We start from the raw sequence: 1,028,823 nt of genomic DNA on the forward strand, positions 1-1,028,823 counted from the left end.
GCCTTTGGGTAGGATAAATGTGTCGGGGTGGGGTGGGGGGATTTTACAGAACACGCATGGGTAGGGGAGTCAGGGTAGGGACAGGGCAAAATTTTACAGAACATGCGTATTGGGGGGGGTGATTGTGTGCAAAATGAAGGGGGACTCTGAATGTGAGGGGACTCTGAAAGGAGACTCTGAAGGTCCATTTAACATAAAAAGGTCCATTTAACACAAAAAGCCACAGCAACGCGTGGCATGGCCAGATAGTGAGACCTAAAAATAAAGGCACACAGAACAACCACGACCACCACCCAAGGAAACACAGAGCAAGGTGCTCAGGCGGGGAGGCCGTTCTGCAGCTTTTGCTGCTGGAGTCCGTCTGTCCGTCCACCCACCACACCAGGCCTCGCCATCCCCACTCTGGGTGGCTTCCAACAGGATATTAAAAACAAAATAAAACATCAAACATTAAAAACTTCCCTAAACAGGGCTGCCTTCAGATGTCTTCTAAAAGTCAGATAGTTGTTGTGGGAGGGCGTTCCACAGGGTGGGTACCACTACCAAGAAGGCCCTGCTTTACTGGTTTTCAAATATAAAAAACATCACAGAACAAAAAAAGACCAAATCAAACAATATATAGTAATCAACACAAGGCATTCCAAAAGAGAGCTAAAGATGACTTACACTTCTTGCATACCAAAATTGAGTTCATCCTTCGCTTGATTTCCAATCCCCCCCCCCACTGTGGTTCCTAGGTTTCCTTTCGCTGCGCACTAGGCTTTATCTCCATTTCCCCCAAAAAATTATTTCTGTCTGGAGTCCAATTATGGCCTTGTAAGTGCTGTTTACTAAGCACCCCATCTCCTTAGACAAATCCAGGATCATTTGAATAGAATAGATCAGGCTACTCCTAGGTTAGGGAACATTATTACAGGAAACCAATCCCCTTCTGTGATGTCACTGCACTTTTTTTCACATTGTGTTGAGGTGGGGTTAACCCTGCTGGAAAATCATAGGCCAGTGTACAGGTTCCATCCCATCATGGAGGAAGCAATATACCTGCCCATGTTCCACTTACCCAGTAGGTTCCTGCTGACAAGTCACAAAGTACCTGAGGTTGGTACGGTACACAGACTTCTGCAGGACAGCTACAGTTTGGGTAACACCAAGAAACCTTGAAATTGTCAAAAGGGACAAGTTCACATTCTGTCCTTTCACACTACAGTGGTACCTCAAGTTACAGACGCTTCAGGTTAAAGACTCTGCTAACCCATAAATAGTACCTCGGGTTAAGAACTTTGCTTCAGGATGAGAACAGAAATAGTGCGGCGGTGGCAGCGGGAGGCCCCATTAGCTAAAGTGCTACCTCAGGTTAAGAACAGTTTCAGGTTAAGAATTAAGTTCTTAACCCGAGGTACCACTGTATTTCCCAACAGAATGTTGTTATTATTCCTGTCAGGGGGACTCCTGACCAGCACTTCGCCCAGCAATAGCACGAGCAGCAAGTCAGGAGGAGGGAATAAGGAATGGAGTGGGATGGAGGGAGGGCTCAGTGAGGCGTCCGAGCCCTGGCTACGCTCTGGGGAACAGAGGGACAGTGGATGAGGGGCTCAGCAAGACGCCGAAGCCCAGGCACCGCCCCAGCCAGCAAGAGGGGAGACCTCTCCTTCCGGTGCCCGAATTGAGGCGTGCGCCCAAACGTAGGGCTAAGGGGCGGCGTTTTGGGGTGCCCAGGCTTTTATGCTGGCCCCAAAGCAGACGGAAGCCATTGCCGAGTTCTGAAAGTGACTAAGTGGTCATGTTTTCTGATATCTCTGCACTGTAAATAGTATGCACAATAAAACTCTTAAAGACAGTGCGGACTGTAGCGTCTTTACTCGAGAGTAGCCGCAACAACCCCCTGACAATTCCCATAGACCCAGGGGTCACTAAGATTTGTGATTCTTGACACATTAGCTAATGGTACAATAAATGAGCAATTTGGGTACTGGCCAACATTCTGCTTTCTCCTTCCCACTGGAAACAAACTTCTGCAGCATCTTGACTGGGAGCCATTCAGTGTTTGGGGCTAACTGTCCAAACGTTTGCACCACACGATGGGAAATGTGAGTAACATTTACCTGCAGTATCACTGGGAACACTCAGGTGGTGGTTTGTTCTGAAATACTCAGGGGTTTGCCAAACCAACATTCTACCCGGTTTGTTAGCAAATTTGAAACTCTTTTGCTTTAACCATTTTATTTTGTGTTCAATTTCATTATTTAAAAATATGGAGAGTTGGGTTTGCAACATTTTGATGTTTCGTTTTGCAATCTCGTTTTTTGGGTTTTTCGACAATTCTTTCTCATTTGTACTTATCTCTTTCCTAATTTGCTCCATTTTGTTTTCTCTAATTTTCTTCTGGGTGGCACTTTGTTGGATACAGAAACCTCTCATAACAGCCTTGCTAGCATCCCATACCACTTTGATGTCAGTTTCCTGATTTATATTTATTTCAAAAAAATATTTTAAGGTCTCTTGTGCTTTTTAAAATATTTTTTCATCTTTAAAAATGTTGTTAATACAGAGATAATATCCTTTGACTCAATACACAACAAAAATGTTTTCATTCCTTCTTCTCCATCTCCATCTTGTTTTTCTAGTGTTTCTCAGCTCTAAGGTGACTTGATTGTAGTCTGAGATCAGTCTTGGTTAGATTTCTGATTCCCCCCCCCCTTCAATATTAAGTTACTTGACATCCATATTGCATCTAACCTCCCTGCTGAATGTTTTGCATCCAAGAAGTGAGTAGTTTTCCACCAGTTGGAAGAAGGTCATTGGCAATCTTCCTTCTTTAGATTATTTTTCTCTGACTGTTCTATCCAATTCTAATGAGGTTAGAAAAGCGTATGACAGGAAAAGGGGAGGGGAGGAGGCGGAGGGTACCTTGCTTCCAGGGTTGGAGGGGGGGGGAGAGGCTACATCCAGCAACTGACTCTGAAAGTGACAAATAAGTTAATGAAGCTCAGACTGCTGAGCCGTTAATTGCTGAATAAATCCAAAGTAATAAAACTGTCAGAGACTGCTTTGTGTGGGAGAGCCTACCAACCTGACACCCAGCATGGTTACCCTTTATACACAGCCCAACAAGACAACACCAAAAACTCGCCAACAGCAGGCAAATCAATCTGGCTAACCTGATCCAAAAACACCCACCCACCCCATTCACACACAAAAACAACTTTCACTACAGCCCATCAAAGACAACCAACCACACCCTAGGCCACCCCAACCTCTCTCACCACCAAAGAAATACGACAAGTAAAGAGAACACACACAAGTGACGCTGACACAAAACCCCACACATACACTATGTAGAATAGAAGCATTGGTACCCGACCCCTCCCCCCCCACCATTCCCCTCCCCCTCTTATCCCATTTCTTCCTAACCTAAAAAAAACACTTTGTACTATGGAGAATTATATTTGAATTTCATTTATTACTAAGGCTTCCAGTGTTTAATCAGTTTTACTTGTGTAAATGAATAAAGTATGTCAAAGTAAAAAACAAAACAAAACAAAACAAAAGAAGCAACTCTATCCAGAAGGTTAAAAGCTTTGAAAAGGTTCTCGCCTGCAAAATAGACATCAGGGTAAAGTTGTCCCTCTTGGCTGTTGACTGGCAGGTTGGTGGCTTGAGCCCACCCAAGGACAGCTGTGGGCAGGATTCCTGCATGGCAGGGGATTGGAGTAGATGACCCTTGGGGGTCATATACCTTTAGGCACCAGGTGAAAACATTCCCCTTCAACCCGGGCTGATTAATCTTCTACAACCTTTGAAATGTGTTTTTTTTTGGGGGGGATATTGTTTAGTTTTCTTTTTCTTTTAACTATTTGTGTTTTTTATGCTATATTTTTATCCTGCGAATTGCCCTGAGCTCTTCAGATGAAGGGTAGTATGTAAAATTTTGTGTGTATGTGTGTGTGTACACACACACACACACACACACACATTTCCTGTGGCGGACCTGCAGTTGGTTCATTGGAGTGAGGGATTTGGCAACCATAAAAGGGATCCTGAACTATACCTTTTCTGAACTGCCTTGTGTTTTCACTTGTTTGATGTGACAGAGAGTTAGGCATTTTGACTAAACAATCCCCAAATTCACATATTTGGCCACTCTTAAGTATGGGAAGTACAGGATAAAAGATGTTTTTTCACCACATTGACATTCTTCCCTTATGATTGGCAGAAAAACCCATTGCCTCAGATAGCAGAACCAGTCATTTTCATAAATTGACAGCAGGTATAGTCTACCAGCATGGAAACACCTTGTTGTTTTGCTATTTCTCCCATTAAAAACAAAACACAAAACAGAATTCCCCTCCCTTTGACTCTAATGAGAATCAAAAAATTACAATAGCTCTCTCTGCCCCTCAGATAGAGAGATCTAAATAATCCCAATGTCCCTGGGTCAGTCTCCTATGCTTAAAGTGGGGGGGGAAGCAGCCTAATGAGAACAGTGTGAGCAATGGTCACAGATTGCTTGATGGCTCACTGTTGAGCGGGTGGGAAGGGGAAAGGCAGGGGCAAGCACTCCAGAAGGCTCAATTCTGTTGCAGGTTGCCTTTCTTAGAATCATAGAATCATAGAGTTGGAAGAGACCACAAGGGCCATCCAGGCCAACCCCCTGCCAAGCAGACCCAGTTACAAATCCACTGAATGGTAGCATTGTCTAGCCTGCATTTTACCAGCTTCTTTACAAGAATATCATGGGGCACCTTGTCAAAGGCCTTGCTGAAATCAAGATAGGCTACATCCACAGCATTCCCTTCATCTACCAGGCTTGTAATCCTGTCAAAAAATGAGATCAGATTAGTCTGACATGACTTATTTTTCAGAAACCCATGCTGACTTTTAGTGATCACAGCATTCCTTTCTAGGTTCTCACAGACCGTTTGCTTAATGATCTGCTCTAGAATCTTTCCTGGTATTGATGTCAGGCTGACTGGGCGGTAATTGTTTGGGTCCTCTCTTTCCCCCCTTTTGAAAATAGGGACAACATTTGCCCTCCTCCAGTCTGCTGGGACTTTGCCTGTTCTCCAGGAATTCTCAAAGATTGATCACTGCATGGGTTGCCACCTGTCAAAAGTGCCAATAGTCGAGACCTGCACTCCCGGCAGCTAAAGGACACACCTGGGAGACGCCCAATGCACCCTGGTCAAGGGTACACATCGATCCCGCTGGCCCTTTACACGGACAGACCTTTATAGTGGTGGTCGATGCCTACTCGCCTATAGTGGCTGGGGGTGGCCCTGATGACATCCACCACTTCCAAGGCCATCATCTGGGTGCTGCGGGGCCTGTTTGCAACCCATGGGTGTCCTGATGTTCTCGTCTCCGACAATGGACCACAGTTCACCTCAGATATGTTTGAACAGTACCTCCTGGGACTGGGCCTCCAACACGCGTTGACAGCACCATTTCACCCCGCCAGCAATGGGCAGGCAGAAAGAATCGGCAAAAGAGGTGCTTGCGCGCCTGAACCAGGGGGACTGGCACAAGTGGGTCACTGAGTACTTGCTCGTGCAGCACATCACCCCTCATGCGGCCACAGGACGGAGTCCGGCCGAACTGCTGATGGGCCGCTGCCTTCGATCTCCACTTGATCGACTACACCCAGACTTTGGTGTGGCCGAACCCCCGGGCTGTGTCAACGCACCACGATCTTTCATTCTGGGGGATCAGGTTTTTGCCCGGAACTTTGTGGGAGACATTCCTTGGGTGCCAGCCACGGTAGTGGGAATCACTGGACCTCGCTCATACCAGGTGGCACTCAAAGACGGACGCTTATGGCGCCGACACATTGACCAGCTGAGGCGCAGGGTTGGGTATTTGGACACTGCCACAGTGCCTCCAACTGCACCCCCAGCTTCGGAGCAAACTCTAACAGAAGGCGAGGCTCAATCTACACCTCCCTCACAAGCTGCGGATGTGGATCCTAGCCAAGCCACGTCAGAGGTTCAGCATGGCCCTCCAGAGTCTAGGGCCACTGCTGTGCCTGACCATCTGCTGAGTCCGCACATGGCGGTTCCTTTGGCAGTCACGGAGACAGGAAACTTGGACTCACCGCCACCATCGGTGGCGCCACAGTCTCAGCGGGAATCGGCCAACCCCCTGGACACTGGTACTGGCCCTCGGTGTTCCACCAGGGTCACCAAGCGGCCATCCTACTTACGGGACTATGTTAGTAATTGCATTTGAAACGTTGCATTGTAAATAGAAGCTATGTACCTTGAAACTGTTATGCTCTTGTACCTAATTGAAACCATTACGAATGTAACTAATGCCTTTTCACGGTGTTATGTATTGGTGTATATGGTTTTCCCTCAGGTCCTTGACAGTTGTTTTAGGAGGGAACTGTCATTGTTTTAGGAGGGAACCGATACATTGTTTGAGGCAGCCTCTATAAAAGCAGGCCAGCTCGGCAATGCAGTTCAGTTCTGTTCTGGCTTCCGAATAAAGAGCTTCTTGAAGAATCGCTGTGTCGTCTACCCACTATTTAATAGAAAATGTGTTGAGAGGCAATGTTAAGAGCTACCCTGCCATAGCAAGAAGGATACCCTTTGGTCGAGTAACCACACTGGGGCAAGGCCCCATAGAATCATAGAGTTGGAAGGGACCCCTGAGAGTCATCGAGTCCAACCCTTCGCAATGCAGGAAACTCAGCTAAAGCATCCATGGCAGATGGCCATCCAACCTCTGCTTTAAAACCTCCAAGGCAGGAGAGCCTCAAATTTCCCATGGGAGACTGTTCCGCTGTCTAACAACCCTTGCTGCCCCAGAAGGGAACTGGGCTTGCAGCCACCCAGGGGTGACCCTCCCATTAGGCAGGAGCTGGGAGTCCCTTGGTCCGCCTGCTGTTGCTGTATCTGCACTCAGGACCTCCCTCTCAGCCCCCACTTACTTCATGGCTATTTTCCCATCACTGATGCAGCCTCTGGCTGCTGCCCCTTTCCACCCCACAGGCCCACAAGTGCTGCCAGAGAAAGGAGTGAGCCATCTTGTCAGGCTGGGCAGAGCCAGCCGTGTCCAGTGGGGTGGGGGGGTGGCGGTCTCTCTTCGGATTCTTCTTCCTCGTCTGGCTGGCACCACAGCAAACAGCGCAGCATCACTCAGTCCACCAGCAGAAGCGCAGCAATAAGCAGATTCCATACCCTCCAACATTTCTCAGACGAAAATAGGGACAGCCCATTCCCTAATGATAATTTTACTATTTATACCCCACACATCTTACTGGGTTGTGTCAGGCACTCTGGGCAGCTTCCAAACATATATAATAACACAATAAAATATTAAACATTAAAAAAACCTTTCCAATACAGGATTGCCTTCAGATGGCTCAGGGGTTGGATAACTCCATACCCTCCAAGATTTCTCCAATGAAAATAAGGACACCCCAAGGAAAAGTGGGACATTCTGGGATCAAATCAGAAATCAGGACGGCTTCTCTAAATTAGGGATGTCCCTGGAAAATAGGGACACTTGGAGGGTCTTAGAGTCTCTCCTCTCTCCACCCACAAGCAAATGCTGCATGAGTGGAGCGGCTGAAGGAGAGCTTGCTTGCAGAGCAGTCCAACCCAAGTGTGGCTCTGCTTGCCCTGTGCTACCCACGAGACAGAGGTCATCCAGGTGGCTAGGAGAAGAAGAAGAAGAAGAAGAAGAGGAGGAGGAGGAGGAGGAGGAGGAGGAGGAGGAGGAGGAGGAGGAGGAGGAGGAGGAGGAGGAGTTTGGATTTGATATCCCGCTTTATCACTACCCTAAGGAGTATCAAATCTTCTTTCCCTTCCTCCCCCACAACAAACACTCTGTGAGGTGGGTGGGGCCGAGAGACTTCAGAGAAGTGTGACTAGCCCAAGGTCACCCAGCAGCTGCATGTGGAGGAGCGGAGACTCGAACCCGGTCCCCCAGATTACGAGTCCACCGCTCTTAACCACTATACCATGCTGGCTAGGAACATGCAGCACAGCATGTGTGGGCTCTGGGCAGCACCGGAAGGCAAGCCTGCTGCGCACTGAATGTCTTGGCACCACTGCTGCCATCTCATCTCATATTATTATTATTATTATTATTATTATTATTATTATTATTATTATTTCCCCAGCCACTCTGGGTGGCTCCCAACAGAATTGATGATGATGATGATGATGATAAAACATCAGGCATTAAAAACTTCCCTAAACAGGGCTGCCTTCAGATGTCTCCTAAACATCAGATAGTTGCTGTTTGTTTCCTTGGCATCTGGTGGGAGGGCATTCCACAGTGCAGGCGCCACTACCCACATCAGCTGACTTACTTCCAGCCTGAGTTCAACCTGACATGGTTAGCACTGTGTAGTTGGCGCTTTGCAGTGGGGCAGCTGGCGGTGCCTGATGAAACAATGCCTTGCTGGAAAGAGCTTGTGCCACAATAAACTGGGTAGTTTTCACTGCACCAGAGCAGATGAGCCTCTGTCTATTCAGAACATCACATCAGCCCCTCTGAGGTCCAGGGAGCTGAGTTTCCTTCACGTGGCGCTTCAATATGCCTCCCCTCACCCCTGCTTTATGTTTAAAGGCACCATCGGGACATCTGCTCCATGCCTGGGCCAGAAACTTGGATCTGCTGCCCAGTCATCATGTGAGGCTCCCATCAATCAACTCCTATATTAGGCATTGATTTTCAGGCTAGAAAATGTTACCTTCACACCACTTTCACCAAGCCAACACTGCAATCCTATAGATACTTATCTGGGAGTAAGCACCACTGAACTCAATGGGACTTACTTGTGAGTAGACTTGCAATAGCTCTGTTAGAATGTATGGATGACTTTGCCTGTGAACATTAATTGCAAAGGGATTTAACTGTTAATACTCCACTCCCCAGAGTCGCTGGGGAGGCCCAGCCAGATGGGCAGGGTATAAGTAATAAAATAATAATAATAATTAATAATAATAATAATACTTATTTCTGAAGCATATGGAAAAAGTAACATTTAATATTGGAAGTGAAGTGAAAAGATCTGGCTGACAGACCAATTCTGGGTGATACTTAACTCAGAAAAGGGTCCCTGATTTTTTTACCTCCATTTAAATGAGCATAGAATTCTGGCATACAAATCTAATCATTTCTAATTCTTCTTGCCCAGAAACAGCCATGTCCACCTTTAACATGCCTGATTAAATCTTCATTAAATCTTTAGAGTCTATTAAATGAGTCTTTTATTGAGATTAATAATGACATGCCCTACACTATGTTATATCACTAATCGATATTTTCCTGAGGTTTCAAGTGACCCAATTTAGTGAATGCCACTGTTGCATGCTAGGCAATAGTGCTAAATGTCAGTGTTAAATGTGGTTATACTGATAAATTATAGAAACTGTATATAATTATGAGTGACCAAGATATATATGCTGTTTTTCTTTTTTCCCCTTTTTTGCAGTTCATGAATGTTAATTTGTCATTCCTCCTCAGTTTAAGATCAAAAACAATGCAGAACAGTGTGTGCAATTTAACATTCAAAATAAAGGTTGATTCAAATTATGGCAGAGGAAATAATTAAAATAAAGAACAAAAAAATCTGTTGCATGCAAGCAAAGATTCCCCTTCTTCCCAGACTTCAGGTGCACAACAGGGACAGAGACAAATCTCTTCCCACCAACCACTGTCTTCCTTCCTTACTGCAACTATTTTTACACACACCTAAAAATCCAAGAACTGTGGCATCACAATTGTACTGTAGCCCTATCAGCGGTTACTAGGTTTCAGAGATCTATAAATGGGTAACCACCCCTCCACCATTCCTCCTAGCTAGCTGTTGAGGATGTTTATAAGAGGACTAGCTGGCCTTACCCGCGTTGCTGTGCGTTAGTCTGTCAAATGGAGGGTAATAGGCCCCCTTCAGATCCCCCTGAGCCTCAGAGTCCCCCTGTTTTACAGGATCTCGTGGCGGAGGTGGGGTTTGTGGGTGTGGCGCGTTGTTGTGGGTGTGGCGCGTCCCTGTGACTGCCCCACGTGTCCCGATCCATGATCTATTCTGTTTGCCCCCCCCCCCCCGTGATCGGCGTATCTCATGACGTTTTGAAGGATGGTATTTATGTCTTGTGGTTATTTGGTGGGGGATTTGGCGGGGGTTAGTGGTGCTAAATTTTAAAGTAAAAACCCCTTGCCGTGCCCCCAAGTGCGTTGCTGTGGGTTATCTCCCCCCCCCGGGGCCTAGTGGGGGCCTGGCAGGGCCTACATAAAACAAAGGCCATGCTGTGACCTGCGATCCGGGTGCTCGCCCTCTCTCCCCCCCCCCTGGGGGAGAGAGCCTGGCAGGGGCCTAGGGGTCTGATAATGGCCGCCTTGGTAGTTTCAGTTGCTTGGTTGATGATGTCATTATTTGGTTTGTGGGTGTGGTGTAGATTTCACAGGAAGGAGGAGGAGTGGAGGGAATAACGCCACTTGAGGGTGCTGTTTGACTTGGTGGAAAACCAGGTATATATCTGCCCAGGTGTGAGATTTGAGGGATTTTCTTTTCCAACAATGCTCAGGGAGTGGCCTGGATCGTTGTGTCAAAATTTCAGGACGATCGGTCAAGCAGTTACGGAGAAAAGTGGAACACGCACTTTCACGATTTTTACATTTATATATATATAGATTGTCCCATTTTATCTCACAGAAAACCTGTGATGTAGACTAGGCTGAGACACGGAAAGTAGCCCAAGTTTGCCTATTGAGCCCCACAGCCCAGAAGATATTTGGCTGTCGGTTTTCCTGGTCCCAAGTGTGATGCTGTATTCACCAGACCACATGGAAGCCCCAAAGCCTCGGAACAAGTTAATGCAAGGACCGGCTGGTAACACCAAAGCTGCCATGGAAACTCTGTGCAGGGGTTCTTTTTGTGTTGGCGTGGGGGAGGCAGGGTGGAGGGAATGGCAACGTAAGCAGCAAGCTTCTATGCACCTAGCTGATGCAGAGGGGTTGTGTGTGGGCACAGGGTCCATCTGAACATTCCCCATTGAAACCTGCAGCTCTGTAATTGGATATGTGGAGGGGGAACGGTCTGCCACCAGTCATACCCAAGTGCAAAATGAAGTAGAAAAAATGGTCGCCCGCACAGGCATCAGTTTGTAGCAATCTTTGGTTCTCAAATGCTGCCTCTAAACATGCTGATGCCTATAAGGCATGTCCGCCGTGCTACTGTCTTTAACTGTTGCCTAAAAGACTCAAGACGAATAAAAAAAGAAACTGATATGGGCATGAATATGAATCTGCCTTATCTAATTCACTCTACCTCCCTTTGCATTCTGTCTGCCTTACAAAAAAGAAAAATTAAAATGTGGTTTTCACAAGGATCACGACTTCAAAAATTAAGTAAAAGAACAGCTTTTTGGATTCAAAAGGTATCTTTGTTGATTCAGAAAGCTGCCATAAAACAAGTTTACATCACTTACTTTCCTTCTTGCTGAAGAACTCTTTATAAAAATCCAAAGCCACAAAAAGAAGAAAGTAATAAATTGGTTATGATAAGGAAAAACTCCCATCAGGATATGAAAATGGGAAAAGGAAACCAGGTGTATCTTTTCAGGTGAGTCATTAACCCACCAAATGTTGTGGATTTGTTGTTGCTCATTTCTCTGTTTACAACCATTGATAACTCCTGGTTCCCAACTGGTTAAACACGGCAGACTGTGCCACTTTCCTTAGTGGGAGGCATCCTGGTGGCAGTAGAAGCAAATAGGCACAAAAGGACAGAAAGGGCTCAGCGTTCGTTACTGCTGTCACAAATGTACTAGTGGCTTCATAAAACGGGGGGGGGGGGAGTGATGTTCCTTAGTGGGATCTCTGGGCCGTGTTCCTGGAAGAAATGTTGCAGAGCCTTGAAGCATCTTCTGGCTGCCCTCAGCTTTCCCATCCAGACCAGCAAAGTGATTCAGAAGGCAGACAGATAAATGCAAAGACATGTATGGTACGATAAAAGATTTCTAAATGAAATTCTCTCCCGTTTGCAAAGCTTTTGTAATAAATATAAACAATTTCACTCCCTTCTGTACACAAGAAAAATAAAGTGAGGATTCAGCTAAAAGAGAATAGTAGTCTTTAGTATGTTGAGCTACAGTTATTTTTGATTTCCCCATCATTCTTTCTCAGGTGTAGTTGATATAGAAATGTTTCAAAGCTGTGCATACCAAAATTGTGAGCAGATGAATCATGGATCCACAGCCATCATAAGCAAAAAAAACTTTCACAAGAAATAATTCATTTTTTTAAAATACATAATAAGCAAGAGGCCATACAATCATATATCTTCATTAGGTTGTACTATACAACTTTCTGTAAGGCTTTGTCAGTGTAGAATCTCCTCAATCAGCATTGGGAATTCTTTTTTAAAAAAAACCACCTGTCATTCAAGAGAATCATTGACTAATCCTGCCTACTGCAAAGGAGGGGCCCTTTCCCAAAGGTGGTTGTTATCGAAGGATGTGGTGATTGCATATTAAAGAAACTTAAGCCAGATTCTTGCCTGTTTAACTGCCAAAGGAATCCAAGGATGCTGCTGTTGAATGAAAGAGCTATGGTCCCACTACAAAGGACTCCTCCACATAGAACTGCCATTTCCAATTTTCTTGGGAAAAGTTCCGTTGGTTAAACCATTTTATAATTCACTAAGCAGAACTCTACTGGTGGAAACTGCATTGTAAGAAACCTCAAGCCACATGCCGGAGCTGAGACAGCACTTTCACTCAACCATAGCTTTCCATCACTTGGCCCCAGCTTTCTCCATTTTAGAGAGGTGTAAATTTCAGCTGCTCTATATGACCCATGTCCCAGAAGCCTTAGCTGACTTTTGCCTTAGCTGCCTTCCAATTGCCTGAACAGAGATAATGAGAAAGACCAGGGAAATCTGTGCTTTAAAGAAAAGCCATGCTCTAGGACTGTGCAATCCTGCAGCTCTCTCTGCACACAGGACTACTTGATCTCTTAATTTCTGCCTCTCATCTTGGGAGAAAACTGCTTCACAGATATTCTTCACAACAGTGTTCCATTGGGAAATTGTAAAAGAGAAGAGAAGAATTCAGCAGTATGTTGTGTTTCACATGAAATCTTCAAGATCAGTATTTCTGCAGCAGTCTATATATAAGAAACAGAAGCAAAGAAGTCTAAAATCTGGTTCTAATTCCCTACTGCAATGCTTATGTCTACATACGTATAGCATATGCCAATATGATGTCACAGGTGGAACAGGTGTGCAATGAGGACTTCAGGTCAGCAGAGTCATTACAGAGTCAAATGGGACAGTCTTTCTTCAGATCTCAGCAAGAAATTCACTAAGGATTCCTGTGCCTTATGATACTCCTCTCTGACAACTACAAGGATGATAATATGAGGCGTTTCTAAACATTATTGTTAAGTACTTCTACACAAACATCATTATGTGCCCTTAGCAGACAGATGGCAGGCAACGGAAACAGGCAAATGTGGTTTTCTCTCAAGTGCTTCCTATGCTCCAGGCTTCTTGCTCTCTACAGGCAGATCTACACTACAAACATGTACCAGCTTTAATCTTTTGAAACAATCATGGTCTCTCTACCCTCCCCCCCAAGAATCCAGAAAACTGTCCTTTAGCGAGAAAGCTAAAATGATCTGCTAGGGCTAAACTTTAAATTGTGGGAGCCATTGCAGCACAGTTCTGTCCTGCATCAGGCAGTAATACTGGAAGTTCAAAGTTCACATGGGAGCAACCCACCCCTTAAGATGCCAGAATCAGGCCTCCCAGGAACTGGAGCCATTGGGGGAGGGAAGGAACTGTGATATAGATTCCTCAAGCATCTGATATGACTGAGCCATGAGGCAGCAGCTCCCATACAAGGTAACATCAAATGGGACACTGAGAAATTCCTAGCCTTCCCCACAGTTCCCTGAATTCTCTGGGAGAGGAGGTGACTGTTAAACCATTTTAAATCTATAGTGTAGATCAGGCATCCCCAAAGTGCGGCCCTCCAGATGTTTTGGCCTACAACTCCCATGATCCCTAGCTAACAGGGCCAGTGGTCAGGGATGATGGGAATTGTAGTCCAAAACATCTGGAGGGCCGAAGTTTGGGGATGCCTGGTGTAGATTCACCAAATTGGAAACATTTAACCATGCATTAAAATAACAATCATTGACACTGTATGTGAGTACAACATCCTTTCTAGGAAATTATCTATGCAAGAATGCTAGAGAAGAACGGTCTCAGGCTTTAGGATTGCTTTGCTGTTCTCAGGAGAGAAGTATTTACATTCTAAAGGGCTTCTAAAAAAATATAGAAAAGTGGTCCCTGTTTCCACAGGTATTTCTGAACACCTCCAGCCACTGACAAAGAAGACAGGTGGTGATTGACAAGTGTGAACCTCTTAAATTATGCTCTTAGTTTAGATGGATACAAGAAGGGCAAATTCACAGTAAACCAATATTAAAAAGTCCTTTTCTGAAATGCTGTGGCACCTCCAGTCCTAATGGTTGTTTGTCACTTGCTCCTCCGCTTGTGCTGATCTTTTTTAAAAACTAGATTTGTTGAAGAGTCTGCAAGAGAGCTCTCTTCTTCTCACTGCAAAAGTCTTCCCTGCCCCCTCCCCACCCCCTTCCCCCAAGCCAGCCGTCGGCTTTTCTTTCTGCTTCCAGTTTCAGATCAGCCACTCCTTTTTGCTTTCGTCAATGGTCTCAGTAAAATTGGGGTCGTTGCCCATAATGGCTGCGTCAGCGCTCTCTGCCGATTCTGCCCCCTTGGCTTCATTGGTGTGGTAAGTTCCCTTGTGGCGGAACATGTAGCGAATGAGGAAGACAAGGGTGCAGAGGATGGTGAAGATCACAACAGCAATGACACCTAACACAGAGAGAAAGGCGGAAGGTTTCAGATTCAAAAACAAATGAGCAAACAGTTTAGTTTTCATATACTGTCTGATATGACATGGCTACAATATTGTCTCTCTCATGGTAACAGAGAAAGCCTCCCGTCTTATTGCTCCGTTCTTAACACATGTCCATTAACTGGCAAATAGTACAGTGGGGCTTGTGCGGCTGACACTGCAGAGCCAAATTGGGAGAGCCACTTCATGACACTCTTAATTCTAACTATAGTGTGGCATAGGCATTGGGGATGTATCCTGAATCAACCAGCTCAATTGCTGGCTGATTACTCCACAGTTGATCCTGGGTTAAGGATCCCCCCAAGATGCAAATCAAATAGGGCAAACCTGCCAGGTTGTCATTTGGGGGGATCTATGGCCCATTAGCCACCATCTGGGCCTTTGGACAGAAACCTTCCCCCTCAATGCCTTCACTGGGGTACCCTGAAATTTGAACCTGGATAGCTCACTTTTGCCATCTAGTGTCACATTTGTATGTTGCGCTTTACAACACATTTAAAACATGTTATTTGCAGCTGTATAGCTGAGTCCCCAATGCCTGTTTCTGCCAAAAGTTGTGACAGTTGCTATGAGCATAGCTGCCAAGTCTCCCGTTTTCCCTGGGAAAACCCCTTTTTTTACTTACCTTTTCCCGGTGGTCCCCCGTATCACTTCGTCTCCCGTTTTTCTCCGTTATTTTCTCCTGCCGGCGGCCATTTTTTTCTTTCCGATTTGCCCTTCTATGGGCACCAAAAATGGCCACTGCCAGCTTCAAAAGTCGCATCTACGCATGTCCGGAAGTGCATAGACGTGACTTCCGGTGTTGGCAGCGGCCATTTTTGGTGCCCATAGATGGGCGGAGTGACACCGGAAGTTGCGTCAGCAGACTTCCTGACATGCGTACAAGCGACTTTCGAAGCCGGCGGCAGCCATTTTGGGTGCCCATAGAAGGGCAAAGCGACACCGGAAGTTACATCGACACAACTTCCGGTGTCAAATGGCTGCCGGTCCCGGATTCTGCAGTCCGGAACTTGGAAGGTAAGGCTATGAGGAAGGCAAAACCCCCAGACAGGCCCAATTTGTCTGTGGGCAAATTCCTCCCTGGCCCCAAATGCAGTGGCAGATGCAAGGCCATAGCGGTGCCCTGCCCACTTCCCTTCAAAGAGAGCAGCAATATGCAGGGCTGGAGGGGGGGGGATGCCCAATGCAGACTGTGCTGTTTGCTCCCAGCACAGCCAGTTTACATGCTGAATGTAGCAGGATATGCCATCAGAATTCAAACTACCTGTCATTTACTGCTTCATAATTAAATGTATTTATTTCCATTTCTTATTACAGTATCTACTCTGTCCTAACAGTTCTGGGAAACTAAGCATTTTAAAACAAAAGACAAGTATAGTTGAAAATCCTTTTCTCTTTGTTAGCTTAGCCTTGGAAATTATATGTGTGTTTTAAATTAGGTATTTTAAAATATACTTGCAAACATCATATCTTATCAGCATAGAAATCAACATTCCCTTCTGAAAGGCGGGACGTGTACTTACTTACCTCCAATAATGGCTGAATTCCTGTTAACACCACCTCCAATCACTTGACCATTGTAAGGAAGATCGGCACCTGGGACACAAGAAAAAGCACAAGTTATTATTTACACCAGGCCCTTCAGACATTTAGCCCCTCACTTAAAATTCCCCGTGCTTTCCCTCTGTCCCACTCAGACGTCCTTCCAGGCTAAATCAAGCATTTGATGCTGGAGGCAGTTTTATGCTCCACTGCCTTACGGGGCACAGAGGTTTAAGTAAAATAAATTTTGCACCAGGAGTAAAACCCAAAATAGGACAGGCTCTTCTGTCTTTAATGCTCATGTTTTTTCAACCCCCTGGAAGACTCAGGTAGCCCTCGCACACAGGAGGGATACACTTGCAATGGTTTGTTGCAAGGTCCCACTTCTTAATAATATTTAATTAAAATAACACAAACAGAAGTGGTAATAAAGTATACAGCTGGATGCTGCCATTAACATTCGTATTCCAATGAGGAATCCACTTTCCCACAAGAACTGGTTCTGTTTCGTGTTTCTTTTGAGCAAGTGATGCCCACAGTATGTGGCCAAAGACTTGAACTGTAACAAAGCCATTTGGGGGGACAAATAAAATCCCTGCCAGCAGACCCTCCAAGTGTCCCTATTTTCCAGGGATGTCCCCGATTTAGATAAGCCATCCTGGTTTCTGATTTGATCTCGGAATGTCCTGCTTTTTCTTAGGATGTCCCTATTTTCATTGGAGAAATGTTGGAGGGGATGGAGTTACCTGACCCCCTAGGCACCTCTGTATAGGGATTTTTTTTTTTAATGTTTCATGTTTTTATATATGTTGGAAGCTGCCCAGAGTGGCTGGCACAACCCAGTAAGATGTGTGGGGTATAAGTAGTAAAATTATCATTATGGAATGGGATGTCCCTATATTCATCTGAGAAATGTTGGAGGGTATGTGCCAGTGAATTTAGTGGCAGAATACTAACTGTTTTAAATACAGTACTAACACCAATCTCTCTTCAGGTACATATATTTATATATTGCTTGTATTTATTTTAAATATACCCAGCTTTCTAGAGGACCAAATTAGCTTCAATTTCAGAAGGCTTGAAACAGCAGTTAGAGAAAGTGGCTCCCCCCCCATTATAGCGTGTGTGTGTGAGAGGGTAAGGGAGATCCAGAGACGCACCAAGGAAATAGCTATTACCATGCCTTCTCCCTCCCTTCTGAAATTGTTCCCGATAACTCCACATAGGCAGAATTTCTAGGAATGATCTTTTCCATGGGAGAGCAGCGCCTGCCTTTGCTTATCCTCATCTTCCTGCTGCTCTGTGGCATTAAAATTCTGCTCAGAGCTGCACAGAGCAGCTTGAAATGCCCAGGTCTCTCAGGGAGGGCTGCTAGAATTTATGGCTTTGGCAGGCAGCTGAGCCTCAACTGTCTGTAGCTCCTGATGAAGTGTCTGGGGTGGAGTATATATTGCCATTAAGTTGGGCAGGAGGAGAAAGGTTGTGTGTGTGTGTGGGGGGGGGGGTGTTATTGCATCCAAGAACCAGGCAAGATTGAAGCTCTCTTTCCTACTCCTTTCCATTAGGGAAGATTTATGGGAAATTCAAGTGCCATCATTAAGTCATTTGGGATCCAAAGAACAGAGCTGCTAAAGCTGAGCCAGAGATCAAGCTTGCTCTCATGTATTCCCATGAGAAGAAATTGGGGCCATCCACTCATTAAATAATTTTAAGTTGATTCAACTCTTGCTTTTAAACCAATTAATTGAATGGAGCTATTGCAAACATTTCAGCACATGTGTGCTTTTGCTATCCTGGATGGCGCATGGAGGAGGAATGTAGAAAACTGCCTTATCCCAAAGGAGACCACTGGGTCCATCTATATGCTCTGCTGACTGGCAGCAAAACCCAGGAACGAATGTTTCTGAGCCAACCTAGAGATTTCAGGAACTGATCTAAAGGTTTTCTGTGCAAAAAGCAGCACGGACAGGGCAGCCTTACGTGTGCTGTTTGCACGCGGCAGCCCCACGAGTCGTCGCTTGCTCGGCAGATTGCAAGGTCGCCACGGGAGCAGCAGCGCCATTTGTGCATGCACCGTTCGTCATGATGTCAGGATGTATGCATGCTGCGGAGCAATGCCTCGCCCCCAGGGGGTGCCTCCACATTTGCCACCCCGAGCAGCCAAAAGGCAATGTTCGCCACTGGAGACAGCCGAATAATAAAATAAGTCTTCCCTCTAAGCCACTTCACCTGAACATGGTTCGATTTTTTGCACTTGAGAAAACAACAAATGCAGCTACTCCTTTGGAAACTGAAATCTCTAATAGTCCGTATGTGCTGGTTGTTTAAAGCATGGCTGCAGTGAGGCTGCTATCTATGTGGAAAGCAGAATCAGTTATTTTTGCTCTCTACAAATTTAGCAGTCTTTCTTTTTTTATTTCCTGGTGCAGCGTGTCTTTCACTCAAGTTTGTATATTACTACACGAAAAAAGGCAGACAAAGAAGTTAAGGATAGGATTAATTTGTTTTTTTTTAAAAAAGTATAGTTATTTTAAGAACGGGAAATTTTGCATTGGTGTATCTTTGAAATCTTTGTGTTTTTCTACTCCATAAACAAAAACAATTGTGTGTTTGTATGCAATTCCCTGATGGTTTTGAATTTGATGACAATTAAAATCTACATGTAAAACCAATTATTATTTTAACTCATGATTCCTTTGCCTCATCTACTTAAACACAGGACGCAGTTCTGAAGGGAAGCCAGGGGCTGCTTGGCCCTGCGTCCATCTTCAGAAAGGAAGAGACGCTGGCTGAGTCCTGCAGCTCCTCCATCGCCAGCACAGAAAGTCACCAGGGCCACAGGGAAAGGGGGGCAATTACAAAACAATTTCATGCTTTGAGATAACCATTTGGCACCGCAGCAGAATATGAACATGGTCACAGAAGCTGTATTTATAAAGTCAAAATAGACGTTATCTCTGGAAATGTGAGGCTTCAGCCCTGAGATAACAGGGAATTTGGGGTGGGGATCTGAGCTTGCCTGGGGGCAACAACCTCCTCAAAGGGCTTCCTTAGGTGACCTGAAGAAGCCTCCAGGTTTCTTCTGTGCCAATGGTGCCTCCCTGCCCTTGCAGCAGCTAAGGGAAAGCGGGGGAGGGGAGAGTCCCTCGCAATATTCAGATTGGCTCTAACTCTAGCAGTGGACCTGGCTGAAAACTGATCTGCCACTTTTCATCATTTCCAAGGATTATTCTGGTAAAAAGTGCTATGATTATCAGCACCAAGAAAGACAAATCTATGCCAATTTTCTGAACTTGCATTCATTGCATTTATCAAAATTAGAAGCACCAGTAAAACAACAATTACGTGCCCACAAGACAACCCACAGGTCAATCTGCCACTGCTTCACACTGGAGGTTAGTGTCTTTAAGATAAATGCAGTAGTCATAAACCTATAGCAGCAATGAAAGAATAAACTATAATGGATACTTAAGCCATTATAGTTTAGAAGTTAAATTGTCAGTGTGTGTGTGTGTGTGCGTGTGTGTGCGTGTGAGAGAGAGAGAGAGAGAAAATGTTCACTATTATTCTAATCTCACCATCATAACAGATGGTGAGTTATAGTCTAACCCTACATTCTGGAAGCAGCTTCAGGGATTGATTTCAGGATTTTCTCATCCGGTCTCAACTTACCTGAATCGGAATGCCACGGATCCGTTGCGGAAGACATTGGTTGGATGGTTTGTGGGTTTGCACCACAGTTGGATTCCACAAGTTCTCCTTCTGTGTGGATGTGAGAGGAGATGTTTGTGGCTCTCAAAGCTGCCTTGAGCGGGGAAATCTGGTTGAATTGGACTCTGGACAGGCAGCCAGAGAATCCCGGGGTATTGTATTTATGGATCTCTTGGTCAATTTTTCCAAGTTCTGGAGGACAGAGGAAAGGAAAGGCTTTTCAACAGAATTCACTGAAGAAGGAACAAGCACCGTGATCCTTCTCCATGCTTTTAATCCTCACTTTCAGAAAGTTAGGCACACGGCAGACTTTGTAAGTAGTATATCATACCCTCCAAATTCCCACGGACAGTCCCACAATAACAAAAGCCACCGGGCTTCTGATTTGATCCCGGAATGTCCCTATTTCCCCCACCACCGCTGCCACCACTGAGCTCAGAGAGAAGGATGAGCCGGTGTTTGTCCTGAGCAGCAGCGGCAGCGAGGGATCATCCATTGCCTCTCCATGGCTGCTGCCGACCTCCTCCCTTGGGCAGCTCCTAGCAGCTGCTGGACATCAGGTGAGAGGGATAGGCTGCTGCTGCCAAGGGGCAGGAGGAGGGCAGGGCTGCCCTGGGTGGGGAGAAAGGCAGAGCAGAGCACAAGGAATCTTGACTTTTATATATAACTAGCTGGCCTGGCCATGTGCTGCTGTGGGTTTTTGTGTTAAATGGACCTTTTTCTGTTAAATGGACCTTCAGAGTCTCCCTTCAGAGACCCCTCACCTGCCCTGTCCCAACCCTGACTCCTCTACTGTAAGTTTCAAAAATAAGACTCCCCACCCACACGTGTTCCTGAAAATGACCTCCAAAGAAGGAGACTCCACCACACTCATTGGCAGCAAATTCCACTGTTGAACAGCTCTTACTGTCAGGAAGTTCTTCCTAATGTTTAGGTGGAATCTTCTTTCTTGTAGTTTGAATCCATTGCTCCGTGTCCGCTTCTCTGGAGTAGCAGAAAACAACCTTTCTCCCTCCTCTATATGACATCCTTTTATATATTTGAACATGGCTATCATATCACCCCTTAACCTTCTCTTCTCCAGGGTAAACATACCCAGCTCCCTAAGCAGTTCCTCATAAGGCATTGTTTCCGGGCCATTGACCATTTTGGTTGCCCTCCTCTGGACACGTTCCAGCTTGTCAGTATCCTTCTTGAACTGTGGTGCCCAGAACTGGACACAGTACTCCAGGTGAGGTCTGACCAGAGCAGAATACAGTGGTACTATTACTTCCCTTGATCTAGATGCTATACTCCTATTGATGCAGCCCATAATTGCATTGGCTTTTTTAGCTGCTGCATCACACTGCTGACTCATGTCAAGTTGGTGGTCTACCAAGACTCCTAGATCCTTTTCACATGTACTACTCTCTCAAGCCAGGTGTCTCCCATCCTGTATTTGTGCCTTTTATTTTATTTTTTGCCCAAGTGCAGTACTTTACATTTCTCTTTGTTAAAATTCATCTTGTTTGCTTTGGCCCATTTGTCTAATCTGTTAAGGTCATTTTGAAGTGTGATCCTGTCCTCTGGGACAAATGTTTAAAGCATGTCAAGGCAAAAGGTTACCAGTTCAAACTGGCACTAATAATTAATGGCAAGAATTCCTTCTGATAGACTAGAAGAAAAATGTTTTATTGGGCTCAAAGTGGGATATAGAAAACCTATACAGAAAAGTGCAGGCTTTTAAAAGGAGAATTGCATGAATTAAGGCTGCTGGCAGCATGGGAAGATTACTGAAATAATGCACAGAATGTGCTTCAGACACCCTAAATATAAATGCCAACTATTACTAGTAATACAACGTAATGACAAGAGAGCTGGCAAAACCCAGCTGAAAGTGTCAATGAATGGCCGATTCACACAGCACTGAAATTGGGATGGCCAAGGCCAGGAAAAAAGTAAAGGAAAAGAACTCTCGGCACACACATTCAGCTTACTAAAGAATTATATACAAATATATTGTTCCTGAAAATTAACAGCCCATATTTCTGCATATAGCTCTTGAGCAGGGGTAGGCAACCCAAGACCCAGGGGCCAGATGCAGCCCAATCGCCTTCTCAATCCGGTCCATGGACGGTCTGGGAATCAGCATGTTTTTACACGAGTAGAATGTGCCTTTTTATTTAAAATGCATATCTGGGTTATTTGTGGGGCATAGGAATTCATTCATATATTTTTTTCCAAAATATAGTCCGGCGCATCACATGGTCTGAGGGACGGTGGACCGGCCCATGGCTGGAAAAGGTTGCTGACCCCTCCTCTTGAGCATCATGCATTTCAAATGCGTTTCTGTTCTTTTCCAGCACCATGTTGTCTCTGTTAACACAACTGGTAGTCTGGACCTGCACTAGCAGAACACAGATTAACATTTCAAGCATTTCATTACTGCAACATAAAATGTGACATTTTGGCTGCAACAGGGAATCCAGCTTCACATTCTCCTGGACTGTGCAAAAGAAATAAAAAGGAACCTCACCATGGTCATTTTTGGACAAGTTTAAATTGGAGGCACTGAAAAGTAACAATGCAGCATCCATGATTGAGCTCCTCAGAACAAAAGTGGTTCATTCACTGGGACAGCAGAAATACCGGGTGCATCTAAACCATAAAGTAGCTTCTACCACCTGAAACCCCTTGCTTAAGAAGCGCTCATTTGTGTCCAGGAAATAACTGCCCTGTATCTCTGGGTCCAGTGTTGTTGTTCCATAAGGAACAGTTGTGCTACCACCTGTTCATGCAATTATGTGCTCACCAAACCCTGCTGGTCAGCCCCATCCCTAGCTAGCTCAAATTTGTCACAGCATGCAAGGATTAAGAGGGCATGTGACCTCCTAAACTGCTGCAAGCACCTTATCCACATCCTGAGGACTGAGAACCTGAAACTGCTCTTACGAAACCAGACTAGACGGCACACTAGGGTTGCCATGTTTTTTAAATAAACCCTGACACCTGCAAAATTCCCCCAATGCCATTTTTGCACCCCAAAACAAGGACATGTCAGGAATTTTCCTGAGGTATGGCAAGCCTATGGCACACTGTGCACTTCCTCAGGACCTGTCACAACAAGAGCATCAAAGTTGTTGCGGACGTGCATGATTTTATCCGTTGTCACAGTAGACTTCTGGAAGCTGCAAGATCCCATTCAGCAGGTAACATGTTAGGAAGCACCATACCACTTAGAATAGGTCTGCTGCCCAACTACTTGATGATGGAATGAAGGCAGCAAAGTAGACCTTCTTGTCTCCAGTCCATGATTATGTGCTCTAACACGTCATCTTTGCCACAAAAGCAATGCAATTTGTTTTGCAGATATTAATATTGTACAGCTTGAAGCAATAGGATGAATAAGCAACTGGAATAAAATATGATTCAAAAGCTTTACTAACAGAACTTGCTCCAAAAACAAATACGAAAACAAATGATACATCCAAATAGTTGTACAGTCATACCTTGGTTATCTAATGCCTTGCGTCTCAAACATTTTGGCTCCCGAACGCCGCAAACCTGGAAGTGAGTGTTCCAGTTTGCAAAAGTTTTTTGGAAGCCGAGCGTCCGACGTGGCTTATGCAGCTTCCGATTGAGTGCAGGAAGCTCATGCAGCCAACTGGAAGCTGTACCTTGGTTTTCGAAAGTTGAATGGACTTCCAGAACAGATTCCATTCAAGAACCAAGGTACAGTGTCATGTGCATGCTCAGCAAGGCTTATCTTCTTGGATATTTGAAATTACTCTCTCTCCACACAAACTCCGTTTTCCTGGAGCTGGTCTCCTGTGTCTTTATGAGACACCCTGTACAATTACACTATTCGTGGTTTGTTGGTTGGTCTTTAGAAAAGTGGAAGATACTTGGTTAAATGCCTGAAAACATGTTTTGCAGCTGATCTTACTTGACATTTGGCGTCAGCTTATGATGAGAGAAATGATATAGCAGGGAATGCAATGCAGGTGCAATGCACCCTGTTTGATACTTAGAAGATTTTTGACATTTCAAATCAGTTTGAGCACTCCAACTGGAATTGCATTATGTGCGTTACAACATAACAATTACAAGAGCAGGAATCCTAAATATACAGACTGCTTCATGGGTAAATAAAGCTCTGTAAATAATGATGGTGCAGGTTGGGGGTGGGAATTGTGGGGCTAAAATTTTGGGGTGCAAAAATAGTGCAGAATGACTTCAAAGCATTACATTACAATGGCACATGGGGTTTACAGTGGTTTATTCAATGAAAAAAATGACAACTGTAAGAAAATATTGCATCTACCATGTACAGTTTGCTTTCCACCAGGACCCTCTGTGTCTGACCCAACTCAGCCCTTTTCCCTCAAACTCCTTCTCCCGGCCAAACCCCACCCTCTGCGCATAACAACTGTCACTCTGACTCCTGGCTCTCCTCTGCATGGACCCAGCCTCTGCAAGCACAACCTCCTGCTCTCCTCGTCCAACCAGACCCACCTTCTGCCCATGCAGTTTGGATGACGACGAGGAGCACAAATAGGTGAAGTCAAAACAGGACAGGATACACTTTTCTTAAAAAAAAAAAGGGTGATCACATTTTTCTAGGGATGGGGGGGGGCAACCCTTCATCCAGCACATATCATTGCAGTGCTGAGGGATCTGCACTGGGTGCCTGTTAAGCACAGAGCCAGTTATAAGGTTCTGCTGTTGACAGACAAAGCTCGAAATGACTCTGGGCATTAGGATCAGCAAAGGAACCTGGTTTGTTTTGCGATGGCCTGATGTTTACCAACATGTGGCAACACAGAGGCCGGATTTCAAACTGAAGCCCCCCCCTTTATAATATGTGATGCCTCGTCTGTATTGGGCTTCTGTTCTGCCAGCAATGCAAACATTCCCCTGAACGTGACCTCTTGGCCTCATTGTTTAAATCACTTTAAAAAGTGCTGCTATTTTTCTATATATACAGATAATAGCCCTATAACACATTCGCTTGTTAAAGCAAAACCACACACACATTGCCTGTGTTGGCTACTTAAGGGGGACAACCTACCCATGCAGCATCAGAACATGGCTCCAACGAGTCCAGTCTTCTGTCTTCAAAGATGGTCGGCCAGCTGTTGCTAGAAAGCTTGCAAGCACACCACATTCCCATGCCTTGCTTGCTTCAGGACCCAGCAATCACAGGTAAACTGCCTCTGATGAGGGAGGCTCAATTTTGGCCTGTCATTGCTCACATCTATTGCTAGAGTTCTCTTCCATGGATTTGCCTAATCATTTTTATACCATCCAAGCTACACTACATCTTGCAGCAATCATTCCATTAAAAAAAAATAAACATTTTGCTTTCCATTTATAATACCAACCAATTCAAACGTCAAATAAAAATGTCCTCAACTACTCAAAACAGACTTTGAGTCAATTTCAAAAGGCTTGTGACTTAGAATACTGTTCTCATCCCTTTGTACCTGGGTCTTGTACAGAACTGATTGTGGAAACTATCGAGGCATCTCTCTATTAGCTGTAGCCGGCAAAAAAAAATTCTTGCAAGGGTCTTTGCAAACCGTCTGGTAACAATATCCAAGGTGACCCTTCCTGAATCCCAAAACGGTTTCTGGCCTTCTAGGGGGACAGTGGACATGATTTTCACCACTCAACAGCTTCAAGAAAAATGCATAGAGCAGAACTAACCCCTGTATATGGCGTTTATTGACCTGACTAAGGCTTTCGACACTGTAAATTGTAATGCCCTGTGGACTGTCCTTCTGAAAGTTGGCTGCCCAGATAAATTTGTAAACATCATTCAGCTCCTCCATGATAATATGACAGCAACAATCGCAGATAACAATGGCTCTCAAAGTGAACTATTCACAGTGGGATCAGGTGTTAAACAGGGTTCTGTTATTTCCCCAACTCTATTCATTATTTTCATTGCCATGATCCTACACTTTGTCGACGGGAAACTCCCCACCGGAGTAGAAATCATATATCAAACAGATGGAAAGGACTTCAATCTGAACAGGCTGAAAGCAAAAAGTAAGGTTACTGTAACTTCCGTCATAGAGCTTCAGTATGCTGATGACAACGTAGTGTGTGCACACTCAGAGAATGACCTCCAAACCAAACCATCCTAAATATCTTTTCAGAAGTTTACAAAAAGCTTGGCCTATCACTCAACATCCAAAAAACCAAAGTGCTGCACCAACAAGTACAAAATAACCCCCCTGCAGTGCCACAAATCCAACTCAGTGGTGTAACGTTGGAAAATTTTGATCACTTCTCCTACCTAGGCAGTTACCTTTCCACAAGGGCCAACATTGATGCCGAAATCCAGCATTGACTGAGCTCTGAGTGCGGCTTTCTCCCAATTGAAGTGCAGAGTGTTTGAGGACCGGGACATTCGCAGCTTGTTTACAAAGCTATTGTACTACCAACATTACTATATGCTTGTGAAACATGGACCACTTATAAACGCCATCTCCAACTCCTCGCAAGATTCCATCAACGGTGTCTCCAAAAAATTTTACACATCACTTGGGAAGACAGGCGAACTAATATCAGTGTACTGGAAGAAGCAAAGATCACCAGTGTTGAAGCAATGATTCTTCAACATCAATTTCGTTGGACTGGTCATGTTGTGCAGATGCCTGATGATCGTCTTCCAAAGCAACTACTCTATACCGAACTTTAAAATGGAAAGCGTAATGCTGGTGGTCCACAAAAGAGGTTTAAAGACTGTCTCAAGGCAAATCTTAAAAAATGTAGTATAGACACCGACAACTGGGAAACACTGGCCTGCGAGTGCTCCAGTTGGAGAACAGCCTTTACCAAAGGTGTCATGGGCTTTGAAGAAACTCGATCTCAGGGCGCAAGGGAGAAACGTGCCAAGAGGAAGGGACGCTTGGCAAATCCACACCGTGATCAACTCCTGCCTGGAAACCAATGTCCCCACTGTGGAAGGACGAGTGGATCCAGAATGGGCTTCCACAGTCATTTACAGACCCATTGTTAAAAACGTGTTTATGGAAGACAATCTTACTTGGCTATGAGTGATCGCCAAAGAAGACGACGACCTGGGTCTATTTTTGTTCTGGGTTTTTCCATAAACTGAGTTTGCAACGTTTTCTAAGCAAATGAATAACAACAAAAGCTAGGATGTAATTTGTTAAACCTGGATCTAAAAATGCTCAGACTTTTACTTTCTGTTGTCTCAGCTAGATATTCTCCTAGCTTTGACAGCTCTGACGCCTTTCTTTCACATTTCTTAGTTGAGGAGCTTTTCCTATTTTCTCTTTCTCTTTCATTGTATGTGCCATTCAATCCTCTTTAAGTCCAAACGGAATATCCAACAGAAATGGGATAACCTATCATTTTGCAATCACAAAACTAGCTAGTGTTTGTCAAGTTCTTATAGAACCTCCACTGCCCCATTTATCACACACACAAACAAATAAGGGAACGTGACAGGCTCGCTAGTGAAGAGTACTGTAGCACCCACATGCTCCTTTTGTTTCTTGCCAACATGCTGGATCACTGACTGTGCTCAGAAAAAATGAAAAACTCAACGGAAGGCAACGCACCTTAAGAAAAGATCAGATACACTGCCGACATAGCTGTTACTTGTATGAATCAGCGTCATTTATTGACATAAAACAGAACTGCAGCTTATTCATTTATTTGGCAGCTTGCTCGTCCAGTAACAAATTTATCAGTCTAATGTCCCAGTCCGCCTTTTTTTTTTTTGCTGCAAGAGGCAGCCTTTGGGAATCTAGATTCACTGGGAGTTAAGCTGTGAAAAAGGCAACTCCAGCCACAGCCCAAGGACTGACCTTTTCGCCCGGGGAAACGAACACCTGAGAAACTGGAGGCTGGCAAGGCAGCCGGTCAGACAGCAATGGCCCCTCCCTCGGCAGTTACCTGGTCCGCCCTTGCCTCGTCTCTCTTCTTCCAGGGGAAATGCCTGCCTGCCTCTCCTCCGCCGGACTCGGGGCTCCTCCGCGTCTCCTTTTGTTGGCAGCAGGGATGCCTGCCGTCTGGCTGCAGCCAATCGCGAGCCCCCCCCCTGCCGCCGCCCCAATCCCGGGCACCGAGCGGAGAAATGCAGGTGAGGAGGGAGCACATGCAAAACCCGGAGTGTAGTCGGCAACCAATGGGGATACGATTTCTAACAGCAAAATGTGACGGGAGAGGCAAACAGAAAGACGTGGACCGGATCTCTCTCTCTCTCTCTCCAGCTGTTTTGGGACTACAACTCCCATCATCCCTGGCTAACAGGACCAGTGGTCATGGGTGATGGGAATTGCAGTCCCAAAACATCTGGAGGGCCGAGTATGGGGGCGCCTCCTTTTGGGTCTTGGATCCGGACCAGGAAGCCGCCGGAGAAGATTTCGGGAGCGAGGTGGGTTGCCTTCGCAGGAGGCGGCTGTGCAGCATCTCCAAGAGACACACCTGAGTCTCCACATCAGGGATGCGAACACTCGGAGTCCCATGGCCCCAGCAGAACACCTGTGAGTCCAGCACTTGATATTGCTAAAAGCTCTTCTGTTTGCAGTAGTCATTTCTTCTGGAACAGTGTCCAAAGAACATGGACTGAAAAACACAAAAAGGCCTGTGCCTTCTGTTGGCTAAGGATATACCAGCACAACATTGTTCTCTGATGTCTTTTCCAAAGAAGTCTTGGCGCGGCTGTGTGCATCCTGCGCTTCCTTAGGTGTTTGCAGGTTCATACTTGCGCCCGAGGGACAGGATTCACCCCCCCTCTCCGAGCCATAACATAGGGCCGGAGGAGAGAGCACAAATCCAAAGAATGGCAGCTGTAGCCACGCTCATGACTTCAAGGGCATAGTGCTAAAATCTGAACAAGGCTAAATTTGGCCTCGGATCCAAAAGATAATTTTCTGCAGCCCATAGCCTGCAAATTATCCTTGTATACCAGAGTGCTGAGTTAACAGTGGCCAAAGAGCACTCTCTTCTTTTAATATAAAATTCTCCCTGACACCTTGTTAGCAGTTTGCAGATGCTTTAAAAACAAACACCATGAATTGAACATTTTTGTTTACTAAGTATTTCATCTAGTAAAAATTAATTGAGAATGTTTGTGCATACTGAACCTTGGAAGATAATCCAGCATACAATTGAGTTTGAACCAGAAACTAAATGTACCAACATCCCTCTCAACTGGAAACATTTAGTATAACAGAGATCTTCTGCTTTTTTTTAATGAAAAACCCCCAACACTTTGTGGTCCCATAAAACTTTGTATTTTAGCACTGCACACAATTGGAGCACAAACTTAGTCTCTACAATTTTTTAACAGAAATGATTTGTCACTATTTTAAAAAACCACCTTCCAAATCTCCTCAAAAGCTTGTATAGGGGTTTATGAAGGAGATGTTGCAAAAAATAGGGATGGAACTTTGAAGATAGGGACAATTGGATCATATTTAATTGCAGTATGCAATGGAAACATATTTTCAACAGCTTGCTGAAAATAATACAGACCTTTCAATATCACTAACTAATGTAAACCAGCAGGCACATTTAGTGAAAATATAACCTTAGGCTGTAAACTGGAGACTCTTTAAATTATGGTAATGGATTCTGCTCCATTAGTTTCTTATATTCCTATTTAAGACCACACTCTTAGCAACTTTACTCATAATAAAGTCCTATTGAATGGGACCTGCTTTTAAACAATATTTATTTATTTCATAAAAAATTATATCCTGTTTGATTGTAAAAAAAAACCAAAATTCTCAAATACAAGAAAACAAGAAAATCAAGAAAAAACTGCAACTGTACTTTAAAATATCAGAAGTTAAAATACTAAATCAGATTCAGAATATGCTAATGAGGCATGAAGAACAGTTAAGAGATTTAGTTACAGGTAGGTAGCCATGTTGGTCTGCCATAGTCAAAACAAAATTTAAAAAATCATTCCATAATAATAATAATAATAATAATAATAATAATAATAATAATATATTTGTACTTCGCCCATTCAGATGGGTTTCACCAGTCACTCTGGGCGGCTTCCAACAAAGATTAAAATACATTAAAATGTCACACATTAAAAACTTCCCTCAACAGGGCTGCCTTCAGATGTTTTCTAAATGTCAGGTAGTTGTTTATCTCTTTGACATCTTATGTGGGAGGGCATTCCACAGGGTGGGTGCCACTACCGAGAAGGCCCTCTGTCTGCTTCCCTGTAGCTTTGCTTCTCGCAATGAGGGAACCGCCAGAAGGCCCTCAGAGCTGGACCTCATTGTCTGGGAAGAACGATGGGGGTGGAGATGCTCCATCAGGTACACTGGGCAGAGGCCGTTTAGGGCTTTAAAGGTCAGCACCAACACTTTGAATTGTGCTCGGAAACATACTGGGAGCCAATGTAGGTCTTTCAGGACTGGTGTTACATGGTCTCAGCGGCTGCCCCCCAGTCACCAGTCTAGCTGCCACATTCTGGATTAGTTGTAGTTTCTGGGTCACCTTCAAAGGTAGCCCCACATAGAGCGCATTGCAGTAGTCCAAGCGAGAGATAACTAGAGCATGCACCACTCTGGCAAGACAGTCCGCGGGCAGGTAGGGTCTCAGCCTGCGTACCAGATGTTTCAGTGTATCTGAAGAAGTGTGCATGCACATGAAAGCCCATACCAATGACAAACTTGGAATCATAGAGTTGGAAGAGACCACAAGGGCCATCCAGTCCAACCCCCTGCCAAGCACGAAACACCACCAAAGCATTCTTGACATATGCCTGTCAAGCCTCTGCTTAAAGACCTCCAAAGAAGAAGACTCCACCACACTCCTTGGTAGCAAATTCCACTGCCGAACAGCTCTTACTGTCAGGAAGTTCTTCCTAATGTTTAGGTGGAATCTTCTTTCTTGTAGTTTGAATCCATTGCTCCGTGTCCGCTTCTCTGGCGCAGCAGAAAACAACCTTTCTCCCTCCTCTATATGACATCCTTTTATAGATTTGAACATGGCTATCATATCACCCCTTAACCTTTTCTTCTCCAGGCTAAACATACCCAGCTCCCTAAGCCGTTCCTCATAAGGCATCATTTCCAGGCCTTTGACCATTTTGGTTTCCCTCCTCTGGACACGTTCCAGCTTGTCAGTATCCTTCTTGAACTGTGGTGCCCAGAACTGGACACAGTATTCCAGGTGAGGTCTGACCAGAGCGGAATACCGTGGTACTATTACTTCCCTTGATCTAGATGCTATACTCCTATTGATGCAGCCCAGAATTGCATTGGCTTTTTTAGCTGCTGCATCACACTGTTAACTCATGTCAAGTTCGTGGTCTACCAAGACTCCTAGATCCTTTTCACATGTACTGCTCTCAAGCCGGGTGTCACCCATCCTGTATTTGTGCCTTTCATTATTTTTGCCCAAGTGTAGTACTTAACATTTCTCCTTGTTAAATTCATCTTGTTTGCTTTGGCCCAGTTGTCTAATCTGTTAAGGTCAATTTGAAGTGTGATCCTGTCCTCTGGGGTATTAGCCACCCCTCCCAATTTGGTGTCATCTGCAAACAAGCTGGTCATCACAAACACTCTCTTCCAACAACACAAGAGACGACTCTACACATGGATATCACCAAATGGGCAGCATCGAAATCAGATTGATTATATTCTCTGCAGCCAAAGATGGAGAAGCTCTATACAGTCAGCAAAAACAAGACCTGGAGCTGACTGTAACTCAGATCATCAGCTTCTTATAGCAAAATTCCAGCTTAAACTGAAGAAAGTAGGAAAAACCACTGGGCCAGTAAGATACAATCTGAATCAAATCCCTTATGAATACACAGTGGAAGTGAGGAACAGGTTTAAGGATTTAGATTTGGTGGACAGAGTGCCTGAAGAACTATGGATGGAGGCTCGTAACATTATACAGGAGGCAGCAACGAAAACCATCCCAAGGAAAAGGAAATGCAAGAAAGCAAAATGGCTGTCCAACGAGGCCTTACAAATAGCGGAGGAGAGGAGGCAAGCAAAATGCAAGGGAGATAGGGAAAGATACAGGAAACTGAATGCAGATTTCCAAAAAACAGCAAGGAGAGACAAGAGGGTCTTCTTAAATGAGCAATGCAAAGAAATAGAGGAAAACAATAGAATGGGGAAAACCAGAGATCTGTTCAAGAAAATTGGAGATATGAAAGGAACATTTCGTACAAAGATTACCATAATCAAGGACAAAAGTGGTAAGGACCTAACAGAAGCAGAAGACATCAAGAAGAGGTGGCAAGAATACACAGAGGAATTATACCAGAAAGATATGGAGGTCTCGTACACCCCAGGTAGTGTGGTTGCTGACCTTGAGCCAGACATCTTGGAGAGTGAAGTCAAATGGGCCTTAGAAAGCACTGCTAATAACAAGGCCAGTGGAAGTGATGATATTCCAGCTGAACTATTTAAAATTTTAAAAGATGATGTTGTTAAGGTGCTACACCCAATATGCCAGCAAGTTTGGAAAACTCAGCAATGGCCAGAGGATTGGAGAAGATCAGTCTACATCCCAATTCCAAAGAAGGGCAGTGCCAAAGAATGCTCCAATTACCGCACAATTGCGCTCATTTCACACGCTAGCAAGGTTATGCTTAAAATTCTACAAGGCAGGCTTAGGCAGTATGTGGACCGAGAACTCCCAGAAGTGCAAGCTGGATTTCGAAAGGGCAGAGGAACCAGAGACCAAATAGCAAACATGTGCTGGATTATGGAGAAAGCTAGAGAGTTCCAGAAAAACGTCTACTTCTGCTTCATTGACTATGCAAAAGCCTTTGACTGTGTCGACCACAGCAAACTATGGCAAGTTCTTAAAGAAATGGGAGTGCCTGATCACCTCATCTGTCTCCTGAGAAATCTCTATGTGGGACAAGAAGCTACAGTTAGAACTGGATATGGAACAACTGAGTGGTTCAAAATTGGGAAAGGAGTACGACAAGGTTGTATATTGTCTCCCTGCTTATTTAACTTATATGCAGAATTCATCATGCGAAAGGCTGGACTAGATGAATCCCAAGCCGGAATTAAGATTGCCGGAAGAAATATCAACAACCTCAGATATGCAGATGACACAACCTTGATGGCAGAAAGCGAGGAGGAATTAAAGAACCTTTTAATGAGGGTGAAAGAGGAGAGCGCAAAATATGGTCTGAAGCTCAACATCAAAAAAACCAAGATCGTGGCCACTGGTCCCATCACCTCCTGGCAAATAGAAGGGGAAGAAATGGAGGCAGTGAGAGATTTTACTTTCTTGGGCTCCTTGATCACTGCAGATGGTGACAGCAGTCACGAAATTAAAAGACGCCTGCTTCTTGGGAGAAAAGCAATGACAAACCTAGACAGCATCTTAAAAAGCAGAGACATCACCTTGCCGACAAAGGTCCGTATAGTTAAAGCTATGGTTTTCCCAGTAGTGATGTATGGAAGTGAGAGCTGGACCATAAAGAAGGCTGATCGCCGAAGAATTGATGCTTTTGAATTATGGTGCTGGAGGAGACTCTTGAGAGTCCCATGGACTGCAAGAAGATCAAACCTATCCATTCTTAAGGAAATCAGCCCTGAGTGCTCCCTGGAAGGACAGATCGTGAAGCTCAGGCTCCAATACTTTGGCCACCTCATGAGAAGAGAAGAATCCTTGGAAAAGACCCTGATGTTGGGAAAGATTGAGGGCACTAGGAGAAGGGGACGACAGAGGACAAGATGGTTGGACAGTGTTCTCGAAGCTACGAACATGAGTTTGACCAAATTGCGGGAGGCAGTGGAAGACAGGAGTGCCTGGCGTGCTATGGTCCATGGGGTCACGAAGAGTCGGACACGACTAAACGACTAAACAACAACAACAAACAACAACAACAAGCAAACTTGCTCAGGATGCCCTCAAGCCCATCATCCAAGTCATTGATAAAGATGTTGAATAAGACTGGGCCCAAGACAGAACCCTGTGGCACCCCACTAGTCACTTCTCTCCAGGATGAGGAGGAGCCATTGATGAACACCCTTTGGCTTCGGTCAGTCAGCCAGTTACAAATCCACTGAATGGTATCATTGTCTAGCCTGCATTTTACCAGCTTCTTTACAAGAATATCATGGGGCACCTTGTCAAAGGCCTTGCTGAAATCAAGATAGGCTACATCCACAGCATTCCCTTCATCTACCAGGCTTGTAATTCTGTCAAAAAATGAGATCAGATTAGTCTGACATGACTTATTTTTCAGAAACCCATGCTGACTTTTAGTGATCACAGCGTCTCTAAGGTGCTACTGGACTGATTTTTTAAATTTAGTTAAGATATTATATTAGAATTATGTTATTTTGTTTGGATTTAATTCGTTCCACGGGTCTTTTCTTATAACGAAAAATTCATCTAGCGAATCCCATAGGAATGCATTGAATTTTTTTTTGAAAAAATTTTTTTGCCCATAGGAACACATTAATTGAATTTCAATGCATTCCTATGGGAAACCGCGATTCGCTAGACGAATTTTTCGTAAAATGAATTCGTCTAGCGAGGCAACCTCCGCTTGAAAAATCCTTTCGTTAAGCGGAAATTTCATTAAGCAGGGCATTCGTTAAGCGAGGCACCACTGTATTTAAATACTTTTAAATAGATATTTTTAAAACAATTGGCTCAGAAGTCAAAGGCGTGGCTTAAGATTTTTAAAAAACCTATTTGAAAGAATAAACCATAAACGTTATTGTCATCAATTTATTAAATTATTTTGTATAAGAGAAATAAGCCAAGTGACTATGCTCAAATATGGAAAAAAGTTGTGATAAAAATTCAAGAGACTACCGGTAAATAGAAATATTTTGTGGCAAATAAGAATAAATATTCAGCATCATTCTCCCTGAGGGAGAACTCTCTAAAGGTGTTTACAACCTTTATATTTACCCTGATGTTGGGAAAGATGGAGGGCACAGGGAGAAGGGGATGACAGAAGACGAGGTGGTTGGACAGTGTTCTCAAAGCCACAAACATGAGTCTGACCAAACTGCGGGAGGCAATGGAAGACAGGAGTGCCTGGCGTGCTCTGGTCCATGGGGTCACGAAGAGTCGGACATGACTAAATGACTAAACAACTTTGATTAGTGCATTATTTTAATTATTTATCTGTTTCTTTCTGATTTGTTAAAGGAGGTTATTTACCTTCAGTCACACTGTGGCCTTGCATATAAAGGTTTGCACAAAAATTCAAGTCACTAATTCATAATGCGAACAATCATGATATAATCTTGAGATTTAGAAGCAAAACAATGTCCCTGAATGAGCCCTGAAGGCCTAGGATGCCACAGTCACCTGGCCCCAGAGCAAAGCAGCGTTGCTCAGGTCTGTCTCTTACTGGGAGATCCCCCTTGAATGAAAGTCTATATAGATAGATATTATATATATATAGATAGATAGATAGATAGATAGATAGATAGATGATAGATAGATAGATAGATAGATATAATATATACTATCCATTTACAGACTCATGCAAACTAAATGAAATCTCAACAGCCAAAAGGTTGACAATACCTGCTGCTCTCTCCCACACGCTGTGCCACCTGCTGAACCTGCTGCTCTGCAAATTACTAGATGTCAGTCACATATAATCAATCAATATCCTTATTTACCACCCCTAATGATCTATTAACTGGTCCCCACTTCTATTTCCCCAGCAAACCAATTACAATGCATTCCTATGGGATTCGCTAGATGAATTTTTCGTTATAAGAAAAGACCCGTGGAACGAATTAAATCCAAACAAAATAACATAATGTACGTAATGACATTACGTAATGTCATAAGATTTAGAATATGAGCAAAAACAACTGCCCTTTTATCTAATATAAACTGCCAATTTTTAATATTTAGTTAAGGCTGCTATTAACATCAAATCAACCAGCAACTATTTGACTTTTAGAAGACACCTGAAGGCAGCCCTGTTCAGGGAGGTTTTTAATCACTGATGTTTTACTGTGTTTTTAATATTTTGTCGGGAGCCGTCCAGCATGCCTGGGGCAACCCAGTCAGATGGGCTGCATACAAATAATAAAATCATCATTATCATCATCATCATCATCATCATCATCATCATCATCATCATCATCATCTCCTAATAGATACATGGGAATACCTTATTGCAGAGTATAAATGTATCTTTGAGAATAAGCATTTTGCTTTGTTGTCTTTGTCCATGGAGTTTTCTTGGCAGGGATACTGGAGTGGCTTGCCAGTTCCTTCTCCAGGTGGATCACGTTTAGTCAAAACTCTCCACTATGACCTGTCCGTCTTGGGTGGCCCTGCACAGCATAGCGCATAAGTTTCTCTGAGTTATTCAAGCCCCTTCACCACGACAAGGCAGTGATCCATGAAGGAAAGTCCCATGGACTGCAAGAAGATCAAACCTATCCATTCTGAAGGAAATCAGCCCTGAGTGCTCACTGGAAGGACAGATCCTGAAGCTGAGGCTCCAATACTTTGGCCACCTCATGAGAAGAGAAGACTCCCTGGAAAAGACCCTGATGTTGGGAAAGATTGAGGGCACTAGGACAGCGTTTCTCAACCGCTGTTCCGCGGCACACTAGTGTGCCGCGAGACGCTGGCTGGTGTGCCGCGACGTGCGGCGATGAGAAGCCCCTGATGTTGGGAAAGATTGAGGGCACAGAGGACGAGATGGTTGGACAGTGTTCTCGAAGCTACCAACATGAGTCTGACCAAACTGTGGGAAGCAGTGGAAGACAGGAGTGCCTGGCGTGCTCTGGTCCATGGAGTCATGAAGAGTTGGACATGACTAAACAACAACAATACCACACTGACATACTCAAAGCAGTTCACATATATTATTTCAGTAATCCTTACAGCATCTCAAAGATGGCTAATATTAGTAAGAAGATTTTACTTTCTTGGGCTCCATGATCACTGCAGATGGTGATAGCAGTCACGAAATTAAAGGACGCCTGCTTCTTGGGAGAAAAGCAATGACAAACCTAGACAGCATCTTAAAAAGCAGAGACATCACCTTGCCGACAAAGGTCCGTATAGTTAAAGCTATGGTTTTCCCAGTAGTGATGTATGGAAGTGAGAACTGGACCATAAAGAAGGCTGATCGCCGAAGAATTGATGCTTTTGAATTCTGGTGCTGGAGGAGGCTCTTAAGTATTCTTAGGGAAATCAGTCCTGAGTGCTCACTGGAAGGACAGATCCTGAAGCTGAGGCTCCAATACTTTGGCCACCTCATGAGAAGAGAAGACTCCCTGGAAAAGACCCTGATGTTGGGAAGGAGAATCATAGAATCATAGAATCATAGAGTTGGAAGAGACCACAAGGGCCATCCAGTCCAACCCCCTGCCAAGCAGGAAACCTATCCATTCTGAAGGAAATCAGCCCTGAGTGCTCACTGGAAGGACAGATCCTGAAGCTGAGGCTCCAATACTCAGGGAACGACAGAGAACGAGATGGTTGGACAGTGTTCTTGAAGCTACCAACATGAGTCTGACCAAACTGTGGGAAGCAGTGGAAGACAGGAATGCCTGGCGTGTTCTGGTCCATGGGGTCATGACTCATGTAGAGTCGGATATGACTAAACGACTCAACAACAACAACAATTTTGCTTTGTTGTACTGTTAGTTTTATTTTGAAATGCCAACAGGGTTCCAAGAACCACTCGAGGACCAAACTTCCAAAAATAATCATGGTCTACATACAAACTAATTGAAAATACTAAGCTGGTTGCTTGCAATTGCCCTGAGAAACTCCACAATTTTCCTTCAGGAAATCAAAGTTTCACACATTGCTAAAAGTCAATTACACAGAGTAGATTCAGACAGGGTCGGCCTGCTGTTTTTAATGAGGGTTGCAGACGCAGCGGCATCACAGGATGCAACAAGTGTGGGGTTGTGTTCTGACTGACCTAGATACACACAAGCCACACACAAGGAGAATGACACGCAGCTTCCTCTGAGCTCTAGCAGCTTGTGTAAGAACATATGGAGAGTCCTGCTGGGTCAGGTCAAAGGCGCAGCTGAGGCAGCCTCCTCTTTTCACATTGGCCAACCAGATGCCTCTGGCAAGTCAGACAGCAGGACCTGAGGACAAGAGCCTTCTCCTCCCTTGGGGTTCCCAGGAGAAAGCAACTGGAATACAGAGGCAGTAGATGTGGAACACAGCTATCATAGCATCCTGCACAGAGGTGCATTCGCTGGAACAAGGATCGTGGCAGTAAAATAGAAATAGGGACAAGCCTTTTTCGGAGATGTTTGCAAAAGTCTTTAAATGTAGATCTCCAAGTATCTGTGTGCATGGAAGAAAAGGCTGGAAAATAGCCCCCTCCTGATTTCTATACCACTTGGAGGGCTGCCTCAATGCTTTTATCAATGTTTTACTAGTAGCATAATTGGCATGCAGTGAACATAAAATGTGAATTTAATTTAGCAATAATTGGCTACTTCTGTTGATTTGGAGTTTCTGAGTGTCTCTTGGTAAGAAGAGAAATGCTACGTCTTGGCGTGATAGATTTGTTTCCTGCCGCTCTAAGCCCTTTATTTCACATTGGTTGGATGCTTTCCTGCTTCCTGAAGAAATGCATTAAGTGCAGAAGAGAACCAAGGAGTAATCAGAATGAAAATCCAGAGACGAAGCAGCAGCAACAACAGAATAGTTAAGATTTCTCAGGACACAGATTTATTATAGCATGAACTTTCATGAGCCAGAGTCCACTTCAAGGTAGTTGAAGCTGAAATGTTCACCACCCCAGTCCTTAAAAAAATACCACCCTCAACAACAAATACTTCCATGTTTATGAATATTTATTATCAAGTTTTTAATTACTAAGGTATGTAAACATGTAATGTATTGATTCCCAAATTGTGAAGAGGTGCTGGTGGAGAGGGAAATATTGGGTACCATCTGAGCTTTGTGTTTGTCGGAGCCATACTCTCATGGGTAGCCAGGGCCGTCTTTAGCATATGTGCTGCCAGGGTGCAAAGATCCACTCAGCACCCCCAAATTTAATTTAAATGTCCAGTTGCATGCTCATCTCACTCTATGGGTCCGCAGACAGCTTCCAGGTTATGTGGCCAGCATGACTAAGCCGCTACTGGCGAACCAGAGCAGCGCACGGAAATGCTGCTTACCTTCCCGCCAGAGCTGTACCTATTTATCTACTTGCACTTGATGTGCTTTTGAACTGCTAGGTGGGCAGGAGCTGGGACTGAACAACGGGAGCTCATCCTGTTGTGGGGATTCGAACTGCTGACCTTCTGATCGGCAAGCCCTAGGCTCTGTGGTTTACACCACAGCGCCACCCATGCCCCCATTTTTAAAGGGGGGACCGACTCAAAGTTTTTGAGCTTTTCTCACCTATAACAACGATGCAGCGGAAATAGCTGCTTTTGCTGCCTGACTCGTCAGGAATATTTGACACTATGGAGTAACAGAGCGACAGAGGAGGGAGCGGGGACTTTTGCTCCATTGCTTTTCACGGCTGCCGATACATTTGGTGCCCACCAGAATTCGGTGCTCAGGTGCACTGCACCCCTTGCACCCCCGGGTAAAGATGACCCTGTGGGTAGCATTGCTAGGTGTATGCAAGGTGTGCCCAGGCATACTACCGGTACCATGTTTCAAAAACAACAATTTGTCCCAACATGCCCCCCCCCCCGGGACTGGGTATATCCTACTCTAAGGGAAAGCCAGGTGACTCATGTCATGTGTAGTTTAGTCTGATTCCAAGAGAGGCACTGCCTCAAAGAAAGTGAGCGCCTCTTAAAATCTTGGGTGCTGAGTCTGGGACCAATTACAGCTTCCAGGCCATATAGGAGAGTGACCAGGTTGTTTCTAAATGTGAACTGGGCAAAACGGTGGTTTACGATGCTAATCTTTCTGTTCCTTGCCATTAACAAACACCGGGCTTAATAAGCCCTCCAGAACTTTTGTGATGTGTTTCTACACGCAAATGGCAAATGGCACCCTATGCCATGAGATGTTTCAAAGGAGTGGTGCCAAAGAGAAGCTTGAAGGGGGAAATGTTGATGCTTATGATTTTTATTACCCTCCTGGCATATTAATGTCTTTCTCCTCTTCTCCCCAGGCATAATAAAAAGCTCCTTGCTGGCAACTGTTCTGATTGATATGGGTGGCTCTGTCTGAGCAACAAACGTTGTGGCTTTAGGGACCTCCATTTCCCAGCACCTGAAGGGAGCTGGGCTTGATTCTCAAAGCAAGATTTCATGCTGCATCACCAAACTCTTTCAGACCTTCCTGAGGTTCTGCCTTTATTGGTTGATACAGAAAATATAGAGTTCTTTAACAATATTTACCGGTAGCTGCCATTTCTAGCTCACCTCATCTGGAAGACATGTGGCATGTATAGGTGTTTAAATCAATATGTTGCAAATAGGTAAAAATATGAATAAACAGTGACCCGAGACCCTCGCCTTCAAGTCTGAATTAACTCTGGCTACCATCCCATGGAGTTGTGGAACTCCTGTTCCACTGGGACTACTGGGTCACAGTCCTCCAAATGTGGGCTATTTTTAACACCCTACGCTGCCAGTCGTCATCGTCATCGTCGCCATCGTCATCATCATTGTCGTCATCATCATCATCATCATTATCTCAGAGTAACACACTCTTTTCTGTCCCACACATTTTTTATACTTTCGTTTAAACTGAGATATGCTGCTGGAGACCTTTCAGTAAATCTCTTCTCGGCCAATCCATTTCCTGCAACATGCCACCAATCCTAATCCAAAAGTAGGGCTACAGCAAAGAGCTCCTTCCCATGTTTCTCTAGGTAGAAAAACATGTGGCAGACATTTGGATATTAGGACAGTCAGCTTTCCAGACCCTGCTGGGCAGATTCCCACTCCCTCTGTTGTTATGAGGGCAATTCAGCCGCTTGAGGAGCAGCACTGCACCTATCTGAATAATACGGTACATCAGTTCTGAGCATGCCCTGAGTTGTTTCCTTGAAGGCCAGATCTTCTAAAAGCTTGTAGCATGTCCTGGTAGCCAGAGAAGCAACAGGATGTGTCTTCTACTTTGAGGATCTTTTGTTCTTTGGGCGAGTACTGTATTAGTTTTGTGACCTTGCTAGAGAGAAAGAGCATGGATGCAGTGTGAGTTTCTTTCTATAATAAATATCTAGTTTTTACTTAATTTTTCTGCATTTGTGACTTGGGTTGGGAAGGGAAACGATGGCTGGCTTGTGTAGGTGTTGCAACAAAGTCTGTATTAACCATTTCCCTGCATTCATTCATTAAAAGCCAGTAGGGTTGCCAGACTCAAGAGAGGACACGACTTCTGTGTCTTTTATTGCCCTGCTCTCTTTTGAGTCCGGAAACCTTAAAGAGAAACCAGCAGACCCTCTGCTTGGAAATTAAACAAAGGGTCTGCTGGCTTCTCTTTAAGGTTTCCAGACTCAAAAGAGAGCAGGGCAATTAAAGGTCCTCTGTTGAGTCTGGCAACCCTAAAAGCCAGATGACCTTGGGGTCCCTTCCAACTCTGCAATTCTATGAAAAGCTGCAGCTGCTGCTGGATGGAGCAGAGCAGGCTGATCTGAGCCACATGCAACTCCAAAGTATTTTGCAGGGCATTTCCAGAAAAGGCATGTGGGTCTGCTTCCAACAAGCTCCCCTCCTAGCTTAAAGTTCAGAATATCTTGCAGGATTTCTTCCTTGCAAGCACAGAACAGTCATTGTGTGGCACCTGTCAAAGTGCCAGTTCTGCAGACTGAAGCTGACCAGGCATATGTGGGGCAAGACTCTTCCCAAGGGAGACTGGTCCCAATCTGTTAAGGGCTTTATACACTAACGAGAGCACTCTGAATCTGGCCAGATGACAACTTGGCAGCCAGTGCAAATCTCTGAGCAGAGGTGTAATATGCCGACAGGGTCTCACTTCTGCCAGCAACCATGCTACAGGAATCTTGGATACTTTTTGCTTTCGGATACTCCCTTGCCACCTTCATATATACGTCTCGTCTTCACCTGGATGCTCCGTTGCCACCTATACTTGTCACGGCGCTTGGACAATCCATTCTGTGGAATAACCGCTAAGTGACCTCATCAGACACACTATATATTCCTGGTAGCGGTGAACAAAAAATCTCAAGTATTACACATCCATTTGGAAGTACATTTGAACCAATTTATATGTCATATGGATACCCAAAGTATACTTCTATACTGTCTGTATTGTTGTGATGACCAACGGTTTCTAACAAATAAATTTGACTGACTGACCTAACCAAAGGGTCCAGGGCCAGTTTCTTTAGGAGTGTCTGTCCCACTGTCTCTTTCAAGGTGAGAGGGGCCAGTCTCTCGTGCAATGAATCATTAACAGTGCTGTGGACCCAACCAACAACCCCCTCTGCTAGATTTCGTGAACCAAGTGATGTGGCTCAAGAGGACATGCAGTTGGGCAAATAGCCACAAGTACCTTGTCCACATCAGGCTGCGTAAACTGAAAATGAGCCCACGACACATCCCAGATTTTGGCACTGGGTACTTCAATTAAAACTGCAAAAACAGCGGAATCAAAGTCACTCTGAAGTACGAGACTTTATCCTGGTCAAAGGCCTGGAAACAATGCCTTATGAGGAACGGCTTAGGGAGCTGGGTATGTTTAGCCTGGAGAAGAGAAGGTTAAGGGGTGATATGATAGTCATGTTCAAATATATAAAAGGTTGTCATATAGAAGAGGGTGAAAGGTTGTTTTCTGCTGCTCCAGAGAAGCAGACACAGAGCAATGGATTCAAGCTACAAGAAAGAAGATTGCACCTAAACATTAGGAAGAACTTCCTGACAGTAAGAGCTGTTCGGCAGTGGAATTTGCTGCCAAGGAGTGTGGTGGAGTCTCCTTCTTTGGAGGTCTTTAAGCAGAGGCTTGACAGCCATATGTCAGGAATGCTTTGTGTTAGGTTTTTCCTTTAAGACTGATGTGGTCAATGGTGCTACACAGAGATGTGTGTTTTGGAATGCAAGGGCAAAGGTGATCTGGTAATTAAGGTTCCTTGTTTAGGCAAATGTAAAGATATATGACTACTTGTCTGCCATTTATGATAGAAGGAAATATAGCTCTTTGTCTCCCATAAAAGGTAATAGGAAATGGGTGTATCTTTTATCATTGGCTCTAGCACACAGCCAATAGGAATTTCAACCAAGCTGATTGGACAGAGGCAGCCAAAAGGAGGAGCAAGGGAGCTGGGCTGAGGGAATATAAGTGCTGACCAGCAGGGCTAGAGCAGGCAGAGCTTTTTGGTAACTATACCACTGTGCCTCTCATTTATTTGTCTGACAAATAAATTATTTTAATTTTTCTATTGCTGCGTTGAATATTTCATTCCAGCTAAGTGTCAACCACAAGCAGGGTGCTACATTTCCTGCTTGGCAGGGGGTTGGACTGGATGGCCCTTGTGGTCTCTTCCAACTCTATGATTCTATGATCCTCAAAATGTGCAGATGGTTGATCACAGCGGGTCCTTGAAAGCTCCAGAGATCGCTCTCCCCGATGGGAATCACTGTCTCTTTGATTGAGCATCAGAGGACACACAGGTAAGTGGCTTGCACTTAGGGGCCATGTTGTGAGAAGCAACACATATTGCACCCAGCAAGGGATTCACACTCACTCCTAGGCCTCTGGTTGAATGGAATAGTAAGTGGAATCATCTGTGTTGGGGTTGTTGTTGTTTTTTGCTGGTCACCCACACTTTTTTAAAAAAACTGAGTGCATATAGTTGAATCCGTATAAGTTAATGTGCATATTCTATGGCTCCACCATACAAAAAAGCTTGAACTTGGTGCGGTAATCAATTGTTGGCAAGTTCAGAACCCACAGACGGTAGTATCCTGGTAGCAGTTTCCCCTACAAGCAGCCTAACTACTCCATTCTGCATTAGCTGTAGCCTCTCCCCCAAGCCCAAGGGTAGCCCTGCATACAGTGCATTGCAGTAGTACAGCCCTGAGGTTGCCCCTGCATAGACAACTGTGGTCAAGCTACCCTGATCCAGGAATGACTAGAGTTGCCTTACCAGCCAAAGTGGGTAAATGGCACTCCTAGCGACAGAGCTAGATCCAGGAGTACTCCCTGACTACACCTCTGCTCCTTCAGTGCAACTCCCTGCAGAGAACTGGCTGGTCTTCCAGTCCAGAATCTGCTCACACCCAGAGCGTTTGTCTTTCCATGATTCACTCGGTTTATCAGACTGGTCCAGGACCTGTACAGCCCCTTTGAATAAAATGTTACAGAGATCAGCATATTGATGGCACCTCACTCCAAATATCCTAATGATCACTCTCCGTGGCTTCATATAGATGCTCAGTAACACTGGAGACAATCTAGTGCCCTGTATTAGGGGGCTGAGAAACATTTGCCAAATGATATCTTCTGGAACTGCCCAGGGAGATACTATTGGAACTCCTGCAGAACAGTCTCCATCATCCCCACCCCCCACAGATGGTCCAGGGGATTGATGATCTCCAAAGATGGTGAGAGATCGAGTAGAAGCATCATGGTCACACTCCAGTGTTACTCTCCCATTGAAGGTCCTCCATCAGGGTGACCAAGGCTGTTTCAGTCCTGAATGCACATGGAGAGACAGTTAAGTTAAACTGCTCACCTGCATAAGTGCAATGTTCCTTTAAAAATCAGGGTATTCTTGCTGCATCCTCTATATAAATGAACACTTTTTCAAGTTTTGATCTTTACCCTTTAATTAGTTTGCACTGAATATGCATGTAAATTGTGGGAAGGTAAAATCTCTTCATTCCATATTGATGGTTCTGCTGCTGTGCTCAGTGCCCTTGAATTTATTTTCAGGGAATTATCGGGTGAGTCCTTTAAAAGAGGCCCCATGGATACAGAGCACACATGTTCCACAGGGCCTCTTTTCAAAGACTCACCCTGTACAAGAGGAGGCCTTTCAGTGGGGAAGCAGAATGGAGCTAAAGACAACCTTGAGCTTCTATTTGTAATGTATCATGTAAACATTGAAAAGCAGGTCTGATCATGACTGGCACCATACATGGAAAATCACAAACTGAACAACTCTGTGTGTAAATTTACAAAAGCTCATTTACAACAACAAACAGCATTTCAACAATTTCTATTTCATGAAATCTTAAATGATGTATACAATGCCAAAATAATGACGACTGGAGCAACTCAGTATCTCAAAGCCAAGCAATCCAAATATTTCTGAAATAAGTCCATGAGGGAAACTCTCTCTGTGTAGACTTGCGCTGCTGCAGTCTCAACAGAACTCTGACCATGAGATACCTGGATTTCAGTCTCTGTTACATGAATCGTAAACCTACACACAGAGTTGTTTTGTTTGTGATTTATCTCTCTGAATTCCTTGGGTGTGTTGTGGTTCAAGGGGAAAGGCAGTATACTGGAGGCATGCAAGGAAGATGCAGGTTTGCAGAGCCCAAGCAATTTATGTCTCAGGCCCTTATCAGCCACAGACTCTTTTGTCTTGCATCCTCCCACCATGATCTATTCAGCTCAGAAGCAAAAACGGTGATGCCTACAAAGGCTTTTTCAAAAGAAGTAAGAGCAATTTGACAGTGAGCAGGAACTGAATGGGGAGGGAAGGCTCTTAGCAGAACCATGTCAGTAGTGAAGTGATTTAGATAATGGTTTGAAAAATACTAAAAGTCTACCTTCAAAAAACTGACTGATGAGTTCAAATCAATATGCTCCTCCTAGTCTTCAGTCTCCACTACGTACAGTTTTCTGCCTACTTGGGTTCCACTTTCGTTAGCTACCTTGTTGTTGTTGTTGTTGTTGTTGGTTTACAAAGATATGTGCAATGTCTCTCACAACATTTTTACAAATCAGTTTCATTTGTTGAGACATTGGGAAGAAAAGGGGGAAAGAGGTAGATGGGGGAGAGATGGGTAGGGTGGGGTTGGGTGAAGATGTTTCTATTTTGCTTAATATGTGTGGGGTTTTTTGTCAGCGTTACTTGTGTAGCTACCCTGTTTTGGGGGCAGAATCTTTAGATGCTCTCTTCCTCTCTATGCCCTCCCCACAATCACAACATGCAGGGCCCTCCTTGCTTCGAGTATAGCAATGTTTTTTTTGAGCCCCCTCTTTCATTTCCATGGAGACGCAGGTTAATTCTGTGTCCAGGGCGGCTCCATCTGGTACGCAGGCTGAGACCCTACCTGCCCGCGGACTGTCTCCCCAGAGTGGTGCACGCTCTAGTTATCTCTTGCTTGGACTACTGTAATGCGCTTTATGTGGGGCTACCTTTGAAGGTGACCCGGAAACTACAACTAATTCAGAATGCGGCAGCTAGACTGGTGACTGGGAGCGGCCGCCGAGACCACATAACACCAGTCCTGAAAGACCTACATTGGCTCCCGGTACGTTCCGAGCACAGTCCAAAGTGTTGGTGCTGACCTTTAAAGCCCTAAACGGCCTCGGTCCAGTATAGCTGAAGGAGCGTCTCCACCCGCATCGTTCTGCCCGGACACTGAGGTCCAGCGCCGAGGGCCTTCTGGCGGTTCCCTCACTGCAAGAAGCCAAGTTGCAGGGAACCAGGCAGAGGGCCTTCTTGGTAGTGGCGCCCGTCCTGTGGAACGCCCTCCCATCAGATGTCAAAGAGAAAAACAACTACCAGACTTTTAGAAGACACCTGAAGGCAGCCCTGTTTCGGGAAGCTTTAAATGTTTAATAGATTATTGTATTTTAATATTCTGTTTGGAAGCTGCCCAGAGTGGCTGGTGAAACCCAGCCAGATGGGCAGAGTATAAATACTCTATCTATATAAATGTAGGCATTGCGTGCGCAGAGGTCACAGCCTTTCTCCATAACCGCTGAACTGTAATGTAACAAATTTGGCCACAACGTTCCATGCTCATCAGTGAGGGATCTGGCATAATTTTTTTCCCCCAAAAGCAAACCTTTCATACCTAAAATAATGATTAAACACAAAAAGTGGCGCCCAAATTAGATGTCACCAGCAGCTCTGAAGACTCCAGCAGCATCCAATAGAAAGGCAGATCGCCCACTGCTGCCCCAAAAGCCGCGCCACCAGATGACATCACAAAATTCCACAGCAAACAACTGAAAACAGGCCTTTTGCAGTAACAAGGCCCAACATTGCCAAGTGGAAGTAGGGGCCTGTCTGGGGGGTGGGTGGGGGGCAAATAGGTGGCAGAGATAGGTAATGGGTCAGAACAGGGTGGGGGGAGACACAGGGATGAAACCTGCCCTCTCCACAGTATCTTACCTCGGCGTTGCAGACTAGGCTGAGTGGATTTAGGGGCCTGCCGGGGTGGGGGATGGGGACGCGCGAATAGGCCGCAGCATACAATCAACTGAATATGGGCCTTTTACAGGGCTGTGCCTTTGGGTAGAATAAATGTTATTTCACATAACACAGGTGGGTAGGGGAGTCAGGGTTGGGACAGGGCAAAATTTCACAGAACACGCGCATTGGGGGAGTGATTGTGTGCAAAATGAACGGGTCACAGGGATAACCCGGGGGGGGGGGGTTGGACGGAGGAGAGGAAGGAAATCACAGGGGTAAGTCGGGGTGGGGGGAAGATGGGGCATAATAGGTCATGGATCAGGACAGAGTTGGGAGATTCACAGGGATGAGGGGGGAATCACAGGGATACGTCATGGATCGGCACAAGGTAGGGGAAATCACACAAATAACCCACAGCAACGCGTGGCAGAGCCAGCTAGTAAATAATGATGATGATGATGATGATTAATAATAATTTGTGCCTCCTTACCACAGCCCCATGTTTCTGTGGCTCTTTGCAACAGAAAAAGTGTTTACAAACTAATGAAGAAGAAAAAGCAAATCATCGGGCTAACACATAAAGACAGCTGGGGAAGGCAGTGATTCTGAGAGTTTCTTAATGGACAAAAAGGAGAAAGAGTTGGTTCAACCAGACAAACATTCCCAGGAGAATTGCAGACGCAGGCGAAAGAAAGGACATTTGTTGCACTTTGGCAAAGCAGCACAGGTAGAAAGGCACCACAAATTACGAGCTGTAGTTGAAGGGTCTGATTGTGTCCTGTCCACCTGCCTGTTTTTCACTGCATGGTTCAGCTTCCTTCTCAAGGAAGGGCTTTGTTAAAGCATCCTGCAACAATGCCTGCCTCTGCCACTTCAAATAGTCCTCTTTTCTCTGCCGCTGGAAAGGAAAATGAGACCTCTTTAACATGCTACATGGTGTCCCACAAGCAACTCTTCAGAAATTACAACAAAACGATCGTTTGGCCAACAAAACTGTCTGTCTTTAGTGCAGAGAGGGGGAATTCTAATATACCAACAGACACTGGGAGTACAGAAGATGTCCTGCACAGCTTTCTATGCCTCTCAACAAAAGGCCAGCCCTGCATGTCCCTTGGCAAAAAATGGCTGCATCATCAGAATTCATCAGAATTTACAAGCAGAAAATCAGATCTGGCTTACAACATAATCAACCTGTATATTATTAACCAGCCTGTATATTATTATAACCAGCCTGTATATTATTACAAAGTGATCAGTTCCGTTGTAGTCGGTTATTACATTAATATTCCACCTTTCCTCCAAGAAACACAGATCCTGCCTTTCAACTTTTATTCTCACAATAACCCTGTGGGGTAGGGGAGCTCAAAGGATGGTGACCAGTCCAAGATCACTGAGGGCGGGGGGCCTTCATGGCTGAGTGGGGATTTGAAGCTTGGTCTCCCCAGACCTAGGCTGATATTCTCACCACTACACTGCACTGTGCACTGCCCCTCAGAGGAGGCAGACTGTGACCAATCTCATCCTTTGCTGGGGGCCAATAATTCTGCTGCTATCTTGCATGTAGCCATGGTTTATGGCTTCCTGCTCATGGGATGTCAGGGTACGCCATGAGTGTGATGCTATGCCAAACCATAGCTTAGCTCACAGCAGTGTAGATGCAGCAGGATCAGAAGATTGTCTCTCCTGGAACAAGCACATTTGCTCATTTGTGCCAAGCTGTGATTTGGCTTAGAATTGCATGCAAAGTAGGCCATTGTGTTGACAACAGTCCATTTCCAATGAAATGATTTAAAAGGGATATGTGTGTGTAGGAGAGAGTGAGTGAGAGAGCAAAATTAAATTTGCACATCCGAAGGTCTTTATAAGTGTCAATCACACAGATGTATTAAAGAATGTGGTAGTTTGATCTCTTGATCACAAAATCCTTAAACAATCCTTCTAGTTTCATGGAACTTGATGAAACAGCTTGCTAATATAATCCTGGGACTGTGGAACTGGGGGAAAGGTCAACATAATGATTTGGGGGGAAGCAGAGCCTTCTTTCTCATAGAGCTTAGTGGCGCATTGCACCACAGCACTGCCCTCTCAGGGGTGCCCCAACGAGTGGGGGAGCTGTGTGGCTTTGCCGGCAGCCTCCCCTTTCCCTGCATGCCCGGGCGTGCAGCTTGCCTTCCAAGCCTCCTCTGCATGGCAGGAGTGCGGGAGGGGAGCCCCAAAGAGGTGGGTGGGAACGGTTTTGACGGGGAAGCTGGAGCCTCTCCCAGCAGCTCCCTGTCAAAGCTCCCCAACAGCAAGCGAGAACCCCGCCTCTCCCTTTTCAGTGTGCCAGCTTCCCGGTGGGCGGAAGGGAACTCCAAAGCATTTGCAAAGACTCTTATCCTCCTCACCTTATGGAGACAGCTCAGTATCTTTGCAGCCACATAATCTTTCATGCACAATATAAAGCTATGTCATAAATAAACTGAGTTGCTTTCTTTTTGTGTGCGTGGTTGGGTAGAGTGATTCACACAAACCTACTTAGAATACTGGGTGAATGTAGCAAAAATGAGGAATACTCTTGTCACAGCAGAGGGAGAAAGGAAACAGGAGACAGGAGGTGGAAAGAAAGGGTGCGTGCTAGAATGGCATTTTCCCCAGACTCACACAGGCATGAACACTGAGCACTGCTAAGCAACCAGAGATGCCCTTCAAGCCCAAAGAAAGGAAAGCCTGTCTTGTGGGTGCTATAAGGGATGACGGATTGGACTTGGGGAAATGCCATTCTCTCTCTCTCTCTCTCTCTCTCTCTCTCTCTCTCTCTCTCTCTCTCTCTCTCTCTCTCTCTCCCCCCCTCTCTCTCCAGGGGCATATGACACCCCCCCGGTCCCCCCATGCTACACCACTGTATATTACTGCTGGGTTCACACACAGTAGGGATTGACACAATGGGGCATGGGAGTGCATCCTTGGTTCTTGCACAGCTCCCACAAGGTGTAGGAAAGGGTGGGGGGAACTGGATCTTATCTCTCCCACTCTACACAGGCAAACTTTGGCAAGTGGGCAGGACAACCCAGTCTTGGCACGTAGTGATGACTTCATTGCACTGGGGACTAGAAGCCGCTAAGTGACCCAACCACAATACATTTCCTATCTGATTCAGAAGCTTGATGGTGCCATGTCTAGTTAGATACAGAACTACAAAGCACTCTTCCCTGCCAGCGTCCGAACCCTGATATTTACTGTGGATACAAGTCTGCTGTTACAGCTCGTAAAGGTAAAGGTACCTGACAGTTAGGTCCAGTTGCGGACAACTCTGGGGTTGCGGCACTCATCTCACTTTACTGGCCAAGGGAGCCGGCGTACAGCTTCCGGGTCATGTGACCAGCATGACTAAGCTGCTTCTGGCGAACCAGAGCACACACGGAAACGCTGTTTATCTTCTGGCCAGAGCGGTACCTATTTACTTGCACTTTGAGGTGCTTTCAAACTGCTAGGTGGGCAGGAGCAGGAACCGAGCAACAGGAGCTCACCCCATCACAGGGATTCGAACCACCGACCTAGACTCTGTGGTTTAACCCACAGCTTGCACCTCTTTGATTGTCCCACTCCTGATCTCCGCCCATTAACTTTGTGCTGTAAACTGCCCTGTGATCTTTAGATGAAGGGCGGTATTGTTGTTGTTGTTTAGTCATTTAGTCGTGTCCGACTCTTCGTGACCCCATGGACCATAGCACACCAGGCACTCCTGTCTTGCACCGCCTCCCGCAGTTTGGTCAAACTCATGTTGGTAGCTTCGAGAACACTGTCCAACCATCTCGTCCTCTGTCGTCCCCTTCTCCTAGTGCCCTCAATCTTTCCCAACATCAGGGTCTTTTCCAGGGAGTCTTCTCTTCTCATGAGGTGGCCAAAGTATTGGAGCCTCAGCTTCACGATCTGTCCTTCCAGTGAAGCACTCAGGGCTGATTTCCTTCAGAATTGATAGGTTTGATCTTCTTGCAGTCCATGGGACTCTCAAGAGTCTCCTCCAGCACTACAATTCAAAAGCATCAATTCTTCGGCGATCAGCCTTCTTTATGGTCCAGCTCTCACTTCCATACATCACTACTGGGAAAACCATAGCTTTAACTATACGGACCTTTGTAGGCAAGGTGATGTCTCTGCTTTTTAAGATGCTGTCTAGGTTTGTCATTGCTTTTCTCCCAAGAAGCAGGCGTCTTTTAATTTCGTGACTGCTGTCACCATCTGCAGTGATCAAGGAGCCCAAGAAAGTAAAATCTCTCACTGCCTCCATTTCTTCCCCTTCTATTTGCCAGGAGGTGATGGGACCAGTGGCCATGATCTTGGTTTTTTTGATGTTGAGCTTCAGACCATATTTTGCGCTCTCCTCTTTCACCCTCATTAAAAGGTTCTTTAATTCCTCCTCACTTTCTGCCATCAAGGTTGTGTCATCTGCATACCTGAGGTTGTTGATATTTCTTCCGGCAATCTTAATTCCGGCTTGGGATTCATCTAGTCCGGCCTTTCGCATTATGAATTCTGCATATAAGTTGAATAAGCAGGGAGACAATATACAACCTTGTCGTACTCCTTTCCCAATTTTGAACCCATATCCAGTTCTAACTGTAGCTTCTTGTCCCACATAGAGATTTCTCAGGAGACAGATGAGGTGATCAGGCACTCCCATTCTTTTAAGAACTTGCCATAGTTTGCTGTGGTCGACACAGTCAAAGGCTTTTGCATAATCAATGAAGCAGAAGTAGACATTTTTCTGGAACTCTCTAGCTTTCTCCATAATCCAGCACATGTTTACTATTTGGTCTCTGGTTCCTCTGCCCCTTCGAAATCCAGCTTGCACTTCTGGGAGTTCTCAGTCCACATACTGCCTAAGCCTGCCTTGTAGAATTTTAAGCATAACCTTGCTAGCGTGTGAAATGAGCGCAATTGTGCGGTAGTTGGAGCATTCTTTGGCACTGCCCTTCTTTGGAATTGGGATGTAGACTGATCTTCTCCAATCCTCTGGCCATTGCTGAGTTTTCCAAACTTGCTGGCATATTGGGTGTAGCACCTTAACAACAGCATCTTTTAAAATTTTAAATAGTTCAGCTGGAATATCATCACTTCCACTGGCCTTGTTATTAGCAGTGCTTTCTAAGGCCCATTTGACTTCACTCTCCAAGATGTCTGGCTCAAGGTCAGCAACCACACCTGGGGTGTACGAGACCTCCATATCTTTCTGTTATAATTCCTCTGTGTATTCTTGCCACCTCTTCTTGATGTTTTCTGCTTCTTTTAGGTCCTTACCCCTTTTGTTTCTTTATTATGGTAATCTTTGTATGAAATGTTCCTTTCATATCTCCAATTTTCTTGAACAGATCTCTGGTTTTCCCCATTCTATTGTTTTCCTCTATTTCTTTGAATTCGAAGGGACCCAGGTGGCGCTGTGGTTAAACCACTGAGCCTAGGGCTTGCTGATCAGAAGGTCGGCGGTTCGAATCCCTGTGACGGGGTGAGCTCCCGTTGCTTGGTCCCAGCTCCTGCCAACCTAGCAGTTCGAAAGCACATCAAAATGCAAGTAGATAAATAGGAACCGTTACAGCGGGAAGGTAAACGGTGTTTCCATGTGCTGCTCTGGTTTGCCAGAAGTGGGTTTGTCATGCTGGCCACATGACCTGGAAGCTACACGCCGGCTCCCTCGGCCAATAATGCGAGATGAGCGCGCAACCCCAGAGTCGGTCACGACTGGACCTAATGGTCAGGGGCCCCTTTACCTTTTTATTTCTTTGAATTGCTCATTTAAGAAGGCCCTCTTGTCTCTCCTTGCTATTTTTTGGAAATCTGCATTCAGTTTCCTGTATCTTTCCCTATCTCCCTTACATTTTGCATGCCTCCTCTCCTCCGCTATTTGTAAGGCCTCGTTGGACAGCCATTTTGCTTTCTTGCATTTCCTTTTCCTTGGGATGGTTTTCGTTGCTGCCTCCTGTAGAATGTTACGAGCCTCCATCCATAGTTCTTCAGGCACTCTGTCCACCAAATCTAAATCCTTAAACCTGTCCCTCACTTCCACTGTGTATTCATAAGGGATTTGATTTAGATTGTATCTTACTGGCCCAGTGGTTTTTTCTACTTTCTTCAGTTTAAGCTGGAATTTTGCTATAAGAAGCTGATGATCTGAGTTACAGTCAGCTCCAGGTCTTGTTTTTGCTGACTGTACAGAGCTTCTCCATCTTTGGCTGCAGAGAATATAATCAATCTGATTTCGATGGTGCCCATTTGGTGATATCCATGTGTAGAGTCGTCTCTTGTGTTGTTGGAAAAGAGTGTTTGTGATGACCAGCTTGTTCTCTTGACAGAACTCTATTAGCCTTTGCCCTGCTTCATTTTGAACTCCAAGGCCAAACTTGCCAGTTGTTCCTTTTATCTCTTGATTCCCTACTTTAGCATTCCAATCCCCTGTAATGAGAAGAACATCCTTCTTTGGTGTCATTTCTAGAAGGTGTTGTAAGTCTTCACAGAATTGGTCAATTTCACTTTCTTCAGCATCGGTAGTTGGTGCATAAACTTGGATTACTGTGATGTTAAAAGGTCTGCCTTGGATTCGTATCGAGATCATTCTGTCATTTTTGAGATTGCATCCCATTACAGCTTTTGCCACTCTTTTGTTGACTATGAGGGCCACTCCATTTCTACTATGGGATTCTTGCCCACAGTAGTAGATATGATAGTCACCCGAACTGAATTCGCCCATTCCCTTCCATTTTAGTTCACTGATGCCCAGGATGTCGATATTTATTCTTGTCATCTCATTTTTGACCACATCCAGCTTACCTCCATTCATGGTTCTTACATTCCAGGTTCCTATGCAATATTTTTCTTTGCAGCATCGGACTTTCCTTTCGCTTCCAGGCATATCCGCAACTGAGCGTCCTTTCGGCTTTGGCCCAGCCGCTTCATCAGCTCTGAATCTACTTGTACTTGTCCTCCGCTCTTCCTCAGTAGCATGTTGGACGCCTTCCGACCTGAGGGGCTCATCTTCCAGCGTCATAACTTTTATATGCCTGTTGTCTTTGTCCATGGAGTTTTCTTGGCAGGGATACTGGAGTGGCTTGCCAGTTCCTTCTCCAGGTGGATCACGTTTGGTCAAAACATAACTTCTCCAAGTTATTTAAGCCCCTTCGCCACGACAAGACAGTATACAAATTTATTAAATTATAGTAATTAATAAATAAGCACATGAACAGCAGAATCCCTCAGAATCAGATGCTGCAATGCCAGCCTTCAGCCCTTAGGCACCTGGATGTTTCACTCACCTGCCATTGAGTTGTTTGACTGCATAACACTATAATTCCAACAGACCAGTCATTTCAAGTTAATGAAAGGTCTGCAATAAATTGATAGAACAAAGCAGCCCCTATTTTTTTTAAAATGCCATTTAATCATATTCTGGGCCTTATAGCTTTATAGGCTTAACCCTCTGATTAAACCTTACAACCATAAGCAAACCAAGAAACAAAAGCTCTTAAAAACGTGTCCTTACCTATTACTTTTCCTAGGAAGAGTGACTTCAATGAGTGGAACTGAAGGCTTGATGCTGCTGGCAGGGTGTAGGTGACGGCCGGGTAGAGGTCCAGCTGGAGAAAGACAAAAGCAAAGAAGCCAGGCTTTGAGAAGGCTGCCACCCAGCTGGGTTTTTGTAGAGGAGGTTACCCTCACTAAGCAGACACTTCTGCTTGGGGCTGCTTGCTTCACCCTGATAAGCAGGACATTCTAACAGCAGCAGCAGCAGCAGCAGCCAAGGCCATGAGAGCCAGGGTCAAGCCTCGGTGGGGAAGAGAAATAGCCAAAACACGGTGCTGCTATCAGTCTCCCATCCACTCCCGTTCACAGGCTCACGTAAGAATCTCTCGATTTGGTTTGCTGAATTGTCTGCTTTAGAAATGAAGGGCGTTCATCCTTTGATGTATATCTTTCAGATTTCTGTGCAGGGTTGAACCCATTGTAAAGTGAGACCATTCATATTTCATGTAATAAAATCAAATAGCAAAGCACCAAACTTGGTTATTGTTGAAAAACCAGATTTCAGATTTTGAGTTTCAATTCAAATTACACACCCAATTCTGACTTTTGTTTACAAACAAAACCAGAACTCCAAACACATTGTGAGATCATTTGCTCATGTCTGAATCTGACATACTTGAATACATGAAATCTGCTGAATTCTGAATTCTGGTTGCTTTCATTATTAATTTCTTAATTAATTAACAGTACAACAATTGAAACTAATAGAACAGAAAGAATACATCTATTAATAGCCAAGGTCTGGCACAGTGTTGTAACTCAAACCTAGTGCTTTGAGTTTGGGGGCAGGAATGCCGGACCCCTCTAATCCCTGAGATCCAGCAAGGATTAAAAGATCGAATGGGGTATAAATAATAAAATTATTATTATTATTACTACTACTACTACTACTACAGCTTCCAGGGGAGGTGATGGGGGATTATAGGGCTCAGTGACATTCGTCAAATGGGTGGTGCCCCCTCCCTCCACAGATAAAGCCAGTTGGGAGCAGCGATGGGGCAGTGAGGTGACCTAGAAGCAAAGCAGCAAGTTGGAGAGAGAGCCAGAGCAACGTTTGAGAGCAACATTTGATTTCTGCTTGAATCCAAGGCTGCGGCTATGGAAGGAAATAGACCCCTTGGGGTGTTAATGCTGTGAACCCCTCCATCACAGTTTCAGGTGTAAATAAGCTTTTATTACAAAGACCCCACCACAGTCTCTGCTGGGCCTCATTTCCAAAAGGACACAAACTCTGGGCAAGCCTGGGACCTCTGGAATCTCATCTTGGGGTGGCAACAATCTCTTTCTTTTGGGAGAAAGCTACATTTGGGTGTTCAGAGAAAGAGAGTAAGTTTCAAAGCCATCCTGCATTTAGGTGTGAGAGAAGGCTCCCACAATTCCTTACTAATTTTCCTGAGTGACGCTGACAGAAAAGGAGCTGCATTTTCACCCTCCCTTTCAAAGCTGACACAGAAAGCTATACCATCTTTTCTGCTCAGCATTGCAATGTTCAGGACATCCCTGGGCTAGACACTTGCCAGGGGAGGAGAAAAGATTGGTGCCCCAGTCTAAACAGAAAAGCTAAATGAATACAAACAGGGAACCGGACAGGGAGTAATCAAGCAGGCAAAGCGAAACAGAGAGCGAGCAAGCAAGGGAGAAAGGAGTGGAAGAGAACTGAGCCCAGATTTCCTGAGAGGAACCAGAATATTAATACCGGTAGTTACAGGTAGGTAGCTGTGTTGGTCTGACGTAGTTGAAACAAAATAATAATAATAAAAATTCCTTCCACTAGCACCTTAGAGACCAACTAAGTTTGTCATTGTGGCTAACCATCCGAGGTCATAACCAAAAGAAAAGGGTTGTGCTTCCTTTTCCTTTCTTTAGAAAATATGAGGCTTAGAGAGCAAATGTGGCCAACAGCCTGGTCACATGAAAGCAGCTACCCGTAGCGACCCCCATTCTCCCAGTTCAAGGGTGAAAACCCGACAGCTGTGCCCCCCCACAAATGCCAGAGTGAAACACGCAGTGTCCGATACCAAAACAAAAGAGGGAAACTGATGAGCACTGGGCATCTTGTGCGTCAGCCTTGTCAGAATTCCTGCAGCTGAGCAATATTATTGGGGGGAAAATAGCAATAGGTATGAATAAAAAGCAGGAGGAACTCAGAAAAAGTTAGATTATTACTATTCGTATACCATGGTGTAGGGCAGCCAATAGTAAGAGATAATGCTGGTCAGGGATATGCTCTTATACATGAGAAAATATCTACTAGATTTAAAAGAATTCATATTTCCTAGCACCAGCCAGTGGGAGATGTAGTTACAGGAAGAAGAAAGGGCAGCCTCTTTGAGTTATGTGGTTTTACATATGAAGACATAAGAACAATCCTCTCTTCCTTTGCAGGTCTTAAAATTAGTTAACACAACCTCACATGTCATATTACACTGTCTCATGATTTATTTAGCAGAAATAAAGCCAAAATAGGGACGCGGGTGGTGTCCTGTCATGCTGGCCACATGACCCGGAAGCTGTACGCCAGCTCCCTCGGCCAATAAAGCGAGATGAGCGCTGCAACCCCAGAGTCGGTCACGACTGGACCTAATGGTCAGGGGTCCCTTGACCTTTATCTTTAAAGCCAAAATGGAGAAATAGTGTGTGAAAAACTAAATACACTCTTACTGCTTCCATAGGAATTAAGAGGCTAAGTAGCAGGCAGGGGTTGTGTGTTCAGGCCCAGATACCTCCCCCCTAAATTCACACATGCTCAAATTTTGGTTTGGTTTTTGGCAGAATTTAGGCCACAACTTTATTGATTACAGAAAGTGAGTGGTTGCATAGGCTCTGGTTCGACTAGCTCCCTGCACCCTTGCAGGTAGCGGTGCCAAGGGTGAACACCTGGATAGGCGGAAAGCTGGGAACAAACTATGTCCACCACCCAGATATCCCCCTGGACTCAGGCATGCATGGGCACAACCCCCTCTCAAGGGTTGACCAAACCATTTGAGTCCCTGGATTCCTTTAATGGAATACCCTTCACATAGGGATGGCGAGAGTGTTCTCCCATCCCTATCACCTGAACCAATGCCTATCCACCACACGAGCCCCCCGCTTGCTGCCAACCACTCACACCTGTAACCAATCCCTTAACCCCGCTGACATGGAGGTCAGCCATAAATCATTCCCAGTCACAGACAGATGAACCCCATCAAGCCTATAAAGGGACGCATCACGGAAGGTAATGCCCGGGTGACGGATCACAGTCCTGCCCAAGGCCAGAACCTTCTTGGCCACTGCGCTCTGGACGCGCCTCTTGGCCCACTCGGTGGCAGCTGGGCATCGTCTTCCTCGCCACACATGTCGCTGCAACAGCTGCGACCAGAAAATTTTGAGTCCGGGAAGAGCTGCCTCCAACTCTTCCTAGTCCTCCTGCATGCGGGTCCACAGGCTCAAGCCGGGAGCTTCCAGCAAATCGTTCTCACGCAGCTGCACCACCATCGCCCCAGGCGTGCCTTCCGCAGACACCTTCGCCCACACCATTGGGAGAAGCTCCTCCCAACGCATTCCTCATCTGCATATCCAGGATACGCAGACGTGGTCAGGGAGTCTGAGCCTGCGTCCAAATCCAGACTCTGCTGCCTTTCGGCTGGCTCAGTGGACAATGCTATCCAGACATGCAGGGTAGGCGACCTAGGAATGAACAAAACAACATTAGCAACTGCACCTCAGTGCCGCATCCAGACATAACCCTTGTATGCTTCAGATTTCCAGCGGCCCAGATCCTTAATCCTGTCGATGGAAAGGCCCCAATGCGCAGTGGTAGTAGCTGCCCCAATACAGAAGGAATGAGGTGCAAACTCATTGGCCAGCAGGCTGCAGGCCTTAACATTACTGCAGCAAATTGATGCCTCTTTAACAGGGACCCATCCTCATCGACCAGGAAGGGTCCATCCCCAGGCGGGCGAAGTGACGAATATCTCTTGGCATCTTTCACTGGACAAGGGCCAGGCTTACCAGTGGCAGGCAGCCTCAACAAGCCGCCTCTGCCCAACTGGTCCGTTTTTGAATTACGAATCATGAGCACCAGCTCAGCACCAGATAGCTGAACATCCTGCAAAAACAAGCCCCTGGGAGCCCTTCCTCGTGCTAATTCCAGCACCACTTCACCCACACGCAGTGCACCAAAATTGCAATTGAAAAGGCTGCCTCATAAACAGACCAGCAAATAAGCCTCAGTTCGCTGCGCATAGCACAGAAAATACTTATCAAACATTTATTAGGCATTTTACAAGTAAAACCATAAAAGAGAAAATCACATATAAGAGCCTTGAAATATATATTAAAAAGGCAGCAGTTGGCTACATAGACTGATTGTATGTATGTATATGACAGCTGTCAGCGCCTCTCAGCTGATCTTCCTTTGCCTTCTTCTCACACTGCAGCTGGTTCCCCTTTGTGTTCCGCTGGTCTCTGCCGGTTGCCGCGAGCAGTGAGGGGCAACCGGCAAAGACCAGCGGAACACTAGGGCGGGAAGAAGGCAAAGGTTTCCCCCCCGCCGCCTGTCCGATCCAGGCGGGAGGCGGTGACGAGGAGAAGAGCTTCTCCCCGCCGCCTCGCTGCGCACAGCCGGCATGGTCTCCGAAGCTGCGTCCCCATGCCGGGGAAGGGAGACGAGGCGGCGGCCGGGAGAAGAGCGCTTCTCCCGGCCGCCACCTCGCTGCGCACAGCCGGCATGAGACGCAGCTTTGGAGGTGTCCGAAGCTGCGCCCCATGCCAGGGAAGGCAGGCGAGGCGGCGGCTGGAAGAAGTGCTCTGGGATAACGTCCCTAACAACATTGCTCAAAACTTTAACGTCTTTGAACGGTTCGCCATCAATGCATTCCAAAGGTAGGCCATACTGTGGGTGTTGGCTCTATGCTGCCATGCCCACCTAGGAAGGTCTGAAGCCCCCTCACCATGACCCCAATACAGGCCCAATGCCACATCTGAATCATCACCAGAGGTCTGAGAAGATGTACCAGTAGAAGAGGAGGAATCGCCATCTCTGCACCTCTTAGCCCTGCGTTTGGAGCGATGACTCTTCTGCCACTTTCCACCCGAAGAAGGGACTCTAGGCACAGAAAGATCCTCCTCAGAAGACTGGATGCTGAGAGCCTCCCTTGAAGGAGCAGACTGGACCTGCACAGAACCAAAAGCATGCGAGGAGCTTGGCTGGGAAGAAGACCCCCCCCCCACACACACTGTACAAATTGAGGCCCTGAACTCCCAGGCCCCAGGGGTGCTGACTGTGAACGAGGCAGTCCAGACTGGAAGGCCCACTGCATCATAGCACCCATACTCCTAGGACAACCCCTAGGACTACCTGGGACTGGAATCCTGGAAGTTTGGAATTGGGAGAACAAGGCACCAGAAGAATAAAAAACCTCACTTCCTTCACTCACATCTGAAGGATCATGGGCCTCAAAAACAGTAGAAGACGTGGAGGGGCTGGGCTGAGACACAGGCTGCCTCCCAAACTGCTGAGCCAAAGACTCCAGCTCAGTATTAAACCTTGATGTGGCCACAGGATCTGATCCAATATCTGCCATAATTGCACCCAAACGATCCAGAGTATACTGGGGGATCGCTGGGGAAGGCACTGAACGCAGGGACTGAGATGGGCCTCTAATCACATTTTTGGAAGAGAGAGCAGGACTGGGATTCCTCTGAATAGGCATCCCAAAACCTTCTCAATAAAACAAGGGGAATTACAGAAATACAAATGGGATTAAAAAGGGGGGAACCCCGCAATCAAAATGACGCTTCCACCAAATTAGCTGGGTGAAGGCCTCCGCCTTGAAAGAAGGTAAAATGGCAATCGCATTTAAACTGGGGGGGGGGGAGGAGGGGGTTACCGACCCCGGGAAATTCCCCACCAGCCCCTTAAGCAGAAGAAAAAAAAGCAACTCGCTCGGAGAGGGAACTCTCGGCGAAGCCTCAAGCAATCGGTTTCCCAACAAATTTTTCAAGCCCCAAAGGCTGCAGCCGCAGCCGGGATTGTAAGGTAAAGCCGCTGTGCGAAAGCTGACAATTAACAGGCAGTGGCAAGCTCCACGGACTGGGAGCGCTCAAGGTGCCGAAGCCCCATGGGGTGAAAGCCCCTCTGGGGGGAAGGGAAAGGCAAGGAAAGGAAGGGAATTAACCAGGAGGGAATAACAACTATTGGAAAAATCAAGGGGAATCAAGGGGAATAAAGGAAAAAAGATCACCAGGACGATCTGTCGAAGGTAAATCTCTCTCTCTCTCTCTCTCGGTTGCACAGAGGACACGCTGTTGCTGTTCCGAATGCACATACTGAAAGAGGAAGCTCTGAGACACGTGCATGGGCATATATAGGTCCCTCGATCCGTTTGGACTGTGCCCCATTGGCCAGATTGAACCCAACATTGAGGGACCTACCAATCGGATGTTGTGTCTGATCAATCTTACCCACCCACAACACAGGAGGTCGGTCTCCAAGTCTCACCACAACACGTGCCCTCTTTGAGGGAGGACCCGATCTGCTAATCAAATGCCCTTGCTTAATTGATCACCAGCAAGTGTGCCCACCTCTATAAGAGCCAAAGTTTTGTCAGTTTGCTGGTCTTGAGCATTCAGATGTGTTTTAACACAATGCCAAGGAGGAAAGACAACACAATGCTCTCAGAGAAGCAAGTGCTGCTGCCCATGAAACTGGGAAGGGTTCTAAGGCCATCTCCAACCAACTTTATGTTCATCATTCTACAGTGAGAAAGATTATTTAAAAGTGGAAAACATTTAAGACAGTTGTCAATCTTCTCAGGAGTGGATGTCTCAGCAAATTCACCCCAAGGTCAGACTGTGCAACACTCAGATAAATTGCAGGAAACCCAAGAGTTACATCTCAGGCTCTTCAGGCCTCAGTTTAAATGTTAAGTTTCATGACAGTACAATTATAGAAAAAGACAAAACAAGTATGGTTTGTTTGGAAGGGTTTCCAAGAGAAAGCCTCATCTCTCTGAAAAAGAACATGGCAGCACGAATTTGGTTTGCAAAGTTGCATCTGAACAAAACACAAGACTTTTGGAGCAATGTTCTTTGGACAGATGAGATCAAAGTGGAGATGTTTGGCCATAATGCACAGCACCACATTTGGCAAAAACCAAACATATGCCAACTGTTGAGAATGGTGGTGATGATTTGGGCTTGTTTTGCAGTCACAGGGCACCTGGGAGCCTTGCAGTCATTGAGTTGACCTGAAACTCCTCTGCACACCAAAGTATTCTAATGTGAGGCCATCTTCCCAAAAGCTGAGGCGTGGCCGAAACTGGGTCATGCCACAGGCCAAGGATCCCAAGCACACCAGCAAATCTACAACAGAATATCTGAAAAAGAAAAGAAGCAAGGGGTTGCAATGGCCCACTCAAAGTCCAGACCTCAACCCAGTTGAAATGCTGTATGGGACCTTAAGAGAGCTGTGCATAAACAAATGCCAGCAAACCTCCATGAACTGAAGCAATGCTGTAAAGAAGAACAGGCCAAAATTCCTCCACAATGATGAGAAAGATGCATAAAGTCCTACAGAAAACAATGACTTCATGTTATTACTGCTAAAGGTGTAAAGCTATTGAATCATAAGGTGTACTTAGTTTTTCACACATGGCCTTTTCATTTTGGCTTTATTTCTGCTAAATAAATCACGACACAGTGCAATATATCATGTGCTGTTGTTCATCTGAGGTTGTATTTACCTAATTCTAAGGCCTGTGTTTCCATGCGCTGCTCTGGTTCGCCAGAAGTGGCTTAGTCATGCTGGCCATGTGACATATGGGCCACTAGCGAGTTAATGTAGAAATTAAACAGTGCAGAGGCTAACAGACAGCCCTGTCTTACCCCCCTAGTGGTGGTGACCGGATTGGAAACTAGACCATTATTATCTAGCCTGATTCTCAGAGTGGTATTTGTATGCAGATTAATGATCAGGAGGAGAAGACGGCGATCAATTGTTGTAGCTGCCAGTTTTGTCCATAGCTGCTTCCTAGAAATTTGATCAAAGGCCTGCTTGAAGTCAATAAAGGCCACATGGAGAACTTTTGGGGCTTTGCCAGCGTATTTTTCAGCCAAATGATTCAAGATTAGAATTTGGTCTATTGTAGATCTTCCAGGGTGGAAACCAGCCTGTTCTCTGCAATGATATTATTGTTCTCCATCCAATTTGACAGTTTGTTTAGCAAATACCTTGAGTAGATCATCCCAATGACAGGCTGATCGGCCTAAAATTGCTTGGCTCAGTTCACAGGCCTTACCAATAATAATATAATATGTGGGAATAAGGGAAACAGAAGAGCCTTTCAAAAAGTTATGATGTGCTGCCATCTAGTGGTTATCAGGAAATGAGGCATTAAGGGTTGAAATATCTTGTTGCGGTAAAAAGACCCTCCACCATTTCTGCAATGAAAATAGGGACATCCTATTATTATTATTATTATTATTATTATTATTATTATTATTATTATTATTATTATTATTATTACCCCACCCACCTGACTGGCTTGCCCAGTCAGCTTCCAACATATATAAAAACATAATAAAATATCCAAGGCTGCCTTCAGATGTCTTCTAAAGGTTGTAGAGTCACTTATCTCTTTGGCTCGGGGGTTGCATAACTCCAGACCGTCCAAAATCTCACTGATGAAAATAGGGACATCCTAAGGAAAAGCAGGATATACTGGGATCAAATCAGAAACCGGGACAGCTTCTGTAAATCCTGGACTGTCCCTGGAAAACACTTGGAGTGTCTGCATTAATAGCAATACTTATATTGTACTTAACACTTGCTAAGTGCTATACAGATATTAAAAGATAAGGCAAACCTTGGTCCACAGGCTCACAATGTACCACCCTTCATCAAAAGGTGAAGGGAAAAAAGGAATATATTTTGAAGATGTGTAAGTTGCCAAAGAATATTTTGTTTTAGCAAAAATCACAATTATTAGTAAGAAGAACAATTATCCAATGAATATATATTCAAGTACATATTCAAGTACGGGACCCAGGTGGCGCTGTGGTTAAACCACTGAGCCTAGGGCTTGCTGATCAGAAGGTCGGCGGTTCGAATCCCTGTGACGGGGTGAGCTCCCGTTGCTTGGTCCCAGCTCCTGCTAACCTAGCAGTTTGAAAGCATGTCAAAATGCAAGTAGATAAATAGGAACCGCTACAGCAGGAAGGTAAATGGCGTTTCCGTGTGCTGCTCTGGTTCACCAGAAGCAGCTTTGTCATGCTGGCCACATGACCCGGAAGCTATACGCCGGCTCCCTCGGCCAATAATGCGAGATGAGCACGCAACCCCAGTCGGTCACGACTGGACCTAATGGTCAGGGGTCCCTTTACCTTTACCTTTATATATTCAAGTACAGTATTTTTTATTTTTTAAGGAAGCAGGATTGCTCCTCCTTCACATCAGCCCCTATGAGTGATCTTGCTGGGTTTGGGTGCCAGCTCAGTACTAAGCAGAATAGTTCCCTCTGATCAGGAAAGGGGTGAGACTTTTTTTGCACCGGGTTCAGGAGAGCAATTGGATGCACCAGGGATGAGAGCCAGTGTGGTGTAGTGGTTAAGAGTGGTGGACTCATAATCTGGGGAACCAGGTTCGCTTTCCCGCTCCTCCACATGCAGCTGCTGGGTGACCTTGAGCTAGTCACACTTCTCTGAAGTCTCTCAGCCCCACTCGCCTCACAGAGTGTTTGTTGTGGGGGAGGAGGGGAAAGGAGAATGTTAGCCGCTTTGAGACTCCTTAGGGTTGTGATAAAGCGGGATATCAAATCCAAACTCCTCCTCCTCCTCCTCCTCCACTTCTTCTTCTTCTTCTTCTTCTTCTTCTTCTTCTTCTTCTTCTTCTTCTTCTTCTTCTTCTTCTTCTTCTTCTTCTTCTTCTTCTTCTTCTTCTTCTTCCTCGTCGCATGCCTGGAATTCAGCGCTGAAAAGGGAGGAGGGAGAAATCCCTCCCCTCAAAGTGCAATCTTGCTAGGAGGGGAGAGAAAAGCAGGGCCCACAGTTGTTCAGCACTCAGAGGGGACCTCAGCTGTGGCAAGAAACAGCAGCCCAGGGAGGCCAGACAAGCACAACCAACGCCCAGGTCTCTCTCCCTGTGCAGATCTTCTGCAACCTCACCGTCTTGCAGCTCCTTCCTTCATGCCAGATACTGAAGACTAATATTCATGAGACTGAGCTTGCTCGACAAGAGAAAAGGTCAGGGACAATTAAAAATTAAATTAAACCAAGCAAATAAAACAGAACACCATGCAGGAAGTGCAAAACTACAACTAAAGTCTTTTTTTAAAAAGGTTACAGTTATAGTCCCATGTCCTAAACAAAAGTTCTGTTTCTAAGCAAAGTGTGCGCATGTGCACTCCTAGGTTTTTGCAAGGCTGTGAAAAAAAGAGAATCTTCATTTCTGTCTTTAATATTCATTCATCATGATGTAATTATAAATGTAGGTCAACTCCTACAAAAACCTTTGCCAACTATTTGTTAGGAGTCGAATACTGCTACTGCCCCCTTTCCAGAAAAAAACACCAAAAACTACTCAGTGCCCCCCTTGATATCTCTCTTCTTTAAGCAAACAAACAGTCTGATCGGCCCCAAGGGAAGGGCCGGTGCCACAGCCCGCCTGCCATTGGCCAAAGAGGCAGGCAAGCCGGAAAAAAAGGTTTCCTCAAGCCTGGGAAAACCCCTCACCTCCAGGGCAGGCGCTGTCACCGGATGGTAAGCATCACTACACAACATATGAAACATGTACAAACGGTTTTCAATGTCCCCCACTCCTTTATTTTTATTCAGTGCCCCCCCCAATTGCATCCTAGACTGCTACCGCCCCAGGATCATTCCAATGCCCACTTTGGGAAACACTGTTCAAGCCCCGTTCTCTCTCTGACCAAAGGAGGAATGAGCGCCCCGTCTGTTTTGATGCCTGGCTGGCTTAGATTCCCCCACCTTCTGCCTGTATTCCATTTGCAAATTCCACATTCTTAGTATTAATGTTATCGATGACCCCATAGCAGCACATTTACCTGGAGACTGATAAACCTTCCTTGGCGTGTTATGTTAACGCTGTGTGGTTGTCCATTTGAGACGTTCCTGTGATCTACATTAATAATACACGGCTCTTTGGTGCTTCCAAGGTTGTATCGAATCTGTAAGTTTCCTACAGAAAAGAAGATTCAACTATTCAGTTATTGTTATCTGTTTTCTAGAACTTTTTCTATAAAAAGTGCAACGTTTTAGTTTTTACATCCTGTCATTGTGATACAGGGGTTGTGTTCCGAGGCACCACACATGTCGGTGAAATCATGTATAATTGAAACCCACTGAAAAACCCTGCAAATACCCCATTCCACCCTGCCCTGCCCCATCCTGCCCTTTGAGTGACATTTCAGCAACCTCTTTATGACGTTTCTGGGTCCAGGGCAATGTGCGATTGTAACTTATTTGAGGTCCGAAAGGCCATTTCACACATTCCACAGAAGGAAGCCCAGGTTTGCCACAGCCCTGTCCTCAACCATAGTTTCCTGAGGGTTTGTTCCCGTGTGACATGATTCAAAGCAGAATGTGCAAGGGGAGTTGTAGGTAAGATGATGAGACCAACATCTCATCAAACAAACAAAGCAGCTGCAACTCTCTGTATCCCCAAACTGGAAAGGATTATGACTGCAATAGTACTGAACTCACAATCTGAGTCTTTGGAGAAAAGCGTGTTCTGGGAAGAAGAAAGACTGGGATCCATCTTGGGCAGGCTGGCTGAAGGCTGGCTGGGAGAGATGCCTTGGACTCCATGGTTGCACTGCTGTGGGGGTCAAGCCACTCTTGAGATGAACATGCTGCAAGGTCTGGACTCCCCCCATGCAGACTGACACACCCTGTTTCTTAAAGCTATGACAGTCTCCATTTTGTCTCAATTCTCCAAAGGAACATTGTCACCCTAGGTGAGTGCCTGGAAATCCATGGGCTTTTGCTGCCCCTCGGCAGAGAGAGGGGCAGGCACCCAACTTTTGTAACAGTATAAGAAACAAATAAGGAGAGGAATTCTCACATAAGGAGAACAAAGACAAAGCACTTACCGGAGGGATTCACCAGCACAGCCATGTAGTCCTGGGAGTAAGAGCTGACATACAGGAGGATGCAGGGGGCTTTGTTAGTGCTGAAGCTGAAGCTCAGCTCCTCTTTCTTCAGGCTCTGGTCTGACACAGCGTTCTCTGTTTCCTTTGAGCTCAAGAGAGTTCTGCTACCTAAGTCTTTCACATTATTCCCCACAGATGAAAAATTGTACCGGAGCCACATTCCCTCTTCAAAAAAAGCACCCACGTCTGCAGAAGGGGAAAGAGAAAAAGGACGTTACAGTACTATGACATATTTGGATGGACACATGCTATAATTATCGCAATCTTATCATCAGCTCATCTCTCAATTTACTAAAACAATGGGCCAGTCTGGACAGATGTGATGGATGTGCTAGCAAATGCTGAGTAAAGAAACTGTTGAGAATGTGGCAACGCCTGTAAACGATTTTAATGAAGCAATTTCACAAGGCTTTGTTAAATCTAACACTAGCAAGTATTGCACTTTGTTGTTTTCCCAAAAAATGAATTAATGTGTTTGGAAGTGTCCCTGGTGCAATCACATAAAACAACAGTCCATCCTTTCTTTTCAGAGCTCTCTGTGATAGATTTATAGCTGGCATTCCACCATAAATCTCCTCCAAAATACTAACATGAAAAGCAATTCCATTTTACACCTTCCCTTTTTGTTAGATCCAATTTCACCCCTTTTGCTTGGTAATGAAAATCTCAAACTTACATGCGGACACTACCAACCATGAGCCCCACTGCTGTGGGTTTGACCCACTTTATGGTTCAACAGCATTTTGCCCATAAAATGGTGCTTCTAAGGGCATGACTGGCATGCAGCTGACTGCTTCCATCCACAGACTTTTCAAGTGCTTTTTCAGAGGCCATGATAGAAGACTCCAGGGTTGTGTGAAGAGGTCTTAGGCAACTGCTTGAAATGAGTAAGGGCATCACTAAAAAAGTTTGTGTTCGTGTGTTGGAGTGCCTTGAGATGAAATCACCAAACTTCCCACTTTCATGGTTGTTGACTGCAAAACCAACATGTGACTTCAAAGGACTGGCTGACAGCCAAGGTAGATGGCGGCTCCTCTCTCTCTCTCTCTCTCTCTCTCTCTCTCTCTCTCTCTCTCTCTCTCTCTCTCTCCAACATCCTGTGCCTCAGGGGCCTGCCAGCTGTCCACTGCCCTGTCTTCATGGCCTTGAAGGGAAGCCCACCACCCTACCTCCTGTACTCTCTCACACTGTGGTCTCAGCAAAAGCCCACAACGCTTTCTCGTGACAATATATTCCTATACACAACTGATTCCTTAGGTCTCACTAGAACAGGTGTAGGCAACCTAAGGCCCAGTGCTGGATCCAGCCCAATCGCCTTCTCAATCCAGCCCACGGACGGTCCGGGAATCAGTGTGTTTTTACATGAGTGGAATGTGCCCTTTTATTTAAAATGCATCTCTGGGTTATTTATGGGGCATAGGAATTCGTTCATATTCCCCCCCCCCCAAATATACTCTGGCCCACCACATGGTCTGAGGGATGGTGGACCGGCCCATGGCTGAAAAAGGTTGCTGACCCCTGCACTAGAAAGAAGGACTCTAATAGGAGCTATTAAGCACTTTCAGGCCCCACATGAGAGATAACCTGTTGGATGCTTTGTGGTAGTGATAGCCTTTGTTTTATTTTCAACCTGGGGGACTTGTGGGTTTCACAAATCTCGGCCTGCAACTATCGCCCATGTGCAACCTAAAGCTGCACAGCCCCCCAGGGTCATTCCAAATGTGTAGATTGGCTCTGAGTGTCACGATGACCCCAAAGTCCAGCCGTGATCCACGCACACATGCAGCTCACCCTCCTGAATTACTTGCGGGCTCTGCTTTACCAAGGCAGACCAGGTGGGCTGCCCTCAAGAGAAGTCATTCCTATCACTTGATGCACTTCCAAGTCTTTTCCTGGCTAATTTTATAACTCTCTTTCTCTGCTATTCAATTTAGTTCTTTTATCCCATCTCATTATACAAAAACCACAAGTTCTTGTTGTTGATGCTGCTAGTGGACTTCTTCCTGTTATATCCATGTGACTTAAGACACTTCTTGCAATGCTTTTGAGAGTTTTATAAATAGTGATGATGGTTCTGGATAGTGATGCTGGACATTAATTAAGCAGCCTGTATCTTACCACAAGGTGCAAATACTCTTTCTTTCAGGACCCTTACAAAATGGAGGCTTTTCCAGCATTTGTAAGCAACTCTTATGTTTCCAAATATTTTCATTGCAATTTCAGGACATACAAAAATGGCAAAATTATACTCCTCTCCACCTAGAAGTGAGGCAAAGGAGTCTTGCAACAGGGTCCTATTTGGATTAGGATGAATTTTGATGATAGCCACCTGCTCTTTTCTTTTATCTGCTCCTAAGAGCCCCACTGGATGCGACCAAAGGCCTATCTAGTCACAGTGGCCAAGCTGGACCAGGAGCAGCAGCAGCAGCAACAACAGCAACACTTTTCTGCTCAGGAGTTGCTAAGGAAGGCTGCAATCCTAACCCCACAAGACTTACTTCTGAGTAAGACACAGCTAGGATTTTGCTGAGACACAATTTATAGCTCTCCTTTCTATCAATTCTTCAAGGCCATCATGACTGAGATGCCCAGAGTCCAGTGGAGCCCAAAGCAGCCAAACTCTTTCCCCTGCTCTTTTGCCCAGTGGCTGAATCCTCTCTTGTCTCTTACGTGGAGACATTAAGATGGAGAGGGATATCTTCCTAACCTCAGAGAGTCCGTTCCTATATAAAAACAAGCTCATTAATTTCAGGATATGTCCCCCAGCCCCTCTGCTTAGGCAGCAAGCTAATAAGAATGCCAAAATGAATACAAACTGGTTCAGCCCCCAGAAATGCCATTAAGTGCTGCTGGGCGGCTTCCACAAAGAAGGGGAAACATACATAAACTAAGGGCAAAATGAGGTCAGCAAAGCAATCTCTGGGACTGCAGACTCATTTCAGCCGCTCCTCATAACAATTTCTCAGATCAGTGAAAGAACAATTGCAGCTGATTACAACCCCCCCCCCCGAAAGGCTCCTAATAGAAAGAAATGTCAAACTCCCTTTTGACAGCTATGTCCTTGGCCAGCTGCTGCAAATCTCCAGCACCTGAAGTGTCACTCATACGTGAGATTGGGCCCTCCACAGACTGGAAGGGGTGCAATTTCACAGCAGCCATCAATCAGGAATTCCAAGCATGAATTTCATCAATAAAAATATTCCCATAGTGTGTGGCCCACGCTCACCCTGAGAAGGGCTTGCTAGTTATAAACCAATCTAGGCTGCTCCTCAGGGCCAGCAGCATTTATTTGCTTAGATTCTTTTGTATCATTCCTATTTACCGGTCCTGTAAATGCATTGAAATCGAAAGTCACTGTTGTGTAAGATAAAGAAGGATCTATTTTCACTACTGGAATATGTGCAGTTTCTTGTCGGCCTGTCTGAATGAGGCTCTGTGCATGTAAAGCAATGTTCTTGCCTATGGCACGCACAAGGCACACGTCTTCCTCCTTGGAGCCTGCCAGAGGCCCGCATTTCAGACGTGGGAGTTAGCGAACTCCTGTGACATCCATAGGCCCAAACCATGGCGTAACCTCCTGGGTTTTCAGTGACTTGATGAATGTGCCATTGGGCCTAAGCATTTTTGTCTAGCAAACTACAGTGGAACCTCGGTTTACGAACACCTCGCTTCACGAATTTTCGGGTTAACGAACGCCGCGGACCCATCTGGGACGGATTAATTCACTTTCCATTACTTTCAATGGGAAAGTTCGCTTCAGTTTATGAACGCTTCAGTTTATGAACAGACATCCGGAACCAATTGTGTTCATAAACCGAGGTACCACTATATGATCCACAATGTCCATGTGCTACATTAGGAAATGGTGCCACGATCCTATGTAAAATGTTACCTTTTTTGCAGTATGGACCGTCGTATGCTGTCCCAGAGCAATCACAGGAGTAGCCATGGTATTTTTCAACGCATTTGCCACCATTCTTGCAGTACATCCCAAAGCTGGTGCAATGGCCGGAGCACCCAGGTTTCACACCAGGGGTGACTTTGGCTCTCTCTTCTAAATCCAGAGTCAAACCGTTCATTCTCAAAGAGCGAATGCAGCCCAGAAACCCCTTCTGTCCTCCTGCGGCACCTGGGCAAGAATGGAAAATGCTCAATCGAAAGATGCTCCTTCTAGACGGTTTCACATATTGCACAGGAGGGTCAAAAAGAGAAGGGCCAGGGATTGTTTCGACAGGTTCCCCCCTCCATGGGCTCTCTCCTCTGAGGAGAGAGGGGTGTGGAGGGACGGCGACTCTTCCAGAAGGCCGTGCCTGGACCCTGGGTTGTGGGAGTGGGGTTGGGGTTGGGGGCAAGAGGAATGAGGTCTGGCCCCCTTACATTCATCTCAGAAGAAGCCCTTCTGTGAAACTGGTTGTAAGCATGAGAAGCCACATCATCCTGACTCGCGAGCACTGACAGCTTCCTAAGCAAGCGGATGCCCAGAGTGAGTTACAACTACGGTATCTCCTGAACCAGTCAACATTGGGACCAATTGCTCTTTACTGCTAATCATTCTGAAGGTAGGAGACATGCAATTAAGATAAGCTCCATTCTTGTGCAAATGAATTTAGAGTCCAGCCCTAACAGAGACTTAGCCAAACCAATTTCAAGCTTCCTCTGATAGGAGTGGCACTGGTGTTTTTTTACCTCCAGTTATATAGCTACTAGTAATCCAAATAGTCCTGAGCTCAGGCTGCTACTGTCAACCACACCTGCCCGCCTCCTGTCCCCCACAAACAGTACTTCTGTCTTGTCAGGATTCATCCTCAATCTGTTAGCCTCCAACCATCCTCCAACCGCCTCCAGACACTCACACAGGACCTTCACTGCCTTCACTGGTTCCGATTTAAAAGAGAGGTAGACCTGGGTATCATCCGCATACTGATGAACACCCAGCCCAAACCCCCTGATGATCTCTCCCAGCGGCTGCATATAGATGTTTAAAAACATGGGGGAGAGGATGGAACCATGAGGCACCCCACAAGTGAGAGCCCAGGGGTCTGAACACTCCTCCCCCCCCACCACTTTCTGGACACAGCCCAGGAGGAAGGAGCGGAATTATTGAACAAAATGGATAAAATGTAAACAAGAAACAATTTTCAGACAATAAAAGAAAATACAAATAAAAGATACAACTCTAATATGAGGAAACAGGGAGTTCGGTTTCCCCATTGACTTTCAAAATGTTCCAGCTTCACAGTTTTGCAGGCCAAGATAGAGTTGTGTCCTCCTAGAGGCCCTAAGAGCCTTTATTTTGTTAAGTGGGAACAAAGCATGCATCATCTTTGAACATCTGGAAATTAGGCCAAGTAAATCAATTTGGCTCAATAAATCAATTAAAGATAATTTAAAACTCTCATTTACCATCTTTACCAACTAATTACACAAATTCCAGTCTAATACCTTAACTAGGTAAAGGTAAAGGGACCTCTGACCATTAGGTCCAGTCGTGACCGACTCTGGGGTTGTGGCGCTCATCTCGCTCTATAGGCCGAGGGAGCCGGCGTATAGCTTCCAGGTCATGTGGCCAGCATGACAAAGCCACTTCTGGCGAACCAGAGCAGCACACAGAAATGCCGTTTACCTTCCCGCTGTAGCGGTACCTATTTATCTACTTGCACTTTGACATGCTTTCGAACTGCTAGGTTGGCAGGAGCTGGGACCGAGCAATGGGAGCTCACCCCGTCACAGGGATTTGAACCGCCGACCTTCTGATCAGCAAGCCCTAGGCTCAGTGGTTTAACCCACAGTGCCACATGCGTCCCTGTCAATACCTTAACTAGCCCTTCCTTATTTTCCTGCTTCCTATAAGCAACTACTGGGACGCGGGTGGCGCTGTGGGTTAAACCACAGAGCCTAGGGCTTGTCGATCAGAAGGTCAGCGGTTCGAATCCCCACGATGGGGTGAGCTCCCATTTTTCAGTCCCTGCTCCTGCCAACCTAGCAGTTCGAAAGCACGTCAAAGTGCAAGTAGATAAATAGGTACTGCTCCGGCAGTAAGGTAAATGGCGTTTCCGTGCGCTGCTCTGGTTTGCCAGAATCTGGCCACGTTTGTCATGCTGGCCACGTGACCTGGAAGCTGTACGCCGGCTCCCTTGGCCAATGGCGCCTGCCCTGTGGAACGCCCTCCCAACAGATGCCAAAGAGGAAAACAACTACCAGACTTTTAGAAGACATCTGAAGGCAGCCCTGTTCAGGGAGAATTTTAATGTTTAATAGATTATTGTGTTTTATTTTTCTGTTGGAAGCCGCCCAGAGTGGCTGGGGAAGCCTGGCCAGATGGGCGGGGTAATAATAATAATAATAATAATAATAATAATAATAATAATAATAATAATATAATAATAATAATAACGCAAGATGAGCGCCCAGATTCGGTCACGACTTGACCTAATGGTCAGGGGGTCCCTTTACCTTATAAGCAACTACCAGTGCCCCCCTCCAGCCTCCTCATTCATTCAGTGCACCCATTTACCAGACGACCCCCTTCATTCTCAGCACGCCAGAGTTCTGGATGTAGCACCAGCGCAGACTGGTGTGTGTGTGTATGTTGCCATTGCCCATAAAAATTCAATCTCTCTCATCAGGACTACAGTCCAATCTGGGACTGGATTTGAGGGTTTATTTCGGGAGTTGAAGCTGAGTGACAGAACTAAATGCTGCTGATGTTCAGCCCATCCCACCACTCAGTGAGCCGATGGAGGTAATCTTGGAGATGAGGCTGGAGAGCCCCTTCCCAGCATTCAGGGCAAGGCAATGCCCAGTGTGTCAGCTGGGGATTGTGTGACCTCTGTGGCAACCATTGGGCTGTCTCACAACATCAAGGCATTCTCACAACACACTGTCATTCTGCTCTTTGGCTTTTTTTTTTTTAAAAAAAACACCATAAGATGTTATTAAGACTTTTCATAGTAGATTACAAAGAAAGCAAACTAATCTCAACAGTCCTTTGGTAGCTTAGCCCCTCAGAGCACCCTCTTACCAACGTAGAGCTGGCTGTAGAGCTCCAGGCGGGTGTGTCCTTCCGTGGGAGCCTTCCGGGTCTCTTTGGGCAGCTGGTCCACCTGCAGGCTGGCCTCCTGGACATTCCGCTCCGCAGTGACCCAATGCCACTGGTCATCATTGAGTGGACTAGGCGACCTCACATTGATCTCCACAGGGCCATTTCCAACATCAAACGAAAAAGAGACATCTGTTGCAGCTGAGGAGAAAACGATAAAGGTGTTTGGTTTGGTTTGGGTTTCTTTTTTTTGGGGGGGGGATTCTGCTTTACATAAATGCTACTGAAACCAACATGGAAACTATAGTTTACAATTAACTGTTACATTTAAGTTGCAACAGAGATTTAATTCTCAATTAGAATAAAGAAAACACCTTTTAAAGACCATGGAGTGGTCTTATAAATCAGAGGTGGCTGAACTGCCTCAAGAATCCGCCCTAGCAAGCATGGCCAATGGCTAGAGATGGTGGGAGCTGTACTTCAGCAACACTGGGAGAGCCAAAGGGCCCCCACTTAAACAATAAATAACTTGAAGTGCTGGTGCTCCTAGATGCAGAGAGAACAAAGGAAAGAAGGAGGAAGATGTAACCTTGTGCTAGGAAGCAATGTGCAATGAAGATCTGTAAAACCAATAGGGGTGGAAAAAATGCTATAAATAAGTCAGAGATTTAATAAACGCTATAAATAAATCAGAGATTAAACAAAAGAAAAAAAGCTATGGAAAATCACTTAGAACTTATTTGCTCTCTGGTGCCATCTGGTGTTACAGGTTTATAACGCACTCAAAACACTGTTTCTTGACTAATGTAGCAGAGTCCTAGGTGTTTGCTTAAATTAGCATCCAGCTAGGTCCAGTCGTGACCGATTCTGGGGTTGCGGCGCTCATATTGCTTTATTGGCCAAGGGAGCCGGCGTACAGCTTCCAGGTCATGTGGCCAGCATGACAAAGCCACTTCTGGCGAACCAGAGCAGCACACGGAAACACCGTTTACCTTCCCGCTGTAGTGGTACCTATCTACTTGCACTTTGACGTGCTTTCGAACTGCTAGGTTGGCAGGAGCTGGGACCAAGCAGAGGGAGCTCACCCCGTTGCAGGGATTCGAACTGCCGACCTTCTGATCAGCAAGCCCTAGACTCTGTGGTTTAACCCACAGCGCCACCTGCATACCTTTACCTTTAGCTATAGTTATTACTGTATTACATACTTATTTTTTACCCTGGCTTTCCGTTTACAGATAAAATTGGAACAGCTAAGAACACAGAGGTAGAATCATTAAAAACAATTAAACATTTATAGAATTAAAATCATATATAAATACAAAAGCTTTAACAGTCATGCCAGATAAACCTCATTTTTTTTTATGGACTTACAAGTTTGGTGGATGGGGGGGGATGCTGTTATCTTGATTACAGTAAGGCTTTTGACAAAGACTCCCATGATGTCCTGGCAAAGAAGCTGGTAAAATGTGGGTTGAACGAGGTAACTGTAAGGCAGATTTGTAGCTGATTGACTCATTGAACCCAAAGTGTACTTCTTAATGGTTCTTCATGAAAAACGTGACAAGTGAGGTGCCACAGAGTTCTGTCCTAGACTGTTGCTGTTCAACATCTTTATAAACAACTTGCATGAAGGAATTGAGGGGGTGCTCATCCAATTTGCAGAAGACACCAAACTGGGAGGGTAGCTAATGCTGCAGAATATGGATTCAGGATTGAAGATGACCTAACGGATTGGAGAACTGGGCCCAAACTAACAAAATGAATTTCAGCAGGGAAAAATGTCACGTTCTGCACTTAGGCAGGGAAACCAGATGCACAAATATAAGATGGGGGACACCTGGCTTGCTGGTAGTACATGTGAAAAGGATCTAGGAGGTCTTGGTGGACCACAAGCTTAAGATGAGTCAACAGTGTGATGCAGCAGCTAAAAACCTAATGCTCCTCTAGGTTGCATCAACAGAAGTATTGTTTAGTGTCCAGATCCAGATCAAGGGAAGTCATAATCCCACTCTATTCTGTCTTAGTCAGACCACACTTGGAATACTGTTCTGGGCACCACAGTTTAAGAAGGATGTTGACAAGCTGGAATGTGTGCTGAGAAGGGCAACCAAGATGATTGAAGGTCACCGTTAAGAGCGGTGGCCTCTTAAGCTGGTGAACCGGGTTCGCGTCTCCGCTCCTCCACATGCAGCTGCTGGGTGACCTTGGCCTAGTCACACTTCTTTGAAGTCTCTCAGCCCCACCCACCTCACAGGGTGTCTGTTGTGGGGGAGGAAGGGAAAGGAGAATTTTAGCCGCTTTGAGACTCCTTCGGGTAGTGATAAAGTGGGATATCAAATCCAAACTCCTCCTCCTCCTCCTCCTCCTCCTCCTCCTCTTCTTCTTTGTCCTCTGTGGGGAGGCAGGAATTGTTCTGTGCATTGTACCTTCCACAGCCACCTTAGTGTATTCTGAAGTCTGCAACTGCTGTCCTGGCTCCTTGGTGTCCAAAGTGAGGGCATGGAATTGATTTTGCAGCTGCAGTGACACAGCATGTCTCCTGACCATAGCTGCCAAGTACCCCGTTTTCCCTGGGAAACCCCCGTTTTTACTTACCTTTTCCGTATCATATCGTCTCCCGTTTTTCTCCGTTATTTTCTCCTGCCGGCAGCCATTTCCCCCCCTGATTTGCCCTTCTATGGGCACCAAAATGGCCACTGCTGGCTTCAAAAGTTGCATTTACGCATGTCCGGAAGTGCATAGACGCGACTTCCGGTGTCGGCAGCGGCCATTTTTTGTGCCCATAGATGGGCAGAGCGACACCGGAAGTTGCGTCGATGCAACTTCCGGTGTCACACGGCTGCCGGTCCCGGATTCTGCAGTAAGCTCCTGACAGTCCTGCTTCTGTGTGTCACATTCCTCCAGGGGTTTGTCTCCTGCAATGGGTGATATTCCTTCTCTCTGCCCCACTCTGCTCTAGCAAATACCCCTCATTTCCCCCAGTAGCTTGAAACATGGATAGGCGGGCCTCATGTTGCTGTGCCTTCTCCTCCAGCAAAGCAAGCAGCCCTGTTTACAAGCTCCCAGAGGCTGCAATCAGCCAAATAAAGCTTCTTCTTTTTTTTATAATAGTTTTTATTAGTTTTTATACAAACAAGACACACAAAACATACAATATAACACTGTCCCTTCAATTTCCCTCCACCCACCCGTCCACTTCTGCCACCAGTAGGACCCGTGGGCCTTCAGAATCAAAGGGGGTCCATTATAAGTTGGGTTTGACCTCCCCCCTCCCTCCTCCCCCCTTATCCCCTCCCTGCCACTGAAGGGACAGGGATGGAGGAGCTCTGAGAGTTGGTTTCCCCCCCAGCTCTTTCAAAAAAAAAACACACTTAAACAAACACACACAACAGTAGGGAAAAAATGAATTCCCAAGTTCTTATTGTCTTAACATTATAATTGTGACTTCCTCGATACTCTTCCTCCTGGTTTTCCTAACTTCTCTAACTAATTGTGGCGGGTTTTCTATTCCAATTCAAAATCTTATTCTTATAATATTGACTCAATCCTCCTCCTTTTCCATGCTGCCCTCCCACAGGTCCCCTTCTGCCACAAGAGGGACCTGCAGGGCACAGCACTTCCAAGGTTCCATTTCTTGTGTCTGGGTTTCCTTCCACCCCCTCCTCTCCCCTCCGAGCACCCCCTGCCACTGGGTGTCTCCAAGTAAAGAGAGGAGGGTAGGCAGCTCTCTGCCCAGACACCTATCTGGACTCACAGAAATTAATATTAAACTACCAAAAAAAATTTCTTTCCTCAGCCATTCTTCTAACTCCCTCCAGAAAACTCAGTTCCCCCCCCTTAACATCAAATCTCTACACTAAATCTTAACCATATACTTTATTACACTCTCCTTCCCCTCTCCCTATGTCTTTTCCCCCAATTGGCTCAGCATTTCCGTTAACAAGCCAAGATTTCGAAGACCGTCGTTCAAAGCCAAAAAAAACACCTTTTAACTAAAATTTTCACCCCACACCAGTTCTTTCCCAATTCCATCTCCAGGCCTTTAATCCCCCCTGCCCCTGTCCTTCCCATCCCTGAGTAACACCACTCCACATATTAACTCCTCCAGGATCTTCAATTCCATTAATCTTCACGTCCCTTTGCTTCTCGTTTTCTTGCTTTTCTTGTTTTTCTTCCTTTTGAAATCCATGCTTTGCTTCATCCAAAATATATTTTTTGTAGTCCAAGTCGCCTTCAAAATTCTCCTCAGGTTGTTTCTCCTCACACACAGTCTCAGAGTCAAAAATCTCAAAATCCAAATTGTCCTCTAAATCCTGAACTTGGACTTCAGCCTCTACTGATGATAAATTAGGATGTTGCCGTTCCTTGTAAATGTCCTCCCATATTTGTAGATAGTTCAGCACAGCCTCCTGGAAGGCTCGAGAATACTTTGTTTTCATAGTTCTCTTAACCACAGACGAACAGGAGATAGGGGGCAAAGGGTGCTGGAAAATTCCTTCCTATTTAGACGATCGACTCCATCTTGGTTGATCTTTCCCTTTGTCTTTAACTCCATCACAAATCCATTCTTAATTTCAATTTAAATAATTCTACCTCATTTTCAATCGATTTTTACTGTTCACAGCAATGCAATAAAGCTTGTTCTAACTTCTAACAAAAGAGTCACCTGCTCCCTGTAACTAGCCCCGGTCAGCAATCTGGCTGAAGCTTTTTGAGCCCAGGGTTGCCATAGGTAAAGGTAAAGGGCCCCTGACCATCAGGTCCAGTCGTGTCCGACTCTGGGGTTGCGGCGCTCATAGGCCAAGGGAGCCGGCATTTGTCCGCAGACAGCTTCTGGGTCATGTGGCCAGCATGACAAAGCTGCTTCTGGCGAACCAGAGCAGCGCACGGAAACGTCGTTCACCTTCCCCCCAGAGCGGTCCCTATTTATCTACTTGCACTTTGATGTGCTTTCGAACTGCTAGGTGGGCAGGAGCGGGGACCAAGCAGAGGGGGCTCACCCGTTGCAGGGATTCGAACCGCCAACCTTCTGATCAGCAAGCCCTAGGCTCAGTGGTTTAGCCCACAGCGCCACCTGGGTTGCCATACATCCGGAATAAAAACCACCTGGGTTGCCATACATCCGGAATAAAAACCAAACTTTTAAAAAAGCTCAAGTTGACGTTTTTGAGCACTTTTGAAAGGCAGCCCCAAGTAGAGTGCATCACAGTAATCCAAACAATGTCTCTTTAATGAGTTATTCTGCAAGTAAAGGTGTGGGCTTACTGGCAGGGTAGGCAGCACACAGGAAGGGGGCTTATTTATTTACTCCCTCACCACAACTGCTAGGCTAGGAGCCTCAGAGAAGAGGTCCCCATTGGCATGGGTGAGAACTTTTTTCTAAGGCTCCTCTAGCTATGCAATCACGCCCCCCCCCCCGCCGCTTCCCAAGCACTGCCTTCTCACTGAGTGAGCTGTGGAGGGGGGTGGTTGGTGAATGAGTGAGCAGGGGGAGATGCCACCTTTGTCCTCCCCCCACGTGAAATACTGTAAAAAGAAAAGAAAAGAAAAGAAAGGTTGGGAGCTTCCGATTTCTCCTTTTAAACTAGGCTTATATAGGCATGTTGTGGGAGAAAAGGCGCCCCGATCGGCTGCTGCAGATGCCAAAAATGAGCGGTAGAGAAAATAACTGAAAACAGGAGAGCAGTGGGGAATTGGAAATCAAAAGAGGCAAAAATTCAACAAGAAATTGTTGAACTAAAAATTAATGTCTTATTCTAAGTACTGATTTCAAGTTCATGTCCGATGCCCTTTCCTTCCCATGCATCATTCCCTGTGAAGGGGTCCATAGCAGAGTAGCTGCTGCGGCCACATTGTGCACACTGCAAAAAGCCAGCTTGTTGAAATATGGCCTAAGAAGCCATGACTACTGAGCATTAAACACTTTCGCAATGCAATCCTGTCCATGTCTATTCAGAATAGAGCTTTCTCCCATTTATAGGTCTGCAGCTTCAGCAACCAGGCTGTATTGGATTCCCACTGTTCAGTGGCTGCAAAGATTAAATAAAACCTGCTTTTCTGTTTCACATAAAATATCTTGTCCAGTTCCACAGGTGGGGCTCACATTTAGCCAGGCCCTATTCTACTCTCCTGTTGGCTCCAGAGAGTGAGCAATCATATTTTCTTCATATCTTTAATATCTAATGTATATGTTGGATTCTTACAAAAAGTATATGAATATGCAGTAAGGGACTCAAGAATGATGCTCAAGAGAAGAGAAAAGGATGGCCACTATTACAATATTCTAGAGGCTTTATCAAATGCTTTCCAGAGACCTATCAAATCTGATCATATAAAATGTGAATCTCCATTGTGTGGGATATATTGCTTCCCATGTTATTATTCTCCAAGGCAGAGAATTGTAAATTTACATTTATAAATACCAGTGGTGTTATCAACCGTTTACTATTGATTTTCTCTTAGACCAAACTCCTTATTGCCTCTGGAAAGTTTTATGAATGTTATTTGCTCTGAACTACCAGCTAAATGATCACCTGCTGGACTAGGCAATAAAAAAATGGGAAAGTCAGTTGGGAAATCTACGCAACTTGGATCTTACCTCAAAAGAACCATTCCATTCACATTCATCTCTATAGGGAATGTTAGCCAGGGATGTATTCTCTGAACTCTCATGAACCACAGTATTCTCCAAGCAGGGAGTGAGGGTGGTGGGCGGTGGGGGGAACTGGGGAGCACGCAGCCCTTGAGAACTCCAACTCCCATCAGCCCCAGCAAACATGGTCACTGGTCAGGGATGAGAAGAGTTGCAGTCCAACCACACCTAGAGGGCCACAGGTTTAGGTTCTCAAAATTGTACTTTGCCACACAAGTAGATGCCTGAATGGAAGGGCTACAAAATAAAACCAACACCATCTTAGCTAAAGGGGCTTCCCAGTTAAGGAGCATTGTTGGGGCATTATATAGATCTCTATTAAGATTTCCTGCCAGGGATCAGATAAATTGTTCGGCAGGCAGGCCCACAACGTGGTTCCTACTACCCAAACAACTTATTTTCATAGGTATCTTTTCACAGAGGGCATCATCTGTAAAATAAATCCCCCCAAACTGAAATTTCACCAAATTTTGCTCTACCGTATTACTGTATTCTGCCTGTCTACATACATGAACCTTAGAATATATACACAAAATGAAAGAGCCTCATCAGGAAGGAAACGCTTTGTCTGCAACTGCAAGTTTATCCCTTTGACTTCTGCCAAGAAAACTTTTCTTAATCTGGGAGATGCCGCTCTACAGCTCAGAGGGCACAACAACTTCATCTTCAAAGAGCAATCACACTTTCAAGCAGAAGTAATCAACTCACCATGTGAAGCAACATACTCATGACTCCTGGAGCTGGTTTGTATATGCATGCAGGCCCCTTGATCTCTCTGTCAACAGAAGTCTTGGGCACCTTCCACTATGATGGCTCATTCTTAGACGCCTTCCTTATCAAAAGCGGTGTGAAACAGGGCCGTGTTCTCGCCTCAACCCTCTTTGGCATACTCTTCTCCCTGTTGCTCTCATATGCCTCCAGCTCGACTGAAGATGGTATGTACATCCATACAAGGAGCAACAGGGGTCTGTTCAACCTGGCACGTCTCTACGCCAAGACTTATCTGACAGATGTCATTTGCAGGAGACACAACCGTGACTGCACACTCCAAGGAAGCTCTACAGAGCCTCACCAACCCTTTTGCCCAAGCCTGCAGGAAGTTTGGCCTTGCCACCAGCCTGATGATGACCAAAGTCAGAATGTTGCCAGCCCTCCATGCATCAGCAACGGTGCCCACACACTTGTGGTGGTTTGTCTCCCGGGGTTCCACCATAACCAGCAACCTCTCCATCAATGCTGAGCTGGACAAGCGTTTTGACCAGGCAGTTACGGCAATGGTTTGCTTCTCCAAAAGGGTCTGGAGAATGTGATGTCCAATACTAAGATGAAGGTCTACCAGCCTTGCATGTTGATCATGCCGTTAATGGAAGTGAGTCGTGGGCAACTTACAACAGTCAGGAGCGACGCCTCAATGCCTTCCACACCGCAATCTACTGGTAGATCCCTGGTAGGTTTTGGTAGAGTGCGGTTTACCAAATCACTGAGTCCCTTTCCTTAGCGTGGTAAAATAGAACACACACCCCGCCCCCTTGCCCCACCCTCCATTGTTGCACAATCTGCAGAGCAGAAGACGGAGTTTACTCAGTAAGGCCGTTTGTTTCCCCAGCGATCTGTAGGGGGTAGGTCACTGCCAGTTTTTAATTTTGTGAGTAGATCGCAGTCTCTTGGGAGTTGGCCACCCCTGCCCTAAACCTGCTCTCCTAGAAATGTGGGCAAAAGCAATGCAGGGGAAAGGTGTATTGAAGATTTGGTGCAATTGGGTTGTGTTGTTATGTGACTATGTTCCCAGTTACTACTAGACCCTGAGATGAGTTGCTTGGACTAGCAGGGATTAATATAAGGATTATCATAGTCTCCAGACAGTTTACAGATATAAAACACACAGACACAGACACAGACACAGACACAGACACACACACACACACACACACACAGCAAATAGGAAACTGACTAAAATTGGGGGGGACCCCCTAACTTAGGCTGCAACCCACCCAAACAAAGGAGGCCTCCCCAACCCAGATGATGAATTCTGATGTTGAGCTTCAGACCATATTTTGCGCTCTCCTCTTTCACCCTCATTAAAAGGTTCTTTAATTACTCCTCACTTTCTGCCATCAAGGTTGTGTCATCGGCATATCTTGTTGATATTTCTTCCGGCAATCTTAATTCCAGTTAAATAAGCAGGGAGACAATATACAGCCTTGTCGTACTCCTTTCCCAATTTTGAAACAATCAGTTATTCCATATCCAGTTCTAACTGTAGCTTCTTGTCCCACATAGAGATTTCTCAGGAGACAGATGAGGTGATCAGGCACTCCCATTTCTTTAAGAACTTGCCATAGTTTGCTGTGGTCGACACAGACAAATGATTTGCGTAGTCAATAAAGCAGAAGTAGATGTTTTTCTGGAACTCTCTAGCTTTCTCCATAATCCAGCACATGTTTGCAATTTGGTCTCTGGTTCCTCTGCCCCTTCGAAATCCAACTTGCACTTCTGGGAGTTCTCGGTCCACATACTGCCTAAGCCTGCCTTGTAGAATTTTAAGCATAACCTTGCTAGCGTGTGAAATGAGCGTAATTGTGCGGTAGTTGGAGCATTCTTTGGCACTGCCCTTCTTTGGGATTGGGATGTAGACTGATCTTCTCCAATCCTCTGGCCACTGCTGAGTTTTCCAAACTTGCTGGCATATTGAGTGTAGTAGCTTGACAGCATCATCTTTTAAAATTTTAAATAGTTCAGCTGGAATATCATCACTTCCAGTGGCCTTGTTATTAGCAGTGCTTTCGAAGGCCCATTTGACTTCATTCTCAAGGATGTCTGGCTCAAGGTCAGCAACCACACTACCTGGGGTGTACCAGACCTCCATATCTGTCTGGTATAATTCCTCTGTGTATTCTAAAATTTAGTTTGCCCTAAAACACTGGGGTGTCAAGCAGGAACTGAGATAGCATGCTGGACCCAGGTTCAACCTTCAACTGAGTTATGAAGTGTACAGTTATTGGCCCAAAGGCATCTCTCATGGGTTGAACCTACCTCATAGGTTGTTGTGTGGATTAAAGAAGGAAAGGGAAACATATATCTCAAGCCCCTTAAATTACATATAAATGTAATTTAAAAAGTGAAGGAATCTGTCAAGATTCATTAGCTGCACTCAAGTTTAAGCACATAAAATTCCATATTGGACTGTAGCCATTAACTTTAAGACAAAACTCATTTTGGAGCAGATGAGGGACACGCCGTCACTTTCTCTTCTGCAACATTGGGTTGAGTCCAATGCTAGCCCTGTTCAGAGGACCTTCACTGAAGTTTATGGAAGTGACTAACATAGGACCATTAATTTCAACGCATCTACTCTGAAAAGAAGTAGGATTGACAAGCTAGTTTTACAGAAGATGCTAGATGCCCAATGCCTTACCTTTGCCTAACATGCCATTAATGCTGTGAAAATACTCACATTTCAACTCAAGTTTGATGAAGTCTGTATTCCCCAGATTTTCAAGAAACACTCCATCAGCTGCTGATGTTTTGAAGTAGAAAGAAATGTCAGCACTAGTTTCGCCTTGAAAGGTGGAGAAGTGGAGATATGAAGATGGAGTAATAAATGAGGCTGCGTTCCAATAATTCTCTGTAGAGACATAAGAAACAAGGAAGATGCATTGGTGTCCCAGTGCTCTTTTTGAGCTATGAGTTACTTCTAGTCAGAAGAAATAAAAAATGGAGCTGAGAAGGGCCAGGTTTTAAATTCCAAATAGACTACAGCACTCTTCATGTGTCTATGTTTCTTTAGAAGTCTACATTTTTTAATATATATATATATATATATATATATATATATATATATATGGTTCTATTCATTTTCAAGATATAATATAACAATTACAAAAAAGATAAAAATATACAAAAACAAAATCCCAGCCTACTCCCTTCTCCCATCCAGGATTGATCAATCTAGTTGTTTGTCAAAATCCAATCTGTGGTTTCAGTAGTTACCAGTCTTCAGGGTTATCAGTAAAGTATTTTATAAAAGGATGCCATATTTCAACAAAATCATCTACATCATTTGTACCAGTCAATGTATGTAATCTCTTTGTTACGGTAATTTTGCTGATACGGCAACGGACCTACATTCTGCTTCCAACGAGAGACACACAGATGTTCCAATCCCTTGCAATTCTGTGCCCCTAGTAGGCATGCTGCTACTAAAAGAAAAGCAATTATTTCTTTATAACAAAGATCAGATTGCCCTTCCTTAAAAATAGTTAACAATCCCAGGGGCTTTATGCAGTTTAGGATTTTAAGTTTAAGCTACAAATCCACCAGGTGGGTAGTGTTTTAACATATTGCTGAGAATGGGACAAAACACAACTGAGGCCAAGGTCTTAATACAATTCAGAAAAAGTGATCAGTTCTATCACACAGGACAGATGAACAATTCAAGAAGTGCCAGAAACTGCCATTAGATCTCAGAACGTGAGCCAAATGAGCTATCACAGAACGTGGCACACTTCCCCCAAACTGGCTCTGATTTGAGTTATGGTACGCAGAACAATCTAGGATAGATTTTCATATGGAAGATAAGGGGCTATTTTATCTTTCTCCCAAGCAACAAATGTCTACTGATTGCAAGGCCAGTTATAAACTTCCGCCATTATGTATTTAGAGTAACTGAAACCCAAAAGTCAGGGAGTTTGTTGGCTGTGTGAACAATGCAAGCAATTGAGATTCTGAGACAGATAAGAATACACATAATCTCATTTATGAAATGAGCTTTGCAAAATCTGACACCTGCGAGTTGCTGTTGGAAATCAATTCAGTTTTATTCCTGTAAGGGAAGGGGATCTGATGGAATCACTCAGACTTGATTCCTACATTCCTATATTCTTAGCTCTTCCCAATGCTTATTAGGCATATCTAAGGTGGTATTCTAAGTTTCACTCAGAGGAGACCTGATGAAATTAATGACCAGATCCATTCATAGCAACAGGTCTACTCTGAGTAAAACTATCACCAAAAAGTAACAGTGAAGGAAAGAAGACAATGGATTGCCTTGTTGAAGAAAATGCTTGAGGGGCAGAAGACAATGGCTCACATACACACCTGTTTTTGTGTATGAAAGCACATACCACTTCAAATTGTTCGAAGCACCAACACTTCGAATTGTGATCAGAAACGTACTGGGAGCCAATGTAGGTCTTTTAGGACCGGTGTTATATGATCTTAGTGGCCACTCACAGTCACCAGTCTAGCTGCCACATTCTGGATTAGTTGTAGTTCCTGGGTCACCTTCAAGGTAGCCCCACATAGAGCACACTGCAGTAGTCCAAGCAGGGGATAACTAGAGCATGTACCACTCTGGCGAGACAGTCTGTGGGCAGGTAGGTAAACAGTTGCCCTGGACACAGAATTGACCTGCGCTTCCATGGACAGCTGTGAGTCCAAAATGACTCCCAAGTTGCACACCTAGTCCTTCAGGGGCACAGTTACCCCATTCAGGACCAAGGAGTCCTCCACACCTGCCCGCCCCCTGTCCCCCAAAGCCAATACTTTTGTCTTGTCAGGATTCAACCTCAATCTGTTAAAAAGCATGGGGGAGAGGATGGAACCTTGAGGCACCCCACAAGTGAGTGTCCAGGGGTCTGAACACTCATCCCCCCACCACTTTCTGGACATGGCCCAGGAGGAAGGAGCGGAACCACTGTATGACAGTGCCCCCAGCTCCCAGCCCCTCTAGACGGTCCAGAAGGCTGTTGTGGTTGATGGCAGGGTCTTTTAATGGTGGGTTTTGTATATTTTCCCTTCCTTTTCTTGTTCTTTTATACGACTTTACGTTGTTTTGATTAAGTGCTGTTTTTGAAAACAGTATCTCATTAAATTGCTCTTTAATATTTAGCTCTGTGTTTAATTTGGGAAGCAAGCGGCCTCAGGTCCTGCCCTGGAAGAAAGGGGTATATAAATGAAATAAAGAGCTTGCATTCAAATTTCATTCTTTTTTTTTTTAGTGGAAGAGAACTTAATCAACCTTTCCCCTGCCTCCTATCAGTCTGGAAGAAGCCAGATGTCTAGAGGTGACATGACACAATCAGAGCAGGCAACAGAAAGCAACATTTACTGGTATGCCAACCAACACACTGGGTGCTTCAAAGGAAAGGAATAGCACAATTGTTAATGAAATAGTGGAGTGGCAGCTGGATTCAGTAATGCAGAAAGATATCCACTGTTTGCAGTGCTCCTCACATACATCATCAGAAGATCATTTCTCATAAGCCTTGCCTTCTTTTCAAAGTATCTCATCATGAGGTACACCTTGCTACTACTGACAGCATTACTTTCATCAATCACAACGGTGAAAGATATCAACATTGTTTGCTTTTAGAACAGGCTGAGTGTAAGATGTTTTAATGAAGCATGTGAGCTGGGATGCTCTCACATGAATACTGTTTTGCAGAACAGTTAATAGGGAGGCACCCTTCTGACTACCTAAGAACCCCTTCATTATTATAGGGTACATTTGGCCTCATGATCAGTATAACCTGTAGGCATTTATAAGGATATTGCTTGCTTCAGTTACACTTTACATTTTAAGGGGTACATACAAAACACCCTCTGTATATACTTTATATAGTTATATTTTGGGTATACATAAAACTACATATTTTATGATTCATAACATGTTCCCTGGGAACATACTGTAAGACCCCTAGATATTTTTTACATGTACAGTGGTACCTCGGTTTAAGTGCACAATTGGTTCCAGAAGTCTGTACTTAACCTGAAGCGAACTTTCCCATTGAAAGTAATGGGAAGTGGCTTAATCCATTCCAGATGGGTCTGCGGAGTACTTAAACGGAAAGTACTCAAACCGAAGCATACTTAAACCGAGGTATGACTGTACTGCTGGTAAGCCAGGTATCCCATGATCTTATATTTGTGCATCTGGTTCTTCTTACCTAAGTGCAGAACCTGACATTTGTCCCTATCGAAATTCATTTTGTTAGTTTGGGTCCAGTTCTCCAATCCGTTAAAGTAATCTTCAATCCTGATTCTGTCTTCTGCAGCATTACCGCGTTTCTCCAAAAATCAGACACCATCTTATATTTATTTTTCCTCAAAAAAACACACTATGGCTTATTTTCAGGGGATGTCTTATTTTTTTAAAAAATTAAGTATGGTACAGTTTAACCCAGGCACCCCCAAACTTCAGCCCTCCAGATGTTTTGGACTACAATTCCCATCTTCCCTGACCTTTGGTCCTGTTAGCTAGGGATCATGGGAGTTGTAGGCCAAAACATCTGGAGGGCCAGAGTTTGGAGATGCCTAGTTTAACCTAAAAGGTTAAACTGCCTATCACTATGGCTTATTTTCAGGGTATGGCTTATATTCCTTGAATGCGTAAAAATCCTGCTATGGCTTATTTTATGGCTACGTCTTATTTTCGGAGAAACAAGGTAGCTACCACTCTCAGTTTGGTGTCATCTGCAAATTGGATGAGCATCCCCTCAATTCCTTCATCCAAGTCATTTAGAAAGATCTTGAACTACAATGGCCCCAGGACAGAAGCCTTGCCACTTTCTCTCAGCATGACGAGGAACCATGAATGAATACTCTTTGGGTTTGGTCAGTCAACCAGCTACAAATCCATCTAACAGTTACCTCATCCAGCCCATGTTTTGCCAGCTTCCTCACAAGAATACCATGGGGGACTTTGTAAAAAGCCTTACTGAAATCAAGGTATCTACAGCATTCCCCTGGCCCACCAAGCTTTTAACTGTGAGCTTTATGTGACATGACTTGATTTGAGAAACCCCTGCTGGGTCTTAGTAATCACAGCACCCTTTTCTAAGTGCTCACCATTTAATTATAATCTGTTCTAGGGTCTTCCCTGGTATCGATGTCAACCTCACTGGTTGGTAGTTACCTGGGCTTTCTCTTTTCTTCTTTTTGAAGATGGGGACAACATTTGCCCACCTCCAGTCTGCAGGGACCTCACCTGTTCGCCAAGAATTCTCAACGATAATGGACAAAGATAATAGACAAATTACACCCACAAGCCCCTGTAATACCCTTGAATGCAGCTCATCAGGCCCTGGAGATTTGAATTCATTTAAAAGTAGCCAGGTGTTCCTTTACCACCTCTTTTCCTATCTTGGGCTGCAGCCCCCTCCTTACAACACCCCCACTGCTGCTGCGCCGCCGCGCCAGGATCGCCCGGCCACCCGGAGATCCGGGGCCGGAGGGTCCCAGTGGCAAAAGCAGGGTAAGGAGGGGTAAGGAGGAGGCCCTGGCCCAGCTGCCCCGTCGCCGAACTCCCACTGCTGCCGCTGCCACAGAAGCGAAGAAGAGGACCCTGAGCCCCCATCCAAACAATGACTATCATCAGTCCAGATAAGAAAACAAATTAATTTTATTTTTTTTCATCTACAATACTGTCTTAATTCTTTTGTATTACAGTACATTGATTATTACCTTCATTTTATGTATCAATGGTCTTGGTAGACAGTAAAATTTGTGTTAAATTGTTGCTTTAGGGGGTGTTTTTCATTGTCTGGAACGGATGAATCCACTTTCCATTACTTTCAATGGGAAAGTTCGCTTTGGTTTATGAACGCTTCAGTTTATGAACAGACTTCTGGAACCAATTGTGTTCATAAACCGAGGTACCACTGTATAGGATGAATTATTTCTAGGCTTCCCCCAGGTTTGTACTTGCAGGGAGAGATTTAATGTGTGAAACAATGCATGTTAAACATAATCTGCAGTAACAACAGCTAAAAATTGCCACCACATTAATAGGAATTATTGCTAAATCCAATTGTGATATTTATTCATCCAACGGGGAGGGAGCTGGGGTAGAAGGCCAGGACTGTGAGACAAGAATTCCCTGCTTCAAATCCCACCTAAGCCACAAACTGACCAAGCAGCTAAGGGACTGTCCCCAAGCTGCACAACGAGGATGATAAATACTGACAGGGTCACTGAGATTATAAGTGGAAACTTCTGAACATATTGGACTATGTATTTACCACGTCCAATTATATAACATTATCGCAATGTAATACAAATTCAGAAAATTACTATCATTGCAGAGACTGAAAGAGCAGATGCCTTTACCAGTACTACTTACTGGATGCAGCTGTTTCCATGTTTTTTTTTAACCTGCTGCCCTTTTCAAGTCACACAGTTAAAGCAGCAATAAGCTGGTTGCGTCATGCATGAAAAGCTTGTCAAGCAATTTGTATGGCTTGTGAACTGCATGTTGTTTGATAAGTTTTACAGAAGCTAGGGAAGAAAAGAAAAGAAAGGCCAGTTGGAGACTTTAAAGCCTCATATTTGTTTGTTTCGAAAGAGTATTATACCAGCGTTATCCTTTAACATCTTTGGGGGCCTCTGGTCAAGAAGCAGCATTTAAATGAATGAATAGTGAGGGAACATAACAAGCAGCGTAGCTCTAAAACATCTTGGTTCTGGGCGGATGCGACAATAAGCACCTCTCATCTCTCCGTGCTTCTTGATCTGTCACCAGGAGATGGAAAATGCGTGTGAGGCATCGCTCAGAGCCCCATCTGTGGAAGCCCTGCAGCCATTTCCAAGCAAAGGTTATTTCCTACTCTGGCGGAGTGGCAGCTCAGATGTCTTGGAACAAAGGGCAAGCTTTAATAGCCACCTTTGTTCTCCTTCCTGGCCTCTTGCATTTGCCAGCAGCAGCCAGAAGCTGTGAGAGACATCAGCAGTAGCTCAGTGAAGAAGCTCCTCTGAGGGAAGAACATCTGTCAGGAAACAGATCTGTTTGCTCTGATATCAACTGTGACCCAAAGAGTCAGCAGCAAAGCAGCAGGTGGAACATCTGAAGATTTAGGGAGAGATTGTACATGCATTTGATCCTCTTTGGCAGGGCTTTTTTTCAGCCAGAACTCACGGGAACTCAGTTCCGGCACCTCTCAGGTGGGTGCCATTATAAGACAACAAAGGAGGCCTTCTTGGTGAGTTCCGGCACCTCTTTTTCTAGAAAAGAGCACTGCTCTTGCCTATTTATTTTCAGCGTAGTGTAAACCCCCTCAAAAACTTCCGTTACAGGAGGGTATAAGCACTGCAGATAAGAATAATGCAACATAGCTGCTACCACCCTGAGGACAGATGGAGAGAAGATGTAGAAAAAGACCCCAGAGCAATCATTTAAATATTTGAAACAGGCAGCATCTCTCCTCCTGACCCCTAAACTTTTCCAGACTTAAATGCGCCCAGTCCTTTCAAAATTACAGCTTTCCTTGGACCCCTTTCATGGGTGGCTCTTCCTCTCTTGCTTTAAATGCTATCATTTTTTTAAATGTACAAGTTGAAAGTGTAAGTGACAAATTAAAAAGAAAACATAGCTAGAATGGTTATGAATGAAAAGGACACCCCCCCCCCCTTGAGGAATAGTGTGCTAGACTGTTATAGAGCAACAGGATATTGTTTTGTGAGTGAACTGGGCTTCTCATTTTTCATCCTGAGACACTGAAGTCTTTTTCAAGGAGGGGCATCATTTCCAAAACTACTAACACAACTTCACACACTGATAACAAAAGGAGAGGAAGCAGGTAGGAAGTAAAAGGATTGAGGAAATCAGATCCCCTTTTCAACGGTACTTTTTTATTTTACTAGAAGACACTGATTTTCTAAAGCAAAACACGTGTTTGCATCCTAAGCAAGCAAGCAAGCAAGCAAGCAAGCAAGCAAGCAAACAAACAAACAAACAAACAAATTAAAAGAAAACACCAGAGAAAGGGGAGGGCACAGCTCACAAGAACTGCAAAAGGACACAAAAGTAAAAGTAATTACACCAATGATTCTCCCCATCCCCAGTGAGTAATACTTACAAAGGCATGATTTATTTGTATTTATTAATTAAATTTATATACCGCCATTAATCCATGGGCGTAGCTAGTATTTCGGTTGGGGGGGTGTTAGGGGAGGCAGAACCTCAGTTATTTTTATTGATTTACTTGATGGGGGGGGCAACTCCCCCCCACTCCTCCTTGGCTTTGCCCATGCCTTTATCATAAGATCTCAGGGCGGTTCACAGAATAAAATACAAGATAAAAACACCAGTAAATTATGGACCCCTGTTTTTCTTCACTCTCCAGCTGGCGCTTGCACAGGACAATGTCCCTGGGGACTGTAAAAGGGGGGTCCTCTGTCCACTCTGTCCACAAACAAGGCTAGCTGGGGACCTGAGAGGACTCTTCATTTCAGGGTTTTGGGTTTCTCAGGGATTCCTGCATTGCTTGGACCAGGAGTCAGCAAACTTTTTCAGCAGGGGGCCGGTCCACTGTCCCTCAGACCTTTTGGGGGGCCGGACTATATTTTGAAAAAAAATATGAATGAATTCCTATGCCCCAAAAATAACACAGAGATGCATTTTAAATAAAAGGACACCTTCTACTCATGTAAAAACATGCTGACTGTCCACAGGCCGGATTTAGAAGGCAATTGGGCCGCATCCGGCCCCCGGGCCTTAGTTTGGGGACCCATGGCTTGGACCATGTGGCCCTCGGGGTCCCTTCCAACTCTACGATTCTTTGATTCCAAGATGCTGAACTCTTCCCTTAGCACCACCATCCACAGTATTTATTTGCCTGCGTGGAACTGAAGAATACACAAAGCACTACCATTCACTTCTCTGATTTTCTAGGAAGATTCGTGCTTCTTCTTCTATCCTTTTCCTTTCCCGAAAGCCATTGCAGTCTTTTTACCCCAAGTATTTTCATACTATGTATTCTCCATTTTCTCCACAAGATGGGAACACATTCAACTGGAAGAAATATATTGAGTGGATGATTCTGCTTTTTGTAATTACTGAAGGCAATGGGCTTAAAAATTGCATCCTCACCGTTTTTCAAAAGAAACTAGAATCTCTCAGCTGCCACATGCAACTGTTTCTGACGCCCCCCCTCCCCCCGCTGCATTCCCTGCTTGGCTCTCCATGAGTGTTGGTTATAAATAATCCATTCTTATTTAGCATAGGAATATATTAACTCTTATTAAATTTAAACTGAATGCATCTTTGGGAACCTTAATTTACAGTATTGCCGAGTATAAATAGCGAGGGTTGCCACCAGTTCCACACCCATTACTCAGAGTTTTATAGCGGCACTGAAATTGACCAACTAAATGACTGTCCTGGGTAGCACATGATGCCATAAAGCTTAATGCTGATTTATTATTTAATAAAAGGTGTTGAAGATAATCAGGTTGTTTAATGCCAGGACTGGCTCAGTTTGCAAGATGGGATGCTCTGACTGGAACCCAGCCAAACAAGAAACATGGTCTTCTAAACATTTTGTTTATTTCCCATTTCTGCCTTCAGTAGGAAGTGTTGGGAAAGCCTATTTCGGAACAGGAAGGATTTTAAGGTGAGAGTATATGAGATTTATGGTGGAAGTATTTGTTACGAGTGGCACTGGAATACCTCAGAAAAGAGCATCCATTGCCAATTTCTCCTCGTTTCCCTCCAGCATTTAAAAGCACTTGCACACGCATGATGCCACCACACTGCGCATTCCCCCACCCCATGCCACATTGTTGGCTACTGCTGGTGGATGAAGACATCATGAGGCAGGCAGGTGCCCTGGTCACCATGCAAATGGGAACAAAGAGGTTTCTAGGCTGCACCGTGCCCCAAATGGCATAATTGTGGTGGGGCACAAATTTTGGAATTGGTTTAAGTTTAAAATGTTTTTTTAAAAAACAACAACAGCAACAACATTTGAAAATAAATTGTTGCCGAAGCCCATTCTGAATCAGGCTGGGGGGAACTTACCCAACACTAGTTATAAAGAACCGGGAGATGCAATTTTGGGTGGCATTCCTATACCATCCATATCATGTGGTCTCACAATAAGGGTGAGAGTAGGAAATCATTTCCCCTTTCGTCTGGTCTGATAACATTCTCACTGGTGAACCAAGACAATCCTCATTTCCTTTTAAACTGTCTACCTTGCATTCCGTATTAATACGGTATATTGCATGAATGGGATTAATGACTTTAGAAGCTGCAACAAGGCAGTGGTGTAGTGGGGGGTGCCCCGGGTGCACACATTTTCAACACCTGGTTCTGTTTCAATACAGCTGAGCGTTTCTGTCACTGGGCTCCATTGAAAAGAAGCTTCTCCATGTGAACCAGGAAGTGAACCAGGAAGTGACCCCTCTAGACAACAGAACGACTCTTCTTTTCTTATCTCTGTGACTGCGATCTCCTGCGTGATGCAGACACCGTTAGGCAGTTGAATGCGCATGACTCTGTGCGTTTCCCACCCTCCCCTACGCACGGCCCCAGGCACTGGCAACCCATGCTACGCCACTGCAACCAGGTTATGCACTGGATATGATTTCATGTTCTACTTTCAAAAAGCACAAGGTGGCCTTTAAATTCTGCCAGACATTTTCAGAGCTTGGGGTGACACTTGGTGTGTTGCTGCTTTAGGATTACAATGCTTTGATGCATCATTTTGGACTCCTAAAAATATACAGTGACTAATCTCCAGGATTTATCATTTCTCTTCCCATGTTTAGATGAATGTGGGGGGTCTCCAGGAACAATTTCACTCCACCCCCATGTGCTCATTTCCATGCACCGCATGAAACAAGCTACTACCAGCTGCCCTAGAAGTGCTTTGAGGACTTCCCATGCTTTTTAAACAGCAATTGCCAACAGGGGAAGCAGAGCGCATCGCTCAACAATGGTGAGATTATTAAGAGGGGAAACAAGAATAGAAAGAAGGGAGAAGAAAAATAGACAAACATTCAAGAGATTTAAGTGAATTGCTTTCTAAAAATTATGTCTGCTGAGGGGAAGTGATTTCAAATTGTTTTAATTAACATCTTCAAAAGTCTACCTATTTTCAGTTTCAAAATACTTCCAACAGAGGGCAGCAAGATGTAAGATTTACACCAAACATGCCTAGCCCTTTAACAGATATTTTTTTAAATTTTGATCATGTTTTCTAATAAATGCATTTAGACAACTAGTTACATTTGACTGCCCACCAACACACACACACACAGAGATAGGAGTTTTGTTTTTGTTTAAATTAGATTTCTGATGTGAAGGGACATACCCCTCCACAATTTCTCCCCACCCCCTTTTGTTAAAGCCAATAATTTTCTCCAAGGTTTGTATTCCGAGATAGCAAAAAAGAATGCCTTAATTTTGGTGGGATTCATGAAAAACTACTTAGGAATTAAGGGGAAAGAGAATCTAAATTTCCTAGGTTTTCCTCATTACTATTTGTGGATAAATCCCAGGGGACCCAGAGATCCTCCCCGTCTATATTTGATTTGCAAGCCTGCAGGCATTTTCCCCTTTATGCCACAGCTAGATCATGGACGCACTTAGTAAATATTACAAGTGTAGAAGCCCAGTGAAATTCATGGTAGATTGTGAGCTGTGGGCCAAATCCCTGCCCCCACCCCACCCTACTTTGGATTCCCCTCCAAAGTAACAGGGAAGAGGAAGAATTGGTCCCTGAGTCAACAACTTCTCCTCCATCGTCATTTGGGATGGCTCAATCTCTCTTCTCCCACCTACCTGGTGATGCTGAGGGGAATTTGCAGTTACCAGGGCCTGCCCTTGGCTAAGGTCAGTAATTGCACACCAGCCTGGGCTGCCAGGGACTGATGAGAGACTCCTTCCCATTTTGTCCCTCAATCCCAGTTTCTGCCACGGGTGGAAATGCACAGAGAATTAGAAGAAACCCTTTAGTGCCTTGCTCTCCCCCAGCACATCCACATATTGGGGACACTATTTATTACGGCTGTACATCATTTTTGTTGTTTTCCTCTGGAGAACAATTAATATGCAGGCATTTCCACCTTAGGGAGATGCACAATAAAATACTCTCACTTTTTTTGCAGACAAAAACTGACCATTTGTTTCTAAAAAGAAGAACACATAACTAGGAGATGGATGTTTGTGTGTGTGTGTGTGTGTGTACAGAAGAGCTATGTTCAAACAAATGCTACTAAGCTTTTATCTGAATGAAGATTTCCTCTGACAATATAAGCAGCATGATCAGAGCTCAAGGGCTTTGTGCAGGTTATCAGAAGAAGCCAAAGATAAAAGAGTGGCCTCTTATCATTTGAACTCAGCGGGAGCTCTAACATTAGACACCAAGAGAAAACATAAAACAGCCAGTGCTTAATAACTAGCAATCGAAATGACATGTCTATATTGTATTTTCTAGCTGTTTTTCCAAACGTCTCTTTTTGCCTTTGAAACGTGAGTGTGTACATGCAATCAAGATTCACAGTGCTGCTCTCCAAATACTCAGGAACAGACACCTTGATCCTAAACACATTTATTTGGAGGCAAGGGTTAGTTCCAACATGAAGGTCCTCCTGTCTGCAACATCAATGTGTGAAACAGCCATGAGAGATCCTACACCACTGACACACCTTGCAGAGGACTTGATGTTACATGAATCACAATGCTTTTCAGTGCAGGAAGTTCACACCTTGTGCGGCACTGTGGTAGGTGTATGCAGGTAGGAAGCAGTTTGCGCAGAAAAGGCTCCGAATGCCATTTCTCAATAAACACACATCCATTCCCATATTAGAAGGTGTTAAAACAGGGGGCAGCAAACTTTTTCAGTAGGGGGCTGCTCCACTGTGCCTCAGACATTGTGGGGGGCTGGAATATATTTTTTGGGGGGGAAATGAATGAATTCCTATGCCCCACAAATAACCAGAGATGCATTTTCAATAAAAGGACACATTCTACTCATGTAAAAACACACAGATTCCTGGACCATCCACGGGCCAGATTTAGAAGGTGATTGGGTCGGATCCGGCCCCCAGGCCTTAGTTTGCCTGCCCATGTGTTTGAGGCTTCCTTATCACCAGTGCAATTTTTCTACAAAAAGAGAACTCACCATGAACGCCTCCCTCGTTCTCTTAGAATGGCAATGGCACCCACCTGAGAGATGCTGGAATTGACTTCCGGTGAGTTCCGGCTGAAAAAAAGCCCTGCTTATCACACCTACATGTGACAAAACTAGACATGGGTGCATTTGGACCCTGTGCCAGGTTTTCTATAAAGACACGATTATCTTCTGTGAAACAGTCCTAAAAGGTCTGGCATATTTCAACAGAACCTCTTTCCAAGTATGGGTCACGTATGTCTTCATATTTGCGTGCACAGAGTAAAAATACAAGAGCCTCATGAGTCAACAGGCACAAAATTGCACTGTGAGAGCCCTGCACTTTTTGTAAAGAGACCCTCTTCCCACCCCTCACCTGCACAGAAACCAAGCCTGGCAATGGAAGAGCGAAGGAGCTGCCCTTTGCCAAGTATGGCACAAAGGGCTCCAAGTGCAGTGCAATACCATCCTATTTCTTTTAAAGCTTTCCTTAAAAATGGATAGAATTGAGGCTGGTCTGATTTGACATGAAATCACCCCACTTCCTCCCCCACCCAGTCCCACTTCTGGCAGTTTTCTAGGTGAAATGGGGGTTCAGAGGGCATGGTGCTCGAGGAGGAAGCTGCAGTGACGTCATAGAATTGTTAAGAATTATGGGGCAACCAGGTCATAAAAAGAGTAGAGGCTGGCTGCAAACACAATGCATTAATCACATTATTCACAATAAACTAAAGAAGTATGGGCAAACCTTGAAAATATGTGGGTTATTTAGGGGCAGTCCCTCCCTCCCTTCTTAAAAGCATCTATAATATCTGACCCAATATTATATCAAAACTCTTCCTGCTTCAAGATTTTACAATTAGAAAGCAGTGATTTTTTAAATTTTGTTTTGCTCTATTGCTAGCTGTACTTAAAAACCAAGTACTAAATAAGGTTGCTAATAAATAACTCCCAGAATTTGAGTGTGTTTTATTTCCAAGCAAGTTATCTTTAAGACTGTAGTCCCAGAATGTCAGCTCTGTGAATGTTAACAAAATCGCCATTTAAGCCCAAATGTGCTCAGGAGATGAGGTGAGCAGCAGCGGATGTGGGAAATTGTTTTAAAGAGCAGGAAGCAAGGCAGTTAATGGCCTTTAAATACTGTACTGTTAGAATATAGTGTATGATGGTTACTGCCTTTTGGGGGAGAGCTGATGGTTTGTTGTGAGGTTTATCTCAGGGTATATCTGCCAACTAAAAATTTAATGATTTGCAGTAGAGAAATCTCTGGTTAAGAATGGTTTCAGGTTAAGAATGGAAGGAATTAAGTTCCGGAAGGAATTAAGTTAGTAACCAGAGGTACCATTGTACTTCAATTTCTGTTATAGATGGCAAAGTTTGGCTACAATCCATGAGGCTTTTGTCTAGTGTTTTCCCACAGAAATTCATGGTGTTTGTGCATGCACACGAAAGCTCATACCAAGAACAAACTTGGTTGGTCTCTAAGGTAAAGGGACCCCTGACCGTTAGGTCCAGTTGTGGACAACTCTGGGGTTGCGGCGCTCATCTCGCTTTACTGGCCGAGGGAGCCGGCGTACAGCTTCCGGGTCATGTGGCCAGCATGACAAAGCCACTTCTGCCAAACCAGAGCAGCGCACGAAAACACCGTTTACCTTCCCGCAGTAGCGGTACCTATTTATCTACTTGTACTTTTATGTGCTTTTGAACTGCTAGGTTGGCAGGAGCTGGGACCAAGCAACGGGAGCTCACCCCGTCACGGGGATTCAAACCGCCGACCTTCTGATCGGCAAGCCCTAGGCTCTGCGGTTTAACTCACAGCACCACCCGCACCCCTAAGGTGCTACTGGACAATTTTTATTATTATTTTAATATATATTTCTACTACATCAGACCAGTAGCTGAATCTAGCTGAATCTGGATGTGTGGAATAAATTCCTGCAGAAGATGCCCTTGATTTTGCCCTTGACTTGAATTGTATCCAAATAAATGTAAGATGGGGGCATATCACTTGCTATATCTTGCATCAATAATATAGTGGTGTTATCACAGTATTGCAGGCAAACTTTTAGATAAAAATAAAGCTTAATTTCAGGAGGTGCTCACAAAAAGGATTGGGAATCTTACATCATCAGACAAGCTGGGCTCAAATTAAGCCTCTCCGCTTTCCTCCTCTTCCTCCTCCTCCTCCTCCTCCTCCTCCTCCTCCTCCTCCTCCTCCTCCTCCTCCTCCTCCCAGTTGGGCTGCTCTCATGTTTTGGCCATCTCACCCTTTTTATACAAATCAATACCAATAGAGGAGGAAGAATAAGATAGACTGTTCCAGATGTTACATATTGATTATTGAGGTGGAGAAATATTATTTAGGAAAAAAGAAACATAGATGGGATAAGGTTAAGCTCGAGGAAAAAGAGAGGATGCAGCTAGGCATACTGTTCCGATGGACTGAAGAACATTTGCAGCCCTCCTGTGGAGCTTTTGCCTTTTGCTCTCTGGTCAGACTGGCTCCCTTTTCAGGTGCTGAGGGGCGTCATTGAACAGAGGGCTACATCAGCCACGCAGAGCCCTTTGGGGGCGCAGGGCCACATTACCCCAGGGGAAAGGCAGACTGACAGACAACCATGCGGCCATGGAGAGGCCGCCATGGAGAGGCCATGCGATTCCCCCTTGCAGTTGCCTTTGCTGCTGTTTTTTTCTCAGGACTTGCTCCTCCTCCTCCTCCTCCCTGAGCGCAGCAGCAGTGGCACTGGTTGGGGATATAGGGTCATTGTGGGGTCAAATCAGAAGCTGGGAAGGCTTTCGTAATTCCGGGACTGTCCCTGGAAAATTGAAAAACTTGGAGGGTATGCAAATAAGGTGTTGTTATAAAGAAAATTAATATATAAGCTTCTGTTGTATTTTACAACATGATAACTAACTTGAGGCCCTTTTGTTTCTCATAACAAATTACAGGTGTTCCAGTTGCCTTCATGTTTGTGGTAATTAGCAAACTTGGCTTTTGGAAGAGAGAGAAATAGTACGACGAAAAAGATCTCAGCATCTGATCCTCGACTTTGCGCTGTTATGCTGAGCTATGTTCCAGTATCTCTGAGTGACAGAATACACTGCCAAGCAAGCTTCCAGAAAGTAAAGCAAAACACACACAGAGATCCACATTGTTTGCTCTCTCATATTGGAACAGCAAACTAGACAAGACACAATTCACAAAATTAGCATTGCACTGATTGTTTTAGGGGGAAAGCAGGTGTCAGGTCCCCATTGGGATGAGGGCCTGGTGGAGGGATGCATGCAGACTTTAACCCTTTGCTCTCTACTGAGACCCAGTGTGGAATAGTGGATCGAGTGCTGGATGAGGACCTGGGAGACCAGGGTTCAAATTCCAACTCAGCCATGAAGTCCGTTGGGTGGACACCTGGAATACTGTGTCTAATTCTGCGTGCCACAATTTAAGAAGGATGTTGACAAGCTGGAAGGTATATAGAGGAAGGTAACTAAGGACTCAGCTATATAGGTTTTAAGTGTGTTTTAAGTGCATTATACAATTGTGACACTAGATGGCGATGGTGCGCTTATGGCAAATTCAATATATTTTTATAAATGCTTAAAAAAATTCACAGCGTTTATTATATGTGTTTAGATTCCACCTATGATGATCAAGGGTCTAGAAACCAAGCCTTATGGGGAACTGTTGAGGGAGTTGGGGATGTTTTGCCTGGAAAAGAGGAGACTGAGAGGAGATATGAGAGCCATCTTCAAATATCTGAAGGGCTGTCCCATGGAAGGTGGAGCAAGCTTATTTTCTGCTGATCTGAAAGGTAGGACTTGAACCAGGACTTGAGACAGGAGAGTCCAGCTAAACATACGGAAAAGCTTTCTGACAGTAAGAGCTGTTTGACAGTGGAATGGCCTCCCTTGAGAGCTTATGGACTCTCCTTCCTTGGAGGCTTTTAAGCAGAGGTTGGATGGCCAACAGTCATATATGATCTAGTTGAGATCTGTGCATTGCAGGGGGTAGCACTAGATGACCCTAGAGGTCTCTTCTAACCCCACAATTCTATGATTCTAAGTTGGACTTTTTATGCCCTTTAAGAACAAATGCGTTGAGGTGTGATGTGTATGTAAACGCATGTGTGGTGCGCTGCCAAACTGGGTCTCTGACCTGGGTGAAAGAAAACCTAGTTTTGTCCCTGAAGGTGAGAGAAGGATTCCATAAAGTTATATATTTGCAGCTGTATAAAATTGTAGGGTGGTGTTGTTGTTTTTTGCCAAATTGCAGATTTAAGGGACATATCTCCAGTGTTATTCCATAGGAAGTGTGATGTTCCCACCATACATTTACAAGGAGCAAAAATGCAGATGAACCATTTGCCCTTCCACAAAGTACTGGAAACCTTGAATCCCACTGAAATCTGCTTGCATATATCTGATGGCAAGACCAAGGCTTAGGATAGAGTTTAAAATTATGGTATAGTCTTGAGCATTGTTTGTGGATCACACCTGTCTAAGTGAAGAAAATAACATGTTTTATTACACCAGCATTTCTGCAGCTGAAAAACTCTGCTGGATGCAGTTAATACACCACATCTATTGAGTTATACAGAATATCCATTAACACCTTAACATTCCCCCTCAAATCCAATACAGAGGAGTAATGGTGGATTTAATGCTCAAAATCCCTGCTTAAAGTAATAACTTCTAGGCCCTTTCCCGCTTAGGTTCCAATGTTCACCTTGCAAAAGATTATAACATTATTATAAAAACAGTGTTTGGGAGGGAAAATGCAACTCCTTACGGCTGTTCACATCTACCAAACTCTTTCAAAATTGAGATACTAGTAAATGTTAGACCTATACCATATTCTCATAGACAATTATTTGTCCACTCTGGCCTTCTGTTCACAATGCAAATTACAACGGTAAGAAAACTGTTTAAGCTTTCCTTTTCAGCACTCTCAATACATTTGTTTTGAAATGAACATTTATTTTAAATTGTGAAAAGAGATAGTACTGCTTCATGGCAATTTCTCAGCAACCTTCCAGCTGTTGTAGTTGGTAGAGTGCTGGTCTTGAACTGTGGTGACCAGTACAGTCTCCTTGGATGAGGAGAAAACATGGCTGGCGGGCTGTCCCCATAGGTCTGTGGTCTTCTCTGTGCAATTACCCAGGAAGGAGCACCATGTACTAATATTTCCAGGCACCTTTTACTTAAAAGTGGACACGGAGCAATGGATTCAAACTACAAGAAAGAAGATTCCACCTAAACATTAGGAAGAACTTCCTGACAGTAAGAACTGTTCGGCAGTGGAATTTGCTACCAAGGAGTGTGGTGGAGTCTCCTTCTTTGGAGGTCTTTAAGCAGAGGCTTGACAGCCATATGTCAAGAATGCTTTGATGGTGTTTCCTGCTTGGCAGGGGGTTGGACTGGATGGCCCTTGTGGTCTCTTCCAACTCTATGATTCTATGCTTCTATGAAAAGTGGAAACTGCTAAGGATTGGAAGGACCAGGAACCACCTTTGACAACCTTATAAAGTAGTAGCTCTAAAATATTACTACAGTAGTTCCAAAATATTCCAATGTATATCTGGAGAAAACATGTGGCTTTTAAATAGATTTTTTTCTTTTAAAAATCTGCACAGACTTTTCATATAACGGACTTGCCGGTCTTTTTCCTGCAAGGGTCACAGACCAGATCAAAACTCTCGTGTCTTTTCCTGCCAGAAATGCCAGGGATACATACAAGTTCTGAAGGTACAAGCAGAATCACCCCCTCCCCAAGGGAACAAAAGAGGTGTTTTTTATTTAAAACAAAACAAAAAATCCAGTAGCTTTTCTATTCTAGAAGGAAGCTTCCAATCTTTAAGTGAAAGCTGTGAAAACATAAATTTAAGTGACTGGTGCAGCTTTATTGCTTATACAAATATTTCACATGACAGGGAAGTCCCTAGGGTATGCCCTAATATATGGATTTGTTTAAGGTTTGTTTTCTCTTTTTATTGAATTACATAGTGCATCTCTGCATTTATTAGGACATTTTCTGTGCCATCTGCACAAAGATACCATCTTGGTGTTTTTGTTTCTGATTCTGTTCATTTGGTTATGGCTTAGATTTTGTAGTATTCTTTTCTCTTTTGTTAAAGTTTTGATTGATTATGCTTGCTATGCAATTTAAAAAAATCTAAGTTGTTTATTGGAGCCAGCCAATTGCCCTCATTGGTCAGAGGTGTACTTCCCATGGGGCTAGTGGCTCATTCTGCCAGAGTGCCGGCCTCTCAGGGGCGCCCCAGCATTGGTGGGGCACAAGGAGCCACTAAGCCCTACGGCTCCTCCTCCTCCGCTGCCGCCTCTCCCTCGGCCATGGGAATCCCCTCAGCCACTTGGCCACCAGCCCGAGATCCAGTTTCCCTCGCTGCCTGGGTGCTCCGCGCACACAGGTGGAAGCAGGGGCGGAGAGGGGTCAGCGGCGTGACCTGGCAGCGGGACACTGCAGGCAACTGGATCCGGCACCTGGCTGAAAGCAAGAGGTGACGGGCGGCAGGAAGCCTGGTCTGGTGGTGCCGGGGACCCTGAGCCAGGGCGAGAGAGAGCAGCTCTGGCGGCTCGGCTTCGGATGAAAGCGTGGGACTTTCCTTTCCCTTTCACCTGCCCGCGCCCACCTCACAACCGGCGGAGGTTGAGCTGCTCCCTTCCAACTGCACAGCCAGCAGGAAGGAAATGGTGCAGGCAGCGGCAGCGGCAGCGGCATCAGCATCAGGGAGCTCCCCTAGTCGTGCCAAATCTGCAGCAGAAGCAGCTGCTGGCCCCTCCTGCCGCGGCCCCTGCCCAGGGTCAGAGTGCCTAACTGAAGAAAGCGTGGGTGAGGTGGCAAGTGTGTGTGTGTGGGAAGGTGGGGAGACCCCCAAGGGATCCCTGCACCATGGCACCAGATAAGCTTATGACGGCCCTGTCATTGGTTCATCCCTAGCCCCAGCCTTGAATAGAATAGACCAGGGGTAGTCAACCGAAGGATGCGGATGCGGCCCAATAGCTTTTTCAATCTAGCCCACGGACGTTCCGGGAATCCGTGTTTTTACATGAGTAGAATGTGTCCTTTCATTTAAAATGAATCTCTGGGTTATTTGTGGGGCATAGGAATTCGTTCATTTCCCCCCAAAAAAATATTCCAGCCCACCACATGGTCTGAGGGACGGTGGACCGGCCCACGACTGATAAAGGTTTTTGACCCTTGGAACAGACCCAAGCACATGCTACAAAGCTTCTGCTAAATATATTTAGACTGATTGTTTTGCCTGTTTGCTCTTATGCATCTGCTTAGTTACTGACCTGCATATTAAATTGTTATAGTAAACCATTCAAATGCCTGAAGCCCAAAGTGTGACTACCCTGACTAGTTACAGGTAGTAGGTAGCCGTGCTGGTCTGTCATAGTCGAAATAAAAAAAAAATTCCTTCCAGTAGCACCTTAGAGACCAACTAAGTTTGTCATTGGTATGAGCTTTCGTGTGCATGCACACTTCCTCAGATACTACTGGAAGGAATTTTTTTTACCCTGACTAGCTTCAGTTCTATCCTGAGATAACCACATTCAATAATAGTAGAGAGTCAGGATAATCTATTGCTGTATGACAAAGCAGCTTCACAAAAGTTTATCTTCCTAGTGCCTTCTGTTGAGTCTGTGAAACGTGGAAAGAACAGCAAAGAAGCATTAATAGTTTAATCACAGGACTCTGTGGGCATTTCTACTTGATTAAGTAAATGTGGGAATATTGGTCTCCCCCAACCCCAAGCCTGTCCAGTATCATTGACTCCTGACAATCCACTTCTTTTAAAAAAGAAGCCCAAAGTGTGACTACCCTGACTAGTTACAGGTAGTAGGTAGCCGTGCTGGTCTGTCATAGTCGAAATAAAAAAAAAATTCCTTCCAGTAGCACCTTAGAGACCAACTAAGTTTGTCATTGGTATGAGCTTTCGTGTGCATGCACACTTCCTCAGATACTACTGGAAGGAATTTTTTTTTACCCTGACTAGCTTCAGTTCTATCCTGAGATAACCACATTCAATAATGAGAGGAAACAGAAGCATCCATTTTATCAAGGAATTATGGATTATAAACATGTTCAGAAACTGTGGCAAGATGCTTGAGTGGTTTTATGAAAATCAAATATAGTAGAGAGTCAGGATAATCTATTGCTGTATGACAAAGCAGCTTCACAAAAGTTTATCTGTTGTGGTGCTTCCTAGTGCCTTCTGTTGAGTCTGTGAAACGTGGAAAGAACAGCAAAGAAGCATTAATAGTTTAATCACAGGACTCTGTGGGCATTTCTACTTGATTAAGTAAATGTGGGAATATTGGTCTCCCCCAACCCCAAGCCTGTCCAGTATCATTGACTCCTGACAATCCACTTCTTTTAAAAAAGAAGACAAAAAGGTTCCTAGTCTTTGGGAGTACAGCTTAGAATTCATTCAAACCAAGTTCTACTAAACTTATTGGGATTTACTTCCCAATAATTGTGCACAGGATCACAGCCAAGAGTGAAAAAACAGAGTCAGTGTGAATTGGTGTGTGAAGCCGGGAGAGAGAGCCTTTGGATCCCCAGATGTTGCCGGACTTCAACTCCTCTCAGCTTCACGCACCATGGTCAGTCGTCACGAATGCTGAGAGTTATAGTGCCCAGACATTTTGAGGGCTGCATACTCCTGAGTTTAGGACTTGAGCTGCAATTCTATAGCCATATACTTGTGAGTAGGCCTCATCTGAGCTCAACAGGGCTTCCTTCTGAGTAAACATGTATAGGAGTGTACATATTGTATAGGATTGCACCTGGGGGTACCCAACTTCTAATTCCTCCTTGGCCATGAAGCTCAGCAAGTGTTCTTGAGTCAGACACCATCTCTCAGGGCAGCTATATGCAGCTTGAAAGAAAAGGGAAACTGGTTTGTAGCATGTAGATTCTTCCATGCTGTAAGTCACCAACTGTGACAGGGGTTGCCAAAATGGAGTCTGTGGACATCAGTCTGTCCATGAGTACAGAGACCCTGAAAGGTCTCAGTAAATATCCCACAGGCCCCCCTTCCTTGTCCTAGAGGTAATGCATGTGTTCACAAGAAACCACCTGATTACACAGAGTTGTTTGTTACAGGTAGGTAGCCGTGTTGGTCTGAGTCGAAGCAAAATAAAAAAATTCCTTCAGTAGCACCTTAAAGACCAACTAAGTTTATATTTTGGTATGAGCTTTCGTGTGCATGCACACTTCTTCAGATACACTAGAAACAGAAGTGTCAGACCCTATATATATACACTCCCATCAGCCCACCACCCATTCCCACCCACCCCCAGCACCCTCTGTATATATATAGGGTCTGACACTTCTGTTTCTAGTGTATCTGAAGAAGTGTGCATGCACACGAAAGCTCATACCAAAATATAAACTTAGTTGGTCTTTAAGGTGCTACTGAAGGAATTTTTTTATAGAGTTGTTTGTGTTCCTCTTAATAAAGTGGCACTACCTCAATGGAAAGTCGTCCTCGAAAGTCACTCAGAGCTGTTTCCCCCTTAGTTACTTTTCCTGACTCATTCATCGTGCTGTATATTCTAGCATACCAAGAAAGACACAACTAACTTTGCCATCCTTTTCACTTTTACCATCTTTGGTACATAATTAATATGACAACATGTGAATCCTGCTGTGCTCACGGCTGTACTGTGCATATGTAAGGAAATGGGACACTCCAGTATCATTTTATTAGAATTATGATTTAACAACCACAGTGGAGAACCTTATGCTTCATATGAAGGACAGCATCTTAATTTGCTAAAGAGGACTTTGCCTCCTCTGTAAATTTTCATATGTGCATTGCAGAAAGAATTAAACATTCTTTCAGGCAGCAGATTTATTCCTTTAGGAAGAGTTCATTTGGTGAATTTCTACAGCCTTTGTAAATTTACCTCCTCAATGACTCTTTAAATGGTTGTGGTGAGCTCAGCAATGTAATTGTGTGGGCCCTTTCCAAATTCTATTGGTGTTCATTAATGGCAGTTATAAATTTACCTTAAGGAGACAGAGGAGATGCTTTAATAAAGAATTTCTAATTAGTCTTGAAGACATATACTCTGTGAAATGTGGCAGGCTTAGAGTTCTTTTTCCTTTTGCGTTGTTTTTGCACTGTTGGCTAAGTGCGCCAGTTCTAGTACCAATCTGTCTTGTTACAGACACAAACGGATTTAGAATCCTACTGGGATGTAGGCAAGCTTTAAAGCAAGTTACATTAAAAACCTAAATGCCTAATCTAGTGTGGTTTGATGCTTAAGTCTGCTGAGGTTAGTGCTGGCACATTTAATAGTTATGCTGTATTCAAGGCTGTATGCCTGTTGCAGTTCTGCAAGAGTGCAAAATATTATATTGGGCACAGAATTTGGCTCTAAGTAGGGATGACATGCCTGAAAATCTCATTGTCAAGCTTATCTGTGTAGATTTTCTAATTCCCATCTAATTCCATTTTTAACCAGCTCTGCTAAAACTACAGACAATTCTCACATGTGTGCATTATTATATAGAAATAAGTAGCCGCCCTGCCACGCATTGCTGTGGCTTAGTCTGTGAAATGGGCCCTCCCTTCAGGCCCCCCTGTAGGCCCCACTATGGTTTAGTCTGTGAAATGGGCCCTCAGAGTCCCTGTAGGTCCTAAATGGTCCCCCAGAGTCCCCCTTCAGACTCCCCTATAGGCCCTACTTTGGCTTAGTCTCTTACATGGGCCCTCAAAGTCCCCCTTCAGACTCCCCTGTAGCCCCCACTGTGGCTTAGTCTGTGAAATGGGCCCTCAAAGTCCCCCTTCAGACTCCCCTGTAGGCCCACTGGACTGGTGGGGAGATCTCCACTGAGGGCGGGATCGTGGATCGGGCGAGATATGAGCGGAGGGCATGGATTGTGGATCGGGTAGGATGGTGAAGGCTGAGACCTATGGGGGGATCTCTGGGGAGTGGGGGATCTTTGGGGTAGGTACCTCCGTGGAGGGAGAGGGTCCTTGGGGAGCGGGCTACTGTTGGGGTGGCTTGGTCCCTGGCAGAGGTCTGTTCTCCGGGGTGGGCTGTGTCCCAGGGTGGTGGGGTGGATGGAGAGTGGCCGCTATTTTGCCAGTGGGCAGGATGTGGGATGTATGTTTGATTTTGTTTGGTGGGGTGGGTGGGGAGTGGGCGGGATTTGGTGTATGTTGGATTTTGATTGGTGGGGCGGATGGGGAGTGAGCGGGATTTTGGCAGTATGTTGGATGTTGTTTGTTGGATGTCCACTGGAGGGGGCAGTTTTTTTGTATACAAATCCAGGTTTCTACCTGTCCTAGGTATGTGTATGGACAATGTAAGTGGATAGAGACACTCTCACATGCGCTCCCGATGTTCTGGACAAATTTGAGGACGATTGGGTAAGCGGTCGTGGAGAAAGGTTCATTGGAACAAACATGCACCCTCTACATTTTTATATATATATAGATATTGTCTGCATATACAATCCAGGTTTCTTTCATGTAACCAGAACATAAACATACACATATAACAATGGATAAAATGGTAAAAAAATACTTATGGATTTACCATTATTTCTCAAACTTCGGTCCCCAGCTGTTGTTGGACTGCAACTCCCATCATTCCTAGCTAGCAGGACTAGTCATCAAGAGTGATGGGCATTGCAGTCCAACAGCAGCCATTTTTAGTGGGAAAATGGCAGGAAGGGAAAAGATTGAGCAGCTCTTCCTCCCACACTAAATCTCCATGCCTGACTTCAAGCTCCTGTGCGCTCGCTTTTTGTTGATAAAAACAAGAGCTAGGTGGAATAATTCCAGAGCTGCCCATCACATTTTGTGGGGCCAAGGTCATCATGGGCTTGCATCTCCTTTTGTAATTCTATTTCCCCCTGCTGATCACACCTGTGGACTGAGACACCAGCCAAAAAGGAGGTCCTCTGTGGAATGCATTTTTTCACCTGGCAACATCTGTTCAGAAAGGATAAATGTTGTTAGCACTGCATTGTGATGTGACATATTTTAGCTTGCATTGCTTGACACTTTGACCTCACTTTGTAAAAACACTTCCCCTCCCTCTTCTCTGCATGACCCACTGAGGTTATCACTTCTTGCATCTGTCAAAAGCTTAAAGCTTTCATACACAATCAGGGACAACTTGACATTTATTTTAGGATCAACATACATTATAGTCTCCAATCCAGAATTTACATCTTGAATGCCATGGCCCACTCATATTTCTCACTTTCTGCCTACTGAAAGGTTATTGTAGCCTTCGGTGGAAGCATGTTGAGACCCATCTATGCTTCCCTTGGAGCCACGCTGTTCTACTCAATTCAGAATCAATTGAATTCTAAGCTCTTGTCATTTTGTGTCTCCAGCAGAAAAAAAACCCTTCACTACATTCCAGCCTCTTGTACAATAAGAAGGTTCAGATGCAAGTTTGCCCTCAAAACTGCTTAGCTAAAGTGGCATATTAGGCAGGCATTTGCTTCCTAATAATTCCACTTTTGTCATGCCAATTCAGGACCCGATTGAGGTGGTTGAGAGGGGGCAGGTTCTCAGGAGGCAGGTTGAGGGGTGGCAAACAGCATCCTGCCCTGATGATGACACAGTGTGGGAGAGAGGCATGCCCTGGCCCAAGGGAAGGCTGGATCCAGCAAAAGCCTTGACTCTTGAATTCCACTTGCTTCCTTCTCCTCCTTTCAGCTCTGCCTACTGTTGAGGACTGGATGTCACCAGCTTAACACTGCTGCTCCCTTCCATGGCAACTGGAACTTCAGTGAACTTCATGGCTGAGCAACTATTTGAACCGAGATCTCCTGAGTCCAAGTCTAATATTCTATCTGCTATCCACCACCCTTGCTCTGAAGATTTAATCAACATTCATTGTAAACACATTTGTTTCCATAAATGTTACAAATTTCTATTATGAGAGCAATTAAATGCTGTTATGAATTACTGTATTATCTTTATAATTGTGGGATGGCTTCTTGTAGGTGTTTAGTATGATAAAGTGCTTTAAAATAATCTAGTTACTTATGAAGAATGTGGCTTTCTGTCATTCACTCCAAATTAACAAAGAAAAAAATAGCTTTCACAGCAGGAAAATCAAACCAGAAAGATTTTGTTGTTTTGTTTGGACCACACATTCCATGTTGGCTCATTAATTTAATTGATCAATCCCAAGGAGAATAACAGATTAAACATTCTATTTTATTCATATTAGTATTTGCTGTATTAAATATAGTATGTTGGCACACACACACACACACACACACACACACACACACACACACACACACCTCTCTCTCTCTCTCTCTCTCTCTCTCTCTCTCTCTCTCTCTCTCTCTCTCTCTCTCTCTCTCTCTCTCTCTCTCTCATATATCACAGAATCATAGAGTTGGAAGGGGCCAAGAGTCACCTAGTCCAACCCTCTGCAATGCAGCAATCTCAAGGCATAGTCCCCCATCCCACTTGAAACCACAGCAAACCCTCCTTAGCTTTGCAAATGTGCTAGCAGTTTTATCACTGGAAAAAGTGCTGGGGAGCCGCTCTAGGCATGCCACCCTGTTTTCTGCCCCCACCCCACTTGTCCATCTCCCTCACAGCTGGCACAGCCACTCACCACAGCAGCCCAAGTGTGCCCCTCAGATGCCTGCCCACTTGCCCAGCCGGCCCCTGCCTGGCCGTCACACCTCTTACTCGCCGCTGGCCCTTTCCCTGAAGCCAGATGGTGCACAGAGAAGTTTGGCAGGTCATTCCCATTTGCCCCTTGGGGCCAAAGGTGGTTTATTATGGTTTCAATTCATGGCAAAGGGCTGAGGAGGTAACTCACTGTGCTGCTGCTGCTGCTGCTGCTGCTGCTGCTACCGCCTGGTGCCTTCCTCCTCCTGCACCCGATTGAATGGAGCAGGGCACTGGAGTGTCACAGGGGCAGCAGCAGCAGGATTGCAAAAGCCCCGTTGCTGCTTCACTTTGCTACCTGCCCCTGCCTCTTTCCTCCTCTCCCACCCCCTGGATCAGTCCCTAACTATGATACAAAAAACTAAACAAACCTGGACATTTTGCCAAATTTTAAAAATCCGCCCAGACAGAAATTCAAACCCTGAAAAGAGAACATGTCTGGGGAAAACCAGACATATGGCAACCCTCCTTACATTTAAAAACAAGAACAACTCAAAACATAGGAAAAATCATTTAAAAAAACCCATGAAACAATGATATAATTAAGACTACACACACACATCTATTAAATCTATACAAATAATGCAATAAAAACAGTATGGTATCAGCCCTTCCATTGAAAACCATTAGTTCCCCAAAGTCCAATGGAACATTAAGATCTTCACCTCCTGGAGGAAGGACAACAAGAAGGGAGCAGCCTCCAACGCCCTGCAACCCCTCTTTAGGCAGGGAGTCCCCCCTGTTCCTCACACGGGGGGTTGAAGCCTCAAAACCGCCCGTTTTCACCCCGTAAAGAGTAGCGCTCCCCGGAGCTTCGTCAGGGAGCGTCTGGAGCGGTCCGCGGCAACCCGGAAGTCCCCCGGCCGGCTTCCTTTACGGCGGGTCAGCGCCCAGCGCCCCCTAATGGCGGCCGCCTTCTCGTCGCGGCACGTGACTAGGCACGTGACAAGGCAGCAAATCGCCCTTCTCGCCGCGGCACGTCGCGGCACACCAGCCAGCATCTCGCGGCACACTAGTGTGCCGCGGAACAGCGGTTGAGAAACGCTGACATAGCATCTCATGGTTGTACACTTGTACTTAGAAACAGAAATGGTCTTGCTGGCATTCATTGTGCTTCAGTAATTAGATTTAAAAACGAGGGAATTTTGTTTACTTCTGACACCAGTTGCAGGAGATTACAGTTGCCAGTTCATAGCCCTACATTCACTTATTACTCCTCTAAAATCCTTTAATAGCCTCAAACAATGAAATAGAAAAGTACAGAGAAGGAAAATTCAGAAAGACAAGGAATAAAATCTGAAATGACACAAGAGTCAAGCATAAAATACAATAAAAATCAATGGTATATTTCTCTAGAGAACATAAGATCAATGCAAGGACAGGGTTTTTTATTAATTCCTGAATTCCCAACATTTCAAGACCATTTCCCCTCCTTTGATGGTTCTATATTTAATCCAGAGTAGTGCTGGACTTTGTGAACCCGAGTGGTCACACTATTACAGTAAGCGCAACAGCTTTTTCCTATCTCAGCAATGAAACTTAATGGAAGTTTAAAAAACAGCAACACAGTGCAGTGAGCCAAGGCTGGAAGAGGAAAGAGATTCACTGGGTGACTAAAACCCACAGAAATTAGGTGAAATGAAGAACATAAATTTGAGATGTAAAAAACCACCTGCTTCTTCAGTTCTTACTCTTCCAACAGAAACAGGACTCAGGAAGGACAAATCAAGTCTTAAAATAATGTTCCTTTTCTATGCTCAAATGTTCAGGCACCATCCTGTCCATCATCAAAACCAGTGCCTTTTTTAGCTGGAGCATGCGGGAACGCACTTCCATTCCCTCTCAGGTGAGCGCCATTGCAGGCCAGCAGTCTCCCACCTGCGTCTTCCCCAGTGCTTTTTTTCCTTTAAAAATGTTTAGGGGTACTCTCATTTTCCTACTCATATTGAAATACTGCCCCTCAATGAGGCCAAACTTAGATTCACAAAATGTTTAGGGGCATGCGTACCCCTGTGATTCCCCCCTGAAAAAAAGCACTGGTCTTGCCTTTACATACTTCTGAGGTACCCCAAACAAACATTTCAAGCAAAAATGGAAACTGGCCAGTGTGTGCAATTCTACACTTGTTATAAGATCGATCGATGACTTCACTTGGCTCCTAGCTGCTCCACGACTGGTTAATCTTCAGGGTGGGGCCAATTCATATTTCCTTTATTCAATCCCTCTCCAGTGTAGCAGTGGTAGGCTTTAAGCTTTCCAGCCAGGCCTTTGCCGTTTGCGCAAGGCCCCTTTCGAAGTGCCCTAGTCATCCACCAGAATCAGAGAGAACGAGGGAGATGGGGCGTATTTACCTGACCTGGGGCGCATTTACACCAGAATCAGGGGTGACCCCCAAACCAGCTAGGGAGACAGCTTGCCCATAGTTTTTAGCAGCTCTGAAACTGTCCAGGGCTGCTCTGAGTCGCCCAGCGGTAACAACTGTAATGGCACCTATTCTTCTTTTTTCTTTAAAAAAAAGCACTAATCAAAACCTTCCCCATCTGTCTTATTGCATGTGACTACAGGGAAAAGAAAAGGTTCACCAAAGAATTGCAGTGGGAACTGCAACAGGGATGTTGTTCTGACTGACATGAAATTTGCAATAGTTATATTCATGGCTTCCAGCATCTCCACAGACCACCATCCTAACACAGTAGTTTTCATGGTTTTGTTAACAAAGTAAATTCAAGAGAATGGTCACATTTTTACGTTGCAGCCTGGGTACAGGGATTTGCAAGGAGAAAGGCATGTTCTAAACCCTCAGGGACGTGAGCTGGGGAGTCAGGTTCGATGATTATGCCTTCAAAAATAGAAGCAAGATCTTTGAAGGAAAAGGAAATAATCTAAAAAGAAAATCGAAAGGAGTTGTATTGGTAATATTGATACAGGCCTTCCAAACCACTCTAGCAGCAAGTTTGGGATAGTAAATCATGGCAGCCCATTTCATTAGGGAGGGCACCCAGGGTGGGTTTTTTAAGGTGAACATTCATTGAATACGTACACATACTCAGTCACAAATAAAATTCTTATTTTTTTATTTTAAAAGGTATTTTATTAATAAACAAAATAAACCAAAACTAAAGAGCATAAAATAAATACTATTAAATCAGGTTGAAAGCAGCATAAGGTTGAACATTTTCATTGAATTTAATGTTCCAAAACATTACAAAAAATACCAATTTTTCCACAAACCTGTTAGGTTGGATTATATGTATTCTTTTCTAATAAATTAGCTTAATCATAGCTAATATGAACCAAATTTTCTCAATCCATTCAGCTATAGTAGGAGTTATGCTGCTCCCCAATTTTTAGCTATTATAATCTGAGCAGCAGTTATAAGGTTAAACACTATTTCTTTATTATTTTCCAGAATAACTTTTTAGATAACCAAGTAGAAATATCTAGGGTTCCAAGGGTATGTAAAACCTAACATATTTGAAATTTGATTGTATTGGAAGAGGAGGTTCTTCCATGGCACTTATGAAGTCCTCAGTTGTCAGAATGACTTGACTCTGCAACATCATATTTATGTTTTCTATTTTCCCCCAAATAATATTTATTCATTTTATAAGAATGAAAAAGATATACAAAGTACAAATATACACAAAAAAGAAGATAAAATCCAGACAAAAGGAAGAAAAAAAGGAAACAATAAGAATAACAATTCATCTTACTTTCATCTTATAACTTTCTAAACATAATTAACTGGGCTTCCTCGAATCCCCCATCTGATTTTCATTTAAATTCATCTTTGGCAATTTTCATACATCATACCTTTAACTCATTATTTAAACCTTTTTACATATTATTCTCAAACTTTACCCTATTTTAATCTTTTCCTAATTTCCTTACTTCTATCATTAACTTTTAAAATCATAATTAAATTACATCACTTAATAGGTATTTATCCATTTATATATCATTACTTCATTATACATTCAAATCCTTTAATAATCACATTAAATTAATTTCAGCAAAACTAACCTTATATTCCATTCCCTACCACCTCCTGTCTCCTCTAAAGAGAACCATATTTAAAAATATTAATACTGTATTACATTTCTAATAATTATTAATTATCTTCAATCTTCCCCCACCAACTTTTCCCTCTGGTCACTGACTTTCCCAGTTAGTTTGGCAAGTTCCATAAATCAGTCAAATTCCTATCTGGATTAACCTATATCTCTGACACCAAAATTCCTTCCTCACCCCACTCCTTTTCTAACATATTTCAAAACCTCAAAACCTTTACCCCCCACTGCTGCCCCCCCCATCACCATCCACCCTTCTATTTGGCATCCACTTCTCCTGACTTTTCCAATTTCTTTCATTAGCTTCTGTCGCAGAAACAAATCCTGCTCTCTCTCCTGCACAAAAATGAAGTTCTTCAGTACAGTCATACCTCGGTTTAAGTACGCCTCGGTTTGAGTATTTTCAGTTTAACTACTCCGCAGACTGTCTGGAATGGATTAATCCACTTTCCATTACTTTCAATGGGAAAGTTCGCTTCAGGTTAAGTACGGACTTCCAGAACCAATTACACTCATACTTCAGGTTAAGTACGCTTCAGTTTAAGTACTCCACGGACCATCTGGAACGGATTAATCCACTTTCCATTACTTTCAATGAGAACGTTCGCTTCAGGTTAAGTACACTTCAGGTTAAGTACAGACTTCTGGAACCAATTGTGTTTGTAAACCGAGGTACCACTGTAGTTCTCCTCCTTTATGGGCTTTCAATCTCTCATCCAGAAAGTCCCTCACTATCTCGTCTTTCTGGGCTTTCCGGCTCTTACCCGGAAAATCCTCCTTTCTTGTCTCATGTTTTATTTCTGTGGTGTCCTCTTCAGTCCTAACAGTTTGAATGAACCTTTCAATCTGAAGTCGATTTGTTTTTACTTCCATTCTGATTTCCGAAAGCAGCCTCAAGACTGTCTGTTCAAAACAAAATGCTGTTTCATCTACAGCCATTCCTCCTCTTTCAAGGACATAGCAGGGTTGAAAAACAGGAAATGGTGAATCCTTTGTCTCCGGAGTTGGAAGTTATTTCTAAATAGCAACATATCGTTGTAGATTGCTCTTTTATTTTTTAAAGTCGTTAAAACACTTCATCAAAAAAGTTACAAGTTCTTTTAGTAACGTCTATCCCCTTGCCAGGACTTCAAAGCCTTCATGAACAAAGCAAATTCCTTAACGATGAGATCATAATGGTGTCTCGCCTTCCAACTGAGAGTCGTTTCCAAAGCGAAAAGCAGCTTTTCTCATGCAATTTCTCTAAAGTTTGCAGAGCTTTTGTCAGGTAACTCTCCTCCTCCCCTTACCCTGCTTCTGGGGAGGGATTTTAGCTCAATCTTTAGAGGTTTTAAAGCCTCAAAGAGAAGTTCTCGGATTCGGGCAAACGTTACTGCTTTCCAACTCAATCAGTGGCCAGAGACCAGCTTCCTTTTTAGATCCTTTCCCCGTGACCCGATTTTAAATTCATTTAATTTTATAGCCCCTTTTCTTTTACTCACGGTATCCAATATCTTCAAATCTTTTTAATTTGGAAGAATCCACCGCTCAACAGGCTGTCGGCTCAGAGCATCACGCAGCAAAGGTAGCAAATGACTCAAGGCACCCACGTCTCCACTCCGCTCGCTCTCAGGGCTCTTACTAGAGCTTACCAGGGAGCAGAGGAAACATGTCTGGGCGCAGCTGAGTCCCCATGACCCCAGAATGCTCAATCTGGGGTTCTTTTGGGGGTCCGCGACGCTCTCACAGCTCCCCCCTCCTTCACAGCACCAGGGAATCTCAGAGCTCGAGATTTCCTTGCTGCTTAGCAATGGCGGTAGACCGGAAGCCCCCATATTTATGTTTTCTAGATCAGTATCTTGCTATTGTTTGAAATCTTTAACTACACTGCATATTGAATACATATTGCCTGCAGCAATAAATGGTCAACAACATTTCCTGAAAAGCTTGAGAAGTTTTACTACAAGTTTTACTATACAAATTTTGTTAAATAAAAAGATAAACTGAATGCCCTATTGCAATAAGTGGTAAATATTCCTGCACAGCTAGTTGAGAAACTAGCTGTGGAATGCTTGATAACCTTTCTAAAAAATGAAACAAACCTCAGGCAAAAAGACAGAGGATCTTTGCCATATAAAATGAATAAACATCAAACAAATGAACATTTTCCCATTTTAAGAAACTAACAGTACAAACCTGTAAATGTCTACTCAGAAACAAACCTCACTTAAATCAAGGGGACTTACTCCCAGGTAGATGGGTTTAGGAATGCAGTCTTTAAAAATCCTCAGAAAAAATGGGTTTCTGTTAACTGAAAGCATACTGCAGATGATTTCAAAGTCAAAGTGGAAGATAATTATTTGTAAATCCAAAGCTGAAGAACCAAACCATCTGAATTCTATTTTAGAATAAACATTGTTAATTGTCAATTCTAGATAGCATTTCTTCTCTGCAAAATCCCTTTTGACAAATAATATTTGCGTACCAAACGCTCTATGAAGAAGAGTAATAACAGAAAGCAAAGCTGCCGCTTTTATAGGAAAGGAACAGATGGATAAGGTGGAACTATAATTCTCCAAGGCACACATTTCAGGTTTGGCTCTGGACACTGACTGGAGGGGGAAATATACGGAACAGTTACATTCAACAGCAGGCTGCAGCCCTCAATAATGAATGTCATGGCATTCCCAAGCAAAACTACTTTAGCCTTGTTCTACCATGTCCAGAAGTTAGTGGGACTGACACGTAACTATTACTACTACCAGAATTATAAAGGTTATTATAACAAACACAAGCTTCAAAGACATTCGCACAGCATGGACAAGCTCTGCAGCTTAGCAAGCACACACTTTTTGGGATCAGCATTGCACTGCGCGGGTCTCAGCTGGAGGGCCCAAACAACAGCCCAGGGATTGTACTCCTTCCTCTGCACAGCTACAAGGTAACCTCAGTTCTGAATCTTTTTATGGGATACCACCAAGCACTTAATGCAAAGATGAGGAACCCCAGACCTGGAAGCCAAATGCAGCCCTCCAGACCTCTCAGTCTGGCACTCAGAATTCCCCCCAGGTCACACCCCTCTTCCCAGCCGCATCTCTAACTGTCCCTGCTCCACACTCCACCCCAAGTTCTTCTGTATGGATGCAACACATCCTTGAAGAACTGCAATAATGTCTCTTGCTTGCAAGACAAATGTTGATAAAGCATGCATGGTGTTTTAATGCTGTACCACATCCAGGGACCTTAGGGTGAAGGGTGAGCAAACAACAACAACAACAACAACAACAACAACAACAACAACAACGTTCAGAAATATCTGGCTTTTGTGTGAATAGACTGTAATGGATTGTCCTACATCTAGGGTACCAGATACTGTTGGTGAATATTATAAACTAATAAATGGTAGTAGTTAGATAATATTTGGGATATAATGGAAAATACAAGCTGCAGAACTATGCCAGGCAAGGAATTCATGGGTTAGCTTATGTAAACCAGCCCAGCCAGGCTAGCTAAGTGCAGCCAAGTTAAGGAGCAATGGGGATGAATAAAAATGGGGCAAATAAAAATAACTGCCCTTGCCCCACCTGCCTCCCCACCCAGCTCTGAGGAGTGGACAGAGACAGGAGAACTGGCAGGTTGCCAAGGTGATGGGGGGGGAGCAAGATGTCATAGGAACAATTATCTGAAATGTAAAAGTTTGCTGGGAAGGAGTAGGGCAGAATTCCATGGGCTGCTGCAGAGGTGAGAAGCAGGAACGAAGAGGAGGCAGGCAGGATGGCTCTGAATGCAGTGCTTGGGGGGGGGGCAGGGTCAGCAGCTCCTGAGATGAGAAAGCTGTAAGCTCTGAACTCAGGTTGTACGTACGTGTTAATAAACCACATTTAAAGATGCTGCAGACTCTGTCATTTCTCCCCGAAGAGACACAGACTATGGTTGAGGGCCATGACCCCGGGAATCTTGTGCAGCACTCAGCAGACATTGGGGTGGCTTCTAACAGCGCTGTGCAGAGATTGCTATACACACCTTGGCATATGGACCTCATAAGGTTGTCCATTTCAGCCCTTGGGCTGAAATCAGGTTATCCACCCCTGGATAATGGCTTCGCAGGGTAGGGATTTCATTTTTCATGAATTAAGAGATAATGGATTGAGGTGCATCTTTAACGGCGAATGCTCAGAATCTGAACTGAAGAAGCTGGTGCTGAAATGTCTGCAGCTCCTTCTTCAACCATCAAGCTCATACAGCAAAAAAGCAGTTTTGGTTTGCAACCCAGCATCCACCTTTGTTAACATGGATGCTCCTCATCAGCAATAATGTCAAACTTTATACATCCATAAGCCAAGCTCCCAATGATGCATTTAGCCATAATGCTGCTATTTATACCTCTATAAAGTTAGTTTATTGCAATATAAATAGTAATGCTAATGGCATTAATGGCAGAGTTCTGTGGCATCACAGATGTTGAGCGCTGCTTTTCTGCTGTTTGTATTACAGTTTATATCGTCATAAACGTAGCAGGGTAGCCCAAGTTGCCTCATTTTCCCTGCAAGGAAGATGAACGTCTGCACTTAGGATGCAAAACCAAGCCTGGTTATAGAGTCATTTTTATGTATAGGTTTTTGCAGTATTCCATAGATAGCTTTGAATGAGCACCATGCAAAAGCATGATCTAAGGAGCCCTGAGGCCAGGCAGTGTGTGTGGGGGAGGCCTTATATAGGCTCCAAGGCTCATTGGCCCAAATCTTGCAATAGCTAGGAAACTCTGGCCATTACAGAATTCTCTTCCCAAAGGGCTTGCAATGTCTTTGAACTTCCAGACACCAAAATACATGAAGCTCTTCTTTGCAACCCACTCTTGCCTCTAAGGGAGGCAGGTGGGTGGGGCTACCTCTCTACTGCACTGCCCTCATTCCCTGTATGGCAGACTTTGTCAGAGGCAAATAGAGGAATTACTTCTGAAAATATATTTATGGATGTTCTGAGACACAAGTTTAAACAGAGAGAGATTTGCCCAAACTGTCTTGGTAGCGCAATTTACCTTTGCATAATTGTACTAAAGCAAGTAAACCTTTTAGATAATGCATGTAATAGAAAACTTACGGTCTCCGTGACATCTCAGGGGCCCCACAGTCAACTTGGCTTCTGAGCCAGGCCGGTCGATATCTCCAACCATTACTTGACTGACAGGCAGATGGTCCTTGTAAGATAGGAGGCCAGCATCTTTTCTCCTGAGTGGCCACAAAAGAAGATAACATCACAAGCTATCCATTGAAGAGTGATTTTTTGTCCCAGAGAGCACTGAATGGTGAAATTATGATTCTAAGAAAATAGTTGTTCCAAAATAATTATTAGCCTTTTCATAAGCAGAGGCTTGACAGCCATCTGTCAGGAATGCTTTGATGGTGTTTCCTGCTTGGCAGGGCGTTGGACTGGATGGCCCTTGTGGTCTCTTCCAACTCTATGATTCTATGATATGTTGCTACACGACACAAGGGGGAGAGTGGGGAGGGGTGCCCCAACTCCATCATGTCACTATGCACATCCCTTCTGCCCTCCACATGCTAGAGGGCTCCTGTCTGCGGCAGGGACCCTTCTCAATGCATGTCAGCTGCCCGTACAGTGCAGGGTCCTACCGGTAATTATACAGGGTTCTCTATCAGTGTTTCGCAACATGTGGGTTGTTAACTGCAAGTGGGTCTGAAGGAAACCCAAAATAATTGTGGTTTTTAATCATTAACTGGTATGATGAATGCCTCTTACAACCTTTGGCCTAGCATAATGCTGTGGGGACACTTATAACCAAATGCCAAAAGGCTCAATTCTGCCATCCCTCTGAGACTTGCCAAAATGCACTTTATTGTGAATCAAACTATTAAAAATAGCCAAAGTTTGTTATAGCCGCTTGTGTAACTGTGTTATTAGAATAATATCTTTATATCCTATGAAGCAGAGCCCTGCAATCAGATGGTTAATGTTCTTTCATTCCCATTAAAAATATGAGAAACTTTATAAGTACTATAAATGTTTCATCAAATTCCTCACTAATTACTTAACCCCTGTGTTAAGTAAATTTTTGCTTGGCTACATCAAGTCATGGTTATAAGATACCTGAACAAAAGCAGCAGTCCGAAATTCATGCGACAATGAAACAATGAGTCACCATACCAAGTAAATTTGGATTGGTGGACCAGCATACCAAACCGGTTGGGAAGAACTGTTCTGAATCATGTGGGGAGCCTACCGGGGTAACAAGTCTTTGAGCCAGAATCATGCCACCCTCAGGCACATGGAAGGCAGGGGGACAAGTGACAGAGGATTCTTGTCCCTGCTCTCCATCTTCACATGGAGCATTTCAACACCCAAACAGGGCTTGCCTTAACCCACTATATGAGCTGCTAAGCTATATTTGCAATCAGATAGCAGTCTATGTGTTCTCATTTTCTGCTTTTTGTCTTGTGATTCCTTTAACAAACAGCAAAACTACATTTTCAGGGATTCATCATCTTCTATGCCTTGAGCCAATGAGGGGGCCAGGGAACCAGAATGACAGCAGATTGACCAAATGCAAAAGCAGAGTTGAAGCTAAACTTACACTGTACTTCAAACTAATATAGGAATTAGTGCTTCCTTTGGAGGAGTTATCCATTTGATTCTCGATTTTTGTTCATACAAAGACTGCCAAATTAAATTAAATTCCTACCTATCTCATAAATGCTATTTATAAATGTCGGTACCACAATTCCACCACAAAACAGGTTTCATGGAAATGCATGAACAACAATGATAGTAAAACATTGTATTAAATCTCAAATCTCAGGAAACTAATTAAAAGCATGATTAGACCCAAGACATCCCTTGTGGCTGATTGATGCCCCTTTCCAGTGCCGGGGAATCTCTCTCCTTGGTGGCTGGGGCAGGTCAGTGGCAAGCAGGTCTGCCTCCTTCCCCCTGTCCCCTAAACATCCTGCAAAAAAGGTTGAGTCTGGTGTGCATAAAATTGTGTGCCTTGTGTATGAGACTTAGTGGAAGTTTGCTTTTGCAGAATGTATTTTTTGCAAAAAATGCAGCAAGTGCAAGAATGTGCTTTTGCCACTAAAGCTGCAACTAGAGAGTAGGGTCTTTCCCCCCATGTCTCTCCCCCCCCCCATTCCTGGGATGTGGGTCTCTCTCAGAAGCTGCTGAAGCAATGAGGAAGCAACTTGCTTCTCGAAATCTCTCTCTGAGACTAGAGAGAGACAATACCAACAAGAGCATAAAGAAAGCTAAACTACATTGCTAGTTGTTTATGAGCAATGTGTTGATCTGTATTTACAACATTTTAAAAACAAGTTTAAAGACCGTTTGCAGTAAAACTTTGTAACTCCTTTCTTGGTGCAGAAAGCTTGTCCAGATCAGGGAATTCTGCTCACATAACTCTTTAACATGTCCTCCCTCTTGGGCAGCACCCCACTGGCAGGCAGCTCTGTGCCCTCTCCTCCCCACCCTTCATCTGACAAGATGAATTTTAACAAGGAGAAATGTAAAGTACTACACTTGGGCAAAAAAAAAAAAAGAAAGGCACAAATACAGGATGGGTGACACCTGGCTTGAGAGCAGTACATGTGAAAAGTATCTAGGAGTCTTGGTAGACCACAAACTTGACATGAGTCAACAGTGTGATGCAGCAGCTAAAAAAGCCAATGCAATTCTGGGCTGCATCAATAGGAGTATAGCATCTAAATCAAGGGAAGTAATAGTACCACTGTATTCTGCTCTGCTCAGACGTCACCTGGAGTACTGTGTCCAGTTCTGGGCACCACAGTTCAAGAAGGATACTGACAAGCTGGAACGTGTCCAGAAGAGGGCAACCAAAATGGTCAAAGGCCTGGAAATGATGCCTTATGAGGAACGGCTTAGGGAGCTGGGTATGTTTAGCCTGGAGAAGAGAAGGTGAAGGGGTGATATGATAGCCATGTTCAACTATATGAAAGGATGTCATATGGAGGAGGGAGAAAGATTGTTTTCTGCTGCTCCAGAGAAGAGGACACGGAGCAATGGATTCAAACTTCAAGAAAGAAGATTCCACCTAAACATTAGGAAGAACTTCCTGACAGTAAGAGCTGTTCGGCAGTGGAATTTGCTTCCAAGGAGTGTGGTGTAGTCTCCTTCTTTGGAGGTCTTTAAGCAGAGGCTTGACAGGCATATGTCAAGAATGCTTTGATGGTGTTTCCTGCTTGGCAGGGGGTTGGACTGGATGGCCCTTGTGGTCTCTTCTAACTCTATGATTCTATGACAGTAACTGCCCACCCAGCCCCCACCCAGCCAGGATCGCAGGGCTCATGAGAGAAATCTTGCACAGCAGAGATGGGGAACCTCCTCTTACGGCTGCAAGGCTGTCTCAGCCAAGCCATGCCCACCTGCCCTGTCTGATGTCCAATGTGCAGCAGCGGATAAAGCTAGGCATGGATGAAAGGGGCTTTGCAGGGACTGCCAATCACCTGATCAGTTGCAACAGCTCTGCCCCTGTCAACTCTACCATGGGGACCTTACCTAAGGGCTAGAATAGTTTCTTTCAAGAGATGGCGCACCCTCACCCTTTGGCACAGGTATGGTTGCAACTTGCTAGCCAGCAAATTGGTCCAGTTGTGTTGTTTCAGGTAACCAGCCCTGGGTTGAAAAGCTATTGAAATGCTGGCTCTGTCAGCAACCTGTCAGATTTGGCCTTGGCTCCATCCATGACTTACCAATGTCCATCCTGTCTCTGGCTCTGCCTGTTCCAGCCTCAACAGGGGCCTTGGCAATGTTAAAACAATGGATAGCAGTGCTATAATGGAATAGGTTTGTTCGGAGGGGAACTTTCTACAGTTCTGCTGGGCCCATTCCACTAAGAAACTAATGGAGAAAGAAAAGGGAAAGAGCATCAACACAAACTCTCTGTCTCTTTTCCAAAGGGCAGGAAAAGCTCTTCTGCTCAAACGCAGCACAGATTCACAACCCCCTGGACATATCCAGAAGGATGCATTTCTGGCCGAGTGTCACTGGAAGGCAGCAAGGAAGGCTCCACACCAGGAGTTGGTGTTTCATGGTGGCAGGGAATTTCATGACCTTAAACGTTCACTTGGTCACCACTGTTTACTTGGTCCTTTTCAAGTGATGAAGAGAACAAGCATTTCTTTTAAAAAGGAAATGCAATTAAAGCAATTAAGAAAATAAGTATAACGTTTTAGGATGGTATCTTTTTAGAATGGCTGTCTAACACTTGTGATTAAGAGGGTAATTAGAAACTTAATTACTGTGCTTTTAAAACAGTTAAAGTGTTGTTTGAAAACAGTGGATATCAATAGCGGACTGTTGTTTTCATTTTTGGTTGCTGGAAAATTGCTGTTCTCTCTCTCACTCACTCACAAACGAATGAGCACTATAAATCTACTTTAAAATACAAAAATTATTACTATCCACTTACTACCGGTATATTTTCTGCTGTGCATAAATAGTGGCATAAATTTAGGAGGGGTCACTGCACTGAAAGGGTCTCTCTGCATGCCACATCTTTTTCACAGGGTAAATTCATTAAATCCCCACTGCTTTTTAAGTTGTTATATCTAGGATTTAAGTTTTATCAATTCCACCAGTTGCTTTTTAACACATGAGATCCTCCATCGACTTACAGAAGAGTCAATTTCCATTTTTTAAGCAAAGGGATTTTTCACTTAGACACGGATCATGTTGAAACCTAGTTTGTTGTTTACTGTATAACAATGGTCACTGCTTGTGAGTTGTGGAAATATTTATGCTGCTGAGGAATAACTTGTGACCTGAAGCACAAGGCAGGAAGGGGGACCCATTTGCCAGCCTTTAAATGGCATCCTTCTCAGAAAACCACCATTTACAGTAATTTTAGATGATGCATTTAGACGATCGCATACCCTCCAAGTGTCCCTATTTTCCAGGAACAATCCCAGAATGACAAAAGCCACCCCGGAATGTCCCTATTTCTCCCTTTGGTGTCGCCACTGCCAATCTCAGGGAGGAGGATGAGCTGGGCATGTTCTGAGCAACGGCAGTGGTAGCTGCAAGGGAGCACCAGGGCCACTCACTGCTGCAGCTCATAGAGGTTGCTGGAGAGCAAGGGGGGGGGAGGCTACCAGCGCAGAAGCCCACTCCCTGAGTGGGAGGAAAGGGGTTTGCTTTTGGTTTTACAAAATGCTTTGTGCATCCACACCTAATCTTGCCCCTTTCTAAAATTTATTTATTAAGGTGTGCTTTTCTTTTTGTAAATCTACCAAAGAATAAAATAAAATAAAACCAGGATTAAGGGGTTTTCTCAGGGCATGTGTGCTCTGTCCCAGTGGTGCCCTCCTTCTGACAGGAAAGGCTCTGCAGGGGGATAGTTAAAGGGGGGGGGGTCAAGGAGGGTCAGTTGGGGGGGAGTGAGAAATATCCCTATTTTCATCTGAGGAACGTTGTAGGGTATGGGATTTTGTGTTATAATGCTGATACTTCTGCTGCTCTTTCTAATGTTCCCTTTACACTACATTCCCTGTTGCATTATGGAACTGTGGCTTTTTGATTGATGTTCACACCAGTGTGGGTGATGCAACACAAAAGCACTCCCATCCTTTGTGCACATGTGCACTTCTGTTCCCCCAAGATTAACCCATGAATTCGGCAGGAAATATCAGTGTGCTGGGATACCAAGGTTTTCTGAAAACAGTTAACACAGAAATGAGTGCTGGATTTCCACTAGATTCTGCTAGATTTCCAGGTGGCTTTTATGTCATACGAAAGGCCACATAAAATGCAGAAGGTATCAGGTAAGAGAATGTTGGGGAAATGGAATAGTGTGCTGTCTGAATATAGCCTTGGTAAGAGGGCCCCACAGTCTGCTTCTGGAGTATAAATTAGCTGTCCTCCTCCCCACCAAGCATATGAAGCTGGAGGGGGAGACTCTGAGAATAATAATAATAATAATAATAATAATAATAAGAATAAAATTTTATTTATACCCCACCCTCCCCAGTGAAAGCCAGGCTCAGGGTGGCTGACATCAATAAAATTACAATAAAACATAAGAGAAAGAAAAACAATTGATTAAAATGCGGATTAAAATACAATTAAAATACAATTTAGATTTATTTTATTTTTTTAAAAAAATGCAGCCTCATTTTAAAATGGCCCAAATCAAAACCATAAGGGAGGAAAAACATAGGTGCCAGACTGAGTCCAGCCCAAAGGCCAGGCGGAACAGCTCCATCTTGCAGGCCCTGCGGAAAGATGTCAAATCCCGCAGGGCCCTGGTCTCCTGTGAGAGAGCGTTCCACCAAGTCAGGGCCAGTACTGAAAAGGCCCTGGCCCTAGTTGAGACCAATCTAACCACCTTATGGCTCGGGATCTCCAAAATGTTGTTATTTGTGGACCTTAATGTCTTTCGCGGGGCATACCAGGAGAGGTGGTCCCGTAGCCTGCTTGCTGATGGAGGCCTTGCGGCACCTGGAGAACAATGGGTGATGGCCAAGCTATTTTGGTGGAGAAACCTCTGGTCGCCCAAGAGATGAAGGGAGCTTTCAGTCACCACAGAGCTCATCAGAATTCTGTGTTGCTTACAAGCATTAAAGCCCCACAAAGGAAAGCGAGTTAATTACAAAACAAGTCCAGCATGCTGACTTCATTGTGGATATTTAGAAAAAAATCACTGCTGGAATATTCAGTACTTAGATAATAATGCACCCGCTATTTAAAGATTTTGTAAATTTTGATTGCAAAAATGGCCTCTATCATCCTTCTCTCCCAAAGGAAATCACCCCAAAAGAACAGGGATTAAATTCTCAGTGTGCTGTATTCCACTTAATAACCAAATGGGAGATGAATAATCCTGTAATTGTAATGAGATAGATAACATCTTGGAATAATTTTCAGATTTCTGCTTTCTTTGCACTACATAAGATTTGCAAAGAGCTATAAGGTCTCCCAGAAATAAAGTGTCAAGATAGTATTTTTAAAGTGTTTGTTAGCTTTCTATGCAGAATGCATGCATAGGCCCCAGACAAACTAAAACATACCTTAACCCAGGCATGCCACATTGGGGGGGGGGAGCTGGTGTGGGCATGCGACATCACATGGTGGGAGGAGGCCTGGTGGGGCCCAACGCAGCTGCAGGAGGGCCTGACAGGACCCACCCAGCTACAGAATATTGAGAGGGCCCAGACCCCGCAATGAAAATGCCCCTCCCCCCAGCTCCATGGCCCCACATAGATGGTGACCTGCTCTAATCAGTGCTTTTTTTCTGCCGGAGTATGCAGGAACCCAGTTCCATCACCTCTCAGGTGGGCACCATTGCAGGCCAGCACTCTCCCACCTGCGTGGGCTTTAAGCTTTCCAGGCAGGCCTCTACCATTGCACACATCCGCGTTCGCACAAGAGCCCTTCCAAGCTGTCATAGCCATTCGCCAGAATCAGAGAGAACGAGGGAGGTGGGGGCGCATTTACCTGACCTGCACCAGAACCGGGGTTGACCCCCAAACCAGCTAGGGAGACAGCTTGATGTAGCTTTTAGCACCTCCTGGGGCGGTGAATGTGGCCGTTGTCAAACCAGCATCTGCCCTGAGTCGTCCAGCTGTAACAACTTCATGGTGGGTTCTGGCACCTTTTTTATAATAAGTGCACTGCCTCTAATTATTTTGTTTTATTGCTATAGCTAACTATTTCAAGTAACCATACTGGCAACACAAAACATGTTTTCTCATTTGCCTTCTCTTTTGTTAAAAAGTAAAGGATATGGCTGGCACTGTGCTGTTTGGGCTTGCCGATTGGAAGGTCGGCGGTTCGAATCCCCGCGGCGGGGTGAGCTCCCGTTGCTCGGTCCCAGCTCCTGCCAACCTAGCAGTTCGAAAGCATGTCAAAGTGTAAGTAGATAAATAGGTACCGCTACAGCGGGAAGGTAAATAGTGTTTCCGTGTACTGCTCCGTGTACTGCTCTGGCCACATGACCCAGAAAAACTGTCTGCGGAAGAGGACAAAAACTGGCTCCTTCGGCCTGTAAAGTGAGATGAGCGCCACAACCCCAGAGTCGTTTGCAACTGGAGAGCCAGTGTGGTGTAGTGGTTAAGAGTGGGAGACTCGTAATCTGGGGGAACCGGGTTCGCGTCTCCGCTCCTCCACATGCAGCTGCTGGATGACCTTGGGCTAGTCACACTTCTTTGAAGTCTCTCAGCCCCACTCACCTCACAGAGTGTTTGTTGTGGGGGAGGAAAGGAAAGGAGTATGTTAGCCGCTTTGAGACTCCTTCGGGTAGTGATAAAGCGGGATATCAAATCCAAACTCTTCTTCTTCTTCTTCTTCTTCTTCTTCTTCTTCTTCTTCTTCTTCTTCTTCTTCTTCTTCTTCTTCTTCTTCTTCTTAATTCTCAGGGGTCCCTTTACATTTACCTTTAAAGGACCCCTGACAGTTGTGTCCAGTCATGAATGACTTTATAGGCTGAGGGAGCCGAAGTTCATCTGCAGACAGTTTTACCTTGTCCGCCGTTCATAGCTGCCAAGTTATCCCTTTTTTAAAGGGATTTTCCCTTATGCTGAATAGGCTTCCTCGTGAGAAAAGGGAAAACTTGGCAGCTATGCCGCCGTTTACCTTCCCTAGGCTCTGTGGTTTAGACCACAGTGCTACCCGCGCCCCTCTCTTTTAATAATATTAATAATGTATTATTTATAGCCCACCCATCTGGCTGGGTTTCCCCAGCCACTCTGGACGGCTTCCAACAGAAGAATAAAATACAATAATTTATTAAACATTAAAAGCCTCCCTAAACAGGGCTGCTTTCTGATGTCTTCTAAAAATCTGGTAGCTGTTTTTCTCTTTGACATCTGATGGGAGGGTGTTCCACAGGGCAGGCGCTACTCCCGAGAAGGCCCTCTGCCTGGTTCCCTGCAACTTGGCTTCTCGCAATGAGGGAACCGCCAGAAGGCCCTCGGTACTGGACCTCAGTGTCTGGGCAGAACGATGGGGTTGGAGACGCTCCTTCAGGTATACTGGACCGAGGCCATTTAGGGCTTTAAAGGTCAGCACCAACACTTTGAATTGTGCTTGGAAACGTACTGGGAGCCAATGTAGATCTTTCAAGACCGGTGTTATGTGGTCTCGGCGGCCGCTCCCGGTCACCAGTCTAGCTGCTGCATTCTGGATTAGTTGTAGTTTCTGGGTCACCGTCAAAGGTAGCCCCATGTAGAGCGCATTGCAGTAGTCCAAGCGGGAGATAGCTAGAGCATGTACTTCTGTCTTGTCAGGATTCAACCTCAATCTGTTAGCCGCCATCCATCCTCCAACCGCCTCCAGGCACTCACACAGGACCTTCACTGGTTCTGATTTGAAAGAGAGGTAGAGCTGGGTATCATCCGCATACTGATGAACACCCAGCCCAAACCCCCTGATGATCTCTCCCAGCGGTTGCATGTAGATGTTAAAAAGCATGGGGGAGAGGACAGAACCCCGAGGCACCCCACAAGTGAGAGCCCAGGGGTCTGAACACTCATCCCCCCCACCACTTTCTGAACACGGCCCAGGAGGAAGGAGTGGAACCACTGTATGACAGTGCCCCCAGCTCCCAACCCCTCTAGACGGTCCAGAAGGATGTTATGGTCGATGGTGTCAAAGGCCGCTGAGAGATCCAGCAGAACTAGGTAACAGCTCTCACTCTTGTCCCTAGCCCGCCGGAGATCATCAACCAGTGCGACCAAGGCAGTTTCAGTCCCATGATGAGGCCTGAATCCCAACTGGAAGGGATCCAAATGGTCTGCTTCTTCCAGGCGTGCCTGGAGTTGTTCAGCAACCACTCGCTCAGTCACCTTGCCCAAGAATGGAAGATTTGAGACTGGGCGATAGTTGGCCATATTGGCTGCATCTAAAGATGGTTTTTTAATAACCGCCTCTTTTGATAGTTGTACACAATTTCTTCACTTTATCCTCTTCTAGAATGCCTAGATGAGTGGTTTTCCTCTCATGCCAAGTCTACTCCAGGGGATGTGGGAATACTGGTAGTGTCTAGATAGCTTGGTAGACAGGACCAGGGAGGAGTCAGTGGCTGCCATGCATGATGCATCCAGTGACATGGAGAAATGCAGTTGTGTTGTCATTGAAACAAAACTGAGCTTGCCAGGTAGGGGGTTGAAAGGCAGAGCTTTCCAGGTAGCCTTCTTTGAAATGCTGACCGTTCCATTTAAAGGGCAAAGCTAAAGCTAGAGTAATTGTTTGTTTGTTTTTCAACTGTGTGTGTGTGTGTTAGCTGTTTTTATATATGCAGTTGTTCTATATATGTTTTTACTGTATTTCACATTGCTCCAGGATGCCTCATGGGAAGTGATTAATAAGTTAATTACATACTACTACTTCTAATAATGTTAATTTACTACTGGGGATCTACTATTGGCCCCTTGACCAAAATGCTGAAGATGAGATGGAGATAGATAATGAAATTATGGAAATTAAAGAGGCTCCCAAAGTAGGAAATATTGCAGTAATGAGAAACTTCAAGTACACTCATGTAGACAGGGCAAACACACTTCCAGTCACAGCAAAGAGGCAAAATTTCTAGATACCATAAATTATAGTGTCCTAGAACAGGGACTGATGGAACTGACCAGATGGGAGGTGATATTGGTCTTAAACATAAGAGGTACATGTGGATTTCAAAATAGAAGACCTCTAAAAAATGAGGGGATGGTTAAAAACAACAACCTGAAACGGCAAATCAAGTGAGTCAACTCTTGATTGCTTGGGAATTATTTGAACCCATAATAACAAAAGCTAAGCTAGAAGGTAAACCACAGATCAGAAAGGCCAAGAGGATGCCAGCATGGTTAACTAGCAGAGGCAAAGAAGTGGTTAGAAGCGAGAAGGCTTTCTTCAGAAAACGAAAGTCTTGCCCAAATGTGGAGACTAAAAGAGGACACAAGCTTTGGCAAAACAAATGCAAGCAATTGGATGCGAAAAAGAACTCGCGAAGCACATTGCCATAAGACTTAAGACCAACAATTTTAAATTCTTTAAATAAGTTAGAAGCAGGAAACTGGCAAGGTCCCTTCTATGACAAGGGAGTCAAAAGTGTGTGAAAGGAGGATAAGGAGATGGCAGAGAAGCGGGATGAATTCTTAGTATCTGTCATCACAGCAGAAGAGGTGGGACAGATCCCTGTGCCTGAACTCTCTTAGGAAAGGACCCTGAGGAACGGAGGCGACAAGTTACAGGACACAACGTCAGCAACCTTTTCCAGCCATGGGCCTGTCCACTGTCCCTCAGACCATGTGGTGGGCCAGACTATATATTTTTTTTGGGGGGGATGAACGAATTCCTATGCCCCACAAATAACCCAGAGGCGCATTTTTAATAAAAAGCACCCATTCTACTCATGTAAAAACACGCTGATTCCCGGACCGTCTGCGGGCCAGATTGAGAAGGTGATTGGGCCTCATCCAGCCCCCGAGCCTTAGGTTGCCTACCCCTGTTCTAGACCTTAGTGACAAATAGAAAACAAATCAATCCAGATGTCATCCAACCAAGAGCTGAAGAATTTTAATAGTTCATTCTAATGACTTGCAAAAAGCTAGAATTTAACTGTTTTATAATCGTCATGGCTTCTCAATTCATCCCAATAATGTAAGTCCGTCCTTGATATATTCAAGACCCCAATTCAAAGGGCAATTGTGAATAATGATTCAGACCTCGCTGCTACCTGAATATATTCAAGCTGCACAAAAGGTACTTGTTAGTTTTCTTGTTAGATCTTCATCCAGACTACTGTACATCCTTTCCAACATCATGTATGTAACCCAGGGCTACACTTTTACCAACATAGGTAACCTTTTAGTGGTGACTAATTCCGTCATTTAATTCCGTCATCACCTTTAGTGGTGACTAATTCCACATGGAGCCATGCTAATGAACCTTCTCTGAAATTATGCATTCCCCTCTTGCTTCAAACAAACTCCTAGAGCCCATTTTATTTCTGAGCGCTAACTGCAACAGCTTTTTCTTTTTCTTTGTGGGGGTGGGTGGGGAATTCATCCAAGAATCTGTGAAGCACCCCCCTCCAATGTACATTCAAGCTGATGTATCCCATTCCCTGACTGGCTGCAGCAGCTATAGGTTTAGCCAGTCAATACAGCTGCCTGGAGAGTCCCTGCCCTTCGTCTTCCTCAGCAGTAGCTGGCTTCTTTAGGCAACAGGGAAAAGGAACAAAGGAAGTTGCACTATAGCCAGGGCAGTCTTGAGCAGGTTGCGCGCCCTGGTGCTGAGGGGCGGAGATCGCTCCGGCGCCCCCGCCCTCGCAGGGCGCAGCATGGCTTTGCCGCGCAGCGCCCTGCCTACCGGCCCGGCACCCTGCTGCCCTGCGCCACCGGGACTCTATCTAGAGCCGGCCCTGACTATAGCTGGTTTGAGCATCCATAGTTGCTGCAACCAGAGAGTGACTTCGATATACACAGGATCTTGTTCACAGATTCCTTTACAAACTACCACAAGAAGACATTTAGGTTTTTTAACCCTTAAATATATTCTTTGACATCACCACTGTCAAAATCTGAGAAATGGTATTGTGTCAAACTGGTCCTTATTTACAGTGTACTGGAAGGTTGATGATACAGTTCCTTGAAAGAAAACATATTTATGTTTAGTTGAATCTTAAGGGGAAATCTTCCATCGGAGTTGTGGAGAATGTTCTTTTAAGAGCATCATTATCTACACAGGGGCAGATGGGTAATTGTTCTGAAGCAGAAGGCCCAGCTCCAGCTGAGTTGGATCCAACTCCTTAGGAAATGGAGGTGCACCCAGGATTTCTTCTGGCCCCAGTGACATCTGGGGTAACTAACCCCATGTTGTGATGTCATCTTTCCGTACTCATAAGGAATGGCGTTTAGAAAGCCCCCAACTTGATTTGAAATGAGGGAAGCGGGGGGGGGGGTGTCACAGGTTTTTTGGCAGCAACAGGGCTTCCCACCTAGGAAAGGGCACTCAGTCCAGACAGGCTGAAGGTCCTCATTATTTTGTAATTGGCAAGAAGAAAGGACCATTTCAGGCTCCAAGCTATGTAAAGGTTTCAAAAGATGCTATTTATAATAGTGGCTTTTAAAAAGAGTGATTTGAAGAGGAGGCTACAAATTGAGCTATAAACATGATGTTGATGCATCCGCTGGGGGTGGAAGGAGGCCTCTGTGATTGGCGTTAACTGAAATGTTCCAGCAAGACAAAGATGATGCCATTATGAGAAAAAGGAGAACTAAATAACTATCTTTAAAACATTTTTATCCTTCATTCATGACAAATAATTATTGGCAATTGGATGTGCCAAGATTCGTAAACACATTAAACGCAACAGCACACAAGAAAGGTAATTAACAGATTGGGGCTGGTGAGCCCCCCCCCTTCATTATGTAGATCACTCTGCTATAAAGTAGAGGGAGAAACAGATACTTCACTTTTGGACTGCTTCTAAACACTAGCATATGTCTCATAGAATTATTTTCATTTCAATTAGGCTGCTGTTTTAGTATCTTTTCCAGGAGGCAAGATGACCTTGTTAGAAAATGAAATGCTGCCTCGTTCATTTGTCGAAGACTTTATGGTCTGTTTCTGAGGGTTTATGATTTAAGAACTGTTTTGTGTTAGCAGTGTTAATATCCTTGGAAATCAGAAAATTGCCACAGGATTTTCTCACTGGGGTTTTGAAATCTTGCATGCTTACTTAATGTTGGAGAGTGGTGAATGAAAGCAGATGGGTTTTGCCTTGACATGATGGAAGATTTCTTCTTAAATATCCCAAAAACAGGATGTTAAATGAGCCACTAAACAGGTGACAGATTGAATTAGCATTTCAAAGGCAGCTGCATCCAACAGGATATTTGTGATTTTATATGCCATTCCTACTATATCGGTAATAGCATTTGGTCACTTAATACACATGACATAGCCCTTAAAACAGCGTAAAATGTCAGGCTAATTTAAATCCATATTGCAGAAATCTAACAGTGCAATTCTAGATTTGTCTACTTAGAAGCAACCCTTATTGATGTCAACTGGGCATGTACAGGATTGTACTGTTAAAGTTGTTAAGAATATTTCTAAGTAAAGTTAGAATTTTGGAAGGTGTTTGTCTAGGCAAGTTAGACTGCAAGAGTCTAGAGTGGGAAATGAATGGTTGTGAAGGGCAATGCTGTGAGAAAGCAGCTGAAGAGCATGATGTGTCAGAAAGATGAGCTGTGCAAACAAAGCCACAATTGGTGCTTGTATTTGTCCATAGTTTTGAAGTTTTAAAACATCTGTTAAGGTCTTTAAAAACTTATTTATTTGCTATTCAGCCTTTGGTGAAAAGAAAAGAAAAGAAAAGAAAAGAAAAGAAAGAAGTAACTTTATGGAAACATCAAATTGTTGGGGTAAATGAGCAATTTCCATTTAAATTTATGGTGCTGGAGGAGACTCTTGAGAGTCCCATGGACTGCAAGAAGATCAAACCTATCCATTCTGAAGGAAATAAGCCCTGAGTGCTCCCTGGAAGGACAGATCATGAAGCTGAGGCTCCAATACTTTGGCCACCTCATGAGAAGAGAAGAATCCTTGGAAAAGACCCTGATGTTGGGAAAGATTGAGGGCACTAGGAGAAGGGGACGTCAGAGGACAAGATGGTTGGACAGTGTTCTCGAAGCTACGAACATGAGTTTGACGAAACTGCGGGAGGCAGTGCAAGACAGGAGTGCCTGGCGTGCTCTGGTACCTGGGGTCACAAAGAGTCGGACACGACTAAACAACAACAACAACAAGTCCATGTGTGACCTGGTGGTTTTTTATTCATTATTTATCTCTCCCCCTGCTCTTTCCACCCCCACCCCACCCCCCGCAAGAAAACTCTTTGAGATGTTATAAATCATCTAGCTTGTCCAAAAAGCCTGAGTGACAGTAGAGCAGACTTCAAATGCAATGCATTCAAGAAACCTCACAAATATGCAATAAATATAGAATAAGTTATGGTTTCTGGCTGAATGGATATGGAAGGATAATCCCTAGTTAAACACTGTATTTCATTTCAGACCTTCAGATATTATTTCATGGTTTATGAAGGTTGCAGCACCTTAATATCAAATTATAGCTTTGAAGTTGTATTGAGAGTAAAAAAGGAGGGGAGAAACTCCTATGCATAAATGACAAAGGGAGAGAGAGAGAGAGAGAGAGAGAGAGAGAGAGAGAGAGAGAGAGAGAGCTCAGACAAATCTAATCACGCTGTGTGACTGTAAAACTATATGCAACACATATTACAATTGAGCGCGCGCGCGCACACACACACACACACACACACGCACACACATTTCTGATATATACCAAATGTATAATCACACTTTTACTGCAATTCTAAACATGCTTATTAGGAAGCAAGTTCTATGAGCCCTGTAGGACTTTCTTCAAAGTAAAGATTCAACCCAGATCCCAGAAATGGACCCATAACACACTGGATGAAGTGGAAAGGAAGGCAACTGTTGTCCCATCCTCTTCCTAGCATGGCCACCCACCCTCCCTCTACACACAATGACAGACAGGTCTCAATTTGTGTAGCCGAGCAGATGATGGGAGGGGTGGCAAATGAGATGAACCAAGAGGGAGGAACTGCAGAAGAACCACACCTTCTGTCTCTCGGACTTTCGCTTGTGGTTTAAAGACCATGTTGATTGTCCTGAATGCTTGGTCACATTATATTCCCCCCCCCTTACAATAAGTCATATAAACCACAGATAACACAACAAGCTGCAGTTAATAAAAAACAAAGGCACGTGAGCTCATTTCTATCAAGATTAGCTCTGGTTTATCATGTCTGAATTCAGGGTCTGTTATCACTATATAGTACATTAAGTCTGATCTAGAAACTAAAGAACTAGTTTTATCTCAGCTCAGACATTGCTGTAATAAACTGCATTGTCATAATGCAAGCGTTTGCTGCTGGGTCAAACAAAAGATAAATGAATCAAACTCTTCATTTACTTTACTGAAATTAAGTGGAAGGAGCCTGGGATTTTTAATAAGCATTTTTCATGATAAGCATGATTAAGCATGCTGTTGCTGAATGCCAAATTGGCTAGGATTAAGACCTCCCTCATCCATGGAACTAGAGTGTGTATTCTGGCAGAGCTGGTCTTGGAGGCAGTGCTCAAGACTCCCAGACCCCTGGTTCTGGAGGACTTCAAAATCCATGCCAAGGTGACTGGCTCTGGGGTGTCTCAGAACTTCATGGGCGCCATGATGACCATGGGGCTGTCCCAACATGTCACCAGCCCAATGTACATGGCAGGCCACACTCTGCCTTGGTGATCTGTAAGTGGGGGACGTTGGCATCACTCCCTTCTCATGGTCAGATCACTTCCTGTTGAGATTTAGGCTTTCAGCACCTTTTCTCCTCTTCAGAGGTGGGGGACCTATAAGGATGGTTTGCCCTTGGAGGCTGATGGATCCAATCGGTTCCCAAATGGTTCTGCAGGATTTTCTGGCTGATAGGACTGGTGCTGCTCTTGATGCCCTGGCTGACCTCTGGAACATTTGAATGGCTCAGGCCATTGACATGATTGTCCCTGAGTGCCCTCTCCCACTTTGTGGAGCCCATTTGGCTCCCTAGTATACTCCCTAGTTTAAAGACTGTCTCAAGGCAAATCTTAAAAAAATGTAGTATAAACACTGACAACTGAGAAACACTGGCCTGTGAGCGCTCCAGTTGGAGAACAGCCTTTACCAGAGGTGTCATGGGCTTTGAAGACACTCAAACTCAGAATGCAAGGGAGAAACGTGCTAAGAGGAAGGCACACTTTGCAAATCCACACTGTGATCAACTCCTGCCCAGAAATCTATGTCCCCACTGTGGAAGGACGTGTGGATCCAGAATTGGTCTCCTCAGTAACTTACGGACTCATTGTTGAAACTGTGTTTATGGAAGACAATCTTACTTGGCTACAAGTGATCGCAGAAGAAGAAGAAGAAGAAGAAGAAGAAGAAGAAGAAGAAGAAGAAGAAGAAGAAGAAGAAGAAGAAGAAGAAGAAGAAGAAGAAGAAGAAGAAGAAGATACTACCTAGTATTCCAGAGCTTAGGGCAAGGAAACAAGCTGGGCTGTCTTGTGGGGTTGTTTCAGGGGAGGCGAGGTGGTTTTCTGTCGCGGCGTTGGTGGAGATGGGCTGTGGGGGTTTGGTGTTTCTTTGGCAGTGTACGGGCTGCGTTGGGGTCAGCAGAGGAGGCTGTGAGGTGTGGCCTGCCTTGTGGGGTTGTTTGGGGGAATGGGAGTTTCAGTTTGAGGTGGTGGCGGTTGGGGGGGTGGGTTGTATCATGGGGTGGGTGCGTTGGTGGGTAGGGCTGTCTTCTGCCATTGCTGTTTGTAGAGTAATGGCAGTTGGGGGGGGTATGATTTGGTATTGTATTAATGAGGCCTCTCTTGGATAGTTACTAATGAAAAAATTATTTTAAAAATATATTTTAAAAAAGAAAATCCAAATAAGACTGAGGCACTGTTAGTGGGTGGTTCCCTAGACCGGATGGCTGGGAGGTTCCCTGCTCTGATAGGGTTACACACCCTCTGAAGGAGTGGGTACACAGCTTGGGGGTCCTCCTGGACCCTTTGCTGTCACTCGAGGCTAAGGTGGCCTCAGGGCCTGGAGTGTCTTCCATCAGCTTCGGCTGGTGGCCCAGTTCCGACCTTATCTGGACAGTGAGAGCCTAACTTCTGTTGTCTATGCTCTGGTAACCTCTAGGTTTGGTTACTACAATATGTTATGCGTACGGCTGTCTCTGAAGATGGTTCTGAAACTTCAGCTGATGCAGAATTCAGTGGCCAGTTTGTTCACCAGGGCAAAATGGTTTGAGCATCTTACACTGATCCTGGTCCGACTGCACTGGCTACCAATTAGTTTCTGGGCCCGGTTCAAAGTGTTGGTTTTGACCCACAGGCAGCTCCCCATTTGCACAGGGGTTGTGCTTTGACAGGGCATGCAAAGGCCCACTCTGCCCCATTCCTGCCCCATCCCTTTCCATGCTGTCACATGCGCCTTGAATGCGTGCAGGATGGGAGTTGCCTGTAGGAAGCCTTAAGCAGCTCAGGACCACAATACCTCAAGGACCACCTCTCCCCATATAAACCAACCCACACTATTGTGTTCATAGTCTGGGGCCCTTCCAAGAGAGGTCTGGAGGGAGGGCAACAAGGGAACAGGCTTTTTCTGCAGTGGCTCCCTGTTTATGGAATGCTCTCCCCAGGGAGGCTTGTTTGGCACCTTCGTTACATATCTATAGGTGCCAGGCAAAAAACATTCCTCTTTAACCAGGCCTTTGGCTGATTAATATTTTGTGGCCTTTAAAATACTTTTGTGGGAGGTGGGATTATTGTTTTGTTCTGTTTTTCTTTTGACTATTTCTTTTGTGTTTCTTTCCTGTATTTTTATCTAGTGAACTGCTCCAAGATCTTTGGATAAAGGTTGGTATATAAATTTAATAAATAATAACAATAATAAACAATAATTCACTTATTTGCAGGAAGAAAACAGCACTCCAAATACAATGACTAGCATAGCAGCAATGTAACAGTGACAAGGTGTTATTTTTACAGTAACAATTCCAAAATAAATGGGAGCGGCAACATTTGTTTAAGCATTTGCTTGCCCCATTCACATAAAGCAGAGTGAGCGAATCTGGCAGAAGAGTGGAGACAATTACGCCTGTTGGCATATGACCACATGCAAAAGGGTCTCCATGGAGCACTTGCTCTCATCGCAGGTTAAGGGCCAAAAAGATAAAAAACCATGCAAAGGTTTGACAATATCCTTCTGAGAAGCAAAATTGAGGAACGATGAAGTTCCAGCAATGCAAGCCTACAAGGTCCTACAGTGACTGGTTGGGACAAGGTAGAAGTGAACTCTGCTCGCCATAGTGTGGTCTATGCCCACTGAACTGAACTGAAAGTGGCCAAAAAGCAATAGCACCTATCTGGAAAGCCTTGCTCCTTTTTCCTTTGGAAACTGTGGGAGTAGATGAACTGCAGGCCCATTCCACAATCATTCACAACTGCTGCAGCTACCACCACCACCAATTGGTTTTACAAAACATTTTTCTCATGAGCGTTAAGACGAGAAATGCAAGCAAGGAAGAATGAAAGGGAAGAGGTAAAGGTGTCTTACACCAGGCATGAGAGAAATCCAAACCAAGGAAAGAATGGGAAGAGAAAGTCAAAGGGGGGCAGAGAGAGAGAGAGAGAGAGAGAGAGAGAGAGAGAGAGAGAGAGAGAGAGAGAGAGAAGCTTTCTAAAGGAAGAAAAAGAGGAAGACAGATAAACGTCCAGAGGAACAGACGTTCATCTTTGGGTGCGACAGCAACCAAAGGACAAAAGTGAGAAATGGCACTAGAAACAGGTTTAGCAAGTCACTAACAGTTGTTCTTTGGGCTGTTCACCTCGGCAGTTTGCTGAATAACTGGCTCACAACACCAAGAGCTCCTTGCCAGGCTTGCTGCCTTGCTGTCCATTGAATATAATGTCAGCTAAGCAGTGCAATATTGAAATAGAATAGAACCAAGTGTCTGTGACTAAAAAGGGATTCCTGAAATTAACAGGATGGGAAGAATAGTTCTTACCAAATGATACATTTCAAACTAAATATGAAAGAGCATAATTTTATGTTCATTTCAAAGGTTTGTGCTGTGTAATGATGCATTGAATTGTTTCATAACAAAAATAACTTTTAAAGTTTAATGTTCAATATGCCATACAGCCATCTTTGCAACGAAATGTTCAAGAAGGTAGAACTATGTGCGCTAGGCAGCAAATGAAGTAGGGCTTCATTTCCAAAGCCTGTAAAAACACTACTGTGGATTCAGCAGAGCATTGAGGGTCACTTTACATCTGAATGCAAACTGCTCTAGTGTCATATATGCTGAGTGAAAAAGACTCAAAGGGGAAATAAGTGAGAGAGACAAAATGAAAATACAGTGGTACCTCCACTTATGAATAACTCTACTTATGAATGTTTCTACTTACGAATGGAGCTCCATCCGCCATCTTGGATGCAGTTTAGATAGGATTTTTTCTACTTACGAATTTTTAGATAGGGTTGCTTTGACTTACAAATTTTTTTCTCCCAATGCATTCCTATGGGATTCGACTTACTTTTTTTTTTTACTTACAAATGTGTGTTCGGAACGCATTACATTCGTAAGTAGAGGTACCACTGTACTAGGGACAAAATCTGTCCCATGTTCACAAGTGAAGGCAAAAACCGGGCAGCCAGATCGATGACTGCTGCCCTGCCACGCATATAACCTGGAATGAGAACCAGTGCTCATGTAAGTCTGTAAGTCTTCCATGTAAGTCTTCATTAACCATGTAAGTCTTCATTACATTTTTCAATATAGACCCTGGTTCTCGTTATATAAATGGCTTGATGAGGTGAGGGATGTATGATTGAAATTAGAACCAGTACTTTCCTACATGCATAATCTAGTGCAGTTGTGTAAATGAGCCCAGAAAAGTTCCTAGTCTGTCACCTCCTCTGCAGCCCGCAAGGAAACTCGAGAGATTGGCCTCTTAGCAGGCCAGTAAAAAAAGTTTGCCTTTTTCCAAGTGGGTTGGTAGGGGATGACTGGGTATTTGCCATCCCATGTCCCTGCTAGTTGGGAAAGGATTTCTCTCTCTCCTACAACTAACATGGAAACCAAGAGGATGAAGGATGGAGTGACTGACCCCTCTTCTCCCACTGCACTCCCTCCCTCACATTGAAGTCCAGGTTGCCTATGGCTACTAGATCAAAGCTGGTCTAGGCATTTGAGGCCTGTAAACTAATCCTCCACCTCCAGCCTTCATGCCAATGGAGAAAACCTTGAAAGTATGGGTACCTTGTGTGCAGCAAGAGTCCTCACACACATGATACACGTGACAGACCCAACCCCCCTTGTAAAAATCACTCCCACTCCCAACGAAACCATTCTGAATGTCTCCTAGGTAAAGAGAAACAATCACTTATTTGCATATTGATTACACAGTCATGGAAATGAAAGGAGCTCTCATGCTCAAGATAAAACATTTCCTTCAATATTATCTCAAAGGAAAAATGCACACTAGTTTCAATGATTTTAAGCACATACAAAGAGGACTTGCTTACATGGGCAGCTACTTTATCTCAAACAGGTTGAAATAATTAGGAACACTTAAATGCCTGGTTGTACTAGTATTTCTTGATTAGAGAAATACACTTGATTAAATCACTGCAAGCCATCCATTTAAGCAAATAAACTGAAGCTCAGTCCAGATGTGCTGTTCAAAATGCAGTTGAAAATGAGGTATAAACTGCAGATGGCAGGCAATGAGGTAGCTTTAAGATACGATGGTCAGCCTCCTCTGGATGGTGGGGGGCTCACAGGTTCACAGCCTGGGGGTACTTTCTGACCACTTTTCTTACTTCGTAGGCAGATACCAATTATGGCAATGACTGCCTTCTCTCCTGCTATGCTGGATGTATGGCTTAACACAGTGATTGAAAATGTGTGAGCAATGTAAGTGCCGGGACTCAGTTTGTACTTGGGATCAAAGCAGAAAATTCCCAGATAGTTTAGAGGGCTCAATACATTAACAAAAAATGAGAAGAACGCACTGCAAGACGGCTGCCATTTTTCCTTTTGCTGGTGACAGATGCATCTCCACCTCCATCGTTCTGCCTGGACACTGAGGTCCAGTGCTGAGGGCCTTCTGGCGGTTCCCTCACTGCGAGAAGAGAGGACTCAAACAATTACTGCCCAGTCAGCCTGACATCAACAAACGGTCTGTGAGCACCTAGAAAGGAACGCTGTGATCACTAAAAGTCAGCATGGGTTTCTGAAAAAATAGGTCATGTCAAACTAATCTGATCTCATTTTTTGACAGAATTACAAGCCTGGTAGATGAAGGGAATGCTGTGGATATAGCCTATCTTGATTTAAGCAAGGCCTTTGACAAGGTGCCCCATGATATTCTTGAAAAGAAGCTGGTAAAATGCGGGCCAGACATTCAGTGGATTTGTAACTGGCTGGCTGACCAAACCCAAAGGGTGCTCATCAATGGCTCCTCTTCATCCTGGAGAGTAGTGACTAGTGGGGTGCCACAGGGTTCTGTCTTGGGCCCAGTCTTATTCAACATCTTTATCAATGACTTGGATGATGGGCTTGAGGGCATCCTGAGCAAGTTTGCAGATGACACCAAATTGGGAGGGGTGGCTAATACCCAAGAGGACAGGATCACACTTCAAAATGACCTTAACAGGATTAGACAACTGGGCCAAAGCAAATAAGATGAATTTTAACAGGGAGAAATGTAAAGTACTACACTTGGGCAAAAAAAATTGAAAGGCACAAATACAGGATGGGTGACACCTGGCTTGAGAGCAGTACATGTGAAAAGGACCTAGGAGTCTTGGTAGACCACAAACTTGACATGAATCAACAGTGTGATTCAGCAGCTTAAAAAGCCAATGCAATTCTGGGCTGCATCAATAGCAGGATAGCATCTAGAGATCAAGGGAAGTAATAGTACAACTGTATTCTGCTCTGGTCAGACCTCACCTGGAGTACTGTGTCCAGTTCTGGGCACCACAGTTCAAGAAGGATACTGACAAGCTGGAACGTGTCCAGAGGAGGGCAACCAAAATGGTCAAAGACCTGGAAACAATGCCTTATGAGGAACGACTTAGGGAGCTGGGTATGTTTAGCCTGGAGAAGAGAAGGTTAAGCGGTGATATGATAGCCATGTTCAAATATATAAAAGAATGTCATATAGCAGAGGGTGAAAGGTGGTTTTCTGCTGCTCCAGAGAAGTGGACACGGAGCAATGGATTCAAGCTACAAGAAAGAAGATTCCACCTAAACATTAGGAAGAACTTCCTGACAGTAAGAGCTGTTCAACAGTGGAATTTGCTGCCAAGAAGTGTGGTGGAGTCTCCTTCTTTGGAGGTCTTTAAGCGGAGGCTTGACAGCCATCTGTCAGGAATGCTTTGATGGTGTTTCCTGCTTGGCAGGGGGTTGGACTGGATGGCCCTTGTGGTCTCTTCCAACTCTAGGATTCTATGACCTTCCAAGCATTGACTTTTTTGGTATCTCTCCTAAGTTCTGTTAGCCAGGATTGCATCTTTCAACCTCATAAACCAAGCACTTTCTAAGCTTGCTACACCTTAGTATCCTTTTGATTCTTCTCCTATAATCCAAAAGCCATTTGAAAGAAAGCTTCTCTTGCTTAGCCTCTCTGTTAATCCATATAATTAATTACCTATTTTATCCTACCCTAGATGAATCAAGCACTTTTCTGCAGTTCAGCAACCATTAATAATATAAAGATTTAATGTTTACCGCTATTGATCTAAATAGCAACAGGTTGATTACAAGAAAGAAAAATGCTAAAAAAAAAAAGAAATATATCCTATTATATTTTCTGAGCTATAATCACACATTTATTTAATCACTGAGATCAAAGCAGTAAATGCAAAGCTAATAATGGTTCCAATTCTGTCATGTACCAGAAATGCGTTCCTTTGAGAGCAATATTCAGTCTATAAAAAGAACCTGTTACATAAAAAAGTGGAGTCAGGAAGAGTGTTTAAAGGTATACACATGGATGACTGTAATAAATGTACTCTGTCACCCAGGCCCATAAATATATAGAAAGACTAAAAGACTAAATATATAGAAAGACTGGATGCTTGTTCCGAGCATCCAGTACTCTCAGGTAGAATGCCTTTGAGCAAAGATGTTCCATGGTTAATAATAGCTGCTAAATGTTTAGATGCAGAACGGTGCTTAACAGCTATCAAAGCTAATGATCATAATCACATTCTCTGGAACTGAATTCCTCCATTTAATTATGTGCCACGTCTGACTGGAACCTTCGGCCTGTCCTGACCAATTCATGTAATTGTGTGACCTTGAGATTTAGTATTGTGAGAGATTTAGGTTGCAATCCTACATCCATTTCCCTGGAAGTGAATTACTGTAAATGGAACTTACTTCTGAGTGAATGCGCAAGATTGTGCTGCAAATTGTTAACATATTGTTACTGTGCACTTAACAACATACTTACTCTTTTTTCGAATCGGCATCACAGTTGCAGTGGTATTTGGAATCAGTGCAGTTGCGTTCAATGCCACACGCACACTTCTGAATGCCTGGTCCAGAGCCTCCCCAATAGTAGTGTTTTTCATTGGCACGCCCAAACCACCAGGTATATGGACTGCCCTCTGTAAGGATAAAGAAGGAAGAATTGGTCATGCTAAATAGAGCATAGCTCCATGATGCTACAGCTTCTATGCCAACCACATTGTATCTCAGAGCCCCTGGGCACATCTGGAAAAGAAATACATTGCTCAAACAAGATTAGAAATCTTGCTGCACCCCAAACTCCACATGCATGCTCATTTATCTTTAGAAATGATTTGATCCTTTATTTATCAGTGGTGGCAGCGGGGGGGGGGGAGTTAAAATTCTTAAGCAATGGATGTTTTAGGAGGCTGCCCTGGACTCAGATCGGAACAGACAAACAACAACCCAACATTCTTGTTACAGGTAGGTAGCCGTGTTGGTCTGAGTCGAAACAAAATAAAAAAATTCCTTCAGTAGCACCTTAAAGACCAACTAAGTTTTTATTTTGGTATGAGCTTTCGTGTGCATGCACACTTGCACACGAAAGCTCATACCAAAATAAAAACTTAGTTGGTCTTTAAGGTGCTACTGAAGGAATTTTCCAACATTCTTGGACAGCACTAAACACAGATGGACCTGATTCCATCACATTGAAGTCCAATCCCTCCTCTTGAGTGCATGAGGTTGCGATCTGATGTCAGAAGGGAATTGCAGATGCACCTAGCCACAGACACAGATCCACAAGACACGCAGGCGGTGGCCCAAGGATGTTGCATTACTATCCTCTGAGTCAGAGGACTTCCACAGATGGACAGCCAAAGTCTTCCCAGCTCCATCAGAATAAAAGACTGCCAGAGTGGACTGGGTCCCTTTAACACCAGGGCTGGATCTAGACACATCAAAAAAGCATTTCAGGAAAACACATTCTAAACTTTATTATGAGAAATCACATTGGCGAAAGACAGGACTCCGCGACTCCATCTGGTGTCACAGCGTTACAATGCATCTAAAACGGTTTTTCTTTCCTAATGTAGCCGAGTCCCTGGTGCACCAATTATGTGTTCTCTTCATATGTATTAGGATCGTTATAGTGCTTATGAAGTCAGCCTGTCCACGTGGCCTGTGAAAGACTAATATTTAAGCAGGTGGTTTTAACTGATGTGTACATATACTAGGGGAGTGTGCAGCAGCCACAAGACTTGACTTGTAGCTGTAACTGTAGCTGTAGAAATACTTCCAGAGTGCCTCACAATATTGTTTCCTATTAAAACCCTGAATAATTTTATGCCATCTATGAATGTGGTAGCTGTACTTTGATAAATGACCATAGAATCATAGAATCATAGAGTTGGAAGAGACCACAAGGGCCATCAAGTCCAACCCCCTGCTGAATCATCTGCTCTATATTCTTCAGGTCGGGCATTGTTTTCTCTTTTGGAGAAGACTGAAGCAAAGAAGGTATTGAGGAGTTCTGCCCTTTCTCTGTCCCCTGTTCGCATTTCACCATCTTCTCCCCTAAGTGACCCCACTGTTTCCAGGCGCTGGTGATCTTTATTAGGAACACAAAGTGATATGGTGAGGGGGAAGGAGATTAAAATTCCTTCTATCTCCACACCTGTAATCTGCTGTGAAAGAAAGGGAGTCATTCGGAACACAATTGCTGAATAAGCTGTTTTAATGTTGTGTTTTAATGTTGGAACCCACCTTAGGGTGGAGGGTGAGCAATACTAATAGAAAAACCCATGTGGTGGGCATTACGACACCTTGTGGCGGTGAGTTCCATAAAATAATAGGCTGGCCCTATGGATGTCAAAGTAGGTGAGTTTGGTGGGCTTACTTCTGGTGACTGTGCACAGGAATGCAAACTGAATGAAGCACTCTGGGAAGAAATAGTACTCTGTTCTAGCACCCAATCTGGCCTTTCACCTTTTGTTTAGAACAGAGAAGGCACTGGCACTCGACTCATGCCTCTGGGAGTCCCTGGCCACTAAGACCAGGCTGGAGAGCACACCTTATCCCTGGGTACCAAAATAATTTAGGAAGGGGCTGGGAGGGATCAGCTGAAGAGATGGTTGCAAGAAAAGCTTCACAGCATTTGGTGCTTCCAACAGAAACACAGTTGGGCCTGGAAGGGAGTGGCTCCCTCCGGCTGAACACTGCAGATGACCCAGACACAGGCAGGCTGAACCGGAAGAGGGTAAGACCCAGTTCTCAGGGAATTAAGGGGAGAGTTGCTGGGATTAGGAAAGAAGCAGGAGTCCTGGCTGTGTTGTTTGTGCACAGGATCCAGCCTAAGAAAAGAGAGGCGGAAGGAATCTGGTCAGAAGGCGGCAGGAGGAGCTGATAGGAGGGGGGACCTTCAAGGGGACCTTAGAGGGGAGAGGCCCCCGCTATGAAGCGTCACATTCCCAAGGACTTACTGTATTGGCCTAAAGACTGACACGAAGGGGAGAACAGAAGGGAAGGCGGGGCAAGGATAAGAGAGCACAAAAACAGGCAGAGTTTCTTATTTCGCGTTTCTGGCATTTGGGGATGAAAATTGACCCTGGGTTCTGAGGAGGGATTTGAATGAAGAGAGAAGTAGCGCCATTTAAGTGTGTTTTTAATGCTGCATCATTATTTCTGCCCCAATTGCTGAAAGAAGTAGAACTGGAATGATGATCATACTTTTGTCATCTAATTTGAGTACAGCCTGCCATATACCATATTGTACAGGTTTTATTTCTAGCTGTTCTGTGAATGCACCAAGGCTCAACCTCCTCTGACTGCAGAGTCTAATTCTCCTCATTGTCAATGCCTCCCTTGCAAACCCAGCTAATTACAGCGCCAGAAGGGAAGAAAATTGCTTACATTTATCAAAAGAGGGATTATAAGTAGAAATGATTAATGAAAGTAAATGATTAAGTATATGAAAGTAAAATTAGCAGTTGGATATAATGATGATGGGCTGTATGAGAATCTGTAACTACAAACATTCTGAATGACAAGCTCTCTTAACAATGGAACCAAAGGATTTAAATACAGGAGATAATGCTGTGCTTTTTAAAGCTGCCTGCTTTGGTGGAACAAAGTTTGCTTCCCTCAAGAATCATGATCTCTGTCATTCCTTGACCTGTTTTAAGCCACCTTCCTTCCTAAGTAGCCCTTGAATAGAAAGCATTTTGTTTCATCTGCTACTGCAAAAACAACTCTGCACCCAAATTAGGGTATATTTTGATTCTGAAGTATTACAGGGCACGATTTAGCCTAGGACCCCCCCCCCCCCAACAATGTGGTCCTAGGGAATTTTCTGAATACAGCCCCGTTGCTGAAACTAAGCAGGTCTGGGTCTAATCAGTGCCTGGAAAGGAGAGCACTGGGGAATCCCATTCCCACCTCGAGTTCCATGAGAGATGAGAAATTGGAAATGAAATGTACTAAATAAAATAAAACTTGTCAGCCAAAGGAAGCAAAAATAGGTTTACCAAGTTTGTTTTGTGTTGCAAAGATGCCTGGTGAACTGCATTCAAATTTCTGGTGTTACCAACTGCATAGACATGATCTATCTGAACTCATAGCCAAGGCACACAGAAGGACAGATTGTGAAGGTCTCTGTGTATTTAAGTGACCCTGGAGAGTTGGGTATATGGTGCTGTGGACACTGAAATCCACATTTCCCCAATATCTCACTTATATTCCACAATAAGATCTGCATGTATCTGGGCTCCATCCCTTCAAAACAACAGCAGCAACAAAATTCTACAAATTTGGAAGAGTTGCCAACAAATGCACATATGTGGTGTTTGCACTGAAATCTTCAGGATGGTATATATTTATGACATTCCTGTCCTTCACTAACTATAGATTTAAAGCAATTTTTTGTATGATTTTTGTATTAAGGGCATTGTTTTTGCTATGCCAAAAACAACACACAAAGAAAATGGACAAAGGCTGTTAGTATTCCCATAAATCACCAGTGTCATAAAAACAAAATCTTGCTTGTTTGATAAAATATGTCTCCTTGAGAACCATTTCATTTAATATGAAAACATTCCCATCAGAGTTAATGTAGTATGAACTAAACCCAGAACAGTCAATAACATATTTATTTCTGACATAATAGAAGAATGTATGGCTTTCAGGGGAGCATTTTGCATTCTAGTGAGCATTTAATAAAACCTATTATTTCAAAATACTATTGCTTGAGAAGAAAGAAGATTAATTTTATCACTTTATGGAGATGTTTTGGAAAGATTTTCAATGTGCCTGACTGGGATTCCATTGACGAAATGAAAAGCTCATTTAGACACTTGAAATGGCAGTATTTTCAAAAGACTGCAGTGACCTTTAGGACTTCTGAGGACTTAACTCGTGTTGAGTTCTAAATGGCTTCAGTCCTGTTCAGAGTTAGTTTGTCTAAATTCACTGAAGTCAAATGGATTTTAAGTAGTCTAACTCTTTTTTTTTAAATGATATTTATTCATTTTACACATTAAAAAAATAACACAAAATACAAATTCAGCATACAAAAAAAGAAAAAGAAAAAGATCCCCCTACCCCCCCGCAAAAAGAAAAAAAGAAAAAATATAACAACAATAAAAAAAAATCAATCTAAAAATCTTATATCATTCTCATAACATTGAGACTTCCCCGGTTCCCCCCTCTTTGATTCCCTAATTTACTTCCTCGTAGAGCAGTTTTCACCTTATACCAGATAATTTTTAATTAATTAACATTTCCTCATTCATTATCACCATTTAATTATATCTATAAACTCAATTTTTAAATACTCATATTCTAATATATCTCCCCAACTTAGAATTTTTACCAACAATGAAACTGCATTTTAATACTTCATTCTCCCCCCCCCTTCCCCTGGACCCAGATTCCCTAGATACCTCAGCAAATTCCATATTTCATACCAGTGTCGGACATTTCCAATCAGACCAGCCTAAATTTACATGATTAAACATTTTATCCCACTCCCACCCTTTCCAAAAACTTCCAGCAATATTTTTTAAAGCCACTCTGCTGTCTCCACACTTTCCTTGCTGTTTCCCAACACCCCCCTTCTTCCTTCCCCTCAACCCAGAGCCTTCCCTGCACACACCCCCTGGTTCTCCGTTGGAGAGTTCTTTTTTTAAGTCCAAAACTTGTCCCACACCTCCCACTTGTGGGGCTTTTTGACAGTCTTCTTCCCTCTCTTCTTTGCAATTTTGAAGTTCTTCTAGATTATCATTAATGTCTATCATTTTTATTTCTTCCTCCGTGTTGTCTGCGCAGGTCAGTTCTCTTCCAGAATCCTTGTCCATATCTCCCTTCGTGTCCTCAAGTCTGTTGTTAATTTGTCGCACTTGTTCATTGTTCTTGACCAGCTGTCCCTTGATGTATAAAAGTTCCAAATAAATCTTTTGGTACTGTAAGTCCTGTACTGATGTTGAGACTGCCATCGTCCTTGCTCTCAAATCCCGTGGGAAAGCAGCAGATAATAAAACCGGATGTGACAGGTGTCAAATTCCCAGATGGAGTCCATTTTAAGTCCAGTCCTGGCTATTTCGTAAATCCAAATATCAATAACATAGTCTCTTCTTAATAATAACAGAATATCGGTCCATTCACTGATCTCTCCAGGGACCTAGTTCCAGTCTCCTGGAGGGTTTTAAGAGTCTGATTCTTGGTAAATTAATTACTTCCTCTCTCTTCCCCTGCTGGGGATCAGGTTACTGCTTCACATAACAATCAAAGTGGGAGACCGACTTCCATTTTTATAGTCGCCCACCGTGTCCAAATTTTTTTTTTTTAAAAAATATTGCCAATCAAGCTTTTTTACTCACGCTGAGTTTTGTTTTTTCCTGATCGTTGCTTTTTACGGAAGGAATCCACCGCTCTCTGTGTGAAGACTCGGGACGTCGCTTCTGGAGGTAATGCTGGTGCCCAAAATGGCTCCCGCGACTGCGACTCCGCTGACTCTCCGGGACTCTGCTGGGCTCCCCGGGCAGCGGAGGAGTCGCATCAGGAGCTCTGCAGGGCAAATTTGGCCCCCGGGAAGCTCAACCCGGGGTTCTATGGGGATCCGCGTGCCCCCGCGGTATTCCCCCCCTCCGCGAATGCCAGAAGCCCCGCAGCTCGGGGCTTCTGCGTCCTCACAACAGCGCGATAGACCGGAAGTCCTATCCAGTTAAACATTAGGAAGAACTTCCTGACAGTAAGAGCTGTTCGACGGTGGAATTTGCTGCCAAGAAGTGTGGTGGAGTCTCCTTTGGAGGTCTTTAAGCAGAGGTTTGACAGCCATATGTCAAGAATGCTTTGATGGTGTTTCCTGCTTGGCAGGGGGTTGGACTGGACGACCCTTGTGGTCTCTTCCAACTCTATGATTCTATGATTCTCTGTTTCTTGACCCTGGCATAGTTCTCTTTTTACCAATAAACAGTAACAGTAAGTAATGTGGAGACCAGGCTTCTGAACCTCGCTGAGTGGCGTGTGTGGGGCAGCCCATTGCTTGGGCTCGGCTGGCTCATCTGCAGCACAACTGACAGTCTGACATTAGCAAGATGGGCCTGAAAGTGATGTTGGGGTGGTCAGTCCTGGGGGTATGTCAGCTCAAGAACACATCCCTGAGCCAGGATTAAAGCAAGGAAGGGAGCAGGGAAGAGTGGGGGTCCGTCTTTGTTATCTTTTTGCCTTTCACTAGCTATGGCTTGTGTGCCAACTATGGCCATTCTCACCATGCTCTGGTAGGGATACCTGGGCCAGAGTTCCCCCTGCATTTGAAACCTCAAGACTTGATCATTGCAGTGTGTTATATGTTCCCCTCCCCAATCATGATCACATGGAAAATCTCCCCCTGGAGCAGCTATTAGCCTTAGAAAAAAAACCTCCCATTTTTACTGGGACTGGCAAGGATTAAAACCTCCCCTTTGTAATTAAAGGGGTTGTTTCATTTCCTCTTCAGAGTTTTTAATTGGAGTTCTTTCTCCACTCTTTGGCCTGCTGCTAGTTTCTTTACTGTTTTTTATTTATTGATAATGACATTACAGTCATACCTCAGGTTACGAATGCTGCGGGTTGTGCGTTTTCGGGTTGCGGACCACGCCGAACCCGAAAGTACCGGAATGGGTTACTTCCGGGTTTCAGCGCTCATGCATGCGCAGAAACGCAAAATGATGTCATGCGCAGAAGTGCTGAATCGTGTCACATGTGTGCGCAGACGCAGTGCTTCAGGCTGTGAACGCTGCGGGTTGCGAACGTGCCTCCTGCACGGATCACATTTGCAACCCGAGGTATGACTGTACAGTACTACTGTTATATTGTAATTTTATTTTGGTTTTGTAAATTGCCCCAATTTCTTTTGAGGAAGGGTAGGGTGTATAAAATGTGGATTTTGTTCCGTTTGGGTTGTTTTTTTTAAAAAAACAATACAATATTTTCTCACTTACAGAGGATCCTATAGCATGTAAGAATGTACATACAGCAGTTACCACTTTCTGAAAAACTACATGAGAAGTCAAGCAACATAATAGGTAGCTTGGATTAATCATTCTGGTCACCTACTGTTTTCTTCCTGTTATCACTCTGAAACCTTTCCCCTCTGATATTACAGATAACCTATAGTTTATTTCAGCTGTCAAAGTGACCAAGTCTTGCTGGCAGTTAATTTGGTAATGATGTGATTTATGGAGCCTGGCTAAATGTTGTGACTAAGAGATGTTCTTTAAAAAAGCAAAGCCAGGGCAATCCTAAGTACGAATTTTTAAAGCAGCAGTAGCAACTAGAGCAGGGGTCAGACCTTGGGGGGGGGGGCGGTCTATTTTTTTGGGGGGGGGGAATGAATGAATTCCTATGCCCCACAAATAACCCAGAGATGCATTTTAAACAAAAGCACACATTCAGCTCATGTAAAAGCATGCTGATCGGCCACGGGCTGGATTTAGAAGGTGATTGGTATGGATTCAGCCCCTGGGCCTTAGTTTGCCTGCCCATGAGCTAGAGTTTTCATCCAAACACTGCAGCCTTTTTAGTGTCATGAGTCTACCACTCTTAACCACTACACCACACTGGCTCCCTAAAAGTGTTTGGGAATTATGCAAACTGGGAAACAAACCAGAGACAGGCATGGTTCGCATAGGTTATCTGGATCCAGGGGGCAATCTGGAAGCAAACAGATATTGATTGCAGCTCAGACAAAGTGTTATGTATTAGTGTATATAGTTTTCCCTCAGGTCTTGACTTTAGGAGGGAACTTTGAATTATGTTTGATACATTGTTTGAGCCAGCCTCTATAAAAGCAGGCCAGCTCGGCAATGCAGTTCAGTTCTGTTCTGGCTTCCGAATAAAAAGCTTCTTGAAGAATCGCTGTGTCGTCTACCCACTATTTAATACAGAGAGTGCCCGGCAGAGTTGGGAACTTTAAAGCACCCTTCTCCAATCTGCTACCTTTTTCAGATGTTTGGACTCCAACTTCCATCCGCCTCGGCCAGCATGGCCAATGGTCAGGGATAATCAGAGCTGAAGTAAAAAACACCTGGAGATCTGCTCTGCGCTGTAAAGGTTCAGGTGAGAGCCTCTTCACCACTTGTGCCACCTGATCCCTGCAGAACTGGCAAGAAGCTGCTCAGTCCCAAAACAGCAGGGGACCCAGGGCACAGGATCCACACCATACCTTTAAAGCACATGACTCACCCCAAAGAACCCTGGGAACTGAAGTCCCCACCCCAGCTGTACTTTGGATGCATGGTGCGGATCTGCTCCCAGTTCCAGACCTATGCTTAGATTTGCCTGTGGGTAGATTGTAGTTAGCTGTTGTAATTTGAATTAATGATGCATTGCACTTATGTCCATGCACCAGAGCACAATTTGCCTCTGAAGCTTATTTTTGATGTGCCGAGGTGCACAGAGAAGTGTGAAGCTGATATCAATTTACATTTGCTAGTTTTCACTTTCAAAGAGTGTGTTTAAGGTAAAAAATGATCATATCTGCAATGTATGGCTTCAAAAAAGAAAATTCAGACAGATCTATAGGAAATAAAACAGGAGATGCAAAATATCATCCTGGCTATCAGACACTTGATTAAAATGTCCTTTTCATGGAAGTAAACACCATTTCTCTGAGCTCGCAGAACAAGCTTGTTCCATGGATGGATTGCTTCAATTTCATCACAGGGACCTTGTCTACCTCTGCTCAGTATTCCACAGCTATTCTCAGACAAGTAGTGCCTTGAAAGAGCCCCATATTCTTCCAGGATTAGCAAGCTGTAAGAAAGCAGCAGGAATGGCATCTGTCACCTCAGGGAAAGAAAGGATTCTTGACAGCTTCATTAGACTGTTGGGAAGATTCACTTTTGGACCCTGAATCTGAAAATCTTCCGCCGTGTGGATGATTCCTTCCTCAGCGAGACACATATTCCCTTTGCAACACCACTAACTGAGGCTGGCTTGTTGTATTTTTCTTGGCTATCATAGCCCCAGTAGTGAGATTAGATGCCCTTGCATACTGTGGTCTAGTCAGTGACTGCGACATTGGAGAAGGACAATCAAGCTCAAGGATGCCATCGTCTCTTTGTGCCACAGCTAGGAGTAAATAGGTGAAAGTGCTTTGCTTTAGGAACTCTGGAAGTGGCCTTCTGTGGATTCAAGGCTATTGAACCCCCTTGCTCACTCATTCCCAACCAGCCAGGGATGATGGGAGTTGCAGCCCAAGGACTCTGGGTGGCACTGGGTCACAAAAGGCAGATTTATTCCTTGCAGAATAAATGCAGAATTGGCTAAGCTAACAGATAAACTACGAGAGAAGGACAGAAAGGACTTCAAAAGACAGTTTATTTGCAGAAACAACAGAATGGACTGGATTCACTGGCAGGATTTGAATAAATGTTCACAATTTCATTTGAGTAACAGATATTTCAGAGAAATGATAAGGGATTTTATTTTTGTGTAGGAAAAGCAGGATACAATAAATAAAACTAAATAACTCAGCAGGGTGCGTGTGTGAGGGAAGTCCAGAGGAGGGACGGGAGAATAATTGTAAATAACATGATGAATGAGATTTGTATCATTATTTGTTATAAAATTCAATAAATATTCATGTACAAAAAAGTAAAAACAAAACAAAACAAAAGGCACATTTACCCCGATATTGTTTACGCTTGCTGACACTTGGTCTCCAGGCTTTCAGCCTCTACGGATGGGGATGGAACATGGGATATTTTACATCAACAGCATGTGCTGTATCCACTGAATTATGCCCTTTTCCTCTCGGTTGCATATATCAGTCAGAAATAAGTTAATTCAGTGGAATTTGCTTCCCCATGTTGGGTGCGATTCAAGGAAGGTTGCAGGGGGAGATGATGGACCTGGTGTAGCTTGAGCACAATAGTATCACACACTAAATACAGTGGCTCACAGAAGCTTGTTCTCAATTAGGTCAGAATGCTCTCTTGCTTTGGTATCTGTTGAGGCAACATGACTGCAAGAGCAGCTGGAGGTACATTTGGGGGAGGGGAGAATGAGCAGAGCCTGCTTCTTCTCTTAGAGCCTGGCCTGGGGGAGGAAGAGTAGAATACAATTGGGTGGGACATTTGCAAGGGAGAATCAGCACCTAGCTCCTCCTCACCATTTCTGGGCAGCAGGCAAATTTCTGCCATTGGTCCCTTCCAACTCCGCAATTCTATGGTTCTATAATTCAATGGTGATCTTTGTGGGCTTATTTTGGGGTGCTGTTTTAGCTTACTTGGAACTCCAGGCCAGGCATGTTCAGCCTAGTTGTTGATCTTCTTAGGGGAGATCCCTTGGAGGACTCTGGGAATCTTTTGCAATGCACAAGCGTTATTCGGTTGTGGCTTGATATATAAAGATTCAGGACAAATGAAAGTCCTTTTTCACACAGTGCCTAATTAAACTATGGAAATTGCTCCCCAAAGAGGTTGTGGTGGCCACCAACTTGGCCTTGTATTTAAAGGAGTATTAGACAAATCCACAGAGGAGAAGGCTATATTCTACCTCCCCCATTGGATACCTCTGAATGCCAGAGTCTGGGAATCACAGGTGGAGAGGGTGGTGCTGCCCTCGCTTGGTCCTTGCAGGCTTCCCAAGGGCATCTGGTTGGCCACTGTGAGAACAGAGGGAAGGGCTAGATGGGCATTTGGCCTGATCCATATTCATCTTATATTCTTATGAAGTGTTTCTCAAAGATAAGAAATCAGGGCGCATGACACCTTGGAGCTTATCTTGGGTTTCTTCTATAGCACCAGAATGTATGGGAAATGTGTTGGCAGTGACAAAGTTTTTCTTTCTATTTCTGCATAGCTATATAGCTGAGGGCATTGCTTATCCCTTTGTTCCATTTCCCATATGTGCAGATCAAAGCTGCAGGTTAGAATCACCGTCTCACCCATAAGGCGTACATTTGGTTCCCCTCCCTTGTATTTCATGTTCTCATGTTCTTCAGTGTTTATGATGGAGATGGGGGGGGGCAGAAACTGCGTAGTCTGCCTTAGGCGACAAAATGTCTTGGGCAAAGCCTTTGAATTGCAACCCTGCAGGGCATTGCCTGGTGTGTTGCTTAGTGAGCATTTCCAAGAACAAGAAATGTAAAAACCAGCCCTGAGGCAAGATTCCCAGCTAGACTGATAAGGCCTATTGAAACTGTAAAAATCACACACATGTGTATAGGGCCTTCGAAGGCCTAGGGGGTGGGCGGGCTGTGTCCTTTGCAGCACAGATCAAGTCCTCCCATTGCTTTTTCTATCGCTGGAATGTTATCATGTGATAGAAGCAACAGGCAGGCCTTGATCCACACTGAAGAGCCTCCATAGACCCTGCAGAAATGAAGCACTTATCGTATATACTCGAGTATAATTTTATTTGGGATTTGGACAAATCAGTCCCACAGCCCTGTCAGCCACCACTGAATCCTGGTACAGTGGAACCTCGGTTTACGAACACCAAGGTTTACAATTTTTCGGTATATGAACAATCGTAAACTGGAAGTGTAAACCGAGGTGTTCGAGGCCTGGACCGCAGCCGTGGAGGCGATCCGATGCCTCTGTGGAGGCTGGGCCTTTGCTCCGGGCCTTCGCAAAGGCACCGGAGCGCTTCCACTTCCGTGGCTGCGTCCCCCGGGCTCCTTGGGGGCGCCTCTCTCCCTATTGGTTCTTTGGGCTGGCCTTGGAGCCCCCTCCACGCCCTCCTTGGGGCAGATGCCCCAAATGAGAAACTCTCCCGTGGTCCCCGGACCTCTTCCCTGGTGCCCTCCCGGAGCGAAGGCCCGGCCTCCGGGAGGCATCGGAGCGAAGAGGACCCTGAGCCCCCATCCAAACAATGAGGTAAGAAAAAAAAATAACATTTTCATTTTGTCTTAATTATTTTATAGTACAGTACATTGATTATTGCCTTCATTTTATGTATCAATGGTCTTGGTAGACAGTAAAAATTGTGTTAAATTGCTGCTTTAGGGGGTGTTTTTCATCGTCTGGAATGGATTAATCCACTTTCCATTACTTTCAATGGGAAAGTTTGCTTCAGTTTATGAACGCTTCAGTTTATGAACAGACTTCCGGAACCAATTGTGGTTGTAAACTGAGGTACCACTGTAATCACAGTTTCTTGTTTGAGTTGAATATAAAGGAAGCTGTTTCATTAATCCACATTGCATTTAATTGCAGTGTGTTGAGACAGGAGCAGAGTAGGGCAGCATTAAGCCACGATATGTACAAACTGGGCTGCCTGTCTGAGCAGGCAGTTCACATGGAGCTCTTACATGGCTTGCTGGGTACAGACCCCCTCATAAAATTCCTCCAGAGTGTTTTAGCTCATCTTGGTAGATTGCTGGGTGATATGAAGGAACAAAGAAGCTTCAGCAACTTCCGTGGTACTCACACAAAGAGATCAGTTCCCCCCCAAAGTATTTCCGAAGCTATGAGAAAGGAATACAGGCCTAAGAGACCTAGCATACGGTAGCATTGTGGATGATTGATAAAATAAACACAACAACACAGCCATGCGCAAAGTTAGCCTTGCAAACTGGAGCAGGGAAAGGAAACGGTTGCAGAACCCTTTCTCTGCCATCTGTTTCCCCATGAAACTTCCATTGAAAAGCTGCTTCACCCTGTCCCCAGGGAGGCCTCAAAACTCTGCTGTTTGTGTTAGTAATCACATCTAAATCATACCTCATCAGTATAATTAATCTTTGCATATGGTGACGGTGCAGCACTCCTACAGAGAAGCCAGGAAATATTACCTTCAGGAACAGAGTTGTTTTACCACATCGGACTCATCTCTATGTGGGAGGAAGTCCAGTATATAGTAATTCCTATACTGTAAAACTTTTGCAACTTTCTCCTTTTGTGTTCATGCTTTCACATCTCATTTTTTCCTGCAAAGATTGCCACACTGGGAACATCTTGGTAGACAAACCTAAACAGGGAGGCAAAGCAAGCGCCCGGCTGCCCTGCTCCATATTTCTCCCTCACAAAGGAAAAGCAGCCTTTGTCACTTGCGAGTTCTGCCCTGGGCATCCTATACTGAACCCTGACAGTAGGGGAGAATGCTGGCGATGAGGGTGGGGGAAGAGAAATGGACTTCATCCATTTGCTTTAACAATGGAGTCTCAAAGATTTTATATTTGACAAAGGAAAATAGATGTTGGCCGAAGTTATTGCAAGCAGGAGAAAGAGGGAAGGATAAACATTGTTCTGTGCAACGTACAGGACTTCACATTGAAATGAAGGGAATAAACTAAATAGATTTCAAAAGGGGAAAGCTGAAATCAGCCTGAGCTGAAATTGAGCTGAAATCGGCCTGAACACGGAGCCAATTCAGGAGGAAGAAGTAATGGAATCCATTGCACATACAAAAGGCAACATCGGGAAGGCTTCCGGTTTAGCGCCAGCGCCGTCCGGTGGGGTTTGTCTCGATCTCCGAGGCAGCCCGACTTTGCGAGGGGGGGGGAAAGCAGCGGGGGCGACGCTGCACCCCATAGAGCCCTATATCGAGCGTTATAGGGACGAAAAGTCTCAGCGGAGCCCCAATTTGGACTCCCCAACTCTCTGGTAGGCTCTAATAAGAGCTCCAGAGCGAGGAGGGTTGTAGTCGCGGGGCCATTTTGAGCACCATTGTTGCATTCGCAAAGAGAAGCTCCGTTCCGGAGGCGGAGAGCGCTGAATACTTCCAAAGAAAAAGGATTCAAAAAATAGATTTCCGTGAGTAAGAAGATTAAAAATTTCTTTTGGGACTTAAATTTGGAGCGGGAGGAGATTTAAAAAACGGAAGCCGATCTCCCCCATATTGATCAAAAGTGGAAACAGTTAAGAAAATACCCATTGCCAAGTCATTTGTGATTTTGTTATATCAATGCATCTGCAAGAACTGCGCTGAAATCCCCCTTGGTGACAAGGTAGAGGGGAGAGTGCGAGATTTAAGAAGAGAGAAAAGTCTCTTACTACCGCTGGAATCGGCGGTCCTGATGGATTCAGCAAGATTTGTGTAATAGGGAGTTTTGAAACAATGTGGATAAACTGAGTTGTAAAAGTTGCTTACGATAACTCCCTTGGATTACAATTTAGAAACAAGTAATGGATTTTAATTTCTGAATACATTGTAACCAGTTTGGAAAAATGGCGATCGAATGAAAAATGCTAACACTTCCTGTGCTCTGGGATTGTACTGTGTCCTTGAGAGGAGTACAAAAATGTCAACATACGATTACACAGTTGGATTTAAAGAAAAAACTCTGAAATTCTTATGGGAACTTACTATTGGAACACATAAACAGATTGCTCAATTAGAGGAAACAAATCGACTTCTTCAAGGGGACAAGGGACAAAAAACGTTGGAGCAAGAGAATAAACAAGAAACAGAAGGAAAGCAAGAAACATGTCAGCTTTTGGACCAAGAGGAAGTCTGCAATGAGAAGAAGGAGGAAAAAGTTTTTGAGCATGTGAATCAGGGGAATGACGCTCCCATGGAAGGGGGAGCAGAAATTATGTCTGGACTTCAGAATACCCATAGGGAACAAAGACTGTGGGAGAGAATTACCTACATTGAGTGGATGATACAAACAATAAAGGGGCAACAGCGAGGGAATGGAAAATTTGGACATGTAAAGTTTTGCAGAAAGGGAGTGGGGTAAATGGAAAAAGGCTTCTTGTTTAAAGGCTGGCTAAAACGGTTTGAAACTGGTTTATGGACCATGGAATTTGCTGATCCGAGAAGGGAGGTGCCGTGAACAGGGGGGGAAGAGGCTAAAATTAGAAGATAAGATTTAAAATGGAATAAGAAAATGATATATAGATTTTAAAAGTAGGAAAGTATGAAAGTTCTTGCAGAAAAATTTAGGCAAGGGAGGGAAAGTAGAATAGAGATGTGTGTATTTTTCTTTTTAGATTTGAAAGGAGATTATTAGTATAGCTGGGAAGAAGGAATAATGGGATAGCGGGGTTCTCTAATCCTCCTCCCGTGGTCGTCTCCGTTCTGGGGTTCCCTGGTGGCAGAGGGGGACTCCCGGAGTGGGGGGGAGGGGGGGAGGGGGAGAACCAGCTGGAAAAAGAGCCATCTCTTCCTATCTTCCGTACCCTGGAGGCTCTCAGTGGCAGGGAGAGTTTTGGGGTGTGGGGAGGAGGAAGGGAATGGAAGGAGATATATAAGTAAATAAATAAAAAATTATTGATAATTTGATTAATTGGCTAAAGGGATAATTTTAAATTAAATGAGATTAGAATGGATGGTAAATAGTGAAAACTGTAAAGATGGAGTTAGCAAATGAAAATCAATAAAGGGGGGGGGGGTCTGGGGAAGCCCAATAGACAATGTTTAGGAAATTAGATTAGATTTGAATTTTTGATGTTATGTGTTTTGTTTTTATTTTTATTATATGCTGTGGTTTTTTTCCCCTCTTTTTTTGCTATTATTTTTATTTTATTTTTTATTTTATTTTTTCTTATCGTTTTTGGAATGTTAAAGTTAGACAATAGCTGGGTGGATATTCGCCTGTTCCTATCCTTGCCATCCTGGGACCTCTTGGTGGCAGAGGGAGGTTCGGGGGGGGGGAGGGGGGGTGGATAGAGACCCAACTATAAAATGAACCACATTTTATTGTCTTCCTCTCGGGAGGTTCTCTTGTGGGAGGAGAGAGCTCTGGGAGGGGGGGTAGGAGAATGTGAAAAGTATGTTATGTATGTGTATGGTCTTTGTTATTATGTGAAATTTTATTATGTAAAATTAATAAAAATTAATTAAAAATAAAAAACAAAAGGCAACATCGGGACCAATAAAGCTTAAAGTCAGAGAGCCAAGACCAAGCCATCTGTCAAGCAGCATCTCTTTGATTTACTAATACAACATTTGGAAGAATTACAGCCACAAGCATATTCTCTTACCAGAATGTACTTTAACCCTTAAGTTTCTGTAATTTAATTATTGTATTGGCCCGAATATAAGCCACACTTCCCCCAAAAAAATCAGGCCATGAAAAGTTAAAGTGGGCACGCAGTGGACAATTCGGCTCCAGGGACCACACATTTGCTCCATAAGACGCACAGACATCTCCTCCTCTTTCTTTTTAGGAGGAAAAAAGTGTGTCTTATGGAACAAAAAATAGGGTAATGTGCAATGCAGGTAACTAATAAATAGCATTGCATGTGGAGACCTTTTAACCACCCCCAAAAGAAAATTCAGACAAGACTCAAATTTTAGGTTTGGTTTTTGACAGAATTTAGGCCACAACTTTATTGATTACAATCAAGTGAGTGGTTGCATAGGCTCTTGTTCGACTAGCTCCCTGTACCTTTGCAGGCAGCGCTGACCCTGGGCACCAAGCATAGGTCAGCCTCGGGTGAACACCTGGGACAGTGGCAAGCAGGAGCCCTGCTAGGCCTTCACCCAGATGTCCCTGGACTCAGGCTCTGGACACAACCCCTCACAGGGACGACCAACCATGAGTCCGTGGATTCCTTCTTAAAGGAATACCCAACACATAGGGATGGCTAGGCATTTTGCCACCCCGATCCACCTGCCTATCTGCAACCTTAAAAGTTGTGACGATTTGCTACGCGGCAGGCAGAACCCAAATGGCACCAGCCAATCAGCCAAGTGGGGGAAATTCCTGCCGTGCCCCTGTCCCAACAACAGATGACACACGATGGCATAACAAGGTCAAGCACAAGCCCTAAATATAGGGAGAGGTGGGCAGGTGTTCTGATGCACTAAGCCCAAAGGAGGAAGCTCAGCGACATGTGCATGGGCTTAAATAGAGGTCCCTTGATGTACTTTTGCCGGCATCCCATTGGCCTGATTTCTCCCAACATTGAGGGACCTCCAATAGGGTGTTGTGGCTATCCAAACGTGCCCAGCCACAACACAGGGTCTGGTTGCCAGGTCGCACCGCAACACGTGCCCTCTTGTTAGGGAGGACCCAATAAAACACACAGAGTAGAGCTCACACAGAAATGGCAAGATTCCTTTAAGGCACACACTCAACTGGATCACACCAGAATGTAGAGAAAATATCTCTGGCTCAACTGGGCCTCTCAGCTCAGCAGACAAGATCAAAGCATGTTAAAAAGATTTATAACCTTTTCTACCTAATATAGTTTCATTGTTCACAATTAAATGAATAGAAGGCACAAACACTTTTCACATCAACATGTGTTAAACCATTACCCTAGCCTAGACAAAGATAAATGAAAGACAGAAAGGGCCAAATTTGAGCAGCAATGTACAGCAGATCTTAGCTTCAATCCTTAGCAACTCTGGCTTAGAGAAAAAGTTCCTGGGCTTCAGGGTACGGAAAGAGCTCTGCGAAGGCAGAAATGACCAACATGTGGTCCTCCAGATGTTCTGGCTTACAACCCCCTCCCCCTCCCCAGACAGTATGGCCAATGCCATCCCCACATCGGCTCCCTCTGGCTATGATGCTAAATGTTTAGGTTTAGTAAATATTAGGATTTCATTAGAACTTGTATAAGACACTCTGTATATATATTAGAAGGGGGTAATGTAACAGGTTTGAGGTGTTTAATTAGTGTTATGTGTAAAGACTGTGTATCAGACCTTGTACCTGTAATCTAGATCCCTGTGTATTGGAATATGCATGTGGTCCTAGAGCAGGCATCCCCAAACTTCAGCCCTCCAGATGTTTTGGACTACAATTCCCATCATCCCTGACCACTGGTCCTCTTAGCTGGGGAACATGGGAGTTGTAGGCCAAAAACATCTGGAGGGCTGCAGTTCGGGGATACCTGACCAAGAGCATCAGCAATTAGCACGTGAAGAGTTAATTAGCCTACGTAAACGTCCTAAGTGTGTACCAGCTTTTAATCCTAGTCAGGAGGTGAAGAAGGAATCATTCCTGTGTGTGTCCTGGAGATGAAGAAGATCGGTTGCAGAGCAAAAAGGATGCCGTAAGGATCAGCTGGCACATTTTGGGTGGCTGCTGCTGCTGCTGTGCTCCCTTTATTGAAGGCTTAAGGTTGTTTACATGTGTAAAATAAACCAAATTTCATTAAGACACTAGCCTCCATTGTGCCTAATTTCCCCAAAGGAACACAGACCCCCCCCTGAAACCCCCCTGGAATCTTGACAGACACTTGGCAGACAGTTGGGGTGGCGTCCAACTTTTGTAACAATATAAACGCCACTTTTATTCACAGGGACCAAGATGGGTAACACTATAAAATAATAACTTAATTTTAAAAACAGTTTGACAACAATAAATACAACAAAGAAGATGTCAGGGACTGGCTGGATCCCAGAGGAGGGAGCCTCAGAGCCCAGGGATTGGTGGTGGGACACTGAGGAGGTCAAAGTTTGGGAGGAGGGGCTGGGTGCCGAAGGAGCAATAGGGTTTTGTGAGCAGGGAGAGCCTGTGATGGAGAGCAGTTCAGACTCTGAAATTGAAGCAGAGGAGGGGTCAAGAGGCTTCTGAATAAGCCAGGGAGACTCCCCCTCCTGCTGCGACAAGGTCCCCCCCCCCATTCTCTGAGAACGCACAGAGTAAAGAGAAGAGAAGGCCAGAGGTACACAGATGCAGTTTGAGACTGTGTGGGAAACTTCCAGGAGAGGAGGAGCCCAGGAAACTACTCCATAGGGGCAAGACCTGCTGGGAAGTGCTGCTGGGTTACATGCAGTTTCCTTGAATAAAGAGTTAACTTCTTTCGTGCTGACCTGCATCTGACTCCAGCCCTGACAGAAGACATAAACACCAAGGGTTGTATTCAAAGTAGCACTGAGTCAGTGCAAAATTTCCGCTTACACATCAGACTCCTCCCTTCTTCAGGTTTGCCCCCCTAAATCTGTACTTTGGATTCCCTCAAACCTTTGGAACAGATGTGGGGAAGGCATGGGGGGGTGCAGGGGGAGGAAACCGGGGGAAGTCCTTTTGCACAAGTGGAAATCCTTGCACTGGGTACCACCCTAAAAGAGCGGTGAAAACAAATAAACATACTTTAATCGCAGCATTGAAAATGGCTTTTTAAAATGAGCAACCACCTCCGGCCCCACGCTCTTCTAAAAGGGAAGTTTTTGATGTCTAAAGAAGCCAAAAGAGAGAGAGGGCTGAGCCTCACTTCGTGTGTGTGTGTGAGAGGGGAGCATTTTGGAGTCTGTGAATAGTCACTCCAAACATGGTCTTCCTAGTCCCAACTATTGGCATACAGGATGGCCTCTGACAATATCAACAGGCAGACAGGTTCCTGCAGAAGATGCTGGTCCTTCAGATATCCTGGATCCATTGAACAACTTTAAAGATCATCACCAGCACTTTGCATTCTGCCCAGAAACAAATGGAAGGCAAGTGTACCTGTTTCAGTTAGGAAACATTCTTATGTGCAAACCCTCTTGACAACTAGCTTGCAGCATTCTGGACCAATTTTAGTTTCTGAGTACCTGTACTCTTCAAAGGCAACTTTATCCAGAGCAGTAATCCAGAGATGATGTAATGAATCGAGTCTACAACCTCCAATAATCGTTGGCACAGCAGCCTAAGCTAAAGAAGGGGAGAGGGGGGATTCCAGCTTGAGCTCTTTGGAGAAAAGATGGGATATAAATGTAACAATATTTTATTATTATTTATTATTGTGTTTTAGAAGACTTGGAGGGGGGGTCCATGTGTGGTTAAAAAGTACCAAACAAGTACTCTTTCCCCCACCTGGTACCCCTCTCACTATGGTATGGCAGAAAACCATGGCTTGAGAACACATCATCGCTCCTCCATCCCGTCTTCACTGTTGCCTGTAAGAAGAGGAGACGGAAAGCTTCCAATTTTGCCTTTTTAATAAACTGCAGTTTCTTGTTACATCCAAATTCAGGAAATCGTGGTTCATTTTGCTGTGGTTAGTTAGCAAATTAGAATTTGAAGCCATCGTTTCTTTGAACTAACCACAGTTACAAACCAACCACAATTAGACTAAACTAGGTAACAGACAGGACTTTTTTCTGATTGTTGCTCTGCCAACTACCCAATTATTTATTTTTTGAAAAGTGAAAGGCTTCTGATCTTGGGAAGTTTTCACCAAGCTTACTGTTTTCTGTTTATGTGTTTGATGTGCCTCCTAATGACCTTCATGGTGAAAAGTGTGTGTGTGTGTGTGTGTGTGTGTGTGTGTTAATTGCACAATTCTTCATGAACACGAACCTAAAATGATTTTATTGAATACTTATTTCCTCTCTCAAAGGATCAGCTGAAGCACATGGATGACAAAAGAGAAAGACAACTACATTGCAAGACTGTATTTATCTACTGTTTCAAAAACCTTTCCCAAAGTCTCAGGAAATCAATTCTTCATATCACTACAAGACTATTATACCCCGAAATTTAAACAATAAAGACTCCTAAAAAGGATGAAAGTGCATTCATTTTCAATTGTATCTAGGCTTTTCTACTTGAATGATTTTCCAAAGGGGAGAACACATCCTTACCTCCCCAAAACAAAAAATTCTGATTCACAGGTTTTCTAAGCTCTAATGGTTTTTGAGTGTCTTTTTAAAATATGCACTGGATGGATTAGTCACAGGCATTCTGCTAAAAGCCCATCCAAATATATCCTATTTAAGCCTGATCTTGGGTGAGACCTTTGTGTTGGACCAGGACCTGGGAGAGCAGAGTTCGAATCCCCACTCAGCCATGACGCGCCCTGGGTGACCTTGAACCAGTCACCATCTCTTAGCTCATCCTACCTCACAGGGTTGTTGTCAGGATGAAATGGGGAGGAGGAGAACCATGGACACCACCTTGAGATCCTTGGAAGAAAACACGGTATGGAAATGTACCATGTGCGCCCAGATGCACACAGAGACACTCAGAAACACTGGAAATCAAATGCAGGTCCAACTCGAGCCCAAATGGGGTTGGGATAAGTGAAAGGAAGTGACTTGCTTAATAACAGCTAACGAACAATACAGAACAGACACAAATAGAAAGATTAGAGGATTTTAAAGGGTGTGAGGGATTTGCTTATTAAAAGGAATCGTTTTTAGAAAAATGGATGGTCTCTTCTACATGATTAATGGATTTGGACTTGGAGGAATGTCGCATCTAGACTAACCTTCACAGAATTAAGCTTTTATAAAAGATGGTGTTAGTAAAAGGCAAAAGATTCATTCTCAGCAATGATGACACTCATAGGTGGAGAAAGCTTTCATTTCTACCTCTGTTTGTTATTGCAAAGGGCATCTTTGTACGAGTCTGGACTTCATTGTCACTCGGGGGCTGCTCTCTCCCTTGGTCCCTTTGTTCTTCACGGTTTACACAGTTGGTTCTTTCTTTTCTTTCTTTTTTGTTACATTTGCGCTTTTCAACAAAATCAATAAAATATTTAAAATGGTAAAACACAATGTTATAAGATCTTTCAGATTTGTCTTCTAGGTCATGATGCCTGCTGCTGATGTCCTACATCACAGGCTGATTTTTTTTACGTATATATTCAGCAGAAAATTATTCTTTGAAAAGCGGATAAAACAATGGAACGTCTATTAGCAGCTGATCCTAAGGCAACTCTATTATGCCATTGAAAAGACAAACTAGTAGAAACTGATTTTGAAGTACTAACTGCAGCCAGGATCTGCATTGTGATTGGGAAATATGGCTATTATGTCCAAGTTTACTTACTATACTGAGGGGATTTGTTTGCTGAATTTTTGAATGATAAATTTCAAGATGCATATAATCATTCATGCATCTTGAAATTGACACAACCTTGATGGCAGAAAGTGAGGAGGAATTAAAGAACCTTTTAATGAGGGTGAAAGAGGAGAGCGCAAAATATGGTCTGAAGCTCAACATCAAAAAAACCAAGATCATGGCCACTGGTCCCATCACCTCCTGGCAAATAGAAGGGGAAGAAATGGAGGCAGTGAGAGATTTTATTTTCTTGGGCTCCTTGATCACTGCAGATGGTGACAGCAGTCACGAAATTAAAAGACGCCTGCTTCTTGGGAGAAAAGCAATGACAAACCTAGACAGCATCTTAAAAAGCAGAGACATCACCTTGCCGACAAAGGTCCGTATAGTTAAAGCTATGGTTTTCCCAGTAGTGATGTATGGAAGTGAGAGCTGGACCATAAAGAAGGCTGATCGCCGAAGAATTGATGCTTTTGAATTATGGTGCTGGAGGAGACTCTTGAGAGTCCCATGGACTGCTAGAAGATCAAACCTATCAATTCTGAAGGAAATCAGCCCTGAGTGCTCCCTGGAAGGACAGATCGTGAAGCTGAGGCTCCAATACTTTGGCCACCTCATGAGAAGAGAAGAATCCTTGGAAAAGACCCTGATGTTGGGAAAGATGGAGGGCACAAGGAGAAGGGGACGACAGAGGACAAGATGGTTGGACAGTGTTCTCGAAGCTACGAACATGAGTTTGACCAAACTACGGGAGGCAGTGCAAGACAGGAGTGCCTGGCGTGCTATGGTCCATGGGGTCACGAAGAGTCGGACACGACTAAACGACTAAACAACAACATAATCATTCATATTTTTTTTCTTTATTGTGATCTGTTGTATTTGCTAAGAAGCTTAAAGATTTGGGTTTAAATTGTGTTATATATACATATACATACTGTATACATATACATATGCCTATTTTATTTTAAATGCTAACAACTTGGAACCAGTTCACCTATGAGATTGTGTTACCCAACATGTGCCTGCTTGACAATGGTCATTTAGTATACTGTAACAGGGATGCGGGTGGCGCTGTGGGTTAAACCACAGAGCCTAGGGCTTGCTGATCAAAAGATCGGTGGTTCGAATCCCTGCGAAGGGGTGAGCTTCCGTCGTTCGATCCCTGCTCCTGCCAACCTAGCAGTTCGAAAGCACGTCAAGTGCAAGTAGATAAATAGGTACCGCTCTGGCGGGAAGGTAAACGGGGTTTCCATGCGCTGCTCTGGTTCGCCAGAAGCGGCTTTGTCATGCTGGCCACATGACCTGGAAGCTGTATGCCAGCTCCCTCGGCCAATAACGCGAGATGAGCGCGCAACCCCAGAGTCGTCTGTGACTGGACTTAATTGTCAGGGGTCCCTTTACTTTACTTAACTTTAAAGTCCCAAATCTAGTTATGCAGAGTCGTACAAAACTCCTGAGCTCATAATTATCTTGTTCAGAATATTGCATTTTTACCCCATCTTTCCTCTTATGAGCTCAAGGTGGGATTTTAAACTAGGTCTCCCCAGAGTCAATCTACCATTCCATCTGTTACACTCCCCTGGAATTAGGAACGGATGGATCAGCTTACTTCATTGTCATACAGGTAAAAAGCATTTAAAAATGTTCCCAGGAAGCAGCTGCACAACATAATATGCAGACAGTTCCTGGGGCATTGCTCAGAAAAAAGATGGCTGATGATAAAGTTACCAGCTGCTCTAAGCAACTTTAAAATGTTTTCAAAAAAAGAAAGAAAAGTCAGCCTTCCAACCACCTTGTAAGTAAAGGCAGATGTTCCTCTGGTGCCGCGCCGGCACCAGAAGTCGCTTCTACGCACTTCCGGACATGCATAGAAGTGACTTTCCAAAATGTCCACAGCACCAGAAGTCACTTCTACGCACTTCCAGACATGCATAGAAACGACTTTTGATGCCGCTCTGCCCATTTCCAAAATGTCCGCAGCACCAGAAGTTGCTTCTACACATGTCCAGAAGTGCGTAGAAGCAACTTCCGGTGCCGCGGCACTGCTGATCCCGGATTTTTAATGTGGAACTTGGCACCTATGGGAAGGAGGGAAGGAAGGAGTTAGAGAGAGAAAGAAAGGGAGGGAGGGAGGGAGGGAGGGAAGAGAGAGAGAAGGAAGGGAAGGAAGGAAGGAAGAAGAGAGAGAGAGAAAGAGAGAGGGGGAAGGATGGAAGGAAGGAAGGGAGGGAGGAAGGAAGGAAGGAAGGAAGGAAGCTGGGAGGACGGGCGGAAGGGGCTCACCTCGCTTGCTGTCACAGAAGCAGCCCGAGAGTCTGTTTCCTGCTGCGCGCAGCTCTGGCTCTTGAACGGGCTCTGGATCTTGACAGTTTGTCAAGGGAGCCATGGACCCCAAAAGGTTGAAAACCTCTGACTTAGAGGGTCAGCTGATTGTCTACAGATAGCAGGGCCAGCCCACCATGAGGATTCATGGCGATCCTTGGGTGGCAGGATTCATGGGGCAGAAGATCTGGTCTCCTAGAAATGCATCGCTCACTGATGTGGCATCAATAGTTATGGTGTGCTCCTTGGAGGCTGGATCTGCCTCCTTCTCTGCAGCCCCACCCCACCCCCGGTCGCCTCTATTGCGGCGGCCTCTTGGTGAATGGGAAGCACTGGTGGCCTTCTCCCAGTGCTAAGAAGGAAATGGTGGGGGCTGCCCGGTGGGGTTTCCTGGGCCCTGCATCCGCCTAGCATGATTAAGATGGACCCCCCCCCCCGAGTGATGGCCTTTGATTCCCACCTCAACCATCAGGGAAAGTTGATTGGATTTCCCACCTTGTTCCTAATGCAGGTATTTCTCCCCCCTTGTTCTTGATAGAGATCTTCACTCACCCCCTTTTCCCTGTTGGGAAGGTGCCATTTTGTGGTTGCCTCAGGTCAGTGGCAGAGGAACCCTCTTTGGCACCCGGGGCGGTGCAGCCTGTATGGACTGTGCATGTGTGGCACCCCACACGTGCGCACTCTGTACGGAATGCTGCACATGCGCAGCAGCCCGTACAGTTGCCGTGCAAGAGGCAGCCTGTACGGACGCTGCGCGAGTGGCGCCCATATGGACTGTGCATGCCCTCGACCACTCTACAGCTGGGGGGGAGGCAGGGGCCATCTTGTCACTCCTCCCAGAATGGAACCTGGGGTGGCCCAGCCCCCCTTCCTACGCCTCTGGGGCCAAAATGTTGTGACCTGGCCCTGGCAGGAAAGGAGCTGCGGTTTAGAGGATTCCCTTTTCTCCCTTGCCTCCTGAGGATCCAGAGTGCTGGTCACACTGAACATGCTGGAGGCTGACCCCTAGAGACCCTAGATCAAGACTCGTACCCCCTCTGTGTCTTATACACCATCACAACAGTGCAAAAACAGGACAGGATTATTGGCAAACACACAAACTTTTTCTGAACACTTGCAAAGAAACCTTGCAAACACCAAGTCAGTTCTAGATTAAACTGAGGGGAGTTTGTCCTTCTCAAGTCTAGGGGAGGTTGTATACGTTTGTTGGAAAACATCTCTGACTTGGTGCAAAGCATATATTTGGTCTGTGATTGACAATGTGACAGCTTCAGAATTGTGACAAGAGCTTAATTATAAGGTAATAGAGAATATGTGACAAGAAAATTGTGGCATTTAAAAATAGAAATGCTCTTAAACATGTAAATTCTTATAGACTCAAGGGAACTTTCATAGCTTCCCTAAGAGATATATCTCGGTATATGGACGCTTCGGTTTGAGTACTTTCAGTTTAAGTACTCTGCGGACCCGTCTGGAACGGATTAATCCACTTTCCATTACTTTCAATGGGAAAGTTCACTTCAGGTTAAGTACAGACTTCTGGAACCAATTGTGTACTTAAACCCAGGTACCGCTGTAATTTATTTGATGCCACACCTGTTCTCTTAAGAGAATATGACTGCGTACCATCAGGGGCGTAGCCAGGATCAAAATTAGGGGAGGGCAAGCCATGGTCGTTCAGGGGCGGGGCCAAGGCATGGGAGGGGAGGGGCCACGAAGTGGGAATGTGGGCGGGGCAACAGGGCCAGCGGGCCCGAGGAAATCGTGGCGGCGGCGGCGGCCACCTTGTGCTTCTGGGGCTGGCAGCGTTGGCGGCTACCCTGCTTGGCTGGAGAGGACGGGAGGGTCGGGCAGGCGAGAGGGGGTGGCAGGGCGGGCGAGGGCGAGGCAAGGCACGGCCGCAGCCATGACAGTTCTGAGGCACTGCTGCATATCAGCATAATATTTCAACCATGTCGTGGGTTCAAGCCCCACCTTAGGAAAAAATTCCTGCATTGCAGGGGGTTGGACTAGATGACCCTTGTGGTCCCTTCCGACTACAATTCTATAATTCTATTGATATATTACCATAGCATATGCATCATTCTGCTTTCTTGAATTGTCCTACTCCTAGGCGTAGCAGCCAACTCCTAGAGGCCTAGGTGCCTCCCCCCCCCCCCAATTACTGGTAAATACCGTATTTAAAAGAGTCATCCCCCCCCATGTTGATGGGCTTTCTATGTGAGGCTTACCTGCCCCCCCAGTATTTTATTAAGGATGGAAGAGGGAGGGAAGGAAGGAAGAAATAGAGAGAGGGATAACTCATATTTGTGGGTGCCTCTGGGTGACGCTGTGATGCTGGAGCTCTGTAGCAAGAGGAAGATACCGGTACGCCTGTACAGGAGCCTTGTAAGCAGCTTTCTCTCTGCTTGATTTACAGCAGGCATGTCCAACAGGTAGATTGTGATCTACCAGTAGATCCCTGGATGTCTGTGGTAGATCACTGGTAGGTCACTGGCAACAACTCCCACTGAAGAACAATAGGGTGAAGTGGTCAGCTATCGAATATTGCCTGGGGATATCTGCTCCATTGTCTGCTAGCCACTTTGCTTTATTTATTTGATGTGTTTTTGTTACAGCTGTGTCCCCCCCCCCACCAGCAAGCAGAGACTTAGCTGCTCTTGCTAAAGCAAAGCCCTTTTTGGAGGGGAAAAGTGCTGGTTATGGTCTTGTAAAATACATTAATTTTTTGCTTCTGGGGGGGCAGCTGACCCCCCCTGCCTACGCCCATGACCAGTAGTGGTCTTAATTCTTGTAGTGAGATGGCCGGCAAGATCCACCTTTACTTGTATCGATGTATCAGTATACAATGTTCTGATAAGAAATAATAGACGGCGATCTATATTTGTCTTCCCCGATTTCTGCCACAATGCGTGTCTCGGAATCGTATCAAAAGCTGATTTTAGATCAATAAAAGCAACATACAGTTTTTGCTTCAAATTATGGATGTATTTACATAGCAGAAAGTTCATCACAAAGCACTGGTCCAATGTGGATTTCCCTTTTTGGAAACCTGCCTGGGCTTCAGATATCACCTTATTTGTATCTGCCCATTCTTCCAGTCTCCCAAGGAGGAGTCTGGCATATAATTTAGAGGCTACATCTAGCAAACTAATAGGTCTATAATTAGTGGGAATTTTCTTATCACCTTTTTTATATATTGGGGCAATTATGCTCAGCTTCCACCCTTCTGGTATGCGACCTGAGCTGTTAATATATGAGAACAGTTTTGCAAAAATGGGTGGCCAGAAATCGAGTCTTATCTTATAAATCTCCGCTGGGATCATGTCTTCTCCTGGGGCTTTATTGGGTAGTTGGCTTATGATTAGCCTCTTAATCTGGTTGGCGTGACGTCTGGCCATTCTGGCAGTTCTGATAACTGAATGTGGTCAACTTGTGAGGGTGAGTAGGTTCGGGAACCATATATTCCTGTAAAATATGTAACCCAATCCTTTCCTTGGACTGATGCTTCTAGCGAGTAGCCCAGCCCATTTGTACCTCGGGTGACCAGATGTCCAAATTTCCGTGAATACTTTTGAAGTGCTGCATCTCCCAATGCTTTCCACTGTTGCTCATAATATATTTGTTTCCTGCTTGTAAGTAGTAATTTATAATCATAACGTAATTGGGCTACCTCAGCTTGTATAACAAGATTGTGCTTATCATGTTTTAACTTCAATTTTCTGAGTTCCCTAGATAAGCTTTTTTTTTTACTATTCTGACACTCCTTATCAAACCAGGTATGTCTTTTAAACTTTTTATTTTTTGTCATACTAGTTGTGGTCATCAATGGGCGCATTCTGTTAATTATGTTCTCATACAGACCAATTACGTTTCCTGTTTCTAAGAACAATTCCCCCTTTAATGAAACAAATTCATGGGAATCCAGGATCTGAATCGTTTTTTCTTGGACCCGTGCATTCCATTTTCACCTCTTATTTCCAAGTATCGGATATTCCATTTCATCCATTAATTTAGGAAAAGCAGGAGAAACGAATGATATCAGAGATAACTCAAGTGGGAAGTGGTCACTTTCAGCTCTGGGAATTACCCTAAAGGTGTCTCGGTTGCTGTAGGGGAAATGGTTGGCCGTGCCTGACCCTACAATGCTGCTGCTGCTGCGCGGGGAATTCCGTTAAAGGAATTCTAGGGCTGGCCATGCTTTCGTCCGTACCCCCTACAAGGGGCTAGGGCCACGGAAGAGCCCCTGGGAGCAGTTGAGGAGAGGAGAGTCTCTGACCCCCGTCTCCATTCTCTCCTCAATTTCTATTCCTCGCCCTGACTTCCGCAGGCGGGTGGATGTCAGATAGTCGTAACCAATGCCTAAGCAGCCACTCACATTTTGTATTTGAAATAAAGTTGTGGCCAGAATTATGCCAAAACCCTCAAACTTAAATTTCTGTGTGAAGTGTGATTTATTGGGGGGTGTTTTGGAGACCTCTACACGCAAAATCGATTTTAAATCACGGACACCTTGGTTCTGAAAATGGTGTTGCCTGTATTGGTGTGACTGATGGGGTCCCATGGCACAAATTTCATGTGGTCCCAGTGCAAAGGAAAAGAGCTAAGATCTTGTCCCTTACTATAATGTCCAAACAAGTTGTGACAGCCAAGAAGAATGAAAGGTTTGTAAGGAGTCTTCAATAATTTTGCCAAGGAAATTCTGATTGTTCAGGGCCTAATGCTATTAGCCTCTCTTGTAAATGGAGATCCTTTATGAAATGCATGCAGGACCATCAAGCAAATCTGTTATGAGATACACCAATCACCATTTTTACTCCTGGAACTGCTCTGAATCTGACTTCAGGAAGAACGTGTTTGAACTGCACAGTGTCCTGGAATAGACACTCTGCATTTGGAAAGAAGGGAACTGAGTTCCCTCCCATTTCCCCCATTCCTGCTGTTCCAAATGACCAGTACCCTGGAGTTATGATTTGTCTTGCTGTCAGGATTCTAACTGGACTGTAACTGACCTAAGAATTCTGCAGAGCAGTTGCTGCTGTGGCCGGCTGCTCAGGTGAACGTCAGCCCAGTGGCCAGCAGCTGAGTCTTTTTGAGGCTCAGGAGCACCTAGCAAATACCTGCTCTATTCCTGGCCCGCTAGACTCTAGCTGAGGAACGCATTTCACGTAAGTGTAGGGATTAAACATTCCTCACTATGCCATCAGGTGTGTTTCTGCTCTGTGGGAAAGGATAGCTGCAGTAGCAGATAGCAAAACAGCGAAATCATGAGCAGATTCCCATCCACAACAGGTTGCTGTGGTTAGGGCCATTTTCACAGGAACAATGCAACAGTATATTCAATCAGGAGCAGTGTGCTGGAAGGAAGTATGTGTGTCGGCTTCTCTGGATCAGATGTCTATACCTAACCAGGGGGTGGGAGAGAGCAGGGGAACTCTTTCTTTTGCTGCTTCTTTCTGGCCAGGAGGGAGGATGTCCTTCAATGACTAGACATGCTTGTTATTCCCTCCCTCACTGTATGTTGTCTTCTCTTTTGTTTCCAGGATGTCTGCCAAAGTCTCCCTGGGTCCTCTATTCTCCAATCCCCCCCTGCGGGTGAGAGAAGGCTCCTTGGTGGGGAGATTGCTGAGCGTAGTTTCTTGCCTCCAGTTCTGTGGGTTCTTGATGAGTATTTTGGCCTGCATTCTGTGCATTGCAACCACAGCCAGTGTCAACTGGAGAGTGTGGCGTGGAGAGAACGGCTCTGGAAACGTCTGGATTGGAATCTGGAATGTCTGTTTTTGGAGAAACCCTTCTGACGACGGCAACTCTTTTTGGCATTGTGAAGGTCTCACTGAACGATATCCAACCCTCCCAAGGGAAATTTTTATTGCTCAGGACTTAATGGCCTTAGCTTCCACTATGAGTTCAGCCGCCCTAGTATTAATATCATTTGCCTTGTGCAATGTGTTCGAGCCCGGAAAACACGAGGATTTCCTTTTAACCTTTTTTAGGCTTGGAGCGTTCCTGAACATACCTGCAGGGATCCTTGTCCTGATTTCTGTGATATGGAACATGTCTTCTGTCTTGCAGAATAGGAAAATTGACTTCCCAGAAAATTTTGAATTGCCTCCAATTCCCAGCGAGCAGCATATTGGGCCTTCTATTTATCTTGGCTATATCGCTGCGGGTCTCCAGCTGCTGAGTGCAGCATTGGTTGGGATGGAGAGATTTTGCATCAGGACCACCACAACAGATCCATATCGAATAGACATTGCAGTGGTGATTACCCCAAGAAATTCGGTAAATAGCAAGAGTCTAACTACTTGTTCAAAGTGTGGTTCTCTGCTGGATCTGGTAATTAAAGAGAAATCCTCCACAGTTGAGATACCGGAAAGCCAGGCAGAAGATCTTGACACTCGAAACCAATCCTGCATCGTAGAGATACCGGAAAGCCAGGCAGAAGATCTTGACACTCGAAACCAATCCTGCATTGTGGATATCCAGGAAAGCCAGGCAGAAGATCTTGACACTCGAAACGAATCCTGCATAGTGGATATACAGGAAAGCCAGGCAGAAGATCTTGACACTCGAAACCAATCTTGCATAGTGGATATACAGGAAAGCCAGGCAGAAGATCTTGACACTCGAAACGAATCCTGCATCGTAGAGATACCGGAAAGCCAGGCAGAAGATCTCGACACTCGAAACCAATCCTGCATAGTGGATATCCAGGAAAGCCAGGCAGAAGATCTTGACACTCGAACCAAATCCTGCATCGTGGATATACCGGAAAGCCAGTCAGAAGATCTTGACATTCAAAACGAATCCTGCATCGTGGATATACCGGAAAGCCAGGCAGAAGATCTTGACACTTGAAACGAATCCTGCATCGTGGATATACCAGAAAGCCATCTACAAGATCTTGACATTCGAAACGTATCCTGCATCGTGGATATAGAGGAAAGCTGTGCATCTCCAAGCCCACCTGAAGTTCCAAAAGATACTATTATACATGTGACTCCCTGCAACATGGAATAGCATCAGATCCAGATCCATGCAGATTGCTCCCCCCCCAACACCATTGGGGTGTGGGTGGGTGGGTGTAGAGATCTGCGTGGACCTGGATCTGATAGTTTACTATTCCCTGTTGCAGGGAGTCACATGGAGGCCTCTTTTATGTGTTTTCTAGCATTTGTGTCCTTGTTCCCATTAGCTTCCTCCTCTTCTGGATATCTTTCCTGTGTCTACTCATAGATTTACATTTTTTTATCAGCTCTTTCATTTCCTAAGCAACCACTCACATTTTGTATTTTAAATAAATACACTTTTAAAATAAAATAAAAATAGTAGTCATCAATGTGCAGCACACAGTGCGTGCAAAAAAAAAATAGGGAGAAGAAATGGAAGAGAAAATATTGATGTGTATAAACAAGAACAAATTGCTAAAGAAGCTGAGTAGCTTCTTCATCCTGGCAGTCCGTCCTCCATTCAATGAACAGATACAGAACAACTAAGGACATAACATTCTAATAAACAAAACCATCTAATATTTCAAAAATAATATTTCTTTACATTTCGCAGGAGCCCTATTAACTCAAAAGGTTGCATATTTTATTAAGCTTTGGTATTCCAGTACGTAACAAAACTACCCTACTTCTCTGTGAATAAACTGTTCTGCCTTCTGCTTTCTCATATATACTTCCTCCTCCTCCTTCTTGTGAAATCACTCATAGCAGAGGAAGATTGTCTTCCATGAATAATGGTGAATCTGTAAGTGACTGTGGAGGCCAATTCTGGATCCACACGTCCTTCCACAGTGGGGAAATAGGTTTCTGGGCGGGAGTTCACCATGGTGAGGATTTGCTAAACTGTCTCTTAGCTCATTTCTCCCTTTCTTCCTGAGTTTGAGTGTCTTCAAAGTGCATGACACCTTTGGTAAAGGCTGTTCTCCAATTGGAGCGCTCGCAGGCCAGTGTTTCCCAGTTATCACTGATTATTACTACATTTGAGAGAGTCTTTAAACCTCTTTTCTCGTCCACCGGTATTTCGCTTTCCATTCTTTAGTTGAGGATAGAATAGTTGCTTTGGAAGACGATAATCACGCATCCGAACAACATGACCAGTCCAATGAAGTTGAAGTTGAAGAATCATTGCTTCGACACTGCTGATATTTGCTTCTTCCAGTACACTGGCATTACTGTATTTTTCCACGTATAAGACACTCCCATGCATAAGACGCCCCCTACTTTTGGGGGACCCCAAATTTAGAAAATGGGCATAGGCACTATCCATGTATAAGACGCCCCCAGATTTTAAACCTTATTTTAAAGTAAAAAAAAAACCTTAGTCTTATACACGGAAAAGTACGGTAGTTCGCCTGTCTTCCCAAGTGATGTGTATTATTATTTTTGGGAGACACCGTTAATGGAATCTTTCAAGGAGTTGGAGATGGTGTTTATAAGTGGTCCATGTTTCACAAGCGTACAGTAAGGTTGGTAGTGCAATAGCTTTGTAAACAAGCATTTTGGTTTTACCTTCATTTATACCACACTTGAAAGCGTCACATTCCATTCCTCAATAGTCAGAGTTCTTGAAATTCTAGCAGCTGTCAAAAGATGCACAACCATTTCTATACCAACTGCTAACCCTAAATCTTCTACAAAGCCAAAAAGCAACTCCATCCTTGTATTTACATTTATTTGGGAAGCCAATTGCCTTTATTGATTCACAACTCCTATTTTATAGTTCCCTTTTACCATGCTAACATGTTCATGTAAATTAGTACCACACATGCCTACAGATAAAAAAAATGACACACATATTTTGCTCAATCGAAGTAGACTTCCGCATATAATGATACCATTATTATAGCTGGAGATGAATGATATTTTAAAGAAAGTTGACAGTGGCTTGCAAGATGCTTCACTTTCCAGAGTGTACACACAGAGTTCTTTTGTCCCATTGCAGCCTGGGGTTCTTGAAACAGTAAAAAAAAACCTTTATAACACCCTGCAACATTTCTCCAATGAAAATAGGGATGTCCCATTCCATAATAATAATTTTACTGTTTATACCTCACTGATCAGATGGTTGCCCCAGCCACTCTGGGCAGCTTCCAACATATGTAAAAACATAATAAAACATTCTGGGACATTCTGGAATCAAATCAGAAACTAGGATGGCTTCTCTAAATCAGGACGCCCCTGGAAAATAGCAGCACTTGGAGGGTCTGTTTTATATACCTTCTCACATGAGGCGAAAGTAAGATTATTGTGCACACGATGAGTGAAAAGATTCCTCTTTCAAACCTCCTTCGGCAATCTGAGAGGGAACGTTCTGTCATCTGTCTTGAATTCAATTGTCACTCATGGAGATGGTGAATTTCTACAAATGGTCTTGAGGTACTAAATACAAACATTGCCAAGAAGAATAAGTAGGCAATGAGCAGAGGGATTTAGTGTTTCATGTAGATAAGGATACCTGCAATGCAACAGCATTTCTGTCTGTTTGGGGTGCTCTTTTGTTACTGAAGGGAGAAAAACTCACAAGAAGAAACAGTCTCACAAGGGAGAGAGCATTGCAAGACTTATCTATTCAACCATTTTATTCTGGTTTTTGTCTATTATATCTGTTGTGGCCTCACGCTTTCATATTTGAGCAGTAAAATGTTTGAGCAGTAAAATGTTTAAGAACTGCAGCTTGAAGGACAGTACATTCTCTGAAAAAGCTAGAGAACGTCTTCTCCAATCATATTTGCCAATCTTTATGGCAAATTAGAGCCAACATTAAAAAACTCTGAAGTCCACTGATTTAAGAGGGAGAGCATTAAGCACCTGCCCCACCTGTGGGATGAGCAGAGCATCCTGGGAGTTGCCTTGAGGTATTCTGACACAACCATCCAAGCCCAGCATCCCATTTCCAACCAAGACCCCAGCCAGGTGGTTCTGGAAACACACAAGCGTGGCATGAGGATGAAGGCCATTTCATGTTGCTTGTTCCCAGCACCAGATGCTCAGAGAGAGGCTGCTTTTAGCTATATAGCTCTCCCCCCCCCCCAGCATATCCTTGTGTATAAGCGGAAAAGGAAAAGAAGAGGCAGTAGTTTTAAGAAATGGTCCTCAGGAGAAACTGAGAACAACCCTAAATCTACTAAATCAGCACATTCAACCAGATCTGTAATTAACAATATTGACTCTAATAACCCTTGGCAGGAAGGCAGTTTGCTGGATGCCCCTGGGGCTGATCAGTCACACAGAAGGCAAGGCTGAGGTTTGTGCAGATGGGCAAAGCAAGAGAGGTTTGTGGGAGAAGAAAGTTTATGGACTAAAATGGGACAACTTCAAATCTATTGGCTCTCAAGCATGCAGTTGTTTAAAAGGGGGGTGGCAGAATGCAGGACTTTTGAAATTAGTAACTATTTTAGACTTAAAGGAAACGGCTGCTTGAAAAGAGCACCCTTAAATCTAAAAAAAGGAATGAGAGCATCTCCAACCACTTCTGGAGTGTTCAAGCACAATTAACCCAAATGACTCTGTTGTGTAGCAAGAGCAATAATCCTTCTGGCAGCTGATAAGGGGGGAAATGCATATGGATGAGCTTGTGGGTGGAGAGCATTGTGCAAGACAAAGTCCTCATTCCTCCCCTAAGGGAAAAACTCTGCAAATTTGATGGCTGGTGACACAAGATCCTGGAAATGAATTTTAAAAAGGGAGAGTTCTGTATTTTTAGTAGTCAGGGTCTTTATCAAGCTTCTTTGCATAATTGTCTGGCAAATAAAGAGCTGATTTCATATGGTAGAGATTCCATTCATTCCCAAGAATGCACTCAAAAAATACATGCAAAATATTTGCACTTATTTTTGGAAAACAATAAAAACACCCAAACTCAAAAGAAAAGAATGGCTTTTATCACTATTAGGAACTTTGGGCATGATCCAGAACATATCCAGTGTGACAAAAACTGCAATCCAAGGCACACTTACCTGGGTGAAAACCGTGGGATTTACATCTGTTTAACTGTGCATTGGATTGCAATGTGTTCCATTCAAATCAATGATACGAGTTACTTGCAAATATGATGATGATGATGATGCCCATCTGGGCCTCTCCCAACAAAATATTAAAAACACAATAAAACATCAACCATTAAAAATTATGAAGTACCATTCTGTTGATTTCAGTGGGCCAGTAGCAACAAATTTTGGCTGCCTTGTGTCTGTCATAGCTGTTATATTCAAGATGGAGTTTCTGGTGGTTGATAGCTTTGCCATTGTCTATGGCTAACAGACTCCTTTCCACTTCAGCATGACATCTATGCCACAAAGGCACTTATGTTTTCCACAGGGCTCCTGGTAAGAACATGGAAGCCGCAAGTGAGCCCACTCCTGTGTTTCCGTGTAAGCCACTGTTTGGGGTGAACCTCTTCTGATGGCAGATCTTTTCGTTGCATCTCTGTGTCAATCCCGTGCAGTAGAAATAATGGGTTGACTGGACTGCAAGAGTTGGTTGGAAAGTTGATTGGACTGCAAGAAGTCATAGCAGAGCAGGGGCTCATCAGAGGTGTGTTGCACAGTTCCTCCATGGGGGGGGGGGTTAATTTAGCCTCACAAGAGCCTTGAATTAAAACAATACGTTGACTTCACTTCAGCAACTCTTGAATGTCATGTTAATTACCTGAACACACAGTTTGGAAAAGATTGCTTTCATACATTTGTTGTGTGCAAAAAGCTGAACTGGATATTAAGTTGGCTGTGAACTGAACTGGTCTGCAGAAAGTGACGTGTCCCGGCATCAAATCTGAGTCAATGTTCTCATCCATTATGAAAATGGATGCGGACTGGCATCCCGGCTGACACATTGCAAACCAAAGCAAGACAAATGATGCTTTTCAGAACAAATTCTCCGCCCCTGTTCCCCCTGCCCCAAGATATGGAAAATGTGATTATGATGAGGTGGATCCTTGGAGAATAATGAGTCTTGCTTCCATTTAGACTTTAAGTCATTTTGTTAATTGCCCTTCCTCCTACAGTGCCTTTGCAAAATGAAACGTAATAAAGAGAAAGCATTATAATTAAGCATTCAAAAAAAATGAGCCCACGTTTTGAATTAGCATTTCTGTGTTGCTGAGAGCACAGATATTTAGAGGTGGCATTAACATTAATCCAAACTTGTGAAATAGAAGAAGCATCTGACAAAGACAAGTAATTGCCAATTAGCAAAACCTCTCCCCTGCCTTCCTTCTTCTCCATCACAACACTATACTTCATATGGCAGGTTTCCAAATAGGTTAAAATTACTCTTTGGGGACAAAAGAAACCAAATTTCAGGATGTTTCAAGATGTGTAGCATACCTGCCTGTGCCCCCACCCCGCTCTGCTTAGATTCCGCAACAAAACAAAACAAAACAGGTCATCTTCACACATTGTATAAGACACACCCACCCTTGGAAATACTGTGGGAGAGGAGGGAGAGGTAAATGGCTCCTCTAGTATCTGGGACAATGAGAGGTTTTGCCCCTCTTCACTGGTGTACCAGAGCACCACTTGCTTATTTTGTCTCATGTAACCAACTGGGAATAATTGAAACTGAGCAAAAAAACAGTAAGTTTGAGTTAGCTGCCCCTGTGTGAAAGCAGGGGCATACCCAGGATCAAAACTGGGGGGGGGGGGAAGCCATGGTCATTCAGGTTGTGACATTTCAGCACGGAAAAGGCGAATGAAACCAAAATTGTATTATTATATAAGGAAAAACGGGAGGGGAAACAAAAATTAAAACACAACCACCAACGCAGCAGAAAAGAAAGATAGGAAGAAGAGGGGTGGGGATGTAGATATTTGCTTAGATGTAAAAAATGAATTAAAATGAAGCGTCGGGGGAACAGGCGATTGGGCCTGAGGTTGCCTACCCCTGCTTTAAGGTGTCCAAAGGCTCATTTTCAGTAACACAAATTTATCCTCCTCTAAAATAACCACCTTACACCAAAAAGAATGCAAAATAGCAAGGGATGTGTATCCACAAAGCCATGGCTCTGGCAAGATGCCTCTTTGCTGCAAATCACCTGACCTGGATCTCCTGTCTTGTACAGGACATACAGTTCAACCCCTTAAGGAATATTTTCCTTCTCCTTCCTTGTGAGGCGGAGCAGCCTTTCGAAGGTATATTCCAATCTCACACCTTCCCCAGGTGGTGTAAATACAGGAAAAAACAAACAAACCTGAAGCAGGCACCCAGTGCCTTAGCACTTGCGCCAATGTCAACATGTAAATAAATGGCACAATTCCCACCCCACCCACCCAGTCAACGGATGTCTCCAGAAAGCAACAGCCTGGTCCGTAAAACCTACACATGAGATGGGAGAGGATGCCATACTTCTGAAGAAAAGGGGAGGCTCCCTTCAGCATTTAGAACTCCATTTATGCAGGGTTTATTTATTTATTAAAATTGTAATTTATTTATTAAATTTGTATACCACCTTATACCCATAGATCTCAGGGCAGTTCATAACATAAAATAACAATAAAAAACCCACAAATTACATAATAAAAACAAAAAAACAAAGACACCCAATAACCCCCACTTCCACAACACATTTTAAATGGGCATTGGATGTAAATCAACCAAAGGCCTGGTTGAAGACGAACATTTTCAACTGGCACCTAAAAGTGCATAATGAAGGCGCCAGCTGAACCTCCCTGGGGAGAGAATCCCACAAATGGGGAGCTACTTCAGAAAAGGCCTGCTCTCGGGTTGCTGCTCTCCGGACCTCTTGTGGACAAGGCACACGAAGAAGGACCTCAGATGGGGATCTCGGGGTCTGGGTAGGTTCATATGGAGAGTGGTGGTCCTTTAGGTATTCCTGAGCCATTCTAAAAAAGTGTTCTGAATTGTCCAGGGCAATCTGGGAGTAGTGGAAGTGCCCATCTCCATCCACAAATTGGTGGGGGTGGAGATTTGTGGGGGCATAAACTAGCACACCGGCCTTCATTTTTCCAACTCAGGTCCACACACAAGCAGAACCTTTCCAACACCCCCAATAATTTGCTTTAATGCTAAATATTACAATCAAATCCAGGTCCTGTCTTGGTGGCTAAGGTATTTCAAATGTATTAGTATCAACTGAAAGTCTTCAAGGAGTGTTATTTTAAAGTCATCCAGAAATGCACTTCATTTTAGCTAACACAGTAACTAGAACTATATTACTGGTTACAGGTAGGTAGCCGTGTTGGTCTGGATCGAAGTAAAATAAAAAAAATTCCTTCAGTAGCACCTTAAAGACCAACTAAGTTTTTATTTTGGTATGAGCTTTCGTGTGCATGCACACTTCTTCAGATACCTCCTAGTGAAACAAACTGCTGCATCTAGGTATCTGAAGAAGTGTGCATGCACACGAAAGCTCATACCAAAATAAAAACTTAGTTGGTCTTTAAGGTGCTACTGAAGGAATTTTTTTATAGAACTATATTAGTGAATGTAATTACTGTGTTAAAAGTACAGTGGTACCTTGGTTTAAGTACACAATTGGTTCTGGAAGTCCGTACTTAACCTGAAGCGTACTTAACCTGAAGCGAACTTTCCCACTGAAAGTAATGGAAAGTGGATTAATCCGTTCCAGACGGGTCCGCGGAGTACTTAAACTGAAAGTACTCAAACCGAGGCGTACTTAAACCAAGGTATGACTGTAAACAGAAATGAAAGGTAGATTATATTGTACTGTTGCCTGCCAACAGGTTGGAATGCAAAACCGTGTAGTCACTAAGGAAAAGGGGAGAGGGAGAGAAAGACTCATGGCTCCTGACATCCCTCCTGGCCAACTGGCACTGCAAACACACGAACGCATGCCATGAAACCATGACATAAGATTTTGTTCAGTGGTGCCACAACTTGGCTCTACCAAGCCAGGAACACAGAATCGATTACTGCCAGGGGCTCTTGCTTTGAGCTCCCATCCTCTGCTCATTCCCCCTATGGAGTACCTAGGAAACTACTGCTTAGTTTCTCTGTATCTCCCCCTCTCCTAATTGGCCTCATTTGGCCACATCCTCCTAGTGAAACAAACTGCTGCATCTAGGATGTTATGTCAGGGGCCCAGGGGCCACTATTCTTCCACCAATCTACAAGCTGCCAGTTTTTCTCTTGCAATCTACCCAGCTGCTACCATTTCTGCATGATTATATCCACTGTTGGGTCGGTCATGGTGCCCCCCCCCCCGGTTCCGATCTTTGAGTCCATATCCCACCTCCAGCTATTGAAATTCCTGCTTCTACCCAGAGGCCTCCTGGTCACTTACCACCATGACAACTCCACTTCTGCTTCGGAAGGAGGCTGAGAGGACTGAGGTTGGGCACCCCTGGAACCCATGCTTGCTCTAGGGCAACATTCCTCACCTTGGGTCCCCGGGATATTTGTTGGCCTACAACTTCCATCCTCCCAAGCCAGCAGGGCCAGCAGTCAGGGATGATGGGAGTTGTAATCCAGCAACATCTGGGGACCCAAGATGGAGGAAGGTTTTTCTAGGGTGTTAAGCACCTGCTGCATCTCAGACAGAAATGATTATTGGCAGGGAAATGCAGTGGTGGCAGCCTGCTTCATAGCTGTCAAGTTCTCCCTTTTCTAAAGGGAAATTCCCTTATGCTGAATAGGCTTCCTTGCGAGAAAAGGGAAAACTTGACAGCTACGGCCTGCTTTGCCAACTGCTTACTGCAGTTATGCAGCTGTTTAAAGCACAGAACCTCTTCCCATGTGAAATAAGCAGTTTACAGTTTGATGCAATACATGCTGTGTATGATGCCTAGAGAGGTTTTTTTTAAATTAGGCAACTCATAAATTGCATAAAACAACAACAACAGGTTTTAGCCATGGGTTAAGTGTAATTTACTAAGTGTGCATAAATAATGCAGCTTTAGATTCCTAAAATGAGCCTACTTTTGAAATGGAGTTAATACCACTGTTTCCTAAAAGTCCTTTTAAAAGCATCCACAAACACTGAAAGTAAACATATGACTTCTGAAGATATTCAGTTCTAATTTACATTTAGTAGTAACTGTGTGTTGTGGACCAGCTGGTGTCAATTTCCTTAGCACAATTAGTTGCTGATCCCTCTCATCAGTTTTGGATAGCGATTGTGGACATCAAGCAGACATGAGCAATTTCCCAGAAATGACATTTTGCTACTTGGCAAACTTGACGTTGCTGGAGGGTCTCTCATGTTGTCCTCTTCTTAATGGGCTGTCCATGTCGCTTTACCTTTTGGAACCTTGACTGAAAAATCTTTGATTATAAATAATTATTCATTTCCAACCATCTGTGAATAAAGTTTTTTGCAACTGTATGTTTTGGAAAAGTGAGATTTTACTTAATCCAATTCACTCTGTGAAGCGATGTCTTGAGTGATGTCCCCTCATCAAAATGGGATTCAAGCACCAAGAGCCTTCTTTTCTTCATCAAATCCAATTGGTTTCTTTACTGAAAACTGACAGTAAATTTGAAGCTGCAACATCCAAGGACTCCAGGTTAACGCAGCTTAAAGGCCATGCGATTCACAGGGGTGGTGTCACTTGCCACCTGAAATGCATCAAAATTGTGTCACACACCTGTGGATTATAAGCACCTGCTAATTAGCACAATGCTTATTTGATAGACAGCTGTCACCCACTGCTACATTTCTTGCTCTGCTGTTGAGGACTTACAATGTGCTGATACAATTTTCAGTGTAGCAGGCAACAATATATGGATTACTAACGATAAAATTTGTAAATTGGCATCCACCACACACATGGACTTATGGCAAAAGCTTATACATTAACCTTCTGTTTTGGGGGAGGGAGGAGGTTGGGAATGGGGGGGAATCTCTTGCTTTGTTTATACACCTAATATATATATATATATATATATATATATATATATATATATATATATATATAGAGAGAGAGAGAGAGAGAGAGAGAGAGAGAGAGAGAGTTGTTGTTTAGTTGTGTCTGACTCTTCGTCACCCCATGGACCAGAGCATGCCAGGCCCTCCTGTCTTGCACTGCCTCCCACAGTTTGGTCAAACTCATGTTCATAGCTTCGAGACCCAACATCAGGGTCATTTCCAGGGAGTCTTCTCTTCTCATGAGGTGGCCAAAGTATTGGAGCCTGAGCTTCAGGATCTGTCCTTCCAGTGAGCACTCAGGCCTGATTTCCTTAAGAATGGATAGGTTTGATCTTCTTGCAGTCCATGGGACTCTCAAGAGTCTCCTCCAGCACCATAATTCAAAAGCTTCAATTCTTCGACAATCAGCCTTCTTTATGGTCCAGCTCTCACTTCCATACATCACTACTGGGAAAACCATAGCTTTAACTATATGGATCTTTGTCGGCAAGGTGATGTCTCTGCTTTTTAAGATGCTGTCTAGGTTTGTCATTGCTTTTTTCCCCAAGAAGCAGCCATCTTTTAATTTCATGACTGCTGTCACCATCTGCAGTGATCATGGAACCCAAGAAAGTAAAATCTCTCACTGCCTCCATTTCTTCCCCTTCTATTTGCCAGGAGGTGGGCATGATCTTAGTTTTTTTTGATGTTGAGCTTCAGACCATTTACACACACACACACACACACACACACACACACACACACACACACACACACACAGTCTACCTATACACGGACAAACATGGTCATGGGGCCTATTTTCTTACAGTACAACCCCATGCTGTTAGGGAACACATGCACAAGAGCAGGGCTCATCACATGAGTCGTTCCCCCCCCCCCCCGGCCAACTTCCCAGTAGGATAGTCTTGTCCCTACCCCCCACCCCCAAGGTTCCTCTGAATACCAGGCGACTCTTGCTTCCAAGGAGACCTGGGTAGCCTTTTATTCTGAGAAGTCAGGAGCTCAGTTCATCCCATGGCCCCCCCTTTCCTAGGCTAGCCCCTGTGCACAAGAAACACAGAAAGTGTTAGCGCTTCTTCCCTCAATGAAACCTTCCTGTATTACCCCTGCAATTCCTCCACTCACCCTTCCAGCATTTCCATTTTGTCTCTGTATGCTGAGAGCCTGGTCCTGGCTATCACTGGAGAGGCTTCCTGCAAATACAGGAATGTGAGCTGAGCACCTGCTCACCCCCATCTAACTGGCACCTGATGCTACACCAGGGGGTTGATGGGGTGGGAAAGATGGGTGTGGCCTTCCTTGTGCTCAGAGGTCTGCACTGGCTGCTGATTTCCTACCAGGCCAACTTCAAGGTGTTACTATGAATATACAAAGCCCTTAACAACTTGGGACCAGTTTGCCTGTGAGATCCCCTTACGCCACATATGTCCACTCAAGTGCTTTGATCCGCAGAGCTGGCACAGTTCACGGGGGTCACATAAGACTCATTCCGCATCTGTAAGAACTCGATTTTTTTAGTGTGGCAGCACCTACACCCTGGAACTCCCTGCCTCTTGACATCATTGTACTCTTTTCAGCCTCTGCTAAATACAGTTTTGCTTAATGAGCCTATACCCAGATATTTAGAAGGTTGCTGCAAGTTCTAATCTGTTTTCAGTTAATTGTTATTTTAATTGTTCAAAAGTCTTAAATTTTTGTTATAAATTCTTCTCATTTAAATTTTTATGGTGTTATCCTTTTTGTAAACCATTTTGAGGTTTGTTCGTTTGTTTACAATTAAGTGGTGTATAAATCTGTTCTGTTCGCCAGTTTTTAGGATTGTAAGACATCAACAATGGTTACTTGACTAAAATCCTAAATGCAAAAACAAAAACAAAAATAGGGCACCATAAAAAAACACAAGCAAGCATAGAAATAAGAACAACTCAGCTGACATCCAATAAAGCTGGACTGGAATCAAGCGTTCCTGTGAGGATCTAGCCTCTGTTTGCTGTTCCGGCATTCCCACAGAGCACTCATGCCAGGCATCCCCAAACTTTGGCCCTCCAGATGTTTTGGACTACAATTCCCATCTTCCCCGACCACTGGTCCTGTTAGCTAGGGGCCATGGGAGTTGTAGGCCAAAACATCTGGAGGGCTGCACTTTGGGGATGCCTGACTCATGCCCTTTGCTTTGCTAGCAATCTCCTGATGGTGCTAGGACAGACTTATTTTGGAGACATCTCTACAAACATGGTTAGTTCATCCCCCTGTGAACTAGCTTCTCCCTCAATGAAATGAGTATTTGAAACACAAATGTTTTCTATTTGCCAACTTTCTCACATCCTTACTTAGAAAAATGGTAGTTTATAAACAAGCATGTGACAAGTGAACTAGCAGAACTTGAGTAGCACACTGATGGAAAACATTCAGAAAGCGAGATTTTGATTTTCTAAATTTGGAGGATCAGGAGCTATGAGCTGCTGACACTTCCTGTGCCTCCCCTCACTGGTTTGCAATGTCCCAAATTGTTTGTATTTGGAAGGTGTCCCCTCTCCCCTTTGTTATTTATATCGGTTCTGGAAGTTTTACTCTCTATGATTAGGAAAGATGAGGAAATCAAAGGAGTAAGAGTAGGGAGAAAACAATTTAAACTTAAAGCCTTTGCAGATGATTTAGTATTGACTTTACAAGACCCAGAATCCAGTGCCATTAAGGCACTGGATTTAATACATGACTTCGGAAGTGTGGCAGGTTTTAAATTGAATAAGAGTAAAACCAAAGTCTTAAACAAAAACTTAAATAGTAATGAAAGAAAAAAGTTACAAGAAGCAACTGGTTTGTCACTCGTTAAGAAGGTGAAATACCTTGGTGTGAACATGACTGCAAAGAACTTGAATTTATTTAAAGACAATTATGTTAAGTTATGGAATGAAGTTAAGAGTGATCTAGAAATATGGTCGAATTTGAAATTGTCTTTGTTGGGCCGTATTGCAACAGTTAATATGAATGTATTGCCAAAGATGTTATTTATGTTCCAATCATTGCCAATAATTGATAAGATGGAATGTTTCAAGGAATGGCAAAAGGCGCTCTCGAAATTTTGGCATTGTGCAAGGTGCCACTGACGTTTGAAAGCCCAAAGTCTGCCACTGCTACATGGGCAGAGGCATGAACTTTCCTCACATCAGAATCACATTTCAGACATTATATAAGGAAGCATGGAAACAAGTGTGCATGCACACGAAAGCTCATACCAATGACAAACTTAGTTGGTCTCTAAGGTGCTACTGGAAGGAATTTTTTATACACACCACCTGTTATTCTTAAACTGCCATTTAGGGAAAACGAGCAAGATGATAACTATGGATGTGGACCTCAAGCAGTAGGATACAGGGTTCGGCTTCTTTTGAGCAAAGATGCAAAAGATTAGATTGCAAGTTTAAACCAATCTGCAAATTCAACTGATTAAATTTTACGGTTATGTTATGGTGGCCATCATGTCAGATACCGTAACTATATACATATAATATGTCGATATGGTATAGGTTAACACGTTCAAAACTAAAACACCATATAAATTAGGGCACTGGCCATTTCAGATAATATATACAATCACACGCTCAAACAGGCATTTGATTTCATTAATAGCTGTGGAATTGATGATTAACTCATGCTGCAGTTTTCAAATCACATACTTATGCTACTGAAATAATTGGTTCTAAACTTCTGGATTACTACAGTCCAGTTCCTCTAAATTTACAACATTAGCAGATACAGTACCTCCCAACCAAAATAAGGCTGGTCCTGGTGTCTCATCCAGCCATTTCCTGCTTCAATAAACATGGAGGTTTGGGTACATGTGACTCACCCAAGTTAGAGATGGTAAAGGCATATTAAGATAATTTACTTGACTGCAGGAGAGCATGAGCTCCGGGTGCCCAACACATTACATTCTAAACTGATTTGTCCAGTCTAATTTTAAATGTATTAAGTGATTCCTTGAAAGGATATTCTAGTCTTATAAATCTAATTTATTTCAGATTCATTAGATTTACAGGAGAACAGCTAGCTGTCTGAAGCTCAAACCAAATAAGACTGATGGTAAGTTAGATGACGTGCCTGGAAGATGCTGTGAGAATGAGCGCTTTCCCTTTACTCAAGTCTGTGAGCCTTCCGTTAGTTTGCCGTCTGGAATATTGCTGGGCCTTCACTGCTCGGATCTGCATTTCAAACTTTTTTTTTTTAAAGAAAGCACCCTACATTTTCATATCAAGAATTTGGTTATCATTGGTTAATTTCCCTTTTTAAATGGGCTATATGGGTGAGTGCATACGTAGTCCTGCTAGCATCCCTGTTAAGAACAGTTACAACCCCCTGCCTGGAACTGCTGAGTGCAGGTCACTTCTCATGGGCTCTAGACCTAGAATTTCACTAATCAAAGGACAGTCTGTTTATATGCATCCTTTTCGATATAGATATTATTTTGAGGAACTTCTCTGTTGTATCTCCTTGGAGGAGGTTTTGCAAAAATATCTAGCAATAAGTAAACAATTGAGAGCCTGTTTCATCACTGAAATACCGTATCTGCAGTACAAAGAAGACATGAACCCTGTTTAAGTGGCCACACAGCCAGTTTCATACAGTAATGGTGGATGATGAGTCAGAGACACAGCACCAGTGCTTTTTTTCCCCTTAAAAAAATGTTTAGGGGTACTCTCATTTTGACTCATGAAAACCACCATTTTATAGTTCAAATTGGAAAATTTAATAGAGTAAATGGACAAAAGTATAAAGATTCACAAAATGCCCGAGCAGGAAGAAGCAAAGTGTGCACGAAGCAGGTGAGCGAGCAAGCTAAGGAGCGAGGCTTTTTACCGGGCAGCAGGGTAACGGCGCCTCCCAAGCCGTAAAAAACCTCACTCCGCAGCTTGCTCGTGGTTTGCCAGCGGTTTGCCGCCGCCGGCCATACGGAGGTGCTGGGACCCTCTGCTCGCAGCCGCGAGCAGAGGATCACAGTGCTGGAGCGCCGCTGGCAACCCGTTAGGTAGTGCACATGCGCAGCAATGCCCCACTCCGGGTGCGCGTCAGGGTTGCCGCTCTGGGTGCCCAACACCCGTGATTAGGCCAGGACCCGGGAGACCAGAGTTTGAATCTTCATTCAGCCATGAAGCTCACAGGGTGATGCTAGGCCTGTAAATGGCGTTTCTGTGCGCTCTGGCACTCATCATGGTCCTCCATGCGCCTGTAGTGGTCATCATGGTCCTCCGTGCGCCTGTAGTCCTGCTGGCCACATGACCCAGAAAGCTGTCTGTGAACAAACGGTGACTCCCTCGGCCCGAAAAGCGAGATGAGCACCGCAACCCCATAGTTGCCTTTGACTGGACTTAATCGTCCAGGGGTGCTTACCCTACCTTTTTCTAGGCTAGTTGGGGTGGGAGAGGCCATGTAAGGATTGTGAAGGAGGACATCTCCCATGAATTTTCATAGATCACCACTCATTTCTCTCTCTTTCCCTCTCTTGTATAATTCATTCTGCATTATTATTATTTTTACTATTTTGCAAAATTTCTTCAGTTTTTGCTAGAAATGGAGGAGGGTAAGGAGCACTGCAAGACACAAAAGCTCCCACCCCAGAAAATGGGTACCTCTGCCTTTTCCATTCCTTGGCTACTGAAATTTCAGAAAACATTGTCAACAAACCTTGAAGCATATTTACACAGCCCTAAGGCCTAGAAATGCTCTCTCTTTCTCGCTGTGTCTTTTAAACATCCAGGGGTTCTCTGAAGGTGATTTTTGATCTCGGCTACCATATTCTGTGCTTTTTATGTGCTCCTAAAGAATCCTGCTGCGTACGTGGCCACAGAAGCCTCTCATTATCACCAGAGTGATCCATGCGCTCCACACAGGCAACAATCTAATAGTCTTATCCAAAGCATTTTGGCTATGTGATGGTTTTACTGACATTAATCAGATAGCTGCAGCTTTTCATAGGGGCAGAAATAATTCAACCTTAAACATCCACATGCATTTACTCGTTCTACACTGTGCTGTTGTTGTTTTTCATGTTCCGAGTAAGCTACATTTTTGTAGCTTTTGGCTAAACAGTTAACATTTGGATTTATAAGCATTTACAAAGTAAATATTCACTATTTATGTACAGTTTAAAAATAATCCTGATAATTGTAATGGGCTTAAAAACAGATTAAGAAAGAAAGAGTCAGATGTATTCTAGTCAATAGAAAGTGCAGAGCAATTTTCACAAGGATTGTGTTAATAAGAAAGATGCATCTACTGTAACAGAGCATGCCTGGTCTAGTGGCTAGAGGGAAATTGCTTATTAATCACATACAAATTACTGAGTTTCTGAGTCAGCTGTACCATGTATTACTCTATGGAGAAAAGGAAAGAAATCAGCTACAAATGACTGAATATGGTTTATGCCAGTAATAACCCCTTTAGACCTCTCATGTGGAGCAGTTAATGCCTGCGTTGCTGAAGTATTAGAGGCTTTCAACATTATAATGCTCCATTAGTTGTCAAATCAGCCATCAGCCATGGGCAATGGTCATGGGTATCATAATTATTGGTTAACACTTAAATGCTTTTCCTAGAGGGATCATTGTTACCAGGAAGCATGACATCAAAAGCAAGGGAATTATTTGGCTGAGTAACTGTTTGGGGGAGGGTGGAGAAATCACCATGTGCGTGTGCTCCATTGCATTCTTCCCTATGATCTTGCAGATCAAGTCAAAACCTAACATGCTCCTTCTTTCTATTATTTACCTGCATGGTAGGGCAAATGAATTTATTTAGGGGGGAGGTCTCTGGGTCTGAACACGCAACTTCCCCCTGAGAGGTACACCAGCAGTATCCCCCTTAGCAGTTCTGCTGAAGATAAAGCTTGACAAGGAAAAGCCCTTTTCTCTAGTCGCTTTAAGCACCCTCGGTACTTTCTCTACTCTCCTTCTAGTGGGTCATAGAAATAAAGTTCTGGAGGTTTGTGGTTGCCATGATGTGAGGGACAGGGGATATCGCGAAGTCCCTCCCCTCCTGAGTTCAAGCCCGTCCCCGAGCAAAGGGGAAAGCAGGGAGAGTTCCGATTCCAGTGGGGAAGCAGGAAGTCGTGTCCGAGGCTCAGGCAAGGTAGAGGAGCCAGGGTCCCAGGTGGGACAGGAAGGGGCAAGCAAGGGGGGAAGACCCATCCCCCCAACTCCAGAATTACGCAGGAAGAGGAGGGGCAAGAGGATGGGTCTGCCAAAGCTTTTGTGTTGGAGAAAGACGCGCCAAAAGCCATTAGGAGGTTCTGAAACCGACTGACCACATCACTCCGTGTAAATAGCAATGACTTGAGCACTGTAAATACGCAGCACCAATAAAAGAATAAAATGCAGAGCTGCGTAGCGTCGTTACTCTGAAGTAGTCCACTCCGGCCACCGTGACAGCAACCTCCTAATCATTTTTGGGCTACTTTGGAGTTGCCGGGATGAGCGTGTCAGAGGCGGAGAAGTGGCGGCAGATCGCTGAGCAAGCCCAGCTAGAACTGCAGCAGCTGTCGCTGCAGGCGCAGGGAGAATTGAAGGCAGCTAAAGAGGAGACTAAGAAGGTCCAGGACGACCGGCTACAACTTGCGGAACAGGTGAGAGAGCTTCAGGAAAAAGAGCAGCAATTAAGGGCGGTGGCGGTAGACCTCCAAAACAAGCTGGATGCAGAGAAAAACAAGGCGGGAGGGGCACCCCAAGTCCAAGTGCTGCCAGGAAGGAGAGCTGGGACCCTAGTTAGCAAGTTCAATGGAGACCCGAAGGAATTTCAGGGCTTTGAGACTGAGATTGTGTATGCTCTTGAGCTGCACCACGATGAGTTCCCTGATGATGAGCACAGAGTAGCGTTTATTGTGGAGCACCTTACCGGGGCAGCCAGGGAGTGGCTAAGACCGTTAATTGCAACAAGGAATCCTTGCATGAAGAATGTCAAACTATTTCTAGAAGGTTTGAAAACGATGTATTCGTCCGATAGTCATATGGACCAGACTAAGGAGGAACTTCATAATTTACGCCAAGGAAATATGACAGTTCGCGCGTATTGGGCGAAATTCACCATGCTGGTGCACAGATTGGGGTGGGAACTGGGGTCCCCCCCTATGCAAGCGGCGTTCTACTTGGGGTTGCATGAGGAGGTGAAGGATGAGCTCTCGAGAGGTCCAAAGCCCAGTAATATGGATCAGCTGAGCAAAGCGGCTCTGGCGGTGGGGGTGAGACAGGAATCCCGGTGGAGCGACAAGCAAGCAACGCGCGCAAAGCGGGCTTGGTTCCCACGGTCGCAGGAGAAGCCACTCCCCCAACAACCCTTTCAAGCCACGCCTGGGGCCAGTCAGGACCAGGAACCCATGCAGATTGATAGCGCGCGCGCGCGGGCTTTTCAAACCCCAGCGGCGCCAAGACGCAAGGAGGGAAGGGGTGGGAATTGCTTTCTCTGCAACTCCCCCCAGCATCTCGTCAGAGACTGCCCACATCGCAGGGAGTGGCAAGGAAAGGCGGGAACGGTTGTGCCCTCCCCCACTGACGCAGCACCACAGCAGGGAAACGGGAAAGCCTGGCTGCAGGAGACAAGGGGCAGCAGCCAGGCACAGTCAGCAGACAACAGCCCCAGCCCACCCACCCGCACAGAGAGGAGCAGAGCCAGCCCACCCCTCCCAGAGCAGGAGTGGTTCTAGAAGTGACGCTCACGCTTCCAAATGGCTATCCCCTTACAGTCCTCGCCCTAATTGACAGTGGGGCGTCAGCGAACTTCTTCTCGAGAAACTTTGCAGAAGAGCACCAGATCCAGCTTCTGCAGCTGGATTTTCCTCTGCACGTGGCAACCATTGACGGCAGAGAGCTGCTGGGAGGGGCCATCACTCATCAAACCCCCCCCATGAGAATGACGGTTGGAAGGCACTCGGAGACACTGGCATTCAACGTCACCACCATCTCAGACCCCCCCATAGTTTTGGGCATGAGCTGGCTGGCGCGCCACGACCCCTCCATAAGTTGGCATCAGAGATGCATCACATTTGGATCGGACTTTTGCCTAGAACATTGCATGCAGCACCAACCAGGGGAGGGGCCTCCGATAGCCACGGTGGCCACCATGCACGTCAAAGGGGGTGAAGCGATACCCAAACCGTACTGGGACCTGCAGGAGGTCTTCAGCGAAGCGGAGTCCGACCACCTGCCCCCACACAGGCCTTTTGACTGCCAGATCAACCTGGTGCCAGGGGCAACTATACCCCCAGCCAAGCTGTACGCCATGTCAGACCAGGAACTGGAGGATCTGCGCGCTTTCATCGACAAGAACCTCAAGCGGGGGTTCATCAGAGAAAGCAAGGCAGCAGGGGGCAGCCCGGTCTTCTGGGTGGACAAGAAAGACACGCAACAGCGCCGCCTGGTGGTGGATTTTAGACGGCTGAATTCGGTGACAGAACCAGTGGCTTTCCCCATGCCCAGAGTGGAGGATCTCCTGACAGCGGCACGCAGGGGCAAGATTTTCACCAAGCTAGACCTGAGGGGGGCGTACAACTTGATCAGAATCCGGGAGGGCGATGAGTGGAAGACCACGATGTTCACGCCGCTGGGCTCTTTTGAATATCTGGTGATGCCCTTCGGGTTGCAAGGGGGCTCAGCATGCTTCCAGGCCTTCATGCACCACGTCCTGGGGTCCCTCCTCTTCAGGAAATGCTTGGTCTTTCTGGATGACATCCTTATTTACTCCAACGACCCAGTGCAGCACGTGAAGGACGTCAGGGAGGTGTTACAGCGCCTGAAGGAGAACCACCTGTATGTGAAGCTGGAGAAGTGCAAGTTTCACACCAAGGAGGTGGACTTCCTGGGCTACAAGCTGTCAGACAAGGGGCTAGCGATGGACAAGGACAAGGTGCAGGCCATCCTGGACTGGCACAGCCCCAGGACGCGCAAAGATGCCCAACGCCTACTAGGCTTCGCCAACTTCTACAGGAAGTTCATCAAGAACTTCTCTCGAGTTACGGCTCCCATCACTGACTGCCTGAGAGGCAAGCAGAAGTTCCGGTGGACACCAGAGGCGCAAGCAGCGTTCGAAAGCCTCAAGAGGGTGTTCGCCTCAGACCAGAACCTGTTCCACGTGGTTCAGGACGCGCCCCTACGCATTGAGACAGATGCCTCTGACAAAGCTGTGGGCGCCATTTTGTTGCAACTGGACACCAACAGAGAGTGGAGACCCTGTGCCTTCTTCTCCAGGAAGTTGACCCAGCCAGAGCGGAACTACACAGTTTTTGATCGGGAACTTCTGGCGATCCACGCGGCGTTCCAGCACTGGAGACACTTCCTGGTGGGCGCCAAGCACCCCATCCAGGTGTGCACAGACCACAAGAACCTGGAGTTCTGGAGAACTGCCAGGGTGCTCAACCAGCGGCAGATACGGTGGGCAGAGTTCTTCTCGAACTTCAACTTCTCCATACACTACATCCCGGGAGAGCAGAACGTCAGGGCGGATGCCCTCTCCCGCAAGCCAGAGTACATGGAGGAGGAGGCGCCACCAGCCCCAAGGCACATTTCCCCCCCGTCGGCATGGTCCTGCGGAGCAGCAGTGGTGAGCGAGGCAGAACTCACAGCACTGACGGCAGCGGATGAATTTGCCAACCGCATCTTCAGAGAACTGAGAGGGGGGAGGGAGCAGGCAAAAGACTTTGCAGACCGCAGAGGGCTGCTTTTCTACAAGGGTGCACTGTACCTGCCCACCACCCAGCTCAGACGTACGGTCCTCAAACAGATGCACGACAACCCAACGGCGGGGCATTTTGGAAGGGACAAGACCACTCACCTAGTCATGAGACACTTCTGGTGGCCAGGGGTGAGGGAAGATGTTCGAGACTATGTACGGGGCTGTGACACCTGCCAGCGGGCAAAGGTGGTCAGAGCAGCGCCACCAGGGTTGCTGGAGCCCTTAGCCACGCCACACAGGCCGTGGGAAGTAGTGTCCATGGACTTCATCACAGACCTGCCGTCGTCCAGGGGCAAGACCGCAGTGTTGGTGGTGGTGGACCTCATGTCCAAAATGTGCCACTTTATACCGTGTGCCAGGGCAGTCTCTGCAGAAGAGACAGCCAAACTGTTTGTTGATCACGTTTTCAGACTGCATGGATTACCTTTAAGGGTTATTTCGGATCGTGGCCGCCAATTTGTTTCCAGGTTCTGGCGGCGGCTCATGAACCTCCTGCAGGTGGAGGTCAGCTTGTCGACGGCTAGACACCCGCAGACCAACGGACAAGCGGAGAGGGTCAACGCCATTCTGCAGCAGTACCTGAGATGCTACGTCAGCCAGAGGCAAACGGACTGGGTGGATCGCCTGCCACTAGCAGAATTTGCCTACAACAATGCAGTGCACGTCTCCACAGGGGTGTCGCCCTTTAAGGCCAATTACGGGCGCGACCTCAGATCTTTCCCAGAGAGGGAGGGGGAGGAGGAGGAGGAGGGCCCACAGGCTGAGGATTGGGCAGAGGAACTGGAGACGGTGCACCAGCAGCTCAGAGAACACTTGGAGAGGGCCAAGGAAGCGTACAAAAAGGGGGCAGATCGCCACAGGCGACAAGGGGAGGTCATCAGGGTGGGGGACAAGGTGTGGTTGTCCTCGGAGGGCCTTCCCACCAGAGGGAGGTGCAAAAAGCTGGCACCCAAAAGGCTGGGCCCCTTCACGGTCACGCAACAGGTCAACCCGGTGGCATACAGGCTGGCACTGCCAGAGGACATGAGGGTGCATCCAGTGTTTCATAGATCGCTGCTGTCGCCATACAGGGAAAGCAGCAGGCTCCGAGACAGCGAACAAACCCCCGAGGGAGGGGGGGAGAGGGAAGGCAGGGAGCAACTCAATGAGGCCACGGCCATCCTGGATTCAAGGTGGGGGGTGGGGGGACTGGAGTACCTCATGGCATGGGAGGATGCTCCACCGTCCCAAAATGAATGGGTCCCAGCCACTCAGATACAGGAGGAATTCTTGGTGGAAGAATTTCACGCCCTCTTTCCCCACAGACCCAAGCCCTGGCACATGGAAAGGGAGGGGGAGGAGGAGGAGGCACGGGAGAGCAGCTCACCATGGCGCTGGGAAGCGGAGTTTGAGGAACCAGAGGATGAGGTATGGGTGTCACCGAGATCCACCCAGTCAGAGGAAGGAGCAGATTGGCAGAACATTTTTACCCCCACCAGCTCTGAAGCCACGGACTTTTTGGGATTCCCGTCCTCCCAGGCGGAAGGGGGGGGCTCGCAGGACTGGGGGGAGGTGTTCACACCAACGGGCTCGGAGAGCACTGAGTTCTTAGGCTTCCAGTCGTCACCGACACATGGGGGGGGCCTGGGGAGGGGTGAAGGAGAGCTTGGGAGGGGGGTGGATGTGAGGGACAGGGGATATCGCGAAGTCCCTCCCCTCCTGAGTTCAAGCCCGTCCCCGAGCAAAGGGGAAAGCAGGGAGAGTTCCGATTCCAGTGGGGAAGCAGGAAGTCGTGTCCGAGGCTCAGGCAAGGTAGAGGAGCCAGGGTCCCAGGTGGGACAGGAAGGGGCAAGCAAGGGGGGAAGACCCATCCCCCCAACTCCAGAATTACGCAGGAAGAGGAGGGGCAAGAGGATGGGTCTGCCAAAGCTTTTGTGTTGGAGAAAGACGCGCCAAAAGCCATTAGGAGGTTCTGAAACCGACTGACCACATCACTCCGTGTAAATAGCAATGACTTGAGCACTGTAAATACGCAGCACCAATAAAAGAATAAAATGCAGAGCTGCGTAGCGTCGTTACTCTGAAGTAGTCCACTCCGGCCACCGTGACACATGAGATAGTAACACCCCACATGAGTTGGGGCAAGAGGTGAAAAATGTGTTCTTAAAATAAAAAATAAGGCAGAGAGAGGTGATCTTATTATGTCAACAACCTCAATTATTTAATTATTCTTATCACTTCACAAGCAGGACCTCAAGAAATCATTGCACACAATGCTAATTCCATAGTAATTATCTCAAAGTTGCCTCATTACTGTCAGAGGCACTGGATAATGTTGTTATGAACCACCAAGTCAGGATTGTATTATCACAAAGGAAGGGCAGTCACAATAACAATTTATTTTAGACATGGTGCCATTGAGTTTGGGACAAACATAACAAGAAAATAGTGAGTAATGGAAAATGTGTTATTCCTGTCTATATTATCAGCTCTGTTGTGATGCCTTGCACCTCAGGCTCACAAATATCTTTTGCAGTCAATCATCAGTGAACTTTGCATTCTTTATAAAACAACTATATTGCTCCAGTTTACAAATGGCAAATGAGCAGATTTACCACCTACCCACCTGTCTCTCCCAAAGATCATTGAATAGTCTAATTATAAGACATGCTGTTCTAAGAAAGGCACACATGGGTTCAGGCACGTCAGCTGTTGCATTGACAAAATTTTACACAATGTTGTACTGAAGAAGAAAAATCCAAAGGCCACGCTTGGAGCAAGTCAAAAAGCTATAAAAATGTGGCCAGCCTTTGAGTTCTCTCGAACTCTTCATTAGGCATGATGTTACAGTAGGCAGGGGTAGGGCTAGGATGAGAAAAAACAAAAACCACAAAGTAGAAAAAATATACTAAACATTGCAGCCATTAGGTTAGATCTGTTGCTGTGGCTCATTTCCCTAATGAAGACAGCAGGTTGAGCAAGTGCCTCCCGGGTTCAGTGCGCTGGCGTTTATCATAGGGAAACAAACCAGATAATGCATTGAGTGACAACATCCCTGCTCTCTCTGGTGTATACAGCAATGCATGAAAGTGACTCGAAATGCAGAGAGGTGGAATAACCACACCGTGCTTGAAGCAGCTAATGTGTGCGCAACCCTCATCAGGACTCTTAAGAAGGATTTCACACTTGAAGTACTCTGGGCTTCTGTCTTTCAACAAGCCTTTGCCTGCCCTTGGTGCTCCCTTGGAAGTCTTCTTCTCCTCTTGTTCCATCTTGCTGGGCTGCTGTTCTCTCTTTTTCCTTAACTCCATGGGCTTGAAGGCCTCGCAAACCAGCCAAATTTCCCATTCACAGAGGGCATAAGTAGAGTTATCACTTGGAAGTTGACTAAAGAGAAAGTCATAGCAAGTCTGAGGGTTCCTCTTCAGGCATAGCATCTAAAGAATTTTAAGTGAAGCAAAAAAAGTTTTGATCAGGCTAGCAAAATATCTGCGGGAACTGGAAGGTGTTTTGCACCTTTGTAATGAAAAGCACATTGACAAGCAACCGTGGAGAGCAATGTGAAGTACACATTTGAAAAGCATGGCCCTTTAAGTTTGCTGCTTAAATATGGATTTCAGAGCCGACCATTTGGCATCCGAGATGGAAGAATTTATCCAAGGCCTCCCGAGTGAACTTGTAGACAATGAAAGTTCCTGCCACTTCAGCTGTCTCTGAGATATCCTTTTGACACCTTTCACTCTCTGCATTCGCTCACTTGATTATCAAAGCATGGGCTGCACACTATCTTTCATCCACAGCAGTGCGTTCCTTGAGATCAACAGAAGAGCCACTCTGGCCTAAAGGGAGGTTACGTGTGTTTTCTATCACTGCCTGGCCAGGGTATATTCTCTAACTGCCTGACATTTGCTTAGTGTTGAGCTGGCTGGTGAAGATTTATCACAACAGAGGCATGCTGTACAGACTTTTCCCAAGAGGTGGAAACAAATTCCCAAGGACTTTTTTTTTAGTTTAGCAAATGTCAGAAAACAATGAGCGGTCTACAGCAAGCAGATGAAGAAGTGGCCAGAAAGGTCAGCTTGGAACATTGCTGGACATATTGCTGACAACATCGACAAAAATAAAGTTCACCTTCTCTGTCATGTATGAATGAGACTATGGGGTGTTTTTGTTTTTTTACTTTAGCACCTGTTGTGGCTTTTAATCCCCCCCCCCTTTGCAAGGTGTTTGCCACATATATTCTAATATCATTGGTGAAACTGGGCACAATCCAGCCAAATTCAGTTCCCAGAAAGACACACTCAACGCAAGGGAATGTGCAAGGGAAGGCCTAATGTACAGCTAATTTAAATCCATTGATTTGCTAACCCTGTAATCCAATGTTTCTCAACCTTTTTTGGGCCACGGCACACTTGTTCCATGAAAAAAATCACGCGGCACACCACCATTAAAAAAGTTACAAAATTTAACTCTGTGCCGCCCTATATTGACTATATAATTATGACTGTAAGAAACACTTGCCAATTGCTGTGTTGGTTGCAATCTCCTGTAATAAGGCTTCACAAGCCGTCCAGCGGGTTAGTACTGCGTATTGGTGGCCGCCAGGCTCGTTTGCATTGAGCTTTGGGAAAGAGGAGGAGAAATATTGCTTTCCGGCGGGTCAGCGTTGTATATTGGCGGCCGCCAGGCACGTGACAATGCAAATCGCCCTTCTCGTCGCCGCACGTCGCGGCACACCAGCCAGCATCTCGCAGCACACTAGTGTGCCGCGGAACAGTGGTTGAGAAATGCTGCTGTAATCCCTAGTCTTCATGGAAATTAACTGACCTTTGCTCTATCCATTTATTGCACTCCAGTCTCTAGTGACACACCAGCTCTCCTCTCACCTCGCGACCATTGCACACAGCCGCAATGCCAACTCATTCTGCCCATATTTTGCCCTTCATCTGAAGGGCTCCCCGAATCTTTGCACATCAGCAAATAAAATAGACACCTCTACTATAATTGTCAGTGGACATTAAGTGGGATATAGTATTGTTATACAGTTCCTTCCCCTTCAGGATACTATGAGGAAAGAAGTAATTATCCAGTTAATTTTACAAGTTCAATTAATGAAATGGCCACGGCAATGATTATATTAATTCATTAATAAAATTGCATACACTGATTTTATATAATAAATATAGCTGTGAAACTTTCATATTATTATTTAATGGGTACTCAATTACTTAGTTTCTGTTTTTAATGTACAATGGCATGCAACTAATTAGAGGTAACAAAATTATATTCATTACAAATTATAGATCTTTTTGTCCAGCAAGTCGAATACCATGAGATTAAATCATTTAACAATATTATATACAGGTGTCAACCACTGACTTTGCAGAGTTTTTAATGGTCTATTGAATTTAGAATAGAATAGAATAGAATACTTTATTGTCATTGTACATAGTACAATGAAATTGAAGGCCATCCCATAAAAAACAATATAAAAACACAATTACAGTCACACACACACACACGCATACATTTAATAACTATTTTAGAAAACTAAACAAAAAATTAAGTTCACTAGAAACAGATTATATACCTAACTGATGGGAATGGAATATCTAAAAGAAACAACAGCTTTGAACCAAATAGAAAATTGCTGAAGGGAATTGAGGTTGCTTTGCACTAAAGGAATCCATTACATAAATTTCATACCACATTCAACAAGGTAATTTAATATTTCTATTTACATGTGTAGCCTGACTTGCTACAATAATAGTTTTATAATAATGCTGCATACAAATATGTTATGCAACTGTGGGATATGTGCTCCTTGGGGTTATGAGGCTTGCAGTCTGGTAAATAAATCTCTTTACAGGGATTCACATGAGCAGGTGGATCTTACAGGACAGGAGATCCCTTTGTAGAGGATTTGATCACTTATTTTCAAAGAATGAAACTTAAAGCAACTTACAAAAAAGAACACTGTCTTCAAAAGTCTTAAGAATAAAAATTCCGAACAACGTTTTAAAACATAACCAAGGATAGAAATGATCTTAACAAAAAGTGACACAAAACAAATCCTTGATTCTTTCTACATCTATAGTGAAGGTCATTTCAGAGGTAGATCTCCTGCCCCTTATTCTCTTTTTAACCATTAAAAAAGAATTACTTTGCTTATAGGCAGTGGTGGAGCTACATGCTCTGGCACTGGGAGCGGAGAACAGGTGTGGCGTGGCTGGCACATCTCCGGGGGTGACGCCGTGCGTCCTGGGGGGGTGGCTGCGATGGCACCCCGCCAGCGATGGCACCCGGAGCGGCCTGCTCCCCGCTCCCCTTCGTCCGCCAGTGCTTATATGGTGACTGGACATGGGACCACAAACACCCGCCCTCTTGATCTGCCCAGAGCCAAACTTGGCCCTGGCTCTATGCCCTTTTCAGTCGCTAGCACTGCTCCTCTGCAGCACACTTTCTCCAGAACTGGGAGTTACTAGTGACTAATTTAATTGCATAGTAGATTGTCACAGCATGACATTTCCACTCATATGAACACTGGAAGCCTTACCTGCCCCCTGCCCCCCCCAATGTAACCACTACAATTTACAGGTGATTTGGCTGCCCGGTGCAATTATCTGAATGACTTTCTTGTACGTCTCACACATAAGAAAGGATCCTGATTGAATTTGGTTTCTAGTTGACTGACCATTTCATTTCTGCTGGGGAAATGGGACTGGGACTGAACAAGTACCCTCACAATTAAACGACTTCCTTGCCATAATAACTTCTACTGGGAATGTTTGATATTCAGTCATTCTAGATCATCAGTATCCTGCAGAAAGCTAAGAATCCCTCCCTCCCTCCATACCCCTTTCTTTTAAAACAGGGTGTTGAAACTGTGCATGTGTTTCTACATGCATTGACACTGACTGTTTACAATTACACTTCTTTGCTTTTTATATTATATTATTTTGTAGCCTCTTGCTTCTTTGCATTGCTTCAATTCTGACTCGGATTTCAACAAATTATCCTGAAATATATTTACTTCTCGTTATCATGCACCGATCCAAATCATAATCTAAGATCAGTTAGACCCTTAGAGATCAAGAAAGGATGTGAGGAATCAAAAGGCCACCAGTAAGACTGCAACCCTGCATACTCTTAGTAATGAGTAAACCCGGGCACCAAATTAATTTTGCTGCCCACAATGATACTGTGGAGGATTCCGCCCACTTTGGGATGCCTAGCTGGCTAGAGTCCACGTTCTCATTGCCACACAGACCAAGACCCTTATTTGCAGATTTGTGATGGTCTATGGCTACAAGTATTAAAGTTTGCAAGCATTAATGTGTAGGTCAAAATGATTTTTGCCTCATCTTTTCCCACTAACTGTGATGACAACTGAGGCAAAAATCATTCTTTGTTCGGAACCACCTTATCTCACCAGTAAAAGGTGCCTTATATCTGCAGCTGGGGGGGGGGGCAACGACGACTGCAAAAGATACTTTTTTCTAGTACCCCAAAATAGGGCATTGCATTTGGCTGATACTAATCAGCACATGTTTTATGTGTATCATTTTGGAACAGTGCATTACACACTGATAAGGCAATCCATCACCTTGATATGTTATCTGTTTGTAATGTGCTTCCTTTAGAAAACTTCTCAGAGTTAAACTGGGTGGACTTCTTTGACAGCAAGTGTGCAGATCTGTGCTAATGTGCATGTACGAAGGAGCACTAGATTGTTGGCAACTGTCCTCCTGAGACTAAAGTAAGACAAATAAGCTCATTTGCTCAGTGACAGCGGCTCTGGACTTATGAACTAGTACTTCAATGAGGCAAAGTCAGCATATGTTAATAGCACAAAACATCTAGCTTTCCTTTTCTTTCCCAAGCAATTAATAAGTTTCGCTAGTGCTGCTTTCAGAGAGAGAAATAAAAGGCTATTGTTTGTAATGAGACACTGACAATTTAAGCAACACGTCCCTGATCGTTTCTTCTATCATCAACTATGGAGGGGAAAGGTGATCCTGGTTTTCCTGGTTTATTCATGAAACCTTATGGTGAAACATGGTGACAAGTAGTAGTTGTCACTCTTGACGCAACTGCAGAAACAACTGCTACATGAAGCTCAATGAGAAACCACAGAAAGGTTCTGAACCATCTACATTAAGGGTAGACAATGTAGGGTAGACAATCCCCAAGATGTTGCTAGACTACGGTTCAACTGGCCATGCAAGTTGGGGCTGATTAGAGTTCATAGAATAACAGAACCACAGAACCATAGAGTTGGAAGAGACCCCAGGGGCATCTAATCCAACCCCCTGCAATGCAGCTAAAGCATCCATGACAGATGGCCATCCAACCTCTGTTTAAAAGCCTCCAAGGAAGGAGAGTCCTTGAAGACATTGGTTTGAGTCTTACCCCCCAGAGCAGGAGAAAACAAGCTCGTTCCCTCTTCCATGTGACAGCCGTTAAGATATTGGAAGATGGCTATCATATCTCCTCTCAGTCTCCTCTTTTATAGGCTAAACATACCCAGCTCCTGCAACCATCAAGGCTTGGTTTCCAGACCCTTGATCATTCTGGTTGCCCTCCTCTGCACACGTTCCAGTTTGCCAATATCCTTCTTAAGTTTTTAAGTTGTAGTCCACCAATATCTGAAGTGGACCATGTTAGCTTCCCTGATAAATAAGCACTTGCACAAATTCATGCAGAAGATATTGTTCATGCAGAATTTGAAATTGTAAAGACATCCTCACAATTAGAATGGGAAAAGGACGCAGTAATCAAGATTGCATTTCTTTGTAAAAATGCATCTAAGTTCTTAGAAACTGTTGTAGTAAATGTAGTGCTGTAAAGTTCATTAGTGGGTAGTAAATCCTTAGGCCCACGCAGCCAATCTTCAATGGCTGCCCAGCACGCTCCCCAGCTCGCTCTGCAAAACTTCTTCTTGTTTGGACCCAGCAGAGTTATAGCACAGCTGGAACGATGGCAGTCTGTGTCTTCAATAAAACAGACTCAACTCCGTTGCTTCTAATCTAACTCAACTTTATTACAGAAGCATAAAAGAAACAGCAAAACCAACAGAAGCTAGCTGCATGTTTGCAGCTCTTATCTCTAGCACTCTCTCCTACACACTCGTTTCCGGCAGAAACTCAGACTCAGACTCTGAGACTCAAAACCAAAACTGAACTCAGAACAAAGGAAATTGCACGTATCACTTGTGGGCAGACACCCAGAGAATCAGAACGCCTTTAGAGGGTTTTTAACTCTGTGTTCACCAGAATCCCAACAGAAACTGAACAAATATATAAGGCATTGGCTAGAATTAAGAGTCCTTATTATGAATTTAGTAACAAAGGGTCTTGTCTACTAGTAAAAGCTTTCAAAAATGTAGAAATAAAAATCTAATTACTGGGATTTGCAACCCTGAAGGGACAGGTGGGGAGGATTGACCATGGTGCCCCCAAGCTTGGGTTTGGGTGTTTGCCTGGTTGGAATCCATACCCTGGTCACCCAGTGAAACCTTGCTTGCTTGACTTGCACCATGGCCAGGTACCACAGTGGCCAGCTCCCATAGAATGGGCTTGAGATTCTCCAAACCCAGTGGACCCATTCCATCAATGTGGGGTTTGTGGAATGATGAACTGATCCTGGGACCCAATGCCATGCCAGTCCTTACCCTGCCTGCTGCTGTCAATAAAGGTTTGGCCTGATTTTATCTCATCACAATTGTACAGTCCAGCTATTTTGCTGCTCTCATGGGCCACATAATGTTCCTGCCTGGGCAAAGCAGAATCATTATGTTTCCAGGACCCATTCAGTCACACTGGGAATGGACCAATTGCACTCAAAGAGCAGATGCTGAAGAATAGTTATGGACACACACGGTAACAGACACAACATTTGGGCAGCATCTCCTCAGCCACTACCTTCATACAAAAGAAAAGGCTGAGGTAATTTTGTCTGTCCATTACCCTTCCTTTCTGTTCTGAAATTGACATAAATAGGGGGTGGCTGGCAAGACATTCATAACATTTCTCAATGCATTAATAGAATTTCCAACCTTTCTCCCCCCACCCCCATTTGTCTCCAAGCACTTTTCTTCTCAATCACACACATTTTATCTGAGCAAAGAACTGCCCCATAAAGGACAGGCTCAGTGTATCCCAGGATGTTTAATATGCATATATTTCACACTCCTTATTTGTTTTGCAAGCCAATTTGCATGTGGCATCTCTCCAAGAGAAGGAGTTGGAAAAGAGATAAAATGCAACTGGGGGGAAAAGGGAGTTATTTTAGATGCCATTCTAAAGGACAAGCAAATTTCTAGCTCCAAAACAGGCAATAAGAGCTGCCATCAGGCTGGAATCTGTGGGAAAGATGTGAAGCTGGAGAGAGTCAAGAAAACTCATTTCCCTGTCCAAGATTCCATCTTAATATCCTCTTGTAAAACACTTAATGGATAATGGGTTCACAATTTCTCTCTCTCTCTTTCTCAACCATTGAGGAGATATATAAATATATTGAAACAGAAAACTAAGAGCTAATCTATACATGATGATAAATCCCAGAGGCCTTGGATCTCCTGGGCTGTACTAGGGTAGAAGGGAAGAAGGTCTTCCACAGCATACACTCAAACACTTCACTGCACATAAAACACCCCAGAGAGAAAGATCAGAAAAGGTTTCCAAGCTAGTTTCCTGTGAACTTTTGATGGGAGACATATCCAAAATGCAATCTGAAATGGTAGGGACCAAGAACTCCTAAGAGCCACAGAATTCTTTAAGGTGAATGAGATTCCAGGTTGGAAGATATGCTGAACGTAGAGCAGATTTCTAGTTCTGTTGACAGTATGAATCAATTCCTGTGATCCTAAGCACATTTGTGAGTACCTATTGTTTTATGCTGAAAAGTTTAAAGAAACCAAAGAATGGGGTTTTCATGGCAATGGAAAGTTGGCTGTAGACACACAACAAACTTAAAATGCAGCAAAGTCCCCCCCCCCCCCGGATGCATTTCAAATCATGCTTGCTCAATGTTGTGCACCTCCCTGCAGTGTTCCCTGGCTGGGTGCCGTCTGTCCACACCAGTGGCTGCAGTGGCGGCCTTCCTATGGCTTAGGTTTCTAAACTAGACCCAAGCTGATTTGGATATTGTGTTCTTTCTTTCTTTCTTTCTTTCTTTCTTTCTTTCTTTCTTTCTTTCTTTCTTTCTTTCTTCTTCTTTCTTTCTTTCTTGTAGTATTCATTAAGAAAGAACAGGACAGATGTGGATTGTGGCTAAAATGAGTGGTGGGAGTATATTGGATGCAGAGTAAACAGGAGTTTGTACACAGCCTGATATCAGCAACCTAGCATTAATCATATGGTCTACTATAACAACTTTATTCATTTTTTTCAGATAGTTAAAATTATTAGCTCTTAGGATTTTGACAACCATACCAGATATTTTTGCATAAAGGTATTCTCTGTGGTTGCTTATGGTGGCTGCTATTTTATTTATCTGTGATAGCCTATGTGTTCTGTCACTCTGGGGCCGCTCTGTAGTCTATTCATAATATACTTTTAGCAACTTTTTAAATTCTAGGCTATTTTTTGTGTTCCTGCTTCTTGTTCAGCCATGTAGCAGTCATTTTATAAAGATAATTTTCTTTCAAAGTAAGGCAAGTACATGTTATCATTAGTTTCCTCTTACTTGAATATTAGATTCATAACACTTTATTAATAAATTTCATACACATGTAAATTAGACCTAATTGGACTGGCTCATCAATCTGTTATTCCCCAATTACATAACAAAGTACATTAACAGAGTGTGATTTATGGATAAGGTACCAAGTGAATGTTTGTGATGGAATTCAGAAAGTCCTCATTTGCATAGCCTAATTAGTAGTTTATTAATCTTAAGTGCATATGGAAATTAACAGCATTTTAATCTCCTAAAATTCAGCTTCTTATCCCTTCATTAACTTCTTCCACTCTGGGTAGTGAGAGAATTTTTAATAATGTAGGTTAGTAGATTAGGAGTGTACTGTATGTGCATTCGCATGGATGTACAGTGCGCCTCTAATTACCAGATGGTAGAAACTACAAATAGGTGGTGGAAATTGCCAACATATTCCACAAATAAATTCTCTCTTGCACCTGGATAGCCATTAGAATCCTAAATAAAGATTTTTTTAAAAAAATGTTCCTGGTCAGGGCAATGATGTAATGCACTCCCTTGCCCTCCAACCCAGGAGAGAGCAGGATGCAAAAATAGGACTTTAAAGAGAAGAGAGAGTGCATTTGAGTGGATCAATGGAAAATTGGGAATAAACAATTAGGACCTGCTGCAAAGGAGCAGAACAGGGTGAAAAACAACAGCTGCAGTTTGTTCCTGGATGGAGGAGATTTTCTACTAGAGCTGGAGGATCTCACTAGGAAAAGGCATGGTACCTGCATCATCACATGCCTTATGGAGCAGAGAAATTTTGTAAATAGTGTTTATGTTGTATTATATATATAACTATCATAATAAGGGACCCAGGTGGCGCTGTGGGTTAAACCACTGAGCCTAGGGCTTGGTGATCAGAAGGTCGGCGGTTCGAATCCCTGTGACGGGGTGAGCTCCCGTTGCTTGGTCCCAGCTCCTGCCAACCTAGCAGTTCGAAAGCATGTCAAAATGCAAGTAGATAAATAGGAACCGCTACAGCGGGAAGGTAAACGATGTTTCCATGTGCTGCTCTGGTTTGCCAGAAGCGGCTTTGTCATGCTGGACACATGACCTGGAAGCTATACGCCGGCTCCCTCGGCCAATAATGCGAGATGAGCGCGCAACCCCAGAGTCGGTCACAACTGGACCTAATGGTCAGGGGTCCCTTTACCTTTATCATAATAAGGTAATAGTATAAACTGGATCAGCTAAGCTTAGTGTTTTGATATAAATTTTCAGGGCTTTTTTCAGCCAGAACTCAGCTCCAGCACTTTTCAGGTGGGTGTCATTGCCATTCTAAGAGAACGAGGGGTGTGTGCATGGTGAGTTCCAGCACTACTTTTTCTAGAAAAATAGCACTGGTGTACCGACGCTAATTATTAATGTCTCTGTTTTCATCCTTAGTACTGGTGTGTGTGCAACACACACAAATGTTTTCATTGCCAGGATGTAAGTTACAAATGGCCATTACAATGTATAGCAATGGCATTGTACTACAATTACTACTAGAATTCTGAAGAAGTGTGCATGCACACGAAAGCTCATACCAAAATAAAAACTTCGTTGGTCTTTAAGGTGCTACTGAAGGTATTTTTTTATTTTGCTTCGACTCAGACCAACACGGCTACCTACCTGTAACTAGAACTACTAGAATTGTTAGCTGATGTAGTGGGACACAACTTTACAGAGCATTTGTGCTACATGACTTCTCTTTGACCCTGGAAGTTTTATTGTTCCAAAGATGCACTTTTACGTTTCTTGCTGTTTGCCTTTATCATCTGTAACACCCATTTACAAGCCAAATATCCTGCACCAAGTGAGAAGTATTAAAAATTAAAGTAAATTTCATAAAAGATGCTATACACAGATACCAATAATCCAAAATTACTCATTTTCTCTCTGCACTTGGCCTTTCCTTAGCCAGCCAATAACAGTTCACTTCTCACCATTTTCTGAATGAGAACCATTAACGGAGACTTCATGAAATAGCTATAATGTAATCAGGTCCAGGTTTATATAATCCATTAGCCCTGAAGAACCATCAAACATTTATTAAATTGTGTTTGAAACTTCATGGTAATATAAAGTCAAGATAATATCCATAAAACTGAAAATATACAGACATTTTCCTGTTTAGCAACTCTGGTTAATTAATGGCAGGAGTATCAAATATTTCCTGCTGGGCTCAGACAATTTTTATAAGGTTTGTTACTCTTGGGGTTTCCATTTGCAAACCTTTTCTTTTTATCATGTTTATAGGCTTACTATTTGACGGCTGAGAAGGAGTCTGGACAGAAGAGGGGTAAGGGAGCTTGGAAGACCCCTCAACTCCCCTGAGGGTCAGCATGCTCATATCCACAACATATGAATGCTTTAGAGTGGCTAGGAAATAGCGGAGGCACCTTCTAGAGAAGGCAAAAGATGGCAGAGCTAGGGTTGCCAATGCTGGTTAGAATTCACAGACCCGATGCCGCACCTTAATTCCCCTTTAAACAGTAAACCCCAGAAATAATGGTGGGTCTCACCAGACAACTACTCTCACTCTGAGGTCATTGCATCCTTCCTCCCTGCTGCTTGGCAGATAGCATGGCACCTTCATACTGAAAGACTTGCTATTAAATGTGATGGCTTTACCTTAAAGCTGCATTGGCTTGCCCCCAACTTCCTTCCTTTTAAATTTGTATTTAAGCTTGTCTCTTGCTGTTTTAGCAGATCTGTGTTCTTCTTTAAGAAGTTGAGGAACTCTGCAGAGGTCATGTCAATGTTCCGTTGCACCTGCAGCTTGGCCTTCACAACACCATCGCTCAGTCCAAAATTGGCCTCAGGCAGGGTGCCAACTTGAATAAAATATGGGGGGACAGGTAAGCCCTGCCCCACCCCGCCCCACCCCGCATAATAAGTCACAAGATATGGGGCACACACACCATTTGAATAACAATGCCTCTATCAACTTGGTGGGTGGCTCAAATATATTATTGTGGGGCGAAGGAATCGGTAGAATCCTGGAGACTCCAAGCCAAACCTGAAGAGTTGAAAAATCAAGACAGGGCCCAAAGATGAAGAAGACCAATTCCTCCTGACAGAAAAAAAACTGAATTAGCTCAGGGTGTGTATAAAGGAGGGGTGGCTAACCTCTAGCCCTCAAATATTGTTGAACTCCAACTCTCATCAGGCCCAGCCAGCCAAACCAATGAAGAGGGATGAACAAAACTGGAGCCCAACATCATTTTTGAAGGCTACAGATTAGCTACCCCTGAGGGAATCGACGGATTGCAAGCAAAAACATTTAGGGAATGAAAGGGTGCCTCCCTCTGAAGATATGGAAATAAGTGTGCTCTGCTGTTTACTTCCATTAGTGCTCTGCTTTTATATTCGTATAGAAATTAAATATTGCAAGAGTGGGGAAACCCCTTAAGGATTACCTTTTTCGTTGGATTCCATCTGTGTTTAATTTTCACTGCTATGTCAGCTTTTGAGTTGGAATTAAAACAGTATGGTTGGATAGAAATGTTTTAGTACACAAAACAAAATTTAAGAATGCCTGCCTGAATTTTTTTTTAAAAGAATGATTGTATTCAGTAGACTTCTAAACTGAAACTGTCTGGAATAAATGAGGAAAATGAGAGTACCGTAATAGCATGATTAACCAGAGAATTGCTCACATAAAACTTTCTATTTGGGGTGGTCAACTGGGGGAAATGAGGGCAATGAAATTATTGATATTATTAAACTGAATTAGAGAAAACCGTATTTGGAGAAGGCAGATGGAGATTCTGCCATGTTTGGTAATTCTTTTCATCTACTGAGATGTTTTGGGCTTCCTATGAGGTCTATATATTGTATCTTTGCAAAGACACCCACTTAAAGGAGCACCAGAGCACAGTTGTGATATTTCTGACTTGCTGTGTGCACAGGATAAGAAAATTTCATTTTATGCATCATTCAGTGCTTGCCAAAGCGATTCTCTGAAGCTTATGCTCTTTTACGATAAAAGCAGAACAAAATAAAGATAAAGAAATCTTTGTTCTCTTGAATGAGTTCATTTATAACTGAATTACAAATGGTGCTGAAAAATCAAAATTGCTTGGCTCTGAGTGCCTTTTTCTTTCTTTAAGATGCTCTTTACAACATCCAAAAACCTGGTTACTTAGCTCAGCTGTAGCCTTATTAACTAAAGCATACAGGATTACTATAGACAAGAAAGCCAACACACTCTGTGTCTATGAGAAAAATACATTTTTAAAAAATTAACAGAAAAGCTACATGGAACACTCAGGAACACACAAATTCAACATATTCAACATTGGCTACTATTTAGGACACTTCTCATGTTTAAACTTGGATAAAAAAAATTGGTAGAACATGTTTTAATAGAGCAACAAGACTGCGAATTCAATTTTAAATAGTGAACCAATTTTTTTAGAATGCAGTGTTACTATAATATGTTGTATGAGAAAAAAATCTTCAAATTGATTATACTGCTTCTGCAGTCATACATTAGACTAGCACTGGCCCTGAGTAATAAGACATAAAAGCAGGATAGAGAGTTGACATGGAAATGAATAAAGAATAGTAGGGGTTCTGCTTCTGGAGCAATCTGGAAAGCATGGCAAAACATTTCCAAAGCTCATATTTTTTGGAACAGTGACTCCCCCCCCCCCCCCCGGGAAATAAATGGTCCTGAAAATAACCACATGGTCCAGCTGTGCCCTACAAAACCAATGTTTAACTTAAAATCTTATAATAGCAGCAAGTGACACTACAGATGCTATAAATAGGTTTGCAGAAAGAAAGAAAGAAAGAAAGAAAGAAAGAAAGAAAGAAAGAAAGAAAGAAAGAAAGAAAAGAAAAGAAAAGAAAGACCAATAAAATATAGATTTTGTTCTGTGTGTTTCTGATCTTTTATTGGAGTAATAGCTTGTGGGTGAACCATTCAACTGACAGTTAAGTCATTATCATTTGTTAATTGTATTTTAAAAGCTTCCTTATGAACATTAGTTAGCAATGAGGATTCTGCTTCACTGATTAAAATAACTAGGGAATGTCAATGTTTTTGTCAGACACTAGTGGTAGTTGTTTTCTTGAACCTCTGCAGTAAAGGTTAGAATATGTTATAAATTCATAATCTTTCCCATGTAGCCAGCACTGCTGTCTTTATTAAGGTTAAGCTGGCCATTTCTAATAAAGCTGTGCAAGCATTACCTAAAAGCCTGTGGCATATTCTGTGTTCGTGATGATCCACAATGGGGACCCATTTTTCTTTCTATCAGGGAATGTCATGCAATCTTTGATTCAGTAGCAGAGTGCATGTTCTGTTTGCCATACACTAGAACCAACCTTCCCCATATAGTGATTTGCACCCATCTTGGCTATAACATGGAGTCTGCCATTCTTGCCTTGGTCAGGCTACACCTGGGACACTGTGTTCAATTTTGGGCACCACAATTTCAGAAGGATATTGACCTTGACCTCCAGCCGATCGTGCAGCAATGGCGGGCGCTGTTCTCCTCAGCTGAGGGGAACGTGTGCCTTCGAGGCAAGGGGGGACTGCCAGTAGTATAGCAACCCTGGGAACTGGTAAAATATTATTATTATTATTATTATTATTATTATTATTATTATTATTATTATTATCCCCGTTATCACCCCTAGACTGAGAGAGAGCAGCTGGCCAAAAGCCATGGAGTTCCTTGCTAGGCTCAGATTTGTGCTAGGGACTTGCAGCTCACTGTATTAACCATAGTGACTATCAGGTTTCTGCTAAAGGTGTGGAGACCATAAATACCATAACTTAGTGGTTTACATCTCTCTGTCCATACCTTCTTGCCCTGCTTCTCTGCCTGCACAAGTCTATAAAGAGACAATAGAAAAGGGTGGGCTTAAACTACCCTTTCTAAAATCATATCTGAAAACCTCCACATGCTAAGGCAAGGGTGGGGGACCTGGGGTTCATTAGGTGATGTTCAACTCTAATCAGCTTGGCTAATGATCAGGGATGGTGAGAGTTGTCATCCAGCAACATCTGGAAGGCCCAAGGTTAGGCAAAGCTTGGCTACAGCTCATGGTTAGCAAGGAGAGAACATAGCCACAGCTCCCCATTTTTATGACATGCTAAGGCGAACCAACATGAGCTCTGACCAAACTGCGGGAAGCTACCAACATGAGTCTGACCAAACTGCGGGAGGCGGTGCAAGACAGGAGTGCCTGGCGTGCTATGGTCCATGGGGTCACAAAGAGTCGGACACGACTAAACGACTAAAGAACAACAAAGGCGAACCAGGAGTTAGCGCAGCAAGAAAGACCAGGGAAGAGCAACGAGGCCACACAATTGTATGGTCCCAGTAAGCCATAGTTTGGCTTGCTGTGTCCACTCTAAAACTGCAGTCATGTTTTGTTTTTTAAATAGTTTTTATTGAAAGACTTTCATGGATAACAAAGGTACATATAACACCTCTGCTTTCAATTCACTGAGTCCTTTCAACAGGTCCGTTACATTCGGTGTAAGGCTGTTATAGGCGTGGGCGAAGAGAGAAGGGTGGGGATAATCTTTCAACCACCAACCTCTCCAACTTTTCACACCACCAACATAAACAAATCAACAAATAACCTATTCCCATGATGCTGACACAGAAACTCTGCATATACACTATGCAAAAGAATGAAACTTCAGTCATGTTCATGACAGAAGCAAGTCTCAAGCAAGCCATGTGCATCATCAACGCCCATGACTGAGTTCCAGGATTGGCCTTGGATAAAGATGCAAATGATATTCAGAATGCCGCAGATCATTACTTCCAGCATAATGTTGTACTTTGAAGAGGTTAAAATTTATGATACTAATAAACAAATAAACTGTTACTGGCAACTGTGTAGAAGATTTTTTTAATGACCAATTAAAATAATGAGCCCTGGTGTACTTCAGCCTAAGGCCAAACTAGGAAGGCAATTAGACAGCAGGCCCACAGGTGGAACAAAGATGGAGCAAGTTTGGAGCACAGTTATTTATGCCAATTCCACAGCTTAACATCTTTAAAGGGTTATTTGTTTCCTAGCTGCTAAAATCAAAAGGGTTGTTATATAACTTGTTTCAAAAGCATTTTGACATGCTTTATACTGTGGGGAAGGCCCTTACAGCTTGGCAATATATTAGGTAGAAAAACCAAACCGTTGCTCAACTGTCATGTTCTGGTCCAATGCTGGATTCCACAGAGAAAGAGGGAAGACTGCATTGGTTACAAGTTGCACACCCATGGACAGCTCCAAGTGAGCAACTTAACTCCGCTGAAGGTTTGGAGCCGACAGAGGCCTTGTAAGCCTCTGTCTCCAGACTACCTCTTCTACTCCTTTATGGAGAACTTCAGGGCTTTAAAGGACCAACCTTCTCCCCATGCTGCTGACACAACGTGTCGTGGGTTCTTGAGGGGAAGGTGCCCATGAGGGTAAAGCTTGCGGTAGTCCAGGAGGTTCTTCTGGGGGTTCCTGTCCAAAAGTGTCAGACACAGTGGTCTCCTGATCTCCAACAGCCAGCTCAGAATTCTGTACATGATCTGACTCCTTAGCTGGTGCCTTTGAAGCCCAACTCTGTATCTGGATTCAGCATCTTTACTTCAACATAAATTACTTTAAAATGCTAAGTAATATCATGTGAGAAGAATGGGTTTGCCTCTGGTTCTTGCCAACCCTTCTCATCAATGTCACACACTGCTTCGGATGTACTAAGGGACAAGCAGAATGAGCAAGCAGCAGATGAAGCAAACTCATCTAGTGCTTCAAGAGGTATCAGGTGATAACTGCTTAGGATACTCGTCCAATTTGCAAATGACACCAAACTAGGAAGAATAGCCAATGCTACTGAAGATAGAACTTTAACAGACTGGAGAACTGTGTCCAAAATAATAAAATGAATTTCAGTAGGGACAAATGTCAGGTTCTACACTTGGGAAGGAACACTTGTGCTACCTGCACAAATATATGGTGGGGGATACCTGGCTTACTAGTAGTACATGTGAAAAGGATGTAGGGGTCTTAGTAGACCAAGCTTAACATGAGTCAACAGAGTGATGCAGCAGCAAAGAAACCATTCTAGGCTGCATCAACAGAAGTATATTGTCCTGATCAAGGGGAGTTATAGTAAGACTCTATTCTGCCTTGGTCAGAGGGAGTTGGGTATGTTTATCCTGGAAAAAAGGTGACTGAGAGGAGATATGAGAGCCATCTTCAAATATCTCAAGGGCTGTCACATGGAAGAGAGAACAAGCTTCTTTTCTTCTGCTCTGCAGGGTAGGACCGGAACCAATGACTTCAAGTTAAGAAAGGAGATTCCAACTAAACACCAGGAAGAGCTTTTTGATGGTAAGATCTTTTCAACAGTGAAATAGACTCCTGTGGGAGATGTTGGACTTTCCTTCCTTGGAGGTTTTTAAGCAGAGGTTGGATGGCCATCTTTCATGGATGCTCTAGCTGAAATACCTGCATTGCAGGGGGTTGGACTAGATGACCTTCCTTTTCCTTACAACTGTAAAGTTCTATGATACTGGTGGAGGCCCTGTTGAAGGGACAGTGGCAGAGAACACAGTTCTGGTCACCTCACCTCAAAAAGGATGTTGTAGATGTGGAAAAGGTTCAGAAAAAGGAAACGGAAATGGTTGAGGGGATGGAGTAGCTCCTCTATGAAGACAGGTTGCAGCATTTTGAGCAAGTTAGAGAAAATGGAAGTAGGAGGCAACAGGAAGGAAGTTTATACAATTATGTGTGGCATGCAGAAGGTTTTCCCGTGTCTCTTCTGAAAACCACAGGAGAGTTCTCTTGTGCTTCTGTTCTGCTTGCTGGTTTCCCCCAGGCATCTGGCTGGCCATGATGGGAACAGGAAGTTAGATGAGATGGGCCACTGGCCTGATCCAGCAGGCCATTATTGGGTCCTTAGGATGGGCCTCTGGATCCTGTGAGTGGCCTGAGGAACAAGACTGGTGCTGGGACTTGATGAGATGCTGTGCGTGGTTTGGCTTTATCTTATCCCACGTCACCCATAGGCATGCCTGCCTATGTCACTTCTGCATATGCTGTACAACTGCTACTTAAGCCCAATGGATCATCCGTTGTCCAGCATTGATGGGAACCTGGCAAATCACCGAGTGCTGGGTGGTGATAGAAGAGAAACTTTGCAGTCTGTGTGGCAGAGATTTCTCTGCAGACTCATAAGCAGATGCTCTTCACCGATTAAAATGTCACAATTATCTCATGCTTTGATGATGAAATATGTACGCAGGAGTGGAATATGCCTCATCTGTAAACAGGGAGCTTGTTTGACAGTAATGTCATCTTTATTCAATATGTTTTTCAGCCAAGCCAAAGGGGGAGGGTAAAAGATAGTTGGAAGGAGGTTACAAGTGCCTCCAGGCAGTTAAGTGGAAATTATTTCCTCTTAATTTGCATGCAAGCATTACAATTTGCATTTTAATTTTAATATTTTAAAGCATGAGAGCCTGTTTAGGTAAATGTGCTAATTAGATCTTTGTAAACAACCATATACTGTCATTTTTAAAATTAAATTTAAAGGGTGATTAGAATAATATGGGCACTAGCTTGCTTGGAAGAAAGGGAACAAACATCCATCTGCAAAAATAATGTGCTATTTTTTGGCACTAGGTTAGGATTCTTTTGGGTTTTCTGTCCAATTCGGTGTCTGGAGTACGATGACTAACAGAAGTGTATACCTCTGAACATTGTATAGGCATTTCCCATCCTTCATGCTGGAGAGATCCCCTCCCAAATACTGGCCGCAGGGGGTGTAGCCCCATCCATTGCTGCTACACAGTCCAGTTCCTGAACCTGTGAAGCCCCCATCTCTAAGCTTTGCATCTTGTCAGAATTCAATCACAGTTTATTAGCCCTCACCAAGTTCATGACTGCATCTAGGCCTCTCGTGATTCAGAAGTTATAGAGAAACAGAGTGAGATATCGTTGACATACTGATCACACCCTGCCCCAAATCTCCTGGCTGCCTCCAGTGGCTTCATGTAGCTATTAAATAGCATTTAGAAAACTAAATCGTGTCCTCTAGCAACACAGATCAACTGCTAGAGGACAGAGTGCTACTCTCTGGAATTGACCCTATAGGTGGGAGTGAAACCTCCCTAAAACAAGGCCCCCGACTCCCAAATCATGCAGAAGGGCCAAGAGATTACTGTGGTCAATGCTATTTCTTTATTTCTAGAGGTACTGTATTTATACACCAGCTCCTAAAAGAACAGGGTGGTATACCGCAATGAAAAAGCATATTAAAACCATGTAATAGATGTGGAGGAGAGGAACTTGGCGGGAAAGATGCAGATGCCTAGAGTCCTCCTGCTACACAACTGTTCTTACAAGAGGAGTTTTGTCCTTCACATCTGCTGATTCTAATACCAATCCATGCAAGTGACCCTGTGACCTCCCTAAAACAGATCTGGCAAACTACACTCACTACAAGGAAAGCCCCCATTTCCTTCAGGGAGGCTTGTGGAAGAGAATTCCCCACTGGACTATGGTATGAGGTCAATGACAACATTGTTGATACAGCATGCCGCACTGCCGTAGGCCCTACCAATGTCCTCAGACCATTCTGGGCCCTGAAGTTTAGATCTCTCCCAGAAATCAATGTGCCCCAAAAGGTACTTGGGAAACGGACCCATAGTGTGTGTGGAAGCAATGTCCTCCCGGGCAACATTATATTGAGAATTGAAATTCCTGACACGGAACACACCTTGGGTCTTTCTGTTAAGCCTGTTTCTGAGATTAAGATTAATCCATGGGCCACCTTGATCAGATGATGATGATGATGTCTTTGCATGGGATAAGGCAATTATCAAAAAGGTTCTTTGCACACTTGCAAATAGGCATGTGATGGGGCATGCCAACAGCCATGACAACACCACCAAAATAAAAGCCCAAAACGTATATATATTATATTGCTGTTTCAGCTAGGACACGGCTGCACAGAAGAGGTGTGTGCCAAATGTTTAGGACTGATATGTCAATCTCACATCCTCATATATCTCAATTTTGTGTGCTATGCAGCCCAATCCAACTTTTGAAGTGCTTACTTAGAAGGAGGTCCCACTGAGTTCAATAGGACTTGCTCTCCAGTGAGCACAAATAGCATCACAAACTAATGGTGCAATGCTATGAATGTTTACTCAAAAGTAAGGCTCACAATGTTCAATGGGTCTTACTCCCAACGTAAGCAAATATGACCGTGATTGTTGGTTCATTTCACTACAATGGCCAGATCCGGATGACATCCCTCCAAAACCCCTGAGAGAAGAAAACAGCTTCGGTACTGGCGATCACCTCTTGAAATCACTCACCCAGCCACCAGTTAGGCATATTTGTCTTGATATTTCTCTTTATAGCAACAAACATAAGAAACCCATCTGCTTTGGGCCCACAACTTTCAACTTCCGTTTCAAGATCCAGATTCATTTTATGAAGTAATGTGCTGAAAGGGATATGTATTAGCAGTTGCATTCAACTGCCAATCCATTACACTTCAGTTGCCCAGCTCTGTCCCTTAGAGAACAGAAGAGACACTGACCTAGAAGCAGGCTAGTAGGATTGATGGTTTCCTGGAAAATTCCATATTTTGCCACCTTGTCATAAACAACTTTAGAATAGATACTAATTACTAATATTTAAGGGGGGTATAATTTTATTTGGTATTTGCACAATAATGCCTCTTACTTATGTTTTCTGGAATAAGAACTATCATAAATTTAAATCTGTTAAATTGATTCTGAAATGACATGCTAAAGAAAATTAGTCATGTGTAATCATTCCCAACACGAATCTCCATAATTAAAATTGTCTAAACATATTTCTTCTTGCCAAGCCATGCTGACCTGTGGCATAATCCCAACATCAAACTCAAAGCGCAAACAAGAGCATTACTACAAAGAAGCATTCAGTAGCTCAAACACTGGAGCTCCTCAATCACATGCAGAATGTGGCTTAACTGCCATTCAGTCAACAGAACACTGATCAAATCGAAGGAGATTGATTAAATATACAAATGGCAATGAGAGGATTAGGGAATGCAATGTAACTAAAAAGTTACAATCTCACAGTACCAATGGCGCCTGCTTGTCAGATCAGAAAGGATCTAGTTATGTTTAAAACACAGTAGGCCAGTCATTATCTGTCAGCCGAACCCGCCTCAGACTTGGGCTGTTATGGGTGTGAAAATGAGATCAATCCAATGAAACCTTCTTGGAGCATGGTACATATGTTTTAATGCAGTTTATGTGGTGCATAAAATACACAAACTCTTCACTTTACTCAAATTTTGTCCAGTCGTTTTCCAGGAGCCTCTACATTTGCCGTGAATTTTGCTTTAGGCAAATTTTGGTGGTAACTTAGGGATGCTGTGTGGAACATTGATCTCAGACACTCAAACACCACTCCTACTATTGTTCTGCAAACCCTCCTGACCTGTAAGGATTGTGCCTCCCCAGATGTCAATTGCCATATTGTCTTGCTGATGCCTTTGGCTGCTCCAAGAAGGCAGCTGTGGCTCCTTGCTGCCTCCCAGATGCCTGAGCCCCCTTTTAAGGGGACCTGCAGGGACAGCCCTAGGCATTTTGGCACAGGAGATGAAATGTCCCACTGCCACTCCTGTGATTGGGAGGTGGGTGGGCATGAACTGCAAGAAAAAACCCTTGCAAAGCCTTGGGGTAGGGTGCAAATTGCACAAGGGTTTCTCTTCAAGGAGTATCCTGTGAGGAGTATCTCCCTCCTGCCCAGTGATGAGGCTTTGCAAGGGCTTCTTCTTAAAGAAAAGAAGCCCTTGCAAAGCATTGGCAACTTGCTTGGCAGCAGAGGGGCACTGCATCATAATGTTGCAGTCAGCGTTTGAAATTCCCAAATCTCCCTTCCTTTCTGATGGCAAAGCTGGTCAGTGGAATGCCCTCTCCTTGCTGCCACCTCTGCCTCTCTTACCTGAGTTGCTTCTCTGGTAGCAGTAGAGCAGGGCACCCACCGGTGTGCCACCTCTTGTGTTTCCACCATCTGAGGCAGCTGATCACTCTGTCTCATGGGTGAGCTTGCCCTGGGGACCTGCTTGGGCAATGACACAGCAACACCAACCCCTCCATATTTATTTGCAGAAATTTCAAGCTGATAGAAAAAGTCCCATGTGCCCCTGGCAGGAGCAATCTCTCAAAGGCCAATTGACTTTCCGAAGAGGAGTTTTTGACACTACCGTATATGATACTATATGATCTCTCAAGGCAAATCTAAAAAAACGCAGTATAAACACTGACAATTGGGAAACATTGGCCTATGAGCGCTCCAGTTGGAGAACAGCCTTTCTGGTTTCGCCAGAACCGGCTTAGTCATGCTGGCTACATGACCTGGAAGCTGTACGCCAGCTCCCTGGGCCAGTAAAGCGAGATGAGCGCGCAACCCCAGAGTCGGTCACGACTGGACCTAATGGTCAGGGGTCTCTTTACCTTTATCTTTATAAACCTATACTGTATAACTGAATCTCATCCTTTGTAGCTGCCTTCAGATGATCCCAGGTCCCCCCCCCAATGCCGCCCTTGGAATAACACTATGTAATGATATAGCATTGTTCCAGGGGTATTACAAGAAAAAGGAGAAAAAGCCCACCAAGGAGCTCTAACACTTTAAAACTCAAAATTGTTGTTGTTGCAGCCACTGCCAATCAAGAAGCCATCATTAATGGAACATGGGACTAATTTCAACCCTTGGAATTTGCAAGTTGGTTCCTCCCCCACACTAAAAATGGAGAGAAAAGTCCTCATATGGAAACTTTCTGCTTGGCACTAAAAATGGTACACTAGTGATAAGCTTCTAAATTGGCAAACCTCAAAATTGACCCTTACGGCTGAAATGAGGAGAAAGATGCCACAAAGGTGGACTCATACAGACCTATTTCTCTTGCTAATGTTGCAAAGCTTTTCACAGCAGTAATGATCAAAAGGATTAATATTTTCATTGGTCAATATATTTCAACAGACCAAACCAGTTTCATTCTATCTAGGAATATTGTGGATTCCGTGAGAAGACCGTTTCATGTGATTCATGATTTCTAAACTCCTACGCAAACAAAACTCCCCTTGATGCCTTCAAGGTCTTGACAGAATTCAATGGCCCTTTAAATTTTTTTATTATCTTAATTACAATTTGGTAAGCAATTCCTGCATATGATTAATCAAATGTACTTACAGTCTAACACTATTTTTACAATAAATGGGCCAAGTCATCTGCCTCAATAGGGCACTTGCCCAGGCTGGCCCTGGGGCTGCTACTTTCTGTGGTCGAGATAGAGGTGCTTGCCATTCAGTCCTGGGTGGATGCGGATATTGGTGTGAAAATCAGGAATACTGAGCACAAAACTGATATGTCCACAGACGGTATACACCTTTGGGGAAAGGTGTTTCATTTTATTACCAGAATCATGTAGCAATTGTGCTCTTGACTTGTTGTCATTAGATCCAAACAATAACCTCAAATGCAGAAATTTTGTATTTTTTCTGTTATCAGCAGCCCAATTAACAATAGCCCAATATTAGATACAGTGGCACTGTGGTTAAACCACTGAGCCTAGGGCTTGCTGATCAGAAGGTCGGCGGTTCGAATCCCTGTGACGGGGTGAGCTCCCGTTGCTTGGTCCCAGCTCCTGCCAACCTAGCAGTTCGAAAGCACGTCAAAGTGAAAGTAGATAAATAGGAACCGCTACAGCGGGAAGGTAAACGGCGTTTCCATGTGCTGCTCTGGTTTGCCAGAAGCGGCTTTGTCATGCTGGCCACATGACCTGGAAGCTATACGCCGGCTCCCTCGGCCAATAATGCGAGATGAGCGCGCAACCCCAGAGTCGGTCACGACTGGACCTAATGGTCAGGGGTCCCCTTTACCCTTTACCTTTTTATATAAATCCCCATTGAAGTCTGGTTAAATAGTATTTGGAATGTGGCTCTATTGGAACAGGGTAATTAAAGGCACTTCAAGGACAGACACTTTGAATAGAGTCTTGGCTCCCTTTCTTTTCCTTTATACATGAGATGGAAGATACTTTTATTCCACCCTCAACACAAGAATCTTTGTGGAGGGGCTACTTGAAAGAATAATAGTAAGGATAATAAGTGTACTACGCACTGCATATGAAACCTAATAAGAATGTAAAGGTAAAGGGACCCCTTACCATTAGGTCCAGTCATGACAACTCTGGGGTTGCGGCTCTCATCTCGCGTTATTGGCTGAGGGAGCCTGTGTACAGCTTCCAGGTCATGTGGCCAGCATGACAAAACCGCTTATGGCGAACCAGAGCAGCAGATGGAAACGCTGTTTACCTTCCCACTGTAGCGATACCTATTTATCTACTTGCACTTTGACATGCTTTCGAACTGCTAGGTTGGTAGGAGCTGGGACCAAGCAATGGGAGCTCACCCCATCGCAGGGATTCGAACAGCTGACCTTCTGATTGGCAAGCCCTAGGCGCCACCCGCATGGTGAATAAGTGGGCAAATTCCTGTAGTTATATGTTGCTCTTGTATTTGAATGAAAAACAATTAAAATTATAGGAAGGAAGGAAGGAAGGAAGGAAGGAAGGAAGGAAGGAAGGAAGGAAGATATGTTTCCTGGCCTGATGTAGAAAGTGAATAGTGAGCATCAAGGTCTGAAGCATAAGAAATAAAATCCCACCAGGTGACAGAGAAATGTTCTGGATCCTCCATTGTGCTGGAAACTCACAATTAATGTGTGATTTTTCACCTCACATTCCACAGATTCTTAGAGCAGATGATCTCATTTCCAGGTAGAGTATTGTTGAGAGGTAGCAAAGGACAATATGTCTTGGGTGCTGTGAACTCTTGAGCCATGTAAGAGTACGGGAGCATCAAGGCATGACTGAGGGAGGGGCCTGGGCTCAGCTTTATGGTCAGCCATGTGGATGACTTTGGGACATCACACTGTTGTGAGGATAAAAATGATGCAAAGAAAACCATGTAGCTACCTTGAGCGCTTCAGAGCAGTAGTTCTCAAAATCCCCATTCCACCATGGACCCCTTGAAGACTGCTGAGCTGAGCATTTTGGCAGACCACTTCATAATTTTTCTTCCTGCTGTAACAATTCTAATGTACTGTGCTAGCGGTTGTATGATTTTTACTTGACATGTCACAGACAACCTTAATGAAGCTTGCAGACAATGAAGCTTGCAGATAATGAAGCTCGTAGTCCACAGACCACAGTTTGCGAACCCTTGTCTTAGAGGAAAGGTGAGATATAAAAGTAACATACAAACCAACCCACCTGTCCCTCCCCCTTTAGATATGATTGTCCTATCTCCCCACTGAGAATCAATGGTTGCCATTTTAACATTTGGGATTTAGTAGCTTCAGTTACCCCAATTAATGGACTAAATATAATGAAATGATCTCCTGTATGTAATGAACCCCCCTGGCATTCCGCCTATAGTTCTCCAAAACCAAGAACCAATTCAGCAATATATAATGCCTTGTTTCAGAGGGATTGTATGCATAAGAGCAAAGAGATTTTAAAGCCATTAAAGTAAGAATCTAATATAGCTATTATACACATAAGGATATGAAAAATATTCCCATGGAAGCTTAAAAACGAGCCATTAGCCCAAATCAATTCCCTTATTGATAGAACTTTTAAATGTGAAATAGCTGGTCATAGATGACTCTCCACACTAATGGTAACAACAATACAATTCAATAATGGAAAAGATTCTAATAGCAGATATTGAGGAAAATAAATGAAGCTGGTTGGTTTGTAATGCTTGGAGTCTAAGAAGAATCCATTTTAGATACATTTATAACTGAAACCCGGGCAACACTCAGAATCTAAAGAAGTTCTTAACAGTATAAGATTGAATAAATAGCACCACTGCTAATTACAGCACAGATTGTTCACTTGTTCCTGCTGATATAAAATACCTATGGCTACAGGCCTATGAGTCCCTTTACTTTATGAGACAGTCCACTCCTACATTTATCACCATTGCTCATAACAACCATTTCCCCTCATTGCTACCAAGTTGTTCTCCAAGCAACGGGAATGTCTATGGAAGCATGTCACTGCCGTGTGGAGAAGCCATTGCAGAAGAGCAAAGTTCAGCCATCTCTTTTCATGGTTGCGTCAAAACCTCTCAGGACTAACCGTCACATCCTTACACTGACACCGAATGTTCTCAAAGTTTTTTCTCTGGGTCACACTTTTTTAAAATTGGTAAGAAATACAATGAAAAACCAAAAGAAACAACTCTTGGCAATGTTTTTATAATATGATAATGGAGCATCCAGAAAGTATAAAACAATACAGTTACATAAGAACATGAATTATTCCCAAAATAGAATTATAATTTGTACCTTAACGAGGCAGGTATATACAACCTCAATGAGGTGTGAACTGGCTTTTCCCGGGTAATCTCATATTTTTCATATTTGTCAGAGTTGAAAAACAACATATTGTTCACAACTATACAGTATGTTGTGGAGAAATGTAGAAGAATAGCTAATAGCCTTGAAGAGAGGTGTAGATACTGTTTCTGGTTGTATATCTAGATCTATAGTTACTACCGTGTTTCTCCCAAAATAAGACACGTCTTATATTTATTTTTTCCTCAAAAAAACACACCATGGCTTATTTTCAAGGGATGTCTTATTCGGGGGCTGGATCATAACAGTGAAATGATTTTTTATATGAATTTTACAGATGCTGTACAACAGAAATCACGTTTCTCTCTTTCAGGACTGATTAGCCAGATGCTGCCTGAGATCACAATTGGCTTTACCAAATAGCTGTTAAGTACTTTCCTTTGATGCCCAGATCTCGTGGCTACCATAAGGTTTCTACCTTTCAGGACAAAGGCAAGGTGATAATAAGAAGTTGTCTTTATCTATCTCCTTAATCTCCTCTTTCATATGCATAACCTTTGAAGCCTAGGAATGCAAGTTGTCTGGGTCTCTCGGCAAAATGAGAAGGGAGGGGATGTCAGTTTTAAAAAAACCACCCGCGTGTCTGCGAGAGCTCGCTACTTTCCTACCGTAGCTGCAGTTTGCCTGCCTCGCTCTCTGTCTCGGCCATCAAGAGGAAATCAACAAGCAACTCATGGCTGGGCACATACCGGTAGAATGGAAGGGGGGAAAGGTGGGGGGAAGTGAGAGGTGGGCTGTGTGTGTGTGTGTGAGAGAGAGAGAGAGAGAGAGAGGAGCCGCCATCTACCTTGGCTGTCAGCCAGTCCTTTGAAGTCACATGTTGGTTTTGCAGTCAACAACCATGGAAGTGGGAAGTTTGGTGATTTCATCTCAAGGCACTCCAACACACGAACACAAACTTTTTTAGTGATGCCCTTACTCATTTCAAGAGACAGGGGGAGAGAAAGAGACGCGCACAGGGGGAGAGAAAGAGACGCGCACAGGGGGAGAGAAAGAGACGCACACGGAGGTCATTCATGAGGCGTCTTTAATCGCTCCTCTTTTCTTCTTCGTGCCTTCCTCTCCTCTCCACCGCAAATGCCACTTTTGTCCTCTTCACCAAGTAGAGCTCACATACGGTAGCACTACGGCTTATTTTCGGGGTATGTCTTATATTTTTTCAACGCATGGAAATCATGCCATGGCTTATTTTATAGGCATGTCTTATTTTAGGAGAAACATGGTATACTATACTATACCACACGGAAATGTTTAAATGCTTCTTTGATTGTCCTTGAAACTTCCTGCCTTCCCTGCCATGCTCTCCTGCCACACCTTTGGAGAACCACTGACCCACACTGAGCGATTGCAATCTCCCCAAAGCTATCCAGGGAGTCCATTGATATGTTGGGATGTGGACTTCATCATCTCTATTCACTGTGCCCATTGTGTGCCTTTCCATCACAACTGGCTAAAAGGTTAGTTACTTCCTCAGAGTTTTCTGGCACCAGCTGTAGTGCTTTCTTAGCACTTTAACTTTAAATAGAAATAAATCACTGCTTGGGTTAAATTCTGTTCTTGGATGTGTGTGTGCAACTCTCGCTCGAGGCAGTGAGAAAATGCACAAACACATCTAAGGACAGAGTTTAGTGTTCTGCAATTTATTATTGAAATGATTTCAGAGATTCCATATTTGTGGCAGGAGCTGTTCCAAAGTTCTGTCTTCCTTGCTGAGAAGCACCCAGTTCATTCATTCTGCTGCCTTTACTGCATGATTGCCCTTAATTTATTCTTTGGCTCAGCTGGCATGAATTGTGTGCGCTTGTTCTCATGAGGAATAATTTCAACTGTTGTTTCAGTTGTGTTGACCCCACAGTCTTCTTAGTTACCTGCCCAAATAGAGTTACTTACTGGTAGATGCATTTTTGCAGAATGTCCTTCACATAGAGGTGAGTGCTGGGACTGCCCTTTGCATCTCACATTATCCAAAGATATCCTGAGATTAAAGAAAGGCCAGATTGTTACTGCCGGGTCCAGATCTGCGCGGGAGATCATGCAAACCCATGACATCACTATACAGGAAAATTCATAAGGCACTGAGCTCACCATCTGCCTGTTTGCGTTCCTTCTCAAATGACCTTTATTGTTATAATACTCTTGCCAAAACCAAAAGACTTCTCAGCTGCGCTTTTTGATAATAATCCCCTTTAGACATGTTACTACATTCAGAATTTCTCACAAGGCCCTACAAAGTTGGATCATTGAGAGAGTGATGGGCTGGCTTGCATCGCTTGTGTGCACAGCAGACTTCCACCTGACACCCTCACTCCACATGGCTTGCGTGGAGTTCCAGGAGCTTTTTCCAGCACCACTTATGGGAAAGATTTACAAAGAAGGGATCATAGAATCATAGAGTCAGTAGGGGCCCCAAGGGTCTTCTAGTCCAACCCCCTGCAATGCAGGAATCTCAACTAAAGCATCTATGCAACTTAGGCCACTGTTGCTAATCATTTGCTCTGAAGACAGTTGTGCTGAAATAAGAGAAGTTTCATTATATGGTGCCCCAGAAGGATCAAGATGTATCCTGCACCACACCCCCGGTAAACAAATGTACAAAGCATTTCAGTAACGTATAACATCATGTGTGTTCTGGGTGGTGCTGGAGGAGGAGGGAGTTGAGGCAGTGAACCTGCATTTTGGCACTGGAGTATTACAATCACTTTCCCGTATTCATCTGTGACATTTTGGAAGGTATGGTTTAGCAAGTCATACAAATGCAGTAGCTGGTTGCTAACGGGGTTGCCATTTGAGCTTGGATCTAAGAGTCTGCAGTGCACCAGTATAAGTCAGCTACAACACTATTTGTTTTTGTTTGGAAAATGGCCTGGCAAGGCCGTCTTAAGCATATCTGGCGCCCTGGCACCATGGTGCGAAGATCCCTCCGGCACCCCCCCTGCCCCGTTTCCCAGCGTGGCTGTCTGGCGGGCGCTGCAGCGCGGCACCCCCCCTCTGGCGGCCCAGCGCCCTGCACTACCCAGCCTTGCTGTAGGGCTGGTCCTGTGGTCTGGTCAGGTCTCAGGAAACAACCATACCTTGATTTGCGAAGGGAGGCCTCAGGCAGTGGTGGTGCTGGAGTTAGAGTAAAATGTTTGGGGCAGACCTGGGATTAAAGCCTTTCCGTTTCCAAATAAGACAAGCTGAGGAAGACTCTGGCTGGAAGAAAGGCCTGCAGATTGTGGTTGGGATCCAAAGAGTGACCTTTAGGAATCCCCAAGGGCTCCGTCATGTCCCGTGGGATTGGGAACTTTCCTTTGAAGAACAGCCCACATGTAGTATTCTAAATTGCTTTTGAAAGTCATCTCAGTTTCAAAAGTAGGTTGTCAAGTACCACTGGGAATGTGTGTGGGGAGGGTGGCTCTTCAAGAGGAGCCAACGACCATTTGGAGTTTCATTTGGAGATTCATGCTGCTTTGGACTCAAGCCTACGTGCATATTCTTCAGCTCAACCGATTTAAAAGAACTAAGGAATGTTGGGGGGAAAAAGGAATATTGAGGCGCCATGCATATTTCAGGAGGCTTTCAGGTGAATCACAGAAGATGATTTTCATTTCTGCATTGCAAGTAGGATTTTATTAAAGCAGAAGTTACAGGGCAACCCCACACTGACATTGAGGTGACACCGTTTTGCAGTGGGTCCCTGGGAGCAAAGACTGCTGCATTTCAGGACACAGTTTTTTGAAAAGCACAACCCCACTATGGGCAACTCATGTTGAAATAATGTCAAGAAAGCAAATCTAATGATCAGCACTCCATCAACAGGCATTAGACCCTTGGCTTTTTGTGAAAGTGGTTTCCTCACATCATATCCTGCAACATGCTCCTTTTAAGAACAAGTAACAGATGACATGGTCCTTTCTGTTTTAAAAGCTCTCATCCTGTACTGGAAAAGACAATGACAGAATTGAAAAAAAACATACAAAAGTAATAAGAATACTAGCTGGAAGAACATACACAATGACCCACTGGAGGTGGAAGAAAAAGATATTGCCTCTGCAGTGTCGTCATCGTCAGCAGCAGCAGCAGCAAGCTTAGCTACAGTATATTGTTCTGAATTATTCCCCACTCATGAAAGACCACAGACCACTACCTGGCTTCAGGTAGTTGTAAAAATTTCTTGTTATGACACAAGCCATAACCTTTGGAAGTCAGATTGCTTTATTTTGTAGTTTATTAAAACACACCATTCAGCAGCTCCACAAAGCAAAGCCATGCTGTTCTGGCTTAGGTCTTGGTCATACATGTTGCATTTGATCCAGGGGATTTAGATGTTCAAAGGCACTACTTCATCACTCTGACTTTTGAATGGTGCAGCCTTGAATAAAAAGTGTGCTAGCAACAGCAACCATAACAAGAAAGAGGAGACTCCTGGAATCATTCACTTTGATGCACACCTGAAAACAACAGCTCTCACCCCAATAATCAATCATTTAGGTCGAGGGATGGTTATTTTCTGTCACTGTGAATTATTTTGTCTGCAAGATTGCCAGCTCCTGCTCTGGAGTGGACTCCCATGCCCATATTAATGGTTGCTTTATGCTATTTTATTGTTTTTCTCAACAATACAATTAAAGTAGCATACAAGCTAAAAATCAGAAAGGGAAAGTCAAAATGGGAAGGAGGACAAGGATTCAGATGTTTTGATGATATAAAAATGTATATATAAAGCAACCCAAAAGTTGCTATGTTTCTCTTCTTTGTGCTCTTGTCGATAAATTGCCAGCTCAAATAAGGACACCGAGTGAAAATCGTTGATCCATTGTTATAGGAAATTCTGTGAATTCTCTTTCCACTGCTGAAGCACCATGCATTTCACTGACCCACAGGCACATGCGAACCACAGTTCAGGGCCCAGAGATGAATTCCAAAAGGCAAGGATGTAATTCAGCAGAATATTTACATCTTCAAAATATAGTCAGGTTTCCAGGACTAAAATAATAATTACCGAAACATCATCCGGAAAGGGGATTAAACTGTGTAGCTCTATATCATGTGGATAAAGGATGTGATTTCTACCTTACATCACCAGCTCTTGGGGGTTGGAGATGACAGTTTTCTGTGGAGCCTATGTGACAGTCAATAAGCTCACAGCTCAGGTTGAGTGGGACGTTCCAACTCTCTCTTCCTCTCACCCCTCATAGAGATAGGATGAATCTTTCTGATAACTCCTTTTTGTGCAAGCCACCGGCCTTGTCAGACTAGGTAATCCAAGTAGCATAAACAGCAGAAAGTAGGGAGGCCTAGAAAGGTGGACACAAGTGACGACTAGCCCTCTAATGGGGTAATGTAAAAGGTTTCTAGTTCAGCCCAGGCAGGATACAGAGGTGTTGAGTAGGTAGAGTTGCCACTGAAGAGAAGCAACCAAAAGGAAAGCTCATTAATAAAATGAAACCTCCTTCCATAATTAGTAGTTGCAGTTTCCTTAAAGAAAAGCCACATTGAATTTCTCATGAGGTAAACAGTTCCAAGTGAAATAGCATCCAGCCATATGTTTGATGGAAATGAATCATGGCCTAACGTTGGCTCACAATTTAGCTGGAGATGGTCATGATGTGGAAATCCTCAGCTGAGGCAGCATCATGGAAGGTCCTTATATGCCCCACCAGTTGAAGACAAAAGGTGACTGGGTTTGAATATCCAATTCTATGTTTCTGTCTCTTGCCACCTGGCATGCTCCTGAAAAGGCTTGCTGACTCTTAACAACCTCTTTTCATAATCAGGGACTATCATAATTTGTGAATTACTATCTTGTGCCCACTCAAATACTTCCTTCTCTCTTGCATGTTTGAAATGTCCTCCTTTGTCAGGATTCAGGAACTGGAGAACTTTAAAACCAAATGTATGAGGGCAATAGGAGTGACCTTCCCATTAGGCAGTGTGAGGTAACCACTTCAGGTAGCAGATTTCAGGGACAGCAACAGCAGCTGCCCCTAGTCCTGTTACTCAAAAACTCCCTGAGATTCCCCTCTGTTGCCACAGTCTCTCCTGGCCTCCTGAACTAGCCTGCTGTCTCAGGTACAATGAAGGATGCTCTCCCTTTAGCAATGTTGATGTAATATTCAATGGCCAATTCCTCTGGCTTCTGGCAGTGGTGTGTGTGTGTGTGTGTGTGTGTGTGTGTGTGTGTGTGTGTGTAACTTGTCCTTTGCCTCAAGGCTGCAAAATATCTTCTGCCTGGTCCAGAAGGGTGGCCTCCTTCCTGTGGTGATGGGACAGTAAATCTATAAGCCCTTCTGACATCTAATTCATAATCAGGAGATAAATCCAAAATAATATGCAATAAAGAGAGCCCATGAGAGCTGTGGGGCTCCCATGTTCTCACCTCTTTGGCACCTCAGTAATTTTGATGTTGTTTCATGAGAACGCCCATCCAGATACGAGAGTTTTCACTCAGAGCCTTATTAACAGCCTGTAGGACACCCTTGCGTTGGAACCACCTCCTTCTTCCTCCTGTGCCAGCTTCAACTTCTCTTGTTTCAACTTCTCCCAAATGGTTGTTTATCTTACCCACTGAACTCTGTAGCATGCCAACCAGGTTTTTAATTGTTACATGGGAACTCCTGCACATTGCAGCTAGCTGTAAATAGAGCCATTGGTTTCACATCCAAAAGTTTTGGAAGCTCTGGACGCAAGCTGATTTCAATCCACCCAAAATCCAGAACGGACTGGCAGGTGTGGAATGGATTCTGCCATCCAGTTCCAGCTTGAAGGCAGAGATACTGGAGTCAAGAATGGGCTCCGGGCATGGGCCATGAACAAAGCATGCTATAGGCCTTGGTCTAATCCAGAATTACTCTTCTTCAACCAGAGCTCAGGATCTTATTTCACCTTGGTTTCTTTGGTTGAGATTGATTTTGACACTCTCTCTAATTAAAAATTATCCAAACTGAGTCATGAAGTTTTTCCCTTTGTATTTTATGTCTGATCTGTTTTGCATATAATTTTATTAAATTTCCATACTGCCCTTCATCAGAGGATCACAGGGCAGTTTACAACACAATGTTAACTTAGTGCGATTGAAAAAAACCCATATCAATATGGGAGGATTGTATTTAATTAATGAAACAGAATGTAATTTAAAAGGATGATGAGGATGAAAAGACCTGGAGTTAGGAGTAGTTGTGTGGGGGAGGGGAAAGAAAGAAAAACTTTGCAGAGTTAGGAAACGACAACTTAAATTTGCCATTATTTCCTTCACCAAGAGAAAAAGCATTAGAGAATGAAAATAAAAAGCATCAATGAAGTGCCATTGGCAATCAGACTGATTACATGAGATGCAAGTCTCAACCTGCAGTGCCCTGAGCAAGCCCCAGGTTACCACCACCTGTGCTGAGCTGACAGCAATCTAAGAGAAAGATTAGTTCCCTCAATAGAACAGAGAAGTTATTTTAAGCTGGGTTTCCCCCTTGATTGCATTCTGCACAATCAGATATCTGAAAGCACAAGCATTTGAGCCTCTGTAGGGCTTGCCGATTGGAAGGTCGGCAGTTTGAATCCCTGCAATGGGGTGAGCTCCCGTTGCTCGGTCCCAGCTCCTGCCCACCTAGCAGTTCGAAAGCACGTCAAAGTGCAAGTAGATAAATAGGGACCGCTCCAGCAGGAAGGTAAATGGCGTTTCCATGCACTGCTCTAGTTCGCCAGAAGCGGCTTAGTCATGCTGGCCACATGACCGGGAAGCTGTCTGTGGACGAACGCTGGCTCCCTCGGCCTATAGAGCGAGATGAGCACGGAACCACAGAGTTGTCCGTGACTGGACCTAACGGTCAGGGGTACCTTTACCTCTATCTTTATGTGACAAAACTGGCACCTCATCATGATCACAAGAGGAGACCAGGATACGTATCTGCAAATTCTCGTGAATAACTCCATACTAGGAACCATGGAAAGTTGTCATCTTTTTTACCTGCCACCTAGTTACCATCTTCCCTCAGGTAAGTGAGGATGAGACATGCCTGTTACCTAATTTTAAATATAACAGAAGCATTGGAATAAAATAAGTTCCACTTCTTACAGATGTTTTTCATATATAAGTTTGGGCCATGATAAAGTAGGGATTAACTCCAGAAGCCATTTCAATAACCCCTGGCCAACATGTGGTTGTTACAGTATATGACCAGAGCGAGGGCTTGAAACATGGGCAGAATGTTTTTCTGTCATCAATGAGCATTTATACCCCATCAATGTTTGTATTTGATGATGAGGGAATACAATAGTCCAGAGAATGCAAGTTGGAGTTCAGTCACACCTGAAGGGCCACATGTTCCCCAGTCCTATTGTGAAATATGTTTGGTGTTGGGGTTTGGTTTTTTTTAAAAAGATCATACCAGTAGTCATGAAACTGGTTTTGAAAACCTCCACTCACCCAGCCCTAAAAAAGTTCATGGACTTAAATTGGACTGACTTTCCAAAAAAGTGCTGAGAAATGAAGCGACAACGTATCAGATCATTTGTTACTTGACTTCAAAAATACAAACAAATAGCTTTATAGCAAATATCTATCCTTTGTTGTTGTCTTTTTGGCGGGGCTGGTGGCTGGTGGGGGGAATAGGCTGTATGCCTGAGATGCTTCTAATTCCCTGAGGCCGCAAGTGTTAACATGAAAGCAAAGATTGAAATAGCCAGACATGTTTCTTGGTAATGGCCCTCAAAGTATGGGCCATTAAGGTAACTGTGCCTGACAGCAAATGGGTGGGTCTTCTTCCCTCAACTTACTGGTAGCTAGAAAGATAGTGATGTATGGAAGTGAGAGCTGGACCATGAAGAAGGTTGATCGCCGAAGAATTGATGCTTTTGAATTATGGTGCTGGAGGAGACTCTTGAGAGTCCCACGGACTGCAAGAAGATCAAACCTATTCATTCTTAAGGAAATCAGCCCCGAGTGCTCACTGGAAGGACAGATCCTGAAGCTGAGGCTCCAATACTTTGGCCACCTCATGAGAAGAGAAGACTCCCTGGAAAAGACCCTGATGTTGGGAAAGATGGATAGCACAAGGAGAAGGGGACGACAGAGGACGAGATGGTTGGACAGTGTTCTCGAAGCTACCAACATGAGTCTGATCAAACTGCGGGAGGCAGTGGAAGACAGGAGTGCCTGGCATGCTCTGGTCCAGGGGGTCACGAAGAGTCGGACACAACTAAACAACTAAACAACAACAACAACAACAAAACAACAACAACAACAACAACAGAAAGACAGAGTTGGGAGTTGAGTTATGTGAGCTAGAACTAGAAACAGGAAGCAGGCTGGGCAGCTGAGAAACAGAACAATGTCTGATTTCTGCTGGGATCCAAAGCTGTGGCTACGGAAGAAACTAGACCTCTTGGGGTGTCCATGCTGTGGACCCCTCCATCCTAGGCTCAGGTTCTATATCTGTGCAAAGACACCAGACAAGCTTCCACTGTCCCTCATTCCAAGGGAACCGAGCCTTGGCCAAGTCATGAAACCTTGCACTGCTCTGAGACTGGGATGGAACAATACATTTAAAACTACTAGAGCCCATTGTGAAAACAATTGTGCTGGCCAATAATACCATATATTTTAGCTATAGAGATCCGGTGAACAGGTGTGCAATTATGTGATGCATGTTTCTTACTTATTCTTTAAAAGTGACATTTAGGAATAACTGTAGTCTGTGGTGCAGTTGAGCAGAAAAGTTGGGGTGGGTGGGGGCAGGGCCGGAATTAGGTTTGATGAGGCCCTAAGCTACTGAAGGTAACAGGGCCCTTTATATGTCCATCCGTCCTTTGTCAACAACAAATTGTCACTGGTTTTTGTGTTGAATATATGGCATATGGTAATTTATGGACCTAATAGGTATCTAAAGCCATTTGCACATAACAAAATATGTATTTTATCAAAGTAATTGGAAATGTACATCCAGTTGTTTTTTCCCTTTAACTTTTTTTTGGGGGGGGGGCTTGTTTATAGCTTAGACGTGCTGGTTTATAGCTTAGACGTAATCCGGCACTGGGTGGGGGTGTCACAGCTCTAGTACCTTTTTCATAGCAGGAGTGATGATGTACTTTGCTCAAGTGATATTTTACAAGCCTGGCCCAGGATCCCTTGGGGCTGAGTATGCTAGGCTCAGGCAGTGACTGGCTCAAGGCACCCAGGGAACTTCAAGACTGCTCAGGGATATGACCCCACCTATCCCCAGCCTAAGCCAAAGCACCGCACCACCCTTTGCCAGCTGAAAGAAGCACATGGACACATTATACACCAACCATTGGCAGCTCAGGTGGCTGGACTGCCGGCATGGTGACACAACACATGCATTTGAAAATGGCAGGCAGCGTGCCTGGGGAATTCTTATAGGGGCAAGTGCTTTTCTCATGTAACTCACCTAGGAATAAGTCTGGGATTCTGTTCAAAATAGGAAATGCCAGATGGTTCTCCAATGAGCCTGCGTGTTTATCATGGTGGCAGAACAAGTGTAGCAGGGGCACTCCTGAGCAATATTTGTCCTGCCTCCTAAGTAATGATTTCTCACATTTGGAATTTCATTATATATATTTTTTTAGAAGAAGGGAGCCACTTCACACAATGCCTTAAGCATTCGGTTTCTAGCTAGAGCTTTCTCTCGTTAATTGCAGGTGAGGCCTCTCTCATCTGCTACTTTACTGCAATTCTGCCTTTCTGGTGCCTGTAATGCTTTTCTGCCTCCACCATCCCAGAAGTGACACTGCTCATCAAAGGGCAAGAGATTTCTAAGCAGCAGATGCAGCTAAAATGTTGTTTGTTCATGTCCACATCAATTTTTGCAGCAAGCCTGTTTTATTGATTTTTCTGTCCCCCATGCCTATCGAGACTGTTTCTATTTTTTTTAATAAAAAAATATATAGCACAGGCAATCTTTATCTTTCACTTTGATTCAAATATTCTTTTAAAAATCTCTTGATGTCCTCCATTTATGCTCTTTTTAAAGCGATATGTGGGTTAAGAAAATAAGCAACAAAGCCAAGCCTATTTCTCGTGCTTGGGAGGATGGGACCTGAACCAATGGACCCAAGTTATACGAAAGGAGATTCCGACTAAACATCAGAAAGAACTTTTTGATAGTAAGAGCTGTTGGACAGTGGAACGGATTCCCTCTGGGGGTGGGGGTGGACTCTCCTTCCTTGGAGAGGCTGGGTGGCCAGTTGCATACCAAGACACCTGAGACACAAAGTTCCCAGGAGAACAATAAAACACATGGGTTCAAATAGGCCACAACTTTATTGGTTACAGATGTGAGCAGTTTGCCTGTCTGCAGGGAGTCCACTTAAGGGTAAACCTCTGATAGAGGGTGCCCTATGACTTACATCAAATAAGGGCACCCCAAGGGGTCCCTGTAGGGGCTGTGACATGGCCCCAGCCCACGCCTAGGCTTCGGACAGTATTCACACCCCAGATCCCTTTAACAGGGTACCCTTACTGAAGAGGGGCAGGTGAAGGCAACTTCCCCTCCATACAAACAAAGGCTTACCCAATGCTTAACCTCACCAAAGTTGTGATGGCTGCTACCAGATAGCGAAAACCAAATGGCCAGTGCCAGCTTGCCAAATGGAAGAATCCCTACCTAGCCTGAAGAATATGGCGACCGACAAGCAAGGTCATATCTGAGCAAACTATGAAAAGAGGGTGGGTGGGTTGGGCGATCTGGTGATGGGGCAAGAGAGGGGGGGCGGCCGGCAACACCACACTTAAATTGCCCACGACCACACCCACCCTGAAAGCTTATTGGCTGTGGCTGTCCGACAGGGGGAAGAACCCCAGCAACGATGACGTGGACAGCAAGAGGCAGGGGAAAGGCGGTGTCCCTATTATACATGATCTAGTTGAGATTTGTGCATTGCAAGGGGTTGAACTAGATGACCCTCAGGGTCCCTTCCAACTCTATGATTCTCTGAAATATAATTCAGATGAAAACTAGCCAGTGATAAATTGACATATTGAGGGCAGAAATTAAGTCTTTGCCTTCATCAGTATGACTTTGCTTGCTTCTGAGCTAGCCAATGTTGGAAGCAGCAGGAATGGTGGTGCAGCTGGGCTTTCACTTTGAACCAGCGAGACACTGGTTCCATTATTATGCGAAAATTTGGCACATTTAAGATATCCTATTGAACAACCGTCAGGCTAGGTTAATCATAAGGGTTAGCCATAAAACACTAACCAAATCCATACGTGGACTTAAAGGAGCCCTCAAAAGGTTCTTTAAATATAGATAGATAGATAGTATATATTTTTTAAAAGTTATGCAGCAATTTTGTTTACCAATTCCTTTCACCCCACATGTTCATCTCTAGACTCAAATATTCCGCTTACTTCTGTTGTGAAGTAAAAAACCTCTCTGTGATCCAGATGTAATTCAAAGAGCATGAGCCTGGAGGAATCAGGAGGAGCGAGAAGGTTTAAAACTTATTTTGTCTCATTTCTTCCAGTAGGTGGTATCATAACACTGTCAGCTTACCAAGAGTATAGCTGAAACCCACTGATCTTTTAGTCAAGTCCAATCAAGCATTTTGATAATCAGTTCTAGACTCCTCGCCTAGAATGTGTCTAGATGTTCTCGTAATGGGCCTAATGACCAGCTCTCCTTTGGTTTCAGCCTCCAAACACATTTTGTAGGGCAACTGATGCTTCAGACACTATCCTCAGAGGATATGTGGGGTAGCAAATATGGATGAAAGCAACACCAACCTAGAACAAGAATAATAATAATAATAAAAATCCCAGGCAACAAAACTGTTAAAGGCCTTCTGGTCCCATTTAGAGTAGCAATGTGTCCTGCTTTATGAGTACGGTCCCTTGTTTGAAGAAGTCCTCTATTTGAAGGGTTGCCTGGTCCAAGTCCACTTTAAAGAACCGTAAGAAGGGAGAATTGCCTGTCAACTTAATGGCAGAGTAGAGGTGAAAACTCTGCATTATATGACTAAGGATCTAGTTACAGGTAGGTAGCCGTGTTGGTCTGACGTAGTCGAAACAAAATAAAAAAATTCCTTCCAGCAGCACCTTAGAGACCAACTAATTTTGTCATTGGTATGAGCTTTCGTGTGCATGCACACTTCTTCAGATACACTGAATCAGATATAAGCGTCTGGTGACTTCTGTTTCAGTGTATCTATTTTGTGCATGCACACGAAAGTTCATACCAATGACAAACTTAGTTGGTCTCTAAGGTGCTGCTGGAAGGAATTTTTTTATTTTGTCATGGCTAAGGAATTAAGCATCTAGGAAACCCTCACTCCCATTATTCATGGACAATATGCCAGTCTATATCATTTTATTCAGACACAAACATTCTCTCTTTCATACACCCACCCACCCATGAATCACACACCCACACTGTTCCTTTGTCCTGACTCTGACTGACCTGGGCTTGCTTCTCCTTGGAAGTCTGGCCTACAGGCTTATTTTCAACCAGCTGACCCTGGATCTTCTTCCGCAGAACACTCTCCTACTCTGAGCATCTGAGGCAGCCACAAATCTGCCTCCACCCTGGCCTGCCATGGCTGCCTTGCCCTTGACCTATGATGGTTGTCTGTGACCAGCATTAGACACTATTGTATCACCACCTGAGGGAGGCTGATCAAAAACTTCCCCTTCCCAACTAGAGAATTTTCAGTGTATAAAATGAAAGTTGCCATAGCTTACTGGACTGGCCAGTGCCTCCTGCTCTGGCACCTTAGAGGGCACTGCCCTGTCTCAGAGACACCAGCCTCCTCCTCCTCATTGCAACAGAAAGGAATGCTTCTAGGGTACAGAATGACATCTGACATGAGTGTTTTTAAACCAGTTTCCCCTCCATACAAAAGTACAAGCACACAAGCAGTTGAATTGACTTAGCTGGATGCTCTGAGCATCTGAGCAGGAACTTCTCTTGTGATTAGGGCTGGGCAATATATCAATATATCGTCAAAAACCATTTTTGAAGCCCATAGTGTGATATCGGTTTCATAATTTTTGACCTGGTAATATATTGCAAATCGTAATGTGTGTTTGGGCTGAGCAATATATTGTCCAAAACCAGTTTGAAGTCACCCTACAAAAGCAAAACCCATATTTATGTTTTTTATCTAGTCCCCCTGCTCCGCCTGCATGCACACCAGCCCAGTGTGATCTATTTGTAAAATTCTCCGGGAGGAGAAGCCACAGAATTTTATATTCAAAGATAAGAAGCGTATCATTATGTATTATAAGACAACACTCCCAAAGAGTAAACAGAAGAGGAGGGTAGGGACAAAAAGGAGCTGTCCACTTGCTGAACAGAGCTGAGGAACAGGCTATTTACAGAAGAAATGTATCAGCTTCTGCTTTTCCACTGTGTAAATCACCAATGTAGGATGTGCGCAGACTAGCCACTGGCGGGATGTAAACAATACTACAATGATCTGCATTGATTTGTTTTTCCCTGTCTCGCTCTTTGGAAGCAAAATGTGTTTGTGCTTGTGTGTGGTATAATGCATCTAATTCTCTGAGAACATCCTGTGTGCCAGATCTAAAATATGTGTAGTTCAAATAAGACATAATAAAGTATAATAGGGATTCTCTCTGTAAACACCACCCATTTCTTTGGAAACTGCCACCCCTCTAGAATTAGCAAGTCGGGAGAAGCATGGCTATTGAAGACTGTCAGACATACAATAATAGAAACATAGAATTATAGAGTTGGAAGGTACCCCAAGGGTCCTCTAGTCCAACCCCCTGCAACACAGGAATCTCAGCTAAAGCCTCCACGACAGATGCCCATCCAACTTCTGCTTATAAACCTCCAGTTCTTTTATCTTTAAGGTGCTTTTGATAATCTGTAAACTGACTACCTGAGCAAAGCAAGGCCTTTGGTTTAACTCACCCATTTATCATTCCATGTTTGCAAGTTTATTAGCAACATGCTTTTATGTCTCCTTGAGGTACCAGGCTGAAATTGGTACATTTGTTCCAAGTGCTTCAGATTCAAGCAACAGCTAGATACTACGCCCATTTTCCAGGGAGGAAGGCAAGATGCAAAGCACAAAATATATTGTAATGCAATTGCTTCCTTGAAGATCATAATAAAAGTGGAGGTGCATGTTCAGGACACAACAATACACACCAAGCTTGTATTAAGAACCATTCAAGCTCCCACAAGTGCTCACATGGAGGGGGTCAAAAGTCTGAACTGGAAGATGAAGCGGGACAGGAAGTTTGAGACACTTACTCCTGCTTCTGTTTTGCACCCAAAGAGTCTCTAAATCAGACCAGGATCTTGTTTTCAGTAGAAGGACTCAACTCTGTAACATCTAAAATGCTAAGAACAAGGCACTGCTGAGGACGGCCTTAGTGCCTTTCCTCTCCCCACCTAGGACTTCCAGGTCAGAGGGTGTGGCTTCTAAGCAGATGCTTGGAAACATCTTTCCTTTTAGAAACCACCTTTCTGCACAGAAATAAATAAATAAATAATGATAATAATAATAATAATAATAATAATAATAATAATAATAATAATAAATTTTATTTGTATCCCGCCCTCCCCTGCCGGAGCTGGGCCCAGAATGACTAACATCATAATGTATAACACAATATACATAGAAACAAAGATGGCAACAGCAAAAATAAAAATTCTTACAAGAGTTGAATGTGGGGATGGAATTGGCTACTTTTAGAATTCACTTTTTTGTATTCATGGTAAATGGCGTTTCCATGTGTTGCTCTGGTTCGCCAGAAGCGGCTTAGTCATGCTGGCCACATGACCTGGAAGCTGTACGCCGGCTCCCATGGCCAATAAAGCGAGATGAGCTCCGCAACCCCTGAGTCGTCCGCGACTGGACCTAATGCTCAGGGGTTCCTTTACCTTTTTACATTAAAACTAGCTTATGGAAATGGCAGCACGACTCATCCCAAACTGAAAAAATATTTCGTCAGCAGCACAATTTAGAAACACACCAAAATGGCAATACAGTGGTACCTCGGGTTACAAACGCTTCAGGTTACAGACTCCATTAACCCAGAAATAGTTAAGAACTTTGCTTCAGGATGAGAACAGAAATTGTGCTCCGGTGGTGCGGCGGCAGCAGGAGGCCCCATTAGCTAAAGTGGTGCTTCAGGTTAAGAACAGTTTCAGGTTAAGAACGGACCTCCGGAATGAATAAAGTTCTTAACCAGAGGCACCACAGTATCATTAATGACATAGTACAAATAAAGGACACCCTCCCATCCCAAGTGGGCTGGATTACTAGAGCCACACCAAGAAGCGCTTTGGATTAGATTTAGGCCAGATGCAAAACTAGGACACTTGTTTAGAAAATGGCCTGCCTACCTGGGGTGTTCAGCAGCCTTGACATTTTGCAGGTGTAGGAAATGAACTGCTCACAATACTCGGCGCTGCTTGTGATGGCCGAGATCTGATCCATGGTGGCGCTGTAATTCAGCTGCAGCAAAGCGTGCTTCTCTGGCTTCTTGCTCGCCACTGGGGATTGTTCCTGCAAATCATGATTCACAGTTGTCCACACTTTGTCCTCTGAAAGAAAAATAAAGAAAAACAATTCAGTGTGCCAGAACCATCACTTATCATAGAAAGGCCACCGGGGTGTGTGTGTGTGTGTGTGTGTGTGTGTGTGTGAGGCCACGTGTCCTTTCAAAACAGGGCCACCTGGGTCTCCTTGAGTCATAAACACTGACTCAGCACCTTAAGTGCTGTGGAGAAGAGCATGGGACTAGCTCAGTCAATGCCCCTTTGTGGTTATAACCACTCCCCTGACCTTGCCAGACAGAAACATGGACAGTGTCACAGGAATGACACCCCCAACGCTGGTGATCAAATGTCACCAGCACTCCCAGTAAGCCCACCCACAGCCTGTGGGAAGCCCAGGGGAGATCTTGCAGCTGACCAAGGCTGCCCCATGGCCTGTAAGGAGATCAATTCATTGCCCGCCCAGGAAGGGAAGGGATTCCCCATGTCTGTTTCCTCTTGCTTTGTTGTATGTTTTTCTCACCCTGTCAATGAAACCCATCAAAGAGCAACTTTTGTGATCTTCCTTGCCAATCTGAATCCAAAACAGCTACAGTACTGCCTTTGGCAACCAAAACCTTTGGCAGATCACACTCTAGGTTTGCTTATACGAAGTGCTATTTTTTCTTTTCCAGTTCGTTTCTTTTCATTTCAGGACTGAGACTACCACACATATCTTAATAAAGCACGCCATGGTAAAGTGAGATTAATCTTGATTAAAGTTATATAAGGGCTGACGACCTAGTGTTTATATAGCCCGCTTCTTTGCTCTGCTGCCTTCATGCAGCGAGATGCTTTGTGGCCTGTCAACATTTATTATATCATAAAGCACTTATCCAAGTTCAAGTTCTGATGGGGTAATAATGCTGCTTATTAGATCCCTGAGGGAGATGATATGTTTTTGCTCATTGGCTGTGGGTTATGGGTAAAATGAGCCAAAAGTGAACTTGCCAATGGATATGGGGGATGTTTCATATTTACCAGCACTCCAATCCTTTTACTAGGAGGCTGGCAGCTAATGCATAAGTATTAAGGGTAGCACAGAAGACAGGGAAATGTACAGTGTGGCAGCAATGGTAGAAACTCGGAATTGATAGATGCCCTCAATTCCCCCCCACTCTTGCATGTGGCAAATGGGGGCAGCCTCTTTGGGGCCATTGGGAAGGAGGGGATGAGCAGAGGAGGATGGGGGGGAGAGGTAGACCCTTCGCTTCTTTAAATGATTTATTAAAGCCTGGTTTTTTGGCAGGCAGCTTAGCAGTGGAGTTCTGCCTGCCATTCATATTTAGTATGGCCTTAGAGGGTCCACACATACTAGCATCCTTCCCAGAGGTGGGGACCAGGGAGGCGGAATGGCAACAGTGAGAACCAGAGCTCTGCTGCTGCCACCATGCCCCCTGCCATAGCCACAGGCAAAGCCATTGGGTGATATCCTCTTTCCTTCCATTTTTGTTGGACTCTTGCCCCAAAGGCACCTCAAAATTTGGGTGACACCCCACTGTGCACACAGAAATGAAATGAGTACAGTTCTCCTAGAAACCACAACTGGCAGACTTTTATGCAATCATTACACATCTATGCTCCTTGGCCAACAGTCCCAATTTGTCCAAAGCTCCCTTGAACATCCAGACATCCTCTTCCTTCTGCCCAATACCACATAGCCCTATTCCTTCCTTCCTACCTACCTTCCTAAATTTTCAGAGCTTTTCAGAGTTTTACTCTACCTTTCAATCAAATGATTCTTAAGGCAGATTGCAACAGAATCTAATAAGATAAGCCAAACAATGAAAAGTACACACCGAAACAGCCCTTGGTCCTCCTGCTCATGAACAAGGGCAGAATGTGCTTCTCTTCAGTTCTCCTGTCTCAGACAGTCTTATTTTTATTTTTTTATAAATAATTTTTATTCAATTTTTCCAATTAGCAAACAAAACAAAACAATATTTTTTATACAATTCCTCTTAAATTCCCCCATCTCGCCTTGCTCTGCCGAGCTGTGACTTCCCTCCCTAACTTCATGCGGTTTTCTTATTAACTCCTATCTTGCAGTTCCTTATTGTCTTTATTTCAATCAATTCGTAGGATTTATTTCAATCCTGCGAGTGCTTTTAAACTTCTACAGTTTTTCTCCATATAGTCCACAAATTTACTCCAGTCTTTTTGGAACCTTGTCTCTCCTTGGTCTCGGATCTTGCAAGTCAGTCTAGCTAAGTCTGCATAGTCTATCATTTTCATCTGCCACTTTTCGATTGTTGGTAATTCCTGAAGTTTCCATTTTTGGGCCAACAATGTCCTAGCTGCGGTTGTCGCATACATAAACAATACTTGATCTTCTTTCATAATCTCTCCTCCCATAATCCCTAACAAAAATGCCTCCGGTTTTTTGGGGAAAGTATATTTAAAAATCTTTTTCAATTCGTTATATATCATCTCCCAAAATCTTTTGACCTTATCGCATGTCCACCACATATGATAAAATTCCCCATCCTTCTCTTTACATTTCCAGCATGATTCTATACATTCTATACATTTTAGCCAATTTTACTGGTGTTAAATACCATCTAGACATCATCTTAAAAAACGTTTTCTTTCAGGGCTGTACATGTTGTAAACCTCAAAGTTTGATTCCTCAATTTCAACCACGCAACGTATTCAATATTATGCCCAAAATCTTTTGCCCATTTTATCATCACATCTTTTGTCAATTCGTCTTTCGTATACCATTCCAACAACAAATCATACATTTTTGACAACAGTTTAGTTCTGCCTTCCAACACTTCTATTTGAAATTTGGACCTTTTGTCCTCAAAACCTATTTTTCTATCATCTTTAAGTACATCATTTATTTGGTGATATTGTATCCATCCTGTCAACATATCTTTAATTTCTTCATAGGGTTTCAACCTCCAACCCTTCTCTGTTTTTATCAAAATTTCCTCGTATGTGGCCCTCCTCCCTTCCATATTTACTTTTTTAACCATCAATACCTCTGCTGGTGAAATCCACCATGGGGTTTTGGTTTCTAACAGCATCTTATTTCTTTCCCACACTTCATAAAGAGATCTTCTTATCACATGGTTTGTAAATCCTTTATGGGCCCTTTTTTGTCATACCATAAATATGCATGCCATCCAAATCTATTATTAAATCCTTCTAGATCTAACAAATCGGTGTTTCTCAATGTTATCCATTCTTTTACCCAACACATACAGGACACTTCGTAGTATAGCCTCAGGTCTGGCATGGAGAATCCACCTCTCTCTTTTTTGTCCACCAAAATTTTATATTTTATTCTTGGTTTTTCCCCCTGCCAGACAAATCTTGTCAGAGTTTTTTTGCCATTCTTTGAATTGTCCTGTTCCTTTTACAATAGGTATAGTTTCGAATAGGAATAACATCTTAGGTAACATGTCTCAGACAGTCTTATAAGGTTGCCATACACCCGGACATATCTGGAATATGTGTGTGTGTGTGTGTGTGTGTGTGTGTGTAGCCACTTCCGGGTAGAAATTGGTCAAATGTCCAGGAAAATCTGGACGTATGGTAGTCCATGTCGGCAGTGTTGTTTTTGCCAATTTTCCATAAAAATAGCTCAAAAATGGCTATTCTTTTTGCAATAAAAAGCTCAACAACTTTGCACATATTTCACTCTTTGAAATATGGCAGTTCTATCCATTCTTCTCTTCCTCAGTGTACCTCCAACAGTTAATAATAGAGGAAAGGCCAAGGTCTGCCTCATCCTGTGCTGCTGAGTCCCTAGTGAGGCCATATGGCATTTTGCATGAGCGCTAAATTCACTTAGCCAAGCAGATGTGCCATACAGTAGCTGAGCTTAATAAAAACACCGGAGCCTGTGTAAATACACTTTGGTCTATTCTCTGTTAATTGTCATCTCAATTAATGAGAAGCATATAGCTTTATCTAATATATGAAGCTAAAGATTTATGCGAAATTATTAAGAGATTATTTTGACATTGTGATTTCCACAATGCTAACTAATGTGCATATGAAGAATGCTAAGGTCAAAGGTGAGAGACATTTCAGTACCATTGTTGGCTGTCTTTGAAGCTACAGATAACTGCATCAACAAACATCAAAGGCAAAGGGAGCCTTGTATTCTGCTTAAACTTAAGGCACTTGTTTAGTGGTTAGAGATGCCTCAGATTTTTCTTTTTCTTTTTACAGCACAAGCAACTAAACACATAGGTTAAGGTTAATCAATTGCTGGGCCAGGATACTGTTGAAATATGCCACATACCCACATATGTCACTTGGCCCTTGTGGTCTCTTCCAACTCTATGATTCTATGCTTCTATGCAGACACACACGTTAGCATGCAGTGTGTGATTGTGGACATTTCAGGCTTGGCAACAGCAGGGACAGGCTCCCATCAGAGAGAGGAGGATACAAGATGGTGGCAACAAGAGAAAGGTTTACAGATGGAAGAGGCTGGCTTTGGAGATGGCATTGGGGCAATGCCCAATTACTCAAGCCCAATATTTTAATTGAGCCAGAATTGTATTAATTCATCAACTAACATTGTGGCCCTAGAGATACCGTAATCATCCCCTTCTGTTCAGCCAAACATTTTCTGGCAACAAAAGTGAGAAAACAATCATAGCCTTTGGGTAAATACACACATGTGGTTTGTGAAAAAAGCACTGCTTTTTTCCTGGGGGTACGCAGGAGTATGCATACACCTACACATTTTGTGAATCTTTGTACTTTTGTCCATTTACTGTATGTATTTTGCCTGATTTGAACTATAAAATGGTGATTTTCTTAAGTCAAAATAAGAATACCCCTAAACATTTTTTTAAAAGCACTGGAAAAAAAGAAAGGGAAAGCAAAGCTTCAAAATTATTCACAGACACCAAAAAACAAAGGGGTTTGAATCTCAGATTTTTTTAAAAAAAGAATCTCAGATGGACAGGCTCATGCAAAAATTGAAAAAGTTGTGCAAAAGGTTTTTTAAAAAACATCCCACATCTTCTCATTTTTCAGCTTCATTCCCCACTCCCCAATAATTGTTTGTTCAGTCATAATATATTTACTCCCTGCAATATGTTAGATGCTCACCGAAGTCATATATGGAAAAGAACCAATATAGTATAATTGGCTCCAGTCGTACGTTTAAAAATAAGCAAAGGCAAGCAGATGGATCCTCCACAGGAGGCCCCAGGTATCTCCTCTAATGAGATGGAGTTCTGCAGGTATCTAGAGGCTGCTGATTGGCTTAATGCTCATAAGACCTATTTTAAGCACAAAGCAAATTTCACAGAATAAAAAAGATCACATATTTAGCAATTTATCACTTGTTTTCAGGAAGGAGTGGGTCTCTCACAAGACATGTGGGGAGAAGCATTTTGCTCCCCTCTTTTGTGGCCCTTAAAAGACACTGCAGGGGCATACAGTTTGCTTTAGCAACATGAAAATTATGAACCTCAACTGATTAAGGATGATCCATGCACAGAGGTTGGAAGTGGCGGAGGGAACATTCCTGGGTGCTGAAAGGCACTCTCTCTCACACCCACAAGCAGGACAGGGGTCGAGTATGCACTAAAAATCCCAGCATGTGCATGATGTGGTTCAGGTATACTGCTGCCGCATGAACACAGCCAGACCCTTTCCAGTTAGAGCCACATGGGGCCTCATTGCAATTGGCTGGACACATCCATCACGAGTAAGGGCTAGTTCACACAATCTAAAAAAACCAAGTAGTAAAGTTGTTTATGGGCTGCACAATTGCTGCTATGAGGTTTCATAATCATCATCATAATAGGAACAATAATAGTAATAATAAAAACAACAGTAATTCACTTTTTATCCTGCCCTTTCTTCCAAGGAGCCTGGGGCAGCAACCACATCTATAATAAAGCATTTTTAAAGCATTCTAAAAACAATTGCAACATTCTAAATACTGTTTAAAACATTCTCTCATTTGAACCCCCCTGCCCACAGCACCCACAACAGAACCCCAAAATTTCATAGGATCATAGAATCATAAACTTGTAGAGTTGGAAGGGACCCTGAGGATCATATACCCTGTCCAGGCTTGCACCCCAGGGAGGTCACTTCGCCCTCGGAGCATGCCAACAGTAACAGGCAACCATCACAGATAGGTTGAAGGAGTCTGCTGGACTGTTGATTATATATTGCCCCTGAAGTATGTCTGTTCAGGACATGTGCATTATCATATTATATCATAAGGAAAGATATGCTTTCAGCAAAGGATACTGAATGGCCACAAAACAAAAGGTGGTCTCCAAAGCAGCACTTTTCCTTGTGTTATTTGGATAAATCTAGAGCTCTAAATAACCACCCACTCTATCCCATATCACATGGAAGTGAGCATGGCATCACAGTTTTATGCATGCTTTTCAGAAGCAAGCCTGAAGGAGCAGCCCAATCAGGTGCCAGGAGGAAGTTAATCAGCCTATTAAGTTGGTAGGATGCTAGGATGCAACAAATGATTGGCCTGCAGCAGCAGCCCAATCAGGCGCCAGGAGGGAAACATAATCAACCAATCAGGCGGTACTCATTGTGTATACAAAGCCTGAGGTTTGGGGGAAAATTCAATCATTGTTCCTATGAGCTGAAATAAAGAGCATGAAATTACTACTTGACTCTGAGTATATTTCAGGAGGGGAAGGAGCATCTCTCTGGAAAGCAAAGACGAGACAAGGAGAGCCCAGTGCCGGAGGTGGAAACAGTAGGCGGCTGAAGCTCCCTTGGTTTTACGTGGCTCTTGAGATGTTGATCATCTTCCTGTTTGTTTGCTAGAGCTGGCCATTGGGGGAGGGGTGCATTATTCAAGGTGAAGCATCCCGAAGGTGGCCAAGAGTGACTCCCTGTGACCCTGAGGGGAAAAGACTGTGGCAAAGAGGGCAGGTGCCTCTTGTCCCTCCCCCCAAACAAACAAAGCTCTGAAGATAGGTCTTGTGGCTCCTCTGCCGTCCCCGCACGGCCCTCGGCAGCTCTCTCCTCCCGCCTGCTTGGCTCAGGCTAGCAAAGCAGCACCAGCAACTGCTTTGCCTCCATTGCTCAGATCGGGGTGAGGGGCGGGGTAGACTTCTTCTGCTGTGAAACTTGTTCACAGCTCTGATGCACTGTGCCCAACCTCAACTTGCCCTCCTCGTCAGGCTGCCAAGAGAGCGGGGAGGGTTGGCTTCTGCTTGGCCAGAGCCGCTTCTCTTCAGGGCGACATGGCCCCACTCTCTCTCCCTGGGCCGCATGCTCCTCCTGCAGCCACCTCCCACTCCCTTTCCTTTCTGGCAGGCTGTGAGCGGCTCTGTTGCTGCTGCTGCTGCGCCCACCTCGAAGTTTGGCCAGCAGCTCTGGCAATAATCAATATTTTTATCTATAGACACACTTATGAACTTATTTTAGCCGATTTTGCGCTCCCCCTCACCTGCGCCTCTGGCAGGGTCCCACCTTGCCACCCCCTAGTTACGGCCCTGCTTATAACCACATTCACAAACTTGGGCTGCAGGAAGTGGATGAAGTTCAAGTATTAAGATACCCCCTGCCACAAAAGCTGTTCTGTATACTATTATCAATCACAGCAGCTATCAATCTATGTATCTCTAAATATTTCATTTGTAAAATTGGTTAGGGAACAAAAATCTCTGTGAATCCTACAAATTATTGTGAGAAAATTAATATTGATATCCCTCCATACTGTATTTGCAAAGGACAACAGTGTCCGATGTAGACAAATTTATTGTGCAATCATCAAACTACACCGCTGGTGGCAAGACTGATTCGTTTAAGCTTTGACTGGTGGATGGATAAGCTTGAGTCAGGCTCAAATACCCATTTACCCCTGAGCAGCTACATGGTATGTGATCACACGAGGCCTGGAACCTTCAGGATTGTAAACTGATGGGCGGTCACACTCTCACTAATTTGTGCTAGTAGAAACTTCAGATATAAATCCCAAGATTGAGACTGCTCAACAAGGCACAAGGAAAATGAAATCATATAAAATCAACTTATATTTATCTGTTAACATGCAGAATCCCACAATTTACTTAATACCTCTGTCAGATTTTCAACCCCTGTTGGATTACTTAATTAACAATCTCTATCAACCACCCAGTAGTTAAAGGGAAAATAGCAGAAAGTTATTCACTGCTCTGGTTCAACACTTTTTCTTCTTAATGTGGGTTGTGCCAGAGAATTCCCCAGTGGACTGTGGCTTTAGATTCTGATCTGTAGCCAGTCTGTCAGGGCAGCAGTCAGACTCTGGCCAGCAAGCAAGAAGCAGAGTTTGTTAGAGAAGTTAACTCTTTATTCCTCATCTCCCTCTGATCTTGCCTCAGTGTCCCACCACCGATCCCTGGGCTTTGAGATGTCCTCCTCTGGGGTTTCCCTTGGGGATTCCCTGGCTGGTGCCTCCCAGCACTCCTCCTTCATCTAGCCCAGGCATCCCCAAACTTCGGCCCTCCAGATGTTTTGGACTACAATTCCCATCTTCCCCGACCACTGGTCCTGTTAGCTAGGGATCATGGGAGTTGTAGGCCAAAACATCTTGAGGGCCGCAGTTTGGGGATGCCTGATCTAGCCAGTCCCTGATAGTTTGGCAGGATTAATCCCATTGTAATAAAATAATAGAAATTACAAGTAAAACCAATTTGGGATGAGTTTTGTAATTGCAAAGTGAGAACAATACATGAAAATAAAATTTCACACATATTGATTACTGAATATTGTATCAGAAACAAAAGCACTCTGATGAAAGAAAGAACAAGCAAGCAAGCAAGCAAACAAACAAACAGCCTTTCAAATATATTCAGAATGTTATCAAAAACGGAAGCACCAGTATCTTCCAGGACCTGGCTAATAAATTTCCAGAGATGGATGAGGGGAAAATTTACAGTTGCACTCTATGTGCTGTAGCAACAATTCCCCTTTTCTCACAAGTTCTGTGGTAATACAATTTTCATTATTATTTTTAGTTTTGCTAAAGGTCAAGGTCATTTTGTAACCCTTTGTAATACAACACATTACACTTTGCCCATTTCTGCAAGAAGAGAAAAATGTAATAACATTTTGTTTAAAAACGAGAATCATATTTAAGCCTTAACCCTTATTTCAAAAACTAAATTTCAATGCTGAGTTTTGAGAGATAGTGAAAAAAGGCACAGACATCTATGATTTCTGTCTATATGCTTTAAGTGTACATAGTTTATTGGCCCTCACATGCCTACAACGCAGAGCAGGGTGGAAGCCTCAATGTCTCAGACAAATCAGGAAATCTGGAGAGCTTATCATCTTCCCACTCACCAAGGAAGCAGCATGTGGGCTTCAAAACATGAACAGGCTTCTAGTACAGCCTCTGGTCAGCACACAGTTCAACAGTACCTTCTGGTTATGCCAGTCCTAGACATTTGGTATGTACAGCTAACTATTTACAAGGGAAAGCTGCTGGCCATCCTGTGTATGTGAATACTTGGTGTGCTGGATTTTGTGGGTTCTTCCCAAGCAGTGAAGAGAATTTTACTACAGCACTCCTTCCTGGGATTTCAGATTGAGTGTGGCCACATTCCTTCCCACTTGGTGGCATGTGACAGGTTAAGGGGCCACCTGAATTCATTCCTTGTGGTTGCCCGCCTGTGGGCCACCAGCTCCTTGCTCGCCCTATTTCCAGATCTTTTCTGTCCTCCATAGGAAATGCTTCCAAATGCCCATGCCCCTCACCCCCAAACTCCATCTCAGCCAAGCCTTTAGGGAATACAGTACCTGGTTCTGCTGGGAAAGCTGCTTTGATGTCTAGGTTTTATGCATTTCTCCTCAGATAGGTGGATTTCAAGCATTACAGAAATCCTATCAGCAATGGAGCCACACACAGGCCTTTTAAATATTCCAAGCTGACAGAACAATCCTGACTTATAAGTGTAACTTCGGTCGCCATACGTTACTCTGCTCTAAAATCTGTTCAAGAGCCTCTAGGAGGCGCTTTTCTCAGCCACGTCAGCAGGAAAGTTTCGGACTGAGTTTTGAGGTCCCATGACTGAGTTGAACAGAGTTTGGAAAAGGTCTTTCCATGACCCTGCCAATCCCCAGAGATTACTGGCTCTTACTGCTCCAGTGTAATCTTTAACCAAGGATAAAGAAAGCTATGTAGGTTTTAAGTATATGGTTAACCATAGAATCGTAGAATCATAGAGTTGGAAGGGACCCAAGAGTCATCTAGTCCAACCCCCTGCAATGAGGGAATCTCAACTAAAGCATCCACAACTGATGGTCATCCAACCTCCGGTGAATAAGTCTAATCCTATGACCAGTTCAGAGTAAATTTTGATACTCCTAAGGAAACATCTACGCAGAGACTGGCGTCCTTCAAACATAAGGCTCATCCGCACTTCCATTTGTCCTGTGATTTCTAGGCATGGGTTCAAGAGGGGTGTTTCTTTTGTCCCACCACTTTCCTTAGGAAAACCTGCAATTGGAATTGGAATGAACATCGATTAGGCTTTCTGCTGAATGGTGCTTGCTCCAATTCAGCACTAAACTGCAGGTTTCCCCACGGAAAGCAGCGGGATAAAAGAAAAGCCTCTCGGACCCTGCCTACGAGTCATGGGGCAAATGGAAGAAATCAAAGGGCCGTGTGGATGAGCATGAGTTTGGGCAGGTTGTTCCTGCTGACAAATTCATGCCACGTCTCCAGACAGGGAGAACACTATGCTGAGGAAGGTCTCCTCCACTCTGGCCACATTTGGCCTTGTCAAAGCAAGTTCTCAACAAAGCTGTGGTATAACAAAAAAGCCAATATTGTATTTCATGTCTCAAGCCTTTTTTCCACATTCTATACAATGGACTGAGTGCTTCTGTGCCCCTTTGGGGAAAATGGGACCCAGGGGCTTCTAGGAATACAGAACGCATCTCTTGGTCACAGGTAGCAAAAAACAATGATCATTGACATCAATGTCAAAGGCACACAAAAGCTTCCCCATACTCTGCCATGAGCTGTGTCTGTCTGTGAAACAGAAAACAGGCTTGGCAAGAAAGATACTTTAAACTGTGCCTTAAGATCCACATTAGCAGTGCGTGCGTGTGTGTGTGTGAGAGAGAGAAAGCGAGAAAGAGGATAAATTGCTCCTCCAGCATGCTGACTCATTCCTTTGCAAAACCGCACCTGGCAGAGCAAACAGGCAAGAAGTCCTGAATTTTTAATGTGAACAGTAGCAGCACTGCGAACTTGCCGTTTGTGATGGCCTGGGACTCGGGCCCGGACTCGGAGCTGGAGGAATCACAGCCTGTACTGGACCCTCTGCCTGGGACATCGGCTGAACCTTGTCTGGGCCTGTTCATGAAGAGCCTCAGTCTGCTCAGGTTCCATGCAACAAGCACCAGCTGGGCCGACTCAGGGGCCTGAGCCTGGCCTGGCTCCAGGTGCTGAGAAATACCTCATTGCCAACAGCTGGTCCACTACCGGCTGGGTCAGGAGAAGCTGAGGTGGCTCCTGGGTCCAGTAACCCTCCAGCGTCTCCCGAGCTGCAGAGACTCAGGGCTGAGAAGAGGAGAGACCTGAGTACTCACAGGAGGAGTGCTCGTCTTCAGGCGAGGCAGGGTGGTGAGTCATCGGGGGATCGGGACTGGCCATTGCCTCGTCAGACCCTGCCCCAGGTTGCAGGAGCAACATTGCTGATTGCCAAATCCTGCCTGTGCTCCAGAACCTGGCCTGCCTGTGTTCCTGCTCCTGACCTCGCCTAGTCTCCTGCCCTGCACTCTGCCTCAGCTTCATTGGACTGACCTCTCATGGATTCCCTGGACTTCTGACCTTGCCTCTCGGTTTACCCTTGGACCAGCACACCCTTTTCTCTTTAGGTAAATTAATTTAGAGAATTAAACATCAGAGCAGAACCATCCCCCGAAAACTGACTGGGAATTCAAGGAAGAATGCATCGCTCCCTCTTTTGTCTCTTTTTAAACACACTTGCCTCTTTTTATGGCTCTCATTATAGATCTTGCTAATCAATGAGCATAATGTGCCATTTCAACATGATTTTAAATGTTTCATTTCTTTTAACATTAATCTACTTTGAACTTTTATAGCTATACAGATAGTAGGAAGGGAAAACACAAACCAGCAAAAACAACCACCACCCCCCATTGGAGAGCAGGGCTTTTTGCAAAATGTCTCTCCTCCTCACGTGGAATGGTTTGCTTCTCAGCTCTGCTGTCTGTCAACTTGACAAACAGCATCACTAGCAAAAGCAACTGGGTCTTGATGTGACATGCCCAGGAGTCATTGCGTGAAATTTTTGTTTCCTAAAGGCAACAGGGCCTTGAGGAAGGAGAGAGAATAAAGAGGCTGCTTGTACTACAAGGGGACAATGCAGAGGTAATAGCCCAACATAACCACATGGAGATAGGCACATCTTTTCACGCAAAGATGATTTGCACCATTAACATCCACAAACCCCTAAAGTACAGAGGTGTGTGGGTGGGGGGGGGGATCTTTAGAACCTTGACAACAAAATGGAAAAGTAAACCACTAACAACCTCCACATGTATTCATTAAACACTCCCAGGGACTAAATAATTGTAAAGTCTATAAAAGCGCACATTTCACTTTAGCAAAGTGACTATAAAATGGAAGGGAGAGCATTATGGTGCGCAATCTTAATGAAAGCTCTCCATTTGACCCCTGACTAATGGATACCAGTTCAGATGAAGGTAGAAAGGACAAATTGTGTCCTCCCTCAAAGAGACCTGGAGACTGACCTCCTGTGTTACGGTACCTTTGACAGATCGTCCCAGTGATTTCTTTCCGTTATTCCTTCTTTCCCCTAAATTTGTTCCATTGTTTCCTTCCCCCAATTTTTAACCCCCCCCATTTCCCTGTTTGTGGAGCTTGCTGCTGCCCGCTTAATATTGCCCTCGGGGCGCCTTTGTACGGTGGCTTCTAATCCTTAGTTTCAGCTGTGGCTGCAGCTTTGGGGCTGTATATTTAACGCAGCATTGGGGCGATTCACGAGTTTCACTTTTGGGGCTGCTCTGTCCAGCCGATTGCTTTGTTTTCTGTATTGAGAGTTCCCTCTCCGTTAGATCAGCGATAATTTTTATTTGCCCGTTCTGCATAAAGGCCGGTGGGGAATTCCCTAAGGGCAGGAAACCCCCCCCTTAGCCCGGCCACCATTTTGTGCTCCCTTCTGAGTTGGGGCAGGTTTAGCCCCATCTAGTTTGGCGGGAGCGCCATTCTGATTGCGACCGTTCAACTTCCAAAATGTTTGAGTTCCGAGGCGCAGCTCCCAATTGGTTGCATTCAAGTAGAAGGCGCCTCGGATGTCCGCGTTTTTGAGGAACGTTCAAAAACTGGAACACTTACTTCCAGGGTTTTGGTGTTCAGCAACTGAAACGTTTGGCAATGGAGCTGTCCAAGGACATAATACCATCTAGAATGGAAAATAAATTACATACGACTTCTGTTTTTCTATATACCCTGTTTCTCCGAAAATAAGACGTAGCCATAAAATAAGCCATAGCAGGATTTTTAAGCATTCAAGGAATATAAGCCATACCCCGAAAATAAGACATAGTGATAGGCGCAGCAGCAATGCCGGCCGTGGCAGGAGGAGGAAAAAAATAAGACATCCCCTGAAAATAAGCCATAGTGTGGTTTTTTTTGAGGAAAAATAAATATAAGACGGTGTCTTATTTTTGGGAGAAACAAGGTATGTGTGAAACCTCCCATGAGTCTTTGGGTTGAGCAAGGAGTTGAGATGAAGAAAGGAAGACCTTTAGACTTGTCCCTATTCTGACTGCTCAGTTTCTGTGTGGCCGTAGATATGCCACCATCAGTAAATAGATCCTCAGAAAAATGGGTATATTTAACAGTGAGTTCTTGAGGTGCAATATGAGAGAGAGGGAGACTGAGACCAGGGTGTTGAGGTACTAGAAAGCTTTGCTCTGAATTTTCTTTTGCCAGCTACCAACTTGTGGGCCACAGATGAGATTCTGCTATGGGAGAAGTGGAAGGAAGCAGCAGTTGGTTCTAGCAGGCCAACATGGAAGGCTTGCTGTTTCCCTCTCAGCAGGTACTTCTGTTGGCTTATTTCAAATTTATTTAAAATTGTCTTCTTCTAGGAATTCTCTGGCAACGTAAGTGGGGTCATTCCATTTTACGCTTCATAACAGCCTTAAGCAGTTAGGCTGAGAGAGGCAGGGAATGACTGCTATGTTGTGATTCAAATCTAGTACTCCAATACAACATGGTTTCTCTAGTCTATGAATAAAGGGAAGGATCAAGGCTATGCGCACAAAGAACACAGTGTTACCTGTCATATTGCAGTGCACTTTCAACGGTCCCAATGCGCCGCTGCCATCTGGATCTATCCAGTAGAAGCCTGTTGGTTTGCCCAAGTGTTTATATGCTTCACAAGAGAGTTCATAATTAGCTGAAACAAATAAAAAAATAATGCTGAGTAAATCAATTGCCCTGAGATCCAGAAACATGGCATTCTTGGGAAAAGTCATAATATTGTAGTAATTGCAAAAGAATTGTAAAACCTTTTATATACTGTAAAGAATTTAGTAAGTTAGTGGAAGTGTTTGTGATATGCTATTTATCATATGCCAGAGGAAACAAAATTTCTAAAAGATTTAACTCTTTAAAAATTGGCAAAATTTCAAGATTGCAATATGTAGGTAATTGCTATTTAAGAAAAATAAAAACTGATCAAAGGGAAACTTAAAACAGTAAGTTTCCCATTGATCAGTTTTTATTTTTCTTAAATAGCAATTATCTACATAGTGCAATCTTGAAATTTTGCCAATTTTTAAAGAGTTAAAGATAAACCGCCAAACTGTGATTTGACATTTTTATTGTTGTTTTTGTTTTGACCATCAGGGTCATATCAACCACAGAAGGTAATGTTGTTGTTTAGTTGTGTCCGACTCTTCTTGACCCCATGGACCATAGCACACCAGGCACTCCTGTCTTGCACTGCCTCCCGCAGTTTGGTCAGACTCATGTTGGTGGCTTCAAGAACACAGTCCAACCATCTCATTCTCTGTCGTCTCCTTCTCCTTGTGCCCTCCATCTTTCCCAACATCAGGGTCTTTTCCAGGTAGTCTTCTCTTCTTATGAGGTGGCCAAAGTATTGCAGCCTCAGCTTCACGATCTGCCCTTCCAGTGAGCACTCAGGGCTGATTTCCTTAAGAATGGATAGATTTGATCTTCTTGCAGTCCATGAGACCCTCAAGAGTCTCCTCCAGCACCATAATTCAAAAGCATCAATTTTTCGGCGATCAGCCTTCTTTAAGGTCCAGCTCTTACTTCCATACATCACTACTGGGAAAACCATAGGTTTAACCATACGGACCTTTGTCGGCAAGGTGATGTCTCTGCTTTTTAAGATGCTGTCTAGGTTTGTCATTGCTTTTCTCCCAAGAAGCAGGCGTCTTTTAATTTTGTGACTGCTGTCACCATCTGTAGTGATCATGGAACCCAAGAAAGTACAATCTCTCACTGCCTCCATTTCTTCCCCTTCTATTTGCCAGGAGGTGATGGGACCAGTGGCCATGATCTTGGTTTTTTTGATGTTGAGCTTCAGGCCATATTTTGCGCTCTCCTCTTTCACCCTCACTAAAAGGTTCTTTAATTCCTCCTCGCTTTCCAGTCCCACAACCCAGTGTACGCAAATAACTTTGGGACAGGCCCAGCCTGGGTACCTGCCACAGTCACCAGGGGGGCCGGCCCTGTGTCGTTCGAGGTGCTAACAGGGGGGGGCAAGCCTGGTGCTGCCACTGCGATCAACTACGGTGACACTTCCCGGGGGGAAACTGCGAGGAGAGCTGGACAGAGGAATCCCAAGGGGATAGCAGAAAGGTGAGGCCCATAGAGCAGGAGGAGCGGGTAAGGGAGGCAGAACTAGAAAGTCCAGAGGTGACCTCCAAGGTCGAACAACCACAGGAACCAGAAACACGACTGAGTGGACCAGCAGTACCCACCCAATGGCCCTGTCATAGCCGGCAGCCCTGGAACAAGAGCCAGAACCAGGAACCCCTACCGATACCACAACGCATACATAAGCGCCTGGCATACCTCAACGACTACGAATGCTAACCTTCCGGGCACAACAGGAACATAGAGGGGAGGGGTGTTATGTACTAAGCTTGGATGCTAGAACAATATGCAGGTAGGATCCTAGAAGGCAATAACTGATTGGCTTGCAGGAGGAGACCAATCAGGCTCCAGGAGGAAGTTAATCAGCCTATTAGGCTGGTAGGATCGTAGAATGCAACAGCTGATTGGCCTGCAGGAAAAGACCAATCAGGCTCCAGGAGGGAAGCAGAATCAGCCAATCAGACGGGACTCATTGTGTAAATAATGTATATAAATGCCTGAGGTTTGGGGGGCATTTCATTCACTGTTTTACAAGCTGCAATAAAGAGCATGAAGTCACCACAGGTCTCAGAGTATATTTCAATTCTAAAAATGAAGTGCCAATATAATTTACAGCTGGCAATTGCCAGCATTCTAAAACAAGATACCCAGAGATTTACCAACTGCCTGCTGCAAAATTATTTTAAACCAGAATAACACAAGTCTTAAAAAATCCCTGCATTTTTATTAGCACCTGAATATTAACCTCATTTGTTCTTTGTCACATAATTACTTAAAAGCTGTGAATTTGGACCTCATTAAATTGCATTAGTCCCTTGGATCACCTACTTCTTTTCTAACAAAAGTACAAACCTTTTTCCAACATAGTATCATGTGCTCAGGAATTATGATGTATCATGAACGCTCTCTGATTAAAAAAGCGTACCAACAGCCAGTGTACAATGCAGCTAATTGCAAGCCTTTGTTTTGTTAATGGCATCTAATATTACAGGAGGAGTTGCTCCTCTGCAAACAACCTTGACAGCTGCCTCCTATGAGCTCCTATGGCTCAGTTCCATGCCCCATTTACCTTGGGCCAGAATGCTGTTTAAAGTGATGAAACCCACTTTCTGATGCCCAGGTTATCCCAACCACACCATATTTCAACCAAACCTTGCCCTTGACTTCCTCACGTCCATAACCCATGGTTCCTTCTAATGGCATTAACTCCCCAATAAACTTTCCAATGGATGAACTTTTGCCATAGGTCCTCATCCCCACTTGTCAGTATCTGCAATGCAGGAGGTTGCTCTAGAACAGGGGTCAACAACCTTTTTCAGTGATGGGCTGGTCCACCGTCTCTCAGACCATGTGGTGGGCCAGACTATATTTTGGGGAAAGAAATTTATGAATTCCTATGCCCCACAAATAACCCAGAGATGCATTTTAAGTAAAAGGACACATTCTACTCATGTAAAAAAACGCTGATTCCCAGACCATCTGTGGGCCGCATTGAGAAGGCGATTGGGCCGCATCCAGCCCACGGGCCTTAGGTTGCCTTCCCCTGCTCTTGAAGACCCCGGGGTCCCTTCCAACTCTACAGTTGTATGATTCTATCTTTGTATGTTGGCCTCTTTTATCCTTGAATTTTGGGAGGTTGGGTTGGAAGTCACTACCCCTAAGAAAGCTAGTCCCACCCTTTCCTGAAGAGCCTTCCTAATCTGGCTGAACCAGAGCGGAGTCAGCCTCCTTTAAATACCTCAACCAACCCCAACCTGGTGCATTTCAGAGGTTTGGTACTCCAACTCCTATCAGCCCCAACCAGCATAGTCAATTGTCAGGGATGATGGGAGCTTGAGTCCAAAACTCTTGGAGGATACCAAGTTGAAGAAGGTTTATATACCTTCACCATAGGCTCCTCTGGGAGAAAGGGTTGCATATAAATTAACAACTACCCTGTCTAGTAAGAGACGTGGGTGGCACTGTGGGTTAAACCACTGAGGCTAGGGCTTGCCGATCAGAAGGTCGGCGGTTTGAATCCCCGCGACAGGGTGCACTCCCATTGTTCGGTCCCTGCTCCTGCCAACCTAGCAGTTTGAAAACACGTCAAAATGCAAGTAGATAAATAGGTACTGCTCTGGCGGGAAGGTAAATGGCATTTCCATGCGCTGCTCTGGTTTGCCACATGACCCGGAAGCTGTACGCCAGCTCCCTCAGCCAATAAAGCAAGATGAGCGCCACAACCCCAGAGTCGTCCGCGACTGGCCCTAACGGTCAGGGGTCCCTTTACCTTTACCTTTACTCTGTCTAGTCCAGGCATCCCCAAACTTCATTCCTCCAGATGTTTTGGACTACAATCAGAGCCGTCTTAAGCTTATCTGTCACCCTGGTGCAAATATCCCTCCAGCGCCACCCCCCCCATTTCCCTCTCAGTGGGCTAGAGGCAGAGCAGGGCGAGGTGGATCAGGGCGTGTGCGCAGTGGGAGCACTTGTGCGCCTAAGCACGGGGCGATGGCGGAGGGCTCCCCAAGAGCGCCCTTGCGTGGCAGCCGGCTGGCCAAGCCAAGAGCCCTTCGGGGAAAAGCCAGCAGTGGGATGGGCAGGATTGCGTAGGGAGAGCTTCTGCTCGCCGGAGCTAGCCAGCACTCGGCCGGATGGTGCCCATGCTGGCCTGGCGACTGAGAGGTGGCCCACAAGCCTTGACTTCGCCTCCAGCCATCTTGATCCGCCAACGCCGCCAACGTGTCCTCACCAGCCGCGCTATGAAGCACCTCCCGGTCGAAGCACGCCGTGAGGCTCCCGGCTTCTTTCCCTGGCAGGTTGCAGGCCCGATCCCGGAGGAGCAGCACTCTGCAGCGCCGACGGGAGGCTCACGACTGGCTTCCCTGCAATGGCACCCGCAGCCCAAAAAGAGGCGGGCGAGGGCGGCGCTGCCGGCGGGGCTTGAGTGCTGCTTCTCTGGCAGGGAGGAAGCTCTGGGCACAGCTAGGCATGGTGGAGGCACCCCCCAAAGCGCCTCCAGAACTTGGCGCCCTGGCGCCTTGCACCAGTAGCCTCTATGGCTTGGTGCCCTTGCGCCTTGCACCAGTAGCCTCTATGGCTAAGACGCCCCTGACTACAATTCCCATCTTCCCCAACCACTGGTCCTGTTAGCTATTGATCATGGGAGTTGTAGGCCAAAACATCTGGAGGGCCGCAGTTTGGGGATGCCTGGTCTAGTTACTGCAGCTATGGGATTGTGATTAGGAACAGTGCTTAAACAGGGGTGGAGCTGCTGACTCCATACTATTATGTACCTCAAAAAAGGAATAGGAATACATTGGAGGTCAAAACACATCAACAAAAAGGAGGACATCTATTTTCTAGCCTGTGTTTGTCTTGCTTCTAAGCTAGTTTCTAGTTTTGAAATTTTTGAATCGTGTCAAAAGGCTCCAGCATTCTCTCCTTTCTACTTTGCACTATGAAGAACTCATAAAACATCCCCATTACCAGTGCAATATTCAGCATGTCCTGTGATAAAACACATCAAATTAAAAGGCAAGCATGAAAGAAAGAAAGAAAGAAAGAAAGAAAGAAAGAAAGAAAGAAAGAAAGAAAGAAAGAAAGAAAGAAGATGGGCATATGCCAAAGTGCCATTGAAATGACTCTGGGCTAAATCACATTGTTGAGAAACAAGACAAGGGGAGCCTGTCATTAGAATGATAAAGATGAATGTGTCTTTGACATGGCAGATGGTAAAGAGGATGATTGACACGTGGAGGTGAAATTATAATTGAGTTACTACAAACTATTTCAACTGGCAGCTCAGCTCAGCCTGAATACAAAAGCAAAGGAGTCTGCCAACACAGAGAGCGATATGCTTTGATTTCAAGTCAATTTCAGGAGTGGAGTTGCTTTTTAACTTATGCTACAAGAAAAATATGGTGGTGGTGGTGGTGGTGATGATGATGATGATGATGATGATGATGATGAAGAATAGGTTCTAAAATGTCCCCCCAATCATTAGAGTCCTAAGTTAGAAAACACATTGTAAGAATGGACATTTATACTATATGTCTAGGGGTACATAGTGCAAACAACTTGTTCAAGCATTTATCTGCAGTGGAACTAAGACCTAAGTAGGAAGATTCTAGGATGAAATCATTTGTTCACATCTGCTGCTCTTTGGAGTCAGAAAGACGGAAATATAAGCATCGCCATGCATTACACTTGTGGAATGGTTTTCTTGCAGTTATCGGAGAGATAACTGCACCCCGACCACATGGCTTCTTCACCCCAGCCTCTGCACACTGAGCAAAGATGCCTGCAGAGGGGAAGCCTATGTGTCCAGGCATCCCTGGGAGCTAAAACTCAGGCATGGGGAAGTAGATGCGCAGAGGCTTTTCTCCATAAGGTGTTAACACCCCGTGCATCATGAACATCAGGTGGAAGTGCATTACAAGGAAGTAGCCCTGTTCCACGGTAGATGTCTGAAGGGGATGTGACACCAGACTGGTCTTAAATGAGTCTGGCTTCAGAGTTTGCTGATGGCAGTGAAACACTGCTGGAGTTCACTGCGGAAGAGCCTGAGACTTAGAAGTCAGCATAGCCAAAGTAAGTCGAGAAGACTTGCCTCTCCTAAGCAACACACAAATAGCCTTTTCTGAAGCAAGCCTAGTCAGGGTTGCCCATGGCAAATCTCACTGTCTGGGGCTTCTCTCCTGCCTCTGCCACCCCCCCTCCACTTCATGACGATGATGGCAGCAGCAGCCCCTCTCCCTCGGCTTCTTGGGGACTGTGTGTGTGCTGTGCTTTTTGCTGCTACTGCTTTAGTGATGGCTTTACATTTTTCTTTTGCTACCAGGCCCTCCAGCTCCCTCATCCCTGCCTTGCTCTAGGAAAGAAGGTGGGCGGGGGGGGGCAGCCCTGTTGGGAGGGCAGGAAGTGGCAAGGTTGCCTAGGAAGCTGTGCTGCTTGCTGTGGCTCCTCAGGCACTTTGCCTGGGCATGAGAATAGAGGGGCTTTGCAAGCAGCATCCTATTTCCACATGTGAAATGTTGGATGCTGTGGGAATCGAAATAAACAGCTTCATTTTTAGGTGTATTTTAGAAGTGCTGGAGGTTTCCACTGAGTTCATAAGAAGTAAGAAGCAGCTCCAGTGGTTGATTCGTTTTCCCCCTGGAGGGGGGTGCAGACAGTGTTTCAAGTGTATTTTGCTATGAAGCATAAAGCCAGCACTCTGGGGGCTCTTTAATAGCCCTCATGCACGGTTTCCATTGCATTTTCTCACTTTACAAATAAAAGAAGAATTTTTGTTTTCAAAATAACAGCCCTGCAAGCTCTGTGCATGTCCTAAAGGCAAAAATAAACCGTTAAGCATCATACTAACGTCAATAATGACTCCTCTGTTGTCACTTAAGCAAACCTAACAGAGGGTGAAAGAAACACAAAGAAACAGCTGGATTTTGTTGCAACAAAAGAAAAGTGGTTTTTTTTATTAAAAAAGAAATCCAATGTTCAGGCAGTATAGAATGAGAATTAAAAATGTTTTTGTTGGTAAACTGAAGAGAGAGAATTCTAAGAATAAACTGGAAAGCTGCATTCAGTCCTTTACGGCCTTGTCCTTTACAGAGAGCTGGAGAAAGGGAGTGTTGAGTCGTGGGGTTTTTGTAATAGCAATAATTTCAGTGACCCATCTTCATGAAAACAGCTCTTTATTTGAGGCAACAAGGCAAGACTAAGACTAAGGTACTGGGGCAGGAAAAGCTATACAGTATTTATAGAACAAGGGTTGGGTGAGGAAAGATACATTTAAGCGGGAACCAATGGTTTTCTAGCTTTCCGGTGGGACCCTCTCAGGCTGTACCCCTTAAACTGACAAATGAACATTAATCTTGCCAGGCTGACAAACTATTTGAATTGATACACAACAGGGAGCATGATCTTTGGCCTGCTTTTCAATCTCTTTGATACTTTTGACCCAATCAACTCTGGTCTTCCTCCTAGGCAGGGTCTGTGTACTGTAATGGAAAATAGGGGTGTTTGTGTTACCATGGGACCAAGTCCAGAAATGTATTGGGAGAGTGCTTTTTGGCCTCCTGGTAGAGTATTGCAGAGCCCTATTTCATCCTCAATGCTATTTATTTGTATGAAGCCCAGGGCCGGCTAAACCCTTATGGAAAGGGAAGGTGACCACCTCAGGTGCCAGGATGCAGATCTCCATTGCTCCTGATGTCACTCCCCCCTTCTTCGCTGGCAGGGAGGTGGGGGCACCATTCTGTGGTTCACCTCAGACGCCAAAATGTCTTGGGCCAGCCCAAATGAAGCCACTGGCAGCAGTCATTAGGAATTTTACAGCAAGGTGCCGATAGCTCAGTCGGTAGAGCATGAGACTCTTGTTCTCAGGGTTGTGGGTTTGAGCTCCATGTTGGGCAAAAGGGTCAATGGAGAAGCCATTGAGAAACAAGGAGAAGGTCTGAGTCTCAGCCTTGCAGAAGTAAGAAACAGTCCAGAGACACAGTTAGAAAAGAAAAATGGAAAATCAAGGAGGATTGGTGAATTGACTTTGTTGAGCCCTTAACTTCTTGTAGAATCCTGGAGGACAGTATAGTAGGCTGGCAGAAACCCTAAACAGGAATATTCCTGTGAAAGGGTAAGAATAGGATTTTGCTGCAGGGACCAGTTGTGGAGATGGTGATGCTTTGGGAGGACTTTTTAGGCTTTCTATTTTATTTTATTGCAATAAATTACAGCTAAAGACTGGCTTGAAGACCCAGCAATCACAGAACCATAGAGAACTGCCTCATTTTAGCTGGGATGCTATAGCAAGCAGTAGGATCATAGAATCATAGAATGGTAGAGTTGGAAAGGACCCCGAGGATCATCTAGTCCAACCCCCAGGAATGGAGGAATAGTCAGGAGGCCTGTATGGGGATCAAACCCATCTTGGCATGATCAGCACCACACTGTAACCAACTGAGAACTGGAAAGAGAACTGGTGGGGAAGCTATTCGTATTTGTTTTGCAGTATGTTAAAAAATTCAAATATAGCCACAGTGGAACCGACTCCCTCGGAAAGTGGTGGGCTCTCCTTGCTTGGAGGTTTTTAAGCAGAGGCCAAATGGCAGCTGCCATGGATGCTTTAGTTGAGATTCATGCATTGCAGGGGGATGGACTAGATGACCCACGGGTCCCTTTCATCCCTGCAATAATATGATTCTATGTTCCTGAAAGGGAGGGATTTTAACAAACACTTATCTAGTTACCCATGACATATTAGAATTACTCCAAGGGAGAAAAACTTTACCAAAGTGTGTGTGTGTGTGTGTGTGTGTGTGTGTGTGTGTGTGTGTGTTTTGGGGGGATAGGCCACAGATCAATTGATTTATATACAAAATAGCATTTAAAAAATACAAAATAATCATACAAATGAGTGCTTCATCTTGAAAAAACTTAACCAACTGAGTAGGTCTAGCTCACAATAAAAAGTTCTTCAAGGGACTGAAAATAAGAAGTGAGGAGAAGAAACTTATTGGTGGCAGGCAGTGTAGTTCGAAAAGATTCCAGACTTATTTTCCAAGGTAATAAAGAGGCACCACCTTTCCATGGCATCACCAAACCTGGTGTTTCCCTCCCTAAATTTAGGGATTAAAAGACTGGTTAACAGGCCAACAATGCTATCATTCAATTAACTTGCAAATGAGAGTAACAGGGTTTTGCAAAACACTGGATAATCTATTTTCCTACAGAATGTTGAAATGGGATTAATCTATGTACCATGGGAGATCCTCCATCATAGGTTTAAGGCAGAAATGCTCATTATGTAGCCCCTTATTTGTGCCTACCTATTTGCATTACCTCTCATGCTGAACACACAGAATTACAAATCTTCTTGAAAATATGCTATTTCTTAGAGTTGCAACTGAATTTTAATATGTGTCCAAATACTATTTTTTGCAGCTAAGCAGTTATTTTAAAGCAGTGAAGTAAGCAATAAACTTAGACTGAGTGTTTTTAATGGAAAAGATTAAAAGAAAGCTAATTAATTTTCAGATTTTACATGCAAAGTCAGTCTCAGGCAGTGATTAATCCCCAATAAGGATTTTGCTCCCTATATAAAGAATCTCAAAAGTCTCTCCTACTAATTATATGTTCTTTTAAATGTTGTGCCCTGGAAATACTTGTAGGTTTTAAAAATATATAAAGAAGTACTACATTGGCAATATTAAAGTTCCACCAATAATTTCATATATATATATTTTAACAGACCCTGTGGTATGCATTTATCAGAATAAAAGTTACAGATAGGTAGCCGTGTTGGTCTGAGTCGAAACAAAATAAAAGAATTCCTTCAGTAGCACCTTAAAGACCAACTAAGTTTTTATTTTGGTATGAGCTTTTGTGTGCATGCACACTTCGTCAGATACACTGAAACTGACGAAGTGTGCATGCACATGAAAGCTCATACCAAAATAAAAACTTAGTTGGTCTTTAAGGTGCTACTGAAGGAATTTTTTTATTTTGTTCAGAATAAAAGGTAAAGGGACCCCTGACCATTAGGTCCAGTCGTGACTGACTCCGGGGTTGCAGCGCTTATCTCACATTATTGGCCGAGGGAGCCGGTGTACAGCTTCCAGGTCATGTGGCCAGCATGGTGAACCAGAGCAGCGCACGGAAATGCCGTTTTCCTTCCTTCTACTTGCACTTTGACGTGCTTTCGAACTGCTAGGTTGGCAGGAGCTGGGACCGAGCAACAGGAGCTCACCCTGTTGCAGGGATTTGAACCGCCGACCTTCTGATCGGCAAGCTCTAGGCTCTGTGGTTTAACCCACAGCACCACCTGTGTATTAAACCACCTCTGTGGTTTAACCCACAGTGCCACCTAGTATTAGAATACTAGTTTTAAAAGCCTGTGAAATATCATATGCTGCGAGGAAGGAATTCAACACTTCCTTCTCCAATTCCTCTTTTTTTGCCCCCAGCACAAGCTGAGGCCTCACCTGAGTGGCCACTCCTAGCTTCTCCAGCACAGGCTGAGGCAGGCCCCAGTCCTGCAAAGCACTACAGGCCCCAGAGCCTGACTCCTGCCCATACTCCTGACAGTATCAGACAGAATTACATACAAAAATGTGTAACTTAGAATAAATCTGTGCTAAAATGCTTATGAATTTTCATTAAGGCTTGCCAAAAGATAATTTGCAAATTGATGTGGAAATGTGGAGAACTGAACATTGGAAAAATAAAAATCCTTCCAGTAGCACTTTAGAGACCAACTAAGTTTGTCATTGGTATGAGCTTGAAAGCTCACCTAGCAGTTCGAAAGCACATCAAAGTGCAAGTAGATAAATAGGTACTGCTCGGGCGGGAAGGTAAACAGCATTTCCGTGCACGGCTCTGGTTCACCAGAAGTGGCTTAGTCATGCTAGCCACATGACCCAGAAGTTGTACGCCGGCTCCCTCGGCTAGTAAAGTGAGATGAGCGCCGCAACCCCAGAGTCGTCTGTGACTGGATCTAATGGTCAGGGGTCCCTTTACCTTTACCTTTAAGGTGCTACTGGAAGGAATTTTTTAAATAAAGTGTAACAGAGCAGGTAAAATTCCAAAATAAAAGATAATACAAATTAGAACTCAGAGAGCTCACTGTTGTGGCCCTTTGTTTAATGCCAGATGCTAGACATTATGCAGACTTTACTGTCTCCAGATTGTCTTTGCCCACAAAGTCTTTCATGTATTATCCTTATATATTATGCCTTTTAGTTTTTTCTTGCATTTGGAGCACAGCAGCCTCGTTGTTATTAAAGCAATCGCAGCCTTTTCTGTTTCAAAAGTATCAACTTGGACTGTAGTGCATGTGTGTTTTGAGTGTTGCGACAGATCTTTGCATATGATAAAATGCTAATATGTGTAGTTTTATTAATAAAAAGTTTAATTGATAAACTTTATTTAATTGATAAAAAGTTTAATTGATAAAATTGATAAAGGCATTTTTGTAGTTTCCTACATAATTGTTTCACTGTTCACGGAGTGGGATCACAAATGGTGCAAACTAATCGATAGGAAACCTTTAGGAGTCTAAATAGCTCCAGCATGCAAATCATAGTCTATGTTGTTTATACATTGTTGTTTTCCTGATGATCAAATCTGGCTATGATTTTAAAGTAGTATAACAATTAGCCCATTGTCTATTCTAATTATAATGTGCAGTGAATAGAGGATGTGATCCTTTCTTCTTCTTCTTAAAATCACTCTAGAGGCAATTAACTCATTATCCACAATATTCAGAGCATTCTTTCCTAATAGGGTAAAGATTTACATTTTAGGAGAAAAATAATCAAAGCTCATTAGGCACCTAGGGCACTAAATGGAGCTAACATTTGGAGACTGGATCAGTGTATTTTCTCCATTAACATTTTAATCACATTGAAACAGGGGCAGAATGTGTGTGCAAGCCATATCTTAAATGAGCAAAATCAAGCAACACATCACCTGTTTGCATTTCATCCTGTTAACTGACTCCCGGTGGTGCAGGATTCTCTGAAGTTCATAGTTGCCAAATTTTCGCTTTTCTCGCGAGGAAGCCTATTCAGCATAAGGGAAAATCCCTGTAAAAAAGGGATAACTTGGCAGCTATGTCTGAAGTTGCAAAAAACTAACTACAGTCATACCTCGGGTTGCGAACATGATCCGTGCGGGAGGCACATTTGCAACCCGCAGCGTTCGCAACCCTCAGCTTATGCTTCTGCGCATGATGTTGTTTTGTGCTTCTGCGCATGCACAAGCGCTGAAACCTGGAAGTAACCCGTTCCAGTACTTCCGGCTTTGGCGCTGTCCGTAACCCGAAAACACACAACCCGCACCGTTCGCAACCCAAGGTATTACTGTAGTTAACTTCAAGGCTTGCAATGCAAATCTACTTTCAGAAATACAGTGGTACCTCTACTTACAAATTTAATGTGTTCCGAACGCACATTTGTGAGTAGAAAAAAATTGTAAGTCGAATCCCATAGGAATGCATTGGGAGAAAAAATTCGTAAGTCGAAGCAACCCTATCTAAAGCGCATCCAAGATGGCGGACGGAGCTCCATTCGTAAGTAGAAACATTCATAAGTAGAGTTATTCGTAAGTAGAGGTATGACTGTATCTCTTTATATATATACAGTACACATGTTCCCACTCACAGCCATTTTCAGAGCAGATACTAGCCTCTTATGATCAATGACTTACTGCTTTTAATCCTTGAGGAGTTTTGCAGAGCTATGATTGTGGGGCACCACTGGGATACAAGGATCTCCCCCTCCTGCTGAGACCAGCTCCCCTCCCCTCTGGTCTCCTCCTAGAGAGGAATGAAAGGGGCAGAGCAGAAGGGGGGGTTGTGTGCAGACACAGCCTATGACTGCATGGGAAACAGCCTGGAGAGGAGAAGTCCTGGTGGGCACTGGGAAGACAGGCACCCTCAGTCCTCGCAACTGCTTCATCAGCGCGAGACCTCCTAGAAAGAGTTGCTGAGACCACAAGGCCTGAGCTGTGTTTTGTTTCCTTGACTAAAGAGTTAACTTCATTAGCCTCAGGTGATTCATTGTTTTGTTGCTGACCTGTGGGACGCGGGTGGCGCTGTGGATTAAACCACAGAGCCTAGGGCTTGCCGATCAGAAGGTCGGCGGTTTGAATCCCCGCGACGGGGTGAGCTCCCGTTGCTTGGTCCCAGCTCCTGCCAACCTAGCAGTTCAAAAGCACGTCAAAGTGAAAGTAGATAAATAGGTACCGCTACAGCGGGAAGGTAAATGGCGTTTCCGTGTGCTGCTCTGGTTCGCCAGAAGCAGCTTTGTCATGCTGGCCACATGACCTGGAAGCTGTACGCCAGCTCCCTCGGCCAATAACACGAGATGAGCGCCGCAACCCCAGAGTCGGTCACGACTAGACCTAATGGTCAGGGGTCCCTTTACCTTTACCTTTATGCCTGACTCCAGCCCTGACAATAGATTTCCTCCAGTTTGGTTTGATGATTTTATCTCCAATAAATTCCAACATCCATTATTAGAATAACAACCCATAGTTATTTACTTGTTGTACCGTTATATTCATTAATTTGTTCCCAGCTCCATATCTTCCAAACCCATTTCCTGTTGGCCAAGATATCCCGTCCTAATTTTAAAAAAATAGTTCCTTCCATTTTGGCTTCTTCCATTCTTTTTCCAGGCTTGGTGGTTCCCCCCCTCTAAATTAGCTGGGGATCCTTTCTCTCTCAGCTCAAGAGGTTTCTTAATGTCTCTATCAGTGGTTTCATTCCACTCCTCCAGCATCACAACTCCATCATTTGTCTGTTTCCCTCTTCCAGGCACCTGTGTGAAGATCCTCTCCATTTCATCCTCTGCCGCCTCCTGATTTTCCTTTCCACTCTCTTGCTCAGGCAGATCTTGATCAGTATCCTCTCCCCCCAGGTCCTGCTTATTCGTTGCTCTGATCTTTCTCTGATCCGTTTTTGTTCACCATGTTATGCATCTCCGCTCTGAGCTCTTTCAATTGCTCATCCAATAATTGTCTGGTGTGTGTTGAATGGAATATTTGCCATTTTTCCCCCCAAATAATTTTTATTCATTTTTTCAGATACAGAATTACAAAAAACCAAACAAAAACTCAGAATAAAATATAAAACAAAGAGAAAAAAAAGAAACACAAAAAATGAAAAATACAACATAAAAAAAAGAAAAATTCTCAAATCTTATATTGTTTACTTAACATTGTTGACTTCCTCGATTTCCCCTCACTGGGTCCATTATATAATCCAATTAAGCAGTTTTCATCTTATCTCTTAAATTAATCTAACACATTTCATCATTAATACTCAAATATCCTATTCTAAAAATATCATCTATTCTCCACCAATAATTAATCAACTTATCCAAATCAAATATTATTTTCCCTACCTTTATCTTCTATTTCTCCCCTTAGCCTAAAATTTTTTACCAAGAACTTTCCATAAATTAAACTATTTATTCTTATATCATATAAACATTTAAACCCATTATATCCAATTTTAACCCCCCTTCCCCTGAACTCCAGGTCTCCCAGGTTCATCAACGAGTTCCGTAAATCATAAATCATTCCAGTTTCAGACCATTAAAATCAATCAAAAAAGTTACACCCATTACTACCCCTCACCCAACTCCCACCCTGTCCCAGCCTACCCGCCCATTCTTCCTCTATCATCCCCTGATGCCTCCCCATTTCTTCAAATGCTGTACTACAAAACCAAGCAACAAAAATTCTCTTCCCCAGCCCTTTCTCAATTTTTATTCCCTTTGTATTCTGACTCCAGTATGGATCCTGCCCTCCCTCTCTCACTGGGAGGACATTACTCCATGCTGGCTCTTCTTGGGTGACTCCTTGAATCCCCCCCCCTCACTGGGGGAACCAATTCCATTACACTTTCCAAGACTGGTAGTTGTTTCTCTTGCGTGACTTCACTCTCTGTCCTGACAATTCTGGTTCCTTTCACGCCATTCTGTATTACTTTTACGCAACAATCTGTTATTTCTTATGTCCATCTATAAAAGCAGCAATGTCAAACTCCCTTCATAATTGACAGTTCTCAGTATCAAAAGGGTAAACAAATTCCTTTCTATTGTGACGTCATAATGGCGGCTTGCTGCTTCCTCCCGGGACCCGACTTGGTCAAAGGCCTGGAAACTATGCCTTATGAGGAACGGCTTAGGGAGCTGGGTATGTTTAGCCTGGAGAAGAGAAGGTTAAGGGGTGATATGATAGCCATGTTCAAATATATGAAAGGATGTCATATGGAGGAGGGAGAAAGATTGTTTCCTGCTGCTCCAGAGAAGCGGACACGGAGCAATGGATTCAAACTTCAAGAAAGAAGATTCCACCTAAACATTAGGAAGAACTTCCTGACAGTAAGAGCTGTTTGGCAGTGGAATTTGCTACCAAGGAGTGTGGTGGAGTCTCCTTCTTTGGAGGTCTTTAAGCAGAGGCTCTTTAAGCAGTCTCTTCCAACTCTATGATTCTATGATTCTATGACTTCAGTTTCCAGGGGGATTTTTCGTGAATTTAATTTGAAGGGATTTTCGTGAATTTAATCCTTCTCCCCTTTACCCTGCCTCCGGGGGAAGGAATTAGGTCCAGTCCTTGATGTCCAGCTATAGGCAAATTAACTGCATTTACAGTCCTCTCAATGGGGGAGATCGACTTCCTGTTTAGATCTCCTCCCGTGACCAATTCAATCCAATTAGTAAACAAATTTCTTAAATTTCTCCTTTTACTCATGCTATCCAATGTCCTCATATTTTAATTTTTAGAAAGAACCGATCGCTGTTGCCTGGCAGGGTCGCAGCTTTGTGCTTCCGAGGTAGCTTTGTTCCGATGCGCCGCGATTTGCTCCGACCCCCTGCTCTCTCGTCGCCCAAAAATAGGCAAACCGAGGGAGGGGGGAGCTCGCTTCTGGCATCTGCCAGATCCATGTCCCCAAAAAACTCGATTTGGGTTTCTTCTGGGGGCCCCGCTGGTATATTTGCCATTTGGGGTTCTGTTAGGCTCCACCTTGACAGTCTCTGCCTTGAAAACTGGCATTTGTCTTTTGATAAACAACCAGAGCATCCTTATCCATTTATAATATTTCTTAATCACAAATATTTAAGAGAGACTTTTGTATTGTTTTTCAGCCTGTTCATTAATGCCTCTTCTTATGCCAACAGTCAATTCATGTTCTAGGTGAAATTTTATTGGCAGATAGATTCACCTCAGTTGCAATACATCCTAATCTCGGAATTAATTAAAATTAGGGAGGTTCAGTTGACCTGATGTCTTGAGGGCTAACCTTTAAGGTTCTTATGTGGTGTCTGGGCATAGTAGCTGTTCCTTGCTCTAAGATGTTCCCCACCTCTGAAAACTTTTCATCTCTGGTGAGAAGAAAGGAGGCTCTCAAATTCACATCCCAAGACTGTTGAGGAACAGTTTGTATGAGATTCATCCCTGAATGCAGGGGGATAGATTTAGTGCCCCCACTCTCTTCTCCTCCAGACAGCTGGATCAGAGATCTTGCTGATAATATTAGTGGGGCTCACATGTGCCAACTCAACTGCTGTGCACACAACCTACCAGTTCAGGGCTTTGGACTGGATCATGCCTTTTGAAACTTCCCTTTTTAAAGTACCATGCACACTTCTGGTCATGCAGTTGACCAGAAGGTTGGTGGTTTGAGCCCCCATGGAGGGTTGGACTAGATGACCCTTAGGACCCTTCCAACTCTACAATTCTACAAAAACCGAGTTACCTAGCTTAGAGGTTAAAAATTGCAGAACACTGCCACATTCAGGCCCAGACACCAATTTCTCTGGAGGGAGCATGATCTGTTTTACAAAACTGCTCCTGGATCTTAAGCTTGTAAGATAACATGGCCTGGAAATCTTCTTCTGGCTTAAAGGCTCAGAGAGAAAAGAAAAGTGTCATAGGATTTCATTTTCCAAAGTGCTGTTATGAAGTTGAAACATTTCTAAGTCTGACTTTGGAAAGGGATTTTGTTTCCCAAACAGCAGGAAACTATTTTTACACTCATTGTAAAAATGAAATAAAATCCTCTATATGACTGACTGACTGACTGACATTAGTCTGAAATTCTGGAAGTATTAGGAGAGTAAACATTGCAGTGGCTCCTTGTCCCCTGATGAGCCAGACTTTTGCCATTCCAGAGGCTTTATTGCAGCAGCAGGAGGCGAGAAAACAGGACACTGGCCTCTAAATTCCTGTTCTAACACTGCAAGCAGAACAGATGATGTATAGATGGTATTTAAGACCAGTAAAATTAGCTAAGATGTATAGGATGAGTAGTAAAACTTGCTGGAAATATAAAGAGAAGGATGGTGAATTTTACCATATGTGGTGGACATGCGATAAAATTAAAAGATTTTGGGAAATGTTATATAACGAAATGAAACAGATCTTTAAATATATTTTCCCAAAAAAATCTGAAGCCTTTCTATTAGGACTTATAGGACACAAGATTGTGAAAGAGGACCAAGTATTATTTATGTATGCGACAACCGCGGCTAGAACATTATTAGCCCAAAAATGGAAAACTCAGGAGTTACCGACGATTGAAGAGTGGCAGACAAAAATGATGGACTATGTGGAATTAGCAAGACTGACTAGCGGGATCTGAAACCAGGGAGAGTCAAAGTTCCAAAAGGAGTGGAGTAAATTTGTGGACTATATGGAAAAGAACTGTAGAAGTTTAAAGACACTCGCAGAACTGAAATAAATCCTACGAATTGATTTTAGATAGAAGGAATAAAGAAACTGTAAGACAGGAATGGACAAAAAAACCGACTGGGGGGAGGGAGGGAAGTCAAGGCTCGGCAGAGCAAAGTAAACTAAAATAGAGAATATGTTAATAGCCCTTTATTGTATAGATAGTTTTGCATTCTCATTTGGTGAAGGTTACAAATACACATAATCCCCCCATGAATGAAAGAAAAATATGCATGTTTTAACTTTACTCTCTTCTCAGAGATTCTTAGCATTAAGAATATGAGGTAAGATATTAACTGAAACATTATGCACATTTTACCAATTGAAGTCAGCTGAGACTCCAGGCATCACTTACAGTTATGGCATGTGGCTCCACTGTATCGGGTCGCATCACAGTTGCAAGAGAAGCTGTCCCACGTCTGGGCGCACTTGCCTCCGTGCTCACAGTGATTGGGCACACACCTGTTGGGGTGAGAGAGAGGGAGAGGCAAACAAGCACATCAGGATGAATGAGTGGCTCCATTTTGGGACAGCCCAAACAGCACAGCATGGCAGTTAATCGTCATTATATTTAGGTGGATTAATGTAATACATGATGGAAGGCTGCAGGTCCATTCGGAAACAGGGAAGGGAAAGTGACGGCAATAGGCTATACTTTCTTATGTCCATTACATTTTTACAGGTCACATCCATAACTACTAGTATATATCACACACACAGAGAGAGAGAGAGAGAGAGAGAGAGAGAGAGAGAGAGAGAGAGAGAGAGAGAGAAAGGGAACGCGGGATGGCTAACCCTTTTCAGTCAGTCTGGGCCCCACCCTCTCAGGCCTGGTAGAATAAGGCCTGCAAGGCAGGGAGCAGGTCTTCCAGGACTCACAGCCAAGATGGCCATAAATTTACACCTTGCCCTTCATCACATGGTCAACAGTACTGAAAGCTGCTGAGAGGAGGAGGAGATTTAACAGCTTTGCACCAACCCAATCTTTCTCCTTGCAGGCCTCATCTATAGGCCTAGCTCCAAGTTTTGAGTAGCCCTGGGCAACCTGCCTTCAGTAGTCTCCTTCCATTTTGCATGCCAACCCCCCACCAGTCACCAGCATGCCAGGCCATGCAGAACAATGCTCTGGGTCTGTGTAATGAAGAATACAAGAAGAGTCCTGTTGGATCAGACCAAAGGCCTACCAGATCTGGCATTCCATTCTCACGGTGGACAAATGGATGCCTCTGGGCATGATAGGAGCTCAATAGCATGTCCCACTTGTGATACCCGGGTTTTCAGAGCACCTTGTTTTCAGGGCCATACTGATACTGGAGGTCAAAAAGTGGGGACCTGTGGTCCTCCAGATGCTGCTGGACTTCCCTGGGAGTGGATCCTCTCCTCTACTTTTCCTTCTCAAGTTGGTGGCAGTAAAGGGAGGTTTGGGACGTTGTTTCATTCCACTTCCCCACAGCTTCTGTCCGCACTCCCACGGGTGATGGTGTTGAGGGCCAAAGTCTCTGGACTGGACATCATAGCTGCCAAGTTTTCCCTTTTCTCGTGAGGAAGCCTATTCAGCATAAGGGAATTTCCCTTAAAAAGGGAGAACTTGGCAGCTATGCTGGACATCTACATCTAGTACTGGGAACTAAGTGCCTTGGGACTTCAGGAAGAAGAAAGCACACTCCCCAGGGATATCATTAAAGTTATCTATCCAATAACTTTTGTGCATGAGCCCACAAAGCAGCCTGCTGGACCTGCCCATTCAATGTGGATGTGAAGAAGCTGTGATTTGACCAAGTGTTATAAACTGGGAAAATGTGTATTCTTTAATGTTAGCCCCTTACTTTGCTTGATGACACTTTCTATGATTACTGTGATATTATTCAAACCAAAAGCCGTCTGCTTGGTCGTTGCATGCACCAGTATTCATGAATATTCACCCCTTACTCCTAATGAAACTCTTATTGGCTATTCTGAAGCCCATAAGCAGCTCAGCTCACCAGACAGCCATTTACTGGGTGAATATCTGCATTTTCCTGGAACAACTTTCTCATTGTTTCTTGCAACTGTTGCTGCTGGTCCATCATAAAGCTCTCTTGCTTCCAGTTGCTTTTGTTTTTGGTGTGGAAGGGCTTTTCCACACTTCTGCTTGCTGGTGCCTAGACAGCAGGAGTCCAAGTGGTTTTCCGCTTGACCTGCACTTTCTAGGTACAGGTTCTGAACCTTTTGCCCCTTGCTCCACTCCTTTCCCAGGTAAAACCCACTCTTTAGTGCTAAATCGGAGCAAACATCAATCTGGAGAAACCCTGAATTCCTGTTTGCTCTGACTGAACACTAGAGAGCAGTTTTCTCCAGGAGAAAGCAATGGGATAAGAGAAGGGTGGATAAACCCTAAGGTAGCTCTAGCCATGTCTGGTTCTGGGAACTACAATTCCCAGGAGGCAATACAGTAAGGTGCATATACATTGCAATATTGCTCATGCCCCAGCATTAGGAGTTGGGGTTGAACCCTCAGAAATAGTTAAGTTTTTTCCCCTGAATGCTCACTGAGAAAGCTAAAAAAAATTACAGAACTTTGCCTGAATTGAGTTTGCTCATCACTAAAAACAGGGCTTTTTCAACTGGAACTCAGTTCCAGCATGTCTCAGATGGGCTCCACTGCCATTAGAAGAGAGGTGTTCATGGCGAGTTCTGGCACCTCATTTTCTAGAGAAATAGCACTGACTAAAAATATCATTAAAAACTTACAGCAACTTCTAACCATTATAACTGTGTATACCCCCTCCTGTACATTCTAGCAAATACCTCTTGTCAGCATGTTGAGGTAATGCACAAGAAAAGGAAGAACAGACATGAATACAAAATGGAAAAATTACAGGAGGACATATATTTATTTCTTGAGATCAACAAAATGAGATTTCAAACATTCAAGTTTGACTGGTCCCCATTCTATCAAATATTCTTTTTAAAACAGGAATTACCATAATACTTTTTTGCTTTGGAAACTATTACTTTTCTCTTGTTGCAGTGCGCTTTGAAACCTCATTTCAAAGAACCAATTTGTTGCCCCTTTATTAAATTTCACTGTATCCTGGCTCCGTACAGTTGCTATATTTCCTGATCCATTTTCCTTTCATGTTGAGTTTCTTTTTCACCCAACACAATTTGGGAACCACACTCATGAGGAATTATATTGAGAAAAGATTAGGAGACCTCCCACCAATCAAGGAAGGCAATAAAAATTAAACCTATACTTATCCAGATGCTTCTGGTGTCCCCACAATAGCCTACAAGAGATTGCTGAATCAGAGACAAATGAATTCTAGCTTTTCCCTTCAACATATGGCTTGTATATATTTGACCAACAGCTAATGAAATGCCTTGGCGGAAGGAGAGGACTCTCTAGAAGGCTGCCATTTTGCACTCATTTCTCAGTAACTATTTGCCATGGAAGAGTTGCTTGAATATCCTCCAATAAAACCATTGATTAAAATATTATTCCAGAAATTAGTTGGCAACTCCCATTTTTCTTTGAGATGCATAATACTATGGAGTAGAAAATGGATGCATTGCCAGATAACAAATAAAGCTATTTGCCCCTATTGTCAGAAAATATATTTCCACAAAGTAGATATTGCCACTAAAAGCTCTTTTATCTGTGACCCACCAGGCCACCTGACGGGTGTATGGCAGCCAACAAAGGAGGTTGTCAAGCACCCATCAGGACGCAATCATCTTGTTGCACACAACAACACTAAGCCAAACCAGAGACGAGTGTGAAGAAGCAAATGGGCAGGCTCCCAGACAGGTGACAGGAGATCCTCCCCGGTTGTTTTGCTGCTCCACTGTGCGGCTTATCATATTGCCAAACCAGGCATGGGGGTAAGATCTTTCCAGGCAGATCATGGGCTGTAGCCAAGATTTGTCTTGTGCCACAATCTCGGCAGGAACCTGCTCCTTTGTGCTAAGCTATAACTTGGTATAGCGTCATGTGCGAATGATGGCAGTCGGGCGAGTGGGCTTGTTCAGCTTTTGGGTGTCAGGAGCCTCCAGGGTTCTAGAAGCAGGAACCTCCTGCTCCTTCAGTCCTCTCTGACAGTTGCCTACATCTCAGGCCTGATTGTGGCTCTCAAGTTGCTCAGGCCCACTGTAAGTACTGCAGTAGCTCAGTGACGCAAACCGAGTGCTGCGTTAGCTTTGCTATTTATTCTTCTATAAAGGCCAAATGCATTTCCCTGTGGTTTTCCATTACTGAGACTTGACCCAAATCTGTTTCCAAATTAGATTCACATACAAACACTGTGTGTTTGTGTTTCAACAAAGCTCAGGAGTTCATTGGCACACATGTCCTTCTCCTAGTTGAGCTTGGCAGGAGGAGGGGAAAAGGAGCAGAAGATGAGAAGCCCACTCTTCCCTACCTACATGATATTAGAGCAGGCTGTATCTTCAAGTGTCCTCAAAGCAATGCCACCAGGTGGGTCTCCAGACCCCACTGCCTCTCTCCTTGACCTCACTGGGGGTGGCAGAAGCAGCAGTGTTATCTGGGGGGGGGGCACAATCTGCAAAATCTGCAAGAGGCAACTGTCAGGCAGTGTTTTCTTCAAGGCTTCCACAGAGTTTTTCTGCATTGGGCACATGCTGGGAATTACTGGACATTTTAAAAGGCAGGTAGGTGGCTGGCAGTCATCCATCGCAAGGTGAAGTTGGGACAAGGAGACATGGGTTGGTGGTGGGTCCATCACCATCAGGTGTCAGTATTAGGGTTGACGATATTCCCTTTTTTCAAACTTTATACTGAAATATTGCACAGTAAGGTCCCTGTCACACCTTACTGGAGCAGTCATTGCTTTAGTGAAGAATCTGATCTTTTTTCCTTCCCCGCTTTTCTCTCCCCCCCTCCCCAAATTCTGTTAGCAATTGATGACTGCATGCTTTGCCTTGAAATGTAGTATTTTTTGTGTTACATCTGATCTGAAGAGCTGCTGAAATCTCTCCACCTTTCCTTTGAACTTCTCCATGGGGTGCTGATTAGCCAATCCATTTTGTCTTCCTTGTCTGCCTTTGCCTTGTGTGTCTCCTATTTTATTGCTATAGTGGAGGGGGGGAAGGTTGCTTTAGAGTTGCTCAAAGCTCTTCATCAGGCTGGGTGCTAAAGATGCAAAGGTGGGTTGGGGGAAAGGGAAACTGCTGATGCTAACCAAACCATCTTTGTCTTTGCTGATGCATCCATTCAACAACCTCTCTCTCTGGGACTGCCTGGGGCAGACAGAAAGAGCAGAGGTGGAGCTTCCATATTCCTAGTGCAGTGTTTCCCAACCAGTGTGCCTCCAGATGTTTTGGGACTACAGCTCCCATCATTACTGACCACTGGTCTTGCTAGCTAGGGATGATGGGAGTTGTAGTCCCAAAACATCTGGAGGCACACTGGTTGGGAAACACTGTCCTAGTGTTCCCCCACCTTCCCTTCACTAGTTTTCTGGTTCTCCGTCTCCTTCTGCCTTCCTTTGACTGACACCCACAAGCCTCCCCCTTCCTCTCTTCAATGCCTTCACCTCTCCCTACCTTTCTCTCAAAGGGAGGCTGCACTCCTGTCCTTACCCTGCCCACCTGAACTGAGTACGACTTCGCAGCTGACCTGGTTAGGATTGAACAGTGAGCTGGCACACACAAACTCTTTCTCTCCCTTCAGTTCCTGGGCTTCCCCCTAAGACTGACAGAGCTGTTCCCCCAAGGGGGCTGGAAGTAAGTCCCATTGAACTGAATGGGATTTACTTCAGAACACACTGTCATGTGACAAAGACACATGAGGGCAGAAGCAGCAAAGCAGGCTGGGAAGTGCTGGCACCTCAAACCAAGCTGGGACTCTGCCAACTTTCTTCCTCTGCCATCCTCTCCCATGCATGTTTAGCCCCTCCTCAGGTAGACCAGCTCCACCATCTATCACTGCTTTTCAGGAAATGGGATGGGAACCTTCTAACTCCTGCTGGCTGCTTTTGTATCTCTGTGTATAGCCACCTCCTGCCTCCACTGAATGGGAGCCACCGAAGAATTAGCAGACACTGCTGGAGGATGAAAAAGCAACAAAGACAGTCAACCCGAGAAAGGTTGTCGTTAGCCTCATCAGGTGATGTTCAACTGAGATTTCCGCAGAGGAGACCCACTGAAATTAATAAACATGACTAACATTTCAGTGGGTCTATTCTGTGTAGAACCTAGTTGAATAGCAATGGAAAACTGAAACTTAATTAAGAAGGAAAACTAATTCTCAAGGAGCACAAAACATCCACAGAACTAAAAATCAAGTTCTGTCCTCCTGTAAAGCCAACATTTTTTTGTATTGCAGAGATTCACAAAAGGTTGCCTGGGACTGTCAGCATTTATTTGTGTCTCACATGCAACACCTTCTTTGTGACTATGGCTGGAACAAGGTCAGTGGCTTTATATCATCAATATTATGGTTGCCAAGACCCAGATAAGGGCTAAGAAATGTAACTGCAGAAGCATCGCTTCCTGTATTCAACCTTAATAGTATTGATCACAAGCCCTAATATTTTTCACATTTTATTGTCTTTCCACCTTTTAACAGAACCCCATATAAATTGCAGCACAATGAGGACCCAGCTCCACCAATAAGGTTTAAAATCAACAATTCTCCAACAAACTGGTTGCGGGGCTGCATTTCAGTTACAGTTCTCCATTTATACCTGAAATGCTTTTCTCACCACCAGTTATTTTCAGTTGCTGAAACTAGATATGTAGAGTAAGCTATAAACAACTCATTTTCTGCCGAACATTTTCTAACTAATTGCCTTGAAGCACCACACCGCTGAAGTGTGTGTGTGTGTGTGTGTGTGTGTGAGAGAGAGAGAAATCTATGTACAGACACACACACAAACACACACACACACACACACCCCACCCCACTTCTGAGTCTTAAGACTGGAGTAATTAATCCCCAAACACTAAAAATGAAGAACTTATCAATAAATTAATACAGTGCTAATTAAATCAGAGAAACCAGACACTTGATAAGACCAGGTGACATTGTAAGACCCATTCAGGAGTGAACAGGCGACTACATGATATTGCATATATTTCAAGTGTGGAAATAAAATGTGAAATTTGGTAAACCCATGACCACCTGTTAATTATGTGCCTCCACAGTTGTAGACAGCAAGGCTTCTGAATACCAGCTGCTGAAAACCAGAAGACTGCAGTAGTTTTTAGTGTTTCTAAGCAGATAACAATGAATACAGCTTGCTATTTTATTTTATGTTTGGTAAGCAAGGGGCATTCTTTCACTTTACATTTATTCCATCCACAATTTCAGCATCACAGTAAAATCTATAAGAAAGTGTACCATTAAAAATGCAACTATATCTATATTTAAACCTACATACAGACACATACTAATAGCTTTATCAGCACGATTTTGCTTTCCCCGTCACTGAGTTTCTACAGCACAATAGTGCAATCATAGAAAATTAATTTGTTTTCTTTATTTATGTACACAAGCATATGTTAAAAGTATGCTATGCATAATAAAGAACACCTGTAAGAATTTCTTTTTTGAACCGCAGGTGCTTTCTAAACAAAACACAAAGAAACTTTGAGATATATTTTATCTATTGCATCTTCCAAAGGAGGTGAATCTAATTTAGAATAATTTATTTCTTATACCTTGTCCATCTGACTGGGTTCTCGGGTTATGGGCTATTTCTCATTTATTTTATTAGATTTATACACTGCCCTTCATCAAAAGATCTCAGGGCAGTTCACAAGATAAAAATACAGGATAAAAGGACAGATAAATAGCTAAGACAAAAACATCAAAACAATACCCTCTCCCACAAATACATTTAAAAGGCTCCAGAATATTATACTTGCCAATGAGGTTAATCCAAGGCACTATTATTGCTAATTGAAAACTTTCCCCATCAGTACCAAATAACAAGTCCTAAAATTCTTTCCTAAAATTTAGAAGATAACAAAATTCTATTTGTTAAAAGCAGCTTTACATTTAATAAACTTCTAAAAAATAAACATTGAGCCTCCAGTCTCATAAAGATGGGTCACATTTAAATGTGATGCTAATCCATTATTTGTAGTCTCAAGGATGTGACTTAGAAATTCTAGCTCCAAACCAAAAGGATGTCTAAGCAAGAGCTGTGAAATTATATTGCAATTTTTCCAGTTACAGAGGCAAATTATTCTCAGATTATATATATATATATATATATATATATATATATATATATATATATGTATGTAATGATGCTAAATAGGTTTTCCCTAAATGATGGGGGACTGGGACAAAAATGCTACAAATTTCAATGAAAAAGCAAGGGTGGGTTACAAAATAATGACAGTTCTTGCAAACATGAGAATTTATCGTTCTCAGATGAATGCAAACTACACTTTAAGTCAGGACAGTCTGCTGATAAAATGGATTACTGAAATTCCAAGGTAAAGAAGAGGAGAAAGGCAATAAAATCATGAAGGAAAAAACTGAGCTATTGCTAGTTTTGAATTGATAGTCTGTGGTATATGAAAAAATGGGGTTTAAGCATGCACGAGATGCGCAGAAAATGTTACAGCATGTATGACGACATAAAACAAAAGGTAAGTTAAAAGGTAAAGGAACCCCTGACCATTAGGTCCAGTCGTGACCGACTCTGGGGTTGCAGCGCTCATATCGCGTTATTGACCGAGGGAGCCGGCGTACAGCTTCCAGGTCATGTGGCCAACATGACTAAGCCCCTTCTGGAGAACCAGAGCAGCACCCGGAAACACCGTTTACCTTCCCGCCGGAGCGGTACCTATTTATCTACTTGCATTTTGACGTGCTTTTGAACTGCTAGGTGGGCAGGAGAAAAGGTAAGTTACTGTAATGTAAAACCGAGAACTTATGGGAAGCAAAATGCTCTTATTTAGGACTGGGATTGTATTAAGGACTTGATTCAGCCGTAGTTTGTGCAACAGTGACTGTTAGCGGGTTTGCAAATCCATCATTATGGTCATCAGAGAAATCAACCAATACTCTGTTTCTCGTTGATGATCCCTGTTGTGGAAGGCCACATCGGGGCTGCCTGACCTTTCAGGAGAGCAGCAGTAAATACGGAATTTGCTCCCCTAAGAAGAAAATGTATTGATTTATTCATTTCTGATTTGATAAGCCTAGCCATAACAAACCAGCAGCTAGATATAATTGCGTGCTATTTTTACCCTCTCCTCCTCTATACCAAGACTCTTCTTTATTTTTGTATGGTAACACATCTTTTTTTACCGAGACACTGCCACTTACAGGGACCTCTGACACATGAAAACAACATTCACTTCTGTTAATGGAGGTTAAGTAGTCGTTCACTAGAACAAAATACAGTGGTACCTCGTTTTATGAACACAATTGGTTCCGGAAGTCTGTTCATAAACTGAAGCATTCATAAACTGAAGCGAACTTTCCCATTGAAAATAATGGAAAGTGGATTAATCCATTCCAGACGGGTCCACAGAGTACTCAATCTGAAGCGTACTTAACCCAAAGTATGGGTGTAATTGGTTCCGGAAGTCTGTTCATAAACTGAAGCGTTCATAAACTGAAGTGAACTTTCCCATTGAAAGTAATGGAAAGTGAATTGCAGTGGTACCTCTACATACGAATTTAATGTGTTCCGAACACACATTTGTAAGTCGAAAAAAATTGTAAGTCGAATCCCATAGGAATGCATTGGGAGAAAAAAATCGTAAGTAGAAGCAACCCTATCTAAAAATTCGTAAGTAGAAAAAATCCTATCTAAACCACATCCAAGATGGCAGACGGAGCTCCATTCGTAAGTAGAAACATTCGTAAGTAGAGTTATTTGTAAGTAGAGGTACCACTGTAATCCGTTCCAGATGGGTCTGCGGCGTTCGTAAACCAAAAATTCGTAAACCGAGGTGTTAATAAACCGAGGTTCCACTGTACCAAGATGTCATAACTTTTTGATCTTACAGTGTCTTTTTGTACTGACAGACTATGGCCTAGTATGCATACACCGTAAATGAGGCGCATACCCTCCAACATTTTGCGATTGAAAATTGGGACATGTGTCTTTTGGTGCTGCACTGCCACGCAAGTCAGCTGACCCCCAAAGCTGAGCAAGTCAGCTGATCGCCTCTCCTGCTGGGCTCCGGCTGCACTGTGTCTTCCTTCCTTCTCGCCCTCTTCCGCCTCTTCCCCTCCCGTGCTCAGTTTAGCCAGGCACCCAACAGCTGAAAGGGAGCTCATGGCACCAACACCCACCGAGAAACCGCCAAGCAGCACCTGGGCCAGTTCTTATGGTGGAACGACCAACTGCAACCTGCCAGGTAGTTTCTTGTGCTGTGTGTGCGGGTGCACTGTGCCTGCCTGTTGCTTGCCCCCCTCCATCCCCACCCCCATGAGGAGGTGGGAGAGAACTGGCGTGAAAAGCCATGGCCAGTCCTAAGGGAGTTGGTGGTTGTGGCGTTCACACAGAGCCCCCGGTCGTTCCACGGACTATTCCCCCCCCCAAATAATATTTATTTGTTTTCAAATGCTACAAAATAGGGGGGGAAATCACAAAAAGAACAAAAACAAAAGGACCAAAAACAAAAATAAAACATAAAAAAGAAAAACATATCAATTCTGACATTTTTACTTAACATTGTGAACTTCCTCGATTCCCCCCACAATGGGTCCATTTTTAAATCCAAATTATGCAGTTTTTCATATTGTAATCTCTCAACATTTTCTATTCTAAAAAACATCAACTGTCCTTAACCTATAATTCATCCATTAATCCAGATCTAAATCTATTTTCCCATCCATCTATCATATATTTCATTCCTTAGCCTGAAGTTTAATCCCAAAAACTTTTCAATAAATTCAATATTACTTCTTATATCCTACTAACGTTTAAACAGTTAAATCTAATTCAGCCCCCTCTCCCAGATGAGCCAGCCAGTTCCATAAGTCGTTCTGGTTTCAGACCATCTTAATCAGTCAAAAAATACTGTCCGTTATTAAAACAAGGGAATCTCGGAGCTCGAGATTCCCTTGTCGATCAGCAATGGCGGTAGATCGAAAGTCCCGTTCCACGGACTATTGACTCTGTGCCCCCATATCTATTCTCTTCCATTGCCACCAGCCAGGTTTCCCTAGTAATATATTCAGACGCAGCCAAGTTGTAACGTATTAACAAAGATTCCAGTTTATTGTGAATGCAAACAAAATTTTAAATATTTTGCAACACTGTAATCCGATTCACTCTCTCTGTCTCCCCTCTGTCTCTAACCCACTCTGAATTTCTATGCCTACCACTCACAAGAAACCAACCAAACTAACTAACTAACTGTCTCTCTATTTCCAACTGTCTTCCCCAATGGTCTAAACCTCTGGCTAAGCCTTTTAACAGCAGGTAGGCTCTGCCTCTGGGCTTTTCTATTGGTCTACCTATTAACCCTTTCTCTCCCCCTGTACAGACATTTCCAAAAGAACGGACAAATGCCACATTGGTTGAGGCAGTGGAGGCATTGTGCTGCGTTTTGAGCCAGAGGGGGCAGCGTGGTCACTGTTCTTGGGCAGGGATGGGAGCCAAGCAGTCAAGGAGGGAAAAACCAGGCTCAGGGACAACTGTGCTTTAGTGCAATACTGGGATCATCTGCAGCCCAGCCCAGCAGCTCAACCGCCTCCTGTCTGATGGGCAAGGGACCAGGGTTGCATCGCATTATGACCCATCCAGTCAGTAGGGCAAAATAAAAGGACAATCAGAAACTGGCCGTGTAATATTTATGGCTGACAATTAAAATAGCATGACTAGACATGCATAAATGAGTATCTAACCACATGTCTTTAATTATTTTAATAATTAGGCACTAAAATGGAAACATCTGCAATGCAGCACTCGTATAGGCAGACATCATTCAGTAAACATGTCAAATAATGTTAGCTGTGGTTAATCATTCATGTGAATTTTTCACTTTTCTATTAGAACTGCATTTCTAAAACAACCATGTGTGGTTGATTTTGCTTAGCAAATCAACCACTGCTGAGTAGTCCCATTAGTATTTATGGTGCAACTCTGGTGCAAGTGATTGAGCATTGTGGCTATATATAATTGTATCCCTTTACTCAGGGCCGGATTAACCATTAAGCAAAATAAGCATGTGCTTAGGGCATCAAGGGAAGGGGGCCCCAAAGTAATTTTTCATTGTTGGATTTACCATGGACCATAAGCTACAGCTGAACCAGATTCCACACAAAAAAGGCTCCCACAACACACACACACACACACACACACACACACACACACACACACACAGAGTGAGTGCTATTTTTCTGGAGGTAGGTGGGGGTACGCATACCCCTATACATTTTGTGAATCTGTGTACTTTTGTCCATTTACTGTATTTATTTTCCCCGTTTTGAACTATAAAATGGTGATTTTCTTGAGTCAAATAGGAGTACCCCTAAATATTTTTTTTAGAAAAAAGCACAGTGTGTACACACGTACACACACACAGTAATAATAGAAACGAATGAACACCACAAAATTAGAATCTGGTAACTGGTGAACAGCTACTGGGACCACCAAGGCTCAGTGATCGTTCATATCTTGATCATGTCGGTTGTCCCGTTTGGTTGTTCACTGAGAGTGAGTGCAGCAGCAGCAGCACTCAGTACAGTGTTGCCAGATGTGTGTGGGGGGGGGTTCCCCTCCAAATCTGGAGGTTTTTAAATGCCTTGATAAGAATTTTGGAGAAAACTTTTCTTTGGTTTTTTTTTGGGGAGCATAGATTTTGGAGGCAAATCCAAGAGAACAACTATGCAACAATGCAGGCTGGATGCCTGATCTCTACTATGTATAAAAGCCAATGTGTTACATAAGATCTGATCAAAGGTTCTGATCAAAGACTTTGCAAATAGAAAAGGTAGGTGAAAACTTTTCAAATATAAACTGGAAGTATGCAAGAATAAACATTATTTCCCATATTACTGTAGATTTTGTTTCATTTTGAAAGACAATGTTTATGTTATTGTTTATTATTGTTTATATTTTGAATTAGATATAGGGACACCAAAATATTCCAAGTGCTTCGTAAAGAGGAGGCTACATGCACAATGTGTGAGATTGCAGAGGTTGCTAGAGCACATCTGAATTTTAACTAGCAGTGGACAAAGCCCTTTTTTCAGGAGGGAAATGATTAAATTCAGATACTTCATCAGCTACATTACAAATGTCATCCACAGGTTATCAACATACATTTAAACACAAGGCAAAGGATATTGCTGGCGCCTAACAGCATTAAACAGCACTGAGTTCATTACAAAGACAGATGTTGGGCTAAGGACACATTTAATTAGGTTAGCAAGCTGCATTACTGAGCAAGTTATTATTTCTCTTCCTTTTAACAAATGGCCCCAGAGGGTTGTTAACCATCCATTCTTTTATGTTCTGTTATCAACAGGGGCTACATTCATTTGCAATGCCTTGATTCAAAAAAACTGCCATCTAAGGTGATAGAATTGGGGCTTCTGAAATAAGAACTGTGATGTCCGTTATCAAAAATCTGCCTTGTTACACACACCCATTTCAGACATTTAGAGCCATTCGAAGCAGGGTGGCTGGTGGGTGGGAAGATGCACACTCTCATGTGATATGTTTTCAAAGAAACATGCAAATGGGGAGTTATCACAAGTTGTCTAAAGGGGCTTGCAAGTGGGACACTTCATTATGAGTGCCAGTATTCTGTTCACATGCTTTGAGTAAAGCTGATCTCAATATTAGTCAAAAACATAGGAGACCCATTGGATCAGACAAAAGGCCTATCTAGTCCAACAGTGGCTAACCAGGGAGGGCCCCACAAGCTGGAAGTAAGCCCAATTGTGTTCCCTACTTATTCTCTTTGGGAACATTGCTGTGAAAGGCAGGTCAAGGAAGGAAATTATTTCATCAAGTTGTGCAGTTCCTTTTAGTATTCACAGTGGGATCTGAGGATAGGGGTCTGCAAAATTGGTACACTGGTACACTCCAGTGTAGCTTTGGTTTGTTCATGATGGTGATGATGAGAATCATGACTACTACCCACTGCATTTGTTCCTTCAATTCTAAGTCACACTGTTTCTGTGTCTACCACACTTCAGGTTCTGCAGTCCCTCTCTGAGTCTGGCAGTGACAACTCGCAAGGTGTTCAATGCACCAGCAAGTCTAAGAGAGGGCCATCCAGTGTGGTTGGGAAAAATGGGGAAAATGGTGCCAACTTCACTGCATGCCTCTGAATCCTAGGAGGGAAGAAGCAACACCAAATCTACCACTAACACTCTCCTACCCCCCAATTCCACTGTTATTGGGCCTGTTCCTGTTGGATAATAAGCATGATTAAGTCTAGTTAATGCATGGAGGGGTTAATGCCATAGACGAAGCTGTCCTGAGAAGCTCCCTGTCTGAAGAGGTTTTGAGTTTTACTGCCTGTGCAACCTATTCTGAAGCACATGAATCTGACCTTTGGAAACTTTACAAGAAAACAATTTTTTAACTTGCTGAACAAGTGTGCTTTTTCTGTGCTAGAGGAAGAAGAGAACTTTGTAAGAAATTTAGAAGTGCATATTTTAAAGGTCTAAGTGCCTAAATTTCCACACTTTACTTTGCCGTAGCTGCCAAGTCTCCCGTTTTTCGCGGGAAACCCCCAGATTTTAATCCGTTTCCCGCTGTTATCCCAAATAGGAAAAATTCCCGGAAATCCCCCGGATTTCCTACCTGCCACAGAGGCTACATTTGGGGTGCCACTCTGCCCATGCCTGGGCACCGGAAATCAGGGCAGAGCGGCACCAGACGTTGCTTCTATGCACATGCGTAGAAGCGACTTCCGGTGCCGTGCTGCCGCTGATCCTGCATTTTTCAGCGGGAGACTTGGCAGCTATGTACTTTGCTGCATAATTTGTGATTTTAAACCTCTACTGGGGTTCTCTCACCAAAGAGTACTTGGTCCAAACCTGGATCTTGGTTTCCAGGGGATTCTCCCTTTTTAACCTATTTATTCCTTGCCACCTACAGTACAATTCTGACAAAGAATGCGCTACACACAGTGAGCTCTTAAAATTCCCCTGAGGGAGCCATAAATAGTGAGCTAAGGAGTCTCAGTCTTAGGTTGTGCATGTGTGGCCTATGCAATGCATCCCCACACAGGTGTGGCAACAGGGAGATGGGGCTTCTGATTCAGATTGGACACAAGGAGCATGGCAGGCATGAAAACTGCTGCTCTAGGTTTTGGGGCTCCATTTATCACATTTGTAGACAGTGAAACAAAATTTTAAAAAATTATTATTTTTTCTTCCAGTAGCACTTTAGAGACCAACAAAGTTTGTCATTGGTATGAGCTTTCGTGTGTATGCACACTTCTTCAGATACACTGAAACAGAAGTCACCAGATCCCCACATATAGTGAGAGTGTGGGGAGGGGCACCACTCAGAAGGGTGGTGGGAACCGGACTGTTTATGACTGCATTTGGTCTTACAGGAAGCATTTACGACTGTTTACGACTGCAAATTGGTCCCGCAGGAAAAGCAATGGGTGAGATGGCTAAAGATAGCTTTACCATGTACAATGAGATAAGAATCCAATGTCTTTATTTAGACCAGGTTTCTCCATGGCTCCAAGTTTAGTGATAAACTGCAGTTCAGCAACCTCTCTTTCCAGTCTATTTCTGAAATTCTTCTGTAATAAGACAGCTACTTTGAGATCTTGTATAGAATGTCCTGGAAGATTGAAGTGTTCTCCTACTGGTTTCTCTGTCTTGTGATTCCTGACGTCAGATTTATGTCCATTTATCCTTCGGCGTAGGGTTTGGCCTGTTTGTCCAATATAGAGAGCTGAAGGGCACTGTTGGCATTTGATGGCATACACAATGTTAGAAGATGAGCAATTAAATAGTCCTGAGATGCTATGTTGGATGTTGTTGGGGCCAGTAATGGTGTTGTCCGAGTGTATGTGGCAGCAAAGTTGGCATCTGGGTTTATTGCAGGCTCTGGTACCAGTGTCCATGTTAAGTCTGGTGGTTGTATTATTGTGGATGAGGAGTTGTTTAAGATTGGGTGGCTGTCTGTAGGCAATGAAAGGTCTTCCTCCCAGAGTTTGAGAAAGAGAACTGTCATTGTCTAGGAGAGCTGTATGTGATTACTAGTGGTGTTCTGTTATTTTCTTTTTTGGGTCTGTCTTGCAGCAAGTTCTCTCTGGGTATGAGTCTGGCTCTGTTGATCTGTTGTTTAACTTCATTGGGCAGATATTTTAGTTCTTAAAAGGTTTGCTGTAGATTTCTTAGTTGTAACGTAGGGCCTGGCTGTATAGTTGCGGTTGTAACGTAGGGCCTGGCTGTATAAGATGGATTGTTTGGTATGTTTGGGATGGTAGCTAGAAGCATGTAGATATGTTTGTCGCTCAGTTGGTTTATGGTATAAGGTGGTGTCTATACAACCATCCTGTATTTTTATAGTGGTGTCCAAAAATGTATTTCTTGCATAGATTGGTTCATTGTTAGGTTGATGGTGGGGTGAAAGTCATTGAATATCTGGTGGAAGGTTTCCAGGGTCTGTGGACCATGTGTCCAGATAATAAAAATATTGTCAATGTATCGCAGATACAAGAGAGGTTTGAGTGGATAGGAGTTTAGGAAACGTTGTTCTAAATCTGCCATGAAGATGTTGGCACACTGTGGGGCCATGTGGGTGCCCATAGCTGTGCCGCTGATCTGGAGGAACAGGTCATCACCAAATTTGAAGTGGTTGTGGGTAAGGACAAAATGGCAGAGTTTGGTAGCAAAGTCTGCTGTGATTTTATCTGAAATGGTGTTCCTTATGGCTTGTAAACCATCGTTGTGTGGGATGTTGGTATACAGAGATTCCACATCCATAGTGGCTAGTATAGTATTGTTAGGAAGATTATTCAAATATTGTATTTTCCTCAGAAAATCTGTGGTGTCACATACGTAGCTGGGAGCACTGATGGCATATGGTTTCAGAACAGAGTCCTTATAGCTGAAAACACCCACTGTAATAGTGCCAATACCTGAGATTTCCTGGATTTCCTGGTTTCTGTATTTTAGGTAGAAGATAGAAAGTTCCTGGTTAAGGTTCTGCTGGTGTGTTTGTGAGGATCTGTTCTTGGATGTTTGTATGGATGTAGACAGTGAAGTATGTGATTCACAACTACTTCATGGGGTATGTTGTGCCTTCCAAAATGCAAATGTGACAATTGTCCCATGTGAGTGTTGGTTTGGGCAGCTACCGTGCCAGTAATGTCATATTTAGAGCACCCCTAGATGTATATATGCTGTCATTTAAGCAACAGTAATAATGATGATGGAAAGCACAGAGCCAGAAATTGCATTTCACTGCCTTTTGTGTCCCAGAAATGTGCTTTTGTGCTGTCACCGCATTGCTGGTGCTGTTTCTCCCCCTCTTCACTTTCGTTGGGAAGGCAGATAAGGTTAATGCTTGATGTATTTTCCTAAAGCGTGTCTCTCAATCTGGCAATACTGCCCTTTAAAATATGGAACAACTTCACAATAGTCACATAAATAATAGTTTACCAGAGACCTTCACAAAGGTTGCAGTTGCCCTTGCCTCTGGGCAGGTTTTCTTCAAAGTGTTGGATGAGAGTGAACAAACAAAAACCTCAATTTTTACAATCCCTTATATCTCTTCCTGTGGGTGTGATTTGGACAGGTGGGTGAGGTAATAAAGGACCTAAAAATGGTGACGCACACAGTAATGGAAAACAATATAAATTAATAATACAGCCCAGCATTGTTTGTGATGGCATTTTCCACTCTAAAATATGTCTTTTAATAGCTAATTTAATACCTGAGTAAGTGAGAGGGAATAATAATACTTTTGCAGATGACCAAGGAAAGATGAATTAGGGCAGGAAAGGTCTCTCTACTTGCTAGCATAAATAACAGTCATTCTTATGAATCATATTATTGCACAATCTGGACTGTGGAAAGTCTGGCATTTCCACAGCTTGCATTTGGTCCTTGCAGGCCCTGTGTGGTCGCAGTGGGGGGGGGCAAATCTCTCTCACTCTGCTGCCAATGAATTATTTCCACTGCCAAATATTGCACATGGAGAGAATCATGGTCTTTCTGACTCACCAAACAACGGTTTAGAGGGCTGGGGTGATTCTGCGAGATTGTGATGTGGAGGAAGGCGCATGGCGAGAATCCCCTTCCCCCTGTAGACAGTGTTGGAAGTGCTGGGATTCAGCTCAGTTTGAACTGGCAGTGGGTGTGTCTGCAGGGGAAAGAGCAGATAGAGGGACCTCCAAATTTCCTAGACAGTCATTTCTTGCCAAACCTGTGGTCACTTCCCCCTTGGTGCTAGACTGATACACTTAGGGTTGCTGGCCTCTTCTTCTTCTTCTTCCTTCTTGGGAAAGGATACATCTTTTGGGTCTCCCCTGCTGACATGCAAGAGCAAGCATGGCTCAAGGCCATACCTGCCAAGTTGCTGTCAGAGAAATAAGGGACCGGGCTGGAAATAGCAGACCGGAAGTAGCGCTGCCGCCATTTTGGAACTGGGCGGAGCAGCATCAAAAGCATAGCTGCCAAGTTATCCCTTTTTTTAAGGGATTTTCCCTTATGCTGAATAGGCTTCCTCGCGAGAAAAGGGAAAACTTGGCAGCTATGATCAAAAGTTGCTTCTGAGCATGCTCCGCCCAGTTCCAAAATGGCCACTGCGCCAGAATAAACTGGGGGGAAACAAAAAATTCTGTTTTTTTCAGCTAGGAACAGATGGAAAAACGGGGATTTCCCGGGGAAAACGGGAGACTTGGCAGCTATGCTCAAGGCACCTTCATCTTAGTTAGACAGAACTACAAGCTTTTCTATCAAGCATACATATCCTCAAAAAAGAAAAAAAAGCTTTCTGACTTTCCTAAACTCAGAATCTCAGTGTGATGATATCTAGCATTGAGGGTGCTCCTTCAGTAGGGATCCAGTAAGTTCACCTCGGGAAGAGTGTTTCCAGTGACCCCCCCCCACCTTGCCCTTGCAAGCCTTATAAGAAGCTGCTGCAGGAGAGGGACCCTGAGCGGCATAGCTGCCAAGTTTTCCCTTTTCTCGCGAGGAAGCCTATTCAGCATAATGGAATTTCCCTTAAATAAAGGGATAACTTGGCAGCTATGCTGAGCGGTTGCATGGGAGAGGGGGAACTGCTCATCGGAGGGGGAACTGCTATTAGATGCTGCATGTTGTCTACATAATCTTGTATTTATAGTATTGGAAGGTTGGGTTTTTTGGCATATTATTATATTTGCTATTGTTTTGCTCTGTTATTGTAAAATTGCTTTTGTAGTGTTTGTTTGAAATGTGCCCTTGTTTGTTTGCTGTCAGCTGCTTTGAGCTTGACTTAGGTGTGCGTGTGTGAAAAAGCAGCATACAAATAAATGAAGAATGGGTGAATGAATGAACTTTCGCGGAGCATTTTTACTACAAATGCCACCAGACAGTCCCCCTCCCACCCTCCCCAAGTCGCCTGCTGTGTCAGGAATGATGCCTCCTTTGCCTCTTTCCTCTCTGCCACCACACACAACGCTGCATTCGAATATCTTGAGAATGTTGGTTAGGGAGGAAGAGTGTTATCCTTAGAAGACTTTATGAACATCAAGAGTATGGAAATGATCTATTGTAGGAATATGTTGATACCATTGTGCCAACACCTGGGAGTCAAGCAGAGAGCTAACTTCCCCCCAAAAATAGTTCTAATTAAAAAACTTGCAAAACTTGGGAACTTATTGCTTGCAGCCACCTTACTTTTTCTAGATAGTGATTCTTTTAATAAATTCCCCATATACAGTATGTTTCTATCTGCAGTATATGCCTGGTATTATATAATCATCATCATCATCATCATCATCTGATTGAAGTTATGTCAACGAAAGAAGGATTGCATTAAACAAAGATTAGTTGTTTGTATGTCCCTTTTTTCCTTCGTGAGAAACACGGTTCAGGTGAATTTCATGTGCCCACGAAAAATACCAATCCCCCTTTTTTTTATTTAAAAGTTAACACCGCAGCTTGGACCAGATTAAAACACCAGCACCCAAATCATAACCTTGTGCTCAAGCTGTCTTTATTTCTGTTAACATGTTTCTTTTCTCCATATTTGTTAAATGTCATGGCAAAAAGGCTGACAAATGTGTATCAAATAAAGGCCCTGAAATATCACCAATCAGTTATTTTCATTGCTGCCAATCATCTGGTGGCAAGAACATGATAACCTTTTAAAAAGTTTGTTCATGCACATTGATTCTGGCTGTTCTAGCTGAAATCTTTTGAAATAGTTTTTCCTTTTAGAATCATAGAATCATAGAGTTGGAAGAGACCACAAGGGCCATCCAGTCCAACCCCCTGCCAAGCAGGAAACACCATCAAAGCATTCTTGACATATGGCTGTCAAGCCTCTGCTTAAAGACCTCCAAAGAAGGAGACTCCACCACACTCCTTGGTAGCAAATTCCACTGCCGAACAGCTCTTACTGTCAGGAAGTTCTTCCTAATGTTTAGGTGGAATCTTCTTTCTTGAAGTTTGAATCCATTGCTCCATGTCCGCTTCTCTGGAGCAGCAGAAAACAACCTTTCTCCCTCCTCTATATGACATCCTTTTATATATTTGAACATGGCTATCATATCACCCCTTAACCTTCTCTTCTCCAGGCTAAACATACCCAGCTCCCTAAGCCGTTCCTCATAAGGCATCGTTTCCAGGCCTTTGACCATTTGGGTTGCCCTCTTCTGGACACGTTCCAGCTTGTCAGTATCCTTCTTGAACTGTGGTGCCCAGAACTGGACACAGTACTCCAGGTGAGGACTGACCAGAGCAGAATACAGTGGTACTATTACTTCCCTAGATCTAGATGCTATACTCCTATTGATGCAGCCCAGAAATAATACTTTTTAACATCTGACCTATTAATTGCCAGCTCTCTAAATCCACTCTGTACCATAAGGCAGAATACAAAATCCACAGATTTAAGTCCTATCATAAGTATCATAGAATCATAGAGTTGGAAGAGACCACAAGGGCCATCCAGTCCAACCCCCTGCCAAGCAGGAAACACCATCAAAGCATTCTATCCTTTAAGTATGTCAGAACACAAACATCATGGGCAATGTGTACCTTATGTAATGGAAATGGATAGGCTGCCACAGATCATTTACTGATCATTTCTGCATTCCCAGATCACCCCCCTGCATTGCCACTCAGAGGGTGGGAGTGCAGCTGCTGTTTTGACTTGGTTTACAAGCAGAAGATGCTGAAGTGTTTCTGGACCTGTGGCTGTAGATCAGTGCCAGGATGGGAGCGTGCTAGAAGGCGCATACCAGGAGGAGACAGGGGACGTCCCTGAGGAGGAGGTCAGTTCCCCAACACAGGAGCCAGATGTATGGAGGAACATGACTCATAGAAGTAGAAGGCCCAGGGATCGCTCTGAGTGTTTAGAACTACACAATCGATTTGAAGTGCTCTTCCTTAACATGGAAGACGAAGAACAGACTCCATTTGAAGATCTCTCCCTCATCACAGTTGATCAGGAATATGAAGACGAGCAGCAAAATCAGTCCTCCGGGAATATGCAGGTGACCTTGGAAGGGACACCCCATTAAAGTCTCCCATCAGAATGGTTTTTTGATCACTATAATCTAATAGGGTATTTTCTAATTTCTGATAATTTTCTAATTTTCTGATAATTGGGATTAATATAAAATACTAGCCCCTTCTTTTTAGTTACATCTGAAGAGATAAATTCCTCCCCTATTTTTTTTGTTCACCAGCAGCCTACGATGATTTTTGTGATATGTGTCTTTTGTAAGCAAATTATATCTGATTTCCTCTTCATCAATAAATGCTCCACTCTGTTTCTTTTTACTTCACTATTTAACCCATTCACATTCCAAATCATGATTTTTAAATCCATTTTTATTTAATTCTTTTTCTACACTTGTTTTATTTAGTTTCCTTTATGTTTATTCCTTCTTTAAACCAAAAAAGGGGGAGGAATTACAACAGCACAACCAACCAAAAAGAAGAAAAGAAGGGGGGGGGACTACAATATCAGCTAATATCAAATCAAAACATTATTTAAAACCACTTACATCCAGGGCAGATTTTCCCCTTTACTTTGATTTATGTCAGCTTAGTCCTCGTCACTTTCTGACTTGTCTTTATCCCCTTTCTTCCCTTTCACTCCTCCCCAAAAAACTTTTCATATTTCCTCCAGAACTTTTCTACCTCAAACTCTGAGGTTAACCTCCTTCTATTCTGTTTCTAAGTGAAGGTTATCCGCTCCGGAAATTCCCATTTATAAAATATATTGTTCCTCTGTAGCGCATCAGCCAGCAGTTTATATTTCGATCTTTTTCTCAGAAGTCTTGGCGGAATCTCTCTCATTATGACGATTTCTTTATCCTCTATTTTCAGCTTCTGAGTCTTTTTATGCTGCATTATTCTGTCCCTTAGTATTCTAGAGTTTAAAAAGACTAAGCAGTCACTGGGCCAATTGCCGGCTCTTGCCTGTTTTGATTTCAGTCTAAATGCTTTATCTATACATATAGACACATCTTCCTCTTGCAAATCCATCCATTCCGCCAGTCCTTTGATGATGGTAGTTTCCACATTCTCTTCTGAATTCTCCTTCAGGCCTCTAAATCTCAATGTCAAATCATTTTGCCTTAGTTCCTGCATCGCGAGTGCATCCCAGATAGATTCTTGTGTGTCTTTTAATCTTTGTATTTCCTCCTTCATTTTTTCTTGATTTTTCTTGAACTCTCTATAATCCTCTGTATGCTTCTTCACGACTTCCTCTTGTTTGTTTATTTTCGATGTCAAGTCCTGGGTAGCTTTTTCCATCTCTTTACTTCTTTCTTGTAGCTCCTCACGTTGCTTGTTTAAATCCACTATTGCTTTAGATTTCTGTTCAATCATTTTAAAATTTTGTTCAATCTTATTTCCCATTTTGTCTAATTTTTCATTCATAGAGTCCATTATCTCATTAATCTCTGTTTTCATTCCTAATATCAATTCTCTTAAGTCCATCGGTTCTGTCTCCACATTGGACTGCCGTCTCATTGGACTGCCTCCACATTGGAATGCCTGCTGCCATAAGGGTAGTTTGGGTATTAAGTCTTTTATTTTCCATGTTTACCTCTCCTGAGTTTATTTTGCAATAGTAGCAATTTTACGTGTATTTTAGAATTGCCTTTGGGATGGATAACTCCCTGAGGGGGGGAAAGGATTTAGTCTTCTAAGTTGACATTTTCAAATGGTTGTTGGGAGGAGGGGTTTTCAGAGGTAGTTGCTTTACATATTGGGTTGCTTCCTTTACTTGCTCAATCAATTGATTGGGAGTCCACTAGGTGTCGCTGAATCTTCCTTTCTTTTTCCAGTTTTATCCCTTCTCCTTCCTGCTTCTTGTACTGTTCACCTTCCGGTTTATAGTGAATCAGCACCTCTTTGACGCCATTATCTAATACTTTCTATTGAGTTCCAGTTAGACTTCCCCTCTTATCTTCTCTACTGCTCCCGTTTACTTTAATTCCAATCGGGCTTCCAGCGGGTTATTTCTTGGCTGCCCCTTCTTCCCCTCTTGTGTTTCCCAGTGGTCTCTCTGTCTGCTCCTCTGGTCAAATCTTTTTATCTCTATGTCTCTTTGTTTTCCGTGTGCCTTTAAACGTTAAAGGATTTCAGACTCCTTTCCTCATCATCCCAGTTTGCCTCTTTCTGTCTGTATTTACCCCGTCTAAATCGGTAAGGGATGCCCATGCTCCTCTCTCCTTCTTATTCCGCTGCATTTCTCCACCTCGTCCTTTCCCCAGAAAAAATATGGGTACCTCCAGACCAGGCGCTTTGGGGAGGGGGTTCCCTTCCCTTCCCTTCTTGGATTTCTGGGATCTTACCTTGCTTTTCTGTATTTTCCCGTGTTGTTTTTTGTCCGCAGTTTGTGTGTCCTCCGGAATTACAGACAAGCTCCTTTCTTTGTTCTGGTTTTTATCTCCACTCCAGCAGCTTCCCAAAGCAAGGCTATGGTAAGTCCCAGTTTTTTAAAAAAAGATTCCATTCTGAGCCTTGCTCTTGTTGCAATAGTCGCCGTCAAATTGTGCCCCATCTTGAGGCATCTCATAGGGGGTGGGTGTTTCAAAAGCGCAAGGGCTCCGTTTCTTTCTTCTTGTTTTCCCAGCCTGTTTTAAGGCTATTTTAAGCCCTGTCACCGTGCCGCTTTGCCCTTGTACCCCAAAATTTTCCTTTGTGGGTTCAGGGTTCCCGTTGCCCTCGGAAACCCGTTTCTCCCTCTATGAAATGAATCAAATTGGTGGGTTGAATCTCCACCTCAGCGATTCACGATTAATATTATTAATATTATAACCAAAATGGTCAAAGGCCTGGAAATGATGCCTTATGAGGAACGGCTTAGGGAACTGGGTATCTTTAGCCTGAAGAAGAGAAGGTTAGCCATGTTCAAATATATGAAAGGATGTCATATAGAGGAGGGAGAAAGATTGTTTTCTGCTGCTCCAGAGAAGTGGACACGGAGCAATGGATTCAAACTACAAGAAAGAAGATTCCACCTAAACATTAAGAAGAACTTCCTGACAGTAAGAGCTGTTCGGCAGTGGAATTAGCTGCCAAGGAGTGTGGTGGAGTCTCCTTCTTTGGAGGTCTTTAAGCGGAGGCTTGACAGCCATATGTCAAGAATGCTTTGATTGTGTTTCCTGCTTGGCAGGGGGTTGGACTGGATGGCCCTTGTGGTCTCTTCCAACTCTATGATTCTTCTATGATTCTATGTTCTGGGTTTTGCAAGAAACAAAAAGATGTAACACACAAACACATTATATGAGAGAGAGCATTCCTGGAAAGATCTTCTGCCTCATTATCAGAGTAGTCTAGAACTCATTTAATATTTCTGTGGGAGCTGAGTTTGCAAAGTTGGTGAGGCTTGTAGGGTGTAAATAGTGGAGGTTTCTCTATCACTCTGCAAGTGATCCTGGATGTAGCTGCCCATGCTTCCTGATCTGAAAAAGCCCCATTGAAGGAGTCGACTCATTTTTTAACCCCCCTGGACTTTAACTGAAACATGGACACCCGGAAAAGCTGCAGAGATGATTTGGGGCGTGAAAGGAAGAATCCTCAAAACACCACCACAAAAGTAAGATAACCATGAAGAAATATAACCCCACACCCACTCATGAGGATTTCAGCAAAGTTTTGAATCCAGTTTCTATTGTCAATAGTCAATGGGGAATGCAGAATACATTTTTGGCACAGCCCTTGTGGCAAGAGATTAGCTTGCAAACCATGCGAACTAGGGCTAACCAGGTTTTTTTAAAAAAAAAAAAAATCAAGCTGGTGTGGGAACAGTTATTTGCAGATGGAGGAGAGTAGTGCCCCTTTAACACAGAGGCATTGGAAATCTATTCATCATTGAGGCTTAAGTAAAAAAAAAACAAGAAGAAGAAGCTACAGCTTTGAAAAAAGGCTCCTTGTAACTATTCTCTGAGGTCTTGACCAAACAATGAAAGGGTAATGAAAGATCAGAATGAGCAATTGGTATTTTCCTTCAGCTTCACACAACCAAATGCAATATATAAGGCACAGCACAGAATCAAGAATTGTTATAGTCAAATTCGTACAAATACATAGAGCACACACAATAGATGGGGGCAGGGGATGCTGGTGAGTGGACTCTCTAGCCCAGGCATCCCCAAACTTCGGCCCTCCAGATGTTTTGGACTACAGTTCCCATCTTCCCCGACCACTGGCCCTGCTAGCTAGGGATCATGGGAGTTGTAGGCCAAAACATCTGGAGGGCCGCAGTTTGGGGATGCCTGCTCTAGCCCAACAGAGTCCACAAAGCACGCCAATAAATTCAAGAGCGAATTTGTTCTGGTGCAGAGTCTAAAGTAAGTAGGAATCTTATTTACTGATGTAATGATTTTCAGAAGGTCAGCTGGTGTAATGACACAGAATTGATCAACTGTTGGCATTTTAGCGGAACAACTAAAGACATCATCAAACTGGGCTAATGCTTGCTTACACAGACTTTAACTTAAATCACTGGCCAGTGGCTTTAGGCCCAGAAGTAGAAAATCAAGTGCCCTTCCTCTGGAAGATAGATGGAAGGAGTTAATGGGGTTTCTTGTTTGCTAGAAACCTCCTGAAGAATAATATGGATGCTTCTTTTCTGATATAAAATAACAAAGGCAATGGGGGGGGGGGGAGAGAGAGAGAGAGACCTCAGTGCCTTTACAAAAACTGACAGACAATTTCCGAGTTGGATTTCCAAAATGGGTACCAGAGATGGAGCCTGTCAGAAGCTGTCATGAAGCATGCAGCCTGGCTGCACAGTTGCCAAGAAAATGCCTGGAGAATCCTTGCAAGCGTATTTTAAACTTGTGAGTGCTGCCACATTGATATATGAAATATACTCAGCAGTTTACAATGAAGCCTGGGCAGTGAGATAGGTGTGTATCTGTGTATTGAGGCAAAGGATTTAAAATAGATTATAGAGAGTGCTCATAGAAGAAAAAAAAGAAACTAGCAGCTGCTGCTGAGCAAGAGGGCCACAGTAAGGAGGAGAAGCCAGTTTTGCTTCTAATTTTATAATCAACAGGGAGCTGTAGCTGGCCATGGTTCCTGAGGTGTGTGGCTACATGACATGTGTGCTGGCAGATATATATATATATATATATAGAATCATAGAATCATAGAGTTGGAAGAGACCACAAGGGTCATCCAGTCCAACCCCCTGCCAAGCAGGAAACACCATCAAATATTTACCCCACTCACAATTTAATTATTTAGGTGTGGATGTGAGCAGACCTAAGCTGCCCTTGGATCTGCTGTACTTGCAGCCAATGTGGAAGCAGATGCAGTTCTGGACATGCATCTCCACCCAACTGAACAGGTTGAATATCTAGTCTGGTGCACTTGGGGATGTGGATCCTCACCAGTTGTTCACTTCAAGGGAAACTCCTCTGGGTGCCAAGAGTATGGATTCAGGAGGATATGGCCCTCAAGACAGTGACTTCAGAATTAACTCATTGCGCCACATTCAGCTAAGTTGTTATGCCGGCAGAAGCCACTGCAAGGATTCCTGCTGGTGCAACAGGACTCTGCCGCCCCCCCCCCCCCACTTGCTGCTTCCCTGCATTGTCCCCAAATTTACCCTGGAGGGTTGGGAAAGATAAAATCCTTGTACTGAAAGAACATTAGCAGCAGCACTAGGTTGAATAAGATGGTAAGAATCAGGAGGGAAACCCTGTATTCTCTAACAATCTATTTCCAGTCCTTCAGAACTGAAATTTGTTGTGAGAACATCATGAAGGCTTCCTTTCCCCAAAAAAACTTCCTATTTAAACAATGTAGAATATATATAGAATTTCCAAAACAAGCAAACTAAAGAAAAAGAAAAACCAAACACCAGAAAGAAGGCATAGGGATATGTTTTCTGTTCATTATACATTCCTCTTCTTTTAGAATTTCTCTTGCTTTTGTCTTCCTGTGTAAGAGTGCCCTCAACACTAGTTTCCTTTTCAGGCCCCTGTGTTAACAATATAAAAAGATACTTTCCAACCGATTTGAAATACGGTATAGAAAAATCTATGAAGAGCTGTTCATTTTAACCTCCAGCACTATATCAACTAATTCATTTAAGCTGCCCTTCAAGGAAGACATCAAGGATTAAACTGGAAACATCTGACATTCATTTCTCTGAGGGATTCTCTATTATTTCCCAGAATAAACCTGTTTAAGGCTTAATGCAATTTCTTACCTGAGAATTACCTTCATTTTCTATTCCAGACAGACATCTGCATGTACACACAGACTTCCAAAGTACACTCTTTCTCGTGTTTATTTATAAAATGAACATAAATCTAAAATGGTGAATTTAAAGAACAACGTGATACCATATTTACTCAAGTCTAATCTGCCATCAAATCTAATGCACACCTCAATTTTCAGAACCTTGAAACAAAAAAAGTATTTGCTGGTAAATATAAGTGTGCCATCGAATCTAATGCACACCTTCATTTTCGCAACATAATTTGGCCAAAAAAGGTGAGCAGCCGCGGCAGGAGGAGGAGGAGGAGGGAAAAAATAAGACATCCCCTGAAAATAAGCCATAGTGTTTTTGCTTTGTTTTTTGAGGGAAAATTAATTTAAGACGGTGTCTTATTTTTGGAGAAACATGGTATATGGTCAAGCTCAAAAACTTTATAAAAAATAAAGAAGGAGTTCAACAATATGATTTGTTCACGCAGAAAAGGGGCTTATTCATGATTAGAATGATAAAACAGGATATGTAGTCCTGCTGTGTGTTGTTTCAGATGCAAGTGTGGGTGGGGGACTTATCAACCTCTTACTTCTTTCTTTGCTTTTTTATTATTCAGTTCATTTATGGGTGAATTTAGTCAGATGAACAGAACACTGTTGTGTTTTTAAAATTGCTTTCCTTATGTATATCATCTTGGTTTACCTTGTTACTGAACTGGTTGGGTTAAGAAACCTTGTAAGGTGTACTATATATTTTTGCTAACTGTACTTTTTACATAAAAAGGTAAAGGACCCCTGACTGTTAAGTCCATTCACAGACGACGCTGGGGTTGCGGCGCTCATCTCGCTTTGCTGGCTGAGGGAGCCGGTGTACAGCTTCCGGGTCACGTGGCCAGCATGACAAACCAGAGCAGCACACGGAAACACTGTTTACCTTCCCGCTGTAGCGGTCCCTATTTATCTACTTGCACTTTTGGCGTGCTTTCAAACTGCTAGGTTGGCAGGAGCTGGGGCAGAGCAATGGGAGCTCACCCCGTCGCAGGGTTTTGAACCGCCGACCTTCCGATCAGCAAGCCCAAGAGGCTCAGTGGTTTAGACCACAGGACCACCCATGTCCCCACACGTTTTACATACAGCTACAATAAAAGTGACAGGGAGAAATTCTGGATATGCACACTGGGCACCTTAACAACCCATGGCGGCATTTCAGGGGATGCCAACCAACATCACTGAGCGTCAGCAAATGAATCCCTTCTGAACACCCCCAAACACCCTCGGGGATCCCAGCGCCTCAGCATGCTAAGCAGCATGTAGCTTGTTGAGCAGCATGGTTTTCTTATAACTCATAGCTTAAAAATAACATTTTATAATTTCCAAATCAATGCACATTTATTACCTCAAATATAATGAACAACTATTGTGTATGGAAGGTCAGTGTTATTCTATTATATGTGCATCACTTTAGAGACGCCGGCTGAGAAAGGCCAGCTTGCCAAAGGCAAATGATTTTATAGACGATACTTCCTGGTCCAGAGCTCAGTCTCCTGGGCACTATATTTCCATAGCTTCTTTTTCTGGATTCCTTTTCTGACTAGCAATGAGGCAGCCCGGGAAATGCAACGCTTGCATAGTTGTGTCAGTCAAATGCTTGACTCCTGTGCCCAACGGTATACAGTGCAGTCATACCTCGGTTTAAGTACACCTCGGTTTGAGTATTTTCAGTTTAAGTACTCCACGGACTGTCTGGAACGGATTAATCCACTTTCCATTACTTTCAATGGGAAAGTTCACTTCAGGTTAAGTACGCTTCAGGTTAAGTACAGACTTCCAGAACCAATTACACTCATACTTCGGGTTAAGTACGCTTTAGGTTGAGTACTCCGCGGACCCGTCTGGAATGGATTAATCCACTTTCCATTACTTTCAATGGGAAAGTTTGCTTCAGGTTAAGTATGCTTCAGTTTAAGTATTCCACGGACCATCTGGAACGGATTAATCCACTTTCCATTACTTTCAATGGGAAAGTTCGCTTCAGGTTAAGTACGCTTCAGGTTAAGTACAGACTTCCAGAACTAATCGTGTTTGTAAACCGAGGTACCACTGTACAGTATCTACAGGTAATATCCCAGAAAAAAACCAGAGTCTGGCTTACCTTGCCTGCTGCATTCATGAAACAGAGAAATTGCAGGACACGCCAATATCTCTTTGTCATAAGGACAAAATCAAAAGCTTCTGCCCAACATTGGCAAACAGTTTCAGGAAAAGTTATGACTCAATGCAGCTTCATTCTATTTGTACATCCCTTGAACTTAGCATGTCTTTAAACACACTGTCAGATTTTCATTAAAATTGACATATGTTAAACATAATCTATAATAACATATTGGATGGGAGGTTTCAAAATCCTTTCTAGCATCATGTCATGCTATCCCAGTGATGAAAATCCATGCACACGCTGCTTTGAGGAAACCAAGTGCAGCCAACCAGTTTCTGCAGGCTTCTGGGATAAATTAGTTGTGAATAATAATTCCTGTGCAATGTGCTGTGTGACAATCCTAATGTACAACCGTGCCATCTGGACTACAACAACAAACCCAGTTTGTCAACGATAAGAAAAGATGTACAGGAATCTGTTCTGTCACTTGCCAGGCAGCACACCAATTGCTTTGGCAACTCTGAGGCTTCCGGGTGAGTCGACTTATAGATGTTGCAGACGTGAAAGAAAAAACAGGATTTCTCTCCGCATAATCAGAAACACCTGTGACTTTGGAAGTTATTTTTCCTCCCAGAGCATATCTGTCTCTCAATTCTTCACGGTGACCTGGGTCCCCTCTAATTGCAGCCATGAATTGGGAAGCTTGCTTACAATGCCTTCCCACCCCCCACAAGATAACCCAGGAGGGCATGTGAAGACCCCTACTGGAAAAAAATGCATTCATCAAAGCACCTTTTGCTTCCCTCAGAATTTCTCAGATGTTTTGCCTAAGCAAAAACTTCAACATTTCACCAGGGAATGTTGCTTAACATAAAACACGGAGATAGCTTTCTAGCCTAGAGCAGCTTGGCTGTGGTTTTTTTTGTTCCCAGGCTTCCCTAAGTACCGGTAGTTTGAAGTCTGTGGCTCCCTTCATAGGACTTCCACCCCACCCACTCTCCAAACTCCTGGTGTCTTTCTAATAATCTTTTTAAAAGTGCAGATTGTACTGCAATTATTAATGTGAAAACAAAAATGCATGCCAATTCTAGCCAGTTCATCTGTTCATTTGGAGAAAAAGTCTAAGCCTTTAAGAATTGCTCATCTCTGTTGTTTGAGAGACTTGAGTTCAGCTGCAAAGGTGGAATTATTTATTCAATAAATCCACATGTGCAAATATAGAACAGCCAATGAAGGTTCAAATGAGTGGCTGATGGAGTGAAAGGGACAGCTCTTGTCACAACAATGTCAGGCCTCACAATGAAGTCTTGGTCTGTGCTGGGTGAAGTAGGAGGAAGTTTCAGATCCCACACCCCACAGCCTCCCAAGTCCCCCCTGGAGAGAGGGCGCTTGAGCCGCAGCCAGAAAAAAGGTGGGAGTGCATGACTTACTGAGCCCGAGAGAAAGCTCCTGTCATAACAATGTCAGGTCCCATTAACGAACAGAGAGAGAGAGAGAGAGAGAGAGAGAGAGAGAGAGAGAGAGAGAGAGAGAGAGAGAGAGAGAGAGAGAGAGAGAGAGAGAGAGAGAGCTTTTTCCCTGAAGGGATGGGTGCAGACTTGATGGCCCTTGGGGTCTCTTCCAACTGTCGGATTCACAGGAATCCCATCTCACAATCACACCCACCCTTTAGGAGTTACTGCTAAAGAGGGAGAGGTCTTATGATGGTTGTTGAAACACAGCAAAAGTTGAATGCAGAAAACAGCCTGGGAGTTTTCAAAGCAATTTACTCCTGTCTCCTGCCACATCCATTTCACGCTGCATCGTCCACCATGTCACTCCATGCTCTAAACTTACCGATCAATAATAGCGCACATATCAATGCTGACGTTGGCGAAACTTCCCAGCTTTCCTTGTTCTACTGCATGCAAATCCACCAGCTGATCATCGACATGGATAAGCTGCATGCAGCCTTGGAATGAGAGCTGAAGAAAACCTGTATATAAGTAAACAGACAAAATAAGGGTTGCTGTTATATTCAACAGAAAATTCAGGGAAAGCATTTGCATGCTTTTGCATTTGCATTTGCATCATACATTGTCATTCCTTTGCCAAAGCACATCTCAGTAAAAATCAAGTGCTGGGGGCGGGGGGGGGAGGTAATAAGGGGCTTTTCAAAAAAAGAAATATGATAAAATGTGGGCATTGTCTTTATGGTGTAATTGCCTGTAACTGCAAGCATGGCTTTTAACTTGAGTTGCAAACAAGCCAGAAACTCAGTGATCTCTATTAAAAATCTATTCTGGCAAATCACAACTTATTGTGTGAAACTCCACAGTGTTGCACCTTGCTGTAAACGCAGGACAATGATGATGCCCACAGATGATGAGACGTTTATTTATGTCATGGAACCCCTTGTGGTTTTTTGAAATAAAGCAGAAAGTACTGCAAAAGAACAGCATGTTCCATGGCCTCATTTTTTTATTAGCCTCTTGTCCACTAATCAATAGTTTACAAACAACTAAAACACTTTGGTTCAGTGCACTCCAGGAAAAAGACGTGAAGAACTAGCTTCACACGCTCTAAGGAGGCCTGCTCTTATTGAATTGGACTGGAGAGAGTGCTGGCTGATCTATCCCAAATGAAGATGGGGCTCTGGCTCAATCCACCAGCCAGCTTCCTTGCAGGTGCCCCACTGAAATGGGCAGTAGCATAGCCCCCATCCAGAGGGCCTGCAAAGGAGCACCCCCCAGCAGGAGGTTGTCACCCAACCCTAGAAAAATGGGATTGCTCCATTTTTGGACAAAAGTGTTCCCTGTCCCTTTTGGACTTCAAACAGGATACCTTGTCCCCCGTATTTGAGCTCAACTGGCCCCCAAGGGTGGCTGCATCATTGTTGGTGTGGCTGAGGAGAAGTCCAGCCCAGCAGCCCAGTCTCTCAATAGAGAGAAAGGGGAAGGAGGAACCACCTCTCCCTCGCCCCCTCCTTCCTTCCCTCTCACTGGTGCTCCTTCTCAGCCGCCGCCTGCCAGTCAAGCATGGCACACAGTTGACGCAACTTGGCCCTCTCAGCCACCCTGACCTGACCTCTCCTCCTCTCTGCTCGTCTCTTCTGACACCAGCAGGGGGAGCCAGCCGTCTACCCCTGGCCCTGCCCTTCTAAGAGGGGGGGAGGATTTGGTGTCACGAGAGTGCGTGTGCCCCCCAGTCCCAACCCCCAACCTGTCCTTGCCCGACCTATCCTGTATTTTGTCATGCTTGACCAAAGGTGGCAACCCTACCTAGTAGAGAATCCCCCGTCACTCTTTGTCCGTTGGGCATTAGAGCGTTGGGTCTGGCCGGCTGAAGGCCGCCCCTTGTACAGTCTGACTTCCCCAAGAGAAATGGTTCCCCATTCCAGAGCCCCTCCTTGCACATGCCAGGCTCCTAGGAAAGGATTCCAAATTAACCTTTGCTCTTCAATAGACATTTCCAACTCCAAATAATAAAAAACTATACTAGATTTCCTCTGTATCAAAACAAATGAAATACTGGTAAAACCCTCAAAGATATATAATTTTCCCTGGATTTGCTAGCCTTAAAAAAGCATTTGGGGAAAGACAAATGACTTGCATGCAAAAAATAAAATACAGCCTAATAAATATATCATAATAGGAACAACTTTCATTGTAATCTAAAATGGCACTATAACTTGAGCGCTCTGTGGTCCACATAACAGCTTTTATGAAGAGACTGGAAGCACTTGGTAATTGTTCATTTACATCTCAAACGCTCTTTGGGTTGAAGGTACTTCCTGTGGTTTGAGACTGCTCCTACTTGCCATTTTTATGTAATATCTCATTTGAAAATGGCTTTCTAATTTTATTTCATTGGTTCTCTCAGTAAGTTGGATGCACACTTTACCATTCTCAGAGTAGGCCTATTGAAATCAACGGCAAAAATTAGGCAGGACTGTAACTGTTTTTCTAGTGTGATGTGCATTTCCACATGATTGAACCAGGGCAAGCAATTTGTCAGAGGGGGGGGCACACAGTTTTTCCCCACCCTCCCCACATCATCCATTGGGAGGTCCTTTAATGCCACATGAAACTCAACACAGAAGGCAGAGGAGGAAGGATAACTTTATGGGAGCAACAGGGATGGCAGCTGGGAAAATGCAGGGAAGAAAAAATGATTAAAATATAATAAGTTTTTTATTTTCTTTTTTTAAGACTACATTTCTGGTGTTTTTTCTCCAGGGAGAATTTATTTGCTTTGGAGTATATTGCACTTGGAGAATAGTTGAGAGAGGAGGGAAGCAAAGGGACTCCAACCCTCTCCCCAAAAGTAACTGCGGAAATCGCCTTTACAGTTAGCTCAGAACTGGGCCTGCGTCTCCCTTTCCTCTCCTAGGCAACCGGCAGCTGCCATTCGGGACCTTTGTGTTGGCCTGACAGTTCTGGAAGCATGGTCTGCTCCCATGGCAACCACAGATGCAAACAGCATCAGACTAGGAGAGAGCGAGAGCGCATGAGCATAGAGCTCCCCACTTGCCCTGCTCCCACAGCAGCATGGCGTCCGCCAAGGAGAAGACAGGCACAGACAGCAACATCATCACACGCGAGCAGCTACTGAAAGAGGAAGAGGTAGGACCTTGGGCCATGGCCAGAAATACAGGGCGAGGCAGCCTAGGTGGCTTCTAGAATATGGACAGGAGAGCACTCCTCAACTTTCAGGCTGATATTGCAAATATAGAGGAGCCCAGAACATTGCTGCCTGTTAATGCGAGTGTGACACACGGACCTGTGGCAGTGAGTTCCACAGATTAATAAGTTCCAAGGCTGAATGCTTCATGGGAAAACTGTAAAAAACTTTCCTCTTTGGCTTTTTAATTTAGCTGTCAGGATTAAGCAGATTTTAATATAATTGTATATTTTATCTTTATTGCACATATTTTTAAAATAGTTACTAACTGCCCTGAGTTATTGGGAAATGCCAGGTTAGAAACTGAGCTAAGTTTGATGGTTTGTGGATATTAGACGTGTCTAAAACACAACTGGAATTTTAAAAATTACAAATAAAATGCCCCCCCTAACAAACAATGTCGAAACAACTTCAGTCTAAATCCCCACAAATATATGCAATCCTACGCATGTCAACTCAAAAGTAACTTGTCCCAGTGAATTAAATGAAATTGACACCCATGCCAGTGTGTATTGGAATGTGGCCTTTCACTCTCAAAATGGATCCTGGATTTTGCTTCACCTAGAACTCAATAGCAACTCTGGGATGTCTGAAAGTTTCTCCTGAGATCATTCCTTTAACATTCTTCAAAATAGTTATAGAATCTTTGCCTGATCAGAACCTGATTTTCCTCACATTTGCCTTTGTCAACTGTTTTGTCAGCTGGGGTGGCTACAGACCATGTGTGGCCCACACTTTTTTTTTTTACATTTATATTTCACCTCCCCCTCCCCCATCATTATTCCCAAGCTGGCATAAATGTCTTTGCAGGATATCTCCCATCCAGGCACTGATAAGAGCTGTTTATCTGATTAGCACCATTATGGCGATGGTCTCCTGTGCCAAATCCTGTCAACGTCTAATGGTATGATAAGAGTAGCTAGTTAGTCAGTTGACTGACCCTGTGGTGAGACATATTGGACCACATTCCCACAAGCAATAGCAAATACAGGGTAGTGGAGATCTAGGAAAATATTTCTCATCATGGGAGGAGATTCTCCAGAGCACTGGCTCCCCATGTGGTTTGCATATCTCCTGCATTACATTTGCAAATGCCGAGAAACAGCCGGCTGCCAACGTCCCTTGGATGGCATGAGAAAGTGCTTCTGTTTCTCCCATTAGGAACAGGGTACAAGCTTGAACTTCTATCGGGAGGCTAGCTGGGGTCTCAGCCCCAGGTGAAGTCTCTAGAGGGGAGGCACTGAAGCTCCCAGCTTGCGGGGGGCTTCCTCCAACCACAGCCCCTCCTTGCGGCTCTGGAGTCCAAAAGTGTCCTTCGGTGTCATAGTCCTGTGCTGCTCTGCCTCAGCAGAGCTCAGTGGCGGGAGAGGCCAGCCAACCAGCCAAGTCTCAGGGGGGGTCATAGCTGCCAAGTTTTCCCTTTTCTCGCGAGGAAGCCTATTCAGCATAAGGGAAAATCCCTTAAAATAAGGGATAACTTGGCAGCTTTGGGGGGGGGGGGTACTTGCCTGGAGGCAGGGTCCATATACAAATCCTAAGTTCAGTCTAGTCCTAAGATCAGGGGCATCTCAGTTCACATAGTCAGACTATCCGGGGGTCAGGAAAGCCGTGTCCAAGGTAACGAGAACCAAGAAGCAGCAAGGTCTGGCCAGGTGAACATTGTTTGCAGCAACTGACTGAGGCTGGAAACTCTGCTTAAGAAAGCTGGAGCCAGCTGGTTCACATCAGGAGCAAGAAGGCTGATCAGAATGGAGTCACTCTGCCTTCTGCTCCTTCAGGCTGCTGCTCAGCAGGTGAAGCCGACTCAGGACATGCCCATGACATTTTGCACCACAGAGTCTTTAGTAGTGTGGATCTTGAGCTGCTGAGCATCTGAGGGATGCTAATTTGCATGGGGAAGCAGGAAAACCTGGAAACGATCCTCCTTCCCCTTTCCTCCTGTCTGGTTTTGGAACTGTGTACAAAAGAGAAATCCTGGAGAAGGTTGATCACTAAGCAAAGTTGAAAAATGGAAGTTTTGTTGCTTTCTTCTTTTGTTTCCCTCAATGACTCAGAGATCAATTAAAAGTGGTGAAGAGATCAGAACACCACCTCCTGTCCTTTTTTGGGAAACACAAGCTTTTCTCATGCTTAAACAATTCAAATGTCAAGTTCACAAGATAAGCACTTTGGAGTATTGCTTGCTTATGTCTTATCTCTCTCTCTCTGTATGTGTATGTGTGTTTGCCTCTAGAGGACAACATACATGTTTACAGCATGTGAATACATAAAGTGGGCACTGCTTCATACAATCAGCTACAAAAATGGAGTTCTCTTTATATTGAAAATAAAATTACCTGCAATGAAAGAAATGTGATGCTGACATACAAAACACTTTGTATTTATCCCTTCCTGTAGTTTGGGAGGAAAATGTAGCTAATCCACTTTAAATTCTTTAATTGCAATGGTTCAGCAGCCAACAATTTTTTAACGAAACTTGTGGAGTGTTTTTCTTTTATTCTTTAGAGCCTTAAACTGGAAGCCTTACTACTCAGAAGTAAGTCTTTATGCCTTCTATGAACAAATGTGATGAGTTGTGTGTGTGTACGCAAATGACATCTCTCTCTCTCTCTCTGTCTGTGTGTGTGTGTGTGTGTGTGTGTGTGTGTGAGAGAGAGAGAGAGAGAGAGAGAGAGAGAGAGAGAGAGAAACTAGGTCTTTGCCCCAGGTGACAGAAAGCCTAGTTTCAGCCCTTCTTTTGCTTTGCACTAACTATCTTTCATTGCATTTCAGATGTTAGCAAAAGCTCAAGCATATGCTAAATTGCTCCGAAGGTAAATGGATTTTGAAATCCTGTTTTCTAACTGTGGACTTTAGTGGCTAAAAGCCTTTTTTCAGTAAAGAAACAATGACACAGGCTGCCTCCAGGGTGGCAAAGCTTTTGACACCCAGCTGAAAATGCAGCTGGGCAAAAACTCACAAATTGATGATAAACACCAAAACCTTCCAGACCCAACCGCCTGATTAAAGCCAGTCTCTGTGCTGGGTCTGAAAGCCACATCAGATGTTGGCTGTGGCTGGCAGATAAGAGCCATTGCTTTGCTCTGGATGCATAGCTGCCAAGTTTTCCCTTTTCTCGCGAGGAAGCCTATTCAGCATAAGGGAAAATCCCTTAAAATAAGGGATAACTTGGCAGCTATGTCTGGATGGCAAAGCATAACCAGTATCTATGTGATTCCTGTGGGTGCTCACGACATTGCATTTAGCTATGAACTAAAGGACCCCAAAAATAATCACATAATTGTGTGTTTATGTGAAACATTTCTATACCACCCTTCATGTGTAATAATACTACAGAAGCTCACAATAGTTTTCAATAATACCAATACATTTCTCCCCAAAACAACACGTTAAAATAAAACAAAACATAAAAATCACGTTGAAGCCAAACCTTTCTACTAAAATCTTTGTCCATTTCATGCTCCACTTTCTGCATTTTGTTATATGGTTCATTTCTACAGTGGTTCCTGGTTTGAGGATTGCAGGAATAGGGCTCACACATCTACGCATTCCTTCCAGCAGCACCTTAGAGACCAACTAAGTTTGTCATTGGTATAAGCTTTCATGTGCATGCACACTTCTTCAGGCACACTGAAACAGAAGTCACCAGACGCTTAGATATAGTGAGAGGGTGGGGAGGGGTATTACTCCCTCCTCATGGTGGGAGTAGGTGATTGACAGACTGATAGCTGTTGACGACTGTTAACGACTTTAATTGGTCTTACAGGAAAAAGCAAGGGGTGAGATGGCTAAAGATAGCTTTTTCGTGGGTACTTCTGGGTCTACTGCCAGCACTGTTCGGCAAGGAATCCTTGAGCTCCGAGGTTCCTGGTTCTATGAAGGAGGGTGGGAGCCACGAGAGCAACGTGGCCCCCCAGAAGAACCCCAGATTGAGCTTTCTGGGGGTGTGAGAGCTCAGCTGCGTCCCCAAAGTGACTCCTCTGCCCTGTAAACTCTTTTTAAGAGCCCCGAGAGTGAGCAGAATGAGAGTCGTGGGCGCCATTTTTGAGTATACTGCTACCCTCACAGAGCGAAGCTCCATGCCGGCAGCGGAGGAGCGGTGGATTTTTTTTTAAAAAAGGGATTTGAAGATATTGGATACCGTGAGTAAAGGAAAGATCTTCTAAAAATTTCTTTAATTGGGGAAAATTGGCCACGGGAGGAGGTTAAAAAGAGGAAGTCGATCTCCCCCATTGAGAGGACTCTGAGGCAGTTAATTTGCCTGAAGCCGGAAAGATTCAAAGACTGACTTGATTACAAAAAAAAAAAAAAAAATGGACCTAAAACCTTCCCCCTAAGGCAGGGTAAAGGGTTCAATTCAGTAAAGTCCCTGCAAAAATCTTCATTTTGGACTGGGGAAAATCCCCCTAGAAGCTGGAGCAGGGTCCCTGGAGGGATCATTGAGCTGCCATTATGACATCACAATAAGAAGGAACTTATTTATCTCTTTAAAGCTGAGAACTGTCAACTGTCAAAATATAAGGCTGTGAACAAGAAGTTGGACAATGCTTTTTACATGAATGAACATAATATTTTAAAGAATGATCAAGAATCAAAATGAGAATCTGTAACCAGATCGGACATAAAGTATGTTTTTGAAGTTTGGAAATACGAACTGCGCAATTTCCTGCCTGTAATCTGTGCCGTTCCCATGAAATTGGAGATGAGCAGGATGACAGTAGACAAAACATTATTGCCTGACTCTGCTGACTTTCTGAAGGAAGTTTTGGAATTGCTTTTGGATTTTAGAGATGAACTGCGTGAGAATAATAGACAGATGGGCATAATAAGTCAGAGCTGCATTGAGAGTGAGGAGGGACCAGTCTCCGCGGAGAGTGAGGAGAAGCAAGAGGAACAACCATCAGTCCTGGACAATATAGTTGAATTTAAAAAAAGATGAGGAACACACATGGAATATTGTTTCCCCAGTGGGAGGGGGGAAACAAGACTTATGTGTGATTCAAGGAGTCTCCAAAGAAAAAACCATATGGAATAATGTCCTCCTAGTGAGAGAGGGAGGGCAGGATCCATACCGGGGCCAGAATTTAAAGGGAATAAGAATTGAGACAGGGCTGAAAGGTGGAAACATAGCTGACTGGTATTGTGCTACGGTTAGTAAACTGGAGGGGGTAGCAGGTAAAGATGGGAGAGTGGTGGATAGGCGGCAAAAGAGTGGGAGTGGGATGAGGAATAAAAATGGGTTAATTTCTGACTGATTAAGGTGGTCCGAACTGGAATGACTTATGGAGCTGGCTGATGCATCTGGGAGATGGGGGGCAGAATTAGATATAAGTGGTTAAAGGTTATTAGGATAGAAGAAATAATATTTGAATGTATTTTTTAAAATTTGGGGTAGAAACTTTGAGGCTAAGGGAAGAAACAGAGATGGATGGAAAAATAAATTTAGATTGGGAGTAATTAATGGATGTATAGGTTGAGGAAAGTTGATGTTCTGTTTTAGATTAGAATCGGTTGTGAGATAATGGGGGGAAATGTGATAAAATGATTTAAGATGATAAAGGAAAATTGCTTAATTTAGATTTAAAATTGGACCCAGTGTGTGTGTGTGGGGGGGGGGGGAATCGAGGAAGTCCACAATGTTAATTCAATGTAAGAATTGATTTCTTTTTCTTTTTTATGTTTTATGTTTGTTTGTTTTTGGCTTTTGTTGTTGCCAAATTTTGTATTTTGAATTGTTTGAAAACTAATAAATATTATTTGGGGGAAAAGATAGCTTTATTGTGTACCGTATAATGAGGTAAGAATCCAATGTCTTTATTCAGACCTGGTCTCTCCATGTCTGGAGGAGGGAGTAATACCCCTCCCCACCCTCTCACTATAGTGTGCATGCACACGAAAGCTCATACCAATGACAAACTTAGTTGATCTCTAAGGTGCTGCTGGAATTTTTTTATTTCGTTTCGACTACATCAGACCAACAACATCTATGCATGTTTATTTGCCTGTATGCTGGAGGGTTGTATGTGGGGTTTGCCCTGCCCCCTTTAAAAATCTCTGGCTGCATTAACACACAACACTAAGCCATGCACAAGGAGGCTGCCACAGGCTTGCAAACTTCTCCCTCTTGTACCCCATCCTCCCTTGCAGCCAAGAGGAAGACTTCACCAAAGGTTCATTTTCCATGATTCTTGCCATGTTGTTACATTAGAACCAGGAATCACAGTTTCAAAGAAAAAAAATCTGGTCAGCTCCAAAACATGCTTGCATGTTTCACTAACCACAGTTTGTTTTATACCACAAACCATGATTTGCACTTCGGGACAAGTCAGGAGTCAGGTGAAGAGGCCTTGCCCACCCAATTTTGGAAAGGAAGCAGCAGGGCTCCAGGATCTTGTCAGAGCATCGCACCTCCTTCCCTAAGATGGGCAAATGCTTCTCGGGCTGTGGGAAGATGGCATGATGCTCTGATGGGGTCCAAGAGTCTTCTTGCCCCCCCCTCTGGGTGGTGGTACATACTGTTGCATACCACCAGAAAAAAGCCCTGCTTAAAATGCAGTACTGCATTTAATGTAACATGTAGCTCGGCCCTTAAAAAGAAGTTTGGAGATGTCCTCATTCTGCAATTAATGCAACAGCAATGGCTGATTTCTGCTGCTTACACAACTTGTCCTGCCTCTGCTTCTGCAGCTGGGAGCGCGGCAAGGCGATGGCCCTGGAGCTGGCGAAACAAGAAGACAGGTGTCTGGAAAGGGCCAGAAAGAGGGAGCAGGCAGAAATGAAAGAGGAGGTGTACCATGATAATAAACAACTGAGGATGGTAAAGTTTGAAGGCAACCACCCCCCTTTCAGTTTTTAGGCAGGCGCAGCAAGGAGGAAATCCTCTCAGTCCAAACAAGAGGACCGCTTGTTTTCTGAGGCTTGATTCCTACTTTTCATGGGGAGAAAACAACCTTCAGACTTGTACAATTGCAAGTGATAAATAATGTTAGCAATATAGTGAGGGCCTTGCTCATACCATAAGGGCATTAGGGTGAAAGCTTGGAAGAGAGGAATGCTTTGCCTTTCACTGGTAACTTGCTTCCAGAACAGGGACACGATGCAGTAATTAAATCTCTAGTCCCTGCAGAATCCAAGTTACAAGGCAAAATGTGCAGGCGCTATCCTGCTCATTAGTTTCGTGAACACTCCTTTCAGTGTTTGTTTCTTTATAACAATGCCAGCACAAGCTCCTCACTTGCATGCTCGATCCAACCTTATACTGTACACAACACTATTGTCTCATATAAAATGGAACCGATTTGTAGAAAAGACTTTATGGCCTGAAAAAAGAGACAATGCACGTACTTTTGTAAACTAAGAAAATCTTTAATAAAAATTATTTATTAAAACCCCCCACAAATAAATAAAGGTGACTGAGAGGCATTCAGAGAGGCAAGGAAGATCTCCCTCCTCTGAAGGGAAATGGAATATTAGAAAGTAAGGTAAAAGGTCAATATTTATTATTATTTCAATGAATGAATAAATAAACTGGGAATGGAAAGGAAGGAGTTAAGGGAAGAAAGCTCTTGCAAGAGGAAGAATGAATGAATGTAAAAGGGCTGTTGAAATCTCATCCACACTTGGTCAGTCACACAGATTGTACCTGATGCAAATGGAGCCAAGGTCAGCTCCTTGGATGGAGCTCATTATTGGCATCCATAGCAGCAAGCAGTAATATTGAGTGCAGCCCTTGTTGAAATAGAAAAGAAAGAGCAAAGGAGGAATTGTTAACGGTTCTTCCATGTCCTGCAGGTTCGGCGAGCAGCTTTACGTCATCGCCTAAGTTTTGAGCATCTGCAGTACCAACTGGAATTGAACCACTTGGGCAAGTCATTCTTCACAGAGCGGCTGTGAGCACTTATCTCAGACAAGCCCAGACCATTATATGCTGGTGCTTTTTCATACTGTAGAGAGATTCTTCTTTCATTGTTTAAGAATCAAATGCAAGCAGTGAAAGGAAAGATTAAACAGTTTTTGTTTGAATGGTTTGGTATACACTGGAAGTTGTACATTTTGTTTCTGATAGAGGGCAACTCAACTATACATCAGATTGGACTCATTTTCTAAGCACAAGCAATGCAATATGTGAATTTGCTTGTCTGTTCTGAGTGTCTGAAAATGAGCAGCACTTTTAGGTTGACTTTTAAATCCTCACCACAACTTCTAATTGACAATAAAGAATAGAATCTATGTTACAATCTAACCCCCCCCCCCTTTGTCTGACACAGGAAAAGGAAAAGGCAAGATGCAAAATAATTTAAAAATTTGCAGCAATTTATTAAAAACAAATGCTATTTGTTGTTTCATTGAAAATTGGTAATGATTAATTGCAGGATGCTTTTAAACTATCCAGAAAATGCAAATTCTACGTATTGCAGATATTACGGTGCCAATAATTTAGAATTAGTGCTTTGCAGGCAGTCTTGAAGGAACAGATTCTGTTCCTCCATCCAGTACCAAACTGTATGGGAAAATATTAGAAACATCATAGCATGTTTTATGCTGTTCTATATGATGTGGTTGGAAAGCTCAGATAAGACTTCTTTTCACCCTGCAGCAAGGTGAATTCTTTATACCGTGGAAATTTCTACTTCAACCATAAATGTATTTACATAGCTTCACTCCATTTCTGGGCAGTGTCTACTTGTAAAGATACCCCACCTTTCCTCCAAGGAACTTGGTAGCTCCTTTTTATGTTCACAACAACCCTGTGAAGTAGGTTAGGCTGAGAGATAGTGACTGGCCCAAGATCACCCAGTTGGCCTCAGGGCTGAGTGGGGATCTCTCCCAGGGCCTACTAACACTCTAACCACAAGAGGGACCTGTGGTTTGAAGCTATACCAGGCCAACCCATAATTGTCCTGCATAACCCGACCATGACAAAGTTTGCCAGGCTTGTGTATGTGCTCCTGGCTCTGTTCCTTCAACCCCTTCCTTCTAATGTTTTCCACGCAGAGAAAGAGGACAGATTATTCTCTCTCATACACATGATCTGCCCTGTTTAGCAGAGTTCTTTCCCTGGGTGGAAAAAGCAAAAAGGAATGAAAATTATTTAATTGGCTCCAATAATTGCTTGCAATTCCTTTGCCATTTTCAGCAGATGTAATAGAAGATAACACAGCAGAAAGCCAGATAATGATTAAATTGCAGCATATGTTTACAGTCCGCATTCTGCGTAATAGATTCTATGGAAGGCTTTCTCTTTCATAACAAAGGATCCAAAATAATGCTTGCCATAGTTTCAAAATAGCAGGGCCTCCCTCCACAGCCTCACGTGTACCATATGGGACTATGAAAGGCAATTTTGCTCAGAAGAGCTATGAAAGTGGAGCATGAACTAGCACAAGTCAGAGGTGCCATAGGCAGGGAACATTATTGTCCACTGTGGACAATGATTACTCTTGCCCAACAGCTGAGCTTCGCATAGCGAATCTAAACTTTGTCATCCATCCAAACCAGCCTTGTGGGCCAGCCAGAACCTGTGACCAACACCACACACTTAGATTTCAGACAGAGATGACAAGGCGTTTTGGAAAGGAAGGGGACAAACATCCCTGAGCCACTATGAGCTGAACCATTTCATCACAATTCATAATGGCTCCCCAACATTCTGCTCATCTACCCACTTTGCCTTCCTTTCCCAAACTTACAAATAGTTAAGAGCCAGGGATTGACAAATGGAGCTGGTGGATATAAGAGGTAGACCCTAGTAAAATGGTCAAGCATGCTGACCACCAGTAATGTGTGGCTTTCACCCAAGAAACCCCATTTAGGGTGAGGAAATGACAAGAGGAAATGACAAGAGGGTGAGAAAATCACAAGAGAATACATAAAATGTGGCTTATGGCAAGCAGAAAAAGGCACCCCCACTGCTCCACAATCCCAAGGCTGCTGCTTACAGCACCAAATATGTGCATGTTAATTGAATTCACACAATTTCAAAGAGTGCTTATGGCACTCTGAATATCTGCATGTATCAAGAAATACTTAGAACGTTTTGAATGATTGCTATGCCCAGATAATTATAGCATTTCAAGTTTTTCTTCTTCTTTGAAGCCTGTCTGGAGAACCAGGAGCCAAGAAAGGTTAGCATTTGGTTGGATGATGACAAATTAAGAAGGAAATTTAAAAACAGCACAAACCCCTTAGAGATTGTGATGTACTTCCCTCACCTTATTCTTATTTGGCACTGCACAAATGTTATAATCCAGAGGAAGAAGGAAGCATATTTTACAACGGTCTGAACTGACACTCGCCCCTGAGAGGGTGGAGCCTCAGAGCTGCAGAATACAGTAGATGAGTCATCACAACACATACCCTCCAAAATAGGGACATTTCTCACTCCCCACCCTGACTTTCCTTGACCCTGCACTTCCTGTTCTCCAGCAGCCACTACCAGCTGCCCAAGGGAAGAAGCCTGGAGAGGCCCTGGAGAGGCAACAAGACGCTCCCTCGCAGCCATAGATGCAACCCTCCACCAGCTCACACCCCCCTCCCTGAGTTTGGGATTGGCGGCACTGGAGGAAGAAAAAGGGACATTTCAGGATCAAATCAGAAGCCAGGATGGCTTTCGTAATTTCAGGACTGTCCCTGAAAAATTGGGGCACTTGGAGGGTTTGCATGCTCTGTGTCCTGGTTTGCCACTTCCACTGTCTCTGCCAGAGCACTGCTAAAATGCAAATGCAACATGCTGGCTAATAACTGTTAGTGAATATATAATCAGATATGATGTCATTCAAAATATACAAATAAGACACTTCAAAATGATGTATATATCATACAATACATCTCACAAAATATACAAGTAACTACAAGTTGTTATATGTATCAGAGTCATGGGCGTACCCAGGATCAAAGCACACGGGGGGGCACACCAGCCACGCCCCCCAGCCACCCGATTGGCTAGCTGGCAATGACATGGCCAGGATCCCCCCCAGGAGGCATGGTCAATGTCCACGCCCCCCCAGAGGAAAGGGGGCCGTTTGCAAGGCAGCACACGGAGCCACCTGCGCTTGCACTCCTGCCTCTCCCGCTCCTTTAATGGCAGCGGTGGCTAAAACGAGGCAGCAGCAGCGAAGCTGCCTCAGTTGAAGGAAACCTGGACCTGGACCTGGGCTAACTTCAGCCCACACTCCTTCAAGTCACAGCGAGCACAGCACAGAAAATGCTGCCCCACAATGCTCCACGGCACTTCATTTGCTGCTGCTGTTTTGCTTCAGCCAAGCAGGCTGAGGCAGAGCACAGCAGGCAGCGTCCTTGCCTGTCCTCTCCAGCTGCCCTGCTTCTAGGGGGGGACAGCTCCCCCCCTGCCCCATGCTGGGTACGCCCATGATCAGAGTCAAACAAAGAATCAAACAAATCCATTTTTCTGGCTGACATCCTCTCTAAGAGGCCTTGAGGAATGTGTGTCTCTCAAGAGGATTTTGTACATTCTGTGAGCAGTATGCATAATCTCAGACAGGCTTTGGGGAATGTACATATCTCAGTTGCACTTCATACATTCTCAGCCAATATGCATACTATCCGACTGCCTCCATAGGACTGAAGCCTCTGGATTGCAGGACTGAAACACAGGATTGCAAGCAACTACTCTCTGAAGGGCCGAACTGCATCTCAAAATCTGCATTAAGCCATAGCTTTTCTCGCGAGGAAGCCTATTCAGCATAAGGGAAAATCCCTGTAAAAAAGGGATAACTTGGCAGCTATGCATTAAGACCACAACTTCTGCCAGAATGCAAAACATCCTTTAGCTTTAATTAAAACCTTTCTTTATAATGAGCTAAGCTCAGCCAAATGGCTAGGTAAATTCCTTATTAAATTTAAGCAACAATTAAGCATATCTGCCATACTTTCTATTCTATAATTATATGAAATACAAGTGCATATTTCTTTCATTTTCATTGTTTTATTTTCCTTGAATAAGCATGCTGTTGGGATGGGCTGCAGGCTAGGTTCTTTGTTTTAATTGTACCTCGTTACACTTGAATACAATCATTTTTATTGCTTGCTGCAGATGTTTCTCAAATTGGCACAGGACATTGAACCCACTATCTTTCGCAGAAGGAAATTGTTCACTTCTGATTAACCCAAATTAGTCTTGAATGTCACTATATGAATCAGTCTGATAGTCACATGCACATATATAAGTTGTCCTCTGCTTAATTCACCCAGGAAGATTCTGCTCATGTGGGGGAGATAATGCTAATTCCCTCTCCCCACACCTTCCAAATCATGACTCCCCTGGACATCAGTCTCAGCTGTTTGGGTTTACATTTAAGCTGGTTCTTCCTCCTAGTCCTTTCAACTCCTGGGGTTGAAGAAAAGAGTCGAACAGATCTAAATGAACGGGGGGGGGGGGATGTCCAACATTTCTGGCTTCCATGTATGCTTGCCTTAGGATCCCCTCCAGCTTTCTCATACCCTCCAACATTTCTCAGATGAAAATAGGTACATTTTAATCTGAGGAATGTTGGAGGTTATGTGTATCCAGTGTCAATTCTACATGGAGTAATCCCATTAAAATGAATGGACATGACTAATTTATGCCCATTAATTTCAATGGAACTACTGTGAGTATAATTACCGGGTAGTTGGATACAATCATTTGTCTTTATTTGTTCTCTTTTCCTCCAGACTAGTTATGGTGCTCTGAGATTTCTCCCCACAATGATTAGTAGATGGTTCTGAAACAGAGAAATGTAGGCTGCTTCCAGACTTCCTATTTTGCTGGTGGGATTCAATCACATACTGACAAATTCAAGTTGCACAGTTAAAGTTTGCATAACACAAAAAGTGGGAGGGCGGCATCCCTTCTATTCTTTTACCCGTCATTTATAAAGATGTTATAGAACGTAGGGTCTTTAGCATTCCCCTGATCTATTGAGCTTGTAACACTTAAAAAAAAGGAAAGAAATTAGGTTTCTCTGGCATGACTATTTTCTTGTTGTTGTTGAGAAATAAGAGTCTTGCTGGCTCTTATTAATCACAGCATCCTTTTCTAAGTGCTCACAGACCAACCTGTAGCGTTCATAAAAAATTATGATGAGAAATCATAACTGGATTGGACAACTGTACAGCATCCCTGTGGAATTATTATAGGGCTCAGGAAGCTATTCTGACCAGATGTGTCAATGAGCAGGTGATGCCGAACTCTGATTCTGAGCCGTAGCTTGATCTTGGCTGGGTCAGTCTAAGTGGACTGGGTTCTAATAATGTTCTGTATGGGACACACGTATTCATATCATTGCATTACAATCCACCATTCATTGAAGATGGAAAGGTCAAGTAGCTTCTGCTAATCATTATCTGACCATTTGGCCTTCTCTCTTTCCTTTGCCAGACATCCTTAGGATTAAGGAACTGGCTCTTTGCTGTAGATCTTTTCTCTAAGGAGGTGATAAAAGCTTGCCTTCCTGCCTGCCTTCCTGCCTGCCTTTATGGCCCCCAGGCTCTGCTAGAGACCCTCCTTTCTCTATTTTCCTGTTGCTCTAACCTCAGTATATATTGCAAGCCTTTTGAACCATGGGAATGCAAATAGATCTGTAAGTGAGGAGATTAGTTTACTGCTCTGTCTCATAGGTTCTTTGTTGCTTGACTCTGCTTGACTGTCCATGTGGAAGTTGAGTGGGAAACCTTGTGGGCTTGTCCTGGGATGTGTTGTATTATTTTCATTGGTGCATTTAAATTTGGGGAGGCAGCCTTTGAATGTAATAAAATAATCTGGAGGGAGAGTGGGGGATCTCACTCCTCTCTCAGAGCTCTTGCTGGCAAAAGCTCTTGTGTCTGTCTTTCCTTTGCACTCTGCACATGCTCAAACGCCACACAACCTTTTAATTATCTGTTCTAGGACCTTTCCTAATATCGATGTCAAGCTGACCCACTGGCAGTTATCTGGGTCTTCTCTCTCTCTCTCTATCTCTCTCTCTCTCTCTCTGCTGTCAAGTGTTCTCGCGAGGAAGCCTATTCAGCATAAGGGAATCTCCCTTTAAAAAAAGGGAGAACTTGACAGCTATGCTCTCTCTCCTTTTCAAAGATGGGGACATTTGCCTGCCTCCAGTCTGTAGGGACCTTGCCTGTTTTCCAAGAATTCGAGGTTATAGACAGAGGCTCTGAGATCACATCTGTGAGCTCTGTTAGGAGTCTGGGATGCAGCTCATCAGGGCCTGGAGTGTCTCTAGGGTGGTCATTCCCCAGAGTGTTGCAGAATATTCCTATATTTGGCAACACAGATTCAATGTGTTACTTGTTGTCTTTAAAACAAAACTCAAAGTTACAAGGAATATGCACAAAAGTTCAGCCAGGTATTCCTTTCAAAGTTTCAAGTTTGATGGAAAAGTTTTCCTAGTTTAGTGGTTAATAAGCCTATTTCTGGGGAAGCTGGTGACTTTGAAGGTCATTTCATTAACTGAAATGTCTGTAGGTACAAGCCTATGAATGGACATATCTTTCGGAGGGAAAGAGGCATGGCTTGGTGGCCTCACAGCACTGCAAATTCCAAAGAGAAAAGCTCAGAACTGCTCTTCTTGACCTTGAAACATAGGCATATTCTTTTAATGAATTTAGATGGAATTTCAGCAAAAAGACAAAGCATATGAATCAGCCTAACTGCCATGGCTGACCTCAGAAGCAGCTGAAGTAGGTGGAAGAGAAAGGGAGCCTCTCCAATCTGTCCTATAGACACTGTCCTTAATGAGACGTAGAGGGCATCACTCTGACTAATTCCTCATACAGCAGTCCTTGAACCAGCACCTTATCTTCCACAAACATATGCTTCCCAGCCATTATTTCTGAGTATAATAAAAGACTGGGAGTTGGAAGGTTTTTGAATACCATTTAATTGGATCTCTAATGTTTTCTTCACAAGTTTCATGCCTTTGAAAAAATCTACAGGGCAAAAAAAGAAAGAAAGAAAAGAAATTCAGCAACAGGGAGAAAATTGCAGTTGCAATAACTGTTCCTGGCCATACAGTCAAGAGGAGTCTTTCATTCTTACCTCAATTCACACTATAAATCTAGTGGTGCAGCTCTAATATACAGGTGGGGACCATTCTAGGTGCATCCAACTGACATGTGATTGTCAATGTGCCACGTGACTTGGACCCCAAAGAAGGCAGAACGCGGCAGAATGGGGCAGGGGGCACTGACACATAGAGGCTGGAAACAGGGCCCTGTGAGAAACGGTTGCTGCCTCTATGCAGTTTTAAAGCAGGGTCCCACAAAGTTTCATTAGTAAAGCATTTATTTCTAAAAGGTGGCATTCTACCAACTAACCCAACTAACCTACAGAGGCTTAAAAGGACAATAAAAGTAAAAAAGCATGAATAAAAGGTTAATATCCACCAATAATTAATATATGACAAACACCACAGTTTTCTATTCATAGCACCAAAATGCAACACCAGCAGCCAAAAACCCTTCAGAGGGGGACAAATTTCCTGAAAGACGGGATGGTCTTGACTGCACAGTCTCCACCAGGCAGGATGCTACTGCTGTGAAGGCCCAGACTGATCAGTTCCCTGGCTTAGCAGGGTCAAAACCAGGCATCCCCAAACTTCAGCCCTCCAGATATTTTGGACTACAATTCCCATCTTCCCTGACCACTGGTCCTGTTAGCTAGGGATCATGTGAGTTGTAGGCCAAAACATCTGGAGGGCCGCAGTTTGGGGATGCCTGTTCAAAACCATCCTAAGGCAACTGGGACACAAATGTATTGCATTTCACACTGTATCTGATGCTGAAATCCACCTGTGGCACTCTTGTGGGAAAGTTGGTGATCTTTGGCTTATGCCAATATCTGTGACCCACAGGATGCCTTAGTAGAGTAGGCTGTTGGATGTAGGTCTCCTGTCATGTGCCTCTCCCTCCCCCCTGCCATGCCATGGGAGATAAGTGGCACCAGATCCGCTTCCTCCTCTGCCTAATAAAAGGGTACCACAGGGGTATACATAGGTGGTTGTGGCTCCTTTGGTATGGCCAGGGCAATGACAGAAGCAGCAGCCACAGCACCACGGACAGAGGCAAGAGGCAGCGATGGCTGGCTAGCAGCCAGGCCTGGGTGTGTGACAAAGCATTAGAATAAGATACAGTGGAGGTTTACTTGCTTACTCTCTGCAATCCCCCTATTGCCAGTTTGCCTCGTTTGTTAATGACTTCTACTTGTCTATCAATATAATACAATGTTCAAATCTTGCAAAAACAAAGTACTGTATGTGATAATACTCTCACTTCCACAGTAAAGGCACTAATTTCCCCAAAATGCAAGCACTGTTATCTTTTTAAATGAACTTGTACATGGATTATAACCTGGAAAACAAACATTAAATCAGGCTGTTAAATGTCTCCTTCTCTGGCACACCAGTCTCCTTTTTGTCTCCTCTTCCCTTTACAGCATTAGAGGCATCCCTCACATGGGGGATTATATTCCAGGCCCCCACATTCCTAAGTGAAATTGTGTAAAGCGGGGAGCATCCCACTTTAATGGGGGGGGGGGCAAGGCACCGCTGGGGGCCACTGCCTGCCCTGTCCTGAGTGCCTGCCTGCCTAAGGAGAGTCAATGTGTATGCTAGGATCTTTAAGGCAAAGACATGCGGCGGAGCAGCAGGGGTGAGCAAAAGGTGCCTTCTGCCTTGCCCTGCTGGTTGATTGAAGGCCAATCGCTTGGGCAGCCGTCCAGAGTGAAGGGAGGCCAGTCTTTTCTTTCCCAGTTCACAGGGACCTGTGTAAACATGGTCGCACACAAGTGGCATGCGTGTAAGTCTGGGAGCAAAATATTAAGAGGAGGGGTTGGGTTGCAATGACAATTCTAGGTTTCTAGGAATAGGTAGAGTGCTTGCAGTCACCTGTCGGGTTACCACTCAGTCAAAAATGTACATTTGATAGCCCTGCTGACACCGCATTGCTATTGCAAACTTCTTTCATTATAGATGCAGGTATAGATAGATATCACAGAACTCTTAGTATGCTTTGTTCACAAAACTAATTGGAAGAGTAATAACTTCAATTAGACTGCCTTGCTCCAAATAATAAATCTTAGGCGCAGTTGGCATTTGGCACTGTGAACTGAAAGGCGGTTTGAGCTGGTTTGGATTAAAGGACTATCTCTCCTCTCCCATTTTGTAGAAAGGAAAGGAATAAAAACCAGCTGCAGTAAACACAAGAAAAAATTGTAAGCAATCTTTAAACGTTAGCTAGAACAAGTCTAACTTCACCCAGCATAAGAGCCAATACAAATTTGTCTACCAATCCTACTTTAACAGTTAAAGGATTTGTAGGATATGTGTTTTCATTATAAGGATCCATTAAGTATTTTGTGAAGGAGTTGAGTAAATAAACCCTTGGTTTTAATAGGAAAATTTAGAACTGAAATTCTTATGGCAAACAAGGCAGGGAGAGCAACTCAGTGTGCATAATAGACAGGTACCCCCAGTTCACCTATAAAGTGGTGGTGGGTGACACGTATAGAGATGAACATACACTTTTCACGGAAGGAAGCATGTGGCAAATGCAAGCGAAACCAACCCATCTCCTGCCTCACCTTCTCAGGCTTTGCAGCTTTAAAGCAGTTTCTCCCCAGCTCAGCTGGGAAAGTCAGAAAATGGCACATAGCCATGAGTAATACTAAGCAAAGGAAGGCAGGGAAGAGGCTGGGGGGAGGGGTGGTCCCTGTTTCCTGCACACTCCATTGTGAAAGTTAGTTTTCCTCCTCTCTTGTCCATGAGCTGGGGAGACCCAGCTGGCGATGGAGCATCAAGGCGAGTTATGCAGGCAGGTGAGGAGAGGGGAAGGGAAGGGAAGGGAAGGGAGCACCATTTATTACATTGTTAATTAAACAGCTCAGAATGATATGGGCACAGTAAGGTCACTGCCTGCTGCTACGCCCCAAATACTGTAAGAACGAATAACTCAGGAGCTGAATTTGAGGGCAGCAAGTCTATAGAGAAGCTTGTGTTCAATGCTACCTTAGCAGGGGAGCTTGAAGGGCTTTAGTAAACTACAAAACTTAAATAAACTAAAAAAGTCAGTGCTGGAGAAGGGGTAAAAAGGAAATTCCACTGTATCTACAGTTCCACAGATCTAGTTAGTGGGAGAGGCAGGTCAGCTTTAAAAAGGGCATCTTTAAAAGCATCCTCTCCCCCCAAGCTCTGATTTCCTAAGTTAAAGGCTGTGGTGGTGGGAAAAAATCAGCTGAAAGTTATTTTTAGAATAAAGACATGTAACAAAAGCACCAGGGAAGCCACCCTGGGGAGAACGCTCCAGAAGCAGGGAGCTACCACAGAAAAGGAAGGCTCCCAGGAAAAAAGGAAGCCCAGGCTCCAGAGCCCACTCCACAAGTCAGAGGGAGGCTCAGCTGGACAGAGCATCAAGGCGAGTTGAGCAGACATGCGAGTTTGACAGCTGGGTGGGGCGGCCAGGGCAGCCCACTCTGCCCCTTCTTTCTTTGTCGTAGAGAAAAACCAAGCTTTTGATAAAGTAAGTTAAACCACGGAAAACAGTTATGCAGCCAGAAAGACTGCAGGAGTCCAGGGGTGGGGTGGGCGGCTTTCCACTGTTGACACTCCTATAACATGCACGGCTATCTCTGTCTTGGGCAGAAGTCGTGGATGTCCCTGAGGTGTACTGAGCTCCTGGCTCTCCAGGATCAAGGTGAGAGAAGCAGAGAGATTTGTGGATGAATCTTCAGGGACAGTGTAGCTGTGTCCTGCTCCCAGGGCAATAGTTCCCTCCTGTCAGGGTGACTGAAGGCCTCAGAGATGGAAGGGACCTTTCATTGGGAAATGACCAGCCATCCCCTTGTGCTGAGGATACTCCTCCAGAGAGTGAAGGTATCATGGCAGTGGGGGGATTCAATCATTAGGAACATTGATAGTTGGTGGAGCAATGGGCATACAGGCCACAGGGTGAATTGCCTGCCTGCCTGGCGTGAAGGTTGCCTGTTGTCTAGACAGCCTGGTAGATGGTGCTAGGGAGGAGTCAGTGGTCGTGATGCACATTGGCACCAAGGAGACAGGGAAATGTAGTCATGAGATCCTGGAAGCCCAAGTTTAGGTTGCTATGTAGGATGCTGAAAACCAGGACCTCCAGTGCTAGTGGATCCATCCACAGGGCCAGACAGGCAGGTGCAGCATAGCAATCTCAATGGAAGGATGAGAAGATGGTGTCACAGGGAGGAGTTTGGATTTGTTAGGCACCGGGGAACATTCTGGGACAAGGCAGGTCTTGTCTGCTTGAGTCCAATTTGTCTTTAAAGACTTTTATTGTGCAAGATATTTACATTGCAGAGACAGCTTAAAACATGACCTCTCATTCCGAATCAGAATCCTGTGTTGCGCTGGAAGGAGCGATGACCTCTCAGTTTCCTCCCTGAGTGGTCAGTGACAGGGCTCTCCAACATCCCTGAGCTCCTGCCTGCATCTCTCCACCCCTGAGCTTTCCCATTGTTGATTTCTCTCTCCCTCTGAGTCTTTCCCCTCCCCCCTGGCTGCTTCAGACCCACTGCTGCTCTCTGTGCTTGGTGAGGCGGACGTCAGGATGATGGGGGCTGGCTCCCTGTAGGGAGTCACCCTTACAAAACTGTTGGAACTTAAAATAAAAAAGAGCAGCTTTAAAACTACAGTACTAAGGAAGGAAAGACAACAGGAGCTGAGAAAGGTCCAGTTCAGAGCAAATCTCCTCTCAGGGATGAAAATGTATTTATTTACCTTATTTCATGCAATTTTATACCACCTGATTGTAAAAACAATGGTTTACAAAAACAAAACAAAACAAAACAAATAATTATCAGTAAAAAACAATGAAAATCAACCATTTAAATCACTAAAATAATAATCAAAATAAGTGAAAAGTGAAAACCAGATTGAAAGGCATGTAAACATTCTATAGCAGGCATCCCCAAACTGCGGCCCTCCAGATGTTTTGGCCTACAACTCCCATGATCCCTAGCTAACAGGACCAGTAGTCAGGGATGATGGGAATTGTAGTCCAAAACATCTAGAGGGCTGAAGTTTGGGGATGCCTGTTCTATAGCTCTGTGTAAAGGTAAAGGTAAAGGGGCCCCTGACCATTAGGTCCAGTCGTGACCGACTCTGGGGTTGCGCGCTCATCTCGCATTATTGGCCGAGGGAGCCGGTGTATAGCTTCCAGGTCATGTGGCCAGCATGACAAAGCCGCTTCTGGCAAACCAGAGCAGCACATGGAAACACCGTTTACCTTCCCGCTGTAGTGGTTCCTATTTATCTACTTGCATTTTGACATGCTTTCGAACTGCTAGGTTGGCAGGAGCTGGGACCAAGCAACGGGAGCTCACCCCGTCACAGGGATTCGAACCGCTGACCTTCTGATCAGCAAGCCCTAGGCTCAGTGGTTTAACCACAGCGCCAGCTCTGTGTAGGCTTGTCTAAACAAAAATGTTTTTAGCAGGCACCCAAAAGGTATAGTGAAGGTGCCTACCTGATATCATGAGGCAGTGGGTGCTGCCACACTAAAAGATTGATTTTTTTGCAAATGAGGAACAAGCATCATGTGGCACTCGTAACAAGTGCCAGTTCCATATATTTATGAGGTGAGGCAATCTTGGAGGTAAACTGGTCCCAAGATATTAAGGGCTTTGTATACCAATAGTAACACCTTGAACTTGGCCTGGTAGAAAATCAGAAACTAGTGCAGCTCTCTGAGCACAGGGCCTATGGGTTAGCAGAGTCTCACTCTCGGGTTGCTCGGGTCAGCAATCGCGCTGCAGCATTCTGCACTAACTTCAGCTTCCAGATCAAATGCAAGTGTCCTTTAAAATTGAACTTCCATTGACTGAAGTCACTGCAGAACTGGGTGATTTAATAAAAGCCAAACAACTGATACAAAACTGTAAGGACCTCAAGAAGCAGGAGGTCTACAGCTTTACCAGATATCTGGCTGTATTGTGCATGTAAGAAACAGATAAAAGAAAGCAGCTTGTAATCATTTTGCTCTATTAAGGCAGATCTGGAATCTGTACTTTCCATGCAGTTACTTCCAATTCTAGTAATTTGGACCTGAGTCACTGTATAACGATCCTTAAGCAGCCACCTACAGAATCCAATTGATTGAAAAGAGAGAGGACAAAGTAAATTAGTTCCTTCACCAAAGCCAAATTAACCTCTAAATCGAAGCATTTTATCCCCCCCCCCCCGATCTCATGCACTGAAGCAATGAGAAGTTCAGCTGGTTTTGTGCCACTTCATCAGACTCTGTTGGAGGTTAGCCTGCTACCACTGAAAGGCAAATGCATCACACTTTTGGTTATTTCTACAACAGATCAAGCAGAAAGAGCACACACAAAACCTGCAGTTGTCTCGATACACTGCCCTCACGACTAGTAGGAAGAGCCATGGCTCTCCGGGTCTTCAGGCAGGGCATTTCTCCCACTGCTACCTGGAGATGCGGCTGGAGGTGGAACCCAGGACCTTCTGCATGCAAGGCCAATGCTCTACCACTGAGTGATGGCCCTTCCCCAAGTAGTTGAGGTCCCTTACACCATACCCTCCAACATTCCTCAAATGAAAATAGGGACATTTCTCACTTACCCCCAACTGATCCCCCAGCCCCCTATTTTGTCCCCCTGCTGCAGAGCATTTCCTTTCACAAGAAGGGTGAGTGTAGCCTCTCCTCCTCCTTGTCCGCTTTCTGGCAGCCGCTACCAGCTGCCCAAGGGAGGAGACTGGCTGGGGTGGCCGTGGGGAGGCCATGGAGAGGCAGTGGGGTGATCCCTCATAGCCACAGCTGCCACTCCTCCTCCTCCCCAAGTTCACCAGCCGTGGCGCTGGTGGGGGAAATAGGGAAATTCCAGGATCAAATCAGGGCGGGGGGGGGGGCTAGTGGTGGTGGCTTCTGTAATTCTGGGACTGTCCCTGGGAAATCAGGACCCTTCTGACACATATCCATGACACCATGTGCACCGCTCACAGGTCAACACAATCTTATGCATGTTTTAAGCTCAATGATTTGAATACAGCTTACTCTCTAATAAGCATAGGATTGCAATCTTAATACAGCAACACAGGTGTTTCCACAAAAAGATGTCTGTCATCCCAAACACACTAACTCAAGAATAAGGGCCAGGCCACTGAACTCACTAGGACTTGTTTTCCAGTAAACAGACCCAAAACTAAGATTTCTGTATGTTTTAGTAGTTTCAGGTAAACTGATTAACTTAATGTGCTTAACCCTAAGCAGCTTGTCTTCTCAAAGCATATTTTGTATTTGTATAGTATTTCATAATCTAAAGCAGGGGTCGGCAAACTATGGCCCGTGGGCCAGATGCGGCCTGCCAGGCTCGTAAATCCAGCACACCAGGGAAGCCTCCGAGCAGCAAGATCCAAGCCTCCGCTCTCCCTCCTTGCTTCCCGGCAAAGCGTGCTTCTCTTCCTCAGAGCACTCAATGGGCAGGGCTCCGCTCTGCCCCCTCCCACCTCTCACCTGTCCCGCCTGCCCATAAGTAGCTGGCCGTGGGTGGTGCCGCGGATTGACAGCCACCCCTGTGGATTGGCAGGCGGCAAGGGGAGTGTGACATGACCAGAACTGTGCAGTAGACAGTATTGCAGATGCAGTCATACTATAGAGGGCATTGATCTGCACAGTTTTATTTGCAATATTTTCCTAATGATCCCTAGCTTGGAATTTGCCTTTTTCACAGCTGCCATACACTGGGCTGATATCTCCATCCAGCTTGCCATTTGCCTTCAGAACTTCAGCTGGGGCTGGTCCTCTATGTGGATGGAGGGTCCATTCTGGGGGTGCCTGAGTAGGGCTATTTTGAAGCAACAGAAACAGCAGAAACTTCAGCTGTTCCATTATTAATATTAAGAAATCTTGCCCATATACCAGGGTAGAAAAACTGTGACCAAAAAGAGGCAGAAATTGCCTGAAAAACTGCAGACATGCTGAATCTTATCCGCTTCGATCAACTGTTGCATATGCCTAAGCAAGTCAGCTATGGAAGGAAAGCAAAATGAGGCTTGGCTGGACTTGCTCTGTGTTAGAAGACAGGACAAAGCAGAACCACCAAATAGAGGTGAGTGAAAACTTGCTTCTTCTTTTTTTTTTTTTAAAAAAAGAAAAACAGTTTTTAGAAGTGCTGAGAAACACCTCCCCTGTCCAAGGACTTTTGGCATTCTCTTCAAACATTTCATTATCCTACATAATGCCATTGCCTGCTCAAAGCTCCCAGGCTCCATAGCACTGTGGCTGTGAGGTCGCTGTAACTAATGTGAATAATCCAAGAAACAGGAAAAAAGGAGCAGCAAAAGAAAAAGGGAAGTTCTGTAACAGCAGTAGCCAGAAGAAACAGTGGAGCTAAAGCAATTTAGGAAAAACAGCCATATGGTATTGGGAAAAATTCATACATTCAAAGTATTTGTTCAGGATTTGTCTTTCAGAAAATCAAAACTGCAAAACATCCAGCACAACTTAGCTGCCAAATTACTTCTGTTTCAAGATTTAGCTGATTAAATTCAGCCTATAATTGTTATATATTAATTCATATCCTGGGTGTTCAAAATTCTCACAGGTTTTTTTTTTTTAAAAAAAGCCAAGCTGAACAGAGGCTGAGTGACTCTAATATCATTGAAGCCCTACAGTGTTCTGTTAAATTGCTGTCTGGAAACAGATGTGATGATCCCCAAAGCACTTAGAAAGGCCCATTGAGTTCAGTGTGGCTCTGGCATGGCAACTGCATTTGCAATCACAGTCAGAATCCCAATTTTATGTCCTGACTTTGCCAACCCAAGATGAAAACTTGGCTGGGGTTCTTTTATTTGTGGTGTGTGTGTTTGATGATGCATATCACATTTTACACATGCTAATAGGCACTATTTGCCAAGGTCATTATTTTGCATTCCAGGAGATAGCAAGACCACACAGGGTAAACTCTCAGACAGCATGATCAGTGACCCCAGTTATTTAGTGAGAGCTGAACATACTTTTGTCCTGAAAAGCTTTTCTGCAATGTCTATCAAGAGAGAAACTCACACGAATTAACACTTGTTTTCCATTTGATGCTCTAAATATGTTTAAAAACAATATTCTATCATGTACAGTCCCATGGGGGAAGACCCCTATACAATCATCTGTTGCATACGGTATATAAGACTGAACCAAGTGCCAGCTTGTGGATTTGAGCCTCATTTGCTGTTAACCCAGATGATTCTTTTTGGTTCACCTTGCCAGAAATTGAGATCTGATTCATTAATTAGGGGAAGGCAAAATTGATAATCTGTGGACTCATCATATTAGAACTCAGGATCAGCCACTGAAACCGGTTGGCAGTAGACTCAGGATTGACAAATGACATATTCCACATAATGCATAATCTTGACTATGAGGTATTTTGACTCAAAACACAGCAGGTGCTGTGTAGAGCTGTCCAGGTTTTGCTTACAATTCTGCTAGGTATACTCCCTCTTTTGCCAGGTATATTATTGCTGTATGACATTTGTTGCTTTTTACTTATGGAATATGTTTACAAAAGAAGAAACATAAAAACTTGTGTTAGTGTTCAAGTCAACAAAAGACTTGTTCAAAAAGGAACAGTGTATCAACAGGATAGGAATTATGTGAATATTCATGGTTTTCCATTCTCATTGTGACTACAGCACAATTGTTGAAGAGGCAGCAGTTCTTAGAACATCACACCAGGTCTACATAAAAACACCTGACGGCTAACTTTTCAGGATGATACTGTGAGCAACAATTCAAATGCACATTTTCCTGCTTAGAAAGATATCAGTGTGGAAATACCAAAGGAGCAGAAAATGCTGTATTTATGTTCGCGACGGTAGCAGCGCAGATACTACTGGCCCAGAGATGGAAAGAAGACAAAGTCCCGACCAGAGACAAATGGCTGATAAAGATGATGGACTATGCAGAAATGGTGAAAATGATCGGGAAGATCAGAAACCAAGAAGATAGAAATTTTAACAAGGAATGGGGGAAATTAGAAGTTATTTAAGAGAACACTGTAAACAACTAAAAACTTTGGCAGGATTATAACAACACTTGTAACAACGTGTATAACAACACAGGACCTCAGATAAAATGGATTTTTAAGAAAAAATGAGAAATTATATGATGCAGTAGAACCCATGGAGGGGTGGAGGGAAGTCTAAGGATTCAGGGAATCCTATATGTTTACCGTATGATTATGATTATTGTTTGAATTAAAATGTAAACTGTAACACTAAATAAAAAACAATTTAAAAATAGAAAGTCATCAGTGTGTGAGTTTTTGAAAGAGGGCCATGCTACACAATGAAACCAATAGTGATGGCAATGTTCATGCGATATGCAGACGTGATTGGGATCAGCACTGCAGAAGCTAAAACACAAAAGCGTTCTCTAAGTGTGCCTAAATGTCTACAGCAGCTGGTGGCACACAGGAGCAGCCGACCGCACTTCCTTTACAGAGTGTCCGTTGGCATGGATAACTTGGAGTCAGTTGCAATGCCAGACAGAAAACCATTTGGCAGCACCGGGCAGGGCAGCTGAGCTCTACAAGAGGAGGCAGATTGGTAAATTAGATCTGTGGCAAAGACAAGGTAGCTTTTAAACAGATGTTATGATTGTAGCCCATGGGCCCAGTCATATATTACCTAGAAACTTTACATATTTTATATTAATCACTGTTAAGGCCTCTAAGTGCTTATCAACCAATCATTGGGGAACATTTTATTATAAATAGACCCAGAGTCTGTATGATTTAAATACATATTATATTGGCACTGATGTACTTGTTGTTGTTGTTGTTTAGTCGTTTAGTCGTGTCCGACTCTTCATGACCCCATGGACCATAGCACACCATAACTGATGTACTAGTTATAGCTTTAAAAACAAAAACAAAACTTCAACATTTACAAAAACATTTATAAAATCAAGGGGGGAATGCAACCCTACTCTAGAACATGCACAAGTCAAAATACTAAGACAAGGTTAAAATTATGCCAACTTTCTAAGCACCTGGGTTGGCTTGTCTAAACAAGAAGGTGCCAAAAAGAGTACAGTGAAGGCACCTGCCTCAGATTATTATAACTTTTTTTATATAGACTATGTATAACCAGGCCAGGCCCGTCCTAGCCATAGAGGCTAGTGCCGCGGAGAACCACGGCGCCGGGCATTGGAGGGCGCTGGAAGGGCGCCAAGTGAGCGCAGGGTTCCGGCGATCTGGCCAGGACTGCGCTCCTTCTCCGAGGACTCGGCGCTGCACCTCCTTCTCGTTTCCCCAGCGCTGGGTTCCGCTCAGTCGAGCTCCGCCAACAGCGCGTGCACAGCGCCCAAGCAGCTCTTGCTGGTCCCGCGGTGCGCGCGCTGGTGGCGAAGCTTGACTGAGCGGAACCCAGCGCTGGGGAAACAAGAAGGAAGTGCAGCGTGGAGTCCTCGGAGGTGGCCTCCCACTGCTGCCGCGGTCCGCTTGGCACTCCCAGGCCCTTGGAGAGGCTCTGGAGGGGGGCACTGGAGGGACCTAGCGCCAGGGCGCTGGATGGGCTTAAGATGGCCCTGTGTCTAACCAGCTTCATAGAACCTCAAGGCTCTCAAAGCAGTTTACAATTTATACTGACAATAAAAACCACCAGTTCAGCTAGCGTCATGATTTAAAAGGATTAAGAATGTTTTTGATAGAAATACCCAAATTCTGTTTGTATTGTAATATCAGCTTGCCAATAGTGCTTATGTGCATACAATCGTCAATCTTGGATTCACATTGATGTGGTCACAGTTGTCCATGGAAGGCCAAGACATTTCTTATCAATAAATCATTTTCCTGCAATTTCTATGGTTCACATTTCTCTTGTTTTCTTGGTTTGCAGTTTACTATGTCCATTATGTCACTGCTTGTCATACCTAGTTCATTGTTACAGCACATCGTTTTGATGAGATAACTTTCAAAAGATATTTGAAGTCGACATATTCCATCATGCAGAGCTTTCCAGATGAATAAAATAATAAGAGAAAAAATGGAGGGGGACTTATGTCTGAAGTATGCTGAAAAATCACAAATGAGTTGCACTATTGAATAAATATTTCCTATCCTGCCCCACCCTGCACTCTGATTGTTACTTTCAATAAGAAACCTTATTAAATAAGCTAGCTATACTAATTCTTTGCATGACCAAAATGTTTAAAAATACACTGAAAAGCAGGGTTAATCAATCCCTTCTCCATTTAGCTGCTAATTCTTTTGGAGCCACAGCTAAAGCATTTAGGGCAGTTCTGCCTGTATTTTCAGCCATAAGAGGTAACCTGAAGAGAGATTGCAGAGTGCTGGTGTCCTGTATGTCTGAGCACTTGGCTCTGTGATGCTGCTCAGAGTGTTCCCTTTAGGATGTGTGCCATGCAACAGATGGAAATAGAGGGTCTTTGAATTCCTATGTTTTGTTGCATCTACCCTGTGCAATACAAAATCACCAGATCTTGTTGATTTAAGCCTTTCCAAGTCTAATGTTGACCTTAATTATACATATGCTCACTAAAGTGTACAAAATTATTTATTCTTCACTTAAAAGGCATCTTTAGACAGTTTTAGGAAACTTCAAAAAAAATCTAGTTTTCTCTGAATGATTAATTTGGATAGAACACTGTTTCACTAAGTCACTCCAGCCCCAACCCCTCAGGAAACAGGAACTGATCTGTGGAATTGCAAAATACTGTACAGACGTATTATGTCTGTTCTCTCAGCCTTGTCAATTTCCCTATTATTTATTAATTCTTCAAATCACATCAAAAAGGAGCTGAGGAGATACAACAGCTGCATGCACATGGATGAAATACATTCCTCTTTAATCCAATCTGACATTGACTTGATCCATAGCTTTAACAAACAAGATCTGTAACTGGAGATTGGAATGAATGCTCAAAACCTGTAGGGCGTGAAATGTATACCTTTGGAATCAGCAAGAATCTCAAGGCTAGGCAGGCAGACAATGCAAACAACACAATTCCCTGCAGTGGGAGTAGAAGGAAATTTGTTTAAGTTGCCCAGTTTTTCCTGCTATGAACTGAAATGAATTAATTTCATAAATGGGGTGCAAATTCACTGAAAAATATGGTGTACTGCTCTGTTCTGCTCTGTTCCAGTGAAAGACTGAAAGAGTAGCAATACTGCCCTAACTTCCAGGATTGTTGTAAAGATAACACATGCATTACAAAAATGTAGTATTATTTCTTCTTATTAAGCCTGCATCATTTTCATAATGCAGATGGCAAACCTTTAGAAAAGAGAAGGAACGTTTCATATCATCACGTAGCACAGACTTGATCCTGACAGATAAATTTTAATAATCTGCTGTAAAAATTTCATTGGAAGAGGCTAAACTCATTTGATTATGTGACAGTTCATCTTCAAATCTTTGCCACAGAAAGACTCCAATTCTTAAAAAAAAAGGGGGGGAGGAATAAAGACAGGTCTGTGAAGACCTAAATTTTATATAGACATCAGAAACATACTATCAAAATGTACCCATCCAGCACCCAGGAACTTTCTTTTCATTTAGCTCTCCAAAAGATGAGAATGCATGATAAAGCTATTAGTGCTTCCATCCTTCAACTTTTCCTGGCAGTCTGGAAGATAAGAGTCTGCTCCACAATCAGAAAGAAAACAAAGTGAGTCCTGTTCTGCTGGGGCTTCTGGCTCTTTCCTTGCAATAACAGCTCTCTACCTCCAACTTTTGATTGTGAGTTTCCATACAGCAACAAATGAAAGGTAAGCAGGGAAGGGACATGACCCAAGGCCATAGAAAAGAGAGGTAAATGTGGCATTCAGAAGACTGGAAGAAGAGGGTTTATAGCAGCACCAACATTCTAGTACTGTGCTATAGTATTATTATGGGTGCATTGCTACTGAAGATGATATCCTGTTGCAAATAATGCATGCCTACCGGCACAATCCGATGCATGTTCACTTGGAAGTCAGTCTTACCATTCCTTAGCGTTTTTCAGCCCAAGGCCTGGCTCAACACCTAGTAATTGTTGCCCCCCGGATGCCACCCCAAATGGTCTCTTTGTAGTCACCCCCCCCCCTGGTTCTAAGCCATAAACATGAGTACAGGGGCTCACCATATGGAACGTACCAGGCTGGCCCCACCAGTAGACCAGGGCCACCTCTGGCAACTGATGTTGGGATGCCGTTAAAAGAAAGCACTTTGCTATTCTGCCTGGGGCCAGTTCCGGGGGGGGGGGGGGCGCACGCTGTGAGTCCCCATGGCTCCCCGTTCATTCAGTGCCTCCCTTTCTATCTTGGGGGAGACAGAAAGACTCATACAGTCTATAAGTGAGCACTGCTAATTTTGTGGCATCCAAATAGCAACCATAATACGTGCTCTCAGTCCAGTCGCTTCCAACAATACGTTATGCCTGCACACAGTGGTGGCTTTAACCTACACTTTTCTGACCTAATAAATCACATGGCAGTGATAAAACAGTAAAATATAAAATCACACTGTGGGATGCAACATTTTATGGGAAATGTAGCTATTGCTATGAAGAACATGCAACATTTTGTAGAAGATAATGATTTATACTGCAAAATAGAAAGTTGCCACAATTCTCCTATGATCCCATGGCCATTCTGATCCACAGTTTCACTAAACCAAAGCAGTTATTAAAGAAAAATTCAAATCAGTAATGATTAGGGGCCCTTTCTCACATTATGCTCATTGTGTGCAAGTCCCTAGTGTTTCTTAAAACACAGTGCTGGCATAGGGAAGAGAGGCAGAGTGGTCTCATTCCACCCCGGCAAGCCATCTTGTGTGAGAAGCCGCTGGATTCCAATGCTTCCAGAACCTTACATACAATGTGAGAAGATGGAAATGGGGACTTGCATTTTTCTGCATGGTAAATTGCAGCAATCCCATGGGTTGCTCATGTGAAATGGTTACAAAGAGAAAGAACAAGTTCATGCAGCTGGAGAACTCCCTCCCTCATAGGATTATCACTGAGATCATGTATGAGGAGGAGGATGGTGAGCTGGCAGCTCTATCAGAAGCTGTTGTATGAACAGATATATCCAGGTAGGGCTTGTATATGCAATTGAAAATAGGCTAGTTGTTGTTAATGTTCAGAAAGGTTTTTTATTTCACTTTTCTTTTAGTTTATTTAAAACATTCTTACAATTTTGCATTGCCCAGTGAATCATATCTACCGTATATGTAGTTTAATTATGAAAATACTGGAAATTATGTTTCTTGTGATCTGCAAACCACATAAACTTTGATATGTTTTGAATTCAAAGATGGAACACTATGGAGAAATGTTTGCAGGCACTGAAGCCTGATTGCTACCTGATGCACACAAAACAACATATTTGTAAATCCTTTATGCCAGGCAGAACCATCTGTCAGTAAGCCAGCAAATCAGCCTGAATTATGCAAATATATCACTCCAAACCTGCCTAGAATAGAAGAGGAAAACACCTCACATAAAAGGAATAATATGGGGGGGGTGTCTCTTGGAGGGGTCCAAGAAATTCTTCTGGATGGCATAACTATTAGGGATATATGAACATGCCTTAATCCATTTTGATATTCATCCACACTCTCGTCATGTATTTTTCATTCTGCTGTGTACTGTTTCATTTTACTCCCAGGTAAATGGGATTAGTTAGGATCACAGCCACTCTTGCTATCTTAGCTGCACAATTCAGTATAAACTCATCATCCATTTTGGCACTACAGATAATTAAGTATTTTTTTTTCTCTGAACCCAAGTTGGAATTAAATGGCTCTTGCTAATCCCCCCCATTAATTAAAATAAAATAAAATATTGTGCAATTACTCCCATGGTGTGCAATGACTCTGGATTAAAGATCTCAACATATTGTCCTTCTTGGTGGTTCCACTTGTAGCCAGGTGAGTTAGTGCAATGTGTGAACAGAGACATGTGCTGGTTTGGCAACAATAAAGGTACAGTAAAGGTAAAGGAACCCCTGACCATTAGGTCCAGTCTTGACCGACTCTGGGGTTGCGCGCTCATCTCACATTATTGGCCGAGGGAGCCGGCGTATAGCTTCCAGGTCATGTGGCCAGCATGACAAAGCCGCTTCTGGCAAACCAGAGCAGTGCACGGAAACGCCGTTTACCTTCCCACTGTAGCAGTACCTATTTAACTACTTGCGCTTTGATGTGTTTTCAAACTGCTGGGACCGAGCAACGGGAGCTCACCCCATTGCGGGGATTTGAACCGCCGACCGTCTGATCATCAAGCTCTAGGCTCAGTGGTTTAACCCACAGCGCCACCCACGTCTCAACTATACCCAGCCCTTAAATCAATATAAATGTACTTAACATAAATCTTTAGATTAAAAGATTGTTTGCCACTATGTACCCGCCAAACCCTTCAACTTTAAAAAAACTGTGTTTTTATCTATATTTATTTATACCTTTCTCAATAACCTCAGATATGATAAGCCCCACTGAAATAACAGATGGTTTTGATTATCTTAGTCTTATTGTCAATTAACACAACAAAGATCAGTGCACTATGCAGAGCCCATTTTACCCATTAATATCCTCTTTATTAATACAAATCTTCCAAGAATCCCTTCAAAATTAACTTCTGGTACATGATATATTAACATGTAGAGATATTACTTCATAGTCATTTTTTCACACACTTTCATTATCACTGCATCTGAAAAGGCACTCGTGTAAATACATCACCTTTTCCTTGGTGGCAGAAGATGATCAAATAATAATGAAACTCTGAACTTATTTAATGCCGCCTTTTTCATGAATCCTAAATGTATTGCAGTCTTAAAACAGGTCTTTGAGGCTCGTATATATTATTAAAGTGGGGGGAATAAATTTTTTGAAACTTTTTCTTCAACATGTTCAGATATTTCCCTTTAGATTATTGACAAAACATAATGTGTCCACTTCTGTCTTGGCTTTCTCCTCCAGATACCCATCCCTGTAACAAAGTCCTCAAAATGTTAAAGCTTCTGTAAAATTCTTCCAATTAAAAAGTATGGATTTTTATGAGCCTCTTACACATTCAACAACAAATTTCATTGGTTAACAAGTATGTACTAAAATTAACAAAATGTACATTTAAAAACCCCTCCTGGTTTAATATTAGCCTGAAAGTTCGGCATCACATATATTAAAATACAGTAATAGTGATTACTACTTGCAATCTAAGAAATCAAATTTCCAAGACTGCCATCATATACAGTGGTACCTCGGGTTAAGAACTTAATTCGTTCCGGGGGTCCATTCTTAACCTGAAACTGTTCTTAACCTGAGCTAATGGGGCCTCCCGCTGCTGCTGCGCTGCTGCCATGCGATTTCTGTTCTCATCCTGAAGCAAAGTTCTTAACCCGGGGTACTATTTATGGGTTAGCAGATTTTGTAACCTGAAGCATCTGTAACCCGAGGTACCACTGTACTCTCTTTCCTGGGAGTCCCATGGAACAGCTTCTGAGCACAACTGCCTGCGCATTGCATCTAATTGCAATTCCCCATCCTTGCCATGCATCTTGCATTTCTCTTTCTCTTCACCATGCGGCTCTCTCAATAACTGCCCGTTCCCAGAGTTCTCCTCCTTTGGTCATACTTTGCCATCCTGCATAGTAGAGGACCGGTGGGCACAATCAGAAGCAAAGTATTATCTAGCCCACCCTGCTTCCCAATGTGGGTAGAGATTGTGTGCTTGAATGCTCCCACATGGGAGCCCCCCCCCTCAGCACATGCAGGGAGAGCATTAAAAAAAAAGCTGGAGCCAGACATTTCTCCAGTATATAGCAGGGGCTGTATGTTTTAGCTTGCCTTTTTGTTGTTGCTGTTCTGGTCAGCCTGGGTTCAACTGTTCCAGGACTCGGGAGTAATGAGAAGGGAGGGTCTATCAATCAGTGCTTTGCTGCCCCTTGTGGCAAACTTTGAGCCTGGTCCTCCCAGGTTCCAGCATAGCTCCCTCCCCCACTAGCAGCCTACTGGTTCGCCCTGGTCTGGCAATAAATGCTTCCAGATGAGGCATGGGACTTTGAGCAAATTCCAATCCTGCCTGCAAGTTCTCCAGGTACCCCCCAAGCCACCACACCTCCGTTTTAGTGCCTACGTGTTTACCTGCCTTCTTAGCCCTAGATTAGGGATGTGCAAAACATGTCTACTTCATGCCTGTGTTACTTTCCTCTCTTTTACCCATCATTCAATTCCATTTTGGTTCCACATTATTCTGTTAAAAAAACCCTCTTATACAATAACGATTAAACTAGTATTTTAATACATATTTAAATGGAAATTTTCTCTCATTTTGATAAGTTTAAAGTGCTGAGAACTACGCAGGAACATTTGGGAACAGATAAAGGAGTTTTGATTCACACGTTAGTCCAAGAGCTTTAAGATCAGGTCATTTCATGCAGGAATTTGCAAAAATCATCCCTATGCTTGACCTGCACATCAGCTTTCTCTAAGCTCCGGTCCTTTTCTGGTGTGATTTTTAGTTTCTGAAGCCTGAACTGCTGGCACAATTTATCCTTGGCTTTAAGAAAAAAAACAAAGGCTTGGTTCATTTCTCTGTTCTAGTTCAGGCAGGTTTTCTTCAATTCCCTGGTCAAAACCTGAGTTTCAGTACACACACACACACACACACACACACACACACACACACAAACAAGAGGGAACACTGGGAAGCAGGAGAAAATACAACAATAGATTGAGACTGACAGAATGGCAATCAGTGGGAAAAATGGATGTAAGCAAACTGGCAGCTGCACTATGGAGCCCAGGCATTTGTAATATTAATGTTTGCTTCAGTTTTAGGAAGCAGCTGGAATTATTCATGAAGGGACTGGTGCTAACAAATGAATAAATTTATCTTCCTTTAAATACAAGTCTAGATTTGAGAGCTCAAGTTGTACTACTGTGCATTGCTTACCTCTGCTGGGTCATTGGGGGGCGGCGGCGAATGGGCAGAGCCAGTGGAACGGCCCCACTGGAAGGGGGTGCACTCTCCTTCCTTGGAGGTTTTCAAGCAGAGGTTGGACCTGGCAGGGCTTCTTTAGCTGTGATTCCTGCATTGCAGGGGGTTGGATTGGATGACCCTCAGGGTCCCTTCTACAATCCTATGATTCTATGCAAAGTAGGAGCAAGGGGCATTGCAAAGGAAAAGGAGAAAGTGGGAAAGAGAGCTGGATCATCCCATATGCGCATCTGCTGCCTTTCTTCTCCAAGCCCTGCTTTCCAGTCCAGGTCTGGAAATGAGTGTCCCAGTCAAGTAGAGGAAAGCAGGAAGAGGAAGGTTTGCCATGGGAAACTGGGAAGTTGGGAAAGGGCTGAGCATGGTTCTCCCACATGACCCTTCTCTCCTCCAATGTGCTTCCCACCTACGTTTTTGCATGTTGAAGTCAAGCACAGGATTGTGAATTTCATGTTTGCCACAAAGATCTCCTTCCGATATAACTGCCTCTTTTAGCAGAGAGAGAGCTGAACATTCCCAATATTCCTAGCTTAGAACCACCCAAACCAGATAATTGGCTTTAAATATTTAGCAGCACATTCACAAAGTATTTTCCATCTCAAGTGAAACCCTCCCACTGACATGGTCATTTGAGGGGTGTTTTATGCCTCATAATTGACAGTATATGTTCTAACAATGGTCATAAACCAATTTACTATTAGCAACCCATTTGAGGAAAAATATTTAATGATAATTTGCATTTCCAAACACACAGCAGAAGCCAGGAAAGCTAAATACTTCACAGATAATAATAGAAATACAGGATTTTAAATATTCAATTTTTTGCCATGTAGTTCAATTCCAGCTGGCAGATCAGCTTTAATCCGCTGACTAGAAAACTAGATAATGTCCTTTTTAAAGGGAAAATGCACTAAAAGTGACATCATGATTTATTGAAGAAATTTTAATCAATGTTTCTGTAGCAGTCCTAGATTACTGCTTACACATAATGGGATTTACTGTGTGCATTGCCAGGGGCTAGGAGCGAACTGGGACTTTAAGCACACTAGGATTTAATTGGCTTTCACTCCCAGATACAAACAAGTACCTATAGGTTGTTTATAGGGTAGCTGCAGGAAACACGAATTACAAATTTAATTGGGGCACTACTCTAGTTTCTTAAAAAAAAATCAGTGATGAAAACTGCTCCTTAAGCAACAATTAGGCAGGACAGACAAAATGACTCCTTGTTAACAACAAAAAAACAGGGTGACAAATTGCTATCAAAATAACATAATTAATCTCTTTTGGTAGCACTGGAAGACATTTTTTTGAAGCTTTCTTTTAAAAGTATTGATCTTCCCCCTGCAGTTTAATGGACCTCAATAAGAGCAAGGGGTACACCTTGCTTCCATGGAGGCATTATCATCCCTAAAGTTTCTACAAGATTTCTCCAAACTCAGGCAGTCTTTATTTGTTTAAATAAGTGTCTTACCCAGTGTCTTGGGGAGGAAGGAAAATATTTTCAATGATAAGTCAATGGTTAGTGGAATGTAAATTCTACTGGTTTCAGCAGAGAAGCTGAGCGTGTACCTCTCTCATTCAGAGTGTGTACCTCTCTTATTCCCTGGAAAAGACCCTGGTGTTGGGAAAGATGGAGGGGACGACGGACAGAGGATGAGATGGTTGGACAGTGTTCTTGAAGCTACAAATATGACTCTGACCAAACTGCGGGAGGCAGTGGAAGAGAGGAGTGCCTGGCGTGCTCTGGTCCATGGGGTCACGAAGAGTTGGGCATGACTAAATGACTAAACAACAACAACCTCTCTTATTCCCCTTAAAGCACCATGTCTGTGGGCCACTTCACACATCATGGTGGCTCCCAAGCAACCACCAAGAGAACCTGGACAACTAAACAGTTGTGTGCTGTGTTCCATCCTTGTGCCAGAGGTTGGCAGGGCTGTATGGGTTTTATTTTGCCATTCAGACTCAGCGTTACCTACCTTTTGAGGGTACCTTCCTTCAACATATAAAGTGTAAATTGATCTTCAGAAGCTTTGAGAAAACCCTTCAGCATCTCCTGTGCTAAGAGCTGGTTGGATTATGGAATGGAGGTGGCAAGGGACAAGAGCTATGAGACCAACTCTAGGCTGTGCTCCCTATAACCTGCTCAACCTGTACAGCTATAAGAGAGAGTTACAAATATGCCACAAGTCTTCATATTTGCAAACAAAGCCCATTGTTGCCTCTTTGAAGAAAGCAGAGTCTGCAAAGCTGACCTATGCTTCCCACTGCTCAGAGGACAAGGACATGAAACAAGGCTATTCCCAGCAGCCTTTTTGCCAACCTTTGTTAGTTCCAGCTTCAATTTAGTTTACATTATCGCAAAAGAAGTCATAGACAATCCCATGACAGCTTAAATTTCACTCACTATCCATTTGCTGGAGCAGAATTGTTAACTGAAAGAAGTTTGTTCAAATTATTGTTGAAATGAGATAAGAATTGATTGCAGGAATACTTATGAAGCGGAAAAGCAACATTAAATAAATACATGTTCTGTTTTGCAGCTGCCTGTGTTTCAAGGAGCCAGCATATGCCTTACATTGGTCCTTCCCCAGGGAACAGGTAGCTAGCATGTGTCTCTGGCTGCACGGGGTGGGGGTGGGGGTGCAGAGCTCACTCTCAGCTGGTGCAAATAGATGCTGTGCCGCCTCAGACTCCTTTCCATGGAATCACCAGCCCCACAGGGCCAGGGGGCTCTATTAAGCCCTGTGGATATAAGCAGCACAGATAGATTGTGTCCACATCTATTTGGGTGGTCTGTGCAGAATGCTTCAATGACTACAGTGGTACCTCGGGTTACAGACGCTTCAGGTTACAGACTACTCAGGTTAAGAACTTTGCTTCAGGATGAGAGCAGAAATTATGTGGCGGCAGCGGCGGCAGCAGCGGGAGGCCCCATTAGCTAAAGTTAAGAGCAGTTTCAGGTTAAGAACGGACCTCCAGAATGAATTAAGTTCTTAACCAGAGATACCACTGTACTTTGTTAATCTCTTGTTGAATATAGAATGTTTTTAGCATTTAACTTCTTATTGAATCCTTTCTCCCCTCTATGTGATATACTGGTAGTTTGTGTGCTTAATTGTTTCCTTATTTGTTTGTGTGCTTGTGCTTGTTTTCTAGGGCTTCTGCCTCTTGGATTTGTGTGACTGTCCAGGCTTGTGTGTCTGTTTGTTTCTGGCTGTGTTCTCTCCCTGAGCACATGGTCTGAGGGGGCGGGGCTTCTGTGGAGTCAGGTGAGTCAGGTGACTAGCTGTGGGTGGAGCTAGTCAGTGCCTGGAGTCCAGCGAATGATGAGGGAGCACAAGGTGAGCTGAGCTTGGGGGACACTCTGTAGGTTTTGTGGGTTTGTCTTTTTTGGGCTGTGTGATATAGTTTGTGTGCTTATTTGTTTCCTTATTTGTTTGTGTGCTTGTGCTTGTTTTCTAGGGCTTCTGCCTCTTGGATTTGTGTGACTGTCCAGGCTTGTGTGTCTGTTTGTTTCTGGCTGTGTTCTCTCCCTGAGCACATGGTCTGAGGGGGCGGGGCTTCTGTGGAGTCAGGTGAGTCAGGTGACTAGCTGTGGGTGGAGCTAGTCAGTGCCTGGAGTCCAGCGAATGATGAGGGAGCACAAGGTGAGCTGAGCTTGGGGGACACTCTGTAGGTTTTGTGGGTTTGTCTTTTTTGGGCTGTGTGATATAGTTTGTGTGCTTATTTGTTTCCTTATTTGTTTGTGTGCTTGTGCTGGTTTTCTAGGGCTTCTGCCTCTTGGATTTGTGTGATTGTCCAGGCTTGTGTGTGTGTGTGTGTGTTTCTGGCCGTGTGCTCTTCCTCTTCCATCTTTTAGATTTAGGGGAGCTAGTCTCAAACGTTTATTGGGGGAGACCTATGCTGCTGCTGCTTCTTCTTCTTCTTCTTCTTCTTCTTCTTCTTCTTCTTCTTCTTCTTCTTCTTCTTCTTCTTCTTCTTCGCTACAAAGAACAATAGTCTGACCCACAAGACGGGCAGCTTCCTATATTCCTTTGGGGAAAGAGGCAGGAGTGCCTTCCTTCAATGACAAACATAAACCTCAACTCTTAAAGGAAATGCCACTTTGCAGAACACACATGCACTTTCTTTCTTTCTTTTTCTTTCTTTCTTTGTCCCCTGCATGTTCTGAAGATTTTCTCCTCACTCCTTTATTCACTCCTGCAGGGATTCCCTGCAGAGGGTTGGACTGGATGACCCTTAGGGTCCCTTCTACAATTCTATAATTCTATGAATCTCTTGTGAATGACTACTGCCCTTTAGAGCATCCACAATCTCCTTTGCAGTTACATATCCTAGGCAATAGGTCATTCCAGAGTTATCTTGGGGCCTCCCCAGTCGAGTCGTAACTGCCTTCAAACTTTTTAGTCCCTTCCAACTATAATTCTGTGACTATGACTCTCAGCAAAGGCCTGTAGCTTTTACGGAGAGAAACTGCCATACTATTAAACATTTTTTTCTGACCATCTGGAAATCCATTGTGAGATTGCTCTACTACAAGGTTTTTCATGAGACAGCTGCACTTCATACATCCCAGAGCATAATGATATTATAAGAGCCATTCTGGATCAGATCAAAAGCCCATCTAGTCCAGCTTTTGTTTGCAGAGTAGCCAAGCACCACTCATGCCAAGCGGGACATGAGAGAGCAACTGCGCTTACAGCAGGGAACAGGGAAATCCTAGACTTAGGTTCCCCACTCTACCACTGGCAGCTATCCTGCTCCAAGGTACGGTAGTTGTGAAGCCGCAACTGACCAAGCAACGCCATAGAAGCACTACCTAAATAATGCATCTGTTGAAGTTGATTCCGCTATCTTAAATTCCATTCTCCAGACTTCTGCAGGAATTTGCTTTTTTTAAATGTTCAAATGAAAATTAGCATTTTTGTGCAAATTTCTCCTAATAAACACATTTAGTATTCACTTTTGCCTAATTTGTACATTTTGAAAAAGTATTTCCCCCTAAAATAATGCATTTTTGCATGTTGATTTCACTAATGCATACATTTTAGCTGTGCAAATTCCAAAGGATACCTGTGTTTCAGTCTGAGTTTTGTTTTTTAAAAGTTCAGATTCGGTAGTTTTTCCTCTCGGCTGCTTCCGGTTGTCCTCAGGGAAGTCCTAGATCTGAATGGCTCTGCAAGAACAGGCTGGCAGCCTCTGCTTCACTAGATGATCCCCACTTGGCTGCTTGGGCTACTTAATAAACGGCAGTAGTGAAAGTGCAGGAGATACTGCCAGAGAAGGAACATGCTGACAGTGAACAAGAAAGATTCTTGCAATTTAGTTCTTTCACTGTTTTTTGATTTGAAAATCAAAATGGGAGAAGGATGAAAAGCAGGCCTTGATGGAACCATTTCACAGACTGTTCTCTCTCCATTTTATTCCCCTGAGCACTGGGCAGGGTGGGTGTGTGAAGGCATAAGGAGGCACATAAAAGCTCTCACATCTAAATGTTTAAACATTTTCTGTTGTGCTTAATGGTCTCATTTTTCCCCCAAAGCTCTTTTGTTTTATGCACATAATTGCCAAAGCAACAAAAGGCAACACAGTTCTCAAGAGGGTGAGAGGCTTGTTTCTTTAAAATGCTCAATTCCTGGAAAAAGGAAAGGGAATTAAAAGTTTCTATGTATTCGGGGGGGGGGGAGATGTCCAAGGTAATGGACACTTAAACCAAGTTATATTGCACATGTCCTGCCAACATATCACAGATACATAATCTGTGCAGATGCACACATCTTTTCACAACTCAAAGAACTGAAAGCACATTGTATTTCCCCCCCCCTTTCCTTTTTTAAAGTCCCTTAAGGCTATCTCTGAATCTTCTTAGCATCCTAAGCACAACAAAAGACAAAGACAGTGAAAGCACTCGACATGATATACTCACAGGCATAGGAATAAAGCATTGCACACCACAACTGGAAAGGACATGGCAATGCCTTCTGATACAGTATATAATTTCCCTGTTTCCATCCCCCTGGACATTTCACAGGCATCAGTTCTAGCATATGCAGTTTAAAAGATTGGAAATGCGATCTCAACCCTGAAGAGGCACCTCAAGAGATAATGAGCACAGCATTCCCAGGGTTTAATTCAAACAAAGGCTGGGGCTAAAGACTGCTGTCCTTGAATGATGGTGGCATGGGAAGCAGGTCCAGGGGCTGCTGCTGCTTCATTCGCTCCTTCTTTCTAATTGCCTAGTCAACAAAACACTTGGGGATTTTCTAGTCTAGGAAGCAAAAGAAAAGCACTCTGCATGATTGCAGCCACCATGTGCAAAACACAGAGCTGACACAGAGCAATGGATTCAAACTACAAGAAAGAAGATTCCACCAAAACATTAGGAAGAACTTCCTGACAGTAAGAGCTGTTCGGCAGTGGAATTTGCTACCTAGGAGTGTGGTGGAGTCTCCTTCTTTGGAGGTCTTTAAGCAGAGGCTTGACAGCCATCTTGTCAGGAATGCTTTGATGGTGTTTCCTGCTTGGCAGGGGGTTGGACTGGATGGCCCTTGTGGTCTCTTCCAACTCTATGATTCTATGAAAAGAATTTTTTTAAAGGTCCAGCTAATGTATTACAAAACTGAAGATTGAAGACCAGTGGTGTAGCATAGGTTGCTGCTGCCTGGGGTGGGGCAAGTGTTACACCCCCCTGTGGAATGGGCAGCCCAGTGGTACTGGGCCGTAACATGAGGAAGCTGTCTCCACAGCTCCCGCGCACCCCGGAGCCCAGCGGAGGAGAGGCATGGTGATGCTGCGGCCACCTCTCCTTCTCTCCCACCGCTGGGTCAGGCCTGATCCGGGAGTGGATCTGTGGTCTGGTGGTGCTAAGATGCACACCAGAGCCCAGCGGAGGTAGAGGCGCAATGGGATGGCACCACCATCCTCCCCATCCCTCTCGGCCAGCCAAGGGGTGGGACACGCACGGACATCCTTCACCAGCCACAAGTTGAAGGAGGTGCTGGGCCATAAAGCTACAAAGACCTGGCCCAGGCACAGCTTCTCTCTCTGTGGCTCCAGCCTCAATGAGGGGAGTCTTTTGTTGGGGTGCCTCATTGTGCCGCCTGAAAAAAATATGCCCAGGATGACGCCCCCCCCCCCATCCCATGCCTGCACTATGTCGCTGTCTAAGACTAACTTGCTACTTCATATTCTACCATCTTTGCTGTCTCTCCCACTATTAAAATTCACCTATATACCACGTGGGGGTTGCTTTCCTTGCTTGCCTGATTCCATCAAGTGCCATGCACACTATAGGGCCACATCTGGCCTGCCCATCTCATGACCCAGCAAGTTGAAAACAGCCTGCATTCAAGCTGTGAACTGTGGCCTGCCAGATATTTCACAACTGCTCTCTCAGGCAAGCAGCAATAAAGTTTATTGAGCTTCCGGTGAACCACCAGTCATAATTGTACTGCGTGTATCAAGATGCCCAGGCTTGTGTTATACAGAGAGGCAGACAGTGATACACACAGTCCCTGGCCCTGAAATCCAGCTGAACTTAAGCAGTTTGGTCAGACTCATGTTCCCTCCTATTTATAGCTCTGGATGCACATCTTGATGGCCCTGAAGGTCTGAAGAAAAAGCATCCAGGACATGTACAAGCAGAGGCTGAGAAAGAGCTGCTTGAAGAGAACAAAGCGTCATATCCCAATAAGCCTCTGTATCAAACTTTTCATGTTCCATGGCTGAGTTCTAAAGCGGAAAACAGATTTCAGGGCTCAAGCCTTGGCTCGGAAAAAGGCCCACAAAAAAGAGTTACGGTAAGTATTTTTCGTTGGTTTCAAACAGAATTCCATATGATCACTGTTAGACTCAATCAGCTCCCAAGCATTTAATGCAGGCAGAGAAACACACAATTCACCCCACACAAAAATCTACAAGGAATATTCACATAGTGGTGTGAGAGCGTTGCATTTTTGAAAAGGTAACTTTCCAAAAAGATGTTGCTTTATGTATGCTACATAGACGCCGCAATTTGTTGTTGTTGTTGTTGTTTAGTCGTTTAGTCGTGTCCGACTCTTCGTGACCCCATGGACCAGAGCACGCCAGGCACTCCTGTCTTGCACTGCCACCCGCAGTTTGGTCAGACTCATGTTGGCTGCTTCGAGGACACTGTCCAACCATCTCGTCCTCTGTTGTCCCCTTCTCCTTGTGCCCTCCATCTTTCCCAACATCAGGGTCTTTTCCAGGGAGTCTTCTCTTCTCATGAGGTGGCCAAAGTCTTGGAGCCTCAGCTTCAGGATCTGTCCATCCATTGAGCAATTCCATTGAGACACCGCAATACTGCACCCCAAACACAGAGGCTTGTTTCTGAAATCCTGCTGGGAGGGAAGCTTGTAGTATTTTAGATGTGACATTTATGCACCTTTCTTGGGAATAGGTTTCAAAGAGGGAAAAATCATGGCATGTGTGACCAGACTTCTAAAAATACGCACTGCAAAATCCAAATGAGTTTATTCTTGATGAGTCAAATTACCTATGGGAGACTAAATTAAAAGAAATGTAAACAATTTCCCCAGTTTTGCCCTGACTCTTCATCCAATGGGCCTTTGGAACAGTTTCTCAATACAAAATTACTGGATTTACCTGTTTTCATTCATGTGCAAATATCTACGCCCCAATCCAAGGGAAGCCAATATGATGCCTCCAGGTGAGACTGAAGAATAACTCCCCAAACCGCAGGCCAGGCTACGACCTGGGGACCTTCCCATTAAGAGGGACAGACTATTCTCCAGTTAGTCTGGCATATTCTCTAAGTGCTTGACTTCCGATGGGACTTGATGTGAAGATTTGATTTCAATGATTTATAGCTGACTGTCATTTGACAGTATTTGTTAGAAAACATGAAACATTTCATAGCTGATAAAACAATGCTATTTAATATTTGGTGGGATCTGATATATGACATGCAGTTATATTTGTATTTCACAGTATGCATCTCATGAAATGCCAAGGTCTAAAGCACTCAGTTTTGAAGTAAATCATTCAAGTCTTGGGTAGCAAATTTCAAATATCTGCAAATATTAATTTCAACTCAATAGAGAACATTTTATACCCCACATGTATGCCCTGTGAAATGGGAAAGGCTATACATTAATAAATATTCCTTTTTCAAGTTTGTTTTCTTTTTGTCATGGGTTGTTCTTACTGAGCAGATGGGCACTTTGTCAATAGCAATATGCTTTTCCTTTAGAAACCTCCACTGACTTCCAGAGAGAGGGACAGACGGAAAATGACAGATACTCAGAACTCTTTATTGAAGTCCACAGTACTTAGGAAACGGCTGCCTTCAGGAGGGACACAGGGAACCTGGATGGCCAGGCAGCTGCAAATGGAGAACAGAGGCTCTGCTTGTCCATGGATCATTCTTAATATACCCATATTTATGTATGACAAGCGCCGGCCGTGGAGGAGCCTCTTCATTATCCTCATTGCCAGAAGAGGACGTGTTTTTCAGAGCAGTGAGCCATGCCTATTGAGAGTATTTGAGCCTATCCTTAATGAAGTGTATATTAGCTTTTTGTAAGACTATTTAAACACTAATTTCCATATGTGTTTTTAATACTTCTATGGATGAGAGATAATGAAATGAAATGAAGCAAAATGTAATGAAATGAGAGTAACCTTGAAATGTGGTTTTTTTTAAATTTTGTGATACAGGCAGAGGCATCTTTATATCAATGTCATCTGTCAGTCTACTGGGATGGAAACATTCCCCCCCCCTCTTTTAAATCCAAACAGAAATATAGGCATTTAAAACAATCAATATAAACTTCGCAGAGCATACAACTCTAGAGGAACAAAGGACCTATAGCTAATCTCCCTCATCTACAGGACCTACCAGATACCTCCCTCCGTGAGGCTATCCATGGGCTGGAGGTTCTAGCTTTCAGGAATGTTTCCTATATCATCTTTGTGGCACAGCCGTAGATCCTTCCACTCATGTGCTTATGGAGCACACACACACACACACACACAACCTTTCAAGAGGCCATGGATTACCCAGAAAGTTCCTGCCAGGACCTGCCTGGGGGTTTTGCACTCTTCGCTGGTTGCATAGATCTTTCGGGTAAGTATGGAAAGATAAATAAATATATTTCTGGTCCATGTCACTTTTTCATCCCCTTTTCACATTAATCAGTTTTTAAAGATCTGTTTAGATCTGCATAACAATACATATTTAAAAATGCGTTTTCTCGCAAAACACACATTTCTAAACATATTTTGACACATTCTTTGAGCAGAGAACTTTAACGGAGGAAGTATGAAATTGGATAGATGACTAAATTCTGATCTGCACATTAGTCTGGAAGATGCAAATAGCTCAGTTCCTATTGGTCAATGTTGAATTCCTCAAGCCTTTCCACAGCCAATGCTGCAACACTTCTCTGAGAGGGCTCCTTTAGGAGTTGCCTGGGCACTTCATCGTGCCAAGGCTGGGAAGCTGTTCACTTTTGGAAGTGCCTCAAAGACAGTAGATTTTCAAACAAGTTCAGTTTACATACAAAAGAGCTCAACCTTGTTCAATGTGAATTTCAAAACTGATGAATATTCAGCTCAGATGAGTCTACTCTGAAAATGCAACTTAAGGTCATGTGTCTCTACTGTACAAAAGGATCTGCAAGCATTGCTAACTCACACCTTAAGCAGGGCACTGTTTGAAAAGAGTTTCCTAACAATAAAGTCAAAACCATTTTAAGAATGGAAACATTTATGGTGATGTGATTTGCATTGTTCACAAGGAAAGACCTTATTGAAAGCAAAATATCCCCCTTTCATAAACACTCTTCTCAGAACATATAGTGAAAATCTTTACCTCCAAACAGATATTTCTCTCCTGTCAAAACTTTCAGAGGGCTGTTACTTCGAACGGAAGAGGCTTCATCACCGTCAATGGTGAGCACTGCAAAATTTTCCTTTGCTAAGAACCGAACCTCATGCCACTGCCCGTCATTGAGTCCAGCCCCTGCAAGTGGGAGAAAGAGACAGCCTGGTTATCTTTCCATTTCCTAATCTGTCTTGAATCTCCTAGGACAGTGGGGTAGGGTTAGCTGTAGAATATTGTCAGACTACGGTAGTTGTATAAGAAGTCATTTATCAGTCAACATTTGAAAGCATTCAACATGTGCAAAATTAGGTGACAGCTGCATGTCATGGTGACAGCTGTTACCCAATAAAATTTCCCACATCCCCTTGCGTATGTCTGGAGAAGTGATGTATCTCTATTGGAGAATAATGGATGCTCACCCTTTCCAGGTGGGCGGGGGTTGCAGCCCCTCACCCTCAGCCACCACCCCAGCAGACAGCTCTTACATGCTCGCCAGCCGTTGGGGTATAACCCTGCTTCTAATGCGCCAATCAGAGGCCCCACCAAATGGGCAGTGCCTTGCTGGCTGGCCAGGCAATGGCTGCTGCTGTGCCCAGTCAAGGTTAGGGCAAAACATCACAGCACAAAACATTAAGACGCTGGGTGGAATCCAAGTCTTTAAGCATGGGGTGAAGTGGTGCATCACCCTGTCATAAACCAGTGGTGTATTCAGGGTACCCCATTAGAGGATCTCAGTGGGTCTCTGTTCGGAAGCCAAGGGTGGGGGCAGACGAGACTTGGAGCTTCCAGTGGTGACCTTAGGACAGCCACCTCAGTAGATTGACATCTTGGGGAGGCCATAATCCCTGGCACATTTTTAATCCAGATCGTTGTCTGTTTAAGTCTGTTCTGCTACACCTCACTTGGGTCTCATGGCGGAAAGTGGGGAGATGGGACTGGGACTACAATATATGAATGCTGACTTTCACCAAAGTTTGGGTAGTCCCTGTAACATAAACCTTATTCACTCCATTCAAAATGAAAACTGATCATAGAAACATGACTGGTTCACACATTATTTATTGAAGAATATTAAGGCAAGGACATACAAAAAATTTTTTTGACCCAAGTAGTGTGATTTATTTCAGGTGGATCATTTATTTTTTAAAAACCATCACATTCCCAAAGATAATCACAAGCAAATCATTAGGCTGCTGCTGACAAAGCACCTGGCTTCTCGAGAGATAATTGTTGTAACCAGAATAAAGAGAAAATGTGGACCAAAGTTTGCTGCTGAATCCTATTTACTCAAAAGTAACTGTGCAGAGAACTGCAGCCCTAGTGCGCATTGTTACAAGGCATGTGACTGAACCCACATGCATGTCCAGTGCACATTTGAACCCAACACACACGCCTGAAAGGACTGGGACATTTTGCATGGAGTCGGGCAAGCATCCATTTAAAATGTGCATAAACCTTGAGCTCTTATACACAATAAAGCACTTGTCACACCAGGAAGTAGAAAAAGATTGGTTTATGACACATAAAAGAAAGACAAGGAGTTAATGCATAGTGCTTTAGACTGAATGTTACAGAGTATGCGGGCAGCAACTAATTAATTAGTACACTCATGCCCCTGAATCCTAAAGAGTAAGAGAGTCCCTAATTACCCACCCGGGACATGGGTGGCGCTGTGGGTTAAACCACAGAGCCTAGGGCTTGCCGATCAGAAAGTCGGCAGTTCGAATCCCCGCGACGGGGTGAGCTCCCGTTGCTCGGTCCCAGCTCCTGCCAACCTAGCAGTTCGAAAGCAATATCAAAGTGCAAGTAGATAAATAGGTACTGCTCCAAGTGGGAAGGTAAACAGCATTTCTGTGCGCTGCTCTAGTTCGCCAGAAGCAGCTTAGTCATTCTGGCCACATGACCTGGAAGCTGTACGCCGGCTCCCTTGGCCAATAGAGCGAGATGAGTGCCGCAACCCCAGAGTCGGTCACGACTGGACCTAATGGTCAGGGGTCCCTTTACCTTTACCTAATTACCCAAAAGCCTAGAGAGTAAGTGACCGCAGCAAATTGCTACAGACTCACACTGAAGAAAAAGGAGGCTGGTATACCTGGTCTTGAAGCAAGCGGAGTGCAAACTCAGCGAACAGAAATCTGTGCCCTCTGCAAGGATAGAGGTATTATCTAAGTCCCTCCCTCCCTCCCTTTCTTTCTTTCGCAGCCAGTGCCTAGATGGTCGCCTTGTGTGTTCTGAAGCTATTATTGTCACCCAAAAGAAACTGGCCCATTTCTACCAGGCTGTACCTGCTTGCTTGTGTGAACAAAGGTTTCAGAAAGTGATCTTGTGGGTTTCTTGATAAGGGGCAGGCGAACAAATAATGAATGATGTCTTCCACCTGAGACTGACCACAAAGACAAAGTCTGTCTGCGTACAGGACCTTCTTGTAGCAGCCACCCAAGACTGCAGTGGACATCACTTGGAAACGCAGCTCAATAAAGGCATTTCTTAAAGAAAATGGTGACAGTTTGATCAGATAATTAGCTCTAAAATGCTCTGTTCACAAGAGTAGATACCAAGAGGAAAATTTGGTGTTCTAAATTAGTTGCAAGTCCTAGACTCCATCAGAAGAGCCAATCCCTAGTTCCAGAACAGAATAACAGTTTAATAGTCTAAAATATATTGAGCAGCTGCTTCTCAGAATTGCTTATCACCCAAATTCATGTAGCACAAAGCAGGAAAACGCCCAATTGGCATGGTAGCAATTTTTAAACGTATACTTTAACTGAGTGTAGTCTGCTATTGCCTTGTTGGCCACCTGGATTCTGTATGAAGAATAGCTGCTGATCTTCCTGATGGCATAGCTTCTGAATAAAGTTATTCTCCACAGATTCCAAAACTTCAAATGGATTTGAATGGAGTGTGAATCAGAGCCCAGATTTCACCCCCATAGAGCATTTGAGCAAGCACTTAGGGTAGGTTCAACCAGCTGCTCTCCCTTATTGGAACAGAACTTCATCAGTGCCTTCACTGGGTTTTCTGTGCTTTGACTTTCATCAACTCCATATTACACTTCCAAGAGAGTGTTTCACTAAAAAGTACACCCAGGTATCTAAATGAGTGAGTTTGTTCTAGAGTCTGCTGTTCCAAGCACTATCTACAGCTAGGACTGTGTCCACCAAATATCACAATCTTGGTCTTGGTTCTTGAAGAGAAGCTGGTAATACGTCATACTGTAACTATTAGGTGGATTTGTAGCTGGTTAATTGACTGGACCCAAAGATTAATGGTGCCTCACCACCCTGGACAAAATTGGTGGCCCAGAATACTCTGTGACAGCCCCCAAGTTGTGGCACTCCCTCCCCACAGAGGTCCATCCGGCACCTTCACTATACAGTCTTCAACGAATGCTAAAGGTGCAGCCTTTGACACCTGAGATGCATATTTCAGTTAAAAAGGGCAGGAAAGGGGGCAGTCCCACCTGCCAGTGAACCCATTGTGTTTTGACTATTTGTGATTTTGGCATCAGGAGTGATCCCCGGAACATAACCCCCAAGTAAGTTGCAGGCTTACTGTATATCATATGACTTGGCTTATTTGCTAAAAGTCATAAGAATTGTGCTGCTAAACTGCTCCTGACAGCCATGCTTTTGTCTAGAACATGTGGCATGCACACTTACTTTGACTAAAGGGCTCAAGGAAGCTAATGACAAGAAGAAAACAGAACCAATCATGAGGCGCTTCTGCAAGATTCCACCAAATCTCCACATAAGAGTCCTTCTGTTTCAACAATTCCTTATTTTATTGTTTACAGTACTTTTTTAATAAACTGCGCTAGAAATAAAACTTTGAAATGTGGGGTATAAATATATCCAGCAAACTGATTCAGTTCCCTGGGCTGCTCTCTATTTTTAACCATGCTGGAAGGTCCTTCTCTTTGTCACACTCTGGAATTGGCATTGTGAAATTCAGTTTCAGATCCTTCTTTCCTCCTTATTCATCAAGGAACCCTGAAGCAACAAAATTGAAAATCTGACAGTTTCAAATTTACAGAAACTTCTGATTATCTCTATGTAAGTCCATTGATTGGTGTTATGTGTGCAGAAAGAATTTTAAATTAAAATTGGTACAGCTCAAGAAGTAGAACATGCATCAGGTATAAATATATACTTAGAAGTCTCTACTTAATATTTTGTATCAATTTATAACTGCATTTTGCTGCCTTTATTCTTCCATGCATTATTTTAGAAAATTCTTAACTTGCTTATTTAAAGCATGCAACCACAACCCTCTTGCGAGTCACAGAAACTTCTTTTTCATGTGCAAATTAGATATGTTAATGAAGCATATTCTGTCTTGCTAGAATTTCTTTTAAATGGCATTACTTTTAAAATTGGGACTCTTGAGATTGTCACTTTGATTGAACAAGAAGGAACAGATGTTTCTGTTATAAGATACATGGAGAAAGAAATGGTTTAATGAGTACCATTTTATTTTTATTTTTTTGCAAATTCAAAAAATCTTGTAAGAAATAGCAAAAGACACCATATGCTAATTATTCTTCAAACAACATTACAGCAGTTAATTCTCAAATGTCTTTATAGTTGATCTTGAGAGATCAAATCAATATGGAATGATCTGTGCAACTGAAGTAAATGAGTGTTAGGCTATTTTTCATTAAATGGATTTTAGAGCCATTTATTGACTCTAAAGTATGAGCAAAGAATACTCATTATCAGAATTATTAATCTGGAGGTAAGTCAGGAAGTCAAGCAGGTAAACCAGCAGCCCAAAAGATTGCTCAGAGAATTCTAGGCACAGGCAACTGACTCTCTCCCCTCTGATTATTTGTCACTTAGAATATCCATATTAAAACCTCTACATACAACTTACTTCCAGATGGAGAGTAAAATTAAGAGCAAACAATTAAAGCAGGAGCAAAAATACCCCCCCCAAAAAACCTGTAAATATAAATTACCCTCCAGGTCACATGATCCCAACTGAATGGGTTATCTGCAGGACACCCTCCAACATTCCTCAGATGAAAATTAGGACATTTCTCACTCATTATTTTATATTATTCTTTTGTAAATTTACAAAAAAGAAAAAAGTAAACACCCAAATAAATAAATTTTAGAAAGCTTTCAGGGTGGATCCAAAAATCATAGCAAAAATATTAAGATGAACTGAAACCATAAAACTCTAAAACCAGCAGAAACACTGAAATCAGCAAATCACTAAAAGACTAGCAGGTGCAAACAACCTATATGTGAAATGCTACACTTACAAATGGATCTCCAGGAAAGGTCTTGCGGTGGAAGGGGGTCCTGAGCCAAAGCGCTAAGCATCTCCCCCCCCTTTTAAAGCCCTGGCTCAAAAAAACACCCTCCTCATTTTCAGCTATGGGGGGAGAGCACTTTAAATTAACACAGTCATGGGGACATTTATGAGATCTTTTAAAACATCTGAAAGTTAGGGTGGGTGGTATTTTGTTTTATTTTTTGTTACATTTTAAACCTTCTTTTGTAATGACAATCCCTTGGCACCACGTTCCAACCTCATATTTCCATTCAAATTTGTTCATTAATTCTAGACTTGATTCTCAGCTCATAATTAATTGAAAAATAAGGATGCAATCTCATAGTGGATGGCTGCTGTTTGGTGGGGAGAACAGAGGCTAAAACCTCCCTTCAAATTCTCTATAGTACTACCGTAGTAGTGATTAAACACCGGGAATGCCTCTTCATTAGTTTTTCTTTCAAAAATTTACAGCATTGATGCAAGTGTTTCTGTACAACACACACCTTTGTACAACCTCTTGGTTTAAGCCAACATATTCTTCTGATGATATATCAATGAAAATTTAGGAAGGTGAACCAACAGTGAATTTTCAGGATAGCTAAGCAGGAAGATTTAGCAGTGTTTGCCAGATGCTTAGGCACTCCCAATGGCATTGACACTTTAAATACAACTTTTGTCTGGAAGCATATTTTAGCAGCACTTTTTAGCAACCCTCTGGAGGGTGGGATGAACAAGCCTGCATACACAATTAATGCTGTCTAATTAGAAACTTGGTAGATCTGAAGAAAAGTAGCAGCAGTAAGTGTCTCCACCTCTGCTCTGATTCAGTGAATAAAACTAAAGATTTGCCTCACTCTTTATTCATATGTAATTTCTTTAGAAAGGATTCCATTTTAGCCATCAATCCACAGCAGGAGAGTTACTGGCCTGAAAGGCAAATAAAATTATACTTGTCTAGCTAATATTATCCATCAGCAAAAATGAAGCTTCTGTGGCATGCGAAGGAACGCATGAGGTATTTAAATAGCAGGGATGGCCAAGTATTGTACCCTTTTTGTGGGAACCACGGGCTTAATTCACACCTTACGTGGGTTAAGAAAACCTACCCTTAGACATGTTCACTTAGATATGAATAGGAGTAACTTCTATAAAGACTCTTTATAGAAGCACAGCAAACCAGATTCACTTCTGTTCTTTGCTTGTGGCACACTAAAGGGAGATTCACGTAAAATTGGCTTGTGCCGCCCACCTGCTGCATGCATTGGCCAGTTGGGCACTGCCATGAACTGGCAGGACAACCGAGGAAAGGGAAGAGGATCTTGACAAGAAGGGTAGCCTTGATTGGAACAGACTGGGACAAGCTGGAGATGGGGAAGGGGGTTGGGGGGACTTAGGAGGTACTCATGGGACATCAGAGGATGTTGCAGGGGCAGCTGACAGTTCAGGGGAGCCAGGGAAGGGGGGGACATCACCAGAACCAGAGGTGCCCCCTTCTCTGTGGACACGGTGGGCTCTGTGGTGCTGGGAACAGTGGGTAGTGCATTCCAGGAGGCTGAGGCAGGCAAGGGAACACAGCCCAGATTGCTAGTGGGGATCATGGGGCTCTTCAGGTCTGGGAGGAGGTTGTGGTCACTCAGATGGATTTGGCTCAGGGCAAGTGGAGAGACACAGCTGCTCAGCTAGAGCAAACTGAGATGCATCCATCAAGATTGGACCTGTTTTGACTTCTGACTACTTTCTAGCGTTGCCCCCTTGGGACTGTGTGTCTGACTGGGCACACAGGATTCAGGACAGAAACAAAGTAGTGCAGCTTGGCTGGCTGGTCCCACCATTTCACCCTTCCCATAGGCTTTGTGTGTGTTTGTGTGAGAAAGGGAGAGAGAGAGAAAACTCACACCCTGTCCTTTCATCTCACATGTTGCTATCCTTGGAGATTCAGCGCTGAACTTCATATACATTAAGTGCCCTGTCACATACACAGTGACTAATTATGAGAGCATCGTCAGTAAATCATGAAAACAAATTATCCTTGCCTCATCCTTTACTCTGGGTAACATCATCCTGATGCTTAATAGAGGCTGTCATGAGCTGTTTATGAAGATAAATCATTGAGCCACACAAATCATGAGATGAATTGTAATAAATCAGTCAGCTGATTGTCCCAAAGGGATTGTCCCAAAGGGATTGTCTCGTGACACTGTCAGTTAGACGTGGGTGAGCACAACTTAGTTTTCATTCCAACACAGACACTGTTGCCACTGACAACTGGACCCACATAGGTGGCCTGGAAATTGGCAGGGGACTCCCACAGGGAACAGGAGCATTAGAAATTCTCTTCTCATGTAGAACTTTAGCACTTCATTTAGCTCTTTGTCATGTGTCCAGCGCTTGCTCTCAGAAAAAAAAGGATAAAGTGGAAACCTGTTTCTTTTAAGCTCGAGTGCTCACATAAAAATGCTTCAACTTACAGAAAAGTTAATATAGCTATTAGCTTTGCTGTCACTCCCAAGAGACCAGCAGAGCAAGAAAATGCCTGTGTTTGATGTAACAGCATAACTTTTGATCAAATGGCCTGCTGTTGCATTGTGAAGCACTGGTTGCACACTGGAAAAGCAAGCTGCTAAATTAGAGAACAGAATGAGGTTGCACGTACTACTTTTAACAGTCATACCACATACACTGATGCAGTGCAGTCTTGTAGCAGAATATTTTACATTGAGTTTATTCATACTGGCAACAAATTGAAAAATCACCAAGCAATTGTTTTGGCAATCCCCAGGGAAAACATCATTTCCTCAAATCCTACATGAAATATATCCATAGGGTCCACATTGACTGTTTCCACCCGAGTATAAAATCAGGAATTTCTCTGAAACACATTTTTTTGGGGGCAAATTTGGAGGTTCTTTCTTGGGAGAGACAATTGGGGGAATCAAAGGAAGCAAAACAAGTTTCAGTAAGACCAATGAAGATGTTCAATGCCCTCAGCAAAACTGGTATTTCCTAAGAATAGAGTTGGCAGTTTGGTAAATTTGCAGCCTCCTGCTTTCGTGAAACATCTGAGAAATTTTGAGCAAAGCCAAAAGTTTCATAAGGCTTGCTTTTTTTGAGGGATGTGACTTAAAAAAACTGGTGCCTGAATTTACTTGTTTCCCTCTTTCTTCCTCATTTCTTTTTTCCATTTGTGTGGTGTCTGTTAGATTTGGTGTCTGTTTGTTGTGGGGGAGGAAGGGAAAGGAAAGCTATTAGTGCGAAAAACACCCACCCACACCCACAAGTGGTCAGTCAAAAGTCTGCTTCCTTTCATCATAGGATGGAGGATAGTTGGCACACATGCTGAATTCCTGTTAAATAAGTTGGCTATGTAAGGTCCATTGTGGATTCAAATCCTCACAGACAATAATTTTGTGATGTGATTGAGACTTTAGATAAAGGTGCATAGTCACTAACCCATTTGTAGCAGAAAACCATAGTTTTCCCCAATCTGGAATTGCTCATGCTCATCCTCAACACACTGCTTTCAATCTAGATTGATTCTAGATCCTGTCATGCACAAGTGTGGGTCTGGTTTCCTGATACACACTTGAAACTCTGGGTTAGGTGATCCATGCCTTCTCCTCTCTGCACATGCCCTGAGTGAAGAAGGAAGCGCTGATTGCGATTTTATGTTGTGAACCGCCCTGGGATCTTCAGATGAAGGGCAGTATACAAATTTAAAGGATCACCATCACCATCATGGTATATATCCATCCACAATGTCACTGGGCAGGTGCAGATCCATACCCCCCATTGCTAGGACCCCCTCCATCAGTTTTCATATGGACACATTGCAAAATCAATCTACAATGAGCTATTTTCAGAATGAAACTATTTTTTCAAGCACTTTTTAGGTGCAAAAAATATGCAGTAGATCTAAATTGTGTGTGTACTACATAGGAAAAACAAGCACAGTCTCCAGTGATTCCAGAATAAAATGGGTGCACATAGCCAAAGTTCCTATTCATTCTCTCTCCCACAAACACAGCTTGCTTTTACCAAAACATAATGCAGCTTGTGTTTCTTTACGCTGTTCAGAATGAATACCTGCCACTGCAATGAATATTGCTCCAATCTACCATAAAACTAGGTGGCCAAGATATGGCCTATGTCATTTCATGCTGGACCTGCCATTTTATCGGGGATAATATTTTCCCCTGCCAGACCCTGGGATGAATTTTAACAGAGCCCAAATGAAAATTCAGTGATCAAGGACAGCTTCTCCTGTAGCTGCAGAAACTTAACAAAGAGTTCTGAGCCCGCCACCATCTCATGTTGAGGTCTATATTTCTGTAAATCACTGAGAGGTTTTCTTACAATCAAGCAGTATATACAGTACACTTTGTTTACACACACACACACACACACACACACACACACACACACACACGCGTAGGTACAATGCAAGGTGTATCTCAACAGAAACCAGTATTTTGTCCTACTATCCCCTTGGAGCATTTGGAAGATTTGGGCAGCCTTTTAGTGGCATCTTCTGGAAGGAAGAGAACTGGGAATTGATGGTGTGTGTAAAACAAAATAAAGTGCATGGGCTGTGTAGGAACCCTAGGAGCACACAATGTCGGGAAATGTTGTCCTCCTAAAGCAATACCAAAATGCAGTCTATTTCTCTGATATAACTTCTGATATTCACCTCTCCTTACATACAGACAATCTAGCAAGACCAACTGTAGGTGCTGGACCATCAAGGAGGCTGAAGGAGAGGACTTGGCGTCACGGCCATTCCCTGGTATTTCCCCTTTGCTGCTGCTGCTGCTGCTACCAGTGGAGAGAACCATCCAGCCTGGTGAGAAGACACATCCCCCCCAAAAACAAAAACAAAATGAGATCAATATTCATGGGCAGAGAGAAAATAAAGGTAGCAAGATTTAGGCCCTGTTGAAATACTCTCTGCCCATGTATATTGATCTCATGTTGTGGTTTTTTTTTTTACTGCTATGTATTAGTTAAATGTGGGTTGTAGTTGTTGTGTATTAAAGTAATAGCACAGCCAAGTATGTATTGTAATATAGAGTTTATTGTATTGTATTACAGAGTTTATTTGAATGTATAAGTTCTAGCGGGAACGTATATCATTTGCTGGTTCAGCTATATCAAAAGGGTAAAGAGGCGGAGGAGGATATGGAAAAATACCTAAAATCTCATATGCTGGAAAAAATATCAGAAGGTCAGAGATTATACTTAAATGGACCTATTGAAATGGAAGAGTTACAGGAAGCAATTGTAAGACTAAAGGCAGGGAAGGCTCCTGGGACTTTCAGCAAATTTTTATAAAGAATTGTCAGAACAATTATCACCAACTCTGCTGAAAGTAATGAACAATATTCTAATAAGGGGGGGAGATTCCGAATTCTTGGAAAAATGCCTTTATCACACTGATCCCAAAAGGACATACTGATTTGATGAATGTTAAAAATTATCGTCCAATATCGTTGCTTAACACAGATTACAAGATTTATGCAGATATTCTGGCAAACAGGTGGAAAAAGATACTGAATGAGATTATACACAAGGATCAATCTGGATTTCTGCCTGGGCGCCAAATGAGAAATAACGTAAGAACTGTGATAGATATAATTGAATACCTAGATACAAGAATTGACATAAAAGCTGCCTTAATCTTTGTCGACGCCGAGAAGGCGGACAATATATCATGGAAATTTATGGAAAAAAATCTGGAGTTCAGAGTGCAGGATTTGGATCCGCTGCTGGATTGGTTTACGCTGGAGGGAATCCTTGCCATTGGTTCCCGCCAAAATGTATCTTTTCCCTGCTAGTTCTCTGTTACTATATAAGCCCCAGTTTTCCCCATTCCCGGTGTTCTGGCTCTTACTTGTTCTTTGAAGTAAAGAGATGTTGTACCAGATCCTCGCCTCCTGTTTCTTATTTGCACTGAGCTGAAATCACTGAGGACCCACTACACAACAATAGTATTTAACTGTAACCTGTTAAGTATGCTGTTGTGAGCTTAGTGTACCTATATTTCCAAAGCCCTGTATTTTGATGTTTTGAAAGTTTGCTGTAAGCACTTTGGGCACAGCTCACTGTGGGAAAGTGGCATATAAGTAAATCAATCAACCAACATCCAGCACATTCACTGCTGGGCAAAGGGGTGTTCCTCTCATCCACCCTGCACATGAATAGGATTTACTTTCTCAGTGCTTGAGGTTGCCAATGGCAATGCCCCTCCCTCCCCCCTCAGCGCCCCTTGGCTTCCCACCCGGGCACCTGCCATTCCAGCCACTTCTCACACCAAGAGAGCCGGACTCTGGTTTCTCAACACAGTTTATACAAGAAACACAGCACAGTTGCTTTATATTTCCCCCTATATTTTTCTGGTTTTCTAAAAGCTTTACAAGAATCAAATGACCTTTAAATATTGACAGAGTTTGTCATGCTGGTAATTAAATGTTGATGTATTCTAAAATATTAGTAATTAGGGTAATTTGTTTGTTGAGGGTCCTCAGTTTGTTCAGCGCTACACAAAAAGGGGAAGCATTCATTACATATTTCAATGTTAATGATGTTTATAAAAAGCAAACATAGGAGGAAGCATCTCTTCACAGACTTGTTTCTATTACAGCTTGGACCAAGTTCAGTCACCATTAAATGGAGCTTGGGCTTTTATAGCTCAAATTTGTTCTGGCTGCTGTGCCCCAGGAATCGTCAGAGTTCATCCAAATAATAAAAAATCGTGCAAATCAAAATGAGGATGTTTCACAGGGTTTCCATAGAAATGTCATGCTTTGGGGAAGCAGATAGTCCTGCTGCATTAATAGGGTTGGTTATAATAAAGCTGTTTGAATTGCACATTAAGAAATCTCAATGAAGCCTGCATTTTGATAGAAAAATCTTCAAGTTGAATCAGAAGCATTAAAAAAAAGCCCACTGAATTTAGCCTGTGTTCCAGTTTCAGTGTTGAGGCTTTTCCAGCAGTCCAGTGAAGTTTTTGCAACCAGTTAACTCTGCGGCTACCAAATAAAGCATCTGACATTCTTGTGGTTCCTGGGACTGGGATGTTTGCTGTCCATTGCTCCAAGTGACGAGGTTTACCAGTTATTTCTAGTAGCCTCAATTCTGTGCCAATAACAGCAGTCTGGTTTGCAAAAATAATAATAAAATAAAATAAAATAAGCAGGTGACGCGAGGAATCATTAACGAGTCCCCTTTGGGTACATATTGCTGCTCACTTCCATGGTACATGTATAAGAGCACAAAGGCAAAATAATATACCTGCATCTTTATATCAGAGGTTGTGAAATAACATGGAATTGCATAGGTATTGTGTCATATTTCTCAGGTGATACTGAAAGCCTCCTGCCACCTGATCTCTGGTGTTCATAACCAGGAAACAGAAGCAGGGAGTGGGGGCAAGAAGGTTGAAATGATGCCAATCAGGGCCGTCTTAAGCGCCCCTGGTGCCATGGAGCGACGGATCCCTCCGGCGCCCCCCCTCCCCGTTTCCCAGCGCGGTGGGCGGGCGGGCACAGTGCGGCTGCCACAGGCACTGCTGCGCGGCGGGCAGGCACAGCGCGGTTGCCGTGGGCGCAGCTGCATGGCGGACCGGGCAGCAGGCGGGCGCAGCTCGCGGCGCCCTCCTGGCGGGCCGGCGCCGTGGTGCCCTGCGCCACCCAGCCTGGACGTAGGGCCGGTCCTGATGCCAATGCACCAGCAGCAGCAGGGCTGGATGGGTTCAACCAGTGACCAGGCTGGCATTCCTTCTGCCCCCCCCCCACGGCTTCCCACCTCCCAGTAGAATTTAACATAGGACTATGCATGGGATGAAAAGAGATGAACAGAGAGGTATTATTACTACCCTTGATTTGGATACTATACTTCTGTTGATGCAGCATTAGCCATTTTTTTTGCTGATGTTTGTAGTCTAGTGTAGTTGAAAAGATTTATGTATGCATGGCTGCTTTATATCCTGCTTATAATCCAACTGGATTCTCAAAAATGCATCATCATAACGCCACAAGAAAAAGAACTTGGGTTCAAACTGTTGGTGGGTGGGATCTTGGGGTCATAATGGATTGCTTGATGAAGATGTCACCAGATGTGATAAAGGCAAATTCAATGCTAGCGATCATTAGGAAAGGAACGGAAAATAAAATTGCCAATATCATAATGTTGTTAAACAGATGAAAGAGGATGGAGCGGCTCCCCTATGAAGAGAGGTGAACTGAGTAGAGCACTAAATAAATGCCGGTCATAAATATAAACCTCTATTTCTATCTTTCTATCTATCATCTATTGTGATGTCACAATGTTGTTGTTATTGCAGTTGGTATCAACAACATAACAGCAACATCAATTTAGTGCTTAACATTATAAAGGTAAAGGAACCCCTGACCGTTAAGTCCAGTTGTGAACGACTCTGGGGTTGCGGCGCTCATCTCGCTTTACTGGCCAAGGGAGCCAGCATTTGTCCGCAGAAAGCTTCTGGGTCATGTGGCCAGCATGACTAAGCCGCTTCTGGCGAACCAGAGCAGCACACGGAAACACCGTTTACCTTCCCACCGGAGCGGTACCTATTTATCTACTTGAACTGGTGTGCTTTCGAACTGCTAGGTTGGCAGGAGCTGGGACCGAGCAACAAGAGCTCACCCCATCGCAGGGATTTGAACTGCCGACCTTCTGATCGGCAAGCCCTAGGCTCAGTGGTTTAGACCACAGCGCCACCCGCGTCGCTTAACATTATACTAATCACTAAAGTAAAGCAGGCTGATCCTGTAGGGTCGGGAACCTGGGGAAATAGTAAATATCGCTCGGGAACCTGGGGAAATAGTAAATTTTGTTTCCTAGCATTTGATCATACACTCAAATAGATAGATATCAAAAGCAAGCTGCCTATACTATGCCTGTAGCTCTGCAAGAACTGCACTGCTGTGAGAAGGTGAAGCCTGCATTTGTCCGTGGCTGCTTTGTTTTGTTTTTAACAACCAACAGGCAGATGTTAACACTATAAACTGAGTGTCAAGAAAACCTGCTGGCCAAGCGCATGGCACTGGGGGACAATGCAAGGCCTGGGGCTAAATTATTTAACTTGCGCGGAGCTGAGCAATGTCTTCACAAAGGATATAAAGGCAGCCTCATGAAGGAGCTCAAGCACTGTGCAGGGAATCCAAGGCTTTCCCTCTCTTTGCACAATCCATCACACAAACAACGGGGCAAACAAAGCAGGAAGACAAGCCCTGTACCAAATTAGGTAGAAGAAAACCTTCAGAACATTTCACTAACCGAGTTCTATTAAAGCTTCTGGTGCTCAACAGTTAATTATTTATTAATAAAACCAAGCAAAGTAAATATGAAATATGTATATTCCATGACAATAAAACCTGTCTGTTGCAAAGTGCTATGAACCTGCCATGCAACTGAGAGAAAAAAGTGTGAAATAAAGAATTTTCGGGACATCGCCAATGACAGTATTGTTACTAGGGGGGCTTATATATTGGTAACACCTAAGGAGGGATCAGTCTCTTTCAGGCCCATGTCCATTGGGTCACATTGCCACATCAAGTACTTATCTTTTATATTTAAAACCCTACACAAGAATTTGTATACTGTATGCATTTTCTCACAAAATATGCATGTCTAAGCTTATTTTCTCTCACATATCATTTGTAAACATATTTTCTCATTAAGTACAGGTATATAATTTATTTATTTATTTTGAGTGGAGAACTGACTCATAAAATTTTGAACAGTACAAGATCCAAAGGGCAGCTCTCTTAGCCCAGGAGGTACAGATTAGATGGCTGCAGAGTGGGATTTGCACAGAACAAATTCCTCAGGCGTCCCGAATAATACCTGCCAGGAGGTGACAATTCATGGTTGCACCTGACTGTGCAGGCAAAGGTTGTGATCCAGCAAGTTTATTAAAATTCATTTAGACTCCAGATTGTTTCTTTCTGCAGAATGCCAACACCAGTCCCTTGTAAAGACTAAAAGAGGTGTATGTCTTCCCATCTCTGCCAGTCTCTGGCATTTGGGCCCCCCGGAACAAAGCCTTCCAGGACCATGTTGGGGGCAGACCAAGTGCCCGCCACACACATCCAAAAATGGGAAGGAAGTCTGCCCACCTTGGGGCTTGCATGTTTATTTTATCTCTGATTCGGACAAAAACAAGTGGATTTTTTTAACAATGCAGTTCTATATAATAATGTCAAAATATGGGGGAAGGGTTATGAGCCCAGCAGGTCTTTGAAGCCGGTGGTTTGGAGGACTGTTGTGTGAGACTCTCTACATTCTGCCCTTCATTGAGAGGGAGAGCTTAGACAGGTAGCTATTTTTTATATTGGGTCACTTGCACAAGCAAATGTAAAAAAGCTTATATCTTGCAAAATACTGTTTTAAATCTATATTGACTTGCTTGTGAACTATATCTGGAAAAGAGCTGATGGGAACATTTATATTTTGCATGCAGGAGTTTATATTTGATTAATCCATTTTCCTCCTGGACATTCTGTGGTAGACTCCAAAGTAGCCTTAGAACACATCAGCAACTTCAGACAATCTTTGCTTTGGGAGGTCGTTCGATTAAGGTTGCCAAGGTCGTTTTGGCCTTTCCTGAAGATGCAGTGTTGTGTTGTTTTTGAGTACCTGTGATCAATATATTTGACACGTTTAACATTTCAAAAGTGCACATAAAATTTTGTGTATTTTGAGTTCATTTGGTTTATAAGCATTTTTCTTTTTACTTGCCCTTCTGGATAGCTACCATATCCAATATCCTTAAAAATGCATCATTCTCCCCAAATGTTAAGAAATTTATGTTGTAAACCATCCTGGGATCTTTGGACAAAGGGTGGTATATAAATTTAATACATAAATAAATAAGAATGGTTTTTCTTAGGTCCCATTATACACACCCTTTGTAATAGTTGCTTGCATCCATCTCATAAGGATTGATACTTTTAATTTCAGTTTCAGTACTTGACTTTGCTATAATTCTGGCCCAACTGCACTGGCTGCCAATTAGTAGCCCAATTTGGAGTGCTGGTTTTGACCTACTAAGCCTTACACAGTTCATGACCACAATACACCAAGGACCGCCTCAGACCCTGCGCTCATCATCTGAGGCCCTTCGTCATGTGCCTCCTCCACAAGAGGTCCGGAGGGTGGCAAGGCGAGAATGGGCCTTTTCTGTGGTGGCTCCCCATTTGCTTTCCTCGGGGAGGTTTGGCTGGTGCCTTCGTTACATGTCTTTAGGCACCAGGCAAAAACATTCTCCTTTACCCAGACCTTTGGCCATTAAATAATCCATGGCCTGTTAGAGCTGGCGGGGGGCAATCATAGAATCATAGCGTTGGAGGAGACCACAAGAGCCATCCAGTCCAACCCCCTGCCAAGCAGGAAACACCATCATAGAATCAGATGGTGACTGTTATGATTATTTTTTATTATGCTGTCTATTATTATGTTTTTATTGCTGTGCTCTGTGAAATGTGTTCTGATTGTTATACACCACCCTGAGATATTTTGATAAAGGGGAGCATATAATTCAAATAAATAAGAATAAAGAAAGAAGTCTTCTGTGACTGCATTGCGTGCTACAATTCTTATCTCATAGAATCACAGAACTGCAGTTGGAAGGCACCCTGAGAGTCATCAGACAACCCATTTCCCAGGCCACCCACCGAGCTACATTCTAATCTAGATCAGGAGTTTCTGAAAGTGGGAGAGGGACCTCCTGTTCTCTCTGCTCACTCTTCCTCTCTCGCTCCCACAAAACCACCCACCGGTTCTCATTGCAGAGGTAGGAAGCCAGCTGTCAATGAGAATAGAAGAAGCATTTGTGATTAGAACTCAGATACAGGGGTACCTTGGTTTACAACCATAATCCATTCTGGAGGTCCGTTTGTAAACCAAAACAGGTTGTAACCGAAGGCATGCTTTTGCCAATGGGGCCTCACAAAAACTTTCTTTGTAATCCCATAAAAGGGTTGTAATCCCAAAAAAAAGTTTTTACAAACATGTCAAACCTGGAAGTGCATGTCTCCTTCAAAAGACCCATTCTCTGCCAAAACCATAACTAGAATGTTTCCAGAGAATACATTTCCTCCAGAATTGCTTGGAGTGTCAGCACACTCTGAAGCTACAAAAGGGGATACTAGCAACCAGGCAGTAGTTTCCAAATTTCTCAGGATCCAAAGATAGCTTTTCAAGAGCAGGTATGCCAACACCAAGGTGGTAGGGATGGACCCACATATGCCGACCCATGATGTGAACTCATACATGGACCCATTTGTGAATGTATCCCTGAGAGATCATGTGTTCAGCGGACAGAGGCTGAGTGGGCAGCTGGTGAATGAGTGATATTCCCCTTTGCCTTCCAAATACTAAATTTATCCAGTTTCTTGGCTTGACAGAGACTTACGGTTTTAAAAACTGTGGCATGAGCTAAAGTGGCATCCTATCCATTCTTGCAAGCAAGTGCCATTCTCCCACACCATTCTAGGATACCACTAAAGTCACCAAATTGTAGAAGTATTTATGACAACATTTTTCTACTGGACAACATCTGCCTCTAGTACAAATGTCTGATGGTGATTCGTCCCCTAAGGTCACCCAGCACCCATCTAGCCTCATCCTGTGGCAAGCAGTGAGTGGTCTGGCCCCACCTCATCTATTCATTGCCATCTATTTGTCAAATGGTTGAAGAAATAACACTAAGGTGAAACGCCACACACTTTTTCAAATCCTATGTCTACCGGAAGGTAAAGCATTCAACATTCAGGAGGAGGAGAGGGTGGCGAAACTCCTGTAAGATCAGATACTCATTACTCCACATAAATGTCATACCAATGACATTGATTCCATATCTAGCCATAGGAGAGAACAAGGCCTAGCATCTGGGTCACAAGGACAAATTGTAGCTCTGGGCACCAGCTATTATACAGCTGCTATTCTCTTCTCCTGCTTACATGTTGTTTGCTGATTCTTAGTCTATATTCCTTAGAGGTGGAAGGGATGCTTAATCACATCTATTTTGTACTATGCTCCTCTCTTGCCCTGCCTCAGTAAACAAGGAGACATGAGAGCAACAGATGGAAATACTAATGCAGAACTCTTCAGCTGCTTCTGTGTGCAGGGAGACACATGTGGGGGTAATTGTATTTAGAACTCATCCATCAAGTTAAAGTGATATATACAATTTATTGAATACTGAAATAAGGTCACTTGCCTTGCCTTTCTGTACAAGCAGTGCACTAAATATGCTTGCATTCAGATCCAAAGAATCTATGCGGCTTTAATCATAATATGAATGACTGGAAATGCATATTTGTGGAATAGTCTCAAACCCTTAAAGTTGTGTGCTGGGCCTTTTGCCCAGTTGCCCAGGAAGCCTTATAAGGAGCTGCTTCAAGAGAGGGACTGTGAGCAACATCATTGGGGGGGGGTGTTTCTAGGATCAAGGTGCAGCAGTGAAGCTCCCTTGTTATTCTTGCTGTTGCATGTTGCTAATGTAATCTTGTTCATATATCTAGATATCTTACTAAAATCATAGAGAATCATAGAATTATAGAGTTGGAAGGTACCCCCAGGGTCATCTAGTCCAACCCTCTGCAATGCAGGAATCTCAACTAAAGCATCCGTGAAAGACGGCCAAAAATGTTGCTGCTGCTTTATTATGTTATCATGAAATTGTTTTACAGTGCATGAATTTGAAAAAGCATTTCTGTTTCCTTTGTTGTAAGCTGCTTTGAGCATTTTTTTGGGGGGGTGGAAAAATGTCATACCAAGAAAATGATGGATGAGAGATGGATGCAGAAGGTCGCAGGTTTGAGTTCCCAGGATCTCCAGGTAGGGTTGAGAAAGACATACCTAGAAGCATGGAATGCTGAGCAGGGTGGGCTACTCAGTGTAAAAAAAAAGAAACCCCATCTGTTCCCTCCAAGTTCACTGATATGCCTTCTTTGTTGGGAATGTGCCAGTTGGAAAATATTTCCAGCCTCTACGGTTTCAAAACATGTCCCCTACTGTGGACAGAGGGGCTGGCCGGTGGGTTGCTAAGCAACTTGAGCAGTATGGAATGCACAACGCCTGCTTGTCCAGGAAAGCCAGAGTCTTGGTCTGTTGATATCAGAAAAGTCACAGAGCCTGTGCAATCTGGCAGCCTGACTTGGGTTCTTCCACTTTACTTCTATTGGAGGAGGAAGATGGAAGGTTAAATATTCTCCAGCCATAGCCTGCCTTCCTCAGGTTCCTGATGGCAGTTCTGCTGCCATGGCTGGTTGACCAGGCAGAAAGAGCAAGCAGACAGATGCACATGTATGCAGGAAAAAATGCAACTGATGGCACTACATGGGGAAATGAATCAAACGTATCCCTTTTGTTTCTGAAGAAATATGTTTAAACAACTAAAATTAAAATAGGAGCATATCAAACCCTCCTGAACCCTGGAAGTTTTTTGAAGCACAGACAATATGATGTATTGCTAACTCATCAGAAGAATATAATGGAATTGTTTTTGTCATGGAACTCATCATTGTAAATATGATTATTAAGAAGAAGCTTACTGAACAGGCAGCTCCCTTGATAAGATAATTGTGAGCCTTTAAGGATAATATCTAATTAAGGCACTGATTTGGAAGGCAGCATTTGAGTTATTACAATGCACCCATCCCACCAAGACTCTTGCCCCGGTCTAATACTGCTCTTGGCTGATGGCTGCAGGCTATCCCATTAAAGAGATCCACGGGGAGGTGCTTTTGTCCATATACCCCCCCCGGGGGGGGGGGGCTGAGGGCCACATCACTCCTCAACCCAGCAAGCCTGTGAGGGTTGCACTCATTTGTAAGTCAAATGAGGTTTGACCCTGTTATTCTTCCAGCAGGTGGGCTGGAGGAGATAGTGACTACCCAGTGCCAAGGCAAAAGTCCTTTACTTCTGTAATCAATAAAGCTGTGGCCTAATTTGAACCAACAAATATTGTCTGTAGTGTTTTCAGCTTTTACCAGTATGGCTTGATGGGGGCAGGTGCAGGTTCACTGTGCAAAGGCAGATGTTATCTCAAATGTCAACAGCACACCCAGTATAGCCAAGTCACAAGCATTATTATGAAAATACTTTAACCTTCCAATGTAGCTGATATGGAGGCTCTGGCAACTTCCAGGTCTGTGGTGAAACCTCTTGTATGTAGCAGAAGCCAGGCACCCAGGCCCCTGCCTGCATGGCAAACTGAGGTGAGCCTTCATGGTGCTCACAGTTTTCTGGCGATCATGTACTGCTGGGTCATTATGTTGCAGGTGGCCATAGTTCACTAGCTTCCCATTAACGCACTGATAGGAAACTTGGCTGCCAATAAGCCAATATGCTTATTAACCATTGTCAAAATCCATCTGTGGCACAGTTTGCTTTTCCTGGCAGGTGCAGGGGTAAGTTGTTAAGGTAAATTGTGGGGAAGAACTGCCTTACCCATACACACAATTAAAAATTCATCTGTTCAAAAGTATTCCAGGAAATGCTTAAATGGAGAATGGTTACATGCCAGGAAAGGGGGGGGGAATGGAAGATAAACAGTATATATATCTAGGGTATGCTGTAGGTAGATGGAGATTAAAGCTCCAAGAAAACTCTCAGTGAAGTTTTCAAAACTCTGGGAATTTGCTTATATGTTTTATTTCAATATTTATGGCAGCTGCTGATTTATTTATTTTTATAGGAACAGAAATGATGGGACACCAAAAGTTAGGTTCTATTTTTGGCTGAGGCTTTAGGGCAGGCATCTCCAAACTTCGGCCCTCCAGATGTTTTGGACTACAATTCCCATCTTCCCCGCCACTGGTCCTGTCAGCTAGGGATCATGGGAGTTGTAGGCCAAAACATCTGGAGGGCCGCAGTTTGGGGATGCCTGCTTTAGGGGAAGGCAAGCAAAGAGGGTGGCCAAGTCAGTTGCCTGCATCACACTGGAAAGCGCTCTCTGACCATCTTGTATTCTTCAAGAATCTGCCTGGTGCCCTAGGAAGGCAGGAATTCTAGGTCGGCAAATAGCGGGGTGAAAGCCTCCACCCTCACAGGACTACCAGAGAAGCAGCTGCTACCAGTCACAGAAAAGGAGGCTCCTCGCCTCTTAGCAGGCGCATAAAAAAAGAGAGGTCAGGCTAATAACTTTTGTAAACTTGTTTACAAGGCTGCTCTATTATTTCTACGCCTCTTGGAAACGGAGCCTGGATTCTAGGCTTTTCAGGCCTGGAAGCGTTACTAACATGGGCTGCTGCTGACACCCAGATCTGAAAACTGATTATTGGCATTTGAGATCTTCCACTAGATCTCATGCTTGACAGCAGATAATAGATGCGAGGTTTTCTGTTGAAAAATTAATTACTGTGTTAAAGAAATGCCACTTTAGTTTGAAACAGCTATTGGGACAACCTGTTGTTGCGGAGATATACACAACTGCCTTGCACAGAGTTCTGCGCGATTCAGTTGTTGAAGTGCTCCTGTGTCAAGAGATGTGCACCAACAAAAGATGCATCTGAATTCCAAACTCTGGTCTTAGCCAATCAGAGAGCTAAACTCTGATATTATAATGCTAATCTGAGCATAGAAAGCTACTTCACGCTAAGCCATGTGATTCATCCAGCCTAGCAGCCTTTACTCTGACTGGCAGCTGTTCTTCAGAATCTCAGCCGAGGTCTTGAGCTCCTCCACTGGCTGAGATTATTGAAGGGGCAATGCGAGTGACCGTGTGGGGCACTTGCTGACCACGCCCACTTCCACTGATCTATGGACCCAGCAGACCCCACACCTTTGCCTCTGGGAACATGCAGGGCTAGGTTCAAACTCAGGAGACACAGTCAAAAGCAGGCATCCCATAAACTGCGGCCCTCCAGGTGTTTTGGCCTAAAAACTCCCATAATCCCTAGCTAACAGGACCAGTGGTCGGGGAAGATGGGAATTGTAGTCCAAAACATCTGAAGGGCCAAAGTTTGGGGGATGCCTGGTCAAGAGGATGCTTTCCAAAACAGTTTATCTGCTTGGTGGTGGTCCATGATTTGAGCCATGGTCTATATATTTCAAACCTGTCAGGAATGTATAGAAATGCAGAGCTCCTTGGACTAGCTACGCTCACTGAGGCCATTGTGCAATTGCAGAGGTGATGTGAAGAAAGAGAAAACAACCTATCGGTTTCCAGTCTTTATTGACAGCACAACACTTTTTTCTTTTCTTTTTGCTGTGAAACACCTTCCTTTTGATATGTGTAATCTGAATGGATAATTTGACAATGAAGTGTTCCACTGGCAATACACGAGGAGACTTTTGTTCAAAGCGGTGATCAATACGGTGAAGAGAGCAAAGCAGAGCATGCATCATTACAAACCTAATGATGTCTTTACTGCTCTACAATCATTAGAAGTCTGAGCACTTCAGAAATAATGCATCCATTACAGAAAATTCTGTATTTGCTCTACATGCCTCTGATGACAATTTGTATTATGATTAACCTAAGAACAGGTAATGGGGACATGGTTGCTGCAGCCCCCACAAGCCTGTTCCTCAGGTAAGTCCAATGGGGGAGAGGAGAGGATCAATAAGCAGACTGGTAGGTTATTAAACTAGTGGGCGCACTTGGTGGCAAAAGGAGAAATGCATTTACAGTGGTACCTCGACTTACGATCCGTTCCGCAGCCATCTTCGTAAGTCTTCGGTTGTCAAAGCGCCTGTCTTCGGTTGTCAAAGCGCCTGTTCTGCACATGTGTGAAGTGCAATTTCACACTTCTGCGCATGCACCGACCGTGCACGGCGAAAATACTTCCAGGGTTGTTGATTTCGAAAGTCGAAACCTTTGGAAGTCGAGTCATACGGATGTCGAGGTATGACTGTATCACAAAAGAGACTCGCTATGGACCTGGTGCTTAGAAACTAAATAGCAGCAAGAGCAAGGAAGAAGTCACAACCTTTACCTCAATGGGCAAAGGGGGACTGGCTAGCCCTGACTGTGGAGGATACCATGGAGCAAGGTCTCAAAAGCTGCAGAGAGATCAAGCAGGAGCAGGAGGCATTTGCACTCGCTTAAGGCTAAACATCCCGGAGAGTGAAGTCAAATGGGCCTTAGAAAGCACTGCAAATAACAAGGCCAGTGGAAGTGATGATATTCCAGCTGAACTATTTAAAATTTTAAAAGATGATGCTGTTAAGGTGCTACACTCAATATGCCAGCAAGTTTGGAAAACTCAGCAGTGGCCAGAGGATTGGAGAAGATCAGTCTACATCCCAATCCCAAAGAAGGGCAGTGCCAAAGAATGCTCCAACTACCGCACAATTGTGCTCATTTCACACGCTAAGCAAGGTTATGCTTAAAATTCTACAAGGCAGGCTTAAGCAGTATGTGGACCGAGAACTCCCAGAAGTGCAAGGTGGATTTTGAAGGGGCAGAGGAACCAGAGTCCAAATTGCAAACATGAATCGGATTATGGAGAAAAATATCTACTTCTGCTTCATTGACTACACAAAATCCTTTGACTGTGTCGACCACAGAAGCTATGGCAAGTTCTTAAAGAAATGGGAGTGCCTGATCACCTCATCTGTCTCCTGAGAAATCTCTATGTGGGACAAGAAGCTACAGTTAGAACTGGATGGTCTGAAGTTGTTGTTGTTGTTTAGTCGTTTAGTCGTGTCTGACTCTTCGTGACCCCATGGACCATGGCACGCCAGGCACTCCTGTCTTCCACTGCCTCCCGCAGTTTGGTCAAACTCATGTTCCTAGCTTCGAGAACACTGTCCAACCATCTCATACTCTGTTGTCCCCTTCACATCTTTTAATTTCGTGGCTGCTGTCACCATCTGCAGCGATCAAGGAGCCCAAGAAAGTAAAATCTCTCACTGCCTCCATTTCTTCCCCTTTTTTTGCCAGGAGGTGATGGGACCAGTGGCCATGATCTTGGTTTTTTTGATCACTGCAGATTGTGACAGCAGTCACAAAACTAAAAGACGCCTGCTTCTTGGGAGAAAAGCAATGACAAACCTAGACAGCATCTTAAAAATCAGAGACATCACCTTGCCAATAATGGTCCGTATAGTTCATGCTATGGTTTTCCCAGTATGTATGGAAGTGAAAGCTGGACCATAAAGAAGGCTGATCGCCAAAGAATTGATGCTTTTGAATTATGGTGCTGGAGGAGACTCTTGAGAGACCCATGGACTGCTAGAAGATCAAACCTATCCATTCTGAAGGAGATCAGCCCTGAGTGCTCACTAGAAGGACAGATCGTGAAGCTGAGGCTCCAATACTTTGGCCACCTCATGAGAAGAGAAGACTCCCTGGAAAAAGCCCTGATGTTGGGAAAGATTAAGGGCACAAGGAGAAGGGAACGACAGAGGACGAGATGGTTGGACAGTGTTCTCGAAGCTACGAACATGAGTCTCAGCAAACTGCGGGAGGCAGTGGAAGACAGTGCCTGGCGTGCTCTGGTCCATGGGGTCACAAAGAGCCGGACACGACTAAACAACAACAAAGGCTAAACAAGTGGGACTTCAACAAAACAGCTTTATAGTGGGCGGCGCTGTGGTCTAAACCACTGAGCCTAGGGCTTGCCAGTCAAAATGTAGGTGATTCGAATCCCCACAATGGGGTGAGCTCCCGTTGCTCGGTCCCTGCTCCTGCCAACCTAGCAGTTCGAAAGCACGTCAAAGTGCAAGTAGATAAATAGGTACCACTACAGCGGGAAGGTAAATGGCATTTCCATGCTGTTATGTATAAAGTCAAAAGCCTTTGACTGTGTCGACCACAGCAAACTATGGCAAGTTCTTAAAGAAATGGGAGTGCCTGATCACCTCATCTGTCTCCTGAGAAATCTCTATGTGGGACAAGAAGCTACAGTTAGAACTGGATATGGAACAACTGATTGGTTCAAAATTGGGAAAGGAGTACGACAAGGTTGTATATTGTCTCCCTGCTTATTTAACTTATATGCAGAATTCATCATGCGAAAGGCTGGACTAGATGAATCCCAAGCCGGAATTAAGATTGCCGGAAGAAATATCAACAACCTCAGATATGCAGATGACACAACCTTGATGGCAGAAAGTGAGGAGGAATTAAAGAACCTTTTAATGAGGGTGAAAGAGGAGAGCGCAAAATATGGTCTGGAGCTCAACATCAAAAAAACCTCCTGGCAAATAGAAGGGGAAGAAATGGAGGCAGTGAGAGATTTTACTTTCTTGGGCTCCTTGATCACTGCAGATGGTGACAGCAGTCATGAAATTAAAAGACGCCTGCTTCTTGGGAGAAAAGCAATGACAAACCTAGACAGCATCTTAAAAAGCAGAGACATCACCTTGCCAACAAAGGTCCGTATAGTTAAAGCTATGGTTTTCCCAGTAGTGATGTATGGAAGTGAGAGCTGGATTATAAAGAAGGCTGATCGCCGAAGAATTGATGCTTTTGAATTTTGGTGCTGGAGGAGACTCTTGAGAGTCCTATGGACTGCAAGAAGATCAAACCTATCCATTCTGAAGGAAATTAGCCCTGAGTGCTCACTGGAAGGACAGATCGTGAAGCTGAGGCTCCAATACTTTGGCCACCTCATGAGAAGAGAAGACTCCCTGGAAAAGACCCTGATGTTGGGAAAGATTGAGGGCACTAGGAGAAGGGGACGACAGAGGACGAGATGGTTGGACAGTGTTCTCGAAGCTACGAACATGAGTTTGACCAAACTGCGGGAGACAGTGGAAGACAGGAGTGACTGGCATGCTATGGTCCATGGGGTCATGAAGAGTCGGACACGACTAAACGACTAAACAACAACAGCAACAACATGTATAAAGTTAACTGCAGTACTCCTTCTGGCCACCTTGGCTGCAGTTCTTACCCCGCCCAGTGTGGCTGCAGTTCTCACTCAGGTCCACAACATGTAAATGAAGGATTGAGAGTGCTGTTCACGGATTGGGTAGCTAGGGGAAGTTTGTTACTGTTGCAAGTTACTGGGCACTATATAAGCCAGTCGGCTAAGCTACTGTTCAGTCCAGGACTCAGAGATGAAATAAAGAGCTGGTTGTTTTAAGAGCCGTGTCTTCATCCATCTTTCCCACGATTCAACACGTGCGATGCTCTGGTTCACCAGAAGCGGCTTAGTCATGCTGGCCACATGACCTGGAAAAACTGTCTGTGCAGCGGACAAACGCTTGCCCTGTAAAGCAAGATGAGCGCCACAACCCCAGAGTCGTTCGCAACTGGACTTAACTCTCATGGGTCCCTTTACCTTTTTAATAAAAGTTAGTACACAAAAGAGAGTGCAGCATCAAGGCTGTCTAAGGAGAGGAATGCTAAAGGGTTAACTGTGGAAGTTTAATGATCTCTTTCCAACAACTGGAGCTTAAAATATTTGTTTGTTGGGATCACTCCCCCAACTTGTTTTCTTCCTTCAGCACCAGGGTGTGTGTAGTATTGTTGTCCTGCACAATCGGAGGACATATGAGGCGTGAATGGAGCCTGCAGATGATATGGATTCTCTTTCCCTACCAAATGAGCTGGAGCCAAACTAATAGGAGAAATCTCCATTCTCTCTTTGAATCTGAACTCTCAAAGTAGCATGCTGCTGCTCCAAGTTGGAAACTTACTGGGACTCCCAAGTTTTTGCTCAAAGAAGCAGGTTTTTTTTTGGGGGGGGAGAGAGCCCCTTACACACCAAAACAGGATCTGTGCAACCTGAATTTGCAGGTGTTTGTTTGTCTCTCACCCCCAAATAGTGACCATTCAGAAGTACCCCGAGATGCAGTTTCACTGCAGAGGTTTTGTTTTGTTTTTGTTTTCTGCAACAGTATTCTCGGCTCCCTTTGATGATTTGAATTCAGTCTTTTCATTAGGCTTGGAATGGTGGAATATTTACCATAGTTAGGGTAACTGTATCCCATTTGTTCTGCTGGCACACTCTTATTTTTTTCTTCATAGCTCATTCACTAAGCTAACTCTGCTGAGTGAGTGTGACATCTTGTTAAATCAGAGTTGCTACTATATTGCCACCTAACCTCACCAAACACAAAATACAAGGCCATTTTGTGTGGGGAGCTCATTTCATGCAAAGTTTAAAATCATGGAATCCTAGAGTTGGAAGGGGACCCCAAGGCTTTTCTCCTCCTCCTCCTCCTCCTCCTCCTCCTCCTCCTCCTCCTCCTCCTCCTCCTCCTCCTCCTCCTCCTCCTCCATACCCCACCCTCCCCGCCCAAAACCGTGCTCAGAGCAGCGAACATCAAATGTATGACACAGTTGTAATGCAGAAATCTTGGCTGCCATTTTAAATTTCTCACGGTGCCTCAATTTATCAATTGAAGAAACACTGCTGTAGGAAAAGCTGCAAGAAAGGGCTGACATCTGAGTGGATATGGTTAGGATGACACCGTCAGCTCTTATATAAGACAGGACAGCAGAAAGCAGGGGCTGGCCCAAGATGGTTTGGCACCTGAGGCACCCACAAAATGGTGGGAAGAAGAGGGAATGAAGACCTACATCAGGAACAGGGGGGGGGGATAACCATGAACACAGGGAACTAGGGGTGGGAGGAGCGCAATGGCAAGGAAACAGCAGTCCCAGCCTCCAAGGCAGGCATCCCCAAACTGCGACCCTCCAGATGTTTTGGACTACAATTCTCATCATCCCTGACCACTGGTCCTGTTAGCTAGGGATGGTGGGAGTTGTAGTCCCAAAACATCTGGAGGACCGCAGTTTGGGGATGCCTGCTCCAAGGCATGTGCTGCCCCTGGGGATCCTGCAGCCTGAGACAATTGCCTCACCTTGCTTCACAGACAGGCCAGGCCTGGCAGAAAGGGGAAATCTGAATTAACCTTTTCAAAACACTGCATTACTTCTGACCCTTCAATCTGACTGCTGTCCACCCACCAGATATTGTGGTCTGCCATGCACTTGACCACCCAACTCTCCCTGCTCCCCACTCCAGCATCTCAGGCTGATGGCAAAACTAGGAGATTTATCACGCACATGGCAGGCACCAAATCTTGTAGCTGGGCTGTGTTTGGTTTGGTGAGTCTAACATTCTGCACGGAAGAGGATATACAATTTGAAGAACTGGGTTCTCTGGTGGGGCTAGAGATGGGAATGTTTTTATGACTAGGACTGAACAGTATGCTTCAAGTATTGAACAAAGTAGTCTTGGAAAGGAGGAACTGAGTAACTTGCAGAGTTAAAGCAGCAGCATGAAGGAAATAAATTATTAGAAATAACAGGACAAGAGAAGCACTCAGCAGAAGGGAACCAAGTTGCATGTACAGACCCAGAGACCTTGCTCCTAAATAAAGACACATTTGACTCAAGTTTTAGTTTTTGGCAGAATTTAGGTCACAACTTTATTGAGCATAGACTCTGGTTTGACTAGCTCCCTGCACCATTGCAAGTAGCAATGACTCAGAGCTCTATCATAGGTCAGCCAAGGGTGAACACCTGAGGAAGGTGAAAAGCCTGGGAGCAGACTCCATTCACTGCCCAGATGCTCCCCTGGACCCAGGCACGGGCACAACCCCTTTTCAAGGGTTGGCCAAACCAAGTTGAGTCCCTGGATTCCTTTAACGGAATACCCTTCACATGAACCAGTGATCCACAATCTTACAAGTTGTGACGAATTGCTACGCGGCAGGTGAAACAGCCAATCAATCAGCCAAGTGGGAGAATTCCTGCAGTGCCCCTGTCCCAATGACAGATGACACACGACGGCATAGCAAGGTCAATTGCAAAAGGCCCTAAAATTAGGGGAGGTGGTTGGGTGTTCCGATGCACAAGCCGAAAGAGGAAGCTCTGGGTCACGTGCTTGGGTTTATATAGGTCCCTCGGTCCGTTTAGACTGCAACCCCATTGGCCAGATTGAAACCCATCATCGAGGGACCTACCAATCAGATGTTGTGGCTATCCAATGGACCCACCCACAACCAAGAGGTCAGTCTCCAGATCTCACCACAACACATGCCCTCTTTTAGGGAGGACATGATTTACAGAGGCTACTGAAGTCAAGTATTAAAGAAAAGGGGATAACAAAGAGTGATCTTTTTCAAAAAGTCAATAAATACTAGAGTTTCAGGAGTCCAGTGAAAGAGTTCAGTAAGTCATTTCTGAGAATGCAAAAGAAGTGGGATGAAAACTACAGAAACTATAAAATATTTAAGTACAATATGTAGGATTTGGCTGATATGAATGGTACTTCATTCCAATAGTTCAGTGCTGAAGCCCAAGTCTTGTTAGTACAGTCTTCGTTGCAAGGGCAGTGTCCCTAGTGACTCACTGAGCCAAACACAGGTCACCTATTATGCATGGTGGTGAAGTTCAGTAAGCCCTGTGCACTGGCAACCTCAAAAATAAAGGGGGGAAGGACAGCTGTGTTGTTGTTGTTTCAAATTTGTGTCCCTGTCCTCCCTCCCAAACTAACCTAGGGTGACACATTATGTGTACAAAGTAATCTAAACAAAGCCTGGAAATAAAAAGCAGAAGAATGGAGGATTGCTAAGACAGCAGTGCAAAACTTACAGCAATCTGGAACTCTTGGATCTGGACATAAATTGAGAGAGCTGGGGTGAACCATTGCCCAGGAGTGATGCTGAGAAGAGGTTAGTGGTGCCTTTTGTTGTTGTTTAGTCGTGTCCGACTCTTCGTGACCCCATGGACCATAGCACGCCAGGCACTCCTGTCTTGCACTGCCTCCCGCAGTTTGGTCAGACTCGTGTTCGTAGCTTCGAGAACACTGTCCAACCATCTCGTCCTCTGTCGTCCCCTTCTCCTAGTGCCCTCAATCTTTCCCAACATCAGGGTCTTTTCCAGGGAGTCTTCTCTTCTCATGAGGTGGCCAAAGTATTGGAGCCTCAGCTTCACGATCTGTCCTTCCAGTGAGCACTCAGGGCTAATTTCCTTCAGAATGGATAGGTTTGATCTTCTTGCAGTCCATAGGACTCTCAAGAGTCTCCTCCAGCACCAAAATTCAAAAGCATCAATTCTTCGGCGATCAGCCTTCTTTATAATCCAGCTCTCACTTCCATACATCACTACTGGGAAAACCATAGCTTTAACTATACGGACCTTTGTTGGCAAGGTGATGTCTCTGCTTTTTAAGATGCTGTCTAGGTTTGTCATTGCTTTTCTCCCAAGAAGCAGGCGTCTTTTAATTTCATGACTGCTGTCACCATCTGCAGTGATCAAGGAGCCCAAGAAAGTAAAATCTCTCACTGCCTCCATTTCTTCCCCTTCTATTTGCCAGGAGGTTTTTTTGATGTTGAGCTCCAGACCATATTTTGCGCTCTCCTCTTTCACCCTCATTAAAAGGTTCTTTAATTCCTCCTCACTTTCTGCCATCAAGGTTGTGTCATCTGCATATCTGAGGTTGTTGATATTTCTTCCGGCAATCTTAATTCCGGCTTGGGATTCATCTAGTCCAGCCTTTCCCAACATCAGGGTCTTTTCCAGGGAGTCTTCTCTTCTCAGGAGGTGGCCAAAGTCTTGGAGCCTCAGGTTCACGATCTGTCCTTCCAGGGAGCACTCAGGGCTGATTTCCTTCAGAATGGATTGGTTTGATCTTCTTGCAGTCCATGGGACTCTCAAGAGTCTCCTCCAGCACCATAATTCAAAAGCATCAATTCTTCGGCGATCAGCCTTCTTTATGGTCCAGCTCTCACTTCCATACATCACTACTTACCAAGTAGTATAGTCCTGGTGGATCATGTTGAGGCGGAGGTAAAGGACATTGGGGCAGGGATGGAGGAGGCTCAGGGGGGAGACAAGGAGGGAGGAGGAGGAGGTGCACATGGCCCATACCCAGTGCAATTGGTGCCGGAGACTGTGGCAGCTTTGTGGGGCCAGATGGAGCATGGCAGGACACAGCATCTTCTCATATAGGCATCACCATGCTACATGGTCTAAACAGTGCCATCAATAGGGATTTCTCCGCCACCTTGGACCATAGTGAGCAGATCCTGCATGCAGTAGGCAATGTGCCCCATGAGCTGGCTTTTCTGAGGGAGATTTCTGAGTTCACACACTCCCTCCATGCGCTGGCAAGGATGCTGGGTGTGGTGACCCACTGGCATTGCTGCCTCTTTGCTGCCCATAATGGCGGTACTGCTTGTGCCACCACAGCTGTGGCCACCCCTGCACATCGCAATGGAACGGAGTGCTGCTGAAGCACCTGAGCGAACCCTGCTGGCACCAGTGTCCAATCAGGTCTGGCCTGGCCTGCCGTTTCCCTACTGGCCGTGCTCTTGCTTGTTGGTGGCTCATGCCATGTGGTCCCAACTCCCTCCCACTTGTCCAGCCTTTGGTATGTCCTGGCGTGAGCTGCTGTGACCTTTTTCTCTGCCTGTTTCAGCTCTGGAGGACTACCACTGCAACCCCCCACCCCCCTTGGCAGATTTACTTACTTTGTATTGCTCTGCCCTAACATCTTTCCCCCTTCTATAGCTCAAAATAATGTAACAAAAATATTTAAAAGACAAATAGAACGAGAGGATAAGGTGACATTTTGCAAACGTGTTTTGCAGTAAGAGAGACTAGCCCAACACTCCTGCTAATCAAGCAGTTATTTGTAAAGGCTGTATTCACTAACAAAGACTATATGAGCCAGACCATTAAAATGTTGACTATAAAAATATTCAGTAGTTTCATATATGTTAACAAAATTATTATACTACTGTATTCATGTACGATACCAGTTTGTTCCAAAGATTTCTTAAATACTTTGTACTTCAAAGACAGCAATTTCAAATATTCATTTCCATTTTCTTGATTAGCAAGTCAGCAAAATCAATCAAGTTTTTTTCAAAGCAAGGCAAAATCACATTGGATCTGCTTTCCTATTACTGCTTCACCCTTTAAAGTCATTTCAATGTTACAAATCTTTCCTGCTGTGTAAGTAAGTGATAAAATGTAGATAATTATGATTTACAAGAATGGCATTAAAAGGTTGATTTAAATAGTCATGTGACTGACTATCAAAAGTTCCACCCAGGAAAAAGATGCTGTCAAAACATTTTTAATGACAGTTGGAAGAACTAAAAAGTGAGGGCTCTTGATATCCTGATAACACAAAAGTTTTAAAGTTGATTAAAGGTAAAGAAGAAGAAGAAGAAGAAGAAGAAGAAGAAGAAGAAGAAGAAGAAGAAGAAGAAGAAGAAGAAGAAGAGGAGGAGGAGGAGGAGGAGGAGGAGGAGGAGGAGGAGGAGGAGGAGGAGGAGGAGGAGGGGGAGGAGGAGGAGGAGGAGGAGGAGGAGTAGTTTGGATTTGATATCCCGCTCTATCACTACCTGAAGGAGTCTCAAAGTGGCTAACATTCTCCTTTCCCTTCCTCCCCCACAACAAACACTCTGTGAGGTGAGTGAGGCTGAGAGTCTTCAGAGGTGTGACTAACCCAAGGTCACCCAGCAGCTGCATGTGGAGGAGCGGAGACCCGAACCTGGTTCACCAGATTAGGAGTCTACCGCTCTTAACCACTACACCACACTGGCTGACCATCAGGTCCAGTCGCGGACGACTCTGGGGTTGCAGCGTTCATCTCGCTTTACTGGCCGAGGGAGCAGCTTCCGGGTCATGTGGCAAGCATGACAAAGCCGCTTCTGGCGAACCAGAGCAGTGCACAGAAACGCCGTTTACCTTCCCTCTGGAGTGGTACCTATTTATCTACTTGCACTGTTTGCTTTCTAACTGCTAGTTTGGCAGGAGCAGGGACCGAACAACAGGAGCTCACCCTGTTGCGGGGATTCGAACCACCCACCTTCTGATCGGCAAGCCCTAGGCTCTGTGGTTTAGACCACAGCACCACCCGTTGATTAGCTGCCTTTAAAAAAGTACAAACCCCTCCCTAGGAAAAGGCAAGTATAACTTTGTAAAATTACCAAGAGGTCCTGATGGCTTCAATTTCTTGGAAATTCATTCAGTCACGAACCACATGTCACGAACCACAAAGTCACGCAGCACATTATTATTTGTATTATTTGTATTGGAAGGGGAAATGGGCAGGATTCCTCTGTATCCAAAGTCTAAATGCATGACACAAGCGATCCCCATAGGTTTCTACTGAGATTTCTTGTGTCTTTGCCCATGCTCAGCTGGTCCTACTGTCACACTGCTAGATGCACAGTAAGGCATTCCTGAGAGCATAGGAGCCCCCATGATGTATGGATCATGCGAAGGGGAAATCAAGTGATTCCACCTGCACCAAGGAAGCCTGTGCATAAGCACCTGCCCATGCATAGGCTTCCAAACAACAGGGATTCCTGATGATGCAGGGATCCCAGCTGGGATCATCTGTATGGATGGTTATACGTCACCTGGGCTTCTTTGGTGCGGACACCATGTCCACATGCCGCTGTCACGAAGCAGAGCCGGCAGTGCATGAAGAGAGCTCATATACTATCAGAAATGGACGGATGCCTTGCACTGCACCTGGCACTGGAATCACAAAGGGACAAGGTCCTTCCAAGTTAACCATCTAGCAGTTCTCATTCCTCTCCAGCCCCTGGCGCACAGCATGAGTCTGACATGGACCAACATGGAGAAAGTATGACAAAGTGCAGGCATCCCCGAAAGGGGGCCTCCAGATGTTTTAGGACTACAACTCCCATGATCCCTAGGTAACAGGACCCGTGGTCAGGGAAGATGGGAATTGTAATCCAAAACATCTGGAGGGCCAAAGTTTGGGGATGCCTGACAAAGTGTGAGGGGGTTGAAGAAATGAAGACTTGCCTGCCTTTGTGATACCCAAAGGAACCCACCCACCTTCTCAGGCAATATGGGATTAACATACCAAACCTACAAGTGTCAGAGGCTGCTCTGATCTCTGGACAGCCGCAGCGTGTCGTGAGCCTCTAACTTGCAGGCAGCAACTTCTCAGGCTCTGAATTGACTCTGCCCACCTAGGCTGGTCTTTGGATCCTCCTGGCTTCCGGCTTGCTTCTTGACCTTGCACTTTTGTTTGTTCTTCAGCCCTGACTTAATATTTGGTCCTGACTACTGGATTCACCCCATGGTTCCTGCCTCAACTCAGACCACTGCTAATGGCCCAGCGCTCACATCAAGGGACTCGGTCCTACTGGGGAAGTACTAGGAAGATCCCTCCTCAGTTCCCACCACATTGTTAATCTCAGTCTTCTGCTGACTGGGAAATGACCCAAAGGAAGGAGGAAAATAACTCTTGAGTTCTTAAGCTCCTTGGGGGAATCAATGAGCTCCACTGTTGATTGGGAAAGAACCTTGTAAACAGATTCTGGTTGTCCAGGCAGCCATGGAATTCACTGTGGTGTATCTGAATGGAGAAAAAGTCCAGATTTCTCACATTAAAGGGAGGTATTTTTCAGACTCCTTTCTCTGTTTCTAGGGCATTGGTGAGTCCCAGCTGCTACAAGCTACTTCTGTTGCTAGCACTGTATGAAAATGGCCCTAGCCTTATCTGCACTAAATGTTAAAGGAAACTGAAATATTTGTTAATCCCTCATTATGATGTTATAGGAGCTCCTAAAATACCACTGGTGTACAAGATCAGCAACCAGACCTTCCATCATGACACAAAACAGAATGGATCAGATGAGGAACAAGAATGTGATTTAGATAGTTCAGTAAGTTTTGTTTCACAAAACAAATAAATAATCTATAGCAACATCTCACTATGATGGAAACACCAGTGGAAGGACCGGTTAAAGGACCCCAAAAATAATAGCCAGGAAAATCATCAGCAGATATCACTGGGGAAGGAGCACAGCAAGAGCAAGCAAGCTGCTCATTCATATCAGGGAATCCTTTTCAAAACTAGTTTAATGCAGTAGTTGCCAACCTTTTGGGGTCTGTGAGAATGTGCTGTGGGTACTAGTCACGAAATGGCTGCCATGAGGGGATGATATTGTGTTGCCTCAGCAAAAGAAAGTTCACTTTTTAAGTCAAAATCCCTCAGAAGCTTACCTGGGAGTAAGTGACCCTGAGCATCCAGGCAAACATGGACAGAACTGAGATGTGAAATTTGAAGATGGCTGCCTGATATGACTAGCTATGCTGGCAGAAGAGGCATTTTCACTGCAACACTGTGAGATTAAACCTCCTTTTCCACAGGCTGCAATCAGCTCTTCTTCCATCATATCTGGTCACCCTATCATGGCCACACAAACTATACATTCATTGGGTTGCCAGGAAAGACTATCATGCTTGCTGTAAGATTTTAAATTGGGTCTTGCTGTTTGGGGGCATAATGAGTGCATAACCTTTTTCATTTTAATATTGAAACATTCCTCTCTATTTAACTCCCCAGTCCCCCAGGAAATAAACAATTCAGGAACACATGCTCGTTTGCAGGAAAAGAAATTATTGAGTTTGCTGCTTAAAACACAGTAGCTATTACCTTGGCTTCTGTTCTAGTACAGAATAAGCCAGCAGGATGACAGGCACAGGTGCCCCCAGCCCAGTTTTTTAAAAACAAACAGAGAAGCCCGCCCTTTCCCAGGTGCGGGCAGAATCCATGATGCAGTGAGCAGGGATGCTGGGCCAGCTCTTGCTTATTACCTGCTATAATGAGCCCCAGCTGCAGGGACCCACTCCAGGGCCGCCAGTGTTGGCACTTTTCTCAGCAAGAGAATGAGTTGCCTTTCCTTCCTTGTTGAAAGGTCTTAACTCCTCCACTGCCAGAGTTCTGACCATGGTATTTAATATCTGACCATGATATTTAATATAAAAACCACAGATAGTCATGGCAAAGTACTACACTTGGGCAAAAAAAATGAAAGGCACAAATACAGGATGGGAGACACCTGGCTTGAGAGCAGTACATGTGAAAAGGATCTAGGAGTTTTGGTTGACCACAAACTTGACATGAGTCAGCAGTGTGATGCAGCAGCTAAAAAAGCCAATGCAATTCTGGGCTGCATCAATAGGAGTATAGCATCTAGATCAAGGGAAGTAATAGTACCACTGTATTCTGCTCTGGTCAGACCTCACCTGGAGTATTGTGTCCAGTTCTGGGCACCACAGTTCAAGAAGGATACTGATAAGCTGGAACGTGTCCAGAAGAGGGCAACCAAAATGGTCAAAGGCCTGGAAACGATGCCTTATGAGGAACGGCTTAGGGAGCTGGGTATGTTTAGCCTGGAGAAGAGAAGGTTAAGGGGTGATATGATAACCATGTTCAAATATATAAAAGGATGTCATATAAAGGAGGGAGAAAGGTTGTTTTCTGCTGCTCCAGAGAAGTGGACACGGAGCAACGGATTCAAACTACAAGAAAGAAAATTCCACCTAAACATTAGGAAGAACTTCCTGACAGTAAGAGCTGTTCGGCAGTGGAATTTGCTGCCAAGGAGTGTGGTGGAGTCTCCTTCTTTGGAGGTCTTTAAGCAGAGGCTTGACAGCCATCTGTCAGGAATGCTTTGATGGTGTTTCCTGCTTGGCAGGGGGTTGGACTGGATGGCCCTTGTGGTCTCTTCCAACTCTATGATTCTATGATTCTATGAACTTACAGGTTAACAGATTTCTTTATGACACCACGATATTGTTTCTTATTCTCACTGCAACAGAACAAGAAGTTTTGATTGCTCCTTTTACAAGGAAATAAACATTCTTCCTTTTAAATTAGCCACTACGGTAGTTCACTCCTAAGACTTAGTGTTGCCACTTGTCTATTTGAATAATGGTTAGATTAAAAATACCCTGATAAACTTTCAAATTCACACATACTGCCATGGAATTCTGAGGGTCCTGCACAGTCAAAACAGCTGTAGAAAGGTCAAAGGAAGCTTTAAACACAAATGGTGCTGCCCTTTGCATTTGTGACATCACTTTTGTTTTTGTCACCTTACAGCAGAATGTTCCAAACTGTGTGTCATGACATGTTAATGTGTCAGCTGTAGTGTGTAGGTGTGTTGCACAAACACTCCCTGGGCTTCTCCTGGGGCTGGAAAGGGGTTAGTTCAACCTCCGGTTTGCTAGTAAAACTGAGTTACTGTGTCATGAAATGATGCATGTCTAAAAAATTTGTCACCAACATGAAAAGTTTGGAAAGCTCTGCCTTACAGACTGAAATGTTAAAAGCACACAAAGCTCTACCACCTGATTTGCAGAACAAGCTAAGCCAAAGCTTGGCTCCTAGAGTGTTTGCAGCTGCTTTGCTCCTTTCTGGTCCTTTTTGTTGGTGTGCTATGCCAAGAAAAGGTTCCATTGGGGGCTCCTGGTTAGGGAAAGAAAGAGCTTAACCCTGAGCCTCAGGTCTGATGACACACTCAGTGCAGTGCAGCAGCAAAACAAGACAGCAGAGGCCCAAACCTGCTGGAAGTTCCTCTCTAGTCTCGCTAAAGCAAGCTTTGGCTTAGCGTGCCATGCAAACCAAGTCCCTGGGTGAACGCCACTTCCACAAATACAACTTAAAAAAAAACAACGAACAGGGAAATTAAATATTTTAATTTGAACATTTCAGTTTGAACATAGGATAGACTAAAAAATACCCTTGTGACGTTTCATATTCACTTATACTGTAGTTCTAAGCAATCTCATATCATGACATTAATACAGAACCTCAAACAAAGATGCCACTACTTCTTAGCATACACATCACTGACATCCAGCAGAGTTGGATGCATTTACAGTATCTCTATAAATCATCAACTCAGTGCTTAAATGTGATACAGTGCCAACTCTGAACTACCCAAATCGGGGAAGGACTTCTGCTCCTGTGGCTTTCCATGTATCATCCAAAACTGCCAAATAATGGCTCCCAGATATCTGACAGGAGCCTGGTGCTCTGTTTGATCCCATCATATCAGTGCTAAAGTGTCAGTCAACTTCTGTTGAAGGCTGCTTGGTGGTAATATCCAGAGACTGAGTTTTGTCTGAATTATTAGATCCATGTATTCTACTCTTTGGCTGACCAAATTGAAGAGCACTTGCAGCATCAGGAGCCCGGCCAGGAGGATAATACTACTGGCATATGAAAAGGGTTCAGAACATGTCAATCCAGTTGACTGCAACCTTCCTTGTTTATTCATCAGCAAATCAACAGAGCTATTGACAATGACAGAAGAACATAGCAAGGCTGAACATTGTCCCATCTGATGGCTCCCTATTTTGGCAGCAGGAGAGCGAGTTGTGCTCACTTCCTTTCAGCCAACAGAATTTACCCACTTCCCCTTGGAACAGTGCCTGTGGCAAGTAGGAAGCACTGATGTGCAACCCACATTAGGGCTGGTTTGGGAAGGAAAGGAGATTGCTCTGATGCTCCTGTATTTATGTATTTTTCAAAGATAGGGGACATAAACCTGCAGAGCCTCCTGCTTTTCACCCAGACTGAGAGGGTGAGAATATCAGAGAACAAATGTGGTCTCTTCTGTTCTGTTACATTTCTCAATATATATATTGCATCAAATACACATAGATTTCTTATAACTGAGGAAAAGCAATGTGCAACATTTTAAGTCATGGAATTCTGGATATATTATCTATCTTCTTAAGAGAGATATTTGTTTTTGCTGCCCAAATTGCTTATGTGCAAGATCACTGCAGAGTGCCCTGCCTTACAGATGAATTATTATTGTACCTTGTAGACAGTGGGCATTCTGAAAATTTGAGGGCAGACATTACTGAGTCTTCTTATACAGAGAGAGTTTGTTTTAGAATGATATCTTTCAAAATTGTGGTTTTTTCTCATTTTTTAGAAATCTTTTGGAAACCATAATCCTCAGGGTTAGTCATAGTCCAGGGGCCATAATGAGACATTCAGAAAAAAACATTATTTGTGATTCAGAACACACCATAAAAGCATTAAAGGTAAAGGTAAAGGGACCCCTGACCATTAGGTCCAGTCGTGACCGACTCTGGGGTTGCGCGCTCATCTCGCATTATTGGCCAAGGGAGCCAACGTATAGCTTCCAGGTCATGTGGCCAGCATGACAAAGCCACTTCTGGCAAACCAGAGTGGCACACGGAAGCACCATTTACCTTCCCACTGTAGCAGTTCCTATTTATCTACTTGCATTTTGACATGCTTTCGAACTGCTAGGTTGGCAGGAGCTGGGACCGAGCAATGGGAGCTCACCCCATCACAGGTATTTGAACCGCTGACCTTCTGATCAGCAAGCCCTAGGCTCAGTGGTTTAACCCACAGCGCCACCTGCGTCCCCAACATTATGGGAGCATTATGGAAGAAATATTTCAGATGGGAGAGTTTCCTCTCCTCCTACCAAACACCAAGTTCCATGAATTTGCTTTTGTGTCACTTGAAGACCTCATGGCTATGGTATCAGCCATGAAGGGAAAAAACTTGCTCTCCTTTTCCTTCAGATTCATCTCACTATACTAAATGCCTGCTTAGGCTATAAGAGTTGTCCTCCTCAGTTGTCTTTCCCCTCTGTTCTCACAACTTAATACAGTTTCCTTCTTCCCTGGTCTTTCACTCCAACCTTTTTACAGTGCTAGTAGCACCACACCAGCAAGGCACATCCAGAGTTGTGTGGGTGAATCTTCCAATAATGCTCAGAATGCTCAGCCTTAAAAATAGATGGATGGTGATGAGAAAAAGTCCCTGCAATTGTGTCATCTCCCTCTATACGTATACACAGATGCTACATTACTGAAGGGCTTGTCTTAAGTAAGAGACAATGGCTGTGTTTGGACATCACAGTAAACCAAGCTTCATTATGATGAGAACCACCATAGCAAGCCTAAGGCTTCCCGTTCCCTCTCCTTGCTGAGCACCTCCTTGCAGACTTTGGAAACTTTCATGTCCATTTTTTATTAACTGCAGCTCATTGTGTCATCCCAACCTGACATCTGTGGTTAATCTTAACTATGGCTCATTTGAAATAAGTCAACCTGCATCAACAAATTATAGTTAAGATAAACTATAGTTTGGGATCTGGATATAATACTAAACTGATGTTACTAAAAAAAAGAAAAAGAAATGAAAGCTCGTGAGCCCCTCCTCCGAGCTCTGCCAGGAGAAGAGAGGAAGAGCACGCATGCCCAGGGCTTGCTGTAGCTCATTTCCAGAATGATAAGCTGTGGCTTTTCATTACATCATAATCATCTTCCCTGTTGTTGTTATGCTTGTTATTTTGATTTCTTACCTGCCCTTCACTATATGGTCTCAGTTACAGCAATTCAAAAATACATTAACAACAGTTTAAAACAGATTTCAGTCTCAAGAATAGGATAAGTCCTAAAACTGTCTGTCTCAGGTATGAAAGGTTAGGGTAAAAAGGCACATCTTCAGCATATGACAGAAACTAAGGAAGGTGCCAGACACACTTCTGTGGGAAAGGAATTCCCGCTACCCCTCAAAGGGATGACAGCCCCACTCCCCCTCTAATCATAGTAAAAGAATGCAGGGGTGGGGCTCTTGTGCAACCCAAAAGGGACCATTCCTCTTGTAGTTGGACCACTGCTTGACAACAACACAGGCTTATCTCGCTTCCAGGAACCAGGTGTTCCAAGTTCGTGTCTGGTGCTGCTTCTGACCTGTGGACCAGAATTTGTTACAGATGGAAGATCAATTTCTCAGCCAGTGGGGGCTGCCAATGAAAATCCCCCTACTTCTTTCTCAGTCACCGGCTGAGAGCAACCTGATTGATCAGTGTTTCTCCTCTGAACACTGTCAGATCTTATTCTTGAAATTGATCTCACTGTATTCAGTGGAAGTTAATCCACAAAGCAAGCATGCATGTGACTTGAAGGTCCAGCGTGTTTGTCACAGTGTACTAACGGCATAAAACTGAATAAGACACGGAAATCTAGGGAATCACCAAGATGTTGGCAAATATTGGGACACTGATCCCAGAGCTTTCTCAGTCCACTTTGTGTAGGTTTGACTTGATATCTCCTTGGTGTGAGTAGCTGTCGACAGTGTTTTCTCCACTCCTTTTCTTGCCTGCATCTCTAGAAATCCTGAGAGCTCTTTCAGCTTCACTCAACATTTCCATAGCTGTTTTGTCCAAATATGGATCTCAGACTTTAGATGAAATTTAGTGGGAATTGTGATTTGTTGCTTAATAAGCCATAATATTAAAATCACACAAACAGTAATAGGCAAATGGCATTTGATTGTTTTAATCAAAACTGAGGAAATGAATCTTAAGGGCAAAATCCTGCCATTAATTATGAGCAGGGCTGTTTTGGGATAATATTATCCAGATGTTCCTTTTCTTCTTGTTGTTTATACTTCTTCTTGTTTTCTGAAAATCATTAAATATATTGCATTTAAAAATTATGAACAGGGACATCCCATTATGAAAAGGGTCCCATTTATTTCAAATGCAAGAGTTACTAAAGGCTGGAATGCAACCTAAATGGTTTGATCTTTCTGACTAAATGGGGACAACAGGTTTATGTGTGATATATATATTTAAAATAAGGAAAGAAACTCATTTAAGATGTGCTACACAAAACAAACAAGTTAACTGATCTCCCTGGGAAACAAACTCCTCATTGGCAGTCAAAACCTCATCTCAGGCAAACTAGTACCAGGTTTGTTTGTTTTTTTAAAAATAGAAACAATTTGAAAGTCTCTTTTGTGAATGCTTTTAAATGAGAGCTGAACTGTAGGAGGCCAAACATAAATTGTGCTATGTGCAATATAATGCAATTCCATGGCTGCATTGATAAAACAAAAAGGAAGACAACAACTGTTTTTAACATTATCTTGCTAGGCATTCAGACAAAAACCCTAACGAACAGCAACTCCTGTATTTCTCAAGTGAATGCTATGGCTCTTGAAAGACACACCACCTGCCATGTGACAGAGAAGAATTCATCTATCTAGGGGCTTCCTGTCGTGCCGCGCAGCCATTCAGTCGGGTTTCAGTTCAGCTGAGCTGAAACCGACGCGTCAAGGACTGGGCGCCCTGCTCCGGCGAAGCGGGCGCCCTCAGAAATCTCAAGAGGGGCTTCTTGAGAACATGGACGGTCCGGCAGCGCAGTTTTGCGGGCTCCCCCTTCCCCGGAAAGGCTTAATTTTGAGCCCCCGAGAGCGAGGGGGTCGGAGCTGCAGCGCTATGGTGGACACAGCACTCTCCTTGACAGCGTGAAGCCGCAGGACTGAATGGCAACAGCGGGCGATTCTTCCTAACAAAAGGCTAAAGAATGGACCGTGAGTACTTAGGATATTAATCTGACTTAATTTGGAATAAATTGGCCACGGATAAGGGGTTTAAAAGAAGGAAGCCAGCCCCTTTCTACTGATTGAAACGGCAGCAGCAAAAGTTACTGAAGCCGCAAAGACTTTTTTCTTTCTAAGACTCTTTCTGGAGAGCTGTCAAACCTCCCCCATAGAGAGGGGGGGGGGAGACGATTTAGGTGTACTTAGAGAGCAATTAAGCAATTAAGCAATAAAGATCTAAAGGGAGTCATTTGCTGGAAACGGAGGACCTGTCAGCTCAGCCAGAGAATAGAGGCTTTGTTAGTGTAACAATGCCTCAAAAGAATTGAAAAAGAGCTGTTGAAGTCTGCCTCTTTTTAACTATTTGTAAAATTGGAGACAGTGTTATTTGAGAGTTAAGGACTTGCCACATTGTTGGAACTAAGTTATATTAAGAAGACTGCAATAGACTTTGTTGGATTTTGATTATACCCCTATGGACAGAAAGAAAGTACTTGCCGCCTGTGAGAAAGGAGCCTGATTTCCAGCACCTACCCAGTTGTTTGGGTTACAAGAAGGTTTGATGACCTTGGGAGCCAGCTGGGGGAAAGTGAGTGTTTTCCAGCATTGCAGCCTCTGTTGGTAATACAGGGGTGTTTTGAACTAAGAGGAAACGAAAGTAAATTCCAGCACGTTGGCTGCTGTGTGGATTACAAAATATTTTGGGTTTTGGAGAAAGAGAAAGTGTGTTCCAGCACATCAGCTGCTGTGTGGATTACAAATGATTTTTGGTTTGGTTGTGGAAGAACTTATGTGATTTCCAGCACGTTGGCTGCTGTGTGGATTACAAAATAATTTTAAGGGCAGGAATCCCACTGGTCTAGCACGCTAGCTGCTAAGTGGATTATAAAATTGGGGACTCTGCAAAGAAGGCATCTCTTTGGAATTAGAGACATAATAATTGCATTGTGGATTACAGTTTTCTGGCTTGGAAAGGCACATTAGCTGCCTGGTGGATTACAAATTATTTGGCAATCATAAAGGTGGAATATATAAATAAAAAATGTCGGGCACCGACAAAAAAATGCAATTGAGAAGGGATTCTAAAGATCAAGCTTTTCAAGAGCAAATTTTGGAATTTATGAAAGAAAATAAGCAGAGTCTACAAAGTTTAACTAAAGAGGTAAAAGCCACCACAAAGTGTCTCCAGGAATTTAAAGAAGAATTTGGTGTGATGAAAAAAGATCTTCAGGAAGTTAAAACACAGGTCTCTGGTTTAAATGTGAGAGTAACAGACATTGAAACAACTAAGCTAACAGACTTAGAAAAGTTGCAGGAAGAAACACAAATTAGGCTTGCTTTTATTGAACTACGGGATAAGGAGAATCAATTAAGACTCAGGAATTTGCCGGAGCTGGAGAAGGGAAAAGGAGATTTGGGAGATTTAATCGCACAAGAATTTTCTGATTGGTGGGGCCTGGACAAAGAAGAGATAAAAGCCACTATTTTGAGGGCTTACAGAGTAGGCCCAAAAAAGAAAAAGGATTCCAATTTCTTGAATGACTGTATAGTGGTTTTTCAAACAAAGGAGCAAAGAGATAAGATACTAGGTCACCACTACCAGAAAAAATTGGAAGTTCTCCAGCATACGGTAATTTTGTTTAAAGAAACTCCTAAATTCTTTTTGGCTAAAAGAAATAAATATTTAGACCTGACAACGATTCTGACGAGGAAAAATATTTTCTTTAAATGGAAATTTCCAGAAGGCCTGGCATTTAAATACAAACAAAAAGAATACAAGATCCGATCGGTTGAGGATAAAAGAAGATTTTTGGAAAGCCACGCAGAGGATTTTAAATCACCAACTGGAGGAGGCCAAGGTTTGGGAGCAGGAGCTGGACCAGGAGCATTCGATTTAGAATTGCTGGCAGGAGCAGGAGCAGGGATTGGCGCTGGACCAGGAGACGAAGATTAAACTTTAAAGTAAAACAAGATGGCGTTAAGAGTACTTTCGTGGAACGTGAATGGACTAAATTCATGCGTTAAAAGAAGGAAGATTTATCATGTAGTTAAAAAACAGAATTTGGACATTATCTGTTTACAAGAGACCCATGTAATTAGGACTCATAGAAGAATTTTACAAAATAAGTTATTGGGCCAAGAATTTATATCTTCTGATAAAGTTAAGAAAAGAGGGGTAGTCATCTATGTAAAGGAAAAATATAACCCTAGACTATTGTTTAAGGATGAAACAGGGAGATATATCGCAGTGGAAATATCTCTGCAAGGCGAAAAATGTTTGATACTTGGAATTTATGCACCAAATGAAGCTAAATCAGACTTTTTCAAGAACATTCATACTGCGCTGTTGGAATATTTGGATTATAAGATCATAATGATGGGAGATTTTAATGGGGCTGTATCGACTATGATGGATAGAACTCAAAGACAAAAAATATCTAATGATGGCAAGCTTCCAAAAACATTCTTTGATTTGGTGGAGAATTTTGATTTAGTAGATGTTTGGAGGCTAAAAAATCCATTAGAAAAAGAGTTCACCTTTTTTTCGGACTCGCAAAAGTCAGGAAGTAGATTGGACTATATTTGGATTACAAAGGACTTATGTCCAAAAGTGACAAAAAGCGAGATATGCCCCAGAACTTATTCAGACCACAACGCAGTTTTAATGGAGTTAAAACAGTACCTGCAGGGTTCTTTTAGATGGAGGATGAATGACTCTCTACTGAGAAATGAGCAGATAAATAATAAGGCCCAGAAGATGTTGAAAGATTATTTTGAATTAAATCTGAACAAAGGACAAAATATTACAATGGTTTGGGATGCCGGCAAAGCAGTAATGAGAGGATTCTTGATTCAACAGAATACAATTTGGAAGAAGAGGAGGAATGAAAAGAAGGAAAAGATTTTAGACAAATTGAAAGAAAAAGAAAAAAAATTGAGAGATAATCCAAAAAGTCAGGAAGTTCAAAAAGAGATAAAAGCTTTGCAGGTGCAGTACTCCCAAATAATAAATGAAGAAATTGAATGGAAAATTAGAAGAATGAAGCAAAGATCTTTCGAATCGGCCAATAAATGTGGAAAATTGTTGGCTTGGCAATTGAAGAAAAGACAAAAAGAGAATACAATTATAAAGATTATGGATGAAGGAAAATCTATTGAGAACCCTGCAGAGATACGGAAATGCTTTACAAAATATTACAAACAGTTATATAAAAGGGAAAAAGAAGATTTAGATGGAATTGAGAAGTTTATAAAAGAAAATGGACTGCAAAAAATTCCAACACAACAAAGGGCCTACTGAATGGATTGATTACAAGACAGGAGGTTGAAACAGCAATACAAGAATTGAAAAACGACAAAGCCCCAGGACCTGATGGACTTACCTCCAAGTACTACAAAACATTAAAAAACTGGTTGATACAACCATTAATGGAGGTAGCAAATGAGATTTTAGGGGGGGGCAAAGCACCAGAGACTTGGAAAGAAGCTTTTATCTCTCTGATACCAAAACCGGATGTGGATAAGACTCAGGTTAAAAATTACAGACCAATCTCCTTATTAAATGTGGACTATAAGATATTTGCTAGTATTTTGGCATCAAGATTGAAAAGGGTGTTGAAAGACTTAATTCATAAAGACCAGGCAGGATTCCTGCCTGGTAGACATATGAAAGACAATGTGAGAATTATAATAGATATTCTTGAGAGATTGGAAGTGAAAATAAACACCAAAGCAATGTTAATTTTTGTAGATGCCGAAAAAGCTTTTGATAATATCTCTTGGAATTTTATGAAAAGAAATTTTGTAAAAATGGAGGTTGGCCAAAACTTTGTTAATGGGATTAATGGTATTTACTCTGAGCAAAGAGCTAAGATTATTGTAAATAATGTGGTCTCAGAAGAGATAAGAATTGAGAAAGGAACAAGACAAGGGTGCCCACTCTCCCCCCTGCTATTCATTTCCGTTCTGGAGGTTTTGTTGAATATGATAAGGAACGATGATGGTGTTAAAGGAATTACAGTGGGTACAAAACAATATAAGTTAAAAGCCTTTGCAGACGATTTAGTACTGACTTTGCAGAACCCTGAACAGAGTGCAGTGAGAGTACTGCAGATAATTCAAGAGTTTGGCAGTGTGGCAGGCTTTAAGTTAAATAAAGGGAAAACTAAAGTACTAGAAAAGAACTTGACATTGCAAGAGAGACAGAATATAGAGGATTGCACAGGACTGAAGTGTGTAAAAAAGGTGAAATACCTAGGAGTTAATATGACGTCAAAAAATTTGAACTTGTATAAAGACAATTATGAGAAACTTTGGAAAGAAATCCAAAGAGATTTGGAAGTATGGTCAAGGTTGAAATTGTCTTTAATGGGAAGAATTGCAACCGTTAAAATGAATGTATTGCCGAGAATGTTGTTTTTATTTCAGGCCCTACCGATAGTTGACAAAATGAAATGTTTTCAAGAGTGGCAGAAGACACTGTCTAAATTTGTCTGGCAGGGGAAGAAACCCAGGATTAAATACAAACTTTTGACTGATGTAAAAGAAAGAGGAGGATTCTCCTTGCCAGACTTAAAGATTTATTTTGAAGCCGCAGCTTTTTGTTGGTTGAAGGAATGGTTTTTGTTAGACAATGATGACTTGTTGGATTTAGAGGGCCATGATAATGCGTTTGGTTGGCATGCATATTTATGGTATGATAAAGTAAAATTACACAAAGGTTTTAAAAGCCATATAATTAGGAAATCATTGTTTAATGTTTGGATTAGATACAAAGATCTATTGGAAAGAAAAACTCCTAGGTGGATCTCACCACTTGAGGCAAAGAAACCTAAAAGGACAAATATGGATGAGAATAGGTTGAAATACAAAGATATCCTGATGGAGGTGGGAAACCACTTTAAGTTAAGGCCATATGAACAACTGAAAGATAGGTTGAGTGACTGGTTTCAGTATGTGCAGATAAATGAAGCATTCAAGCTAGATAAAAAAATAGGATTCCAGATAGAAAAGTCGAAATTAGAAACGGAGTTATTAGAGACAGACTACAAGAATTTGTCTAGAATGTATAATTTGTTGCTAGAATGGCATTTGAAAGATGAGCAAACAAAATCAGTGATGATTGAATGGGCCAAGGACTTGGGTCATAATGTGATGATGTCGGAGTGGGAAAAATTGTGGAAGAAGGGTATGAAATTTACGGCTTGTACTGTGTTGAAGGAAAATTTGATGAAAATGATGTATAGATGGTATTTGACGCCGGTCAAGCTGGCTAAAATGTATCACAAAAGCGACAATAAATGTTGGAAATGTAAGCAGGATGTTGGCTCATTCTACCATATGTGGTGGACATGCCCTAAGATAAAAGGCTTCTGGGAAATGATTTATAATGAGTTGAAAAAGATGTTTAAAAACACATTTTTGAAAAAACCGGAAGCCTTTTTGCTTGGAATAATTGGGGAAGAAATCCCCAAGGACGATGTTAATTTGTTTATGTATGCCACCACAGCCGCTAGGATCTTAATAGCACAATATTGGAAAAAAGAGGAACTGCCTTCGAGGCAGGAATGGCAAATGAAAATGATGGATTATATGGAATTGGCAGAATTGACAGGAAGACTCCGGGACCAAACAAATGACAAAGTTTTAAAAGATTGGAAGAAATTTAAAATATACATAGGGTATGAATTTGAAAACTAGATTTTGAACATCCAGGAAAATAAAGAAGTTAAGGCAATAGGGAAATAATAGAAGATTGAAAGGGAGAAAATATGATAGATGATATAAAGATGAAATTTTTGAAGTGTTAAAGAGACTATATGATGGGTAAGAAGGATGATTTAGAAACTGCTACAGAAGTTTATAAAAAAGAAAATCAGATAGTAGGGAATTGGGGAAGCCAGAGGACAATGAATATTAAAATGGATTAGAGATGATATATATTTTTTTTTTTTGTTGTATTTTTGTATTTTTGTATTTCTGTATTTTGATGTTTACTTTTTGTATTTGTGTTCTGTATGTGTGTTGATAAAATGTTTAATAAAAAATATAATTAAAAAAAAAAAAAAGAATTCATCTATCTAGCTGACATTCATGCTAAGGGAACCCAACATCAAAATGTTAAGGGAATCCAAAGAGAGAGCTGTGAAACAGCTGTGCTCCCCCCGTTCCCAGCAGGGGAACACATACATGCAGTCACACTGAGCAGGATTGAACCCTTTGCTCCTCAACACCAATCCTGCTGGCTGCAGAGATCTGTTTCACCAGCGTGTTACCTGCAGGAAACAGGAGGCAGGAGCAGACCCCAGCAGTCCTGCAAAGGGATAGCCAAGAATGCAGATGCCCCAAGAGGCGGAGACCTAACCCTAAGACTGGAGGGTGGTGAGGAGAGAAGAAAAGGCTGCGGCCCCCATGTTTAGCCAGCATTGGGAGTTGGTCAGTCTCTCACCATTGGCTATGGCTCCCATGGTGATGGTGACAGCAGATACAGGAGTCAGTTTATGGTGGTAATGGGAGAGTGAGTGAAGCAAGTCTGGTGGAGGTAGTTGGCTTCCATTTTGCTACAGTGGTGGCTGGAGTGGAAACAGGTAGCATGGAGGCAGGGGCCACTGTGGCCTGAACTGCACCGAACTGGGACAAGTTGGGGCAACGACATGGCGGCTTATGGGAAGGAGGGGGTAAGCAGCCTGGCTTGACTGCTGTGCCCATGCAACACAGGACAGATCCTGGCCACCAAGGGTGCCATCTGCTGAGATCTGCTTTGCCACTGGGCTTATGCATAAGCACACCTTGGCAAAGCAGCACCCAGAGGGAGCCAACCTTCCTGCAGGCAACAGTGTGGTCGGGACGGAGTAAGGGATGCAGCAATTGCTTCCCCTGCCCCTCTACCAACTGTATGAGGTTTTAGAACCCCAAATTATGCACAAGCCCCACCCCCTGACTTGATCCTGGTTGGGTGTCCCCTGGGAGACTTGTGCAGAGCTCTGCATTATCAATTTAGAAATCTTAGTATTTTATTTTTTTAAAGTTTCTAAGGTGCTTTCATATAGTCTTTGGAAAGATGTTTGTTTGCGATGCATTTGGACACCTCTTAAGATATCATAACCAGATTTTCCATGATGGTTCCTGAGACCAAAGAGGTCATTTATGCTTGGATACAACTGGACACCATTCTGCATCAGCACAGTGGGCTGAACCTTTGAAAAACTGCACTGATTTTAACCACTGATTCCCAAACTACAGTGATATTTTGATTTCTTAGAATTCCTGAGCAACGCTGGGTACATGCCCAGTGGACAGTGTTCCAGACTCACTAACAATAATGTACAGTTTTCTAGAGATAAAAGCAACTATTGCTGTGGTACTCTGGCAAATCCCATTTCCCTGGATGTATAGAAGATAAGGCATTTACTGATAGGGCACAGAGAATTTGAACAATTAGGTTTGATCCACATGGGCGGGATATAAATATTATTTATTACTACTACTACTACTACTACTACTACAGTAAACTAACCTACATTAAGATGTCAACAAATGGGCAAAAATTGCCTATGAAGTTATGAATAAGAGTCCTGAATAAAGCTACAAGTTTTCATAGAATTAATGCATATCCTTGAAAGAATGGGTAGGGACGTGGGTGGCGCTGTGGGTTAAACCACAGAGCCTAGTGCTTGCCAATCAGAAGGTCAGTGGTTCAAATCCCCACGACGTGGTGAGCTCCCATTGCTCAGTCCCTGCTCCTGCCAACCTAGCAGTTCGAAAGAACGTCAAAGTGAAGTAGATAAATAGGTACCACTCCGGCGGGAAGGTAAAACGGCATTTCTGTGTGCTGCTCTGGTTCGCCAGAAGCGGCTTAGTCATGCTGGCCACATGACCCGGAAGCTGTACGCCGGCTCCCTCAGCCAATAAAGTGATATGAGCGCCACAACCCTAGAGTCGTCCGCAACTGGACCTAACGGTCAGGGGTCCCTATACCTTTACCTTTGAAATAATAATAATAATAATAATAATAATAATAATAATAATAATAATTTATTATTTATACCCCACCCATCTGGCCGGGTTCCCCCAGCCACTCTGGGCGGCTTCCAACAAAATATTAAAATACAGAAATCAATCAAACATTAAAAGCTTCCCTAAACAGGGCTGCCTTAAGATGCCTTCTAAAGGTCTGGTAATTGTTATTCTCTTTGACCTCTGGTGGGAGGGCATTCCACAGGGTGGGCACCACTACCGAGAAGGCCCTCTGCCTGGTTCCCTGTAACTTGGCTTCTCATAGTGAGGGAACCGCCAGAAGGCCCTTGGCGCTGGATCTCAGTGTCCGGGCAGAACGATGGGGGAGGAGACGCTCCTTCAGGTATACAGGACCGAGGCCGTTTAGGGCTTTAAAGGTCAGCACCAACACTTTGAATTGTGCTCGGAAACGTACTGGGAGCCAATGTAGGTCTTTCAGAAAGAATGGGGAATGTTGGTGACATGGTGCAGAATTAAGCTACCTGAATAGAACAGCAAAATAAATGGAACAAAAATAGTAGAAAGCACTTTGATGTGCAATAAGGACAAGTATGTGGGAAGCAATTAGATGGAGAACAATGATAAGCACTAGGAATTTAGATGAGAATAACTGTGAGTGACGGCAAGACAGGCAGCACTTTCCATAGAGAAACAGGCTCACATGCGAGGGGGGTCCACAAACAGCCTCTTCAGTCAAAGAATCTAACTCCATGAACATTGCATACCTACTTTTGTAGCTAAATGTCAGGTTTCTTCAAGTCGAACAAAATCATAGAAATAATAGGAAATATTTCACACATTCCTAATCTACACAACAGAAATGTTTAAACTTCTTTCTCAGTTACGTTGATAAGAATAAGAATAATTTATTTATACTCCGCCCATCTGGTTGGGAAATCCACTATGTGTAAAACTCTCTAACAATAAAAGCAGACAGATGTTGTGGAAGCTGCCGGGTTTATCTTGCATTCTGTGCAGATGGTTAGAAACAAGGAGAGATGGAGGAGGAGAGGCTGACACTCAAGATCCAAGCAGAAACTGCCACAGATACATTTTCCAAGTGCTGGACCAGAACGTTAAAGGAGCCTCGGAGGTCCAGGGCTATCAATGCCCAACTTCTCCATTCCTCTTCCTTTATGCTCAGCACAAGCCACTCTTGCCAGAGTAACCAAGGGCAAGATGACTGTGGTTACAGGCCATATATTTACAAAAGTGAGTTAAAACAGACAGTTCAGGCTTCTGGTTATAGAAACTATATGAACTAGTTTAGTGTCACACAGAGTGAGGAATGATTTTTTTTTTTTTAAAAAAAACTCAAGGAAGTTGCACCCCAAAGAGCAAAAGTCAGGAAAGTAAGTGATTCTGTGCAAACAGCCAGAGGTTATGGGAATTCATTTTGCCCCATTGTGAGTTTTTACAAGTCAGATTTCTCTGGTGAGCAGGTGGAAATTTAAGATAATCTTCTGTCAGTGGATGGTAAATAGCAATATGGCCACCTGCTTCCCTTTAGGGTGAATGAGTCCGTGCTGGGTATCAAGGAAATAAATTGATGCAGGGAGATGAGCAGATAATTATACTGCAAGATAGTAAAAGATGGGCTCATTTACTGGAAAAAAATGTGCAGAATATGTCTACAGCAAACCACCTCTCAATGCTTATAAATTTTTACCATTTCTAGAAGTTTGGGGGACTTTCAGAACTTAATCTGAGGTAGTATTAGGTTGCCAAATTTCCTGCTTCCTGGGTGGCAGCTTTGAATTTCAAATTTAATGGTACAACTTGAAATAAGTCAGACTGAGTGGAGTTCCTTTGCTTAGGTTGAACAAAACATTTACTGGCTCCTAGGCAAAGACTTTCCCTGCCAGGTTTTAACCTGGAGGGGATTGCTACTGCCAACTTATTAGTTTCTAAAGCTCAGCATTCATAATGGAATGCTGACATTCTTAACTTTCCTGGCACTGAAAAAAATCTAGGATAAAGTGGCAGTAAGAACGCTCACTAATTTAACGATGGCACGGGGATTTCCCCCCAACATGAGGCTCATTGAGAGACTGGCATGTTGACTTCTTTGCTTACTGGTGATATACAGCAGAAGCCAACTGCGCACATTTCAGCAAATGCTGACGAGTCAGCTTAGTGTGCACTCAGAGGCAAAACACAAAAAAGAACCCACACCAAACCTGTGCACCAACAAAATGGCTTCACAGATGCACAGAGCCCCCAGTCATTGTTCCCTTTTAGACTTGTCATTATCATTTCGTGGCTACAATCCTTTTCTGTCTAAAGATAAAAGAACCTGCCTTATACCACTGGTCTACCGTGACCAGCATTGTCTACTGCAGCTTTCCAGGGTCTTCCCCATCTACGACCTATTTCTGACCTGTGAGCCGTAAACAGCTGCTGCAAATGTTTCAAACACACATTTAAGACATTTTCATAAGCCACATAATCAAAAATAAAAATCTAAGCAGTATATTCAACACAGTAAATATTTGTCCATAATGCACAGAAAAAATCATCAGGATTTTAAACCAAGTATGTATAAATGAATTGTGTGCTCACAATCAGGGTTTCTTCTTCTTCTTTTGATATGCTACTTTTCTGCAGTTGCACAAGGTACATCATGACATACAATTGAAGGTACCTGATCAATAGGCAGGGAGTTCCAGTGTTGATATGCTGAAAAATCAACTCCTCCCAGATGTGCACTGAGCATTACGTGGCACTTGCAGAACTGTAACTTCCACAGGCCAAAGCTGTTCACTGGCAAATTTTATGTAAGCCAAGGTGAAACTGGCCTTGATCTGGATTGTTGTTTTATGATGGTCCCTGGTTTTATGGTTTCATTAATTGTATTGTATTTTAATGAAAGAATAAGAATCACTGATAGTATGTATACAAAGCCTAAGTGCTGGTGCCTCACAAGCACAACTGATGGTGAATGTGCAATAAAAACGACATCCGCTTGTCCCCCTGGGAAAACCCAAGGCTTAGCACTGAATTGGAACAAATGGCAACCGGGTTTTCCACTACAGTGGTACCTCGGGTTACGAACGCGATCCGTTCCGGATCACAGTTCGTAACCCGAATAGTTCGTAACCTGAAAACGCCATTTTGCGCATGCGCAAAGCGCTATTTTCGCTATTTTCACGCTTTGCGCATGCACAAAAATACCCGAGGTGTTCGCAACTCGAGGTACGACTGTATTGCCATTGGTTCCAATTTATCACTAAAGATCAGGTTTTCCAGGGGGGGGGACTCCTTGGTCCCTTTCTTTCAGGGCATGGGACAAGCACCTGAGGATGCGGATGAGACCACAGTCTTTGGCTTTATTGGAGTATCTCAGATAAGTGGCCAAGGAAAACTGATGTTAAATGCTGGGTTTATTTAGAATAAACATGAGAGGATTTGGACCAACATGCAAGGCTTTCATGGTCACAAAATGCAGTCATGGTCCCTACTTTGAAAAATATATATATAAAATACTTGGCTATTAGCTAGGAGAACTAAATGGAATTTCCAAGTTGAGAAGCAAACTGCTACTGATTATTTCTTATTGTGTGTAATATTATTTGATTTAAAATATCTGTACACTGTCTTTTGGCCTAGACCCCAGAAGGCAGCTACCGAGATCAACATTAAAAGCAATATATAAAATGGATGCAACATTTAATAAAGAAAATAGAAGCAATCCAGGGGGGGGGGAAATCAGCAAAAAGCCCACAAGTGAACAGCAGGTTGCTTCCACAAAGTAGCTCTGTGATGCTCAGCAGAATAGTCTGTCCACTGCTCAGACTCGGAGAGTGAAGACCAGATGGTAGGGACAAACCACAGGGCAGGTCACCTCCATCACTTTTGCTTGTGAGCTCCCGAGGGGCTGCCTGGCTGGACCTTCTGGTCTGATCCACCAGGATTTGTTTTTCATACCAAAACAAATTGGCCATCCCTTTTTTTCCCCGTGTGAAAGAAAGTGGGTAAGGAGCAAAGCTAGGCAGGTGTTTCAGAGAGAGAGAGAGAGAGAGAGAGAGAGAGAGAGAGAGAGAGAGAGAGAGAGAGAGAGAGAGAGAGAGAGAGAGAGAGAATATTTCTAACTGGGCACTGAGTCAGAAAGAATAAAAACCAATATCTAGGCAAGATATAAATATATATTCTATGGCCAACCAACCACAGAGCCCAGGAAATACACAATATATGACAGGAGATCAATGGCTGCTCATATTTCAGGAGACTACTAACTGCATCAGGTCGAGCTGATAACAAAATGAATATAAGGTTTGGAATATCTGGCCCAAAAGATAGCCAGCCCAGCCTGGCACCACTCAATGCTAGTAAAAATGTGTGTGATAAATTCACACACATTCACACTGCTGTATTGCTTGTAGATCTGGCAGCAGCTTCATCATGGGGAAAGAGGTTTATATAATAAAACCTGAACTCTCTTTTACCACTACTCTACTAGGCACATATGAATAAAGGGCCCAGACTTGGAGCTGAAATTAAGTATCCAATACAAGGAAACAATCCATGAATAGGGATGGAAGGATTTCTCAGTTTTGGTTCTCTCAGTGTTTTGTTTTTCCAGTCTTAAAGTCAGTTGTCTACATTTTTTCAGCAATTTGCTATATATAGAGGAGAGAGAGAGAGAGAGAGAGAGAGAGAGAGAGAGAGAGAGAGAGAGAAACCCTCCCCCTAAATCCAGTCTACAACTCTAGCACTCTCTTCCCCAGTCTGTGGTTGTACCCCAATTCTCACCGGACCAAGCCATCATGGACGATCGTCAGAGATGATGAGAGTCATAGTCCAACAAGAAGTGGAGGGCACCATACTGGGGAGCCCTGCCCTAGAGTGCTGCTGTTGCCAGTCAGGGAAGACAGTACTCAAGGAGATGAGCCAGTGGTCTGAATTGCTACAAGATAACTTCCCTTGTTCTTCTTTTTGTTTGTTTTTTTTGGGGGGGGGGGAGCTCACTTCTGCAGCTATGGAAACCACTGTGGCAGAAACAGTAAGAAGAGATCTGGTGGATTTTCCAGCACTTTCCTTTTTGTGTATCCTTACCTTTGCTTGAATTTTGGCTAGAATAAATATATTTTATACTCAAGTATTTTTCTACTTCTAAAGGGAAAACAGAAGAATTGGTAGAATAGAGTGGGTCAGAGTGTCATCAATAACTATGTAAGTAGGAAAGCTTCTCCACCCCTTGGGTATCAGGACAATATTGACCTATTTTAGGGTGAAGATCACCATAGTGTCTCTGTGTTGTAGAAGTGGCTTAAACATGTCACTTTGACCCCAAAACAAATGCACACATGCCAGAAGCAGTTCCGACATGCTTTATGATAGGTAGGTTTGTCTTCACCTTTACAGAGCAGTTGTAAAGGTTACTAACATCAAATAAAGTATTTGAAAGAACAAACAATGCTAAAAAAAACCTTTAATAATAAAATCAAGAGAGGCTTGCCTGAATCTACTTTGATTTTTACTAGTTCCCTGAGATCCTTGTGAAATTTGTTCTGTAGAGGGTCACCAATGTTTTTTGAATTTGTAAGCACATTTGGAAACTGAAGAAACTGTTCTGGCATACACGCACTGCAATCTAACACACCCCACAGCCTATTCTACTGTCTACAACAGAATACTCCTTCCTCTGATCTTTTTTCCTTTCGACAGCCTAATTTAGAAGGGAAAGCCCTTTTATTCACCCAGAGATCTACCAGCAGATCCTGACCTTCTGTCCACCTGAAATAAAATCTTCCAGCATTTGCCCTTTAATTGCATTTAGGAAGCAAGCTTGACAGCAAGGTGGGATATTTGCAGAGGTGACATGAAATCACAAATATAGCTACATTTGAAAACAGGCAGTAAAGATAAAATAAAATAATGTCATTATATTACACCAGTTTCTGATACTGATTTTGCAAGTGCTCATCTTATAGCAAATGAATGATTACTCCCCTTCCCCCCAAAAAGCAGATTAATTTTAATAAGTAACAATCCTGCATAACAAGGCTTGGAATTAAAATAACTGCATGGAAAACAGCACTTTACACAGCAACACAAACAAAATGCTATTTGCTGCTGCTCATACAAAGTATGGCACACAGCTATAGCTAACTAAAGGGTGATTAACATAAAAAGCAACATTACCACTGAACTTCACTAAATGCAGTTCTGTTTATCATTTAAAACAGATTTCCAAAACTATTAAAGAGCCTTTCAAGCTTGTTGGAATCTTCTTCCAGTAAAAGTTGATGTGCTTATTGAATGTTTCCATGCAGCTGTTTTTAAAAAGGTCTGTAAAATCGGGATTTAGCATTCAAAAACCACAAACAGAAGTGGGTGATTACATTTTAAAAACCATTAGCTTAATTTGAACGAGGGCAGGCATGCTTGAGAAAATTCCCATAATCCTGAGATGCTTACATAGAAACTGCTGGGCTTGGGCCAGGTGGTCTGCATACTGCCATTTACCACAAGTACAGAGTATTTTGGGTGGTGCCATATTTAGCATCCTGAGAATCCCTGCCTTCATTTTTTAAAAAAGTTGGGGGTATGGGTGAAATGCAGGTTTCTAGCATGTATACTTGAATGAATTATTAGCTGGTGAGATCTTTGAAGCAAGAGAGGATGTTCTGGGGGATTCCACACCCTTAGGATCACGGGACCATCATGTCTAGGTGGTGCAGTGGAAACAAGAAGAACGAGGATACAGCTGTAACACTGGAATTTGGACAAAGGCTGCAAACTTGGCAGTGCAACTTTTGTTAAGGAAAGAGCTCTTGATAGCTAGATCTTTTCAAAGTCTCCTGAAGCAGGGTCAGAAGCAGACCTTTCCCTTCAACTTCAGAGTTAGCCAAGCCTGCCACATGGCCAATATTTGACTGGCTAGACTGGCTTTTAAATTCTTTCTAAAGCAGGGAAGGAGGGAGAGAAAGAAAGAAAGAGCGAGCACCCCAGGACAACTGGAGCCACAGGCCTCAGCTTCTTCCTTCTTCAGAGCCTAGCTTCTTCAGGAAGCTTCCTTTGATAACACAAATGACAGAAGAAGCTCACTGACTGACTTGGAATCAAATATGGGAAACTGTCAGAGAAGTTATTGTTTGGACACTCTGCTGTAAATACCATTCGGTTGCAAATGCAATGGATTTGGAAGAAAATAATGCCCATAGCATGATGAATTCCAGCATTCAAGAAAATGAATGTGGGAAAATCAGAGCAAAGGGTTTGTCCTTGGCTTCTCTCTCTCTTAGAGCCTAAATAACTGGCTTTTGTGAAGAGGAGCTGTGGCAAAGAATTGGGGTGGTGGCGGCGGCATAACAGCCTATATAATTTCAGGCAGCAGGTGGCGACACCATTTGTGGATGTCCATGGTGGGGGGGCACCTCCCTTCAATCATGTAACTATGGTATAATCTCAGGAGAAATGTTTCTAGCCTAGCCTACTAGGCTTATTTTCTACTTACAGAGTTTTCATCATAGGGAAATATTCTGAAATTCAAGCCATCATCTGTATTCTCTAATCTACCTTATATCATTTCAGAAATCCTCTCCCACTTCTTTGCCACTTTGCTCTTAGGGCTTATAGTTGGCTGGAACCAGCTTTGAAGCTTCTTTCCCCAAAGCATCTCTTCTTGCCATTCAAAAACACCTTTATATATTCATACACTGACAGGCTCTGTGTCCATTTATGCTGGCACAGTAAAATTCAGGACTAACCTCATAATGAGGTGATCCTCCATCTAGCTTGCATATACTATTTAAATTAGAAAAGGAAAGTTAACAGAAATTTCCTTTTATGGAGCAAAGTGTACAAATTCTGTGCATTTAAGGGGGCCATGGATTGGCTCTTGATGTAGAACAGATTAAAGGCTTAAACTGGAAGTCTGTTTTAATGCATAGGTTGATTACATTATGGGCAGCAAATCAGAGGTTAAGGTAGTATTAAGAGGTTAATGTAAAAAAACAAGCTTGGAGCTGTTGTAAGTCATACCACATCACAGTAAGAATTTGATGAGCATTTTCAGTATTCTGAGCGGAAGGCAGGGCACACCTTCTGCAACATTTAAAAGAATGGGAAGTTGCACATCTGCAGAAGTTGCACATCTAAAACCAGCACAGAAGCTTTGGCTGGCTTTCTTTTGTCTTGGGCAAGTCAATCTTCTCACTGCAGAATATGCCAGATCCACACCTACTGCAGTTCTTGTTTGTCCACACTTTTCTGATATTAAAAGAAAGTGCATTTTTATAGAGGCCGTTTCCAGAGTGAGGCAATTTAGCAGCTTACCAAATCATAGAGTTAATGAGCAAACTTCCTCAAGACACAATCAATTGTGCAGATCTGCTTTGGAAACCCAGTGAAAGCTCCGGCTCTCTGTTTCACCTCAGTGAATCTACCGGTATGCTGTTTTGGCAGCATCTCGAAATGAAATGGTGAGATGTGCAAGGAGGTCTGGAAGAAGGAGAAAGAATCTCTATCGTTTTTGAAGACCAACATAACAGGCTAGAGTCTTTGTTTTCTCTGCAGGTCTATTTTGGCTCCTCGTTCTGTGAACTGCACAGAAAGCAAACACAATGCAGCAGAAAGGTGATGCTCTTTCAAGGAGGAATCAGGATAAAAGTTTACTTTTAACTCTATTAATGTCATTCGAAAATGCCAAGCTGCCAAAGGCCACACTGTAATTCTGAGTAGCTACACAGAGTGACAGGAGGGGGGGGGAAATAGCCATGCCCAAATTGTTCCACCTGCACAACAGCTGCATTGCATTCATACAGCAATGGATTCTATTTTCAGCCCACCAACTCCAAATGGTTTACTAGGGGGTAACTAACCATGGGCTGCTTCAGATGCTCCCCCAAAGATGACCAGTGCTTCCTTTCTACACACTTCCTAGGATTGCTAGAGGGGGGTACAGGGAGATGAGGCAGGATGAGACCCAGAAGGATGGGGAGAGGAAGCTCATGTGGCTTTCTGTGGCAGTGCTTGTAAAGTTGGAGTAGGCAAAACGAGAGTCATATATCAAATATATGACAATTGTCTTCTATAGTAGGGGCACGAAAGCATAGGGAAGAACCACAGCTTAATGGCAAAGAACATTGTGTGCATGCAAAAGGTCCCTGCTTAAATCCTCAACGTCTCCAGTTTTCAAAATAGGATCTGGCAACAGAGATCTGTGCCTAAGATTCTGGAGAGCTACAGCAACCCTGGGCTAGATGAACAAATAGCCTGATCTGGAGAAGCCATGTTTTTATGCACACCATTTCACACCAAACATGAACAAGTTGTGATCCCCAGGTTGAACGCAGACCACCAGTGTGGAGAAGACAGAGAAGTGCTATTGGGTGACAGGGAGAAAGTAGAACTGCTCAACACCTACTTTGCCTCTGTCTTCACCCCAAAGCGATGCCCAGCCTGGTGATAAGAGAATAAATGTTGTAAGGAGGGAGCTGCCGCCCAAGATAGGAAATTAGGTGGTAAGGGAACACCTAGCTACTTTAAATGAAAGGGCCAGATGAACTGCATCCAAAGGGTACTAAAGGAACTTGAGGATGTAATCTCAGAGCCTCTGTCTATAATCTTTGTGAATTCGAGGGCTGGGTTTGCCTATGCCTGGTATAAAGCATATCAAAAGATCTGATGCTCTGCCTGCCCATCATCAAACTTAAACTGATCTTGCACTGATCTACAGGTGAAACTGCTATCCCATTCTGCTGAACTAACAGAGGAAAGGGATGCTATGTTTTCTTTTTAAGCAGTTTCATAGTCCTTGGGGCACTGGTGAGCGATCTCTACTCTTCCTCTGCTCCATTATATTGTTGCTTATTGTATTTAGAAAATGTTAAATAAAATGTCTCCTGTCCTTCCTTCTCTCACACTGTAGTCTTCCCCAATGTCAAAATTTACAATGTAAGCTCCGTGGAGCAGCTGTCTGCTTAGCATTTGGTTCTGTTAAGGCACTATGTACATCAATACTGCATTATAAATACATTAAAAATGGCAACAATTGCTGTTGCCCTGAAGCTTCTCACTTCAGACTAACATATAAAGCACACAAACTCACACACCCCTCTAGGGGCATGGAGGAATCAATTTCTAGCTCTCCTCTTTTGTGCTGCACTGCAGTGTTTCTGATACAGGGTACTAAATTCAGGTAACATATCAATTCCAATATTAGTAAATAATAGCATCCACTTCAGAATTCTCCTGGCAGTTTCCTTCCAACTGTGGTAGCACTGAGGCCTTTGGGACCAGCTACTGTATTTTTCCATGTATAGGATGAGGTTTTTTTTCCTTTAAAAAAAGTCAAAAATTAGGGGCCCTCTCCCCCCATTTCCTTAAATCTGTCCCCCAAAATAGGGGGTGTCTTATACCTGGGGGCGTCTTATAGACGAAAAAAATAAGGTGCTTCAAATGCAAGATTTCAGTTTGTCCACCACGACCAAAGCGGTATCTCCTTACAGCACAAATCTACAGCTCCAAATTGCCAAAGCACAATGACTGAACTTTAAGAAAACCAGAATCTTGAGTTTATGGTGCTCACCTGAAGATATGTCTACTTGACTTTTCTTCACTCCAGTGACATTGATATGGACACTGACTTTGCCTTCTATCAGGTCAATCTCTATGGCGCCCAGTCCTTCAGCAAAATTGCTGAACAGCAGAAGTCCATTGGGATTCCAAGTCCGAAATTGAAAGCTGACTGAAAACATATCCTGATTTGGACGGCCAGGCACTTCCAGGAAACTGGTAGCATTGAAAAAGACGGGCACTGTATGGGGCTCCACACAGGAGAAGCTTAAATTCCCCTATTAAAAACAAAAGCAAAAACAGTAACACACACAAACACACAAATGAGAAAATTGACATATTTCTTAAAAAAAACCCCAGTTATTAGAGACCTTAAAGTTTCCTCCTGAATCCTGTAAAACAATGTTCAAAAGAGAGCATGTTGATCTACTGAGGGATGTATGAAAGTTACTGAACATCCTTGAGAAATGTACAACTCTGCTCACTTCCCACAGGATTCCTTGTGCACTTTCACTTGAGAAATCTAAATTTGCTCCTCATTTCAAAATTTAGTAATAACCTTGGAATGCAAAGTAAAATAACATATACTGCATGTATGTGTGTGTGCTTGGCAATTTCAAGGGTTCAGAGGACACATGCAGTATCTAGTTGCAATCTTTGCAACAGCCCTGTACGTAAGGATGGGGAACTTCTGACCTGTGGCTAATTTGGCCCACAAGGACATTCTCCCCAAACCACACCCACTGGCCCAATCCCTGATGCCATATGTGATGTCAGGTGTGGAACAAGTAGCGGTGCGCATATATCCTGCAACTGGAAAACAAGATTGAACTCCCCACGCATCAAATGGTGCACACGGGTGTGTGTGTGTGTGTGTGTGTGTCAATCTTGCTTGAATCTGAGGTGCAAGCTAGTTCCCTAAGGGCAGCTGGCAGGCACGCGCAACCGCTGCACAATGCAAGAGTGAACTCTGCGCATCAGCTGTTGTGTGGGGAGTCCAATCCTGCTTGGTCACTCCCACCCCCATGGGCCAACTTTGAGGGGCAGGTGGGACCAACTGTCAGTCACCTGACACAGTGGCGGAGAAAGCGGCATGGGTGCTCAGAGCGGCGGCCACGCTGTGCACCCAGGGGGAGCTGTGTGGGAACAGGGCAAGCCCCCCATGATGTGCCTTTATGTCACCCCCCTCAGGGATGACACCTGGGGTGGGAATGACACCTGACCTGAAACCATTATGATGTCAGAAGATTGGCAGGTAGGTGGTCCCACCAGGCCAATGACGTTCCCTACCCCTGTCCCCCCCCCCAGCTACCTGCAATGTGCATGGACGAAGACCAATGTAGGCTGAAAGCAATAGGAGTCAGATGCCCACATACCTTCCTCTTACAGAAAAATGGAAAAATTAATATATGAGCAGAAAATCTGTCTTCACTATTGGATCTACACATGCCTTTTTCAAAGTTATAAGCCAGGTACCCATGATAAGGTACATAGAAATGCGGAAAGGAAAGGAAATTTATTCCCATTTTACAGACAATGAAATAATAGAAGGATTTATTTATTTTAAAGAGGATCCCTCAGGGCTGAGCTGCCTGCTTCATTCTTTATGCAAGAAGCTTACAGGACATTTTTGAACGAGTTAAAAAAGAAACCTGTGGTGAATGTGGAGAGGAATAGCCATGCATGGAGTACAGGCCTGCATTAGGAAGTTCTAGGAAAACTGTTCACACGTATTCATCCCTGAGTTTAGTGTTGCAGCGAATGCTGTGGTTGTTGTGGCCAAAGATGCAACGCCATGATGAGGTCACTGAGCAGGTCATGCCATTCCTTTTAATACATGGTGATGGGTTAGAAGAAGCATCTCCATTGCGCTCTCTTCTGGACATAGCATGCATTTGGACAAGGTGCCCATGGGTCTTCGTTCATAGGAGACGGTCCTCTATTTGAAGGCATCCTATATCTGGAGGGCTGTCTTGTCCAAATCCAGTTCATTTGAGTGGCGGGGAGGAACCTTGATGTTGCCCATCTGAACATCAAGACTGAATGGGAGCACAGGTTGCACGGTCACGGTCTTCCAGACTATGGTGAGCCTTATGACAGCTATTTCTAAATTTGTATCTCTACATATTTATCACCATATGCAAATTTTATGTGGAGCTGTGGTGAGGCCTCCATGGCCATCCTATATTTGGAGCCACAAAAATTGCAGCATTTCTTTTTAGATTCTTCAAAGAATGCATATCATCGTCATCTTTTTTTAATGCTAAACTAATCCCATGGGGCAATAACAGCAACAAAGAGAGCGAGAGGGGAGAAATGAAAATCTATGCTGATTTAATTAGAAGAAAATTGATCTTGTTTTCCTAGAGGTAAGGCAATGGAAGTAACTCAGCTTGAAACAAAGGAGATGGCAATTTTTATAGCCTCTCTTTGCACTGGATATCAAGTGAGCCCTCAAATTATACCAGCTCACAACAGTTTCTTGCTGAAGCACTCATGCATTACTAACACTGCTTATACAGGTCTTGCTGTGGAGTTAAATAAGAAGAAAATGAAATACCATCAGTAACAGGGAGAAATTGTATTCTACATCCATTTCCATGGTCTTAGCACCTAATGGAGAATGGAGTCACTTGCTCTAGGTTATTAACCTTTTAAGAGAGGATCTGCAGTGAATGGCATTATGCCATAACGCCTATACACAAGTTGCCTAGCAACCCAGGACATAGTGGTCAACCACCTCCAGGGGAGTTTAGAGGAAGATACGCACATTGCCAGAGGCGGATTTAGGGCAGTGTGACTGGTTCTGCCATACTGGGCACCAAGCCTAGGGGGCGCTGTGGGGCGACACAACTATGACATAGTGAATTGAGCAGAACGGAGGGTGAAAGGCATTGGGAACAAATTTTGGGCTTCCACAAGGTGCCACTGAAATTTGAAAGACCAAAATCAGCCCCTGACATTGCCCAAGGTGGCATGGGAGCAACCATACAGCTGCTAAAAGGTAGCAGGTAAAATTGGTGCCCATAATAGACAACTATGAGAAGAATTCTGGTTCAGGGTCATTACGTGAATAGCTTAAAAGTGCCCCTCAAAAAAGATGTTAGTTCCTAAACTCAGATATCAGACTGAAATTTGGAATAACATCTCAAAAATTGGTCAATTGGGGGGGGGGGAGAATTATGTGTTGCTTGTTTCCTTTTGCCTAAGCTTCTTAAAAGCACAAAAATGCTATTAGAAATTGCTTTTTCCACTGTGAGGCTTAACAGCATTCGTTCAGGCCACTAGGAAATTCCCTGCATGATAGGAAGACATTTCAAGGGTCGAGTTTGTATTATAAAAAATGAATGAAATTTGCTTTTAAAGCAGCTCATAATCTTTCACACATACGCTGAGTTATTTCAAGAAATCTAGCAGTAATACAAAGGGAGCTGTAAATTTGTACAAAAATATAAATAAACTGTTGTGTTTCAATTTAGATGACCACAAAATGATGTACTCACCACATTAGAAGGCTCCAATTTCTTCCTCCTGGCCATATCTGTGATATTATTGGTATTATATATTATGCTCTCCATGCAACCTTTGAAATTCTTTCTACTGTTTGAACTTGGCTTCCCAGAAAATGGCATGCCACCAAACGTGATCTTTGAAAAGAAGCATGAAACATTTCAAAACAGAGTGACAATTCATTCACTCCTGGATTTTATTAACAAGTTTAGTTCAAAACACAGAACCACAGGTAATGTTAAGTGACACAAACCTGTGCATAATTTATTTTATTATCTGCTGCCCATATTAGTGAAGACTTAACTAGATGAATCAATAACAAGCCTATGAACATATTTAATCTAGTGATGGTCCATGAGCTCCAATGTGGAGTTCTCTTGCCTACAGGAAGCAATTGCAGCAGCTCCACCAATTTCTTGATCAGCAGGGTGATACGACTGCGAGCCACCAGGGTGGCGTTCTTGTGCCAAAGCTTTACATATCCTACTGATTCCTATAATTTCCATTGGAAATAGACTGGAGCCAAGCTCAGGTATTATCTAAATATTCCAGGTAAAGTTGACTAGAAAATCTAAGCGTCTAAAAGGTTGTGCACATTCAACACACTATTTAGAATGTGGGGGCACCTTTTTTTTCTTTTTCTTTTTGCTTGAGGGTCACATTCGTTCTGGGAAGCAACCCAACAATGGGTGTAGCCAAACTCCTGCGCATACATGCACATGCACACACACACACACACACACACACACACACACACACACTCATCACCCTTCCCTACACATCCAAAGATCAACTTGATGACTGGGGAGGGTGAATTTCATTCACCTCAGTCCTATATCTTGTGCAGCAAAAAAATCTTGGGGGCCTTGGGTGGTAAATTGGGTGGTATATTTACTGCCCCAGTAAAGGATGAACAAACTCAATACAATGTGTGACATTCTAATTACGGTATATTCTAATTCCAAAATAAAGAATATAAGTGAATTGTCAAACATAAGGCCTGAAGCCTTATTGGGCTTTCTGGGGCCAGAAGCTATTCCTTTACAACAGTGTGGTATGCATGCATACAGGGTTTCAAGGGGTACCCAAATAATCTTTGCCCAAGACGGGGTATGCCAGTTAGACTGAACTCTCAAAAGTGGTATGTGGATTTTCTAAACACTGCGTTACTAGAACAAATGCTTGCTATTCCACTTCTAAGCTACCTTCCTTTCCCTTTCCATTAGGAGCACAACCATCAAGGACTTCTAGGGCAGGGGGAGCAAAGTGCCCTAAAGCAGGAGATAGCACCAGGGGGGAATGGCAGGCAGCATCAAAGGTTCAGTTATGGAACCAGGATGCCAGCCTGCAGAATCCCCTGACAGGAATATGTTGGCCCTAGGATGGAGGCAGGCAGCATGTGAGGAGGTTTGGAGAACTAGTGACATGTGGAGGGGAAGCTAAGATGACGGAAACTTCCAGGGACTGTTCAATCTAGAGTGGTGGTTCCAACTGGTAGAAGGGCTCAGTCAGGAGAGCAAGTGACTCTGAATCTGAGGGTTATGGGTTCAAGCCCCATGTTGGGCAAAAGATTGCTGCATTGCAGGGGGTTGGACTAGATGACCCATGCGGTCCATTCCAACTCTATGATTCCTCCTTGGCCTCTTTGCATGCCATAGGAAGCTGCCTTATACCAGATCAGAGCTTCCAACTTTGACAATGTTACAAAGGGATAAGGCAAATTGAAGGAGGGTACATTCATTGTAACTATGGCCATGATGGCTGTGTGGTGACCTCCACTGCTGGAGGCAGTGTGCATCTGGATGCCAGTTGAAGGTTTTGCTTGTAGGCTTTCCATAGGCACCTGGCTGGCCACTGGGAAGTCAGGATGCCAGACCAGCTGCACCCAGGGGGGGGGTTCCACCAGGGCTGCTCTTATGTCGCATCCACCCCAGCACGCTGTGCTCTGACTGACAGTGACTCCCCGTGGTCTCATGCAGAGGTTTACCCCATCAACCACTATCTGATCCTTTTACACTGATAGATGCCAGGGACTGAAACGTGGACCTGCAGATGCTCCACCACTGAGCAACATCTTCCCTGATGTTGCGTCGCACAATGGCACCGACTGATCTGCTCTGATGTCGCAATGGGCTTCGACGGACAGAAATGCCCCAAGACATTTTGTGGCAGTTGTCTTTGTAATAAGGGAGAATTGAGAGAGAACCAACGCTAGATTAAATGATGGGCTTTTGAACTCACAAGATGACACAAATCAGTTGACCATTTTCAAAGCATTTTAATGAATACTGATGGGCGTCATTTGTTTATTTGTAGGGATAGTAAGGGATGGAATTGTTTACCTCATAGTCCAAATCCAGGTAATCAAATTCCCCATTGATCCGGAAATGCTGCAGGTGCCTATCAAGCGTGAGGTTGATGTTCCTCCCATGACGCTCTATCACTACAGAATGCCAGTGGTGGTCATCCAAGAGGCTCCCTGTTGTCACAGACGTATGGCCATAAATTGAGCCATATTGGTTGCTACCTGAGGAGAAGAAGAAGAGGGCAGGAAATATTGAATACCTCAAATGTAAGGCCACGTAATGAGTTGTCATGCCACTGTTGCTGCTATGCCGCTACAATAAAATGCCTTGTCATTCACAAATACTATATTCTTTGTAAGGCAGCATTTTTTTTTCTAGATCATGTATAATGAACCACTTGGGATGTGACTGGGGAACACAAAAAGTCTGACTAAACAAACAGTTTGAATAAGCTCTAAAAGAGTAATGGCCCATATGGTGCCCTCTAGGTGTTGAATTGCAACAGCCGTGGGCCACACTGGCTGGGGCTGGTGGGAGTCCAACAACATCTTGAGGACACCATGTTGGCCAGTCCAGCTCTAAAGACATGTGGCTAAAAAGCAGTAACAGCAGTGCTTATGACAAAGTAACAGATAAGATCACAGCAAATACTGAGGTACTTTTCATGCAGAGTTGTGGTGAAACACTAGGTTCAATAAATGGAAGGTCTGTAGGTCACTGGTAGAGCACATGTTTTGCATGCAAGACCATAAAAGCATGAGAACATTTGCTTAGTATTTTGGAAAGTGGTGTCTGTTTGTTTGTCCACCTCCTGAGATACCACAGAATTCTCCCATAGCCTGTAAGAGCTTGAGAACTGCCTTGATGGATCCAGCATTCTGCTTCTTTCGGTAGCCAAGCAAAGACTCCTGGAAGTTCCCAAGAAGAGCATGCCACTAAGCGCTATGGCTTCCCCCAGGGCCTGTGAAGGTGTACGGCCTCTGGACATGGAGATTCTTTCATGTGGCTTTCATGGCTAAGAGCCACAGAGAGCTCAGTCCCCAATAGGCATCCTTGAGTTTTTCAAGTTATGCTGTTATCAGGCAAAGCAGGTTCTCTCCATAGGAGAGAGCATGGGTTGCGGCAGGGCTAACAAGACGACCCAGGGCCTTGGGGGTGGGTCTGATATTCGGCTTTGATTGGTGGATTTATTGTTGCTGGGGATTTTTGCTTGTTGCAATTTGTTGATTGACAGCCCTTGCTATGTTTAAGCCGAAGGAGCAGTTTGTGCTATCTCTTTGCTGCTCGCTTCGAATCTGAGAGGACCTCTGATTCTGCTCAGCGAAGGACTTTGGTTTAACTTGATTGATACGCTTATTTCTTTGGTTCCTTTTATTCCTTTCCTTCTTCTGCTTCATTACTGGCCTTCCCTACTTCTCCTGTACCTTGTCTTAATCTCCTTCCCCTGCCCCTTTCCCCCTTCCCCCCCACCCCCGCATCTGCACCTCTCGTTCCCCGGTGGGTGGGTGCGTGTGTGGGTTCCCCCCTCCCATTTTAAGTTTGTGAAGGGTGGCCGGTATTGGTGGGAGGCCGCGCTGTTTTGGGGTGCGTTCCGTACCTTATTTTTGTCGTTGGCATCAGTAGGCTTTTCTGTAGTGCCTTTGGGAGGCCTGGGTGTGATTGGGAGAGGCGCGGGCGCGTTCCTGCCTTTCGCGCCTCTTCCTCAAAGCGCCATCTTTTTTCGCGCTCTCCCGAGCGCCGCCTGCTCACGGGGTGAGCGGGTGCTGCTGGGAGGTCCTTCGGAGCCTCCTGGTGACCGGCTTCTGACTTAGTTACTACTGCCCCTTTGGCCGTTTGTGCCGGTGTCGCGCTGGGTGGCGGAGCGGCGTTTCTGGGCTCGTTTCAGGCTGTGTGTCTTCTGCTTGCGGCTTGGGGCCGCGGCCTCGGTTTGCGGGGAGGTTTTTAAGGCTCCCCCCCCACGGTTGTTTGCTGCGATCCTGCCTTGCTTGTGAGCGGGCTGGTTGGTGTCGCTGGGGCTTTGCGATCTCGTGGGGGCGCACTGCTAGCCTCCGCCCCCTTTTTTCCTCTCAGTTGGAGCGGCTGTGCGCCGGCTTCGTTTTAGCTGGCTTGGCGGGGGGCTGTCTTTGGCAGCGCCCTCTTGCCGTTAGTGGGTTTTTGTGTGTGTGTGTGTGTGTTGCTTCCTGCGTTTTTTGATTCGCTGTGCTCCCTGGCGTTGTAGGCGGCTGGGAGTGCTTGATTTGCTTTGCAGGCAGCTCCGCGTTGCTCGCGGGAGCGCTGCAATCCTCATTCGTGCGGCTTTTGGCGTCCTTGCCGCCGCGTGGACCTGGTGTTTGGCGCTCGTGGTGCTCTTTTGCTGGAACCCTGCGGCGGTTTTGTGCCGCGTGCGGGGGCGACTAGCGGGGGTGCTTTGAAGGCGCCTATATTTCTGCCCTGTGTTGAGTAAGGGTGAAAATTTGGTGTTTCCATTGTGGTAGACCAGGTGTGGTGCAGCCTTAAAACTGCTAGCACAGTTGCAAAGCTAAGCAGGCTCCTGGATGGTTATACATTGGATGGGGGACCAAGCGGTCTGCAGGTTGTGGGCTTAGACCAGGTGTCCCTGGAATTTTCATTTGTTGCAGCCAGTCATTTTGGGTTTTTCAGCTTTTAACGTTGGGCCACGTGACGCGGCCTTGCTCGCCAGCCACTTTTGGTGGCGTAGTCATTTTTGTTTGGGGGCCGAGGGTCTCAACCTTGTGTGACGGTCATTTTGTCCAGCGGCCATTTTTGAATTTTATTTTTATTTTTATTTTATTTTTGTCAGGTTGAGTGTTTTGGTCTTTCCTGTGGCCCCTCCCCTCTTTTCTTCTGGCGGCCATTTTGCTTAGGCTTCATGCTTTAGCTTTGCTTGGCTGCCATTTTTTTGGTTGCAGTGATTCTCTTGCGGGGTATAAATAATAAATTATTATTATTATTATTATTATTATTATTATTATTATTATTATTTGTGCTGGGGTCGGTGTTCCTCTGTTTTGGATGTGCCTTGTCATAGGCATTGGCCAGTGTGGTTCTGCTTGCTTGCTTCTTGTGTGATATACTTGCACTTAATTGTATTTGTTTCTTGTATTTCCCACCCAGGTTATGGCTTCCAGGAAGGCGCGCGATAAGCGGCCTATTCGGGGGCCCTCCCAGTCTCTGCGCTCGCCGGAACCTACTTCTGCTTTGGGCCGCGTGGAAGCCTTTTTGGCTAGTCTCTCAGGGGATCCGGAGGCCTTAGCGCGCTTTGGTTCGGGTTTGGATGCACTCCTGCAACGCCCCACTCCCCAGCCCAGCACTTCCACACAGGTTGCTGGTGTGGTGCAGGAGTCGCCTTCTGACTCTTTGCCGTCCAGCGAGTTGGAGGATGATGTAGCCCCTTCCGGGGTTTTTGTTGCGGGCCCGCAGTTGGGGGCCGCGTCTATCTCGACGGCTCCCCAAGGGGTGGTTGTCCCGCCGGCTCCCCAGGGGGTGGTTGTCCCGCCGGCTCCCCAGGGGGTGGTTGTCCCGCCAGCTCCCCAGGGGGTGGTTGTTCCCTCAGCTCCTCAGGTGGTGGCCGTTCCGGCTGCCCCGCCAGTGGTGGCTGTCCAGGCGGCTACGCAGGCAGTGGCAGGGGTGTTGACCCTGCCGCCAAAGAAGAGGAAGCGTTCACACAGGTCTTCTTCCCTGGGGCGGCGGGACTCTCAGCCAATAGCGGGTCCTTCTCACGAGGGGGTTGCCCCCTCTTCTTCTCTTCAGCTCGTTCCAGCTCTTCCAGCTTGTGATGTGAATTCGGAGTCTTCCGTGGAGGACAACTTGCCCGTGCAGCCCAGAGTTTCTTTCGGTGGTCATCGGCGACGCAAGAGGAGATCCCGTAAGGGTTCTAGAAAGCACGATACATCTTCTTCTGCGTCCACTGGTACGTCCTCTTTGTCTTCTGAGGATGAATCTGATGATTCCTTGGGGTTGTATTGGGGCTATGGTGAATCGGTGCCAGGCTTGCCTCGTTGGATTTGGCAACGCCGAGCTAACTCCCATCGCGCTAGATATGGTGCTATTCAGGATTTTTTGAATGGTGCCTTAGTCCCGGAGGTGAAGGTTTCTACTAACCGGCCTAAGGACATCATTCCGGGTAGTCACCTTTCTTCTAAGTTGCGATCCAGGATTTTGAATGGTCGCTATGTCGACATGTTCGAGTTGGCCCCCCCACCTGAAGTCCCAGTTAGCCAAGGGAAGGGGACTGCCTCTTCAAAGAAGCGGTCTAAGGGCCCGAAAGTTGAAAGGACATTTGAACGTTGGCTGGACTGTTTTCAAGTGTTTGCCGGGGTTGTTTCTGCGGCTTATCCGCGTAGAGGGCATCATTTGTTCATATATCAGTCAATCGTGCGCTCTGCCTTTGCAATGGCTGGAGAGGCGGCAGCGATTGCTTATGATGAACGGTTTAGGCGCAGGGCAGCTTCGGTCCATACGGCTCGCTGGGACCGGAAGGATTTGGATGTGTGGACTACGTACGTTGCTCCCTCGTTTGAGAGGAAGCCGGTAGAGTTTCATCAACAAAAGGGAGTGGGGGGGAAGCCATTTCGTGCCTTTCGTTGTTGGGACTACAATAAGGGGTCCTGCCAGCGTCAGGCATGCAAGTTCTTGCACGTGTGTCAAAAATGTGCAGGGAATCATCCGGCCACAAGGTGTTTTGGCGGTAAGCGCCCCTTTCGAGGGGGCAGGGGAGGTTCGCAGCAGGCCTCCAGGACAACCCTCCCTGCTCTCCCCTCGCCTTCCGCACCCGGGACCGCACAATAGGGTCCTCTCCTCGTTGGCTTTTTCCCCGATTAGAGTCCCTGCCCTCCTTGATTGGTTGCAATTGTATCCTAACAGAAAGGCGGCAGTGTACCTTAGCAATGGGTTTTCTTTTGGTTTCAGGATTCCGGTAGCCTCGACGCCCGTTGCACGTAATCCTGCAAACCAAAAGTCGGTGCGGGAGATGTCGGAGGTGGCCCGCAAAAAGATTGCTAAGGAGGTTTCCTTGGGCCGCATTGCGGGCCCGTTTCGGTCTCTCCCGTTCCGTAATTTGCATTTGTCCCCATTGGGTTTAGTTCCAAAAAAGGCTCCTGGTGAGTTTCGTCTCATCCACAACTTGTCCCATCCCCGACGTACATCTGTGAATGACATGATTCCTCACCACCTTTGTACAGTTAAGTATGCGTCTTTTGATCACGCGATCAAATTGGTTAGGAAGTTTGGGCCTGGTGCACTATTAGCGAAATGCGATATTGAATCGGCATTTCGGTTGCTGCCGGTTCATCCGCATGATTTCTGGCTTTTAGGTTTTCAATTTGATGGGGCCTTTTATTTTGATAAGGCCATGCCGATGGGCTGCTCTGTAGCCTGTGCGGCATTTGAGTGTTTTAGTACTTTTTTGGAGTGGGCCTTGCGTTTTAAGACCGGCCTGCGGGGGGTCACGCATTATTTGGATGATTTTCTGTTCGTATCAGCGCATGATACCGGGGAGTGTGCAGCTTTGATGCAGGCTTTCGCTGCTCTTACGAACGAATTGGGCGTGCCCCTGGCGGTGGAAAAAACGGAAGGCCCTTCTACTGTTTTAGTTTATTTGGGTATTCAGCTGGATACGGTGTCGCAGACTTCACGCTTGCCTGCTGACAAGATAGCTACCTTGCAGAGGGTAATAGAAGACAGTCTCCGTTTTCCCAAACTGACTTTGAGGCAACTTCAGTCGTTGTTGGGTCACTTGAACTTTGCTTGTAGGGTGGTGGCGCCCGGGCGCCCCTTTTGCGCTCGTTTGATTAAGCGGTCGGTCGGTTTGAAGGCCCCGCACCATAGGTTGCGCCTGTCCTCTGGGGAGAAGGCGGACCTAAGGGTGTGGTTGGAATTCCTGCGTGATTTTAATGGTGTTTCTTTGTGGCAGGATGTTTTGAACCTGCACAATGATTTTCAAATTCATTCAGATGCAGCTGGTTCTCTGGGTTTTGGGCTTTTCTGGAAGGGTAAATGGTGTGCTCAGCGTTGGCCTCGCGAGTGGCAGGGGGAGGCCATCACGCGCGATTTAACCTTTCTTGAGTTCTTTCCCATTGTAGTAGCTGTCCATATTTGGGTGCAGGAATTCAAAGATCATCGCGTATGTTTCTGGTCCGATAACCAGGCGGTGGTGACAGTGCTATCCAAGCAATCGTCTAAATCTCCTAGGGTATCGGCCCTCTTGCGGGCTTTTGTTTTGCAATGTTTGAGGTTTAATATAGTGTTTTCTGCCCGCTTTATTCCCGGCATTACTAATGAGATTGCCGATGCTCTGTCCCGTTTTCAGATGGAACGGTTCAGGTCCCTGGTTCCGGATGCCCAGCCGTTGCCGGAATATTTCCCGGATCATCTTTGGAACCTTGGCAGCGATTAGTTCTGCAGGGAGTAGCGGCTTCTGTTTCCCCTTCCACGCTTAGATCATATAGAAAGGCTTGGGAAAATTTTTTGGCTTTCCGTTCCCAGTCTTCGGGGGTGGGGGCGGGATCTCGCCCCTCGTCGGCGCAGGTTTTGCAATACCTTGCACATCTTTTTCAGCTGGGTAGAGCAGCAAAGACGTTAAAACTTCAGTCGGCTGCGATTTCTTTCTTTAGCAAATCCTTTTTTGATAGGGATCCTTGCGCCAAATTTGTGGTGCGCAAGGCGTTGGAGGGTTGGAATAGGATCGGCCCAACTCCCCGTGGTCCGGTTAGGCGGCCAATCACTTTTCAATTGCTGACCAGCATGCGAGCTAAGCTGAAAGTGGCCTGTTGGTCCAGGTATGAGGCCAAGCTTTTTGCTGCAGCTTTTTCTGTTGCATTTTTTGGGGCCCTACGTGTAGGTGAAGTAGTGTGGGAGGCTTCTGGAGCCACTGGCTCTAGGGGTCTTTTATTGCAAGATGTCACCCTTTCTCAGTCTGAGGTCCTGCTTACCATCAGGAGTTCTAAGACTGACCAGCTGGGGAAGGGAGCGCTGGTTCGCTTGCCTGCTACAGGTAAGGAGGGCCCTTGTCCAGTGAAGGATGTAGCTAGGTATTTGCCCCTTAGGCCCCCGGGTGGTGGTCCGTTTCTGAGGCATGAAGACGGGGCCCCTCTGACTCGGCAGCAATTTTCTCGCGTGATGCGGAAAGTCATTGCGGCCTGTGGCTTCAATGCCTCTGAGTACGCACCACATTCCTTTCGTATTGGGGCGGCTACGACGGCTGTTCACTGGGGTTTGTCTGTGGACAGAATTAAAAACATGGGTCGTTGGAAGTCTGACGCTTATAAGCGCTATGTGAGGAAACGTTGTTGATTCTGTTGTTTTGTCCTTTCATGTTTCTCCAGGTCATAAGCCAGTTCAAATTTGGATTGTGGGGCACAGCATTGTCCACTGGGCTGGAGTCAGAGCGGACGAGTCCGGTCTAGGCCGAGGGCTTGGCCTTCCTCAGCATGTGTGTGTATCATGGATGGCCAGGCGTGGCATGCGGTGGGCCGAATTGCTTCCCCTGTTACGGACTCAGGTGGCCTCCACGGGCCACCCTCATGCGCTGGTTATCCATCTGGGTGAAAATGATCTGCCAGCTCTCGATTGCTTCACGTTGCGCACCACAATCCTTAAGGACTTGGGGGAATTGTTTAAAATGTTGCCTAATGTTAAATTGTTTTGGTCTCACTTGTTGCAGAGAATTGAATGGTGGGGCAGTCGCAGTCCCGCCGTGATGGAGCATGCTCGGAAACGTATCTCCAGTGCTGCAGCTAAGCGGGTTTTGGAGTTGGGTGGGGTGTGCATTCCTCATCCGCAAATTACTTTTAAGGCCACTGATTTCTTCCGTACAGATGGTGTGCATTTGTCCTCTAAGGGGAATGATATTTGGTTACAGGATGTCCTAGGGGGGTTGAAGGAATGGTTGGGGTTGTGAGTGGTTGGCGGCAAGCTAGGCTTGTGTGGCGGTTAGTCATTGGTTCAAATAATTGGTAGAGGGGTACGGATTTTGGCTGGGCCTGACCCTCATGTGATTGCTGATGCCATATAGAAGTATTCCGTTAAAGGAATCCCGGGCTCCACATGTTTGTCTGTTTATCCCCGCTAGGGGTCAGGACCACGCATGAGCCGCGGGGAGCATCTGGGGAGAGGACAAAGAAGGGCTTGTGGTTCCCTGCCCCGTCCTCTCTCAGGTGGTGCTTACTTACTGACTCCCCTACTAGGCTAGAGGGAGTCAGATCTGTCCCAGGCGGGAGACAGATGGCTGGGGAACCAATGACTAAGCAACCACTCACATTTAATTGATTGTATTTTAATAAAAAAGTTGTGGCCAAAATTTTAATGCCAAAAACTTTAACAAAAATTATGGTGTCTGAGTGAGTTATTGGGGGGTCCTCTTGGTGCCTCGGCACGCAAAGCAGGTTCTCTCCATAGGAGAGAGCATGGGTTGCGGCAGGGCTAACAAGACGACCCAGGGCCTTGGGGGTGGGTCTGATATTCGGCTTTGATTGGTGGATTTATTGTTGCTGGGGATTTTTGCTTGTTGCAATTTGTTGATTGACAGCCCTTGCTATGTTTAAGCCGAAGGAGCAGTTTGTGCTATCTCTTTGCTGCTCGCTTCGAATCTCCCGCCCACCCTCCACTTTATTAGGCCCTTTTGCTTGACCTTGCAGTGCCTGTCTAGGTGGTCGCCTGTATTCAGGGGCCTGGTAGGAATTTTTCCACTTGACTAATTGGCTGGTGTCAGGTGGTTTTTGCTTACCATACTGCAACTAGTCACAACTTGTAAGGTTGCGGTTAGTCATTGGTTCAAATAATTGGTAGAGGGGTACGGATTTTGGCTGGGCCTGACCCTCATGTGATTGCTGATGCCATATAGAAGTATTCCGTTAAAGGAATCCCGGGCTCCACATGTTTGTCTGTTTATCCCCGCTAGGGGTCAGGACCACGCATGAGCCGTGGGGAGCATCTGGGGAGAGGACAAAGAAGGGCTTGTGGTTCCCTGCCCCGTCCTCTCTCAGGTGGTGCTTACTTACTGACTCCCCTACTAGGCTAGAGGGAGTCAGATCTGTCCCAGGCGGGAGACAGATGGCTGGGGAACCAATGACTAAGCAACCACTCACATTTAATTGATTGTATTTTAATAAAAAAGTTGTGGCCAAAATTTTAATGCCAAAAACTTTAACAAAAATTATGGTGTCTGAGTGAGTTATTGGGGGGTCCTCTTGGTGCCTCGGCACGCAAGAGCTAGCCACTGAAGTCAAGCAATGAAATATTTTCAACTACAACAAAGACCAACATAGCAGTAAATCAAGCCTGAGAACGTGGCACCGTCACCTTCTGAATTTTTTCATGTTTTGACTGCAATTTGATCCAAGTGTTGTGTCAAAGGATTCTTGGTTTCTAATTTCTCTTCCCAGCAGAACCTTCTTAACCCCATTTCTGACCCAAGAGTATATATTTTCACCTCAACTAAGCACATATGTAAGAGATGTCATTTATAATCCTGATAACTACCTGACTGAACTAAGAAAATATATGGGAAAGGAAATGGAAATGAGGAGAATTTCAGAGTCATTCATCAGAAACTGTTCAGGGTAAAGCTCTGCTATTCTCATTTGCATGAAGCAAAAATTGCTGATCTTTATGCGAAGAGAAAGCAAAAAAAGGGGGGGTGTAGTGGACAATGAGAGGCAAGAACAGGGAAGACTCAAGTTTAAATCCTCCCTCCATAGTTGTGAGGTGCCAGATTGTCTCAGACCGTAATGTATAAACCTGGCTACTGAGTTGGTTCCAGAATGTTCAGGCCCAGCTCAGCTCTGTGGATTCACACAGAATGGCCCTGGGCAAGTCATTCTCTTGAAGCTTTGGTTCCCCACTTGCGTATGGAAATGATGTTACTTGCCTGGAAGGCAGCCTTATGAGTGTAAATGAGACAAAGAGGGAGAGCAACTCTCCATTCACAGGATAAAAACAATTACAATCTGAAGATTGCTGTGCCAGAATTACGCAAGAGCTCATTTAAGGCATCTCATCCACATCATGTCTTTAATAATTTTATTATTCATACCCTTCCCATCTGGTATTAGCTACTAGGCCACATATTCTGCCTACAGAACCCTTCCTTGCATAACAAGGGCATTGTTTCTGTTCATCCCAGTTCATATGAGAGTTCAGAGTGTCAGGACTCAAGTCTTGTGATATGAAGGAGTATCCATGCCGAAAACATGGCCAGGGACAGAGACCCAGAGTCCGAGATGAAGCCTATTGATAGTCCACAGTCACAACAAGGATGCACCTTTTCCCCCTGGTGTCAGGGTTTTGATGGTCTTGGGAGGGGAAGGGTTAGCACAAAATACTAAAGCTTTGGAAACCAATCCATGTTCATTCCAGATGTATAAAAGGTTGCACTGCTACCAGCAAGTGATTTCAACTCTTCTTTCAAAGAAGCATGGGAAACAGAAGACAAAGATGAGGAAAAGGATAAAGCTCAGGACCGTATATTTCAATCAAATTAATGCAAAACTAATTAATATGCATTTTTAAAAGACCCTGAATCCTACCTAAATTTAAATTAAGCACCAGTTTGGCTTTTTTCAGTTCCAAGGTGATATAGTCCCCTTGCTGGCCTTCCCCATGGAAGATAACACCTTCACTTTCAGAGGTTTTAAATTTCAAAGCGATCACATCTTTCAGCGTTTTCAATGTTTTCTTCTTGTGACCAAATCTGTACGGTAATACAACGTGGCCATCAAAATTGATAACATCAGCCCCTAAAGGGAAAAGAGAAATAAAATGGTTTCTGAGCAGTTATGCATTACTGAGGCCATCTAAAACAAAGGCACATATACTAGGAGCATGCAATAAATGTAACACGTATCCTGAAACCATTTTTGCCCAGCTATAAGTTACTAAAATAATGCGAAAGGGAACATTATCTCAATATATTATTTAATGTTATGCTTTCTTCTTTCTTACTAACAGGTGAGCATGATTTTTATTTTTATTTACAGTCCATTCTCAAACAATAATATGATTGCCTTAGCTTCAACATAATATTCCACCTGTGGCCCCCAGTTGCTGGTTCCGGCCCTAGACTGCTTGCAGAATTCCCCCAGGAAGGTTACAGAGCAATCAGACTGTGTTCTGCACACCATGAGCAGACCGGGTGACCTCTGGATAAATGTTCCTCCAACCTATAGGTCTAGTTTAAGCAATGACCACTATGTGAAGACCTCCGAAAAGCAATTACCTGTGTGAATGCTCTATGTGATAAATTTTAAAAGATTATTCACCTTTCCAACACCTGGACTATGTCTGCATGTCATGGGTACACAGCAGATGACGGCAATGATGATGATAAATTGAGTATAGTAGGGGTGATTAACCCTTTTTGAGCTGAGAGCCAGAATCAGAGTTTGTAAATCCTAGATTATGAGTGAGGTTTTCTTACTTCAAATGATTCTTAAAACCTGTGTATTATTTATTAATTAAATTATAACACACACACACACACACACACACACACACACACACACACACCTAAAAAAGAGCCCAGGGCAGAGAAGAGTTTCTCTAAAATGTAGCATTTATGGCTTATCTGCTCTCAAGTTGCTATCATTTTAAATATTCCAAGTCTTTAAAATGTCCTTTCTCAAAACCTCCCAAACATTTACATGCCACATTTCAAGTCTTTGGAGTGTAGTAATTATCATGCATTCTTAAATCAATTATTTAAGGGATGTCAGCTATCAGGATTATTATTGCCATATTGCAAATGGGGACCATGGAGTGGCATTTTCTAAATTATTAGCTGAGGTTAAACTTGAACCCAGAACATAATGACTCATTGGTCACTTTTAGCTACTACACCATAACAATTTGCAGGGTCTGAATATCTCTGGGATGGCGATGACTGCCCTGCCTTTATTTCCTTAATGAGTTCGGAGTTTGAGCCTTTATGTAATCACATAAATAAAACATGAATCCAGCAATAAAATGTACGACATCCACCCATAGTTTTAGGGCCATACAGCAAAGTCCAAGGATATGTTGAAGCCCACTGCATGCAGCCTGCGTCACAGCAAGCAAAAAGAAAGGAGGAGGAGAGCTTGCAGTGAGAAACCCCTTGTAAGAAACAGTCCTTGTCTAGAAAGAGCAGCCAACACTATCAATCCACTCATCATCTTATGAATTATACATTCGAGTGTAGGAATTAGTTCATAAATAAATGCAAAACTCAAATTAGCCACTTGTAACATACAGCATGGAGCCGAATCAAAACAGGGCACAGGGGACTTTTTCAATTTGTCTCACAAAATAACCAACACCCCAGTGTTCATTAAAAGCCTTGGAAAAGACAATAAACACAGCAGAAAAGGTCACCATGCTGGAGATGCAACAAAGCCTCCCTGTAAACCCATATTTCTTGTTTCTAAACTCATAACCACCAGGAGACCTAAGTTAACAGACCCCCCCTTTTAAATCTAATGATACCCACATTTCCTCTGAGAACAACCCCATTTTCTAATTGTTTGGGGAACCCACTGCAGAATCTGGCTGCAGCAATCACTCCAAGGGGAAGTAACATTTGGAACTTTCAGTGTTTTCAAAAGGCGAGAGTCCGGTCTGCTTTACACTTGCTCATGCATCCATATACACAAAGGGCAATTGCACAGCACTGGGCACTGTATGTGAGGCTTTCTTGCCTGATCAGAGTCTTGCTTGGCGTGGAAACCCCATGTGACCAGTTCCTTCACGTTCCTCAGAATAGCAGGGTTGTACCATATGGAAGCAGTTCTTGTTGTTATGCACAAAATGGATGGGCTATTTAGATTTTTGCATATTGTTTTGATTAAAACATTTTTTGGTAGTGTTGCTGCACAAATTTTGGCTAAAGAAAACGCATAGTCAATTTGGGGGTCTCGCCCTTAGCAAAATATATTGAAGATTTCAATGGAAGTGCAGTGTTTCTATGAGGCTAGTGAAAATTCTCCATCGATTCTGCGCATCCCAGATTTCACCAAAAGTGAACCTTGGAGCAAAACATGCAAGACACTTTGAACGAAGACCAAATGATCTTGATAAGGTTAGTGAAGATGATCTAGGTTCCTCCTCCCAACAGTTCAAAACTGCATTTTCTGGGTATCTTGAGAGCTCAGTCATACTTCAAGAATGGATATGTTATGCACTTGCAATAATAGCAATATAAACAAAAGTGCTTTTTCTACTCCCCAGAGATTGTCTCGCATGTTTGTGGAGGCCATAATCTTGAGCTTGTAATAAAATGTGCTCTTCAAACTGAACTCCCTTGCTTGCATCCTCTCACAGCTGGCTTCCTCATTATGGCACCCCCACAGCCACTGAATTACCATTCCCTTTGAGTCATGCAGCAGTCGTAGTTTAGCATCCGGGGGCTGATCTAAAGTCAATTGAAGTCAATAGGAATCCATCCACAGGCTTCAGCACACTTTGAATTAAGCCCTAAAGGGAGATCTTCCAACTGCATGTTGAAAGGGAATGTTTAACCTCTTAAGCAAACACATTTGGTGCAGTGGCCCTTGTAGCATTTACTTGAAAAGAAAGCTATAGGCACCCTGCAGTTACACCTTAACAATTTCACATTCCTCTACTAACCACAAGCTATGCAACTGCTGGTCCCTTTCACCTTTAAAACTACAAACCACTTGAATAACCATCAAAAAGAGGGACGGCAAGGAAAAACCTCTCTCTCAAAAGTCTTCCTGACCACATGCAGCTTCAATTTTGAGACTGTTATATGGTGAGCAGATGGAAATCTTCCTTCCTTATATCCCATTCTCATGTTTCAGGACCAGTTCACTTGGGAGGCCTGGCTGAGCGCCTTGAGGTTTGCACAGTCAGAGCAACCCTGTTCAAGTTGCTAGGTTTTTACAAGCTGAAGCAGCTATGTAGATATTCCCTGCATTGAGGCTGTGATCCACACAAACTGTGGTTCTGCAAGGGTGCTGCAAGGTGGCATTTAACTTCTAGAAATAAAATAAAATGGGGCAGTGGTTGCTGTAGTCCTTAAATGTTAAGAAGGGTGGGAAGAGAACTGGCACCATTTGGTTTGTCGTGTGCCAAGGCCCCCGTGACGGACACGAGTATTTAATTTATTGGTTCAAATAGGCCAAAGCTTTATTGGTTACAGATGTGAGCAGTTAGGCTTAGGCATTGGGCAAAGCCAGGCTATATCACGACTCCCGCCCGCCTGCAGGGAGGCCATCTAAGGGTAAACCACCAATAGGGTTTACCCTTATACATCAAATAGGGGCACCCTGAGGGGTCCACGTTGGGGTTGTGACATGAATTCTGTCTGGGCATCAGACAGAATCCACACACCCCATATCCCTTTAACAGGATACCCTTACTGCTTCCGAACTGCTAGGTTGGCAGAGGCTGGGACAGAGCAACGGATTTGAACTGCCAACCTTCTGATCAGCAAGCACAAGAGGCTCAGTGGTTTAGACCACAACGCCACCCAGTCCCCTTAATTGAGGAGGGGCAGGCAGAAGCTACAACCTCCCCTCCATCCAAACAAAGGCTTACCCAATGCCTAACCTCACAAAGTTGTGACAATTGCTACCAGGTAGGTGAAAACCAAATTGCTGGTGCCAATTTGCCAAGTGGGGAAAATTCATAGAATCATAGCCTTGCTGAAATCAAGATAGGCTACATCCACCGTGTTCCCTTCATCTACCAGGCTCGTAATTCTGTCAAAAAATGATTAGTCTGACATGGCTTATTTTTCAGAAACCCATGCTGACTTTTGGTGATCACAGCGTTCCTTTCTAGGTGCTCACAGACCATTTGCTTAATGATCTGTTCTAGAATCTTTCCTGGTATTGATGTCAGGCTGACTGGGCGGTAATTGGGTCCTCCCTTCCCCCCCTTTTGAATATAGGGACAACATTTGCTCTCCTACAATCTGCTGGAACTTCGCCTGTTCTCCAGGAATTCTCAAAGACAACTGCCAGTGGTTCTGAAATCACCTCTGCCAGTTTCTTTTAATACTCTTGGATGTAGTTCATCTGGCCCTGGAGACTTGAATACATCTAAACTAGCCAAGTATTCTTGTACTACCTCCTTACTTGTTCTGGGCTGTGTTTCCCCTGCTGAATCATCTGCTCCATATTCTTCAGGTCGGGCATTGTTTTCTTTTTTTGGAGAAGACTGAGGCAAAGAAGGTATTGAGGAGTTCTGCCCTTTCTCTGTCCCCTGTTTGCATTTCACCATCTTCTCCTCTAACTGACCCCACTGTTTCCTTGTTCTTCCTTTTGCTACGGACATACCCATAAAAGCCCTTTTTGTTGCTTTTAACCTCTCTAGCAAGCCTGAGTTCATTCTGTGCTTTAGCTTTTCTGACTTTGTCTCTACACATGCTGGCTATTTGTTTGAATTCCTCTCTGGTGATTTCCCCCTTTTCCCATTTTTGGTACATATCCCTTTTAAATCTTAACTCAGTTAAAAGTTCTTTAGATAGCCAGCCTGGCTTCTTTAGGCACCTTCCATGTTTCCCAACTCATTGGTATTGCCTGAAGTTGTGCTTTTAATATCTCCCTTTTAACAAACTCCCAACCATCATGAACTCCCTTCCCTTTTAGTATTTCTGTCCATGGGATCTCACCCAGCGTTTCCCTAAGTTTTCTGAAGTCGGCTTTCTTAAAGTCTAGGATTTGAGTCTTAGTATGCTTGGTTGCTCCTTTCCGCTGTATAGTAAACTCCAGAAGAGCATGATCACTCCCATCACTCCTGCCACTTCTACCCCACTAACTAGGTCATCACTATTGGTTAGGACCAGATCTAAAATGGCTGATTCTCTTGTTGCTTCCTACCAGGCCACAACAATACGGCCGCCAACAGTTGTCCTTAACAAGGTCATATCAGAGCAAAGCATGAAAAAAGGGTGGGTGGGTTGGGAGAACCAGTGCAAAAGGTGAGAGAGAAGGTCCCGTCTGGTCACCACAGTTAAATCTCCCGCAGCCACATCCCCTCCCAGCGCTGATTGTTCAGTGTGGCCACACTGGGCGTGGCTCCACCCAGTGCTGGCAAAATGGCTGGGACAACACAGAATGGGCCATCAACTCCCCACTCCCCCGGCCAGATCACTGTCGAGTGCCGGCTGCCCAGCCGCAACCCCGCCCACCGGGAAAGGTGAGCAGACCTCTCGCACCAGTATTGTTTCCCTCCATGGGACTTTTTATGGGTACTTAACCTTAAACAACATGGAACCTTGTCCAACCCAGGCTCTGTCTCTTTCCGCCATCAGGTTGCTAAACCAAAGCTAACAGTCATCTAAAATCCAGCAGTAAAGGAAAGGAAATTGCTGTGGAATAGAGTCCCACACCTTTGATGCCACTGCTGAAACTCTCTCTTGTGGATCCCCATCCACCGCCATGCTTCAGATGGAAAAGTAATCTGGAGCAGGGAGTCTAAGGATCATCTCAATGAACAGGTAGACTGTTCAATGTGTGCAGAGTAAGCCATTAGAAGCATTTCCTGCTGTGCTCTATTGTGACCTTTTTATCTATTGTGGCTGCGGTCTATTTGGACTTTATAGGCTACATTTTGTGCCTTGCAGACTATAGTATCTAAAAACCCAGATCTCAGTTTTCTCATATAACACTATTCTGGCATGTCAGAGACAACCCCTCTGTAATTGGAAGACGACTTTTGCTGCCAGGAGGGTACGTGTAGACCCCAGCCATGCTTAACTGGTTAGTAAGTCTAGAATAACTCCCCAGTTTAAAAAGACGAACAAACTGTTGAACAAATCATTCAGGGGGGAATCCTCCTGTTATAAAAATAGAATATATTTTTGCATCCTTGGGGAACTCTTATATGGATTCCTTGATAATGTGTAACTAATGGCTGCTTACCTTGTCTCCTGCAGCAGACTCTTCAAACAATTAAGTCAATTAGAAAGAGATGGAAACTATTCTCCAATAAAAACAAAATTGATCCATTTTCACATGCAAAACTGATTTTGTAGGCAAATCCTATCTTACAAATTGGAAAAAAGATGGTAATATGGAAAAATTAGGTGGAAGCAAGTGTATTGACTTTGGAACAATTGATAGATGAGGAATATTAATTCTATACTTATACTGTTCTAAGAGATCAATATCATCTATCAGATGCAGCCCAATGGCAATATCTGCAGTCACAGAATCTGGTAACAGCCCTGTTTGGACCAGCAGCCTTTTCAGCTTCTGAGACACTTGAGATACTGGAACAATTGGACAAGACTTTTGAAACTAAGGAACCAGCGATCACCTTCTATAGATATTTGTTACTAATAAATAAGTTTGATGTGCAGACTTTGACTACCTAGTCAGGGGGATTTTTTTAAAGCTTCTGTAGCAATGGTATCAATGGGTCTTAAATTAGGACTTATAGAACAGAAAATAATATTTAGGATTTATTGGACTCCATTACATTTGAATTAAAAAAGGATGCAGTTGCAAGAGATGTATTAAGGATAATGCCTATTTGAAACATGTTTTTACAGTGCCCTATACTCAATAAGTTTTGAGAGAAAGAACTGGGCTGTATAAATATGACTGTGTAGAAAAAGTTAAAATTTTCAGAGTAAAATATTCTTGTGAATTATATACCTATTGTATGGAAGCTGAAAATTGGACAACATAAGTGGATTCTACGCACCCTAACTGTGGCCAAGAGACTGGTATTGATGAACTGGAAGAATAAAGATGATTCTCATTAATCAATGAGTCAATCACATGATAGCACTTGCAACATATGAACAGATTGCTTATAGACACAGATTTTGTTTGGATAAATATATTGACATTTGGAATGAGTTTATACAGAATATAGTAGGTTATTAATAATCATACACATATTAGGGCAATAATATTACATATATATGCAACTTACTATATTTAATGTATTAATTTATATCCTTTTCATTGTAATTGTATTTTTTTCATTTTTGCACTTTTTTTGTTCCCTCTTCATTCATTTTCTCTTTTTTCACATTATTTCTTATAACTGAAACTATCTTAATAAAATATTAATTGAAAATAATAATAAAAAATAGGGTGGTCTGTATCCTTGGTTGACCCTGTAAAATAATCAGCCTACACATGTGTTGGTTGATTCAGGATTCATACTCAATGCCTATGCCAAAGCCTGTTGACATCTGTCATCCTGTGTTTATAGCAATTTTACCATTTTTGGGCCCTGCCGCCCACGCCTTCACTGTCCCAGGGGACTGCAATTTAATTTAAGCTTACTGTTTTCAAGCCCAAGAACTAAAATGGAGTAGACATAAAAATGTGGAATAAAGAAAGTATATTTTTATACGAGCTGCTAGGTTGGATTTCTTAACTTGCCATTATCCCAAAGTCTTAAGAGCACGTTAGACAGTCTGCAGATGGTTAAAGGGTAAAATAGTTCTATCTACAGAAAGACTGAAGCATAATCTCTATCAGGAGAGGTTCAGTGTTTCAGGCAACACAGTTTTATACTTCAGACATATTCAAAATCACTGGTACATACATACATACATATACATATGTAAAACGTGAAAGTGTGGGCTCCACTTTTCTCCGCAACCGCTTGACCGATTGTCCTGAAATTTTGACACAACGATCCAGGCCACTCCCCGAGCGTTGTTAGAAAAAAAATCCCTCAAATTTCACACCTGGGCAGGTAGAAACCTGTTTTTCCACAAAGTAAAACAGCGCCCTCAAGTGGATTTCCTCCCACAGTACACCCCTCCCTTCCTGTGAAATCTACACCACACCCACAAACCCCGCCTCCACCACAAGATCCACCACTCACATACATACATCCGGCAGAGGTATTGAAGACCAAACCAACTGAAAACAGGCCTTTTCCAGCAACAAGGCCCAACATTGCCAAGTGGAGGTAGGGGCCTGCCTGGGGGGGGGATGGGGGGCAAATAGGGGGCAGGGATACGTAATGGGTCAGAACAGGGTGGGAGGAGACACAGGGATGAAACCTGCCCTCTCCACAGTATCTCGCCTCGACTCAGGGGGACTCTGAGGCTCAGGGGGGTCTGAAGGGGGGCTATTACCCTCCATTTCACATACTAACGCACAGCAACGCGTGCAGGGCCAGCTAGTGTGTGTGTGTGTGTGTGTGTGATTTTGAACTTACCACCCTTCATTTTTTAATATATATATATATTCAATATATTCACAGAGAGAGATGAAGGAATGCAGTCTTCCCTAGATAATGGTTTCTCCAAGTAAAGCCCCACCTGCTCCATCTCTCTTATCTTATGTCATCCCTGTGCCAGCTAATCTGAGCTTTCTGCCTCTGAGCTTTCTGCCTCTGTTCTATTGCCCTCAATGCTTGCCTGGTCCTGGGGGGGGGGTCAGGAATGCTCTCCAAGGACATGGAATCTGTCAGCTGGTGCTTCTTCTTCCTGCTGCTCTTCTCCCAATATTTCCCAGCTTTCCCCCTTTGCAGCCTCTGAACTGTGTCCTTCTGCAAACCACTGTTCTAAATCTATACTGTCCTCCTGTTCTTGGGAAGGTTCAGGAGAAGGGGGTGGCCCCCACCATTCCTCCTCAGTCCAGGCCCTGACAGAAAACAGTGCTGGACTCCAATCCAAAGTGGGTGTAAGAAGCCACAGGTGGCCATTGGTCACGTTTGGCTTAGTGAGCCACAAGTTCTTGGGCCCCTGGTAAAGTGTGGGCATGATTTCCTTAACCACAACCTTGTCATGTGCATAGCTGTCAAGTTCTCCCTTTTCTCGCGAGGAAGCCTATTCAGCATAAGAGAATTTCCCTTTTTAAAAAGGGAGAACTTGACAGCTATGGTCATGTGACAAAGACACATGAGAGCAGAAGCAGCAAAGCAGGCTGGGAAGTGCTGGGACTGCACAGTCATACGGGCCTACTAAAGTTATTCAGGCCTAACTGCTAACTGCTGAGTCACTCTGACATGTGACTCATTCTCCTTATGAGTAGCAGCCATTTTCTCCCGCTGTGTTCAGTAAGGTTTCACTCAGTGTCGTGTTGGTATGGAAAAGAGTCTGTACTCAGCATGTGATCTCTTAAATGGTTTTGGAACTAAGTTATGAAGATGTTTATTTTAAACTTAGATTTCATTGCTTCAATGAAGAACTCTGCACCATTAATTAACTCTGCTTGAAAAACCTCACATAAAATCTACATAGTTCCACCCTGAAGATCCCGGGCCCCAGGAAGATTAGACTGGCTTCGACCAGAGCCAGGGCCTTTTCAGCTGTGGCCTCGGCCTGGTGGAACGCTCTCTCACAAGAGACCAGGCTTGTAAGACGGAGCTGTTCCGCCAGGCCTTTGGTCTGGGTTCAGCCTGACTCATGTTCTCTTTGTATAGGAACAAGCACAAAGCCCACTCGCAGGTCCTTATAATCAGTAGAAACAGTTGGTCCTGGCGAGTATTAACTGCTTTGAATTTTAACCTGAGGATTGTCATTTGTTCAGTTTTAACTTTAATTTATTTGAATTAATTTTGGGGTGCATTTTAATCAATGGATTCCTTGTTTTTATGCATGTTGTATTATTTATATGATGTTAGCCACTCTGAGCCCAGTTTCAAATAAAAATTTATCATTATCATTATCTCTCTGTATTCCTTCAAATCTTCCCAAAACCAGGACCCTGCAAGTGGCTTTTAAGGCAGCAGATCTGCACCAATATCTTGTATTCAACGGTCTGCCTCTGGCTACTCCACGTTCTTTGAAGGATCTTTGTAACGGAAAGGACCTTCAGAAAGTACACCTTTATTTAAGAAAACACATGCTAGTAAAATAACATTTCCATGAATAACCCTGACTAATGGGGGTATTCTTTGCCTGTTTTCCCCCAACACACAATTGATTCACACCTCCATCACAAAAGTTTTATTTTAATATATCCCTTCAAAACTTGTAAATGTATCAAATCTCTCAGACCAGTTTCAAAGATTTGAGTCCAGCCTGATAATTTTTCTCTTGAAAACACGAAACACTGCCTTTTCTTCCTGATCACGCTCCATTCTTCCTCGTGGGTGTTTCATGTAGAAACACTGAAAAACATTTTCCCACAGTTATCCTCCATATGTCTACTGTGAAGAGGCTTTAGGAATTAACAGAGATATGTTCACAACTTTTGGAGATTTAAACCTGGAAGGTAAATGTCTTAAATCTCAGAGGTAATTTAAACATTAGTGTGCTGGGTTTTCTCCCTCTTCCTAAAATAAGCTGAAAAGCCAGGCATAATCCTGTATTGGATGGATTTTCTATTCTCCCCTCCAAAAAAGCCTCCTCTCTCTCCAAATAAGAGAATTGTGTTTTATTTTTTTGAAAAGGGGAGCTAGCTGTGCCCTGGAAAATAATTACTGGTACACTCCCAGTTAGGCAGGAGAGTCAATGGAGTTCAGGATGGGATCTGGAAGTCAGAGTCACATACTAAATTGTGCCAATGAGCAGTGACCTCGGGCAATGTGTGCATTTATCAGATAAGCCATGGATGTCTAAGTACACACAGCTGTCACGGTCAAATTCTAAATCAATTGCAAATGCCCTAGGAAGCAATAGACAAATCACTATACCCAGGACTTTTTTTCAAGAAAAATGGGTGCCAGAACACACCATGAAGTTATTACAGCTGGACGACTCAGGGCAGATGCTGGTTTGACAACGGCCACATTCACCGCCCCGGGAGGTGCTAAAAGCTACAGCAAGCTGTCTCCCTAGCTGGTTTGGGGGGGTCAACCCCGGTTCTGGTGCAGGTCAGGTAAATGCGCTCCCGCCTCCCTTGTTCTCTCTGATTCTGGTGAATGGCTATGGCAGCTTGGAAGGGCCCTTGCGCAAATGTGGATGTGTGCAATGGTAAAGGCCTGCCTGGAAAGCTTAAAGAAGAGGAGGAGGAGGAGGAGGAGGAGGAGGAGGAGGAGGAGGAGGAGGAGGAGGAGGAGTTTGGACTTGATATCCCGCCTTTCACTCCCCTTAATGAGTCTCAAAGCGGCTAACAAGGTCACCCAGCAGCTGCATGTGGAGGAGCGGGGAAGCGAACCTGGTTCCCCAGATTACAAGTCCACCACTCTTAACCACTACACACACACTGGCTACATGGGAGAGGGATTGAAGGAATTGGCCCCATCCTGTAGCTTGACCAATTGTGGCTAGGAACTAGGTGGAGTCATAGATCTTTAAAAAGTGTAGATTCACACATGCTGGCCGGCTTCCGTTTTGACTTGAAACGTTCATTTTGGGCTTCTCAAAAGCATGTAAAGACAAGGGGGGGGGGTGACTGCACCTAGGTCATAATGCAAATATCTAAAATAAATTCAGCACCTCTGTCAGATATGAACAAGATCTCATTGGCTTGCTCTGTTTTAGACGGAAATACAAACAGAACAACAAAAATACTCCTACAAACTGCAAAATAAAATAATAAAAGTATTAAAACATCATTGGGCACCCTCAGTTTCTGTCCTTTGAATCATTTTTTTTTGGGGGGGGGAACACCATCTTACATGCAAAACAGGAGGCACAGGGGGTTGGACTAGATGACCCTTGGGTCCCTTCCATCTCTACAATTCTATGATTCTATAAAAACAAAATGGCAAATCTGGGGAAAGGTGAAGCTGGAATCCCTTTGCCTAACAGACTAGCTTCCTATACACAGAGGGACCCACCCACCCCCAGGATGATTTGAAGATAAGAATCTGTAATATACAGAAAGAAGTAATACAGTCCAAGAAGAATTGTACAACATGGTGGTTCTGGAGATATAATTTTATTTTCTATCTTCTGCAAAATAAACAAAGGTTTGGCACACACATTTTTATAAGTTATGTATGCCTACACTAATTCAAACAAAACAAGATTGTAGTGCATTGCTGAGAAATGTTTTATTGGGGATTTCTGCTTATTGAGTGATTGAGTATGCTGCCATCTTACAGATCCACGAAGCAATGTAAATTCTGAAAGACTTTGCCCTCCAGGGATACTATATAAGCAAGTAACAAGACTTACATTGCCATTTCATCTGGAAGGCTATGGTGCATATTTGAAAGCGTCGGTACCATTTTTGTTATTAACATGAAAAAGGGAGGATGGAAACGATAATTCATGGTGGCTTTGTTGTATCATGCCAAACACCTGCCTGATCCTGAACTTCCTTGTGTGGAAGTCACCCCATCTGCCTGAAGCTGTCACAAGCATCAAGGGTCACGTGAATTGCAAATGGAGAGAAATCTTTAAATGCCTCTGATTCAAAGAACCCAAACTATAAGGGGACTGCCTAGATAGCGCACAACCATTTTATTATTTATTTATTTATTTATTTATACCCGGCCACTCTGGGCGGCTTCCAACAAATATAAAAATACATTAAAATATCACAGATTAAAAGCTTCCCTAAACAGGGCTGCCTTTAGGTGTTTTCTAAATGTCAGGTAGTTGTTAATCTCCATGACCTCTGATGGAAGGGCGTTCCACAGGGCGGGCGCCACTACCGAGAAGGCCCTCTGCCTGGTTCCCTGTAGCTTTGCTTCTCGCAGTGAGGGAACCGCCAGAAGGCCTTGGTGCTGGATCTCAGTGTCTGGGCTGAATGATGGGGGTGGAGACGCTCCTTCAGGTATACAAGACCGAGGCCGTTTAGGGCTTTAAAGGTCAGCACCAACACTTTGAATTGTGCTCGGAAATGTACTGGGAGCCAATGTAGGTCTCTTAGGACCGGTGTTATGTGGTCTCGGCGGCCGCTCCCAGTCACCAGTCTAGCTGCTGCATTCTGGATTAATTGCAGTTTCTGGGTCACCTTCAAAGGTAGAGCGCATTGCAGTAGTCCAAGCGGGAGATAACTAGAGCATGCACCACTCCAGTGAGACAGTCTGCGGGCAGGTAGGGTTTCAGCCTGCGTACCAGATGGAGCTGGTAGACAGCCACCCTGGACAACAGAATTAACCTGGACACAGAATTTTACCATGCAGGTAGTTCTTGAATGGCTGTATCAGTATGGAACTTCCTGGGCACTGCACCCACCCTACTTTCTTATTCCAATGTAGTCAGAGTGGCATGGATCCTGCCACAAGAAAGCAGGAAGCACATCATGAACCACCAGGTAGGTAGCAATACAAACCTGGGCTGGAGGGGGGAGCTCCCATAAGAAGAGCAAATACAACATTTTGTGTACAGGACAGAAGGGATGGCTGTCACCTTCAGGCTATGCTGCTTGTGAACTTGGTGGTATCTGCCGGGCTGCGGTTGACTAGACCTTGCCATCTAGCATGGCAATGCAGAAAAGCCTATGGGTTTCCTTGCTGGGTAGCCCAGGAAGAGCTACCAGCCATGGAAGAATCTTCTAGTTAGTGCTGTGCCAGAATTGGTTCTCCATTTCCTTTGTCCCTGGTGAAAGAGGCTTCCAATTTTCTGCTTCATTCTTGGGACATTTTCGAAGAATTGTGGTGCTGGCAGGGCTTTGAGTTTACCTTATCACTGTGACGTGACCAATGGCTCCGTGTGTGTGTGTCCCCCCAGTAAACATTTCTCTGGCATTTTGCAGTTTCCCTGGCTGCCTGCGCTCCCTGGTCTGAAAAAAGTCACATGGGAAGAGTTCCCCTGGACTTTACTTGAAACATTGCCACTCAGGAGGGCTGCAGAGTGAGGACCTCTGGTGAGATGATTTGCAGAGTGGAAGGAATGACACCTCCAAACACCTCTTGGTCATCTCAGAAGTAAAAGAAGCACCAACCCCCAACCCCCCCAACCCCCCCCCCCGCCCCTCTGTAACTCATGAGAATGTCACTGAAATTTTCTGTCCCTTTTCATAACTTTTAAACTTAATTTCTTTTCTCACAGATGGTGGCGAATGGGGGGGGGGTAGAAAGGTTTTTTTAACACATTGAGTATTCACGTTGTTCCCTAACCAGAGGCAACTGCAAGTCCTCATTCTATTTATCTGTCAATTAAATTGTAACCATTTAAATTGTAATCAGGCACATTTTTGCAAGAATTGTTTCAATCATGTCTTTGATTTTAACCATTCATGAAAAAATTAATGTGTGAAAAAATCTTAACTCTCCTGATAATACATCCTCCCCCATCAATAAAGACAATATTTCACTCTTTGAGGAACTCAGCCTTCCATCCAACTGAGACAGAAGAAAATCTATGCGTTCTCTCAAACACCAGAACACAAACCTCCAACCAGGATGATGAGGTAAGATTAAACCATATAATTTATGTATTATTTCTCAAGATATATTGATCTTTCTAAAATGCTTATTGATCGCTCTGAAATGCTTATTAAGTGAACCTATTGCTTATAAATTTTGTCTTATTGCTGAAAATCTTATTATTTTCTTATTCTCAAGATGCTAGAGGTAATGCTGATATTTATTTGGAGTCTTATAAATGATAATTGGGTCCTGCAAAAATAAATTATCAGCATAGCTGGCAGGCTGGTGAAACTTTGGGGCACTGGTAACTATGGGGTAGACCAGGCACCCCCAAACTGCGGCCCTCCAGATGTTTTGGCCTACAACTTCCATGATCCCTAGCTAACAGGACCAGTGGTCAGGGAAGATGGGAATTGTAGTCCAAAACATCTGGAGGGCCGAAGTTTGGGGATGCCTGGGGTAGAAGAAGAACAAACATCCTTTTCCCGTATTTCTAGAATAACATCTGAAATGGGAACTCGTACAGGATTTCCATGCATTTGCTCTTGGATTTCAAAACCAGCCCCAAAGCATCATTTTGGTGGTTCTGTTCTGCCTGGCTGTAATCCCAGAAATGCCCTTTACTGCCTTGTCTCCCAGAAGCCTCACTCCACAGGTGACTTTATCAAACAGGCGCTTAAGCAACCCGCAAGCATATGCCCTTCTCTGTACCTGAGCCCCTTCGCTCACAGTCATCTCCAGGATGGCTCTTCCATTAGACCATTCAAAATCTCCACCAAGGACAAAAGGAACTTTCCAGCAAGCACTGTCCCTACTGGTAAATTAATCAACAGTTATTTGCATTCCTTAAACTTAGGGCCTTCCACCCCATGTTGGCACACAACACTCCTCTTGTACTCAGAATTTTGCCACTGAGTACTCACGGCCAACATCAATCTTACCTTAGGCTCCCAATTCAGTTAAGCACCTGAAACATGTTTTAATAAGAAATTTAATTCACTCCCTTTCATAGCTGCCAAGTTTTCCCTTTTCTCGTGAGGAAGCCTATTCAGCATAAGGGAAAATCCCTTAAAAAAAGGGATAACTTGGCAGCTATGCTCCCTTTCCCTTCTTTAGAATGCTCACCTTTGCTCCAGGTAACTCCTCCCCTTAAGAAAAAGAACCTTTACAGACTTTACAGACTTCCAGGGAGGTGGCAGACCTGCTCAGCTGCAACTGTTGAAAGCTCCAACAGAAGTAATTACGTGGTGTATTTATGATAGAGGTACATATCACTATTATATCTGAGGACATAAATGACCTTGGAATGAACTTCCAGAAGTTCTAAAAAGGATTGTTATCTACCATGGGATCAAGAAATCTTCACAGACAAGTGAGTTCAGAGGAAAAGAAAATATGGCCCTGCCAAACATCACTTAATAGCACTAGTTTATCTCTAGGATGTAGACCAGCCAAGCCTCCTTTATTTAATTAACTTTGAAACTATTATAAATTATTAAAGGAAACTAAAAAACAAAAACAAAAAACTACCCCCTATCAGTAAAAATGTTCATTTGAATTATGACTTGAAAGCTGGCTTAGAAAGAGAATCTAGTGAAGGGTCTGGAAATAAAAAAAGTGCATGTATGATTGGGAATGTGTGTTAACACGGGATCTGGTACAAAGAAACATATGTTAGCCTTTCTATTCCCTTTCTCCCCAAGGAAAGCGTTGAATAAAAATCTCGAGGACTGACTGGTCCTGACATGTTACAGGTTGGTAGCTGTGTTGGTCTGACGTAGTTGAAACAAAACAAAAAAATTCCTTCCAGTAGCACTTTAGAGACCAACTAAGTTTGTCATTGGTATGAGCTCATACCAATGACAAACTTAGTTGGTCTCTAAGGTGCTAGAAAGCTCACACCAATGACAAACTTAGTTGGTCTCTAAGGTGCTACTGGAAGGAATTTTTTATTTTATTTTTGTCCTGACATGATCCTTTAGATCACGACTAACCCTCATTTGTATTTACAAAGAATAAATCAGTGCAGTCTGAACCAGGTTGAGGCCAGCTGTTAAGGTCAGATAGGTCAAGGATAAAGTAACGGAAGTGGCCTTGTAGCTGAGGATGTCTCTTCCATGCTTGAATTCCACTGAACACGAGATCAGAGGAAGAGAATCTCTCACAGCGAAGGGTGACAAATGGGGATGCCTTTGGACATTGCAACCATGGTGGAGAGGTGGTAAGTTTCTCCACATGCTACACAGGAAGTTACACCTCCTTTGATACATGTTGTTTCAAGACATAAAACTTTTCTGAAGCATAGTATGTTAAGTGTTCTCTTGAAGTCAACCATACAAAGTTAACTATGGCAACAAGCTACTCTTAATACTTCTTAAAGCCATTACAGTGGTACCTCGGTTTATGAACACAATTGGTTCCGGAAGACTGTTCATAAACTGAAGCGTTCATAAACTGAAGCGAACTTTCCCATTGAAAGTAATGGAAAGTGGCTTAATCCGTTCCAGACGGGTCCGCAGAGTACTCAACCTGAAGCGTACTTAACCTGAAGCATGGGTGTAATTGGTTCCGGAAGTCTGTTCATAAACTGAAGCGAACTTTCCCATTGAAAGTAATGGAAAGTGAAATAATCCGTTCCAGATGGGTCCTCGGCGTTCATAAACTGAAAATTCGTAAACCGATGTGTTCATAAACCGAAGTTCCACTGTATAAATGTATGGATGTCCCTTCCCTGGCCATGAGGTGAAGAAGGCACCATCTCTGCCCCAGCCCCAAAGGCCAGGCCCCAGCATGGCTTTCCTCCCTGTGGCTCAGGCTTCCATGAGGGAGCCTGTCAGGGGGACGCCCGGTTGCACCTCCTCAAAAAAAAATGCCTCAGGGCGATGGCCCCCCCCAGCCCCGCCCACACGGCGACTCTGAGTGAGTGCCATTTCCACTTCTCTATGTGCATTTCTACATGCAGTGAAGCACAGGTGCCAGGCCTTCATTGCCTGCATGATGTGTTGTGTAATTGGGGCTCTAGATGTGCTTATGTACCCCCACCTGGGGATCTTTTCCCCCAATCCAAATAATTGTTGCGTATATCATGGATTCACATCATATTTAATTGGCTTTTGTGATTATGGTAATACACCAAACAATTCTGCCATCTCTCCCTCTCTCTCTCTCTGTATTAGTTACAGGTTGGTAGCCATGTTGGTCTGCCGTAGTTAGAGACCAACTAAGTTTGTCATTGGTATGAGCTTTCGTGTGCATGCACACTTCTTCAGGTCTACTGCTGGTTGAGAATACAGTATTTGCAAAGCTGTTTGGGACACAAATCCTTATGGATGTTACTGGCATTTCTATCTAAAAGAAGGATTCTGAGATAAATTCTGAAATGGTTTGAGCAATTAGTGTAACAAAAATAGTAGCCTGCTTATACACTAACATAAATATAATGCAATATACATGAAAAAGCAGTTAGGCTTTCTCTAGGGCAAGATAACCTGGAATATGTGCTGACTGAAGCTGATAAACTTCAGCAGCAAAATGTGATAAAACCATGAGTTAGGTTTATTCACAGACCATATTTAATGCCTGCATTATGACAGAAGATCAATCACTTAAATTCACTTAGAATATCTACAGCATATTCAGTGTCAAAGAGACTTATTTCACTGATGGAAATAAGAAGTGACCTTATTTCTATGCTGTTAAAAGCAGACAGGTATTAAAAACAATAAAATCAAGGTTCTATTTAGAATTCCAAAACAGCTATCAATGTGCCTAGTTATACTATATATTGAACAGGGTTGCAATCCCCTTGAAAAAGCAGGTATGCAGCGGGGGGGGGGACTCTTAGTCAGCTGAAACCCACACAGCCTGAGTGACATAGAGAGCCTTTCACCAGTTTCAGATGCTTCAGAGGTGCAGCCATTTCTGGCAGAGCTAGTTTGGCCATGATAATCCATGCCTGGGAGCCTCCCACTTGGATCACCCCAAGGAGTTATGCATGGTCCTGCCCTCAAAGGTGCCGCAGGGGATTCATTTGCTATGGAATACGGCTACCAGAATTTTGACGTCCATTTTGACGTATATTATCCTAATCTTTAAAAAAGCAAAAACTCCCTTGGCAGCCTTCTGATTTGGATCCAATTCAGAACCCTGGTTCTTATTACATGACTTGGGACCCAAATGCCAGGGCCTCCTCCATACCAAGCTGTATGTGCTTTAAGATTGAGGCCTCTCTCCCGTCCCTCTGTGTTTATAGAGTGGGAGGTGGGAGTTCTGGTCTTCTTTCTTCTTATGTGCTTAGTTGACTTTGCTGTTGCTCTGCAGAACTTGCAGGGAGAAATAATTTTGCTAAACGTTAGAGAAACCTCTTAATGGTCAAGATGTTTGACCCCTCAGGAGGTGGTGAGCTCACATTTGTTGGAAGCATTTAAGCAGAAGCTGGGCAGCCAATCACCAGGGATCCTGCACTACAGATGGGGTGTGTGAACTAGATGGCTTCTGGGGCCCCTTCCATCTCTCTTAAGCTATGATTAAAGGTAAAGGGACCCCTGACCGTTAGGTCCAGTTGCGGATGACTCTGGGGTTGTGGCACTCATCTCGCTTTACTGGCCAAGGAAGCCGACATTTGTCCGCAGACAGCTTCTGGGTCATGTGGCCAGCTTGACTAAGCCACTTGTGGCAAACCAGAGCAGTGCACAGAAATGCCATTTATCTTCCCACCTAGCGGTACCTTTTTATCTACTTGCAGTTTGATGTGCTTTTGAACTGCTAGTTATGATTAGGTGGGATAATTCCACCATTGATGTGTGTTTTGATTGGGGAAGGCTGATAAATCCAAATTTCCAAATAAATATAATCCAAGGGAATGAATAACAAGTTTAGGACAATGCTGTAAAAATCACCATCAAGATAATGTCTTAAAATTAGAATTAAGTGCCAGACTTCTAATATCTGAAAAACAGAAACTACATAACCACAAAACATCTTAATGTTTTTGAAAGCATTAACCTTTTCAAAATCTTAATTTTCATAATGAGCACCTTCGTGCAATTGAGAAACTCTAATTGAAGACATTTAAGATTGCTGCTCAGAGGCAGAAGTACAACATATGAAATTGCTCTCTTGCATTAGCTAGTTCATATCTGGTGTTGTGATATGAGCCCCCCACCCCACCCCACAAAACAATCTGAAACTGTGTTTTTCATAGCTGTACAATAGCATCTTAGTTCTGATTAAGATCTGATTCACCCAACCAATGAATTGTATGCGTCAGTTTAAAGGCTGTGATAACATTTCACTGAAGTAATACACTGGGCCTTACTTTCAAAAGGCACTAAATTGTGTGGAATGTTTTCAGATCAAAGCCAGACAATTCAGGTGCCTCACATCAAAAGCCTTCTGTCACCACAAGGAATTAAGTCCATGGTGTCAAAGAAAGGCCTTGGCTCTACTCCCCAAAGGCTTTGCATTAATTTCCCTATTGTGCAAAGGGGACGTTGAGTCCCTTCAACTCAGCTGACAATCTGCAAGGCAGGATGCTACTTGACACTGCAGTAATTAGAAAGCTGAAAGAGGAAGCAATGGAATCAAAGAACTGCTCACTTGGGGCAGAAAATGAGAGGTCACGGGAGAGGCTTTAATGGAAGAGAGCTCACAGCACAGAACAAAGAATGACGAGGTCAGCAAGAGAAACATTGCAGTAATAAACCAGGGGGAGATGTACAACTCCCAAGGTTCCGCTTGGCTCTTTTAACTCAGCAGTCAATAAAAGGGTAGCACTGAGTCAGTTTACTTGGAAGTGGTTGTCTTCCCTGAACAATTATCTATGGTGGGATGGTAAGGAATTTAAAATTGTGTCTCATCAACCATTTGGAATAAGCTATACGGGTCCAGCAGAAGCTGATTTTGAATGTCACTATGTTCAATAAATCCTTTGCAACTGGTTGACTTTCCCACAGCTGGAAAACAAATACCGGTAATCAAACCTCTTCTTCTGCACATGCACACTAGTCTTAGCAACTCAGTGCTGCTGGAAGCTTTGCTCACGGTCTCTCTGCCTTCTGCTGCCAGGAAGGCACACGGGAGACCACCTGCAAAGAGGCTCCTCAAGGTGCCTTTGAAGATGGCCCTATTCCAGGCACCTTCACAAGCCTCTCTGCAGGTGGTTCCCGTGAGCCTTCCTGGCAGCAGGAGGCAGAGAGACCGTGAGCAACGCTGCCAGCAGCACTGAGTTGCTAAGACTTGTTGTTTGTTGTTTAGTCGTTTAGTCGTGTCCGACTCTTCGTGACCCCATGGACCATAGCACGCCAGGCACTCCTGTCTTGCACTGCCTCCCGTAGTTTGGTCAAACTCATGTTCGTAGCTTCGAGAACACTGTCCAACCATCTTGTCCTCTGTCGTCCCCTTCTCCTAGTGCCCTCAATCTTTCCCAACATCAGGGTCTTTTCCAAGGATTCTTCTCTTCTCATGAGGTGGCCAAAGTATTGGAGCCTCAGCTTCACGATCTGTCCTTCCAGGGAGCACTCAGGGCTGATTTCCTTAAGAATTGATAGGTTTGATCTTCTAGCAGTCCATGGGACTCTCAAGAGTCTCCTCCAGCACCATAATTCAAAAGCATCAATTCTTCGGCGATCAGCCTTCTTTATGGTCCAGCTCTCACTTCCATACATCACTACTGGGAAAACCATAGCTTTAACTATACGGACCTTCGTCGGCAAGGTGATGTCTCTGCTTTTTAAGATGCTGTCTAGGTTTGTCATTGCTTTTCTCCCAAGAAGCAGGCGTCTTTTAATTTCGTGACTGCTGTCACCATCTGCAGTGATCAAGGAGCCCAAGAAAGTAAAATCTCTCACTGCCTCCATTTCTTCCCCTTCTATTTGCCAGGAGGTGATGGGACCAGTGGCCATGATCTTGGTTTTTTTGATGTTGAGCTTCAGACCATATTTTGCGCTCTCCTCTTTCACCCTCATTAAAAGGTTCTTTAATTCCTCCTCACTTTCTGCCATCAAGGTTGTGTCATCTGCATATCTGAGGTTGTTGATATTTCTTCCGGCAATCTTAATTCCTGCTTGGGATTCATCTAGTCCAGCCTTTCGCATGATGAATTCTGCATATAAGTTAAATAAGCAGGGAGACAATATACAACCTTGTCGTACTCCTTTCCCAATTTTGAACCAATCAGTTGTTCCATATCCAGTTCTAACTGTAGCTTCTTGTCCCACATAGAGATTTCTCAGGAGACAGATGAGGTGATCAGGCACTCCCATTTCTTTAAGAACTTGCCATAGTTTGCTGTGGTCGACACAGTCAAAGGCTTTTGCATAGTCAATGAAGCAGAAGTAGACGTTTTTCTGGAACTCTCTAGCTTTCTCCATAATCCAGCGCATGTTTGCTATTTGGTCTCTGGTTCCTCTGCCCTTTCGAAATCCAGCTTGCACTTCTGGGAGTTCTCGGTCCACATACTGCCTAAGCCTGCCTTGTAGAATTTTAAGCATGACCTTGCTAGCGTGTGAAATGAGCGCAATTGTGCGGTAGTTGGAGCATTCTTTGGCACTGCCCTTCTTTGGAATTGGGACGTAGACTGATCTTCTCCAATCCTCTGGCCATTGCTGAGTTTTCCAAACTTGCTGGCATATTGGGTGTAGCACCTTAACAGCATCATCTTTTAAAATTTTAAATAGTTCAGCTGGAATATCATCACTTCCACTGGCTTTGTTATTAGCAGTGCTTTCTAAGGCCCATTTGACTTCACTCTCCAAGATGTCTGGCTCAAGGTCAGCAAACACACTACCTGGGGTGTACGAGACCTCCATATCTTTCTGGTATAATTCCTCTGTGTATTCTTGCCACCTCTTCTTGATGTCTTCTGCTTCTGTTAGGTCCTTACCACTTTTGTCCTTGATTATGGTAATCTTTGTACGAAATGTTCCTTTCATATCTCCAATTTTCTTGAACAGATCTCTGGTTTTCCCCATTCTATTGTTTTCCTCTATTTCTTTGCATTGCTCATTTAAGAAGACCCTCTTATCTCTCCTTGCTGTTTTTTGGAAATCTGCATTCAGTTTCCTGTATCTTTCCCTATCTCCCTTGCATTTTGCTTGCCTCCTCTCCTCCGCTATTTGTAAGGCCTCGTTGGACAGCCATTTTGCCTTTTTGCATTTCCTTTTCCTTGGGATGGTTTTCGTTGCTGCCTCCTGTATAATGTTACGAGCCTCCCTCCATAGTTCTTCAGGCACTCTGTCCACCAAATCTAAATCCTTAAACCTGTTCCTCACTTCCACTGTGTATTCATAAGGGATTTGATTCAGATTGTATCTTACTGGCCCAGTGGTTTTTCCTACTTTCTTCAGTTTAAGCTGGAATTTTGCTATAAGAAGCTGATGATCTGAGTTACAGTCAGCTCCAGGTCTTGTTTTTGCTGATTGTATAGAGCTTCTCCATCTTTGGCTGCAGAGAATATAATCAATCTGATTTCGATGCTGCCCATTTGGTGATATCCATGTGTAGAGTCGTCTCTTGTGTTGTTGGAAGAGTGTGTTTGTGATGACCAGCTTGTTCTCTTGACAGAACTCTATTAGCCTTTGCCCTGCTTCATTTTGAACTCCAAGGCCAAACTTGCCAGTTGTTCCTTTTATCTCTTGATTCCCTACTTTAGCATTCCAATCCCCTGTAATGAGAAGAACATCCTTCTTTGGTGTCATTTCTAGAAGGTGTTGTAGGTCTTCATAGAATTGGTCAATTTCACTTTCTTCAGCACCGGTAGTTGGTGCATAAACTTGGATTACTGTGATGTTAAAAGGTCTGCCTTGGATTCGTATCGAGATCATTTTTGAGATTGCATCCCATTACAGCTTTTGCCACTCTTTTGTTGACTATGAGGGCCACTCCATTTCTTCTACAGGATTCTTGCCCACAGTAGTAGATATGATAGTCACCCGAACTGAATTCACCCATTCCCTTCCATTTTAGTTCACTGATGCCCAGGATGTCGATATTTATTCTTGTCATCTCATTTTTGACCACATCCAGCTTACCTCTATTCATGGTTCTTACATTCCAGGTTCCTATGCAATATTTTTCTTTACAGCATCGGACTTTCCTTTCGCTTCCAGGCATATCCACAACTGAGCGTCCTTTCGGCTTTGGCCCAGCCGCTTCATCAGCTCTGAATCTACTTGTACTTGTCCTCCGCTCTTCCTCAGTAGCATGTTGGACGCCTTCCGACCTGAGGGGCTCATCTTCCAGCGTCATAACTTTTATATGCCTGTTGTCTTTGTCCATGGAGTTTTCTTGGCAGGGATACTGGAGTGGCTTGCCAGTTCCTTCTCCAGGTGGATCACGTTTAGTCAAAACTCTCCACTATGACCTGTCCATCTTGGGTGGCCCTGCATGGCATAGCTCATAGCTTCTCTGAGTTATTCAAGCCCCTTCGCCACGACAAGGCATTGATCCATGAAGGGGTTGCTAAGACTAGTTGCCTTTTAATCTCCCATGATGCCCAGGAGTGTTGCCCAGTTGTCCAACTCTCTTCAGAGCATGGAGGCAGAACAATTGCATGGTGCTAGAGTCTTTGTAGACCTGTGGCCTCAAAAAAAGTTTCTTCTTCTTCTTCCAGGTGCATCCTGCCAATTTAGGCTAATACTTCACACATCAGATGACCTGGTCTTTCATCCATGAAAATCCTTTCCCATAGTCAATTCTGTTTGTTGTTTGTGCCACAACAGACTAACATAGCTGCCTCTTTGGACCATTTGATGGGAAGACAGGAGACAAAATGACACATCTTCCCCATACCTTTAAAGCACTATGATGCCACTTTAGCTGTCATGGCTTCCCCCAAAGCATCCTAGGAAGTGTAAAGGTGCTGAGAGTTCTTTGGAGACCTCTATCGATAGGTGTCTCCTAACATCTCTCAGCACCCTTAACAAAATGAAGCTCCCAGGATTCTTGGGGGGGGGGGAGAGACATGACTGTTTAAAGTGGTATGATATGGCTGAAAACATATAGTACAGATGGGACCAAAGTAAGAAAGAAAAGAAAAGAAAGCTAACTGCTGACGGGGGCCTGAAGGAAAACCTCTGACACACGGAGGAATCATGCAAGATTCCTTCCACTGACATCCTGTCACTCCCTGCTGACGTGGTCATGAAATAGCAAAGAATGACATGAATGACGGCTGAAGCATAATTGCCAAGGTTGGCAATTCACATCTTACTCTAGACATCAGTGAAACAGAGGTGGCCCCTTAGGCTTAAAACCAGTGACACAGAACCAAAACTCAGAACCTTAAATCTGGTGAACTTTTCCTTTCAGAAAGAACAATCCCTGATTTCCCAGGCGACCAAGTCACTGTGGACAAACTGATTGGTCACTGCTGAAGAAATGAGAAGGTGGCAGAATGCCAAGCAAAGCCTTTATGGACATTCACTCAAGCAAAGAGCTTGAAAAGGCTATGCAGAATGAATTAGGCTACAATTCTCCACATCTACTTGCCACAGCTGAATGAAAGGACACCAGGGAGACTTCATTTTCCAAAGACTTGCTTTAAAGGCCACACTTTCAGAAACCTCTTCTCCTTTTCCATGATGACTAACTAGAAGTATTATTTACAGTAGTTGAAAAGGTAAAAAGAAGCCAGGAAAGAGAATGTCGTGACACAAAGCTGGGTTTTGCTGTAATTTAAATGAATCCCTGCTTTGAAAAATAGCCTGCTACAGCATGAAGGGAAACCTATGATTTATATTAACTAAAGAGAGTCCTGTTTTGCAGCAACTTTATGTGTCTTCAGAAAACGATGGAAGAGAAATCTGTTTGGTCCACATTTTTAAGTGAATGTATACCTACTTCATACCTTCCGGACTAATATATAGAGCAGGGGTGTAATTCCTTCAGATTTTGCACTTTTCCAGATGTTGTGACATGGTCCTCGGCTCAAAGAATGGACCCAAATGCATGAAAAATGTGTTCCAATCAATGTTGAAATACATATTTCCATACAGATATATATATTATCCAGCACTCTTACAGTGTTCCAGTTCAAACATTTCACCTGCTAATAAATTCATCCAGCAGGTGGGGAAGGCCCTGGAGCAATAATCTCTAGGTGGTTCTAATTAATCATGGGGTAGAGTTGACTAACTCCTCCTTTCTTCCATTTTCCTGTATGGAGTCTCTGGATCTTTACCAGATCTGTCCCTAACACTGAACTGCCATTACTTCCCCTCCACCTTCGAGGATTGGACACCTTCCAACTGCAACCTCAGTACTTATAGGCAAAATTGACTTTACCAGAATGGGTTATGCTTTCTGATTATGTGCCAACATAATAAAACCGTTTGACATCACTGGAAGAGGGAGTCACACTTTCTCTAATTTCTATTTAGCCCATTTTCAGGATTCATTATGCAACTGGTTTAACAGCAAACAAATTAGAACAAGCCAGCTTCATAAACTATAGCCTGAAGTAGGGATGTAGCTGTCTGCTTATGTCGTTGATCTCTTGCAGCCTGTTTCCACATAAAGCAGTGGTATTATTTTAAACATACAAAAATTGCATTGAAATACATCTTCTGCCTTATTTTAAGTTATAATTCATGCATTTTAGCTGGTTTTTGTGCAAATAAAATGCATTGCAAAATTCAGAGAAGTGTGATATCTGACTGCTGTGTTATGTTCTATAGAGTATGAATCAGTTTGCTCCACAGGTGGATGGAACAAAACTATCAGGCACCTTAATTTCAAGATCACTTGCTTCAACTAACCACAGTTAAGATTAAAGCAGTTTGTCCAGGTTTCCACAATATGACAAGTTGTGTTGTATCTAGAGTCCTCTGTTGGTGGACGAAGGGGACCTCCTACATATTGGCCAGCTAAACTCTGTTAGGTAGTTCAGCACAATTTCCCCCACAATGCAAAAGGAGGGTTGAGGCTGAGATATCATATACTGCCTTGGCCCCAAGGCCACTGTTATATCAGAGAAGAAGTCAATACTTGATTCAGGAACTTCTTAGCTCATAGCTGAGGCACTATGCTACCTCAGGTCTCTTATTAGATATGCTATAGTTTGCATATATTACATATGCAATGTAACTACACTCAACCCAAAATCCTGCATGCACTTGCTTGGATTATACTAGGCTACACAAGAAAGCTCCAGGAAAGCTTCAGGAAAGCAGAAATAAAACAACATAGCACAAGTTAAAAGAACTTACAGTAAGGACAACCATAGACTTCAATCCTCAGTCCAATTTGACCCTCTCCACTCCAGTCCAGAGGAAGTATCCGTACATAGCGGGCAATAACTGGATGCTGTAAATCATGCCGGACCACACTGTCAGAATTTAGATTTCCAGGAAATGCCTAGGGGGGGAAACAACACAAAATCCTTTTAGTACCAGGGCTATTTAGTATCTATAGACCACTTTCACAAGATTGAGTAATCCAGTGGGAAATGTGATCCCCACAGAAAGCAACCTGCTTGGTTCACTGCCACACTGTGCTGCTTCTGCCACACTATCCAACCTGGAAGAACAAACCTAGAAGTTGCGCTCCATTCTGTGCATTCCAGAATGATAAGAAGTTCTAGGACAGCCATTTTCCTAGCATGGAAATCTTGGCCCACCAGCCTTCCTTATTTGGCCCACAAGGCTGCTTTTGGGGTAAGTCACCCCACCCCACACCTGATGCCATGCAGGGGCTTGGCTAAAAGGGTAGAGGGGGGTTGGCCAAAGCCCACGGGAGCCGTTTCCAAAGCAGCTTGTTATTGGGAGCATTGCACAAAGCAGGAACTGAGCAGGACCACACATGTCCTCTCACACACACCGTGACAGCTGATGCTCCTGCTTGGTCCCTTTTGTTTCCTCAGCCATTTCATTGCTGTGAAACAGCTGCTGAAATGAAGTGGAGAAGGGGCTTCCTTTTAGCAGCACTTTGCTAAAATGATGTCAAATCCACTGACATTATCTGTGACAATAGGTGACTGACAGGTGGCCACTCCCACCCATTTTCTGAATTTGGATTACGAAGCAGGTTCTGATGGAGACAAATATAATGCATTGTTGAATGGTGGTTGTTTTTTTTGTAATATTGTATCTGTAGTCCAGGTTATATGCTCTTGTATACATTACTTGGCTGGAGAACAACATTGTGAAATTCAGAGAACTGTAAATTTCAAAAATATGTCTGTGCTCCAGTTCTCACATTGTTTTTGGAAAATTTGAATTAGGAATGTTCATCTTTAAATGTGAACTGAATTCAATGTCTCCTGCTCCAAATGCATTTTCATGCAAGTTTGCAACACAGATTGATTCAACTAACAGTTTGTCCCAATTCTGGAAGTTTCAAAAAGGTCATAATTTTCCACTGAGATGTTTAAGCCATGATACTTAAGATATATGTTCAGTAGAATCACATAGTGCACCCCTCTTTCAAAATGGGGGGGTGGAAGAGGTGCAAACTCCCTTCATCTAAGAAAAAGAAACCTCCATACACTCAGAAAAATAGCCAAATAAAAGTCTAGTCTAGTCTAGCTTTCTTCAAAATGTGCATTTTAAAAAAAAGAAATTTTAAATGCATAATGTGCATTTTAAAAAGAAGTAAAAAAAATTAGGGAATTTCTGAGGCAGAACAGCATTCATTATGCATTATGGTCACCCACCTGCAGTTTTTATATAATCATAAAATGATGGAGACCTCAAGGGCCACCTAGTCCAACCCCCTGTGATGCAGGAATCTCAATTAAAGCAAGCAGGACAGGTGGCCACCCAACCTCTGCTTAAAAACCTTCAATAAAACAGAGTTTTGAACTGAGGGAGTCAGTTCCACAGCCAAACAGCTCTGTCTGAAAGTTCTTCCTGTTGTTTAGTCAGAATCTCCTTTCTTGTAACTTGAAGCCATTGGTTCAAGTGCTACCCTCCAGAGCGGGAGAAAACAAATTGGCTAGGCGTTCCCTATATTGAGATACGTGTTTTCCTATCTTGGGCTGCAGCTCCCTCCTTACATCATCTATTCTGTTATCACCAGGTGGGGAATCACTTCCCTTTTGGGTGAAGACAGAGGCAAAGTAGGTGTTGAGCAGTTCTGCCTTCTCCGTCACCCAATAACATTTCTCCATTTCCATGCAGTGGGACCTGCTAGTTGCTCGATCTTCCTCTTTCTTCATGCATAGCCAAAGAAACCTTTTGGAAATTATTTTTAACCTCTCTTGCAAGGCTGAGTTCATTCTTAGCTGGACCCAGCTAACCTTCTCCCTGCAACTCTTGGCTACTCATGTATACTCCTCCTTTGTGATTTCCCCTTCTTTGTGATTTCTCCTTTCTTCCATTTCTTATACATGCCCTTCTTACACCTCAGCTCATCTGTGAGCTCCTTATGCAGCCACACCGGTTTCCTTACATGCCCACCACTTTCCTTTCTTGTTGGAATTGTCTGCATTGGGGCCTTCAATATCCCACTTTTAAGAAACTCCCATCCATCTTCAGCAGCTATGTCACATACTCGTTCTGAATATGCAGATCAGCTCATAAACTCAGCAAAGAAAACATTTCTTCCATCTCATTCATTCTCCTGACAGTGCTATTATGATTCTGTTAGTTGACTGCATTGTGCTGGACCACACTCTCCAATTTATGTTCCCAGAAGTAAAATTAAGAATGTTGCAGCCTTTTATTTTATGCACCTTTTGGCACAATGATACATTTCACTGAGCTCCAAGCAAACAATACCTTCTTGTTAATTCTGCTTTGCTATATATATATTTTAGTAATCCACAGGATGGCATCTTTCTTCATAGCCAGCAGTAAATGGCTATAAAACAATTCTACTGTTGTACGATTCCATAAGCTATTCTTCTTCAACACTCTAGTACTCTTTTTAGTGGATATTTCAATTTATTTTCCTTACTATAATGAAAATCAGATAAATAATGGATTTGGGGAAAACAGCTGGCAGTCAGAAACACACTGTTTTTGCAATGTTTTCTACAGGACAGCATGCAGCCATAGCCTGAATGAAGGACTGCTTCAGTTTATAGGTGGAATTTTAATTGTAATATTCACATGAACTTTTAAAATACTTTAGATAGTCTCTCCTCTCAACATTGGGTCTGGATTGCTGTATATTTTCCTGAAACATAACCATCCATTGCCACCTAATCAACACTGTGTTCTTTGTTTATTAAATTACACACTAATATTGGGGCCAGGACAAAACAGTAACTCACCAGCCTGAAGGTAGCTAAATGCCAAAAAGCACCCTTCTCACCTAAAGTGGTATTTTCAAGTGTAACAACAGAAGATTTGCAGCTGTCGTGGTCATGGAAAGGAAAGCGCAATCTCTCATAGATTTGCTCTTTCAGCGTTTCCCTGGTTGACCTACACAGCTCAGAAATCCGTATCTTCATGCTAAAAATGTTAGCAAGCCTGTTTTGACTCACACAAAAGTCTTTGTAAATTTAATTTCAAAAGCAGCACGTTCACCTAGAGGATTTTCTAATAATTTAAACAAGTGTGTACCTACTCAGCACCTACAATGACAGCCATCATATAACAATTCTCTCCATCACATGCTGTAAGGGAAGCCTATTGTGGGAGAATTGTGTATTTGGAGGAGACAGTGAATTGGTTTGTACAATTATTCCTCCTTGCTTTTCGACACTTCCTAAAGGGTTGCTGTCAAGAGCTTTTGGTTTGCTTTATTGTCTTGATTTACACTCTCGGGTTCCCGCAAGTTGGCGATGGGGCGGAGAATCTGACAGCTCTGTCAGATTTGGCTTTGTAGAGTGGACGGGGAAGAGCGCAAGGGCAACGCACCTCCCCCAAAAAAACCAAGAGGAGCATTGGGGTGTCTCGGGGTCCTGCAGACTCATGCGCAGTGCATCTACCGAAAGGAATGGTGTGGGGGGGGGTGGAGCCAGAGGCACCAGCTCAGCTCTACAGAAGCAAAGCCTGTGATCCAGCCATGAGCGGTTCCCTTTCCAGACATTGTGCCAATTGGAAGGTGGAAAAAAAATTAAGGAATTGATTAAATCAATTAATTTGGCAAGAAGAAATTGGGAGTGAAAAAAGGAAGTCCGCTCCCATTACTGGTGCAACAGGCATGAAATACCTGCAAGTGAATTGTGGGTGAAATGTACTTTGGAAGACAAGTTAACTAATGAACAAATAGGTTTAAAAAGACTGCACTCAGCTGTTTAAGGCAGCCTCAATATTTTTTAAAATAATGAACTTGATCTGATCTCCATTTGAACTTGAACATAAAATACGGTGAGATTGAACTTGACTTAAAATGGAGGATAAACCTGAGAAGGATTATAATGTTAAAATTTCTTTTCTCTGGGAAAAAAGATTGGAACCTATCTCACTTCTGGAAAAGTGTTCTAGAATTTTTGTGAGAGTTGAAGATCCCCAATTTAATAGAATTACAAAAATGTTTGTACTTTCTGAAAAGGCATTAGCTGGATAAAAACTAAGACTAAAAGAAGAGGACTACCTACTGTGGCGATTCGCCACCTAGACAAGACCCAGCATGTGAGGGGTTAAGCTTGGAGCAGATAGAACCCTCGGGGGCGGGCTCAGCCCAGGGATAAAAAACCCCTCCCGAGTGGCAGTTAGTCAGTTGAGGTGGAGGTTGAGTTGAGGTTGAGGGAGTGGGAGTTGGTGTTGAGCTAGGAGTGGTTGGTTATATGCAAAGAGAGCTAGTTTAATATATTGAGGAAGGAGAATAGGTAGCGATTTAGTCAGACGGGATACAAAGTTGTGAGATTATTAATAAATATTTTCTTAGTTGACTTTAGCGGTAATAGGCCGGTAACTTATAATTAGAGGTAATAGGCCGGTATAGGAACCATCTGAAATTTAGAACAACCTAAGATTTGTACTGCAACCATTAAGCGTATGAACACACAATAAAGCAACTTCGTTTTATTTTATCCGTATCCTGGTCTGTGGTGTTTTGGTGGAGGTGTTTATTTTGTAGTTGGCACATCACCAATCGACCGTAAAACGTCCAGTGGTGATGTGCAGGTCAGAGTGAGCGCTACACCTACTTCTAATATTGGACTAGAACAAACTCAAAATAAAAGGTTCAATATAGATTTATTATATTTACAATTTAAAAAGTTATTTTGATGTTCATTATGTAAAGATCCGGATATATAATTGTGAGTAACTTGGAAGAGGGGAGGTGTATAAGTTGAAAGCACTATCTCTCTCTACTGAAATTGATGATGTCCTTGGTAAAGTACTGATAAGGTTAAAAATAACACTGTGTGGTGGGAAAGGACATTTTGTTTTGAAAAGAGAAAACTAGGAAACAGGGAGAGTATTGACCTCTCAGTTTAAATCAGAAATGGCAGAAGTAAAAATCACAATGTCAAAGCAAACCAGCCAGGCTGTAATGCAGTTGCTTTTAGATTTTTAAAGAGAACTGTTTGATCAGTTTAAGGAAGATGTCAACAAGGCAGCTGTCAAAATTTGGGAAAATGCCTATTTAATTTCAGAGGCAGTGGGACAATTAAAAGAGGCAAATGCATGAATTATTAAGACAGGAATGGTAGAGGGACGAGGTTTGCAGAAAATACATGGGAAAGTAAGAGTGGTTCAAAATAAAAATAGTACCTCATGCGAAATGTTCTGGGAGTCTTTGACAGATAAAAAAGATACTCTGTGTGAAATGATACGGGAGGCTTTGACTGTGATAGAGAAGAAGCAGAAGGGGAGGGCACTAAAAGGTGGCAATGTAAAACCATTAAAAAGGCCTGGGGAAAGACATACTGTATAAGGGTTGGAAAGGAATGTGGGAAATAATTGTTATTTTTTAAAAAATTGAAGATGTGATATTGAGATGTACAGGTTTTGATGGACTTACTGAATGAAAGGTATTGTTCCTGTACTCAAGAGTTGATTCCAGGCCAAGACCTGCCAGCAGCTCCTCCAGAAGGAAGAAGCCTCCACCAGAGAAGAATAGTGGCAAAACAAACTTTTGAACTATGCAGGATAAGTTAGATAACTTAAAACCTAAGAAAGAAAGAACTTTGAATTTAAAAAGGGGGTAAATGTTCAATGCATATTTTTTGAGCTTTGTGTATTGATTTTTACATTAGTATAACTTTTACATGTCACTTGTATTAAGATGAAGGTTTAAAATTGGATTATGAAAAATATAAGGTTTTATGGACGTGCATGAACAAGTATTAAACAATAAAACTAAGAGGGGGAGGGGAGGGAAGTCAAGTAAAATTTACTTATGATATTATTTTTTCTGGGTTTTTTCATTTCTTTTTAAAAATATTGTTATTATCTTATGTTATTTTTGGAGAATTAATAAATTGTTATAAAAATTAGGTCTAGCTTAATTTTTTAAATCAAAGGATGGTCCGCACAACCGTTGCTTCCCCCTCCACAACTGCATTGCCCAAATGATTTGTTCCAAAATGTACTGATATTATCACCCAGGAGTACACATAGCTATTAACTAAGGCTAGTGCTTTTTTTCTAGAAAAATAAGTTTTGGCACTCACCATGAAGTTGTTACAGTAAGCGCCACACTTTTTAACAACAGCAAAAAAAGAGCTGCCAGTACTGCATCCCCTTGAGTACCCCTGAAGAAGAGGCCTTTGAGATAATAATACTTCAGCATCTGCAGCCTACCAGACTCGTATTTAATAAGCACAATGTACCACCTCACCATTGTGCTCCATTTTTGAAATATGTAGGAGTATCCAGGTCATAGTATGACTTTTGCAATCTGATCCCACCTACACTTACCCCAAAACGTCGCTGAGTTCCATGGATCTGACTTCCAAGTCTCAGGCAGGGGCAGCCAAGATGGTGCCGTGTGGCTTTGGTTGCCCCACAAGTCCCATCATCCCTGGCCAGCTGGCTGGTGAGAAAGGGAACCCTTGCCTGGCCCACAACTATAATCCTATGCACAATCTAACCTAGGAGTAAGTACCTTAACACCCAGTGGGACTTACTTCTGAGTAAACACGTACAGGGACAGGATGTGCATTGATCATCTTAAGCATACTGTACTTCCCAGGAATTAAGGAAGCCCTTTCAAAATCAATAGAACTTCCTTCCAAGTAAGGTAGTGCATATAGGAATGGGCAGTGCTTTTTTCTAGGGGGACGCAGGGGGACACATACCCCTAAACGTTTTGTGAATCTTTATACTTTTGTCCATTTACTGTATTTACTTTTCTTGATTTGAACTATAAAATGGTGGTTTTCTTGTGTCGAAATAAGACATCTTTTAGAAGAAAAGCACTGGGAATGGGCTCCAATTAATCACAACTGAATTTCCTAAAATATGTACATAAATGTGGTATGTATGTGCAAAAACAGGGAGAGTAGAGGTGTCATAAATTTCCTTGATAATTAAAACACATTTCATTTTACTCTTCAGTACAATATACTTTGAACTCCAGCCTACATTTAGATAAATGACTTACAGTAATGCACATTCAGTGTATAAAGCAAACACCAGGCCCAAAATCCATCATTGCAAGCCTTGAAAAGAATCAATTTGCAGGGCCTGTGAATTATGTGCTGGTGTCATTAAATCTCCTTTACTGACAGTGGTGCATTTGTATACTTAGAAAATCAGATTTAAAAAAATTGAATTTTATGCAAATCATCAAACCAAAGTTAGCAAACACTTCATTAAAATATGTAAAAAGTGTAACTCAGTATCAGTATCGTAGTTTTAAAAGAGTTAGATGCAACATAAATGTGCAATGAATTTACTGTTGTATTTTTTTCAGATGCAAATATCCAAGACAAAGGTAAGTTATTTCCTTAGAGCAGCTGTAGCAGCATTTGGTGTCTGCATGCATATCTATCTTGCAACACCACTTCGACTCCTCCTGAAATAACTTTTTCCTATGACTCAGTGGCTGGTGAATGAATTGCTCCTTCTATCCTTAGGATGCTCTCCAAAGGGTGCCCTGTTCACAATGTGAAAAAGCTCTTTTGTCAACCAGTGTTATCCAGGACTATCTGGGCATTTGGGCTTTCTTCCAGGGATCATATCCCTTTCTGCTGAACCAAACCCTATGCTTTGCTGTGCAGGTCATACCCAAGGTATGATTTAGAGGCAAAACAGGCCTCCGCCTTGTTGCTGCTAAAGGAGATTCCAACTCAACATCAGAAAGAACTTTCTGACAGTAAGAGCTGTTTGACAATGGAATAGTCTCCCACAGAAGGTCTCTCCTGGATGCTTTACTTGAGATTCCTGCATTGCAGAAGGTTGGTCTAGAGGACCCTTGGAGTCCCTTCCAATTCTACAATTCTATTATTCTGTTTCCCCTGTTTGACATGCAAAAGACTATTTATGTGGAACATTCCAAAATGTAATCCCCCTTCTGCAGTCTGGAGTGCTACAGTCCAAAATCTTCCCATCCTGGCAAAGACCAGACACACCTGTTTAGCAGCAACAAGGCGGAGGCCTGTTTTGCCTTCAAATCATACCTTGGGTATGACCTGCACAGCACATGTTGTGGTGAGATCACCAGAAACTGCCTCCCTGTTGTGGGGCGGGACTGTTTGGATGGCCCCAACACTCCATTGGTTGCCCCTCTGTTGCTGGGGCAGAAATTTGGTCAGTTGGGTTGGCTATTGGCTGCTGAGGAGCTACTTAAGCTGCTGCACATTGCTGGAGAGTTTCACTTTCTTTCGACGTGCAGCAGATCACCTGCCCTCCTCTCCCTATGTTTAGGGTTGTTCTTGTGGCCTTGCTATGCTTGCCTAGGGGTCATCTGTTTTGGAGCAGGGGCCTGGTAGGAATTTTGCCATTTAGTTGATTGGCTGGTGCCACTTGGTTTTTGCCTCCCGTGTAGCAAATCGTCACAACTTTGTAAGGTTGGCAGTCAGGCATTTGGTTCAATGTTTTGGGGAGGGGACGTGGTTGGCTGTGCCTGCCCCTCCATTGCTGCTGCTAGGGAATTCCGTTAAAGGAATCCAGGGACTTGCCTTGCTTTTGTCCAAATCCTGTCAAGGGGCTAGGGCTACGCCAGAGCCCCTGGGAGCATCTGGGGTGAGCTGTGAGATGGAAGGAGTTCTCGCTCCCCCAGAATGCTTTCCCTTACTGACCTCTGGTGGTGCCCAGTGTCAGTCCTGTTCCTGCCACCGTCCAGGTTCAGGTAGTCTGGAACCAACGCCTAAGCAACCACTCATATCCTGTAATCAATAAAGGTGTGGCCAAAATTTAATGCCAAAAACCTTAAACTAAAATCTGTGTTTATTGTGTCTTCATTTGAGGATGGTTTTGGGGGTCTTCACGCACAACTTGAAGCCATTGGTTCGAGTCCTACCCTCTGGTGCAGGAGAAAACATGCTTGCTGCATCTTCCAGGTCAATAATACTACGACATCATTCTTCCTGATAACACTAACATTCTATTTGTACAGGGTAGTGAACATTTTATGTGAAGGAGACTTTTAAAATGCAATGTGCCCAGATGTCCTGCTAAAATTGAGGAGCCCCTGGACCAGGGACCTTCCAGGAGGGCCCCCACCCTTTCTATTTGTGATTTACTTTTGAGGGAACATGTTTAAGATCAGGCTATTTAGGTATGATGTTCCTCCAGACAGACATTAGGCAGGGAGGAGAAACAGTTTGCACTCAAAGATAAACATATCTAATTTGTACTTTCAAAAAAAGATGTAAACAAATAGTCATATATTACTGTAAAGTGTGCATATAAATACCAAATTAGTAAAAATAACCTACAGAAATCACTATATGAGGGAACACTGCTTGCAAAAATATGTATATTAGTCAAAACATCATACCACATGTGTTTGTTGCGAAAAATTGCACTGATAAACTGGTGAGTTTTCATGAGGATTTTTTAAAAATGCAAATTGCAGCAGAAACAGAGAATTTAATTTAAGATTAGAAAAGGGAGAAATGTAGAGAACCACAACTGACAGATTTGTTTGGCAGGGATAGCTTATTTGGCAGAGCATGAGACTCTTAATCTCAAGGTCATGGGTTCAAGCCTTGCATTGGGCAAAAGAACCTGCAAAGTAGGGGGTTGGACTGAATGACCCCCATGGCCCCTTCCAACTCTGCAATACTACGATTCTATGATTCTATCCTTCCTGAATAAACCTTTTTCATAAGCAATGCGATTCTTTTCATATAGAAGCGTGCACACCCCAGCATATTCCAAGAACTTTGGATATTTTTAAACCCCATTCCTGTGAGCAAAGGCTCAAGGCAAAATGCCTTGGTGAAAAACATCTGAAACTAAGGAATGAAGTTAGGCCTCTGTTGGAGGTCCACGTCACAATGTGGTACCACCACTGAGAAAGCCCTGTCCTGTTACTTCTCTGGAAACGGTCTCCAGAGCAAGATCTCAAAAAAACACAGAGACTCGTATTGCATTGTGCAAATGTCTTCCCAACCTTCTAATTTAAAACCATTTTTATACACAGTCTCCTAGAATATTTGGAACTGTTTCCAAATCTGTGCCATTCAGAATTCTTTCTTCCAAGAATATTTAAAGGCAGAGAAAAATGCAGCAAGGTCAGATATTGCCAATTCAGAGCTTGATGCAAGAATTGAGTGCAATTTCATGGTCTGTATCATACTTGTCAAGTGCCCCTCATTGTGAGTGACAATTGCATTTGACGCAGTCCTAGCAGCTCTCCAAGTGGTTGAACGGCAGCACATTGCCAAACCAATCTCTACATCTCATGCTTCTAAATCTTATGCATCAGCACTTGACAGCCACATAAAGCTTTGCTAAGGAAGGTGGTTAAAACTTTTACTTCACGAGAAGAAAGCTAGCTTCTGTCCATTGGCACCCAATATCCAAGGAATGTGATATTATAAGTGGGCCAGTAATATTGGTTTAAACTTTGGGATGGAGAACTTTTATTTGATCAGTTCACTAAATGCAAAACAGCAATGCATGGTAGGCAAAATTAAATTCATAACCATTAAAAAAAAACCTTTTGAGTTAGGTCCCAGGTCCCCGAGCACAGAGCTTGCCCCAAAGTGCAAAATATTTGCTCCCAGGTAGGCTCCACCCCTCTACTATATGTGGAGGGGTGGCCCCGCTCGGCTGGCCCCACCAACGACATGGTTGGCTCATCTGAACCAGGTTTGGCGGGAACCCCAATGACTGCGACATAGGAAGGTGGGCCAGTGGGACCATCCGGTGAGTCTCCAGCAGACCGGGGGTGATGTGCATGGCCCTGTAAAGGGTGCCCACCGACGGATGGGTGAGCGATCATTCCAGATCCCTTTATATTTATTGAAGGCCAGGTGAAGCCTCTTTGACCGAGACTGAACAATGCAAGGCAAGGGAAATGATTGGGCCAGCATTTTCCCCAGGGGGGCTGGCAAACTTTTGAAAAGGGAAGGCATTTTGGATCCTGCTGTGACTTTAAGGGCTTATCCACACTTAGCTCTCCTCCGCTCTTTCTAGGCATGGCCCACAGTTTAAAGCACTGTGTCCAAGCATCCCCCCCATCTTTTGTGGTCCTCAGCTTCCTTCACACACAAAAACACCTCTATAAAGCTCAATTGGAGCAAAGATTGCTTGTACATTTCCAGACAGCAGTTGTGGCCCTGCATGGAGGTGTGTGTGTGTGTGTGTGTGTGTGTGTGTGTGTGTGTGTGTGTGTGTGAAATGTCCTGCCCATGCAGCCAGCTGACATCACTTGGCTGGCTGCGGGGCTGGTGGGGTTGCCCACAGAAACTTAAATTCAAAATGGGCCAATCATGGCCCTAGTGCAGGGGTCGGCAAGGTTTACCAGCCATGGGCTGGATCACTCCCACGGAGATTGTCCGTGGGCCAGAATGGCGCAATTTGATGCTGGAAATCGCATCTGCGCATGCCCAGACGCAGAAAATTGCGCCTGCGCAGAAGAGATTTTCAGCATCTGGACATGTGCAGACATGATTTCTGGTATCTGCGCATGCACACACATGGTTTCCCGCGCCACTCAGCGAATCCCCATGCCACGTTGTGCTGCAGCACACAGGGGACTCATCGAGCGGACAGCTCAGTTCGGGGGAGGCTCATGGGCCGGTAAAACGGTATTTGTGGGCTGCATCCAGCCCATGAGCCACACGTTGCCAACCCCTGCCCTAGTGGGTAGGGGGGTGCTTCAGTGATGGGCCTGATGGAGCTAGTTTTCCGTGTGCATCAGGCAGAGAGGCACTGGGTTGGATCCTTAGTCAAAAATGTTGTGGATCCTGGAGCAAGGATCAAAATTCAGGATACCCCAGTAAAGGGGTCCAGTGGCAGGAGGCTAACAGGCCATAGATCACCCAAAATGGGACTAACAGGCCATTAAAAGGGTAAAGGAACCCCTGACCATCAGGTCCAGTTGTGACCAACTCTGGGGTTGCGGCGCTCATCTTGCGTTATTGGCTGAGGGAGCCAGTGTACAGCTTCCAGGTCATGTGGCCAGCATGACTAAGCCGCTTCTGGCGAACCAGAGCAGCGCACGGAAACGCCATTTACCTTCCCACTGTAGCAGTACCTATTTATCTACTTACAGTTTGACGTACTTTCAAACTGCTTGGTAGGCAGGAGCTGGGACCTGTTGCGGGGATTTGAACCGCCGTCCTTCTGATCAACAAGCCCTAGGCTCTGTGGTTTAACCCACAGCACCACCTGCATCATAGATCGCCCAAAATGGCGACCTGGCAGGATTGCCCCATTTGATTTGCGTCCTGGGGGATCCTTCACCAGGATTGTCCCTGAGGGAGTTATCAGCCAGCAATTGGGTTACTTGATTCATGATACATACCCAATGCCTATGTCAAAACCAACTTACATCTGTAATCAATAAAGTTGTGGCTATTTTGATCCCAAGCTGGAGTCCTGTCATATTTTCTGCTTCTACAATTCTTGACCCCTCCCGCCAGTGACCTGCTGCGCTTGGGTCCACAAATGTCAACCCATGGAAAACTCAAATAGACATTTGCTCCGATTTGGCTTTAAAGAGCAGATTTTTGCAGGGCAAGCTCATCCCACCGCACTCTGACATAGAGTGTTGAAGCAAGTGTGGATAAGCTCCAAGAGTCTTATCCATGGCTCAGCCCTATTCCACACCAGTGGCTTCCAGACAGATTTCCTAGATGTTTTCCCAAGCAGGAACTCCCAAACTCAGATTTTGCTTTGAGCAAGATTAGATGGCCATTCTAACTGTGAGCCCTTTTCTGCCTTCTTTAAAGACGCCACAGGTTTCAACACTATGATTAGAGTTAGCTGGAAGGATCTAAATTGTTCTCCTTCCTACCTTTCTGTGCTCACACAGTACTTCATCAACATGTTTTAATTTACACAGTGTAATGAAGCATAATATCTATAAGCAAACAGCAAAGGATTCCCAGATTGAATTGCTTTTGTTATTCCCCTGTATTCTAATTACTCACACCTATGTAAATAGAACATTACCGAACCATATGCAAATTGCTAACCTGAGCTGCAGGAAAGAATTCCATGAAGGGTATCTGTTCATCCCTTCGCAGTACCTTAACGCTGAGAGATGGAGACTTGGATTCAAAGATGCCTGGGTCCAAAGTGCATAGAAAACACTTTCATGTGTGCACAGAGGGGATAACACCCCCTTCCCATCTGCACCTCCTCCATATTAGTATGCTATACAGTCACCCTGCAACTAGTGACTATAAAGGGCAGGAACAGAAATCTTTTGCAAATGGCACATTCAACTCCAGGCTTTCTGCTGTGCATGTGCTTGTTTTCTTTTAAAGCAGCCGTGCCTGTGGAAAGAGGGGAGGGGATCAGGGCAGCCGGGGGGGGGAGCGTGTTTAACCTTTCCCTATGCTGCAATCCCAATGAAAAATAATCCCACCAAATCTGCAGTGTGCCTTAGGAAGGAGAGCGGTATATAAATAATAATAATAATAATAATAATAGTAATAATAATAATAATAATTGCCCCCATAGAAAAAAGGCCACTTTGCTTGAGGCCCAGTCTCACCCCAGTGGGTTTTTTTGGGGGGGGGGATTAAGTTCCAAGTAGAGATGCAGGCATAACCCCAATTAAGTGTGCATAGATCTGAAGTCAAGATCTGAGGCCCATCTTCCTGTGACCCCTCCACCAGAGCTCCACAGGGCAGCAACATGAGAACGAGCCTTTTCTGCAGTGGCTCTCTGTTTGTGGAATGCTCTCCCCAGGGAGGCTCGCCTGGTGCCTTTGTTACATATTGTCTGGGCCTTTGGCTGATTAAACAATATATGGCCTTTTAAAATGGGGAGGGGCATTGTTTTGGTTTGTATTATGTTATGTATTCTCGGATGGAGGGTGGTATATAAATTTAATTAACTGAAATAAACAAAATTGCCAGTTTCTGCCAGACTTTGGTGGGGAAGGACTCTAGCAAAGGATTGCCTAGAGAGAGAGAGTGCCAAAATCTTGTAGGCTTCCTCGCCATAGGAATCACCAGCCTGGCTCCCCACAGCAGATTCTCAGCAATGAATCAAATCTGTTATTAACTGAAGGGAAAATAATAGGGAAGAAATAAATGAGCCACAAGCAGTGCAGGCCTTTGATTTACAATGTGTGTGTCACTCTAAGCTTTGTGACAAGTGTGCCGCCATTTTTAATCTTTTTGAGTCATCTGTTCAATTTATACCATCAAGGCATCCGTTCAGGTATAGCCAGCAAAATAATGATTTTACGTACTGCTAAAAGACTTCAAAAGTTGTGTTTTCACTCCGAATTCAGGAATCTAAGAAATAGCACATGGGGAGAGAATAATGCCCCATCACTTAAAATACGCACAGAGTCCAGTGGTTGAAGTGATGCTTAACTTAAAAACTGACAAGCAGCTTCAAAAAGGCATATTCATTTAGACATGTGAAACTTGTGTACTGGGGGACTCTTCCCCATCAGATTCTTTTCCAGTGTATTGAACTGAGCTTCTTCCAGCAGGTAAAGTTGCCTTAGACTTACTCAGAACATTAGGGCTTATTCACAATTACCTTCCCTGCATGCTCTAATTTGGCTTTAACGAGCAGGTTTTAGCAGGGAAAGCTCTGGAGCCCAAAAAGAAAGGGGGGGAGATGCACGGACACGGAGCTTTGCAGACCTGCAAAAGGTAAGTGTGGATAAGCCCTTTGTCTAAGCAGCCACGCACCAGCTCTCTCTGGTTCCTGTTACCTGACATCCATTAACCGCAAGGGCTGGGGTTGCATGTAGAGCTTCCACACCATCATTTAGCTACGTCCTCCAACTGAACGACAGCAGTTGGTTGAAGGGAGGGGCACTTTAAAAATACTGATGAATCTGCTTAATAATTACAGATGAATTCTGCAAGTTCCTAGGGCAAGCTTACTCTCAATGACAGGCAACGGACAGGGCTATGAATGTTCTTAGCTGCCATTCTTTGCTGGGTGACCTCCAACCACCATTGGGGAAGGCTAGAAGCTATACCCACCCTGCAGGTTCGTCCCAGCATTAGAGTTTCTGACTTCTTCCAAGAAGAAGGACCTGGATACGCTGGTTCTGATTCCAGAAGGATTGATGGGAGTTCCTTTTGTGGCTGCACTTTCTCTCTCTCTCTCTCTCTCTCTCTCTCTCTCTCTCTCTCTCTCTCTCTCCTCTCTCTCTCTCTCCTCTCTCTCTCTCTCCAGGTAAAAAAATTAGACAGTGCTTTAAAGCCACTTACTGTTCTTATAACTCATAGCTCTTCATTCCTCTCCGTTACCCAAAGCAAACAGCTATCACAATGGAGAGAGATCTCTGGAATTGATCTCTAACTGGCCATTTTGTTGATGAATTAACTCGGGTTGCTGCTAAATCGAACTTCTCTTTATAGAGCCACTTCACATGGTCCAAGGGTCACAAAAAGATATTTATCCAAAGGGGTCTTCTCTGACACCTTCCAACTCCAGTTTCATGTCAAGTGTGCATAAGGCACAAATTCCATATAGCTGCCAGTTTTTGATTGAAAAATAGCTGTCAAGTCTAAATCATACTTTTCCAGATACAAAAATTATTAAACTAAAATATCCTATTCAAAAAAAGTAATATACAATCTTGTCTTATGGTAGAGAAAAATGACTTCCAAGCAAGAAGTAATCAATTGACTCAAAGTGCTTATGCTTCCCAGATTTATAACACAAGTTGAAATTATATTTAGAAAGTTTCTATTGTGTGCAAATTAGGCCATTAAATCACTTTGCAACTCATTTTATAGAGTTCCCTACAATCAATCAGTACAAAATAGGTAGGGAATTATGCATCACTTTGAGTTAGTTTAGTGCACAATCACACATCAAATGCATGCAAAGGAGCACAAGAGTAACATCCACGAAAAAGAAAGTCAAAATGACTCCAGGAACCTACAAGCAATCCAAAAACTATGTAGAAAAATGGCTTGCTCTTTATTACCAGCAACAGCACTGTGCAACTTTCATATATTACATGGGAGGGGAAGGCAAAATTCTGCTGTGTATTGCAGAAACCTAGGTGAGTTGGGCACAATGGATATGACCCACCTTTGCCTGCTGAGATACTTGGAACAGAACCAGCACATCTCTTTCTCTCTCTCTTTCTCTCTCTCTCTCTCTCTCTCTCTCTCTCTCTCTCTCTCTCTCTCTCTCTCTCTCTGTGTGTGTGTGTGTGTTGCACTATGAAGATCTCACCAGTCTTTTTTAACAGTATGAAACCACTGGGAGAAGTCATTAGGAGGTTTGAGCTATAGTGCCATCAGTATCCCAGTGATTCTCTGCTTTATTTCTGTGCGACATGTGAATCAGGAGGAGCTTTCTGAACCAATGCCAGGATGCAGTTATAGGTTGGATGAGGCTAATAAACTGTGGTCTAAACCACGCTGATCGGAAGGTCGGCGGTTCGAATCCCCGTGATGGGGTGAGCTCCCGTTGCTCTGCCCCAGGCTCCTGCCAACCTAGCAGTTCGAAAGCACGCCAGGACAATAGATAAATAGGTACAACTGTGGTTGGAAGGTAAAAAGCATTTCCATGCACTCTCATTTCCGTCACAGTGTCCTGTTACACCAGAAGCAGTTTAATCATGCTGTCCACATGACCTGGAAAGCTGGCTGTGGACAAACTCTGGCTCCCTCGGCCTGAAAGCAAGTTGAGCACCACAACCTCATAGTCACCTTTGATTGGACTGAACTGTCCAGGGGTCCTTTACCTTTACATTTAATTAACCAAAGCAAATCTTGAGAAGACAAAAACCCTGTGTGTGTGTGTGTGTGTGTGTGTGTGTGTGTAGCAATTGGGTTGTTTATTAGCTCTGCATGGAGTGACACACCCTCTGAGGGAGCAAGTACATTGTTTGGGGTGCTTCTAGGGTTGTCAAGGTGGCATGGGCTGCCCTTCTCCAACTTGAGCTGGTGTGTCAAGAACATCCATTGCCGAATAGGAAGAACCTGCCTTCCCTGGCGATCTCATGGTTGATCTAGCTGAGATTCCTGCATTGCAGGAGGTTGGACTAGAAGACATTTGGGGTCCCTTCCAAGTCTACAGCTCTATGACTCTGTGATTCTATAATGCACTGCATATGGGGCTTCCCTTGTGTTTGGTCAGAAGCTTCAGCTGATGCCACATACATCAGCCAGGTTCCTTAGTAGAGTCCCTAGCTACACACACATTACACCCATACTAATGTGAAATAACTATTCTGGCTGCCTTTTTGCTACTGAGCTGTGTTCAAGGTATTGTTCTTGACATATACAGCTCTAAACAACATGAGACCAGGATACCTAGTGTTGTATGAGTTTTAAGGTTATATATATAATAATTGTTCATTAACATGTACAGGCACATGTCTGAAGCAGCACAGGAAGACAGGCCTGACTGACACCATTTTGACTCTCTCTGACCAGGTGTTCCTCTGCAAGGAAGAAGCGGGGTGGGGGGAGCCTTCTCATTGTCTCAGGAATTAAAGTTATAATCCCTGGCATCCTGATACCTGAGTGCCAGACAAAAGGGTGTGATTAACTTGGCTGGGAAACAGGGAAATGTAAAATCTCCTTTTTTTGTTGATTAGGTTTTGGGGGCAGGGGGCAGGGGGCAGCGTCCAGGATGTTCAGATTACTGCCACCAGACCTCCCCTTTCATGATGTACCTATGATGAATCTAGGGAGGGCGGTCTTGGGCTACACCCCTTCTGTGACGTATGGGTGATGCTTTCAAATTTCTATTTAAGGGCAGGACACCTTTGTTTGGGGTTCCTTTCTTGTTCTCCTGCGTGAGGCGAAGGACCCTGTTGCAACAGCAAAAATAAAGGCTTTGCTTCTCAAAATTCTCTGGTTGGCCTCTGTTATATTCTCCAACCGATGGAGAACCCCATAAGGGAATAAGGGCAGATTTTTGCTTATTACACCTAGTAAACTACAACCACCCTAGCCAATCACTAAGATCTTCAGAAGATATTTACGGGCTATGCCATGATCAGTGGGATGCTAAGTTATGCCATGTAGAAAATGGGTCTTCTCAGTGGTGGCACCCACCAACCCTCTGGAGAGCAGAACCTTCCTGCCACAAACATTTAAATGCCTGTTTCTATACATTTCAAGCAATGACTCCATCCTCTCAAAGTCGCTATTTTTCACTCTTCAGCTTTGTAAGGTTGAATTATATTCTTATTTAGATTGCTGTACTGTAAACCAAAAAGGAGGCCTTTAAGCAATCTTTAGTGTGCTTCAAATCAATTCAGCTGCAGCTTAACTCAAAGTGACAAAGAGCTTTCAAATAATTCTTGGAAATATTAAATATGCCATATTAGCAAACTAGCAAACATTAAGCCTGAAAGAGAACTCAACCCATCACTGACTGGAGAGAAAGTTTTACAACTTCACACACACACACACACAAAACCAACAAGAGTGTTTAGCCATGCCTATTGCAGGCTAACTTTGGGGTGGAGGATGGGAAGACATTTAGAGGCAGCAAATAAAGAGGGGAAACAATGTACAAAGGAAACAGCAGTAAAGAGAGAATGGTTTCCGAAGGTCGCCATAGATTACTCTGTGGAATCAACTGAATTGTTTTGAAGGGAACAAATCTTTGTTTCTCCATGTGCAGCTCACATGAGTTAGAAAGTCTTTATTATCTAAACATTACCAATTCAAAGGCACATTAAGAAGGAGGGGGGAACTAAAAATGGGCTGAGTTGTGAAATGCCTCACAATGAGGCAATAAAGAAGCCCCCCCCCCCCGTGAGCTGGAAGAGATCTGTATAAGACATTTTAGCAAACAGCAATGAGGACCTGGAAACTGTCCGCCATCAAAAAGAACTCCAACTCTACTACCGACACACATGTCTATAGTGTAGAAAGGCATATTATGAACATCAAGAGATCACCCACATAACCTTACATCACAACTTGTGATGGCAGGAGATCCTTTGGTGCCCCTCCCCTGCCCCACCTCACCGGGGAATCCCCTTAAGGGATCTTGGAGGGCTGCACTTTCTGTCCTAAAGCCCAGCTTGGGGACTGACAGCCCACAGTGGCCCGGTTGAGTCCGCCCAAAGTGCTTTTCTCACCACGGAGGACTCCAACCTGAGCCAATCCCATCCGTTGGTTGGCAGCATGTTGCTGTCATGGACTGGCTGGGTGAGAAGTGGTGGGAGGCAGCAGCGGGGAAACCCCCTAGGGAAGTCCCAGAGGAGGAAGGCTCAGAGCCTGGGGAGTGGTGGTGAGGACAGCATTGGGGGAGGAATGGTTGGGGGCTGAAGAGACAACCGGCTTCAGTGAGCAAGAAGAGTCAGGGCAGATGAAGCCAGTCCTGTTGGGAGGCTTGGCTCTCTTCTGGGCTGTTTCCCTGTGCCTTGAGTGTTGCTTGATCATTGGATCCATGCCTCAGGCCTGGGCCAGACCTTTTCTTCTGTAATCTTTACTGACCTATTTTAATCCAACACTTGGCTCTGTGTCGTTTTTTTGGTGCTTGGTCGCCACCTTACAGCTTCACTGTGGCACAGACCCACCAATTGCTGTGGAAATGTGGAGAACAAATTTTCGCTTGGAGAAAGGAGAAACGGAGAGAAACCCAGCCCTGACAGATCCATCCATCCCCATCAGCCTCCCAAGGGAGGTTCCCCTCACCCCTTCACTGCTGGCTTGCAGGCAGACAACAGAGATCACTTCATTCCAGGGTCTAAAATCTCATCTTGTGGAACGATGGCCTTTTAACCTTTTAGAAGGTTTCTTGTCTCCATCAATCTTTTGGTTTTTATCACTCCATTTTTACTTGGTTGCAAGGCAACTCAAATATTTTCTAGAAATGTGGAGTGTGACTGCTGAAAATTGATCATGTTGATATTTTTCAATGTAATTGCTTTAATTTTCTATTGTATCTGCTGCATTCTCTTGCCTTTCCTTCTACCAGCTCTACAACTGATGAGTATCGTGCACTAACCACCTGGGACTATGATAACCTGGTGTTCTATTTTTGGCAGCCAAAACAGTATTTGGGACGGCAGCAGTGGGAGGGGTAACAATATGAAACCAAAGCAACAATCCGTTCTTATGTCATGAATTAGTAACAAATTAGGAATGGTCCAGACTTAATCCGTTCTCATTAGGTTGTAATCTTGTGGTTATCCTTTGAAATCGCACATGGTTTTCCTTTCCGCATCAAGAATTCAAGCAAGTGGATTATAGTATGTGAGGAGTGGCTCACCAATACAAATGTTTTAAATGGTATTAAAACGAAGCATGAATCAAGTGGCGTTGGTTTCACGCCAGTGGCACTTGCACAGCCTTTAACTCAAGTGCACAAGGGATGCTACAGAAAACAGATTAAAAGGTCAGAGGTTTAATGTGCCGTCAGTTTAATCCTGGCAATGAGTTGTTTCGACCATTCTGTAAACTGGTGACCTTTCTGCAAGCACAGCATCTGCTGCATTTATTATCCAGTGTTTCATTTCTATCTCTTCTGGGTGGCTCACAGATTGACTGATGGCATAAATATTTACAAGTGGAAAGGGTGGGTGGACTGGTATTTTCTCACAGATTGCTTCAAGATGCTTTTTTGTTTGTTTTGTTTTTAAATTTCAGGAGCCAGGAGATGGTTTTAGGGCTCATGCCTGGAGAAAGACAATCAGGTTGTGTATTCACAGCAGGAAGCAGAGGAGGAATGACTGCTTTTGGGAGCGCAGAGACAAGAAACGCCATGGCACATCTGCAGAAGCACAACTAGGCACCTTCCTCTGCCCCAGCTGCAACAGTGCATGTCTCTCCCTTATCAGTCTCTACAGCCACAGCAGGCATTGCAAGCCTCCAATGATGTTACTTGACATGCAAATACACGCTCCTCCGTTGTCTCCTGAGACAGACAGATGTCAACATGTCCCAAACTAAGGAGTTGGGCAGACTGCATGTGAGAAACAAGTGCTGAGGGGTCTCATTGCAGGTCCAGTCTCATATAGCCACACAATGTGCATGATAAAAACAAGAACAAGAACAAAACAAAAACCCACCTCCCACAAATATAAGCAAATCGATCAATCAATCATTTATGAATGAATGGTGAATTCTCCTGCTGCTGCTGCTGCTGCTGCTGCTGTTGTTGTTGTTGCTACAGGCAGTGGGGATTAGATCCCAGCAGCAGCAGCAGCAGCAGCAGCAGCAGCAGCAGCAGCACCTCTTGCTGCTTTAGCCATTTCCCAGGGTTCTCAAATGCATGGGGAGCCTCCCTGGGCTACTGGAGCAGTAGGAGGGTGGTATTAGCACACACATCCCCACTGTCCCTGTCCCATGAAGAGCCCTAGAGTAGAGCAGGAGACTCTTAATCTCAGGGTCGTGGGTTGAAGCCCCACATTGGGCAAAAGATTTCTGCGTTGCAAAGAGCTGGACTAGATGACCCTCGTGGTCCCCTCCGACTCTATGAGTCTGTGAGTCATTGACTAGATTATCTGATCAATTTAGAACAGTTTACTTTTGCAGGGCTGCTGAAAAACCCAGGAAAGTAGTCAAAAGCTTCCATTACATGTTCAATTACTCCTACCAATATTAGCTATAGCAAAGACTGAAACATTACTGTATTAAAGAAGCCAAACAAAGCAGACTATTTTGAGAAGCTGAGTAATAAAACAAAGTGTGATCATAAACGTAGGAGAACTGACACTGGAATTAGTTAAGACCAACTATGAATCCAAAGAGCAGCAGAAGAATGGACTGACCTTCAAAGATGTTCAAGTAAGTTCAGAACAACTAGCTAAGTCAATAATTCTCTGTATGGAGCCAGTTAATTCAAGTGTAACCAATTAATTCAAAGCACTCTGGGAATTTGTTTAAACTCACATTCACAAAAGCCATTTTCTGGTGGAAATTGGATTCCAGTAGTTAATGTGTTATTAAGCAGCTGTCCAGGCCTGTGCTGGATTAGGAACTCCAAAGTCACCCTGACCTCAGCTTGTGTAAATGCAACAGTGCATAGAGGGGCTTGTATGGAGGTAACAGCAGAAACATTCTCTCTCGGGCAAAAGGGGATCCCCACACACCAGTGTTTATCACCCTTTCAACCTTCAGGAAATCTATCAAGCAACTGTTTCATTTATCCCACAGGAACACCGCCCATTGTGGAGGATTCTGGGGCACATTTTGGGGTACACACCCATGTGGGAAAGGGGCAAAGCCCATGGGGTCTCAGCGGTGACACATATGAACTGAGAGGGCAACATCAAACCACCTGACTCAACCGTCTCTATGGTTATTAAAGGCCCAGTCAGGGCAAGCTGTCCTTCAGGGAAGTTTGACTTGACCTTCTCACTGAAGAACCTGATAAGCCTTTGAGGAACGATGTATGGAAACTACAGCCCTATTTTGCCCTATATTCTCAGTAGCTGACTAGAGATCACTAGGCATTTGGGTTTGCACCAAAGTTGTTGAAAGTCCTTTAATTCACTGCAGAGCTGAGTCCTTCTGTCCCAGTTTGCTCACATGACTCCCCATATCTGAATTATGTGACATTATAAGATCCCATCTTGCTACTTCTTATGGCTCTGGTTTCCCCAACTGCACTGTCGGAACAACCAGTTAGGAGGATCCTGATGCTGCCACAACTTCACTAGTCAACCTACCATGGCCAGTCTGTTGTTAAGCCAGTCTCACCCCAGGTACGTTTGACTGCTCTGTTTAGATACCTACTGTGGAAATATAGGATGCATGAACTGAACTATGGATATCGTTGCTCAAACATACCGCTTGCCTATGGAGAAGCTGTCTGCCTTGAAAGAAGTTATTTTCTAATACTTCCTCTTCATTAGATCTGATCTTGCTAGGTCATTTAATTTAATTTTGCATTCAGAATGGTTGCCCCAGGGCTGCGGCCCAAGGTCCCCTTACCTCCACGTACGCTTACCAAGTGAGGTGAAGGTGGATCTCATGTGGTGGTTGCAATTCTTAAGTGAATGCAATAGTTCACCATGGCAGGATACCTTGAACCTGCACAGTGATTTTCAGGTTCACATCCAAACTAAACAATTTCCACATAAATTACAAGAAGATCTAAAATAAAGATACCAAGCAGCAGCAGCACCGCCCACGGGCATATCAGGGTGAGGACTTCCCAGTAAGCCACTAGTTACAATAAAAGACTTGTAGGAGATGTTCTGTCTGGAGTGAAGTGTTGGAGAGAATCAGCTCGTGTTGAAGAGAAACGTAGGATCAAACGGAATACGGCGACATGTTTATTTAACTTGCCTACTTTTCCAATTACACTAAAATGCCCCAAAGCAAAAAAAAAACAACCCAAACAAACAACTGATCTGTTTTCTGTCAAAGTGCTGCCTTGTATTTATAGATGGCAATTATGCAAGTGGAACCTTGCCAGAGATGGCTGCAGAGTTCAGCAATTAGAAAGCATAATGTGACCTTTAATATTAAAATCGGCTACATAAATGCAAATGCTAAAAGCATAGTAAAAGGCCATTTCCCCTCCCAGATGGCAAATGGGGGGAAACAACCCTAAAATAAAGCTAGTACAGAACCACATCCATCCTCACTGACAAATGGGCAATGATCTCTCTCTCTCTCTCTCTCTCTCTCTCTCTCTCTCTCTCTCTCTCTCTCTCTCTCTCTCTCTCTCCCCTGTGTGACTTTTAATGTTTGCAGGAATGCATTCTGCTTTCCATCTTAGACACTGGAAATGAAATGCTATGTCTGATCACATGTTTCAAGCAGTAAGCCAGGCAGTAGGTACACAAATGCACATGGTGACTGAGTGGATGGAATCCAAGATGAATGGGGCAAGGTCTTACCCACAATAATTCTCCCTCCCTCTCTCACACACATAAGAAATGTGTCAAGCATCACAAGCAATTTCTATCATGTGTAGCTTCTGGTGGAACAATAGCTGAGAAGTTTTGCTTTACTGTATATTTTTTTAGCCACAAGCTGTATTAACACTTAAGTGCAAGCCACACAAAACAGCAGGAGAGATTTCTTTTGGGGCCTGGTCTAAAGCCAAGTGAAAAGCTTCCGCTGAGTCACGTGGCATTTGGACAGAAATATTCCCAGGTCATATGGCTTTCTCTCCTAGGCACCCCTGCATTCATGTCATGGGTCACTGGGGAGAAGCAGCCTCCCTAGATCTGAATGAGGCCCAAATCAGAAGCAAAGCCAGGAGACACAGGAACACAAGGGCAAAGATAGGAAGCAGGAAATCAACAAAATTGGGAACAGGAACTTGGAATTTGCTTCAGAAGATGGTGTGTCTGAATATAGAGCTGGCAGAGTGGGCAAAGATTGCTCAGTGGCATGTGAAGTGCCTGGCAGCTCCTTCCTAGGTTTCCTTGGGCAGGTATCTTAGCATCAGGCTGCACACTGCTTCACTTTGAAGGCTACCTGTGTATGTGGACGAGTTAAGCCAGTTAAGGAGGTTCAAAATGTGAAGCTTCACACACTCAGTTTTTTCTTTTTCAGTGTCAATAAAATGTTTGTTATGCGTTTTACTGAGAGTTGTGAATCTACATGCTCCCAGCGGCGTAGGGAGCCGCTTGGTCAACCGGGGAGGAAACCCACTCCGTAGTGCGCATGTGCAGCGTCGCTACGGCGTGTGTACGTGCAACGTCGCTACGTAACATGTGTCAAATGCGGGTTGCCAGTGGCGGCACTCCAGCACTGAGATCGCGTCGCTGGCAAACCGCGAGCAAGCCGTGGAGCGAGGTTTTTTAAATAGCCTTGCTCTGCAGCTTGCCTGCTCACCTGCTAGGCATGCTCAAGCGGAGGCGAGAGGCGGGCCAGGGAGGCAGCCACTGACGCGCCCCTCCCTGGCCCACCCCTCACCTCCGCCTGAGCAGGAAGACGCAAAGTGCACTATGGAGCGGGTTGCCGGCGGGTTGTCAGGGGTCCCTTTACCTTTAACCTTAGTCTGAATTAATCTTTAACAAAAATTAAAGGTTAAAAAGGTGGTTTATAGGAAATACCCAATGACGAAAAAGAGCCATTGCATATGTTAAAGCATACTGCCAATATTCTGATACAAAGAAGTCAGAAAGCTTTATGATGTGCATTTGTAGCTGGGAGGAAAGTAAAAGGATTTCCTTCAAAGCAATTAGAATGCTAAATTTGTCAGGTCAATTTCTTACTTTGGTAGGGTACTTTGGACATTATTTCTGCCTCATTTTAAGTTGTGTAAATATACCAATAAGCCACAGCAGGATATGCACTAGTTAGCTCTTGCTGCCTTTCGAAAGAACACTTCCAACATCCAGTAATGGTCCTTATAGCATGCTAATATGGCTTATTCCATGGTGTGACTTGGTTAAACAAACATGTCTCCTGAAAATTACATTTTTGAAGGCTTTGGTAAATCTGTATCTTAAGCGGTAAGTGGTCCCCTCTGTAAGTTGAATCTGTCCCTTGTGGTCTGTTAAAGAGGGTAAACATCTCTGTCTGCTGCTGCTGCTGTGTTGCTTGGGGGGGGGGGGGAAGAGAAGAAAGGAGCAAGATTCCAAAGAGAAAATGTGCAGGGCTCCCGTCTGCAAATGCAAACTCACATATTAACACCATCATTCATCTTCTCCACAGTGCAGTCATCTGGGATACACAAAAAACTTACAGACACAGCTTCTTTTTACTTTTGAAAAATAAAGTCAGATATTATTTAAGATTAAACCTTTCCAACGGCAGACCCTCCAAGTGTCCCTATTTTCCAGGGACGTCCCTGATTTAGAGAAGCCATCCTGCTTTCTGATTTGATCATGGAATGTCCCACTTTTCCTTAGGATATCCCTATTTTTATTGGATAAATGTTGGAGGGTATGGAGTTATCTGACCCCCAAGCCATCTGAAGGCGATCCTGTATAGGGAAGTTTTTAAAATGTTTAATGTTTCATTATGTTTTATATATGCTGGAAGCCACCCAGAGTGGCTGGGGCAGGCCAATAAGATGCATGGAGTATAAATAGTAAAATTATCATTATGGAATGGGATGTCCCTATTTTCCTTGGAAAAATGTCACAGATGATCAAGGAAGGCGCTCCTGTTCCCAACTGCTTTTACAGGTGTAATTTGATCAGTTGCAAAGCCTATATCACAATCTAGAAACATTCACAAGCAGTTTTTTTTAATGTTAATGAGTACTTTACTAGTTTTTTTTCATCCTAATTTTGTCATAAATATTTTTAACGATGAAAAATGTGCTATTAGTGGACTTTCTTGCATTTTTTAGCTTTTTTCTTTTCCTTTTTCAAATCAGGTATTTCCTTTTGATGCCACTGCATAGGGCAGATCTGCACTGGTTTCTTACATTCAAATCTGTTTCCAGGCAAATCATAGCATTTGAAGCAGCTACTGCAACCCAACAAGAGTGTCTGAGGAGTCTGTGGGGCTGCTAGTGGCCATTAGATCACAATCATACAGTGATGCCATTTGAGAGTCATGTTTTATTTTGTCACTAGTTGTCCCTGCCACGTGTTGCTGTGGCTCAGTCTGTTGAATGGAATCTCAGAGTCCACCTTCAGAGTCCCCCTGTTTTACGCGTGTTATCTTTACACAGACACATCCCTGTGACTCCCCCCACCCTGTTCCAACCCATTACCTATCCCGTCCCCTCCTTCCCCCACCTCTGGCTCATCCCTGTGATTGGGCCCACCCTGTCACGACCCATGACCTAACCCCCCTCCCCCCCAGCCCCCACCCAGGCAAGCCCCCACTTCCACTGAGCCTAGTCTGGAAAGCAGCCTAGTCTGGAAAGCCGAGCCAAGATGCTGTGGAGAGGGAAGCTTTCCTAGGCGCAGTACCAGTGTAGCCGTCACTAGAGGGCGCTGTTGTGGAATATCTCCTGTGCTCCCAGCATGCACTTTCGTATGTTTTATGAGTTCTGAAACACGGGGTTTTGGGTTTTTTACCTGGCGTAGGTGACACACCTGTCTTTGAAAACAGTATGGGGTCACTTTTGACTTTGTGTCCAAATTTCAACGCTATCGGTCAAGCGGTTTTGTTGAACATTGGAGACGGAGGAACATACCCAGTTTACATTTATATATATATAGATAATCATTCATTAAAGCAATCCCATGTTCAGTCCCCATGCAGAGGCACAGCATTGCCCCTTGAGCACTACCTTGTGCTGCTGTTGCAAACTGCTTTTATTTATTTATTGTTTATTTCATAAAATTTATACACTGCTTGATTGTAAAAATCAAACAAACCCTCAAAGTATCTGATGAAGTGTGCATGCACACAAATGCTCATACCAAAATAAAAACTTAGTTGGTCTTTAAGGTGCTACTGAAGGAATTTTTTTATTTTGTTTCGACTCAGACCAACACGGCTACCTACATGTAACTAAACCCTCAAAGTGTTTTACAAATGTAACTGAATCAGTTGCAAGGTTTGTGTCCCAAACTACACAAATCAATCATCCGCAAACACCTTCCTGGCAACTAAATGAATGCAGCACCCAAAGAGCCTTGGCCAGACGTGGGTTCTTCTGAGCATATCCGTATTTGGAAGGAGGTGTGTGGTGTGTTCCACTACCCACCATCAAATCTGTAGAAAGAGCTCTAGCAGGCCAAAAATCCTCAGAAACCACAAAACAGGACAGATTACAATGCAATGCACCCAAACACCATTGATGCTTAAATTGTTTTGGGATTCTTTACATCATTTACAAGTTCCTCTAAAAAAATAAAATCAAAGTTAGAAATAAGATTTCTTAGCGCTTCAGTATATTAGAAATGCTATGAAGAAATAAGCAAATACTGTCCTTGCCATTCTTAACTAAGAACTCACCCGAAAATAAAGTCACTATGCTGCCTGATTTACATGCAGGCTTTGGGTTTTCATAGGATTTTCATGGGATTATTATACAGTAGGCTTTATCCCAACTATTGTGGCTTCCTTGGCTTGCTGTAGATCAGGCTGCCGCCTGCACACCAGCTCTGCTCATGCTGATCAACAGAAAAGCCCAGGGATCTCATTTGCTTTTCTACCTGCAGGCATATCCCTCAGTTTGGGCTTGGTGTTCTTCATTATGGTGACCTATTTTTGGAAAACACTGGCCAGATACAGAGCCCATGTTCATGGCTTCATGCAGCTCAGGTAGACTAGCAGCCTGAGGCTACACAGCACTGAACCAAATCACAGAAATGTTAAAGAGATGAGCAATCAGAAAAGAGAACAGAGCCAATTTCTAGCTTGCAAAGAAAACAGAGGATTATCTAAACATTAAAAGTTGAGTAAAAAAAAAAATGGAAGTATGCAGGAGAAAGCCATCCCTGAAGGTCATTCCCCCACTCCCTAGAAATGAATATATGACCAATGAGTGAGTTATTTATGAACTAGAAGGGAATGGTCACTTGTGAATTTGGAAAATGAAGACCTGGGTCACTTCTAGACAAACTGTTTATTGAGCATTCACCCTGATTTGTTTTATGGGGCAATTAGGTGATGTCACCTATTTATTGAGCATTAACTTTCATTTCCCCACACTTTCCAGTGCATTTTCTCAACACTTTCCTTATTTGGGGGGGGGTCTAATTTGAGGTGGGAAAGTGGATTTGTTGCATAAGAACTCCAAATCGACTTTCATTGTGCAACCTGAATTTGTACAGGGAAGTTGTTAATGTTTTATGTCTTACTGTGTTTTAATTTGCTGGAAGCTGCCCAGAGTGGCTGGGGTGACCCAGTCAGATAGGTGGCATATAAATTATTATTATTATTATTATTATTATTATTATTATTATTATTATTATTTCCCAATATGTGACTGAATCCACCTGAGAAATTTAGAAACACCCTTAGTTTTCAGAAACAGCAGATGGAAAATATGTTTTTAAATTGTACCATTTCTTACAGTCATGCACAGGTGAAATGTACAGATTAGGGAGAAAGATTCTAGGCTGCCCTTTCCCATGACATTCTAAATTACTATTTCATAAGGGGAGGTGTTCAATTATTGACACCCACTCACTTAATTCTAAAGTTACCACATCATCTACTATTCATGAGAAGAGGCATGAAGTAAACTTCTCAGATGGTCCTGCTCAGCTGAATCTCCCATTTTAAAAGATTTTAAAAGAAAGTTAAAAGAATTTCAGCAAACAGCAACTTTTTTAGTGGGGAGGGGACAGATTACACATCTATATTCTCTTGCAGAATTTAGCCTAAAGCAAAAGACAATGTTTCTGCTGAGAGGAGCCCACCTATGGAGGGTAGAGATATAAGTCTCCTCCTGCCCTGCTAAACATTTCTTAGGAGTACTGGTAACTAAATTTGTAATTTAAAAGATATAAAAAGTAAACATAACAATACATCCTTTAAAAATACACTCCCGTTTTTGCAAGCCACGCTACAAAGGGAAATCCAAAGCAAGCAGGGCTTGAAGTTGCCACCCATCAGGTGTCAGGGGGTGACTTGAATCCCTGGTTTCTGCAATGACCTGCTGCCCTGTTGATCTCATGAGCACGTTGCTAGCACAGTGGACTGCCAGTTAGCTGACCTTAGAACCATATCATTGAAAGGGACCCTTAGAGTCATCTTCTCAAATCCATAAGCCTGAGTTTAAGAGTCTCATGTTCTACCAACACAACACTGATGGCAAGCCTTCCTTGCCAATGAAGAATTGAGGGCACACTTTAAGACACATTGGCAAGTCTCTACCTGTCCCATCTGATGTCAAACATGACATCATTGTTTTGAAGAAAGAGCTTCACGGGCCTCTCTGGGACCAATGCTAGGCCTAACTAGACCCACAAGCATGAAGTGTCCCACCTCTGTTGTCAAGAAATACCTATTGGTTAGGGGTAGAAATGCTTGAACCATTGGTGCATAACCTGAGACATCCTTTGCAGGAACTAAGACAGACCCCTGCCCGCCCCTTGAGGTATGATCTACTTGACCTACCTACTTGCCAGTCTGAGGCAGGTAAAGGGTCACTGCCCACCTTGATTCCACATCTGGGCAGCTCCATGCCTCTGCGCAGCCTCCCCTGGCACTCAGGACTGCTCACAGGCGGCATAGACAAGTCATCCCTCCTAAGCTTATTAGCTTTTTCATACAACATTTTAGTATGTTCACCATCATGTGTATATTTAGTATTTATTTTATTTGTTGAATTTATATACTGCCCTATACCCGGAGGTCTCAGGAAGAAAGAAGAAAGAAAAAATCTAGTCTAGTCCATGGCATAGTGGGATGTGCTGTGGCACCAAGAAGCTCCACCCCGCTCTGTGTTTATGCATTTCCGCAATTTCCATATATACATGGTATATGGTAGCCCTGTATGCGAAGTCGTAGACCATGCTTCCCTGCCATGCATGCTGCTGACATGGGTGGTGGGGCTTGATGCCACAATCCCACTCTGCCAGGCCCAGGTTCACGGTGTAGCTGGTTGTCTGAAAAGAGTTTTGGTGTCACAATGTGGGAAGTCAAATTAGCATAAATTGTCAAAATGTGAACAATTCACTTGGACATAGCTAAAACAACTGAACATTTCATGTGCAAGAGCAAAGATGTGAAAATGAAGCCACAATGTACAAAAGCCTGAGCAATACTAAGCAGGTCACCAGAACTATATTGCAATAGATGAAGGGGATGAGTGTGGAGAAATGTTGAAAGATACCTTCTTACCATGATGGAGAGAGAGAGAGAGAGAGGGAGAGAGAGAGAGAGACCCTATTTTCTTGACTGTAATTTATTTTAACTGATTTAATATTGTATTTTTAAATTACTGTAACCTGCCCTGGGACCTAACCTAATGATGAAGGACAGGTAAGAAATCAAATCAGTCAGTCAATCAATCAATCATGAGATGAACATAAACCCTGACTGCTATTTTTCATAATCTTTTTTTATTTTTCACAAACATATTATAAAATATAGTAGCTGTAGAGCCAGCCATAGAGCACCAGAGTAGCATATAGCTGGGCATGTCAGACTAGGACTAGAGAGATCCTTGTAGGAAACCAAGATATAAATGTACTTTATTTTATTTTATTTTATTTTATTGTTTGATTGTTTGTAATAGCTGGCTTATGCAAAAAGAAGAAGAAGCTAAAATGCAAACTTTTCGCTGTTGGTATCATACTTCTTTTAAGTGGTTGCCTATGCCTCTTTGTTGTTTAGCATTTGTTCTGGAAGCATAGGTATTTCTAAGATCCATTCTCTCATATGGAAATCATAGTTTCAGATTCTTCCATTTTCTAGATAAAAACAAAGTAAGACAGACCTGGGGAAACATAAAATAGCCTCCTTGAAAAAATCCTCAAGATAAGTCATGATCAAAGTAACTGGATTCCTACTTCCCTCGACATTAAAAATCACAGCATGTGAAGAATTAATTAATCAAACCACACTGGAGGCACTCTGTATACTATCTTGTATTTTAATTATAGGTTAGCTAAAACTTTTGACTTCTATAAAAAAAACTATGCGTCTATAGTTAATTTATAGAAGTAAAAGATCTAGGCAACCTATAATTGAAAGAAAAGATAGTACCGTAATTAGACAACTGAAGACCTTTGCTAACTAACCTTAGCTATTTTATATGTATTTTATTCATTTGTTGCAGGTATGTTCAACCTGAGTAATTCTGAATGAAAATGCAATTTCTCCTGGAAATGTTAATTACGTCCACGGCTTGTGGCTTGTGAGCATGATGCAGATTGTATGGTTGTGCCTTCAACACAGCTTTTCTTTCTCTTTGACAGTTGTGAAAAGTTACTGGAACTGGAGAACACAACTAATGCTATCAAAAGGCACATACTTTTTGTCCTTTCCCACATACCACTAACAGTCAGTGATGTGAATTGTGGTTAAATCTTCTCTCTTAGAATGGCTCGATGGGTGATGCCACGAGGCTGAAATTAATAAGATCTTGCACAATAAAGCAAATGGACAATTGTTTTTTATATCCATCATTATCATGGCTGTCCCACCCATGAGGCAGATGGAAGCAGTCGCCTTGGAAGCAGAATCCAGAGGGTATATAAATTCATTCACTCATTCATTCAATCAATCAATCAATCAAACAATCACAACGATCCAACCAATCCTGGGCTAGTTTAACCTCATCCCCCCTCCTGCTCCTGGAAAGCCCATTTCAGGGTTTTATTCTGGCTGCTACCAGTGGGGATCCTGCCAGCAGCAGTTCTACTCTCGACCTGTTCAGTTGGCAGGAAGGGGAATTCTGTGCTAGGGATGCTGGAATTAATCTGCAGGTGGTTGGCAGGCCAGCCAGGCGGATGGCACAACACCCCAGGCTGGCCAGGAGGGTTTCAGATGCTCAGCCAAGAGGAATTCGTAATGACGTATCACCCAGAATGCTATCTTCAGTCATTTATTTACCTCAAACTGCAAAAGGCCTTGTGTTCTCTATGACATTCACTCTTACACCTATCAGGCACCTCAGTTAGTCATGCTACAAAGTTCAATTTAAAATATTGAAACAGAAATCAATTTTTGTATAATGAGATAAAGACTATCTATTATTAATTACTGTGAAAATTTGGTAAGGGAATGCTTGAATTAAATGATATATTTCCAAATCTCTTAAACGCCTGATGGTAACTGTGATACTCTCAATACCATTCTACCATAAAAGTGGAAATTTCTTCCCAATCTTGAATAAAACCACAAGTCAATACCCTTAAATAAGGCATTCCCCCTTTGCTCTTCGGAATTGATTACGGTGTTGCAGAAAAACTATCCCCAGTTTTTCTTTATAGTATTTATGCTTAAGGTTGCAACCTCAGACATGTCTACAGAAAAGGGCTGGTAAGTTCAGAACTCTCTTTACTGGTGACTCTATGGAGAAAGCAAAGCAGAACATCATGCCAAACATAGGCAAAGATGTTGTAAAAATGCACAATATATAATATAAAATATTTTAAAGTATATAGTTAGCAAGTAAGAAATTCAGGGTCCAATAAAAGGAATTTGTATGCTTTAAACTTTCAACTTCTAGACCTAAAATATCCCCCCAAAGGCAGGGGAAGGGGGATAGAGGCTTTTAAGATTTGAATTATCTGCAAAACTGTGTAAAAAGAAGAAAGGAATAGCTGCTTTCCATCTGGGAGGAGAGACCAGGTCAGAGCACTGGACAGTTTTGTGACGTTACAATACACTGGATGTTGTCAACTTTCGTTTTCCTATTTGGGTACTTTGAAGTTACTGCAGCGAACTGAACTGCTACAAATTAACTTAAATGATTGTGTTTTGCTACATACTAACCTCTTCATCTATTGAGTAACATAAATTGCATTTCCCAAGTACAGTGGAACCTCGGTTTATGAACACCTCGGTTTATGAATTTTCGGTTATGACCCATCTGGAACGGATTAATTCACTTTCCATTACTTTTAATGGGAAAGTTCGCTTCAGTTTATGAACGCTTCAGTTTATGAACAGACTTCCGGAACCAATTACACCCATGTTTCAGTTTATGAACGCTTCAGTTTAAGTACTCCGCGGACCCGTCTGGAACGGATTAATCCACTTTCCATTACTTTCAATGGGAAAGTTCGCTTCAGTTTATGAACGGTTACTCCGCGGACCGTCTGGAACGGATTAATCCACTTTCCATTACTTTCAATGGGAAAGTTCGCTTCAGTTTATGAACGCTTCAGTTTATGAACAGACTTCCGGAACCAATTGTGTTCATAAACCGAGGTACCACTGTACTGTAAAAAAGACTGAATTTGCCAGCTTAATCTAAGACTGTTGTTTCCAGGCTGAAACTACTGGGAACAGTGGCTGTAAAAGCTTTGACCTTGGCATTCCTTCTTTGGTGTCTCATTACAGGGGATTGGAATGCTAAAGTAGGGAATCAAGAGATAAAAGGAACAACTGGCAAGTTTGGCCTTGGAGTTCAAAATGAAGCAGGACAAAGGCTAATATAGTTCTGTCAAGAGAACAAGCTGGTCATCACAAACACTCTTTTCCAACAACACAAGAGACGACTCTACACATGGATATCACCAAATGGGCACCATCGAAATCAGATTGATTATATTCTCTGCAGCCAAAGATGGAGAAGCTCTATACAGTCAGCAAAAACAAGACCTGGAGCTGACTGTAACTCAGATCATAAGTTTCTTATAGCAAAATTCCAGCTTAAACTGAAGAAAGTAGGAAAACCCACTGGGCCAGTAAGATACAATCTAAATCAAATCCCTTATGAATACACAGTGGAAGTGAGGAACAGGTTTAAGGATTTAGATTTGGTGGACAGAGTGCCTGAAGAACTATGGATGGGGGCTCATAACATTATACAGGAGGCAGCAACGAAAACCATCCCAAGGAAAAGGAAATGCAAGAAAGCAAAATGGCTGTCCAACGAGGCCTTACAAATAGCGGGGGAGAGGAGGCAAGCAAAATGCAAGGGAGATAGGGAAAGATACAGGAAACTGAATGCAGATTTCCAAAAAATAGCAAGGAGAGACAAGAGGGCCTTCTTAAACGAGCAATGCAAAGAAATAGAGGAAAACAATAGAATGGGAAAAACCAGATATCTGTTCAAGAAAATTGGAGATATGAAAGGAATATTTCGTACAAAGATTACCATAATAAAAGACAAAAGTGGTAAGGACCTAACAGAAGCAGAAGACTTCAAGAAGAGGTGGCAAGAATACACAGAGGAATTATACCAGAAAGATATGGAGGTCTCGTACACCCCAGGTAGTGTGGTTGCTGACCTTGAGCCAGACATCTTGGAGAGTGAAGTCAAATAGGCCTTAGAAAGTATTGCTAATAACAAGGCCAGTGGAAGTGATGATATTCCAGCTGAACTATTAAAATTTTAAAAGATGATGCTGTTAAGGTGCTACACCCAATATGCCAGCAAGTTTGGAAAACTCAGCAATGGCCAGAGGATTGGAGAAGATCAGTCTACATCCCAATTCCAAAGAAGGGCAGTGCCAAAGAATGCTCCAACTACCGCACAATTGCGCTCATTTCACACGCTAGCATGGTTATGCTTAAAATTCTACAAGGCAGGCTTAGGCAGTATGTGGACCGAGAACTCCCAGAAGTGCAAGCTGGATTTCGAAGGGGCAGAGGAACCAGAGACCAAATAGCAAACATGCGCTGGATTATGGAGAAAGCTAGAGAGTTCCAGAAAAAAGTTTACTTCTGCTTCATTGACTATGCAAAAGCCTTTGACTGTGTCGACCACAGCAAACTATGGCAAGTTCTTAAAGAAATGGGAGTGCCTGATCACCTCATCTGTCTCCTGAGAAATCTCTATGTGGGACAAGAAGCTACAGTTAGAACTGGATATGGAACAACTGATTGGTTCAAAATTGGGAAAGGAGTACGACAAGGTTGTATATTGTCTCCCTGCTTATTTAACTTATATGCAGAATTCATCATGTGAAAGGCTGGACTAACTAGATGAATCCCAAGCAGGAATTAAGATTGCCGGAAGAAATATCAACAACCTCAGATATGCAGATGACACAACCTTGATGGCAGAAAGTGAGGAGGTATTAAAGAACCTTTTATTTTTTTTTTATTTTTTTAAAGAAAAAAGCCTTTATTGTATATTAAAATTTCAAAAGAAAAATACACAAAAAAATACATATAACAAACAACAGGTATACGCTTTACACAAATTCAAAGAAAAGATTATGGCATTATTCAATAAATTTCGAGATCTAGGTACTCCAGACCTTTAATATAATAAGAATCAAAAAAGGAAACGAAAAAGGAAGAGAAGAGGGGAAGAAAAAGGAAGAAAAAGGACGAACAAAGAGGATCTCTAAGGTAAGTCATTACGGGGTGGAAGGTAAGGGAAAGGGGATGGGATAGGGTGGGAGGGGAGGGGAAAGGGAAAGGGAAAGGAAAGGAAAAGGGAAGTAGATAAATAATAAAGAGGGTTAAAAAGTACAGTTATAGAAGACAGAATAAAATTTCGACTTCCCAACACTTATAATCGGTTACATTTCATAATTAAGTTCTACTAGGCTTCTCCTTATCTTATAACATACACCATTTTCCTTACTCTCCCATTTCATTATTTCTTATCATCTCGTGCTTCTTAATCTAAACATATCACCATCTTTGTGCTTATCTTTTGTTTATAGAAGTACTCTTCCACATATTTCCATTCTTTCTTCACCTTTTGTTTGGGTATCTTTCTAATCAGGGCGGTTAATTTCGCTAGGGTCATATATTCAGCTAATTTTATATACCACTCCTGTATAGTTGGAATCCTATCTCCTTTCCAGTTTTGGGCGATCAGCGCTCTAGCTGCCGCGCAGGCGTAGAGGAGTATATTTTTCCTATCCGATGGTATATCCTCAGGGATCATGCTTAATAGCAGGATCTCTGGTTTTTTTTCGAATGTAAATCTAAGCATTTTTTTCAGCTCATCATATATTTCTGACCAGTACTTGTTAATCCTATCACACCTCCACCAGCAATGATAAAAATCCCCCAGAATCTCTTTACATTTCCAGCATTTGTTTTGGTCGTTTCTGTAAATTTTAGCCAATCTAGCTGGGGTCAGATGCCATCTGTGTGCCATCTTCCATATATTTTCTCTTATCGCCATACAGGCTGAGAAATCTATGTCCTCCCTCCATAGCTTTTCCCATTGCTCAACATAAATTGACCTCCCAATATCTTGGGCCCATTTTATCATTGCGTGTTTGACTAGCTCATCTTTCATTTCCCATTCAAGTAAGAATTTGTACAATTTCGCTAATGGTTTCCCCTGATTTTCCAATAGATATTCCTGCAACTTCGATCTCTTATCATCAAATCCTATCGCCTTGTGTTCCTTAAATATCGACTGCAGTTGGAGGTAGTGTAACCAACTTTGACAGTATTGCTTAATCTGGTTATATGGTTTGAGCTCATATTGATTATTAGTTTTCCTAATCAAATCTTTGTATGTTGGCCAGTTACCCCCTTTCGGTTCCTTGCTCATCGCCGTCATTTCTAGAGGTGAAAGCCACCATGGGACCTTAGGTTCCAGCAGGTTTCTAAATTCTTCCCATATGTCAAGTAGAGGTTTTTTGAACACATGATTGGTGAATGATGAGTATTCTCCCTTCTTTTCTTTTAATAGGTGGGCGTGCCAACCTCCTATGTTCCTGAATCCTTCCAGTTTGAGTAATTCCGAATCATCTAACAAGAACCATTCCCTCATCCAACACAAGCAAGATGCCGCATAATACAGTTTCAGATTCGGAACCCCCCAACCTCCCCTTTCTTTTGCATCTGTTAATATCCTAAATTGTACCCTCGGGTTCTTTCCTTGCCAAATAAAATTGCTTAGATCTTTCTTCCAAGTTTCGAATGTTTCTTTTTTGAGTTTTATCGGTAGCATTTGGAATAAAAATATTATTTTCGGTAATATCATCATTTTAATTGCAGCAATCCTACCTGCAAATGTTAAATTTAGCCCCTTCCAATTTTCCAGATCCTCTTTTACTTTCCTCCAAACTTTAGCATAGTTATTATCATATAATTCTACATTTTTATTTGATATAATAATTCCCAAATATTTGATTTTTTTCACTATCTCCCATTCGCTAATCGTTTGAATTTCCTCTTCCTCTGCCTTCCTTATATTTTTGGTCATCAATTTAGTTTTCTGATTATTCACTTTTAGCCCCGCTACCTTCCCATAATCCAATAATTTTTGTTTCAATTTAGGTAGGGTCTCCACTGGGTCCTCCAACATTATTATTAGGTCATCGGCGAACGCTCGCAATTTAAGCTCGCTTTTCCCCACCACTATACCTTTGAGTTCTTTGTCCATTTGGATGTCTTTTATCAGGAATTCCAGTGCCCATATAAATAACAGCGGGGATAATGGGCATCCTTGCCTTGTCCCCTTAGATATTTCGAACTCCCTAGTTATGTTCCCATTGATAATCAACCTTGCCGTTTGTTTGCTGTAAATAGCGTTTATTCCCTCCATGAATCTGCCCACAATTCCCAATTTCCTCAGCGCCTCCTTCATGAAACTCCATGCCAAATTATCAAAAGCCTTCTCGGCGTCCAAAAATATAAAAACTGCTTTCTTGCTGGGATTCCAATCTATGTATTCAAATATGTCCAGTAACACTCTAATATTGCTGGACATCTTTCTTTGTGGTAAAAATCCTTGTTGTTCCTTACCTATTACTCTATTCAAAACGCTTTTGATCCTATTGGCTAAAATTCCAGCAAATAACTTATAATCAATATTTAGCAATGATATTGGCCTGTAGTTCCCTATTTCCTCTCTTTTCTCTTTATCTTTGGGTATCAAGGTGATAAATGTATCTTGCCATGTCTTTGGGAGCGTTCCTCCTTCCAGAATCCTATCTACCATTAATTTATACACATCTCTTAATTCAGATTGTAATACTTTATAATGTTTCCCTGACAGACCGTCTGTACCTGGCGATTTCCCCAATTTAAGCTTATTTATCGCTTCGTCTATTTCTTGATATGAAACTGGTTCGTTTAATTTCTCCAATTCTTCTAGGCTAATTCTGATTTCGTTAAATTTATCTAGATACATCTCTAATTTCTTTTGGCTAATACTTTCCCCTTTGTATAATTTGCTATAATATTTCACAAAGCAATCTTGAATTTCCTCCGGATTAGTCTTAATCCTTCCCCCATCTTTTATTGCTGTAATTTGTTGCTGACTTCGTCTCTTCCTTAGCTGCCAGGCCAATAACTTACCTGATTTATTCCCTAATTCAAAGGTTCTCTGCTTTGCCCACATAATCCTATTTTCTATTTCCTCATCCATTAGTTGCTTCAGATTGTTTTGTAGGATTTTCATCTGTGTCATTATCCTAGTATCTTTCGGATTTTTTCCCAGTTCCTTCTCTTTCATCTCTATCTCTATTTTCAACTTCTCTACCTTTTCCCGCTTATCCCTTCTGTATCTGCTTTTTTGTTGCATATACAGTCCTCGAATGAAGGCTTTACTGGCATCCCATACCGATGTTATGTCTATCTCCGGCGTCCTATTAATTTGAAAAAATTCCTTAACCAATTCCTTTAATTTTTGGACAAAGATCTCATCCTCCAATATCATATCATCCATTCTCCATCTTTTAATACTTTTCCCTTCTTCCTTAATCTTTAACATTATCGGGTTGTGGTCAGTTACTGATTTAGCCATTATCTCGCATTTCTTGACCAATGTTGTTAGACCGGTGGAGATCCAAATTAAATCTATCCTAGAGGCCGATTTCTTGGCCTCAGAATAGTATGTGTATTTCCTCTCCATTGGATGTTTGAGTCTCCATATATCACACAACTCGTAATTATCCGTTATTTGGAAGAAGATCTTAGGCAACTTACCCCCTTTCCTAGCTTCACTTGATCTATCTATGTTAGGCATTACAACACCATTGCAATCGCCAACCAATATTATTTCGTCCCCATCAATCACCTCGTTTAATGCTTGTTCAATTTTCTGAAAAAAACCAGATTTGCATCCGTTTGGTGCATAGATGTTTATCACCATTACTTTTCCTTTGGGTGTGTAGATTCTTACCCCTACCACCCTCCCTTCTTCATCTTGAAATACCCTCTCTGACTTCAAATTCCCTTTAACATACGTTACTACTCCTCTCTTTTTCTTCCTCTTGTCTGCAGATATATAGTCTATTCCCAAACGTTCATTCCTTAAGACCCTTTCATGCTTCTTAACCACATGCGTTTCCTGCAAGCAAATCACATTCCAATTCCCTTTTTTTAATACATGTTCCACCCTATTTCTTTTTCGCTTGCAATTTAGCCCATTTATATTCCACGACACTATATTTAATTCCATAATTATATTGGTGTTATTATTGTTGTTATTATTGTATATATTTATATATACCCGTACGCATATGCACGTGTATATATTTCACTTAATAGATACCCCTTTCCTTGATGTAATCAAATTTTATTGTCTTTATAAGAAGAAAGATTAAGAAAAATTTGGAAAAATTCACTACAGAGACTTCTACCCCTTCGTGGTTCTGGTCAACACACCACCACCCTATTGAGCGTGTGGTGCTTTAAATGATGGTCTGTTCTTGGTGACTTGTTTTCAATTTTCTTCCTCCTCCACCCCCTCCCCCGCTCCCACCAATTCCTTCCCTGCTCTCTCCAAGAAACTATCTGCGTCTTCCACACTTTTTATTGTTCTCCTTCTCTCTTTGAAAGTAAATGTCAGACCTTCCGGAAACTCCCACACGTACCAAATTCCCTTCGCTGTTAGGGCATCGGTCAGTCTTTTATACTTCTGCCTCTTGAGCCTAAACCTCTTTGGCACCTCCTTAAAAATGACAATGGTCTTCCCCTCTATTACCAAAGGTTCCTGTTTCTTTCTTTGTAAGATTTTATCTTTCAACAGTCCAGAGTTTAGGAATACAAGGCAGTCCCCAGGTCCTTTAAATTTCTTGGATCGGTCTCCCCTTATCCGGTATATTTTGTCCACGTCCATCATCAAATCGTCCTCTTTAACGCGGAGCCATTCTGACAATTCCTTAAATAACTTCTCATCGACCCTTTCTCCTTGTCTTTCCGGTACGCCTCTTAATCTCAAAATCAGTTCCTTTTGCCTCATTTCTACCAAGGCAAGTTGGTCCGCCAGTTCCTCTTGCATCTTTGCCAGCTCTTTTCTTTCCTTGTCATTCCGTTCTTGGGCTCTTTTCAAGTCTCTGCTCTCTGTTGTCAATTTACTTAGATTATCATCTTGGCTATTGACCTTGACATTCAACTCTTTCACCGCTTTTTCCATCTCCTTATTTTTGCCGAAGAGTTCTTTGATTTGACCCGTTAGTTCCGAGATGACTTTGGAGTTGTTTTCCAATTTATTTTCAACAGAGTCTAGTTTGTCGTTTAAGGTCTTATTTATTTCAACAATCAGGGTCTTATTCATCTCGGTTATCAACTCCTTGACATCCCCTAGCGGGTCGTTATCGTTCGCAAGGGATTGGCGTCTTCCTGTTGCTGCTCTAGTTTTAGAACCCATGTTCTTGTATCTCTTCTTAATTTTTATTTTTCTCAGGACTGGCGTCCACTTATTTCTCAAATTTTTCCTCAAGTTCTCCGTCGTATCCTTCTAACAGAGCCCCCCTCCTTTCCTTGTGGGAGCCTCCTCAATGCAGGCACTAGATTATCATTAGTTTCTTGTTTAGGCTCAGGATATAAAAATTCAGATTTTTGGGATTTCGATTTTGGGGCTCAATTTAAAAAGTCCCAAGCTCAATTATCTTCCTCGGGGGGGGGGGTGGAGGTCAGAGGGAATTCAAGGATTCATAGAGGAATGAAAGCAAAAAAAGCCAATGTCATTTAAGTATTCAGCCACCAGGTGTCGCTCCTTCCAAGCTTCAGTGTTCATCTACTTCCTTGAAGACGACGGAAGTTTGTTAAGTTTGTTTAAACAGCTTAACAGGAGCAGGCAATCGCCATTTTCTTTAGAATCGTTTAAAACCACCCCTTCTCCCTTTCCTCTCCTTTTCCTTCCTCTTCACACGTCTCTCTCTCCACAAAGCTGTTCTTTAATCTTCCCTCTTCCTCTCCTCCCCTCCCCTCTTCTTCGCACTGTTGTTGGTCACAAATCACAGATCGCAATCAGATCGAATCTAGCAATGCAGTCTCCCGTTTCCCAGCTCCGTTTTAAGATTCCAGTATGTTACTTAGCACTCAGTCCTCTTATAGCTCAGATTGTGATACTATCTTTCCAGTCTCTCTTTAATCACAAGCTCTTGTTACCGCCGCTCTCCAGCCGATGATACAGTGTTTCGCCGACTTTCCTCCCCCCCCCCGGCGCTTCTCTATCGATCTTTCAGGCAGCGCTTTCGGTGCTGCTAAGTTCCTTCCTTCTGGCAACAGCACACAGTTTTTTAAGCCTCTATTACTCACGGGGGGGGGTCCCTTCGATGTTCTCTAGGTCGGTGAGCTCTAGGCGCTTGCCGGGCAAGCCTTCGGCGTCGCGATAATGGCGTCCGTAGTTTGAAGCTGGACTCCTCTCCGCCGCCTTTACAAATAGTGCCAGCTGCGGAGTTCCGTCCCTCTCGCCGCTTCTCTTAATTTCTGGCGTAAACCCCGTGTTTTCGCCTTTCTGAGGGGGTCTTTGACGCTAAGCCCCCTCTCTTAACGCCACTATCCCTATATTTTCCTGGGCTCCACGGAGCTCCAGGTTTTCGTGGCTCGCTCCAGGGCGCCTTCACCGGAAGTCCCTAAAGAACCTTTTAATGAGGGTGAAAGAGGAGAGCGCAAAATATGGTCTGAAGCTCAACATCAAAATACCAAGATCATGGCCACTGGTCCCATCACCTCCTGGCAAATAGAAGGGGAAGAAATGGAGGCAGTAAGAGATTTTACTTTCTTGGGCTCCTTGATCACTGCAGATGGTGACAGCAGTCGCGAAATTAAAAGACGCCTGCTTCTTGGGAGAAAAGCAATGACAAACCTAGATAGCATCTTAAAAAGCAGAGACATCACCTTGCCTACAAAGGTCCGTATAGTTAAAGCTATGGTTTTCTCAGTAGTGATGTATGGAAGTGAGAGCTGGACCATAAAGAAGGCTGATCACCGAAGAATTGATGCTATTGAATTCTGGTGCTGGAGGAGACTCTTGAGAGTCCCATGGACTGCAAGAAGATCAAACCTATCCATTCTGAAGGAAATCAGCCCTGAGTGCTCACTGGAAGGACAGATGGTGAAGCTGAGGCTCCAAAACTTTGGCCACCTCATGAGAAGAGAAGACTCCCTGGAAAAAACCCTGATGTTGGGAAAGATGGAGGGCACAAGGAGAAGGGGACGACAGGGGACGAGATGGTTGGACAGTGTTCTCGAAGCTACGAACATGAGTTTGACCAAACTGCGGGAGGCAGTGGAAGACAGGAGTGCCTGGCGTGCTATGATCCATGGGATCACGAAGAGTAGGACACGACTAAACGACTAAACAACAACAAACTTGCAAAAAAATTATCATACACATGATAATAAATGCTGGAAATGTAAAGCTGTGGAAGGAACATTTTACCACATGTGGTGGACTTGCCCCATAGTAAAAGACTTCTGGGAAAAGATTTATAATGAATTAAAGAAAGTGTTGAAAAACACATTTATTAAAATACCAGAGGCCTTCTTATTGGGCATAGTCAGAAAAGAGATTCCCAAAAAAGATGTTACTTTCTTTCTGTATGCCACAACAGCAGCAAGAATATTGATAGCTAAGAATTGGAAACACAGGAGGTACCAACTGTGGAAGAATGGGAAATGAAAATGATGGACTATATCAGGCATCCAGATGTTTTGGCCTACAACTCCCATGATCCCTAGCTAACAGGACCAGTGGTCAGAGATGATGGAAATTGTAGTCCAAAACATCTAGAGGGCCGAAGCTTGGGGATGCCTGGACTATATGGAGCTGGCTGAGCTGACCAGGAGAATCCACGACTAGAATCAAGAGTCTGTGGAAGAAGATTGGAAGAAATTTAAAGTTTATCTAAAGAAATATTGCAAAATTGATTAGTATGAATTGATTTGGAAGTGGTTATAAGCTGTGCAGGGACCCAGGTGGCTCTGTGGGTTAAACCACTGAGCCTAGGGCTTGCTGATCAGAAGGTCGGCGGTTCGAAACCCTGTGACGGGGTGAGCTTCCGTTGCTTGGTCCCAGCTCCTGCCAACCTAGCAGTTCGAAAGCACGTCAAAGTGCAAGTAGATAAATAGGAACCGCTACAGCGGGAAGGTAAACGGCGTTTCCATGTGCTGCTCTGGTTTGCCAGAAGTGGCTTTGTCATGCTGGCCACATGACCTGGAAACTATACGCCGGCTCCCTCGGCCAATAATGCGAGATGAGCGCGCAACCCCAGAGTCGGTCACGACTGGACCTAATGGTCAGGGGTCCCTTTACCTTTATAAGCTGTAGGTTTAGAATTTAATGTTCAGATTTAAGGAAGATTAATGTAAATTGATATAAAGGAAGCATTAAGAAAAATTTGTTATAGAAGTAAGGTAGTGTGAGTTAAAAATATGATTTAGAAATTGCTAAAGATAATGATAAGGATCATGAACCGCAGATAGGGAGGACTCGAGGAAGTCACCCTAAAATGTCAAGGAAAGTTAATAGTTGGGGAAGATATATTTTCTTCTTTGTTTATGTCTGTTTTATATGTGTTTATTGTCTTGTATAAGCTATGTTTTTTGTTGTATTCTATTATAAAATGATTTTTTTAAATTTTTTAAAAAGAAAAATTTCCTCAGGTGATCCAAGTGATTGTACATGTCTATACAGCACCAGGGGTACCATCAGAGTATGTTAACAAGACCTTGGAAAGTGATTGGCAGTGCGTGGAGTTTCCTTAGCACAAGTGTAAAAGGCACCTGCCCAACAACAGCTCAACCTCCTGACGGCAGAAGTCTGTACCAGGTGAAGTTTTTGTGGTAGTACATACAGTACTAGACTTGGCATGGTGGTGGCTTCTCTCAGTGGGCACGACGTTTTGATGGCACACAAACATGACCTATATTACACCTAAATTAGCTGCATGACACAAGGTAGGAAGGAAAGCAAAACCACATAAACAACATTACAACAATTGTGGTTGATGCAGGGCACAATTCAGCCAGACAGAGGCAGTTTTAGGTCTCATGTATTTCCATGGAAAAGCTTTCAATATACACTTACATGGCCCCCACTGAAATCCATGGAGCCTGAAAGTTATCGGCTTTAAGCGGATTGTGTCCATGGTGGTTTTGAAAAGTGGAATTATTTTCTTTAAGTGATAGTGTCTTATTTTTTTTTTAAAAAAAAACCATCACTGCAGCTGGTCACACGTTCTGTCTGAAGTGTAGTTTTTTAAAAAAAGGATTTGCATTTCAGCAGCAGATGTCTACAGGAGAGAAGAAAGCAAGACTAGAGACCCTCATGTATACCGGTTTATGACAAGTGCACACTTTAGAGGGTTCACTCATCTTTGGAGCTGTGCGCAGGCACTTCTCGAGTCTATGCCCTGGGGCTCACCCTGACTATTGCCATATGTCTGACAAAGCAGGGGCAGGAGTTCAGTTGCCTGAGGTAGCTGTCTCCATTATGTCACTTTCTTTTTAAGAAAGATGGGCTTCTCAGCACAGCATTACAGGGAAAAAACCAGACTGTCAAATCTTGATAGATATTCCCTAAGCCATTGGCATCAAACATTTTGTTACACTGGTCTCTTTCATTGCCTTGGTCTCTTTTGGATAGAACTTTACACTTGCTTTTTGTGAAATGGAAAATCTTCATAGACAACTTCTAAATTGCCCTGTATTGTAGCTGATAGGAACTAAACAAATGTTATATTTGACAGGGAATTACATGAGGGGACACTGGTTCACATTCTGGCTTTGTATATTGAAAAGGTGGCTTTTAGACCACTTCTAAAAAGAAACGGTTTGATCTTGCAGTACCTTTGTAAGTTATGGGATAGAGTTAACATATAATACTGGCTCCACGTTAGCAATGAATTACTATTGCTATATACACCTAAGCACTTTCCACATTTTCTCAGTCATTTTAATTGTAAGCTGATTCCATCTTTCAACAAATCTAGCTGTATCTGGATAAGTGCTATATAACAAAGTGACTAAACCTTTGCTGGGGTTAAAAATGTCCACTTGGTTAATTTCAGGAAGTGAAATCTCTTTCTTGAAACACATCAAGAGGCATACAGATCCCACAAGCAGAGCATAATGTGTGGTGCCAACCCCACAAACATGGGTCCATCCTATGGTCTCCATCTAATCCATCCCCACTGAAGAAAGGATAGACTGCTGGTCTGGCAATGCCATGGCGGCCGTCACATTAGGTTAGGAACAAGCGGTGGTAGCAACTAAGTTTACTCAGAGTAGACCCACTGGGATCAATGGACATGACTTAATCATGTTCATCAAGTTCACTGGGGGAAAGTGATAAGGATTAAAGCAAGATTTGTTTCCTAGGGCTTGGGAGGGAAGGCTGCGGTGGCAATAGACAAAATTAGTGAAAAGGGTAAAGGTCAAGATTTGGCCTTTGCTATGAGTTAGCACCCTAAACCAAGGTATCAGCACAGAGAGACAGGTAGCTGTCTCATGGTTGCAAAGATACTAAGTCGGCTGTGAGCAAGGGTGTTTTATAAATGTTGATAAGGGCATCCAAAAACTCAAGCACCCTCCATGGGTGAGTGTGAGGCAGACACTAATTCCTTTCAGCAAAAGGCCACTGAGATCATGCACTAACTGTGTGCATACATAACTTTGAAAGGGAATGAGCAACTGGTCTGGGGAAACAAAATTTCAGCTAAGCAGAGAAATGGAAACAGCCATGGAGGAAGACATGCACAAATGCAGCAGGGATTATCATGGCCTAGTGGGACCCCCCCCCCCCAACTGCCATTGAGAGGGGAAGAAAAAATTCATCAAAACAGCAGGAGAACTCAAAGCTAAATTTATTTTGCTCTCTTGTATTCACAGCTGTAGACATTGCCTCTAGCAGAAGGGGGCTGGTAATGAGGACTAGATAGGAGAAATGCTGATCATTTCAGAAGACAATAATATATTTCTGAAACATTCTGGAAAACACACATAATATTTTAATTCACATCATGTCTTTGATCATTCTTCCAAATGCAAATATCTGAGGCAACAATGCTTCCATGTTTCTTTTTTAAAGAGATTGCGCAGGTAACAAATTGTGGGCACCACAATTGAAGAAGGATGTTGAGAAGCTGGAACATGTGCAGAGGAGGGTGACTAAGATGAACAAGGGTCTGGGAATTCTAAGAGAGTGCCTGGTCATTAGCCCCTGTGGAACAGGAGACATGCATAAGCCTCTTTGCAAGGTTTTCACATTTGCCTCTTGTGGGCAGGGGAAATTCTGTAACATCTGCCCCCACCTATTAAACAACTTGCAAGGACTACCTGATCTCAGGCGAACCCAACATAGGAAATATTTATCCAGGTTGTTTTGGGGAAAGAAAGGGCAATCTATGATTATTTTGAGAACTGGAAAACAAGACAGAAGCAGGAGAAGTGCACCAAAGGGAAGGGGAATCAGTAACTCTATGACTCCAGGGATTCCTATTGCCTGGTGTCCAAACAGCTTTGCTCAGGGGCTAAAAATCTGAGACCATGTTCAGGGAAAGAAGCCCAGGAGCACAGCTCTTTGTTAAGTGGGACATAGACATTAAGATATGTTCCCTTTCCCTAAAGTATCTAGGGGCATAGATATCTAGAAATTTATAAACAACTAGTGGAATTCAGCCCGTTTAAAAACGGGCGCTAGAGCGCGTGTCTCGGCAGAAAAGGAGAGGTGTCGGGGCTCAGGCAGCCAAGGGGAGGAAAGGAGGCGGTGGTGGGTGGATCCCAGGGCCAGCGAGCCTACTCCTCCTCCTCCTCCAGCAGCCGGCCAGCGGCTATGGCGACGCCCGTGAGGAGCCGCGAGGAGCGGCCGGAGCTGCCGGGAGATGGGAGGAGGGGGTCCCACCATTGTCGCGCTCCTGCTGCTGCTGCTGGAGGAGGAGGAGGAGGAAGGAAGGAGCCCGGAGCTCGAGGCAGCCTCCCCGGCGGCCCCCTCGGCTCGACGCCCGCCGCCTCGGCCCGGGCCGCCCTCCTCAGCCCGCTGCCTCCTCAGCTGCACATGGCAGTGGTGACTCTGCCGCTTTCCCGGTGTCTCTGCCGCTTCCCCGGTGTCTCCGGCCCGAGTCCTGGCGCCGCTGCCTGGCCCAAAGGAGCCTCCGCCGGGGCGAAGGCAAGCGAGGCGCTGAGTGGCGGCTCTCTTTCCCCGGCGCCGCTTCCTGCCTTTGCCCCCGGCCCGAGAGGTGGCAGTTCCTGGCGGCCGCTTGCTGTCATGTCCCACCAGACCAGCATCCAAGGTACTGAGCCCCTTGGTCTGCTGGTCATAGGGGGGGGGAAGGGGGCTAAAGCAGCCTCCTCCTCCTCCTCGCTCTTTAGCGCTTGTCCGGCCGGGAGCGGCAGTTGGCAGAGGGGTGGGGGGGGTGGGGAGAGCGTGTGTGTGTGTGTGTACGTCGTCTCTGCTGTCCAATCCCTGTGTCCCTGGGGCCCATGCGCAGTACCCCAGGGACACACGGGACAACTGGACGCAGGGACAACTTGGACTTTATTATATAGGATATTTCATTAAAATAACCCTCCAGTTAACAAAAAGATAAAAGCTGATCTTCATATTTGGAAGGACAGAATCTAAGTCCTTCTCTTCTGGAATGAATAGCATCCTCATCTCCTTTTTCCTTTTCAAGTCCTTCCCATTTATATTCCACCCACAGTAATTACGGTAGGACCTGACAAGCAAAGTTTAATATGTTCATTTTTGTATCTCTCTTCTTTGTTCTCTTTACAGGAAATGCACCCAAATATATATTTTTCTCCGATAAATTTTTAGGACCAGTCTGTTCCTCTCTTACATACGTAATCAACATTCTACATGGTTAATAGATGCCAAACTCAGCTGGTTATGGACAGCAAATATTTCATTTCATTTCATTTCATCCCGTGATATATGTATTTTGCTACCTAGACCTGTGTCTGTATTTAAACATATAATAATGCTTCCAACTTCATGTATTAGGGGACTAGTTTTGCAAATATCCACAGCTCTCCTTTCTCAATTTTATCCCTTGTTGACTGGGTTGGAGTCAGCATGGGAACAGGACTTGAGGGAAGAAATTGAGATGATGAAATGGAATAAACTTTGGTTCACAAAACCATTCTATTCAGTTCCAGCCTCTGTTAGAGAAAACACCATGAAAATTGTTCTAGACAGTTCCGCAAACTTGTGCAAACGGCACATATTCAAAGGGAATAAGTCTGGCTGACAGCACTGGGCAGCCCTGGTACAAATTGACATCCATGGTGGATCTGCCCATTAGTCCACGCTTTGAGGACTGCAGTTTGCAACGTTATGGTAACCTGGCTCGGCCAGCTCCAGCTCCATGCCTCCTTTCTATATTTAAAGGCAGCGACTCCTCAGTAACAATAAAACCACCTGTCCTTTATCTTGTAGGGGCAGCCTGCCCAGGGATGGAAAGTGTGCAATTTCCCAATTGATAACTGGCTCTAAAAGGTTGTACATATTGCAGACATGGAAAAAACCATCATCTGTGTGTGCTGCGCAGAACTACAGAACCTAAGGGTTATGTGCGTATTTGATGGGCCTTTATGACGTATCTTAATAATTACCCCATCTCAATATAGTTCCCACAAAGTATGCATTCATCTGGAAATGACCTTAACTAGTATTTAACCTGCCTTACAACAACTTGCCTATTTCCCCCCTTACTCTTTTCTTTATAATTAGATGTTAATGCTCATTTTATGTATTAACTCACTTATTTAAAATATGTATTATATATATATATATACATTCAGTATTGTAAACCCCAAAATTATGCTATTTTCTTCTTTTGTATACCTACCATGTCCATGATCTATATTTTTGTTTTGTTTTGTAGCTTTCTAAAAATATTTTATGTTGGGGGTGGGGGAGAGGCGAAGGGACCTCAGCCCCTAGGAGTTAGCTCCTATGTTTAGAAGTTAACAAAGATGTAAACATGGGGTGTCTGAGAACACAGGCATGGACACATGGCTTGCAATTGTCAGAAGGATGCTAAATATTTGGTCTGATGTGTAGTTTGTTTGCCTCCTTCCCCTCAATACCTTCTGTGATTAAATACCTGCTCAAAAGATAACCATTAAAAGCACAATGAATAATTTAGGCCTTCTTAAGGTTTAATGAGAAAATTACAGTAGGGGTTCTTTCAAGATACATTGTTTGGGGAAACAGGTATTTAATTGCTCCCCCAGCCATCTATTTCTTTTTCAGATTACCTGCCTTCTGACCACAGCTCTTAGTGACGATTAGCTCCAACCAGAGCTCTCACCATAACCATCTTATTTGCTCTACAAAAGGTCCTAGGAATGGGGAAAATCTTTACTGAAGAAACAGCCCATCCTCACCAATTAGCTTCCTAGTGCTTGCTCTTTATAACCCCATCTCCTTAAATAAAATAGCATGCTACCAAGGTTATGAAAACACCTCCATGGGGAAGCGATTCTATGGACTTATGAAAGATCTGTTTTAACAAATGCTGCTATTTTTACCCAAACTTACTTTCTTTTGTATTACTGTATATACCTGAGTTTTAAAAATGCCTTAGGCATACATTGTTGAAATCATTTAATATAACAATTCTTAATTTGAAGCTGTCTGATACATTTCTGGCAAAAATATGAACCATTTCTGCAAATGCATTTTGTTCTTCCATCTATAGTCCATTCCCAACATTCTGTTCTGGGTAAGGCAATGCAGACAGGGTCTTTTTTGATCCTCAGTTACTCCATCTGTCTCCTTCCTCTCACGCCACTCCTCAGTTCAGCTTCAGGCAGCCTCCTTAAGCCAAGAGACATGTTGCCCCGCAACCTCAAAATCACAGTTTCAACGTTAACCTTGTTAGCACTTGTTGCCTGGGGCAGTTGTGAGACTGCTCCAGGGCTAGGACAAAGCTTTGTGCAAACATGCCCGGCTACTATTGAGTCCGGTGGTGCAATCAAATGTGCAATTGTTCCCAGCATGAAGAACAACACACACAAGCCATTGAATAAGGCTAAACTATTTTATTGTGGCAAAATGCAAAGTCTGTCTCTGTTTGCCCAGCTCAGACATTCAGAGCTGTTTAGCATGGCTGCCTCTCTCTAGCATAGCAGGCAGTCAAGAGAGAGAAGAAAGGAACACCAGTTCCACTTCAGGAACAAGAACAGTAGACAAACATCCTGTCTACGTCACTTCCACTCTGTGGAGTGAAAACACATACAGTCACATGATACACAACAATTCTCTGCCTGCAGATGGGGAATGAATCTCCCAACAAACCTGTGCATCCCTACTCATAACAATAAAGGATAGTTCTTCATTGGTGTAAGAAACGAATGAGCATCTCTTGCACATTACATTTAATCAAGAGCACCATAATATATTACAAGTCTGTAATTAACTGAAGTAGGGAATAGTAATTGCCAAGACTTTTAAGCAGACAGTATCGGACATGATAAACAAGAGAAGATAAAAGAAATGAGAAGAACCCAAAGTAAAATGCAATGTTCAAGTTATTGCCATTTCTTTATTTTATGCTCCATTATTGTATTGCATGGAATCTCTGATGTGAAAAATTGTCAAAAGATGAGATTAATAGAAACATTAGCAAAAATACATTTTCCACTAGCTTTTAAAGAAACTAATGAGACAGATCAGATAATGAGCATCAAAAATTTGAAAGAATGGTTTAAGTTTTTTAAATAAACTGATGAGGCAAAACTGTTAATGTGCATCAGCAAATGCTGCCAATATTGATGAGAAAGGAGAAAACTGCTGATGTGATTTAGTTGCTTTTAAAGATTTATGAAATGGAAGCAGGGGATGGGGAAGACCAAAAGCATATTATAATATTAAAAAGGATGCCTGCCACAGGTTTCGCTGTGCCTCCTAAGTAATGGTTAGCAGCTTTAACCTTTCTGGCAACACATATCACTTTCTCCTATTCTACCTTTGGGTTCTTATTTGATTCAAAATAATTTTAACATTGCCATCATAGGAAGGAGGAGTAAGATGTGGAGATGGTAAATGGAAAAGCTGGCTGAATGAAAACCCCAAAATGCAGAAAAATAGAACAAGAAATATTGCCGGTGGCATGTCCTGTTTGGGAAATTGTGAAACAACTTTTCTTACCAATTGGAATCTCAAAGTCATCGTTTGCCCTTCCGTTACAATTCAAAAACACTGGAAGTGCCTGATTCAAGTGGAAGTAGATTTGGGGGGGGGGGTTAATTTTAAAGGAAGCTAAAAGAGTTTCTCAAAGGTAAACCACATTTCATCACTTAATCGTTTTGAGAAAAACAAAGTAATTTTGAGACAGCCAAAATTATTGGGGATGGGAATTTTGGACTTCCCTGAGCTGTACTAGTCACATCCTTATGGAATCTGTTCCACCGACACTCAAAGTAAATCACATCACAGAGCTGGCTTTTCCTGTAATCACTGTCTCTTCAGCATTATAGCCCCCTGTGCTTTTTCATCATTATTTTTTTAAATTTATAAGAGCACCTTAAAATTATTTTTGGCCCAGTACATAAACAAATTCACAGATTTATTTAGTATACTATGGTGATATCAAGATGTGAAGTTAAATTAAGAATGAAATGTGAAAGTTTTTCATGGCCAGGGCATTTATGAATGGCATGTCTGTTGCAATATTTTGCCAGTAAGCCTGAGATAGGGCAGAGTTATGCATTTTCTGGAGCAGGCCCAGCTCTAGGGGTAGTCTCGGTGGCGCAGGTGCCGCGCAGAAGCCATGCTACGCGCTGCGCCCACCCACCAGGGCGGGGGCGCCGGAGCAATCTCCGTGCCACGGCGCCACGGCGCCCGACCAGCTTGAGACGGCCCCTTTTCTGCAGTGACGAAGACCTTGGGCTTTGATTTCCAGGAAGTTCCAGAACTACTCTGTGGGAAAAGGAAGGTCTCTGGTGCAGGAAAGCAATGTCAGCCTCCCGCTACATGCCTCTGGGGCAAAGTGTGATTGAGCTGGGATTGCCCATTTTACAGCACAAATCACTAATAACACAAGTCTCAACTGAAGGCAAACAAAGGTTTATATTTAGTATTAAAAAATGGTGCATAATAGCTGAACTTACACTTTCATGGAAGGGTCCAAGCCTTAAGACATCTCTTCACCCTTCCAAGAGTTAATTAAAATTTAATTATTCTCACTACTGCAGTAGCACTTTTAAACTACCTTGATAAGAAAGTCAATGACTGACAGGAATGTTTTAGCCAGTCATTTCCTGAACAATTGTAATTAACTCAAACAGGGAACACAGCCTTTCCTTGCCCCTCATTAGCAAAGAAGCACAAACAAAAAACAAAGAAGATTACTAATTGCGCAGACTAGGGTTTATTAAATCAAATGGACAAATGCAAAATGTAAAATAATAATAATAATAATAATAATAATAATAATAATAATAATAATAATAAAATAAATTCAGCTCCTTCCTCCCCAATTCAGCAGGTGTTCTATGCTAAATGTGCTCTTATTCTAAAAGGTGCTCAGAACTACACCTCAGAGATGAAGCTGGCCATTGGATTTCTCAAGCTGTGCAGGTTAACATGTTTCTTCCCACAATTTTCAGCATAAGAAGATTATAGCAGCACATAATTAACGGTGCTGCAGGCAGAAATAGCTGCAACACTTGAAAGTGTAGCCAGCAGAGAAGGCGCATCTCAAGGTTTGTTATGAGCTCTTGCCTCTGTGTTCAGCATCATGTGCCCTGGACAGTTTCCGTCACTTCTGGCTGGCACAGTAAGCACACCCAAGGCTAGAGAAGGCTTGATGCTCTGGTTGTCCATCTGTTGTGGGCATCTTTTCCTCCTTATTCTGCAAGGAAAATATTCCACTGCCAATCAAGGTTCAGTCTGAGCCAAGACTCAGCCATGAAACCCATCATCAATTCACTAAGGTGCAACTCTGGAAATTATAAGAAAAGTGTCTACAGTTCACTCATCTACCAGGAACACAGGAATCTGCCTTTGATCTGACCAAACTATTTGCTCAGCAGCCCTGTATTGTCTACTCTGTCTAGCAGGGCTCTCCAGGATATTATTATTGTTATTAATTAATTAATTAATTAATTAACTACATGTAAGACAGAACTACTCAACACCTACTTTGACTCTGTTTTCACCCAAAAGGAAAGCAATGCCCAACCTGGTGATACCCAGCCAACGACGTAAGGAGGGAGCTGTAGCCCAAGATAGGAAAAGAGGTGGTACAGGAACACCTAGCTACTTTAAAGGAATTCAAATCTCCAGGGCCAGATGAGCTGCATCCAAGAGTACTAAAGGAGCTTGCAGATGTAATCTCAGAACGGCTGTCTCTGATCTTTGCAAATTCTTGGAGAACAGATGAGGTCCTTGCAGAGCGGAGGTGGGCAAATGTTGTCCCCATCTTCAAAAGGGGGGGGGGAGAAGACCCACATAACTACCAACTGAAACCAGGAAAGGTCCTAGAACAGATAATTAAATGGCTGGTCTGTGAGCACTTAGAAAAGAATGCTGCAGAGACCAACAACTCGTAACAGCTGCCTCCGCACTGTTTTTGCTGTGTTAGCAGCACCACAGTGACCTCCCTGGGGCACAAGCCTAGGTAGCATGTCTGGAGGTCTTGGGCTGCCCACATGACATGACTTGGCTCACTGATGTGGTCCAGAGGAAAACAGAGTAATATGTTTGGCACCAGCTAAGCTGCAGGAGTTGCCAAAAGAGGCATACAGGATGCCATCCAACCGCCTTAGGGATTCCACTCTGGATTTGCGTAGAGTTTACCCCTGAGCCTTTTCTATGGACTGATGATGTCATTGTCTTATATGGGTGTACTAGCCCTTGGCAGTGCCATTGAAGAAGCATGTTTCCAGATTTTCTGGCCTATTTTTCGGTTTAGTTTCATTTATCCACCATCATGTAACCATGGCGGGTTCCATTGCATGACAAGCACCAAGTCTTGGCAGCTGGCCCATTCCCCTTGCTACAAAGGGGAACTGAAGCTATGAGAAACTCGGGGGGAGCCTGTGCTTTGGAAGCGGTTATAAGTAGATCATCCCTTGTGCCTGCATATAACATGTGTGAGACGATGGACACAAATCTAGTGCATAATGTTGTATACACTCACCACTTAATATTTTTGTATTCATTCCAGCAAGAATATCATTTTACCATATTTTTATCTAAAGATAACTTTTTCCCCCCTACACCTTTGAATAATTGCACAGGTGAAACAAGAGTGAACTTGCTGCAAGTTCAAGGCAAATGCCACAAATACATGTGCCTGCAAAGCTTGATAGGTCTTTCCTACCTTCCGGCACTTCCATCTGGTTGGGAACGGTACATGCTACAGAATAACAACTTAATCGGTTGTTATTTAATGTTATGTTATTTAAAATCAACAACAACAAACACCAGTGCACGGAAACAGCATTTACCTTCCCACCAGAGCAGTACCTATTTATCTACTTGCACTTGACGTGCTTTCAAACTGCTAGGGGGGCAGGAGCAGGGACTGAGCAACGGGAGCTCACCCCGTCGCAGGGATTCGAACCACCCACCTTCTGATTGGCAAAACCTAGGCTCTGTGGTTTAGACCACAGCGCCACCCACGTCCTTCAATGTTCACAGTAGCATTTAATAATTCATCTGAAGGATGAGGTTTTTCTTTAAAAAATAAACTTGATTTTGTTCATGTACATGAAGTGATTCTGTAAATGTCAGTTGTGGTTTAATTTAACAAGCACATCTTGTTGCCATGAAAAGACAAATGAGCATGTGAAAAACATACACACACAACTCTAAAACTGGAGCAGTTTTTTTCTGGGGTGGAGTGACTGCATTAGGTGAGGCTAGATGTGGTGGCATCTCCACAGCTTCTTGCATAGTCTATGACGATAATAATAGACCAAGAGTCTGTCTTTTAAGAAGACATCAAGCGCTCACAACCCCATTTCAAATCACCCTCCCTCCTGTTTTGCCATTATAAACATCCCACATCATCTACTGTTAGTGCTGAAAAGAACATTTTCTAAATGGTTTCAACCCATCAAAATATTTCAGTGTCCAAGGATCCATGTGTTCTCTGGAGAAATACTTCCAAGAGTTTTGCCCTGCGTCTTAGGAGGAAAAAACCATTAACTTGCCTGAATCACTCCAAATTACTTGACGGAGATAAAAAAAAGAAATGAGTGACAGGGTGAAATCTTTGGAGGAAAAAGTTGACAAAATGGAAGAAAAGATGGATCAAAGTGAAAAAGAAAGGACTGAAATTAAAAATGAGCTGAAAGAAGTGGAGATTAAAAGTCAAGCAACTGAATTAGAAATTCAAGAGATGAAAAATAAAATCTTGGCACTAGAAAATAGCATCCAGAAAGCAAATAAAGAAAAGAAAGAGGATAGAAAGGAGATGGAAAAGATGAGGAAAGACTTAGAGACACAAAGAGTATTACAGGAGGCCGCTCTGGACGCACTTGCGATGATGCAATTAAAATTAAGAGAGAAGACGCTGAGGTTTCGAAATATCCCGGAGAAAGACAACGAAGACATCGAGAAATTAATTGTGGAGGAAATAGCACGTTGGTTGGAGGTGGAGAAGGACGGGATTGAGGAAAGAGTGGAAAAAGTCTTCAGAGTGAACTCAAAGAAAGCGAAAGAGAACAACTGGCCGGGAGACTGTTTGGTCACCTTCACTGCCGGATGGCTAGTGGAAAAAATCCTACAGAAAAAAGGGAGAAAGAAGATGAAAATAAACGGCGTAGAGATAGTGATCCTGAAGGAAATTCCGCCAAGACTGATTCAGAAACGACAGAAATACCAATTCCTAACCAAACCACTAAAAAAGAAAAATATAATATTTCGATGGGAATATCCCGAGGGATTATCTTTTTTCTACAAAGGAAGGCGGAGAAAGTTTGGATCAGTAGGGCAAGCGGACATTTTCTGGAGAAAGTACTGGCAGGAGCTAGGTGGCGAAAGGGTGAGACCGGCAGAAGAACAACTAGACAGCAGCCTGGAAGATGAAAATGGAGCTAGCGCCAAAGAAGAGGAAAACGAGGTAGAGGTAGAAGAGGAAGAAGAAGGGCAGATACAAGAGACTTGAGATATTTAATAACTGACAATGGGAGTCACAAGGGGGTTTAAGGGAAACAATATTTTACACCTCTAAGAACAATGGATACTAGAATCTCCCCTGAAACAAATGCTTCTTTTGTTGTGGTATTGGTGTTTTTTCTTTGCTCCGTTTTCTGTTGTATTAGTGAATGAAAGGAAGGAAGGAGTGGGAAGCTGTAAGTTTTCTTCCCCTTTCTTCTTTTTTTTCCTTTTTATCAATAAGAGAGATTAATTTCTCTCTCTCTTTTTTTGCCAAATAAATTGATAATAAATTGAAAATTGAGAATTTAATAAAATGAAGCTTAAAACAATCTCATGGAATGTGAATGGCCTAAATAATAATAAAAAGAGGAATAAATTGGGACATGTATTAAAAAAAACCTAATTGGGATATAATTTGTCTCCAGGAGACGCATATTAATAAAAAACACGAAAAGATTTTGGAAAATGAAAAATTGGGGAAAGCATTTGTGACAGCCGCAGATAAAAAGAAAAGAGGAGTTGTGATATACATTAAAAGAAAATGGGAACCAAATTTGATATGGAAAGATCAAGACGGGAGAATAATAATGGTGGAGATAAAAGTTGAAGGAATAAAATGGCTAATTGCAGGAATATATGCGCCCAATGGGGGCAAAGGTAGTTTCTTCCAAGTCTTGGAAGAGAAATTATTTGAACATATGGAAAAAAATATATTGATTATGGGAGACCTCAACGGGGTTCAAAAGCCAGAATTAGACAAATCAGTAAATAGGGGAAAAAGGAAAGAAATTAAACTCCCCAAAAGTTTCAACAATATGGTGGAAAATCTAGATTTGGTCGATGCGTGGCGGCATAAATACCCGATTAAAAAAGAATTCACCTACTACTCCTCCATGCACCAGACAGCAAGTAGAATAGACGGGATTTGGATGTCTAAGGAATTAACAACAAAAATTGGGAGAGTAGAGATACTCCCCAAGACTTTGACCGACCACAGCCCAGTAACCCTCTGTTTAGAGGAAATGGAACAAGAAAAAAGCAGAAGGTGGAGGATGAATGTCTTCCTACTGCACAACGAAAAGGTTGTACAGGGAGCACGTGATTTAATGAAGGAATATTTTGAGCTCAACTGTAACGGGGAGGTAGAATTGAAAACAATATGGGATGCAGGAAAAGCGGTGGTTAGGGGGTATTTCGTCCAGCAAAGTAAAATTGAAAGGAAATTAAAAGAATTTAAGAAAATAGAGTTAATGGAGGAGATAAAAAGGAAGGAGAAATTATTATATAAGTTTAAAAAAAATGATATAGAACAAGAGATTAAAATTTTAAGATTAGAGTACGAAAATCTAATAGAGCAAGAAATGGAAAAAGAAGCACAATTCTGGAGGTATAAACACTTTGAATGGGCCAACAAACCAGGCAAGTTACTCGCCTGGCAAATAAAGAAAAGGAAAAGTGAAAGGATAATTAACAAATTAAAAATAAGGGGGAGGGTGGTAGAAAGACCTAAAGAAATAAGGAAAGTGTTTGAGGACTTCTATACAGATTTATATAGGAAAGAAAACGAAAACGAAAAGGAAATAGAAGAGTATATAAGTAATGCCAAATTGTCAAAAATTATGAAAGAAAAAATGGGGAAAATGAATGAAAGTATAAATGAGTCGGAAATTAGAGAAGTAATTCAAAAAATGAAAATTGGAAAGTCCCCAGGGCCCGATGGCCTACCAATAGAATATTATAAAAAATTAGAAGATATATTAATGACACCATTGAAAAAATTAATTAATGAGATTTTAGAAAAAGGTGGGACACCGGATTCCTGGAGAGACGCAATTATAACTCTAATACCTAAGCAGAATAGTGATTTGGAATCTCCAGCAAATTATAGGCCCATATCCCTTCTAAACAATGATTATAAAATCTACGCAGGAGTCCTGGCCAATAGGCTAAATTTAGTCCTAAAAGAAATCGTACATGAAAACCAGGCCGGTTTTGTTAAAGGCAGACAGATTAAGGATAACATCAGAAATATTGTTAATATTATTGAATATCTGGAGAGTAATAGAGGGAAACAAGCGGCAATATTAACAATTGACGCCGAAAAGGCCTTTGACAAGGTATCGTGGGCATTTCTTAAGAAAGTATTAGAGGAACTAGGACTCGGAGAAAGGCTGAGAAGAGCAATAGGGACAATATATGAAGATCAAAGGGCAAGAATTGTAATAAATGGGATAACATCTGGAGAGGTTAAAATCTATAAAGGCACAAGGCAAGGGTGCCCCCTGTCCCCCTTATTATTCATCATAGTTCTGGAAGTTGTGCTAAAGAAAATAAGAGAAGAAAAAGAAATAGAAGGGATCAGATTGGGAGCGAAAAGATATAAAGTTAGGGCATATGTGGACGATTTAATCGTCACCACCGAAAATCCCCTAAAAAGCATCCCTAAAACATTGGAAAAGATTAACGAATTTGGGAAATTAGCCGGATTTAAAATAAATTATAACAAAAGTGGTATCTTAACAAAAAATATGGAAGAAGCAGAAAAGAAAGAATTACAAGAGGTAATTGAAATTAAGAGAAAAATAAAATATTTAGGAATCCACATGACAGCAAACAACATAAATTTAATTCAAGACAATTACGAAAGAACTTGGAAAGAGATCAAAAGGAAAATGGAAATGTGGACTAAGTTAAAAATTTCGCTGTTAGGTAGGATCTCCATCATTAAAATGAGTGTGTTACCGATGATGATGTTTTTATTTCAAAACCTACCAATTTTGGCAGGGTCTAAGTGCTTCGAGATTTGGAAAAAAGATATCAGTAAATTTATTTGGGATGGGAAGAAGCCGAGGATCAGATATAAAGTATTAATTGACAAAAAGGAAAGAGGTGGACTAAATTTACCTGATCTTAAATTATACCACGATGCGGCCGCCCTGTTCTGGCTAAAAGAATGGATTGAGCTAAAAGACAGTGAAGTTTTGGACCTGGAGGGTGCCGGACTGGGGTTCGGCTGGCATTGGCACCTATTAAGAGAAAAACTGAATGTACATAATGCCTTATGGAATAATATCATCAGGAAGTCAATTTATAAAACATGGGTAAAATACAGGGGGATATTGGAACCAAGGACACCACGGTGGATATCACCTAAAGAAATAATTTCAGTTAAAAGAGTAAATATGGAAAGTAATTGGCCGATGTATAATGAATTAATAGAGGAGCGGGATGGACATTTAAAATTAAAGGATTATAATGAAATTAGAAGACATTGTAATGTGTGGCTACAATATTTTGAAATTAATGAAAGATTTAAAAAAGATAAGACAATTGGTTTTGAAAAGGAAATGTCTAAATTTGGGAAAATAATACTGGAAGGGGGAAATAAATTTATTAAAAAATTGTATGAATTGATTCTGGAGTGGGAAACTAAAGATGAATTAACAAAAGACGTAATGGTTAAATGGGCGCAGGATGTGGGCAAACCAATAATGTATGAAAGTTGGGAAAAATTGTGGTTAAGGGATATTAAAATGGTTATTAGTTATGATTTGAAGGAAAACATTTATAAAATGCAATTTAGGTGGTATCTAACCCCGGTGCGCCTGGCAAAGATATACAAGGGAAACAACAATACCTGCTGGAGGTGTGGGGAGGAGATCGGAACATTTATACATGTCTGGTGGTGGTGTAAGAAAATAAGAAATTTTTGGGATGAGGTATATAAGGAGTTAAAAAAGATAATTAAGACATCATTTAAGAAAGAACCGGAGATATTTCTTTTGAGCATGGTAGGCGAAGAAATTAAGGCCAAAGATAGATGTTTGGTAATGTATAGCACTATAGCCGCCAGAATTCTAATTGCACAAAATTGGAAAAGTGACAAAATCCCAAATATTAAAGATTGGCTGACGAAATTAGTGGGATATAAGAATTTGGCTATCCGAAATGGGATATCAAAAGGATTGGGTAGGGAAAAAGCGGGTAAAAATTGGGAATCTTTTGAATCATATATGAAAAATAAGGTAAAATGAGCGAATCTTGAGGCAGAGATATGAAGGGCAAGGAAACTAAGGGGCAGGAGGAAATTGCACTAAGCATGCATCAGAACAAAGAAAGAAAATCAACATACAGGAATGACTGGAAGTCACTAGGGTGGAGGGTATGGGGAGGGTATTTAAGTTTCTCGTAACAGATTTAATGGTTAAGATGAATTGGACCAGAGTCCATAAATTAGGGGGTTGAGTATGAATGACTGTCTGAAGAGATATTTGATTTGTTTATTCATTATTTGTTTATTCATTATTTGCTTCTATTTTAAATCTTCTGTTTGATGATTAAGATTCTCACGTTAAAATTTTTGTTATAATTATGATTTGGATATTTTACAAATATTATTTGGATTCTGTTATGTCTTATTCTTACTTTGTTTAAGTGATTGTTTTCGAATATAAGGTTTTTCTTTATTTTCTTTTTTTGTATTATATTAGTTTTGTTTTTCTTTACTTTGACGTCATACGTGTATGTGTATGTTTGTGAGTGTGTGTATTTTAAATAATTCCAAATAAAGTTTATTAAAAAAAACAAAAAACAAATTACTTGTGAAACCTCTTTTGATACAAGACATTGTCCACCGGGGAAACTTCAAAGCCCATTTGAATTACATGCTGAGCTGGCGGCAGCTCGCCTGTCCATTTTCCTGAGGAGACCAAGGCCCCTTAAGCCCAAACAAGCAATTCAGAGCCCAATCTTTTATTGGACTTTAACTGTATGATCTTTTGATTGGTACTGAACACTTAACAGAGACACATGTTTAATGTGAAACAGTTTAGAAGAATTACAAGTTTGCAGATGACACCAAATTGGGAGGGGTGGCTAATACCCCAGAGGACAGGATCACACTTCAAAATCACCTTAACAGATTAGACAACTGGGCCAAAGCAAACAAGATGAATTTTAACAAGGAGAAATGTAAAGTACTGCACTTGGGCAATAATAATAATAATAAAGGCAAAAATACAGGATGGGTGACACCTGGCTTGAGAGCAGTACATGTGAAAAGGATCTAGGAGTCTTGGTAGACCACAAACTTGACATGAGACAGCAGTGTGATGCAGCAGCTAAAAAAGCCAATGCAATTCTGGGCTGCATCAATAGGAGTATAGCATCTAGATCTAGGGAAGTAATAGTACCACTGTATTCTGCTCTGGTCAGACCTCACCTGGAATACTGTGTCCAGTTCTGGGCACCACAGTTCAAGAGGGATATTGAAAAGCTGGAACGTGTCCAGAGGAGGGCAACCAAAATGGTCAAAGGCCTGGAAACGATGCCTTATGAGGAACGGCTTAGGGAGCTGGGTATGTTTAGCCTGGAGAAGAGAAGGTTAAGGGGAGATATGATAGCCATGTTCAAATATATGAAAGGATGTCATATAGAGGAGGGAGAAAGGTTGTTTTCTGCTGCTCCAGGGAAGCGGACACGGAGCAATGGATTCAAGCTACAAGAAAGAAGATTCCACGTAAACATTAGGAAGAACTTCCTGACAGTAAGAGCTGTTTGACAGTGAATTTGCTACCAAGGAGTGTGGTGGAGTCTCCTTCTTTGAAGGTCTTTATCCTGGGGCACCTTGTCAAAGGCCTTGCTGAAATCAAGATAGGCTACATCCACAGCATTCCCTTCATCTACCAGGCTTGTAATTCTGTCAAGAAATGAGATCAGATTAGTCTGACATGACCTATTTTTCAGAAACCCATGCTGACTTTTAGTGATCACTGAATTTCTGTACAGTTCTGTTTTCCACTGCTCTATACTGATTTATCCCTTCAAGAGGGTATACATTTCTCCTGGGGTGATAAAGTTCCTATATTTCCTTCATTAGGTGGCATTCAATGCAGTTGAGGATTCTGAGTGAAAGCTGCCTAAAATCCGAATGGCGTTATCCTGATTCCTGCTGGGAGCCACTTGCATTGCTGGCAGTGATAAAACTCTGTAAGCTAGGAAGTTCCCCACCTGTGCACCCTTCCCAGTGCTGACCGTTGCTCATTTGGAAAGGCAGCGTTAATCCACTCACACTGTGTCAGGAGGAAAGCTATGAAGCTTAATTACTGGGCCTGCAGCTTTCCAAACAGATGGTCTTAGCTACAGCTGGGAAACACAGAGCCGAAGTTGATTAAAAATCTTGTTGGAAGAAGCGTGACTTTTAAAGGATTTTTAAAAACAAAACAAAACAAAAAAACCACACACAACAGAATAATAAAAATCAATAGCTAATGGGAAGGTTGAAAACCGTGTAAAACTATGCTTAACAGCAGACTGTTTTAACAGACTTTTGTATGAAAGCTTTTACCTGATCAGCATATTTCAATTAAAAAGAGTCAAGGGGCTTTTCAAATACAGGTAATACTGCAGTGTGGGAGGAAACATTTAAGCAGAAATCTGTAGCATTTTTACTTTTATATAGCATTTGCCTAACCGTTGTTTGTGAGGAGCCCCCAAAGGTTCCGCCATGGAGGACAGCGCTGGGTTGTCCTACTCTGAATTTGGTACAGGGCTGAGCCAAATGCCCCCAATGTCAGGGAACGTCTGGATGATGAGGAGTGGAGGGAGAAAGCAGTCAGGGAACCCCCAGGGAAGCAATACGGGAGAAGCATGTGCCCCCCTTTCCACTCCTACATACTCCCGTGATGCACGTTCACAAGTACATCAATATTTCACTGCAAAACACTACACACTGTGCACCCTGTCATAGGAGCCAGCTCCTAGAGGCCGTAGGGGATTCGGCCCCCACAATAAAATATTTGAGGGGGTGGGCCCCCACAAAGTTGGTGGGCATTGCCATTCAAATGGCGTGTGTTATGTTTTTCCCTCAGGTCCTTGACAGTTGTTTTCGGAGGGAACTTTGAATTATGTTTGATACATTGTTTGAGCCAGCCCTCTATAAAAGCAGGCCAGCTCAGCAGTTCAGTTCAGTTCTGTTTCAGCTATCAAATAAAGAGCTTCTTGAAGAAATCACTGTGTCATCTGCGATGTCTACCCACAACTTAACACTGGCGACGAGGATGGGATTGCTGCACATCAGAGCACAGCCAGATTCGGACAATCACTGAGCAGAATCACTGAGCAGAACCAATTCAGAGCTGACCGTTCTGGCTAGAGCACTGTGTTCCATCCATCGCCCTCCACACTGGCATCGGAACCATGGCTTCACTCATGCCTCTACCGCCATTTGCCACAGCCTCTGAACCATGGGACTCATACCTCACTCGGTTTGAGTGGCGGGTGGGGGGGACCTGGCCAGATGGGCAGGGTATAAATAATTTATTATTATTATTATTATTATTATTATTATTATTATTATTATTTATTAGAATGCTACTTCCAAGCAAACGGACTGACAGAAGTGTCAGATGAACGTAAGAGGGGCCTTCCTCAGCCTCTGTGGGCCTGAAGTTTTCGAGACAGCCCGAGCGTTGGTTGCACCTCTCGCAGTCCAGGCAACACCGTGGGACACGCTCAAGGACAAGCTTTGGAGTCACTATGTGCCCAAACCATCTAACCAGGCGGAGGGGGAGACCATCAGCAATTAAATCGCTGCTCTCAGGAAGGCCACCCTGCATTGTGAGTTCAGGGGCCTTGAAGACGCCCTAATGGATCGAGTCATCTGTGGAATCCAAGACATCTGCCTGCAGCAGCGTCTGCTAGCCAAACCAGATCTCACGCTACAGAAGGTCATGGAGGAGGCCGTGGCATTGGAAGCTGCTGAACTCTCCGCCCTGGAGATCTGAAAGCCCAGTAGTCCACACTCTGTTAAGAAGCCAATTCCGGTGCACTACGAGGAGGCCAGTAGCCACGAGACTTCCTCTTTGGATGAAGACGATGACGTGCACCAAACTAAACAGGAGCGTGGGAAAGTCAAATCAAAGCCCAATCAGCTTGTGCCGGTTGTGGAGGCAGCCATTGCCATGCCAAGTGTTGATTCATCTGTAGGCGGTGCTCCAAAAAGGGACACATCAAGAAGGTATGCCGATCAGCTCCATCTGACACGCCTTTTTCACCGCTTCCCAGGGCCAAGTCTTTGCTCCGGTCTGCCAAGAAAAGCTGTTTCGCCCTCACCAACTGCCACTGTCCGGAACCACGATTGGCCAAACCGACTCGCCTACGTGACGCAAGCTGCACGTCACTGTGCTCATTGAAGGAGCTCCGTGTGACACGGAGATCGACACCGGGTCTGCCATGTCCATTGTGTCTTGGAGCACCATCAAAAGACTCGTACCCAAGGTGTCCAAGAGGCAACTCGACTCGCAGTGCATACACCTGAGAGACTACCAGCCATGCTCTTGCCTCTTGCCTGCCGCACAATGCCTTTCCCCCCTTTTTTAAACAACGGTACTTTAGAGTGAGGACAGAAAGCCTTGTCCTCGCTCTGAAATGGCTTCATGATGTTACAGGATGATATCTGAAGCCAAATAAGAGTGAGGGTAATGCTTCCTGCATTCACTCAGGAGTGAAAACATGATACCCGTTAGCTGGGAGTACAACTGTGCCTTCTTGCAGGACCACAAATCACACAGCAGTGAAAAGGTAAAAGGAGATGTTGGGTGGGAGTGGGTGGAAACACCCTATCCCAAAAAATATTGCAAGCTGAGTGTGTGCTTCAAATTCTTCAAATATTTTCCTGAGCAAACATCTCCAAATGCACCATAAAATATTATTTTAAGCAAAATGATGTTTGGTGGCAACTTTATGGTGCAATATTCTTCAGGAGTGTTGAAAGCTGGGTATCACAAAGGAGCTCCTATCTCACACCACAGGCTCCTTTGTCCCCGATATTAGATAATGATATGGATCTAAATCTCTCTGCCAGAGGCAGAAACTTAAAGGGAGTAAGCCACTTATTGACCAAATGCCATGCATAGCACTTTGAAAACATTAGTGCTGGTTTCTTTTTAATTAAGTACCATAAGTCAGAATCTAACATTTTAGAGTTCATTCTTTTCACCATTGACTTATGGCAAACCACGAAAACACTGCCCTTTACAGAGTTCAAATGAATTCATTTTACCCTACTAGATTACAGGTTTTACAAGAGGCATTGTAAAACCAGCTGTTTTGTGAGGTTTTTTGACGGGGAAATAAGAACTGGAACAAGCACATAAAATGCTAATCAAGGCAGTGCAGGCAGAAGTGGCAGGACGTGCATTGTATGAATGTGTCAGCAATTGTTAAGAAAGCTGAACTTAGATTCAATTTAACTTTTATTCTGAAGTTCTGTTAGAACACCCCTATAGCTAAACAATCCCTCAGTTGCAGTGTCCTGTTTGTGCTCAGTGGGGAGCAGTGAAGATAATCAGGGACCATAGGAGAGAACTGTGAAAAAATCAGGGCACACAATTTTATACCTAGAGCAGGCAGAAGAAGAGCAGTCTCCCCTCCTGCTCTACCCATGGAGCAATGTCAATGGGGCATTTGTAAGGGATGCCCCTTCAGTTCCTGGAGAGCTAGAGTCACAGCAGGACAAGAAACAACTCCCTTGCTGTTGCTCGGCCACCATGAATTGGGCCTGGGATTACACCACTTCAAATGCAGGAGGAATAACTCCTTCAAATTGTTCTTCATGCAGAAACATGAAAACATGTCTGGGAAAAGATTAGGCTAGAAATATGGCTCATCCACACTTCAGTTTGCCCCGCCACCTTCTCCTGGGGAAACCATCAGTTTAGCGTTGAATCAGAACAACCACCAGCTTGTCCATGGATTGCTGTTTGTTCCAAAAGCAGTGGGGCAAAGGCAAAACCACTCAAAGCCAGGCTTTCTAGGCCCAGGACAAGCAGAAGTGCAGAAAAGCTCAAGTTCTGGGAAGGCTGTACCAAGCGATTTTTCTGCATGTGAAAATTATATATTAAAAGACCAGAAAACTGTACTGGACAGGGTAACAAATATAATGTTTTTTTGTTTTTAACAGTAATAGAATGTAGCTGAAATATCTGGATAGTGTGAGGGCATCATACTGTATTTAAAACAGAGTTGGATGCCTGGTTCAAATGTAACAGGAAACAATGGTTTCACATAACATAAGTAAGTGCAGCAGACCCCAGGCTTTTCTCCTCTGCTTTCCCTCCTTCTCCCAATGAAACCAAAGCCATAACCATTAAGGGAAGTGCCCCCTCCTCAAATTCAGTATATTTGATTCATTTCTAAGTTACTTACTTACATTGTTTGACACCAAATATTCATTCAGGATTCCAATTAGCTCTGGGCTGTCAAAGAACCCTCATTAATGTTAGACTTATAATCAAATACCTTGATACAATTACCATAGAGACACTGTTAATTAAGTTTCTGATTTTGAGTCCAAGTGTGACTCTTCTCCCATTAGCACTTGCAGATCTAATGCTTTTTATGCAAACCACAAGACCCTGCAGAATATATGTGTCACCTTTACGGAGCCAAATCTACAGCCAACTTTGGAGAGCCTTCGGGCAATTGTGGTGCTATACTTGCCCAGGTGCATCTCAAATGATGACACAGGGAGGTTTAAGGTACAGACTTTTAAAAAGGTAAAGAGAGGGAGAGGGAGGTTGCATCTTTTGCAGAAAAGGGGGGGGGATGCCAACACTCATATTCACACTGGAATTTCTTCTTAAAACTTGATGCAAGTGATCACCAGCCAGTCTTGAGAGGCAGTTTGATATTATTAGAATTGATGGCAGTGATAGTGTTCAAATGAGTTCAGAGGTGACTCCCAGAAGATTTATTTTAAAAAGAAGTTAAAGGGAAGGTAACCCCATTTTGATCTGTTTATAGCATTTCTCAAGATATTTGCACAGTAGATGAATGAACACATCTTCTATGTAATTAAGTTCTAGATATAAGTCATCACTCAAACTATTTCTATACCATCAGCAAAGCTCTATTGCAAAAAGAAAGTGACAGCTAGGAGGCCTGAACAGAGGTTTACAAGCCCCTGTTCACATACACAGCCCATTTGGTGAAGAAGAAGAAGAAGAAGAAGAAGAAGAAGAAGAAGAAGAAGAAGAAGAAGAAGAAGAAGAAGAAGAAGAAGAAAAAGAATTTCTATTCTTCCGCCCTTCTTCTGAAGATCACAGAAACATTAACAATATAAAAACTCAAAAATGCACACCATAAAAACAATAACACCCACACCCACACAGTTTAAAAGGCCATATATTGTTTAATTAGCCAACACCCCGGGAGAATAGGAATGTTTTTGCTTGGCCTCTAAAGATATGTAAGGAAGGTTCCAGGTGAGCCTCCCTGGGGAGAGCACCCCACAAATGGGGAGCCACCGCAGAAAAGGCCCGTTCTTGTGTTGCCTCCCTCCAGACCTCTCCTGGAGAGGGCACATGAAGAACAGCCTCCGATGACAATTGGAGGGTCCGAGTCAGCAATTCACTTGTTTTAAGGAACTTCCCATGTAATTGTTATGAATTGGGACCCTGCCCACAAAAGGTGTGGCAGAAATAGCTGTGACCTCAGGGAGAGATACTTCACACCATGGCTTGCCATATAATGCTGTGCTTGCATAGCTGCATTTGAAGGGGCCACCCTTGTAGGTTGCTTTGATGTAAACATCAAGCCTAAGTGCCTCTGGATGCCTCATTTTCTTGCAGATCTGTTAGATTTAGCCATCATGAAGAAGGAGTGCCTTGGTGGTCCAGATGCAGCTGGTAGATCTTCCACTGTTATTTTTCTCTCCCTTAATTTTGACCCAGATACTCTCAATTTGGCTTTGAATTTTTAAATCCTAGATTCCCATCCAGATTCCCCATCTCCATCTTATACAAATAATATAAAATCACTTCCGGTTTGGTGCCATTTGCTGATCGGCGGGGGATTCCTCGGTCTCCGAGGTCCCTAGCGACCCAGAGGGGGGGGGAGAGTCGCAAGGGCACCGCGACCCCCCAGAAAACCCCCAGATTGAGCATTCCGGGGATGTGGGAACCCTGCTGAGCCCCGCAGAGTCCCGTTTGCTGCCCGGAAAGCACCTTTTGAGGAGCGCCGAGAGCAGGCTGAGTGGGACGGAGCCTTGGGTAGACTGCTACCTCTGGGTCATAAAGCTCCGCGCCGATGACAACTGAGCGTCAGATACCTCCAAGTAAAGATTGGACTTGTAAGTAAATTCTTTTTGGATTAATAATTGGAGAAGATTTGGTCCTGGGACGGAATCTAAAAAGGAAACGGAGGTCATCCCCCCCCCCGAGAAATAAGCAGTTGCAAAACCTGCAGCTAAAATGCTGAAACGGGATTTTAAAATTCGCTAAAAAATTAAGTTGGACCCCTTCCCTGTGGGGCAGAGCCAAGGGAAGGAGATTGGATTCTGTGAACCTCTGCCCCCCCAAAAAATTGAATTTGGAACGAGCCCTTCGATAACCTGGGGGCAAGAACCTGGAAACAAAGACCAGCCGCCATTGTGATGTCACCGGCTAGGAAGTTATCTACCAAGAAGAACTCTTGAACTTTTAAATTAGGTGTGGAAATAATGGGATCTGCGATGTGAATAACTTTGGTAGGAACAAAGATCATATTTCAACACATATTTCTAAATATTGTTCTCAAAATTAATGCTTTTAAATGATTTTATTGCCAAAAAAATCTGAACATATTTAATTTCACAATGCACAGTCTAAACATATTTTGTGGAACAAAGAGGAAGTGAAAAAGGAAGTGGACCACTAAATCCCAAGCCACACATTAGTTTGGGAGACATGGATCAGTTGAGTTTCCATCTTAATTTGCAAAGATAAATTCCTCAAGCATCACTATTTCCTACTGTGAAACCATGACTTTCTGCTATACAGTTATAAACAGCTTCTCCGTCTTATAAAGCCACTTCAGACATTACATTTCTAAGTGTACACTTACTGATTTATTATGGCTAGGCAGATTAAAGGCAATTCTGCCACATGCATGATTTAAAAGAGGTTTGGCATGTATGAAGGTAATCTCCTCTCCCATGGCCTGTTTAAAGGTTCAACGCTGAAGGCTATTATGGGATAGCAACATGTTTGGTGCAGGGCTCTTGGCTTGCTAGCTGCTCTGAAGACCCAGGAAAATGCTAAAACAGGCAACGCTTGCAAACAAGCCCCATGAGCTACAATTTGTCTCAAATTAAGAAGAGCAGCAGAGAGTTTTTGCCACAAGCTAGTCTGAGGAACAAAAGGACACAAGAGGTTCCACTATAGCTCCCAGAAAGTCCCAATAAGATGGACCCAGAGGTCTTGAGCTAGAGAAACCCCCCCGGGAACAAAGTCACCTCACACCATTTTTGCTTATTAGTTCTACCATCTCTAAGTTGGTTGGGGAGAAAGAGTGAAATGCCTGTAATGTGAAACATTCTAAACTTGGAAAACACCCAATCATATTTTGATTGAGCACAATTGTGGATGTTAAAGTCATTTCACTATTGCAAGATGATTCGTACAAAAGAAAGCTCCTAACTTTTAAAATATATGAGCAGTTTGATGAAGCAAAAGGATACTGTATTAATAGAACATAATTTTTTTTATTTTCTTATGTTTCCTCTTCAGAATCATGGTCTTAATTATTTAATTAATTAGAGATGGTCTTAATTTTTTCTCCCTTAAAACTGAAAAAGCACTCATGATTTCTAAAAGATGAATTAGGCAGAAATAGAAAACCAAAGTATGCTGAATGATAGCAGCCTGATAGGCCAACATTAGAAAAGAAACCAGAGTGAATTATTATATTCTGCCATAAAAATGCTTGCAGCCATTTCCTTTAAGGCAGCTTTTGAAGAATATGTCAGTGTTGACTATGCTCATCCTTCTAAAAACAAGCACGCAGGGAGAAAGGATTGAGCTTTGTCTGTTCTTCTAGCTTTCTATATGTATAGGGTGGTGTGTTTTTGCCCACATGGGGGACCCTTTCAAAGCTGTAGTTGAACGCCCCTTCTCGGAGAACTTATACCTGGTACCATGTTGGTTGTTTACTGAGATGATCAAATGGGTGAGTGGTGTGTGTGTGTTTGCCTTGCAGCAAGGAACCATATGAGTAGGCCAAAAAAAGGCTACTGCCTTGAGCAGTGACCAGTCTGATGTGCTAGAATTCTCGCTCTTCTGACAATCCTACTGATGCGACATTATTGCTTGACAAGGTTATATTATTTCCCTTCACTAACAGCTACTTTTTCCAGCACCTGGTATGCTGGACATTGTAAAGGACTTAGTCCTATTAAAGAGCCCCTTGATATCAGCAAAATTCTTTTGGTTCTCCGGTTGTCAGCAGGCACAAGAAATTGCTGATGTGGCCTGAGCCAAAGTGATTTTTTTTCCCCTTCTTGAAATGGCGAGACTTAGCCTTTGACTTTTCCACTCCTTTAAAGCTCCTGCTCATTCATTGTTAACTAAATTTCACCCAGGTCCTCAACCCCTGCTGCCCACTCCCCATTTAAAAATGCTGAGGTTGTAATATCACATCATTTAAAATAGATCTTTAAAAAAGTTGAAACTGTTTGCTGTGCTCTAGCCCAATCTCATTTAAACTCTTCCCGCCCGCCCCCCTCTTGTTGTGGCAAGGAAGCTCCTATATGGAGGGGGTTTTGTTTTCTTGTTTTAAAGCAGCTTTAGCACTTTGGCAGCTCTTGGAAAGGTAAGCATTACTTGCTTGGTGCATAAGGAATTCTGTACTGCTTTAAATATGCAGCGTAAAAACCTTAGTTATTGAATCCATGGCTTTTCTTGTTCCCCCTTCTTAGGAACAATACTACTCAGCCTCCCCCATATCACCTATTACCTCTTTTTATAGCTTTACCCAGTGCCAGTTGGGAAGGGAAGGGAGATGCACTACAGCAGGGACTTGCCAACCTTTTTAAACCAGTGGAGACATCTTGAATATGAATGCCAGTCACAAAAGGGTTGCCATGGAGAGTGTGTGTGGCATAACGCAAAGAGAAACAACTACCCCAATAGATGACTTCCTATGGTAAGGGTAAGGCCATGCCCTGATTGTGTAGATCACATAGTAGTGCTTACACACACTGAGATGCTGATGTTGACTGCATAACATGGAGCATTCCTCAGTACCAGGAAAAATCTACAAGATGGCTATTATCACTCACTCTTATGTTGCAGAACTCGCTTAGAAAGGACCTGCCCATTTTGCTCCAAACTTTTATTTCTAGGAGGGACAGAGACTTACTTCTTTCTTTAATTGAAAGATCAGAGTCTGAGGAACCTTCCCAGAGGCACCTATTAAAGCTTTCATGAGTGTCATGGTGCCCATGGGCACTTGGTTGGTGACCTCATAATACAGTATCTCAGAGGAGACCTTGACTGGAACCAGGAGCACACCAATTAGGAGGAGATGGTACATAGCATCAGTTTGTTGCGCATTCCACTTGTAACAGTTTAATACTGTTTTGTGAGCAAGTCCCCATTTCCCTGAGTAGCAGAACATTATTGTAGTGGCTTCTAGTCTGTTTCCTTGTGAGAAGCAGCACTGGAGGTTTGTGGCATTTTTGTGGCATCTATTTATTGCACAGGGATATTCAGTCAGTTGCACAATTAGAAGCCATTCCTCCAATTCCCTGAATTTCTGGGGGCTGGATAGCATTTTTAATACAGGGCTTAACCATGTTGTTAGGGGCTGAAAAGGTTCACCTTTCCATACAATTTAGGTGTGGTTCAGCAGCTTTAAACAGGCTCCTTTTATCTTTCTATCCCCTTGGAGTCCTTGAAGTGGAACAAGCTTTCCATCTAAATAACAGCAGATCATTCAATAGGAAGGCTTAGTCCTCAAAGCTTTCAGGGTAGGTCTGAAGCTGGTATGTCTGCCTCAGTACAGTGTAAGCAAGCACAGGGCATGTTGTAATTTCCATCTCCTTTGCATTGGCACAAATTGTTTGAAGGTTGGTTTATACAGTAGTCCTAAAATACAGGAAAGCAAATGGATGTGACTGACAGACAGGAAACACCAAAGAAAATCATACCCAGAAGTAGACATTCTTCTCTTTGGTGATCACTTGTAGCCGAGTAAGATTGTCTTCCATAATTACGGTTTTAACAATGGGTCCATAAGTGACTGTGGAGGCCAATTCTGGATCCACACGTCCTTCCACAGTGGGGACATTGGTTTCCAGGCGGGAGTTGATCACGGTGTGGATTTGCCAAGCATGCCTTCTTCTTAGCACATTTCTCCCTTGCACCCTGAGATCGAGTGTCTTCAAAGCCCATGACACCTTTGGTAAAGGCTGTTCTCCAACTGGAGCGCTCACAAGCCAGTGTTTCCCAGTTGTCAGTGTTTATACTACCATACTTTTTTTAGATTTGCCTTGAGACCGTCTTTAAACCTCTTTTGTTGATAACCAGCATTACGCTTTCCATTTTTAAGTTCAGAATAGAGTAGTTGCTTTGGAAGGCGATCATCAGGCATCCTCACAACATGACCAGTCCAACGAAGTTGATGTTGAAGAATCATTGCTTCAACACTGGTGATCTTTGCTTCTTCCAGTACACTGATATTAGTTCACCTGTCTTCCCAAGTGATATGTATTTTTTTTTGGAGACACTGTTGATGGAATCTTTTGAGGAGTTGGAGATGGCGTTTATAAGTGATCCATGTTTCACAAGCATATAGTAATGTTGGCAGTACAATAGCTTTGTAAACAAGCATTTTGGTTTCCCTGCGAATGTCCCGGTCCTCAAACACTCTGCACTTCAATCTGGAGAAAGCCGCACTCGCAGAGCTCAGGCAATGCTGGATTTTGGCATCAATGTTGGCCCTTTTGGAAAGGTAATTGCCTAGGTAGGAGAAGTGATCAACATTTTCCAATGTTACACCACTGAGTTGGATTTGTGGCGCTGCAGAGGGGTTATTTTGTACTTGTTGGTGCAGCACTTTGGTTTTTTGGATGTTGAGTGATAGGCCAAGCTTTTTGTAAGCTTCTGCAAATATATTTAGGATGGTTTGGAGGTCATTCTCTGAGCGTGCGCACACTATGTTGTCATCAGCATACTGAAGCTCTATGACGGAAGTTACAGTAACCTTACTTTTTGCTTTCAGCCTGCTCAGATTGAAGACCTTTCCATCTGTTTGATATATGATTTCTACTCCGGTGGGGAGTTTCCCATCAACAAAGTGTAAGATCATGCCAATGAAAATAATGAATAGAGTTGGGGCAATAACACAACCCTGTTTAACACCTGATCCCACTGTGAATGGTTCACTTTGAGAGCCATTATTATCTGCAATTGTTGCTATCATATTATCATGGAGGAGCCGAATGATGTTTACAAATTTATATGGGCAGCCAATTTTCAGAAGGATAGTCCACAGGGCATTAAAAATTACAGTGTCAAAAGCCTTAGTCAACCCAATAAACACCATATACAGGGGTTGGTTTTGCTCTCTACATTTTTCTTGAAGGTGTCAAGCAGTGAAAATCATGTCCACTGTCCCCCTAGAAGGCTGAAAACTATTTAAGAAACTACCATAAAAGTTCAGGTTATTCAGATGTATTAATGTAAATTATCATAATGATATGAATTACACAGCTAACAGAGGTTTAATTGGGAAGGTTTGGTTCAAAATTTAATTGCAACTAAAAACTCTGATTGCATTCTTTCTATTTTTATCATCTGTAAGCAGACACACAGTATTTTAAGAGTTTTTTTATTTTAGTTCCACTATTTTATTCCTTAATGAGAGGCTTACAGTGGCCTCCAAGCAGCACACAACAGGGGTTAGAAAGTTTGGTTATTCCTGTTTAATTTCCTAAATTAACAGTAGGGGGGAAGGGTTAGTAGAGGCACCAAATTAATCAGCTATCAAATCTTCACCTATTAAGTTCTTTCATTCTTGGCAGTCCTTTAAAAGATCAAAAATGCTTATTTTTGGTGGTATTATTCTTCATCTGGCTTCCTCATTACATCAATATCTCCTGACATTAAAAGATGAAGCATGGCAGTTTAGAGAATTCCGATCATACGTTGACCTTTTGCTATAATGAAAGTCATGTGTAAATCTAATCACTCTACTATCTGTATACACTGCAATCTTGGAAAAGATTTGGCATTTAAGTTTCTCATAAGATGTGCTGGAGAAGCATACAAACTATTTTTGTGAAGTTTATTAACACTTATTTTCACATTTCTAAAACATACTGTAGTGTTAGCATTGCTGGGGTCTCTCAATGGATCTATGTTGCCCAATTACAAATTATTCACAAATTACTCATAAAGCATTTCCATAACAACCATAGCCTTCCCCATTGTCAAGGGACAGACATGCAAATGTTGCCTGGGTTGATTTTAAGCTGGTAGCTTTTGCCTCACCACAACAGACATGCTTTCGAACTGCTAGGTGGGCTGGGACCGAGCAACAGGAGCTCACCCAGTCACAGGGATTCGAACCGCCAGCCTTCTGATCAGCAAGCCCTAGGCTCTGTGGTTTAACCCACAGTGCCATATTAGGCAGTATAGAAATGGTCTAAATAGTGTGTCCCCATCTGAACATCTCCCTTAAAATGAAGGACTTCCAGTCTGCCAGAAGTGTTCTGGAGGTGGTACAGTTTGGGATTGTCCCAAGGGCTGCTCTGAATGTGGCAACTGGCCCCCTCAGTGAGCCTGCAACTGACATAAGTAACTGCATCATTTCTCTCCCATTTCTGGTATTTTTAAACCATATTTGTTTTGTTAAGTACCCCTGTTGCCCCCGATAGTCTTTCTCCTGGTTATGTCACTAACATTCCTAAACAAAACCATGTGGAACATGATAGTCAATCAGGTTAAATATCAGGGAGGACAAATAAAGCTGAGGATAATGAAGGAAAAGAAAGAGAAGTTAAATTGTGCCAAGAGTTATTATAATAAAACCAATGGAAAGGTTTGGGTAAGTACCTTTTCAGTAATTTGTTCAGCTTTGTTGAATATGTTAATATGTTACCCCTGCTTGGCAGGGGGTTGGACTGGATGGCCCTGGTGGTCTCTTCCAACTCTATGATTCTATGAAGCAAATACCAAAATTAGAGCACTAAACTCTTCTGATGTGTAAGTATTTTGTTCTTTTAACAAATCCCTTTCATTATCTGCCAAATTAAAAATGATTTAATTTCACTTTTCAGAATTGTGTGCATCTGTTTGAAGCATTTTGCGTATGTTCATGCAATTTGTCCATTTTTATTGTGTTGGCTAATAAGCATTTCATTTATCAATCATGACAATATCATGGATGGTTTTTAAATTATGTAAGACTATGAATGCTTCAACTCTGCATGTCCCATCAACATGGTCATTTTTGTAAGATGCAATGGCAGTGTGAGAAATACCAACTCGGCCTTCCACCCAGATGAGCAGGTTTAACTGAGGCCAGGGTCTTCAGCCAGCCACTGGTGATTGATAATTGAACTTGTGGTGCTTTCACACTTCATTCATTAAATATTTAGCATGGGGTAATTATTATATAAAGGGGGGGGGGGCTTCCTTGAAATACAACATGTTTTCTTCTTATATTTATTTTCCTATACCAGCACGGAGACAGGGGACACATCAGAAAGAGAAAATAATTTACACAAAGACAAGCACTACAAAATAAGAACAGTTCCTGATAAGTCAGCATAAATGGAAAGTGCATGTACCGTGTTTCTCATATTATAAGACATGTCTTATATTTATTTTTTCCTCAAAAAAACCCACTATGGCTTATTTTCAAGGGATGTCTTATTTTTTTCCTCCTCCTCCTGCCACGGCTGGCATTGCTGCTGCGCCTATCACTATGTCTTATTTTCAGGGTATGGCTTATATTCCTTGAATGCTTAAAATCCTGCTATGGCTTATTTTATGGGTATGTCTTAAAATATGAGAAACAGGGTATGTATTTACACCAGTCCTGTGTGCATCCTTCCGTTGGAGTAACAGGCATGTACGATACTATAGATGGACTTCATATCATTTCCCAAAATGTCCATAGTAGCTGATGTGTAACCCAGGTGGTGCTGTGGGTTAAAGCACAGAGCCTAGGGCTTGCTGATCAGAAGGTCGGCGGTTCGAATCCCTGCAACGGGGTGAGCTCCCGTTGTTCGGTCCCAGCTCCTGCCCACCTAGCAGTTCGAAAGCACATCAAAGTGCAAGTAGATAAATAGGTACCGCTCCGGTGGGAAGGTAAACGGCGTTTCCGTGCGCTGCTCTGGTTCGCCAGAAGCAGCTCTGTCATGCTGGCCACATGACCCGGAAGCTGTCTGTGGACAAACGCCGGCTCCCTCGGCCTATAGAGCGAGATGAGCGCTGCAACCGCAGAGTCGGACATGACTGGACCTGATGGTCAGGGTCCCTTAATTCCCTTTACCTTTGAAAAATCTGAATTTCAGCATAGTGTACATGTAGTTGCAAGAAGAAACCAATTCCATACAAGAGAAGAGCCTCACTAATGTTAGCAATCAAAGAAAACGGAACATATCCCAAAGCACAAGAGGGTAAAGGCAGAAAGCTTCCTTTGCAGAAACAGAAAGCTTTCTCTAAATTCACCTTGAAAGTACTTTCCCCCATCTCCATCTCACTGCATGATGTTCGATTTCTTTCTTACCTAGCAGGTAATTATAGAACTTCTTTCCCTAATGCATACAGAAAAGGGTCATTTCAACATTTTTATGTAGATTGTCATAGTTTGTTCTCCTTGATATCTTTTTTAAAAATTACTTGCTCAGAATATTCATGCTCCCTCCCACTGCATGGACCCAAACTGCTGCTCATTCGTTATTATTCATTCCTTCGTTTCCCAGATTTTGTCCCCTGGCTGTTTCATTTGATATTAAACTGCTTTTGCACGAATATTGCTGAACTCTGCACTTTGAGTTCCTTGTTCCTCTACTTTCTCATTTAAGTCGAGATATGTACACCATTACCAAGGAATCACTGTGCTTTAGGTTTGTGAAGAGAGTGCAGCAAGCCCAGCAAGGTACTATGTGAGGCTAAGTATATACCCTGTACTTTAAAAACAGTAATTCAAAAATGCTGCACCAAGGAATGCTGAATGTCACAGTTTCTACAAATTATGTGAAATAAGCACATTTGTGAATATTAGCTCAATTTGTTTAATTTCTGCTGCTGCTTCTTGTCATGGGAAGAATCCAGGAGTTGTGCAAGGCACCTCTAACCACTGGGAAATCACACTGACCCCAGCGTTGGCTTCATTGATCTGATCAAAAATTAGTCACATGCTTTTAAGCTTATCCCCAGGGTGTAGAAGCTTCCTTTTCATTCAAAGTGAGACGAGCTTCTCAAACTGCTGGATTTTTCATGTAGTACCAAATTCTGAACAAAAAATCAACCCTGCTGGATCAGACCCTAACCCTAACCCCAAACTCCACCTTCTTCAACACTATTTTCTGCAGTACTCCGTCCATCAATCACATGCTTTTGGGGAGCCCAGAGGTACAGCGTGAAGAGATAGCTCTCTCCCTTTGTTCTTCCCCAGCAACCAGGACTGACTCTGAAACTGGAGGTTGGGCAGAGTCACCCACTGGTGCCTTTTCCCTCCATGAATTTGCTGAATCCCATTTTAAAGCCACCTACTTTAGTGGCCATCACCACATCCTGTGGTAGTAAATTCTGTAAATGGCTTTCTTTTGCCTGCCGTGCTTCTCCTGGCCACCACTTACAGTGTCCCAGTATAATGGGAGAGAAGAAACCTCTCTCTCTCCTTTTCCCATACCATGCATAATTTAAAAATGAGTCTCTCAATTGGTCTTTTTTTCTCAAATAAAAACCATAATCAATGTAGTCTCTCTAAAGTGCTCTGTCCCTTTGAAGCCATATGAAAGAAAGGAAAATTCTCTCTCCACTTTCCCCCCACCATTTTATAAACCTCTGCCATACTTCCCATTTGTTGCACTTCTTTCTAGACCAAAATGTTTTCCTACATTTTCATGACTTTCATATTTATCTCCACTCATCCCTGAAAACGTGGCCCTTTACCCCATAAGAGACAAAATACTATCAGACAAGAATTCCATCACAACCTATTCAGAAAACAAATGTAACTCCATCCTCAGGGCAGGAAGACAGTCTGCTATGTTGTGTGGAAGGAAACGTACCTGATTTCAGAGTCAACCATCGACACAGCAGTACCACTAGATTCCCGGTGAAATAAGGTATATTTCAAGAGCGTAACAACGAGAGAACAACGTAGTGCCATTGGGCAAATCACTTACCCAGACATTTCCGTCTTGGTGATATGGCTTCCAGTTTCTCCCTGTATCACTATAAAGCATCCGGTACTGCGTCACCCAGTCAGAGCTGCTGTATCTGCCTTGAGTAGCAATAGAGCTGATCTGCTTCCTATTGCCAAAATCCACTTGCAGCCATTGGTAGTGATCACTATCTGATGGACACCAGCCTCCAGCCCCTGAGAAGTTAGATGGAAAGACAGACATTTACACTGTTTAATACCTAACAGAGCTTTCTTGGAAATTTCCCCAGTTGAAAGATTGTGGGTGGCATTCCACTAAAATTTACTCAGAGTAGACATTAGTAAAATTTTGTCATGTTACCTGATTTCAGTGGAACTGTCTCCCTCCAGAGGTTGTGGACTCCTCTCCCTCCTTGGAGGTTTTTAAGCAGAGGTTGGATGGCCATCTGTCATGGATGCTTTAGTTGAGATTCCTACTTTACAGGGGGTTGGACTAGATGACCCTTGGGATCCCTTCTGACTCTACAATTCTATTATTCTATTATTCAATAAGTCTACTCTGAATAAAACTTAGTGGAACACCACCCACTGTTCCTGTTTCAGGAACAGACTGGAAAGAGAAGTTTCTGAATCGGAACTCATTACGAAGCTTAAAACCATGGAACCACCTGGGATGAACAAAGACATTGGATTCTTATCTCATTATGCATGATCAAGCTTTCTTTAGCACCTCAGCCCTTGCTTTTTCCCCGCAGGACCAATTGCAGTAATCAGCAGTCGTTAACAGCCATCTACAGGTTTACCACTCCCATCAGCCCATCACCCATTCCCCCCCACCCCCCTCTGTATATACATAAGGGTCTGACTCTTCTGTTTCAAGTGTATCTGAAGAAGTGTGCATGTACACGAAAGCTCATATCAAAATAAAAACTTAGTTGGTCTTTAAGGTGCTACTGAAGGAATTTTTTTATTTTACCACCCATTAAAATCACTGAACATGATTGAGTTAAGTTGGTTTCAATGCATCTATTCTGAGTAAAACTTAACTGACTACCACCCTTTAATTCTGATTATACAGCTGCTAGAGATGGAAGAGGAATGTGTGTAAACTGGTTTTCCCATTTTGAGGGGAAGAGCAAAAAGTGGATGGGTGTTTTTTTTTTAAAAAAAGTTTCCTTTTTTAGTTGGCCCCGGTGAATATTTGACACTTTTCTCCCCTTACGGCTTTGAACTATAGGCTACCACTAAAACGAGGCTGCATTTTTTAAGCTGCATTTTAAACTGTATTCTAACTTACATTTTAATCAACTGTTTGTTTTTTGTTTTAATGTTTTAATGTAGTTATATTCAGTGTTAGCCGCCCTGAGCCTGGTCTTGGTCGGGGAGGGCGGGATATAAATTATATTATTATTATTATTATTATTATTATTATTATTATTATTATTATTAAAATCTGCAATGGCAAGGAGGGAAGTTCTCGCTGCCTACTATGCCACTGAAGCTTTTGCCAGAGATAGATGCTTTTAAAAGAATAAAGTAAAAGGGGGGGTAGCAGGAAGCCCTGCTCCACTGTACAGAAAACTTCCTCCCCTCCCTGGCAACATTTGAATTTTGGGCACAGCAATGGCCAATATGGCCAAACCCACCCCACCCCCACAATTTACCAGCTGCCAAATTGTGACAAATTGAGAGTGACTGTTTTGGTCCATCCAAGTCACTTTCACAAATTTTGAGATTATTCACGCTCCTCACAGACTCCACATGACTGGATGCCTTACACAAGATGGCTCCAGCCAGCAGCCATTCTCATGATGAAGGCATAAGATGTTTCCTGCAGCATTTTTCCCCAAAAGTACTAATTCACACTAGCTTTTCTTTAGACGGGCACTTGCTAGCAGTGTAAACAGACCCTTTGGGAAGATAATAAGGGTTTATAAAGGCTCCCTCTGAGACATTTTTTATGCTCTACTTTGTCCACTCTGTGGAAAATTTCGTCACCGAGAGGCGGAAGGCAGAACCACAACACAGCTTCAGCAACAACCTGCACTGCTGTTTTCTGTGAGTTTCCAGTAGGAATGTGTGTAGCTTCTTTCTGAAGGTTCACTGGTCTTATCAAACCCCTTTTTGCTTCCCTTGAAGTGTCTCAGAAATTTCTTTCAACCAAGTTAGAAGAAACCTCAAAATTATTCACTTTGGGCAAAGCTCAGCAGTAGCTCTGTTATGGTGAATATATATCAGTCGAGTATTATATCCTTATACCTTCATAATAACTGTCAAAGTGTAATAACTTCAAAACTTCAACAAATTTGCCACAACATCTCACGTCAGGCTTGACTAGTGCAATTCAGTGACAGGTGATTTATTCTCTGTGTCCTTCCTATGTTCCCACATTAAAGGACCATTTCAAATTAAGTGAGAGGGGAAACAGCATCTCCATCTAAGCTCTCTGCAGCACCGTAGCATTCATTGAAATGTATAAGCTTGAAAGATTTTCATCAGTGAAACATAAAGGGGAGAATGGATGGCTTTCATTTTGGTTGGCTGAGCATATAGGGGTATCATGAAGTACATTGAGCTTTGCTTGACAAATGTTTTATAGCTGTTGGGGCAATGAGCTGATTTCCAATGCAATGGGGTTAGCAATTGTTATCATCATACATTAAACTCTCTTGAACCATCTCCCTCTTTAAAGCAATTTTAGGGGATCTGTCTCTTGAAGTTGCTGTGGACATTTTATTCCCACATTTATTTATTGGAATCTTTGTAAACTGCACTTTCACATGCCAATCAAAAGCATGTCAATAAACCGACTGGTAAAAATTTTAGCGGGGTGAGAAAGGAAGCATGATCACCTTCCACCTCCTCTCTTGGCACTTCTAAGGCAGGTGTGGGAGGGAAAGAGATTCATGTTCTTACACTGTAGAGACTGAAACACATGTCTACCTACACCCACACCCAGGTGAGATCTGCAGGCTTGGTGGGAGGAAGCACGGTGGGTCAGACAGGGAACTCATTGGTCAGCCTGTAAGCCAATCTGATCCCGGTGTGTTTAAAAATGGCTGCTCACTGGGTCCAGAGGTGGGCAAGGTTTGCGGCCTGGCACATGGCCCTGCCGCCTTCTTGAAGCCACTCCACTCCACTGGCCATTGCTCCACTCCCTTGGTTGCCGTGGAGCTTGCTGGGGTTGCCACCAAACCCAAAATTCAAATATGACCAAACCACAGCAGTTTGAGGGTGGGGCAAGAGGAGTGGACCGTGTTGGAGCAGGCTTCACTCTGGTCCACTCCAAAAGTAGGAAAGGGGGCTGGAGCAGATGGCGGCAGCTGCCTACCTGAGGCTGGAGGCTGGAGTCGCCGCCCACTCAGTTAGCCGACCAATCCAGCCAAGGGGAGGCGTGCCAGGGGGATTGGCCAGGTAGGTTCAGGTAGGCTTACCTGCACACAAAGAAGAGGAGCCATTCCTGGGAAGCAGCCGACGGATTCAGAGCTTTCCCACCCTCCAGTCCCTAATGTTATGATTGATTTACAGGTTATTTACTTCCACAGGCTGCTTGCTTTACAGGTTTTTATTTCCACAGGCATACACACACGCAGGCGCTGCTACGACCGGCTGCTGTTAAAGGGCTGGAAAGGAATTTCCCTGCATTGGCAGATTTCACCTTTCCCGTAGCAATTCGTCACAACTTTGGCAGATGCAGGCCTTGGGCGGAATCCTTTAGTCATTTACATAAAGGGGAGGGGTGTGGGGGCGGTGACCCCCCGCCCTATTGCGGCGGCGATAACAGGGTTCCCGTAAATGGGGCACCAGGGGGGGCATTTGACTATGCCAATTGGCTGTTATTGCCCTCCCCTTCCAGCGGCGGCAATCAAGGGGGGTGGGCTATCTGCTTGAACGTATGTTCTCCAGAGTTAGCCCAATCCCCACACAAGCTGGACAACCCTGAAGATCACCCCACCCCCAGCTGGGGGCTGGGAGGGATATACGCCCAATGCCTGCGCCGAGGTCTTCCTACATCTGAATTTTAATAAAGTTGTGGCCAATTTTAATCCCATATAACGTGGTCTTGTGTCATTATTCCGCTCGGGGCTGCCCTGGGGGCTGGGGGGGGGACTCCGCCTGACTGCGCAATAGCAATACCATTTTAATAAGCATTATGTATAGCTCAGTTCAAACATCCTTCCTCGGACGTAAATCCCACTGAGTTTGGTGAAACTTACTCCCTTGTGAAGCTGCTTGGGAAAATTTGAGCCTTAGTTAAAAGGATTTGCATTCCCTTCCTGATAGGCTGTACTTGAAATTCATGATGCCACACGAAGCATGAGCACTAGGAGATAATCTAGGATGTAACATCACTTTTGATCAGCATATTCTGAATGATTAAAAAGCAAACAAACAATTAAACCAAACTACTAGAAGAGAAGACTCCCTGGAAAAGACCCTGATGTTGGGAAAGATGGAGGGCACGAGGAGGGGACGACAGAGGATGAGATGGTTGGACAATGTTCTCGAAGCTACGAACGTGAGTCTGACCAAACTGCAGGAGGCAGTGGAAGACAGGAGTGCCTGGCGTGCTCTGGTCCATGGGGTCACGAAGAGTCGGGCATGATTAAACGACTAAACAACAACAACAACTAGAACACTAGAATCATATTTGTTGGTGGCAAAAGACAATTCTACTAGGCAGAACTGTCTGAGATTCAAGCAGGCTCTGCTGACTCACGGAGAAAGCTGTTTTGCTCCCTAGGAAACTTCACCAGCAGCAATCACCCACTAAATTGATGACAAAAGGTCTGCTTCTTCAGTTTAACCTTTGGGTATCACAGTCTATAGATGCCTCTTGCCTCTTTTTCCAGAACAAAACCTGTCACAGAGGAGGTCTTAGCAGTGCAGAATATAAAGAGCTAAACATTCTGTCACTAACATGAACCACACACAAATATGCTAGCATTTTTTACAAATGATTAAAGAGAGTGAATCAAATATATACCGCTTAAACGCAATTTACCTTTGAAGTTACAAAAAGAAAAGGCAAAGTCAGGAGATTCACCCAACTACTACAGCATACCCTCCAACATTTCTCCGATGAAAAGAGGGACATTCTATGTTATATCAGAAAGCTTCTCCTGTGTTTGACCTCGCCACACACATAGACACATCAACATTGGTCATCTTGAGCCAAGTGCAACCTCTCAGCCTCACAGGATTGTTGTAAAGATAAAATGTGTGCTGGAGGGGATCGGTACAACACCTTCAACAGATAAATGGAATGAAATAAAATTTTAGCTGTAAGCTGCCTTGAGTCCATGTCAGGGGAAAGGGGGTGGGTTGTATATTTATATAATGTATATATAAAATGTATAGAAATAACAATTACATTCCATCTTATTTATATATACATTTTATATATACATTATATAAATATATAACCCGCCCCCTTTCCCCTATTATAATTTTTTTTGTTTATTTGGAAAATTTAATAAAAATTATTTTTAAAAAATGTATATATAAATAACTGTGAGGATAAGGAACATTTCAGAGAGTAAATCCTATTGAACTCAGTGGGACTTAGTTCTGAGTAAAAATGCTTAGAATAGCAGTGTAAGGCTGCACAGTTTTCACCTGGGAGTAAGCTCCATTGAATACAGTGGGACTTACTTCTCAGTAGACAGTGTAAGGCTCCATTTACAATAAATGAATAAATGAATACATATTTCCTTTATAAAAATAAGGCTGGCTGCTGAAGCACTGAAATTACAGAATTTAAAATGGATTGGTGACATTTTCCCTCAAAATTATAGGAAGGGCTTCTTGTGCCAGCTTCATTTCCTTCATTTGGTGCAGAAAAATTATTTCCCGTATAAGCAGGATAAGTGTGTTTTTGAACCTACACACACCACTTTTAATTGTTCTCCAAGATATGGAGGGGAGGAAAAATGAAAAAAAAATGGGACATTCTGGGATCAAAACAGAATCCGGGACAGGTTCTGTAATTCCAGGGCTGTCCCTGGAAACTCGGGACACTTGGAGAGTATCCTACTGCTGCTACTTCAACTGGCCCTTGTTTATAAAGCCCCTCAAAAGTTAGGCGCTCTGCTGAGATTGAGTTAAAGAAGTGATAAGCCCTGCCCACAGGTGGTTTTGCTTTTCAGCCTTCACCAGCCCAGGACACTCTAGCTGCGTACTACAGTTCCCATCAGTGCCAGGCAGTGTGCTTGTGACAGCCGGGGCTGGTGGAAGTTGAAGACCAAAAGCTCTGGAAGGCATCAGGTTGGGCAAAACTATCACAAATGGGGAAAGAGGAATTATGGTGATTAAGCAATCTGTGGTCCCAGTAGTTTGGAGAGCACCAGTGTAGCTAGCGCTCAAGACTGGGTAGGGCTGGGGTCAACTTGCTTTTCAACTGAGGTAACCTTGGGCAGATCACTTTCTCCAGGCCACAGGCTTGTGTGGATCAAATGGGTTACCACCCTTCTATAACTCTGGGTTTCGTGAAATGTTATGCGTTAAATAAAAATAGAGAGCATACACCAACACAAGTTCAATATTCTCAGCCACACGATTGTCTCTCACACACTGCTGGCAACCGTGAGCACATCCTCCTGGCAGTTGATGGCCTAGCCCAGGCATGTCAAACCTGTGGCCCTCCAGATGTTTTGGCCTACAACTCCCATGATCCCTAGCTAGCAGGACCAGTGGTTGGGGAAGATGGGAATTGTAGTCCAAAACATCTGGAGGGCCGCAGGTTTGACATGCCTGGCCTAGCCCTAGGAGATATGAACTAATGTGTGGCAACAATCCAAAGGAGGGTCTCCTACTTATTTCCTACTCCTTCAGCAAGAAAATTGCCCAGGATAGTTAACCAAGTCAAAGCCATGCATGGATTTCATGGGTTTCTGCTCCCTTAAGAAGCCAGGGTGCTAAACTAAGCCTATGTCTCAGCTCAACCATAAGCGATATTTCTCCGGTTGCTTTCTCTCAGCTTACGCTTCCTCAGGTGGTTGGGGTGTGTGTGTGTGTGTGTGTGTGAACGTCAAGCACAGCGCTGGGGGGGGGAAGGATAGCCTAGCACAGACTTCCTCAACCTCGGTCCTCCAGATGTTTTGAGACTACAATTCCCATCATCCCTGACCACTGGTCCTGCTAGCTAGGGATCATGGGAGTTATAGACCAATAACATCTGGAGGGCCGAGGTTGAGGAAGCCTGGCCTAGCAAATATATTAAATACACCTTTAATCCATACTGTTCATAGGTATATTATCCTTCTCCAAAGTGTCAGTTCACAGTAAACTAAGAGTAAACTCTTGCAGTAAGAAAAGGAAGCAAAATGAAGGAAAGCAATACAGTATTGGGTGTTGCTGAATCTGCTTGTGTGAAGGCAGCGGTGACCAGCCCAAAGGAAGGCCATTTGCCGTATCTTTGCTAGACACACCGAGGAGATCGGTGGGAAATTTCCTCGTACTGTTTGATCTATCACGTGGTAATAATAAAGTCATAGCTGCCAAGTTTTCCCTTTTCTCGCGAGGAAGCCTATTCAGCATAATGGAAAATCCCTTTAAAAAAGGGATAACTTGGCAGCTATGATAAAGTATATAGTTGATTACTTTATAATCAAAAAAGTTGATTACTTTATTCATTTAGTCTGTGAAATGTGTAGCATCTATTGATCTGGGGATTAAGGGCAGTTCTTCTTTCATCAGGTACACACTCTTGGCACATAGCTGCCAAGTTTTCCCTTTTCTCGCGAGGAAGCCTATTCAGCATAAGGGAAAATCCCTTAAAAAAAGGGATAACTTGGCAGCTATGTATTGGCATAAGTTGGAAGAAAGTTGAATTAGTCAGAGAGTTTTCCCTGCGGGATTCTCACAGGAACCCACATCATCTTTGTTTGCTTGTTTGATATTACATCCTTCATTTAAGCACACTGTTGCAGACCAATGTATACTTAATTAATGAACATTCTTGTCCATTAAATAACCAGAATGTTGGAGGAGAGCTGCAGCCACGTTCTCTGAAATGCTACATTTCTTTGTGCAGGGATTTTACTTTTCACGAGGGAACATTCAAATTTGAGATCATCAGCAATTAAAATTGGGCAGTACATGTAATATGGGGGGGGGGCACATGCATCTGATGGGTTCCCACCTGGCCCATGGTCCCTCCTCCCCAGCCCAGCCTACCCTACCACCTAAGCAAGTTGTGAGGAAACAGTGTATATGTGTTTTTCCATGCATGCTGCACAGAAGAAAAGTGAATTACCTGTGCAATGCTATGGGAGAACTCAGGAGAGCATGAGACTGTTAATCTCAGGATTTGGGGTTTGAGCCCCATGTTGCATTGCAGGGGGTTGGACTAGATGACCCTTGTTGGTCCCTTCCAACTCTACAATTCTATAATGGTAGATGAAATGGCTAATCAGATCTGTCTATGTAAACAATGCCATGAAACTAATTCCCTGCTTCCTGTTCTGAGTCTGAATGGGCAAACAGTTTTATTCCTATTTTTAGCCTCCTTCCCGTGACAAATCACTGTAAAGGTGTGAGGTTTTCATAACTGACAAGTTTTGACAAAAATCACCTCTGCTTTTCAGCTCAGTCTCACTATTTGCATTTCCCTGCTGCTAGTGTGTGTCTTTTTTTCTCAGTTTTAGCATCCCCAAATCTATTAAATCCACTCAGTACCATCTTCTTGTATGATTTTTCACTGCTTAAGTTCAGATCTTTGCTGACCTTTAAAAATGAGAAAGCACAAAATGTAATGACTGCATTTTATGATTTTTCAATATGTAAGCTACATGTTTAAAGATGAATTATTATGAATTGCTATTGTATTAAATATTCTATCTTGCTCTGGATGAGCTGTATGCAATGTGTGTGTGTGTGTGTGTGTGTGTGTGTGTGTGTGTGTGTGTAAGATATGAAACTCAAACACAGTATTATCATCAAAAACAGCAGGATTCCTATTAAATCTGCCTAACAGTGAGTTCAATTAGAATAAATCCCCGTGGTAAGGGACACATTTCTCAGTGCCAGCCTTCTTAATGGAGCTCAACGCCAAATCAATGATCTGTCTGCCCTAATGAACAAAAGCAGAGGATGGCAAGAGCTGATAGCAATGGGAGATAAACAGGCTCTCAGAGCCAATCAGCTGCCGTTGGAGGAGCCGTTTTCCAAGCAGAGGAGGCAAGGTCTCCCTAGAAAGAGTTTCCCACCAGCAAACAAGCATTTAGTAGCTTCAGTTATTTTAACTGACACGTCACAGTGAGCAATGCCTGAACCATCTGCTCTGCTTCCCAGTTACAAATGTAAACATGCAACAACAAAAACCCCAAAGACAACATACCACAACCCTCATTTGCAACTGTATCAGAAGGGAATTTCAGCTATGTTCTGAAAGGGGTTTTAAAAGGCCTTATGCAAAGTCTCTATCAAAAACTTGCTGGTGGGCATGCAACCACCTGGGCTTTTTAGATGGAAGGCTGAGGTGAGACGGCCACAGGAAAGGCTGGACTTTGGCAGCAGACAGCGACCGCAGAGACTGATGGAAGCATTCAGTCAGCTTATATTAGGCAAATTATCTTCTGGTTGTCTTAGCAGAGGCCGGGGAAGAAGGAAACCAGTTTCCTTTAGTTCTCCTTGGTGATGGGTAGATTCATACCTATGTAGTTTAACTGCCTCCCAGGTCACATTATGCAGCAGAGACCCTGGTTTGTCCTGTTCTTTCACCTGTTATCATCCTCTTTATTCTGGAACCTTCAGTGATGGACTACAAAAAGATTTGTAGGAGTCAAAGTCTACAGTATCTACCCATATGCCAGAATGATACTGCATCTTCGCCCCATAGCATCTACGTGGTGGGCAACCAGGGGTGGTGGGATTTTTGACCTGTCACAATCTCCTCCTACCCCTATGGGCCAATTTTGACAGGTGGACAGGACAACTTAGCTGTCAATCACCTGGCATCATTACACCAGGTGAGGCAGTCCCACCCACCTATAAAAGTTGACTCACAAGGGTGGGAGTCTGCATGGAGTCCACCTGCCACCAGAAGACACAAGCCCCACGGCAACTTTTTGAGCGGCATGGGGGTTGCAGGAGTCTGCCTACCGCATCACTCCCAGGGCAGACGCATGGCTCGGGTGCACTGCAGACCCTGTAGTAAGTGTTACCCCCTGGGTAAGTGGCACCCAGTGTGCCCTGCCTTTCCTGCCCTCTAGCAGCTATGCTGCTGTGTAAACCTGCATTTTCCGATGGACCCAGACTCTGCCATGCCTCAGACTCCCAACAGGGGGCTGGGAGGGATACACGCCCAGTGCCTAAGCCAAGGCTTACCTGCAGCTGAAACCAATAAAGTTGTGGCCATTTTCAAATCCCAGACAGTTGTTGTGTCCATTTATTCCTTCATGCTAATAGGCAGGGCACACTGGGGTGGGGGACTTTGCGGTTGAGCATGCAATAAACTTAGCCAATGATACAATTGTGCTAACATGACATGCAGAGAACAAGGTGCAGAGTAGTTCTTTTAGGAAGTCTTGCCTAGCTCTCCCCACAGCCTTGGTACCCAGCTGTGGTTTTTGGGTTCACCCGCATGTATTTCTGTTCTAGCAGAGATATATAGAACAGCAATCCAAATTTAAGTTGTCATCACCATAATCTTATGCATTACACCAAATTCCCTTCTTTCGTTAATACTTGGCAGTGAATGATTGCTCAGAAGCAACACAAAGATTATTAAACCAAGGGTTTTAAAAATCAGTTAATCACAGAGACCTCTCAATTTTAAAGTTAATCTACCTTGGAAATAATAAGCTAGCTCTATCAAATTGCACACCATTGTTAAGAAGATAGGCCTGAATGATCTCTTCTCCCTGCAACATCGGCAACAGTGAGGAAATAAGAGAGGCAATATTTCCTATTTAAAAATAAATACCACTAATATAATAAATGGAGGTTGACTAGTTTAATTTTCTTCCCTTTTTGTCCTGTTTCCATTTCCTTAGACTGTTGAACAAAAATGCCCCCCCCCCAACCACATGGCCTGTGGTGAAGTATTCATGGTGTTTTCAAGTTTTATAATTGGGGGTGCCACTGTGTATCTGCAGTGTTATTGATTTGGGGAGGTGGGCAAGGTGACTCTACACACCGTTACCCATCTGTGAATCTAAACCAATCAGACGTAGAAGGTCATACCTACTGTAGCTGATATGTGACAGTAGGCCAAGCTAAAATTAGAACTTGGCTTAAAGTTACCTGTTGTCATGGTGTTGTTTATGCCAGGATGAATGTTTTTATTAACGAATGTGCTGATCACACCTCAAGTAGCCAATGTATATTCAGCATAGGTTGTTTGTCCATGAGTCTTTGTAGATCAATCATATAAATGTGAGCTTCATGTCTTTTTATGGTGCTTAAACACATTTGTGCCTCACTTAAGCATGAGCAACTTTTTACTATCTTTCCACCTCTGGCAGCAGCGCCAACTTGGGCCCCAGCTTGTGGGTGCCCAGGCCCTGCGACATCACGACGTTATGTCATGACAGGGAGACGCATGTGCGCTCTGGTGCCATGGGGACGACTGGGCCAGGGCCTGTGAGATCCGCCAAAGTGCCAGAGGTAAAGTGGTACAGAAAAAATGTACCTGTGCTGCTAGTACAACGCCGACACCCTCTATGCCTACATCTTCATCCATATCTTCAACAACATCTGTCTACAACTCTACCACTATCTCTTGGTATCGTGAATAGCATCCCACTCACCTCTGTTGGTACCTTCATGAACTGTTCCAAAGGAAGTTAAAAGACTGAGTTAAATAATATAAAACATATTTAAAGTGGACATTTAGAATGAGTCAAAAGTTTGAAAAAATTATTGCTATCAGATATCAACAGCTCTTTCCAGATTTGGTAGTTTGTAAGACTCTGTGGCTTTCGCATAAAGTTTTGTATTTTAAAGTATTATTAATTTGGAGATTGCTGTGTGTCGAACAGAGATAAAGCGTTGGCTGGTGATGGCATTGGGCGGCGCATGACAGTGGAAAGGGGTGGAGCCTAGGCACCCACAGTGATAATTCTGTGGGGGTCGGGGGCCCCAGGGCCCCTTAGAGTTGGCGCCCCAGACCTCTGGCAGCGTTTTATTGCCTTTGGGGTCACCCCGGGAACAGGAGCCATTGCACCCACTACATAATAACCTTGTGCTGTTGTGATGGCATCACAATATTGTTTAGATCTTTGTGGTGCCAGAACACTACACTTCATTGACAGATGACGATTTCACTATTGTGAAATCACTCCCCCTGGCACCTGGTGCAGCTGCTGTGTATGCTGCCAGAGCACCCATGGCCAGAATGGGATGGAGGGAGATATTTGAGGTGAGTCACACGCTAATGAGCATTTTGAACTTACCACATGACATACCTACAGTTCTGATGCTTGATGGTAGAACTGGGCATTTGACTGCTGGAAAGAAAAAAACCCAGTTGCCTAATATTGACTCCTGTCTGTATTGGGGCTGCACTGAACTGTCAAGGATTGTTTCTCAATCAGGGACTTGTCAGGGGCTGTAAGATACCATGGCCACTGAAAACAGAGATTTGTGAAAATGTTAAGAGAAAATTCACTGGTGTAATGTTTAGGAGGAACTCTAAAATAAAGAAGAACATCTAAGAACAAAATAGTATAGAATGGCATGATTCCTTATTGCAAGGGTATGTCTTAGGTTTTCAAACACTGAGACTTTTAAATTACAGTGGTACCTCGGGTTACGGACGCTTTGGGTTACATATTTTCGGGTTACACATTATTGTAACCCGGAAGTAAGTAACCCGAGCTCTTGGAGGCCTTGCTGCTGCCTGGAGCAAAGCCCGGACATCGGTGGGGCCTGCAGAGCCTCTGCGACTGGGCTTCAGCCATGGGAGCACTCAGAGGTAGCCCGGTTTCCCCCTGCTCTTGCGAGTGTCAGTGGCGGGATGCAGTCGCCACCACTTGCAAGAGTGAGGGGTAGCCCGGTTGCCCCTGCAAAAGGCGGTGGTGGGATGCTGCCGCCGCTTCTCACAAGAGCACGCTTGGTAGGCTTCCTTCCCCCCCCCTCTCTCTCCTTCATTCCTTCTTTCCCTCCTTCTCTCTATCTTCCCTCCCTCCCTCTCTTTCCCTCTCTCACACCTTCCTTCCTTCCTTCCTTCCTTCCTTCCTTCCTTCCTTCCTTCCTTATAGAATCATAGTTAGAAGAGACCATAAGGGCCATCCAGTCCAACCCCCTGCCAAGCAGGAAACACCATCAAAGCATTCCTGACATATGTCTGTCAAGCCTCTGCTTAAAGACCTCCAGAGAAGGAGACTCCACCACACTACTTGGGAGCAAATTCCACTGCCGAACAGCTCTTATTGTCAGGAAGTTCTTCCTAATGTTTAGGTGGAATTTTCTTTGTACATGTGAAAAGGATCTAGGAGTCTTGGTACACCACAAACTTGACATGAGTCAACAGTGTAATGCAGCAGCTAAAAAAGCCAATGCAATTCTGGGCTGCATCAATAGGAGTATAGCATCTAGATCAAGGGAAGTAATAGTACCACTGTATTCTGCTCTGGTCAGACCTCACCTGGAGTACTGTGTCCAGTTCTGGGCACCACAGTTCAAGAAGGATACTGACAAGCTGGAACGTGTTCAGAGGAGGGCAACCAAAACGGTCAAAGGCCAGGAAACGATGCCTTATGAGGAACGGCTTAGGGAGTTGGGCATGTTTAGCCTGGAGAAGAGAAGGTAAAGTTAGCAGTGGCATCAACCCCTAGTTAGCACACATAGAGTCATCTTTTAACTTTCTACTGCTTTTAATATTGCTTCTTGTTTATCATGGTCTTCTGCAACGTTGTCTCCTTTTGAGTTGTTAGTTAGATATATTGCCTGTTCACATTTTGCTTTCTTCCTGTCTTGTCATTTTCAGTAATATTTTTGAAGGCGATTTCTTGTTCCTTTCCTTCTTTTTCTTCTTCTTCTTTTTCAATGGAGGCCACTACGCCTCTGCTCTTATCTTGTAACTCCTTTGATTTTAGACTTTGTCTGCAGATGATCCCATCAAGCTTGTGTGACTTTAACTCCCATGTTGATGCTCTTTCTCGACTTCTATTTCTCTGGCACTTCATCTAGCAAATTTCATAGCAGATGCCGACTCTTGTCGTTGAGGCAAGGTTTCTGTTTTGTCCTCAACCATGGGCTTGCCTTTATATTAGCGCTCTTTTTGTGCCACTTATTTAGGCTATTTCGAAATCATGTTTATCTGCTTCAAATCTCCAAATTCATCCCTATGTAGCTGCTTCTGAAGATAAGTTCAATTACAGAATGAATGTTTCTTGTTCCCTTCTCTTCCTACATCACCACCTGCCTGCCCTTTGGAGGGTTGGGGCCCCCACCTGAATCACATGGATGGTGTCCAAGTGTCTGGACTCCCTAGGCACCATCAGGCTTGGCCCAAGGATGGCAGACTCCAAAGGAAGATAGGGAAGAATGGGAGCCGGGGAGAGGCTGGATGACATGGAGACCCTCCCTCCCTCCCTCCCCCCCTAGTTTTCAGAGACCATGCTGAGGAGGGCTGCACTGGGGAAGAATGGTGGGACCCGCCCCCTCCCCCCGATCCTGATCCTGAATCTTCCCATTCTAGGTAGAAGGGTTTTTCTCTCTCACTGATTATTAAATAATAATAATAATAATAATAATAATAATAATAATAATAATAATAATAATTTATTATTTATACCCCGCCCATCTGGCCGGGTTCCCACTCTGGGCGGCTTCCAAAAAAACAGAAATTCTAAAATACAGAAATCCATCAAACATTAAAAGCTTCCCTAAACAGGGCTGCCTTGAGATGCCTTCTAAAGGTCTGGTAATTGTTCTCTTTGACCTCTAGTGGGAGGGCATTCCACAGGGTGGGTGCCACTACCGAGAAGGCCCTCTGCCTGGTTCCCTGTAACTTGGCTTCTCGTAATGAGGGAACCGCCAGAAGGCCCTCGGAGCTGGACCTCAGTGTCCAGGCAGAACGATGGGGGTGGAGACGCTCCTTCAGGTATACCGGACCGAGGCCGTTTAGGGCTTTAAAGGTCAACACCAACACTTTGAATTGTGCTCGGAAACGTACTGGGAGCCAATGTAGGTCTTTTAGGACCGGTGTTATGTGATCTCGGCGGCCGCTCCCAGTCACCAGTCTAGCTGCCGCATTCTGGATTAGTTGTAGTTTCCGGGTCACCTTCAAAGGTAGCCCCACGTAGAGCGCATTGCAGTAGTCCAAGCGAGAGATAACTAGAGCATGCACCACTCTGGAGAGACAGTCAGTGGACAGGTAGGGACTCAGCCTGCGTACCAGATGGAGCTGATAAACAGCTGCCCTGGACACAAATCTAACTGGTAAGATGTTAGATTCTTGTGTCCAGTTCTGGGCACCACAGTTCAAGAAGGATACTGATAAGCTGAAACGTGTCCAGAAGAGGGCAACCAAAATGGTCAAAGACTTGGAAACTATACCTTATGAGGAATGTTTAGCCTGGAGAAGAGAAGGTTAAGGGGTGATATGATAGCCATGTTCAAATATATAAAAGGATGTCATATAGAGGAGGGAGAAAGGTTGTTTTCTGCTGCTCCAGAGAAGCGGACATGGAGCAATGGATTCAAACTACAAGAAAGAAGATTCCACCTAAACATTAGGAAGAACTTCCTGACAGTAAGAGCTGTTGGGCAGTGGAATATGCTACCAAGGAGTGTGGTGGAGTCTCCTTCTTTGGAGGTCTTTAAGCAGAGGCTTGACAGCCATATGTCAAGAATGCTTTGATGGTGTTTCCTGCTTGGCAGGGGGTTGGACTGGATGGTCCTCGTGGTCTCTTCCAACTCTATCATTCTTTTGCTTGATCTCTTCTTATTTACTGCCACTGGGGAGGAAGCCGATTCCCCGAAGCCTGACTCCAGCTCTAGTTTGAGAATAGAACTTCCAGATCCCTCCCCTCCTAAAGGGGAGAAAGAAAGCATTGTTGCAATCTGAAGAGGGCTTGAAGCTACAGCTTGAGGTACCAAACAGGATTCAGAGGGGGAGTTGGGTCCAGAGCTTTCTCTCCGTCAGGAGAAAAGACAAGATTCCCCCACTGAGACATAGCTCCTGGTTGCAAGGAAGCCGCTTGTGCAGGAATAGACACTTGCCAGTAAGGACTGTGCCTGCCTTGGGTTTGAAGATGAATGGGTGGGTGGAGAAAACTTGTTGAAACAACTCAGCACCGTAACTGACCCTGAACTCATGCACCTTCCTCCTCGACTGGGACCATCCCAGCCAACTCTCTGGGACTAGAAGCTGAGCCTGGACCACCTACTCTGCTTTAAAAAATATCCTTCCATGACATACAGGTAACAGCACCTGCTGTCCCATTTTGGGATGGGATCCAGGGGTGCTGGGTGGGGAGTTGACCCAAATCAGACTTGGAGCCTAAGATGATTTAAATTAAGGAAGTTCGTGAAAAGTTTCCTACCCCTTCCTCCTCCCACCAGGTTAGACTGCATCTCGCCATTTGCTGTACTTCAGAGGGCAGGTGCACCCCAAGAGACATTGCTCAAATTACAAGAACAAAAAAACCTCACTCAACCAACCCCCCCCCCCACCTAAGGCATTTCTTAGTGCTCAGCTTTATTAATACTATGAATAGAAAACTGGATAATTATTTGGACTTCTGGTGCTTCCTGCCTTAATGAATGCAGCTCCTACATTAGCAGAGATTGTTTGTGGAGGAAATCTCAGAGACTAGATTAGTTCTAATGGCAATGACATAACAGAAGCCACTCTCTGCTGTTTCTCTCTTTCTCCACTTTATAATTCTTGAATAATGACTCTTTGCATGATCACTCTTACTGTGGTTGCCATTCTTTCTTGCCCTGACAGAGTTATTCAGCTCCACCGCAGAATCATCAATATAAATGTACTTAGTGAACTAGTAAGGTAATTATGATTATTCATATTTGATAAGCACCAGGTTTTTTTAAAAGATGTAGTTGTCCAGGTGTATGTGGGGAATTTTCAAGGCAAGGGAACTGAACTCACAAATGACTGATGCTGAAGATTCTGTCTTCTTTACAGTTTTTTAAGCTGCAGTCTGTCTGCACTCATTTCTTAGGAGCCACGTCTACTGACACTTCTCAGCAAACCTACAAATGCCTCATATTTCCCTTTTCTCTATCCACTGTTTTATATTGTGAGCTAGTTTAGGTAAGAACAGATTTTCCTTTTGTGAGCAAGGACTGACTAATTTATCAGATTTCTTTAAAGCATTTCACAAAGAATGTATCTATTAAAAGGAGCAACAGCCATCACCAAACTAAGCGCCTGAGTTCCAAATCTGAAAAATTGGAATTGTAGAAAGGCATGGCTGTTGAAACAGTGCAGGCAAGTGAGGCAATTCTTACATTTAACAGTACGACAAAAATAATAAGCATAATGATAGGTAGTGGGAAGTATATTTCAAGGTAAATTCCATCCATTTTATTCCAAGGTTCTTTTAACAATACTTGGTATTTTTGCAAACCTCAGGATTCTCTCTATAGCTTGTGGAGCTCGTCTCTAGTTCTCAGTGGTCCCTTTTTGGTTCTAGTCCTGTTAGGACTCACCATCTAAGTTTTCTGTTTGAAGGAGTTGTAGAAGTACAGATGGGAGCACATGAACCTTGTTGACGCCACGTGGCCATTTTGTCCCCAAAATGTGTCACAGAGTTTCACGTTAGTAAAGCCACAGCTTCCACACTGGATTTCACTTTGGGCAGAATTCTGCTGCAAAACTATGCAGAAAAGCACTGATGAGAAGCGCAATAACTCTAAATTCTATGTGGTATCTAATAGGAAACAATCTGCAGGTCTCTAAAAGGGAGAGGGAGGCTCTTCTCTATTAGTCCAGATTAAATGCTTAAAAGGGGCTTGGGCTGGCATTGTGATGAGTGCCACCAATTCCATGATAATATGGAAGCCCCCAAAGTTGCTCTCTCTCCCAATCATTACAAGGCAAATGGTCCATCCGCTACAATGTCTGCAACTCTTTACCATTTGCTGCGGAGTTAAAATATTTTACGTTTCTAAAATAGCAGCCCCAATCACCACTGAATGCAAAGGTAATGTATGTGCTATTAGACAAAGTACCTGATCCAGTAACTAGTTAAAACACTTCTAAAGGATGACCTAAAAAGCATTCCAGGAAAATTGCCCTTAAATTTTAATTGAAATCGCTTAAAATAATAGAGGCAATTCATATTTATTACATATAATAAAAGGCATAATTGCATTACTTTCTGGAGCACTTTGCAGCAACAATCGTTATATGACAGTGCAAGGAGAAGACACTGACAATTATTTCCTCAAGCTGAGCTCTCCCCCCACCTTTAAAAAAACATCCCACAGGATAAAAGCACTGTGTAGTTGAAGGAAGATGGGCTATAACACGGCATCCTAATTTTACCAGAAATCTGTTTCAATTATTTTTAGGTATTACTTATAAAACTATTCAGGGATCTAGGTAAATAAAGTGAAGTGGTAGTAAAACTCAAATGAGACTGTAAGAAGAGCCTGCTGGATCAGGCCAGTGGCCCATCTAGTCCAGCCTCCTGTTCTCACAGGGGCCAACCAGAAGCCTGGGGAAAACCTGCAAGCAGGATCCCAGCACCAGAGCAGCCTCTCCCCTTTTGTGGCTTCCATCCAGCAACTGGGGAGGCAAAGCACAGCGATCATGACTAGTAACTCCGGAAAGCCCTCTCCTCCTCCATAAATTTATCTAATCCTCTTTTAAAGTCATCCAAGCTGGGGGCCATTGCTGCCTCCTGCTGGAGGGAGTTCCATAATTTAACTGTGTGATGTGCGAATAAGCACTTTTAAAAAAAATATGCCCTAAATCTATCAACATTCAGCTTCACTGAATTGCCATGTGTTTGAGTGTTGGGGGGCGACAGTTTTTCTCTACCCACTTTCTACATGCCATGCACAATTTTATAAACGTCTCTCATGCCCCACTTCCTTGCCCTTTCTCTAAACCAAGGAGTCCCAGATGTAGCTTGACCCCCTTGTTCATTTGGGTTGCCCTTTCCAACTCTACAATATCATTTTTGAGGTGAGGCAACCAGAGCTATACACCATATTCCAAAGGCAGGTTGCAGCATAGATTGGTATAACCACACTATGACATCAGCAGTTTTATTTCCATTCCTTTCCTTAGCATTCCTTTCCCACTGCTGCCCCACCCTGGTTAACCCTTTCATCAAGCTATCTACTATGACCACAGGGCGCCCCAATCCTGGTCCCTCAGCAGCACCTGTTCAGACCCCAAGACTATATAAGTGAAATTAAGATTTTTTTCCCCACAACATGCATTCATTTGCACTTGTTTACCTTGAAATGCATTTGCCATTTTACCTTCCATTCACTTAGTTTAGAGATGTCCTTTTTCTTTTAAAAATCTCTTTTACTTTTAACAACCTCAATATCATCAGCAAACTTGGCCACCTCACTGCTCACCCCAAGCTTGTTTTTGAACTAGCTGAAAAGCACAGGGCCCAGTTGTGATCCTTGGGGACTCCACTTTCGACATCTCTTCATTCAGAAGACTGACAATTTATTCCTACGCTTTACATCCTGTAACTTAAACTGAGGGGGAAAAGTTAGCTTTAAAGATACATCTTCTACATCAAATGAACACTGAAAGCCTTCTATGCATATGACTAACAGTGGAGGTAAATTTATATGGTAGGTGCTACTTGGACAAATTATGAAAGGGATTTCAAGAGAAAGCACCATGGGGTTTAGCAAAGGGAGGCACAAATTTGGAAACTGCCACAATAGTTTTTCCTAGCACAGATTCCTGTTTGCAGGGGGCCAAGGAATTTGGAGGAAAGTAAGATTGGCTATGCCAAAACCCAATGAGAAATGTCACCACTTTCATATAGGAGCTAATACTGAGCAAAAAGGCTAATGTTTGATAAGCAATTCATTTTCTTTAATTTATTACATTTATTCCTTGCTCTTCCCCTAGGGAGCTCAAGTCAGCATTCACATTTCCCTTCTGTGGCCATTTTATCCTTACAACAACAGCATAAGGTAGGTTGGGCTGAAAGAGACAGTGACTATTCCAAGGTCGCCCAGTGAATTTTATGGCTGAGCTGGGATCAGAATTAGGGTTGGCCTGGGAAACATATGCAAGTGCTTTCTGTGTCTATAAATAAGGTTCTTGGAAAGCCACATTTATGTTGATCCAAGGTTATGTGGGAGCAAAACACAGGTGCCAAACATGCATTGCTTTTCTCCTTCTTTCAACAGATTTCCTTAGCAAAATCTAATGCTATTATTAACATTGATTACAATTAAGGCAATGAGGAGCTGGGTGAATGTGAGAATTCTTCCAAGGTTCATCTGCAGAAGAATCTGGGGACTCATAATTCTTGCCTCTTGCATTAGGCTCCCCTGACATTTGCTTCTGGGCAAACTTCTTTGGCAATCCTATGTGATGCCCATGATGTGATGCCATAATACTGCACCCTTGCTTATCCCCACACCTTTTGTCTGGGATGTACCGGTACTTGTGGGTGTCGGGAAGTTTGCAGGCTGCTATCATTACATATTTTGCCTTCCTAAATATCTTGGGGACACAAGGAGACATGAGGCTACTACTTGTGTTGGGAGCTGTGACTCAGCCACATGTGGAATTACAGTAAGAAACCCTGGATACAGAGTGGTGGGCAGCTTGAAAAAGGAGCACCAATTATCATTTCAAGAGTTGGTCAAACTTTCAGGCTGGAATCCTTTACACTACTGGGAGGAGGGGGAATCTGGCCACCTCCCCCCCATAAAGTATGACCGGTGAGGCCAGCCACCTGTCAACACAGTGGTGTCACATGACCCTTTTTTGCATCAGGGGGTTTGTAGGAACCAACAATCTGCTGATCATCAGGTCTTGCTGAGTCTCTCACAGAAAAATGCTGCCTTGAGACCACTTTGCAACCATCAGCCGATCACAGGTAAATTATAGGCAGCTATGTCAAGGGTTTTGTGCTATACACCTTTAAATTTTGATTATTATTATTTAAATAAACATCTATAACTTCTTTATTTATTTTTTTTGCAAGATCTGATTAATTTTTCAGGCATAGCAAGCTCTTCTGAGGCAATAAAATGATGCTAAGTTTCAGAAGGGAGCTGCAGTCCTGCAAGAGCAGCATTTGTAGTTTCGGGATAGATAAAAAAAGAAATCGGTTTATCTCTCCATGAGTTTTCTGTGAATTGGTCTGAAAGGAGCAGGCATGAAAGGAGTGTCCTTAGGTCAGAAACCTGCCAAACTGTAGACAAATTGGTCTGGGTGTTGTTTTGTGCTAGGTGCTTTTAAAGGTTTATTGAGAAGAGAACTAAAAAGGGTTCACTTTTCTCCCTGTGGTTTTGTTTGTGGGCCATGATTTTATGGCATCACTTAGATTCCTTTAATGGTCCTGCTCAAACAGCAGAAAGGGCGGTGGCTTGATTTGAAGAGGAGGCTGGTGTTGAGACCTTTATTTCCCTTCCTCCCGCAAACCCTCCATGGTCACTTGCGGAAGCGTTTTTCTGCCTCTGCTGCTTCTCCACTCTGTGTGCTTCTTGCCCTGAGTGCTGGCTCCACCCCCCTTTGACTGGCTGCCTTGGTAGCCAATCAGAGAGAGGCTCCAGCCCTCTGGTGGAAGTCTGAGGCACTGCATCACCAGACTGCTCTGGCTCAGCTGTCCATCACAATCGCCAACTCAAAGTCATCACGGGCTACCCTCTGCCATCTATTTCGTTTATTCATCTCATTAAAAATATTTGTAGACCTCCCTTCATACAAAAAAAAATCAGGGCAGTGTACAAAATTTACAAAGGGGAGAAAATACAATTTACAAAGGGGAGAAAATACAATTTCAAACAATACAGAATAACCATATAAAGGACTGGCTCATCCTTTATCTCTGTGTCGTCTACTCAGTATTGAATACTGCTCAAGGTAGAAGTCCCTTGCAGAACAGGTGTTTGCACAAAAAGGAAGTCAAGGTGGTTACACATCCCTGTTGGAGCCAGCTGAAATTCTGTAATGGGGGGGGGACATACCTCCAGGTGACCTCAGGGATCAAGCTGGGATATAAGGACTCAGCCAGGCCTTAAGAATATGCTGGCCCCAGTTGTCCAAGGTTTTGTATATCAACATAAGATCCTTGAACCTGGTCCAGTAGCAGAGGAACAACAAGTGCCTAGAAAGGGGAAATACCTGCAAGGGTGTTTGCTCTCTATGCCCTCATATGGGCCAGTGAAGCAATGGGAAGGCCAAGGCCAAGCTGCTGCTTTGGGGATCAGGAAGGTATGCAAGTTTGCTTGGGTGCTGCCCAGCCGAGATCTCCCTGCTGCTGTGGCAAACTGTGCAAAAGGTTTGCTATAAAGAAGGCTATTTTCTCTCTTGAGAGACCAAGTAACTTCAGGGAGATCAGAACATTAGACTATAGCAGTTATAATTCCTCCCAAATATTTTTGTTTTGTTCAAAGACATAGGCCTGAAAGAGAGGGGTGTTGATGACGCATGATGTGCTACAACAGGGTCATCTGACAGGCGCTCCGACTTATTGCATATGCTGCACATGAGCAACAGTCATGCTGTATATATGCTCCAGCTTTTTGGATAATGAACATGTCACTAAGATTATATATTACTTACCAGATTTGCATATTACCTTTTTAGGTGGCTTACATACAACATTATATTTCTGCTGAAATTTCATAAATATTGCAAGTCATTTACTCCAATCTGTGGTGTCAGTCCCAAGCTTCCTAAAAGCACCTTTTTTTATTTTTGAAAGTTTCATGACCAACCTATTATGCTGTTAGTAGTGGGTACTTTTTGCAAATGACATGTGTACAAATTTCTTACCTCCTCGTTTGTTTAACTTTGCGAAACCCGGTGCATAGCTGTTTGATGCAGATGGCATAGATGATGAACTGCTGAAGAAGGAGGGGGCAAGGCCGGAGACCAAGGGCTCGTCACATTTTTCTGAAAGACAAAGAAGAGTGTTGTTTCAGGGATGTGTGTACGGCCACACTCCTCAGTCGCCGCAGTGCTCTGCAGACCATTCTGTTAAAAGTTATGCAAGCAGAATTTCCCGATCTGGACCTCATGCAGAGTATGGTGAATCCATAAGCCCCCCACACCAGGAAAGGATTTCCAAAGTTTCACTGCAATCTGTCTTTAAACTTGTTACAAAAGCATTGTAAACAAAAACCAGCAGATTCTCATAAACAACTAAGAATGCAATCCAGTTTTCTTTAGGTTCTTCCTTGTTAATATAGTCCAAGAACTATTCTCTGTCTGGTCCCAGAGAGAGATTCAGATAAACAAGTTGCTTCCTCAATACAGTGGAACCTCGGTTTATTAACACCTCGGTTTACAAATTTTCAGTTTACGAATGCCGCAGACCCATCTGGAACGGATTAATCCACTTTCCATTACTTTCAATGGGAAAGTTCGCTTCTGTTTATGAACGTTTCAGTTTATGAACAGACTTCCGGAACCAATTGTGTTCATAAACCGAGGTACCACTGTATGCTAAAAACTTCTGAGAGAATCTGGGACACTTGGAGGGTTTGTTTTATGCATATTGCATGTACAGCTTTTACACATTCTAGGACAGGGGTCAGCAAACTTTTTCGGCAGGGGGCCGGTCCACTGTCCCTCAGACGTTGTAGGGGGCCGGACTATATTTTGAAAAAATATATGAATGAATTCCTATGCCCCACAAATAACCCAGAGATGCATTTTTAATAAAAAGGACACATTCTACTCATGTAAAAACACCAGGGAGGCTCCACAAATAACTGAGAGATGCATTTTAAATAAAAGGACACATTCTACTCATGTAAAAACATGCTGATTCCCAGACCATCCGTGGGCCGGATTTAGAAGGTGATTGGGCCGCATCCGGCCCCCAGGCCTTAGTTTGAGGACTCCTGTTCTAGGACATGTTTTAGGGCACAGTCGCCACCTTGCCCCTGCAACTGAAGGCCCTGTGACATCAGCACGCCCCACAATGTGCACACAGGATGCAAGCACACCTCATGGAGTGTGTGCACGGCCGCCCTCGAGCTTGGGGGGTTGGGGCTGGCCTTTCATCTGAAATAGGGGTGTGTGGCCCCCTGGCCCTCTCTACTTAGTGCCTCTGTTTTAGGGTATACAGAGCACTAGCCAGGCCTTTATGGCCTTGTTGTTGCCAGTCTTGAACAGGATGTGACCTAGAAAACTCTCAACACTGTCCTGCAGGTGCCTATTGAAGTAGATAAGTTTCAGGGCATCTTGTTTGCTACCACAGCTTTTTTCCTTGTGGGAGCCCACTCAGGCTGCCAATAATACAGTTACAAATCGCCACTCTATAGTTATGCCATACCATACAAAGTCTGTCTATTGGTCAAGTCATCCAGACACACTTTACCAGCAATGTGGGAAAGGCGCCTTTCGGACACCAGCAGCCACCACAACAATCCCCCTTGCAGGCTGCTTTGTATGACCAGCATCCAAAATGCCTGCAGTCAACCTGCAATAATCCCTTCTCACATCTGGCCAAGTGGCCAAGATTGTATAGAGTTGTTCCAGTTCACCTTGTCATGTAGATGCAGCCCATTCTGGGGGCTGCTCTTCTACCCACTTTTTGAGGAGCAAGCCCACCCCCCCCCCCAACGTGCCTCTGGATGGAAATAGAGACATTTTTGTCCAAAGACTGTTGGAGGGTCTGCTTCCCCTTTGGTGCCTGTGCTTCTGCCAACCCCCCCCCCCCAATTCTCACTCCCCCTGCAACTGACCCTCAGACAGAGTATACACCAACAGGACACAGCATGTTCACTAACTGAACAAGTACTTCTGGCAGTGGGACCCCTTCCGCCAACACACACACTTGCCTGCTCCCAAGATGGGATCATGGGAAAAGCAGGTGGCGATCTCTGTCTGTCTGTCTGTCTGTCTGTGCCAGTCTCTCTTCTGCCCTGCAGCTGCCCTTTCAGTGCCTGTGTTTCTGCTGCCCCCTGCCATGAGTTCTCACTCCCCCCCCCACATTGACCCTCTGTGATCCCCTATCCCCCTCCCTGAGCATTTCCTATCTAAAGAAAGGCAAGTGCCACCGCGCCAGTGGGACAGAGCACACACACACACACGCCCTCCACCACCCTCAGAAAACCCCTTAATCACAATTTTATTTTATTCTTTGGTGCATTTACGAAAAGAAAAACACACAGCAATATATACATTTTAGAAAAGAGAAATATTTTTTAAATAGAGAGAGAGATTTTCATTCCAGACTCCCTGCCCTCTGCCTGCCCCTCAGGGCCAGCACAGCATGCAAGTCTGGACCTTGGAGGTGGCAGCCTCTCCTCTTCCTCGCCTGCTCTCCAGCAGCCACTATTAGGAGGAGGCTGAAAGCGGCGGCCATGGAGAGGCAATGGGCTACTCCAGCTCAGCCACAGCCACTCGGGACAAGCACTGGATCATCCTCCTCCTTCCAGGAACAATCAGAAGCCAGGATGGCTTTTGTAATTCCGGGACTTTCCCTGGGAAATCAGGACACTTGGAGGGTATTCAAGCCTCTAGGATAATATTTGATAAGCAATGCATAGAATCCACTGACACAATTTCCTAGCAATCTCCATACATGTCAATGGGTATTGTGCACACAAAGTGTACATGGTTATTGGGGTAATCAAAACAGCAGCAACCTGTCCACGCTTAACCCATGATTTATCAGGGAAATAACTCATTTGCACTCTGTTAATCGCTACAGATGCAGCAATAAGGGTTAAGAGGCCTAATCTGTTTTTGTAGTAATCTCAATAATCCATTTAAGCACTTTTCTTCCATTGGACTCAGTATAGAGAAGAATAGGAGCCAACTGTTAGGGGGCATAAAATACTGAGGGGGCAGGGCCTCCACAAAGTTGATGGGCATTGCCATTCAAATAGTGTGTGTGCACTGCATCATGTGATCGATTATGCATACAGACACTATGTGGGGGAGGAAATAACATGGACGCAGCATTGCTTCTCTGTATGGTATCAACTTTTGCAACCAGTGAAGAAGTTTGCAAGTGTATCCATTCTGAGCTAGTGTTTAGGAAGCCAGTGGCTTGGCGGCTCAGCACCAACTGCACTTTAGTACCAAGGTGCAATATAGACACATATTAAAAGAAACCTGCTGTGAAAATGCTTTTTTAAAAAAAGTGTTTTGAAAAATATATTGAATTTGCCATAAGCTCACCATCGCCATCTAGTGTCACATTTGTATAAATGCACTTTATATTTGCAGCTGTATAGCTGAGTCCCAAATGTAGTGTTATCATATATAACTGGAGCCACATATGCTACCAAGCGGATTCTTACAATGCAAGAGGTTGGACTAGATGACCCTCAGGGTCCCTTCCACCTTTACAATGTTCCATGTGGTTATTCTTTTCCCAGCAGTTACGATGTAACCTCAGATGGAAGTAGCCCTAGTAGTGGTAACCGGGAGCCATGGGTTATGAAGCTATCGTTTCCCTATCATGTTGATTTGGAAGTTCCACCAGAGGAGACCTCCAATGTTATTAGACTCTCCTTGCCAATATATGGAATTTGTTTCTAATTCTATTTTTGAAGATGTGGGTCAAGAAAGAAAAACAAGCCTCCCTTCCATGCTAATAAATGTGGCACCATCTATTTGGTCTCCCACAAGCTCTCTTACGTAGATTCAGCTCTAAATCAATTTGCGAGGTGAGAGAGAGGGAGATTCTTAAAATGAGCAAGCTGCTAAGATAAATTGCATTACTTCTGAGCACATAGCTTGCAATAGTGTGCACCATACATGAGCTAGCTAAAAAGTAGAAATGAAAAGTGGCCTTTGCAGGGTTGAGGCAACATTTGTAACATTGTCTGAGCTCCTCGATGCTTTTTCACTTAACCGTCGGCTGAAAGCCAGAGATGTTATAGATGCCACAAGGGAAAGATTCCAAGAAACGCAGACACTTTTGACAGGTTTTGCTGTTTTTTCAGAAGGGGAAATATCCAATCTTTCACTTACTAAAAGTGCAATCCTCTAAGTCTTTCTTTTGCAGAGATACAGCAGCCTTCCTTATATAAGTCAATGTACTGTATCCTGTTAATCAATTATGGAACACTCTCGCCAGCCAGCGTGACAGCAGCAGCAAAGGAATAAACGTTACTCTATACCATTTATCTCAGTAAGGTGTTAACTTCAAAGACAACCTGGGACCATTTAAATGTTAACATTATGAAGCAACAGCAATCTTCCAGTTTACTCTACTTTGTCCTAATAAGATCTGGCAACAGTGTCTTCAGTCTCTCACATGCTCAGTGCAAGAAGAAAACAGGATCTGTTCTCTGTAGCCCCAAGGCAACAAATCCACTTTTTTTACAGTTCGGAACTGAGGGTGAAATGGACGGAAAAATATGGGGTGAATATGTGTGAGCACCATGTAAGCAAATCAGGAAGGGTGCTCATGGTTGTACAACCACTCAGTAAACAAATGAGAACTAATGCTCAGTAGAGAAATTGATGATGATGATTAAAATTTGTATACTGCCCTGCATCCAAAGATCACAGGGCAGTACACAACAGAAATCATGCTAAGGTTGTGCTTCATCTGGTCCAGAGCTGCTAGCCAAACTAACTTTGTATTGGGTGAGCCTCCTGCATGATTAGAACCCATCGGTCCAAAACATTCCCATGGAAACTTTGCTGAGCTGCACCTCCACGCATCCCACATCTTTTCACTTGAAACTTCAGCCTCTGATGCCCCAGAGGAAGAGGATGGATATTCAAGTTTTAGGGAACCCTGAAAATGTGGGTATCAGAAATGGAGGGATGGAAAGCAGCACAGGTGAGCAAAATTCAGGGAAATGTGACATTAAGTGGCTATGCAAACCGGGAAAATAACCAACTATCTTTGTGAGACCCAGCAAAAGGAAGACATGCTCAGTATCTGTTTGCTTTTTAATCTGCTGTTTCTAGCCAAGCTCTCACACATACATTGTCCTTTTATGTTTTCCATTTTCATTCTTGCCTGAAGATGCGAATGAGATTGCTATTGAGGCAGGTTTGCATTTAGCTTCATGAACAAATGAGCCCAACCACAGCTGAATCATTTCTGTGAATAGGTCTGGGGATCAGCTGTAATCTGAAGATTAGAGCCTCACTTATTGATCCTAAGGAATGCCTCATATTCCACCCCAAATTGCACAGTGTCAATAGAGATAAAACATTATTGCTCCAAAGACTTCTGGCTCCTGCCACTGCCATGGCAGCTGAAAGAAGATAAAAGAAAACAGCAGCGTTTCCTACACCCCAAACTGAAGCCAAACAGAAGGAACACATTAAAAGATAGGACCAAGCAACTGGAATAGAGTTGCTCAGAAAATATAATTTCTGAAAGCCTGTAAAAAAGAAAGAAAATGCACACACACTATAGTTAACCCTCTTTATTTATGTTTAAATTACAAGAAAGGCCTCAATAGATGCTTTCAAAATACTCCACGTCCTAATTTCACCCCCCAAATGTAAAGCCCAAATTGCTTATTTTTTTCCTAAGTCTCCAAAGTTCCACTTATTATTTCTCAATTTTGTACAGAACATGCACAGTTTGCCACAACCTTCAACTTTCCTGCATATATGTGCACTTTGCTACAGCTGTGCAAAAAGGCAATACTGTATTGAGAGTACACATAACAAATGCATCAATATTATTTTTGTGTGGTGTTTCACTGATGCATAGGAATTTGTGTATGCATTGGTAAAACACCACACAAAAATAATATTGATGCAATCATATTTATTATCATATCAATATTTGTATTAACATATCAAGAGTGCTTCTTTGCACTGTTGTGTATCAGTGCACATTGGGATTAACTTCCAATGCTCTGGAAGGGCTGCTCTCCTGCTGTGGGACCAAGAAATCTTCAAAGAACCCAAATGGGTGAGTGATGGGAAGTAGAAGAACCACAATCTCACCCAAACACCACTTAATAGCCCTAGGGATCAGTCTTTAGGGCAAAGATCAGTGAAGCCTCCCACACTTCAATCTTTATGAAATTCCTACTGAGACTGACTCTCTGCTGGTTAGAATGTTCATCTGAAATACCTACGACCCAGCGACTGGCTTAAGGAGAGACGCCACAAAGGGGCTCAAAACAGAACAAAATCATGCTCTAATGATACATACTAAATAAAGTTTTTAAACAGCTAAGAGATTCTTCAACCCTGATAAATTTTCATCTTAGTTTGTTATATTCTTAATCCCCTGCTTACCTGGTGAATGTGCTGCTTGTAATGGGAAACTACATGGCTGCTCACTGTGAGGGTGGGATGTTAGGAATGTAATTTATTGATAAGCAAGGACTGTGGAATTCAGAGAAAGCACTCAGTATGGTAAAAGTACTGAAAAAAATCCCACTGATGGTTGCTGTCATGCAACAATTATTTAATGAGCAATTAAAAGAAGTAAGAGAGAAGATGCCAAAAATGGTAAATGGAAACGGATTAGACAAAGCTGAGGCTTTCACCTTTGGGGGGGGGGGGGAAATACATATGTCACCTTTGGGGGAAAAATACTGATGGAGGTTTGCCAGAGCAGGAGATTGGAAGGGTACAGCTAGAGCCAATGGATAACGAAATTGAGAGTACCTCCACACAGGTGGCTGAAGGAGTGAAACAGCTATGATAAGAAATATCCTGAGCTGGCAGGAATAGAGTTGAGAAAGAAACAACTCTGTGTAAAATTTGCATGCAGATGAAGGTGATGGCTGGCTGATGAAGAACCCTGGGAGGCAGCGAAGCGAAGATCTCCCAGGGTGGGAGGCTGAGGGAAGAAAGGGGAGCTCCCAGGTGAGAGCTGGAAGGGTTCACCTCTTTCTGTGTGCGTCAAGTTAAGATCTTCCTGTGGGGGAGGACTCTGCATTCATGTTTTTTTGCTTTTTTCTCTTTTTGTTTTTGTTTAGATTTGTTGATTTTTTTTTATCGTAATGTATTTTATTGTAATTATGAAAGTTTGAGATCTTATTGGGGGGGGGATTCCTTGCTCAAATACACAACATGTATTTATTCTCATATGTGTGTGTGTCTGAATTTATATACTGCCCATTAAACAAAATTCTCTCGTTTAGGTAAAACATATAAAAGTGCAAGAGCAAGTGATGCTATATTCTAGAATAAACAGCCCATGATTAAAATGGCTTTCATCGGCTGACAGGACTCACTTGAGACTGGAAGGTGACCCATTGTATTACTGCACAGCTTGTTTCAATAGCTAGCAATATTTTTCCAGAGGATGTGAAGAAAAAGGCCTGCTGCAACCATACAATGCTCAGAAACACCTTTACTGTACAGTGGTACCTCGGTTTATGAACACAATTGGTTCCGGAAGTCTGTTCATAAACTGAAGCGTTCATAGAGTGAAACGAACTTTCCCATTGGAAGTAATGGAAAGTGGATTAATCCGTTCCAGACGGTCCGCAGAGTACTTAAACTGAAGCGTTCATAAACTGAAGCGAACTTTCCCATTGAAAGTAATGTAAAGTGGATTAATCCGTTCCAGACGGTCTGCAGAGTACTCAACCTGAAGCGTACTTGACCCGAAGCATGGGTGTAATTGGTTCCGGAAGTCTGTTCATAAACTGAAGCATTCATAAACTGAAGCGAACTTTCCCATTGAAAGTAATGGAAAGTGAATTAATCCGTTCCAGATGGGTCCGCAGCATTCGTAAACCGAAAATTCGTAAACCGAGGTGTTCATAAACCGAGGTTCCACTGTATTAATGTAAGCAGAATTGTGGATCTATGCATTAATTTGCTCTGTATTCTCTTCTGATGACAAGAACCATGGTCCTTTGCATTTAAAAGGTTACAACTTTATTGTCTAATAAGTGGCACCTGTCATTGAAAATCTGAAGAAGAGTATGATAGTCCAAATCTACCGGTATTTGTGTTTCCAGTACATGCCCACATAACTTTAAGATGGTGCAGTTCCTCCAGTTTCATCATGCCACATTCAATCCATATATGCTCTATGCAATGCAGAAGCCGCCTGCCTGGCTACTTATCAGTTGCCTGCTGTTGCTGGCAGAGATAAAAGCAAAAACCGATAGGTGCATGACTGATAAATCATGCTGTGTTTCCTTGACAGCTTTTCTCTTGGAGGAAAAGACAAATCATGTCCTAACAACTTTCCCCTCAAGCTTTTACCCAGGCTTTATTCAACTATAAATACTAAATGCTCTAAGAGCACCATTTCATCCAGACATCTACCCACATCACCTTTTTCTTCTGCAAAGGAGAGGAGTGTCTCAGACTATGTCTTTTCTTGTTTTCTTTTCTCATTGCCCCTCTGATGTGTTAATTTCTTGCAATCTGCAAGCTCTGGTGTTTAATGCACTAAACACTTTATGTCCCAATGATGTACTGGTTTCTGTGGAGTATTATTGAAATGTGTTAGCTGAAAGCTTTCTGCAGCAAGCCATCCAGAAATGCATTTGACTTGTTTCCTTCACTTACTGCCATCAACTGGAAGGCACACACAGTTCTAATCACAGAGACAGCTTTTGTAAAGCAGACTCTGGTGAGAAGAGAATTCACATCTTTAAAGAAAAGAATCTGCTTCCTTGTGTATTAATCTGTATATTCAGTGTTTATATATCACGTTTGGCATTCCGACTTCTGTTTAAGAATCTTTGCCCCATTGGGTCATTGTGGGCAGAACTAAGGTCAAGGACAAAACCTAATGGGGAAGAGGCAAATCTCCCAGGAATTGATTGCATGGGATATTTCTTGGAGTGAGGGGCATATGGGGATTGTTTCTCATAAGTATTTTTAGAAACTTAAAATAAGTTTTTTAAAACAAACTAACAAAAGAACAGAGGAAGGATGGAATCTGATGAGTTGAGGATTTAGATCTAAGAGCCTGTTAAAATCTGGAGGCTAATGGTCACCTGACAGAGGACACTTTTGGAGATCAGAGCAATAAAACAATGGTTGCTTGGCATCCTTTCATCTGGTAAGAATAGGCGAGAACCTTTTCTGAATGCTTACAGATCCTATATACATATTAACATGAGGTTTTTTTTAAAAAAAAAATGAAAATGTGAATCATTTTCAACATATTTTCTTTCATATTTTTTCTAAACACACACACACACACACAGGCTAAGGACTGGGGAACATTTGAGAAGTGGGAAATCTAATAATAACTTTTGAATCCACACCTTAGTCTAGAAAGTGGAGATCAGGTGAGTTTAGTATATAGGAATTTGCAAAGACTGAATTCCTCACACATTCCCAGCAGAGCTCTCTTCCTACTGGTTTGGCCCCATTGCAAGATGTGATTGAATGTAGCATCTGAACTCTTTAAGTTGGAAGAGGTCCTTCAAGTCTGGCTCCAGAATATTACTATTTTCAGGGATGAACAGATTGGCTGGCTCTCTGAGCCAGCCATTGCCTAAGGGCCTCTAAGCCAACCAAGGTGGGGGATTCTGCCTCCTGATACGGTAGCAGCACCCACTCCTCCTCCTCCTGTCTTTTCTGTGGGACCAGAGAGAGGGGTTTCTTTTAGCAGTGACTGCTTCTGCCCAAAAGTTTAAGTCCTCCTCTCCTAGTGCTGTATTCATAATCAAAACAAGCCATATATTCTGGTGCTAAGTGTTCCTCTCAATCAAAACAGTTCTCTCTGCTGAACTCATCGAGGCGAAGCAAGTTGTTTTCCTTTAACTATTGATTGTGATTGGCTTTCTTCATTTTCCTAGGTCAGTTGATCAAGGTGGTGGCAGAGCTTCTGAATTCCTGTTATGTCCACATGAATGGTGCAAAAGGCAGCAGTAGAAGCAGTCCATTTCTTAATGGACCTTCCTGGCAGTGCCTCCAACTGTAATTGCACTCGCACAGAGATTATGTAGCCTTGTGCAATTTCTACACTATAAACATCAATGAAATACTGTATGTCCTCCTTCCTGAGCATTCATTCCAGCCTTTGTCCAGGGAGCCTTGGTGGCTGAAAGAAATATGTTTATTAAACGTCTGCCAGTAAAGGACAAATAGGGCCACTTCAAATGTTTAGCATTTCTTACACAGAAAATATGGAGTAGAAACTCATAGAATAGTTGCACCAAGACACAGCTAGGTTGAGATGGCACATTACAAATCCTGAAGTCATGCCATGGAGCTATCAAAGCACCACTGGCAGATATACTGCAGAAAAATAACAAGAAAGAAGTTAGCCAAACAGCTGGAATTACACAAAACGGAGGTAGCTTTATCAAAGAGTACTGTGTACATTTCTGAACATAAATAAATGTAAAATAAAAAAATTCCTTCAGTAGCACCTTAAAGACCAACTAAGTTTTTATTTTGGTATGAGCTTTCGTGTGCATGCACACTTCTTCAGATAGTGTGCATGCATGCACACAAAAGCTCATACCAAAATAAAAACTTAGTTGGTCTTTAAGGTGCTACTGAAGGAATTTTTTTATTTTACTTCGATCCAGACCAACACGGCTACCTACCTGTAACCATAAATAAATGTGTTCATAAAACACTGAAATTTTAGCAAGGAAATCTAATTTAAGAATGAATCATAATGAGTTTACAAGAGGTGGGCAATTTTCCATCACTGTGTCCATGCACATTAGAAGAAAGCTCTTATTTCTCATTTCTCTTCCAGTTATATCTGCTATGCTTTTTTGGTGTCATATTTTGGCTTGTTTTAAAGATAGCATCATAGGATTTCCTGCTGTCATTACTACTGCAGACATTCCCCTTCATGATGTTTTGAAGACTTCTAGATTAAATGATTACTTGTATGTGTAAATGAACCAGGACAGATCTGTCCACACATTCAGCTGTCAAGTACTGAATGAACAGGTGATGTAGATGTGACTGGTGAGGATGTGAATCGGTATTCTTTGAGATCATGGCACTTTTACCACTACAATATATATATATATATATATATATATATATATATATATATATATATATATATATATGTAAACGGTGCATGTTCGTGTTCGACCACTTTTCTCTGAAACCACTTGACCGATCGCATTGAAATTTGGACACAACGTTCCACTCCAATATGCAAGCGTTTGTATAAACTTAGATTACACAGATGTCACACCTGTCACAGGTAGCAACATGATTTTGAGTAAAAAAATAGCTCCCTCCAGTGGTTGTCAAAGGAACAGACGCCATATCCGTTTGTGTAGCAATAGCGCCATCTGTTGGATGCCAAAGGAAAAGATCCTATAGAACACACTATTTGGGGATAAAACAATATTTCCAGATTCCTGCCCCCACCTCCTCCTTCTCCTACCTCGCCATTCCAGAACCATAGCTGCCGGGGGGAGAGGGAGGACAGCAGGTACCCCGGGAAACAGGACAGGCCTCACCGCTCCTCACCTCCCACCACCCAGCAGGCCAGACCTCACATTACCCACCACCTCCACCGCCCACGCCATGACCGGGCCCCACATCTACCGCCACCACCGTCGACTCCCATGTCCCAAGAGGCAGCCCAACCCTCTCCTCTCCTCACCCCCACCACTGGGTGGAGAGGAAGACCGCCAGAAAGGCCGGGAGACAGGCCGGGCCTCCCCGCTCCTCACCTCACATGCTGATATTCCGAAACGCAGACCAGACCTCGCCTAACCTCACCCCCACCACCTGGTAAACTTTCACTTTCCTTTCTTTTCACTTTAACACACAGGGCCACTGCAACGCATGGCCTGGTACAGCTAGTGTGAAATAAAAACAGTAAAATACTACAAGACAGAAATTGTATAGAAAATTAACACACATCCTGTTCACTCAGAATTCACCAGGATGTCGCACCAAAGGAGGACATAGTGCCTTGACACCGCTCTCCTCAGCATCTGTAGTTGCATCACAGAAAGTCCTCCACAATCGCTCTGAATTCTAGGAAGCCGAATGTGGCCCCTCAGAAGTTTCCATGAGAAGCAGAAGCAAAGTGGTTTCTTGCTTCTCTGTTACTGCTAAAACTTATGATCTGGTCGTTGGGGGCATTTTGTCCACTTCTTTTCTTTTTCTTTTTAAAATTATTTATGTTAGAACCCAGTGCATTTTTGTGGCAATAAATTCCACAGATTAATTATAAAATGTATATGAAAAAGTGCTTTGGTCTGTTTGAAATTAACAAAGATTTCTATGCCATGGGTGATATTGTGCCTGGACATGCTGTTGAATGTCACTCATCTGGATGCTGAGCTGCCTCATTTCATTTGATACTTTATAATAAAGAAGCCAAGGCAGATTGAAAGCTGGCGACAAACAGAGTTTCTCCGTTAAATAAATCACAGCGCTGTATTTCCCGAACTGTGCAAAATCCATGTGGCTGAGTCTTTCTCCTTCAGGGTATTAAAATGTCCAAATAAGCACTTCAAGCTTTGTAACCAAAGCCGTATACGGTGCATGAACAATCTTATACAAACCAAAGTGATCAGCAGGCCGACCACCTTAGCACTATTCAAGCATGCTTGCTGCAAATATGTGCTGGCTGTTAAAGAGGCGTAGCAGATTCTTTATGCTGAAAGGTCAAACAATGAATTGAATTCTGAAGCTAATGGTGGGTAAATCCTCTAAATTAATTTTTAGAAGGTTTTGCAAAATCAGACAGCAGCTCATTCAGCTCTTACTGGGCCATTTCATTTCTAGATTTGCTATGCTAAATGTGTGTGTACACACATTTCAGTGGTAAACATAAAACTAAGACTGATTTTTATTTTATTTTTGTTGAAAATACTGATGGCCCCTGTCCTTGTATCTCGGTTGTTATTGGCAGGAAATGTCATCCTGGAATGCACCCAAACTGAATAACTAAATGAAATGCCTACCTTGCTGGGATCGGATGAAAGGTTGTCTGATTTCTTTCAGGATTTGAACTTTACAATGAAATTTAAATAGAACATGCTTATTGTGAGAGGGTTTTTTTAAAAGCTCTACTTGAGTAGTGAAAGTAAATGTTATTTTACTTTTTGCAGCATATGCCTACATTCAACATTGGCACAGATCCAGTAGAAACTTGTGTTGTTCTTATACCAGTTTAACTGTCATGGCTTTTCTCAAAGACTCCTGGGAACTACAGTTTGGTGGGTTTGCTAAGAATTTTTGATTAGAGATCCCTAGTCCCCAACATAAAACTATAATTCCCAGGAAACCCTGGGGAGATGGAGTGAGTATGCAATAAGAAGGAAAAGGGCAGATGGGACCTGTGAACCCTGAAAGGTAGCAAATCTAAAAGGAAAACTCTGGTCCTAAACCCTACCCTAATCCAGAGTGGAGTTTCTAAGATGGTTGGGTGGAGCCTGGAATGCCTCCTTCTGGCAACTCCTACAGCCAAGCGGGTTCCAAATGTCTTGCTCTGCTTTCCTTTGGACCCCATCAGGGAGGCTGAGAGGGGAGTCTTGTCATCTGGTGGTGTTGCCATATTTCAAAAAGTGAAAATCCGGACAGAAAAGTTGTTTTCGGCTAATTTATATTTTATGCAAAAATCAGTGGTACCGTAATTGTTTTGAAATTATCACACTACAAATACAATGCTTTTTATGGAAACCATTTGCAAATTCAACAGCTAACTGCTCTCTGTAGAGTTATAAATATCAAGTGATAGCACATGCAAAGCATGGAAGTGGTTGACAAAGAGTTTATTGCAAAGCATACTACCCTCCACTTCTCCTACCAATCCCCTTATTCACAAAAATAAGCACAAAATAATTAGGCAAAAAAAATCCCCCTTGGTAGGTACCGGTAATGCCTTGGTTTGCCCTAATGGCCCCATGTTGACAGGCGTGACAGACAACCAGCATTGATTTCCCTGCTCCAGAATGCTCATCATTTAACAATATATATTAGTTACTGCTCTTAAAGAATTTCCTCCTTCTCCAACACATAATCTATGAAGTGAAGACCCTGTCAATACAAGCACTGCCTATTATTGTACCATCACTGATATGTACAATTAATTAGTCCAAAGGCATTATAATGCCAACATTTTGTTAGTTTGTTGTTTTAACGGTGATCATATTACTCATGAGGGGGTTCATTTGTTGGAAATTAGTCAATGACCACTTTTATCCAGCACCAAGGGCCTTCTGGTGGTTCCCTCACTGCGACAAGTGAGGTTACAGAGAATCAGACAGAGGGCCTTCTCGATAGTGGCACCCGCCCTGTAGAATGCCCTCCCATCAGATGTCAAAGAGAAAAACAACTACCAGACTTTTAGAAGACATCTGAAGGCAGTCCTGTTTAGGGAAGCGTTTAATGTTTAATAGATTATTGTATTTTAATACTCTGTTGGAAGCTGCCCAGAGTGGCTGGGGAAACCCAGCCAGATGGGCGGGGTATAAATAATAAATTATTATTATTATTATTATTTTAGTTTATGATATTTTATTGTGTGTATTTTATTAATATATATTTTCCTTCTTCAAAATTGTTGTAAGTTGCCTTGAGATTGTGGTATATGTCAATGGATGTGTAAATGAATGAAGAAATAAATTATGATGATTTTGCGTAGAAATTAGCACCTGTTGAACATGTCAACCATGGAAAACAGCATGCCAAAGTTAGCAAATCTTACAAGCAAAAAGGATCTTGGCTGATAGAAACAGAACTAAATGGCTATGCACCATTCCAAGAAAGACAGAACTTAATCAAATGGACGACCAATATAAGGAAATAGGAATGTATATCTGAGGTGGTGCATTTGCATTCAAGGGTTGCACTAAGAGGCTTATGGTAATATCCCAAGTGGGGCAAAAAAGTCCGTCCTGATGTTGCTTGTCATTTTCTAGTCCATCATATCAGGAAGCTACAAAGAATCAACTGGTCTTGGCTGCCCTCCAAGGGCATTTACATGCAAGTAAAAAGGTAAACATTTTCTATTGCAGTCTAACATATGGACTCGGCAGATAGGAAAGAGCAGCTTTCAGTTTGGGGCTCTTACAAGAAAGAGGAGGAGCAACAATGGCTCCAGTCCGAGAGCAAAGAGTACTGCAACATTGCTTCAACCAAGATTCTCAACTGCTCTTGAGAAACCCTATTCCTGTGACCATTCCTTTTTCAACCTGAAATTAAGAGGCAGAAAAATAATGGAAGTAGAGAGATAGAAATTGAAAACACCCATTCATTTCTATTCCATATTAATTTCATTAAAATGCCCTTAATTTCTTTTACAAAGTTAACTTTTATGACCAAGCATTTTTTTTCAGGAGTGTAGCCTGACTGTGTGAAGAATTAATCTTGTCTTATAGATGAATGAACATGATCTGAGGAAGATAAAACGAATCACTAAGTGATTGCAGTTAACCAAAAAGTTCCTCTTTGCTCCCTTATGGAGAATGATGGAATATCATTTTATTGAACTCCATTATCCTAATGAGAAGATATTCTGCACTTGATCTTAGCCAAAAGGCTGGAGAAAATGTTTTAATGACTTGCTGCTGCTGCTTAATGAGAAGATTTCATAATTACTGAAACTACATCTGTTTGATTAATGAGCTTCTTGCAGTATTCATGCTTCCCCCACAACTCTAAGGAGGACATGCATTAAAACTTATTATTATTTTACTTCGATCCAGACCAACACGGCTACCTACCTGTAACCTTTGAGATATTTTATTGATCAAGCAAAACTAATTCTACTTCCTTCAAAACCTGTCAAATGATTCTCTCAATTTAACACTGAAATGCTATATTAGTTTAAATATGGTGGCAGCTGTAATTCCAAGTCTTAACTGATTTTGATTACTGTGATTTGTGTAATGGACACAATGCAGGAAAATTTAGGGCTATGTTTTGTTTTTCAAAATGTGCATTTCTAAATGCACTTTGATATTTGAGCAAAGAAGAGAAGACTCAGGAAATGTAAAACAGTTTCAGTGAATCAGTTCTGATGCAGACATTGGCCTAGGTGCTCCAGATCAGGTCGGTTTGTACAAGAAATTGCAAAAATAGCATTCTGAAAACATCTCTAGGAGAACTGTAATCTGAATTAGAAGTTTTTTTAAATACAGAATAGCGGCCCACTATTAGTAATAAAGTGACAGGAGCTGACCTTTAGTACAACTGAAATTAATGGTAATGATATACCACTAAATTGGACTGCATTCAAGTACAGCAGCTTAGTTGGTTTATCAGGCTGAAAGGCTCTTAAATATTCAGCTGGTGTGGAAATACAGAAGGCTGGTGACACCACCAATGAATGTTGGGGCGGGGAAGAGCCTCTTAAGAACATCCATAAAATGATACAGAGTTACAGAGTTTTAAAACCCCATAAAGTCCCATTCATCTCTGCTATAATTTGCCTCTTCTTAACAAACGTCTCATAATATATGACAGCTGCCAATCATTTTAATGTCAGCAACCTACCATCATTTGTTAGAGCCACAGGGATATATATATAATAGTGACAAACACACCGGTGATGAAAAATGAGAAACAAGAAATACTTGTTACATTTTTTAAAGGACCCTTTCCAAAACGCTTTATGTTAATCACAGTATAGCTATAAAGGTGGTGTGTGCACAGTGGTACCTCGGTTTATGAACACAATTGGTTCCGGAAGACTGTGCATAAACTGAAGCGTTCATAAAATGAAGCAAACTTTCCCATTGAAAGTAATGGAAAGTGAATTAATCCGTTCCAGATGGGTCCGCGGTGTTCGTAAACTGAAAATTCGTGAACTGAGGTGTTCATAAACCGACGTTCCACTGTATAAGGAGGTTTTCATGGGTGGGGGGAGGTGATGTAGGGAAGTGAAGTGACACCAACAATGGGGACAGCAGAGAGCTTAGATGGAGTAGAACAGTAGGCTGAAGTTCCAGGAGAGGCTGTCCTTCCAGAGACAGCCTCAGGGGTGCCAACTTGAATAAAATATTGGTGCAGGTAAGCACCACCTCACATAATCCCACACGCACACACACACACACCATTTGAATGGCAATGCCCATCATCTTTGGAGGGACCCAGCCCCCTCCAGCATTTTAGTGGGGGAGCTGAAGGGACCTCAGCCCCTAGAAGGTGGCTCCTATGGGCAGCTGACTCACTTCCAGCTTTCTGAGCACTGAACATCTCCCTGCTTCCAGTGATAAAGCCTCTTGGAATATTGGTCAACTGAAATCTGAGACTTAATACCAAATTCTAAAACAATTCAAGTACTGTGGAAGCAAAAGTGTAACACTTAAAGGTTGTATTGTAATATTTTTGAAAATGACAATACAAGTGTGTAAAGTTCCAAAGTAATAGACTATGGGTGATACCCAGCGGTGACTGTCTGCAACCGATTCCCCCTGCTCTAGATGGAGCCCCAACCCTGTGGAGAAGATTGCTGCTGGGGGGGGGGAGTGCGAGGGACTGCCAGAAAGGGGCTTACTGTACTTTCCTTCTTATTTGATACTACCTTACTGTACATTCTGAAGGGCAGAAGAAGACATGCATTTTCCCCCTTTAACAACAACAAATTTGCAGCAATAATTTCCGCTTGTAGATTCCTTGCATTTTAAAGAGACAAGAGCATACTGCACATGCAAATATCTGCATATCTGTTCCCAAAGTCAATTTACCTTGCAAGAGTGAATGTGTTATGAGCAACAAGAGGTTTGCAAACAGTTTACTGTGCAACTTGTTGAGTGTCAAGTAATTATGCAACAAGTTGTACTGAAAGAAAAATTATGAACAAGGTCTGTATTTTTAAATAGGAATGATATACAATTAAACAATTCATCTATGCAATATGCAACAAGGATGGGAAATGATATTGATTATCCTGCCACTATGAAAATTTTGAATCTGCTCTATGGATGGATAAGTGGAATGTCATTGTTTGGCCAAGTGAAAATAAATATCTGTGAATCTAAATGAGAACCTCCCTGCATGCTTACTCCACAGCTGATTAAATGTGCATTGTATCTTGTGCACGAGCATCTAATCCTGAGGAGCACAGTCTGTGTGAAAAGCAGTCCACAGATGGCTCATTTGCGGCACACAGTCTCAAGTGAAATAAATAATCTTCTTCAATCTGATGTTTGTTTTATTCAATGAGAAATTCAAGGGTGAGTCTTGCAGCGTCAAATCCAGTGATTCCCTTCTCCCTGCCCAGTTTATTTTAGGAAATATATTTGCACCACCCCAGGCTCATTTACTGAACTGTGTTTGGCTTCAATGTAAGGGTGTAAAAATCCAGCCCCAAACAAACAAAGGGGAAAATAGCCAGCTGCAAAAACTTTATAATTAGCCAGGCAAAGGAGGAGAGGCAGATGGATGATACATTCCACTAAATGTTAACTTGGAGAAATGCCAAAAGCAGCTGATTACAAAGGGGGGGGAGGGGAAAGGAAAAGGAGGGAAAGCAATAAATTGCCCTTTGTTGTTATTGCTCTTGTGATCAGAATAATTCAAAAATACAGTGTATTTGACTCTTCGGAGAGGGAAGGTAAAACATTTATAGCTCATTAGCTTCCATAAATTAAAAACCATTTTAAAGGGAAGTTAGTCATCACAATACGCAGATGCTGTGGATGCATGAATCATTATAGGCAACTGTAGACACTCCCAACTCCCTTCTGATCCAGCCATAGAGATGCAGGACCCGCCTCCCGCCCTTCCTCCTTCTTCTTAGCCAGATGCAAAGACATGGCTAAAAGCTCCCTCTGCTGGTCCCACCTAGGGAAGGTGGGAATGGCCACAGCCAATAGTTTCAAGCTTGCTTGAAAAGTTAAGGGCAGTGACGTAGTAATGGGGGGGGGGGCGTGCTGTAGAATAGTCTTAAAATAGTAATAGTTACTTTCTATTTTGTAATGTTTATTTGTAGTACATTGAACTTAAGCAAGTAAAGCAATCCTGTCCCGTCTTCTTTTTTGTCCTTAATGTGGTTCAACAACTTTCCTCTCTTTGCTCAGAGAGAGAATTCCCACGCAAGCAACTTGTTTGTTCAAGATCTCTGAGCTGAGCACCTGCTGGGGCTGAACCAGATGACTGACTGAAACCCTGAGTTCTCAGGTGTCCTTTTCTGCTGTGAGAGATCTCTGCTCTGGTTTCAGGGACGAGTCATCAACTAGCCTTCTCCAGCCTCTTTTTGATGCATTTGCTAGAGGTAAACCTATTGTGCCTAATGCAAACCTACCTGCATGGCATTTTTAAATACAATGAACTCAGATATAGCATTTTGTGCATATTAAACTTACACCTTTAACAAGACTGACTTTGAAGCCTTTAAAGGTAAAAGGACCCCTGACCATTAGGTCCAGTCGTGACCAACTCTGGGGTTGCGGTGCTCATCTCACTTTATTGGCCGAGGGAGCCGGCGTACAGCTTCTAGGTCATGTGGCTAGCATGACAAAGCCACTTCTGGTGAACCAGAGCAGCGCACGGAAACGCCGTTTACCTTCCCGCCGGAGCGGTACCTATTTATCTACTTGCACTTTGATGTGCTTTTGAACTGCTAGGTTGGCAGGAGCTGGGACCGAGCAACAGGAGCTCACCCTGTCGCAGGGATTCGAACCGCCGACCTTCTGATCGGCAAGCCCTAGGCTCTGTGGTTTAACCCACAGCACCACCTGGGTCCCTTTGAAGCCTTTACAGCAAGGAATAATGAAGTTGTGGCCCTCCAGATATTGTTGGACTCCCAATTCCCTTTTTGCTTTACAAGGACTTCTTCTAGCTTACTAGTGTAAAGAGATTTCATTTCTACTGTGACAAGTTTCCCTGGAGTTTCCTGCACTGACTCAAGCTTGGTGCTGCTGTGTCCAGGCTGAGCACCTCCCTTATCCCTCTCAGCTTGGTAGGTCAGGATCAAATGCTGACCCAAGTTTGACTGCTTAGCAATAATAAAGGGGATGGTGCAGTCTACATTATATCCCACCACCGCAGCAGTGATGAATCCGGGCTCTTAAAAGTATAGGTCTTTCTAGTTTGCAGTCTAACCCTGCACACATTCCATTAAAGAAATTTCTCTGAACCATTTCTTGAATAGAGAAACCTGTCACTGATATTTTTCTATATGCCCCCAGTACAGCCACTGAAGGACAGCTTTACCTTTAGACAGAAAATTGCCAGTGCTGTTGACACAAACTATTTCCTTCCAGCTCTTATCAAACCTCACGGCCGACAGCAGGAGACAAATGGAAAGTGCCAGTTTAATTGGGGAGGTAAATGCCATCAATACTCTGAACTGTTAAATCAGTGTGGAAAAGGGTGAGAGTTGATGAAGGAGTTCCATTTAATAAAAGGGTCCACAAGAACAAATAAGGTGTTTTGCAAAGAAGAGTTCTTCAATGCAAATGGCTCAAAATGCTGGAGTGGAATGGCCTTACTTCTCATTAAGATTTCTGCCTCCTCCTCCACGCTGCTCCATTTATTTCAAAATACAACAATATTTTGTGACATTGGACTGAGGACCTCTAATGAAACCTGAGACATAAGAGCTGGTTCAGGTTCGCTAACATGTGACCCCAAAAATTTGGATCCTCTCCAAACTGATGCCAATGTTTTGTGCTCTTTTTGTTCTGTGAACCCTGAATTTTTTGCCACCCCCAAACTGAGTCATTGATACTCAAACCAGGGGCCGTACATACCCCCCCCAACCTCAACATTGTCTGATTCACTCCAAACCACTGTCCAACTGAGCCTGTAACATACCAGCTGACCACCCCTTACTAGGGTCACATAGAAACAAAAGTGGATCTGAAAGAACCACCAGTGCCTGTGCTACACACACCTTCCATGTTTCCTTCTGTCCTGCTATAGCCTCCAGGGCAGGGCAGACACTGGACTGTGTCAGAGACCTAGTTTTTCTATGTGTGATTTTGTGCACATTTGCCTACACAGGAGTGCTTTCTTTTCTCTTTTCTTCTTTATTCCCCCCTCCCAAATATAACAGAATATGAATAACAAAAAGGAAAATGATGAAAATAAGAAAGAAAATACCCCGTGTTTGACACTGAAAGTTAGAAGGTGCATACAATGTAATGCAGGCAACAACCATTCAACACAGGGGTTCTGTTTCTGGGGGGCCCACCCAGGTGTCAGCGGAGGGCATATAAGTGCGCTCCACCCCACTATGCTCTGCCCCTGTCTTCTTCTGGGTCCAATTGATTGCACATCAATAGGATGCGCCTAAAATGGTTGCCGCCTGTTTGGACATTTGATAACATATTGCATTTTGTTTTGTGCAAGTCTCTGTTCTAGATTGGAGAATATGGTACCATGTGATTTTAGGGAAAGCTGTTCTTATAGAGCATTACGTAGCCTAAATTATTGTGTATGCTTTCTATTATTGACCAACTTGTGGATGGTGCTCAAGGGGAGGTTTTCCCACTAGGTGTTGCTGCCTGGTGCAGTTTTAGTACTTACCTACCCTTTTTGAGTTCTGGGAACTTTAGGTGAGCAGGAGTGAAGGTCTTTGTTTACCTGTACGTGGTGCCATTTTGTAATTATTTAAATACAAGTTTTCCAACATACCAAACTAACACAATTTTTTTGTTAAGTGTCCTGCCTGGCCCACCCTTTCTGATGGTGAAGCAGGATGAATTATATTGGGCAATATAATAATCCTGTGCTACCAGCTAAACATTGCACTTGTGAAATGCATCTGAAAACATCTGAAAGTACCCATTAACACCCACACACCTCTCCTGTATACATTAGAGAATGTGCAGGGCCTCATTTAAAACAGCCTTATAAATGGCCTTTAGACTGCCTGGTGAACTGATGAGAGTTTTATGAACTAGCAAACAGAATAGTGGCAAAAAGGGGAAGGAAGGAAGGAAGGAAGGAAGGAAGGAAGGAAAAGAAAAGAAAAGAAAAGAAAAGAAAAGAAAAGAAAAAAGATATGGCACATCACTATTTCCTGGTCTGGTGCCCTGATCATTGGTCACAGTGGCTGGGGTTGGTGCAAACTGTAGTCCAAAACATGTGGAAGACACCACACAGTGCATGAGCTGATTGCTGTCCCCAAGAACAAAACACAATAACAACAACAACAATTTATTTCTCCCCAGCCTGCTTCCAACAGGATATCAAATGTGCTCTGAATGCAAATGAATGCCCTGAGGTGATTTGATCTTCCCAAGCTATAGTCTGAATCAATAATTCAGTGCTACTGAAGGGAGAAGTCCTTTCACTAGAGAAAGTTTACCTCAATGAAGCTGTTATCTCAATGACAACTATTGAGTGAATGACTGTGATTATCTGTCTGTGCTCTGCAATATCAGTCATACCTCATTTTCTCAAAAGTGACTATTAATACCCTGGTTTGTGCCATTGGCTTAAACACAATAAAACTGTGCTCGATCCACACCCATCGCCATAATGCACGTTTGGGGACCGGACTTGCAATCACAGCTATAGGTTAATTTCTGATCAGCTGACTTGGGCAGCCATTATACATCAGCATCCCATTAAAAGATTACTGTAAATACTGAAGGGGAAAATTCGATCTCTGTCACAGATGGGGGTGGCTACTCCCCAAGTAAGCACGCTACACACCATCTGGATTTTCTGAGTTTTATTGTGCATGCTATTTACAGTGCAAAGACGTCTCCTGCCATGTCTGCTCCGTGTGGAACAGAACCCTGCAATGGCTTCTGGTGGGCTCTGACCCAGCATTTAAGACGGGGTACCCAAACGCCCCTCCTCCTGGCTCTATGGTGCCGTTCTGCCTACCCCCTCCTTTCCAGCCCCTGCTGAAGCTAGCACCGCCTTAAAAGAGTTTCCTTCATGGCTGAGGTATTGTTGCACATAATTCAAGTGTTTTGAATGATGATGGCCAAAAGGATTCAGAGACCTTTTCAGAATATTGTAAGTTTAAACCTGCGTCATCTTCTGCAGAATTAGCAGAATTAGCAGAATCTTCTGCAGAATTTTTATGATACTGTTTCAATGTTTTATGTTAATTGGTGCTTTTTAGCCCATCATATAAATTTAAATATGATTATTATTATTAGTAGGGACCCAGGTGGCGCTGTGGTTAAACCACTGAGCCTAGGGCTTGCTGATCAGAAGGTCGGCGGTTCAAATCCCTGTGACGGGGTGAGCTCCCGTTGCTCGGTCCCAGCTCCTGCCAACCTAGTAGTTCGAATGCACGTCAAAATGCAAGTAAATAAATAGGAACCGCTACAGCGGGAAGGTAAACGGCGTTTCCATGTGCTGCTCTGGTTTGCCAGAAGCGGCTTTGTCATGCTGGCCACATGACCTGGAAGCTATACGCCGGCTCCCTCGGCCAATAATGCGAGATGAGCGCGCAACCCCAGAGTCGGTCATGACTGGACCTAATGGTCAGGGGTCCCTTTACCTTTACCTATTATTATTATTAGTAGTAATATACGTAACAATCAGTTTAGAATGATTTTTAAATTTAAAAATGACATTTGATTTGGATTTCACCAAGTGCTTATACTGTGATGACCAGCAAATTCTCTTTCTTCTTCCACTAAAATGTCTAGCTGCTTTAGACTCAGGGGAGGCTGTGCCTCAGATATTCACACAGTTAACGCTGGGGAACCTGGTGTTTATGCACTGATTCCATGGTCACCAAGTGTTTTTCAATGCCCTCTTTAGAGGCAGTCTCCTCAGAGATGGAAGGAAATGAACTCAGATGCCAGTTGGACTGTACCAGTCTCTTTGCTCCTAAGGGTTAAGGAGCAGTGGCAGGACAAGGCAAGGAAATCTACACTGGAGCTCTAAAGCTGTGAGTCTACCACCTTTTTACCTGAGCTAAATTCACTCTAAGATTTTGTGTCCAAAGGAAAAAGGCATTTGGAAAGGCTTAACTTTCCCCCCAGAGTCTCTATTAGAACTACAACAAGTTTGAGAAAACTGCCAATCTTATTCCAAAGAAATGTCCCAAACATTGGGAGAGGGGAGAAATTCAGTTTCAAGTGAAAAGAGTCAATTCTCCTCCACATCTGGGGCTGTAAACTGACCCAACGACAGGAAAGAATGAGAGAGGTACTCACACAAAAAGCCAAAAAATATGTCATCAGCTATGGGGTATCTTATGAAAGTTGATTATTTATTATTATTATTATTATTATTATTATTATTATTATTATTATTACCACCATCATCAATTATTTATTATTTGGAATTGTTATTCATTGTGAAGGTTCTTTTAGAAAATGTTGTGAGCTGCTTGAAGGGGTTTATACAAAAAGGTGGAATAAAATTGTTTTGGATACCATAAATGAGCAAGAAAGAGAAGAGGGGAGCAAAATACTGTCCACTCGAGGTTAGAGCTTTATGCAGTGGTATTTCATATTTCTCCATCCTAATTATGGACAGAAACACTGGAGGGATCATCTCTGAGCTTTTTCTGGGGAAGAGATATTCTCCCAACGGATTATCAGGGATGGGCCTCACTAACAGTGACAGGACCTTCTTTCTTAAAGTTCCCCCTCCTCACAACACCTCACCAATGTTCTCAGAAAAATGCATTTTGAGAAATTTTGCGCTCAGCAGTACTCAGTATCAAGGGTTGTCTAAATTACTCTAACATACTGAAACAAAATTTATCATTAAATACTTGTTTAAACAAACAAATCTGACCATTTGGGTCTATATGATGTGAACATCAGATTAGTAAAGTTGCTTTTACAAACATAGGAGAGTAAAACTGGTTTAAGACAAACAAGTATTAGCTGAATTTTGCAAGCATCCTGGAAAGCAAAGGACATGGACCAAGAATGTGTGTCACATCCCTTTGCATTGCCTCCCCCCACCTCTTCCCCCTCCTCTGCCTCTTTGCCTCCTTTCCTTGCACAACAACATAAAGTATGACTTGCTAAACTTGCATTTTCTCTGATCAGGGATCAGAAGCTGTAGGAAAACGTCCAGCTCAGCTTTCCCCCTTTATGTTAAATTGTCAGGGAAAAGCCAATAACAGTGCTACGTTTCTTCCCTGCATCAGCACTTTTGACACATTTTAGGTTAAAAGATACAAAATGAGGCAGACGCTTAAAAAAGCAGCACGAAGGGGAAAGATGTCTGAGTTGGGGGGGGGGGAGTACTTCAAGGCAGAGGTGCTCAACCACGAGGAGGGTGTGGGTTTGGGGTACCATTAAGGACTCAGAATGGGAAAGTTCATTTCCGTACCAGAAAATTTCCACATTTTATGTTATCTTTGACGTGACATAAAAGCCACTTCTGAAAATTGAGTGGAATCTAGCAGAATTTTAGTGTTTGTTCCAAATTAATTGCTTCCACACGCATCAGTTTGCAACCCTGTTAAATGGGGAAATCGCAGAAGTTTTGCAATGTGATTTCCTCATCATTTTCATGGATCACAGCATGTGATGAAATTTGGAGCGGTATTCCAGCATACAATTCTTTCCTGCCATTTTTTAATATATTTTGTAAAAATGAACCAGCTAGCTTGATTCTTATTGCCAGATGTCTGGGACTCTAAGCTTGGAATGCCAAGGACCCCCAGGAAGCCAAACTGGAGTGGTGCAATTGGTTCCGGGGAGTTGGTCGCTCTCCAAGTTCATCGCTCCCCGAGGCACGCTTCTGCGTGTGCGCGAAGTGCCGATAGAGTGCTTCTGCGCACGCTGCGCAGATCGCTTATGCGCATCCGAGCGCCGCAGAACCTGGATGTAAACACTTCTGGGTCCGCGGTGGTCGGAATGCGAAACGGTCGCAAACGGAGGCGGTCGCAAACCGAGGTTTGACTATGGTAGACTTGGCTCCTAAGCAGCAGATTACTTACAAATGAGGGCAAGCTTTTGCAAACATTTGGGGAGGGGTCCATGTGTGGAATACTCATACTAAAAACATGACTGCTAGTGCATTTGCTCAACCATTGAGACTCCTCAACTCTTTCAGATTACTCCTTTCCTTTGCTTGAGTCTGTACCCTCTCCCTTTTCGCGTCTTCCTTTAAAATACACACATCACGTCGCTCCAATTGCACTAGTGTGAGAAGAGGAGAGCTAGGCAAGTGCACTGGACATATGAACACAGTTATATTTGCTAGAAATAGGGTGCCTGTTTTTGTAATGGGTTGCTATTGAAATATTATCTTTCATGTTTATTCTGGTGCATCTTGGATAGTCTCTTTAGATTAAAACTCAAAAAGTAATTCATAGGGGGAAAGAAAGGACCAATTATCTTACTGGAGGTGAGACAGGGCTGCATGCAATTCCCCACCCTGAAACAAGAGGCCTGTGGTGGGAATTCATTTGGAAAGTGCCTCTCTAGTAGGGTAGTATCTGCCTCGCCTGATGTATTCAGCTGTGAGCCACTAAGTCCCTGCACTGCAGAGTGTACAAGGAATGGATGTTGAATGGGAGGCATGTAAATACCCCACCAGAAAATCAGAATGAATACTGGATGTATGCTCATCATCATATATCTGCCCCATAAACAAATCTGAATGAATGCTCATGCAAGCTCTGAGCAATGCAAGCTCTGAGCAAGCAAATCTGTGCTGACTGAGCAGGTCATCTGCGGGAGCATCGCTTGATGAGAGTCTAATAATACATTACTTGGGAAGCCTCATTGTCGCTGTGCTATGTGTCCCCCCCCCCAATGCCTCTCTAGCAGTAATATTTGTTAAAACAACTGCAGGATATAATTTCATTAGTCAGTATTTCCCCACCCCTGAAAGTGGCAGCTAGTCTTGTTTCGAAAGTAGAGTCCAAATAGGAATAGATGTGAGTGATCCTAACTGCAAAATGTTGTACTAAGTGTTTCAGTGGGCCACAGATAGTTCTTCATGTCACAAAAGCCTCTATAGGCTATAGATATGATATTGGAGGTGGGGACACCAGCAGTGGCTGAGTTCAGAATGTTCAGGTGCACACTGTGTGCAGTGATTTTTTCCCCCTGAGTCCTGGATCCCAGCCACAAAGCATATTCATACTTGCATTTCTGGAAAAAACTTCTGAGAAAATCTCTGCAGGGTATGCAATGAGGAGACACAAGGACACCCTCAAAAGTAAATGACACATGAATGAATAAACCTTGGTGCAGGTGGGTATACAATGACCGCTCCCCACCAATGCGACTCCTGGTAGTTCGGGGTGGCCTCATCCTCCCCAGGCTGGATACCTGGAGGTCTCCGCCTACCTCAGCCAATCATCCAATCCAGCCTGGGGAGGCATTGCCAGAGGATTGGCCAGGTAAGGGGACGGACCGTCCTGCCCACACAACAGAAGGTGAATCTTACCTGTGAAGCTGCAGTCGGCTCCAGAGCTTCTCCCACCCTCCCCTCCCTCAGTTAAGTCTTCTTTTGCAGGTTAACCTCTTCTCCACAGGTACGCAGATGCTGCTACGTCAAGGTCGCTGTTGAAGGGCCAGAAAGGAATTTTCCTGCATTGGCAGGTTTTGCCTTTCCCGTAGCAAAATGTCACAACTTTGGCAGTTTCAGGCCTTGGGCGGAATCCTTTAGTCTATCTTCCTAAAGGGGAGGGGCGTGAAGCGGTGACCCATGCCCCCCTTGTGGCGGTGATACCAGGGTTCCCCTTTAATGGGGAGGCATTGGCCATACGCCAAGAGGTTGTCATTGCTCTCCCCTCCAATGGCGGCGAAACGGAGGGCGGGCTCTCTGCTTGAACATATATTCTCCAGAGCCAGCCCAATCCCCACACATTCTGAATAACCCTGAAGTCTCCCAGATCCCCAGCTGGGGACCAGGAAGGATAAACGCCCAGTGACTGAGCCAACATTTCCCTACATCTGAAACTTAATAAAGTTGTGGCCAATTTTAATCCCATATCAAGTTGTCTTGAGTCATTATTCCGCTTGGGGGTCACCTGGGGTTGGCGGGACTCCGCCTGTCCTTTCCACGCAATAAGGCAGGTTATTTTGATGAGTACTGCTCATGGAGTGAAAGAGACACAGAATCTTCTCTTACAAACAGGTAAGACAAGTGAAGTACACTTAAATTGGAAAGCGAGTGAATGAAACAGCTTGTGTCACACAGCAAGCTCTCCCTTTTTCAAAAGGAGCATAAGACAAAAGCACAAATAGATTCCAGTCAAAGCAGTTCACTTTTATTTAGTTTCTGTGCTCCCTTTTGAAGACACAATGCAGTGTAATTAACTATAAATTAAACGCTGAGGAGAAAGAAATGTGAGAGCATTCTTTGTCAGCAAAGCTCATGACAATTAGCTGGCTGAATGAAACCTGATCTACCATTGGGCTTCAGAACCTGATGCCAATATGGACATGAATTAATGTTATGGCAGTATGTGGAAAGCTTAGTGGAAAGGTCACAATATACTTTAAAATATGTTCAACGCTAGCTTGTTTTCTCCTGCTTTGGAGGGTAGGAGCCAAACCAATGACTTCAAATTACAAAAAAGGAGATTCTGTTCCGACTAAACATCAGTAAGAGCTGTTTGACATTGGAATGGTCTCCTTCAGGAGGCTGTGGACTCTCCTCCCTTGGAGGTTCTTAAGCAGAGGTTGGGTGGCATCTGCCATGGATGCTTTAGATGAAATTCCCGTATTGCAGGGGGTTGGACTAGAGGACCCTCAGGATCCCTGATTCTACGAATCTTCACATGAATAGTTCTACAATAGCTGAACAGCAACCAAGAACAACTCTCTATGTGTTCCCAATGCTGTTGAGATTGTCTTTGGTTGAATGTAAACATTTCCATGGGTCCTGAAAATATAGTGTCTAAAATTAATGCCAGTATTTAGGGATGGTGGGGCTGTTGACACCCCAAATAGCACTGCTAGACAATGCTGCCCCTCCTTGTCCCATGCAATGCTCACTTAGGCACTGTTGCCACATCGTTGTGTGTTTCCTCACCCCTATTCCTGTCAATGATTGCCACTTCAAGCTGGCATGAAAGTACATACAATGAAATCAGAATATTATTTGTGAGTTTGAGAGATGCTGCATGTTTCAAGAACGAAGCACAGAATGCTGGGTGCCGTCTTTGCCAGCACCCCCATGGTGCAAGTAGTCTGTAGTTCCACCCTGGGCAAACTGCTGTATATTGCCAATGTAATGGAATGAATTAATGGAAATGTGAAGCTTTGATCAAAGTCAAAATGGAATAGGAAAAAATCCAATTGTCAAAATAACTTTCCATGCAAATTGGCTATCTCAGATCACCTTACAATACATAGGAGAGCTGTGAAAGGAACAACTAGAATGGATAATTGTGTCAACATCTGGCTTCCTATTTTGGGGAAGTGATGGGGACTGCAGGTCAGAATTGCCGCCAAACATCAAAATTTGAACGGGCCAATCAGGGGGCTGCTAGTGGGTGGAGCTTTGCTGGTGGACCGTAAGCTAGAAGTTTCCACTCCAGCCCGCCAGTGACACAAAAAATTGGCTGTGCTGGACACTTCCTGTGCAGTTGGCATAAGAGCAAACCCTCCCTCTCTTCGTGCTCCTATAATAGTTTAGTTTAACCTTTTATTGTGTTTTAGATCACTTGCTTCTTAGCAAATTTAACCATATGTATTTTCTTCCAGGGTTGTGTGTTTAACCATGTTTTGTTTTGTTTTGTTTCCTAGGTAGCTTCTTAACAATGTTTTGCTTCCTTTTGTACTATCTGACCTTGCTGTGGTTGCCATACTTGGAGCTGGGAAAGAATTTATCTGCAGACAAATTGGCTGGTCTGAAGGTTTTGTCTTTGTCATTGCAAAAGTCACAATTTTTGGTGGTTAAGGCATTGGGCGGAATCCTAGTCATCAAGCTTTTGGGTGAATTGCTGCATCACAGGTGCGTACTCAGGGCACCTGGTTAGCTGGGTCTCAGTGGAAGTCTCTGTCCAGAAGCCAAGAGTGGGGCAGACAGCCATGGAGTTTCCAGCAGTGGCTTGAGGACGGTCACTTCAGTAGATTGGCATCTTGGGGAGGCCATAATCCTTAGGACAATTCAAAGTGTTGGTGCTGACCTTTAAAGCCCTAAACAGCCCCAACCCAGTATACCTGAAGGAGCGTCTCCACCTCCATCGTTCGGCCCAGACACTGAGGTCCAGCTCCAAGGGCCTTCTGGCGGTTCCCTCCCTGCGAGAAACAAAGTTACAGGGAACCAGGCAGAGGGCCTTCTCAGTAGTGGCACCCACCCTCCCATCAGATGTAAGAGTCGTTTATTTCCTTGACTTTTAGAAGACACCCGAAGACAGCCCTGTTTAGAGAAGTTTTTAATATCTGATGTTTCATTGCATTTTTAATATTTTGTTGGAAGCTGCCCAGAGTAACTGGGGAAACCCAGCCAGATGGGTGGGGTATAAAATTACATTCTACATTTTACTGGGTGGGTGGAATCTTTTTTCTTATTCAGTTCTCAGGAAAGGATGCTCTGAATCAAGACAAGATGTCTTTTCGAAAAAGCTTGTGTGACGTTTTTATAACTAGATTTCATGAAAGAATTAGTAACTGACAATCTGACATTCAATGATCTGGTGATCGAAATGGCCTTTAGATGTACCGGTACTTAAATCTCGGCAAATCCTAATGTTACATTGCACACGGTGTTCTTTCACAAGCAGGGCTAGATTCAGGATTGTGGACACTCAACAGTAGCCTCCTTAACTAGCACGTGGCAGGACTGACAGCACCCTCCAGGCGAGAATCCCCTGCCAGTTAACGCAAGCAAGCAAGCAATGTGGTATGAAAGAGGGGCTTAGGCTGTAGGCCACTTCGTTGCCATGCCAGAGAAGGAGGTAGCAGCAGCAGTCATCAGGCAAGCAAGCAAACATGATTTGTCAGCATCTGATTAACAGGAATTACCATGGCCAGATACTAAGAATATACTGTAAAAGCAAGGCTTGCCAACCATTCACAGTGCACTGGGATCCCAAGTTTGTACATTACAAGTGACTTCAACCTGAGTTTCTTTCAGCCCAAGCTACAGTCACAAGGTAGGATTGTGAATTAACACAAGGTAGGATTGTTCTGCTGAGCTCACATTTGCTATGGCTAATACTTACTTTGAAGTGCTGTAGATAGCTTAAATTAAACATTGTAATAGAGAAATATATTAATACCATGATGCATCAATATTAATTAAGGAATTAACTCTGCCTGGGCAGCCTTTGGTACTATCTGTCTGTGCTGCTCAGCATTTAAAATTCTCTGCATTGGTTGCTACTCTTATGCCATATGAATTAAAGAAAGTTACAACAAGTTCTTTTTGTCAGCTCTCTCCGTCTGAGCAGTGAACACAGTCACTTTTCACCTCAAAGCTCAAACGTCACAAGCAGAGCAATCCATGGAAGACATTGCATGCCAGGCTCAATCACATCACATTAATAAGCAGGCGACAAGTAAATGAAATGTCAAAGCACTACAACTATTGATTGACCGTATAGTACAACATGGTGGAATCTTAATTAATATCCGTGGCTGCCTGAGAAGAGGCAGCAGCTTGCCTTCCTTATAGATTTCCTCTTGTTGCTTTCAATACACTCATTTTCTGGTCCCATATTTGATGTCCATTCAATTTATTCATTTGACTGCCCCCATTCACCATCCTCTTTATCTAGATCTGCTATGTAATTAATGCATGGGGAAATAAAAACTGGACCAGTGAGCCTCATGAATTCAGGTTTTAGTCTAGGGCACAATGTGCCAGGAAATTTTTCTGCATGCACTCCACTGAATAGATGGCAGCTGCTTAGGAGCATTCAGAGGACAGATGAAGGATCCACAAGGTACTTGTGACTCAGATGCTACCCTGAACTTTATTATCAGCACAGCCTAGGAGAGTTAAATAGACTGAGCAGAAAGCTCCAAGAAAAGCAGCCCTCTCCCCATCAGTCTAGTTGTGACAATAGATTGTTGGGGAGAACTATGGTAGAGATTAGGCAAAGAGTTCATATTTGAAAGAGGAGGGTCCATCTGCGTCCAGGGCTTGTGCTTGTGCCTTCTCCCTTGGACATTGATTCCTACAAACTTGCTCCCTCCCTCCCTCTTGCTCCTGATTCTCTTCATAACCTGCAAATTGTCTTCAGTGAATAAAAAATTATTTGCTACTAGTTTGCTCTGTCAATCTGAGAATGGCATTGGTGCTGCCTTGGGCCAAAGATTGGGGGGGGCAGTGGCGCATTGCACATGTGACTTCATGCACATGTCACATTCATTATGCACATGTGTCATTGGGGTGAGGCCTTACCCAGCACCATGCAGCTTCAACGGCCATGGCTCCTCCTGTTTCACACTCAGAAAGAGCCTGCCTTTGACGCCGCACTGCGCTCAGCTCAGCACTTCGAACTCCTTAGCTGCCACAATAAGGGGGGGGGGGGTTGAGTCCCCTGCTAAGGAATATTGAGGGGGTGGACATCACCTCTGCCCCAGAGTCACTTGGAGAATGGCATGGCATTTACATCTTAAGCACACACTGAAGCTGCCCCCTTGCAGCAGAAAAGAGCTCCAGGAAACACCTGCTCTGCCCCAACCAATAATAGCTCAGTGGTCCAAAGGACCTTCACATTATACAGTGGTTTCATCATCCACCACCACAACAACATTGTGGACTGACCTACAACAACTTTTAGGAAGAAATTCAAAGCTGCAGTTTGAGATATTAACATATTCAACCGACACTTAAATTCAATTTAAGACTACATGAGGCAGATAATAGAATATCCAGTATCACTTAGAGCTATATGTGATAATAGTGTGACATTTTAATCTAACACTCGTCTTTACTTGAACTGCCAGATTTCTGAAGCCCTGAAATAATTTTAGAAAGCATTTCAAGCTGTTTATCTTCAGAGAATGCTTTCACGTATATTGACTTGCTGCAGAAAGAACCCTTGGGCACTGCAGACAGTTCAGGAGCCCCACTTGCTTTGCCCTTTTCCTTGAGGTGTTTGTGCGGATTGGGCCCAAAGGGAGATAACAAATCCATGGGCAGCAATGGTGAGGAAGAGGTGTGCCAAATCAAGGAAGCACTTGAAGGCACACATGCACACTGTCAGGATTAGGCTCCTGATGCCCCCAGGACTTTCCTGGTATACATGCCTGGTCTCTCAGACCCCAGGGCACGTAAAGAGTTCAGCAGAGTAACTCTGCAGAGTATCCACAGTAGATGAGTCACACGAACAGCTCACTTCATCAGCAAATAAGCTTTCCTGAAGCATTCCAATAAGCATAGTGGTTGCAAGTTCTCAGCCCTGGCTAGGTGCATAGCTTCAAAAAACTGTTACAAAGAGATGCCAGTGAACTGCAAAGCTTGAAAACAAAAGACTGACTGACTCTCACACCCGCATGCAGCCAGGAACCTTCCATTAAACAATGAATACTAATGAGAAAGGAGTGCTGAGTCCTTTCATCTAGGACCATTTTTAGGCCGTGACACACACATCCCATGTGTGAAGCCTGGAGACAGGATTAAGTGCACAATATGCTCAATTCAGATATAGCACTGCCCACACCTTCTGGGCTTCACCATTGCCTTACATAAGCGGAAAGTGTGCCATGAAACACACCCAGCCCTTTCCTAAGACTTGCAGGCGAAGTTCAGGAATGGCAGGCAAACTGCTTTCAGGTATACCTGTCTACCATCACAGATCTCCGCAATGTGGGACCTGTAGTGAGGTTCCAGGAACACCTCAGGCCTTCCTGGTTCATAAGTTGCAACCATTGCTCAAATGCAATTTTTGCTTGAGCGATTTCAAACATAGAACAGAAAAGAAAACACCACTTCTGCAGTCCTAAGCATGCTTAGTCTCCTGCAAGCTGGGGCCCAGCTAGCACTTTGGTTTACTGCCTTTCATCAAGTCCATTACCAGTTACTGGTAGCCTGCCACTCTCACCTGAGCCAGGTGTACAGGTAGAAGAGAAGTTCTGCCTGGTGCCATCAGCATACTGTGAACACCTTACTCCAAATCCCCCCCACTCAGCAATTTTACACTGATGTTAAAAACATTGCTTGGTTTCAGAGGTGACACAAATTGCTGCCCAAAATATGATATAAAATCAAAACCACCAGAATGCCTGTATTACGCAAATCCAATTGAAAATACACATAAATGTAATAGGCTGTATGATAACAATTGCAAAGTTATTTACTAGAAACTACTTCTCAAAAATTAGATAACAGCTTCTCATAGTGTCAAAATCAACATCGTGACATAATATATTAAAATGTAGCTTTTTCAGTTGACAACCAAGTCCAGTACAGTGGTACCTCTGGTTAAGAACTTAATTCATTCCGGGGGTCCATTCTTAACCTGAAACTGTTCTTAACCTGAGACACCACTTTACCTAATGGGGCGTCCTGCTGCCGCCGCGCCGCCAGAGCACAATTTCTGTTCTCATCCTGAAGCAAATTTCTAAACATGAGGTAATATTTCTGGGTTAACGGAGTCTGTAACCTGAAGCATTTGTAACCCAAGGTACCACTGTATGAACAAAATACAAATCCTATTTTGTCAGTGCCATAATACATTCATTTCTAATTTCTTCATCTTCTCTTGTATTTTCTGTTTGACGTATTCCTTAGAAGAGTGACATGAAATAATCTTCTAAGTGTCTAATGAAGATCATAAAGTTGGTAGACAAAAGAAACTGGCACTGGTAGATGCTGGCACAGGCAGGCAGACAAGACAAGGATTCCTGGATATTCCCCTGTTTTGCCCGAGGGGCTTCATCAGTTGTGCGTAGTTCTATCTAAATCATATAAGCATAGACACTTTGTAATATAATAGCTACACAAATTCCAAAGAAACATACAAGGATATAATAAATGCACTGTATATAACAGCTACATGGAACTTATTCGTAATAGGTTCTCAGTCGAGGTAAACCAGTAATTCTGAGTACAATATAAGGGTGAGAACACTAACTAAGGCAACAGGTGCAGATGATGTTCATTCACTCTTAAAGGAACATTGCTCAGTGACATGCTATAAACCAGGCTTCCTCAACCTCAGCCCTCCAGATGTTTTGAGACTACAATTCCCATCATCCCTGACCACTGATCCTGCTAGCTAGGGATCATGGGAGTTATCATACAGCCTATTACATTTACGTGTTTTTTCAAAATATGATATAGCCTAAATAAAAAAAGGTTTCTGAACTGGAGCAGGGTGTGGCATTGGAAATCTAGTAAATGTAGGAAGTGAGATTTCATAAAATTGGGGAATAGCTGTCTATTCCAATCTATTCATGCTATCTTTATGATTCTTCATATTTTCTTCTCTTCACTCTTTCTTTCTACATTTCTCTTTCTTGGGCTACTCATAGAAAGGATGTACTAATAGAAATATCTGTAGCTGTACTGAACGTGGTGATTTTTCAAACTTCTCTATGTAATTCCACTAATACATCTCATTTCTTGACCCATATCATAGTCAGACTTTCCTCAGAGTCAAAGCCGTCCATTTCTGGTAATTTGTTTGATGGGAATGAAGGACCGGGATGTGATTACTAAACTTATTTTCACTTCAGCTTTCCAGAGGCAAAGGCCACTGAGTGCATAAAACAGCTGCAGCACCTTGCTCCCCTTGAGTTACTTCCAATTGCAAGCTGCATCAATTCATTTTAAGATTAGCCAATCTGTCATTTGCTACCCAGAGTCTGGCACACCAGTTTCAGAGTCAAAATTAGACAGTTCCATTTGGTGAAAATAACTGGAAATCATGTAAAGATTTCATAGGCTTTAATGTACAACCACCACAAAAAAACATGGGCAGGGGAGAAAGCAGGGTGCAACCTAGGCTTTATTCAATTATACTTTACTAGTATCATGTAGCCCGTTAAAATAACGGGTGCTAGAGCAGACTTGTTGCTCTAGCAACCTCGGGGACATGCGCAGAGCTGATGAAGCGGCGGGTCTGCGCTCCAAGTCCCAACGGATAGAACTGACCCGATGGGGTGGGAGTTAGGAGAAGGCCTCGCTTTCTTTCCTCCTCCACCGAGGCCAGCAAGCGGCCCTACGAATTCCCTTCCTGGACCTCCTACCTCAGCCCGGCTCAAGCGCCACAGCGGCCTGCCCGCCTCATTCTCTCTCCCGCCGGTGTCACTCCTCGCGCGGATAAGCCGCCGAACCCGCCTCTCCCATCAGGGCCTACAAAGAAGAAGAAGCAGCACCCGGCAAGGGGGAACGGGCGGGCCTCGCCACCTCAGCCTGGCTCGTCTCCCTGCTAGGCTGAGCGGGCACCAAGCTCCCCTCTCCGAAGTGTCTCTGCGCTCCGAGTCATCTCGCTTTACTAGCCGAGAGAGCTGGCGTACAGCATGTGACCAGCATGACTAAGCTGCTTCTGGCGAACCAGAGCAATGCACGGAAATGCTGTTTACCTTCCTGCTGTAGCGGTACCTACTGTATTTATCTACTTGCACTTTGACATGCTTTCGAACTGCTAGGTTGGCAGGAGCTGGGACCGAGCAATGGGAGCTCACCCTGTCGTGGGGATTCGAACCGCTGACCTTCTGATCGGCAAGCCCTAGGCTATGTGGTTTAACCCACAGCGCCATCTGTGTCTACCTTAGTTGGCTACCTTAGTTGTGCCCATTAATTTAAATGGGACTACTCTGAGTAAAAATTAATTGACTACAACCCTATGACTTCCAATCCTCACTCTGCGTGATTTCTTTATTTCCTGACATAGGAACTAATTCCTAGGATCCCCATTAAAGTATTTGAGGGGACCGGCCTCCCCTAAAGTTGATGGGCATTGCCATTCAAATGGTGTGCATGTGCTGCATCTTGTGATCAATTACTCAGGGTGGGGCTTACCTACCCCACCCCCAAATTATTCAAGTTGGCACCCCTGTTTCCTGATTTCATATTTCCACTTTATGCTATGGTTATTAGGGCCTACAGATTCATCTTTTGACTAACAAAATGCTGACTGTGTTTCATAAGGATGATTTATCCAGCATTTGGACATAGAATTCACACATCCCCAGGGACACAGGAGAAGCCTCCCATGCTTAAAATGTACCGTGTGACATGGCACGTCTGTACATGTATGCATGCATCTGCTAGAAACATACATGAGTCATCAAACACAAAAAAAGTGTAGACGTGTGAAGACCTGCAATGCTGTTCTTTCTTACTTCAAAATTGGAGGCACATCTCATTGCACATGGAAAGATATATAAATATGGTTACACACACACACCCCTATAATGCTGATGTTAATAAAATAAATAAATAAATTATTACTTATAGCCCGCCCATCTGGCCGGGCCTCCCCAGCCACTCTGGGTGGCTTCCAACAGTATATTAAAAACACAATACAACATCAAACATTTAAAATGTGCCTTTCTGGAATTCTCACACAGGCTGCATCAAAGAATTTCAGTTCCTCCTTCCTTTCTCCCCCAGAAATGATGGCATTTCCCTTATACTGACTGAAAGAGAGATCAATTCCACAGGGCCTTAGGCTAATCATGAAATACTTCACAACTTCCTCTGCTTCACCTTGAGGCTGTGAAGGTAGTAAAGCACTTTCTACACATTCAAGGGTAGGCTGGACTATCTTTCCTTCCTCCCCTAGCTGCAGTGTGGACATGTTTACCCCAAACAGATGGAGAAGGATCTCTACCATCTCAAAAATACATATTTTAAACAGGAAGAGGGTGGGCTAAAAAGGAGAAGCCTCTGACTCTATGTTAAAAAAATAATAAGTCCCGTGCCCTGCAGAAGTGACCCTGGAAATGTCAGAACTTTCTCTGTCCCTCTTTCCCCACATTCTTCATCCTCCCCAATCCCCACAAATTCACATAGTCCTCTCAGAGCCTCTCTATGTTTTTCAAGGCACACTTCCATCCTCCTGTGGCACATGAATGTGTCCAGGTTGGCACACAGTTTGGAAATCCATGAACATGAGAAGAGATCTGCTGGGTCATAAAAAGCAGCATCCTGTTCTCAGTGTCCAACCAGAAGCCCCCTCTCTCCTTGTGCTCCACAGCAGCTGGTCTTCAGAGACAAACTGCCTTTGACTGTGGAGCTAGTATACACCCCTCATCATAGCCATGGAGAGTTTCAACCTCCATTAATATATTTATATGTAATATATGAGTGCATATGGGAAGATAGGATCTTTTCTACCCCCAATATGCATCCCTTTACACTTGCTTACATTTGAATAACATTTGCCATTTTAATGCCCATTCTCCCAGTTCCAAGATATCATTTTGGAGGTTCTCACAATCCCTTTTAGTTCTTACCGCCCTGAACAATTTGGCACCATCAGGAAACTTGGCGATTCATTTCTCACCCCTAACTCCCGGGAATTTATAAACAAGTTACAAAGCGCAGCTCCCAATGCTGAGAGGATCCCAGATTTTCCACCCTTCCTTTGGAGGGGTGAGCATTCATTCCTGTCCTCTGCTTCACGTGCTTTAGGCACATACAGATCTCTAAGAGGCTCTGTTCTCATAGCCCATGACTAATAAGCTTGCTCAGGAGTCTTTGGTGAGGGACTTTATCAACTGCTTTTTGAAAGTCCAAGTACACAGTTTCTACTGGATCAGTCCTATACATATGCTTATTGACACTCTCAACAAGCTCTAAAACAGGCTTCCTCAAACTCGGCCCGCACAATGTTTTGAGACTACAATTCCCATCAACCCTGATCACTGGTCCTGCTCATGGGAGTTGTAGACCGAAAACATCTGGCGGGCCGAGTTTGAGGAAGCCTGCTCTAAAAGGTTAGCTAGTTGTATACTCTTATGGAAACCATGCTAGCTCTTCCTTGGCAAGCCTTGTTCTTCTAAATGCTTTGTGCTTCTACCTTTAGAAATACAATCCCACCAGTTTTCCCTGTGCCACAGTGTGGAATCACAACCCTTGGTGGTAGTTTTTCTAGCATGGACAAATGGGTGGTTTTAAAACTTCTTGAACTATCGAAAGTATGTGCCCCAGGTAAGAAAGGGGAGCAAATGCATCTGGGGCTGAAATGAGAGACACAAGCTTCAGCTTTTTCAATTAGAACAACTTGCCATATGTCAGGTGCACTCTTTGTAGTTAACAGCCAGCTCATTTTACTTGCAGTTTGCCTATATACCAGCTGTACAGCCATACACAGAAACTTCTTCACTCTGGCGCTCTTTTCAACTTGCAAAGGAACTGATGGCTCCCTTACTGATGCAATTTCTTTCAGCCTCAGCTAAACTTAACACTGGTTGTGCGAGTCATTCCTCTAGCATTTCCTTTTTTCTGAAGATAGCACTTCCTACTTGTTTTATGCAAGCATGTAATTTGTTTACCCCTCTGGATTATGGCTTCCAGCCTATCTCCCAAGCACTTTTAATGGCTGGGAATATGCAAAATGCAGATGCTGTGCGGTTTTTGGCAGGATGCCTCTGCCTTTCCCCAGGTGTTCAGGTTTATGACAATCAACTCACACTCACTTCAAGAGGTATTACAACTTAACACCAGGTGGGCATGTTTCGTAGATAAGTAGGCTCATTACCATTTATCCCTGTGAACTGAAATTGTTCAAGGTTAAATAGGAACTGAAGGATGTTAGAAGATTCCCCCCACCCCCCCAAAACCCCTCTTTAATCATCTTCTTTCTGTAATCATTTCCTATTTAGCACTCTGAAGTACTGAAAGGTGTTTAATTTTAATTAGGTGAACATTTCCTTATTTCTCAGGTTCTGCATGCCACTTTACACAACCTCACTCCTCAGAAGAACAGCAAGAGTCCTTACTAGAGACTCATTTGCAGGGCACGGGTGACAATGTTGCCAGACCTCCTGCCAAACCCCCAGCCCCACGCCAACTGCCCCCTTTCTAATAGGGCTGTCCGCCAGATCCGGCCAAAGCCTGTATCTGGAACCAAACAAAGCAGATCCAGCCTTTGACAAATTGAGCCTTTATGTAGACAAGACACAGGTGCTCTTGGTCAGACGGAAGCCGGAGCAGGGAATAGGGATCCTGCCTGTGCCGGATGGGGGAACACTTCTCCTTTGCGCACACTCCTGGACTCCCTCAGACCTCTGTGGAGTGCATTGGCACAGTTAAAGCTAGTGTGCCAGCTGTGCCCATTCCTTGAGATGCCTGTTTTGGCCACAGGGACACATGTCTTAGTTACGTTCCATTTGGATTACTGTAGCATGCTCTATGTGGGCCTGCCTTAAAAGGTGCTCAGAAACTTCAACTGGCTCAAAGAGCTGCAGTCAGATTGTTGACCAGGGCTGCTTATAGGGAGCTGACAGCTTCACTGTTTCAGGCACAATTCAATTCAAAGTGCTCTTTATGACCTATAAAGCTCTACCATATTGTCTCAAATGAACCTGCCTGGGTTTGACATTTGGGGTGGGAGGTTTATGGGAAGCCTTTCTCTGGGTTCTGCCACCCACCCAGGCACACTTGTGGGGGGTACGGGAGAGGGCCTTCTCGGTGGCTGCTCCCAGACTCCAGAACTCCCTCCCTAGAGAAGTCAGACTGGCTGACTCCTTGTCCTTCCACTGGCAGGTGAAGACTTTCTTGTTCCAAAAGGCTTTGAGGAATTGACTGCTGGTGCCATGCTGTTTTTGTTGTAATTATTGCTATGTTTTAAACAGTTTTTATTTATTTGTATAGTTTTAATTCTACCCTTGTTCAATTGTATTTTAGTAATTGCTTTTTCTGTTTTTAGTGGTTCTTTTTTTTCTGTGTTCTGCATTGAGTCCCAGGAGGGAAAGGGGCAGGTATTAATGACTGGGTCGAGACAAGCTCTGGAATGCCTTGGGTCAGTCCAGCTGGAACAGCCCAAGACAGTCACACAGCAAGGTGGTTGGGGTTGCTCTTTAAAGAGCAGTTCTCCTTCTCCTTCTCCTTCTCCTTCTTCGTCTGCAATTACTCGTAGCCAAGTCTTCCACGAACACGGTCTAAACAGTGTGTCCGTAGGTGACTATGGAGGCCTATTTTGGATCTACATGTCTTTCCACAGTGGGGACATAGGTTTTCGGGCAGGAGTTGATCACAGTGAGGGTTTAGCAAATGTGCCTTCCTCTTAGCTCATGTCTCCCTTTCCTCCTGAGTTTGTGCTTCTTCCAAGTCCATGATGCCTTTGGTAGAAGCTATTATCCAATTGGAGCGCTCGCAGGTCAGTGTTTCCCAATTTTCTGTGCTTATGTTGCATTTTTTAAAAGCTTTACCTTGAGAGTATCTTTAAACCTATTTTGTTGTCCACTGGTATTTCACCTTCCATGAAGTACTGGCGGACAACAAAATAGCTGATTTTTGCTTCTTCCAGCAGTCACACAGCAAGGTGGCTGGGGTAAAAGGTGGGGGGGGGCAGCCTCTTCAAAGAGTAGCACAGGGCTATTTGCAAAAGGACCTTGGCTATATGTGCCTGTTCCCAGCAAGGGAACATGCACAGTCCAACTGACCAGGATTGACTCTGCTGGTGAGCAGAAGTGTGTATTTCTGCTGCAACTGGTTTTGACAGCAGGCACATGACATGAAAGATTCCAGAAGGTGGCAGGGGAGGTTCCTGTTGAACCTCTGCTGGTAGGAAGCTCCACTGGGGAGGGCCTGTCACACTAAAGGGTCCATCTGCCGTGGAGGTCAACCCAGCCTCCTGGATGGGGGGAACCAACAGAAGTGCCCCATCAGAGGATTTCAGTGATCGAGGTGGGGCAAAAGGAATCCTTAAGGGGTTCCTGCTCAGGAAAATTTCTGAATGTTTCTAAGCAAGCCAAAGGACTTTCCAAGCCAAAGTGATGCCGGAGGATAGGCCATCTGGTGCACTGGTCACCCCACTTGTGTTAAAGCCTGAATTGCTGATCAGCCTGCTTGCTCCAGGAAACTAACAAGATGAAGACATCCCATTAGAAGTTAGCTTTTGCAAACATGAAGTTCTCACAGATGGATCTATTTTCCAGAGTGCCATACTGTACATCATATATTCCCAAAGCATCTGTTCCACAAAACAAATTGGCGGAAGCTTGTCTCCTTGATGACAATGCATTCTGTGGAGCAGATGATATATGAAATAATCTTGACTTTTTTTAATACACTGCATGTGAAGGGTTTTTTATTGCTATAATAAGGACAAATCTGTCAGGAGTTAGCACAATTTTTGCACAACATGTATCATTCCCTGTGCAAATTATTCCCATAAAGCATCCCACTAATTGCTCCTATATTAACCTCTCACTATAGTTGAATGAAGAAACAGGATGCTTCATGTACACAGACAACATTATCTTTTTGAAGAAAAAGTTAAATATGGCTTAGGATTTTGTTTGTTCTATACCGTACAGAGTAAATATGAACTGTGAGCATAATTCAGCAGAAATTTCTCCTACTCCTCAAATCTTATTCATTTCACACAGACTTGCACAGGAAATTTTCTCACCAGCTTGTACCCTCTCTTTCTCCCTCTAGTCTCTTAATTTGGTGTAAATGCAGAACTTGTGACCTTCCCACCAGTCCAACATCCTGTTTCTGATAGTGGCCAACAAGATGCCTCTGGCAAGCCCACTAGCAGGACCTAATGCAAATAGCCCTCTCCTGCTCTTGCTTCTAGCCATTCTTTTTTGAAGGCTCAGTGCTTCTGAACCTGCAGGGGAGTGCATAGCCATCATTACTAGTAGCCATTTATAGACTTATCCTCTGCAAAGTTATCTAATCATCTTTTGAAGGCACCTAAGCATCACCACACCTTGTGGCGGAGAATTCCATAAATTAATTTTATGTTGTCTGAAGAAGAAGTCTCATAACAGGTATTGCTCTTGGTTCTTGGGACCTCACAGCTTTGTTCTCTGAGACAAGGTGAATAGATGTTTACAATACATAGGTTTGGATAGTACAAATGGGTCACCTTGCCCAGCAACTCATCCCTAAGACATCTTGAACCAGAAGTTCTACAAAAAGCTCCAGGGAAGAGTATTTTATCAAAAGATGACACTACAAGGGGCCAGTGAGCGGCCGAATCCCCCGCTTCCTCTCTCTTCCTCTCTCAGACACACACACACAGACACCTGAAAAGATTTTACAGTTCCATCAACCTACTATAGATTAGGCCAGGCCCTGCAAGAACAAATCACTGAACTATCTTGCCTTGGAGATATCCCAGTACAGCGGATAGCAGTACCACACTTTGGAAAAAGTGCTGGTGGCTTCACATCTCTTTCCATTAACAAGTTTTATCCATGCTTGAATGGGATTATACTTTGAATTAGATTATTCTGCATATTTCAAAGCGAAGTTTCAAGCTGATAAACAACCAAAAAGAGCCCAGTTAATCTGATAGGAATCTGTTTTTGGCACTGTTTTGTAAGTCTCAAATTCAAGAAAGAAAAAGATGGATATAAAACAATTTAATCTTACTATTTTAAAATGCATTTTACCTTTGGAGAAATAGTTACAGTAATGCTTATTCTTTTTACATTTCTATCCTATATCCATTGGGATTAAGGATGCATTCATGGGGCTTTTATTAAGACTGAAGTCTAACTGTTTGATTAATTAATGAAAATTTTACTGAGGGGAATATTTATGAACACTTTTAAGAACAATGTTGGTTCTAGCGTTATTATAAAATAGAGTGGGAAAATATTTAGAATGGCCTCTCCTAAGTATTGGTCACAACATTTTTTATTTTTATTTAGTTCTTACACTTCCTTCATTATATCAAAAAGTCATCTACTTTTTTTGAAATAGACATTGTCAATTAGCTAATTTATTAGCTAAAAGGCAAGTGAATAATCTATTGCTATTTAGTTTTATCCTTGCAATGGACCTGCAATATACAGTAGCTCTGACTAAGCTTCACCTGTGTGCCCTTTATTGCTAATTAACCCCATTGAACCCAGTGAGACCCACATCCAAGTTAACGTGTACCAGGATTACTCAAGAAACCTGGTGCTACCTAAGTAATGTAAACAAATAGAATAATTCAATTGATTTGGACCTAGAGATACTGTACACATTGTGCTTTTTCTCTCTCTGTAAGAAAACAAGGTATTCAAAGACAAGCATCATGAATGTATAGCAGATTTCGTGACAATATGACCATTGAGCCTATGGGGTATAACAGTGACTTACAGGGTGATTTGCATGCAATATGCTTCAAGGCTCTTTTGTTGTTTAGTCGGGTCTGACTCACATATGCATAATTAAAGCTACAGAATTCCTTTTCCACTCCTGAGGAGGAAAGCAAGAGATCTGGGACTCATCCAGACTCCCTTTTGGGCCACATATTCCAGGCACAGGAAAGCTCTTTGCCTGAGTGATTTTTTTGTTTGTTTGTCCCAGAGCATTCCCCAAGAAACCCATGTTTTACCGCTGAATCAGTGCAAACATCTTTGGGAGAAGAAAAGGGCTCAGCAATAAACCCTACGCAAATGCGAAGTGGAGTCCCTAGGATGGCCGGATGGCGCCTTGTACGCCTCCTTCCGGCAACTCCTGCAGCCAAGCTGGTGCCAAACATCTTGCTCTGCTTTCCTTTGGACCACATCAGGCCAAGGTCTTGTCTGGGCAGCCCAGGACCTCCAGACATTCTCCCCAGGCGTATGTCCTGTAGATGTCACTGCAGTGCTCCTTATGCAGCAAAAACAATGAGTTACTGGTCTTTGCAGACACAGCGAGAGCAGTGATTCTCCAGGGGTTGGACTTCGCCCTCAGAGGTGCTCTCCATTGTCTCTGAAGACAATGCCAACAGTGCAAATAGCAATCCACTGAAAACCCAATTACTGTTTGCTCGTTTCAGCCATAAAATGAGGGTTCCCCCAGTGAAAGTGCCACTGCAAAAACAGAGAAAAAAGCATGCTTAGAAATGGAGCTTTAAAGCCCGGCCCTGTACATATTAAAGCAGCACCAAAGGAAGTCTGGATGAGAGAGGGATGCTGCATACACTTTAAGCGTCTGCTGAAGCACCCCACCCTCTTTTTGTGGCAGCAATAGATGAAGATAGGTGCCACTGGAGCCACGTTGACCTGTTGGGGACATGGGAATAGCCCCCACCCCTTTTGCCTTCTCTGTATTGCCAAATTTGAGGACTACTTCATTTTGGATAGGTCAAAGTATTGCACTTCTTGAAGCCTGAACTAGCTTTTGCAAGTGGACTCCTATGCATAACTCCAAGCATCCTTTATGCTTCAGGAATCCAGTAATGGCAAGAGCCCAATTAAAGCTGGAGCTCAACAAATGTGAAGGTGTTGCAGGACTGAAACTGTACTTCAGAAAGCCAGACCTTTTATGTTCTGATATTTCCCCTGTGCAACTTTTGAGCTCCAGCATATTGGTGAACAAGTAGTTTAGATATCTGGAAATTCAGGTAGTCAATAACTTAAACAAGCATCTCTCTGCAAAGTGCAAACTATTAGATTGTTTGGAAGAAAATACTATTAGACATGAAATGGTGGGATAACCTATTTCCAGCTGCATTGCAACAATCGAAATGATGGTTCTTCCCAAATTTTCTTGATTTCATTTATATGCTCCCCGTTGCATTCCATGATGATTGCTTATGAAAACAGCAGTCTAATTAAATTCTTTCATTTTTCCTAGTCAAAGGCCTAAGAGTGCTATAGTTGTGTGTTATACAGCAAGCCTCACAATGTGGCAGTGGCCGTGGAGGGGTTTCCATTCCTTGTGTTTTATTCAGAGTCTTTCCAAATCACAGGTGTCAGAGACAAGGTCCGCGGGCCTAATCTGGCCCGGCAGACCTCGTGATGTGGCCCGTGGCCCACCGCTCGCCGCCCGCTGGCCCACCGCTGGCCCGCCAGCCCGCCCGCCGCTGGGCGGCCGCTCGCCCGCACGGCCACATGGGCAGCCTGGGCACCGCTTCCGGAGGAGAGGGGGGAATTTGCGGGCGGGACCCGCTCTACGCTCCCCCCAAAAAAACAGCACCTTTGTCTTTGTCAGGATTAAATCTGAATCTGTTAGCCACAATCCTTCCTCCAACCGCCTCCAGACACTCTCACAGGACCTTCACTGCCTTCACTGGTTCTGATTTATTTCTAGTGTTGGCCCTATTGCAAAATTTTCTGTAGGCTTTGGAAATAGTTAAAAGGACTCTGTCATTATTTAAATCCTTTATATCCCACTTTATATCAAGGTGTGTTATCAATTGCAGAATAATATCATGTGGAGCATTGACAGTGATTTAGATCTAGAAAAAAATATCATGTGTGCAGATAAATGTCAGCCAACATGCAACACTACAAGGTGGGAAGTCACAAATAGCCATGGAAATAAGAGGACAAGCTTAACACATATTTAATGTTCAGTGTTCCAAGGACTGTTGCACTGGAACAAAGCAATGGTGCCAGGAAGGAAAAAAGACTCATGAATAATTTTTCTTGCCGAGTACCACCATGAGAAACCATGTCCCGGGGCCTCACAGTGCCTGTGTGTCGATCTATTCCATCCATGCATTCTCATAAGTTATGAAGATTTGTTTCCAAATATCCAACAAATTCATCATACAGTGTTGTACTGCCCTTGGCGGCATTGGACTACTGAACTGAAAAGTAATGCATTTATCTGCAGAATGAATCAGGAAGAGGTTTTACTCTATCATCGCTGCACTGCCTTAGTGGTACACAAGTGGAAAGAATAGAAAGCATTAAAAATTACACAGTGAAGCAAGCTATTATCATGATAAAGGCTTACACAACCGAATGCTATTGCCTAGGGATAGGTTTGCTGTTATGGCAGGGACCGGCAAAGCATTCATTTAAACTTTGGAACTCTGGTAAATGTTTGGTGGGTATGGCTTACTTTGCGTACAGGCCCTCTGAAAGAACAAAACGTTGCCAAGCAAGACAAGAAACCTCAGTTATAGGCAGGGTTGGTTAGCGCTGGGCATTCTTGGGCAGCTGCTGGATTCAAAAATCCTGGCAGCACCCACTGCTGACACCTGCCCTGCCCCTTGGACCTTTTTTTATCCCCCCTTCTTCCAGAGCTCCAAGTGGCTACGTCTAGCCATCACTTTAATCTCCCACAATGTAGCTTCACACGCTGAGACCCTACTGGGAAGGAAAAGGGCTAAATATGTGCCACAAAAGCCTGTCAAGGACCCACCAACTGTGGAGCTTGCTCACCAGATAACACTTTGCCCATTGCCCCATCTGTTCTGCCAAGGGCAGGTTTCTTTCCAGATCTGGAGCCAATAAGCACCTCAGTGGATGAAGAATAAACAATGCTTTATTTGCATAAGGTTAACAGATAGCAGCAGGCATACAAAACACACATTATAGCATACCAAACAGGAGTCACACACAATCTCCTCTTCAGCTGCCCAAAGCTCCAGGTAGAGCAGTGAGAGAGACCCCAGCTGACAATATCACAGCATCTGACCCCTTCATCTGTGGAGAAGCTCACCGAGCCCCTTCAGCTTACAGCTTTTATAGCCAACTTTGAATCGATTGATTGCACCTGATTAGCAGGCATCACTCCTGATCAGCCCGGGACACCAGGGCGACTAATGGCGAGCAGCTGAGAGTCTCCAACCCAACTCACTGCAACTGGGTATCCTCCCCACTAGCCAATCAGCACTTAGAACACAGGAGACCCAGGAAACTCCTGGCACAGGTGTGTGAAAAACAAATTATACCATCATGAAACGGCAAACCTTAAACTGGGGATGTAAAAGGGAAAGAGATACGTCATCTAACTCCTTGAAATTACAATGGTCTTCCGTGTTTCCCCTACACCATCCAACTCCCTGCTCAGAGGAAAGTGCCGTCCCTGCCATAAAAAGATAAAGGGTGGTACCCAATCAATATTTACTCAAAGTAGATCCATTGAAATGAACATGAGTAAGCTAGGTTCATTAATTTCAATAGGTCCATTCTGAGTTAAGTTTAGCTGAATACCTCCCCCCAAATACGTGCATTTTTGTGTATACATGATATCTCCCTTAGCCTATTTGCTTGCATTCTGCCACTACAAGGATGGAGTCAAAACAACACAGGGCCTAACGAGATGTGATACAAAACATATCACTGGAAGACCCCACCTCTCTCTCTTTACTCTATGTCTAGGCTCTCCACCTCTCCACCTTTGATTAAATTGGCCCCTGCTCTTTGGCTTGGAGGCTTCCCTCCTCTTCTCATGTGCTGCAATTCCAGTCCAATCCACTCTCCACCCCCTACTTCAAGTGAAAAGAGAGGCAATTTCCAGTGAAGTGCTAAGGTGACTAGTTGGTGAGCTTTGTTGTTTTCCAAGAATTGGTGGCAATGAGGGACAGGCAGAATCTCCCTGGGACCCAATTTGGTCCAAGAGCTTCCTGTTGCTGGCCCTCTCTTACAGAGAGATTACCCACTCACAATGGGGTTGGCAAAATGCTTGCAGCCTTAAGCCATTGTGAAATGGGGAAGCCACTGAGAACATAGATTGCCATCTCTCCTGCAAATCAAGTGATAACATGGTTCTCTTTATAACAAAAAAAATGTGTGTTTTTAAAAATATCACAGGAGCAAGATGTGTTTTGAAAGAAGTTATCAAGGACTATAAAGCTTGAAACAATGTTCAGAAACAGAAAAATGACTTTTACTTAAATCAGAGGGAGCCAGAGGGGGGGAAATAATCCCAGTGAAAATGCTTACAAGGATTAAAGGAAGAAAATCTTATGTTAAGACTCAATAGGGTATGAAAGATTTTTTAAATTATTCACATCTTATGCACTTGACTCCTTTAGTCCATTTCTTTCTAAAGTGACCTAGCCAGAGAAGGGGGGCAGCTGCTGAGGAAAGTGTGCCTGAACCTTGCAGATTCTTTCTTCAAGGCTCTACTGTAGAAAGAGGAATTGAAGAATAAACCACTAAATATGACTGCTTCAAAATGCTCTCTAGAATTGATTGCGCTTCAGAAGAGGAAGCAGTGAAGTGCTCTTTGAGCAGATGTGTTTTTCCTGTCAGTCCAAAAAGCAAAGCAAAGCAATCTGTCTTTGAAGGGATTATATTTGGAATTAGATGTTAACACAGATTTGATTTTTTACAAAACCCACCTAAATCGTTGTTGCAAGAGATTCTGGAGTGGGCATAGGAAGCATATGGCAACTGCAGATTTAAGAAAGCAGTGGAACCAAAGGGAGGCTGAGTTCATTGGGCCCAAGGTGGTGGAAAGGGTTAATGCCCTTACCCAAGCACTGAAGTCCCGATGCTTCTCCCCCCCCCCCATTATGTCTATTTAATTTTTGAAAACCTATGCACATTAATTAATTACTTATACACAAAAATACCATATAGAGGTCAGTTCTTTGTGAAAATGTTTGTAAAATCTTTCTTCAGAGAGGGGGAATGGTGTATCAGAAGAGGAGTGGAAACAATGTTTGCAAACAAGATCAAGTAATGTTAGAGACCTGGTGAAACAGATGATTGCTCCATCTACTCTAACATCCTGTTTCCAACAGTGAGCAGTCCCACACCACAATTCAAAACTTTCAGTTTGCCTTTTTGCCTGCTTTTGCCTGCTGTGATGATTTTCCAGTGAGATTTCCATCACTACTCCAAATTCTCTTTCTATGAGACACATTTTGGGCACAATCCATGGGCACATGGCCCAAAGAATGGTTAGGAGGGCGACTTTCCACCTTCCCAGCAGGACTGGGAAGGTTTGTGAGAAAAGGCTGGCTCTGCTTCAACAAGACTTGTTCTTCTATCTTGTTACAAAAGTTCAGAGCTTCCCTCTCTCTCCACGGAGCAGTGGCAAGAGTCCATGGGGTTCCAGTCACTCCCCAGAGTCTCTGCTCCTTTGGAGAATTGAGACACAGCAGAGACTGTTGTACCGGTAGCTTCAAGAAATATAGTTTATTCACCTACTTATACCTTCATTCTGCATGGAGGGAGTTCAGATCTTCTGCATGGTCATTTCAAGAGGGGCTTGTTCCCCACAGCAGTGCAGCATCATGCTATTAGCACAGCTGTTTGTTGTTGATCATATTTCAGATTTCATTCATTTTTTAAAAAAAGATTAATTAAATGAACTTTGCCTTAAAAGCTATTATGAGAGAGAAACACAGTCAATGGACTGAATCAAATGATTAAAGCTCACCCAATACATGTTGCTGCCTGAGGCAGAACAGCAAATAGTATCCCCTCTCCAGGTCAAAGCCTAGAAACCATATCTAGCCAAGCTATTTTGGCACCTGAGGCAGAAATCCCAAGAAAGCTTCTCTTCTCTGTCCCTCCGCAGAAGTAAAAGGCAACAATAAATGCAGTAACTACCGGTAACAACCTGTTGCCCTTCCATGACGCTTCCCTCTGCCTGAGGGCAGGGCCAGCTGTTTCAATGCTGCCTTTCATCCAGAGAAGGGGCTTGGATCCTGCAGACACATTTGTGAAGACAAGCAAGGAGAGGGGTCACTTGCTGATTCTCTTTTTCCTTGGCAGCCCCCCTGAAAATCTGCTCTGGTGGCAGGGGGGCTGTAGGGGGGGGTGAAAGATGGGCAAAAATGGCCTCTCTCCACTTTTCCACTGAGGGTCCAAACACCTAACCTGAATTGGGGGGGGGGAATCCCACTGAATCCTACCAATAGGTACAGAGCTGTGAGTATGAGAATTCAAGCATAATGCAGTAGCTCCTGCACTGGAGGTGCTTGTGAGAATCTTTTCCATGGATGAATTTTCTTCTCCTTGTCTGTCAAATCTAAGCAGGGTCTTTTATTATAAATGTCATGGGAGCCACTGAAGGCTCAAAGAGTTCTTTGACAGGGCACCACAAAGTTGAATATGCGACACTTTTTAGTTGTAGGTCTCTCTTCCTCTGAGAAAACCATCTTTTCACTGGGTACCCCGCCTAGGCAGGCAGGTGGTTTGCTAAATATAGTACCCATTGGCTGCTAAATGGTGTTTTAATTTTGCTACTGTCAAGGTAAAGCAGGGAAGTATATTTTTTTGAATATTAAAAAGGCTAAAAGCTTCTTGTGCTGCCACTCTGCTTTCTCTAGTACCTCACCTGTGAATTGCAGAGTTCTTTTGCATACCTGCAGATATTTGCTTCTTGTTCACTGAGAGAATCAAATGCCATGTTCAGAAATTATTTTGCACATTTGTTCCATGAATCTGTATAGCTCCCTGGCATTCTTACAACTTACCTGGATTCCATGTGTCAGCCATCCTGAGGAATGTTGCTACTCTTATCAAACTTGTTTGGGCTTCTTTTGAATTTCCTCAGATGTTTTATCTAAGGAAGAAGCAAAAAATCCACTTCTGGTGGAATCTGATGTAACCCTAAGTATGTGAAGCTCCCATAAGCATGCCTCCTGGCAGCAAGTCTAAGTGACAAAGAGAATTGGAGTCAAAGCAAGGCCATTAAGACACAAAAGGGAAGACTCAGCCCAAAATTTGCACAAAAGCGCTTTTCAAAACAACATGAGGCTGGTGAGAACTTAGATGGCTTGGTAGCCATGGAATATAGAGTGGTTGACACAGGAAAAGAAAAGTTAGCATGGGAGGAAGGGAAGAGCAGAATGTACTGCTTGGAGAGAAAGGCTGGCTGGAACCGTGAAGAGCAGCCCTCCTGTGGTCCTGGCTCTCCGTCAGACTTGGAACTAGAATCATCATGATGCTTGGAAGTCTTACAGATTTTGTTTAAGAAGTCAGTTCAGCATCCCAACATGGTTCTGCAGGTTACAGATTGATAAGGCATGGCACAGATCTATAATACATGGCTAAGCAGTAAGCAAAGGTGCTGATCCAACACATGACATGGCCTCTGTGCTCTTCTATTGAGCAGGCATGGATCTTTGTGCAATTGAAATCCCAAGACAGTGGGTGCTCTTTCCATAGAAGCTGGGCATGCATCCTTGGAGATGGGGAAGAGTCTGCAGGGCTGTCAAATTGATTCCCAAATTGACTAAACGTAGGACTTGATTAGGTTGGGAGCTGACCGCTCCCCCTCCCCCCATTTTTCTTCCTGCAATGCTTGCTTTGGGGGCGAAGGAATGCTTAGCCTCTGTGAATTCTCACAGGATCCCAACTTGTACTAATTACATTTTGTATCGACATTCTTTTGGCTTTGTAATTTTCCATACTTTTCTGAATTCATTACATGAGAAGAAGCCCCAAAATTTGTGTGACAAATTTGTGTGACAAACCTACTTATTGGTTCATATGTAGCAGCTTGTTTGCGTGTGAAGACACCCCCCCCAAACCACCCCCAAAATAAATCACAATAGACACAGAATCTTTGTTTAGGGTTTGGGCATTAATTTGGCCACAACTTTATTGATTGCAGCATGTGAGTGGTTGCTTAGGCACTGGTTGGGACTACCTGAACCTGCACTCAGGCAGGAACAGGACTGACAACTGGGCTCCACCAGAGGTCAGTAAGGGAGAACAGAGGCAGATTTCCGTCTCTTAGTTCACCTCAGGTGCTCCCAGGGGCTCTGGCATGGTCCTACCCCTGAGAGGGGATTGGAGAGAGCAAATCGAGCCCCTGGGTCCCTTTAGTGGAATTCACTAGCAGCAGCAGCAGCAGCAGCAGCAGCAAGATGAGGGGCAGCCACAGCCAACCACATCCCCTCCACCAAACAATGAACCAATGCCTAACCACCAACCTTACAAAGTTGTGATGATTTGCTACACAGTAGGCAAAAACCAAATGGCACCAGCCAATCAGCCAAGTGGCAAAATTCCTACCGGGCCCCTGCTCCAAAAGCAGACGACCCCTAGATAGGCACAGCAAGGTCAAAAACACTGCCCTAATTATAGGGAGGCAGAGCAGGGGATCCACTGCATGATGCAAAAGAGAAAGCTCCACGCATCGTACAGCACCTTTAATAGCCCCTCATACTCCAATCAAAGCCCAAACAACCAAATTTTCTACCCCAGCAACAGAGGTGTGGCCATCCAATCAGGCCCGCCCCAGCAACAAGGAGGCAGTTTAGGTGATCTCTGCAACATGTGGCTCTCCATGATGGAGGACATGATTTACCACTGCCCATTGAGGGCAGGAGCACTGTTGGACCATGGTCAAGAAGGAGGATGATATTCAGAATGAGAGAAAGTAACCTTATTTAACTGGAGGGACAGGGCACCTCAAGTCTCTCCCCCCCCCCCATGGAAGTGCTGCCTTCCGCTGGCAAGATTATAAATGAAACAACTCCATTTGCTGCTATTTCCCATCCTACTTACACACTACAGTATTTAGATTTAAAATAAAAATAAAAATGGGTGGTGCTATGTATCAAATTATTCTCCTTCATTCATTAATAGCAGCCTGTGTGGAGGAAAGGGGCAATAAGATAATGGAAACAGGCACTCTGTATGCTGGTGGGTTTTTTTTTAAGGAAGCACAAACCTACTGTTCTTCTAACATATCTTAAAATTTATTATCTGAAACCATCACCCAAGAATTGCTGTTTCACATCTCTTTTTTAACAACAATCTAATGACATACATTTCAGGTAATAAAAATCAATATGACAACAACAGTAATAGCCAGGAGAAACCATGAAATGCTTCTACTGCTAGACTCCTGACAATAAACAATTCAGCTCTATAAAGAGACGCTGCAAGCAGGTCGGGGAAATGACCCAAAAACAACAGCAGGGGCACCTGCTGGGTCAAGACATTTGGGCTGTTCTTTTCTTGATAAAATAAGAAAGGTTTTATTTTTATTTTTTGGCAAGCCTATGAGAGGCTGTAAAGGCAGACATGTCAACAGAATGATGCGAGACCAGCAGGACCACGGACATTCATCCGAGGGAGCGGAGGTGACCTAAACATGTTTGTTCATTTGGTCACTACATGCTGCCAACTTGGAGTGGTTAAGACAGCAATCTGACAGCAAATCTTTGTTCCCTTTCTTATTGCTAACATTGAAAAGCTATTTCCTTCTGGGAAAATCAATGTACTTGTGTTTGGCCCAGATGCTATGTCCCTTTCTTAGGAATTACACCCCATCCTGAACACATGGACAGATCTACACTACAGTACGTTGCAGACTTAAACTGCCTCCCTCTTTACAGAGAAGTCTGAGAACCACTGTCCCAAGATCTGCTGTTCCCCTGATATTCCTTACAGGAAAGCCATGGCACTTAAGACAAGTAGTGCAGGTGATTCACTGGCAGAGGATGAGGAGTGCTGGGGGAGCACACCACCCCCGGCAGCGTGATCCCAGTGGGGTGCCATCGCGGCTGCCTCCCCGCCCGTGCTGGGCACCATGCCCCCGCAGGAGGCACTCCACGCCCCCGGGATTCACGCCAGCCCTGCCCCCGCCTGCTCTCCGCCCCCCGGTGCCGGAGAATGAAGCTCCGCCACTGAGGTGATTCACACACAAAAGCAGGCACATCTTCTATAACTTGGCACAAAATGGAATGGCAGGCTTAAACAAACTAATGAAGGATTAGACAAACTTGGAAATGCAAGATCTGTTAGTTGTGATAGCTAAACCCAAGAGAAAAAAGGCTCTTCACGTTTAGAGGAAGTACAACTTTGAATCCTTGTTTTGGCATCCGTCTGTCTTGAGAGACAATGGAGTGCGCCTTCGGGGGTGAAGTCAAACAAAGTGACATCTCTGGGGCACAAGCCTGGGCAGTGTGCATGGAGGTCCTGGGCTGCCCAGATGACAAGACTCCCTCCCGGCCCCGCTGACGTGGTCCAAAGGAAAGCAGGGCAATACATTTGGCACCCGGCTTGGCTGCAGGAGTTTCCAGAAGGAGGTGTACATGGTGCCATCCAACCGTCTTAGGGACTCCACTCCAGATTTGAGTAGGGTTTACTCCTGAGCCTTTTCTTCTCCTGAAGATATCCCACATGCAATGGTGGTTTAGGACCAGAGTATTCCTTCTCCTAGATGGGCTCCCTTCCCAGGTTGATGAGCCCTTACTTTCCAGAAACCACCTTCTTGACCATTGCATCCACTCTTGGTCTCATCCTCTCAATCCGTCAGAGTCTGCTTTCATATGCTGGTGAAATCCCTAACAGGGTTTGAGACCCATTGGCTACCCTCACCTGGTTTAGCCAGCCAGCTGAACCTTTTCCCCAGGGTGGACAAACGTCCCCAGAAGGAGCACAGAAAGCTGCCTTATACTGAGTCAAGCCATTGGCCCATCTAGTTCAGCAGCAGCTTTCTAGGAATCTTCACTCATCCTACCTGGAGATGTAATGCATTGAACCTGGGACCATTTGCAGGCATTTGAGCTTTGCCACTGAGCTAGGGACCTTCCCTAATGCTAGATCATCATCAGCTACTTTATATATCCTGATCATAGAGTTGGGGGCTTTCATTCTCAGAACTGCTGCATTTTTGTGACCTAAGAACTGATTATTATTGGTCCCATTTCCTTTCTGTAACCTATTGTTATGTTGATCAGCAGCAGGCATCACAATATTCATGACACGCCTCTCCTCCAGTTAAGTTGGTTTGTATTTGTGGAATCAGTTATCATTCAAAATATTTTATCACACAGAAAAATAGAGGCAGCCATAGATACATATTCAACATGCTTATTATTAGTAGTATTATTATGCTTCATATTTTTATCCACTTCTATGGAAATACAGTGATTCTATTGACCTTTCCATGGCTAATCCTCTGAGACCATTACCAAATATTATATAATAATTAATAATAGTTTATTATTTATATCCCACCCATCTGGCTGAGTTTCCCCAGCCACTCTGTTAAAAACAATACAGCATTAAACATTAAAAGCATCCCTAAACAGGGCTGCCTTCAGATGTCTTCTAAAAATCTGGTAGCTGTTTTTCTCTTTGACATCTGATGGGAGGGCGTTCCACAGGGCGGGTGCCAATACTGAGAAGGCCCTCTGCCTGGTTCCCTGTAACCTCACTTCTCACAATAAGGCTCAGAACTAGGGTTTCCAATTTCTTCATATCTTCACATTACAGTACTAATTGGAAACATTTTATAACTGCTGCAAAAGTGAGGTGCACACAACACTTCCTTGAGTACCCCGTGGAAAAAAGCACTGGCCTTGATAATGCTGATTGTTTTTGAATGTCAAAAATTGAAGGGAGAAATCAAACTAAATGCTACCCACAGGAGGTCTACTGATTTCAAGGGGCCTACTCTGAGTATGACCAATGTTGGCTATCACTCTAACAAATGTGTTTCTCATGGCTCCGATTCTCGTGTGTGTGTGTGTGTGTGTGTGTGTGCACTCAGCCTATGGCAGGAGCTAAGGAAATACTGAGCTAGCTTTGCTGGGATTGCTGGAGGTGTTTCTCTGTTTTGATCACCGGGATGAAATCTTTTAGCCTTGATCTCTCCTGATAACTGACTTGCTGCAGACTGCATGTGATGTTTCTCAGTGTTGTGATGGGGTTAGGGGGGGGTACTTCATAAACACAGCAGTTCCACCCTTCTGATAGGATACCATTGGTCCAGGGGGCTTACAGTATTTGCCAGGTCTTCCTTGCTTTGCAGCCATTTCCATTGGAAAGCACTCCACTAGTCACTAATGTATAATCAATGTTGCCTAAATAATTAACTTTAAATGCATACTTGCAATTCCTTCTGTTGTGGGCACTCGGTGCTAATGATTGAAATTCTTAAAGTGAGCTTGACATTGAATTTGAACTCAATAGTTATGTTTCCATCTGTTTCTCCTCCATAACTTACTCCTCTGTTACAAAGTGATACATTTTCCGTTATCTCTGTACTAACAATTAGGATTAATGTAATTAAAATGGGAATTATCCTGTGAACTATAGCAATCAACCTCTTTTTATTGCCCTCTGTTGATTTGTTTCGTTCATTTGCTTCTATTTCCATTTTTTAAATTATTTGATCATTCTTCATTAATTTGCTTCCAATAAATTAAATTAAATGCAGCAAGGGAACACAAAGCAAATTAGGTCTTAGATGTACCATGCCTTAAAGAACACAAGCTTGATTTTGTTTTTCCATTATGAAACATAAAGGGACACAGCAAATACCTGTATTTAGGCCTCCATCATTTCTAAAAGAATAGAAAACACTGGTTCAAAGGCCAGTAATTTCAGTGCTAGACAGATGTTGAAATATACAGAATCCTATGGTTGGTCACACAAGTCTCAGTGTAAAGAGCAGAGGAGTGGCCTGGTTTTGAGAGTCATGAAAGGGCAGTAAATTGTTATTAAATTTAGTACTGCCAGGGAGAGGCACTTGTGGGATTTTCTGCCTCAGTTGCCAAAATAGCTTCACCAGATTTGGTATTATATACCCTGACTTACCCCACTGACCAGGGAAAATCTTTCAAATACCTAGAGATACCTACCAGTCAAATTTAAACTGGACAACACACAGACGCCGAATGGTCATCCAAGCAGAATGCACCACATCTGCGATTCTTCATTTTTTCTTCCTCAGAGGCAACCAGATGGTCCCGCTGCAATAAATATTTTTAATGCCAAGGTCCTTTCTCAGTTATTGTATGGCATTCCAGTTTGGATGCAAGCATTTAATAGAGAAGTTGAACAAATTCAAGCAACTTTTCTTCGTAAGATCCTTGGTGCCCCGAAATGTAACTGTAAGTTACTTAACCTGATGTGTTGAAACCGGTCACCATCTGTGTGACCTTATGACCCTCAACAGCTTCATCTTTGTCCTTTTAATTATCTCAGTGACTTGAAATGTTTTATACTGTGATGCCAATAAAGGTATTTGATTTGTTGATGTTTTTACCTTGACTTCAGGGCACTCTTTTCTGTTCTTCCTCAGGTAAATAATGTCCTCAAACAATGCAGGTGTAGATTTGACCAACATCTGAATGCATAAGTACATCCTGCCCTGTTCTGTTCTACTTTGATAAAGCACTGGGGGGAGGGAGTGTGAGGAAGATAATTGATATCGTTGTGCATGATGTTTGATCGATACTTTTTTTGTATTGTTTTATTGGTGGGCAGGAATGCCAGTGCGTATTTGTGAAACAATGGAAATTTGTTGTTATTATTCTATTTATACCCCACTCCTTTGGCTAGGTTTCCCCAGCCACTCTGGGTGGCTAAAGAAGAAACGTGGTGGGATCAAACAGGCAACCCCACCCAGACTGCTTTTAGTACAATCCTTGCAAAAAAACCCCAACCAAACCCATGTTAATCAGCAACATAGAGAGGGGGAGATGCAACTGAACCGAAGGAACTGAAAGCCTGTTTGTCTCTGGAGGCTGTTGCAGTGGTGGCGCATAATTGTATTAGGAAATGGAAACTATTAAAGATGGCATTTCCTTACCAGAGTGGATGTCTCTATTCATTAAACTGTAAATTTAATAAACTTTCTTCCCATATCCCAAGAAGGCATTTAAGTGGAGGTTTAGGAGATATGGAAATTTATTTAAATTTAATTAGATTTTTCATCAGTGTAAAACAGGGATTGATTTTTACATTTTGAGGAAAGGTGATGGTGGGGAGATTTTCAGCAAAGTTTGAAAGCCTGATCTTTGATACATGGCTCAAGAATCCATGCGTCCTAAGTGCATTTGTCATGGTTACTGTAATCACAATGCAATCCTATGCATGTTTAACTCTGCTGTGTTCAGTAGAGCTCATGTAATGATCTCGGGCAGGTAGGCAAGCCCTGATAAGAAGTCTATTTACAAAAAAGCACATCCAGAGCATGGCTTATTGCATTGACGATAGTTGGTCATTCGGAAGCTTCGCCCCTCCCACAGCAGGAAGGATGCCAAATTCCTGCCCTTCTGTTGTCCTCTGATCTTATCCAGTTTCGTAGAACAGGGACTGAGAGGCTGGCCACCCTTCCCACTTTCACTTGACACAGTCTCAGTCCTCTGCTTATCTGCTGATTGCCTAGCAATGCTCTGGCTGCCTCCTAACTCTCCCACTTCTTGAGAGCTAACAGTGTCTTCTTCAGGAAGGGGTGTGTGTGTCAAACTGCCCCTTCTTGGCTCTGAGATGATCTCCTGCTGTTTCCCTGAGACTGACTCCTACAAGACTTTCATGAGAGGTGGTGGACTCTCCTTCCTTGGAGGTTTATAAGCAGAGGTTGGATGGCCATCTGTCATGGATGCTTCATTTGAGATTCCTGCATTGTGGGGTGCCTTCCAACTCTATGATTCTATGAGGCACAAATAATTTTGTGTGGTTTATCTTGGAAGCACAGCATGCCTGGAGGTGGAAGCAGTGCCACCTGCCCTTCATGGCCGTGCCACTGCTGGGCCTTGGTCTCCTGAATAAGCAGCCCTGTCATGGCTCAGAGAATCTTTCACCCTGTCCAAGGAGCCCTTATCTTCTGTGCACATAGCACAGAAATGCTGCCATCTGATCATGGGCGAAGGGAGAGAGGCCGTGCTTCATGAGGGGCAAATTATGTACAGTTGCAGCCAGATTCCGCCCCCCCTCCTTTACTTGTTCCACCTAAGTGAGGGCTCATCCACATTTCCTTTCTTGCCACAGGTATGGGATTTCCAGGTCCCTGTCTGAGCAGGGGTTCCCCCCAGGAAAACCCACATTTTACATTCTTGTTGTTTAGTCATTTAGTCGTTTCTGACTCTTTGTGACCCCATGGACCAGAGCACGCCAGGCACATTTTACATTAAATTGGAGCAAATGGCAATCTGGGGGAAATCCTATGCCTAGAAACGCAGCATAAGAGGAAGTGCAGATGAGCCATAAGTCTCATGAACTGCAGCTCTCTGGGAATTCCACTTCAGCTCATGACATCTTTCTACAGTTATATGCAAGGGTTATATGTTATATGTTACAGTTATATGTTACAGTTATATGAAGGATTGCTTTGCAGGGGTCAGCAAACTTTTTCAGCAGGGGACCGGTCCACTGTCCCTTAGACCTTGTGGGGGGGCAGACTATATTTTGAAGGGGGGGGGGAAATGAACGAATTCCTATGCCCCACAAATAACCCAGAGATGCATTTTAAATAAAAGCACACTTTCTACTCATGTAAAAACACTAGGCAGGCCCCACAAATAACACAGAGGTGCATTTTAAATAAAAGGGCACATTCTACTCATGTAAAAAACATGCTAATTCCTGGACCATCCGCGGGCCAGATTTAGACAGCAATTGGACCAGATCTGGTCCCCGGGCCTTAGTTTGCCTATCCATGGCTTTGTTCCTTACATTGGTTTAAGAGCTGGCTATAGGGTGACTGCTAATTCTTGACTTTTCACCAGGTAATTCCAAAGTTGTAATGGATTTGTTACACTGGAGTTGTGTTATCAGATAAGGCATTGTTTGTTTGTTTGTTTGTTTGTTTGTTTGCTTGCTTGCTTCTTTGCTGCTAGCTGGAAAGAGGCCTTAAGCTGCAAGCTTTGAAAAATGGTGGCTTGGGGGAAAAAAATTCCAGAGGAAATGAGAAATGGTGTGACCATTTAATACAGTGTTTCTCAACCAGTGTGCCTCCAGATGTTTTGGGACTACAACTCCCATCATTCCTGACCACTGGTCTTGCTAGCTAGGGATGATGGGAGTTGTAGTCCCAAAACATCTGGAGGCACACTGATTGAGAAACACTGATTTAATATATGGCTTGTGAGACAGTACTGCATAGCAGCTAATAAGATAGGATTCTTTTGGAATCTTTAGCCTTTAATAGTGTATCAAAGTTCCCCACCCCTAAAGCAGGCTGAGAATAAATTATGTGTTGGCAGGTTGAATTCAGTAACCAAGATCTGATAATGCAGGCCTGAATTACTTATGGGATTCATCTTAAATCAGCTTTTGATACAAATGTGTTTGTTTCTGTCCCCAAGCTTTCTTGGCTCATTGTCAACTAGATAATTACACTTTTCTTCCCTTCATTACAGTAGTTACTTTGGCTTCCTTTTACAAACAATTGCAATTTGGAAATGAGGCTGGCCTATATTTACGTTTTGAGACCAAATCCATCTTTTTCTTGGTTTAGCAGTCCAAACTGACTGTGCATTGTAACACCTGAAACCCTCTGTGGAATTTGATGCCACCCAGATTTAGTGACAGCATACTTGATTGGGTTCCTGGAAGCAAGTGAGGTGATTCTCTGGTGAGAAGCATCCACTGCCACTTCAGCGGTGGAAAGCGTAATGCTGGTGGTCAACAAAAGAGGTTTAAAGACTGTCTCAAGGTAAATCTTTTAAAATGTAGTATAAACACCGACAACTGGGAAACACTGGCCTGCGAGTGCTCCAGTTGGAGAGCAGCCTTTACCAAATGTGCCATGGGCTTTGAAGAAACTTGATCTCAGGATGCAAGGGAGAAATGTGCTAAGAGGAAGGCACGCTTGGCAAATCTACTATGTGATCAACTCCCACCTGGAAACCAATGTCCCCACTGTGGAAGGACGTGTGGATCCAGAATTGGCCTCCACAGTCACTTACGGACTCATTGTTAAAACCGTGTTTATGGAAGACAATCTTACTCAGCTACGAGTGATTGCAGAAGAAGAAGAAGAAGAAGAAGAAGAAGAAGAAGAAGAAGAAGAAGAAGAAGAAGAAGAAGTAGTATGCAGCATGCTTGAGGCCAAGTGTGGAGGCCAGCATGGCGCCGCTTCTGTGGCTGGTGGCTCCTCTTCCCTCACGCTCAGGAGGAGGCGTCTGCCCCCTCGACATGGGGGTGGGGCTCAGAACCCTGCCAGCTAATACTGAGGGGGCTGAAGACACTTCCGCCCCTAGGAGTTGGAGCCTATGATACAAGCACATTCTTCCTAACCAGCTACCAGTCTCCTGCTTGGGTGCAGACCGAAGATTTCTGAGGGACAACTAACCAGCACCTCATCCAGTAGTTATCAGTATGGGAGAGCTTTTCCTTCTCCCTGGGTTGCTCAACAGCAGCGCCTGCTAGCGGGGGTGCCATCTTGAATGAAAGATGTGGCGCAGACACACCATTTGAATGGCAATGCCCATCAACAACTTTGGGGTCAGCCCCCTCAAATGTTATATTGGAAAGGTCAAAGGGACCTTGGCTCCCAGGAGTTTGCTCCTATGCCTGCTAGTGTACATCAATGGCTACCTTCACAGGCCACTGTTGTGGGTACCAGATGAACACCTTTTCCTAAATGTGTGGTTACTTCAGATTGCACCATCTGCTTCCCCTGTGCTTCTGGAGACGTTCCTGTAGACTGAGGCTAACAGCAACATCATGGCTGCAGGGGTTTATGCGAATAACAGAAAGGTTGGTTGGGGTAGAATTGTGGGAAGTTGATCAATACTTCCCTGAATTGAATATGAATTGGAATTTCTATCTGCCAGTTAAATAGCACCCAGGAAAGAAGCAAGAACATTAAATAACAGGCATCCCCAAACTGCGGCCCTCCAGATGTTTTGGCCTACAACTCCCATGATCCCTAGCTACCGGTAGCAGGACCAATGGTCAGGGAAGATGGGAATTGTAGTCCAAAACATCTGGAGGGCTGAAGTTTGGGGATGCCTGGGCTAGAAGATACAGTAAAACTTAACTGAATTAATTACCTTAACAATTAAAACAAATACCGGTAATAGCTCTGAAGTTGCTTATAACTTTTACTTTACATTGTTTGCAATTCTCAGTCTCTGTTTGTGCTGAGCTGACTGAAAATGAAAGCTAAATTTTATCTTTTTCATATGAGCTGGAAAGTAGAGAGAGCCAGTAAATCATGGCAATACAGAATGCTTCATTGATTCTTGAACTTTTACAACGGGTGTTCAAAAAACAGATTGGACTACAGATAAAGCAGGTGAAAGAATGTATGGAATCTGTGGAAGAAGACTTGGAATTACTTTTTCCAAAACACGAAGAATCAACAAGCAGTGAATGGGAAAGAGATTTACAGTGGTCTGAAGGTTGAAACAAGCAAAAGAAGCTGTTGTAATGTCAGAAGAGATTAATGAAATTATGATCAAAGATGATAAGAGATGATTGAAGATGGTAGAGACTGAAATGAATACACAAGCAGACAAAAACCTCTCATCTCCTGGAGATTAGTCTGATAAAAGACTGGAAAAAAGGAGGGAAAAGAACTTTTTCTTTTTTTCTTTAAACAGGAACGAAGCATGACCAACTGGAAACGAGAATGGAATATGATTTAATGAAGATATAACAGGCAAATAAGTAGGGATTATTAAATTATTAAGATATGTTGGAACTCTAGAGGAGAAACTCAACAAAATGAAACGGAAAAAGACCATTTTGACACTTGAAGATAATAATAACTGAAGAGCTATTTTGGACTTTTTGAGTGGAAAAATGTGGATGCGAGACAGGAGTGTAGCGTGCATGGCCCTGGCGCTGAAATTTGTGGGTGCCCAGCCCCTTAATGGGGAATTTTGTGGGTTCTCGGGCACCCAGGGCCCCAGGGAGCAGGAACCTATGATTCAAGATTCCTGAAAGGGAACATTGCGAAAATACCATCTAGCAGAATGAGAAAAAGCTGGATCTTAATACAGCTCAAAATTATCCTAGAGTGCATACTCTAAATACTTACAAACATAACTGGCAGACAGAGAATCAGAAGACTCATAGAGTTGGAAGGGACCCCAAGGGTCATCTAGTTCAACCCCTGCAATGCAGGAATTTCAACTTAAGCATCCTTGACAGATGGACACCCAACCTCTGCTTAAAAGCCTCCAAGGAAGAGAATCTACCCCCTTCTGAGAAAGACCATTCCACTGTCGAACAGCTCTATCAGAAAGTTCTTTCTGATGTTTAATAGGAAACTCATTTCTTGTAACCTGAAGCCATTGGTTTGTCAAAAGATGTTCTACATCTGCAGCATTCCTCTGGTCCACCAAGGTTATAACTCTATCAAAAAAAGAGATGAGATTCGTCTGGCATGACTTGTTTTTGAGAAACCCATGCTGGGTCTTAGTAACCATAGCATCCTTTTCTAAGTGCTCACGGACTCTTGAATTATTTGGTCTAGGACCTTCCCTGGTATCGATGTCAAGTTCATCAGTCAGTAGTTACCTGGATATTCCTTTCCCCTCTTTTTGAAGATGGGGACAACATTTGCCCGCCTCCCAGGGACCTCACCTATACTCCAAAAATTTTCAAAGATCATAGACAAAGGCTCTGAGATTACATCCACAAGTACCCTTGAAAGCAACTCATCAGGCCCTGGAGATTCGAATTCAATTAAAGTAGTGAGCTGTTCCCTTCCTACCTCTTTTCCTATCTTGGGCTGCAGCTCCTTCCTGATATCATCTATTCCAGGCATCCCCAAACTTCAGCCCTCCAGATGTTTTGGACTACAATTCCATCTCCCCCGACCGCAGGTCCTGTTAGCTAGGGATCATGGAAATTGTAGGCCAAAACATCTGGGGATGCCTGATATTCTGTTATCTCTCCCCCCCAAAAAATAATAATAATAATTTTTTATTCATTTTCCAATATTACAAAATCACAAAAACAAGAACAAAAAACAAAAAGAAAACATTTAAAAAGGGGAAAAAACATATCAATTCTTGCATTTTTTACTTAACATTGTTGACTTCCTCAATTCTCCCCTCACTGGGTCCATTTTAAAATTCCAATTAATCAATTTTCATTTTATATATTAAATCATTCTAACACATTTTATCATTATCACTCAAATATTCTATTCTAAAAACATCATCTATTCTTCATCAATAATTAATCAATTTATCCAAATCAAAATTTATTTTCCCATCTTTCTATCCTCTATTTCTCCCCTTAGCCTAAAATTTATTACCAAGAATTTTTCATAAATTTAAATATTAATTCTTCTATCATGCTAACATTTAAACACTTAAAACCAATTCAGCCCCCCTTCCCCTGGACTCAGGGTCTCCCGGATACTTCAGCAAGTTCCAGTTTCGGACCATCGTTCCAGTTTCGGACCATCAAAATCAATCAAAAATTTACATCCATTATTACTCCTCACCCCACTCCCACCCTGTCCCAGCCTACTCCCCATTCTTCCTTGATCACCCCCTGCTGCCTCCCCAATTCTCTAAATACTGTAGTACAAAACCATCCAATTATATTTCCACTTTCCAGTCCTATCTCAATTTCCCCCCCTTTAGGTTCTGGCCCCAGTATGGATCCTGCCCTCCCTCTCTCACTGGGAGGACATTATTCCATGCTGGTTCTTCTTTGGAGCTTCATTGGATCAGACATATGTTTTGTTCCCCCCTCTCACTGGGGGAACAATATTCCGTGCATCTTCCTCATCTTCTTTAAAGTCAATTACATTGTCCAAGACTGATGATTGTTCTTCTTGCTTCTCTTCATTCTCTACTATTGAAATTAATCCTTTTTCACTGTCCACACAATTCTAATTCCTTTCACGCATTTCACGCAACTGTATATTACTTTCATGCAACAATATATTATTTTGCCGCAATTCTTTTCTCAAGTCCAAAAGCAATTCCAAAAGTTCCTTCTGAAAGTCCAGGCCATCAGGTGATGTTATGGCTACACATCTATTCTGTTATCACCAGGTTGGGCATCACTTTCCTTATGGCTAAAGACAGAGGCAAAGGAGGTGCTGAGCAATTCTGCCTTTTCTCCGTCACCCAATAGCATTTCTCCGCCTTCAACACACAAAGGACCTACCACTTGCTTGTTCTTCCTCTTACTAAAGAAACCTTTATTATTATTTTTAATCTCTTTTGCAGGAGATATTTTTCTTTTCTTTTCTCTTTCTTCTTATCTTGTTTTTTCTATGCTTTTTAACTCTTGCTAGCTCTCTCTGTTAATTCTATTTAGATGTCTGTTTTGCTCCTTGAATTTTGATATTTGGTTTAAATGAAGCTACATACAGAGAGGTGATGGAAAGAAGAGAAGAGGTGGGCCAGAGAGGTTTCCTCAGGGTGTGAGGCTGAGGAAAGAGAGGGATGTGCCCAGGTGAGAGCTGGGAGAGTTCACTCTTATGTATGTGGAATAAGGATCAACATAAAATTGTGATGGAGAACTTTATATTATATAAATAACCAAAGGTACCATTGTACTTAGTGAAAGCTGAACCATTTGTAACCTATGTTCCCTCTCGGACCTCTTATTTGCTGAGGAGAAAAATCTGAAACAGTCGGTTATCCAGGAAGGACTGTCCTGCCGCTGGAGCACCAACGTCTGTCAGTGTGTTCACTGCTAAATATATAAATAAGTCGTGAATATAACCAGGCACATCTGTGCTGTGGTCGGAACTTTATACTTATTTTGGAAGGCATGTTGCCTCAATCATTCTACTTTGAGAAATTATCTGAAGTTACATTAGTTGGTGTTACATTGCATATATTGTATGTCACTTGACTTTGAATGAAGATACAATTTAGCAGTTATATAAAGTGTTGTAATCAAATTATTAGCCTGCCATGTTGCTTTTAGGTTGCCAGACTTCTCTGCCAGTGGCTGGGATGAACCAGAGACTGACTTTCTTGCAGTTGGGCTGAAGGCTCAAAGGTATACTGTTCACTTTTCAGGAAACTGTGTTTGTTTACGAATGAACACTCTTTGCTCCCCAGTGCTCAACATACATATTTTTCTTTTAAATAAACAGATGCCACAGAAATGACGGCATAGATCTCCTAGGCTCTCCCCATACAAGGATTCTTGTAAAAGGTTACCCTCTGCTTAAGGGATTGGAGAATATGAAAAACATTACTGCTTCCAGCAGAAAGAGAACAATATTTTCCTCCTGAATTATTTTACTTTTAAAGTGAACATGCAGCTTTACTTAACCATTTCCTAGCAAGAGCATTAAACTTTTATCTGAAAGTCTGCACAGCACTTTTCAACCAGTTTCCAAAGAGGGCCAGGCATTGCCAAAATTAGTATATGTCAAAGGCATCTGCGGCTACTCTTGAGTAAAGACACTCCGCTCTGTCTTGTCTTTCAAGGCTTTATTGTGCATATAATTTACAGTGCAAAGATCTCAGCAAACATGACTGCCTAGTCCGTGTCAGAACCCCACAATGGCTTCTTCCAGGTTCTTGACCAGCATAAAAGCCTGGGCACCCCAAAGCGCCACCCCCTGACCTTACAGGTGGGCGTGCACCTCAATTCTGGCATCAGAGGGAATGGTCTCTGTTCTGGCGGCCCTGTGTCTGACATCTCCCCAGACTCCTCCTTCGCTGGCCCTCTCTCCTCGCGGCGCCGAGGCTCCGATACCTTACACAGCCCTCTCTCCTCCCCACTCACTTCCTCATTCCTTTCTCCTGATTTGCTGTTCGTGCTGACGCTGGGTGAGTAGCTTGTCAGGATGAGAGGGGGCGGCTCTCTGTAAGCCCCCCCCCCCACCTGACAGTATATAAAAACACCACAGTGGCTCAAGGTATAGGGAAGCTACATCATTAAACAAGAGACACAACATTCAGAGGATGCATTTTAATGCAAAGGCACTGTGGGATATCTGATTGCTCCATATTATACAAAGAGATGAACAGAAATGTTACTAAATGTAGCCTGAGCTCCGCAGAAGAACATTTTTTACAAGCAAAATAGCTTGAGATATGTTGGCACACAATCAAAAGCAAAAAATAAATGCAAATTAGAGATGATCTCATGGGCCTCATTCCCCAAACACAATGAAATAGTATTGCCTGAAATTCTAAAAACGTTGCACTTTACAGTTTATTTATGGCACTTTTTCCACCCAGCTGCCTTTCAAATCAATGCAGAGATTTGAAGGGGAATGAAATGCGTGTTTCAAGTAAAGCCAGGATCCATTTTTCCAAGCTATTCATAATCAAATCACATCTTGCAATTTGGCAAATGCCTAACACCTTCAGGCAAGCCAAACTAGGATGCTGCTTAAGATTTCAATAGGTGGGGTTGGGTTATATAATAATAATAATAATAATTTATTATTTATACCCCGCCCATCTGGCCGGGTTCCCCCAGCCACTCTGGTTGGTGGCAGGGATTCTAATAGGGTTGCAGGTTGGTTCACACCTGAGTATATTCAAGACCAAATTGCAAGAGCTTTGTGTATGATTCAGAGTTTTCCGCTGTTACTTTTTAGTACCTCATAATCACTATGGGGTCACGAAGAGTCGGACACGACTAAACAACAACAACAATCACTATGAAAATGTTAGCAACCTCCTTTGCCACCACCTTTGCAACCATGTGGAGCGTTTTTCCAGGTGGTTTGTGACCTCTGACATCAAGTCCCCCAGAAACAGTGCCCTTTGGTGCCTCAGGGACCGAGAGCCATCTGACGGAACAATTTATTGTTTCTGGTCATTCTCAAGTCAAGCACAAACATGGTATTTCCATCTCCTCTGAGATTTCCATCTACCTCTGAGACTGATGCCTGATATTCCAAAGTCCATGTCTACTCTACATAAAGCAGGCGGACGAGGCCCCCAAAGCAACTTCTGCTCCTACAAGACTTCACTGATTTTGTTCACACTGGCAAAATGATAAAAATACCTGGCATGTACTGTAGCTTCCCGCTTAAGTCTCTCTTTCGAAAACACTTTCAAAATGGATATGCATATCATCTACATATCATTGTGTAAAATGTTTTTATATAACTGTTTTATATATGTTTTTATTATATCCCGAATTCCTTCAGGAGCCTCATGGGAAGCAATCCCTAAATGAAAATTAATTAATTAAATATGCATAAGAATAATAAAAGTTTTGGTTCTCAGGAGGCTGTATCTGCTAAAGACTGGGGAAAATCTTGAGGATTTGGGCTTCAGCTTTCAGAGAGTAGTAGGTCTTTTGTGCATCCCATTCTCCTTACTTGTGTCTGACCACCAGATTCCCCTCCAAGCCTACATCTATTTTGCTACTATCCAGAACTTGCCAATATTGACAAACACAAGTACTGTCTCCAGAATTAGTTTGGCAACGTGATTTGAACAGCATAGTGTGATTTTCCATGGTGCAAAATAAAATAAAAATCTTATTATTAATTTATTTATTCCCTGCCTTTCTCCCTGAAAGGCAGTTTGCAGATGCAAATAAGAACTGTTATAAACAAAAAAATCATTAATTTTTTAACTACAAACATATATACCATACCAATAATCAAAGTAAAAACACCTGGGCACCTTTCTTGGCATGGTGTATGATCAGGCACACCTGGTGTATCACCAGCTGGTGGTGATGAAGAGACTGCAGCTGTGGCTCCTCCTTTTAAGGGCCAATTAATTGCAAGAAAATGACTACATGTGGAATTCTTTTATTGTATTGTCCTTCATTTGCTCTGAGAAGGCAGAAGATTTAATAGTGGACATTTAACAAACATTCAGCGTGATAAGTTACAACTTGATAAGTTGCCTTTATTTAGGTTCCGAGCTCTTCAGAGGAGTCAACATTTCATAATCACATAGGCTGGAAATCCCCCACTTCTGTGGGCCAGTGAACTGGTTCTTAGCCCCCCAAAGAAGCACTCAGCAAGATAGTATTTCATTCCCAGATGAGAAGTACAAGTGAATGGTGTTAAAAGATAATGCTCTTTGTTTATTTCAAACAGCTGTAGCCAGGTTTGTTGAAAGTCATTGACATAAACTGCAGCTGCTAAGCTTGTATCCTTGCTTAAATGATAAATGACATATAAAGAGACATCCGCTTGACATCACATACTTGGCTTGCTTACCACCTGGTTCTGAGTTATATATGCTTAAACTGGAAGAGGGACATAACTGTATTGATAGAAACAGTCATTTTGGTATAATATCATTATCAGAGGCAGATTGAGAGCAGCACTGGTTCCTCCCACTGGGCACAGAGACTATGACTTAGTGCAGTGTTTCCCAACCAGTGTGCCTCCAGATGTTTTGGGACTACAACTCCCATCATTCCTGACCGCTGGTCTTGCTAGCTAGGGATGATGGGAGTTGTAGTCCCAAAACATCTGGAGGCACACTGGTTGGGAAACACTGACTTAGTGCATACACAGAACAGGAGGTGAGAGGCAGGCAGCGGTGTAGCTAGCCGCCTGGCTGCCCGGGCCGGCAAACCCAAAGGCCAGGGGGTGGGGTGTCCATTGTGCACATGCGTCATGCTGCATGACGCACGTGTTGCGATGCACAACGCATGCGCACACAGGATGTACACAGGCATGTGACACGGCGCCGCGGCAAACCCCGCGAGCAAGCTGCGGAATGAGGCAGTTTCGCTTGCATCGGGACTTCTCCTCGATGGCGGCGGCCATCGGAGGTGGTCAGCCCCGCCCAGCCTGCTGCCCGGGGCGGCGCGCCCCCATGCCCCCCATTACTACACCACTGGAGGCAGGGAGGGGCTCCAAATTGTGGCCTCACACAGGGTGCTGCTGAAATTTTAAAGATCAAAGTTGGCTTTGTCATTGTGTGTAAGGGATTTTGTTGGGATTTTTGTGATCCTTTAAAGATTAGGGAATTCATCTCTGGTCTTTTCTAGCTGCAGTCAGTTGCTTATATTGCACAGCTCCTGATACTGCACAGGCTTCTAACTGTTTTCAGCTGAAATTGATTCGAAGCTCCCTTCCAACATTTGCACCAAACACAGGAGGTTGTGGGAGGAGAGGTGCACCTGAGATGGTGGGTGGTTGAGATAACCACTTGCCTCAACAGGCCTATAGTTACAACTTAGAATCATAGAATCATAGACTCATAGAGTTGGAAGAGACCACAAGGGCCATCCAGTCCAACCCCCTGCCAAGCAGGAAACACCATCAAAGCATTCCTGACAGATGGCTGTCAAGCCTCTGCTTAAAGACCTCCAAAGAAGGAGACTCCACCACACTTCTTGGCAGCAAATTCCACTGTCGAACAGCTCTTACTGTTCTTCCTAATATTTAGGTGGAATCTTCTTTCTTGTAGTTTGAATCCATTGCTCTGTGTCTGCTTCTCTGGAGCAGCAGAAAACAACCTTTCACCCTCTTCCATATGACATCCTTTTATATATTTGAACATGGCTATCATATCACCCCTTAATCTTCTCTTCTCCAGGTTAAACATGCCCAGCTCCCTAAGCCGTTCCTCATAAGGCATTGTTTCCAGGCCTTTGACCATTTTGGTTGCCCTCCTCTGGACACGTTCCAGCTTGTCAGTATCCTTCTTGAACTGTGGTGCCCAGAACTGGACACAGTACTCCAGGTGAGGTCTGACCAGAGCAGAATACAGTGGTACTATTACTTCCCTTGATCTAGATGCTATACTCCTATTGATTGAACCCTAGAATTGCATTGACTTTTTTAGCTGCTGCATCACACTGTTGACTCATGTCAAGTTTGTGGTCTACCAAGACTCCTAGAACCTTTTCACATGTACTGCTCTCAAGCCAGGTGTCACCCATCCTGTATTTGTGCCTTTCATTTTTTTTATTTTTTATTTGCCCAAGTGTAGTACCTTACATTTCTCCTTGTTAAAATTAATCTTGTTTGCTTTGGCCCAGTTGTCTAATCTGTTAAGGTCATTTTGAAGTGTGATTTGCAGAATTTTGCCCAAAAGGTTGGCTTCCACTAGATACCCAAGTGGCTTTAAAAAATCTCACTAAAATAGGGCCTTGATGGGGAAATATTGGGGTTAAATGCACAATCCCTGTGGGCTCAGCCACATACGGTATTGGCCACATAGGGCCAATAAAATCCAGACTCCATTTGTCAGTCAAACAGGACACCTATTTAGGAGTTGCAAGGCCATTGTGACACAAGCTCAACCAGTAAGTAGCTGAGGGGGTCTGCACCTTATACGGCAACCTAGCAGAATATTCCTATCCAAAAGTTGTCAAACCACTTGCAATTGCCTTTCAGGTTGAAAGATCTCAGATTCAAACGGGATGGAATCTGTTTTGGATTTTTCATATCCTATAACCTTTAGGATTCCAAATAAGAGTTATTTTGTGCAAATTTGGCAAAATCCCACTGTGTTAGAAATATAGTGGGATTCTGCCAAATTTAGCAGAGAGGTTTGTTACACTGTGGGAAATGGTTGTGAAGTGTTAAAAACACCAAGGTGTGGGCAGAAGAGAAGTGCTTTGTGCATTGGCTTTAGTTGGTTTCATTAGTTTGCCAGGGATGGAGCAAGAACATTTTCTTCAACAGCAATTCCTCCTGTGGCAGGAACTTGTCAGGAATTGGTGCAGAGGCACACCTCGAGCTTGGAGTTAAAATCCTTGGACAAGATATCTAACCACGCAGATTGTCATATTGCATCTGCTAATAAAACAGAAAAGAATCCTAAAATACACCTTCCAACAGGCATATACCTAACATACTGCTGAGCTTGTAGAAGGGGAAGTACCTTAATAGCCTTTGGCTTTTGGTCTGAAAGTTTTTTGGGTGTGCTTGCATTGCTGTAAACATACAGGAATCCTTGGCTGTGCACAGAGAAACCCCCCCCCCCATGGGAGCACCCACAATTTGTAGGGAGAAATACAGACATTTCCCCCTCTAAGCTGACTGTAGCGGATCCCACCATTGTATACCAATTATGGTGGACCCCATCTTATGTACACACTCTATAATAACCACCACAGGTAATCTTTTTGGATTTTTTGTGAAACCTCCTGCCCCCAGCAGCAATGGAGGGTGCTGTGCCATTGCAAAGGTTGAAGTAAGCTTCAGTTGTCAATCCAGCCAATATCTGTCAATGGAATGGGCAGGAGGCACCATCTTGCCAAGAAGTACCAGGCCAGCCTTCATCTTGACTTCTTCCAGCAGATCAAGTCTTGGGTTCTCTGTGGTCAGGTATCTAGACCATCATATGGCCTATATGGTTGCAGTGTTCATTCACTGCATTTTTCGTTGAAGTGGCTCAGTGGAATATCATGTGCTTTGCATACAGAAGATTCCAGGTTCAATCCTTGGCACCTTCAGTTGGGTAGAACTGGGAAGCTGGTGCAGTCAGTGCATATGATACTCAACTAGGTGGATCAATGACATGACTCAGGAAGACAAAAAGTGACCTTATGCTATGCAGTTACTTCAAAAGTGTGAAACTGCTATCACAGCTCAATTTCCTGTATGTCCATCAGTTCCCAAACAGTACAAGGCAAGTTGGGTGGAAACAAGGCCATAACTAGTTGGCTTTGGTAGCACTTCAATCAATTGTATGAATTCACTCTTAGCAAAATAATTCCCCACTCTCTCACTTATATATAGGAGCACTAAAGAGTGTAAGCCTGCAGTCCTACAACCTGAGAGAAAGTCCAGTTGAATTCAGTGGCGCTTACATCTATATGTTTCTGTAAATGCTTTTGACAGTCCATCAGTAATCCACTTCTCAGGTTATTTGATGAGGATCACAGCAAGAAACTAAGGCCTTGATTTGAGTACACAGGATTTTTCGATCCCAAAAGCATACTTTGCTCCAGCACATGAGATGCTCTTAGTTTCTGAAATTCCCTTGATATCTTATCTATAAGTGCACACCTATCATTAATAATAATAATAATAATAAATCCAGCAGGACTTTTACTGGGATTCTGCTGATTACCCACATAAACAGTTTATTGTTCATTATGGATATCTATCAGCTATGGCTGCATGCTTGATTAAGAGGAATTAGTACAATTTTGTATTTATAAAATACCCAAAACATTCTAATGCTACTAATGAGGATTTAAGGTCCGAGCCTGGCTATCGCCCATGGGGTGATCATGTGATGAACTGTAACATTTCAGGAGTTATTTGCTGCTGGACAGAATATCTTAATCCGTCAGCTGGTCCAAATGGGGCACAGCCCCACCAACCTCTGCCAGTTGGCCCACCCAGCCCCTGCTGTCTGCCTTCTTTCTTCTCTCCAGTCCAGGGGGTGGCGGAGTAAGACATTTTAACAGTTTAGAATTACTGGTGTTCACAACAGAACTAGGCATTCTTAGATTTTCGAAAGGAACTCGTGTGCCAATGGATATGCTGCATAACAGAAAGTGTTATGAGTGACAGGATCTCATATCAACCTGAATTTGGAAAGGGAAAAGGAAAATAGAAATTTTGTTGTGAGCATGAGCCCTATTTCAAAATATTGCAGAGAAACCGCTAAACCATGGTTTGGTGTTACATCTGAATAGCCTCTTAGATATTACGTACCACTGTTAACCACGCAAATCAGTTCAGAACTTGCAGAGAGTTAAATGTAACTTATGAATGACTTATACTCCAATTTGAATATATGTGTACAAATTCAAAGAAGAAACAGGATGGAGTAAAATGTGTGAGAAGCTTGGTAGCCTATGAGAAGGTGGGGGAAGCAGACAATGAAGCTGGATACTGGATATCCAGCACACACACAAAAAGTTTGCCAAAGCCTTTGTCTGGCAGACATGTGAAACAAAATCACTACATGTCACAGAGGGCTGCTGAACTTGAAACTGGCTTCCAGCCCTTTTGAGATTTGAATGGAAGAGCTTTCATAACATCAATACCACTTTTAAAATGTTATAAAGGTTATTGAAGAGTAAAAGGTACGTGAGGGGCAAATGATACTATAGGAATTTTGCTAGGCTGAAATCCCACTGGGAAACAAGTTACGTCATTTCAATTTTGTCTCCTGGAGTGGTAGTATCTGTTTCCTATGAAGGTATAAAATGAGATATCTGGTGGAGCAAGTGAACCAAGCAAGCAATGATCCCCACAACTTTTTCTTTTTTCTGAAATAAGCATTTATCCAGAGAGCAATAGCTCATCTTTCAGAAGAAATTTAGCAATTACAGTTCAGAGAATTGAAGTTGGTGTAGGCACATCAGGTTGCATGTGAGTAAATTGATTTACATCTAGCGATTTCATCTCTGCTAGAGTATGGATCAGGCTGGAATTAGGTAAAGTCTTATGCCAAAAGAAATAATAAACAAATAACTTTTGCAGTAAGAACAAGAAAGACAAGGTGATCACTTATATTGGATCGTTTGAGTTGGAATTACATCTCTTGGCAATATCTGACCTAATTTCAGGCTGATACAGCTGAAATGCTGGAGATGAATGCAAATCAATTTAGATTTAGTCAAGGCACTGCATCTACCCCATTTTTAATCCAAGTATTTCAGTCTGTGCTATAAGCTCCTTGCCTCTCATCATCCGCGATCCCTTCAAGAGACACCCCTATCCTTTTACAGGTAGGTAGCCATGTTGGTCTGACGTAGTCAAAATAAAAAAATAAAAAAAATCCTTCCAGTAGTACCTTAGAGACCACCTAAGTTTGTCATTGGTATGAGCTTTCGTGTGCATGCACACTTCAGAGGCGGGAGAAAGATTGTTTTCTGCTGCTCCAGAGAAGCGGACATGGAGCAATGGATTCAAAATACAAGAAAGAAGATTCCACCTAAACATTAGGAAGAACTTCCTGACAGTAAGAGCTGTTCAGCAGTGGAATTTGCTACCAAGGAGTGTGGTGGAGTCTTCTTTAAGCAGAGGCTTGACAGCCATCTGTCAGGAATGCTTTGATGGTGTTTCCTGCTTGGCAGGGGTTTGGACTGGAGGGCCCTTGTGGTCTCCTCCAACTCTATGATTCTATGATTCTTCAGATGAAGAAAGCTCATAGCAATGACACGAAAGCTCATACCTATGACAAACTTAGTTGGTCTCTAAAGTGCTGCTGGAAGGAATTTTTTTATTTTGTTTTGACCCCCAGTATACTCTAAGAGCTGGCATGAAATTATTATTATTTTGTTTTGAAAAATCCCCATACCAAAGGTAACAAAATCCCTATACCAAAGACCATGGTCCACAAAGTTTATAACTGATCAAGAGTAGGGCAGCCATACGGCTAAAACGTCTGGGGAAACTTTTGTGTACAGATTTACACTTTTTAAAATATGGCAACCCTAATCTAGAGCTAATCTCATGTACAAGACACTGCAAGTCCCAGTGATAGTTAGTGTGTTTCTGTGACAGTTTTCTATAGCTCAGTCCTCCTTCTAGAGATGGTGGAGACGTTTTCTTGAGTCAGCATGGAAATGAATGAGGGGTGGTGCTTAAAGTCCTGAAATTCTTCTTTAGCTTGGATTAACATCTGAGCAAGATAACTAGGATGTGCTGTAGCCACTCATCTCTTCTACCTCCTGTCCACGAAGGACTCCCTGCCCTTCAACTCCAAACACTCAACCCTCCCCCTTCTTTCTTTTGCTTCCCTTCCTCGCCTTGACATGCATGGGACTGTCTGAGAGATGCACCTCTTCCAGGAGCAACTGCACAGGCCTTTCAGAGAAAGTTCCCTGGGTTCCACTGTACTACTTCCACAGCATCTCAAGCAATGGAGAGGATGGAGGGAAGCAAAAACCAGAAGAGCCAAGCCGTCTTCTCATCTCACCACTCACTGTACCTCAGCTCCTCTGCCTCCCACTGCTGATTAAATGTAAGGAAGCATGTAAGAACGCAAGCATGCCTAGGCAGATGGACCAGGATGGCTCTTGGCCACAGGAAACAGAAGAGATGAGTGGGGTGGAGGTCACAGAACAGGGAATTTGTTATCCCATTATCCTTTTAACCTTATTTACTGCTGTATAGCATGTGAGTTTATTTTTAAAACGTGTTGGCCCAATGTGTAAGGTAGGTGGCAGGAGTCAAAACTGAATGTCATGCTACATGACATCCTGTTAGAGGCTAATGGGCAGAAGCAGTTAATGTATGTCTGATTTGGTTGCTTCTGTGGTATATGCAAAAGGGCTGGTTGAAGCACTTATGGGAAGCATGTAATCCTCTTCATTGACTATGTCGATATTACCACTTGCATAGAAGTGCAGGCAACTCTTTCTTGGGTTGGCATTCAACACACCAGACAAGCGGGTTGGTGAGCAGAGTGTCAGAGCTTCTCAGAGAGGGGCGGGGTGGGCACTGTGTCCTTCACCCTCAGCACTGAATCTGGGAGACCCTGGATTGAGCCATGAAGCTTAATCACCAGCTCTTAGCCTAACCCTACTTCACAGGGTGGCCCCCAGTGAAGATAGCCCCCATGCATAAAATCTTGAATTCATCGGCAGATTGGACACAGATTTAAGAACTGGACCATAGAATTCTCCCTCTCTACACATTGCCCAAACATATGCTGTGGAAGCCCAGCAGGCAAGCATAGGCACAAATGAAGCAGGGAAACATCACATGTTACGGCATCTCCATGGAGCACCAGCAGGTGGAGGAGAACTGTTCACTGGCATTCACTGACATGAGATGGCCATGAATACAACCCTATTTTAACAAACACAGTTGTGGAACCAAACCCATCACTATTCATTTTCTAAAGAGCTCTTATCAACAACACTCTTTTATTATCAACTCCAAATGAATACATTACAATCAACTTTCATTTAGAAGTTTGCCTCTGGAAACTTACTGCAAGTGAAAGAAATCCATATAAGTATCACGCATGCAGGTCAGATGGGCACTGTTAATGGGCCTTCAAATGAGCTCTGCAACTTTGCTTTTTGCCAAAAATGCCTTTGGCCTCATATATTAAAATCTGAGGTGGATGCAGATATATTCTGAAGTGTGTTCTGAATTGACAAGTTGATCTACCAAGCTGCTCTTTGCAGGCATTGGTTTTCACACAGGATATTCTGCTCAGAATATTCTATATATCTCAAATATTTTTCAAAAGTACCTAGCAGCATGGATGCTTGAATGCAAATTCAGTTTGCATAATTAAATAGAAAGTGAATTTCCTAGAGTTTACCTGATGTTACTACTTCCCAGGGCTTATTTTCAGCTAGAACTCACTGGCACGGTGCTCAGGGCTGCATTGCAGAGGCAGCAGGCGGCAGGGCGATTGTGGTGGCACAGGTCGGGGCGAAAGTTTTTTATTTTTTCTCGGTGGCAGTGGGGCTAGCAGGTGAAGTCCTCCCCCTAAAGAAAGCTCCAGAACTTTGGGTGGGTGCTTCCCCTAAAAAAAGGAATCCACCACGGAATCGACAAATGCAATTGCCATCTTCTTAGCAGCAACCAGAAATCTTTCTGGTGATGGGCTGACTGTGGATGCCCAGCACAAAGTGGACATGAAGACACTTTTCTTCAGGCCCGAGCCTTAGGCTGGGATGGGCAGTCAGGTTCAGGGCTCTGCTGGAGCTCTGCTGGCACAAGTGATCAGCTCACAGTGGCTTGGTGCTGAAGGGTGTAACTATTCTTGCATAGGGACCATAGCCTGTGTCTCTGGATCACAAAGTAGACTCTTGTATCAGGGGGCCCGTTCTGTGCAATGCCAGAATTGGGCCCTTAATCTGGTGGCACCTACTTGGAAGTTGTGGTTGCTTCCCTCACACTTGCTTGTTTGAAGAAGGAGGCTGACTGATGTTGCTGCCTTTAATAGGGCTCAGTGAGAAAGGGGCTCAGAGGCAGGCAGAGATTCTCAGTCTTGGTCAGCATCTCTTTATGTGTTGCCTTGGAGACTGTAACTTTTAAACTTAATTGAACAAACAAGCAAAGGGGTATATACTGAAATAAGCAAAACTCTGCCCTTATGGGGTTCTCCATCGGTTGGAGAATGTAACAGAGGCCAACCAGAGAATTTTGAGAAGCAAAGCCTTTTATTTTTGCTGTTGCAACAGGGTCCTTCCCCTCACGCAGGAGAACAAGGAAGGAACCCAGAACAAAAGAGAACCTCCACTTTTATCAGTTTTCCCATCACCAAGAAACACCCCCCCCCAAATACATCATTCCTACATCACAGCTACCTGTACGTAATCAATACCTCACAAAAAGGGAGGGTTCAAGGTAGAAATCTGAGCACCTTTGACACCTCTCCTAGTCCTCCTCTTACCCCTCCCAGGTGTGAATTCCTAAACACAAAGAGAAATTAACAGTTTCCTAAAAGTTGATCACTATCTTTTGTTCGGAGGAGTCTTCCATTGTAAATGAGATGGCTAGTAGTCTGGCACCATTTATGGGGAAATGTCCAGTTGGCAGAGCCTCCGGCTTACAGGATTATGGCTCCCAAGTTGACAGCCATGTGGAAATGTGTGTGTGATTCTGGTCTGATTCAGACATGTTCCTGTACATTCATGTACATGTTTATGAACAATTATTATATAACCTTAAAATTTACAACAATACAATTCTCAGAAAAATACTTATATGGTTGCCTCTTATAATCTAATGGACATTTAGTTCAACCCTCACAAGGTTGCAATAAAGCAATATATTATAATATTATAATTCCAAAATAGAAAATAGCATTAAAATAATAAATAACCATATTATAACAGCAACAGCAGATAAATGTTCTTAAATACAGGCAACGCTCCCATTTACAGAGAGTTTCCCTTTGATGTACTGTGCACATGTGTGAAACCATGTATAATTGAAGCACCCACTGGAAAAGCCTGCAAACACCCTCTAAAGCTCTGGAAATCCTTGAAAAACCCCTTTGACACCAAACTCTACCACAACCACTCCCCTCCCTCCCCCCCCATCTCCTTCCTCAAACGCCAACTCTCCACAGGTCTTTTTAAATTCAGTTCTGGGTTTTGCGCAATACTCATCTATGTAGTTGCACATATTGAACACACATAAATGGGGTGTGTGCCTGTACAATCAATTAATCAAAGGAAGACTGGAACAAAACAGTCTTTAGGACTTTCCTAAAGGCCAGTGGGGGTGGGGGGAACATACAAATTTCCCTGGGAAGGGTATCCCTGAATACAAGACCACCACTTTATGTGTCCAGAATGCAATGACACACTCCCTGCTTCCCCTAGGCATCTGACTGGCTCCTGCAGTGGGAACAGGAAGGAAGCTGGATGTGGGCGGGTCCAGCAAGGCTCCTCTTATAGTTCTGATACCATTAAAGGTGTAAGTTGCATTAACTCTGCTGAAGTATTAGGATGAACACCTGAAAAAGGACTGCTGCCTTAATTGCCACTGTTTTATGGAATATCCATTTTTAGGGATCTTTATGTCTGTGCTTGTAGCTGTGCTTAATTTCTTTCTTTTAGAATCAGTTTATGAAAAAAAGAAATTGCATTGCAAATTATGGAAAAGGAGCAAAAAACGTTTGCAAAATTCTCATGGGTGGGATGCAGGGTTTATTTTTCATTTTAAAAAATAAGATTTTATTAAGACTTTTCATAATACATTGTGATAAAAAAGTGAGCTAATCTAAACACAAATCAAAACGAAACAAAGAGGGGGGAAATGCCAAGTCCTCTATCTCAGGTAGATCTTTACTCTTGTCCCACCTGGGAGCTTCCCTCTCTTCTCCCAGCTTCCCCACCCTGGGATAATTTCCCTTCAGGGTCCTTCTCCAACAAACCATCACCTCCATCTGTGTGCAGTCCTCTCATTAACCCAGAGCAGAAGACAACAAAAAACAACAAAGCAAAGCAAAGAAGAAGCAAGAGCAAAGCAAAAAAAGGAAATGTAACAGAAAGATAAAAGTAATAAAGAAATGAGAAAGGAATAAAGGAATAAAAAAAAGAAAGGATGATAAGACAAACAAACAAGACTTCCAAAACTCTGTCAGTTGTCTATACAAGAGTTATTCAAAGTATTCAAACTGTTCACTCCAGGGTGGGATCCAGCTATTCCTCCTGTTAGGTGATGTTTTTTCAGTCTTCAAGTCTGAGCACCTCAAGTTCATTCAAAAACAACACCACAAACTAAAACAAAAGCAAAAGCAAAGCAAATAAAAGGAGGAAAAAGGTAACAAAGTTAGAAAAGAAAGAAGTAAAAAGATAAAAAAATATGTCCAATTCTTCGCCTCTTGGTTGCATACATGAGTTTTTCAGAATGCCCACACCAGGGTTGGATCCAGCTGTTCCTCCCCTTACTAGGTGACTTCCCCCATCTTCAAGTCCAGGCAGCTGGCATTCATTGATTTTTCTTTCCACACAAAATATCCCAAAGAGGTTATCCAATTACATAGATAAAAGTCCACAATAGTCTTCCTCCAATCTAACGTAACAACTTTACCTCCATTATTGAGAAACAGCACTGTATGTCCTTGATCTTTATTCTCTTAAGAGTCTTTTCACTGTGGTCATATATTGAGAGAATGATCCATAGTTCCTTACTTATTGTATAATCACTAATTCACACCTAGTTTCATATTTTCCAATCCCATTTCCTGTTGGCCATGGTTTCCCACCCTTTGGTTTCCATTTCCTCTTCTTCCATTCTTTTTCCATGAGAGATTCAATAGCTTTTTCCTCTAGTTTCAATCCAAATTGTACGCAGAGTCCTTTCTTTCTCATCTCTATCCCAGGCAGCTCAGGATGTTTCTTTGTCCTTCCTTCGCAATACGCTTCATAATAGGGAGCTGAATTCCAGCTGTTGTCCCCACCCTCCCTGCACAGGGTGGATTTAACTTTTTAAAAAATAAATGAATAAATTACCAATAAATATTTCAAATGAAGGGGGAAAGTATCAGTTCCTGGAAGTGTCTCACGTGTCTTTGCAAAGGAGGTTCTAGAACTTACTATCATTTGGATAAACCTAAGCACTTTTCATTTGGGCGTTTCTGAAATATAAATGTGTTACCTAGTCAAACTGCTGCTGTGGAAAGAAAGTTTGCCACCATTCTAGGAGCACATCTCCACCCTGTGAAATCTGAATAAAATGTCTGCTGATCTAATTTCCTGTCAAAGCTGGCCTGCTGAATAAGCTGCTGAATGATTACAAAATACGAATGGAAGTGGCAAACAGTGGCCTCCCCAGTCCTAAAGTGATATGAGAAAATCCAAACATTTCAAGCGGAATAATTTCAAGGAAGGAATGAAATTAGGGGGGGGGGGTCTTATTAGATTCTTAGACCATAACAAGTGGCCTTAGAAATATGTTGGAAGGCACAATCATTTTCAGCAGAATTTCCTTTGTTTCTTCTAGTCATAACTGCACTTGAGTTAGATAAGTCACAAGGCAAACTTGACAGGAATACAATGCCTCTGGACCCTTGTGGATTAGAAATATGAGAAAGAAGTATTATATTTTTGGTATAGAGTTATCTGCTGGGATATTGTGCCAACGGTGGGAAGTATCTGGTTTGAGAGGGGAAATAAAATCAATGTGGTATTGAATCATAGAGTTGGAGGGTTACAGTCTGATCCTACTCAATGTGAAAAGGCCACGCTCCATGTTCTATAAGCTGTGGGTGCACAGAGTAGCCTCTTCCACTTAAAAAAAATACAATAGTAGTTTGGATCTAAGCTACCCAGCATCTTCTTTTTATAAGTTTAGGGGTTACGCAGGAATGGTGAATACCTAAAGGGACACCAAACATTGCTAGTAGGCATGGGTGGATATGTTAATTTTGGTTTCTCATTTTTCAGACCTTAAATTCTGTTTTCCACATTTCCATATCAGTTTCATATATATATATATATATATATATATATATATATATATATATATATATATATATATATATATATAACTTCATGAAAATTAATCAGCATTTTAGTGAGCATTTCTCTTAATATAAACATTTTTGCAAGCAATTTACACTAAAACAATGCATGTTTAAATGCTATTTTCACTAATACATGTTTTTAAAATACACACATTGCCCCAGGATATGCATTTTTGTAAACATTGTTTGGAGAACTGCATTGCAAAATTCCAAAAACTGTGAATTTTGAAGGATAGCCGTGTTTTGCTTCACATATTGTTTCAGAAAGTGCAAATGAGGTTTATCTTCAAATGCTAAATGAACAACAATGAAAAGTTTATCAAAGGAATAGCATGAAATCTTATTGCAGGACCAACTTTTACAAACTACAGTTTTTACAGGTTTTTTCTATACAGTATCTGCTTCTATCTATTTATCTAGCTAGCTAGCTATCTCATACCTAGCATAAGATAGTGTAGGAAATTCTGAGCTGGCCAGAGACACACACAAAAGAGAGACATAGAAGTGTGCCTCCCTATGTCAAACTACTTTTGAAACTACAAGTTCCAGAGTTCCTAATTTCCTGCTGGAATTTCCTGCCTAACTGGCATCTGACCCATTTCCTTTCTTATTCATTTGCCATATCTGTATTCATTTAGGCTTCCTCAATTTCGGCCCTCCAGATGTTTTGTGACTACAATTCCCATCATCCCTGACCACTGGTTCTACTAGCTAGGGATCATGGGAGTTGTAGGCCAAAAACATTTGGCGGGCGAGGTTGAAGAAGCCTGATTTAGAGGTCTCAAGACAGAGATGCATAAAATAGAAAATTAAACAATAATATTAAAACAAATATTCCATACAAATTAAAACAGCTGCAGCAATAAAATCCAGGCTTTAAGAGAATTGGTATAATAACCAAGGGATTCTTATTATTAATAACCAGCTGGCCTGGCCACATGTTGCTGTGGGTTTTTGTGTTAAATGGACCTTTTTCTGTTAAATGGACCTTCAGAGTCTGCCTTTAGAGTCCCCTCACCTGCCCTGTCCCAACCCTGACTCCCCTACTGTAAGTTTCAAAAATAAGACTCCCCCACCCACGTGTGTTCCTGAAAATGTCCCCACCCCCCACTGCTTTGGCTGACTCAGGGTCCTACCTCCCCTCCCCCATGGCTATGTGTTTCCCCCCTCCCTTTGTTGTGCCTCATCCCTGTTATTCCTTGTGATGGACTGGGCTTAGTTTAAGGGCTTGGGAATATCTCCAGGGTGTTAAGAGTTAAGTTGCACTCACTCCGGTTAGAGTGACAGTTGGCTGCTGAAAGGCGGGACATTCCTCACTTTAAAAGAAGGGAGCAGCCATCGGTCAGGAGGAGAGGGCGGGGGAGAGTGGTGACTTGAAGTTAGAGGGTGTGGGGCCAGGATAGTGGTGACTAGGAGAGATTGAGTTGGAATTATTGTTATTCCACTGAATGAAGACATGATATTGTAAACAAAGGAAATACCGAAACCGATGTGTTATATTAAAAATAAAGTCTTGTTCTTGTTCTGCAAAGAAATGTCGTCGACTGTTTGATCCAGCAAGGCGGGCGGGCTCAAAAGGTGGTGAACTTGAAGAAAGGGACACTAGGATTTACAGGGTGATAAGTCAGGTCCTCGAGTTACACGGAAGAGGGGTGAAGGGACGAGAAGCTCAGGAGTGCCACTTTGTTGCCCTGTGTGCTGAGGTAACAGTAACAGGGAGGGACCCGAAGTGAGGGAAGCCCTGGATTTAAGGCAAAAAGGAGCTTTATTCCCAGTAACCCAGAGCCAAGCCTGTAACTGACCATGGTAGCTGGATAGGTGTACCCTTGTTGTTAAAAGACCTTAAGTGGAAGGGAAGATTGCTATTTTAGGCAGACCTCGAAGTACTGGTGGGGAGGGAGTTTAAGAGAGTCCCGCTCTTCGACACAGAAAAATAAAAAGCAACAGTGGGAATCTGAGAGTCAGAGGAGGGGTCCGTCGCATCCCCCCACCCTGTGTAAGGCCCATATTCTGATTGTTTTTGCCTGTGGCCTACTGGGCAATGGTGAGGCCTACTCATTTTCCCTGCTGGGCAATGCTGTGGCCTACTCAGTTTTCCCTGTCCCAACCCACTGTGGCCTACTCAGTTTTCCCTGTCCCCACTGCTTTGGCTGACTCAGGGTTCTCTCCCCCCCCCATGGCCATGTGTTTTCCCCTCCCTTTGTTGTGCCTCATCCCTGTGCCCCCCCCCCGTTGTGAAAGGCCCTATTCTGATTGTTTTTGCCTGTGGCCTATTGAATGGTGCAGCCTACTTAGTTTTCCCTGCTTGGCAATGCTGTGGCCTATTGAAAAAGCTGGGCCTTGTTGCTGCAAAAGGAATGTTTTCAGTTGGTTGCTGTGGAATTTTGTGATGTCATCTGGCGGCGCAGCTTTGGAGGCGGCAGGGTGCGATCTGCCTTTCTGTTCGATGCTGCTGGAGTCATCAGAGCTTCTGGTGGAGACGTCTAATTTGGGCACCACTTTTTTGTGTTTAATCATTATTTTAGGTGTGAAAGGTGTGGTTCTTTTGGGGGTGAAATTATGCCAGATCCCTCCCTGATGGGCATGGAATGTTGTGGCCAAATTTGTTACATTATGGTTTAGCAGTTACGGAGAAAGGCTGTGACCTCTGTGCGCGCAATGCCTACATATATATATATATATATATATATATATATATATATATATATATATATATATAATTGGGGGCATGGAAATTCCTAGAACATCGGGAGTCAGCACTTTTTTCTTACACATCTCAGGATGTATGGGAGCAAATGGGTTAGGCCTCTGGTCTCCAGTATCATGGAAGTGCAAAGAATATTCAACTGTATCCAACAAAGTAGCCCCACTGAAATGAATGGAACTAATTAGCTCAGGCATAGGCAACCTTGGCTCTCCAGATGTTTTGGAACTACAACTTCCATGATCCCTAGCTAACAGGGCCAATGGTCAGGGAGCATGGGGACTGTAGTTCCAAAACATCTGGAGAGCCAAGGTTGCCTATGCCTGAATTAGCTGCATCCATTAATTTCAGAGGGTCTACTCTGAGTATGTCTGACATTGGATACAACCCTTTGTTCTTGAGCAGTCTACATAAATGCAGTTAAAACGGACATGCATAGAGAGAAAAACACAACATCCCAGGGATGAAGAATAGGGACTATAAGGACCTTGCGGGGTTGATATGATTTATTGTATTTCTATGCCACTGTGGATCATACCAAAAGCTATGTAGGCCAGCATTCATTCAGTGCTCACAGTGCCTAAACAGATGCCTGGCGGAAGCCTACAAGCAAGAGCAATCTCCTGCCCATGAATCCCCAACACCTGATATTAAAAGCTATTTTATATTATATGCTGGAGATTATATAGCCATCATGAATAGTAGCCATTGCTCATTTGTCCTCCATAAATTTATTTTCTCTATCCTGAATTTCCCAAGATTCATTTTCATTCCAGAGTTCTAATATTTTGAGGGAGAAAAACTTCTGCCGGCCCCTTTCTACAAACTATGCAGATTTTTATACAGTTATATTGTGTCCATGCTGACTCACTTAAAAAAGAAACCTAAACAGCCCCAAACATTGTACCCTTCCCTCATATACAAGAGTTATTTCTGTCCCTTGATCATTTTGGCAGCCCTTTTCACTTTTTAATCACAATTTTTATTGAAAACTTGACAACACATAATGAATGCAAGCAAACTTAAAGTGTAAAATAGTAACTAAACAAATGAAGTAAACAAATAAAATAAGCAGTGTGATATGAGTAACTGCAGCTCATATAACAATTCATAAGCAAACAGAAGAAAGTTAAGCCTGTAAAGGCTTACAGCATGTTTTCTCCTTTTTCTTCCAGGAAGGATAATCAAATGAACTACTGAAATTTCCGCGGCAAAAATGGTGCAAGACTTGAGAGAGAGAAAGAGTTCAGCTACCCAGTTTCCATGTCCAGGGCTCTAACAATTCTGTTCAAAAACTATCAATATTGCATCACGCCTTACCCTCTCCCTAAATAGAAATAAAAGCAAAAAGGCAACGTTGCCCTTCTATCAGGACATCCCAAGATTTATATACTCTAACGGTGGTGGTTGTCCACATTCCCTATGATTTATGTGCACAATAAAATTGTGCCAAGCCACCACATATTTGTCAAGTTTGCTTTGTTGCCCTTTTCTGCATCTTTTGCCGATCTAGAATATTCTTTTTCACGTGCAGCAGAGCTCAGTACTTATGTATAATTAATGTGTGCCCATGTCTTACTACTGCGAATACTTATCAGCCAGAAGAGTTACACAAAGGGATGCAGAGAAACTCAGTGGCCCCCATCCAGCCACCCATTTTCCAGAACAAATTAAGCCTTTAAGGGGGCCAGTGCTTAAAGTTGGTATTGGGCCCATAAGAAGAATTGTAATGATGACACTGATATCTTAGATATCCTTTAAGTATTAAATTGGTAGTTTGAGGACTTTCCCCAAAATCACATGATACAGATATTGCAGATATTAATATTGTGCAGCATGAAACAACTGGATGCATAAAACCTCCTCCTTTTGGAATAAAACCTTGTCTAGACCCATAGGTTTGTTCAAAATGTTACTTGCAGAGTTTTCTTTAAAAACTGAACAAAAACATCAAAAATACGACCAAATAATTCCATACAATACATTGTGCATGTCCAGCACAGGCTCAGTATCTTACAGGAAATAAAAGATAATTCCAAACAGACCTAGAGGCAAAAGTCTTTCTCTCCTTACTGCCTCCATTTTGCCTGCAGCTGTATTCACTCGCCGGAGAATGTACACATCTTACTCCCACAGAGCCTGGGAATAAGGACCACAGCCGTCACCCTTCCAAGATGGAGATTTGCAACCCAATATCTTCCTGACATGTTCAAAGTATTACAGCAGAGAACATTCACTGCCAATTATCAACGAGCTGAAGCTCAGAATGCTGCCATGCAACCCACCCACCCCCGAATGTTAGCAATTGAGCCATTCTCCATTACGTGTCAATTAAACAATTCAACTTAACACCAAGCAGTTCCAAAGGCTTAGAAGTTGCTTCATAAATTTGTATTAGAGGCCCTGGAGAATAAACTTGCTTCAAGCTGCTTCTCGTTCCTCTGTGGACTCGGAATATTACAGAAATTATACAGCCACAGTCCTCACGTAAAAACAAAACTCCTTTCTGAAGGTAGGCGAGGAGGTGAATTTCTTTCACTTTTTAAAGTAAACTAATCTTAGTCACAGTACTTGGACTAATACTTTGATGGGAAAGCAATTAGTGTGTGGACTGTGCACTTCAGTAAATTATGTGGCAGTAAATTGTGTGGCCTTAAATTGTGTCACCCTGGTGGAGGCGTGTACTGCATTGTTATAGGCAAACTCTGCGAGTGCCAGCTTCTCCACCCAATCTGTTTGCCGCTGATTGACATAACACCTCAGATACTGCTGCAGAACTACATTAACCCTTTCTGCTTGGCTGTTGGTTTGAGGATGCCTGGCAGTGGAAAAACTTACTTCCACGTGCAACAGCTCCATCAGTTTACGCCAAAAACAGGAAGTAAATTGGCTTCCTCTGTCGGAGATAATACGTGAAGGCATCCCATGCAGCCTGAAAATGTGCTCTACAAACAGCTTGGCTGTCTCCTCTGCTGTGATTGCCTTGGTGCAAGCCACAAAATGAGCCATATTTGTGAGGAGACCCACTATGACCAACACTGCTGTTTTTCTCTGGGATGTGGGCAAATCGGTAATGAAATCAAGGGACACCACCTCCCACGGCCTGTTTGGGGTTTGCAGTGGTTCTAACAACACTGCTGGTGCTGCTTGTTTCAGAATCTTGGCCCTTAACCTCTCCCCAGAGATGTATAACGCCCCCTGTAGTACAGCAAACCCCGCTTCAAAACCCCTGTTGCAATCCTCCCCCTTTTGAAAGTGGATAGTTTCTTGCTGGCAAAGTCATCCGCCTGGGTTAGTGTCAACAGTTCTGAGTCTTGAAGTAAAGTGGCCCAGCAGACCCACTGCTCCAGCCGGAACATCTCTCTTGCCTTGGGTGGACCTTCCTGTTCCAGATACTCCTGTTTCCTCAGCACCTCAGCACCACCTTCTGGGCGATGCTCTGAAGTAGCAGCATCCTGGAGCCCTTCCACTGACCTGCTGGGCTCCCTGCTGACCCCTAGTGGTCCCCTGACACAGTATACAGTAAATGTGTGCACGAGAATCATAGAATCTTGGAGTTAGAAGGGACTATGGGGTCATCTAGTCTAACCCCCTGTGATGCAGGGAGGTGCGTGTAGCATTTAAACAAAATTCTACATACAATGGACTTGTGACTGAATGCATGTGAACTGACATGCGACAGAAGTAAGCCAATTTGTCCATCCTTATCTGAAGGTACAACCATTGTTTTTTTAGGTGTACACTGTGTAGTACATTTTTAGGATATATCTAAAAATGCCAGGTGTGAACATAGCATCATGCTCGCAAACATATGTGTCACATAGTTACACTTATTAAGGAGACTCTTTGTAGCAATCCCAGGTCTGCCTCTACCTAAGATGCAAAACAGTCCTTCTTGGCTGGCAGGAAGGCTTTTCTGATTCACAGACTCCTCCAAGGTCTGCCAAAGGATGAATTGGGCCTCTGTGGGCAACACAGAGCTGCAAGGTGTAGGGGTTCTTTGTCCTTCAAATGCTCTGTGCTGATATTCAGGACTGTTTCAGTGTCTCTTTTTATTGTTGTCATTTCTAATGTGTTACACACAATAGTACAACATCCTCTGAATGGGACCTTATCTTTTTATGCGTGTTTTGTAAAGCTCCATATACATTTATGAGAATACATAAATGATACAATACAATGAGATACGTTCAGGATTCCCTTGCATGACACAATCCACCACTACTGGGGCTGGCAAACGTGGAGCTGGGATAAAATACAGGTATCATCATTTCATCCTCTTCCATTCTTAACCTAGAGCTTTAAAACCTAGGAACCTGCAGCTTCCAACCAGTTTTTACAAGCCTTGGTGATCCACTTTGTCCCCATATGTGTTTTATAGTTATTAAACAATGTTTGTAACTATTGGCCTGAACCTGCTAAAGTGAACTATGAACTTTAAGGCTGCAGTCTTGTGACCTTGGAGTAATGCCCATTGAATTCATAATGGCTACACATAGGCTTGTGATGGAAGCCGCCCAGAGTGGCTGGGGGAACCTGGCCAGATGGGCGGGGTATAAATAATAAATTATTATTATTATTATTATTATTTATTTATTTATTGTGATGGAAACCCCACTTGCAGGCTAGATTTAAGTATGTGCATAACTGTGCTATTACAAAGCATGGGGCTTGATTTGGATGTGTTGTATTCATAGTTCTATTTGCCGATATTTGAGAGTTAGTTTTATTGCGTGCTATTATTGTCTAATGGATTATTGAATATTGCTTTATTTTATATAAGTTGCTGGATTTAAAGTCATATTTTAATTATGACTTTTTTGTAAGGGATTGGACTGTTATAAAATGTGTAATCTTTATTCCATATCTTGCTGTTTCTTCAGCTTGTAAACTACCTTGTTGTAGCAATATAGAAAGGCAGGATACAAAGTAAAAGTTACATGTAATGAAAACAAGTCTTTCCCTTATTGGTGCCTGGGGAGGGGAGGGGAATGATGTGTTTAGGGTTATCTCCCAGGGGAAAGATCAGGCAGCCTTTATAGACCCTCCCAGTGTCCAGGGACAGTCCCAGATTTACAGAAGCTGTCCGGGTTTCTGATTTAATCCCAGAATGTCCCACTTTTCCTTAAGACATCCCTATTTTCATTAGAAAAATGTTGGAGGGTATGGAATTACGGGACCCCCCCCCCCCAGCCAAGGAGATACAGTAACTATACAGCCTTTAGAAGACACATGAAGGAAAGTTGTTTAATGTTTTATTACGTTTTTATATACAGTATGTTGGAAACTGCCCAGAGTGGCTGGGGCAACCCAGTCAGATGGGGTAAGGGTGACTCCCTACAGCAGGCATCCCCAAACTGCGGCCCTCCAGATGTTTTGGCCTACAATTCCCATGATCCCTAGCTAACAGGACCAGTGGTCAGGGATGATGGGAGCTGTAGTCCAAAACATCTGGAGGGCCGAAGTTTGGGGATGCCTGCCCTACAGGGAGCCAGCCCCCATCATCCTGACGTCCACCTCGTCAAGTACAGAAAGCACCAGTGGTTCTGAAGCAGCCAGAGGGGGAGGGAGAGACTCGGAGGAGGAGAGAAATCAAAGGGAGGAACAATGGGAAAGCTCAGGGGCGGAGGGATGCAGGCAGACGCTTAGGGATGCTGTAGAGCCAGGGCACGCTGAAAGGGCATCACTTCTTCCGGCGCCAGAAGTAAGGAGAGCACCACAACGCAGGTCAAGGGGGTGGCGCTTTGGGGTGCCCAGACTACTTTGCTGGCGTAGGAACAGATATATGCCATTGCCAGATTCTGATTCAGGATGAGAGGTCATGTTTTAAGCTGTCTCTACACTGTAAATAAATAGCACAATAAACATATTTGAAGACAAACTGGACTCAGGCGGAGTTACTCTAGAGTAGCCACGATGACCCTCTGACAGATGGGTTTGGTATGAAGAAGACTGATTGCTGAAGAATTGATGCTTTTGAATTATGGTGCTGGAGGAGACTCTTGAGAGTCCCATGGACTGCAAGGAGATCAAATCTATCCATTCTTAAGGAAATCAGCCCTGAGTGCTCACTGGAAGGACAGATCATGAAGCTGAGGCTCCAATACTTTGGCCACCTCATGAGAAGAGAAGACTCCCTGGAAAAGACCCTGATGCTGGGAAAGATGGAGGGCACAAGGAGAAGGGGGCGACAAAGGACGAGATGGTTGGACAGTGTTCTCGAAGCTACGAACATGAGTTTGACCAAACTGCGGGAGGCAGTGGAAGACAGGAGTGCCTGGCGTGCTCTGGTCCATGGGGTCACGAAGACTCGGACACGACTAAACAACAACAACAACAACAACAACAATATAGGACACCCATATTTTCATAGGAGAAAAGATGGGGGGTATGCCTTTACCTTCTTTTTTTGCAGGTTTCTTCCAGCACCAATCTGTGTTGGTGAATAAGAACATAGGAAGAGCCTGCAGGATCAGGCCAGTGACCCATCTAGTCCAGCCTCCTGTTCTCACGGTGGCCAGCCAGATCCCTGCTGTGGGAAACTCACAAGTAGGATTTGAGCACAATAGCAGCCCTCTCCCCTCCTGCCGTTTCCAGCAACTGGCGATCAGAAACATAGCAGCTTCCAGCTGTGGAGGCAGAGCAGAGCCAGCCTGGCAGCCAATGACAGCCCTCCCTCCTCCTCCTCCTCCTCCTCCTCCTCCTCCTCCATCATGAATTTGTCTCATCCTCTTTGAACGCCATCCAAGTTGGTGGCCACCATGGCCTCCTTGGGGAGCCAGCTCCATAGTTTAACTGCCCTGCATGAAGAAGCACTGCTTCCTTGAGGGCCCACGAGTTCTAGTGTTACAAGGGAAGGAGAAAAACTTTTTTATATTCACTTTCTCCATGCTCTGCGCAATTTTACAAACTTTTATCCTGTGACCTCTTACTTTCCTTTTCTCTAAATTAATAATGTTGTTGTTGTTGTGTTGTTGTTGTTGTTGTTGTTGTTGTTGTTGTTGTTGTTATATAACGTTGACACAGATTTGTTTGCACATTGGCAAGAGTATTTAATTATTCTTTATATAGCACTTTTCATGTGAAAAGTTTTTTATAGTCACTATTTTATTTATATTCTTGGCAATCCATGGAGTGGGTTGTTTAATAGTTTAATAGAGTGACTAGCAACTGAAGGGGGGGGGGACTTGGCCACGCCCAACTATGAAGTCTAATGGGAGGGGTGGGCTGTTCATTTCTGTGTGGTTCTGGGAGATGGTTAAAAAAAGCCGCCCCTTTCTCAGTGGGCCTGGTTTGGAATTGTGCAAGCTTTCAGACTTGATGGCCTCCAAGAAAAGTATCACTTAATTGGCTTTGTCTATGGAAAGTGGAAGCGGGTGGCGCTTGCCAATCAGAAGGTTGGCGGTTCGAATCCCCGTGACAGGGTGAGCTGCCGTTGCTCAATCCCTGCTCCTGCCAACTTAGCAGTTCGAAAGCATGCCAAAAAGTGCAAGTAGATAAATAGGTACTGCTCCGGCGGGAAGGTAAACGGTGTTTCCTTGTGATGGTTCACAAGAAGCGGCTTAGTCATGCTGGCCACATGACCTGGAAGCTGTACACCAGCCTCCTCGGCCAGTAAAGCGAGATGAGCGCCTCAACCTCAGAGTCATTTGTGACTGGACCTAACGGTCAGGGGTGTCTTTGCCTTTTAATGGAAAGTGACTGGCAATTTATACAAGTAGGCCCTTCTTAAAATGGATGCGGAACTAATAAAACTGTCAGACGTTCATGAAATGACACCTCATGCCCTTTATTTTGATTAATCCGGAGAGTTGTTTTTTCTGGCAGGAAGCTGGAATCCCTGACAGCAGCAGGAAAATGCAAGGCCAAGTCAGATCCATTGAGGAATATTTTTGAGTGTTTGGTCTGCTTTCTGAGGAAAAGGAAGAGATATTGCTATAATCTCAACCTTATTTAAGAGGCCAGCTCTCTTTCAGGACTTGCTGATGAGTTACAGAACACTGAACTGCAGTGATCTCCCATGTAGGCGTGTTGGTATAACTCATGCCATTCCTGTCTGCCATTCCTAAAGTTGCCTTGTATGTGTGAAGGGGAACAGAACACCCATGGCTCAAATGGTGGTGAGACACAACAGTGGGTGTCATTGCCATCCTTTATGCACATGTGTGCTTCTCTTCCCCCATGAAAATGTTGGATAGAACTGGATGTTGGAATACTACCCCAAATTTAGTCACATTGCATGAACCATGGAAACAGCAGGAAAACTGCAGCACAAAACTCCCATGATTTTCTTGGTTAACAGGGTTGCAAATGGATTTTTTTTTGGGGGGGGGCAAATAACACATAAAGGTAAAAACTAGATTCTGCTTGATATCCAGAAGTGTAATTTATGTGGTGTGAAGGATCACATAAGATGTAGAAATTAGCAATTAAGGAAACACTGGGAAAACGGAATAAAAGTTAATAAACTGCAAAATAATATTATGGTGAACGCTCCTCCCCGTTTCTTTTTGAACCTAATTTGGAATTGCCTTCATTGGGGGGGGGGGAATTCTGAAATAAAGTGAGGATGTTGTGTTTCATTTCATAACCAAATTCAACCGTGCCAAACTCCCTTGTGCTTTGTCTTACCTTTGCTTTCACGTGGAGTTAACTGTTCTGGAAACTAATCCTTTGAAATGGAATATTCTGATTTAGAAATTTGCACTGCTTGCCAAAGGTCAGCTCTCTCTATTCTAATACTAGCCTCTTTGCTCTGCAAATGTTATGTTTCATCCCCTGAATAAAGCTTTGCCGTCTCTGTTTATTGGCTGCTGTTTGTTTCAAGCAAACATTATTTTGAGAGGTGCAATTAGAATTTTTCAAGAGCTTTAATTTCCTCTTGAAAAGAGTTTGAACTAGATTTAGCAATGCATATTGGGAGCAAATTATGAATTATCCCCTACACTGTACACAAGACCTACTTCCCCCTTTCCGCTGGTTTCTACTACTTGGAATTAATAAAGACAGGATTCCCCATAGAGGCAGCTGGCAGTGGGAAGTGCTGCTTTAACTTGCATTTGAATTTTTAGTTTACCTTATTACCTTAGTTAAGTTATTTTGTTTTAAGTGGGTGCCTGGGAGTGGGCTCCAGCCAACAGAAAGGCTAGTGTAGGATGCACTGGGACACCCAATCTCAGTGATCCTGGGAAGAGTTATGCTAGGACCAGTCCATGTCATTACCGAGGAAGGAAGTCTAGTTGTTGCCTGAAGACTATCCCTGCTTCCAGGTCTGGTCCTGACCAGAAGGTAAAGTAAAAGGTAAAGGATCCCTGGACGCTTAAGTCCAGTCAAAGGCGACTCTGGGGTGTGGCACTCTTGTCCCTTTTCTTTTCTTTTTTCTTTTTTGAAAAAAATTATTTATTGAAATTCATTAATATCATTACAGATTTAACTTCGCACATACACATACATACAAAGGGGAGGAAAAACTTAAATTAATTTACCATAAGGTGTTAATTTAAACTTCTTGTTCCACTTAGATTTCAACTAAGCTAAGATCAAATAATATTACATAAAATAAAGTAACATATAACAAAATAAAGTAAAATAAAATAAATATAGACTTCCCATAATTTCCCAGTATTGTTGGCCTTTATGATTTTGAATGTTCTTATAATATACTTTAATATAAAAGATAAAGGGGCCCCTGACCATCAGGTCCAGTCGTGTCCGACTCTGGGGTTGTGGCGCTCACTCTATAGGCCAAGGGAGCCGGTGTTTGTCCGCAGACAGCTTCCGGGTCTAATATAATATACCTTAATATACTTTCTAATGCTTTCTTACAACATATCATACCAATTTCTCCTTATTTCTTGAGTTTTACATGCACAAGGATCATTCAAACACTGCCATAGATAACACTGCTGTCTTTTTTTTTTTGGTAAGTATCACTTAAACATTTCCCATTTTTGAGAAAATGATTGTTTTCTGTTGCCTCTTAACCTATTTGTTAATTGAGCCATTTCCACATAGTCTATTTTGCCATTCCGTTAGTGTTGGTATCTCCCCCCCCTTCCAATTAGATGCTATTAATAGACGAGCGGCTGCTGTTGCATATAAAAAGATTTCTCTTATATTTTTTGGGATATCTCTGCCTAAAATTTCCAACAGAAAAGCTTCTGGTTTCTTTAAGAATGTTAATTTAAACATTTTTCATATCATAAACAATATTCCAAAAGTCCTTGACCATTGTGCATGTCCACCACATATGGTATAAATCTCCTACTTTTTCTCTGCACTTCCAACACTTATTTGACCAATTTTTTGTACATCTTGGAGAGTTTTGATGGTGTAAGGTACCCAGGGCCGTCTTAAACGCCCCTGCCGCTGTGGTGCGCCGGATCTCTCTGGCGCCCTCCCGCCCCGTTTCCCAGCGCGGTGGGCGGGTGGGCGCAGCGCGCAGCGCTGCTCCCACAGGCGCAGCTGCGCGGCGGATCGGCCGGTCAGCGGGCGGGCGCAGCGGGCGGCGCCTTTCTGCCAGGCCGGCGCCATGGTGCCCTGCGCCACCGGGGGTCTACCTAGAGCTGGGCCTGAAGGTACCACTGAAACTGCATTTCCATCATATTTTCTTTAATGGTGTAACATGCAGTAAAGTTCATCATGTTAGTTTTCCAGAGTGATTCCCATTCTCTCATCATAATAGGATGTCCGATATCCTGCGCCCACTTGATCATTACCACCTTCACCTCCTCCTCCTTGACTTCCCAGTCAAGGAGGAGTTGGTACATCCTAGAGATAATCTTGATGTCGTTATTTAACAGCTCTATTTCAAATTTAGAGGGCTCATTGGCAAATCCATTTTTGTCTGAATGTCTCAAAGAGTTGATGATACTCTAGCCATCCCAATAATTGATATTTTATTTCTTCATACTTCTTAAGATTTAATTGGTTGCCTTCCTCAGTTAGTAACATGTTATACGTCGCCCAATTTCCTTTCATATTTTTCTTTTTAACTGCCTTGGCCTCTAAAGGAGAGATCCAAGGTGGAGTTTTTGGTTCCAACAAAGCTTTGTATTTTGCCCAAACCTTGAACAACGCATTTCTTACAATATGGCTGGTAAAACTTTTATGCACTTTAGATTTGTCATAATTTAGATAAGCATGCCAACCAAAGTGACTGTCATGGCCCTCCAAATCCAATATTCCTCAGTTGGCACCAATCTCTTATCCAAACACACACACACACACACACACACACACACACACAAAACCAGGTGGTCTCGTTATATAACTTTAGATCAGGTAGGCCGAATCCCTTGATATCAATTAATAGGGTGTGCATTTGATGTTTTGAAATGTTTCTATTTGTGTTGGAAGCCACCCAGGCAGGGTTGGGGTTGGTCTTTATACTGGATTTGTTAATCCAAAGTACTTTTGTCTCTGGCTCCACCCACTACTGGCCCCTGACAGATTTCCCAGAAGGCAATGTGACCCTTTACAGAAAAAGAGATGACCCATGTTTGTGTGATGTGAACAATGGGTTAAATGACTCAGTGCTTGCTCCATGCTTTGAGTTAGAACACCCCCACCCTACCCTGGTCTGGATGCTCTGGGATAAGGTGCCAGGTGCACTGGGTTACTATAGCAACACCAATGGTCCATGGTATGACTTGCTGAGTCATTTGCCCTCTCATTGTTTCAGGAACGTAGAGACAGGGATAACAGTCTCTAGGGCATTACTTCTGTCTACTCCATGCCCTGTCCTGTTTGCTGTCAGGGTCTGACTCTGAATCTGTCAAAGGCAGGGACAGGTAGCCATCTTGGGGGGGGCAAGGGCACCTCAAAATTTTCAATCAGCTGTGGTGGGCTATGACAAACCCCATTGGGCCTTTCCACAGCCGCAATGGACCCCATAGGGCCTCCTCTTGCCACGTGCATGTGTGGCATCATGCGCACACACTGCCCTCCTCCAAGGTTGGGCAGCACCCAGTACAGGTCAGGGGAAGAGACTCTTAGGTGTACAACACAGATGGGAGATTCACATAAATTTAAATGCACCTCAGGGCAAAAATCCCTTTGGATGTATTTCATTTGTCTAGATTGCCATTACCTTCTCTGCCTCAACGCACATGCAGACATATCTTTAAATTTCATTTTTGTATGAATGTAGGCTAATGGCAATGATTTTATTTTCTGTTTCTCCACTAGCATGCTCACAAACCTCCTGGGATAATAACAAACAGGGAATGGAAAGGAACCAAAGAGAGTTCAGTCATAAACATGATATTGAAAGAGATTGGCTCGCAAGAGGGTTTTTTAAAAGTGTATTTAAAATGAAACAGTCAAGCAGGTTGAGAGGAGAATAAAGATACATTTTGGAAAAGAATTACAATAGTCAGCTCATGGCATTGAAAAGAAAGAAGTGAGGATTATTGTTGCTGCATGTTTAACAACTGCAAGACAGGCAGAAATTCAACAGGTGAAGTGTTTCATATCACATCACCTTCAAAACTGCATCACTTTAGATTTATGCCTGTTCTAACATTGTGAAAAGCAAACGTTATTTGCAAGAAAGCAAAGTATCCATCATACGTCCTTGCAGGCACTTGGTGCACCCAGGAGATGTCCTCGGTCCCAACACAAGAGTCAGTGGCTCCTCGGAGAAGCTGAGGTCTCCTGACCCAAGCCCCAAAGACCCCCAGTAGTCACTGGTGCCCTCCTTGGGGCCCTCCTCACCCTGCCAGTCTTGTTGCCCCCCTCACTCCACAGCACCTGAACATGCCCTGTCTTGTCTATGGTGTCAGAAGTGTTTGGCAGGTTCAACAGCTATGTCCATTTTTGGACTGGGGTAGCCTTGCCACCCCACATCTGAACTACTTTAATGCACTCCATGTGGAGCTACCTTTGAAGCTGAAGCTCAGGCTGATGGCGGATGCTTGGTTACTGACTGTTGGTGTGATATTACACCTTTTCTTCATCCTAGGCATGGACTGTCTCTGACACACAAACACATCCCAAGTGGTGATGTTGGCTCCAGTGCCCTAAATGGCTTAGGGCCCCAAGGGTATGGATGTGCCAAATGGACTCTAGAGGTCAGGGCAGAGGCTTTGTGTGATTCTACATTGGCTAAGGATAGGTTATGGAGTGGTATTCCATTTGCAGAACTTCATGCCTCTGAAAATATATCAGACTTTATCAGAAAGTCAGTTTTGTCATCAGCTTTGAATACAGCTACATCCACCTAGGCCTTGGGGACTTCGCAGCGCCTTCTATTGACCAGTTTGTGTTCTGTAAGATGATTGTGAAATATGCTTGCTGCATTGTACGATTTGGGCTTTGATGTGCTTTGCTTTGTATTGTTGCATTTTATTGTTTTATTGTGTATTGTTTTATGGTTGTATTTTATTGTTTTGTTGTGTAAATTGCTCTGTGATGTATTAAGGAAGACAGAGTGGTATAAATGAAATTATGACTACCGTTGCTAGTACTGTTCATAACAAATACAGGGAGAATGATCAACACTGGTAGTTGTGGTTCTTTTCAATACCCAAGCAGACGAACTGCTATTAGTGGTTGGCTGAATTTTATGACTGACTTTGAGTGAAATGTGAAGGACAAATAATGAAATTAAAGCAAGAATCAAAGACAAAGTAACACAAAAGGTTGTGCCCACTTCCTTTTAGTGCTGAAACTCATATTGAATTACTGTGCTTGAATAGCTTTGTGCTCCCTACTTTTTTCCTCGTTGATCTGCAACAATATTCATTTTAACAAGATTTTAGTCTGAGAAAATAGATTCATGTGCTATTATTATTTTATAGTCCTGACCTTGTTTATATTTACTCCCTTTTCTTTTTTGCTTTTAACCTTCTTGTTGCAGATTGCTCTGAAATGAATGCAAACATTCTAGCAGCTTCAAGATAAATAGCAACACCATGCACATCTCCAGCCTTAAAGGGCCAGTCTCATCACCAGGTGTGCTGAATGATTAGACAGAGGAAGCAAAACCCCTAGAGCTGTCAGCCAGGTTCTCATACGGAGAAGAAGGATTTTTAAATGCTACAAGGACCTGAGAGAGAAGGGACACAGCAACCGCTCCTTCATGGGTGCCCTCATCCAACCTCTTATAACTCTTGCTAAACAGGGATTAAAGATGGTACCACAACATGTGGGGAAGGAGAGTGGTCAAAACAACCAGTGGAAGAATAGGGTGGGAGGTGTAGCTACTCAACTATTCCATTCAGATACCCCAAGATTACCCCATGTGCAGGGCCAGCCTACCCATGAGGCAAGGTGTGGTGAGAGCCTTGGGTGGCAGAATCTGTAAGGGTAGCAAAGAATTCCTGCCTCCCTTGTGGCACTTCTGGTCTCCTCCCACCCCAAGGGAGAATTGGTGGGGGCTGCCCTCTCCTGGGCAAGACCAGCCCAATATATGTTGGCACCTGAGGTGAACCACAAAATGGTGTCCCCCTTCCACCAGGGAAGAAGAGGTGAGTGAAGATCTACATCAGGAACAAGCAGAGGAATCAAATCAACCTTATCGGACGGTTGAAGTTGGAATCAAAGGCCATTATGGGGAGGGGGAATGCAAGACTCCTGGAACCACTGTACTAGCAAGGAACCAAATTTGGATATTTTGCAAAAGAAATTATTACAAAAAGAAGCATATTGGATACACAGGTTTGCATACCTGACACCTACAGGCCTCAACATGAATATGGATTTTATTCCTTTCTTGTAAATACCCCTTTTCATTCATTCCAAGAACGTTCAAATATAAGGCCACAAGCATCAGTTTCTTTAAGAAGTTAGCTTGGGTTTATTTTTCAGATCGAGTGCTTACAGTGTTTTTCTGTGATTATAAACAAGGATAGTTGCTTTTCACTTTACAATCATACTCATTACTAATATTCCTCTATAAGTCTCTCTATGTTAAGACCATTTTAGAACCAGCATTATGTAAGTTTGTTGCATTTTACTATTGAAAGTGTCCTTTGACATGCCCTAAGCCTAAAACAATTAATTGTTCCTAGCCCTTTAAGAAATGGAGCTCCACTCAGTATATAAGCCAAGAATCAGGCAACACCCTCTAGCAGTCTGAACAATGGAGACACACCATCACAACTAGGAGAGCTTTTACAGCCCTTTACTTAATCTTTTCCTAAGAGCAATGATATTCATTAGTTGAATTGTCCCATAGGTTAGCTAACCTTTAGTTTAAACAACTATAGCCTTATCTTGGGGAAGTTTATCCCTGACTGCTATGTAATTTTCAATTCTTTTCAGAGTTTACAGCTCCTGTTTAGTTTTTGATTATAAGGAAACCTCAGCCCCTAAACATTTTCCTTCTGAGGAAACAGATATAGAGATTTTCCAGTGAAACGAGTCGCTTAGCCGGCACCTCGTCAAGGTTTACTTTATTTAGAGGTTATTTTTAGAAATTCATGTCTTTTCTATATCAAAGTTTCTTTTGGGAAATTTAAACCTATTATGTCTCTTTGAGTAATCATTAGTTGAATTTTAGTATTATTCACTTTATAAATATCTCGTTTCAGGGATTTATCACGGCATAGTTTTGTTTTTGCGCTGATTATATTTTCAGTGCCAGCATTTATAATGAAATGACAGAAACATCACGTTTGGCATTTTGAGAGGTGATTCACCTGCTCAGACCAGCTGGATTTCCAGTACAACCAGTGGCATTAAATCCTATGCACACCCTGCTCCCACGAAGCAACACGGTGGAAGATGCTGTGAATTAGCCACAGCATAAATGGCTATGCCCGGCTCCTGTCTGCATCTGTCCCTGTCCCAGGACCGTCTTAAGCGCCCCTGGCGCCGTGGTGCGCCGGATCTCTCTGGCGCCCTCTCGCCCCGTTCCCCAACGCGGTGGGCGGGTGGGTGCAGCGTGCTGCGCGGCGAGCAGGCAGGCAGGCACAGCACGATCTCTCCGGCGCCCTCACGCCCCGTTTCCCAGTGCGGTGGGCGGGTGGGCGCAGCGCACAGCTGCGCGGCGGACCGGCCGGCCAGTGGGCGGGCGCAGCTCCCGGCGCCCTCCTAGCGGGCCGGCGCCGTGGTGCCCTGCACCACCCAGCCTGCTCGTAGGGCCGGCCCTGCCCTGTCCCCCCCCAAATGTTTCGTGGGCAGTGAGTAGGCTGCTCTTCTGCCAGGCAAGCACAAGCACAAGCACAAGCCAAGTGAGTGTGTCATTTGGCACCAAGTCCACCATGGGGTACATTATGGTTTGATTGGCTTCCGTGGTGAGGCATCACCTTTCACACTACATTAAGGCAGGCATTCCAAAGAAAAGTGGAACAGTCCAAAATGCCAGATAAAATACCACCTGGCACCCCAGCAAGACTTAAGCGGAGAATCCAGCTTGACTCCAGTGCTGAAGCTCCCCACCCTTTCACAAAACTAACCTGCAAATCTATAGTTTAAGATTAGGCAAGCATATTTTGCTTATAGAAAAGGATCTTGAAGCAAATAAGCTGCAATATTGTTTGAAGCAGTGAATTCTACATTTTTTAAAAAAGAAAAAACCCTTTATTATGCGTTTTCTGTATCATGAGACTATACCATGATATATATAATGTTTGGATTTCTGGTTTATAAGTCTAAATGGGCTTTCATTAGTGGCTATTTTTAACTATCTCTAAAATGAATTGCATTGCTTTAAATTTGCTTCATTTCGTTGGCTTCCCTGAAGGTGGACATATAAATTAGATTTCAGTTGCTGAAATTGTATAGGAAGACCAATTTCTCATTTAAAAAGCCTCTAATTACCAACTATTAAATCCTAATACTTAAGCACTTCATTATAAAACACATTTCTTAATTCTCCCAAGAACCCTAGTGAAGCAAATACATAGCCAAAGCTTAATTGGAAATGTAATTTGATTAATGGGGGGGGGGAATTAACCATGAGTGGAGTATGGAAAAGCCAAGTGAGTATTGCGGGTTTGGGGCAGGAATGAAAGTTGGTGTGGAACTTCAGTTTCTTCCTTGTTCAGAGAATAGTCTGGTGCCACATGGAGTCGTTATGACAGAATCCCAAAGGATGTCAACTTGTCAGCTGCCTTGCAGAGAGAACACTTGGCAGTTCCCATGCAAGACCTGAAGGGGGAGGGCAATAAATGAATGAATATCCAGTGACCACAGCAAGAGTTCTAGGGTCAACCTGGGCTCTTGACCTTTCTGTTGGAATATATGGTTTATGCAAAGCCAAATTAACAGCAGACTCCTAGAACTACAGAAAACATATTTCAGGCCAAGGGCCAGACTTGGTGAACTTCCAGTGTCCACAGTAGACACTGGGAAAACTAGGAAAAACTAGCCCAACAAGGGTCAGTTGTGAGGGGGGGGGAGTGAGAATTTTTTTGGGGGGGTGGCAGTGGCAGAAGCACAGGTGCTGAAGGGGCAACATCCCCTCCAGCATTCCTCAAAATGTCCCTATTTTCATCTGGTGACCACTGTGGGGTCTGGGCCTGTTGCAGAGAATAAGGGTCTCTATGGCTCTGTCTGAATGCCTCTTGGGAGACTGAGAAGATCTAATGTTGCTGGCCCTTCAGTCCTTGGTCCACTCCAGTATGGCCACTGTTAAAAAGTAGTTGCTGACCAGCTCCTGTGCACCTTCATGTTTAAAGTTGTCCCTGAATGAGCTGTTTTGTCAGCAGCAGCATCCAAATAATTTTACAGTTCTGTTCTGTGGCAAGAAAATGCTTGATGAGCTTCCAACTGCCTATTCTAGCAGCAGATTAATTCTGCCGCACGTTCTTCAGAAAGTCATGCACTATCAGCTCTACACAATGTATGAAGCACAACTGTGATGTGAACTGACTGCTTCACATTTATTCCATGCAGATGATTCCATTATTTGACATGCTACAAGCCAGGAGGAGTCGTGTCCTGTGACTAGTTACCAGTGAATTTGATATGTGTTTTCATGGTGTGCTGTTTTTCTCCCTGATAGCTCCACTTAAAGGATGTGTGGTAGCCAGACTGGGAAAAACCTCTTCTTGAGACTGTGCTAGTCAAAGTAGGCAATACTGGCCTTGGCACAGTGAGCCCAAGGTCACCAGGACTATGCCTGAGGCAAGGAGTAAAGACACAGGACAGCAAGCTTAGTTCAGATAGGGCAGGGGACAGGGGTGGCCAACTCCCAAGAGACTGTGATCTACTCACAGTTAAAAACTGGGAGTGATCTACCCCCTTTTGGGGGGTTCAGGTCAAAGCTGTTGAGCTTTTTTTTAGGAAGGGAAGCCCTGTGGTTCAGGTCAAACTTGTTGAGCTTCTTTTAGGAGGGAGGGAGGCCCATTTTTTAAGGGCTTCAGGTCATAGTTGTTCAGTTTTTTTAGGGAGGAGAAAATTTTGGGGTGAGCTTTTTTTAGGGGTGCCAGTGATCTAGCAGTGATCTACCGCAGACATCCAGTGATCTACTGGTAGATCACGATCTACCTGTTGGACATGCCTGAAATACGGCACAGCTTGATTAATTACTGATGTAAGTAGGCTTTGGCATAGGCAATGGGCATGTATCCCAAACCAATCAACCCAGATGCTAATTGATTATTTTGGCTGGGTCTACCCCGGTTGATGAGTCACTGTAGGATGTACATCAAATTGAGTTGACTGTCCAGGATTGCCAGTCTGGGGAGGCCCCCATTGGGGAATCCTGACAAGAACCGTCCCCTTAATGGGATACCCCTTTTTATTTGGGAATGGGCTGCTGACCTCAGCCTTGCTTTTAACTAGGGATCCATCCCAATGTGTTATCCACCAAAACAACGAATGTTGTGACAGTTGCCATGAGGCAGACAAAACCTTCAGACCAGACTAGTTTTTCTGCTGGAAAATTCCTCCCTGGCCAGCATGACTAAGCTACGGTGACCAAGGCCTGCAAATAAAACGTTTTAAAAGTGTTGTAAAGTGCAATATACAAATGTGACACTAGATGGCAACAGTGAGCTATGCCAAATTCAATGTATTTTTTTCAAGATTTTTTTTTAAAGAAGCATTTTCACAGTGGTTTTTTAAATATGTGTGTAGATTCCACCCAAGGAGTACCATCGCTAGGACTTGAGCAAGGTCTGCCTGTTCATCTATGGGCCAGACCAGAAGCACTGAGACGAGGGTGGGAGAGTGGGGAAATCCAGCTCCGACTTAGCTGCCAGCAAATCTGTGGCCCCTTTATCTGGGTAGTTGGCGGACCTGAGTGAGGGCTAGCCAGCCGAGGTCCTACATCCAAGCTGCACCCCCTAGCCTGCCTGTGATTGGTCAATTCAAATGGGCAGACCTCCAATGGTCACACGGGGCTGTATGAGGGTCCAGAACGACCATGCCAAGGTGGACAACCACTGCCAGCTCACCAGGATTGCCGCCAAGTGATATTTTCTGTGGATCTTACATACATAATATTCACATCAAAAGGTAAAGGACCCCTGACAGTTAAGTTCAGTCATGAACAACTCTGGGGTTGCGGCGCTCATCTCACTTTACTGGCCAAGGGAGCCAACATTTGTCCGCAGACAGTTTTTCGGGTCATGTGGCCACCATGACTAAGCTGCTTCTGGCGAAACCAGAGCAGCGCACGGAAACGCCATTTACCTTCCCACCGTAGCGGTACCTATTTATCTACTTGCACTTTGTTGTGCTTTTGAACTGCTAGGTTGGCAGGAGCTGGGACCGAGCAACAGGAGCTCACCCCATTGTGGGGATTCGAATTGCCGACCTTCTGATTGGCCAGCCCTAGGCTCTGTGGTTTAGACCACAGCGCCACCCGCAGCCCCAATGTTCACGTTAGAGAGACCTAATTAGAGAAAGTAGGCTCAGAGGTCTGAGCAACAAAGCCATTCTATTTCTTAATGAAACTTTTAATGGAATTAATGGAAAACTTTGATTGTGCCTTTTCATGTCTCCATAGCGAACCAAGAAGGTGTCTGAGCTCTATTCAGTGAGAGAGGGTGCTTAGAAGCATTTGTCTCAACCACCTGAGTCATCTATGTATTCCACAGTGTTACAAAGGTTTTGAGAGGCCCGCTGGCCAACATTAAAACAGCATTTGAAGTAAATTTGGAGGATCTTTCTGAGGCAAAATATCTGAGGAATTTTGAGGCAACCAAAGGAGCTTCAGTAAGATCAATTTCTCTGAAGGTATTGCCATAGTAGTAATTCCTGCCCACACATGATATGGTGATGAACTAAACCTTGAGCATATGTACAAGAATTGCCACCAAAGCAGGTAAGAGCATTAGAGAAGAATCCACAGGCATTAAAACATCCTGTTCAGGCTCCCTATTTCAGCCATAGGCAACCCTGATATTGACTGGCATCTCTTATCACTACAGGACATGAGCCACATTCCACACTTTTTGCCCTCTTAATTTACAGAAAATGTCTTTGTACTACCACCTTTGTAAAGTAATGAGGTAATTTGTCACATCAAAATTCCAGGTACCCAATTCTGCTCAGCATGTTTTATGCGGCTACCCTAATGCTTTACTGGATATGACAAGAGATTAATGCCAGGTAATTATTATTATTTTAAAAAAGCAATGCTACTCACGCTACTCTCCTCTGCACCTTTTAAATTGATCTATGGAGCCGTCGAATGATGTAGTCAGTTTTCCTACTCCAGTGAACAGACAGTGAGATTCACAGGCCTCATGTCCTTTCAAATGAGGTCTGAACTCATCATGCTCTCTGCCAGATTTCGAAACACATCCTTCTTTCCCTGATGCAAGGCGATAAATGTGTGCCATGAGGTAAATGAATAAAAACATCAACTTATTTATGACAGAAACTGGAGAAAGGGGGGGCTTGCCTAGTTCTGAACTCTTATTACTCCAAATTAATCAAAACCCAGTCTCGGAAATGCTGCATTTGCAAACTTAAAAAATAATTGGCAACCTCATTGGGTAATCATAGTAATGTCCCCACATTGTAGCTGAATACCTTTCACAAGATGCAATAGTTCAAGTCTTAAAAGCAGGATGAATTCCAGGCTTTTGTCTGAAATGGTTACCCCCCCCCTCTAAGAATAAAATGTCAACTAAATTATAGAGGCATCAGTCATGGAATATGTTGACATTCAGAAAATTTTGTCTTGGGTGACAGCTTCACCACAAGTTTTATTCAGAAAACAATATACATAAGAATAGTTCTGCTGGATCACACCAAGGAATTATTGGATTCAGCCTCTAGTTTCCAATAATGGGCAGTTATTAAATGTATCCCCCCCCCCAAACTAAGCATCTTAAAATGTATTTTGATACATTTTTGTATCAAAAACTGCACCAGAGCATTTGGGAAGCACAAATGTTGAAGGGTAATTAAGTTCTAGTCCAAACATTTATATGGCTGTGTGTGTGTGTGTGTCTGCAATTCAATTTGAAACTCATAAAGATCAAATTCCTCAAATGCCCTTACTAACCAACCTGTAGTGAAACCTGGAAACAGATAACGGAAGGTAGCGAGGGAGGTTACAACCCATCCAGGGGGGCCAACTTGGGACAGAGATTGGGGGCAACTTCACGTGTGACATTGCACGCACGCGGCAACCTGACATTGCATCAGAAGGTCAGAGAAGCCAGGGGGCAGAGCTGAGTGTCGGTGGCAGTTCTCCCCCCCCCTTCCCCTCCGCAGCAGCTAAAGGAGGAGGAGAAGCTGGTCAATGAAGCCCGGCTCCACACTTGGCACTGAGTTTTTTGGACATTGGGGGCATCCCCCCCAAAAAAAAATACAAGGGGGGAGGGAAAGGATTGGGCCCCCAGGAGTTGGCACCCCTTAACCCATCAGACCACCTACTTGTTATATACCAAACTTAGAAGCCAATGGAGAAAAATTGCTGCTGAAAGGAGAGAACTTCATGAGCCACACAGTTAAGTTTTATGAGCAAACTTCAGCATAACCCTCATCTAGTTTCCATTAGCCAGACAAACCTGAAGCCTGAGTCTTGAGCTGACATCTCAATCCCTCCTAAATCACCTTAAGTCATGCACTGTTATCAGAGTTGGCAGAAGCCTGGTAGTGAGCCAACAGCAGGTTTCAGATTAGCATCTTCGCTTCAAAAGATTAAAATATAGTTTATGCTTCAGCAATCCTGTTTAGACTGCAAAGAAGGAGCGAAACTGAGAGCTGCCTAGCAGGTCAGTCACCTGCTAGATCTACACTAACAGGATTGTAGCATCTGGGCAATAAAGGAAAAAGAGGCGGGGACAGAAAATTTCAGATGCTCTCCAACAGCAGTAACAAAAACACAGCATCATCTCTATTCTCCTGCCTGATATTTTGCACCAATAATGCATTCTATTTGGGCTGAGTATAAAAGTATAATAAGATGCAGGGGAAAGGCTCAAAATGAGTGGGTTTTGTTTTCATTCATTACAAACTAGTAGTGGCTAGTTCATACGACAGGAACGGGGCCCAATTCTCATAAATGTTACCTGTAATAGACAATGGGATGCAAAATGGAACAATTGTGTGGCCATAACAGGATGTGCCAGACCCTAAATGAATAAACTCAGTGCTTTTTTCTGGGGGATACAGGCAGACGCATACCCCTAAACATGTTGTGAATCTTTGTACTTTTGTCCATTTACTGTAGTTATTTTCCCCGATTTGTATGTAAAGGAAGATCTGAAATCTGCAATAGGACCCAGGAAATTGGCATTAGGCATATGGAGGAGATGGCAACCTATATGGTTAAAAAGGATCTCTTTGTGGGCACCCTTAGAAAGCATATATGAGGCAACAGACGGCCCCAAATGGTGGAAAATTCTTAATGCTAAGGGATATCACATAGTCCAAGATATGTATAGAGGAGAGTCCTTAAAGTCATTGCAGGAAGTAACAGAGAACATAGGTAACCAATACTGGTTAAAAATTGGAGGGTTATATACAGTAATAAAATTCTTAAAACCCAAGAGATAGGAAATATGAGATTAGAAGAGCCAATAGAGGAACTATATAAACAAATGGAAAAAACTAAACAAGGAATGATAGGTAAAATCTCTAAGAGGATGATTACAAATAAAGAACTGACAACCCAACTTATTCAAAAGATGTGGAGTAAGGAAGAACAAATTAGCGAATCAAAGGTCAAAAGGATAATGAAAGGAATAGACGAGATTAAAGTAAGCAAATTTAGGGAGCTCGAACTAAAATTCTTTCTAAAATGGTATAGAACTCCAGCCCAGCTAGCTAATATGATACCAGGATTGAATCCTAACTGCTGGCACTGTGAACAAGCCTAGGGATAGTTCTCCCATATGTATTGGGAATGCCCAGAGGTAAGGGAATTTTGGAATAAAATCCTTAAGGTTATAAATGACGTTTTTAAAGTGAAGTTACCTATAGACTTCAATCTTATGACAATGGGTATACTAGGAAACACGGCCATAGAGAAAAGTGACCAGCACACCTTCAAAGCAATGAAACTAGCAGGAAAGGCAACAATAGCTTTAGGTTGGAAAGATAGAGAAAAATGGGCAGTAGAGGTCTGGACTAATTATTTGTTTGAATTTATTCAGTCAGACTTTGTGGCAGTAACGTCACAGGAGGCCCTATCTTCAATGGATAACAACTACTGGATCAGAAGACATTCAGTGGAAATTAAAGACATTGTGCCTGTGGCTGAGGACAACAGTTGGAACCCTTCCAATGGATTATGGGTGGGGGAGGGGTGGGAAGGGAAAGGAAAAATGGTACGGGAAATTAAAAATTGGAAGGAGAGAATATAATGTATGTAAAAATTCTCATACTTTAATAAAAATCTTTTTAAGAAAGAAAAGAAATGATCCACCACCCCTGCTTGTCAGGATGTAACAAATGAAATCCCCAGGCCATGAAACTGAAGTTTTGGGTGTCATTGGATCTCAGTTTTTGGATAAAATACAGGTTGAGATTTTTCAAGGGAAAAAAAATATATTTCCCCCGATTTGAACTATAAAATGGTGACTTTCTTGAGTCAAAATGAGAGTACCTCAAACATTTTTTAAGAAAAATAGCACTGAATAAATCCATATTCTCCATTGGAGATCACTAGACTAATTTAGTGGACTCAAAACACTCCATTTTGGGACGTGTCATTGGATCATAGCTTCCAAGTTTTCCCTTTTCTCGCGAGGAAGCCTATTCAGCATAAGGGAAAATCCCTTTAAAAAAGGGATAACTTGGCAGCTATGCGTTGGATAATTACAGGCATGAAGAAGTGAAAGCGAAAGACATGGATGAAAATAAACACCCACACAGAGACATTTTGTTTTGATATAACTCGCTTGCTGGACAAACTCAGAGGCTGTGAAAAACGAATGAAGGATAAACATCGGATTGATTTATGGAAATCACCTGGACTAATCAAGAAAGCAGCACAAATGTGAGATGGTCGCAATCCTCCGACCATTTGGATCCCTTCCAGTCGGGATTCAGGCCTCACCATGGGACTGAAACTGCCTTGGTTGCACTGGTCAATGATCTCCGGTGGGCTAGGGACAAAGGTGAGAGCTGTTTCCTAGTCCTAGAATCATAGAATCATAGAGTTGGAAGGGACCACAAGGTCCATCCAGTCCAACCCCCTGCCAAGCAGGAAACACCATCAAAGCATTCCTGACATATGGCCGTCAAGCCTTCGCTTAAAGACCTCCAAAGAAGGAGACTCCACCACACTCCTTGGCAGCAAATTCCACTGCCAAAAAGCTCTTACTGTCAGGAAGTTCTTCCTAATGTTTAGGTGGAATCTTCTTTCTTGTAGTTTGAATCCATTGCTCCGTGTCGGCTTCTCTGAAGTTCTCTGGAGTTCATTTAGACTCTGACAGCATTGTTGGGCAAAAGATTCCTGCCTTTCAGGGGGTTGGACTAGATCAGGCATCCCCAAACTGCGGCCCTCCAGATGTTTTGGCCTACAACTCCCATGATCCCTAGCTAACAGGACCAGTGGTCGGGGAAGATGGGAACTGTAGTCCAAAACATCTGGAGGGCCGAAGTTTGGGGATGCCTGGACTAGATGATCCTCATGGTCCCTTCCAACTCTACAAGTCTATGATTCCACGATTCTATGGAGTGAAATTTGCATTTCCCAACTATAATGTATTATAGTTTGATTATTCATATTGCTGCTGCTTCCAGGAATGTATGTACTTTTCATCCTAGACTCAGATGCTATCCTGCCAGTGACTAGATGTGCTTTTGACCCATTCCCACAGGCAGCATAAGGCCAAATATAATAATAATAAAGAGAAATTGCACCTCAAATGATCTCATTGCAACAGGATGAACTTTATATATCACTTCATTGACTGCACTTGTACAATATTTGGTGGTGCTTTTCTTTTTCCTTAAAAATAAACATTATGCAATTTATTTTTTTTAACTCTCTGTGGGTAGATGTAATATTCATGGCAATATATATTAAAGAATAAGACCCAGTGGCCCTGTTTAAATCTCACAATTCAATGTGGATTCCGGCCGGTATTATTAAATCTGAAAGGAGAAGGACTGCTGAAGGGAAGGGAAGGGCCTGCGTGGTGGGAAGGCCTCCGCCAGCATTCTCCACAAATTATACAGCAGAATTAGACTTTAACAGACTTCATTTTTAATGGCTTTTCACTTATCCTAGAGGGCATTAAACCTCTTAGCACTTTTCCAGTGACTTGAATTTCAAAATATGCTAATAAAATCAGAGGCAGAAAATACCTCCATGAGGGGAAAACAGGAGGAGAGGGTAAGGCAGAGAAAGTCATCACAATCCTCCTACTTCCCACTCCTAAGGTGCCAGAATCCAGTCCTACAGAAGCACTTTCACAACCCGCCATCACCTGAGTCTGCTTTGCTTGGTCTCCTCCCAGGACAAGGCAACTGCTCCATGGTCAGGCAGGAGCAGAGAGGGTGGCCATCCAGGCACCTGCCATCAGAAAACACCTTAATCAGGACCTCACGGAACCCTTGCGGATCTGTTTCCAGGGTAGGGATGCATGACCACAGGACCACAATTGGTTGCCTATATTATCGGGAATTTGGGGGAGGGATTAGGAAAAAGTCAAACTTGTCTTCTTAAAAGTCAAAAGCCATTTTGAGAACCTTGTCAAAATTTGACAAGCAAATTTGAGAATTGCTTGTCAATAAGGTGGATAATCATCTAATAAGCAAAAGCCAAGAGTTAATCCATCCCAATTTTGCCCCTTGTTACTTACCTTCCAAGTCCCGGACTGCAGAATCCGGGACCGGCAGCCGTGTGACACCGGAAGTTGTGTCGATGCAACTTCCGGTGTCGTTTTGCCCTTCTATGGGCACCAAAAATGGCCGCCGCCAACACCAGAAGTTGTGCCTATGCACTTCCGGACATGTGTAGATGCGAATTTTGAAGCCGGCGGTGGCCATTTTTGGTGCCCATAGAATGGCAAATCATAAAAAATGGCCGTCGGCAGGAGAAAATAACGGAGAAAAACGGGAGATGAAGTGATACGGGGGACCACCGGGAAAAGGTAAGTAAAAACGGGGGTTTCCCGGGGAAAACGGGGTACTTGGCAGCTATGCCTTGTTATTCTGATGGAACTCATTTAAGAAAACACAATAGTAAGTATGTGGCCCAATTCAGACAATTTTCCCCAGCTTAATAAGCCATAGTTTATCAGATCAAAATGAGCCTTGGAGCGGAGGGCTTCTCCTTTACCACACCCCTTCACCTTTCCTGGCTAGCTTTGATCTTTCTCTGTATTGTATTAATCCAGAGTTCCCTGTTCTATCAGAACCAGTAACCTCTGGCTTAATGCCAGTGAACAAACTGAGATAAGATGGAGAAGAAAGGAAGACAACAATACCTGCCCCCGTTTAGAAGGAGTGAATTATGGGCCTGGACATTTTTTTATGAGCCTTGAATTTACCGACTTTGGAAGCAGTTCAGGGTTTGCAGGGCGACAGGGGATCTAGCCATTCAACCATGAGAAGCTATGAAAGACCAGGTCAGTGAGCAACACACCACCAAGGATGTAAGGCCACAGAGAAACATTTTCAGTCTTTCTATGGGAGAGTACTCCAGCCACTTTTAAAGCACATTTTCATAGAATAATAGAATCATAGAGTTGGAAGAGACCACAAGGGCCATCCAGTCCAACCCCCTGCCAAGCAGGAAACACCATCAAAGCATTTTTGACATATGGCTGTTAAGCCTCTGCTTAAAGACCTCCAAAATCATTCTGGGAATACTTTTCCCAGAAAGTATTCACAATGGCAATGACAAGTCTTGTTTCTCAGCCCATTGACAGGAGGTGATTGACAATGGACACAGAAGTAAAATAAAAAAAATCCTTCAGTAGCACCTTAAAGACCAACTAAGTTTTTATTTTGGTATGAGCTTTCGTGTGCATGCACACTTCTTCAGATACCGAAATTGGCATTTTTTGGTGGGGGGCGCCTTATGGAAAATGAGTGATATGGTGATGTTAATGTAGTGGCTTGTTTAAGGTCATCCAAGCAGATCATAGCTCAGCTGAGGGATGGCAGGACACTCAGATGTCCGACACAGAATTCAGTGCCAGCTCTATTCCAGACCTCTTTTGTGTTTAAGTAACCCAGGAAAGTAGCCACTGCAAAGTCTGACTTTGCATTGCAAGCAAGAGCGATGTGTCATCTGCTACTGAACCCCAATAGGGTCGTGCCCTTTTCAATGCTGTTTGTAGATCAAAATGATTTATAGCATGTGCCCATGGGGGTTACATGTACGTAAGACCCGAGAAAATTGTAATTAGGTCTGAAGCCCTGCTTGTCAATAACTGTACACCATGAATAATTGCTGCAATTTTGTTCCTAAAGCCTCAACAATATGTTGCTAATAGGAAACAGCTAGTACAGTTACATTTGATTTTTATGTTCATTAAACAATTCTCTTATGTGGCCACATGCAAGAAAGAGCTGGCAATTCCATAGGAGGATTGTATGAATTAAACATGACATTCAGCCACCATCCTTTTTTGACCTTTCTGTTTTTATCCCACTATTTCTTGTTAGTCCCAGTCATTAGTGATTTATTATAGTTAGTTCAGTTCCACTCACCACTGAAATACATGGTGCAGTTTTTGCTGGGCCGTAGCACTCAAAACATCAAGTGGAAAATTGTGTGTTTAAGTTTCTTCCCCCCCCCACCGCCCCCCAGTTCTCTGAACATGCACAACTAGAATGCCAGGGACAAAGATTCTAGTCTGGTCATCGTGCTGCTGCTTTTCTATGTGCACAGAGTTGGTTGTATATGGAGGGACCATTCAAACGCAGCTCCACCCCTGCAGTCTGAAACGGAGCAGATCAGCAAGAGAGCCATAATAATAATAATAATAATAATAATAATAATAATAATAATATATTATTTATACCACACCCATCTGGCTGGGTTTCCCCAGCCACTCTGGGCGGCTTACAACAGAAAAATGAAATAAAATAATCTATTAAACATTAAAAGCCTTGCTAAACAGCCACCTCCTGTTGTTCTCCTCATTGTGCATTTCAGATGTCAAATAAATTTATTGGTTGTTCCAAAATCCTCTTTCCCTAAATTTCACTCTAGTCTTTGTAGTTCTGAATTGCATGCTCTTATTTCCAGAACACTGCGAGAAAGCATTGAAAACAAACTTTCTTCAGCAACTGCTGTGCAGTTCTATGAAGCTGCTGCAGAATCCTGCCACAAGCCTGGAACACCAGGTTTCCTGTCAAGGTGTGCTCATGGATCAAGCAGTGAACCAAGGCCATGAGGAACTAGGTGAAGATTGTTTCAGCAGGTGTTTTCTTGTGCCTTGTTTGACAAGCACTATCCAGACATATCTCAAATGGCTTTCATAAATTAGATTTTCTGGCATAAAGTACCACTGTGCAAAAGGTGAACAGAGCAAGACCAAAGACCAAAGACCTCATTTTGTGAGGAAAAATTATTGCTGAGAAAAAGGTTTCTGCGAGAACAGATATTCTAGCTTTATCTACTACCATACAAGCCATAAAAATAAGATAACCCGTGTACATAAGATTTGAGTTAAAGATTACAAATATCAAAGACATATGGGATTCATCTCAGAAAACTCAGAGCAATTTTCTTTGTATTGCTCAAACACGAAATGGCTATAACTTGCTATTTGAAAATTTCTGTTTACATTCATTTGAATGTGTTGGATAATTAAACGCACTGCAGCCTAGCTTATTCCAAGGTTTTGGACTGAATGGATGAAATCCTGTGGCTTTTATAATGAGAAAACTGCTGATGAAGTAAGGTATCTTTCATGCCTTGGGAATTTCAGTTCTCAGTTATGAGATATGTGTAAATTTAAATGTGACAGCCTCTGTGTTCAATCAGGTGCAAACACAACACTTCCATAACTGCTTCATGTGCCTCAGCCTCAGGCTCTGCATGTTTTAGCAACATTCTCCTGCACATTCCTCCATCCCTTATAGTCAAATAATGCCGCATTCTTGCTCCACATCTCCTCCTTTTCTGTTACTTGATCAGGACAGAGGTTTTGCAGTGGTGATGCCCAATTTGTTGACCTTTCTTCCATTAAGATCTGAACAGGCTCCATAACACACCAAGACTGTTTAAATCCCTCTGCCTTGTTTCTCTCTTTTGGCAGGCATTTGCTTTGCCAAACTGTTTTTAGCTCCATGTTTTTTGAGTTCTTAATTTGCTTTCTAATCAACAATTCAAAGCATACCTAAATAGCTCCATTGTATGAAAAGGCAGTCTCTGGTGCTTTTATGTTCACAAACATGTGCAATTCTTTGCCTGTGTATGAGAGATAAATTGCATCCACCATTCACTCAGATTGAATGTGCAGAAATCGTGAGCTGGGTACTGAACTCAGAGGACTGATAATACTAGCAACTCATACTAATAAAAAATCTCAGAGACAAGAATTGGGGCAGTGATTTACCAGGAGGAGATACCAAAAAGGACCTGTCTCTGTAAATAAAGGCAGCGGTGCCTATGAAGGAAAATAAGGGTCTTTTTGGTGAGGGTAGGGGTTCAAGGACCCTCTTTTCCAGATCTCCAAAAATATGCTTCCTTCAGCTGTATCAAAAAGGGGTTGAATCCTCCTCCTTTGGATTTCTCCTCATCCCTTTCTATCATAGCTGTCAAGTTTTCCCTTTTCTCGCGAGGAATCCTATTCAGCATAAGGGAATTTCCCCTTTTAAAAGGGAGAACTTGACAGCTATGCTTTCTATATATTTTGTTCACAGCCCATTTCCTCTAGCTTTCACCATGTTCCTCCTCTGCTTTCTGTAACTCTTCTTTCTCTGCAGCAAATTATGGAGCCCCATTTTCTATCCCATTTTCCCAGCCTGCAGTTTTCAATAATGTTGCATCTTTTTTTTGTATGTCAAACTAATGCATACATTTTATTTGTTAACCCAATTATGATGATTATGATTATGAGTGTGATTGTGATTGTGATTATGATTATTTGGGGGGGGGGTTAACAGGGGACTTACGAAAACGGTGAGGCATACACCCCTTATTTTACTCCTCCCCACCCCTTCAATATAGTACCTCTTGTCTCCACTTCAGTTGCAGCATCTTCATGTGGCAAAGCCCTCTTTGCCTGTTTGTGTCAAGTCTTCTGCTTTATGCCATTTTACAATTCCTCCTGTAATTTGTCATTTCCCCAGCACAACATTTAACAGATGGCCAGTGTGGATATTTTACTTTTGTTAGCGTTCCTCATCCCCACCCCCAGACCGTAGTACAACCAGCACTATTTCCGAGGGTCACAAATATCGGAACAAAGCTGCATCAAGTCAGAAGAAGCGCCTGCACAGGGAGCCAGATTTGTTTTTTATGGAACTACATCCCCAGGTGACGGAGCTTCATGCTCTGGCACTGGGGGGGGGGGAGAGCAGGTGGGGGCAGGGCTGGTGCATGTCCCAGGAGTGTGACGTGCCACCTGCAGGGGTGTGGCGTGCATCCTGGGGGTGTGGCGTGCCGCCTGTGGGCCAGGCACCCAGCACGGGCAGGGGAGGGGGGGCAGCCATGATGGCACCCCACTGGGATAGCACTGCCGGGGGTTTAGATCTTGATGGATCTAAAATGGCATCATCTACAAGTCAGAGGGAGTTACCAGCAGGCTTAGTGAAAAACAAAAGTCACAGATGTACAGCCAACATTTGTTTGCAAGGGACATGGAAACAGCTCAGTGAGGACCGAGTATGCTCAGTTGACAGGGCATTCTGACTGACTATTGAATTAACATGGAAAAGTAAGTAGAGAGGGGAAATGGAGTATCCTGGAAAACAGTGTGGTTGGCTGAATGGAAATCTGAATGAGACCCCTCCACAAACATAAGGTAAAGGTAAAGGTACGACTCTGGGGTTGTGGTGCTCATCTCACTCTATGGGCCGAGGAAGCTGGCATTTGTCCACAGACAGCTTCCGTGTCATGTGGCCAGCATGACAAAGCCGCTTCTGACGAACCAGAGCAGCACACGGAAATGCCGTTTGCCTTCCTGCCGGAATGGTACCTATTTATCTACTTCCACTTTGACGTGCTTTCGAACTGCTAGGTGAGCAGGAGCTGGGCTTGAACAACGGGAGCTTACCCCGTCACGGGGATTCGAACCACTGACCTTGTGATTGGCAAGCCCTAGGCTCTGTGGTTTATTTATTCAGGGACCAGTTGCATATACTAAGAGTGAACTCAGATGCTGAGTATGGATGATTATGTAGCCAAAAGTGAGTATTGAGAAAAAGAGGACAGCCTTGGCTCACTTGTGGGGAATCTGGGAGGTTGCAGAGCTAGGGGGGATTTTTTTCAGGGGCAAGACCTAAGGGGGGCAAAGAACATTCCAATAAGGACTATGCGTGCTCAGTGGCCATAGGATATGTGGCAGGGATGGACTGAATGGAGTATTATGAAAGAGGGTCTGGCTGAAACTTGGGAGCTAGCCATGATTATCAACATAGAAGTTTTACCTCAGCCGTGAACTCACTAGCGGCCTTGAACAAAACCATGATGTTGAGCCCGTCCCTCTGCAAATGTTGGAAAGCAGATTTCATCATCCCTGACAGGGGAAGCTGCCTGTTCTGCATCAGACCATTGGGCCATCTAGCTTAGTGTTGTCTACACTGACTGGCAGCCCCTCTCTGAGATTTCAGGCAGGGTTCTCTCCCAGCAAAGCAGTTCACTCCCACTGAGCCACAGTCCACCCACAATTGGCTGTGCTGGCTAGAGCTGATGGAATTCTTGGCCAAGACTTCTTAGCTTCACCAGCATCATGTGCCCTCAGACACATAGAAGGTTCTTCACCATATTGCCCTACATTCCATGGCAAACAGAACAAAGCTTGGAGGACTTTCTATGGAAGAAAGAAAATTAAAAATAGGATTTAACAGAAGGAAATGTTTATAACATCTGAAAGGATGTTGTAATATCATGGAGCAGGCATTTCTTCCACATTCTAAGTGTCCTTAAACCTACACAATGCACATATTATCAAGCGAAGACAAGAACTATGGGAGAGCTGCAACACAGAGGGGCTGGAATGAACTGCCACTGAAAGTTACAGAAAACTTCATCACACATCTAAGTTGCCAGCAGGAATGGAAAAAGAATTTAATGCCAAGGAGCTCTGTATGGATTTTCAATCTACCTGCAGATAAATAATCTTAAATTCCATGCTGTTTAAGGTTTATAGGTATAATAAAAGGAGGTAAATAACTTTGTATCCCATGCTGTTATTTTAGATATATCCCCATGGAGTTACAACCCCAAGTTCAGAGGACACCTCTTATGTCTCCACAGGACCCATGTTTTGTTTTCTCCCAATATACCAATGAATTTTTGTCACATCTCCCATTGAGGTTAAAATGAAGCACCACGGGAACTGAACAAAAATTTACAGTAGTCCTGACATGCTAATATTATTGGTTACAAGTTATGTGTGAGTTGAGGTAGGGTTGAAAACCTGGCTTTGGAGCCATATGTGTATCTGTCTGTACTACAGACTTAAATTGGTTTAGCAGTCATTCCTTATCTCCTCCTTCACAGAGAACCTGGGAGATATGACTAGGGGTGGAAGGATCTGTAAATTTTGCTTCTTTCAGTTTTTCAGTTTTTCCAATCTAAAATTCAGTTCTCCACATTTTGAGGCAAGGTGTGTGTGTTTAATCCTCACGACAATTCACCAGCCTTTTAGCATGAATTTCTCCTAGCAAAAATGTGTGGGGTTTTTTTGTTTTTGTTTTTTGCTAATGTACACATTTTTGCAAACAATATCCTCTGATATAATGCAAATATGCACTTTTGTAAACAATGGTTGGGGAACCGCATTACAAAATTCAGATAAATGTGAATTTTGAAGGATGCAGTGTTTTAGTTCATATATTGTTTCAGAAAATGTGAATTGGATAAATTTGGCTTTTAAATATGTAAAGTATCAAATTTCTCTTCTCCCTACCAGTGAGGAAAGCTAGAAATCTCTAACAGAATTTTCAGCACAAATTTCAATTCCCATGATTCTTCAAGAGTTAAAGTGATACAAAGCTCATATTTGTTGGTAGCATAGATAGGACCACAGAGTGTGGGCCTTTCATATTCTTCCCTGCCTTTCCACTCTTCAAAATCTCTCCAGTTAGGAAAAGGGACAGGTTTTAAAATGGCAGGGAAAAGTGTATTGTTCAATATGTGATCCATCTCAGGTCACAGTAGTAGCAGGCTGCTGTATTTGGTTCTCAATATTCAAAAACCCAGGTATCTGTTCATGGAGGGCAGGAACTGAATTTAATACCTTCTGCAAACAGATAATCAGACGTATTGCTAATAATCTAAACAGGGATCAGGATGGGAATTTGGAGTTCTGGGAACTGTATGGCATCTGTTTGCATTTTTATACTTCTAGCCAGCTCAAGGAGAATTTGTTATGGACTACAGTGATGCACCAACTCCCATTGACTTGCCTTTGAAATGTTCTCTCTCTCCCATCTTCCTTTAGAAAACTTGGGGGAAAACAACAATAGAAAGTATTACAATGAAAGAATGGGGGGGGGTGCGAGAGAGAGAGAGAGAGAGAGAGAGAGAGAGAGAGAGACAGAGACAGAGACAGAGACAGAGAGACAGAGAGAGACAGAGAGAGACAGAGAGAGACAGAGAGAGACAGAGAGAGAGAGAACTATGTTCTGATCTCAGTTACTCTAGCAAAAAAAGAAAAGTGACATTTGTGGAATTATTCTGGATTTATAGCTGCATGGTAGTGTAATTGACCCAACAGTTAGAGTTGTCATGTTCAGTGGCACCTAATTACATCTGAAAGGTATGCAGTTTGTTCTCTTTCTCCCTAATTACTCAGTGAATTGCAATTAACACTCATTCTATTTTCAGAAGCATTTTGTAAAATAAACTGAGAATGAATGTTCAATAAATAAATAAAATCCTAAGCTTTGGCTGTACATCAGTTTGTAATATCGATATAAACCTAGTAATATACCTTTTGGCATTCAGTAAAGATTTAACAGCAGAACCCAGAGGGGGGGGAAAATAATAATAATAATAATAATAATAATAATAATAATAATAATAATAATAATAATAATTTATTATTTATACCCCGGCCATATGACTGGGTTTCCCCAGTCACTCTGGGTGGGCGGCTTCAAACAGAACATCAAAATACAACAATCTATTAAACATTAAAAGCCTCCCTAAACAGGGCTGCCTTCAGATGTCTTCTAAAAGTCTGGTAGTTGTTTTTCTCTTTGACATCTGGTGTGGGGGGGGCATTCCACAGGGCGAGTGCCACTACCGAAAAGGCCCTCTGCCTGGTTCCCTGTAACTTGGCTTCTCGCAGGGAGGGAACCGCCAGAAGGCCCTCGGCACTGGACCTCAGTGTCCGGGCAGAACGATGGAGGTGGAGACGCTCCTTCAGGAAACACTGCATACTTTGAGAACTAAGGAATGACATTGCTGTTGTTGTTGTTGTTGTTGTTGTTGTTGCTTTTTTGCAAAACTGCATTACAATCCATGCAATGCAGAAAATGCATTCAGAGAGAGAGAGAGAGAGAGAGAGAGAGAGAGAGAGAGAGAGAGAGAGAGAATATTGTGAATAATTTCCCAGTTACTTTTTATTGAGTATATGTGACTTGGCCACACTTGCCCAGTTTAGACAAAATAGTTTGACAACCTGTGTTTATGCATTGCCTCCTCAGCCCTCCCCTCAAGCACTCTGGGTCAGTGAAACAAAGCAATTTCCTATGGCATTTTACATGGGGCACTATAGTTTAAACCAGTCACCTAAGCAGCATATGCCCCTTCATGGATCAATGCCTTGTCGTGGCGAAGGGGCTTGAATAACTCGGAGAAGCTATGAGCTATGCCATGCAGGGCCACCCAAGATGGACAGGTCATAGTGGAGAGTTTTGACTAAACGTGATCCACCTGGAGAAGGAACTGGCAAGCCACTCCAGTATCCCTGCCAAGAAAACTCCATGGACAAAGACAACAGGCATATAAAAGTTATGACGCTGGAAGATGAGCCCCTCAGGTCGGAAGGCGTCCAACATGCTACTGAGGAAGAGCGGAGGACAAGTACAAGTAGATTCAGAGCTGATGAAGCGGCTGGGCCAAAGCCGAAAGGATGCTCAGTTGCGGATATGCCTGGAAGCGAAAGGAAAGTCCGATGCTGTAAAGAAAAATATTGCATAGGAACCTGGAATGTAAGAACCATGAGTGGAGGTAAGCTGGATGTGGTCAAAAATGAGATGACAAGAATAAATATCGACATCCTGGGCATCAGTGAACTAAAATGGAAGGGAATGGGCGAATTCAGTTCGGGTGACTATCATATCTACTACTGTGGGCAAGAATCCTGTAGCAGAAATGGAGTGGCCCTCATAGTCAACAAAAGAGTGGCAAAAGCTGTAATGGGATGCAATCTCAAAAATGACAGAATGATCTCGATACGAATCCAAGGCAGACCTTTTAACATCACAGTAATCCAAGTTTATGCACCAACTACCGGTGCTGAAGAAAGTGAAATTGACCAATTCTATGAAGACCTACAACAACTTCTAGAAATGACACCAAAGAAGGATGTTCTTCTCATTACAGGGGATTGGAATGCTAAAGTAGGGAATCAAGAGATAAAAGGAACAACTGGCAAGTTTGGCCTTGGAGTTCAAAATGAAGCAGGGCAAAGGCTAATAGAGTTCTGTCAAGAGAACAAGCTGGTCATCACAAACACTCTCTTCCAACAACACAAGAGACGACTCTACACATGGATATCACCAAATGGGCAGCATCGAAATCAGATTGATTATATTCTCTGCAGCCAAAGATGGAGAAGCTCTATACAGTCAGCAAAAACAAGACCTGGAGCTGACTGTAACTCAGATCATCAGCTTCTTATAGCAAAATTCCAGCTTAAACTGAAGAAAGTAGGAAAAAGCACTGGGCCAGTAAGATACAATCTGAATCAAATCCCTTATGAATACACAGTGGAAGTGAGGAACAGGTTTAAGGATTTAGATTTGGTGGACAGAGTGCCTGAAGAACTATGGATGGAGGCTCGTAACATTATACAGGAGGCAGCAACGAAAACCATCCCAAGGAAAAGGAAATGCAAGAAAGCAAAATGGCTATCCAACGAGGCCTTACAAATAGCAGAGGAGAGGAGGCAAGCAAAATGCAAGGGAGATAGGGAAAGATACAGGAAACTGAATGCAGATTTCCAAAAAACAGCAAGGAGAGACAAGAGGGTCTTCTTAAATGAGCAATGCAAAGAAATAGAGGAAAACAATAGAATGGGGAAAACCAGAGATCTGTTCAAGAAAATTGGAGATATGAAAGGAACATTTCGTACAAAGATTACCATAATCAAGGACAAAAGTGGTAAGGACCTAACAGAAGCAGAAGACATCAAGAAGAGGTGGCAGGAATACACAGAGGAATTATACCAGAAAGATATGGAGGTCTCGTACACCCCAGGTAGTGTGGTTGCTGACCTTGAGCCAGACATCTTGGAGAGTGAAGTCAAATGGGCCTTAGAAAGCACTGCTAATAACAAGGCCAGTGGAAGTGATGATATTCCAGCTGAACTATTTAAAATTTTAAAAGATGATGCTGTTAAGGTGCTACACCCAATATGCCAGCAAGTTTGGAAAACTCAGCAATGGCCAGAGGATTGGAGAAGATCAGTCTACATCCCAATTCCAAAGAAGGGCAGTGCCAAAGAATGCTCCAACTACCGCACAATTGCGCTCATTTCACACGCTAGCAAGGTTATGCTTAAAATTCTACAAGGCAGGCTTAGGCAGTATGTGGACCGAGAACTCCCAGAAGTGCAAGCTGGATTTCGAAAGGGCAGAGGAACCAGAGACCAAATAGCAAACATGCGCTGGATTATGGAGAAAGCTAGAGAGTTCCAGAAAAACGTCTACTTCTGCTTCATTGACTATGCAAAAGCCTTCGACTGTGTCGACCACAGCAAACTATGGCAAGTTCTTAAAGAAATGGGAGTGCCTGATCACCTCATCTGTCTCCTGAGAAATCTCTATGTGGGACAAGAAGCTACAGTTAGAACTGGATATGGAACAACTGATTGGTTCAAAATTGGGAAAGGAGTACGACAAGGTTGTATATTATCTCCCTGCTTATTTAACTTATATGCAGAATTCATCATGCGAAAGGCTGGACTAGATGAATCCCAAGCCGGAATTAAGATTGCCGGAAGAAATATCAACAACCTCAGATATGCAGATGACACAACCTTGATGGCAGAAAGCGAGGAGGAATTAAAGAACCTTTTAATGAGGGTGAAAGAGGAGAGCGCAAAATATGGTCTGAAGCTCAACATCAAAAAAACCAAGATTATGGCCACTGGTCCCATCACCTCCTGGCAAATAGAAGGGGAAGAAATGGAGACAGTGAGAGATTTTACTTTCTTGGGCTCCTTGATCACTGCAGATGGTGACAGCAGTCACGAAATGCAGCATATGAAACCATGATTTACTGTGGCAGAGTTTTTCCACTGAAATAGGCCACAGTATGAATATGTCCACATAAACTCTTTGAGAGAGAGAGAGAGAGAGAGAGAGAGAGAGAGAGAGAGAGAGCGTGCACGCACACACACACAGAGAAAACAGTGGAGCCCTATTTGGGTGTTCTGTTCGTATGTAAATCCTACCTATGAGGACAAGAGGGAATTGCCATGTTATGTTCAGCCCTTTCTATCCCACCAGTTTCCCCACTGCTCTCCACAAGCTGCAGAGTGAAGTGGCACCTGAAGCAGGGAGACATCATAAACTAGATCTCCAGTTTTGTAGGGTCCTGAACAGAGATCCTCCACAAGTTCAGGAGGCTCCCTGCTCTCTAACTCATGGAGGATGAGCAGGATAGTGATGTCAGGGTGGAACTTAGCATGCTTGCTTTTGTTCGCATGTAGGATTTACATACAAGCAGCATGCCCGAACATCACATCACATTGCACACATACATGAAATTGTGTATAATGGGGAGCACCCTGGAGAGTCCTAGTGGCTCATGAAGAGACCTACCTCAGAGCCCAAAGAGACCTCTTTGGACTCTAGGGAGGGTCTTCTTGCAAGTTGGAGAAGAACCGGAGCTTTGTGGAGCTGCTCAGCCTCACAGCTAGGTAGCATAGCAGCAGTTGCTGCTTCCTAGTATGGCAGCTGAGCAAGCCCTGTTGCCCCTCCAGTTTGCACGGACACCTTCCCTGGGCTGGAGCCCAAAGAGGACATCATTTCCAGGATCCCAGCACATATGCGCAGTCGCGCACAAATAGAGTGTGCCTGTATATAAAATATTTCAAGGATTTCCTAATGTGTTGTCATGGAAGCCTACTATGTCATGCATTAAGAAATAATGTGGGGGACGTGAGACAGCCCCTCCTAGTGATTGGCTGAGTTGCCCTCCTGTCGCAGAGGAACAGGACAGGCAGGAGGGTCTCCGTCTCCTATCGACTGAGCTTCTCCGATCTTTGGGAGAGGCAGGGCAGGCAGAATATCATGGGAAAGGGAAGTGGTCTTCCAGATGGCATTGCAGTTAGGGGAACAGCTGAGGATGGCACCAAATAAGGAGCAGAAAACTAGTAGTTGAAGGCTTTGCACAGGATTAACAACTTTCCTTTGTGGTCCACTCTAGTCTCCAGTTGCATTGCTGATCAAGTTTGTAGTGGGAATTATTATACCTGTGGGGAGAATCTGCTGTTCTGGATTTGGTAACGTTGATTCCTGGGACTGGGCCTATCGCCATAGTTCTGCAAACCACGGGTGATAAGGAACCTAACAAGGGAACCTCAATAGTTTTGTTCACATAGGAAGTTTTCCACAATGTTCTGAAATGTATTTCTGGCTTCAGTTAGTAAAAGGTGCAGGAAAAACAGCTTGCAGCTGACGGAAGTGAAGAGATTGAAGTTTTTAGCTCTTATGTCTTTTGGTGGATCAGAAAAGCAGCATAAAAGAATTAAACTCCAGAGGTACCCTTCTGGGTAAGAGAGATATGGATATGTTTTACTGTTTTTTTAGATTATTAAGATGAATCTGTGATATATGCAAGGGGAGGACTCGGATGTGAATCAGTAAAGACAAGAGAACATCCATAAATCATTTGCAATATTTTTAAATTTCTTGCACTCAAAAGAATTACTTGTATTTACGTTCCTTGCCTTACAAAAGGAAAAGGTGGATCTTCAGCAGAAGACACAACTTCGACTTAAGTAAGTTGCGACTCAAATAATACTTGCACAAAACCATTGTGAGCAAAGAGAAAATCATGAAAAAGCAAAGCTAATGACAAAACTGTATGTGTCAACGTACCATCTCATACTGAATTTTAATATTACCTGATTTTATCTCACCAGACACAGCATTCGGTAATTGAACTAGCTCACACATTTAGCTGCCAGACATTGAATCCCAACTAATCAAGAGGTGAGAAATCAAGCGCTGAACATGCATGTTTGAACCAGACCCAGGAGATGGTTTCAAGCCCAGACTTCCTCCTGCATGGTGACCTTAATTAGTTAGCTTCATTGTGGTTACAGTGTGCTATGAGCAGTGTAGGGTAAGATGTGTACTGTAATGATTATACCTCAGGTACATAACACCCGGGAGCTGGGTGCATGCAGCACCAGAATTGGTAGAAGACTTGGGGTGAGAACACACACGACAGCTGCTGAACAGCGAGTGATCCCTGCTAGGTTTAGAGCTGTAAAGCCTGCCATGTTGTTGGATTACAGTGCCCATTGTCCTGGGCTATTGGCCATGCTGACGGATGGTCAAAGGTTGCCCTCTCTGGTTTTGAAGCACCAAATAAAGCTTGGCCATGCCATTCTGCATCTCCGTGCCTCAGTTCCTGGCGGCCACAGTGGTGCGGTAGGGGCATGGAGTTTCACACTGTGGTGGCCAATTTCTACAGAGTGCCTAGTCAGCACTTGGAGGCCACTTTCAGCAGCACCTCTTGGACAATTACAAGACAAGCTCTAGCTTTAAATCTCTTATCTCTTGTGACCTAATAATCATCTATCCCAATGTCTCTCCTTCCATGGTTCTTACTTAACTTGGACAGCATTATCCAGGAGTTCAATATTATTTGTGAACGGACATAGCTCAGTTTGATTGAAGTCTAATTGGCAGCTACTTGCCATAGAGTCAGCAATCATTTATCTGCCTTCCCCTTTAGATTCTACTTTGAACTGAAGCTGCTGTCACCCACAGCTTCTTGTGAAGCAATTTCTAGTCACCAGTGCAAAAATGATGGGTGTGCAGCAGGTGTTTGAACATTGACTGCTTTGAAAATATGAATAATAAAACACCTCTTCAAGGAAGCTTTTATATTCTGATTTGCATTAGTCCTTCCCATCTGGAAGAGCATAATTTGTAAGAGGGTGTGAATTAAAGTATTACTAGAATGGTACATAATTATAACACACTACATAGCCGAGTCTGTGGCCTCTATTAAGATTCTGGAAGTCAGTCATTTTGTATGTGAGAGAAAGAAGGAACATCATTCTAGAGCCCTCCAGGGCTTTATGCTTTCAAAATCCAGGAGGGTGCATAATACAATATTCTGAAGGGTGTGTGTGCGCGTGTTCAGACAGACAGACAGACACAGACACAGACACAGACACAGACAGACACACACACACACACAGGTCCGCTCAGTAAATGAGCAGGAGGGTCTTCAAATACACCAGGGCTAGCATACAACATTCTCAAATATAACATATTATTATTGCCATGAATACATTAATGGTAGCTAATGTATACTACCCTCTAAATAGGATCCCCCACATAAAATAATTCTATCCTAGAGAGGGTATAAGTCCATCATCCCCAGAGTCTAAAATTAAGTGCACTACTGTGCTTGGCGGTCACTCTCCACCACCAGCAACTGGGACTTGAATTGCATGAGGAAGTTTGTCCTGTTTTCCAAATTATATCCTTGGCTAGCACTACTTGGCCCCAGTTCCCATTCTGAGGCTCACTTAGAATTCCCACTCCTCATTATTCCAATCCGCCAGCCCCCTGTCTTGCTCCCTGTGGGATTGTTCTCTGTTTTAATAAGGTAAGCTTCCTGTCCCATTTTCCAGGAGAGAGAGGTAACAATATCACTTTTCCTGACATAAAAATAATAATCTGGGTGTCCTAGACTATGTGTGTGTGAGAGATGTTTGCTTTCCATCTGTTGTAAAAGCCCCTTAATGTTTTTTGTTGTCCTTGGCAGTGAGTCAGTGAGGCCCAAGTGTCCTCTTTATATGTATGGAAGACACAGAAAACCAAATATGATTCTGAATTTACAGATCCGTATCACACTCATTCAGTTCAGTATTGTATCTGTAAAATAGCATTTGGACCCTCAATGTAGGTAACAAAGTTAATTTGTATTTAGACGTTCCCTAATATAAAACCAAGTCTCTCCCCAATCAATAAAATCCAACTTCTGTGTCAGGAAATCTTAAGATCTGTGAACAGATTAAATTTTAAAAATTAAGTGAAAAGAAATGCATCAAAAAAGAATAAAAGAGCATAATTTGCACTTCTTAGTAGTCTCAGAGAGAATGTACACACTTGTGCATACATTTTGCAGCTCTTTAAGCCACTATGCATTTCTTGTTAAATTGCCCTAATTATCTCCCATGCAAGATATTCAGCAAACAGCTCAAATAGATAAATGGATATTTAACAAATGCTGTCTGGTGATCAATTGAAATGACAGCATCATTTAATATTATCAGGAATTACCTGGAAAACCATTTGCTATCATCATCTTTTTGCATGTCTAATGGTGCTTTTAATGAAAGAGACAAGCGTATCTTAACTAATTGCTTAGTGATACTGAAATCACTCATGTCAGCAACTCCTCTGTCAACTTTACCTGGACATTTGGTTTGCCTTTTTCTTCTAACTGCAGGAAATAAATAAATCGGCCATCTTTCCATGTCATGAAATAGGAGGTCTGTTTTGACAAATGATGCTGCTTCACTGTGAAGCTAATTCTAATTACAAATGCATCCCTTTTGGGACTGCTGCTCATCAGCATGGCAGGGTCTGGAAATGTCTCTGTGCGTTCTCTTGGTTTATTGAGTTGTAGTCAATGCATTACATGTCCCCCTTCCCTCTGCTGATGTACTTGGAATAGAAACCCTAGGGCTGATGTCCTCATGTCTTCAGAATGAAAATATGAACCCCCCCTTTCTCTGACAAGGAATATCCCTGTAGCATTTCATGGCAGAGATGCTATGGTAGAGGACTCCTGCACAGTTTGTGCCAGGTGCTGCTCAGCAGCCATGCAGTCAGCCTTGCTAGAGGCTGAGTCAACCTCCCATTTCTTGCTCATTTCATAAGTTTATTATTCTAGCCAAAGGCCATGACAAACTCGCAGAAACAGTACCAATTAAACAAGACAGATCAAACATCCATAATATAAGCCAACATCCATGATGTGAGAGAGGTTGCCAGAGACACCAACAAACTCAAATCCAGCTTGATTTCAGATTAAACCTTTCAATCACCACCACAACTTACAGAGATATTATTTAACTCCCTTTTCCTTTCCTTCCTTCCTTCCTTCCTTCCTTCCTTCCTTCCTTCCTTCCTTCCTTCCTTCCTTCCTTCCTTCCTTCCTATGATTCTATGATATGATTCTTCCTATGATAGAATCTATGATTCTATGATTCTCCCTTCCTTCCTTCCTTTTGCAGCCAGTGCCTAGATGGTTGGCTTGTGTGTTCTGAAGCTATTATTGTCACCCAAAAGAAACTGGCCCATTTCTACCAGGGTGCACCTGCTTGCTTGTGTGAACAAAGGTTTCAGAAAGTGATCTTGTGGGTTTCTCGATAAGGGGCAGGCGAACAAATAATGAATGATGTCTTCTACCTGAGACTGACCACAAAGACAAAGTCTGTCTGCGTACAGGACCTTCTTGTAGCAGCCACCCAAGACTGCAGTGGACATCACTTGGAAATGCAGCTCAATAAAGGCAACTCTCAAGAAAACAGACAAGAGTCCATAAGACATAACAACAACAATTTTTTATTATTATTATTAATACCCAAGAGAGGCTGAACTTTGGAAGAACCTCGCAGTGCCCAACACCTCAGGCCCATAAACAGCCTAAAAGTTCAGGGAGGGTGCCAAAAAAGTAAGGGGTGCAGTTTATCCCTATACTGTATACATATGCATGAATGTTTACTTGTATTCATCATTAATGATGACAATGATAATAATGACCATTATTCCTGTTTCCTGCACAGATCCTGCAGCAGCAGTGGGCCAGCTCCGAGGGAACTACTTCAAGGACTGCCGGAGCACAGCAACCTCCAATTGTGTTCCCTCCTCAAAGGAAGACCCACATTGTGACTGTCCAGTCTTATTACTGTAAGCAAATCTGGAAACAATTTTGGCTGAAGAGAGGGGTAAAATGCTTCCTTTTCCTGTCAGGTGCATAGCATGCAGAATAAAAATCCCCATGCTGCAGGACAGTGGGGTTTGCCAAAGTTCCTGAAGCACCGAGCTTTGTTCACGGTAAACTGGATTCAAGAAACCAGACACGAAGGAGCCATCTTTTCTTTAAAAGAGGGTGGGGATCCCTTGGAATATAAGCAGCTGTGCTGGATCACGCCAAGGGCCCATCTAGTCCAGGATCCTGCTTCCCACAATGGCCTCCAGATGCAGGATGAAGCCCATAATGAGGGTTTGAGGCCAGTGATGCTTTGCTGTTGTCTGTCTCCTTCAGCATATATAGAATGAGCTGCAGCTTTGCCCAATCACCTCTAAAATGGTGTGTAAGCCACCATCACGACAGGATGTGCTGCGTGAAGGAATCCTTTTCTATATAACAACCACCCCAAACTGAACAAATTCCTTTTGTCTTGATCTATAAATGATGCAATCCTATGCCTTTGCCTAAGTAAGTCACAGTGACCTCCACGTAAGTGGGCCTATGGCTGCAGTCTTAATTTCCTCTTTGCAGCATGGAGCTCAGAACAGATTAGAAGGACATCCTGCCTCCCCTTCTTGTTCCCATTTGGGAGGCATGACTATGGCAGATGTGGAAATCGAGTAGTTCTCCTTATCTGGATGCCCCATCTGCCTGCCACTGGTTGCAATGTTTCAGCAGGAGACAGGAGAAGCCAAACTATGGGGATTGCAACTCTTTGTTTCCCCACTCCTTACAGGTGTTCACAACCAACTCTCCTTTAAAAAGCAGAGTGTTCATAGGATGCCCCCTGTGTCACTAACGTGGCAGACTGGGCTGTGACTCACTTGCCAAAAATACTTGGAACGCAAGTGATATTATATATTACAGTGGAACGGACTCTCCTTCCTTGGAGGTTTTAAAGCAGAGGTTGGATGGTCATCTGTCATGGATGCTTTAGCTGAGATTCCTGCACTGCAGGGGGTTGGACTAGATGACCCTTGGGTCCCTTTCAACTCTACAATTCGTGTGTGTGTGGAAGCTGAAGCAATGAAGTTAGAGTAGCACATTGTTTTCTCTCAATCCTTTACTGAAAAGGATTCTCACTATGTTTCCCCCCTTATCAGAACAACCAAGGGCCATTCTTATTCTCATTCAGTTCTTTTCTTTTATCCAGGTGAAGATAAATTGAATCAGGATGCAAAAAGAGAGGACAGGTTTACTGATGAAACCACATCCTCAAATAGAATTGCTTTTTCTGAATTCAGTTTAGTGGGTAAATGGATTTTTGTGCTCAGGCAAAAGCTTGGTTAGGGAAGCAGAATGGGTCTGTGTGTAGAAATCTCTGGAATAAAATGTTGATGTGTTAATAAGGGTGGAAATTAATCTCAAACAAAAAGTAAGATAAATGCTTAAAAACTGGTAAAATATAATGGTTGTATCTACACTTGCTGTTCTGTGAATGGAAGGGTTCCTGCTTCTCCCGGAAGCTTATAGTACCACCTCCTGCAGTTCTGGAAGAGGCTGCAAATCCTAAGGAGCAGATTCCCAGGGGGAGTGGTGGGCTGCCAGGTGGAGAACTGGGGAGACGAGAGCTTACATTTAATAAGCTACACGTGTATGTTTAGGGTAGAAAGAGTGGCCAACTGGTTCAGCGAGTTAAAAGTGTGAAATTGCACATGCTCAAGCATTTTCTTTTTATCAAAATTGGGAAAATATTTCTGTTTAGGTGGGTTAGGCTGAGAGTTGTAAAACCCTACATACCCAAAATATTTTTAGGTTGATCTTTTTGTAGCTGTTATGATGCCAGAATAAATTCTGTTAGACTTATTGTGTGTTACCTTATTTCATATGTCTCCTTTGGAAGGAAAGGGCAGGGGCGTCTTAGCCATAGAGGCTAGTGGCACCGGCAATCAGCCCTCCATCCATGGGCGTACCCAGGATCAAAACTGGGGGGGGGGGCACGCCAGCCATAGCGCCCACCCCCAGCTACCCGATTGGCTGGCTGACAATGACATGACAGGGACCCCCCAGGAGGCGCAGTCAATAAGCGCTGGCAATAAGCGACTTAGATGAGCACAATTGTGTGAGAAAAGACAGACATCCACTGAGACGGTCATGGACAAATATCACTACAGCTGCCATTAATATATTTTTTAAATGGATCATACAGATCCCGAATCTGCCATGTTACATCTGGTTTGGCCCCAGATGAGTTTGTAACTCACCAAATTTAAGAAGAATATTAACAATCTGGAATGTGTGCAGAGGAGGGCAATCAAGATGATAAAGGGACTGAAAACCATGCGTTATGAGGAACAGTTGAAAAGACTGAGAGGAGATAATATTATAGCCACATTTAAATATCTGAAGGCAGGGCAGTCTCGAGCAGGTCACGCGCCCTGGCACTGAGGGGCAGAGATCGCTCCGGTGATCCCGCCCTCGCAGGGCGCAACATGGTTTCCGTGCGGCTTTGCCTACCTACCGGCCCGGCGCCCTGGCGCACCGCGCCACCAGGGGTCTACCTAGAGCCGGCCCTGTCTGAAGGCCTGTCACATGGAAGAGGGAACAAGCTTGTTTTCTCCTGCTCTGCAGGGTAGGACTCAAACCAATGGCTTCAAGTTACAAGAAAGGAGATTCCTACTAAATATCAGTGGAAAGGGCTCCCTGAGGAGGAGGTGGACTCTCCTTCATTGGAGGTTTTTAAGCAGAGGTTGGATGGCTATCTGTTGTGGATGCTATAGTAGAGATTCCTGCATTGTGGAGGTTGGACTAGATGATCCTTGGAGTCCCTTCCAACGCTATGATTCTATAAAACCCATTTGCTGCCATCATAAGCTGCCAAGCAAGGCTAAGGGTTGCATTTTGTCCTGATCTACTCTCAAGGTGTAAGGCTTTCTTCAGTTCTGGACATTTTACAGGCAATCTCTTATGCACAATTTGAAACAGAATGAAATATTTCAGCATACTATCTGACTGTATTTTGGGCAGGCATATTTTGTGATTCACCCAGATATTAATTCTGGTTAGTGAGACAAAACAAATCAAGGAAGATTGCACAGTGGCTCTGAATACTGTATGTATCACAAATCATGTGAATTCAAAAATGTGACTATTATTCATGGGGGGGGGGGATCCAAATGAGCAGAACATTCAGATATTCACATGCCGGAGGGAATTTTCAGGCACCTTTACTAAGTAAAACATATTTCACTTCCTGAGATAAACAATGCAAAATGAGTTGTATGGGTGCATTCTTTTTTGAGTTCAAGAAGATATAAATCACTTATAACTTATTCCTGCACTGATGAGGGTTATAATGAGTTTGTGAACTGCTGTCTCTGCTAGGTGTAAATCTAAAAAGCAGCGCTGAAAAATTGCAGATGACAAAGATGTAATGTGATGATGATGCTATGACAAGGCAAGGGACAACTTAATAAAGGCGGCTGCAAAGAACTCTACAAGGGGACTGAAAAGCGCTTTCTGTTGCAGCTGCATTATGGAAGAACTGGGATGCTGCAGAGAATGCAATGCATAGGCTGCAGGTACATTAGATAGTTAGGATTCTAAAATTCAGATTGATATCCCACATGGTTCACAAAGCTCAAAGCCCAACTGGAGTATATGTGATGGGTTTTTTTTTTTTTATTCTTTTGGATGTTGCATTTAGTCTGGTAATTGTGCTTTAATGGCAAATTATTGTCATTTTTATCTTTGCTTTTGTTTTTTCATAAGCCTTTGTTTTCATTTTTGTTTTTTGTTTTTCATAAGCCTTTTGTTTTTCATAAGCTTTTTTTTTTCATTTTTCTTTGCGTGACTTGTTTGTGGAGGAAAAAGGCAGGGCTTATTTTCCTGCCCTCACAAATAAATACATTTTGCATAGTTTTAAAAATACACTCCCTTAAATAGAACCAAGGGACCATTAGAATTTTGGCCTAACGGGGAGTGGAATTTACAACTTGGCTGTTCCTTCTGAGCCCTTATTTGCTTCCCTTTCACAGAAGAGCAAAGTCGTGTTGCCATACATAGCTGCCAAGTTATCCCTTATTTTAAGGGATTTTCCCTTATGCTGAATAGGCTTCCTCGCGAGAAAAGGGAAAACTTGGCAGCTATGTTGCCATATCACCCCTAAAACGTTGTGCACGTTCTGCAAGGACTTAAGAATGTAATACAAGTCGGCTGGATCAAGCCAGTGACTCGTCTACAGTAGTGCTGCATCCTCTTCCCCAGTGGCCAACCGGACGCCTGGGGAAAACCTGCACGCAGTGGTGTAGGAAGGGGGGGTGCAGGTTGCCCTAGGTGTCATCACTGAGGGGGTGACAAAATGGCAAAAAATACGTGTTTTTGGAAGAACCCCCCCCCTCGCCCCTTCCTGTGCCACTGCAGAAGAGCTCTTCCCTCGAGTGATTTCCAGAAACCAGAAGCATTGCTGCCTCCAACTTTGCAGGCAGAGCACAGGCTTTATGGTTAGTATCCTTCGACAGCCCTCTCCTCCATGAATCCGCCTAAGCTGCCTCCTCCTCTCCGTCTTCCTCGCCTGCTTGCTTTGGCACAGTAAGTCTCCGCGGAGGAAACCTGCTTCCCTCTGCAGGAACCGGGAGAGTCCTGGCGCAGGCAGTTCGGCAGAGAGTGAGGCTCCCCCTGCGGGTCAGGAGGTGGGGAGGGGATCTTCCTGCCAGGTTTCAGCCGCCTGGAAGGTTTCCAAGGCTTGAAATGGGCTGAGGCTGCTTGGGACGGGTTTCCATGAGGGCTGCTTTTCTGGTATTGTCAGGGGCGGTGTGGGAATGAGTTAATCCTTTTTGCTGGGTCAGGGTTGCTCTGGGTTTTATGGCTGCATGGTGGAGGAAGCCACCTTTGGAGGCTCGTTGCCCTAAAAAGCGGCTTTGGAATCTCTGCAATAAGCCAGAAACCCACCATCTGGCCCCATTTCGTCCTGTCTCCATAAGCAGGTTGCTTTCCTCTCGCTGGCTCCTATGGTAGAGAGCAAGAGCAACGGGGCTCGGGGAATTGAGAGGGGAGAGTTTGGAGACCCACACTTAGGTGAGCATAAAGGCAGAGGTGTAGCTAAATGAGACCGGGGGGGGGGGGCATTGGGCACCACACCGCAGGGCCTGCAGCATGCCTGAGCCACACATCTCTCCTGAGTGGGAGGCAGTAGGCAGACTGCCTGCAAGCTCCATGCTGCTTTTTCGAGCAGTGCAGGGCATGTGTCTGCCCACTGCCTCAGTTGCCCTACAGCTGAGGGGGAGGCTGCCAAGAGGCTCCACGTGGCGCTCCCTGCCTTGGCTCGTCCTGCCCCCATGGGCAGCTCACCCCCCCGGCTGCAGGGTGCGCATGCCACCCCGGATATCTGAGCGGCTAGATACACCACAGGATTTGAGCAGAAGAGCAACTTGACAAGTAGCCTTACCCTCCATGAATTTGTCTAATCCTTTTTAAAAAGTCATCCAAGTTGGTGGCCATCCAGTGGTGAATGGTGCTGCTTGGCTGCCCAGGCGCGCATGCATCGTGACGTCACAATGCACGATGCGGGTGCCAGGGCGAACTGCACATGTCCACACATGTGCAGTCTGTCCGGATTGGCGCTACTGCTCTCCTCGGCTGGTGCACTTCAGAGCACACTACGGAGCAGTTTGCCGCTGCTGACCCTCGGCTGCAACCCGCTCCGTAGCGCGCTCTGCTTCTTCCTGCTCGGGTGGAGGAGGTGAGGGGCGGGCCAGGGGCCGGGGCGTTGCTTTTGCGCTGCCCTCGCCAGAGTGGAGCTAGTGTGGAGCTAGGGGCGGCCTGCCCCCTACGCCCCTCCCTTGCTACGCACCTGTGGCCATCATGGCTTCCTTGCTTTGTTTTCATTTTGCTCTTGCTTTCATTATGTATTGTTTCATTTTGTTGTTTCATTATGTACTTCGTTGTGTACTTTGTGGTTTTATTCTGTATTTTAAAGTATTAATATGCTGCCAATCACCCTGAAATCTTTGGATGAAGGCTAGCATACAAATTTAATAAAGAACAAGGAATGAAAAATAAAGTTTCTTGGAACAATATTATTCAACTTAAAAAGGCAAAACAAAACCAATTGGTTAATTGCCAAAAACCCACCTATGAGTTACTCTTTTAAGGTACAACACTGGGGGCGGGGACCTTATATATGTACTAATAAAAAATTTCCTTCCAGTAGTACCTTAGAGACCAACTAAGTTTGCCATTGGTATGAACTTTCTTGTGCATGCACACTTCTTCAGATACCAATGACAAACTTAGTTGGTCTCTAAGGTGCTACTGGAAAGATTTATTTTTATTTTTTTTCAACTACATCAGACCAACAGGGATATGTTAACCCTGCTCTGTTACATGCTTTCTCATTCTTATTCATGAATTTTATTTGTTTAAGCTCTTTTCTATAATTAGATTATACAGAAGCTTCTAAGAAATAATACTGGCTATCTACTTCCATTAATATGTTCATTACTTCCATTCCATAGAACACCAAGGGCTGAACATATAAAATCTATCTTGAGCAGCATTTAAAGATGTTCATGCTGACATAGTTGTTTTTAATGTATTATCTACAATAATGCCACATTATTACATCTATTATATGATAAATGGCCAATTGTAAATAACATGAAGTCAGGCAACACAGCAGGAAGGTAAACGGCGTTTCCGTGTGCTGCTCTGGTTTGCCAGAAGTGGCTTTGTCATGCTGGCCACATGACCTGGAAGCTATACGCCGGCTCCCTCAACCCCAGAGTTGGTCACGACTGGACCTAATGGTCAGGGGTCCCTTTACCTTTACCTTTTTTAACCTAATCTAAGCATAGGCATACAACAGAGGGGGCTAGATCTGAACTAAAGTAGTTGTGATTTGTTAATGAGATTTGAAATTAATGAGACTAATTTTTTACACTGTTTTAAATGGGAACTATTTGCAGCTAAGTGAGGATCTGACCCAATACTTTTTCTAAAATCCCAGCACAAACCAGGCAAGTTAAGTACTTTTCTTAATTCAGTAGCAGAGAATGACGTGGATGCCTTACCTTTGGAATGAGATCAGTGGGACTCAGTTTTAGGTCTCAGCTAAAATTGTTCGCCATATTTCAAATATGTAGTCCTAACTGCTAAAAAAAATGGTTCCAATTTTAATTGATTTTTGGCACTCACTATCAATTATTATTATTATTGTTGTTATTTATTAAATTTGTATACTGCCCTATACCTATAAACTGTAGTTTAATCCTAGTACTGGTACCTGTGTCTTTCTGCTTTTCTGTGTCTAAGGTAGGATCGCATTTGCCCCACTTGTCAGTGGAAGGAATCCATGGGACTCATGGCCAGGGGTTGGTGGGGGGCTGGGTGCATGTGAGATGTCTTGGCTGCAATGGGCTTTTCATCACCCTATAGGAGAGAGGCATTGCCTCTCTTGGGCCTCTTTCTCGGCCACGCTGCAGGCGTTTTGTTGTGTTGCACCATCTGCACGCTGAAGCCTGAGCCCAAGATAAAGCCTGGCAGTAGCTTGGAGAGGCCACAAGAGCATGCATGCAAGTGGGGGGGGGGTGTGTCTCTGCTTTCCAGAGTTGCACAGGAGTGAATTGCTGAAGGCATCCCCAATGGAATAGGTTTTTTGAGTCATGGGGGGGGGGTAGTGGTGGCGGCATGGTTTTCCACCCGTTCTTTCTGTTTAATCTCCAGGGGCTCATTTCCACGACTGTTTTTTTCCCCCAGACTCCACCACAGCAATATACAAGATTGTTCCTTGGCTTATGACCGATATTGTTTGAAGTTTTGGACCGGATATCACAGTGTTCCAAGTTCCTCTGCCCAGGACAGTGGCAGCCAATGAAATACGATAAGATCTTCCTCATGCTCACATCATGCTCCTTTCAGTACTGTATGTTACTAGGATGAGGAGATAGGGGCTGCTCTTTTTGACAGCAGCCTTGTGTCAGATATAATGTCTATTTGCCAGCCTTGATGTCCTTTGAAATCCTTGTCATTTTTTTCTTTTTCTTTTTTTATCTCAAACGTGGAATACTTAATACGAAGCTGAAACAACAGTGCAGTAGAGCTTAAAATCTAAGATTGGTTAGATTGGCCTGGATTATGCTCTTCCCAGCTCCTCTGCCAAGGCTTCTGTGAACCCAAAGTGTGGGCAATGGAAATCTCCAACACTGGAAGAGGAAATCCCTGTCTTAATGATGACAATTATTTAGAGCTCCTTCTCCTAAGGATTTCAAGGAATTGACTATAATGAATGGCTCTTTCTGGCTCCAAAATTCATGAGTGTCATTATAGGATCATAGAATAGTAGAGCTGGAAGGTACCCCCAAGGGTGATCTAGTCCAACCCCCTTCAATGCAGGAATCTCGACACATGCCCACCCCCATCCATTTTAAAACTTTACCGGACTCTGCTTAGCTCTGCAAGTGCGCTAGCAGTTTTATTGCTGCACAGCTAGGAGGACAGAAATAGTAGTAAGAGCTTTGGCAAGGGAGCAGATTTTAGGTTGTTTTTGCCCTGATACACAACCAGGAGTAGAACGAGATACTGTTGAAGCAGCAGATCAGGTTGTGCCTCACTAAGGAAGAAGCTAACAATGTTTGGATTTTCTTTTTTCAGGTATGTTCATTCAATAACCTCTTATTTCAGTTATTCAGTTTGGTGTGATTGGTAGTTTTGAAAATATGTTCTTTAATATTGAGTGCCCATATGCCGTTAAAATATTTTATGCAAGGATTGGGAGCCACCCTCTGGGCTCAGGGGCTGCGCGCGTCCACGCAATAGACGCAAAAGGGCTGTGCACGTCCCCCCATAGATGTGTGGAGCGGTCATTATGCAAGGATGATACAAGAAGTTCCCCCCAGTCACTGCATGAAAAATTCACACAGCATCACTGACATTTTTTCTTCTCAGATTTTATTAATCTTCTTAGTATTAATTTAGCAACAGTCTGCAAAAATGAATACAGTAATTCCAAGACTTACCCATGCTGGGTTATACCTTATTATAATGATTTGTGGACTTATTTGTCCCCATCCAACAAAATGCAATCCACATATGAGCACAGTTCTCCCTCCCACCTTGATCCATCACTTGCAGCATCAGCAGCCATATATATAAATCTGATGTGCATCCAAACCACCTGCCATGTAATCTGAACTGCATATGCACAGTGCTGTGAAATAATGCCAGTGGGAATGTGCATCACAAGGCACATCTCCATTAGCATTCTGCCATAACCAGTTGCGTGTAATACCAACTGGGTGTAAAACCTTTTTATAAGAACAGCTAACAGCGCATAACCCAAGATCTGTGAGGACGAATGAGTCTGGAACAGATGGAGCCTGGGCTGGCCCAACTGAGCTACTGCTCAGCCAGGGCTATGCTGGTGTAATTACCTCATACAAACTCAACCTGAATTCAATCCTTCCTAATAGGTGATGGGCATCTCCACATAGCTGCCAAGTCTCCCGTTTTCCCCGGGAAATCCCCGTTTTTCCAGCTATTCCTAGCTGAAAAAACGGATATTTTTTTGTTTTTCCCCGGTTTATTCTGGCACGGTGGCCATTTTGGAACTGGGCAAAGCAGCATCAAAAGTCACTTCTGAGCATGCTCCGCCCAGTTCCAAAATGGCAGCAGCGCTACTTCTGGTCTGCTATTTCCGCCCGGTCCCTTATTTCTCTGACAGCAACTTGGCAGGTATGCATCTCCATTAGGAACAGATGACTCTGGCCCCATCCCATCCCATCTCATTTCTGCATAAGGACATGTTGAAATATGTTCCATCCTATTCCCAAACAGATTTTTAGGATAATTCTGGGGATATCCTCAAAAGAAAATCTCCAGAGAAAAGCAACTGTATGCACATACAAGATTTTATACACCAAGGGACAAAAAGAGAGCTCTCCCCATCAGTAAAAGCAATTCTGCACTGTACGCTTTACACTTCCAGCAGCATTACACTGTTAAAACAAGAAAAAAGAGAAAGCAGTTCTCGATTCACCTTGTGAGCACTATGATCACAGCAGTCCTCAGAAAGGTTTGTAGATCTGTGGTCCAAAAGGAATATCTATGTTCTGAGGACTGGCTTGATGGGATGAAAGAGGGGACATCACACCGAACTGCAGAATGAATGGAAATCCTCTGCTATCCCTAACAAGCAGACATGACAGTGCTGATAATCTGTTTAGAACCACAGGAAGTTGTCTTTGTCCATCTAGATCAGCACTGGCTACAATGGTTGGCAGCAGCAGCTGTTTCAGTCAGAGAATCTTTACCAGCCTTATTGGCTAGAGATGCTGTTGTTTGAACCTGGGACTTTTGCAAGGTACAAGTGGAACCTGACCACATCTGCCATTTTGGGTGACAGAAGGACAACTCCACTATTGGGAACCACATGTGAAATATCCTTTTCTGTCTGCTCTACCTGATCCAGAAAGGAATTTTGCTTCTACAGGGGGGGGGGTCACTGTCGCTGAGCACACAGCTGTGTGAAATGCCCTTGAAGAACTTGGGCAGGCTTTTCAAAACTCTTTTTTGCTTTCCTCAAAAGATTTGTCTTAGAATGATCCCCAGGGGCAGGGCATCCCATTTCACTGCCCCAGGAGAAAGGGTCATGTAAGGGTGACTCCCTACAGGGAGCCAGCCCCCATCATCCTAATGTCCACCTCGCCAAGCACAGGGAGCAGCAGTGGGTCTGAAGCAGCCAGAGGGGAGGGGAAAAGACTCAGAGGGAGAGAGAAGCCAGCGTGCAGAACGATGGGAAAGCTCAGGGGAGGAGAGATGCAGGCAAGGGCTCAAGGATGCTCCCTTCCACTGCCCTGACAGGGAGGAGACTGAGAGGGCAGCGCTCCTTCCAGCGCAAGAGTTAAGGAGAGCACCGCAATGCAGGTCAAGGGGGAGGCGTTTTGGGGTGCCCCAACTACTTTGCTGGCGTATGATCAGACGTACGCCATTGCCGGATTCTGATTCGGAATGAGAGGTCATGTTTTAAGCTGTCTCTGCACTGTAAATATATTGCACAATAAACGTCTTTAAAGACAAATTGGACTCAAGCAGAATTACTCTAGAGTAGCCACGATGACCCTCTGACAGGTCAGGTGCTGCCCTGTGTGTGAGCCCTTGCCCCTGCCAACTTGCTGCATCTGCCAAAGCCTCACAGCTGTAGCTTTTGAGTTCTAGCAATCTCACAGAATCCGGAAGCCACCGCTGCTGCTAGTTCTTCTCATTTTTCTGGGGACAGCGGTGTGTGGGTGTCTGTACCCATGGAGGCACCCCTTGGATTCCACCACTTGAGGCGGCTGCCTTCGTCTGTGTCATGGATGGTCCAGCCCTTATGATGTCCCAAATTTGCTTCTAATTTTGCTTTAGAAGGAACACTTGTTGACAACTTTTAAGAAATTAGGAGTGAGGGGGAGGTGATGGGCAGACTGATTCAGTAAAGTTTTTCAACCACTGTTTTAATTATTGTAAATAATGGACATGCAGTAAATTACCTTTGTAATAAATAGATGCTATATTTGGGGTGGGAAAGCTACATTGCAAAAAATGGAGAAGTGGAAATTTTGGAGGATGGCTGTGTTTTGGTTTGCATATTGTTCCAGAATTAGGTAGACTTGCCTTTAAATGTGAACCAATTCTCCCCTACCCATCCTTCTCTGAGAGTGCCAAGCAAAATTTAATAACCGTACTCATGAACCACTATGATATATTGATAAAACACTACAAAGTGAATCTGGCTGCTTTCCTTGCCTGGGGTGTGGTGAAATATAACATAAAGGATTATTAATATAAATAAGCTAGAGCTGCTGCTATTGTTCCAGCCAGTCTCAGCAACATCAGTGCTTGTTGCAGGACTGCAAGGCCACACAATAGCCCAGCTCCCAGGTGTCTCTTGGGACCTCGATGTCTCTGTCGGAGGCTGGTATGAACTTCAGAACACCAGTATTGCACATCACACCCTGAATGGCTTTCAGCACCATGCAACAATAGCACATTGTACACTACAGAAGCTCAGCCAAAAATCATCACCACCACCAAGCGTACTTTCCAAATTGACTGATAAAAAAGAAAGGGGAAGCTGAACAATTGATGTTCCACAGCCAAAGTTAATATCATAAACTGTGAAAGCTGACAGTGATAAAGTAAATCCAATTTGCTGGATATTCCTTTTCCCTGCCCCAAGCTTTGAATACTAACCAGGAAAATGAATGATTTAAACATGGCTTGGGGTGGGGTGGGGGGTCTTCATTATTTTCCTCTTTGGGATGCAGGTTATGAAGCAAACAGATTAACATATTTTAAACAGATATCTGGCTTCACATTGTAGTTGCACATCTACTTTAGGGCTGGGAGAGTTAATCCACATACTAGAATCATAGAACTGTAGAGCTGGAAGGAATTCCAAGGGTCATCTAATCCAATCCCTGCAATGCAGGAATCTCAAATAAATAATCTATGACAGGTGGCCATCCAACTTCTGCTTTAAAACCTCCAAAAAATTCAAGGGAGTCTTTCCACTGTTGAACAGCTCTTACTATCAGAAGGTTCTTCAGAATCTCCTTTCTTGTAACTTGAAGAAGCAGGAGAAGACAAGCTTGTGCCAGCCCTTGAGATATTTGAAGATGGCTATCATATCCCCTCTCAGTCTCCTCTTTTTCAGGCTAAACATACTCAGCTCCATCAACAATTCCTCATACGGCTAGATCATTCTGGTTGCCCTCCTCTGGTCAATATCCTTCTTAAACTGTGGTGCTCAGAAACAGTTCTCCAAGTGTGCTCTGACCAAGATACAATAAAGCAGTACTATGACTTCCCTTGATTGGGAAATTACGGTATACCTTTGTTGCTGCAGCCTAGAATAGCATTAGGGTTTTTTTATTTATTGCTGCATCACACTGTTGATTCACGCTAAGTTTGTAGTCTACTAAGACCCTTAGATCCTTTTCACATGTACTACTGTCAAGTCAATTATCCCCTATCTTACATTTATGCAGCTGGTGTTTCCTGTAGAATCTTACATTTGGACCCAGTTCTCCAATCTCCTACGGTTATCTTGAATCCCAATTCTCCCTTCTGCGGCATTAGCTACCCCTCTTCATTTATAAAGACATTGAACCACAACAGGCCCAGGACAGAACCCTTTGGCACTCCACTTGTCACTTTTTTCCAGAAGACCAATTAATGAGTATTCTTGGAGGTCAGTCAGTCAACTAGCTACAAATGCGCCTAACAGTTACCTCATCCAACCCACATTGTATCAGCCTCCTTGCAAGAATATCATAGGGGACTTTGTCAAAAGCCGTACTGAAATCAAGATACACAGCACCCCCCTGATCCACCAAGCTTGTAACTCTATAAAAAAAAAAAGATAGATTTGTCTGACATGACTTGTTTTTGAGAAACCCATGCATAGTTTTTAGTAATCACAGAATCCTTTTCTAAGTGCTCCCAGACTGCCTGTTTAATTATCTGTTCTAGGACCTTTCTTGAATAAATTAATTTTCAGTAAATATGAGATTTCCCCTTTAATTTGATATAGTATTGTGTGTTATTCACCCTACAAGAAGACCAGTTCTAAGACAGCCTGCTATCTCTAGAGTTTCTGTTTTCCCAGGATTTCTTGAAGAGCTTTGTAAAGGGTTCTTTTCAAATACTCAACCATAACAGCAAATGAAGAGTAAAACCAGCTCCATGTAAAAGCAACTGAACAGCAATGGTTGGGATCTATGGGGCCAAACAAGGAAGTTCCATATGAACATTGAGGTTTCTGATCCCCTTTCTTTACCAGAGCCCCCAACATTACCCAAACGACAGATTCAGAATATTGGGGACCTTCAAGAACCTCTGGTGCAGGTTCTCTGTGACACTCTGCAGAAAACAGTGAGGAAGGCTATATCTTCATAGAAGTGACTGATCACACACATACCCCTCTTTAGATCCTGGCCCATGACTATGAAATATGAGTGAGCAGCTTATTCAAGGTTCAGGACCCATCAAAAAAACCAGCTCGGCAAAGTTACAGGTAAACAATCTCTGCTTTCTAATAAAAGGGTCCAGATCTATGAGCTATATTTCCATGGAAGCCTGATTTATATTCTCTTGAAAAATCAACTGTTGTTTCCCCTCAGTCACTGGATGCCAACAGTAGAACAATATGTAGCTTGATATCACCATAGTATACTAAATGCCCCTTCATGGATCAATGCCTTGTCGTGGCGAAGGGGCTTGAATAACTCAGAGAAGCTATGAGCTATGTCATGTAAGGCATGGAGGCAGTGAGAGATTTTACTTTCTTGGGCTCCTTGATCACTGCAGATGGTGACAGCAGTCACGAAATTAAAAGATGCCTGCTTCTTGGGAGAAAAGCAATGACAAACCTAGACAGCATCTTAAAAAGCAGAGACATCACCTTGCCAACAAAGGTCCGTATAGTTCAAGCTATGGTTTTCCCAGTAGTGATGTATGGAAGTGAGAGCTGGACCATAAAGAAGGCTGATCGCCAAAGAATTGATGCTTTTGAATTATGGTGCTGGAGGAGACTCTTGAGAGTCCCATGGACTGCAAGAAGATCAAACCTATCCATTCTTAAGGAAATCAGCCCTGAGTGCTCACTGGAAGGACAGATCCTGAAGCTGAGGCTCCAATACTTTGGCCACCTCATGAGACGAGAAGACTCCCTGGAAAAGACCCTGATGTTGGGAAAGATGGAGGGCACTAGGAGAAGGGGACGACAGAGGACAAGATGGTTGAATAGTGTTTTCGAAGCCACCAACATGAATCTGACCAAACTGCGGGAGGCAGTGGAAGACAGGAGTGCCTGGCGTGCTATGGTCCATAGGGTCACGAAGAGTCAGACATGACTGAACGACTAAACAACAACAACAAATTTGTAATAATACACAAGGTGTGATAGGATTCTGCTGCCATTCTCTGAGTTTTGCTGCTCTTATACACCTTGCTGTTATAAACTTAGCTACTACTTGTGGTGGAAGCAAAATTCTTGACAATGTCATATTACACATTTTGTATAAGATAGTACCAGAGGAAAGAAAGAAAATACATGGAGCTGCTAGTTCCAGAAGTCCACTCACCCCTTCTGGTGCGGCAGCATTGCGGGACGGCAGAGGCCCTGATGACGGAGGGGGCATAAGCCCTTGCCACCTATCAGAAGCCGGATCCTAGCCTCCATCCTGGATTGGCAAATGGGGATTCAGGCTGGGACACAGGGGGCGGAGCTGACGGAGCTGAAAGGCTTCCCTTGGGTCTGTGCCCTGGCTATTTAAATAGCCTTCACCTGGGCCCCTACCTGCTTTTCCCTCGTCTGGCCCCCCCCACCCTCCCTCCCTTGTTTCAAGCTGATGGTTATGGACTTTGCTGTGACTACAGTGGCTGCCATTTATGGGACTGGGTAGGAATTAGTCCACCAGGCCAATTGGCTCTAACCTGGTGGTTTTGCCTACCTCAAAGGGCATTGGGGCAATCCTTTGTTTTGGATGGAGGGGAGGTTGTAGTCTCCGCTTGCCCCTCCAAATGCTGGGGTATCTTGTTAAAGGGATCCGGGGGGAGTAGCCATGTCTTTGTGCCCAGGTGGGGCCAGGGCCAAAGGCAATCCCCCAGGCGATGGTCCCTGTGGGGGTCACCCTATTTGATGTAAGTCTTAGGAACCCCTGCCTGGATTGACCTACAGGTCACTTCCGGTGGGCAGGCCAGGAGTATTTTGATTGCCCCATGCCCATTTGTATTCAATAAAGCCGTGGCCTGTTTCAATCCAAACCAGTCTATGTGGTCCTTTATTTGTGGGTTGGGGCCCGGGGAGCATGACACCTTGTATCTCGTGTAGCATCTAGTTCTAGCCTGAGTTTGGATGATTTTAAAACAGACTCTTTATACAGTGGGACCTCGACTTACGAGCTACTCGACATCTGACGTTTTTGAGTTACGAGCGGAAAAAGTGGCCATGCGCTTATGATTTTTTTTTACATCTGAACAGAAAACCCGTTCGTGGCTAGATGCGGTGTCCTCGACTTATGAATTTTTTCGTTTCCAATGCATTCCTATGGGAAACCGCTTTTCCTATGGGAAACTCGACTTACGAAGTTTTCGACCTATGAGTGTGCATTCTGAACGGATTAAATTCGTAAGTCAAGGTCCCACTGTATATTCCAGTGACTCACAATCTTGCCTTGTTAATATTGCAGAAGGATTTCGAAGACAAAAAGCCATTAGCCGTTTATTTCAACAAATTTGTTATTTTACTTTACTTTTTACATTTAATTGAATTCCTATATTTTCTAGCCATTTGAAAACTCTTTAATGCTCAAAGTGTATTTTTAATTTACATGTTTTATTTAACATAAAATTATAGTCATAGCAACTGAAATGCAAGTGAGACATTTCAGAATGGGTTGAAAATGCCAGAGAGAGAAGAGAAGGAAGAAAATGCCAGAGAGAGAGAGAGAAAGAGAGAGAGATACTTATTGAATTAGGAATGCAGTTTTTGCCAGGAGCTTAAAAACCCTCTGTCACCCACATTCCTTCAAAAATTTAAATTTATTTTTAGAGAACTGAAAATTAAATGAGTAACTATAGCTTCATTCTAGTGCCTTAATTGAAACACCGTTGATTTAGCATTAATTTCCATTAAGTATCTGGAGAGCTAGGGAGATGTATAATGCCTCCTAAAAAACTTTGGTAACTATAGATACTCATTTGTGTTTCCCATGAAATCTTTGTTCTACATCACACATTTTACTCACAACTGAACACTATGTTCTGTATTACATGAACTAATTACTTAACTCTGCATTGTGCTCCTCATTTGAAAATACAGACAACAATATACAATAATGCAGATCTGCATCATTGCTGTCCATTACATAAGCAGTTCATAGAATTGTAGATGGGTGGGGTATAAATTTTTCTTCATCATCGTTGTCGTTGTCGTCGTCATAGGGTGCAATGCACACTTATCTTGAAGTACTCATGTAAATACACAAATTGACAATATTACAAATCAGGACAGTTTCTCCATTAGTGAATAGGCAGTTTTCTCTTCAAGAACAGACAATCCAGGAGAGTGCTTTTCAGCACATAGCAGATAACTAATCCCTGAGAATTGTATTTTAAATATACACATGTAGCATCAACTCTCGATAGGATTGTAGCAGATCCCACCACTACCACCAATTTGTACTGGATCCCACCGCTTTCAACAAAATGTAGCAGATCCCACTACTGCCACCAATTGAGGTGGATTGTTCCCCTGCCCAATACGCTATATAACCACCACCAGTTATAAACCGTGTTTATGGAAGACAACCTTACTCAGCTACGAGTGATCACCAAAGAAGAAGATCGTTTTGGTTTCTGTGTGAGGGTAAACTCATGCAGAAGTTGAACAAATAATAAAGATTTAGTTTACAGAACAAAGTTGGTATGTGTCATAAAGTTCTTTCAGGAAACTGTTAACTAACTTATAATTATACTAAAACTAGTGGGTGTTGCAGGCTTCTAACAAGATTATAAATACACAGCTTCTTTTAAAGTTCAGTTGCTTATTTCTATGTATTATGTATTACTCTTTAGTGAGATGTTACAGGTTTCTAGACTGGTTGCTAATGTGCAGCTTATTTCCGGTTATTTCACTTCAGTTCCTTATCTTAGTCATTGTGTAGGTGTTATAGCTTAATATTTTGGTGCTTAAACAAGGAGGTACTTTCTCTGTCAGTTTCCCAACCTTTTCTCACTCACTCTCCTGAGGTACGTCTAGCAGTATAACAGACCCAGGGGATCACCTCACCCTTCTTAACAGGCTTGGGAGTCTTCTCTACCTAGATCTCTCCCCTCCTGACTGGAAGGAGACCCAAGGGGACTTTATCCTCACAACCTCTACTTCTCCTGCTCAAACTCAGCCCTCCCGTTCACTCCTGTCTGAATACTCTCCCAAGACACTCAACAACACCGTCTTCCTATCTAAGCTACGAGGCTTCTTCCTCTAGCTGTAGATATTCCCTTCAGAGCAGAAATTAAACTCAGATTTGAACCAACTCTCCCAGACAAACCCTGTCCTAATCCCCATCTCCCATCTCAAATCAAGCCCTATCTCTATCCCAGGCATAGGCAAACTGCGGCCCTCCAGATGTTTTGGGACTACAACTCCCATGATCCCTAGCTAACAGGACCAGTGGTCAGGTATGATGGGAGTTGTGGTACCAAAACATCTGGAGGGCTGAGTTTGCCTATGCCTGCTCTATCCCTATCTCGCTCCAGCTCTTTCCCTTCTCTATCCCTATCCAAAGACTCTATCAAAACAGCTCCTTTTATTTTAAATGCTGTCTCCGTCCCCCTCTCACTGGCTGTCTTGGTCACGAACTCACTGGCTCACTCACTGCCTAGGGAAATCAGAGATGTGGAAAAATCAACAGAAATACATAGAGAGACCATGAAAAATGCTCACTCAGTCCTGAGACAGAGTGACCACTCCCCTCGTGGCTCCACCACCTCTTTTTCTAGAAAAAAATTAGCACTGATTAAAAGATATAAATATGAGCATCATCACTAACATTTGTATCAATGGCTTCAATCTTTTTTATCACTTAGGGTTTCTGTGACAAATAGACCTAAAAAAATGAAGCACCAAATTGGGTTTGGTTAGAGAGGCACAATTTCCTGTAGACAACACATTACTTGCTACAACTTTTGGTAGCCTAATCTAATTTAGATTTTATATAGATCTCATCTGGCATTTGTGGTCATTAAGGGAGCAATCATTGACAGGAAGCAATTGGTATACAAACTAATTGGAGCAAGGGAAATACATGATGCAAGTGGCCTAGTGTATATAAAAGGGATGTCTGGCTTTTATAGCAGATAAAGCACATCAGTATATGATAATAAATAGGGACTGAAATGGCTGGTTCAGAAGGGGGGGAAATGCCTTGAGGGTTTATCCCTTGATCACAAATGGATCATTGATCTACATATCCACATCATCTGCTAGATTTGCAAAACTAAGTTTTCATCATAAACCACCTTATGTCACGCGAAGAATTGCTGCCAAAAGAAGGTATTGCTTGTGTGGTGGGAATAGCTAGCACACTGCAATGCTGCCATTTGTTTCCTTCGTCCAAGTTTCCCCTCATTCTGCAAGACTTCCGAGGCAATGCTGCCAGATTATCAGTTTGGAATCCCAGAAACTCAAAACTTCCAGGAGTAGAATTTGGCAATATTTTGTAATATGGTGCCCTGTGCAAGCCCCAAATTTGGTGCGCCTTAATCAGTCTTCTCAATTATGGGTCCTCTCAATTTTGCCACCCTTAGGCTCACAACCCTGGGCAGGGAAAACACCCACACAGCCCTAAATCCTGGGCTGACACTTCACAGATCCCTTACATAAAACAAACACCCACAGAGAGTGTTATGTATTGGTCTGGACTTGGGCTTCAGATCATTCAGATCTGGACTAATCTGGACTTGGGCTTCAGATCATCCAGCCCAGGTTAGTCACTGCAGAATAAGAAATTCAACAAGGTTGGCAAGGCAGATGTTTAGGAAATCCAATTTCCACCTGGCTACTCTATCCTCCCATCCTAATATCCTTGATATACAAGTTGCTCGATAAATGACGGCCCTGAATTAGATTTATTTATTTTTATTATTATTGTAATGCTACTCCTACAAGCTGCTGAAAACTACTTTCTTATCCTGCAATGAAACTGTCACAATTCCCGGCAGTGAAGTTGTCACTTTTTTCCACCTGCTATCAAGGAGAGAGAAATGTCAAGCTCCATCAAGCTCTGCAGCAGGTGCAAAATTTTCTAATGTTCACACAGGTCAGGGGGTTAGCAGAAAGGATTGTAACAAAGCTACCTAGGGACGTGTGGTGGTTGGTGTAGGAACTTTGCAGATAGGCACACCGCTATGAGAATTGGTTGAACAAAAAGAACATCTTCCTGTCTCAGAATAACAAGCTTTGATTTCTCAAGCCATCTTGGAATTCCTATTGATGTGTATCTACTACCTGTCTTTCTGTCCAAGCTTCCCAACTGCCCATGTCAAAGCAGTTAGCTCTCAGGTCGCTCAGGACTTCATGGCTGCCACAATGACCATGGGGCCGTCCCAACATGTCAGTGGCCCAATGCATGTAGCATGGCACACTATGGGCCTTGCTTTCTTGGCTGGGCAGGAAGATGGTGATGTGAAAGTGGGGGATACTGACACCCCCCTTGTCAGATCACTTCCTGTTGAGATTTAGGCTTTCAGCACCTTTTGCCCTCTGCAGAGGCAGGGGACCTATGAAGATGGTCCATCCACCAAGGCTAATGGATCCAGCTGGTTTCCAGGCAGCCCTGGCAGATATGACTGGTGCTCATGTTGAAGCTCAGGCTGACTGTCTCCTTGATATACTCCAGAGCTTAGGGTGAGGAAACAAGCTGGGAGACAGGAAGCAAGTGGGGGGGAAATCCAATTGAAGACTGGTGAGGGCTCATCATCGAGCCTACCTAGTGGCAATGAAGGCAGCAAAGAAGGCATACTTTGCTGCCTCCATTGCATCCTCATTGTGCCTTCCAGAATAATGGGTGGTGTGAGGCCTCTTCCAGTCTGGCCTGAAGGAGGTTACAGAACCAATGGTAGCTCACTGTGATTTCTTATCAAAGCATTTTGAGGATAGAATTGCTTGCATCTGCTGGGATCTTGACTCCCTGTTACAGCAGATGAATCTCAAGAGGTGCCCAGAGCACTGCCTAGTCCTGTTGTGTTGGACGAATTTCACTTAGTAAGGCCTGAGGATGTGGACAAGGTGCTTGGATCAGTCAGGACAACCAATTGCAATCTGGACTCTTGCCATTCTTAGCAAGGAGTCAAGGAAGAGGACAGCTGGCTGGGCCATGGAGGCGATTAATGCCTCCTTGTGATCAACCATGTTCCTAGAACGATCCCAGGAGATCCATGCAAACAGGTTCCCAGAGACTGGTGCCCAACATTGCACCAGTAGCCATGATGTGATTCCCCTTTCTTCCTTCCATGATGTGATTCTTCCTTCCTGCAACCGGCTTCCCACTGCAAACCCTCTGCAGAATATTTCGTATGTGCCCAGAGAGGAGAGGAAGGGGAGATCCCATTACACAAGTGGAAATCCATTGTGCAAGTGGGCCAACACTGTTGAATGTCACCCACCGTCTTCAAAAGCCCTGCAAATAGGAACTTGGAGAGATACGTCTGTCGCTGATATGTAAACATTATTTTAACTTTGTAAAGATGTAGTGGGTAGGGTCTCCCAAATCACCCCCCCCATGCATTGTTTCACAGATTTGTCCAATGGAACAAGGAAAGGCACCATAGACACTTGGGAGAAACTTGTTGAAAATTGATCCATTTAAGACTGTGATTCACACTACAGTTAATTTTAATTGCACATATAAAGAGCGGTATGAATTGAATAACGGATAAAGTAGTATTAAATCGTGTTTAAGCAGGTAATAATTACCTGTTAAAACTTTAAATGGAAGCCTCTCATAATTGCTTTGTCAACCAGAGGGCAGAAATGTGAGAGAAAATTACAAGATACGCTAAGAGAAATGGTATTTGCCTAAAATGTCTCTTAAATTAAAATAGTGACCTTTATAGATTCCTGCAGTTTCAGGTAACATCTCCAGCAAAGCTGAGCACCGTCCTTTCTCCTGTTTTCTTTAACACTGGGAGAAGTGACAACTTAAACTCCCTTAACTTTTCATTAGGGTCCACCTCCTCCTCTGCTTGAGCAGATCCCTCTTAATTTACATTTTGCTTTAGGTAATAATATGGTAGCAACTTAGAAAGGTGCAAAACTGAACAATGTTGCCAGTCTTCCCCAGATTGGTCTTGCTAAAATTCCTAGTAGTCCTTCATTCAAGACAAAATGTCCAAATTTACCTCAGATTCCACTTTAAGCAAAAATTTGGGGCCATTTTAGCCGTGAGTACAAGGACTTATTCACACTTCCCCTTGGTCTGTGTTTTATTCTGCTTTCCTCCAGCGGCAGAGGAAGGGGAATGTGGTGGGTGCAGGCTGCTCCGGGGGTCACCACTGAGGGGGGTGACAGCCGGCACTCACTCCAGGGCCTGCAGCGCACCTGAGCCATGTGTCTCTCCTGGGAGTGTCGCAGTGGCTTGGGAGCCCACAGGCTCCATGCTGCCCCAAACAGTCTGCCCATCACTTCCCCTCAGCTGTAGGGCGGCTGAGTGGGAGGCAGGCAGACTCCTCGGAGGCCCCTCCCCTGCAGGCCTGTTTCTAGAATGTACAGGACAAATGGAAGAAATAGCGGAAGAAAGGGAATTATGAACTTTCTTGACCCTGGGGCCAGTCTTATATCAAACATGTCCTGGAAGGCACCAAGGAGATGTCCTGAATGCCTAATACTTTATGTAAAGATCAGCACATGTTATCTAATTACCAGAAAAATATAATCAACACTGCCTGTGAAATAATGGTTGCCACCAAGATAATTGTAAGAGAAATTTAAGATAGGAAACAAACAAGGATAGCCAGTTTAGTCGTTGCTTACAAAGATTATATTACCGTATTTCAACTTTTAATTAAGCAGAAGAAACAAAATGGGAAATAGGCAGGAAACTCTAGGGAGAGACAATAGAATAGAAATATTAGAACTGTAGGAATTGCTCATCTCAAAGACCCTCCCTTCTTCACTAGAATACAAAACCCCTAGATTTTCAATTATTACCTCTCCAAGCTTGACAAGGAATATTGCTCAACACTCTCAAGGAACCAACGTGAGTTTCACTTTAAGGACAGGTACACCCTTCCCCCTCCTTTTCTTGGCTTGCTATTAGTGCAGGTTCTGTGGCAAAATTATCCTTCTCACTTTCAGTAGGCTTTTGAGAAAAGTTAGGGCTTCTGTCACTTTAGATCGAAATGTGTAGGTACTATAGGGTTTGCTGCCTGCTTGGATTGTAATTTTGCTGTCTGAAACAACATTTAGATACCCTGTCACTTTCATTTCATATAATAAACCAGCCTTCCTTTATTTCTGTGCATAAGAACTTCTTGTGTGCATAAGGTTAAGGGTAAACACATATTCATATGCAATACACATCATAACTCTAGTAAAATATCCCAAACCTCTTGGTAGCGTGTGCATTAATACACGAGTGCTGGACATGCATGTGTGTTCAGACACATACACCCGAACATAATTCATCTGATACCAAATTCTATTGATTTGGTTAATTTTCAAGTAAGAACATTTAGGATAACAGCCTTATTTTAGTTTCCACTTTATGATTCAGTTATGATTTGTATATCAAAAAAACCTGCAGGGATTTGGAATGGGGGTTAAGGTGGGATGGCCAAGGTCCTTCTCTGGGAGGGATGCCCCCATTCTGTCCCCATCCTGTTCCCTCAGGGCTACCTATGATGGATTTTTGTCTGTGCCTCCTCTTTCCCCTCCAGCTTATAGTGAAGGAGGTCCCTGATTAAAGAGGGAAGATGAAACGAGAAGCTTAATTATGGATTGACACATACCTGTACTTGAAATTTCTATACAGTACTTGAAATGATTGCTGTATTATTGATTATTGAGAAGTTAATATGGGACCTGACTCTACTGAAAAGCATTGAACTGGGGGAGATGTGAGGTGCAATGAAAGCTCTATTTGTGATTTCATATATGTGATGGCACATTTACATATTCCAGCCATGACTAGCTTTGGCCACCAGGTATGATCCATCCCTCATCACACTTTGATAGGAACAGCAAAAGGCAGCTCCTCAGTTGATGAAACCAGCTGCAGAGTTGTCGAGATTCCTTCCTCCACCATGCCTTTTCAATATTTAGATATCTGAATGTCTCAAGAACGTTTTTGAAACACCCAGGTAAGGCAGGGGAGAATGATCAGTGAGAAGATTCCTTGCAATGCTGCTTATTACAAATGGACAAAGGCAACACAGAGCAGCTAAAAGGAGTTTTTAATGAAAAATGTCTATTCTGCTAAATGTCTCATATGCAACAGCTTTGCAGGCATTATGTTATGGGTTCTCATTGCCTCTTTTGGATTTCAAATTGAATGTCAAATATAATTTGGACAAGAGAGAAATAAAAGAGCAAGATCATGCATGGGAAGAACATAATAGCCCAGTTCCTATATTGCACATTAACATTTGCTGAGTCTAAAAACCTATCAATCATTATGCATTATCCCATATGGGGGGAAATGTTATGAATACATGCTGTTCAAGCAGATGAACACTGTAAACAAGTACCTTCCCAGCACTTTAAGGGTTTTGAAATCACTGTCATTAAAGTGGCTTGGAATATACTGCAGAATACTAGAGGTACGAAAAAGGGCAGGTCTAGCTTTCATAGTCCTTGAGGGGAGAGGGAGAAGGTGCCTTGTCAAAAGTCAGAGAGTTGCAGCAGCCTCTATGATGCCCTCCTTATTTCGTTTTAGTAGCTGAGGGGCTGCTGCTACTGCTGCTCCTCCCAAACTGGTTCTGGTACGGTGGGAGGAGCTGCTCATGGGAGAAGGAGCTCTTTCCTAGACCAGTGGCATGATCAGCAGAATCATGTCACACAGCTCCTACTGGTTGATTCTGTTTCCAAATCAAATAGTTGAATGCTTACCCCATATAAAAACTCCTTAAATGTAAAAGGCTAGCATGTAGAGAGGATGTTTGCCCTCACTACCTGCCACCTTGACTACCTGCCACTTTTCTATATGCAAGAGCAGGCCAGCATGCAACCCCTACAGAGACTGAAGCAGCTCCGTCCAGCAAGAGCAGCACTATTCATTCCTTTATTACATTTATAGCCTATATTTTTTCTCCAAGGAGCTCAAGGTGGCATGCACGGTTCCCATTTAATCTTTACAACAAACCTGAGAGGTAGGTTTGGCTGAGAGGCAGTGACTGGCCCAGTGTCACCCAGTGAGCTTTATGGACAAGTGGGGATTTGAACCCTGGTCTTCCAGGTCCTAGTTCAACATTCTGACTGCTGGTCCAAAACACTAACACTGGCTTCACTACATCACAAGCTTCTGCTAATTGAGCAGCTCACTTGTAAATGTTTAGTAAGTGAACAGGGGCATCATCTAGGTAGCTTCTTCCGGTTTGCAAGCACAATCCACACCACAACATCTGGAATCAGTGACCCAAAGGGGAAAACAATTGCCTGCAACTTTCAAGGTGCAGAAGCATGCAACTGGAAGCTTTCCCCCATTTCCTCCCCAGTTAATTTTCTGGTTGCGTAGTGTGCAGCCGAGTATTAATGTCACTGTTAATGAAGTCATTTGTTGTCACTGGCCTATAGCTTGTAGGTCACAGTACGGCAGACAGCAAAGAGCTCAGCCCCCCAGAGGAGTTATAAGCTGCCTTCTTTAGTGCCACTGTTTAATCTGCAGGCATTTAATGTCCCATGGGGACCTTTCCAGAGGGGAAGCACTGCTTTTACATGGTATTTAAGCAAAGCCAGGGATGGATTTTTCTGACTGCCACTTGCCTCAAAGTCAAAGCCTGGAAGAGTAGGCAGCCAGCAGAGCCTGCTTCCTTTCAGGGTAGGAAATGCTATGCAGTCTTTGGAAGGAAGCGCTGCAGCGACTCATCATCTCTGCAGAAATAGCAGGTGCGGCAGGAGCACAGGCCATGATGTTTCAAAAGCGGAAGGAATGCACATTTTGCATGAGATGGAAGAAAAGGCACGAGTCTGAAGGAGCCACACTGGAACTAATACAGATAAAGCAGCATAAAAGCAAAAGAGAAAGAAGGCATGGGGAGCCAGCAGAAACTCATTTAAATAAGCTAGACTGAAGCTGGGGAAAATGGGTTATAAAATCAGACTGTCATTCCGTATTATGATCAGGGTTCTCTCATATTAAGCCAGCATAACTAAAGTTGCAGGCTGTTCCCCCCCCCCCCAAGTGATGGCTTTTATCTGGGAGAGTGTAATGGCTGTAAATCAAATTGAAAAATGACATTGACAATAATTGTGCTTTAGTTGTTTGTTCATTTGTTTGTTTTTTGACAGATGTGTTCAGTGCCGACAACATTCAGAAGTGACACGTTCCAGACTAAAAGGCATTTGTAGGTACCATTTATAGAAATGTGTTAATTCTTCATTTTCTCCATAGAATACCTATCAGCTGTATTCTCGTGTGACAGTGCAGAGGGGTCCGGCGTCCCTCAAGCCATTTCTGACTTCCAGGGAGTGTGTGTGTGTGGCAAGTGGGGAAAGCAGGATGGCAGGGGCAAATGGCAAGTGGCTGAAGTCCTCATTCCCCCTGCAAAACACAAAACTTCCCCTTCCCTTTGAAATTTCTGACTGTGCTCTTACAGCTCAGGCAGGTGATCAGAAATCCTATGTGATGCATCTGCTACTGGGCTGCTCCACTTCAGGCTACAGGTAGGAATTCAAGTACAAGTACAAGTACTTGTGCACTGAATTTTTGAAAGAAAAACCCCCTGAAATAACATGCACGATATTTCTTGATACTGTGGAATGTGTATACTCTCATTAACCATTGATTATTCAAGCTATGTTGGTTGAATCTGTATTTTGCTATATTGGAAACTAATAAAAATATATATGGGGGGGGGGATAAGCATAGACTCACTGAGGAAGAATAGAGTTCCTTCCAGGTGCATATTCTGAATGTCTATTTGCGTGCACATCCTCACCTGCATTCTGCCTCCCCCAACTAGGCAACTGACAGCTGACTGGGCTGGGATGAGGAAGAGCTGGTCCAGTATGGGTGCTAATAAGGATGCATCTCCCTTACGTTGACCCCCCCCCCAAAAAAATATATTCCATAGTCTTTCACAAACAGGTTTTAAAAAGACGGTTGTGTGTCTGTGTGCATGCAGATGTGCACACATGCTAAAGCAATATTATTACTGTACCTCCATTTTTCTAGGCAAAATGAGGATAGCAAGCCAAGTCTTTGCAGCGTAGACTGAAAAGGTAAGCAAAGAACAATTCCCCTGCTTCTGCATTGCTCTGACCTCTTTTGAAGGCACATACATGAAAGGATCACATAGGAAGTGAAGAATAAAGAAAGTAAAATCCACTGAGCAGTAAAGGATTATTTAAACACCCCGTGGGGCTCTAGCAAGTTTAGTGATAGCACTAGATCAAAGCGCCTGTCGCAACTGGCACCAGGCACACTGAAGTCAGCAAAGCTAGGCAGGTCCCTTTTACTTAAAGGCATTTTCTTTTGTTTCATTCCTTGATAGCCCCATGTGTCAAAAAATCAATAAATGTATATTCATGATGGAGGAGGGGGAGGTAGAGATTATGGGGAAGAAAGGGTCTTCAGCGGCAAGAGGTGTTTGTTGGAAAAGTTCCAGATTTTGGTAAAGGATGCTGAGCCTCCCATGAGAATAGGCTAAGCTAATTGCAGGTGGGGATTTGACTGTATTATGCAGTATTTTTTGATGCAGAATTGTTAGGTTTAATAATTTGGGACTGTTTTATTGATATGTTTTTAAAATGTTATTTGTTGCATTTTATTTGAACTGCCTTGGGGAGTGTTTTATTTGTCAAAGCCAATGTAGAAAATTATTAAATAAATGAATGAAGCATTCAATCTCTCCACAGAGGACTGAGCAGAGCATGGCAGAAAGCAGTGGGCAATTTTGACAGAAATGGAAGGGTTGCCATACGTCCAGAATTTCATTATTGTTAAATATTATCAAAAGAATAGTTCTTATTGTCAAAAGAATAAGTCTTATTTATGATACTGGCAGCACAAATAGTAATTGCAAGTCAAAAGGAAAACAGCCCAAAATTTTACATTGGGCACTTTGTACCGCTCACTTTGGTATATAGCTATAATGGAGAAAAATACACATAATTTGAGATTTCCACAACAAGTAGAAACTCCAGACACTTTCTATATGATCTGGCATTCCTTTATGACACAAACGGTGGAAGGATCATTTTTAAGACATCCCTCATCACAAGCCTGGCAGATCTGGAACTAGACTTGATGATCTGGTTACACTGTAAGTCTTGACTTGGACTTGGTTATTTAAGCCATGTTGTCAGAGACTGGACCGAAGAGGAGGAGTGGTGGAGGTCATTGTCATCGTCCCCCCTTTGCCTGTAGCTTCCAGGGAAGAGGAAGGCAGTCTCAAATTACAGCAGGGCTTGGAGGAAGATGACAGCTCAGAGAGGGGGGAAACGGCAGTTATGCAATGTTACGGGTTAGGAGGAGGGGAGACAGAGCAGCTAGCTGACACATCACTGGACAGCATAAATGACCCCCCCTTCTCCCAAAATGCAACGTTCGTTAAGGGTGCAAGAACAAAGGGCACAATAACAGTTGGCCACGGGCAGATGCCGTAGAAGCAGGTGTAGTTGATGTTAGAAGGAAGGGGGAGGAGCTCAGTGTGAGCAACTCCATCATGGAGGAATGATTGGATTTCTTTGCCTTTTACTGTGATGACTAAATAAATCATAAGTAAGAACTTTCTTGTTTCCTCCCTGATTCTTGGTGCCATCAGGGGGAGGGAGAGGATTCCTCGAGCCTGACACATGCAACTGAATTCATTCTACATGCCTATAATATAGTTTTGCTGTTCGTTTTTTAAATTTTCATCTGTTGTTATAACTGTTCTCTTTGTTTTATATAATTAGAAAATGAAATAAAAAAAACTTTTCAAAAAAGATGACAGCTGTCAGTGGGCATATCATGCCCCCAGCCAGAGCCCACCCCCAGCCCCGTGCTCTTTGCCCATGGCCCCCGCTAGGCTCATGGCCATCTTCAGCTCAAAGCGACTTCATGATTTCAGGAATTAAATGGTGTTTGCTTCCGTTGCCCTGATGTGAAACACATTCACTTGGGAATAAGCACCATTTTCTCATTTAATCTTTACAACAAACCTGAGAGGTAGGTTTGGCTGAGAGGCAGTGACTGGCCCAGTGTCACCCAGTGAGCTTTATGGACAAGTGGGGATTTGAACGCACACACACAACTTCCCATTTATGCAGGGGTTATGTTCTGTGGCACCATGGAAATTGCGTACATTTGGAACACCATTGAAAAAGCCTGCAAACATTCTCTAAACCTCTGGAACACCACTGAAGAACTCTTTAAAAAACCAAAACTCCACCAAGCTCCTCCACAATTCCTCCCCTCAACTTCTTGCTCAAGCTTCAACTCCACAGGCCTCAAAGACCAGTGCAAAAGCTCTTGGAATTGTTACATGCTTTTTTTCATGCCATTTTTGTCATTTTCATGATCTTTTAGGGCTTTTTTGATGTCACTTCCAGGTTTGTAGTGGTTGTGTGTGCCTCAAAAGTGTGTAAATGGAAAGTTGCCTGTATTTAAAGAATATATACTTAAAGTAAAAATAACAAGTTAGGGTGTATAACCATGACATGTCTCACTGACCACCCCCAGGCTATAAAATGTTTTTAAAATGAAATGAAGGAAGGAAGGAAGGACATTGTGGCACCATTGTGAGCCCACGTGGTCCCTAGCCTAGCAGGCGGTCAGGGGGGAGAGTGCATTATGGACCCTGGACTTCAGTCCTGAGTTCCAGTGCTAGCTGCGCAACAACATTTTATTTACTTTCCTGGAATATCAGGGGGAGGCCGCCTGCTTTCCAGATGGAAGTACGGTGTTTGCCCAGCAGTGTGCATGCACACAAAGATGCTGAGAGGCTTTCAGTGTAAGATTTGATTTATCACACTCATTCCACTTCTGCCTAAAAGCCAGCAGTGAAAATGAAAGCAATTACAACAACAGCACTGCCCCTGATTACTAAACAGGAAGGATTTTTCTTAAGTTAGACAAAAAAGGGGAATTGTCTCCAAAGTTTTCACTCTCAGACCAAACACAAAGTGATTTCCGTGGTTTACATGCATACAGAGACATAGAGTTTCCCTGAAATTCTCCGGGGTTTACTACCCACTCCCAGGAAATGCACTTCTAAGCATGCACAATCCGAAGGATGTTTCCTCAGAAGCAAGTCATCTTACTGTGTTCAGTGGGATTTATACCCTTGTAAATTGCTTAGCATATCATCCTTAATCCCTCAACATAACTAAATAGCTGGTGTTGCCACATCTTGTGCTTGTGGTATCTTTGTAAGAGATTTGTGGGGGGGATCCCAAGCTGCTCCTCTTTGGCCACTAGCAGCCCCGCTTCTTCAACAATAACACATTATTATCTTACAAGGCTGCTGTAAGGACTTCTGAGGTAATGTATGCAAAGCAAGTTGAACCAAATAGCACTTATATTAAAGATAGGAAGGTATTGTGTTTTGTCCTATTGTCATGATTACTCAAGTCCCCCCTCGCCCAATGTATTACAAAAACGCCACTTTTGTTCAATTGTAAAAAAGCTTTTGAAGTAATATGTGCCCATTTTATTTAAAAAACAGTAAATGTATACTTTTAATAAAATGCAGCGAAGGTAAAAACATGCTTGGCTGTTCAGTAAACTTTGTGTACCAGTACCTGATCTTTAATAGTATAGGAACATTTTAGTACAACGTGAACAGTTTAGATTCAGGTAGGGTAGCCATGTTGGTCTGATGCAGTTCACACACACACACACACACACACACACACACACACACACACACACACACAGGTTTTCGTGCTCTGCTCTGGTTTGCCAGAAGCAGCTTTGTCGTGCTGGCCACATGACCTGGAAGCTGTCCGCCGGCTCCCTCGGCCAATAACGCGAGATGAGCGCCGCAACCCCAGAGTCGGACACGACTGGACCTGATGGTCAGGGGCCCCTTTACCTTTCCCTTTTTATATAGTGTGCTACTAGACTTTTTTATTTTTATATATATTTCATGAACAGTTTACTTCAATTGCTAAAGATATCAGATCTGGAGAGCTGTTTGCTGCCGGAGTCTCAACAGAAAGAGGGTGTAGGGCTTGGTTCTGGTCTAATATTTCAAACCACATACAACCGACCACTTGTGGGAGGGGAGAATATAAATTATTTTGAAGTTTGGGTGGGTGAGGCAGAAACATCTTTTATAAACCACAAGGATGGATGTGCCCATGTATTCTTCTTATCTCACATTGGCGTTAAGAGGTGGCGCAGTACAGCATGTACTGTACTAACTTTTAACTTTTTGTCTTTTCCAGCTTCCAGTCTCTTTGTAAGTTGCAGGAATGTGGCAAGGCTGTAGTTTATCAGTTTGGTTTGCTGCAGTTGCCATGGAAACCAGATGTTTTCGTGTGCTCTTCAAGAAGTGCTGGCAAAGTACAGACAGCTATGAGGGCCATTTCAAACACAACTTTTGAAGCCAACCATCCAGAACGAGGGATCAGGCGAGCGTTTGAAGCTGGGGTGCTTCACTTTGCAAACACTTGTGTGACTGCAAATGGACAAATTTGTGGTGGCTTCCATTCTGTTTACACCCAGCCTGCATATCATAACCTAATATTAGAACCTAATATTCATAATAGTTTCCCCATACATTTAGCTTAATTGTGGGATTGGCAGCCTATTCTTTGAGCTGATTTCAGAAAGCCACTGTGTAGATAGTGAGAAATAAAATTATATGAATCCACAGAGAGGGAGTTTGACACACACAGGGTAATTAAACATAATAAGATAACACAAAGAAGCCAAAAGGCCATTCTGACTTTATTATCTGCTTCCTGATTTGTATTGAGGCTAAAAAGGATTGAGCTACCTTTCCAGCCTCTCATTGAAAGTCCTCACTTCAAAGGGTCAGTGACCAGAATTTGAATTGTCTTCTGTGAAACCATGGTTAGTAAGAGCACATTTAATTTACAGTGCAGGATGTATTGCAGCTTTGCTTAAGAATAATCACATGTCATTGATAAATTATTTCCATGCCCTCTTATTAAAGGAGGAATCGCCTTCTCTCAAGATGCACCCTTGGGACCCTCAAATAAAAGCCAAGTAGGAGGAAATAATTGTAATTCATATCCCTCCCACCATGAGATTTTACTCATCTCACAAAATTGTACTCTTTTATTGTATCCTGTCAGTATGAAGTTCTCCTGATTGTCCAAATAAATGGAAGGCCTTGAAGAAGACAACTAATTGTTGGATTATATTTAACACTTTATTGCAGGTGTAAGTGCAAGTCTATAAGATTTAGATGAAAGCAAAAAGCATCTTCTCAATTTACGGAGGGAAAACACCATTCCATTTTACCATTTACTACAAGGGTTTTCCCTAGCAGATAACCCAGCAAACATCTGTTTGGCATTCTGTCTCTATATGACACATAAACACATATTTGTTTGAAATGAACATTCCACAGGGTTTCTTGTCACAGGGTCCAAATCTTTCCATCTATTTAAGTAAAATTGATTTGCCCATATGTAGACACACTGGGAGCCCAAAAAGGAAATGGGGTGGGGAATGTCTCTGTTAGACTCCTTCAGTTTTCAAGCAGTTTATTCTATTCAGCAATTACACTCTGAGCCATTCAAGGCATTGAGGCTTCTGGGCTATGATCCCTCCTCCAACATTATATTCTCCAGGAGCCCCTCTTCTGCTTCTTTGATTGACGTCTTTCTTTGACCTTTGTTAACCTACGAGCACAGGGAGATTCATGCTGACTTCCTACCCCTTCCTCTGAGGAATCCCTCCCCAGTCGTTACCAGAGTCCTCTTATCAGTATCTGGCCTTCTTGCCAGCTCTAGCTCGCTTCCCTGAGAATTTCTCTCCTCTTCTCCAACAGAAGAAGAAGATGGGGGTTGAGGGGAGCCGGCTTCAAACTGCTGGGAAGGAAGGAGAACTACCTCTTCCCCTCCTCCTATCTTGCTGTCTCTCTGAAGATACCTGTCTCTGGAAATTTCTGGTTCACTGTTGCCTTCATCTTCCTCATCGTCGCTCTGGGGGGCCATGTCTCTGACACTCTAGCTTCCTCCAAGATGGTGTATATGGTCCTTCCCTCCCTACTTTATCCTCACAACAACCTTGTAGGGTGGGGTAGGCTGAGAAACAGTGGGCTCATCCAGACTCCTGTTTCTCCTGCCACCACCCCACTGCCAAAAAACTCAATATTCACCGCTGAATCAGAGCAAACACCATTTGGGTTTTGCACAGATTGATGTTTGCTCCAGTTCAGCACTAAAGAGCCAGTTTTCCTGGGGAAAGTGGGCAAACAGAAAACTGCACCAAGCTGTGGCTAGGAAGCCCAGGAGAAGTGGAAAACCACCCAGAAACCAAGGATGAAATATAAATTATTAACAAACGATAAGGAAAGAGGGGGGGCTTTGCTCTGCCAGATCTAAAATTGTATTATGAGGTGTCCTGTCTCTGCTGGCTAAAGGAATGGATAACATTGAAAAATACAGATATTTTTACACCTGGAAGGTCACGATAATAGATTTGGATGGCATGCATATTTATGGTATGAGAAGACATAAGTACATAAATTACATAAAGGTTTTTTACATCATGTAATAAGAAATGCAATATGCAATGTATGAGAAAAGTATAAAAACTTGTTGGAACAGAAAACCCCATTCCTTCTATTTCACCAATAGAAGCGATATCTCTAAAAATGGTTAATGCAAAAGTAGAATGGACAACTTATAAGGAATTGCTCATTGAGAGAGAACAATTGAGATTAAAAAATATGGAGTTAGTCACAGATTGGTTGCAACATCACCAAATAATTGATGTGTTCTTCTTCTTCACAAAAGTAAGCACTTCTTTGCACAATGAATTGTTGATTTGTAGAACTGACAGCCACAAGATATGGTGATAACCACCAGCTGCTATCAGAGTTAATAGTGATTGGTAAAAATAGCATTATATTAAATGAAGGCATGAAAACATACAGGTGGATATGCCCAATAAATAAATAAATTTCAATTATTATACTTTGTAAAATCTATGTAGATTTACAACAACACACTAGAATAAGTAGGAGGGAAATGGTTTGCTATTTTGTGTTTATGTTTCTCCCCTGTCCCTACTGATGCTGGTAAAACAACAATAATATAAAAAAGGATTTAGGGATGACAGCAAATTCACACAGGACAATGTCCCATATGCACTATGCATATAAAGCAGTATTGTGCCATTTTAAACAGGCACAATGTCCCCCAAAGAATCCTGAATTCTCAGAGTCAATCCCTTTTCTTGGGGAACTCAGGTAATTGTAGCCCTGTGAAGGGATTTGAGAATCTGCCAGCACCCTTAGCAAACTATACTTCCCAGGATGCCTTGGGGGAAGCCATGGCTGTTTAAAGTGGTATAGTACTGCTCTAAATGGGGGACCTTAGGGCTTATGCAAACTTCCCTTTTCTCTATGCTTTCCAGGTGCAGTCCAGGATTTAAAGCTTCATTCCTGCATTGCAGGGGGTTGGACTAGATGGGGTCCCTTCCAGCTCTACAGTTCTATAATTCTATGTCCAAGTGCCTCTCTTTAAAGCTCCATTAGAGCAAATGTCAATCCACGGAAAACCTGAATGGATGTTTGCTCTTATTCTGCTTTAAAGAGCGGGTTTTTGCAGGGAAGACTTGGGGGTGGGGAACCACCGTGCTTGGACATGGAGCATTAAGGCACGGACCTATGCCTGGACAGAGTGAGGCAAAAGGGAAGTGTGGATAAGCCCTAAGCTATGACACCCAGATGGACACTCTATATCCAGAGGCCACATCATCCAACTACCAGCTGCTAGGGACAAACCACAGGCAAGGTCTTTTGCCATCATGTCTACCACTTGTGAGATTCCTAGAAGTATTTGGCTGGCCACTGCTACACTAGATGGACACCTGGTCCAATTCAGCAAAGCTCTTACCTTCTTGTGCTCCATGGTACATTCAAACGGAAACAGCATCAACCTAGTCATAAGAGCATCAAGTCATTCTTAATAGTTGCATCAATCTCTTCTTAAGCGTCACTCTGTTCTTAATAACAGGAACAATAACCAGGGGCAGGCCAGCCAGAATGAGTGCAATGTGCTAATGAATGAATGAATTCTATGAAGGCAATGTAAAAGATGGGACACACACACACACACACACACACACACGAATGGCATGTTGTAAAAGCAGCACAGTATGTAATTCACGGTATCTGGTAGTGCTACTCTATTAGCACTGGTTAAGCATCAGCTTAGCACGCAGGTGGTGCTGTGGGTTAAACCACAGAGCCTAGGGCTTGCCAATCAGAAGGTCGGCGGTTCGAATCCCTGTGACGGGGTGAGCTCCCGTTGCTCGGTCCCAGCTCCTGCCAACCTAGCAGTTCGAAAGCACATCAAAGTGCAAGTAGATAAATAGGAGTAGCTACAAGTAGCTACAGCGGGAAGGTAAACGGCGTTTCTGTGTGCTGCTCTGGTTCGTCAGAAGCGGCTTTGTCATGCTGGCCACGTGACCTGGAAGCTGTACGCCGGCTCCCTCGGCCAATAATGCGAGATGAGCGCCACAACCCCAGAGTCGGCCACAACTGGACCTAATGGTCAGGGGTCCCTTTACCTTTACCTTTAAGCATCAGCTGGCGTTTTATATTCCGTCCTGGCTGTGGAAATGCTAGAAAGGGCTCAGAGAAGAGAGCAAAGGAGGTGATGTGCAAGGCCTCATTGAAATCAGTGGGAAGTTAGCAAACATCCCATGGTTTTTGTTTGCATAAGAGGACTAGAAAGAAGTGACTCTGGGAAATATATGGATTCTGAGAAGGCAGGAAGAAATATAGATCTATACTTCCTTTTGGCACCTGTCTGTCTCAAGAGACAATGGTGTGCGCCTCCGGGGTCAAGCCAACTGACCCATTAGCAGTACCCAAGTGGGACTTGCCCTGGAGGTCCTGGGCTGCCCAGACAACAAGACTTGGCCCTGCTGATGTGGTCCAAAGGAAAGCAGAGCAAGGCATTTGACACCAGCCTTTTCTTCTCCTGAAGATATCCTTGCAAGGCAGCATGGAGGTTTAGGATCACTTTTCCTTCTACTAGGTAGGCTCCCTCACTTCCCTATAGACTGCATGCAGAAACCAGATCTACTCTGTGGTGTTTATAAAAAGGGAACTCTGAAAAGGAAATAGATAATTTAACAAGTTAAGGAATTTTTAAAAATCAACTAAATACATTTTTGTTTGTTTGTTCTAGAGGAAGAGATTATAAAACTGAAAGACACATAGTTATGAATGCCATAAGGATGCCTCCCAGAGCCAGAATTACCATGAGTCACACTGTGAATGGATCAGAAAAGGCAGTGGGTGCAGTGCTATTTTTCTAGAAAAAGAGTTGCCATGAACACCTCCCTTGTTCTCTTAGAATGGCAATGGCACCCACCTGAGAGGTGCCAGAACTGAATTCTGGTGAGTTCTGGCTGAAAAAGGGGGGAGTTGAAACAAAGGAGGGAATAGGAGGCATGGGAATGGGGTTGAAGATGAAAGCAGGGGCAGGAATGGGTCTGCAGAATAGAGGGGGATGGTGGCTTCATAATTGGGCAGCAGGTGAAAAGGGTGCATCGCAGTTGCAATGTGCAGGAGGAGGAAGATGCAGGAGGTTACCGTGGGGCTGGTTTGTGTGCGAGGAGGAAGGAAGGTGGCACATAAGAAGGAGAAGGCAGAGTAGAAGAGAGAATTGTGTGGGGGAATGGTGGGGGTGGTGAGTGGAGAGAGCAGGGGCACAGACCCTAGAAAATGCATAAAATTAGAACTAGCAGAAAAGGTGGCAAGGAATGTTTGAAAAACAGGAGTTAGGATAAGGAGAAAGGCACAGGAAATTCAAGAAAGCTGAAATTTGGAATAGAAAGTTCATTTTGAATAAGAAAGCAATAAGGAAGCCAGAGAAAAAAGTAAAGAGGACAGGAGAAATGTTTGGCATTGTTAAAGAACCTTCTGTCATTCTCCTTCCAGGAATGTTTTATAGAGGGAGCAAGTAAAACATTGTAAAATCATGGTGGTTCAAAGCAAATAGAGCTACGGATTAGGATTACAAACTGCAGAGCTGACACCACAAATGGCGAAGGAATGATACTAATTGCTGCCTTTTTCTCAGAGCAGAGGGTCACTCCAGTCAGCAATTAAAGTAAATGATCCATATTTGAGTGTACAGGAAGTGCTGTAAAATCATCTGTGTTTTTTACTTGGCTCTGTTTTAGCATTCAAATTTAAACATAAATGGAAGTATAAACATGCTGCCTATGAGAGCTCCTCTTACCAGTAAGGCACTTAACATGCAAATCTGCGACATAAATTTAGCTTACAAATGGTACAGCGTTAAGATTACCGTAACATCTCATTCTGAAGCCAGAAGAGATGTGAAAAAGATAACATGTTAGAGAAATGACTATAATTCAAGGGAAGCCTGGCCAAAGCCTCAACAGCTTTAGCACGGATGCTTCCACTTGGATTGGGTTTAAGATGAACGAGTTGCTAGAGATGCACAAACCTTCCTAAATTATTACTGTTATCATTCTATATTTATTAATACCCCGTCTTTTTGCCTGATAGGATTCAAGATGACTTAAAGACGGGACTGAAGACAGATAAAAACTATCATTAAATGTATTGCTGAAACTCCACCAAACTCCCAAAAGTCTCCAAATTCCTTTTGTATGATGCCTTACATAAAATCTGGTAACAATTCTGAAGTGTGTAGAACATCTCCTGGTGGTGTTATACCTCCACTTTTCTACAGAATCCCTCTGTACATTGGGAATCGCAAGTGGGGAGATTTGCTGCTTGTGGGCTTCCCTCTTGCATCTGGTTGGCCCCTGTGAGAACAGGATGCTGCAGAGCTCTTCTGATGCTCTTAGAAATCTTTCTATACTCTTTTGGCTTCAGTGTTTCATCTAAGATCAAGCTTCTAAATTTCTTCAGATTTCACATTCAGTAGCAAAACCAGCTTTTAAATAAGATTCAGGTGATTCAAGCCAGGGGTGGAGCTACCTGCCCTGTTCACCCAGAGTGGTGTGGGGGCGGGGCTAGCCGCCCACACAGCAAGCATCCCTAACCACCTGCATCCAGGGCCAATACTGTCTATTCCAACTAGGAGTAGCTTTTTGTGATTTCACGCAGAGATCTTTGTGATCCACTCATGGGATTTGTCAGATATCATGTCCCTTAGCAGATTCCAAAGCAGGGTGTTCAGTCCTTTGCAGACAGAAAGGCACAGGGTCACCCTCTCTCAAAAGTTAATTTTTAATCAATTGTGATGATGTTCATCAGCGCAATACTGGTGTTGCGCTGGTGAAGATGTTTTCAATTAGCCTTAGTCAGAAGGATACTGTTTTCGAATGTTTCCATCCTAGAGGGGTTTTGTGTTTTGTTTTGCTTTTTCAAAATTACAAGTTAAACAAACATTATTCAAAGTGACCCTGCTCTGTTCAGTCTGTGAACTAAGATCCTACATAAGATGAGTTAGTTGAATCTCTAAATATAGTCTAGCGATGAATAATGAATGAATTCTATAATGACACTTCACTGCAAATGACATCGCTGCAATTTAGAATGAAAGATTCAGGTTTCATATTCTAGTTGGGAATTCATTGGCAGCCAATTGTGCAAACTTTTTACCAGAGGAGCTATAAATTATTTCCAAAGCTATAGGGTGGCTGAAAATATCTCACTTCTACACGGGGGGGGGGGGGGAGTAGGGACATTCCTAAGAAGTTCCATCCTCATTGTTTGCTCAGACCTAAGAGCCAGTTGACATATGTCAGCTGGCTAGCTCTACATGAGATTTCTTTTGAAAGAACTGGTACCAACGGCTCAACCGCACTTCCTCCTGTCCAGCTGCTCTCCCTCTATTTAGCGATCTGTCGGCGCAAGCAGCAAAAAGGTTTTCCATGGATTTCCATGGATTGCTACTTGTTCCAATTTAAAGCTAAAGACCAGATTTTTCCTGGGAAAGAAGCAGAGCAAGGGGGAAACTGCTTAGACCTGTGCCCCAAAAGCACAGGTCAAGCAAAAAGCCGCTCAGCCCTGTGCTTTCTAGGCATGGGACGAGTGTGTGTGTGGATGAACCCTGAGAGATTAGTGCAGCTGCTGAATTCTTCTCTGGAATTCATTCAGGTTTCCCATTCAACCTTCTGCTACTCTTCCAGATTCTAGGATCCACCTGAGGCTCAGTTCTGGAGGATATAGGAACCTAGCAGTTTTGGTGTCATGCAGGAAAGAAGAACTAAAAGCCTCCAAATATGAGCTGGCCTTATTTATTTGTTTGTTTGTTTGTTTCAATAAAATTTATATACCACCTGATATATAAAATTTATATACTAAAGCAATTTACAAATTTGCTTTATATTTGCTTCATTTAACAGTGGCTTCTGGAAAGCAGGGCCCAATAGTACCACAGCAGATGGATGAAAGAGCCAATGAACTTCAGCGAAAAGGCAAGAGAGGAAGACTGATGTGTGATTCCCAATATGCACCTTTCAGTCACAAACACTGACTATGGGAGAGCCTGTTCCATTATTGTCTGGAACTGGCTGCATGAGGAAGAATGGTGGCTGCTGCTCACCCAAGAATCCCCCAGAGAGGACACAGAAGAAGACGATGACTTAGGTGCCAGATTGTGGTGGTGGAACACTGGGGAGCAGTGTCATAGGCCAGGAGTCGGCTTCACCTGCTGAGCAGCAGCCTGAAGGAGCAGAAGGCAGAGTGACTCCACTCTGATCAGCCTTCTTGTTCCTGATGTGAACCAGCTGGCTCCAGCTTTCTTAAGCAGGGTTTCCAGCCTCAGTCAGTTGCTGCAAACAATGTTCGCCTGGCCAGACCTTGCTGCTTCTTGGTTCTCGTTACCTTGGATGCTCAACTTTCTTGACTCCCGGATAGTCCGACTACGTGAACTGAGATGCCCCTGGCCTTAGGACTGGACTGAACCTTGTACATACCTGCCAAGTTCCTGCCGGAAAAATAAAGGATCGGCAGATCGGAAGTAGCGCTGCCGCCATTTTGGAACTGGGCGGAGCATGCTCAGAAGCGACTTTTGATGCTAATCTGCCCAGTTCCAAAATGGCCATCGCGCCAGAAATCGCTTCTGCACATGTCCAGAGACTCCAGACATGCACAGAAGGAGCCTCCCCCAGCCGGTAAGTAAACCGGGGGGGGGGGACAAAAAAAAACAATTTTTCCAGCTGGGAACGGCTGGAAAAATGGGGGTTTCCCGGCGAATACGGGAGACTTGACAGCTATGACCTTGTATATGGACCCTGCCTCCAGGCAAGTACCCCCCTGAGACTTGGCTGGTTGGCTGGCCTCTCCCGCCACTGAGCTCTGCCGAGGCTGAGTAACACAGGAGTCTGGGTAAGGGATGAGCTGGGAGGCGTTGAAAGGAGAAGGTTTGAGTGACCAAGGGGAGGTCAGAAGGGCCTTCCAGGACTAGAGGCTGAGTGTCTCAGTGGGACTCAGAGTCTCAGACAGATAGGAGTCAGAGGTTGGCTCCACTACACAGCAACAGGGCAGTCCCAGTCCTGCTGGATCTCCTCCCTCTCTGACACCCAACTCAAGGAGTCCTGTGCGTTGCTGAGCAATGGACCAAACAGGCTTGGAGGAGGAGCCCATCCCCTTGACGCAATCTCCATCTGCTTGGGAGGGATCCAGAGGGAGAGGCTACAGGGGAAAGATGGGCTCAGCCATCAGTTTCAGTAACTAGCTGAATGAGTCGAGCCAGAGTAACTCTGCTGTGTTGTTACTTTCTGTGAATTAAAGCTAATTGCATTTTGTGTCTCAAGTTCTTTCCTGCCCATGCTCGCCTGACAGCTCCTTGACAATTATACAATATATTCAGATATCATTGCCAAACTTAGCACGAGGGTTCCCGATGTGAGCGTGGAGGACTTTGTTGCCACTGGTATTCCAGGCACTATTTTGAATCAAGATGGTGGACTAAAATGTCATTTTAGCATAACTGCTGTTTGCATAGTTTTGTCTACCTCTCCAGTTATTGCTGCCAAAATTGGGACAAGAGTTCCTGAGGTGGAGATTGGGGGGGCGGGTCCTACATTGATGTTTGGATGTCAAGTGCCATTTTGAATCTAGGTTGCAAACCAAAATGTGACTTTGGCATGGTTTCACCCATTTTTTTACATAGGTTTGACCACATCTTGAGATTTTGTCACCAAACTCAGCACGAGGCTGCTAGTTGCCTTCCAGTGAAATTGAAATATGCCAAAGTTAGGAAGAAGGATGGGAAATATTTATTGTATATGTGCAAAATAATGTAAATAAATTGATACATTGCTAGGCTCAGACTACACACTTACAATCAAGCAAAATTTGGATGAAATTAGAAGAAGAATTGATGAAGTATGTGTATGGAAATGCAGAAGAATTTTGTTAATAGAAGGAACCAGAAGAGGGAATGGAGGGAAGTCATGAGGTCTAAAGAACCTCAGAGATAAGGTTTTGATTTTATTTTTTTAATGGGGATGGGGGGTGTTTTTTGTGGGAATTAATTGTGAAAAAACCCATATATATATATATATATATATATATATATATAGAGAGAGAGAGAGAGAGAGAGAGAGAGAGAGAGAGAGAGAGAGAGAGAGAGAGAGAGAGAGAGATGATCACCAAACTCGGATTCACCCAGAGTGGCTGGGGCAACCCAGTCAGATGGGTGGCATATAAATAATAAGATTATTATTATTATTATTATTATTATTATTATTATTATTAACAAAGGTTCCCAAGGTGGGGGTGGTGGCCTTCGTGGCATGTTTAGATACCAAGTGCCTTATTTTGAATCAATAGCAGGGTTCTGGAATGGAATCCCCATGCAAAATGGTCTCTGCTAGAACCTCAATCCTACACCCCAGTAGCTGCATTTTTCTGTACAACATTTTTCTCCTACGTGCACCATAAAATAACACTAGTTATAATCAGGATTAATGCAAAACACAAAATAATAATAATAATCACATGACCAACAGGGACGTGGGATTTATTGGTTCTCTAGGCTTGAGAGTAATAATAAGCTCGTTTAATATGAAAAACTTTTCTTCTCCTCCAAAGAACAAGGTATTTCAGTTTGCAAAGAAAATTGTGCCACTTGATATATTGTTTCCTATAATTAGAGTCTATATGATGTCATAATTTACTAATAAAACAGATTTTAATTTCACATGCCTTACTCTTTTTAACACCAACTGTAAAAGCAAGAAAATTATTTTTCTAAATATCAATCCCACTCCTCTGCCAAAGCAATTATATTATCAACAGCTGTTAATTTGCAAAACAAAACAAAACAAAAACAAAACCCACCATAAAATGTTATGGGGACAGGGTATTTGCTGGCATTGATAATACAAAAGATTTGTTAATTTTGGACTACAAAATAGAAGCTAAACAATTTAAATTAGCTTCAGCCAGCAGAATTCTTGCAAAGGAGGGTTTCAAAAGCACACAGTGTACAGCAATGTGAGATTGCTTCCCTGCCCAGTGTAATGGGGGCAGCCAGGGGATGGGGGTGGAGAATGGTTTTCTAGTCCATAGGCAAATCTTCAAAAAAGCATTCCTGCATGAACTGGTTTGAAATGAATAGTCTGCAAAAGTGCTAATCTGCTCTTTACTTGATGGTTCCTAATCATTTCAGGAGGACTTGGATGTTAGATGTTCCCAGAAGATTATGGCCCTTCTAAACACCATAAAGATAAAGGTAAAGGATTCGAACTGCCGACCTTCTGATCGGCAAGCCCTAGGCTCAGTGGTTTAGACCACAGTGCCACCCATGTCCCTTCCAAACACCATATATCGAATAAATAGCATATAGCTCTGCTGCATACCTTCAAATCTTTTTCCGATTCATCCTCACAACAATCCTTTAGTAAGGTGGGAAAGTGAGACTATAAATTAGTGACATGCCCAGAATCATGGCCATTCTGGACCAATTATTCACAGAAGACTTAGGAAAGGCAGAAATGCAGCGCCATGTGTCTAAAGATTACCTCTCAGAAGCACCTTTGCTTGGGCCAACATAGTAGTTCTACCTAGTTTCCGTATTACAAACTTATTATAATTATCCAAAGGAATGTGTACAGAGGCATAAAATCTGGATATGCTGAACCTCACCTCCCCATCAATTAAAAATCCCACCGGCCTGCTATTGTGCAGAGCAACAAAACAGTGAACCCCTGAATCTAGCACCCATTCACAACCCAAAGAGCTTCACACATGCTCTGCTGTTAGATGCGACAGGGGGAAAACCACACAGCATTCACCTAAGAATGTAGCTTCCCATCCAGTGCTGGATATGTGCACAGCAGCCTGAGCTAGACCAGGGAGACTGACTATTATAAACAAAGTAAGTTTCCTATACTAGCTTGGAAAGTTGAAGAAACTGATCACTTTGCTACATACAAACAAACAAACATCAACTTTCAGACTTCACAGAGCTGTTCCAAATATTATCAGGACAGAGTTAACAGCCCAAAGAGAATGGATGAAAGAATTATGAGCTCTTCTCAACTTATAAAGTTAAAGGCTGACAAATAAAACTGCACAATAATGGAATAATAAAGTCTGCAAATTGTTCCTAAAATGCTTCAGCTGCCAAATGGGACTTAAAGTAACCATTAGGAAACATTTCAAATTTCAGGATCAATATTCTTCATCACAAGGCAAAAAGTGAACTCTCTGTTGTTGGAGCCATTCAAAACCAAATGGAGACACCATAATTAGGCACGTTGCTGGATGCAATCTTTCACTTCCAGAGAAATTTACCACACCAGCAACAAAATATTGAATGACCTTGATTACCGTTTTTTAAGTTTCACGGTGCAGGAGGGGCTCTGGCAGTTTTGGATCTGGAGGACCCAAAGTCCCACAGATCCTGATCTTTGTGTCCAAGAGCAAGGCCAGCATGGAACTGGCATAAGCAAGGCCATTGGAGGTGCTCCTCTGCAGCCCTTCCTAACAAGGCAAAGGACTTTTAGAAGTCTTTCAAAGAGCTTGTCCTCCCCCAGTAACATCTTGAAATAAAAAAGCATGTTTTTTTAAAAATACCCATTAAAATAATTAGTTGAATTGAAATGTTTGAAAATAAAAAGGCATGGATATTCTCTACGACTCAGCTTTAATTAAACATGAAGATGTCTTTTAGCTTATTGTACATAATTGACTTTGAGAAGTAACAAATGGCCTGATAATTTGCTTTTTATCACCCATCTCTCCCTTCACCCACCCCCTCCCCACATCATAAGAATCAATAAGGAGTGTGAACATGCTGCTAAAATTCCCTTCCAGGTTCTAAGGGCAGATGAAGTTCGTATGATAAATATCCAACTTTCCCATCACATTCCTTTTATCACATTTGTTCCACAAACCAGTTTATCTGAGTGCATTATTCTCATAGAAAAAACCTCATTTATTTATAATTGCCTAATCATCTGGAACTTAATTGCATTATGCTGTATGGACCTTTCATCAAGCTTTTAAAATCTGCATAAATATTAATAATTTGGAACCCTAATTAATATGATAAACAAAAGATTTTATTTCAGAAGGAAACAAAGAGTAACTTCTAGTCCGTGTGAGATGTTATTTGAGCATAACAGCTCATGGTTCTTCTACATCTTCTCTTGCAAATGAAAAATGTATAACAGGAAAGCTGTTAAGTGTTTCACTTATTTTATTATGATCACACATTTCTTAGGGACACAGAAGAACTCTCCTGTCATACCTGCTTGCTATTAGGGAGGAGATAGTTGGCAATCTTTTTCTTTTCTTTTTTCTGGAATGATTGGTTACAGGGCCTTTTTGTAACACACAGCAGTTGTCCAGGCAAATTTCTAGGATGTTATCCAAGCTAGGAAAAGTTTTTGCCTAATGCATTTGACCCTGTCAATAATAATAACTGTATAATTTTAGAAATGGTTTTATAGGATGGTATACAACCTAGTTTTACTCAAGAGTTGACCTGCTGAAATTAATGGACCTAACTCAGTCATGCTTATTAATTCCAATGAATCTACTCTTGGTTGTATACCACCCTATAAAACCATTTCTAAAAATTTCCCCTAGGTGGACCCAGCAGGAAGGTGGGAGACTCTTTAGGGTCAGGCATGGATCAATAAAGTGGGCTATGGAGCATGGCATAATTTAACAGGTCATGATCAAAGCCTAGAATAATATGGTGGTTTCCTCACTGCAAGAAGTGAAGTTGCAGGCAACCAGGCAGAGGGCCTTCTTGGTAGTGGCACCTGCCCTATGGAACGCCCTCCCATTAGCTGTCAAGGAAATAAACAATTATCTGACTATCAGAAGACATCTGAACACAGCCCTGTAGCACTAAGTTTTTAATGTGTGGTGTTTTGTTATGTCTTTTATATTCTGCTGGAAGCTGCCCAGAGTTGCTGGGATAACCCAGTAAGATATGATTATGAGTATGATGATGATTCTGAAAGTTACTGGGCTTTGGGGATCCCAATATTGGTTCCGTGACTGAACATGCTTTATACTGTGGTTACCCCATCTTTTTTCAAGAGCAATAAAAATAATCCATGTATCTTTTTATTTTCAAAATGAGAAAAAAAAATTCCAACAGACTTGGAGGAAGGGGAAACATTAATCCTACCAGATTTAATCATCCGTATTAAACAAGTCAGTGTGCAATGAGAAAATGTACTATTGTTTCAAAGAATTTCAGGACTTGATGTGAAAACAGAAATCAAGGGAGCAATATGATCCAAAAGCAAATTGGTGAAAGGAAATAAGATCAACTGGCATCTCCCATCTGCTTTGCATTCTTGGAATATAAATTTACATTCAAGAATTAGAGTTACAAGAAAAGAGATCCAGGTATGAAGCAAATGGGGTCCAGCTTTTCAAAACAGGTATCTAAGAGGACAATGACAAACCTAGACAGCATCTTAAAAAGCAGAGACATCACCTTGCCGACAAAGGTCCGTATAGTTAAAGCTATGGTTTTCCCAGTAGTGATGTATGGAAGTGAGAGCTGGACCATAAAGAAGGCTGATCGCCGAAGAATTGATGCTTTTGAATTGTGGTGCTGGAGGAGACTCTTGAGAGTCCCATGGACTGCAAGAAGATCAAACCTATCCATTCTTAAGGAAATCAGCCCTGAGTGCTCACTGGAAGGACAGATCGTGAAGCTGAGGCTCCAGTACTTTGGCCACCTCATGAGAAGAGAAGAATCCTTGGAAAAGACCCTGATGTTGGGAAAGATTGAGGGCACTAGGAGAAGGGGACATCAGAGGACAAGATGGTTGGACAGTGTTCTCGAAGCTACGAACATGAGTTTGACCAAACTGCGGGAGGCAGTGCAAGACAGGAGTGCCTGGCGTGCTATGGTCCATGGGGTCACGAAGAGTCGGACATGACTAAACGACTAAACAACAACAACATCTAAGAGGAAATATTATTAACTTTTATTACTTTTAAAGTACACAGGAAAAAAGAGGAAGGGTAAAGAATCCCCACTCCTTCACAGAAAAACACTTATCCTGCAAGTACAATATTTCACACAGTCTGAATTACAAAAATCCATGCATGAAGATCATAGAAAAGGATTAGTTAAAAGCTGTATCCAAAAACAAATAAAATATCCAAACTATCTTTTTAAATTAATGAATTGGAAGATAACGAGTCCAAAAATGGGCATTTTGAGACTTACTATTTCAGCTGGGGAAATTAAGGTACAGTATGTTAACAAGGGTTCCTGCCCACCTAGCAGTTCAAAAGCACGTCAAAATGCAAGTAGATAAATAGTATAAATAGATAAATAGTATAAATAGATAGATAAATAAAATAAGTAGATTAAAAAAATCCTGCTCCAGCAGGAAGGTAAACAGTGTTTCCATGTGCTTGCTCTGGTTCGCCAGAAGTGGCTTAGTCATGCTGGCCACATGACCTGGAAGCTGTACACCGGCTCCCTCGGCCAATAATGCGAGATAAGTGCCGCAACCCCAGAGTCATCTGTGACTGGACCTAACAGTCAGGGGTCCCTTTACCTTTACGTTAACAGGGGTAAGCCAAGTAACTTCTAATGAGCCAGACTTGATTGTGTGTCTACTAAGTTGTTTTGTTGGGTCAGTTTCTTCCTGCAGAGCAAGAATCTAGACTTTACTCCAACCTTTTTAACAACTGTTTTTTCTACGTTTTAGCAGTTCTCATTTTTTACATGTAAAGTACCTTGAGTCCCGTCAGGGGCAAAGCCGGTGTATGTATAAATAAATAAATAATTGTATTTATACCCCGCCCTTCCCAGTCAAGACCGGGCTCCGGGCGGCTAACAACAAATAATATCAACACAAGTATAAAAGAAACAATTCAGTTAAAACGCAGAATAATACAATGTTAAAATTCAATTTTAAAATTAAAAATCTACGAATAAGATAAAACCATTATGAAATAAAACCTTAGGGGAGGGTAACCGTGGGGTCACACTGCGTCAGTCTGAAGGCCACATGGAACAGCTCTGTCTTGCAGGCTCCACGAAAAGATGACAAATAAATAAATAAATAAATAAATAAAACAGCTAGTTGCAAAATTGCAGCTTGCATTTATTTTTGAGAACTGTCATGTGAAGCATTGGATCTGATATTTATTTTAAAAGTTTGATCAAAAGGAGTAGAATATTCTGAGATGTGATCCACAAGAGAAACTCATCTGTGCAGGGTGGAAACAAGAGCAGGATGTTGGTTCACTTGTAGTGTAAAAATTACTATGGATAATAAGGTTTGTTATAATATTTGGACAATTTTGTTGATGCTTAAACTGAGACTCCATTGGGGGGGATTCCCGAGATTCGGGGAATCTCTATATGTAGATATGTAAATACTAGTTTGTTTATTTACACTTTGTATTTGTAAAATCAATAAAAATATTTCATATTTTTTTAAAAAAGAGTCATTCTGTTTCCTCAAGCCTCCTGTCTGCCAAAGCGCCAGAAAGTGGGGATTTGACACTCTTGGAATTTCCTAGAAAACAAATAGTTTAACTTACAGCTTGGGTGGAAGATACTTCTTGACTAGCAGGAAAAAACTCAAGATGGGTTACTGTTGTATAAATATAAATATGTTGCTGGTGTTATTTTACGTTAATTTAATGTTTAACATCTATTTTTATCCAATCTAGCAAAGGATGGGGAAAATTTAAACACTTTTTTAGGTTTACAGAAATCAAGGAAGAGATTGAAGCAGATGCTTAAAACAATGTAAATTAGAAATATGTAACTCACTAGATATATATAGTTCAGAGTGGTTTTTAATCCCAGAAGATGTTCCACCTTCCCCATTTCCTGTATGGGAAATTTTAAAAGTTGGGTGAGCAAATGTTGGGCATGACTAAAGCAGGCAAGCACAGTTGAGGTTTTACGTAAAAGCAAATTTTACTCATTTTATCAACAGAAGTAACAGGTGCTCAGGGCCAATTCACATCAATATGGTACTTAAACTTGCCAGCTGAAAAGTGAACCACTGCCAGTTCATTTAAAAACTCTCTGGGTGGGTGGCATAATGTGTAAAATCATGGTGGATTAATAAAAACGAAATGCTTAGTATGTAAGCTTCTGCTGTGCAACCGGAACACATCCACAGGCCCTGGAGGTAATGCTCCAGTTCCCACATGGGTGACTACAATATGCACATTTCACCATCCCAGACACAGGTTCTTTAGCCTCCAGCTGCGTAGTAGATTTTAAAAAAAAATAATTCAAAGTTGGCAGACGTTTTACACTAAATAACAACTGATCTAGAGAGAGAAGGTACATTTCTGTTTTATAATTTATCTATTCATTATATTTACATCCATCTCAATCACAGAGATCATCTGCAGTAGCATCTCTGGCCCTTCCCTGACTTGGTGAGGCTTGTCTGACAACGACGATAAACTGAGCCTGAACGATTGGTGGTGGAGAAAGAGAGAAGCCAGGTTTCAGTGGGGAAGAGAATGTAGGGGCTAGAACAGGGCGACAGAGAGAGGTGCTGCTCATCTTCCAGCGTGATGTGTGCCATCTTCTGCCAGCGATGCCCTTCTGGATTCTACATAGGACAAACAGGCCAGCCACTTCTCAAACGAATAAATGAGGACAGATCTGATCTTGCCAGAACTGAAATCCTTTGATTTTCAATGACGCTCTCAGGCTGCTGGCATCTTTTGCAACAGGATCTCATTTTATTTTTGTTCAATCATTCATTTACTTTAATTTATAAGTGGGTATCTTGGTAGATGGCTGCCCTTATATCGTCCTTCTGAGGGAGAAAACGGTACTTGAGCCATTGCGAAGGCAAAGCATTGCTACTGGTTCCAGCTGGGCAGATAAACATGTTTGTTTCTCTGTGGATGATATCAGTCCTTGGCTCTAACGAAATACACCATTGAAGCAAATTATCTGGATGTCAGCTGTTAGCAAAGAAAGAGAACACAGCAGAAAACTTTAACTTGCCAGTAGTTCTCCAAATTTGACTGGCTGTTAACTGCTGAAAATTTAAGCTAGTTGGCAAGAGACTGGCCAGCACTCAATGAAACAGGGCAAACTAATTGTAAGAAAAGCATGTCCTTTTTTGAGGAGGGTTGCTACGGTCAATCAGTCCATCAAAGTTCTTCTCACCAACATAAATTCACATTTTAAAAGTGTCAAGAGATTAAATGAATGGTCTCAAGTTTATTTTCAGCTTGTTGTTGTTTGTTTGTTTTTATTTTAATTATTTTTGTTATATATAGCTGTTTTTTTTGTTTTTTTTTTGGAATGAAGCATTGTTTACTTTAGACCCATTAGATTGTTCAAAACTTTACTGGCAGAACGGTCTTCAAAACAGAACAAAAACATCAAAATTACACCCAATGAATTCCATATAATATATTGTGCAAGTCCAGCACAGATTCATCTATAAAACATAACATAATCAGAGCTGACCAATATAGTTTTTTCACACCTAGACTCCATTAGCCTGCATTCCAGCCCTGAAGGCTGCTGAGCTCCTGTAGGGCATCTTCCTCCCACACAGCCTAGGAACAAAGACCATTCCAATATGGCAAATTTTCAATTAAATAACCTCCCATGTGACCTAAAATTAAACCACCCACGTGTCAGCTGCTAGAGAATAACTACAGTTAATTATCACCCCATTTAGAGCTCAGAGTCCTATTCTTGGCCTCAGTATAGCCCCATGGAAAATCCCCATTTTAAAGCCTTGAGTAATACACAGGCACGCTCCATTTCAGTGTGAATTAAACAATTATACTTCACAGGATGAACCCTTAAATTTGCTTGGAATGTTTTTTCAGTGACAACTGTAGTTTTTAATTTCTGTTGTCCCATCCTGAATGCAGAAAAGCAGGGACACTTGGCAGAGAACCAGCCCCAAATGATGCATAACCTAATAAAAGTTTTCACAGCAAAAAATAAAGAAATAAAATAACTTTGTGCAAGACTGACAGGACTTGAAAATCTGCAGACACTCGGGCATATTAAATATGCTTATTTTATTCTCCTCCAAGTTTTCTCAATTGCTGGTACTAGATTATCTGTCATTCTTGCTCCAGAAAAGTCCTCTATAATATGCCACTGTAAGCTGTCTCCTGCGCTGTATGCTCCTCATTAGAATTTCAGAGCAAGTTAATATATTTTTGTGAAAAACACTGCACTTTCCAAACCTGATTTTCCTCTCTTAGATCTTCTTAGGCATTTTAAAACTTCTTGTGACCTTTCAGAACTGCCCCGCGATGCACTCTTCATGCAATTTCTAAGTGTAATGAACTCCCACTTTCTCTTGGGCTCAGTTTTAAAATGGCTTTTTACTCAGAATTCTGAGTACGGTGTTCACTGAGGGAAAAGTTCTGTTAATAATAATAATAATAATAATAATAATAATTTATTTGTACTCCACCCATCTGGCTGAGTCTCCCCAGCCACTCTGGGTGGCTCCCAATCGAATATTAAAACAATACAGCATTAAATATTGAAAACTTCCCTAAACAGGGCTGCCTTCAGATGTCTTTTACAAATAGGATAGCTGCTTATTTCCTTGACATCTGTTCCACAGGGCGGGTGCCACTACCGAGAAGGCCCTCTGCCTGGTTTCCTGCAACTTGGCTTCTTACAATGAGGGAACCGCCAGAAGGCCCTCGGCGCTGGATCTCCGTGTCCGGGCAGAACAATGGGGGTGGAGACGCTCCTTCAGGTATACAGGACCGAGGCCGTTTAGGGCTTTAAAGGTCAGCACCAGCTCTTTGAATTGTGCTCGGAAACGTACTGGGAGCCAATGTAGATCTCTCAGGACCTGTTAATTAGTTTCCTCTTGCCACCTGTGAGTGTCTAATGCAAGATGCTGTCAAGGTCACTATCACGCTGCAGAAATTAACTGAGTGACTACATACTCTCTAGGGCTGGGAAGTGTGCCCTGATGGCAGGGCTGAGGCGACTACCTCAGGTGATAAGGATCCACAGGGGCAGCAGACCCACTATATATCTTCATTCCCCTCTTGTTCCTGGAGTAGATCTTCACTCACCCCTTCTTCGCTGGCTGTGAGGGGGGCATTTTGTGGTTTGCCTCCGGTGCCAAAATGCCTTGGGCCAGCTCTGCCTGGCTAGCTAAGCAACACCTGCCCTTCTGCACCCAGGCCTTTCCATATAAAAGGGGTCCCTGGCTTTTGCCGCCATTTTAATGGAGATTGTGGGCTGCGACATCTATGTGTGCCTGGATGCAGCTTGCTGATTTAATAGGGTTTGTGACTCAAGTGGCTAATATTAGGGTGAGTCAAACCATCTTTGTTATTTTCCGTTCTGTGTTGAATTCCCAAATGTATCTTTACACTGTTAGCCCTTTTCTTAATTGTCATTTTATGGGTAATGAGCTCTTAGGCTGGTGTTTATAACCTCTTTAACAAAATATTGCATTTGCCTGTGGTGTGGCTTCTTTGAGGAAGCTTGGTTCTGAATCTGGTGCTTTGCAACCGAGTCATTTGTAGGCTTGGGGCTCAAGAGACAGAGAGCGGACTGCTCATCTCTGAGTTTCCCTTGGCTCAACATGAGTTACATGAGTGGTAGCAGAACTACTTAGCATTGCAGTTATTAAAGATCCCATTACAACTCAGGAGGCTGACTTTGGGTACAACACTCCCTGGGGAGGTTGTTAAGGGCTTGAATATTCATCCTCCATCCCTACTTTCTTCATACTATTTCTCAAGAAATGCACTTGTCACCCAAGTACTTGGTGTCAGCCACAGACAGCCGAGTGAATGGGGGCTTTGAGGGCCACATATAGAGCAGTGGTCCTCAACCTTGGGCATCCAGATGTTTTGAGACTACAATTCCCATCATCCCTGACCACTGGTCCTGCTAGCTAGGGATCCTGGGAGTTGCAGGCCAAAAACATCTGGAAGCCCAAGGTTGAGGACCACTGATATAGAGGCCATGAAGGCTGCCTTCGCTCCCCTGGGCCTGAGGATGGATCCCCACCCATTTCAGTCTTCATGCAAAACAGTACCGGTATCACTTTGCCTCTGCCAGCCTGAGCTATGTGAGAATCAAGGACAACTTATTAAAATAAGGGCAGATACAACCATTCATAAAGAAATGACTGTAATAAATATACAAGGCTAAATGTGCAGATTCTGGGAACTTCTGGTGTTTGCACCACAACTTTCAAATAATGAAACAGTTAAGTCAATATGCCTGCAATTGCTATTTTTATCTCTCTAGCTGGAACAGAGAGGGCAGCATATTCATGGCATTTCTGAAATGGCAAACCAGTTTCTGCTCCATTAAGCATTCTGACATGTTTTCCACAGGCTCAATCACCACTTTGCTTTCAGAGAAACACTTACATATCTGATCAGCTTTCATCTTCACCTTGAAGCATCATGAGCTGGGAGTGGGAAGGAATGTCAGTCGTGAGACACCTCGATCTTTCTCCTCAGCCATTGACAGGATTGTAGGTGCTCCACACAATCAATAAGCTCCTCCAACTGCATACCCCCCCCTTTCCCCCATATTCCTGCAGAATCACATTATATTTGCTAGTCCTAGGCTACTTGTGGCATTTTATTTTTAGTCAGAATCTTATACTGAAAAATGTATGCTTTGACAACAGAGACCATACAATGGGACCTAAATGCTGCAGTCAAAATAAAAATAAAAAATCCTTCCAGTAGCACCTTAGAGACCTTAGAGTAGCACCTTTTGCACACGAAAGCTCATACCTATGACAAACTTAGTTGGTCTCTAAGGTGCTAGGTCAGACCAACACAGCTACCTACCTGTAACTAAATGTTGCAGTGTGGAATGATCCTGTTCAGGGTTAAATCCTCTTCGAGGATACTTTATTCCATTCCCCTTCCTTCTAGTTTCATATTTTCCACCTCCCTCCACCAGTGAGTTGGCACTTTTTGGAAACTGAGCATGCTTAATCCTCATTGGGCTATTTTAGGTCCACACTCCACCTTCTTTAGAGTTTTATTTTCCAAAATGTTTTTGAACATTGCAAACCTTTGGGTTCCCCAAGCCTGCTGATAACGTGCCTCTTCTGCATTAAACAAATGAAGAGCCAAATTTTGGGGGGAACTTGATTTAGGTCAGTAGTACTTCAACTTACTAGAAGTGATCTGACGCATCTGGTGCCAACAAAGAGTTCTGTAGCACCTCAAAGGGTTAAAAAATTATTATGGTATGAACTGTCACAGGCCAGAGAAAATCAGATTTTGCACTTTTCTGAATTATTGATAGAGTTATTGCCCCCCCCCCAAATACACGAAGATGTGAGTGAAAATGTACGTTTTAAAATAAAATTTTAGAAATGAGTACTTGGAGAGAGAATACATTTAGATACCTGCATTTTCTAAGAAAATAGATTCAAAGGATGCATTTAGATACAATTTTTAATGCTGATTCCTCACCCCCACCCCCAAAACCACCCCCACCACAACAGATTAATGTGGAAACAGTCTGGAACTGATTTATGTATTAACATATTCAGAATGGAAGTGGACTGAAACTCGATTAATCCACCAATCCCTGTTATGGGCCACTGCATGTGCCCCAAACTCCTGTTTCTTTTCTACTTCATAGGCCCAGAGAAATAAACTTATTACTACCAAAAAATAGAGGGGGAGAAGATGGGGGACACTGCAGATGCTGCCTAAATGCTATCTTGATAAGTTATACGCATAGAAAGATAAGGCTGATGAAAATATTTGACTTCAGGGACATTGTTCCTCCCCCTCCCCTAAAAATGTCATTATCTAGTAGGCCAAAACAGTTACTAGTCTTTAGGGAGCAGATTTAACCCACAAGATTTGCAACCTCTGCACCTGCCTTGTCACTTCTGCATGGGTTTGGAAATCTTCAAGAAAGGAAAATAGCAAATTTGATTTAATACATTGTGTAAACAAGGCACAAGAGATAGTTAAAGACCAGATTGCATTGACTTTCATATCAAGTTCCTCCGAGACAATCATAGAATCATAGAGTTGGAAGAGACCACAAGGGCCATCCAGTCTAACATCAGACTGGGAGAAATTACTGCTGTACATTATACAGTGGCATGTAAGTGTTTGGGGTGATTGTTTTTCCTTATATACAGACAGATTTACTTCCACTTTATTATGAAAATTTTTTTTGTGCTTTTATAAAGCTAATATTCATTTATTGAATAAAATGTTTAGCAACTGCAGAGATGAAGTCCAGGTGTCTTAAGACTAAAATAATAAAAAGGGCATGAGTCAGCCAAAATGCAGCACATTTTAAGTCCCCCCAGTTTCAATGAGAGATGGGCCTATTTATGTTTGCATGCAAGTAAATCCCTTAACATTTATAGTGGTTTACTCCCAAGAAGCCTGCAGTAATCTGCATTCCCAACAATGTATAACACAAAGCAAACACTTGTGTGACACTTCCACTGAAATGAATTTTGCTCTATTGTTGGCAGGCAGAAATCAGCACTAATAAAATTTTGTACCAGAGTAGCTTTTGTTTTGCTTTAAAAAGAAACATTTACAGCCTAACCTGCTCAATCCACAGAAGAAAATTTGATTATTTCATCTGTAAAGGGACCCCTGACCATTAGGTCCAGTCGCAAACGACTCTGGGGTTGCGGCGCTCATCTCACGTTATTGGCCGAGGGACCCAGCGTACAGCTTCTGGGTCATGTGGCCAGCATGACAAAGCCACTTCTGGCGAACCAGAGCAACACACAGAAACACTGTTTACCTTTCCGCCGGAGCAGTACCTATTTATCTACTTGCACTTTGACATGCTTTCGAACTGCAAGGTTGGCAGGAGCTGGGACCAAGCAACGGGAGCTCACCCCGTTGCGGGGATTCGAACTGCCGACCTTCTGATCAGCAAGCCCTAGGCTCAGTGGTTTAACCCACAGCGCCACCTGCGTCCCATCTGTACTTATCCATTATTGCAGATAACAACTGTGCTCTTAAATGATTTTAAACACACAAACGCACCTCAGTCCTCCGCTCCCCTTGCTTCCTCCCAGAATCATTAGTCTTCATGAAAAACACATAGTAAGACAAAAATAGAACAGGCTTCTGCCGCTCCGTCTCTTTGGCAGAGGAGGACAGAAAGTACAAAACACGGGCCTGGATTTGTTACAGAATCCAATAATGGCAAGTAGCAAAATTCATCCGCATCGCAGAAACGGGATGGAAGCTCCTAGACGTTAAAAATGTTTTCTCCCAAAGTAATACCCATGTTAACACATCAGTTAAAGGTATGTTGCTTGTGTTGTGTTTTCCCCCTTCATTATATTTCAGGGATGCCTCCTCTCCCAGCCAAGCCACCTATTCCCTCGAGGAACCGGGCTTCTGTTCCTTCAGCTCCTGTATGATAAATTGTATAGCAAGTTTATGTTAAGAATAAATTCAGCAGGTAAAGTATTGCTCATTGATGAATCTCTATGATGAGAAAGACTGCATGTGTTGAATTTCCACCTGCCATACCACAGTTAAATGCACATACGTTCTATCAGAAAACAGCATGCTTCACGCTACAGCCCCATAATCAGAAGTATAACTTTGAGACATAAACAGTTCCTTAACTCATCCTTCTGTCTCAGCAGGTTGCGTCAAGGCCTCTACAATGTGCAATATTATGTTACACAGCTTGTTTTCTGAGCTTTAGGGCATAACAGAATTGATTATGGATAGAGAGATACATTTTTAACACAGTCCATGGTGGTTTAGCTTCTATAAGTATCAACAGTTTCAATAGGAAGCACATGAATCTCAATACAACCAGAGAATACTTATTTCAGTAAGTGACAGCTATGCCATTTTTCTGCTCAGAGGTTCCATCTGAAAAGCTCGGAAAACAAACACAGTCTGAGTTGCTTATTGAACCTCTGAAGACCAGCCCATGCAAACAGCACATCACTTGATATTAAAATTTGCCTGGACTGTACCACTTCAGATCACGAGACCTTTTCAGCACTGAAAGTGAGATACCAGGGAAGGCTAAGCATCGCTCTGATTGGAAGCGCGGATGCCTATTGCATCCTCCTCATGTGTGGGGGCACACTCACCCGCCAGAGCCCAGTAGGGGAGAGGGGCAGTACAGCAGCCACTGCCTCTCCTCCTCTATGCTGTTTCCACCCCAGCTCAGGCCTGACCCAGGAGTGGAGCTGCAGCTGGCTGAAGGCTGTGCCCTCCCTCTCAGCTGGCCTAGGGTCAGCCTTAAGGAGGAGGAGCTGCTGTGGCACTGCTCCAGCCCTGAAGGCTGGGCTGGGCACGACTTCCTTTGATGAGGGAGACTGTCATGGGGCGCCTGGTTGCGTTCTCCCCAAAAATGTGCCCGGGCCTATGGCCCGCAACACTGTGCCACTGTATAGTGCAACAGAGTGCCTGGGATGCTGGGACCCTGCTGAGAATCCCCTGTGTAGAGCCATATCCTTGGGTTTAGATCTAACCATTTCCCCATCTTCATTCATTCACCCACCCACCCATCCTGCCCTGAAATGGCCAGAATTGGCTCTTTCAGGCCAGGGGACATTACAGCCCTCCTTATCCAGACCTTGGGACTCTTTCCAGGACTCTTCACCAACCCTGCTCTATGCAGGGAGGGGCTTCCATGTGTCCCACAGTTCAGACAAAGGCTTCTGTGCAACAACTGCCATGCTATTCTGTGCTCTTCTGCCCTGGAGCTGAAGAGCCTGAATGGGGTGCCCTACCCAGGGTGCATCCCTCACAAGGACCTTCCCGCACTGCGCTAGCTGCACAAAGGATGATACAATAAAGTGCATATAGAGCAGGTAACTCCAGGTGACTAAAGCAGAGGAGTCAAACTTTCAAGCCCTTTGACCAACACTTAATAATTCTGGCAGCTGGCCAGGTCTAATTTATTCTGACCACTCCTTTCCTATTAGTCTGCAACACATTTTCCTCTCCCCCTGAAAATTATGCTAAAACAGTAGGAATTTGTACAGTCCATTTCTTGCATCCTGGAATGGAAGGTGGCAGAGCTTCCCATCTAGTCACTGACCAGACCAGCAATGGCTGAATCATGTGCAGCAACAGCTAACTATATGGGCATGGTCAGGCCCTGGCACACAGAGACAAGTCCCCCAGTGCAGCCACACAGTATATTTTCCCATGTGTCATCACCAGAGGAGCAGCAGCAGGAGCAGGCCTCTTTGCTCTCCCTGCTAGCCTGCAGCCCCCAGTGGCTGTTTTAGCAGTGGGAAGGTAGCAGTGACACTTTTGGATGCAAAATGCAATGCCTTGGCCTACACATCTATGATTTGAAATTTGGGCAAGTTCAGATGGAGGGCAGAAGCTGAACTTGCCTCCCATTCAAAAGCGGTGCCATCATTCAAAAGCCTACCATTCAAAAGCCTGCCATGTCTGGGGGCCCAGAGGGAAAGGGGGCAAGTGGCAGCACAGCTCAGTCAGGCCAGCAAGGGGCTTCTTAGCTCCTGGGAGGGATCCTTGGCCAGTGCCCAACTGGATCGAGCAGGAGGATTCTTTTAAAAAAAACCAAATGCCCTTGCAAGTACATACTATTCCCATGAGACAAAATTTGTTTCAATTAACCCACTGTTTCCCTTTATGACCAAATCAAATGCAAAATTCATTGGTACAAAAAGGTGAGTCACCTATCACTCGAAGCACATAAGTAGGGTAGCCATATTTCAAGAGCTAAAAATCCAGACAAAGAAATTGTTGCACTTTTTTTGGGGGGGGGGGCGTTCACCTGCTCGCCCCAGGCCAGCAATGCCAGAGCCAGAGCCTGAACCTGAGCCACCCACGCACAAATAAATTAAGTGAAAACACTAACAACAACAACAACCCCTGCCCCAAACCTGGACAATTGCATGCAGCCCCCCCCCAAAAAAGAGGATATGTCTGGGATTTCCCGGACATATGGCAACCCTACACATCAGGAAAGACCATACGCAGTTATGTGAACCAATTTTAATTATTGGTTATATGTTTCTGAATGTTATTTAATCTCTTTTAAAAATACTAAAGAGCATATATTATATTATGGTTTCCTGATATTTCCTCCCTGCTTTATGAGAGGCCACTACAGCACTTAAACTGCACAGATACATAAGCAGGTTTTATGATTAGCTAAAGAGGAGTGATAAGTTATTATGTATAACAGAATTTACATACTGCTTTCAAGTGTTCGATACATATCACCCCCATATTATTTTCATAATGCCAAACTAGGGGCTTCTTCCAGATTCATAGGTCAGTATCTTATACCCTTTTGTTACATCAATATTAAAGTCCTCGTCTACTTTTGCTCATTTGCTGCTGTTTCTGGATGAAAGAAGCATTTGATGATGGAAGGAACAAATGTTCTTCCTATATGTTCCATTTCATCTGGACCTATTTTATATTCTGACCATGTGCTTGCAATGAGAACTCTTTATTCCTGAACTACAGCAAGGCAAAATTCCCAAAGTAGCAGGCTGTTTGTCAAAGTTCCATCGGAACTTGTGGAGGTTCCTGCTTATGCAAAATGTCTGAGGAATTTCAGGAAAAGCAAAAATGTTGCTAACATTCCTCACAGGATTAACACGCTCTACAGAAAAGCAAAGTGCACATCTAGAGGTCCTTGCTATGACAAAACGTCTGAGAAAACATCAAAGAGAAATGTAATATAAGATATGGCCTACTGCCGCCATAGCGGGGGATGCCTTGTGTTGCTTTTTTGTTGCATGTGGAGCACCTGGCAAATCTTACCATTAAGCAACATAGTTTCATTTGTATTGTATTATTCGCACTGCCCCCTTCTGGTCTGCTAAAGCTTGAAATCCAAAATGCATCTGCCGTACTTAATGATATTTACACCAAACTTAATTGCATTGAAAATTAGCCTCTTGTTTAGAGCTTAGCAAGAGCTTAACAAATTATATTCAAGAAGGCAAATAATTTACACTGTCACCATAGGAAAGGAAAAGCTAATATTCAGAATAATCAATGGAAAAGGATAGGCTTGCCATACGTCTGGAAAATTCTGGACATGTACAGAAATTGGTTCTCTAAAATGGCAACCAGGGGGGATTTTTGAATTTTAAGAGGAATTTCCCAAACTTACGGCAACCCAGGTTTTCTTCGGTTTTCTGTTTTGTGTGTGTGTGTGTGTGTGTGTGTGTGTGTGCGTGTGCCAGCCACTGAAGCTTTCTGTCCCACTTTGGCTGCCATCAGCTTCCCTTTTGGCCCCGTCCTCCGCCTCCCAGCGCATCCACTGGGCCCACCACTCTGGTCCTGCCCACCATATTGCCACCGCCACCTTTGGAGGGAAGAGAGATTGACCAACATATGCAGGCATGGCAAGCCAAAGGGCTTTCCGGGGAGGGCCTCTGCCAGGCATGGGGCACCTCCCTTCCTCAGGTGCCGCTCTCTGTCTCTGGGCTCCTGGGGTGGCCAGCGAGGGAGTTGTCTCCCCTCCTTGAGGGCCTCTTCAGTCCGTACCCCCAAGAGGTCTCCAGGTCTCTTTCCCACCTTCGCACTCCCACTTGGCCCCAAGTGTCGCTGCTGCAACAAGGCCTTGGCACTCTGTCCCTTGAACGTGGAGCGAGGGCTGCTGCCTTGGGTTGGGTGCGGGGCTCTGTTGAGGCCAAGGCTGTATTCTGTTGGCCTTCTGGGCCACCTCACAGCAGCAGGAGAAGCAGGAGGAGGGAGTTGCCACCATCTCCACCCACAGTTGAGTTTGAGGCAGGATATAAGTGCCAGCCCTTCAGGATACGTCTATATGTGAGGGGTGATGTATAAATAGCCAACAGGATGGCAGGCAGGTCATCAGGTAATTCTTCCTCCTCAGCTTCTTCCTCCCTGCCCAGCAGCTCTCAGAGCTGCTTCTCCTGCACACACGCCCCTCTCTCCGAACATGCTGGCGTGGCTTTGGCCCCACTTCTACCCTTCCCTTGGGTGAGGTGTTCCTAGTTCTCCTTCATACAACTTTGGTTCAACCACTTTGGGGTGTCGGAAAATTTACTTGTTTAAAGGGGGGGGGGTACTTCCTCCGCCCCCTGTAAAGACTATCACAATTTATCTCATTCCCTAACTTCATATTACACTCTGCATTTCTGCATGCCCACCAATGGCAGACTATTATGATGATCAGGGGCAGAGGAATACATAGTAAAGCCCCCCCCCCCACTTAGATGCGATCAACCGGGAAATAATAAAATAATTAAATTCCAACCAGGAAATGGTGGGAGAGAACTGGAGAGTCCACGTGGCTTGTGAGGAGACTCTCCCCAACAGGGCCGGCCCCACGGCCAGGCTGGGTGGCGCAGGGCACGCGCTGAGAAACGGGGCGGGAAGGCGCCGGAGGGATCCGGCGCACCACAGCGCCGGGGCGCTTAAGACAGCCCTGCTCCCCAGAGCCCAAAGAGGACAGAGGAAGCCCCAAACAGACCAGAGGTGCAATGGGGCTTTGTTTACGCTGCTCAGCTTCCTGGCCAAACAGCTGGCACCTGGGGCAGCGCAGCAGAAGCAGCAGCTTTCCCACATGTCCTCCAGCTCCCTGCCAGCCCCAGAGCTTCAATTCTAGTTGTGACTATTTTTGGATACAGTATATTTGGTATGGATTGAAGAGAGAGCAACAGAGAGGGTGTTTAAAGGCCATTTAGAGGGTGCTCCCCACTTTACATCATTTCACATATGTGCACAGGGGACACCTGTATAAATATGTCAGGAGACAGAGTATATACTGCACTAGTGAAGTTAGTGAAAGCTCACATGCAAACATTAAAACAATTGCAAAAGAAAGTAGTGTTTGACAAAACAGCCTAGCATGAGAAAGATCATACTTAATGTTGCAATGCACAATGTTGTGGTCCCCCCCCCCACATGACTAGTTACTACACTGACCTTACTGGGTGAATAAGAGTAACTACTCCAGGTGCTATGGGGTCATCACAGGCCCCTTAAAGTTGCTGAGGCCCCTTGCTAGGTTCAGAGAATACCATAGGTTTGTCATGCTCTAACCCAGGCATCCCCAAACTTCGGCCCTCCAGATGTTTTGGACTACAATTCCCATCTTCCCTGACCACTGGTCCTGTTAGCTAGGGATCATGGGAGTTGTAGGCCAAAACATCTGGAGGGCCGCAGTTTGGGAATGCCTGCTTTAACCAAACAGGAAATGAATTTTAATCAGAGGTTGGATGGACATTTGTCATGGATGCTTACCTGAGATACCTGGGGGTTGGACTAGTCATGACCCTTGGGGTCCCTTCCAACTCTACACTTTTATGAATCCATGATTCTATGACTTATTGGCAACACAAGGCACTGCCAATAATCATTGCATATGGGAATGAATGAGAAATGGAGAGGGAGCACCACACAATACGCCTCAGTCGGGCAGTGCGATGACAGCTTTTCATTATTATGTATCTAGGAAGATGTATACGTAAGCAAATCCTCTAATTAAGAAATGGCTAACCAAAAAAATCCCCTTCATGGATCAATGCCTTGTCGTGGCGAAGGAGCTTGAATAACTCAGAGAAGCTATGAGCTATGCCATGCAGGGCCACCCAAGATGGACAGGTCATAGTGGAGAGTTTTGACTAAACGTGATCCACCTGGAGAAGGAACTGGCAAGCCACTCCAGTATCCCTGCCAAGAAAACTCCATGGACAAAGACAACAGGCATATAAAAGTTATGACGCTGGAAGATGAGCCCCTCAGGTCGGAAGGCGTCCAACATGCTACTGAGGAAGAGCGAAGGACAAGTACAAGTAGATTCAGAGCTGATGAAGCGGCTGGGCCAAATCCGAAAGGACGCTCAGTTGCGGATATGCCTGGAAGCGAAAGGAAAGTCCGATGCTGTAAAGAAAAATATTGCATAGGAACCTGGAATGTAAGAACCATGAATGGAGGTAAGCTGGATGTGGTCAAAAATGAGATGACAAGAATAAATATTGACATCCTGGGCATCAGTGAACTAAAATGGAAGGGAATGGGTGAATTCAGTTCAGGTGACTATCATATCTACTACTGTGGGCAAGAATCCTGTAGTAGAAATGGAGTGGCCCTCATAGTCAACAAAAGAGTGGCAAAAGCTGTAATGGGATGCAATCTCAAAAATGACAGAATGATCTTGATACGAATCCAAGGCAGAACTTTTAACATCACAGTAATCCAAGTTTATGCACCAACTACTGGAGCTGGAGAAAGTGAAATTGACCAATTCTATGAAGACCTACAACACCTTCTAGAAATGACACCAAAGAAGGATGTTCTTCTCATTACAGGGGATTGGAATGCTAAAGTAGGGAATCAAGAGATAAAAGGAACAACTGGCAAGTTTGGCCTTGGAGTTCAAAATGAAGCAGGGCAAAGGCTAATAGAGTTCTGTCAAGAGAACAAGCTGGTCATCACAAACACTCCCTTCCAACAACACAAGAGACGACTCTACACATGGATATCACCAAATGGGCAGCATCGAAATCAGATTGATTATATTCTCTGCAGCCAAAGATGGAGAAGCTCTATACAATCAGCAAAAACAAGAGCTGGAGCTGACTGTAACTCAGATCATCAGCTTCTTATAGCAAAATTCCAGCTTAAACTGAAGAAAGTAGGAAAAACCACTGGGCCAGTAAGATACAATCTAAATCAAATCCCTTATGAATACACAGTGGAAGTGAGGAACAGGTTTAAGGATTTAGATTTGGTGGACAGAGTGCCTGAAGAACTATGGATGGAGGCTCGTAACATTATACAGGAGGCAGCAACGAAAACCATCCCAAGGAAAAGGAAATGCAAGAAAGCAAAATGGCTGTCCAACGAGGCCTTACAAATAGCGGAGGAGAGGAGGCAAGCAAAATGCAAAGGAAAAAGGGAAAGATACAGGAAACTGAATGCAGATTTCCAAAAAACAGCAAGGAGAGACAAGAGGGTCTTCTTAAATGAGCAATGCAAAGAAATAGAGGAAAACAATAGAATGGGGAAAACCAGAGATCTGTTCAAGAAAATTGGAGATATGAAAGGAACATTTCGTACAAAGATTACCATAATCAAGGACAAAAGTGGTAAGGACCTAACAGAAGCAGAAGACATCAAGAAGAGGTGGCAAGAATACACAGAGGAATTATACCAGAAAGACATGGAGGTTTCGTACACCCCAGGTAGTGTGGTTGCTGACCTTGAGCCAGACATCTTGGAGAGTGAAGTCAAATGGGCCTTAGAAAGCACTGCTAATAACAAGGCCAGTGGAAGTGATGATATTCCAGCTGAACTATTTAAAATTTTAAAAGATGATGCTGTTAAGGTGCTACACCCAATATGCCAGCAAGTTTGGAAAACTCAGCAATGGCCAGAGGATTGGAGAAGATCAGTCTACATCCCAATTCCAAAGAAGGGCAGTGCCAAAGAATGCTCCAACTACCGCACAATTGCGCTCATTTCACACGCTAGCAAGGTTATGCTTAAAATTCTACAAGGCAGGCTTAGGCAGTATGTGGACCGAGAACTCCCAGAAGTGCAAGCTGGATTTCGAAAGGGCAGAGGAACCAGAGACCAAATAGCAAACATGCGCTGGATTATGGAGAAAGCTAGAGAGTTCCAGAAAAACGTCTACTTCTGCTTCATTGACTATGCAAAAGCCTTTGACTGTGTCGACCACAGCAAACTATGGCAAGTTCTTAAAGAAATGGGAGTGCCTGATCACCTCATCTGTCTCCTGAGAAATCTCTATGTGGGACAAGAAGCTACAGTTAGAACTGGATATGGAACAACTGAGTGGTTCAAAATTGGGAAAGGAGTACGACAAGGTTGTATATTGTCTCCCTGCTTATTTAACTTATATGCAGAATTCATCATGCGAAAGGCTGGACTAGATGAATCCCAAGACGGAATTAAGATTGCCGGAAGAAATATCAACAACCTCAGATATGCAGATGACACAACCTTGATGGCAGAAAGCGAGGAGGAATTAAAGAACTTTTTAATGAGGGTGAAAGAGGAGAGCGCAAAATATGGTCTGAAGCTCAACATCAAAAAAACCAAGATCATGGCCACTGGTCCCATCACCTCCTGGCAAATAGAAGGGGAAGAAATGGAGGCAGTGAGAGATTTTACCTTCTTGGGCTCCTTGATCACTGCAGATGGTGACAGCAGTCACGAAATTAAAAGACGCCTGCTTCTTGGGAGAAAAGCAATGACAAACCTAGACAGCATCTTAAAAAGCAGAGACATCACCTTGCCGACAAAGGTCCGTATAGTTAAAGCTATGGTTTTCCCAGTAGTGATGTATGGAAGTGAGAGCTGGACCATAAAGAAGGCTGATCGTCGAAGAATTGATGCTTTTGAATTATGGTGCTGGAGGAGACTCTTGAGAGTCCCATGGACTGCAAGAAGATCAAACCTATCCATTCTTAAGGAAATCAGCCCTGAGTGCTCCCTGGAAGGACAGATTGTGAAGCTGAGGCTCCAATACTTTGGCCACCTCATGAGAAGAGAAGAATCCTTGGAAAAGACCCTGATGTTGGGAAAGATTGAGGGCACTAGGAGAAGGGGACGACAGAGGACAAGATGGTTGGACAGTGTTTTCGAAGCTACGAACATGAGTTTGACCAAACTGCGGGAGGCAGTGCAAGACAGGAGTGCCTGGCGTGCTATGGTCCATGGGGTCACGAAGAGTCGGACACGACTAAACGACTAAACAACAACAACAAACCAAAAAAGCAACTGTGCATCAAAGGTTAAGAAACATACAGTTTAGGTATCGTTTCAAGAAACACATAAGCTAAAAGCAAAAAGAAAAAGCAGTTCTACCTCTCCTTCTGTCATTAGACAGAGTTGATGCAGTATAAATAGCTGTTGGTTAATTGACCATAATTTACTGTTGAATCAAATCTGCAGTACCCCTGCTGTTCAGAACATCTTGCCAGATAATGTAGGTAAAATTGTACAAATCCCAGAAGCAGGTGTTTAATAAAAGATCTGATGATCTCTGTTCTGCCAGGATCCAGCATGTCAGGCTCTCCGACCTTCAGCCCCTGGTTTCCACTGCAGCAATTTTAATTACCAATAATTTACTGATGCTCAGTCTTGGACAAAAGTTCAGCCTCGTGGACAGGCAATTCAGAGAATAAAAAACAACATGGCTGAGGAAGGCCAGAGAGTTGAATTATTCATCTTAATGAGTTGATTTCCTCCTGCATTGTGCTGACCCCCACAGCTCACATCAATATACTTAAGACTGTGTACATTTTTCTTTGGCAACTTCTTTCGAAGGAGAAGGAGATTGGGCCGCATCCGGCCCACAGGCCTTAGGTTGCCTACTCCTGGTTTAAACCAAGCACAAAAACTTAACTGTCACCTGCAACAAAAGCTTGTTGGGGAAAAGAGACTGTCTTTAAAAATGATTTGAAAAGTTATGGGGAAAGGTGTTCCATAATCTTGTTTCAGCCACTGAGAAAGCCCTTTCTCTTGCTCCACTCACATGTGCTCCCACCATCATGGGACACAGCAAGGACCCTGGGCAGGGTGATGTGGAAAGAGGGGGTCCCCAAGGTAACATCAGCCTAAGCCATTTAGGTCATTTAGAGCTAATCAGTAACAATCCGAATAGTGCTAAGAAGCATACTTGCCTGTGCAAGTAACAGCTACAACAAAGTTCAGGCAGGCTTAAAATGGTAATTGAGTTATGAAGACATGCTTCTGAGCTTGGAGCTGAGACCAGCAGATGTTCAATCAACTGCTGGCAGAGCAGGAAGAGGGAGAGGGGGAGGGGGAGAGGGAGAGGGAGAGGGAGAGAATGTGTCCAGGCAGGTAAGAACAATATACAGTGGTACCTCTACTTATGAATTTAATGCGTTCCGAACGCACATTTGTAAGTCGAAAAAATTTGTAAGCCGAATCCCATAGGAATGCATTGGGAGAAAGCAACCCTATCTAAAAATTCGTAAGTAGAAAAAATCCTATCTAAACCGTATCCAAGATGGCAGACGGAGCTCCATTCATAAGTAGAAACATTCGTAAGTAGAGTTATTCATAAGTAGAGGTACCACTGTATCAGGGCCGTCTTGAGCAGGTCGGGCGCCCTGGTGCTGAGGCACAGGGATCGCTCCGGCGCCCCCGCCCTCACAGCACGCAACATGGCTTCCGCGTGGCTTTGCCATGCAGCGCCCCCCCCCAACGGCCTGGCGCCCCGCGCCACTGGGTCTGCACCAAGAGCCGGGCCTGCATTGTATAGAGCAGGCATCCCCAAACTTCGGCCCTCCAGATGTTTTGGCCTACAACTCCCATGATCCCTAGCTAACAGGACCAGTGGTCAGGGATGATGGGAATTGTAGTCCAAAACATCTGGAGGGCCGAAGTTTGGGGATGCCTGGTATAGAGCTACGCCTTTCCCCCTGTCAGGGCACAGTGGGTGTGTCTCTCACAGAAGAGTCCTTTCTAGCAAACTTACAAGAAACTTCAGCTCCTTTCATGCACCTGTCTAGCAAAACATGAATTGCTGGTTTTGACTGCATTTGAAATATCCCACACAATCTAGCTTAGTATTGTCTAAACCAGGCATCCCCAAACTGCGGCCCTCCAGATGTTTTGGCCTACAACTCCAGGACCAGTGGTCGGGGAAGATGGGAATTGTAGTCCAAAACATCTGGAGGGCCGAAGTTTGGGGATGCCTGGTCTAAACTGACTGGATTTCAGACCAGAGATGCCAGACACTTAACCAGAGACATGGAAAGCAGCTCTAACAATTAGTTATAACCCGCCCCCACTTCTTGATTAAGGACAATGAATATGCAAATAAACTTTACAGAAACATTCTCCTACTCACTCAAACTCTTGTCCAACATCAAAACATTGTTTGTTTATTTCATTTCTGCAGCACAGGGTGGCTTAGAAAAGCACAAAAATAACAACAACAACCAACCAACCACATAAAAAAATTTCTTCCAGTAGCACCTTAGAGACAAACAAAGTTTGTCATTGGTATGAGCTCCTGGTGTCTCATGGAGGAGGTACATGAAGAAGGGCTTCAGGCGAGGATTGCAGGGTTTGTGTTGGTTCGTAACAGTCTCAATTCCTCTCTGTGTGGACTGCCACAGCATTGCAAAACATAAGGCATTAATGAGTATGATGCCTGTGTATATATTCAATCTATGTATCTGTTTAGTATTCTAGTCAGCTGCTTTTTGAAACAAACACCACCTTACCTACAGCTGCCCAATTAGAGCCCCTGAACTAAGAAATGTAAGAAATGTTGTTCATGAATTCTGTTTTCCTCAAAGTCCTACTTACTCTCCAGAAAATCCAACTGATTTATTGTTTTGCTACACACTACGTTGTTTTGTGTTTGCTGTATGCCATTTATGCTACAGCAAAGAGTGAAAGGCCATTTCCTTATGACAGCTCAGCAGTTGCGGCAATATTCAAAGCAAGCACTGCATTTTAACTAAAGCTGAGCAGCTGTGCTTCAACTTTAGGATTCCAGGCAGTGCTGAAGGACTGTTGAGGGCTCCACTGAAGAACTAAGAACACTGCTGAGGGAAGTTGCACACAGACATTGTCAAAAAAGAAGAAATGCATTAGAAAAGAGAACAGTAGAGAAACAGTTGCATGAAATGTGCATGTGCTAATTTATAGCCACAGATGCAAATTTAGAAATAATTACTCTAATTTGCATAGCTATACTCCTCCTATTCTCTGGTCCCACACCTCAACCTATCCATCACAGGGATTTCATTCTCGTTTGCTGGTCTCGGCCTCAGCTGGGGGAAGCACAGGATAAGAGGCAGAAAGGAGAAACATGGGGTGGGGGAGAGAAAACAAACTGCCCAGCGCTCAGGTTCCTATACTCCCATACTTTAATGCACAAACTGTAATGGATACTGGTCATTCCTTGGTTGCAAAAATGAAACAGCAGTGGACGTCATACTCCATGTAGTTGTAAATTAACAAGGTTTGTGGTCAGATTTGTGGGAAACTTGACTGAAAAATAAATTATTTAAATCATCCTTTTTTCTTGCTAACTTAAATGATGATTTATTTTTTTAAAATATATATCCTGCTTTTGGCCTCAAAAGCGACTTAAATCATCTTGATTTAAATCCTTAGATCCTGTAGCTATGTTGGTTTGGAGATCTAAAAGATGGGATAAAAATATTTTAATTATTGATTAAAATATCCCTTTCAGCTCAGCTCTCGCTCCACATATGCCCACCTAATTCTGCTGGAAGAACCTAATATTTTAATTTGACTGATTTCTTGATTCAACCTGAGAAGTATTAATTTGCTGGTGGCACACTCACATGCAGTTTTTATGTCCTGGCCAAGAAATCAGTTATTTACATGCATAAAAACATCATTTTGTAAGTGATTGCACAACCATTATAAATTTGACCTTTAAAGCAAACAGTTTATTTATAGTCTCTCCTTTTCTTGATTAAATAGGCCTCCTTGACTCATAAGGTAAATAAAGATACATTTGCAGTGGTTTTAGATTAATGAGGCGGGTGAGTTCAAGTTCTATTTTTAAAAATTATGACAGTGACAGGTCTTTCCAGAATTGACCCCCTACTAATGGAAGACAGTGTTTCCAGAGTATATTATTTTAATTACAAAAGCAAGGTGGTTTATTGATGGTATTTGCTCCAGGCTGTTGCAAAATTTCATTTCATTTCATTTTTGTTTAGACCTTGGAAATGAAGGAGATTCAATAAGAGTTTTGCAAAAGACCCAGATGTCTGATTTTCATTGCTCTGGGAAACCAAAGGAATAGTGTTAATTCATCAACAACCTGCTCTTAACAAATATTCTCTAGAACAGGCATCTCCAAACTTCGGCCCTCCAGATGTTTTGGACTACAATTCCCATCTTCCCTGACCACTGGTCCTGTTAGCTAGGGATCATGGGAGTTGTAGGCCAAAACATCTGGAGGGCCGCAGTTTGGGGATGCCTGCTCTAGAACTCTCTCTCTCTTCTTCTCTACTTGGTATCATCCTTGAGTAAAGATCAGACCTAAAATGAGGGCAGTAGCTTTCCAGCACCAGCACCTTTCATGGTTAGGAGTAGGAAATGCAGAAATTCCAGGATTGTGCAGAATCTCCCTGGAGAGGTTTGTACTCATTTGAAGGCTATTCAGACACTTCCTTTGCATGAAAATCCATGAGAACACATGAAGGATTGCACTCACTGTCCCCATGCATGTGGGCCACCCCTGCTTGTGTGAAGAGCCCATAGGTCTATTCTATCTGTATGGATGCAGGCAGCCCTTCCTAATGAACAGGTGGAGTTCTAGGGTGAAGGGCCACACTGATGTTGGAGGCAGGACCAGTGGGTGTAGCCCCACCTCCCCTTCCACGTGGTAGATATATGTGTTGGGCAATCCTGTTGAAACTTCCTTCCTTGAAAGGACTGCCTACTTGACTTTTCATTTTAAAAAAATGGACTAATATGTCCAATATAAAAGCAGCAGCAGCAGCAGCAAGCATTATGATAGTAAGAGCTGTTCGGCAGTGGAATTTGCTACCAAGGAGTGTGGTGGAGTCTCCTTCTTTGGAGGTCTTTAAGCAGAGGCTTGACAGGCATATGTCAAGAATGCTTTGATGGTGTTTCCTGCTTGGCAGGGGGTTGGACTGGATGGCCCTTGTGGTCTCTTCCAACTCTATGATTCTATGTACCAGGAAACAATATGACTCTTATAATTTTGACTCCTGATCTTGGGCCGGAGCAACCCCACATTTGTGACACTCCACATAGATTTGCGATGCTACCTCCAAATTCATAATGCTATGATCAGTTGGATCATACCACTTTAGAATGTGGGCAGGTAACTGCATGCTTGAAATAAAACTTTATGTTCAATACAAAGTATTCTAGCTGACAAGTTTGGAAATCTTCATTTTCTTGCTATCTCCTGGCTGTGGGCACTTTCCATCAAAGGCAGATAAACCAATAGGCATTGCACCATTTTCCTGCCAAAAGGCCTGTCTAGAACCATTGGGACTAAAATGCCAGTATTCATCTTTCTTTGGATCTGGTTAACTTTCAGCTCTTGGTGGCAGAAGTTTCATTTGCGCCTGCCTATGGTGCCACTCACTTTAACATGTAATACCCTGTGGCTCTGGAGTGCCAGAGCCACATAAAACTATGTTGTAAATGCTTTTAATACATGCCAGATCTCTTCAATTGAAAATAAAATAGAAAGTACTGCAAGGCACATGGCAGTTCAGTGTGGTTATTTCTATGTGGATTGAGGGTTGTTGCAATTAATGCTGGGGCACCCTGCAAGCAGCAGATTCATCACAAGCCTGGCTTAGTGAAGGAAGAGGGACAAGGGAAAATTGAGATACGTGCCCCTAGAACACATCTTTTAATGCATTAATATCAGCTGCACTCAAGGAAAGACTTCAAGGCTTGCACAAATGCATTACCTGTTTATTGTTTTTCTTTTACTTTTTCCCCTTGAAGAATTGAAACCAGGCTAAGGGCACCAGACAGGCTCCCTCTGTTTATCACATCGCACACCAAGTGCACCCACCCGACATCTTGCACTTCTGGCAGAAGTTCAGGAGTCAGTGGGAAACACACTGATGTCTGCACTTTCTAATTGCTAATGACTGTTTCTTAGACCACGAGTAACTTTGCATGTGCAAGTTTGGATTGCTCCACCTCCATGATGTAATGCATCAAAGGGAGGATTTTGGGTTTGCTTGTATAACACACTTTCTTTGTCATATTAGAGAAATAATGTCATTTAAAATAGCTACGGTGCCGCACTTCTCCAAGTTTCTTTTTTTCTGGTGAGGATAGGGTTGCCACCCAGGTCCCATGATTTGACCAGAGGTTTCTAAGTCCTTTAGCAGGCATCCCCAAACTGCGGCCCTCCAGATGTTTTGGCCTACAACTCCCATGATCCCTAGCTAACAGGACCAGTGGTCAGGGAAGATGGGAATTGTAGTCCAAAACATCTGGAGGGCCGAAGTTTGGGGATGCCTGTCTTAGAGGCTCTAAGGGAAGGGGTAAAATTGTGGGGTGCGGGGAGAGACCCAAGGGGGCAAATGAGCCAGGTTGTTCTAAGCCTCCCTATGCTTTGCCTTTTTTTCATTGGGCTCCACGCCCTGATCTTTCAGATTCACTCTTTAGCACAGGGTCTGAACCTTGGGAAACCAGGTAATACTAGGTGAGGAGCTGGTTTTCAATGGGCAGCGCTTCATTTAGTGCACAGGGGCATCCAGGATAGCAGCACTCCAAAAGGTACTTCAGTTACACCTTAGGCGCATCTGCCTTTGCTGATGCCTTTTTAGTATTCATGAATGGATTTAGGCTTTGAACTTTGTTGTGACTCTTTCTATCATGAAGTGAGGAAGCCGAGGCCAGGGAACAAAATAGTGCCAGCTCCTCATCAATGGACTGAGAAAACTGCTGAGGCAGCTTCCACTTTCCCTGGGCCTACTCAAGACCTATCTACCTTGAGAGAAGGCAGGCGACTCTGAGCTTTAACTCGGTTGATAATTAACTATTCTTGTTTTCTGAAAGCTAACATGTGAATGTTTAACCTTAGATCACACGAGAAGTACTGAATTGCAAATTCACCATCTTGGAAGGGTGGGGGCTGGAGTTCTTTGTTCTCAGACTCCGTGAGAGAGAGGATGTAAATGAAGGTCTCCAGGAAACAGCTCCAGGCAAAAAGGATGCTGTAAGGTGAATTATTTCATATTTTGTAAGATGCTGAACCAATACCTTGGACTGGCATAAGTCTTATGGAATTGTTTGGATGTATCTTTGATGTTTTTGTTTTGTTTTGAAGAAAGTTCTACAAGTAAAGTTTTAAATAAACTTATGGGCCTTGACAATGTTTTATTTCTAAAAAGGAGTCAGTTTTCATGCATCCAGTCAAAATGTGCACTATTAGCACCTGCAATAGAATAAAGTGCAATTGGGGTGTTCATCAGAGCTCCTTCTACACATAGCAGCCAATATATGGAGAGGCTTGTGGTACAATTTTGTGAACTGAGTGGAATCTTGAGGAAGGTGGGGTGACTGGGCACAGCCCTGCTGCCTTGTGCTTTAGTGAACACCCCTCAGGTAAATTTGCACTCATAAAAAGAAGAAACAAAAAAACCACACATTTAGTTCTGCTGCTAAGTTCAGTCTTTAGTTCACTATTTTGGTGTCATCACCCACACACAAACTTCAGGTTTGGCCCTCTGAATTCGATACTTAAATATCTTCTTGAATGTTTGTAATTTTGTAGTGTTTTTGCTGCGCTGATCTCTTAGACTTTTCTATTCCAATTTTCATGTACCTTCCTTTCCTTTCCCTGCCTCATGACGCAGTGCCTTTGCACCGCCTCTTTGTTTCTATTCCCTTTAATTGTTGCCCAAAGCACCTAAGAAATAACGAAATAAGTAGCACCCAAGCAAAATTACACAAGGATTAATCTCCCTGAATCTGTCGTCACTTCTTCATTTTGCTTCAGATGAAAATGCCTGCGAGTAGAAGCAGAAGTTTCCGTAGAAAGTGCTTGAAACTTCTGATTTCAAAAGACGTCAACACACTTCTTTCCAACCCCAATTCAGATAATTAAACATGATGCTAGAACTTGATATTGGTATTGGAGAGAGAGAGAGAGAGAGAGAGAGAGAGAGAATGGAGAATGTGTATCTTTGCAGGATCAGTTACAGTTAGGTATCCGTGATGGTCTGAGTCGAAGCAAAAATAAAAAATTCCTTCAGTAGCACCTTAAAGACCAACTTTGTTTATATTTTGGTATGAGCTTTCGTGTGCATGCACACTTCTTCAGATGTGCATGCACACGAAAGCTCATACCAAAATATAAACAAAGTTGGTCTTTAAGGTGCTACTGAAGGAATTTTTTTTTTTTTGCAGGATCAGTAGGAAATGTGTCTGAGGTGGTTGTGGAGCTGAAATTCCAGAGTTTTTCAACAGCTAGGTGTTGGTAAAGGGATGCTGGGTCCCTTTGGCCTCATCTGGAGGGAAGAGTGTTCTAGTCACCCGGATCCTTCTAGCAAGTTGCAGGTGTCCATGAACTCCCGCAGCTTTTATTTTCTACATAAGTAAAAGGTATATTAAGGCATGAGGAGATGGGAGGTTGCATTAAGAGGTTGAGGACACATTTTGTTGTGCAGGTGTGTTTCTCACATGGTTTTATATTTGGTTACTTGTATTGTTGTAGCCCTTCCAGGGACTTTAGGATGAAGGGCAGCTAATGAGTCTGATAAAGAACAAAATAATAATAAGCAGATCTTGACCTTGCCATTCCCAGATGTGAGAATGATTAGAAACCTCATGCTGAGAGATAGAATGAATAAATGCAATTTAATGCTAGAGTATTGCCTCACTCAAACATTTATAGATACATTATTAAGTTTGGTTTATAGCAGGGGTCAGCATACCTTTGCAGCCGGGGGCCGGTCCACTGTCCCTCAGACCTTGTGGGGGGCCGGACTATATTTTGGGGAAAAAATGAACAAATTCCTATGCCCCACAAATAACCCAGAGATGCATTTTAAATAAAAGGACACATTCTACTCATGTAAAAACATGCTGATTTCCAGACTGTCCGTGGGCCGGATTTAGAAGGCAATTGGGCCGCATCCGGCCCACGGGCCTTAGTTTGGGGATCCCTGGTTTATAGTGTAAAAATTCCATTTCAAGACGACTTGGAAATTACCCTTCTCCAAATCACCCCTCTGAGAGAGGCTTAGAGGAAGATGATCAGGGAGCAGGCCTCTTCAGTTGTGGCTCTACATCTGTGGTATGCTCTCCCCAGGGAGGTCCACCTGGCACCTTCACTGACATCTTCTTTGTGCCAGACATTTTTTTGATGGACTGAGGTGGTGGTGTTTTCTTATTAGTGTGCTCCCAAAGCTTCCTGTGGATGTTCTGGGTAGGGTGTGATTTCTTTTGTATATGTGTATTAATGAACTGTCTTGTATGAATTAGTTAATGTATTATAGTATAATCTATTTTATGTTGCTAGTAAGTCACTTAAAGACCTTTGGGTAATAGGTGGATAACATGTAATAATAATTGTTATAATGAGGAAAACACCCAATGAATATTAAAGAAGGAGGAAGAAATTCAATAAGACTAGCAAAAATTATTTCTTATCAGTAAAAGAAGAGAAAGAGAGTGGCATGATTTTCCCCTTTTACCTATCTAGTGTCCATCATCTTTATACTGAGGAGACGTATAGGAACATAGCCACTTAGCTCAGTGCAGATCCTGGAAGCTCACAACCAGCACTTGCAAACAGGGGCATTTGCAAAGGTGTTTAGTGAGGGAGGCGCAGAGTTCTGTCTCTTGGTGCTAGAACCAGAGGCATGGAGTGGAGAGGGAGCTGCTGCACACCTGTGCTATGTTTGCCAATCTGCCAGAGAACAAGCAACTGTATACTTGTAGCAAATGCAAGCAGGTTGTCTTGTTGGAAGAAGAAGGTGCAGCAACTTGAGGCCCACCTAGCCATACCTCAAGCAACAGGACTACATGCAGAGCTATTTGATAGAGCCGAGTTGACTGAGATTGAGCACCAAGATAAATGGGGTGCCCCCAGGCTGGAGAAAGATTGCCCATTGCAAGAGTCTAACCTCTGGAGGAATGTGACACCCAGAAGAAGGACAGTCACAAACCACACTTTATCATTAGAGTTGCAAAGTTGCTTCCATGCTCTCATCTTGGACACTGATTCTGGGCCAGAGGAGCTAGGACAGCAGTTGCCAAGCTCAGAAGACATAAAGGTGGCTGTGAAAGGTACAGTGCACAGAATGATTATTGCCACTGCCCCCCCCCCCAGGATAAAAAGACAGGATGTCATGGGAGATGTGTGATCTTCCGGGTGCAAAGATTCATGATGTGATGGAGAAGTTGCCAAGTCTTGAATGATGCCTTACTAGAACAGATTAATATTTATCTGCATTTTGAATGTTTGGTCATCATGGGGGACTTCAACTTCCCTCATATCTGTTGGGACTCAAACTCTGCCAAGAGTGAACAGTCTGACAAATTCCTCCATTGTGTCCCTGACAATTTCATTTCCCAAAAGGTGGGAATAACCAACAAGGGGAATCATCTATCTTGGACTTGGTCCTCACCAATAGGGAGGAACTAATTGATGAAGTGGACGTGCTCAGAAACTTGGGAGGAAGTGATCATGTCCTCCTGCTCTGGAGGGTAGGACTTGAACCAATGGCTTCAATTGGCAAGAAAGGAGGTTTCGACAACATTCAGAAAAACTTTCTGACAATAAGAGCTGTTCAGCAGTGGAACAGACTCCCATTAGAGCTGGTGGACTCTCCTTCCTTGGAGGTTTTTAAGCAGAGGTTAGGTGGCCACCTGTCATGGATGCTTTAACTGAGATTTCGGCATTGCAGGGGGTTGGACTGGATGACCCTTGGGGTCCCTTCCAACTCTAAGATTCTATGATTCTAACTATTTTTCAGATATGCAGAAGGTCATCAACAAGAATGGAAAATACCATGCAAGCTGGGGGGGGAATGTTGTTGTTGTTGTTTAGTCATTTAGTTGTGTCCAACTCTTCGTGACCCCATGGACCAGAGCACACCAGGCACTCCTGTCTTCCACTGCCTCCCGCAGTTTGGTGAGACTCGTGTTGTTAGCTTCGAGAATACTGTCCAACCATCTCATCCTCATCCTCTGTCGTCCCCTACTCCTTGTGCCCTCAATCTTTCCCAACATCAGGGTCTTTTCCAGGGAGTCTTCTCTTCTCATGAGGTGGCCAAAGTATTGGAGCCTCAGCTTCACGATCTGTCCTTCCAATGAGCACTCAGGGCTGATTTCCTTCAGAATGGATAGGTTTGATCTTCTTGCAGTCCATGGGACTCTCAAGAGTCTCCTCCAGCACCATAATTCAAAAGCATCAATCCTTCGGCGATCAGCCTTCTTTATGGTCCAGCTCTCACTTCCATACATCACTACTGGGAAAACCATAGCTTTAACTATACGGACCTTTGTTGGCAAGGGGCGGGGGAAATACAGCTAGTTAATGCAGTTTAGCTGGACTTCAGAACTACTTGCTTGTGCATGTTGAACATGTGAGAGTTTGTTTGTTTTTTAAAAAAATCAAAGTAAGCTTAATTCTGTGATTTAATTATATGATCTGTAATATTTGATCTGGTTAAACTTCTGCAAAACATAGAAATGGACAGATCAGTCTAAGTCCAGCCTTTATCAGGTTCTCATGTAATCATTCCTAAATAATTTCTGTTCCATTTATTGATTAATCTATGATTATTATTTTTTAAATCCGAATGATATTTGCATTTAACTATGCATTTTTGAACATTTTACCACAAAACATGCATTTCTGAATGTCTTTTCTCTCCAAATACAATTTTTTTTAACATACTTTGAGCCAAAAACAACACCACACCATTTAAGAAGTATGAAATCCAAAGGATAATTAGTCTGGGAGGTATGGATTGGGTCAGTTCATATTGGAATTCACAAAAATTGAATGCCTCAAGCATCTGTAGTTATACAATACAATCATAACATTTCTGTATTTCCATCACAGACAGACACAAATTCCATCTTCACAGCTCTCTGAATGTTCTTATCAAAGGAGGAATGGAAGGGAACTGGAAGATGAGTGAAGAGACGTTTTGACATATCTGCATTAGGAATAACTGTACCAGCAAATTAAACTCTTTTGAGCTCCTATACAAGAAGATACAGTAAAAGATTTTGTAAATGAAAAGAAAAAGATTCAAATTCGGCTAGAACCTGAGTGGAGGCGGGGAATCAACCCTGACTAATCAATAGCAGTTTCTGCATAGCCAGGAACACTGATTGCCAATTTTGTCAGGAGAATGCTGAACATAGATGGGAGCATGGGGGGGGGGGGGCGGAAACGGGACAAATACCTAAAGATTTGTTTCTTGTGCAATGGTTTCATGGGAGAATCTTGAACTTGCTGGTTAAATCGGCACATCCTAGGGAGAAAGACTGTGATAGTGATATCAGATTATGAAACCTAACACACCAAAATGGCACAGCAGGTGCTGCTTTTATTACATTGGATCAGAAAGATCCAAAGGGATCTATTGCCAGGGCTGCATGTTTGCCATGATTCCACAGAATTGTGATTTTCTTTTTTTACATATTAACACATGCTGCCTTTAATAGGAGAATAAAAATCTTCCAAGGCATTGTATAATTAAAACCAATGCAATCAATAATAAAATAAGTAAAAGCCAGTAAAAATAAACCACAAACACCCAGCTCCCCCATCCCCAAATAGCAAAAATAAGGTATTATATATAACTAGGAAAATAATAATCAGCAGAACACAGCCAAGAAAGAAAGCAGGCAAAAACAAATATGTCTCCAAGGCTTTCCTAATCACCTGAATTTCGGAGGCCAGTTGGAGCACAACTGGCAAAGTGTTCCAGAGCATGGGTCCACAACAGAAGAGATGGTTCTTCAATCATTTTGGCCCAAAACATTTAAGGCAGTGCTGGGGAAACTTTGCCCCTCCAGATGTTGCTGAAATACAGCTCTCAGCCTCCCCAGCAGCAATCATGGCCAAGGGCCTGGGATGGTGGGAGTTGAAGTTCAAACAACACCTGGAGGACCAAGGGTTCTGGTTCAAGGCTCAAAAGCTGAAAACCAGTACTTAAAATTGTAATAAAAATCTACCAGAAACCATTGTAACCAAGTTGATGTCACCGAGTACCCCATAAAAGATGCAGAATGTGGTATGATTGCTTCTCAGTGTCCTTCAACTCTTAACAGTTCTGGGTTGTCAATAAATGTGAAATTACAGAAGTCAGGGGGGCTGCTGAATAAGTGAATCAGTGGCCAGGGGTGGGACTTCAATATTATGGATTTTTAAATATATATATATTTTAAAATGTGTTCATATTTAGACCACCTGTATGCAGATCTCAGATTTCAAAAGACAAACAGTAATCTGAACTGTGCTGATTACTCTTCCCACAGAGCAAGGTTGCAGGTGAAGAGATGAAACTTACAGTCAACAAAATTAGGAAAATGCTTGTACTGTATTACATTAGTTAATTAATGACTAGAAGGTGAACTTGGATGATGATGGCCTATTATTAAGTACTAAACATTTAAGAAGGTTAATTATCCAGTGACAGAGGGTATTATTAAAGTGCATTTTTGAAAAATACCCTCTGGACCTATCGACTTAGAGGAAGAAAGGAGGAAGGTCTACATATACCCACCAAATTTATTGCAGAACTCAGGCTGGAGCTAGTTCTAGTAGATCAATACAGAAAGTGTTCTGTGAATTACACTGTGAATTATTTATTGCATCAGTGAAATACTTAAAATCCGAATTAAAGCATCATTAATTTCTTACAGGCCAAGGGAGAAGTGTGTTAATTTCTGCTCTGCATGTTCCTCCTGCTTATGCAAAATACAGCGAGATTTGTCCCCCCCCCCAACTACATCAGTGGTAGGTTGTTTTGTGAAATGTGCAATATTATTGATAGGTTTTCAGTGCACAGTTAAACTGTAGAACAGAAAATCTCTCACTGAAATATCCTTGCTGAGAAAACCATCAATGAGACATAAAAATATTTTGTACCCTTTGTGACAAAAGAGGATTATTGTGAACACACTGCAGCTAAGGATGAAGAAAGGTGCCTGAGCATAGCTGCCAAGTTTTCCCTTTTCTCGCGAGGAAGCCTATTCAGCATAATGGAATTTCCCTTAAAAAAAGGGATAACTTGGCAGCTATGTGCCTGAGACATGTTACTAGCTGGCCTTGTTAAAACTCTTTTAGCTGCCATTGAAATTACTCAGATATTTTGCTGGTGAGAAAACCCCACTTGGCTTCAAATTATGATTTATGTGAATTATTTTGTGGCAACTCCAGGTACCTCATAGGAGTGGTTGTTGTTGTTGAAATCTGTATACCACCCTTCAACCAAAGATCACAGGGCAGTTCACAACGTAAGAATATGAAACGTAAACTCAAAATACAGAATAAAACAAAAACAAACCAATAACCCTCCTCCCACAAATACCATATTTCCCATAATATGCAATTATGTGTACAATTAATACACCGTTCTTTTTGTTTGGAGAACTGCATCATAAAACTTTGGGAAGTTTTGATAGATAACTTTTTTCAGTTTGTGTATTGCTTCGGGAAGTATGGTAGGTTTGCATGAAAATGCAAACTGAATTAACTTGTACCCCATTGCTACTTTGTGAGCATGCACAGTGTTGTTGATCGTCATTTATACCCAACAAACGGCAACCAGTAAGAATCATTTATGACAAGTTAATGACAAAAACAATTTTTTTTCCCAATATTGAAACTAGAGGCTATGCAAGTGTTTAATATAATACTTTTATTCTTAGAGATTTTAATGAATTGCATTCTTAAAGTGTGCTGGGAGACTGTTTAGTTATTAATAACTTCATTTAACTTTCTAAAACAATAGCATGGAAAATTCGTTCTAATTAATGAAGACTGAAAAAATAAGCTTGTTGGAGCTTCACTGACACCTTGACCTACTTATAAATAAATAATTCTAGCTTAGTAAAAGAGTGAAATTCAGTACTAAAGAATTACTTGCCTTTAACCATGTTATGCTTGGACAAAATCACTTTACTAATCCAATACTAGGATCAAATAGACCCCAGTTATATTGCTGGTTTATTAAAAATAAAAATAAAAAAATCATGAAATTAAAGAAGCATTTTAGTTCAATGTAGAAAAGTTTGATTGAAGTAAGGGGTCAGAACTATAAGTATATCTAAGGTTTGGTAATCATAGGCATCTTATATTTTTCACCCTTTCTCCCAATTCACAGCCCATCCAATTTGTAAGCCCATTAGGCTGACTCTAAAGTCTTACTCTCTCTCCCTCTCTTCCCTGGCAGAGATTGCCAGAGTGCCTTGCAGGAAGGGGCCCTGGCGATCCTCAAAAGGACACAGCACCAACAGGTCCTTTTGAGGATCGTGTGGATTTTTTTTTTGGGGGGGGGGGGTCTTGAAAATACTGGGGGTGGCCCCCTTCCCCCCATGGCCTGCTCCTCCTCCTTTCTTCTTTCCCCTTTCCTCTCCCACTCTCTCTCACTCACACTTCTCTGTGGTCAGTTATAATCCCCAAGCTCCCTATAAAGGCTCTCATTTTTAAAAAGAAGCATTGTTTCAGGTGTGGGCTGAAAAGTTTCCATAAGCCCTTTTAAACAGGACCATAATCAAGTTCAGCAGGATGCAAGAGATCAGAGGAGGCAATTTGAAGAAGATGGTGGGAAATGAGCCATTCTTCCACAAATGTGCATGATTAAGAAGCCTGTATTTCAGATCGCAGGTAAACATGAGGACAGTCCCATTTGTGCTAACATAGAGTTCAGAGCTCACCGAAGAAGAAGAAAGTGCTTGTTCCTCTACTGATTTCTTAATGGACTGTGCTGAACATTAAGCCTGACATTAAAATGAAGAGAGTACCTAGAATCCTTGCATCCACAGCAAAGGCAGCATCTGAAATTAGTGGGTGAACTTGCCTAAATTGAATTTATTATTGCATTGTCATGTGTGGCTGTCACAGACGCTCCCAGTAATCAATGATGCTGGGCTGGCAACCTTTTAGATTGCCCTAGTTTGATTGACAAAGTCAGCTGTGAATTTATCTGATTTTGGATTTGAGGCAGTCTTGCCGATTAAGAAGTCTGGGATTTAATACAATGTTATGAGTTGGGCGGGGAGGGGGAGGTAGTAGGATTTATGTGAGATTCTTCTAAGCCCTGGATCCTGTACATGTTTAATTATCAGCCAGGCTAGTTTCCGGTCTTGAGGTGATCGCCTGGGCCATTGAAAGAACGAACAAAGGAGCTCTCTGCGAGATGACAAATGGGTCCCTCCCTCAACTCAAGAGATAATTAGAGAAACAAGGCCTGAGTTTCGAATTGAAAAGGTAGTGAAGTGGCCTAGAAGCAAAGCAGCAAGTTGGAGAGAAAGATCATAACACAATGTTAATTTAAATTACCAGATTTAATTATTAAAAGTAACTAATCCATGCATCTAAAATATAGCAGCCAAGCCAGCCTCAATCTCTTTCAAGCAACTCCAAAGACTTCCTGTTTTATTTTTATTTCTGTGTTGTTGTTTTTTTAAAAAAAACAATGACGAACCTAATAGAGCATAGATGTAGGGGCAGTCATGTATCATACTTTATAATGGAAAGTCATCCATCCAAAAGGCTGTCGTCAGGCTGTCCTTTATTTGAGGTTTCTGGTCCAAGTCTGATTCAGAGACAAAGAACAATGAGAAGGGAGAGAGGGGTCTTGAAGTTGGCCATCCATCAACCATGTTAGCACTTGGATAAGTATCTGAGCAGGCACACAGATGATCCACTCAGTCTTCTCTACTATGGTGAAAAGTATAGCCTTTCTATTTAAATTAAATATTTCTAAATTAGTATCTAGCCATATAAAACAGCATATCTAAATTTTATGTAAATTTATGTCCTCCTTTTTTGGTGATTCACCTGAAACTGACCACTTCTATCCCCCGCTTTAATTTTTGAACAATTGGGAGTGGTAGTATTTTGATAAAAAATAAATTAAAGTTAATGGTTGTCTTTACTTCCCCTGTGGTGTGTGGCTTAGGGAAAATATATTTTCCCTCAGCTGCCTGAGAACAAATTGGCATGCTATGTGTTTGTACATATAGGACACTAAAATCAGGAAGGAATTGCTTTCATTTGCTTTCCAGAACAATAGCTGTATTGTTACTTGAGTGTTGCTCCATCAAAATCCAGTGGAGTAATCCTGCATAGGTTTAGGAGTTCTAACCTGAAGTTGCTGTGCTTTCTATCACAGGAAGCTTTTACTGAATAGTACAATCTATATTTTAATTATGTCTATTTTTTAAAGTCTGTGTTTTTCTCATGACTATTTATACTACCTTATGCAAACCAGATGATAGATAGATAGATAGATAGATAGATAGATAGATAGATAGATATTGACAAAGTGGTATATGAATCATCCTAAAATTAAATGCATATATTCCAGATTAGTTAACCCTTGGCAGATTAGCCCTGATAAAAGTTGCCCCCCTCAGGCATAAACAAAGCGAACAAGACCCAGAGAGGTTTCCAAGCCAGCTTTGTATGAAAACCCAAAAAGGCAGCATGAGGAGTCCATTCATCTCCAGAGGAGACACATTGACTGGCCCCTTCTGAGCAAAGCAATTAGATTAGCTTAATTTCACTCTCCTTTCTGTTTTTCCTAATTGGTGGTTATGCAAAGACTGGCCTCAGAGAAATCCTACCCTTGGCTCTACTAAAGTTCAACTGCTTGGCCGTGGTATTGTTACAAAGGTAGACTTTCTTCATGGCGGCGGGGGAAGATGCAAAACACTTTTATAATTTAACTAGCTGACCCGGCCACACGTTGCTGTGGATTTTTTTGGGGGGGATTATTGATGTCATTTGTGTTTTGAATGGTAATGGTTGCATAACTTGTTTTGGGTTAGTGTTTGGATGTAATATGCTTTTCTGGGTGTTTCAACTTTGTGCTTGTATTGATGGTTTTTATTTTTTTGGTCTTCTTATGATTGTGCATTTTTGTTTGTTTGTTTTGGTAGTTTTATTTATGTTTTTAATTTTAAGAAGTGTGATTTCCCCCACCCTGTTCTGATTCAGGACATTTCCTGTCCCTTCCTTCCCCCACCCTCGGTTTATCCCTGTGATTCCCCCTCTCCCGCATGCAGTTGTTACATAGATAGATAGATTAGATTAGATGATAGATAGATGTGGCTTAATGGGTTTTTATGGTTTTTTTTTTTTAGAGATTTGTTTATTAAGGTGGTATTTTGTTTAGTTTTGTAGAGTTTTTCTGTTTGTGGGTCAGAAGTTGGTAGGGTTTAAGATGTGGGTGTGGTGTGTTTGTGTGTTGTGGTGTATTTATAGTGTGGGTAGTTGGTATGTGTTGTTGTGTATTTTCTATGTTTTTGCTTGTGGATTGTTTTTTAAAAAATTGTTTCGTCCCTCTCCCCCCACCACCGCCCTCTCCGCCCCGGGCCTCGTGGGGGCCTGGCGGCCTGGCAGGGGCCTACATAAAACAAAGGCCATGCTGCGGCCTGTGATCTGGGCACTCCCCCTCCCCCCAGGGCCTAGTGGGGGCCTAGCAGCCTGGCAGGGGCCTAGGGGTCTGGTAATGGCCTCCTTGGTGGTTTCAGTTGCTTGGTTGAAGATGTCATTATTTGGCGCCGCCCTTCAGAGCTTTTGCTGGTGACAGCGTGCAATCTGCCTTTCTATTGGATGCTGCTGGAGTCTTCAGAGCTTTTGCTGGTGATGTTTAATTTGGGTGCCACTTTTTGCGTTTATTCACTATTTTTGGTGTGAAAGCTGTGCTTTTTTGGAATTTTTTTTATGCCAGATCCCTCACTGATGGGCATGGAACGTTGTGGCCAAATTTGTTACATTACAGTTCAGCGGTTACAGAGAAAGGCTGTTTCATCCGCGTGCGCAATGCCTATATTTTTATATATAGAGAGATATTTTCCTTGTGGTAGTGCATCTTTCAAAGCAGCAGCAGTGCTTTAAAATAATTTTTTGATTAGTTTTCACATTTTCGTATATCTTTACATTAACCATTTCACACATCCAAAAAAGAGAAGGTTCCTTAGAACCATCAGACTTCCCTCTCTCCCTCCATGGGTCCTTTGTATAATAGAAAGCTATCTGCATCCTTTTAAATTATCCAATTACTATTTTTTCCATTTTAAAAAAGCAACATATGATAAGAATTTCACATTGCAAGCATCTTCACATTCCTGCCAACAGCAGCAGCAGCAGCAGCAGCAATGCTTTATGGCAGAACGCTGACTCCAAGTAGTTTTACAGCAGTTCTGTACCGCAAGGATTAAATAATATACGCATTGCTTTTGAGCAGCTGTCAGTTCTGATTTCATAATATCAAGAACACAATTAGCTCCAGTGACAAGCAGGAATAAAACAACTGTTTATTACCTGATGAAGCTTGGGATCACAATAATACTCAGCAAATACATTTTACTGGGCATTTTTTTCTTTGAATTGGAGCAGCAATGCCACCTCAACCCTTGTACCTGTTTGCAAGCAAGGTACGAAGGATGAAAAAGTCCTCTGTTTTTAATGCTTGATGCTTTATTATGTTTTATATATTCTGTAAGCCGCCCAGAGCGGCTGGGGAAACCTAGCCAGATGGGCGGGGTATAAATAATAAAATTGTTGTTATTGTTCTTGTAAATAATGCAAAGTATTTATTATTAAATGTTTTTATACCACCTAGCATCTATGTTTCAAGGGGGGAATAGGTGGAGGGGGGAAAGATGGGTGTGGGTGGGGTCAGGTGGGGATGCTTCTATTTTACTTAATATATGTGGGCTTTTGTGTCAGTGTTGCTTGTGCAGGTTCTCTGCTGTTCACTTGTGTTCCTTTGGTGGTGAGAGATGTTGGGGTTGGCCTAGATATGGTTGTTCATTTGTGGTTGGCTGTGGTGGTCTTTGTTTCATGTGTGAGTGAGGTGGGTGGGTGTTTTGGATCAGGTTAGCCATATTGATTTGTATGCTGTTGGTGGATTTTTGTCATTGTCTTGTTGGGCTGTGATATGTGATTAAGGGGAACCATACCGGGGTGAATCACCCTCCCCTCCCCACCCTCCCCCCTCTACTTCTTTTCCCCTTTCTTCCCAATATCACAACAAATGAAACTGATTTGTAAAAATGTTATGAGAGACATTGCATATATCTTTGTAAACTAAGAAACTAAGAAAACCTTTAATAAAAAAAGAAAAAAAGGAAGAGCTTCACATGTTCGCTAGCCATTTGTAAAGGTAAAGGTAAAGGGACCCCTGACCATTAGGTCCAGTTGTGACCAACTCTGGGGTTGCGGCACTCATCTCGCGATATTGGCTGAGGAAGCTGGCGTACAGCTTCCAGGTCATGTGGCCAGCATGACAAAGCCGCTTCTGGCAAACCAGAGCAGTGCATGGAAACACCATTTACCTTCCCGCATTTTGATTTGCTTTCGAACTGCTAAATTGGCAGGAGCTGGGACCGAACAATGGGAGCTCACCCCGTCACGGGGATTTGAACCGCCAACCTTCTGATTGGCAAGCCCTAGGCTCTGTGGTTTAACCCACATATGATAAGAATTTGTAGGTGGCTGTAATTACCTTTAAAAAACAAGCAAAAGAAGACAGGCAGCTTTGGGAACACCTCTAAAGTGGATTTTTTAATATAAAAAAGTGCATATAAGGATTTGTGCAGATTTCAACAACAACAAAAAGCTACTTGGTACCAGGGCAGGGCAGACATTACTTTAGTGCTATGACTGGGACCAGCCAGAATTTGGTCTTGGGTCCATTCCTAAGAGATATCCCTATCCCTGGTTTTCATATGCCCAACAAATACACATATTCCTCTCCACACTTGTTCACAGAAACCCTTCTGAAAAAATGTCTTGCCTAGTTTGCAATATTCTCCTGCTTCACCTTTCCTTTGTAATTGCAAGTGTCACTAAATTGATGGAAGATGAAACATTTGTTGACTAAGGGGATTTCAGATGGATCTGAATATCTGATCTATTTCTGCTCAATTTTCCCTTTCATTATGCAAAGAGAACAAAATAAAAAGCAGATATCAAAATACAGACCTTTTGTAATTAAAGTGCTCCACATCACACTTTTTAAATCACAAAAGCCCCCCAGTTGTAATAGTGCTCTGCTGGGCAAGCAACTAAATTTAATTAGTTTTCACCCTTCCATGAATATTGCATTTAGCATAATGCCCACAGTGAATGAAATTCAGTTAAGAGAACAATTCTCTCTATTAAAAAAACTTTAGGTTTTTTTCAGTTCATGCTTCAGTAATTGGGGAGAAATAATGGTGGGAAAAGACAAGAAGAGACAATGAACTTTGGTTGGCAATGGTAAGAATCGTTAACCCCTCTCACTCCCTTTGTTTTTCCATTCAAGGGCAAAAAACAACTTTTCAGAGTGTGCAACAATTGTGTCATTGTTTTTCTTCCTTTTCTGTGATCAACTCTTACAGAACTTTAGTCTACAAAGCTGCAACATTCTAGCTACCAGCTAGTGGCAAGCCCAGGCCTCCACCAGGTCAACTTTTAGGGCAGCCAAAGGGGTTATTGCCAAGCATCACTCCTAACTCATTGTAATACAGAGGTTTTCCAGATATGTCCCAATACAATCTTAGGGCATCAAGTGGGAGGAATGAATAAATTATAAGGAATCCCTAACTCAGACATAAGTTTTAAGACCCAAAAGAAATAAAAAAAGAATCTCTGTTTTCAGTTCAGGCACTAATAAAAAACTAGCTTTTGTGGTTATAGCAATGTGACTTTTTTTCTTCAAACAAGAACATTCATTCTGAAATCATTGAACACAACAGTTCCTTAATATGTTAATACTCTGTGGGTTTGGAGAATTGTTTCAATCATAAAAATGGGGGGAAATTATACAAATGGAGAGATTTATCAACATTTGTATTTTGTGACTAGTGTTGCATTTGAAATGGTTTAATGTATTTAATGAGAGGGTACTCAAGGTGAAGAACCATATAATTTTACACAATTGGCAATGTGGTCACACGGCAGCTAACAATAAAAATAAAATACACTTATTAAAAACAGTTTAGCTATAAAACAGCATGAGTATCAAAAAGTTGAATGTTAAAGAGCAAAGCTACAAACAATTCTGTAAATCAAATTGTATTTACTAGATATCTAAAGAACCTCAAACTGCTAGCCAGATAAGCTGCTGGACGCAAGGAGTATCATAAAGAAAATTTCAAAGGGACCAAAAAGTCCTACTTCTCTTAGCCATTCAACAAATCTCAGGTGGTAGTGATGAGTGTCTGGAGGAAGTTGGTGGATGGATGGCGGCTAACAGATTGAGGTTGAATCATGTACTGTTTTGGGGAAATGGGGCGAGCAGGTGGGGGGGCGACTCCCTGGTCCTGAATGGGGTCACTGTGCCTCTGAAGGACCATGTGTGCACCATGGGAGTCATTTTGGACTCATAGCTGTCCATGGATGCGCAGGTCAATTCTGTGTCCAGGGCAGCTGTTTACCTGCTCCATCTGGTACGCAGGCTGAGACCCTACCTGCCCACAGACTGTCTCGCCAGAGTGCTGCATGCCCTAGTAGTCCCTCTTGGACTACTGCAACATGCTCTATGCAGGGCTACTTTTGAAGGTGACCCAGAAACTGCAACTAATCCAGAATGTGGCAGCTAGACTGGTGACTGGGAGTGGCTGCCGAGACCATATTACTCCGGTCCTGAAAGACCTACATTGGCTCCTAGTACATTTCTGAGCACAATTCAAAGTCTTGGTGCTGACCTTTAAAGCCCTAAATGGCCTCGGCCTAGTATACCAGAAGGAGCATCTCCACCCTTCTCTCTCTGCCTGGACACTGATTTCTAGCTTCAAGAGCCTTCTGGCAGTTCTCTCACTGGGAGAAGTGAAGTTACAGGGAACGAGGCAGAGGGCTTTCTAGGCAGTAGCACCCACCCTGTGGAATACCCTCCCAGTGGATGTCAAACAGATAAACAGCTATTTGATTTTTAATAGACATCTGAAGGTAGCCCTGTTCAGGAAAGTGTTTAATGGTTGATGCTTTATCATGTTTTTAATATTCTAGTGGTAGCTGTCCAGAGTGGCTGAAGCAACCCCATCAGAGGGGGGGACATATGAATAATAAAATTGTTGTTGTAGTATTTGAAACAGGGCCCTGGAGAGATACATGTGGGCATATGCATAGATACATATAGTTGACCAATAGCCTTAGCATTCCCTTAGCATTCTACAGGAGCTTGGGGCAGAATGACATTTTGTAATGAAGGAGTGGGGAACTGGGATACAACCCCTTTCTTCCATCACCATGAACTGTACTAGCTGAGGCTGATGGGAGTTGGAGTCTAACAACAAATGGGGCAACATGTTGCTTTACAAAAGTAGAGTATTATATACAATATAATACATCTCCAGGGTTCTTTCTTTTCAAGGAATACATTACAATAAAGGCTGCTGACCAAATACTTTCTCATGGTGACTAGCTCAAGAGCACATGGTTTGTGTGAGGAAGGTCTCAGGTCCAGCCCCAAGCACCTCCACACAGGGCGGGGAAGACCCCTCTTGGAAACCCTTGAGAGCCACTGCCAGTCAATGCAGATGATACAGAACCATAGGCGGTTTTAAGGTAGCTGACCAGTGTGATTGCATTGGCTGCTGCCCTGTTGTGCTAGCCTCTAGAATGAAGCGCAAGAGGCGGGGGAACTGAATTTTTGTGCTGCACAGAGCGCTGCTGAAATTTGAGAGCCCAAAGTCCACTATATGGGGGCTAGATGGGCACATAGTTTGACTCAGTATGATTACAGAAGGAAAATCATAAATCCATGCACGAGAGAAGTCCAAAATACAGAAACATCTGAATATGCCTAAGAAAATCCAGAATGCTCTCTTCCAGTATGTGTGGTTGAATTTAATATCCCTAAATCAGCCTAGGTGGTTGATCAAATCCTCCACAGCAGGGCCAGCAAACATATTCTCATATATTTGTCCAGGTTCTCTAATATATGCAAAAGGTTAGGAATCTGACATCAGTGCCTCTGCACCTGGCAGTGTATGAGGATAAAAGAGAAAAACAACAACTGCAGGCTTACAATCCGCAAGGAGATAGTGTTGGCACTGAGCAGTGAATTTCAGAGAAAGGAGGTACAGGGGTAGGCTGAGTGGTGCGGAGTGTCAGGGTGCCGAGCCAGCAGGGGGCACTGCGGCAAGAAATGGGGTGGGGGCGCCGGAGCGATCTCCGCACCACGGCGCCCGACATGCTTGAGACGGCCCTGCGGAGGTAGCGAGTGTGACTATGATGATCATACATCTCCATACATCTGAAAAACAACAACTATGAACTTGACGTGAACTCCACATTTACAAAATAGCATTCAAAGTTTTATTCAACCAGCTTCTGTCAAACTAAGTGCAGGTCCTGGGAACTCAATACCAGAACTTGCAAACGGGTGTTTGCAAGGGTGTTCAGTGGGGGAGGCCCAGAGTTCTGTCTCCATGGGACCAGAGACATGGAGGGCAAGGGAGCTGATGCAGTGACCTGTAAACCTGTGCCATGTTTGTCATTCTGCTGGAAAACATGCAGCAGTACACTTGTAGCAAGTGCAAACTGGTTGTCTTGCTGGAAGAGAAGGTACAGACCTTGAGGCCCGCCTAGCCATACCTCGAGCTATAGGACAACATGCAGTTTCTCAACAGAGCTGAGTAGACTGTGATGGAACGGCAACACAGGTTGGGTGCCCCTAGGGAGCAGGAAGATCACCCAGTGCAAGAGATGAAACCTCTGGAGGAATGTGACACACAGAGGTGGGACAGACACAACCCACACTTTGTCATTACAGTTGCAAAGTTGCTTCCATGCTCTCATCTTGGACATTGATTCTGGGCCAGAGGAATTAGGAGAGCAGTTGCCAATTTCAGAAAACATAAAGGTGGCTGTGAAAGGTACAGGGAACAGAACAATAATTGCTGCTCCCCAGAGGAGAAAGAGACAGGAGGAGATGGATTTGGAGGAGTCTTTTTTCCATTCTTGATATTGGCCTGGATCATGAAAAGCAGATTGAGAGTATATGGGTAAAAATTGTAGGAGAGAGAAACAACAGTGACCTTACTGTGGGTGTCTGAGTAAAGGTAAAGGGGCCCCTGACCATCAGGTCCAGTCGTGTCCGACTCTGGGGTTGCGGTGCTCATCTCGCTCTATAGGCCGAGGGAGCCAGCGTTTGTCCGCAGACAGCTTCCAGGTCATGTGGCCAGCATGACAAAGCTGCTTCTGGCGAACCAGAGCAGCACACGGAAACGTGGGTAAAAATTGTAGGAGAGAGAAACAACAGTGACCTTACTGTGGGTGTCTGTTATAGACCGCCAAACCAGACTGAAGACTTGGATGATGCCTTCCTAGAGCAGATTACCGAACATTCAAAAAGGAGAGATATAGTAATCACGGGGGACTTCAACTTCCCCAATATCTATTGGGACTCAAACTCTGCCAAGAGTGAACGGTCTGACAAATTCTTCCATTGCCTCACTGACGATTTCATTTCCCAAAAGGTGGAAATAACCAACAAGGGGATCATCTAAGGAGGAACTGATTGATGAAGTAGAAGTGCTCAGAAACTTGGGAGGAAGTGATTATGTCCTCCTGGGTTTCAGGATACAGAGGAAAGGAAAACTGAATGGACATGCACTCTGAACTTTAAGAAGGCCAATTTTGAAAATCTGAAGGAACTACTGAGTGTGATCCCGTCATCAGAAATACTCAATGAGAAGGCAGTCCAAGAAGGATAGGAGTTTGTAAAAGGATAAATATTGAAGGCCCAAATGCAGACAATACCAAAAGAAAGAAAAGTGGGGGACATCTAAGGAAACCAGTGTGGCTGCATAAGGAGCTTACAGATGAGCTGAGAGCTAAAATGGGCATACCTGCCAAGTTCCTGCTGGAAAAATAAGGGATCGGCAGACCGGAAGTAGCGCTGCTGCCATTTTGGAACTGGGCGGAGCATGCTCAGAAGCGACTTTCGATGCTGCTCTGCCCAGTTCCAAAATGGCCGCCATGCCAGAAATCGCTTCTGTGCATGTCCAGAGACTCCAGACATGCACAGAAGGAGCCTCCCCCGGCCGGTAAGTAGACCAGGGAAAAACAAAAAAATCCGTTTTTCCAGCTGGGAACGGCTGGAAAAATGGGGGTTTCCCGGGGAATACGGGAGACTTGGCAGCTATGAAAATGGGTATGTATAAGAAATGGAAGAAAGGGAAAATCACAAAGGAGGAGAATATATGAGTAGCCAACAGGGGGGAAATCAGGCTGGCTAAAGCTCAGAATGAGCTCCGGCTTGCAAGAGAGGTTAAATATAATAATAAAGGTTTCTTTGGTTATATCCGAAGTAAGAGGAAGAACAAGCAAGTGGTAGGTCTTCTGCGTGGGGAACATGGAGAAATGCTATTGGGTAACAGAGAAAAGGTGGAACTACTCAGCACCTACTTTGCCTCTGTCTTCACCCCAAAGAAAAGTGATGTCTAGCCTGGTGATAATAAATGATGTAAGGAGGGAGCTGCAGCCCAAGATAGGAAAAGTGGTAGTAAGGGAACACCTAGCTACTTCAAATGAATTCAAATCTCCAGGGCCTGATGAGCCTGGAAAAGAGGAGACTGAGAGGAGATATGATAGCCATCTTCAAATATCTTAAGGGCTGTCAGATGGAGGAGGAAACATGCTTGTTTTCTCCTGCTCTGGAGGGTAGAACTCAAAGCAATGGCTTCCAATTGCAAGAAAGGAGATTCAGAGTAAACATTAAAAAAACTTTCTGACAGTAAGAGCTGTTCAGTGGTGGAACAGACTGCCATGAGAGGTGGTCGACTCTCCTTCCTTGGAGGTTTTTAAGCAGAGGTTAGATGGCCATCTGTCATGAATGCTTTAGCTGAGATTCCGGCATTGCAGGGGGTTTGACTAGATGACCCTCGGGGTCCTTTCCAACTCTATGATTTTATGATTCTGTTGCCTTTAAAATGAAACAACACAGTAGAAAACTGTAAAAAGAACACCTGCTCTCAAAACCATTTCCATGCCAAAGTCCCAGGCTTTTAAATGAAATGGTTACAACATAATTACATAGTCTAGCTATATATTTATGGACGAAAATTTGTGGGAAGCATTTTAGTTTTGTGTATGTTTCCCACATATTCAATTTGCCTTCCTCCCAAGAGCAAGTGGCAACTCCCCAGCATTCCTCCCCCTGCTCTGTATCACTGGTTCTCACTAATGGTGTGGAATCATGTAATAAGTAGACATTTTTGGATTCGGTGCATTAACTACACTAAGTGAGCAAATAAGCTAAAGTGGCTGTCCCTAAAGACCGATTAATACATTAAGCTTAACTTAATATTGCCTGTGCATGTAGGTATTGCTTTTATTCTGAAATGTTAGCAACAGTTTGCAAGAAGAATGCATTCTATAGCAATATTCCACCTTTTTTCATTACACTGTGTGAACGGAAGGGACCTGGAAGCTGCCTAGAAAAGGGTGTGTGAAATTATTATAGTTCTCTGAGGTGAGCTGTATTATACTCAGGTGTGTAGACCAATTAGTTCACCAGCTTTGTTAATCCTGGCACTTGAGAAGAATGTAAAAATGTAAGAAGACGCAGGAAAACTGTGGGTGTATTTGGATGGAGAACCAAGCCATAGATGGATGAAAATGCTCAGAGCAATTTTACTCAACTTTTCAATACTCTTTCCCCCAGATTTCTAAAGCTACTTTGCCTCAGTGACACCCCGCCCCAAATACTTACTGAATTTTACTTTAAGGAATATTTAGTGAGAAAGCGGTAATGTGAGATTTGTTAATTTCCCCTTGGGCATTAGGTATGCAAGCCAATGAGACAAATCCTTTGGCTTAATTAATTAATTGTTATTATTGTTATTAATGCTGAAAAGCAATTATATGAAATATCCTTAAAATGGAGTTTTTCATTCATGAAACCACCATGGTTGATCCCTGTCTGCAAAATCTCTCTCCTTCTACTGAAATGGTTTCTCCTTCCTCCAAGAAGCTCAGAGCAGCTAACCTTTTCTGACCATTCTCTCTAGAGCTGCTCAATGTATTCATTTGTCAGGCTTGATGTATTCATATGTCAGGCTCTGCTTTCACAAGTGATCCCCCTCTTCCCCTATGCTTTAAACACTTGCGGGGGATAGAAAGCTATTGTTAATGCAAACTTACAAACGCTTGAGGAATTCTCTATCAATTTTGAAATATTTCACAAGAGATGTAGGTATACGGATGTCAAAAGATCCCCTAAGTTATATGATCAGGAAAGCCTATGGGCAGGGCAGAAGGTGGGGAGTCATCTGTCATTGAGCAAAGCCTACTTTTCATCTTTCTATAACTGCTTTGTGGGGGAATGGCTGAAATACTTTACTAATATCACAAAATGTGCAAATCTCTCTCCTGTGGTAAGTCTGGCAGCAGCTATTATTGTGAGTATAATGCTGACATTCCAAAACTGAGTTAAAATCTCTCTCTTTCTCATTTTCCCTCCCACCAGTGTAAGTGGTGACTATCATGATGCGATAACTATGAAGAATAATCTTACAATTTGGCAGGCAGGGTGGGGGCAGCCAACTTAATATTGCAATTTGTCTAGGTACACAATCTGGATGTCCATATGGGAAGGAAATGATTTTTTTATTGACAAAAAGTGTTCTATGATGATTGGAATGATTAAAAATATTTCAGTTATTAACGGGTGGCTCTCTTCAAACACTGTGCTGTCTCATCCTGTTAATGAATTTTGTAATGAAAAAGAGATAGGAATAATAATAGTCATTATTCACAGTGAATTTAAACTGCTCTCTCAATACAATATCTTTCTTCCTATATAATGAATCCACAGAGACAGAGGAGGGTCTAGCAAATTTATAGGAAGGGTCCATAGCTGCCAAGTCTCCCGTTTTTCGCGGGAAACCCCCGTATTTTAAACCGTTTCCCGCTGGCAGCCTGGATTGGAAAAAGTCCCGTAAATCTCCCGGATTTCCTACCTGCCAGGGAGACTCCATTTTGGGTCTTGGCGCCACCTGATTTCCGGTGCCCATACATGGGTAGCGTGGCACCGGAAGTCGCTTCTACGCATGTCCGGACATGCATAGAAGTGACTTCCGGTGCCGTGCCGCTGCTGATCCTGTATTTTTCAGCGGGGGACTTGACAGCTATGGAAGGGTCTTCTTTATGTGTGACTCAGTGAGCCCAGATATACTGTAGGTTCTTAAAGGGCTTCCAACCAATTTGAAAAAGACAGCTGTTCAGACTCCTGTTCATAGTTACTTGGAGAAAGCCCTCTTCAGGCCAGTAGGGCTTCCTTCCGAGCAAACATGCATGGGATTAAGATGCATGTGTAATAATCTGCCTTTGATGCAACTGAGTTCAGAACAGATGCCTTCTGGGCTTAATGAAGGAAGTGTGATGTACAGGCAATAGTTTCTGGAGGCAGCCAGAAACTTGAGCCTTGAGCACCAGGGAGTTAAGTCTTCTCCCTTTCCAAACCAGGGCTAAGAAGCTTTCGTGCTTTGTTTCCCTTGAGCAGACTGCTGCCACTTCAGAAATGTTTATTATTTTAAAAAGCAAAATGGAGATTTCAGTGCCGCTCCCTGTCAATAGATGTAAATCATATCTATGTTGTCGTTCTAAAAACTCACCTTTCAATATGAACTGACACTATGTCTGTTTCTCGCTTTCCCCTGGTTTTAATATCCAGGGCATTACATCCCAGTAGCAGCAGGAGACGTTAACCAGGCCCACTGTGTATATAATACTGTCAATATCTTTATATGAATTGACATAAGTTATGGCATCTCGGAGCAGTAAACATTAGAAACCTTGTATTTTTCATGGGGAGGGGGGATATCTCCAAATATCTGAAATAAAATAAGCCAGTTATAAATATATGGAGAAATCTTTACACCACAACACGTGGAAAATAAAAGTCAGCCTATGCAGAGATTGACAAAGCCATCATGTACAGCCTTGAACATACTTTTGAAAGTAATTTTCCAATTTCCATTCATATAGGTCATAAATTAATGGCCTCCATGCAATACTGTGTAAGACAAAACTAGAATAGACTGCTGTGACGGACAGCTGAGCCAGACCAGAGTCTGGGGATGCATACCTCAGGATTCTACCAGAGGGCTGGAGCCTCTCTCTGATTGGCTGCCAAGACCGACAGACCTTGGGTTGCACATGCTTCAGGTTATAAACGTTTCAGGTTACAGACTCCGCTAACCCAGAAATAGTTCTTCAGGTTAAAAACTTTGCTTCAGGATGAGAACAGAAATTGTGGCACGGTGGCAACAGGAGGCCCCATTAGCTAAAGTGGTACCTCAGGTTAAGAACAGTTGCAAGTTAAGAACGGACCTCCAGAACAAATTATGTTCTTAACCCGAGGTACCACTGTACTGAGATTTCAAAGGCAGAATTGATGTCTGGGGGAAAAACTCAACAGCTTTGGGAGTTTATTACAAAAAGCTCAACAACTTTCAGGGGGGTCGTGGTTTTTTTTTAAAAAAAAAAATATGGCAACCCTAGTTTAAGAGAGAGCAGGAGGGAGAATTAGGGAGAGTTGGTTCTGGCCTGTGTGTAACATCCACTCTGAGGAGAATATCTACAGCTAGAGGAAGAAGCCTCGTAGCTTAGATAGGAAGACAGTGTTGCGTTTCTAGGTAAGTATTCAGACAGGAGTGAACTGGAACTGGAGGACTGAGTTTGAGCAGAAGTAGAAGTTGTGAGGATAAAGTCTCCTTGGGTCTCCTTCTAGTCAGGAGGGGAGAGATCTTCTAGAATCTAGGTAGAGAACTCCCAAGCCTGTTAAGAGGGGTGAGGTGATCCCCTGGGTCTGTTATACTGCTAGAAGTACCTCAGCAGAGTGAGAAAAGGTTGGATAACTGACAGAGAAAGTACCGCCTTGTTAAGAACCAAAGTATTAAGCTATAACACCTACACAATGACTAAGATAAGGAACTGAAAGGAAATAACTGGAAATAAACTGAGCATTTACTAACTAGCTTAGAACCTCCCTAAGACCTGCGGGTATAGGGTGGTATATAAATTCAATAAATACTGTAAACCAAAACCAAAAACCTGTAACATCTAAATGAGGAGTAATAACGAAATTAAGTGAATGGCATTGAAAAGAAGCTGTGTTTACTACCTTGTTAGAAGTCTGAAACATCCACTGGATTTAATATAATTATAAATTACCGTAGTTAACTGTTTCTTGAAAGAACTTTATCTCATGACACATACCAACTTTGTTCTGTAAAATAAATATTTATTATTTGTTCAATTTCTGCCTGAGTCTCCAAGAATCTAAGTTTATCCTCACACAAAAACCAAAAGATAGCCTGTGCTAGTAATATAGGGTCTATGGGGGGCTTTTTTTCTTTTTCTTTGCTACAACTGTAAATTACTTATTCATGTGTGTGAATAGATACAAAGTTTCAGACCTTGAGGCTGCATCCTGCACTTATATAGTTTGGCTAAGGTCATTTTCATTTTGTAACTTTGATGGTAACTTCTGCCCCCCCAATCCATCCATGTTGTCCCTGAGTTTGGTGTGGGGATTGTTTCCTCTCTGTTCCTGGTTAGGTTGGAGTCCCTGGATTTCTGATGCCCAAGAACACCCTCTGCACATGGGATTTCAGTTTGAGAAAATGGTGCCAGTTATGAGGATTTGATCTGATGCTTCAGAATGTTAGCTTCCTCCTAATCTCAGGAGAAATGGGACATGGGTGGCGCTGTGGTCTAAACCATAGAGCCTAGGGCTTGCCGATCAGAAGGTCAGCGGGGTTCGATTCCCTGCGACGGGGTGAGCTCCTGTTGCTTGGTCTCTGCTCCTGCCAACCTGGCAGTTCGAAAGCACGTCAAAGTACAAGTAGATAAATAGGTACCGCTCCGGTGGGAAGGTAAACGCCGTTTCCGTGCACTGCTCTGGTTCGCCAGAAGCGGCTTTGTCATGCTGGCCACATGACCTGGAAGCTATACGCCGGTTCCCTCGGCCAATAACACGAGATGAGCGCTGCAACCCCAGAGTTGTCTGCGACTGGACCTAATGGTCAGGGGTCCCTTTACCTTTAATCTCAGGAGGGATAAGGGGACCAGAACCAAAGGGACAGGCTATTTTTCCTTGTTTATTTTTATTTGAAACATTATTTATGAGCCATCTCTCAGTCCAAAAAAGCTTCGCAAACTGTCTTACATTTTATAAATGATAAGTTACAGGACAATCCTTAACGCCAATCCACACTCCTGGAGGAGGTTCAGATGAGGCAGAGATGTCCCTCCACTGGGCTCTCCCACTGATGTGGATTCACTGCCACAGAGACCCTACTGCACCTGTACTGCACCTGTCAAAAGTGTTGCAAAATGCATGTTACTGCCAGTGGGAGCCATTGTAAAGGTAAAGGGGCCCCTGACCATCAGGTCCAGTCGTGTCCGACTCTGGGGTTGTGGCGCTCATCTCGCTCTATAGGCTGAGGGAGCCGGCGTTTGTCCGCAGACAGCTTCCGGGTCATGTGGCCAGCATGACAAAGCTGCTTCTGGTGAACCAGAGCAGCGCACGGAAACACCGTTTACCTTCCGGCCGGAGCGGTCCCTATTTATCTACTTGCACTTTGATGTGCTTTCGAACTGCTAGGTGGGCAGGAGCTGGGACCGAGCAACGGGAGCTCACCCCGTTGCAGGGATTTGAACCGCCGACCTTCTGATCAGCAAGCCCTAGACAATCAGGCATTATGGGGTCATCATGTGGGCAGCTCAGGGTCTGCAATGGATAGACTATTTTCTGGCTTGGTGGAGCAAAACAGTAAAACCTACTCCACTCATCCAGTCCAACTCACTGGCCAGCACAACTAGGAAGGATTTAGATGCACGGTTGTTTTCCTCTCATATAATTTTTATACTCTCAACCTGCCTTCTATATTCCCAAGTCATGGATCTCCTCACAGGAGAACACATCCTTTATATATATTGCTCCTCCTTCCTTCCTGCTTCCCAGGCTCTGTGCAGTATAATTCCCCTCCCAGTTGTTTCACTATTGGTTTTTCATATCAGTTAGCCAGTTCCATCCCACTCTCAGGTTACATGGAATGATGTAGTGCTCAATAGGTGTCCACATGAACAAACTCTGTACTCTAGAACTTTTCCCAGAATCTTTAGTTTATGCCAGAAATAAAGGAGTTCCTCAATGGATAAGTCTCCACATTGGCGTAATATTTGCCCTGAAAAACACAGATTTAACCTCTTTTGATATATATTTTTACCTTGATGTTTTGCCAAAGTAATACACATAGGTGAAACAAAGCTACATTGTTTTTAATCTTTATACAAACAAACAAACAAAAATTACACTCCTCCTAACTATGCTCACACAAAATCTTGAAGAAGACCAAGTCTAACACATTGAGTGCCTCCTTGTTTTATTTTTTTATGATAGCCAGATCATGAAATTCTACGCTTGTGGGCACATGTGGTGCTTGTTTTTTTATTTGTAGGTTATACCACATAACCATTTGTTTCTCTTTGTGAAACAGAAAACATGCATGAAAAACATCTCCAGATGAAGCAAATATGCATTTGCTAAACACAGTATGGGTGAGATTTTGGCATAGCTGCCAAGTTTTCCCTTTTCTCGCGAGGAAGCCTATTCAGCATAAGGGAAAATCCCTTAAAAAAAGGATAACTTGGCAGCTATGGATTGTGGCAGTGGGGACTCACAATGGTTAGAAATAATAGGAAAAATCCCTATATTTCTATGCCAAAAGTAAAATACATTCTAGCTGCTGCCTTAAAATAAGATACTGTACATTTGTCCTCAGCAAAACATTTATCAGTTTTATCTCCTATGCCATTACCGTATTTTTTCAGCTAAAGGAAAATTGTCCTCATTCTTCTAAGACTGCATTGAAACATTTTGATACTATCATGAAAACATTTTTCTCAAGCATCTTCTCTGTGTTGCCAATTGTTAGGTACCTATTTGCTTTGCTGATCAGACCAAATCTAGTTCAAACATGTTTACAGATAGGATCATGTATGCAAACTGCTTACTGTTTTAAAACAGGGGTGGGGAACCTTTGACCACCAGAGTTTCAAGTAAGACCACCAGACCACATCTGGCCCATGAGGCTATTTCTCCCAAAACCTTGCCCACCTGTCATATGGCATATCAGATGCAGAGCAGGTAGAGCAGCTGGGTTGAATGCTTGTATAATTGATCCTTGCAGAAACCTGGATTGAGCTCCTTGTGCATCAACTATCTTTGATTTATTAATGAGCTGGGCAGTATGATTCTACTTTGAGGATGTCTTTCACTCGTTTTGGGATGGAGACTATCTTGGAGTAGGTCCAGGTTTTCGGAATGGGGCCCCTTTTATGATGTCATTGAATAGGCAGGTCATGGGTTTCTTTGAATTTCCTATAGAATTCTGCTGTAAAGCTGTCTGGGCCTGGGGCTTTGTGTGGCTTCAGGTTTTTGAGGACCATATCTATTTCCTCTGGGGTGATAGGACTGTCCATGAATTCCTCTTCCTCATCAGTTAAGGTAGGCATGGTCAGTCCTGCTAGGAATTTTCTGATTTCCTCAATGGGCGGGTTATGGGAGGTGTAGAGGTTGCAGTAAAATTCTGCAAATTCTAAGGTTATTTCTTTGGGGGAGAATGTTATGTTGCTGTCTTTTTTGGTGATGCAATGTATTATTGATTCGAGTGATTTTTTTCCTACACCTGTTTGCTAATAGTCTGGAGTTTTTCCCTCCATACTCGTAGAAGCGTTGTTTAGAGTATAGAATGTTGATCATTGTTTTGTTGATTTCTAGGGAGTCTAGTTCCCTCCTTTTTCATTCTATAAGTTTAAGGAGTTTTTTTTTAAGATCCTGTTTGTTTGTAGTGTGATGAGAGGGCCCTGAAATGGCCCTACTAAACATCTTCCAAGACATTAATGCCCATTTACATCACAAAGAACTCATAACCCATCTACTCTCAGCAGCCAGAAATATCATAGCCAGACACTGGAGAGACCTGTCAGGAGCAGGGCCGGCACGTAATTAAGGCAAACTAGGCAGCTGACTAGGGCGCCAAAATGGAGGGGGTGCTGGTCAGCCTGCCCGCCGCCCTCCGGTGCTGCCAGAGGACCACCAGAGGAATTCCACCACCAGAGGAATACAAGCGAATAGTAAAGAAAACCTGCACAAGCGACACTGACACAAAACCCCACAAATACATTAGGTAGAATAGAAGCATTGCCACCTGGCCCCACCCCACTCACCATCCCCCCCTCCACCTCTTTCCCCCTTTTCTTCCTAAGGTAACACTAATGTCTCAACAAATGAAACTGACCTGTAGAAAATGTAACTTGAAGAAAAAGACATTGCGCATACTTTTGTAAACCAAGAAGTCTTTAATAAAAATACGTTAAAATAATAATAAAAATACAAACTATCTTAACTTGAATGGGTGGGTTGAATAAGCCACCTGACAATCACTTACGCCATTACGATGTCAGAATAAATATTTGGCGCAGCTCCAAAATACAGGGAACAACCATGCCTGATAGTCTATGCCTCTAAGTACAAAAGGCCTCACACACGACTTGTAGCAACCAATTTTAAAGATTTGAGCACTTCCTCTTCAGAACCTTTCAATCATCTTAATGTTCTAAATTAATATTTTCCAATCTTTCATTTTATGTGACTTTTTATAAAGAAAGGCGTGGAACTTTTGATAAAATAAACAGAATCCTAAACCTTCCACGAGGTTCCTAATCTAATGAAAGGGCAAGGAAATAAACTGTCATGTTGCTTGTCATTTTCCGCCAAAGGCTTTGAAATAAACTTGTTCTGCAACGACAGGGCAATAATGAAAAATGTATAATGAAAGCATCAGAATTCTGACAGACTTCAAAGCATTTGCTTGGGAAACAAGGAACAATCATAAGGAGGCTGGCACATTGGCAGGGTGCAAAAGAGGAGATGTACATAGAATCAACATATAGGTGCATTTTTTGAATCATCAGATTAAGTGTAAAGATTAAAGCCAGATTTGGTGCTGCCACCGACAATTATTATTGTCATTGTTGTTAGAATTTATATATCGCCCTTCATCATAAGATCTCAGGGCGCGTCACAGAATGAAATACAAGATAAAAACACAATAAATAATTAAAACAAAACAAAACAAGAAAACAATACCCCCCCTTTCCATAGACACATTTAAATGGCTGTAATATTAATCAGCCAAAGGCCTGGTTGAAGAAGAACATTATTGCCTAAAAATGTAATGAATTCTCGTGTTGCCACCCTCCAGACGTCTTGCGGAGAAGGCACATGAAGAAAGGTCTCAGGTGATGAGTGCAGAATCTGGAGTGGTTTATATGGGGAGAGGCAGTCCTTGAAGTGTTATGGTCCTGAACTGTTTAAAGCTTTATATCAACAACCTCAGATATGCAGAAATATCAACAACCTCAGATATGCAGATGACACAACCTTGATGGCAGAAAGCGAGGAGGAATTAAAGAACCTTTTAATGAGGGTGAAAGAGGAGAGCGCAAAATATGGTCTGAAGCTCAACATCAAAAAAACCAAGATCATGGCCACTGGTCCCATCACCTCCTGGCAAATAGAAGGGGAAGAAATGGAGGCAGTGAGAGATTTTACTTTCTTGGGCTCCTTGATCACTGCAGATGGTGACAGCAGTCACGAAATTAAAAGACGCCTGCTTCTTGGGAGAAAAGCAATGACAAACCTAGACAGCATCTTAAAAAGCAGAGACATCACTTTGCCGACAAAGGTCCGTATAGTTAAAGCTATGGTTTTCCCAGTAGTGATGTATGGAAGTGAGAGCTGGACCATAAAGAAGGCTGATCGTCGAAGAATTGATGCTTTTGAATTATGGTGCTGGAGGAGACTCTTGAGAGTCCCATGGACTGCTAGAAGATCAAACCTATCCATTCTTAAGGAAATCAGCCCTGAGTGCTCCCTGGAAGGACAGATCGTGAAGCTGAGGCTCCAATACTTTGGCCACCTCATGAGAAGAGAAGAATCCTTGGAAAAGACCCTGATGTTGGGAAAGATTGAGGGCACTAGGAGAAGGGGACGACAGAGGACGAGATGGTTGGACAGTGTTCTCGAAGCTACGAACATGAGTTTGACCAAACTGCAGGAGGCAGTGCAAGACAGGAGTGCCTGGCGTGCTATGGTCCATGGGGTCACGAAGAGTCGGACACGACTAAACGACTAAACAACAACAAAGCTTTATAGGTCAAAACCAGCACTCTGAATTGGGCTCAGAAGCTGATTGGAAGCCAGTGCAATTGGGCCAGGATCAGTATAATTTGCTCAAACCGTCTTGCCCTGGTGAGCAACCTGGCCATGGAATTTTGCACCAGCTGAAGTTTCCAAACCATCTTCAGAGGCAGCCCTACATATAATGCACTGCAGTAATCCAACCTAAAGGTTACCCAGAGCATAGACAACAGAAGTTAGGTTGCACAGGTGGGCCACCAGCAGATGCTGGAGGTAAGCACTCTGTGCTACCAAGGCCACCTGAGCCTCAAGCGACAGCAGAGGCCCCATGCTACTAACCCACTCCTTCAGAAGAAGTGTAACCCCATCAAGAGCAGGTGCAGGTAACCTTTCAGCCATCTGGTCTGAAGAATCACCCACTAGCAGAGCCTCAGTCTTATCTTGGTCGAGCTTCAGTTTGTTGGGTCTCATCCAGTCCATTATTGAGGCAAGGTAAGGTAAAGGACCTCTGGACAGTTAAGTCCAGTCAAAGGTGACTACGGGATTGTGGTGCTCATCTCACTTTCAGGCCAAGGGAGTCGGCGTTCGTCTGCAGACAGCTTTCTGGGTCAGTGGCCAGCATGACTAAACCGCTTCTGGTGCAACAGAACATGGTGACGGAAATCAGAGCGCACGGAAACACAATTTACCTTCTTGCTGCAGCTGTACCTATTTACGCTTTTGAACTGCTGGGTTGGCAGGAGCTGGTACAGAGTAACAGGAGCTCACCCCGTCGCAGGCAGGGCTATCTTTACCCGGGGGTGCAAGGAGTGCAGGGCACCCAGGCGCTGAATTCTGGGGGGCGCTAGACAGCCACCGCTGAAGCCGCCTAAGCACTTAACTACCTACTTGTTATGAAATAATAAATAATTTTGATCAAGCTAGAAAAACAAAATACATATATACCTAGGTGTTGCTGAAATGTATACCTACTGTTTCACTAAAGGACTTTCAACTTTGTGCACTCATTTACCAAAGACACGCCACGCCAACTATGGTGCTTGTCATTCACAAGGGTGGCACTTGTCAGACAAGTAAAACTTGTCATTATCAATAGTGCCATGCACATGAAATTAACTCTTGCAAAATATTATGATACGTATTGTATTATGCTGCTATGTGGCAGCAGGGTCAGTGCCACCTTTGACGCGACTGATCTCGCGTTGCCTGCCTGCCAGCTGCATGAGATCAGTTGTATCAAAGGTGGTGCTGACCCCAAGTGAAACATTGCAAATTGTGTTTTAATTTCATCACTTACATTTCAAATTTGTTTAGAGAAATTGTTTTAAAAAGCGTAGTGTCTTACATAAGCATAATAAAAGTTAATTTGGGGGCTAAACTAAATTTGGGGGCTCTGGGTGGATCTTTGCACCCCAGCGGTGTATATGCTAAAGACAGCCCTGGTCACAGGGATTTGAACTGCCAACCTTCTGATCGGCAAGTCCAAGAGGCTCAGTGGTTTAGACCACAGTGCCAATGGTCCAGCATATTCATCGGCTCACGTGTAGATGTAAAGGAGTAGAGTTGTATGTTGTCAGCATATTGCTGACAACGTACTCCAAAATTCTGGATGACCCCACTCAGCAGTTTTATGTAGCGGTTTCCTATTCTTGTGTTGGGTTCCCCCTGCCCTTACAATGTAGAAAATCAAATACCTCTTACTATATATATTGTCCTTTTGTAGCCTGCTTCCTCACTTCTGCAGGGGCAGGGATGACTGTGCAGTTACAGGGCAGAAACATAGAACTTGGCATAGGGATTGCATTTTAATGACAGTTCCATTTGGGACATTTCTGTTCTCAGGATCCCTACCTGAGAAGCTGGGAAAGAGGGTGGATGGATCTTTCTCAAGGCTACATCATTATGATTCATTTATCCAGCACCACATATCCCCTGCCCACCCCATAGTTTCCTTGACTTAAAAATAAACTATTTTAACTCTAACTGATGCCCCAATGAGGGAAATGAGGTGGGGGTCTGGAGGGCTGTAGCTCAAAGGCAGGGCATCTGTCTTGAATGCAGAAGGTCCCAAGTTCAATCCCCAGCATCTCCAGGTAGGGCTGGCATAGAACCCTGACTTGAAACTCTGGAGAGCTGCTGTCAGTCAATGTAGACAATACTGAGCAACAGGTAGGTAGCCGTGTTGGTCTGATGTAGTCAGAAAAAAATAGAAAAAAATAAAATAAAATAAAAATTCCTTCCAGCAGCACCTTAGAGACCAACTAAGTTTGTCATGGGTATGAGCTTTCATGCACACTTCTTCAGATACTGAGCAAGACAGACTGATGGTCTGACTCAGTATAATTCAACTTCCTGTGTCCCTCATAACCAATAATGAAAAGAGCCACCATGTAACCAGTAGCCACATAACCTGAATTTGAGAGCAACCGGTAGGGTTTCAATGGGGCTGATTCTCAGTGGCTGTGCTCAGGATCTCAGCCTTGAGCCCCTGCTCCCAGGCCTCAAGTTAGCAGGTTGATCTGTCACCTGAGAGTTTCCCATCTAGCCAGTCATATTATCTGTCTGTTTCAATCACGTCTGGAAACCTCCTCAATCTCTTTTATGATGTATCCTACAGTAAATCACTGTCATCCCATGCCGTATACTTCCATTAGTCAATCAATGAAACTAGTCAGCAAAATGACTTACTTGCACCATTTTTCTGGCTTTTAAAGTTTGGCTCTACTTTTGCCTTCATTTTTGACTCCATCTTTTCAGCCTGTGTGAGCTGGCCTCGAGCCATTCAGCATCACCCCTATCTTATCCCAAATCTTTCTAGAAAGCATTTTAATGCTCAGTGTGAAGAAAGCTATTTTATGTACCCTCCCATGTGAATGTGTAGTAATTCTCTCAGGCCCTTTTTCTCCCTGGGTGCAGCAGCCACTACCTCACCTACATTTCAGATGTTGGCAGCAACTGTACACAGAAACTGTTGTTTGGCACTAAACCACTAGCAGCAGCACTTTCTCGTTTTCTTTTTTTGAGACATCTGATGGCATGCTAGTATCAAATGCAGATTGCAGATTGCAGATGTCCTGAACTGTCTCTCACACAACCTTCTTTTAAGAGTAATGGTAGGTCAAAACCAATAGAAGAGAACTGCACCAGACATTTCAATTCCCTCATTTACATTCTCATCCAAGTGCAGCAATTCATTGAACAGGCAACTTGGTGAAATACACTTGAATTTCAGAATTGCTCCAACAGAATCTGAACATCTCTGGTCCTGCTGAGAAACTATCCCCATCCTGATAAATATTAATGGAAATATAAGGATTTATTCCATCACTCTGGTTTAATATATTCTCAGTCCTGCCTTCATTGTCATTTTTCTTCATTAAATAAAGCACTCTTTAGGGTGTTGACCAGTGTGCTATAGTAACCTAAAATATGCAACTTGTGTTTGAAGTCATTGTTGTTTTTCAGTTCCTAATATAGTAACACCTCAGAAATCCCAAAATATTGGGAGGGGGGAGTATGTCTGTAACTCTCAGCTGCTGATTAAAACTTACCAGTAGTGATGAAGTAAGGAATATTTTTATTGATTAATCTACCCATTAGACCAATTAAAGCTTGCAGCCCCAAAATAAATCCAATCCAATATGGTACCCCATGAACACGGAGAATCTGTCTGGAGCCATGCTTTTGCTATGGGGGATGTTTTACTAAGAGAATACTTAAAATGGCTCTGCTATGTATCAAGAGTAGCTCTTTTAATTAAATCACAAGTTATCTTAAAATTCAGATTTTGAGGTTTTGATCCTTTATGTTTTAACCAATTATCAGTCTGGTGAAAGTGCTGTCCGTATCCATAGGTCAGGTCAGCTACTGCCAGCTGTGCCCTTGTTTGCACATAAATAATAGTTTATGTAGGCTATGCCTCTGTGAACTGGCACTAATATTCTAAGCCGTGGTTACTGGCACAAACTGAAAACAGTTTCTTAAAACGATCCTTTAAGTTAGTTAAGCAAATAATATCCATTCTTTATCACAAACACTTATTTGCATAATGGCACAAAGATGGGATGGCAACTTTGCAGAAAAATGATTACTGAGGATTTAAATAGGATGATTTAAAACAACAGTTAGGATGGGTTGCTACCATTTGGCATTTGATTATTTGGAAGTGAGCACTCTGTGCATGCATAAAACATTAAACTGGGGGGGGGTCCCCCTCTTCAAATGAGCTTTAAATCTAGAATATAACACCATGCACACACAAACACTGTGTTTCTTGCTTAATAGGGTGGGGGAGGGGAGAGCATTTAATATACAGCATTCTGATAAAGTTTAGCATTCTGGTGAAATGCAGAAGGAGGTTGGGCTTTTTAATTTATTTTTGGAAAGGTTCTTTTGTACTTCCATTGTTAATTATTCTATTGTTGTGAAGTATGTATACATTCCCTTCTTGCAACTTCTCTAGAAAGAAATGTTGGAAACATATGCATGAAGCTTTTTCACATATTTATGATAAAAAGCTATGCACTACAATTCACACAGATTTGGGCACCAGACAAATGATAGTTTTAAAGGGGGAGTGGAAAAGGCTTCAGCACTTGTTCCAGGGTTTTCTTTGGTCAAACAGGGCTTGAAAAATATTTTAAGAACATCAAAGCCTGCGCCTACCAGAGACGTTTGGTGGGCTAAGGGCATTTTTTAAAGAGGCCACAGAAATAAATCGGCTTAACTTTGAGCTGGTACTGTAGTGGTTGTGGGTTGTGGTTGTGATTGTGGTTGTGGTTGTGTTTGCCAGAAGTGGATTCGGCAGGCTTAGCATAGTAAGGGTCCCAAGAGAAGCTTTGGCAAAGGCACACCATAAGCTCAGGTTAGAGCCTCCATCTGGCTGAAATATCACCCCTGGACACTAGCCTTGCACCATGTCAGGGTTCAATGCTGGCTGATTCCCATGGACAGGGTTTGGGTGCTTCTGAACCTCAAGGGAGTTCCATTCCAGCAGCAAGGACTGAGTGGAAATAAACTGCTGCAGTCAGGGAAGATCTTGCCTGATTTCACTCAACGCTTTGTCCTGGGCCAGTTATTTCCACCGCCATTGCAAGACCACAGATTGCACCTGCGTGGGCAATAACTAGGTCAAGAGCACAAATAATTCTTACCCAAGAACCTCTCCTTCAGCTCATTTGTTTCTCTTTATGGGTTGTGCGGTCTGCTGAGAAACTCATAAAATGTTCTCTCCCATGCCCTCATATAATGTCAAGAAATTCACTGTTAAGCACAGCCACAAGGAAGCTATCAAGGAGATTTCTAAATGGAAGCATGCCCAAACTCAACTTCCAGATGTATAAAGAAGGAGGGGTGAGTGCACGGCAATGAACAATTTTAGCCATCTTTTTTTGACAGCTCCTGGGGCCTTTGGTACTTTATACTAATGAAACTAATATATTTGTGGTGAGCTAAGGCTTACGATGACACCCTTATCTGACAGGCAGTTGCAGTGATAAACATTCTTCCTGCTGAATCAATCAGGATATGTCATACAACACAAAATCAGAAGCGTCTGCCCTGTGGTTGGTAGGAACCGGCTCCTCGTTCCTTAAAATTAATGTCAGATGGCCAAGCCGCACAACAAGCAAACTGATTAGGCTGAACAAGATCAAGGAAGAGTTTAGAACATGCAACAAATTACTTGGCTTCCTGCTGACAAAAGCGCCAGCTTTTCAGAGACATTTCAGATGTGATAATGTTACAGAAGCACTTCCTTTTCCACCCCAGTGGTAATGGTAAGTTAAATGGCATTTAATGTGCCTTGGTTCCTCCCCCCCTCCAAATGGCAGCCACAAGCCCCGTGAAAAGAAGCTGGGACTGTGATGAAACCACTGCTCTTTTTCCCTGGAAGGAAGTAGCCATTGACGCAACATGAAATAGATCTTAGCATCTGCAAGTCCATGCAGCATAGTAGGCAAGAGAGTAAGCTACCAGTCAGAAAGTCACAGAATTGTAGAGTTGGAAGGGACCCTAAGGGTCATGTAGTCCAATCCCCTGCAATGAAGGAATCTCAGCTAAAGCCATCCAACCTCTGTTTAAAAACCTCCAAGGAAGGAGAGTCCACAACCTTCTGAAGGAGACTGTTCCACTGTTGAATCGCTCTTAAGTTTTTCTGTATGTTCAGTTGGAATCTCCACTCCTGCATCTTGAAGCCATTGGTTCGAGTCTTGCCTTCCAGAGCAGGAGAAGACAAGTTTGCTCCATCCTCCATGTGAGATATTTGAAGATGGCTATCATATCTCCTTTTAGTCTCCTCTTTTTCAGGCTAAACAAGCCCAGCTCCTTCAGGTGCTCCTCATAAGGCTAGGCTTCTAGAGCTTTGATCATCCTAGTTGCCCTCCTCTCCATACATTCCAGCTTGTCAACATCCTTCTTAAATTGTGGCGCTTAGAACAGGACACGGTATTCCAGGTGTGGTCTGACCAAGGCAGAATAGTGTGGTACTATTATTTCCCTTGATCTGGACATTGATACAGCCTGGAATAGCATTTACTTTTTTGGCTGCTGCATCACACTGTTGACTCATGTTCAACTTGTGGTCCATCAAGACCCCTAAATCCTTTTCGCATGTACTGCTAGTAAGCCAGGTGTCCCCCATCCTCTGTTTGTGCATTTGGTTCTTCCTGCCTAAGTGCAGAACCGTACATCTGTCCCTATTGAAATTCATTTTGTTACCTTGCACCTAGTTTTCCAATCTGTTAAGGTGATTGTGAATTCTGATTCTTCCTTCTACACTACAGCATTAGCTACCCCTCCCAGTTTGGTGTCATCTGCAAATTTGATGAGCATCCCCTCAATTCCTTCATCCAAGTCTTTAGAAAGACAATGAACAACAATGACCTCCTTCTTTGGAGGTCTTTAAGCAGAGGCTTGACAGGCATGTGTCAAGAATGCTTTGATGGTGTTTCCTGCTTGGCAGGGGGTTGGACTGGATGGCCCTTGTGGTCTCTTCCAACTCTATGATTCTATGAACAACGAGCCCAGGAAAGAACATTATAAATACAGTGGAACCTCGGTTTATGAACACCTCGGTTTACGAATTTTCAGTTTACGAACGCCGCGGACCCGTCTGGAACGGATTAATCCATTTTCTATTACTTTCAATGGGAAAGTTCACTTCAGTTTATGAACGCTTCAGTTTATGAACAGACTTCCAGAACCAATTACACCCATGCTTCGGGTTAAGTACGCTTCAGGTTGAGTACTCCGCGGACCGTCTGGAACAGATTAATCCACTTTCCATTACTTTCAATGGGAAAGATTGCTTCAGGTTAAGTACGCTTCAGTTTAAGTACTCCGCGGACCGTCTGGAACAGATTAATCCACTTTCCATTACTTTCCATGGGAAAGTTCACTTCAGTTTATGAACGCTTCAGTTTATGAACAGACTTCCGGAACCAATTGTGTTCATAAACTGAAGTTCCACTGTATAGCAAAAGTATTCATAAACAATAAATAAAACATCAAAAAGTTCACAAATCAAACAATTTCCACATAAAGATGCAACAACTCTGCCAACAAAGCCCACAAAACAATATCACTATTATAGAGCTATGTTTATTTCTGCTGAACTTTTCTTGCTCTTTTTTATTTTTCAGTATTTTGTAATTCTTTTTATTCCCACACTGTTATTTCAGGTATATAATATTTTTAATTAAAAAAACAAAAATTAACAGTTGAAAAAGAGAACGCAGCTGACAGGTGCTTTAGCATGATATTGGAGGACATCATAGGACCAATATGTTTCATCTCTGTACATTCAGAGTAGTAATTCTTTCCCTGATTTACTGAAGTTTACATGCAGGATACTGATTTTAATGAAAGAAAAATGTCTTTTAAATCTCTAGCAGATGTTCAGTGTCTATATCATGATCATTACCCTCAAGCTATGCTGAATTATGTAAATCTCTTGGAATTTGAAAGCGACATGCTTGAATTTACAGCTGCAACTTGTCATTCTGTAATAGGTCAGCCCTTCAGTGTTTAGGAATCATGACAACTATAAAGATTAGTTGTTGTAACGATATTTAACATTTGGAAGCTGTGATGAGCATCGAGGTTCAAAAGAAAAGGGGAGAGCCACTGTAGAGCAATTTGTATAAAATTAGGCAAGAAATTTTCCAAGTAGTGTCTGGTACTAAAAACCAAAATGTGTTCAAAATCAACAGGTATATAAACAGAAACTGCAACTGCACACACAGGGCATACTTAATTTGGCAGTATTATTTGGCAAGTATTATTAATTAATCAAATAAATTAAGCCCTGATTAAAAAAGGAATCCCCAGGATAGCCTTCCATGGGTGGGGAGCCACCACTGAAAAGGCCTGTTCTCATGTTGCCAGCCTCCAGACTTCCTGGGAGGGGGGGCACAGAAAGAAGGGCTTCAGGTGACAATCACAGGGTCCAGGTTGGTTCATATAAGGAGAAGCCTTTGAGGTATTGGGGTCCTGAGCCACATAAGACTTTACAGGTGAAAACCAGCATTTATTATTTATTAATTAAATTTATATACTGCCCTTCATCCATTGAAAAGAACTCCATGCCCATGGAGAGCCTCAAGTGACAGCAAAGGATCCAGGAGTAAGCTCAAGCTACAAACCCCACCCGCTAATAGTGCCTCAATCTTACCTGGATTGAGCTTCAGTGTGCTGGCTTTTATCCAGCCCATTACTGAGGCAAGGCAAAGGTCCAGCACATCCTCTACCTCACCTGCAGAGAAGTAGAGCTGTGTGTCTCCAGCATATTGCTGACAACACACTCCAAACCTCTGGATGACCTCACTCAGAGATTTCAGGAGGGTGTTCAACAACACAGGGGATAATGTTGGTGCTGACCTTTAAAGCCCTAAACGGCCTCGGTCCAGTATACCTGAAGGAGCGTCTCCACCCCCATCGTTCTGCCCGGACACTGAGGTCCAGCACCGAGGGCCTTCTGGTGGTCCCCTTGTTGCGAGAAGCCAAGTTGCAGGGAACCAGGCAGAGGGCCTTCTCGGCTTACCTTCCAAGTCCCGGACTGCAGAATCCGGGACCGGCAGCCATGTGACATCGGAAGTTGCGTTGACGCAACTTCCGGTGTCGCTTTGCCCTTCTATGGGCACCAAAAATGGCCGCCGCCGGCTTCAAAAGTCGCTTGTACGCATGTCAGGAAGTGCGTCAACACAACTTCCGGTGTCACTCCGCCCATCTATGGGCACCAAAAATGGCCGCCGCCGACACCGGAAGTCGCGTCTATGCACTTCCGGACATGCGTAGATGCGACTTTTGAAGCCGTCGGCGGCCATTTTTGGTGCCCATAGAAGGGCAAATCGGGGGGGGGGGGAATGGCCGCCGGCAGGAGAAAAAAACGGGAGACGAAGTGATACGGGGGACCACCGGGAAAAGGTAAGTAAAATCGGGGTTTTCCTGCCTGGAGAAAACGGGGTACTTGGCAGCTATGCTTCTTGGTGGTGATGCCTGCCCTGTGGAAGGAAGGCCCTCCCATCAGATGTCAAAGAAAAAAACAGCTACCAGATTTTTAGAAGACATCTGAAGGCAGCCCTGTTCAGGGAGGCTTTTAATGTTTAATAGATTATTTTATTTCATTTTTCTGTTGTAAGCCGCCCAGAGTGGCTGGGGAAACCCAGCCAGATGGGTGGGGTATAAATAATAAATTATTATTATTATTATTATTATTATTATTATTAAATCTAACCCTGTGGAACCCCACATTGAAGGCTCCATGGTTGACGTGAGATTTCTTTTTAAAAAAAGGAATGGCAAAATTGTAATTATTTGATACTGTTAAGAATTGGTGGGACAGTTAGTTACCCATAAACAGTGTCAAGAATATGGGGGGGGGAGCAAAAAAAAAGTACTTAGAGAATGGGACTGTTTCAGTTGCTAGTACTGTGGGAGCTAATACCCCAGAGGACAGGATCACACTTCAAAATGACATTAACATATTAGAGAACTGGGTCAAAGCAAACAAGATGAATTTTAACAAGGAGAAATGTAAAGTACTACAACTCTACGATTCTATGATTCTATGAAGATTGTTAAATGTAACTGTGTACATTTCTTTAAACCATATTTAATGCTAAAAAATTTTTGTCATAGAATGTATTATGTAATTTTTATTATGCAATTTGATTTTTAATGAAAGTTTTAAAGTGCCCTTTTGAGTTCATTCTCCACCAGTAAAAATGTGTTTAAAAAAGCACTGGGAGATATACTGTATTTTATTCGATAAAATTATAAATGGATTGAAGAGTCCTGGTAGTTTACATAGAGAATCTACATTAATGACTGATTTCTTCCCACAAATGGATTGGGTAGGGGTCTGGAAAAATCCTATAAGAATATGTAAGCTAAGCATTTTTTAAAAAAATCAGATTTGACTGCAGGAAAATATATGCACGATTACATTTGCTGCTGTCAGCAGCCCTCATTCTATAAACTGATAGGAGGCACTCGTGCTTGATTCCCTTCAATTGAATGTCCTGAAATTAGCTTATCAGTTGCTCTCACTACTGGCGTTTGTCCTGAACAGCAACGTTGTGTGATGTTCTGCAGTAAACATTAGCTGGACTTCCAGTTTCCCAAAGGTTGCATTTAAACACATTACAGAGACAACGGAAAACCTTGGGATAAGATCATTGATTATTATGATTATTCAATTATTATGACTATATTAGGTGATGCAGCATGACAGCTAGGAGTATAGGCTGCAACTGTGAGCCAGGAAGTCCATGGTTTGACACTTACCTCTGCCATATTGGCCTTTGCCAAATTGTATTGCCTCAGTTTCCCTTTTTCCACAGCCTCCCATTAGGGGGCAGGTAATACTACTGGTCTAACCTAATAATGATATAACGTAAGTGGAATACTTTGAAGACCTGAACTGTGCTACATTGATGTCATTATCTTCATTAACTGTAGGATCCATCTTGACCATTTGTATATGTGCAGCATGGAGCAACTTCCTTTGTGTAAACAAACAATCCACACTTGGGGCCAAGGAGTTTGTCTGGCTTTTTCAACAACATAATCTTCCATTAGATTTTAAGCCTTGCTGGATCCAGGATCCCAGGGATCGGAAGAAATTCAGGCATTATACAGACTAACTCACAACAGTATTTAAACTACATTGTACTCTTTTTCTTGGGGTAGTGTCCCAAAAAACAACCCTGCCCCAGTCAGAGCAGAAAGTGGTGTACCTGGGAAGTTTTATCACTTAATTCTACAGATTTATAAAGTGACTGGAGGTCCCTCTTTCTGCCTGGCGCTCTACCTTGCCCCCCCCCAATCTATTATCATTATTACAGCAAGAGAACTCTTGTTTTGCGGTTCACTGCTGTGCCAAACTTGACATTTGTGTGCTGCCTCACAGCATGTATAAAGATGGCCAACTATCGCTCAGTCTCAAATCTTCCATTCTTGGGCAAGGTGATTGAGCGGGTGGTTGCTGAACAACTCCAGGCATGTCTGGAAGATGTGGACCATTTAGATCCCTTCTAATTAGGATTCAGGCATCCTCATGGGAGTGAAACTGCCTTGGTTGTGCTGGTCAATGATATCCAGCGGGCTAGGGACAAAGGTGAAAACTTTATTCTAGTTCTGCAGGATCTCTCAGCAGCCTTTGATACCATCGGCCATGACATCCGCCTGGACCGTCTAGAGGGGCTGGGAGCTGGGGGCACTCTTATACAGTGGTTCTGCTCCTTCCTCCTGGGCTGTGTCCAGAAAGTGGCGTAAGAGCAAGGGGAAACCACTGGGTTTCCCATTCCAAGTGCTACTATCCAGCCCACTCTCCCCCCACCCCCACAGCAGCAGTGTGGGATCTTGCCATGGTGTAGCAGAAACTATGTCACTAGAGTAATGTCCAAGTTGGCATTTTCACTATTTATCTTGCTAAATGCTAAGTGCATTAGCAAGATGCTAAATGGAGATGACATTTCCTGTCACTCTGGCAGTCCGGCAGAAGTAGCACCTGCCAAAGTTTTCGATTCAACACAGCAGTAAAGGCATAAGAAGCCTTCCATGGTTAGGAGCTGGAAGCCACAGGTTTACACAGTCCTTTTGACTATTAAGGAGCACATTATATCAGATTTTGCAGCGGAGCTTTGGACATGATGTTGACAGGGTGTCTAGAAATCAGTCAAAGAAATGAAGTTGGCTGGCAAATTGAGAAAGCCTGCAAGTGCATATGGAATGTTTTAATTACTATGTTAAACATGGAAATGCATATCCAAATGGGGCAATATTAGAAAGTTGCACCTGTCAACATTTATTATATTTTGCATATACAAAGGGGAAAAGACACAAATTGGGAAAGTCATGCTTGCCAAATAACATGTATGGGGAGAGTTGTTCTGTCTTTTAGGGGAGTTTGTTGATTAAATTGGCTTTTTAAAATATAGCACATGCTTTCCCTCCCACTCAAGATGACAAAGTTTATGGAATGTTTAAATGCTTTCAATTGCGGTATATATTCACATTAAAGAAAGTGTAATATAGCCAGTGCTTTTTTGGGGGGGGGGAGATGCAGGGGTACTCATACCCAAACATTTTGTGAATCTAAGTTTGGCCTCATTGAGGCGCAGTATTTCCATATGAGTAGGAAAAGGAGAGTACCCCTAAACATATTTTTTAAAAGAAAAAAAAGCACTGAATATGTAGCTAACCTCAACTGGAAAACTTATGAGCTGTGCTTTACAGAGCAACTCTATGAAGGTTTACTCAGAAGTAAGCCCTGCTGTGTTCAGTGGAGCTTACTCTCTGGTAAGGTGCATAGGATTGCTTGTAACCTTAAATCAAAATGCAAATTAACTTCTCTATCTCTGATTAGAATCAAAATCCAGGGAGCAATATAGAAACAAATTTCCATTTCAATTTGGATTCTCAAATTTCTTGAAGGAAGATACAATTATTTCCATTGCAGGTATTTAGCATTCAGGTATATTGTCTTAAGTCAGTTGGGCCTAAAGGTTGCTTCTCAGTGCGACCTGATACGAAAGGAGAATTGGGCCATAGAAACTTTCAAGACTAGAGATTATCGTTCAGATGTAAGAACAACTGCAGCTGCTGAAATTGTCTTTCTCCACAACAATTTAACAGACTATGGGTTGTTAAAGGTAAAGGGACCCCTGGCCATTAGGTCCAGTCGTGACCGACTCTGGGGTTATTGGCCGAGGGAGCTGGCGTACAGCTTCCAGGTCATGCGGCCAGCATAACAAAGCCACTTCTGGCGAACCATAGCAGCGCATGGAAACGCCATTTACCTTCCCGCTGTAGTGGTACCTATTTATCTACTTGCACTTTGAGGTGCTTTCAAACTGCTAGGTTGGCAGGAGCTGGGACCGAGCAACGGGAGCTCATCCCGTCGCAGGGATTCGAACCGTCAACCTTCTGATCAGTAAGCCCTAGGTTCTGTGGTTTAACCCACAGCACCACCTGCGTCCCAATGAGTTGTTAGCTGACCACAATTAAGGACTGCTATCACATTATGCTCTTGGCTGAGTTTGACATCCAACAAATATCAGGATAGTTGAAATCCCCCATTACTACTATCTCACTTCCTTTTGAATACTTGGTCATCTGTTCCAGGAAGGCATCATCTGTGTCCACAGTTTGGCTTGGGGATCTATAGTAAACTCCCACAATGAGATCACTGTTATTTTTCTCTCCTTTAATTTTGACCCAGATACTCTCAATTTGGCTTTGAAGTTTTAAATCCTGGATTCCTTCACAGGTATACACATCTCTGATATATAATGCCACTCCTCCTCCTTTCCAGTTTGGTCTATTTGTTAGAAATTTTATTACTACATTTCAATCATGAGACTCATCCCACCAGGTTTCAGTGATGCTTATTATGTCGTATTTAGTTTGCTGTACCAAGAGCTCAAGTCCATCTTGTTTATTTCCCATGCTCTGTGCATTAGTATACAGACATTGAAGACCATTGATCAACTCCCCCCAGCCTCTTATTTAAGGATTTTTTCCTCCCACCACTAGAAGAAGACCCCAAAAAGGATCTTATTCATCTTTTGTTAGCTTGCTGTGGGGGGCAATGTGGTTTTTAACAACCTGCACATTAAATAGCAGTTTCTGTTCTATTCCTGTTGCTTGTGCCTCGGGGATGTCACTTTGGTGCTGATAATGCAGTGGTTTGACTTCAACCCTAGAGGCCCACTCCATTGTGTCTCGAGACAGACGATTGCCAACCAAAACTGTACACCAGTCTTTGAATTTTATAAATAAAATAATCCAAAAGCCTTCAGCTATGTATGTAGCATACAAACTCAAAAACAGCCTTTCCATGATTAAGGATCTCTGTCCAAAGTTTAAAGTGCCCATCTCCATCAAGAGACTTGAGTATCTCCATTACATCTGGTGACTCAAGGACATGGGGAATCACAACATAACCAGGCAATTGGCTTGGTATTCGAGCTAAGATCATATTCTGATCTTAAACAGAGAAAATGAAATAGTAGTATTTTATGGAAGCCCAGAAGGGTATTAAAATATTTTTCTTGCTTAAATTCAAATTTTCTTTCCTTTTTCTTTTTAGAAACCAAAACTAAACCCAGCTGGGCATCAGTTGAGCTCAGCTTGCTCTGACATATATGCAACTTAGTTGTTGCTCCATGTCATTTATTTGCTTCCTGACTTCTTAATCACCTACATGCTGAAAACCAAGGAGGAAAAATCTACTGTCCAATTAATCATAATCCACAACAGTAATAATCAATCTTGCTTCAGTTTTCTTGTAAAATAAAACTGTCTTTTCTCCATCCTCAAAGAAGCTGTGCAGCACACACAGGATATCTCATTAATTCATCCATCACATTTCATAACTTTTTCTAAAGAAACAAATTACAAGAGGAACTTCAATACTTTATCTAAGTATTGAAATGTTAAGTCAGTGTCTAGAACAGTGGCTCTCAGATAACAAAGTAATTTAGCATCTAAAAATAAAGTTTTAAAGGAGCACATATTCACATATTCAACAAAATAATTTGAAAAATACAAACATTTGCCAGCATTACCTAGTTTTTCTTACAGATCTCCTATATTTACTTGCAATATCAACATTAACATTCCTACAGTATTTAAATTTCAGCCTGGTACCAATGTATCCATTAGGATTAGGTTTCTTAATACCGGTAGCAGCAGTGGGGAACACATCTGCCTCACAGGCCTAACTAGACCCACCAAATCTTCCCATCTGACCTGCCCTGTGTTTGGCTCCAACCAGGACCACCTTTCCATCACCTGACATCAGACAGATTTGACTGTGGCACCAAATTAAAAGGGAATAACTGGGAGCACACTTGGTATAATCCCAATTCTTTCTTTCCAGCCATTGCTTGATTTCAGCACTTTTTTTTACCTTGGTGCCTTTTTCTGTCCCTTTACAAAACAACCGAAAAAGTTACTAAAAACACCAGATTCAAGCTGGAAAGGAAGAACTGGGAGCACATACCACCTGCTTTCCCTTTACAGCTGCAGATTGAACTCAGGTCATGTCTGCAAAGGAAGAGTGGCAGCTGTGGCTACAAAGGTAAATTGTGCCAGAATGGTGGGCTAGTTCTGGATCTGATCCTCCCACTGGATCCAGTTCCCCAAACCCTGCTTAAATGGAAATATTCGACTACTTAGGGAGGGAAAGCAGTAGTTAGGATAGATGGCTGTACAATCTTCCCCACTAATTCCCTCAGTGCAGTTTCTGAGTATGATGATGTGAGTCGCAAGAGGCCTCCTGGGCTGCATACTCTTACATTCATAGCATCCCCAAATTAGTCTAGGTTTCTTCTAAAACTCTCAGCTTGACCTATGAAAGCCTAGATTCAGTTATAGAACCTCCATGTTAGGTTCTTAGAAAAGATCCACCTTTTTTCTTAGTTTACTGGATAGATGAATGGAAGAATAACCCCCAGAGGTGAAGTAAAGCCTTCAGTCTTAACAACTGCGAACAAGGCTTTCTCCTTATTCATTTGAATTTATGTTTCTGTGCTTTGGGCTGTCACTCCTTCAACAAATGGAATACAGACAGCACATACCCTTCACATATCACACACATGCACCAGCCTGGGAGCTTCTTCCTTGAGGTCTTTTTCATAATGCTGCTGGTTGTGGGGAAAAACAACAACACTAAAACCATATGGACAGAGACCATTGTACAGATTTCCCTCAGATTCATGCAACTGGTCTCTACCCACAAGGCTACAGCCTAGACAACACACAGACCGAGGCAGCATGGCTTAGATATTATAGGGAAGTGGTCCCTACTCATCTGATGGAGCATGTGAAGGGGTGCCAGGCATGCAACACTCTCTGGCTACCATGGGAAAGTGGTGTGTAAATATTACTACTACTGTACTGTAAGATAGCTCGAGCTTAGCAAGTATTATATCACCACCACAGTTAGGGTATAACTGGAGGTTAGGGGAGCTTGTTTAGTAAGCAAGTGGAAGCCCAAATGGAACAATGTATAATTCACAATGAATAACAAAACCAAAACCTCAATCCCATGTCTTATTCATTAGTCCAACATGTTTGATTAAATATATATGAGGCTCTGGTCAAAGAAAATTGCCAGGAGGTGTATTGGAAATATACTGACAGGACTCCCATCAAGCAACTACACTCAGCTAGGTGATAAAAATTACTAAATGAACGAACCCCTGTGTTGCAGACTTCATACCTGATCCAAAAGAGGCAACACGTAGACCGATGAGTAAAGGGGTCCCGTATTAGAAATGCAGTTCTGGAAGCAGGAGGGTTGAACTCTGAGTTAGATCTGAATTGTTTCATTTAATTGTATTATTCAATTGTACTGTTATGCTTCTTTAATTTTGTCATGTACCAGAGTGGGTCTGTAGCTTTAAATATCTCATGCTTCCGTGATTAATAAGGGAGTCACCTGTGGTTGAGTTGTTGTATATTAGACTTACTATTCCCTGCTTGAGGTAGCAGTGGTTACATAAGTATATGGCCACTGCTCCGTAGAAGGTGTAGGTACACTGAGGTATGCTATCATTATCATTTCTTTCAATGTTCATTTGAATGTTTTGGACTATTTGGATTCTTGTTCATGCTGGACAGTGGCCTTGATATAGTTTTATATATATATATATTCTTTGTAGTTGTATACTGAAGAAGACTACGTCGAAACAGTGCAATTATCCGGATCACTGTCTCACCGGATGAATTTAGTTACATAGACTGTACAGCTGACTATTGCTTCGCTGCAGTTCATAAAGACATATATTTTGCCCTTTACTCATCGGTCTACGTGTTGCCTCTTCTGGATCAGGTGGTAAAAATTAACACCAGGAACTTCTGAATAGAATAATATATAATTCAAATGTTATGCAGCTGAAAATAGTCCCGTGTCCTGACGAGCCTCACTGACTCCAGACTCCTCCATCTCTATTTGTCAGGGCCATAAATTCCTACTGAGGATCACTTTGCAATGGAGTTCAAAAGCTCTCGGAACCCTATAAGCATGGGTTCTGTGGGGATTTCACTCCTAAGAACCATCCTCTGCATCCTGATGATGTAGTTTTTGTCAATGCGCTGTGTTTTGGCAGCATTAAGAAATTGTCCCAGTAAGCACAGAAAAATGCAAGTGCTCCATTAAGCTTGTTAACTGTAAAGGTCAACTGCTAAAGGGTCAGACCATAATAATACACCTACACTATCAAAAGGCAAATTAAGGCATGCCCTTTATTTTTGCTTAGTTTTTGCATAAAATTATTTTCAGGCATATGATAAATTCTGTACCCCGGGAGTACTTTTGACATTTCTAGAAAGCTGTATTATTTGGCAGGATCAAAAAAGGGGGGGATGCTCCTTCATCCTGATTACTATTGAATAATAAGATAGTTCTTCTGTGTTGTTTTAAATGCTGCAATTTATAAGCTACATTAAATCATTACTTAATTAAACACTGTATCTCACAAAGACATGTTTGTTTTCCTCAAGGAATGCATGTTTTATTCAAGATTATTTCTTTAAAGCTAATAACAAATGATTACAGTTTATTGGTAATTCACTCTGTGAAATTTCCTTCTTGGAGGAGAAAGCAGATTACCTTTTTCATTAATACATCTCAGTTCTGAGCACATAAATTAAAACAAACAAACAAACATAAGCAGATTCAAGCCACTTGTTTTATAACACATTTTCTACATTACTTAATAAGTACTCATACTCCTGATAGCTTTTTGTAAACTCCCCTAAAAAATGTGCATCCACACAATGAATTTCTGAAAGTTCACTGATGGCTGGCCCTTTCCAGACTGTGTCAGCCTCAAAGATAATGAGTAGACCTACACGGTCAACCAAAATGACTTGCAGCTGGCACTTCCGACATGATGCAATTGTTTGCTAAGCGTAAGGAGTTTAATTTTACACATTAGCGCTATAAGGTGGCACAATTGGGAACCTCACCAGAACAGCTGTTGCTAAGTACTTAAATGACTTGGGGAACAGGCCCATGACACATGTAGGAGTGCATCAGTCTAAGGAAGGATGGGGCTCAGGTAAAGAAAGGCAGACAGAGACTTTGACCTGCAAAGCTCTGGGCGAAAGAAGTGGGAGGGAGAGAGAGAAGCCTTTCCGCACTTTGCCCAGGCCACTTTTATTACACAAAGGAATTGCGTCACAGAATTCAAAAGGACCAATCACATTCACACAGCACATCCCCGGAAACTCCCAATAAATTCCCATGTGGATTCCACGTGGGCAGTATCAGGTTAACAAAGACCCTTTGAAGATGGGAGATCCAGGCTGTCCTCTCAGAATGTAGCTTCTGCCATCATTTATAGGGATATATTCGTCTGTGAACAAAGTTGATCATTTTATTGTTAAAATGATGTCTATTTCAAGGAACATTGCTCTTTTTTGACACTGCAGTATTTTTGCTGACACATTCTACCTGAGTTCCCTCCAAAACACCTTGAGACATATTAGTAGAGTGGAAGTAGATGCTACAGCAGGCAGAAGCCCTGTATCTCCTTTTCTCTCCACGGTGACACTGAAGGATATGCTACACGGGATGCAATCTCATTCTGCTGCACATTTCCCCACTTCCCCTCATTGGCTGCTGCTTGGGCAAGGCAGGGATACTCAACCCTGAAGAAGCGGTGGGGAAATCTCAGGCTTGGAGGCCAAATATGGCCCTTCAGACTTTTCTACCTGGCCCTTTGGACTCTCTCAAAACCTCACCAGCTCTGCTCCGAGTTCTCCTCCATTGCTTTTGCCCCACTGGAAAGTGTCCTTGAGCAAGGCCTCTTGTATGCCTGGATGAACAATGGAGAGAGGCATGTGTAGAAACCTCCAACCATCCTTGGCTGAGGGAAGGTCATCACCCTTGCTTTTGCCTCTGGCCCTGCTCACCACAGAAATATGGCCCCTAAAATGTTCCTCATGAGAATATGTGTCCCTTGGGCTGAACAAGATCCCCCACCCCTGCCCTGGACATTGTAGTGAAAGGGGTTTGATACAGCGTGGGGGTGTCAGGTTCAGCAGCAGTTTTTTGGTGATTTGTTGTTGTTGTTTTGTCATTTGTGATATCTTCTGCTCAGTCACCAAATTCTGCAGCTGTTCCTCTAGGAGGCTGCAATACACATTCAAAATATCAGATTTTTAGCCTCACAATCACAACATCTGGAGGTTGTTGTTGATATCAAAGCTCCCAGAACAATATTTGATTCTCAAGCAAGCAATGTAAAAGAAGAAAGTCCTGCAGTCCTGCACTACACGTTAGTGAATTGTATACTCCACACGGAATGCTGTTCATTATGCAAAAACTGGTGTTTCTCCCTTTCAGCTGATTTCTCCCTGAAGCACTTGACTCCAGTCTCTGTAATTAAAGAAGAATAAACCTGCTAGCATAGAAGATGGCACACTGTCAATGAATAGCACAAAAGGCAGGAAAAGGAAAGTTATTTCTGATTGCTAAGAAGGCAAATACGTGCAGTTGATAAAATCTGTCCAGAATAGTTGATTTAATTTGAAGCCTGCCGAAATAGGAGGGATGTTTTTGCTAGGTAATCCTACTTACTGAACCACCCCACGCAGCTGAAAAAAGTATCCATGTGCCCACAGAAATCGGAGTGGCTTCCTCTATTGCTCTGCTTCTCCTTAGATGCCTAACAACTTTGAATCATAAAATGCACAAATCATATATAAGATTCATGTGTAGATTGCCTCCTCCTCCTCCAAAGAATATTGTGGATACACTACATTTTGTTCATTAACTGAAGCTGAACTCATGTCTCATCGTAGGTATGCAGGAAGCTCTAAACCATGAGATTGAATGATTCCATGGAATCATAGAATTTTAGAGTTGGAAGAGACCCTTAGGGTCATCTAGTCCAACCCCTGCAATGCAGGAATCTTAACTAGATCATCCATGGCAGATGGCCATCCAACTTCTGCTTTACAATTTCCAGGGGAGGAGAGTCCACTACAACTCATGGGAGTCTGTTCCACAGCTGAACAGCCGTTGCTATCAGAAAGTTATTGCTGATGTTTAGTCAGAATCTCCTTTCCTGTAACTTGACGTCACTGGTTTGAGTTTACCCTCCATAGCAGAAGAAAAAAGCTTTCTACATATTCCATGTGACAGCCCTTTAGATATTTGAAGATGGCTATCGTGTCTCTCCTTTACCAAGTTAAATGCACTCCTCAACCATTCTTCATAAGGCTTCATTTCCAGAACCTTTATCATCTTGGTCACCCTCCTCTGTGCACATTCCAGCACATAATAGAGCTTGTATCTCTATTGAAAAAAGAAACAAGATTTATCTGACAAGATTTATTTTTGAGAAACCCATGCTGGGTCTTAGGAATCACAGCATTCTTTTCTAAGTGTTCACCAATTGACTGGCAGTTCGAAAGCACATCAAAGTGCAAGTAGATAAATAGGGACCGCTCCGGCGGGAAGGTAAACGGCGTTTCCGTGCGCTGCTCTGGTTCTCCAGAAGCAGCTTTGTCATGCTGGCCACATGACCTGGAAGCTGTCTGCGGACAAACACCGGCTCCCTCGGCCTATAGAGTGAGATGAGCGCCGCAACCGCAGAGTCGGACACGACTGGACCTGATGGTCAGGGGCCCCTTTACCCTTTACCTAGGTGCTTTCCTGGTATCAATGTCAAGCTGACTGCTTGGTGGTTTCCTGGGTCTCCTTTTTTGGCTAGGAGGGATCTGCAGGATTGCTGCCACCACATTTACCCAAAAACATAATTTAAGCTGAATTTGGATCTTCCTGCTTGGACCAAACATCTTAGGTATTTTATGGGGAGATAATGAATTTTGATAGGGCTTGATAAATAACAGTTATGTCTTATTTTCTGTATATATAAAAAAGAACAAATATATGGCAGTAGCCATATGATACCAATTAAAACAATGTACTTTGACTGCATCAGTATCAAATTCTTCACAAATTTTACGTTAAAGATGACCCAAGTACCATTTCTGGGGCTGCTGACAGATTGTTTATTTCTTAAATTTGTACCCTGCATTTCAACTGGTATCCCCCAAACAGCTTACAAGATTCATAAAATGTAATACATTCATGAATAGTCTTCCATTTGAAACAAAACAAAACAAAACTACTCTTATGTGTAGCACCCCACAAACACTCCATTGGTTCTATCTTATATGACTTCTGTGTATGCATTTTAAAAATAATTCATTTAAATGGGTTTCCACAAAATGCTTCACAGAACTCGGCTGTAAATTTCTAATAAACAGGACCCTGGGTATTGATCTGCAATGCAATATTCCCCCCCTTCACCTTTTTTCCAAACACTAGGGGTCAGCATGGGCTCAGGAGAATCTTGGCCACCACAGAGTGAGAAGATGACAAGAGCAATATTTCTCCTTCATTATCACATTTGGCAGTTAATTTTCATAAATGGATTTCATTTTGACAAATACATGAGTTGTGTTGCAATGTTCCTAATGCTATTATTTTATGAGTCTCCATTCTAACAAATCTCTGTGACTGACTGATAATGCAGGATTTGCGAGTTCCCTCCCTCCAAAGCAAAATCAAACCGGACAGTCCAGCAGCTACTGTAAGTTTTAATCACTAAAGAAAATGATGCAAAGAAGAATCTGTAAGGACCACAGAATGCCGTGTTCCATATTGTGCTAAGTGCAAAGGGTTGGTTGTTGATATGTTGATATGCATTAAAAATGGTCATATTACGTAGCCCAATTAGAGGCGGGGGGAAAGGCACACAGGAAAACCCAGTCAATGCTTAAAAGCAAGTAAGTCCCACTGATCAAAATGGACTTTATCCTAAATAAGTGTACAGGATTGCAGTGTTAGAGTGGTTTTGCTTCTTAGACCTAGTAAATATTCTCAATATATTTTACCAAAACTTACTTTCTGTAATTTGAAATTTTAGAATAACATCTATTTATCAAACAAAATTAAGTTTAAGGTACACAGTCATTAACAGGAAGTTCTGCATTTTGCCCTGCTTGTTCTCTGCTTGGTCAGCATGGGGGGGGGGTCAATATGTGAACTGTTTATAGTACAGGCTTCAAAACCATTTGGAGAATCTTCACATTGACTGGACAGTATGCAAAATGTCTTGTTGATGCTATTCATTTGCGCACGTTCACTGTGATGCCCAGTGATTGGGCTCAACAGTTTATATGAATACTGTATACACACATTCTCCAGTGAGCATATATTCATGAACACATACAGGGAACTTTTTAAATATAATATTTAATTCATTTTTAAATGAAACATAACCCAAAATATCATCACAACAGTTGCCCTGGTCTCCAGAAGCTAGAAATGATCAACACAGTACACTTATTTTCACAAGTCCAATTTGATTTAACTTCTCAAGTGCTGTAGGAGTAAGTTTTACAAAGAGCTACCACATTTCCTCAAAATTGCCCAGCTGCATTATTCCCCCATTTACCCTACTTTGCTGTGTGAATTTTTCAGGTAATGCAAGGTGCCATATTTCCAATGTAAAGGGTGAGGAAGACCACCACTGACAGGCTGTTTTCAGTCTTGCAGCTGCCGCTAAGTAAGGGACCTTTCTGGGGACAGAAAAGCAGTCTGTAAATGTCAGTGAAGACTTCCTGATAACTGTACAAAGAAATGGTAGGTATGTGGCTTGTCAACTCTTAATTTTACTCTTCTGTGTATTTTATATTCAATATCAATGAGGATTTAGTCAACTGAACATAAAAGATAAGTAATTAATCTGCCATCTTTTCTCTGTTTTACTGTTGAGCAATTTTCTACTTTTTTGTAGGTTTAAAAATGCTGATTAGGTTGCAAGCTGCCTTGAGCATCTCTTTCAATGCTAAAGTGGAATAAAATACTTGTAATCAACCAACCAACATGTCTTTTTAGATTCCTACGGGCAGTGCATTGCATCAAGCCACTATAATCCCTTCCAACTTCATATTACAAACTCAGAAAGTTTTTATTCCGTTATTCAAAAATGTGAATTACGGTAAGCCTCTGTATACTCTGGAACATGGCCAATGTTGATGCATTTGACAGAAATTCATCTGAGAAATTTCACAGGTCATCCTCAGGTTCCCATGAACACCCTACAAACCTTTAAACAGACCAGGACACTTCAAATTCACCTCAAATACTGCAATGCAAAAAATGTGGTTGTATTTATATTACAATGATGTATAAGATGGTGGTGAGAGCTTTTAAATTGGAGGAAGGGGCTTGAAATGCAAACATCCCCTGCTCAAAAACAAACTGAAGTCCATTATAAAATTAAAAAATTCCTTCCAGTAGCACCTTAGAGACCAACTAAGTTGGTCATTGGTATGAGCTTTTGTGTGCATGCACACTTCTTCAGATTCCATTATGGTCCATTATGTGTAATCTGGTACTGATGTCTCATTTTAATTATTTTAAATGCTATAAAATAATAATTAGAGTCACTGAGTGAGACAGTATCATTTTTAAAAAAAGTTTCACATTTGTTCATCTTCATCCCTTCAGCCATACAATGGAAACATTAATTGGGAAGATGCATTTGCAGAATTCGATGCACTTTGAAAACATCAAGGTGAAATTTCGCCTTTTGAGCTAAATAGACTTGAAAGTGGGCCATTATGTGACAAAAGAAGTACTTCAAACGACTGAAGAAACTTCAGGGCGCAAATGGATAGGGATGAAAGGAAGTGGCTAGTCGAGTGTGACAAGGATCAGTATTAAAGCTGATTAGGTTCAAGGCTCCTTTTTTCCAAGCAATTTTGTATAAAGAGAAAGCACAAGGAGGTGATGAAATTTGCTTAGAATACAAAAATCAGTGGAAGTGTGAAGGGGAACCATCATCTTAAATGTGCATGGAATTCTATTTAGAACGGTGGGGTGATTAGGAGCCTGGGTCTCCGCTATACACAATGCACCTAAGCAGACAATGCATAGGAGGCAAAGATGGATGAAAAATAGGCTCTTTCCTGTTCTTGCCTCCCATTTCCTTGCCTTTCAGGGATCTCTCTTCCCTTTTCTCTGTGACAAAGGAAAAAACCCAGTATGTATAATGCTTCCATTTATTCAAAATGGTTAAAATTCAGCCCACAGGGGAACCTTCTCAGGAACACCCAGAGTTTTGTGGAGGGTTCTTGTGGCCACGCCCACAGGCTCAATTTCTGTCAAGCTGGCCATCCATGCTGCCTGCAACAAGTGAGGGCTAAACACCACATTGCAAATGCTGCTTAGCTGCTGCCCCACGTCTCTCCTGTGTCAAATAACAATTGCAGTTGCGTGTTCATTATCAGATGATATATGCTAGAAATACCACTATACACGACAACATATTAACTGCTGCATACCAACCATCAAATACTGTCATATATGATATATCCTTGCGTTTCAAATTACTTTTCTGGGCAAGAGGTGTACTTTCAAGTCTTATCAAGGGGTTTCTCAATGGAAAGAAGCTTGACCACACTCTGGATCTTCCCATGTGACATACAGACATAGGGAAATTGGGGTGTGTGTTTGTGTCTGATATGTGTCCAGACCCATCTGCCCCATACATTTATAGTGGTAACATGCCATTTTAAACAAAGGTAAAGGTAAAGGGCCCCCTGACCATCAGGTCCAGTCGTGTCCGACTCTGGGGTTGCGGCGCTCATCTTGCTCTATAGGCCGAGGGAGCCGGCGTTTGTCCACAGACAGCTCCCAAGTCATGTGACCAGCATGACTAAGCCGCTTCTCGTGAACCAGAGCAGCGCACGGAAATGCCGTTTACCTTCCCGCTGGAGCGGTCCCTATTTATCTACTTGCACTTTGATGTGCTTTCGAACTGCTAGGTTGGCAGGAGCTGGGACCGAGCAACAGGAGCTCAACCCGTTGCAGGGATTCGAACCGCCGACCTTCTGATCAGCAAGCCCTAGACTCTGTGGTTTAACCTGGGTCCCTTTATTTGTAGCTTCCCCCAAATAATCCTGGGGGCTGTAGTTTCTTAAGGGTGCTGAGAATTGTCAGGAGATCCCATTCCCTTTAGAGAGCTACAGTTCTCAGTTTCCTGGAAAAAATTGTTGACAGTTAAGTCACTCTGGAAATTGTAGCTCTGTGATAATGGGGTATTCTAAGGACTCTCAGCACCCTTAACAAACTGCACTTGCAAGAATTCTTTGGGGGAAGCCATGACTGTTAAAGCGGTAGGGAACTAATTTAAATGTTCTGTGCAGATGGGGCCTCAGTTAACAATGGACAATGTGGGAGCAGTATGCCATCCTAACCATGTCTGCTCAGAAGGAAGCCCTAAGGGGGCCTTGCTTCTGAGACGAATGAATAGGCTCGTGCTTGAAGTGCAGCCTCTTGAGTATTTGCCCTGCCTGTGCAAGACATTGGGTTGTGTTCAGATGAAGTTGCACTTTGATCCTATTAAAATTAATGAGATTAGCTTTTCATTTTGATTAATGCATTGCCTAACTATGACTAACTTAGCTTGAGACTCAACCCTTCATCTTTGACTGAAAATATAATGACAGTAGGTCGTAGTGGGATGCTATAGCACTATAGTTTATGTCCTCAAAATAAAAAGAGAGAGATACTATAAGAGGATTATAAATTAAGCTGTACATTACATGTTTCTACCCCACAGAAACTTCTTGATACAAAGTTAACCTCTGGCTGAAAATTAATATGATTTTTTTACTCTTACCTGAACCTGTCAGGTAGCTTCAACTTTTGGATAGGCTTTAAATAAAAATACATATTTTCTTCACCAAAGTAAATCAATAGTGTAAGCATGAAACACCATGTTAACATAATATGTAAATTGTTAAGTTTCACACCTCTGGAAACAATAAATCAGCCAAGCTGTAATTAAACCTTCAAGCCTTGAGTACATTTTAAAGGAGAATCATAAAACAAAAATCAAGTGGCATTTTTAAAGCTAGTGCTCCAAGTCTAGTGGAGAGAATTTAAATTGAAACAGCACTCTCAGATCTTAATTAAAAATATACAGCAATTACATACCTGATTTCCTAGGGTCAGTTTAACAATCTATCCATCTTTTGAAAGAAACTTGCTTCTTTGAATTTGCTTAATGGGAAACTATGAAAATTTTAAATTGATACAAAAAAAGTTCTTAAATTTTGATTCTACCAAATATTTGCTCTTTGGTCCAAGTTAGATCGATATGCTGGCTAAATACAAAGCACATGAAAATTCATATGAATATTACCTACAGTATGTGGAAATACTTCAGGGCATACACATGCCCAGGAAAGTGAAAGAACAAGGCCAAAAGCCACGGCTCCCAGGCTCTCTACTACTCACTGTGGGAACCGGGGGGGGGGGGAGAGAGAGATGGACCAGAATAGACATTGGAAGTGCAATAGGCAGGGGACACCTGCTTTGTTAACCAGGCAAAGGCCAGGATCCTAGTGAGAGATGACTGGAGATTTTGACCTTTGTGAGTGCCAATATGAAATGGTTTTTTGACTAATTTGTGGATTGGAACTTGCTATCAAGCAGATTTTGCAATTCTCCAGATGTTGTGATGCAGCTGTCAGCGGTTCAGAAGTGTCAAAATGCACATTTAGATGCATATTTTGAGAGAAAAGACACATTTAAATATGTTTTCAAATAAAGTTTTGAGAACTTTTATAAATCAGATCAATAGATAATAGAACAGAAATATGGCTAAGAACTTGCAAAAGTGGAACAGAAATACTGTAGACAGATTGGCTAAACCCTACTCCTCATATGGCTATTAAGATGGCTGTCTCAGAGGCTTTCCAGCACTTTTCATAAAAGCCCACTGTTTCAAAGCACTCAGAAATATATGCCTGGGTTTGGTAAATAAAGAAGGAAACGAAAAACATATTTATTGCAATACAGTATATGGACATTTATCTGCTAACAGTTTTGTAATCTGGTGTTCTTGTCTAAGAAAAAAAATGTGTGGTTTTCCAGGAAGCAAACCTTTTTTTTAAAAAAAAAAAAGTGCTGTGGAAAAATATTTCAGTGCAATTATGCTGATTCTCATAAAAGTAATAATGAGGAACTAAAGCACAAGAGACCCTGGTCCTTCATTAATAACAGATCCGCTGAGTCACTATGGCTTTTGGCCTTCTTCTTACAGAAGCCATTAGTAAGGTCTCCAAAGGGCAAGCATAGCTTTATACACCATTAGCACGAGGCGCATTATGCAGAACACTGAGGGTGAAGAATAGTCTCTGATTTACACAGCAGTGCAAGGATTACCTTCTGCAGCCATCAGAAGCCACAAAGCTAGAGGCCGCTGGAATTTCAGTTTGCATGGAGAAACCAGATATTCAGCAATACTGCTGAATGACTCTGAACTTTCCCTAAATGCTTTTGTGGCATTTTTGACATTGTTACCCTTTCAACTGGCACCAAAGTTGCAACGGAGCCAAATATATTTGCATTGTTAGATAACATTCAGCATCCATTTGCCGTTTCTTCTTGGCAGCATTTTTCTTCTTCTTTGCCTTCACTGCCATTTAATCTGATTGACTGATTGGTTATTTAATTTCTATACCGCTTAATATATTTAAAATATCTCTAAACAGTATACAAAAAACTGAAGCAACAACAGACAACTTAAACATTACAAAATACACAGTTAAATATAATACAAAGTTACTAATACAGTGGTATCTCTACTTACAAATTTAATGCGTTCCGAACACACATTCGTAAGTCGAAAAAAAATGTAAGTCAAATCCCATAGGAATGCATTGGGAGAAAAATTCGTAAGTCGAAGCAACCCTATCTAAAAATTCGTAAGTAGAAAAAATCCTATCTAAACCACATCCAAGATGGCGGATGGAGCTCCGTTGGTAAGTAGAAACATTCGTAAGTAGAGATATTTGTAAGTAGAGGTACCACTGTAGTTATAAATCAACATGAACACAACGTTACTAATATAGAAAAACCATATATAATATATAAAATACTACACAAAAATCATATTAAAAATGTTTATCTTGTATTTCTGTCTGTGAACCACCCTGAGATCTACAGATTAATGACAATAAGAGCAGCAGCATGAATTCCTTTTCCTTCTGACACACCCTCCTCCTCGGCCTCTGCATTCTCATGCAGGGTCCAAACAACCTCCCAGCTCACCTACACAATGAGAAGAGTTCCCGGAAGCCGTAGAGACCACCCTAGTCTCTCCCTCCAGGCTTGATTTTTATGGGCAGGTCGGAGGTAGATGGTCCTTCCTCAGGCTGCCCACAGCTGTGCCCCATTCAGCCGCCCTCTCCATCCCCATTTCCAGGTGCAGCAGGTTGGCTGAGTTTCCCAAAGGGGGTTCAGAGGATGGGGAAAGGAGCCCCCTCCACTCACAGCTCTTTCTTCACCCTCTATCCTCACCTCCTCCAGCCACTTGGCTGTGGTGACTAATGTGATTTTACCAATGAAAGGTCTGATATAATAATACTACTAAGAATTTTATATTTATACCCTGCCCATCTGGCTGGACAGGATGATGTCATGGCCATGGAAGCCCATAAAAAACCAGCACAGGCAGAGCAGACCAAGGAGGGATGGAATGAGGCAAATGATCTGCAGCGTATTTTGATATTTCTGTATCAAATATGCTAATTCCAAGCTGAAGAGAAGCGAGGGAGTATTGAGCACAGTTCTAGTCAAAAAGATTTTTTTTTTAAAAAAAAATCTGCCCTCCCTTCACCAACCTCTAACCGTATTTGAACCCCGCACAGAAAGGCATGGGGCTATATCTCGCTGGCCCCACATTGTGCACCAGTGTATTGGTGGGGATGGGGGTCCGGGAGAAAGGGCACTTTATGCACAAATCAGACTAGCCACACAACATGGCTGGGAACTAGAGCACAGCCATGCCACAAAGGAGAATTGCTGCAACTGTCTCCTGTGACCACATTCAACTAAGCTGTTCATTGGAAAAGGCCAGGCACTTTGTTCCAGCCATTTCCCCTTGCTGGCCAAAGGCTCCCATCATGTCCATGCGGCCATTGTTACAGGCTCAGTCCTTCGTTTGGGAGCCTCTAGTTCCTACGGCATTAATGTAGGTTTTTCATTCAGGGGGGAAACAAAGAAATCCAAATGACAGCCACATGTTCTTTTAAAAATATAATTTGAGTCAAGGGTTTTGATAAGTAATTCGAGGTATCTCCCAGAAAAGAAAAGAAAAGAACTGTAATCATTTATGTAATGAAATGCATTAAAATACTTTGGGCTTTTTCTGAGATCTTAATCTGGAGAAAATTCAGATTATTTTTGTATTCCATTGCCTATAAGTCTCATAAATCCTACCCTGCAGCAATTTGCTTTTCAAAAGATCTTTAGTATGCTACTTCATGTAGCTCTCATTTTCAGAAATGTCTTGCTTCCAGGATTCTTCCAGCTGGTAATTCACTCAGGTTTGGCAGCAAGCTCTATAAAAATACATAAGTGAATTACAAAAAAGACTGCAGCTTCAAGCAAGGTCAGGTTTCCAAGATTCTTACCTGACTCAGCGTCTTTCTCCAACTTTGAGGTCTGAATGGTTTTAATCTCAATAGTCTCACCCAGCGCCATCTGGAGCCAGAGCTAAACTATCAGAGCTGATCATGCTTTGCACTAGTGTGTGAAGCTATTTCACATACATGATCTCAGTAATCATTATGAGAGCCCTCTAAGGTAAATGACCATGAAGCAAAGGAAATGCCTGCCTAAATCAAGTGAGTTCTTGTTTTAGCAGGAGTCAGGTTCTGGACTTGATGACTCAAAGGGACCTTATGTTAAGCATGTGATTATCCCTTGCATCTCTCTCTCTCTCTCTCTCTCTCTCTCTCTCTCTCTCTCTCTCTCTCTCTCATTATATTAAATTATACTAAATAGGGAGCTGCATGGAGCAGATCTAGATCAGGGCTGAGATGTGGAGGAAAGGAATTTATTCCTTTTCCCCACACCACAGTCCTGATCATTAGCCCCCTCACCTATATGTTACCAAGTAGAAAGATCCCATTACCATCAAATCTTGTCAATAGCAATTCCTGAGGGGCAGGGAATCTGGATTGGGACTGTAATCAAAGATTCAAGGCACTCACTCCCATCAGTCAATCTGGAAAAATAACATAAAAGGGATAGGTTTTTTAAATCTTCCTAAGATCTTCCTTTTTATCTTCCTAAGATCTTCTATCTTCCTGAGATCTGAGCATCCCATTGCCCATAAGACACTGTTTATGAAGTCCTGATTTGTAAAGATCAGTTAGGAATTTTTGTTCATTTCATTTGTAATTTCTTCTCTTTTTTCACCCTTTCTTGTGCTATTCTTTAAATAAACCTTCAGAATTTTGAAAATTGTGACTTGAATCCCTGGGATCAGCTTTGAACTGTTTCACCTGGCTTTGTCCATGCTTCAAATCAGGGAGAGGGAAAATCACAGTTTGACACTTCAGGCATTTGGGGTGAATATGTGTGGTATTAAAATTAGGAGGGGATGGAGTTGTGCATGCCAGTTCCAACCACTGAATCCCCACATGTGCCTTCTCCATTACAGGGCTTCCTACGTTTAGTGTCAAAGTCTGAAAAGGTGTTCTAAGTGCCTTTTAAATCATCCTTCCTCAGGGATGAGCCCCAGGTCCCCCATCCCTTTAGGGGACATGTCACAGCAGGTACTAGCCTGAAAGAATGTCCCTCCTTGGAAGTTTGTGTAGTCGAACTGCTTGCTGTCTCCTCCTCTTGTAATGCTGCTCCCCACCCCACCCCCTGCTTGGTATTTTTTCTGTCATCCCTACTCGCTCCTCCCTCCGCTTCAAACCCACTTCGGAAAAGTGGCATTAAATAAATAATGGACAGGAGATTTCCTCAAATCAATACTGAATTATCTTCTCAACAACCAAATAATGTGAAAGGCTGTGTGCCGATTTTCTTCATAGAATATTATTGATGTTACAAATACGGCCTTCTCACATCCACCAAATTCTCCACCTTCGTGTCAGCTTCTCCAATATTTACTTCCACAACACTGGAAGTTCTCTTGCTATTTTTGCTGCCTCCCATTTCCTTCCTCGGCTATCAAGAAAACTCCAGGGTGCATGAGAATCACAGCAAAACTTGTTTGTGTGGCAATGAACATGGCCTTTTTCACCTTGGCCTCTCCTGCTTCTTCTGTACCATCAACTCCCACACTTTCTGATCCACCTTGCTTTCTTTCTCTCTTTTTACACAATTTTGTCCTCTCTTCCCTGTCCTTGTGATGCTGAACCTGCAACTGCTGCTAATTTATTTCCATTTAGCTGCTACAGAATTAACTGGTTAGACTGTGACTCCTGCTTCCCCCAAGGAATTCTGCAGACCAACTATAAGAGCACTCACCAGGTTTCCGTGGCAATTTAACTGGTCTAAAACCAATAAAGGTTTGTAGTGCTGTGTCTCTGTACTGGGAATTCTTAGTACAGGGATAGCCAATATGATTGCCTCCAGATATTGGACTCCAACTTCCATTGGCTCCAGCCAACATGGCCAATGTTCAAAGATGCTGTGAGGTGTAGTCAACTTCATCTAGAAGGCACCATCTTGGCTACCCCTGTCTTAATAATTTATTGTCTTCTGAAATGGTGAATAAATTTTCATGAATCACAATTTTGATTTCACATATCTAGATGGGGCTGGAATTAATATTGTTTTGGAAACTGCAGTTTCCTATTGGCCAGGGGGACTGAACATGCTTAGATAACTTTTTAAAAAGATACTACTTTTACAGTTTCTGCCAGTTCAATTTAACCCTCATGAGTTCCTACTGAAAACTTGGACTCCTCTTTTGGGAGATACCACAAGGGTCTAAAAAGTAAGCTCACCATGTCTACAGCTTGTTCACAGTGAAGTTATTTAGATGAGTCTCTCCTTTTGTAGCATAGTCCTCAATATAGGCAAGGTGCTTTGTGGAAATGAATCTTCTACTAAATGGTATATAGGCCAAAACCAAAGAGCTACAGGTTAAAAAATGAAAAAAATAGCAGAAGGGTAATTAAAATTCTAGGAGAAAGAGCCCTTTGCGTGAAAAATAGTTGCTGCTGCTGAGCCCTTCATCAGTAGAGAGAAAGCTTTTCCCTTGTCTCACACAACAGCATCTGTAGCAGTCCTGTTTGGTTTGTCACTTGTGTGGGCTGAGCATGATGAATTACATGTTTGCAAAAACTCAAGACTACTGACAAGGAATTTGGCCTTGGGACATTGTTTATTCCCTATAAAGGCCTCTGTTTCTTGTTTGTCAATCAAATATGCACCAACAAATCACCAGACTGAATACTGATGAATAAACTAATATTTTACAGGCAATGTTGGAATAAGAAGTCAGCAGAATGCAGAGCAGCGTCATGCATATTCATTGCGAGTACATGAGACACACTCTGAAATCCTGAAATAAAAACTCTCTGATATACAGTGGGTGGGTGGTTTTAAAGAGGGATGGTTAGATTCACAGGAAATATTGAAGGGGGCTGTTGTCATTGTCAATTGTTATGTCCTCAAACAATAAAGACATTTTGGAACCAATGTCACGCTGACAGTCTAATACACTCACAATAAGTATAAACAGAGTGAAAGCGAGTTGTGTCTTTTCAGGTTATGGACGCGCCAAACCCGGAAGTCCTGGAACAGACGTAGTGCTTCATGTAGCGACCTTTTCATGTTGCGAACGGGCCACCGGAATGGATCCTGTTTGCAACATGACGTACCACTGTACTAAGATTTAGCAGAGGATGTAGCGTTCCAGCCTCATATAACTTAAGCATGTTTGAATCTAATCCGTGCATGAAGGGGCTAAACCAGGTTTCCTCAAACTCGGCCCTCCAGATGTTTTGAGACTACAATTCCCATAATCCCTGGCTACAAAAGGTGCTTTGTGTCTCATTTGCCACCAAAGGGCGATAGGTGTGTCACCTCACCCATTAAAAAGCCTCTGAATGAATATTTATTCCCAGTGCTTTTTTTCTTTAAAAAAATGTTTAGGGGTACTCTCATTTTGACTCAGGAAAATCACCATTTTGTAGTTCAAATCAGGAAAAAGAAATACAGTAAATGGACAAAAGTACAAAGATTCACAAAATCAGAGATGGAGGATGGCGGAGCCTGGACAGCGCACACCACCTTGCAGAGGGCTGGCCTGGGCGCAGAGCCCACCTCCCGCAGAGGGGGCTGCTCGGCCTCCTGCACTGGACCGGCCCCTCCTTGGCGCCTCCCTCCAGCAGCCACTCCGGGATGTGGCGGTGGCGCGTGGCCATTGAGCTTCCTCCATGAAGCAGAATCAGCGAGACTCCTGCCTAGAGTGGCAGCAGGCGCGTGGAGCCACTCTAGGTAGGAGTCTCGCTGGTTCTGCTTCATGGAGGAAGCTCAATGGCCGCGTGCTACAGCCACTGTGGGGGTGGGGGTGGGGCGCCGGCAGCAGCTGTTCCCAGACACCAGCCGTTTGGCGCCCCTTCCGTGCCCCTGTTGGCCAGGCGCCCTGGCGCCTTGCGACACCCAGCCCAGGCCTAGAGACGGCCCTGCTCTGCAAGGAGGAAGGAAATGGAAAAGCCTCTCCATTGTCTCTTTGTTCACAAATCCTTTCTTAAGGGGTATCTGTGTACGAATAGGGTGAGCCTGTGACCTGGATTCAGGAACTCAGTATTTACCATCACAAAGGAATCACCAGACTGCCCAAATAATGTAATCAGTGATCATTCTCAACTAACCTGGCAGACAAGTTTTCTGCTGTCGACCGCCTCTTCTGTGATCTATGTATGATATATTGGGCTGCAGGATGGCAATTAAAAGAGCCTATATAAGGGATTGTTCTGGGTCCCTCCTGCCTCCTGCGTGTGGCTGTGAGCACCCTGTTGCAACGGCTTTAATAAAGATCAGGCTTCCTAGCTGCTTTGCTTCTCAATATTCTCTGGTTGGCCTCTGTTATTTTCTTCTACCGATAGAGAACCTACAAAAGGACTCTATATGGGCTCTAGGGTACCCAATAAGGGAAAAGGAGCAGTTTTTTCCTTATAACATAATGAAATGGCAGCAGTATCCAGAGTTGATCATACAGGGCCTTTCAACAATAATAAGATAAGAGCTTTGTTAGTAAAATTGTCTTTCAGTTCAATGCCAGCCTGGGTAGATTATTATGTTCCAGCAGCAACATAAAAAGAGGAGCCAATGGCCAGCGTGAAGTACCTTGGTGAGCACTGCTTGCTGCAAGCAAAGCCCATTGTTGTGAATTCCCTTTCAAAGGAGCACTTACATTAATAGTGTGAAAATGTCAAATAGTTATCTGCCAGGTGTGAGCCATTATGTCTGTGTGAGATGGTGCACTTTGGTACTTCCATTTGATGCCGGGTATAAATCTAATAAACGTTGATTATGATCTACTTCTGTGGGTATTTGGGGGAAAGGCAGATTTATTTTTAGGTTGCCGTAATTCTTTCATGCTGGAAACCACGTTCCAAATGGCATTGAAGGGCCTCTGAAAAACATTAATTTATGCTGGGTTTTACGTGTATAGGTCTGTAGATGCACTATTGATCTGGCCCAGTTTTGCTAGTTAGAAGCCTACTTAGGAGTAAACTCCGTACCTAGTTTTACATTTCTCTGGTTATTGGAAACAAATGCCAGCACATCTTGCTGAAATGTGTGAACCATTTCCCAAATGTGCCAGTTTGGCAGGTAAATCAGCCCATGCTGCATATTCCTTCTTCTCAGTGTCTTCAAATATTCCTTGTGGTGATGAACAATCAAACTAGCGAGGCAACACAAAATAGCAACATGGGAGAGGCATGACACAGAGTGGAACTAGATGTCCTCCTTGACATGGGGCTGCTGCCCCAAACAGAAGCCCTATATGCTCTCCTCAGACAATTCCCTGGAAGACTTAAGCCTCTAGTGTTTTTGCCCCACATTTTATTGCCCTCAACAATGAGGTGGAGTAGGGCTGGGAAATCAACATAAGGTAGCTGAGTGTGATTCAGCATTAAAGGGAAGTAAATGCAGAACTCTGACTCAGGGTGCCAGTGTCAAATATCTAATTCCACCTACAGATGCAATTTCAAGTGACCTCCCTGTGACACCCATATCACAAGAAGCAGCTCTTAGTTCTGATGATAACCTCATAATATAACTATGCTGGACTTTGATAGGGTTGGATAAAAGTCAACAGGACATAGATAAACCCCTTTTTCTAAACCATTATGTGAAGCCAAATTTCCTGTCAGCGCTGAAGCCATGAACATTTTATCTCTGGCACTATAACAAAGAAAAAATGTTGTTTGGCATGAGAAAGTCAAACACATCCTTCTCCTGCAGAAAAAACAACAACAGGACAGATTACCTATTTCAGTGGCATACATTATTTTCCCTTTGTAAAATATTCAGTATTTATAATTTTGTAACATCAACACAAGGCACACTTGGGATGCATTCCACTCTACAAATTCTCACATCAGACAGTAGAAAACATATCATAAACTGAGTCACAAACCTCAAATGTTTATTTTTCCAAACTGCATTGATATGGTTCAAGTCAAAGACTTTCTATGAGAACCTATCAATAAAATCACTTGGGTCTCAGTATTTGACACATCATAAATATGGGAATACACAGTGCTTTCTGAGATAGGCAGACATCTCTGTCTTTCCAAAGGTCAACCATGAGATGTCTGCTGTCTAGGGCTGATGGAACTACCGGGATGTGATTCTTGTGCTCCAATATTCTAGTCTTGACAGTTTATATCGTACTGCCTACATACCATAGGTTGCACGTACATTGAATTACGTATGTCAAGACTAGAATATTGGAGCACAAGAATCACATCTTCAATAAAGTTATTGATGCTCCCATTACATCTCACTTCATAGAGGCTAAACACAGGGCCACAGATTTCAGATGGTTCGTGATTTATAAACATAACACTACCGAGGCAAACATGGAGATCTTGCAAAAGAAATTATTACAGAAAGAAATGTACTGGATCTTTAGATTTGGCTCTTTGGCCCCATCAGGCCTTACAGCTTGCATTGATTTTAGTCCCTTTTTGTAAGTTTGTTCTATAATCATATGCCATATCTTTGTATTTAATTTTCCTTCCTCAAAAATAATTCCCAGCCCCGCCCATGTGTTGAATATTATGGCCTGTCCCTTTAAGAATTAGTTACCAGTTAGTATATAAACCTACCACAGGTAGGTAGCCGTGTTGGTCTGACGTATTCGAAACAAAAAAATAAAAAAAATCCTTCCAGAAGCACCTTAGAGACCAACTAAGTTTGTCATTGGTATGAGCTTTCGTGTGCATGCACACTTCTTCAGATAAAGAAAGCTCATACCAGTGACAAACTTAGTTGGTCTCTAAGGTGCTACTGGAAGGAATATATATATATATATTGGTTCCGGAAGTCTGTTCATAAACTGAAGCGTTCATAAACTGAAGCGAACTTTCCCATTGAAAGTAATGGAAAGTGGATTAATCCGTTCCAGACAGTCTGCGGAGTACTTAAACTGAAGCGTTCATAAACTGAAGCAAACTTTCCCATTGAAAGTAATGGAAAGTGGATTAATCCGTTCCAGACGGGTCCGCGGAGTACTTAAACTAAAATGTTCATAAACTGAAGCATGGGTGTAATTGGTTCCGGAAGTCTGTTCATAAACTGAAGCGTTCATAAACTGAAGCGAACTTTCCCATTGATAGTAATGGAAAATGAATTAATCCGTTCCAGATGGGTCCGCGGCGTTCACAAACCGAAAATTCATAAGCTGAGGTGGTTTTGCCAAACACCAGTAACAACTAGATCATGGGAGCTTGTACAGTCCAGTTTATGGATCCTTTTAAAAGCTAATATAGCTTAATTTGAATTCCTCCTTGCTTTCTGCATTTTAGGTTTCCAAACCTTTTTGAGGACGCAGAATTAGAGTTTTTATGTTTGGGTATTTAACCCTTTATTACTGGAATGTTATTGGCTTCCTTTAAGTCCAATTAAAATTATCATAAGCTTTTCTTTCACTGGGTTTTTTACCCTTTATCTTTGAACTTTGGTCAGTTAGAGTCTAGTATATTTCTATTTCCTTCTGAGGAAACTCTTAATCACAGTGAAACGAGGTTTGTAGCCAGCATCCCATCAAGGATTTTGATTATTACTTAATTTATTTTTGCATCGTTTAGTTTTGCTCTAGCAGTTTTTGATATCCATTTGTTTAAGTGGTTATTATTATTTTCAGTTAATCTCTATTATAGTTGATTACTTCTCGTTTCAGGGAATTTCATGGTTGATATTTAGTTTGTGTTTGGTCCGCCTTTACATCTGGGCTACATTACGTTACACCTTGGGCTACGTTAGATCTTCAGGGAGCCCAGTCCAGATTTTCAACTCCATGGTTCTTCTATAGATTTCTGTCGAGGTGAAAGAAGCTCAATGCCATGTCCTTTCAATTAATGTTATTTTCATAGCCTTCCATTTTTAACTAGCGACATATTGATGAAATGTTTCTTGTCATGTGGTTTACTGCTGTAGTATTAGCTTGCTGTTTAATTCATTCCCCTCCTGACTCACTTGCTGAGCCTCCCCCACCTTCCTTATCTTAACAAACTGCCAGTTGTTCTTTTTCAGATCTGTTCCTCTGTTATGTTTGACTTAAATTAACCCCTGACATTGATCCAAATAGTGGAGGCTTCATCCCTACCTACATGTGTGTCAGCCCCCACATTTAAGTAGCTGCCACAGACCTAAAAGTAGGTCCCTTGAATACAGTGGCACTTATTTTTGAGTAAGCATGCGTAAGATCATGCTCTTTTCCTTTGACAATGTTTCTAGTTACTGTCTTGCTGTGCTTAAAAGTTCTTTAAATAGGACTAAGTGCTGTCCTGTTAAACACTGAAAGCACAGGAAATTTTGATCACATGTTCATCTTAGCTTCGGGTTTATCTCTTCTCTTGGGGTCACTTCTCAAGTTTCACTGTTATTAAAGGACAAGGCTGCTGCATTTAATTGTTACATGTGTTTCAGCAGGTGTACCTTCCATGACAAAAAATTCCTCTTCTACAAAACTACTAAAGGTACCAGAGCCATTCTCTTTATCACCTAAAGGGGGGCCCCTGACCATCAGGTCCAGTCGTGTCTGACTCTGGGGTTGCGGCGCTCATCTCGCTCTATAGGCCGAGGGAGCCGGCGTTTGTCCGCAGACAGCTTCCGGGTCATGTGGCCAGCATGACAAAGCTGCTTCTGGCGAACCAGAGCAACGCACGGAAACGCTGTTTACCTTCTCGCCGGAGCAGTCCCTATTTATCTACTTGCACTTTGATGTGCTTTCGAACTGCTAGGTTGGCAGGAGCGGGGACCAAGCAGAGGGGGCTCACCCGTTGCAGGGATTCGAACTGCCGACCTTCTGATCAGCAAGCCCTAGACTCTGTGGTTTAACCCACAGCGCCACCTGGGTCCCTCACCTAAAGGGGGCCCCCTGACCATCAGGTCCAGTCGTGTTCGACTCTGGGGTTGCGGCGCTCATCTCACTCTATAGGCCGAGGGAGCCAGCGTTTGTCTGCAGACAGCCTAATTTTCATTAAGTCTCTCAAACAATTGCAGGCTTTTTACTGGAGAAATCACCTACCTTTTAACTGCTTATGGGTAAAGTCCTAGCTCCACACACCTGGGAGTAAGCTGCATTGAATTCAAAAGGATTTACTTCTGAGCAGTGGCAAAGCTACCTGCTCTGGCACTGGGGGCGGCGTACATCCGGGGGCATGGCTGGTGTGGCACATCCCAGGGGTTGCGCGACAAGTGGTGTGCGTCCCGGGGGGTGCGCAGCGAGCGCCTAGTGTCTCAGGGATGCCCAGTGTCCTGGGGGGGGGGGGGTAGGCCGCTCCCCCACCCCCACCTTTGTCCGCCAGTGCTTCTGGGTAGACATGGTTAGAAGTCTGTTGTAAATGAATACATAGGGGGAAAATCCACATACCTCCAAAATCATGCGGCAGGTGGTCCATTGTTAGAAGGAATGGCCACTTTAAATGTTTTCTTCTTCTTTCGTCTGTATTACAGTAACTCATCAGAACCAGAATATCCTCAAAAGCAATTTAGTGAGGCAATCCTCACTACATTATTTAGTGAGGCTGCAATCCATCCAAAATTGGTTGGGAAGAAGCCACACTTAATACAATGAGACTTCCTTCAGAGAGAAAACATGCATAGGCTTAGAGCAACCAGATGATAAGGAGGACAAGTCTCTTGCAACTTTAATACCGTATTGGCCCAAATATAAGCCGCACCCGAATATAAGCCGTACCTTTAAAATTCAAAGGGGAAAAGAAAGAAAAAGTCAATACTCAAATATAAGCCGCTCCCTTAAAATTCCACAGGCACTCACACCCATTCCATTTTACTATATCATAAAAGCCATTTTTTGTAAGGTTGCAGATTTAAGCCACACTTTAACTTTTCATGGCTGGAATTTGGAAAAAAAGTGAGGCTTATATTCAGGCCAATATGGTAGTTGAGTAGAGGAGGAAATTTCAGCAGTTACAGCTTGTTTGAAAAGCCTCATCTGACAACCCCTTGTGAAGATTTAGCAGCCATCATTTGATATAAAAGAACAGTCCCTTTCTGCATAAGGTCCATGGCATCATTCTTAGTCATTCCCTTCCCACTTATTCATTCATGTCTGAAACAGCTTTTAAAATAGTGCTGAATATTTGTTAGTTTTGTAAAGGGTGTGCACTAATTGTTCATATCAGATAGTCATTTAAAAGGATAACCATCACTGGCTTGAGTAACCCACTCTCACATTTCCCTTTGAAGGTGAATTTTCAGAAGCAGTTTGCAATTCTGTCTAGCCAGTTCCAGTACTCCATTACATTGCTTAAAACCGAGAGAAATGTCTACAATTAAGAATAAGGGGAAATAAAATGCTGCTTTCCTGCAGCAAACTCTCTCTACCCAGGTGTAAGTCCCACTGAGTTCAATGAGACTGAGAGCTCTCGGGGCATATTCCTACCATAGAATAAGCACCACTGAATGCAATGTGACTTGAGTAAGCATGCTTAGTCACAATATTTATTAATTATTGTTTTATTTAACCAACTTGTAGACTGCTTAATATAAAAGAATCTCTCAGTGGTTTACAACGGAAAAAGCATAAAATCAAGACTAGAACACAAATAAACATACATACTGACAACAAAAAGCTAGAATGAAAATGCTAAAACAAAAAAAAAGAAGTAAAATCTAAAAATTAATGGTCAGTAAATGCTTGACCAAAGAAGTAAGTTTTTTTAAAAACAAAACAAAAAACTGACATCTAAAACATATCACAGTTGACACATCTTCCCTTGTGCAGGGGAGGATGTTCCAGAAAAGGCCCATGCCCCCCCAATGTTGTCACTACTACTAGATGGCCCTAGTTCTTTGGGGCTTTATATACCGCTAGTATAGCTCTGTCAGTAGACCATGAGACTCTTAATCCCAGGGTTGTGGGTTCAAGCCCCATGCTGGGGAAAATATTCCTGCATTGCAGACAGGGGGTTGGACTAGATGACCCCAACTCTACTGTTCTATTATTCTATATATTAATAACAAGGATGGTAGCTAATAGGCAGCCAGGGCAGCACATTTAACAGAAGTGTGATATGTGTATAGCTATGGACACCACTCAGCTCCCTTGCTGCTGCATTCTGCACTAGCTGCAGTTTTCCTGCCAAGCCCAAGAGTAGCCACACATAAAACAAGTTTCAGTAATGTAACTGTAAAGTTACCAATGTACAGACCATGTTTGCCAGGCTATCCATGAAAGGGCACAGATGTTGATAGTAGGCGCTTCAGGCCACGGGGGCTTCTAATGGCAACAATAGTTCCAGGAGCAGTCCCAGGATGGCTTGAGATTGAATCCTGACAAGGCAGAAATACTGTTTGTGGGGGACAGGAGGTGGGCAGGTGTGGAGGACTCCCTGGTCCTGAATGGGGTAACTGTGCGCAGCCTGGGAGTCATTTTGGACTCACAGTTGTCCATGGAGGCGCAGGTCAATTCTGTGTCCAGGGCAGCTGTCTATCAGCTCCATCTGGTACGCAGGCTGAGACCCTACCTGCCTGCAGACTGTCTTGCCAGAGTGGTGCATGCTCTAGTTATCTCTCGCTTGGACTACTGCATTGTGCTCTACGTGAGGCTACCTTTGAAGGTGACCCGGAAACTACAACTAATCCAGAATGTGGCAGCTAGACTCAGTTTCTTAGTCCTCATCCAAGCTAGTACTACAACCAGGCACCAGTATAGACCATGCATGATCTCTCTTGATTCAGATGTTACAGAGAGTTAGAGCTAGGTGTCAGAAGCAGACTTCTGGCAACTATAGAAATTCGTGAGAGGGATGATGGTTAACAAGCCCACAAAAAGCAGACTGTAGTTTCTTGTGTCTCTAGAAAGGGATGCTCCCAACTTTTTGAGGTGCAGACTTGGGTCTTTATTATGTCCGGCTGCATCTGTTATCTTGCAAAGAAGGAGAGATGCTCTTCTTCGGAAATATATTTTTTGCCAAGTACAACTAATTTCTGCAGCCAATGAAATCCTGAGTATTCCTGTTTCTGACAAATTATTAACTGCAACACGGTGACACCAGTGAAAACGCAGGAGAGGTGTTTTTGCTCTCATACAACGGGCAGCAAAGAAAGAATGTAATTCGACACTGATTTCCTTTGCTGTCAGAACTTGCTAGGGCTTCATCAAGCACATGTCTTCATTTCAAGGTGGAAATTATTTTGCCTGATTCTGAAGTTTTGAGGGTTTTGTTTTGTTTTGTTTTTAGCTCAGTGGGAAAAGGCAATAAATCAGCATGTGTGTGAGTGACTAGGAAGATAAGTATTGATGGATGAACACATCTGCCCCTCAACTTGAAGGAAACTCCACGTTCAGGAGGATTGCTTTTTAGTAAAGAGACCCAAAATTTACACATTGCCATTCTCAGTATTCAGAGGGTGGGGTGGTGATGTAATCCCTTCAGATAGGAATCCTTCCGCAGAGGGTTAGAAAAATGTTTGAGGGACTGCACAATGGGATTGCCTGTTGACCAGTAAAAGTCAGACATTGTCCTCACTTCAAGAGCAGGTTAATGTTTTTTTTTTATTGAAGGGCGCAGCACAAACCTTACTAATGAATAAATAGATGTGCTCAACTCTCTAGATGAAGAGAGAGATGCATTATCCCAAGAGAACAAGAACTGCTTGCCAACTGCTATTCCTGCTGCTGGCTAGGAGGACACCAGTGGTCCATGGGAGAGGGAGAGGCCAGAGAAAGTCCTCCATTTGTCATCCTTGTTGCTTGCACAGGAAAACTAGTTACCAGAGCAGAGGAAGGGACCAAGAATAATTTCTCATGCCATAATTTGCAGCAGCAGGGGAAAGGGCTAGTCCTCTGTTTTCTGTCAGTTCCTTCAAATAATCTTTATTCTGTAAGATGCCTTGACCATGCCAATGGAAAGGAGGGAATGGTGGGTGGAAAATGAATACATGTTTACCAACCAAATTGCTGTTAAAAGCACAATAAGAAATCGATAACCCCATGACAGCCTAGTCACATGCAAAGGCGGCATTCCCTTGAGTTCCAGGTACAAAGAGCAAGGGATGGTAAGTTTACAAGGGCATCTGTCTGGGTTCTGTTAGAAACAGAATACTAAACTAGATGGACCACTGGCTGATCTGCCAAGGTGATCCTGGCTCTTACATTTTACATCCTTGGCTGCTTCATTTGTGTAATTTCTAACCACAAAATTGCCTCCAATCTGAGCTACGGCAAATAAGCCTATTGTTAAGTGAAATCAAATTGATCAATAACATATTTCCTTGTAATATTTCCAAGTAATTCAAATAATGGCTATAAAAGAATATTGTAGTTGTCTTCATATTAGCAAAGCCAGAAATTAAATTTCTGAAAACACAACAGGAAAGAGTCAATGGAAACTAAATCATAATAGAAGTTTTAAGTCAGTGATACATAGCACAGGTGGAAGTTTCATCCGACTGGTCCCGCACAATGCAAAGGCAAAGACAGCATGGGCGTACCCAGGATCAAAACTAGGGGGGGCAAGGGGAGGGGCCAAGGCACGGAAGAAGAGGGGCCACAAAAGTGGGCAGGAACGGCGAACTCGCGCTCCGCCGGGCTGTGCCCCTCCCTAGAAGCAGGGCTGGTGGGCGGAGGTGGAGCCCAGCCCAGCGGAGCGCGAGTTCAGCGTTCCTGCCCGCCGCGCCGCGCTCTCTGGTTCCCCGCCGCGCTTGGCCTTGCCAGAGGGCGCGACGGGGAGCTGGAGGGAGGGCGCGGCGCGGCGCGGTGCGGCGGGAATGGCGAACTCGCGCTCCGCTGGGCTGTGCCCCTCCCTAGAAGCAGGGCTTGTGGGCGGAGGCGGAGCCCAGCCCAGCGGAGCGCGAGTTCGGCGTTCCCGCCCACCGCACCGCGCTCCCTGGTTCCCCGCCGCGCTTGGCCTTGCCTGAGGGCGCGCCGGGGAGCTGGAGGGAGGGTGCGGCGCGGCGCGGCGGGAATGGCGAACTCGCGCTCCGCCGGGCTGTGCTCCGCCTCTGCCCACCAGCCCTGCTTCTAGAGTAGGGCAGCTGCCCTAACTTGCCCCGTGGTGGGTACGCCCTTGAAAGACAGAACTGCTAAAGTTCCAAGCCAATGCACACTTACCTGGGTATTTCTGTGTCAACACGGATAAGGGTGGGGCACACAACCTGGCCCTAAATTGCCAGAGAGTGTGATGTCTCATGTCACATACATACACAAGGCTGAAGCACCTTCTACTTCCTACAGTGCTTCATAATTTGGTATAACGGCTGGGATGGGCTTGGCAATAATGGACATTCAAGAAGTGGGAATGAGAGCAATTTAATGAGACAAAAAGCAAGCAAACAGGTTTTGAACACAGGTAGGTAGCCGTGTTGGTCTGAGTCGAAGCAAAATAAAAAAATTCCTTCAGTAGCACCTTAAAGACCAACTAAGTTTATATTTTGGTATGAGCTTTCGTGTGCATGCACACTTCTTCAGATACACTAGAAACAGAAGACTCTTCTTCTTCTTCTGTTTCTTCTTCAGATACACTAGAAACAGAAGACTCTGTTTCTTCTGTTTCTAGTGTATCTGAAGAAGTGTGCATGCACACGAAAGCTCATACCAAAATATAAACTTAGTTGGTCTTTAAGGTGCTACTGAAGGAATTTTTTTATTAGGTTTTGAACAAATACTCTTCATCATCAGGAGCTATAAAGTGTGTGTGTGGTTTGATTCCTCAAAACTTGAAAAAGACATTTATGAAACAACATCAGAAATAATTCTAATGCATAAGATTCCAGGAGCTACCCTATTCCAGGAATAAAAGCTGCAAGATATCCAGTGAGAGAACCTGGCATGAATTATATTTGTCTTCCATTATGGCAGCCCAACATTAAGAAGCACTCTGGAGAACCAGAGGGATACATTTTGCTAAGTTTGGACAGGGGAATCATCCTCTGGCACCACCTTGGAATGGAATCTCTCTCTACAAGTGTAAATCTCATTGTTTAAGATCTTAATGCTTATGATGTAAGATAAATGGAATCAATTGCACAGTGGCCTAAAGCAGAAGAGTTGGATATAGGACTGGCATTTCCATTGAGCAAATGGGCCTTCTGCTCTGCTACAGGCTACAATACTTAAGGCTACAATACTTTGGCCACCTCATGAGAAGAGAAGACTCCCTGGAAAAGACCCTGATGTTGGGAAAGATTGAGGGCACTAGGAGAAGGAGACAACAGAGGACGAGATGGTTGGACAGTATTCTCGAAGCTATGAACATGAGATTGACCAAACTGCAGGAGGCAGTGGAAGACAGGAGTGCCTGGCGTGCTCTGGTCCATGGGGTCACGAAGAGTCGAACACAACTAAACGACTAAACAACAACAACAACAACTTCTTAAAATTCCAAGGGTATTCCAAGGATGGGTCATGGGAGCTCTGAACCCTGGGCAAGGGTAGTACAGGAGATGAGCCAGAATGCTCTTGTGGAATATTTCTGGGGGGGAGGTGTATCCTTGAAAACTCTTATGTATCATGCTGGAACATAGCACATCTGGCACTTACTGGCTTTGCAGACTCTAGTGTTGGCTATCTGTGAGCAGTGGCGTCACAAGGGGGTGTGGCCCAGGTGCCATGTCTGGGGGGGTGACAAGAAGGCACCCTGTGGGGTGCATGCCCCACCGCCCTGGGTGCAGTGGCGCGAGCAGCCATTGTGCCATCACAGCCACATGTGGAGGATCCTGCCACCGTCTGTATGGCGCTCAAGTGGTGCAGGTGGCAAACCACTACATACAACACATGCGCAGTGTAACACGCATGCTTTGTAAGTGGTGGCACCACACATGCGCTGTATATAGTGGTTTTCCGCCAGTGCCGCGCTGTACGGATGGTGGTGGGATCCCGCTGCCGCCGGTACAGCTGCAAGCGGAGGATCCCTCTGTCACCGCTACAGCCGCGAGCATAGATCCCGCCACCGTCCATATGGTGCTCAAGCAGCGCCGGTGGCAAACCGCTATGTCAAACCGCTATGCCCTGGGTGTCGCTTAGCCTTCTTTCGCCCCTGTCTGTGAGACGACCAGTAAAACAGAAGCTCATTGACAATCTCAGAGCCAGCTGCTACCTTGCTGAGCCATTTGGAGTGAGGTGAGGAACTGAGTTTGGAGGAGTGAACAGGATTCAGGATTAAGCCCACCCCCCCCCACACACACACATTTGGAATTCCACATAGCATCTAACTAGATAACCAAAGTACTTATTCTGTCTTTCCTGTATTTTCCCAGCCCAGAAATCAATCTGCTGTGTCGGCAACCTGGATGTGAATCTAACAAACAATCAAGCAATCTCATCCCTTGCCCAAGGCTGCTGCTCTAATGACAGCAAACTTGGATGTGGAAGGAAATCAGCTGGCAGTAATGCAGCACAATCAAAGTGGGGAAAGTACATTCAAATGTGCGGCTCTTTAAGTTGGCTATGCTTTCTTAACCAGTTCAGTTTTTTGAAAAAGTAAAAAACACAGGGACAGAGCAGCATGATGTAAGCCTTCTTGAAAATAATATCTTGAGTGGGCCTTTTATGCTGCATCACTGACTTTCTTAAAGATAATCAAGCCTGTTTGCCCCTCACCACAGCAATAAATATGAACATTTTTAGCAATAGCCTAACAGGCAAAAAGCCATCTGGCTCATTATGGCAACACTTTCACCATTAATCTGCTCTCTTAAGAATAACACTTGTTATTCTTAACTCAGAATTCTTCCTTCCCTTGAACATGCATATGCAGAGAGAAAAGCTTTTTAGTTTTTGATTGCTTTCCATAATTGTTCTCTCTCTCTCTCTCTCTCTCTCTCTCTCTCTCTCTCTCTCTCTCTCTCTCTCTCTCTCTCTCTTACAATAGAGATACCTCTTCTTAAGAGTTTGTTTGTTTGTTTGTTTGTTTTGATTTATGGAACTGAAATAGCCCCTTTGTTTACAAGCTGGCTTCTAGGTGCCTGTAACGTTCCCTCAAGTCACTTCAGGGGCCCATTAAAGCCCACCTCAAAGGATACTTAAGTTTTATAAGCCCTAGAATTCTTCCCCTTTAGATTGAAGTCTAAGCTGCTGAAAAATTGCCAGCTTTCCTGGCCTGTCCATTTTCCTCTCTTGCATGTAATGAAGCCATATCATTCTGTTCGGCTCCCACTTCTGAATGGAAGACTCAGCAGAGAGAAAACCTAAGGAGGGTGTGTTTTCTCCTATGGGTCCTTGGCATGGCATTTGGCTTCCTTCCCTCCCCCACATATTTTGCTCAGCCCCATATGAAGGTGTGAAGCAAACTACTCCATTGGATTGCATGGGAAGAGGATCTGACTTCTGAGCTCTCAAATTGGTTCAGAAAAGTTATCCAAGTTCTTCCATTTCTTTTTGGAAGAACTCAGGTAGTTTCTGAGTTAATCATAGGAGGGTGTGGGAAAGCTCACCAATTTCTAGGCCCTTAAGAACCTCAAAGCCATGCACCTAGAATAATGTTTCCTGTACAGTGGAACCTCGGTTTATGAACACCTCAGTTTACGAATTTTCGGTTTACGAACGCCGCAGACCCATCTGGAATGGATTAATCCACTTTCCATTACTTTCAATGGGAAAGTTCGCTTCAGTTTATGAACGCTTCAGTTTATGAACAGACTTCCGGAACCAATTGTGTTCATAAACCGAGGTACCACTGTATTATCCCCTGCTGCCACCCCAAAGTACATTTGCCTTCTGACATTAGCTTGACAGTCACAAAAGCTGCCTTTCAATGGCATTCCACTCCCAGAGAGGTTCACCTGGCCCTAAAGAGGAGGGTGGCAGCAACTAGACCTCTCAGAGATAATATGGTAGTTTTAATGTGGATTCCTGTGGCTAATATGGGGCGGGGGGGGGGGGGTATATGTGGTGTTCTTACTAGTTTTTTGTAGTGTGTGTTCATGTTATTTTTATGACGCTGATTTTATGGTTTAATTTTATAGGCTGCTTTGAGTGCCTCAGTAGGCAGAGTTTTCCTTGAGAGCAAAGCCACACAATTTGTGGCCCATCCATCTGAAATCACCTTTTCCTCCAACTACACGGCGCAATAAACCTCCCATTTTTGCTGCCTGCTTGGGACCAATAGAACAAGGAGAATATCAAGCACTGAGCAGGCCAGAATGCACAAGAGGCACAGCTTGGTGGATCACCAACCATGCAGACTGAAGACAGAATGGCATGAGAGGCTTCCCATGCCTCAGTTGTTCTGATCTCCTGTATTGGTTCCCTGCCTAATTAACAAATCCAACCAGTCACTGTGAGATTTTCAGACATGTTGGCAATGAAAGTGGCTATAAATAAATGGAATCATGAGGGATGCAGTCTGCCATTACTGATTTCCATTATTTATGAATTCCTGTAAGTCATTCTCTTTTGAAGCAGTGCCACCTGTCACTTCCATCACAGCGAGGGAAAGAAAAAAGGCAAAGCCAAGTTCAAATTCTATATAAGGTGAACAACACCGTGGCTTGAATGGACATTTCCTCAATGGATAGGACAAGAATGTAATTAAGCTTCCATCAATCATCCGCACACATCATTCATCAGCTGTATCTTGCTCCAAGCAACTGGCATGCTGTTTCTAAATTTAGTTTGGTTTTGTGCAATATCTACCTTGGAGGGCTTAGCACTGAGACAGCCTCTCTTTTCCAGTTAGGATCTGCTTTCTAATCACATTTGCCAGCCAGTTTCGCCTTAGTCATGGGAAGGTCAAGTGCTTCTGCTGATCTCACACTACAAGTCAGGGCCCCAGTTCAGCTAAACCACAGATTTTTCCAACCACTGGTATGTAAAGCATATGGGAAAACATTGGATTTGTATTTCTTTGTTACCTGCTTTCTTTCAAAGTCATTTGCATGTACATAGTTCTCAGGGCTTTTACACAAATAATCCCTTGCAAGAGGCCCAAAGTCTCTGCCTCAAAACAAAAGGACAAGCAGTTATGTCCCCAGTTTCTAGAGGATTTAGTTTCTTTTCTACCCACAACTGCAAAACAGTTCAGATGCAGCAGGGGGCGGGCAGGTGTGGAGGATTCCCTGGTCCTGAATGGGGTAACTGTGCCCATGGAGGACCAGGTGTGCAGCCTGGGAGTCATTTTGGACTCACAGCTGTCCATGGAGGCGCAGGTTAATTCTGTGTCCAGGGCGGCTATCTACCAGCTCCATCTGGTACGCAGGCTGAGAGCCTAGACTGTCTTGCCAGAGTGGTGCATGCTCTTATCTCCTGCTTGGGCTACTGCAATCCGCTCTGTGTGAGGCTGCCTTTGAAGGTGACCCGGAAACTACAACTAATCCAGAATGCGGCAGCTAGACTGGTGACTGGGAGTGGTCGCCAATATCTTCATTCCTGCCTTCTTCTTCTTGTTCAACGCCCTCCCATCAGATGTCAGGGAAATAAACAACTACCTGACTTTTAGAAAACATCTGAAGACAGCCCTGTTTAGGGACGTTTTTAATGTTTAGTCAGAATGTCCTTCCTTGTAACTTGAAGCCATTGCTTCAAGTCCTACCCTCCAGAGCAGGAAAAATTATGCTTGCTCCATCTTCCATGTGACAGCCCTTAAGAAATCTGAAGATGGCTAACACGTATTCTGTTCTCCAGGCAAAACATTCCCAGCTCCTCCAAAGGTTTGGATTTCAGACCCTGTGTCATCTTGGTTGTCCTCCTCTGCAAACATCCCAGCTTGTCAACATCTTAAATTGTGATGTCCAGAACTGGGCACAGTACCCCAAGTCATTTATATATTTACATGTAAACATACACTGAACTTTTTATTGTTTATATCTTTTGTGGATCTTGTGGGATGTTAGCATCCAAAATGCCTATGTAAAGGTTTATGTTTGAATAGGCTGTAGAACCCTGTGGTTCCTACACCTGAGGCCACCATTTTAGGCTGGTTCAGTTATTAACAGTCTTGCGAGTCTTAACTATTACAGCAATATGTTATGTTGTGTTGCTGTCTGCCTCAGAGTATCAGTCAGTCTGTGAATGTTAGTCTGTAACAGTTTATTCTATGAAAACAGCTAAAAGAAACATCCACCTGCATTTGTATATATATATTTAATCCGCAACTGCAAGTACGCTAAGTGAAATTTATATGTTTTTAAAGTTTTAAACAGAGAGTGTCTTGTGTAGTTTTTATAGGAGGAAAAAGAGAATGAAAGGGTTAAACCACCCAGGGCTGTCTTCCACATACTCTGCAATTGGAAACTGAAGTCTTAATTCCCACAGATCTCAGTGTAAGGTGGGGAAATGTACAAGAAAGCGGAAAAACATAAAAATATGAAGTGCAAGCCTACAAAAAAGCATAATCCAGCTGAAGAAAAACTCTTTGAAGTCCCATTGGTTTCAAAGAAAGCTGTGGTCATATGATTCCCCATCTCTTAAAAAATATATCCAGTGACATATTGGCTTGATTTGGCTCCATACATACCTTTTTATAGAAAAAAACATTCTACATGTAGAAATGCATGAATCAGTCTATTCCCAGTCAGTGCTTCTTTCATTTCTGTTTCTAAATTGATCTGCAACACACTTTAAAAAACACAGTAATCTGCCTTAAAATTCACATTTAACTATATATTTTAAAAATGACTTTCCCCCCCTTTTTGTAGCTTAGCACTGAATTGTAACATTAGGGAGTTCCATGGATAAGATCTAGCCCACCCATTAGAGCAGGCAGTGTGAATCAGGTGCTATCAGAATTTGCAAATATCATATTCATCAAGCATACCTAATGATATTAATATAGATTCTGAGCTCTGGGAGTATTTACAGTTCAGATTTGCACACTTTAATTTTGTATGCTATTTGAATAGTAATTTGTCAGTGACCATTCCACTCAGCTCAGTAAGTCCATCTGATGACGATGACTTGTAGTTATTAATTTACTATTAATTATTTCTTGTTTCTTCATCTCAAAGATTTATCTCTACTTGCATTTCTCAAAATTATATTTCCACTTACACTGGGGTAGATAAATAATATCAGGGCGACAAGCGTTGACAGTGAGGGGACATCATTATCAAGGTCTTTTCATATTAATCTCCAAACACTTCACATTTATTAAACTTTTTCTCCCACATATTTATATGAGCTTTTTAGTATTTACTGTTTTGACATCTATGGTGAATGGGTTAGCAATCATATTTAGAAAAGCACTTGAGCCCATTATTGTGTTCTGTGTGACTTGACCTCCAGCAATGAATGCTGATTAACGGGGAATCAAGGCCAGTTTAAAACGCAGGTCACACTTACTGAGATGCAGAGCAGGAGATGAAAAACTGGTGGTTTTATATGTAGCCAGAGAAAGAGAAGTAGAGGTTTTGTCGCTCCATTTGTAAATGGACTGCAGCAGCCTTCCTTTTTTTCTTTTCACAACATTTCTTCTGTCCCCGAGCTTCCCTCACGAAACCCGCTTTTTACAGCTCAGTTGGAGCAAACAGCAATGTGCAAGAAACCCAAATTGGCGTTTGCCTTTTCAGACCCAGAGACCTCCCCCCTAAATAAAGACACATTTGACTCAAATTTTAGTTTGGGTTTTGGCATAATTTAGGCCACAAATTTATTGATTACAGAAAGTGAGTGGTTGCATAGGCTCTGGTTCAATTAGCTCCTTGCACCATTGCAGGCAGTGCTGACCCAGGGCACCAGCATAGGTCAGCCAAGGGTGAACACCTGGGTAGGCAAAAAGCCAGGTACAGACTTTGTTCATCACTCAAATGCTCCCCTGGTCTCAGGCATGGGCACAACCCTCTCTTGGGGGTTCACCAAACCAGTTGAGTCCCTGGATTCCTTTAACGGAATGCCTTTCACATAGGGATGGCGAGACCATTCTCCCATCCCTATCACCTGAACCAGTGCCTATCTGCAACCTTACAAGTTGTGACGATTTGCTACATGGCCGGTGAAACCCAAATGGCAACAGCCAATCAGCCAAGTGGGGAAAATTCCTGCCATGCCCCTGTCCCAACGACTGACAACACACGACGGCATAGCAAGGTCAATTGCAAAAATGACCTAAAAGTAGGGAGAGGTGCGCGGGTGTTCCAAATGCATGAGCCAAAAGAGGAAGCTCTGGGTCACATGCATGGGTATATATAGGTCCCTCAATCTGTTTGGACTGCACCCCATTGGCCAGATTGAACCCAACATCAAGGGACCTACCAATCGGGTGTTGTGCTGTTCAATCTTACCCACCCACAACACAGGCGGTCAGTCTCCAGGTCTCACCGCAACACGTGCCCTCTTTGAGATTGGGGTGGTGGTGGTGGTAAGTGTGGATAAGCCCAAACTTTGAACCTTGATCTCCCAGTCCTAGTACAACATTCCAGTTACTACAGTCTACTAACGATTGTGTCACACTGGCCCTTAGCAAAGTACTCTGTGGTAGGTTCCCCCCTACACTGGTGGACCCCTGTCTTCAGGCTTACCTCATGCAGGGGCAAGCAACCATTTTGATTTCCCGCAGTACTGAGGAGCACTCAATATGGCTCTGCAGCTTTGTCAGAACTTTAAATGTCATCCTGTCACTGTTGCAGCTGGGTGTCAGGGTCTGGCTGGATGCTGAAGAGTGGTGTCTGGATACTGGTGAGAGGGCAGCAGGAGAAGTAGGGTTGGACAGGCTTGGAAGAAGGCATTAGTGATTTGGGGAAAACCTGTAACAGCTGGGAGATGAGAGTCAGAGGTAAGAGAAACTGTAGGATTGGAGAGTGAAGAACAGGGGCAGAAGGAAGGAGAGAGAGATGGGTCAGGCTGGTGTAGAGTCAAGGGCTTCTACTCCTCCGGCTCTCCTGTCTCCCAGGACCAAAATAGGATTGAAGAGGGAGCAGCAGAAAGAGTTTGCACAGAGGTGTAGTCTTGTGTGCAGCTCAGGTGGGAGAGATACATCAGCCCGAGGTTGGAGTGGGGCCTCTCTGTTGCTGCAACTGCCTCATTGGGTGCACACCTAGGAGTAGCTGAGAGATGTAGGACTGATGGACATACTTTCCCCCAACTTGCAAGTGCACTTTTGACAATAAAGAGTTATAGTAATTCCTCACTCTGGACATGTCTTGCATGTCAGTACTGTGATACTAGGTAAGCCTTCAGCAACTGCTCACAAATACTGACCTCTGATGCCATGCTAAGGACAGATGAAGAAAGATGTGCCAAAGACCACAAAGCTTAGATGGTTTTAAGGCTGGGAGAAGTGAAAGTCTTCAAAGTTTTCACAGACAGACAGGTCTATCTCTTGGCACACCAACCAAGAGACTTTTGCTCCTTGGCCGTCCATTCCAGGATTGCTTAGCCTGATGAGCTTTCATGGCCTCTGCAACTGTATATGAAAGGGCAAAGATGTTTGGCTAGTTAACAAATGGAAATGCATTGCACCATAGCTGCCAAGTTTTCGCTTTTCTCGCGAGGAAGCCTATTCAGCATAAGGGAAAATCCCTGTAAAAAAGGGATAACTTGGCAGCTATGATTGCACAAAATAGGATCTTAACTGACATCTAAGGAGTCATCCTGTCATTTTGGTGGCTCTGCAGTCTTAGAGCTCTTTTTAAAAAATCAATTTTTATTAAAAGTTTTCAACATAAAATACCTGTACAATAAAAGCCAAACCAATAATGAGAAAAGAAATAAGAAAAAAGCAAGAATAAGAATATGAAGAAGAAAGAGAAGGAAAAAAGAGAAAGTGAATATAAAGCCCTCTATCACAGTTAAATCTTAATGCTTATTCCACATACAGAAGAGTGAGCCCTCCCAGCTCTGACCTGGGAGCCCCCCCCCCTCTTCCCCCAGCCTCCAACCCTGAGAGATCCTCTCTTCCGTCATCACCTTCCTGTCTGTATCTTTATTAATCCAAAAGAGGGAACTTAAAAAAGCAGAGCATAAATTAACAGAAGGAAAACAAGAATTAGCAATCATAGAAAGATAAAAGAAAAAGAAAAGAAAGAAAAAGAAGAGATTCCAATTCTCTGTCTACCAAATATGTATTTGAAAAATTATTCAAAGTCTTCAAAGTCTTCACTCCAGGATAACTTCTAGCTGCATTGTCCAGCTGTTTCTCAATAAGTTTCATTTTCTCAGTCATCCCTCCCAGGCATCCACTCAAAAAGTTCAAAAATGACTCTTCGATTTTTGTTTTCATTAAATGTCCAAAATAGTCCTTCTCCAGTCTAATATGATAAATTTCTCCCCAAGGGTTCTGACAAGTCTTAATAATGTAATCTTCCATACTTATTTGCTTGTTATTTCTTCAGTAATTTGTAGTCAGTTCCATATTTCAGTCCCATTGTATTCCAGTCCCATTTACTGTTGGCCATGCTTCATCTTGGTTTAAAGAGAAAAAGGAAGACTCTTCTTTCATTCTTTTTCCAAACCTATTGCCAAGAGTTGGGAGGCTTTTTCTTCTGTGTTCACTTCAATCTGTACACAAGCCCCCCCCCCCGCCACCCCCAGCTTCATCTCTGCCATCTCCAGTTGTCTCTTAATGTCTTTGTTCATAAATCCATTCATCTCTTCCAGCATCACAACACAGTCCATTGTCTGTTTCCATCCTCCAGACGGCTGTATGGATATACACTCCAATTTATCATCTGCTGTTATCCATTTTGCACCCACCTTTACTCTCATGTTCCGGCAGAAGAGAATCCACATCTTTTTTTCCCATGTCCTGTGTACTCTTTAGTCTGATCTAGCTCTGATCTAATCTCTTTTAACTTTCTATGCTCTTAATTCTGCCAGCTGTTCATCTAGCAGCCATCACATGATACCAATGATCAGAGAGGCACTCAGTGTTGTCTTTGTCATATTAGCTTCTATTAATCTCCCCCTTGGCAGCCTCTGCTTCCAGGAACTTAGGCCTGTTTATTTAAGAACACATTCTTTTCACCCAGATAAGATTCACTTTAGTTTTCATAGCTAACACAGGACATACAAGGCGGAGATTTACAAGCAGTATAAAGTGAAGATTTAAAACTGATTTAGAGCTATTTTATCAGTTGTATTCTGTCAGAGTTGCCAGAATTTGAGTTAAGCTTTTTGGTTTACTTCTTACCCTGTTAATTGGTGTTTTTTCTGCCTCCAAACTACTGTAGTCCTTTAGATTTCTGGCTGCTAATTATTTGCTTCCAGCCTTAGAAATAGTTAAAATAACAAGGTTTTGTTGTCCCGGGATCCTTATTTAAGGACTATTATGCAGTGTGTGGGCCCGGTGAATGTTCCTCGCTCAAGACAATCTTCCACCCCAAAAAACTTTTGTCTCCAGGATGTTGAATGTCTTCTTCTGAGCATGTGAGGCTTATCCCTGAACTCCCTTATATCAAAAGACATCACCTTCAGTTACTACATAATTACCTCTGTCGACAGGAGTGCCAGCAGTTGATGAGTAGTCCACCATTTTCCTTCCTGGAAGTCCCCTGCAGTCAGAGTTCTTGATGAAGCAGAGACCACACAGCAGTGGTGCCAGCTTGCGCCCCTGAACATGGGTGCCCAGGGCCATGCGCCATCCCCAGGATGTGTGGCTGGGGATGTGTGTGCACTATGGGGGTGCTGGGGATATGTGTGCACTATGTCAGTCAGCATGCTCACTGGCGTGCTGACACCACTCATGTGTGTAGCGGCAGTGTGATGACATAAGCACGCCCATGCCCGTGTGGCATGTGCATGGCTGCCTCTGTGGGGGGGCTAGGGCACTCGCAGCCCTGGGGAGTTGGTGTGCCTGGCACACAGTGTTTATGTATGCAGCTATGGAGGCTCATTGAGCAAAACACTTGTATAACAGATAATCAAGGTGGAGAGTCTCCTGAACATTCTTATTTTAATACTGGCAGTGGACAAGGAAGGTAAAGAAGACACAGTGTATTTTGCTCACAGAATTCATGCAACGTAAGGACAGAGAAATGCACATTGTACTAAATAAGAATGCACTTGGTAGAGTAAGAGTAGGATTTATAAAGTAAATATCTGTTTGGAATTATTAAAGTTGATATTATTGTGGATGTTACGTTTGCAGAGCATGGGCTGATAAGCCCCATTAATTTCAATGGAAGAAAGATGACAATGCTTGTCATCCCACTAGCACATACAAGGGGTTGACTTGGGGTTGATAGTGCCCCAATTAGGTTTTTTATTTTTAAAAAATACACGGTGTCATACTAATAGAGAGAGAACATGTGGTATTCAGGTACATCCACCAGCAGTTCATTCCACTTCTATATTAGCATGTGTCAAGTAGACATCAACAATATGGCTTCTACAAATGTCAATAACTTCTCCACTAACAGGATCTTGGGTAAAGCAGATTACTTTTGCATCAGTGCATTAATACCACAATTGGATTATTGCTTTAATATGGTTGAGCTCGGGACTTCTGAAGAGTTCATCTATAAGCATAGCTGCCAAGCTATCCCTTTTTTTAAGGGATTTTCCCTTATGCTGAATAGGCTTCCTCGCGAGAAAAGGGAAAACTTGGCAGCTATGTCTATAAGCGATTTACATCACTTGATATATTATTTCCCTGACACTTCAGTGGCCTATGTTAGTAATAGTAGACATGTCAGTTCTGCACAGATGACTGCTGGAGCAGCAACAGTGGATGCAATCCCAACATACACATATCTCTTTGGTCATCTGTGCACAGCTTATTGGACTATTAGATCTGTGATTGTCTTTTCATTAATATTGAACACGCATTTTGGAAGCTGAGTGTGAGAAATGACTCCATTGATATGTGTTGTATTTGTGGTCATGCTCCATCTGTGCTGCCATCTTTAGATCTTTTATTATTAAATAATAAATATACAGACTGTGGGTGATATCAAAGTCATAATCAGAACAGACCCGCTGAAATTAATGGACTAAAATAACTGATGTCTGCTGACTTATTTGGATCAACAGTGACACTATGACTAACACAGGGTTATCACCCTGTGTCTTTCTTTAATATTACACCAAGTATATATGGATTTCAATGCAAGAAGCATTTCATGGAAAATAAATGATAGCTAACGAGAAATGGTTATCTATTCAAGAAATACTAGAGTGGAGCCAAGGGGACTGTGAAATTAAAACAAGGAAACAACTAACAAGAGGTTACAGCCTCCGGTGGTTTGCTCATTTACAACTAACCGAGAGACTTAAATTGGACAAAAAAGACTTTGGGTATAGAACAAAAAAAGACAAATTTTGAAATACAGTTGTGTAAAGATGATGAACATATTATTGCAAAAATGTATAAATTACTGTTGAAAAGTGAAATGCAAGAGGAACAAGTTAAAGAATGCATAATTAAATGGGCAAGAAACTTTGGGTATAATGTACAGATGGAACAATGGGAACATATGTGGACTAAAGGGTTAAAATATACACTGTGTAATGACTTAAAATATATTTTTTAATAAAATGATGTACTGTTGGTATTTAACTCCTGATAAATTATTTAGAATGTACAAAAAAATATTCTGAATACTTGTTGGAAATGTAAATCATGAAGGGACATGCTTGGTGGATATGTAAAAAAGGCAAAAAAATACTGGATACAAATACATACATGGAGAATTTTGAAGATTAACTTTGAAGTGAAACAGGAGCTCTTCCTGCTTGGGCATATGAATATACAATTAGAAAAGGACTTTGAAAGTTTGTTTCAAGATATGATTACAGCGATGAGACTTTTATATGCACAAAGATGGAAAAATTCATCATTACCAACAATGGACTAATGGTTCTTAATATTAACAGACTTAGCTGAGGTGGCAAAATTGACATGCCTAATCAGAGAAAAGTCATTGTTAACATTTACTAAAGATTGGAAATCTCCCATAGACTTCTATATATACATACCACCCTATACAGTGGTACCTTGACTTACGAACGACTTGACAACCGAATTTTTTGACCTACGAATGGGGCAAAGGGCCGCATGCTTACGAATTTCTCGACATCCAAAAGGAAACCGCGGCAGTTTTAGATAGGGTTTTTTCGACTTACAAATTTTTAGATGAGGTTGCTTCGACTTATGAATTTTTCCGTTTCCAATGCATTCCTATGGGAAATCACGTTTCCAATGGCGCTTTTCGGCTTACGAATTTTTCGACCTACGAAGGTGCCTTCGGAACGGATTAAATTCGTAAGTCGAGGCACCACTGTATATACTGTATATTGAAAAGATGAAGAATCAGAAGTTCTCTATTGTATTTGTATTCAACTTTCGATTTACTTTCTGGGCTATTAGCAACTCTTGCAACTCTGTTTTTTACTATTCTATTCTGAAACCCCATACCAAGATATAACTGCCCAGCACTTGTGCAAGAATGATCAGTTAGGAAGACAGTTTAACAATGACAAATAACAACAACCAAACAAAAGCCTACAATTATAAATAAGAGAACAATAGCTAATTAAAATGCATTTTTTTGTAATTTACAAATGTATCAAAGAGACAGATGGCCAGGGACATCTCCTGCAAACCAACTACTGTATTCCTGGAAATAGCCAGGGTATAATTGTTCTCATTTATTATCTATGAGACTTTCAAAAACTGTGAATTCCAGAGAAGCAGAATTGAATCTGGAGTCAGACAGCTGATGCACAACAGCACATTGCAAAGCATCATTGTAAATAAGCTACAAATGAGCCAAAAATTCTCAGAGAGACACTGTGCTACTGCCCAGCCTTCAGAAACTGGAGAATTTCTCCTCCTTTGGAGAGATTTGTTGAAATGATCCCCTCATTTCCCCTGCAATTCTTTCTATTTGTGTGTCGAGACCCTGTAACCACCCCCTCAAGGAGGAATAAAAACACTAAGACACAGGATATAATGAGAGCCAAGAGGAAGCACCTCAGTTTAAACGTGTCCCAGCCACACACACCCAGCCAGCCGATTGTCCGTCCGAATGATGATGTGGCTGGGATCCCCTGGGCGGCACAGAACCACATCCCCACCTCTGCAAGAGAGTGGGTGGCCACACGGTCCACCGCAACTCCTCCCCACCGGGAAGTGGAGTGGATTTACCACCAGAGTCACATGTCCCAAATCAGTGCTTGGACACAGTGGTGGACTCAACAAGATGGAGGCCATATGGGCAGAGGGCTCTATTTTCAAGGAATTAGGAACACAACCTTTTTAGATGGGGTTGCTGTCCCATTGAAAGAGCAGGTGTGTTGTTTGGGGGTGCTACTAAATCTGCTGTTGTTTCTGGCGGTGCAAGGAGTCTTCTGGGGATCTTCAGGAGCAAAGCATTTTTTGAAAGCATTGCTAGTTACAACAATTTCTGGGCAGTGATGGCCTGCTAAAGTGGTCCCATGTACTGATAACCTCTCATTTGGATTACTATAATGTGCACTATGTGGGCTACCTTTGAGATGGTTAGGAAACTGAAGAGTACGAAACTGAGTCAGACTCCTTGGTCCATCATTGGTCCAGCCTATTGCACCTAGTTCAAAATATGGCAACCAGATCGTTGGCAGGCTCAACCTATTCAGAACATGTAACACCTGCCTTGAAGGAACCACACAAGCTGCCGATATGCTACCAAGCCGTAGAGGTCTGTAACCATGAGGGACATTGGGGGGGGGGAGGAAATCCCTAGCAGGGAGCTGCTTGGTCCCAGAAAGAGCCCTAGGGTCTCCCCATGACATGGAGATGGTTATGCTGGACTCACTCCCAGCCTGCCCTATGCAGTGATGCAGTGCAGTGGCGCCCACCCGCCGCACTGGGAAATGGGGGGGGGGTGCCGGAGGGATCCGTCGCACCAAGGCGACAGGGCGCCGGGCATGCTTAAGACGGCCCTATGCCCCTGGCTGTGGGGGAGGTGATCCTGAAGGACAGAGAGAATAAGGGCTCATTCACCGGTGCCTTAAAAGGACGGGTCTGAGCCGTTTTGCATTTGCCTGGCTGCTTCCCCCTAAAAGATGCACTCTTTACCAATGAATTGGAGTAAACAGCAGTCCATGGAAAACCAAGAGTTTTCCCTGGGGCAAATCAAGGCGTGGATGAGCCTTGAGTGGTTAGCTGCTTGGGACGTAGCCATAGCCTCGAATGTGGTATGTGGTCCTTGGCAGCTCACTGAAATCCATTTAGTCCAGCACTCTGTTTGGGGCTGTGTCCATCCAAATGACTTTGGCTGAAAGCTTAAAAGCAGCTGGACAGGGAGGCCATTGCATTTCACTGTTTGTTACCAGTGTCTGACATTCAGAAAGAGACAGACAGAGGTTGTTAATGGCTGAAAGTCTGCCACAGCCAGGCAGATATTGTGGAGGTGCTGACTGACTTCTGCACAAGTATGACTCTTAATAAGCAGTTTCCGTAAGCCTTATGCGGCAGGGGGTGTACATGTAACAAGGGGAGGAGGTGGGTAATACTGTTTGTAATACAAAACTGAAGTCTTATTCAGGCAGGAGTTGTGGAGATGTGTAATGCATTTAATGCAACTCTGGATTCGCTCTGGAATAACCACAATAGTCATCAGAGCATTGCCAGGCTTGTCCTCTAGAAAGAAACCAATCCAGTGTCTTGGAGCCTTGTTCTTGTCTTGGGAACAGGTGGGTGCCGTCTTACATTATTGTGCCATTGTGCTGATAAATAATGAGTGTGGAGCTGTTGTGGTAGTGCACAATATGGATGTGAAATAAAAGACTTTCAGGCCAGCGTGCCCCATTAGCACCATTCGTACCTTTCAAGGCATTCTACAATTTGGGAACTAAATCCAGTAACAAGTGTTTCCTTCCATGCAGACCTACCTGTGCACTAAGACATTCAAGGGAGGCCTTTCCAGTTGTGCCACAGCCAATGGAGAACTGCAGGAATAAAGGAAATGACATTTTCTGTAGCAGCACCCTGCCTATGGAACACCCTCTCCTTAGAGAAACTCTTCTGAGCTTCCATCAGCAGCTAAATACCGTCACCAGGGCTTCTGCGGGACTTTAGTAGCAGTCAGGTTGGTTGTCATCCTGGTTTATGTTGTAGCAGTATTAGTCTGCTTTATATTCACAAGTGTTGAATGTTTTAACTGCCCTATTTTATTAATGCTATGGACATGGATTTATTTATTTATTTATTTTAATGTACCCTGCCCTGGGATTGCTTTGTGATAAAAGGCAGCTTAGAAATACATTTATTTAAATAAAACTATTATTTTAGGTGCTTCAGCACTTAGGGACCTTCTGCCCCAAAGCCTTGGCCTGATGGAGCCACCACATGCACCATGTCTCAGGTGGCAGTGGGAAGATAAGGGAGGACTTCACCGGTCTTCGAACCTCAGCAGGTCCAGGTAGGAAAAAACAGCCCTTGTATTGGGAAGCCTGGCCTCACGCTGCTTTCATGGTTGACCAAAGTGCCTGGAATTGGGCAGTCATGATCTTTAGAGTTCATCATTTGACCTCACATGTTTGTGAATATTCAGCTGGGCTGGCATTAAAAGCAAGATCTTCCCACCAGCCTCAGCAGATTGCACAAGGAATTCTTCGATGTGAATTCCTTGTGCAATGTGACGCTATTACAATTGCAAATGGCTGAAATATTTATTAGAGCTTGTAGAGCATTCCTCCTTATATATCATGTCATGTAGGCATGAATTATTAATACTTTATTTGATGATTTTTAGCCCGTTAACCTCACCAGGAAAATAAACTAGCAAGTAACATTATGCAAATGATCCCTAGCCAGTCATTAGCAGTAAAACATTTGAGTCATGCAACATTTTCAGCGCACACTGCCGTCGTTTCATTGCCTAAACCCAACAAAAATACTGACCCAAAATGGTATATTGCTGGGTTGATATTTGGTGGTTTATCATTTTGAGAGGGAAAGAAGCCTATCTGCATGATGAAGACTTTGGCTACATCACTGAACTACCCATTGTGGGATGCTAAAGAGGGGGGGGGACTGTTCACTGAGCATTGTATATATTTCTGTAGATACGCAAATTCCCAGAGATGAAAAACAATCAGATCCTAACATCTGTCAAAACCATTGTTATTCCTTTTCTGGAACATGACTGCAATTCTTACTTTTTAAAAGCAGAGGACTTGCAGTGCAAGAAGTCGTGCATCTCACCAATGGGAAACAGGATGTTGGTCCTGAGAAGCCTTTTCCTGATGTGGCAGCACTCTGCGTGTGTTCTTAGGATGGTCCATTTGAGCTGGGCCTTCTCCTCAGCAGAGGTTTCAAGGAGATGAGAGCTCATCTATGCAGGACAATAGGACATGCTGAGGAGTCGAGGCAAGTCTGTATTTCAGACTGGATGTGATTATTTCTCAGAAACTCACTGGTTCAAAGCACTGGATGACAACTGTTACAAGCATACACAAATTTGTTAAAAAGTGGGGGGAGGGACACAATTAAGTAACTCTGTGAATAAGGACTACGTGCAATTATAATGATGATGGCATCCATAAACCAATGTCAGTTAAAGGAAGAGAGATAAAAGTCCATTTCAGAGAAGCTGGTGTCAAGGGCTTACAGCTGAAAGGTGAGAAGCCTGCTTCAGAAGGCTTAGTTAGTATGAGACTTGACAAAAAATTCCACAGCAAGTGGCACAGAAGAACAAGTAGCCTACCTAATCTCTGCCACAACAAAAGAACAGAAATTTCAGCCCAGCCTGAAGTAGACTTCATACCTGGGCCCTTTCATGTGTCTCTTTCATCACAAGAACCCTTTGCTGCATTTGACATGGCCATATGGTGCTGTGAAATGAGGCACCAGACCATGAAAAGAAATAGCTTTTGCTTTTGACTATACCTGACCCAGTGTAAAAATCACTTAACTTCTCCCTCCCTCCCCATTGATTTTTTATTTACTAGTTTTAGAGTATTTACTCCATGAACAGAAATGTTCATGTAAGAGGACTTCCTCGTTGTCTGTGTTAACTACCTGTAGGCTCATTAATATGAAGACCTGAAGCAACACATGGGTACATAATAATGCTAAACGAACTTAGCTAAATGAACACTCAGAAGGTGGCAGACTCTCCTTCCTTGGAGGTTTTTAAGCAGAGGTTGGATGGCCACCTGTGATTGATGCTTTAGTTGAGATTCCTGCATTGCAGGGGGTTGGACTAGATGACTCTGGGGGTCCCTTCCAACTCTAAGATTTTATGATTTATTGCAGGGGTGGCCAACTCCCAAGAGACTGCGATCTACTCACAGATTTAAAAACTGTCTGTGATCTACACGCTTTTCGGGGGTTCAGGTCAAAGTTGTTGAGCTTCTTTTAGGGAGGAGGAAAGCCCTGTTTTTTGGGGGTGCAGGGCAAAAATGTTGAGCTTTTTTTAGGGGAGCCAAAGTTGTTGAACTTCTATGGGGTGAGCCAGTGATCTACCAATGATCTACCACAGATGTTCAGTGATCTACCAGTAGATCACGATCTACCTGTTGGACATGCCTGATTTATTCTATGATTCTTCTATTAAAAGGTGGTGGTTATGCAAATGTAGCATACACACTTCCATATCTGCACCAGGAATTCCTGCATCACATGCAATAACACATATTGCAGACCGCAAGATATAGGATGGTATATAAATTCAATGAATAATAATAATAATAAATATATTGTGGGTAGGAGAAACCTTTTTCTACTCTTCCAGCTCACCCAAAGAATCATTGGCCTGATAAATGCTATACTCTGTCTACTGCACAATACACTAGACCTCCCTAAGTTCTCGATCTTACATTATGAACTTTCAGAAGTCAGAAATATAGACATGAGTTGAAGAAAGTACAGTATTATCAGCATTTATTGAGCAAACTAAACAATTAAGATCTGGAAATCTCATACAGTAGCTTCCCAACAGCCTCACTGTCATTGCATTTGTTTCACTCCTGTCATGGTCCAATGACTGAATAACTAAGACATAAAAATGAAAAAGATTATTAGAACTCATATATGGAAAGCACCAACTAACAGAACTGCTTCATTTAAACGAGATTTGCAATGCTTTTTTGCAGATTAAGTGGACTTTTCACAAGCACCACAATTGGGAAATAGCACCAACCTATTTGAGAGCTCTGATAAAATATACTGGAACTGTTGTAATACTGGTTGCATCTGAATTTTGAGGGCTGCCTGTCTAACTCGATCTATCTAACTAACACTATCATAGATGATCAAAAGGAAAACTAGATCCATTTGTATCCCAGAGAAACACAGAATGTCAAAGGGAAAATACAATTGAGAACATTTGTTTTTATTAAAAGATATAGGCCTAGGCAGTGTAGACATGTTTGTTTTTTTAACCATGGTAAGAATAACCATAGTTTCTTGCTTTAATTCCTGCTAAGGTTGCAGAATGTAGTGGCCCAGTTCATCCATAACAATAAGCCAAAACATAGGAGAGACCGGCAGATGTACGGGTTCCCAGGCTGAAGATCCCAGCTACAGGACTTCTTCCCCAGTCTTGGGGAAGCCATGTACCCCAGGGCTAAGCAATGGTTGGCTTAGGGTTAAGTCTGAGCCTGTGCTTGTGATTTGTCCCCCTGAGATGAACTATTTGTGGTACACTAAGATCAGACCTTGGTTACAGCTCCTGGTTTGTCTAGAGCAAAACAAACCAAGAATCCATGCTTGAACATAACACTAAGCCCAAACCATGGCTCAGTCCTGAGAAACGTTGCATCAGCAGGGCTGGAGAAGGAGTGCCACAGTCACAATCTTTGCTCCAGGAACCTGCATGTCTCTTTATCCATGTGGAGCCATGATCTGGTTTAGAGTTACATGAAAACTGTCAATGAAAGCATTGTAGTCTGAAATGCCAACCTGTGCCCACACAAGACCTGTATAGTAGCCGGAAGATACCAGCAAGATCAGCTTTCCCTCTTACAAGCAGAAAGGCTGTGCTGTGCAGAAATAATGTTTGACCAAAGACTAAGTTAGCACAAACCATGGTTAGCAAATCTGTTTTCAACATACTTCCACAACTGCATTGTAGCCAATCCTTAACTAGGTTTAGATGTAATACTTGATCCCAATTAAGGAAAACAAGCTGCTACTAAATATTATGTCTATATGTAGCCGTGTTAACTTTGTAAAGTTTTAAAGGGGCTTCAGTTCATCCAGCTATCAATTATTTTTGGTGCAATGTACCTTATAGGATATACTTTCTTTTCTGTTATCTGGAGTCCTGGTTTCATGTTATCCCCCTTATAGAAGATAAAAGCAATTAGTGTTTGGGATCAGACAGGGCCCTTTTTATGAACCCAATCTTTTGGAACACCATGCCTAGAGAGTTCTATGAGGCGACTTCTCTGGGGCTTTTTCTTCTGTAGACAATATCTGCTCACCTGGGACTCCGGGTGGGAAACAGCTGCTACATGGTGCGGACATGGTGGGTGAGGTGATGGAGGTGATGGGTGGGTGAGATTCCAGCATGGCTGGGAGAGGTGATGGTCACCAGGACTCCCACCTCACATCTCGTCAGGTTCCCAGGTAAGGTTGGACAGTGTCTGCTTAGCCAATCAAAGGGAGGGGCTTGGGGGACTAGTGGGAGTCTTCTTCGCCAATCTCCTTTCACCTGCCATGAATATTATGCTCCTGTGCTGGCAAATGAAGATTTTTTTAAAGGTGGTTCTGAAAGCTTTTTCAAGCCACTGATTGTATCTGAGTTTAATAAGCACAGTTACCGTGATAGAATGTTTCTGTTTTATTTGGTGTAGATTTTAATAATAAAATGTTGATGTTAAAAAAATGTTTCCCCCCTTTTTTGTTTTATTCTAAATTGCTTTGCAACTTTTAAGTTTACAAACACAATTGGTTCCGGAAGTCTGTACTTAACCTGAAGCGAACTTTCCCATTGAAAGTAATGGAAAGTGGATTAATCCGTTCCAGACAGGTCCGCGGAGTCCATGGAGTACTTAAACTGAAAATACTCAAACCAAGGCGTACTTAAACTGAGGTATGACTGTAAAATAAAGCATTTGCATATATATGATTTTTATTTATTTCTTTTTAAGTTTAGCAGGTCAGCTTTACATCAATCCATATAAACAAAGAGGTTAACGGAGAAGTAGGCAAAAAATGTAACGAATAAACTAAATATATTTCTTTACCTCTATGTCAGGATGGGCACTTTGAAAACAACCTTTTCAAATTAACTTCCAATATTATTTTTCTCAGACTTTCATTTTATCTGGAATTTTGAGAACATAAAAGTCCCAGGTATTAAAACACATGTTACAATTTTGCAGAAGTTAGATTTTATTCTAGCTGAAGGGGTTCACTTGATACGAGTTAGTCATTGCATTTATTAGATTACTTCAAGATTGTTAGGAGGCAATACTGTGTGAGGTGATCACCTACGAACATCCCAGCATGCCCCTGTCAGCACTATGAGCCAACATTTTGACCTGCTTCTGACCATGAAATCAAGAGAAGTACAGTGATCTTGTAAAGCACATTATACTTCCTCAGTGGTGGGTCAATAGCATGTCAGAGTTCCTGCTAGGAATGCCCTGAGATATGTGAGTAGGGAAGCAGATGAATGCAGGACACAGCATTCTGGAGCTGGTTTGCAGCTTGCCTCATTGACTCTGGAGCAAAAGCATCCAGGTTTTGAACCACTGATTGAGACAGTAGCTTTTTTACCCATCTGACAGTACAGCCTCTGCTGTCAGAATGTACTTGATGAGGCAGAGGAATCCCAGAGTGTCCAGAGTGACCACTTTGAGTGTAGTAGATAACCATGGTTAGCATGTTGGAATCACATCCACCGTTCAAACATTTGCTTTCTTTCTGATTAGCATCATCCATTCCAAAAGCTGCCAAGGGCTTATTTTGAAACTGAGCTTTGATGGAGCATGTTGCAAAAACCTGTTGGAGTTGCTTAACAAGGTGTGCCTGAGAGACTGTGTGCCTGAGAGATGTGTGTGCTCAAGTCTCATTCTCCCCATCTGTATTTGGAAGTAGCCCTAAGGGTGAGATTACATGGTGCATTATCCATATGAGAATTGCTGTTAATATGATCATAGAATCATAGAGTTGGAAGAGACCACAAGGGCCATCCAGTCCAACCCCCTGCCAAGCAGGAAACACCATCAAAGCATTCTTGACATATGCCTGTCAAGCCTCTGCTTAAAGACCTCCAAAGAAGGAGACTCCACCACACTCTTTGGTAGCAAATTCCACTGCCGAACAGCTCTTACTGTCAGGAAGTTCTTCCTAATGTTTAGGTGGAATCTTCTTTCTTGTAGTTTGAATCCATTGCTCCGTGTCCGCTTCTCTGGAGCAGCAGAAAACAACCTTTCTCCCTCCTCTATATCAGTGTTTCTCAACCAGTGTGCCTCCAGATGTTTGGGACTACAACTCCCATCATCCCTAGCTAGCAAGACCAGTGGTCAGGAATGATGGGAGTTGTAGTCCCAAAACATCTGGAGGCACACTGGTTGAGAAACACTGCTCTATATGACATCCTTTGATATATTTGAACATGGTTATCATATCACCCCTGAACCTTCTCTTCTCCAGGCTAAACATACCCAGCTCCCATGGCTGATTGAGGACAGCTTGGGCAAACTATGGTTAATCTTAACCACGGTTTACTGAAACAAGCATTTTTCAAACCTTAGGTTATGAAGCTGTCTTGTTTCAACAAACAATAGTTAAGTTTATGACCACATTTGAAGATTCAGATGCGATGCTAAACTGCCATTCATCAAAGACAGAAGCAAAAGTTTTTGATCTTCTACTTGTGGCCATGCTGGAAAGAGAATGAGGATTACACAACCTGGCATAGCTCAGTTGGTAGAGCAGGAGACTCTTAATCTCAGGGTCACGGGTTCAAGCCCCACATTGGACAAAACATACCTGCATTGCAGAGGGTTGAACTAGATGACCCTTGGTGTCCCTTCCAGCTCTACAATTCTCTGACTCTATAACCCTGAGGCTCACCATATTCTATAGGTTGGAAACGGTCAGTTTCTGCAGTGCCCCCCCCATTTCTTGAACCTGCCCCATTCCTGTCTTAATCCCCCCCCCCGACTTTAAAAAATGTTCCCGCCATCTTTCTATATAGTCGTAGAATAAAAAAGATTGTTCTCTCCTGCCAGAGCTTATTGTTTTGTCTCAATTAGGTTTACCCCATTCGGATTATCATTTCTCAAATGGCAGATATCAGTTTTAAGAGAAAAATTTTTAAGTGATGTCCATGCATGTATGGACTGACCCTAAACTGATACAAGTGGATCTATTCTGGATAAGTCTGATATGGAAGTTTTCAACACTAGAGATAATACTGGTCTAGAATATGCTGCAATTACATCTAAACTTTTCCTAATTCAGAATGAATCACCTAAAACAATTCCATATACACAGATGTTTAACCAGCACTTTTTAACACGAGCAAGCAAAATATAATGAGGCAACTTCATTAACACGATTATCACCTTATTAATAATTCAGCAGTTGGCAATAGTTACAGTACTGATGGGATTTGAATGTATCATTTTAAACGAGAAAAGAATATTCTCACAATGATCATTAAGGTGACTCCAATGTAAGTACATATATTTCCATTTTCTTAATGGGTCTAAATAGACCAAATCTGCTAATTTGTCAATGAAGAACATAATGGTTTTTTTTCTTTTACATTTCCCCATCAATTAGGCCTTCCAAGCAAATTCTGCTGTGTGGCTTCAACATGTCTCCAAGTCATATCAACAGTATTTAATTTCTCCACAGTTATGCTCCACAATTATTTCTCCACAGTTATTCTTCGGGTCACCAGATTTTGAAATAAAACACCTTAGGACATGGGTAGGGATGGGGAGATGGGACCCTCTGTGGCTAAGGTGGAGCCCAATGAATTTAGATGAGTCTGGCAGACCAGGGAAAACATTTTAAATATATAGCTTTTACAAAATAGCTATGGGGTTTGGGAAATCTTGTCTCTTCCTTTTCTAGCAACTAGGCCCTAAAGCAAAAAAAGATTCAGCATTATTTGTCACCCTCTGGGTGGGCCCGTCCACGATATCTTGCTGCTTGTGATGGACAAGGTGTGCCTCATTCCATTCCATGTAAAAAGCCAATCAGATAGAAAACTGAACCTCACCGAACTAAATCTGCCCTCCATTGCATGTGTGGGCACCAGACTCACTTAGGGGGCATGAGATGAGACAGGTCACATGGCATACACTTATGCATCACCAGATAAGAGAACAAAATGGGGCACATAGTTGCATAAAAATGGCATTTATTAAAGAGACAAATTTAGCAGCTGTTGTATCATTTAAATAGAAATGTATTAGGAGAAAAGACTGTGACCAAGTGACTTTTGGGTCAGCTTTTGGAAAATGTGAATTTTGGTTGATAAAATAAATTTTGACTTCTGAATTCCAGCCAACATCCACCCACCCCACAAAAATCCATTAGGTTCAGATCCACAGAACACTACACCAAAAACATATTGCCATACCAAAAACCGACCATGCACTGAGGTTTGCAAGAATGCACCAAAATAGTTAAGCAATGCAAACAACTCAAGAGAGTGCTAACAACAAGCTACATAATGGTCTGATTTCTGAAAAGGCAGGCAAGTTTTCCTGGCAGGCATGGAAATTTGATGAAGGGCAGTATGGAAATCTAAAATAGAAATAAATAAATAACATACATACATACATACATACATACATAAGCCTTATGTTTTAATGATGGTGATGATACCAATCAAAATCAGAACAAAAATAAACACTGGATTTAATTTGCAGATTTATAATGGTATTGCTAGCCATTGTGCAGCAGTTTATGCTAGAGATTTAAGAATTCATTCTTTAAACTCCTTCCAAATGGTTGTCAATCAAGCAAGACCCATTGGTCACATTTAGGGTCAGGTTGCCAAGAAGATTGCTAATATGACCCAGAACCTTCCATATCTAGTTTACAGGGTCACAGCTGTCCAAGGACATACCGGTACTCCTAGGTAAGCGGTGATAGGATGGCACTATGAATCACAAAAAATAAAATAAAAAAAATGGTGAGAAAGGGTTAACATGATTTATTATTTACTTACATATATATAGTCCATCATTTTTCAATCCTAGAACTCAAGGCAGCAGACATGTAGTTCCTACCATGGAATGGGAATAAATATTTTCTCTCAAGCCAACTCCTGTCATTTCTCAAATCATTCATATTGGCAGTAAATGCTTCAAGACTGCAGATGTTTTCTGTCTTTTAAGGGGGATTACCTTAAAGGTGAAAGTTTCCTTCTGCTCTCCTGCATCTACACATCTACACAACTTGTCACACATAAAGCTATACATCAGCCATGTACAGCAAACCAACAGAAGCCGAATAAATGAATAAACTGAACACATCTGAAACATTTCACTTTTGCTGAACATTGCAGAGGAAGGTCAATACTGGTGCACAAGCTGTTCTTGGGAAAACGTCCCGGGGACTCCCGTGTGCCTGAGAACACTGTGAAAATCACCAGTCTCAATTACACTCTTGGTCTGGTCATTCTTTGTGATCCAAATATTTTTCAAGGGATCGTAACTGTATGTGGACAAAAGGTTTTGGGAATTTATGTATATTAAAACATATTTTTATTAAAGATTTCTTGGTTTACAAAAGTATGTGCAATGTCTCTTTTTTCAAGTTACATTTTCTACAGATCAGTTTCATTTGTTGAAGTAAAAAAAAGAGAGAGACATTAGTTGTTGAGACATTAGTGTTACATTAGGAAGAAAAGGGGGAGAGGTGGAGGGGGGAATGGTGAGTGGGGTGGGGTCAGGGGGCAATGCTTCCATTCTACTTAGTGTATGTGGGGGGCTTTGTGTCAGCGTCGCTTGTGTGGGTTCTGTTTACTATTCACTTGCATTCCTTTGGAGGTGAGAGAGTTTGGGGGTGGCCTAGGGTGTGGACGTTTGTTTGTGATTGGCTGTGGTGAATTTTGTTTTTATGTGGGGTGGGATGAGATCTGAGCAATGCATAGGTCTAGAAAGCCACTTCCGCACAATGAGGTCGGTCGGGGCGGGGCCACGACTTTTAAAGGGCTCTGCAGGCGGGAAGAAGCTCCCTCTTTCTTCCCCTGTTATTCAGGGGAAGGAGGGCATATTGCCACACAAGCATTTCTGTGGGATCTTATTATAACTGGATTTTTATTGTTGTCATTTATACTGTCATTTCCCTTTTATTCTCTTTTCCAAGCCAATAAAACTCAGTTTCTAATACAGGCATCCCCAAACTGCGTCCCTCCAGATGTTTTGGCCTACAACTCCCATGATCCCTAGCTAACAGGACCAGTGGTCAGGGATGATGGGAATTGTAGTCCAAAACATCTGGAGGGCCGAAGTTTGGGGATGCCTGTTCTAATATCATCAGAACTGGATGTTTTCCCCCACTATATGAAATACAGTTGGGATGTTTCACAGGAAGAAGAAAACCTGACTCAGCTTCCAAAAATGCAGTGAGAAGCAGGTGAACAACAGTGGATGCAGGTGATGAAGGGCAAGGAAAGCTAAAATCGCCTCCACCTATAGTCTTTGGAATAGCTTAAAGCCAGCACCTCTAAAATTTAGAGGTGTGCTTGAATATCGGCACAATGTAGAATAAGGTGGGGGGTTACTAAGTGGAGTAGGACCTGGGAGAACAAAGTTAAAATAAGCCATAAAATGCACCATGTGACCTTGTGCCAATCACTGTCTCTCGGGGTAACCTGTTAGTTTTTATCAGTTTCATACCATTTTAACTGTCATGGTATCCTGGAAGTTGCAGTTTGTATAATTATGTATCAGAGATCACTAGCCCTCCTTGCAAAACTACAGTTCCATGAAGAGGATACAGTAAATGAATGTCAAACCAGCTTTATAAGCCTTGAATGTACACATACTTCCCAAAGGATTTAAATTTGTGAAATGATTCATAAAAACATTTATAAACCACTGTTCAGCCCCCCCCCAGCTGCTGTTCTTTAAAAGAAAAAAGAAAAGCCCTTTAGCAAACTACACCTATAAGAGCAGTGTGTTGGTAGAGGTGTTTAAATCAACACCCATCTCATCTATGACAATGCAGCCATGAAACTCAAATTATTATGATAAAAATTCACAACACCGCTTATTTAGGCACCCTTTCATGGCCTCGGTCCAGTATACCTAAAGGAGCGTCTCCACCTCCATCATTCTGCCTGGACACTGTTGCAGGGAACTAGGCAAGTTGCAGGGAACTAGGCAGAGGGCCTTCTTGGTTGGTGGCGCCTGCCCTGTGGAACGCCCTCCCAACAGATGTCAAAGAGGAAAACAACTACCAGACTTTTAAAAGACATCTGAAGGCAGCCCTGTTCAAGGAGGCTTTTAATGTTTAATAGATTGTTGTGTTTTATTTTTCTATAGGAAGCCGCCCAGAGTGGCTGGGGAAACCCAGCCAGACGGGCGGGGTATAAATAATATATTATTATTATTATTATTATTATTATTATTATTATTATTATTATTATTATTATTTCAGAGAGTGTTTGAGGTTTTTGTAACAAATAGCCAAGACTACAAAGAAAGCACAGAGTCATGTACGCCACCTTGACCCCCTTGGAGAAGAATAAATGCTCTGAAGATCTCAAGGCGGTTCACAGCATAAATCTACAAAATTAAAACACCAAATATGTAACATAAGGAAGAGCAAAAACAAAATAAACCTACAACCCTCCCACAGAAAGGACTACAAAGTGGTGGCGGCTCAGGTGACAAGGAGGAGCAGGAGCAGGGCAGGTGTGACAAGTGTTTAAGTGCAAATTATTTACCATCTTTCTCTCTGAAGTGACAATTTACTGGCAAACATGCAGTAAGTAAGTGCATTACCCACAGCTAATATTTAAGGTCTTCAGCTCCAAATACTGGCAGTCATTTTCAAATATGGTCCAAGGAAAGATATACAGTGTCATGTTTTCTTTCCCCAATATGAAGAAAGCCATTTGGGCTGAATGCTATCATTGCCTTCACCTGAAGGGAAATTAACAAGCCCTGCAAGGTGCAGACAGTGTGTTTGAAGTTGCTCCTGGAGTCTTTCCCACAGAATATCAAGCGACAGTTTCAGTTCTTCAGGGCACACTGGATTCAGTGTTACTGATTCTGGTACATGTCAGACACATTAGAGTCATCACCCGTTGCAAGAAATTGGCTGTGAAAGCGCCTTTGCATTTTGTCATCCAGCTTTCAAAAATCACACGCTCCCTTCTGTCTTGGGCAGAAGGAAAATGCTGCGTGGAGGATATTCCTAGCACTGTGCTCATTTCAATTGGTTACTAAAGGGCTTCCCTTTTCATGGGCCACAGGACTGCAAAAAGTAAATAAAAAGTCATTTTTCATCATTCAAGATACACTTTTTGGCCTTAAATGGAAAGCCTGGACTTTGAAGTCATCTTATTTTACTTGTTATTTTGTATTATATTTACTGTATTGTATTATTTATTTGTTTATTTATTGTATTATATTTTAATTAGGTTTTTGTAATTTTGGATTATGTGGAATGCTTTATTGGAGTGGATGTAGCAACCGAGTAATTTCGTTGTTCCCGCAAGGGGACAATGACAATAAAGATAACTTACTTTGGCAGAAGGAAATTCCAGGGAAGGCCAATGCTGACAGGATTTTCAGGAGGTAGGGAAAGGCAAATATATGTCAAATTTGGTTTTCTCTCATCCCCACCCCCAATCTTTTGTTCTCCACATTGCCTCATCAGGTTTCTTTTTTTTAAGGTCTCATGAAAATTCTTCAGCATCTTGGTGCTAATTTCTCCTAATATGCACATTGGCATGTGTTTGTGATATTAACAGTGCTCTGGGCAGGGCACAACACAGTTAAGTCCCCCATCTTAAAAATTCCAAATTCTGCAAAATGCCCTTTATGCAGTCCAGTGAGATTAATTATTCCACAGAATTTTCTTGGCTAATTTCACATTTCTCCAGTTAAGATGGCTTCCTGGCTGGCTGTGTTGTGCTGGGTTGATTTGCTAGTCAAGAAGATGGCTGCTCCCCCCCCCCACTGTTTCAGGAGGAGACCAGAGGGCGGCACCCTTAAGCACCACCTGAAAAGGCCTGCAGCTCATTGGGAGAGCAGCTGCTTTGGGGGAGAGAGTATAATTCAGCAACATAGCACATTTCTTTTTTTCTTTTTTTATATACTGCCCTTTATCGGAGGATCACAGGGTGGTTTACAATGCTTTGAATGCAGAACATCTCACATTCAATTTTAGTAAAAATGATGTTGTCAACTAGCATCCTGAAAAATGGCAACCACTGAAATCATAGATTGGACATTGGCAAATTTAACTAGATTGATCCGTCCTAGAGCAGGGAGGGGGTAAGTTGGGATTTTGCTTTTGTATCTTTCTCTCTCTCTCTCTTTTGCAATTGATCTTATATATTGGAAATCAATAAAACCATTATTATTTTAATGAAAAAGGTAGCATGGGTGAGAAAGGCCTGAACCCGTGGAAAGCCACAATGATTGATTAGGGGCCTTGTAATCCTATATTTAGGGACCCAGGTGGCACTGCGGGTTAAACCACAGAGTCTAGGGCTTGCTGATCAGAAGGTCGGCGGTTCGAATCCCTGCAACGGGGTGAGCTCCTGTTGTTCAGTCCCAGCTCCTGCCCACCTAGCAGTTCGAAAGCACATCAAAGTGCAAGTAGATAAATAGGGACCGCTCCGGCGGGAAGGTAATCGGCGTTTCAGTGCACTGCTCTGGTTCGCCAGAAGCAGCTTTGTCATGCTGGCCACATGACCCGGAAGCTGTCTGCGGACAAACGCTCAGCCTATAGAGCGAGATGAGCACCGCAACCCCAGAGTCAGACATGACTGGACCTGATGGTCAGGGGCCCCTTTACCTTTACCTTTAATCCTATATTTACAAATGCAGGTCACCCTCCACCTGTCAGTCTCTGTTCTCTACTAAGAATACCCAGAACAGGGGTCCACTCCACCGCCAGGCCCTTTCAAGAGGTGGGCAGCCTCACCCACCTTTCAATCACCTGATGCCATATAATGTCAGGTGGATCCAAGCCAACTGGACATAATCGCCAGAGTTTACATTGAAGCGGCACTCAGTGCAAGCCCTGTTGCAGGTGTGGGAACTTTGAGCCCACCAGGTGTCACTCAATGAAAACACCCATCATCCTTGGCCATTGGCCATGCTGCACAAGCAGTGCCAGATCACATGAAGGTCAAGCATGGGGCTTGCTGTCTCCCTCCAAATAGGCATTCAATATGCATACTTGAAGGTCTGAAAAGTATACTCTGGTTTCACCTCAGATCGTATAAATCTTTCGCTTTTTACTTGAATGTCTGAAAAGTAGCAAAGTTAATTCAGAATGAGTGAAAATAACATTATTATTATTATTATTATTATTATTATTATTATTATTATTATTATTTTAAAAGAACAATAATATACTACTTGTCAAAGGGGAATGCTGCCATAACTGTTCATGACAGCAATAGGTACTTTCAGTTTTGCCCTATTAATTTTAGTATATTTATTCCAAGCTTACACATTATAGCATGAATTTCGACATTATAATAAAAAATGCTGATCTCATCTATTTATGATGACACCTAGAACAGATTTGTTATAGAGACTGTGATGAAATGCCATGTGCTGCAATTCTAGGACTGAACAAACTTTGGAGTTGTTATTTTTGCAGCAAACATACTGCATTGTGTCAAAGAAACATAGCACAATGTCAACTAAGTATTGTCAAGCCATCTGCCAAAGTACTTCAGAAGCACCATTATTTCAGCCATTATTTGAAATGACAGTGCTTAGATCTGTTCATCTGCTATAACCTTGTCACTTTTACTGTTCCGTAAATTACATACATATAGATCAACCAATAGGATCCTTTGGCAATATACGGACTGTTGCATCACATGAAAGAACATTGCTTTAATGTAACATAAATAGTTCTAAGAACTTTTGCATCCTGTCAACAACAATTAAAGCATTTTTGGTTTGTGAACTGGAGTCACACACATTTGGAAGGATATAAAAAGACTGATAAAAAGATAATTTGAACTAGCATTGAATGCCATTTGTCCATATGATAGGAATAAATATATTACTGACAGAAAATTCATGGAGGTGATTATCTTTTTTATGGGTATAAAATTAGGCCAAATAAAGTCATCAGTAGAATGTGTGTGGTTTTTTATTTTTTTTAAAAAGGAAAATCAAATAAACTTCCCACAGTACTTTCAGAATATGGCATTGTAACTGGGATGTGATGAAGATGATTCAACAGCTTTGGGCCTCCCACAAAACCACATTTGAAATTATTATGGTATAATAGATCTGATCAAACAAGATCTAGAGCCAATAATATCAATAAAAAGTACTTAGCATTTATAAAGTACATGCCAGATATTGGAAAAACCTCACAGATATAACCTCAACTATCCTGTCAAATGGGTCAGTATTATTATTCCTGTATTAGTACACAGGGGTTCAGAGAGATCATGGTTTGTCTAAGGCATTCTCAAGTGATACACAACAATGCATATGACAGCCTCAGAGACTTAAGAGTGTTACTTCCAATCAAATTGCAATGTGGATGAAAATGCCCTCTCCCATCCACATCAGCCTCAGCTCAATTTGCATCATTATGCAAATGTGCATTGTTTGTGCATGTGGTTCACAACCCAGCACCCCAATGTTGTTGCTTTAATGTGTATGGATGCATCTACCTACCTTCCCTGCTCTCTCACCCTGCCTCAAAATCAGTTCAGTGTCTCAGCACGGCAAGCTCTTCTTCACCTTTTGGGAGGCCCAAGACCCTAGAGAGTTTTCTAGTGTTTCCTTCTGGAGGATTTGAATGGGCAAATGAAAGAGAGACTCAACCTGCAATAGCTCTGAGTAGAGGTGTGGATCGTGAAGCTGAGGCTCCAATACTTTGGCCACCTCATGAGAAGAGAAGAATCCTTGGAAAAGACCCTGATGTTGGGAAAGATTGAGGGCACTAGGAGAAGGGGATGACAGAGGACGAGATGGTTGGACAGAGTCTCGAAGCTACAAACATGAGTCTGACCAAACTGCGGGAGGCAGTGGAAGACAGGAGTGCCTGGCATGCTCTGGTCCATGGGGTCACAAAGAGTCGGACACGACTAAACGACTAAACAACAACAACAGAGGTGTGGAGGTATATGCTTTGACTGAATCTGGGTGGCTTTGTGCTGATCCTCAGAATGTGAAAATGTAAGAAGAGCCCAGGAGGGGCCATTCAAGAATCCATGTAGTCCAGCATCCTGTTTCCAACAGGGACCAGCAAGATGCCTCCAGGAAACCCATAAGCAATGCATGAAATGAAGACAGTAAACCTCCAGAGATTTGCCACCAGACATCCATATGCAGAGCTATGCTCCCTTTTCACATGGAGGTTCCATTTTTGCTGCCATAGCTAACAACTCTTAATATGGAATTGTAGCATTTTGGAGTTGAGAGTAAACTGGGAAGTTATCTAGCCTGACTCCCTGCTCAGCATAGGAGGACTTGAATGCTTTTAGCCATGACCAAGGGACGTGTGGCGGTAGGTACAGAGTCCCATTTCAATACTACAAAGAAGATACTTTCCTTAAACGTCTCTCTGCCGTGTGGCAATTAAGTGAACCAACTAGCATTGTATGTAAATCAACTCTGCTCTTTAGTTAGGAATCAGATCCATCTCCCATAGCAGAGCCAGCATCAAGGATCTGCACGGTCAGGCAACTGCTGAGGAACCACACCTCCTTGAGGGACCCATGAGCTCCCTGAGCCTGCTCCTCTGCTTCACCATTGCAATGTGCTTGCTTGTTTTCTCACTTCTCTCTCACACACAGGAAACAGTAGTGGTGAGAAGGAGTTGCCACGGCCCACTTGCTCATTGGCCCTGAGCTTGGTGGGCAAACAGCTGCTATCAGTGAAGAGGAAGGTGACCAGCAGCAGCAGTGGCAGATGATAGTGGCCGGAAGGAGAGTGACTCACTGAGGGAGGAGGTCCCATGCAGGCTGTCTTGAAGGACTGTCCTTCCTTGGAGGTTTTTGAGCAGAGGCTGGATACTCAACTGTCATGGATGCTTTAGTTGAGGTTCCTGCATTGCAGGGGGTTGGACCTGACACTCCCTTAAAACCCTGAAGTTGGAACAAGAAATTTTTCCTAATATTTTTTATAACTTAGCAAAACACCAGCCTTTTTAAAAAAAAAGAAAAAAGAAAAAAAAGCAGAAACCTTTTGTGAGAATTAATCCCCTAAGCAAAAGAACCAATGTAAAGCCATATTCTCATTAAAAACGACAGCAGAACAATTTCAGTTTGATGTCTCTCTATGCACTGGATTAATAGAGGCTTCCAGCTCTTTACATTTCCAAATTGCCATGAAATCTTTCATCACCCCCAAATTCATTTCTTCCTCTTTAATCAGCACTATTAAATAAAGAATGGAAACAAACTCCCAGAGAATATTGAGTTAGCTGTATAAATAACAGCCTATATTTGCAAATAGTACTTTTCTTCTTTGGGAAGCAGCATCTCTTTTATGCCACCCTTTGAACTCTAGCAGAATGTCAAACATGCCACTACACTTTGCCCAAGTCTGAAAACTCCTGAGTACTGTGCTTGTCTTTGTGGGTTTGCTTAAATAAAGGATTAGCAAGGACATTCTTTTCACCTCCTACATGTTGACTTGAAACCATTGTTGCTGTTTCTTGACAAACTTTATCTTTTGGCTCAGCTAACGGTTCTGTTTATTTCTGGTTGTTGCAGTTTTGTGGCATCTGCAAGGTTTAAATTCATGGCCTAAGAGGGCTGGTGTCTCTTAAGGGCTGAAGAAGTGCTGCAACTCAGCAGTAGAGAAACTGCCTTGCATGCAAATGCTCCCAGGTTCAATCTCTGGCATCTCTAAGTAGTGCTGGGGAGGATTCACAGTCTCAAACCCTGGAGAGATGCTGCTAGTCAGTGGAGATGACTTTGAGCTAGGTGGACTGTTTGGTATAAAGCAGATCCTTATGCCCATAGATGCTTAAATCAGAATTAGCCAAAATTTCAACAGATTAAGGACTCTTTTGTGGAATAAGATGGAAGGTCCACCATCTACCCTCAGAGAAGTCCTGAAATTGAAAGTGGGCTGTGTGCATGTGTGTGTGTGAGAGAGAGAGGGCAGGGATGAAGGGAGGAGATATGTGCATGTACCACATACACCCACTGAAAATCCACACACTGGACATTGACGGGGACCTGGTGGCGGCCGTGTGGAAATGTGCATTTCAGTCCTTTAAGCAACTGCTGCTACTTGGTAAGGGTTGGATGCTATGGCAAACAGACAGTCTATACATGCTCAGAAACATTTAGGGAAGTGTGCTGTGTTCCCCTGGTGCAAATTGTGTAATCAGTATTCCTGAGGGGCATGTGCATTCAATACAGATTGAATGCAATCTGTAAATTGCATTCAAATCTGCCAGGAGATGGTGTTCTGTGCATTAATATGGCCTATTAAGTCTCTGGGCTGAGCCCTGGCTCAAATTAAGCCGGAGTCTGTGATAGAACAGATTTCCTCATGAAATTGTTAGCCCAGTTCCCCAGGGGAGTATTTCTAGACAAGTTTGATGCCGTTAGTTTTCTCGGATAACCCAAATATGAATTGCTAGCTAAAATAAGCCTACACTTTGTAGGAGAAATCACATTGTCAGAGTCTTACCGGATTCTATCCCCACAATCAAAAATGATTAATGCTGGTAGTACTGTACAAAGATAACCAAGCTCTAAGTGCGTGGCATCATAGCATGATGAAAGGTACATAGACTAAGCTTCACCATTCAAGGCTTAATATAAAACTAAAAGCAATTTCCTTCTCCAGCCAGGATAGGGGGGAAATGAATTAAACCTCATGGCTGAACATCCTTCATAATGAAGATAATGTTTACCAGTGGTGTTTTGAACAAGGTAAACCTTTAACAACTCGGGAGAAATGACTTTAGAATTCATGATAGAGAATATCCTGCTATGTAGCAAAACTCAACTATTCACCACATGACTCAGTTTTGTAAACTTTAGTCATGATGAACAAACTTCAGTCATGAACTGAAGTTCTATTGCTGAGATTCTCAAACCTGATGACCAAAAGTCTCCTTAAATACTCTGACCCTCCAATTGCCAAGAATTAGGTAGTCCTCTTGATGGCCTGGCAATGCCTATATATTGCCTTTGGCAGTAGTACATGTGAAAAGGACCTCAGGGATGTAGTCAGTCACAAGCTGGACTTGACTCAGATGCTGATATGGCCGGATGGTGGGTGTGGGGAGGCAAATGTGACTTTAGGCTGCTTTAGAAGAATATAGTTTCCAAGATAGAAGAAACAAAAACTCTGTGTCATTTTGCACTAGTCAGACCTCCTCTGCAGTAGTCGGTCCAGTTCTGGGTGTTACAGTTTAAGAAAGAAGTACTGGTAGTCAAATTGGAACATTTTCAGAGAAAAACAACAGAGATGGGCCATGGTACAGAAAGCAACCCCTAGAGGACAAATTTGAAGGAACTGAACGTGCTGAGCCTAATGATGACATAAATGGAAACCACAGCATTACATATACCAGCATAAAATTGTTCTCGAAATCTGGCAGTTTTCATACCAGGTCAAGTTCTACATTCCTTGCCATCACAAAAAGCCGGTGCTCATTATATTCTGGGTGATACTGTTGCTTTTCGGCCATCTCCAGGGCCTGGGGGTTTCTACAAAAAAAAACCGAAGCGGCTTATTGGGTTGCCTGAGCCTGTTGTTGTGCATTCTAGTTAGCTGCACTCTACAGAATACACACTGTTGCACAAAATACACACTGCTGATCTACAACCATTAAATCTTCATTCTGAGATATATTTTGCCCGCATGAGCTTTTTCTGCCACCACCAGGAATATTTGCAGTCAACCTGTGGCAAGATCTGCATGGAGCTCTGGGCTGATTTATGCAGTATCAGAGCAGGGACAGCCTTCAGGTGCTTGCAGGCTGGGCCCAGGATTCAATCAATCAGATTTTATTTGACCGTCAGTCAGAAACAAACATTTATCCATACAAAAGGTCCAGAATTCAAGGTGGCCTGATTATTATAAATATTATTAGCCAGGTATGGTCAAATGCCCCCATACAACCTCGCTCATCAGCCATATATACACATTTCATGTGTTTCTGTGTGGCTTGTGTGTGTCTCTATGCCAGAGTGATTGTGCTCCATAACCGAGAAGTTCTTACGGCAAGATCATTCCAACTTCATTACACATCCTGACCACTGAGGCCACTCTGAGAACGCAATATAGAGAACTGCCAAGTGAAGGAGGAGCCTGGTGTCTCCTCAGTAACAAATTCTCAGGCTGAGGGACTGCAGCAGACCACATCGCTTCATAGCAAGTACAGTGGTGCCTCGCTAAACGAATTTAATTCGTTCCACGGGTCAATTCGTATAAGGAAAAATTCGTCTAGCGAATCCCATAGGAATGCATTGAATTATTTAATTTTATTTTTTGTCCATAGGAACACATTAATTGAATTTCAATGCATTCCTATGGGAAACCGCGATTCGCTAGACAAATTTTTCACAAAATGAATTCGTCTTGCGAGGCAACCTCCGCTCAAAAAATCTCTTCGTTAAGCGAAAAATTCATCTTACAGGGCATTCATCTAGCGAGGCACCACTGTAGTGGTACAGGACTGGCTCTATGAGACCACTTGATCACCAATGCGGGTGATTAGCAGCCAAACCTAACAAAAGCGTATTCCTACTAGTTAACCTGAGAAGGGGCTAAGTACCACAGAGCTGTATTGATGATAAACAGATACTCAGACCATAGAAATACAATTGGAAGAGAGGGCTCTGTGTACTTCTCTTTTTCTGTTATCATCCATGAGGGTGCAGCTGTGGCTCAAGGAACATGCCTGAAGCTGTCTATATTACAATCAGATGCCAAGGATGGGATTTTGAAACTGTTCAACCACACACATGGGCACCTGGAGAGATAAATTGCAATTCATATATATATAACCCATCCCACAATCAGGACACGGGAAAGTCAGGGCTGTAGTGCATAGCAGCAAGCTGCCTGCTGGTCCTTCCTCTCATCAACAGCCTCAGTGGTACAGGAAGCAGAAATCCCCTCCATAATCCACAGATACATTTGCCCTGGCTTCTCAGTATCTGAGAAATCCCATGAAAATGATATGGCAATATAGCTGTTGTTCTCTCTTAACACCCTTACTACCATTCTGTATTACGTACTAACACATAAAGCCTTGCTACCGCCAGTGACGTTATCATAAAGTCCATGTATCTTGGTCATAGTTCAGTATACACACAGAGAGAAACACACATCTCAGCAAGTTTTTAAGTGGTTTGCTGAACAGAGTGGGGTGCTGAACTGGGCCTTAGGATGCAGCAACACTTAATAGCCTTTGAATGATTCTTTTAGTTACATTTCTCTGCGTGTATTTCAATTATTAATGGGGGCGGGGGGAGAAAATCCATGCCTGAATATGTTTACCAATAAAAGTATAATCCACCCAAGCAAAGCTATAATTCATATTACAGCTTCCTTGCACATAACTGTATTGACTCCTATCGCATCTTCTCTTCAGAAATAACTGCAGATTCAACACACTATAGATCAGGGTCATGCATCATTTCCATATACTTGGGTAATACAGTATATGATAATGTTATTAGATAACTATTAGCAAGCTCATTACCAGACATACCTATGTTTTGCTGGAGGAATCCATTTTTAGAGCATGCACAGTCAAAAGGAAAATATTGTACTGTATTTCTTATCCACTCAGTTTTGTATCCGTGCTTCTTGCTTCTCAGTTTAGAAAGCCATAGACTTGGCTGAGTTTCCTAATATGCATAGGCAGATTAGTATCACCCATAGTTCAGACCATAAATATTGTTACAAAAGTTGGGTGTCTGCCCCATCTCTGCCGAGCAGTAGCAAGAGCCCATGGGGTCCCAGGCACCCACACAGGGTCAGTTTCCCTTTGGAGAATTGAAGACATGGTAGAGACTGTTGTGGCTTTAAGAATTATGGTTTATTCACCTATTTACACCTTTAGTCTGCATTGAGGAAGTCCAGATCTATCCAAGAGGGACGGGTACCTAGGGTTGTTATATGTCTGGATTTTCCCAGACACATCCTCCTTTTCAGGTTTAAAGTTGCTTTCCAAGACAATTTTTTAAAATTTGGCAAAATGTCCATTTAAAAACAACAACAAAAATTTAAAGGCACAGAGGTAAGCGGTGTTTCTGTGCACTGCTCTGGTTCGCCAGAAGCGGCTTAGTCATGCTGGCCACATGACCTGGAAGCTGTACGCCAGCTCCCTCGGCCAATAATGCGAGATGAGTGCCACAACCCCAGAGTCGTCTGCGACTGGACCTAACGGTCAGGGGTCCCTTTGCCTTTTAGGTTGTGCCAAACATTTGCCCATTTCAGTGTCAGAACCCAAAATAGGGCAGGGGATTAAATATTTCCCCAAATCCCCAAAACACTCACATTTTTTGCCTACAGGTATTTGCTAACATAGCTTTGCCTCCCTTCTGCTGCTTCAGTATCATAGTCACACTTATTTATTGTTATTTATTATTAAATTTATAAGGTAAAGGTACCCCTGACCATTAGGTCCAGTCACAGGCGACCCTGGGGTTGCGGCGCTCATCTCGCTCTATAGGCAGAGGGAGCCGGCGTTTGTCCGCAGACAGCTTCAGGGTCATGTGGCCAGCATGACTAAGCCGCTTCTCATGAACCAGAGCAGCGCATGGAAACGCCATTTATCTTCCAGCCGGAGCGGTACCTATTTATCTACTTGCACTTTAACGTGCTTTCGAACTGCTAGGTGTATACCACCCAATACCTGCTGTTCTCAGGGCAGTTCACAACATAAAGTTACAATGTAAAAAAAACTCAAAATACGTAAAACTAGGAACAAACACAACCTTGTAATCCCCCCTTCCACAACACATTTAAAAGGGCATTGGATGTCAATCAGCCAAAGGCCTGGTTAAAGAGGAATATTTTTGCATGGTGCCTAAAGATGCTTATATAATGAAGACACCAAACAAACCTCCCTGGGAAAAGCATTCAACAAATGGGAAGCCACTGCAGAAACAACTCCATGCTGCTCTTTAAACCTCTAGCTTGTGGAGTTTCAATTAGCAATGCTGGGCTGTTTTCCAAAGGGCTTTCAAACAGGCCATTGCTGCACTTTGAAATCCCAACCTCAAGTAATGTCACGAGTGACAGGTGCAGGTAGGTAGCCGTGTTGACGAAAGCTCATACCTATGACAAACTTAGTTGGTCTCTAAGGTGCTACTGGAAGGAATTTTATTTTTATTTTTTATTTTGAGAGGCAGGTGGGCTTGGCAAATTTGGCCCACTTGGGATAGAAAGGTAAGGATTGGGCCCACTAGCCATAAAAGGTTCCCCACCCCCAACTTAAAGGATATCAAAAATGTAAATGGACTTAGCAGCAGGCTACCAAAAGGGTTAGGGTTAGGATTAATCTAAGGTTAACATTCAAAGTGACTTCAAAGCTCAAGGAAGTGCGCCACCAATCCTTTTGGCTATGTGTTCATGTCTGAAGTAAACAAAGCCAATTGGGAATGAGAGCAATTCTTTCTGCAACCGTCTCATGGTGGTACTTGTCAATTATTACCATGCATATATTATATGCTTTCTATTTCAGTGCAACCCATAATAATAATAATAATAATAATAATAATAATAATAATAATAATAATGGAAAGTGGAAGAGCTATTCAACACTGCCAAACAGGGTCATGAAATGTGCTTCCTTCCCCTTTGTCTCAGTTACATACTCACTCTGTTCTCAATGCTATGAAGGATGAAAATATTGTACTCTGAATTATCGCTGCTAACATGTGGCACATTTAATCTTTGTAGTTGCACTGATGAAATTTATAGACATGATTGTGTGGAATTTGTATTTTCTATCCTTGACATTTTATATACATGTTAATAAATTGTGGACAGTACTTTATTAGGCAATCTTGTTATTATTTGACTTAGGTAAGAGCTTATGTTGTTGCAGTTGTTTTGATTGTTATGATACCTTTGGGAACAAACTGAAAACTGATACTAAGAGGAAGAGATTCTAATTCAGAGTTGAACACTGACACAATAAACTATGGTTTGGAACTAGCTGTATCTCTGGCACTTAAAGCCAAAATTTATATTACCAGAAAAATGTTGGCAGTGAAAGCAGGTAAAACATAGTCCCAAAAGGAGTGTTGGTACTTACTTAACTACCTTCCACTGTAGAAAAATATAAGCTATGTGCTGTGTCTTTCCATACAGTATACAAACAATCGATATTTTTGGTGTTATTACTGTCAGGAGAGATTCTGAAGCCTTAAAGATTATATGATAAAAGTGTCTTAGTCAAGCCACAGCAATCAATTGTGTGCCGTTAAAATCATTACATTACATAATATATCAACAAGTTCATTTTAGAAAAGGGACAGTTGTGAGGTGGATAGAAACTTGGGAGCCAGAACAGTTATGAGAAGAGGCCTGCAGAATTAGTATTCAGAAGGCTTCTTTGTGAGAAAAGCCAAAGGGTTTTTAAGGTCCTAATTGGGAACCAAGTATTTGACTGTGGACATAAGTTCAGCAAACTTTGGCTAAAAGCTGATCCATTGACTATGCACTGAACAGAAGGATAATATACACTACTAAATGTGAATTTATTCATAAAGTCATGTAAAGTATAAGAAAGAAATCTAAAAATCTTACATCTGTGCCAGGTTTTGCTCCAGTAAGATCCTGTTTGTAGTGGGCAGTTCTTTAACATTTTCTTATCAAATTACAATGCCACTTTTCATAGCAGCATGCTCAAGGCACTTTACTGTATAATGAAAGCATGCATTGAACAATTGGATTTTTCCCCTTTAAAAGCAGCAAAACCAAGCCAAAATTAGCAACCGTATACAAAATGTAGCACACACACACACATACTGTCCTTGGTTCTTTACAGCTAGTTTCATGCCATAGGGACAGTCCAAACTTCTGCAGGACACAGGCAGAGAGCGCCAGCACACAGAGTATTCCAAGGCAAACTACAAAAGGGTGCCCCCCGCCTGGCCAGAGATAAGGGGTGAGTGAAGATTTACATCAGGAACAAGGGGGAATAAAGATCTACACTGGGAACAAGGGTTGGAGGAAACTAGTACTGTAGCACCTCCTATTGGCTAAGAGGTCATGGTAGAGGTGGCATGGGGGGAACAGATCGGGCCTCCAAGGAGTGCCCCACAGCTGTCACTGCCACCATGACAATGCAGATCTGCTGCCCCTGTGGATCCTGCCACCCAAAGTAGTTGTCTCACCTTGCCTCATGGGTGAGCCAGCCCTGTGTGGTGGCCTGTGGAGGACAGGGCTATTTAATCGTTCCCTGACTTCCCCAAAGCCTTCTGCATTTTGTTTGTATGTGGTTGAAATGGTTTGTCGTCACCACTCTTCGGCTCCTAAAGACCAGCCTGGGGTCTTGGGAAAGGGACGGATAAAATGCCTCTTCCCTTTGGAAGGGTTGCCTCCCCTAGTTTGCTGTCTGCAGTGAGTGTCCTGCACTACGATTCCCTTCTGCAAATCTGATGTGGCTCAGTTTGCCAAGCTTTTGTGTCTTGCCTCCTTGTTTCCCCTTCACCCCAGGAGCGCAGGGAGGACAAACATAGGGAGCAAAGGTGGAAGCTGAGGGCTCCCAGGTTCCTTTGTTGGCACCAATCGAGATGCGTGCCACATCCGAATTCAGATTCGGACTAGACAGACTTTTTAGCTCTGTCATGTACATGTGTATATAATAAAAACTCTGTAAAAGCTACGGAGTTTGAAGCCTCTCACTTGTGAGAAGCCAACAAGCACCCTTACAATGACTTCCCTTTACAGGTAGGTAGCCATGTTGGTCTGACGTAGTTGAAACAAAATAAAAAAATTCCTTCCAGTAGCACCTTAGAGACCAACTAAATTTGTCATTGGTATGAGCTTTCGTGTGCATGCACACTTCTTCAGATACACTGAACCAGATATAAGCATCTGGTGACTTCTCTTTCAGTGTATCTGAAGAAGTGTGCATGCACACGAAAGCTCATACCGATGACAAACTTAGTTGGGTCTCTAAGGTGCTACTGGAATGATTTCCCTTCTTCTCTTTCCATGGTTCATTTTGCATATCATAAATCCCTGCCTATTTTACATAAACTAAACCATTCAGTAATCCATTATTACATCCATCAAAACCTGTTTACACTGGAACTTTTTATAATAAATTGCTGTAAGTCCATCCGGCCCCAGTGCTTTTCCCATCTTCATTCTCTGTATTGCCATTTGTACTTCCAGTATCCATATGGGTGGTGGATTATCATGAAGAAATCACGTCTGAAGTGTATGTAGACAAGGATGTCAGCATTCTCAATGGTGCATTTAAATAAATGATTTCACAGGGTTTTACTTATATATATATATATATAAAAGAATGTTTATACTGTGTTCGGATCAAGTAGGATACCCAGAGTAGCAAACCAACATAACATAACATATAACATAACATAAAACATAACATAACATAACATAACATAACAACATAACAGCAATCCCAACATAAAAGTTAAATCAGACCAGCAGCAATTACCATCTAAACATCATCCAGCATACAATCTCAACTGAAATTAAACAATAAAGGTTAGAGCTATGCGAGGAAAGAGAATAAAGAGTTTGTTCATATTGGTCACTCTAATATATAACCATCAGTTTCCTACCAACTCCTTTCCCAATTGTATTCCTTCCAATGCACTTACAAATTTTGCATTGTGATTATGGTTATGGTTATTATCAGCCAAGACAGGCCTTTTTCACAGCCTTATAACCTAATAGACATGATACAAAAAGAAAAAAGAATGGTGAGCAGATAAACAGCACAGAGAATGTTCAAAGTTTAATCTTTGGATAAAAGAACCACAGCTAGCAAGATAAGAAAAACATCTCCCTGGGATCTTGCAGAATTGCTATTAGTCATTGTAAGCATTGGATGGGTTTGCATGATGATATAATAGTCAAAACTATGGCTTCACAGGACTGCAAATGTTCAGGTTCCCTGAAAGGAGCTCACAGCTGTTTTACTCCTCCCCAACCCCATTTAATGCCACACTTCACTGAGCTAAGCCAAGGTTTGGCTCAGCAGGTCATCTGAACCAGAACTCATGGTTAAGCTTGAGCTAACCACAAGATATATTGAAGAACAGGCCTTAGCTACAGTTTGTGGTTAGTGAATGACTGCCCTGAGACCTGTGGGTACAGGGCGGTATACAAATTCAATCAATCAATCAATCAATAGCTTAACCACCAGTCTAGTTGGGACAAAACACAAAGCCAAACTTAGCTTAACTCAGCATAGCATGGCAGTAAAAGGGACTAGGGTGCAGAAAAGAGGCTACAAGCTCCTCTGTCGGAGACCACACATTTGTACAGCCTCCCTCAATTACTGTGTTTGGTGGAATTAAAACTCATTTCATGTGTGTTGGCAATCTATAGAGATGTGTGACCAGTAATGAGACATGCCACTCTGTGTCAATGTATATGGAATCTAGATCTTCCCAAGAGAACACAGAATAGGATCCTGCCCAGGTGTATAAGGCAGGGACATATACACAGTTTATCGCTCCAAGTCTTCACATAGTGCCATATCTGGAATATTTCTAAGCATTTTCAGAAACTGAACATGACACATGATGCTTTACAAGGATTCACCAAGGCCTGAGCTGAAATGACTGAGGAACTCCTCAAGGAAAATTTGTTCTCCTGTGAACCAGAAGTCAGATGCACTTACCCAAGTGTAGCTGTAGCTTTTGGCTTTTGATTGGAACATTAAATATTGTTACATTAGTCCCTGTCACAGCTGTTGCTGCCGATGAAAGAGGGTTGTCTGGGCTTTAATGTATTAAGTATATAAACATGAAGAAAACTTGAGAAAGCTCCGCGAGTCTTTTGGAAACCAAAACACAGGAGGCCAACACTTCGAAATATTGATGGTGATTGGTATTAACCAGATTGGCCATCAGTGCATTGCTTATGTTCTGCCAACTGCTTTGGGTAATGACTGTGTTTGCACACACAGGACAACATGAGCAGTCAGTGGAAGTGTATTGGGCAAAGAGGGCTCAGCAGGGCAATTTTCAACCATGCTGGACACCAACAGAACATTAATGTTAGAAGCCAAACAGTTAGCTAGCCTGGCAGTTTTGGGGTTTTTCCCAGCGATTGTGCCTTAGGCATATTGTCTTGGCTGCTGCACCCACACGCTAGTTTGTGTGAAGCACAAACAAAACATCCAAACATAAATGAAAAACCAATAGGCTGCAGATTGTCAACTGGCCAACGGTTACTTTTCTTTTATTGAAGCACACCATTAAAAGATGCATAAATGTAAATGAACTTAAAACCAGTCTGCTTCTCCACCCTTGCAGCCAGATGCATTAAGAAATCCAGAAGAATTAGTACCTAATCTAGCAGCTAGCAAAAGGAAAATATTTCTACTGTATGCAGGGCATGGCTAAATATTCCTTCCTTTTGAGTTGAGTTGCAAGCAAAAATGGATCTTTTAAGGACAGAAAGAAACGTGCACTAAGAGAATGTTCAGCATGTATAAATTATCCCACTCCTTCCTAGAATTGCAGTGTTTTCTACAATTGGTAAGAAGTAAAAGATCCATTTCAGTATATCGCTCACCTAAAAATAATAATAATACACAGGCGTAAGGGTGAGATTTAAATTCAATTAAAAATTAATTAAAAAATAAGAATCAGATGACCATTCCATGATCTCTCTGAGGGTAAGGGCTATTTGACAATGGAACGGACTCCCTTGGAAGGTGGCAGACTCTCCTTCCTTGGAGGTTTTTAAGCAGAGGCTGGTTTGCCATCTGGCTTTAGTTGAGATTCCTGCATTGCAGGGGGTTGGACTAGATTGCCCTTGGGATCCCTTCCAATTCTACACTTCTATGATTCTGTGATTCTAGAAGCTTTTATCACCTAACTATTTTCAAAATGTCATTTTGTAGGACTGTAATAATTACATTATCACCATTGGCCAATTCACACACACATAAAAATCACAAAACAGTGGATACTTTTCACATTGGGTAATATGTATGGCTGCTGCAGGAAAGTATGGATATTGGCTGGCCAATGTACACACTACCCCATTGTCAACGTCCACTGTGCATTGCCGGGAAGCTATGCATGTTATTTATACATTTGGACAATTTATGTACCACTTACATTAAAGCAACATTCTAAGCATTTTACTGCCTAGGTGGCATACGTTGATCAGGCTGTGGGCTGAATTCCCTGCTCATACTGTCCGTTTCTGTGCATCTTCCATACCTTCGTATGAATTAGCATCACTACTAATGATGTGTCTGTGTGTCAGTCAACATATATTGCACAGTGTGCATACATGTGCATAATAAAAGGTTTCTCTGCATGTTGGGTTTTTACTCCCGATCAACACAGGGTGATACATTTCACTATCAGCTGAGCTATAGAAACTATCTTATTGTTATAGTTTCAATTGCAGTTTCCCTAGAAAGGTGCCTGCTAGGAACCAACTTCACTCACACATAAACAAGGAGAACTGAGCAGAACCCTGCTGGGAAAGGCAATGGTTCCATAATTAGGTTGCATTAAACTATCTATAGAAAGCCCCAAAAGTGCTCATTTGGTTACATTTATGTACTGAGTAGAAAAGATAATTTGCCAAGAAGAGCCCATAAGCGGACACACTGCCTAAGCCTGACTGCATTTTCTTCCTTCTCAGCCTATTCCAAAGTGAGAGGAAAGGAGGAGAAAGTATTAAATTTTATTATCCATGTTACTTTTTGTCTTGTGATGACCTCTCCTGGCTAAGCTGTTCATTATCCTTGATGCAAACAGTTAAGAGTCATCAGATCATTGTTTTTAAACCTTGTCATAAGACCATCAGTAGGTACAGCTGCTTATGGTTGGGTCTGATAAATATTACCTTCCAATACGGTACTGTTTGCAAAGGATAGACCATTTTATTTACATTGCATTATTATTATAGTATATATCAAACTCATACTTATTTCAAACTATAAAATGGTCATATTAAAATGTGAACATTTGCTCTTGATGACCTTTGAACAAATAATTATTATTTTTAGTGAAACGACTTGGCCAAACCATATGGAAAAATATGTAAAAGTTTAAAAAGAAGTATTTTCAGCTCTCTCTACTAAAAGCAATATAAATACTTAACGCTCTAGTTCTTGCACAATAGAACCAACCATAGAGCAGTATGTAGTTTCTTGTGTGCAGGAGCAGCTTTCAAAACAGGAACTTGTAGAACGAGTGCAAGTAAACTTTTGGTGCTTCTCTGTCATATTTCATACGCCTTTTGTGCACACTTCCACATGAAAATGTGTAGTGACTTCAGTAATTTCCACACGCAACCAAAGATAGCCTTACATTTCCTAGTAAATAGTCCTTTAGTTTAATCTTTCAGCTCCCATTTCAACAGCCATTCAGTAACCTAGCGGGTCATCCTTGTATTTGTGGGTGGCATCTTCCAGCTGCATTAAAATCAACAGAGTTCTGCCACTGCCTTTGAGGGGATGTAGATCACCCTCAGAACTCCATACGCAGTAAATAGTCCAATTTAGTCTTCCAGTTCACATTTCAACAGCAGGACATTAAGGCAGAAAGCTTCAAAACTGCTCAGCAACAGGTAGCTCTGTAATTACCCCCCCCCAAAAAAACCTAATTTCTAAGGGGCAATCAAATTGGAGATCAGTTTGCAGATTAATTTCATCTGCCAAAGTTTTACATATCACAGTGTTCAAGTAACATTACCAAATCTGAGAGCAAACTAAACCTCCTTTGTTGCTCTTTCACTGTCACTTGGAAGTATATACCTTTATGATTCTCTGCAGGAATGTTTTTCATGCACTTTTCATTTGCCAGGATGTAATTGGGTTTGTTATAATGGTTCAAGAAAGCAGATGTACTTATATTGCTTGATTTGCTTTTTGCAACTATTCATCTGTTACCACCCAGTCCCTCTTCTGCCTTCTCCAATACTGGCAACATGGGATCACAAGGTAATAATAAAAAATAACTATTGAATCTAGGAAACTGGGAAAGTATAGCTATATGATATCCATATGTTGCATATAGAGAATGGGGTTTTGTTTTATTTTCAAAAGAGACAACATGGAAATTTTATTTACAGAAGGCTCTTTTCCAAAAAATTTAAAACGAGCAAATAATGGTTGTATGATGCCTGCATCCAAGCTTGAGTAACATTAAAACAAGTCCCACAAATCAGTGCACATGGACAAACTTATTGCATTATGATACAACACCAGAAGGTAACACAAACTAGCTACCCTGCAAGTTGATACAGCAGCAGTTTAAAAATATGATGCAGGGTACATTTACGTGAACATGAAGGAAAATGTACAAGGGTTGAGTTTCAAGACACCATCTAGAATGCACTGAGCTTGCAGCAGCCAGAGGAAAGGTACAACCAGGTCTTTCTTGACTTCCTGTGGTGTTACACACCACCTTTTACCATTAACTGGAAGACATTCACATTCAGAATCTATATAGGATAAACCATGCGCACCAAGCACAAAAAAACCCCTTATGGATTGCTTCTGAAAGAGAGCATGACATTGCTCAAACCAGTTTGCAGTGTGCAAATATTTGGTTCATATACTGAACCATGTTTTTCATTGTGTCATACATGGTATCTTTCAAATGTATCACAGACATTGGAAAATAATCCCTTGCATTTGGGACTGAATAAATGCCAGCTCTTTTCAGGGTTCAACCATGGCATTCCAAGTCTCAAGTGTGGCATATTTTACATAAACATAAACGAAATTTCACCGGATCAAGTGCAAAGTGCATTTACTTAATCACCAAGGAACTGCAAAGAATCTCCAAACTTCAAGGATCTGCTCTGGCATTTCTCCCCTTCTTCCTATAAATAAAGTAGTGCTTTTTATTTTCTAGAACTGAAGGTAACAGATGCAAAGGTGCTGAGTCAAATATCAAGACTTGTACATTGGCTATTAAATCTTCAAGGTGATTTATTACAAGAACACAGCATGCACTGCCCACACTCCAAAACAAACAGAAAAACTAGCACACTGAACCACAAGCGTGCGGAGTCTGCTTTCCAGATCACTGTGAACCTAAAAGGGAAAGTGCAGATCTTTGAAGTAAAAGCTGTATATTTGATAACCTTACAACAACCCTCTCTATAGAGACTGGAGAGGTGGTTAAATACTTTAGTCTGGCATCCGCCAACCAACGCTAAAATCTTACAGTCATTTTCGACTTTCAATGTTTCAACTTGCACTTAGCTCAACAGATCTGGCAACAGAATTAGGCCCCTCTCAGAGTGCCCTGGGATGCAACCCTCTCTCGCACCAACTGTTTGCTCATTGTTTACGTAACAAACATCCCTTTCTCAAGAATCAAACAGAGGCAACGGCTTTAGTCCAGCTTCACTGATTTTGCTTTGAGAAGGAAAACTTTGTATTTCTTCCTAAATCAAGCCTTCTCCAACCAGATCAGCAGCAAAATCCCGAATCATATCGCCCATTGCCCACTCTTCTGAGCGCGCACCAACGCTTCTGGCACTTGAAAGTCAAACCGCTGCCAACCCCACCGAAGAGTGGACAAAGAACTTCCGAGAGAGCCCACCAGCAAGCTGCCTAGGTATAGGCGAGGATCGCCAACAACCTCTCTCCAACAGCACCCTCGCCACGGAAATACTGGACCACATCCACAAGCCTCCTGCTGTTGCGGTGATCACCCCAAAGAGAGCCACCAGCGCCAAAAGAACACCGAATTCCAGCTCCGACTAGGGAATCCGATTCTCCCTCCCGAACCGTCCTGACCAGTTTAATACAGAAATGAGGTACTCACGGGAGGACGGGAGAGCTGTCCGGGCTCTGCAGCTGATGTTGCTGAAAATCCACAGGAAGAGAGCTGCCCGGCAGCCGGCTCGGAGAACCACCACCATCCTGTGCTTCCAGACTCCTCGTTAGTCCAAGGCGCCAGGTGCAGGAGAGCCGTCGGGTCCTCCTCTCCGTCGGATCTGCCCTCTGCTCGCCGGGGGTGGATCTCTCTGTCTGTTTCTCTCTGCCTCTCTCCGAATTCAAGTCCCGGGGATTAGTTTTTCCTTTCCTGATGGTCCAGCGCCCCCTCTTCGAGGTACTAAGGGGAACAGGGGTTTCGAGCGGGGTATCAGGAAGGGAGAGGCGAGGGAAAGCGCCTCTCGCTGCCGGTGCTGGCACCGCTGCAGCCGAACCCTTCCTTGCGCACAACGGAGGGCTGGCTGGCTGCTTCCGGGAGCTTCCCTGCTCGCCTCTCTCTCTATACGGCGACGTGGAGCCCACGCAGCGCCAACCGGCGAGCCAGCCACGCAGTGGGATCAAGGAGAGCGAAGGAGCGGGTAGACCGGGACCCTCCCGGCGCCGCAGAGGAGCTGCCTTAGACGCTCTCGCCTCCTGTGTTCATCGCTCTCCAGCAAGAGGAAACGCCGCCGCCGCCGCCGCCACGACTAGCAGCAGAGGCAGCATAACCAGCAACCGAAAGGGAGGGAGGGAGGGAAAGCTCGGCAGGGGGTGGGGTTGGAAAGAGCTGGGATGGGAAAATCCTCCTCTCCCCTCCTTCTGCTTCTTTGCCTTCTCCGGCGGCTCCTCCTCTTCGCCAGGGAAAGAGCCCCCTCTCTGCAACTCTTCCGCACTTGCCTAGTTTCAAAGCAAAAGCAAAAGAAACACCTCCAGGCAGCTCCTGCCCGCCCGGCCCGCCCGCCCGCCGCACCCTTTCCGCTCCTGGCGGTGAGCCGGGGTTGCTCCGGAGGGGCAGCCGGGGAAGCGGGAGGCGGCCTCGCTCAGCGATCGGCGACGCTGGTGCCGCTGTCCGTGGTGCTGAACTTAGAAGCGGAGGCTCGTCAGCCTGGCGGGGCGTTTTCCTGCTCTTCGCCTCCTTTCCCCCTTTATCCGTTTCTAAAAGGAAGGGGGTGGGGTGGGGGGAGGTGGCCCCCTGTTTTGCTGACTTCTCAGGTGTTCCCCCTCCGAAGCGAGATGGTACAGGCTCTCTGTGCTCCAGCCTCCTGGGATGCACAAGCGAAGGCAGTCCAGCAAGCAAGTCTTCCGAGCGGTCCTAAGTACTAGAATCAGAATCTCAGCATCCCGGTTGGGAAGCGAGTAAAGAGGACTGCGGAAGGCTCCAATGCAGATGTTCCCCCCCCCCCTTCCCGTTGTGCAATTAGAAGCACACACGCACGCAGAGCGGGCAGGAGGGCGGCAAAGCTGCATTAAAGTAATAGACCGCTTGCCTTCAAGGAACCGGTAATGTAATCAGGCATTATTGTAGCTTTGGTAGGAAAAGGCTTCAAGAAACCCTTCTCCCTGCTGCTGCTGCTGCTGCTGCTGCTGCTGCTGCTGCTGCTGCTGCTGCTGCTGCTGCTGCTGCTGCTACTCTACCTCTCCCCCCTCTCCCCCCCACTCCTTGCAAGTCTTGAGATGAAAGTTGCTGCATTCTAGAGGAATATTGTCTGCTGTTACCATTTGTTTGATGTTGGCTGTTTTGGTACATTCATCTCTTATTTTCTAGCTGTTCTTTTGAGAACATAAAGTAAAAAAAAAGTTTATTTAAAGGCTGTAGAATAATACTGATAAAGGAATAAAATATTTCTCAGAAATGTCAGTGATTGTATGTTCACATGGTGGTGGTGGGTGAACCGGACTCAGATACTGTCTGTCAGGAAATATTATTAGCAAATTGTAAACTAGTAAACTGATATTAAAATAGCCACTTCTAACTTAATAACAGTGCAAACTTATACATTTCTACACAGAAATAAGTTCTGTTGAGGTGAGTGGGCATTGCTCCCTGTAATGTGAGTACTGTATAAGATTGCAGACTAAGCTACATCTTCAATATATGAGATAGTTAGCTGTTAATTTTCTTGTAAAGAAGCACTGAAAACTATGCCTTAAGATGAATGCTGAAAAACAAAACAGCTGAAAGCAATGACATACCTGGAATGAAAAATGAATGTGATGAGAAGCTAACTTTAGTGTCTTCTTCATCTTAAGTATTATATATATATATATATATATATATATATATATATATATATATATATATATATATATATATATTGAAGGTGCTTCAACATCAACTTTTAGGCTCAGGGAAGGGGCATCTTCTGAAAGACTAGTTCACCTTTAAAAATCATGTTTGTGCATAAAATATATGAAGATGTCACTACAGAGCCTGGCCATTGTGTCAATATGGAAAGAAATGCTATATTGGGAGAAATGGATACAGGATGTTAAAAGCAGGTGAGCAAGTTGCCTAGATTTAGCTAATGGAGACTAGTTCACACAACAACTAGGACAAAGCTCGGGTGTAAGGATAGAAACTGACACATACCTCAGAGTATGAAATTTGACAGCTGGCATATAAAATTTGATGGAAACTTTGGGAGTTAGCATACAAAATATTTAAATTTGATATGTCGGCTCCCAATGCTTCCAAGATCTAGAAATGGATCATTGGGTAAAGTTATGCAGCTAGGAGTGAGCCTCATTATCAGTGACCATAGATGCCAAAAGGGTTTCCGTTTGCATCCCACCCACCCCCCTACATGCAATCTATGGACAAGAACTGCTACTTATGTACATATATTAAAATAGCCTATCCAACCTAATACGGCTGTTGCAAATGTAAAAGGTGAGAGGACAGAAAACGGTATGTAGACTTGAGTTCCTGGGTGGAAAATCAAGATGCAAGTACATGTGATATAGCCCATAGTTAAAATATGGAATACACTCCCACAAGAGGCAGTAATGGCTGCCATCTTGGCTAGCTTTAAAAGAGAATTGGACAAATTCATGGAGGATAAGGCAATCGATGGTTATGCTCTGCCTCCATGATCAGAGGCTATATGCTTCTGGATGCCAGTTGCTTGAAACTGCAGGAGAGGAGTGTGTTCTTGTGCTTGGGTCCTGCTTATGGCCTTCTATTTTTTTTTTAATATAATTTTTATTAGATTTTAACAAGAAATACAGGAAAAAAGAAAAAGGCACAGAAAAGAAAAATACAACAATCAGAAAAAAAAGAAAAAAGACAGAAACAAAAAACAAAAACAAAAACAGATTCAGGCTTCCTCATTTCCCCTTCTTGAGTTCTTATTGTTAAAAATGGTTCTCGCATTTTCCCATTCTAACTTCACATTCTTTTTTCTAAGTTTCAACTTTTTCATTGCTATTATCCATTCTCCTTATACTTTGACCTCTTTTCTCTTAACATCCTCTCTCCAAAATTATTATTATCTAATCTCTAATCTCTTTTCCCTTACCCAAAAATATATAAGATTCGCATCCAGATTTATTACCCATTTACTTCCACCCACACAACAAAGTTCCCGCCCCCCCTTCCCTGAAATCGAAGTCTCCAGATGTATCAGCCAGGTTCTTCATACAATCCTTAATACATTCCGAGATCAGACCATATTCTTTCAAACAATACCAGATAATCCAGAACCCCTCAACCCACCCCTAGTCTGTCCCATACCAACTTTTGCCGAACTCTTGCCCCCCTCTTCTGTAATCCCATCACTTTATGTCTTTGCACCTTTTCATCATCTTTCTGCCCCCCAACTGTTTGCATCCTCCCCTCTCTCACCGGGGCGCTGATTTTCCCAACCTCTTTTTTGGGGTGCTTTTTTGCTTTTACCCTCTCCTGTTTCACTTCTCTCACCAGTGAAACAGTGTTTTCTCCTACTTTTCCTCCCTGTTCCACCCCTCCCACCAGTAGAACAGTGTTCTTTTCAGGAAATAAATCCATTGGTTCAGCATATTGTCCTTCAATATTATCTTTCTCCTCTTCTAGGTTTTTTACATGCATCACTCCAGCACAGTCCTGGTCTTCCAATCTTTTTTCTTCTCCCTTCTCCTGATCTTCTATTTCTGTTGGTTCCTGTGTTTTAAAGTCAGAAACAAATGTCTCGACAGTCTCTTCTCTCAGGAAATTTACATCAAGCTTGGAGATACTCACTTGCTTAGTAAGATCCAAAATTGTTGCCAATATTAAGTCCCACTGTGTGACTTCCTGTCCACTCTCTGGAACCTTCTCTCCTAGTCCTTTGTCTAAAACCTCCTCCATCTTTGTGCAGACAGGCAGTGGAGTTGATGTTTTGGTCCAATATAAATGAAAAGTGAACAAACAAGCAAAAAGCCAGGAATCTAGTCCCACTTGGTCAAAATCTCTCTCTTTACTCCTTCTTTTCCTCAGAGTCAATACTGAGCAGCCTCAAGGCAAAACAAGTCCTCTTTCACTGTTTACAGCTCTCAGTCTCTCACATTCAGCCAGACACATTCCTTTGTATTGTGACGTCATTCAGCAAACTGGCTGATCTTTCCTTTGACCCGACTCCAGGCTCGCAGGGGGCTTTTCTCATACTAAATCTCAGTCTTTTGCAGAGATAAATACACCGCTTACTTTTTCCTTTACTCTGCCTCAGGAAAAAGTTCTTTTTACAGCATTTCTGGGTTTTCTAGCTTGCTGCGATCTTTAGTTACTCAATCGGGGGGAGATGACTTCCCTTTTTAATCTCCGCCTCCCACTGCCAAATTCTTGTTCCAAATTGATTGATTTCAACTTACTTCGTCCAGATCGTAACTTTTTCAGGAAGAATCCACCGCCTGCAGGTTAGAGGCTCGGAGCTTCGCTTCTTGGAGGTAACGATGGTATGCCTAAAATGGCTCCCGCGACTGCCACTCGGCTGGCTCTCAGGAGCTCTTGCGGGCTTCCTGGGCAGCTGAGGAGTCGCTTCTGGAGCTCTGCCAGGCAAAATTTGCCCCCTGGACGCTCAACCAGGGGTATTTACGGGGATCCGCGTGCCCCCGCGGATTTCCCCCCCCCTACGCGATGCCAGAAACCTCGCAGCGCGAGGTTTCTGCGCCTCCATTCCAGCGCGGCAGACCGGAAGTCCTGCTTATGGCCTTCTAATGGGCATCTGGAAGGCCATTGTGAGAACAGAGTGCTGGACTAGATAGCCGTAGACCAGATCCAGCAGGCTCAAGTTCTTCTGTAATGATTTGTTTATTTATTTATCACAAATCCTGTAATGAAAGCTATAAAAAAGCAGCCTCCTTGCTTATATGTTTCATAGTCATTACGTTTACATGGAAAAAAAGAGGGGGAGCCAAACAAGAAGATTGCTAATGCTGATAAACAACAAGCAAAAAATACTACTAGCATGTGCAGTTCCTTAACTTTGGTGTCTGAAGCACCAGTCCTCAGGCTAGCCTACTTTATTGAGCTGTGATAAATGAGCTGCATCCTGAGGCAGGATTTAGAAGGGGGGGGGGAATCTGCTGTTACTGCATACACAGGAGGCAGCGCTCGCAGAAAGCAGTGGTGTCCCTGAATGAAAGCATTTTTGTTTGTTCTTATGATGGAGAATAAACCACAGGACTGGGGGCACTGCTGAAGTGATGGCAAGGCCTGTTCCTCAGCAGACCAATCCCCAACCCGGGTATACTGCAAATGTCTGTGCATTGTGTGTACAGAGTTCTCCACAGTGACCTGTGCAATGTAAAGACCCTCCTTTTAGAAACCCCTGCCCATCATTTTGCTCTGAAGAATGAGTCACTTGTAAAAATTATCTTTGAAGAGAAAGGGGTGGTTTGTTTGGGGAGTCTGCTCAGGAAACATGAATCACTTTTCCACCCCAAGAGAGACATGCTTTTGAACATCCATAAGGAAATTGTTGTTTCCCCCCAAGGCCTAAACACATGAACTGTTTATATAGACTGTCATTTTTTGCTTGCCCACTATAGTTAAAAAAGACAGAGAAAGTACCTTTACAGGAAAGAACCATAATCTCCTTGCATTGTCATATCCCTGAAAAGGGTTGACAGCATGGATCCAGACTTGCTCATTTTCAGTGTTCCAGTCAAGAGGGTGACCCTGACTCAAGCAGCTTCAGTGTTCATTTTCACAGTGTTCAATCATGACCTATCAGCATCTATTGAGACAGGTTTATACAGCAATGTCTTTCTCTGTCCTGCTGTTTTGTGCATTGCATTCTGGCATGACGCTATTTTTAAAACCTATAATTAAAGTACTCTGATTCACAGAGATGCTTGAGCTTTTTGTAGACTGCTTCAAGTAGACTACTTTTCAGCAGTGAAATTTTTTTAAAAAAAAATCAGCACAGGTGGTAATATTGCAAATATGTTCTAGAACTCAGTGAATGTTAAGCGTATCTTACTGGCCCAGTGGTTTTTCCTACTTTCTTCAGTTTAAGCTGGAATTTTGCTATAAGAAGCTGATGATCAGAGTTACAGTCAGCTCCAGGTCTTGTTTTTGCTGACTGTATAGAGCTTCTCCATCTTTGGCTGCAGAGAATATAATCAATCTGATTTTGATGCTGCCCATCTGGTGATGTCCATGTGTAGAGTCGTCTCTTGTGTTGTTGGAAAAGAGTGTTTCTGATGACCAGCTTGCTCTCTTGACAGAACTCTATTAGCCTTTGCCCTGCTTCACTTTGAACTCCAAGGCCAAAGTTGCCCGTTGTTCCTTTTATCTCTTGATTCCCTACTTTAGCATTCCAATCCCCTAAAATGAGAAGAACATCATTTTTTGGTGTCATTTCTAGAAGGTGTTGTAAATCTTCATAGAACTGGTCAATTTCACTTTCTTCAGCACTGGTAGTTGGTGCATAAACTTGGATTACTGTGATGTTAAAAAGTCTGCCTTGGATTCGTATCGAGATGTTTCTGTCATTTTTGAGATTGCATCCCAGTACAGCTTTTGCCACTCTTTTGTTGACTATGAGGGCCACTCCATTTCTTTTACAGGATTCTTGCCCACAGTAGTAGATATGATAGTCATCCGAACTGAATTCGCCCATTCCCGTCCATTTTAGTTCACTGATGCCCAGGATGTTTATATTTATTCTTGCCATCTCCTTTTTGACCACATCCATGGTTCTTACATTCCAGGTTCCTATGCAATATTTTTCTTTACAGCATCGGACTTTCCTTTCGCTTCCAGGCATATCCACAACTGAGCGACCTTTCGGCTTTGGCCGCTTCATCAGTTCTGAATCTACTTGTACTTGTCCTCCGCTCTTCCTCAGTAGCATGTTGGACGCCTTCCGACCTGAGGGGCTCATCTTCCAGTGTCATAACTTTTATATGCCTTTTGTCTTTGTCCATGGAGTTTTCTTGGCAGGGATACTGGAGTGGCTTGCCAGTTCCTTCTCCAGGTGGATCACGTTTAGTCAAAACTCTCCACTATGACCTGTCCATCTTGGGTAGCCCTGCACGGCATAGCTCATAGCTTCTCTGAGTTATTCAAGCCCCTTCGCCACGACAAGGCAGTGATCCGTGAAAGGGGGGTGAAATCTACCTAAATTAATGAAGAAGTGCAGAAAAGCAATTTGTTTTTCATATTTAAATAATACACACAACCTCATTTATATGAATCATTACAAAATATTTATTTATTATTCCCGATTGACCTCAATATTTTTAGCGATGGTTGTTAGCATGTTCAATGCAGAAAAGACAATGAAATCATTAACTGCATCTACTTCCCAAGGATACCTTCAGCTCAGCCATTGTTGCTTTCATTTTATAAAGGACAATTTAAGGTTAAAATATAGTAGCTTGCTTGCTGAAGCCCCTCAGGACTGCTTCTGTTATTAAAGTGAAGTCACTGTATACTTTCTTAAAAAAAACAATTTTTAATGCAATGTAACTTCATATAAAACTTGTGGTGAAGTGGTGGGGAACTTTTCTGTTGTTGCTTGGTATGCCTTGACCTTTGACTCAGGCAAAGTTATAAACATCTCTCTTTTCCTCAAGATACTCTCCAAAGCCTACCTTTCCCATGAAACCTTTGGCCTAAACTTTCAGGGGCCCCTACAGATGTCTTGACTCATAATGCTATTGAGACATGAACACACTGTTAATACCATTTGGTCCTGCAATTAGTGCATGTCCCATGGTTTCTTGCTAAAATCATGTAACTTCTCATGGCACAAATGTTCTGGGTACTGTTGTGCTATAGTACAAGAGTGCCCCTCCAGGTGACAATAATGTGATAATGACGGGGAAGCACCTAATAGGGTGAAATGATGTGTGGGTGGTCTAGAATAAATTCACCAACAATGCACTATTGTTGCATCAATGACGTATTGCAGAATACACCCCAACCAACCCCTCCCCCACAAAGCACCACTTCGGAGGGTCCCCAAGACTAAACGCATGTAACTGCACTTGAAATCTACTGTGTGCTCACATTGAAATTTAGATACTTCTAAGTCTGCGGCATGGGGGGCAGTTGCTTTGCTTATGAAACTTCATGAATATTGCTATATCTATGCCTAGAACACTAGAGAGGGCCTTCTCTATGGCTTTGCAAAGACTGTGGAACTCCAGGGCCAAGGAAGGTCCAGCTTGTCCCCTCCCTGAATGTCCTTTGCCATATTTTATTTCAGTGAGCATTTGGCGAGTCAAGTTATTAGAGGTTTTTTTAGCTCCCTGAATTTCATTGCTTGAAACTTTTACTATTGCTTTATTTTTGCATTTTGTCTTAAGCTATTTGGAATTGCCTGTATTAAAACAGAAAGCCAGGATATAAATTTTAACCACAATAATATAAGTAGTAGTGGTGGTAAATATGTTTTTAAGCAATTCTTGTTTTTATCTGTAAGCTACGTTGAGTTTTGTCAGAGGAAAAGACGGTGTATGATGACAACCACCACCACCTGATATTTCTCAGGGTGCAAATATATTTATATTGTCCATGCACAAATGTTAATTGGCATCGGATCAGATGCAGAAAGGATAAAAATGTTTGGTCTGAGACAGGGATATGGGAAGACTCCATAAAAAACTGGTCGGTCAAACAGATTCCATTCTATCTGCCATTTTGACACCCCGCCACACACACACCCAATTCATTCACAGGCTTTTTCTCTCAATACTTTTTTACTGAGTTGCAGTAAGAGATCCTACTTCTAGACAGCTTTGTAATAGTCCATCAAGCACTTCAGTGACTCTGACTTTCAGGTGCAACAAGACTCTTTTTAGTATTTGTTGCAAAAGACAACAGGGCTAACCCTCTGGAAATTCATTAACTTTGAAACAGAACATTCAGGGATGGTAACTGATCTGTAAATGTCTGTTGATGACTGAGAAATATTTGCCCATCATACACTATGATATACATAAAATATGTATATTTCCATATCAGTGGGTGACAAAAAGGAAGAAAGACCTGTACAAAATAAACCAATTGCAGTGGCATGGGAAATGTCTGACAAAAGAGTGAATGAATGTCAAAATGGCTTGTAACACATTTATAAATCTGTAGCCTTAGAGTACCCAGTGCTGTGACATGGGTGTGGACCTGATCGGTGCCTGAAATATAAGCTACTCTGAGCTTTCTAATTGGATAACAGATGGAAGAATATGTAAAACCCAACTTCAATGCCTCTTCTGAAAATTACTGTAATGACATCCTAGAAGTCTCAAAAAAGAGAAGAAACAAATGTAAATTTGTATGCTCGTTACTTGGGATTAGAAGCTTATCCAAGAAGTGTATTCAGTTTATTGAAACACTTGGAATCACCATAGGTCTTGGATTTTTTTAAACAGTATCTCATCTCTGCCTCTTTGAAAATTGATGTTGACCTATATTGGTTCATTAGCAATCAGTTGCTAGTAGAGAATAGAATACTTAGGTAAATAGTGCCAATTTATTCCATTAGAACATCATGTCACTATGACCTTTGATGCAACTCTCTAATTGCTTTCCTTTATTTTCATATTTCATTGTAGGTCTTTTTAGTCAACAGATGTTCTCTAATGTAATGGGAATCTGAATATATGAATAATAACCAATATTGAGTGTGTGCACTTCAATCAATCTGCATTAATTCCACCTATTCTCATGTGTTAAAGATTTCCAACCTGTATTAGTTTGTCTTGTAACCTCTGGAAGAATTTTACTTAGCTTACTACCACTCAAATTAAGTATAATCTATTGATATTAGAAGGGATTGACCTTTCTGGGTTTGCAATCTATGACTGCAATCCTAACCATGTCTACTCGGGAGTAAATCCCATTTTTTGTTTGCAAAATTTGTGATTATGTATTTCAAAACTATCTAAATAAGAGGCTCAATTTCAATAGCTGTCCACTTGCAGCTTCATTAAAATAAGGGCATCTTTGGAGAGTTAGTTGTGCAAAAGGGATTCCAAATCTAAACTTTCAGTATGGAAGGCATGACAAATTATAGAATTTCAGCTTATTTGCCTTTATCTTGTCCAACAGTGACCATGTGTCACCATTCATGAAAGTCATTGCTATACTTTAACAGTAATCCCCACCCCACCCCAAGATGCCTTCTCCTTTTCACACACTCAGACCACACAATCCCTGGTGCCCGATAGAACCCAACACACTTCAACATATACATATCCATCACTTCAGCAAAACAAAGAATCTCCTTATATTAGTAATAAAAGAATACCACACAACACAGCCCAATTCGTATTTTGGATGCCAGGACTGCTTGTGAATAGGACAGCTATTCCAAAGCAAGGAGGCTCATGGATTCACTGTGTGCCTCTCCTACAGGAGGAACTCTTAATGCATTGGCAGGTTGGAATGGGAAGAAGAGGCACCGCGCTGGCTAGGTCTTTAAAGGTAAAAAAGAAAAAAGAAATGGGGGAAAATATTTGTAAATCAAATCAAATTTTATTAAACGGTCACAGACCAAAACAACTCATACAACTGATCAAAGAAGGATAACACAGGGATAAACAGGGGACAATTTCAATACAAATTGGGCCATGACAATACTGTAAAGGACATGAATAAAACTAAGTATTCGCATACGCCTGCTATATTTGTAAAGGAAATACAAAGTTCTTTATTACATTAAAATGATATCACCCTGCCATTGTTTGGAATAGGCAACTCCAAATTTTGTAATGCAGTTCTGCAGCCAAGTAATGTGTACAAAAATGCACATATTGGGATGAGTTGTGCATAAAAATGCACATATTTGTGAAAATAACAAACAAAAACCATTACATTAGGGAACATTGATTTGCAAAAAAAAAAAGTGTATATAATGCAAAATTGCATTCAAATGTGGCTGTCAGGAGAAATTCTTAGTAAAATGTGGTGATATTTTATAAGGACTTCTTTTAAAAAAGCCAACTTATGTGGAATGTGGAGAATGGAATTTAAGATTGAGATTTCTGCATTGCAGGAAGTGAACTATATGATCTTTAGGGTCCCTTCCAACTCTACATTTCTGTGATTCTGCGATTGGAAGAATTAGGAACTAAGCAATGCTAGTACTAATGCTGTTCGTAGTAGCATTAAAACTAGCAAAAATATAATAGGAACAAGATGACACCCTGCATTATATGCTCTATCTGGGGTTCCATAATTTATTCCAACTACACTTCAGCATCCTTAATGTGTGTGTGGGGGGGGGTCCACTTCTCCATGGTGTGATCCAGTACAAGTGTGTGTGAAGGAAGGAACTACAAAGGTAGAGGTAATCAACAAGCTTTGGGGAACTGACTGCTTTTAATGAAAGGAATGGTGCTGAGCTCTTTTTATTGTAAATATTTGTAAGGCTTTAACAGACTATATATCTATTGCTATCTATATAGATATAATTATATCACTGTATAATTGTTTTTCATTGATTGTTTCTGAAGGGAGGGGTTTGCCAATTGTGTTATTGAGCTAAATCTGATCATATAGTTGCATTGTATAATTCTGATTGTATGGCTTAGCCCCCCATATCCCTGGGATGTCTTGCTTAAAATGCTTTCCTCTTTGCCTCTCTCTGTGTGCCAAAGTGTAATGTAAGTGAGACAGCTTCCTATCAAGGCCGAATAAGCTGGCCTTGTCTGGAACACAGAGAAAGGCTTATCAGTGGATGAGCTTGACTCTGGAAGCTACTATGCTTGACGCATGGTCTTACTCAAGGCTGAGTGTTTCTTTACTCTTGTAAACTGTGTTTCTTTACTCTTGTGGTGGAGCTGACCACCAAGAGTCTCTTCAATTTAAGAATTAAATTCTTTCTCTGGATTCAACCCCCAGTGTCATTATTGGCTGTCTCTGTCCCTGCCTGGGCGCAACTTAAAGGACCCTTAGTAGCTCATAAGGCTACATTTTTTCTATGTTTTCAGTAGTTCTTATTTTTATCTGTATGCCACCTTGAGCGCAATCAGGGGGAAAGACTGTCTAAATACATATGTGGTGGTGATGATGATACTATAATAATCAATGGATCTTGCCCATCCAGTCAGCACTCTCATAAATGGAGGGTACCAATCAGAATTGAAAACCTCACACAACTGAGACTTCTGACATGGTTATAATGCTCATGTGCCCTCCAAAGGGACAAGGAAAAACCACAGAGTAGTGCATTCCACATCACTGGCTATTTGTGTTTGTAATGTTAGAGATTCATTCCCCGTGTTGCTGTTCATGGGATTGTTGTCTATCACATGACAGTGCATGTTTACATTCCACAGTGGGAAGTGACAAAGACAGGATGTTTGTGTTACTGTGTTTCTTGTTATGGGACTATTGTCCTTTGTTCACTTTCTTTGCTGCCTGATGCTAGAGAGAGAGGGAGCCATGTTGCCGTGCTCTCTGTGTGTTTTTATGTTAATAAACGTAGATTAGCCAAATGCTGTGCTACTGAGTTCAGTTACACAATTGGGCAATCTCTGTGGATCTGTAAGTGTGCTGGTGTCAGTTGGCATCAGTCACTGTGATGTTCGGGCAGAAGAAAGCTTTTGAAGCTCCCAAACGATCAAGCAGGAGGGAGAGAACATGCCAGTAGGGCATGTGTCTCTGCCAGGGTCCTACTTGCAAATAAGAGATCCTAACATGTAATACCATAAATTTAGCCAGGACTTCTATAGTTAACAAGGATTAAGCAAAAACAGATTTTGTTAGTTTCTACCCACTGTCTCGAGGATTACAGTAGCATTATTTTTTTTACTTCTACATTATCTCGACATTGAATTATATATTTAGCCAGCTGGTGAGTGAAGAATGCCAGGATGTCACTTGAAACGGTTTGCACTGCACATTTCTATTATGCATGGACATTATCTCAGTTTCAGGCACACAGAGAAACCCAGTTTTGCATGTGATCTGGGGCCCTTCTCTATGGATTTGTGAAGAGCTTTTGGAATGTGGACAGCTGCATGATGGTGGATGGCTGCCCACAACATTTGGGAGATCAAAAGGAAAGGGTTTCTAGAACTCAGTGCTGTAGCAAACCTGAAAGTAAGGAACTGTATCTTCCTGCCTAAATTGCACTTTTCCTCGGAGCTGAGTTAGACATGAATAGTACTTACTGCTAAAACAAACAAATTAGTTGCTATCAAATTTTGTTTAAGAAGCATAATTCCAAGGAAAATAGAGATGTTACTGCTTAGGTGAAATGTATGAGGAATTTCAAAGGAAGCAATGGATTCAAAAAAGCCACTTCCGCGCCTGCGTCGGAGGTGGGGTTGTGGGCTGCCCGACTGTACCATCACGTAGGGGCTGCGAGCTCAGCCCCTACGTGATGGTAGGTTCCCGCCTGCGTCACCCCCCGACTAACCAAAGAGGTCGGTCGGGGCGGGGCCACGTCGTTTAAAGCGCTCCACAGGCGGGAAAAGCTCCCTCTTTCTTCCCCGTTGTGGGCTGCCCGACTGTACCATCACGTAGGGGCTGCGAGCTCAGCCCCTACGTGATGGTAGGTTCCCGCCTGCGTCACCCCCCGACCAACCAATGAGGTAGGTCGGGGCGGGGCCACGTCGTTTAAAGCGCTCCGCAGGCAGGAAAAGCTCCCTCTTTCTTCCCCGTTCGCTGGAGCGAACAATTCACCCGCCCGCCCACCCCTTAAAAAGAGATAAGGGGACGCTGCTGTGGACGTCAGTTGGTTGCCCTGGTTGGCCAGGGGGCTGGGAGGATTTTTCCCATACTGGGCTAGCCATGATGGGTTTTTCGCCTACCTCGTAGCATGTCGTCACAACTTAGGTTAGGCGGTTAGGCGTTGGAAATTTGCATAACAATTAGATGGAGGAGGGGCAGGTTACGTCATCAGCTGCCCAAATTTGGAGAAGTAATTCCGTTAAAGGATTCCGGGGGCGAGGCTTGATCCGGAGCCTGGAGTTGCCTGGGCCATAAGGCACGCCCCTTCGGTGGCCACAGGAGGAGCTCTAGTAGATCTACGTCGCGGGGCTCCTTCCTGGTGGTTAACTTCTCACAGACTTCAACACACGGGTTGGAGTCGGATATAGTCTGTTAGGTTCCAACGCCTAAGCCAATTCCGCTCCACATGCATAATTAATAAAGTTGTGGCCTTAACCACCCAATTAAATCTTAATCCCTGTGTCATGAGTCTTTATTCAGGGGAAGGAGGGCATATTGCCACACAAATGCTGAGCACTGCACCTTTTAAAACAACTGAGAAGCAGATAAAGGAAAGGCTCTATGAAGCTGATATTCAAGGGAATATGGAATTCCTATACAGTGGTACCTTGGAAGTCAAACAGAATCTGTTCCAGAAGTCCATTCAACTTCCAAAACATTTGGAAACCAAGGCACAGCTTCTGATTGGCTGCAGGAAGGTCCTCCAGCCAATCGGAAGCCATGTTGGACGTTCAGGTTCCAAAGAACGTTCACAAACCGGAACACTCACTTCCGGGTTTGCGGTGTTTGGGAGCCAAAACGTTCAATTCACAAGGTGTTCAGGATCCAAGGTACGACTGTATATCACAATATTTTGAGTAGTATGGTATTGTAAAAGATGCCCCCAAAGCTTATTCCTATGATTTGAGATGTTATCCTTTGAATAACATTGATCCTTGTTTTGAGACTATGCCTTCAGCTTATTAGTATTAATAATAGTATCTATTTTATTTAATTTCAGGGTGTATGGGATGTTAGGAGGTAGTCAGTACTTCAGGTGGGGGACACATTGTACTTTTTCTGGGATAGTTTCTCCATCATTGGTCCAAACCCTGCACTCAGCTCTCACCTGTGGCTCCTAGAAGCTGTCAGCAGGCGACAGCAGCCACACCCCGGGAACGGCTTCAACTGGCCGGCTAAACCAGGAGAGGTTGCCAAAGTGTCTCAAATCCTTGGTGAGTTAGAGACTTCCCTTGCATGCAAATACAGGCTCTGGACCTCTGGTGGATTGAGCAGGCAAGACCAATAGTGTGTACAATGGTCAAGAAGGCAGTTTCTGGAGCTGTAGAGGGAAGTGAGTTGCAGGTGTGGCTCATCTATCTGGGAAGGTAGCAGATCTAAGAGAAGGAAAACTGTGGTCCTAAACCTCTGCTGCTTTACAGGACAACTTCAGGAGAAGGAAAGGCTAAGGAGGAAACCCTAGTCAAATCCAGAGTGGAGTCCCAAGGACGGTTGGGTGGCGTCTTGTACGCCTCCTTCCAGCAACTCCTACAGCCAAGCTGGTGCCAGATGTTATTGCTCTGCTTTTCTTTGGACCACACCAGCAAGGCTGAAAGGTGGTCTTCTTGTCTCAGCAGTGCAGGACATCCATACACACCGCCCAGGCTTGTGTCCTGCGGAGGTCACTTTGGTGCTGATAACACAGTGGTTTATCATATCTACTACTGTGGGCAAGAATCCTGTAGAAGAAATGGAGTGGCCCTCATAGTCAACAAAAGAGTGGCAAAAGCTGTAATGGGATGCAATCTCAAAAATGACAGAATGATCTCGATACGAATCCAAGGCAGACCTTTTAACATCACAGTAATCCAAGTTTATGCACCAACTACCGGTGCTGAAGAAAGTGAAACTGACCAATTCTATGAAGACCTACAACACCTTCTAGAAATGACACCAAAGAAGGATGTTCTTCTCATTACAGGGGATTGGAATGCTAAAGTAGGGAACCAAGAGATAAAAGGAACAACTGGCAAGTTTGGCCTTGGAGTTCAAAATGAAGCAGGGCACAGGCTAATAGAGTTCTGTCAAGAGAACAAGCTGGTCATCACAAACACTCTCTTCCAACAACACAAGAGACGACTCTACACATGGATATCACTAAATGGGCAGCATTGAAATCAGATTGATTATATTCTCTGCAGCCAAAGATGGAGAAGCTCTATACAGTCAGCAAAAACAAGACCTGGGGCTGACTGTAACTCAGATCATCAGCTTCTTATAGCAAAATTCCAGCTTAAACTGAAGAAAGTAGGAAAAACCACTGGGCCAGTAAGATACAATCTGAATCAAATCCCTTATGAATACACAGTGGAAGTGAGGAACAGGTTTAAGGATTTAGATTTGGTGGACAGAGCGCCTGAAGAACTATGGATGGAGGCTCGTAACATTATACAGGAGGCAGCAACGAAAACCATCCCAAGGAAAAGGAAATGCAAGAAAGCAAAATGGCTGTCCAATGAGGCCTTACAAATAGCGGAGGAGAGGAGGCAAGCAAAATGCAAGGGAGATAGGGAAAGATACAGGAAACTGAATGCAGATTTCCAAAAAACAGCAAGGAGAGACAAGAGGGTCTTCTTAAATGAGCAATGCAAAGAAATAGAGGAAAACAATAGAATGGGGAAAACCAGAGATCTGTTCAAGAAAATTGGAAATATGAAAGGAACATTTCGTACAAAGATTACCATAATCAAGGACAAAAGTGGTAAGGACCTAACAGAAGCAGAAGACATCAAGAAGAGGTGGCAAGAATACACAGAGGAATTATACCAGAAAGATATGGAGGTCTCGTACACCCCAGGTAGTGTGGTTGCTGACCTTGAGCCAGACATCTTGGAGAGTGAAGTCAAATGGGCCTTAGAAAGCACTGCTAATAACAAGGCCAGTGGAAGTGATGATATTCCAGCTGAACTATTTAAAACTTTAAAAGATGATGCTGTTAAGGTGCTACACCCAATATGCCAGCAAGTTTGGAAAACTCAGCAATGGCCAGAGGATTGGAGAAGATCAGTCTACATCCCAATTCCAAAGAAGGGCAGTGCCAAAGAATGCTCCAACTACCGCACAATTGCGCTCATTTCACACGCTAGCAAGGTTATGCTTAAAATTCTACAAGGCAGGCTTAGGCAGTATGTGGACCGAGAACTCCCAGAAGTGCAAGCTGGATTTCGAAAGGGCAGAGGAACCAGAGACCAAATAGCAAACATGCGCTGGATTATGGAGAAAGCTAGAGAGTTCCAGAAAAACGTCTACTTCTGCTTCATTGACTATGCAAAAGCCTTTGACTGTGTCGACCACAGCAAACTATGGCAAGTTCTTAAAGAAATGGGAGTGCCTGATCACCTCATCTGTCTCCTGAGAAATCTCTATGTGGGACAAGAAGCTACAGTTAGAACTGGATATGGAACAACTGAGTGGTTCAAAATTGGGAAAGGAGTACGACAAGGTTGTATAATGTCTCCCTGCTTATTTAACTTATATGCAGAATTCATCATGCGAAAGGCTGGACTAGATGAATCCCAAGCCGGAATTAAGATTGCCGGAAGAAACATCAACAACCTCAGATATGCAGATGACACAACCTTGATGGCAGAAAGCGAGGAGGAATTAAAGAACCTTTTAATGAGGGTGAAAGAGGAGAGCGCAAAATATGGTCTGAAGCTCAACATCAAAAAAACCAAGATCATGGCCACTGGTCCCATCACCTCCTGGCAAATGGAAGGGGAAGAAATGGAGGCAGTGAGAGATTTTACTTTCTTGGGCTCCTTGATCACTGCAGATGGTGACAGCAGTCACGAAATTAAAAGACGCCTGCTTCTTGGGAGAAAAGCAATGACAAACCTAGACAGCATCTTAAAAAGCAGAGACATCACCTTGCCGACAAAGGTCCGTATAGTTAAAGCTATGGTTTTCCCAGTAGTGATGTATGGAAGTGAGAGCTGGACCATGAAGAAGGCTGATCGCCGAAGAATTGATGCTTTTGAATTATGGTGCTGGAGGAGACTCTTGAGAGTCCCATGGACTGCAAGAAGATCAAACCTATCCATTCTTAAGGAAATCAGCGCTGAGTGCTCACTGGAAGGACAGATTGTGAAGCTGAGGCTCCAATACTTTGGCCACCTCATGAGAAGAGAAGAATCCTTGGAAAAGACCCTGATGTTGGGAAAGATTGAGGGCACTAGGAGAAGGGGACGACAGAGGACAAGATGGTTGGACAGTGTTCTCGAAGCTACGAACATGAGTTTGACCAAACTGCGGGAGGCAGTGGAAGACAGGAGTGCCTGGCGTGCTATGGTCCATGGGGTCACGAAGAGTCGGACACGACTAAACGACTAAACAACAACAACAACAACACAGTGGTTTGACTTCACCCCCAGAGGCTCACTCCATTGTCTCTTGATACAGATGGATGCCAACAACTGTCTATTTAATTTGTTAGCTGCTTTGTGTGGCTCAGGGCAACCCAAAGCAACTTATACCCAACCAACCAACTAGACAAGAAAAATCCCACTCAGACTTCTGGCAAACAGAGGATCTCACAATAGCGGATGCCAGCCGTGCAGTTAATTAAGAATAATTATAATAATAATTTCTTAGTATGCCATAACTTCTCCATTTTGCCTCTCCAAAACCAAAAGCACTCCAGCATCTGGCCGTGATTCCTGGCTTACTTCCAGCATTTGTCTCCTTTGATTCTTTCCAACCTTCTAACAAGCTGGTGTCTCACCAAAACCATAATAAATCAGAATTAGTGAGCAGTGAGCCTATGCATTCTTAACAGGACTAGAGGGCGGAAGAGAGCGAGAAAAAAAGGGCTCTGGGGATGTGATGGACAAAGCTTTGGGAAGCAACAGGGAAAGGGTGATATGAAAACTGAGATTTGAACATGAAGAAAAAGAGAGGCCTGCTGTTAGTCTAGTTCAGACTTCCGAGGGTGGAACGGAGAGTTCTGTAATTTCTCCCTGGAACCGTCCTGACATAGCAGGGAAAAAGAAAGGCCATTTCCAAAGGACAGTCGAGAAGAGAAGGTGAATTAGTATAAGGAAGGGTTACCTGTCCTGCCTTATAGGTAAAGAGACCCCTGACCATTAGATCCAGTCATGGACGACTCTGGGGTTGCAGCACTCATCTCACTTTACTGGCTGAGGGAGCCGGCGTACAGCTTCCGGGTCATGTGGCCAGCATGACTAAGCGGCTTCTGGCGAACCAGAGCAACACATGGAAACGCCGTTTACCTTCCCGCTGTAGCGGTACCTATTTATCTACTTGCACTTTGACGTGCTTTCGAACTGCTAGGTTGGCAGGAGCTGTTGCCGAGCAATGGGAGCTCACCCCATTGTGGGGATTTGAACCACCGACCTTCTGATCGGCAAGCCCTAGGCTCTGTGGTTTAGATCACAACACCACCCTATGCCCTACCTGGATTCCATTATAGAAGTTATTTTTTGCCTCTCCAGGCTGAAATGGAACCTCCTTCTCAGGTGCAGACTATGATCGTTACTGCAAAAATCTGGGTTTTTGGAATCCGTGCAACACACCTCACACTTCAAAGTGTATACCTGAAGGAGCGTCTCCACCCCCATCATTCAGCCTGGACACTGAGATCCAGCACTGAGGGCCTTCTGGCGGTTCCCTCATTGCGAGAGGTGAGGTTGCAGGGAACCAGATAGAGGGCCTTCTCGGTAGTGGCACCCGCCCTGTGGAACGCCCTCCCAGCAGATGTCAAGACAATAAGCAATTATTTTACTTTTAGAAGACAACTGAAGGCAGCCCTGTTTAGGGAAGTTTTTAATGTTTGATGCTGCACTGTTTTTAATATTCTGTTGGAAGCCGCCCAGAGTGGCTGGGGAAACCCAGTCAGATGGGCGGGGTATAAATAAATTATTATTATTATTATTATTATTATTATTATTATTATTATTAGGGACACATGAGAGTGAGTTGACAATGTGGTAAGGACTGACTGCAAGATCTTTCCCAGAAAGGAGAGTGCCAACTGGCTCCTGTGGTTCAAGGAGCATGTGTGAAGGGTTCTATAGACCTGGATAAGTCAACAAGCAACAAGCAAAGATCTGAAGAAGTGTGCATGCACATGAAAGCTTAGTTGGTCTCTAAGGTGCTACTGGAAGAATTTTTTTATTTTGTTTCAGGCAAAGATAATGTTCACTACGTTTTAAATTTCTCTTCTTATGTGAACCCCAGAGTGACATTTTGTTTTCTTTCTGAAATAATTTGATGAGATATTATCTATTATAAGATCAGAGCAGCGTACAATACCATATTATAAATGCAGACAATTAGATTTAAGCAGAATATTCAAATGCACCCTTGCCTTAGCATGGGATCATCCTAGGGAGATGCAGCTCTCACAAGCTAACGTGGGGGGGGGGGAGCCCAAGGGGCGAGCCTTGATATTGAATGAAGTCTTATGGATGCAAAAGGTTTGATAGATTTTTAATTATTGTGGATTTAATACATTTATCATATCATGGTTTTGATATGAATGTAGCTTTTAAAAATGTAAATAATGTTTAATTTATTCTGATATTTTGTTGTTTTGAGTTGCTTGTTCTTTGGGCTTTCCTTGGGAAGGAAAAGCAGAATATAAGCAAGCAATAAGTTAAATGAAATATGCTCAGATGACTGTGCCCTGTGACATGCTTGCATTTGTAATGATTTTTGGTTATAAACTGCTAAATTAAGCTGGAGGCAAGCAGCAACCTCATAGAGGTTTTCCACACATCTGTGCCTGACACCTAAAGAAAACACAAGTGAGGGATTTTATTCAGAGAAGTTTTTTTTGGGGGGGGGGGTTAGATCAGGAAAATGGTTGTTCACTCTTTCCCACAGCACCACTTTCCTTATATCAGAACAGTTTATTAGAAATAAATTAAAATAAATCCCTCCAGGCAAATCCTTATCACAAAACTCTCCTTGGCTTACTCTCCTTGGCCTTAAAATCCCTCGACGTTTTAGAAATGCCCAAAGCAAATTATTCATTTCATCTGTGGTACAACTGGCCCTACTGAAAACTCTTGGTAGAATTGGTCATTTCCCCCTTTCTCCTCTACATAGTTGCTGATTCATTCCCTACTTTCCTATGGCGGTGGCTGTGCACCTAGACATACTCATTCCTCCTGCTCCAGCCCTGGGCACAATTAAGAATGCATGTTAATGTTATTTCCCATCTCATTTAGGCACTAAGTGTATGACTCATGTATACAACTAGAGCATAATAAACACATTTTGGTAATTTCTCATTTACACTAAGAGCCAGGGCTCACTGCATGAAAGGCACATGAATCTGTGAGAAACAGATGGCTTCTGGCTCGGCCACTGGGTGACCGTGGGGCCATTCCCAAAGTGGCTTATGTTTTTCACCGACAGGAAAGCGCTTGTGGAGCTCACAGCTTGCAGAATGAATCCTACAATTTTGCAACTGACTTCCCTTTCCTATTTGTTCTTATTAAAAATGATAACTGTGGAAAGCTCTTAAATCTTGGATTACTAAGAAGAGGGAACTCTTAGAAGAGTTGTCTGTCTGGAGGTTAAGAGGCAAGGAGTTCAAGGAAGTAAGTTGATAAAATAAATAAGCTAGCAAATGGCACATGCCCCAATTTGGCCAGTAAGGCCATTTACTCTACACTTGGCATCAAGGGCGTACCCACCACGGGGCAAGTTAGGGCAGCTGCCCTACTCTAGAAGCAGGGCTGGTGGGCAGAGGCGGAGCACAGCCCGGCGGAGTGCGAGTTCACCATTCCCGCAGCGCCGCGCAGCGCCGCACCCTCCCTCCAGCTCCCCGGCGCGCCCTCAGGCAAGGCCAAGCGCGGTGGAGAACCAGGGAGCGCGGCGCGGTGGGCGGGAACGCCGAACTCGCGCTCCGCTGGGCTGGGCTGGGCTCCGCCTCCGCCCACCAGCCCTGCTTCTAGGGAGGGGCACAGCCCGGCGGAGCGCGAGTTCGCCGTTCCCGCCCGCCGCGCTGCGCCCTCCCTCCAGCTCCCCGTCGCGCCCTCTGGCAAGGCCAAGCGCGGCGGGGAACCAGAGAGCGCAGCGCGGCGGGCGGGAACGCTGAACTCGCGCTCCGCTGGGCTGGGCTCCGCCTCCGCCCACCAGCCCTGCTTCTAGGGAGGGGCACAGCCCGGCGGAGCGCGAGCTCGCCGTTCCCGCCCACTTTGTGGCCCCTCCCCTTCCGTGCCTTGGCACCTCCCCTAGCCCCCCCCCTAGTTTTGATCCTGGGTACGCCCATGCTTGGCATCATATTATGTGACATCAGGTGTGGGGCATGCAGACTGAAAGTTCTCTACTGAATGAAAGTGCATTGGCAAGGGAGGCTTTCTGTCACTACCAATCAGCTGGTTGGCCATGAGAGCAAGCCTGCTGGGATCAGCTGGGCTGTGGAATTCTCCACAGGCAACTTGATAGTGCAGCTGACCCCTTCCCAAGAAGGGCATGGAATTCTCTAGCAGGCTGGAAGCCACCACCTCTTAGCTGCTAGGTGGAACACTCTCCCTTGAGAGGTGGTGGACAGGGGCGTAGGAAGGGAGGGGCGATGGGGGCGCTCTGCCCTGGGCAGCGCATTGCCGATGGCGCCATGGTGACTGCCCTCGCCCTCCCGCACTGGGCGCCCTGCCCCCAGAACGTGCATCACACCCCCAGAACGCACGCTACGCCTCTACGGGCAGCACGCCACACTCCCAGAACACGCGCCACACCCCCAGAATGTGCACCTGCCCCGCCCCCGCCTGCTCTCCGCCCCCGGTGCCGGAGAATGAAGCTCCGCCAGTGGTGGTGGACTCTCCTTCCCTGGAGGTTTTCAAGCAGAGGTTGGATGGCCATCTGTCATGGAAGCTGTAGTTGAGATTCCTGCATTGCAGGGGGTTGGACTAAATGACCCTTGGGGTACCTTCCAATTCTACAATTCTATGATTTTATAGGTGGTGACTCCAGTCCCATTGGATCAGCTGCATGACTGAGTTCCCCACAAGGAACTCTTCAAATCTTAGCTGATAAGCAGAGCTTCAAAGCACTGCACAAGGTTCTTCGAATGTCCTGCGTGGCACTGGAACACCATCATGTAGCACCAAACATCATGGTACTGTGTGATCTGATGCGGAGTTCAGTGTTACTGCTTCTGGGAGGTGGATATGGATTAGGCTCAGCAGTGACAAGATGGCTGGCCCTGCAACACATATCTGCTGTGTGATAAACATTTTCCAGTGGGCTCCTGATAGCATTGATAATGTGTTATTTGGTTCTTAGCCTGAGGTCAAATCAGAAAGAAACTATAACAGTATAACCCTTCACCAAACACACACACACACACACACACACACACACTGAAGTGGTAGTGTGGACAGTACAGAAGTGAAGCAATTTATTGCCGAAGTCCATGGAGAAAGAGTAAACTCTATTTAAATCAAGAAGAATCACTATTCACAGAGACCAATGCCTAAATCAGTCCTTAACATAATCTTACTAGCTGCAAATGATGTACATATAAACTCACAGAACCTGACATTCTCCTATCAGAAAAGTGCCAATAAAGTAAACCTTCAATTTCAAGGACATTTTCATCATCAGTCCCAGTTGAGATCTGTCAAGCATCTATTAACAGTAATTGAAACTTTCAAAAGCTGAGACATTGCTAATTGTAGGTGAGTGGCAGTGGAAAATGTGAGAAAGGCCTCCTTCTGAAAATGGCAATCATAACCATGTTCGTTCCAGTCCTTAAAAAATGAAGGAATTCCAGGTGAGAATAAGGAACAGGAAAGTATATGACAATGGGTGCAAACTGCTTTGCCAAACAGCAGCATTCAACATACAGTGGTACCTCGTTTTATGAACACAATTGGTTCTGGAAGTCTGTTCATAAACTGATGCGTTCATAAACTGAAGCGAACTGAAGCGAAAGTAATGGAAAGTGAATTAATCCGTTCCAGATGGGTCCGCGGCGTTCGTAAACCGAAAATTCATAAACCGAGGTGTTCATAAACCGAGGTTCCACTGTATCCATGTATTTCAGAAGAAACAAAAGCCAGAGATAGAAACTATGTGAGAATCTTGGCATTCCTAACCCCCCTCTCAGGGCAGATACTGGCATCAGCCCCTGGCATGGTATTCCTCCGCTGGCTGGGTGCAGGCCATATATAAGGGGAATTGGAAAGGGTGCTGGATGATGCTAAAACCTTCAGGAACTACTTAGGGGAGAGAAAGGAGTACAAGTAATTGCTGTGGATCCACAGTAGATCCACACTGTATCTGGCTTTGTTCACTGATTTTTCAGAGTGGCTCTATTGTATTTGGTCCCAAACAGGGACTGAGAATGCAATGATGAGATAAATAAATAGATAGATAAATCATATATTGACCGCGCCTGGAGACCCCTGCTGCAGACTCCAAAGGATTGACCATGGGTTAATGCAGTCCTTTGCCTCCCAAAGGCTTGCCATTCATACATTCATAAGCCTTATGTCTTAGCTCTGCCAAAGCTAATAGTAAGTGGTCTCTCAAAAGAATAAGGCATTTGTGACACAAGCAGTGACAGCTGCCTCTGAAAGGAGAGTCTGCTCAAATGCATTAGATGTATTTAGAAATTGGTGGACAAGAACAGAGTTATATTAAACCTCTTGATGACGTTCGCCTGTTGGCTTGTTTTGTGGGTTCTCACGGTCTGAACTTGATCTGTCCTCCTTTTTCCCTGCTGATCAGAGATCATGCCGCTGGACTAATATTGGATACTTCAAAACAGTCTGAATAAGGACTTTTAGTAACTAGGTAACTGGACTGTTATGTGCCTTGGTTCTCTATGCCAGTGTTTCCCAACCTTGTGCCTCCAGATGTTTTGGGACTACAACTCCCATCATCCCTAGCTAGCAAGATCAGTGGTCAGGAATGATGGGAGTTGTAGTCCCAAAACATCTGGAGGCACAAGGTTGGGAAACACTGCTCTATGCCATCATGGAGCAAAGGAAACTTTTTAAAAAAATAAAGTCAGATTCAAAACAACAATCTTTCAGTCAGTGTTTTGAATTCCAAATAATTTGATTTCTTAGTGATCAACCTTTATAACCTCTTAGTTGAAAACCTTATGAACCCACACATTTAAATGCTCTTTTCTGTTCTATTTTGATTTTATATGAGAAACTGGGCAACCCAGTTAGATGGACAGAGTAGTAATAATAATAATAATAATAATAATAATAATAAATATAAACTGAGGTACCTCCAAATGTCTAAGAGGCTAAAAGAATGACATTTCTGTCAGGATAGGTGCAAGTAATATAGCCCATTTTTGCAATGCTTGGGTTTTATTTAGAGCTGCAAATCTAGGCAGCTACAACATAAGCTTGTTCCCACACTATGGTTCTGTTCATGTGCACCAAACTACGGCCCACAAGATTCCTGAGGAGGAGCCTTGATGACCGTTCATGTGATCTAAACTGAATATAGGTTTGACATGCTCATAGGGTCCTAGAGGTTTTTCAGAGTTCTCCAAAAAAGTGAAGCCTGTGGATCTAGTAAGTAAACTATGAAAACCATCAGCTAGTCTCTGAAACCAAACAGAGCTGCAAAAATTTAGTATGGAATGTGCAGAGCAAGTCACCATTTTGAATGCCACAATTAAGTTGGCCTGCTTTCAAATTTGCATCTTCTGAGTCAACCAGATCATTGGTTTGATTGGTGGCTTCAAAAAAATCTATAGGCATCTAAATGACTTTTAGAAAGAAATCAGAAGTGTAATATGAGTATTTTTAGAACTAAATTGAAATTTAAAACTGTCCATTTCATGAAACATACCCAAAGGCTTGCTTTGGAACATATATAGAATTAAAAAAAGGTAATGAGTTGTTTATCAAATTTTTCATCTCATTCTGTAATGAAAGTGTCAAATATTGATGCTGTGAATGATGGTTGCACAATAAAAAGAGCCACATGAGAAGCAGGCTCTTCAAGCATTTGTTACATACAATAATTACAAAGCAGGCAGCAATTGCTTAATTTCAGTGTAGTCTCTTTTGTGTCTTTTCTTTCACTTTCCCAGTTAACAGGCATTTATAACACAGAGAAGAAATACCACCCAATTAATAGCCTTTAGCTAGGATGTCTACCATGACTGACCAATTGGACATTACTTCCAATTGTTAGATTTAGGTAAAGGTAAAGAACCTCTGGATGGTTAAGTCCAGTCAAAGGCAACTCTGGGGTGTGGTGCTCATATTGCTTTCAGGCTGAGGGAGCCGGTCTTTGTCCACCGACAGCTTTCCAGGTCATGCGGCCAGCATGACTGAAGTGCTTCTGATGCAACGGGACACCCTGACGGAAACCAGAGAGTATGGAAACGCCGTTTACCTTCCCGCTGTAGTGGTACCTATTTATCTACTTGCACTTTGACGTGCTTTCGAACTGCCAGGTTGGCAGGAGCAGGAACAGAGCAATGGGAGCTCACCCTATTGTGGGGATTCAAATCAGCAAGCACAAGAGGCTCAGTGGTTTAGACCACAGCACCACCACATGTTCCATTTATAGGTGACTAACTGTTGTAAGTCACCTATTCCCACCCCACCACTCCTTTACCACAGTTGTGCCGCTGCAGGCAACATGTGGAATGGGCTGCACTCTTGATGCTTGATATGTAACCCACTGAAGCTGAAATATTCAGACTTAAACTACTTTATAGCACAGCCCTGTGTGTATTTCCTTTGATTCAAGCCTCAACTTCATCAAAAAAATACCCTGCAAATGGAAAGTACAATCCAGGAAGTTGGGGTCTTGGCCTGGCCAGGATCAACTACTAATTCCTTGCAAAAGTGTTCCTAGACTGCCGCTGGGTGAACTTTGAGTGCTACTTTGAGGGGAGGGATCTCTATACACTGAAAATTTTCACATCAGGAGATGGCTAGGCTAGATCTCTGCTTTTTATACAGGGGAGCATTCAATTATGTTATTCTTTACCTACAGCCTGAAGCTTATAGTCGACATTGTATGATTGTGTGATGAGCAGTAATCCAGGCTGGACCACAGCCTGACCCGGTCTGCTTGCGTTGTGAAGTGGAATCATGTTTCAATTGGCTCGCGCTCTTATGCAATTTGGATATCTGAAGACTCTGCTGAGGAAAGAGATTATCTATGTTTGTTATGTTTTAAAAAACCAAAACATAACATAACCAGAGTATGGCTTATTATGCCCAAGTTGTGTGCAACACAGCAAGGAAAATGTATCTCATATTCAGGTTGATTTACCTTTTGTCTGTTTGTTTTTTGTTTCATGAAATTTATACATTGTTTGATAAAAAACAACAACCCTAAAAGCAGCCTTTCCTAAGGCCCCCTAATATACCTCCCACCATTTGGATTAAGCCTGCCTACTTTTACCAGAAAGTTATTTGCTGACAACCTCGTACCAGCTTGACAGGAATAGAAAAGGGCATCCATACCTCGCACAGAGTAATCAGCCAAATGGCTTCTTTGGCACTGGGATGGGAAGACCGGCCTTTGGTGGTTTTACAGAATGCTTTGTTTTATAGTCTGCATTTCAGAAAGGCACTTAACTGAATTGCACCTTGGTTGGTCAGGATGATCCACAATGGCACATTCTGTGGCGGTTTTGCCTAGCGCGGGGTGGGTTCTTCTGCTTTTCTGCGTTTACCAGATTCCTTATTGGCTACCAAAATGTTTTAAATTTAAATTTCTAAGGCATAACCAGGTGAATTGTCAGACTCTGAGAGGCCTGGAGACCAAATCCTGAATTCATAGTCCCCTTAACTTCACTCTGCACCTTGTATCAATGTTCGTCACTCGAAGGTGGATATCATCTTTTCAAAGACTGTGTATATCAGGCCCTTTCCTGAATGCTTACAAAAATATTCCGGGAACAATTTCTGAAGGCAAATGAGCCATATTCTTGCCCACATAAGGGTGATGGGGAAGAGGAGGTTTTCTGCTGGCATGGTTAGGTTTTTCTTTGGTTTCATTTCATTTTGAGAGGAGGAGGATCCCTGAGAAGATCCAGAATCTTTCGGATCCTGTTTGTATGCCTCCTTGACAAAATTGTGGGTTTCTTCACAGCTTCTTCTTGAAGTTTTTTTGGCAGCTCTACATTTAAAGTGCTGTGGAAACTGTGTAGGGGTTAAAAGGAAAAGGTAAAGGGACTCCTGACCGTTAAGTCCAGTCGCAGACGACTCTGGGGTTGTGGCGCTCATCTTGCTTTACTGGCCGAGGGAGCTGGCGTTTGTCCGCAGACAGTTTTTCTGGGTCATGTGGCCAGCATGACTAAGCCGCAGCGCACAGAAATGCCATTTACCTTCCCACTGGAGCAGTACCTATTTATCTACTTGCACTTTGACGTGCTTTCAAACTGCTAGGTTGGCAGGAACTGGGACAGAACAACAGGAGCTCACCCCGTCGCGGGGATTCAAACCAGTGAGAAGGAGTGCGATCACTCTTCCTGGTTCAGCCTCTGATGCTTATCCCACTGATCCTGGCTCCATAGCACCTCACCAGCAAGGCTCAGCCCCTCTGACACCTGCACAGAGCCAGTGTGGTGTTGTGTTTAGAGTGTAGGACTGGGAGCTGTGAGACCAAGGTTCAAATTCCCCCTTGGCCATGAACCTCAACAAGCGACTGTGTACCAGTCACTGTCTGTTCACCTAACCTACCTCACAGGGTTCTTGTGAGGATAAAATAGAACATGTATATCACCTTGAGTTTTTGGAGGAAAAGTGGGATATAAATGTAGTAAACACAGCAGTAGCAAACATTTGACCAGGGTCTGAAGAGGGAAACTTCAGATTTTTGGCAAATACATGGAGACCTGAATAGGTCCTGCTCCACCCCACCCCACGTTGGCATTGCAAGTTGACTACTGGCATTGTGAAGTATCTGGGTAGGCTTGTCTAAACAAGCATGTTTTTAGCAGGCACTGAAAAGAATACAGAGAAGGCGGCTGCTTGATATCAATAGACAGGGAACTCCAGAGTGTAGCTGCTGCCACACTAAGCAACTGAGTTTTTACAAATGGATATTATATGGGACCTGTAGAAGTGCCAATTCCACTGGTTGAAGTGGTCGAGTGGGCAAATGTGGAGTAAGGTGATCTTGTAGGTAAGCCTGTAGTTTATAATGTTTACACTGCCAGATAACTCTTATCTTGTTCTTAATTGACTCTCATCAAAGAAGTGAAGGTGATGTGCAAAGCTTTCACCAGAACAACATGCAGGGGAGTAGAGATAACAATAAAGGGGTTTCAGTCTCTTCCCCTCTCATTTTAGAAAATGGGCATTCAGGGGCCCCCCTCCCCAGGGACTATTGAGGAAAGGTCCGTTTGCCCTTCTCAGGCAGGCAGCTTTGTGGGCAGGCACTGGGTCTCCCCTATAGAAGGCCAGATTGTCCTCCTGTCGCCGATCAATGGTAGCAGGAATTCAGGAGGCATTCCACTGGGTGTGGTGCCAATTGATCAGTAGTGGCGCTTGGAGCCGCACCCAGAGGAAGGTTAAATATCCGGGCTGCGGGACCTTTCGTCACCCAGACATCACATTTTGTCAGGAGGCACTTTACCTTCAAGATTCTGGCAGTATTATCTGGCTACAAAATATAGTGGAGGGCATTGATTGCTGGTTGCAGGTGTAAGTGGTTTGGCAGTGAGCTGATAATGCCTCGGTTGGCAGATAGGCATTGGGTAAACCTAGTCTTGGTTGGAGGGGAGGTTGTAGCATTCTCCTGCCCCTCCACAGGTAAGGGTATCCTGTTAAAAGGGTCTGGAAGGAGTGGCTCCTGTCCAATGCCCAGACGGGGTCTAGGGCCATACCACTCCTCCAACAGGGACCACTTGGGGACACCCCTATGTGATGTAGGTCAAAGGGCATTCTTCCTTTTGCTGGCTTCTTCCTTTGAAACACTCCCAGCAGGTGGGCGGGAGTGAAATGTGCCATTGCTTACCTCAAGGCCTATGGCCAAACCTTCACATCTGTAACCAATAAAGTTGTGGCCTTATTTGATCCCAAACCAATATGCCGTGTGTTGCTTAGTTATTTGCACCTTAGGGAACAGGGTGGCCACAGGGCCTCAGTATAATAATAATAATAATAATAATAATAATAATAATAATAATAATAATAATAATTTATCTATACCCCGCCCATCTGGCTGGGTTTCCCCAGACACTCTGGGCGGCTTCCAACAGAAATATTAAAATACACTAATTAAAAGCTTCCCTAAACAGGGCTGCCTTCAGATGTCCTCTAAAAGTCTGGTAGTTGTTTTTCTCTTTGCATCTGGTGGGAGGGCGTTCCACAGGGCGGGTGCCACTACCGAGAAGGCCCTCTGCACTGGTTCCCTGTAACTTGGCTTCTCGCAGCGAGGGAACCGCCAGAAGGCCCTCGGCACTGGACCTCAGTGTCCGGGCAAAGCGATGGAGGTGGAGACGCTCCTTCAGGTATACTGGACCGAGGCCATTTAGGGCTTTAAAGGTCAGCACCAACACTTTGAATTGTGCTCGGAAATGTATGCAAATATATCACCAGTGAATGATAATTAAAAGCCACTTTTTTCAGTGCACTGCTTTAGAAAAGCTGTGTGGAGTAATCAGAGGTGGGAGATGTAATTGGGCTTAAGGTAGACTTTCATCATTTTATCTTCTCAGGTCCAAACCTCACTGAGATGGATGGCTGCAATCAAACGAAACATATCTGTTTACAGGAATTTCCCATGCTGAATTTTCAAAGAGATTCCCAGTGAAACATTTTGAGGGAAGGTGTCATTAGAAACTATCACTTTGAAGTCATCTTGCTTGGACCTGCCTCCTCCACCACGGAAAGTCCACTTAATTGCCTATATTGCCATTAGACCAGAACAAAATCTAATTAAAAATAAAGCAAAAGAATGCCAAAGTTGTTAGTCATGTTCTCCCTCTGTGTAAATTATAATTAAAGAAGCCAGCTTCCTTAATTTGATTTGCAGTGTCTGAATGCACCATTCCCCCCCACCTTCTTTTTTTTTTAAAGAGATGCTGCTATTGGCATTACAAGTTGACTACTGACGTTGAGAAGGTACCAGTCTTAGGGTGCAATCCCAGGGTCTTCAGGTAGGTCAGAGATCCCTTTGCAATGTCAGAAGCAGAGCTCTAATACTGAAGAGGTAGATCTTATGCCAGATCCTGACTCCCTCCTGCTACCCAAGTCTCCTGACACTGGTAGGACCAAAAGCGGGTTCTGCTGGAGTGGGAGCATTCTGTGGGGGTATTGGAAAGCAACTTAGATCTTTCTCAGTCCCCTTCCAAGCCTCCGATCCAGAGAGAAACTTAAACATACTCAGGTTGTAGACAGCACTGGGCTGCATGAGGGCCAATAAACTGTGTTTGAATCCTGAGAAGATTGAAGCTTTTGGGTGGTGGTTCCTATGTTCAGGAAATTGGTAAGTTGTCTGTTGTGGAGGGGGTTGCCTTCCCTCTGAAGGAGAAAGTGCGTAGTTTGGGAGTACTCCTGGATACATCTTTGTCACTTGAGGCCCAAGTGTCTTCTGTGGAGAAGCTGTGGAGAACCTGACTACTATTGTCCACACATTCACAACCTCAAGGCTAGATTACTGAAATGTACTCTATGTGGGGCTGCCCTTATTTCTGGCTTGGAAGCTCCAGCTGGTGCAGAATGTTGCAGACAGATTGTTGACAGGAGCTTCTGGTCAATTAAATCCAACACCATTGTTAAAAGAGCTGCACTGACTGCCCATCTACTACTGAGTCAGATTTAAGGTTCTCGTATTAATTTACAAAGCCCTGAACAACTTAGGTCCAGAATACCTTAGGGATCACCTGAACGCTTGTACAGTGGAATCTCTACTCATGACCACAATCCATTCCAGAGGCCAGTCCTCATGGCAAAACGGGTCACTGGGAGAGGCGTTGCTGTGCGCTGGCACGGGCGGCAATTGCCTGCTTCTGCGCAGGTGCGAATGGTGATTGCCACTCCTGCGCTTGCACGAACGCTGGTTACTTCCGAATGCTGCCCATGTGAACTCTATAGTACATAGGAGTTGCCACATGGAGGAAGCAGTACAGATGCGTATAGAGGAAAGCAAAACCAGATCTGCCCTCTTCATTTACATGAATGGGAAAGCCCAAAAATGCACATGGGAGACAGGCGTGTCTTGGAACTCCAAAACCTCTTAAAAATGGCTGAGGTAAAGCAACTGCCTCCAGCTCCCATTGCTCATAACCTAGCAACTTTCACACACCAGACCTACTGGTGGGCTGCAAATCTACCATGTGGAAATGACAGTTATGGTAGTAGAAACCACATACCCTCGGAGAGAGATAACGGTGCACATTTTTTGTGAACCAAGAAAATCTTAAAATCATAAAAATGATTTAAAACAAGAACAAAAAAAACCTATTGCCTCTTAATGTGTGCAGTGCCAGGCACTTAGCTTATGTATATCAATGTGCAGATATTTCAAAGCCAATATGCAGCACCTTGATGCTATGGAATAAAAGTGTTCTACATTATCTCTGTTCATTGTAGCCTCTTTCCCCCCGAGGGGTATTAGTTTTCCAAAGCCCCAATTCTGCTGTGCAAAAATAGGGTAGGGTGGAGAATACATCACAGACATATTTTGCAGAGACACGGCATGCATACAAATTATTTACCAGCACTATATTAAGCATTTTTTAAAAAAAGAAAAAAAAGGAAGGAATAAAATCCTGGCAAAGTACTAGGATTCCCCACCAGGTGGCATGTAAGCCATTTAGCAGGTGAGGAACTGTGTTATAAATTCCACTTGAGTTTTGGCCTGCACAAAAACCTCTCCCAGAATGACTGGTCTGTGATGAAATAAGTCTCCAAAATTAATCTATAATTAATTATTAAAACTCTCAGTAGTTGTTTTAAAAAACAAAATTGCAAGAAAAGTCTTGATAGCTGGCAAAGGCACCTTACAAACAGTCATGATTATATTTCTCTCTTCTGTTCTCCAGAACCTGAGTTACAATTCAGTAATTTTACATGGAAATGTAATGGCAGTGTGTTTCAAAATGCCTTACTGCCACCTCACAAGCACAATACTGCTGGTGTTTGAATTGTGTTCTGGGGGACCCTGGTGTTTTATTCATCAATAAAAAGATTGTTGCTGGGCTTTCTTTTGAGACATGAGTTTGTGATTAGCTTTACCTGTTCAGTAAGGATCCAACTTATGTATGTGGAGTAAGGATACAACAAACCATTTGAGAATTGGTACTTATATTCAGGGCACTTATTATCATCAACAAAAAGATCATGCATGCTTTTCATTTTCAGGGGCAAAACCTACCTATTGGTTGGTCTTCTTGATAAATGCCCTGGCTATAGCAACCGTTTTGCAAATGGTTATTTTAGGTCCTTCAGAGAAAGAAAGAATTGCACAGAATGAGGAAAGGTGTGAAAGAGATTGGCACAATACAATAACTTTTCATTCACTTACTTGAATGTGGAACATCATTAAGCAATAGTGTGGGATTTTTATTTCATATTAATTTTAATATATTTTAATATGGAAAGGGTGACAAACAATAATTGATATTTGGTCTCTTGTTGTTTCCACAATCACTTTACATTCATTATTGAGACTATGTGTCCACTGGGGACAGTGAATAATTTGGCTGCTTCCCCCCTAAACTCACAGGATAGGGCAGATATAAATAGAAATACTGTGCATTTATCTTCATGAGAATTTCAGATCAGGTCACATGGCAATTTACGTACCAGGAAAAATAGTTATTAGTTAAATTGCTACTCCTACTCAGTAATCTTCATGGTACGGCTAGAGCAAACCTTTTAATCCTTTTAACTGTCAACCTTAGACCGATAAGGAAATTAGATTGTATAAAATTATAGCTACTCTTAAATATATTATTATTGCAGATTAACAGCCAAATTTTTCAGAGTACAGTAATAATAACTGGAAGATAATTACAGTACAAGAGAAATATTAAGTAACTGAAAGGCAGGAAATAACATTATTATTAATTTTATTATCATGCATTTATATTGTTGCAGGGAAAAGGTGCCAGGTGCTAATCTGAAATATGCAAGAATGTAATAAATTTGATAAAAATTTCTAAGTGGTGTTTTAATCACAGTTCTTGTATTTTCAAAGCCAGATTATTGAGATAATGTCATTAGGATGTTTTTCTTTTATTTATTTCTTTTTACTAAAATGTCTAATTAGAAGAATAGTTCAGATAAATAGAAATGTTAACGGAAGTTCATTCTTATCTCATCTGCAAGGCAGTTTTTCCCAGACTAGTCTGAGCTCACACTCAGGGCTTAGATGGACCATGAATCAAATGCCACCTTCCCCTCAAGTTCTTTGTGACTTGGAGTGTAAAATGAAGTTTGGCAGCTGAAGGCAGACCAGGATGTTTTGTGGGCAGATCTGCAAAAGTTTTTAATGTCAGCCCCTTTTGCTTGGAGAGGCTGTAACTGAAACTCTTGGCAACCTCTGTGAAACCGCATGAACTACAAAGTGAGCTACTTTGCACTTGCAAGGCCTCTGCTGGCCCTCCACTTAGGGTCAAAGTACAGGTTCATGTGAATTAATTGTTAAAACTCCTATGCCGCACTTCAGTAAAAAAAATCTACAGTAATTATTAAGCTCATATATATTAATCGCTGGGGTTACAATGTCTATAGGGAACCATTTGGATTGGGGTCATAGAGCAGGGGCAAAGGATCATTAGGCCACCTTATGGGAGTTGGGTATGTTTAGCCTGGATAGGAGGAGACTGAGGCAAGATAAGATAGCCATCTTCCAATATCTAAAGGGCTATACCATGGAGGATGGAGCAAGCTTCTTTTCTCCAGCTCTGGATGGCAGGACCCGAACAAATGACTTCACGTTACAAGAAAGGAGAAGTAAAAGTAAAAAGGAACAAAAAAAGGAAAAAAGATTCTCCCTGAGTAAATGGGTACTGGATGGCCACAATCTAGAGCAGCCCAAATGCTTCCGATACCTGGAATTGCCACTGGCAGACGGCATACCAAAAGGCGGAGATAAGCAAACTTATAGAATCATAGAGTTGGAAGAGACAATAAGGGCCATCCAGTCCAACCCCCTGCCAAGCAGGAAACTTGCTATACTCTGTTTCTTCTTGACAAGGGGTGGACATTATGTTCCATCAGCCATAAGGGTTTTTAATGCAAAATCTGTCTCCCAACTTCTCTACGCCAGTGTGGTGTAGTGGTTAAGAGTGATAGACTTGTAATCTGGGGAACCGGGTTCGTGTCTCCACTCTTCCACATGCAGCTGCTGGGTGACCTTGGGCTAGTCACACTTCTCTGAAGTCTCTCAGCCCCACCTACGTAGAATCATAGAGTTGGAAGAGACCACAAGGGCCATCCAGTCCAACCCCCTGCCAAGCAGGAAACACCATCAAAGCATTCTTGACATATGGCTGTCAAGCCTCTGCTTAAAGACCTCCAAAGAAGGAGACTCCACCACGCTTCTTGGCAGCAAATTCCACTGTCGAACAGCTCTTACTGCCAGGAAACAGCTCTTACCTCACAGGGTGTTTGTGGTGGGGGAGGAAGGGAAAGGTGATTGTTAGCCGCTTTGAGACTCCTTCGGGTAGTGATAACGTGGGATATCAAATCCAAACTCCTCCTCCTCCTCCTACGCTTCAAACATCTGGTCCAACGGCTTATTTCCTAAGTTAGATGGGTTCCAGGCAAAGTTTCTTTGGTCCTTATTACAGGTCCCAAATTGTGTCCCAAATCCAATCTTATTTCTGGAAACGGGTGAATGCCCACTTTCCACCAAAGCTTGGTGGGCTGCCTTGAAATACTGGTTTAAGATCTCAGTATTTGGCCTGGGGAAGGGATTACTTGTACATCTAACCAACGAGGAGTTTATCAGTCCATGGCTGAAAACTATGGCTGGAAAAGACACCTTGATTGGACTGTCATCATCTCTTTTGTATTAACTGGGCTACGATACCGCCCTTGTATCCCTGAGGCAAAAGCTCTGGGACATCTCACATAGCGACCTGCGATCCAGATCCAGATCCAGATCCAATGTAATCTGTGGCCCGATTGCAGCTGGAATCCAATATGGGCACAACTTTCAGTTAGCCTCATAACTTAGGAATTTTAAACATCCATTAGACAGGGATTTCACAATTTATTTGTATGTACATGAGAGCAGTGCTCAAATAGATACCATTTGGATGTCTATAGAATTGAAATTAATAGTAAAAAAGAAAAAAGAAATGAAGCCATCTGATCATAATCCATTATTATTGGAATTACAATATGAAAACCAATCCACTTTCAGATGGAGATTAAATGAAGATTTATTTGACGATCAAAATTTCTTGGAAAAAGCAGGAAAGATTTTGGAAGAATATTTTGAACAAAATCTTAATAGAGGGACAATTGTACAGATAGTATGGGATGCTAGTAAAGCTGTGATGAGGGGACTATTTATTAAACAGAATGCATACCAAAAGAAAATGAGAGAGAAAAATATGAAAGAAATCCTAGAAGCCATAATGAAAAAAGCAAAAGAATTAATTAGCAAACCAAATAAGGAAACAACGAAGCAGGCAATTAAAATGTTACAAACTCAATATTCTATGCTTGTCAATTATGAAATAGAATGGAAAAGTAAAAGAATGAAACAAAAATATTTTGAACATGCGAATAAACCGGGGAAATTATTAGCATGGCAAATGAAGAAAAATGAAGGAAAAAAATCATAAATAAAATAAAATGAAATGAAAAATTTATAGACAATCCAAGAGAAATCAGGAAAGCTTTCACTAAATATTTTACAGACTTATATAGGAAAGGAAGTGAAAAACGAATAGAAATAGAGGAATACCTGGAAGCCAGTAATCTACCAAGAATTAAAGAGGAGAAATTATTAAATCTGAATGCACCAATAATATCTCAGGAAATTTCAGAGGCAATTAAGCAGGCAGAGAAAAGGAAATTGTCTGGACCAGATGGACTATCAGCTAACTATTATCAAAAGCTAAATAAACAATTATTAATACCATTACAGGATATCTTGAATGAAATTTTAAAATCAGGTAAAGTACCAGAGACATGGAAAGAGGCATATATAACACTAATTCCAAAACAAGAGGTGGATCCAGCTTTAATAAAAACAACAACTATAGGCCAATTTAATTATTAAATAATGATTATAAATTGTTTGCAAATATAATGACCAATAGAATGAAAATAATTTTGAAGGAATACATTCACCACAATCAAGCAGGATTCCTTCCAGGGAGACAAATATAAGATAATATAAGGAATATTATTGATATTATAGAATACCTGGAAGTGAGAAATGAAAAACGAGCTGCAATTATGTTTATAGACACAGAAAAGGCTTTTGGTAATGTCTCTTGGGAATTTATGAAAAAAGTTATTGAGATAACAAATATTGGAGAAAATTTTATAAAATGAAAACAGGCAACATACTCAGATCAAAAAGTGAAATTAATTATCAATCAAGTGGTATCGGAGGAATGTAAAATACAAAAGGGAAAGAGACAAAGATGTTCATTATCACCACTGTTATTTATATTTGTTCTGGAGGTACTGGCGAGAAATATAAGAGCAGATCAAGATATTATAGGAATGAGGGTAGGAAAAAATTCATATAAATTGAAAAAAAAATGCAGATGACCAAGTTATTATAGTGTAAGATCCAAAAAATTCTATTCCTAAAGTTCTAGAAAAAATTCAGGAGTTTGGGCAAGTTGCAGGTTTTAAATTAAATAAAACTAAGACCAAGTTATTAGTCAACAATCTAATAGAAACAGAGCGGGGAGAGAATTATCTCAAATGACAGGAACAGAGAGTCATAAAAGGGTTAAATATTTGGGAATTTGGCTCTCAACCAGAAATGTTAACATTTATAAAGATAATTATGAGAAATCTTGGAATGAAATAAAAAGGAATCTAGAAATATGGAGTAGAATGAACCTATCGTTATTAGGAAGAATTGCAGCTATTAAGATGAATGCATTGCCAAAAATGCTATTCTTGTTCCAGACAATACAGTACTGGTGATAAGTAACACAGCTTGCTTTAAAAAAAATGGCAAAAAGATATCTCACAATTTATCTGGAATGGGAAAAGGCCAAGGATAAAATATACAATACTTACAGACAATAAAGAAAGAGGAAGATTTTCCCTTCCAGATTCTAAACTTTATTATGAAGCAGCTTTCATTACTTGGATATGGGAATGGATTGAATTAGAGAAGAAAAAACTTTTAGATCTGGAAAGACACGATGACATGGAGGAATGACATGTGCGAATCACATTTACTGCAACACGGTAGTTTGGCAGTTGCTTTGTGATGGATCAGGTGTGTGGAATGTGAAAGGAACATTAAAAAAAGAGACAGAAGCACTAGCCTTATAATCAGTAAAACTAATGCAGTAAACCCAACATTTGAATGCAGCCTTAATGCTATTTTTAGGGAATAGTTAGGGAATTTTTAGGGAATCCAGCATTATTTATGTACAAGAGGAGGATTTGGGAGAATTTCAAGATACACCAACATTTTAGAGATTGTGATCCTTATGGGTATTCAGGGTTCATTGTCTTCTGCTTGGAATTGCCTTCAGCTCAATGCTACAAGTATTAGAGCCAGTCCATACATTATGAGCATGTTTCGAAGATTAGGGTGGAGTTTTGCTCCAAACAAAACATGGAAGAGAACCATGGTTTCAAGCAGTCCCGGACCTGCTGCTTTCTGCTGAATTCTGATCTTATTCCATCAATACAGAAGAGGCAGGTCTGGCATGGCCTGGGACAGCTGATCTCTTGTGCTGAGAGTTCTCTAGATGCTGGGATGCTGGGATGGCAATAACTATTGTATAGTGAGTTACCCACAGCACCTTGCCCATTGCTTACATGATTGATTTATATATATATATATATATATATATATATATATATATATATATATATATATAAAATTGTGGAGTCATGCTCAAATCCCACAGCATTCTGGAAAGCACTGTGTACACATGGGAGTGGAAGATTGCCTTTTCATGTTAGACCAAGCTCAGCAACCCTTGTTGGCAGCCTTCACAATCTGACCATAACATGCAGAAATATGAAATGTCATCAACTGGTGAGGAGATTGTGTTCATGCCAGGGTCAGCTATGGCCCCCGAGTGCTGTGCCAGACTCCACGATGCTTTGAAAACATTATGCCAGAGAATGGGGTAAACCATCACATAGGAACTATCCTTAGCAGTCTGTTTGCAATGTTCATAAAATGTGCTCTGAACGTCAGAGATCACCTAGTATACACATGGTAAAAAGAAAATAAAAATGTTCAAAGAGCACAATGTTCAAAGAGCACATTCAACCATGTTCACTATATACAAATGATTTTCAACCGCAAAGCACCCAGATAATCAATGTTGAAACAGATGTTATTACATCAATTCCAAGAAGAATAAAATGCAGAGAAAGGAAAAGATAGAATGTTTTATGTCAAGATGAGAGTAATTTATACAATGCAATGAAAAAATCATGAAACACAATGTAATACAAAGTGTTGCAGTGTAGAAGTGAAATGTGATAGTCAGGTTGTTTTATTTCTCCCCTCCTTTTGCTATTTAACAAAGGGATTGAAGTTGCCAACCTATTTCTCTTCCATAGTACCAAGTGAATGATCATTGGCACATTTGAGTTTGCTCCTTTATATAAATTTATTTTTCACATCATTGCAAAGTTTCACAGCAGATTTCACAACCAGAAGTAGAAGAGATTTGTGTGCCATACAACCCACACAGACATATACTTGAAAGCAAGTCCCACTGTGTTCTGTGGGACAAGGTTTCATAAGATTCCTGCTTTAATACCCTCCTCATCTTTAAAACAAATGAGCCAACCTCTATGAACATATAGCAGTAGCATTTTCCATGCCACACCTTCCACAACAGCAAGTGGGTCCAGAATCTGGTTGGTGCCAAATTCTTCTTCTTCTTCCTCTTCTTCTTCTTCTTCTTCTTCTTCTTCTTCTTCTTCTTCTTCTTCTTCTTCTTCTTCTTCTTCTTCTTCTTCTTCTTCACTCGTATCATAGCCGAGTAATATTGTCTTCCATAAACACGATTTTAACAATGGGTCCGTAAGTGACTGTGGAGGCCAATTCTGGATCCACACGTCCTTCCACAGTGGGGACATTAGTTTCCAGGCGGGAGTTGATCACGGTGTGGATTTGCCAAGCATGCCTTCCTCTTAGCACATTTCTCCCTTGCGTCCTGAGATCGAGTTTCTTCAAAGCCCATGACACATTTTGTAAAAACTGCTCTCCAACTGGAGTGCACACAGGCCAGTCTTTCCCAGTTGTCAAGTGTTTATACTACATTTTTAAAGATTTGCCTTGAAACTGTCAGTGTTTTGAAGAATTATGCCAAAGCTTCTGACCTGCTTTGCCTGGCACAAAAGACTCCACGAAGAGTGTCCTTGCAGAGTATATTCTGCTTTTATTCTTAAAAGCCTTTAACTGCAGAACGACAGACATCAACACCACCAGCTTTCTCCAACCAACCAACCAAACAAACAAACAAACAACCAAAGCCCCAGCAAACACCACTAACATATATACAGGTACAATACAATTAGGTGAAAGGTTGCATGAGTCACTGTAGGCTGCTGACTCATGCTGACCCAGCTCCCCAGCATTAAAGAAACAGCGGCCAATTTTTAGCCGTGACACCCCTTCTGTTTCTTTAAATGCAAAAACTCCAACAGAAAACAAAACATACATATACTATATACATAAACCCAGTTTTGTCATCAATTCCTTATGACATGTTGCTGGCAAAGGCTTGGTAAACAAATCAGCAATATTATCTTGTGATTGACAATACTCCAGTTTGATTAACCCATTCTGTACACAATCTCTAACATTTGCATAACGGATGGCAATATGTTTTGATGTGGATTTCATCATTTCTGAGCCCGCTAATGCAATGCATGATTGACTATCTTCATACACTTGGATAGGCAAATCTACTTTACAATCTAGATCTTTTAGAATCTGTATAAACCACACAATTTCATTGCATGCTAGTGACAGGCTCCCATATTCTGCGTCACAGGATGAAGCTGCTACAAATCCTTGTTTCTTGGACCGCCATCCAATTATGGAATTGGCAAACATCACAACCATTCCACTTGTAGATTTTCTGGTAGTTACGCAGCTCCCCCAGTCTGCATCAACAAATACCTCTAGCCTCTCATCTTGTGTACTAGATATCTTTAAACATACACTTGCTGTCCCCTTTAGATATCGGATAAGCCTTTTCAAACCACACCAATCAACAGTACTGGGTTTAGATACACGTTGGCTCAGAACATTTGTAGCACATGCAATGTCTGGCCTTGACCACTGGCTTAAATACAGCAGTGATCCTATTTTTGAGTGATACAACTCAGGCTGATCAAATTCATCATCACACACTATCTTTGTGAAATCTGGTATCATGGGAGTTTGAACTGGTTTGCAGTTTTCCATACCAAACTGCTCTATCAGATGATTAATTTTCTCTTTCTGGCTCAATAGAAAGCTTCCATCAGCTTCTCGCCTTACTTCTACTCCCAAGTAATTGCTTACAGGCCCCAAGGCTTTAAGCTTAAACCTCTTTTCCAGCTGACTTGTGAGCTTCTGGATTTCATCTGTGGAACTCCCTGCTACAAGCAAATCATCTACAAAGACTAAGAGCATTAGATATTTGTCACCTGTCCCCTTGGTGTACAGGCATGGATCAGCCACACTCTTTTTAAAACCTAGTTTTACAAGGGCTTGATTTAAACATTGGTTCCAACATCTTCCACTTTGTTTGAGTCCATAAACAGCCTTTTTCAAACGCCAGACTGCACCATTCCTCTCTTCAAAACCTGGGGGTTGTCTCATTAACACTTCATGGTCTAAATTTGCATGCAAATATGCAGCATCAACATCAAAATGGTGGACTGCTAGTTTTCTTACAGCAGCAATGGAAAGCATTAAACGAAAAGTTTCACTCCTTAAAGTGGGAGAAAACACTTTGTCATAGCTCTCCCCTTTAATCTGAGTGAACCCTCTGGCTACTAATCTGGCTCTGAAACGTGGCTCCCCCGATGCAAGGGTTTTTCTTTTGTAGACCCACTTGCATGACACCACTCTGCCACCAGGTGGCGGCACTATGACCTCAAACACTTTGTTTCGTTTAAAAGAGTCCATTTCTTCTTTCATAGCTTGTTGCCACAAAGCACGTTCCCCAGGGGGTAAGTTTAAGACTTCATCATAACTTTGTGGCTCTATACAATTCATATTACATGCTCTCACTCCTAGGGTCAAACGCTGAGGAGGTACACCCTTGTTTGAACGCTGAGAACGTCTAGGCAAAACTACTTCTTCCTGCTCACTTATCTCTGGCTCTTCTTCCTCTACCTCTGGAGAAGAAGTATCATCTATTGCCACATCTTTTGGGGAAATCTGTGCCTCCTCCTCATCCTGCTCCTGTGTTGCCAATGGCTGAGAAGAAGCCTCCTCTCTTACTTGCAGGGGCAGTAGGCAATCTGGATTCGCGTGGATCATGGTCCACCTGTCCTGGTCAGCGAAGTCTGCGCTTCGTGACAAAACCACGCGTCCTGGGCGTAAATTGAAACGCCACCCTTTGCCATAGGACTGATATCCCACAAAACGCAGTCTCTGTGCTCTAGCGCCCCCTTTTTGGCGCTGAGCTTTGGGGATATTTACATGTGCCCAAGAACCCCAATTATGGAGCATCGTCCACTCTGGTTCTTTCCCAAACAACACACGATAAGGAATATCCTTTATAGAGCTAGACCAGGTTCTATTTATCAGGAAGTTCGCTGTGAGGAAAGCTTCACCCCACAGCCTATGGTTGTGACCTAATCCTGCATCCACTAGCAGACAGTCCTTTACTGATTGTATTACAGCCCCACGTCTCTCACACAGACCATTTTCTGCAGAACTATAAGGGTTAGTTAAACGATGAGTGATCCCCTTACGTCTCAACCATGCCCCAAACTGTTTATTCAAAAATTCCCCGCCCCTATCTGTTTGCAACTGCACAACAGGGCGATTGAAGAGCCTTTCAGCTTGGGCAACCCATTCTCTGAATGTGGGGAAACACTCTGACTTCTGTTTTAGCAAAAACAGCCAACTAAAACGTGATTTATCATCTATCACCAGAAAAGCATATCTGGCGCCCCCTTCAGTCTTCTGTGGAAAAGGGCCTATCACATCACAATGGACAAGTTCTAAAACCTCTTTAGATACTCTGTCACTTTTAGAAGCCACAGGCATCCTCTTAGATTTGGCCATTTTGCATACATTGCAGTCTAAAAAACAGTTACAGCTTTTTACTTTTAGGTTCTTGCACACCTTTTGCATCTCTGAAAGCACACGAAAATTTGCATGACCCAGTTTCCTATGTAGTTCATGTATACACCCCTTATGAACTGGCAAATTCTCTTGAACCACCTGGGCTGCTTTAACAGGCTTGTCTTGCATTACATACAACCCATTTTCTGTCTTTGCATGGCCACATACCTGAGTTCCATTCTTTATCAGACAACCATCCTGCGTGAACTCAACACTATACCCTGCTTTAATCAAACAACTTACAGACAGTAAACAATAGTCCAAACTGCTTACATACAGAGTCTCTGGCAGAGTAGTGTTCAAACACTGCAGGAAACATGTTCCCTGGCCATTAATCTTGCTTTTATGACCATCAGCAAGATAGATAGAGTCTTTTCCATCGACTGGCTTCCCCAGGGTCTTAAAGTCCTTCCGTTTGTTGCAGATTATGCTGCTGCTGCCAGAGTCCAGCAACCACGTTCCTCGAGGTATCTTCCTCTCCTCTCGAGAAAATGCAGAAACAAACTGAGCAGAACGCGTGTTCCTCTTCCCTGAAGAGAGCCCCTTCTGCTTACGTTTCTGTGTCGATTGCTGTCTCTGCTCCACGTCGTCTCCTGGAAGTCTTGCCCTGCATTGACGCTGGAGATGCCCTGGTTGGTTGCATCTAAAGCACCTCCTCACTGCCATGGCCAAGTCCAAATCTTGACTTTGCTCCTTTGGCAGATTCTGCTGCTGGCCCCCTCGGCTGTAACTCCTCCTCTCTTGGAGTTCAGCCTGTCTATCTGACCTTCTCTCTGCTTCCTCGGTCAATCTTCCAACCACATACTCAAGGGTCAGATCTCTGGGACGCATACTCTCCATGCTGTTAATCACGGGCATCCAGCTATCAGGCAAACTCGAAAGAATAATGTATGTTTGATCAGTTTCATCATAACGCTTACCTCTCTGCTGTAGTTGTAGAAACAGAGATTTCAGCGTTTGAAGATGAGTTGTCAAACTCTCACCTTCTTTCATAACAGTCCTGAACAGCCTTCTGGTCAGAGAAATTATAGTTCCAGCAGTTTCTCTGACATGCACTGCCCTTAATAAATTCCAGCACTCAAACGCTGTGGTAGCATTTGCAACATGCAGTAACTGGGAGTTGCTCAAACACAGCATAATTTGGGTACGAGCCCTTTCATCCAGTCGTTTTTTATCAGCAGAGTCCCATCTTGAAACCTCAGTCTCAACACAGTCCCATAGTCCATCTCTCCTTAGCAACAACTCCATTCTTATTGACCAACTCAGCCAGTTGCTTTCTGAGAGAAGTTCAAAAGGAATGCCTCCCCCAATATTTACAACTTGGGAAGACTGGAAATCTGCCATCTCTGCTGGTGCTTGCTGAGCCCCTTCAGAAGGGCCTCCAGCAATCTCTCCAGACTCTCTCTTTAGAGTCTGACTGGATGGTCCTGGCTGGCACTCACCGGCTTCTAGCTGCTGCCTCTGTTGACCCTCAGGTTCCCCCTGGCTCTGCAACCAATGTAGCCGCTCTGTGAGTCGCCTGCTGCGGTCCTGTAGTGAGTCAAGCTGCTCCAGTAGCCCATGCTGGGTGCCTTCCTGCTGCTCCAGCGTCGCTGCAGACAGTTACAGCTTGTCACAACTGCTCCAACGCACAGCCACTGGCTCAATGCACCACCAGGACTCACCAGCTCCCTGCTGAGATGCTGTTAGTCGTTTTGCACTCTGCACATGCTCAGAAACACTGGGCCCATAACCTGTCAGTGTTTTGAAGAATTATGCCAAAGCTTCTGACCTGCTTTGCCTGGCACAAAAGACTCCACGAAGAGTGTCCTTGCAGAGTATATTCTGCTTTTATTCTTAAAAGCCTTTAACTGCAGAACGACAGACATCAACACCACCAGCTTTCTCCAACCAACCAACCAAACAAACAAACAAACAACCAAAGCCCCAGCAAACACCACTAACATATATACAGGTACAATACAATTAGGTGAAAGGTTGCATGAGTCACTGTAGGCTGCTGACTCATGCTGACCCAGCTCCCCAGCATTAAAGAAACAGCGGCCAATTTTTAGCCGTGTTGACCACCAGCATTACGCTTTCCATTTTAAAGTTTGGAATAGAGTAGTTGCTTTGGAAGACGATCATCAGGCATCCGCACAACATGACCAGTCCAAAGAAGTTGATGTTGAAGAATCATTGCTTCGACACTGGTGATCTTTGCTTCTTCTAGTACACTGATATTAGATCGCCTGTCTTCCCAAGTGATGTGTAAAAATTTTCGGAGACACCGTTGATGGAATCTTTCAAGGAGTTGGAGATGGCGTTTATAAGTGGTCCATGTTTCACAAGCATATAGTAAGGTTGGTAGAACAATAGCTTTGTAAACAAGCATTTTGGTTTCCCTGCAAATGTCCCAGTCCTCAAACACTCTGCACTTCAATCAGGAGAAAGCTGCACTTGCAGAGCTCAGGTGATTATAGGCTTGGAAGGGATATATTTCCCAAACCAGATTGCATAGGGGCCTTGATTTAAAAATGAAATGAAATAAAATTAAATTAAAACATTTCTCTTGTAGTGCCCCCCCCCCGATTTCCTAATGTGTCTCATCTGGAGCTTAGCCACTTTCTGTAGTTTTCTGCTTGTTACAGGGAACCAGGCAGAGGGCCTTCTCGGTAGTGGCACCCACCCTGTGGAATGCCCTCCCACTAGAGGTCAAAGAGAACAACAATTACCAGACCTTTAGAAGGCATCTCAAGGCAGCCCTGTTTAGGGAAGCTTGTAATGTTTGATGGATTTCTGTATTTTAATGTTTGATGGATTTCTGTATTTTAGAATTTCTGTTTTGTTGGAAGCCGCCCAGAGTGGCTGGGGGAACCCGGACAGATGGGTGGGGTATAAATAATATATTATTATTATTATTATTATTATTATTATTATTATTATTATCATGGAATCATAGGAAGGGACCACAAGGGTCCTCTAGTCCAATCCCCTGCAATGCGTACATGACACATGGTAATACAACCTCTGTTTATAAACCTCAAAGGAAATACAGTCCACAACCTCCAGAGGGAGTCTGTTCCCCTGCTGAACAGTTCTTAGTGTCAAAAAGGTTTTCCGAATGTTTAGTCGGAATCTCCTTTCTTGCAACTTGAAGTCATTGGTCTGAGTCCTACCCTCCAGAGCAGGAGAAAACAAGCTTGTTCCCCCTTCTATGTGACAGTCCTTGAGATATTTGAAGATGGCTATCATATCCCCTCTCAGTCTCCGCTTTCCAGGCTAAACATACCCAGCTCCTTCAGGTGCTCCTCCTAAGGCTTGGTTTCCAGACCCTTGATCCTCTTGGTTGCCTTCCTCTGCACATGTTCCAGCTTGCCAACATCCTTCTTAAATTGTGGTGCCCAGAAATGGATACAGTATTCCAGGTGTGGTCTGACCAAAGCAGAATGGAGTGGTACTATTACTTCCCTTGATGTGGACGCTATACTTCTATTGATGCAGCCTAGAATAGCATTTGCTTTTTTTTTTCCTGCTGCTGCATCACACTGTTGACTCATATTAAGCTTGTGGTCCACCAAGACCCCAAGATCCTTCTCCTACGTACTCCTGGCCAGCCAGGTGTTCCGCATCCTAATTGGGAACCACTGTTGTAATAGATCTATGGTGCTAAATGTTTAGGTTTACTAAATATTAGGATTTAATTCAAACTTGTATCCATGTTTATTCTCCGTGAGCCTTTCCCTCTGCAGGGAGGTGGGACCAATTTGGATGGTCCGCCCCCACCACTTAACAGATCCAAGTGGTTTCCAGAGAGTGGTAGGAAATGTTTTATCCCATGTTGATGGCCTTTCAGCTGATTCCCTGGTGGCCCACTGGAATTTTGAGTTAACCAGGGCTATTGACTGTCTGGCTCCGAAACGCCCTCTCCAGTTGCATACAGCCCCGTGGTTTTTCAAATTCCAAATTTTATTTGGCCCCTGGCAGTTCAGGTTTATGTAATTTTTAAATTAAAATGAATTATTATTTTCTAGAAACATACAAAAAACAAAAGAATGGAATATAGCAAACAGTAAATAAATGATTAGTAATGATCATGAAGAAGTAAATTCATAACTAAATTAATTCCAAAATATTTAATAAAGGAAGAGAGAATACAACTAATATAACCACAAATCACAGATAAAGACCACAAGAGAGCTGTGAATTTAAGAGAATACTGAATAAAATATTGCATTTTCTCTGTATTTAACGCTTCAAAGATTTCTCACTTTCCAAAAAATGGGCTACTGTATGGGAACCATTTGCCCACAAATTAAATGCACTCTCACTGGCAAGGGAAGGGGGAGGGGGATTTTTTTCCAGTGTAAGAAACTGAGAAATTCCACGATTTTATATGTTAAATCTCACTGTAGATAATGTCCCAACTTTGCAGCAATCATGCGTGCTCTATAATGGCAGGGCCTTTGCTGGCAGTAAGATGACAGCAACTTCATCACAACACCTGGAAGTTTGTAACAGGCTTTGTATGTGCAGCAAAATATGCAACCATGTCATTATTGGGAGCATGAAGTGTCTCCAGAGAATACAGAAGTTGGTCATCCCTGACTCAAACAGCACATAAAAGATGCATAGGCACCATTCTCTGAACAGGTCCTGGAAAGTTATCTTCACTGCATATTTTTTGAAGAACTGAAAGTGGTGCAGGGAATGATATATTGCAAATGACACCCTTGCAATAACTAAGATGCTTTAATCTGTGAAAGGGAGAGTAATTGCTACTTTAAGCATTGACATAATGTTTGCAGAACTACTTATGTATTTTGCTTTGGGAATTAAACAACGGTAATTGTGGTTTTATCTTAGGTACAAAATGTACTCCAACATATTTCCTTTCCAGAAATGATACCACAGAATATGCTTACACTTATTGTATTTTTCAAAACACCTCAGGTCTTGAATTATTTACAGTAGAGCATGTTATGAATTATAGAATGCATCATTTTAAAACTTTACCTGGTGTTTATAACAGGAAACAGACTGGCAAGTATTCAGATGGGGGGGGGCATATTTCTATTGTTCAGCAGAAATTTAAAGGGGGAATAGGAAGTAGTTCTATGTGAGTCTAAGGTGTTAATCAACTACAGCACAAAGCCAGCCTTCACAATTGGCAGCAATTACAGGGTTTGTTGATTTTCTTAGGAGAAGACAAAGGGTACACGTGGATGGCACTGTGGGTTAAACCACAGAGCCTAGGGCTTGCCGATCAGAAGGTCGGCGGTTCGAATCCCCGTGGCCGGGTGAGCTCCCATTGCTCGGTCCCAGTTTCTGCCAACCTAGCAGTTCGAAAGCACGTCAAAGTGCAAGTAGATAAATAGGTACCGCTACAGCGGGAAGGTAAACGGCGTTTCTGTGTGCTGCTCTGGTTCATCAGAAGCGGCTTTGTCATGCTGGCCACATGACCTGGAAGCTGTACGCCAGCTCCCTCGGCCAATAATGCAAGATGAGCGCCACAACCCCAGAGTCGGTCACGACTGGACCTAATGGTCAGAGGTCTCTTTACCTTTACCTAGGGTTTCCAAAGTTTTCATTGGTCAGTGCATCCTCTCTACTGGAGGTTATTGAGGAGGAAGAGACTGATAAGCAACAGGGAGAAATGGCCTAGCCAAATCCTGACTAATTATGGACCTGTAAAGATAATTTCTCCTCATTTGCATTCTGGCAAGTTATTTTTGAGTGTTCAACATTTTAAGATGTTGTGAATATGCTGAACAACTGATTCTTGCCATCTAGGCAAGGAGGAAGGGAGGAGAAGTAGTAGATTGGCTACGTTGCCTTTAAAGTTGGCGCATACATCAAATTCGGAAAAATCCTGAATACCAAGTTGAAGTTGGATGCTGTGTCTTGGGAGGATTTGGAGTTTTTCAGCAGTGAAGGGGAATTAGAACAAGGCCACAAGAGTCAAAGTGTGAAGCACTTTGTTTCACAATGGTGATCCAGGTTTCAAAAAATATGGCAGACAAGCATCTACAAAAATATAGGCCTCTAAGCTATAATGCCAGGGAGGGGTGGGAGAGCACTGTTGTGACTACCAATGCAGTGTATAGGGGGCACAAGGGGCTTCAGCCCCCTCAATATTTTGAAGAAGGGGGCCCAGACCCCCAAATATTTAGGGGCCCAACATCTGCCACTGCTGGGCACCCTCTGTGCATTTTTGCCCCCGCCCAGGAGGGGGCTGGGACGTGCAAAAGCAGCTCTGCCCATCCTCCACCTGGCAGTCTGGGAGCTGGGAGGGGGCTGGGACGACCAAGGGTGAAGATCACTCTGCACACATCCCGCTCCTGCCACCGGGAGAAGGAAGCCAAGCACGGAGCTCGGCTTGCACTCTCCATTCTACACCCAGTGCTCAAGTGCCGGCATTGTGGGGGCAGGACATCTGTGCAGCCTGGCCAGTGCACGAGCACTTGCACGCTGGGTGGGAAGCATCACGTGACATGGTGGGAGCAAGTCGGCACCCAGGGCCGGCCCTACACTGCGTGGTACACTGCGTGGTACGCCCGCCCGCACACCAGCCCGCCATGCTGCGTGCTGTGCCCGTCTGCCCACAGCTCCGCCCACCGTGCAGCTCCGCCCGCCCGCCACACTGGGAAATGGGGCAGGGCAGGGACGCTGGAGGGATCCATCGCACCACAACACCAGGGCGCCACATAGACTTAAGACGGCCCTGTCGGCACCCCTGGTTGTGACTGACAGGCCAAGCTCGTAATTAAAAGTAATGATTTCACCTGGAAAGTATGTGCATTATGTGTTGGAACAGTCCTCTGAGAATTGTACCACTTGCCCTTTCTGAACACTTGAATGTCTATTGGGGATTAGTAATTGTCAGGGGATTGTTGCGGCTATTCTCGAGTAAAGACGCTCCAGTCCGCACTGTCTTTAAGAGTTTTATTGTGCAGACTATATACAGTGCAGAGATAACAGAAAACATGACCGCCTAGTCCGATTCAGAACCCGGCAATGGCTGCCGGCTGCTTTTCGGCCAGCGTAAAAGCCTGGGCACCCCAAGACACCCCTGGGCACCCCTTTGCCCTACGTGTGGGCACGTGCCTCAATTTGGGCACCAGAAGGAGCGCCTGGGCTCCAACATCTCTCTGAGCCCCTCATCCGCTGACCCTTGACCAGAGCAGTGCTAGGGCTCTGACACGTCTCTGAGTCATTCCTGCACTCTCTGTTCTCCATAGCGTTGCCAGGGCTCAGGCACCTTACTGAGCCCTCTCTCCAAACCGCTCCATTCCTTGTTCCCTCCTCCTGACTCGCTGCTTGTGCTGTTGCGAAGTGCTGGTCAGGATGACGGGGGGGGGGAGGAGGCTCCCTGTAGGGAGTCCCCCTGACAGTAACATTAGTCCAACCTAATTTTTGAAATAAAACTAGTTGACCCACATATTGTGAGCTTTCAAGCTACATTTCTTTGGCCAGTGGCATAGGTATTCAGAGCAGACAATAAACTGCTTCAGATGCGTATGTATGGGACCTCATTACACATCAGTTGACTCACATCTGAATATATGAACATGTCTCATGGAAAAGCAGCCTGCCTAAGATCTTGGGAGAGGTCCCATATCAAAAGTTTTCTGCATGAGAAAAGCTAACACTGTGCTGCATCCATGGAGGAATAACTAGCCCAAGTTGTTTTGCCGCCTGAGGCAGAGGCATGGCCTGCTGTCATTCCCTGCACCCCACACCTCCAGCACCCACTACTTGCTAGCTACCACCACAGAGAAGTAGCCCTCAAACTCAACCGCACAAAGTATTGCAAGATGGGGCCAAAAATTGCGAGGTTCAGCAGTGTTGTGCAAGACTTGGCCAGGCAACAGCTGTGGGAAGCTTGTATAAAGTTTCTCTCAACATGACCTATCTTTAGTCTGTGAATGGCCGCAGGCTGGTCTGGTGCTCCAGGTGCTGACCAGCTTGGTGGAGGCTCGCAGCCAATGGAATGAATGGGTAGACAGGAAGCTCCCACTCACTTCCTCTCAAAATGCAGTGAGAAAGAAGTCTACCATCAGAGCAGAAAGACAACTCTACCAAGAGTGTTTCATGGCCTAAGCCAGCTGCTGTTGGTGGCGGTAGGTCAAGTTGTGTATCTGTGATGTGTTTTCCTTCCAACAGCATGGTAGGGGCTCAAGTGGCTCAGCAGTAGGTGCTGGGATGGACAAAGGAGGGGATGCATTCATTCCACCCATATTTTCCCAGTCCACCACCTGAAGCAGTGTGGCTTATTGTAAGGCCAGGGCCAGGCCTGCAGAAAAAAATACTGCCAGCAGAACTTTCTTAGCACATTTCAAACACAATGCTTTCACTACCGAGAAAGCCCTCTACCTGGTTCCTTGTGACTTCACTTCTTACAGTGAGGAAACCTCCAGAAGACCTTCAGAGCTGGACCTCATTGTCTAGGCTGAACACAGCACTTTACTGTACAAACATATGGGGGGCACCCTAAAGTTTTAATTCCCCCCCTTTAAAAATACACTTCTATCTTTGACTTCTGTGTTTAACAAAGTGCAGTTGCAATTGCCCCATTGGAAATTCCTTAAGCAGGACCCAGTTGAAACCTATATGTTTATCCAAAACATTAAGGAAGCAATCAACTTCTCACAAAAACTCACCAGTAATCTGAAGGACATCACCACAGGAGAGGACGTATTTTTTGAAATTCTGCTGTATTATCAAATGTTCCAATCTGTGGAGGGATTCACCAGAGTCTGTTACCAGCGACAGGGCCAGGAAGTGGAAAAAACTGGCCTGAGGCAAGATAATTAATCATCGGATAGATTCTATCAGCAAAGCTAAGCCCATGGAATGGCAATGCATTATTCATCAACAGTCTTCTCTGTGGAAGGATACTGAGTCATGAAGGTTTTGTTCCTTTCCTCAGATCATTTCAGCTCTGGCAACGCCTTGATGGTGTAACTGTTGTGCCATAGAACAATTCTACGATTAATGACTTAAAACGCTGCACATTGGAGCTATGCATGTTGCACACCGACATGCCTGCTTGGCTGCACTTATCACAACATGAGTCAGCACAGGAAAAGATGCTGCATCGCATACCCATAATATGTATGTAGCACTTGAGTGACTAGAAACCATAGTAACACCACCAATGAAAGTTATCTGTGACTTGCTCTGCAAGATGAAGCAATTTCCAAAGCAACAATTCAAAAATGCTTAGCTCACTAACAGTTTATACATGATTCAAGCATTCTACCCTTTTCTCAACTATGTAAAAAGAAAGAAAGAAAAAATATTTGTGCATATAGAAATTAGCATATACGGTGGGATATGCTAGCCTAGAACCATTTCCCGGAACTTGCTAATTTTCTATGTGCAGAGAGGGCTTTGTGTCAATGTTTTCTTCTTTTGTCACAAGTTAATAAACGATAGCATCAGCTCGGGCGGTTCCTGGGGCAGCTGCATGGTGTTCATTTTGTCTCAAGCTATACATTTTACAAATTGTGTGCTAGCTCATGTCTGGATATTCTTCTAATCCCATCCCCAAGGCCATGAGCTGCGGGACATGCAATGAAATGCAACCACATGCGGAGCTCTGTCCACATTGATCGTCTGGGAATTGTGTGGAATTCATGCACAGAACCATATTCATAGACACTCTAATTACATACTTCACACTACCATTGCAACTGCTTGGCTGGGCAATAATGTTTGCTTTGAATAAGACTACTTTTAAACCCAGGATAGTGATTATTCTCTGCTTGGTCTAGCATATGAAGAATACATCTCAGTGGATTTGAAGACTGAAGGAGGCAGGGAAGGGTTTGAGAACTGCTAAGGTGTTTTTAATGTTCTTTCTATCAAGCTACAGAGTTGCCACTCAGTTAACGATCTTACAACCCAATTCTGTGCATGCAGACTTGTAAGCAGCTCCTGTTGACTGCAATGAGACTTTCCCCAGGTAAACCTGTCTAGTCAATTAATTGTGTTTTATTTGATTATTTGCTTAATTTTCTAATAAGAAGCAGCCCTTCTGGTTCTACTTAACCTAGCTCAGAATAAGTCAAAGTATTTCTAAAAACAGGTTTATTCTGAGCCAGTTTAAAAAGAAATTGGCCCTGTTGTACCCCCTCCCTCTCTCTGTCCCTTCTCTCACCCTCACTCTGTCATGATCCTTTAATCCACACTTGGGTGGACAACCCCATCCCTCACACCTCACTGCTTAACTTATTGCTCTACTAGCAGTTGGACAGAGCGATAGAAGGGGGTCTCTCTGTTGTGATTTTGCTCCAAGTTGATCCAGAGCAGACGTTGCAGAGTTCCCAAAAATAGACCAGAGGCATTCATTTAGCTGAGTTCATTAAGGTAAATGAGCATAACAGTCAAGAATCCAGCATCTTCAGGATTGGCACAGTCTATAAGAAATCCAGTTGCAGCAAACTTAACTTAGACTTACAATAAGACTAAAACCTTAACACTTAAACATACTAGAAGGAAAGAGACAGAAAGTGAAATGCAGGCTCCTTCTGGCCTATTACTATAGGACACCATGACCTTGAGAGAAAGAGATAAGAGATCTGTGGAGTTCCGTCTTGCACCAACGTAATTTCCCACTTTGAGGTTTACAACACATTTTTCTGAAACACTTTTTTGATGTGTCTAGATCCAACTCAAGAGTGCAAATTTGCCTCCTTCCTGCTGCCTCTGCCACAGCAAAATATATGGGCAGACAGGAGCAAAACTCGTGAGGGGAGCAGCTTTGGGGACATGTATGCGAAGGTCTCAGGGAGTATTTGAGGACTCACTCGTATTTGAGGGAAGCATTTTTTAAAAAAAAATTTAAAAATTAATGCTTTTTAAGCAAATACAAATACTATAACCATTAAACACTTATCCAGCAGTACATCTAATTGTGTTTGTTTTATCCAATGACTCTAGACATAAGCTTATACATTCAAGCATCCTTTTTGTAGCTGTTTTCCTCAGAGTAGATGTTACATACAGACCAGAACCAACCCTGCATAATGCTCTCTCTTAATCCCTCTCCCTCTCTGAGCCATCCCTGAGAAACAGCTCCTTTTATTCTCCCTCTCTCTGCCCCCCTCTGGCTATCTGTCTTGGCAGCCACTCAGAGAGAGACTCCTGCCCTCTGGTGGAATCCCAAGGGACTGCGTCCCCAGACTCTGGTCTGGCTCAGCTGTTCGTCACACCTACAGAAAGCTCCATCTTCTTATCACCAGGAACTTAAGTTGCAAATAATGTTGTTAGATCACCTCAATTAATTCTTGTACACTCCCAATGTTTACTTTCTCTCTTGCTTTCCCCCAGGCCTCTAAAGATCTATCAGTTCAGTTCAACTTATTGTGTCTAGCAAACAGCCATTACACACATGAAAATAATAAGAAGAATACAACTACAAATAGTGGTTTGTTCCTACAAAATCACCAGGATGCATTTTAGGGGTGAGAAGGAGAGCTGGGGGTGGTGTCCAGTCTTTTCTTGCCCGTGATGTGCATCTTTTTCTCCCTTGCTATCTTATAATGCCAATGGCACTTACCTGAGAGGTGCCGGAACTGAGTTCTAGCAAGTTCTGGCTGAAAAAAAGCCCAGAGAACACCTGCCTTGCATGCAGAAGGTGTTGGCATTCACCATAGACGCCAGGTCCTCCGTCACACACACACCCGGCTGGCCTGCCGGGTGTCTCAACCCTCCGGTGCAGCCAGCTGGTATCAATCTAGCCTCTAAGAGACTAGATATGCTTTTGCAGAGTCCACGTAGCGTGAGCGGAGAGAGAGAGAGAGAGAGAGAGAGAGAGAGAGAGAGAGAGAGAGAGAGAGAGAGAGACGTGTTGGCATATTTACAGGCATTTATTAAGCATATCTCAGGATAGATAAAAACATGTCCTCTCCTTTCTTCATCAGCACAGCAGAGAACAATAGCAACATACAACGGAAGGGCACAGACATGTGACATACAATAGCTACACGTCTGTACCTTAAGGTGGAACTGAATTCCCAGCAGAAGGTTGATCCCTGGCATCTCCAGGTAGGTCTGAAAACCCTAGAGAGCTGCTGCCAGTCAGTGTAGACAATACTCAGCTAGGTGGATCAATGGTTCTCACTCAGTGTAAGGCTTCCTGTGTTCCTAATGAGATCTCCCAGAACAACATGAATATTACAAACTGCTCCTAAATCTCAACCCAAAGTGCTAAGGGTTTGCAGGATAGGGCCCAAAGGAAACAAAAGGAAATGAAACAACAGGTTTTAGGGAGGAGGTTGCTGTGAACATATCAATAAAGATTTGAAAGTACTGTACTGTGTTCCTTTGCTGCTTGAAATGAAATCCTTGAGCAGATTCATGTTATTTAATTCAAGATATCTATTATCTATGAAAAAGAGTTTGATCTCAAGATGAGTGAATGGAATTTGCACCATTTACATTACTCTGGAACTCCTGAGTGATTCGCTTATCATACATCTTACTAACTGCCAGACAACCCTTCTGGTCAATAAAAGAAATGCACTTGCAATTTATCAAAATAACCATCCGTAAACAAGTGCCAGACAATCATAACCTTATTTAGCCTCTATGCAGAATGACTTTCAGAATGCAAGTCTGGATTCCCCAAGTTAACATTGTTGCTTGAAAAACTTCTGCAGTTATTGACAAACATAAATAACAATCTACACAATCCTTTTTTAACAAAATAAGAAGAAGAATGACAACTTGGCTGTGTATAATCATAGCATGGGCAACATTTAACAGTGCATTGCAGCTCCACAGTGACAGACCTTATGTGTATGCCCACAAATTTTAGATGTGTCTAAGCTTGCTCTGTTTTGTGCGGATGCATGGAAGAGAAGCAAGATCATGTCCACATTGTGAAAGAGCCTATCCCTAATCAAACTGGACACACAGAGGCTCTGTATGCATGCATGCTCAGTGACCCTACTTTTGGGATGGGATGGGGTCACTGGTGCTGGCCCATTACATGCCAAACATGAGTGGAGGTGAAGGATGAGGCAGCAGGTAAGTTCCTGATCTCTCTCTGTCTCTCTCTGTATGTGCACACAAGTACCATATATGCATAAACCTGGTTCGTCCATCCTCTTTAGTTACTATGACGTACTTGTTTCTAGGTGATTTTGATCACTCGTAAACATTTCTGAGGTGAGGTCTATGCACCTTTCCTTTCCTATTTCTACAAGTAGTTAGTCCTTGGGATGTGGACAAGAGGACAGCCATGAAGACAATGCCATACTGTATTTTCAAATACTAAAACAGCTGGTTGATTTATACAGGAAGGTTCAGTATACAGAAGTCTCAGAACCACTGATCATTTTAAGATCTCAATTCTTTAATAAATTGTATGCCAGTAGAACTACTGCTGCTTTCAATGGAATCTACAAATTTTCAGGTAAAAAACTCAATCCTGGTAATGCAGCAGGTATAATGAATGTACAGTGACCACTGGCCATAGCATTGTCTGCATACAAAAAGTTTCAGGTTCAGTCTTTGGTATCTCCAGGTAGAGCTGGAGAAGACTCTAGCCCCAAATCCTGAAGAGTTGCTGCTAGTCAGTGTTGATATTTATTTATTTATTTAAAATTGAATACCATCCTTCATCCGTAGATCTCAGGGTGGTTGACAGCATAAGAATACAAGATAGAAACACAAAATACTCAATTCCTATTTGTATGCCATCACAATCAGCTGTACAAATTACACCGGGGCCATTCCGTGCTAGTAATATATGATAATATGGGAGTAATTATCCTCCCACCCCACCCCAGGGTCGGGGGGCACTCCACCCACAGATCGTCCAATACCTGCTGCCCATCCAGAAGGAAGAGGGGGCAGGAGGATCTGGGCGTACACCGCACAGTTGTGGCAACTCCCCAAAGCCGGCATCACGAGCAGAGGACACCTGCTTTTTAAGATAAACATTCAGACTTAACTAACAGGCATGCTCTGAAACAGCGGAAATAAAATAACTTGCTAATTTAATCAGCCACTGAGAAGGAATTGATTTGGGGAAAGACTTTCATGACCAAAATACAACGGCTTGAAAAATGTAAGTGGACGGTATCTTAATTATGAAACGGACTGGTGAAATTTTGACTATGATTCTGGCAATGATCATTAAGGGAAAGATGAAAGGAATTCCAGATAGAGCTATCGTTTTAGTGTGGAGGTGTAATCTCATTAACAGCTGGAAGGAGACCAAGAGGAGAGTTCTGGATATCTGCCCGGGATTAATGGCGGACTATGACGCAGTTAAAATATCTCCATGAGCAGAAAATGAAACTAAAGATCGCTGAGGAGCAGAAACAACAGTACAAAAGACTGACCTACTTGTTGAATTAATTGATGGATTAATTGTATAACCCAGGCACCCCCAAACTGCGGCCTTCCAGATGTTTTGGCCTACAACTCCCATGATCCCTAGCTAACAGGACCAGTGGTCAGGGATGATGGCAATTGTAGTCCAAAACATCTGGAGGGCCGCAGTTTGGGGGTGCCTGGTATAGCCCATGGGGGAAGTGAACCTTTTTTATTCTCTTTTGATATATATGTATTTGCAGTTTTACCTGGTAAACCTCCCCTGAAAGGCAAAGATTTGAAATACACAAGTGGGTTGGAAAGAACACTGCTGCTGTTCCCACAGTGGAAAGAAGGAAAAAATCTGGATTGGAGCTACTTTGTTTTTGCAGAGGTACCAGCGTGTTGGGTGATGGTAAAATAAAAAAAAATCCTTCAGTAGCACCTTAAAGACCAACTGAGTTTTTATTTTGGTATGAGCTTTCGTGTGCATGCACACTTCTTCAGATACACATGAAACAGAAGTCAGACCCTTATGTATATACAGAGGGTGGTGGGGGTGGGTGGGAATGGGTGATGGGCTGATGGGAGTGGTAAACCTATAGATGGCTGTTAACGACTGCTGATGACTGCAATTGGTCCTGCGGGGGGAAAGCAAGGACTGAGGCGCTAAAGAAAGCTTGATCATGCATAATGAGATAAGAATTCTATGTCTTTGTCCATCCCAGGTGGCTCCATGGTTTTAAGCTTGGTAATGAGTTCCAATTCAGCAACTTCTCTTTCCAGTCTGTTCCTGAAATTTTTCTATAATAAAACAGCTGCTTCGAGATCTTGTATAGAATGTCCTGGGAGATTGAAGTGTTCTCCTACTGGTTTCTCTGTCTTGTGGTTCCTGATGTCAGATTTATGTCCATTTATCCTTTGGCGTAGGGTTTGGCCTGTTTGTCCAATATAGAGAGCTGAAGGGCACTGTTGGCATTTGATGGCATACACAATGTTAGAAGATGAGCAATTAAATAGTCCTGAGATGGCATGTTGGATGTTGCTGGGGCCAGTAATGATGTTATCCGGGTGTATGTGGCAGCAAAGTTGGCATCTGGGTTTATTGCAGGCTCTGGTACCAGTGTCCATGTTAAGTCTGGTGGTTGTATTATTGTGGGTGAGGAGTTGTTTAAGATTGGGTGGCTGTCTGTAGGCAATGAAAGGTCTTCCTCCCAGAGCTTGAGAAAGGGAGCTGTCATTGTCCAGGAGAGGCTGTAGATCTCTGATGATGCGTTGTACTGTTTTAACTTGGGAGCTGTATGTGATGACCAGTGGTGTTCTGTTATTTTCTTTTTTGGGTCTGTCTTGCAGCAGGTTCTCTCTAGGTATCAGTCTGGCTCTGTTGATCTGTTGTTTAACTTCATCAGGTGGATATTTTAGTTCTAAAAAGGTTTGCTGTAGATCTCTAAGGTGAGATTCTCTGTCTGTAGAGTTGGAACAGATGCAGTTGTAACGTAGGGCCTGGCTGTATACAATGGATTGTTTGGTATGTTTGGGATGGTAGCTAGAAGCATGTAGATATGTTTGTAGGTCAGTTGGTTTTCTGTATAAGGTGGTGTCTATACGTCCATCCTGTATTTTTATAGTAGTGTCCAAAAAATGTATTTCTTGCATAGATTGGTTCATTGTTAGGTTGATGGTGGGGTGAAAGTCATTGAATGTCTGGTGGAAGGTTTCCAGGGTCTGTTGTCCATGTGTCCAGATAATAAAAATATTGTCAATGTATCGTAGGTACAAGAGAGGTTTGAGTGGGTAGGAGTTTAGGAAACGTTGTTCTAAGTCTGCCATGAAAATGTTGGCATACTGTGGGGCCACGCGGTTGCCCATGGCTGTGCCACTGATCTGGAGGAACAGGTCATCACCAAATTTGAAGTGGTTGTGGGTAAGGACAAAGTGGCAGAGTTTGGTAGCAAAGTCTGCTGTGGTTTTATCTGAAATGGTGTTCCTTATGGCTTGTAAACCATCATTGTGTGGGATGTTGGTGTATAGAGATTCCACATCCATAGTGGCTAGTATAGTATTGTTAGGAAGATTGTTCAAAGATTGTATTTTCCTCAGAAAATCTGTGGTGTCACGTACGTAGATGGGAGCACTGATAGCATATGGTTTCAGAACAGAGTCCATATAGCCAGAAACACCCACTGTAATGGTGCCAATACCTGAGATGATGGGGCGTCCTGGATTTCCTGGTTTGTGTATTTTAGGTAGAAGATAGAAAGTTCCTGGTTGAGGTTCCGCTGGTGTGTTTGTGAGGATCTGTTCTTGGATGTGTAGGGGTAGCTCCATGACAATCTTGTTCAGTTCTTTTTTGTATGCTTGTGTGAGGTCTGAGTCCAGTTTCATGTAAAAGGCGGTATTGGAAAGTTGTCTGTGGGCCTCTTGGATGTAATCAGTTTTGTTTGGGTGATGGTGTGAAACTATGGAGGGGGATTTTGGATGGCTGCCCAGAGCTAATGGTGCCTTTTTGTCTAGGATCTGGCATATTATGGTTCCTGTTGGCAGAAACCAAAAATAGAATTGCTGGAATGTGGATAATATCAGGGGAAACACAGAACTATGAAGATGAAAGTTTGAACAGACCAGTGGTTGTAAACATAAATGAAAATTAAGTGAAGGATTAACATTGGAATGGTTTATTGACTAATTAAGAAATGCAATGTGATATTAGATGATTAGCACTCTGCGAAATTCAGAGCATGGGAAGTTACCCAAAGATATATAATTTGGCGATATATTTGGCTTTTTATTGTATTGTAATTTGGAATGTTTTAATGTGGTTCTTATTGGATTATTAAATTGCAAAACTCAATAAAATATTATATATATAAAAAGAAACACAAAATACTCAATAATACTGAGTCTGCCTTGGTATAAGTCTTCCTATGTTTGTAATCTTTAATTCTCACAGTCCAGTGAAGCAGGTAAAGGTAAAGGACCACTAGACGGTTAAGTCCAGTCAAAGGCGACTATGGGGTTGCGGCGCTCATCTCACTTTTCAGACCAAGGGAGCCAGCATGTCTTCCGCAGACAGCTTTCCCGTTCATGACTAAACCACTTCTTGTGCAACAGGACACCATGACGAGCACCAGAGTGCATGGAAACACTGTTTACCTTCCCATTGCAGCAGTACCTATTTATCTACTTGCGCTGGTGTGCTTTCAAACTGCTAGGTTCTATTCAACAGATTGAACCAGTGCTCAAACCTTTGTACTTAGGCATGTTCTTAAGATGGGAGTGTCAGGGACTCTGGGCTGAAATATGAAAAATTGGGATTTATTACACAATGCAGAGGTTTATAAAAACTAACAGAGCAAATTCTTTTTAAAAAATGACACTCACTATCTCAGCATATGGAAAATCTGCTGTATAGACAGATGGTCTGAATACATAAGAGTGGTAGTAATTTGAAGCTTTTTCAGTGACAAAGAAATATATTAAAGCAAGCACTAAAAGTTAGAGGATATCCAGATGCATTGTGAACACACTTAAGAAAGCCTGGTTTAAATAATTGTTTTAACTGTGTAACGTATTTTTGTTCAGGTGGGTGGGGTATAAATAAATTACCACCACCATCTATTTTGGTTTTTTGCAATCATACATATAATATGTGTATATGTATGATTTCTCAGAGTATTGGTAGAAACACTTGTTTCCAACCAAGGAATAGAATTCATAGCATATGACGGGCCGGGTTGAGAGCAGGGGGGGTGTCAGGCCAAACATATTTCAGAAAGTGTTGCATACCTACATTGGCCTGGGCTTTTTTAAAGGAAGTGAAAAGCAGTTTAGATGTTCAGAAAAATTGGAAAGCAAAATTCATTCTAAAAAGCTGTTTCCTGCTACTTGTCTGTCAGTACTACACAAACTGTAGCCCCCCCACCCTGTCCTGATTCCATCATGTTTGGGATGGAGCTTGTTTTTGGTCAAAATAATAATGAGCAATGACCAGTTAGCAGGAAGAAAATAAATGCAAGTTTTTGAGCCATTGTTATTTTCTCTCATTCTGGAATGTTTCAGTGTAGTCATATATGCATGAACGGTCATGAATTATGTTCTTTTATTACAACTTTTTTCAACTATCACAACAAATTTGATAATTAGCTAATGCGAATTCCACATACAATAACAATTTGTGGTCATGATCCATCATGATCCATCTAAAGTTAGTCGAAACTCAATAATCCAGTCTTATCTAATGCAAGTTTACTGGGAAATATTCTCAGGAGCCAAGCTAAATATATTAAGTGTGTGGTTACATTTAAAAGGACTATTTTTCTTCTTCTAAATAAGAGCCACGGGGAGCTTGACTAGGATCAGGACCATGGTTCAGAGGAAGGGTGACTTTCTGCCTCTTCCTTCCCACTGTGGTCCCAATGCATGGCACCCCAACAGCTGCTCTTAGCTGCAGGTGGGGAGCTTCTATGGCTAATCATGCTTCTATTCTAATCATGACTTTCACCCACCCCATACCAAACAGCAGCTTTGGGGGCAAATTACAACAGGACCATGCTGTGTGGGGACACTGATGGAGGAAGAGGAGTTTGGGGGGGCAGTGCACCGCCCCCAGCGCTGAGCACCACGCCTCCAGGATGCATGCCACGCCCCCAGGACACACCCCAACCCCACCCCACCTGCCCCTCGCCCCCACCCCCCTGATGCAGGAGCATGAAGCTCCGCCACTGTGTGGGGAGAGAAGCACCCCCTCCCTGTGTGTTGCAGATCTTAAAAGGAGGGAAACTTAACAATAGATTTTGAAGATGTAGTTTGACATACTCTGCTTCAACAAACCTATCATTGCTTCACATTTCTCTATACTTTCCTGGACAATAAGGGGTAAAAGATTTCGGATGCCTGACAGGTACAGGATTTTAAGGGGGAAACTTAACTCTCAAAAAGACACGATCCCTTGTCCCCTGACTTTGTGTTCCACTCACTTCATTTCCTCTCATTTCCTCTCATAGGTATCTGAAAAAGTGTGCATGCACACGAAAGCTTATACCCAGAAGAAACTTAGTTTGCCTCTAAGGTGCTACTGGACAATTTTTTATTTTTTTATTTTATTTCAACTGCATCAGACCAACACAGCTTCTTACCTGGATCTATAATTCTTGTCCTCCTTTCTTCTCTTTTAGTGGGAGTGTCTGTAACAAATGTTTCACTCACTTTAGGGTCCTGGGCAAGAAGGGATTCATTATTCTTCAGGACTAGAGTGTATGAATGTATCAGTGTGTTGCAAATTCCTTCACGGCGCTTTAGCAGAAATGCTCAGAGTTCCAGCTTCTTCAGTGCAGTATATTTATTGTGAGATATATACAAATATATACAAACAGGCTATGATACATGAGCAGTTCATACAAATAAGCAGGATACCTGGCTGCATTTTAAGGCATGTAGGAAAACTTCTCTCTCTCAACCTCTCACTGACCACACCCTTCTTCTACAACAACACCACACTCACTGCTGGAAAGGTTTCCCTTTAAAACCCGTGACAGCCACTCCTATAGAAAGACCCAGCATTCCTATAGAAAGTATTGCATCAGCCAGTTGCATCAGCCAGTTTCACTTTACTAGTACATCCAGGCCTGCAGACTTACTATCTCACACAGCATTCTGTGGATCCCAACACAGTGTTTGATGCTGCCTGCATATAATTACTTTGCAGCTTACTATTTAAAGTGGACACTTTCTGTCTTTTTCTTGTAATGAATGAGTATTTCTGCTACTTTTAGTGTATGAAGTTCCTTACTGGATATAGGGGTTAGAGGAACACACACATTTTGAACAACACATGTACTATCTCTCTGTCAAAGGTTTTGTTCCTCTTTTCTTTTTGGCACTGTGCAGGGGGACACCTAGCAACAGAAGGGAATTCTGTACTGTGCTATGGAGCAGCCACTAAGAGCTGCTTCACACATGATAATCCTGTGCAGACAGATAAGCTTATTGTTACTTCAGTATTTGCTACTGATTCTTCTTTCTCAAATATCCAATGGATACTTTTAGTCATCCTACCACTAATTCCAAATGATGCTCTTATCCCACTGCATCATCTCCTGTAGGTGCTCAACTGCCAACCCTCACGCTACAGTATGAACAAGTCATTACAGCCATGCTGCCCTTCCTTAGAAAAATGTTTTCAGTTAAATTGCATTATGAGTAAGACACTGCAGCAGAAATACACACCTTCCCTAGTGAGGCTCATGTTGCCCTTGAGGGAGAGAGAGAGAGAAATATTTCATGAGGAAAAGACCCAAGAATAATAGGGAAAGGTGCAGGAGGTCATGGACTGAACAAATAAAGTTTTCCCCCTAATACCCATTTTCTCCCCAATTTTGTTGGTTGTTAAAAAGCCATTCTGTATGCTATGGTCAACATATGACCTAGATATTGCAAGAGGCATTTGTGGGATGGCTTATTCCACAATGTCATAAACGTCCACTGTAACACAGGAACAGCAACTTTGTGCTGGAAGTGACACATTTCATTCAGGTAGGTAGCCGTGTTGGTCTGGATCGAAGTAAAATAAAAAAATTCCTTCAGTAGCTTTTGGTATGAAAGCTCATACCAAAATAAAAACTTAGTTGGTCTTTAAGGTGCTACTGAAGGAATTTTTTTATTTTACATTTCATTCATTAACTGAAATATGTCTGTCAAGCTCTCCAATGCAGCTTAACTAGATATGGCATACAATTTTCTAAAAAGATCTGTGCAGCTAAGAATAAATACACCTTATTGGGCTCTACAGCCAAATGTGTTGCATTGCTCTTAGCAAGCCTCATGCTTAAACTCCACTCAGCTGGCCTTTTTTGGCTGTGAATAATTTTGCTGCAAACACTTTGACCTGCTGATTACTATATGATTCGCCATTTACCTTTGCTTGGGAGTCAGACATTTCCATTCATTTCCTTGAGTTTCTCTCATGACTTCTGGTAAAACGTGATTAACATTTGAGCTCAGTCAGTAAACATAGATTTATACCCCTCTTTGACATTTTGTGCTAGGCAATTGTTTAAATTAAAAATAATGAGTTCAGGAAGAGGAATTTGTTTGTGTATAGGTAGGTAGATAGGAAGGATTTAGGTGCTACTCTGTAATAATAATAATAAACTAATAATAAATACCTTCAGGGTGGCTTAAAATACTCAGGGTAAAATGCAGGGTAAAACAACAATTTAAGACTACAAGAAGAGCCCTTTGGGCTACTTCCGAGAAGATCTGTGGGTATAGGGCGGTATACAAATTTACTGTAATATAATAATAATAATAATAATAATAATAATAATAATAATCCCCAGCAGCTGACATTTAGAGGCATATTGCCTCCAACAGTGGAGAAACTGGCAGCTAAAACATAAAGCTGGAAATTAAAGGGTATCGTGCCAAAAAGTCATTGATTAGGCCTTACTTCAACAAATCATACAGGAAGGCATTTTGGATCTTTCTACATTGCATATGGTTGAACGCCTGACTTCCCTACAGCCTGAGCTCCTGTTGAATCCTATAGGAGTTAAGTCTGCAGTACAAGTCTTGGTGGAACCAAAGGAATTTGCTGGCTTGAACACAGGTAAGACCAAAGAAAAGGGCAATTAATTCTGATTTTTCTTAAGAACCAGCTGTGAGAGTTTCAACCACTAAATATGTGTGAATACATGCAGTAAAATAAGTAGTATGTATATTAATAAAAATTATGGTGCAACTGAATCCCTGCTGATTCTGCCTGGGGCTGAAGAGAATGCTAGTGTTGGCTTGAGGATTGGCTTGTGTGTTTTTTTTGGGGGGGGGGGGTTGAGCAAGGGACCCTTTCCCTTGTTTCTGTCCTTGCTGCCCTGGTTATATGCACCCAACCTGTGGAACTGCAGAGAGAGAGAGAAGGCAAGTGGTGGAAACTCCTCTGCCTCCTCCCTGCAGCTATGGAATTGTAGACTCTGGATTTAGCACGTTACTTCAGCTTTGAAGCATGCGAGTAAAACTCCCCTTCTTTCCCCAGTCATCACTATTTTCCCCACATCTGTTTCCACATTAGAGTAGAAGAGAAACAAAAAATTTGTTTGCCCACTCCTGATTTTAAAAGAGACAAACCCCTGAGCATGTGTGGATTTACATTTTGTATTCACTTTAATCTTAAATGTCATCATGATTATATTTCTGTAAATGGCTTAGAGCAGGCATCCCCAAACTTTGGCCCTCCAGATGTTTTGGACTACAATTCCCAACTTCCCCAACCACTGGTCCTGTTAGCTAGGGATCATGGGAGTTGTAGGCCAAAACATCTGGAGGGCAGCAGTTTGGGGATGCCTGGCTTAGAGAATAATAGAATTATACAGTTGGAAGGAACCCGGAGCCTCACCTAGTCCAACCCCCTGTCATGCAGGAATCCTGCCCACAGCCACACCTGGGTGGGCTCAAACAATCAACCTTCTGGTTAACAGCAAAACACATTGACTCATTGTGCTACCTTAGGGACCTTCTAATCTAAGAACTTTCCTTACAATTGAGCGGGATACACATTTTGTTTAAATAAACATCGGGCCTGAAATGGAATTTATTGCTGCTGCCCCAATGCAGGTGAACACGTTTACTGGGGGAACTGACATGATTTTGCAACAGAAAAAGTATAATCTATATTTTAAAGTAAAAATACTAAAATGAGTTTAGTCCTGCCCTGAGGAGAAGGACAGGGAATGTTGCAGCGACCAGCATCAGCCCTGGAGAGACAAAGTGTGCCTGCACTGGCCCAGGTGCTGAAACGGGCCTTATTTGCTTGTCTCCCCATTATCCACTCGTCTCTGGCTGGTCACTTGGGATGGGATTCTTCAGCCCTGAGCTTCAGCTGTCCATGTATCGCTGGCAGCAGAGAGGCTTGGTAGAACCTGGAGGTTGACAGCGGGACCCCTACAGAAGTGTGGGCCTCCTACCTCTGATGCCAGCCCTGATGAACTCCAAAAGGTAGGGATATTGCCCCACAATATGATTTCTGATTTCTTTTCCCTTTTCCTATCTGCTTAATTTATTTTCTGCCGAGTCTGCAGTGTTGCAGCAAGTGTGCATGTTAAGTAAGAGTGATTGATGGATTGGTTTATGACATTTGCCACTTGCGTTCTCTGCTTGAAAAGTTCTCAAGGCGACATGACAGATTAACAGCACAGAAAGACCATACGAAGCCTAATTAAAACTGGTTGCAAAACAAGTAAACCTTTTAAAATCTACACGAGTTTTAAAATGCCAGTTTTGCCTAACACGGGGCTTAAACCCATGACCCTGAGATTACAAATCTCAGGCTTTACTGGCTGAGCTGCTGTTTAATCTGGTGAGCCTGTCTAAGGAAAGGGAGAGCCATTACCATATCCCATTCCTTAAGATATCTTTAGTTATCTTTTTAAAAAATAAGAAGACTACTTTTTAGCCAGAGTTGCAGCCAAAGGAAATCTACAATCAAATAATATAGTTATGCTACAAAAAACCAACATTAAACCATTAAATATCTGCATGCCATAAACAAAATGAAGTATTTTGTCAAATCAGCCTCCTGCAAAAAAGTTGGGAGTGAGGGAATGTGATGAGATTTTGGGTGGTTTTAAAGCTTAAGAACACGTGAGAGGTCTGTTACTATCTGTAGGTGGTAGCATTCCTTGATAACCAGCAACAAAGGGTGGCATCATGTGAAAGGGAAACCTGTGACCATTTATCCTTCACCAGGAGGCTCAAAGTACAGGTGAAGCACTTTTGGAACAAAATTAGAACTTTACTTATTTACACTCAATGAGGACTATAGCTTAATGGTTACTTTAAAAGGGCACAACAAATGTTCTTTACAGAGATTGGTAATAACTTTTTTCAGATTCTCCCTTTAAACCTGTTTCTAAATAGACTAATTCCTTCTAGAAGGCATGCGTCGTTACGTAGCAACGCCGCGCCCCCGGGTGCATGGCAATTTGCCGCACCAGGTGTCCCGGCGTCTCCCTACACCCCTGTCCCTTGCACTCTGCTTTAAGAAAAAGATCACTCAGAGCTCTTGAGATCTTGTTTTAGCAGAAACGGCTAAGTTTGTCAAGTTGAACTTAGCACCATGGCGCCCAAAGGTGGAAAACATCAGAAATTCCAACTGTAGGTGATTGGAGGGAGAAAATGGTGGAATATTCAGAATTGGCGAAGTTGACAGGAAGAATAAGAGATCAGAAAGAGCAAAGGTATCAGAAGGAATGGGGTAAATTTGTAGATTATTTAAAGGAATATTGTAAAAATGTTAAAGCACTAGTAGAATTAATTTAAAAAATACAACATAAAAACATATAGCCTCTGTCAATAACATATGTTTGGAAATGATATGAGAGAAAGGCAGGCAAGAAAGGGTAAAGCGCAGAAAATGAGAAGAAAAATAAAAAAACCAAGAGAGAAGGAGGAGGAAGTCAAGTTCGGAAGAACAAGTTTATATGTTAGGAATTTATAAGAGGAGAATAAGAGATAAGAGATGTAAATAAGAAACGACACATTGTAATCTCTGTGAAATATTTTTATTTGTAATCAGTTTATTTGTTTGATAAATGGAAACAATAAAAATGAAGTTGAAAAAGAAGAAGAACTTAGCACCATGGCAGTCCTCTCAGCCTCAGAAGGGAGGGAAAATCTCAGTGGAAGCCCATAGGAGATCCATGTCAGAGCGAAATGCACAAATGACAAAAGTCACACCAAGAGGAACTTGGGAAACTGGATACCAGGTCAGATTATTTATCCATCTAGCTCAAAGTTGTCTACTCAACTGGCGGCAGTTCTCCAGAATCTCAACCTGCTACCCTACAAAGGGAGTCTGGAAATACGCTGGTCCTCTACAAGCAATATGAGGACAATAGCGGTGATCTGATTTTCAGGGTTGCAAAAATTACTGAGGTAAGTGTATGTGGGAATGGTGTGCTGAGATTCCTACATTGCAGGGGGTTAGACTAGATGACTCTTGGAGTGCCTTCCGACTCTACAATTCTATGATTCTATGGTTCTAATATAAGTGAAGCACTTGAGAATTTCAGAGAGGACTATGTAAGTACAAACTGGTACAATTACTATTTCTTTTGGCAACCTATTGTGCTTACTGGTGCTGATACTCATACCGATGCAAAAGATGTTGTAATTTAATGGGCTAAGAGTTCTATGCACAGCTTGGCTCCATGTCTCACAAAGTACGGTGGCTGCTGTGAAATTTGGTCATGCTGAAGACGTAGGGTTGCCAGACTCAATAGTGGACAGGACTTCTGTGCCTTTAATTGCCCTGCTCTCTTTTGAGCCTGGAAACCTTAAAGAGAAACCAGCAGACCCTTTGCTTGGAAATTAAACAAAGGGTCTGCTAGTTTCTCTTTAAGGTTTCCAGACTCAAAAGAGAGCTGGGCAATTAAAGGCACAGAAGTCCTGTCCTCATCAATGGCTCCTTCTCATCCTGGAGAGTAGTGACTAGTGGGGTGCCACAGGGTTCTGTCTTGGGCCCAGTCTTATTCAACATCTTTATAAATGACTTGGATGATGGGCTTGAGGGCATCCTGAGCAAGTTTGCAGATGACACCAATTCGGGAGGGGTGGCTAATACCCCAGAGGACAGGATCACACTTCAAAATGACCTTAACAGATTAGACAACTGGGCCAAAGCAAACAAGATGAATTTTAACAAGGAGAAATGTAAAGTACTACACTTGGGCAAAAAATAATAATGAAAGGCACAAATACAGGATGGGTGACACCTGGCTTGAGAGCAGTATATGTGAAAAGGATCTAGGAGTCTTGGTAGACCACAAACTTGACATGAGTCAGCAGTGTGATGCAGCAGCTCAAAAAGCCAATGCAATTCTGGGCTGCATCAATAGGAGTTTAGCGTCTAGATCAAGGGAAGTAATAGTACCACTGTATTCTGCTCTGGTCAGACCTCACCTGGAGTACTGTGTCCAGTTCTGGGCACCACAGTTCAAAAAGGATACTGACGAGCTGGAACGTGTCCAGAGGAGGGCAACCAAAATGGTCAAAGGCCTGGAAACAATGCCTTATGAGAAACAGTTTAGGGAGCTGGGTATGCTTAGCCTGGAGAAGAGAAGGTTAAGGGGTGATATGATAGCCATGTTCAAATATATAAAAGGATGTCATATAGAGGAGGGTGAAAGGTTGTTTTCTGCTGCTCCAGAGAAGCGGACACGGAGCAATGGATTCAAACTACAAGAAAGAAGATTCCACCTAAACATTAGGAAGAACTTCCTGACAGTAAGAGCTGTTCGACAGTGGAATTTGCTGCCAATAAGTTTGGTAGAGTCTCCTTCTTTGGAGGTCTTTAAGCAGAGGATTGACAGCCATACATAGCTGCCAAGTTCTCCCTTTTTTAAAGGGAAATTCCCTTATGCTGAATAGGCTTCCTCGTGAGAAAAGGGAAAACTTGGCAGCTATGCAGCCATATGTCAAGAATGCTTTGATGGTGTTTCCTGCTTGGCAGGGGGTTGGACTGGATGGCCCTTGTGGTCTCTTCCAACTCTATGATTCTATGATTCTACCTGGATATAAGAGAAAGAGGTCTGACTTTAGTTTCTTGTAGCAATTACAGTACAATTTCTTCCAAGTGTCAATGCAAAACTCTTTCTTTGTGTTCATAAACTTTAATGAGGAAACATGCAGAAGAAGACTAGTGAACTTCACTCCCACTGATGGCAGCCCTTGGCAGGACAAGATCCCCTGTTAATAATCACAAGCTATTTGATAAGCAGGCTTTCCCACCCACACAGGGAAATTCAAGAGCAAGTACTCTATGAAACCACTGCAGATCATTGAGACAGAGTTTCTTCTCATATCAAGCAGCTCAGGAAACAAGAGGCATGGAAAGTTCCTAAAATCTTCATGCTAGAAAATGTAGAAATTATTTGGTGGCAAGTTTAATCCAGCTTGCAGACAAAGAACTGTTCTGTCATTATCATATTTTCTGTAGATTTGCTGGATGAAGGGCAAAGAAAGTCAATGAAACTCATTTTATAGAAGTATTAGGACTAGGAGTTGAGCCTACCTTTCCAGGGGTGGTCAATTTTTATTGAGAACTGCCAGGCGTTGCTGTGGCTCAGTCTGTTAAATGGAGCCCCAGAGTCCCCCTTCAGGCTCCCCTCACCTTCAGAGTCCCCCTGTTTTACATCCTGCCCTCTCCCCCACCACCCCGCTCATCCCTGTGATTGGCCCCACCATGTCCCGACCCATGACCTATCTTGCCCCTCCTCCCCCCACCCAGGCAAGCCCCCACATCCACTCGGCCCAGTCTAGAAAGCCGAGCCGAGATGCTGTGGAGAGGGAAATTTTCCTAAATTCAGTACCAGTGTAGCCGTCGCTAGAGGGCGCTATTTTGCAACTTCTGCTGTGCTCCCAGCATGCACTTTCATCTGATTTGTGAAACACATGGTTTTGGGGTTTTTACCTGGCCCAGGTGCGACATCTGTCTGAGCAAACTTTATAAGATCCTTCGGACATTCGCATATGATGTGTCAAAATTTCACCTCAGTCGGTCAGTCAAGCGGTTTTGGTGAAAAGTGGAGACACACCAACATGCCCTTTTTACATTTATATATATATAGATTATTCTTTACTGAGAATAATTGATTCTCTAAGAAGGGAAAGTCATAGCACCAATCTATTCTGCCTTGGTCAGACCACACCTGAAATACTGTATCCAGTTCTGGACACCACAATTTAAGAAGGATGTAGACAAGATGGAAGGTGTTGCAGAGGAGGGCAACCAAGATGATCAAGGGTCTAGAAACCAAGACTTATGGGGGACGGTTGAAGGAGTTGAGTATGTTTAGTCAACTTACTTATTGGACCTTATATAGTTCACCTACTAAAATCAGATCTTTATGTCACTGCTTCTCATCAATGACTTGCTAGTAGGGCCCCCCAATGACTTTCTATCAAGCGGCTCGCCCCGCCCCGCCACCATTTGTATATGTGAATCAGGCCATCAAACCTGGAATTGTAAGCTAAAAGCTATTACCTGGTGCCCTGGTATTTTAGAGAAAATCTATATTTCCTCAGAAAGCCATAATTGAAGAAGAAGGTTGAAAGCATCAATTATCCTACCTCAAAGGGTTGGACTGGCTGATTTCTCATCATTGTTATCCCTGAATTTAAATTAATAGGTAGAGATACTGAGCAAGACCATTGAACCGCCTAGCGCAGTATTGTTTACTCTGGCTGGCAGCAACTCCCTGAGGAGTCAGACACACCTTTGCCTCAGCTTTGTCGCTGAGATCCTTTAGCAAGAGTTGGCATGCAAAGCTGGTGCTCTCTTACCACCTGGCTTAGCAGATGCCACTTTCTCTGGTGTGTTTTGTGTCTGAATCTCAATATGAGGAATATGCACAATTCAGTTATACAACAGATAATTTTTTCACACTGAAAGGATATGCCAGATATATTAAAGCTGGGTAAAGATAGGGAATTCATTGCCATTTCTGTGTACCTCTTTGTATGTGTACAGTCCATAAGAGATCGCTTTAAAAACCAGTGAGGTCATCAGGGCAGTGATAGCAATTGCTTCATGGGTAGAAGGTAAATGGATGGAGGCTGTGTCACTGATCCCACACCATGGAGCTTATCCTCTGGGTTATTAGGCTGAAGATGAGAAACCTGAAATGATGTCTGTGCCACTATTTATTTTGGGAGCTCCTGCTGCCATTGTTACTGATAAGGTCCAGGGAGGAAAGAGAGCTGATATTAAATGCAAGGGAAGGAGTTACAGATGCAAAAGTGGGCACACAATAAAAATACCTTAAGGAAAACAACCCCAGCCCCACAAGCTTTCACAACAAGTTTCTCAGATTTGTCAGGAAAATATTAACAAGCTGGCTCAATAATTAAAGTTAAATAACGTTGAGGGGTGTGCACTGACTTGAAGATTTTGTTTGCCTTCTGACTTGGTGCTTTGGAAAACAGTTCAGCTCAGTTCAAAGCATTCTGGGGGGCACTCAATGCATCTCGGGATCCAGCAGGCACACCATCTATGTGGGGTCGTGGGAGCAAGCCCCCCATTTTCTTTCTTTTTTTAAATATATATTTATTGATTTTATGAAAACATAACAGAAAAACAGAAAAAAACACAAAATATACACAACATAACAAAATACCAACATAACAATAAAAAAAGAAAAGATATCCAATCAATCTTATATTGTAAATCTTTGTCGACTTCCTCCATTCCCTCCCAACTGCGTTTCATCATATTACTTCCTTAGTACTTTCCAAATCTTTATTACAATCTTTTTTTATTTAATAATTGTCTATACCTTTTAATACTCTTAATATCTTATCAATACTGTAACTCTCTTATACTTAACTCAAAATACAATCCTATTCTAATAAATCTTAAAATTCAATACAATAATACCACTTAACTAAATCTTAATACATAATGAACTTAACAAACAATCTTCTACAACCTCCTTTTACTTCCAAATCTTTTGCTAAAAACTACTAATCTTACAATTCTTTTCTAAATAAACTTTAAATTTCTTCCAATCTTCTTCCACCGATTCTTCCCCCTGGTCCTGGAGTCTCCCAGTCAGGTCGGACAGTTCCATGAATTCTATCAGCTTCATCTGCCAGTCATCCACCGTAGTTATATCTTCATTTTTCCAATTCCTTGCTAATACTATTCTAGCTGCTGTTGTGGCATACAGAAAAAAGGTAACATCTTTCTTGGGTAGTTCCTCTCTAATTATCCCAAGTAAAAAGGCTTCTGGTTTCTTAACAAACATATTTCTCAACACTTTCTTCAATTCATTATAAATCTTATCCCAGAAGCTCTTTACTTGGGGACATGTCCACCACATATGGCAAAATGTTCCTTCCACATTCTTACATTTCCAACATTTGTTATCCTGTTTATGATAAATCTTAGCTAGCTTTACCGGTGTAATATACCATCTATACATCATCTTCATCATATTTTCTTTCAATACATTACACGCAGTAAACTTCATATTCTTCTTCCACAACCTTTCCCAATCTTCTATCATTATATTATGCCTTACATCTTTTGCCCAATCAATCATCACAAATTTGTCTGCTCATCCTTAGTATGCCACTCCAACAATAGATTATACATCTTTGAAAGATTCTTAACTTTAGATTCTAGCAATTCCGTTTCCAATTTAGATTTTTCAATTTGAAAACCTACTTTTCTATCCAACTTATACACCTACTTTTCTATCCAACTTATACACTTCATTTATTTGGTGATACTGCAACCGATCATTCAAATGAATCTTCAACTGATCATATGTTTTTAGCTTATATTGGTCTTTCTTTTCCACCAATAATTCCTTGTACATATTTAACTTTTTGTGTACCTTAGCCTCTAAAGGTGACACCCACCTGAGTGTTTTTCTTTCTAACAAATCTTTATATCTGTCCCAAACATTAAACAATGATTTTTTTTATAATATGACATTTAAAACCTTTGTGAACCTTAATCTTGTCATACCACAAGTAAGCATGCCATCAGCATTATCAAGCAGGAACCATTCTTTCATCCAACAAAATGCTGCGGCTTCAAAATATAGCTTTTTTGAATGAAGGGGCCACCCCCATCAAAGTTCTGCAACGGTCGCCAAGCACACTGCAAGGCATCTGTGCAACATGTCAGCACAGCCCGCGACGTCCATGAGTGATGTCAATTGCAGGATTTAGGGCCAAAGAATCATCATGGGAACAAGGGTGGGAAATAAGATTTTATTCCTCCTGTTCACTTTTGGGGGGAAACTAATAAACTGTGATCCCTCACTCTTGACAGAAGTGAGTGAAACAGGCAGCTAAAGCCTGCTAGGTTTGGCCATTTTTGTGAAGGGCAGCATTAAAGTGTTGTTTTTAAAAACCCATCTCTAACTTGTTGATTTTAATTTGCAGGTATGGTAGACCCTTCTGCGGGGAGGTCGTAGGTTCCCCTAGCCATACTTCATAGAGAGCAGCAAGCAAAGTGTATTTATTTATCTGAGGATTAGACAGCAATGAAGAGCATGAACTGATGATGTAACTTCCAATTATTGCAGGTCACATGTGAAATTCAAATTAGGATGGTTGTTTTTGTTTACAGCCCCATGTTCCCCATCATATCTTGTTTAAAATGTTGTTTATTTATACCAACAATTAAAAAGCTAACTAGAAATACTTACAAAGTTTTAGAACATCTAAAAACACTTAATGTTTTTCATTGCCTAGTAAGCTTAATGCGCATGAACAAAATTAGCCCCAGAAATCAAACAATTCTGCTCTTAACTTTCAGCTTCACCAATAAAAATTGCCCCATCTCAATTAAAATGGGTCCTCCTTACTAAAGTCAAGCTTCAAATGATTAATCTACAAGTCAAACTGATTAAAGCTGATAGCATTACTTTGTGGACATACTGAGGTTTTACATCATTTTTAACCTATTGTCAATGGCCAAATTGTTTTTTTTTTTGGGGGGGGGTAGGGAGTAACCAGTATTGCTACTCTTACCCACTCCATGAAAAGCCCATTCTGATCTGCAATTTAAATATATATTAAAGAGCTTGCAAATTCAAGAGCTCATTCATTTTAGAAAACAGTGTACCCTTGGAATTGACATTCAAGGCGTTAATATAGCAGGCAAATCATGGTGTCAAAGCCCAGGACAAATGATACTGGTAAGCACTTGGAATAAATAGCTTCTGTAGACCTGTCAAGGCTTTGTCTTGAGTAATCGGGTTCACTTATTGTTTCCCCCCCTTGTTTGTTTGGTGATTTTGTTTTTGTTTTTTGGAAGAAACCAGAAAATTCAGTTGTAAACTGCTTTACTCCACCACCTTCCCACACAGAGTTGGAATGCAGTCCTAGAGTGCTCCACTTCCAGGATTCATGAAATTTGTGGAACAGAAGCTCCCGTGCTGTGGCTCTATCAACTAGTCCTCTTAGAACAGCTACTATTTTTCAAATAGCCCATTTAGACCACAGGAACATTTAATATTTGGTGGGTTGTTGGCATCCATCTATCTTGGGAGACAATGAAGAGTGTGCCTTTGGGGGTGAAGTCAAACCATTGAGAGGCTTCAGTGCCTGCTGTGGCTCTAGAGACCAATACAGAAGGGACATGTTTTGTTGCAGCTGAGGCAGATGAAGGCGTCCAGTTGTGCTTCTGCAGGGGTTCCATGGAGCTGCTTCTTTTTGTGCTCCTCCCAGCAGTCCTAAATCTCAGGTGCCTGTGGTGCACATATGCATATGCCAGATGTTTGAGGACTATGGGGAGATTGTGCTTCTCCCAGCTACTCTGGGTGGCAAGGAGGGTCCTATTCTGGATAGGAGGGGCAGAGGCTGAGAGCATTTGAAAAGGGGCACTAACAAAAGCAAGGTCCTCTACTTGGGTGCTTCTGAGCAGGATTTAGATGAGTTTGTTTGCAGGCTGTTGTGAGCAGGGCTTGCCCCAGTCCTGAGGTGTCCATCTCCTCCATCTCCAAGGCCCAGACTTACCTTGGGGAAGGAAGGAGTGCATGCTTCCCAAGCCCTGTACTGTATTTCTTTCTCTTCAGAGAACCTGGACTTGTAATTCTAGGCCCTGGGGGGGAAAGGTCAGCTGAGGTAAATTTGGGCCTTGGGACTGGGAAAGAGCCTGTGCAGAAAGCTCAAGACCAGGTGGAGATGGAGGTTTGAATACATGGGAAAGCTTGACCTATGAAAGCTGTCTGGGCAAGCAGGAGGATGCTCATGAATGGCTAGTTTGGTTTCAAATGCTCAGCAGTTGTCCTCTGAATTTCTTTTAATGGAACCAATATGAATTGGACACTCGCCACTGCTGCCCAGCTTTGCTCATTGGTGCCATGGCAGAAAGGTGTGGAGATGAGAATGGGGACCCCAGATAGGACTGTTTCCTTTCCCTTCACACAGACCTTGTGAACACCTTGGTGTGAAATTTCAGACTTCTCATATTGCTGCTAAATGTTTCTGGGAAGTGTATATGATCAGCAGAGAAGCATTTCCTGGACTGTACCACTTCTAGACACAGTTATGTATGGTTGGTTTGGTTTTTAATAATAATAATAATAATAATAATAATAATAATAATAATAATAATAATAAATTATTTATTTATTTATTTGCAGGGGAGACAATCAAATATTTGACTGCTCCCCAGAGAAACCATTTCATATGCGTAGAAAACAAGCACCTTGGGGAGAGGGATCCAGCCTAGCCTTGCCTTTGGTTTCCTGGGAGCGAGAAGTCTGATTTCAGGGCTTGCTCTTCCTGTCTATCACCAGCACCACAAGTTATGCAAAGCCACAGTCCTTCACAACAAACAAGGCAGCCAAATTTGTAACACCATATTTGCTTAACAAAACTCTCTAGGAGAACAGAGAAATGATTGGTGTTTATTTACGTTTATTTATGTCAGAACAGTAATGGAAGTACCCTTCTCCTTGTAAGCATACCGTACTTCTGTAAGTATGTGGTGCCTTATGTTCCTTTAAATGTACTAAAAAAGGCAAATACTGTAGCAAATATTTGTTTTACTTGAAAGACATGACTAAAACTTTTAATTAAAATTTGAACTAGGGAGTCTGTTTTTAAATAAATCACAAACTGGTTGGGCAAGAATTGGGGAACTCCTATAGAAAAACAAACTATCTTTCTTAATGCAAAGGGGGGGGGTAAAATTAATCCAAGCAGAAGATTTGCACATGCTATTTCTCATGACACTGAATCTTCAAAAGTCCATTAAATGCTAAGAATGACATGCCTGTATACTTGCAAACATTTTTCTTTTGTTTTTCTCTAAATGCTCAGGAATGGACATGAAAACTTCAACTGCGGCTAGAATGGCTGAATAAAAATATCCAATTGCCTGTAACAAAAAAGTTATCTTCTATAATTGTACAGGAATTTTTCAGCTTTCACTGATTTATAAACATTGCATATAACATTAATTGAAGTCTCAGACAGATCCAGCCATAGTCGGCCGACCATTTGTGAAAAATCAACTTTGCTCCCAAAACATTTCCTCACAATATTCATTTGCAAATTTTGATGATGAATACTTTCTATGTATTTCTTGCATGCTTGAATATTTCTGTACTATTTATTAAACACTGCATTGAGATGTTGGGTGTTTTACATAGTAGTGCTGTGATGACTCATTAATTGCAACACCCTGGATGTACTTATGTCTTATGTGATCTGTAACATGAACCTTTTGGCTGATGGCTTTCATGTGGAATTTGCTACCAAGGAGTGTGGTGGAGTCTTCTTCTTTGGAGGTCTTTAAGTAGAGGCTTGCCAGCCATCTGTCAGGAATGCTTTGATGGTGTTTCCTGCTCGGCAGGGGGTTGGACTGGATGGCCCTTGTGGTCTCTTCCAACTCTATGATTCTATGTCATCTAGTTTGTATTTCCAGGGACTACTTGTGTCAGTCTGTTGCAACAGAAACAACAAAATGTCTTGTGAGAGCTTGAAGACTGACAGATTTGATTATGGCATAAGCATTAGTGGACTGGAACCATGGACATAGCAAGGGGGGGACGGTGGCAGGAGGGCACCTGCCCCCCTAAATCAAGTAAATTATTTAAAAAAATAGTAGAAAGATTTTGACAGATTTTTCTGAGTGCTTGGGGTCAAAAGAAAGTAATTGGAAGCAACTGTTGTTCAGACATTTCATTCTAAATCTGCTAGACAGTGCCAGACAGAGGATGGTGACAGGTGGGTGTCCTGTCCCCTGTCCCCCCCCCCAACATAAAACATGAGTTCCTGAGAGCTTATGCCGTAATCCAGGTTGTCCATCTTCAAGACTGCATTGGGGTAGCTCCATTGTTTCATACTGTGTGGATTTCACTGACAGTTTTATTGAAGACCTTGCAGTTGAAAGATATAAACGAACAACTTTCTTGTTTTAAACAAATGACTCAAGACTCCTCCACCCAGTCCTCTTCCCTATTGCAGGCAAGCTGAGGGGAGAGGATATTTTGAGCCAAACTGCTGTTCCACCCACAAATCATTTCCTGGTAGTTTGGATGTGGTGGAGGCAGGGTGTGGGTAAATGTTTGAAAAGCCTGGTAGTGCATCACCAAGAAAGGCTTTTAGGGAGAAGGGAAGATGGGACTCTGAGCCCTGTTCCAGCTGCAGCAGACCTGCAACAGGCTTTTCATACTGTTCTGGACAAAAAAGAAAAGGGGAGAAACCTACCACTGCCAAACGAAGCACTTCCTTAGCCCATAACCACCTCTGAAACTATTGCTTTGGCCGAGTTCACTACAGCCCTACTTGAATTAGTCCTCGGAGTTAACATTATCCAAAGGGAGCTGTTGCTGTTGCTTATTGTTGTCTACTGCAGTTCTTCCTTGTCTTCTTGTGCATCTTCCTGTACTTCTGTCCTCTTCACTCATCATTGACACAGCACCATCTCATCTATTTATTGCTACTTTTTTGTTAGCCAAGACTGGGGAGAGGGCAATACATCTTCTGTTTGCTAGGAAATGGGGGAAAGCTTTCATATTTAAAGACTGTCTTATCCCTCTCCGTGTCTCTGGAAAGTGAATGTGTCACCTCTGTGACTTGTTCACTCATCATTTTGTGACTGCCGATTCCCAGCCTCCCTTGAACGTGAGCTTCCCTAATTGAAGCACACTGTGCTGAGGTGTATATCAGACTGACATATTTCACATGCTCAGTGCTCTCTAAATGAACTCTGCCATAAGCTCTTCTCCAAAGACCTTTGCTTAATACACTGAACTTCTCTTTGAGTAGATAGGGACTGAACAAACAACTTGATTAGATCTGTTTCCTAGTGATCAGCACGTCTGAAGTTCTGTAAATATATGGTACTATATTGAGGATAGCAACTCCAGAACCCTGCACTCAATCCGGCCACTTACAGGGGGTTGTCTGCCCTCATCCCAATTGTCCATCAAGGAGGAAATGATTGGTGGTAGGGATGTGATCATTTTGTTCAAAACACGAACCTTGGCAGCTTGTACTGGCAAGCAGTTGTGGGGCCCCACAAATAGGAATAGCACTATTGCACTCATTTCCCACTGAGTGAGAACCTTGGTCTCTAGGGGTAGCCAAGCACAACTGCTCTTGTGCTCAAATCTTGCTTACAGGCTCTCCACTGTGGCATTAGAGCATGTGCAGAGTGCAAAGGAATGACAGACACAAGAGCTTTCGCCAGCAAGAGCTCTGAGAGAAGAATGCCACAATGTGATCATGGCCTCTCTCCTCAAGCTATTTTATTACATTCAAAGGTTGCACCCCAGAATTCAAATGCACCAATCAAATCCATCCAGAGTAACCAATTCACTAACCTAAAATGCTGCTCCTGGTGTTTCCTGCTTGGCAGGGGGTTGGACTGGATGGCCCTTGTGGTCTTTTCCAACTCTATGATGCTATGATTCTACTAGCTGATCTGGCCACGCGTTGCTGTCAGCCATATGTCCGGAATGCTTTGGTGGTGTTTCCTGCTTGGCAGGGGGTTGGACTGGATGGCCCTTGTGGTCTCTTCCAACTCTGATTCTATGATCATAGACAGGGCTTTTTCAGGGGGAACTCACAGGAACTCAGTTCTGACACCTCTCTGGTGGGCACCATTGCCATTCTAAGAGAACAAGGGAGGTGTTCAGGATGAGTTCTGGCATCTATTTCTCTAGAAAAATAGCACTAATCATGGACTATGAAGAGGACCTGATAATAGATAATGTAAAAAACAAAAAACAAAAACCCCAAGGCTTTGCCCAAAATAATAAAGAATGTGATTCTATCCTCCCACTAGTGAGCACTTCTTCATGTGAAACTACAGAATGTGTGGGACAGTACTGGAAGCAGATAAAGACAACAGTAAAAACAAGAATTGTGTGTCTAGCTGTGTGATTGTAGTTGAGAATTTCAAACTTTTTGTAGGGCTGAAAACCCCTTTAATCGTTGGTTGGGCATAAAGGGTTTGAGCGTTCAATGTAAGAACTGACAAACTATCCCAATGGGAGGAGAAATTTAAACCCAATTATAGGAAGATGTACACAAAGAAGTTACTACTCTGTATGCCAGGCATCCCCAAACTTCAGCCCTCCAGATGTTTTGGACTACAATTCGCATCATCCCTGACCTGTTAGCTAGGGTTCATGGGAGTTGTAGGCCAAAACATCTGGAGGGCTGCAGTTTGGGGATGCCTGCTGTATGCTAATGCAAAATCTCAGCTGTGTCCATGACAGACTCATTGAGTGGGACAAAATCCCTCCACAGGAAATTCATATTCATGTCAAGAACCATACCTCCTAGCAGTCACCAGTCTTTGCCTGATATAGATATTCAAATTCTCATGAGTATTATTTATGGTGTTAATAAATGTCTTTACTTTGTCTACATTATCCCATTAAATAAGGATCAATAATACTTAATTAAAATACTACTTAAAATGCAGCCAAACAAGATGCCTACACAAATTAAGCTCCTCTCCCTTGTTATGTCAGAATCATGTTACTAATTAAAGAGATCTCAAAGACAAAAGAAACCATGAGTTAGTAGAACCTTTCCTCTATCCAGTCCATTGAAAATGTATAATTACTGAATTGTACATTTGGTGGATCCATTTGATTCTATTTCATTAGTTTTCAATGCAGAGTTTAGTCAGAAGGTGTCGTTTTTTTAGTACATGTCATTTTAATCACAGAAATCGTAAAACATGAGAAATGTGGTATTATCATACTAACTGCATGATCCCCTGTTTGCTGGGAATTGAATCGTTCATATGACTATTTTGAGGAAGGAGATTCTGCGAGGAGATGGCACAGAAGCAGCAAAGCAATAGTGGTAAACAAAAATGAAAAATTGTAAATGGTTTCATAATGTAGAGATTTGAGGGGAAACTACCTTTCCCACAAAACCACAACCTTCAACCCAGAAATGAAATGAGCAATGAAAAAGATGGGTGGAGTATTTCTTCATTATTTGTTGTCATCTGTAGAATCAGAAACCAGATCCATTCTGGTGTTGTTGGAAGTTGAGCAGCAATGCAGATTCGCCAGTTGTGGAAGAATTCATTGATATGTAAGATGTAATATGCACCCAGCCAATTTGGTTGCCAATAAATATTGCTACAGACATTTCTGAGATCATGGTCTTTTCAAAGAGTAGCTCCTGTCCAGATTTGTTAATTGTCTTACTTTAAATGTTGTGAGGATGCTATGCCCTTTAAAAAAGTGTTTTTTGGGGTTGGGGTTTATTGCATTGTTTTTATTTAAATTATGTTTTTTGTGGTTTTATATTTTGATTTTATTCTGTGAACCGCCCTGAAACCTCCGGGTATAGGGCGGTATATAAATTTAAATAAATAAATAAATAAAGGGGTCTTGTCTTAGCATTGGAATGCTCAGATCCAATCCAGAAGCTGAAATGGAGAATAAAGCAGGTCAGCTATTGCACTGTTGACAGAGCCTAGTATTTATATTTATATTTTATAACTAGTATTTATATCTGATTGGGCCAATGCAGAGGCTTCTCACTGCCTGCCCATCACAGGAACTACTATCACACCTTTATTCACTTCGGTGCCTGAAGATACCTATGAAATATGAGCAACACAATCCGTAGTTAATCACTATGATGAGATCCAGCCCCAGTGGCTGGGGCAACTCTGTCAGATGGGTGGAGTACAAGATGATGATGATGATGAAGAAGTTTTTAGTTTAAGCTCTCAAGTTCCTGAAACACTTTAAGGCAGCCCTGTGCAACTTGTCACTCACCAAGACAAGAGTACGTTTTGTGGTCTGCAAAGTGCTGGCCAGCATTTGTGTTGTTGTTGTTTTTGCAGTGTCAGATAGCAAAATGGAGTTTGTGGAAGCGGAGGCCTGAATTTGTCTTGGATGGTTGGCCTGTGCAGATCTGACTTAGCATCTCGCATTCAGACTCAAGGGTGAGGGAGATGTAAAGAGACTATTGACATAATTTTCATCCTCTTCATAAATGAGTAAAGGGGTTAAACAATTAAATATCTATTTAGATGACTTAATGAATGGATGGGGTTGGATGGCATTGGATAAATCTAACAGTGTTTTACTTGCCTAGCCCCACCAACTGCTTGGAAAAGTTGGGTTCAGCACCTCAGCCAGTGCTATTACGGTATGTATGTTCAATTTAATTGTCATTCTACTACAAATCAGTCGCCAATGCTCCTTAGCAATATTATCTTTCCATGTATGCTTTTTGGAGTAGAATTACTGTCGTTTAAAAAAGCAAGGCTGATTAATGCTAATTATCTTGTTAATGATTGTTCACTGAAGGTGCTGACTAAATGTTCTAGGAAAAGACAGTCAATATCATCAGATGTCCAATACGAGAAAAAGATGTTTTGGCACTATGTCAAATCATTTCTAGGAGTGGCAGGGATTATTTAGCTTAGCATGGGTATTATATCCATTCTAAGAGCATGATGTTAGAATCATCTAATCATGAATTGTAATTGTATCTGGAATAAATTCAACCCATATGGCAATCCAGTATTCACTACTTGGTGCAGTACATCGTGGGCAGCCTTTAGAGACTCATGTACTGAGGCAGACTGAGGTCAAAATCATCACCTGGAAGATACACCATCATTGGGTCTGAATGAGAAGTGGGTTGTACTTCTTTCATAGAATCATAGAGTTGGAAGAGACCACAAGGGCCATCCAGTCCAACCCCCTGCCAAGCAGGAAACACCACCAAAGCAATCCTGACAGATGGCTGTCAAGCCTCTGCTTAAAGACCTCCAAAGAAGGTGACTCCAACACACTCCTTGGCAGCAATTTCCACTGCCGAACAGCTCTTACTGTCAGGAAGTTCTTCCTAATGTTTAGGTGTAATCTTCTTTCTTGTAGTTTGAATCCATTGCTCCGTGTCCGCTTCTCTGGAGCAGCAGAAAACAACCTTTCACCCTCCTCTATATGACATCCTTTTATATATTTGAACATGGCTATCATATCACCCCTTAACCTTCTCTTCTCCAGGCTAAACATGCCCAGCTCCCTAAGCCGTTCCTTATAAGGCATCGTTTCCAGGCCTTTGACCATTTGGGTTGCCCTCCTCTGGACACGTTCCAGCTTGTCAGTATCCTTCTTGAACTGTGGTGCCCAGAACTGGACATGCCATTAATGTTATAGATTAATATCAACAGTTTTATTTTCTGCTTTGGTAATCCAGTAAACAAACTGGATTGCTGCAATGTGTTTATATAGGGCTGCCTTTTAAGATTGTCTGAAAACTGCAATTTGTTCAAACTATGGTGGGCATAACTGGAAGAGGAACATACCTGTATTTTACCTGTTCTCAAAGAATTGTGTTGGCTCCCAATTAGTTTTTGGACACAATTCAAAGTGCTGGTGTTGACCTTTAAAGCTATTTGCAGCATAGGGGAATAATGTCTTAATGAGTACCTTCTCACACATATAACCCCACATCCTGCTGGATTTTCCAAGAAGACCCTGCTTAGGAAGCATCCCCCTTCTGAGGGGACTTGAGTGACCACAAAGCAAAAGGCCTTCTTGGGGGCTGCCTAATTGGCTTCCTTGGGAGACCTGCCAAGTTCATTTCCTACAACATTTCATGAAGACGGTTCATGCATGGCTTTTCAGGCAGGATTTCCCTTTCCAGTGTACTATTTAAGTGTACCAGATAACTCGTGGTACAATACTTAACTGATAGGGTGTGATTTGTGTATTGATTTGGTTTAGGGTATAATGCTTATTTTATGCAAACTGTGTTGATTGCTATAGAGCACAATTTATCAATTAATTAAACAATACCAAAAAATAGATCATGCCATTAATAATTTTAACAGTTCCTTTTATTAAATAATCCATATTTTGCTGTTAATTCAAGCCTGATCAGCAGATGGAGGTTTGTTTTTGCTTGTTCCAAAAATCAATCAAACAAAAATGGTTTAACTCATAAAATACACTTTTGTGAAACAGCTAGTACATAGACTGAAAATTTACACTTTTCAGACTCTAGGCATGACCTCATTGCCCTTCCAGTGACACAGCTGTGAGTCAAGAAGATAAATTCTGTATTCTTTGTGCAAAGGGCAATTCTTTATATAAGGGAGCATCATAGTTTTCTGTGGAAGTTATTAAGTAAAATCATCACACTTATTCATCTCCAAACAGAATGTCCTTTAGGATGCCTGGTCAGCTTTATTACCACAGTTATTTTGAGAGCTTTTTGGCAGCCTTGAAGTTCACCATGTGGCATGAATACGTATTAGAAAGCTACATTCTGGGAATGTCTGAGAAAAATTGTTGAGAAAAATTATAAACATTCTAAAATGTTCTATAAAAACATATTTTGCATATGGGCAATACTACAGAGTAATTTAGTTAGAGGTTTAACCAAACTGTATCTTTGGCTCCTTAAGGACTGCAGACTTCCATCTACGTAATTTAGTGCCTGGGCCTCTGAAAAGGGATGGATTACCCATCTGATAAAAGGAATCTGCACAACAGTCCCCAGTTTAGTTGGGAGGTCCTTTGTGGTGAGAACACTTCTCCAACATCCTTACGCTTGTTACCATATCTCGTTTGGGAGGACTCTGCCAAAGTTCCAGCTCCTGCTCCCTGAGGGGTGCCATGACCCCACCTGGCTGCACCTGGCCGCCTTGGCCACCTTTTGTAAATACAGTGGTACATCGAGTTACAAACACTTCAGGTTACAAACTCTGCTAACCTGGAAGAGTTACCTCAAGTTGAGAACTTTGCCCCAGGATGAGAATGGAAATCATGTGCTGGTGGCGCAGCAGCAGCAAAGAGATTAGCAAAAGCACGCCTCTAGTTAAGAACAGTTTCATGTTAAGAATGGACCTCCGGAACAAATAAAGTTCGTAACTAGAGGCACCACTGTATATGCAAACCTTTCCTGGGTTGGACCTGATTTTGATACACTCCTTCAGGATCCCAGAACCAATTATTTGGAGCCTGGCCCTTGCCAACGCCAAACAATATGAGGCCCCACCTGCCTGCTTCCATCTGTAATATGGGAATAACAATGACCCACTTTCCAGGGTTTAAGTGTGGCTATGACAAGGGACGCAGGTGGCGCTGTGGGTTAAACCACTGAGCCTAGGGCTTGCTGATCAGAAGGTCGGCGGTTCGAATTCCCACAATGGGGTGAGCTCCCGTTGCTCGGTCCCAGCTCCTGCCCACCTAGCAGTTCAAAAGCACCTCAAAGTGCAAGTAGATAGATAGGTACTGCTACAGCGGGAAGGTAAACAGTGTTTCCGTGTGCTGCTCTGGTTCACCAGAAGCGGCTTTGTCATGCTGGCCACCTGACCGGGAAACTCCCTCGGCCTATAATACGACATGAGCACCGCAACCCCAGAGTCGGTCACGACTGGACCTTTACCTTACCTTTATGACAAGTGAAGATGATAAATTAATGCACAAATTAAGTGAGATGTTCATAAATGTAAAATAAACACTAATGTGTTAATAGCCTAGCATTGTGTGCTAGCATCTGGTGCAGTAGACCAGGGCCCCCAACCTTTCTGGACTTGGAGACACATTAGGAAATCAAAGAAACTGTTGTGGGCACAAAAAGGACATTCATTTTACACAATGTCATGATGCTCAGAACACCCCCTCTATTAAAAAAGCCAAGCAAAACACATGTTCCCTCCAAAAAGACTCCCCAAAAAACAAACCACCTCCAAAATAATTCTATTTTAAATTTTATTTTATTTTTCAAATGTGAGGGACAGGCCATGGGGCTTTGTTGGGCACCAAGTGAGTGGAGAGTATGAAACCATTGTGGTTCTCACATACCCCATGCTGAAGATCCCGGCGTAGCTAGGGGAGTGCGGGCTCCCTCGGGCGGCCCTTTTTGGAGGCGCCCCCAGGCTCCCCCCCAAAGTTCCTGCAAGGAAGAGAGAGAGAGTTGTGAGCGAGTGCGAGAGAAGGAACCGCGGAGACAGAGCGCACGAAAGCGGCGCAGGGCCCCACGAAGCCCCGGCGGGAACGCACGTGGGTGTGGGCCGGGAGGGGATGGCTGCGTCGCGCGTCGTTGCAGGGCAGCTGCCGCTTTCCTGACTGGCTCTGTGACGCTTTGGGACCCATTGTGTGCTTCGTGGAGCCGAGGAGGATTGAGGCGAGCTCGAGAAAGAAGGTGTCGGATATTGGGACCTTGGTGTTAACAGCAGCATGCTTTAACCAACTGAGCTGTACTGGTTGGAAGCCAGGAGGGTTTTGTCTTGTGTGCCTCATCGTCATCTTCATCGTCATTGTCATTATTTAGTACCCGAGTAACTTCTACTCAGAGCAAACCTGTTGAAATGAACAGAGATAAGTTATTCATGCCACTTAGTGGGTCTACTCTGAATAAAACTAACATGATTCAATCTATAAATAACTAATAATAATTTTAATGTTCCAAGAGTGATTCATGCAGGCACCAGGTGAGTTACTTTTCATCCTGGCTCATACCTCTCGTGTGTGTGTGTGTGTGTGTGTGTGTGTGTGTGTGTGTGTGTGGCAGTTTATCATTATTTTATTTATGGCACTTATATTCCCCCACTTTCTTTCAAGGAGTTCCAGATGGTTCTCCCATTCCTCATTTAATCCCCACAACAACCCTGTGAGCTAGGATAGGCAGAGAGAGGAAGTGGTCACGGTCACACAGTGAGCTTCACGGCCCAGTAAGGATTTGAACCTTCCTTCCTGCGCCTTGGGAAGCAGGACTATGAAGGTATTCAGAAGCTGAACTGAGGGATACAGATGGTTAGTATTGGGTTGGTTAGGGAAACAGTGTAGGATAAATATAAATATGGGTGCATTTATCTTTGGGGGGTTTTTATACTGTAATGCATTTTTGTTTAACTACTAATCCAGAAGCTTAATAAGAACTATTCAGCGGAGCCGGCAAGAGAAAAAATAAGGCAGCCATTTGGTGACAGCAGTGAAGTTTTTTAAAAAGAGGAGTTGGTTTGGCTGGCTGGCTTGCCACCCTTCTCTCTGTGCTGAAACAGAGCCTATTAACAAAAGTAATTGGAACTCATCAGTAAGTGGTCTCATCAGTTAAGAGAGTTGTATTTACTGTCCTGTATCTGCAAGATGAGGGAACAAAACTCAGATTGTGTTTTCTGCCAAAAATCTTTAATGCTCAAATCAGTATAGTCCATAAGCAGGTGAAAGTCAAAGGTACAGCAGGTATGGTAGATGGTTAGGCAAGCTGAGATGTTGACCCAAGAGTTGACCTGCCCCTGGACTCCTGTCATAAAGGACAGGGGTGGGCATGGCTTTTGCTCTGCAAGTAGGAAGCATCTTTGGACTAGGTAAGCAAATGGGAACTCCTAGTGCGTTGGGGCTGTACCATTTGTGTCCTAGGTGATGGACGAGGAGACACATCCAGTCTATTCAGCTGCTGCCTCCTCTGCAGGCAGAGACTTGGCATTGGGAGGTGGAACAGTGGGAACAGATGAGAGGGGAGGACCCAGTGAGGTGGGAGGTGGAGCAGGAGGGTTGGGCTGGGCTGTCGTGGACCAACCCTGTGATAGCCCACTAGGTCCTCCCCTAGGATTGGACTCATTGGTGTGTTCCCTACCCCAACAACTCTGATACACTGGGCATGATCCATCCTAGACCGCTGAATCCTTTCCTAGAATTGTCAGCCTCTACCTCCCAGAGCTCCTCTCATCGCTTGCCCTGATCCAACTAAGGCTTCTCCATGGAAGAAGTGTTGTAACCTAAAGAAGAATGAAGAAACACAGGGACAAAAATATTAAAGGCAAGTCATCACCAAACAGCAAGATAGATAAAGTGATTTATGCTGAGCAGGTACCAGAAAATTGGGACTGTCCCTATTAAAGAAATAATCAGGCCATGTGAATGTAACATTTATGGACTGGACATGGGTGCAGAAATCTTGTTAGGCATTAAATATAATTTGTTGCATTTCACTGTATTATTTATCATCCACTCAGGAGAAATCCAGATGTTAAGCAAAGAGTGGACCCATGGACTCACTTAGGGTGGTGGGTCTTTTGTTTTTGCTGCTGCTGCTGTTAATGCCATTATTTGCTGCCATAATAAAATTTGCTAAGAAAAAACCTTAAAAACAACTCCATCTAACCTCATGAGGGGATTGAGAAAAGCAGAGGACAGAGTTTCAAAACTGAAAAGTAACTGGAGGTGAGGAGGGATTTTTCAAACTGAAAAGTGACAAACTGAAATAAAAAGATCTAAGAAAGCAAGAATTAAATAAAGCTGTCTGACCTCATGCTTGGAACTAAGTACATGATGGAAGCAAAATCGATAGGCTCAGGGAGTCAGGACAGGATCATAAACCATTTTTACGGTAGCTGCTGAGTCACAGGTTCATTGTTAGAATCTGCTTAGACTATAGATCTGGGACGTCTGTGGAAAGCCGGCCATAGTCCCAAAATGTTTACATGTATACTGACTATTGTAAATTACCCCTTCTCATCCCACTCTGAGCATAAAAACCTTAGGCACTGCAAGTACATTATGCTTTCAATTGAACTTCGCCCTGCTGTTTATTATTTGCCTCATAATTATTTAGTCTAAAAGATTTATGCATGCTGTAGAGCATTTCTTTGTACAGTAAATCAAACTTTTATTTTGTTATTTTCACTACAGAGCGAAACCCGTATAGGCATTCCCTAGTCATAGTCCATCATATTCTCCTAAATGAAAAACTCTTTCCTTCCATGAACATGCAGACCCTTGCGAGCCTAAAGAAAGGATAAATCAAAGCTTTTCAAATGACTTGTATGTTTCTCATAAAAAATCATTTCATGCCCTCAGTTTTTTCCCTACCGGTGGATTATTTATTTATTTATTTGCAATGTCTTACTTCAAATAGTTTGGTTCTTAACCAGTGATTTGGGATTCCTTGGGGTCCCTTGCCCCAGACTGATTCATTATATTAAGCATTATGCATTTTACAGCTCTGAGTGGCTCATATTGTGGCAGCACCTCGGCTCCAGCAAATGATGAATTACAGAATGAGCTCGTTGCTACACTTATTGCTTACATCCACTCAGCAACTTGGATGATATAGCATTATGAGTTCTTATTACTAACCAGGGGCAAAAAATAAAATAAAAAGTACATTATTCTCCTGTATTTCTGTCACCATCCTCACAAATGAAACTGAATGAAGAGACCAAGCTGAAAAAGAAACATGATTCTGTTTCATGGGTATACAGGTCCTGTTTCATGGGTATACAAACCTTGAGATGTCCACTTCATTTGCCTCACTGTTCATTTACAACAAAAGCCTCTGCTAGTGAGGCTGCTATGCAGGATCCAAATCAAGCTGAATTTTCTCAGTATCCATTGCTGCTGCCCAGAATATTGCCAGCCTCCCTGAATTAGAAGCTTCCCCTCCTCTGCCCCTTTCGCCCTTATTTGAAAACAAGCCAGGAGCTTTTGTACTTAAGGGGGGGGGATGCAAATAATAATGATTCTAAATGCACCACACAAGAAGGAAATATGTGGTTGTCTTTTGGTGTTCTGGACTTTGCCTGCAAAGGAACTGAGGTGCTTGACAAGCACTTGGGCACTTGCCACTTTATTTGATAAATTAAATCTTCTTACGAGATGCATCTACTTATGTTTAGGAGGCTACCGTTCTGTCTTGATTTATGATGCCACCTCCCAAAGTGCCCTTACCAGCCAAAATATAAAATCTAGCTACAGGTCCCCATCACCTAATCTGAGGGACAGAGGTAGGGCCAAATAAGATGATACGCGTAACTTAAAATAAAAATCAATAGCAGGCATGGGTTGGGCCCAATCAAGATCAGGGCATACAGGAAGAGGGGTCAACTGTTTCCTCTCCATGCTGCAGTCCTGCTGAAATTTGCCCCCTAAATATGCTTTGGAAAGTGCCCAAAATAAGATAACAAGAACAGACACCTATTCTGCATTGAATTTACTCAACTTGATGAAACTGATACTTACCTGAGATCAGGCAGGCTTTTTATAGTACAGTACATTACACTGGTTGAGGTGAACATCAATTGACAGAAATCCTTGTAAGGAAAATTAAGTGAGGAAAAAATACGACAAAATTAACATTATAGTGAATAGTATTATTATAGATAAGTGGTTATCAATATATACATATAAAAATGTAGGCATTGCATGTGCAGAGGTCACAGCCTTTCTCCATAACCACTGAACTGTAATGTAACAAATTTGGCCACAACGTTCCATGCCCATCAGTGAGGGATCTGGCATACTTTTTTTTCCAAAAAAGCAAACCTTTCATACCTAAAATAATGATTAAACACAAAAAGTGGCGCCCAAATTAGACGTCACCAGCAAGAGCTCTGAAGACTCCAGCAGCATCCAATAGAAAGGCAGATCGCCCACTGCTGCCTCGAAAGCCGTGCCACCAGATGACATCATAAAATTCCACAGCAACCAACTGAAAACAGGCCTTTTGCAGCAACAAGGCCCAACCAACTGAAAACAGGCCTTTTGCAGCAACAAGGCTCAACATTGCCAAGTGGAGGTAGGGGCCTGCCTGGGGGGGATGGGGGGGGGCTGAATAGGGGGCAGGGATAGGTAATGGGTCAGAACAGGGCGGGGGGGAGACACAGGGATGAAACCTGTCCTCTCCACAGTATATTGCCTCGGCTTTGCAGACTAGGCTGAGTGGATTTAGGGGCCTGCCTGGGTGGGAGATGGGGGGGAGGCAAATAGGCTGCAGCATAGAATCAACTGAATATGGGCCTTTTACAGGGCTGTGCCTTTGGATAGAATTAATGTTATTTCACATAACACACATGGGTAGGGGAGTCAGGGTTGGGATAGGGCACAATTTTACAGAACACGCGCCTTGGGGAAATGATTGTGTGCAAAATGTAGAGGAGGGAAATCACAGGGATAAGCTGGGGGTGGGGGAAAGAGGGGGCATAATAGGTCATGGATCAGGACAGAGTTGGGGGATTCACAGGAATGAGGGAGGAGGATGAGGGGGGAATCACAGGGATACGTCATCAATTGGCACAGGGTAGGGGAAATCACACAAATAACCCACAGCAACGCATGGCAGGGCCAGCTAGTGTTATATACATGGGTTTCTCAAAAACAAGTCATATCAGATGAATTTCATTTCTTTCTTTTAATTGAGTTACAAGATTGGTGGATCTGGAATGCTGTGGACAAAGTTTATCTTGGTTTCAGTGGCTTTTGACAAAATCCCCCATTATATTCTTGTGAGGAAGCTGGTAAAATGTGGGTTGCTTAAGGGAACTTGTTAGGTGGATTTGTAGCTGGTTGACTGACAGAATCCAAAGAGTACTCATTAATGGTTCCTCATCATCCTGGAAAAAGTGATAAGTGGGGTGCCTCAGAGTTCTGCCCTGGGCCCATTGTTGTTTAACATCTTTATTACTTGGATGAAGGAATTGAGGGGATGCTCATCAAATTTGCAGATGACACCAAACTGGGAGGGTTAGCTAATGCCGAGGTTGACAGAATCAGAATTCAAAATGACTTTAACAGATGGGAGAACTGGGACCAATATAACAAAATAAATTTAAATAGGGGCACATGTAAGGTTCTGCACTTAGGCAGCAAGGACCAGGTGCACAAATATAAAATGGGAGGTGCCTGGCTTACTAGCAGTACATGTGCAAAGGATCTACGGATCTTGGAGGGCCACAAGCTTAACATGAGTCAACAGTTTGATGCAGCAGCAAAAAAAAGCTAATGCTATTCTAGTACGTATTCCAGTACGTTTCTGAGCACAATTCAAAGTGTTGGTGCTGACCTTTAAAGCTCTAAATGGCCTTGGTCCAGTATACCTGAAGGAGCGTCTCCACCTCCATCATTCTCCTCGGACACCGAGGTCCAGTGCCGAGGGACTTCTGGCAGTTCCCTTGCCGCGAGAAGCCAAGTTACACGGAACCAGGCAGAGGGCCTTCTTAATAGTGGTAGCCGCTCTGTGGAACGCCCTCCCACCAGATGTCAAAGAGAAAAACAACTCTCTGACTTTTAGAAGACATCTGAAGGCAGCCCTGTTTAGGGAAGCTTTTAATATTTAACAGACCATTGTATTTTTAATATTTTGTTGGAAGCCACCCAGAGTGGCTGGGGAAACCCAGCCAGATGAGCGGGGCATAAATAATGTATTATTATTATTATTATTATTATTATTATTATTATTATTATTATTTCCCAATCAAGGGAAGTAATAGTATTGCTCTATTTTGCCTTGGTTAGATCCCCACCTAGAGTACTGTGTCCAGTTCTGGGCACCACAATTTAAGGAGGATGTTGACAAGCTGGAACATTGCAGAGGAGGGCAACCAAGATGCTCAAGGGTCTGGAAATGAAGCCTTGGTTTGTGAATGTTTATCTCTGCTTTTTATCATTATTATTTTTTAAAGAATGTGGCATACTTTGGGGGGGGTAGAGCGGTAATTTTTTACCTGTTGCTAAGCTCGCTGGAGCCTGGAGAAGACTGCTCCAAAATATTTTAGAAGATGGCCATTCTAACTTTTGGTCTGTGCAAACTGAAAAGGCACCCAAGTCAGGTCCCACAATCCTCTGCAATAGACAGGGCATTTATGGCGGGTGATGCTTGACATCCAGAAGGTACCAGAATCAGACCCTGGCATCTCCAGATAAGAGCTCGCACCAGTCAATGTAGACAAGGCCAAACTAGCCAACAATGACGGGACGCCTTGTAAGGCTGTTCTCTCTGTTCCTATGACTGGGTGCACATTGTGCAGTGGTGAGACGCATTCCTAAACTGTGACACATTTGTTCTGTTGTGCTGATATCTCTGTGAAAATCAATAAAAATGCAATTAATGCAGTACATATTGTTAAGCTGAGAAGAAAAACAAGAGCTGAGTCACCAAACTGTGCCAGGAAGATGTAAGGGCAGGGCAGGGGACCAGTAAGGAATGGTGTCAGCTTCAACCCTGAGGAGTTCCATCTAAGCCTGAATGAGCTGCCAAGCTGTACTGTTAAAGGAATGGCAATATATATTTTGCACCGCACTGTAAAGTTCATCTATAAAATCTACAGTTGTTTTGTGTAAGATGCATTGGTATTCATTGCCTATTCAGCACTAGAGGAACCAGGGAGCATTTATTACAGACAAAGGGGCTATTTCCTTTTTCTCTACATAAACCATCATGCTGCTCAGCAGAGCATGGGGCTTTGCATCACTGTCGCTTTCAGACAAAGTATCTCTGCATAACTTTTATTAGAGCAACACATGCACAGTCTGGACTGGGAAGCGCAGGAACTGTAGGGGAGGGTTTTGCCATTCTGCGAGTGACTAACAGGCACAGCTAAGCTCTGAAAGAGCATGGTCTGCAGTGGTGCTTAAATGCAGCTTGTACGTGAATACTTCAGACTAGGTAGCTCTGAGGCCCCTCATGCAGCATGTTTGACGTTGATCAGATTCGCCTTCACCCATGTGATGATAACTCAAGTCGGCAGTGCAGGGACAGGAACGGGACTCCACCCCACAGCCCACCAGTTCTACCTAGCAGTTGACCAGTCATGGCTCCTAAGCTAGGCCTGGAGGTTCTTTGCTTGCTGGAGGGGCCAGCATGGTGGGACACTGCCACAAACCTGCTTCCTAGCAACAGCAGCAACAGCAACATCACTCATATCCTGGGATGGTGTAGGTGTGGAGTGGCTGTGAGGTTTGGGTAGTGCGGGTGCACTGGTAAAGCCAATCCAGCACTCCCATCTGTGTCCATACCACCCCGACCTCACTGCCTCCCTGACCCAGCCTTGTACTGCCTCAGTAGGCATCAGAGACACGTGGCAGGAGGCCAGGCCCATGGCATAGCCACACACGCCAGCCACAGATAAACCAGCTTTGACTGTATCCAGTTAACAACTTGGCACCCCCAAACTTTGGCCCTCCAGATGTTTTGGACTACAATTCCCATCTTCCCCAACCACTGATCCTGTTAGCTAGGGATCATGGGAGTTGTAGGCCAAAAACATCTGGAGGGCCGCCGTTTGGGGATGCCTGTTTTAGATAAACCCTTTCTTCAGAATATTGCTATGTCCTTAGGCTAACAGTCCCTGAAGATGGCTGGCAATGCCAGGCATTGATCCTTCAGGTGTTCAGGTTTGATTTTGACTTGGAGGTCGATAGTCTAGCACTGGCAGCATGAAACATGGGGTCAGTTTGGAAATCAAATTTGGAGCAGCTTCATGTTATATTTTCCTTTCTTAATGGAGTGGGCTTGGATTCACTGTAGCTTTCCATCACCATGTAAATCCAAGGTCCAGTTATAACTTGTAAACCATTCATTAGCGGCTACTTACTGCCTATGATCTATCATTTTATCTAGCCAAGATGCTTATGTTCAGCCTCCGCTGTCAGAGGCTATATGGTTCTGAACGCCACTGGCTGGGAATTGCAGGTGGGGAGAGGGCTGTTGCCAGAGGGGCCCTTGGCCTGATCCAGCAGGACTCTTTTTATGTGCCACAGCCCTGTGTCAATCTCACTTCATATACTAGGATCAGCCTAGTCCAGGGCATCCAGATGAGTCATCCAGAGCAATATCCCAAGCAGTGATGTTATTGGTTCCAAAGATCCCGGCTTGTCTTGGGTCCTTGAAGCCCTGCGCTATCAAATGCCTCGATCAGCATCTGCTCACCCACAACTTGGTTCAGTGACATCTATATATATATATATATAAATGTAAAAATCGTGAAACTGTGTTTTCCACTTTTCACTTTTCTCCGTAACCGCTTGACTGATCGTCCTGAAATTTTGACACAACAATCCAGGCCACTCCCCGAGCGTTGTTGGGGACAAAAATCCCTCAAATCCCTCAAATCCCACACCTGGGCAGGTATAGACCTGGTTTTCCACTCAAGTGGCGTAATACCCTCCTGCACCCCCTCCCTTCCTGTGAAATCTAAGCCACACTCACAAACCAAATGGCATCATCAACCAAGCAACTGAAACCACCAAGGTGGCCATTATAGACAGTCTGTGAGCACTTAGAAAAGAATGCCTTGATTACTGAGACCCAGCATGAGTTTCTCAAAAACAAGGGTTGTGGACTCTCCTTCCTTGGAGGTTTTTATGCAGAGGTTGGATGGCCATCTGTCATGGATACTTTAATTGAGATTCCTGCATTGCAGGGAGCTGGACTAGATGACCCTCAAGGTCCCTTCCAGCTTTACAATTCTATGTGTTTACATTGATGTGAGCTAGAAGAAAAAGCAGCAAACTGGGAACTGAATGAGACACAGTGATGTGTGAGTTCTGTTTGAATCCAAGGCTGCAAGATGGAGGAAGTAAGGCTCTCTTGGGTATTAATGCTATGACCCCTCCGTTGCAGGTTCAGGTTGTGTGTGTGTGTGTGTGTGTGTGTGTGTGAATAAATAAACATATATCGTAAAGACACTACAGTCTCCACTGTGCTTTATTCCCAAAAGGAAGCACGAACCCTGGACAATGGCCTAAAGCCCCTGGAATCTCACATTGCTCAGAGATTGGGGTGGCATACAATATGACTTTAACTGATTTTTTTATATATACTAATTCATCAGTATAAAGAAAATAGGCAGCTCCTTACACATTTTCAAAGCCCCTCTTTTTGCCTTTTCTCACTGACCTATTTGAAAGCACCATCTTCCAACATTTGTCTTTAGGGAGAGGAGGGTGATAGTGCAGACTTTTACTCCCTATGGCAAAATTGGTAGATCTGGCACAATTGTTCCAGGTTAGCGCATTTCCTGCCTCAGTTGGTAGCACAAGAAAACATAGGCCAAGGGTTCCCAACATGAGGCTCTTCCCCAGATGTTGTTTGATCCTGGTTCTCATCATCCCTTACACCATGAGCCGTGTTGTCTGAGGCTCATGTGAATTGGCGTAAACAGTATCTGGAAGGAACCACATTCTTTTTTTAAAAAATATATTTTTATTAATTTTCCAATTAAAACCAATTATATCACATTCGTTATTTCAAATTATACACATATATATCAATCAAACCGAATATTATGCCAAATCATCTAAAAAATTTTTTTTGGGTTCCCATGCTTCAAGAAATTGGGGATTCCTCGCAACCGTCCACTGCCGTCTTTTTTCTAAAGTTCAAATCGTCTCTCCAAATTCATAATAATCCAAATCTTTCCCTTATAGTCACATAGATGTTTTCCACTTTCAACCGATTGTTTCCCAGCTGCTGAGATAAATATCAAACAAGGTTTCACAAATGTTCTTTCTCCTGTGTGGGTTAATCAGTCCAGCCTCCCCATAAATCTTCTTGGTCTGGAGCTCCCTGTTGCGTCAACACGAAGCAGCGCCATCTTAAAAAAACTCAAAACACTTTCGTTTTCTCTCATAACCGGGTAGATTAACGATCTTATAAAATTTACAGCTTTTCCAGGCAGAAGACCCAAACATCAAACCATAAACTCTTGGTAAATTGATGGATCTCCTTGCCCTATAGCTGAATTTAGCTTCAGGTCGCTGCTCCAATTCAAAGTGCGTCACAGCTCATAAATCCTCCGAACGCGTCCAGGACTCCTTCCGTCCAACTAGAGGGGGGCTTTTCTCGTCGGCAACTCCACATCTTTAAAAAATATGCTCAGTAACAACAGTTTATAAAGTTCAACTCACACAGTCTTTTGCTTCTCTTTCACTCCAAACAAACCAGGACATCGCGTCTGGGAAGGTACGAAGTAACTCATATGAAGAAAAATAAAAAAGGACTCACTTCCCTTATCGCTCCGTCCCCATCAATCCTTCTTTCAGATGAAATACAGCCTTTGACTCCTCTCCCTCAGCAACATAAATTTCTCAGCAGTAAACAGTGCTTCTTCCCCTCCTTCTGAAGTATGTCCATAGATTTAAGCCTAATTATCTTCTTTAACCATGGAAATCCCCGCCATGCAGATTAGTGTCCGGGAGTCCTGGCCCTCGTAAGTGCTCAGCCCAAGCTCCCCCCACTCCAAAAACAGTCGGAGTGGGTCTGGGGGCATCGCGGGCCAGCGGCCCCTCTCCGTAACCCCCGGAGAGGGTAGGGGGTTGCCATTTACTCCCCTAGCAACCGCCAAATTCCTTACGAAGGTCAGAGAGATGGAAAACAGGTCCGCCATTCCTGCCGGCGGAAACCGGAACCTCGGAAGGAACCACATTCTAGGGTTGCCATACTTCCAGATTTTCCTGGACGTGTCCTTTTTCAAAGGTAAAATCACCAAAAGGCAGGGCTGTGTAGCTGAGAGAGGGGGAGTTGCATCAGACCTGCAAAGTAACCCAGTGCTGTTATATACATTGTGACCAAGGAACAGGGGTGTTACATTAGTGTATGGCAATCCTGAAGCATAGACTAGTGTTGCTATCTTGGCATGTTTCTTTGGGGGGGGGGGGTTGGGTTCTTTCTAAAGTTTATGCTCAAAGGCATCCAAGATCCAAGCCTTTTGGATCTTGCTAGAGTTTGGAAGGACACCTGTAGCATCCTGCAGAACTCAGCCTTAGCAAGCACATTAAAGTAAGGAAGAGTCAAGCACACAGATTTCAGGGTCTAGTAATGATGGACAATCTCTTCATAAGCATTGGCAGGCAACTCCCAGCACCCTTAAGAAAGTACAGTTCCCAAGGTTCTTTGGAGGAAGCCTTGACTGTTTAAAATGGCTTAATACTCCTTTAAATGTAAATTTAAAGCCCTAAACAGCCTCGGTCCTGTATACCTGAAGAAGCGTCTCCACCCCCATCATTCTGCCCGGACACTGAGGTCCAGCGCTGAGGGCCTTCTGGCGGTTCCCTTGCTGCAAGAAGCCAAGTTACAGGGAACCAGGCAGAGGGCCTTCTCGATATTGGCACCCGTCCTGTGGAACGCCCTCCCACCTGATGTCAAAGAGAAAAACAACTATCAGACTTTTAGAAGACATCTGAAGGCAGCCCTGTTTAGGGAAGCTTTTAATACTCAATAGATTATTGTATTTTAATATTCTGTTGTAAGCTGCCTAGAGTGGCTAGGGAAACCCAGCCAGATGGGCGAGGTATAAAGAATAAAATATTATTATAATATTATTATTATAAAGTGAAGATGGGGTCAGAGAGAGACAAGCAGGCAGAGGTGTCTAGCTAGCTAGCTGTCCTGATCCTGTTGTTGGAGAACACAGCAGGAGCACAGCCATGGATTTCAGAGATGGCTAGATCTAGGGGGAAAGTGAGTGGAAAGAAAAATTGCATATACAGTGACTTTAAAGTGAAGGGTCCTGTGCAGGAAATTATGAGTTTTCAGTAGTGGGCATGATCTGTTTTATTTGTATCTGCCCTGTTTCTCCCTCTGCTTCATTTCTTGCTTTCCTTGCTTCCGTGCTTTATCTGTAGCCAAAATAACAGATTTGAGAAAGTTTCATTATTTATTTTATTAGGAGACCAAGAGGGTAATTGTCTGCTTTTACTGGCTTGGGGCATTTCGAATTGCTTAATGACTCTGTAATAGAGGTGAGTGCACCTGGCATCCTTAACTTTTATTTCTGCTGAGATAAATAATGCTAAGAGGCCTTTGGAGAACTGAGATCTGTTTGCTTGACTATTCCTTACTTTAATGTGCTTGCTAAGGCTGAGTTCTGCAGGATGCTAAAGGTGTCCTTTCAGGTGGGGGAAGGGGCCAAGCTCTAGCAAGATCCAAAAGGCTTGGATCTTGGATGCCTTTGAGGTCATAATGTAAAAAAGTGCATTTTCAGAGCAACAAAACTTTAGAAAGAACCCAACCAACCAGGGACTATGCTGCTGGTATTGTTAGATATTATGAGATATAAAAAAATCTCATAATATCTAACAATATCAACACCATAGTCCCTGGTTGGTTGGGTTAAAAAAAATCAAATGGATTTGTGTCTCTGTGCATACATAGGCGGAAGCAATAGCTCCCCCTGAGTAGAACCTGAAATAAGGGTGTCCTTGAGATATACAGGTGGAAACCATTTCTGGCACGTCCAATTGACACACTATCGCCGACATGAACCAGAAGAAAGCAGAACAGGGTGTAACGGGAGGCATAACGGGGGTGGGACAGAGTGTAATGGGGCAGGACATGTTTATATTTCATGGAACCCCACATGAAATGGTCACTGCCTGGTGTAACATGTGCCTTAAAATGTGCTCTGTGGAAAAGTTGCCCCTTTGCTGCTCTGAAAATGCTTCTGATACATCCATTTATTTTTATTTTCCAGGTGGACCAGTGCTCATCTCTTCCATATTACTACATTGTTAGAAAAGCAATACAACATGGCCAGCCCAAAATAATATTGTTGCTTGCCACCTCAATCTCCGAGTGATGCGAGGTTCCAGGGGCTCCAGAGGTACCCAGGATTTGTGATTCCCTTAGAATGAGTCACAGTGCAGACTGTGCTGTCTTTATGATAACTGGTTTATTTACATACATATACAACCTGAGCCTACGGTGCAGGGTGGGTGGGTGTTGACAGCATTAAAACCCCAAGAGGGTCTTGTTTCTCCCATAGCCACAACCTTGGATTCAAGTAGAAATCAAACATTGCACTCATTTTCTTCCCAGCTTGCTGCTTTGTCTCTGGCTCACAGCTCTCCATTCCCCACTCTGGCCTTTTGTCTTTCTATTGTTGTTGTTTAGTTGTTTAGTCGTTTAGTCGTGTCCGACTCTTCGTGACCCCATGGACCAGAGCATGCCAGGCACTCCTGTCTTCCACTGCCTCCCGCAGTTTGGTCAAACTCATGTTGGTAGCTTCGAGAACACTGTCCAACCATCTCGTCCTCTGTCGTCCCCTTCTCCTTGTGCCCTCTATCTTTCCCAACATCAGGGTCTTTTCCACAATCTCCCTTCATCTTCCCAGAGAAGTCTGGCCTTCAATGCTGGATGATGTATAAACATTGGGCCATGTGGACCAGATATCCTCTTGCACTGAGGATATACCTCTGGAGTGGGGGGGGGGGAGGCTCTTGTTGCTGGGTGATTTGATCATTAGAGACAGAAATAGCTACGGTAAGTTTCTGATGAGTGCAAGCCACACAGTGACTTGCCTGAGTCTGCATCAAGAGAAGTCTAACGTCAAGATCAAGGGAAGTCAGGGCCGGTGCTAGGGTTTGTTGCGCCCTAGGCGAGATCACCTTCTGGCGCTCTCCCCCCCTTAATAAACAATAAATAAATAAAAATAGGAAAATAGAAAATAGGAAAATAAAAATAGGAAATAGGAAAAAATAAAAGTAAAAAGTAAAAAGTAAAATAAAAAACAGCTGAGAGGCGTGGCGAGGTGACCCCAGGCTCGCACTCCCCGCGCGCCTCTGGAACTTCGCGTGGGGAGCACGAGTCTGGGGCGCCTCCACTGCGCCTGTCAGCTGTGCCTGTTGAGCGGCTTCAGGCCACTCTCCGGAGGCACGCACACGCCTCGGGAGAGCAGCCTGAAGCCGCTCAACAGTGACAGGCGCGGAGGCAGCCCCAGGCTCACGCTCCCCCCGTGCCTCCAGAGCTTCGTGCTGGGAGCGCGAGTCTGGGGCCGCCTCCTCTGAACAGCAGAGAGGCACGGCAAGGTGGCCCCAGGCTCGCGCGCCTCCGGAGCTTTGCACGGGGAGCGCGAGCCTGGCGCTGCCTCCACTGCGCCTGTCAGCTGTGCCTGTTGAGTGGCTTCAGGCCGCTCTCCAGAGGCAAGCACATGCCTCAGGAGAGCGGCCTGAAGCCGCGCAACAGGTGACAGGCGTAGTGGAGGCGGCACCAGGGGCGGCGGGGGCGGGCAGGTTGGCCAGCGCCCCCTCCATTTTGGCGCCCTAGGCAGTGGCCTAGTTCACCTAAATGGACGCGCCGGCCCTGAGGGAAGTAATAGTACCACTCTATTCTGCCTTGGTTAGACCACACCTGAAGTCTTGTGTCGACTTTTGGGGCACCACAATTTAAAAAGGATATTGACAAGCTAAAACATGTGCAGAGAAGGGTGATGCAGCAAGCTTTTTTCCTCCTGCTCTGGAGGGTAGGACTAGAAGCAATGGATTCAAGTTATCAGAAATGAGATTCTGACTAAACGTCAGGAGGAACTTTCTGACAAGTAAGAGCTGTTTGAAAGTGGAACAGTCTCCCTCAGAATGTAGTGGACTCTCCTTCCATGGGGTTTTGAAGCAGAGGTTGGATGGCTATCTGTCCTGGATGCTTCAGTTGAGATTCCTGCCTTGCAGAGGGTTGGACTAGATGACCCTCAAGGTCCCTTCCAACTTTACAGTTCTATGATTCTATGATTCTTGTACACTGCCTTGGTTACATGACAGAAGAAAGGGGGGGTATAAAATGTACTAAATGAATAAATATTTTAAAGAACAAAACACATGTTAATCATTGTTTTGTGGAATTGATGCTTTTGAATTATGGTGCTGGAGGAGAATCTTGAGAGTCCCATGGACTGCAAGAAGATCAAACCTATCCATTCTGAAGGAAATCAGCCTTGAGTGCTCACTGGAAGGACAGATCGTGAAGCTGAGGCTCCAATACTTTGGCCACCTCAGGAGAAGAGAAGACTCCCTGGAAAAGACCCTGATGTTGGGAAAGATGGAGGGCACTAGGAGAAGGGGACGACAGAGGACGAGATGGTTGGACGGTGTTCTCAAAGCTAACAACACGAGTCTCACCAAACTGCGGGAGGCAGTAGAAGAGAGGAGTGCCTGGCGTACTCTGTTCCATGGGGTCACGAAGAGTCGGACACGACTAAACGACTAAACAACAATGAACGCAGATAGTCTAATGAAACCACCTCACTCTTTTTTATGTGGTTCACTTTTTGTCAAAGAAAGGTCTGAGAATATATTCAGGTTGCATTACTGAATAGAATCTGTTGATCCAATTTGTGTTTATGTACAATAGATTACATTACCTATGGTTCATTGCCTTATTCTTGGTCTAGTTCATAGCCTGTGATAATACTGTGGTTAACAGGCCCTCCCCTCAATTCTTAAATTTACCACTTTTGCCAATTGTAGGCCTTTGTTACATGTTACGGATATTCTGTAATCACAAACATAAACTGGATTTATTCCAAAAGTTGACTGGAATGTGTGATTCTGTTTTTCAGCAACCCTGCTATTGGATAGAGGAAGCTTAGGCTCTGGGAATTCATGGTTTTCACAGTAAGCCCTCTTTGGGTTTTTGTTTTCTTTTGTTTACTTTGAATGCTGCTGGTTTAACCATCATTTAGACATATTGCTATCATATGCTTTCACAATGGGGCAGAGAAAACTGTAGATGTCAACAAGAAAAATGTCCCATCTAATGAAGAACTATTGCATTTTGCCTCTTTGACAGATTGCCCCTTCTTGCCTGCATGCCAGGGCAGCTTTAAAAGCAAAGTGACTGTCATATATGACTTTCAAATCAAGGGCTTTTTTTTAGTGGGCAATCAATTATTTTATATTCACCTCACAACACTCTCTTTTCAGCCTGGCAAAGAGAAGCAATATGGGCACTAAGCAATGTAATTTGAAGTGGGGCATTCATGCTCATCTGGAAAAGGTTTCACTTTTATGGCAACACAGTTGGCGTATTTCTGTGAGTGGGTATAGCAGCAGAGATAAACTTGCCACAGAAAACATCCAACTTCTCAAGAACTGGAGTGAAACAACCTCTGGCAGAGATAAACTTTAGTCATTCTCCAAGACTGCTTGACAGTTTTCTGCTGCTCAATAATTCCTAGTTCAGGAGTCTGGTCCTGATTGGCCAGTGCTACTGTGCTGTTCCCCAGACTGGTCCCTGGAACCAACCAGCCCCCTGGCCAGCTCCTAGGGGTGGGGCCTGCAGACATGGTCTGGAGGAGAGACTTGCACCTGGGAAAATGGAAACACCCAGGTTGTGGCTTTGCCCTGAATCTCCCCACCAACCTTCCCTTCCTTTCTCTAGGCTTGGGCCAAGCAGGGCTGAGAGGGGGCACATGCCCTGAGCAGCAGGTTGGCTGTGTGGGAGCAAGGAAGAGAGATGCAGAGGAGTCACTGAGCATGTGCTATGGAGGCATGCTTTGCTCCTCTCTGTCTCTTATGCCAAGGTGTAGCTCTTATTCTCCTCCTCTATCGCAGGGCCAGAGCTACACATTTTGCCCTAGTTCTCTATCGTCTTCTCCCCACTCCTGTTTTTGCTGCTTCTCCTCTTGCTGCCGTGGTGATTTTCCCGTTTCTTCATTGTTGTGGATCGGTGAGATGCAAGATTCCAGATTGCTGCACATCATCCTCAGGACATTCAGCACCCACTTTGGGGGCAGTGGCAGCCCTTGCTCCCTCTCAGATTGGACTCCCCAGCTTCTGGAGCATAGGCCTGCTGGGGAGAGGCCTTTAAACATTTGCTTCTCATAAGTTATGAAGGAAAAGGGAGGGGAGGAGGGAGGGGGTCCTGCTTGCAGATTTTGCATAGTCATCTGATTGGCCACTGTGAGAGCAGGATGCTGGACTAGATGGAAGAAGAAGAAGAAGAAGAGGAGGAGGAGGAGGAGGAGGAGGAGCCATTGGCCTGACCCAGCAGGCTCTACTTATGTTTTAAGTCAACGTGGGATCATACTCACTTTTTCATGCTTGTGTGAAAAGACTGATTCTAAAAATGCTTTGTATAGCTTGTGGTGGTGCATTACCTAGAACACCATTTGTCATCTGATTGATCGTTGCCCACAAACTGTTTGGATTCTTTCCCCATGTTGCAGTCATGGGATTGTTTATATCACATGACGGTGATATTTCCCCATTGTGGAAAGTGACGGCGCTACTGAGTCTGTACGCTGGCTGCCTATACTCTGCTGATCCTGAAGTGTGCTGATGCCCCTGAGGTATCAGTCGCTGTGATGTTCAGGCTGGAGAAAGATTTTTAATCTCCTGACCGACCAGGAGGGAGAGAACATGTCAGTCGGGCATGTGTCTCTGCTGGACTCCTACTCATGTGCAGGACCTCCTGACACACCTTGAACTAATGGTGCATTGTTGAGGGGAGAGAGACTTTCTCCAGGCAATGGCTTTTCCACCTGCCTTGCCCACCCCCTCCAGCCCCCGGAGCCTTTCCCAGACCATGACTTTGAGAAGAGCAGAAGCAGCTGGGATAGTTTTTAAAAATAATTTTATAAGTTGTGTGTCCTTGTTTCTCAGTTTGATAATTTTACATGGTTATCTATGTTTTGTGGTATTTTATGCATTGTGATTTGCTGTTATTTTGATAACTGTTTAATTATTATTTCCTGATGTTTAGTTTTACTGTTTACTATTGGATTCGAATGGATTATTGAATATTCCCTTATTTGATATTAGTTGTTTATTTTAAAGTTATTGTGACTTTATATGGAATCAGATTGTTACTATTAATGTTTAATGTTTTATTATTGTTGGTGTGTGTGCTGGAAGCCATCCAGAGTGGGTGGGGGGCAATGGGATATAAATATTATCATTATTATCATTATCATTATCATTCCAGCAGCACCACATTTCTTTTTTATCTCTAAGAGAAGAAGGTAGTTAAACTAGATGGAAGGTGAATACTTGTTCTGCAAACCTGCATTTCTATGAAACACTTAAAAAGCAGCAGGAATTACTTGGAAAGGAGAAGTGGCAGGTGGGGTTCAGAGTTGGTCCATAGGACCCAGTCCATATGCATTATGAGGTTCTGCCAAACGAACCGTAGCCCTAAATATCAGCTACCAATATGAGGAACACTGAAAAATCCCTATGTTCCATTGCAAATACCTGGGCATCTTAAAATGTAATCATATGCATGTTTATGTGGAGGGAAGCCTCACTTTTTTCCATGAGGTTTATTCCCAGGTAAGTATGCAGCCTCTAAGATATTTTAAAACTACACCCTGATATCTGAATGTAAGTGGGTATATGTTATGGTTCGACATAGGATGAATTCTGCATTCACTTAATAGAGAAGATCTTGTTGTTCCTGAACTGCTATGAATCCTATTTGTAAATACCTTGGCTCTTATCTTTGAGAGTAACTCATTATCACAAACTTGTTAAATGGGAAGAGATATCCATCTTTCTCTTATCAGCACAGAAGCTTGTGCTCTTGCTTAGCTCCAGAGCTGCAGTGCGACATTGAGGGGGTGGGGAATTGTGCTATTTAGCATTGTTATCTTTGTGGAGATGATGTTGGCCATACATTCAGTCTGTCTCGAGCACTCAACTAAACTGTACAGGCTGTACTGTATAGATGAAAAGGAGTAAAAACACTTTCCAGTGCAAGACGGAAGTCATTATATATATATATATATATATATATATATATATATATATATATATATATATATATATATATATAATTTTAAAAACCCTTGCCTTGGGATCTTAGGTTTTTTCCAGGTTCTGTAATCTAGCAGTAGCCATTCAAACTGTCACCAGATGTTAAGGTGTTACTATTCTTTGCTTCTTGGATTTATCTTAATGATCAGCTAAACCAAACCAAAGTGTATCTGAAGAAGTGTGCATGCACACGAAAGCTCAGACCTATGACAAACTTAGTGATCTCATTGTGGGAGCCAAACTGAGGACACAGATGGTGCCTTCCTGGAACAGATGACCAGGCATTCAAAAGGAAGTGAGATAGTAGTAATGGGGGATTTCAACTATCCTGATATTTGTTGGATGTCAAACTCAGCCAAGAGCATAAGGTCGAACAGATTCCTCACTGGCCTTGCAGACAACTTCATTGTCCAGAAAGTGGGAGAAGCAACAAGAGGATCAGTCATTTTAGATCTGGTCCTAACCAATAGTGATGACCTGATTAGTGGGGTAGAAGTGGCAGGATCATTAGGTGGGAGTGATCATTTTTCACGACACAAGGCAAGCAGGTTGGGCAGGGCCAGTGGGAGTCCAGTGCTTTGCCCAGGTTCATTATGGTCAACCTTGTTGCGTGTTCAGACCCAGAGACCTCCCCCTTAAATAAATTAACACTTGACTCAAATTTTGGTTTGGTTTTTGGCAGAATTTAGGCCACAATTTTATTGATTACAGCAAGTGATTGGTTGCATAGGCTCTGGTTCGACTAGCTCCCTGCACCGTTGCAGGTAGCGCTGACCCAGGGCACCAGCATAGGTCAGTCTAGGGTAAACACCCGGATAGGTGGAAAGCTGGGAACAGGCTATGTCCGCCACCCGGATGTCCCCCTGGACTCAGGCACAGGCACAACCTCCTCACAACCTCCTCACAACCTCCTCACAAATAAACACATAAACTTAAACCACATATCAATCACCATACAAAAGATAAATAAAAAAATAAAAAATAAAATGTTGACCAAACAATTGAGTCCCTGGATTCCTTTAACAGAATACCCTTCACATAGGGATGGCGAGAGCGTTCCCCCATCCCTATCACCTGAACCAGAGTCTATCCGCAACCTTACAAGTTGTGATGATTTGCTACGCGGCAGGCGAAACCCAAGTGGCACCAGCCAATCAGCCCAGTGGGGAAAATTCCTGCCGTGCCCCTGTCCCCTATGACAGATGACACATGACAGCATAGCAAGGTCAAGCGCACAAGCTCTAAATATAGGGAGAGGTGGGTGGGTGTTCCGATGTACGCACCAAAAGAGGAAGCTCTGGGTCATGTGCATAGGTCCCTTGATACATTTAGCCAGCGTCCCATTGGCCCGATTAAACCCTGCATCAAGGGACCTACCAATTGGGTGTTGTGGCTATCCAATGTTACCCACCTACAACACAGGGTTTGGTTGCCAAGTCTTACTGCAGGGGTCAGCAAACTTTTTCAGCAGGGGGCCAGTCCACTGTCCCTCAGACCTTGTGGGGGGGCCGGACTATATTTTTTTTGGGGGGGAATGAACTAATTCCTATACCCCACAAATAACCCAGAGATGCATTTTAAATAAAAGCACACATTCTACTCATGTAAAAACACCAGGCAGGTCTCACAAATAACCCAGAGATGCATCTTAAATAAAAGGACACATTCTACTCATGTAAAAACATGTTGATTCCTGGACCGTCCACGGGCCGGATTTAGAAGGCGATTGGGCCGCATCCGGCCCCTGGGCCTTAGTTTGGGGACGCTGTCTTACGTGCCCTCTTTAAGGGAGGAGCTGATAAACCATCTGGGAATTGTAAACTGTGTGAAGGGTCTCTTAACAGCTCTCACAGCAAACTACCCTTCCCAAGCTTCTTTGGGTGAAGCCATGAGAGTTAAAGTGGTATCATTTTAAATGGATGGTTCAGATGTGGCCTTGTTCTACAGTAGCACAGCATGGGTTTGGAACTTAGATAAGCCCTTGGGGCGGGACGTAAATGGGAGCAGCTCATGCAGCTGCCAGCAAAGACTCCATGCTGTGCCTCCCACTCATGGAAACAGGCCTAAGCTCTACAGTTGCAGTCACATAAAACTTATTCCTGCAATTTGCTATTCAGGTATGGATGTGAAAAAATCTCACTGATGTATACAAAGCTTTCTAACTGCAGTTTGAGGTTCCTTCCTACCTGAGCAATGTAGAAACTCACAGTAATGTTATGCTTTGGTAATCAAATAGAGCCCAGAGGCTTGAGTTTAAAAAACTGCTGTGAATTAATGGGTGCTGTCCTACTTTCTCGCAGTTGATAAGTATGTACACAAAGTATGTGAAGCTGATCATCTTATACAGTTTACTCAGAAGTAAAACCACTGCGTTCCACTGGACATACCTCCAGGTAAGTATTTATAGCATAGCTGCCAAGTTATCCCTTTTTTAAAGGGATTTTCCCTTATGCTGAATAGGCTTCCTTGCGAGAAAAGGGAAAACTTGGCAGCTATGATTTATAGTAACGCAGCCTCAACATGGCTGCCAATTTATCTAGTAGAGAAATGTCTTCTGATCAAATTTCTGAACGGTCAAAATGCAAGTTTGAGATTTCTGGAGATCATATGACTGAACTATATTGCAATATATTCTAACAGCAAGAAATCTTTGCCTGAAGAGAAGAGTTAAGATTCTTACGGATTCACTCAGGCTCCAGAAAGCATGTACATGATGAATTTAGGCAGCCACAGACTTTCTATGCTACAGAAGCAGTTAGAATATTGCATAATTTTACATATTTTGCTCTAAAGAATTTCTCAAGGGCAGAGAACTGCATATCCCTGCGCACCATCTGCCGCAACTTGGCCTTGCTGTGGCTCCTTCTGAGCTGCCAGTTTTCCTCACTGAAAGACGCTCCGTTATTTATTTTTAAATTTCATAATATAAATTCTCTAGGCATCACATGGGATTAAAAGAATAAAATGTAACAATAGAAAACCATACTGCACTAAAACCTGAATAAACTTAGGAGACAGTTTGGGAGAAAGCTGCCTTATAGTGAATCAAATCATTGGGTCCAACAAGCTCAGGGTTGCTTACCCAGCGGTTAACCTTTCTTTGATCCTTCTGCCTAGGGCCATGTACCAAAGGGCCAAATTTGTAAAAGTGCAGCAGCCAATGAAAAAAATAATAATAAAGGACAACTTTTGAGAGGTTGGCAGGGGGGACCTTTTGATATCACAGTATCATAGCAGGGAATCCACAGGAGCAGTAAGTAATTTAATTATTATTTTATTTATAAAAGACAGAGTAATTTTGGGACACCTCGGACACACTAAAAACGTGTAGAATCACAGGATCAGAGTGAGGTACCTAGGGGAGCAGCGGGGGGGGGGGTAATATTCTCGTTGCAAGAAGCCAAGTTGCAGGGAACCAGGCAGAGGGCCTTCTTGGTAGTGGCACCCACCCAGTGGAACACCCTCCCACCAGTTGTCAAAGAGAAAAACAACTACAGTACCAGACTTTTAGAGGACATCTGAAGTCAGCCCTGTTTAGGGAAGCTTTTAATGTTTGATAAATTATTGTATTTTGATACTTCTGTTGGAGGCCGCCCAGAGTGGCTAGGGAAACCCAGCCACATGGGCAGGGTGTAAATAATAATAATAATAATAATAATAATAATAATAATAATAATAATATGTCAAATGCCAAAATATCCTCCTTTGATGTTACTAGACTGGAAGTCAAGTTCTTGAATCTAAATTGCCTAATTTATTTCTGGCATAACCTCTTGACATATCAAAGACTACAGTGGTAAGTCATCTTGTGGAATTACTTGAATCAACTAACAGAAAATGAACTTCTTCCAATCTACACAACAAATAAAATAACTAATTCTATTCTGTAGGTCTCTGAATTATATGTGTTAATTGCTAAAACAACCTTCATTGGCCAAATTCTTAAAACCAACCTTTTCCCCAGATGAACTGAGTGGAAAATTTGCTGCTTCTATTAGAGGGATCCTAGCTGCTCACAATGCATTGTTGGGATGATTTTCAGCCATAACTGCCCTTTCAGTTCCAATTATAGGGGCTAATGTAGCAGATAAAGGTCAGAAATTGCTCCAAGTGAATGCTGTCTGCTCATCTCGTACAGTAGGAACCAAGAAATTGCCCTGTCTATTGCAATTAGTTGTGCTAATAGCTGGTGAAAGGTCACAGCAAATGCTCAAGTAGAATGTACAGGGCAGTGTATCTATAAATAGCACTGAGTAATATTTAGATCATAGAATTGTAGAATTGTAGAGTTGGAAGGGATACCAAGGGTCATCTAGTCCAACCCCTGCAATGCAGGAATCTCTGCTGAAGCTTCCATGACAGATAGTCATCTAACCTCTGTTTTAAAACCTCCAATGAAGGAGAGTTCACCACCTCTTTCTGATGTTGAATCAGAATCTCCTTTCTTGTAACTGGGTTCGATCCTACACCTTAATAACTATTGATATATACTATTGCTGTACTGTGTATTTTGGGTCTATGGACTGCAATAAAGCTGTGTGCGTGTGTAACTTGATCCTAGCCTTTGGAGCAGAGTCCTAGTTTCTGGAACAGGAGACAACAAGCTTGCTCCATTCAACAAAACAAAGCAGTTAGGTGTCAGTCCTATGCAAAGCCAGAACATGCTGAAATTCAATGGAGCTTATTCAGATTCATTAACAGCTGATCCAATCTCAAAGGCTCACAGTACAAAGTTACAGCCAGTATGCAGGTACAAGATGGCTCCCAAGCCTCTCAGGAATCATTGCTGGATAGCTACCCTAAATGCTGTGCCAGCTCCTGACTTCATCTTGCACATTCTTTTCCTTCTTAATTGTTGTTTGTGATGCTTGCTGGTCATTAAATCCAACCGATCCATTTCTGCTACTTCCACTCTTTTTCTTGGGGCCATCCTTCTCCCACACAGCCATTGATGGGTGCACACCTGGCACTTCCCACGTCCAGCCGTACTGGCCCAACAGAGAAGGGGCCTGTCAGGTCACAGGGGATGGGGCTGACCAGGCCCACCCCTGCAGTACTTAGGAGGGGAACTGTGTGCAGTTTCCCCTCTTAGGAGAGCATTGTTGGGTTCACCACGTGGCTACCAAGGCTAGAAATGGCCTGCCCAAAGGTGAGAGGGCAGGCTAGAATGAGAACCTTGCTGTGGTTTATTTAGTCATCATATTCAGGGCCAGGGAGGACTTTTCTGCTGTGCACAAATTGCCCAGTAAGCAGGTTTTCTCCTACCTCATAGCAAGAGTCACAATGTGGGTGGATAAGGCATTGGGTTGAATGCTTAGCTCATTGAGTACCCTGTTAAAGGGGTCTGGGGCAGTGTCTTTGTCTAGGAGCCCAGACGGGGCCAATGGGCCATAGCACCTTTCCCAATGGTGGCCCAAGTGGGGTTGTAGACCTGGTCAGGGGTGACTCCCCAGCTTGGGTCAACCCCACCATGTTTATCAACCAGCCTGTCTACTCAAGCTGAGCTGCAATTGTTAAGAATGGCAAAGAATTATTTAGAATTAAAATATAAAGAGCAATCAAACCAGGACAGGCAGAAGAATGATTGCCTATGTGGGGTCCATGAAAAAGAGGAAGGGGAGATATGATTGTGATTAATGCCTTAAACCTGAATATCTCCATTAACAACATTGAACAGGCTCATAGCATCAGAGGATCTTGCACAGCGGCATCATGGAATGATGCGCATGATCTTAACCTTAAATTTGGATCAGTTTGAGTCTCACATGCTCCTGCTTAAAACTGTGATTATGAATTTCAGGTCTTCTAATGCTGGGCTCTTTTATTTAGCTATATTTAAAAATCTGCTTTACAAAACACTAACTCAAAGCACCAAGTGGTACTGTAAATACAGGAAGAGGTAAACATCAATATAATTTTGTTTTCCTCTTCCCTAGCCAAATTTCAGTTATGATATTGGATATAGCAAATTTTGGTGAGCATTTTATTCAAAATATACCGGTACTTTGTGCGAATGTCCTTAAATTACCCTCCCATTTGCCTTGTTCAGCCTTAAATTACCCTCCCATTTGCCAAAACTCATGCTTGTTCTGAGTTCCCCAAATGCGCTCCAAAGCTGAAAGCTGTCCAACAGTATTATCCACAGATAATATCACGATGCCTTATTCTGGTGGATAAGGAAACCAGGGCTGTGACAGAGTTTCTTCACTTAAGTCCATCACCTCTGCTACCAGAAGAATGAAAAAGAGAAGGAAGCTCTTTTCAAGGCCATCCCTAATTGCACGTGGTTTGATAAAGCTACACATTGAAAAAATATTTGATTTCCCCCTTCTTTAAAAAAGAATAGTTTACGGGAGACATTTTCTACTGAAGAGAGCATGTTGCCTGAAGCATGATGCCAGCCAGTGGACACTCTTCCTTTGACCTCGGGGCAGCCTTGATCTGCTGCTGACTCAATTATAAGCAACTCTCAAAATCCTTGCTGGTTCCTACTGTCTCCCCTTTGCCACTCATTTCATGCATCGAGAGTTTTCGTAGCCAGAGGCAAAATCCGCTCTCTTGCCCCTCTGACAAGTATCCTCACGCAGTGGGGGGAAACATTAAGGCATTGATTAGAGAGCCACAGACAGTGATTATTCAGGCTGCCGCCCTCCATCTAGCCACCTTATCTGGGACTTCTTTTAATTCAGATGAGCATGTTTTAAGAACAACCTCCAATTTTGTTAGTGTAATTTACAACAATACCCTACAAGGGAAAAAGGCCCCTATAATTTCAATTTATCCTACAAAATTGCAAACTGGATCTCTTTAAATCTAAATTAAAAACTCTTGGGAAAAGGAGGATTTGTATCTCAACAGAGCATCTTTAAGCTCAGTTTTCATATTCACATCTGGTTGGGTTGTGTGTGTGTTTTTTAAGTACATCCTCCTTTCACTAGCTGACAGAACTTCATTGATATTCCAAGGTCTTCCAGCCTTACAACATTTCAATACCTGATTTAAAGCCTGTGGTGCTGTCTATCCAATCCAACTTGGGAGGGAGCAGAGGGTGCTAGATTAAAATCCCCACCTATTGGGCATTAATTTTCAGAACATAAATGATTGGTATATATTTATGCTTTTATTTCCTTAGGTATGGGAGACCCAGGGTACATAAAAGACAGAATGAAGGAAGAATTGAGGGGTTTTTCCACTACTCTGTGTCTTCCTCAAGTTCCTTTGTTGTCACATGCCTCAGACTCCCTCCCCCATTCTGGAGATGTATTTGCTAGAAATGGTAATGGGTCTGGGAGTTAGATTCAGAAAGCATTCTGTTCCATTCTGGTTTGTGCAAATTTTTTGGAAGAAAACCTAAATGAATGAAAAGTTTACATTTAAATTGTGCGTATTATTTTTAGCCACTCAAAACTTTCAATCATGGAATTGATGCAGAAAGATTGGCACTGGACATGTCCTTAACTTTCCAAACTCCACAAGCAATAACATTTTCCAATTTGCTTTCACATTGGCCCTTTTTGGGCTTTGTGAAAGTCCATAGACTAAATATACAGCAGGAGATTCAGGATAAGGACAGCAGGTCCTACCAGAGACTTCCACATATTGATTGGCTTTATACACACAATTTGGAACAGTACTATTTGGAGTGTTCTTCCTTGAGGGGAAAGAATCTATGCACTTGCAACCTGCACAAACTTTGGCTCTGTACACCCAAAGCATGGAGGCTGAGGGCAGGACCCGTTCCCTCTCCATGAATTGAATTTCTGAGCTTTCCAAAGGTCTGAGGAGTAGGTACCTAAATAAACATTAAAAAGGTTGAAATTAATTTAGAAGAGGGGTTGGAGGATATGCACACATAAGTTTTTTTTAAGGGACCATTAGAAAATTAACATTTAAAACATTTCCAATGTTCTTCCCCAGCAGCATTGATGAGCTTTTAACCTTTACAGGTTGCATATACAATAGAGAAAATGATTCAAATGCTCAAAGTGCAGTGATGTATTTGCTATGCAGGCAAAAATATATATGGGTAAGCTTTTCTTCTGAGCAACTGTGACTTACATTAAAATTGAATTAAGGTCCTCAGTTTTTCTGCTCAATAATTTTCCTGTCCTCAATTCCCCAAAATGGAGCAAAACATTTACCCAGCTCAGTGACTGTATCTTCCCCAAGGGTGTGTTTAGCTGCAGACTAAGCTTTTAGCACATCATAGGATCAGTAATGTGAGTCTTGTGTAAACTTTAACCAAAAAAAAAGTTCAAAGACTGCAGGAATGATCAGTTAACTAATTCAGAAGGCGAGTTTACTACCTCTGCCTTGTTAGCAAGTGAGGGCTTAGTATGTGATAAAGCAAATCAGAAAGATCCATTTAAATGGATTAGGTAGCCTTAAGGTAAAATAAAATGTAACTATAGGATGAAGGAGGGCCACAAAAGACTAAAGCAAATGGAGCCATTCTGCTCTCCAAAAGCAGCAAGACTTATCCATTTATTCTGTTGGTGTTACTGAGGAAAACACTAGTGTCGAGGACTCTTCCCACATAATCTGAGGCTTCTGAATTTGCTGGCGTGTCAGGAAAGTGCACAGACCCCATAGCACCTCTCATATGGCAAAGGAAGCTCACTGGTGTTCTACTCAGCCTTTGCACAAGCAAGCTAAACTCATTGTGGATGGGGGGAGTATGGTTTGTGCATTGCTTTGGAATGTGCAAATCAGATAAGTTGTCCTTTAAATGTGAACTGAATCAAATTTCTCCTCCATCCCTACTAAGCCAAGAACAAGTATTGCTGAAGCAGAACCAGAATGTAAGGGCAACTGTAGTTCTTTGAGTGTCAACAAGCAAATAGATAATCCAGTTGTCATTGTGTACTTAGACTTTCAAAAAGCTTTTGACAAAGTATGAGAGGAGGGTTCCTCTTGCGGATCAGTAACAAGTTAAGAAACAAGACAGAGAGCAGGAATAAATGGACAGTTCTCCCAATGGAGGGATGAAGAAATTATGGGTCCCCCAAAGATCAATATTGGGATCTGTGCTTTTAACATCTGTATCAGGAATTACAGTGGTCAAGCCACTCCTTGGATGCAGTGGTAAGATGGATGGGGAGAAACAAGCTGAGCTTGAGTTCTATGGGTGAATAATAATAATAATAATATATTGTTTATACCCCACCCATCTGACTGAGTCTCCCCAGCCACTCTGGGCGGCTCCCAGTTGAATATTAAAACAATACAGCATTAAATATTAAAAGCTTCCCTAAACAGGGCTGCCTTCAGATGTCTTTTAAAATTAGGATAGCTGCTTATTTCCTTGAAATCTGATGGAAGGGCATACCACAGGGCGGGTGCTGCTACCGAGAAGACCCTCTGTCTGGTTCCCTGTAACCTCACTTCTCGCAATGAGGGAACCGCCAGAAGGCCCTCGGCGCTGGATCTCAGTGTCCGGGCTGAACGGTGGGGGTGGAGACGCTCCTTCCCATGTCTAGTTCCCATGTCTGAGAAACTGGCCAGCTGTCTACCTTGGATGGGTTTGTAATCCTCCTGAAAGAGCAGGTTTGCTGTCTGGGGGTGCTTCTGGATCCAGCTTTGTCACTGGATGTGACTGATGAGCAACGAGCCCTTGAGGTTGTAGCAGATAGAATCATAGAATTGCAGACTTGGAAGGGAACAGCCCAATGGTCATCTAGGAATCACAACTAAAGAATCCCTGACAGGTGGCCATCCAAACTCCACAATGAAGATGTTTGCCCTGTCTGCAGCAGCTGTGGAAAAGGCAAGTTCCATGCTAGGAATAATTGGGAAAGGGACTGAAAATAAAACTGCCAGTTGACTGCAGTACAAAGGTATTCAGAAAAGGGCACCCAAAATGATCAAGGGTTGGAGCTGCAACATTTGGGGCTTTTTAGTTTAGAGAAAAGAAGAAGAGGTAAGAGCTGCATAAAATTACACGTGTAGAGAAAATGGGTAGGGATTTTTTCCCCCTCACTCATAATGCTATAACATCCAATGAAGCTGAATATTGGAAGATTTGGGACAGACAAAAGAAACTACAGTTCCCCACAGCCGGTGCATCGTTAAACTGTGCAATTCATTCTCACAAGACATAGGGATAGCCACCAACTTGGATGACTGTAAAGGGGGATTAGAAAAATCATGGAGGATAAGGTTCTCAATGGCTGCTAACCAAAATGGCCACGTTCCATCTCCTCTGTCAGGGGCATCATTCCTCTGAGTGCCAGTTACTGGGAATCACAAGTGGGGGGAGGGTTTGCACTCAGGTCCTGTTTGCCGGTTTCCCATAGGCAAGCGGTTGGCCTCTGTGAGAACAGGATGCTGGACTGGAAGGGGCCATTGGCCTGATCTACCTGCAGGCTCTGCTTATGCTCTTATAAGAGTCTAAAGAGAAGTCCTTTAGAGAATGTGTAAACTAAATGTTCTAATAAGTGTCAGTAGGCCTCAGCTTACTGGAAATCAAATGGGACTGTGGAAACTCAGGGGGAGAGTTCAGGATTGGGTGAGTAGACAAAAACTAGACTCAACCCAACCACCGGAACTGGGTCTAGCTAGAATAAAGCTCAGTCATAAAAGGGAATGTGTAACAGTGTTAGCTTCCTTGGTGATGCTAGGAGTTTCAACACATTTCTTTTATTATTGGCATGCAGATTGATTTAAATTAATTTATTTATTTACATAATTTATTACAGCTCTAGCCCAGGCACCCCCAAACTTCGGCCCTCCATATGTTTTGGGCTACAGTTCCCGTCTTCCCCGACCACTGGTCCTGTTAGCTAGGGATCATGGGAGTTGTAGGCCAAAACATCTGGAGTGCCGCAGTTTGGGGATGCCTGCTCTAGCCTATATGTTTTATTCCAGCATCACCTGGAGGACCACAGGCTCCACATCTCTACTTTGATTAAGCAGTTAAATTTTAGCACATCCTTCAACAAAAAGTTTCTCTGTTCAAGTGTCATTGCAATGAATGGTAGCTACACAAAAGCACATTCATTTCAACGGAGCTGGCACAGGTGAACTTCCTGGTAGGCTGTGACCTGAGTGGATTAAGGAAACAGAAGTAACATTTCTGATTTCCCCTACATCATGGTTCCACTAACCTGTTGAAAGAACTTTGCTATGTTTCTATATTACTGTACTCTCCCAAATAAGCATCTCCAAAGCAATAGCTAAAATACTGAGGGTTGCAAAAAGCAGAACGTGGCATTTTCTTATTTTGATGTTGCATATTGCTTTGGATTATTTTTAGGACCCTTGACGAAGATTGCAATTCTATGCACGCTTCTTTGGCCTAATGGGATCTTCTTCCCTGAGGCTGTATGGGATTGAGCAGTGGCGGAAGGGGATCTCCATTCTGTTCTTGGTGGGGGAGTGAGGGGGTTAGCTTCCACTCTCAGTGAGCTGCCTCCCAAGCAAACATCAGGCTCTCCCCTGTCTGTAATTAGTTTAGAAAAAAACAAGGTATGTAGCTAGCTGCCTCTGCATCTCGTCTGGCACTCACTCTGGGACCTTGAGTGGCATTAACGTAAAAGGCTGCAGGAAATATTAGAGAGACACTTTTGAGCCAGATGCTTCTGGCATGGGACATATCTAATGACAACAAACCTTAGTTTCTGGACTGCTAAATGCTAAACTTTGATGTGTGCATCAAGCTTAGCTGGACGCGTCTCACATTTAAAAGGGGGGTTTTCTGCTCACTATTCCACCAGCGGTTGATTCGGCCACCCACAGACATAAATAAATGCCATCCCTCACACTTGGTCCACTATGGGATATTCAGGGCTCCACCAGTTACTTTCAGTCATATCATTCCTGCTCTCTTGTTTTTCTTTTTGTTAACAATCTTCTTGCTCACTGATTCTTTGTCCCCTTGGAGAACCTGTAGAAGGAAGGATATGTCAGGCTCCTCAGGCAAGCCAGACAAGTCTGTCAGATGGCATTTAGTATAAACAGGTGGCTTGCCATTGTTCTGTGAGTGTGCTGGCACTGCTGCCCTGTGAGTTCTCAACAGTAGCTAGCTGTCAAAAACATTTGGGCTATCCTATTTCATCCACTTATAACACTGCATCCTGCTCATACATCTAAATTCCCACTTCATGGCAAGTTTTGTCATGAGGATGCAACTTTTAAGGCAACCATTCATTGGGCTTCTTTATGCTCACTGTTTGGTAATCAGCTCAATTCTCTGCTGTTAATGCCCATGCTGGAGTAAAACCTGGGGCTCTAGAAAAAAGTGCAGAGAGGGAGCTAGATTCCCCCCATGGTTGGTCAGCCATGATATGATAAAAAAAGGTTCCTGTTGTAGAGAAGGCTGGTTCATAAAGAAAAGGCAGCTGCGTAGCCCATTTTCGCAGACCCAGCAACTGACTGGAGTTTTCCTTGCTATGCCTTATGAGCAGAGCTTTACTATGGAGGGAGGAGCTGAGCTGAGCATTAATGGGGAGACGGAGACAGAGCTGAGGTTGAGAGTGAAGAGGCTGAGCCTTGAACAGTAACCTTCTACCATTCTATAATATTCTATAATATTGCTTGTGTCTTTTCAATATAGTTGGAATCCCTTATGAATTTAGTATTTCATTTAATATTGGGTCAACTTGAGACCCCCTTCCCACCATAAAAATATTTCCAGGGTCCTTAAATTAAAGCATATTTGAGCACAGGCATATCTCGTGGTGTGGTGTAGTGGTTAAGAGTGGTAGACTCTTAACCTGGTGAACTGGGTTTGCGTCTCTGCTCCTCCACATGCAGCTGCTGGGTGACCCTGGGCTAGTCACACTTCTCTGAAGTCTCTCAGCCCCACTCACCTCACAGAGTGTTTGTTGTGGGGGAGGAAGGGAAAGGAGAATGTTAGCCATTTTGAGATTCCTTCGGGTAGTGATAAAACGGGATATCAAATCCAAACTCTTCTTCATGCACCTTTACCTCAAAGAACATTTTCATTTCTGGAGCTAGTATGACCCACTATATCCTGCCTCCCAGGATAGGGTTAGAATCATAGAACTGTAGAATTAGAAGGGATCATGAGGGTTCTCTCATCCAACCCACTGCAATGCAGGAAAATTTTGCCCAATGTGGGGCTCGAACCCACAACCCTAAGGTTAAGAGTCTTGTGCTCTATCGAATCAGGCTAACCCGAAGTCTCCAGGTTTTCCTGCCCCTTCCAGGTGGCTGTTGGAGGGTGACCGTCCCTTAAAAATATTTTTATTAAAAATTCTGTACTTGCAGCTTCCAAGCTTCAGCCTTGCGGGACCCAGCTTCAAACTATTGCATATATTCTCCAAGAGGCATTCCCTCCCCGGCACACTCCTAATTACCCTCCATCTCCAGGGTTCAGTAGTGGTGGGATAGAACACAGAGGAAGAAAAAGGACTAGCCCTGGGCTCAACTAAGTGCCATCAGGTTCTCCTTATTGCTGCATCATGGCTTCTTTGAGCTTCTTGTTTTCAATCTTTCAACCCTCCCCATTTCTCCTCTATGTAAACAAACTGCATGCAAGTAGCAAACTAGCATAGCAGTGAATGGAGTGGAGCATTATTCACATGTTCATGGTTGTTGTGTTGTTCAGGTGTTTCAGCAGAGAGCTGAATCAGGGATCGTACAAAATTAGCATCGCCCCACCTAGAAATGGTACACAGTATTGTCTCACCTGAGGATTCTGTTACTTCATTGTGCTCTATGTGGAGGACATTCAGAACATTCTTATAAGATTACAGTTGGAAGGCATTATACAATATCTTCAGTGATGACTTGAATCAATGGTCAGAGTATTCTGAGTATTGCTTGTCTGTTCTTACAGGATTTGCTGAATTATAGTTTGTTCTATGTATCCAAAGTTCCAGACTTATTTTTTGGATTATTTTTTAAAATCTTAAAAAAACCTCTCTCTGCCGAAGGTTATGTCTAAGTTTATGTCTAAGCCATACTGACAGCTGTTCATCGAAGAGTTGTGTGTGCGTGTATGCTACTCCTCAACTAACTAGGTAAGTCAGCTCTATAACCTTGAAAAGGCACTCTGCTCATTCTACAGGGGCTGATGCAGGATGCATCATACTTAAGCCTGTGTTTTGCAATCTTATCATTCCATTGCAGGCCAACCAGAGGAAGATATTCAAAAACAGAGATTTGCATCCAGTGATCTCACCATCAGAGTCCTGCTTGGGATTTCACACTGTTGGAGCACTGCCACTGTGTTTTGAGTGATTGAGAGCAACGCTACAACATGACTGGTGATATGGATAGGTTTCTTCCAGTCTGTGGATTATCCTTTGGAAACAAATATGCTGGTCGAGATTGTTTTCTCTTTATTGAATGAAGGAATATTTGCACAGAACTTTGGTTTTGGAAGATCTCGTGTTTCACTTGAACATGATTTTGGTATTGTATATATTATGTAAAGTCTATATTTTAAGAAGCTGACACTTGGTGAAATATTAACTTTTTATTCTTACATTTTGTCTTTGGGAAGTCCTATATACTTGCATACAGAGTTTTGTGAATTGTTTTCTTTTATTTCTCTGTATTCCTCTGTGATGTGTTTTATTCTTCAACTAACAGCTGTCAGCATGGCTTGGACATAAACTAAGATGAAAATAAGAAATGAAATACAGTTAAGAATCACACATAATACAGCAGAGCATTTTAAAAAGCAGTAAAACCAACAGAAACAATAAAAATTGACAGCACAGTCCTATGTACTGTATGTTTATTCAGATGTGAGCCTTGTTGAGTTCTGCAAGGATGAACTCCCAGGTATGTAAGTGGGTGAAGCCTTGCAGGTTCTTTTTAAAAAAATCATTTTTATTAGTTTTCCAATACAAACAGCCAATTAACATATAATCATATTCCAATTAAAAACTGAAAAACTAAAAAAGGAACAAAATTGTAGTCCAAATTATTAATTACTATTTTTTCCCGGGCCCTAGGAGAGGGGCTGCTAGACATACATTTAGCCTTCTCTCTCGCACTTAATGGCGATTCTGCAAACAAATGCACTGTGTTTTGTCCCAAATTGTCAGGGTCGAGACAGATGAGGAGGAGTGGTGGCACGGCCTCCCCTGACAAGGAGGCACCCACAAAGGAATGTGAGGAATTCATGCCTGGGGAAGACTGGTGGAGGCACTCCTCAGAAGAGGAGGAATCTGACAGAGAGGGGGGAAAGATCAGAGCTGGGAGATGAAGTTGAGTCAGAACCAGGTCCCGGTCAGGAAGGGTATCGGCTAACCCCCTTGCCCCCTCCCATCACAGCTTGGGAATGCCGAGCGGAGAAACGAAAACAGCAATTAGAGACAGCTGCAGCTCATAGGAGGCGTGGGAGTGACTCAACTACTTAAGGTGAGCCAGATGACCTATCCTGCAGCGTCTGCAACTGCTGTGCTGGAGTGCATAGTTGATCACGCTCATCTTGTGTTTATTCCTGTGTTCTGACTCCTGGCTCCCTCCTGACTTTGGCTTCCTGACTTCAGCATTCTGACTCTGGCTAACCCTGACCTTGGCTTCCTGAATCCGGCGTTCTGACTCTGGCTAACCCTGACCTTGGCTTCCTGACTGAACAGACTTTGGCTACCCCTGCCCTTGCAACTACTCGACTTTGACTGGCTCTGACCCGGACTGTGGACTTCGGCTTTATCTGACCCTGACTGCTGCTCTTCAGCTCGCCAACTGGTTGGCGCCCTAACACAAATTATGTCTCAAATCATTACAAAATCAGCCAACTAGCATCTCCCACTTCCCTCAAAACAGGGGAAAACTCTCATTTTTCTGTGCTGCGTCACAAGCGCCATCTTGTTTCTTCTTTTATTTATCAAGTCTTTCCAACCAAAATAAGGTGCGTAGTTGAATATGTAATTATAAAGAGAAGTCCATCTGTACTCCTCAAAGTAAATTAGGTTTCTTAATGAGGGTTGGCGTAGGAAACCAATTATAAGTACTGAAAAGGGGGGAAAAACACATACAAAACCTTGTAATCCAAACATCATGATGAGAATCTCCTTGAAGTCCAAACTTAAATGCCAGGGACTGTACAATTCTGCAGGTTTTTTCTCAGTCTTCTTTGGTCCAGACTATGTCTGTTTATTGTTCAAATCTATTTTTTTTATCAAAACAGAAATTCCTGGCTACGGGAGTGGTTTCGGAGAGTGCCGGCCGTGTCGTGCTCTGGGACCCAGTGTCCTGCTGCTTGCGCAATGCAAGTGGGCAATCTCAGACAATCTGTGGGTCTATGAGACAGTCCTCCCCCACCCTGGGAATTCTGCCAGGGCTAATTACCCCCATATCAGCCCTGAATTACTGGCACGGCTGGGGTCCAATCGTATGGGAGTCAGCCATTTCCCAATGTCGGAAACAGGAAGCTGAGAGAGAGAGAGAGAGAGAGAGAGAGAGAGAGAGAGAGAGAGAGAGAGAGAGAGAGAGAGAGAGAGAGAGAGAGGGAGGGAAGCCTTGCAGGTTCAAGCCAGCTATAGCTGATAGACTGAAAGGAGAGGCAAGGAGAAAGGCTTCACCTGCTTCTCTTTTCAGTCACCATCTTTATGTATAATCTTGCCAGATAAAACTCTGCTGGTGTAGATCCATGCCCATTCATTTTAATCTCTCAGATTTGTGTCCTATGTAATAGTTGTAATCCTATCAGAAAAATACATTGGGATTGTTAAAAATGTGTCTGCTCTACAAAGACCACTTTAATTCTATCTCTTTACTCAATACAGTTTAGAGTATCTTCTTACTACCTCTGATTTCACAGATATTATTTATGTTCCCTGCTGTATTAAGGAAGAATAAACCACTATATGGTGATGGTTGAGCAGCTGACACTGTGGGCACATTCTATCTGGTTGGGTGGAGTTTACGTTTAATATTTCAATATTTTTCTCTCCCACTGATTAATTAAATTAAACATTGTGTGAGCTCAGGCTGTGTGCTTTCCTTCAGTAAACAATTCATTTATCTTTATTGACTATGCACTATGGGGAACATTTTATGGAAGGAGTTCTCAAGTTTTATGAGAGAGGCTTAGAAATTAAGCAATTTCAATTTATAAATTATGAAGCTCCATGTCTTCTCTATTTGTTTTAGACATTTTTATAATAGTAGTTGAGTCTGAGAACTTCCAAGTTCTTCACTTGTGCTATATTCAAGTCTTATTGCTCAGTTCATTGGAGCAGTTTAAGCTACAGTCACTTAAACTATGATCCTATACCACCAATCCATTGGCTCCAGCCTATTGGCCAAGATTCCCCAATACTTAGTGACTGTAACTAAGACCAGTGCATATACTCACCTGCCTTTTACATTGACAGCAGGCTGAGAGGAAGGACGGGTCCAGCTTTCCCCAGTTATGATGATGGGCCCCAGCAATGAAACTCCTGAGCCCCTTTGAGCCATTGAAAAGTTCCGCAACAATGGGTGCTGAGCCGAGGGGGTGCCACAGGGTGTGGTAACTAGGATGTAGAGGATTGAGCAGAATGGAAGGCGAAAGGCAGGGGGGCACTGAATTTTGGCTTTGCACAGGGTGCTGCTGAAATGTGAAAGACCAAAGTCTGCCGTTGCCAGTGCTGTATTCCTTGGGCCATCTTCTGTGACCTGGCTGTTTGAGAGCTGCTTCTTTGTGGTGCATTCCCACCCTGCTGGGCAGTGTGTGTGAATGTTCCAAACATGCAATTGGAACACGCTCTCTCTCTCTCTCTCTCACTCACTCACTCATTCATTCACTCTCTCACACACACACACCCAAGCAGCATGGATCATGCCATGGGACGTGGCTCCTGTGCTGCTAATGTTTGGAATAGCTATATCGTGCAAGATCAAGAGGACAGATTAACAAAGTTGTGTCAAAGAAGCCTAAGGCTGTGTACACGCTGCTCATTTACTCTGGCTTCAGTGCAATCCCACTGAATCTGTGTACACCAGGCATCCCCAGACTTCGGCCCTCCAGATGTTTTGGATTACAATCCCCATCATCCCTGACCACTGGTCCTGTTAGCTAGGGATCATGGGAGTTGTAGGCCAAAACATCTGGAGGGCCGCTGTTTGAGGATGCCTGGTGTACACACACCATAACTCATGATGCAGAGCTACCCTGTAGTTTCTTGAACAATGTTGCTGTTTGATCCATTTCCCCTCAAACTTCAATTTGAAAGCCAAACTCAACCACATTCATTTTGCAGTTAAACCGAAGTGTGTACATTGGAGAAAGCCATTGCATTTGCATAGATTACAGCAGCTGATAGCTCCATAAATAGTAGTTGGGGTGATGGTGGTGCAGGGCCGAAGAAACAAAACAGGTCATGTGCATCAGGTGAAGACATCCTCACTCCTTCCCTGCTGTGTACAACAGCATGAAAGCATGTCTTGAATAACTCATCAGGGGAATGACCTCTCTCTGTTATAAACTGTTAAAGGGTTCATAGCCTGGGGTGTGTGTTTTGTTTTTGCCATTCCAGGTAAGCTACTTCCTTTTCAGGATGGAGCAGAATTTTGTTTGATTCACATTCTTTAGTGAATCAACCCAACTTGCAGCTTCCAGACTAATATACATATTGGAATACAATAACCCTTCAGATTTCACACTTTTCTGATACAGTTCCTGGTTTTAAAAGTACCAATATGCATATATTTATATGTGATTAGATATAAAGTATGTATTTAAGTGCATATTTCTGTGATAAAATACATATTTAAATATGTTATTAAATACATATTTTCATATGTATTTCCAATCACCACCACACATTAATGCAGAAACACAATGTAACTGAGTTACGTAGGAGTAGCTGCAAAACCGAGCAATTGCCAGAAACAGACTGATCCATCCTTGCTTCCATGATAAACATCACATTATACACATAGACTTGCACTGTCCTTATGTCTTATCTGTTGTTATAGCTTAAATATCCTATTTTTCATTGGCAACATTATTTCCTGTAGCTTTTAAGGCAGAATAATACACCTATAAGGCCAAGCATTGCGTTGATTAACTTCAACGAGCCGCCAGTTTATGAGTATGAGCATTAGAAGAAAAGGCTACGGAGTTAACCCTACACAGATACAAAGAGAGTTGGATGGTGCCGTGTATACCTCCTTCCGGCAACTCCTGAGTCAAGCTGGTGCCAAATGTATTCCTCTGCTTTCCTTTAGACCACATCAGCCAGGCTGAGATGAGGAGAACCTCCATACACACTGCCCACCCAGGCTTGCGCCCCAGAGAAGTCACTTTGGTGCTGCTCATGCAGCAAAAACAATGTGGGAGGCAGCAGTTGCATGTTACCAATTTCTGCAGCCACAGCAAGCACTGTGAGTCTCCTGAGGTTAGACTTCACCCCTAGAGGAACACTCCATTGTCTCTTGAGACACACAGATGCCAACAATTCCATATGAGGTCATTGAGGTGGTAAATAAAATGGCTTCTTGCTTACAGGCTCAGATTCTGTTGGCTTCTCATAGGACTGAGGAAAAAATGGCCACACAAAATTGTGTGAAATTGTGGGGAGTGTAATTTCACCAAATATTCTTAGAGAGGAGTCAAAATTCTTCAACAATTTTTCACAATAAAAAAAGACTTCTGAGAAATTTCAGCTCACTTAACGTTGAATGAATTTCTATTGCAAATCCACATTGGTAGATGAAGGAAGCGATGGGATGAGAGAAGAGGATGAAGGAGTAAGTCAACATTTGTGTCTAAAATTCATGGCTGGCCCTTTAGAGGCCAGGTGGTTAACTGGTCTTCCACGTACAATGCAAGGAGGCAACTAGCTGGACTTTTGGGAGTAAACCCCCACTCCATCGACTTGAAATCCATTTTCCATATCAACAGCAGGCTACAAACGCAGAGTGCTGTTCTCCTTTGAATCCAAAAAGTTTCCAACCTCTATAATGTCTCTACGAAGTACTCTGATTAATTATGGAATCTTTATTACAAGAGTTTTTATCAACACTAAGATTTACCCTCTCCTACCTAACTCATCATTTAAAAGGAAAATACAGTGCTACCTCGACTTCCGAATGCCTTGACTTACGAAGGTTTCGACTTATGAAGTTGGCAAACCCGGAAGTATTTTCGGTGTGCGCGTTCTGCACATGCGCAAAGTGCAAAATCGACACTTCGACATCCGAAGGTTTTGACTTACGAAGAGCGCCGCGGAACGGATCACCTTCGTAAGTCGAGGTACCACTGTAGCATGGGCATTAACAGAAGGCTATTACTTCTGATGGTTAAGCTTCATGAAAATAATACCCTTCAGATAAGATTTGCACAGGATGGCAGACTTTCTAAAGGAATTCCAGTTCAAAGAGGGGTCAGACAAGGATGTATATTAGCTCCTTTTTATTCAACATCTATGTTAATTCTTTGATCACATGCTGTCATGAAATCGATACTCATCCCCCCCCCCCGTGTTTTCCAGTGGTAGAAAAGTACCAGTTTTAATGTATGCGGATGACGCTGTTCTCCTCTCTCAAACTAAAGTTGGTTTGAAACGAGCCTTCGGGAAATTCAGCAACCAATGTAGCACTGAAATGTTAACAATTAATTTTGCCAAAACTAAAATTGTTCATTTCGACCACTCCTTCAAGAAAGACAATTGGAGTATGAAGGGAAACGCCATAGAACAAACTAAGATCTTCCAATGGATGGGCTAACCTTCTCTTATAATGCCAAATTGTCAACACACCTGACCGCATCAGCTACTTCATCAGGAAGAAGTGCAAATGCCACCCTTAGATTATTCAGAAGGAAAAGCGCCGGCTTCCTTCCTATGGCCCTAAAAGTTTTTCAGACAAAATCTTTAGCCCAACTCTTGTATGGCTCACAAATTGGACTTTCTGCCAATCTTAATACCCTTGAAACAGTACAATCAAAAATTTTAATATCTCTATTTGGTACCCCAAAGAGTACACCTAATGCAGTGTTAAGGCAAGAGGCAGGACTTCCCAGAGTGGAATTAAAAGTCTGGGAGCAAGCAATATCCCTCTGGTTGAAAATCCATTACAATCCAAAGGGAATGTTACCTCACTTCCTGGCCGCAGTTCCCTATCCGCCCTGGCTTACGCAAATAACTAATAAGATCAAACAAATTGGCCTAAATCCTGAAGATCTTTTTAATGGAACTTTGAATAAGGAAAAAATAATTATTACACAGAGACTTCACGATGTTGAATTACAATAAGAAGATGCCTTACTTCCGGGGAATTACAGATGTCTAAAATCATGGCCTAACTTTGCAGCTGCCCCTTACTTATCTAACATCACTAACGAAGCCTATAGTTGGGCTTTTTCTAGAGCCCATTTTGAGGCAATGCCCTCAGCTGTGTTGTATGGCAAATTTATGCGGGTACCAATTCATGAGCGCCTTTGCCCTTGCATGTCCAATAAGGTAGAATCTGTCACTCACATCCTTTTATTCTGTGAATTTTATAGTGAAGAACAAGCTCGACTTATTTTACCTCTTTTATCAAAATTTATACCCTTACAATATTATTTGGAATTCTCCGAAATCTTACGAAAATTCCTTCTGGAAGATTCCTCAAGTCCAGTATCATATGATGTGGCCAAATTCTGCACTTTAGCTATTAAGAAACGTAAATCTCTTCTATTGAATAATACATTGCAAATTCCTTTTGTGTAACTCTTCTGCTTCTAGTGATGTTATTGCTGTTTTTCTGTTTGGAATTATAGTACTTTGTATTGCTGGCTTTTGCTGTAATTAAACTGAACTGAATTCATGGCTGGTGAAACTGAGAAGGCCATTTTTCAGTTTATTTTCAATTTATTCTTCAGGAGCGGACTGAATTTATTCAACTCTTTGAAAAAGAACATTTCCATATTTTTTTTCAGAATTTTTTTTCCTGAGAATGTTTTGGTTCAGCCCTTGTTTTCTACTTCTCTTTAGTTGTGAATTAAAGTTTAGCCTTGCATCTACTCTCCTGATATTTTGATTCTATGGCAAAGGAGAAAGGAGCAAAATCATAGACACAAAGATGTAAGTCAAACCACAATCCAGCCAGTTCCTTCAGCCTTAGCTCAGAGGTCATGCGTCTAAAACCATTTGAATCATTATTAACTGCTTCCCAGTTCTCTTAAAACAAATCCAAAGCACATTTTTGCACTCTTAACACTGCATTACATTTCAACATTCTTCCCACATCAACTGTGACAAGTCATACAATGTTGGAAGGCAACTTTCCCCCCTGTAATAATCTACATTGGAGATGTACTTGATTTGACACAAATAGGACATTTCAGATCTGCAAATCAAATTTAGAATGGTTTTTTTTTTTTTTTTTTGCTAATAAATTCAGCTGTGAAGCCACAAACTTTGAGGACCTCAAGGAGTCTGACAAACTTGAACTGTCTTTGGAATTTCTAAGTTGTGAGTTCATTAATGGGTGGGTTTATGAATTTTTAATTCATGATTAAACACTTTTATTTAAATATTTAATCAGTAATACAATAAAATGGCTCTTTAAACTTCAGTTGCTGCAGTATTGAGTTAGAACCCATGAAACATTGAAATAAGAAACTGTGAATGATTAATTAATGATTTATAACATTCCGACTGCAATACTTTTCTTTTCTTTCTAGGAGTAAGTCCCATTAGGAGTAAGTCATGCATAATACTGTATTGCATTGTTAAAGTATATAAATTCTAACACAACACCAAGCCTTTTACATATGACCACATGAGCAACGCCTTCAAAATCCAGTCTCCCGCCCCCCATTGCACCAGTAAGATTTGGTGTAGTGGCTAAAAAGTGGGAGAAGTTGAGGAGATAGGCCTTTCAAACTTAACCTCGGCTTCTCCATCCAAACTTCCTCTGTAGTCCCAGCTGGCCAACCTAAAGCTTAATTGGTGGTAGGACCAGGCCTGGTGCGTCCATTTAGGCGGACTAGGCCATTGCCTAGGGCGCCAAAATGGAGGGGGCGCTGCTGAGCCTGCCCCGCAATACCCCGCGCCACCATCGCCCGCCCACTCACTCCCCGAGGAGCTCACAGCGTCCCCTCCACAGGCGGGAGGAGCGCGAGCCAAAAGGAGAGCTCAGTGCCCTCCCGCCCACGGAGGGGACGCTGTGAGCTCCCCAGTGGGTGTAGCGAGCAAGCGGCGGCAGCGCCCGCAGCTGAAGCCTTCAGCTATGGGCGCTGCTGCCGCCGCCGCCGCTCACTCGCTGCAGCCGCCGCCACTGAGGAGCTCAAAGCGTCCCCTCCACAGGCGGGAGGGCGCCGCACTCCCCCCTTGGCCTGTGCTCCTCCCGCCAATGGAGGGGCTGCATGCGCCAAGGGGACGCCAGAAAGTAGGACATCCTTCTGTTTGGGTCTGAAAAGCATACAGAACCACCCCCTGGTTGCAAGCTCAGCTTCTGATCTCTGCAACCCAAGCAGGCACCCTGACAGCTGCACCCATTATCTATGGTCTCTGGTACACAGGAGCTGGGAAAGTGGGAAGTTTGGTAAATGCATTCCAATTCTGATTCTGGAGGAGAAGATACCTGAGGTCAGTTGTTCCAGGCCATTTCCCAGCACATTTATATGGTGTGTGCACCGTTCACCAAGAGACGTGAGTGGATGTCTTTTACATTGTATCCCTAAACAGTTTAGGACTAGGATATTTGAAGGGCTTCTTTTTCAAACATTCTTTTACAACATCTGGTTAAAACACCTTGGGATTTTAAGAAAGAGTTATTAATAGGTAATCTGTTTGATATGATTTAGATGGTGTCATGGTTGGTCACAGCCACCAGAAAACTGTAGGCATACTCCTTAATGAGTTTGACTAATATTGGGTGTTCTGCTATTTATTTCAATGTGTTTTTGTGTATACATTTAAGTTATGAAATATTTTAATTTGTGCCGCTAATGTACATTTTGCTTTTAAAACTTGACTTTATGCTATGAATGGATGGAAGGTTTGCAAAGGCTATGAGTCATAAAGTAGATTGCCATTGGGCTCCAGCTGGGATGTGTCACAGAAGCTGTTCAGTTCTGGTACTGACTCAGGTCATGGGATGCCCAGCTTCAGGATGCTCATCTTCCTCTTTTTAGGAAGACCCCAAAAATGTCATTTTTACACTCGAAAACCAGGACATGTCAGGAATTTTCCTGATGTATGGCAAGCCTACCCAAAAGTTTTTGTTCTCCAGTGCTTTGGTTTGGTTTTTCCCTCCTCCTGCGGATTTAAAATCTGACTTTGGGATTTTAGCCATTTTCCTGTTCAGTTTCACTGTTGTCACAATCGGAGGCAGACGAACCGCAAGATATATCCCTGCGTAGACAAGATACATCTTGAGACCAAGCCGGGGGCAGACGCCCCAGAACAAAACGGAAATACTGATAGTTAACAACTCTACACGCATCTTATCAACAGAAGAGCATGAGACTTTACAATTGGGTTTGGGTTTTGTACCTAAGCCAGCTTATAATGCTTTTCGAATGAGAGTTTATTTGTTTAAACTTATCCGTAATATTAAACTCCGGGAACTGTTTGGTACCAGTGACCATATAAAACACCAGTTCAAACCTAAATCTACTTTTGTCCCAATTAACTCCAATCCCGCTATTATTTTGTTTCATCAATTGTTGTTGCAAGATCTTGAGAGGTTGGAGAAGAAGGGGCTCAGAGCCAGAGATAATTTATCCAAGGCTCAGCAAGATAGTCTAAAACGTTTATCGCAGGATCGGAATATTGTGATTAAACCTGCTGACAAGGGGGGAGGAATTGTCATACAGGATACCCAACATTATATATCAGAGGCAAAAAGGTTGTTATCAGACAATAAATTTTATCGTCCAATTGGGAAGGATCCCACGGACTCGATTACTACTATCTTAAAAACTATTGCACAACAAGCATATAGTATGAACTACATAAATAAACAAGTTTTTGAATATTTAGTACCCCCCCCAATCCCCGGATTCCTATCTTTTATTGTTTACCTAAAATACATAAAAACATCCCCTCCCCTCCCAAGAGACCTGTATTGTTTCAGGTACTGGGTCAGTGTTGGAACCCACTGCTAAATATTTAGATTCTTTTCTTCAGCCTTTTGCCAAGGACTCACCTGCTTATCTTCAGGATAACACCCATTTCATTAGGTTAATAGAACATAGAGCGGTCACTGAATCCACAGTCATTGCGTCTTTGGATGTTGCCTCATTATATACAAATATACCGTTGGATGAGGCACAAGCTATCATCAGTAATTTATTACGGGCACGACCTGACCCCTATCCTCCCACTGAATTTCTGTTGAACTTACTGGATGTTGTTTTTGAGAAAAATTATTTCCGTTTTTTGGACACATTTTATTTTCAGATTCAAGGGGTAGCTATAGCGCCATCCGTAGCTAATATTTTTATGGGTGCCTTTGAAAAGTCATATATTCTGAATAACAATCCTTTTGCTAAGGCAATGTTGTTTTATTGCAGATTCATTGATGACCTGTTTTTCCTGTTTGAAAATGAGAATGAGTTTATTAGCTTTACTAATTGGGTAAATTCATTGCATTCCTCTTTATCTTTCTCTGGACACCACAGTACTATATCATGTGTGTTTTTGGATGTGGAGGTCTTTAAACATAATGAACAATTAGTGGTCAGGCCCCACAAAAAACCTACAGACTGCAATTCTCTTTTGCACTACTCCTCATTCCACCCTAAAGACAACTTACCTTATGAGAATTTTGAAAATAGAATGGGGAATATGACAAGAAAACTGCTCAAATGGTGTTGAAAATGAAAATCAGAAAGGGGGGAGGTAGGGGAAGCCCATAATACAATGTTTTGGAAAAAAGATTTATTCTATTATTATTATTATTATTATCTTTTTTAATTTTTTCTTTGTTCCTTTTTTCTTTTTTTTTCTCTTTCTTTTTGTCGCTTTCTCTTTTTCTTGTGTTTTTCTTTTTTCTTTTTCTTTTTGAGGATTTTTGGCAAAGTTTAAACGGTTGGGTGGACACTCACCTATTCTCTTCTCACTACTCTGGGACCCCTCGGTGGCAGGGAGGGTTCCCGGGGGGAGGAGGGAGGGGTGGAGATAAGCCCAATTATAAAATGCACCATCTTCGACTGCGCACTGTTCATGGGAATACCTTGTGGCAGGAGGTGCCTCGTGGAGGGTGGGTTAGAAGAAGATGGAAACTATGTACTTAATTGTGTATGTGTTTTTGTTTTGTTAATATGCAAAAATTAATAAAAATCAATTATAAAATAAAGACAACTTACCTTATGGGTTATTCTTACGGCTTAAGAGGAATTCCTCATGCCACGAGGACTTTTCCAGTAATGCTGAGTCATTAGCTACCACATTACAGGCTAGAGGTTATCCACCTGATGTGATGGAGAAGGCTAGAATCAAATCTGGTGCTAAACAACGCTCCAGTCTTTTACATCAGTCTGCCTCACCCAAGACTTTTGGCAGAGTTACAGCTTCGTGGGAGTATTCACCTTATACTGACAGAATCATTAGATTGATACGGAAGCACTAGGACATCCTTTGGAATGTGCCAGGTTGCTCGGATTTTCCTTTGATAGGACTTAAACGGACTAATTGTCTTAAGAACTCATTAGTGCATACTGACGTCAACAGACCATCTTGCACCCGTATCCCTGGAGGTCCTGTGGGACATTTTAGATGTGGCAGGTGTCCCGCTTGCAAACCAAGGTGATTTATAACGAAAAGACCAAATTCAAGTTTGTTATCAACCATTTCAGTACATGCCAAACAAAGGAGGTGGTATATTTAATTAGATGCCCATGTAATTTATTTTATATAGGGTCAACAATCCGGTCTGTGGAAACACGTATCAGTGAACACCGATCCCGCATTAGGAATGCGGTTCGGGAAGCACCCCTGGTTGAGCATTTTTTAGCTAACAATCATTCAGACTCAGACTTGCTTTACACTGTATTCTGGATTAACAGGAGGAAGGTGAACGCTAAACGTGATTATGTAAAACTATTACGACAAAAAGAATCACAATTTATTTTTATGTTCAAAACGCTTCATCCAGAAGGATTGAACTCTGAGTTAGATTTGAATTGTTTCATCTAATTATATTACTTTCAGGATCTTGAGGTTGCATGTAACTTTAAAAATTCCAATAGCCTTGATTAACCAGGGTGTTACCTGTGGTGGAACTGTATATTAAGCTTTCCATTTTCTGCCTCAGGCATCAGGGGTTACATATGTGTATGACCCCTGTTCCGCAGATTGTATACAAACACTAACATATGTTTTATTTTTGTATTTGTCTGTATTTTTTCAATATTAAGATATTGTGGACTGTATAGACTTGTGTTCATGCTGGCCATTGGCCTTAATATAATGTATGACATAATTAATGATATGTATTTATTTGATTTATTTTTTGTAGTTAAAAACTGAAGAAGACCAAACCGAAACAGTATGATTACCTTGGATCACTGTCTCACATGTCGTTATAGTTTATAAAGATAAAAACAGATACATTTCACCCGTTGGAATTGGTCGACGTGTTGCCTCTTTTTTTTGGTATTTTGACTCAAGTCTGCAACACAGGGGTTGTTTCATTAGCATCTAGTTCAAATCCTGCCTGCGACTTCATGTCTGGGTGATACTTGGATAGATAATCCATCCATGGTCTCCACCCCTCCTTAAACACTTTGTTGTTAGGACCTCTTAATTTCGCCATTTCAGCATAGTCCATCCGTTTCATAAGCCGTTCCTCCTTTGCGCCTAGGGCTGCCATATCTAGAAGAGCAAAAACAAGGACTGCCCGAGCCACTGCCAGTCTGAGCTGGGGACGAGGCCTCTTTCCCTGGCTTGGGCTGGCAGCAGCCACAGTGTGCAGAGCGGTCTGAGCCAAAGCCAAAGTCCAAGCCTGAGCCTGAACCAACCCCCCCCCAAACCCAGACATTTTCTTTAAAATGTAAATATCTGCCCCCCCCAAAAAAAGAGGACACTTCCAGGTTTTCCCAGATGTATGGCAACCCCTATTCATGCTCCTCTTTTTTACATTTAAGAAACATCCTCCTCCTCAGCAGGATGGAAACTGGGATGTGCCTCTTACAGTATGCAATCCTAGGTGAGTCATGTGACCTGCACCATGCTCTTGCCTCACAAAAAGTGCATTGTGGGGTGTGATATTACATGTCACCCCAAAATGTGCATGGGGGGGGGCTGTGTAACATCACAGCCTTGGCAAAAGCGCTTTTTTTAGGATGAAAGCACAGCATGAGAGCATGAGAGGTCGCAGCACCCAAAATGGCTGTCACGTTCTTGCGTGGGGGAAAAAAATGGATGTCCTTTTTTTCAGGGTGCTTGGCAAGTACGCCACTGTAGAAAAGGCCCATTATTGTGGGGGATTTTGTCAAAGCTTTACTGAAATCAAGATACACTATGTCTGCATTATTTCCCTGATCCACCAAGTTTGTAATTCCATCAAAAAGGAAGTCAGATTGGTCTGGCATGACTTACCGTGTTTCCCCTTTTTTAATACGTGGTCATAAAGTAAGCCAGGGCAGCAATTTTAAGCAGTTGAGAAATATAAGACATACCCCGAAAATAAGACATACCCCCATGCCTGCCAGCTTGGGGCCTGGAACTGACTGCTGCAGCGCGGAGCGCTCAGCAGTGGCGAGCGCTCAGAGCGCCCAGACTCTGGCTAAGCAAGGAAGCAGAGAGCAGAGCTGCAGATCAGCTGTAGCGCGCGCCTAGGAGGAACGCAGCTAAGTCAGCCCTGAGGAGGGAAAATGGTGTTTAAAAACGCCATTTGAAGTGATTTCAGCCTGCCGCCCCGCCCTCCGTGGCAGGTACTGTAGAGAAAGAGCCCCTTTCTCCAAGTGCCCACCACGCGAGGGAAAAGCGCCCCGCGCCAGCCACCGTCCTGCCCAAACCTGGGCTCTCTCCCCTCAGTCACCCCCAGCCGCCCCGCCTCCTCTCTCCCTCCCTTAAAGGACAACTTTGTGAGCGAACCGCTGGGTGCCTTGGCCCCGGGGAGGCGCAAGGAGCCGCGGCGGAGGAACAGGCGGCTGGGGGGGGTCGCTTTCTCCGCATCCTCGGAGTTTGGGCTCCGTATCCAGGAAAGAGCGAGCCCGGAATTGCCCCCCATCTGGCAGCCCCTGAGGAGCCGCCGCTGCCCTCGAACTTCGCCTTCTTTTCCCTCAGGCGGCACCTTCCCGCAGAGCGCCCAGGCCAGGAGTGCTCAGCAGCGCTGCGTGGAACGCCCGAGCCAGCTCGGGGTCTGCTGCTGCAGCTGTGAGCGTGCAAAGCGCCTAGCAGCGCCGCACGGAGCGGAGTGCCTGAGCCAGGAGAAGGAGGCCTGCCGCCCCGCCACCCAGAACCAGCTGCTGCTGCGCGGAGCACACGGCAGCGCTGGGCGGAGCGCCCGAGGCAGCGGCCTCGCCTCTTCCTGGAATGCCGCCCCGCCGCCCGGAACCGGCTGCTGCAGCGCCGAGTGCTCAGGAGCGCCCAGCAGCACCGGGCAGAGTATACTGTATACTGTTATTGTTGGCTGTTGTGAGGGCAATGGGAGACTGCAAAATGACAAGGCTTGGGGAATAAACATCGTAAACTCAAGGCCCTTCAACAGTCACCATCAATGCTTTGTTACCAGCAGATCCTGCTAGCCATCCACAATACATTTCCTGGAAATCATTCATTAGGCAAATGTTTGCAAACAAACCCACAATTTCCATTGATGCCTTTGGGAATCGGTTATCTCTGTCCCCTCCTGCCATGGTTTCTGTCCAAAAATGGCTGCCACTGACCAGCCAAGCACAACAAGTAAAGAAGTGGACAATCTTCGGCTCTTTGGATATCTGAATCTGTGGAGTGTGTAGCCAGGTTTTCATGATCATTTCTGTTTGGATAAGTGAACAGGTAGATAGTGAGCAGGTGGACAGCAGGACCTGCATGTACTTTATGCTGCTTGTGTTTATGCTGGCTTTTAGGTTGCTTTTTTGTGCTGATTGATAAGTCCATTTTAATATTCTTTCGCTTTAATTTGTCATGTTAATAGCTTGATTAACCACCTGCAAAGGTGGTATAGAACTGAAACAAGCAAGCTTGGAAATTTTAAATATGTAAATAAAAGTGCTATATAAATAACAGGAAAGTGCGATCCTCTAGGAATTCTTGCGAGCAGAGCAGGATATACTGTAATGTTTGCCTTCCTCCAGTAGGCTATCGGTAATAAAAAAATAAGACATCCCCTGAAAATAAGACACCGTGTGTTTTTTTTTCAGAAAAAAAGTTATAAGATGGTGTCTTAAAAAAGGGGAAACACGGTATTTTTGAGAAACCCATGCTGGGTCTTAGTAATCACAGCATCCTTTTCTAAATGCTCACAAACCGACTGTTGAATTATCTGTTCTAGGACCTTCCCTGGTATTGATATCAAGTTCATCGGTTCTTCCTTTTCTCCAGTTTTGAAGATGGGGACAACATTTGCCCGCCTCCAGTCTGTAGGGACCTCACCTGTTCTCCAAGATTTCTCAAATATCATAGGCAAAGTCTCTGAAATTACACCCACAAGCTCCTTTAATACCCTTAGATGCAGTTCATCAGGCCCTAGAGATCTAAATTCATTTAAATAAAGCTAGGTGTTCCCTTACTATCGCTTTTCCTACGCTGGGCTCCCACATTACATCGTTTATTCTGTTATCACTTGAGGTGTATATATTTACGACCCATCTTATTTTTGTGATTGATGTTTTAAACTGTTTTTAAAATAATTTTTCTTGAATTTCCACCAATAAGTACATCACTTTTTCAAAATAAGAACTGTAAAACACAAAAATTGGAATTTCCATTCACACAATGTCTTATACAAAATCAGCAATCCAAAACTCACTAAGAAGTCTGACCACATTCCAAACTAGCAAACTAACATTTCAACTGTCAAAACTATGGCTTGGGCCTCATCATTTAATCAATATTGTAGAAAGGAATCATATTAGAAGTCAAAGAGAGGAAAGCCAAGTTCCTGGAGACAATTTCCAGTACCATTTTAGTATCGATTTTGATATACAGACACTTGTGCTGCAAACTATGATTTGTTGCATTCTGGTTTTTAACTTGTTCAGATGATTTCCAGTTATTAAGGATAGAACTGCACATTATGCTCAATGTGAGGCTGCCGTTGCACCAAAAGTGGCAGCTCCATGTTGAATTCTGCTCCCTATTCTCCATAAGGCTAAGCACACTTTCACATCTTTGACTGAAAGGGACAGAGAAACATATAATAGGATGGTGTCCAGAAATCTAAATGCTAGGGCCACTTCACGAATGCTCTCCTCCTCCTCCTCCGCTGCCTCCTCCACCAATGTTTAAACACATCCGCACCAGCCCAGCTGTGGCCACCCCAGCCCAACCACAAGGCCTTACTCCGAGAAAGGACACAATGCTGGATGTTGCTCTGTGGCAGCAGCATGTCTGGCAGGCTGTGGCAGTGGGCAGGTGGAGAGCGGGCTGGCCACCAGATGCACCGGTGTTGTGGCATCTGACCACCCCTGACCTCTTGACCAAAGGCTATAAAACTGCAAAACTCCATTTTGTCTGATGCACCTCTCATCTTGTCTGTAAATGCAATTTTTAGAATATGCTGCTCAAGCGTGCAAAAGTTCTCGTTGCACACAAGCCGAAACACCTGTTGTTCTAACGGCTGGAAAGTCCCCTAGCCGACCCGAAACTAGACGAGCTAAACCACAGAATGTCTAAATTCAGAAGAAATGCAAAGCGGTGTCCAGATGTGCTTGAGTAGGTAGGTAACTGCCAGCTACTAAGATGCAATAATAGTTATTCAGCACCTCTGGGGGGTGGGGGGAGCAAAACAGCAATGCAGCTTGAAACTAAGAAGGCAGCTGATTGGTTAAAGGAATACTGCAGAGGGATGGCCAGGGGGCTGATCTTTATTGTATGAAGTTGTATTTATACTCTGTACATGCACATGGTTTTGGTGCAAGTAGATAAGCTTTATTCTCACTTCACCATATTGCTTTTGTCTGACAGAAACAATAAAATTGTTCTTAGAACTTTGAAACTGTGCTGCCTGAAGTTTTTCATCTGGTCTATGTCTGAAGTCCTAAAACACAGTATAACAGTGTCAGATGTCGCATGGGCAAGCAGGCCAGTCAGCCCATGGAGACTGGAACGGTGTATACAATCCACTGCCCCCTTTGATCCACCACCTGAGGCATGTGGAGGCGCCACAAGCATGTGCTCTACCCTATCCTAATGCCCTGGGTGGGTGTTCCCCTCCACCCAGTTTCAGTCACGTTGAGGACGAGAGTGAGGCTGTGCCTGCTGACCCCCTACGCCAGGCATATCAAACCTGCGGCCCTCCAGATGTTTTGGACTACAATTCACATCTTCCCCAACCACTGGTCTTGCTAGATAGGGATCATGGGAGTTGTAGGCCAAAACATCTGGAGGGCCGCAGGTTTGACATGCCTGCCCTACGCCTACATTTGTGTTTCCATCATGCCCCCAGCCACACAAGAGAAATAGAACATTTGTCAAGGGGATCCTGTTGTTTTGACACATCTCTATGTGACTGGGAATCCTGATCATGTGCGTCTCTCATCAAGGGGATGCCCTACAGCATGCTCCCCTTTTCAAAAGATTCCCCTGCCTCACAACAAGTGGGCTACAGCGTAGGTAGTAGCAGGGCCAGCCCAAGACATTTTGGCTTCTGATGCAAAGCACAAAATGGCGCGCACCCCCCATCCACTAGGGAAGAAAGGGTGAGTGAAGATCTAAATCAGGAACAATGGTGGGGAACAAGCATCACCGGTTTTGCTAAGAGGTTGTTGTAGAGACGGCATTGGGGTGGCTGCCAAGGAATCGTAGAATCATAGAATCATAGAGTTGGAAGAGACCACAAGGGCCATCTAGTCCAACCCCCTGCCAAGCAGGAAACACCAAGCATTCTTGACATATGGCTGTCAAGCCTCCGCTTAAAGACCTCCAAAGAAGAAGACTCCACCACACTCCTTGGCAGCAAGCTCTACTGTCGAACATTAGTTCTTCCTAATGTTTAGGTGGAATCTTCTTTCTTGTAGTTTGAATCCATTGCTCCGTGTCCGCTTCTCTGGAGCAGCAGAAAACAACCTTTCACCCCAGGGCCGACCCTACGGCCAGGCTGGGTGGCGCAGGGCGCCATGGTGCCGGCCCGCCAGCCGGCTGCTCTTCTGCACAGCAGTGCCCTCGGCAGTAGCGCTGCCCACTGAGCCCGCCCGCCCGTCACGCAGCAGCGCCCTCGGCAGCCGCGCTGCGCCTGCCCACCCGCCCATCGCGCTGGGAAACGGGGCGCCGGAGGGATCCGTCGCACCACGGCGCCAGGGCGCCAGAGGTGCTTACGACAGCCCTGTTTCACCCTCTTCTATATGACATCCTTTTATATATTTCAACATGGCTATCGTAGCATTGTCTAGCCCGCATTTTACCAGCTTCTTTACAAGAATATCATGGGGCACCTTGTCAAAGGCCTTGCTGAAATCAAGATAGGCTACATCCACAGCGTTCCCTTCATCTACCAGGCTTGTAATTCTGTCAAAAAATGAGATCAGATTAGTCTGACATGACTTATTTTTCAGAAACCCATGCTGACTTCTAGTGATCACAGAGATTCTTTCTAGGTGCTCACAGACCATTTGCTTAATGATCTGCTCTAGAATCTTTCCTGGTATTGATGTCAGTCTGACTGGGCGGTAATTGTTTGGGTCCTCTCTTTCCCCCCTTTTGAAAATAGGGACAACATTTGCCCTCCTCCAGTCTGCTGGGACTTCCCTTAATTTTGACCCAGATACACTCAATATGGCTTTGAAGTTTTAAATCCTGGATCTCTTCACAGGTATACAAATCCCTGACGTATAACACCACTCCCCCCTCAGTTGGTTCAGGTTCCAATAGAACGAGGGGCCCACAGCCTCTCTACAGTTGTGATGTACGTACAATCCTCTTCTGTGTGGTTAATGGCTGCTCCACTGATTTCTATGTTAGGGATGCCCTAAGCAAGGAAAATGAGGCAATAATATGTGCTTGCAGAGGCTTTTGCATATGTGCAAGGAAGCCACTGAATACAGTATTTGGTATCTGAGTAGATTGTTGGGTGTGTGTTTTTTTAAGTTAATGTTTTATTGCTCATGATTCAGTGCTGACAATATTGTTCCCTGATTCCAGACAAACTGTTCTTTAACTTTGAAAATGATTTGGCTGTTAAAATTCCATCACAGTAATCTCATTCCAAACTGAATCCAAAAAGCATTTGAAGCATATTAATTTTACTTGGCTACCTGCTTTGTTAATTAAACTGATGAGGCGAATTATTTGCTCATTTCGAGGCTGACATTAAGTGACATTTTGTGGTGACATCCGATATTTCTATGCTAATTGAATAACTTTTTGATTTGTATACCCTAGGTTGATTTGTGAAGTGCTTGAACATCGGAGAAAATCACAGCAGCAGATAATAAGTAATTTAAGTGATTTACAAGTGGAGTTACTAACATTTTGAACACAGGTGGCTGTATATTTTGAAATGCACCCAGGAGCTCAGCTGAACTGCCACTCTTATGTTTTGTTTTCGTAAGGAATTTAAAATTAAAATACAATGTTTAAAATTGGATGCTTATATGTCCAAGAATTGCTGGAAACAATTTCAAAGATGAATTGGGGCAAAATAAGATAAAGGAATGGCCTTTTCTTTAAAAAAGCACCATCGATTTTACAGAAGGGTGGGTGAATAATTGGCAACAGTCTCAAAACATGGTTGAGCAGATGGGAGGAAACTCATTTTATGGATGTAATGATAGGCAGTCTACCATCTAATAGAGAAAGTTGCTTTAAAGACTTCAATAGACTTCTGCAATAAGGAACAATATATGGTTTTCCAGTTCTAGGTCAGAGAATTGAGGGAGGAGTCAAGAGCAGCAGACTGGAAAAGACATTGTTGAGAGCATAGTCAGTAAAAAAATGTTTGGATGTATCAAGACCTCTGTGCTGTCTTGATAAATTAGGGCAGTGTTAAATCAACAAAGGCTCTGGGTTATCTGCGTCATATGATCGATTATGCAGGGCAGGGCTCACCTGGGCCCCCTCAGTGTTTTATTCAAGTTGGCACCCCTGCCATGTGTCCTGAACCAAAGATGATAGCGCAAGCTGCTTCTACTTTTTCCATCATGATAGTCTGTGTGACAGGCTGGATGTACATCCATTTTCTTGAGGGCCATTCTGCTCTCAAAGCTGCATTTCAGGGGCCAGAGATAGCTTTCATTGCAGAATCTGATGCCCTCAATCAACATAGGGTTAGTATTGTGTTGTAGAAATACCTTTCCAGTTATGGGCAAATGTGTTTAGGCATAACATTACAAACAAACATGTACATTTGCGTAATTATGGGATGATACGGTGGACGTTCAGTAGCCACTGACACCTATGAGTGAGAAAGTAAGTTGTTTCCTTCCACCGACAGTATTTCTTTTGGGAACTGACTGCTTTTAATGAAAGGGCTGGTGCTGTGCTGTTTTTATTGCAATTGTCTGTATGTTTTTAATAGATCAGAGAGAGAGAGAGAATTTGGATTCTATTAAGGTTTAATTGTTTTTTGTGAACCCCCCTGCTTTTAGCTGCTCCTGTTTTATATACACCACCTTGAGTCCTGTCAGGGGAAAAATGGGATATAAATATAATAACCTATGCTTTTTTACTGGGGGTACTAAGCACCTCTTTTTTGAAGAAAAGCAATAATAATAATAATAATAATAATAATAATAATAATAATAATAATTAATAATAAAGCACCAACACCAGAAACCCCAGTGTTGCACCAACATTGCTGAAACATATTTAGGCTCAGGGTTTGGGGTGTCAGCAGGTGGCTGTTCTATCGCTTTTTTATAGTGAGTAACAGGTAACCATTTGTCTCAACTTCTATCAGTCCAGAAAAATATGTATTTATGCTGCTAGCAACAAAATAGCTACAAAACAGACCACTATTGTTGTGGCTAAATTGCATTAAAATATTTGGATAACACTAAGAGAGATTATTACAATAATCATTATTAGAGATTATTACAATTTACCATGCTCTGCTATGGTAAATTTTCATGCTGATTGTAATTTTATTTTTCATTGCCTATAGTTTTGGCAATAAACTTGGATTGGAAATTCATGCCACATCAGACTAAATGGGTCAGTGCATCTGGCTGTTAACCAAAAGGTTGGTGGTTCGAGCCCACCTCAGGGACGGCTGTGGGCAGGATTCCTGCATTGCAGGGGGCTGGACTGGATGACCCTCAGGGTCCCTTCCAACTCTACAGTTCTCTTATTCTATAATTCTAGCTATGTCAGTCAGACTTGAGACATGGTTAATAACTTTTTCTCATGGAAGTCCACGAACCCTTAACTTCTGTTCTAGCACTCATGGGCAGGTGATGGGCAGATGAAATGCTTCAGCAAGCTCCTTTGACACATAAACGACTGTGAACTTTTAAATGCAAAGTCCACCATATTTTATTGTGTTCAATACAGATTAGCCAAGACACTAAATTCTCATTTTAACTAGGCACCATAAAATTTTAATACTGCAAAATGCTCTTCACAGTTCAGACTTCTATTGCAGCAAAACACAAATTGTGTTATTGACCCTGATGCGTCTCAGGCACCTGTGGGAAAGATACTCTCTCCCATGCAATTCCTTATCCCATTCATTTCTTTAAGCCTACTTATTGTCTAATACTGTTGGTGGCATTAAGGCAGACAGAAGAAGTGGAGGGAGAGAAGTCCGAAACTGCCTATGCTGTATCCCATAGAAATATAACCCCCCACCCACCCAATATTGATAACTGCCAATTTCCCTTTAACACTACCCAGAATATGCTGCCTAAAGTGGTCTATCGAATGGAATAGCTAGCCCCAGGCCCTTTGCTAATCTTAGCCAGCGATTCATTGAAATCTGGCAGGGATCCTCCAGAATCCAGAAGCGTTCTTCATCATTGTAGGATGCACATGGCTGGAGGCATCATGAATCCATGTGGTGCAATGTCCATGCCACATCAATCAGCACAGCTGCTGTTTGTGATGGCAGGGAAAGAAGGAACTCCCATGCTAGGGATGATTAGGAAAGGGACTGATATAAAATGTCCAATATTGCAATGCTTTTATAGAAATCCGTGGTGCAGCTAACAATTTTTTTTGGCTTCCTGTGTATATTCCAGTGCAGCAACCTTTGGAATACTGTTCTTAAGGACTTTGTCTGATCACTGATATGAAAAAGGATATTGTAGAGCAGGAAAATGTGAAGAAAATGGCAACCCAAATGATCGAAAGGTTGAAGTACCTTGTTGTTGTTGTTGTTCAGTCATTTAGTCGTGTCCTACTCTTTGTGACCCCATGGACCAGAGCATGCCAAGCACTCCTGTCCTCCACTGCTTCCCGCAGTTTGGTCAGACTCATGTTGGTAGCTTTGAGAACTCTGTCCAACCATCTCGTCTTTGGTCGTCCCCTTCTCCTTGTGCCCTCCATCTTTCCCAACAGGGAATCTTCTCTTCTCATGAGGTTGCCAAAGTATTGGAGCCTCAGCTTCACGATCTGTCCTTCCAGTGAGCACTCGGGGCTGATTTCCTTCAGAATGGATAGGTCTAATCTTCTTGCAGTCCATGGGACTCTCATGAGTCTCCTGGTTACTCCACATTCCAGCGGGCCACCAGGGAATCAGCTGAAAGGCCATCAACATGGGATAAAGCATCCCCTACCACTCTCTGGAAACCATTTGGATCCATTAAATGGCAGGGGTGGACCATCCGAATCTGTCCCACCACCCTGCAGTGGCACTTCTTTAGTTTTGCTTTTACTTAGTGTCAGATCACCAACATCCATAGAGGTAAACACCAGGTCCAAGGCATGTCCATGGCTATGAGTTGGGCCAGACTTATTCTGGGACAGCCCCATGGAGGCCATGCTTTCCACGAAGTCCCGAGCGGCCCCTTGTAAGGTCGTGTCAGCATGGATGTTAAAATCCCCTAGGACAACCAAACTAGGTGTCTCCAGGAGGACATCCACCATGACCTGAAGCAGCTCGGGCAGGGAATCCTTGGTGCAGTGAGGAATCCTGTACTGCCCCTATTGCCCAACTTCCAGAACATGCACTCAGAGAACTGGGTCTTCCCAATAGGACTCCTGGTGCAAACTAATGACTTCCTAAAAATCACTGCAGCCCCCCCTCTCCGCCTACAAGGCCTGGGTTGCTGTGTGTAAGAGAAACCTGGTGGACAAGCAGCAGCAAGGACAGGCCCATCTGCTTCATCCAACCAGGTCTCTGTTACACATGCCAGGTCAAGTCCTCCATCCACGATCACGTCATGGATGGCAGTGGTCTTATGAATCATTGACCTGACATTGCACAGCAGCACCTTCAGGTCATGTGAGAATCCCTTGCTGATTCCAGTATCCATCTGGTCAAGACCAGACCCGGAGGCAGGGATAGTCCTCAGACAACGACTAAGCCTGCCTCCTCGGTAATGACATGGTCTGGTCTTAGCGTAACTCCTCCTCCTACCCATGATCACTGAGATCGGTTGTCCCAGTGCACCCCACCCCCCCGTGGAACCTGCCCCAGCCATTTTGTTGGCTGGGACCCACTCCCAGGCATCCCTGACCCCTCCCCTTAAGAACAAAGTAAAACCGATATAAAACACACACAAAACACAATAGAACAATACAAACAAAAAAACAAAAAAATACAAAAGTAGCAAAATTAAACAAATTCCCAAACCCAACTAAACATCCAACCCACCCCCACACCACAACGTATTTAAAATGGTAAAAAAAGAAAAATTTAAAACATTTTTAAAAGAACTCTGCGCTGTTCAGAGTCCTCCTGGGCAGCAACAGCGTTGGTGGCAACAGTGCCCAGGAGGCCCACCAGCCTCTCCCCTGGGCCAGGTTTTTGAGAGGCAGGAACAGGGCCCTCAAGCCCTCAAGAGGGGATTAATGCTCAAACAGGAAGCTCCAGGGGATTTCATGCTAGCCACCTTTAAAGTTTGCTTTCTTCGAAAGAGTGTTTGTGTGTGTGTACTGCACACATGTAATATTACACTGTATGTGTATTGTTTGTGCATAACAGGTCCTTGTACAATTTCTCCTGCTCATTATCATTAATTGCAGCTTCTCCTTCTCTGTAATCATGGTTGTGTTGCTATTTTAAAAATCCTGCGGTTTCTCGGGCGGAATACATCCGGGGAGGCAAAGAAAGATG

General features: G+C 43.3%; 2 protein-coding genes across 2 annotated transcripts; one reads left to right on the forward strand and one right to left on the reverse strand.

Annotated features, from left to right (window-relative positions):
- Positions 1–14,622: 14,622 nt before the first annotated feature.
- Positions 14,623–884,164, reverse strand: CNTNAP2 (contactin associated protein 2). The gene is made up of 24 exons (XM_035101355.2): positions 883,520–884,164; positions 558,704–558,823; positions 535,814–536,007; positions 456,757–456,904; positions 429,949–430,158; positions 419,462–419,646; positions 417,113–417,256; positions 413,623–413,887; positions 352,678–352,827; positions 305,022–305,160; positions 273,584–273,690; positions 255,443–255,562; positions 240,966–241,166; positions 143,497–143,653; positions 119,531–119,658; positions 84,249–84,419; positions 74,125–74,343; positions 70,996–71,232; positions 67,044–67,289; positions 65,997–66,130; positions 54,911–55,004; positions 20,112–20,342; positions 16,425–16,493; positions 14,623–14,854 (listed from the first exon to the last, which is right to left on the reverse strand). Exons 1-24 carry the CDS (start codon positions 883,614–883,616, stop codon positions 14,655–14,657), a joined length of 3,966 nt encoding a protein of 1,321 aa, XP_034957246.2. The 5' UTR covers positions 883,617–884,164; the 3' UTR covers positions 14,623–14,654.
- On the forward strand, positions 307,668–315,953 carry CFAP141 (cilia and flagella associated protein 141). The gene is made up of 4 exons (XM_035101356.2): positions 307,668–307,789; positions 310,620–310,660; positions 314,535–314,664; positions 315,639–315,953. The coding sequence occupies exons 1-4, from the start codon at positions 307,715–307,717 to the stop codon at positions 315,738–315,740; spliced, it is 348 nt and encodes a 115-aa protein (XP_034957247.1). The 5' UTR covers positions 307,668–307,714; the 3' UTR covers positions 315,741–315,953.
- Positions 884,165–1,028,823: the final 144,659 nt, after the last annotated feature.

Source organism: Zootoca vivipara, chromosome 12, assembly GCF_963506605.1.
Source record: "Zootoca vivipara chromosome 12, rZooViv1.1, whole genome shotgun sequence".
NCBI classification, from domain to species: domain Eukaryota; kingdom Metazoa; phylum Chordata; class Lepidosauria; order Squamata; family Lacertidae; genus Zootoca; species Zootoca vivipara.

What these genes read in the sequence shown, in the direction of transcription:
- CFAP141 (XM_035101356.2), top strand. Translation starts at nt 307,715, where the DNA reads ATGGCGTCCGCCAAGGAGAAGACAGGCACAGACAGCAACATCATCACA. An exon ending in AGCTACTGAAAGAGGAAGAG is followed by an intron (nt 307,790 to 310,619) that starts GTAGGACCTTGG and finishes ATTGCATTTCAG; the next exon opens with ATGTTAGCAAAAGCTCAAGC. An exon ending in TATGCTAAATTGCTCCGAAG is followed by an intron (nt 310,661 to 314,534) that starts GTAAATGGATTT and finishes CTGCTTCTGCAG; the next exon opens with CTGGGAGCGCGGCAAGGCGA.
- CNTNAP2 (XM_035101355.2), bottom strand. Translation starts at nt 883,616, where the DNA reads ATGGTGGTGGTTCTCCGAGCCGGCTGCCGGGCAGCTCTCTTCCTGTGG. An exon ending in AGTCTATGGTTGTCCTTACT is followed by an intron (nt 430,159 to 456,756) that starts GTAAGTTCTTTT and finishes TTTTCCCTTTAG; the next exon opens with GGGCTGATGTTATCAATTTT. An exon ending in ACCTGGATTTGGACTATGAG is followed by an intron (nt 417,257 to 419,461) that starts GTAAACAATTCC and finishes TTCTTTTCAAAG; the next exon opens with ATCACGTTTGGTGGCATGCC.